The sequence below is a fragment of the Lissotriton helveticus genome, chromosome 2_2, assembly GCF_964261635.1.
Source record: "Lissotriton helveticus chromosome 2_2, aLisHel1.1, whole genome shotgun sequence".
Lineage (NCBI taxonomy): Eukaryota > Metazoa > Chordata > Amphibia > Caudata > Salamandridae > Lissotriton > Lissotriton helveticus.
In genome coordinates, this window is record NC_136060.1 from 308,198,722 (window position 1) to 309,352,154 (window position 1,153,433).

Here is a 1,153,433-nt window from a genome sequence, read left to right on the forward strand (position 1 = left end):
GGTGCCAACATAATTGCCCTCCTTCTTTTGCAGAAAAATATTCAGAAGAGATGAGATGTGTGTGCAGCCTAGAATGGTGAAACCTTTTTAAAAAAGTCGGCGGTTTATCATAGTGGTCGAAGTTTTCATGCAGTTGTATATTCCCATTTTGTTAATAACACTGAATTCAGTGGAAGGTAAGTGATTGCTGGCCCTATTTACAATTTCTGACCACATGGAACTGTTCTGTCTCATGTAGAGAAGCTTATACCTATCTCCCCTAAACTCAGATTTTTCTAAATGCCAAACTTTGCCCCTCGCTGCAGTGATATATATCATAAACAGCTACAAATAAACAGCCACTACAATTTGGCAAAGTAAAGACAAGCTTTAAAACGTTAGGAGGCAGATTGGGCCAACCAATGGGGCTGCAAAGCAGTCGACTGGGATTGCAAGCAACAAGAGTGGTAGCAATTGCTGTCACAGCCATCTTTTCTTGTACTACCAACAGGTATCTCCTCTTCAAGTCTTGAAAGAAATTTAAATAAGATTCCAGGAAGTGGGCATTGAGAAACATTCTTTTTTTTCTAATTCCTTGCTAGGTGTTCTCCTTTAAGGTATTATTAAAAAATAGAATACATAGTTTTGTTTTTGGGTGTGGACAGGGTATATTATGTGTTTATCCCTTTCTACTTAAGTTTAAAATAAGCTTAGCCTACTGTAGAGTGTGGATGTAGATAAAGACATTACATAGACTGGCTTTTCAGCCCCAACATGCAAAGCAATGTGACTGTTGTCGAAAAATCCAGGACTGTATTACCCTACTTCTGATAACATGAGACCTGTTGGTAATTCAGGCTCAGCAAGTACTGAAGCCCGACTGGGACACGTAGCCCCTCTCAAAACAGTCCGCAGAATATGATCTGCTGGCCAGTTAATCAGCACCCTTCTCTTTAAAACAGCCTCTCCCCTTTCACAGTTTCATGTTGACATTTCTTGTGGGCAAGAAGTTAAAAGTGACTAAGAGTTCGATAGACTGGAGGATAGGGGTAGAAGCGAGGGTTAAACACCTTAGCTGTTAAGAGTTATCACCCCGGTAAGATAACTTGGATTCCCTCCTTGGGTTTCTAGTATCTTCAAAGGTGCCCCACAGGCAGTTGAGCACCATTTAATTAATGAAGAGCCTCTGAGGCCCGGGCGTGCGTTCGCACCATATAATTTATTAAGAGGCTGGGCGTGCGCACCATTTAATTCATGATGAAGAGGCTTACTGAGTGAAGGGGCCCCTGGAGCGCTGGGGCCCCCCCCGCAATGTGGGTGCTGCGGGTGCCTGTGTTACGCCCCTGAGACATGTGGCATGCGGCCTTTACACCATGGCCTGTTTATATTTTGCAACTTACTTGGCTACACGATACACGTGCCATAATATTTCTGCATATTTGTTATGTTATGTTTATTTGTAAAGCGCATTATCACCTTTGAGAGTATACTGATGCTGAACTGGTGTGCCTGCCTATCCCAGCTATGGTAGGTGGGCTAATTGAAAAGTCAGGTCTTCAGCAATTTAAGAACAGAAGAGGAGGAGGAGGCGGCGGCTCTGATGTGGTGGGAGAGGCTCGTTCTGGGTATGATTGGGATGTATGCAAGTAGGGGTCCTGCAGAGCGGGGTGCCTAGGTGGTTGGTGGAAGGAGACTGTCCATGTAGGTGTGGCCCAAGTTGTGTACTGCCTTGAATCATGTGTGTGAGGAGTTTGAAATTAGTGCATTTGTGTATCAGGAGCCAGTGGAGCTCCATGAGGTGTGGGGTAATGTGAGTTCTGTGTGGGTGTTTGAGGATGAAGCTGGCCGCGGAGTTCTGGATGGTTGGTAGACTCGCTCCCAGCACTTTGCCCGCATTCCCCTGGTGGAACTCACTGTCCCAGGGACCAATGCGCTCCTAGGTGCCACAGCTGCTACAAGGGCAGAGGTCACTTTAAGTAATTATAGAGTTGTTCAGTGGCGCTTCTCCGCTAAGGAGGAGGAGCTGGCCTCACTGCTCTCCAAGCACTGAAAAAAGGGAAATAAAATTATAATAACGTAACATGATTATCATTTTCTTTTTCCTTCTACAGTGGCTCCGTTGTTTGTTGGGGTTGGGGCTGGGCCCCGTGACCCAAGGCACTGTAGAGGGAGGAGCAGTGGCACTCCCAAGTGTGCATGACATTTTCTTTTCAAATCTGTTTATTGGGTTTTTAATACACAAAGCAAGGGAATTCACTAGCAAAGTAAGCTCAGACGTGAGTCCCTTGCTCACTTTGCCACTGGAGTCAAGCAAGCCCGGCTGTAATGCCAGAAACCGGTCCTGGGAAGCTTGATTCCGGTCCAGGGAAGACATGGCTTGGCAGTTCGGGCTGGACTGTTCCCATGAGGCACAGGGTCAGACTGATTTGCATATGGCCATGTCTGAACTGGGGTGGCGGAGAGAGCTAAAGAAAGGTGATGGATTAAACCCAGATCAGTTGACTGGGGTGAGTGTTTGTATTGTCAACGCTCCGTCCATCACCACCTTTGGTTTTTCCAAGTTGTGTACTACCTTGAATCATATGTGTGAGGAGCTTGAAATTAGTGCATTTGTGTATCAGGAGCCAGTGGAGCTCCATGAGGATGAAGCTGGCCGCGGAGTTCTGGATGGTTTGTAGACTCGCTGCCAGCACTTTGTCCGCATTCCCCTGGTGGAACTCACTGTCCCAGGGACCAATGCGCTCCTAGGTGCCACAGCTGCTACAAGGGCAGAGGTCACTTTAAGTAATTATAGAGTTGTTCAGTGGCGCTTCTCCGCTAAGGAGGAGGAGCTGGCCTCACTGCTCTCCAAGCAGTGAAAAAAGGGAAATAAAATTATAATAAAGTAACATGATTATCATTTTCTTTTTCCTTCTACAGTGGCTCCATTGTTTGTTGGGGTGGGGCTGGGCCCCGTGACCCAAGGCACTGCAGAGGTGACATTTTCTTTTCAAATCTGTTTATTGGGTTTTTAATACACAAAGCAAGGGAATTCACTAGCAAAGTAAGCTACACAGAGTGAGTATCAGTGCTTAGCGAGAGTTGTACAATGGAGGTTGGGCAGGCCAGGAGGATATATAATCAAACGTTATCATTAAGTCAAGAACCTGGTAACTTACAGTAGCAATAGCACATGCACGGTTGAAATATCAACAAACATGGGGCATATTGAGTTCAACCTTCTAGGCCTGTAAGTAGTTCAGGCGCTCGTAGCTAGTAGAAGAAATTCACTGACGATGCCCAGGTAGAGAGAGTCTTTTGAATTAATTAAACAGTTGTGGGAGGCTTAAAAACAGGGGGATATATGGGGGGAAAGTGTGGGGTGGGAGAGAGTGAGTCTCTGACACTGTCTGAAGAATCGAGCGAGAAGATTAGGAAGGGGGAGGGTTTCCATCAAGGCCCTTTGCTGGGGAGTCAGGTTGCTGATCTTCCCTATTGGGTGGCAGGAGAGGGTCATCAAACAATTGCAGGGCTCGTAGTCTAGGGGGTGCATAGCGAGAGTTCTCCAGTCAGGTACAGTATGGAGAAGTGGCTGCCACGTGTGGGAAAATTTAGCATCCGTATGATTGAGATGGACAGTTAGTAACTCCAGAGCCATGACATGCCACAGGCATCATGTCGAGATGGGAGGGGAAGAGGATTTTTTCCAGTAGACCGCTATAGATCGTCTTGCTGCCCCCAGCATTTGTACTATGAGTTGCCAATCCGAGTGCATCATGGCGGCCAGTCGAGTTGGTCTAATACCAAGCAGAGTTACCATGGGGTAGCTAGGTATGGGATATCCCAGTATGTCTTTTACGTGGCTAAGGACCTCCTTCCAGAATATTGTCAGACTAGGGCAGTTCCACCAAATATGGATAAATCTGCCTATTGCGGATTGGTATCTCCAACAGGTAGGAGGGACATTTGGGCATATCTTATGTAGTCGAGCAGGGGTATAGTACTATTGAGTCATCAGTTTATAAGTTGATTCGCATTGGGGTGTACTTTTGTAAATTTTGTGAATGTTGTGCCAAAGCTGTTCTCAGTTTTCCTGTGTCACCTCCTCCCCAGCATCAGGCCTATATTGCCTATGGTAGGTGTGAGTCCGTACCTGTTTTCAATGTTGTAGGATTCTGTATGTGTGAGAGATTAAGCCCCAGGAGCCCTCAACAGCAAGAACCAGAGATTTAAATGGTGGGAGCGGTCTGGTAGCCCCTTGCATATGGGAAGGGTTGAGCAGCCAGTGCCAAATTGATAGTGTTGTAATCTTGAGGATTCTGGGAGGCAGAAGGATTGTTTATACTGTTCAAGAGTTTTAAGAGAAGTGACCACAAAGAGGTCTTGTATGACACGACATTCGCCTTCTGTTCATGAGGAAAAGGCATGCGGTTGGGAAGCCGGTTGGAATAGAGAATTGCGTGCTATAGGGGTGTTGGGGGATGGGTAAGATGTAAGACCTCTGTGGACCACAAGTTTGTCCCAAATATCAAGAACCGTTTTAGTAGGTTTAGTTACGAGATATGCACTGCATGTGTACGCTGTCCGAGGGAGCTAAGCAAGATCCCAAAGAGGCCTACATGAGACCACGTGAAACCAATATTTCCCGCTGTCGCGGACGACCCATTGTGATGCATACCGAAGATGACATGACCAGTAATATTTGCGGAGGTTAGGACAGGCCAAACCCCCACGGTCCCGGGGAAGCATAAGTATTTTGTTTGAGAAACGTGGACGGACTTTGCTCCAGATGCAAGCATTGATATCCCGCTGAAGAGCCTGAATATATACCTGTGGAATCAGGGTGGGGAGCGATTGGAACAGGTAAAGTACCCTTGGAAGAAGGGACATTTTAACCACATTGAGGCAGCCCAACCAGGAGAGTGGGAGTTTCCTCCTCCGGTGTAAATCTTCGCGTATGTCGCACCTGCATTCCGGCCAATTGGCTTTGACTCCAGGAGGACAGAGAGGGGATCAGGTTAAGCCCCAGATATCATATTGATTGCTCGTCCCAGTGCAGAGGGGCAAAAGTTTGTAGTTGAAGTACCACAGAGGCCGGAAGAGTGAGAATGAGGGCATGGGATTTTGCTATATTAACTTTAAAATCCAAAGCTCTCTCAAAAGTGCCAAGGAGTGAGGTCAGCGCTGGCAGAGAAGAGCCAAGGCCTGTTAACGAGAGAAGGAGGTCATCAGCAAATAGGGATATCTTGTACACAGAGCTGCCAAAGGGGATTCCCAAGATATCAGGAGATTGGCATATTGCGATAGGCAGAGGTTCAACCGCCAAGGCAAAGAGAAGGGGAGAGAATAGGCATCCCTGCCTGGTTCCCCTATGCACGGAAAATGGTGCGTGTGGGGGTGGAATGGGGGGTGTGTGAGTTTGCAGTTGAAGCAAATCCGCATTGTCAGGCGGACATAGGGCGCCATTAGTTTGGAAATCATGACCGGGCACAGCCCTACTTTACATAGTACTGCATGGAGGAAGCACCAGTCTACCCGAACAAACGCTTTCTCAGCGTCCAGGAACACCAGGCAGGCTGGATGTTTCTGATTTGGACCTTCTCAACCATATCCGCAATGTGACGTATATTATCCGCTCCTTTGCGGTGGCGTATAAATCCAACTTGATCAGGGTCTATCAAACCAGGGAGGCAAGATTCAAGGCGATTTGCCAGAATCTTGGTGTATAAGTTTGCGACTGTATTTAACAAAGCAATGGGCTGATATGATGTGAAAAGTGTTGGGTCCTTCCTGGGCTTTGGTATAAGTACCATTTCGGCCTCCGACATGGTAGGAGTAAGGCCCGAAGATTCAGAGAAGCTATTAAAAAGCTGCAGAAGATGGTCTTGGAACTGGGGAATAAATATCTGGTAAAACAGAACCGGAAGGCCCTCCGGGCCAGGGGTCTTGCCTGTCAGGAGTTGTCGCAATGCCCTTGTCAGTTCGTCCACAGTGATGGGTTCCTTTAAGAGTCGCGGGTGGTGAGGGCTGATAGGCTTCCATGGACACGTGCTGAGGAAAGAAGCAGTCTCCCCCGGGTGAAGGGGGTAATCGGCATGAAGGTCCTCATAGAATGCCAGACCTTTATCGTTCTTGGTGGTGGCCCAGGCGCCATCTTCCCATTTGATTTTGGAGATGTGGGCTTTTAGCATCTGTACCCGGAGAAGGCGCGCCAAACATGTGCCGATTTTATCCCCCCAACGAAGAATTTCAGCTTGAGATATAACAGAGAGCGCTCCGCCTTGTTAGTACTGTGTAGATGCAACTGACCCCGGAGCACAGCGAAACGCTTTTTGTTCTGGGTGGAGGGTAGTCTATGATCCCTGCGTTCTAAGTCTTTCATTTCCTTGGAGAGTTTTGATTCAACCAGATGTGCTTCATGAGACCGGGTGATAGCAATAGTGGAGATAACCCCCCAGTCGCCTTGAAAGCGTCGCATCTAATGAGTTCAGGCAGGCCCAAAGAATCATTTGCATTAAAGAATACCTCAATCTCCCTGCGTATGTCTGCTAGATTCATTGGGTCGCATAGGACGTGAGGTGGAAGCATCCAGTGAATAGAAGCATTGCGTTGTCTGCCTGGAACCTGAAAGGTTACAGCAACATGTGCGTGGTCTGATATGGAGATGTCGGAGATCTCCGCTGATTCCAGGGAGCAGATCAAGGAAAGGGAGAGAAAGCAAGAGTTGATTCGGGAGTATGAGCGGTGGACATGGGAGAGAAGGAGTAGTCTCTGGTATCCGGGTATAGATATCTCCATGCATCGGTGACATCCAGGTCAGAAATGGCCCCTCTGAGGGCAGCCAACATAGCCCCTGAGCCTTGATGTGAATACGTGCTGCGGTCTAGGAAAGGGTTCCAGACCAGGGTAAAGTCGCCGCTGAGGATAATCCCTCCCTTTCAGGTGGACAGTAGCTTCCCTAAGAAGCTGTCCTGTGTTTGGTTGGGTGCATCGATATTATGGAGAATCACGGGCTGTGTGCCAAGATAGGTTTGTAGCTTATATAGTGGCCATTAGCATCATGGACCATTCGAGAGGTCACCGTCCCCAGCAGGGGTTTCGTTAGTATCGCAACCCCTGCCTTTTTAGTGGTAGCACAAGCCTAGTACTGGTTGGGGTGTTTGGGGTGTTCCATAAGGTGTGTGTCTGCTGAGGTCAGGTGACTTTCTTGTAGAAAGATAATATCAGGGTCGTGCGATAGTAAATAGCACCAGAGTTGACACTGTTTGTTAGGGGAGTTCAGTCCTTTTACATTAAGGGAGAGAAATGTAACCGTTGGAGACATAATCATCATGATACGAGCTATGGTTGGAAGCATCAATGTGTTTAGTCTGACGGGGGCTGCTCCATGCACAGGGTCCCAATGTGAGGGATACGTTTATGCAAACATGTCTTGCATTTCTGGCCATTGGTGAGAAGTCTCCAGGGTTTATAAAGGTGAAAGAAAGCCATGAGGAGTCTCCCCAGAAAGACTCACTCTCGGGTGCATGCAGGAGGGGGGAGGGAAAGAGACAACAGTAAGATCAACAAAACGTGGTCATCCTGGAATGGCTCAGACGTTGATACAAGAGCCATTTAGAAAAAGTCACTCTTCCACAAGATACCTTAGGAAAGAGGGGCATAGCAATCCACGATGGGCAATAAAAGGTCTTTGTCACCGGTGACCAGATTCGGAAGGTCCTGCACCAGCTGTCGAGCCGCCTATTTTGGCACCCTCTACCCAGCTGGGTAGAGGGTGCCAAAGGAAAACTACAACGATTGAATGGACTTCTAGGGACATAGAAGCGTGCAGGGCAAAGAGAGTGTTGCGAATCAGAGTGACTTTGGACATGGTGTCTGTGCGGGCCTTCAAGGACCTTGTGAAGCAGATCCCATGAGCGGGGGTGTGAGGAAGAGGCCCTGTCAGGCCCGCGAGGATAAATCTAAGCCCGCAGAGGAAAGGGTCGGCAAGTGAGTATCCTCCATGTTGCAAAAGTGCTTGATGATTTCCAGCTATGCCTGGGAAGAGTCTAGATCCTTGGGTCGAGATCTGTGCCTGAGGTGAGGGACAGTGGACCAAACCGGTCGAACAGTCTCCCAGTGCTGAGACCACAGAGAAGGGTGGTCAGGCTCCTCTGTGTCCCATGAGATCTGTAGGAGCTGCTTTGCGCCCCTCAACAAGCGAAGAAACTACTGTTTGCCCTCCCACGTGAAGATCAGTGCAGAGGCGTGACCCCATCGGTATTTCATTTATAGCGAGCGCAATTTATCAGTGACCGGCTTGAACTCTTTGTGCCTTCAGAGGGTAACCGGGGCGATGTCTTGGAATACTTGAATCTGATAGCCTTTGTATGTTAAATTTGTGATTCTGCAAACCTTCTGGAGAATGGCCTTCTTTTCAACAAAGAAGTGGACTCGTGTGAGAATGTCCAGAACAAAATCCGGGTGTCCCCGAAGTCCAGGGACTAGGTGGGCCCTATCCACAGCCGGTGAGGAGGCATCATCGTCCGCCCTAATCGCCTGTAGGAGATCTGCTGTGAAGATCATGATGTCTTGCCCCTCTGCTCCGCAAGGAACCTCCTGATACGAATATTATTGCACTGACTTCTGTTTTCGACATCCTCCTGCTTCAATAGGTTGATGTGTTGGTCTTGGAGTTCAATCATCCGGCGCCACAGATTCTCCTGGTCCTCTGCTCGTGAGTTCATTGTGCGCTCCAGATTGTCTACACAGTCCCCGTTCTCCGCAATGTAACGGCTGATTTCCCGCAGGCAGGACTTGAATTCGTCCTTGAGAGCCCCAATTTTGGACTTGATTTCCTGCAAGAATAAGGTCATGAAAGCTTGTGTGATCGGTATCGACTTAGGGTCCTCTGCTGCCGTGGCTCCCCTGGGGTCAAATGTAGATGATGAAGGGTTGGATTTAAACCATAGAGGAGTACTGGGTTATTCTTAGCTGCTGTTGGGACAGGATCTGTACTGATCTTAGAGTGCGGCATACCCCCGGACACAGTCACAGCTGCCCAGGGGCTGTTTACGCAAGTAGAGAGGGGAATTGGTTGGCACCTGCAAGGCTAGCATCCCATAGTGGTGAGTAGATGGTAGGTCTTCAGGGGAGACGCACGACCCCGGCTCGTCCCTAGCAGGGGAGAAGTGTGATCACCAGCGCCTGACAGGCAGTGGCGAGTGATGATAATGAGAGCTAAAGCGGTCAAGGAACAGGGTGTGGGAGAGCCCCCGCAAGAACCCCCTCGGCTAGTGCGTTGACCAGACTAGGAACTCATTCCATTCCATCCCATCAGTGACTTAATAGTCCAGCCGCCAGTGAGAGTGATCAGGCCAGGGCTTCTCCAAAAAGCGTCTCCCAATCAACCGACCTTACCAGTTTTCAGTGTCTCAGCAGGACCAGATTTCAGGGGATTGCTTCATACCCACGACCCCTGGGCTCCGTTTCGCCACAGGGTTCCAATATCGAAACAGACCCAGAGATTCTCCAAGCCCAAAGCACCCTCCAGAAGACTTGCGAAGGTCAGTTCAACGCGATGTAGAGTCTCTCATACTAACCCTTATCTGTGTGAAAGCCAAGCGACTGACACTAAGGGGATCACAGCCAGGAGGCATCCAGGCCCTCCAAGTGGGGGGGGGGGATGATCCCACTGTGCGGACCTCACAGCCGGTCCCCCCCCGACTACACCGTCAAGCAGTAGGGGAAAGTCCACCAGGGAGGTGGAAGATGGGGGCAGGGGACCCAGCTACGTGCCCCCTGCAGCCAAATCCTCTCATCCCTCGCAGCAGACTGCTATTCTGAAGCGGAGCGGCAGTAGAGTCAGGTGAGATGGCAGCACTCCAGGCTACGCAGCCAGCAGGGGCCGAAGGTGGGAGCGCATCAGTGGGATCAGGACAGGCTCATTCTCCAGTAGGAGGGATGACCCCCAGGCCCTTTGTAGCCTGCACTGTAGAGGGGTTGAATTAGGCAATAAACACCAGGGTGGGTGCTGGACAGGACCACCAGAGAGGAGGGGGAGAGGGGTCAAGATCGCCCCCCGCAGCCGAACCTCCTCGCCTCTATCTCAGTAGGCCGTCAACCACATCGCAGGCATCGGCATATTCAGGAACGCTGGGCAGACTCCAAACCACACAACCGGCGGGGCCACAGGTCAGTCCCAGGAGCAGTCTCTGACAGTGCCGCGTGTAGTCGTTTACAGATGAGCAGGCCTGCACTCAGGGCCGCAGCCCGCACCAGGTCTCTGCGTGAGGCGGCACAGCCGGGCCCCCCAGCGAGGTTACGGTGCTCCCTTGGCCCCCAGATGGGTCACAGGATCGGCTCAGAAGTGTGCCAGTGGGGGGCCCCAAAGACTCCTCAATCACTCCCCGGGTCAGGGGAGCCCCGGTATACTTAAGCAGAGGCTGGAGGAGGCCCGCCCCTCCAGACTACCTCACCCACAAGGCCTAAAATGGCAGCCAGGGGAGACACCGCAGTCTCTTCATCAGGCACTGTACGGAGCTCGAGGGGCTCCGTAATTCGGCTTCAGGATGCTTGAGAGTTGCTGGCGGGCTCCATGATTACAATCCCTGAGTATTGATGACACATTCAAAGACTCATAACCCTACTACACGCACACTCTTTGGACACTGCAACCTTTCAGGAATGGTATAACACCACCAATTCTCCAAACTGTACCATTGGAACCTCAGAAACACTTAATGGGTTGGAGCAGATTCTGACTGGTTCTAGGGCAAATTCTAATTCTCTACACCTCAGTGAAAACCATCATCAGCTACCATCTTAACAAAGGGTTGATAAGAATGGTTTTTGAGCTGGTTAGGAACTGGGTGGATTAAGGGGTGCTAGGGTTCACACCAAAGAGTCAGGACCCAAATTACGTTATTGGCAAACTTCTCCCAGATGGCTACCACTCACGAGCTACCAAAATTGAAATACGAAAATAGGCTTGGGAGGAGGATTATAATAAATTTTCAGTAGTATTCTGAAGAATAATTTCCAAAGCCCAAACTTCTTTTTAGGGCATGGTGTGCTGTTTTAATTCAGAAGTGCAATTAAAAAAGGAGAGTGTTTAGCCAAGGGAGACCAACATAGGAGTGGAGGACCTGGGTCAGCTGTGCTAGGAAGGATGGCTGGTCTACATTCGGGGCATACAATGAGCCTAGTAGTACCTCCTGACCATTTAACTTCCCCCATACTAGGGTATACCTGCCCTCTTGGTCCACCCTTGCTTCTTCATATATAAAGGGGGATACTTGCCCTCACCCAGATCAGGGTTCCCCGCGCATGTGCAGAGAAGACCGTACCATAAATTTGCCCCTCCAATGCTTTCGGAGTTTGTCAAGTTCTTTCTGGGTCATGTGAGTTTCCTGCAGGAGGGCAACCCCTACAGAGTGTCACTGCAGGTAGGAAAAAATGGAGTAACGCTTCGACGGTGTGTGCATACCACATATGTTCCAAGTCACAATGTTAGTGTGCGTCATGCGTCCGGTGAGTCCTCGCTGCGCCAGGCAAAAGGGCCACTTCGGGGGGTCAGGGCCGTGATCCGGGGGGAGCATATCGGTGTGCTGCAACTTAAACAAAATAGCAACTGCTAACAATGCAAATAATGGGTCGAATCCCCGATAGGGCATGCGTCCAAACCTCAAGGTAAAACATATATATCAGTGAGCTAGACCAGTGCAATGACTAGCGGGGTGTGTGTGATGTCAGCAACTAATCTACGCTGTTCCCCTGCCCCAAGCCTCCTGTGTTCGCAAGTGGTGTTAATGAGTCGTAAGCTAGTCAATCTCACGGGTCCGGTGCGGTCCGCAGCGGTAGGAGCTTGCTATTATAGCATCTGCGCTGCGTATCCCAGCCCTCGGGAAGCAATCTGTCTTGCGGCCGCGCTCATGCATCGTGCTAAGTGTCAAAAGCGCCTCCAACATGAAATGCATTCCAACAGTATGCACGCGGGCATATGAGAGATAAAACAGTGCGCAGCATACATATGCTTGCAAGTCATGGGGAGATGCAACAGAGCATCGCGTTATCACATGATCTGGTCAGCCTTCTGAGGCGTCACCAAAGGCAGGTTCAAGTCTACGGAGAGCACGGTGGATGGAGATGACGAGCCGCTGGTACCTAAGTCACTGCGTGCGTGAGTCTTCATGCGGCTCTTGATGCTCGCTGTCCCAAGGGTCGCCACCGCCTCCAGAGCTTTCTGGCATTCCATCCTGATCTTCTCTGGGCTGGGCACAACAAGGCCCGGCCTCGTGCCCCGGTGGGCTCCCCGCCATCTGCGTCGTCTCAACCTCCTCTCCGGCCGGCTGCCATCCTCCAGGCCTGGGGGCCTTGTTCCTCTCCACTGCCCCGTCTCCTCTAACCAGTCCCAGAGGTCCGACGGGTCATCAAAGAAACGGGTACCTTCCTTCGAGACCACCCTGAGGCGGGACGGAAACAGAAGGGAGTAAGGCAGTTCCAGCTCTCTTAGTTGACGCTTCACTGCCATATAGGTGCTTCTCCGCCTCTGGACCGCTGCTGTGTAGTCCAGAAAGAACATTACCCGACCGTTTCCCACAATCAGGTCACCCAATTTCCTGGTTTTGCGGAGCACCGCACCACATCTCTGTCCCGATAATTAAGGAGCTAGAAGAGAAACAGGCGAGGTCGATCTCCCGGCCTGGGTTTCTGTGCTGGCACTCTATGCGCCCTTTCCACCACAAACTGCTGCGATAGCGCCCCCGGGGGCAGGAGGTCACGCAGCTAGGTCTCGACGTACTGCTCCTGGTTTCTGCCTTCCTCACCCTCCAGAAGCCCCACCACACGGACGTTGTTGCGCCGAGAGTGCCCTTCCGCGTCCTCTATGCGGTCTTCAAGCGCGTGGACTTAGTCGATCATGTCTTGGAGTGCTGTAGTGTGGTTCTGGACCACAGGTTGGATCTCCTGAAGAATTTGACTTTGCAAGGCAACCGACTTCGCCAGTTTGCGATGATTGGCATGGAGAAGGGTGAAGTCTGACGTGACTTTATCGATCCGTGTCTCTAGGGACTCCTTGGTTTGCTCCAGAATGGTGCCAATCTGTTCCACCGCTGCAAGCACAGTGTCCATTTTGGCTGCGAGAGCCACCGTCTGGGGTTCAATGCTTCCACTCTGATGTCCCAGCGAAGGGTCAAGACTGCCAGCCCTCGGCTGTCCATGCTGCGATTTGTCCCGCAGCCGGCCCACCACTAGCTGCTGAGCCGTTGGCATCCGCAGACGGGCTGTAATTCAGACGGGCGCAATCAGCTGCAGGCCACCAGAACTTAGGTCCCTTTCTATTGCCAAAGGGGGGGGGGGAGTCAGCCGTGCCGGTCCGTCGTCACGCCAGCAGCAGAGGGGACCCCCCCACCCAGGGGGTAGGTGTCATCGTTGTTGTCGGGGGACCAGCCGCGCTGCACTTGTCACAAGCTCTGTGAGGTTGCAGCCTGCAGCACACCCTCACTTTGCAGCACAGAGGTGTGTCCCCTGCCTTCTTCACCGATCCAGGGCGCCACACTGCTGTTCTCGCCTCCCTGTCTGACACAGCCCGGCCTCGCTTAGCGCATCTGACTGACAGCCGCTGTGGGTTCGCGGAGGATACTGGCACAGCTCACCTATGGCCTCCCTGACCGCCTGGGGCTTCCATTATGGTTGGTGCAATTCACGCGTCAGGGGCCCACCACTCTAGCCGCAGTCCCGCTCAAAATGGCGCTGCACTCAGAATGGCGCCCAGGACAGAGTGTTCCAGCTTGCTACTGCTCAGTCCCCTGTTCTGGACGGCTGTGCCTCAATTATCCCTCCAGGTGCAGCGCATTGGCCAGGAGGGCGGGGGGTGGGGGCAACCGCCCGCTCTACTCTTCGTGGCTTGCCACAGTCTGCTCCGCCTTGTCTGACAGTTGTGTCTGCCCCCACCATAAGCTCCGAGCGGGCTCTCCTTTAGTAAACGTACAATGTGGCCACAGGTCGCAGGGCTAGCCGGTATCTCCTGGGGCACGCTTCCCCCACCTGGGCCCCGCTTCACATCCAGGACTCGGCACCCCGCCCGCAGCCAATCGCCGGCTGGCTCCCCGGGCCCCGAATGTCTGCCTCTCTCAGCCGTTGGGTTAGAGCGTCTCCCCCGGCGCCTCTTTGCTGTCTCGGGCTCCCCTCCTGTCCCAGGTTTTGCACCTCACCTCTGAGTCCAAGAATGGTGGCGAGCAGGGTGGGCCCGCAAAACTTATCGGGCCTCAGCGCTCGGGCAGTACAGGGCCCGGCCCACTGCGCCCCCGCTTCAGGCCTTGGGAGCAGCCGTCTCCTCCAAAGGCACCCGGTGCACTTTCCTTCGTGAGCCTCACAGCACTTCTTTCCGGCGTTTAGCAGCCCACCGGCTCCCATGCCGCATAGCAGTTCACTCAGGCCACAGATCAGGCCAACTCCGCTTGTGTCCCGCCGCCTCCGTGCAGCTGCCTCCCGTCCCGGGCCCGCCCCACCCCGTAGAGCCCGACGGCGGCCATAGGTAGGAGGGGATGTCTGCCACACCTCCGCAACACACCGCTTGGGCAGCTCCGTCAAGTCGCCATACACCGTGGGGCAACACAGGGAAAGGCTTTCAGCACCCCCAATAGCGTCACAGTGCCGTCTCAGGCTCCGTCGGCAGCCGTTGTTTCTCGGAGCACTTTTCGCGACCTTTCCTCCGAAGCCGCGTCGCTCGGACGGACCGCAGCCCTCTCTTCAGCGCCTCAAAGTCGGGGAATACCGGGCTTCACAGACTCCTCGCTGCATCCCCTCACCGTACCTGCGTACTGCAGATGTGAGAGACACCTCCAAAGGAGAAATTACAGGAGAATTAGGGGTTGTCGGTCAGAGCGCTAACAGCTCGCATCCACCATGTTGGCTAGCTAGCCACGTCCCCCTCTGTTTTAACAGACTTTAATGTTGCCTCATTTATTTTATTTATTTTTTTTAATCGTTTTTATTGAATTTCAAGAAATGAACAAATAACTAATAAAATACAATACAATAATGGAAACATAAGAGCAAAAATGAGAAGTACTGACAAATCATAATGATGATGATGATGATAACAATAAGTACAAATCATGAGAAGTACAGAATAAATAAATGTAAAACTAAAAGTTACTCAAGTGCCTAGCCATGGTGGTCGCAGTGAGCCCGCAGTGACGTAAAGGGGGGCAAACAAGCACAGTTCACCTATGAGAATTCAAAAACAGATTCAATACAATATATAGAACAGGTGTGTCATTCAGGTCAATTTTTCACAGTTGCGGAGGCAGGAAATAAAATGCAGTACAGGAGTGTAAGAACTGGTACCGCCAGTTCTCCGGGGGGTAGCATGGCTTGAGCAGGAAGGCAGCCAGGGGCTTACGTGTAAAGCAGCCACTTAACACACACATCCAATGAAACACACAGTGGCGCAATAATGGAGACCACACCAGTAGTTGTATTTGAAAAATCAAGATCTTTTATATAGGCTTTCAATTAGAGCAATGCATTGGTAATTTCATTAGCATTCCAGGTGAGCATTTCCTTAAACAGTTGCAGTAGACTTTTCATTAAAATAAAAACCAGCTTATCTAAGCAGTGAAACATTAAATAACCCCGCCTGTCGCATCAAACTCCTCGGCAGGCAAAGGGGGTACTTTCATAACCTGGAGGATCCTACAAGAAGCGACTATAGCATTGCATTAAAGTAACACATTAAACCTCTCATAGACGCTTTCTAACTTGCGCTTCATAGAAAGTAATAAAACATTTCAGCAAGTACTTTTCAGTATAACAGAGAACTTCAAAGAACACAGCCTGTAGTAACCTTCCACAAGCTTCTCTTCTTGTAAATACAGATCGGTTTGCGACCCAGTTCAGATCATCAGAATACTATGGAAGTCCACCTCTGCACGAAAATTCAAGAAAAACAGTGAAGTGACTCTCCCTCTCATTAACAGGCTTGTAAATATGGTGCGCTATGAATAATTCAGGCTTGTAAATATGGTGCACCATGAACATTTCAGGCTTGTAAATATGGTGCGCTATAAATAATTCAGGCTTGTATATATGTAAATGCCCAAGGGCCTTCGTAGCGCTTTACAAGTGTTTAAATAAATAAATAAAATAAAATAAATAAATAAATATGCAGGCAAAACGATATAATGAGGAAAGTGTCTGACCCTCCAGCCATCAAATATTCGAGGCACATTCAGAAGGGGGCCAACAGGGCCCAGTCACAGTTAACCCCAGGGGAGGGGCGACCTCGGGCCTCACTCGGCCTACCGCCCTCCTCCCCAGGGGGTTACCTCTCTTCTTCGGCCCTCCGGGGCACTTGCGAAGATGCTGCTGCAGGCGAGAGGGGCTTCGTCCCTTCCAGAGCCTCACTTGCCCCAGCGCGGTGCAGGTACTGCGTTAAGGCACCAGCGCCGGGGGCGAGGCAGGTCGGGCACTCGGGGCTCGAGGCTCACTGTGGTGTTCAGGCGCGGCTCGTGGGGCACAGCGGAGGGGGCTCCTCAGGTCCTCCGCCCTCTCTACGGCGAGCTGGTGCTTCTCCGGGTGCCGGGCCTCTGGAGAAGGGGCTGGTTCCGGGCAGCCAATGGCTGTGCGGCTTGGGCGGGGGCGCGGCCGATGACGCGGCGGCGCTCCCGCTCATGTGCGGCCTGAGGAACTGGATGCGGCGCCCCTCTCCTGGCACCGGGGGCCGCCGTGGGGGACAATGACGGCGCTGAACACAGCGCGGGGGCAGGCGGCCAGGTACAGGCCGAAAACGCCTCAGATGCGTCGCGTGGGCGGCGTTTATGCCGCAAGGACAAGGGGGGAGTCTCCTCAGGCGGCTTCTCAGCGCTAGGCGCCGGCAGGGCAAGGAAGCAATTTCGACGATCCCTGACAGGGCAGGCAGGCTCAAGTACAGCGCTGACCAGGGGGAGCAGGATAGGCGCCACCCACACAGTTTAGCAGGGACTGCAGGCAGGATGGGGGCAAAAATAGTTCAGTCAAGAGGAGACAAGGGGGCAAGGTGGGCCCACGGCAGGCAGGGGGGCGCAGGGCAGCCCAGTCCAGTACCTGGTCGATCACCCAGCAGTCTCTTCTCACAGGAAAGAGGTCTTATTGGCGCTTGGATTGTTCTGCGCCCTTAGTTGTTTGTTTCTTGAAGTGGAAGAGGGGGGGGGGGTGATGAGTTGAAGGCTTGAAGAGTTTCTCCTCAGTCACTGCAGATGGGCCCTGGGGTTCCCTACCACTGGGCCAGATCAGGGGGCTAGCTTTGGACACCTCACCCAGCTTAAGAGGCAGCACCTAAATCCTGTCACTCCCAGTAGCATAGGTTCCTCACTAGGCCCTCCCGCCTAAAACTCCTGCGTGGGTTCCCCAGGTCAGCGATGCCCCAACTCACTAGAAAAAAGTTCCCTCCCTTGCTTATATATGCCCAGGTCAGGTGACCACTCTCTAAGGCGGGAAAAGTCAGGTACGCCTTCCTTCTGGAAGGTTCCAGGAGCTTCCACACTCTAACTATGGACAGGGGCTGGGTGGCTGGCAATGCAACATTGTACGGGGCTCCAGCCTGCTCCTGGCAACTAGGGTGCTACACTAAAAAGACCACGCTGCAGTAGAAGGGGCAAGTGGCAGCCATGTTGTAAGTAGAGAGCACCTGCACCCTAACATGGATTAGCCATGAAAAAGGTGCCCGAAGACCTAAGGGCCAACAAAAAGTAGGTGGAAAAAATGAGGCAAGGGCAAAAAATCACAGGGAAAGACCACCCTAGGGCTGACAGGTCTAACATGCGTCCCCCCCAGCTGAAAGTGGGGAGAGCCACCCAACCTCTAGGGAGTTCTCGTCACTAAGGCGGAAAAACCGGGAGAGACCGTCAGCATTGGCGTGGTCAGCTCCGGCCGATGTTCCACCCTAAAGTCCATCCCCTGTAGGGAAATGGACCACCTTAGCAACTTTGGGTTTCCGCCTCTCGTTTGCAAGAGCCAGCGAAGGGGTCGGTGGTCGGTTTGAACCAGGAAGTGAGAGCCAAAGAGGTATGGCCTCTTCTTCTTCAAAGCCCAGACCACAGCAAAGGCTTCTCGCTCGATGGTACTCCATCGCCGTTCCCGCGGGAGAAGTCTTCTGGAGATGAAGGCCACAGGTTGGTCTTGGCCATCATCGTTGAGTTGCGACAGCACGGCGCCTACGCCATGCTCTGAGGCATCTGTCTGCACGATGAATTCTTTTTGGAAATCCGGAGTGGCCAGCACCGGAGCGGTGCACGTCGCGCGCTTCAGTGTTTCAAATGCCTCTTGGCAAGCAGCCGTCCAGATGACCTGACGTGGCTGCTTTTTGGACGTCCACTCGGTCAAGGGGGCCACGATGGTACCATACCCCTTGACGAATCTGCGGTAATAGCCAGTGAGGCCGAGGAAAGCTCGGACCTCAGTCTGAGTTTTGGGGGGCTCCCAGGCCATGTTGGTCTCAATCTTGGCATGGAGGGGTTTCACCTTACCTCCGCCCACCAAGTGTCCCAGGTACACGACAGATCCCTGTCCAATCTGGCACTTGCTAGCCTTGATGGTCAAGCCAGCACGTTGTAACGCCCGCAGCACCTCCTGGAGATGCTGCAGATGGTCCTCCCAGGTGCTACTGAAGACAGCTATGTCATCCAGGTAAGCTGCTGAGAAGGACTCCAGGCCAGATAATACCTGGTTCACCAACCGCTGGAAGGTGGCCAAGCATTCTTGAGCCCGAAGGGCATCACTCGAAATTGGAAGTGGCCCTCGGGGGTGGAGAACGCTGTCTTCTCCTTTGCTCCATCGGCCATGGCAATCTGCCAGTACCCTGATGTCAAGTCGATGGTGCTGAGGTACTTGGCTGCTCCCAGCCGGTCAATCAGCTCGTCTGCCCGGGGTATCGGGTGAGCATCTGTCTTGGTGACAGAATTCAACCCCCCGATAGTCCACACAGAACCGAAGTTCTGGTGTGGCGCCCGGTGGAGCCGCTTTCGGCACCAACACAACCGGACTAGCCCACGGGCTGCTGGAGGGTTCGATCACACCCAACTCCAGCATCTTGGTCACCTCACCCTGGATGCTGTTCTTTACTTTATCGGACAGCCGGTAAGACTTGGTTTTCACTGGCGGACTGTCCCCTGTGTCCACATCATGGGTACACAGATGTGTAATTCCAGGCGTGAGGGAGAACAACGAGGCGTGCTGCGCCAAAACCTGGCGGCAGTCCCTCTGTTGTTCTGGGGTCAAGGATGGGGAGAGGACAACTCCCTCAACTGAACCATCCTTCTCCTGAGCCGCTAGAAGGTCAGGAAGAGGCTCACTTTCCTCCTCCTCGCTCCCATCCGTCACCATGAGGAGAGCAAGCTCCGATCGCTCATGATGAGGCTTCAGGCGGTTGACGTGGAGCACCCGGTGGGGTTGTCGGGGGGTCTTCAAGTCCACGACGTAGGTAGTCTGGCCTCTACGCTCCACAATCTCGTACGGACTAGTCCACCGGTCCTGGAGGGCACTAAGCTCCCCAGGCTCCATGACCCACACCTTCTGTCCAGCGTCCAACTCCACCGTCCGAGCGTTGTGGTCATACCACTCCTTCATGACGGCTTGGCTAGCCTCCAGATTGTCTGAGGCTTCCTTCCACAGCTTGGCCATCTGACTGCGGAATGCCAGCATGTAGCTGACAACATCACGGGGAAGTTTCTTTGAAGTCTTCTCCCAACCCTCCTTGACCAGACTGAGGGGTCCCCTAACGGGATGGCCATAGAGCAATTCGAAGGGGCTGAACCCGACTCCCTTCTGGGGTACCTCGCGGTACGAGAACAGCAAGCAAGGGAGGAGGATGTCCCATTTCCGCCTCAGGTCTTCTGGCAGACTCCGGATCATCCCCTTCAAGGTCTTGTTGAAGCGCTCTACGAGCCCGTTAGTCTGGGGGTGGTAAGGAGTGGAGAACCGATAGGTCACTCCGCACTCCTTCCACATGGCCTGCATGTAGGCCGACATGAAATTCGTGCCCCTGTCCGACACCACGACCTTGGGGAATCCCACTCGGGTAAATATCCCCATCAGGGCTCGCGCCACCACAGGTGCAGTAACGGTCCTCAGAGGGATGGCCTCCGGGTACCGAGTGGCGTGGTCCACCAACACCAGAATAAACCGATGTCTCGCAGAGGTCGGAGGGTCCAACGGCCCAACGATGTCTATACCGACCCGCTCGAAAGGGGTCCCGACCACCGGGAGTGGTTCCAATGGGGCCTTCAATTTGGTCCCCGTCTTGCCACTGGCCTGGCAAGTCTTGCAGGTCTTGCAGGTGTCAGAGGCAACTCTCATCCTAGGCCAATAAAAATGTGGGACTAGCCTAGCAAAGGTCTTGTCCTGGCCCAGGTGTCCGGCTAGAGGTATCTCATGCGCCAGTTCCATCAAAAAGGCCCGGTAGCACTGGGGGACCACTAAGGCCCTTGAAGACCCATGCACCGGAACCCTTGGCTCACTGTACAGGAGGCCATCCTCCCAATACACGTGATAGCTGCCGGTCTCCTTGTTCACCGCTTGGGCTTCGGCCTGTCGCCGCATGCCTTCAAGCATGGGGCACTCCTTCTGCGCCCGACAGAAATCCTCCTGGGTAGGACCTCCTTCCACATGCCACCCGGCAAGGGTCGGCAAATCCCCCACGGGAACGACCTCCACCTCCACGGACTCCGGGGTTACCTCCGCGGGCTCCCCATCCGTCACACAGGGTGTGTCCTCCTCAACACTCTCCTCTGGACCGACAGTGGGTTGGGCCATTGTTTCAGGCTCCAACCCGGGTTGAGCTTCTTGCCGGGCAGCTGTGGACCGCGTGACTACGCAAGTCCACCCTGGTAATCCCAGCATCTCAGTGTGGGCCTTAAACTCCACCTCCTTCCAGGCGGTATGTTCGAGGTCATTATCGAGCAGACAGTCCACAGGCAAGGCAGGGCTGATCGCAACTCTCAACGGGCCTGACACTCCTCCCCAATCAAAGGGAACTTGAGCCACGGGATAGTAGCTCATTCTGCCGTCAGCCAACACGGCCAGATGGTACACATCAGGAACAACCTGCTCAGGGGACACCAGCCGCCTCACTACAGTGGTCATGCTGGCTCCTGTGTCCCTCAGAGCGTCCACCTCCTCCCCATTGACCTTCACCCTCTGCTGGTACTTAGCAGTATTCGATGGTAAGGGCGTCACTGGGACCATCTCTTTATCCCCGAGTGAAACCAGGGTCAGGCCTGTCCACTCCCCTTTGCTATCTAGGGGCAGCTCCAACCCAAGCGCTACACTAGCCACCCCGGGACTCTTGCCACCAGTGGGGGCTGGGGGTCGTTTGCGACACTGGGGGTCTCCCTTGTAGTGTCCGACCTCGCTGCACTCATAGCACCAGACCACTTTTGGCTGCTGACTCTTGTCAGGGTAAGTGGGTTTTGGGGAACGGTTCTGAGGTGGGGTACCTACTCCTTTCCCAAACTGTCTAGTTTGTGGGCCTCGTGAGAACTCCGGTCTTTTATCACCACCCTCTTTCTTCTGAGGGGCGCCCTGTCCGCCTTTCGGGCCATCTCCCCCGGGGGCCCTTGTGTGACACCCGGGTGCTGACCCAAATATCCGCCTCCTCCGCAAGCTCACGGGGATCAGTAAGCTTGCGGTCCACTAAACGTTGGCGCAACTCCGGAAAACACTTATCCAGGAGGTGCTCTCTCAAAAAAAGGTAATACAGACCCTCAAAATCACGCACCTCGCTGCCACGCACCCAACCATCCAGAGCCTTTCGGGCATATTCAAAAAAATCCACCCAATTCTGCGTGGGCAGCTTATGGCTGCCACGAAACCTCTGGCGATACCTTTCAGGGTTGAGGCCAAAATGTTTGATAAGCGCCTCCTTCATGGGGGGATACCTAAACTGGTCTGCCTTTTCCAAATACAGGAGTGAGTCCCTGACATCAGGAGGTATATACCGGTACAAACCACCACCCCAGTGTTTCTCAGGCACCCCATGGGCAGTCAAGGCCACTTCATACGCCTCCAACCACCTGGCAATGTCATCCCCCTTGGTGTAGCTCGCTATCACCTCCTTAGGTAACCAAAATCTGGGCTCCTGATGAGCTCCTGGTACGCTGCCACCATCAGGACTCCCTGGCGCACTCAACTGCAATGCTTGCAGCTCCATTTCCTTGAGCTGCAGCTCGTGCGCCCACTTCCTTTCTTCCAATGCTAATTTTTCTCTCTCCAAAGCAAACTGCTTATCTTCCCTTTCTCTCTCTAAAGCCAGATTCTTATCTTCCCTTTCTCTCTCCCTCTCGTGCTCTAACTTGGTAAGCTCCCACTTCAATCGCCTCTCCTCCCTCCTGTCCTCGTACTCCTGCGGTGACACACCCTCCCTAGATACACTGCTCCCTGCCCCGGAACGTCTTCCTGGCAATACATTGTCTGATATGTCAATGTTGAGTAGGCCTGGATCTTCCTGAGTGTCCACCTCCCCGTGTGTGACCTGTTCCCCATCCTCTTCTTCCTCTGGGTGGGCCCTTACCCATGCCCTTAAGGCGGTACGGAGCTCTTCTTTTACAGCTCTCGTCCCCACAGACACCCCCATCCCCTGACAAAACTCCCTTAACTGCACTGCTGTGTACCTATCAAGGTAAACCAGCTGGAACTCCATTCTGTCAGGTGAGGACCTAGATAACCTGGAAGAAAAATTCTAGGACGAAGGCAACAATACTGGTTCAACACACTTTGTTGCAGGCTAGACAGTGGTGAGCAATTGGGTTTGCTTGTAGCACGATAGGTGTCCAATTAATTGCAGCGCACTCTGTCCCACTGGAGGGTGTTAGGTAGCTACAGGTCCTGTTTCCCAACGATCGCCACAAATGTAAGAACTGCTACCGCCAGTTCTCCGGGGGGTAGCATGGCTCGAGCAGGAAGGCTGCCAGGGGCTTACGTGTAAAGCAGCCACTTAACACACACATCCAATGAAACACACAGTGGCGCAATAATGGAGACCACACCAGTAGTTGTATTTGAAAAATCAAGATCTTTTATATAGGCTTTCAATTAGAGCAATGCATTGGTAATTTCATTAGCTTTCCAGGTGAGCATTTCATTTAACAGTTGCAGTAGACTTTTCATTAAAATAATAACCAGCTCATCTAAGTAGTGAAACATTAAATAACCACGCCTGTCGCATCAAACTCCTCGGCAGGCAAAGGGGGTGCTTTCATAACCTGGAGGATCCTACAAGAAGCGACTATAGCATTGCATTAAAGTAACACATTAAACCTCTCATAGACGCTTTCTAACTTGCGCTTCATAGAAAGTAATAAAACATTTCAGCAAGTACTTTTCAGTATAACAGAGAACTTCAAAGAACACAGCCTGTAGTAACCTTCCACAAGCTTCTCTTCTTGTAAATGCAGATCGGTTTGCGACCCAGTTCAGATCATCAGAATACTATGAAAGTCCACCTCTGCAAGAAAATTCAGTACAGTGAAGTGACTCTCCCTCTCATTAACAGGCTTGTAAATATGGTGCGCTATAAATAATTCAGGCTTGTAAATATGGTGCACCATGAACATTTCAGGCTTGTAAATATGGTGCGCTATGAATAATTCAGGCTTGTAAATATGCAGGCAAAACGATATAATGAGGAAAGTGTCTGACCCTCCAGCCTCCAAATATTCGAGGCACATTCAGAAGGGGGCCAACAGGGCCCAGTCACAGTTAACCCCGGGGGAGGGGCGACCTCGGGCCTCACTCGGCCTACCGCCCTCCTCCCCAGGGGGTTACCTCTCTTCTTCGGCCCTCCGGGGCCCTTTCGAAGATGCTGCTGCAGGCGAGAGGGGCTTCGTCCCTCCCAGAGCCTCACTTGCCCCAGCGCGGTGCAGGTACTGCGTTAAGGCACCAGCGCCGGGGGCGAGGCAGGTCGAGCACTCGGGGCTCGAGGCTCACTGTGGTGTTCAGGCGTGGCTCGCGGGGCACAGCGGAGGGGGCTCCTCAGGTCCTCCGCCCTCTCTACGGCGAGCTGGTGCTTCTCCGGGTGCCGGGCCTCGGGAGAAGGGGCTGGTTCAGGGCAGCCAATGGCTGTGCGGCTTGGGCGGGGGCGCCGCCGATGACGCGGCGGCGCTCCTGCTCACGTGACAGGGGACAGGCAGGCTTCGGGCCCAATGCGGCCTGAGGAACTGGATGCGGCGGCCCTCTCCTGGCACCGGGGGCCGCCGTGGGGGACAATGACGGCGCTGAACACAGCACGGGGGCAGGCAGCCAGGTACAGGCCGAAAATGCCTCAGATGCGTCGCGTGGGCGGCGTTTATGCCGCAAGGACAAGGGGGGAGTCTCCTCAGGTGGCCCGGTACAGCGCTTGGCGGAGCTTCTCAGCGCTAGGTGCCGGCAGGGCAGGGAGGCAATTTCGACGATCCCTGACAGGGCAGGCAGCCTCAAGTACAGCTCTGACCAGGGGGAGCAGGATAGGCGCATCCCACACAGTTTAGCAGGGACTGCAGGCAGGATGGGGGCAAAAGTAGTTCAGTCAAGAGGAGACAAGGGGGCAAGGTGGGCCCATGGCAGGCAGGGGGTGTGCAGGGCAGCCCAGTCCAGTACATGGTCGATCACCCAGCAGTCTCTTCTCACAAGAAAGCGGTCTTCTTGGCGCTTGGATTGTTCTGCGCCCTTAGTTGTTTGTTTCTTGAAGTGGAAGAGGGGGGGGGATGAGTTGAAGGCTTGAAGAGTTTCTCCTCAGTCACTGCAGATGGGCCCTGGGGTTCCCTACCACTGGGCCAGATCAGGGGGCTAGCTTTGGACACCTCACCCAGCTTAAGAGGCAGCACCTAAATCCTGTCACTCCCAGTAGCATAGATTCCTCACAAGGCCCTCCCGCCTAAAACTCCTGCGTGGGTTCCCCAGGTCAGTGATGCCCCAACTCACTAGAAAAAGTTCCCTCCCTTGCTTATATATGCCCAGGTCAGGTGACCAATCTCTAAGGCGGGAAAAGTCAGGTCCGCCTTCCTTCTGGAAGGTTCCAGGAGCTTCCCCACTCTAACTATGGACAGGGGCTGGGTGGCTGGCAATGCAACATTGTATGGGGCTCCAGCCTGCTCCTGGCAACTAGGGTGCTACACTAAAAAGACCACGCTGCAGTAGCAGGGGCCAGTGGCAGCCATGTTGTAAGTAGAGAGCACCTGCACCCTAACATGGATTAGCCATGAAAAAGGTGCCCGAAGACCTAAGGGCAAACAAAAAGTAGGTGGAAAAAATGAGGCAAGGGCAAAAAAATCACAGGGAAAGACCACCCTAGGGCTGACAGGTCTAAGAAGGAGTATCCCCACAAATGTAGCATACAATACTCATTAGTCTGTGGACTTAGGTCGATTTTCACAGGGTATCATATGTGAAGAATACGGCATCAAGGGACTTCCACAATTTCCTGTGTGATTTACGCCATGGAGAGGTATGAAGTGCGCCATTATCTGCTCCTCTAAGGAAAGAAAGCCATTCTTGCCACATTCTAAAAGAATCTTATTTGAAGTTTTTCCACGTACACAGTATAACTTTACAGGCTAAAGTGAGCATGAGATCTAGCAAGTATCGGTCATTCACATCTTTGATTTTGGGGACCAGAGCACCTAATATAATATAGGAAAATTCCTTTAGAGGGGCTATGTTGAAAGTATTGTTTATACATTCGTAAACCTTATTCCAGTATGTTTGTAAGGTAGGGCAATAGAAGAGCATGTGGGCGAGGTTGCCGACATGAGATTTACAGTTCCAGCATGTCGGGTTCTCACTGAGATTAAGTTTAAAGATTTTCTCGGGAGTCTAGTATGTCCTATTTACTAGCATAAGTTTGGTTTGCGACAATATTGGATATATCTTATTCGACAATGGGTGATATGTATTTCTCCCAATCAAATGGGATATTGCTGGAGTTGGGTTCAGATTCCCATTTCACTTCAAATTTCATGTGAGATTTGCGAGGCTTAGGGGAAAGAAGCTTATATATTTTAGAGACGGTGTGTCCTGACTTTAGAAGCTGTGACATTTGATACTATCGACGGATCAAAGGGTTTAATGGAGCGCATCGAGAGGAGAGATTTTAGTTTTAGGAATTTATAAAAATCCATCCGTTTTAGTCAGTGGCGAGCCTGGAGGACTGAAAAAGGTTATGGTACGGTCCCTATAAAAAGGTTTTTGACTAGATTTATGCAATTTTTTGACCAGTGATCCCAATGAAGCGTCCCTCCATCAATCTTCAGGGTTGGGTTGCGCAGAGAGAGGACAAATTGGACTTATTGATTTTTAGTGTAGAGAAGTGTTCCAGCCGTAGTAGGGCTCTCTTAGTATTAAGCAAAATGTATTTAGAGTGGGGAAGATAGGAGATATCCATGGTGAGGAGAGGAGGTAAAGGCATATCGCTGATGATTGACCTTTCTATATCTATCCAGACTGGGGTGTAATCAGTCTGAGGGATTAGCCAGTTAGAACCTTGTTTGCAAAGACACTATTTGATAGATCCTGAAGTTCGGAAGGCACAGACCACCTTTCTCTTTCGGTATTCGGGAAGTCATTTGAAAATGTCACTGTTAGCATGCTAGCTAGATAATTAACAAGAGGAGCAATTATCATTTTTAAAGCCTCAGCTCTTCCCCCACCAGGATAAAAACTTAGGTGACCAACTATCTAGCAATGAAGAGATTTTCTTGTGAAGGGCATTCTCATTAGGTTGGAGGATGGTGATCAGATCTCCCGTGAAGTCCAGGCCCAGGTATTTGAAGCACTTAGATTGCCACAGGAGACCCGGGTCACCAATAATCTCTTTCCCACCAAGGTTATTCAGTCGGTCTTGTCTTTATTTAGTTTATACCCGGACATTGCAGCAAAGTTCTATTGAGGACATGGGAGCAGGGATAGCAGCTTCTGCATTCTCAGAGACAACTAAAACATCATCGGCATAGGCAGTTATTTTGACCGTACAGTTACTGAAACACATCCCTGAGAACTGGTTATTATTCCTAAGGTGATATAGGAAGGGTTCAATTGCAAGTAGAAATAGGGAGGGAGAAAGAGGGAATCCTTGTCTTGTTCCTTGTTCTAATTTGAAGGAAGATGAGAGATAGCCTCCCGCATGTACCCTGGCCATGGGGTTAAAATATAGTGCCATTACCATAGACGTAATATTCTCGCCTAGATTAAATTTATCCAGCATTGCTTCCAGGTAGGCCCAGTCGACTTTGTCGAAAGCCTTTTCGGCATCGAAAGTGATAGCAACTGTTAGCGAGTCAGTAAGGTTGGCTTTCTCTAGGACATGAACTAGGATACGGGTATTGTCACTCGATAGTCTGTTTTTTTTATTAAAAAAACACTTGTATGGGATGGATAAGTGTGGGTAAAAAGTTTTGAAGGCGTTTGGCGAGGATCGTTCCATAAATTTTGCAGTCTAAGTTAATTAGAGATATCGGTCTATAGTTTTTGGGGAGTGTTGGATCCTTTCCCTCTTTGGGGATTACTGCTATAATGGCTTCTGCTGTTCCTCCAGTCACAAGGATCTGGGTTAAATCCAGAATTCTTTTGCTCACTACACCACCCCAGTTTTGCCCAAGCCAAATGTAAATCAGTCTTGACCCTGTTTCTTTTGGGAACAGTCCAGCCTGAACTGCCAAGCCAGGTCCTCCTTGGACCGGAAACAAGCATCCTTGGACCAGTTTCAGGGCATTAACCTTCATCAGCCAGGCTAGCTTAAATCCAGTGGTGTGGTGAGCACGGGACCCACGTCGGGTCATACCCTTCCCACTTAGGGCGACATATGGAAAAGAAACAATTGATGGACGGAATGCTGGACAATGCAAACATTCACCCCCAGTCACAAGGATCTGGGTTAAATCCATCATTCTTTTGCTCACCACCCCACCCCAGTTTGGACCCAGCCATATGCAAATCAGTCTTTGAACCTGTTCCTTGTGGGAACAGTCCAGCCCGAACTGCCAAGACAGGTTCTGCCATCTGTCAATTAATTGTTATTTTTGCATTTGTCAACCCAAGTGGGACGGGTATGCCCAGATGTGGGTCCTGTGCTCTCCATGCCAGTCAAGCTATCCTGGCTGATGAGGGCTGAAAACCCGAAACCGGTCCTAGAATGCTTGCTTCCAGTCCAGGGAAGACCTGGCCTGACAGTTCAGGCTGGACTGTTCCCATTGGACGCAGGGTCAAGACTGATTTGCATATGGCTGGGTCCAAACTGTAATGGCACTGTGAGCAAACAAAACGATGGATTTAGGCCCAGATGTCTGTACCGGGGTGAATGTATGACATTTTTCTGCATTCTGTCCATCAATTGTTCTTTTTCTCCCATTAATTTGGCTAGAGTTATTCAATTTGTGGAACAAGTTTAAGAGTGGGAGAGCTAGTGTTAAGGAGAAGCATTTGTAAAACTTGGCATTAAACCCATCGGGGCCCGGAGCCTTCCCAATTTTGAGGGACCTAATTGAGCTTTCGATTTCGGAAGCGGTGATTGGGTTATTTATTTTGATTTTTTCTTGATCTGAGAGGGCAGGAGTGTGCATTTGTTTAGATAATTTTGTGTTTTTGTGCTGTCCAAATCCTGGTTCTTGCTATACAGAGTGCTATAAAAATCCTTAAAAATGTCTGCAATTTTGTCAGGGTCAGAGTGAGCTAAACCACATATAGGGTGCACTTGAGAACTGACTTGCCTCATTGTTCATGTTTAGAAAGTATAATTTCTAATTAATGCTACTCAATGCAGTAATATAGTGTAATACTCTAAACTGTCATAAGCCTGTATGCTAAAAATATTTTTTTGAACTTTGAATAGTTTTAATCTTATTTACCGGGTCATTTGTTGAATGATTTACATGCCAAATATGTTGTTGGCTCAGGTTCAGCCTCTTAGAGGCAAGTCGGACCCTCTGGTCAGCTCTGCCTCAGCGCTCCCTATTAATCTGCTGGCTTTCCCACCTTTACAAAAGGTACACAATGAATGGGAGATTGATGGGGAAAACAAAACTTGTGTCAGGATGGTATGACGACAATAGGACCATGAAGGGGTGAGGAGAGAGGTGGGTGGGGAGAAGACGAACTGCAGGTGCAAGATGTGGATGAAATGAGGTTCCGTGAATTCTGAACCCGTGTTTGATGTCCTGGTTCCGTTACGATTTTGGTAGCAGTGAACCGTAACTAATGAGTTCAGCAAGTACGAGTGTTTCCGCCATGTTACACACAAGGATTCACTGTGTATTTGAAGATTCCATTGTGAACCATAGTTCTCATTCCGTGTAAGGCAGCCATTTTGTGGTTGCCCTCACTTAGGCCGGTGACTGCGGCTGAATGAGTTTTTTTTAAGACCCATGCCCTTTAGCTGAGGTTCGCGCTGAATTTTGGATGAACCAAGTGAACTGACCTCGTTTCCTGAAGCTGACCTTGATGAACTAGTTTCCTCGCCCGGTAGCTGATCAAGATTAAGGATCAGAGCACAGGACATCGTAAAGTTTTATTGCACACAAATATGCCTTATCCTACTTCTACCTGTTTTCTGTTTCTCTCTTTATGGTCTATTTATGATATGGGTCGTGGCCTCCTTGTTATGGGTTCGTTTGGCCCGTCTAAAGAAGAATGTTGGGTTTGACCGATGATTGATCATGGGCTGGGCAACTGAAAAGTGGGTTTTACTGTCATGCAATACCTTTGGTGTGGATACATGTGATTGGACAGTTTGTAAATATTAGGTATTTGTCTGGAATGTGATTTTTGGCATAAAAAGGGATGACTTGCTTTGTAAAATTGAGCAGTCTCCTGAGAACTCATACCGTGATGATTTCTAGGACTTCTGTTACTGGCTGCAGTCAATAAATTCGATCTTTGACGTCACGCTGAAGAGTCCCGTGTCTCTGTATTCTAAGACATGTGAACCCGAAGACTTTGGGCGTGCCCCTGGCGCCGCCGGGTCTAAAATACCCGGTTCTTCAGTTGGCGCCCAAAGCGGGGCGACATCAAGCGGTACCGCTCCAAGCCTGAAGATCGTGAAGAGCTTCGTGAGGAAATTCCGGAAGAAGGGCCCCCACTCCATCGACCCCGGTATGTCGAACGTGGACTGCAGGTCTTTGCTGCGAGGTTTCCCGCTTTCTAGACGGCTACGAAGGACCGCTGCCCTGACTGCCGCCCTGTCTTGGACCCCCCTTTGTGCAGCTTTGTAAGGCGAAACGATAGACGGGTCTTCTGGTGACGTGACTGATACCTTAGTTAAGTATACGTGGGTCGCCCCCAGTTCTTTGTTGTTCTTTGTTTTTGGTTCTTTGAATACTTAGTTTTTAGGTCTTTTGGGTAGTTTTGCAATTTCCAAAGCCGAGGGATTCGTATATTTGCAAGACTATCGTTGCAGATAATCCCTTGAAGTTTGAAGCTAGATTAGTGAGCGAAGATGCCTAGTTTTAGCAAAATTAGGAGAATATTTTGTTGTGGTTGTAACAAGGATTCCCGATTGGAGGATTCATGTCCGATACCTCCAGTTGGAACACCGACTTATGAACTCTATTCTAAACACGGCGTGGGCCCCATCACATTCAATGAAGTGTGGGTCCGCTATACTAGGAAAGATGGGGTTTTACGATGGCCCCAATAAGGTAGTTTTGATACTGAGATTTTAGATAATCTAGAAACAAAATTGTTTAGAAAGAAAGCCCGGCCGGCGATGTTTGACTCCTTTTGCCTTTGGTGTAAAGAAGCCAGACAACGAGAAATCAAACAAGCTAAAAGAGATAAGAGAGAAAAGGGGTTGTCGATAATGCAAGCTGCCAAGCAGTTTAAAGAGGATGAAGAAGATAAAGCAATTGAGATGTCAGATAGGCAACATAATATGGCTATTGATAAATGTTATCCAGCGTTGCCACCTCTCCTTGAGAAGGCGACAAAGGATCCTGAAAAGGACCCTTTAATGTCGCATCCATTGAGATTACCACCCCCTTATGCACAGAGTGCTACGGCACCTCCTCCACCTCTAGTTGTTCCACCTCCTGGTCCTGCTCCACAGCCAGCTCCTCCCCAGTTAGTTCCTCCTCCTACGGCGCAGCCTCCTCTGGGGCCGCCAACTTTGCTATCAGTTCTGCCTCAAACTTCTTCATCTAACTCTCCTGTACCTTCGATTTCTCTCCCTACCACTGCTATGTTTCTATCACCTCAAAATACTTTGTCTCCTGTCCTTATGACAGCTTCTCCTTCTGCTCGACAAAGAATGAGTGATACTGTTACTCGTCTTTTGTCTCCTTTCTTTGGGTCTTTGAGTATGACCCCTGTTTCTGCACGTAAACAATTATGTAGCCAGCTTCTTGGTCCCGAAGGACTGGCCGTGTTAGACCTTTTGGCTCCCCGGCTGGATTTCGAATGTTTCAAGGTATAATTTAGAGTCAGTTATGGATGTCTTCCTGCAGTGGGAAGCACCCAAGCAGAGATATGTGTTTGATGTAATGGGTACTTTCCTCCGTGAGGAATGGGCAGATAGTGATTTGGGTTCAGTCCCGGCAGAATTACTAAATGTCCAGTCTGAGTTTGCGAAAGGGACGATAGTGGGTACCGGAATTGAGGATGCGGTTGCGATGGTGCTTGCGTTTAGGAGCGATTTCCCTTCTCAGCGACTGTTTGAGTCTGATCCTTCTGTTAGGAGAAAAGTACGACAATATCCAATGAGAGAGGTTCCCCCAGATTGGAGAGAAGGGAACGCAAACGCTAATCCGCCTGTTCTGCCTCATTTTCAGAGAGTATGGGTACATGTGCCATGGAAGAGAGTAGAAGTTTTGGCCCTTAAACAGTCTTTACCTGATCCCCGTAAGAATCCAGCTGGCTACCACAAAGAATTGTCCCACACAGTTGACGCATGCATCATGAACTTAGCCGACATAGATATGCTGTTGGGCAATGTAGTACCTCAACCTCTATGGGCAAAAATTTGTCATGAGGATCATGCGATTGAGTTAGGTGATACATGGGTGAATATCGCTGCTGCGGATGGTAGACAGGTTGGTGGAGCTAAGCCTGAGCCTCTAGTGGCAGATCTACCTGGTAGAATTATAGATCTTATGAAAACGATAATGCCAGCGTTACGAGTAAATTGGGACAAGTTAGCAGCATGTAAGCAGAAGAAGGACGAAAGTGTATCTGATTTCTTCACTAGGTTTGAAGAGACATTTATAGATCACAGTGGTCAGGATATGAGTACGGAAGGTGGCCAAAGATTGTTCGTAGATAAGTTTGTCTTTAACTTACTTCCTGAACTGTGTAATAAGTTGAAAGATTCTGAGAGTTCTTGGGCTGTTTCCTCGTCGGCCCAGATATTGGCGACTGCACAGTACTACGAGAATAGGGATAAGGACGAGAAAGAAAGAGTAGAGAAAAAGACAAAAGACTTAAAGACAAAGGTTCTTTTGCAGCAGGCGTATCCACCTTGCTCAAATCAAGAAGAGTTACAGCAACGCCCACAGTTTCAGCAACCTCCATCGTTTCAGAGACCGCAACAGAAAGCTGGGTATTTCCCTCCAAGGCCACCTTTGGGCTTGAATCAGTGTGCGTATTGTAGGGAGGAAGGTCATTATAAAAATGAGTGTCCTGTTCTACTTCAGCTCGCGAGTGGTATACCGGCCCGAGGGGTTGTGGTGGTTTCCAGTAAGTGTCAAGGGATAGAGGACGTGGTGCGTTTCCTCAGAACCAACGTTCCTTTCCCCCACAAAATTCTATGAATTATTTTGATCAACAGAAAATTGCATCTGGCCAGTCGACTCAGTACTATGCTGATGACTACTATGTTGAGAGTGAGAATGCTGACTATAGTGATTGCTAGGACAGCCATGGACAAAGAGAGGGAGTAGTGTCGGTTCCAGTAGATCAGAGTGGGCCTTATGTTGCAGTAGCCACATCGGGTGTGGTCGAGCCTTTTCTTTTGGATACTGGTGCAGCAAAGAGTTCTATCATGCACTCTAAAAACTCCCTGGCGCACCTTTGTCTGGCTTAACGAATGTTTCGGTAGGATTCTCTGGCGCCCCAGTTCGTAATCCAGTTTCTAGTCCCTTGTCTCTTTCTATAGGGCCTTGTGAGTTGGAAGCACCTCTCATTTTAACGACAGGTTGTGGTGAGAATTTGTTGGGTTTGGATTTGTTGAAAAGGTCGAATGCAACATTGCATTGTTCTCCTTCGGGAGTACAGCTTACATTGGGTAAGAAAGTGATCTCTCCGATGTATTTGTCTAAAGATCGGCTTCCACCGGAATTGCGTTCTCTCCCTGATACTCTTTGGGCTACTGGTCCTAATGATGTGGGTCTTTTGGAGATTCCACCTTACGTTGTAACGCTTAAAGCGAATGTTAAATTGCCACGCATTCCCCAATATAGGATTTCTAGCGATGGTGAAAGAGCGCTTTTAGCAATCATTTATGATTTGATTGAGAAAGGTATGATTGAAGAAACGAGAGGTAATGTGTGTAACAGTCCCGTTTTGCCTGTCCTGAGGCGCACTGACTCTTCTCAGCCACCTGTCTACAGGTTTGTGATCGACCTTCGAGAGGTTAATAAAATTGTCGTGCCACAGTTTCCTGTTGTTCCGGACATTACTGCTTTACTGACTGATTCCTGCTTCAGCTGCCTGGTTTTCGGTTATAGATCTGAAGAATGCTTTCTTCAGTATTCCAATTGCCGAAGAGAGTAGAGATATTTTCGGCTTCTCTTTAGGAGGCTGAAGCTTCCGGTTTAAACGCGTTCCTCAAGGCTATTGCGAAAGTCCTTCCATTTACAGCCAGGCTTTGAAAACTCAGCTTGATACTCTTGTGTTGCCTGCTGGTACTGCTCTTATTCAGTATGTTGACGATCTATTAGTGGCTGCTGATGATGAGGAAACTTGTAAATCAGCTGCTATTTCTTTGTTGCGACATTTGTCTGAGCTGCACCATAAAGTGTCACCTTCAAAGTTGCAGTATTGTCGCCAAGAAGTGACCTACTTAGGTCATCTCTTGTCAAAGGAGGGAAGAACGTTGACCCCAGAACGAATTTAAGCGATTGCTCGAATGACTGTGCCAAATACGCAGAGAGGGGTACGTGCTTTTCTGGGTATCACGTCATATTGTAGACAGTGGATTCCGAACTTGTCTTTGTTGGCAAAACCTCTGTTGGCATTGACTTGTAAGGATATACCGAACCCTCTTCCTTGGTCTGACGATTGTCAGATAAGTTTTTCTGAGTTGGGTGATGCGTTGTGTTCTGCGCCAGTGTTGGGTACTCCTGACTACAGTAAGCCTTTTACACTCTATGTCCACGAGAGAGAGGGTTGTGCATTGTCAGTTTTGACTCAACAATTCGGTGATAAACAGCGTCCATGTGCGTATTACTCGTCGACTTTAGATCCGGTAGCCAGGGCATTGCCAAGTTGCTTAAAAGCTACAGCAGCAGCGGCTGTTTGTATCCGACAGTCTGCTGGATTGGTGATGGATAACACGTTGATTGTGATGTTTCCACATGCAGTGGATACTTTGTTAAATAGAACCAAGACTCAGCACCTTACTAGTGCGAGATTGTCGGGCTATGAGTTGACCCTTTTGGCTAGTCATGTGCACATCAAGCGGTGTAATATATTGAATCCAGCGACATTGTTGCCGATTTCTGTGGATCCAGATGGTCAGGAGCAGCATGATTGTTTTCATAGGACGGAAGAGGAAACGAAGGGTAGAGTCGATCTGAAAGACACTCCTCTTTCGGATCCTGATGGTACGCTATGGGTTGATGGTTCATGCTACAAGCTCCCGAATGGGGATACGACTGCAGCATATGCCGTGAAGACATTATGCACAATTGTTGAAACTGCACGAGTGAGCCATAATTCGGCACAAGCAGCGGTATTGATTGCATTAACGAGAGCGTGTATTTTGTCTGAGGGAAAGAGAGTGAATGTGTATACCGATAGCCAGTACGCTTTTGGTGTTGCACACAGTTTTGGACGTTTGTGGAAAGAAAGGGGATTTCTCACATCCCATGGGACTAAGATCCAACATGGGCAGTTGGTGAATGAGCTTCTTGAGCCACTTACTTTGCCAAAGCGAGTTGCGATTGTGAAGTGTAGTGCTCACCGGAAGGTTACGGATGATGTTGGCCGTGGTAATGCGTTTGCGGATGAAGTTGCGAAAGAAACAGCGAAAAATGTGATGAGTCGAATGTATGTTGCAGGCCCTGCGAGATGGATTGGTGCAGCTGGAATGTGTGAAGATACGATTGAGTGTGAAGTCAATCCAGGCTGAAGCGACTCAAAATGAAAAGAGTGTGTGGAGAGAAACTACAGGTAGATTGGATTCGAATGGTTGTTGGGTTGAGTTATCAGAACACCAAAGATGGATGTTGTCAGATGCGTATTTGCTTGCTGTGGTTACCATGGCACATGGGTTGTCTCACATTAGCGCGAAAGGAATTTGTAAGTTGTTGGCTCCGGTGTGGGAGAATGGTGGGATTCCAAATGTGCTGAGAATGTGGTCAGGAATTGCATGGTGTGTCTGATGTATAATCCTGGTAAGGGAACTCCAACTCCAGCCGGTCACTTTGCGCCGCCGACGTATCCGTTCGAGGTTCTTCAATTGGATTTTATCCACATGGAAAGATGCAACAACTTGAAATACGTCCTTGTAGTTGTTTGTGCCTTTTCTAGATGGGTAGAGGCATACCCCCTAAAAGATAATACTGCCTCGTCCACAGCTAAAGTCTTGCTCAAAGAATATTTCCCTAGGTTTGGATTGCCAAGGATGGTGTGGAGTGATAATGGAAGTGAGTTTGTGGGGAGGATTATGAGGAGAGTGTGTGAGGGTATGGGCATAAAACAAAAATGTCATGCTGCAAATCATCCCTAATCAGCTGGATTAGTGGAATGTTACAATGGCACTTTGAAGCTAAAGTTAGCCAAAATTCAGGCGAGTTCTGGTCTCCAATGGCCCGATGCTTTGCCGTTGGCACTTTTGTCAACTAGAACTATAGTGCATTCCCGAATCGGACTTAGTCCGTATGAAATAGTCTTTGGTCGACCGGCAAATGTGTGGGGAGTGCCGAGACCAACGAAATTTAGTGATATTAACTATCCTGTGTTGGTGGACTATCTGTATGACCTAACGGCTAAATTGCGTGTCTTGCATCAACAGGTTCACGATAACCTACCACCAGCCTCTGTGGACCCAGGTCACACCATCAATCCCGGTGACTGGGTCCTCGTGAAAAATTTTCAACGAACCAAGAACGACCAGCCCCGCGGGACAGGCCCTCACCAAGTACTGTTGGCTACGAGAACATCTGTGAAAGTCTTTGGGAAGAAAAATTGGATCACGGCGTACATTGTAAGAAGGCACCTTTGCCTTTGCCCTACGACCAGTGGATCCGTGACGGTATTGCAGATTCTGAGACTGAAAGCTTGCCGAAGTTCACACCGTTTAGCGACGCTGAGTTGGTATGGAGAGGGTCTGAGAAGGAAGACGATGATGTCTTACAAGCAGCTGTGCCTTCATCTTTGAGATTGGACACCACCGAGCCTGAACTGTTATTTAAAATCCAGACAGAGCCTGGGAAAAAACGTTATAATCTACGACCTAGAAATAATGAATAAATAATTCCTTTTTGATTTCGAAACCGCACTCTCTCAGCCGAAAAACTGTTTTGATCTTTCTTTTTCCTTTTTTGCAACCGCCATCCGGGTTCAGCTGTAGGGTCGCGGTGTAAAGACTTGGGAGTGCAGCCGTGTAGACACAAGGTCGACGGTTCTGGTTGGTCCAAGGGCGTTCCCTGGACTGACAGACTCACTCCTTAGCAGAAGAAAACCAACCGCCGCGAACAGCCCAGTTAGAGGATGGAGTTTTTTTAGTTCGAGAGAGCTGCTGAGAAAATGAACTTTAAGATGAGACTATGTAGAATAATGCATAGCAAATATTTTCTGATTACATGTATTCTGATGTTTTTTAGCGTGACGTTAACTTTGGTGGGTTGGATTGTCTTTTTTACTCAATTGACTTCTGCACCCATTTCCCAACCTACAACCTTTCCTACTACTACTTCTTTGCATTCTTTTCATATCTTACCCGAACACGAGCAGATTAGAAGGTCAGAATTTGTACATAACACATTCGTACAGCTACTGCATCAACATCAGTTGGCAGTGAACATTACTAATTGTTGGGTGTGTGGTCTTATGCCACATTCTACAGATAGAGTTGTTCCCTATCTGATCTTACCGTTCAGTCAGAATGGGTCGTTATGGGCTTTTCAGACGATGTTCATTTATGCCCTGGAAGTCTATCCTCTGCAATCCATGAGCGATAGCTTGAGTAATCAAGCCTTGGTGAAGGGAGTTATGAATATGAGCAGAGATATCGATACGTACAGGACTATTCCCAAGGAAGAGTTATCGGCTTCTGTTGGATGGAACACGACCGGATACAGTGTTAGTCTGAGTGAAAAGCAGAAACGAAAGAGGTCACCCCCGATTTGGATCGTACCCCACCGAGGTCAATTTTGTCTGCAAGGTAATGTCAAAAATCCGAAAGCTCAGCTGGGGAAGAGTGTTTGTACCCAGACGTATGTTTTTACGTCTCAATCTTCCCTGCCGTTTTTGGCAGCCAAGGGCACGTATTTTGTTTGTTACAACAGAGCATATACATGGTTGCCCCCTGATTTTTCAGGAACGTGTTATGTTGGATACTTGTTGCCTCCTACGTATACTGCTGCTGCAGATTACCACAAGACAAGAGTCGTTAGAGGTGTCTTCGATCGGGAAGATACCGCTGGACAGGAAGTGGGAGACTTCTTTAAGGGTTTCTTACCGTTTTGGGGACCTATGGCTAACAGTAGAGGCTTGTGGCAATTGACGAGAGTGGTTGAATCCACCATAAACGAAACTGCCGGTGCCCTTAGTAATCTGACAGCTGAGCTTCAAGCAGATCGCCTTCTGAAGTTACAGAGTCGTATGGTTTTAGACGTCATACTCGCAGATCGAGGTGGCGTATGTAAAGTGATCCAATCCAGTTGCTGGGTTTTTATCCCAGATAATGCTCAGACGGTATACAAGGCCATTTCCAAGTTACACAAGATCTCCAAATCTATACATGTGGACAAAGGAGATTGGTCGTTAACTGGATGGTTTTGGGGACTGTTATCCGTTTGGGAATGGAAGCTTCTGATGATCATTGGTGCGGCTCTAGCGGTTCTTTTCTCATGTTGTCTCTGTGTACAGTGCGGTCCTGCCATATGTGGCCTTTGTGCTACAAAGTGCTTCAGGGGACCGCCTGTCTCGAGAGATGCACAGAGAAACAAGATAATGCTTCAACAGCACCTTGGTGATCTGATGAGAATTGACATCGACTCCGATCTAGACTGAGTAATTGCCTATGTAAGGGTAAAAGGAGGGTCTGAGGTTCTGTGAATTCTGAACCCGTGTTTGATGTCCTGGTTCCGTTACGATTTTGGTAGCAGTGAACCGTAACTAATGAGTTCAGCAAGTACGAGTGTTTCCGCCATGTTACACACAAGGATTCACTGTGTATTTGAAGATTCCATTGTGAACCATAGTTCTCATTCCGTGTAAGGCAGCCATTTTGTGGTTGCCCTCACATAGGCCGATGACTGCGGCTGAATGAGTTTTTTTTAAGACCTATGCCCTTTTGCTGAGGTTCGCGCTGACTTTTGGATGAACCAAGTGAACTGACCTCGTTGCCTGAAGCTGACCTTGATGAACTAGTTTCCTCGCCCGGTTGCTGATCAAGATTAAGGATCAGAGCACAGGACATCGTAAAGTTTTATTGCACACAAATATGCCTTATCCTACTTCTACCTGTTTTCTGTTTCTCTCTTTATGGTCTATTTATGATATGGGTCGTGGCCTCCTTGTTATGGGTTCGTTTGGCCCGTCTAAAGAAGAATGTTGGGTTTGACCGATGATTGATCATGGGCTGGGCAACTGAAAAGTGGGTTTTAGGTACAGAGTAGTAGGGGGGTGTCTTCAGGAAGCATGGCCAAAGAAGTGCAACTATGAATACTCACCAAAAGATGTGGCCTCTGTAATTATGGTGTGGTTTAAAACGTGCTTCACACAAAGTGCCACCTGACTAATGAGAGTGCTTCTTTGGAGGTGTCTGTTTTTTATGCCTAGACACATTAAACTTTAAAACACTGTGTCTAAAACAAAACACACCTACTGGCTTGCCAATGCTCGTTAACAGTATCAGATGAAGGAGTAACAATTATACTGTTGCCACAAATGATAATTGAAAATATATCAATGCTAAAAAATGAGGCTGTGTATCACACATTACTGAGGACTGTGGAACAGGTAGTGGTAAGAGTCTTGCAATCACTCCGGTTGTCCAACACCACTATCGTCTACAACCATTGTAAGATACTTTCATGCTTTTCTCCCTACATCTTTCTGAAATCCACCATCTGCATACTTCACACATCATCTCTTACCTCTTCCACACCCTCTCTTCTACTCATACTTCCTAGCATCTCCTTCACTTCACCCATCCCAAACGTTCACCATCAAAAACGTAATTTACCTTTATGCTGTCAATATTTCAATAGCAATGTATCACCATCACACATTTACTCACATTTACAAGTGGCACATTGCCACTGCTCTATGCAATATGTAAAGAAGTCAAAAACTGGATGTACATGTATTCGGAACATGTTTATGACCGACTGACAAACACAATCAGAACCTCAATCTATGTGACATCTATTGGCTTTTGCAAAGTTTTTTTAACCATGTTATACAGCACTGAGGCAATAGACAAACCCAAGAAGAGGAAGTTAAGCTGGCACATACGGGCCAAAGAGAAGCAAGCAAATAGGAGTGACATTTAATAGAGTACTCTGGGCCCACTTGCTTACCATTGGTCCTCAGACAGACGTTTTTCTCCGACTGAGAAGTGATGGGAGTTAATATTAACAATGCAACCCATTTGGCTACACATTGAGGACCACGAATTGGTATCTTGGGTTAAGAAGGTTTATTAAAAATTCAAAATCAAGTTAAGATACACGATTCTTAAAACCAGGTTATAAAAATACAAAATAGCCACAGGCAGTCACTCCTAGCTTGTGGAAGATATTAAGGCAAACCAATATAAGGCAAAGAAGCAATTCAGTTACAGCAATACTAAAGATCAAAAGTAATATTTTGTGCTCAGAGAAAAGTCGCAAGTTTGGTTGTTTATGCATAGATGGATCTAAGGGCCATATGTATCAAAGGGTTTTACCCATTCTGTGTCTATGGGAAAATGTGTTCATACATATGGGCCTAAATCACCTATGGTAGAGTTCTGGCTAAAGTGATGGTTCTAAAAATCTACAGAGTCTCAAAATCAGAAATTTCCATGAAGGAAATTAAAACCAGGCAAGGAAAAAATAAGTAGGGAAGGTGTCAGCATTTCAGAAGCTCGGTCAGGAGTCTTCTATGGGTCAGAAAATGAGTTTTAGCCTAAGAAAGAATCAAAGTAAACTTTGGGGTACAAACCTCTGAGTAAAAAGGAATCTGCAGTAAGGGAATCTGAAGGAATCAGGAAAGCATCTGAAAGAAGTCTAAAGGGCATCTGTCAAGAGCAAAAGGGGCATCATCTGAAACTCCAACAGTGAGAACACTAAATAATAACACACAAGAATCTTCTAAGTAACACCCCCTTGTACACATCACGGGGGTCCATTGTTCTTGTCCATTTATCATGACTGGAACAATTTCCAAATATCACACACTGAACATGGAAATGGCGACATCCTTCTAACGCACAGGTTAGATCGCAGCATTGCTGAATATGCCTTTCAGTTGATGCTATGGTTCCTCATGTTCTTTGGTAAAGGTCTTCTCAGGGTCTCTTCTCTATTTCTAGTACAGTAATGTATCTATTCTACAACTAACAATGCATGTGAATGCCTGTAAGAAATGCCACATTAGCAGAAAAAGAGAAACAGTATTTATGCAGCATGGTGAAATACAGGCCTACCGAAGACAACATATTTTTTTTTTCAAAGAGGCTATACAATTTACAATCTAATTGCAGCGATATATGACATTAATATACCATTTGTACTAATTTCGAATCACTTATTGCGACAGAGACATAGGGCATCATTAGGATGGCTGGTGGACTTTGCCCGCCCGCTATCCTCACGGTAAAAGGGACCGCCCGCCATAAGGGTTGGGTCCCGTGGGGCCAATTAGGATGCGCCCGTCACAGTGGCAGGTGCATCCCGTATTTTTAACATTGCGGCTGAAAGCACCGCCCGCCGCCATGCTAAAAATACATGTTATGCTTTTCAAAGCACAACGTGACAGGCACCACGCGGTGATTTGCCCATGTGCACCCCCCACCTCCCGGAGTCCGAGGGGGCCCGCAACGGGCCCCCCAAGCAGACTTCACATGCCTTTCCGCCACGGAAAGGCATTCACAAAGGCACATTGTAATATGGCTGGCGGTGTCTGAAAGACACCGCCACCATATTGCACCCTTTCCCCTCCAGTCGACATGTCGACCGGGTGGAAAAGCGGCGGACGGTCTTTCCGTCTGCCCCGGACCCCCCAGCCATAATAATATGGCGGGGGGTCTTTTCTACAGGGATGGCGGGCGGATTGCCCCTGCCGGGCATGCGGTGAATACCGCCGGCACGGCGTGGTCAATCCGTCCGCCATCCTAATGGGGCCCATAGTGAGGAAACTATTCATAAGAGCGAAAGTGAGTCATAACTTTCATGAACAAAAAGAGAAATAAAAAAAAAAACAACAAAGCTGAAAGCTGAAAGATGCAGTGTGGAACCAATGAGGTGCAGCATTATACATCAAGTACAAGGTTATCATCAGAAATGTAAAATCACAATCAGGATACACTTTATACACTCCAGTATCATTCAGACGAAAACTAGGACTCTATGGCACATTTGGATTTGCCAGCAGATAGCATGTAAGCGGGGCCCAAAAATCTTTCAGCCTAGAGGCCTCAGGTAGTACTTCGGCATAGGTGGCTAATTGCTCTTCACAGTAAACAAGGTCTTTCAACCATTGTTTCGTTTTTGGCGCCATTTTCCTACCCCAGTGTTTAGCAACTAGACATTTTGCCAAGAGCATAGTGACGGCGACCATCCGCCTATTGCAGGGCTTCAATTTTTTCACTAATCCCAACAGACAAATCTCAGGGGGGCATACCACAGTTTCACCCACCATCTCCGTAAGGGTACAAGTAACATTAGTCCAAAAATTGCTGATGGGGCCACAGGTCCAGGCAAGGTGAACAAAGTCTGCCTCATCCACCCCACATCTTGCACACTTAGCATCCTCATGCAACCCAAATCTCTTCAATCTCATCGGCGTGTAATACATTTGGTGCAAAAACCTGAAGAATTATACGAAGATTGCAGTTTGCCGTGAGGCGACCAGTCAGCGCACTCCACTCCACCCAGTCATCCCAGGTTAATGGCCTGTCCAGCCGCTCATTCCCTACTGAAGACAACTTAAAGCATTAACTCTATAGTGCATATTTAAAATGCGTGGGCACATTTAAACTTAAATGAATGTAAGTTTCTAGTGCATCAGATTCACATTACACATAACATTCAGTAAATTTCAAAATAATCAACTATGTTTAAGTCAAACATGAAATATTGATACACACATTACATAAACTTTCTATCGATTTGAGTGAAATCAAATTCTGCATACATGAGGATAGTTTCTATTTAGTTTGCTAATCAGTAAATGTTATTCAAAGTAAAGGTATTAAAGCACACATTATGAAAGTCGAATGTCATCTTCATAGTAAATACATTAGCTACTAAATGAGGTTTGTTTAATTTATTAAGACTTCAATTACTAAATCAGTTATGGTAAACCTGAAGGGATAGGGAAGCTCAAAACTTGGTTATTTTAGGTCTTGTTCTTAGGCTACTGTCATCAGTGGTCGAAGTGGGCGGAATCGGCAAGGCACGGCATGCCCCTACTTCTTCAATTCCAATGATTTCGTTCCCCTACTTTTTTATTTTCAAAATCCATCCCAGGACGCAAGAAATCACCATCGCCTATAAATAAAGCTCGGCGTTCCAGTCGTTCTGGGACGGGCAGCAGAGAAGTAACAGGACTCTGTCTTTTCCTTCTTGCTCAGAGAAGAAAAAACAGTGTCCACTTCTGCTCTACCGCAACAGCTGCCCCACCGCCCACTCTTTCCTGCTTTCCTTCTTCCCTCTCTTTCTGTTTAGCAGTTCTTCTCTTACTGAAAACCGTCACTCTCTTTCCTCCTTTCATTTGCTTTCCTGTGAAATGGATCCAAAAAAGACAAACATTTTTGCTGGAAATGTCGTATTTTTCTGACATTTTAATTCCAAAGTGCAGCATCTGGAATAAAAGATAAAAAATATGAAAACTAACTAAATAAAGTAAGACAGAGTGGTAGCAAACTGGCCAGATTGATTTTATTCACACCCAAACACATTGGCGCCACTTTTATAGAGTTTGCCAGTGAAGCTCTATTCTTGTTTTCTTGTCTTTGTTTACCCTGGGCTTGCAACGAGTGCACCAATCCTGGAGCTACAGCAATGTGTGGATTGGAAAACAAAATGTGTACTGCGGCTCTGCGTCCCGGGATGTGTTTTTTTACCATACTCCTTACATTTTGTAAGGATATAAGCAATGGACATTGAAATGGATCCATTCAGGGCCCTGTAGTCATGTCCTTAACTTTTCAGGCAAAAGCACCGACTGATTTCTGAATAGTGAGTGTAAAAGTGTTAAGGTAACCATGTTGTTCTTGCTTACATTTCACATGGTTTGCTAAATTTTGCATTCCCTATGAGTGTTTGCTTTTTCAAGGATGTTGTTACTTTTTTTTGTAGGCCGCATATTGCTCTTGTCAGGTGCGTCATTTTATTTGAGCCGCATCCAGGTGTTTATAGCCGGCAGCAATTGGGTTGTAGTTGAAGGCAGTGTGAGTTTTTCTCAGTGGGACAGTATGGTGTTTGGTGGGGGAAAGAATGTGGCACTATGGCCAGAGCTGCTGAATTTGGAACTGGGGAACTAGGTCCAGCCTTAATAACCAGTCCACCAGACCACTCTCCTGAGAGCACAATCTCATGCTAGACCTTAGAAGGCTTCGCAGGACCTTAGAAGCCCTAGTTTGTTTATTTATTTTATAGTTTTATAGAGCGCGAACCAGACCTGTGAGGGTATCAGAGCACTTTACAGTATTAAGGGTGGAGTACAAAGCGTTGGGAAGGGAGTGATCACTTGGGTAAAATAGGGGATACATAACACAAGAAAAAACACGCAGTCTAAAGTCCTGGCTACATGTGGGAAAGAAATTAAAAAAGATAGATACATTGTACAAGAAGGCACATAGTCTCAACTCTTGGGGGAATGCCCAGGGGTGCAGGAATAGGTATCGTCCATAGAAAGATAATGTAACGTGTTCATTAGGCAAGGTATTTACTAACGGTGGGCGTAGTGGGGCTTCGCAAAGCTACGCGAAGTGGGCGAGAAACTACGCCCACCTACGCACTTCGCGTAGCCCCACTACGCGCCACCCGCCTCCCCAAATACTTAAATTAAATTTTAGAAATTATTAAAAACCACTTACCTTGTCCGCCGCGTCCCCGGGGCTCCCTCTCGTCATCGCACAATTCGCGCCGCCGTCTTGGATAGTAATGCGCATGCGCGGCCGCGCATGCGCATTAGTATCCAAGACGGCGGCGCGAATCGCGCGATGACGAGAGGAAGCCCCGGTGACGCGGCGGACAAGGTAAGTGGTTTTTAATCATTTCTAAAATTTTATTTAAGTATTTAGGGAGGGCGGGAGGGAGGCGGGTGGCAGGCAACTTAGCTACGCCCGCGGGTTGGGCGTAGTGTTGCCTGCTACACCTACTTCGCAAATGGCGAAGTAGGCACGTAGCGAAGTACTACGCCCAGGGTTAGTATTTACCCATTTACCTATTAAGAAGGTTTTGGCCTCCTTCTTAAAGTGTTGTGATGGTGGGTGGGAGAGAGTTCCAAATCCTTGGCGCAGCTCCAGTGAAGGCCGGATTGTAGGTTTTTTCTTCCGGAAGCGTGCAAGTTTCAGCTGTAGGTCTTTGGAAGATCGGGGGTTTCTGGGTCCTCCGGATATCACGAGTTTGTGTGCGAGAAATGTAGCGGAGTTGTTATAAAGAGCTTTGTGAGTAATGCAGGCCAGTTTAAATTGAATTCTGGCCTCTAGGGGAAGCCAGTTCAGCGCTTTGAGGTGGGGAGAGATGTGGTCGAATTTGTTTGAGCCGGTAAGTAGTCTGGCGGCGGTGTTGGGGCAGGCTTTCAATGGGGCCAGAGATTTCTTGGGTAGCCCTGCAAGAGTAGAGCATCCATATTCTAATCTGGAAATGACTAGTGCCTGTAGTGCCGTTTTAAGGTCAGACACATCGAGGAAGGGTTTTAGGTTTCTTAGGTAACTCAGGTGGAATCTAGCCGTTTTGGCAATCGAGTTAATATGTCCACGCATGTTCAGGCTGTCGTCCAGGGTTATTCCAAGGGATTTCACCGAGTCAACAATGGTAGGAGGGCAGTTTAGTGCTAAGATGGTCTTGATCCATTCCTGGATGTCTGGATTGGGTTTGGGTGGAGAGATCAGAAGTAATTCAGTTTTATTTGCGTTGAGTTTAAGCTGGTTGGCAGTGAGCAAGTCTCATTCAAGGAGAAAATGTCCTCAGGGGAAGAGATTTTTATATAGATTTATGTGTCGTCGGCGTACATAAGGTAGGAGATATTGGCGGCACGTAGAACCTCAGTGAGAGGTTCAAGGTAAAGGTTGAAGAGGGTAGGGGAGAGGGTTGAGACTTGGGGGACTCCAACCGTAACTGGAGAGGGGCAGATAGATTACCGTTGATGAGGCCTCTCTGTGAGCGGTTTTGGAGGAAGGATCTAAACCATTCAAGGACGGTGCCATCCAACACCATCCTGAGTAGGAGGCGTTCAAGGAGAAATTGATGGTTAACCGTGTCGAAGGCTGAGGAAAGGTCTAGGAGGATTAGGAGACAGGTTTTACCTTGGTCGAGGGCTTGGAGAGCGTCATCTACAATGTGGAGGAAGGTGGTTTCCGTGCTGTGTCCCGATCTGAACCCGGATTGGAAGTCATCTAACAGGTGAAATTTGTTGATGTGTACGCTTAGTTGCTGTTGCACACATTTTTCCAGAACTTTGGCTAGGAGTGGGATGGTAGATATGGGTCTATAATTCTCAGCGGAAGCAGGGTCCAGCCTGGGTTTTTTTAGGATGGGGACAACTTGGCCAGCCTTGATCGAATCAGGAATTGAGCCCTGGAGGAGGGAGGCGTTGATTATTGAGGTCCAGGAAGGGAGGATAGCCTGAAAGGCTGCAGCTAGGCAGTTAGATGGGAGAGGATCATTGAAGTAATTGTTCAGGTTTAAGGAGGCAAGAATTTTCGAGATAGAGTGTTCGTCATAAATTTTAAAATTGGACCAGTGCGCTAGGTTTTTGGGTGAGGTTTAGGAGGGCAACGCGGAGAGAAGAGGTAGAGCTGGCAGATTTTGGTGGTGAGTTGCGGATTTGAGTTTGTTACCTAGGGCAGAGATTTTGTCGCAGAAGAAGGAAGAGAATTCCTCACTTGTTATTAGGGGTTTGGGTGTTTCTTTGGGAGGTTTTCGCTAGTTTGTTGGATTGGTGTTTGACCAAGTCGAACAGCTTGCGAGGTGGATTTTTGGCGTTCTCCAGCTCAGTTCTGAAGAATTCTTTTTTTGAGTAGAGGATTTTCTTATTGTAGGCATTTCTGGCCTGGCGGAGAAGTTTTAGATGTGCTGCTGAAGGGTTTTGCTTCCAGTTACGTTAGGTCTGTCGAAGGGATCTCCTCTCCTTGTTGAGGGATCCGCTGAACCAGGGATTTCTGTTTTTGATCTGGGTTCTTTTTAATTTTAATGGTGCCAGGTCGTCGAGAATGTCGGATATGGCTGAGGAGTAATGATCCGCTAGGTTGTCGACCGAAGTGCACTGAGGGGGGAGGTCGGTCTCACAACGCGCTGCCAGTTTCTCGTGGTCAAGGTTCTTGGTGTCTCTAACCCATCGTTTGGGAATCACGGGCTGAGGTGTCCATGTCTTGTGGGTGCTGGGCAGGAGGAAGGTGATGGCGTTGTGGTCAGACCAATCACAAGGGTCAATAGAGATAAGTTTGACCGCTGATTCTTTAGCAATGATCCAGTCTAGGATGGCGCCTTTCAAATGAGTAGGGAGGGAGCAGGCTTGGGTAAGGGCTTGATCGGCCAAAATGTCTCTAATGGCATTGACCTGAGGATCCTTAGGGTTGTTCCAATGCAAGTTAAAGTCGCCAAGAAAAATGTCATTAGAGTTTGGAGAAACCTTGGCTGTGATGATTTCCATGAGGAGGTCCGTAAAGGTGTCATTCTTGCCTGGGGGGTGGTAAAAGATGTGTAGTTTGCACAGTTGAGAAGTGTTTTTGGAGATGGAGAGTGCAAGGTATTCGCAGGAGTCTGTAGGGCCCACCGATGGTTGGAGCGGTAGATGCAGGCAATGCCATCCCCTTTTTAGGTCTCGCCTATGCAGCGCGCATTCGCTGCTTAGGGAAGGGACCTTTTGAAATCGGTTTGGTTTTTCGCTTAAAAACGTGCACGGGTTGCATTGCCTTCAATGGCATCGCGTGCACGTTTGGCGATTGCCTTGCGAGAGCGAGCGGCGCCATGTGTTACCAATTAGTGCACTCACTCTTGTGAGGTAAACGCTGCGTGTCCATGCTCTCGGCCGCACTCCCCCCCACCCCTACAACTTGTTTACCCAGCGTCAGCGGGCTGAAGCATAAGAATTGTGCTGCTCCACTCATAATAGTTCTTATTTGCTTTATAATGTTTGTTTTGGGTGGTGTTGTTTTTGGTGTATTGTTGTTATAATTCCAATGCCATTTAAACTACTCTTGGGCGAATAATCATTAGCGTTATCTGCAGTCTTTGGTTTTTATCCGTAAAAGTGTGGCGATACAAGTACGGGTTCAGAATGCCAGGAATGTATGAATCCAGCTCTTGGCGAAAACGTCAGAACATGTGTGTCTATTACATGATGAACCCCGAACATGCTTTAACATACGAGTCAAACCCCTATTTTCTGGTAGTTTCACAGGCAGGCACTTGTATGAGGCAGTTGTGTATTGCGCCGTGTGCACCAGAACAACTGCCCCTCTGGACACCTTCCTTCCGTGTGTACGGCACTGGTGCTGGTTATCTTGGGCTGGTGGTATGTGCCACCGCACCCAATGGCGACAAATCTGTAGGCACAACTCTTACGTGCTCTATATGTGTGCGTGCCTTTTCGCCTCTGCTGTGTGACCCCTGTGCTCTTATGTGTGCACCCCTCTCTCTCCTTCCCTCTGTGTGCGCCAATCTGCACCCCCTTGCCACGTGTGGAACCTCTCAGCCTCCCTTGCGTGCGTTTCTCTGTGCCTCCGCTGTGTCACCTATGTGTCTCCATCTACCCTCCTCCTGTGTGCACCTGTACATCCCCCCCTTGTCTTCGTCCTTCTGTGCGAGCCAATCTGCCACATCCCTCATGTTGATCCTCTCGGCCTCTCTTGTGTGCGTTCCTCTCTGCCTCCGCTGTGTGACCTGTGCCTCCCTATGCCCTTCAGTATGCCCCCGTACCCTTACTTTTATGTCCAAGAATCTGCCCCTCCTTTTGCACCTCCCAGCCTCTCTTATGTGCGTTCCTCTCTACCTCTGCGCCTCCCTATGTCCTCCTGTATCCTCATGTGTGCTCCTGTACAACCCCTGTCTCCGTCCCTCTGTGTGCATGAATCTGCGCTATCCCTCGTGTTGACCCTCTTGTGTGCACGTCTCTCTGCCTCCCTCTGTGCTTACCTATGTCTTCCAGTGTGCACCCCTAAATGTGCCCCAATCTACCCATCCTGTTGCACCTCTCAGCCTTGCTTGACTCTCTGCCTCCCGCTGTGTGCACCTATGTGCCTCCGGTGACCTCCTGTGTTCACTCGTAAACCTCTCTCTGTCCTTTCTTCTCTGTGCTCCAATATGTCCCCACCTCCGGTTTGCACCTCACAGCCTCTCTTGCATGCATACCTCTATGCCTCCGTCTGTGTGTCCTCTTTGCCTCCCGGTGGTCTCCTGTGTGCACCTTTGCGCCCCTCCCCCATTGCACCTCTTGGCCTCTCTTTTGTGCACTCCTCTATACCGCTTTCTCTGTGCACCTATGTCCCTTCCTGTGTCTACCCGAACACCCCTTTGTCCTTTCCTCTATTTGCAAGAATCTGCCCCTCCTGTTGCACCTATCAGCCTCGCTTATGCGCACTTGTCAAAACCTCTAACTCTGTGCCTTCCTGCGCATTCCTCTGTGCACCTGTACACCCGGTCTCCTTTGTGCTATGCACAACTATGTGCCTCGCCACCTCCACTTGCACCTTTCAGCTTCTCTTGTGTGCATCCCTCTGCCTCCCCGTGCCCTGCGTGTATGCGTACCTCTGCGCTTACATTGTTTCATGTGTGCACTTCTCTGCTTCCTTGTGTGTGCACACATATGCCCCCTTCCCTCTTTGTGCATGATTTTGCCTCCTGTCCTCTCTGAGCACACGTCTGCCACACCCAAAAGGTGCACAGTGTTTGCCACCCGAGTATATATGTATATATCTAGACAACTGGCCCTCTCCCAGGCATTGCGCGGGCATCGTGGAAATGACAGCAACAACCTAATAAACAAGCATTGGCATAGCCAATAGGTCTCGCCTTTGGGACCTTATAAGTGTTTAGCCATGCAACAGTTGATGTTGTTGCACCAAGGATATAGTACTGTATAACTAAATACTTATAAGGTCTCAAAGGCGAGACCATTTGGCTATGCCAATGCTTGTTTCTTTGAGTGCCTGTCCATCCGTACAATGCTATAATTGGGTGGGAATAAGAGGTCTAGGTAGGGCGATGAAGATTCCTTGAGTCAAGATCGCTAGGTCTGATTTATGTCTCAGGATGAGGTCGGTGACATCAAATGCATGTTTTACAGCTGACCGGCAGTTTATTAGGATGCCGACTAGGGAGGGGCCAGAGTGAGCGTCAAGTGTAGAAGTAGAGATGGGAACTCTAGCAAGGTTGCTATTTACCACCCCTCTGATCCAGAGGGTAGCAGATCTGTTAGGGTTAGAGGCAACCGTGTCAATAGGGAGTACTACCCTCAGGTCTGAGTGGCATGTGTGATCAAGGCAGAGTTGTAACCACTGAGGAGGTCAGCCACTTCTTCCTCCGAGAGTTCTGAGGGATTAAGCGTGCCAGGAGTGGGCTTGTAGGTATGGAGGAGAGCAAGAATGTCCTCCTCCAAGAGGTGGCAGGGTTGCTTGCGGGGCTGCAGGTGTCTCAGGGAAAGTGGTAGGGAGGGAATGAAGGGTCTTCGTGACGGGGATGTGGGTCACGTTCTGCAAGAGCCAGAGATTGGAGGAGAGTTGATGTGTAGAAGGTGCTTTAGGTCCAGAATGGACTTGTGGATGCCCGTGTTCATTCTGTGGTTCTGGCACCAGCAGGTGGACCCTAGCAGTGGCAAGCCTAGAACAACAGGGAATCTGTCACTGTGGTCACAGGATCCTTGAGAAGGGCCAGCTCTAGGGCAGTGCAACCGGTGTAACCGCACCGGGTGCTGTCTTTGGGTGGAGGCATTATGTTTGCAAGTATATTAAGGTTTTAAAAGCGCTTGCTGCTTCCTTCCTGGCCTCCGGCAATTTTCAGCAACAATAAAAATGTCATGATAACTCTGGTGTTTAATGGTCTTCCTAGAGAGAGAGATAATTTTGTCCAGTGGAAGTTTTGATTCATGGAAAGGTAGCTCATAGGGTTAATGTGCTGCCTGCAAAGAACATGTACCACGCAGATCACAAAATGTACATAATGTAAATAGGTCACTGGGCTACTGCTTTTGTCAGAGAGATCCTTTTGTTACTTGCAGTTTATAAGTTAAAATCCTAACATAGAACAGTGAGCTATTAACTTTCATCTAAGTGCAGCAAACAAACGGCAAGTTATAAATTAGAGCTTTATGTTTTTTCCCTCCATCTTTGATTTTACTAATGTTGCAAAAAGTGTTCTTTTGCACAGAAATCAATTCTGATTATTAAAGAGAACCCCTAACCATGGTATTAAGTTTTAAATTCTGAGTTTGTGTTTCTCCAGACCAATCACTTTTTAACTATACGGCCTACTAGTATGGTTGTCATGTGACTCCTACACCTTGTAGTCCTTAGTCTTATGTACATTATCTATACAGGGATTTACACACATATTTAGTGTCTCTGAGTAGTGTGTGATGTAAAGTGTTCTGACACCCTACAGTGGCGCTGTAAATCAAATTAAATGCATCTGAGAGAGAGCGTGGTTATGGAGACTTAAGGGGCACTGTTAAAGGGTGGTAGTGAGGGAATCCATGGCAAAAGGTGGTCATTGGGGGGGCAATAACAAACATTCATGCACAGGGCACCACCAGTGCTAAGGCCAGTCTGCCTCACCCATAGGTACCTCCATTGACCTTGTTTCCGAAGTAGTAGCTGCAACTCACCAGGGATTGGCAATGCAGGATTTGCACGCACACCAAACTAATTTTGCAAACTTCAGAGTCTCTCAGCTTCATTCACAAGCACTTTTAACATGTGATGCTGGCTATGGGGCCACTGGAATTAATTATGCAGCAAAGGAGGACAAAATTATGCCGCATGGTTGACTACATTATGCAAAAAAAAAAAAAAGCTGCAGCGTAATGCAGTATATATTCTGATATTTTATTATTTTGACATGTGTACAACATGCTAACAGGCTCTGGAAAGATTTTCCCTTCGTAGTACCAGTGTAACATACAAATGCAACAGTGAGAAAGGTAATCGGTCAACCTTTGCAATCAGCCATCCACTCTGCAGAAAAACAAGTCACATGTTTTATCAACTTTTGATACGTTTGAACTATAAACAATTTATTAGTTTAAATGGTCAGATCATGCAGCAGGTCTCGCATTATAAGTAGGGCTCCCAGTTTTCCGTTTTTACTGATTTTTACAGATAAATACAGACATAAAATTATTTTTTTCCGCTCTATTTATTTTTAAATACAGCAAAATACGGAAAATATGTCTGCTTTGGATGTTTTTTTCTACTGTCAATCATGAGTGCTAGGTCAGTAGGTGTACAGATTGAGAGGTAGGGGAGATGAAAAAAGACAATACATTTCCTAATTAAAGCTTAATTAAGTGCAGATATACAGTTATTTATGCTATTCTGCAATGCAAGTGTTTTCAGATAACAATATTGCACTGTATACTGCTGAAAACGTTTGGATATTCAAATGCAAATGTACATTTATCAGTCAAATAAATGTGGAAAAATACCCATGGCAGCTTCATTTATACAAAAAACACAAAATAGAAATGGATAAATACAGACAAAATTAGCAAAAAATAAATATGGATAAATACAGACGGAAATGCAGAAAAAATAAATTCCATAAAACCGGGAGCCCTAATTATAAGGCAAATATGGCAAAGCCATAATTATATAGAAAACATTTGCAAACTAGGATATTTTGCCATTCATGTTTGAACTGCTGTTGTGGAAAAAGAGAGAAGTGCTGATGACAAACTCGATGGCTCGGCGGCTTCCACATTTTATCGTATTTGGGACATTCTGTGATTAGAAGCATATCCCACTTTGTGAATGTGTTTTAGTGTCAATAACTCATTATGACCTTAAATAATCATGTGTATTCATTGGTTGATTAAACTGGGCAGTGAAATGCCAAACAAATACTAAAAATTGAGATGTTGTGCATTCTGGCTACACCTCTGGCTCCACCCACTGAACCAATTATTGGGTTATTCCCGCCCTCTGATTCTCTGCCCACAGTCCCCCTACTCCAAATAAATTCCATAAAACCGGGAGCCCTAATTATAAGGCAAATATGGCAAAGCCATAATTATATAGAAAACATTTGCAAACTAGGATATTTTGCCATTCATGTTTGAACTGCTGTTGTGGAAAAAGAGAGAAGTGCTGATGACAAACTCGATGGCTCGGCGGCTTCCACATTTTATCGTATTTGGGACATTCTGTGATTAGAAGCATATCCCACTTTGTGAATGTGTTTTAGTGTCAATAACTCATTATGACCTTAAATAATCATGTGTATTCATTGGTTGATTAAACTGGGCAGTGAAATGCCAAACAAATACTAAAAATTGAGATGTTGTGCATTCTGGCTACACCTCTGGCTCCACCCACTGAACCAATTATTGGGTTATTCCCGCCCTCTGATTCTCTGCCCACAGTCCCCCTACTCCCCCCCCCCCCCCTTCGACCACTGACTGTCACCGGTCCTCAAGCACTGGGAAATCTTACAGGTAGCTACGGGCTATATATAAGAACTTTAATAATAATAATAATAAACCTGCAATGTGAGTAAATTCTCTAACCCTACAGTGAATGCATACTTTAATAATTCTGTCAATTACAACACTTACAATAATTTCCTAAACCATACAAGAAACATGTGGTAAGTGCACATTCCTGTCATATATCTGTTAAGTATCTGTGACGTGAAAAGGTGGGCGATGTTGCACTGCACCACGATTAAGCCAAACAATGCTAAGCAACTAGCGAGACCTAAGCCCTCCAAGAAAACAACGCCTCATAAGCAAAAGCGCATGCACTGTTTCAGGCGAGAACAACCAACCACCCACAACCTGAGCTCACACAGACACCGACCAATACGACCCAGTTGGCAGTTAAGATTAACACGATGCAAGAAAAAAACTACAGAAAAAGCTAATACTTTGAAGGAAGTAACACTAGCTGATCGGACTTACGAAATTCACTATTATGCGTTCTACAAATGCTGGTTACAACCGTGGGAGTCCTGTCGCCAACTTAAATCTAGCTTTCTCTCTACCACGCTTTAACCACCTTGCTTCCTATCCTTGTCTCTTACCCTCCCCCACTCAACCTCACCTCCCTCTCATAGCCGTCTTGGGTATCCCCAACACCTGCATTGTCTACACCCGCTCCAGTCCCCGGGCAACTCTGGCGTTTTTCCCCTACTTATTGCCTTCCCGAGCAATTACTGCGCCACTCCTATCTAGAACCGAACTGCTTCCCGCTCTCGCCACTTCTACTTCAGACGACCTCTCACCTCATTCGTACTTACCAAAGGGCGTCACGATTAGACCGAACCATTACAAAGAAGGGGGTTGCTTGAAGTTATTTGGCAAGTTCTGGGCACCTTTTATAGCACGAGGCAAAATTACAGCGTAGAGTAAATAAATGTTTGTTTTTCTATATTTTTAATGCAGAGATCGGTTTGTAGCTCTGTAATGTGACGGTAGGAAACTTCCGTACTAGCTCCTCCTCCCTGCTATAACGAGCAATGGTATCGCCCTGTCTGAGTGACAGTAGCTGGAAGATGGCGTCCGGTTGCTTAGCGCTGGCCCTGTAGATCCTATCCGTGTGTCCCGAAGCCGTCACCGCTACCCCTTGTGACAGCGACAGCTACCAGGTGCCTGAGTCATGTCCGATTCGGAGGAGGAGAGCCATGACCACCAGCTGAAGATCGTCCTTCTAGGGGACGGGGCTTCTGGAAAGGTGAGAACCCCATCTTTTTAAGCAGCACCCTGGCTGGGCTTGGGGATGGTGGTAGTGTATCTTGGATGCTCGCTGAAGATACAGGGGCAAAGTATTCACGTTCAGACATGGGCACTTCTGATGAAATCACAAAAAACATATTACCGCTGCTTGTTGTGAATCAGGTTATAGGAAATTGGTATCATGTACGTGATTTGGGGACTGAAGGGAGTAAGCTTTGCCGCCTGTGGGCAAGCGGCTGGAGACAATTATGCAGGAGGAAATTTTCTGCACCTTTATTTGGTAGTGGTACGATAACTGTTTATTGTTTTTACATTAATATGTTGAAATAAGGGGTGAGTATAGAGTAAGTGAAAAGCTGTTTGGGAGGGAAAACACCTGAAACTGTGTGGTGCTAGTTGAAAAATGTAGCTGTCACAGAAAGAAAAAGAGTGAACACATTCTGAACTCCCAATAAGAAGCTGGTGGCTTTCAAAAGATCAGTTGGAATAGGAAAACAACTAAACTTCTGCAGAGAAGACGCTCCTCTATCATGCTTGTCTTCTGATCGTGAAACCTCTCTGATATGGCGCTCAATTTAAATGTTGGTGGTATGTATACTCAGTGCCTGAAATGTAAAAATAGAAGTGCAGTTATTCTGTAACAGAGATTACCTGCTTGTTTCTGAGAAGTGCCTGTACTCTCCAATTAAAAGTATCACCCCTGTCTTCGAAGTGCCGGTGTTCTCCTTCTCAAAATAAAAAAGTGCGGGTACTCAGTAACGGACAGTACCGGCCCATTTAAAGCACTGTCCCAACAGCGACTGAGTTTCAATAAGCCAACATGAAAGTCCGCCTGACAGATTTAAATGCGGGCGGAGCGTATGTTTGGCTGAGGCCAGGGCTTAAAGTGGAATGAAAAAACTGGGGTGGTGTCTCTCAAAGGGGCGTGGCTGATGTAATTAAGGGCGTGGCTTAAAACCACCTAAGCTAAAGGTCTGTGCTTAGCATTGTGTGCCACCAGACTGGTATTTTGCTGTTTCTGTCATTGCATCCAGATATATAATACAACAATTAATATCACAGCTACAACAAACCAGGACTATTGGCTTTTTCAATAGTTGTCAGTTGCATAAGATAAATAAGCAATAATTGCTTTGTTGAATATAATATTGAAAATTCTTCAGTTCTGATATGATGAGACTGAAAGAACTAAAATGAGTCTCTTTGAAGTTACATGAAAGGCTTCGAGCAGTGGTACTGTCGCAGAGTTAAGATGTTTTTTTTCACCCTGAGGGTGAGGGCAAAAATGGAGATCCCGATAGAAACCTGCCTCAGCACGTGCTTTTTAGAACTGCGGGTGCTCAGCACTGGCAGGATCTGGGCCACTTAAAGCCTTGGGTACGGCGGTGACTTCTCTGTCACCGCCATAGCCACACCTCTCCGACAGAGTAAGGAACGTCTGAGAAATGGCTACATGTCTGACCAGCCAATCAGGATGGGCGGGTGTGTAGCCATTTGTTACTGTCAGTCACTGCCAGTGTTGGGACAGTAAAAAACACATAATGCGTGAAACAGGATTTTCTTTTAAAAATACAAATAAAAATCTGTTTTTTACAAGGTTACTTCATGCTGATACAGTCCTGCACCAAACAGTGAGATGCATTGACAGGAACTGCCTTGACAACAGTTCCTTCCTAAACTTTATAAATGACTGCCTGCTTGGCGTTCATTTATAAATTTGATGGGCGTTCCCTCCGTCATGGGTCGGAATAATTTACTCTGTCCCCATGGCGGAACAGTGGAACAATTTCTATGTATAAATCAGGCCAAAAGTTTGGTCCTTAATTCATTGTAGCACCCCTGTGGTACAGTCACTTGACCAGAACTGGCATTTTCGCACCCCTCTTGTTATGCTGCTCCTTTGTTCCTGGTTCCTCTGCTGCTCTTGCAAATCAAAACTCATCTGTTGCTGTTACCTTTATATCCAGGGCCCTCTTTTGCTATTCTTCTGGTAATGCCGTCCTATGTGTTTTAACTCTCCAAATGTGTGGGAAGGAGACATTGTAGTCAAATTTGAAAGGCCGCAGGTACGTCCTCCCTATCACAATGTAACAGACAGCGTACAAGGACATCAATCCAAAGACTATGCTAGGTTCCTATAACACTGAGAGAAGGTACCCATGGAATCATCAAATCCTTGTTGTGTGTTCCTTAAAATGAACGTAGGTTCTTGCCCACGAAAGTGGCATGCTTCGTCACCAAGACCCTCCTCACTGTGGCTTCCAAAGGTCTGCACGATGCATTCACCCTGGAACGCTTTTGAGAAGATGTGTAAATCTCCCTGTCAGTGAAGTGCTTTGGCATTAACAAGTGAAAAGTGCATGAGGGTTGAAGAATGGTTCAATGACTTTATTGATACCATCCTGTTGCGGGATTAAAAATAGTCTGGTCCAGAATCTGTGTAATGCAAAGGTTGTCAGCATGTTTCTACCACTGACTCTAGAGGCACTAACTGATCTCAGCATTCATAAGGACTAGATCCCCCATTCCTAATCTAATATCCCTATACTAAGGCATTGATTCTGTAATCACGTGAGAGCTTATTCGTCTGGCAAGAATCCACTTCTGCTCCTGAACTGATCCAATCAGTCCAGGAAGCTCCTCCTTTCAGATCTCTACACGACATCCCCTGTTCATGCTGTAAGTGGGCATGTAGTGCACAGGGACTAATTTTTCATCCTACAGGCTCCAGGATTTATCTTTGAGCACTAGAGGTGTCTCCATATCAGTGGTGGTTTAGAACATATCTGTACTCCAGGGCTAATATCTTGATAGCTAGTTCCACTCTGAGATTGGAAACTGAAGCAGTAGTCATGCATCTTATTAGACTTTCTACCTAGCATGCCTTGAGATACACATTTGCTTTCTGTGGAAAGGAGTACTGGAGTGGCCCCTACAGATGAAGCTGTTTAGAAGAGGAGCTCAACTGCTCAGTTCTGTGAGTGAAGGAGCTTGTAAGAAGGACTGGATACCATCACCATCTACATTTAATGTAGCCCAAGGGAAGGATCATTACCTACAATAGACCTGTGCACCCCCTTTGGTACTGCCCCCCCTCCCCATGTGCTTAGGGTTGCCCACAACTGGACCTTGATATTGTCTAGGACCTGTTGGGCATGAAGGCCAGGTATCTTATGGAGACAAAGCGGAGCTGAACCCAGCAATCTGAATCAATTGATAGCAATATTGAGATTTATAACTTTTTTCTGAGTTCCGAATTGGTCCTTCCATCCACCCACTAAATACGCTGTAACCTTCTATCTTCAATGTCAAGCGCTAGAGCTTGCATCCCCTTAATTGACCTAGTCGGGACCCTAAAGTTGTGCCATCTCTTTTCCAATACAAAAGAAACAATTAATGGATGGAATGCTGGACAATGCAAACATTCACTCCCAGTCACAAGGATCTGGGTTTAATCCATCATTTTTTTGCCCACTACACCACCCCAGTTTGGACCCAACCATATGCAGATCAGACTTGACCCTGTTCCTTATGGGAACAGTCCAGCCCGAATTGCCAAGCCAGGTCCTCCCTGGACCGGAAACAAGCAAAACTTGGACCCCGGATACCTGTCATTCCCTACTACATAGTCCCCAAACTGGATGTCGGTTTGTGGGGCGCCCCTCTTTTTGCTGGCCCGGTCATTGTTGTTCTTGCGGCGGGCCTGGGACTCTTCCACATCTATCACAGTCTATAGTCCATGCCTCACTGTTGGGTATTCCATCTCTCACTGTTCTTTTTAGTAGAAGGTCATGGGGTGCGCACTTGGTCGTGCAGTGTGGTGTTTGTCTGTATGCACTCAGGAATTGGTGTAGCCACGTTTCCAAGTGGACGCCTTGGGCCACTCCAATCCGGAGGGCCTTATTCAATGTGCGCATGAACCTTTCCACATCTCCATCGGTTAGTGGCCACTGTGGTGTTGTTCCTGAAACTCCTGCCCTTGGAATGGCGGCCCATTGTCAGTGCGCACTTCCTCCAGCAGCCCTAGCAGTTCAAATGTCTTTTCGAGCGCCGGTTGAAAACATTCAAAAGCTGTTGATGCCACCAATTCGACAACAGGGTACTTCGAATGACTATCGACCCTCACAGCTATTTGACGGCCATCGGGGAAACTCCCAAAATCCAGACTCATCCGTTCCCACGGCGACAAGCTGGGCCTTTCGGTGATAATGGGATTGTCTGGCGGAACAGCCCCGTTATGATGCAAGCATGACACCTCCTGACCTTGTCCTCCACCACTCGATCGAGGCCCGGGATCCACACCTTGGTGCGCAGTCATGCCTTGGTTTTCTCGATTCCTTGGTGGGCCAGCTCAATCGTGCGTTCTCTGAGAGCCGCGGGACTCTTTCTCCTCAGTCGTTCTCCGCTCATTCCCACTCAGGAACCACTTGATTAGTCCCTCAACCTTACGACTTCTTCAATGCCTCAATCCGTTTTTCCTTGATCGGATTAGGGAACCCCGCCTGACTCCCAGTGGGTTTCTTTGCAAGCGCCATTTCCATTTCACCTGTGCGCGCATCCGCCATCTCTTGTGACCTTACCAGGATAAGCATTTCCTCCAGCGTAATCCACGGTTGACGGAGAATGAGCTTGCGCAGTTCCGACGACTTGCACCCGGCTATTAGCTGGGCTCGGGTCTCGAACACCCGATCAGCCACAGTGCAAGTGCTGGCCAACTTTCTCAATCTCGCTTAATACATGTCAATCGACTCCTCCCCCTCGCTGTTTAGCCTGGCGCAATTTGAAGTGTTCATAATCGGGATTCACTTGGGGGTCAAAGTAACGGTTGAGGGCCTGCGCCGCCTTGTCATAGTCCCCACTACCTCCAGTATCTGGCAGGTCCGGAAATAGCTCGTACAATTCGTCACCACCCATAAGCAGCATCAGCGACCTCTTCACTGTCGCATCCGTTTCTTGAGTGGCCACAGATGCTTGGTCGCCCTCCGGCTGCTCCCGCCGCCACTGTGCTCTCCGGTGAATCCGGCATAGCCGCCCCACTTCACACCTCTCAGCACTCCACGCTCCCGCCATGTGGTAGCACACAGGGTTATATCCCGCCTCGTCGCCAATGTGGTACCACCAATTCTTTAGAGGGATAGGTGTGGGGTCTCTGGGCACGCTTGCAACGCGCCGCGGCAATGCAAGGATATAGCGGCCTTTAGATTCAGTCGGAGCACTCCAGAGTACAACTGCACAGATACTCTGTCCGTGCCGTCAGCCACTTGTGCTGATATCATAATTTATTAAATACTCCCTGGTCCGGCCCAGAGTGGTGCATGCAAACAATGTATTGTAACGGCCGGGTGGCTCATCACAGCATAGTATTTTGATTTTACATACTCCTCCCCCCCCACTCAGGGCATGGTCTAGTGCTGTGGTTCTTAGCCTGTGGTCTGTGGATCCCTGAGGGTCCACAGTGCCTACTCATGGTGTACGTGACTATTTATAAAATGAAATAATATTAGCAGTTGAATAAAAAATATATAGATAAAAAAGCTAAATATATTTTTTTTAAATGCTTTATAAATGTGTAGGAATTTGATACTGGGGCTTAAAAGTAAGTTGGTATCATTATCTTGATTTGTGGGAGGAGCGCAAGTTCAGCAAATGGAAGGGGCAACTGGTTGCCTCAATTAAAGCACTGTTATGCCACGACAAAAAGACAGCATGCATTAAAGCAAATCGGAGAATGTTAATTTGCTAGAGTCTAGCATATCACTTCATCTATTAGAAACAAAAGTACATTTTAAAAAGGTCCAAGCCATTAAAATTTCAATTTTGGCATTTTTTTGTTTGTGAACTAAATACAATATGTCCTAATTTGTTTGCTGTGTCAAAATGCTGTGACTCAGCCCAGCTGTTAATAATTGTATATTTATTGATTTGTTCATTTATTTAGCTGAGCTCATTGCATAGGAACATCTTCAATATGCAAATAGCAGTTTGCAAAAAGACAGTTTCTCATGAAGTTACTCATAATGACACTAGAGTAGCTTACAAAAGAACAGTTGCATTTTGCTCAAGGCAAATTACATACAATCAAATTGACACAACGATTCACATAAGAACAGTTTCATATCTGCAATTAGAGCAGTTTATATAAGAACTTTTAAAAGAATTCCAAGAAGTAGAGGTCTAGTGTTGCATAAAAGCAGAAAGCATAGTAATGGGACGCATTTGTTACTAGGGGAACAACCTGAAAACTCTTGTGAGCAACACTTCCCCTGGGTGGAGGATTTTTGTTGTTCAACAAGGATATCATTCGTCAGCAAAAATGGCCTGTCTTTTGAGGCTGTGTGCAGTGCGGTCACCTCTGCCTCCAGTCAAGCCTTTGGATGGTAGGATAAAAAACATGGCTACACAAAGAGAGTCTGTGTGATTTACAAGCCCCCCCGAAACTGTGTGGTGTCCACTGATTCCAGAGGGTGCGTGACCTATTCAACCAGAGTAGCAATACCCCACTGCTTGTTGAGCAACAATATCTTGAGCAGCAATTCTTGTGGTCGGTTCTTCGGTTCTGGTTGACCTTGAGCAGGTTTCTGTGCTGGTTGCAAGTAAACGCACTCCGTGGGCACCCAGGCAGGATGGAGGGACCGAGGTGGCAAGTGGAAAGCTTTTTCTTCAGATTGATGCACAGCCTCGACTGAGTAATACTGATTTATAATTTAATTGGTGGTAGGTATAAATTAATAATTGATAATTTTTCTAAAGAATAGACTGGGCAAAAGTTACATTTACTTACAAATTATTAGTTTACTCATCATCCCACTTTTGTAGAACTTTAATCATTTATTTCCAAATTAACTCTTGCATTAGTAAGCTTGTTTTACTACTACAACCTGGGTGATTATTTGTTTGATAAGGTCCAATGAAAATGAATGGTACGGTTGCTCATGTTTGATAATAATTTTACCATATTTGTATTAACACTTATGTTACAGACTATTTTAGACAAATAATACATTTCTATCCATTGTTTAAGATTGTCAGTCCAAACATTGTGCTAGAGAACCTACCCTGAACATCACTGTTCATGGTCGTTAAGTGAGTGGGTGTGTCAGAAGCCCTTTCAGTGGGCTACAGGAAACGCAGGAGTTACAGAGCCTTCCAATGGTGGCTGAGGCCTGTTACTCCCTATGCCCTGGGGCTCGACGTACTATGGATCCTGCTCAGCTGGGCCAAGCCCCTTCTTTACCTGACTCTCAGTTAGGTAGCATCGGACAAGCAGTCAATGCTCCTTCGGGGGGAAGTGCAGATACAGATCGGTTAACACGACTTATAACTCAATGTGCAATCAAGCAGCATTAACAATAAATACATTTCCAGTCAAATACTTGTTTTTTTTATTTAAATAAAACTAGTATTTTATTTCTAATTTAACACATGCAAAGGTTAGCAAAATTCAGAAGCAATAACACAATCTTCCTTGAGGTCAGGGCTCTAGTAGTTGTTAGGCCACTCCCTGTCCACTAACTTTAGTGCATCGGGTTTAGTGTTCTCCGCGGCCTTCAACACTGTCTCTCTCCGCAACCTAGCCCACAGACTCCATGACGCAGGAATCTGAAACAAGGCCCTCAACTGGATCCTCTCTTTCCTCTCCGGCAGAACGCAACGAGTCAGACTCCCTCCATTTCTGTCGGTACCGACTCCAACCACCTGTGGAGTCCCACAAGGATCCTCCATCAGCCCGACCCTGTTCAACATCTACATGGCCCGCTTGCATCCATTGTCAGAGCACACTAACTCAACATCAAATCATATGCAGATGACACCCAACTCATCCTCTTCCTATCCAGCGACCCCCAACATCACCAAACGCAACTTTCAAGCTGGAATGGAAGCCTTCGCCAGATGGATGAAGAACAGCTGCCTTCAACTCAACACGGACAAAACCTAGGTACTCATCATGGGCCCACACCCCGATGCCTGAAAACACACCTGGTGGCCTCCCGCCGTCCTCCATGGACTGCACACGCAATCTTTTGAACTCAAAATGGACCGCCAGACCAAACACCATCACCTCTTCCTGCTACCACACCCTCCGCCTGCTCTGTAAGTTGTTCAAGCGGATCCCCCCCAGAACACAGGAAAACTGTCACACACGCCTTCATCAGTAGCAGACTGGACTACGGCAACGCACTCTACGCCGAGATCAACAAAAACCTCACCCACAAACTCCAGAACGCCGCAGCCAGACTACTCCTCAACCTACCGCGCCACAGCCACATCAGTCAACACCTACAGACTCTACACTTGCTCCCCATTGAGATGAGAATCACCTTCAAGCTTCTCACCCATGCACACAAGACCCTTTACAACACCGGACCCTCCTACCTGAACCACTGCCTCGTATTCCACACTCCCCAGCACTCTCTCCGCTCGACCCAGCAACGCAACGGTTCCTCGGATCAAGAAAAGCAGAACAGGAGGTTGCTCCTTCTCCCTCCTCGCCGCCAAGGCATGGAACCCCCTGACTTTCCACCTCCAACAGACTGCATCCCTACCTACGTTCCTAAAGGACCTCAAGACCTGGCTCTTCGATGGAACTCAGTGAACCTCCAGTATCAGCGGAACTCCCCCGCCTGCCTTCTTTCCCTCAGCGCCTTGAGATCTGTTCCCGGTGAGTAGCTTGTCCTTTATAAACCCCTGATTGATTGATTGATTGTTATTCCCCATTCACTGTTGGTCACATCCAGGGATTGTGAACTATAAGGCCGTAGTCAAGAGTTCTTCACTCTGACTCCTTTCAGACATTCAGTCACAAGAATCTACAGGGTCGCTGTATCGATCAAAGTATGTCCCCTGGGGCCCCGCAGGCCCAGTTGATGACTTACATGTTCTGGCGGTATTGAACTCCTCAGCAGCAAAGCAAAATTCTGCTCTGGATCAGCCAAAGTCTGACTGTGCGTGGTCACAAGCGTAGCATCTAGCAGACTCTTTCCTCTGAGCAATGCTATCCGCTGGAGATCTGGGTTGTTCCCGCTCTGATGATCTCGCAGGAAGTCACACTTTCGTTTGCGGGGAGGTTGATTTCCTTGCTTCGATGCGGCTCCAGCAATGTCCTTTGATCCTCGGGCTCCCTTTGGTGCAGTTCATAGTGTGCGGGCTGGATCTGCTTTGGTCACAGCAGTAGTTTCTCAGTCTCGGGCGAATGCCTGAACCCTTGGCGTCAGTGTCTCTGGTGGCCCCTCCTGGGTAGCCACCATGCCATTCACAAGTCTGGTCAGGCTGACCGTGCGTTAATGTTCACAGCGGCCCCTCTCTGGTACAGGGGCCACCCAGAAACCAGGTCGTGCAGGCCTGGTGCCCTCCATACAATCCTCGCTCCTCAGCTCGGCCCACGGCGGCCCTCCTAGCACACTGCATTCACTGAATCAATTCTGTGGGTCCTGCCTCATAATTTGGTGCTTCAGTGAGGCATAATCTTTGTGGTCCTCCTGGTCTTAAGTGAATACTCTTAATTCATTGTTGTTACTTTAATCCATGCAATCTAAAACAGTATGCCTAATTTCTATAACATATAGCAAAGCACTTCTGAAGACTGTGCCCAGCCAAGTTTGAGTTTAATGGGGTCATTAATCTGTATTTTACTTGTAATTTAACTTCCAGTCTGATAGTAATGGACATTTTGAATCTCTCTCACTCCTCCCACTTTGACTGAGTTCATCAAGCCAGCAACTATTGAAGTCCAGTCAGTCACTTTATTACCTTAAGAGACCACTCATACCCTGGCTTTGTTTGGTTTTCCAAATGTGCTTTTTGTCTACTTAATCATCTTTAATATGAGCCATGCTTGGGTGGATTTGTCAGCATATGTGGGAAAACTATCCGAGAGTATGGATAACTTAGACCAAAAGCCTAACATAACTGACATGGTTCCTCTCTCTGTATTTATAAGGAATGACATTAATGCAAATTGGTGCCTTGGTGTTAATCTTGTTTTATTCCTCTATAAAGTCAAGATTAATAATGCCCACGCTGATGATGTCTTTCAGGACTTCATCGTATAATCTCTGTAGAGTCTCTTTTATGTGTTCATACTTTGTTTTGCTTTATTGCTCAACATTTATCTTTTGCTTTTGACCCTCACAGCTGAATTCTTATGGTCATATCATATTAAGCATGTAACTCTGTGTATTGTTTATGATATTTACATGTGTTCTTATTGTTAATATATATAAAGTGGTACAGTATTTTACATAGGCATTGTGTTATATTATATGTATACTCATATACAAGAGTGGGAGAATTCCCATGATAGTCTTCACATGGTGCATCAGACATCACAAGACACCTTCTCATGGTCCTTCTGCAAAGATAGTACACATACAAAACTTAGAGGACTCTGACATAGAGACGCTAACATTTCTGCCATTGACGACAGTCTGCTCTTAGCAAACAAGAATATACATTGCTTCATAGCAGACGCTTTAGATGCTAACTTTTATCAGCAAAAACTCGAAATACCATGTTACCTCCTTTCACAATATTTTATTTCCTCAGCGCCTAAATACCAATTTGATACCAAATACCCATCGCTCACCTCGTGTGAATTTCATGGTAAGCCCTTTATGCACCTCACCTGCACCGGAACATGCACTTTGTGGCACAGAGAGGTGAGGCTGGAGATAGCAGCTGTGCACTGTGCACAGAGAGGCTCCATTTTAGATGGCAGTGCTTTAGTAGTGCAGGCCCCCAAGAAGACTTACTATTTGAGGATGGCCACAGCGTGGATGCGTGCATCGTGCATGTCAAAGGCCCACCTAAGGCAAGTCAGTCTGCGCCCATCCGAGTACTGACCGCGGCCAGAACCAGCCACTATGCTGGGACTCAGAGATGATCACGGTTATTTACTACACCTCAACTGACTTATTTAAGCGGCACCCTCTAGCTAAGCAGTGCAATGTCCCTGGGCTCCTAGATGCAAAAGGCCATGTCTGCTGCCGCTTTTGCAAATCGCCTCTCCACCCCCTAAATCTTAGAGTCAGCAATAAAAAGGAGCATGGAGTCACCCTTAAGAAACTAAAAGCTGTACTTATAAATGTCCGCTCCCTACTTAAGCTCGCCTTTGAGGAGAATCAATTAGACGCCCTCCTCATGACAGAAACCTGGCTAAATGAGGATTCATGCCTTGACCTACAACTAGCGCTGCTCCCCGACTACTCCTGTATAAACGTAGCTTGCATTGGCCGGAGAGGCGGTGGAGTGGTGATTGATTTCAGAAAACCACTTAAATGTCCTACTTTCCAAGTGGAGGACCTGATCAGCGTGGAAGTCTTAGGCTTCATTATTTCTCCTTCCGCTCAATACTCTTTTACGGATGTCCTATTATACTGTCCTCTGGGTTATGCTGGAGACCTTATTAACGTGATCTCCCAAGCTTTGGGCCATAGAAATCTCCCACTATGCTAATTTTACCATCTTGGGTGATTTTAATATCCAACTAGATAACCCTATGGACAACATGGGAGTAAAACTGATTGAGGTACTGGCTGATGCAGATCTCTCTATGACTCTAACTAGATCTACACATAAAACAGGCCATATTATTGATGCCATCTTCTCTAATACATCTTTGGACCTAGATAGTCCAAAAGAAGTTACATGATTTGTTTACTTTGTCTTACCTTTTCCTGGTCCCCGACAAACACTCAGGGAGAATAGGACTTGCTACCTTTTAATCACGCTTGGAACAAAGTAAATGTTCCCCTCTTGACGGAGACTCTTGCAGGCACTAGACCGACATTAACAGGAAATGCTACCTCTGACGAAAGCAAGGTCACCAGCTGGCTTTCAGAAGCTGCCTCTATAGCTGCCCATATAACCACCAGTAGGACACCAAGAGCCAGCCTTTCGGCCCTGTGGTTCATGAGGGAGCTAATGGATGAGAGGAAACTATGTACATCACTAGAATGCCTATGGTGTAAAGAATATAATGCTTCTAGGAAAAGTCAATACAAAAAGGCCCTTAGGGTACATACCCCATAAACCTTAAGCTGGCACGCCACTCATTCTACACTTACAAAATTAATAAAGCCAATGATGCTAAAGATTTTTTTTTAAATGTAACAGACTTCACCGACTCCAAATGTACCACACCCCCTATTAAATCCACTACCGCTCTAAGCTCTCAATTAAGCACCTTTTTTAACTAGAAGCTCTAAAAATTCAGGACAAACTCGTGGAAACACAAGTAGGCAAACCAGTTACTAAGGTTTGCTACCCTATGCCACAGACTCTGGTTAAACTTAACTATGGATTGCCTAGGACCCACACTCCATGAACTCTTCACCTCCTCTCTACAATCAGGTATAATGCCCTCAGCATGGAAAAAAGCAAATGTGACACCCCCCCTGCTAAAAAAGTAACTCTGATCCTAACAACCTAGCAAATTTTCGAACTATCTCTTTGCTCCCTGGGGCCTCCAAAATCATTAAAAAAGTATCAATGTCCAACTGACACAATTCCTGGACAGTTACAGTCTTCTACACCCCCCTCAGATTTTAGGGCCCACTACAGCATGGAGTCTGCTCTGATTGGAATCACTGACTCCATCAAATTCTCTCTGGGTGCTGTTCAAAATGCCACACTGATTCTATTGGACCTCTCAGCGGCATTTGACACAAACTCACATGAGGTCTTGCTGCATCGTCTCACCCAAATCAGAGTAGAGGGGCAGGCTTGTGCCTCAGGGCTCCGCCTTGTGCCCCACACATTTTAATATTTATATGCCGCCATTAGTACATCTTAAAGATTCCTTTGGCATCAGTGCCGTCTCTTACGCTGACGACACGCAACTGTTACTGACCTATTACAATAATGAACAAGAAATAAATAATAATGTGGCCTGTGTGTCAGCAGTGATGGGATGTCTGAAGGCTAACTCCCTGCAATCCAATCTCAATAAAATAGAGGTCCTGCTAACTGTACTGCACCGCCCTCCCCAACCAAAGTTGCAAGGAACCTAGGAATACTTATCTCTCAAGCCCCATTTCTGCTGTATTCAGAACGTCATGCTGGATGCTCAAGATGTTAAGGAAATTTCTCTAACTCCTGCTCTGGAAAGTCCAGAAAACAGTGGTACAGGCTTTGATCCTGTCGAGACTCGACTACGCTAATATCTTATATTTAGACATACCAGACTACCGTATTTAGAAACTACAAAAGATGCTAAACAGGATGTCTGCCTTTGTTTAACCTGTCTAAATACACCTAGACATCTCACTACCAAAGCCAGCTACACTGACTTCCAGTGAAGAAGAGAGTCATTTTTGAAGAACTGACTGTGGCACACGCAGCATTCTACAAGATTGCCCCCGAATATTTACAGGACAGATTGACTCTCTACTGTCCTTAAAGATCCTTGAGGTCTCAGTCAGACCATCTGCTATGTATTCCTTTTACCAGAAGTAAGAAATGGAGCAGTTTGGCCTGCTCAGTACTAGCCGCCAAATATTGGAATGAACTTCCTGTGGCTCTTAGAGGCATCTCTGACTCTAAGGTCTTTTGTAGACAACTGAAAACACACCTATTCAAAAACTGAGCTGGTTTCCCCTCCCTTCTGCTGTAGGTCTAGTGCCAAGACACTCTTGTAGTAGCTTATTATTCATTTATCTCTGTTGCCACAATAATTGTGATATTTGCCGCTGCTAATTTGCTGTACTCCTTTGACCTCTAATAGTACTAATTCAGATGTTTTATGCGCGTAAAGCCTTTAGGGAAGCGTGCAGGCAACCCAGAAAGAATAACCGTTGTTTCTGACAAGGTTGTCTGTTCTAATGCGTATCTTGTACAGGTTAGTTAAGGAGAGGGTCACAGAATATTTTTCTGTTTTTTCAACTGCAAATGGTATACTAGCTTTGTCTGGGGGCCAAAGAAAATCTATCGGTTTTGTAGAACGTTTAAAAGCTGAGAGTATTCATAATCCCTAGATTTTGTGGTCAATTTCAACCAGTTCTGTAGTCTCCCCGTTAGCTACCCTTGTGACTTCAAGGAGAGGAATATTGTGGACCAATGCTAGGAGTGTTAGTTGTGCCAATATAGACCCAATAGACCTGATGCCCAGTGATTAATTCTGTCAAATATCACTTCATAATAAATCAAGATGTGGAAGCTTGTGATGAGGAGGTGAGTCGAAGGTTTGAAACTATAAACAAATGTGTCTTTGATTCCTTGTACTTTCGGGTTCCACAGCTCTCAGTTTCCAGGCAGCCAGGATGGGTTAATAAAGAATGTAGCAAAGGCAAAGTGACCTTTGTGCTTTGAAACGTTGTTTCCACTGAACGAGCCTTTGGTCTCAGAAAGGAAACCACTATCAAGCCATTATGAGAAAGGCAGAGCAATGCCTTAATTTATAACAAGTAACATATGTTCCCTTTAAGAAGGCTTCCCTCCATCTACCCTTCAAGCCAGCCCGATTTGATATGTGGACAAGTGCAATTTGTGAGTCACCCTGGCCCGCCTGCGGGTGGACAGGGATTTCTTCAGCTGTTTGCTTGTCTGCATAATGATCTTAGTGACTTTGTTTTCTTTGGCTACAGGGGATAGGGACCTCGGGCAGCTTTTAGTTGAGAGAGGGGCATGAGGCAAAATTGTGCCCTCAAATTCTTACTCTTCACCCTTTTAATAATTTGTTGAGCCATGAATTGTGGAATAAGTGTGCTGCCCACCTAAGATGGGGGACCGGCAGAGGCCCCTGCTTCTACAGTGATGTTGAACATCTTATATCTCAGAGCCCAAATGAACTACACTCCCTGATTCCCATATATTTGAGCTTTATGGAGTCTTCAGGTCTTGTTTCTAAGCTGAAAAAGTGAAATGTGATGTTGATTTGGCATACTGTTGACAAAGATAAGCCAATTTGTATTATTAATAATCGCTGTCTAGAGAGAGTGGGTCTAAAGGTCTGACTAGTTTTTTATGAAATGTTATGACAAAGGCAGTAGGACTGTTTTTTGTTACAAAAGAACATTATAGCCAATATGCATTTAATGGTGTATTGGTATTAAAATGTGTATACACTATGCACAGTATCATTCCAAGATGGGTGTGCACTTCTGTTTTTATTTTTTTCTTATTTTGTATTCCAAGCGTATGCCCGCCACGTTTAGACAACAGACATTTTCTTTCATCTACTTTTATTATTTGTATTTACCCTTCAAATTGTTGAGTTTTGTGCATGTTTTGTTGTGAATGGGTGATTGGATGAATGCAATAACGAGTAACTACGGTGATTATTGGATGCAAAATATAAACTAGACCTATTGGAATTTCCAATGCTTGTTTATAAAACATATCGAAATAATTCACTTTGCAAGACTCTCCAGGGGACTGGTAAACGTATAGTCCACAACAGGCTACAGAAAATAGTCCGATGATTACATTCTGCATTTTCATTTATAGTTAATAAAACAAGCCAATTTGCGTGATAAAAAACGTGTAAATAATTACAGCTTTTTGATCTCAAATTCTTTTGTTTTAAATGTTTAGATTGCTAGCTCGGAATATCTTGTCTGCCCTACATCCATATACAGCTTCAGTGTCTTAAACTATGCTTCTGTTTATGTCTCATCTCTCACACCAGCATGCAACTCTGGACAGAGCTTCAAATAATCTTATCCAAGAAACAAATTAGCTTAATCCGCTTTAACAGTGGATCATTTATGTTCCTCTGCGCCTTTGTCAAACGAGCATCTTGTTCTGATAGTATGCAGACTGCTCACAAAAGAATTATAATGCTTACTGTTGTTGCGTGTAATTGATTTAAAGCTAACCTAAATGATTTTAATTCTGGGCTATACTGCTACTTAAAATGATTAACAGATATATTTTTACTTGGAATTACAAAATAGAAAAATAAAATATGGGATACTTTTCAACAATTTTTAGTTCATATCGAACAACCAAAATGATTGTCTGTCTATCTATCTATCTATCTATCTATCTATCTATCTATCTATCTATCTATCTATCTATCTATCTATCTATCTATCTATCTATCTATCTATCTATCTATCTCTATCTATCTCCCAGTGTCGGTCGCCACTAGGTAGTTATACTTATGCCTTCTTTTAAATAGAAAGAGCGTTTTTAGGTCGCGCCTGCGATTGCAGGGGCGAAAGCCCCTGCTGTCGCAAAGCGATCTATTGCAATCATTTCAGTCATTTTGCCTGTCAAGGACTAGGCAGAGACAACAGACTGTCACGAGCACGCAGCCGGCCGGAATCGGATCAGGTCACGCGCTCCGATCCCGGCCGGCTGTTCACAACACATGCACACGCAGGCACAGGCAGGCACACACGCAGGCACAGGCAGGCACACACGCAGGCACAGGCAGGCACACACGCAGGCACAGGCAGGCACACATGCAGGCACAGGCAGGCAACCACGCAGGCACAGGCAGGCAGGCACACACACACTCACCGTATCTGCCTCAGAGTGCGCCCCCGCACGTTGGATCTGGTTGGGGTGTGGCTGTAAGAAGCTACCGTGGCTCAGTGGAACTACCCGTGGGATGTACTCTACTGCGAGGTGCTCTCGCAAAGGGTCAGTGGGTCTGGGATCTCACCTGTTCTGCCGCCGCTCCCAGCGCCTCTCTCCAACGTCGCTGGTTTGCCCGAATGGCCGCAGACACCTGCAGGGCTGTGTCATAGCCGGGCGCTGCACTGGGGGCCTGCGGTAAAGCCGCCACACGGGTCCGAGGCCCCAGCAGTCGCCGCCCCATGCCGGGCCGTGCAGGAAACCGCCACCGAGAGCTGTGAGCCATCTGCGGCCGCTTCCGAGGGACTGAGCAGCAACAACACACGGCGGAGCGGGAAGGTGCGCCCCGGAACGTGCATGAGTATATCCCCTACGTCATTACATTTGCCTTCCCATCTGAGGTTAGAGAGGCTTGGAACGCACGCTTCACTTATAGTTCCTCCTTGTGACAGCGTGCGCCGGAAGCGCAACATTGGCGGTTGAAGTGTGTGCTGCTTGCAGCTTACAGCTTACACTCTCGGGAGAATGCCTGGGGCTGTGATGGCTGAGAGTCCGGTGAGCTTCAGGAAGATGCTGGAGCAGAGCGAGGAGCAAGAGCTAGAGGTAATGCAGGATTGTGACACGAGCTATTGGATTTGTTGTTGTAAGGGCAACTCTCGACGCGGGCTAAAATGTAATCGTGTGCGACACGAATAGACAATTGAGGCGAACTCAATCCAGGTTATTCACACGCATGTGTGCCTTTTTAAAATCAACGTCCTACTACATGGCGGAATGTTATAGTTACTAAATAAATAGGCATACTTGCTTTCAAACACCTGGGACTTATTGTACAGCTCGCTGACATGCCGAAGGTGTTTACCCAGTATGCAGCGCTTTTACTGAGATGGAAAAGGTGGAGTTCTCAAAAGGGACAATGCCATGAAACAGTATTCCTGTAAAGGAGCTTGGCATCTGTAAAGAAGGGCATGGCCTTATAGAGGGGACCAGAATCCTCACAAATTCATAAACTGTTCTTTCACCAAATTCTAAGCAACAGTATAATTCAATGTATGCAGAAACATTTGTCTGTGCCATTAGGAATTGTAAGTATGAAAGGATTTTGGGGGGGGGGGGGGGAGAATACAGTTATTTTTTTAAAACTTACACATTTAATGAGCTAGTTCTACAAACTGCCTATTTTCATACTCTGCATTCAAAAGTTTAGCGTTTGGAGGAGACATTTTCACTTTCGACTTTCGGTTTGAAAACATTATGCATAGATATGATGCCTAATAGCTATCCTAAATGTTTTGTTTAATTCTGAAAGTCAGGGCAGCCATGGGAAAGTGAGTAACTAGTAGTACTGTTTGGAGGGCTAAAAAACTACTCAAAGAAAAAGCAGCAATGATAGTGAGTGAGCCCTTTGGGTGCAAGGCAGCCAGAGAGACGCATGCAGCTTTGTGATAGCAGTGTGGGAGATAGGAATGTTTATGCATTTGTTAGAGCCACGAGTTTATCACAGTGACAGAGTAACAACTAGAAATAAAATATAAATAAAAAACAACACTCAACAAAGCTTTGCATCCGTTGCAGTGAATGCTCTGTCTCAGTAACTGCGGATAAAGAAGAATTTTCACTGAACACTTTATTCTCTGTATTACATCTCTTTTTTAGTCTGATCAGCCGAAAATTTGCCCTAAGACCTCATCAGTTAATCATTGCCTCAGTGTTACATTTATAGCCTCACTCTGCCCACCTCGTGAAAATTCCATACATGCGGTTTCAGATCACTGTCCATGATCATAGCTTGTGATCGCATACTTAACGAAGTCCCCCCCTCGAAGTTCCATCCAAGGCTGGGGAAGGGTGATACCTCACCGAGGACATATGTTTCATCCTGAGGGCAAGAGACACAAGCATTGGCATAGCCAATAGGTCTCGCCTTTGGGACCCTATAAGTATTTAATTAAGCAGCACAATATCCTTGGTGCAACACCAACTGTTGTATGGCTAAACACTTATAATGTCCCAAAGGCGAGACCTATTGGCTATGCCAATGCTTGTTTGGTTTGCTAATAAATTTAGCCCCATTTGACGAATCTTCACAAAATGTTCCTCAAAAAAAGTTAATCCACCTCAAAGTTCTGGGGTGCTCTGTTAACCGGGGTCTGAGAAAAAAGCAGGGTACCAAAGCACAAAATCTCCATGCATCTTCAATGAACTTCTTTAAGATGGCTATAGCAAAAACTGCTGAAAGGAATTGCACCAATTTGGCAGGAAGCTAGATCTTGGTCCGTAGATTGTGCTTTTTGTGATTTGGTGTAAATCTGTTCTGTAGTTTTTGAGAAATTAAGGGTCACAAATAATTGTATATCTGGACTGTCGGCTCTGCAATAGGTTGATGGACTCTTTGCGGGACCATCAGGGAGGCTTATTTCCTTTGGGGCATCTCACTCCTGTGGGAGTCGGACTCCCGGGGGAGTGAGCGCTCTGATTGGGTACCAGCAACATGAGAAAAAACTCTGAAGTGATCAGTGCATCTGCACCGTTTATTCGGTCACACACCGCTCGTTTTTCTTACTTAGCCCTTACTGGTGTTGGGGAGGGAGTACACTTCTTTCAAGGGTGCTGATTTGATGAGCCACTCACACTTTATCAGTGTTTGAATGTAACAAACAGTAGCCATTTGGCTCCTCCATTTTGAAGGCAGCAAGCACTCTAGTTGTTGGCAGGGGATGTCTCTAGCCTACTTAACCCCTTCGACGCTCATGACGAGCTCAGCTCGTCATGAGTTACGCCTCTCGTACGCTCATGACGAGCTGAGCTCGTCATGAACCGCGGGTTTTTTAAAAGTGCCGCGCACAGCGGGAAAACGCTTAGCGCGCATGCGGTTAAGACAAGCCGGTGAGCGGATGCGCTGCTGGCGTGCCAAAGGCAAGCCCGTCTGCACCCGTCTCCGCACCGACTGCGCTCAGCGCCAGCCACGCTGCCCGTTTTCAGTTATATCTGGGCCAGCGTTTGTTTTATTCTGCAATGGAGCTTCATTTTCTACCCACAGGCACTCATTGTGAAGGTATAGGCTTTAGTCAGCCCATCTCCCATGTGTGCTAGTTGCACTAGTTCCTTGGCAGTATGTAACTGGACTAAGAATACTATTCACTGGCCTAACACCTACGCAAATATTTCTAGGACAGAATTAGAGATATGGGCTGCCCTAATTATTGTGCGGTCTCGACACACAATTCCACTTCACATCCCAGAGCTACTCCGTGATGAACAATCAGATTTTTTGTTACTTACTGAAACCTGGCTATCAGAGAGCTTGGCCCTGTATATCGCAATGGCGATTCCTGAAGGGACAGAGTGGTCAGGAGAGGTGGAGTTGTCGCAAGTGTTTTTAAACAGTCCCTCAGATGCTTCTCGTTTGATGTTATAGTGCTTCAGGGGGTGGAAGCACTCAGATTTTGGCTCGCACTGTCTGCAAAAACACCTTAACCAGGATTTTAATTTATCAGCCACGTGGATATGTTGGAGAATTTTTGACATCTGTGGATGAGGTCTTATCGGCGTACCTTTTGAAATTCTCCAACTTTACCCGGTTGGGAGATTTGAACCTTCATCTGGATAATATCTCAGAAACATGCAGCCGAATACTCCTTGGAAATATGTCCTCCTGGAGAATGAAACAGCTAGTAAATCAACCCACCCATTCTGCAGGTCATATTCTTGACCCTAGTTTTACTAACTGCCAGATAAATGCCTCAGACTATGTAATGAATGACTGGCCAGACCATGCCACAATTTATTTTGCATGGAAGGTGGAATAGGGACTGATAGGCGCAAGAATTATTCCTTCTCTTCCCCATAGAAATTGGTCTAAAACACAGGCTGAAACGATAACAGCCCCTCTTGGTACCAGTATTCCCAACGGTGTATGGGGATATGAAGGTGGGTTCTCGGGCAGTAAATGATCGGCTATTGCAGATGGCAAATTCTGTGGCGCCGGTTAAGGAGAGTTCTGGTACAGCTAAGAAAAGACGTTCATCTGCTCCATGGTTCAATGATGAACTCCGGAGTCCGCGTAAGCTGTGTAAATCGAAAGAAGCTGGAGGAAGGTCTACCTGCTGGCAGATAAGGAGTGCTATAAAAGTGCACTGAAAGATTATCACCAAGCAATTAAGATGGCTTCAAGTTGACCTCTTTACCGGGAACTTGGCAGGCTCTTGTTGCAGATCTAGCGACATTTTTTAAATTGTAAAAAGATTCACTCATCCAGATGCACTTCAACCACCATTAAAAACTTCTCCAAAGTTGTGTTCACAGTTCTCAGACTTTGATAACAAAATCAGGGGTATTGTGGAGACACTTATAGGAACCAATGGCCCCCTGGAGACGGGTTGGCCAAAAGAGCAGCTTTCAACCTCCATGCGGTCTTCAGCATGCTCCCTCTATGAGTTTAAGCCCATTTAACTGCAAAAGTTGTAGCAAGCATTAAGAGCCTGTAAATCCAGATTGCCTGATGATCCATGTTGTCAGGAGGACGGGGAAATACCCCGATTAGAGGCAAGCCGGAGGCGGAGTTGGAATCCATGAAATCACCCTTCTTGAGCCTATCAGGTCGGGGAAGGACGGAAGAGTCGAAGACGACGGGGAAGGTAGACGTGGAAAAGCTGTTCGTGGCAAGCGGGACGGGAAAAGTCTCGGCGTCGGGCTGCGACATAGACCACGGAATAGGAGCAGGACCCGAGAAGGCTGTTGGGACCCAGCTGTCCAGAGAGAGCGTCCGCGGAGTCCAACACTACCCCATCGCCTGCCACCCCCCCAGGAGGAGGGTGGCTGGAACAGGTACAGGGACGTATCCTAGGGTTTGTGAAGGCACCGTGAGGGAACAAGTAGGCAGTCGGGAGGTCACTGCTTCTTTTCTCCTGGGCTTCACTCTTAGGCAGACCCGGTACTCCCCTCACAGTCTATCTTCCTCCCTTGCAATCTTTTTAAGAAAAAGCAAGTCGACTGACCCTTGTTTTTCTTTCTTTCTTTTTTTTTTTGAGATCTTGTCAAGTGTTGTGAACCCAACCAAAGATCCTACCAGGAACTCTTGACACCAAGAGCTCGCCTCCGAAGGTGGTTTGCGGACTGGTGAAAATAAGAGGATCCCTCTTCAACCGATGATTGAATATTGCACACTTACCTGACGAATCCATTTAAAAATAAAGCAATTCCTTTGGGAAAGAACGGAGTGTTTGCTCATCATTGTAGGCCCTAAGCCTCCCCTAATTCCCTTTTTGCGACACATGTCCACCGCGCATTCTTGTGGCTAACTGTATAGCCATTAATCCTACCCTCAATCTTCTCCTAAACAGCTCCTTAAGCATAGCCACAAGCACTAGCTAGTGGGAACAGGCTAATCTAATACGCTTGTTATAGAAACCATCAGCAGACCAGCCGGTTTTGGCTAATTTCCAACCAATTTTGTTGTTGCCAGCTTTCTCTAAGATTCCGGAAAAGTGGATTAATCGACAATTGTCTGAATACCTTGAACAACACCATTAATTACACCCTTCCCAATCTGGTTTTGGACCAGGTTTCAGTACAGATTCCACACGTGTTGAAGTCTTGGACACCATTAAGCTGGCTGTAAACCAGGGGAAGCAGGTGGCATTGCTGCTCCCGAATTGGCGGCTTTCAATGCCATGTCCCATTCTACTATACTGCAACATTAGGGAAATATTGGTATTAGGGGGCCCGCATTGGCCTGGCTTCATTCATTTATTTTGGACCGCCTTCAAGCGATCTGGATGGTGCCCTACTCCTCTGAGCCCAGGTTTATAGAGGTTGACGTTCCCCAAGGCTCTGCTTTGAGCCCAACACTGTTTAATGTGTATATGACACCACTTGCTGCGCTGATCGAAGCCTTTGGCGTGCAGGTAGTGTCTCATGCTGACGGCACGCCGATTGTCCTCACTTTACACAGACATGTTCCCATTTCCTTATACAACTTCAAAGCATGCCTCTCAGCTATGTTCCAGTGGATTCATCTTAGCAATCTGCAGTGCAACAGTAGTAAAATGGAGATTCTGCTATTTGGTACACCTCCCTCTTCATGGAATGGCCACTGTTGGCCCAGTTATGTGCTGGCTCCACCAGTCCCTATTCTGTAATGCGGAACCTTGGGGTACAATTTGATAACAGAACTTCTTTTGATGCACAAGTCGGTGCTGTTGTGGGCATGTGTTACGGCCTCTTAAAATCTCGGAAGAAATTTCCATATCTGCTACCAGGGCAGTACCAGGAAATGATTTTGCACTCCCTTGTCGACTGGACTATGCAAATGCCCTCTATATGGGCATAACAGCATACGAACTGATATGATTGCAGCTAGTTCAGAAAGAGTCAGCTCGATTTCTATTAAAAGTACATAAAATAAGTTATATTCAACATCGTCTCAAATGGCTGCATTGGCTTCCTGTCAAGGAGAGAGTTCGGTTAAAAGGGCTCATGCAGACTCACAGAGCCTTTCTCCAATCACTGCCACTGCCTGGCGAAAAGGATTATGCCATATCATCTGGCCTGACCTTCGCTCTCCTCTGATGCTTTGCTGGTGGTGGTTCGAGAACGAAGAGAAAAATATGGGGTGGTTCATCCTTTTCTTTCTTTACTGCCACTGTTTGGAACTTGATCCCTTTTTAGCTTCGGACGATATTGGATGAATGCATCTTCAAACGCCGTCTTAAGACCTGGCTATTTGAAAGTGCATTTAGTGTCTCGTTTCACCACTAATAGTCTGCGAGCCTAGTAGCAGAGGGACACCGTTTGAATAGCTATACGTTCTATAAGACCGCTGATTGATTGATAGTCAAATGATTATCATTATTAAAGGACTCCAGTCTATCTATGAGGCACTGCAGCTCAATAGGTGCCTGATCAATAAAGAATAAGTAATTCAGGTACATTATTATGGAAAGGTCCTCACCACCTAGCTTTGCTGTAAATGACTGTAAATTTAAAGTAAGTCAGACAATTATGAATTGAAAATCGTGGGTGCAGTAATTGCAGCTTTGGTTTAGACACTGTGTGTCCTACTCTAATAAAGCTAACACTGTGTTTTGGACTGAAAATTATGTATTGGTATAAAATGCCTGGATTAGGTTTAGCACACATGCCTCGATTCCTAGGGTGACCAGTTTACTCTACAGGAGCTTCTATTTTAGATCTTAGCTTCCCCAACAAGTTCTTGAGATAGGAGAATTTAACACTGTTTACTTAGGGTCGCATTTTCTTGGCTTTCCAGGAATCGGACTGAATGGTATGCCTTGATCTCCCGGATACCTGTTTCCACATTCTAATAATCGACTGAGACAGTAGGAATATCTGATCTAATGTGACAGACCCCCAAATTACGATGTTGCCTTTTTGGTTTCTTCTCAGCACCAAACGTGATTACATGGGCAACAGTCAAGGCTACCATTTAATGAGAGCATCAGTGGCTTCCAAAGTTTTTGCAACAGCTGTATATTGGAAGAAGTCATTCTAGACTCCAACACAATTGATACGCTTCATTGGGCAATTCTGGACATTTATATGATGCAGGCATTCTGATTGGAAAAGGTGTCAAGCATTCTGCATATGGATCGTGTTTTTAGTTGAACCAATTCTAAGGAGCTTGAAAAAAACCTTTGTTTTAGCCCTCAGGAGACAATGTTCAATGATCAAAACTAAAGGGGATGATGAACGGAGTGTCCCCTTTGGTTTTGCAAATGTTCAATGATCTTCACAGTATGAGGAAACTTTTTATCAGCGCTTTGAGACTGAGAGGTATCAGGCTACCTGTTGGGAAACGTTCCCTACACAGTGATGGGCATGCGCCCATGCTCTGAGTGCCCCAGCTCTAACAATATCCATATCCTTGGTAACGATTTTTGATCATGGATGAACACTGATCATGCGTGTGCGCCATGACCTAACCCTGTCTCACAGATTGGGGTCTTTTTAGAGCAAGAAAGGTGCATAAAGCATTACCCTTGTAGGGGTAGAAGGCTACTGCCCTTATAAAGAGTTAAGTAGCATGAGCACGGTGGTGGCACCATACAAGTTTTGTAATAGTGATCAATATAGTAAACAGGCCTATTTACCTTTGTCACTGGAGTGAGCCCTACTGGTCCTATCATGTAATGTTCCGCTGCTGTGAACCTACTTCATCTTTAGCCTACATTATGTTAGTATGTAGCGCTGTGCAAGTGTGTTTGCATGTGCTTTCTCTATTTTATGTGTTCTTGAGTAGGTACAGTACAGGGAGACCTGTGTGTTCTAAGTTAGAAACCCAGTGCCTTGGAAGGACATGTGGAGGATCCATTTGTTGGGGGATCCCTGGGGAGTGGGATCTGCGGACCTGTTCGATAATGACACTTTGCCGCTCCGTGTGCAGGACTGGGAAGGCCCCTTTAATTCTTCCTGGATACAGCGGGAGGAGGAACCGGGAGGAGCGACGTCAGCCTCTGCCCTCCTATCAGAGGATCACGCCGAGCAGAAAGGAGGAGAAGCTGAACATGGAAGTGCGCAAGCCAGAGGAGCTGGGAGTGAAGCTTCCGTGACAAGGAGGAGACCAGAGGAGCTGCAGGGTGGTCCCCGACAAACCGGACGTCCTGGAGCCCAACCGGAGGGGCTGGGAAGCGGACTTGCGCCAGGAGGCCAACGACCCCATGCGTTGCCCTGCCACGCTCCAGGAGGAGCGTGCCTGGAGCACGTCTGTGTCTGCAGGGGCTCTCCAAATCACTGGGAGGGAACAGGTAGAGCTTTGGCACTTAGGTCTGTTAAGAGCAATTGCAAAAGACTGGAACGACAGTGGAGAGCAGGCTATGGGGAGACGGCTGTGGTCACCTATAGAACAGCTTTAAAAGAATTCCACAGCTTGATAAGGGTATCTAGGAGGGAGTACCTGACCGACCGCATCTATAAGTCAGATAATGCTACTAAGGAGGTGTTCATAGTGGTCTACTCCTTCCTTAAACCCAGTGTCATAGAGACCACTGTGGATCCTTCTCTTGCTCTGTGCGAAAATATCTCCACCTTCTTTGACACTAAAATTCGGGATGTATATAAATCATTCTCTGTCTCGGTGGAGAAGGAGAAATTTGATAAGAGGGAAGCACAAGACACAGAATCGTCTCTTACAGAGTTCACTACTATTTCACAACGGGATGCCTTAGCTGAAATTCTGAAATTACATTGTATAATTTCAGATAAGGCATCAGGGGCGCCTGATGATCCTTGTCCTCCTAAATTGTGGAAGGTGATGGCCTATTCACTGTCGCACATTATGATGTGCATCTGGAACGCCTCCCTGACATCCAGCATCTTTTCAGACGTCTGGAAACATGCCACTCTTCTCCCGCTGAGAAAAAAACCAAGCAGGGATCCAGGGGATCTGACCAATTATAGGCCCATCTCTTTGCTGCAAGCTCCGGCAAAGATGTTGGAAAAACTGGTGAAGCGGCAGCTTACCAGTTTTATTGAAAGGGAGGCCCTCTTAGATGACACCCAATCTGGTTTTAGGGCAGGTTTTAGTACAGAGACAGCTCTTTTGGAGGTGGATGAGTTGGTTAGACAGGTGGCCGATTCAGGGGCATCCACGATGTTGGTGCTTCTGGATCTGTCGCGGCATTCAACACCGTCGACCATTCCCTACTGGCCGGGAGACTACAGGAACTGGGCATTGGTGGCACTGTTATGGCCTGGCTAAAATCTTATTTGGACAATCGTACACAGAAGGTTGCTCTCCAACCATTTCTGTCCAAAGCAAAACAGCTCTGGTGCGGAGTCCCTCAGGGGTTAGCCTTGAGCCCCCTCCTGTTCAATCTGTACTTGGCCCCTTTGTTCTCCCTGATAGCCAACTGGGGGATCAAAGGGATCTCCTATGCGGATGACACCCAGTTGGTGGTCACATTGTATGAACAGCAATAAAGTCAAGCTCAATGCGCTAAAGACAGAGGTGCTGATTTTTGGGAAAGAGCCACCCCCTGCTCCGGCCCTCTGGTGGCCTACAGAAATGGGCCCTCCCCTGCAGATTGTATAAAAAACTTTGGAGTGAAGTGGGAGGCTGACCTCTCATTTTCGGCACAGATACGTCAGGTGACAGCTACCTGCTTTTGCAAACTAAGGAATTTGAAGAAAGTCCTGCATCTGCTGCCAGAGGAGTGCCGGAAAAGCATAGTTCATGCCTTTAGTGACATCTAGGCTGGACTATGCAAAAGGCCTCTATCTGGGCTAACCAAAGTATTTGGCCAAACGCCTGCAGCTGTTGCAAAATGCTGCTGCGAGGCTGATTAGGCGAGTGCCTTTTTGTGAACATATCTCTCCCCATCTAAAAGCACTTCACTGGCTCCCAGTAGCCAAGAGAATTGAATTCAAGGCCTTGACATTGGCATTCCGAGCCATGCATGGAAATTGCCCTAACTATCTAAAACAAAGATTACGTGTATATAAGCAATCTAGACCCTTGAGGTCCAATTCACAACTTTTACTGTTTCAAGAAGTTGCGCTTGGGGGGGCAGAACTTTTACGCTTGGGGCAGCAAAAGTGTGGAATTCCCTGCCCAGTAACTTCCGCACCATTGAAACTGACACCCTTTTCAGTAAAATGGTTAAAACCTGGCTTTTCACGGCAGACTAGGGCTCGGAGACCTGGTTTGTGTCCTTTTTCTGACGCACTACTGGCATCTTTAGCACCGGGACACCTCTGTTGGAGGTAGCTGTTGCGCTTTACAAATGTCTGTATTATTTGAGGGTGGGCACCGCGTTCTAGCACAGGTTACACGTGGTGGCGGCGCCCGGTGGTCCCTCACACTCTCCTCCCTATCAAAGTAAAAGCACACAGAGCCTTCCACTGACCAGTGGTTTCTTTGTTTTCTTCTTTTTTTGGGGGGTGGGGGGAACGGTCCCTGTCGGTATTGAGGAGAACAAAACCCTCAGAGCACCAGCAAGCAAGCCTTCCCGGACGCGCCTGAGGACAGAGACACTGTCCCCAAGGCAGAAAGCCTATCCTAGTTTCCTTTTGGCCTTAGTCAATAAAGACGTGTGCAAACAACCGTCCAGGTGTATACTGCTCTTCTTTAAAGGCCCAGTACCCTCAGAGTATAAACCTTCCCTCAGGGGTACACAACACAATCCCAGGCACATTTGTTTTTGGATGGGATATTGGAGTTGGATGGGATATTGGAAGCGTCAGGTGCTTCTAAAGGGCTCTTTGATTCTGGAAAGGTCACTGGTCATTGGGGCTTGTTCTCATTGTCAAAAGATAATGAGTCTGATTAGGAAAAGTTTGCAGAAACAGGAAATTATAAAGAGCAAGAATGGGTACTTTGTAACCTTTTGGCAGGCATATATCGGTGAGATTGACATCCAGATGTGAAAATCTCGAACCACTCCGATGGCCTGGTTTGCGATGCTATCAAGCTTGGAGTTACTCCTGCTGTGAAATACTGTTTCGTGGACAAAGGACAGGACAGAGGCATGGATACTTCAAAGCGGACAACACCCACAGCACAAACTTCAAAGACTGACACTCTAAAATCACATCTGTGTCTGTAAACGGATTATAAAAAGGTGAGCTTGAGCCTCCCAAAACTGGCAAACATTGAGCAGTCAACTGATGCATTATGTCGTTGTGGAGAAGCTCAGTACGACTTTTGCCTGTTGTGACCAGGACTGGGGATCAAGTTATGCTAGTCTCCCTGCTGGGTGAGGTGATATCACCCAGGAGAACTAAGACCATTTGTTCTGAAGCCTAGAGCACCAGCTTCTGCCTGCTGCTGAGACCAGAGGTTCCTGTGGAGGAGGAGGAGGAGAGTGCCTAGAGGGAGCAAAATCCTGTGGGGATTCTATGTATCCCTGAAGTGCAGCGTAAAATTCCAGTTCAGTTGGGACTGCAGCACTGATTGGGCTGTATGCTCGTGTGCTGCTGCTTGTGACCCCTGTATGCCAGGCCTGTACCACCGTGAAGATTAAGGGTCCTCGCCTTGGTGCATCGCTGAGATTGAAGACAGTCATTACCCTGTGCAGAGCTGTGACATGGAGGGACCATCAACCTGCTGTTTGCGGCCCTCAGATGTCAGGTAGGGGCAGCTGTGAAGATTAAGAACTGTCGCTGTGGTGCATCACTGTGACCAAAGAGGGCTGTTGCCCTTTGCTGTGCTGTGTCCGGGAAGAGCTGTCATCTGGGGTACATGTGTTCGTGGTGCCCGTATGCCATGTAGGCATTGCGGTGAAGAGCTCTTGAGCAATGTGTGGAAGTGAAGCGTAGCAGGTTGCGATCCATGTAAGCAGAACATCGACTCAATTGCCAGAACCCAGAGGCCACCTGAGACCTGCCGCTGGAATCAGGGAAACTTACCGCAAGACCGAAGGAGTGCTGTGGATGTCTGCCTCCTCACCCTCAGCATCCATGCTAATCCTCCTCGCCGGGCCACTGACCTGCGCCCATGGCTTCCGTATTGTAACGCCAGCGAGAGCGAATAAGACAGCCTCTGTTGAACTTCTTAGACTCGTACCCACTAGCGGGCCTAGCCTAAATTTGACCTCACATAAATTGGGAATATTCACAGTCCTTAGACAGGGAAGTGTGACTTAGTATGAAAGCTGGCCTTGCGATATTATTTGTGGTGCCCCTTATTTCACTTTGTGCTTGTTCATAAATGGTACTTTTTTCATAAAAACAAGTATCTGGCTGGACATTCATTTATTGGCGTTGCTGAGTTTGACAAGCGTATTTTGAGTCTTGTGCCCATGTAAACCTTGCACCTCCCCGCCCCCCAGAAAAGAAGCCTTGTACTGTTCGATCCGCCCTACCACTGAGAGTCAAGTGTTGATGGGGTAGTACTTGGCCCAGTTACTCATAGCCCATAGTAGGTAGGGACCCTGGACACCAGGAGTAAAAGACCTTCAGCCCCACGGTAGGGTCCAGTAGCTCCTGCTTGTATGTGGCCCTCAAAAGGGGTTCTGACAATTGACACCCAACAGTGAGAAAACCTAATGGATAGGTGTCCAGAGTGTAAGTGCTTCATATGTCATTTCCAATCTATGCCAGTAACACAATTAGTCCACTTTGTATGCACAAACTCTGCACACGTAAATAATGGGGAACACAGGGTTAGGAGTAGGCCTTTAGGGTACACATGTGCGTGGGCGCGTTGAGCTGGGTTGTTGACAAGTCAACAGTCCGCCTTGCACTTTGTGATCATTTGAGGGGAGATGCAGCTAGCCTGTGAGTTGGAACTACAGTGGTGTGTCCTCTGTACACTTCTGCCACGTCGGTGTGAGCTGCTCAGCATTGGATTTACTTTTTAAAGAGCAGGTAGGCGCGGGGTTGAAGCTTTAGGGGCCAACTCACAGTTACATTCAAAATAGACTGTAACTGAAGCTGAGTTCATATGTAAAGCAGCATTCATACTTTCTAGCTACTCTCCTAAACAAAGAAGTGCAAACTGACACAGTTCTATCCATTTTTCATCTTTTTAAAATTTTTACGAAAAGTCTAGATTCTCCTACTCCGATTCCATCCCTCAACAATCTTACATTTGATATAATCAAAAATGTCATTTTGATTTAAGTGCATCTCCTGCTTCAAAATATGTAAAGCCTTGAGATGTATATACTTTTCCATTCAAAAGGCTGCTGTCCTTCCTCTTTTTGGTGTCTTCTGGTTATCTTAGTCAGGCCTTTCTATCATTCTATGATGTTAGGCTGACATTACATGTATTAACAATAGAGAGCTCTTACAGCAAAACAGTAACATATAACACAGTTTTACGGAAAAAAATGCAGCTAATTGCTTGATTCTGAAATACTACTCTATGAATGACAATGTACTTCTCTTGGAGACAAGTGCCCGGTGTCCAAAGCACAATATTTAAAACTCCGAAAGCTACTAAAATCACAATTTCCACATTTCGACATTAGCATATTCAGTGAAGGCATGTGTAAGTAACGGCGCATGAATTGTGTGCATATATTTGAAGCTTTGCCAATGGTGGTCTGTACATAATGTAAAGGAAGACTTCTGGTGTAATTCTCACCCAGCTTTTTAACCTTAAGATGGCACCTGTGAAGAAACTGACCTGCTTTTTGAATGCCTCGCAGCAGATCCCTGGGAACTTTTACCGAACTACCTACCCCCTGCCCCGCCCTGCTCTACTCCTCTCCTCTTTCCTGTTACTAACCTTTGCCCTCACCTGTCCTTGTCCTAGTCCCCACCCTGTTTACCTGTGAATTTCCCGCGTCATTTGAGAGCTAGCTTGTCTGATGCCCGATGGAGCTACCTGGTTTAGCTATAGGGGAGACAGTCTCTCCCCTTGGAGATCCGAGCTTGCTCGAATCTCATGAAATTCAGGAAAGCCCTTAAAACCTGGCTTTATGAGCAAGCCTACAACTGATGTTCCTTTGGGTAACTTACTCTGCCTCCCTCCTATAGCGCCATGAAACCAATCGGTGTAAGTCCGCTCTATAGATCATTCTTAACATTAACAGGTCGGGGATTCCCTCCTTGGACGTCACCTACCCAGTCGGTCTTTAGCCAGACTTCCTTTCGTGTCTCTTGTCGTCTCTTCCAGCTTCCTCCCTCTATTTATATCTCTCCTTCTCTCCTATCTCAATGTACTGAGACTGAACTATTTTGTCTGATGCCCGATGGAGCTACCTTGTTTAGCTATAGGGGAGATGGGCCGTGGATTCCCTCCTTGGTCGTCACCTACCCAGTCGGCCTTTAGACAGATTTCATTTCGTCTCTCCTTGTTCTCTCTTCCCCTATCCTCCCTTTCTCACCTTCCCTGTTCCCTCCCCTCTACGCTCCATTTATTTTGCCCTCCATGTTATGTAAATGTTTCTCATTGAGGCCTAGCTATTTGGCCGAAGCCCGGTGTAGCTACCTGATAACTATAGAGGAGATGGGTTTTGGATGCCCGATGGAGCTACCTGGTTTAGCTATAGGGGAGATGGACCGTGGATTCCCTCCTTGGTCGTCACCTAGTCGGTCTTTAGACAGACTTCCTCTCGTCTCTACGGTTGTCTCTTCCTTTATCCTCACTTTCTCACTTCCCCTACCCCCCACTTCCTTTCTCTCTCCTTTCTCTCCTCTCCTAATGTATTGCTGATTGTTTGATGTAATGTGTAATTGTTGATCTTTTTCTGTTATACTGTTAAACCACATTGTTGCACTTCTTATGGTCCCTCCTGTCATCTCCTCCCGCATCCTCCCTCTATTTATGTCTCTCCTTCTCCCCTCTCTCAATGTATTGAGACTGAACTTTTTTGTCTGATGCCCGATGGATCTACCTGGTTTAGCTATAGGGGAGATGGGCCGTGGATTCCCTCCTTGGTCATCACCTACCCAGTCGGTCTTTAGACAGACTTCTTTTCGTCTCTCCGTATTGTCTCTTCCCTTATCCTCCCTTTCTCACCTCCCCTGCCCCCTCCACTACTTTTCTCTCTCCTTTCTCTCCTCTCCTAATTGTATTGCCTATTTTTTGGGGATTTATTGTGTAATTGTTGAACTTTTTCTGTTACATTGTTGATTTTCTGTTATATTGTTGATTCTCATGTAAAGGCCTCTGACACCTCCGGGTCTAGCCAGCACTATATAAAACTTTTTAAATAAATAAAATAAATAAATAAGTCTAGTTAGTGGCATTTCAGTTATTGCCTCAGGTAATTTGCTGAAAAGTACTGTCCGTAACAGGCAGCATTACCTCCACTCAAATATATAAGTCTGTAATATACAAGATGCACAATAAACTCTGCACCAGGGAATTAACCTGCTGAGCCATCCCAAGAAGGTACACTCAAAGCACTGTAGGTAGCAGCTCTTATCACAACTCATTGTTGATACCTTGTCCAGAACAGAATGATAGGCTTACCCTCCTGGGATTCAAACGTGTAATTTTTATAATGTCAAGTGTACTAAGTGAAATGCGCATTGGAAAGGCCGTGCCCCTGGAAGAGTTCGTTTTCTTGGAACTGAGCCTCCTGGAAAGGAGCTTGACCCTCCCCTCTAGCACACAACCACCTCTGCATTTATTAGATTGAGACAGCCTGCGCACAGTAGGCAGGAGAGCACAGATGTGAGACCATGAAAGATGTGCGTCATCTCGCTGAGAGGAAGAAGCATCTGCAGAGCATGGTTTGCACCACCTGCAGCGCCACTTGTAATATCCCCCTGCATTTTGAATGTAAGCATTACCATTAATGACTCTTACGCCTTTTAATGTGGGAAAGAATTAAAGACACAAACTTTGATGTAAAACTGTATAAAGAAAGTGGCACCCATCTAGTGGCTAAATTGCACAATGTGAAACTAGGAAAACGGGGATCAATGCTAGATTCTCACCTGATCAAGGTGTGCGATCTTAGCCAATAACCTTTTACACGGTGCCTCGTTTTCCCTTATCATTACGTTGAAAGAACCTTCAAATAGAAAGTTTCAGCATGCACTGTGCACACACCATTCTTGTAGTGGACGTTAGGATTGCTCCATCTATAGCAATAACTTAGACTGCATGTTATGCCACATGTTCGGGCACAAATGACCGAAAGCTCGCTACTGGCATCCTCATCATGGCAGTGGGGAAAGGGACGTTAATTCTTTTAAAGTGCACCTGTGCTGAGTGTTCTTTGCCCACTGCCCTTTCCATTATACAGCACATAATACCTCAGAAGATTTGTGGTGAGCATTCTATGCCAACTGACCTTCCCATTATACAATACATTTATTTGATAATGGATGATTAAGTCAATTTTTGTTCTTGTTTGGTACTGAAACTGTATCTGGGATAATTTCAATAGGATTTGAAAAATGTTTGTTTGTGTACAGTGTATTATTTCATTTGTAACTTCTAGAGATTTTCCAACCAGTTTGTGTGGTGTAACTAGCCAAAGTTCAGATACGTCACTTCTAGTATGGCACCAGGGAAAATGTCATGTGATGTCGCTTCCTGTGATGATATGAGGTTAAAGGTTTTCTGATGCCACTTCCTGTGACGTCTTCTGTGGTTCAAAGGGCATGTGAAATTATTTCCGCCACCCCTCACATTATAGTGCATTGATGTCCATGGATTTACTGCCCGTGTCTGAGCCATAAAGCAGAATGTCATTAAATGGCTGTAGAGCAGGTGGTTACCTTCATGAAATCAAAGATCTGAGACCATTCTTTCAGTCACTTGCCCCATGAATGAATCATTGAAGATCAGTCTGCATGCTATTTGAAATGTCAGACTGACATGGAGAAACTGATTGCTCTCCTCCTCCTTCAGATATGAGATTATGAAGCTATTACTTATACTATAATTCCAACCTTTCTAAGTTTAGTTGTGTAAATTAGGAGTGACAATACATTGGAAATGTTTGCGAATACCTAAAAATTTACATTTTGTCGGTGTGCACACCTTCCAGCTGATCCTCCCCTCTCTGAATACCCATGTTACCACCCTCTACATACGACTGACAATTCATCAATAATTGCATATTTTCTCTATTCGCAAGTTCTATATTCTTGTAATTATTGTAATTAGGGCCACATAATTAGGTATGCATAGGTTACTTTTAGTGTCTGCGTGTTGAATCTACATGTGTTAAAAGTGGCAGGCTGCCAAACATCTTTAGCAATACATAGGACTTCACAAATTACTGGATACTCACTAGACAGGCTTCAGGCCCAGAGGAAAGAGCAGAACAAAACTTGAGAACATCAATGATGATCTCCTCATCATCTAAGATGACTATCGTACACCAGCATTTACATTCCACATATTTACTATGGCGAAGCACAGAGGAAATGGCAAGATACTATTAACTTTATGTGAGTGTCGATGGAAATCTGAGGATGGGCCTTGAGCTGAGACATTCCATTCTCCAACACCATAGTCAACAGATCAGAACGTGTGCATTTTACTAGTCCGCAGAAGGGCCTCACATTACAGAGGATCATCATTGCCTCCACTGCTTTTGAATATACATGGCGCCAAGCCCGATTAACTGGAGCTCAAATATAGCTATTAAAGGTGTAGCAATATCTGATTGGGTCTGTTCAATTACTTTTCCTAATATTTTTCCTTCTGCTCTTTACACACTTTGTACTCTGAAGAGTCACAGTTGGGAGTAAAAAAGTTGGGCTGGAACGCAACTCAGAGTTGATCTCCAGTGGCTGGATTCCGTTGTTTTGTTGTTTGTTACACATGATTTGTAAGAACTTACTTAGAAAGAACAAGTTTTCTCAGGTGACACCCACCTTTGACTAAAGAGCCTGGATCTGTTGGATGAAGTTATGTTGCATCTGCTGCCATATAGTTAAAATGGGATCTAATGCTGCAAAGAGAGATACAATAAATAGACTCCACTTCTAGCATAGTTTCTTGGTAAATCACTGAATCTAGCTTTTAAAAGATTTAAGTCTGGCTCCTTCATTAGGATTGCCCAGCCAAGGTATAAATAGTCCAAACAATAAGGCAGCTCCACAGTGTGCCCGCAATGCGCTCTCAGCAGCAATTGATTTTTAAGCATGTTGATAACTGTTGGGTAAGTGATCCCATTCTGCTAATCTTCTGTTTACACAGCCTAAAACATAAGGTAAAGATCTCCATCTGTGCATTACGATTTAGTAACATAGTAGCAATCCCTGAACAATTTCCCATGCTATCTTTTAGCATGCGAGTGCAAGTCCAAATATTTAAAATCTAATTTTGAATTAAGTTAGTGGATTTTTAATACAACCTTTATTTTATATCATTTCAGACATCTTTGGCAATGCGCTTTGCTCAGGAGGCTTTTGGAAAGCAGTACAAGCAAACGGTGGGACTGGATTTCTTTTTGAAAAGAATCACATTACCAGGTAAGAAATAACCATTTAAAACCCTCACTTATGTGATGTCAAAATTAATTCAGCGCTGTACAAATGCTTTTGCGAGAGACCCATGGTGTCATTTTTACTCTTCTGAAATACAGAAGCATATTAAAGCATAATGTAGGTGGTGAATTTAAATAATATTTCCCAACAACTCATTTTGAGGGAGGTGATATTCTGTACTCCTTACATTTTTGCCAACATGTTTTGTCTTGTTTCTCTTTTTCATTTCAGCTGTGCCCTCCACCTTATATTGGTATGGGTGGCCTATTAATTGGGCGATACTGGGCCTGTTTCTGTCCAGGTAACACTACATAGAATGGCTACTAATGTCTTATTATGAAACTCGAGAGGCCTGTAGACCCCCCTGATAGGCAGCAGACTGAATCAAAATAATAGATTATATAATATCGGTCTGTCTGCCTCTATTCTTGTTTACACAATGGAAGACAGCTAATGGACCCAAAAAGCACGTAACATATCAATCGGACAACTTAGGATGGTGTGCAAGAAAAAGACAGGCAACGTTTAAGATCAGGCACAATATGAAGGGAAGATATAAAGAGACAAGATTATTTTCATTATGGGGATTGGTGGCTACATTATCTAAATGGGTACTACTTATGAATGACTAACTTCTCAAAGCCTGAACCTTGTTAGTCATGTTGCAATTACTATGAAGTGGGATATAGTTACCGATTTTGGATGCATTGATTGTTTCTGTCAAACATTTCACGATTTATGACTGGCTCCCTGTTTGGGGTTGACCGCCTGAAGTGTTGATTTTAGGTCGAGCCTGGCACCGCCCTTCCGCTGTCTGCAAGACTTGTTGTATTCCCTGCTACTTGACTCAGGCGTCACTCTTCTTTGCTGGCTCCTTATTGATTCCGATACATCACTTCAGTTTTTTCCTCAAGAGCACCGGCCAAGTACAGTTTTCTTATGCTGTAGGTCTTGTGTTCCTTTGAGGACTGCTTCTTTTATTTCCCGCTTGTTTTACACTTTGAGTGCCTATTCCTAGCACTGTGCGCCGTTTATTTGATCTTCACGGGCTGCCGCGCGCATAGCTTTTATCTAAACGGGCGCTGCGTTTCATGTTTCAGCACTGCACCCACCCGTTTTCTTGTTACTGCCTCCATGTATGATGGCGCTGGTCTTGGGAACATCTATCTCCCTTACTTCTTCTGCCTAAGCCACCCTGTCTGTGTTCATCTCCCTACACCCTCCCTAGTTAAATTACTGTTGACTGCTTTGCCAGGGCATTTTGCCTAATGACTCTTGTAATTAAATCGATTTCACGTTGTTTTTCACCATTTAAAAACTATGGACTGAAAGACACTTACGTGGGTGGCTCAGCAGCAAACCACACCTTCTGGTGTTTGCACGCAGGGTGTCATCATACCCGAGTCCATGCACTCCAGTACGTGAGTCATACTGGTAACCATTGCATCGTTCTTGACAGCCCCCAAAAGGGCTTCTCAAACTGGCCCAGCTATCGCTAGCATGTCGAGTGAACTGACACTGCTGATATCCCACATTACAAAGCGCCAGATGTTTCCAAAGAAATGATTCCCACTGCTGTACAGACACGCTGCCTTCCCAATACCCACGGGTCAGCTGGAGCCCAGCTGTGACAGCAATTCCCTTGGGAAGAATCTTGCACAGCCAAATACCTCTGCGGTCATGGGCTCACTGCACAGAGGCGCTTTAACCTACAGTCTGTTAAAGTAGTTGTATCCTTAATGCAAAGGTGGGAAGCCCTTGCTGGGCAGGATGACTCTAACCCTTAGGGGGTTTGTCATTCACCCTAGGGACTTAGAATTTTAGTGATATATGGGAACACAGAAACCCATCAATAAATTATGTATCATCTTAATGTATGCCCCCTGGTGACAAGATGTGCATGGGATATTTCGAAGGGGTCATAGACTTATTTGAAAAATAACTTTTGCTGCTGATTACATTCCATGTTTTAACTTCTGCCAGATTTATCAGCAGCTATTTCATCCTTTGATTTCTCCTTCTTATTTTAGTTTATTTGATAGCTTTATGGAGCACATATATGATCGGAAGGTATTAGAGTGGTGTACAGTGGCCCATCCACACATTGGTGGTTACATAGACTGTGAGGTTACAGTGTTCTATACATCTTACGTAGTTCAATATGCACATGACACTACCAATAAGGTAGTGATAGAATAGGGCTTGGTGGTTACAAGATGTTTATTAGTACATTGCAGAGAGCTGCATTTTCATGGGGTCAGAGGGTGCTGTTAGGTGGTGTGTTGTGTCTCTCTCAGGTTTTCTTGGAGTTGGGCTAGGTAAGTTTGCGAGAACTCTCGCCGGAGAAAATGAAGGGCGAGAGACTTATTTCCCCATTGAGCCTTGGTGTCTTTTATGCAGTAATATGAAGGTAGCACCTACGCCCCAAATAAAAATGACGTTGGTGCATGAAAAAAGTAACTAAACAGTGAATATAGCAAACTGTGTAATGATCTTCAAACCCTGAAGCCGCATGGAATGAATGAAAGGACTGAATTTGCATGTTATTTGTGAATACATTTTCTGTTCTACCTTATTAAGCTATCGCAATGTTGACGTTGGTCAGGTATTCAGACTTGCTGAATATATTTATGTCCTTATCTATATATGCACTTACATAGTGTCTCAAAAAGTATATAGCTTTTTATGTTCCTTAATTTTAGGTTCTTGTATCACCCAGTTTTAAGGTTTATACATTTTTTTATATTTTTTTACGTCTCTGTCTTTATTGAGACGTTTCGAAATACACGCAATATGTCTACACCTTTAATTTCTAGCAGCGGGCCCACGTTAGTTTCGTATTTAACCACGACCCCGGTACATACGTCACACGCTATCTGAGCATTTCACAGAAGTAAATGCACCGAATAGTTCACGGCGTTTGAGAGCCTCGTGTTGCGACTTCACTTCGGTAAGCTCTACCAACTTCTCTTGGTTTTAATATCTCTTTTATCTCTCTAAAAGTTTAGCATGTCGGACATATCGCTAAATTCGCCTGACACTCGTTTTTTTTTGTCCTAAGCACGGCATCTGCTCGGTTTAGCGCTTACGATGTCGAGAACCACTGGTGCACTCCGATCCACATAATAGTCACTACTTTTTTCACTAGCGCGCCTTTTTCATCTGGTATTGCACTTATCCGAGTATTACATTGCTTAACACGTTGCACGCCCGATCTGCTCCGTACCTCTATTCACTCACTATAATTCGCGTATCATTACACAGTTTGCTATATTCACTGCTTGGTTACTTTTTTCATGCACCAACGTCATTTTTTTCTTTGTCACAGCTCAGCCACTTAACTTGTCTTCACTTTTTGTTAAAACTGCGGTGGTGGTCATAGTACAGTGGTTAGTCTGTTTAAGTCATGAAATTCCTATTTGATTTCATTTATAGATATTCCCCTGATGAAGGCAGGATTGCCGAAATGCATTGGGAATGAATTAAGGCATTAATGTTATTGATTATGGATGATGAATATCTACATCATATATGAATCAGAGAGTCAAGAAGCATTGATATTCTCTTGGATTTATGAAATGGAAATTAAAGCTTATCCACATTTCCTGAATTAGCGTTGAAGAATTTGTTGTTGGAATATAGCTGTTTTTACAGCACCACGAAATCTGTGCCCGGAAAGACACCTACACATTGGCGTAGGTGCTACCTTCATATTATCTCAATACACTCCCGAGCGGGGAATGATTTTCTGGAGCACGATATACTTACAACTGTGAGACTTAACTTTAAAGCTGTGCACGGTCACAACTCCATAGTTATACTGTTATGCAGTAATGCCTGGATGCTTCTCTTGAACTTTGCTTTAGAAGCACCTTTCTCCCATCAACTTTTGAAACCTGAAATTACATCAGAAAACAGGAAGTGCAGGCTGCAGACCCTTTACAAACTGGGAAGGTGCTAAGTTAAAGACTGCTTTTTCGTTTACTTTCAGTAACAAGTTCATGCAAACCTCTACCTGCATCTTAACTGCTATGATGTATGTACAGACTGCCCTTCCACTCTCCCTCCGATGCCAAATTCTGTTTCAGGGTAAGTATGACCAAGCATTTAAACAAGCTCTAAAAATTGCCCATTGTTGTTTATTTAGCTAAATAAACAACAAAGTTATATATTTAAAACCCAAGCTAACAAAAATCTTACTTCCAATAAAAACTAAAGGAAACATTTGCTCATCTGCAGTCTTTCTCATTATAATTGCATTTAGGGTGCAGTATCCTCTTGTGGCTAATAGAGGTCCCTTTACAACTCCTCAGGCACACCTAGTAGCAGCCTATGGTACTGCACACTTTCCTTGCTTCGTGGATTTACTTGTATTACTTATGCTACTGTTGGGATATTTTTCGACAAATAAAAAAATCTAACAAACATCATTTGCAATGCTAAAAGCTCCATTTTCACTAATGCGAGATCTACTGCATTGCAAATGCTTATTTTGTCAAGGGGTCTCATGCGTGGGTCTTTACTGCTATATGGATGATGCATCACTTCCGGAAGATGTTATTGTCTCAGAGGGTGCTTCAACGCAAAGTGGGAGTGATGTATTTCGTCTAGGCTAATTTCGGTCAAGGATTAGTGAACGCTTTAGGTGACAGTGGGAACAGCCTGCAGACAGGGAGCCAGAGGTTAAGAATCAGCTGCTATTTTGATCTGAAAGGAATAGATTTAGACAGTGGTTCTTGAACACAAGTTTGTTTCATAGAAATAAGAGCTGGCACCAAGCTGAGTTATCTTGACAGTGTGTTTTTTTTATTTAAACATTGGATATTGTTCTTGATGAGCTTGAGTAATGAGATCCCTTTGGAGAGTTGGGGTGTGCACCTATAGTATTGAGAGCCACTCCTGCATCTTTACGTGTTTCACTTTGTGATAAGTGAGAATTCATTTGATTTTAGCCAGCTTGAACTTGAATAAAGTGTTTATTTTTCTGTCCGCATGAACTGGCCAGGTTCATCTTCTATTTCTGGGTTTCATTTCTGCAGCTTGCACAGAACAACCATCATAGTGTCATCTTGAAGCTGGCTGCAAACATCGCGAAATTCCCAGCCTGCCCATCATCTCGTACACACTTCACGATGCGATGAACATGTACAGGCAACACTATTCCGAATGGCTGCTGGGCCACCAAATTGAAGTGTCTAATCAGAGAGAATCGTTCTGATTGATTAATGTTTACCAGTCAGTCAGAAATGCTGAAATATCTGCTCTTCAAACAAATATGATCTACTACAATCGACCAATAAGAGTGGGTTTCTTTGATTGAACCATTCTAATTGACTGCAGGGTAGTCATTCAGAATAACAATGGCACCTATCCAAACCATTTTGTAATTTGGTGAGGCAAAGGCAGCCCGAATATGTGTTTTTTTCCTGTTTTCTAGTATGAAATCTGGCCTTATTGGTAGTCGCTGCATATAGACGATTATGTCTTTAAAAAAGTAAAATAAATTCAGATTCCTCCATATTAATTTTTTGGTAGCAGCATGGAACTTCTGTTCCCGATCCCTTCTTCTCTACAATAGTGCTGCCTGTGGTTCTCAAGGCTCCTTCACGACACAGTGCCTGGTTGTGATCAGTTAAGGAGTGCCATCATTTTATGGGAATTAAAAGCTTATCGCCTGATCACTTTTCACCTATACAGAGGGCACCTTATCTAGTGCCTCAACCTTGTGCGCTAGCATTGGATTTTATGATTAAGTTTGGAAACGAACCAACACCTCTTTTTTTTTTTTAGGCCGTTATGGGTTTTAAACTCCATTGGATCTCTGGTCTCAATATCTCCTCCATCTCTGAGGTCACTCCTCTGCACAGATAGATCTTCAACCACTGCAGGGCCCTGTAATAAAGGGTGGCTGCATAGATGGTCTGGGTTGAGGGTGCAAGTAGTTCCAAAATGATTACCAGTTGACTGCTGACAAATACAGTTTCCGCCTTCAAGGTTCTCTGCAACTTTTCATGATGGCATTAAACCTTTTCTGCAGTAACTGAAGCAGCTCTCAAACAGAGTCTGTGGTGAATCCCTTATGAGCATCATGTCTGATCTAGGTTGCTGATGAAGACTAGGCTTTATAACAGGCTTATGGACATATTCAAATTGCCCTGAAGACGATTTGGATCTTGGGTCATACAAATCAGTGAGCTTAACAACCTGATCCTGTCCCTCAAGGCATCTGCAGTGAGGCTAAATATTTTAATAATGTTCAAGAAGAAATAATTGACGGAGGCAAAAGACAACTTGGGGACACTAAGTCTTACCAAAGGGTTACTGAAAATCCCATGACAATGTTTCAAGAGAAATATGAAATCAAGCTGATGCACTGGAAAGACTTAGGAATTCTCAGTAAACAATAGGTCAGCTTTCGGATTGTGGAAAATCCCAAAATTCCCCCTATTTAATTTTCACCTAAAGTGCATAAAAACTCGGAATCCTCCTGAATGTCTTATAGTGTCTTCCATTAGCTCCTTATGTGAGGAAACTCGCCAATTCATCAATGTGTTCTTAGCGCCTAAGGTAAGACATAAGCCCCGCCGCCTCGTAATGCCTGACTAGAGAGGCCACAGATTATTCCTCTGGGCTATGGACCCCTGCAGCCCACAAGTTACCAGTTTTCTCCGTGTCCAAGGAGGGTAGTCGTGCTGCACAGCTGGCGGCCAGCTCACCCCTGCCAGTGCTCCTTGTCCGGGCTGATGCCTGAGGTGGCCCCAGATGCAAATCGTCCGCATCACGGTCCAGATCTCCTCACTGCATCTTCTGGCAATTTCATGGGTTTGGGGCATCAGGCGTGAGTGCAGCGATTTTGTGTAATCCATAAATCAGTACCACACAAGACACAGTTTAAACATAAAAACCTGCACAAGGCACAGTTTAAACTTCAATTCCTGTTCTTAATAGTAAATTGAATGTTTGTGTTTAGGAATTTTCGATGAACTTTCAGAGAGACTTACTTGGGGGGTGAAGTTAGTCTCAAGACTGGCGCCGGTTGAATGGCTTTTCATTCAACAAAATGAAGGTTATAATGGCAAACACGATAAACATTCAGAATAAATATATTTTCACGTACGTATCTATGTAGTTATGTACACATGCACGTAATTATATATCTAGTGATCTGTACATATAATATGCCTATGGTTCCACTGTACTCTAATATGTGAATGTTGTTTTATACAGGACAGCGTGAAATTGCTGGCATTTAATAGTGCACTAAAAGTTAGCGTCCCTAGGCACTCATAAAAACACAGTTTGAGCATTCACATCTTTCAGTTTGCCACGCAAAGAAACTATTTAAATTCCAGTTTCAGGAAGAAGCTAAGACCTATACTAAATCGGGATTGCTGCTGAAGATTAGATTTTCAACAATTAAGGCGAAGTAGTCCATATATGTTTGGCCCTTCTTTTAGTATTTTTTTTTATTTCTATCAGTACAAACGGGGCTCTACTTAATCAATGACGAACGTTGAGTCAAAATTAAGTTTTAAAAAATTGCTGGTGTAAAGTATCTCTTTTTTGGCACGCCTTAACGTAATCTAGTGTACACATAAAGCAATGCTCTTTTTCAAACTGTACAATAGGAGCATTTTTGAACATTTGGGAATCTGGATAAACATCCCCTATGAGCGATGTAAACTACAACACCTGTATATTGTTCAAGCACCTACCTGCATTCCAATATATTGCAATTATCATACTGTAGAAACAATTTCATGTGAATGTTTTAAGATTTTGAAGTGTGATTTTAATGTTGTGAATGTAACATATTCACTTCATATGTACCGTAGAGGCTAGACATATTGGTATAGTAGCCCGCAAACTTGATGTTGGAAAATGACTCCAGTGGAACCATTGTACCTTTATAATGTCACTTTAACCACATGGGCCCAGATTAAACAACTTTTTTAGTAGCGGTACATTGCACTGACAACACATTAGAGTCTCTCAGCATCAGCTGACATGTTCTGCATAGTCTGCTCCTTGCCTGAGAACCCCCATAAATTTCACCATCTTGAAAAGTGATCACACAATAGAAGTATGTGACCACATTCCCTCGTTCCTCATTGGCTGATAGACAATAAACCTCAAAGACCAGTTGCTCGCTCCTACGTTTTATTGATTATTTGGAGTATATTAGGTGTAGCCTGCGACAGGGCATACGTTCTCGCTTGCAAGGCTTATTGTTAACAAGAAAGGGTTTGAATCCCATCCATTGTTTACCATTTGTTGGCTTCAATGTCACTCTTCTTTGCTGTGTTCAAATTGGACAGCCCAGGCCAAGCATCACTACAGTTCTTTTTGTGGAGCATGGACCAAGCACAGATTGATTCAATGTAATTAGTTTCCATCTGCTGCTAGCGCTGTGATTGAGGTACTATTTCTTCTTTCCCCTCCCACTTAGTCCTTCTCCACGTTGCTGCCCCGTCTGAAACGTCCTCCCACGCACCTCCCTTGTGTTGCTTTTCCCCTCTCCCATTTTTGCTGCAAACACCCTCCTCTCCCACGCCTTTCATGTGTTGTCCCGCCCACCACCAACTCTATTTTTATTTAACATATTGCACAGCAGCGCTGCCCTTCATATCCTTTTTTCCCATGACTTTAGACCATGTTGCCCAGAAGATAATGCTGCTGGGCAACATGTCTAAAAAAACATTGATAAAGCAATGGATTTCGTATAGGCAAGACCGATTGGCCTAGCCAATGCTTGTTGTATTTTGAATCATTGCGCTCATTAATATGGGTGTTAGGGCGCTCGTCGTCTCTCATGTTTTGTTGTAATTATTAACAACTTTTTGCTTTCCTCTCACATAATTGTCTTCTGGAAACGCAGTACTTCTCTTACCAGTTTATTTCTAAAAACATTCTTCTGTTCGTCTTCATACATGGCCACGTAGCTGTGTGTGGTAGCGACAGAGATGATGCAGTCTTCTTACAGCGTCACCATCTAAAATTCACAGAGCTTCTTTGTAACTTTTAAGATCTGGTTTGACGAATTCAGTAGTATCCAAAACTTAAATATGATTAGGGCACAAACTCTTTACATGTTCTGTCTTGTCGTTTGAAATTGATTTGCAAAATCAAGCTGTACTTTTCCTTGTAGTGCAGTTTTTATTATCACCGGTTCCTATTGCTCTGTTTATCCTGGCTATTGTAAGGCATCAAGCAAACACAAGGAGATGATGGACGGAACGCTGAAACCTTTTAGACACTCACCCTGATTCATAGATCTGGGTTGAATCCATCATCATTTTTTAGCTCACTTCGCCACCTCAGTTCAGACCTAGCTATATGCAAATCAGTCTTGACCCTGTGCCTCATGGGAACAGTCCAGCCCAAACTGCCTAGCCAGGTCTTCCCTGAATCGGAAACAAGCATCCTGGGACCGGTTTCTGGGTAATACCCTTCATCAGTCTCATTGGATCTACTGAACTGAGGACGGAAGCACGGAGGAGCAGGGAGGCCGCATTTTAAACTGAAGATCTCTTCATCATATTAAGAAGGTGAAAATCTGGATAAAGAGGTTGTTTCCCATTAAACCACATCTACAAGATCTACCTAAAAACATAAACAGGTCCAATGAAAAAGAGGACCCTACCCTGCTATTGACGGTGGCCCCTCCGTGCACACAGAGGCTTTATTCAATTGACAGTTAAGCCTGCGAAAGATCAATAACACGTGAAATACAAATCTGTATGGAAGGAAAATTAAATCCTTTTTTCACATTATAATCAGATATTAAGTCAAATTATTGCGAAAGTCCTGAAGAAGGTGTGAAGATTTAGAAAACACCGAAACGCCGCGTCGACTGTTTTTGTTCACTTTTTGACTGAATACATATTCACTGCCTCACCACCGCTGGTGGTTTTTAAATCTTAATGTTTTTATTATGTTTTAGAATGTAACCCATGTTGGGAGGGAATACATTTAACAACTATTTTTGCAATTGACCAACATTGGCTTATTGAGTATACTTTTATATGACTTTGTGTGATTGTCCATTTTTTGCCTTGCTTGAATAGGTTTTTATTAGTTAAAGATAATAGGGAGATCTACCCACATATCTCCTACCCCCCTTTTTTTATTGTTCTTTGTTTGGCCACTCCAGCCTATTACGTTTTTAACAGGGATTCTTGTTTTGCTGATGCCAACCCCCTTCCCTGTCATATACCTCAGGGGTACCTCCTTCTTTTGAATTCCATCTACTGAACTGAGACCACAAACCCAAGGACCAAAAAGGTTTGCAGAATCTGAGCCAGTGTTTGTGGACCAAAGATCGGGTCAAAAACGGGTCCATGAACCCTTGCTAGTGTTTGTAAGGCCCTGATGCACAGATCGCAAACCCAGGGGCCCTGCTTGAATCCGTGATCCCTCCTTTAGGGTCAATCAATCAATCAGATTATTGTAGAATGTGAATACTCACCTGTTAGGGTCTCAAGGCACAGTGGGGGGGTCTGCTGTTCAGTCGAAGAGTCAGGTCTTGATGTGCATCCCTAATTGAGGCAGTGACCGTGATTGCCGGAGATGTAGAGGCAGGGAGTTCCAGGGGTTTCACAGCGAGGTAGGAGAAGGATCTTCCTCCTTTGGCCGAGGTATTGCGGATCCGTGGGATAGTGACCAGGTCCAGTTGGACGGAGCGGAGATGTCTGGTGGGTGTGTAGAAGGGGAGGCAGTGTTTGAGGTATGCAGGTCTGGCGTTGTGGAGGGCTTTGTAAGCGTGCGTGAGGAGCTTGAAGGTGATTCTATTGTTGATCGGGAGTCAGTGGAGGTCTCTCATGTAACCTGTGATCTTGCTGTGGCGGGGGATGTTCAAGGTGAGTCTTGCAGAGGTGTTCTGGATGTTCTGCAGCTTCTTTAGGAGTTTTTGAGTGGTGCATGCATAGAGTGTGTTGTCGAGCCTACTGCTGACAAGTACACAGACCCCACAACCAAATGTTCTTTTTGTATTTTTACTTAAGAAGGGGGTCTCTTTGGGGCTCCCTACTTGAGTCAGGGGATGCTCATCGTGGCTTCTTATGACAAAAAGACAGTGCCAACATAACAAACCCTGCAACGGTAGTGCACCATTAAAACCATGATGCAGGTTTGTCTGTTCGAGGTCAGTGCTTCCCAAACTATTTAGAACGACAAACTTTCGCGACCCACATAGATTTTTTGTTGTTGCAGTATTTGTTTATTTATCTTAGGGCTGCATAAATATTAACAGTATGCAAAAAGGGAGGCAGATACAGAATAATATACAAACAAGCATCTCCAGTGAGCATAGAATACTCATCTTCAACGTACATAATTCTTTGTATCTCACAGGGGAACATTCCTAATCTGTCTCCCATCTCAACATGTTCAAAGTATGCTTAGTGCCTGTAAACAAAATGTCCTCTATCATAATACAAACTGCAAAGGGTAAAGTGAGAAGTAGGGAGGAGCAGGCGGACAGCAATGTGGGGGATAGGGTTTGGAAGTGCAGTGATCAGAAAGGGAAATGGGGGAGGTAACAAAGTCTGACAACTAGTCGGCATCGGTGTAAGTGGGTGGATGTGTGTCCTGCATGTGATTCTTGGTAGCTCTCCATGGTGATCAATTTCTGTGCATCTTGTGGATGGCAATTATGGTAAGTCCTTTATTGTTCCAAAGCAGCATGGGGGGGAGGTAACAGTCTGAAAACTAGTCCGCATCGGTGTAAGTGGGGGGATGTGTGCCCCGCATGTGCTTCTTGGTCGCTCTCCATGGTGATCATGTTCTGTGTAGAGATTCATTGTACATCTTGTGGATGGCAATTATGGTAAGCGTTCCAAAGCAGCATGGCTCTGTCCCTTACACTTGCTCTGAGGGGGTCCCATAAGTGGGGTGTGGGAAGGTTCTAGTGAATCATTCAGAGTGAAGTACCGAACAGGGCCTCAAGGAGCGATGGTGGAGGATTGGTTCTCTACATATGACAGTCAGCATGAATGCTGCCGGTATAATGCGCATGGCTCCGACAAAGGAACAGCGGGAGGGATGGAGCGGATCAATGTTGGTAGTAGCTATTTTCAGGTAGGATGGTTGTCTGGAACTCACCTCGATAGGCAAGGGTGTCCTGTGGGTATGTAAGGAGCACTGACTGTACAGGGTGACGCCCTGCCTCACATAACAGAGGGAGGTTGATGTGGAGAGAGATCTCCTAAATAGCCCCCATGCTACTAATTAGAAAAGTGCCTGAGATTCTCTAGTATATCTCCATCTTATCATTTAGTTTGTATGTGGTTTTTTTGTGAAGTGCCCCTCTGTGGAGTTTAGTGAGCCTTTCGTTGGGTTTGCGGGTTGTCACCTGTGGCGTAAAATGCCACCTTTAGCCACTTATTTATTAATTATTTATTTATACGATTTATATAGTGCTAGCTAGACCCGTGGGTATGAGAGCTCTTTATATACACAAAGGAAAAATAGCATGAACTAGCATTGACATAGGGATGCATGAAGAGATAAGCATAACATTATAGGACGGCATACAGTAAAGGGGAGGGTGAAAGCTTAGATAGTTGAACCAGTCAAATAACCACTTATCCTTGATGGTCTAGTTAAGAGGAGAATCAGCTAGGCTATTGAAGTCTAGGTCAGTTGACTTGGTTGGTTAAGTATTTGTTGAGGAGAAGGAGTTTCAGGTCCCTTTTGAAGCAAGAGAAGGAGAGTTTACATCTGAGGTCTATAGTGAGTGCGTTCAACGTCCTGGGTACGTCTCCAGAAATAAAACGGGACTGACTGGTTTTCCTTTTCAATTTCCGAGGTATGAAAAAAAGTGAGATGGAGCTTCTCAGAGTTCTGGATCTTACTGCTTTTACCAGTTTGCTGTTTAGCTAGTTGGGGGAATGTGTGTGAAGGGTTTTGTGTGTGTCATACAGGCCAATTTGAAAAATACATCTACCTTCAATGGGAAGCCAGTTTGGAATTTGAGGGTTGGTGTGTTGTGTTCAAACCGTTTCACACCAATTATGAGTCGAGCTGCCATGTTAAGGACTGACCTTAGTAGAGCTTTTGGCGTCGCTGCTAGGATGGTTTTCCCATAGTCCAATTTAGAGAGGACTTGGGATTGTACTGTTGTCTTGAGATCATCCTGAGGAATGAAAGTATTAATTTTATTTGAGGTGTTTTAGTGAGTAAAGTGCACCTTTTGCAGAGTTTTTGATGTGGTCCTTCATTGACAAGTTCTGTCCAGGGTGATACCTAGTGACTTTACCGAGTCGGTTAGGACGAGAGAGCAGTTTAGGGCATCTAGGTCCTTGAGCCAGTCTTGGATTGTTAGGTGGTTACTTTTAGGAATGAACAGTATTAATTCCATTTTGTTCGGGTTCAGCTTTAAGTGGTTTGAGTTAAACCAAGTTTGTATCTTGTTTAGTGTTGCATTGAGGTGTCAGATGTCACTGGGTGATTTGATTTTGTAGTAGATTTGCGTGTCATCTGCTTATAGGTGATATTTAACTCCTGCTTGCTTCAGAATGATTGTAAGAGGTTCCATGAAGAGACTGAAGAGGGATGTGGAGAGGATCGAGCCTTGTGGGACTCCAAGCATGACTTCTGTGGGCTTAGAGAGACAGGAGTTGATTGTAATTTGTTGCGAACGGTATTGAAGGTAGGAAACAAACCATTTTAGTACTCGGCCATTAATGCAGGATGCCTCTTCAAAGTCTCAAGTAAAGCTGCATGATTTATTGTGTTGAAATCCGCTGATTGGTCAAAAAGGATGAGAAGACATGCTTTACCTTGTTCACTTGGCCACTGGATTCAAGATAGCCTGTCTGATGAGGATTATGAATCCGAAACCGGTCCCAGGATGCTTGTTTCCGGTCCAGGGAAGACATGTCTTGGCAGTTCGGGCTGGACTGTTCCCATGAGGCACAGGGTCAGACTGATTTGCATATAGCCATGTCTGAACTGGGGTGGCTGAGTGAACTAAAGAATGGTGATGGATTAAACCCAGATCAGTTGACTGGGGGTGAGTGTTTGATTTGTTCAAATGCTCCGTCCATCATCCCCTTTTGTATCGCTTTGTTCGCCCTAAGTGTGGCAGGGTATGCTCAGACGTGAGTCCCTTGTTCCCTTGGCCACTGGATTCAAGATAGCCTGGCTGATGAGGATTATGAATCCGAAACCGGTCCCAGGATGCTTGTTTCCGGTCCAGGGAAGACATGGCTTGGCAGTTCGGGCTGGACTGTTCCCATGAGGCACAGGGTCAGCCTGATTTGCATATAGCCATGTCTGAACTGGGGTGGCTGAGTGAACTAAAGAATGGTGATGGATTAAACCCAGATCAGTTGACTGGGGGTGAGTGTTTGATTTGCTCAAACGCTCCGTCCATCATCCCCTTTTGTATCGCTTTGTTCGCCCTAAGTGTGGCAGGGTATGCTCAGACGTGAGTCCCTTGTTCACTTGGCCACTGGATTCAAGATAGCCTGGCTGATGAGGATTATGAATCCGAAACCGGTCCCAGGATGCTTGTTTCCGGTCCAGGGAAGACATGGCTTGGCAGTTCGTGCTGGACTGTTCCCATGAGGCACAGGGTCAGACTGATTTGCATATAGCCATGTCTGAACTGGGGTGGCTGAGTGAACTAAAGAATGGTGATGGATTAAACCCAGATCAGTTGACTGGGGGTGAGTGTTTGATTTGTTCAAACGCTCCGTCCATCATCCCCTTTTGTATCGCTTACCTTGATCTAAGGCTCTGTGGATATCGTCAGAAATAATGAGCATGGCTGTTTCGGTTCTACAGCTTTTCCTGAATCCCGACTGAAAGGTGTTGAGGAGCTTGAAATCATCAGTACGTTTGTTAAATTGTTGGAGAACGCACTTCTCCAAGGTTTTAGCTAGGAATGGGAGGGTTGAGATAGGTCTGAGGTTGTTGAGATCGTTAGGGTCGGCCCCTGGTTTCTTAAGTATGGGTGTGATTTGTCCTAATTGGATGGAGTCTGGGACACAGCCTGATGTGAGAGAGGAGTTAATGATTTTTGTCCACAAAGGGGCAATGATGTAGTTGATATTTTGTATCTATACATCCACAAGGGACAAGTTTCTAAGGGACAGTTTACCGACCAATAACCAGATTCAATCCCCAATTCAACTACATTCAATACATAAACATCTGGAGGTCAAACAAAAAGAAATATAGAAAAAGAGAAACCACAACCATCAGCCATGTAGCCCACTGATATTGAATAGTATTCAAAATGGGATATTACATTCCATAATCAGAACTAGCATCAGAAACAAAGACCATTACATAACAGTCAGATTTCTATCAACTGCCAGACGTGGCCTGTGTCATCATTTGGATATCCTTTTGACACAAAAGGAGATCATGTGGTATAGTTTCGTATCGGTCTCTGTGACCTCCACATGGAGTGATAGAAAAAGACCAATGACCAGTTGTACATCTGATGTATCCGGAGGATATCCACTAAATATGTGATGGAAAGAGATTAAGTGCAGTGCAAGTGAAGAGGTAATCTAAAAAGGATATGGAAAAGAAAAACTTTTTATTCTAATATCTCTTCCAAACCGAATAAAAATAATTGCAGATGGGGCATGAACCAAATATGCCGCTGCTTGTAAAAAGTGGTAGACTAGTTTCAGCCAAAGGAGCATATAGCCCAGGCTTTCTTCAGGACCTATAATGACAATTAGCTACTGCATACGTGAAAACATATAATTGTGTATTTGTCACATTATCTCCATACAGACAGAGTGATTGTTACACCTGGAAGACAAAATTACACAAATACATAATAATTGTGAGGATACATAACAATAATGAGTGCTTTCTCTTTTTCCACGCTAATTTCAACAGCTTAATCAATATATAGAAAGAACAGGTCCACTCACCTGTCCTATATGAGGTATTGGCCTCACCTCACCCGGTAACCACTCCGGTGCATGAGACCCCGCCCTGTAAACGAGATAAAGTGTGCTATTTCAGGGGGGCATCAAAAGAAAAAAAACTGTGTGGAATAGAATCCTCAAACCAGTACTGTATACAGAACACTCGATCTCAATACGGAAGAACACATCCATGAATTTACCTCATCCCATGGCTAATCCAGTCAGTGAAGCAGATCATGACATGTAGTCTATGTGTCTAAGAATACACACGATAAAATGCTAACTAAGATGTTTACGTAGGCATTGTAAAAATTCTGCATTGCTCGTTATCAAGCAGTATCTTAATGCTAGATGAACAACACGGTTTCTGTCATGTAATGTCCTTGCTCATGTAGAGGGCATGCGCTGTCTTTTATTATATTATATGCCTTGTAGCATATTTTAGGCTATCTGTGAGTGTTAACCCGTTTGTAAGAGATGACCTCTCACTCGAGTCAATCTGATATATAAGAGCTGACGGCTCCTTGCATGTTTTCTCAAAACGGACAATAAAGAGCTAGAGCCACCGCCATTAACGGAGAAATTCATGAGGCATATCACTAAGTGAGCACCTGTTGTCTTTAGCCCTACAATACCGTCTTTATCGGCAACGGGGCTCATCTACAGTTTATCCGTGTGCCTGGTTTACAAACATGTATGGTAAGCCCCTATATTGCAAAACACATACTGTGATGTTCTTGCACTGCACTTAATCTCTTTTCATCACATATTTAGTGGATATCCTCCAAATATCCTCCAGATACGTCGGATGTACAACTGGTCATTAGTCTTTTTCTATCACTCCATGTGGAGGTCACAGAGACCGATACGAAATCTATACCACATGATCTCTTTTTGTGTCAAAAAGGTTGAGTGGTAAGAAGGATATCCAAATGATGACACTGGCCACGTCTGGCAGTTGATGGAAATCTGACTGTTTCGTAATGGTCGTTGATATTTTTTACTATTGTTGATGGGAGGGGGTCCATAGTGTGGGAAGTAGGCTTTAAGCTCGCAATTATATTGAAGACATCATTTTCACACATGAGTTTGAAGTCCGACCAATTAGAATCATTTTATAGTTGGAAGCGGATCTACTTGTCCTTGGTATGATTTAGTTCTGTTTGGTCAAGGGTGAGTGTAGGGAGGCAGGTTAAAAGGGAAGGTGGATTTGAGATTTGGATGAAGGATTGCTCAATTGTTGTCACTTTTGACTGTGAAGAAGCTGGCAATTTCTTCACAGCGATCCTTGGTGGCTTTTATTTTGTGTGGGGATGTGCCGTTAGTTTGACTTTTAACAATGATAAAGAGTTCCCTGGGTCTGTTCTAAGCCTGGTCTAGTTGGCTGCGAAAAAAAGACGCCTTTTCTATAAAAATGTGTTTGTATATGCCAACCATGTGGATTTAAGTAGCGCTAGGTGCATTGTTGATGGGTTTTGTCTCCATATCCTTTCCGCATGTCTGAGTTGTCGTCTTTCGTTATAAAGATCCACGTTGAAACAAGATTTAGATTTGATAGATCTCAATTGTTTAGGTTTGAGTGGTGCTACTAGATCGAACACCTCCGTCATTGTTGTATTAAAGTGTACTGTGAGGTCATTGGCCGTCCGAGTGATAGGATGGAGCTGTAGATGTGCATGAATCCTGGATTCAAGATCGGTAATAGGGACTTCTTTGATGTTCCTGATGTAGTGCTTAGGTTTGTCGGATTGTTTTGGTTGGCATCTGACGTGTGAGATGCTAAAGATGTGGCTAACCTGCGGTGTGTGTCCAAGTTGAGTATGTCAGACACGTTATGAAGAAATGCTAAATGCGCTGAGGGGCATACATAATGAGAGTGACAGCTTTGGAGGTGGGCCCTTTCTGCCTTGCAGCACGCTTGTAAAGCTGGACAGGACCAGAGTATGTGGTATAGGGTGCAGTTATCAGCAGTGCATCTCCAGCAGTGGTCATGAGGTAGCGCTTTTGCGCAATAGAGTCCCTATGGGGTTCAGTACCATGCACATAGAATCTTAAAATATAAAATCTTCAGTAGGGATTCCCTGAGAACCCTGCGATGATATACAAGTAGTGTCTATGAGTCTTCAGGGGAGTATTCCCTGCCATGGGTTTTCTGCCTTTTGAGCCTAGTGAGGGTCAGGGTGACGCCTCGATGCTGAGCTTTTATGAGGACTCCATAGAGTCCCAATACCATGCCTTTGTATTGGCTCCAGAGCCCTAGGTACTATTGGATGGGGGACACTGGGAGCCACTGTTGGATGTCCCAGAGCCGCTCCAAGGCAATGCTTGGCTGTTGATATTTCCAGTGGTTGGTTGGAGAGAGACCAAATTCAATCTGGAGCTCTGGGTATGATTTAAGAGTGCTCTCACTGAACTTCTTGTCCTGGTAGCAAACCCCTTTGGCACTTTGTGATGTAGGAGTGGGTTGATGCCTGTTCGTTTAAATGCTAGGCGCCATATTGTGGCATTACCAGAGAGGATAAGGTTGTCGATCAGTGAGTGTTACATTGGTGAAAGATAGCCTGGGCGACGTGTGGTTGTTTCATGAGGTGGCTCTCGATGCGGACCCACGTCAATGTCTCATTGGGTTCCCACAGGTAGAACAGGTGTTGGCGTTTGAAAGTCAGACTGTAATATGTCATGTGTGACAGATGAAGTCCTCCAGCTGAGGTGTCTGCCCATAGTCTGAAGGCTCTCAACCTGGTCTTACATCTGCTCCAGATTCCCCTGAGGAGAGCTTGTGGAATCTTAAGATGCTACATGCTGAGTATATAGTTATATCTAGGTGCCACTGTCCTCTCAATCGTTACTTCTTTGCCACAAAGCGATACGTTTAGATGTTGCAATTTGAGGAAGGGGTTATGCGGGCTAGAGGTTATCTTCTACCATTTGTGTGAGGCCCCTTTTGACACGAACGCCACGGTATTAAAGTCCTTAAGGCACCTTTTTCATTTCATGGTTCCGTACACAGCTCTGAGTGGGTTTGGACAGTGTGGCATCTCACACTTATTCTGCCTTTGCAACTAAAAAATTACCAGGACTAAGTCACTGATAATGGACATTACTGCTATGATTGAGTGGACAGAAGGAGTAAGATGTCATCCCGGTAGAGTAATGCTTTTATTTCCTCCCCTCCAGGCCATGGACCCGCTATCTCTATTGAGAGACATATAGCAGTGGATAATTGCTCAAGGGCCAGGAGAAAGAGAAGTGTGGAGAGGGGGTTGTTGGATGCCTCAGTCGATCTGAAGCCTCATGGATAAAATTAAACGTAATTGACATCTTCCGTAGGGTAGTCATATAAGAAGCGGAATTTGCCTATAAAGTCGTCACCTAAGCATATTGTCTTCATTACTGTAAAAAGGTATGGGCATTTGATGCAGTCGAACACCTTCTCTGCATCTAGATATAGGGCAAGTTTGTTATTTGAATTATCTCGTACTTGCCAAAGTACATAAGCTAATGTTCAGAGATGAATACGTGTTATTGGGGCTGGTACAAACCCCACCTGTGATCTGTATATTAATTGGAAGTTGACCATACTCAGTCGGATTGCCAACATTTTGTTAATGATTTTAAGATCTACATTATTAAGTGAGAACAGCAATAGCTCGCACACTCAAGTGGGTCCTTATTTACTTTGAATAGAATGGCTTATGGTAATTTTATTGGATATGGCTCCTAACAAGCCTACCTTCACAGCTTCCTGATAGGCTTGTGTTAGTAAGGGGATCAGGAGAGCCTTGCCCACTTTATATAGCTCCTCAGAGTAGCCATCTTTTCTGAGTGATTTGTACAGGAGTAGTGCAGAAATGGCTTCCACCATTTTCTCTTCTGTAAACTTTCCTTCTAGATATGCCCATCCCTCGACCATGAGAGAAGGAAGAAAGAGCGGGGCCGAGAAATCATCGATTTTGTCGGAGGTAGTTTCAAGCTCTGATCTATATATAGAGGAGTAGAACTCAGTGAAACTGATTGTGATGTCACGTGGTTTGTTAACAGGTTACCGGTTGCATCCCGGATGGCTGGTATAGTCATATGAGATTCCCTCTGACGTAGATGCGCAGCCAGCAAGCGGCCACCTTTTCAACTTGATCATATCTAGGCCTTTTTGGTTTTACCAGTGCTTTTTCGTCTGCCTCAGTAAAAAAGGCATTGAGATTTGATTTGGGTAGTTCAAGGTCTTTCCGGTGGGAGGCCGTAGTGGAAGAAGAATAGCGCTAAGTAAGCTCCCACACTTCTGCCTCTGTGCGCCATAAGTCGGAGCAAGTCTTATGTTTTGAAGTAGCGGAGTCCCGCATCATGTCTCCCCTCAGTGTGCCCTTTCCCGCTGCCCTTAGAGTCCTGTGTGAGCTCTCTGAGTCCACCTTAACCACAGATGTGATGTTACAACTGTACTATTGCTCAGGCTGCATATATATGAATGCTTTCATTCTCCACTGAGCCAGTGGGGGTCTAGACAGATCTAGGTCTACTTGACTATGATCAGCGAACCTGGCTTCCAGACTTTCATAGTGTGTTACATTTTAGAGCAGCTTTCCTTGAAGAAGGATATAATCAATGCAGCATTGTACTGTGCGGGCAGGAGAAGAAAGTGTATTCCCTATCTTTTGGATTTCGAAGTCACTACATGTCTAGTAGGGCACTCACAGTCAGAAGTTATTGTAGAATCGATCTATCTGTATGCTTGTGGGTTTGAGGGTGTAATGACCTATGGTCCAGGTTCTGGTCATCGCTCAAAAGCAGGGGAGTGCGCCCATGTGTCTTGAGGTTCCTAGACAGTTGGGCCAGGAAGTGGGTCTTGTTTGTTAGCATTGGGGGTGTATACAAAGCTCACCACCATGGAGATGCACATTTTGACAAAAACCCCGCGTTCTTCTGTATCTCTCCAGGATTTGAGGACTTTACAGGGGAGAGTGCTTCTGATGAGAATGGTCACTTCTTACATGAGCTACTGGGATGTTAGGACATGCTGTCTATCGTCGTCTGCCTGCTGCTATTTATAATAGTGCCCACTCACTTCCCGTTTAAGCTTCTGGGATTCCCCTGGAGACAGGTGGATTTGCTGGAGGAGTGTGATATCATTATGTTTTGTTTGTAGGTAATGTAGCACCTTCTTTCATTTTACATAATATGGCAAACAATTAAGTTTAAATGTGACTATAGACAATGGCTTAGACACACCTTTATTGCGCCTGTCAATTGAATTTGTCACTGATAGCAAAGCCTTCCTCTGTTACTGGGGTGGCAGTAGAGTGAAGTGGGAGTGAATGGGTAACCGTGGGTGGGGCAGGGTGGAATGAGGAGCGGACAAAGTGATTGTGAGGGTGGAACCCGGTGTGGCTGGATGGGGGTAGCATAACTAAAACCTTTGAGTATCGAGCTAACTCCTGCACCTCATCGCTCCAACTTTTGACCTGTGCCCTGTTTTTGTGTGGATGGTGCCAGACCCATATTTAGCTATTGACAGTGAATGAGGGATGAGAAGAAGGTGCTCTTACGTGTAATGGTGGTAGGGCCCGAGGCTAGGAAGTGGGCTGTGTTTGCTTTATTTTATGTGGCCCTGTAGTTAGAAGGCCGAGTAGGATGGGTGGAGTGTGCACTCTAAGCCATCGGGCAGTTGCTAAAGGTTTGAATACTCCAGTGAGGGTGGTCCCAGTCTGCTAGTTTCTCACCCCTTCCCAGTGGGTCTGTGATTGCCAGTGGTGGGGAGAATATAGCCCAATATTGCCCAGCACGGGGGATGGGTCACGATGGGGTTGATTCAGCACCAGCATGAGCGCGTAGGGAATCAGACAGGAAAGAGAAAGGAATACAATACAAGTCCAGTGGGGTCTCTGCTGTTATTTATCTTTCTTCTCATGCAATTCCTCCTCTTTGGTTGTTTGAGAGACAACAGCAATTTGTGTCTCTCTCTGTTTTTCTAGAGGGCTTCGACGGCCTGGGTGAGATCTATTCGATCTGATTCTCAACATAGTAAGGTCGACACATTGGTATTTCGGTGGGTGACGGGATGGTCTCCAGGCTGTGACTGTGGTGGTTGCTGAGGTCAATTGGTGCATTTCTGATTTGGCTGGTGCAGGAGTCATCCAGTGTGTACAAACATGTTTCTAGGTCACCCAGGTTTTTGGTTTTGCCTTCTATGGTGACAAGTACATGTGCAGTGTCCAGAAGGCTGTACTTAAGGCCCCAGCGGAGGTGTCGGAGATGGAGTGCTTGACATTTCTTGTGCTTGACATCGGTAGGTGATGAGTAGTCTGCCAGAAAAGGAACTGCGTGGCCTTTAAAAAGCAGGGTGTCTACACGCGAGTTTCACCTCTTGGAGGATGGCCTCGGTGTGTTTTTTTAAAATGTGTTTTTATTGACCCTTTCAAGGCATAATAACATGTCACTTTCAGTTAGTGTTGTACTGACAGGCCAATGATCAGATAAACATAGGTGAGGAAGGCATGCATGAGGAGGATGGGCGGACGGGCCTTCTCCCACCTGGCGGCGACCAGCTGGAATGAGCTGCCCGTGAATCTTAGATTGATGGACTGCTACCTGTCCTTCATGAAGCAATTGAAAACATTTCTCTTCCCCAAGCCTGATTAAAACAAGGATCCTATTATCTGCCTACCATTGACACTCACTACTGCCATTATAGCGCCGTGATATCCTACTCAGGATAATTGTTAGCGCTTTACAAGCACCATTAACATTAACATTAACATTAACATGAGGAAGCTCCGAACCGACAGCTCCGGTCCTGCTCGGCTGGACCTCGAGCAGCAAGCAATGGTATAGAATTGTATGCCTGGGTTAAAATCGACTTTTTGTTTTCATGCAAGGCAGATTATGGTTAACTTTTGCAACCAGTGAAACAAGAAAGCTGAAAGTAATAAAGAAAACTAAGGAAACTACACTCTCGACCTAACTCCCAGACTTGGCCTTGATGTGTTGATGGCATAGAGCGCAGGCTGTGATCAAGCATGGAGGGTGCTTTTGTTCCATAGAGCAGGCTCGAAACCAATGCTCCCTCTCAAATTCCAACGTGTCATTGAGGTGGAGATCAAAGAGCTTGGGGATCATGTCCTGCAGGAAGGATATCTTATTGTCCTGATCTGCATCCTCCGATAGACCATTAAATACGGAAGTTATCCCGTTGTTGCTCTATTTTCCAGATCTGTAACTTTATGCTATGAAAAGTCCATTTCATTGCCTCAGTCTGGTATTGCCTCACGTGTGCATTCTACTTGATCGAGCCTCTGTTCTCAAGTGTTGAGGCGGCTCTGGAAGGTGGTCATGTCTTGCCTCGGATTTAACCTCTGTCATGCGGTCCGTCATTTTGCTGTCAATGGCAGATACTGTGGCCCCTACGGCTGCAATCCCTTTCAGAAACACCAGCGAGTTAGTCGGTCCGATTTTCAGTAAGGTTTAGGGCATGCCATAGCTACCGAAAAACAACAGTTGTCAAGCCACAGGTTTATGAGACGACATGGTGGAAAGCCGTAGATGGTGCGTATTCCTCTGGCAGTGGTGCTAATCGAATAGCAGACCAGGGTTTGAGAATGAGATTATTGGTCAGTCTTCTGTATTGTTGCCTGACTTCTCTGTTGGTGGGTTTTTGGGTGTATCACCAGTCTCTGGCTCGCCTCGAGTATTAAAGATATATATATATATATATAATCTTAGCAGGTGCAAATGGATCCAAATCTACGGACACCTTGCATACGATGAACCGTGTGCGTGGAATAGCTGCTCGCTCCACTTTTATTTAATGGGTGGTCTTTAACCTGTGTATGGTGTGTCTTTTGTAAGTACAGAATATGAGCCCCCTGTCTTTTGATTAATAAAAAGGTATTATATCTTTCAGTGGCATTACACATTTTCTTGATGTTCCATGTTGGAGATTTATAACTTTGAACTTCAAGGGGAGAGGGCTCTTAAATCTAAAGGGATGGAGCACCCAGAAACTATCAGTTAGAAAAAGAAGGTTCCCTTTGGATGAAATCTAAATTCAACAACTCGCACTCCAATCTCACTTCTGTTCCACACACACTCTTGTAACTAATGATTAAGGCACTTAGAAATCAACTACTTGTTTTAATAAAAATGTTAATCTATTTTATTTAAAAAAAAGTCTTTTACAAATAGATGTGATACGCGAACTTCAAAAGACATAAAAATTCATTACATTAAAAACACACAATCCTCTAAAGGTATGATTAAAAAGGTACAATTGAAAAGGAGAATCCACAAAGACAATACACTATGTCTTTCATGTGTTAATTAGGCTATACATGTAGACAGCTTAAAGCATGGATCTAAGTTTCCCGTCTGTGGCTTGATGCTGACTCTTGCCCAATTGAACACCACTTTTATGGTGAGTGTCGACGCGTTTCAGAGGCACATTCGCAATAGGACCACCTTCTTCAGGACATTAACATTTTTTTCTCCTTTTATGTTAAAAATCATAATCAGATATCTGTTTTATATCAGACCTATAATGTAAATAAAAACACAATGAACAAATGTATCATCTCATGAGCATTAAAAAGCTCTAGAGTACAGACATAAATAAAAATCACATCAATTACAAACCAAGATAAGTGTTACTCAAAGGGCATTGACCAATTTTTTAGATGTACTACAATTTTGAAATGAGCCACATCCATATAATCAAAATTAATCCTTTGTTATACAATTGCATAACATTGAAACTAATCCGTGTTAGACCTGGCATCATTGGCATGAGTCTCTCCTCCATTTTTTCTGTTTGCCTCTTCTGTTTACGATGTTTTTGCTGGTATATGCTTTGGGCACTGCGCCACTGCTGATCAGTGCCACAGTGCAAGTGCTCCCTATGTGAAATTGCTGTATTGATTGACTTCCATGTTTGGCTTATTTGGTTTACTATCAGTCCCTAGTAGAGTGCACCAGGGGTGCCAGGGCTTGTAAATACAAATGCTGCTAGTGGGCCTGCAGCACATGTTGTGCCACCCGCAAGAGCGGCCTAGTAAAAGTATGTCTGAAGGTCTGCCATTGCCAGACCACGTGCAGTCTGACTGTCACGAGGACTGCGCAAGTACACCTACTTGCCAGTCCCTAAACCTTCCCTTAACTTCATGTTAGTCACCCCTATGGTAGGCCCACGGGCAGGGTGCATTGTAAGCATAAGGTAGGACAAGCCTGACAAGGTTGGCATGTCCTAATAGTGAATTACATCCATAGTCGTTTTTCACTATTGTAAGGTAGCCTGCTCTCCATCAGTTAGAATGGGCTGCCAGGATTATTAATGTTATAATCCTAGCGGGCTCGGGGAGCATGGTGCAATGTCGAGTTTGGTATCCCTGAACTCAGGGTTTAATAACGCATCCGTTTGTGTGGATGGTTTTTGGACTCTGTGTTTGAAAATAGCACTTTTAGAAAGTAGCTATTTTCTTGTCTAACTGTCTACCGGTCTCTGCTGGTTCTGGTGTGTGTGTGACAGGAGCTGGGTGGCTCCAGAGAGTCTGAATGAGTCAGTGTGGGATGAGTGGGGCATTTGCATTGAGAGTAGGGGAGAGTAGCTCTTGATAGCCTGCCCTGCCTGATACAATGTTGGCTCCGCCCCCCTGCCAGGCGACTGATGACTCTGTGCTTGCCTGGGACTTCCCTGGCCCGCCTCCTGTCGGGCAGCTGATGGCCCTGCCCCTGCCAGTAACAATGCTGGCTCCGCTCCTGCTGAGCGGCTGAGGACTCTGCCCTGCCCAGTGAATAGGCCAGGTGCTCTGGCCTGGCAACACCCACAACAAACCCAGGATGGGGGGAAATTCCCCTGCATGGACAAAGGGATCAAAGCCAAAAAGGGGTATAAGAGAAAGACCCCTGAACCAAGAAATCAGATCACTTCTGACAAGGAAACCTGAACCAAGGACAAGAAGCCTGCTGATCTAAGGACTGCCTACCCCTTCTGCCAGAGTGCTGTTGTTGGGGGAATCCTGCATTGCTTCTTTATTTTTGCCAAGGAACCAGGAGAGAGGAACTTTGTGTGTACTCTCACTCTTTGCTGAGAAAATCTCCAAGGGCTGGAAGAGTGCCAGTCTCCTGTTGAAGTCACAGGGCTAAAGGACTTCATCTGCTTAAAGTGCTATTTGCTGGGATTTGTGAATCCAGCACCTCTGAAAGAATCCAGCAATCTCGACGCCGACGGACGCCGCCGAATCCAGCTCGACATCGTGAGTAACGGCTCCAGTGTCCCGCTTCCTCGACGCCGGCCGCCGGGCCCGATCGACGCCAGCAGCAACGCCAGTGAGTAGTGAGTTCGGCTCCAGCTCCAAGTGACCCCGTGTCTGCACCGCCGCTGATCGCATCGACTTCGAGCCCTCTCGACGCCGTGAGCGCTGCTCACTCTTGCAACATCGACATCGACAACGCCGTATCCTGCTTCATCCCGTGAGCGCTGCTCCCGCCTGACTTCGGTCGACGCCGCTGCAGATCGCCCCGACTCCGAGGCCCGATCGACGCCGAAGACGCGACGCCGGACATCTCGACGCCGCTGATCATCGAGTGCTTCACTTTTCCAAGGTACTGTGTTGTTGGGGTCTGTGCGACTCCGGGCTCGACGTAGCGCTCCTCGCGGTCGACGCCGAACCTTTGGATTAACTTTGCCTCGACGTCGTGTGACTCCCGTGTGGGTTACATTGTTGCCAAGAACTGTGTTTTAGAGAAGAAGAGTTGCTTTTGATACTAAAGACTTTTGTGCTAAGAAGAAACCGTGCTTGAACTATTATTTTTCCTTCCAAGAGTATTTATTAAGACTGTGGTATATTTTTGTCGCTATTTGGTCTTGTGCTAAACCTTATATAAAAATCCATATTTTTATAATACTACTGTGTCGTGTCCATTTGTAGTGTATTCACTTTATTACTGTATGTGGTCATAAATGCTTAACGCACTGCCTCTGAGATAAGCCTGTCTGCTTTGCCAAGCTACCAAGGGGGTGAGCAGGGGTTATCTAAGTGTGTGATCTCCTTGCCCTGACTAGAAAAGGTGTGTCCCTATTTGTCAGAAGTGTATACCTCTGCCAACTAGAGACAGCCGCTTCTAACATTGGTGGGTCAGCGGTGGGATTTTGAACTTTGCATTTATGACCCATGTGCAGTGATTAGTGTGCGCTACATAGTGAAAGCAGACCATAGCGCAGCCACAATCTGTTTTGGTTGGATATTCTATTTTTGTTCTCCGCTTTTCCTGAAGCTTGATTTTTGAAACTGCCAGTTTTGACCATGAGTGACGCCGGAGTCACTCCCCTTGTTGTTGTTGTGGAGGAATTTGATAGAGCCAAGATAGGGACATACGAAAAGAAGCAACTGCAATACTTTTGCAAGCAGTTTCAAGTTCCTACCAAAGGCATCTCCCGGAAAGGAGACTATTCCAAAGCATTGGAGGCCTGGTTAGAGGCCAGAGACCCCTCTGCCCCGGTGGTGGTACCGACAGAGGAAGGGGAGGAGGAAGTGCCCGTGACTGGGCCTGTATCCCCTCCTGGCAGCAGTGTTTCCTCCAAAGGTCTTTCCCCTGAAGAAAGAGAAGAAAGGGCGAAGGAGCGAGCCTACAACGTGGAAATGGCAAAACTTAAGATAAATGGGCAGTTAGAGATAGAGAATGCAAGGGGCAGGAGAGAAGCTGATTTGGAGATCAAAAGATTAGAGTTTGAAAGAGAGAAGTTAGCTTTTGAGCGTGAGAAAATGGTGAGGGACATGGAGCTCAAAGCTAAGGAGTTAGAATTGAATCCCTCTGGTGGCAGCGTCCCATCTGTGCCTGCAGAAAGTAGGTTTTATTTTCCCAAAGATGTGATCAAAGATTTTCAGAAGAATGAGGATATTGGTCAGTGGTTTAAAGCATATGAGTTGGCATTGTTGGCCCACCGGGTCCCTGAGAAGGATTGGGGAGCGGGGTTGTGGGGTCGCTTTGTGAATGAGGGAAGAGATACCCTGTTAGACATGCCTGTTGAGAATAGGACGTCTTATGCTCATATGAAAGATGCTTTAATGTTAAGGTATGGCCTAACCCCAGAAAAGTACAGACAGGCCTTTAGAGAATGTAAGAAGTTGCCTGGTACCACGTGGGTGGAGTATGTGTCATATTTTTGCAGAGCCATGGATGGTTGGGTAAAGGGCAGCAAAGTGGAAAGTTATGATGCTCTTTATGATTTGTTTGCTTGGGAGCACTTGTCTAATAACTGTTTTCCAGAGCTGCGCCAGCACCTTATTGATAGCAAGATATCTAACCCTAGAAAACTTGCTGAAGAGGCGGACCGCTGGGTCAGTACCAGGGTCCACAAGGGTCCGGTGGGAGACTCAGCCAAAGGTGGGCAGGGTCCCCAGCAGAAGAGTGGGGGGGACAAGGGTAAACAGAAGGAGTCCCAGAAAGGGCCCCAAAGTAATCCCCAAGGGAACCAAGGGAAAGGTTCCCAGCCTCCCCCTGGGAAGAAATCAGAGGCCCCGCCAGGTAAACCTGGTCATAGGGGCCCACTGACCTGCTTCGTTTGTAAGCAGGTAGGACACCGTTTTTATGACCCTCAGTGTCCCTTGAAGAAGTCTGGTGCACTACCCAGTGCACCACCCCGTCAGTTGGCTAGTGTAGCTCTGGGAGGGGAGGAGATGGTTGCCCATGGTGGGGAGGGTCCCGCAGAGATGTCCCTGGTCTCTCTAGGAGACATGGAATTGGTCCCGCCCCCCCCTCTGCCTAGTAACACTAAAAAATATAGGCAGTGGGTGACCATTAATGGCCATAGAGTGGAAGCTCTCAGAGACACCGGAGCGAGTGTGACAGCTGTCAAGTGTCACTTGGTGTCCAGAGAGCAGGTTGTTCCCCACGCATTCTACCCTGTGATAGCTGCTGACAACTCCCAGAAAGAGTGTGAGGTAGCTCAAGTTTCCTTTGAATGGGGGGGAGTTTCGGGTACTCTTCAGGTTGCTGTGAGGCCCGCCATGCCTGTTGATTGTCTCCTGGGCAACGATTTAGAAGACTCCCCTTGGGCTAAGGTGGAGAGGGAGACACATTTGAAAATGTTGGGTGTGCCAGAGTGGGTGTGTGCAACCACTCGATCCATGACAGCAAGTAAGGGTGTTGATGGGGTTCTGGAGCCTGAAAGTATGGCCCAGGACCCAGCTGTGAAGAGAAGAGGCAGGGGGCGCGGGAAACCGTCCCCCGTAGTTCCCGTGGTCCAGGAGGAGGCAGACCTCGAGGGGGATGCCCTGGAACCCACAGGTGAACAAGTTGCCGAACTGGGAGACCTGCCCGAGCTGACCCATTGGCAGCAGGATGGTGGTCCCTCCAGGGAGGAATTCTGTGCAGAACAGAAAGTGTGCCCTTCTCTTGTGGGTATGAGGCAGCAGGCCTCAGCCCAAACCTCAGGTGATCAGTCAGGGTCACATTTTGTGTACTGGGAGAACGACCTCCTGTATAGCGAGCCTAAGGCTGCTGAGCCTGGGTCAGCCCGTGTGCTGGTGGTACCCCAGCGCTTCAGAGCCTTCCTACTGGGTTTGGCTCATGACGTTCCTTTAGCTGGACATCTGGGGCAGGACAAGACCTATGACAGGCTTGTCACCCATTTCTATTGGCCTCAGATGCGAAGGGATGTAGACATCCAGTGCAAGACCTGTCAGACTTGCCAGGCAAGTGGGAAAAGCGGGCGGAAGCAGAAGGCTCCCCTCCAACCTTTTCCCGTGGTCAGTACCCCCTTTGACCGGGTGGGGATTGACATTGTTGGGCCACTGGACCCCAAGACAGCCCTGGGCAACAGGTTCATCCTGGTCTTGGTGGACCATGCCACACGGTACCCGGAAGCCATCCCTCTCAGAACAGTGACTGCCCCCGTGGTGGGACGGGCACTAATGGGTGTTTTCTCCCGAATGGGGTTCCCCAGAGAGGTGGTGTCAGACCGGGGCACCAACTTCATTTCCAACTATATGAAGTCTCTGTGGAAGGAGTGTGGGGTAACTTATAAGTTCACCACTCCTTACCACCCTCAAGGTAATGGGTTGGTTGAAAGATTCAACCGTACCCTTAAAGGCATGATTATGGGTCTTGAAGAACCAATGAGGCGTAAATGGGACGTCCTCTTGCCATGCCTGTTGTTTGCTTACCGTGAGGTGCCACAGAAGTCTCTAGGGTTCAGCCCCTTTGAGCTTTTGTATGGTCACCCCGTAAGAGGACCTTTGAGTCTGGTCAAAGAAGGCTGGGAGCAATCTCCCAGGAAACCTCCCCAGGATGTATACAGTTACATGCTGGCCTTTAGGAACCAGACTAGGCGCTTCAGGGATCTTGCTCAGGCAAATCTGGAGGCCAGCCAGGAGGAGATGAAGCGGTGGTACGACCAGAAGGCCACTCTGGTAGAGCTTCAGCCTGGACAGAAAGTTTGGGTCATGTCCCCTGTGGAACCTTGTGCGCTCAAGGACAGGTGGACTGGACCATTCGAGGTTGTGGAGAAGAAGAGCGATGTCACCTACCTGGTGGATTTAAAGTCTCCCCGGAACCCCTTGCGGGTCCTGCATGTCAACCGTTTGAAGCCCCACTTAGAAAGGTCCGAAGTGGGCATGCTCCTAGCTACAGATGCTGGAATGGAGGAGGAGAGTGAGCCTCTTCCTGACCTCCTGTATGCAAAAGAGCAGGATGGGTCAGTGGATGGTGTTGTCCTCTCTGACACACTGACCCCTGAACAGCAGCAGGATTGTCGCCATTTGTTGGGGCAATTCCCTGATCTGTTCTCCTTGATTCCTGGTGTTACTCAGTGGTGTGTCCATGATGTAGACACCGGGGACAGCACTCCTGTCAAGCACAAGGCTTACAGAGTGACTGACAAGGTCAGAGCATACATCAAGGAGGAGGTCTCCAAGATGTTTGCCCTAGGGGTGGTTGAGTCCTCTAGCAGTCCTTGGGCCAGCCCCGTGGTCTTGGTTCCAAAGGCGGCAGCGCCTGGTGCTTCACCGGAACTTCGGTTCTGTGTGGATTACCGAGGACTCAATTCAGTCACCAAGACTGACGCGCACCCCATCCCCAGAGCTGATGAGCTCATCGATCGGTTAGGGGCTGCCCAGTACCTTAGTACGTTTGATCTAACGTCTGGGTACTGGCAGATCGCCTTGACCGATGGGGCAAAAGAGAGGTCAGCATTCTCCACACCAGATGGGCACTACCAGTTCCGGGTTATGCCCTTCGGGATGAAGAATGCCCCTGCCACCTTCCAGAGGTTGGTCAACCAGGTCTTGGCTGGGCTGGAGGATTTCAGTGCTGCCTACCTGGACGACATCGCAGTGTTCAGCGCCAGCTGGGAAGAACACTTGTGCCACCTCCAGGAAGTGTTGTTGGCCCTGCGCAGAGCAGGCCTCACAATCAAGGCCAGTAAGTGCCAGATTGGGCAGGGTTCAGTGGTGTACTTGGGGCACCAAGTAGGGAGCGGCAAGGTGGCCCCCCTGCAACCCAAGATTGATACCATCCTGGCATGGGCACCGCCCAAAACCCAGACTCAGGTAAGAGCCTTCCTGGGTCTCACGGGTTACTACAGGAGGTTTGTCAAGGATTATGGTAACATTGTGCACCCCTTGACTTCGCTGACTTCCAGGAAGCAGCCACGACTTGTGAACTGGACTGACGCCTGTCAGACGGCCTTTGACACCCTGAAAACTGCAATGTGCACAGCACCCATACTCCAGGCACCCGACTTTTCTAAAGAATTTGTTGTCCAGACGGACGCTTCAGAGCATGGCGTGGGGGCTGTTCTAGCTCAGGTGAATGAAGAGGGCCGAGACTTACCTGTAGCCTTCATCAGCAGGAGGTTACTTCCCAGGGAACAGAGGTGGAGTGCGATAGAAAGAGAAGCATTTGCTGTGGTCTGGGCACTGAAAAAGCTGAGACCCTACCTGTTTGGGACTCACTTCCGGGTGCAGACAGACCACAGGCCCCTCAGATGGTTGATGCAGATGAGGGGTGAGAATCCAAAGCTGTTGAGGTGGTCCATTTCCCTACAGGGGATGGACTTTACGGTGGAACACCGCCCTGGAACAGATCACGCCAATGCTGATGGTCTGTCCAGATTCTTCCGCCTTAAGTGATGAGGACTCCCTAGGGTAAGGGTAGTTCTCCCCACATTTCAGCTGGAGGGGACACGTGTTAGACCTGGCATCATTGGCATGAGTCTCTCCTCCATTTTTTCTGTTTGCCTCTTCTGTTTACGATGTTTTTGCTGGTATATGCTTTGGGCACTGCGCCACTGCTGATCAGTGCCACAGTGCAAGTGCTCCCTATGTGAAATTGCTGTATTGATTGACTTCCATGTTTGGCTTATTTGGTTTACTATTAGTCCCTAGTAGAGTGCACCAGGGGTGCCAGGGCTTGTAAATACAAATGCTGCTAGTGGGCCTGCACTAAACCACTGGGTCTGGGCTCCCACGGGCATTGCTTGCCACAATTAGATAAAGAACAAAAACAGTTGCAAATGCCACTAGTTTTTCAAATAAGCATCAGTTGAATAAACATACAATTGAAACAATATGTTTGAGAGAAATAAATTCTGTTTGTTTTAATCTTTATGCGTTTTCATTTGAACACTTCTATTTCAAAATAATATTACAATGAATTCATACAAATATTAAAAACCTGGAGTGCACAACCAATATCGTATACAGTGATAACAAACTTGTACAATATTTACAGTGAAATACAATTTACTCAACATTCGTTCTTCACTCATACACCATTCAATCCACTACAAACAAGACAAACTTACGACAAAACATGAATGATTCGAAAAAATTGACTGGATTAACTCTCCAGTGACAAAAAGCCAAATATTTTTAGAAATCTATACACTCTTTCCTAGTTGATGATTAAATTATAAATTTTTAGGCTATTAACAGGGTCTACGCGTTTCGAACTACCATTCTTGCGTAGTTCTCTTCAGGACCAATCTGGCGCTCGACGCTACAAGCTGGAAGGTTAGTGATCCCAATTTGGGGTATATGGGTGCGCTTGCAGGCTGGCCTGACTCGCCTGTCTTGTTAGGACGAGGCAGGCGTCTTGTATGGAGAAACGGTTCTTTTTTTCTATCTTTTTTCTCTTTTTCCTTTCGTTGCTATTTTCGATTCGGCGCTTCGTGGCTCAGTCGCGTTGAGAATCAGCCGGCGTGTGGACGCTGCAGGGGAGAAGTGCCTGCAAACCCCTGCAGCGTCCACACGCCGGCTGATTCTCAACGCGTAGACCCTGTTAATAGCCTAAAAATTTATAATTTAATCATCAACTAGGAAAGAGTGTATAGATTTCTAAAAATATTTGGCTTTTTGTCACTGGAGAGTTAATCCAGTCAATTTTTTCGAATCATTCATGTTTTGTCGTAAGTTTGTCTTGTTTGTAGTGGATTGAATGGTGTATGAGTGAAGAACGAATGTTGAGTAAATTGTATTTCACTGTAAATATTGTACAAGTTTGTTATCACTGTATACGATATTGGTTGTGCACTCCAGGTTTTTAATATTTGTATGAATTCATTGTAATATTATTTTGAAATAGAAGTGTTCAAATGAAAACGCATAAAGATTAAAACAAACAGAATTTATTTCTCTCAAACATATTGTTTCAATTGTATGTTTATTCAACTGATGCTTATTTGAAAAACTAGTGGCATTTGCAACTGTTTTTGTTCTTTAGCTAGTGGGCCTGCAGCACATGTTGTGCCACCCGCAAGAGCGGCCTAGTAAAAGTATGTCTGAAGGTCTGCCATTGCCAGACCACGTGCAGTCTGACTGTCACGAGGACTGCGCAAGTACACCTACTTGCCAGTCCCTAAACCTTCCCTTAACTTCATGTTAGTCACCCCTATGGTAGGCCCACGGGCAGGGTGCATTGTAAGCATAAGGTAGGACAAGCCTGACAAGGTTGGCATGTCCTAATAGTGAATTACATCCATAGTCGTTTTTCACTATTGTAAGGTAGCCTGCTCTCCATCAGTTAGAATGGGCTGCCAGGATTATTAATGTTATAATCCTAGCGGGCTCGGGGAGCATGGTGCAATGTCGAGTTTGGTATCCCTGAACTCAGGGTTTAATAACGCATCCGTTTGTGTGGATGGTTTTTGGACTCTGTGTTTGAAAATAGCACTTTTAGAAAGTAGCTATTTTCTTGTCTAACTGTCTACCGGTCTCTGCTGGTTCTGGTGTGTGTGTGACAGGAGCTGGGTGGCTCCAGAGAGTCTGAATGAGTCAGTGTGGGATGAGTGGGGCATTTGCATTGAGAGTAGGGGAGAGTAGCTCTTGATAGCCTGCCCTGCCTGATACAATGTTGGCTCCGCCCCCCTGCCAGGCGACTGATGACTCTGTGCTTGCCTGGGACTTCCCTGGCCCGCCTCCTGCCGGGCAGCTGATGGCCCTGCCCCTGCCAGTAACAATGCTGGCTCCGCTCCTGCTGAGCGGCTGAGGACTCTGCCCTGCCCAGTGAATAGGCCAGGTGCTCTGGCCTGGCAACACCCACAACAAACCCAGGATGGGGGGAAATTCCCCTGCATGGACAAAGGGATCAAAGCCAAAAAGGGGTATAAGAGAAAGACCCCTGAACCAAGAAATCAGATCACTTCTGACAAGGAAACCTGAACCAAGGACAAGAAGCCTGCTGATCTAAGGACTGCCTACCCCTTCTGCCAGAGTGCTGTTGTTGGGGGAATCCTGCATTGCTTCTTTATTTTTGCCAAGGAACCAGGAGAGAGGAACTTTGTGTGTACTCTCACTCTTTGCTGAGAAAATCTCCAAGGGCTGGAAGAGTGCCAGTCTCCTGTTGAAGTCACAGGGCTAAAGGACTTCATCTGCTTAAAGTGCTATTTGCTGGGATTTGTGAATCCAGCACCTCTGAAAGAATCCAGCAATCTCGACGCCGACGGACGCCGCCGAATCCAGCTCGACATCGTGAGTAACGGCTCCAGTGTCCCGCTTCCTCGACGCCGGCCGCCGGGCCCGATCGACGCCAGCAGCAACGCCAGTGAGTAGTGAGTTCGGCTCCAGCTCCAAGTGACCCCGTGTCTGCACCGCCGCTGATCGCATCGACTTCGAGCCCTCTCGACGCCGTGAGCGCTGCTCACTCTTGCAACATCGACATCGACGACGCCGTATCCTGCTTCATCCCGTGAGCGCTGCTCCCGCCTGACTTCGGTCGACGCCGCTGCAGATCGCCCCGACTCCGAGGCCCGATCGACGCCGAAGACGCGACGCCGGACATCTCGACGCCGCTGATCATCGAGTGCTTCACTTTTCCAAGGTACTGTGTTGTTGGGGTCTGTGCGACTCCGGGCTCGACGTAGCGCTCCTCGCGGTCGACGCCGAACCTTTGGATTAACTTTGCCTCGACGTCGTGTGACTCCCGTGTGGGTTACATTGTTGCCAAGAACTGTGTTTTAGAGAAGAAGAGTTGCTTTTGATACTAAAGACTTTTGTGCTAAGAAGAAACCGTGCTTGAACTATTATTTTTCCTTCCAAGAGTATTTATTAAGACTGTGGTATATTTTTGTCGCTATTTGGTCTTGTGCTAAACCTTATATAAAAATCCATATTTTTATAATACTACTGTGTCGTGTCCATTTGTAGTGTATTCACTTTATTACTGTATGTGGTCATAAATGCTTAACGCACTGCCTCTGAGATAAGCCTGTCTGCTTTGCCAAGCTACCAAGGGGGTGAGCAGGGGTTATCTAAGTGTGTGATCTCCTTGCCCTGACTAGAAAAGGTGTGTCCCTATTTGTCAGAAGTGTATACCTCTGCCAACTAGAGACAGCCGCTTCTAACAATCCGCTTTAGCATATATTATTCCATTTATAAGAGCGTCAACCATCCAAGGCAAATCAATTGCGGAACACAATCCTCTCTTAGTGCACATACACTCACATTCTACCATAATTATCTAAGATTCCTCTTCAAATCTATAAGACACTCACCGGTGCCAACTGCACTCATTTTTAGGGTTTCAAGCTGCATTAGCAAATGGTTGAGGTTCAATGGCGATTTTCGTGACGTCTATAGTAGTAAAGGACATGCATTACTCTTTTAAGTCCACTCCCTATTTAAACGCCTGACCACATAAGGAATATATAAATAATCTAATACCTTATGTGTCTTTAAATTTCAGATATTCATTTAACACAGATGTACTGGTTTGGGAGCTTCAATACACTTCCTCGATGGTTGCCCCTGAAAAATATTTACGATTCTGTTTACTCTGGGTCTTATTCTCAATGTGATTTTTCATCAATACTCTTGTATTACGTTTTAGGGTTTTGAAAAGAACCCCCTCACCTCAGAAAAAACCACACCGGATCTTAATCCAAGTCATTTGGTCTGTACATATAACACCGCCTTTGGTCACAAGTTTTATTCCAATCGCGGGTATCCGGATTTTCCCGTGATTTCTAAACCGTCGGGTACCTTGTTTGTGGCTGCATACAGTGACAAAATAGCTCCATGTTACCCCATATCTTAAGCAGTCAATGTACATATATCTTTGGTACGTTTCTGTTTACCCCATACCTCTATTCTGAGACTCTATAAGGGTATTAATCCTCTTTTAATTACTTCCCCATACAGCCATCTATTCACTTAGGCGAGCCATTCAACCGTAATGCTTTCAGCTCTGGTACTATCTGAAATACAGACCCAGCTACGCATAGCTACTCACACATACCCCCCCATTTCTCACCTTTTTATTCCAACGAATGGCGCGTCCCCATAGGTATCGTCTCGACCGCAGTTCATGATTCAACCCAATGCGGTGTTCCGTCTCCTTTTAAGCTCAAGTCGTTTACGTACGATAAACTGACGTTACGTTATATGCTTCGATTCCGGCTCCTCCGATTTCTTTTTTTTTTAAAAAGAAGAAAGAATAGAGCCTCAATAAAAACTTCATCAACATTGCTTCGCTGTTCAACGGTTGCCATCTTAGAGTGTCCATGTACTACGATTACTGAGTGCCAATGTTATTCCTATACAGTATAGTTTCCTTATTTTGCTCTATTGTGGCAGACTCCTTCATTAAGGTTCTCCAACTTTTTGTTTTGATTCACAGTTTATGCTGTGGTTTTGTCCGTGACCAACATATTATCAAGGCCACTGCCCCTACTCTAGGGCTTTAATCAAATATCAAATTTCAGGCTAGGTGATGACCATGGATATAGTACCCCGTATGCTACATATGTTTTAATTCTCTGTGTTTAATAGTATATTTATTTGTTAAGGCCACTGGAATTTACATAAAATTTGGCAGGCAGGCAGTTCTTTGTCCGCAGATCATACTTTTTATGATTTTGTGTAAGTCCGTTCAGTACTTTTTGGGATATTAAAGGTAAATAATGATGATATATTTTGGCAGGTGGGCTTGCGAGAGTCTTGCAGGTGTCCCCTGAGAGCACAAAATCAAAAATGGAGGCCTGTAATTGGTGGAGATTCCAATTTTTCCCTTGATCCTTCACACTGTTACGAGAGGCTCCTGCGAGTCTGAAAGGAGAGGTCAGTCCCTCCCCACACTGTACTATGCACACCCGTCTTCTGAGAGAGAGGTCTGAAAGGAGAGACCAGTTGTTCTACGCATCCTACTATGCACACCCGCCATCTGGGAGAGAGAGAGAGATCTGAAATCAGAGCACAGTCCCTCCCCTCACCCTACTATGCACACTTCTCAGTACAGAGAGAGGCCTCAGCGGAGAGACCAGTCCCTCCACACATCCTACTACACACACTCGTCATCTGAGAGAGAGCGATCTAAAAGGAGAGGGCATTTCCTTCCCACACCTTACTACGCACAACTATCACAACAGAGAGAGGTCTCAACAGAGAGGCCAGCCCCTCCACACACCCTGCTCCATATACCTGTCCTTTGAGAGAGAGGTCTGAAAGGAGAGGCCAGTCTCTTCCCACACCCATCATCTGAGAGAGAGGTTTGAAAGGAGAGACAGTTCCCTCTAGACACCCAACTATGCACATCCATCATTACAGAGATTGATCTCAGCTGAGAAGCCAGTCCCTCTACACACCCGACATTGCGAGAGTAATGACAACTCAAATAAAGATTTCTGGTGACCTGTTTGGATATCAGAGTTACAATAACTGAGTAAATAACCACTTTGTATTGAATATTTATCTGTTTAATACTCACACCCATTTTACAAAGAGTTTGCAAACTGTGAACCATATCCTGTTTTGTTACAATAAAAAAAACGTTTACTACAATAATGTAAGAACATTATATTAATTCTACCATACATACTCTCACAAAAATAATTAATTTACTTTAAAAAACACAACCTAGAAGTCACTGAAAAAACAAAGGTTAAAGTAACGTTATAGTTAGGTGAATGTATCAGAGTGTACATTACCGTTGTGCACATAGAAATTTACTTGTGCTCCCCCCCTCCATGCACTGCTTATGACCTCACAGATGACATCACTCATGACATTTTCTGTGACATCATGTATGACAAAACTCATGACATCTCAAATGACATCACTGATGACATTATTCAGTGAGTGTGCTCGTTTGTTTTATAGTTTATATTCTGGCAAGTAACTACCATATTACTTTTCCACTTAATTTTGTACAGTTTAGGTCCAACCAATGGGTGTAGGTTTTTAGAAAATGCATGTCCTCCTAATGCATCATAGCTGTTTAAGGATACTGAACACGTAATAAAACTTTGTATTCAAAGAAATATTTTTTACAGGTGACTGTAGACTTTTGTTCATTATGTTCCCATAATTATTTTTGTACTGTAGAAAATGTTTCCAGCAGGGTAAAGATTCTATATACTAGATACTAAGTATTGTAAGCAGCCTTGAGTTATTGAAGAGAATCGTCTCAGTATGACCATTTCTACTTAATATAGAAGACAGTGTGCACCAGGTACTAGCCAATTTACGTTTGCTTCAGAAGATGGACTATCTGTAAACTTTTACCATTGTATGAACAGTGCAGGTAATGTTTAGCACCTTTAGATCTTGGTTATTTTTAGCGAATAGTGTTTTTTATGACAGCTTTTGCAAAGAGTGTGCACTGTTGTCAGTCAATACTTTTTAATAGTCTGTGGTGTATTTCTTATTAAAGTTTCAGTGTTTACTAATATTGTGGTATGAAGGCAACTCTCTGTAAAGTAAGCCCTGTTTACAGTACTAGGTTCTCTACTAATATCAACTTAATTTCCTAATGTAGGTTCGGTGTGTGTCAGGGGTTTAATACAGATAAAAGCTGTCCTTAGTAGGGCATTTGTTTTGGAATTGGCATTGACTAGTTTGGCTTTCTCTGAACAGTTTTTATTCAAATTTAACACCATACTCAACAAGGGTCTCCCATATATATGTGGTTGATTTTGAATGTGAGCTATGCTACTTGTAAAGCCATTGCAATGTTTAAAGCAATATAGATATGTTTCTCACATTTATAGAACCATAATCATTCTCTCCTGCAGAGAAGTTAAACACTGCCTTTGCATCAAAATTGTGCAATCTAAAACCTAAAGAAAGACGTGTGGCTTTAATTCACTTAATTTCTGATCATTTTCGATTTGCAAGCAACAGATCTGTTCATTTGTAATACATTGACCCAGCTGAGGGCTGTGCTGTACAACATGTTACTAGTGCACAAAAAACAGTACTTTCATACCATAGAATGACATTAAAAATACAGCAGTTAATGAGAGATCACCTGATTCAAGTGCTATAATAGAGTGGGATGCAGAAATCATGCTGCCTAGAATTTGAAGTGAATAATTATCCCCAAAATAATAATAATGTCCAAAGTAACAAAAATTATTACGTGAGACAGGACTTGCTGTAGCCAGACTGAAAATCACTAGACTGTGGGCCTGAAGGACTGTCCCGACATTTAGAGACTGGTGAAGAGATATGGACTGTTGTAGCAGAACTGAAAAACAATATGTATTGCAAGTAAATTCAGGCATTTAGGGGCACAGAGTAAAATACTTTGTCGTTGCGATGGAGTAACCGTCCTCTGGATTTAGATATGTCTGCTGCCCCAGCAGACATCTCTCACATTGTCATAGCGGTTTCTGTCAATTTATTCAAAGTGTGCTCTGTGGCTTTGTCAGCGTCACAGTGCTGTACGTCACACATTCAATATCTCTTATTATTTTTATAAACAAAATCTCAATGCAGGATTTTCCTTTTGGAAAAAGAAAACCAATGACCCCATCACTGTGAAAGTTTACTCGCATGGCTTATGGGGTCATTAAAATGTTTTTGGTTTCACTTACTATCATGTTTTGGATAGTGGTGTCTGAAAGTAAAAACTGGCTATTTGTCTCCCCACGCACAATTGGGCAGACAGACAAAAAGTCAAACCTCCAAAGGCCCTTAATCCATCAGGTTGTCTGAAGATTAAGTCAGCGGTGGAGATGCAGTAGTCACCGTCATTGACATACTTAAGTTCTACATGACTCTAAATGAGGCGGGTGAACTGCAGTATGGTGGAAAGGTTGCTCCATCGACATTGCAATAGAGTACCCTCTTCGCCAAACTGTAAATCAAGTCCTTAATGACTTATAAAAACAAAGGAGGAAGAAATGTTCTAGTCATTCTTCACTGTGTTTAGAAAACTGCATAACTTGAGCAAGTCCTGTCAAGCTCAATAAAAATTATACATATGGGGAATTTCTAGAACCTGAACATTATGGAGACATGGCCAAATGGGCTTCATCCTGACTCTTTTTTATCTTAAACCCAGATAACTGAATCCAGAATGCACTTTTTTTAAATATGGTAAATTTAGCTGTTAGTGCATGTGAGAAGCTGGCCTTAGCACTCTAAAAACATTTCCCCTTCTCACAACCCTCGACACAGAATCCCTGCTAAACTCAGCCAAATCGGGCTCCCCATAAGACCTGCTACCAGCCAAAACAGCCAAAAAACTGGCAGCTGATCTGGCCGCGCCTCTATGCACAGTTTTAAACAGCTCAATCAAGGTAGGTAAGCTCCCCGAGGAATGGAAAGCCGCCCAGATAATGCCCATTAGGAAAAACAATAAACTGTCTCCCGATAAAATAGCAACTATCGTCCTATCTCACTCCTCCCCCTGTACAGCAAGTTGCTGGAAAAGCACATCAATACTCACTTATCATCTTTTATTGAATCCTCCAACTGTCTTGATCCCGCACAGTCAGGATTCCGCCCCAGATACAGTACCGAATCGGCCCTGGTCAATGTGATTGACGACATTCGTATGCAGGCGGACGCTGGCCGAGCAGTTATTCTTATACTGCTCGACTTGTCCGCCGCATTCGACACTATCTCTCATCAGATTCTGTTGGAAGGATTAGAAACGATAGGCATCCAGGACACTGCTTTAGACTGGTTGAGGGACTTTCTTAAAGGAAGAACCCAAACAGTGCACCTCGGACCCTTCAGATCAAAAACCACCACAGTGACTAAAGGAGTACCGCAGGGCTCTTGCCTTAGCCCCTCGCTATTCAATATTTATGTAACCCCACTAGCACCTCTCCTCAGGGAAATCGGGTTTACTCCCATCTCCTACGCAGATGACACACAGCTCCTCCTCACCTTTGATAAAGACACCCCCAACATCAGAAGCATTTTCTCAGAAGGCATGAGAACCATAACATCATGGATGAGCAGCAACTTCCAGCAGCTCAACGCAGGGAAAACCGAAATAATGCTTTTCAAGGATGCAGTCTCCAGCTGGTCCCCCAGCTGGTGGCCGGAAGAATTGGGCCTGGCACCATCCCCTAAGCCAGTTGTCAAAAACCTTGGAGTCCTATTAGACAGCAAACTCAATCTCGATGAGCACATAGCCACAACCAAACGAGTCTGCTTCCACGCACTTAGCCTGCTTCGCAGAGTCTTTCATTTCCTCCCCACCTCCACCCGCAAAACCTTGTTCCATGCCCTTGTGCTCAGTCGCTTAGACTTCAGCAATGCCCTACTGATCTCTGCCAAAGAATCAGCTCTCAACAGCCTACAGGTGGTGCACAACACAGCAGCCCGCCTTGTGACCAGTGCACCTCGTCGCACCCCGTCACTGCCCTTGCTTCTCAAGCTGCACTGGTTACCCATCCGTAAAAGAATCCAGTTCAAAATCTGCTGCCTAGTGTTCAAGGGCCTCAACCAGCTGGGTCCCACCTATTTAGCCAACAAATTGTCCAGACACTCACCAGCGCACACTCTCCGCTCCAATGGAAAAGGTCTCCTTCTTACCCCTCTCATCAAGCGAACCAGATTGGGAGGCAAATCATTCTCCATTCTGGCACCTCAATTCTGGAACCAGCTTCCACTGGACATACACCTCTGCACCAATTACCTAAGCTTTCGGATAAAGCTAAAAAGCTCACTCTTCTAAATAACCCCCATTGCCTCTCCTGTATGCGCTCTCAGCACGGAGATACCCCATGTGGGGTGATTCAGGCGCTTTTCAAATGACATAAATAAATAAATGTCTACTAATGTAAATAGGCACCTTTTACCAGTCCAGACAGCCCTTATGGTGATGTAAGAGGTCTCCAACAACCTTTGAACGCTATCCAAGTGGTAGCTGTGGAAAACAGCCTTAGGAGTGTAAAGCAGCTTGTTTTACCAGAGGGCAATCTTATAGTATAGATTAAATGAAAGAGAACCACACATAAGTAAATAAATAAAGTATTTATAAAAATATGTATTTATTATATAACTCTATCTAGTACGTTACAGTATCTCCTACACGGAGATAGACACAAAGAACACAATATTTAAGCAAAGAAATCACAGTAAATAGCACTAATACACAGTGAGCCGGGGGGGGCAAATCATATACTAAGAAAGTGGTATAAGAACCACAACTCGAGTCAAGACAGTGTCAAGAGGACGTAGATTTGCTGGGGACCCACAGAACCACCCAAGGTAAGTAGATAGGGACCCCACAGAGAGAGTGTGCAGTGTGTGCAATTTTAAAGATTAGGGACCCTTCCCAGTGGACCCTGAAGAAACCCTGTGGAAGGGGAGCCTGGTGCATAGGTGTGAAGTGGTGTCGGAAACAGCAGTCAAACATAATTGGAGGACTTTAGGAAATCCCTAGAAATCTAAACATGGATTCTTGAAGAGGAGTTCCTGAAAGCAGGGGCAACAGTGTCTATGTCACTCAGGGGTGACCAGGGGACTGGGAAGACAGATGCCCTCTGATGTTGGGTGCTTCAGGAAAGTTGACTGTGACCTTACTCTGTGCAGCTGCAAGGACCAGGCGATGCTGAGGATGACCAGGACCCGGATACGAGCTGTCCCTCAAAGGATGTCAAGTACTGAGGTGTCAGTGTCCAGCAGGAGCACCAACAAGCCTTGGCAAATGTTGCCCACGCAGGAAGTCAAGAAGGTCCACCGTTGGGACCAGCAAGGTACAGGAGACTCACCACAAGCAGAAGAGTCAGGGCAAGCCCCGAGCAATCAGGGGAGCGCATGGGAAACAAAGGTGACCCTCAAATGGACCCACAGTCCGAAGGCGAGAGGACCTCAAGCAGCTCACCAAAAAGATGCAGGTCATGATGCACACTATGTGGTGTGGCCGAAGATTTTTGGTCACAGGAGGTGCTTGAGGTTGGGGCTACTTGGAGCCTGGAGAGCTTCTTGCAAAGATGTCAACAAGCCTTTATAACTGCAAAGGGGACGCAGTACCCTGGGGTTCGGTTATGGCAACCCCCACAAGGGCTACTGGCCTAAAACTTGGTAAGAGTATAAAGCAGGCCTCGGGAGATGGGGAAAACCACCACCTGTGTTGCAGGACCCACGGAGTCCGGATTAGCTCAGGATCTGCAAACAGGTTGTCCTAGTTGCGGTGCCTGCAAATGCAGGGGAGTGACTCCTTCACTCCAAGGGAGATTACTTTGGTTGTCCTTAATGCTTCACAGGCCTTGGAAGGTTCCTGTATGATGCACAGTCACAGACAATGCAGCAGACTGGAATAGAGACGAAGTTAGGCCCAAACGAAGTCCGTAGAAGTCAGAGTACCAAGACAGTAGAAGTGCAGTGGTTTCAGTTCTGAATCAATCCCACGACGAATCTAGGGACCTAAGACCAAGTAAGCCCTGAAGTACCCTAGGGAAAGGGTTGGGAATTTTCAGGGACTCTCCCAGGGGAGGGTCTGGACAGGGGGAGGTTACTCCCATGTCCTTTTTCCAGTTTCGCGCCAGAGCGGGAGCCATTGGCTCCCAGGACTGGTTTGCACTGGACAATGCACAGGGACACCAAATGTGCCTCTCTTGTAGACTTTCAGGTGCTGGCAAGCGCACCCACCCAGCCCTAATACACTAAATCCTGCCTGGGAGGTGGTCACACCTCCCTGTGAGAGGATGCCTAGTGTTCTGCCTTCCCTGCTCGAGCTTGGAGGGCAGAAATGTGTCTCTGGTCGGAAGCAACCATTTTGTGCTGTCTGGGACTAGAAGGCTGGTACTGGGAACACTGAGAGCCTAACAGAGGGCTTTTCCAGGGCTTGGAATCATACCTCTGGGGGTATGATTCCAACATGTTTGATACCAAACATGATAGGCTCCGTTGCAGACGTTTTTGAGATGGTCATCCCGTGATTACGCGATGCCCTTCTATATAGTATATGGCTGCTTCACTGACAGCCCCGGAGAATGGACTCTGTATGCTGCAGGGGTGTCCTGCTCATGCAGGGGCACCCTCTCACTTAGAACCAATCACTCTGCTCTCAGGAATGTAAAGGTCTGCTATGGGGTGACTTATAGGTTTTAAGTGCAGTGAACCTTACATATAGTAAACCTATATCTCCAGTAAGTGGTGCATGCACCAACTTACACAGGCGGCAATGGCAGGCCTGTAGTTCCATTTTGAATGGTCTCTCATGGGTGGCAAGGTACATGCTGCAGCCCATGGGACACCTCTGGGGTAACTATGTCCTGCGTACATGGGTACCACATACTAGGAACTGACAAGGGTACCCCAGTATCTAATCTGGGGTTTACTGAAGTACATAACACAACAGTTTAATGAGAAAACAGATAGACTGGGGTCCTGATTCGCTGGATCCCAGTCAGAAGAGTTAAAAACCAGCATAGCACCAGGCAAAAAAGTGGGGGTAAACTTGCAGAAGGATCCAACCTTCCTACAGTGCTATAATGTGCAGGAAGGGCTACTTTACATATGTAAAACCAACAGTTGATGGACAGAATGCAGAACAATGTCATACATTCACCCCAGTACAGAGATCTGGGTTTAAATCCATCTTTTTTTGCACTCCACACCACCCCAGTTCAGACATGGCCATATGCAAATCAGCCTTGACCCTGTGCCCCATGGGAACAGTCCAGCCCGAACTGCCAAGCCATGTCTTTCCTGGACCAGAATCAAGCATCCTAGGACCAGTTTCTGGCTATCAGCCGTCTTGAGCCAGGATAGCTTGGCTCCAGTGGTGTGGAGAGCATGGGACTCACGTCTGAGCATACCCATCCTACTCTGGGTGACAAATGCAAAACCAACAGTTGATGGACAGAATGCAGAACAATGTCATACATTCACCCCAGTACAGAGATCTGGGCCTAAATCCATTGTTTTTTTGCACTCCACACCACCCCAGTTCAGACATGGCTATATGCAAATCAGCCTTGACCCTGTGCCCCATGGGAACAGCCCAGCCCGAACTGCCAAGCCATGTCTTTCCTGGACCGGAATCAAGCATCCTAGGACCGGTTTCTGGCTATCAGCCGTCTTCAGCCAAGATAGCTTGACTCCAGTGGTGTGGAGAGCATGGGACTCACGTCTGAGCATAACCATCCCACTCGGGGTGACAAATGCAAAACCAACAGTTGATGGACAGAATGCAGAACAATGTCATACATTCACCCCAGTACAGAGATCTGGGCCTAAAACCATCGTTTTTTTGCACTCCACACCACCCCAGTTCAGACATGGCCATATGCAAATCAGCCTTGACCTTGTGCCCCATGGGAACAGTCCAGCCCGAACTGCCAAGCCATGTCTTTCCTAGACCGGAATCAAGCATCCTAGGACCGGTTTCTGGCTATCAGCCGTCTTCAGCCAGGATAGCTTGACTCCAGTGGTGTGGAGAGCATGGGACTCACGTCTGAGCATACCCATCCCACTCGAGGTGACAAATGCAAAACCAACAGTTGATGGACAGAATGCAGAACAATGTCATACATTCACCCAAGTACAGAGATCTGGACCTAAATCCATCGTTTTTTTGCACTCCACACCACCCCAGTTCAGACCACTGGATTCAAGATAGCCTTTTGATTTGCTCAAACGCTCCGTCCATCATCCCCTTTTGTATCGCTTTGTTCGCCCTAAGTGTGGAGGGTATGCTCAGACATGAGTCCCTTGCTCACTTGGCCACTGGTTTCAAGATAGCCTGGCTGATGAGGATTATGAATCCGAAACCGGTCCCAGGATGCTTGTTTCTGGTCCAGGGAAGAAATGGCTTGGCAGTTCGGGCTGGACTGTTCCCATGAGGCACAGGGTCAGACTGATATGCATATGGCCATGTCTGAATTGGGGTGGCTGAGTGAGCTAAAGAATGGTGATGGATTAAACCCAGATCAGTTGACTGGGGGTGAGTGTTTGATTTGCTCAAACGCTCCGTCCATCATCTCCTTTTGTATCACTTAACATATGTGTCATGCATAAATCTTTTTCTACATGCGTGCATGCAACTTAATGTTTCCATACTGCAAATACATCGTTTTGTATGGCTTCCATGACTCCATGTTGAATAGTGATCACCAGGCCTATTATCAAAAACATTATTCATATTTTCCTGGACCTTCGCTGGGCACTTGCTAAACTAATTGAAAATCAAAAATGTTAACTCAATAACTGACATAATGCAAATTAAAGTCAAATCCTAAACCATAAAATATATATGTACTCCATAGGCCCATTCCCCCAGAGCCAAAGCTGTAGAGGATTGAATATACAAAAACTCGGGTGCGTACGGCACAGGAAAGAGCGGTGAGGTGGTGTGGGGTGGGAGATGGAGTAAGTCAGCAGATGACGGGATAGGTAAAATGAAATAAAAAAATTAATAAAACCAACGCGGCGAGTGCAAGGTAAGTGGTTTTATTTTACCTATCCCGTCGTCTGTCGACTCTCCCACCCCACCTGTGCCCCGCCGCTCTTACCTCTGCCTGCCACGCCGCAAAAATTATATTCCACTCTGGGCACTCCCAATTAGTATACTTATTGAATATTATCTAATTTATTAGACCATATTTAATTCAGACTTATTTTAAATAATCTGCAGTTTCACTCACTGGCATGATGTGATTGAAAAATAAAGAATCTATTGAAGTGAAACATCACTGCACTGGCAGAAGTAGCTGCTGAATAAAAAGTCCTTCTGAAAGGTGCTCTTCGGTTCTCCACTGATGCCAGAGATGCCTCCAGCTGTTGACTCTTCACTGGGTCTGTTTCATCAGAGGTGACTTGGTCAGCAGTAGCAATAGCATGGCTATACTTAGATGCGCCCTGGGAGCAGGAGAGGAGCATGGAATGTTCTGGCGGCTCACAAACCTGCAGAGGCCTGTGACTGATCTTCAGGCGTTGCGAGGTATCAAAATGCATCCACAGCAAATGTCAGTAATTTATTGTAATCGTACATGCTTCCTCTAAAACAGCATCCATTTGGACTAAGCCTGAGCAGTAAACTCTGTTCAATTCTTGAAGTTTGCAGAGTTTTTAGCACAATCCACGCTCCGCGGAGTTCCAAAAAGGTCTGCATAGCAGAGTTTTTTTTCCTCGCTTGCACTCGCCAATGGTAAATTGGCAAGCACGAGCAAGGAAAATCCAATGCTAGACAACTTCCCAGCTAAATTTCTCAATGCGGGTGGTCGCGGATGGTTGCTACTGCTCGCGTTGAGAACCCTTCCTTTCGTGTGGAGGATGCTGCCGCTGGAGCAGAACTTCTACAGCTGGTTATTTCAGAACCTGGACCACTGTAAGTGACAAATACTTGTCCAGAAGGGCAGAATGTTTGTACTCAGCCCAAATAAATTGCCTGGCTATCTTGTGCAACAGCTTCTCTGCAGAGAAGGCATGGACGTGCAGCCAGAAGGTGAGAAGGAATATTTCTTTGGTGTGGTTGTAATCGCCCACCCCTTTTGGGGTAGAGTTTAGGTATATCCTTGGTACCAAACAATCACAGGTGCCCTGAAGCTTGCCTTTGGGCGCAAAGGAACAACCAAGAAACGCATCTGGATCACAGGATGCCTTTGACTGAAAAGATTTGCATACGAGGTATGGCAAGAACAGATTTAGGTCCCACATAGACAATCACATTTTCTATGGGGGAAAACGTACAGGGAGGCTGGGACATCTTGGAAGATTGAGCATTACTGTTTTTCTGGACTCTCTCTGCCAGTGGTGTCTGATGAAAGGCTCAGAGAGACTCCTCTCCTCCTCTTGCTGTCCCCTAGCAGGTTCAGGCCACTGTTGATCCTCAGGTTAAATTTTTTGTAAGTGTTAGGAGAACGCCAATAGGTACAACTCGCGATGAGACTGTATAAAAAAATAGATTTGAGGACCTTCTGATCCAAATCCTACTTGTGGGGAAATGAAAACATCTGCCTTGGCAGTCCACAAGTAGACAGTCCCTTCTTGTGCAATGAGACATCAGGAGAAGATCTCCACGTTCTGTGATATACCAAAAGCTGCCATGATTTATTCTTATTTGGTATTACCTTAATCTACAGAAAGTGGAGATTATGTACATTGAAAATGCCTCATGAAATTTTTTGCTGGATGCAAGACACTGGGGAGCAGTCAATAGTATCTTTAACCACCATATAAGGGCACATTGTGTTGCAAGAAAAACAGAATGAGTGTATTCTTTTAGTTGTCCAAGGACAATCAATTATTATAAATCATGAATTATTTCTTGTATAAACCAGAATGAAACTAGAAACACTAATATAATTTTGGACCGTGTGATGTAATTGAGAAAACTGACAGATGTGGTATGTATGAATGGAAAAAAAATTATTACAATAACGAGTGCAGAAAGTGTGATCACATGGCACATCCTCGTGCAGCACTGACTCCCTTGGGAAACCATATAAATATAAATATGTGTCAACACTAACTCTGATTATCTGATAAGTTATAAGGTAAAGCGCCATCGCAGGATTAGCCTCAAGAATGTATGAGATAATGTCCATCTAACAAAGTCAAAATTATCAATAAAACGGGCAGCATAATAAATTAAATGAACCTAATTGAGACAAAATATAAGTTAGATTCCATGAAGGTGCATTAAGGAAAAATAGAGTGCATTTCAGAAGACAAAATATGGTTAGTTTCACATTTAGTCAAAAAGGATTAAGAAATTAGGATAAGAATGCGGCAGGAGATCTAGCATAATGTGAAGCCTCACAAAGAATATTAAAATGATTCTAAGTCCTATGCATGAGACTGATCGGCAGGGATCTGCTCTTTAGGGGCCAGATGTAGGTAACTCATTTTTACCGATTCTAAAATACCGAATTTTACCGATTCGGTATTTTAGAAAAGGGAAATGAGATGTAGGTAAAAAAATCGGTAAAAAATACCGAATCGGTAAAATTCGGAAACCCCGACCCGGTAATTACCGATTCGGTATTTACCGAATCGGCAAATACCGATTTGGCAATTCACATTCAATCCTATGGGCCTGGATGCCCATAGGAATGAATAGGATTTACCGAATCGGTATTTACCGATTCGGTAAATACAGAGTCGGGGATACAAAATAGCAGGCAGTTAATGTATCAACCAATCACGTGCCTCCACCCCGCCCCTCAGCCAACCAACAGAGCAATCTACCAATCATGTGCATCCACCCCACCCCACAACCAGGAAGTGGCCACACCTATGCAGGCGCAGAGTACCTGATCACACAGGAGAGCAGTTACACAGTGAGAGGCTGTTGTGAAGCTGAGCTGTGCAGGACTAACAAATGGATTCCCAAGACACCCAGAGGGAAGGTGCAGAGAGGAAGAGGAAGATGAAGTTCAGCACAGGTGAACTTTAGGTGCTGGTGGAGGAGGTGGTAAAGCACTACTCCAAGATATTTGGAAAGCAGTCTCTGCAGGTAGCAGAGGCTGTGAAGAGGAACACCTGGCTGGGGATCCAAACAAAAGTGAACGCAATAGGAGTGACAACCAGGGAAGTGGACGATCTCTAGAAGAGATGGTATGAGCTAAGGATTATTATCAAAAAGAAATTGGCAGCAAGAAGTAAAGAGGCCAATGCTCCAGGTGGAGGAAAGAACAGGGCACCTGCTCTCACGGATCTGGAAGAGCTTGTGGAGTCCACACTGGAGCCAGAGTGCGTTGTGGGGATTGGTGATGCAGACAGCTCAGCCCGAGCTGCATCAAAGAAAGGTAAGGGACATGTCCATCATTCCTCACCCCTTGCCTGTCTCCCTCCCCCAATGTGGCTGTGTGTTGAGGAACACCAGTACAGGCCTCAGTATCCACCTGCAATGCATTATGGGAGTGGTAGTCATAAAAATACACATCAGAGCAGTCAACATGAAATAATGTCAGGCATGCCACACAATACAATTAGAGACAGGAGAGGAGCAGGAAATAGTGCAAATATAATGTGATTTAATAGTCAATTACATGGTGAAAGCACCACTAAGACACTGTCCATATCTGTCCACAGGAGAGACTTTGCGCAAGTCAATGCAGGAGAGGGAGAAGACACATCCCCAAAGGGAGAGGAGTGAGGAAGAAGGCAGGGATGCAGGGCCCAGCACTGCAACACCTACAGCACCCTGCACACAAGCAGCTGCCACACCAGAGGCAGCCACCATGCAACTTGAAGCATCTCCTCTGCTCCTTGACTCACCACAACATGAGTCACAACAACTTGCCACACCAGCAGACACAGAGGTGTCAGACATCTGCAGGCCCAGGAGGCATGACGTTCCCCCGCTAAGGATCTTACAAACATCCTCCGATGAGGAAAGGGAGGGTGAGGACCCAATTGAGTCAATAGCAGGAAATGCAGCAGGTCTTCCATCCACTCCTGTCACTCTATCCAGAGGAACAAGACGTCGTAGGGTCCGGGAGGCAAGCGTGAGTGGCCATGATGAGGGTGTCTTCCGTGGCCTTGAGACCACAATGGTCAAGGTGCAGCGCCTGCAGGCAAAAGCTATTAGTGCAGTGCACAGACAAATGCGCCATATGAACAAAAACTTCGATAACATGAACAAGGGGATAACATCAATGGCGGACAGCATGAGGGACATGGCCGATGGAGTCGGGGACATGTCACAGTGTGTGATGTCACTTTGTGAGGAACTACATGAGGACCGCGCCCAAAGGCGCAGGGAGAGGCATTGCATGCAACAGCAGACAAGGGGCATGCACCGTCTTGCAACTACGACTTCACTGCTGTGTCGCCGTTCAGTTGCGATGCAGGAGGGGCTGGTGCACTGCTGTACTGATCTCACGAGGGGGATGGGGAGAGTCACTACAGCAATGGAAGTGCTGCTGACAAACCAGTCAGCCACCACAGGAGCTGAAGTTTTAGGGGACACAGACAACACCAGTAGCAGGAGCAGCACCCCTATCCCTGAAATACGGAGGAGCAGCAGACACCAGAGTACCGGCGCTGGCACAGCAGACATAGAACTAAGCCAACCTCCGGCATCACGCAGTGCAGTGCATGGGCGCAAGCAGTGAGGCTGCCAAATTCGGTCGGACATGTGAGGGTGAGGTAACCCCAGTCCACCCAGTTGTGCTAGGCACACTTAGGATGTTACAATTGTGTCTTCAGACATTTGACGTAGTGCCAAATAAACTACGTGCATTGCATTACAACACGTGCTTTGTCTCTATACTTACTCAAAAGTAGTTGTGTGTGATCTCTGCCCGTCTCTGTCTTCCGTCTGTGGGTGTTGGTACTCCTACTGTGTTGGCTGCTGGTAGTGCCTGCTCATCGTCATGGTCTTCATAGTCCTCTAATTCCACCTCTGTGCCCTTCTTAGCTGCGAGGTTGTGCAACATTGCACAGGTTGCAATGATCTTACAGCATATTATTGGTGAGTACTGCCGTGCCCCCCCCACTTTTGTGGAGGCAGCGGAACCGGCTCTTCAGGAGGCCAAAGGTGCGCTCCACGATGTTCCGGGTGGATTTATGTGCCACATTGTATCGTCTCTGGCGGGGGGTCGTGGGGTTGAGGTAGGGTGTCAGGACGAAGGAACGGAGTGCATATGCACTATCCCCTAATGTGAAAGGAGAAAAACATTATTCACAGGCACACATTAACATACGTCTGCATCATCTATCAAGGGAGTGTCACACAGTAATTTACCTAGCAGGTATCCTTCCCCGAATTCCCCCACTGTCAGGCGGGTGTAGATCCCACTGTTTTGGAAGATGTAGGAGTCGTGGGTGCTTCCTGGGTACCTGGCCACTATATCTGTGATCATGTACTTGGCATCACAGATTACTTGTACATTTATTGTGTGTGATGACTTCCTGTTCCTGTATATGTGCTCAGTGGCAGCAGGTGGGCATATTGGGCATATTGGGATGTGGGTGCCATCAATGCAGCCAATCACGTGTGGGGAATTTGCCATGAGGAAAAAGTCAGTCTTGGTCCTGAGCAAGTCCGCATCAGTGTCTGGGAAGTGGATGTAATGCTCCATTCTTTGCATCATGGCATCCAGGAACTTCCTGAAGAAACGGGACAGGCAGCTCTGAGACACCCCACCTACCGCAGCAACAACACTCTGGCGTGGGCCCTTGGTTTTGGGTGTTCCAGGAGTGGGTGCAGGTCCCTGATCAGGTCCATGATGGTTTGGGGGTGCAGTCTGTATCTATGCAGTATCTCTGGCTCTGTCAGTTGGAAGAGTGTAATCCTCTGCCTGTAGACCTGCTCCTCCCTTCTCCATTCCCTCTCTCCTGCTGCCTGTAGTCGTAGCCGCCTTGCTATGACGTAGAATGCCGCCATTCTGGTTACAGTTTTGAATTTTGGGGCCATATTTTATAGGCTTGTCCTGGTTACTACCTGCTTTCAATCCATGTTAAATACCGACTCTTAAATACCGATTTTGCAACAAAATCGGTATTTTATGGGTCACGTACATCTCAAGGGTGTTACTTTTTCCATTTCTTATTTTCCGATTCGGTAATTTTACCGATTCGGAACATTTACAGACTCGGAATATTTTCCGATTCGGTAATTTTACCGATTCGGAACATTTGCCGACTCGGAATATTTTCCGATTCGGTAATTTTACCGATTCGGAACATTTACCGACTCGGTATATTTTCCGATTCGGTAAATTTTCCGATTCGGTACTTTTACCAATTTGGAATATTTTCCGATACGGTAAATCTACCGAATCGAAATTTTTACCGAAAAGGGAATTTTTGGACGCCCTACATCTCAATGTCCAAATACCGGTCGGTAACGGATGAAATTACCGATTTTTGGCCGTTACCGACCGGTATTTGGCTACCTACATCTGGCCCTAGGTGTTTGAAAGCAATTCAGCGCTCACCTCCAAAATTCTTCCTTTTTATAAGATAATACACTGTAAAAATGCACTGGGAGAGTCAGCATAAGATTATGAAAATGTTACAAGGTCCAACGAATGACAGTTATAGAATATAATACATCACTGCATAACAACATTCTAAAAATAATCTCCTAATAAATAAGGTACAAATCTGGTTACTCACAAAACAATGGCAAACTCACAAATAGGCCCACTGAAATACAGACAGGAAAGGCCTTGAACAGTTACAATCCGTTTTTACACGTGGAGACAGTAAAAGATGAAGACATGAAACATTTGTATATCACACTTTGTAGATATTGCTGCTTCTACTTACACATGGGTATGTTCTTAGAGGGACTTATGCCTGATACTATAACTTTACTATGTGTATATATGTGCATGCATTTCGCCACATATTTTGAAGTTTGGGTCTATTGTATCTTTTTTTGCAATATTTCTTTAAAAATGTAATATCGGTACCATAGAGGAAATGCAGCAGTCATTCTGAGATATTAGGGTGTTAATCACACAAAACATTTATCTACCTAGATCTGTGGTATGGTTAACTGTGCGACAATGGCTCCCTAACACAATACTGTTGCAAATTTGAAGTAAAACCGTCATTGTGGTATACAATCCAAGAAGCATATGAAACACAATTCAGTAGTGATGTTATGGAAGAAAACAAGGGCACAGGATAAAATGGAATGGGAGGTTTATGTCCAAACTTTCAGACCTTATATCTCCCACTTGGAAGGGACCCACCGAGTTGAGCCGTCATCCTCAAATTCCTTCATAGTTACTCTCTTGTATGTTGATTAAATCTGTGGAGGGTTGATGTATATGGTTTTCCAAGCGTCGCTAAAGAGAGTCACAGTTCCTAAGATAGAAGTAAGAAAGAGGGAGGAAAGTCGGTGAGACCTTTACGTGATGCCCTCGCACACCCCGAAGGGTGTCATGCTTCATCATGGGGTGGTGCTCCATCGTTGGGCCGGTGCTGCAATGCCCTACGGGTCTCCCGAAAGGTTACTTTGTCTGAGATCTTTTTAGTGATGTAGCCTGAGTGCAAGGTGTATGAATTGTGAATGTTAAAAGGTGACTAGAGGGAAGCTAAGGTAGATCAATGTAATGAAAAATATCCCTCTGTCATCATTAAAAGTGAACTAAGTCGCCAGCTTGGAGGTACGGTAGTTTTAAGAACCTGTCTTCTTTTTTTTTTTTATTGGGAAAGTGGTACAGAGGAAGGACAAAATTCATCAAGTAGTTACAAAAACATTGTCAAGTCTAAAATACAAATTGATATATTTACACAGAATCTATAATAAATAGTTTAGCGAGAGGAAAAATAAATTACAGATAAAGACTTTTGACAGACATTCGATTCAACTTAACAGATTCTAGAAGCCCTCCAGTTTGTTACAGGGGCCCAAAGACGCTCACCCTTCTCACGTTTTTTAATACCTTTAAATTTGTATAAACTTGATTCAATATTATGAATACCCAACAATCTGGATATCCACATCTGAAAAGACGGGGGAGTAGCATCTTTCCAAGCTGCAGAAATTAGGATTCGGAGTACTGCAGCAGATATAAATATTAATGCCCTCTCGTCATCTCCTAAGCCCAGATTAGAGTCATTACAGAGGATCATTAGTGTAGGGGATAGGTCGATGGCATGACCTAGCAGCCCCTCCAGAAATTTCGTAATCTCCCTTTTAACATCATCCAACCGGTTGCAGAAAAAAAACATATGTATTATGTCAGCAGGGCTTTCATTACATCTAGGACAGTTGTCATTTTCCCTTATTCCCCATGCATATAATTTAGCAGGTGTGTGGTATAGGTTAAAAATAGTTTTGTAATGTTGTGCTCGGAGATTGGAAGCCCGAAATATCTTTTTATTTAGTAGGAGGGAAAGATCCACGTCCACATCTGGATCATCAAGTTTTAAGGCCCAATTTGACTCTACCTTCTCTAAATCATCTTGAATTCGTAGATGATCTTAATCTTCTTACATCCACTACGTAAAGCCTCCAACACTGGAAAATCGGCCTTCGATGAGACCTTAGGTCTGACCGCACCGATCATATGAACAACTTGACCATACAACAGCCAGTGACTACTTGGGATGCCAAATCTTTCCTGCAATAACTTAAATCCAAGGATCTTATCCCCTTCCAATATATCTCCCAGAGACATAACCCCCATTCTCTTCCACTCTTGTAAGTTTCTATCAGTTTTCAGTTGAGGCATAAGGGACGAATTAGACAATTGTACAAATGCATTATACTTTGGAACCTTGAAAAATTTCATAATTGCTTTCCACGCCTGCCAGGCTCCATATAATGTCTTTAGCCGAGTCTTTTTATAATATCCACGCTCCAACTCACGGTGCAGCAGCCCTGATGCCTTATCCCTCAGAAGCATCTTAAAAATCTGAGGTAGCTCTCGTTCTTCGACCGGCCCTGGGCCTATGTCGTCGGGTTCAGACTGTACTAAGATTGACATTTGAATCAGGAGGCATGTCCAGTGATACAGTCTTAGATTCGGGAGGGCCAACCCACCCCTTTCTCTAGGTAGAGACATTAAATTAATGGAGCGCCTTACCCTTCCGTATTGCCATACAAATCTAATAAAGGTGGCTTCCAGATGTTTCATAATTTTGTCCTCTATTAGTAATGGAATAGCACGGAACAGGTACAGCACTCTAGGAAACATAGACATCTTCAATGCATTCACCCTTCCTACCAGAGACAAATGGAGCACGTCTGTTCTCTTTAATTCAGATTCTATATTTTTAATTAATGGTAAATAGTTTTCAGCGACAATCTTTTCCACATTGGCGTTAATTTTAACCCCTAAATAGGTTGCGGAATCCACAAATCTATGATCTGTTTTACTAATATTCTTGGAGCAAATAATCTGAGTCTTTGATTCGTTTAACAGATACCCAGACTCACTACCAAACACTTTAGCCATTTCCCCCAAGATGGGGAGCGATTGTTGTGGATCAGTTGTTAACACTGCAAGATCATCAGCATATGCCAAGATTTTATTTGGAAAGCCATTACAGATCACTGGAATTATTCCAGGACAGGTTAAGATGTTCTGAATAAGAGGGTCAATGTACAGGGCGAAAAGGATGGGGGAACAGGGGCACCCCTGGCGGTTTCCCCTCTTGATGTTAATCACCCCAGATCTCTGACCCATAGCCGTCACCCTAGCTGTTGGTTCTGCATACATTGCCTTAAGAGCTCCAATCATATTAGGCCCGAATCCTCTTACCTCCAGAACGCCCCAGAGAAAGCTCCAATCGACCCGATCGAATGCTTTCTCTGCGTCGAGCAGGATCATGGCCATCTACCCCCCCCGTCGCAGCCTGGGCATAGCCCTGCCCATGTGATCGGTTGTATCCCGGCCGGGGATGAATCCATGCTGCCACGGGGAAACGAGTTCGCCAATGACCCTGCTCTACCTTTTCGCCTGAATCTTTGAGTAAAGTTTGGTGTCTGAGTTTATCAAAGATATAGGGCGATATGATCCTGCCTTTTCCGCTGGCTTCCCCATTTTATGAAAAATTACAATATTCGTCTCCTTCCAAGAGTCGGGTATCAAACCAGAGCATATAACACCATTGAAGAGGTCCAATAAGAGTGGTGCGATTTCTACTTCAATAGCTTTATATACCTCGATGGGAATCCCATCAGGTCCTGAGGCTTTCCCTAGGGCTAATTCATGGAGAGCGGTGCTAATTTCCCCTGAAGTAATATCCTCATCAAGTTGTTTTTTTATTAATTCAGCAAGTTTTGGGCCAGAATCTTGGATTCCCTCACCAGGTTTCTTGCTAGGCATTTCGTACTCATAAAGCCGTTGATAATAGTTCTCAAATACTCTAAGGATATCTTTAGTTTCTGTATACTCTACCCCATCCTCCTCGATATGAGCAATGGTGTTCCTTACCCTTTCTTGCCCTAACTGAAGGGCGAGCACTCTCCCTGCTTGCTCCCCCGTCTCATATCTTTTTACCCTATTGGTCTGATATTCCCCTGTAGCTTTCAAATTTCATCTTTCTGGAGAGCAGCTTTAACAACTAAAAGTATATTCTGGCTTTCAGAACTATCTGACCCAGCTACTATATCCATGATATGTTGTTCTTCAGCTTTCAATAATTTCAGCATTAAAGCCTCAACCTTTTCCCTATCTTCCCTTCTGAACCTAGCAGAGCAACTAATAGTTTCGCCCCTCAGGGCCGCCTTAAAAGTTTCCCAGACCATATTCCTGGAAGTACTGTACCTATTTGCATCAAAAAACTGTATTACCCATTTTTTCAGGTGATCCACAAATCTCGTATCAGCAAGCAGTTTCTTTTCAAAGGACCAGGGGTTTCTTTTCCTTTCTATATGTCCCAAATCGTATGATAAAATTAAGGGGTTATGAGCTGAGACCAGTCTGGGGAGTTTATTAATATCAACTTTAGATAATTCCGATGAGGTAATAAAAAAATAATCTAGCTTTGTATATCTCTGAGCGGGGTGAGAGAAATACGTAAAGCCAAAATCCTGGGGATATTTGGCCCCCCAAACATCCTGTAGCCCGTGCGACCCCATCAGGGATTGTATAGATTGGTAGACCTTAGGCTTACGGCCTGCATATGGTGTATGGCCGGTCCAATCGGCCGATGTATTGAGATCCCCAGTTACTATCAAAGGGGTGTGCCACCCAGCTAATTCTATTTCCAAAAAATCAAAAATATCAGACTCATCAAAATTTGAACCGTAAATTGCACATAACGTGAAGTCTAGTTCTAGTTCAGCTACTGCCCATCACCCGTTGCTATCTGCTTTTACTTTCTTTATTTTTCCCAAAGATTTTCGAACTAAAATAGCGACACCCCTGATTATAGATGTCTGAGTTGTACACACAGCTAATTCAAAGCCGTTCAAAAAGAGTTGCCTGCGTTTAGCCCATGGAAGATGGGTCTCCTGGACGCAGAGTATATCTATTTTTTCATGTTTAACCATCTATGCCAATCTCTGTCTTTTTCTCCAGTCATTCAAACCTCCTGCATTTATAGTACAGATCCTAATGTTTATCATTGTATATTATTTTAAACTTAACAATCAGATCCTTCCACATAGTATAAATCATCACTTCATGGTCTTGCCCCACACTATACCACCTCCCTTTTTTCCCCTTCCCCCCCACCCCCCCACCCCTCCCCTATCCCACCCCCCTCCCCTTCTCCCCCCTACTACCACCACCACCCCACCCATCCACCCCCCCCTACTCTCCCCTCGCTGTGGGGCGCACAGACCTTGTCTGTGCAATGATGGAGCGCAATGAGGGCAGTGAAGACGAATATAAACTAATACAGTAACCTACTAACAAAGTGGAAACGACAACCTAAATTCCCTGTATACAAAAATAAATCCCAGAGAAAACAAAAAAAAAGCTATTATCAGTGTACAGTTATACTCTATCATATCTGCATCTGTCCGGGCCTATAGATCTGCCGCTTGCTTCAACGGAACCTAATTATATGGCTTACATAGCGACCTTTTACTTAAATAAGGAATCAAGGTATTCTTTCACTTTGATCTCAGAGGAGAAAAAAAGGGTCTTTCCATTATTGATGATGTTTCAAATTGCCGGGTTTACAAGAAAAGCCTGTAAATTCTTGTCCTGACAAGGTTTAATCATTTCCCACAGCCGCCAGCGCCTTTCCACCGTGGAGTGGCAGAAATCAGGCCTTACGAAGAATGAAGAAACTCCGTTTCGCTTTTGGCCTTGCTAGATATGAAATGGCTTGCCTCAGAATGAAGTTCCCGAAGAATATTAAAACTGCCCTTGGATAATCCCCCTCCTTAGTATTCTTTCTCAATTTGAAAGGGGTACGATGTACTCTTTGAATTTCTGATGACCAGTCCCAGTCATTCAACTCGGGGAATGCCTGGGTGAATAGTTTAATTATATATGTCTTAATGTCAGACCCGTCAATCCCCTCCGGAATTCCCAGTACTCGCAAATTGTTCCTGCGTAGCCTGTTTTCCATTGCCTCAAGCTTCCAATGGACGTCAATCATTAGAGCATCATAAGAGTTGACTTTAGAGACAGCCTCTGCGACTTCAGCTTCTGTAGAGACAATCCTGTCTTCCAAGTTTGCTACTCTGTCACCAGTAGTGGTACAGACCTTTGAGAGTTTCCTAACAACTCCCTGCATTTTTTTCATGGCAGAGTGAGCTTTTTGATTCTCCTTGCGAGTTTCTTCCCTGTGAGCGAGGATCTCTTGATGTATTGTCTCTAAGAGTGTCATCTGAGCGAGCTCCAAGCCAGGGCTGCCCTGTGTCGGCTTGTCTGTAAGGTGATCCCAGCTTAGCTCGTGTTGGGCAATAGAGATCGCCCCCTTACTTATAGCCCCTGAAGCTTTTAGAGCTGTGACAGGCTGATCTAGTTCAGGGTCGCTCTCGGAGTTTAGGTCAGAGGAGCCTGCTCTCCATCTTCAGACCATTCCTGACCATCTGATGCTGAATAAAAGGCTTCACTTGAAGCTTTCCCACCACCGCTCAAGGCTTCGCTGTTAGGAGCAACCCCATCCCGGATTTCATCTTCGACATGGGTCGATTGAATTACTGCTTGCTGTGTCTGATCCTCCTTTAAATTAATCTCCTTGGGCATAATTTCATTTAATCCTACTGCACCTGAGAGAGTTTCGTTCTCCTTATTTTTCGGATCTATGGGAGGCATATTGAGGGTATTGAGCACTTCAGTCGATAAACAATTCTTTGGGGGCCCAACATCAGCTCCAACCATAGCGTCCATCATTTTAACTGGATGCCCGCCATCCTTCCCAGTCTCTTCAGCCCCTTCTGCCCCCTTCTCTTTACCAGCTTTAGCGAAAAGTTCAGCTATTGAGGCAGTAGCAAGCCGGGTTCGTGCGCCAGCCTGTTGCTGTTGTTGCTGCTTCTTCCTGAACGCTCATCAGGTGGAGGTGTATGCACTGTTGCGGATTCAGCTGTATCTTCCTCTCTGGGTATGTGGTGCTTTTTCTTATTGCCCAGCGGTTTACCAGCAAGGTTAGGTTTAGGAGCCATTACTTCTAGGCAGTCAAGCTTTTCCTCCGATATACAACACTCGCCGTACTTCTTGGGCGGGAGCTGCTTTTTCGTCTCTCCGATTCCGCGCCTGCACACCGATCTCCGTGTGGCTGCTGCTGCGGCGTCCCTCAGCTGTAGAAGCTTACGGCGTTCGCTCCGCCTCCACCACCTAGCCGCGTTGAGCTGTCCCCCCTTCTGCAACAAAGCGGTAAGGACAGTCGCCAGTACGTGTAATAGCTGTTTAGTTGACCCGCAGCATGAGGGGGCAGACTGCATCACTTATTTCTCGGGCGGACAAAAACCTGTTCAGCATTAACGAGTGCGCTGGGTCCCGGGTGACTTTTAGATCATCGGAGCTCCGGTCCGCTGCGTCCTCACTGCACTCCTGCTACAGCTGCTAATGAGCAGCCGCCATCTTTCCCCCAGGGCCTGTCTTCACCGTAGCAACTATTGCAACAACCAATACCTCTGCCATGACTTATGGACACTATGCCCAAACTAAATAAATAGGACAACTACACTGGTCCATTTACTGGCACTACTATGCTCAACTATACCACCGCACAACCCCACGACTTAGTTCACTTCCCCTTGGTCCTGAAGAAGCGTGAAGGATCTCCTCCTGAGACCAAACCACAGTGCAAAACATGTCGCCCTTTTCCCCGTTTTAAACAAACTCTGCACTAGTCTAGCTACTGAGGGTCATAATTAACCTCGAGCAGCACACAACCTTTTGGTCTTTTAACGATGTGAGAGGGATCTTTTTCATTAAATTAATCTACCTTTGCTTCCCTCTACTCACCTTTTAACATTCACACTTCATTCACCTTGCCCTCAGACCCGCACACACCTAACGGCTAGATCACTAAAAAAATCTCCAACAAAGTGACCCTTCAGGGGACCCTAAGGGCATTGCAGCGCTGGCCTGACGAGGAGCACCACCCCATGATGAAGCATGACATCCTTTGGGGGTGTATGAGGGCATCAAGTAAAGGTCTCAATGATTCCTTTATAAGAACAAAATGACCTGGGGCACTTGTGTGCGTCCCACCTGTCGCACTGCTAATGTGCTAAAGCTTCACTCTTTATGTCCAGAGTTTAGTGTTAGAGGGCACGTGGAGTTTGAAAGGGGAGGGAGGGGACTGCATGTTGTATTACTTGGTGGGTTCATTTTTAAGGAAATCATGGCATGTTGGATTGCGGGTGGGGTAGCAGGTTTAGGCACTAGGTGAGTGTTGCTCGATTGTTTGATCATGACTGCGATTTAAAAGCGAAGGTTAGCAGGGCACACTGGGTTGAATTGGTCTTTTATTCTTGCAGAAACCCCTGATGAAGAGCCCCTGAGGCTCGAAATGCATTGGGAATATAACATGATGAGCCACCTCAAAGTGTTTCACCGTTGATTGATTATGTTGCTGTGAAAATGCCTCGACTGACACTCAGAAAAAACACCGGAAAACGCTAAAATAAAGATGGAAGGTGAAAGGATGCTGTCTCTGCAGTGTTTTTCAATGAAATTCGAAAAATGTCTAGAAACATCAATTACCTTGGTTGTTACATGATTACATTGGATAATGCTGGAAGAAATGGACATAAAGAGGAAAGCTTTCCCACATTAGCAGTGCGACAGGTGGGGCGCACACAAGTGCCCCAGGTCAATTTGATTACATAGGCTGTGTTTTGGGACAGTACACAGCCCCTGTTTCGCACGCACTAACGGACAACATAAAATTTGAAGACAAATCTTTATAAGGGAAGGAGTGCATTCTCAAATAATAATTTTTCTCCTTTATAAGAACGACACTTCCTCCCTCTTTCTTCTACCATTTTAAGAACTGTGACTCTCTTTAGCGACAATTCTACTTTTTCAGGAGCACGAGCCACTGGACCTATATCCAGCTCCTAGTATTTTCAGTTTCGCAGGAAAAAGAAGCACTTAACTTAGACCTAATTCTCTCATCAAGTGCTTTACCACACGCAGAGATGACCTCTGGTTGTGAGACAGTATTCGTGTAATCCGGAAACACAAGAAACTTGCAGTTATCGACATTGAATGTACAGCTTCACAAACCTTCTTCAGCCTTTAGTCTTGGTCCGTATCGTTTACAGGAATGGACTGGGAGCCAAAACCGGCCCTGGCAAAGTGCTCGGCCGGCCCCCTGGGGGGGTCCAGCTGAGCTGTTTGCCAGGGCTGGTTTCGGCCAATTTTGTTACAGGGCCGATATTGCAGCTATGATGCAAAAATGGCCCTGTAACAAAAACAGCCCCCCAGGGGCCCAAAACCGGCCTCCACCCTGCCGGCCCACTGGCCAATCCGGCCTTGATAGTTTAGTATTCTGGCCACCACCGTCTTCAGCGGTGCTCCAGGAAGAGGATATCTTCTGGGCACTCTGTGCAAGTTCTACAGCTTAGAGGTTTGAGAGGCCACCTTAACCCATCTTCTGAGTGATCCATTGTTCCAGATATCAGTCATATCGCATCCCTCACTTTTTTCAGGTAGCCCCACAACTCTGATAATGTTCCTTTTAGACCAGCTTTCCGAGTTCTTCACCCTGTAATCCAAATACCATATTCTTTATTATATGTTTCTTTAATGATCTAGTATGCTTCTGGAGCTCATTTATAGAGGACTTGGTCTGTCCTACTACTAAGTGAGATTGTTTTGGTATTCAAAAAGAATGTCCTGGAGTTGAAGGGCCTCTTGTATAGTTACAAAGGTATTCAGAATTGTGTCTGTTAGTTTCGGAAACACGTGCATTTGAAGATGATGCACCTTGGGCTCCCTGAGTCATGCACACCTCTGGTACTCTGTTTCTCCGTTTCTCAAAACGTTCACCAGTAGAATATTTTACAGTGCTCAGAGACTGTATGCCTGATACCAGTCAGCACTTACAACCAAATCGAGGGTGCAATATTAGAGCAGGCCTCACTTTGTGCCTACTACTGACTCTTTACAAGAGTTCGGACAAGTATTATAGAGTGTACTTTTACTTGTACTTTAGCATAATCCCTGAACATTCCTTTGGGGAATGGTACAATGCCAACGTAGGCCGCAACAGCCCGCTTTTGACTCGCACCTCAATGTTCCATCTGAAGTGAAAATTCCCTTCAATTTACTATGGGGTCATGAGCTCCCAGCCCCATTAAAGTGGGGAATCGGGGTTTTACTCAAACTTGCTGCTGTGCAGAGGTTGTGGTTTACAATGAACATGGGAAAAGCTTCTATTCCCAAATGTACCTAAATCTGATTATTACGCACTTTGTTTTGAAACCGGACACCTACGTGCTCCAGCTGTGCTACTTTCCTTCAGCACTTACACCATAAAGCAATCGGGTGTAACGCAGGCCTCTGCAGTGGGGGGAGGGGGTTGGGGCTACCCTTCACCCCGACGCCCCCAAACCCCTCAAGGGGGGGGGGCATTCGATTCAAGGCCTAAGAATAACTAAGATAGTGGAGACTCAGGGACCCCTCTTCGTAATATTCTGCGGAGGGTCCATCATTTTGCGTAATGCCACTGAAACAATATAAACCGATAATCAGTAGATTAAGTCACTAATTGACATATATTTTCAATGACGATAATTCTCCAGTAATCAATTCATAAAGAAGTGCAGCAGAGAAGCATAACTTGTGAAATAGTGTAAAAATTTGCAAAAACCTATTCAAAATTACTTTAGCTATTATTTTGTTAAACAAAACAATATGCATCTCTAAAATTCTTTCTTGACAGTGTTTGTGGAATAAAATCTATTTCAAACTGTGCCCTTAGCATGGTGTTCATGCAATCAGACGGCTTGGCCCTACTATTTAAATACAGCGTATTATTTTAATGTTCCGCACTTACATCTCGTTGATGCTTAGAAAATGCTTGTGTATGCTAATTTTAAGAAACGTTGTTCCCGTTTGTCAAAGAAATGTTGTTTTGTTATTATATAAAGAGGTTGATCATTCCATTTATGCATGTATAATGTTTAGTTAGTTATTGAAAGCGACCGCCATGGTTCTAGTATATGCTCAACGAACCCAGTAAAATGTATGTTTGTGACTTACGACGAGTGTGGCTGTCTATATATGGAGGGTGTTTTCAGATGTTACTAGGCCCCTCCAATCTTGCTGTACTCAAAGGTGTTATCGCTGGTGCCGGACTGCGGTCGTAAATGCAAGCGGTTTATTTTTTTTCCAGGGGAATTAATTTCCAAACAGTGATCTGTTTCATAGCGGTATGTTTTATCCCCCAGCGCCCTGTGTAGTCTGGATGCGATCACTGTGCAGTTTACTGCTTAGGATCGTGTACCTGCCAGTCAAGAGGAACGTGTTAACATCCGCAGTCTCCCAGTTTCAGTAGCTGTGCGCCTACAATCCTGTAAATAGGGTGCGTTGTGGGAAGTGCGAAAAGGGCAGGCAGGCTTTTTCAAGTCCATATTGTAAAACCCTTAAAGTAAGCGTAATCACACATGCAAATATACTGTTCTGAGTTCACTACTCGGCCTCCCAGCTGTTTTATAGGCTGAAGCGGTTGGACACCTACCTTGCAAGTGGTTCTCTTCCTGCCCAACATCATTCACAATGAAGACCTCCTCTTGTTTGCATGGATGGAAGTGTTACGATGACTGTGTTCTGTGCGAGATTTGCGATGGTAACTATACATCGTATATTGATAACTGTCCTAGACGTATCAAATACAAATATTTCAAAATACTTTAAAAGTTGAAATACATTCATGTATCTTTTGTATTTGTGCAGTGTGGCTCGGTGACGCGCTGTGGCTAATCCCTATGTACTCTAACCTAAGAGAAGGTTTAGTCCCATATGATCATTCCTCGTATACATTCAGTGAAATCGAACGCACTGCCCTACCTCTGATGATGATGATGGGTACATATTTACTGCACAGTATGACAATCCGTGAAAAGGCAGGGAGCCACCCAGTATGTTAATTAAGAACCAAACCCACTGAAAATGATAGGTTCTTTCATACACTGTATACTCTTCTTGCATCAGCCGTCAAACCGTAAATCACAGGCCCAGCCATGATTAATGACATCGAGGTAGAGTTTTCCAGCTGCTGTCTGAGAATTGACTTTCCCTTATAGAGGAGCATTGATAGGATCCAATCAAGCATTCCATGTACACGCCATTTAAAAGTTAACAGCATATTGAAATATTTGTAACATTTTAGTCTATAAGTCCAGTGGTTCCTAACCTTTCGACTAACGTGGACCCCCACGTAATCAATGTTTATGCTCCAATTTCAAATGCCTTCACATTTACAGGACGTTTTAAAGTGTTCAGTTTTACATTGCTTTTATTTATTTATATATTCTTTATTAATATTTTATTTTCTAAGCACCTGAGTAGGTGTTGTGGACCCCCAGACGTCCCTTGAGGTTAAGAACCGCTGCTGTAGTCAATAGAAAACAGTTATCAAGCACACACAGTAGATGATAGTGGCATTCTAACAAATAATTTTTATTAAAAGTTTGTGCCATGCACTTTGAAGAACCCAGTAAAAACAGCAGTTGAGGATCAGCCGTCTCGAAAGATCGGATTGGCATGCGTTTTTAGGTATGGTGTGCCAGTGTAGTAATCTCTTAAATCTGAGCTACTCTTTTAAAGAAGAGTTGGTAAGGCAAATAAGTTAAAGTTTAGTTTTTTAGAGCGCACAAATGCCCAGAGGTATCTTGGCGCTAGCGAACTGTCAGAAGCAACAACACTTAGACTGGTTAATTAGCAAAAAGACAGGTTTTAAGCTCTTTCCTGAAGAATAACCGGTTAGACTGTGTCTTTAAATGCACGGGTAGCTTATTTCACACTTTTCCAGTAGACATTAGGAAGCCCTCCCTTCTTTTGATCCTCTGGACCCTTATGTTTTTGGAGAAGGCAGAGCAGTGTTCTGTTGGAAACATACCAGCAGAACCTTGAGTTTAAATTCTCTAGTCCAGCGTCCTTTAATGCTTTTTGGGGCCCACAGAGAGCCTTAAATGTAACACGCTTCTACCCCAGTAGCCAATGTAAGTCTGCAATTGCCAGCGAGGCTGACTGAAATTTCAGAATACCTAATCGCAGCCGGCCAGTGGCATTTTGAAAAATTGCTGTTTGTACAGCAGTTGCTGTTATAGGCCCGTATATAGAGCATTACAGTAATCGATTCTAGATAGTAAGAGGGCAACAATTAACATTTTTCTGAGTTCAAAATGGATGAAGAGGAACATTTTCTTCAGATTTTCAAACAAATAGAAGCATGTTGAGGGGACATGACTGATGTGTAATACGAAGGTCAGCCTGTCATCGAAATAGACTCTGTGATTTTCAGCTTTCCTGACCAGACAAGGCATGTTTCTTAGATCCAGCGGCAACTACATGGGGGACCAAAATTAAGTGTCACAGCCAAATTAAAGGACCTCTGTCTTCCCCGAGTTCAGCTTAAGACAGGTATTGTTCATCCATTTTCCACCCCCTGCATACAGTTGCAGAAACGAGTGCCCGGAGGCGCCTAAAGGAGAGCTGCTCCTGCTGGGGAGCGGGGGCTCTCACACGCTGCTTGGGGCTAACCACCATCATTTGCCTGAACTGCTTGCAGGTCCGCTTACCAGGGGCTGCTGACATCGCGCTTCTCCTCCACCGCCGCTGCTGATTTCTCGCGGCCGCCGAGTGTGGAGACAGGGGAGACTACAACTCCCAGCGTGCCCTGCTTGTCGGGGGATGGCTGACGATGCCCACTTCCGCGCCCGGAGGCACCTAAAGGAGAGCTGCTCCTGCTGGGGAGCGGGGGCTCTCACACGCTGCTTGGGGCTAACCACCATCATCTGCCTGAACTGCTTGCAGGTCCGCTTACCAGGGGCTGCTGACATCGCGCTTCCCCTCCACCGCCGCCGCTGATTTCTCGCGGCCGCCGAGCGTGGAGACAGGGGAGACTACAACTCCCAGCGTGCCCTGCTTGTCGGGGGACGGCTGACGACGCCCACTTCCGCGCCCGGAGGCGCCTAAAGGAGAGCTGCTCCTGCTGGGGAGCGGGGGCTCTCACACGCTGCTTGGAGCTAACCACCATCATTTGCCTGAACTGCTTGCAGGTCCGCTTACCAGGGGCTGCTGACATCGCGCTTCTCCTCCACCGCCGCCGCTGATTTCTCGCGGCCGCCGAGCATGGAGACAGGGAAGACTACAACTCCCAGCGTGCCCTGCTTGTCGGGGGAGGGCTGACGACGCCCACTTCCGCGCCCGGAGGCGGCTAAAGGAGAGCTGCTCCTGCTGGGGAGCGGGGGCTCTCACACGCTGCTTGGGGCTAACCACCATCATTTACCTGAACTGCTTGCAGGTCCGCTTACCAGGGGCTGCTGACATCCCGCTTCTCCTCCACCGCCGCCGCTGATTTCTCGCGGCCGCCGAGCGTGGAGACAGGGGAGACTACAACTCCCAGCGTGCCCCGCTTGTCGGGGGACGGCTGACGACGCCCACTTCCGCGCCCGGAGGCGCCTAAAGGAGAGCTGGTCCTCCCGCGTCGCGGGACGTGCGCGGGCGACGCCGGGAGAAGCCCGGGACAAGGGCGGGACCATCTGTGGCCATCAGTGGCCAGAAGTGGCTGGGCTGGGCCACCCCCCTTGGCCCAACCAACAGGTACTTTGTATTCGGCAGACTCTATTTAACACAATACCCCAACAGTCATAGGATATCAGCCTTGGACAAGGGGCTACGGACTAGCGGATTACAAATCTGTGTGAGAAGGTGGGAAGGGGGGTAACTCTGTGTAACACTTTGGCAGAGGTGGGAGGATCCATCTACTAAACCCGGAGATAGCCTAGCAAGAGGTAGGAGATATTAAGAACCCCTGCACGTCTCACGTCTCATTACTTTGGCCAGTAAAGCGAAAACGAGCTCTGCTAGGGGAAAAGCACAGACACCCCTCATATCTAGCACATTAGGGTCTGAGCCTATCCCCATATTATCACACAAAGCGCCACCTACTGTGATTGATTTAATGCTGAGGAAAGTTATTGGGGCGGTCTCTGGGGAGATTGGTGCTTATCCATCACACCAATAACTACTCCATCGACACCTACACAAGCTACGGAAACCATTACATCGGAGGTTTCCCAAACTGACACCCTAGAAATCTCGAATGAAAGCGTCCCTTGCGCCCAGCCGGTTGGAGATGCTGTGGTAATTACAACTAGGGCTGAAAATGGGGCGTCAGGCAACAATACTAAAAGAGGGGGGACTAGGAAGGCTCAACCCAGGAAAGTGAAACCAAGCACCGTTGTGCACAGGTCAAAAGAGATAGAGGATGAGGTCATGGTAGTAGAACCGCCACGCCATTCAGGTCCACCAGGATGGATGGATGATGTAACTCAGGAAAGTGAAACCAAGCACCGTTGTGCACAGGTCAAAAGAGATAGAGGATGAGGTCATGGTAGTAGAACCGCCACGCCATTCAGGTCCACCAGGATGGATGGATGATGTAATAGCAGACCTCCAAAAACACCTAGAAGTCTTTATCGTAAGCCAAATAAAACCACGAGTCAGTAGATTAGATAAAATCGTAAATGAATTGAACAAGCAGGGCAAGACAAAGGGCTCTACAAATATCAACCTAACTGCAAACCACACTCCATCAGCGAATCTTTCAGCCCAGCAAACTCCTATTAATAACAACTGTGTTAGCAATGAGCAATGTACCATCGCACAAGTCCATGTACCCCCCAAACTTCCAGCTCAGGTGGGGGTGACAAACATACAAAAGGGTGGGAATAAGAATATAGATAAGGTTCAACAGCAGACAACTATGCCGCCAACACAAGTAGGAAACCCCTCAATTTATAGAGTGGCAGAAACACATCAGACAGGCCAGGAACCAATTGATAGAATAAACTACCCCCTACCAAATATAAATTTACGCCCCTGAAGTATGCCCTTACGTTGTTGTTTTTGCCGGGGTACCAGAACTCAGGGCGGGGCAGAAAGAGTCACACACGGAATTAAAAAAACAAGATAATTAACTGGCTGAATATACACAGGCCCCTGCAATGTGAGGAAGGCGGGGAGATCCTCCATGTGAGGAGGGCAAATTGGATAGGTAGTAGGAGGAAAGATATTGCAGGGAACTGCATCATTGCGAACTTTAGGGACACCAATTTAGTGGAATACATACTGGGTAACCGTAATAGGAATGAGACTAGCACTATAACATCATTACCACTAGGGTATTTTTACCCAAGAAAACGTGTCACACACACCCCAAGTCATATGTATGGTAGAAAGGGTAGGGCACCAGACACAAACTGGGCAAGGAACTATGAGCAGGTAGGCCCGCCCACACTAAGCCGGGGTTTCCCACAGTGGACAAATAGATTCAGTCCCCTATTGTCCCTGGACGAAAATGATTGACTATCAAAATTAGGGAATTCTCAAGAGATGATGGTTAAAAAGGTGGGCCATGAACCTATTGCCCAGGTAGATCTGGGAAACTACCAGGCGAAGGGGCTCGTAGAATTCCTAGTAAAGCAAGATGGGGGAGAACAAGGGGTCATGTTAATGAGGAGGGATGAACCCGTGTCATATATACAGGGCACAAATGTTGGAAAAGGACATGGGGGAGGGATGAACATAATGTCCTGGAATATAGCAGGCCTTGCTGGGAAATTAGAAAATGCAGATTGGAGAAATCACCTACGTGGGTTCCACATATTAGCTTTTCAGGAGACCTGGGCGGTCGATTGTTCCCCTTACCAAATAGAGGGCTACAAATGTTTTTCCGTGCCAGCTCAAGAAAGTATATCGGGAAGGGCAAAGGGAGGGTTAGCATTGTATGCTGACCTTAATCTAGAAGGAACTTGGACACTACCCTCCTGGACATCACACACTCTCCAGGCGGTGACATTTCAAGGGCAAGGGTTGAGGTTATTGTTATTTAACATCTATAACTCAGAGCCTGTAAATGGATACAACGCGATACTTCAGGAATTAGACTGCAGACTTAACCAAGAGGCTGAACAAAGGAAAGGAGGGGCAGAACCAATTGTCTTGGTAATGGGCGATCTAAATTGCCATCTATGCTCAAATCTGCTCCCAGTAACTGCAGATTGGTCGACCTGTCCTACTAAGAGCGGGCCACATTTTGAACACAACAAGGAGGGAATAACACTATCTAAACTACTAGACACTCATGCCCTAACGCATACAATTGACCTGGCTGTCCCGGGTATAGAAGGTAATCTTACTCCAACATTTAAAGGAAGAGGATGTTCCTCAATTATAGATTATATGGTGATATCCACTTTTGCAAAACACTGGATTTTAGAGGTTAGAACGGAATGGAGCACTTTTAGTGACCATAACCCCTTAGTTCTGGAACTAATATATAGCGGCCGCCCTAAAAGGAGCAAACAATCTGATACTGAGCTGAGGCCAACTGATCAGGGGAGGCGACTTAGGTGGTCGAAAATTAATGCCCCGGAATTCTATAAATCTCTAATAGTAAAAGGCAAAAAGCTGATTGAAGATTGCCTAGAACCTACTATAGAGGGATGTGAGTTGGTTACGGTGTTTGGGCTGTTAACTAAATTGGTGGACGAATTACTGAAGACAAAAGGCACCAGAAGGAACGTCACACAACCAAGATGGTTCGACACCAATTGCTCTCGAGCACTAAGAGACCTAAAATCGAGCCTCAAAGCTAATACCAGGGACAAACTAAAAGTGGCCCTCTGCAGACAGAAATATAAAACCATGGTAAAACGAAGAAAGGCTACGCTGCAAGCGGAAGTCTGGGCTGACCTAAGGGAGGCAGGGGAGAACAGGGATTCTACGGAATTCTGGAAAATTATAAATAGGCCTTGTTTTCAGGATAGTAGTGCCCCAGTGATTAGCACCAATATACTCCCTGTACAATGGGTGACTCACTTTGAGGGTCTCTACAATCATACCCATGACACAATGCCGGAAGAGGGTTGGGATGGGACACGGAGTATGGAAATCGATTTCTCACTTACAGATACAATCAAGGCTATTCAAGGATTGTCTCGAAATAAAGCTCCAGGGCCCGATGGTACCCCGCCAGATCTTTACTTAAGTAATGTGGATTTATGGGCACCAATCATGACGAGAGTTCTAAATGCGGCTATTAAATCAGGGCTCCCTCGATCTTGGTCTACTGCACTAATTGTCCCTATTTTCAAGAAGGGGAGAAGGGACAACCCTCAATGCTATAGACCAATATCGTTGATTGATGTCTCAGCTAAAATCCTTGGCCGGGTGGTACCAAATCGTCTTATGGCCTGGACGGAAGAGCACTATACCATAGCAGATACTCAGTATGGCGTCAGATCGGGTAAATCAACTAGCGATCAGTGTCTAAATTTATATTTATTAGTTGCTAAGTACACGAAAGCAAGTAATGGAACTATTTACATGGGATATATGGATTTGGCTGCGGCCTTTGACAATGTAAATAGGAACAAACTGTGAGTTATGATGAACAACCTGGGAATTGACCCAGGACTTATAAATATCCTCAGAGAATTACATTGGAACACCACTGCCAGGGTCCGCTTTAGCACGGAGGGGGGACTACCGATCCCTTTTCGTGCACCAGCGGAGTGAGGCAAGGGTGTATCCTCGCTCCCTTTTTGTTCTCTCTGTACATTAATGATCTGGAGAAAACCCTGATTGCCCTGAATGTAGACTGCCCCAAAGCAGGAACGCATCAGATTCCGGTACTGTTGTACGCAGATGGCGCGGTTCTGCTTGCATGAACAGCACGTAGTTTACAACATCTTGTTGATGGATTTTTAAAGTTCATGGACAATTTAGATCTGTCCATGAACCTGAGCAAGTCCTTTGTGATGGTAGCAGGTAAAAGGCCCTCCAGGAAATTTGTGTTTAAAATAGGGACCCATACATTGGAAACTGTAAGCACTTTCCCTTACCTGGGCCTCCTATTTGATGGGGAAACAAAGTTTAGTTCCCTGATTGAGGAACGCTGTACAAAGCTGGTTTCCTCAAACGGTGCGATATTAAACTTTGCTCGCAGGCTGGGCCGTTGGTCACCAGAACAAGTGATGAGCCTGTTTGGCTCCATAAGTATTGCAAAGGCCCTGTATGGAGCAGAGGTCTGGGGTTTTAGGGATGCAAAATACGTACAGCTGGAGGAAGATAAATTCCTCCGCAGGATCTTAAAGATCCCACAGAACACCCCAGCAGAAATCGCACACACCGAACTTGGGACAACCATACATTATAGACCAGGTGAAGATGAGGCCCATTATGGCATTGCTCAGAATCTGGGTAAACCCTGAGGCAGAATTAAGCAGGGTAATTGTTGGGGATTGCCTACAAAGGGATAAGGGGGTGCAAATCCCTTGGCTAAACTATGTCAAGGGTATGTTAGAGAACATAGATCAGCATAACCTCTTCAGCAACCCGACTGCAATTTCCATCTCTTGCACATCCCGAATAAAAAAACTGCTGCTAGAAAAATTCATATCTGATAGATCAGGCTCTGATTTATTAAAGAGATCAGTAGCGGCTCATTGTCTAGTAACTAATGGGGAGGGCATGGAACCCTATCTATTCTTGATGTACAATCAGCAGGATAGGTTTTTAATGTGTCGTTTTAGGCTCAATTTGTTACCCAATATTTTATCTTACCCATCTGGTTTTACTGTAACAATTGAGCAGAAGGGTGCCTGCGGCTGCGACAATAGGTCTCCGCAGGACAGCCTTCATTTTGTACTTTTGTGTTCATTTTATCGGACTCCCCGACGTAGATTTTTGGTGGATATTTTAAAAGAGGAAACATGTTGTCACGCTAAAACTGCACTATTCCTACAAAGAGCAAATGATATGCGCACTTTATGCTCTGTTATGAATTTTTTTAAAGTAGCAGTAAGATTAAGAACTACAAGAGGCTAAGCAATGATGTATATAATACCATGTTTTTATAATTGTATACATTTTGTTTCTTATGAAGTTCAGAAATATAAATGGATTTTTGTAAAATGTATTTTTATGATGGTTTTTAATCATCGAAATAAAGATTTACTGAACTGAACTGAGTGGCTACCTCAAGCATGTCAGTGGAAATAAAGACCACTATCTGGGTGTCTTCAGCGTATGACACGATAGAAAACCCAAAGGAGCGTATAAGCTTAGCTAGAGGGGTAACATATACATTAAACAAAGTGGTGCTTCTGCCGAGCCCTGAGGTATCTCACATGAAAGAGAAAATGGCTTGGAGACAAAATTGCCAAGAGTAACTTCTTGCTCTCGTCCTGCTAGGAAGGATCCTAGGGTAATCAGGGCGGAGGACTGATTCCAGGACTCTCCAGGCAGGACAGCAGTACTTTATGATTGAGGGTATTGAAAACTGTCGACAATTCTAAATGAATGAGGACAGTTTGCCACCATTGTCCATTATCCCTGAAACTTTTCCACAGTAGCTATAATCAGTGCTGAATCCAAGCTGGGACAGCCTCTGAAACCTTGCTGAGATGAATCAAGCAAATGGTTTGCAGCAAAGAAAGAAGACAATTCTGCATTGATGGTTTTCTCAGCTATTTTGTCAGGGAACGGAAGTCGTGAGAGTAGGCGATAACTACTAACTACAAGAGGGTTTACTGAGTGTTTCTTTATTCAAGGTTTGATCTAGGCCTTTTTCCAGTTTGCATGAAAGTAAGATGTATATCAATTGTCTTGGGGACCAAGTGCAGCATTTTAGACGGCCACGGGTCATTGGGCACCCCAGATTTAGTGACTTCAATTAGCTTGGTTACCTGCTCAATTGACAGAGAGGAAATTTCAGTAAGATGTTCTTGGGAAGAGCTAGAGTCATGTGGCAGGGGTTCAGCTGCAATCCCTTCTTAATTTAAAGTAAATTGGTTATACACCTCATCTATCTTCTGCTGGAAGTAGTCAGCCAGCTTATCACAGATTATGACCGGAGGTATTTTTATTACTGATGCTGGTTAAGAAGTTAACTGTATTAAAAAGCTCTCTGGTTGAGTTTTTAGCATTATTGATTTTGCCAGAAAAATAATGCAATTTTTCAGACATGATCAAGACTTTGTACTCTTTGATGCATTGCTTGTATTGGTCTCTCACTTGTGAGCTGTAGGTTTACCTACATATTTGTTCTTTTTTTGTTTTTGTAATTGTAGTTTAGCAGAGTAACAAGGGCAGAATGGTTTATCTCTGATTTTTTTGTACCTTTTTAAACGACAGTAGTTGCTTGTTGGAAATGGGGGTCTCTAGTTGGCAGAGATAGTTACCTTTTTCCAAGTAGGGACCCTTCATCTTAGTCCGGGTAAGGGGGATACATTTCTAAAATAACCCCTGCTCACACCTTGGTAGCTAGGCACGAGCTGACAGGCTTATCTCAGAGGCACTGTGTAAAGCATTTGTGATCACATACACTAATACAGTGAAAACACTACAAATGGACACCACACCAGTTTAGAAAAAGAAGTAATCTTTATTTAAACTAAAACAAGACCAAAAACAAAAATCCACAATACAGTAATGAAAATATGACTTTCAGATGGTAGAAATAGTTCAGTTGAAAGCAAATTGCAGATGCAAACTTTTCACACAAACAAGCAAATCGGGCCGCAGGGAAGGTGATGCGTCTGTTCCTTACACTCAAGGAAGGTGATGCATTGGTTCCTTGCTCTGGGGGAGGTGATGCGTCAGTTCCTTACCGGAGAGGAGGTGATGCGTTGGTTTCTACTACGTGGGGAGGTGATGCGTCGGTTTCTTACTGCGTCCCCCAACAATGCGACAGACTGGGTGCCTTGATGCGATGCGATGATCCGGGACGATGCGTGGATTCTTGTAGCCGCACAGCAGGGTTTGCGTTAGAATCTGTGCAGTGATCTCGGACTTCGGAGATCGTTGCACTCAATGCGGCAGGCGGCGATTTCTCGAACCACAGCAGGCGCTGCGACGGTTTCTTCGGCGATGCGTCGGAAACAGGTATGGATTAGTCATGCTTCTCGGTGTTGCGTTGATTTTCCAGCTCCCAGTAGAAAGCAGTCTCTAGAGGTCCAAAACAACAGCAGGCACCTCTTTGCTGGTCAGAACTCCCAGCAAGGAAGTTCATGGGAGCTGGTGGTCCCTCAGACTTCAGAACAGGCGGCAAGCTTAGTTTCAAGCCCTTGGAGATTTTCCTCAAGCTGGGGACACAGCAGACAGCAAAACCTTTTCTCCTTTCCTTGGCAGCAAGAAGCCACTGCAGGCCCAGACAGCAAACAGCACAGGGGCAGTATTCCTCCTCAGCTTCTCCAGCTCTTCTCCTTGGCAAAGTTTCCTCTTGATTCCCAGAAAGGATCTAAAGTTCTGGGGCCTGGGCCCCAATATTTATACTAATACATCCTTTGTTCTCTGTGGCAGAGAGCCTGTATGTGGCCAAAACCGGTTCTGTCCTCTCTGGTGCAGCTTCCTGGCAGGAGGTTGAGACAGCATTGTCTTTGGCAGACCAGGCCCATTCAGGTGAAAGGAAATCGCCACCCCCTATTGTAAATGCAGCCCAGGTCTATTCAGCCCAGCCCTGACTCATCAGGCTCTCTGGAGCCAAAGCTCCTTCCCAGCCCCTGCCATCCAAACACCAGACATGCAATACACAAACCTAGTAGAGGTACACTGGATGGCTAAGCAAGAAAATACCTACTTTCTAAGATGGGTATTTTCAAACACAGAATGTAAAATTCGTCCTCACTAAAAGATGCATTTTAACATTCTGAGCTTAGGCATACTAAACTTTATTTTCCGACCTTGTTCCCAGGGGTAGTTATGTTTATAAGATGTTATAAACAAACTCCCCATTCTATCCTATAGGAACAAGTAGCCTTGCAATAGTGAAATACTGCCAATTTTGTTTTTCACTATCAGGACAATCCACACGCACCAGGGCATGTCCTACCTTCCACATACACTGCACCCTGCCCACAGGGATAGCGTGGGCCTTCCTTAGGAGTGACTAACATGTAAGAAAAGGGATGGTTACTTGCCAAGTCGACATGGCAGTACTAGACTGCTCACAGGCTTTGCGATGGCAGAACAGAGTTACGTTTACAGGCTGCTTATGTGGGTGGCACAATCAGTGCTACACCCCACTAGCAGCATTTGATTTACAGGCCACGGGCACACACAGTGCACTGTACTAGGGACTGACTAGTAAATCAAATCAGCAAATCATGCCAACACCAATCCATAACGATAATTTACAGGGAGAGCATATGCACTTCAGCATTGATCATCAGTGGTAAAGTGCCCACAGTCATAAAACCAACAAAAACCGGTCAGAAACAGGAGGCCAAAAAGCAAAAAGTCTAGGAATAAACCCGCTGAAAAAGCCAGGTCTAACATTGCTCAATTGCTTTGTCAATCCAGGCAGAGTAATTAGCAGCTGCCACGTCTATATGATCATCCAGATTGGGAGAGGGGGTTTAATAGGCCTAATGTCAGTTTATTACACTTGATTTTGTGCCAGGGTCGGGTTTTAGATGTGCTTGCAGTTTTGTTTTTTAGTGTAGTCTCATCTGGCACTTTCATAGTGAAAAGAACTACCTTGTGGTATGACCGTGTCAGAGGTAGGATAGAGGTGAATGAAAGTGTGGGGTTATTAGTGAAAATGCCATCAAGGATATGACTAGCCGGGTGGGATACGATAGGAACCATTTGTGCAACAGTTAAAGGTTTGGTGTCTCTATCTGTGAGGGTTTCCAAATGGAAATTAAAGTCCCCTAGAATCACAAGACTTGATAAATTGGAGCAGGTTTGTAGAAGAGCACTTAAAGACTGCAAAAATTTGGCTCTGGGTCGCGGGCCGGTAAAGTAGAATGCAATTACAAGTACTATTTTCAGATATTAAGTGTTTAAACATAAGTGTTTCACATTTTAGTGTTGTGATTGGTTCAGATCTCATCTCCAGCAGGGTGTGGTAGATGACCCCCAGGCCTCCTCCGCTTTTGTGTCGACTGTCTAGTCTAAATAAGGAATATCCTGCTGAAACAGCTACTACTAAATCTGGCCCTGAAGCCTGGTCGGTCCAGTTCTCAGTAATTAAATACTATCTTAGTCTGATGATTATCAATAACCTCAGCCAATTCAAATTTATTTTAGCCATGGAATGGGCATTGACAAGCATACATAGATGCCTGCCCATTACAGCTTTCCTGTCAGGATAAAGAGCATCCTCATATAGTGTGTTGGGTAAGCAATTAGGGGCAGTGAGCTCATTATTAAGAGTAAAACAGCCATGATTGCAGCTAGACCTATCACGCCTCAAGACAAAGCTGAGGTAAATTGCGGCATCATGTAAGCTCTTACCTATGGTATTAAGGGTCAGCAGTTCTTCCTTATAGTACCTAAAGTACGTACTATGGCGTGCAGCAAATTGACCAGGGGATCTGGCCCGGGGTGCTGTTCGGGCACAGACAGGTGCAGACAGGCTTGCCTTTGGTGTGCTTTCAGTGCGCTAGCAGTGCACCCACACACTCTTATGCTGCTTAAATGTAAACAGGAGCGAGAGTACGTGTTTTGCCCTTCCAACTCCAAACACTGGAGCGGGAAGTAAAAGTGTCAGGCAGTAGAATTAGACCACCACCATTAGAAAAAATAAAATGCAAAGTGCAGTATGAATGAGATTGAATAACACAGCCATCTTCAAAGTCCCCCCAACAGAAGCCTGTGCGCTTAACAAGTGTTTTTAAATTCATCGATATCAAATTCAATTCCGACCACAATTTTCAAACATTTAGAAACAGATTTAAAATGTTTTCAAAAGCGATGCAGGCAGATTTGCTCCTCACTGTTTGCTGCATTTCCATGTTTCTTGCTTTGCCCTCCCAAAATACCACTCCCACACGGTGGCACAAAAACGACGAAGCAAGATGCATATAACACAACAACACCTAGAAAGGTTACAAATGGGGGTGGGGTCGCACACTACTCACACACCGGCGGTGTCGCCCCTAAGGACTCTGGTCAATGTAGTAAAGTGTTCGCGATGCATCATCTTTCGATCTTCTGCTATCTTCGCTGTCTTCGCCATCCCTGGACACGTGTTTCGGGGTATTACCCCTCATCAGCAGGGATAGGCAGTGTACTGGGGTTGCCGATGGCTGCCAATATCTGCCAGGTATAGTACCACTCAGGCGCGTAGGTGCGGGATCCCAGGCTCGTGAGCCCACTGCTCACGGGAGCTTTAAAGTTACAAATGGGGGTGGGGTCGCACACTACTCACACACCGGCGGTGTCGCCCATAAGGACTCTGGTCAATGTAGTAAAGTGTTCGCGATGCATCATCTTTCGATCTTCTGCTATCTTCGCTGTCTTCGCCATCCCTGGACACGTGTTTTGGGGTATTACCCCTCATCAGCAGGGATAGGCCGTGTACTGGGGTTGCCGATGGCTGCCAATATCTGCCAGTACCACTCAGGCGCGTAGGTGCGGGATCCCAGGCTCGTCAGCCCACTGCTCACGGGAGCTTTAAAGTTACAAATGGGGGTGGGGTCGCACACTACTCACACACCGGCGGTGTCGCCCCTAAGGACTCTGGTCAATGTAGTAAAGTGTTCGCGATGCATCATCTTTCGATCTTCTGCTATCTTCGCTGTCTTCGCCATCCCTGGACACGTGTTTCGGGGTATTACCCCTCATTAGCAGGGATAGGCCGTGTACTGGGGTTGCCGATGGCTGCCAATATCTGCCAGGTATAGTACCACTCAGGGGCGTAGGTGCGGGATCCCAGGCTCGTCAGCCCACTGCTCACGGGAGCTTTAAAGTTACAAATGGGGGTGGGGTCGCACACTACTCACACACCGGCGGTGTCGCCCCTAAGGACTCTGGTCAATGTAGTAAAGTGTTCGCGATGCATCATCTTTCGATCTTCTGCTATCTTCGCTGTCTTCGCCATCCCTGGACACGTGTTTCGGAGTATTACCCCTCATCAGCAGGGATAGGCCGTGTACTGGGGTTGCTGATGGCTACCAATATCTGCCAGGTATAGTACCACTCAGGCGCGTAGGTGCGGGATCCCAGGCTCCTCAGCCCACCTAGAAAGGGGTTTTACACATCAAAGACTCTCTTTTGGGGTTTTATTTATGCAATGCTCTCTAACAGAAAGGCTTTCCCAGATGTCAAATGAACAACAGGAAAATATATATAGAGATATATATATATATACAAGCAATAATAACACAATTGGTAAATGCAACAGTTAAATGCATGAATATGAATAAAATGCACATGCATATAATAATGGATGTCCTGCAAGAAATCAGAAATAAATATATATATATATATATATATATATATATATATATATATACACACATTAAATACATCAAATTATTACTTAGGATGTGCACTCTGACTTACTCACACATCACAAAGAAAACACCTCAACTGACTATAGCCACTGGCCACACATCACAGTGGCACTAATCAAAAATCAAATACTTAACCTGGTGCAATCTTCATCCTGACCCTCTCCAGACTGGGGGACTTGCAGCCGAAACCAGGAGAATCAGCAACCAGATGCCTGCACTGAAGATGCGTCCATCCTTCAGGCTCAAATGATCCCGGTTTCTAAGTCAACAACCCTCAGCTTTATAGTCTCAACCACACTAGAAGGTTCGAGAGTATTTCCTTCTGCTCCAAGGAAACTTCCTGGAATTGGCTACCTTCCATGCAAGTATTCCAGGGTCAAAGGAGTTCTCACGTTCCCTCTACATTCTCACATGTTCCAGCCTTTATCTTAACAAAGCTTCTCCGACGGTACATTCAACAACCTCTTCTCCAAAAACAAATCAACCTGGAACGTGAATAACCCAAACAACTTGAGCACTTTGTGCATGCAAAAAGCTCAAGCAAGACACAGTCAGAATTCAGGATGACATGAGGCCATGTCAAAGCCAATAGTAAAACTTTGTATTACTTCCCAATGTACAACACAATGCACATTTGTACACCACTGCTCAAAACACTGCACTTCGAGACCAAAAAGTAAATTTTACACCTCTCTCTCTCTCATGCTTTTAAATGCACATCTCACACATTCTGTTCCTGGCAAGGTTGTTCTACTCTGTGACAGCTCCCACTTCAAGACTGCAAGATTACATGAAAGAAACCTTCAAGGGAAAAAGTCATATGCAGGACATCGTACATTCAGGGTAGGTTAAAATAACCCACCAAAAGCCAATTTAAATGATGGTAGTTAAAGGTCATCACGTGGTGTCAAACCATAAGAGTGCCTCTAACACTAGACCACGCTCTCATGCTGCTTAAATGTGAGCAGGACTGAGAGACCGCGTGCTGTCCCGCCCACTTCAAATTCCGAAGCGGTAAGTAAAAGTGTTGAGCGGTAGAACTAGAAATCAGCCATTAGAAAAAGTATGGTCTCACTTAAAGGAATGTGTTATGGTCTCACTTTAAAGGAATGTTTTATGGTACTGTGAAGCATTCAAAGTAAATAGCATGGGGATAGGTGTGTATTTGTGTGGAAGCAAAGAACTGTAGAATATTATTGGTGTAGGTTAAAAGGTCAGGTGATAGTTGCACTGCCAAGCTAGAACTAAAAATCTATATAGGTTAATTACTGTCTTCTTCCCATCTATGCTGTTTTCAGAGGAAAAAAACATAGAGTATGTAATTATCTAAGACACTTTAATGGCATTCCAATGTCATATGCCTGCTCATGACAAGTTCAGGCATAGGCTGCTGGATAACCAAAATGATCACAGCTATGTGGAGGACAAACACTTTTTTTTAAAGCATTCAGCTTCTGCCCATCAAAACATGTACTCCTGTCTCCCAACGTGAGCGTATCCAAAGCCCCTATCTAGTTATCCTTACATAATTGTCAGGTGACCGATGTGCTAACAAGCAAGACCATAAAAATGTGCACGCACTAGGCTTCAGAGAAGGATTATTCTCAAGCTACATGCTATTGATTGTTTGGTGCATTATTCTTCCATTGCTGCGCCGGAGGGATTATTTTACATCTTTAAAGTTCAAACCATCAACACACGTCACATTTAACTTTTCCGATCTCATTTTCGTTCGACCAAAGAAATGTTATTGTTGACGGCAGCAGACACTTTGTAATGCTTTTATCAGAAATCGAGTGCGAGCCTAATCTTAAACTGATTCACCAACCGGGTTTTCTCTGTACTAACCTAGGCTGCCTGACCTCATTGAGCGCCTCTCAGAGACGGCTGCCTCACGTTCCTCTGATCATTGTGATGCCTCTTTATTCCATTGGTTATATTTTGGAGCTGCCTGTCTCCTAGAAGCGTTCTGATTGAAGCTATTGTGACATGACTATGTTATGAATGCAGTTTTCAAAATAATGTTATAGTTTTATTTTACTTATTGTTTTAAATTTTTTAAGTAGATTTTATTTCTAAGTACCTGTATCAGAAGGGGAGCTTTCCAGCACAAGAGGAGTTGCTGAGCCTCAGTTCCTTCTTATCCTATGCCCACCTTTCTTTTTTTTGCTCAGATCGCGCTCTAGTGTTCCTCTGTCTTGCTTAGCTTGCCGCGTCCTTTTATCTTAGTCTTCTTAAACAAATAGCTCATCCACATGCAATAGCTTTGCTGTGCCATGCCAAAGGCAAGTCTGTTTCTCACCTGTCTGTGCCTGGTTCTTCCCTGTTGCCAGGGACTCGCTCTGTTTCATGATGTGCTCCAAAGGGTAGGTAAGACACAGTCTTTAGATAATCTGAGCATGGACCTCAACAAAAATTTCTGCTGTCCAAGTTGTCAGTTCAGCTTACATTTATCTTTCTTTCATATAAACCCCCATTCAAAGACTCTGGAATTAGGAATTTACTAAATCAACCAAACATCCCAGCTAAGTGTTTTCTGCTTTTTTTTTCTTTTCAGATTGCTACCCTAAAATCGATTATCAATCTTTCACTTCATAGATACATGGGACTCTCATTTTCAGAAAGCTGCACTGGACTGCTGCTAGCCACCTTAACGGAAGCCCTCCTGCCTCTGGGATTGACTTTTGGATCGAACTTCTTACCTCGCCGGACCCGCTACGCGGGTCCCGCAGCGTGGTTCGGACAAGGGGCTGCTGACTCAGGGCATTACCACCGGACCGGCAGGGCTGCGAGCACGGAGCAGGGACTCCGTGGACCAGGAGCCCCTGCGTGCCCCATTGCCAACAGCTGGGCTGCTCTCCCTGCCGGCCACGCCCCCGCCCACGGAGCTTAACAAGCAGGATCTCCCGCGCTCAAACGGGACTCTCATTTTCAGAAAGCTGCACTGGACTGCTGCTAGCCACCTTAACGGAAGCCCTCCTGCCTCTGGGATTGACTTTGGGATCGAACTTCTTACCTCGCCGGACCCGCTACGCGGGTCCCGCAGCGTGGTTCGGACAAGGGGCTGCTGACTCAGGGCATTACCACCGGACCGGCAGGGCTGCGAGCACGGACCAGGGACTCCGTGGACCAGGAGCCCCTGCGTGCCCCATTGCCAACAGCTGGGCTGCTCTCTCTGCCGGCCACGCCCCCCGCCCACGGAGCTTAACAAGCAGGATCTCCCGCGCTCAAACGGGACTCTCATTTTCAGAAAGCTGCACTGGACTGCTGCTAGCCACCTTAACGGAAGCCCTCCTGCCTCTGGGATTGACTTTGGGATCGAACTTCTTACCTCGCCAGCGTGGTTCGGACAAGGGGCTGCTGACTCAGGGCATTACCACCGAACCGGCAGGGCTGCGAGCACGGAGCAGGGACTCCGTGGACCAGGAGCCCCTGCGTGCCCCATTGCCAACAGCTGGGCTGCTCTCCCTGCCGGCCACGCCCCCACGCCCATAACACTGATAGGTATTTAAAGGCCTTAGCAAACCCGCTGCGCGGGAGCGGTCCGGGAGAAGCCCGGGACAAGGGCGGGACCGTCTGTGGCCGTCCGGGGCCGGTAGAGGCCGGGCCGGGCCATCCCCCAAATATTTTCTTCCCATACTCTCTGCTGTACTTGGTATTTACCAGTGGATGGTTTTTCATTGTATTGCCAGGCTAATGTTATTTTAGTGGCTTTATCGTTGGTAGAATCTATCTGGATTGATTGATTGAAGATTGTCGTTTGCATCTTGCGCTTAGTGTAAGTTCAGTTTGTGTACGGCTAAAAAATGACCTTACGGTCAGGTAAAGAAAGACAAGTCCAGGTTTCCACCACCAATGGCTCATTTACCGGTACGATTGACCAATTTTTTAAACGCACCACCACTATTTTGGAGAAGGAGATAGCTCTTGCCGAAAAACGCCTTTCGCTTGACCTAATTACAGGCAAGCGATCTTCACTCGGTAAAATTAATGAGGCTGTCTCTCCTGTCCCTCTTTCACTACTGACCAAAGATAGCCCTGATGTTAATGTAGATTCAGTGACAGTATCTGCTTCTGCGATTCAAACATTGGATTTAGAGGGGGTTAGTAAAGAAAGTGTATATGACACGGTCCATGATAACGTAGTGAATGGTGGGACTATTTATCATGACCTGTCTGGTGAGGTAACAGGTCTCTCAGACTCCCCAAATCTTATACTAAGTATTGAGCGAGCGAACTCTTCTAACCATTCGCATCACTCACCCATTTACAATCCTGGGAAACGTAAAAGGGTTGATTCGCATGATTCAGGGACACCCATTGAGGGTTCGGGATCTACTATTATTTCTCCTACACAGTCACTCAATTCTATGGCTGTGGTTCAACCTGAGGAACATAACACCACAGTTAACATTGTTGAAGGAATATTTTTGGCTAAAATAGAGTTGTTAATCAAATCATTACTTTTACCGCTATTTGAAAGGACCAGATTATTAAATAAAAAAATGGACTCCTTAGATACGCTGGTAAAAGACAATATAGTGACAACTAACAAAATCTATGCTACCTTAGCCTCTAAAGGTATGGCCCCATCCGCCCCGACTCTTCTGAAGACCACCAATGCGAACAATAAAGTTGGGGGTAACAATTTGAAAACAGCACCATCCATCATAAAAGTACCACAACAAAAACCCGTTCCTGTCATAAAGAAAACACCTATCATTGAGAGTACACCCCTGCAAAAGGTTACAACGCTTCCTCCGGCCAAGAAACATTCAATCCCAATCCCCACCAGTCATCATGACCAAAGCACACAGCCCAGGATTAAATCTGTCCCAAATAAACGATGTGTAAACCTCCCCCCTGAGTCACTGCCTTACACCATCATTCTAACTGGTGTGGCTCCCCTTGGAGATGGTAAGAGAGAAACACACAAGGATCTTTACAACAAGGTAACATTCTGGCTGAATAAAAATCGCCCACTCCCCCCAAACTCGAATATTGAAATTCTTAGTGTTAGGAGGGTGGACTGGGTAGGTTACAGCAAAAAAGATCTCGAGGGGGATTGTGTAGTAATCAGTTTTAGGGAGCCATGGGTTGTTGAATACATCAGTAGGGAAGCAAGATTTGGTAGAGTTGGGGATGTACAGACTCTATCTCTGCATTATTTTTACCCCGCACTATATTCCAATAGCGCCCAAACACCGTTCCATCACATCAGAAGGGAAAGATCCAGAGGAAGATTTCACTTCGAAACATCTATGTATCCACTGTTTCAGCCCCACCTTTCGAACCGGTTTGCAGCCTTATCTGGTCTGGTAGGTGTGGACTGACTTGAAAATGAGCCTCTGGTATTTGGGTTGGCCGGAGTTGCTGCGAGTTGTTCTCCCAACAATCCTATATCTATCACGGAAGGGACTGTACCAGAGTACAGAGAAAGTATCCAGGGGGGGATAGGCAGGGGTAATTCCTCAAATTACACTCCGATACCCTTGATCCTTGGGGAAAATGTGGATTTAGTTGTTAACTCGCCAAAGATACCATCACATACCCTCACGGTCTTATCATGGAATATTGCGGGACTAAAAGGGAAAATGTCTGAGGCTGATTGGGGGTCTTTTGTGGAACTACACGATGTAATCATGTTACAGGAAAGTTGGTCAACTGATGCTATTTACCGGGTTGGCTACCTTAATTATTATAAACCAGCCTGTAAAGGTTTAAAAGGTCGCCCCTCTGGAGGCCTTGTTATTTGGATTAGACAATCCTTAGGTTTTAATATCATAGACCTTTCCACACCAAGTAATGACATATTAGTCTTGAAATTAACTAGTAAAAATAATCCAAGACACCATTCTAATTAACATTTATGCAAGGGGGCGACCTGGTGGGAAGCCAATGAGAGCGGTTGATGATTTAGATTCCATACTGAATAACATTGACAGAGATAAATGTGTAATGGTGGCAGGGGATTTCAATTGTTCATTTGAACCGATTCCCAACTTGGATAACGGGGGATATGGGGAAGTTGATCGGTACTGGAATATTCCCCATTTATCCATTCCACCTGTCAAGAAAGTAACAGAGGCTGCTATGCAGTGGTTAGGTCTCTGCCTCGAATGGGATCTACGAGCAGCGAATGGGAGGACAAAATCAGATCTGTTGAGAAAAGCTACTTTTGACAACTCCCTTCATTCTAGCCGTATTGATTATTTCTTAATTAGGATGGAGTATTGGAACTTACTGGAGGATATGGAAATAATTACAAGGCCAGAAAGTGATCACAATCCTTTAGTGGCAAATCTATTAATAAATGGGGATTCACAATTAGGTACTGCAACTAATTTTGCTACCGCTGAGGCTGTTCTCACGAACGACACTAGAAGGGTACGTTGGGCTAGGTTTCTGGATAATCCCACCACTATTGATAAGGTTACCAACGAGGTCTTAGTAGCTACAAATTTGATGGTGCCCATATTAGATGAAGGTACATCATTGGAACAAATTGGGACGATTCATGAGTCTCTTTTTAACAAAATTAAAACATTTTTTATTGAGCCTGTAAAAAGAAGTAAAAACGGCCCAGCTCAAACAGGAGCGAAATGGTACAATAAGACCTGTCACCTTGCCCACAGCTCCTTGATAGCTGCTATTAAATCTAAGTCAGCCATTGATATAAAACTAGGAAGGGTTAACTATAAGAAGGTGCTTAAAGAGGCAAAATCAAATTGGGATGAGCAACGTTGGTTAGATTTATATAATGCAAGTACTTCTACTAACCAACAAAAATTCTGGGAGGTCGTTAAATGGGGAGGGACTGGGGACCAACAAGTCCCTGTTAATTATGTCCCTGTAGAGAAATGGGTCAAGCATTACTCGGCACAGTTTAGTAACACGGAACGGATCTCCCTTAATTTGAGGGAAGATACCAGTGTACTGACTGTGGTGCCCTCACTTGATCAGATTGTTTTCACAGAAATAGAGGCTATTACAGCCTTAAAACAAGTGCAGAATGGAAAAGCTCCTGGAATGGACTGTGTCCCTGCGGACCTTTTTAAGTTTGACCAAGCACATTGGGTCCCTTATATAACCATCTTAGCGAACGCCATAGCTAGAGGGGTTAGGATACCAGATTCGTGGAAAGGGGCGGAGATTTTACCCGTGTACAAAAAAGGGGATAGAACTGATGCGGGAAACTATCGACCTATTAGCCTCATCGACGCCCTACAAAAGGTAACCGCCAGAATGCTGTTAGGAAAAATTCAGCACTGGATGACGGAAGTTGACATCCTGTCTCCTTTGCAGGCCGGTTTTAGGGCTAATATTAGCACAGTTGACCAAATACTCAGATTTGTAATGATCTACTGGAAAACTGTGTTTTTGAGAGGAGGCACTATATTCGCAGCATTTGTGGATCTCAAATCTGCGTTTGATTTGGTCCCCAGGGGAAAGTTGTGGGCAGCCTTAAGGAGGATGGGTGTCCCTACTGCCCTCCTAGAACTCACAATCCGGCTGCACGAGGAAAATTTCGCAAGAGTTAGATGGGGTCGTCAGGGCCAGGTAACGGACTCCTTTCCTGTGACCTGTGGAGTGAGACAGGGCTGTGTCCTGGCCCCTACCCTATTTATACTCTTTATCAACCAGGTGGTAAAGTTCCTCTCAGCTACCCCGACTGATGCACCAACGCTGGGTGGGACCAAATTTCCCCTTTTAATCTTCGCTGATGACACCCTAATTCTGGCTAAAACTCAGATGGATTTACAGGTGGCTATTAATAAATTTGTGGACTTTTGTAACGAAAATGATCTTGAAATTAATATTCCCAAAACAAAGTTCATGGTCCTGACAAAAAATAAATCATTGAGGGGCCATGTAACGATGAATGGGTCTAGCCTAGAACAGGTTGAGGTTATGACATACTTAGGTGTCACTATAGATATAGGTTACGCTGGAAAGAACAAATTGCGGCGCTTAGCTTGAAATTTGCTCGTTTATCTGGCTGCTTAGTGAAGGAGCAACGATGTTCTTTGACCAAAAGAGTTTTACCTGCGCTTAAAATCTATAGCGCCAAAATTAGTTCAGCCATACTATACGGGGCTGACATATGGGGAAGTGTGGATCTGGCTGTCCTTGATAGGATTCAGAATAAATTCTTCCGCAATTTAGTCAGTCTCCCCCCCTCAACACCAGCACTACCACTCATGATGGATATGGGCTTCTATTCTATTAAACACCAAGCCCAATATAGGATGGTGGCGTTATGGAGACGCATATGGTCCACCCCGGAACTTGCCATGTTTGCCCAGGAGATACAGGATGTAAGAGCGCAACAAGGGGCAGGAGAAATACCCTGGTTTAAGCTTATTAAGAACACTCTTACTAGAATGGGCCTTCCATTGCTTTGGTCCGAGCCGGGTTCCCACACTTTCCCATCAAAGAAAGATTTTAAACTTCTCTTCTGGTCCATGGTCAAAGAAGAGCACGTTGCGCTTTCGGCGAAACCCAATCTGACAGGCTTGTTTTTGATTCACAAAGTAGTTCCACACACAGAGACCTATTGGGATATTATCCCAAAAAGTTTAGACAGGAAACTTTACCATCAGTTTCGTATAGGTACTTTGCCACTAAGGGAATTTACTAGTGGTTGGCAGAAGTCGGAGTCCAGATTTTGTCCCTGCTGTTCTGTAAGCAATGAATCTGTAGGTCATTTCTTATTCGCATGTACTGCTTACCACGAACCACGATATAAGTGGCTGAAACCAATTTGTAATAGATTAAACACCCGGGCGAGCAGAGAAGCACTGATTATCCTGAGATTTAACACAGCCGAATGGTTATCCATAGGGCTGGCAAAATTCCTAGGGTGGGCCTGGTTAATTAGAACTAGGTATGTTCGTAGTACTTCAAGTTGAAAAACCCAAAATAGTCTGCTATAGCCTATCTATCATATTTGGGCAGTATTAATGTATTGTTTCTCATAAATTCAAGTTTTAGCATTCTTATAGACGTCTTTATATGTACATTTAATTGAGTTTTTAAACAAATTGTTTTTTTGTCTGTAAAAATATTTCTGTTATATGTTTTGTATTATTATGCTTGTCTTTTATGAAGAAAATTCGAAATAAAGACGTTAAAAAACTGAAAACTGATACATGTAAACCAGATATCCTTTTCATAATGGAAATCTGGGTATGAGACTATTTGGAACCAGTCCTAACTTTTAACATTCCTGGAGGCTACAATATTGTTTGGCGTGACTGTCACAATAAATGAGGAGGTGGGTTAGCCATTGTTTTTCGCACCTCTAATCTCCCTTGTTGTCCTATATACCTTCAATTTACTAATGCGGAGACCCCACTAATTTCGCTCAAATTTCGCCTGACCACCTCCTTTTCAGTTTTCCTCATTTGTCTCTCCCTCTTGATTCATTTTTATCAAGAAACTCTCTCTCTCTCTCTCTCTCTCTCTCTCTCTCTCTCTGTCTCTCTCTCTCTCTCTCTCCCTCTCTCTCTCTCTCTCTCTCTCTCTCTCTCTCTCTCTCACTCTCTCTCTCTCTCTCTCTTTTTTTTCCTATCATTTGGAAATGAACAACATCCTGGATTTTTCTCTATTTTGTTTCTGACCTGGGCATCTCATCTCTCTATGTCAGACTTATTTATGATCAGGGTGGATCTGCCATTCTTGTCCTACTGGATCTCTCTGTGGCATTTGACACATGTTTCCCACCATGTCCTTTTTTGAGACATTAGAACCTTGGCATTGGTAAGCAGACTTTCAAATGGGTACACTCGTTTCTTATAGACCACTCTTATGCTGTCTGTCTTGCTCCCTTGGCCTCGTCTACTACCCTTTTGAAATATGGAGTCCCCTCACAGATCATTTCAGCCCCATCTTGTTTAACATTTATCGTCGTTCTCTGGCTTCGCTCATGAGGAGTTTTAGTTGTGAGTTCAACTCGTACACAGAGGACATTCAAATTATTTTTTTTCCTCGAACATTCTTTACACTCAAAACACATTAGAAACCTTCATGAATTGGATGAGTGCCAGTTGCGTACAGATAAATAGCAAAAAGGCAGAGATTCTCTTCTGTGGCCAAGATCCAGTAGCCTGGTCACTAGCCCGTGGCCTACAGGCCTTGGCCTCTACCCTACTCCAGTTCTTTGAGCTATGGACCTAGGCGTTCTCATGGATGGTAGCCGTTTATTCTCTAAACATACCAATCATTGGGCAGCTACAGGTTTTCATTTCCTGCGCATGTTGCACAAGGTTCATCCTCTGCTCCTCATTGAATCCTAAATGTCCGTGGTATAGGCTGCCATTATTTCACTCCTTCACTATGCCTGTGTTTGGAGGCTCCCAGATACATTTTCCTCCAAATATTCCTAAAGGCTGCAGCCAGATTCTTTCATTTCGTTCGTTCTTGTGCCTGTCATGACATATTTAAAAGGCTTTCACTGGCTCCACACAGAAAATTGTACATTATTCAAATACCTGTGTTTCACCTACAAAGCAGTGAACAATCTTGGGCCCCTCTGCCTAAGAAAGACGTTCTCAGTGTATTGTCCATCTCGCACACTCAGGTCATCTACTAATGAAAAACCTGTACTCCCCAAGATTAGGAGAAGCAAATCGGCAGGACGTGCACTCTCTTTTCTTGCCGATAATCACTGGAACTCTTTTGTCATAGAGTTGGCATTGTCCCCCCCACTCGAACTCTTTCGGAATACAGGGCTATTTTAAACTCTGCTTCTGATCAGGCTGTATTGTTAGTGACAGAATAACATTGATATCAGTGCGCTTTACAAATATGAGCCATCCATCAATCAACATTGTTTCTTGAAATCTTGTAACATCAACAACAAAAGCTTCAATCGAGGGAAACATCAGGACCTCCATTTTAGCATCATGCAGCTAAGGTATGGCCATGTGGCCTCTCAAGACCTAAAGAGCTTCGATAACTCTGGACTTACATTAGCAGCACTAGAAACAAAGGCAGCCATCTTAAGGCAGCCATCTTACCCCAGCCTGCCCAGCCCCCTACAAACATGTCTGCTTCCTGAGATGCGCCATCCCATGATTCATGCGCCACTGTGTCTTCATCCCTATGAACCCTAGAACTACAGTGGTGTACTTTGCTGGAATTCAAATTACAGCTTAAACAAGCATTTGCTGTGCACTAGGTCTCGCATTTACGAGAGTTTGAGCTATTGGCATTGTAAATGACAATGTCTTTATTTATGTGTTGCTTTTAAAACAGATAAATAAAAGGTATTGTCATTTGCAATGCCAATAGCTTAAACTCTTGTAAATGCAAGACCTATTGCATTGCAAATACTTTCTGCGCCTGTGCTGTAAAAATAAAGCATTAGGAGAGAGTGCGTCCTGCCGGCAACAGCAGCAGTACATAGCTATTTGAGAAAATAGTGCTCAGAGGCTGTAATAATTACATCCTACAGAGTAACAACACAGGTAATGGGGGGTGTCGTCAAGGGAGGTTGCAAAATGAGACAAGGCGCTACTAAGGAGGGACTACTAGGCCTATTGACCTATGAACAGCCAGTTTACAGCGGACAGTGACACAGGCCAATGAAAAATATGGGTGGAATGGGCGGAGCTTCAAGTCCCTACCTGAATACAGCCATGCGCTGCCTAGGCTCGACCTCAAAAGGAAACAAATAAAATCCCTAGAGGGGTATTCAAATAACCCTTTCTGATTTGGTAAAAAGTTCAGACACACATAGACCATATTGTACGTGACTTCCCGGTTAACAGTCCTTGAGTGAAGAAAGAAATAACGCATAAAAATAAACCAAACATCAATACTGAGAAGGAGCCAAACGGGTGCAGATCACTAGTAGGGGAATTGTAAGGGAAGGTAAAAACACCTCCAAAGCCTTTGATAATCTCTATTTCTGTTAAAAGTAGTTAAAATGATAATAGAAGGTACCTTTGAAGCACACTCGTGACTATAATAATAAGCACTGCCAAAGCCAATACGTCTGGTTGTAGACGTTCCCTAATTTTGCGGATACCAATGTGTCGGACGGGCATTATATGTAATTATTGTTCAGGCATAGAGTAATCTACCACTTGAGATTCGATCTGAATCTAATCTCCCAAGATTCCATAAGCCCTTAAAAACTTTTATTTTTTAATAAATTCAACTATGTAGAGTGGCTTACATTTATAGTGCCAGGACTCCTCTGGGCAATCGTGCACTCTATAAATTAGAGTGGGATAGAATTCGTACTCTGCCTCTGCGCAAACTGTCTTTTTATTTGCCTCCTAAGCCTGTGCCCTGGCTTTTACACCCCAGGATTGTGGTCCTGCATAACCTGCACCACAAACCTGGGCACTAAAAACGACAGCAGCATCCCAAACTTGGAGAATTAAAAACGACACGCAAACTTGGGAGGCAACCAGGTAGGCATGTTGCACAGAGAGGGGCACAACCATGCATACAAAATCACCCCTTGAATGTATTTTTTTTCTTTAAAGCCAGACCTTTTAGTCAGTGGCTTCAAATCATGCTCATTCTTCCTGAACAAATGGCCCCTTAAGAGGTGAAGCTGATTGGCCATTATAGCACCCAAGACCCCTTCTTTGGTATCATGTGACTGTGCTTTACAAGTCCTCAATAATCGAGCTGCTTAATGCTGCTTGATGGAGCACACACTTTCTAATTGCTGATGTCTACTGGCAGATGAAGGTGAACGGCTTATGTTTGGTTGAAGTCATTCGTAGAGTTTTTTGGGGCTTTTCCATCCATTGCCTACCTCTATGTTATATGTAAAGTATTCCTTATCAAAATTCAGATGCCTGTTGACTGGAAATGAAATGTGGCATTATAGTACTGTAGTCTGCAATAGAATACCTACCCAGTGCTGAGGCTACCTTATGCTGACACCCAGAGGCGTGATTACTGTTCATCGCTGATGCAGGGCGTAACAGACAGGTAACGGGGGTGAGGGCCAGGGGGGCTGAGGTTTCCTTATGCTACTGCGCCAATGGAGGAATGACTTTGATGTGGCTACGATGCGGAAACTTCACGCTTACTGGTATAGAAATTGTGAAGTGTCCACAATTTCTCCGGAGTGAGGTGTTATTAATAAACCCCTATTATATTCTAACGTTTTCAAACATTTGTGAATATGCTTCAAAAACCCAGGATATCTAAAAATGTAAAGGTGAGCTGTCTTTAATATATCCTGTATACATTTTCCAAAAGGTAAAAAAATGCTGGTGTATATTCTAGTAATTGGAATAGTTTAATCCCTATTTTTTTTAGTCAAATGTCTATGCACATCTACCTCCTTTGAAGTCTGGTCACCTGCACATCTTTCCACACTCAGTTAGTCCTGGTCCTGGATGAAGATTCAGAAAAAGCCGAACTGGTCCTGAAAGAGTGTCTGACGGCGACTTTTAACTGGATGTAGAACAATCATCTTAAATGCAACTCTGCGAAAACAGAAATTCTACCATTTGCGAAAAATAATCTTTTTACCCCACATACCTGCTGGCCAACTGATGCGGAAGCCCCACCAAACACCATTATAGCAGCTAGGAATTTGGGAATAAAATTTGATGAGATGCTCTCTTTTAGACAACAGACCAGAGAAGTTGCTGGCCTATGTTTTAATATTATAAAAGGCCTTAGGAAATTCTTTGATTTGCTACCTTTATCAGCCCGCCGGACTGTAGCAATCGCACTCATTACATCAAGGATAGATTACTGCAACAGTCTGTATGCAGGGGTGGCGAAATCTACCCTGCATAAACTACAGATGGTACAGAACTCGGCAGCGAGGCTGGTGCTAAGATGGCCTAGAAAATCATCAGCCACGGCCGCATTGGACATGCTACACTGGCTTCCCATCCAAAAACGTATCCTGTTCAAGGTCCTTGCGATCACCTTTAGGGCTTTTCATAAGCGTGGCCCACGATATCTGTATAACAAATTCAATAGATACCATCCAACAAGAGAACTTAGGTCAGCCACCGCCAATCTGATGATTGTTCCTAAATTCAGACTGGCCACCAAAGGAGGAAAATCTCTGGCAGTCATAGGTGCCAAGGCATGGAACAAACTGCCCTTCCATCTTCGTACAATTACCTCTGAACAGATATTTAAAAAATCCCTCAAAACCTGGATCTATGGGCTAGCCGACTCAGCCTGTAAAACACTTATTTAACTCCTCCTTATGTAAAACATCGACGAACAGTAAAAGTCTACCATCATATCAGTAATGGAGCTAAAGCGCCATGATGCTCCTTGGAGCGACCGTGCGCTATATAAATACCCCTCAATATCAATATCAATTTTGCCAGAAGGATTTAATTGGTTACATATTTATCTTCAATGTACCAGTTTGAGCGAGCAGGTACAAATATACTACATAATCTGCGTATTTAACCTTCTAGTCACTTTATCCTGGTGGGGTAGACTTGATACATAATCTGCGTATTTAACCTTCTAGTCACTTTATCCTGGTGGGGTAGACTTGATACAATTAAAATAATGATTGTCCCTCAGGTAGTATTTATTTTGTCAATGTGACCTTTTAAAATTCCTAATTATTATTTTTCACAGATTAATTCTATTTGTACTAAGTTCCTTTGGAACAATATACGTGCTCGTATTGTACTACCCAAATTGTCCCGTCCCAAATCTGAAGGGGGCGTCCGATTTCCTGATTTTAGATTGTATCACAATGCATTTTTGATTCACCAATTTTATGCTTTGTCTAAAGATTATCAAGATGTATCTAAACATTCATGGGTTTCTGTTGAAAGTTCACTGTTAAATGATTTTTCTTTTCAGGATGTGATATTTATGACCAATTGTACTTTTATTTCTCAATGTCCAATTTTGAAATATTCTCATCACCTATTACATACACTTTTCTTTAAACCTTTTGACGAATATCAATCTTTCCTTGCTTCCTCATTATGGTTTAATAGACACATTACATTTCGCCAAAAATCATTTTACTACAAACATTGGAAAGAAAAGGGTATTTTTTATGTTTATCAACTGTTTGCCAATGATTTGATTTTGCCTTTCCATAAACTGCAAGAGAATTTTAATCTACCTGATTCATGTATTCAACAATATAATGTTCTAGTTACAACTCTTCAAAATTCTCTACAGAAGTTTAATTCTCAACCTTTCCCACTCTCATTTTCACCTGACACTCCTCTATATGATATACCCTGTGCCTCATTTATATATAAAATCTTATCTAATGTATCATGTCCTCGCAATAAGGGAACACAATTTATCCCAAACTGTCTATTCCTCAATGGGACAAAGTATGGCAAAAACTCTTTAAAACCTCCAAGGGTGCCAACATAACACAATCTCTATATTTTATCTATAATAGAGTTGTTAGTACTCCTTCTCTTCTTCATAAATTCAATCTCTCAGTTTCATCCTCTTGTTACTGCTGAAGGTTCATTAATACATTTACTTTACCACTGTCCTAATGTTAATTCTTTTTGGAAAAATATTTGGTCAAAATGTTTATTGGTTTTTTCATATAATATTCCTTTTAATATCCATAATATATTTTTAGGCACTATGTCTCCAGATTTTGACCAGGTTCTCTCCAAATCTATTTTATTTGACTTGTTTATTGCTGTAGCTTTTAAGGTTATATTAACTTGCTGGAAAGACAGTTCTAAATTGACATTCTTGCATTGGTGGAATCTCAATTGTTATGAACACAGAATTGCTTGAGTTTCTTATGTCTCAACACACTTACAGATCAAATCTGATATGTTATGTTACCGTTTACTTCTTATTTATCTTCGAACTTGCCTCTTCCATAACTTCCTCTTTCCTGTTCATTTCTCTTTTCTTCTCCTCCTTTTCTTCTCTTTTTCTATCTCTTCTCCTACTTTTCTTACTCTTCCCATCTCTCTCTTCCCCTCTCCCCTTTATTCTAATAAAAATTTCTTAATATAGTTTTCTTATCCACAGTTGTTACACAGATACGTTCTATTTAATTTTCTTACTGTTCATTTTTCCTTAACATTAGTTATTTTATTATGACCATTTTGCACAAGTTCAAGTAATTTTGTGTTATCTTATTCTGATTTTCACTGTTTTCATATGTATTTACTGCATGTTATTTATTTACTTCACTGCTTGAACATACTAGTCATTTGTATTTTCTGTGGTTGCTTCCTTAATAAAAATCATTTAACAAAAATAAAAAACTTTTAGTCACTTGGCAATGAGAATTGGGAGTTGTTTTATCCCTTTTCTGATATTGCAGGTTCACGTATTTCTGCAGTTGAGAGACTGAAAAGGTGCGTGCATGCTTCTACATGGCATGCTACCTACCCCGAGTGTTTGAGGGGTAAGGGTGCCCAGAGTGCCTGTCCATGAGTGTTCTTAATAAGACATTTGAAAATATTTGCCCCTGTGAAAACGTCAGATAGGGTTTTGATATCCTTCTGTTCTTAAGTTATGCAAGGTCATGCCCGGCTCCAGGAATTTTTATTTGGATGAGCCAAGGGTGCATTTGGGTGGGCCCCTGCGGGCCCAATTTGTTGTTTCTTGTTTTAGCCTACAAGCCCTAGATTACATCATATCTACTTGCAAACAGCCACCATGATACAACGGATTGATTCTGTGTATATACAGAGCATGTGGAGAGTTATTTGAAAGTAAGAGCAATGTCTGGACCCGAGTGCAAACTCTTAAATTCCAGCAGGCCAGGTTTCAAAACAAGTACTTCAAGGTCCGATTATCCACTTTTCTAGCATCCCTCTCCTTGTTGTAATTTAGCAATGATTAGGTTAAGCATTAGCAGAAGACATCTTGTATTTAGAGACTGTCTTGTCCGTTTTACGGAATCCATTTTGTATTTCTATCGGCCATTTTGTTTGCCATGTGCTCGCCATGTGCTCTGTCCTACCTTCATGTTAACTGCTCTTGAAATCTGCCTGGAGACGAGATATATTTAGCCTCTTCTGCTTTGCACATGCTCAGTTGAGCTTACAGCTGTCCCCAACTTGTAACTGTCAGGATGTGTCCACCAGAATTAGCTAACTGTTAGCCCCTCCCACTTGTTGCTAGCACACTCTCTGTATGACCTTATATGTATTTGAAACCTGCATTCTGTACCTTGTACCTCCCTCATTTGAGCCCCTGTGTGGGTATAAAAGGACCAAGCTCCTTCCAGTCAGTGTGCTACTTCATACATTGCCGAAGGGTGTTGTGTGAATGTAGTTCCACCTCTTGAGGTTTAATAAACTTTGTCTTTTCTATTTCAGTTTCTGTGCCAACTTCTTTCTATTGATCTGAGGACTCTGTGCAGAGAAGGGAAAACCCCTAGCACTGGTAGGCCTTGCTGAGGCTCACTACTACATCCTGTGCACCCTTTCTCACAGCTGAATTGGGCCCCTACCCCATATCAGTAACTGTCCAGCTCCACTTTCAGTATTCCGTAAAAAACACTAGTAAAATCACTTTCAAACTTAAAACATTGAATATAGCAGTAAATATAATTAGCACACACTTTAAAATGTTCCACAATTGCCCTAATGACTTGACTGCTAATTAAATAAAAATTGAAAGGGCATGATAGTGCTGGCTTTAGCATTAGTGCAACAGTCTTTTTTGGTGCCTCACCGATGACCTCTTGCTCTGCAGATACCATTACTACCACCCTCCAATCATGACCTTCATCTCTCTGTAGCCACTCTCTGATATGCATTTCATTTGCTGTATAGCGCTACTCATATCAGTGTAGGGTGTCACAGTACCTGACACCACGCATACATTATACAGAGACAATGAATCATGCAAGTATGTAAATCAGTCTATAGGGAATGCCACATATGCCAATAGGGATTCCAAGGTGTAGAAAACAAATGCCATCCATACTGGTGGGCAGTATATTTTAAGAGGGTTTGGGATAGGGAAGCACAAACTCAAGATTTAAAGCATACCCCAGTGGTTGGGGGTTGGCTTTACTAATAAAATGTATATCGGCCCAAACTCTTTTTAGCAACATTAAAATAATGAGACTTGGGAAGTTCTAACTTTATAGTAACACAAACAAGTGAAGTTCTAACTATACCATTCATGTTTGTATGCAGTGCTGACAGTTCATAGGTCACTGTCCTATGTTAGGGTTGTAACTTCTGAACTGCAGGTAACACAAGAATCTCTGTGACAAAGGCAGTAACCCACTGAGCTATCCACATAAAATACAACTTATCTGCATTTCAAAACTACAAACAGGCCAAGGATTGCTTTCCAGCAGGAACATTAACCACCAGGTATCTGGACATTTTCTTGTTGTCTTGCATCCATGGCCATGATAATGATAGAAACAATTTAAATGAAGCATACACAAAGTATGTGCCTTGCGGGTTATGTGCAGATATAAAAAATAAACACAAACAGTAATACATTCTCTTACTTACTCCCTTAGTCAAACTTTGTGTCACAGTTATTTTCTCCAGCGCAGAAAAGAAAAGGAAATATCCACGCAGCAGGACGGTGGGCAAAATGGTTGCCAAATAAAGAATTTGTCCCCTTCGCCATGCCTCTATTTTTTTTTGTCCTCATTTGCCTTAACCCTCTATAGAAAACACCAACCATCTTGCGTATCTTTTCTGAACGAGTTCAAAGTTCTTTATAAAAACTCGAACCAAGACACGATAATTAACTGGCAGATGGAGCATCCACAAATGGAGGGTTGACCACTTTACTCCACCTAGGTATTTTCCAACCTGTTGGACCATATTATTATTTGGCTGGGGGCCCGAAACGCTGATCCATGGAGCAGAGAAGGCATAATCATAGGTCCCGGGAAAAAAAAAAAAACCCGGGCATCCTATTTCCACTGTACCAATAGATCCCAAAATGCGAGTTTTTCTTACTTCAGGACCTAGCCTTGTCCACTCTAGATAATTCATAAAGGGAAGTCAGTTATCCTGAATGTGTTGGAGCGATGGTATCCACCCAAAACTTACAAATGTGTCTTCTTGCCAAAAGGATTGCATAAAAGAGGAGGCATCTAGCGTGACCAGAGATGTTATCATCGAGGCCAAAAATAATAAGAGGGAGACCGATAGTCAATGAGACCTTAAGGATGGAGTCCAGAGACCTTTTCACTTCCTCCCAAAAAAGCCAGATAGGGGGGCAATCTTTAAACATGTGTACATCCGATGCTTCCAGCAGGCCACATTTATTACATGCTTTCCCGGGCTGAAATTTCGATAGTTTTAAGGTAGAAAGATATGCTCGATGGGACGTGAAGAGATGGTTGCGCTCAGACGGAGGAGGGAAAAAGGAGGGTTGGCGTTACCAGACCTTCAGTATTACGCATGGGCTTTTCAGCTCTCGCACTTGAGAATGCTTTTAAAACCACCCTCTACTACACCGGGAGGAGAAATGTTTCTGGCCATGTTAGAAGGCGCTGATTTACCAGTTGAGGGCTATATGTTTAAGTTTGGGGAGTGAGCTAAAGAACGGTGATGGATCAAACCCAGATCTTTTGACTGGGTGTGAGTGTTTGATTGGTTCTGATGCTCCATCCATCACCACCCCCTTTTGTACCGCTTTGGCCGCCATAAGTGTGGCAGGGTATGCTCAGACGTGAGTCCCTTGCTCACTTTGCCACTGGATTCAAGCAAGCCGGGCTGAAGACGGCTGGAATGCCAGAAACCGGTCCTCGGAAGCTTGTTTTCGGTCCAGGGAAGGCATGGCTTGGCAGTTCGGGCTGGACTGTTCCCATGAGGCACAGGGTCGGACTGATTTGCATATAGCCATGTCTGAACTGGGGTGGCAGAGTGGGCTAAAGAACGGTGATGGATCAAACCCAGATCTTTTGACTGGGTGTGAGTGTTTGATTGGTTCTGATGCTCCGTCCATCACCACCCCCTTTTGTAAGTTTGGGGACCAACCTTTTTTTTTTTTTTAAAGTTAAATTAAAAACCCTCCAATCGTTTGCCAGAAGTTGGGCAACAATTAGAAGGAAAGTCGGCCTTAGTTATTTTTCAAATTTTGCACCATTGTGGGAATCACCAGGTACCCCACCTACCTCCAGGATAATTTGACCATTCCTGTGAAGGGATTTCAAAGTGGGGAGACCTGTTGATAGGGGGTTCCTTGTTGTCTTGGGAAGAGCTACGGGGGAGAGTAGGCCCTGGCTTGTCCAGGTTCAAATACATGCAGCTGAATAGTTGGGCCCAGGCACAGCTTAGACAGGGCATCCCTCTGGGGAAAGACAACAAACTTGAAGAATTGTTAGTGGTGCGGCCAGGGGTTAGTAAAGAGGTCGCACTTTGGTACTGGCCAATCTTGGAGGAGGTAGATGGGGGTTTTAATCTTGCCGATGAGTTGTGGGGAGATGAGCTCTGTCTGTCACCCTTCCTTTAGCGCTGGGATACCTCCGGGTGACTATGCGCTTTATAAAAATAAATAATAATAATAATAATAATAATGAGCTGAACATCCAGTGTGAACAGGTGTGGACAGATTCATTTATTTTGTTGCCAAGCCTCTATTGTTCCTGCACAACATAGCCCACCTTTCTAAAAGGAGTTGGGTGATTGGGGATGGCTGTGAGAAAGAGCCCAGGCCAAAACACTCAACTCCCAGAACAGGAAGGAAAACAATGTTAGAAGTAACGTTTTAAATTAAAGATGCCATTTTGTATTGGTCTTTGCGCCGTCACTGCGAGGTCCAAGGCTAACCGGTCCCAGGATGCTTGCTTTTGGTTCAGGGAAGACATGGCTTGGCCGTTTGGGCTGGACTGTTCCCATGAGGCACAGGGTCAGACTGATTTGCATATGGCCATGTCTGAACTGGGGTGATAGAGTGAGCTAAAGAATGATGATGGATTAAACCCAGATCAGTTGACTGGGGGTGAGTGTTTGATTTGTTCTAACGCTCCATCCATCATCCCCTTTGGTATCAATAATTTCCTTAGGGCATGACTAGAACATACATAAGAAATTGTGTCAAATATCTAACTATAGTCGTGTTCTGGAATTGCGACTGCTCACTGAGTGAATCTCCCTTCTGCCTACTTCCATTTTGGTCCAGTGGCCGTGAAGTCCTTGCGATACATACCTGTGATTTACAGATCACAAATCATCACTATAATCATCTTAAATTATCATTAAAATATTCTCTGACGCTCACTGTCCGAAGCCTGCAAGCTATTGGGTGTGGAGCTACATGAGACGGAAGGGGGAGACGAGATTTCCAAGGATGAAGTTGATGATTCTAGACCCCGGTGGCGCCAGCAGGGCCGCAGGCGCCGCCTCAGGAAGCCCCGGCCCGCGGAAGTCATGAAGGGCCGGAGGTCAGCTCTGGAGGCCGTCTCCACAGACCTCCCTAGCACTCAGCCTGGTTGACTCTGAACAAGACCCATAATTGATTGGCTACGTTTTCTGAAGCTCAGGTCGTTGGCGGGAGTGGGGCGCCTTTAATGTTGGTCATTTAACCCCAATACTCTTTTCTCTGATCAGCAATGGTTGATGGACTACATGTTTTCTCTTTTTTCCAGACTGTTTTATAGTTTGGGAGTTGTTGGGGGCATTAAGGGGGGTGTCCAGTGCTCTGCGTCCACCTTTCTTACAGAATTAGTGTAGATCCGCATGTCTGTGAGACCCTCCATTGCCCAGCAGCCAGACACACTAGTGACGCCACACATAGCTCCCTGCATACAACTCTGACCCCGATGGATGTTGGGAAAGCCTGCTTACCACTCTTAAGATTTTAACCCTCAATGTGAGGGGTCTTAACAATCCGGTTAAGCGCTGAGCGGTGCTGTCATGCTTGGAAAGCACTCAATCAGACCTCTGCTTACTCCAAGAGACCCACTTGCTGGCGAGAGACTTCCACCGGCTACGGTCCCGCAGATTCCTCACTCAGTTATTCTCCTCATGCTTTACTAAAACGGCGGGGGTGGCGATCTTGGTGGCACAGCGATTCAAAGGGGAGGTCCTGCATAAGGGGGGTGAGATTAAGGGTAGACTTTTGACCTACCGTTTTGCCTCAGGTGGTCTGACTTTTACTATAGGCTCCCTGTATGCCCCTAATGAAGGCCAGGAACGGTTTCTACACTCCGCACTCACCGAGGCCACAGCCACATCAGACCGCAATATTATTCTGGGGGCGACCTCAACCTAGTGTTCGATAACATTAAGGATAGAGGATAGATCCTGCCAGCGTTCTCACCAGGTGGATGCGCTCTCGACAGAGGGACTTGAACGTCTGAAGGACTTAGGACTACACGACCTTTGGCGCAGTTTTCACCCCCTTGAGAGGGAATACTTTTATTACTCCAATGCACACAAGACATACGCACGACTGGACCATCTTCTGGTAACTTACTCAGTGCGAGCACTCACGACTACAGTTGAAATAGGAGTGACATCATTGTCAGACCATGCCCCGGTACTCGCCACTCTCACCCTACCTACCTCACCCTACCACCCGCATTATGGCCCGCCAGGGTATGGCGTCTCAGGGATACTCTCTTGCACAGGGCAGACGTAGTTAAGCACATACAAACCTCCATTACCGATTACCTCTCTCATAATGCGAACCCGGACACGACACTCGCAACTCAAAGGGCAGCTCTGAAGGCGGTAGGTAGGGGAGAGTTTATCGCTATATCGGCTGCCGACAATAGGGAGCGCCAGCGCAAAAGAGACGAGCTCACGCAACAAGTTCGGGAACTGGAGCAGATGCACCAGAGGGCGGGAGCCCCGAGGCTGTGGCGACAGCTCAAAACGGTGCGCCATCAATTGGCAGCGCTAGACCAGGACAGAGCGGAGTTTGCGGCTCTGCGGCTGCGACATGCCTACTATACTGGGGGTGATAGATGCGGGTGCCTTCTAGCCAATAGACTGAGGGAGGCCCATTAGCAGCAAGGGGTCAAGGAGATCACCCGACCAGACGGGACCAGTGTGTCGGAGGATGTTGCTATAGCGGAGACATTCTGTGATTTTTATGCCACTCTTTACGCCGGGGCCTCACTAGACTGCACTGAGGGAGTTGCCCTCCTAGACTCTATTTCCCTACCGTCTCTGACTATGGCGCAGGCCGACCATCTAGACAGGAACATGCAAACGGAGGAGGTTATAACTGCTATATCTCGTCTCAAGCTAGCGAAAGCCCCCGGACCAGACGGCTTTCCCACTATTTTTTACAAGAAGTTTTGTACTGTACTTGCCCCGCTCCTCACCCAACTGTTTAACTCCTTCGCTGACCAGGGAGTGATACCGAGTGACCTCTTAGAGGCCTCCATAGCGGTAATCCCCAAACCCGGAAAGGATAGGTCTAACTGTGATGTATATCGCCCGATATCCCTCCTAAATGTAGACCTCAAACTGTATACAGGGATTCTTGCTGCTCGTCTTGGCCCCCATATGCCCGGTCTTATTGATCCAGATCAGGCGGGCTTTATCCCTGAAAGCCAAACGTCCGACAACACCAAACGGATTCTCCATCTCATTGAGAAAGCTACTAGGGTGCCCGGAGAATACATTATGTTCGCCATAGACGCTGAAAAAGCGTTCAACCGCGTCCACTGGCCCTACTTGGAGCAGGTGCTGGAGAGGTTGGGGATAGGGGAGAGGTTTCGTACTTTTGTCTTTAATTGTTACAGATTTCCCACTGCCACGGTCAGAGTGAATGGGCACACCTCCTCTCGATTTCCCATCGAGAGGGGTATGAGACAGGGGTGTCCATTGTCGCCCCTTTTATTTGCCCTCTATATGGAGCCTTTAGCTCAGAAAATACGACAAAACTCGGAGGTCACAGGGATTACGTTTGTGGACACGTTTATAAAATTAGCCTATACGCGGACGATGTGTTAATCTCACTAGCTAACCCGAGAAGCGCTCTCCCGGCATGCCTAGCAGACTTGGATGCTTTTGCTCGAGCGGCTGGATTAAAAATGAATGCAGACAAGTCAATGGCCCTAGACTCTCGTTGACACAGTCCACTCGGGAATACCTGCAAGCCTTGCTTTCCATTCAGTGGTCGGCGGACACAATCCCATATCTGGGGATACAGCTCCCTCCCTGCAGTAGTTACCACTAACTATGATAGCCTACGCAGGAAAATCCGCAGAGAAATTGGTAGATGGAAACACTATCCCCTCTCTTGGTTAGGCAAAATTGCAGCTGTTAAAATGACTATGTTACCTCAGACCCTCTATCGCACCCTTCCTCTCTGGACCCCTGCCCGATTGATTCGGCAGACACAATCCGACCTAGCTCAGTTTATTTGGAGCGGCCGTAACCCGTAATTGAGAAAGACGCTGGTGACACTTCCCCCAGAGGAGGGAGGGCTGGGAGTCCCTGATCTCCGGCTATACTGCGTCACCTGGTCGAATGGAGCAGATGGGAATCGGAGAAGCACTGGTTGTTTCAGGACCTGGCAGTGGCAGCTAGACCCTTGCAAGAAATTCCTTTCCTGCGTAGGCCTCATAGGCCCTCAAATTTGTATGCCTTGCACATAACGCGGGTTCCCCTCGAGGTATGGGATACTACCAACATCAAGCACGAACTTACCACCTTCCCATCTCCCCTCACCCCGTTGGTCGACAGCCCCGATTTTACCCCTAGCACAGGTACGGCAGCATTTGCACGTTGGAGGCCTGCTGGATGTCGAGCTTTGTGTCATATCTATGGGGATGAGGGGGTCATCTCATTCCCCCAATTTAGGCAGGAGTATGGTCTCCCAGAGGCTGAAAGACTAAGATACCTACAGGTACGGCACTGGGCACTCCAGCCACAGGTGCGCTCGAGCGCGGAAAGGCGCCTTTCCCCTTACGAACAATGGCTCATCACTCGCACATCCGAGAGCAAACTCATCTCTGATCTTTATAAGATGTTGCAGGTCACACAGGCACACACACATAACCCTAGTAGTGAGCGATGGGAGAGAGAGTTGGGCAGAACACTCAGCCACAAGGAGTGGGATGGGATATACTACAGGGCTCGGCACTCTGTTTTCCACATGGGGCTCACGGAGACAGTCACAAAAATTGTGACGTATTGGTATTATACCCCAGAGCGCTTACACGCGATAGATCGCACTCGGGAGGCAACTTGCTGGCGTGACTGTGGCCAGGTGGGCAATCTAGTACACTTGTTGTGGGACTGTGTACATATTCAACCTTACTGGAACCAGGTGCTAGATGAGGTGGACAAACGCTTTGAGACGGAGATCCTGCGGTTCCCGGCCTATGTGTTATTGGGACTCCCCAATCCCCTGACCTACCCACTAAGATCCCGCAGAGGCAGGCAGATGGCTATTGCATTAGGCTCAGCGGTGCAAAATATTCGTACACATTGGCGCACTACTAACACTCCTACCTTTACAGGAAGGCTGCACCGCTTGTGGTATGTGCTAGGCATGGAGAAGTTGGCACTTACAATGGCTGGGGAGGGATCTAAATACGATGAACTATGGCGCCCATTCTTGTCATTATTAGCTACCGAATTCCGAAAAGCCACATGTCCCCGATATCTTAGGTTGCTACGCCTTACGGAACCACTCCTGCTAAAGGGATCACTGAGGGCTTGGCACTGCTTAGGAGGGGCTGTGGAGCTAGGGGGAAGGAGGGGGGAGGGAGATTCCTAGGGGGTGTTTGTTCCCTTTTTCCTGTTCTCTATCGTTTTCATTTCATGTCAGTGATATCAGCCGAACATGTCTCTAAGAGCGGGCTAGTACCCTCAACTTGCACTGTCCGGTTATACTGTTCTAACATTGCTTGATGACAGCTAAACGTACATGGCTACGTCTGTGTGTTGTAAACCTTAAATCAATAAAAACATTTAAACCATAAAATATTCTATGACTGGAATGAAAGAAAGATTACATGTATACATTTTACTTGAAAATGTCAGAAAAGCAGCCAAAACCTTCCCTTTTTCAGTTCTGGCAAATCTGTATGTATCCTGTTTGGATATCTGCTAGAGGTATTTGGAGGCTCTTAGGAACTATAATGAATGAAAAGCATCCTCAACCATTTGCTATTCACCTTCGAGCCCAAATATATTGAGTATCGGCGTTTGGAATTCTGTAACCACAGTAATTAGATGGGGTAATCTCAATCAAGAAAATGTCTGACAATGATTGGAGACTACAGCAACCCTGCTGGAAAATGTCAAATTTCATAGTTAACATGAATATAAGTTACAGTTCTCTTAAGAGCATGGAGGACAGGATTTTGCTTTTACTCTTTCACCGCCTTTACAGTGCACAGACATAACAGCACAAGAAACATCAACAAAAACACATTTTCCCGAAACCCCTGGGAAAGACATACAAAAAATGATGTAGTTGTACCAGAACATTTTCCTGATCCAGATCACTTAGATGGACAAATACCTTCATTCATGAATGTAAATTCATGTTTGTGATTTGAAAAGCATCATTTTGTTTACTCGAAAATGGGTTTATACACACTTAAAATTCCGCTAGTAAAGCAGAATTTTCCAGGGTGTGTGTACCTTCTAAAGTATTTGAACACCAACAAACTAACAGATAGGTAGGTATTCACATAGTTGGGGCAGGAACATTGCCTCCCTGAATATGATTAGAGATTTCTCCTGTGAATGCCAGGAGTAATTCTGTGTCTAGAGTTCCAGTGGAAAGGCATGGAAACAATGTTTTCCTCAAAGATAAATGAAACCGGCATTTACAATGCAATAGGTCTGACATTATTTTGAGCTCTTGACATTGCATTATAAATGACATTGTTTTTTTTTGTTTTTTGTTTGTTAAACATACATACGTAATTTAAAAAGGCAATAGCTAAGGGGGGGGGAAGCTGTGGATGAAACATTAAAAGGAAATAATAAAGAGGAAAAGAAGAAGGGAATGAGAACAAAAGGAACAGAATAAGGGAGAAAAGAAAAAGATAATGAAGGAAAGAGGGAGGAGGAAATGGAAAGAAAATGAGACGAGAGAAGGAGGAAAAAGAGAAGTAAAAGACTTAAATTGAAGAAGTCAAGAAATAGGTAAGTGGCAAGGTAAATAATGAGAACTGTATGAATTAAAAGTTAAAAAGAAGCATTATGGCTAAAAGAAGGGAATACAAGAATGAAGGGAGTGAAAAGGAAATGATAGAAACAGAGAACGGACATAGGAATACACAGTTCATCGTGGTTGCATTTTTTTTCAAGGCGTTGTCATCTATCCACTCACAGAGGTAACTCGCAGGTGTTGCTCTTTCACTGAGAAGTTCTCCTCTCAGCCTCATTCGTCTAATTCTCCATATTATGGTTTGAGCTTTTAATCATGAATGTGCATGTGATACGCATGTGTATGTATGTGAACGTGTTGTGCATGTGTTATGTGTGTCTGTGGCATTCCACTTTTGATACTGGTCGCTTTCTCTTGTTCAATAAATGGGCGACAACGTGTACTGTTAATAAACACCCAGGTCACTCGTTCTGTATTGAAATTTGACAAATCACTCATTAATTTCTTAGGATTCCTATGCCAGGGTACTAGTGATTGTTGTCTTGTCTAGCTAGCTGTGCTTACAGTAGCCCAATAAAGTGTGGCTGAGGATGGACAGATAAATAGTCTTTGAGGTCATAGATACAAGTTTTGTGAGTATTTTATGGTGTCAGGCTCTGATAGCGCGTTTTCCAGTTCCTATGATCACTTAACTCTTTGTTGTCTGGGCACCAACTATAGTGCATAGATAGATTGTCGCTGACTGAGTAAAGATGAAGCGGGTCTATGAATGAGTTCAATAGACAGATAGATAGACAGACAGATAGATAGATTGAAAGGTAAGTGGATGGATGATGGGTTGTGTGTGCTTGCTTTCAGGGACTCTCGTGAGTTCAGAGGGAGCGGGCGCAGACACAAGCACACTGCCGAAGAGCCAAGCTCCATGCCTCCCTGTTGATGCGCGACCCCCTCCAGTTGTTAAACGCTGCTCAAAGACACCAACACCGAATGAAGCGGTCACGTGGCTCCCCGCCCAGCACCCCTCCAGAGTTGGCCGACGGAGACAGACAGACAGGGGAGTATGGAGGGAGCCTGACCTTTCCTCCGCAGCCTCTTCTTGCGGACCCCGAAGATGCGCACCTTGGAGAAGATGTCCTCCAGGTTGCCATTGCACAGGCCGCGGTTCTTGCTGGAGCTGCTCCGCCTCTTGCTCGCCGAGGGCCTGTTGAGGTGTTTTTCCCGTGCCTGCCGCTTCTGCCGGATCAGCCCGCTAGTAATGGCAGCCCCCATGGTCGCTGCCCACCCTCTGGGGGAGGGACAGAGGACGTGTTAGCCCTGCTAACCCTGCTGCCACTGGTCACCGGCGACCGGCAACCCAGTCCCCTTGCATACCGCCGGATACCGCGTAGTAACTGTTGATTACCGCGCGTGGTAGGCAATCGACGCCAGAATACCTCTTCCTGACCACATCACCACCAGAAGATTTCTGAAGACCCCTCCTAGAACCACAAAACTCTCCCTAAACACCTCCCAACCACCAACCCTTTTCAAAACCACTTCGCCTACCAGAACCTCTATCCGAAACCCCCTCACAACTCACAAGTACAAGAACACACCTCCAACTCACCTCACTATCAACCCATGCCTTACCGCCGCCAGTCAGTACTGCACCTCTGCCTAGCCACCTCACCTCGAGGAGCTACACTAGACCTGCCCTCACAACTCCCCTGACACTGTGTGCTCACCACCCACCCTCGCCTGCCACTCGTGGAAAACCATTCCAGGGTAACCCTACTAACACACACGTACCACACTCTCCACAATCACTATTCCAACAGTTTCCACATTCTAACAAACTGTTTATGTTTATGACCGTGTGCCAACCGGTATTTCCGTAAAAGCTACCTACCCTTAGTACCGCTGTAAAAAGGACATTACAGCACTCTGAGTACCATGGGCCACCACCTACCTAGAGGTAAGTGCACCTCGTCACTCAATAACTAACCATGCACGTTCAGCCCTGTCAGCTAACAACCACACCACCACAAACGACCAGATCCCTTGACCCACTGCATAATCACTACACACAACCCCCAGTTACTTTGAGGTCTACGGTGAATCACATGTGCCTCACTTCCACTTCATCCACAGCAATCCACACTACAGTGAGCGGGGTAATGTAGGCCAACCGCGAGCTTATGCCGGCTTCTCATGTCAGGAAGGAGTAATGAGACACAAGCAGAAAGCGGGCACCTTCGGCGAGTACTCCGCCTTGCAGCAGGTGTCCTCCCTCATGGAGGTGTGAAGAGGAAAAGCGCCTGGCACACAGGCCCTAGCTGCACGTTAGCCAAGAGGCAGACCAGCCCTCAGCCTCTGGGATCTTGCTGCGTTTCCCCCTGAGGGGGATCACCGTGTAGTGGGCTGCGCGATCTTCATTCAGCTGCTCTCATGAGTGTCCAGACCCCCCCATTATGCATTAATGGCACACGGAAATGGCCGGCTCCACCATCAGCAGCGACCTGCACTCACTATGTTGGAAGGAACCGAGGTCACACCCACAGAGCCTAGCAGCAGCCAGGGAGCACACCAGCCGGAACGGGAGGGGGAAAGCCCAGGAGAAAGTAGAGGAGGAGAGAGGTGAGAAGAGAGGTGTGGGGAGAGGAGGCGACGAGGATGTAAACTCAGTACATGCCACCTAAAGAAAAGAAATAGCTTCACGACAGCCGTGAAGCTAACGACCCAGTCGGGATGGGCCGTCCAAAAGGGAGACGGGGTGGTAACTATGAAGCATCCTTTTCAATGGAAAGCCAGCGTTTAGCATAAACGCTGACGCAACCCAATACAAATGATGGGCGGGTCTTCAAGTCCCCTTCTGAAATCTCCTCGATCACAATAGTCCTCGCAGAGTGAGCAGCGCTTGCACGCTGCAATGCTAGGCGAGACCTTAAAAGGGCAAATGCGCTTGGTGCTTCTTTTGCTCATGGGGAAAAAGACTTGCTTAATTTCCATATGTCTAAATGTTTATACATGCCTACGACAGTAAATTTACAACTCTGCAGTAGGTAGTCCTGTCAACAGACCCTTGAACATTTTAGTTAACACTAGATTGGGAAAAAAGATGAACATCTATTAATATTGCTAAATGGTTTACTACTGTGCACAGAGTACCTGGGCCATAGTTATAAGACCTAACGTATTATAGAAATGGCACTTTCGGGATTTTTTTTAAAACTGGATTTAAATATCCCATGATTTTTATTGTTTACAAAGGGTTCTATCATTATCATTCACTTTACTCTCCTTGGTTACATAAAATGGGTTTCTTGCACGTCTGTAGCCGGTTAGCACACACATAGTAGTATCATGAAAATAATTTCTAAGCTCATTTGATATTTTCTTACACAAGGCAACACGAAAAACAAAATGTTTCACACTATCATAAGTTTGCTATTTGTATCAACCTTAGTAAGCATTGACATAGCCAATCCGTTTTGCTTGGTAAATCCTTGTTGTTTTTCACTATTGGCTTTGACAATGTTTGTTAAAATGGACTGTCAATGGCAAAGCCAGTAACCGAAGCCAGCGAATCTGACATACTGCTTTCAAACTGGTTTATCTCCGAGATAAGCACAAATACATTATTTTCTCTCACGGTAGCACCAGTTGCTTCAGATGTCTCTCCCATTATTCAGCACTACTGATCTGGATGTTCTGGTGAGTAGGGCAGGGCTTGGACTATTTTTCTGGCTGTCCTTTTGAAGAGGGCACACTTTGCCCCACTACTGGCAAACAGCAGGCCCAACTATTACACCTTAGCTATTAACTAGATACCCCACAGATCATTTTCTGGCGTACTATTAGGAAACCCACCAAGGCTTTCCTGGGACCCACCTTTGCAAGCAACGCATTTGATCGTACGCCTGCTGTCTGCGTCGCCATTAAAACTTGCATTTGGTTGCAAAACAACTTCAGATTTATATCGCTAGTGCCACTGTTCGCCCTAGCATTATTAAGCTAGATTGAAGAAGGTATCACCGACTTTACCAGTCTCTGCCTGAAAAACACTTCACATGATCTAATAGAGCAAACAGAAACGTTTTTAAAAGTAATAGATTTGTAATTTCTCTTCTTGTCATGAAATCAGATTATCCTAATATTTAGAAAATAAAACAGCCCGGTGTTCACATACAGCAAATGAAATACTGTATCAAAACTAAAACTCGTAAATCTGATTATATTCGAAGCTAGGCCTGCAAAGAAACTTTAATCTTAATATAACGCATTACCCAAGACACATTACGAACATGGCTCTCATGGTCTGTGGAAATGGGAAAGGCAGGTCACTAAAACGCATACACTGGAAAGCAGAGCTATACAGAGAGTACTCAACTGCCCAAGACACCTTCTACCAAACTTAAATGAACTTTTTTTCGAGGGCAATAAATTGGATGGTAATAATAAGAGTGATCAACAGCATTTAGTAAAGACTAAAGGTGCGGTATGAATCAATGGATAAAACCTGTTAATATGATTGTCACAAGCCTTTCCTTTCCCACCTCTTGCCAGACCTTCCAAACACCCTCTGTGTGTTGTATTTTTGAAGGACATGTCTAGATTTTCGTTTTAGCTGTACAACAATGTGTAGCCATTATTCTTTGAGACTTCTGTGTTCCATACATCAAATCAAATAGTGTACCGAAAATGCAGCACAATAGCAACCCTCGTCAGCACCAGGATTCATACCCGTGCTTCTCAAGCCTTAATCCAAGGGTTTAGACTGCTTGGTCACTGTAGCATGAGGACCTCCAGTGCAGGGATATATGCTGGGATCCCCGCCACAGCTGTAGTTTTGCCAAAGCATTGGTTTTTGCATGGCTTATTGCGTGGCTCAGCAAATGGTAATGGAAGAAACTGATGTCAGCGCATCGGGTGGTGCCTATATGGGAACCATAACATCACTACCAATGTGAATAACGTTGATAAGTGGCAATAGACGCCACCTACGGGCACATTCAAGATTTTCCATATCCAATCTGAAGCCTGGGGAATATTCTAAAGTGGGGAATCTTCGATTAAATAGAGTCTCTACCAGAAAAGGCATTACCGAAGTTGTTAAGTTAAGTAACTTGTTCTGTTAAGCCATGGAGGAGATAATTTGCTTTCCGGTTGTCTTCCTTTGAGAGATACAAAGGGAGAAATCTGAGTAACTGAATTGGGTGTAATGTAATATGATACAGCCACATCATGTTTTGGAGGGTAAATCTTCAAGGTTGACCATTAATACAAGCAAGTCTTTAGCATACTTAAATCATGCGATATATTCTCCGTTCTAGCCCATTAGCTCTAGGACTATAGAAAGCGTTTTTTTTCATGACTTATAGGTAACTCGCCTGAAAACTAATTTTTTTCTGATGTGAACTGTACCCCATTATCAGTGAATAGAGTTTCAGGAACACCTTCCGCCGTCAATATATCCCAATGGAATTCATTCAACACCTTTCTGGTAATATGGTTGCCAGCCCTAGTTGTAACCCATTTGGAATGAAAGTTTACCAGAACTAACAGGAATCTACCTTCCAGTCTAAACCCTTTCAGAGGGCCAATAATGTCAAGGGCAAGTTTACGCAAAGGATGATCAGGAACATATACCAGACTCAATTGGACATGGGAGGTTGTTGGTTGTTTTAACCTTGTCACTGGCCGAGCTACTGATTCAGTCTCTAACCTTGCGATCGATCAACCATTTCTGACTGCCAATACCTATTCCTTATCCTTGCTTTGGTGAGACTTCTACCAAGATGTCCATCATGTGCTAAGTCAATTAGCATATCCCTTAGAGATATGGGAGGAATCAATCTGGAACAACATGCTTACCTGTCCTTGAGTAAGAAAAATATTTTCCAATTCTTTATTGGTTTTACAACATACAACACAAGAAGAAACCTAATGCAGTCCCGGTAGCACAACAGCCCCGTGCCCAGGAGCGCAAATGCAACATCACAATCAAGAGGCACATCATTTTACCCTCACAAGATATCTCCGCTCCCAAAGCCAACAAGCGCCATTTATAGGTGGTATGCGCTTCCAGAGTATACAACCCCCGCCTAAGCCGGTAACTAACCACACTCAGAACTAATCCATGTCAACACACCATACCATGATATCCCGGCCTGAGCACAGATCAACTCGCATTATTCCAATAATGTCAGCCCCTATGTCTAGTTGGAAAAGGGAAGGCATAGGGAGGTTTATAACAGGGCACCTAAGGGGGACTCATGCCGTTCTTCGCCCAAAGGTTCCAGATGTATAGATCCCATTTTGTCACTCCCTGCTCGGTGTCAACTCCGCTAGAGCATCTGACATGGCCCTCTCCCAGTTTAACGAAACATGGAGCCAGCACTGCATATCCGGGGCAGCCGGAGACTTCCAAACAATTGCTGTTTGCTGCTTGTAGAGGATAAATACCTAGTCAATGAACATGTGAAGGTATGTATCCCCCTTGGACCTGTGTCTGTTGCCCAATACACATAATTTTGAGGTGGCCAAAACTGTGCTGTCAACCAGGGTAGAGTTAGTCCTCGCTATTTGCTCCCACGTCTGCCCGATCACTGGACACTCCCCTACCATGTGGAGAAAGCCTGCATTGAGAACCCCCTTATCAGGGACACCCTGAAGAGGCAGTGGGATATATTTGTGCAATGCGGTGCATCATAAGATACGATTGGTGAGGTAGTTAAATTGGGTAAAGCGAAAGCTGCAGGGCCTGAGCCCACTAAGTATCAAAGAAATGTGTCTGAAGGGCCAGTGTCCAGCAGTCGCAGGCCTTAATGTAAGACGTATGCCTATGGTTCTGGAAGGCTGTATGAATGGCCATTATGACTTTACGCATGCCGCCATTAGACAGCATTCTGTGGATGGTAATGCAATGAATTTTTGTGCCCTTGCCCCCAGTGCAGGAATTACTGCATTATACTTCAGAAATTGTCCCAACGGCAAGCCATATGTGTCAATGAGTTCCTAGAAGGACTGAAGAGTACCCTCCGCATAGAGATCTCCTGTGTGTTGCGTACCCTCCTCCCTCCAGCACATTAAGTCGTCATGACTGCCATGCCCCTGTAGAGCTGTGATATGCCACACATAAATCAAAGGTGAGTATGAGGTGTGGACTATCTTACCATCCATATATTTCTGATAACAGCACCAGGCGACCCACATCTGGCGCATCTCACCCGGGAGGCCCGGGGGTTGAGAGCCTGGTATAAATGTGTACCCCATCCAGGAGGCTTTGAACATCCAACCTCTATATGGACAAGCCATCTCAACGGCCACTGTATCTGAGCCCTGTGTAGTACAATTCGTAATTGGATGCATCAAAGTCACCGTTTTATAGCAGTCTATACAGTCTGTCAAGAGCTACTCGCCGCCTACCTGTACCCCATATCAGCTATATGAAAAGCCTGTTCAGAGCCATGAAGAAATGCGCGGGAGGAGTGAGCCGAAGGGCTTCAAAATAATATAATAGCCGCAGCAGTACAAGCATCTTGAATATTGCCACCCGGCCCAGCAGAGATAACAGGAGCGACGTCCAGATCGGTATAGCTCTTGGCACCGATTGTACTTCCGTATACACATTCCCCTCTATGAGATCACTGTCAGCATGATAACCCTGTATGGCCCAGTGCTGTGTCATACTGCCACAGGAGCCGGGATTGGGGCAGCCCCCCTCAATCTTGCTCAGGAATCAGGCAAGGGGGAACAGACAGGACTTAACAAAGTTCACTTTGAGGCTTGATAGAGCCCTAAAATCATCCAAGAGTGCCATGAGCGCCATGAGCAAACCACCAACGTTACGCAGGTAGACCAGAGGACCATCCGCATATAAGGAGACCATATGATGAGTCCTCCGTGCCTGAATGCCCCATTGCTGCGCCTGGATGCTTAGTTTGCTGGTAAGTCGCTCCATGACCAAAACGAAGATATGGCGACAGGGTGCACCCTTGTCTGGTGCCCTGCAGAATATCAAACCTGTCAGATGTCGGCTACCCCATCTTAACTCTTGCTACTGGCCACCCATAGAGGGTCCGGATCCATCCAAGGTTTCCCAGCCCCACATGCATCTCTTCCAATGGTGCGTACCAGTAGTCCCATCACAGGGTATCAATGGCTTTTTCAATAGAGTTTCACTGCCACTGGCAGACTCGTACCCTCCAGGTCATCCTCCATCAAACGAAGAAGCAGATGGATATTAAGGAAGGTGTTGTGGCCAGTAATAAACCTGTTCTAATCCGCGTGGACTAGAATACCGAAAATGATGAGTAGTCTATTTGTGAGGACCTTTGCCAAGATCTTGTAGTCTAGGTTAACAATGGTGGCGGTCAGTAAGAGCAAACATCCAGCGTGTCCTGGCCCGGGTTCAGAAGCACCCCTATTAGGGGTTCACAAAGTGTGTCCGGAAGTTGGCCATATTCTTGCTCGTCATAGACCTCCAGCAGCTTTGGGGACAGGGTCGTGCTATACATATCGTAATATTCTACGGGGAGGCTGTCCATGCCCAGAGTATTGTTGCGAGCAATTTGAGAGATGGCCATACAGATCTCCTCTAGTTGGAAAGGAGTGTCCATTTCCATCTGTTGTAGCAGATTCAGGCAGGGGAATGGCAGTCCCTGCAAATAGCCAAGCAGTTTATCCATGGATGGGGACACCACTGTCACATATAGGGATCGATAAAAGTCCACAAAGGATTCATTAATGTCCCTGTGGGTGTTGAGGACCTCGCTCCCATCCAAAGGAATTGCCCCAATGGGCAGATGAGATTGGTCAGTAGAAACCAGCCATGTGAGTATTCTACCAGCTCGGTATGACACACCATGGAGTCGGGCAATGTATTGCATATAATCAAGCTCCCCAATCGCTCCACGACCCCACTGTGTTCTGTTCGCAGTTGGTACAGGTGCTCATCCATTTTAGCGTGCAGTGGCTGCTCAGTCTCTGGTTAATGTATGACCTCTTCTTTAGCCAGGAGCTCCCTAGGTTTTGTCTGAGAAACTGCCCATGTGGCGGCAATGCAGTGGCACCTTACCTCCGCATTGTGTGCCTCCCACTCTGGCATCCTAAAGGGCGTGAAGCCCTAATTGAGCTCAAAGTACTGGGTTAGTTTCACAGCCAGATCCACGTGGAAGGGGCATCTAGAAGCGATTCAGTCTGGTGCTTACATGTCGGTATACGGAGGCGAGCTTGACCCCCCCACCCCCATCTCAACAACATCTGCAATGGGCAGTGGTCAGATAGCGTGCGCACCAAGTACTCCCTACTGATGATTATGCCTACTGGTTCGCTCACAAGTGAAGGTCCAGCTGGGTGTGGATGTTGTGCACTAGGGAATACAAAGAGAATGCACTATTCTCCGGATCCTGGAGGCGTCAAATACTGCACACTCTGTGGCTAGTCAGCCAGTCCCAGGTATGTTCCTTAATTTTGAAACAGCCCACACCCTCTGGCAGCGGGATAGAATGGTCCCTATCTATATTTGGCGCGCAATTGGAGAGGCTCCTTTCCAACTAGAGGATATCCGTATGGCCATCTCTCAAATGCACCCTGGATCCACCCTATATGACCCTTTCACAAACAGAAATCCTAGTATATCCAGGCCTGAACCCCTTTGGCATAATCCGAGTTCATGGCGCCATATACCTGGCCTCTTTATTTTGTGTGTAGCTAGTGCAGCTTTGTTTGCCTCAGGCCTGTCTCCTGCAGGAATGCTATGTGGGCGTGTCATCATTTAAGGTAAGTATGAACGCAGTATATCCTAATCAAAGTGGCCATGCCCCTTACATTCCATGTTAAGAAGTTGTACTGTGGAGTCGAGGCCCTACCAGGTATGCCGTTATAGCATCTATAGCATCATGCGGAGAGATCATGTCCCACCTGGGCGGAAGCTCCCCACAGGCGGCCCCCCTAATGTGTAAGTGAATAACTACAGTGCGAACGACGGTCAGGCACGCATGCACATGCAACTCCAATACCCAATCAACTGCAAAAACAAAAATTTCCCCTCTCTTCCCCATCACCGGGCAAACCTCTAGTGCCCCACCACATAAATGCAGCCAATGCATGCCAACAATAACAAATTGAAATATAAAACTCTAGTCCATTACTGTGAACTGGGGTGTGGTAGGCTCCTGTCAATGATACCCAGCCCTCTTGCCACAGTGAATTAGGTGCCTTCCTTCCCCAGCCAATGCCCCAAAAGTTCTCCCAGCACAGAGAAGTAGGCACTCAGGAGAGCAAAGTCCTCCCGTAGCAGGTCAACCCTCAACCGTGGTGTCAGACCCAGGCCGCATCACTAACGGAAACTGCAGTGTCACCGGTGTCCGAGCCAGTGGCTCGCAAAGGGATTGCAAGCCTGCTGCAGCACCTCCTCCACCACTTATGCATGCTCCTTAGCTGCCTATTCGTCGTGGGCCTGTTACGCTATCTTCTAGAGGGCCGGTGGTTCGAACGCAGAGTCAGCCAATCCTCGGAACCCCAGTCCTATGCTAGTCACTTCGCTAGTCCCTATATGTAAAGCCAGGTCCAGGTATCCTCAAGAGTCGGAAAGAAGGGAGTGGAGTCCCCGTCCATCACCTTAAGTGTAGACTGAAATAGGAGAGCATATCTCACCCCATAGCTCTGCAATTCTTGCTTAATGGCTGTGATAGAATTATGGTGCTGCCACCCCTCCGCAGTGAAATCCGGATATGGAGTTATGGTGCTGTCCTCGAAGTGCTAAGGCCTTTCATCTGGAAGAGCTGGAGTATCAAATCCCTGTCTCGTAGTTGAGTATCTTCACAATCACGGCAGCGACATCCCCCTCAGCAGGAGTGGATGTCTCCACAGGCGTGTTCAAACAAAAAGAATGTTGTCTCTCTACCAGACAGTACTGTGGACACAAACCACTTTTCAAGGAAAAGTAGGAAAAGTTCAGTGTTTGGGCCTTTGCAGCGCTCCGGAAAACCCTAGTAGCGGACATTATTGCACCTCAAGCGCCCTTCTGCATCCTCCGCTTTCCATTGCAAGGAGGTGATGTCAGCCTTCATCCCCTGTAGCTGAGTTTGTAGATCCTGCATCGTGGGAGGCTTCGTAGTCAGGGCGGACTCAGTGTCATTCACCATCTTTGCCAACCATTGATGATCCACATGGAGCAAGCCAACATCTAGGGAAAGCAAGTCAATTGTAGATTCTATGGTGGTTTTAGTGTCCAGGGTGGCTTTCAAGATTTGCTCAAACTGGCCCGAATATCTGTCTAGGGTAGCTTCAAGGTTGCGCAGTGTGCCATTCCCCCGGTTTGCTCCACATTCAGGTGTGAGGATTCATGGCCCTGGCTTCACCATTGATCCAGATCACTTCGGGGCCCAGCTGACCCCAGCTCCAGGCCACCGAGGGTTGATCCAGCTGAAATTTCACAATAATTTCTCAATGCAAAACCACATTTACCTCTAGTTTACCGCTTTAAAGGTGATGGACCTTTGCCACCATGTATCACTTTCAGGAGACTTTACATAATCATGAAAAATCAACATACAATTAATATTTAAGCCAATAAAGAGAGTTGTGAGTATTTTTAAAGGATTTTATTTTCTAGTTAAAAGTTAAGTTTCTCTGACCCTTTATTCATTAGTAAAATATCAATCAGGTTACAGAATTGAAAATAGGAAAAATATAATTAATACAGAACATATAGGTTGCATACAAAGCATTCCATGAAGCAAGGGAATGAGGCATCAACCGTCAGTCAAAATTATTTATGGAGTTCAGGAAAATATAATTCAAGAGTGAGTTCTGCAAGGCTAATCAATTCAATAATTAATAATTGGCAAAAATCTTCCATAAAGAGAAATAAATGTATAAGACAAATGCATCCTTTCAAAACAAGTTAGTCAAAGCATAATGTTAGATTTTTAGCATCTAAATCTAAACCTGTTCCATCAGCTGCTCTCTCTCTGCCCTGGTCTGTTCAATCTGTCTCTCTCCCTTGTCTGACAGAGAAGCTGCTCCTTGAAAATGCCCCTCCTTCACAAGACCACAGAGTAGTGTGACCTGCCTTGCCAAAAATATGACGTGCAAGGACTCTCTGAAAAAATATGAGCAAGGCCCCCCCTCCTCCCTCTGTCTCTCCTCGGACGCAATCTCCTCCCTGGCTCTACCAGCGACGTTCACGTACCTAACCCATGTGATGTCTGGTCCGATCTGCTCCTCTCCACTCTCTCTTCTAAGCCAAAGGCTGATACGCCCCCTAAGGGATCGTTATTTATATTCTAATTCTTTGCTGACTACACTAATAATGTTGCAGTTTCAGTAGGAACTCGCACTGTGAGTGGTTAGCCTAGGTGGCACGAGGGTCTTACCATCCTGTTCTCATTGCAAATCCAACTCATACCAGTTTTAACAAAGGAAGCGTTAAGGCTTAAAACAGTCCTATGTTTCACCATCAATATTTATACAAATATTGCAACATTTGATAGGAAAAAATATATCAGTCTATTTCCTTCTCGCTTTAACAACGCATGCAGTAATGACACTGGTAAATTGGCACGATGACAGGAGTGTACAGTTCATTGTGGCCTTGACCCATGTGTCTTCACTTGATGCACTTGGCAGTTCATGCAGCTGGCATAATCTTCTGCGCATGCGTCTCTCATTCAGCACACTGTTAACAATTCTCAGCCATGCTGGATCCTTAGGCATCCATTTTATTTTGGGCCCAAAAACAAAACAAACACAAAAGAATATTAATTTATGAAATAAAACCCATTATGTTTACCTCCCCCATAGTAGCACACTGTATTAATTATTACCGAGCAAAAGCTATTAGTTTAAAGCAGCTTTTCTATCATTTATGCACACCACATGCAAAATTTGCAATGTACAACATTGCATAAACATACGCTAGTGTAAATTTTCAATGCGCAAACAATTATTATTAAATTAGTTTTGTAACACGTGCAGCTACCCAAAAAGGGTTTCCCGGTGCCTAGCACACAAATTGCTAGAATAGAGCAGTCAAGAACCATTTGCTACTAAAAAGCCAGGTTTTAAGATTTCTTCGAAAACTGAGATAGGACGGGTCATTCTTCAGGGACACCGGAAGAGAATTCCAGATTTTAGGGCCAAGACAAGAAAAGGAATGGCCTCCCATTCTTGCAAGTTTTAATCTGGGAATCACAAAGTCTCCATGGGTTGTAGAGCACAGGGGACGAGAAGGAATCTAAGGATGGATCAGCTCTTGCAGATACGCTGGTGCCACACCTTGTTTGATTTTAAAGATGTAACACAGGGTTTTAAATATAATTCTTTGATCAATTCGAAGCCAGTGAAGGTCACGTAAATATGGCGAGATGGAAGCACGTCTAGGAACTCGACAAATAAGGCGTACTGCAGAGAACATTGCCGTAATAGAGGCGAGAGGTGATGAGTGCCTGGACTACCGTGCATTGGGTTGAGGCAGGAAGCATCCAAATGATCTTACAAAGCCACCTCAAGATCGTGAAACAGATGGCAGCAACACTCATAGAGAGACTATCATCAATAATGATGCGCAGATTACGGACATGGGTGACAGGTAGGGGAAAGGAACCTATTTCCTGAGGCCAGTGCTGAGGGCCCCATAGGTCTTTGTGCATGCCCAGGATAAGGACCTCAGTCTTATCCCCATTTAACTTCAAAAAGTTAAGGCGCATCCACTCTGTCAATTGCCGTAGGCCGTACTGAAGGGCAGATGTCGTAGCGTCTTTAGTGGTGGACAGCGAAAAGACAATCTGCTTGTCATCCGCATACGAATATAGGGAAAGACCCGCCTCTTCCATAATCTCTGCCAGAGGTCTGACATAGATGTTGAAGAGCAGGGGGCTTAAAATGGATCCCTGTGGGACTCCATAAGCTGATACGCAGATCTTAGATGATGCCTTAGCAGAAAAGACTTGAAAAGTGCGACCATCAAGGAATGAAGCAAACCAGGATAGGGCAGTACCGTCCAGCCCAAGAGACCTAAGGGCGTTAAGCATGATGTTATGCGACACGGTGTCGAATGCGGCACTCAAATCTAATAGAATGAGTTCCGCAGTTTCCCCTTGATCTAAATGCTGGCGCAGTTTCTCAGTGACCCCAAGCAGAGTGGTTTCAGTTGAAAAGTTGGCTCTGAACCCAGATTGTGAATAATGAAGAAAGCCAACTTTGTCTATGTGTTGTGTCAGTTGAGTATTGATATGTTTCTCCAACATTTTGGAGAAAGCCGGAAGCAGAGATATAGGTCTAAAGTTATATAGTACAGAAGGATCTGCTACGGCCTTTTTCAACAAAGGGATGACCATGGCTCGCTTCCATTCGGGGGGTACTAAGGCCTCCCGCATAGAGGCGTTAAGAAGATCGATAAGGGGGCCTTTAGATGAGGATGTTAATAGGCAAAGGATCAAGAGGAGACCCAGATTTAATACTGTTTAAACAATTTTGGAAAGACGTCTCTTCAAATGGGTGCCAGGAAAAAATCTTGGCTATCTGGTCACAATTACTGTGATATGTAGGGTCCAATGCAGAAGCCATACTACACGAGGAACAGGAAGGAGCAGAGAGTGACTTGTAAATTAGTTCGACCTTCTGGATAAAGAAGTCAGCAATGTTGTTACATTGATTTTCATCAAGGACAGGAGGGGGAGGGATGGTATCAGAGCCAGCTAACTTCTTCACTACCGAAAATAGAGCCCAAGGACGATTGGATGCCTTAGTTATTGTGTTAGCAACATAAAGAATGCGTGCCTCTTTACACGCAGAATGATAACTTTTAAGAGCAGCTTTGTAAGCATCTTTACAAATTAAAGAATACGATCTCCATCTTCTTTCTAGTGCTTTACATTTAGACTTAATAACTTTTAGATCGTTTGTAAACCATGGGGCAGGGGGATGATAAGTAAAGCTGCGTTTGGGTACAGGGGGCGACAGATGTCAATGGCATTGGTTAGCCAGTCCGAGACAGCAGTATTTAATGAAAGCAAAGGTAAAGTTATGTTATGTTATGTTATTATCATTTATATATTGCGCACAGATGCTCCAGCTAAGGAGCGTCCTGGCGCAAGGAAAAGGCAAACACAACACAACGCAAAAGAAGTCATCATCATCATCATTTAACTTTATTTCGGTTTGTTAATGAACCATAAAAGTACATTGAAAATACAAAAAACATTGTCAGTTCAACCAATGCACAGTTACATTTCAATTTGGGTATTTACAGTAAATCAGTTATCGTGCGGTTTATAATATGACGATAAAAGCACTAAGACAATAAAATCCATGAAATAACAGAGTTTAAAACACGTTAAAAAAACTAATTATTGCTGAGACAGAGCAGTCTACTTACAATAGTAGAATACTACAAACGAATCAGTCTTCGTCTAATTAGCCACATCGAAAACAAAAATTTGGAAATAGCAGTAACTATCAGTGCATTGGTATCAGTTTTTAAAATTCTAAAATAATCTATATAATTCCTGACTCCTAGGTTCACACATAACTGTATGATCCATTTTTTTCTGATAACAGAATAAACAGGACAAAACAAGATCACATGGATTAAGGATTCATTTGGATCATTGCAACCTGGGCAAGGACGAGCTAAACCCAATTTCCATTTGTCAGTATAAGAATGGAGGGGTAATGTACCATATCTGAACTGTAAAAACAGTTTTTTTGCTAAGACAGGTTCTATAATGTCTAATTCTTTCTCAAAACTATAGACATTCTTACAATCCAAAAAGCTGTTAGTGAGACTAGAAGGTCTGGCTGTTCGAAGAACCTCTTCTAAATTAAAATGTTTTATAGACTCAGCCAGGGTTCTCTTCGAGATGGATTTACATGTGTCCTCCGGGTTAGACCAGAGATTCTCCATGCCGATCCTAGACGCCTGCCCCCTTATAAAAGATAGCCACTTTATCCTCCCTACACCCGGGCGTGCCATCACGATCTTTAGTTCTTCTCTATAGCACTCAAGCTCCGGGACACTCCACAATCTACGCCAGTAGAGAAGCGGACGTGAGGCAATTACTTCTGCAATAGGCCTCAAGTTTGTATCCAACCTTAGTGGAACTAGGGGAGTATTGGTTGGTAAGGAGAGCAGCTGTCTAATAAATTTATTCTCGGTTATACTAATCTCGTTCGCTGAACAGTGGCCCCAGAGTTCCGCCCCGTAAAGGGTGGATGATCTGGTTTGAACCTTATATATTTCTAGGGGTACACTGACTAGCTTATGGACGCAGGATTTCTGGACTTTAAGAATACCCCCCATAGACTGGGAAAGGTTTAAATTAGCCTTGGTCATTTGGGTTTCCCAACTCATTTTATCGTTTAAGGTCAGGCCTAGATAGGTGAAATTATTTACCCTTTCCAGGGCTCGTCCGTCCATAGTTGGGCGGGGGCAATTAGTTGCAGTGCCATTAAACACCATGTACTTTGTTTTGTCTGTTAATTACCAAATTCCTGTCCCTACAGAACTTGGTAAACTGATCTAACACCCGCTGCATCCCATAGGTGTTTTTGAGAGCAGCAGGGTGTCATCTGCAAACATGAGTGCAGGAAATTTACCACCCGCTAAATTAGGGGCGTCACTGTTTGGTACGCCAGTTAGGTCATCAACAAGGCCGTTTAGAAAAAGGGAAAATAACGTAGGGGCCAGTACGCATCCCTGCCTAACTCCCTTCTCAATAGGAAAATCTCTGGTTAGCTGGCCATTTTTGCCATAACGAACCTTTGCATAGGTTCCTTCGTGGAGTCTTTTAAATTGGAGACATAAATAGGGTGGAATCCCCATTGATGTTAATATGCTCCAAAGTTGGTTTCTATCCACCATGTCAAATGCGGATTTGAGGTCCACAAATGTCAGGTAAAGACTCCCCCCTTCCATCACCACATGCTTCCAGTAAAGGACCTGGAGCCGTAGTAATTGATCGATGGTCGATGTTTTAGCACGGAACCCTGCTTGCAGGTGGGAGAGGATGTTATTCTCGCTAATCCAATCTTGCAAGCGTTGCAAAAGCAGTTTGGCATAGATCTTTTGAGTAACGTCAATAAGACTGATTGGTCTATAGTTTGACGGGGCCAACGGAGATCCCTTTTTATAAATCGGAATAATTTCAGACCCCAGCCAAGTACTTGGCAGCTCTTGGCCGTCAAGAATAGCGTTAAATATGACGGTCAAGTAGGGGACCCAAATCTTTGGCTCATCTCTAAAAAGATCACCAGGAATCTTATCCAGCCCAGGGGCCTTGTTACATTTTAACCCTTGAACTGCGAGTGTAACTTCCGAGATAGTAAAGGGGGAGGGCGAGCATTCTAGGCCCGATCTCAAAGGCTTTATCGATAGTACATTATTGGAGGGAGTAGTGCTGGAGTAGAGATCACCAAAGTAGGCACACCAGGCTTCCTCGGCAATGTTAGGATCGATCATTACCTTCCCTTCTGGCTTCACAGTGTGAACCAAATTCCAAAAGGTTCGGGCATCTTTCGCTATTAATGCCTTTTTAATGGCCTTCCATTTCTCTGTTTCCCATTCTGATTTTGCGTGAGAAAGGAGATTCTTGTAAGCGTTCCTTGCAGCCATAATGGTTGCTCTGTGGCCTAATTTGATGGCGGAAATAAGAGTGGTCTTCGCCTTCCTACAAGACTGGTTGTACCAGGGATTTGTGCCACATACTTGTCGGTTAGTCTGCAAAAGAAGTACAGCTCCGGGTAAAAAAATTAAAACAGGTAAGTTTTCACGGCCCTACGAAATGCCAATAGATCCTCTAGCAAGCGAATTTCCAAAGGGAGGGAGTTCCAGAGAGCCGCAGCTCTCACACGAAACGAACGGCCGCCCATCCGGCTAAGCCTGAAACGCGGGATAACCGCCAGAGATTGCCCAAGAGATCTCAGAGAGCGAGTCGGGACATAGGCGGATAAAAGATTATTGAGGATCTCAGGTGCCGATCCTTTTAAGATTTTAAAGGCAAGGCTAAGGGCCTTAAAGTGGATTCGACTTTTAATCGGTAACCAGTGTAGGGACCGCAGGGTATTGGAAGTGGGGCAGGACCTCGGCAAACCACCACTGCTCTCGCAGCAGCATTCTGTACTCGCTGCAGGCGGACGATCTCAGATTGGTTAACTCCCAGCAGGAGCGAGCTGGCATAGTCCAGCCGGGAGATAATCGTCGCTTGAATAATCAGCTGTCTCGTCAGGGCATCAAAAAATTTGAGCACCGGCCTTAACCCACGCAAGACACCAAAACAGCATGCCGCCACTCTCTTGGTATGGGTAGTGAAGCAAAGGGTGTGATCTAGCCACACTCCCAGGTACCTAAGTTCCATCACTGGAGTAGGAGCCGGCCCTAACTCCGGAGGCCACCAAACGCCTCCCCAGCGGTCCGCTCCCTTCCCAACCATTATCACCTCCGTTTTTTTCGCGTTCAGCTGGAGACAGTTGTTATTCATCCAGCTGGCCACCTCTCTCAGCCCATCTCGAAACCTGGGGGCGTCCTGTTCGGCATCCCCGCTGATCGTGACCGCTAGCTGCGTGTCGGCGGCATACGAGACCATGATTAGGCCCCATTGCCTGGCGACATCAGCCAGCGGCCGCATGTACAAGTTGAAAAGCGTGGGACTCAGCGAGGAGCCCTGAGGGACCCCCAGGTCCAGCTGATGGAATTTGGACTGAAAAGGAGGGGTGGCAACGCAGAAGGAGCGATCGCTAAGGAAGGAACGGAACCACTGCAGAGCAGAGCCACAGATGCCAATGTCCTCCAGGCAGTGCAGAAGGATGCGATGGGACACCGTGTCAAAGGCAGCGCTAAGGTCTAATAAAATAAGCGCTGCCGTTTGACCTGCATCCAACACACTCCGCAGATGCTCTACCATTGCCAGAAGGGCCGTCTCCGTGCTGTGACCAGCACGGAACCCATTCTGCGTAGGATCGAGGACATTGGCCTGGGCCATATGCTCAGTCAGAGCCAGGTTGACGTGGGCCTCCATAACTTTGGCCGGCCAGGGGAGCAATGAGATCGGGCGGTAGTTTTCTGGTTTTAAAGGATCCAATGATGGTTTTTTCAGGATCGGGGAGACCACCGCCTGCTTCCACTTGGCAGGAACCGTGCCTGAAGTCAAGGAAAGGTTAATCAGCGAGCACACCGCCGTACGCCCCTGAAAAGAGGAATCTCTAAAGAGGGCAGGTCTAAGCGGGTCCGCAGGAGAGCCGGACTTAACTCGTTGTGCCAACTTGACAAACCCATCCCAAGACAGAGTAGGGAGAGAGTGAAATGCCAGGCAGCTGCAAGGGCCATTCAGAGGGATGAGAGGCAGCGTCGTGCTGGGAAACGACTGGTAAATGGTCTTAACTTTCTCCAAGAAGAAAGCGGCCAAAGTTTCGCAATGGGAGGTAGAACCATCCACTTGCGGAGCCGCTCTCTTAGCCATCAGATTTTTTAGGGCTTTGAAGATGGTCTTCGATGGATTGTGGCTGTTGCGGAATTCCGTCGCATAGAACGCCGCACGGGCTCTACAAATAGCTCGATGGTAGAGCTTGACTGAAGCCAGATACATGTTTTTTTTGGCCATATCATACGTCTTCCGCCACTCCCTTTCTGCCCTTCTACATGTACCCTTCAGGGCACGGAGGGCACTGTCGTACCAAGGACTCGACTGCCTGGAGCTAGATTTACTTGAGACAATAGGCACCAGCTTGTCAAGCGCCTTGGTAGTCCAGCTGCAGAATTGGTCGTAGCCCGAGGTGACATTAAGCAGGGGGCCTAATGGCTCTTCAGCCATGATGTGATGTAGGTCCTCTAGCCTGAGCTTATTCCAGTGCCGCCGAGGGATCCACTTAGGAGATGGAGTGATAGGGGTTTCGGGGAGAGGTAGCCAGACGGACACCAAAAAATGATCAGTCCAGCCCAATGGAGAAATAGCCAAAACCTGGACATCCGATAAGTTAGTAAAAAACGGGTCCAGGATGTGACCAGCCACATGTGTGGGTTGAGTGACAAATTGGGTCAACTGAAGAGCCTCCAGATCCGCCAGAAGACCACTGATGGCCGAGGTCTGTTGATTATCAAAATGCAGGTTGAGGTCACCTATGATGCAAAAATTGGCGCAGTCACTGGCTAGCGTACTAACCGCCTCAGGGAATGCTCCCCTGAATGCTACATCACTGCCTGGGGGCGGTACACGACCATCCCAGACAGCGTGAACTGAGGACTGATGGTGATCTTAAACAGGGCGCTTTCGCACCCCGCAATATGCAAACCCGTCCAAGTGCACACAAAGGTGGATTTTATAACTAAGGCAATGCCTCCGCCTCTTGACAGGCGATTCTGCGTAAAGAGTGAATATCCTGGAGGGCAAGCCAGATTAATTATGGCTGTGTCTGTGTCCTGGAGCCAGGTCTCAGTGATGATAAACAGATCTGGCTCCTCGTCGGCGATAAGGTCCATAATAGACAGATGATGTTTGACCAGAGATCTGGTATTAAGATTTAAGATACGCAGACCATGAACACGACACTTGCTCAGCTGAGGCACACTTCTGCCTTCCAATAGAGCTGCTGTGTTGTTATAGTCCCGAATACCCGTTGGCTGGTCGAGAGACCATCCCTTGCAGGCACATTGATAGGGGCCAGACAGGGGATGGGTCGGAGCAAAAACGCATCGTGGAATGGACTGCCCAATCGCCCGAAGCAATGCACTGGTGTAGACAATCATCTTACCTCCCAAAAGGTGCTAAATGGGAGGGGCCTGCCGCGCCCAACACGCGTCCTCAGCGCGGACGGGCGCAGACGGGCAGGACTCTGGCAAGACTCCGGCAAGCGACGGCGTCCAACTGCGCGTTCCCGCTGCGCGGGAGAGAACGACTTTAAATAGGCATAGAAATGGAGGGAGGAGCGCAGGGACGCTCCAAGATGGCGCCCGCCGAAAGACCAGCGTCCCAAGCCAAAATGGCACCGATCGTCTATCCCCAGACCACCCACAGAACCCGGGTCCACCAAAACGGTGGTGCAGTTACAACAATTATATGCAGGTATGAGGGGGGGGGAGAGAGCCCAACCAGTTGCCAATTAAAACGGAGCAAAACTAAATAAAACGGCCAGTGATTCAAAAGCAAAGTAAAATTAAAACTGAGCGCGTACAAACCGCGGCGCGGTAATGCGGCACCTTTCCACATCAGGTATGCTAGTAGACAGAATAGTGTTAAAAGACTCCATACTCAACTTGTCCCAAGGTCTGAGACTACCTGAGCTAGTAGGAGGGGCCACTACCCTCGATGTAGAAGGCTGCAGGTTGAATGGAATTATAAAATGGTCGGACCAATCTAACTGGAGCTCAGGAGTACTACAGTCATAGCACAAATTAGACAAAATTGGATCCAGAAGGTGTCCCGCCTTATGAATAGGGCCTGATTGCATAACAGTAAGCTTAGAGCCTTCAGATCAGATAAAAAAGTGCGGCAGATGTTATTCTGATTATCTTCAAGGTGAAGGTTCAGGTCACCTAGAATTGTAAAATTCGCTGCCTTTAAAATAAAGGGAGCCATAAGGTCAGGGAAAGTGGAGGCCCAGGGCCCGGGTTTCCCCGGAGGGCGATAAATTAAAATACCAGACAAGGTCAGCTGAGGGGACACCAAGAGTTTAAACAAAGCCGCTTCAGACTTCAAATTTACAAAAATGAGTAGATTTATAAATTATAGCAATCCCCCTGCATTTGCCTGTGTCACGGTCTTTCCTGGCGATGACATAGCCAGGAGGAAGAGCAGAGGCAATGTCGGGGCCCGAACTGGCATGAAGCCATGTTTCGGTCAAGAGTGCATCTGGATGTTCAGTACTAAGAAGGTCAAAAATATGCTGCTTATTTTTGGCCAGAGAACGACAGTTAAGGCTTAAAAAATACAAATTCTGGCGTCATGCCATTTTGGCAGAGGTGGTGCTGTGACAGACCGGAAGGCCAGTTCTGGAAATGGTGTTTATAAGATGCATAGGACCCAATGTAAAATTGCATTTAATGCAAGTAAAGCCGCGACAAGGAGGAGTACATATAGCGCATTTAGGAGAAATATATTTACAAAGTCTGTGAAGTTGCGCAGCTGAGTATGTAATTCTCTTACTTACTTAATTGATACATACTCATAGCAACATGCTCTAATGTTTTAAATAGTTTTTCATGCAACATGCTGAAACACAGTCTTTTACAATTTGTAACTCTGTGCTGCCTTTGTGTTGCTTTATTATACGTGGAACTTCAGGCAGGTATCTACAATCCAATGACTCTGCCCTTCAGGAAAGTAATCACTACTAAGTTTTTCTCCATAACAACAGAAAATAATGGTGCATTCATGTAAAACCTTTTCATTGTCTCCTCACCTGGCCTTTGCACAGCAACTTTAGATTCAAACCACAATTTAGTTTGCAAGGCAATGTCAAAGAACATTTCCAAATGAATGCACAACTCTTTTACATTTTTAACAAATCCATCAACTTGTGGGTACCACTGCATAGGTTTGCCTCTCAATTGTGGGAATGTGTTCAGAAATGCTGCACGTTCACCTTTGTTCTGTGGCACATGAACATGCACTTCTCCCACCTTTTCTCTCAATGAGTAAGCAAAAGCTTCTCCCTCATCCTGTTTATTATTTTCCTCAACAAGGTCTGGTGGTTTCTTTTTCTTATCCTGTTTCCTTGCTAGGTCTAGTGGTTTCTTTTTCTTCTCATGTTTCCTTGCCCACTTGCTCCTAAATTCTCAAACCCATTGCATTTGAAATTATATTTTATTATTTATGTAATGTGTAACTGCATTCCTGAAGAACACGTTTTCTCATTTGCTTCATTCATATGTACCCTGAAACTTTTCTGAAATGGAAAACTTCCTGAATCACCAATTTCATATTTTTGAGCCAAATTTGTCAGTCTATCATGTGTAGTTACTGCACATGTAGCTGTTTCCTTTCACAGGGAAATTAATTATTTCCCCTCACACTGGTTCACATTTTCATGATTTAAATAGCAAGAACTGTTAATTTCTCCGTGATCAAATGTTCTATTTAAAACACTAAGCTGTTTCTCTTTTTCAATGTCTGAGTTAATTTGTTCCCCCATGCTCTCTATCTTTTTAATCACTGCTACTTCCTCAAAGCAGGTTTGAAAAATCCCATCTTCAAATATATTCATTTTATCCTGGGCTGCAGATGTTGTAAAGACCATTTCCCCCACCTTTCAGTGCTTGGACTGTCTGGGGGTAATTTCTGTTCAATAAACTGAATTCTGAGTTCTGAAATAAACCCTGACATAATTATTCTTTCTGCAGCTCTTTGAACCTTTTCAGTAGGAACCATATTAGTTGGGGCAGTCACACTTGTTCTAGGCATTGCCTGTGTATCTGCAGTTAGTAATGTGCAAACTGAATCAGTCACAGTTGAAGCAGTAACACCTGGAGATATCACTGCCAGTGCTGAATCAACAGGTAGTGGGTCAATCTGAAATGTCGTCACAGTTCTCTCAATCTGTGTTTATCTCTGTTTAACAGAGCAGTAGACACTGTAGTACTTACTGGTACAATATTATCAGTATTTTTAATGGGAACCACATAAGTTGGTGGACACTTAGTTAACAATGCATCCATTATTTCATCCCTTGAATCACTATTTATTCGAAGCTTTTTATCATCATTAATTCCTTTCTCCTGTATCTGGTGCTTTACCTTTTTATCATCACCTGCTTTGTCTCTTGCTCTTTTCCCTCATGTTTAAAGCCTCAAATTGTGCAGCTCTAGTTGGTGTCTTTATTTCACATAGCACTTCCCTTAATTTATCAATAATTTGCAATTCAAAAGTACCATCTTTTGGAAACCTTAAAGGACCCTCTTTTTCAGTAATCTTGCACCATTTGTGAACTCACATACATGTATTTTTGTCCCAAATTGGTAGACATTGGCGACTGATCAGGGTGGTGGCAGCACCTTGCTATATTGTTTGGGAAAGGCGAGCAGACTGCAAGAGATTCTCTTCTGCTCACTCGCTCTGCGCAGCATTATTGCATTCGCTTATTTTAAAAACAGTATTTTACACCCAATTGATTTAATAATTGTGCTGTGTGCTGTATAATTAATTGTACCGTTTTTAATACTCTGTACGCTGCTTCCCGGTCCCCCTGTGCCCCGTTCCACCACGGCTTGCTTGTGCCGATTGCTGTGGAGGGCCAGGTCGGGCGCCATCTTTGGTGAGTCCCGGACCCCGGCTGGTCTGGAGTTAGCGGTCCAGCTCGGGGAGGGGCTTGTGCCTTAAATAGCGATGCCCCATAGAACGCGCAGCGGTCTCGCGCAGTGGGCGCGCCGTCTGCGCGCCGAAGTAGCACCAAAGGAAGGCCCGTCTGTGCCCGTCCGTGCCTCGGACGGGCCCAGGGTCAGCTATCATGCCCGTCATCCCCTTGGTCGGATTGCGCATGGTAGGATCAGGTACTCTCGCAACGACCTTTTGAAGCTAAATCCCCCAGCTGGAGGGGGTATCTGTATGCGGGCGGGGCGGGACTGCGCGATTGCGAAGTGTTCCAACTGTGGTTTTCTGCCCCAGCCCTCCTTACCTTCAGGATCAGGTAGCGGAACTGGCCCCACGTCGATTAGGGCTGGGCTAATTAATGCTAGATCCATGGTGAAACACGCAGCTGACATTTTTGAAATACTTGTGGATGGCCAGCTTGAGCTCCTTTTCATCACGGAGACGTGGCTTACCAACATGTGCGCTCCGATTATGGAACTCGCTGTCCCTAGAGGATTTAAGATTGCCAGAGCTGATAGGATCACAGGTAGAGGGGGCGGTCTAGCTGTAATTTGTAAGGAGGGGTGGCACTTCTCTATTGAGCAGTCCGATGTAGTGGCTGATGGAGAAGTTCTCTACTTCTCCCTTATTATTAATCCTCACTTCACCTTGGGAGGATCATTGATCTACAGGCCTCCAGGCCTTGTTCGCCACTTCATTGATACTCTTGAGGAGTGCATAGTGCCACGGGCTCTGAGCTTCCCGAAATTCCTTCTGGTTGGCGACCTCAACATCCATGTAGATGTCTCTGACTCTACGGAGGCCCGCCGATTGGAGGAAGTTTTCGATTTAGCTCAGCTAAAACAGTGGGTGGTTTCTCCGACCCATGTTGGAGGTCACCTCCTGGACTTAGTCTGCTCTAATTTCCCCATCAAGGCGTTAAGCTTAGAGAAAGTGACGTGGTCTGATCACGATCTCATAAGGTTTTCATGGGAGGTGGAGGGTGCAGGTAGATTAGCTGCTGCATTGCCCAGTAGCCATCCCCAGAAGGTCAACCTGGGTGCGTTCGGCCAGGCCCTATCTAGAGCTCGCCCAACGCTTCTCCCTGAGTTAGGTGAAGCGGTCAATGGCTTTAATGGGTGGGTGCTGCAGGCGACCAATGTCTCTACGAAACATACTACCTTGTCCAGGCTCCGTCGCACCCCTTCTCAACCCTGGTTCTCTCCCGAGTTAAGGGAGCTGAAATTGGGATGTAAAAAGCTGGAGCGGGAATGGAGACTTGAGTACAGTTTGGAGACAAAGTCCGCCCTACGCACAGCCCAAAAGAACTACTATTCCGCTATTAAGACAGCCAAAGGTAACTACTACGCCGGGAGAATCGCTAAAGCGGATAATAACAGTAGAGAGATTTTCTCTATTGTTAAAAGCTTCCTATCCCCTGCTGCCGACTCAACCATACTCCCATCTTCCATGCAATGGTGCGAGGAATTGTCTGATTTTTTTATTAAGAAAATAGCCAAGATTCAGAAGGACCTGTTCTCTGCGCTGCCAACGGCCAGCTCAGCGGCTGGCCCCCCCCTTTTTGCCATGCCACTGCGACATTCAGCAGTTCACGGACTTTTCGCTAGCTGTGGAATGCGACATACTGCCTCTTCTCCAGTCCCTTAAATCGGGCTCACCTTCAGACCCTTGCCCTGCCCGGGTACTTGCAGAAGTGGCTAGTATTGTCTGCAGCGAGGTCACCCAGATAGTGAATCTCTCCCTATCCTCAGCAGAGCTTTTGCCGCTCTTAAAAAAACCAGGGCTGGATGCTGCCGTTCCCGGGAACTATCGTCCCATATCCCTTCTGCCAGCATTGGCCAAAATCTGTGAGAAAGTGTTTTTTCGTCAACTCGAGAGCTTTGTTGAGACCTCTAATGCTCTACATCCAGCTCAATCAGGTTTCAGGGCGGCCTACAGCACGGAGACAGCTCTGGTTGAAATGGCGGAGTCAATCCGGGAGTGCTTGGACGGTGGCGGCAGAGCGGTCCTGATTTTGTTGGACCTCTCTGCCGCATTTGACACCGTTCCGTACGAACTCCTCCTCGCCAGGCTGTCTGCAATTGATATCGGTGGGTGCGCCCTGGCCTGGTTGTCCTCATTTCTATCAGAAAGGTCACAACAGGTCTGGATGCCGCCTTATGCCTCAGAGCCCAAACCACTCCTCACCGGGGTCCCTCAGGGATCCACTCTTAGTCTCCTACTGTTCAATATCTACATCACTCCCCTGGTATATCTGGCGGAACAGTACGGGGCAAAGATTATCGGATATGCTGACGACACACAGTTGTTGTTCACCTGGCCAGATGACCATCTGGATACCACAACAGTCCAGCTCTGTTTGTCCTCAGTCTTTCGCTGGCTGACTATGGCTCAGCTGAAATGCAATGAGGACAAGTCTGAGGTCCTCTTCTATGGTTCTTTCCCCTCCAGCTTTAAAAACTCGCTGTGGCCACCTAACATTCCCAGTCCCAAGGTGATGGGAGGTCCAGCAAAAAATCTCGGCATATGGTTTGGGGAGGACTTACGATTCGAGGACCATATAAAGAAACTATCTGGGACATGTTTTGCTACTCTGAGAATGCTACGAAGATTTTTTCCGTTGCTTCCCAGAGAAGCAAAAGAGACTGTTGCCCGAGCTCTCATCCTAGCAAGGCTGGACTATGCGAACGCTCTGTTTAGCGGTATCCCTGCTTATTTGGTTAATCGCCTGCAGGTTATCCAGAACGCCGCTGTCCGCCTCCTGTTTAACGTTCCGAGATGGAAGAGCGTTCGCTCTCACATGTGCTGCCTTCATTGGCTGCCAGTGTCACTACGCATCCTGTTCAAATCCCTTGTGCTCCTGTTTAGAGCAACTCATGACCAAGGGCCTGCCTATCTGAAGAAACGGTTCATCCTCTATGCCCCCACACGAGTTCTTAGATCGTCCTCCCTGTTCAAGATGACTGACTCTCCCTCGCTTTAGGCGATCAAGACTAGGGGGACAGTCAATATCCGTGGTTGCTGCCCGGGCTTGGAATGCCCTTCCCCTCCATCTGCGCTCCATTCAGTGTGTAGCCCAGTTTAAGAAAAATCTAAAAACTCACTTATTCACTAGTCTGACTTAAGCTGGTCTCTGCCCTGTCTTCTTCTGCTTTTCCCCATCGCGCCAGGACACTCCCAAGTAACAGAGCGCGTTATAAAATGGTTTATACATACATACATACATAAAATGCACGAGCGTTCCTTCAGGAGCATCATCAATTAAAAACAAATTTTTCACTTTACTTCCCATCAGTTTCTTTAAACCTCAAACAATTTCATTTCTGCAATAGTTAAATGCAATTTCTTTTCTCCAATCCGGTCAGTTTCAATTTCAGTCAGTTTAACTCCTACTACTGACCCTCTTAACTGCAACATTTTCTGAGTTTTCCTTAATCAATAATTCTGTTAGTAACAACATATAAACATTTGCTTCTTTGTCTGTTCCACTAAACAAAGGATAGATTTCTTTTCACTGCGAGTAACACATTCCGTTTACTCTTCACAAAGTATGAACTTCCGTTTACTCTTCAAACACTGCAAGTAAATCCCTTCCGCTTACCCTTCACTCAAGCTCAGAAGAACCTGCTACTCCTTTGGTGTTACCCTTTCTAGTTTATGTAAGACTAAAGTTGCACCAGCAAACTCTTTGCTATCAATCACTCTCACTTTTACACAGAAAATAGTCCCTAATTTAACACTGCCAGCCCTGCGCATCTTCTCAGTGCTATTCCAACAGACGAGTAAGCTCACTGCAGTGTGGCTTCCATTTACCACCCGCTATTTCTTCCCGGGATTTCCAGGTATCATTGTACCCGTGTTTCCAGACAACATAAAATGCAACACTAACTTTTCATGTGACGAACATATAATCAATAATAAAAAGTTCTGTCCTATGAAATTTCAAATATAATCAATAAAACCATCAATTCAAAAAGAGCAAAATTTCCCCAACAGTCAAAACCCTTACTATGTTTTTCAACACTTCAAAAATACATCCTAGCACATTAACAACATTTCACAACCCTATTGATACTAACACCACTCCAGCAATCGCCTTCTTGCATCACCTTCCAGCACTGCGTCGGCAGTCTTCAGGTTCTGGGCATTGGAATCAGGAAATCAGGTCTTTCTTTTGAGAATCTGGACATTTATCTAACTTGGGAAATTATTTTCTAGCGCTATTTAGGCTTTAAACTAAACTATGCTCCTTTTGGTGATGATGTTAACCTTATCCCTGCTACCAGAAAGTGATCCAGCGGTAATTTCACAGTAATTTCTCAATGCAAAACCTCATTTACCTCTAGTTTACCGCTTTAAAAGGTGATGGACCTTTGCCACTGTTTATCACTTTCATGAGACTTTGTATAATAACGAAAAATCAAAATACAATTAATATTTAAGCCAATAAAGAGAAGAGTTGTGATTATTTTAAAAGGGTTTTATTTTCTAGTTAAAAGTTAAGGTTGTCTGACCCAATATTCATTAGTCAAATATCAATCAGGTTACAGAATTGAAAATAGGATAAATAGAATGAATACAGAACATTTTATAGGTGGCATACCAAGAATTTCCATAAAGGAAGGGAATGAGGCATCAAATGACAGTCAAAATTCTTTAAAGAGTTCATGAAAATATAATTCAAGAGTGAGTTTTGCAAGGCTAATCAATAATTATTAATTGGCACAAATCTCCCATAAAGAGAAATAAATGCTTAAGACAAATACATATTTTCTAAACAAGTTAGTCAAAGAATAAACTTAGAGTTTTAGCATCTAAATCTAAAGCTGTTCCATCAGCTGCTCTCTCTCTGCCCTGGCCTGTTCAATCTGTCTCTCTCCCTCTCCATTGTCTGACAGAGAGCGCCTCCTTCCACAGCTGGCCCCACTGAAAACATTTGCATTAAAGATGCGCTTGACCGTTGACTGGGCCTTGTCCAGTGAATTGAATGTTGAAGCATACTTCCCTAGCTCTTTGACAAACGGGTTCGCCGAAGAGACCCCCTTGTGCCAACTGACCTGCCTCCGACATGGCCAACTCCCCCAGTTTGGGGTCTATTTTGATCAACAGTGATCTGCCCCTTTCCGTGGATTCTGGTGCAGTTCGCGTTGCACCAAAAAATCACGGCCCGGCTGGGTAGGACCTCGGGAGAGACCAAAGCTCCAGATGCCTTGATGTCTTCTGCCATATCAAACTTTTTTACTGGGGGCCCGTGATGTCCAGGAGTCTGCCTGGCATAACTGCCAGGAACGGTTGATCCCCTTCTTGGGATCTTTGATGTATTTGGCCAGGAAAGTGGCCATCCTAGAGTAAATCTTCGGAGTGACAGCCACTTGCCCCTCCAAAAGGCTGACTGGGGGGAGCACTTCACTCAGAGGCGGTTCCTGGCATCTTGGACAAGGGGCTAGCGAAGCCTACTGGCAAAATACTTGGCCACCGTAATGCAGGGAAACCACTTGGAAGAGCGGGGATGCATGAGGTCCTCCGGGTCTAAGAGGTGAGACTGGGAGTCATTGGTTCCTCCGCTAGAGGCGTGAGGCAGGAGGTTCCGCTGATGGGAGAGATGATGGCCACCAAGATCTGTCATGATCGGAATACCCCTCGTAACCAGAATGAGAGGGGGTCCCATCTAGCTGCGGGGGTGCCAGCAGGGGGTGCTCATGTGGCGCAGGTGGATTAGCTCCCAAGAAAGACTGCTTAAGCCTATCAAAGGCATCCATATCCACCCTGGGTTCATGTGGGCGTTTGCGTGGGTTCTCAGAGGTGGAGCAGTGGCCTGCCCCAGAGGTTGTGGGCGGAGGGCCCAGGTAGGTCTTCCCTTGGTGCGAAGGGTTGTAGGCACCTTTGCGCCATCTCCATAAGTTTCTTCTCTAGGGGAGCCACTGCATCTGAGACCGCTCTAACAATGGAGGCATCTACCGCGTCACAGAAGTCATCTGTGACATGAAAAGACTGGACATCCTCCTCCTCCTCTTCCTTCTCCTCCTCCTTATAGTATTCGCCGTATTCCTCCATGGCGTGAGGTAAGTATTAGTGAGGTACGGCGTTCACTGGGTGGCCACCCACCAGGTCAGAGGGGTAATGAACAGAGGGAAAACCCAGTATTCACAACTGCATTATAGAAGGCCCTGAGGACTATAAGGCTGTTCACTGGCATCGGCACCAGGGACAGCCAAACCGGCCTTCAAGAACCACAATTAGAAAAATGCCCCAAATCTGTGAGGCCTGCAAGCACAGAAGACCCTCAGAGAGGACAGGCAGTCAACACACCCTTATTAACTCCATGGGCTAATATATTTAATTTTACTTGGTGGCCTGGGCAGAGTCTGCCTTGCAAGAGACTTTACTCCCAACCAATCTTTCCCCGCAGGGTGTCTGAGCTCCAGGCTGACAGGGGCATAGGAGATCTCGGCACGGCCGGCCGAGGATGGCGGTACTCAGTTTGACAAGAAACTGACGCACTCAGTCTCTGTGGCCCGCCGAGAGCTAGGGCGTCCCAACAGAGACGCGTTGGAGGCACGCACCCTCCAGCCTCCTCCCCAGAATCCTCCAGATGAGGGAAAATAGAAAATTTTGTAGTGGCTGCAAATGGAGCGAGTGAGTGCTCCAGCGGCCTCCAAGACCAAACTGAACAAGGTAGTTAACGAAAATACCATGAAGACAAGCATAGAAACACAATTAGAGCAAAGGGGACCGGAGTCCCAACACTCATCTATTCTCGGCTGCCATGTGGAAATATACCTTTTTAGGGGTACACTGGTGCAGGGTCACCCTTTTGTCCATGTATTCAAAGACCAACAATATAGAGATCTGCACTGGAGTTGGAATAAATAACAAGTTTATTAATCACTCATGAGTTGGACCAGGTCCACACAGCACCCTCAAGTGCTGCAAGGAGGAAGTACACTCGCTTCATAAATACAGTGTCCCTTTTATATAATTTTGTTGCAGTGTAAGCACGTGAACAGAAATAGAAAGAACAAGTTTTATAAATAGTTATCAGCAAACAAGGGCAGATGAATAACTACATGGCCAGCAAAGTGGGAGGGGGAGTAGAAATGCTTATGGCAGTAGTAAATGATTGACAGTTAATAGGTGTACTGGCAGCTACAAAGTCTCAGCACGTACATTGCTTTTAGCTGAATCAGGAAGTTAACTAAAAAAGATAACACAAGCACAGTAAAAAGACGAGCAGCAGAGGACAGGAGAATTACGAAGGAAATGAAATGGACACCATATCCAAAATGGCTGTAGCTTATGCTAAGTAAAATATTACACATTTCCACATACTGCCCTTTTAGCATCAGCTAAGACATTTTCGTATGCTCCAAAAGGGGTATGATAAACATCATGGATTTCAATTAGCATCATATTGCTGACTTCTCGGTTTATTGCTAAACGGACATTTACATTTTGGACATTCGTTTTAGATGGTAGACAAGTAGTACAAGTGGAAATACAGAGGGAACAAAGAATTGGCCTGCATTGGATACATAAACAACAATAGAAGAGAATTGCAATAATTATGAACAAGGCCAATAATATTTTTAAACCCCATATAGAAAATACGCTCTAGAACCATCCAGCTCAAGTCCATGTTGCTGAGTCTTGATGTATCTCAGTAGCTATTTTGTGTAGTTTGGAGATGACTGCATATACAGAAAGTGAATTGTCCGGTGAGAAGACACAACACCTGGATCTGATGATACAGCATGCTCCATCTCGATCAGCCAGAATAACATCTAGAACAAGTCTATTCTGCAAAGCAACCATGTGGATTAATACTTGTTCTTCTGTCAAGTTCCCTAAGGCAGCAGTTGTCTGATTGATCAGTGCTTCCATTGTACAGGTGAGGCGAGGAACCAGTTCACTGTTCTGTACTGGTCCAACAAAGAAGAAATATCCTCTGATAAAATTTATATTGTTCCCATGTGGTCTCTGTCTGGTCGACTACAGAGACATCGATTGCACGCTTTTCCCTACTACCAGCATGGTGATCAAACAATTGTATATCTTGATAGTAGGTTGGGGGAGTTAAAAACACAAGTGGTAGAAGAAAGACTATGTAACACAGGGGTTCTCCAACCTTTTGTGTAGTGAGAGCTACTTCTGGTCCGTGAAAATTGTCGTGAGCTATTAAACCCCAAGCAACTCGCACATTTGTCAGAGAGACCCCCCAAGCCAGATCTACTAAAAGATCTAATAGCTAAAAAGCGGGCAACATTTGCAAATTAGGTTTTAACCTGTAATGTAAAGACATTTTGAATAGTAGGAGGTGTTTTTCAAGGTATGAAGACTAATCTATTTGTGCTTCCTGCACGCAATATTTGGCAATATCAGAAAAATTAACAATAAAAACCAGCCCACTAGCCAATGAAATCAGCCCACAAATAGCCAAAAAATCACAGTCAAGCATTGGCACAACCCACCAGCCAAAAAGATCGGCCCACAAACAGCTAGTAGTGAGAAAGTAAAATACTATAAAACACAACACAAAATTAATTTTACTTTAGAAATAAATTACCTATTCGTAGACCGTTTTTGAGGCAGACCTTGCTTTGATGGCATGTGTGTATTTTAATCCCGTCGCACTTGATGCTTGACTAATTTACTTTATATCCCATTTTCAAGATTTATTCCATGGGGCACACTGCCTGTTGACAAATGTAAACAATCACTCATTAAACCATTTGAAAAGACTGCACAGTGAAAGAATTGGAAACATTTTAGGCATGGTTTTTTATCTACTTTGCTACAAAAATCACTTTTAAGCAGCTATAATAAAAAAGTTAACTGTCAACATCACAAACCTAAAACAAATATTAATGCAGAAATGTATGCATAGGCACGGTTGGCAAGAGGCCATATTCTGTGTGATATTTCCGTTCCGTATTTCAGCCAATGGAACCTGAGGTTTACCTTTTACCATTTTAAGTACTAGCATTAAAACCACAGCATGCAAAACAAGGAGACTGACCAATTGACAGCTCCGTTTGTGTATTCATATGCGAGTTGTGTGTAACTGTACAAATTGATCCCTTGCCTGCCCTCTGCTCTTGTCCGCTGATTTGCTGTTGCTAGTGTTCCTGCCTTCACTTGGCTGGATGCCAGCACTGGGCTGGAGTTTTATTGTGATGGTGTCCTTTACCTGCGGGGGTATTTCTTTCCTCTATGTTCTGGCCACTCATGGCAGCACCTTGCAAGATGAATGGTGGTGGGCCATAGTGGCTGTGTGCGCGGGTTACTATCAGAAGCAACATCTATTGGTGTTACGTTTTTCTCCCTTTTCAAAATGGACTAGACTAGTTTAACTTTAGAATGTTACTGTGTTGTCTCTGAGCAGGAATGTGTTCATCATTTCAGATTGTGCTCTTTGATTTTGCCCCTACACCTAGTGCACGTACAGCAGGCCTCTTTCAGCTGCAAGAGCAACTGTTCCGTCTGTCCCCGGGGCCTCTGCCTCCCTTCACAGATCACCGACTGTAGACCTACCTGTATGTAAAGTTTACTCTTACCGGCATAAGTGTTGTGGGTCCAAGCTCCAGGGTTTGCTCTCACGGCTTGCCTGCTGCTCTGATGAAAGATAAGGTGTCAGGCTGTACTGCTGTAATCAGCAGATGGCGCGGGTCCCGGCAGTTTTATACTGCTTGCATGACCTGAAAACCAGCTGGTCTGCCCTGCCATGCCTGCTTCTGCTCCACACTAGCACCTTTCGCGCTCGTGATTCAAACAATGAACAGCACGGTGCTAGTGAGGAAAAGGCAGAGACGCTGATCTCCACGTAGAAGAGGAACATCATCCTCTTCGGCCCAACCGGCCCCAGGTAACTCAAAGCCAATCAGAGCTGCTGGTTTGGGTGAGGGCGGACAACGCAGCCTGAAAAAAAGCCTAAAAATCCCAAACAACACCAAAGGGCTACTAAATTGAGCAGCAAGTGTCACTAGTTACTCACAGGGTCTCGTTGAGATACCGGTAGCTCGCGATCGACCGGTCGTAGACCCCTGGTTTATTCTATACCGGAAGCGGGAAGCGAAGTACTCGCGCCTACCGGTGTGAAGACTTGAGGATGAAACCGAGGTGATTGCTGTAAAGGGATGGGCTCTGGGCGCTGTAGTATATGTGTGCAAGTAGTGTTAGAAGGCGTTTATACCATACAGGGAGTGGGCTGCAACCTACTGACCGCTATTGTGCGTTTATACTTTACCGGAAGTGGGAAGCAAAGTACTCGCGCCTACCGGTGTGAAGACTTGGGGATGAAACCGAGGTGATTGCTGTAAAAGGATGGGCTCTGGGCGCTGTAGTATATGTGTTCAAATAGTGTTAGTTGGCGTTTATACCATACAGGGAGTGGGAAGCAAACTACTGACCGCAACCGTGCATTTATAGTATACCGGAAGCGGGAAGTGAAGTACACACGCTTACCGGTGTGAAGAGCCGGGGATGAAACCGGGCTGTTTGTTGTAAAGTGATGGGCTCTGGGCGCTGTAGGATACTAGCCGCTGTAGTATAACTGTGTAAGTAGTGTTAGCATACATTTATATTATATAGGGAGTGGGAAGCGAAGTAGTCACCCCTACTGGTCTGGAGACTCGGGGATTAAACTTTGAGCCTAAATCATGAACTCATGGCTGTAAAGTGATGTGCTCTGGGAGCTGTATCATACCTGTGGAAGTAGTGTTAGTTTGCGTTTATACAATAGAGGGAGTGGGAAGGGAATTACTCACCAGTACCGTTCTCAAGACTCGTGGATGAAACCATGAGCTCATTGCTGTAAAGTCATGTGCTCCGTGTAGTATTCCAATGTAAGTCATAGTAGAATGTTAGTATGTAATTGTACTAGAATGTAAGTATGTAATGTTAGAATGTAGGGCTGTCATGAGGGGAACTTTGGGGAGTTTGTTCACGGTGCTGGAGAAGACGGTTGCCTTGCTATGTGCTCCTGTTTGTGGCTGTTTAAGGTGTCTTGTTTTCCTGCAATAAATCATGTAATGAGTGATGTAATATGTGACATCATCAGCAGTGCATTGCAGGCGCATGAGTTATAGTTAGCTCAACTAACTATAACAGGCTAATTTCTCTGGCTTTATATGAGTCAAATGTTCAACTAACCATAACGTCCCTGAAACCTGTGTTTTTTTTCAGTGAATTTCAAAGGTTTTTTAAATGCTAATTCCTAACTATAACGTCTGTAAAACCTAAGTTTTTTCAGTGAATATATATATATATATGTGTGTGTATGTATATATGTATATATATGTTTATATATATATTCACAACACAGTTCCTCATTCATTGGTAGCCCATCAACCATAGCAGAGTGGCTTCAGCGGATTTGAACCAGCACCCGCTAATTATGGATTACACTTTTTCGAAAAGAAAAGGGTTGTACTCAGATTCTGGGAGTTTCCAGTGCGGGCACCTTATTGAATTCATCAGTGTATAGCAGGTCACAACAATCCATTGATCACCAGCCTTGTTCACGGAGAGGCAAAGTCACCCACGCCCTTCCATTTAAAGTCACTACCTGCGAAAAAATAAATAAAAGACTTTACTCATCACATTGTCTTTTCTCTCTTTACTGGTCACTCCATACTCTTGGATGCACTTTCAAAAATAATCCATATACTTTTTTTTGCGTATTTGATCTTTCACTTGTCCTTTCTTCAGTGGCCATACTGCCAGTAGTGTTCACTTGTTTGATGTCTTTTTAGCCCTTCAGTGCCAGAATCCACAGAAGAGTATTTAAATACCTCCGCCAGTATGCCTTGTCCACTGTCACTGCCATTTTGCCATTTCAGATTAGAGTTTCCACCTCAATACCATTTTTCTCTGGTGACAGTGGACTAGTTTTGGACGGGTCAGGCTCTCAGTAATATAAATTCACGACACACACCAGTAGGTAGTTATAGTTAGGACCTAGTTTCCATAGGAGAAACGTTTTTTCTTTTGCCAATATCTATGGAGCCGTTTGATGAATCTTCGCGAAATTTTCAAAACTAATGCCCAGCTGAGGTCAGCTCCTGTCTCGAGGGGTAATTCGTCAAGCGTGGGCCGAGAAAAAGGGGGTCCCAAAACGCATTTTCTCCATGTTAATTTCCATAGGAAACTTTAGACAAAGCTACAGCCTGAACTGCTGAACGGAATTACACATAATTTGCCAAAAAGGTAGCTCTTGGTTCAGAAAACGTTCTTTTTTTAAATGGGGTAAATCCATTTATTAGTTCCTGAAATATTCATATTTAATAAAATTATATATCTGGTGACGGCGGTGGATCCGCGAGCCCTCCTGAGCACAAGCTTGACTCTGATTGGCTGCCAACACTTCAAACCAGAAAGTGTTGGCAGCCATCTTGTGACTCGCCACCTCACCAGGGTTTATTATTTATGGGCGGAGGAACTCGCAGACCTCCCCCAGGGACTGCCACCTGCCCTGGGCTTTCTTAAATTATTGGCAGGGAGCCTCACGGGCCCCCCAAGCCCTGGGGAACGCTACCTCCCTGGGGCTCCAATACATTAAAATTAGGTTGGGGGCTCCTGCCCTGGGGACCAATACCACCCGGGGCATAATTATGTTAATGCTGGGGTCCGTTGTGGACCCCTGGCCCTGGGGACCAACACCTTCCCGGGGCTATCTTAACATTGGGAGGGCGACTGCGCGGCCCCCCCTCCTGGAGCCCTCTATGGCCCTGGGGACCGCCACCCCCCAGGGCCTGCTCCGGCAATGTCCCGGGGTGCCCAACCCCGGAACATTGCAGTTTGCAATGACAGGGCGGGAGCAGCTCCCCTTGTCCAAAAGCAATACCGGCTCCCGCAGGAGGCGGAGAGCCGGCTGGGTCTGTGGGGTATTGGGCCTCCCCCCGGTCCGTAACGTTGAGGCCAGGCCCTGGGGGATGGGGTCCCAAGGGTCAATAGTGGCCCAGGGAAGGGGGGCCATGCGGCACCCCTCCCGTAAAGATTTGTTTAAATGTACATTAAAAAAACTAAAAAAACAAGTGGCCATGCCCCTGGGGATGGGGTGCCCAGGGCCGAAATCGACCTCGGGAGGGAGGCCGCGCGACCCCCTTCCCGTTTTTAAAATAATTTAGATAAAAAATAGGTCGGGCCCAGGGGGATGGGGTCCCCAGGGTCCAAAAAATATTAAGAGAAGGGGACGACAAAAAAAAACTTTTAAAAAAGGAGAAACCGGCATCTTGCTGGAGGCCCCACCCCCTCTGTGCACCCCTCTGCAAATGCACCTCCTTGTGCATTCTGGATTGGGGGATTAAGTCCCCTTCAATACTAAGGGTCCTTAGGGGCCAGCTAGCCCACGTGGTACCTTCAGTAAGCCCCACACAGTGGGAGTTCTGAGAGGTGATCCGAGGCCATGCCCCTTTTTACACCACTCTGCAAACGCGCCTCTTGGCGCACTGCTGGTGGGGCGATGAGGTCCTCTTGTGCCCTGAGGACCTCAGGACTGAAGTGGACTTCATCCACTGAGCAGCAGTGCGCCAGGAGATGTGTTTGCAGAGTGGTGTAAAAAGGGGGCGTGGCCTCGTACCACTCTCACCAATCCAGATGTGTAGGGCTTACTGGAGATAACAGGACGGCTAGTTGGCCCCCAGGGACCCTCAGGAGGTAAGAGGACTTCATCCCCCAACCAAGAGCGCTCCAGGAGGTGTGTTTGCAGAGTGGTGGAGAAGGGAGACATGGCCTATGTCCACCTCTCAGCAATCCCACTCTCTGGGGCTTACTGGAGGTATCAGGTAGGCTAGTTGACCCCTAAGGGCCCCCCGCAGCGAAGGGGACTTTAAACCCTATCCAAGAGCGCTCCAGGGAGTGCGTTTTAGAGTGGCGGACAAAGGGGGAGTGGCCTGCTAAGAGAATTTACCAATCCTGCTGTGTGGGACTTATTGGAAGTAATAGGAGGGGTAGTTGGCTCCCAAGGTTGTCCTTGGGGTCCAACTACCCTATCTCTTACCTCCAGCAAGTCCCACACCATGGAGTTGCTAAGAGGTCTTCAGAGGCCGCGCTCTTCTTTCTCCACCACTCTGCATATGCACCTCCTGGCAAAGTACTGTTTGGGGGATGAAGTGCACTTAACTCCTGAAGGACTTTGGAGGCCAAGAAGCCCTCGTGGTACCTCCTGTAAGTCCTACGCAGCAGAATTCCTGAGCGCTGGTCGGAGGCCCAGCCCCCGTCTTCCACCACTCTGCAAACATGACTACCAGTTGAAGAAGCATTTGCAATGTAATAGGTTCTGCATTTGTGAGAGCTAGAGCTATTGGCGTTGTAAATGTAAACGTTTTTTACTAATGTTTTTTGGAGTGGAGTGGATGTATGTTGTGTGTAGTGAAATTATTTGGATAGAAAGTATGTGGTATTTAGTGTATAAGAATTATGTAGAGTGGGATTATGTGTTATGGAGGATAATTGTGTTATGGTGGTCTGTGTTGTGGAGTGGTAACCTCAGGTTTAATCTTCCTCATTTCCATTAAAGCTAACCTATAAACTTAGTGAGAAAAAAAGAAGGAACCACTGACAAGCACTCCGGGTTCTAGTCAGAGGTATGAGCAGGGCCACTGGAATTATGCGACTGTTTGGCTGCACCGACTTTCACGCTATTATACATTTTCGGCATTTGCCACACTGCAGATTTGAACAAAAAACCTGTTTCTAGCTCAAATGGCTCAAACGTTACCAAAAATGCAGGGAAAAGTGGTATAGCATGGTGAAAGACCCTTTGCAAACCTAGAATGGTCACCTTTTACTTATTGCTAAATGTGGGTGTTAGATTGGTACTAATGGTGTGCAAACCACGCTTCCTTGTTTCTGTGCCTCTCTTGCCTCTTTCTTCATTTCTCTAGCTTCTTTCAGTACCTTTCTTCCTTTTTCTGTACTTCTCTTGCCTCTTTCTGCACTTCTCTTGCTTTTATTCTACACCTCTTGTTTCTTTGTGCAAGTCTCCTGGCTTTTTCTGCACTTCTCTTGCCTGTTTCTGTACCCCTCTTGCCTCTTTCTGCTCCTCTGTTGCTTCCTTCTGCGCCCCTCTTGCCTCTTTCTGCACCCTTTTTGCCTCTTTCTGCACCCCTCTTCCTGCACCACTCTTGCCTCTTTCTGCACTCCTCTCCCCTCTTTCTGCACCTCTCTTTCCTGTTTCTACACCTCTCTTCCCTCTTTATGCACCTCTCTTGCCGCTTTCTGACCTCTGTTCCCTCTTTCTGCACATCTCTTGCCTGTTTCTGCAACTCAATTGCCCCTTTCTACAGCTCTCTTGCCTCTTTCTGCACCTCTGTTGCTTTTTCCGGCAGTTCTCTTGCTTCTTTCTGCACCCCCTTGCCTTTTTCTGCACCCCAAAGCAAAAAGCATAGACAACTGAAGTGGGATCACTCAGACTTACATGGGTCTTTGCTGGAAGGGAGCACCAACCCCCAACAAAGCGCAAGCCCACAGTTAACCAACGAAAATCTGCCTGAACCCTCTTTAGCATCAATCCTTGCATCCATCAAGCAGTTCCAGGAGGAAGAATGAGGAAATTCCACGGAGGAATGAGGAAATTAAACAAAATTTGCACCGATATTGGCGATAGGGTCGCAATGGTTGAATGCCGAACAGAGACCCTCAAAACTGAAGTCTCTTAAGTCAAAGAACAAGGTGCATTTCACGAGGCCTGTCTCACTGACATGATGACCAAGCTAGAGAAGCAGGAAAATAAGCTTCGGAGGAACAATTTGAGACTTCTAGGGATACCAGAAGGCGTGGAGGGAGACGACCCCAGAGGGTATATCATAAAACTACTTCGGACTGCCTTCCCATCGCAGACGACCTGGAATTGGGATCAGGAGATCCAAAGGGTGCACCGCTTTCCCTTCAACCTGAAGCAAAAACGAGACAGTAGCAACTTTGGAAATGAGAAACCTAGAGCTTTTTTGTTTTTTGGGGGGAATTTTCTTTTAAGACAATTAATATATGATCAGGCCAGGCCTAACTCCCAGAAAGAGACAGATGGAATCAAATTCTTTGCCAAACCAGACTTCAGCCATGCAACAGTCGAGCAACGATGGCGATTGCGCCAAATGATTACTCCCTTACAACAACAAGGTGCCCAAGTTTTCCTGATCTACCCAGCAAGGCTGAAAGTGATTTTTGAAGGATCAACCTGGGTTTTTTTTATCCGAGATTAAAGCAGGAGAGTACCTAAAACAAATCGTGGGGAGAAAGAGAAAATGAAGCAGGAAGCCCATGACTGCGGGTTGAACTTCCCAAAAATGTAAGCTTTAACACGTTAGGGGGTCTTGATTGGCGTTCTTTCCTAATTTAAAGGGGAAAAATCCAATTTACATGTTTACCTTTTTCTTTGCCACATACAAAATTATTTGTATCTTTGTCTTTTCTCACTGGAGGTAACTAGGCTAGCCAAAACTCTGTGATTAAGGGACTAACTACAGAGCGGGATGGCGGCTGGGAGTCTTACACTAGTTGTCCATCATTCAGGGTTTCCCTGACTGTCTATTGTTTTTTGGGGGGAGGGTGATTGGGTCCATGCTGAATACTGTGGAGCTAAAGGTTAAGAGGCTTGTGCTTTCCTTTCTAAGTATATCTAATGCTATACCTTAGGAACCATTTATACTTGCAATATAGGAGAGCAGGATGTGAGGCTCTGTGGCGGGATGGGGGAGGGGGGCTAGTGAGGGGAGGCGTTTGTGGCATGTGGAGGGGGGGGACCTGGCTATTGAGGTTCATATACAGGTTACTATGTAGGGTAGCACAAAAAATAAAAAACAATGAACTCACAAAACAAGCTTAGAATTGTCTCGCTAAATATTTGTGGACTGAATGATTAATTCAAGAGACAGAAGACCACGCAGACACTACGATTGATGGGGGCGGATATAGTATGTCTCCAAGAGACTCACATCGAAGGGGGCCAGAGATCTTTTCTGAATTTGTTAGGTTTTAAACTTATTGGGGCAACTTCACAGGGCGTTCTGGTAAAGGGGGTCGGATTCTGGTGCGTAAAACATTACCATTAGTAGTGAACCAGGTTAAATCTGATACGTTAGGGAGATGGGTTATGGCGATGTGCTCTTTATCTTCTAATCTAGTATTTACGATCTGTTGGGTCTATGCTAGTAACTTAGACGATCCAGGGGTGATAAATCATGTGAATGAAGAGTTAGCACGTTGGCCTCTCCCAGTAATCCTATGTGGTGACCTAAACCTAAACCTGCCTAGTAACTGGGACTTAGGTAATTCTTGGAGCTATAAAGGAAGAAAGCCTAAAGTTTTTCGGGTCCTCCTTAATCTAATAAACACTCATGGCTTAAAAGATGTTTGGGCTTATTCCAAACCTGATCAGAACGGCTTTACTTTCTTCTCAGCTCCTCACTTGTCGCTAGCTAGACTGGACTATTTTTTTGTTTCATCTGCTTTAATGCACGACTGCTCTATTGATGTCGCCCCACGACCCTCTTATTTTAAACTTAGAGGGCTGGGCCAACCTGGGACAAAGTTCGAATTGGACATTTGAAAAGGCTTTGTTATATGATAGTAACTATCGAGAGTACATGGCTGGCTGGATACAGGAATTGTGTAATATAAATATTGGGACTGCATCTGTAATGGTGGTTTGGGACACTCTTAAAGCAGGCATAAGGGGGGAGAGATTACGTTTCTCAATCAGAAAGAACAAGAATGACAAAGCACAAACTGATATATTACAAAGACAGTTGATAGAAGCGTAGAAACAATTAGTACAAGCGGTTCAGACAGGTACAGGAATAGAAGAGGCACAGACAATGGTGGCTGTTTCCAAATCAAAGATGGGGACTGTTCTTGCAGAGAAAATAGCTACTAAATGGGCAGCATCAAAAGAGAAATGTTATGAGTGGAGCGAACTTATTGGCCATCAGCTTGCCATTTCCACCAGACAACAGATAACTGCAAATACCATCACCTCAATTAATACAGACACGGAAACGATAACCACTGATCCCCAAAAAATAGAGGAAGCTTTTAGGAAATTTTAGGAGAAGCTTTATCTAGAAGAGATCAGTGGCTCACCTGGAGATATAGGCATTAAGATTAGAGAATACCTAGAGGGGATACAGACAGCCAAACTGAACAGTGATACACATAATGTATTGGGAGGAGATTGCAGCTGCATTGGCTAGCCTTCCGGATGGTAAAGCCTCTGGGCTGGACAGTATACCAGTCGAATTTTATAAAATCTTCTCAGAGCAAATAAAAGATATTTTTACGAATGTAGTAAGAGCCATCTTTGAAGGGACCTCTCCACCGAACTCCTGGTCATCAGCTAAAATCGTGATATTTCCCAAGGACAAATCACCCCTAGAGATGTCATCATATAGACCCATAACATTAATTAATACTGACTCTAAAACATTTTCTAAAGTTATTGCCATGAGAATATCTTCAAACATTGAGCCATTAGTATCCAGGTGGCAGCATGGATTTATTCCAAAAAAAGGCACCACCGAACATGTCCGTCGGACCATCACTCTATTTGATGCCGCAGAGGTGACAGGAGACCCGATCTCATTAATTCTTTTAGATGCTGAAAAAGCATTTGATCGGGTCTCCTGGCAATTTCTCTGGATTGTCCTGCAGCAGTCCGGCTTTGGACCAAGAAAGATTCAGGCCCTACAAGCACTGTATCAGAACCCAACGGCTAAAGTAGGTTTTAACGTTCAGCTCTCAGAACACATAAAGATAACAAGAGGTACGAGGCAGGGGTGTCCCTGCTCTCCTCTACTCTTCGCCCTCTATATCGACCCCCTGATAAGAAGAATTGAAGCTAACCCCTCAATCCTGCCAGTGAGTAGGTTTGGCATAGATACAAAGATCATGGCTTTTGCCGATGACATAGCCATAATAACCCGGAACCCGAGTCAGCTATCAGTACCCTGGAGCAAAAAGCTCTAGATTTTGAACTGATCTCTAGCTACGCTCTGAATAGAACGAAAACGCAGATTGTTGTCAACAAAGAAGTAACCTGGGTAGATAACAGAATAACTAAGAAAGCAAAATACTTAGGAGTCGATATTGTTTCAGACTTAGATACTTAGGTTGCTGAAAATGTGTCCCCTTTAGCCTATGATATGAAGAAATCACTCAGGAAAATTGACAACTTGCATTTTAACTATTGTAGGAAGGTGCAATGTTTTAAAAATGACGTACTTCCCCAAACGACTTTAGTTTTTCCGTACAATTCCGCTCGTTGTTAACAGTCGCATACTCTTAGTGTTTGAACATATTTTTTCTCAGTTCATTTGGGCATATGCACAGCCGAGAAGGGGCTTCAATTTTCTTTCTTTACCTAGGGAAAGGGGAGGATGGGCTCTTCCCAACCTAAAATTATATTATTGGGCGGTACCCTACAGCATTGCTGCGAACTAATGTATGAGGATCACACTCTAAGCCCGTCAGGCTTGCCCCCTCCCTATCTCTTACTTTTAGGAGAAAACGTCAGGGGGTGTCTGGCGCCATTTGGAATCCAGTTATTACAAGCGAGTTAGATTTAGGATGATGATGCCTATAAGGTCTTTTGTAATATTGGCAAAGTATTTGGAATTGCCAAGCTGAATCATTATACCCCTATTAGAAATAATGATAACCTGCCATTAATATTCAAAAACACATACCTTCGACAATGGCATCTGGCGGGCATTAGTAGGCTAGGAGACTTGTACAGATCGGGCCGTATTCGGTCATTTGAAGAGCTGAAAACTTGTCATAATCTGTATATCAACCAGACATTTCAGTACAATGCAATTACGAGTTCCTTAGTAAATAAAACTAGAGGGGGTTCCACTGGGTTTGCAGTGGTAAGTCTTATAGATAAATTGCTTGGCTCTAACCTACCTAGGATAGGAGACATCTACTGCACACTGAATGAACAACGGCCAGATGACCTAAGCAAAATAGACGCTAAATGGCAGTTGAAATTAAATACTCCACCTAATGCCTTTTGTTCTGCCCTGGGCCTAGCACAAATATATCTTTTATCCCCTAAACTGCAAGCGCAATTCTATAAGACGAGGTATTTTATGTACATAACCCTTAGTAGGATCGCCAAATGGGCAACCGGTTCTGGAACTACCTGGAGGAGTGTGGCTCACTGATTAGAGCGGCAGACCCTGATGCAGAGGTCTGGCCCGGGACCAGGGTTCAAATCCCGACGCGGCAGGGTCCTGAGCTCAAAATGTCCACGGACTCGATAATTCTCGCCTCGGTGCCTATTCTAATCATGGGGTTCCACGCTGCAACTCTGGGCAATAGTTGCTTAATCTCCACTACGGTGGCCCACCCGCTGCGGGATGCCTGGCTTTTACCCTGGGAATACCCAGTAGGGGTTATCTCACAGGGAAAAGCCAGGACGGGTTCCCAAGGCAAGCGCCTTGATGCCTTCGGGTGATACGTGCGCTATATAAGTCGCAATACATTTACATTTACCTGTCCAGAATTTAGTGCGGATTCCGTGCATATGTTCGCTACTTGCCCTAAACTCAAGCCACTATTGAAAGAGGTACAATTGTTTTTAAGCAGAATCCTCTCTTCAGATATACAACTCATGTCATCTGCTATCATGCTAGGGCTATATGACCGGCTGGATCCAAAGATAACTACTTTCTTATTTCATTGATTATTGTATAGATAATGCTGAAATTTGCATCCACATTGAAGGATTGTGCCTTAACGCTTGTAAATATAATATGCTCTTTCTACTTTTTGGACCTGGGGAGGGGGGATGCTGTCAAAAGATGAATGAATTGATTTTCTAATGTGATGGGAAAAAAAAGAAGCAGCAGTCGCCACCTTGGGCTGGGTAGTAACACTTCTGGACAGGCTATACGCGGGGGCAGGAAATGAACGTTTTGTGGTCCCTAAACATCTTTCATGTGCCTTTAATTTAATTATTATTGGTGATGTAACCCATTTATTTTTCATTATGAGGCTAATTCCTACAGTTATTGATGGACATGTTGTCCTACTTTGATCATGGATTAATGGAAATTAAAACACACATTGCTATTCACAATTTGTTCTATCTTTTATACAGCTGAGTGTCTAGCTGGTATGTACGTACCTTTCAGAAAAGGTTGTTGGCAATCTGGTCCCTGCGCCTTCTCGCCTGTGCTGCAGCGCTACCATACCTTTAGTTGTATAGCATGTGGTCCCGGGCCATCATCCTCAGATTCTGTGTCTGACACATGCATGGGCAGTCAACCGGGCAGGCCATGTTGTGCAGCATGGCACATGTTGCCACGATTGTACAGACTGTCTCTGGCACATACTGCAGAGCTCCACCACTCTTATGTAGGCATCCAAAGGATGATTTCAGTATTCCAAAAGTACGCTCAATCACTGTCCTTGTGCAGTGTTGTACCGCCTTTCATGTGTGTTGTTGGGAGACAGATACGGTGTGAGGATCCACGGACGCAGAGCATATGCACTGTCACCTGTTGTGAGACATATGATTTTTTTTTTTTTTTTATTGAAAATACTTGAGTACAAAGGAAAATATGTACAACACACGGCGCGGTGGATATAACAATATAAGACAAAATAAAATCATAAATTAACAGTACCAGCGATAATGAAAATGATCAGAATACAAATCATAACACAGGCACATGGATACATATGAAGTCAGAGGAATTTACACTTCCACATCCAAATGGGACATAACTGAACCCTAGATCTGCTCCCCTAATCTTCTTTTCCGACTGCCTTTCAAGGCATATAGACTATGCTCAATATTAAACATGAAAAAGAAGCTCGCCCGCCAGGCATTGAATGATGGAGCATCCTTTTGCAGCCAACAGGAGGCTATGCAGAGCCTTAGCACAGCTGTAGCTAGAAAAACCAGATACACAGTATTACTGGGCACCGAACCCGCACGTGCACCCATCTCTACCCCCAATAATATCTGCATAGGTGACAGCTGGACGGGTACTCGCAAAAGAACTTGCTCAAATAAACTCATCAGCTCCGTACATGTACAAAAAATATGTACCACATCAGCGGCTGGAGCACCACACGAAAACATTTTCCAACCTGATCCCCACCCCATTTTGAAATTTTGTCAGGCGTATGATACAAATAAAAAATAGTTTTATAATACTGTGCGGCTAAGTTCGCAGACATGAATAGTCGTCCAGCTAATTCAATTGAGGTCTCAAGTGAGATGCCTTGACTTCCTAATCTGTTCTCCCATTTGTTAATGTGAATTTCTAAATCATTAGGCATTGCATCAAGCATAAGATTATAAAGAATACCTATTTGTGCCGCTTTCTTATTTGCTTCGATAAGAGGGTTAAGTTGTATATTCAAGCGGGCTTTCAGCAAATGATACCGAATTTGCAGATATTTTAAAAAAATCCGATCGTGGAAGCTGATATTGTTCTCTAAGCTGATCGAACAATTTTAGCCCATCTTTCGTGTATAAATCACCAACACATATAATGCCTTTAGCCCGACAATTATGCACAACCCGATCCCAAAAGACACTGGGAAAGAAGATAGGAGCTATCAGTGGGGTATACCAAGATACTTTTTCTACTGTGTATATTTTTTTGATGGCTTTCCATACTTTATATGCAGCTATTAAAACCTTGAATCTTGTATGCTTATAATAGCTCCAATCCAAATTCAAGAACAGTCGGTTTTTTACTTCAGTACCTAACAGCATGCTGTATATAGAGGGTAATTCAGCTGGGTCTAGCGGGCCTACTCCAGTGAGCAATATATTCATGTGTTGAAGCATGCAGGCGTAATAATACTAAATAAAATCAGGAACAGCCCACCCACCTACGGCCCTGGGTAGGACCATGTACCGCTTTGCCCTCCGGGCTTTCCCACGTGCACATATGAATCTCATACAAAGAGACTGAAGTTGTGTGAGATTAGCCTGAGGTATCTCCAAGGGTACGCATCTGAAGAAATATAGAATTTTGGAAGGATCATCATTTTTAAAATATTGCATCTGCCTACCAGCGATACATGCAGACATTCACATTTCTCTAGTTGATTTTGAATCCCCGTCATCAACTTCCCCCAGTTGGATTCTACCAAAGCAGAAGCTGAAGCCCTTATCCATACCCCCAGATACGTCACCTCTTGTAATACCCTAGAGTCTATGTAAGAACCACTATTAACACATAAAATTTGGGTTTTAGCGGTGTTTAGTTTATAGCCTGAAACTGCCCCGTATTCAGCCGCCAGGTGTTCAATCTCCAGCATTGCTGCTGTGGGTTATGGGGAGACTACAGCTACGTCGTCAGCATATGCGAAGAATCGATATTCTTGTTGCTGTATTATTACTGGCAGTATCCGGGAATTATTCTCCATCTTTAAAAACTGGTCAATGTATAATGAAAATAAAAGTGGGGAGCAGTGACAACCTTGTCTAGTTCCCCGCCGTATAGACACTTCCGCTGATTGAAGCCCCATAGTAAAAATTCTGGCTATTGGTTGATGATATAACGTCTGTAAGGCGGTAATAAACTGTGGCCCAAACCCACGACTTTTCATCACGGCCCATAAAAAACCCCAAGAAACTTGATCAAAAGCCTTCTCAGCATCTAATAATATAAGACTGAGGGCCTCACCAGTGCCATTAGCATGATCTATTAAAGTTATCACCCGATTTACATGGTCTGTTGTTCCACGGTTGGGAATAAAACCATGCTGCCGTATTGACACCAATGGGGAGATCACTGCTGCTAACCTTGTCGCCAGAATTTTTGAGTAAATGTTATCATCCGTATTTAACAAGGATATAGGGCGGTATGATGCTGCCCGGTCCGCCGATTTTTCCTTTATTCTTAAGACCACAATACTGGCCTCACCCCATGACTTAGGATAAACACCAGTCTGAGCCCTCCTGAAGATAACTAACATGTCGTCCTTTAAGACATGAAAGAAGCTTTTATAAATCTCCAGCCGGAGTTTATCAGGCCCCGCAGCCTTACCTGCGGGCAACCTATTGATAGCCTGTTCTAGTTCAGAGAGCGTGATAGGTACCGCTAATTTCGCTGCTGCCTCCTCCCCCAGATCTTGCTTACAATACTGCTGTAATAATATTGCAGCTTTTTGACTGTCATAGTATTCACTTGCGTATAGTGATTCATAAAACTGTTTGAATACATCCAATATTTCAGTCTCACTCTCTGCCGATCGCCCACTGGAGTCAACAAGGGAATTAATTCTTTGGGCAGCTTCCTTAGATCTCCTTTTTTGGGCCAGGTACCTGCCTCCCCATACTCGTAGTGCAGCTGTCGCTTGATAGTGTATGTTTTAGCTGCCTCTTGGCTCCATTGGAGATTTATTTTTGCCTTACAGCGGGCCGCTGTTGAGTCTTACTACCTGCATGTATATCCTGCACGAGCATCTCCTCAGCCAATCTAAGTCCTTGATACAGTTCCTGTAATTTTAACTGCAATTGTTTTTGTGTATACAAACCAAAACCAAGAACCTCCCCACTAAAACCGGCTTTAAACGCATCCCAGACATAGCCCATTTCAGTACTTTCCCTATTATTCATGAAAAATTCTATGATCCAGCCCATCATATAGTCATGGAATTTTGAGTCCAACAGCAATTTACGATCAAAATAGAACCCCCTGGGCTTGCTAGCTACACTAATGCCAGCTATAGTCAGGACCACAGGGCCATGATCGGGTGTGACCCTTGGATAGACCTGAATACATGCATCAGTCAAGAAATGTTGCGAGACAAAAAAATTGTCTAACTTCACAAACTTCTGGTGAGGCGCGGAGAAAAAAGTGTATCCCGGATCACAGCCCCTAAGAAAAGACCATGAGTCTACCAACCCATGTGCTGCTATAAGTGATTGTAGTGATTTAAACACTTTTGGTTTCCTGCCCGTGTACTTGTAATTTACATTACCCAATGAGTTTGGTTGCAAATTTATATTTAGGTCGCCACATATGATTACAGGAGTGGGCCAAGCCGCTAACTCTACATTAAGAAAATCTAAGATTGCGGCCTAATCCAGATTAGAACCGTATATGGAACATAACGTAAATTTAACGATCCGGTAATACATTCGGCTATCGCCCATCTGCCTAGCCCGTCCACCAATATCTGGCCTGTGACCCCGATATGCTTTTTAACCAGAATTGCAACTCCGCGAGCCGTGCAAGCTTGTTTAGTGCATGATACAACATTATAACCCAGCTCAGCTAAGAATTTCCGCTTGGCCCATACGACATGCGTCTCCTGGAGACAGATGATGTCACAGCAGAGCATCTGAAGCTCCCTTGCAACCCGCTGTCTTTTATTAACAAAATTCAAACCCCTAACATTCAGTGTATCCAATCTGATACCTTTAACCGCCATAAGTCTATCTTGGCGACATCAACACAGAGCCTACGCCTGTCAAACCTAGGTTTCAAATAAGAAAAAATTTACTCAAGTATTAATTTTATGTTTAACCCCTCGCCCCCACCCCCACCACCTCCTAAGGACCATGTCCTCAGTGATGAGAGTGAATGTGCGCTGCCCTCCTCCTGGGCCCCCAACCAGACCGTCACCCAACATCCGTCATCTCTTCAGCTTGACATTGAAAACTTCTTCCGGAGATGAATAGAAAAACATAGCATAGATAATCAGTTATGCACACTGGATATTACAATTTTGATCAAAAACCAGCAAGGCTAATTCAATCATTAGCTGCATACTCCGGAAGAGAAGCGAATTGAAATAGTAGGAACAAATAGAAAAAAAACAAAAAGAACAAACCAAGCCAACAGACATCGAATTAGCTGCTGCAGAAAGAAAAACAAATACAATATATCATTAGCTGCCAAGTGTCTTCAGAAAGTCTTGTGCCAGAATCTCAGATGTGAAATATCGGGTTTGTTCTTTATAAATAACTTTTAATTTGGCCGTATTTAAAAGAAATGCCTGTCCCCCTTTCGCTTGAAACAGCGAGATTAGCTGCCTCAGCTGCCACCTTTGCTGGACAGTGGAGTGACAGAAGTCATGACGGACAAAAAATTTGCATCCATTGCCAGAACGGCATCTATCAGGGCGCGCCAAATCATAAATTGTCTCGCGGAGTAGATAATTATTGAGACATATTAAGATTGCTCTGGGATGTACATTTTCCCCTCCCCTGGAATCTCCATTGCGCCTGCGTTGCACAAAGGGAAATCTATGAGCCCTAATGATCTGTTTCCCACTGCCAATCTTTAAATTCAGGAAAGGCCTCCTTGAAGACTTCAACAATACATTTTCGCATATCCTGTCCTTCCTTAGCCTCAGGTATACCCAGGACGCGTAGATTATTGCGTCTTGCGCGGTTTTCCAGGTCTGAGCTTCTACTCAACGTCTGCATTTGTCTTCTGTAATGTCTCTACAGGCGATTGTTGCTTAATTAGAGAGTCCTCTGCACCGGCAATACGCTCTTCAGCTTCAACTACCCTCGTGGTTATATCAGCATACGATTTCGGCATCCGGCGTACCGTATTTTGCAGCTTCCGCACTGCTCCTTGTGTTCGCATATTCTCCGCCTTAGTCTCCGCTCGGTGGGCCATTATGCTCTTATAGATAATGTTCAGGGTAACCACATCATCTTCCTCGGTATTGCCCAGACAGGGTACCGACTCCTGAACACACGTGTCCGGAGACGTACCATCCCATCTTGTTTGTACTAGGGGTGACATAAGAGGGGAGCTTTTATCAAGTTCTTGCACTCTTCTAACAGTGTCTTGATCTAAAAACTGCCCTAAGACATCATCCTCCAACATCTCACCTTCATCCCCCCAGTCACCAACTGTACTAGCATTATCATCTCCTGAGGCAGTTGATAAGTCCGACATTGAATAGAACTTGCCCTCTGAGGTGGCAGACTCTGCATCATTTCCTTCCTCATTTGTCTTATCCAGGGCAGAGCAGACCCCCTCACTGTGTATACTCGCCGATATAACCACAGCCGTGGTAGCTGAGGACCTGCTGACTGCCATCAGGTTATCAGCAAGGATATCTGCACCAAAATGTATCATTTTACCTTTATCCACTGCAGCAGCTGCTGTTGTGTTACCCACAATGTTTGAGAGAGAGAGGGATTTTGTGTACCCTTTCCCATTCCCGCCTCCATAGCAGTTTTAGCTTTAGGAATAGGTTTTTTAAAGAAGATAGCAGGCACCGTTAGATTTTTGGCGGAGACATCAGGCAATACATACACTTGCTCACCTGGAGCTAAAGCCGGAGAGTTAATGTCCGTTCAATTAGGTGGCCTTTGGTACCACCATTCACATTCGCATTCCCTCTGTCTTGCAGAGCTAATGGGATATTATCCGGTTCTGGCTCAACCGCGCCGAATGCCGCTCCGTCATTGCCGACCTCCGTCGTGTCTGCCGGGGCTGCTCCCGCGGCTACACCACCGTTTGAACTTGCAATGGAGGCGGCGCCTCAAGTTCTAGCTCCTCTTTCCTTCGGCGCCATACCGTGTAGCAGATCCACTTGCTTGCTTGCTTGTCGCAGCTGTTGTGTGCCTCGCGGCGTGAATGCCGACTGAGCTGCAACTCAGCTCCCGGCGGTGGCAGGCGAGGAACCAGCAACAGCAGTCGAGGGCGCCGTGAACACCAACCCCAGACTCTGCACTGACTCCGCACTGCCCCTGGACCAGACCAGACCTCTGCCTCCTCTTGTTCACTGCTCCAGCAGCCTGACTTAAGTGCCTCCGGCCCTTGGGCCACTTTTCTGTTCATTCTATTGTGATGCAAGTCATTATTCAGTTTTTCTAACAATATTTATTCCACAGCTCGGCCGTGAGAAGGCTTAGACACTCCTTCGTAGACACTTACACAATTCTTTTGACTTCCTGAGGGTGTAAGGGGCTCGGGTGGGGTGCGCTCCTACAACCACTAGAGGGCACCTTATGCCAGAAACTCGTGCTTTGGTGCATTTCTCTCCCCGCCACCGGCACATTTTCTCCAATCTCACTATGGGTAGGCTGGCCAGCCAACTAGTCACCAGGGAGTATTTTCTCTCATTATAAAGACCCACCTGCCTGGAGTCAGAACGCCCCAGCAGTGGTCTGTATAGTTGCTGCATTTACGTAAGTCAGCGATCTGTGTTCATTATGCGACACCGACCCAGGCTGGTATTATTCCGAATGTTCAACAGTTCACTTGGCCCATAAGATTTGGTGGATGAGTGGTGTCCCTGTGCATTTGACCCCTGATTGGAAGGATGGCACATGCCTGGAGGATGACCGCATTACCAATCTCCATTTCTGTGAGGTCATTAATGCCTCTGTTCACAAAGTGGTCTCACAGGTGGTGGCGCACCCAAAGCAGAAATTGCTACAAATGGCAGAGCAATATTTCAGACCACTCCCTGAGAGGGAAGACCCCGCGCCCCCCTCGACCTTTGGTCCCTTTACCTCTGGGGCCGCCCGATCCTCTTACCCGGCCGCCCATGCGTAAGCGGGACCATGATCCCAACATCGACGTGGACCCTTTCGCTATACGAAAGAGAGCCTTTATAGATCATACCCAACCCTTAGGGACCTGTGCCTGGCCCCTCAGGCTAACAGACTCTTGTTTCCATTGCTCTTTCTGACACCCCCTGAGGGGGAGGAGTCCCCTTCTGGCTTGGATGGGTAGAATGATCCGGTTAGGCATTGGCACCCTTCTGCTACCCCGAAAATACCTGACTGTGATACCACAATTGGGGAACAATACCCAGAGCCAAGCAAGCCTCTTACATGTTAGACCCAGAAGATCTAATGCATTCCTGCTTGGAGGGAATGTTCTCCGGCGGAAAAGGTCACCAATTACGTGGCCGGAAGTCTGCGAAAACCGCTCGACAAGGACATCCATATCCACCTGCGGAGTGCTCTTGTCTATCCCTCGACAGCAAAGTGACTTTAACTCCAGAAATCGACACCCGTATCGCCACCTTCCTGGAAAAACATATGAGGGACCCCAAAAAGGGTATAAATCTGTCCTGGCAGTCCTGTTAGGACAAGTGCCTCAATATCTTTAGACCACTTACCAAAATACTTGAGGACTTTTTGATGAACCATTCATATGGCAATTGGGCACGTTTGTGGCCACCTTCAACTCACTAGACAAGGCCTCCATTAGGAGAATCCTACCCCCTCTGGTTTTCACTGGGGCTGGTCATGGCAGGGGTGCTGGCTGGCCGACCCCAGTCTCAAGCCCCCACCAAATGTTAATGTGCAAGAAGGGAACACTGGCAGAACCCCGCCAGGTTTGGAAGCTTTTACCCCACCAGAGACTATCCCGCCATCGAGGCTCCAGGAGCATCCACAGAGGAGGCGGCAACCAAGGCTCCACACAAGGTGAGTGTACACCCTTTTTCCCAAGAAAGACCTGGGGGCAGACTGGCAAGTTTTACTCACAACTGGGGAGCATTCACCTCAGATTCTTGGGCCCTTCAAACGATTAGAGAGTTCTGGATTGAGTTTTATGGCTCACCCTCCCAACTGTTTCCACCCCTCCCGCCTTCCTTCTCAGAATCATTGGCCGCGCTGATAGATGCAGAGGAGGCAGACCTGCTCTCCAAAGGGGCCACTGTGGTGATGTCGTCTCACCCCACTGGTTTTCTCAGCAATCTCGGTGGAGAAGAGAGATGGGGGGCAACACCCCGTCATCGGTCTCAAGGAATTTAGCGAGTGGCTGGTTTTCCGCAACTTCAGAATGGAGGGTATCTACCTCTTGAGGCACCTTCTACGACACAACGACTGGATGGTGCGCCTGAACCTCAAATATGTGTACCGTACCCTCCCCATTTACCCACCTCACCATCGCTTTCTGCAGTTCCAGTGGCATCCTCAGACCTTCTAGATCACGACCCTTCCTTTTCGCCTGTCTAAAGCTCCTTGGTGCTTCACCAAGGTCCTGAGACCTGTGGTGGAATACCTCAGGGACAGGGGCATGCGCCTCATTGTGTTTCTCGACAACATTCTCATGATAGATCAATGCCCAAGAACCCTGTCAGAGCACTTGCAGGCCACCGTGCATCTCATTGAATCGCTAGGTTTCTTCAGCAACCAAACGAAGTCCATGGTGGTCCCCTCTCAATCCCTCATATTTCTAGGGTTCATGGTGGACTCGGTTCGAACAATGTCAAGCCTTCTTCGCGGAAGGTAGCCGAGATCAGACACAAGCTGCTGAGAATTGAAGCCAAACCACCCACCTCTCGCCGACAAATCGCTTGGGTAGTGGAGCTTCTATCCTCTTCAGTATATACCATCTTCCCGGGCTCTACTGCACCTCAAAGCCTTATCTGGGTTTCACCTAAGCACAGAGAGTTCCGTTGTCAGACGAGGCCTGAGAGGAGGTACAAAGGTGTCTTGCTCACATAGAAGCATGGAACAGGTGGGTGATATTTGGATCACACTGGATCTAATTATTGAGTCCGATGCCAGCGGCTCGGGTTAGAGTGGAAGGTGTGGGGAATTCTCCACTGGTGGAAAATGGTCATCTCTAGAAAATCTCTACGCAGCAACTGTCTCGAACTTATGGAGGGCTCGTTCGCAGTCAAGTGCTGGACCAAGGAAAAGGGAGAATGCAATGTCATTCTGAAAATGGACGTTACTGCAGTCTGCTATGTCCACACAAGAGCCAAAGTTCTCCTGGATCTGACCAGAAGTTTTTGGGCCTACTGCCTCGAGAATCACTTCTTGATGATGGTGAAGTACCTCCTGGGGAAAGCCAACCAAGTAGCGAAACACTGACAGAATATCGACCTAGAAAATATCGACCTACAGAAATCTCGATGCTGGAATATTGAAGGCAAGAATATCGACATCCTATCTACAACATGGTAAGTACAAAAATATTGAGAAAAAAATTATCGATGTTAAAAATATCGTAATTAAAAAGATCGTTTTTTTCTGTTTAAAAAATGTGTACAATAAAGTAAATAATACTTATAAATAAAATAAACAGTTAAAAATATATAATAATGTTTACAATTAAGAAATAATACATATACAATAAAACATTAATTAAACATATACATAAAATATATAATATATACTTCCTTAATAATACATTTGAATATTTATTTTAATAACTTATAATTATTAAAAAATATTATAAATTACAAATACATCTGCACACATAAAACAATAACATAAACAAAAAGTAAATACTTATGTTTAATAAATAAAAAAAAAAGAATGAATTGTATACTACATTATCTAAAATAATACAAAAAATATTAAATAGCTAGTCTCCCAACTTCTGGCCTGCAGCTTTGGGTTCCCCTCCTTGTCCAGTGAATACTGTGAAGAGCCTGGGGGTCACCATTTCTAGTGACCTCTCAATGCGGCCACATATCAACACCGTCACTTCGGCTTGTTTCTTTCATCTCCGCCGAATCGGGAAGATTCGCAGGTTTCTATCCCAAGAGGCCCTTATTCTTGTTATCCTTGCCCTCATCACCTCACGTCTAGATTATGCCAACTGTCTATACGTGGGGGTCCCTGCCTGCCATCTTTCCCGTCTCCAACTGGTCCAGAACCAGGCAGCCAGACTAATTTTTCAGCAACCTAAACATCAGCATGTCACCCCTTTGCTGAAAACTTTACACTGGCTCCCAGTTGCACAGCGGTGTGTTTTTAAAATGGCCTGCACCATTTTCAAATCCTTGTTCTCATGCGCCCCTGCCTTTATTTCTTCCTGTTTGCACGCCTATATCCCTTCCCGTCACCTCAGATCTTCGGCTCATAACCTTCTGATCACCCCTAGGTTCAACCGTAAGAAACATGGAGGAGCCTGCTTCTCCTTCCTTGCTCCTGTTACCTGGAACTCCTTTCCTCTTGCTATTCGTTTGTCCACCGATTATCGTTGCTTTCGCAATTCCTTGAAAACTTACTTGTTCCGTCTGGCGCACGGCTAGCGGCCCTGTCCCTGAATGTTCTCCTCCCACCTGGTCTCGAGCGTCAAGAAACCAATTGGTGTATGTGCGCGGTACCAAATCTTTTTTAATAATAATAATAATAATAATAATAATAATAGCTAAAGAAATAAAACTACTATTCAAAGTCCAAAAAAACTACACTAATGAAAATGTTGGATAGCGTAGGGCTTAAAATTACTATTCCCACTCCAGAAAATGCAACAGTAGGGAAAACGTTGGATAGCGTCGGGTACAAATTACTATTCCCACTCCAGAGAGTGCAACAGTAGGGAAAGCTTTGGATAGCGTAGAGGTAAAAATTGCTATTCCCACTCCAGAGAGTGCAACAGTAGGGAAAGTGTTGGATAGCGTAGAGGTAAAAATTACTATTCCCACTCCAGAGAGTGCAACAGTAGAGAAAGTGTTGGATAGCGTAAAAGTTAATTATAACTTACTTGATGATAATAATTTTTGTATTTAAAATTATTAATAATTTAATTTTTAAATAACTGAACATCATTTTGAAATACCCATAAATAATTGTTAAAAACATAAGTACAATTGAATAGTTAATTAACAATCAATTAACAATAAATACCAATAAATATTAATACATATTAAGTACCAAACAATAAATATTGAACAATAAAATATGTTTAATAACAAAAGCATTAATTAATAAAAATTGATTAACAATTTAAAAATATTAAACAATAAAATGATTTTCTAAACCCAAAAATACTTTTTAATAAACTTTAACCACCAATTAATTAAACATAGTGTCTAATTAATAAAATTTAATTCCCAATTAAAAATATTAATTGCCAATTATTTTTTTTACCAATTAAAAAAATTACCAATTAAAAAAGTTCATTGCCAATTAAAAACATTAATCACCAAACCAAAAAATTAATTACAAATTACAAAAATGTATTACCAATAAATAATTATTTTAAATAAATTATCAATACGAATAAATAAAAATAATGTATTACTTAATTACAATTAAATTACTTCCCACCCAATTCCCCTATAAACCCACAACCTGCTACAGAACTTAAACACAAAAATTTATTAAAATACATTTATAATTCCTAAAAATTAATAATTAATTTAGTATAATTCAAATAATTCCCACCCTATTCCCCTATAAACCCACAACCCGCTCCGGTACTAAAACACAAAATTGACTTAAAAATAACATTATTAACATATAAAAATAGTATACATATAATTTAAAACCAGTAAAATATTTAACAAAAAACATTTAACACATACATATTAAATACATAATAAAATACGTAACAATAATATAAATATCGATATTAGTAACATCGAGATTAGTAACATCTATATATTTGATATCGATATTACTAACTTCGATATTACTTACAGCGATATAATAAAATTCGCTGTTACTTACCTTAGGGTCGATATTCTGTCTAACGATATTCTTGACCTCGATATTCTTTACCTTCGATATTTCCAACTCAATATTACTGTGGGTCGATATTTGGGGACCGATATTTAGACTGTGCACCCCAATTAGCAGATAAACAATCCTGGTGCCTGCAGGATGTGAGCCTTTGGAAACTAGACCCCTCAATCTTCCAAGCGCTTCGGACCAAATAGGGCCCGTTGTCGGTAGATCTTTTTGCATCTTGCCTGGGCCATCAACTAGTTAGTTTTCAGTCGAAGTACAGATCCCTATGCCATGGCGATGGACGCTTTCTTGCAGAATTAGCAGACAGAAGCAGGGTATGCTTCTCCCCAATCCGCAATGATCATTCGTCTGTCTGCCCAAGTTCGGTAACAACACGGGGACTTGGTGGTCATGACCCCAACCTGGAGATCTCAAGCGTGGTAGCCAGCTGTGATGGAACTTTCTTGGGATTCTTCATTCTGTCTACCCCCAATTCCTGGTCTCCTTTGGGATCCCAAGTTGAATCCTTACTGGCTGGTACTTGACGGCTGTCTGCAACTTATGGTGTGTAGGATTACTGGAAACATTGGAATGTCCCAGGACTTAAGCAGCAAGCTGCATCTCTGCTCTCCAAGGCCTGGGCAACAGCATGATTAAACATTAGAGATTAGCTTATTCTAGATGAATGGGTGGTGTCGCCAAAGATAGTTGGACCCCATGGTGACAGACGTTGTCCATATAGTGAATTTCCTCGCTTCCTTGACTTTGGACGGTATGGCTTACAGGTCCATCAACACTTTCAGCTCGGCGATTTCAGCTCGCCATTCCCACATTGGGGACCATCTGATAGGGGAGCATCCTCTAGTCCATAAAGATCTCGATTATCTCTGCCTCCAGAACCCAGGTATTCCACACTTTAGGACATTAACAGAGTCTTAAACCTCTTTCTTTATTGGTCAGTCAAACTGACTACATTATTGTGCGTGTTCTTCTGTAGACGCGTATCGGCTGTCAGAGCCCTGGATATGACTGGTAGATTATTCACTTTGTAGGGGTTTCTTTCCATATTTAGAGACAAACAAAATGTAATGCTCATATTGTTTCAGACTCTTCCTTTGCAGATTTCCCCCAAGTTATGTGTGATTCGTAGTCTTATGGCTTATGAGACAATTATGGAAGATATCCGTCCTCATGGATAACCCTAACTCCTGATTGCCATCAGGAAGCTGATCTATTTAAAAAGCCACCTGCTGTATTCTAATGCCTTTTTAGGCAGCACTGCAGGATTTAATGAGGGGCAAATCAGCGTCACAACACCCCCCAAGCCAAATTCATCAGTCAAATTCATTAGCAGCCTGCTCCTGGGTCTCATCACACATATGTAAATGTAACCTTAAATATTTTAAGTATAGTCCTTTTGTGACCGTGATCCAGGCCCGACCAAAACATAGTCCTATTTCTATGTCTACTGCCATCCCGTTTTTTTCATTTTCAAAATCTGGTCACCCTAGATATGGCACATATCTTGTTGGCCGCTCTCGTACTGCTTGTATGTATGAGGTTCTTTTCTTCTACTGATTTCTTGCACTCTCATCAATTTTGGTTGAGTTCAGACTTTGTAGAGGTAATTTTGTATCGTTTTCTTCAGGAACAGACTCATCTAAACAGGAATGAGGGACTGGTTTACTCTGCTTATGTCGCAGGAAGAAAGAGGAGTCAGAGGACTTTTGTCGTTGAGGGACTAAGAGGAGAGACCCTGTCTCCTGATTGGTTGGACTTTTTCCCAATGGTTCATAGGAAATGTAGGGCCACATGTATCAAGGTACCCATTTGCGATTCTGAAATAGCGATTTTTAAGAAATCGCTATTTCAGAATCGCAAATTGGTATGTATGTACAAATTCGCATTTTTATGCGAATTCTTAGTATTCCTTAATTGCGATTAGCAAATTGCGAATCGCAATTAAGGAATACTTTCCCATTCATTTCTATGGGCCAGGAGGCCCATAGGAATGAATGGGAAGGTATTCTCAATTTTGCGATTCGCATTTTAAAAATCGCAAATTGAGAATAATTTCAGTGTGCAGGGGTGTCCAAAGGACACCCTGTTGCACCCCTGAAATAAGCATGGGTTCACATGTGGGGCACATACATGTGCGTCACATGGCACTTTGAAAAATGCAACAATGGGCATTTTTCAAGGAATTCGCAAATTACCACCAACTTGAAGTTGGTGGTAATTTGCGATTCCTTAGGGACAATTTGCGAATTTTTTTTGCTTCATACATTGCATTTAAGGTATCGCAAATTTTGCGATTCCTTATTTTGCACCAGATTTTCCTTTATACATAACATTTTGCAAATTCGCATTCACAAACGCAGCATTTGCGAATGTGAATTTGCTTCATACCTATGGCCCGTAGTTCTGTTGTTACTGTGTTTAACAAGGCTGCTGTTCATAAAAGTGAAGAAAGTACAGCGTAATCCTTGCCTCTGTGTCCTTAATTGAATTGTGGAGCCTTTGGAACAAGGCTCTCACAGTACCGGCAGAGGGAGAATTATTTAATTCATTCCTTTACACCTCGCCATCCGCAGGGGTTTGCCTAAGAACTGCAATGGCTTAAGTCCTTTGTTGATATTTTGTATTGGAGTGAATGATGGCAGCCACTTTCTTTAAGAAGGTTCTTATGAACCAACATCTTTCATCTTTCCTTGCTAAGGCGGAGTGTTTTGATCGATTTTCTGATCCGTATTTTCACTAATTTATTAGAAATTTGGTCTATTTGTACTTTTACAATTATTATTGAGGCAAATGTACAGTTGTGAAAAACAGTAACTTTGTAATTTTCAGATCATATTCACTAATTAGAAAAAATAAATGGGGCTAATTAATTTTTAAATCAGCTCCCAAGAATAGTGTCTGATGCATTAACATGCATGCTCTTTTTATGTAAGTACATTTAGCGTCCGTGCATGTCAACCTCTGCAACCATGCGCTTTGTGTTTTTACGCACATAAATCATTGCAGGTACATACACATTCTGCCTTTACACACTTATGTTTTAGGCGCTGGTTATTTAAAATGAAAAAAAAACAGGCTTTACACTGTAGCATTAAATTCTTCTTTCACAAGGAGCTAATTAAAGTCCCTCTAGTCTGCATCTGGATTCTCTCTAACGAGCTTCTTTGCCGGCACACTGACCTTTTCGGCAGGTTAAGGGTGATTACACCCACAGTAGCCCAAGTTTATCAGTGGTCAGCTGGCACACAGGTGGGCAGATTGAAACTACAAGTGCTCAAAGGTCTGACATCATCTGAGATGTGGAGATTATAAAAAAAAAAAGACACCGACTGTTCCCCTTGTACTGTCAACTGAGCGCATAGGCTTCTGATTATACTTATGTACTTATATTTACATAGATACTTATGCTAACATACCGATGGAGCCATGAGCCAGCCCTCTTCATCTATTCGTCTGTTCTGTCGTTCACAGTTCTCTCACGCCCACTTCAGGACACAGCCTGGGGTCAGACCACTTCAGCCGTATACTGACTCCACTGCGAGTGACGTCATTCTGCCTTTTCACAAGGAGCACATCCGAACACAGGGGTCCATTAGGATGGCGGATGGACAAAGTCCGTCCACCATCCTGTCGGGGGCAGGTACCGTCCGCCACAAGGGCGGAGGCACCGTGCCCCCAATTAGGATGCACCCGCACAGTGGCGGGTGCATCCCGCATTTGTAACATTGCGGCGGAGGGTGCTTAAAGCACCGGCCGCCGCAATGTGAAAAAAGCATGTTGTGCGTTTCACAGCACAACATGACAGGCACCGCGCAGTGCCTGCCATGTTGTGCAGTGAAACGCAGGGGATACCATAGGTACCCCCCATGTGCACACCCCACCCTCTTCCCCCTGGGGGCCCGCAACGGCCCCCTAAAGCGGCCCCCCAAAGCAGGAACCGTATGCCTTTTCGTGGAGGCATTTCTGCCACGGAAAGGCATTCCCCTCAGGCCATCCTAATATTGCTGGCAGTGTCTGATAGACACCGCCACCATATCAGGCCTTTTCCGCCACGGTCGCAAGGCGACCGCAGCGGACGGTCTTCCCGCCCGCCACGGTCCCCCCGCCATTGTAATATGGCGGGGGGACAAAAGGTGGCGGACGGGCAAGGATGGCGGACGGATCGCCACCGCCTGCATGGCGGTGGCGATCCGTACGCCATCCTAATGGACCCCACAGAGCGGTCACTGCTTGTTCTTGTTCATAAGTGCCATACCTGCCCAGCTTGGTATTTTTAGAGTACACCACCCCACTTAGGTTGTATAAAATAACTATAAAAACTGCCTGTTTTCCTAATCAGATTATGAATATTCAATGACTGTTCTTGTAGTTCACAGATTACGCTTCAGTCTAGCCTGTATAATAATTAAGATCATTAAAAGTACAACAAATATTTGTCTTTGTTTATTGCAATCATACATTATCATCGTTGATTTTACTTTACCTTGCTTCTTCTTTATATTTTTCAGGAAACGTGAACGTTACCCTTCAAGTCTGGGATATTGGGGGACAAACAATAGGAGGCAAAATGTTGGATAAATATATCTATGGAGCACAGGTAATCTTTGCAGACTTGTAGCCTAGGTGTTCCATTTATAGAGGTAGTGAAATATTTACACAAATTGTATTGCATGCTATTTGACAATGTCCAGAGGGCAGTTAGGTGACTGGAACTTGATATGCTTCAATGCATAACTTAACATAAAAGGTGGCACTAAGGATCAGGAATTTATATGTAAAGTTTGCACTGCTCTGTGTCCAACACAAATAATTGTAAAGTGCACTGGTTCATTTCCCAAGGTTCTGGTCTTCTCTAAAGGATTGAATCCCAAGAACATATCCAGTAAGGGCTTACTCGGCCACTGTTCTTCACTTGAATTATTTTCAACTTTCCAGTGTTTTGCACCTAAGTGAGAACAAATCACCCTCTGTGGCATGGTGCAAGCTCACATAGCTTTTGTAAGGGTTCCCTAGGGTCAACCTGTCAAAGTAGTGTCAACTACTCATGTGACATTTGCACACAGTAATAGCATAAACTAGTGATCCAGCTGCAGAAAGCCCGACTTGGAAACAGTGACTGGTGATCGTCAGTACTCCAGGGGTGTAGCTTACTCAGTGAGGTTCGGGGGTGTGGATCTCCGATTTTCCAACTAGAAAGCAGTGGGCTGCAGGTTGAAGGTGTGTGATGACCAAGATTCAGGATAGACTGTTTCCATGAGGAACAGGGTCAGTACTGATTTACATTAGGTGGGGCTCTATCTAGTGTAGCACAGTTGACTCAAAACGATGGGTTGGAATGCTACTCTGAGGGATTACTAGTGGTAAAACTATTTGTAAGAATTTATCCCATCACCTTTTTTGGAAATTGATTGCCAGTAGTATGCGGAGAATCTTGAGACTGGCGTAGCTTTCCATATACCTAAAATTGTATAATTATTTTTATGTACTTATATTTATACTGATTCTAATAGTCACTTAATTATAGGGGCTATGAGCCAGTCTTCTTCATTCATTTGTCTGTTCCAGCCTTCACATTTGTCTTCCGCCCACTACAGCACACACCATGGGGCAATGGGTCAGACTACTTCAGCCGTAGACTAACTCCACGGTGAGTGGAGGCATTCTGCTCTTGTACAAGGAGCGCATCCGCACACAGAGCGGTTCCCTTTAGTGATAAACCGGCTGGCTGATGCTTGTTTTAAAAACAAATAACTAATTCTTCATTGATTGGTGAATTTGTATTTGTGTGGAATGTTGAATAGATTAAGTGTATGGATGGTGAACAGAAGGGTGCATGAATGAATCAATTGGTAAGACAAAATGGGGCGGGGTTAGGTGGGTAATCATAGTGATCTTGGGGATAGGCTTTTGCCTGGCCCTGCTGCTTACTAATCTATCCCAATGCTGAATTACTCAACCACTTTCACCAAATCACATACCTTCATAGACATACGTCCATCCATACAAATCCACACAGAGAAACATAAAGCCATGCTCAGCTTTCCAAACTTACTGCTGCCAATGTTTGTGAATTTCAAAAACGTAGAACATTTGCACCCATTTAAGGACTACATCTATGGGTGCAGATTTACTACCTTTTTGGTAAACTAAACTCAATATATATTTAAGATCCTGATCCAAAAAATGAACAAATGTAAACATTTTAGTGAAATGAAAACAACTATTGAAACCTACACCGACATTCCAGACCACACTCTAGGCCTTCAGGCTTTACTACCAAAATAAGAATGAAGTTGAGGGGTGTCACACACCACATCTCCCCACTGAAGCTACACCCCTGCCCATCCCAACAGGGCCTGATATTTCTCCCTGGAAACTCGTAACTACTTTCACATCCAGACTGGAAGTTAAGCAAGGAGTCGGAAGGTCGATCTTTGAGTTGGATAGATTGGTCTTATTACTGCGGGGGATCTTACAACCCACAGTTTACCTACGGATGGCTGTCCGTATACTCTTGGCTGTACCGGTTCCCTTATATTTAAAGCTCAGCTGAGCCCACTCCTTGTGACTACAGAGCCTGATTCTAAGTGCTGTTGGCTTGACAAGGTGCTCCTATCACACAGTCTTGATGAAGACCCCACCCTAAGGTTTGAATTGCCTTGAACATCTTAGGGGTCGAAACGTTGACTAGTTCTACTATTAGACAAGCCCCAATGACTGAAATTCAGAATCAGTGTCTCCATGGGCTGTGTGTATCCATTGGAACAGTTGACCTGTGATAGGCCGGAAAGGTCTCACTATGTGAATTTGATGTATATATGTCACATCACCTCTCCCGTGTCCATTACCCTCACTTACTCACTTTGATCCAAGACACCCCCACCCTTTCTTCCCTAACACAAGAGCATCTTGTTATTAAGATGCATAACTAAAGTGATTAATGCTGCAGATCATGTGAATGCCGTTATTTCTTTTGTATTGTTTAAATTGTTGCTACTGTGACCATTTGTCTATTGTACCGTACTTTCACATACAACACAATGGCATGGAGTCCCTGGTCTGGGATCACTTATTTTAAACTATTTTATTTGCACACATGCTTCTTCATCTCTGCTACAAGAAGGCTTAATGGTAGAGTTATCAAATTAGTGCATGTTGGCAGGGCTCGATGCTCGATGCTTCTAGTCCTCACCTTTTACAGGCCATTTTACCAAGTGACTGACGGCCCCATGTGCATACCCCGAGTCATAAATAGAGGACAGTGCAGAGACAACTTTAACATGGCGAACCGAGCCATGGGAGTCCCTGCATGAACGGAACCAAGAAAACGCTTGGCATGTATGTCGTGCTAAAAACGTAATAGAGAATTATAATACAATCTCTTCAATATTCATAAAAGTGTTTTTCTTTAACATGCAGAAGGGTTTCACATTAGTGCATCAGAATATATCACTGCAGAGACACACATTTATGAAAAGTGAAAACATTCATGCCTTGCCTCTCAGTAACAATGCCATTAGTTAACTAAGAGCTTTATCAGTAGTCCTGGAAAACCTAAACTTGGCTTAAGTTCCTATAGATGGAACAACATAATAGGCTATTAAATCAAGCACAAGAGATGGTTGTACTCTCCACATCCTGAACTCAAGTATTAAAAACTGTGCTCATGAAATAATAAAGAAAACAGAGGCTATTTGCCTAGGGTCACTACATTTAAACAAGCAGAGAAAGCGGCATCAGTTTTAGGTTATCTGGTTTCACATTTTGAAAATCAGCCATCAGATCTCTTTCTCTCTCTTGTTTACATCAAAGGTCTCTGTTTTGTCTTTCATTCTTTGCGTACGAGAAAAATTCAAACAGAGATAGCAGACTATAGTCGGCTGCCAGCTACCGCTCATGCATTTTTTTGGGGTGCGAGGTGTCACACCTCAAGCAATGCCCGCCACCCCACCCGGAGCTACGTCCGTGCATCTCGTTATCTGCCTGCAGCTCTTGCACTAGCTCACAGAGTTGCAAAGTTAGCACATGCATTATGAACGGCACAATTTCCCTTTGAAAAGCTCACTTGTCTCCATCCTGCAGCAGTGTGGAGGTGCAGCACGAGGTAGTAATGTGGCTGTATTACAGAAACTGGGCACTGTTGGAGAATACATTCTCCCCATTTGTGCTGGATGTGTAATTCAGATGAAACAGTATGTGCACCAAGGCAAAATGTGCACAAAATGCATGCTAATTTTTCTAGGTTTATCCAGTCAGGATTCTTAAGCTGTACAGGAGTTGCATTTTACTTCACAATCATGTGCATTTTCTTTCTGTAATATGAACTAACCCCTAACACGAAGCCAATGAAAAAAAGTTGCATGCGGATGTGCTATTTTTATTGAACCGTTGTAATTCTTGTTTCACAAATAATCTCATTACTTTTTTAAAAATATGGTATGTACATTTGAATGTACATTTGTATATGACTGTGTCACAATTCTTTAACTTACTACTCCACTGATATTATATTATTAGACATTGTGTAATACCATAAACCAATGAGTGTGTTTATTACGTTATTGCCTTTGTGCTACCCATCAAAAGGAGACTAGTCCAGGTTCTCACGGACAACATCACTACTATGTGGTACTGCAACAAGCAGGGCCGAGTGGGGTCTTGAATCCTGTGCCAGGAGACTTTACACCTCTCGAGTTAGTTGGATCATCAGGGCGTTTCCCTGATCGCAAATCACCTGGTTGGATCCTTGAATGCCATCGCAGATGAGCTAAACAAGCAGCATCTTTCAGATCACAAATGCTGCCTACATCCTGAGGTGGTGTAGGACGTCTCCCTGCAGTGGGGAGAACCCTAGATAGATCCTTTCTCCTCAGCTGAAAATGCAAAGTGCCAAACGTTTTGTGCGTTCTACTGTCTGCAAAACATTTTCTAGTAGATGCAGTATGGCTGGAATGGGACACAGGATTCCTGTACACCTTCTTATCTCTGCCCCTCCTTCCCCACGTTCCAACAAATATCAGGAACAACCAGGCCCAAGTCATCCTAATGGATCTCAATTGGGCCGTGGGGGTGTGTTTCCCAAAATATTTGGGCATGAGCATCTGCTCAGGCTACCACTTACAGAGGGTTTCTGCCACAGGAGTAAGGCAGAGCCCTTCACCTGAACCTGCGCTCTCTACACCTCCGTGCATGGCGTGTAAGCGGCAACAATTGACTGATTTTGATCTGTTGCCTGAGGTGCTTGATGTCATCCATGCCATCAGGCTTCCTTCCACAAAGTCCATTTATGCTGGACGATGGGAAACATGTTTGGCCTGTTGTGGTATCCGCAAGACTGGCCCTTTACAAGCCAGCTGTCAAATGTTTTTTGTTTGTTTCGTCTTTGGCCCAGCCAGGCCCTGCAATGAACACTTATAATTTGTCGGTCCATTTACCTTTTCTACATTTGTCAGCGGCCCTGTCTTTGCTAAATCACCTGTTGTGATGAAGTTTCTAAAAGTTTGACATGCATTTTTGACTCCCAGACTGTTGTGATGCCACAGTTGGACCTTAATTTGGTCTTCACATTTCTCATCTATACAACATTTGAGCCAATGCTTAACTACCCGCTTCATCTCTTCATTTTAAGAATTCATCTTAATGACTCACAATGCCTATCATGGCTTAGGCCCAGAGGGAATCAAGGCGATGTTCCAGGGGTATGTTCCTAGTAGACCACTTCGCTCCTCAAATAAAATCTGTTAATACTTCCTAGGTTTAAAGAGTCCAGGTGGGGAGGTAGAGCCTTCTCCTTGGCTGCGGCCAGGCGGTGGAACTCCCTCCCCGAAGACCTTTCTGGTCAGACATCTCATTCTCTCTCCCATAAAACCTTAAAAACCTGTCTCTTTTCACATATTCCCGTATGAGCATGTTGTCTAGTTCGCATCCCTTCTTCAGTTTGCATTAGCGCCTTGACGCACTTGGGCTTAGTTCGTGCTCTATAAGTTCAATACTTACTTACTTCCTCATCATGATTACTTCAGCTTGATGCATAAGTGAGTTTAAGGCACTGTCGATGCTACTGCCCTACACCACCTGTTTCCCTGACAAACTGATTTTGAGGACTGGGGCATCTTTTTTACCCAAAGTTTTGAGTCTCCACTTTAGGCAATCCATGATACTGCCAGTGGTTTTTGCTCCACCTCTCCCCTCGAAAGAAGAGGAGAAGCTTAATCAGTTGGAACTTGAAAAGCCTTTAATCTTTTATATTGATCGTACTAAAGACTACAGAATGTACGACCAGATTTATTTGGGGTTTTCCGAAGTAAAAAAAAAGGGGAGGCTGTGCAGAGGAGGAGCCTATCAAGGTTGATAGTCTTCAGCATTAAGATCTGCGCACTGGCCCAAAAACTGTTATTGGAAGGTTTGAGAACCCATTACTCCAGGCTAAGGCTGCTATCACTGCGTTTGGCACGTGGAATGTGTTGGGTGGAAAAGGTCCTTTGCTTGGTTGAAGACATGTACCCTTGCCATCTGAAAGAGACACGTTAGTATTAGATTCCTTACCTTAGAATATCCCCCGGCGTCAGACTGGATCCGCAAATTTTTGCGTAGCAGTACCCTTGCGCGTCGGTAGGCGTCGTCTGCGGCAACGCGTCCATCGTCGGCGTCGTGGGCGCCGTGATGACGTCGTCGGAGTACTTAGACGCCGCCTCCGCGTGCTGACGTCAGTTCTTCTTTTTTCCGCGCCAGCAAGCGCAGATCTGGAAAAAGCAGTAACCCTAGTCATTTTTTGACTGACTTTTTTGATCGATTTTGATCATTTCTCAAAGTCTTTCGACTCCGATCGATGCCGTAGGGATGCCCGGCTTTAAGCACTGCGAGGATTGCGACCGCCTGATGTCGGTCACGGGTCCTCACCACCTGTGTTTAACTTGTCTAGGTGTCGATCACGACGACAAGGCCTGCTCCGACTGCCGGGCCCTCTCTTCGAAAGCCAGGCGGGAGCGGTCCCGCAGGCGACTCGAACTCCGGCAGTCGGTCCCGCGCCGCGAGAGGTCTCAATCCCATGGGCGGTCGAGGGACAGGTCGCGGGCTCGAAGCCACCACAGCTCCGACAGTAGGCCACACTCCTCCGGGTCGAAGTCGTCGTCAGGTAAGAAGCACAAGAAGTCCAAGCGGCGTCATCGCTCTTCGGACTCCCCCCGACGCTCGCGCGATGCGGCCGGGGGTGCGGGTGACACCACCCACGCGGCTCCGTCGAAGTGGCGGGCGCCGCGTCCAGCCCCACACCCTCCGGTCCCTGGGCTAAACGCGACGCAGGAGGAGATCGAGCGCTTCCTCATGGCCATGAGGAAACTCTCTCCTCCGACAGGCTCTGTGGCGCCTTCGGGCCCAGCGGACCCGTCTGGGGCCCCTAGCGGGTCGGGGGTTCGCCCCCGACGCCATCAGGTGCTGCGGCCCCGACGCCGCCGGCGCCTTCGGGCCCGGCGCCGCAGGTTCCCGTTATCCCGACGCCGCCGGCGCCGAGGGGTTCAGTTGTCCCGGCGCCGCAGGACGCCGCTGGACCACCTTCGGGATCTGGTTCGTCGCCGGTGGACCTTACGACCTCCCCGGCGTCGGACCCGTCCCCGGTTCCACCTTCGTTCCTGTTCAGGCGCCGGGACGGCCCCGATGGGCGCCGCTCCAGACGTCGTTTGGAGAGTTTCACTTCTATGAACAGGCCCCATTAGTTGAGAACCCTGAGTTTCAGGAGATGGGTGATGAAGAGGACTGGGAGGGGTCTGAGGACCCTCTGACCAGAGAGTGTCAGTCTCATGAGGACTGGGCAGGAGACCTTGGGGAGGCCAGTGGCCTGGACACCTCTCCAGACACTGGTTTTGTCTCCCCTCCTACCGTGGCTTCGGAGGAGGGGGCAACCTATAGTGTGGTGCTGATGAGGGCGGTCAAGGCCTTGGGCCTTGAGCTCCCCGTCGCGGCCGTGAGGACTAATCTCCTCACTGAGGTCCTTAAACCGCAGTCAAGCTCGGCCGAGCCTCTGCTGCCCTTTAATGAGGCCTTGACCGACGTTCTTCTGGGCACTTGGTCCAAGCCCGCTACGGGTTCGCCCGTAGATGGGAACGTGGCCAGACGCCACCGCCCAGCCCCGGGCGACCCATGTTTCCTGTCCACCCACCCCACCCCCGAGAGCCTGGTCATCCAGGCCTCCAATTCCCAGACCGCTTTCCCGTCGGCCCCGCCGGACAGGGAATCCAAGAGGTATGAGCAGTATGGTAAAAAGATCTTCTCATCCCTTAGTCTGGGTCTGCGGTCTTCCAACACCGCATGCCTCTTGGGCCGTTACACCCACTCTCTGTGGGATACGGTCGCGGAAGTGCTGCCAAAGTGTCCGTTGGAGGTATGGGCCAAACTCGGCCAAGCCCTTGTGCAGGGCCGGGATGCAGCCAAATATTCCATCCGGTGTGGGCTGGATACCACCGACTCGCTAGGTAGAGCGATGGCAACGACGGTGGCGGTCAGACGCCACGCCTGGCTGAGGTCCGCCAACTTCTCGGCAGATGTCCAGAACACGCTCATGGACATGCCGTTCGATGGCCGTCGCCTCTTTGGCGACAAAGCAGACCATGCGCTTGAGCGCTTTAAGGACTCCAGGGCTACGGCCAAGTCCTTGGGCCTCTCGTCCCCGCGCCAGCAATCGGCTGCTTTTGAATCCTTTCGTGGCCACGGAAGGGGTGCGCCCACACGTGCCGCCAGCCACGCTCCGCAGGGCAATACCCAACGCGGTGGCGGCCGTGGGAACCGCCGTCCGGGCGGTCAGGGGCAACGGCGAGGTCAGTCCACACCTTCCCCCACAGCATCCGCCTCAAAACCCTCCTAGTCCGAGCTTTCAGGCCCATGTGACGCCAGTGGGGGGCAGGGTTCGCCATCACCACCTCCACTGGCGCACTGTCACTTCGGACAGGTGGGTGCTGCAGATCGTCCGAAGGGGCTACTCCCTCCCCTTCGAGGCGACTCCTCCAGCCATGCCACCGCAGAACCACCGTGTATCGGGGGATCATTTGCGACTTCTGCAGGAGGAAGTTACGTCCCTCTTGGCCAAGGGGGCCATCGAGCGCGTTCCTGGGCCAGAAGTAGTGTGTGGTTGCTATTCCCACTACTTTCTGGTACCCAAGAAGGGCAAAGGGGGCCTACGCCCTATCTTGGACCTGCGGAACGTCAACGGCTTCCTCCGGAAGAAGTTCAAAATGCTGACACTGGCTCAGGTCCTAACTGCCCTGGACCCAGGAGACTGGATGGTAGCGTTGGACTTGCAGGACGCTTATTTCCACATCCCCGTCCTGCCGGCCCACCGGCGCTACCTGCGGTTCACGGTTGGCCACGAGCACTTTCAGTTTACCGTGCTCCCCTTTGGCCTTACAAGCGCCCCACGGGTGTTCACGAAGGTGATGGCGGTGGTCGCAGCTCATCTGCGCAGGTTAGGGGTTTCAGTCTTCCCCTACCTCGACGACTGGTTGTTTAAGGCGGGCTCGCCCCAGTCAGTCGTCAGCCACCTCCAGACTACGGCAGAACTCCTGCACCAGCTGGGGTTCTCCATCAATGTGCCAAAGTCACACCTGTGCCCCTCTCAGAAGCTCCTCTTCATCGGAGCGATTCTAGACTCGGCGCGGTTTCGCGTTTATCCACCCGAACAGCGGGTCCGGGATATTCAGGCTCTGATTCCCATCTTTCAGCCGTTGTCCCGGGTCTCGGTCAGGTTGACGCTGCCGCTTCTGGGGCTCATGGCCTCCTGCATCCTTCTGGTGCATCACGCCAGGTGGCGGATGCGGGCTCTGCAGTGGGACCTGAAGTTTCAGTGGGCCCAGCATCAGGGCAACCTGTCCGACCACGTCCTGATCTCGGAGGGCACTGCGAGACAGCTGCGGTGGTGGCTCGAGAACCGCGATTGGGTCAGGGGCAGATCCCTCTCCCTTCCCCAACTGGAGCACGTAGTTGTGACGGACGCGTCCCTCCAGGGCTGGGGAGGCCACATGGGAGAGGCGGAGATCAGAGGCCTCTGGTCTCCGGCGGAGGCCCAGCTCCACATCAACCTGTTGGAGTTACGGGCGATTCGTCTAGCACTGAAAGCATTCCTCCCCTCTGTCCGGGGGAGTGTAGTGCAGGTGTTCACGGACAACACCACCGCCATGTGGTACTGCAATAAACAGGGCGGGGTGGGGTCGTGGTGTAGTGTAGCTCCTATTTTCCCAATAGGCTCTGCGCATTGGAATAGTACCTACAGCAGTAAAGGCCTAGGCCAGACATTAACTAGGTCTACTACTGTCGATACTAGACTTAATTTTTGGGTTTGCCAGCTAAGCTCAGAGTTCGCTAGAAACTTTCTCGAATGTTCAAGGAAGGATTAACTCCCCTGATTAGACAAGAAGGGATTTAGTTTCTGACAACCATAGAACATGACAACTTTGCTCTCTCCTAATCAAGAGTCAATCTCAAGAGTCGTGTGAGCACAAGGCAATTATTTTACTCAGTCAGTACGTGCATTCTTAGTCTCATCAGAATGTAGAGAAAAGGAGGAGACGGGCGTGTTCAATAAAAGATGTTATTTATTGATCAGTCTCTTTTCTCGTACAAGAGAAATGGATCGATATTATTGCAATACTTATAGTTAAGTAAAGTGCATACATTAAAAGCAATAGTATAAAATAATACTGTAAAAACATTGATATGGTTTCTGAGCCATATGATGTTTAAAATGATTAAAATATATTTACATACACATATACATTTGACTAAACGTACTCAACTGGTGTTTCTAAATACGCCTACCCCGTGTACCTGACCTAAGTCTAATACGTGGGCGGGAATAGAAAGTTACAGTTTAAGTTAAGTTTGTTTTTGCCAAGTGAATAACTAAAGAATTCTCTAGGAGGGGTTATTCAGTTCTGTACCTGGAATTTAGGATGAATGAGGAATGGTATCTCTTTCTCTGCTCTCGATATACCAGGCTGCCTGCGAGGGCTGCCCAGAAGCGCCGGTGCTGGGTCTCTCGGCTTGAGATAGCAGCGCGTCTCTCAGCGCGTCAGGAAGGCGGGGCTGTTGCCTGCGGGGTCTGCTTCTGCTCTCGGCTTCGGCAAGTATGGCTGCTCCGTCTTGTCACCACGCGTGTGTTTGCATAGGGCAAGGTCGGCAATATTTATACCTTAAAGGTGCCGGGATTGACGTAAGGATGGACATAGGTACGTCAATAAAGATGTCATACGACTTGCTCGTTAGCACATTCTTTACTCAAGTTCTCTGTGAAATCAAAACAATGGCCGCACGGATTATCCAGGTTGTCATAGGTTTGATTTGTTATGAGAACGTCGTATGCCTTATCAGGGGCTGGAGGAATGTCGCTTGTCTAATTAGATCTCAAGCGTTATGACCTAATCAGATAACACGTTCCTGTGCCGTAGTGTGACTGCGTCAGATAACGGTATCTGCATCATGGGGGATTTCTTGCCTCATGGGCTGACTGTTAGTTAACTAGCTAGGTAGGTTAACCAGAATATGGTCAGAAATAGGGGGATCGATTCAGAACCTATAGAAATACACGACACCCACTCCACGCTAACTATGGTCATATCTACTAATCTATGCATAGTATAACATAGTACAACATACTATAGAGTATAGTGTATACCTTACCACCCCAAAATACATAAATGCATTTTGAAATTTTCAAATATACTGAAAAATTGCAGTCATATATATTGTATGCACTTAAGCTATGAATTAAATGCAAAAGTAAACACGCATTGTTATGCATTATTGCTTGTTGGTATATGAGAAATACACATGAAATGGCTCTTAATATGGCTATACAGAAAAAAAGTCGAAACCATTTCATCACATAAAATATATTGTGAACATACCAGCGGGCAGCTAAAGTCTATATAAAGTCTATAAAGTATCTAAAAAAATAGAAATCTTAGTTCTCTAGGAATAGTTTCTTACTTTAAGCAGAAGGTCAGTGTCCCGGGGAAAAATATATAGAAAAATATTTTAAGGGCTTGCTGAAAAAAGTTGCTGTCCGTGAACTGGATTGTAATTGTTCATGTGACTTTATTTTTTAAGTTGAAGGCCGGATTCAGGGAACGCCGTGTGCGAGTTTACTCAAAAGTCTCTATTTCTGTTCCGGAGAGAACATCATATCATTCAGGCTTTCGAAAAAACTGTCAACAGCTTCATGGGAAAGTTCCACTAAGTCGGAAATAGGGGTAACCATGCATTCATGCGCATGATTGTCTGCATTGACATTCTGATTTGCATTGCTGACAGAAGGTCGTACCTGTTCGATGCTGCTTTCATCTCGTACTTCACTACTCTTCAATCGCAGTGGTGAAGATTCCAGGAATGCCGTCATCAGAATTGGCAGCCTTTGAGGGCAGCACAGTGCGTGAACCTTGGTAGGAACCAACAGTGTATCTGCATCCACCGGCGCATCCGATTGTAGCGTCAGACAGGTGTCTAACACGCATTCTTCTCCGCATAGCAGACACCTTAGTACAGGTAAAACACACCTTTGCCACATTGGTCGAAATGATAGAAACCAAGTCATGTTCAGGTCTCTAAGCCGGGAGAGTCCCAGGATTTTTGATATCCGGTCCCGGTATCCAATGGCTAGGATCGTATCTTCCATTGTCGCGAGAGTTTGATCTGTGACATGGGTTGCCATATCGAAAAATAAGGACTAGGAATAGGATTCCTGCAATTAGTCCTAGGATCAGGGGAAGTCCGCCAAAAATCGAATGGACGAAATCTGGAAAAATACCCAGTATGGCTTTGAATGGTGTTAATGCCATCGAAAATACTGTCTTAAATACCTTTGAGACCCCTGTGGTATCAGAAATATTTAAGATTTCGCTCAGGATTTCCGCGAAATGTACGGGGGAATTGGTTGATAATAATGTATGTATCTCTGCAGTCGTCCTTGCGACTTGTAGATCATACGTTTCTTTTGATGACGTGAGCCTTGTAGGCGTCTGAAGAAGCACTGTTTTCATTCTGCTTAAAGTGTCTATTCGAATAGAAGTAATTTTCAAACTGGGCCATGCCCTCGCCTCCCTGTCTGGAAAGGAGCTGGGGAACAAAGAACGTCCACAGCACTTGACCTTCGCCGTCGTAGTGACGAGATAAGGAGTCCCGGGCATAAGACTACAACATCTGCGGTCTACAATAAGAATGTAACTCCCATTATAGAGTCTTTGAAAGAATGGTTCTATTTCAGTTGCAGGTGCGCCTTGCTGGTGACATGAAAGGTTGTATGAATTCCCTTCACAGGCTCCGTGCAAACTAATACCGTTACACAGAAGCGTGCCGCTTAGTGACATAGCACAATTGTTGCCACTAAGAAACACTTTCTGTCCTTTGTTACTGACACATGCATGTGAATAGGGCAGGTTCCAAGTTGTTTTAAGGTACCCCTTTCCCAATTTCTCGTACATGCCAGCCTGTATATATTTTTGGCAGTATTGAAACCTGAAGGTTGAGATTGGAATATTTATGATTCCGTGGATTATCCATTTACTGACAGGTCGTTCTGACATTGTCAACGGTAATCTTTCTAGTTTTTCAATGCTCAAGATTGTATAATCAGCACCCTTCTGCGCCATACCGATTTGTCTATCAGTAAGGTTAAAGATTTGGAATAGTGACGTAGTGTTGATTAAACGCCAAGGCACATAGCCTGAACGCAGATTTTGTAACGTCCAGCCAAGCTGTACGATAGAACGCAATTGTGACTGACCATGTTGTAATAACAGTAAGTCTTGCGATAATATATCGATTGCTGAAGACACAATGCTGTCCAATGAAAAAATTCTGGAGGACAGAGTCATTAACCCATTGTCCACTACAGAAAGTGATTTTTCCAAATTAATACGGTCAATTTCCCGTATTCTTTCTGCTGTCTCAATTTGAGTAACCTTCCAGGCCTCATTGTATGCTGCATATACAGAGGCTGCTATGAAACGCTTTTGACGCTGTTTGCGTGGTCCCATTATGAAATCACGCAAGTCAGCACCATCAGTAAGTAAAGTTAGGTGTTGCTTAATTTCAGGCAGTGTGGAAGTTTGTAGCCATTGAAGGCATAATTTGCCCACACTGTAGGTTGTTATTATCCCTGGGTGATGTCTTTGGGGATATCTAGGGTCTGGCCTGGTCATTTTGAAACCCTGTGTTTTATTCAGGAATCTATCTTGACAGTTATTTGTATCTGTGGGCCAGATCAACCATTGTTTCCAATCAGGATGTGTTCTGTTTTGGTTAAGTATATGGTTTATGTCTATTTCTTCATCTGTATCAGAGTTATTGCTAAACATTGTTGGCTTTGGAATAGACGGGTTATTTAAATCTTTGATTTTGGCTAAGCCAAGACAGGTGGTTTGTTGAACAGTGTCATTTAAAAATATCATTTGTTCTGGGATCATGCAGGCTCTAAACAAAGCTTCTAAACCCTGTACTTGCCATTCTTTTGTGCCCCAAACACTTTTCAAATCAACATTTTTGTCCCAATAATCGAATCCAAAAGTATTCATTTTTTCAAAGAATGAATCAGAATAAATCAATTTTGTGTTGGTTATCATGGTTTTGGTCCCTGTCTTGTTTGACAATTTATAATAAAATGTTTCAGCATTACTAGTGTTAAAACCTTGAAAGTATGAATATTTGTCATAAACGGTTCTAGAGCTCCCTTTTGGAGGTGTAGCACAATGTTCCCATTGATTAAAATTTAAAACATTTCTAGGTTGTGCAGATTTATGCAAGAAATGGTTACGATAGTGGTTATAGCAATACATACTATCATAATTTGTAGAACCTTGCAAATAATCATGTTTTGTAAATTTAGCAGACATTACTAAGTCAGACATCATATTGTTTATACTTTCAAAGTCCCAATCATCAGCAAATGAGTTTGGTTTTGCAAAGTCACTCAAAGAGATCTTAATTTGGTGTGGATATTTCAGGATCTCGACCGGACCATAAATTTCATAGTCAGTGTTGTCCCAGGCTACCCCACCAGGTATTGGAATTGCTGTGAAGTTGGCTGAAGAAAGTTCTGAAGAAAGTTCTCGTTTCTCGACGTGTGAAGATGTGTGTGGTTTGAGGACCAAGTTGATGTTCTGACTTGCTGTGTCCATTTTAGCATATTTTCCCTCAATGAAGCGTCCCAAAGTAAATACCATGATGAGCCAAAGTATGAGGATAAATGCACCAAAACCCACCCAAAATTCAATCCATGGAGAAATCAGATATGTTTCTTTTAGTTGTTTCAAAAGTTCCTTCGCTTTGTCTTTAAAGGATTTTGATGATGGCTGTGTCTTTTGTTCGCTGAAGCCTTCAGAGGAATCATCGAAGTTGATGAAGTAACCGGATGCAGTTCTGTCAATTGTTCCAATTGGTTCAGGATTTTTGTTTTTTGCATTTTCACTTGGTACTTCAGTATAGATTGGTGTGTCTCTGCTAAATGTCTTTATTTGGGTTTTCAGAGGTCTAAGTTCTATTGCATTGTTGCATAGTCCTTGTTGTTCTTCTGTAGGCGTTTCGAATGTGATGAGCCTCTTTGTTAGGACCTCTGTACTGGTAGCAAACCTTGGTGTTCTGCTACTTATTGGGAGTCCACTTGGCCTACTGTTTGTTATTGGCCACATGTTGTGGTTTTACCAGGTCGATGGATACAACTCGGTTCTCCTTTTTTCCAGCAAGTGGCGGTAGTACAACTGATCTTGTCCCGTTGACAGACAAGACAGGAACTGCTTTTCTGTAAGAAGGCCCAAATTCCTTCTTTACCGCGATCTTCTCCCTGACTAGATCCCCGACTTTTGGAATCCAGACAGGTCTTGCTGGGACAGGTGGTGATTCTTCAGTGGTTGTTGGCTGTTGTTTCAACTGTATGTTGCTCAGGTCTTTTCTTGTTTTGTTTAAGTCCTGCAAAATAGCCAAACGGTCTTTGACATCAAAGCTTTTTTCTGTTACCACTGAAGTCTGACTATCAAGGTCAGAGATCAACATCCTAGTTCCGAATAATAATTCGTACGGACTGAATCCCTTCAGAGAATTTCTTGGCAAGTTATTTAGACTACGTTGGACACTTATTAGATGTTTGACCCACCCAGCTCCCGAACCTAATATCCTTTCTATTATAGATTGCTTTCTGTCTTGGTTTTTTCTTTACACCATCCCATACCCTCAGGAAGGAAGTGAGAAGATTCCCGCTGGGCTGTGCTCATTTGGCCATTCCTTCCCCCCCCAGGCTGGATTGCCTGAGAAAAAGAAAAAAAAAATGGTCGAACGTAGCATGCTCTTAGCGTATATGCCATTTAGACTCGCAAATCTTGTATAATAGTCCGGACGTCAGCCGAGTGCTGTGGATCTACATTATAAGTGGGAACTAGCCTGTATATGTTAATCGCAAGCCATTCTTTTTGCTGGTAATATTATCTGCCTTGATACGACGAGGTATTAAACTGCTTCTCTCCCCACTGCGATCTCTGTTGCAGTTTGGGCAGTTTTTTACAAAGATGGTAAGATGGAGGCTCATGCCTGGCCACCAGTACCGTGATTGTAAATCTTCCAGAGAATCTTTTAATTTAAGGTGTCTGTGACCCTCGCCCATGTGTGCGTCTGCGATTAACAAGTTTCTCCTGTCCATGTTTGGAATCACTCTATCCCCCACTCCAGGGATTCGAGCAAAAGGGACGGAGTTTGCATCGATTATGTATGTATAATTGAGTGGATAGTTGATCGGTAACGCTGAGCAGTCGCCTTTTGATGACGTTTTCACCGCCAGCAATGTTTCACCGTCAATGTATTTTAATGTATGCTTTTTTCGATCTACGGGAGCCGATTTAGTGGCTGCCGCTGCGGCTGTCTCAGCCAATGAATTCCCCACAACGTGAACGCCATCACGTTGATGACTCAGTGAGTGAGTCACGTGAGTCTTTGGTAGTTCTTTCTTCAAAAGAGCTACTTGTTCCCAGAGAAGTCTCTGCTTTATTGGTGCACCTGTGTCATCTTTGTAACCGTTCTGAATCCATGTCTGCAAATCCTTGTTATATGCTTTGACGCAGAAATATGAATCTGACACTATAAGTGTCGGGAATTCGCGATCCGCATTATCTAGCGCCATTTTCAAAGCTATTATTTCAGTTTGCATTTCTGAATTTGTTTCTACTGAGTGTGATTTTGTTAATAGAGGTCTTAGTTTACCTCCGCGCCACACTTCTTTTGTGATCTCACATGTGGGATTGTATGCATGTTCTCCCCAAACGGAGGGTTGAGCATGTCCGTCTGTATAGATTACACAGGCGTAATGTCGTAGAAGCAGAATGTCGAGTGGCAGAGGATACGTTTTTTCATATTTTAGATTTTTTAATTCTTCTAGTTCTTAAAAGACTGTCAACCAGGCAATACTTGATAATTCATATCCTCCGTACTGGATTTTCAGATGGGCAATTCTGGATTTTTTGAAGTTGAATTTGTAACCCTCTGCAGCGAAACCAAGTATTATGGTGTTCACTCTTTTCAAGTGAGTTTCCAAGTCATCATCTGTTAAGTAAATGTCATCGACATAAGATAATGCTTCATCATCATATTGTTGTAGTAATTCTGTTACTCTCGCTGAGAATACCCCCGGGCTATTCTTGTACCCCTGGGCTAACCGACAGAATTGTTTTTGAGTGCCATTTACTGAGAAAGCTGTTAAATATCTGCTCTCTGGTGCTATGTTTTGACAAAAGAATCCGTTGGAGATGTCCAAGGTAGTTTTGTATTTTTTGCGCACTATGTTATTCATTAGTGCAGCACTGTGTGAGTTTTGCACTGCAAAAGTTTTGCAACATGTGTTAAGGTGTCGGTAATCCAAAACTAGACGGTATGAATTGTCTGGTTCGGAGACCGGAAACAAAGGATTGTTCATTTGTGAGGTGCAAGTTTCAATCACCCCCTGGTATTCTAGCTGATCTAGTATTTCATTTACTTGTTTTTTAGCTTCTTGCTTAATTGGGTACTGCCTTTGTGCAGTTGGTTGTGATTTTAACTGGATTTTGTGAGGAGGAGAATCCTCATCCCATCCTACATGATTTTTATATAAAGCAGGTGCTAAGGCCACTGCCCACTTTCTAGCAAGTGTGTATTTTTTATGAATCGGGATTTGATTCGAGAAGGCAGGCATAATTACTTCTTCGCCATGAGGGCACTCCCTGACAAACTCTGGTGGCCAGTCTTTTTCAGCTAGAAGTATGTCATAACCCTTTGAGAGGTTATCCCAAAATAGTCCCCTTATTTTCCTAGTCTTATCTCCCTCTATACGTAATGTTATCTCGTATATTTTGTGGGGCTTGCTAACTCTGGTATCTGCAGTTTCCACTTGAAGGTATTCATTCGTGTCCACTGTCTCCAGAAGATCCATAAGGACTTTGCGAGCTATGCTCACCTCTGCTGCGCTGTCTAGCATTGTCTGAGCCCACTCTCCGTTTTTCAGTTGTGTCCTCAGTATTCTCGGCATTGTTAACTACCTTGATACTGGCTACCTTCTTTTTTGGAAATTGTGATTTCTTTTTCAGTTGAGCAGGTTCCTTGTCTTTGGACTTGGCGTGCTCTTCTGATCGTCCTCTTCTTTCCGATTTCTGCGAGGAATTCTGAAAAGATTGAGAGGGACGTGTATCAATGTCTTGATATCTATCAGGTTTTTTAATATTATCCCTATTTCTAAGGTTATATCTATTCCCAGAGGGTTCACTCTGAGGTGACCTTTGTCTCGGGTTTGGAGATTTCTCTCTTAGCCTAGGAGACCTTCCTCTGGACTGGAATTTCTTTTCTTTTGGATTGGATTGTTTGTTCCCATCCCAGTTCTTTTTTGGTGAATTATTATTATTATTAAAAAACATTTTTTCTGGACTTGTAGTTAGTTGCGGTTTTACTGGTATTCCACCTAGACTATCTCTGCCTAGTTCTTCATAGGATTTTTCTATGATTCTGGCAATTTCAGCTGGTTGGTCTGCTATATCTGTCTCTTTTAACCTCTGGCGGATCGCCACGTTTGCTGCTTCACCCTTTATGTTGGCTAGTAATATAGCCGAGACCTGCTTGAAGTCTTTTAGTAATTTCATACCAAGAGTTAAAGCAGGTTCTGGACCGTATTCATCTTGAATTTGTTTTAGCACATCTGGTATTACCGAAATGGATGGAACACCGTGCGTTTTTGTGTAGATGGAAGCAAAGACTGTACCCCAAGTGTCACAGTCCTCAATGTGTGGTGCGATTCCCATTGGGAGACATATAGTCAGAATCCTGTGTTTTTCTAATGGGGTGGTGTCAGGAAACACCGCCTCTATTTGGGTAATTTTCTGTGCTAACCAGAATGGTATTTGTTCCCGTTTAGCTTGAACTTTATCTAGGCAGGATTGGATGTTCTGTGGTGTAATTTTATTTGTGTTCCCCTGGTGAGGGGTCAGCTGTGGAAGTTTAATCGCTGGCTGAATTGTTGAAGTCTGCATTACATACTGAACTAATTGTCTGTGAATTTTTAGTAGTTGTTTTAGCTGTATTAACAGCTCTGCTGCAGGCATTCTTTCGATGTCTGGATATGGTGTGTATCCGGCTAAGACCGGCCACGTTGCTCCTGGACCGAGCCTTGTAATGTGATTATTATGTTTTAGGGCGCCATCAAATAAGAGCAAATGCTCTTGGAATTTGAGTGGTACTTCCACCTCCTCGAAAGGAGTGTACTCATTAGGAGGTTCCTCTACTTTGTAATAGTGGAAGTACTTTGTTATAGTATTAGCTGCTGGAAAATGTATCCATGTATAGTATACCTCTGTCTGCCGATATTCGTGTGCCTCGATTACGAATATGACTGTGCCACCTCTAGGTGTCAGTCCATTTTCTATAAGTTTTAAGGTTATAGATCTCCTTTTGGCGACCGGAATGAGTATTATATCCGCGTCTGCTGCTTGCATGGTAGCATCAGCATCTGCTATTTCAGTAGCTAATCTAGTAACCTCTCGTTCTTCATCGCTGTCCATTTTGCTGACAGGATGGTATTATGTTTATTTGCAGATCAGGTTTCTTTATGGAAACAGAGATTAGATGCACAATATTTTGGAACACTGTTTATCCTTCAACGTTGACTTAGACCAAGAACCATACATAGGAGTTCCCTCCTGCGAGGTTTTGGAGGATATTATAACCTTTCACCCACTCCAGACGTCTTTGGAGTATTTTGGAAAAGGGGTCTGAGTGAGAAAGCACGACTGAGTTACTCTAAATGTCTTACGTTAGTTTTATCGCCCTTTCCAAACGCGTTGGGCGCCATGTAGTGTAGCTCCTATTTTCCCAATAGGCTCTGCGCATTGGAATAGTACCTACAGCAGTAAAGGCCTAGGCCAGACGTTAACTAGGTCTACTACTGTCGATACTAGACTTAATTTTTGGGTTTGCCAGCTAAGCTCAGAGTTCGCTAGAAACTTTCTCGAATGTTCAAGGAAGGATTAACTCCCCTGATTAGACAAGAAGGGATTTAGTTTCTGACAACCATAGAACATGACAACTTTGCTCTCCCCTAATCAAGAGTCAATCTCAAGAGTCGTGTGAGCACAAGGCAATTATTTTACTCAGTCAGTACGTGCATTCTTAGTCTCATCAGAATGTAGAGAAAAGGAGGAGACGGGCGTGTTCAATAAAAGATGTTATTTATTGATCAGTCTCTTTTCTCGTACAAGAGAAATGGATCGATATTATTGCAATACTTATAGTTAAGTAAAGTGCATACATTAAAAGCAATAGTATAAAATAATACTGTAAAAACATTGATATGGTTTCTGAGCCATATGATGTTTAAAATGATTAAAATATATTTACATACACATATACATTTGACTAAACGTACTCAACTGGTGTTTCTAAATACGCCTACCCCGTGTACCTGACCTAAGTCTAATACGTGGGCGGGAATAGAAAGTTACAGTTTAAGTTAAGTTTGTTTTTGCCAAGTGAATAACTAAAGAATTCTCTAGGAGGGGTTATTCAGTTCTGTACCTGGAATTTAGGATGAATGAGGAATGGTATCTCTTTCTCTGCTCTCGATATTCCAGGCTGCCTGCGAGGGCTGCCCAGAAGCGCCGGTGCTGGGTCTCTCGGCTTGAGATAGCAGCGCGTCTCTCAGCGCGTCAGGAAGGCGGGGCTGTTGCCTGCGGGGTCTGCTTCTGCTCTCGGCTTCGGCAAGTATGGCTGCTCCGTCTTGTCACCACGCGTGTGTTTGCATAGGGCAAGGTCGGCAATATTTATACCTTAAAGGTGCCGGGATTGACGTAAGGATGGACATAGGTACGTCAATAAAGATGTCATACGACTTGCTCGTTAGCACATTCTTTACTCAAGTTCTCTGTGAAATCAAAACAATGGCCGCACGGATTATCCAGGTTGTCATAGGTTTGATTTGTTATGAGAACGTCGTATGCCTTATCAGGGGCTGGAGGAATGTCGCTTGTCTAATTAGATCTCAAGCGTTATGACCTAATCAGATAACACGTTCCTGTGCCGTAGTGTGACTGCGTCAGATAACGGTATCTGCATCATGGGGGATTTCTTGCCTCATGGGCTGACTGTTAGTTAACTAGCTAGGTAGGTTAACCAGAATATGGTCAGGAATAGGGGGATCGATTCAGAACCTATAGAAATACACGACAGTGGACCCTTTGCCAGGAGGCTCTGCGCCTCTGGCAATGGCTGGAACGCCAGGGCGTGACCCTGGTGGCTCAACACCAGGCAGGTTCTCTGAACGCCAGGGCGGACGAGCTCAGCCGACGGTGTATGATGGATCACGAATGGCGTCTGAACTCGGACGTGGCGCAAGGCCTCTTTCAGCGATGGGGAGAGCCTTGGTTAGATCTATTCGCCACCGAAGAGAACGCGCAATGTCATCAGTTCTGCGCGTTGGAATTTCCAAGGCGGCACTCGCTCGGAGACGCTTTTCGTCGCAAGTGGAGTTGCGGTCTGTTGTACGCCTTTCCGCCTATACCACTTCAGCACTCTGGGCAGAAGAAGATCAAGCGCGACCGGGCCCAAGTCATCCTTGTGGCTCCGGACTGGGCGAGAAGGTACTGGTATCCAGAGCTACTCAGTATGTCAGTCGATCCCCCGGTTAGTCTGCCTCTTCAGGAGGACCTTCTGTTGCAGCAGCAGGGGACTGTCCTCCACCCGAACCTGTCCAGTCTCCACCTCCATGCTTGGAGATTGAGCGGCGACAGTTGAGGCTATTTGACTTGCCTCCTGAAGTCTGTAACGTCATTCTGACAGCCAGGCGTCCCTCCACAAAGTCGGTATACGCCTGCAGGTGGAACAGATTTTTGGCATGGTGCACAGCAAAGGCTGTGGATCCTCTTGCTGCCCCTATTTCTGAGGTTCTTCTCTTCCTTCTTTCTCTTGCCCAGCAGGGCTCTGCTCTGGGCACTATCAAGGGCTACCTTTCTGCCCTTTCTGCCTTCCTAAGGCTGCCTGATCAACCTTCTTTGTTCAAGTCCCCTATTGTAAATAGATTTCTTAAGGGCATCACACACACGTTTCCTCCTGTTCCGTTTGTGATGCCTCAGTGGGACTTGAACCTGGTTCTTACGTTTCTGATGTGCGCTCCCTTTGAGCCACTTCACAACTGTCCTCTTCGCCTGCTGACCTTGAAGACTGCTTTCCTGGTTACCATCACCTCTGCCAGGAGAGTGAGTGAGCTCTAGGCCCTTTCTTGTACCCCATCTTTCCTTTCTGTCCATCCGGACAAAGTGGTGCTGCGTACCAAGCCATCTTTCCTGCCCAAGGTTGTCACGGCCTTCGACATCGGGCAGTCTATCACCTTGCCAACCTTCTTCCCGCCACCGCATCCCTCTAAAGAGGAAGAGCGGCTCCACCGTCTGGACCCAAAACGTGCGCTCTCATTTTACTTGGATCGCACACGCCAGTTCTGGGTGGATGACCAACTCTTTGTTGGTTACGTGGGTGCTAAGAAGGGGAAAGCGGTGCACAAAAGGACCATCTCCCGGTGGATCGTTTTGTGTATCCAGGCATGCTACTCCTCGGCTAGAAAGGAGCCCCCTGTTGGATTACGGGCTCATTCCACTCGACCCACGGCGACTACAACTGCCCTGGGCCGGGGTGTGCCCTTACAGGATATCTGTCAGGCAGCTACGTGGGCATCGCTGCACACGTTTGCAAGACACTACTGCCTGGACAGTCAAGTCCGGAGGGATGGCTTCTTTGACCGTTCCGTCCTCCAGGACTTTCTGGTGTGATTATTGGTTCGAAGACCCACCACCGGGGTTGGTGTTGCTGGGGTATCTATTCTAAGGTAAGGAATCTAATACTAACGTGTCTCTTTCAGATGCACAAGATACTACTTGTGTAACGATATATCTGTAAGAGACATTAGTTAGTATTAGATTCCTTACCGACCCACCCATCCTCCCCGTTCTGCGAACCAATATCTAGGGTTAGGGTTGTCCCCTTTCAGGGCCCTAGTTTCAATGGCACCAGTGTTTGTTTTTAACATGGCTCTGCGTTTCTGGCGCGGAAAAGCTGTGTCTAAGAACTGACGTCAGCACGCGGAGGCGGCGTCTAAGTACTCCGACGACGTCATCACGGCGCCCACGACGCCGACGACGGACGCGGAGCCGCAGACGACGCCTACCGACGAGCAAGGGTACTGCTACGCAAACATTTCCGGATCCAGTCTGACGCCTGGGGATATTCTAAGGTAAGGAATCTAATACTAACTAATGTCTCTTACAGATATATCGTTACACAAGTAGTAACTTGTGCATTAGTGCCAGACTATACTGTTTTCTGGATCGCTATTGCTGATTTATTTGTCATTGGCGCAAACAGATCATGCCTATGCACCATAACTTAGGCCTGTCTCATGTATTGCTGTCTGGTTGGACCGGTAGGGGTGCCCAAAGCGCTACCCTCATCGTGGTGGAAGGCTACCGCCTTTTCTAGGAGTTAAGCAGCATGAGCGCGGTGGTGCAGCATACCGTGTTGTGATCAGTAGTAATAAACAGGACCTTTTCCCCTGTGTCACTGGAGTGAGGCCTAGAGGCTCATTCCCCTTTTTAAAAGTTCTGCTGCTGTGTGCTTAATTCACCCTTGGCCTACATCAGGTAGAAATGGAGTTCTGCAAGGCGCCGGAGAAGTGACTGTGCTGGAAGTGTGTGTGCCTGGGAAGGGTACAGTACAGGACAGGGATAGAGCAGTACTGCGCAGTGCATGTGATGTTCGTGCATGTACTGAGTCTATGTATGCTTGCGTGGAATACATTTCATAAGAGATGTAGTGCTGTGAAGTGCATGCTCAATGACTGCATGGTCTGGGTCGGTGTGCTTGCGTTACAATACATGAATGGTGAAGTGTTGTGCAGCGCCTACATGGGAAATGTTTGTGTGCTGTCAGAGTGTGTGTTTGTAAATAGCAGACCCTGGTTAAATATAGAAAAGCTTCAGTGCTGAACAGTGCATGCAGACTGAGTGTGTGTGGTGAATGCATTTGTACTTGTAAAGGTACAATGCATGGAGGTATCAGTGATGAACAGTAATGTTACTTTTCATGCAAACTGAGTAAGTGTGTCTGCAAAGGACCCTGGACATGGAGGACCCTAGGTTCCATGTTTTGGAATCTTGAGCCTGCCTGGTGAAGTCATGAAGAGGGGAGGAATCTCCAGACAGATTTGTTGATTGCTTCATTCTAGTGAGGTGTCTGGGATACATACACTTCCAGACACGTCTCAGGAAGGAAGATGGGGCTGATAAGTGAACCATAAAAAGTAGGTCTGGGGATCTGGGCTTAACCTTTTTGACATCCAGGTGTGAAAATCTGACCCAATTGTGAAATCAGATTTTTGATAACTTAAGCAGAAAAGTGTATTAGAGAATACCTACATGAATATTAGGCTACCTGAGAAAGAACTGACTTAAAACCATTTCTGCCATGTCTCACACGTTTAGAGCTTGAATATTTATCTTTGGCTGGGGAGTCGACAATACTGACTCAGAGGACAATGTCTTGCCTCTGGACCCATGAAAGTCCGAATGGTATTAACTGCTGATCCCTTAGTAGGGATTACTTATCTGAGAGTGGACAGGAAGGTTTTCCAAAACAATGAAATTGTGGAAACTGTAGAATAGTAAATATAAGTGAGAAAAATTAAACATAGGTGACAGGGTTTTCATCTGTAACTTTTTGCACTGAAAGACTATATTTGAAAATAATATACTGTTCAATCCACCATACTAGGCCATGGAAATGCATTCAGAAGGAAGGTCTACCCAAAATCCTGTCAAGCAATCCCCCCTCATTTAGCGACAGCAATGACGGGGCGAATAAACTCAACCACTGGATACATGAGGCAGTAAGAGAACTAGCCCCTGAAGAGAGAAGGAAACCTAGGAGACAATCAGCTACCTCACCTTGGTACACACCGTAAGTTAAGCAATTGAAAATCAATTGCAGGCATCAAGAACGGATCTGGAGATATGATTATAGCTCATCCCACAGAAAGGAGTATACGAAAGCCCTAAATGAGTACAAATTAATGATAATACAAGCCAAATCGACCTACTTCACGCTTACAATTCACGAGGCCGAAAACTCCTCCAAGGAGCTATTCAAAACTGAGTCAAGCTTACTCAAATGTCCGAGGGACACAGTATTTGTCCCAGACCAACACTTTGTAGATAAGATGGCCTTGTTCTTCCAACAAAAGGTCCATGATGTCTATAATGAGCTTCATGAGATATCCGACTCAGGTAGTAAGGTCATTAGGGAACACTCAGAAGTCCCCCAAAACTGCCTATCCCAATTTCCACACTTTGAGGAAGATCAGATCTCTAAGATGATTGCACAAGCCAAGTCGGGATCACCTCTAGACCCCTGCCCCCCCCCTACATATTTCAGCTGGCCCCAGAAATAATTAGTAAAACCTTAACCCCGCTACTTAACGTGACAATTAAATCCGGTGTCTTTCCACAACAATGGAAAAAGGCCAGCATCAGACCTATCCTGAATAAGGATTCCTTAGATCCAGGGGAGACAAAAATTATCGTCCTATATCTTGTCTCCCTCTACCAACTAAAATACTAGAAAAAGTCTTAAACTAGGAACTAATGGAGTTTGTTAACCTCAACAATATCCTTGACAATACCCAACACGGTTTTAGGTCTTGTCACTCTACTGAGACAGCCCTAATAATTGCCACAGAGGAAGCCCGTAGAACCATGGACAAGGGAGGAAGAGCAGTGCTGATACTGCTGGATTTAACAGCAGCATTCGATACTGTTAACCACGGGGTCCTGATCAATAGGCTAGAATCAGTAGGAGTCAGAGACACTGCCCTGACCCTACTAAAGTCTTTTCTTGAAAATAGAATTCAACAAATCTATTGGTAAGGCCTGAAGTCGGAAGAATTCTCCCTTCCTTGTGGGGTCCCACAGGGCTCGGCACTCTCCCCCACCCTTTTTAATCTTTATTTGACCCCGCTAGCCTCACTAATAAAAGCACATGGCCTGAAATTGATGTCGAATGCTGACGGCACACAATTGATGGTGTCACTTACACAAACAGTAGAAGTAACTGCGGAACAGTTTAGGAACTGCCTCTTAAGCATAAAGAGTTGGATGAATAAGAACTTCCTAAAACTAAACACCGAAAAAACGGAGGTGATTGGGTTCGGACACAATACCTCCATCTGGAGTCAACTTTGGTGGCCTCCAGAGGCAGGTACCTGTCCTGTGCCTGCACAAAAAGTCAGAAACTTAGGTTTCTGGTTAGATAAAGACCTTATTCTCACCGCACAAGTGAATCAAGTGACATCTGCAACCTTCTTCACCATCAAAACCCTCAGAAAAATACTGTCCCTGATCCCTCCCACACTAAGGAAAACAGTGGTCGGTGCTCTAGTTCTCTCCCGCATCGACTACTGCAACGCTTTATACTTGGGAATGGGTGAAAGGCAACTTACTAAATTACAGTCATTGCAAAATGCCGCGGCAAGAGTACTGCTGGACCTCCCTAAGCGCCATCCAACTTCTAAAGCCATACACCAACTCCATTTGCTTCCAGTCCGGCAGAGAGTACAGTTCAAAGCCCTCTGCCTAGTTCACAAAACAGTAGTTGGAGGAGGAGCCGAGGACCTGAAAGCTCTCTCTCCGTGCTACATTCCTAGCCGAACTCTAAGATCTGCTGGCTTGGGCCTAATTACCATCGTGTGAATAAGGAGAGCATGCTGGGGAGGCAAGTCTTTCTCCCATCAGGCAGCTAAGCTATGGAACACCCTACCCACTAAGCTCCGCCTACAATCTAATAAGAGCATTTTCAGAAAGGCATTGAAGGCCTGGCTGTTTACTACATCCTAAGCGGTACAAAAGGGGGTGGTGATGGACAGAGCATCTGAACCAATCAAACACTCACACCCAGTCAACAGATCTGGGTTTAATCCATCACCGTTCTTTAGCCCACTCTGCCACCCCAGTTCAGACATAGCCATATGCAAATCAGTCTGACCCTGTGTCTCATGGGAACAGTCCAGCCCGAACTGCCAAGCCATGCCTTCCCTGGACCGGAAACAAGCTTCCGAGGACCGGTTTCTGGCATTCCAGCCGTCTTCAGCCCGGCTTGCTTGAATCCAGTGGCAAAGTGAGCAAGGGACTCACGTCTGAGCATACCATGCCAACTTATGGCGAACAAAGCGGTACAAAAGGGGGTGGTGATGGACAGAGCATCTGAACCAATCAAACATTCACACCCAGTCAACAGATCTGGGTTTAATCCATCACCGTTCTTTAGCCCACTCTGCCACCCCAGTTCAGACATAGCCATATGCAAATCAGCCTGACCCTGTGCCTCATGGGAACAGTCCAGCCCGAACTGCCAAGCCATGCCTTCCCTGGACCCGAAACAAGCTTCCAAGGACCGGTTTCTGGCATTCCAGCCGTCTTCAGCCCGGCTTGCTTGAATCCAGTGGCAAAGTGAGCAAGGGACTCACGTCTGAGCATACCCTGCCAACTTATGGCGAACAAAGCGGTACAAAAGGGGGTGGTGATGGACAGAGCATCTGAACCAATCAAACACTCACACCCAGTCAACAGATCTGTCATCCAGCAGCAGACTTACCCTCTCTTGCAGCCCCAAGAAGCCACAGCATAAGTGCGCTTAACAAATACTTCAGTCAGTCAGTCAGTCATTTCTGGTTTCAGAGATGTATTGTGTATAGTTTGTCTGGTACAGAGCTGCTACTTAATATGATTTTTCATTACGACTGAAAATATATTACTTCAGGATAAAACCTAATAAAAAAAATTTGATTATGATGGGAAGCTGTGCATTTGTAAATGTGCCCAATACTCCAGGGTTATGGCTAGAGATTATTCTAACCACTGTGAATTCTTGATCACCCATAATATCAGGTCATTCTGAGGGAGTTTTGTTCACAAATTGGTATTTATGGACTTTCACTTGGAATAAGTACTTTACTTACTTATGCCTTCTACCCCTCCTGAGGTATAGGCCATGAACCAGGATTCTCCAGCCATCTCTTTCCATGGATTTTCTTTCAATCTGACTGCAGATGTAACCCATCTCCCTTCATTCAATTGGTTCTTAATATAAATCGATGTTACCCCAAAATCCTGTAACTTTAAATATAACCTCTCAAGTATCAGCATTTAATTCAGTAGATGCTTGACTTTGACTTCCAAATACCACAAAGAACTTCACCACCACAAGTTGAGAGGACATCACATCCCTGTCATTCGCTCTTCGGGAGGCTGTGTGGAGCACATGTAGGTCCCTTCCTTAAGTGCCAGGAGTCTTTGGTCAGTTGAGACAAAACACACTCTAACTCACCACCTACTCTTTTCCAAAAGAAAGGGTCAAATCATATGTGATCTTACTCCAAGGCTCTGACATGATCTACCCTCTGTTAAACACCAAATAGATGCCATCATAAACACCAAATATAATGGCAAAAGAATAGCGGTCAGTTGTTTGAAGGCTCTATTTTAAAGTGTGTAATATATGTATCCTGTACAGTTTATGTAGATTTCTAATTGTAAGGTATTCACAAAAATCTCGAACCGAACATTATGAAATCTAGGCAAATCGTAGATTTTCATCTATGCCCTTCTACTATCTTTACTTTGACTCGAGGGTGGACTAGAAATGCATGTGAAGTTGAAAGATAATATAGATCTGACGTTGTCCGAAAGAAGAGGAAAAACTGGACCAAAAACATGATAGGATCTAGTTTCTTCGAAGACGAAAGGGATTACAAAAAGAACTATATAGGAAACCCACAGTTAGATACTGCTTTCATCCAGTTAGAATAATTTAATTCACACAAAATCAATTTTGAAAACACAGAGATCCTTGAGAAATTTAGGCACAGACCATACCCTGAAGTGCCTGTAGAGTACAGATGAACACATGAAAAAAATTAGCCCAGAGAAATATGACAGGAACTTCTGATAGTAGACAAATTACATAGGTGTTACGATATTCAATGTTAATATGTAAAACATCCAGTTTTACATCATGACATTATGCTGTCAAGGGTAATGAAGGAGAAACCTAAATTTGCCATATGAGTCTTACTGTCCTTTAAGCATCATGCTCATTGCTACAATCGCTCAAAAAATAGGTAATACGAACTAGAAAGTAGCTAGATGGGTAACGTATCCCTATGTACATTGGGGCTGCTTCACAAAATCATTTGAGTAGAGAAAGTAGTAAGAGAAGAGTACTCTTATAGGTCTTCATTAATCAGCTATAATGTGTTCACTGTCACAGTGTCATAAAATCAGGCAAAGTATTATACCCACATTCCAGTTAGGAAATAACACAATTCATTTCATTCATTTATCCCATGGGATTTTACGAATGATAAAATGCCTATCTAGTCAGTTATACATTAGCAACATCCGGCGACCAGTGGAACAACGTTGAAAGGAGCACAAAAGCCACAATAGCAAAAAAGAAAAAAAATAATAATAATAAACATCCCTCACCAGCAAAACATTTTATGACACATCAGGGGCGGCTCCTCCGCTAATGCGGAGGAGCGTTGCCCCACAGCTCTTTGAGCAGAAAAAATAAAATGATAATAATCTAGTTATTATCATTTTATTTTTCTCAGATTTGGGACTGGGTTAGGGCGGGGCTTGAGGCAGGGGGAGGAGTAGTTTGCACACTGCAAGTGCCCATGACTGCTTGGCTGGCTGTCTTGGCCTGGCTAAACAGTCATGCGCCCTTTGCATTATCCCTACTAGGCTGCATTACGCAGGCTGTTGGGGATCATGCCCAGAGCCCCAGTCCCCATCTGAGCGCCGATCCGTGGTGCATTGTGATTGGCTATGTGGAGCCTGGGTGCTTCCTGGTTCCGGGACTCTAGAAGCGGAGGAGAGACACGGCCGGCAGAACAGGAAAGTGGTATTTTAATTTTATTATTTTATCCCCTGCCAACCCTCATTACCTGCCTGTCACTACTAAACAATTTGTCAATTTAAACTAAAGCAAGTTTCCAGTATTAGAGACAATGGAGTAAAACGAAGGAACACAGATCGAAATGTATGTTGTACGAAGATAAACATGTTGGATCGATTAGACAAGACTCCATTTTTTTCAAAGCAACTATATTTATTTAAAATTTCAGACTAGTAATCCATTTATGTCTCATGTTTTGATAAAACGTTTATACTTCTAGTATCCCCTCTTTTTATCTTCATTCTTCTTTTTCTTTTTCTCTTGTTTTATCTCACATTGCCATCCTTTTTCAAACTTATGTATTTTATATTGTGAAACATGTATGATATTAATTTACCACTTAAACTGTTAAAGTTCGCAATTCACGTACTTGCATTTGCAATGTGTTTCTAATGTATTTTGCTATATGCTCAATAAAATATTTTTTAAAAAGTTTACTAAAAGCTAATAAAACTGAGTGACCTATTTAAAAATGTTTTTTTACAATATAAAATCAAAATGAAATATTTATAAACGTTTTAAATAACTAGAGCCTACTTTGCTGATGCTTTGTTTACTGCATGAAAAACCATTGAATATATCTTATTTTTTCTAGATGAAATGCAGTACAAAGCAGTAATGTATGTTTGAATGTCTAGTCAATATTCTCTTTTTCAACACTATGGGGGTCATTAGTTTGGAGGGCGGACTTAGTCCGCCCGCCATCCTATCGGTGTTTGGGCCCGCCCGCCATAAGGGCGGGGGTCCCGTGGGGCGGATTAGGATGCGCCTGCCACTGTGGCGGGCGCACACTGCATTTTTAGCATTGCGGCGGGCGGTGCTCTCAGCACTGCCCGCCACAATGCTAAAAATGCACATATGCATTTGCATGAACAAAGCGGCAGGCACCGCGCGGTGCCTGCCGCTTTGTTCATGCAAATGCAGGGGGGTACCACAGGTACCCCTGTGTGCATCCCCCACCTGTCCTTCACTCCGCAGGGGGCCCCCGAAATGAAGACCGCATGCCTGCCGCCACACAAAGGCATCTGTTTTGGGCCATTCTAATATGGCTGGCGGTGTCTAATAGACACCGCTACCATATTCAACCTTTTCCGCCCCGGCCGCAAGGCGACCGGGGCGGAAAAGTGTTGGATGGTCTTTCCGTCCGCCGCGGTCCCCCCCCCGCCATCCTAATATGGCAGGGGGGGGATTTAGGTGCGGATGGCGGGCGGATTGCCCCCGCCAGACTGGCGGTGGCTACCGCCAGCCTGGCGGGGGCAATCCGCCCGCCATCCTAATGGGCCCCTTTGTTTTTTCTTTTGGCTCAAGGTTTCTGCTAAGGGTAAACCCCCACTAGGTAAGTTTAGGAAAATGTGACTGACCATGGTTGGCAAATCACTTTCAGTATATATTTGTAGGTGTCATTCAGTTATATATTCACGAAGAAAAATCATTACCAGTACCTACCTCCAACCAAACCGACACTCATTCAGCATAGATGCGGTCTCTGAAAGCATTAATTGTGTCCCAATACATCAAATTGACATTTTAATTTTAAGAAAATATACACATTCTGTTACGAAATACTTGCATTAAATTTGTTCTTAATATAAATCCCTTTTCACCCAAAATCCTGTAAATTTAGATAAAACCTCTCAAATATCAGCATTCCATGCTTTACTTTGACTTCCAAATAACATAAAGGACTTCTCCACCACAGGTTGAGAGGAAATCACCTTCCTGTATTGCAGAAAACATATACCTGTGCATCTAGGTCGCTGTTTTGTAAGAAATATTATTGCCATTTAAGATTGTACAGAACAGAGAAAAAGAAAAATCATCAGCAGATAAGCTTACAGCAGAGGAATAAAGATAATGAATACCAGTTCCAGACAGCCTGCACAAGTAGAATCAATCAATACATAACTGCCGACTCGTGACAAGGCAACTGTCCAGCTCCAAAACACCCCCCTACTTGTATTAGTCCAAGAAGACAAGTTCCTTCCACGGTCCCCAAAGCTTGCTGTACCTCTGAGGATCAGCCTGTGCTTCAAACATGGGTTTTTCATGGTCCAGTTTTGGGGGATGCCACATCGTACCAGGACCAAGCTAGGAAGCATAAGTGCTTTAGCATGTCCATTTATGTCAATGTTTTCTAAGAACATTTTTGTGAATGGATGCCACAGGTGTAGCTCTCTTCGAAAAGTGTTCTGACTGTGCAGTTCACCAGCTGCCACTTATATGGGAAGATCAATATCTTCACCATCCGATATCGAAGAATGTGGCCAGTGTTGTAACTTTTACAAACAATTGCTGTTATTATATTATATGACTCGCCCCTGTCTTATGCCCATTAAAGCTAGGTGGGTCACAAAAGCTTGTTGTTCTAAAAACTGGGCTGTGGTTTTAAATCGTTTGAGAAGCACTGTCCTAAGATATGAAGCAGAGTGAGCCTTAATGTATGTAGAATCGGCCAGCCCAAAACCTATGCAAGAACACTTAGAACTTCCTTCCAGAAAACCTGGATGATTGGGCACTGCCATGTGATATGGCGAAATGTACCAACATCAGTGTGACGTCTCAAATATGTTGTGAAAGAGCCCCTCTCCATTTTTGAAAGCAAGGTTTGAGTGTAGCAAACCCTGCACAGGTCGTTTACGTGATTGTGGTAGTGAGTAGAGATGGCTACCTTGTGAGGGAATATAGGGGCATTCTGTCAGTGTTCGTCAAATAGAGTGCTACCTCAAAGCCTCTTGCAGAGCAGAAAATAAATCAGGAAAATTATTACGCAAAGGTCTATAGAGCCAGGAATCTTTCTTGACCCCTATATCATAGTTTCAAGCAGGCTGCATTTTGCAGTTCCCTCAGCATCTTTCACATATGGAGTAATGGTGTATCAGAAGAATTGGGATTTATGGAGTACAAAGTTACTCCATAACTCTGCACAAGAGACAAAGCGGAATTGAAGGAGCACATATTTGAACTGAGAGTTGCCAATAAGGCCCATTCAGAGAAACCCCAGAGAGAAACAATATGACACAGGCGAGACCCCACCCAGTGATTAATCTCACCAATCAACCTAACCTTTTTCTTTCTTTTTTTTTATTATCATTTTTCATCATAATATACATAAAACACGATCAACATATGTCGTATACCAACAGTACCCAACACATTATCATTTACTAATTTCAGATATGTCTTTGTTCACTCCTGGTATTGCTTATATTGAGGTCACACAAATGTCATCACATACATGTGTAGTGGGAACAATGATTCTAAATATGACCTTAATGTTTTCGGTTCAATGCCCTACCCACCATTCCCGGTATTTGATTGCAAATAAGCCATCAGTGGTCCCCAATAGTCTTTTGGTCTTGATGTTATTGGTTGCTCCTCAGCATACAGTTCCAGTTGAGTCTTACCATGTCAGCCAGACATTCTGTCTTTGTAGGGCTAGATTTACTCCCCCAGTGTAGTGCCTCTCTACTTTTTGCTAACAGTAAACTTACTGACAATAGTTTCTTATTCAGTAACCTCAAGTCTCTCAGTAGTCCCAGCAGACAGATCACCTGAATGCACGCCACTTGCGCTCCGACCATTTCAGTTAATGCGTCTGTGATCTGCGCCCAGTTCTGCCTCCCTCGTGGGCAGGACTATGCCAGATGTATGAAATCTGCGTCCTCAGCACCAAAACAGACCCAGTGTGAGCCGCCTTTAATACATTTGGTGTAGGAATTTAAACTGAATTATCCGTAAATTACAATTTGATGTCAGTGTGCTTAATTGCTCACAGCGAAAATTCCAGTCTTCTTCCCCTAAGACCTGTGGTAATATTGCATTCCATTTCACCATTGGTTTCCCACCTCCTTGTGTCCCATGCTTCTGTGCTGCAGCTTATATTTTGGTAATAAGATGTTGACATGTCACACTGGAAAGCAGCACTTGCATTGTCATGAGGGTAGAGGGTCCACTGGGAAAGTGTGGATTGTGCGCATGCACTGCTTCTTAGAGTCGGTAGTATAGAAGGGTGAACTGTGTGGTGTTATCTTGCATTGCCGCCACATCTGACAATGTCAGAAAGGTACCATTTGTATATAAAACGCCCATAGTGTGCAGTCCCGCCTCCTGTAACATCTGAAGCGATCTATCCTTCTATGTGACCATTATGTCCGGGTGGTGTAATAGAGACATCGCCGGGGCATACAGCATAGCCCTCCTAGCTAGTGCGTGGCAAACCACCAATGTGGTGTGTAATGTATTTATCTCAGTTCGGGAAGTCTTATTACGCTTGTGTGATAGGATGGCCCTGAACGGAATCCGGGCAGTGTCATTGTGCGTGATCGCCACATGGGGTATGAAATCTTGCGTTCTGTAACAGAAGTGTGCAAAGTGTGCCTGCGCACACAGATATTATATTATAATGTACCATCTGGGGTGCAGAATCCTCTGTCCATGTATGGGAGCTGATCCTCGACTTCTTACCAGCCCATAACAGCGTGATTAAGAGGGAACACAGTTGCTTAAAGAAGGATTCGGACAGCACTGTTGGGATGTTGATAAACAGATTTAGGAATTTTGGTGGTATTGCCATTTTGGTGAAAGCTAGCCTATCTGCCAGGAAAAATGGGAGTGTTGTCCAGTGTTCCACCCGATCCTTCAATCAGGACATTGCCTTACCATAGTTTTCACATATCACAACATTAGGGTCTCTATGCACCCACACCCCCTAAGTATTTGGCAGGACCTGTTGCCCACTCCAGCGGGAATTTAGTCTCACAGCACTGCGTAGCAGGTATTAGTGGGAGAATTATAGATTTCGTCCAGTTAATACACAAAGCAGATAAGTACGCAAATTTGATATACTCTTAAATTACCCGGGCCAGATAAGAGGATGGTTCTCTAATGTATAACACCATGTCGTACGCATATAATGAAATGCTCAGTGGTCGCAGGTGGATTCTGAGGGCGGCAGCAGCATGTTTCTGTCGAATTATGCAGGCAAGCAGCTCCATCCTGAGCATGAATAGGAGTGGTGACAGGGTGCAGCCCTGCCGTGTCCCTCTACAGACTCTAAAGGTATCTGATGTTTGGCCATTAACACTCACCCATGCTGTAAGGCATTCGTGTAAGAGTCAAATCCATCTTAAGAACGACTCCGGCATCCCCATGCGGCCTTGCACTGCGAACATATGTGTCCACACGATAGAGTCGAAGGCTTTGGCAGCATCTAATACCGCCACTTGCAATGTGGACTCTACTTGATGTAGCAGCACGAAAATAGTACGTACGTTTTGTGTTGTTGATCAAGCAGTTATAAAGCCTGATTTGCCTGGCAGCACTAAGTGGGATGCCAGGGGCTGTAGATGCATTGTAAGTACCTTAGCAAAAATGTTAGCATCTATATTACTGAGAGATAGTGTCAAATAAGATTTGCGCCGGCCTGGGGCCTTATCTGGTTTCAGCAGTGTTACTATGAGCGCTTCTCTCAGTGATGGCGGTAGTGTGCCACTAAAGTAGGCCTCCTCATACACCGGTTGTAGCTGTGGGGCTAGCAATTCAGCGTACTCCTTATAGAACTACCCCGAAATCTCATCTACGCTGGGGCTTTACCATTCAGTAGGGCACGAATAGTTTCCCTAATGTCCTCGGGTGTCACTGGCTGTGTTAAATATTCTATCTGCCCTGGTGAGAGCCACTCCAGAGCTCCGTGGCTCATATAAACTCGCAAAAAAATTTGTGAAAGCATCCAGGATATCTGAGTTGGAGTAAAAACTATTGAGAAACAGCATGACCGCGAAAGGCCTGACCACATAAAGGAACGCCTTGACAGAATATCACCAACGCATAAGATCCAAAGATGACCTTCATCCAGAACAAAATCCTCTCCAACTCCAGCAACTCGAAGGAACTCTTCAACATCATCTAGCAAGCCACCAAACCCCGCAGCGAAGCCTCGGACGTCACTCCCTCCCAGGACCTCTTCAACAAGCCAGGCTCCTACTTCCACCTGAAAATCAAGGCCCTCTACGACAATTTCAGCGAGCGGACCCCAGAAACCACCCGCCCCTCCAGCGGAGACAGCCTGCCCGCCATCACCTCCTGGACCCCAGTCACCACCGAAGATACCACCATGAAGAGCACTCACTCAGGAGCCCCTACGGACCCCTGCCCCGCACATCTTCCACAGAGCTGCCACCGCCATGGCGCCCGAGCTACTACGCACCATCAACGCCTCCTTAGAATCCAGCACCTTCCCCGACGACTGGAAGCGCGCAGAAGTCAAGCCCCTCCTCAAGAAACCTGCTGCAGACACTACAGACCTGAAGAACTACCAACCCATCTCTCTCCTTCCCGAAGATCGTCAATGCCCAGCTGACAAACCTCATCAAAGAGAACTCCATCCTCGACCCCTCCCTATCTGGATTCCGCAGCATCCACCACACCGAGACCACCCTCCTCGCAGCCACAGACAACATCTGCACGCTACTAGATCAAGGCCACACTGCAGCCCTCATCCTACTCGACCTCTCCGCAGCCTTCAACTCCGTCTCCCACCTCACTCTTGTTGCCAGAATCCACGACGCAGGAATACAGGGAACCGCCCTTGACTAGCTTCACTCCTTCCTCGCCCGGGGAAACCAACGGATCAGACTCCCGTCTTTCCTCTCCGAACCTACAGAGATCACCTGCGGAGTACCACAAGGATCATCCCTCAGCCCCACGCTCTTCAACATCTACGTGACCCCCCTCGCCACCATCATCATACAGCACGGACTCAGCATTGTATCCTACGCCGACGACACCCAGCTCATCCTGTCCCTCACGAAAGACCCCAAAACTACCAGACTCCGCTTCGTAGAAGGTATGCAAGTCGTTGATGACCAGCAGCTGTCTGAAACTCAACTCTCAGAAGACAGAAGTCCTCGTCCTTGGACCCACCACTTCAGCTTGGGACAACTCCTGGTGGCTCTCTGCCCTTGGCACCCTCCCCACCATTAGGACCACGCCCGAAACCTCTGCATTATACTCAACTTCTCCCTCACTATGACCCGACAGATCATCACCGTCGTCTCCACCTGCTTCTATACCCTCTGCATCCTCTGCAAGACCTTCAGGTGGATCCCCCCCGAATCCAGAAAGACCGTCACCCACGCATCATAACAAGCAGACTGGACTACGGAAACACCCTCTGCACAGGAATCAACAAATCGCTGCTATAAAAACTCCAGACTATCCAGAACACCGTGGCCAGACTCATCCTTAGCACCCCACGACATGAGCACATCACCCAGCACCTGTGAGACCTCCACTGGCTCCCCGTCAAAAAGAGAGTCACCGTCAAGCTACTTACCCACGCCTACAAATCCCTCCACAATATCGGACCCAAATACCTCAACGAAAGAGTCTCTGTCCACGTACCCAAAGGAACCATCTGCTCCGCCAACCTCACCTAGCAGAAACCCCGCGCATCCGCAGATCCAGAGCTGGTAGAAGAGCCTTTTCCTAGGAAGAGCCTCAAGACCTGGCTTTTCATCTGATCCAGAGCTGAACCCCCCCAAACCCTCCCCCCCAGCATCTTGAGACCCTCACGGATGAGTAGTGTGCTCTAAACACCCTGATTGATTGATTGATGAACATAGATATTTGAAATGTGTCAAAGGTTGCCAAGCTGTGGACTGCAATGGAGCATGCAAGCGACCATTTGCATACATTGAGTAAAGATTGTTTGGGACTAAAGTACAGGAATACATTTAGTAGACCTGTGATAGGAGTAGGCACCTTGTCTGTCACTTGGCTGTGGCCTCCAGTTCCTGCTTGTTCCAGTGAAACTGCAGCTGTTCGGGTTTTCCCGCTCACGGTTCCCACCGGCCCAGCCCACTGCAGGACCTACTTAATGCAGGCCACAGTGCAACCATGCAGCGCTGGTGTGCCAAAGGCAAGCCCGTCTGCACCGGTCTGTGCCTGGATCGTAACCAGCGCCACGACTCGTGGCCCTCTCGCAGATACACCATCGCTGAGCTTTACACGCTCATCCCTGAACGGTGCAACAAACACTGCCACAGCGCCGACCCAAGCTTCAAGGTAGGACCTCTCACCTGCACCCACTGCCACTTTACCTACCAGGCACACACACCAGCCCACTGACCAGCCCCACCCTGAACCCACCGCTTACACCACCTGAACTAAAACACCAACTCTCATGCGCCCTTCTCAACACATGTTCACCATGCAAACAGACCACAGAGATTTTGGACCTCATCTCCTCCCTCACATCTGACGTCCCCTTCCTCACTGAAATCTGCCTCAACCCCACTTCCTTGCCCGACATCACGACCACAATACCCAATGGATACAGAATCACCCACCGTGACCGCAACAACATGCCTGGCGGAGAGATTGCCATCATACACAAGAGACATCCAACGCACAAGCACAAGGGAGACTTGCACGTATAGGCATTGATGTACCCTTTTGAATGTGGTGTATGGATGTGTGAAAGAATCCTTGATTGAGAGATAGTGGAAATGATATGGTTGGGAATTGAGTTTTGATATGTACGGTATGTGTGGGACCCTAATCTTCATTTGAAATTGTATATATTTTAACATATGTAATGTCTTTTCAATCCAAACAAATAATTTTGAAATTTAAAAAAACTTTTGATGAATAAATGAATAAAGAAATCCCCCAAAAAATTCCTATGTGTTTCTGGCTCTGATACTACCCATTGTCACCCGCTTTTGAATTCAAGGATCCTCTTGTAGGACCTTAGCATATAATACTGGCAGGGTTCTGTTTGTTGATTCTTTTGTGCTGCACACCATGGAACTCACCTGGACCGGCCGCTCCATCGTCCACTTCAACAGCACCAGCTCACGGACCTCCACCCCCAATTTGCCCAATGCCCCCACCACAGCTGCAGCAAAGTCTCAAAGGACACAGGGATCAGTGCCAACAACACTACCCACTGTATCTTCTCCAACAGCCTAGACCAGAACATCAGAAACTTCAGCAATTGGATCTCCAACTGCTCCAACAGCATTGCTCCCATAGGCAACAATACCCACAGAAAGTCCACCAAGCAGGTTAACTGGTACAATAAAGACCTCAGAACCTCTAAACGACACTGTCAACAACTGGAAAGGAGATGGTGCACCAGCAAGGACAAGACTGCCTTCAAGACAGCCCTCAACCTCTACCACAGACAGTTGTGTGTTACCCACTTGTGGGACACCCCCGCGCCGCACGGCCACCAGCTGCTGCGTGTGTTTCCCTCTGCCTGCCTTCTGCCTCGCCGCCGGCCTCGCTGACGCCGTGGTCGCTCCCCCCTGGTTTTCCAGTTGTTTTGCCCATAATTTGTGCTTGTTTGTTTCTGCCGTCTGTTCGTGTATTTAGCTGTTTTTCCTTGTTTTGCCCGTAATTTGTGCTTGTTTGTTTTTGCCGTCTGTTCGTGTATTTAGCTGTTTTTCTTTGTTTTGCCCGTAATTTGTGCCTGTTTATCTCATTGTAGCCTCTGTGCCGTGCCCAGTCTCCTTCCTGATTGATCGCCGCCCTCCGCTCCCGCTTCCCGCCACCGCCTTGGCCCCGCCCCTTTTCTCTTCTGTTCCCTCCCCGCTCCCGCCTCCCAGCTGCTCCGCCCACCCGCGCACTTCGCCTTAAATGGCGACCGTGCGAACGCGCAGCGGTCACGCGCAGCGGGCGCGCCGATTGTGCGCCGAAGGCGCGCCAAAGGTAAGCCCGTCTGCGCCCGTCCGCGACCGGATCGCGACCAGCGCCAGGACCCCTGGCCGCCGAAGACCCCGGCCGACCCGCCTGACGTACTCCGCCGCCACCCTCATCGCACTCAACACCGGCCGACTCCCAGAATGCCATCAAGCCACCCCACGGCGCACCCACGGACCCTTCAGCTGCCACGCCTGCAAGTTCACCTGCATCCGGACCTGCCTAGCACCAGCACCCACCAAGTCGAACGCCAGCAGCACCCACCTCAAGTGCATCCTGCTCAACACCCGCTCCGTCCACAGACACGCCATCGAACTCTGGAACCTCCTAGACGCCACAGCCCCTGACGTCGCCTTCCTCACGGAGACCTGGATGAACGCCTCTTCAGCCCCCGACATCGCCATCGCTATCCCAGAGGGCTACAAGATCGTCCGGAGGGACCGCAACGCCAACCAGATGGGAGGAGGCATCGCCATCATCCACAGGAACACCATCCGTCTCACGACCAGCACCGACAACACCCTGACCACCGCCGAACACCTGCATTTCCAGATCCACACCAGCCCGAACACCACCCTCAGAGGCACCCTGATCTACCGACCCCCGGGACCTCGCACACAATTCAGCGAGGACATCGCCGACTTCGTCAGCCCGCATGCCCTCCCCTCCGCTGACTACATCCTCCTAGGTGACCTCAACTTCCATCTGGAGAACAACAACGACCGCAACACCAGCACTCTGCTCGACAACCTCGCCAATCTTGGACTCAAGCAACTGGTGTCCACCCCCACCCACCTCGCCGGACACACACTGGACGCAGTCTTCTCCTCCAGCCCAGACATCGACTTCAGCCACGCCACAGAGCTTCAATGGACGGACCACAGCTGCGTCCACTTCACCTTCACGAGAACGACGACCCACCGCCACCAGCAACAGGCCGCCCGCAGAAGCTGGAACAAGATCACAGCAGACCAGCTCGCCACCTCCCTGAGCCAGCACCCTCCTGCCAGCTCAGCGAACCCCAGCCAGGCCGCCGACAACCTCACGAAGTGGATCAGCAACTGCGCGGACGAGCTCGCCCCGCTGAGGACCCCGCCCAGCAGACCCGGCAGCAAGAAAGCCCCGTGGTTCACCGACGAACTCAAGAGCTCCAAGAAGAACTGCCGAGCCCTCGAGAAAGTCTGGAGAAGGGAACCTACACCGGACAACAGGACCTCCCTCAAGCTTGCCACCCGGAAGCACCACCAGCTGATCCGCGCCGCCAAGAAAACAGCATTCAAGGACCGGTTGGACAACAACGCACACAACTGCAAGGAGCTCTTCAACATCGTGAAAGAGCTCTCCAACCCCAGCGCAGGAAACAACGACATCACCCCATCGCAAGACCTCTGCAACTCCCTCGCTTCATACTTCCACAACAAGATCTCGGACATACACAACAGCTTCAACAACCAACCAACGCACACCATGACCGAACAACCACCCCCCACCACCACCCTCCACGCCTGGACCCCGATCAGCACCGAAGACACCATACGCACAATGAACTCCATCCACTCCGGATCACCGACCGACCCCTGCCCTCACCACGTCTTCAACAAGGCCGACGCTGTCATCGCACCCCACCTGCGGGACATCATCAACACCTCCTTCGACACCGCCACCTTCCCTGAGAGCTGGAAACACGCCGAACTCAGCGCTCTCCTCAAGAAACCAACAGCGGACCCCACTGAACTCAAGAACTACCGCCCCATCTCGCTCCTCCCGTTTCCAGCCAAAGTCATCGAGAAGACCGTCAACAAGCAGATGGCCGCCTTCCTCGAGACGAACGGATCCCTCGACCCCTCACAGTCAGGCTTCCGAGCCAATCACAGCACCGAGACCGCCCTCATCGCCGCCACCGATGACATCCGAGCCCTGATGGACAATGGAGAAACAGCGGCCCTCATCCTCCTAGACCTCTCCGCGGCATTCGACACTGTCTGCCACCGCACCCTAGTACAGCGCCTCAGCAACGTCGGAATCCAGGACAAGGCGCTGGAATGGATCATCTCCTTCCTCGACGGAAGAACACAGAGAGTCCGCCTACCACCGTACAAGTCAGAAGCCTCCGAAGTCATCTGCGGCGTCCCCCAAGGGTCATCTCTGAGCCCCACCCTCTTCAACGTCTACATGAGCCCCCTCGCAGCCATCGTACGCAAACACAACCTCAGCATAATCTCCTACGCCGACGACACCCAGCTGATCCTCTCCCTGACCAACGACCCCGCCTCCGCCAGAGCCAACCTGCACGAAGGGATGAAAGAGGTAGCCGAGTGGATGACGACCAGCCGCCTGAAACTGAACTCTGACAAGACGGAGGTCCTCATCCTGGGCTCTTCACCCTCCGCCTGGGACGACTCCTGGTGGCCTCCCGCCCTGGGCACCGCACCCAAACCGACAGACCACGCACGCAACCTGGGCTTCATCCTGGACTCCTCCCTCTCCATGACCAGACAAGTCAACGCCGTCTCCTCGTCGTGCTTCAACATCCTACGCATGCTACGGAAGATCTTCTGGTGGATCCCCACCGAGACCAGGAAGACCGTCACCCAGGCCCTCGTCACCAGCCGACTGGACTACGGCAACGCCCTCTACGCCGGGACCACCGCCAAGCTCCAGAAGAGACTCCAGCGGATCCAGAACGCCTCAGCCAGACTCATCCTCGACATCCCACGAACCAGCCACATCACCGGACATCTGAGAGACCTCCACTGGCTCCCCGTCAACAAAAGAATCACCTTCCGCCTCCTCACCCACGCACACAAAGCCCTACACGACCAGGGTCCGAGCTACCTCAACAGCCGAATCAACTTCTACGCGCCCAACCGCCACCTCCGATCAGCCAACCACGCCCTCGCCGCCGTCCCCCGCATCCGAAGAGCGACTACGGGAGGAAGGTCCTTCTCCTACCTGGCCGCCAAGACCTGGAACTCCCTCCCGACCGACCTGCGCCTGACCCAAGACCACCTCGCCTTCAGGAAGAAGCTGAAGACCTGGCTGTTCGAGCAGTAGCGGCCCCCCCCCCCCCCAGCGCCTTGAGACCCTACGGGTAGGTAGCGCGCTATATAAGTGTCACTGATTGATTGATTGATTGATTGAGAGAATCAAAGAAAAAGGCCTTAGCCTCACGTATCCTATCAAGCTCCAGTAGCAGCAAAGAACTTTTCAATATCGTCAAAAAATTCTCCAACCCCTCAGCTTCAACAAGCATTACCCCCTCACAGGAACTTTGCGACAACAATTCAAACTTTTTCCATGGCAAGATCGCCAAGATCTACAGAAACTTCAAACCCCAGCCCAAGCCCACCGACTTCAAGCAACACAACAACCCCACTACCACTACAGACATCTGACTAACCAAATGGAGCAGCCCGCCCCATAGGACACTGTTTTCATCATGAACTTGGTCCACTCAGTGGCCCCAACTGACCCATGCTCTGACCACATCTTCAACCGAGGCGAAGCCAGAATCAGCCATGTACTCACCACCTTGTTCAACACCACAATTGCCACGGCCACCTTTCCCAAGGACTGGAAACATGCAGTCATCGCCCTACCGAAAAACCCATCTATATACTGTAGCGAACTACACAACAACCGATTGATCTTCTAGCTTTAGAAAAAGCCATCCACCAAGAACTCTCCTCATATCTGGAATGGCACCTCCTACTTGACACCTCCATATCTGAATTCTGCAGCAACTACAGCACTGAGACATTCCTCATCACAGCTGCAGAAGACAACAGAGCCCTCTGCGACCGATGAGACACTGTGACTTTAATTTATTTATTTATTTATTTTGAAAGTTTTGTATAGCGCGAACAAGATCTTCGCAGATATCAGAGCGCTTTACAGAGGAGGGGAGCATGTATACGCAGATACATCAATCATGTTAACAGTACATTGAAGTGATATCATAAAACAATCAAGTAAGTCAATTTCAAAGTCAAGAATAACAAATATAAGGGTTCGAACAATTAGTACAGATGAGTATCGAGTCTTTGTAGTTATTCCTCAGTAGTCGTTCAAGTGTATTTAGCCATGAGGATCGCTTTTACTTCTCTCTTGAAAAGTATGGTAGAGGTGATAAGCCTTGTTTCAGGGGGGAGCGAGTTCCAAATCCTGGGAGCCATTCCTGAGAAAGAGCGTTTAAAGGTTTTTTCCTTGCGGAATCTTTTAGGCTTTAGCAAAAGGTTGTTTGTGCCTCTAGTGTTTCTAGAGCCTCCAGAAATCGTCAGCTTCTGAGCGAGGTATCTAGGTGAGCTCAGGTGGACAGCCTTGTGGGTCAAACAAGCTATTTTCAGGTGTATTCTGGCTTCAAACGGCAGCCAGTTCAATGATTTGAAGTCAGGGGAAATGTGTGAGTGTTTTTTTGATCCAGTGATAAGTCTCGCTGCGGCGTTTAGAGAGGCTCTTATGGGTGCCGTAGTCGCTAGGGGGAGGCCGCAGAGGGCGGTGCTGCCATATTCTATCCGAGGTATGACTAGTGATTGTACCGCAGTCTGGAAGTCTTTGGCTGGAAGGAAAGGTTTAAGTTTCCTAAGGGTGTTGATTTGGTAGTTTGCTCCCTTAGTTGCTTTGTTGATGTGTTCCTGCATGCTGAGATTGGTGTCAAGTGTTATGCCCAAAGATTTCTCTGAGTCCACGATGGTGGGTTGGACATTGAGCGCCGTTAGGTCTTTAAGCCACATTTGTGCGGTAGTGATCTTCGCTGGAGGTGAGATCAGAAGGAACTCTGTTTTTAGGGCATTGAGTTTGAGATGATTAGTGGCCAACCAAGATTGGGTGCTTCTGATCGTTGAGTTCAGGAGTGTGATGTCTTTGGGTGATTGTAGTTTGAGATAAAGTTGGGTGTCATCAGCATACATGTGGAAGTGTACATTAGATTCTTGCAGCAAGGTTGTGAGAGGTTCCATAACTAGGTTGAACAAAGTTGGGGATAGGGAGGATCCTTGTGGTACGCCTAGCGATACGGGTCTTGGTGCGGACATCAAGTTGTTGCTCTTGAATTTCTGCGATCTGTTTTGCAAAAAGGAAGTGAACCATTTGAGCACAGTTCCAGATAGGCCCATTCTTGTGTTTAATAGTTCGAGTAAGCTCTCATGTTTGACGGTGTCAAATGCGGAGGAGAGATCAAGGAGGATGAGGAGGCAGGTATCGTTATGGTCTAGGATTTGGAGGGCGTCGTCGATTATGTGAATCATGGCAGTTTCCGTACTGTGATTAGCTCGGAAGCCTGATTGATGAGAGTTGAGAAGATCAAATTGAGTAATGTGTTTAGTCAATTGTATTTGTGCGCATTTTTCCAGCAGTTTGGCCAGAGTCGGAATGTTGGTAATGGGACGGTAGTTGTTTAGGTCAGAGGGGTCGGCTGTAGGTTTCTTTAGCAAAGGTGTTACTTGTCCGACTTTGAGGGAGTCGGGAATGATCCCTTGTTGAAGTGAGCTGTTGATAATTTTGGTCCAGAGTGGAAGGAGCGCCGGGGTAAGGACCTTGACGGCGTTAGCAGGAAGGGGGTCCGTGAGGTGATTGGATGGTTTCAGAGTGCTGAGCAGTTTGCCAATTTCTTCTTCCGTGTAGGTGACAAAGGTTGACCAGGTTGCATTGTTTTTTGGTTTAGTGGGTGTTATGCGGTGGGGGTTGGGATAGAGGCTTGCGTCCATGAGGAGATCATTCTTTATGTTGTCAGTTTTTTGGTTAAAGAAAGAGGCGAAGTCTTCGCAGGAGGGAGCTTTGCATATAGTGTTGAGAGGTTGGGGTTGTTCTTTGGTTTGTGTTCGGATAAGCTCAAACAGCTTTCTCGGACGATTTTTGGCTTGGTCGAGCTGACGGCTGAAGAAGTCTGATTTTGATCGTTTTATTTTCCTGAAGTAGGCATTTCTCTTTTTCTTCAGGTTTTTTAAGTTCAGTGCAGAGGGAGCCGATCTCCAGGAGCGCTCTGCCATTCGCATGGCGCGTCTATCGTCATTGAGACTCCCGTCGTACCAGGGATTGGAGATTTTTATGGTGGCTTTTTTTAGCTGCAAGGGTGCGACTTCATCAATTATTGCGGTCATATTGTTAAGATAGTGATCAGTCAGGGATTGGACGTCCTTAACGCCAGCCGGAGGAAGTAGTAAGTTGCAGCTGTTTGGGGGCAGAGAGTTTGAGTTTAGTTTTTTCATGTCTCTTTTCCAGACTTTGGGCCCGGCGGATTGAATAGGGTTAAATTTAACTTTTTCATTGATGAAGAACGTGATAATATGATGGTCCGACCAGTCACAGGGTTGGATAGATTCGAGTTGGATAGAGGCCTCTTTGGAGATGATAAGGTCGAGGGTAGAGCCTTTCTTGTGTGTTGGACTGTTGCAAATTTGTGTAAGGTCTAGGGCGTTAAGGAAATTCTTCAGGCCTTTTACCACCGCATCATTATGATCGTTCCAGTGGAGGTTGAAGTCCCCAAGGTATATTTGTGTGAGTTGCCGCCCTGAGTTGGTTGAGATCATGTCCATGATTTGTTGGGAGAAGGTGAGGTTGTCACCGGGTGGGTGGTAAACGCCGTGAAGAGTGCAGATCGGTTTGCCCTCACTGATAATATCTAGGCTGATGTATTCACAGGACGTTGGGGAGGGTAGGGGAGGGGAAGGTACTTTCAGGACAGAGAGGTTGCTCCTGTATATAACTGCGATTCCGCCACCTTTTTTATTGCCAGACCTGTCAAGTCTAGTGATGTGGTAGTTGGGGGGAACCAGAATGTCCATTATAGGTGTAGAAGATTCTGTTAGCCAAGTTTCAGTCAGGATGATTAAGTCAAGATCCAATTTTAGGATGAGATCGGCGATAGCGGCGGAGTGTCTAGCGGCTGATCTGCAGTTTAGGAGAGTGCATTTGAGACGGGGTGTGTCAAGGGTGGAAGGGTGTTCTGGAGCGAGGGGGACTTTACTCAGGTTACTGTGGATAGCGACTCTGTTGTTCAGTGTGGGGGGTCTAAGGGGATTGGAGTGAATCGTAGGTATGGCAGTGAGAGTGTCGGGTGTGTTGCTAAGGGGAGCTGAGTCATAGGAGCGGAGGAGGATGATTGTGTCTAGGTCCGAGAGAGGGTTGCAGGAGCGATGGGGGCGGTTTTCACGATTGAGAGCAGGGATTGAGGTCCAGTGCGGTGGGGGTCGAGTGCGAGAGTTCGCCGCCCGGGTGGGGGACCAGTTGGGAGGGGAAGTGATGGTGGAGACGCGTGAGTGATGTCTGGGGTGTGTTCTGAGCAGTTGTTTGATGATGTGAATGTCTTGTTTGATCTGGTGGAGGGTGTTGGGTGGGGGGTGACTGGAGTGTGATAGACAGAGTAGTTGTTGTTTGATGATGTGCATGTCTTCTTTGAGTTGAAGGAGTGAGGCCGTAATGTGGTCCGCAGTGGGACATGTGTTGGAGGTGGGGATGGGAGGGTTAGGCGTGGATGACATAGGGGAGAGGTTGGTGGTGCGGATGAGAGTATTGGTGGTGGGCGTAGAGTGCAGGGTGGAGGATGGGCGTTTATTAGTGGTGGCGGGGGTGGGGGTTGGGTAGTGGGGGGTGAGCCTGGGAGGGGAGTGGGATTGTAGATGGGGTCGGGTTGAGTTGATGGAGGTGGCGTGTTCTGTGTGATTGGTTAGTGGGAGGAAGTGGGGGCTGAGAATGGGTGGGGGTAAAGGGTGGGGTTTGCCTTTGTGTGTGTCGGTCTGATGTTGATCTAGAATAGGCCTGTTGCGGGAGGGAGCTGTGGCATCAGGGGTGAGAGGGACGGGGATGAGGGCTGGTGTGTAGGTGGAAGGGGTGGGGTGGTTGTTGTAAGAGGGAGAGAGATCTATGTCTGTGCTTGAGGGATGTGGGGTATCTACGGTAGGTGGGAGAATGACTAAGGTGCCGGGAGTAAAGGGGTGGTGCATGTCTTTTTGGGTGGGGGCTGTGGTATCAGGGGTGGTGAAGGGGATGAGGGCTGGTGTGTGGGGGGAAGGGGTGAGGCGGTTGGTGTAAGAGGGTAAGTAATCTATGTCTGTGCTCGACGGGAGGAAGGTAGATACGGTAGATGTGTGAGACACTGGGGTGTCGGGAGTAGAGAAGAGGTGCATGTTGTTTTGGGGTTGGGCTGGGTTAGAATGAATGTGGTTTGAGGCTGTGGTGTCAGGGGTGACGGGAATGGGTGTGGTATGGGAGGGTGACAAGGTGAGGTTGTAGGGGGGGGAGAGGGTAGATGGGTGAGTGACTGGGGTGTCGGGAGTAAAGGAGAGGTGCATGTTGTTTTGGGGTTGGGCTGGGTTAGAATGAATGTGGTTTGAGGCTGTGGTGTCAGGGGTGACGGGAGTGGGTGTGGTATGGGAGGGTGACAAGGTGAGGTTGTAGGAGGGGGAGAGGGTGCCGCTGGAATGTGTGTGTGAGGGATCTATGTCTGTAGATGTGGAGAGCGAGGTAGCTACATTGGGTGGGTGAATGTCTAAGGTGCAGGGGGTGGAGAGAAGGTGCGTGTCCATTTGTGGTTGAGCTAGGTTAGAAGTGTTGTGGTTGGGGGCTGTGAATTCAGGGGTGATAGGCCTGCGGGTGCTATGAGTGGGGGTCCGATGACTGGCGAGGTGCTGTTTGAACGTGGGGAACAGGTTGTCTAGTAGTTCCAGGTTCTTGTCAGTGGATTGAATTAGGATAATTCCGTTATTGTATATAGTTATGGTTGTTTTGCCCGGGAAGAGTTGTGATGGAGTGATGGAGAGTTTTAGGCCATGCGCGAAATTCCTGGAGGTGGCGACGGTGAGTAAGGTGCGGAACGTGTTTCTCCATTGGGCTCTGCGTGTGGTGTGGAAGATAATATCAATGTTCAGTGAACCATTGACTGGTGAGAAGTAGGTGTCTGCACAAGGAGTTTCCGGGTGGGACCTCAGGAGGTTGTGTTTAAAACGTTTAGCGGCTTTTTTAGTGAGTGAAGGTGGGTAGTTGATTTTGTATGTGTGGTTGCCGATAGGTTCCATAATGGGAGGACAACCTAGGTAGGTGTAGGAGGGAGGGTGTAGGGGGGAGGGTGCACTGTCCTAAACAGTTGCAAGGGCCTAAAGTGATACTAGTGCGTGCACAGTAATGTTATGCGCAGAGTACCGCTGCAGACAATAATAGTGAGATAATTGGGAGCGACACTAGTGCGCGTATTTGAGGTAGTAATTGGTACATACAGGATTGACTGACACTAGTGCGTTGGCAAGGTATTTGAGGTAGTACTCGGTGCATACAAGGTTAACACTTGAGATGGGTGCGAGTTGCACAAGTATAGGGTGCGCAATAAGGATATAAGGGTGCAGAAAAATGCAAGCAGATAACACATATGCGGTAGTAGTCAGTGTATACGGGAAGGGACAATGTATGTGCAGGTTACATCAGTGACAGGTCTATGTAAGAACAACGATAATACATTTTAGGTATAGGAGTGAGGGGTGACAATATTGAGTAGTCAAAAACTGCGTACGGTACAGGAGTCTGTGGCAGAATATCATTGCACACACAACTTATATGAACCAACAAGTGACATTAGTAATCCTACTAAACTTCTCTGCTGCCTTCAATATGGTTTCCTACAACACACTCATCACAATGCTGCTCAATGTAGACATCCTAGGAGCTGTTCTCAGATGGAACGTCTCTTTTCTCACCGAAAGAACTTACAAAGTCCACTTTCCCCCTTCACCTCTGAACCCAAGGAAATCATCTGTGGAGTACCCTAGGGGTCCTCGCTCAGCCCCCCTCTTCAACGCTTATATGACACCTCTGGTCAGCATCGCCAAAACCCACGTACTCAACATCAAGAACTACTTCTAAAACTGCATGCCAGATCTCGCCAACTGGATGAGGACAACTGCCTGAAGCTCAACACGTGGTGAGTTTTCACAGGGTTATGCCCAAGTAAAAACTGCCCAACCAGGGGCAATAATCCAGTAGGTTTCAAAAGGTTGGTCGGGATAGTCAAAGTATTTAAATACACATAGGTAGGGATGTGTGTAGAGCAAAGAATATAGATCACCACATATTCAAAATTAAGTTCAACAATATTTTTGGAATATAATTTCCAAATATTACCAGAATATAATGCAATTAGTATTCAAAGCATTCATTGGTAGTTATGCATTACATATTTGTAGTGCTCATAGGTGTAAGAAGCGAAGGGATTTTGGGGTAGTGGTAGTGAGTTGACAAGTGAGGGACAGGATAAAGGTGTTTTGACATGGAATAAGATACACAATATATACAAATAGACCTTCACAGCCTAAGTACGGTTAGTTAGTTCCTATATATACATTGCTCAAGGGTACATTTGCATTCAATACGTTTTAATTCAATGAGCATGTAGAAGTTTGAGTAGGACGGGCTACGTTTCGACCCCAGTGGAGATGAGGGTTAGTGGTTGCCTCACAGCGGGGTCTTCATCAGGACAGTAGAGCACCTAAAAGTGACAGGTAAAGTTCAGTCTCTGATAATACTATGCTTGGATGTGGCAAAATGTTAAGGTAGGTAGATATTAATGGTACCTACTTGTGTGTAAGGAAGGACAGACAATGTTCAATCCTAGGTGGGCTGTCACGGCGCTCCCAAGATTACTAAAAATGAAAAGACATACTGAGTGATGGTGCATGTCAAAAGTGGATTAGCCAAGGTTTGGGAAAATCCAAGGAGTGGTTTACTCACATAGATAACTGACATGGGGAATCGATCTCCCAATGTAGACAATGGTTAATCCAGAAAATAGAGTCTGTAAGAAGAAGGGATAACAACTTAAGTGAAAACAGTCCAGTTTGTAAAACGTTGCGCTAGAGCTAGTAACTGGTTGCGACATGATGAGAACCTGGAGGGCCCTGCTTATCCTAAAGATCTATCACATGGCGTATGTCATATGCAGGAGAAATGGTTGTAAAATTAAAGACCAACACAGCCTGAAGCATTATACAAAAGGTAAAAAGGCCGTCATTGGATCGCGATGTGTGCAGGAGAAAATCAAAATGAAATGCGGGCAGCGGGTGGACTACGGCATTCATACATGAGAGCACTGTGCTTGCAGACAGATTAAGCCCACAAACGTGTAAAAATGTAAGTAGTAATATACAGTGTTGTGGAAGGGATCTTAAAAAAGTATCTTAAAAATGTAAGAACGTGGGCGGAGGTTAATGCTGATAACGTCCGTGGATGCGTTTGGTGCGGGCGAGGAGTAAAGCCTGCATCCGTTTACATAAAGCAAAAATGCCTGACATGGATGGCGTCAGAGGATGTAATTTGACTAAGTTAGAGCCTCTACCGGGTCTTCATTTAATTTGCCGATCAGAAAGAATATGATTAACGGCCATGGTTAAACCACCGTGATGGGAGAATAAACAGCAAGATTTTATGCAAAGTTATTGTGCCCACTGGGCGCTTACCTGTTCACGCTGGCTGGGTAGCTCAAGGAATGAGCTGTCACCAGTGAACTCACGCTAGTTGTAGGATAAAGGCTGGCGTGTGTGCACCGCGCGGTGCAGCCGCTGAATGGTTTCTGGGGGCTCTCCCTGTCGATCCCCAATTGCTGGTCGGGGGCGTGGTTATGAAGATCTTTTGGCTCGGTTGTGCCTGAAAGCAGTATGTTGTTCTGCGGAATTTACGTGCTAGTTCTAGGAAATAAACTAGAAAATGTCCGAATGGGTATATGAAGTCGATTCCTTCACAAAGTTTGTGATGGTCGGTGTGAAGAAACAGTGTGGGTGTTTACAAAATGGCTATCTACCTTTGAACTTCCACAGAGATTCATGAAGTCCGGTATGATAAAGCAATACAGATAAATATACAAATGTCTTTGTTAGGTTAAATTGTGTACATGCTGCAATCATGTGCTTAATAAGTAGACCTGAAAATAATTACATCGAGTGCTATAATCGTCTAGATATTAAAGGTGTCATTTCTTGTGGCAAGATATGATATGGCATGTCATACTTATACACACAAACATGATTATACCATAGTACCCATAACCTGCCATTGACACTTCATTTATAAAAAAAATAACACAATAATGATGCAGATAATAGTGTTCATACAGTACATGGCATAATGTCTGTTACCGCAATGCAACATGAGATCTCCTATCCATTGTCTGAGTGTCAGTATAAAATGGTTACATAATCACATAGACTGAGGATATAAGCGATGTCATCGGGCATGTCCTTTACAGTGTGTAAATACAAGGTATCATACTTGGATAGGTGGACTTGGCTTGTTAAACATGTGAATGCCCTACAAATGGCTACCCTGTATTGGATGGGATTCAGGGGAGGCAGCTCTATTCTGCATGGAGGACAGCCATTTGGGTGTATGTGGCATCTTGTTCATTGAGACCATTGACCACAGTATCAAGTCTATGTATCCATTTGCATTCTCCGATATTAAGGATTTGGCTTAGGTCTCCTCCGCGTTGTCCAAGAGACACTTTCTCTAGTACTATCCATTTTATTGATTCAGGGGTGTGTGAGGCAGTACTGAAAAGGTCCACGAGTGGAGCTCCTGTTGTCTTGCAGTGGACTCTGCTGCAATGTTGTAGGATTCTGGTCTTAACTTTTTGCCGTGTTTGACCCACATAAAGCTGGTCGCATGGGGATTGGATGGCGTAAATTACGTTTTGCAATATTGCAGTTTATGTGTTCCTTCATGGTGATGTATGGTCTTTGTATTCAAAAGTCTTGGTCTCTATGCACATAGAACAGGCCTTACATTTAGTGCATTTGTAGTGTCCTACTACGTCTGGTAGATTCCATATGGTTTGGATGGTCTGGTTAGGTGGTGCATCTAATAGTGAGCGGACAACTTGATCCTTAATGTTCTTAGCTTTTTTGAAAGCTCGCGCCACTGGAAGGTTATTGGGGTGGAGGCAGCACTGGAACAAGTTGACAAACTCATTAAAGAAATAAGTGATCCCAGGCAAAAGATAAGCGGTGATTCCGCCATTGCCAACGCAAAGAAGACATTAGAACGACTTGAGAAGACATTGAAGGAATTTGACGTTGATACACAAGCAAAGAAACTAGATAAGTTGGCGAAGGACGTACGCTACTACGACAAGAAGAAAACATACCCCTACATATAAGAAGACTATTACAAACCGGATCAACAGGGCCGGTTCTTCAGTAGATGAAGAGGGGGATACAGAGGTAACAGGATAGCTACCAATTTCTCAGACTCTTCATTCAGCACAGGAAGTGATAGTGAACAAGCTGGCTCGAGCAGCGGCTACCAGTACCAGGGCCCATGGTACCAACCACCACAAGATCGCCAAACTGGACCACCGCCTTTTTTAGAGGAAATCAATTGGCGACCACCAAGAGGCAGAGGTGGATCCTGGAACAGACAACTACGATGCAGCCAGAACCAGCAGAATTGGGACATCGTACGCCAACAGGGACAGAATTCCAAACAGGTACGATTTCAACCAGAGAACCACGGTGAGATCAACACCAGGAGGAGAACATACCGCTGGTAACTGAGAAGAATCCGATCATCAACTTTTCTTCCCACACACTGTCACCTGAAGAAACCAACATCTTGTAGAAGGGCCTGTCGTTTGTGCCCACATCAAACGTGAACCTCTTCCACATAAAGGCTGAACTACACAGGTTCTTCAGAAAGATCCGCTTAAGACATTTCTTCAAACATTCACTACCTATATCATCAACATCATATACTGGGATGCGATCACCATCAACGTTCATGCCTCCAGCTCACTCTGTGGAAAATTAGTACGGTTTGGTGAACATTATCTGCGCCATCTTGCCTTTTCCCTGATGCCACACTTTTGTCGTGCGCGCCCGCCATTTTAGGTGCCTCGATCAGGACCATCCCTTTTTGCATGCCACTGGCCCCCGACATAGCCCTTCGCCCACACCAAGCCTGCACGCTGACCAACCCCCCCTGCTCGCACCTGCCTTGAATCATAAACCCCTCTTCAGCGCGGCTCTGCCTCAGAACCTCATCCTGTTCCCAGCGCGACACCTCCCTTCTTCCCTTTCCTGGTCCCCGGCCCTTTGATGCAAACCCCTTTTTCCCCGTGTGCCCGTTTGTCTTCCTCGTTCCCAGGCCGACACCCAGCTCTGCCGATACTATTCCTTGCCCCTCCCCGTGCAATAGAAAGCTTCCCTCATCAAAGGACCCCCGAGTTGATCAAAGCCCCCACCCCATGAGATCCGATCAAACCCCGCATTCCATGAATTGGCGGAATATCCAGCTGCGCGATAGTCATCACCTGTTGTGACCAGGGTGGGGACTTCTACTGTAAATATGTGTGGGAACGGGCCCAAAGGGGGGATTCCGGGAATGTCTTTCCGTACATCAAAGCATTGCCATGAGTATGTAAACTGTAATAAAACCGCAAAAGGCTGAATATAAGGGGCCAGGCCTCAGAAATAAGTTAGAGCACCTCAGAACGATACCTGCTGTCTGTTTTGCTGTGTTCTCCTCCGGAGAGAATAAAACCTTGTTTCCTGCTTTCCAGTCTCCAGCGCCTGCCTCTTCATTGATTAATAATTCGTGGGTCACAGAGGCAATACCGCCGGGCAAGTATCGATTGTCCCCGACCGCAGGTTTTACAATTGGCGTCCCAAGCGTGGGGCCCATCAGCGACTCGTGGATCCAGTGGGAGAGGTCCCGACGACAGAGTGAACGACTGCAACGATCGGGAGAGCTCTTGCCCAATAGACCCTCGTCTGGCAGCCGATCATCCGAACTTCACTAGTTCCGAACAGACCTCTCTCTCGAGTGATCTACGGTCCTGACTGGGAACCATTAGGAGTGCCGTGAGAAATACGAGAAAAAGAGGACGAACGGGCGCTGGATTCGGAAGACAAGAAACTGTCCATACGGTCCGGGTAAGGTCGTGTAAACACGACGAATTGCGAAATAATTGCTTGATTGTTTAAAAAAATACTAGTATTACTCTTTGTTAACTTATTTGGAGATTCACTGTCTGCACGCGGAGAAACAGTAGGCTCTTTCCCTTTTGCAAACAGTGAAGGATAGGTAACGCAGCCGTCGTGCCTATTTTTCTCCCCCACTGACTCTATTATTTATTAACGGTTTTTGGGAGATTCCCTCTCCCTCACTGATTAACTGGGTTCTTTGACCCCGAACTACTGTTCGCAGATTGTCTTCTGGAGATTCTCTGTCTGCAAACCGAAAATAACAGATTCCTCTTTGCGGATAGTGAAAGGGTAGAGGACGCAGACTTTTGCGCCCTACTTACTCTCCCCAATGATTCTACTCTATCTTATTTATTATTGATTGTTCCTCGTTATTGGTTACTCTTTGTTATTTTGTTCATGAGGTATTCACTGCCTGCAAACAACGTAGAATAGAAATATTCTGTCTAGTCTTTGCGCACAGTGATAAGATAGGCAGTGCTGACTTTTTGTCCCTCGTTGCGAGCCGTCATGTCTGTCTTCTCCCCACTGATTGATAATTGGTTCAGCCCGGACCGTGTATTAGAGGTGGACCATATAGCTCCACTGGAAGGCACCCCTAATAAGGACATGTTCATAAACTATGGATTAGTTACCATAGCCTATAATACATTGTGGCACAGGTATACCAAAGAAAGTCAAGACAAACAGTGGCCACTGGTAGGATCCTTTGACCTTGATAAAATAGAAACGTTGGAAATAGCCCTTCGCAATAATAAGACAACGCCTATTATGCTCGACAGTCTCGGTATGTGGCGCAGAGAGGCTATGCAACGACAGAGAAAAGACGAGGACAAATCAGGTAGAGAAATATATCGACAGGACAACCCCGGGGCACCACGACCCAAAAGTTATCCCCCGACACTACGCAAAAGACGGCCAGACTTAGGGCAAGACCAATGCGCTTTTTGTAGATATGTCGGACACTGGAAAGCCCAATGCCCGACTCTACTGAGCGTGAGTAGGGGCAGAGGGCCGACAGGAACGACAGGCCGGCAGAATGAGAAAAAGCGCGAGACAAAGAAGAATCCGACTCACATGGACAGACCAGATAGAACCACCACGTTTGATTATGCCCGATGGCACAGATTTCGCCAGAACGATTTCAGCGACATGTTCGAATTTTCCTAGGTCGGACAACGTTGAGACGGGAACCCAGCCTAGCTCTAAATTAACGGACGAAAAAGATAATTATGGCCAATAACTGTTTTTATGTTTGTCTCTGGATCTTGTGTGTCATGCTTTTACTGTCCCCCCGTCTGAGCTTGTGTGTACGTAATATATGAATCTGCGTCATCCCCCTGCACGTGCTTCCATGTTACATAAACTGTGTTAATAGAAATTTTAGCATGAAACAACCTGGAGAGAAAGAAATGGGAAACGAAATCAGTAAGCCACTGATAAACACAAACTTTTATTTTAACATAACAAACAAAGAAAAACACAATAACGCTAGAAAAACAAGAACGGTAAACTGTAGAACAGGAAAGTCAACAGAACATTCGCCCCCCCTCATTCTGGAACCTTCCAAAGCAGGGCAGGGTTACGGCTACGCCCAACCGGCGGCAACCCATATAAGGCGGGCCCTGCTGCCAACACTTGGTCAGGAAATCTTAACGTATGGGGGAGCCGGAGGAGAGGCAGGGGCCAGCGGAGTCCAGCCGCAGCGGCCCTAGGTAGTTGCCGGTAGTCCCGCCACATACCTCCTCGGCCCAGCCGCATCGGGCCTGGATAGTTTCAGGTAGTCCCGCCACATGTCCACCCGGTCCGGCCACCAATGGCCAGGGACCGGGGCCAACTGAGTCCGGCTGCAGCCGATAACCTAAGGAAGCCCGGTCCAGAGAAGAACGAGGCACCTCTTTCTTTTCCCCTCCGTAACAGCCGCAGCAGCTCTGGGCGGCGGGATGTCCTGCACGTACCTCCACAACAATTCGTCCAAGTTGGGCTGGGAGGGAGAGGCGACGCGGACGAGCCTCTCCCACCTCCACGGATAGGAGGTCTCCCAGCCCCCGGCCCAACACCGAGCACCCCCAGCCAGGTGATGGTGCCCCAATACTTGCGCAGCACCGAACGTGCAATGGTGCCCATATTTTCGGAGCACCGAATATGCAATGACTGCACCGATACTTGCGCAGCACCGAATGTGCGCCACAGGTGGCCATACTTCCACAGCATCGAGCATGGGCCTTGTGGAGCACAGGGTGTGGAGAGACCATCGTGCATGCCCATGGAAGAGAGCGGCCTGGAGTGCACCGGGAGAAGGAGACGGCGCGAACGAGTCTCCCTCGCCCCCCCCAGGTGGGGGCATCACAGCCGCACCCCAGCCGAATATCCCACTTCCACAACACGGAGTTCCACTCTCTATTTTTGTCCCCAGAAAGGTCTCTTCCACTCTTACAGACTCGATGAGAGGGGACTGCTGCAGGGCCTCAAAATGGCGTCTGGGTCCGCTGGAAGGCGGGCCTCGGCCACTGGAGTAACTTTGAACAGCAATGTAACTCGGTCGCTCGCCCACCGGAGCACGAGCCCCCACCTCCGACAACATCTCCACAGCCTTGAAGATTCTACAAAGGTCCCCGGAGGAACCCTCGGCCACTGCAGGCCTCCGGTAAGGGACAACTGCCTTGATCGCCAACGAAATAAACATGACATTGCCACTCCTTCTGTTAGCATGAATTCTAGAACTGCCGAAAAGGACTCTGGTCCAACTGCCGGTTGTAGGAAACATTTTCCTTGATGCTACTTCCGGACTAACCCGGCCCCGCCCAAAATGGCGCCGGTATCAATAGGAACTTACGAACACCTCGTGGTGTCCCTTTTTACTATACAAACTTAATGTTCTGCGACATATATGACCCTTTGTACACTTGACAAGAAGAAAGGGGAGCTCACTCAACGAACAATGTAAAAGAATCCCGTTGAAAATGATGATTACAAATGTACAATGTATTATATTTTTTTATATATATAGCTGATGTATAACCTCGCTTATGACGCACGCACACGGTATGCATATAAGAAATCTGATTGCAGCTAGTCTGACTATGCTTCTAAATTATGAAATAAACGCCCCCGGCCAACTGATAGACGTTTTAGTTTGCTACAAGTGAATTGATAACCCTTTTCTAACGTTTTTATTGCTGCAGAACGACACCCCCCACTGTACGCACTTTAGCCATTGCCGTGTCCGGCCAAATACGACTGCACCCTCTTAAATCCACGTGCTATGATTTTGCAAAAATAAAGGTCTTCGAAATAATGAACGGGTATTGCATGCTTTATTTGAAATATGGGATGGGCGGGAGAGTTCTTTTCTGTGCACCCTACTCTGCTCTCTCTTTAAGGTTATTAGAAGATGGCTGCCCAGCCCTGGAGGACGGATCGGATCTACGACACGATACTCTGCCTTCAAGGTACGCGGCTGACTCATGAACTCTCGCAGGGAGGAGGACCTCGGCTTCCAAGGATGGGTAAAACGAACGGTATAAATGAGGGAATGTAAAAGAAGGGTAAAATAAAACGATGTAAATGTTATAAAGTACGACGTTCAAAGGTATAAGGGAACAGAGCTGACCCGAGGACCGAAGAACCCTAGAATGTCACAGCGTTGAAGGAGATTTAAGGACCCCGATAGTGAGATACATCTATTAACTAGATACCTCGCACTAGGCACCTCTGGTTCCCTTTTTACGCTTCCCCGCACACGACCTATAAGGACACACTGCCCCCCCGACTCCAGAAACCATATCCCCGAGGACTCTACCCCAAGGAGGAAAAACGAGTATGAGGTAAGTAAAAGAACTCTCGAATCCATGTATTTGATATGCGCGAATGTTGTCCCCCTCCCTTCCCCTCTTTTCCCTCCCTCTGCAGGTTACATCAGAGATTACAGCCTAGGTATGGCGAAGATCTGAAGCCTTGCCATGTCTGATACACGAAGCAGACTAGCGCTGCAAGGTGGCGCCTAAGCACGCCTACAAACTACTCACGTAGCAAACAAGCCCGTAAAATTAGTATGATCTGATGAAAAATGATCACCCTTAAACCAGGCTGCACGAATGAACCCATGTCACGTATGATTCGAAACTATGAGAGAATGTGTGTGTGTGACTGAAGCGTTGACTCAACTGGTCGAAGGACCAAGAGTGCAAGAAAGTGCGACACAATGGTACCTCCTTTTTCCTTTTCCTCAAAGCATGCCCCCTCTACCCTGTCTAATGCTCGTCCGCCTCAAACTGCATGCTTTCAAGATTCTAACGCAGACCCATAACTGTCCTTTGCTGTGTAATGCACTAAATAGCCTTTCTCGAATACACTGCCCCCCTCCTGTCGCACGTGTACTATTTAGCCTGCCGTTGCACTCTCTCTCTCTCTCTCTCTCTCTCTCTCTCTCTCTCTCTCTCTCTCTCTCTCTCTCTCTCTCTCTCTCTCTCTCTCTCTCTCTCTCCGCTCTCCTTCACACTCCCACTCTTCCGAGCGATTAGCTCCGAAATTGGCAGACTACCACCCCTAGCACACCACCCAATTGGCTTCAAATACCGCCAGTATTTGCTCAAAACTTGTCTTTAATGCAATCGCCCTAACGCCGTGCCACTACCTCTCCTTTCCGAAAACTATTTTGAATTGGCCATAAGGGAAAGGACGGGTAAGACGACTGAGGTTCCCTAATCTGACCCGTAATAAGGGAACTACGTCAGCGGCTCCCCTGATGGAATAGAGTGCCCCAGATAGCGCGACCTTCCCCGTTCCGAATTGTCGCGATACCCAAACCATAAAAGTAATCGAAACCCCCCGTCTTCCCAGGACGCACCCAGTATTGCGTTCAGTTGCCCCCCCCGATAAGAGTTTTTAACTATCCCCCACCCCCGATTCTAAAAAATAAGCCGACTTACAACTAACGCAGGCCAGCTGTGGTTCCTAGAAGCGATTTTTGATAAGCAAATTTCAGAGTTTGGGAAGTGTCACTGAACGCTCACCAACTGAACTGTGGCCTTTTGCCGATAATGCCGTTATAACCCAAAATAAGACAATGCCCTCCCCCACCACCGTTTTCTATGTCCCTAGTTGTTTTCCCACGAGACCCCTGTCTTTTCTAATTTTGTAATTAGGCCGTGAGAGGCTGCATAGGAACCAGAATGATGTTTTACAAAGTCAAAAGATTAGACCGAAGCAAAGAGAACCATTACAATGAACATTGTCGAAAAGCGAAAATGTTTAGGTAAAAGGCAGGAGGCATTGATAATATGAAAAATGTTTAGCCTATGTTCGTCCCACAGCGAGATGCCTGTTAGTACCATGCTGATAGCTCACAACACCCTTTTTGTAAATATAGACCCCTAGAGAACGGTATAGCATTGTCAGGCTTGTATTACAAAGGTGGGTCCCCATCAGATGAACTGTCGTGATTATATTAAACAATCGTGAAGGAAAGTCATAGTAAATCCAGCAGGCTCACCATCGATCATTTATATGTCAGTTGTGAACCCTAACATAACGGACGTTTCTATTCTCATTTACCTGGGGCTGGGAGAGAAATAGACTTATGTGGTTACTTTCCTCTACCAATTCTCTAAAGACTGTCTTTTTCAAACTCCTTCAAGGGTACTGCTGCCGGAGGAAAGAAGGACCGGATGTGGGAGCACGTGGCCTGACTACGGACTATGGAACGTCTGCGACATGGGCCAAGGCGTGACCGCGACAGAACAGAGCTACAGGACGAGGCACTATCTCCAACAAAAGGAGAGGAAAGGGCTAACTTGATGCCCCTGCTCCATGTTCGAATGTGTGCCGAAAGGTCCCCGCTCTCTTGACTCGGTCATGAGCCCGCCTATCTGAAATCTCTCGTTCCCCTAGTTTGTTCCCGATCTGGCCTTGCTCCATCCCCTTTTTCTCCGACCTACCCTATGGACTATTTGCACACTCTTCTTCCACCCGAACTTATTGACTATTGATCCCAAAGGACGCAGGGCGGAAAAAAGACCTTTTTTTTACCAGAAACGCGAGGAAAAGGTCGTGCCCTGCAACACGGAACTTAGAATAGAGCTGGACTCGTAGCTCCACCGCCGGTGCTCCACAGTGCCAACAGAAGATGAGAAAATTGCTGAAAACTTACTAAACTTCGAACATTCCTTCACTATCATTTCGGCTACGTCTCGTTTCTCTCCCAGCCAACATTGTATTAATTATGTAACAATCCATCAGTTCACCTTATGAAATGTACTCACTGCTCGCACTTCGAATCATTTTTGTATTGCATTACTATGACTTTCCTGCTAAACAAGTTTATCAAAGTTTATCAATAGGTCCGCCTCCTAAAACTAGAGATCTTAAATGAAATGTTTACGACTCCTTCGCCTAGGGTTCCTACTGCTTCTTCTTATGCCCACCATAATAGAACTGAGTAGAAAATGAACCAGCAAGATGTCTTGAATATGTTAAAGGGAGGACTGTGGAAAATTAGTACGGTTTGGTGAACATTATCTGCGCCATCTTGCCTTTTCCCTGATGCCACACTTTTGTCGTGCGCGCCCGCCATTTTAGGTGCCTCGATCAGGACCATCCCTTTTTGCATGCCACTGGCCCCCGACATAGTCCTTCGCCCACACCAAGCCTGCACGCTGACCAACCCCCCCTGCTCGCATCTGCCTTGAATCATAAACCCCTCTTCAGCGCGGCTCTGCCTCAGAACCTCATCCTGTTCCCAGCGCGACACCTCCCTTCTTCCCTTTCCTGGTCCCCGGCCCTTTGATGCAAACCCCTTTTTCCCCGTGTGCCCGTTTGTCTTCCTCGTTCCCAGGCCGACACCCAGCTCTGCCGATACTATTCCTTGCCCCTCCCCGTGCAATAGAAAGCTTCCCTCATCAAAGGACCCCCGAGTTGATCAAAGCCCCCACCCCATGAGATCCGATCAAACCCCGCATTTCATGAATTGGCGGAATATCCAGCTGCGCGATAGTCATCACCTGTTGTGACCAGGGTGGGGACTTCTACTGTAAATATGTGTGGGAACGGGCCCAAAGGGGGGATTCCGGGAATGTCTTTCCGTACATCAAAGCATTGCCATGAGTATGTAAACTGTAATAAAACCGCAAAAGGCTGAATATAAGGGGCCAGGCCTCAGAAATAAGTTAGAGCACCTCAGAACGATACCTGCTGTCTGTTTTGCTGTGTTCTCCTCCGGAGAGAATAAAACCTTGTTTCCTGCTTTCCAGTCTCCAGCGCCTGCCTCTTCATTGATTAATAATTCGTGGGTCACAGAGGCAATACCGCCGGGCAAGTATCGATTGTCCCAGACCGCAGGTTTTACAATTCTGTATCCCACAGGCTATTGATGTATGAGAGCGTGGTATTGCGGGGCGTAATGAAAATGTGTTGAGGTTCCGTGAATTCTGAACCCGTTTCATAAAGGTCATGGTTTCGTTACGAATTTGATATTAGCGAACCGTAACTAGTTAGTGCGGCAAGTATGAGTGCTTTCATCACGTTAGACCGATGGATTCACTACGTATTTAGGGATTTCGTTTTGAACCCTTGGGTTCCATTTTGATTATGGCAGCCATTTTGTGGTTGCCCTCACATAGGCCGATGACTGTGGCTGAACGTATCTTTTTAAGGACATGTACACCTTAGCTCCAGTTCGTGCTGACTTCTGTTTGACCTGAGTGAACTGACCCTGTTGCCTGAAGCTGACCTTGTTAAACCAGTTCCTGCCCTTTAGCTGATCAAGATTAAGGATCAGAGCACAGGACATCATAAAGTTTTACTGCACACAAATATGCCTTATCCTACTCTCACCTGTTTCTGCTCCTTTCTTTATGGTCTATTTATGATTGGGTTGTGGCCTTTTTTATTATGGGTTTGTTCGACCTGTCTATAGAAGAATGTTGGGTTTGACCGATGATTGATCATGGGCTGGGCAACTGAAAAATGGGTTTGTCGTCATGCAATACTTTTGTTGTAGAAACATGTGATTGGTTAAACTGTAAACAAGGAATGTTTGCCTGAAGCATAATGTTTGGCATAAAAAGGGATGACTTGCTTTGAAAAATTGAGCAGTCTCCTGAGAACTCATACCGTGATGATTTCTAGGACTTCTGTTACTGGCTGCAGCCAATAAATTTGATCTTTGACGCCACTCAGAAATATCCCGTGTCTCTGTATTCTACGACAGGTGAACCCGAAGACTTTGGGTGTGCCCCTGGCGCCGCTGGGTTCTAAAACCCGGTTCTTCAGTGTGGCAAAAAACCCTACGTTAAATACAACATCACACCGGGTGAACAACGGGCCCTTAACAATTTGAAGAATAACAGAACAATTGTTATCAAACCGGCAAATAAAGGGGGAGCAATTGTAATGCAGAATGTTCATGATTATAAAGCAGAGATCTACTCACAACTGAGAGATGGTATCAGTTACACCAATATCAACATGGACCCCACCAAAGAAATCCGGAGAACCAATAAAAACATCATTGATAGAGGAAATTAACTTGGTTTCCTATCACAAAAAGAATATGAGTTTCTTAATGTTAATCAACCCCGCACACCCACCATCTACACTGTATCCAAGGTGCACAAGGACCCACTCAAACCACCAGGACGACCAATTATATCTGGCTGTGGTTCACTGTTGGAACCAGTTTGTAAATACGTTGACTTCTTTTTAAAACCTCTGGCAGAGTCAACCAGAACCTACCTACGTGACACCATGCAAGTAGCCAACTTAGTGGACAACATGAACTTTGAAGAGGGCAGACAACTGTTGGTAACCATGGACATTTCACACTCTATACAAGTATCCCACAAGCACCAGCATTGGAATACATGGCAAGAGCCCTTGAGAGAAGACCTAAACCCAACAATGTCCCCATCAAATTCATACTCAACTTATTGGAGGTGGCAATGACAAAAAACTTTTTTGTCTTTCAAAAATAATTCTTCCTACAGGGCAAAGGTGTAGCACTGGGAGCTGCCTTTGTTCCAGACTTGGTGATACTCTTTAAGGACTATTTTGAAACAACAATATCCTATCATACGATAACCCATTCAGGAACAACATCACTGAGTGGAGAACATATATAGATGATGTCCTCCTAATCTGGACAGGAGAAGAAAATGAGCTCACCCAGTTTTTTGCTTAGCTGAACACTTGGTCCGACGATATTAAGTTCACGATGCAGTATGATAAACACACCATTGATTTCCTTGACATCAGTATCAAGGCCAAGGATAACCACCTCTAATCAACCCTCTATAGAAAGCCAGCTGAACGGAATACCCTGCTGGGCTATACCAGCCACCACACAAGAGGACTCCGTGATAACCTTCCTTTTGGGCAGTTTCTCCGGATCAGGAGAAACTGCTCACTGAAAGAAGATTTTTTCAGAGAATCAGATGACCTCATCAACCGTCTCATTGAAAGGGGATATCCAAACAGGTTGGTCAAGAGAGCGAGGAAGAGAGCATGGTACAATGGCAGAGAAACCCTACTCACCCCTAAACTACGTACCACCACTTTGGATAAAATGATATGTGTCACAACCTATTGCACCAAGCAACGAGATCAAACAGATTATAAATGGACATTGGGGACTAGTATCTGATATCATAGATATACAAGAACCTCCCATGCATGCTTTCAAAAAAGCTAAGAACATTAAGGATCAAGTTGTCCGCTCACTATTAGATGCACCACCTAACCAGACCATCCAAACCATGTGGAATCTACCAGACGTAGTAGGACACTACAAGTGTACTAAATGTAAGGTCTGTTCTATGTGCATTGAGACCAAGACTTTTGAATACAAGGACCAGACCATCACCCTGAAGGAACACACCAACTGCAATACTGCAAACGTAATTTACCCCATCCAATCCCCATGCAACCAGCTTTATGTGGGTCAAACACTGCAAAAAGTTAAGACCAGAATCCTACAACATTGCAGCAGAGTCCGCTGCAAGACAACAGGAGCCCCACTCGTGGACCATTTCAGTACTGCCTCACACACCCATGAATCAATAAAATGGATAGTACTAGAGAAAGTGCCTCTTGGACAACGCAGAGGAGACCTAAGCCAAATCCTTAATATCAGAGAATGCTAATGGATTCATAGACTTGATACTGTGGTTAATGATCTCAATGAACAAAATGCCACATACGCCCAAATGGCTGTCCTCCATGTAGAATAGAGCTGCCTCCCCTGAATCCCGTCCAATACAGGGTAGCCATTTGTAGGGCATTCACATGTTTAACAAGCCATGTCCGCCTATCCAAGTATGCTACCTTGTATTTACACACTGTAAAGGACATGCCCGATGACATCAGTCTATGTGATTATGTAACCATTTTATACTGACACTCAGACAATGGATAGGAGATCTCATGTTGCATTGCGCTAACAGACATTATGCATGTACTGTATGAATACTTTTATCAGCATCATTATTGTATTATTTCTTTTTATAAATGAAGTGACAATGCCAGGTTTTGGGTACTATTGTATAATCATGTTTGCGTGTATAAGTATGACATGCCATATCATATCTCGCCACTAGAAATGACACCATGAATATCTATACGATTATATCACACGATGTAATTATTTTCATGCCTAATTATTTACCACATGATTGCAGCATGTACACAATTAAACCTAACAAAGACATTTGTATATTTATCTGTATTGCTTTATCATGCCGGACTTCATGAATCTCTGGAAGTACAAACGTAGATAGCCATTTTGTAAACACCCACACTGTTTCTTCACACCGACTATCACGAACTTTGTGAAGGAATCGACTTCATATACCCATTCGGACATTTTCTAGTTTATTTCCTAGAACTAGCACGTAAATTCCGCAGTACAACATACTGCTTTCAGGCACAACCGAGCCGAAGATCTCCATAACAACGCCCCCCGACCAGCAATTGGTGGTCGACAGGCCAAGCCCACAGAAACCATTCAGCGGCTGCACCGCGCGGTGCACGCACACCAGCCTTTTTCCTACAACTAGCGTGAGTTCACTGGTGACAGCTTATTCCTTGAGCTACCCAGCCAGAGTGAACAGGTAAGCGCCCAGTGGGCACAATAACTTTGCATAAAATCTTGCTGTTTATTCTCCCATCATGACGGTTTAGCCATGGCCGTTAATCATATTCTTTCTGATCGGCAAACTAAATGAAGACCCGGTAGAGGCACTAACTTAATCAAATTACATCCTCTGACGCCATCCATGTCAGGCATTTTTGCTTTTTGTAAACGGATGCAGGCTTTACTCCTCGACCGCACCAAACGCATCCACGGACGTTATCAGCATTAACCTCCGCCCGCGTTCCTACTTTTGTAAGATACTTTTTTAAGATCCCTTCCACAATGCTGTATATTACTACGTACATTTTTACAGGTTTGTGGGCTTAATCTGTCTGCCGGCACAGTACTCTCACGTATGAATGCCGTCTTCCACCGGCTGCCCGCATTTCATTTTCATTTTCTCCTGCACACATCGCGATCCAATGACGGCCTTTTTACCTTTTGTATAATGCTTCAGGCTGTGTTGGTCTTAAATTTTACAACCATTTCTCCTGCATATGACATACGCCATGTGATAGATCTTTAGGATAAGCAGGGCCCTCCAGGTTCTCATCATGCCACACCCAGTTACCAGCGCTAGCGCAAATTTTTACAAACTGGACTGTTTTCACTTAAGTTGATATCCCTTCTTCTTACAGACTCTATTTTCTGGATTAACCATTGTCTACATTGGGAGATCGATTCCCCATGTCAGTTATCTATGTGAGTAAACCACCCCTTGGTTTTTCCCAAACCTTGGCTAATCCACTTTTGACATGCACCATCACTCAGTATGTCTTTTCATTTTTAGTAATCGTGGAGCGCCGCGACAGCCCACCTAGGAATGAACATTGTCTGTCTTTCCTAACACACAAGTAGGTACCATTAACATCTACCTACCTTAACATTTTGCCACATCCAAGCATAGTATAATCAGAGACTGAACTTTACCTGTCACTTATAGGTGCTCTACTGTCCCGATGAAGCCCCCGCTGTGAGGCAACCACTAACCCTCATCTCCACTGGGGTCGAAACGTAGACCGTCCTACTCAAACTTCTACATGCTCATTGAATTAAAATGTATTGAATGCAAATGTACCCTTGAGCAATGTATATATAGGAACTAACTGACTGAGCATAGGCTGTGAAGGTCTATTTGTATATATTGTGTATCTTACTCCATGTCACAAACACCTTTACCCTGTCCCTCACTTGTCAACTCACTACCACTACCCCAAAATCCCTTCGCTTCTTACACCTATGAGCACTAAAAATATGTAATGCATAACTACCAATGAATGCTTTGAATACTAATTGCATTTTATGCTGGTAATATTTGGAAATTAAATTCCCAAAATGTTGTTGAACTTAATTTTGAATATGTGGTGATCTGTATTCTTTGCTCTACACACTTCCCTACCTATGTGTATTTAAATACTTTGACTATCCCGACCAACCTTTTGAAACATACTGAAGCTCAACACGGACAAGACAGAGGTTTTTGATTTTCTGAAACATATGCTCCCCATGGGACGCATCCTGGTGGCCCTCAGCACTCGGACCTCCTCCTACCCACTCTTACCACGCTGTTAACCTAGGCATCATTCTGGACAGGAAGCTCACCATGATGATATAGGCCAACTCCGTCTCCTCCTCCTGCATCTTCATTCTCCTAATTCAAATGGCTACCACAAAGTTCCAGACGCACCATCACTCAGGCTCTCATTTCCAGATAACTGAACTACTGCAACGCTCTTTACGCAGGGATCGCAGCTCACCTCCTCTGACTACTACAGAACATCCCAGCCAGACTCGTCTTGGATCTCCCTAGACAAACCCGCATCCTCCCCTACCGCAGGGAGCTCCACTGGCTCCCTGTACAGAAAAGATGCTAGTTCAAAGTCCTGACCCATGCATACAAGGTTCTACCCAACTACGGATGGACCTGCTTGTTGAACCACTGCTTGAACTTCCAATAGCCCACCAGACAACTCCGCTCCATTTTTTTTAACATAATTTTTATTGTTTTGCTGCAATCTCGCAAATTCAGCACAATTAAGAGCCAAGACAAACTTGTACAACAACATACCCCAGTGATCTTAATAAGCATTCAGGATTGCCTATGCAATTAGGTCTGTCGCGAGTCTGCGGCCGTCTAAAACTTCCAGTCCTGGCGCAGTTTGTGTGTGGGTGCCGCTCTACTGTCCGTACCCAACTGACCCTAATCCCAACCCCAACTCGATTACCCCCAATCACCCCCCCTCCCTCCCCACCCTGCCAGGCATGTCACTCTGGAGCATTCACTACTGCCTTGGAGGCTAATTCCATGAGTGTTCTATGCAACGGGAACAACGAAAAAGCTATGGTGTCAAGCATCCCACATATGGGCCGAGTACAGCTCTGTGCCGATAAGGTAGAGTGTGATCCACCCGACTGCTTTGTTAAGCTGTGGTGGCCTCGGGACCAACTGCTAGGACATCATCATCTGCATCCTCAGGGGCTCTAAGTTCCAGAACTAGCCTCTCCCAGGGTTTCGCCCTCTCCAACGCCTTCTTATTGCCCGTTCTGCGTGCTATTTGTAATCGGATAGTTCCCTCACACTCAGCCCACTTTTGGAATTCTGCCTTCCACTTCTCTATACTAGCTAATAAGTCATCTACAACCGCAAAAATGTTAAACAAACTGATAAGAGCACAGTTCCTGGAACTCTCAATACCAAGACAGGCAGAAATAAACAAATTGAAGAATCAACTCAAGAGGGAGAAACAACGAATAAAAAGTGCTGCAGAAGATAAAAACTGGGTCGATCTGCGGATAGCAGTAAAGCAGTATAACCAACGCACCTACTGGTCCTTAATTGCAAAAGAGACAGGCACAAAAAAGGCCCTGCAAGCTATCCCAGTTCCCCCTAAAGAATGGGAATTATATATAACCAACCTGTATAAATTAAATACAACCTATGAAATGTCTAGTAAAACCACAAGTAATTGCGAAGGAAACCCCTCGCCCATTGGAACTGCTTCCCCCTTCTCTACGGAAATGCACATAAGGAAGGCAAGATCAACAGGAGCCACCGGCCCAGATCAAATTCCAATCATGGTTCTTTAGGCTGACCCTAAGGGATGGAGTAGGGTGCTTTCTCCCCTTTTTAATTTCATTCTCAAGACAGGGGAAATGCCAAAATCATGGAAGGGGAGCATCGTAGTACCAATACATAAAAAGGGACCGAGACACCAACCTGGCAATTATAGACAAATAGTGCTATTGGACGCCACGGGAAAGATCTTTGCTGCAGAGGTCCTGGACCAACTTAAAAAGTGGGCATTCTCACTGGGACTGATTCCGCTCTACCAAGCAGGCTTCAGGCCAAAGCACTCAGTCATAGACAACATCGCGATGCTGCAAACTATCCTTGACAAATATGTGGTAGTTAAATCCCAGCCTGTGTATGCAGCATATATTGACTTTACAACAGCGTTCGACCAAGTGGACAGAGCGTTGCTATGGAATAAACTGAGGAAATTAGGAATCCCAGAACAGCTACTACGAATTATAATTGCCCTGCACACAGACACCTGGTGTCAAGTTCAAATGGGAAGGGAAAAGGGCCTGACCAACCCGATCCCTACGCCAAATGGACTTAAGCAAGGATGTCTCCTTGCCCCCTTGCTGTTTTCATTATATCTCAGTGATCTACCGCAGCGTCTACAACAAGTGCGAAGCTTCCCACCAAAGGTAGCAGCTCAAAATATACATGCCCTACTATATGCAGACAATATTATAGTACTGGACTTAACCCCCTTTGGTCTGCAAAGCGATCTGGATGCCCTGCATAAGTATACCCAGGAAAAAAATTTAATTCCTAATTTAACCAAAACAAAAATAGTCTCTTTTTCAGGGAGGAAAAAAAGCAGCAAATACTGTTGGAGACTGGGCGACGAAAAAGTTGAAGAGGTTGAGGACTACACCTACCTGGGCAGGATTTTTACTAAGTCTCTAAAAAAATAATCAACAGCTTCTAAACCTGTCCAGGAAATCCGTGGTACATGCAGGAGCTCTGCAAAAACTATACGCGGCCTCTGGAAATAGACACTTCTCCTCCCTGCTAAAAGTCTACAGTGTGAAGATACCTTCAGTTCTATCATACGCCTTGGAATACATTCCAATCAAACAGTGGTCATTCCTGGACCTAAAAGAAGGAAAAATACTAAGGAGAATGTTAAAGGTATCGCAATCTATCCCAGTACAAGCTCTCCGCCTTGAACTTTCACTCACGAGCTCTTACTCTAAAGGTTTCGCCAACGTGATTAGGTGGGCATACAACCTGCTACATGCGAAGGATGGGACTCTTCGCTCCCTGCTCAAAGCAGAGACCTTTGACTCCGACTCATCGAAACATGTATTATTCAAAAACATGTCTATTGCCTTTAAATCGGCGGATATTAATGACAATCTGCTGCTAACTTGGACACCATCTCAATTGAAACTTTTTCTGAAATGCTATACCCCAAGACTTAGCTTTGAACTTGACTCCTCGCATTGCGCCAAATGAACTTTATATAAAAACATTACAGAAACAGTGGTACTCAAGAAAACGCAGAATTATATGGATTTTAATCTCACGCACGGCGCTAGGAGATCAATTATCTTGCTTCGGCTGGGCATTTTACCCGTCCAAACTATAACAGCGAAATGGCATCCAAACGAAACCACATTATGCAGCCTATGTAATGGCGGGGAGCAAGACTTAGAGCGTTTACTGTTCACCTGTCCCAATCCAAAAGTAGTAGCGGCAAGGGCAAAACATCTGTACCCCATATATGTCAGATGCCGTATTACCACCGTAAAGGAATTGATTATCACATGCAAATCTCCCCCGAATGAACTAGTATGTTATAAATTTTATACATTTTTAAAACCCTTTTTATCTTTGTACTAACATGAGAGTTTTAAACGTTGTAGTAATTAAATCTTATCTGTATAATATTTGTGTTCCTCAGTGGAGTACCAAAGCAAATTAAAATAAAACTTGAAACTTGAAACTCTCTATACTAGGACCCTTTTTCACTTTCCAATGGGTGGTTATAGTTATTTTGGCCAAAAGGAACCCCAAATCAATAAATGTGCTAGTGATTTTGTTCTTTGAGGTGTGGGGGAACCAATGTAGTATACAATGTGCCATGGAGGGTTGTAGGTCTCTATCAGTTATATCTATCAGCAAGGCCGTCACCTCCTTCCAAAAGAGGTCCAGAGATGGGCAGTCCCACAGCATATGTTTAAAATCCGCTTCAGCTATTGCGCACAGTGGGCAGGACGCTGACTGGGTCGGGAAATATTTGTGCAAACGGCCTGGTGTCAGATATGCTCCTTGGAGGATGTGGAAATGCACTAATTGAAATAGCGCATTTTTTGTGCTTTTCCAGGCCCTCTCTACAATCTCGCTCCACGCTGCATCATGGATGTCCCTCCCTATGTCTGTTTCCCATTTAAGCTTCAGGGCTATCATAGGGGAAAGGGATTCTTGTGTTGTGCGCCTATAGAGACATGTAACCGCTTTTATGGTGTCCGCTGCCATCCCTACATATTGGCACCCCATGGAAGTGGGTGGCTCTGTAAGGCCCGTTTTCCAGTGTTTTCTAATGGCTGTCGTAAGAGCAGTGTATTGTAGAAAGTCACCACCTGGTAGATGATATCGGGCTCATAGGTCATCAAAAGGAATCAGGGCTCCCTCCTCATAAAGGTCCCCCATTATCATTAACCCCTTTTGTTCCCAGGTCTCTAATCTATGCCAGTTGCCCCCATGTGGTAGGGCCCTGCACATCCTCAGTGGTATTTCAGGTGCGTAGGGGGTCCCTATAGCCAGTCTTCGCAGGTACCTGTTCCAGCATTTCCGGGCTGTGGCAAACTCCAGGGTAAGGTGTGAGGCCTGAGCAGGAGCCATAGCACTATGCGGGATAGGGCCATCAGAGGACCCCACATCTCTCCGGGTCCTCCCTCGTCTCTAGTGGCCCTCGCCACCCACTGTGTGAGCCACTGAAGCTGGGCTGCTAGGTAATACATTTCATAATCCGGGACCGCCAGCCCTCCCTCCGCTCGGGGTCTCATGAGTGTGTCTAGGGCTACTCTGTGTCTGCCCTTCCCCCACAAAAAAGAGGTGATCATCGCTTTGAGCTGTTTAAAATAGGCTGCCGGAACCCAGTTCAGCAGGGCCCTGAAGTAATATAGTAGACGCGGTAGGGTCACCATTTTAAGAAGCGCCACCAGTCCCGCCACTGATAACGGCAAGGTTCCCCAGAAGTCGAAGTTAGCCCTGGCCCCCAACGTTCCCCTCAAGAATATCTTCCTGCTCGTGATAAATAAGCGAACCTAAGTAGGGCAAACATCTCTCCTCCCTTTTCACCCCTTCTGTAGTCTGGGGACCTGGTCTGCCCTTGCGCACCTGGAAGAGACATGATTTCGCCCAATTTACTTTTAAGCCAGCCACTATGCTTAGGGCCCGCAGCAGGGACTTTGCTCCCAATAAGGCTTCGCCTGAGTCCGCTAGGAACAGTAAGAGATCATCTGCATAGAGTGCGATATGGTGGACCTGCCCATAAATTTCGAGGCCCTGGTACGCCCGTGCCGATCTAGTGTGTGCCGACAGGGGCTCTATTGCCATAGCAAATAATAATGGGGAGAGGGGACATCCCTGTCACGTGCCCCTCCCCACCCTGCATGCCTCCGAGATCACCCCACCCGTCCTGACCCTGGCGGTCGAGTATGCATATAAAAGGGCCGTCCACCTCACGAAGTCAGGGCCGAGGCTCATTTGTCGCATCACATGGAATAGGTACTCCCACTCCAAGCTGTCGAAGGCTTTCTATATGTCAATTGCAAAAAATCGCGGCGGAGCCCACATTGTAGGAATCCGCCTCCAATATATGTAAGAGCCTTCGTATATTAAGCGCTGTGTTGCGAGCTGGGATGAACCCAGATTGGTTGGCATGTATGAGGGTAGGCATGTGGGGGAGCAGTCGGGTGGCCAGTATCCTGCTCAGAATTTTGTAATCATGGATAGAGGCTGAGGGCGTGGCTACGGAGCCGAAGGGAATGGCGGCGTGAGCTTGGAGCTCCGCGCCTGATCCCCGCAATCATCCTGCTAAAAGGAGCGGAGACACCCGCAGGAGCCTCCGCACGCAGTCCGGAGGCAATACGAACAGTAACTGCAGCCTCGGACGAACGGAGAAGCGGGGTGTCAGCCTGCCTGCGAGGCACAGGACCACCGCGGGTCAGAACACGGAGGGGCACAAAATGGCGGCTGGTGCGGAGATCGGAGGCGATGGCGCGGCGCCGCTGCGACGGAGGTACCTCGTTGTCGGCTGAGCAGCTGGGGAAGCGTCCTGCCCGCAGCGCGAGAGGCTGAGCGGAGTGGTGGCGAGTCCAGTGCTGACTGTAGGGATTGCCGTGCCTCGGCTTGTATCGAGCAGGGACTCTGGCGCCGCAACGCCGATAAAGGGTGTCGCGAGGTGCCTGGAGGCGGAGACGGCTGCTACCCTATCCGTTCCCTGGCCGGCTGGAGCTTCATCGAGGCGGTGACGGCCCCCCACGCGGACGAAGAACGATCGAGAGCTCCCTGGGGGTCGGTGGGGCGCCCGGTTCCCAAAGAGTGCGGAGCGGTGTACGGACACGCCGGCCCTGGCCGGAAGTGGCGCCTGGTGACCTTCTTTGCAAGGCGTGGAAGCAAGCAAGGGGCCGGTATGCTGTAACAGGGGGCACCGCGTTTGGTGCGGAGTCCGCCGCCCACATTGAGGAAGAAGGAGCCCAGTGGGACACGGAAGAGGCTCTGCCCTGAAACACCGGCCCTGGGGGCTTTCGGAGAACCAGAGGCGGCCCAGTGATCCCTGGTAGTTGGTGGAGGACCAAGTGGAGAGGCTGGGTGAACTGGCCTCGCGAGAGCTGCGCCCGAGCCATGCAGGTCTACGCGGAGACTTGCTCCTGTGACCCGGATATCTCAGGTGAAGCCCTGCAGCAGTGGGAGGAACTCGCGGCCTTGGCCCCGGAGGTGGCTTGTGGTCCCTGGCCCGCGCTGGAGAGAAGTGGGAGCTCGGCGGGCTTGGTCGGCGCTATCCGGGGCTTGGCTGCTCTCCTGGGGGCGCAGTGTGGTTCCGACGACGGGAGCTTAGCTGCCCGACCTGAATTGGAATCGGCTGCGGCGCCGCCTCTGCCCTGGTGCGCGGCCCTGGAGGAGAGCTGGTGGCGGATGCACGACGAGCCGCCCTACTGCGGAGACGCCATTGGAGTGCAGACCCCAGACGCGACAGGACTGTGACTTGGGCCCTGTGATCCTGTCGCAGCATTGGACGGGGGTGCGAGCGGAACCGTACATGTGCAGAGAAGGGACATTGCAACCCCGTGGGAAGACTCGCTGAGGGGAGTGATTGAAACGTACGTACAGGACCTGCCACCGCTCCAGAGACGGCCATAAAGAACAGCATGAAGCCCTGTATGAGCCTGCGGAAGTGGACGACCCCCCCCTGGTGACGCGCCGGCTGCGGTGCTGGCGAGCTGAGGGGGGAGAGGAGTGCGTAGTGGCAGACGGAAGGTAACTACCGCGGCTGGCGGACACCAGAGCGCCTACAGCCATCACGCCATGGGGAAACCCAAAGGCAAGCCTGAGGGGGCCGCGTCCACTGACTCCTCAGAGGGGGGCACTGCGGGACCAGCGGACCCACAGCAACTTCAGGACCGCATCCTTGAGGCTATCGCAGCAACCAAAGAGGCCTTGCAGCAGGACATTGCGCAGGTGGTAACGGGATTGGGGCTCCTGCGGGCTGATCATGACAAACTTAAGGATCGAGTTAAAGAAACGGAAGACACTTTAGAGACCCTAGCCCCGGCCCACAAAACCATGGAAGCACGGCTATCGGACGCTTTGGAGAGGATACAAACGCTGGAGAGGAGGGCCGAGGATGCCGAAAATAGAAGCCGCCGCAGTAACGTCCGAATAGTGGGTCTGCTGGAAAAAACAGGGGGAGGATATGGTAGGTTACCTGGACGATTGGTTTAAGACTCGGGTAGCTCCGGAGGGACTATCGCCATTCTTCACCCTAGAACGTGCTCATCGAGTCCCGGCTAGGCCCCCCAAACCAGGTTTGCCTCCGAGACAAGTAGTGGCCAAGCTGCTACATTACAGAGACAGGGACCTCTTGCTCCAGCGAGCCCGAGAAACGGGGCCGTTCCAGGTAGCAAACAGCAAGGTGACTTTGTTTCCGGACTATACATTTGAGACGCAGAGGTTGCGGGCTCTTTTCTGTCCATAAAACGAGAACTGCGGAATGAGGGAATTCGATACTCCCTGCTCTTCCCGGACAAATTGAGAGTTGTTCTGGACGATACGATGCACTTTTTCCCTACGTCGGCGGATGCCTGGGACTGGTGGGAAACGTATAAAGCTGGCACGGACGGCGCCAGAGTCCGGGAGGAGCGGGAGCGGGCAAGGACACAGACGCGGAAATCACAGAGGCTGCGATGGCGACAACAAGGCTCGAAAAATCCGTCGGTGTCTCAAACAGAGGCGGAGAAACAGGCTGCATTGCTGGCAGTTGAATCGATATCGAGTGCAGGCGCCTCCCAATCGCAGCGGGGTTCGCACTCGGAGACAAAGGACACAGGATCGGAGTCGGAGTCGGAGGCCTCAGAGACATGCAGCACCAAGGGCCCGCTGGTGACTCCACAGACCTCGGGGGAGATCCTGAACATTTGATATGCAGCGGACACTAGAAGGTCACTCCTACAGAGGAAAGATGGCGTGAAGTATGAGGTATTGCTGTGGGGGGGCTCAAAATGGCTGTTCGGACCGCTGCTACTAAGTGGGGGTGGGGAGGGTGGTTGTTTCTACCTTCGGACCTAGCCACAACCCGATTGCTCTTAAGGCGCTTGCGGTTACGACCGTGACTTAGTCTGGCAGTTGAGGGGATTGGACTAGTTTGGATGGGTACTGATTGTTTGACATTAGGGCCTATTCTGGGGGGGGGTGGTAGAGGGTATTGTTGGGGTTGTTTTGACTTTGTGGCACAGGCTAGCGCAGAAGCGGGGGGGAAATGCTATGTCTGACGTTTGGAAGATTAGTCGGGGAGACTCCACCACTCACGAAGACACTGGTCAACGACAGAAATTGAACTACGGACTATGGGATAATGACTAGCACCAATGAAGTGAGATGTATAACCTGGAATGTGCGGGGGCTGCACTCAATGGCACGGAGACATAAAGTACACGCCTATCTGGTCTGTCGAGGGGTACACATTGCTATGCTGCAGGAGACGCATATCACAAAACAGGAAGGGTTAGCGCTACAAAAGAGGTGGAGGGGCCAGATATTTCACACTGCTTACTCAGCTTTTGCTAGGGGGGCATTGATATGGATCAGGGCGGGGGTCCCGTTCCAGGCGTCCAGGCACATTATAGACCCTGAGGGACGCTATGTGGCAGTGGAGGGCAAGTTGAGGGGCAGGGACATTATACTGTGTAGCGTTTACGCGCCAAACACTGATCAGGTGACCTTTTTCACTAGGCTATCGGGGTCACTGGCACACTTCCTGAAAGGCTCGATCTTAATTGGGCGGGACTTCAACTCAGTAGCGGACACGACACTGGATAGGTCCCACCCACCTCTGGCAGATTCCCCAGTTCACCGCCTCACGAAAGGTAGACTCGATTGGCAGGAACGAAGGGGTTTGGTGGATGCATGGCGCATGCAACACCCTGCGGAGCGAGATTACTCGTTCTTTTCGAGCCTCCATGACCTACATGTTCGAATTGACACGATGTTGTGATCCAGGGAGGTCGGGCAGGCGGTGGCCAGAACCGAATACCTGACCAGGACAATTTCGGACCACAATCCGTTGCTGCTGGGACTGGGCTGGGTCTTGGAGATATCGTGGATCCCGACCTGGAGACTGCGCCCCGAGACATTAGAAGACCCGCCTTTTCGAGCGGACCTAGAGGAGGGAATTACCCACTACTTCCGGGAAAACGAGGGGTCCACGACTTCCAGGGCGATGTAGTGGAACGCCTTTAAGGTGGTGGTTAGGGGCCAGTGCATAGGGAAACACGCGGGCGCGAGACGGGCACTGCTAGAGGATCTACGAAAGGCGGACTCTACATTGAGGGACGCTGAGCGGGCTGGACCGGGGCGCCCTGACTTACAGGAAGCGGTCCATTCGGCTAAGGAGGCAGTGGCAGTGGAGGTGGAACGCCTCCGTAGCTTCGATTATAAGGCATATTTGCTTTGGGCCCATGTTGAGGGAGACAAGGCTGGAGCGTTGCTTGCGTGGCTAGCTAATCCTGCCAGGCGTAACTCTCCGATACTAGCGATTGAAGGGGCAGAGGGTCAATTACAATACTCCCAGATGGGGATACTGGACTGTTTTCAGAGCTATTACACGGCCCTTTATAGCAGTGCGCTAGTTGGGCGGGAGGACGACATACACGCCTTTCTTGGGGATCTTCAGTTACCACACTTAGAGGAGGAACAGGCGACCGCACTAGGAAGAACTAGGTGAGATCAGAGGGGCAATTAAACGGATGGCTCGTAACAAAACGCCGGGCCTGGATGGACTACCCATTGAATTTTATAGTACATATATGGACCTATTGGCGCCTAGGCTACAGACGGTATACAACGAGGCTAGAAAGTCCGGACAATTGCCCCTATCCATGCGAGAGGCCTTGGTGATTCCACTACTAAAACCGGGGAGAGGGAGCGAACACCCGGCCTCTTATAGGCCGCTATCCATGTTGACCACGGACTATAAAATATTAAGTTCAATATTGGCAGAGAGGCTCCTACGGCACATGCCAGAATTAGTCCACGAGGACCAGTCGGGGTTTATACCTGCTCGGAGCACAACGACAAACATAAGGAGACTCTCACGCTTGGTTGAAAGTCCACACATGGAAACCCGGACGCCCCTGGTATTGTCGGTAGATATTGAGAAGGCGTTTGATAGCCTGGAGTGGATTTATTTATATAAGGTCATGGGGCATTTTGGACTGGGGGAAGGATATATCAAATGGACGCAAGTTTTGTACACGGCAGCTGTAGCTAGAGTGCGGATTGGGCCTCTCGTTTCGCACCAGTACCCGGTGGAAAGGGGTACCCGACAGGGCTGCTCTCTGTCCCCCCTTTTGTTCGCCCTAGCGATCGAACCCCTTGCGGCTGAAGCCCGCACGGGGAAACATTTTCGGGGAATAGATAGCAGAGGAGGGCAACAGTACATCTCCTTATATGCGGATGACCTGTTGTTATTCCTGGAAAATGGGACGGAAGCGTTGGAGGGTGCGGAACGCTTACTGGAGCGATTCGGGGAACTGTCAGGACTGAAGGTCAACTGGCCGAAAACCTGCTTGTTCCCCCTGAGGCGGAACACAGCACGGCCCGATCACCGACTAGAGCTTAGATGGGCGCCTGTCTGCTTGAAATATTTAGGGGTGTATATATACCACGAGGCGAAGGACATGCTGGAGGGCAACATAGGCAGATGCATACGAGCGCTGAAGGGCTGTATGGCCTTTTGGACCACGCTACCGCTGACAGTCACGGGGCGCATTTCATTATTGAAAATGGTCGCCCTGCCGCGCCTCCTTTATTTCTTTCGTACCCTCCCTGTTTGGATTCCTCGCTCCATCTTCTCTCAGTTGAAATCCCAGATGACCTCCTTCATATGGGGGACAGGTAGGCGTAGGATTGCCCTGGCGACACTCACCCGACCGAAAGATGAGGGTGGCCTAGTGGCGCCCGATTTTGAACTCTACTACTTGGCTGCACAACTGCAGATCTTTACACAGGAGGTGGCGAGAGTATACCGAGGCCCGGAAAGCGGAAGGGATAAGGGCACTCCGCGCCACGTTTTAGCTTACATAGCTTTGCAGCAGAGAATAGCACGGGGAGATCTGACACCCGAGGAACGAACGTTCAAACTCTGTTGGGATCGATCTCGGCGTCGGGCGGGAGAGCAACACCCATACGCCCCGCAGATACCCTTAGGTATGCTAACAGCACTCCCCCACGGGGGAGACTGGTCCCAACTGCAGAGCTGGGAAGAAGAAGGGGTACAAGTGGTGGGTGACCTCTACGAGGAGAGGGCGCTGATCCCGTATCAGGAGTTACAAGAAAAATATGAGCTGCCTAGGGGAGGGTACTTGGTGCACGCCGCAGTGACTAGAGCCATTCAGGCGCATTGGAGGGAAGGTCTTATGGAGCCGAAGACAACTATGGCCTGCCAATATACCATGATGGCAGCCGGAACCTATAAAGCAGTGACTTGTCTGTACTCGAGAATGTTGCGGGGAAATTTGCCACCGCTGTCGGCGCTGAAAGCCAAATGGGAGGTTGACCTAGAGAGGGAGATCCCAGAAACAACTTGGGCCGGTTTAGTGAGACGAGCCAGAAACAGTACGAGAAACGCGCGCTTTCAGCAGATCCATTTTTATGTACTGCACAGGGCGTATCTGACACCGGGGAAAATGAAGAAATACTTCGGGCGGATACTGCTAGCTGCCCGAGATGTGCTTCCGAGGGAGCGGAGCTGGTGCACATGTTGTGGTCTGCCCTGGTCTCCGAGCATACTAGCAAGAGGTGGGCGACACTTTACAGGAGGTGACGGAGAGGACAGTCCAATATGATATGGCGGTCTGCTTGTTGCACTGGTTTCCCCACACGCCTAAAAAAAAACTACGAGCAAATTTATAGACATGGGCTTGCTGGTAGCCAAAAGGGAAATCACACGCCACTGGCAGGCGAGAGTAAGTCCCACACATAGGAGATGGGCCAATGAGTTCTTGAAATGGGCCACTTGTGATAGTACACACAGATACCAGATGGCGCGTCGTACACCGACTGATAGGGCATTAGACACTGCGGCGGCATGGGAGACACTGGTCCAAGCCCTGAGGGACAATGCACTCCAAGAAGAAGAGGCAGAATTAGAGGACATTGAGGAAGGTCCTAGCACAGCACCGAGGACATCACAAAATTAGGTAGAAACTAGATAGTGATTCCTGATAGAACCCATGGACGAGAAAGAGTTGAATACTCCTGAGTGGGTGGTGGACATTTGGGGAGGGAGGGGGGGTGAGTTGGGGACATTCTGCAGGGGTTAGGGGAGTTTATAAGGGGGAACCACAGAAAAGCAGACAAGCACATAATTGAGGGGGAGGGTTACACCGACTACATATTACCGGGAATTGGAAAGTTTTTATGTTAATCGCCGCCCGACCTCCGGGTTGTGGGCCTCAAGGCTGTGTAAGAATGAGGATGCACACGGACGAAAGTGAGAATTAAGAGAAGTGACCCTATGTAACTAATGTGATACGTTGAATCTGCAATAAAAATTATGTTTTAAAAAAAAAAATAATCATGGATAGAGGCCGATAAGCGTTCTATTCCAAGGTGTTTGCCCGGTTTAAATTAGGGAATAATGATCGCCTCCCTAGTGGAGTCAGGCAACCTGGCTATTCTCCTAGCCTCATTATATAGGTGCGCGAGGTGGGGGGCAAGCAGATCAGTGTAAGTGAGATAAAATTCTACTGGTAAGCCATCCGTGCCTGGGGTTTTGTTACGGGCCATACTTTTGCCTCCCTTACTTCAATGTCCCGCCCCAACAATTTCGCCTCCTCCTCGCCCAGCACTGGCAGGCCAGCGTCCTGCGTGAACTCTTGTAGCTCTTCCTCAGAGGGGATTACTCGGCTGCGATAAAGCTCCGTGTAATAATCAAAGAATAGTTAGTTGATCCCCCTTTGCTGATCAAAGCGGGTGACCCCCATCTGATCTCGCAGCTTCAGTATAACTGAACCACGACGAGCCAGATTTAGCCAACCAAGCTAGGAGGGCTCCCGACTTATCCCGTTCAGAATGTGCCAGTGTGACATATTTTTTATAATCACAACAACGCAGGCTTTCCACATTGGTGGCCACTGCTTCCCTAGCTTCTAACAGTTCACCATGTTTGGCCGGATTTTCAGGCCATTCCCTCTCCAGGTTACACAAGTGCTCGTCATCTCTTTGTATGTCCTGAAGGAGGACCTTTCTAACTCCAGCCACAGCAGAAATGCACCTTTGCCTAATTACTGTTTTACAGGCGTCCCGTTCCACATTCACTGACGTGGCCGTTCCCTCATTAATCTTGAAGTATTCCGTAATATCCGTTGCAATAGTGGTGCGAAAAACCTGATCATACAGGTGGGAATCTTGGGGCGTACTCGCGACCATACCAACTGTGCTAAGACTGGATTATGGTCCGAAATCGTCCGAAATCGTCCTAGTGAGGTATTCACTGCTGCTGATCTCCCCATGAATGTCCGGTGAGCATAAGAAGGTGTTGAGGCGGACATGTAACTCATGGAGGGCAGAGAAAAAGGAGTAATCTCTGGTCAGTGGCCCGCCAGGTGTCAATTAATCCCCATTTCTGTTGCCAGTTATGACGCACTTCTGCTAGCTTGTGCGCCGGCGCAGTAGGGGGAGTGGGAACGATCTAAGGTGACATCCGCAACTCAATTAAGATCGCCTCCTAGTAATAGTGGCCCCGTGAGGGCGGTGCTAGTTTCCGTGATAATAGGGAGAAGAAGGTTGGCTGGTCTGCATTAGGAGCATATACACACCCCAGTGTAAGGTCCCTACCATCTAACTTCCCCTGTACCACCACGTATCTGCCCTCAGGGTCAATGACTTGTGTTGCGCATTGGAATGGGACATCAGCTTTTATCCAAATCAGTACCCCCCTCTTGTATGCAGTGTAGTAAACCTGACCTCTCCAGCGGCGCTGTAGTGCTTTCCCCTCTTTTGCCAGAAGGTGGGTTTCCTGAAGGAGTGCAATTTGAATGCCCCTACGGATCAGATAGGAATGTATCTTGTGGCGCCTAACCATAGTGTGCATGCCCCGTACATTCCACGTGAGACATATGTAACCTAATGGGGGTCCCATTGCATGCAGTGACATTGAAGATGTTCAGAAGCTCCCTCCCCCGCGACACGCCTTGGTCCCCCTTAAATAGAAACAACAAGTAAACCGATCCCAACTCCCCCTCCCCAGGACAGGCACCCAACGAGGCAACCCCATCCAAACTATGGAAGTGTTCATACAAAGACCTATAAAGAGAAAGCGGCTTGTGACCCTCACACAATGTCCCCAGAATCCCTCTCGACCCCCCCATTAGAACTAGTACATTTATCCGGGCCCCCATGGTTCTTGTGGAGACTCCTCTCAGCCCGCAATCACGTGTCAAAGGAGTATATAGGCCCAACGGTCACAGCAGTCGCCTTACCATCTTCTCCACACAGCCTCTGCAGCCCCATCACCCAAACATCCAATCCGCCGTCAGTGGAGTAAAGGCCGGAAGTTCATTGTCTGAGAGCCCCTGGGCCCTACTCGAACTTGGGCTCTCTGCAACACTTTTCCCGTGCTCCGAGTTGCTGCTAGCTGGGCTAAAAGCGCCCTGGCTGATGGCTGCCACTGCTAGAACTGCCCTGTCTCGCTCCTGGCACCGTTCCATGAGAGATACGGGCCTCTGTACTGACGATGTGGTGGACAGACGTGCTCGGGGCGAGGTCGCCTACGGCGTGCGTGCACCGGGGCCACTCCGGGTTTCCAACCAGTCCCAAGCGGCCTGCGGTGTGAGAAAGAAGTGTGTGTCTACTTCAGCAGTCACCTGTAGTCAGGCCGGGAACAGAATAGCGTAGGAGAGATGGAGCTGGCACAGCTTTTGTTTAACTGCCAGGAAGGAGGCTCTTTGGCGCTTTACATCCCTAGTATAGTCCGGAAATATCATCACCTTGCTGTTCCCAATCTGTAAATTCTGTTGCTCCCGGGCTCTCTGCAGTATGAAATTGCGATCTCGGTAGTGTAGCAGTCTCACCACCATTGGGCGGGGTGGAGCCCCAGGTTTAGGCGGGCGAGCTGGGACCCTGTGCACATGTTCCAGCGCATAAAATGGTGATACGCCCTCCGGTGCCACCTCCGTTTTCAGCCATGCCTCCAAGAACTGTACCACATCTGCTCGCTCCGGAACTCCTACTATGCGGAGGTTGTTGCACCCTTCACTGTCTTCCGTCCTCACCTCCAGCACTTTAACTCTATGCACCACCTCAGTCAGCGACTTTCGCAAGGCGGTAAACGTGTCCGGAATGTCTTTCATGGTGGTTTTGTTGGTCGCCACCCTCTCCTTGAGTTTTCGGTGGTCGTCCTTCAGTAGGGTGAGATAGGAGCCAATGGTCTCCATCCTCTTCTCTAGAGCCTCCCTCGAGGCTATGATGGCCTGCATGATTTCTCCCAGTGAAGGGTCCCCAGACTGCCTGAATTCTCGACCCTCAGTGGCAGCATCATCTTCATCCGCAAGCTGCTCCGTCTCCTCTATCCGCAAAACCTCAAACCCCTTTCTTCTGGAGACCCTGCCCATCTTGGTATCCGCTGGCAACAATGTTTAGCAATAACAGAGGAGTCTATGAGTCTTCCCCCTCACTGGTTAGGGGGCTCGGAGCCGTTCCCCCTGTCGGGACAGCGCCCCACAGTTCACACCAACTAACCGCTGGCCCAGTGGCCTCTCCCAGATGGCGGAGTGCACTTCACTCAGGTCCCCTGCACAATCAATACCGCAGCCGAACTTAACCAGCCGAGAGTGTGTCCCAAGTACCTCTCAGCTAGTAAGCACACGGTGCAGTTATCCAGAGTGTGCACCAGTCTCGTAATCAGCCACCCCGTACTCCAAGGCTGTCCGCAGAGGTGGTTCACACTGTGCTCTCGTTGCGTTGCCCTGCAGTGAGCTTCTGGTCCGGAAGGGATTGTAGAGTGTCCACCAATGCCCCCTGAGGCCTTGTCACTTCTGTAGCCCTCGCAGTGCCAGGCAGCCAATCACCCCCGGGGCAAACTCGGTTATCTGCCGCCTCTGCCTCCATGTAGGTGCACCACTTGTATGTGCTGACCCTTGATGTCACCTCTCACCTGGGATCCAGGAAATTCGTGTCTGCCTCCACGTTGCTTCGATTTCTGTTTGAGTTGCCCCCATGGCTGTCCCCTTCACCAGGTGTCTGCCCATCCGTGCAGGGCCGCCATTTTGAGGACTCGGTCAGGCGGGCTGCTGCGAGCGAGAAAATGCACTTTCAAAGCGCGGGAGGTCTCGTCACAATGCAAGCGGTGTCCCATATAACGCCATGTTGGGGTCAGGCGGTCGCAGCTGGTCCGTCAGGGAATATTCGACCCCTCTTGCAGTCTCTTGGTGTCGCCTCTCACCTGGGATCCAGGGAATTCGTGTGTGCCTCCAATCTGCTTCTATTCCCTTTTGCGACGCCCCCGGAGCCGTCCCCTTCACCAGGCGTCCGCTCGTCCGTGCAGGGCTGGCATTATGAAGTCTCGGTCAGGCGGGCTGCTGCGAGCGAGAAAATGCACTTTTCTTCCGTGCCGATCTCGCTACTGCCCCGATCTCTCTCTCAAGTGTGCTCCGGCTGTTCCGCAACCGAATGCGGTGTCGGGGGTCCAGGGAAAACAACAGGATCACTGGAAACGGAGGGCGGCCACGGAGGAGCTCCGGGGACCGCTTCTGTCTACATCGGCATTCAAGCCACGCCCCCCAGACAACTCCGCTCCATGTCTCTATCTCTAACATTCACCCCCTGCATCTCACATAGCAGAGGTTGCTCCTTCTACCTAGCAGCGAAGACATGGTATGAGCTACCCTTTCATCTACGGTCCTCCCCATCTCTTCCAGGGTTCCGAAAGTCCCTGAAGACCCAGCTATTCTTTTAATCAACTGAACCCTGCCAGCAGCTGGGTACCTTCACAGGTGAGAAGTGTCCTACAAATCTACTGATTCATTCATTTTCTAGCCAGTGTGCAATCCCTTTCCTTTCAGAATCAAAGTCAGTCAGAGTCAGGGAGACTCCCTGGCTTTTTTTTTGTGTAAATATATTTTTATTGCAGATAAAGGTCATAGATGTTCATCGGTCAACAATAATGCAAACGGTGACGGTAGCACCGCGGTGAAGGTAGTGCTGTTACACGGCCATTCAGCCCACAACCCGGGGGTCGGGCGGCGTTGTTTAACTGAACGATGAGCATGGGACCCGAGGGCAATCAGACATGACCAGTCATTAAATAAAATTCCACATCTGCTTTTCTAAAGGAAAGAACCCCCCCCCCCTCAAACTCTACTAAACCCGCCCAGAGGTCCAGGGACTGAACAACAGGGGCAAATCTGCAAACGCATATTAGGAAGCTTGAAAGTGCTCCCTCCTCCCTCTTTCAACCACCCTCTACCCCCCCACGCCATCGGTGCATAGTTAGATCATCAGAATGCCTACGGTAAGAAACTATGTCGCAGTCTGGCGGAAATGCAATGTACCTGTCGCATCACGGGGACGAAGGCTGCTCGCCAGCATCACTGTCTGTGTCGCTAGGCGTGCTATGATCGCGCAATGCCTGCACCAATGCTTCCCATGCTTGCGCTGATTCCAACGCCCTCTCATTCTGCTGACGCCTCGCCAGTTGATATCTCAAGGTGCTCTCACCCTCAGCCCATTTAAGGAACTCGCTGCGCCATTTAGTGCCCGTTGGACCAACTCGTGCCTTCCAGTGCCGCGTTATCTCCCGTTTCGCCAAGAGCAGTCCCATGTCGATGAATTTGCTGGTAATTTTCGTTTTGGGGGTATGCGGGAACCAATGTAAAATTCCCACTGCGATGTCAAATTGCAGGGTTCGCTCTGTAACACTGGTAAGGGTGTCCCCTATCATTGTCTAGTAGGAGGACAAGGCGGGGCATGACCACAACATGTGGCGTAGGTCTGCTCCAATCGTCCGGCATCTGGGACAGGCCGCAGTGTCAGAGGCGAAGTACTTTTGTATCTTCTCCGGGGTCAGGTATGCTCGATGTAATATATAAAAGTGGACTAATTGGAACCGAGCGTTGCGCGTGCTCTTCCAAGCGCGGCGTATTAATTGGGCCCACGTGGTCTCCGGGATGTCTCTCCCTATATCAGCCTCCCATTTGGCCTTGAGTGTCCCCAATGGGGGCAGCCTCTCGTTAACCATCCTGGAGTACAAACACGTGACAGCCTTCACCGTTCCCGCTGCCATCATGACATACTGACACGTCATAGACGTCCGTGGTTCTTCAAGACCACTCTGCCAATGTGTCTGGAGCGCCCTCGTGACCGCCGCGTGTAGCAGGAAATCGCCCCTGGGGACGTCAAAGCGGTCCAAGATGGCTTGGAAGGGCAACAACACTCCGTCTTCGTATAGGTCACCGATAACCTGTATGCCCGCGCCCTCCCAAGCTTGTAAGTGCGACCAATCCCCACCATGTGGTAACGCTGTGAGCATTCCCAATGGGATTTCGGGGGCATAGGGGCGGGTCATTCCTGTCTTGCGCTGCATGCGGTTCCAGCACGATCTGATAGTACGTTCCTCCTGTGTGAGGTCCCTCATCGCTAGCCTCTGCTGCAGTGCAATATAAGAAAGAACGTGTCTGGGTATTCCCAGCCCCCGCTTCTCCTCCGGACCCCGAAACTCCCGCGCTACCTCCTGAGTGTATGTCTGCAGCTGGGCAGCTAAGTAGTATGTTTCAAAATCAGGAACAGCCAGCCCACCCTCCGCTTTGGGTCGCATCAAGGTCTTAAGCGCAACTCTACGGCGGCCCGGTCCCCAAAGAATGGCTACAATTAGCGATTTCAGGTCCCGGAAGGCGGGATCCAGATCGGAAGCGTCCTGAAGTAATAGAGTAGTCGGGGAAGCGCCACATTCTTTAGCAGCGCTATACGTCCTGCCACTGACAACGGCAGGGTAGCCCAAAAGGACATACTACCCTTTAGTGCCCTAACGCAACGGGATATATTGCCCTCCAGACCATCAGCAGGGCAGTGGTAAATGTAAACCCTCAAATATTTCAGGCAGCTGGGTGCCCATCTGATCGCTCTAGGCGTGTCGGGCTGGGGTTCTCCTTTGCGAACTGGAAATAAGCAAGTTTTCGACCAATTCACCCTGAGGCCCGATTTTTCACCAAAAGAAGTGAGTACAGCGTCAGCACTAGCCAAGGCCCCCTCAGCATCCTCCAGGAAAAGCAACAGGTCGTCGGCATACAGGGAAATAAACTGTTGTCCCGATAGGGTCCTCAAACCTCCGTAGTGGGCCCCGGTGCGAATCGACAACGCCAGGGGTTCAACCGCCAGCGCAAAGAGCAGCGGGGACAACGAGCAACCCTGCCTCGTACCACGCTCCACCGGATATTGCTGGGAGATCAGCGGTCCCGATCTTACCCTTGCCATCGCAGAGGCGTACGGAGACTCCCTGGCTTTAAAGACACTCATAGAAAACAGTGAAGGATTCAGCTGCAGCAAGATTTTTGATATGGAGCACACTGCCATTGGTGCGTATTTCTTTAACATGTTAGAAGGGTTCATCATAATGACAGAGACAGCAGTAAAGTAGTTTAACGGCCTGGCCATCACAGTCATAGATACAACGCTGAACAGCAAATCTGCAGTTTTTGGCCTTCTCTGTCATGGGCTGCCTGAGAGAGATTTGAGCACCCTTTTGAACCAGTAATGTATCATAGCTGTTAAAGCACCTATACTTAAGTTCTAACTCAAGAGATGAATGACTTCCCTTCTACCCCTCTTCAATGAGGTTATTCGGCCCATAGCTTGCACAAGGATCTCCAGTTTGTACTCTTCCCATAAAGTCACTGAGGAGGTACCTTGTCCTACATTAGCTTGGAAGTAGGATTCCGTTTTATCTGAGAGGTAGGTAGAAATGGCTTCTTCTGTGAGCCACCACTCATTCAGCTTCCACTGACTGCCACTTTGAATGGATGCCAGGTCACTCTTGAAGGCACAGATCTTCATGGCCGATTTTAATAATTGATTTATTATTAACTTAGTGCTTAAAGAAGTCAGATGATAGTCTGTAAAATGTAGTGCTTCAAGAGAAAAATCCAGTATTGTTTTGTTTAAATTTGCTATCTAAAAAAAGAACAGTGTATCATTTATATGCTACTCCAGCCGCAGTGTCTACCTTTTCTTTACTAAGTGCCAACTGCCTTCTTGCCTGCCTGCTTGCATAATGTGCTAAAGTATTTTCAAAAATCATTTGGTTAAAAATCATTGCCTGAGTAAAGTTGCCATTTTTATTGTGTGTTTTCTTGTACTTTTTAAAACTTACCTGGCAACTTTTGCACTGTTCGCTCCTGACCCCGTTCCGCCGTGGCAAAGTGCCGATTGAGCGGAGGGTCCCACAGTGAGCATCACAACTTCCTGCCTGCTCCCTCACTTCCGCTGGTTAGCGGGCTCGATCTCTTCCTCACTGAGACTATATAAAATGGAGATTAGAAGGAGGCACAGCAGACGAGCGCAGCGGGCGCGCCGGCGGCGCGCCAAAGGCAAGCCCGTCCGCGCCCAGCCGGGACCAGGGGCCAGTCATAATGCCCTATTGACCACCTATACCTCCTTTGACCTTTATAATCTACAGCATAATGGGCAGATTAACTCTAGCGCTAGGAGGGCCGCCATAAAGTCTGGTATCCTGGCTCCTTGTATCGTCCTCTTCGTCTCACACGCTCCCAGTGCCTCTTTTTTGCCTCATGAACTCTCCCAGCCGCCCGCTGATCCTAAACCCCCGGCCACAGACCCCCTTGTTATTACCTATCTGAACACTCATTCGATGGTGAAACATCAACTTGAGATCTTTCAATTGCTAGATGCTAACAACATCGATATTCTCCTTCTGTCGGAAACCTGGCTGACGGACGACTCCACTCCCGACATCCTAGCAGCAATACCCGTTGCGTATTACATACTCCAAACTAATAGGCAGCAGGGCAAATCGGGTGGCGGAGTTGCAGCCATTATTCGCCAACAATATAAATTCACCATTTTAGAAAGGGTCAATCTTCCTCGGGTCGACAGTCTTATTTTGAAATTTTCTTCTCTGAAGTTCTCCTTTTTTGTGCTCTCTTCTACCGTCCCCCGGATTATATGCCCCTGTTTCCCCAGCTTGCCCCCACGACGCTCAACGCTGGTTCTCTGAACAATTAAAAAAGAAAAACTGGCACTCCGGCAGGCTGAGCGCCGCTAGCGGCGCGCATATGCCCCTGAGGATAAAACAGCATACGTAGCCTTGCTAAAACAATATAAAAACTCCATTCTCCAGACTAAGACAGCATACTTCTCACAAAAAATCATTAACTCATCCTCAAAGGCGAAAGACATCTTCTCTATTGTTAATGAACTCACACAATCCGATCGGGTAATCGTCAAATCTGTCCCCTCACAAACACTTTGTGACTCACTAAATTCTTTCTTTATTAATAAAATTATCTCTATCAAGAATAACATTCCTACCCCTACCTCTCCCGTCCCTCCTGCTGCACCCTGTAAGAACTCATTTTCACTGGATCACTTTCCTCAGATTACTAAATCAGACTTCCTGATTCTACTGAATAAAGTGGGCTCTGGCTCGCCTAATGATTGCTGTCCCCCCCATATTCTGAAGGAGGCTTTCCTCTCTTGTCCCGATCCCCCGCTCTCACTCCTGAATAAATCCCTGGCCACAAGTATTGTTCCAGACACTTTCATGCATTTTCAAACTGGGATGTACTGTTTTCAAGTCACTCATTGGTTTTGTTCCAGCCTTCACCTCACTCAGCCTTAAGCGCCACATTCCCTCCAGGAATCTTCGATCCTCTGCTCACAACCTTTTAAACGGAAAAAACATGGCGGCTCTTGTTTTTCTTTTCTCGTCCCCTCCATCTGGAATTCCCTTCCCTCCACTATCCGACTGTGTCCAGACTATATTTGTTTTCGTAAACTTCTCAAAACCCATCTTTTCCAGCTAGCTCATGATTAAACCCCTCTGCTTTTCTTTTCTGCTTTGTCTCTGAGCGCCATGAAACCAATTGGTGACCGTGCGCGGTAGAAAACCTTTTAACATAACATAACATAACAAACGCGCCGCACTTATTGCTATCTTGAAAAAGCCTAATGCAGACCCCTCGGTATTAAGTAATGTTTGACCCATCTCCTTGCTCCCTTAGATACTGGAGGCCCATGTTACAAAGTGCCTAAGCTCATTCATTGAGAACTCCCTGTTCCTTGATTCTCAACAGGCGGGTTTTAGGCCGGCGCACTCTACTGAATCCGTCATTGTGGCTGTGATGGACGAGCTTAGGAATGGAGCTGACAATAACATCTCCCAAGCACTTGTGCTTTTGGACTTATCAGCGGCCTTTGACACGGTCGATCATGAACTCCTGATAGACCGTGTCAATAATGCGGGCATTCAGGGCCTGGCTCTGAAGTGGATTAGATCTTTCTTATACCAACGCTCCCAGGCGGTCCATCTTTCCACCTTTTCAGCAACACAAACTAGATTCACTTGCGGGGTCCCCCAGGGCTCCGCTCTATCGCCCCTCCTGTTCAATCTGTATTTGCAACCTCTGATTGTCTCCCTTTGCAATAGCCCGGTTACCATCTTCAATTACGCCGATGATCTTCAGCTGGTATTCAACTTTGATTCCACCACTGAATCCAGCACTAATTTCCAATCCATCATGCTTTTTATTAGGGAATGGATGTATCACAGCCAACTAAAACTCAATCCTGACAAAACCGAGCTTGTCTTAACCGGAGGGCCCTTTAACCCTTGGAACTCTAGTTTTTGGCCATCTTCCCTGGGCACTCCTCCCCATCCTGCAGACTCCGTGAAGAGTCTTGGTGTCATTATATGCAAAGACCTGTCAATGAATCCCCACGCAGTAACATCTTAATGCTTCTTCCACCTTCGCAGAATTTGGAAAATCTGCAGGTTCCTGACTACGAAGGCCCTCACACTTGTCATCATGGCCCTGGTCATTTCTCGCATCGACTACGCCAATGTTCTTTATGTTGGCATTCCAGCCTATCAGCTTCACCGCTTACAACTGGTACAGAATCAAGCAGCCAGGCTTATTTTTCGCCAACCCAAACACCAACATGTTTCCCCTCTGTTGAAGAACCTTCACTGGCTCCCGGTGGCCAAACGCTGCAATTTCAAACTTGGCTGTACCATCTTCAAGGCACTATCTGGTCAGGGCCCTGTTTTTATCGCCTCAAGGATTCATCGGTATGCCCCTTCCCGCGATCTCCGCTCCTCCCACCATAACCTGCTTTCCATCCCCGCCTTCAAACGGAAAAAACACGGTGGCCTCAGATTTTCATCTTTTTCCCCCAGGTTATGGAATTCTCTTCGTAATGAAATCAGATTAACATCCAGTTACATTTTATTCAGGAAATTTCTGAAAACCCATCTGTTCCGGCAAGCCTATGAGTAATAACGCCTCTCATTATTGTCCTTCCGCTCCTAGCGCCATGAAACCGCCTGGTGTCCGTGCGCTGTACAAATAATTTTAACATAACATAACAATTTCATACCGAAGTCAATCCTCCGTACAACCGACCTGCATATATTCAGACTTTCTGGATAATTCGCTATTTTGCATTTAATGTTATATGTGCCATCTGTTCCATCGGGAAAGGCTTCTTCCTACCCATGAAAATACAGGACGTCTGCTAAAGTATACCTATCCCAAAAACAGCAAGTACATTTGGGATGATTAAAACCATCTTTTGACTGTGCCTCATTATATGTGTTGTTATCATTAATGCCATTTTTATTATTGTAGAGCAGACTTCTTTGAGCTTCCTCTGTATCATGAATCAAAGTTGCTATCACAACCCATTATCTTGACATTTTCCTCTTTTACTTTCCTTGTGTAAGGTACTTTACTTTCCTTCACCCAAGTAATCCTTTATCTGTTTAGTGATCATTTTCCCTGATGCTATCTAGTTTCTGGTTTATTTTTTAAAATGTTTATTTAGCTTTGCCAGTGATTTAGATTCAGGTAAGCAAGCCATTCGATGTGCTTCCATTCTTCAGTATAGGGGTTGATGTGCTGCTTCAACGTTTTGCAGTGCTTGCTTTTCCAACATCCCTAGGGAACATAACATTTGTTAGATCATCTTCCCCACACACCATGAGGATTTCCCAAAGTGGCAAAAGGCCCTGTTGTAATTCAAGAACACCCAACTCATATTGTATGGTTGAACAACCCCTGCTCCTTCCAATACCTGAAACATACTGATGCACATTTGGCTCCTCAAACAAGGCCATTTTGAACAATTTGGACTATGTAGGATCTTAAGGTATGCTAATGTAAAATTAGATTCCATGGCCACAGCTTGGGTAAGCGTATCCTTTCATTCCAGGGCCTACATTGGTCACAGGTCAGCCAATCATTTGTCCCTCATGTACTCGTCATTTTTGTATGTTGAATATGATAGAATTATAGATTTTTGATCTAGCCTGTCCTTAGTTCTTCCATGAGGATCGAGCCACCACTGATGTATTATTCTAATCCATGACTACTCAAGGCATGTTGAGCACAAAGATACCTATAATGTTTTGAATCTGCTAGCTCTTACTCACACTGTAATTGTACAAAGGTTTTGAAGAACCGGGTTATTTAGAACCCGGCGGCGCCAGGGCCACGCCCAAAGTCTTCGGGTTCACCTGTCTTAGAATACAGAGACACGGGACTCTTCGTGGTGACGTCAAAGATCGAATTTATTGACTGCAGCCAGTAACAGAAATCCTAGAAATCATCACGATATGAGTTCTCAGAAGACTGCTCAATTTTACAAAGCAAGTCATTCCTTTTATGCCAAAAATCACATTCCAGACAAATACCTAACATTTACGAACTGTCCAATCACATGTATCCACACCAAAAGTATAGCATGACGGTAAAACCCACTTTTCAATTGTTCGGCCCATGAGCGATCATCGGACAAACCCAACATTCTTCTTTAGACAGGCCGAACAAACCCATAATAAAAAGGCCACGACCCATATCATAAATAGACTATAAAGAAAGAAACAGAAACAGGTAAGAGTAGGATAAGGCATATTTGTGTGTAGTAAAAACTTTACGATGTCCTGCGCTCTGATCTTAGTCTTGATCAGCTAGAGGGCAAGAACTGGCTCAGCAAGGTCGGCTTCAGGCAACGAGGTCAGTTCACTTCGGGTCATGTAAAAGTCAGCACAAACCCCAGCAAAAGGGCACGAGTCTTAAAGACTCATTCAGCCGCCTATGTGAGGGCAACCACAAAATGGCTGCCTTACACAAAATGAAAACTATGGTTCGGAACGGAATCTTCAAATACACTGTGAATCCTTGTGTGTAACATGGCGAAAACACTCGTACTTGCCGAACTCATTAGTTACGGTTCATTGTTACCAAAATCGTAACGGAACCATGACATTTAAAACACGGGTTCAGAATTCACGGAACCTCAGATTTCAATATAATCTGCTATTGTATTACCCAGTTCCGAAAATCCTAGGTTTCAGAGTCTATCCACCCTTTCAAATGGGAGTCCTTCTATCTCACAAATCTTGCTGAGGATTCCAATCCTCCAGCACAGAGGCTGTTGCATCAATAGACAATTCAGATTTTCCACCATTTATGTAAAGCTCATATGTCCCCTTTCAACGAGTGCCCAGCTAATCTAGATAAATCGAGGATTCCCCAATAGGGGAGTGAGCCAACGCATTCACAGTTTCTGTAGTGCTGTTCCACTCTTCTGTCCCTGGTAATACCAAGTTTTGTTATTTTTTTAACGGAGTTTTATATAGAGCGAACTTGACCCGGTGTCGGGAATCAGAGACTTTATATAGCACCAGTTGCGTTACATGAGGACACACATTCATTTTTGTTAGGCCACGGGGAGATTACGTGATATTTGCCCACATTCACAAGATGTTCAGCGTCATTGCCGAGACTCGTACCTGGTTCCACAGATTGGAGGTCGACCGCCCTAGCCGTTAGGCCAACTCCTCTCCCCAATGCCTCCAACCTTGACTGAACACACTGAAAATTGCACCATGCGATTAAAAAGTCCCCATTAGTAAGTTGAAAAATCTGCAGATCCTGATTCTGTGAACCATAATGACCTATTCCCGAAAGCAGAATCAAGTGTTTTGTACATCTAAAAGTTTGTAAATCGGGATGTATATCTTTTGTTTAAATATGAAGTAACCTGTGGAAATGCATGTGCTGGCATTTTCTTTTTTTGTGCTATGGTTTGATCATGCACCGTTAAAAAGTGCATGATGTTTGAGTGCTGTAAAAATGGGCCCAATTACTTTTACACTTCAGTTGGTGTGAGAGCAGCAACCTAAACTCATGGCTTCTGCCTTAGATTCCGTACAAGAAAGTATTTACTGTGACTCTCTTAGATACACCATCAGCTTCCCTACTGCATGCTTTACAGTCGTCTAGGTACAAGGGACGATTAGTTTGATGTATTGTCTTTATAGTAGAGTTGTGCAAAATCCACGTAATTGTTTTTGTGTAATTATGTGACATTTCGTAAAATGATGCCATTTAGTGTCATAGTTCAGCGCAAAATGCATCCTTGCGTCAGTTTATAATGCCAGGATTTAGTTTGCACCAAAAAAAGAGAGCGACAAACACAAGTAAGTGCATGAACAAGAACCGTTTGTGTTCTGGTTGTTTGCGTTGTTCCTGTGCCCCTGTGGTATAATATTGCCACAAACGGTAGCGTAATCATGTAACGTGGCATAATGGCGTCATTGTAGGATTTTCACATAAGAAGCATAATGTGAATTTTTGTGAAATACTCCGGCATAATTTTAATTTCGCCTGGACCTACTTTATACGCTATTTCCTTGTAAGTCAAAGTGGCGACCAGTCGTTAACATACGTTTTACAATTTATTTTAGGGTGTTCTTTTGGTTTATGACATCACAAATTCTCAGAGCTTCGAGAACTTGGAAGATTGGTTTTCGATGGTAAAAAAAGTAAATGAAGAATCTGACCCTCAGCCATCTGTGGCATTGGTAGCCAATAAAAGTAAGTAAACAATATTGCCATTCATTAAATATTGTATTAATGTATGCCTTCATGTGGTATGAAATAGCACAATGGGGTGCTTACCTTACAGCTAAGGTCTGTGCTATAACACCACTGACAATGTTTAGGCTTTTTAAAGTTTTGGCCTGAAAAGCAAAACAGAAAATATGAGTGTTTTACTCTTATTTAAGGAAGCAATATGTTATATTGTTCTACAACTGTTAAATTCTGAAAGTTGACATTTTGCCAGTTGTACACAATAACCAGACACGAAGAGCCTGAGGTCCAAGCAGTAATTGTCTCAAACTAAAGGCACCATGATGAAATGCATTTATATTTTAGTATTTTATCAAGGCCGAGTTAAGGCATTTAATAAAACAAAATATATGACCGGTTATTTGTAGGAATATGTCCTGTGCACCTTTTTCAGTTCACAATTCCTTAAGAAATTTTCCATACCTGCGTTGCGTCTTGAACAGGCTTTGTGAATCTAATTGTGTCACTTGTAAGTTAACTACAAGGTTTGCTTTGGAAGAGTGGAACTTGTTTTGTACATTACACAACAATATGCTAAATCTGATTATGAGTATACAACACAGTCTAGACTGTACATATCAGCCAGTTGAAGAATATGGTTCTGTGTTACCACCTTGGAACAGTTTGTTAGGCACAACTGTCTTGCAGCTCATTATTTCTGATAGAGAATTCTAGCCACAGATCCTTACCTTTTGAATATTCCCCAGGCATCATACTGGATCCGGAAACTTTTAAACAGTACTTCTGCCAGAAGGTGGCAACTTGCAGCTCTACACTAATGCTGCTCTGATAATCACATGCAGGCTAAAATCGGTGCCACTCCTGTAGGCTAAGGTCAATTCCTTTCTTCCCGCCCTCTAAACATGCATCCAGGGTTCGCTCTGGTCTTTTGGAGACATTTTCCTTGAGTTTTCCTCTAAATTCTACACTGTGCAAGGGATGTTACTATGTTTTATGCCCTGTATGGACTGTCGCAAACAGAGGTCTGTGACGGATCCCCATAAAGTGTGCCTGTGGCGCCTAGGGTCCAGTCACAACTCCAAAGCCTGAACACGTAGGCTATTAGGGAGCGCATGGCAAAACTCTAGGTTTCCTAAGAGTCCATGACAGGACCACTCGAAATCCCACTCTGTGTTCAAAGTTCACTCTCAGTCTCGTTCCTTGAGTTGTCGGAACCGCTCCAGAAGTCGATCGTCATCGTGTTCCAAGTCCTGAGGTAAGCGTAAAAAACCCAAGAAGTTGAAGTGGGGCTCCACTCCCTCACACCACTCGCATTTGCCAAAACAGGTGCCCGGGCCTCCCATCCTTCTTCAGTTTCTCCCGAAGTCATCAGACTTTGGAGCCTATTCTACAGCTCGTTCCAGCACAACCTGAGTATTCCCAAGATTTCCGTGCAGCAATGCTCCAGCTCTTTGGATTCCTGTTGACTCCCTCTGTCACGTCTTTGGACCCAAAGAAGCCAAGAGGCCTTTTACCTGGGATACTGCCAGCGGGTGTTGGTGGTTTCCCCCACAGTGCCACCTGGACCCTCCATACTTACTTTGCCTCCTACTCTTGTTCCAACACCGCTGCCACAATCCATGCTAACTCTGGGCATGTCGCCGCCGATGTGACTTCACCGCCCTAATTTTCCTCTTTTGACCAGATGCCAGTCCTACCTCGACCTACGTTGCGCCCAAATCTGCCTGAGGCGTAACTTCCCCACTTGACTTGCAACAGTTCAGAGAAGCTTCTCTCCATTCTCTTTTTGGGACTGACTCTAAATATGATTATGACCCTGGTAATGAGTTCACTCAGACCTACCAAGGTGACAATTGTTTTGAGGACTTAAAGGAGTCTAGTGGCCTCAATACTTCCCTGGAGATGGCTCTTTTTTTCTCCTCTGACCAGCCAGATAAGAGTCCGATGCCTACGCTATGGTGGTGGAGAGGGAAGCATACGGACTTGACCTCAAGCTCCCTGCCTTGGAAGTTGAAACTAATGTCTTAACTAGCATACTCCAACCGGGCCTAACCTCTTCTTAGCCCCTCCTTTCTTTTAACAAAATTAATAGACAGATTGCCAGCCTAGTGATACAGGCTTGCACCAGCTGCTCTAATCCAAACACATTTACTACCACTCCCCCGATAGGGAATCTAAGTGAGTGGAAACATTCAGTAAGCATGTATTTTCTTCTACAAGCTTAGCCCTCCGATCTGTTAACACCAGCTGTTTGTTGGGACAATGCTCACACCCCCTTTGAGATTTGGTTGGAGAAGTTCTCCATGGTGTGCCCGAAGACCTTCGCCCTGCAATTTCTCAGTCAATCCAAGATGGTCAGTATGCTTACAAGTTCACGATTCATTGTGGTTGGGACACTACCAATTACATCGGGTGGGCCCATAAGCACCAGCGTTGCCGTTTATCACCATGCGAGGCTGCGATTGACTGGGTTCTTGGGGGATGTACAGCCCTCCTTGATGGACATGCCCTGTAATGAGATTCGCCTAGTGGAGGACAAAGCTAATTCCCGCTCAAACACTTTACGTAGAGCAGGGCTACCCATGCCTGTCTGGGCTTTTACGCCCAGCCTCTCCAACCGCAAGTTAATCACCATTTCTTTAGATTTCTGCTTTAGAGCTCCCACCTTCCACCTCCCCTCAGCGACTGACATAGGACCATTTCTCTGTTTTGTGGCAGGAAGTGCAAGCCCTTTTGTCTAAAGGGGCGGTCGAGTGGTTGCTCGTGCCAGAAGTTGGGTGTGGTTGCTATTCCTGCTTCTTTCTGGTGCCCAAGAAGGATGGAGGTCTATGGTGTATTCTAGACCAGCGTCCTCAGCGCCTTCTTCCAGAAGAAGAAATTCAAAATGTTTACCCTGGCCCCAGATTTTGTCTGCCATCAACCCTGGAGACTAGATGGTGATGTTGTCCCTGCAAGATCTCTATTTCCATATTCCCATTCTGCCGGTCCATTGGCGCTACCTGTGGTTTGTGGTGGGAGAGGAGCATTTTCATTTCGATGTGCTCCCCTTCGATCTCTGAAGTGCCCCTTTGGGTGTTCATGAAAGTGATGGTGCTTGTGGCAGTACATCATCAGAGGTCAGGAATGCCAGTCTTCTGCTACCTTGACCACCTCCAGACTATGGTAAACCTGTCATCTTTGAGGTTCACTATTAATGTGCCAAAGTCACACCTGGCTTCTCCCTAGACTCTTTGCTTCATCAGAGCCATTCTGGACACGGTTCAGTTTCATCCTTTCCCCTGGGCAAGAGAGTCTATGACATTTAGACTGTGATTCCAGTTTTTTAGCCGCGGTTCTGGATTTTAGTGTGGTTTACTCTGAGACTGCTGGGACTGATGGTCTCCTGCATCTTGCTGCTTGAGCACAACAGGTGGCATATGTGGGCCCTGCATTGGTATCTAAAGAATCAGTGGGTCCAACATCAAGGGGACCTCTCCCACCATTTTCAGATTTCGGATAAGACTGTGAAAGATCTGCAGTTTTGGTTAATGGATTGTTATTGGGTCAGTGGCGGACCCCTCTCCCTTTCTTACCAAGAGCGGACAGTGGGGACCTATGTATCACTTCTGGGTTGGAGTGGCCACCTGGGAGAGGCCTCTGGCCTCTGGCCTCCAGCAAAGTCCTGGCTCCACATGAATCATTTGGAGCTGAGAGCCAACAGCCTAGCGTTGAAAGCCTTTCTGCCTTCCCTCAAGCCGAGACTGGTCCAGATGCTCGTGGACAATACCACCGCCATGTGATACTGCAACAAATAGGGTGGGTACCTCTGGAAATGGCTAGACCATCGTGGAATCGTCTTGGTGGTGAACCACCTAGCAGGATCATTGAAGGCCAGGGCAGATGAGCTCAGCTGGCAATGCCGAGCAGATCCAGAATGACTGCTATACTCGGTGGTGGTGCAAGGTCTTTCTGCTAATTGACAAAACCTTGGCTCGATCTGTTTACCACTGCTGAGAACGTGCATTGTCAGCACTTCTTCACTTTGGAGTTTCTAATCTGACCCAGCACATACACTCTCCCACCCACGAAAAAGGTCACAGTCTGGACCAAATATGGTCCCACAACCTCTCACTCTCACTTCCCTCCATTACGCCCTGCATTTGGTCCGACCATTATTTAATCCAGTTTATAATTACTATTAATGGTCACATCAAACCAAAACCCCTGGCAGGTGGTGTAACAAGAAAATGGAAATCTGTAAACACACTGGCCTTCTTTGACACGCTGACATCTACGCTACCTACAATTTGCAAGTATGTAGATCTCTTGGAAGAAAAGATTTCAGATTGGCTATCAGCGGCCACTGATACCCACGCGCCCCCGTGAAATTCTCCCACACACGTAGCATGGACGCCCATAAATGGTTCACCTCCGACCTAAAGAATCTAAAACTTGAGGTACGCCAGAAAGAAAGAAAGTGGAGAGCAAAATACACCTTGCAAGACAAGGAGGAGTTTATCTCAGCTCGTAGAAACTACCAAAAGATCATTTTAAAAAGCAAAGCGGACTACTTCTCAGCAAAAATACTAAACTCTCAGAATAAATCAAAGGATATTTTTAAAATAGTAAATGACCTATGCAACAGCGAGAGAACAGCCCCTCTAAGTCCCCCACCCAGGAGCTCTGTAACTCACTCAATGATTTTTTCATAGACAAAGTTGCTGCGATAAAGAGGAGCATCCACAACCCGCTCAGCCTGGATCCCATGGATGACATCTATTATAATTCTCACACACTCGATGCCCCCCCCCCATTGACTCTAAAAAACTCTCAGAACTCCTCTCCTGTGTCAAATCTGGGTCACCCAATGATAGCTGCCCACCACACATCTTGAAGGAGGTCTGCTCGTCTCAACCGCTGAGCATTCTCCCACTCCTGAACGAATCCATCTCACAAGGCAAAGTTCCCTGCAATTTCAAAAATGCCACGGTTGTCCCACTCGTGAAAAAACCCGGAGCAGACCCCTTGGACCCGGCCAATTACAGGCCCTTCTCTCTTCTCCCTTTCCTGTCTAAATTACTCAAGGCTCACGTGTCTAGATGCTTGCCTAACTTCATCGAAAACTCTGACTATCTTGAGCCGAATCAAGCAGGCTTTCGTCGGTCTCACTCCACAGAAACTGTGTTTCTGACAGTTCAGGATCCCTTAAGATCAAATGCAGACAAGGGCATCCATCATGCCTTGGTGCTCCTTGATTTGTCGGCCGTGTTTGACACGGTTGATTATAACATACTGATGAATCTTGTCGAGCAGGCCGGCCTCAGGGGCCCCGCCCTAAGTTGGATAGCTTCCTTCATCACTAACCGGACACAGTCAGTGAGACTGGGAACTTTTACAGCCCCGAATATATCTTCTTCCTGTGGAGTACCCCAGGGCTCCTCACTTCACCTCTATTATTCAACCTGTACCTCCCTCCGTTGCTATACTGCTTAAAAAATCGTAAAATCACTATCTTTAATTACGCTGATGACCTTCAGTTAATAATCCCCTTAAACTCCCCGGACTCTGTTGATGGATTCCAGGCAACAATGTCACACATACAGAGATGGATGGATCTTAACCATCTCCAACTTAACCCGGGCAAGACAGAACTAGTCCTGCCCGGGAAGAGTGAGCTGAGCTGGGGTCGACACTTCTGGCCACTCGACCTGGTATCTCCACCCACTGCGTCCCACTCGGTCAAAAGCTTAGGGGTCATTCTCAGCGCTGATTTATCACTTAAAGGACAGGTGGGAGCTGTTGTATCCTCTAGCTTTTTTCAACTTAGAAAAATCAGGAAAATAGCACACCTACTGACCCACTCAGCACTTGTACAAGTAGTAATAGCCCTGGTACTCTCCCGCTTGGACTTCTCGAACGGTCTTTATCTTGACCTCCTAGCACGACTGCTAAAACAAATCCAGATGGTCCAGAACCAAGCGGCCAGACTTATCTGGAAACAACCCAAGTGGCAATCGTTTAGATCTGGCATGGAAAAACTCCACTGGTTACCGATGGCCCAGAGCATTGCCTTCAAGACGGGTTGCACCGCTTTTAAAGCATTGCACGGTAACGGCCCTAAATTTATCAGAAACCTGATCACCAACTATAAACCCCAGCGCAACCTACGCTCTGCCCATCTCAGTTTAGTTACCATTCCCTCATTTAAAAAGAAAAGACAAGGAGGAAGCTGCTTCTGCTATTTGGTGGCCACTTTTTGGAACTCCCTCCCTCTATCACTTAGGAACTGTGACAACCTCCTGGTATTTAGGAAGTCCCTGAAAACGTGGTTATTCAAGCAGTCCTACGCCTAGGGTTTGTATTCTGTCTCTCACAAACAGCGCCATGAAACCCACGGGTGTACGAGCGCTCTATAAATAGTTATTAACATAACATAACATAAGGTGTTTCTCATTCCGAGACATGTTTCGCCTATATTGGAAACTCAGGACTCCTGTATGCCTTTCCGCCTAGACTACTCCTGCCACAAGTCTCAAAGAAAATCAGGACAGACTGGGCCCAAGTCATCCTAATGGCTCCCGACTGGGCACAGACAGAATGATTTCCCAAACCACTAGGGTTGAGCATGTGTCCTCCCATCAGGCTTTCCCCCTGGGAGGACCTGCTCTTGCAACAACAGACCAGGGTTCTGCATTGGGGCATTCACATTCTCCACCTTCATTCATGGAGTTTGAGCGGCGACAGACGATCACCTTCGACCTTCCTCTGAAGGTGGTTAATGTCATCTTGGCAATCAGACAACCCTCAATGAAAACCCTATATGCCTGTAGTTGGACAGGTTTGTGGCTTGGTGAGGATCAGGTCAGATTGAACCCCTCCAGGCCAAATTATCTGACGTTCTATTATTTCTTCGGTCTCTTGGCCGGCACAAACTTTGCTGTGATGGGAGTTAAGGGTGGTCTTTCAGACTTCTTAAGGTTGCCAGATCAGCCCTTGTTGTTGGTCACCTGTCATGGGGCGATAATTGAAATGGCTGCAACACCTTTCCCCCTTTTTCTTTTGTCATGCCCCAAAGGGACCTTAATCTGGTCTTGGCTTATCTGATGTGCACAGATGTGTAAATAGTTGATTTAGTATGTATATGAGGTTAAGACTGTATGTGGAAACAGTTGTTTGAGAGAGTGAATCTCTTTATGGGTGTGGTCATGAGTAAATATATTTCTCAATGATACATGTCGAACAAACTAGAAATACAAAAGGCAGTGTATGTGACAGTTGTTGTATATAAATAAGTATACATAAGACTCGGTGATTGTATGAGTTACTATCTACATGAATAAATAAAGTGGTGTTTTTGTAAGTGTGTAGCTTAGTAAATATAAGTATGATCAATTGTTTGCATAAGTGAGTAGGATGACTGCATAAGTGAATAAGATGTGTGCTGGTGTGTAATATTCTTTTAGGTGTATAAGTATATTTAATAGTGTTCTATTGATGTTTGTTAGCATGTATGAGTGAATCTATAGGTAAGTGTTTAGATGTGTGTGTAGATGTAGGAATCACTGAGTGAGTTTTTAGAAACTTGTATTGGTGTGTCAATGGTTTCAAATATGGTACTTCATATTTTATAATGAGTGTTGAAAAGTTATACTAGTGTATGATAAGATGTATCAGATTGTCATGTGGATGATGTCATCAGTGATGTCATTTGAGATGTCATCAGTGATGTTATCAGTGATGTCATTGACCATGTCATGAATGATGTAATATGTGACATCATCAGCAGTGGATTGCGGGCGCTCGAGTTATAGTTAGTACGACTAACTATAACAGGGGAATTTCAATGGTTTTGTACGAGTGAAATGTCCAACTAACTATAACACCCCTAAAATCTATGGTTCTTTCAGTGAATTTCTAAGGTTTTTTAAATGCTAATTCCTAACTATAACATCTCTGAAACCTATGGTTTTTTCAGTGAATTTCTAAGGTTTTTTAAATGCCAATTCCTAACTATAACATGCCTGAAACCTATGGTTTTTTCAGTGAATTTCAAAGGTTTTGTGAATGGCAATTTTTAAATGTTTTAATTCTTATATTTATTTATTTTTTATACTGATTTACTAAATTTGTTTAAACTATTTATTTTTAGATATTTTATTTTTTAAATTAAATTACATTATAATTACATTATACATTACATTCCAAAATATACTTTCTCAGAATGAATTACTTTAGTTTAAATACTTTGCAAATAGGCAATAGAGTTTTAAGTACAGTAGTTACAGTTGTTGCAATGGGCCACACAGTTTCAAACCCAATGCAACATTGAGCTGAATGGGAATTTCTAGTTAAATTCAATTAGTTACTTTATAGATTACTTTTCTAACCACAGGACTGGATCCTAGATTCAGTCCTGGGACATCTCATGCAAACAGTTGAATAAAAGCGTTTTGGTTATAATAGTGACTTTTAAGGAATATTATTGTATTTTAAAAGTTGACACTTAGAAACTTTCACATAGAATCACCAATGTTATCCAATGGGTGGAATTCACTTAGCAAGTAAGTAGTGTTATCATTACTTTTTTTTACTCAGTGGTGGATCCTGGATCCAGCACTGGTGCATCTCCTGTAAACAGTTGAAACAATGCATTTAAGTCATACAGGTGATTTTTTAGGAATATTTGTAGTTTGTGAAAATAGACAGAAACTTTTCTGGTGAAAACCAGACCATGGATTCCTATGGAGGGAAATACAAGTTACTTGTAAGTATGGTTAGAATTACTTTTCAGGGTCAATACTGGGCTAAAAAATGCAGCATTGAGTTACCTCCTGATAACAGGTGAGTACATTGGAATTTGTTGTTCGGATGATTTTAGGTGAATATTTAAAAGTTGCAAATCTCCACACTTAGAACAGTTTCCGTGTGAAACCAGTCAATGTTAGCATATGGAAGGAAATTCAAGTTACTGGTAAGTATGGTTAGAATTACTTTTCAGGATCCGTACTGGGCTCAAAGATGCAGCACTGGTGTCTCTCCTGGTAACAGGTGAGTAAATCGGAATTCGTTGTACGGCTGATTTTAGGTGAATATTTTAAAGTTCCAAAACTCCACACTTAGAAGAATTACCAAGTGAAACCAGTCAATGTTACCCTATGGAAGGAAATTCACTTAGCATGTCAGTAGTGTTATCGTTACTTCTTACTCAGTGGTGGATCCTGGATCCAGCACTGGTGCATCTCCTGTAAACAGTTGAAAGAATGCGTTGAAGTCATACAGGCGATTTTTTAGGAATATTTGTAGTTTGTGAAAATAGACACTTAGAAACTTTTCTGGTGAAAACCAGACAATGGATTCCTATGGAAGGAAATGCAAGTTACTGGTAAGTATGGTTAGAATGACTTTTCAGGGTCAGTGCTGGGCTAAAAGATGCAATGAACAAACAGAATGCCAGTACTGTCACCTCTACTTATTTCAAGTTTGTCAAACCATAAGAATTATGCAATATGGTCGCATAACACGTCAAAGTTTTGAATGAATCATCTATTTTATTTTTGAATTTTTTCAAAAGCAAGGATATTGGTTATTATTTTCTTTCTATTACTCCTTTGTTTTAGATGGCGAAAAAGATTGTCATGACAATCTTTTTCGCCATCTAAAACAAAGGAGTAATAGAAAGAAAATCCTTCAAAAAATTGTCAATATCGAAAATTAACTGTATATGGCGCACTGTGATTATTTAGGATTCCAGGTTTTGTGATAACACTTTTTTGTTATGTATGGATGTGAATGCATGAGGGTATGATTGTTTTTACAATAATGGCATTGTGAATATTGTAAATAGTTTTCTTGTGAATATTTTGTGTATATATATGTATAGTGAAAAGAGGTTGTATAATGCTTAATGAATTGGTAAAATAATAACCAATATCCTTGCTTTTGAAAAAATTCAAAAATAAAATAGATGATTCATTCAAAACTTTGACGTGTTATGCGACCATATTGCATAATTCTTATGGTTTGACAAACTTGAAATAAGTAGAGGTGACAGTACTGGCATTCTGTTTGTTCATTGATTCTTTGTGGCTTAGCCTTGCTGTTGGGGGCCCAGACCCAGTGGTGGTTTTTGGGCTAAAAGATGCAGCAATGGGTTCTCTCCTGATAACAGGTGAGTAAATCGGAATTCATTGTTCGGATTATTTTAGGTGAATATTTAAAAGTTGCAAATCTCCACACTTAGAACAGTTTCCAAGTGAAACCAGTCAATGTTAGCCTATGGAAGGAAATTCAAGTTGCTGGTAAGTATGGTTAGAATTACTTTTCAGGATCAGTACTGGGCTCAAAGATGCTGCACTGAGTTCTCTCCTGATAACAGGTGAGTAAATTGGAATTCATAGTACATCCAGTAAGCGCCACAAAGCTGCATAGCAGAAAGATGTAAAAAGGCGAACGGCCTGCACCACCTCTCTGCAACACAGCGCAGTGGCGCTTCCTGGAAGCACCTGGTGGGTACTTGGCCCCCATGGTCCCTCAAGTTTGAAATGGAATTTTTCCCCCAACTTAAAACGCGCCACAGGGCGTGTTTGCACACATCACGTCAGGCCCCCCCTCCCCTCACCACTGTGTAAACGCGCCCTGTCACCCCCCTGTCACCGTTCTAAGTTGAGAGATTAAGTCCGCTTCAATCCTAAGGGTTCCTAGGTTCAAACTAGCCCATTAGGTACCTCCAGTAAGCGCCACAGCGCTGCATTTCAGCGAGGTGTAAAAAGGAGCGTGGCCTCTGAACACCTGTCTGCAATGCAGCTCCCTGGCGCATACTGGACCTACCTATTGGGCTGTTTGGCACTCAGTGACCCTCAGTATTGAAAGAGAATTAATTCTCCTACTTAAAATGTGCCACAGGGCGTGTTTGCACAGTGGTGAAGAAAGGAGGCGTGGCCTAAGGTGATATGTCTGCAAGCACACCCTGCAGCGCGTTTTAAGTTAGAGAATTAATTCCTCCTCAATCCTGTGTGCCCCTGGGGGCCAACTAGCCCACCAGGTCTCTCCAGTATGAACCAGGAGGCTGTGTTGCAGAGAGGTGTTCAGAGGCCATGCCCCTTTTTACAACACTCGGCAACGCAGCTCCGTGGTGCTTACTAGAGTTACCTGGTGGGCTAGTTGCCCCCCAGGGACCCTCAGTATTGACAAGGAGTTCACGCGCCACAGGGCATGTTTGCATACATGTTTATGTTTATGTTTGTGCGATTTGTATAACGCTCAACTACCCGGGGGTGTCTCGGCGCTGAGGATTGGGCAGTAGACGAACAGAGAGCAGTTAGCGTGTGAATAACCAGGTTTTCAGTTGTTTTCTAAAACTGAAGAGGGAGGGACTAGTTTTGATGCTGAGGGGGAGAGCATTCCACAGTCTGGCAGTGGAGATGGTGAAACACTGTCACCCCAGTTGGCCCTTCTTGTTCGTGGGACGTTGAGAAGATATGCAGAATTTGAGCGAAGAGTTCTAGGTGTTACGTGTGGTCTGAAGGCATGTTTGAGAAACTGTGGGCCAGAGTTGTTAATGGCCTTGTAGGCGATGCACAGCGCCTTAAACTCAGTACGGCTCTTAATCGGTAGCCAATGAAGTTGGCGGATATATGGGGAGATGGAGCTGAATTTAGGAATGCCCAGTAGGACTCTAGCTGAGGCGTTTTTCACCAATTGGAGCCTACTAAGGACCTTCTCTTGCGCGTTGAGGAGGAGGGCATTGCAATAATCGGTGCGTGAAAAGATGAGGGAGGAAATTAAGGTTTTTCGTGCAGAGGGGGGCAGATAAGGGAGAAGCTTTTTAATTTTTCTCAACGTGTAAAATGAGGTAGATATCACTGATTTGACGTGGTGGTTGAAGAGTAGTCTGTCATCGAAGATGACGCCTAGGTTTCTGACCATGGTCACTGGTTGGGGTGGTGGGCCCATCTCATTGGGCCACCACTGAGTGGACCAGCTGGGTTGAAGTTTTCCAAATGTCATAATCTCAGTTTTTGCCGAGTTTAATTTTAGGCAGTTGGAGGACATCCAGGCACTAATGGCCCGCATTCCCTCTTGAAAGTTGGCTGCCACTTTAATACCATCATGGTGAACTGACAGGACCAACTGGGTATCATCGGCGTATGTTGTAAGGTTGATGCCGTGTGCTTTGATCACCCTCGCTAAGTCCGTAACATATATGTTAAATAAGGTTGGACGTAGCGAGGAGACCTGTGGCACTCCACATTATCTCCAGATAAATGAACCCAGTTTCACTGCCTGAGTACGATTCACCAGGAAAGAGGTGAGGAGATCTTTGGCCTTATGTCTGATACCAATAGCTGAGACACGGTCGATCAGGGTAGTATGATCGACCGTGTCAAATGCTGTAGACAGATCAAGCAGTATCAAGACTGCAGCTCCTCAATGGTCCAAGGTCATTCTGATTTCATCGGCCGCCTTTATGAGGGCCGTCTCAGTTCCGTGCCCCTGCCTGAAACCGAACTGGGAATCGTCCAGCAGGTGGTTGGTATAAATAAATTCAGACAGCTGTCTATTCATTATGCTCTCAAAGATCTTGGCCGGGAAAGGGAGGCACGAAATGGGTCTATAGCTGGATGGTGATGAAGGGTCTAGGGTGAGTTTTTTTTAAGAGAGGCCTAATAATGGCATTTTTCCATACTGAAGGGTAAATACCAGTGTGAAACATGGTATTGCAAATATTGGCTATGGCCGGTGTGATAACCTCTGGAATGAGGTTAAGGATGGCCGGTGGACATGGGTCCATGGGTGAGCCAGATTTAATGGTGGAGATTAGATGAGCGATTAGTTCAGGGGGGCCTGCTGAAATTCTGGAAAGCTGGGGGAATCGAATGTAGTGTGATCAAGGGAGGGGTTTATGGCAGGGCCATATTGTGGGGTAAAACCAGAGAAGATGGATGTAACTTTATCCGAAAAAAATGCTGCCAAGGAATTGCAGAGTGATTGAGAGGTTTCAGGAGGGGGATTAGGTGGGTTGGACAGGTGGTCAACTACCTGAAAAAGTTTCTTGGCGGAGCTTTTTGCCATATTAATTTGGCTGACATAATAGCTGCTCTTTTCGGAGGATATAAGTTGTTTATATCTAGTCTGAGCGTTCTTGTAGGCTTGCTTATCTTGGAGATTGTAATGTTTCCGCCAGTGTCTTTCCAGGTTTCTGCAATATTGTCTTTGCAGCCGGAGAGATTCGGTGAACCAAGGGGCAGAAGGCGTCCTTCTGTTGCGTAGTGTCGATTTAGGGTGTACCAAAGTGTTGAAAGTCGTGGCAAGGAGGTCGAGATAGTTGTTAGATGCTATTTCAGGGTTCGATTCAGTGATTTTGAGGGAATTAATCAGTGTGTCAGTAAGGAGAGAGATGTCGATGTTTTTCCAGTCTCTGGTGACTGATTGAGTAGTGGAAGTAGTGTGCTTAGGGTGGGCTATCCTGGGTTTGATGTTAAAGAAAACCGCAGAGTGGTCTGTCCAGGTGAAAGGAATGGTGCTGGCTATTGTAATATCTGGATTGTTTGTGAAGATCCCGTCCAGAGTGTGGCCTGCTGTGTGCGTAGGGGAGGTGACAAGTTGGCGTAGTCCAACTGCTAAAAGGTCACTTATGAGCAGAGTTGTGTCACTGTCCGTCGTTGATTCTAAGTGAAAGTTAAAGTCCCCAAGTATGGTGTAATGGGGGATTCCCGCAGCGGACTCTATTAGATGATTGATGTTGGCAAGAAAATTAGTACGAGGGCCTGGCGGGCGATGAAGCAAGATTCCCGTAAGGGATTGGTTATTGGTGAATATGACGGAGAAGGAGACTGATTCACAGCCTGTGTGGTGAAGGGCTACTGTTTTTACACGAAAATGGGTTCTAAATGATGGCTATACCACCTCCTTTCTTGTCGGCATACGCAGAAGCCTTCAGGTAGGGCTGCCCTAAAGTCAGGTCCTGAAGCTTCGTCACCCCACGTCTCTGTGATAAAAAGTAGGTCAAGGGTATGGGTGGTGATTAGTTCTAGTATATCGATTTTGTGTTTGGGAAGAGAACGTACGTTAATGAGCGCAGCTTTAAATGGTCTAGGCTGGGCAAGTGAAGGGGTCTTTTTAGTGCAATTAACGCATGTGAAAGGACCTCCGACCGGATCATGAAAGATGGCATGAGGAGGGAAATGTGTTGAGTGGAGGGGACAATTCAGTGCCATCAGCTCAGCTGAAGAGTAAATTATCCTCGGACGGTAGTTGGGCTGACTCGGCTGGCCAGGGGGCATAGCCCTAGGCCCGGACCCGGCGCGGACGGGCGCAGACGGGCTTGCCTTTGGCGCGCGCTGGCGCGCCCGCTTCGCGGGACAGAAAACATCGGCTAATATGGAGGAACAACTAGAGTGCTGACCTTCGTGTTTAGCAGGAAGTGGTAGGGGGACACTACCGGTTGCGGCACCAAGTTCCCTCCACTCAAACTGAACATTCAGCGGTGGAACGGGGAACACGCCAGGGCAGAGGCAGTGGTGAGTAAAACACAAAATTACAGTGACAGTTCAGTGAAAATAAAAGTAATTTTAAAATCAATTACAATTAAAATCAATTACATCCGTTACATCAATGCGCTACCCTCGGCTAGGAGGCACGATTTGCGCTAGCGTCTGTCAATAGGCGGTCCCTGACTGCTAGTAATTAGATAGCGTGCCTGACTTGATCTCAGGATGAAAGTGCTGCGAGCGGCATGCGCTCGTTTGTCTAAGACAATACATGTGAACTCACGCCCCCCTCCCTTCACCACTGTGCAAATGAGCCCGTGGCAAGTTTTAAGTTGAATCCTGGGGGTCCCTGGGGTCCAACTAGCCCACCAGCTACCTCCAGTAAGCGACACAGAGCTACGTTGCAGAGAGGTGTAAAAAGGGGCATGGCCTCTCTGCAACGGAGCTCTCTGGGGCATACTGGAGGTACCTGATGGGCTAGTTGACCCCCAGGAACCCCCAGTATTCAATGTGAATTTGTTCCCCCTCCGCAAACGCGCCAGGGGGCGCGTTTGCAGAGTGGTGCAATGAGGGGGCGTGGCCTCTGGCCATGCTCCCATTTTTTTTATTTTAAGTAGGGGGGGCTGTGTAGCCCCCCTTCTTTTTCTATTTTTTTTAGCCTTAGGGGCCCCATTCCCCCGGGCCTTCCCCCAATTTTTGTTATTTAAATTTAAAAAAAATCGGGAAGGGGGCCGCATGACCCCCCTCCCAAGGCCATTTTTTTCAATTAATATTTTGGAGGGGGTTACCTTGCCACCCTCTTGTGGCCAGTTGTGGCCATGGGGACACCATCCCCTGGGGCCGTTCATTTTTTTAAATATATTTTTTTGGGGAGGGGGGCCGCGTGGCCCCGATTCCGGGCCACTACTAGCCCCGGGGACCCCATCCCCCAGGCTGGTCCACTCCGTTGGGGACCGTGGGGGGGTCACCAATCCTCCCACGGTCCCAGACAGCTCCCCGCATCCTGCGGGAGCCGGCATGGCTTTTCCACATGGGGAGCAGCTAACATGCTGCTCCCCCTGTGGAAAAGCAATCTGCTTTCCTATTCCAAATTGCTAGGATGCGCGGATCCTATGCGCATCCCGTGATTTTAAAAAAAAGACAAAACATTTTTGGGACCCCCTGAGCAGGCCTAGGGGGTCAAGGTGTGTCTATCCTGCCCCCTTTTCGTGTTTTGCTGCGTTTGTTTTTGGTTTCTTGTGGCTCGGTTCTACCGAGGCACAAGATGGCTGCCAACACTCCTGATTTTGACAGTTGTCAGCCAATTAGCATTCAGCTCGTGCACGGCAGGATGCTTGTAGGCTGCGCATTGGGTACGCGGATAGATATGCGGATCCACCACGCCCGTAGATATATATGTGACGATAACTGTCATTTTCTCAGGAACTACTGAACGGATTTACACCAAATAAGCAAAAGGCACAAGTCTGAACCAAGGACCACCTCTTTGCTAAATTTGGTGTAATTCCGTTCAGCAGTTCGGGCTGTAGCTGCTAAAGGTCCTCTGGGAAATTGCATGGGGAAAACGCATTTTGGGACCCCCATTTTTTCTCGGCCCCCGCTTGACCAATCACCCCCAAACTTTCAGGGAAGGAATAGAACTGAGCTGGCCGAACGTTTGGAAAATTTCATGCAAATACATCAACCGGCGCCAACGTTATTCCAAATAGAATTATGCGGGCAGTAGGTAATATGTACACACACAAACCTATATATATATATATTCACTGAAAAAACCATAGGTTATAGACCATATATAGTTAGGAATTAGCATTTACAAAACCTTGAAAATTCACTGAAAAAACCATAGGTTATAGACCATATATAGTTAGGAATTAGCATTTACAAAACCTTATTTTACTCACACAAAACCATTGAAATTCCATATATAGTTAGTTGCACTAACTATATATCGCGCACCCGCAATCCACTGCTGATGATGTCACATATTACATCATTCATGACATGGTCAGTGACATCACTGATGACATCACTGATGACATCTCAAATGACATCACTGATGACATCACTGATGACAACATCCAGTGACTGTATGTTTCTGTAAAGTTAAAATATGTCTTACATATTGAAGAATGAGTGGATGTATAAGTGTCTGGATGAAGGATTTAGTAGGTGCAGGACTGACTGTATAAGTGAGTGATTAAATGTGTCTCACTGAGTGCATGGGTTAGTGACTAAACTGTTTTAAATTGTGCATCATTGTGTCTGTTGTTCTGTAATCTGATGCATGTGTTGATCATTAGCTATATGACTAACTATATGGGTTATTGATTGGTTGCCCAAGTATTTGTATGGGAGACTGAGTGTGTGTGTGGCTGTCTGGGAGGTGTATGACTCTGTGCATAGATGTGTGAGCAGTTGATTCACTAGATGTATGGGTTCAAAAGTGCATGTGGAAACAGCTGTATGGGCGGTTGACTGTGTGCATGAGTGTATTGGTGAGTGAATGGATATCTCAGTGCTACATGTCAAAGTAAGTACATATGTAAAACACAGTACATGTGAGAGTTGACATATATAAATAACTGTGCATAAGAGCCAGTGAATGTGTGAGTGGCTGTATGGATCATTGTGAACTTGTATCAGGGATTGTATAACAGAGTAAATATGTGTTATTATATGTTTCAATAAGTAAGGTGTGTATAACTATATAGTTGATGAAATGGAGATGTGATTGATTCTTTGCATGACTGACTAGGTGTGTGAGTAACTCCATGGATGAGTGACAGTCTGTGAGTGTCTGTTTACACTGAGTGTATCTAAGGTTATATTAGAGTCTGAAGAGGTTCATCGTATCATCACATGAATGATGTTATCAGTGATGTGATCAGTAATGTCAAATGAGATGTCATCAGTGATGTCATTTGAGATGTCATCAGTGATGTCATCAGTGATGTCACTGACCATGTCATGAATGATGTAATATGTGACATCATCAGCAGTGGATTGCGGGTGCGCGATATATAGTTAGTGCAACTAACTATATATGGAATTTCAATGGTTTTGTGTGAGTAAAATAAGGTTTTGTAAATGCTAATTCCTAACTATATATGGTCTATAACCTATGGTTTTTTCAGTGAATTTTCAAGGTTTTGTAAATGCTAATTCCTAACTATATATGGTCTATAACCTATGTTTTTTTCAGTGAATTTCATAGGTTTTTTAATAGCAAATTTTTATAGTTTTTAAAAATAATAAATTTTAAATCGAATTTTATATTGTATAATTATGTCATTTTTTTTTTTTTATTCTTTTTGGTGCGCTCCCGGGGCGCGGACCAGTGAACGCACGGGTAAGCGCAATCTTGCGGCGCGCCCCGGGGCGCGTACTGATGAGCGTCCCGATAGCGCTATTGCCGCGAACGAAAACAACATCGTGACGTATTGCGTAGCCGCCACGCCTTGCGTCATAAGCGCGTATCGCGTAGCCGCGAGATGCGTCTTATGACGCACCGCGTAAGCGCACCCGGAAGCGCATACGATCGCGCAACGTAAACGCCCTGATGCGCTTACGAAACACGCCCCGGGACGCGCCCCGGGGCGCGTAGCGTAAGCGCGTCAAACCATGTGACTTTAAAATAACACTTTTCATTGGTTCATAACTTTTTTTTTTCCAAATTGTGTGAAACCCACCCATTTCTCTCACTATTGCTTTGTACTTGGAGAGAGCAAGAGCTGTTCTGTGTACTGTGTTCATCTCCTACTTTTCTGATCTACAGCAATGGCTGCAAGAGAGTCATCCAGCAGTGATTCAGACGGATTTTTAGATGAGGACCCTCCTCAGCAGAAGAAAAAAAACCATTTCATCTGGAAATTCTATGACATCCCTGAAGGACAAAAAAAAGTCAACGCTCCAAAAGTAACCTGCAAAATATGTGGTAGTACTTTATCCAGAGGCAATCCTCTGAAAAAATATAGTTTTGGAAATGCTAATTTAATCAGGCATGTGAAAAGAAGACACCCTAACAACTTTGCCAGGGAGAGTGTCAGAGAGCTGGCACGGAATTTACCCACAGATGGCGGCAGCACCTCCACTGGTGGAGCAACACCTTCGGGACCACCCCGTGGAAGAATGGTCCCTAACATTCAGCCGGTGTTTGCAGGCATCAAATTTCTGTGCACGGAGTGTGACGAACTGCTCTGCTATGGGGAGCAGAGTGTTGAACTCATTGCCATAAAGAAACAGCAACACCGCTGCCCTGCCAGTCCCTAAATTTTCACATTTTTTTGCTCCTGTTGAGCAGTTTTGGAATCCCTGTTTTTGTTTTTCCCCTGATAAAAATCCCAAAAATATATAAAATCGTTTAAAAAAGTCTAAAACAATATAAAACAACAAAAACAAAAAAAAGTTCTTTTCAGAACTACCTCCAATTTATAAAAAAATGCTATTTTTTTTTTTTTAAAGTGTCATTTTTTATCTCCATGGTACGCTCCCCCGTACGCTCCCCGGTGCGCGTACCTGGCGCTCCCCCTGCGTAAATCGAATGTTTTTTTTATTTTATTTTTTACCCGCGGGACCCTTTTATGGCCCCCACATCAAAACTAGGGGGTCAGGGGGGTGTACCCTGCCCCCTTTTGCTCATTTTCCCCTTTGATTTTTGCCACCTCTTGTGTCTCAATCCTACCGAGACACAAGATGGCGGCCGCTACGGACTGTTTCGAATGTTTACAGACACCCGAGAACCAATCAGCTTGCCGTGCGCAAGTCGCGTGGCGCGCCCAGAGCGCTCCCAGGTACGCGCACCGGGGCGCGGCTCTAGATATATATCTTTTTTTAAACCTAATTTACTCAAAATTCACAGGAGCACATATCTTGAGACCTAGCAAAGGCACATCGGGCAAACAATATCTACAATTTTGCCAAGTTTCGTGGAAATCCATTCAGCTGTTCGGGCTAAAAGTGAGGCCAACCGCCCTATGGAAATTAACATGGGAAAAACACGTTTTGGGACCCCCCTTTTTTCTCAGCCCCCCCTTGACAAACCCCCCCCAAATTTTCAGTTGCTGCTCAGAAACAAAATGTTCCATTTTCCTGAAAATTTCAGCCAATTCCGTCCACAAACGCCAAAGTTATTAGACATAGAATTTTCAAAAATCCCATAGAGAAAAAATCCTAACTATATATACCTACTGGCGACCGCCAGTAGGTAATATATATATATATATATATATATAAATATATATATACACACACACACACACACACACACACACACACACACACACACATATATATATATATATATATATATATATATATATATATATTGTACTTTCAGCTCTTCTCGCAGACGTGGCGCTGCTTTCAGCTGTGCGTAGGCTCGCGGTTGAGCTACACCGCTGATTATTTCACCAAGCTTCTTCCTCTCGAAAGAAAACATATTGCACTCCGGTGATTGTATTCAATAATTAAACTTGTTTATTGCATATCCTCCAAACGTGAAAAACACACCAACGCGTTTCGATCTCCCCTGAGGTCTTGTTCACGGTAACGCCCCTTGTGTCTTTGCTCGGTAAAACCGAGTCACAAGAAGCCAGTTAAAAAAAAGATAAAAAATCATGAAAAGGGGGCAGGGTAGAAAAACCCTGACCTCTTAGGCCTGATCAGGGGGTCCCACAAGCACCCGTAGGGCCCAGAAAAGCATAAAAAAACATCTGCAGAATTCACGTTGGGTCACACCCCCGGGGCTTAGTTTATCATATGCGGGGGGCACGCGGTCCCCCGCAGACCCGGTACCGCCACCTCCCCAGGGCTTTTTTAAAAATGTGTGGAGGGGGGCTCCTGCCACCCCACTATGCTGCCCGGGGACTGCCACCTCCCCAGGGCTATAATGTATTTAGGTCGGTGGCCTCGCGGGCCCTCCCAACCCCCAGCGACCACCACCTCCCTGTGGCCGTATGATTTAAATGCGGGGGCAACAGGCCCCCCGCAGCCTCAGGGACTGCCGCCACGCCGTGGCTACTTTAAAAAACAAAGTGTAGGGATTGCTCGCGCCCCCCCCACACTGCCCCAGAGACCACCACCTCCCCGGGGCTTTAAACAGTTGGGAGGGGTTCTGCGTGCCCCCGCCCCCTCCTGGAGCCCTAGATTTGTCCTGGGGACCGCCAGCCCCCAGGGCCGGCTCCTGCAATGTCCCGAGTTGATTGAACTGCCTCTTGTTATACTTCTGTCCTCACCCCTCCATGTAAACCTAATACTTATCTTAGGTCCAAAAGACCTCTGCTGTTTCTAGTTGTACACAGGAAGCATCCTCCTGACCTTCTAGAATTTCCTCCGGACAACTTCGACTTTCACTCTTAGTAGTGAATGACGTTTCAGGGTAACAAAAAGAGACAAGTAGGGAAAGGAAACTTTAGCGGTTTTCATTGTTTCAGTTAAGACAGCAGAATAGCACATATTTATAAGTTATAGCTGTGTTCAAGTCTTAGCCTTTGACTTTTTAACCTTGTGATATACACCTTTTATATACAAGTCTACACAAGTTAACTTTCCTTCCACTCTCTTTGTCTGGTCCCTTCCTAATCTCTGCTATGCTCCCCAGTAAATCTCTCTCATTTCCAGTAACAGTTCTATGTTCTGGAACAATAGTAGCTAATAGGTCTCACATGCTGTTCTTGAGAGAAGAAAGGATAAAAGTTGTAAAAAAAAGAAAAAGTAGGATGAGAGATAGAAAAAGAAAGGAAAAGAAAGATGGAAAACACAAGAAGTAGTAGAGGAAGATGAAAGATAGATAAGTGATGGAAAGGAGGAAAATGGGAAGAAATGAGGTCTGAGTACTACAGATTTCCTGGGGAGTAATGCAGCAAACACCCCAGTACCTTCAAGATTGTAGGTTGTGGTCAGGCAGGCAGCTTGTGGGCCAGAAGGGGCACCAGTTCTCCAATTCCTCTTCCCCTAATACTGTGGTCACCAAACCACTTTAGTTTGCCCTTAGTAGAACATGCACAACTAATGGAAGGCCGGATTAAACATTTCCTCCTAGATTGGCGATCCATCATGTGCAACAGTTGGGTTTTACATATTATTCAAAATGACTATTGCCTGCCTTTCGTCTCCTCTCCACCCATTATCCCCCCCACACCAGAGTGAGTTTGAGATGAGCACCTGCCCATTCAGTTACAGGAGGTATGGCTGTTCCTATCCATGGGTGCCAGTGTGAAGGGGCCACACCCGGAAAGATGATTAGGGTTGTTACTCTCGCTATTTCCATTTTTCAATGAAGGACGGGGCACTCGGGCCTATCCTGGACCTTCGACCTCTGAATGCCTTCCTACTGAATGATGAATTCAAAATGCTCATTCTGGTCCAGGTTTTGTCTGCTCTGTATCCAGGCAACTAGATGGCGCTGCCCATCTACAGAGATTAGGGATAGCAGTATTTGTGTACCTCGATGACTGGCTTTTGAACTCGGGCTTGCCACATTCATCTGCGGACCACCTCTGACCCCGGTGGACCACTTAACATTATTGGAGTTCACTATAAAACCACTAACCCTACTGCTTTGCAGAGGCTTCAATTCATTGGCCCAATCAGTGATGTTTAGGGCTTTCCCTCTACCACAATGAGCCCATGACATTCGGGCTATGACCCTGTTGTTTCAGACTTGATACTGGGTCATTGTGTGAATGCCTCTGAGACATCTTGTACCTTGTACATCTTGGCCTCTTTCCCTCATGCAGCCTCCTCTTCAGCCATGCCGGGTGGCACATGTGTGCTCTGCAATGGAATACGATGTTCCAGAGGGCTCAACATCAAGACAAACTGACCAATGCCATTCAGTTGACAGGGAAGATGGCTTGGGATTTGTAATGGTGGCTGCTCGAACACAATTGGCCCAGCGGCAGGCCCTTCTCCCTTTCCCACCCGGAGCTGATGGTGGTGTCCTCCTTACTGCCAGAGGCCCTTCCGTGAAATCCATTTACTCCAATTTGTGGTTTGGCGTTTGCAAGACTGACCCCATTACAAGCAAAGCTGTCAGACTCGAAGCTGGTTCCCCATCCTCTCCCCTAACTGCGTTAGCTTGTTGCTGGAGTGAACCTCAGTTACTGACAGCACAACCACCCCATACCATATTTTTCCTGGACAACTTGGTGCTGAAGACTCAGGAGGCCTTTTTTATCAAAAGCTGTGGCTCCCTTCCATGTACAGCAGTCTATCACTCTGCTAAAGCTCTTAGCCCTCCCTATGAAAGAGAAGAGGCTCCATCGCTTGGAACCCAAAAGTACTATAACTTTCTAACCTGATTTTAACAACTACCATCAAGTGGATTATCTGCTTTTTTGGGGGTTTTCTGGAGTGAAAAAAGGTAAGAATGTGCAGAAGAAGACACTGTTCCGGTGAATAGTGCTTTACACTCTACTCTCGCTAAGAAGCAGCCCTCAGAAGGTCTGAGAGTCCATTCCACCAGTACTAAGGCTACTAACAGAGCATTGGAAAGTGAAGTGCTTATCATTGACATTTGCCAGGCTCATCATGGGCAGCAGCGCAGATATTTTTAAAGCCCTACTGCCTTGACAATCGGGCTAGTCACTCTAGCGGAAAGGAAATTTTGCCTATTCGGTCTCACAAGACTTTCTGGCTTGAGTCCATCCCACAGACCCTCCACCTGTGGATGTTCCGCTTTGGTATCTGTGTAAAGTGAGGGATCTGTGGATAGAAGTATCCATCAGAAGAACAATTCCTTTACCTTCATGAATGCTCTTTCTGGTGGATTATCTATCTTCACCTATCAATCTATTCTCTCTCTCCACTTGCTAGCCTAGTTCACTCGCATACACATTTTGCCCCATGCTAAATGATTTTTACCCTCTCAGAAACCGACCCTAATTTAAAAGTGAACTTTGAACACTGCCTTTTCTCAGTAGCCTCATGTATGGCTTCCATGTGCCTCAAAATTAACGCAAATAAAACACATATCATTCTTTTCAGACGAGCATCTTTGATCTAGTAACCTGCCTGGTAGCCGGAAGAACTAGGCCATCCTCCTGACCTATCCTGTGTACCCAGAAATATGGGCATCAGGAATAATGCCAATCTCTCTCTTTCCCTGCAGATTACCTCTAGACATACCAAGTACCTCTCTCTTAAGATATTGTTAGAAACATTTATTTCCTCAGCCACTTTCAAAATTATAGTCCATGCTTTAATTAGAATTAGAACATTGGAATGTTGGGAGCTTCATTGAAAATAATGGAGTGCTCCAGGCCTGTAATGGTCGGTAGAAGCCTGGAGCTCCAACGTTCAGTTGTTTGTTCACAGCTGTTGCTCTGAATAATGGCCTCACGGAGCCTGAGCAGATTTCAATCAATCAAAATGTTGTGTTACAAATTAGAACATTCTGCGCTCTAGGGGGCAGAATGTTTTAATATCCTTCGAGCCCTCTGAGTGGGCTCTACCTGCCATTAAAACCCAGTCCTTTGTTAAAGGATCGAGCCAAAGGCGAGGGCCTGTAATTCGGGAGCGGGCCTTTAATGGCCGGTAGAGCCTGCTACAGCAGGCCTAAGGCTATACTAGACTTGACTATGGAGATTCTCTCCTGCTGTGCACTGCTAAATATATGCAGAGCTTTAGGTAGTTCAGAATTCTGATGCTAGATTGATTCACAGCATTCCCAAATGGCAGCCTTTGTCACAGTGACTGAATATCCCATCATCAGGAGAATCCAATTAAAGGTTTTTAACCTGAATTTCAGGAAGGTTCAGGACAAAGGCTCCAAATATCTTCAGAATGTGCTTTCATTTTATGTATCTGACGGAGCCTTAAGATCCTCTGGACTTCTTGCCACTCCCAGATTCCACAGATCGCGTGGTGTTGGTCAATCCTTCTCTTGTGGTGCTGTCAAACTCTGGAATGCATTACTACTGCATCTTATTTCTGGTACATTTAACCTTTTATTCCAGAAACAAAGCAAAACGTTTTCTTTATGCTCTTAACAACTCTTATTCTTCTTACTGCACTTAGCTACTCACTGATCTTCAGTACCAGGCCGTTCAGTTTTGAGCAGCTATGCACTTTAAGAACCATTCATACATTCAAGAGTGTAATTTTCATGTATGATAACACCTAATTAAATGATATCAGAAACCAACTATGTATTTGATGGCATGTGATGGACTAATAACACTAAAGAATTAAGATTGTGGAGTAAGATATGTTTTAAAGATTTTTATGAAATGGAGCACACAAATATTCATTGTTGATATGAAATGTTCTTTTGTATAAAATATATTGAAAAAAATGTATAAATATAATTTGGTTTTCCAGATTGCCGATTACATTTCCCCAAGAGATAGTAATAAAATATTTGGCTAGTGTATGAGCCCGTTGAATTTCTGCCTTTATTGGGTATGAGAGGAAACAGACACTCTTTGATCGGAAAAATCCATTTTATTTTAGAACTTTTTGAACAAAAACGGTGACCAAGTGAAGATCTCATTGACTTCACTTTTCATAGTTTTGGGCTATTGCTGATTAGATGTATAGGCCTATCAGTTTCAGTTTCAGTTTCAGTTTATTTTTTATTGTTGTTAGTCAATAAAAACCGTCACAATACAAATTAGATACATATAAAAAAATAAATATTGGTGCAACACTAAATAATATCATGGATTTGTTAAAATAGAACGTTATAAAAATGCATTCAATTCATAATTGTTGGGACACTTCACCAGAATATTAGTGTAGGGTATGCATCTTTAAGAAGAGACAGAAATTCGGCAGTTCTAGATATCGTCATCCTGCTATTGTTTTATCATCATATCGATGTCTTATAATCTTGCATCTGGACAGGAGCCTTGTGTTGTTGAGTACTACTTACAATCCTGTTTTACTGCTTCATCATGAGATTGTAAAAAGTTCAAAAGTTTACAATTTAGCTGGGGATCTGTGGAGTCCAGACTTCTCATAATGGCTGTTCTACACGTACGAATCCCTCGCTTGCTAAATAAGCGCTTTAAAAGTACTCGACGTGCATTGTTCAGTTTGGGACATATATAGACCAAATGCACACAGTCCTCGTCTGGGGCATCACATAGTCTGCACATTTTTGATCCTTTATATTGCCAAAGTGGTTTGTCTGACAGAGATGGTAGATCACCTGGGCGCATGGCCAATAGTATTTTCTTAAGATGCACCGGATAGGTTAGCTGAAGGTAAGTTGCTGGTTGCAATGTGACATACGTTTGGATTGTCATCCATGCATGGGCTCGCCGCGAAAATATACTTATATCATCAACTAACAAATGAATTTTCCTGCTTTATTCATGGCCTGACAAAACGTAGGATGTGACAAAATCAAGTCCCACAAATCACCCGCATTGGTTAGTTGTAAAGATGAGAACAGATATTTATTGTAACTTGAATTGTCATTGTTGGCACAGCTTCCCATAACACGCTGACTAGAGGGCTAGATTGATTATTTTGTATTTTGTGCATGGTTTTAATGAACTGGTACCTTCTTGCTATGTTTTGCTGTGTCAGTCCAAATTCCAAACGAATTTGGGCTGCGGAGGCATTACAGGGCAAATAAAATACCTGTTTGTATGTTTTGAGTTGTAATCTGTCTAACATTTTGGAATCCCTACCATACATCACCATACTTGAATAGGTTATAGAAGGAAGCAATTTTGCTTTAATTACAGAGAGAAGTGGTTGGTAGTAGGGACTGTCTAGTTTTTATACGAGCAAGCTAAATGCGTGTATTAAAGAATTGTTCTTCCTGAAAGTAAAAATGTTTATCAAAATTTAAACCCAAATACTTATAGTTACTGACTTCTTCTATGGTTACATCATCCAGCTTGATCTTTAAAGAGGCACAGAGATTGTTCACAATAAGCATAGATTTTGTTTTAGCAATATTTATTTCTAATTTGTTAAGTTTTGTATACGCCGCTGTTTCTTTGATCAATCTTTGAAGTCCGATTTCTGTATGACTCAGCAGCCCAATGTCATCAGCGTGTGCTAGATGGGATATCGTCAGTGGACCTAACCTTGAAGCATGTGAGTTAACTAGATCCATGTGGGTAGTCAAATATGCCATAAATAGGTTAAACAGATGTGGAGCTAGCACACACCCTTGCTTAAGACCCCTTGCGGTTGGTATTTTCCTTGATAGTTTGGTCCCGTCCCCTACCTTGATTTGAATCCATGTTTCTGTATATAATTCAATTGCTCTTAACATTTTTTTTTGTATAGCCCAACGTCTTAATTTAACCCATAGGAGTGGTCGATCCACTCGATCAAAAGCAGCTTTCTGATCTATAAAGCAAAGTTGTAATATTTTCTTTAGGCGTTTGCTTTTTTCCGCAATTAATGCTACTGTTATCATATTAATTGAGGTACCATACCCTTTCCGGAAGCCTGTTTGATGGGATGGAATCAGATTCTTAGCATTTGACCACTCTATTAGATCTTCCAATATTATTGATGCATAATATTTTGCTTCCGAGTCAATAAGGGCTAATAATCTGTAATTAGGTGGTTTTTTTTTGTCTCCACCCTTAAAGCTGGAGTTTTATAATACATCCCCTCCAACCATCTGGAATCATACCTGTATTTTCCACCTCTTTAAATAGTAGCATTATTGGATTGGCCCAATATTTTGGGTCCAATTTAAATATGGAATGTGGGATGCCATTTGGTCCTGGGGCATTGTCACTTCTTCCTGATTTAATAACATTTTCGACTCTAGTAAGCGTACACGATGCATCATCTAAAGTGGGTACGAGCTCATGATATGGCAATATTTTAATCCCGGTTGCTAACCCAGGTTCAGTAGTTTTCTTAATTTTGTTGTTTTTATTTACTTGTAGCTGTTATTCGTCAATAACAAGTTTTTTTAGATACACAACCCAATCTTCTTCCGTAACATTCGATGATACTATTGCTTTATCAGTCTTCTTTAAACCATTTATTGTTTTCCAAAATGCTTTGGCATTTGATTGTTTGCAATTGTAAACCAACTTTGCCCTGAACTCATCTGTTGTTTTTCTTTTTTCTTGCCAATCGTGTTTCTTAAATTCCTTCTTAAGTTGTTTTAACTAGCCCCATGCATCTGGTTGATTACCTTGTTTTTTTACCTTCCTTATTTCTCTTCTCAGTTCTTTTTTTAGCCCCTTGATTTTTTTTAATGATGGGTGAATATGGATTTTGGTCCGTCTCGATGTTGAATTTGATTTCTGTTTTGTTACTTTAATCACAAATTTGATCCAGGCATTTAATACGGTGGAAGATAATGCTATACTATTCTCCAGTATTATTTTGGCTTTGCCTGCGAGTTCCGGAAGTCGATTAGATGACCAATTCACTTGTTTGTGGGTAGTTACTGTACTTCCCTCATCATTTGTTGGAACGGACTGGAATCTGTCAAGATGTATATTTTTTGCTATTTGCTGAATTGAATGATCGTTATCCGTTGTGCACTTAATTTTAAATGTGCTTAGTTGTTGGATTAGTGACAAGGAAAGAATAGTCTAGTCAATGACAGACCCCCAAGTTGGTCCATAATGTGTTAAACTTGGTGGATTATCATCCAGCGTTCTCCCCTTGATTACTCTCAAACCTAAATGTTCTAGAGTGGTGACCAATTCCTTACCTACTTTATTAGGTTTCCTCCATGGATGGGCCGTTTGATGATTAATCGACCAAATTTCATTTTCTACTGTTATCTGGTCGTCTTCGTCTGGTGTAAAAATAAGATGGGTATTGAAATCTCCTGTTATGACTATTTCCCAACTCGGGTATTATATCTTACTGATGTTTCTTTTATTACCTTTTTGAATATTATTTATTTATCTTGGACGTTAGGATGAGCATATATGTTGAAGAAAATTAAATAGGTTATCCAGTGATTGCTGCCAAAATTGAGTCTTATTATTTGTATTTTATTTGAAGTTGTCGACATTTGTTCTGATTCTACCTTAATATTGTTTGATATGTAGACCGATAGACTGTCCTTTGGTCTTCCCAAGCGGTTCGTTTTTACGGCATCCTCCTGGTGTAATGTAAATCCCGGCAATTGAATTCAACCTGTAGGCCAGGTTTCTTGCAGTGCTATGATGTCATCATAGAGCCCAGATTTCCATTAGAGTCCTATCGGTAAGCTTGGTTATTGCAGCTGGCCTATCACTACATGTGACCTTGGCCAGAATGACCATTCTAACCTCTGACATTTTCCATATAGGCTACAAGCTCTTGGGCTGCTTTCTGAGCATGATGGGCTGCTATGCAATAGCCAACCTTTTACTTGCGCCCTTCTACTGTGTCGGGCTAATTTGAATCATTTTGACAAGGCTGATTATGGTTTCGAGTCTGGCCCTGTATGTGGGATACCATTTTCATGGTGAGATGGGTGAAAGTACAGGACATCAACTTTTGCATGGTATCTGGATCGATGAAAGCGATGGCAATTATCGCAGCCAGTTGTCTAGTTTTCAGAAGTGCGCATATTTTGAAGTGTTCTCTGATTTGCCATCGGTTCCAATCCTAAACACTAGAGTCATAAACCATGGAAACTGAGGAGATGTTGGGTCTGTGTTAGGTATACTGCTAATGTTAGCAGGGCATTCTGGGAAAGAAAATATGCAGGATTCGAGGCGGTCACACCTTATTGTATTCCCCTGTATCCCTAGTTATCAGATGGCAACGGTTGGTAATATTCCCTTGATGTCGGCCAGCCCTGGGTTCGAAATAGTGACTGTTTTAACAGTCCACCAAAGGGACCACAAATCAACATGGGTAATGCTCAACAAAACAAATCCATAACTGCGCTGTTTCTTGACAACTTTTTAACTGTGAACAAAGTGTAATGCACTTTTTTGTCTAGATCTCGATAAACTAGCCATAGAGAATACATTTATGCTTTTTGGTACCCTAATAGTGTGCTTCAGTTTTTGGAGGATGTGTGTTTGTGAAAAATGTCCCATGGAACCTGCCGATACGGTTTAGGCTCATAATGAGTTGCATCTGCAGGTATAGCAAAAGATTTCTTATTATGAAGGAAATCCTGCTTTTTCCTAATTGATCTTGAAATGTGAGTGGTCTGCATGTATTATGTTCATACCAATGACCACGAAATAAAAACACTCCCATAAATGACGTGTTACATTGATAGACATCAGCGACACGAAATGAGTACTCCACCGTGTACTAGAATAGCACTCATTTAATTGTAAGATGTGCTGCCTTATTCTTCGAAATTGTTTTTTTGAAAAGGGACTTAACTTTTGCAGGGATACACTCTCCCGAATATATTATTAATTCCAAAGCCACCTCCACCCTGCACTAGAATAGCACTCATTTAACTCTAAGATGCGCTGCCCTTTTCTTCAAAATAGATTGTTTGAAAAGGGACTTAACTTGTTCAAGGTCGCACTCTCCCAAATCTATTATTAATTCCAAAGCCGACCTGGAATCTAATCTGAATGTCAAGGTACCTATTTGCAAGGTTTTAGATCTGACCTTCGAAACAGTTTAAGTTGTTTCGGCAGCCTCATGTTTCCCCCCCAAAAATAATTATAAAAAGCGTATTTAATTTAGACGTATAGGGGCTTTCGGTCAGCCCTCTTCATTGATTGGTATGTTCAAGTTTTACTTCCACTCACCATAACCTACAGCGTAGGGCATTGAGACTGCCCATTTCAGCCATTGGCTCCCTTCCCTGTGGGTGATGACATTTTGCTTTTGCATGTGGGCAGCTCCATCTATAAAGTAGTTCAATTCATTGCCGGAACTGGTAAGCCTATTTCTGCTTCCATTTCGTGTTTTTAAATTTATTTAAAGATGTGTTATTTGTTTGCTATTTTATTTTTGTGCAAACACATGCACACGACACAGCAGCATTTGTAATTTTTATGTGACACTTTTAATGTTTTAAAATTTAAAAAACATTCACGGCTTACCAAGGCCAGAATTTCTAGCTTCGCCAATGTTTGTTTCCAAATAAGGTAAAGGTAGAGCAGGTGAGAGTCCCTGTGAACCATGCGGTGTTAATAACAAAGTTGGCGTGCTGCAGGTAATTGCACAGCAGTCAGATTGAATATGACTTTGGTGTGATAAATAAATGGTTGAGGGAGCATTGGCGGTTGAACATAAACACGTTTGTTTAGGCCATAGAACAATCAAAATTTGCCTTGCATCACAATAAAATGGGCCTCTCCTACTGACTCTTCTATAATTTTTAAGGCATTTCCTGTACGACCACATACGATAAATGTTACAGATGACCTACTGCGAGCAATAGAAAACATGGTGTGTGCTTTTGGTCGGCCCCTTACTCATGATTACTCTTGATTGGATCACTTTCTCGTTGGTTTCAATTATCTACTTTTGCTTTCCTCCCTATTCTTGTATTTATCCCACCCAGGAGTATTTTGGACTCACCATTTTTTTCTGGATGACCTATTTCCTCACGGCTGCTGTCAGACCTTGCATTGAAGTGTATCAGAAGGACTCTTTCACACCTTTGAAATCTCTCTGCTCCTTTCTTCTCCCTCTTTACCTCCCATCCTCTCCATTTTTAAATATTCCTCTGCCCTTCACTTGCTTCCTGAGATGAACACCGCCTGCTGCTGTACCAGTGGGAGGTCCTCTTAATTTTTTTTTCTAACCACTGCCAGAGCATGTGGCTGCATACGGGGCAGGGATCCTGTAATAAATGTTCTGATATTTTCAGAAAATACGTTAAGATGGCCAACAAAATTCTAAACACATCAGTACCTGCCATCTAGAGTAAAAAAAGCATTGAGTTTGCCAGTCGCTGGTTTTGCTTCCAGGTATGCAGTCTGTATTTTTTTTAACTGGCTCATGGCTTGGAGCCTTACTAAGCGGTATTCACCTCCTACTGTGCAACAGCCCTGCAATCTCCAACAGCAACCTCTTACCAAAGCTGACGGTGTGTGTTGTACAGACCTCTGGTGTGCTGGCAAGGGAAAACAGATGCCAGATTCTTCTGATGCAGTGATGGTGAAGCAGATTGAAGGTGTGCTGTGGGTGCAGGGTTCTTGTTCGGGTTGGTCTCTCTTTTACTTTTCTGGATTCTCTATTGCTGAACTGCAGGTCGTTCTATGTCCTCCCAGCACGCCAGTCCACCATCCTGAGCCCAAGACGGCTCTGTCACTTTCCATTATTGAGCCCGCCAGCTGACAAAAAGTTGTCTCCAAACTACAATGCCTGAGAATAATAACTTTTCCAAACCCTTAAGCAGATTAAGTTTCTTTCTTGGACTTTCAGCCAATCATAGTTAATTGAACATTTCCATTCACTGATGGGACTTATTTCCCTGCTCTTCATAGGCGTTGATTACAAAGGTGCCACAGTACTGTAACAAGTTAGTTACATAGATATTACACTGGAAACTGAAATAAATCATAGTGTGGTGATGGTAGACGCAGGATGGCTAAGACAATAATGTTTACTTTTGTGGAAGACAAAATGCACATTGAAACTTCTTGTTGCTGAGGGTAATCCAAATCTCCTGGGTTACGGTGAAACATATTACTAAATTGTGAGTGTAGAAATGCTGGGTGGTAGGGCATTTGTGATTCACTGCAGATTGCAGAACTTTCACTCACAGAAATGTGAGGAAATTCTGTGTTTTACCCCAAAGATTGACATTCGCAGGGCATGTTGGGTGGTTGGAATATGCACAAGCCACATGACCTTGCACTCTCTTGGGTGCTTATTTTTCAAAATGTCTCAGGATGGGGTTGGTAGTTTTCCCCTTCCCCTTGATAAGGCGGATGCCTGCTGCAATCCATATTCTAAAGATTTCAACGTGTTAAATGTTTGCCAATCTGGCTTCCGTCCAAACCATAGTACAGAAACTGCAATTCTGCACATTGTAGATGACGCATTGCTGGCTCTTGACCACAATGAAACCTGCCTCTTATTCTTGCTGGACCTGTCGTCAGCTTTCGACACGGTGAACCATGCCAAAATACTAGATCGTTTGAAAAACAGAATGGGACTAGAGGGTACAGTCCTTAATTGGTTCAGTTCCTTTCTTGAGAACAGATCACAAAACTTCATTGTCAACCAAACCCTTTCAAGCCCAACCAGTAATACAATCGGAGTTCCACACGGATCAACGCTTTCGCCGGTGCTATTCAATTTATACGTCGAACCACTCACCTAAATATTACAAAAAGCAAACATTGCTTTCCACATGTATGCGGATGACACTCAGTTGTACATCAAGGTCGCATCAACAGAAGAGATAAAGACCATGAACCATGCACTATCAAGAACCCTCCAATGGCTAACCAAGAATCACCTGAAGCTAAACCCTCAGAAAACCGAATTCCTACTGATCAAACCGCAGAAAAGGAAACTAATGACAGCAGAATGGTCCAACCTTATCACTGCTCTAAATTGTACTCCAAAGATTGTCGACTCCACCAAATCACTGGGAATTACTCTAGATAAAAACCGGAACATGTTAGCACATATCAATACAATGGCAAAAAACGCCTGGTTCCACCTTAGCTACTTGCGAAAACTAAAACCATTCCTGAATAAAACAGATCTTAAAACAGCAGTTCAGGCGCTGGTCATCTCAAAGATCGAATATAGGTGCACTACCTTGGCTGGGCTCCCAAAGATCTCAACACCCCCATTGAAAGCATGTCTTAATGCAGCCACAAGGCTGATAGCGGGATCCAAAAAATCCGACCATATCTCCCATCACCTGAAAATACTAAACTGGCTGCCTTTCGAAGCAAGAATTCAATTCAAGTTGGCATGCATAACTCATGAAGCAATACACCACAAAACTCCAGGTTACCTTGCACAGAAACTCACGCTTTCAGGAGGTAACCGATCCTCCAGGAGCAAAACAGACTTACTTCTGAAACCGGCTCGCTTCTGCAAGAAAAGGACTTATGACCGTGCATTCTCAGGGGCAGCACCGAGAATTTGGAGCGCACTCCCCCCCCAAACATTAGAAGAATTACATCCATTGCAACATTTAAAAAGGAGCAAAATCGCATTATATGAGTACATTTCTCCCATAAGGCCTTATTGCAGAACTTCTGTCTATAAACTGCTGACTTGTGATCATGGCTCTGCTAACCTTGGGATTGTACATAAGTTTATCTTTGTTCTTTAGCTGCGTTATGATAATTTAACTTCTGACTGTATATATGTTTACATGCTATACTGAAGTGTAAAACAGTAATGACCGTTTGTTAGACCCGGCTTCCTGGGCACCAGGGCACTGAGGGGTAACTGCGCTCCAATCGCATCAACTGGAGTGTCCCCTCACTGGTGTACTGGGGCCTCAGTACTAAGGGACCCAAAACTGGATAACCAAGTACTCCTCTCCAGCACTTGACTCAGGAAACTAGGATAAACAGTGAAAACCAGAAGTCTCTACAACCCTCTACAACCCTCTGGGACAGAGTTCTGACCCCAAACAGTATTATAGCACCTAGATGCCAAGCACTATAAAAGCACTATAAAAACACAGTTAACATGAAAACACACAGTAAGCATTCCATATTACAGATCATGTTACACAGGGCTGCTCTCATTTACTAGAGACTTCATACCAAACTTTGTATTGAAAGGATATAGTTTCAGCATATGATGTGAAGTCACATGTTCGTGATCAGCCCCATAACCCCCCACCCAAAGCAACAGAAGTGCCCTCCCTTTGTGAGTGAGGACACCGCTCTAGTGGTGTCAGGGATCTGATCACAGGTGCCGGATGTCTTGGCACAGTATACTGGAGTCCCACTAGTCCAGTAGCCACTGGCTAGCTGTAGGAGGGTAGTGGCTGGACAGAGTGCCAGTTCACCCCGATACCCTCAGAGATCACAAAAAGAAAGGTGCAGGCCTGCTTCACTGGCCTCTCTTCCCAGTTACTGCTTGTACAGGCTCCCACAGCGCAAGGGAGGAGCCTAGAGGGGATTTGATCTCACCTTCAAAGACTAGAATCAAGCATCCTCCTCTCTGGCTCTCGTCATGTGCTGCAAGCTTCTTTCCACCAGCCTCTGTGATGTGCTGTAAGCTTCCTTTCCACACCTTGGGTGATGTGCCGCAAGCTTCCTTTCCACACCTTGGGCAGCTGTCTGTAATTTCCTTGGTCCAAAGCGAACATTCCTCCAAGCCTCACAGAAACAGCTGGTCCTTAATGTTGCTGATGCCTTCCTTCCAGACCGCAGTGAACAGAGTCTTATCTCCTACCTTCACACCGCGGGGTCACGGCTGACTAACTTCAGAGGGCTCTGGTGTGGCCGCTCGTCAGTCATAGACCAGTCTTGAACAACAGCTGACCACTCAGGCCAGACTATTATCACCTCTGATTGATAGGCTCATCCAATCAGAGGGTCTGCTACGTTTGCATACTGAATACACCTCCAATCACAAACCATTCACCGCGTGTTCAATGCATGGGTAAAGCATGTACCAGGTCCTGTTCTGGCATCAGGCTGTGCAACTCCCTAGACAGGAATTTTAATTAACTCCAGCCCAGGAGGCCCTGACCAGTGGGGAGGGTCCTCTCCACACAGTTAGTGCAGCTAAACCCAGATAAGAGCTGAGTGTCTCCCCCAGCCCACCAGGCCTTTCCAAGGAAATAGGGAGGGGGACGGGGGAGGTGGGATGTCCAGCAGAACAGCTCGCATTCCTTTCCTGGCCTGGTAATAGCCCCACCTACACAAATGTGGTATTGTTTTATCAGGAGAAGTTTGGGAATATTGAGTGGTGGTATGTTCTCTGGTGCCTGTTAGTTCCATACTTTCTGTCACAGAATTGTGAGGAAGTTATGTTTTCTGAAGCAGAGTTTGACATATGCAGTGGATTCTGGGCTAAACAAAAAATATGGGATTCATACAAGTGACACTACCCTTAATTCTGCCTGGTTTCTAGTTATACGTTCTTGTAGATTTCTATGGGTGCTGGCCTACTTCAGAGGCAAAAAGCAACAGGCAACTACCACCACAAAAGTATCTTATTAAAACATGATTTCCTCCCTTTTACATTGTCACTTTTGTTGGTCCTATCCAGCTAAGTGGTACAGACCCACCCAAACGTGACGGTAACATTTTTATTGGGAAAAGTTGGAAACAGAAGATGGTGAGACATTTGGTATTATCTAATAACTTCTTATATAATTGAATTTTGGTTCTCCATTGTAAGTCAGTGTCCACATTTAAAAAAAATACTGTCGGAGTTATCTGGCTCTCTGGGTAATCAAAATTCACAGTAGCCAAATATTTTCTATCCCTAATCCCAGAATAGGGGGACAATTTAAAAAAAAAAAAAGGCATAGCTTTCTTTCATACCCAGTTCTTATGTTTCATGTTTCCTAATGAAGTATTGCACGGTCAGTGTATAATGAAAAATTAATGAAAGGTGGGTGTGGCTCTGTTGATGGTTCTGTGGATTGCAGGTTTTACACAATCTACAAACTATATATCCTTGTGGCTGGAAGAATCAATCTGTGGATGTTATGCTACATTACTTCAATAGATTGGCCTATATTGCTACAACTAAGGTTTGAAAAAATATGCTCCAAATGATCATTCGAACGATCCTGCATCTCTCTGGTTTCGAACTGCTGCCTTTTGACGACACCAGTATACGAGGTTATGGCACAAGCAGTGGCTATTAGCAGATGGCATATTAGAAGACTCTGAATAAAAACAGAGCCAAAGATAACATTAATATGGAGGTGTGTCCCCTGCCAGCTTTATGTATGCCCAAATTTCAGGGGGTTCCTACTTCAGTAACTCTTAACCACCAAATGCCTACATGGAGGCATGAGTGGTTTACTTACAAAAAATGTCTGCCAGGGTCCATAGAAGACAGTGGCAGATTATTGTTCTAGAACTGTGGCTGATCCACTACTAAATGTGTTTGTAACCTCTGAGAATGGGTGTCTCAGTTCTGGTAAGAAAGTAACACAATCATTTGCAATGCAATAGGTCTCGCAATTGCGAGATTTTGAGCTATTGGCATTGTAAGTGACAATGCCTTTTATTTGTGTTTACGAAAACCTGCAATAATAAAATATATTGTCATTTACAATGTTAATAGCTCAAAATCTTGCAAATGCTAGACTTATTGCATTGCAAATGCTTGTTTTTTAATCTGCGTGGTTCTAGTATTAGAGATTTAGCACGTCTCTAATCCCTTCCGCCTCCTGAGAGCTTGATCCTATTTGCCATATATTGAGGACCAAAGTTATGGAGGGCGTTGTGTGTTCTGCAAGCCACCTTCAGTTGAATCCAAGCTTCAACTGAGAGCCGGTTAAGGGTTCTGAGTGACGGTGTGAAGTGGCCATACAGATGGGTACATCCTCATCAGGCTTAGTCTGCAGACGCACAAACCCACCACGTTAGTCTGTTTAGGGACCACTAATAGAACAAATGCGTCTGTCTTAATGCAATAAGACAGGCAATGAATTTTAATTTGAGACAGCGTAATATGCAACAACCAACAAACATTTAAAGCACGGTCTACTGCATGGGAGACTAGAGCCTAAAAGCTAATGGACTGAACGCATTATACAAATTTCCTCAGGGAAATCAGATACTGTCAAACCTTTGCTTCTCTATACGGTCAATAATTCTTCTACGAATTTTCTGAAAGAACTGAAAGGAAATTACAGAGTAACAGGTTACTTTAAAAGAGTGAAGCTACACAGGTCCACTATTCAGCCAATTTGCATGCCCACAAAAAACCATGAAAGCCACGCCACAGCTGACTTTTAACCCTGCACGTCTGACTAATGACTGCCCTTTGTTTTAGAAATCTTCAAGTAGCTGTACTGTGGTGCTGTTTTTCCCTAAACTCACTCCAAACCTATTTAATGCAATATCCACCCATCCTTAAAGTTGCTCCCCTCTGCCATAATACGGTTTGGGCTAACACAACATCATGAACCAGTCATCTCCTCCACTCAGTACCAAAGCACACACACTTGCACGTACTTGTATTCATCCTTATTAAGAGTTTTTAATTCCAGAGTCAAGGGAGAAGCTGTGAATTTACACGCAGGCACTGCAATAGTCCCTTTTATTTGAAACAGTGTCATCTTAGGCACTGGTGACCCTCACAGAACAGAATCTACATTACCTGCTGAACCTGTTCAAAGCAGGGCCCAACATTGTAGTGTTGTAGGCGCTCTACTTAAACCGACCATTAGGCAAAGGACGGGCACTGGGGTGTCAGCTCATTGTTTTTCCTTTCTCAGTTTCTTTTTTGGCACAGCTACGGCTTTCATTGTTGTCCTAGTTAATGGCCTTTTGCATGCAATTTGGTTTCCCAAGGAATGCTAATTTTGCCCATTATCAATGGCATGTCCACATCTGCATTAAAAATGCAATCTGCCCTCTCTCCCATGTACTGTTTAACCCTTGATTTCCAACAAGAAAAGGGCATAAGATTGGGAACAAAAATATACTTAGCATTTCACAAATCTTGGAAGGGGCACTGTGACATGATGCCATCAGTTATTCTTGGCTTTCCAGTTCAGCAAACTGCGTGTTGCATTGCTGAGCTTACGGTTTTGTTTTAACATGGTGTTTACGGACTCAAAACCCTAGCTGCTAAGTATTGTTGGCAAAAAGGCCAGAAATAGCCAAAGGCATTGTACGTGACATGGAGCCATTTGTCAACTATGTTTTAAGATTTTACAGATTCGTCTACTCCATGTGAAAAACGACTTGCTTTATATGTAGATTCAAAAGTAAACAAACTCAGCTCATGTTTTTTTGAGCGTTAAGTCTTTCATTCACACTGTGCATTAAAAAAAGCATTTGCAACGGGAATTGTTTTGTATTCTGTATTGGAATGTTCTAAAGCAAGCTACACAACACATCAAAGGTACAGCAGCAGTGCAGACTTCCCAACCACAAACAATTAGTAAAGAGCAGGCCGCAGGTTACCGCGCATCTTTTTATTTTCCACTTTCCCTGAGCTCCCCAGCAGATCAGCATGTATGGCTCCTTGGAGAGCCAGGGGTGCTGCAGAATAATGAGAGCTCTGACATCTCACCGCCCTGGCCTGCACCAGCTTAATGGAAAACGTCCTGCGCGCAGGAAGCTGAAATATTTATAGAGATGCAGAAAAGATCCAGTGAGCGGCATTCCGAAGTCCGGGGCATCAGCCGGGCTGGCAGGGACGGGCATGCAACCCTGTCCTCCTCTTCACCACAGCTTTAGAGACCAGGCGGCGTGCGCTCATAGCTAATATGGTCACATCCCGCGCCTGACGGCCGAAATACACACATACTTTCAACATACCGTCAGAGCCTCCGAGCGCGAAATACACAGCTATTTAAACCGCTCGCCCTCACAGCGCCAAAATGTTCACAACTGCCTCAGAGGGGCCTGAAATGTGAACACGTATTTGCGAGACCGCCTCAGCCCCAGCGACTCTAAACCTCCAAAGTCGCAGTTGTGAAAGCTGAACAGACACACAAACACCCACACAGTCCCAGAGCTGCCCATGTCAAATTTACAAACACGCTGAGCAGCTAGGTCTGTGCAGATGTTGAAATAAACATGGTACTCTCACTTACACCGACCACTTTCAAATCACCACTGATGGTTAGAAATATGTTTAGAAATATTCACTGATACCTCTATATATAGACAGTCGGTGTCTATAGAGGCAGGCAACATACTCACTATTGACAACAAACAGTGCTGCATGACTCCTAAATGTGCTCCTTTGTGTACACTTTGCACTCACATTTAGAGCAGGCAGATAAGGCTCATATTTACTGCAAATAACGTCACTTACTCAAGGAAAGACAAAGAAAACACTGGAACGGACCCAGAAAACAGCTGGGCGCGTCCAGCCAAACCCCAAAAGAGCCCCAGGGAGTGGCCATGTTGTCAAGCGAAGTGCACAGCAGGGACGTGGGAGAAGCACCCGGGTTAAAGAAAAAGCAGAAGGGGCCTGATAGAGACAGGGAGGGAGCAAGCACATCTCCTGTCCCCCTTCCGAAAAGAAATCGACAACAATAGATTTCGCCGAGCGATCAGCGCATGGGCCGTGTTGCTAGGCGATACCTAAAAAGGACTTCAAAGTATTCCATAAAAACAAGAAGGCAGATCACCTTTTGTGGCACAGGTAGATCAATACCTTAGGTGATTAACAGTCAGAGGTACCTGATGTCAGGCATCGTCAAGAAAAATCCAAGAAGTTGACACACAGCTTTAGTAGGTGCTGGAACAGAAGCCAGGAGTGCGAGTTACACCTCTACCAACGTAGGGTGCTTTTCCGGGCATGCCCCAATTGCATTTGTTCGCAAGCAAGCAGAACAAGAAATACCTGTTCTTTTCCAGCAAGTACTGGCTATGGGGAAGACACAGAAAGGCTGTTCAATAAACTGGTGTGCCTACTGATGATGCTCATTGTCCATCCATCTTTGCTGATCCTGGCAGATCGCCATGTGCTGTATCAGATCCTCAAAGGCCACTAATTATGACATTGGAGCACATATAATTTGGATATTTAAGTATTCGTCCTGATCGAATGAAATTTCTTGCAACCATTAGAACTAAATCAACTAATAATTCTTGCATGATTTAAAGGAAATGTTTCTACAACTCGTGACACGTGGGAGTGCATCTGTTGTTGGTGTAGTTGCTAGTGTTCAGAAGGATGGATTGTTCCCATTAGAGGAGGACCAAGGCTGATTTGCTTAAGGATGGCTCCTGTCTGAGGTGGCATGTTGAGTTAAAAAACTATGGACTAGGATGCAACCCCCCATGATTACCAGTACCTGAGATTAATTCAAGCATTTCACCCATCACTTTTTAGTCGTTCTTGCGACCTCATCAAATATTGCCCTACCTGCCTGGTGTTACTTACTAGTTCAGGTCACATGTACCATTGAGTGATGGGTCACCTGTTAACCATATCTGGCCTGCAATCCTCCTTTACTTTCTTTCCAGTGGTCTATCAAATAGTTCATTAAAGGGTCTCTCCAGAGTATTCCCTCCTTCCCAGAAACTGTCAATTCCATGGAAACTCAGTACAGTCTTATCAAAACTGGGTCGTCCTTTTGTGTATATCCACAAGTACTTTCTTTTTTTGTGGTGTATTTTTTTATTGCTATATAATGGTGTATAAACAGCACAATACGACAGCATGGTACGGTTACAGTAACGGGAGAGGGTTGATTGGTCCTGCTCTGTCGCACAAATTACATAGGAAGCAACAATGACAGAAAAAGCAATAACAGACAAAATAATTTACCTTAAGCTGAGCATGAGTAGCAAAAGGACTCGAACTTAAGACATTAATCAGTACTTGGTCCATGCTGCATTTAAGAGAAAAAGGTGAGGTCAGCATGTGCTGACCAATTAAGAGCAAAACAAGCATTGGCATAGCCAATAGGTCTCGCCTTTGGGACCTTATAGGTTTAGTCATGCAGCAGAGTATCCCCTATTAGCATGCCCACACACTCAACATAGCCAATACCCCACATGAGCGCTGTAATTTCGAAAGCTCCTAAAAACATTTTTGTTCCCTCAGGGCCTTTAACTCCTCCTCTTGTTCTCAGTAGTCTGGGTGTTTGCAGCGCTGGGACGCTCCAGGGTAACCATGTGCTTTATAAATGTGCATCCAATCCAATACACGTGATTACCATAGCTTGAACCTGCACGTATTTACGTGGTATATAATGTGGTGAAAAGGTTACCGAGTATTGCCGTGTACGAACAAAGTGATTAATCAAACGCCACATAAATGCTGCAGCTTCAATACGTGATTGCAGTAACAAGAATCCTCCTGTCTCTATGTTTTATACAATATGGTGACAAGCTTACTAAATGTTACTGCGAACGTGTGATTAAAAACTCCAGAAAGCTCAACTTACCGGAGTAGTTTCTTTAACCGTGCTGGCAGCTCGCAAGGTGAACTGCCTTAGCATTACTGGCGATGGTTCGATTTGGGATGGCTAAACCAGCATCACAGACATTTATAGGTTGTGGTCGCCCAGGCAAGCGTATAGCACTCTTCATTCACAAACTACGGTTAAAGCCATGCAACAGAACTAGGAGCACGTCTTTGCCCGAGTGCTGTTGTGGTATATATTTTTTTAATTGCTATCCCCAGGCACAAGCTATCACCCATGCCCACCATTCTTTCATAAGTAGGGGACCGGGAGGTAACTGCTGAAGGGAGTCACAAATAACGGTATGGTAACTAAAGTCAGTTTAGTTCTAAAGGGCCAACGCAGCATCACCATAAAATCTGATGCATATAGTTCAGCGCAGGAGCCAAACGCTTCCCAAGAGGCTTACGGTTGTCCAGATTCAACATCAGCACCCAAGGTAAACTCCAGCACCCAGCAATTTACTTGATGCCCACCATAATATTTTCAAGTAATTGGAGTGCAGAATTTCCATTAGCAGTTCAGGATATTCGGCAGCCTATGAGTCAAGGATACGAACCACACCAAGGTGTTATAGAAACTGGAGGACCGATGGTTTGGAGAAAAGATGTCCTTTCTAAAAGGGATTTAAGGGCAGCACACACCTTAATCATTCCCATGTCTAATGGGACTCAATACTGATGAAGAAAAAAAACGGAAAAAAAAACAAGAGCATCGCCCAGCACAACACTCAATCCACACATACATCCGTAGATCTGCTCAGCACTTGCCTCTAAACGTACCAACTACGGATTTAAAAACAAACAGGGCACCATTTTGCTTATTCTGCCTTGTTTTTGTCTAAAAGCTGCTCTGTATTGCCTGACACCATCCATTCCGAGTCCCTTTTGATGTAGACCCCCTTAGTATTTAAGGCGTCTGGTTGCTATGGGAATTTGTAGCTTGTGACAGCATCCCTTGTCGTTACCTGGGACAGCAGTAGTAGTTTGCTCTTGTCCCAGTTGACTCTGAAACCATAGACGTTGGAAAAGGCTGCTATTATGGGCATCAGGATGAGCAGAGAGGTAGGCAGGTCTGTCAGAGTGAGCAAGATGTCGTCCGGGTAAATAAGAATTTTTGATGGTCGTGTAGTCATAAGGACCTCTGCTATCTGTGCATTCTGTCGTATTGGTTGCCGCCAGTGGTTCTAATGCCAGTAGGAACAAGAGGGGTGACAGGGGGCGCATTCAACGTAATACTTGGAAAGGTTCTGATAGGAAACAACTGCAATTACCTGGGCCATGAGGGCACTGTAAAGCCATCTGACCTTTTCGATGAAATTCTTGATTAACCTGAACCTATAGACCTTTGATTCTGCATGAACACTTGTACATGGTATCATACTAGTCTATCTAATCAACCTAGTTTCGTTACCTTGTCGTTATGTGCGCTCCTAACAGGAACCTAATTGCTCTGCTTTTATCGTTTTCAATGATGTTATTTTTATTTGACCTACTTACCTGTCACTGTTTTACCTTCACACATCAGGTCATCTCCTATTGTCTTGTGCTATGTTTTCACTATGTTCTTATGTACACCTCTCTGATCTTTCCTTGAGGTATGTTACTTTTTATCCCTATGTACTGTAAAGCGCTCTGATACCCGTAAGGGTCTTGTCCGCGCTCTATAAAACTCTAAAAATATTAAAATAAATAAATGAAAATAGAGAGTGCGGAACGTGTACTCACACTCTATTCTAACTAATGCCTTCTCAGCATTGATAGATAATGCCAGACTTTACTCCAGTGCGTCCTTTGAAAACCACAATGCATGCACTAGAGGGTGCAGGGGAGTGTGAGACGTTCTGCCCTCCACAAACCCTACTTGAGAGTTGTGAAGAAGGGTGGGGATCCAGACCAATATACCATGCTAGAATCTTTACCTCCATTTTAAGACGGGAGATTGGAAAATAGCTACTGCAAAGCATGGGGTCTTCCCTTATTTGGGGGAAGAGTGTGATTTGTGCCCTGTTGGAGAGGGATCATAGTCTTCTTGCAACTTCTGCTTCTTTATAGGTCTTATAAATGGAGATTTACTGCTTCATCCCTCACCCATTTATAAAATTTACACAGGAAGCTAACTTCTTCTGGAACTTTATTTTAAGGAAGATTGGCAATGGCCTGTGAGATTTCGTCTTTAGTTATTTCTCCTTCTACTAGTGCTCAACATCATTGTTAAGGCAGAGAAACCGAAGGCTGTCAAAGAACTGGCTCTCATTGTTCTCACTATGGTGCAGCTCCTAGTTATGTAGCTCTGTGTAATAGCCCGCAGATGTCATGGATATGTCCTGGGGCTCTGTGGGGATTTTGCCATAGTGGTCTCTAATGGCAGGGGTAGCAATTGCTGCGTCTCTTTTCAGTAGTTGTGCGGCTAGTAACCGGCACATCTTTTACCACTGTTCATAGCTGCGGGCCTTAAGCCTGTAAAGCATATACTGCAAAGATGGTGTTGAGTTCCGGTTTGGAGTTTTCAAGCTCACGTCTAATGGTCTGGAAGGGCATTCCTGTGTCATACTTTGTCGGTTTCATTCTACGGATGCTTGCATATCGGCTTTGTATAGTGCCACATCTCTCATTATTTGTCCCCTCCTTGTGGCTTTTATGGCCGTTCAAAGTGTCTGGGCTGACTGGACTGAGTATCTGTTGTGCATGAGGTAAGTAGTGAGGTGGGATTTCAGTTGCTTTTTCGTGGGGTAGTTTGTAGTGAGAGTTATTAGAGCACCTGGCTTTTTATGGGGTTTCCTAAGGTTCCAAATTAGTTGGATGCAGATCCGGCATGGGCAGAGAGTGACATTTTCAATATGTTGCTGTCCACAACTGTCTGTATAACTGTATGAGAAATCCAGAAATAACTTATCCTTGACTATGTACCATGTACCTTTGAATGGTGAGTTAATTATTTCCCCGCTGGGTGTAGAAGACACCAGATGTCAGTTAGGCCATGGCTGTCTCTGATGCCCGCCATTATCCCTCTGTATTTATTGTAAGGCATGTCTGTGGGGCCTGTCCTGTCACAGATAGTGTCTGGCGAGATTCCAGTTTCCTCCCAATGAGGTTCCTGCTTCTACTACGACTCAGTTGATCCAGGGGAGAAATAGCGTTTGCTCACATTTGGTGCGGGAGAAATAGCTCTTTGCTCCCATTTGGTGGGTCAATGAATCCTATGCTCAGTATTCTGCCAGCCACCTTATTTTTCACTACCAAAGACCATCCTTAATTATCTGTACATGATTGCAGTACTGTGCATGGAAAGCATTTCTTTACTAATAGGGCAACTCCATACTTCCTAGAGCTCCTGCTGTCGGACGGCTAACAAGTTGGCTGTGTGTGTGGGGGTGGTGACAAGCTGTAATACTAGAGAGGACATGATTGTGCCAGAATTCAATATGTACCTGAGGAGCCTCGGTTGGTTACTAGGGATATTGCCTGACCATTTAGCAGTAGATCACGATACACCAGTGCGGGCAGTACTGTGAGCAGTTGGAGGAAGAGAGGGAGGGGAAAAGTGGGAGGAAAGAGGGAGGGGTGATCATCTGTATTAATCCCAGGTGATGCGCACACATATGTGCTAGCGGGAATCATTGCAAATGCGCTGTGGAATGTATGATGCCTGGTGAGGCATTAAATACAGGCAATCCTATGGACCACCAATCGGTCAACTCTTTTGTTGGTGGGTTGTCACTACTAATGCATCATCAGGCCATGCGTTGTGGGGATGAATTTGACTGTATAATGTGTAATGGCACCTCCGTCCCTTGAAGAGAGGGGAGTGGGGATGGAGGCACTATGGATTTTGAATTGCCTGTCATAATAAGGAAACAAGTAGCTGCGTGCTCCTCAGAGGTTAGGTGAGGGCTGAGTTCTAGCTAAAAGAATTACGTCCCCTGTCCACTGTGCGGTGTGAGGGAGGTGGTGTTTCTAACAGCAGGTACCAGTTCCATGGAGGACATTGGGAGAGTTAGAAGGGTGGGGGAGGCTCCGAAGGCAACCAGTTGAAGGGTAGGACCGAGCCAGAATAGTGGGCTCATTGGGTTGAAGTCTTGGGGTAAAAAGGCACATAATAAGGCACCAACAATTTTGCCACTGTGGTCTCTAATGGCAGGGGTAGCAATTACTCCCTCTCGTTGCAGTAGTTGTGCGGCTAGTAACCGAAAAAAATACAGCAGCATCACAGTCATTAATTCTCGTAAATACTCATCTGCCTCCATCAGACTCTCACCAGGTGTTGGGCTTTGGCTTTCTTATGCCCCCCCTGGGTTGGTTTATAGGGTTGGTTTAAAGGGTGATGTAGATTTGTCCATAGAGTCAAAAGGGTTGCGGCCCAGTGCCCCATGTCTAGATCACGATGGGGGTTGCCACGGCCCATGCAGTTCATTCCAAACAACTCACTGCTAGCCGCTGGCGCGTATGCGTCTTGGCCACCATTCTCAGTGAGCACCTTTGATTCATTTTGCTATTTAAGGGTTCAAACTCAGCAGTAGTTGAGTTTAGGAAAAGGTGTCGGAATCTTTATCAAAGAACCAGTTGAGTAATTGCCTGCCAACGAAAAGAAAAAAAAAAGACTCCTCCTCCCACACTCTCAATGGGAATGCAAGGAGAAGAAGGAGAATGTGAAAGTGTTCCACAACATATATGTTATAGATATGTGCAATCCAGACTCTGCAGTCCTATCCATTTTTTTTCCTTCAACAGGTCTTTCATGAATTCACCCCGCCCTCCAACTAAGGGAGAACATGCCACCCTATCTCCTATTCAGTGACCATCGGGAAATGAGAAAGAAAATAAGACCAAAATGTAAAAGGAAAAGTCTTACAGAGCTCCTAATTCGCAATCTAATTAATAATCCCCTTCATAAATTGCTCTGTGTGAGTTGACCTTCCTGTCCTTTAGGAGTGTTGGGTCTGTTTCTATTTGCAAGAACTGGAAGGGTTTCCCATGTTGAATCAAAAATGTAGTCTGTATATTTGATTGAGGAAGTCCCTCTATATATGCAGCCGTATTTTCTTAATTTGGGATTCAGAGTCCAAGTCTGGCAAATACACCGTATGTAGTCTTCGTAGGAAACTTTGCTGCTGTGGTCATCAGTTTTGCTATCATTTCTGGATCTCTTAGAGTGGCTAGAAAAATACTTCCTCCTTTGGGGGGCTCCATCTATGGCTTTCGTTGGAAGACAGAAGCCCTTCTATGCTTCACTTTTCCTGCATCGCCACCCAGTTCTACCTTAGTGTTCACAATATTTTATTTTAAATCAAACATTTAACTTCTTTTGGTCAGATAACTAGATGTACTCCCAATATATATGTATGTTTGCTACACGGGCCCTATAATGTAGGTTCCCAAGATATTTCCCTTTTTGTTGCATATGGCTGAAAGTTAGTGAAAGATTATATATTTTTTGCAGCTTACTCCAGGACCCCAATTCTACTCTCTAATGCTGACACACTTTACTCACAGCCTTCCATCTTCCTTCAGTAGGCAATTTTAATACATCAGATTTTTAGGTCTCGCTGGCGTTGCAGCGCAAAGCGCTGCCGCCAACGAGACTTATAGCCGCCTTCATCCCTGCCAAGGGAGTCAGAGCTGTGAACGAGCCCGATACAGACCTGGGCACGAGCCGACCCAGGTCTGTGAACGCGCTTCACAGTGAACAGCTTGTGCGGTTAATTAGGTCTCGCTAGAGACCGTGGACGCGCACCTACAGGCACACACATGCACACACGCACACAGGCACCCCCCCACGCACACACACACACACACACACACACACACATCCCCTCCCTCTCACACCCCCCCACACTCACCGGGCTCTTTGCGTGTCCTCACAGCAGGCAGAGGTCGGCGTGTCTTCTCCGGCAATCTTCAGCGTGCGCCGATGTGCACGCTCACGGCACTGCATCTCGTGCACTCTCACCACGCCCGGCGTTCCTCACTCAGCTTGTTTTTCTCCTCAGCTTCTAGCTGGTTGGCTACGTAGTAGGCGCATGCGCATTGCGACGCCGCTTTTCATACTCGCGCTCTTCAAAATGGCGGCCGCTGTCTCCGAGGGTAAGAAGATCACCGAGCTGCGCGTCATCGACCTTAAGTCCGAGCTAAAGCGTCGTGGGCTGGACATCACTGGAGTCTAGACCGTATTCATTTCTCGCCTTAAACAGGTGAGGCACTGTTACAGTCCTTATGCCATTCTACAAAGGGTGAGGCCGCGCGTTCACCTCGAATAGCGGTACCATATGGGTTTTTGTAAGAGTTGCATGCTACGTTAGCAAGAGAACTGAAATTGCAATTTATACGACTATTTCTGAACGATACCCTTGAAAGCCTATTGGTACACCAGATTATGCAGCTCATCTCCATAATCATTATGCAAAGATATGTATTTGTACGAAACTGCAGGCACTAAAGACATTTTAGCTGTGCCTGGCTTTTAAAACTTTTAAAATCATAACCTGTGGAGATGCTGTCGAGTTTTGAATCAACCCGATTACCGGCTCAGTTATTTAAGTTTATGAATGCGGCGGTCAAGGAGCTGAACGACGTGCAAACAGCTGCAATAGCCTAAGAGAAAATCAAAATCCACAATATCATTTTTACATGATCTTCCTTGAAGACAAGCGTATTAAGTGATGATAGTAATGTTTTATATTTGTTTGAATTTTAATTATTTATCTTGCAGTTTGGAGTGGACGAGATGTGTAATGATTTTAAATGGTAAAATAAAATGTATATCTTTTCATGGTAATGGAAGCATGATTAAACGTGAACACCGCTAGTAATTCAGTTATTTACGAGCCACATACATGTTTGTTCTGTTGGGCCCGGAACATAAGTTACAGATGTGACTCGCTTGTTGTCTTGTTTGCAAGCTGCGCCATCTTCCTTTCGTTCAGAGTACACTGGGGATATCACCTGCTACAAAGAGCAAACAGATTTATCCTGTGGTTTGAGATGCACTCCCCAACGTTATGGGGCTCATCAGAGTGCTGACTATTCCTAGGCATTGAGGTGATGAGGAGGAATTTTCTTTTTTGGCGACTTTTAAAAGTGACGGTAATGTGCTGAACAGTGCACATGTAATATTAGTTGCTGGTTGTATTATATATAGAGCAACTTAAAAGCAAAAAGTAGCAGTTGGAATGTGCACTTTGCCCAAAGGCATGGATTCACTAACTGTAAGAGCGCAGTGTGCTAGTGTACCGAGTTGCTGAATAGTCGGACTTTTAATATCGTGATTCATGAGTTCCTATTGCTTTCTCTGCTTCTAGTTGCCTCATTTGTTGACCAAGTTGGTTGTGGCGTCATATGCTACCCCCCCCCTCCCAGATGTCTCATATTGGGTGCTGCCTGGTGCACATGGTTTGTGTTAATGGATAAGCCAAATGATTGTCCATTGATTCACGTGTGTCCTGAACCCCCATTGGATGCCAGTTTACACTGCTAGCGCATGTTTGTTTGCAAGAGTATAATCTGCTGACAATCTATAGTATTGGGGTGTAGCTGAAAAGATCAGACACCAGAACAGCAAAGTAGACTTGTTTAGAATGTATTAACTTTAAGTCCAGATGCTAGAACCCATGGCTAGGGACGAGCTACTCAGACGAAGGGACAGTACAGCTGACCCTCAACTGGCAACCAGAGTTCCAAAAGACTCGGAAACTCCAATGATGCATATAGATTTTATTGCTTGCTTTAAGGAAATGGAGGGACATGCAACATACCCACATACACCATCACCCCCACCAATAAAGAACAAGCATTTGCAATGCAATAGGTCTCGCATTTACGTGAGTTTGAGCTATTTTTTATTGTAAATGACATTGCCTTTTATTTATGTTTTGGTTTTTGAAACACAAATAAAAGCCATTGTCATTTACAATGCCAATAGGTCAAACTCGTGAAAATGCGAGACCTATTGCATTGCATATGGTTGTTTTTTGTAGTTTCTACAAAGTGTGCAGTTTTGTGGATTGCCCAGTGGATACATTTCTTGCTTCAATTTTTTTTGGCTGACCCTTAAATTAACAGTCCTGCCGAAACCGTTAGACCCTGTTCTTTTCAATGGTAACATATTGTCTTCATCACATCGAGAGCATAGAATACATTTGTAGACACAAGCATTGTTAATATGCCTTCATGCACATGTTCATTAGTATTACTACTTCACTTTAACTGCCGAGTCATTGTTTTAAATGAAGGTTTGGTACATGAGCAACTCTTCTATATATGAGCTGGTCTTCCATTTGGTACTTTTTGTTGCCATCAAACAGCTGCAACTTTGGCTTTTGCGCAGTTGTGAAGTTCACTGCAGGGAATTGCTTGGCATATCCTCTCCCTTGCCCAGATTGTGCTTAGAGGGACTGAAGTGTCACTCCTCTTCTACCCTGGAGCTGCTACTATCCAATTGCCCATCCACTACCACCTTTAAGGTGTGTGCTTCTCCCTAGATAGGGAGAGTATCATTAAGAGGCCTTGTTGCTCGACTTCTTGAAGATATATATTGTAGAACAGCTCTTAAATCAGAGAGATCCAGGATGGGTCGATCAGGAGGCCATTTTGTACATCTCCGGTTACACTATCCCCCATAAGAAATATGTATACTTTCAAATGAATAGATTGGGCAACATTCTTGTTATTCTTTTCGAAATGCTTTGTGCTATAAGTATATAAGACCTGCCCATCAGGACAATGAAATAACCCTTCGAGACAGATTTCTATCAAAAAGACAGTGTACATTTAGTAAGTAAATTCAGTCTTCTATGTGGGCAGGACTTTCCACCATAGAACCAGCGTGAACCCGTGTGCAAGTCAAGAATTTGCAGTATGTGCCAAATTATGAGTTACGTCACATCAGTAAACATATTATTAATTTGTAATTTATTTATGTGTTTAAAATGGTTCTCTTAATTACCACAATGGATCGAAATCTTCATTAGAATTGGTTCAGAAATTGGTTTGTAATGTATTTAGGTATACATGAACAACAGGAACGTTTTCAACAAAGGGGTTCTGAGAATTATACCAACAAGATACACGCTTAAGATATCTGTCGCACACAATCTTGTGGCAGAAAACTGCCCTTTATGGACACCGCTGTGTTGTGGATGACACAATGTCCTCCAGCTGAGCTGTGCCTATGATGAATGGTATGCATTAAGTTGAGGAGTGTTGAGGGGCGTGGCCTGGCATGCAGCAAGATGGCCGCACAGTAGTGTAGCTCTGCCGGCCGCCACTATCATACTGCTCTAACTGTGACCATCGGCGGAAATCTCGGAGTGGAGGTGCATGCTGCAGCTTAGTGCACCCATCTGGCCAGGTTTGAGGGCGTGAGAGGTAGTTGCGGAGCCCGAGCAGCAACTGCTGGAGCGTGTGCCCGAATCCATGGTGGCAGCCTTGCGGCTGCCGGCCTCGTTGCCTGCTGCTCTGTAGGCATCCTCTGCGGATCCCACGGCTCTGCCATCAACTGTGCTGCATCTCATGGCTGGAGCCACCAACAAGGGTGAGCTGTAATTTGCCCTATCTTATTGGAGTGCACGGTCGCCGGGGGTCCCGGAGGTGTGTGGGAGCCGGGCCTGCCCGTGTCGCGCCTGCACGTGATACGTGACCGGCTGGTTCTAGTTATAGTTTAGGCCTCTGAGGGGGACAGGGCAACAGGCCATACAGTGCACACCTTTGTGCAGGCCAGACCGACAGCAGGCCTCCTGTAGCGTTGTGAGACATGCTGTACTGGGGCCGCAGTCAATGAAAGTGCGGCAGGGGCCGTAAAGTCCCGTAGACTGGGACCAGGCTGCGCCCAGACTGGTGGGTGATCATCCCCATTATTTAAAGCGGCTGCATGCGTGTGAACCCAAGAAAGCCCTGGCCACATGCTGAAGCTACATATCGGTCCCCACTGACGAGGTAAAAAAAGCGCATTTGTGGACCCGGGGCCCGATGATCGCCTGGACCTATTTGTTTAATATTGACTTGGTGAACGGCGTTGCGTGACCGGGGCGCCACTTTACCCTGCTGTGGGTCCCTTGAGTGGCTGTGTTCCTCACCTGGACACGATGTGGTACAGTGTGTCGCAGTTGGTGACTGTGGCACAGGGGATCCCCGATCTGCTCTCCTGCGACACCACGTAGAGAAAGATACACATTGGTATTTGACCTGCTTATCAACAGGTTTATGTGGTGCATTGTTGTGTCCGGACACCTACCATCAATGTGCTATCCTAGTTTGTATATCAAAGTTGCGGAGTTCTGCAGCACATAACTTGCTACATAGGCGTGTCCCTCGTCACACATTACAAGCTGCCCATCTGGACACTGTTGTATAATGCAGCTCCCCGTGAACCTTGGTTAGAACAGTTTAAAGTGTTCCTCTCTCTCTCTCAGGCATCATGGGCAAACCAGAGAAAAAACAGCCGCGCCTCAACTTCAAACTGCATAAGGGAGGCAAATCAACACAAACCGCTGCCTCGGACTCTGAGCTGGACTCTGCCGCTCTGGCCCCTACCGGCCTGGAAAAAACTTTAGCAGCAATCCAAGCCAGCCAAGTCCATCGACGGCAAAATAGAAGCGCTTAATGGCCTCATGGACTACATGTCATCCAAGCTGGATAAGCAGGCAGACTTGGAGAAGCTTAACAGCGTATCTCTGACACCGAAGATGGCCTGCAACAAGTTGCCGCCAAAACCACCAATATTGAAAAAATCCTGACGCTGATTCGAGCCAAAAATGAGGACATCAAAGCGCGCTCTAGGCATGTTAGTTGTGAAGCGAGCCCCCAGCATGTCCACCACACGGCGCCCCCCGCCCTTCCCCAGGCCCATCATCGGACGTCTACTGAATTTCAGAGACCGTGATGCTATACTGCGCATTACTTGTCAGAAGGACACCATAAACTACCAGGGAAATGTTCTGTCTTTTTATCCCGGTTTTACGGCCACAGTCCATGCAGCGCGTAAAGAGTTTCAAGGTGTCAAAAAACGACTAATGAAAGAACAAATTCCCTATGCCATGCTCTACCCCGCTCGCCTTTGTATAGGCACTAATAAAAATGCAAAGATAGTCGCAAACCCGAAACTAGCTATGGATTTCGCCAAATCTCTGAGACGCAAAAAGCAATCTTCTATCACTACCTCAGATGTTGATGATTAATATACATATTAGTTCTATGTACCTCGTCCACTCGGCTACAGGTGTGGCCACATTCGCCTGAAAACATGTTACTCATTTGTATTATTGTGCTGGGTAGCGAGGTCGGCAGACACGGCTGGTGCTTGCATGCAATGTAATACCTCTTACAACGCTCTGAGCATCTCTGACTTTCTGTCTACGTGGATGAATTACATATTAGAGCCCTATACCTTAATGTGGCGGCCCCGTCCCTATCACATCTGGGAGTGGTATGTGCCGCTACGTCCCCTAATGGGTGTACTCCACTATAAAAAAAAAGAGAGGAAAAAAAGTTGAGGAGGGTTGTCATGAGTGAGATATATTTGCACTAATAGGCCCTTTCTAAAGAAGTAATTTTTCTCCATTCGTCCTGTTCAACCTTTCCTCCAGGTACCACTACTCCCATAAAAAACAGCACCTGCCTCCCTCAAGCCACTCTTCCATTCACAAATATAGTTTTCAACGCCTACTGTCATGGCACACTTACTTACCATTCTCAATTTTCTCAACCACTTCTCTTCACACGTTTACAAAAAATATCTTAATGAGTTCTTTACCACAATTGACACCTGTTTTCCCAGACCATGGCTGACTGAGCATCTAGAAGGGAGTACCTAAAGAAGGAATGTACACTTTAAGTGCGAGGGTTCTAGCTTCTGTAGAACTAGGAAGGATTCCATAGCTTGAGGATATAAAGGAAACAAATAGGAATCAGCAAAACGTATTGAAAAACACTCAAGAGGCAAGTTGTCCCAATTTGAGGGAATACAGGCTTCTGACAGCTCGGGGTTTAGGCAGATTGTCTTTCAAATAGGAGGTGACACAGACTCAATTATTTGTGTGCCAGACAAAGGGATTGTAAAGTAATCTGTTTTTTCATCATCAGCCAATGAAGTTAATTCTATGGGTGATGCTGTTCTTTAGCCAACCCTTCTGCGGCTAGTTAACTGTTATACCCAAGCAATGTGAACCACCTACAATGTGACCTTCAGCACCTTTGAATAACCCAGGTTGTCTGTTCGCATACTCCGTATGAGAGATCACTCCTGTGTCTACCAGCCCACGCCTCAGGAATAAGGTGGATAATATGTCAGAACCTACTGAGATGAAAGTTGATGGCTTGATGATAGAATTAAATTGGATTTACATATAGGGACTTATTTATTCATGATGGCACCCATGTTCTTCACTTCAGCAAACGAATGATCACTTAGCCAAGAAGACAACTTGTTGACCTAATATACCTACTCCACTAGTTAATATTATCATAAAGCCAAGCATTCTTTTTCTTGCTGTGTTGATTTTGAGCTAACTATACTTCCGAAAACATTCTGTGTCCTAGAGGTATGTGTCCAATGTGACATACTGACTTGAGGTCATGAGTTTCATTTGCAGAAGCCTGGCAATGTAACCCTCAGTCAGCAAACAATAGCAAAAAAGGAAGGGGGAGGTGCGAGTCCTGGGAAAACACACATCCAAGGTGAGATCGATTGCTTACTATGGGCCTATCCGAACCCTGCCACCATGTCCACACAGAAAAGCCTTGAAGCTTGGGTGAGCAACTGGCAGATCAGCATGCTTCCCTTCCATGAGCATTGGAGATACTTTAATCATTTCGAAAATGCTCCAGGATAGGAGTTAACCTGCACAAGTAAGTGGCGTGGCTGCCCAAGGGGTATCAGTGGCCTCACCCACTTGGATGGACTCTGGATGGGTTTAGTTACCTAGGGGTCTATATCACTGTTGACCCTGATGCCTTCCATAGATACAACCTCAGACAAATCCTTGAAATCTATAAGCGAGACTTGGTGGACTGGAGGAAACTTCCACTATTCCTGATGGGCAGGGTGGCCCTCTATAGCATAACACTTCCCAAATTCATATATATGCTCTAGAACTCAATAAAGAGAGTCCTGATAGGGTTCTTTGAGGCTCATGATGCAGTTACCTGGACACTGTTGTGGAACGGAGAGGCATTGCCCTGCAAAACTCTGACAAGAAACCCATATGAGGCTGGTATTGCTCACCCAGACCTTCAACTCTACTACTGGGCGGCGCAGCTCCAGGTGGTGAATGACTTGGTTTTTTCAGTTCTGCAGGAACCCTCTCTAATGGCACAAAGGTGCTAGATGGAGTCAGGAGGTTATTTCTGTAGGCTATACAGCAGGACCAGGGCTCCCCGCAGCCATTTGCCGACTGAGTCAATGATTTACCATTGGCACCAGGCTACACAATGACTGGGGTTGGATCTGCGACCAATACTCGAAAGTCCCCTGTGGGAATCAGACAATCTGTCAAATGTAAAGGCTCTGGAAGGCAGAAGGCATAGGAATCTAATAGGGATCACCAAATTAATGGGTGTGTGGGGCACAGAGGTATTCCGCTCCTTTGAAGACGTGCAAACAGAATATGACTTGGCAGACAGTCAATATGTCCGGTACACGCAGATGAAACATGTTCTGGACCGCTATAGGGAAGTATTGCGAGACGTGGCAGAAGAAACCCTGCTTGAGTATTGGGTACTAGTGGCCCCCTACATAAACATGTAATCTCCTTGATCTACAAAACATTGCAATCCAACAGCTAGTTACCACCTGGTAGCCTCACTCCAAATGAGAGTGCGACTTGTGAAGAATTGAGTATGATGACTTGGGGTAGACCTGCCGATATCAAAGCTATTAAAGCTATTAAAGCAAGCTTCAGACAAGTACAACTCAAAATACTACATCTGGTGTACTCCATGAGGACTAGCCTGTACAAAATAGGGAGGAGTGACACTGAAACATGTAAAGGGGCTGCAGGCAAAGAGGGACATTACTACACACTCTTTGGGAATGCCCTAAAATACAGAACTACTGGCCCCGTGTGGGTTGATGCATTTCTGAACTGTTGAATGACAAAATTGAGATTGGTGCAAGAATGGCTTAATTGGGAATTTGGGCGAGCCAACAGGGTGAAGGTATGCAAGAGTGTTTTGCAATGTGCCACTAGCAGTGGCTACAAGAAATATCACCTACTTATGGGGCAGCGGAGGACCCCCAACAATAGTGGTTTGTGGGACTGGCCTGGAATGGTGTATCCGGCTGCCAAAGTATACAAAGCAAGGGGGTGCCCACGGAAGTTTGTCAAGGTATAAAGCCTTTGGAAAGAATTCAGAGATTTAGTGTAAACCCAGTAAGCAAATAGTTTGGGGGGAGGGGGCTTTGGACCCATGACGAGCTCTGTGGAACCTACCCTCCCAGACTGTGGGACGTTTGGGCTGATCATATACTGTTATACTGTAATTGAGATAGTGCTGACAATTAAATAATCAAATGTTTTTAATAAAAGGTTTGGGTGAGCAGTATTAACATCCTTAATACAGATGACAAAATGTTCCATCACCACAGGATGGCTCATCCTGTCACAGATTCACAGAGAGGTTCGGGAGAGCAAGCAGTGACAAGAAATGTCCACCCAGTTTTATCAGGACGGTGTAAGTGATGCCCATGTGTCCCATTTCAATGCCTTAGCAAGCAAGAAAATGTTGTCAAGGTGAGTCTGCAGGTGACATGTTACTTCTCTGTGTAGTCGTTCTCTAACACAGACAGACATGTTGTAGGACAGTACATAATAGAGTAAGTGGAATTAATAGTGACTTTTTCATCAGTAATGTGGTAACTGCATGCATGTGTGGTTGGAGAATCCCCATTTGGCTGAGCAAGGGATTAATAATAGATGGATGGTAATAAAACTATTGAAGCCCAATGGTTAATGCATTGAAATAACTTTTTTAACTTCAAAAAAGCGTGCTACTGATGCTACAAAGGTGTAATTCAAGTGATGCAACAAGGGTGTGAATGCATTTAGAGGTACAGACGGCGGATTTAGTTGAGGCTGTCTAAATAATTCGAAATGCCTTTAAAATAAAGGGAATTAATACATGTTTTGATGCAAATAAGTGGAGGACCAATGGTTGAAAACAGTTTTAGTTTATCGATAAGCTGATTATTACTTAAAGCAAGACTTTAAAATGAGTTACATTGAAGTCGAAAAGCACTTGCACCACTTTGTGAAACTATATCCTTTAAGAAAGAAGTCAAAGTACTCCTTATGAACAAATTTCTTCACCAGATCCTAAGATTCCCATCCTGATTCCTTAATTTTCCTCATGACTACAGCATACTGATTACTTTGTGTTTTCGACTGCTCGGTCCTGACACTACCCTCACTTTTCTCGACACTGCATGTTCCTGCAGTTTTCTTACTATTAAACTTGTGTTTTTATTGGTTTGTTACCTCTGCTCTCCGAACATTGTAGAGCTTACCCTTCCTTTACGGATACTACCTTATCCTGTATTTTTCTTGAATATAATATTATTGTTATTATTGATCTGCTCTCTGAATACTTGCGAAGTACTCTGATACCCGCAAGGGTCATGTTCACGCTATATAAAACTACTAGCAGCCCGTCCCGACGTTGTCCGGGTATGAAATAGAATGTGTGTATTTGGCAAGGGCAATTTATTTTAAAAGTTCGCGGTAGACAACATTTTTTGTTTCATTAGAATAGGGACGGAGAAGGCCCAGCTGCAGCCCTGGTTGATGTTAGCAGGCGCGTGTAATGTCGTTGAATGAGAGAGTTATCAGCCTCGGGTAAATCCGTTTAATGAGAGAGTTGAGTGACAGCGAGCAGTGTAAGAATTGGCTTTTGTAGTTTGGTTTGCCCTGTTCCCATCATGCACTGGGACAGGAACAGACTAATTTGCATACAACCAGGTTCTGAAACTGGGATGGTGCATTGAGCTAAACAACGGTGTTGGATCTAGCCCTGATCTCTTGACTGGGTGAGAGTATTCTGCTTAATTCAGAGACTCTGTCCCTCACCACCCCTTGTTGTAAATATTTTTGTCCACCCTAAGCGTGGAAGGGTATACTCAGACATGAGTCCCTTGCTCATTGCACCATCAGGATTCAAGCAAGCCGGGCCGAAGACGGCTGTAATGCCAGAAACCGGTCCCCGGAAGCTTGTTTCCTTCCCAGTGTAAGAATTGGCTTTTGTAGTTTGGTTTGCCCTGTTCCCATCATGCACTGGGACAGGAACAGACTAATTTGCATACAACCAGGTTCTGAAACTGGGATGGTGCATTGAGCTAAACAACGGTGTTGGATCTAGCCCTGATCTCTTGACTGGGTGAGAGTATTCTGCTTAATTCAGAGACTCTGTCCCTCACCACCCCTTGTTGTAAATATAGCGAGTAGGAGAGGCTGCAGTAATTGTCCCCGCAGACACGCTCATTTGCTTATTCCCCCGCTTGAGGCCCAGGTGCAGACCTGTTTGATGTTAGCAGGCGCGTGTTCCCCCGCTTGAGGCCCAGCTGCAGCCCTGGTTGTTATTAGGCGCGTGTAATTAGTGTACTGATCCGCCTCCCAGGCCGGCTAGAGCCCTGGTTGATGGTAGCAGGCACGTGTAATTTCGTTGAATGAGAGAATTCAGTAACAGCGCGCAGGAGAGGCTGCAGTAAAGTTACTTACCAGGCCTCCAGGTGAACGCGTTTGTCACGCCTCCAGCACATGGCCACAGCAGACGATCTTCTGATTAATGTACGACCCACATGGCATGAAGGGCGGAACGTAGCACATGCCCCCAGCGTTTCTCACGCCCCCAGCGTGCCCCTTGTTGCGGCGCAATTGCGTTCACATGGCATGAAGGCTGGACACACGCCCCGCAGCGTTTCTCACGCCCCCAGCGTGTCACGTCCCCAGCGTGCCCCTTGATGCTGCGCAGCAACGTAATTGTCGCTTGTATGTACGACTCACATGGCATGAAGGGCGGACACACGCCCCAAGCGTTTGTCACGCCCCCAGCACACGCCCACAGCCCACGATGTGATGGCCGTACCACACGCCCAAAGCGTTAGTCACGCCCCCACCACAACGCAGACACGCCCACAAGGGACTACTTTGCTGGCACGGTTCTTTTACTTTTTAAATGTATAGAGGAGTTGGCCTAACGGCTAAGGCGCTCGACCTCGGACCTGGGGATCTGGGTTCGAGTCTTGGTAATGACGCCAAACATCCTGTGATTCTGGGCAAATCACTTAATCTCCCCGTGCCTAACAACAATGAATGTGTGTCCTCATGTAAAGGAACTGGTGCTTTGTAAAGCGCTCTGATACCTGATTCAGTTCGGGTCAAGTTCGCGCTATATAAAACTCTGCAAAAACATATATATATATGGTGGCCGTCTGCATAGCCTATGTCCTTCTGCTGCAACTGCCCTTTCCAACGCTGTATTGGGTGTTGTGATTGGTGCGGTGGTTACTGAGATTACCCGCCTCAAAGGTTTGGGCTGTCTCTTTATAATATTAGTATGGATTGAAATAAAATAAATAGATCAACCTCGTAGTCTAAAAGTTTAGATGGCCTCTTATCACAAGGGTGAAGTGAGTAGGCTGAGTAGACCAGGAATAGAATTGAGCATTCAGTTAACCAAATTAAAAACTAAAACAAATAAAGGAGGAGTGATAAACAAGTTCTATTTAATTCATCACAATGCCATGGAGAAGAACGTGTGCATAATAAGACACAGCCCTTATACCCAACAATACTGTTCCCTCGTATTGTCGGCCTAGGCATGTTGCTTCGCAGGGACCTGGGTCATCTTAGGGGAAAGCGTGAGGAGGCAGTGTGCGTCTTTTCAGGTCTTTGGTAAGCTTCGATGGAGCATGTGAAGTCTGAAGAAAGTGGATTTTAGGTTATCCTATATTTTAGTAGGAGATATGACGGTGAGAGTGGTGGTGTTCTGCTACATGACATCACAGCAGCACACAACTATTGTTGAACCATTGGAGGCATAGTACAACAATTCCATTATATAGGTATTGCTTTCTGTCTCTTTTAGACTGTTGACATGACAAACCATTAAGCAGCGCCACATGTACTCTTAATATAGAAGCAAGGATAATATGGAGGGGCTACTAAAAAATTGAGAAAGCCTCAGTGTACTCTAAAATTGGTCCTTTGAATAAATACTATACATCTTTAACACACCCATAATGCCCTATGTATGTTCGAAGGAATGTCAGAAACTAGCCTAGATATAGCTGGCGTGCACTTGAATCCCTTCAAGGAAAGAATTAATTACAGTATGCTCTCTTTATTTCCATTACACCGCTCTCTATAAATAGTGTCAGAAACTCCAATATGAAAATCAGTCTTTCAGACCCTTTTTGTTTTATTTTTCTGCTCCCTGATTTATGGTTTTAGCTCTGGTTTTTCCCACCCATTTAATCCTGGGTCAGCCCCCTCCGCGTCAAGCCCGCGTTCTCACTGGATGTATTGTAAACAAAATTAACCCAGCTTGCGTGGGAGCTGCTCTCTGCTAGATTTATGGCTCTGTGGCTGTGCGCGGGGCAGTGGTTATCAGCCGCGCATACAGGGCTAGGAATGATCTGGATCCGGGCACCGTGGCCGGTTGATGACTTCAGCCCCTAGAGATATTAACCAGACCCGCTCCCAAATAAAGCCTAATAACTCAGATTTTTAAACAGTCTTCGTGACAGATGGGGGCAAGGAGGAGAGTGCATCAGCGCTAATTAAGAATGTTGACTGCATGTTCGCTTTAGCTGTGACGGATGGCTCTTGGAGTGCTATGTTAGCAGGACGAGGGCTGCTGTTATACAGAGAAGTTGAAAGGTTGTGTGGTAATGTACCTTTTAATGTGTGCTCCTGGCTTTCGGAAGTGATGCATCGGTGCTCGTCAGCCTGGGAGTAAAATGTATATTTGTATTGGGGATTACAATTGAAAGTATTTAGTATAAACTTTTTTTGGAACACCGAAAATATAAAGTATGTGTCCATGCTTACTCATACATTTTTAAACATGACTCAGACATTCTATTGTGTGGGAAAATCAGCGGGCAGATTCAGTGTTTGTTAGTTCCTTATTTATCATCATTTCGCATAACAACGTAAGAAATAGCAGACAGACAAGCATGTTATAGAATTATTGTTACATCACTAGTGATGTGCAACCATAAAATAATGTGTATAGTGTACGTTGGGAAAATAGTATGCTCAAATACCCAAAACAATGAATCATTGACTCCAGAGGAGCCCCATGTTGGTTAAAATATGTTGGGTGCATGTGAACCTGGAGAGCTTCGCGCACTCAAAGGCTCTGGCAGTCTCCTTAAGTCAGGAGAACAAAGTATCAGGCAAGAAACAGTAACCTTTGTGTAAGGGAATCTACAGATAAGAGGAGGATGAATCAATGCATTTCCACAAACAAGGTCTGATGAGCAAGCTGGGGAAAGCGAGTATTGATTAGAGAATAAATGCTGATCCAAAGCCACTTTTTGCCAGGACCATGTGCAGAGCACCTTCCTATAACCTGCACATGGGTACCCGTGAAGAGGAAGAGAAGTAAGGGCTGTACAGGTCAGATAAAGTGGCTGTGGATTGCCAGAGGAGTTTGAGTGACCACATTCTCCTACATTAGGAATTATGCCTACATTTTGTGACAGACATGCGCTGAAAGCTCATGAGTAGTGAGATCGGTCTAACCATTGTTCCTGTGTAAGACAAAAGCATTGCATATATGTAAACAGAAAATAACTGAACAGTGATCATCTGCTGTTGTGAAGAGAGAGATTTGAAACAGCTATGTGGGCTGCCAAATAGCTGCGGGCGTGAAACTCTATTTGGCAAAGTGGAAACCCTTTGCTTCATTCTCAGATTGGCCTATGCTGCTTTTCCTCCCCCTCCCCCTCCTTTTACTTTTCTCTGTCTGTGGCATCTGACCGTAGGTTTGGAATAAGAGAGACCAAGACATAAGTGTGGGGTTAATTTACTTTTACAGTGAACTTTACTTATAGTGTATAATGTATTTTTCAGAACTGTTTTGGGAGTCACAGGGTGCTTAGCGGTTAAAAGGCCAGTCTAGGTGATTGAATACATCTACTTGTAGTGTCATGGGGCTAACCAACTGGTCTACTGAAAACTGGGTACCAAGTACTACATACATCCTGGTCAGTTTAGTGAAATAAATCGTATCCCCTACTCACGCACATATCAAATCAACAGTTTAACATAAAGCGAAATTCCTCTGGTATTTTCTTTGTCTTTTAATTCCAAATGCCCAGCCATCACGTGTTTATTCAAAGGAGAAGACCCCACGACTTCTTCAGGGCTGTAAGGCTCTCTAAGCCTTTATGGTCAAACCGTCTTGCTCATTGACATCTCCCCAACCCGAGCTGCATTGCCGGATGTAAAGAACAGTAGGCGTAGTTTCCCGGTTCACTTTGGAGCAGAAAACAATCCCACTCAGGCCAAGCCCAGCGCTTCTGTGATGCTTTCAGCATTAGAGAAGCGCTGGGATTGGCCATAGAGAGTATAGGAGCCTCAGCATATACATAGCAGGAATGAGAAGAGGGTCAGAGCGGCGATCAGCGACAAGCAGGTAAGTTATTTTCATATTTTTTGTCTGTCCGTCCTCCCCATCCCAAACCCCTCCCCCACCCGCCACTCCGCTGCGACACCAGATGCTACTGGTAGGTGGAGCCATGTCTAGTTATAGATCATGGTTATGTGGTCTCAAACGCGAACATGGAATTACTAATATGGTGGGGCAAGGTGGGGCTACATCAGGGTTTCTTAGAGGATGGTCTGGTGCGGTCCAGTAGAGATGGCTAATGTGACTATCACAACAAAGCAATATTGTGAAAGTAAGAGGGTACTTCCTGTATGTGTTTTATAGTTAATATATAATTTTTACTATGTTTAGTCAACTGGTGTAATTATTTTACACAATGTGACAGTTTACTACAAAAATGTGGACTTTAAATCTGATACGTGGAAATTTTGGCATGTGTTAATGGTTATGGCCTAAAATCCAGTGAAAATATAAATCATAAAGAAATTGTTTGCTTAGTGTGTTTTGAATTGATTCAAGTGACATAAAACGCATAATGCTTTTGGATTTGGAGGTAAATTCGATATACAATGCTATTTGTGAATACTGACGTGTTTCTAGTGCAGTGCACTTAAGAGTCACTGCTTGTTGCTTTTATTCTTAAGAAAAAGTTTGTTTCTCTGATACCTCCCTCTTTTTGAGTCGAAACACTTGGCATGTGTATTTACCTAACGATCAGAGGCTGTGAAAGGGAGATATTAAGGATGATACCTCATTTATTGAAATTGTAAGACCTCCTAGCCCTTGACTTTTAACCTCCTGCCAGCGCTTACCTCCTCCATCTGTGGAGGGTGGGGAGAACCTTTATCATGAAGATTGACAAGAAAAGATATGAAACATGTTACCACGTTTCCCTGTCGGCTTCTCAATTCCTTTCTCTTTTAAATCACGCTGCTGTAAGCGAAAGGACGTTATAGGGGCAGGACCTTGTTCTTGGAAAACATCAAGTGAAATATTGCTTGATCTCTCCATGTAGGACGGATTGGTTCCAGACTTTCCGTTTTTTGGGTTCTATTTGCCTCATCTCACTTTTAAGAGACGATTACATGGAGTAGTGTGTAAAAAGCAATTAGCTCACATTTTAACATTTCTTATGAGACTCGACAACATTCACACCACAATTGGTAGACTGGGACAGGGCCAAACCACACTCTAACCCCGCGCCACTGCCAATGTAGGAAAAGGAAAATGAAACTGGAGAAAGGAGTCATTATGCTTGTACTGGAAACGAAGGCGCACAACACTGTCCTTCTTGGCACAGTTATCAGAGAGCTCACTACTGGTGCCAGACTTTCTTGGAGAGTAGCCCACCAAACGTAATGCCTCCATGGTTGATCGACACACCGTCGACAACTTTAGTACAAAAATGGGAGGGTCTCAAATTTCAAGAAGAAGAAAGAGTTCCTTTAACAAAACATAAAGTGTCTGATTCTGAGTTCATCCTCCAGAAGTGCTGTAACACATCCAAAAAAAGGTAATTGTACTTTGCAAGCTAGGCAGTGTAAATTTACTATATGGAATCCTTTGAAGAGAACAGCATAGTAGCATAAAATCCGATGGGGGAATGTTAGCCCTTATGAGAAAATACTTTGAAACACCTGTTTTCAAGAGGTATATAGAATTCGCTCTCCTGTCATATCATCTATGACCTTTTCCATTTGCCTTAGAGAAAACACCTATCACACCTTTGCTTCTTGAACAGAAGCTGACATTGTGCAAGCTTGGCAGCATTGGCACTTCCCTAGTAAACCGTGACTTGTTAGATACATAGATCTCCTGTGGCTCTTAATTAAATTTTGCACTGTGTAAGTGCCTAAAAGTGCCCATAGTTTCCACTTTCATTCACATACCGACCTCACCCATCACATCCTGGATCCTGTTCTCTATTCTGATCCGGATCCCTTTCAACATGCCTATCATTCTGTGTGCATATACACATGCATGCGTTACAGTGCAAATACTCTCTGTGTATCCCGCTGCTGCTTACTCAGTTTTTCTTTACCTTGTATATAGCAACATAAAATACTATTGTGCCTCACCCTTCACAACAGAAGATTATTTTGGTGAATTCAAAACATATCTATAATGAAATACTTGTTTTTGCATGAACACCCCTACTTAGGTCTCGCCTATGCAGCGCGCATGCGCTGCAAAGGCAAAAAGACCTTTTGCGATCGCTTTGGCTTCTCAGCCAAAACCGTGCACGTGTTCCATTGCCTTCAATGGCAACGCGTGCACATGTGGCGATTCACTTGCGGGAGCGCGCAGCGCCATATGAGCAATTATCGCTGCTGACGCTGCACGCTCCGGCAAGTGAAACGCTTTCACTCACCCCCTCCTCTCGCCCCTCCCCCTGCTGCCTTCTTTTAGCGCGAGGAACAAGCTTGTTCAGGTTGCTCCTCTTTGTTTTGCTCGTCCCAAGTTCTAAACCCCCATGGTGTTGGCATTAAAACTGTATTTTGTCACATCCCTTTCTTAACATGAACGTCGGGCAACTTGCTCACACTTACTGTTAATATAGCATAATACAGCCTTATCTGACCTCTGAAAGTTTTAGATCCATCAGCATTACAGACCTTTCCTAGAAGTACAGTGTCAGAAAGACCAGTCCTATCTCGTGCTAAGGACAAATTGTAGAACGTACACTAGTGACATTGATACAACATTTAAAGTTGGGTCATCAATCGTTTATGTGATTATATCTTACAAAATGCAACAAATATTGTGAAAATCCTCTTCCCTCTCGCTCAAGCGTCTGCTTGTACAAGTGACCAGTAAACTAACTTTAATCCCCCCCCCCCTCGACATTGCTTGGAGCCAGGGTGGCCATCTTTGCCCCTAGCTGACTTTCTGCACCACCACCGTCTCCACCAAAGTCCCATCGCGGTTCAGACCCACATTCTGTACAATTACTTACGTGACATCAGGATCCTGGTCGTGGTTTCCACATACCGAGCCTTACTGGCATTGCTTGCGTCTTCCTCTTGCCACATATTGCATTGTTTCCCGAGGGGCTGCTGGTATACAACCATTTGGACTTTGAAATAGTGAAAAGTACCATCAATTAAATCATAAAATGATATGCTTAGTTGTGATTACTTAGTTTATAAAGTGTCACGGAAGTTAAATCCAGTCTTGCGAGTGCATCATTTGTTTATCTGAAGACCATGTGCATCTTCATAACCACTGTAGGATATTTTATATTGCACAGTCGTATTGAACATACGAAAGGGTCTGTGTACATAATATGTATGGATCTTCTATAGAATAGTCATGGCGGACACTACTTAATTTGTAAGAAGTGATAATAAGTGGATCATAATGGTGCAAAGTGTTCTACGCCAAGTATTGTGTATCAGTGGGAGTCTGCAGCGGAAATGCATGCTCTTAGCATGTTTTACAGTGGATTTTAGGTAATCTGCTCTTATTTCTACACGATGAAGCTAGCCGTCTTGGATTTCATGGATTTCCATGTCAGTTGGTCTCAGAACAACCTATACCACATAACGGAAGTGAGCACTTCCGGAAACCTCACGTTACCCTTTGTAGCTGCGCGTGCATCCCAACTTCTCTGGAACTGAATGCCTTTTTTTTGTTTCTCGCCCCCGCTTAGTGTATATTTTTAACTGCGTTGAGACAAACACACCAGACACATATTAGGCATTGTATGCTTCTGCCAGTGGAAGGTCTCACAATAGTTAAAGGTTTTGTACAGTGCACAATTTAAACGCGGTGCCACGAGGGCAGGCACGTTAAGTGATTAAAAGGCCTTTGGAACCGCTCTGTGTTCTCAGCAGGAATGTTCCACGCAGCGTCAGGCATGCGAGTGTCTCTACACACCGGTGAACCTTTTACATTTCTCCATTCTTTTTTGGCCGCAGACACACTCCAAAATGATTACTGATTTGATCTTTTATTGTAAGAAGTGAAGTTTAAACTTGCCAGCAGAGCCTCATATGAAATAACTTTCAGCTCTGCAATGCAGTATTTTTTAATTGAACAGTATGTTCTTTTTCATTAAAATTTGGCCGCGATTCATTATTCCTGTCCCAGCATTCTGTCATCAGACACGTGCTTCGGCATCCCATGTTTTGATATAGATAAGTTACCCATGGAACTGCAGTATATACATCATTAACACCAGTATTTTCACCCAGCTGTTCGCAGTCCTCCATATTGCACAAGTATCTACATCTGTTATGAATTCAAAGTGGCGGAGCTAATGCTGCATTGGTGCATCAGCACTGACTGTCAATGCGAATGGTTAGGCTCTTCTAGTCTACCACCTTCCCTTTCAGTTGCACATACAAGCTAATGTCTTACAAAAATGTTTAATATTTCCCGGCCCCAGTTTTGGGTGTGGAAGGGTGGTTTCCTGCCTTGTGCATGTGCCACATCGTTCTGGTGCTCTCAATAACCCCATCCACCTTTTATTCCACTGCTTCATTCTAGAGCCATATTTGCCCTTTGCTGTCTTGATTTCCCTCCGAAGCATTTTTTGTAATAATGCCTTCAAACAAATGCATTAATATTTTTGGGCTCCTTTTTCAGGTCGAGCCTGGAGCAGCGCATGCGCTGCTTGCTCGACTTTTAGTAAGGGGTAAAAAAAGTGCTACCATGACCGTCCTGGAGCTTGAGTGCATGTGCGTGGGCATGCGCTTGAACACTTCTCGCCCTTTCCTGGCTGTTTTCTGTGCATCGCTCATTCTTTCAATTACTCTTTCCTTCTTATTCCTTCTTTGCTCCTTTTCTGTGCGTTTCTCATTCTCTATCTGCCACTTTCATGTGCTTTTTTCATTATTCCGCAATCTTTCTTTGCTGCTTTTTGAACTTTTACACTGCTACTCTTTCTCATTCATTCTTTGCTGATCTTCTTTGCTTTTGCCTTTCATTCTTTAACATTTTTCTCTGACCTTTTCACTCAATCCTTGCTGCTTTTGGCTTCTTTTAGTCTCAGCTCTTCTCTTCGAATTTCAAACTCAATTGCTCTCTTAACTCCTCTTCTTCCTTTTACTCACTCTTTTGCTCTTATTCCTGCTCTTTTCCTGAATTTTCACCCTTCCCTGCTTCCTCTCCCACGCCGCACTCCTTTCTCGGTTTCCGCCAGTTACTTAGCCCATCCCATTACCCCAGAGACCTCCTCTCCTAATTCATGTCCGCCGCAGCTTGGATGCACCGCCCGTATGCGCCCCTCCCATGCCCAGCGCTAGACCCCTTGCTTTCACTCCCATCACTGCTACATCTCTGCTTCTCTCTCCTCACCCTGAACCTTGAATGCACCTTCCAGTGCTGCTGCTACACCTCGGTAGTCAACTGCGAAGGTGCCTTCTCCTGTTCCACCTGACACTTTTTATGCACCTTCACACCACCCTCACATGCACCGCACATAGCACTCAACTCTCCCTCGGCCACGCACACCTACACACCTTTGCCCACCCCTCCCTGTTTTTCCTTCTCCTCAACAGCACTTGCCTCAATAAACACGCTACTGAAATATGGGACCTGATGCATGACCCCACTTTGAAACTGCTCTTCCTCACAGAAACCTGGCTGATTCTATCGACATTACCACACCTATTCCCCAGGCACAAGGTTATAAGACAGGACAGAATTAACAGACCCAGCGGAGGACATGTCATCGTTTTCAAAGAGCTCATCAAGTGTTCCACTGCCTCAGCTAGCACCAACAGCACCATGAATCGGTGCAAACGTTTTTATTCACACAACTGTTGCAGCACATCAAGAGAAGGTTTTGTGTGCTGTATTCTCACTGAAGAAGGAAACTTGAATACATGGCACTCCGATTGAAAAACTTGTGTTTCAATTCTTCATTGAACCTTCTTAGCCTAAAAGGCAGAGCTTCGGTCTAATAATCTGAAGGTTGTAAGTTCCAACCTCTTAGTGGGCATGTGTTTTGCAATATAAGTGTTTGCATTTTGATAATTCTCCAGGCACCTACTTTAGGGGATTCTGTCTTCTCCCAGATTCGTTTTGTGTCAGGACGTCGTTTTTAAATGAAACATAAGCACTTGATACTTTGGCAGCGGCGTTTATTGGCTGTAGTTTAGATCCTTCTACATTTTCTGTTTGACAATGCATTGTAAATTATTAAGAAGGTACAGTATGATGCTGGTTTTAGTTGGCAAGTTGTGCACACTATACATTAATTATTGAGCACATATGTTTGCTGCACAGCTGGTTGCTCTAAATAGGTGGGCATCCTGGTTTAGTGGCGGGATGCGATAATTGAGTGAGGTTAATCGGGCATTGGATCATCTACTAAAGAGTAAGTGGAGCATGGAACCAGTCGTATCAGCCACAGGAAAGCCTGTCCTCACTCCTGAAACTCTCTCAAGTACCCAGAGCCCAGCCCGCACCCTGATTTAGCCGCACACTCTAATGCCCACTTGCTAAGAGCAGCTGGTAAAAGTGAGTGTAATGTACGGTGACCACCTCCCTCCAGAGACACTATTTCCACTCCTGGACTTTTTTGTGCTAGACTAATGTATTATGGGTATTGTAGTCTTGTTAATCTTCCACTGACCTAATTACACTAACGCACATAAAATTCAGTTGTTTGTAGGGGAATAGTTCAGGACCCTTAACATTTGTATGTCTAATTGGCTCACCCACAATTGGCCTAAGCTAAACTACTTAACCGTCCCTAGTATTTGGTACCAGGGATACACAGGACCTTTAATTTAAAGTGTCCCTCGTGGACCTCAGCACCTGTTGTGCCATCACGAGTGTGACAAAGTAAGCATGACTCCCAGTCTGCCGTTGCCGGCTGGCACAGCAGTCTTTGCACTGCTAACTTGACTTCTCTATTCAAAGTAATGGCAATGCCTAAACCTTCCTTTTTAATATTTATAAGGCACCTTAAAGACAGGCCTAATGAGTCTCAAACCGGATGTATTATAATAAAAAGTTGAGAATGTGTTCTCTAACTTTACATGTCCTGACAGTAAAAACCAGCATTTCCGACTTTTACTGTGGAAAGGCTAATAGCCACAATGGCAATTACAGGGTTACATATTGACAACTCAAAAGGGCTAATTTGTAAATGGGACTACTAAATATGATATTGTGAATTATTAAACAAATCATTGCATTAACCCTTTTTGTTAGATCTGGCATCCTCGGTGTGGTTTTCCTGCTAACATTTTGTCTTTACCCCGGGAAGGGGGTAAGTTTTGCAGCGGTGGGGGCCAATTATCTTACTGGGATCCGGTTTTGCAGCAGGGCTGTAATATTGTCTCCCAGTAACAAAAGCAGCAAGCAAGCATTTCCAGCCTCAAAGGGCCGGGCAATGCTTTCCCAGGGTTTGGACAGAGAAAATTACCAAGGCTGCTTTGGGTTCCCAGCCCGGCCCAGTTCAGAACTCTTTTGTACCTGTGGATTCTTTGCCAGGAATAAGGACTGCTGTGCTGCTGAAAGGACTGAGACTCTGCTGGACTGCTGCTCTGAAGGACTGCTGCCCTGCTGTGCTGACCTGCTGCCCTCTTGCCTGATTGAAAAAGACTGACTCTGCATCTGTTGAACCCAAGACCCTAAAGTGATGCCAAGAGCTAGTTGGTTGGACTCCTGACTTGAGCCTCAGGGACAGAAAGTTCAAACAACCTTAAAACCCAGCACCTTGACTGCTCCATCTCTAAGTTTTAACCTTCTAAGTGGTGCCACCCCAGTCCTGGACCCTTAAAAGTGGGCATGAAGATGCCCTGCCAGCCCTCAATTGTGGATACAGCAGAGCTGATGCATCTCCTCTTCTGTCTGGAGTAATCCTGAGCAGAACTCAGGCATCGCCTCTGCTGTGAGGGTTCTCCTAGTGCAAGGAATTTGCATTGACCTCACAGCCCTCATCGGAACCCGCCACTGTGCGAAGCTTCTCTGATGCAGGCTCTTGCATCACAAATCTTTTGTTGACTGCAGCTCGACTACGACTCAGGTTCTCGCAAACCAGCCTCGCAGCTCTTTGGAACCAACGTATCGCCTCGATTGCGCGACTCATCCTCGACCCCAGACTTCACATTGCAAGCCCTCATCAACGGGATTCCCGACAACAACACAAGATCTCACATCACAGCTCCGCACCTCCTTGGAGCTGACACATCACCTCAGCTGTATGACCCATCCTTTGCAAGGATCTCACACTGCTCCTCAACCAGGATTTAAGTTACTCTTGTTCAGCTGGCCTAACTGAGTACCTGTAGCTGGCCCACACTCTATCATGGTCAGCCTGAACTTGTGGTTTTGTCCTGGACTGGCATGACCAGATCTCAACAGTTGGCACATTGTGCTTTGTGACGCTATATTTTCTGAAATCTTTAAACCTGAATATCTCTGGTTCTACTGATTTGGATTTTTTTTTTTATCTTGTTTTTTTTTTCTCATTTTTCTAAAGTGGATTGGGATTTTTCTTATGATTTGGTTTCACTTTATTACTGTTTGAAGTGCTGCATAAATACACATTGCCTCTAAGTTAATGTTGAGTTTACTCCACTCAACTAGTAACCCAATTTCTTACACTGACTTGATGCTCAAATCAAATTGGATGTAACTTGTACACATATGGCAACTTTAAACAGTTGCCACTTTATTGCCCAAAGTTTTCTAGTGACCATTTATGATTGCAGACCTCAAGAAGACAGCCTTCTGCCCTCCTGGGGGAGGTGTGATTGACTCTCAGAAAGGAACATAAGGGGGCTGCCATTAGACAATGTGGGGCTTGCTTCTGTTTGAGCCCAAAAGACGAGCTTCAAAGAAGAAGCCGCATATGAAGGGTAGATAGTAGTCACTCACAATAGGGGCTGCTCTTTTGTTTTTCCAGACAGTCTGAATTCGAGGACAGAGAGGGGCAACCCAAGGCCAAACTCGTATTTCTGTGGCTGTGTAGTCCCCAGGTGGCCACACCTCGGGAATGGGCTGGGCAGCACCACAAGCCAAGAGAAGGGTTCTGACATGTTAGGAGTGGGCAGGATGGTGCATTCTGGCTTAGCTAGATGCCATGCTTCACAGGAAGTCGTCACTAGGTGAGAGGGGACCTAGTAGCCCATTAGCTAATAGTCGCCACATCCCCTGCAGGCAGTAACTGGCCATTAAGGTGGCACAACTGGTACCCAGACTTAAGATCACATGATCTGAACTGGAGAGAGAACCAACGAAGGACTGCCCTGCTTTAACCTGAACTCTTAAAAAGAAGCTGCACCAAAGACTGGGCTGCACCTCTTGCTCCTTGGGCTAGCAAACAGATGCCTGTTGTGCCTGGCTCGAGAAAAAATCATCCGTGAGCCCCAGATGAAAGACGTGACTCCAAGAGTCAGTTGTCTGACTTCCTGTTACAGCTACAGGGTCACACAAGCTGAAGAAGTCTTCCTTGGTGAGTTGCTATATCCTTGGTGAGTTGGTACGCAATAACTTATGACCCCTGAAGTGCAGCCTGTGACACCAGGTCCTGACTCTCAAAAGTTGACCCGAGTCTCCTGAACTCCCTAGAGCCATTTGAATGCCGTTTGTACTCTCAGCAAGAACGGTACGCCAGTGAAAGTGAACCACTGGTTTTGCTGTTACCAGTAGACCAGTTATAACTGCTTTTTGGCTGGACTTCACCCGGACTTCAAGGAACATTGACCCATGTGGCCAGAGATGTCCCGCCATTCTCATGGACTGAGGAATGGCCCCAAGAAGATCTCAGTCACTGGCTCAGCATCCTCAGCATCTGTATCACTTGCATCAGGGCAACTCCATTAAAAGGTATGGTGGTTCACCCATAGAGCTTGGAACTGGACTGAAGACTGCTTTCACTGTGAGGTAATTGTTTTACTTGAACTTATTGTTACCATTGACTGACTCCCTGCCAGATTTTGTCACCACAAGAGTGCCCTTATTGCCATTTTGGAGCTGCATGTTTTGGCTAACCCTAATCCGCGAATCGTGGTAGATTACAATGATTTATTGCACTAAGTCAAAATCTTTGATTTATTATTTTTTTAACCTGCATATCTCCGAACCCTAAGGAGTATTTTTGCTAGTGAGGTGTCTGTTTAAAGATAAAAATGAAACCTATTTTTCTAAATTGGTGTTGCATTTTTATTGTGTTGTTTTTTCTTCTTATTAAACTGTTTTGGGACTTCCTAATGCTTAACATTTGTTCCTTTGTTGAATCCTGACTGGTCAGAGCCACAGCTACCCATGGGTAAACTTAGGTTTTTCAAACGAACCTGACTACACCAATACGGACTCATTCATTTATTACTCTGTGAAGTCGGTTCTGCAACCACACTATAAAATAAACCACTTTCCTTAAAATATCCATATAGAGAACATATGTAGTACGAAATAATTCTTACTCTTATGTGCATGGCAAACATGGGGGATAACTGTGTTAGTGGTTTTAGGAAGTCAAGAAGGCATGGGAAAATGTAGCAACTGTACACATTGCAACAATGTCATGCAACAAAACTTCAAAACACATCCCAGAACCGGAGTAAAACCACACTAAGTTCCACAGCTGACTGCAATTCCAATTTTGTTATTTATAGTATCAAATTCCCATGCGGACTCTTATATATAGGAAAAACAGAAAGAAAAATAAAAGTCAGGATAGGTGAACACAAAAGCATGATCCAGAACACAAATACAAATTCGAATCTTGTTGTCCATTGGCTAAAACATCAGCATAAAATTGCCCAAGTTAGATTCATGGTAATTGAGAAAATAATGAACATAGAAAGTAAAAATGCCAGCCAGCACTTACTAATTAATAAATTCCAAACTATGGAACCCTAAGAGTTAAATGACAAAATAGATCTGAGTTGTTTTCTGTAAAGAATAAGCCCTACACATATCCATGAAGCATATACACGCATTTTGAAGTGTTAAGATATATCACTCTTGTTAATCAGAATTTAGGGTATCATTTTATTGTGCAAGCTTTATTGTTTTATCGATGTATTTTTCTAACATTCATCTATTGACCATTTATCAATATATTGTAACAAGCATCTCCTATTTATTCACTACATATGTGAGCTTTATAACACGTCTACGTTTGTTCACTGTCACCTTGTATGTTTGGCACTTTTTCACATACCCTCTTATTTGTTAGCATAGCTTAATGTAAATCAGAATCTTGGGTACCATTTTTATCATGCAAGGCCCAGAGTCTATCAATCGCATTGAGCATGATCCATTCATTTTTTATGGTTATCAGCTCGACCACATGTATTTATTCATTCACCGCCACTTCGTCCGTTTCGCACCTTCTTGCTAACCTTTTAGTTACTAGTTTGCACCTCTGAAGCGTGAACTTAGCCCCGTCCAACATGGCCGCCGGCTTCGGGACTCTTAGCACCTCGCAGTCATTTCTATGTCTATGGCGAATCACGACTATGGCAAACCACGTGACCACCACTCTCCCACCTATTCAAAAAGCAATTCGCTTCTTGCAACTTTATTGTACGCGTCGGCTAACAGTGGAAAAGAAGATGACGGCAGATTCTCTTTGAGATTAGGTAAGCCAGAATCGTGGCTTGACCCCGATTAGAAGCACTTTTTATGTTTTGTAACGTGGAAACACTAGTAGTTCAGATTTAACAGAGAGTACATTATGTTTTCATTGCAGACTTTGGTTTCAGCATACAGGATAGCCCGTTTCAGGTCAGTTTGTTATAATGTGGCACTCTTTACCATTCGGTTATCACGCAGGCTTCTAATTACGTATACCGCTTATCCTTCACGTTACAGAACACGGTAGCTGTATATCTCACACAGCGCCATCCAACTTTAGTCCTCCAGGGATCGAGACAAAGGTTACCCATTGCATTTTCTCACACTGAGCATTAACCACAGAGCCGCTCGTTTCGTGCATTCGGACTCGCTCATTACCACGGTCAGCACCGAGCACAAACACCTCGTTGTTTTGTAATCTCACCCACGAGCACCATCAGCACCCTGTCTCCACCGCAATGTAATATGTCCACCCTTTTATTAGCACAATCAGCACCCTACAGTTCTTTAATAGCATGAAAAGACAGTATCTTCACCCGTTTGTTGATACAAATGATATATTGCACTTCAAGCACTATTTTGTGTACCCCAAAAACCGAATGCATGTGTAAAATTGATTTCAGCATGACACCCTTACAGCCTACAGAGTCCATTCTCCCGGGTTGTCAGTGAAGCAGCCTTATACCATATGGAGGGACACCAAGTAATTATGCGATGACCATCTCAAAACTGGCTGCAACGAATCATATCATGTTTGGTTTCAAACATGTTGGAATCATACCCCTACATTGTAAATGGTGTGGGAGGTATGATTCCAAACACTGGCAGAACACTCCGTAAGGCTATCAGTGTTTCCGATGCCAGCCTTCTAGACCCAAGCGGTACAAAAGGGGGTGGTGATGGACGGAGCATCTGAACCAATCAAACATTCACACCCAGTCAACAGATCTGGGTTTAATCCATCACCGTTCTTTAGCCCACTCTGCCACCCCACTTCAGACATGGCCATATGCAAATCAGTCTGACCCTGTGCCTCATGGGAACAGTCCAGCCCGAACTGCCAAGCCATGCCTTCCCTGGACCAGAAACAAGCTTCCTAGGACCGGTTTCTGGCATTTCAGCCGTCTTCAGCCAGGTTTGCTTGAATCCAGTGGCAAAGTGAGCAAGGGACTCACGTCTGAGCATACCCTGCCAACTTATGGCGAACAAAGCGGTACAAAAGACCCAGACAGCACAAAATGGTCGCTGCCAACCAGAGACACATTTCTGCCCTCCTGCTGCTGAGTCAAGCTCGAGTAGGGGAAGGCAGAACAATAGGCATCCTGTCACAGGGATGTGTGACCACCTCCCAGTGTATTTTAACTTCGAGGGATGGGAGGTTGGGTGGGTGGCGGGAGGTGGGGCAGAGGGGTGTTGATTATGTGTTTTATACTGTAAAGATTTTAAGTAATTGTACGGTTAATAAATTACTTACCTCCCAGACAGGAGTTAGTGTATTGGGACAGGGTGGTGCTTTTGCCAGTGCCACAAAATCGTGCATAGTCCAGTTCAAACCAGTCCTGGGAGCTGTTGGCTCCCGCTCTGGCGCGAACCTGGACAAAGGACAACAACTAAACGAGTGGGCATCCTGGCAAAATGAGGTATTGGATTTTGCAAACGTAGTCGGGGGCGCTGGGTCATCTTAGAAATTATAGTGAATGATGTCCCTTTATCAATCTGCTCTATTTATGGCTCTAACCTATATGATCTGGATATTATGAACAATCTGAGTGTAGAATTGGCGCTATGGCCACATCCTTTAGTTTTCTGCGGAGATTTTAACATCCATTTAGATAGTGATATTGATTTATCTGGGAATCTCCCATATCAGGGAAGGAAAGTAAGAGTCTTAAAAGCTCTTCAAGGCTTAGTTAGGGAACATGGGTTGGTTGGTGTCTGGCATAGGCATAAACAAGATGATTCTGGGTTATTTTGTATTCAACTCCACACAAAAAATTTGTTTGTTTGGATAATTTTTTTTGTTTCTGACCAAATCGCTGAGATGGCTAAAATTGAGATCTCTCTTAGGGTTATCTCAGATCATTATCCCATATTAATAGAATTGCCACTAAGTAACAATTTGAAAAAACAGAGATCTTGGACTTTCGAAAGAAAATTGCTGGTGGATCAGTCATATTGTGAACGCATGACCAGGTGGATTGGGGAATTTTTTAAGATTAATAGAAATACAGCCTCCGACTCCATGGTTTGGGATGCCTTCAAAGCTAGGGTATGTGGGGAGACTCTTAGCTTTTCTCTATCTCACCAGAAGAGAATACTGAGGGAAATTAGGGGATGGAGCAAACAGCTGAGGCTAGCTAAAATCGAACTTATGAGGAAAATAGCGAGGGGCTTAAATATAGAGGAATCTCAAAAGACTATCGCTACTATCAAAGTGAAAATTCATCAGCACTAAGGGGGGGAGCTAGCTGCTTAAAGCATGCACTATAGGGCCGAAATATATAAATCTGGAGAAAATACAGGAAGGGCTTTAGCAAAGTGGTTGCAACAGAGGGAAGTTGCTAATCGAATTCATAGGATTAAAGATCATTTAGACCAGATACAGGACTCTCCAATAGAAATCCTGAATGTATGTAATAGGTATTATAATGAACTATATACTGAGCGAGGGGTTACAGGAAGGGAAGATTCTATAGATGATTTTTTTGCAGCTCTTGAGACAACTAAGGTCACACATGGTCAAAATGAGTTTCTTGCAGCACAAATAACATGGGAAGAAGTGAAGGGGGGCTATAATGTCTTTAGCTACTGGCAAGGCAGTCGGCCAGGATGGCATCCCTCTGGAATTTTTCAGGACATTCCGGCAGCTACTCTGACATGATATCATAACCTTATTTCATTCTACTCAAAGGCGCTCTATCTCTGACTCCTGGCGAAAGACCACCATAGTTGTACTTAAAAAAAAAAGATAAGCCTGAGCAGAGTCCTTCTTCCTATAGACCTATTTCACTTATCAATTGTAATAGCAAGAACTATTCTAAAATATTGGCTTCTCAGTTAGGAAAAGTTATGACTTCTCTGGTATCAATCCATCAGCATGGATTAATCCCGGGAAGGGATATAACTGACCATGTGAGGCGTGTTATTGCTCTTCTGGACTGGGCTCAGGAAACAAAGTCTCCGCTAGGTGTGATCCTGTTGGACGCTGAGAAAGTGTTCGACTGGGTCTCCTGGCGGTTTTTGTGGTATGTCCTGCAATAGAATGGGTTTTGTACTGAATTCACTTAAGGAGTTAAGGCTCTTTATTCATCACCAGAAGCTGTCAGTTCTGGACAGGAGTCGAGATCATTTCGTATTTGCAGAGGTACACCGCAGGGGTGCCCATGCTCCCCCTTGCTTTTCGCATAATATATCGACCCTTTTCTCAATAAATTAGATTTGAGTATGAATATTAATCCAATCAGAGTTCACAATATGGAGTATAGAACATTGGCATATGCTGATGATATTGTGATACTCACTAGTGATGTTTCCTTGGTGTTCCCAGCAGTGAAAACTTTGGCAGAATAATTTTGTATCTTCTCAGGCTACAAATTAAATGTGGCTAAAACCCAGATCCTCCACTCACATAGCAGGCACCCCGTAGACCTCCCAATTGTCCCCAAAGCAACTTATCTGGAAAGTAAGATCACAGCAGTAGTAGACCAAATTCCTGAACTGAATATCATACCAGTGATGGATACTGTCACTAAAAAATTGGAGAGGGTAGACCACTTACATCTCTCTCTGCATGGCCGAAGTAATGTCATAAAAATGTTGATTCTTCACAAATTTTTATATTTGTTTAGGACTGTTCCTCTTGAGTTCTCTACATCTTGCCTAGCAAGGGTAGAGAGCATTTGTTACAGATTTCTTTGGGGGTATCGCAAACCAAGAAGGGCGGTAAAATGGATGACTCTTCCGAGATATCAGGGAGGATGGGCTATGCCTAATTTTCTTTTATATTATTGGGCATCCATGTTACAACATATGGGGATCCTTTTAGTTAGGGCAAAGGCTGAAATCCCGATGGCTAACATACCAACCATATATGAAATTGGGCTGGGGAACAAAGCAAATAGTTGTCTGCTGAGGATATTAGAACCTAGTTATTATAAAAAGACTAAATTTAAAGTACTTAAAGCTGCTTATTCGGTATGTTATGTTATGTTAAAAAGGATCTTTTATAGCGCACGGCTACTCCTAGGAGTGTCCCGGCGCTTTGACAAAAACCCGAGAAAGAAAAAAGTCCGGGGCAGATGTAGGGCAAACAAGAAAGATTACTGGGTAAAAAGCCATGTCTTCAGCTCCTTCCTAAAAACCAGTAGATTGCTGATTTTCCTTAGAGAGACGGGCAGAGAATTCCAACATCGAGGTGCCAAGCATCGAAAAGAGTGACCTCCAATGCTAGCCAGCCTGATGGAAGGAACAGAAGCCATAGCCAAAGAAGCAGACCTCAAAGTTCTAGAAGGTACATAGAAGGCCAAGCGCCTCCTAATATATCTGGCCCCTACATGATGGAGCGCCTTAAAGGCAAGAGTCAATGCCTTAAAAGTAATCCGTCTTGAGACAGGAAGCCAGGGAAGTTTTTTAAGCAACTCCGATGCACTCGCCCTACGCTGAAGGCCATAAATGGCCCTTGCGGCAGAGTTCTGCACCAGCTGAAGGCGCGCAAGAAGACATTTTGGCAGTCCCAGGTAGAGCACATTCGCATAATCCAAGCGTGAGCCTATCAAGTCCATGGATACAAATTCGGCGTAAGATGAAGATCCCAAATGTAAATATATATATACTCCATTTTCGGCCTCCGGTATCCTTCCATCAATCTTTCAGGATCATACTACATTTAGATGGGGCAGTAAGGGAGTTTTTTCTCTGGGTGATTTGTTTGATGGAGGCCAACTTGTCTTATTCACGAATTTACAGGAAAAATTTGGCTTAGGTAAACAAGTTTTTTTAAAATACTTACAGGTTCATAGTTTTCTAGGGAGAGGCATGCATGGATTAGATCTAGGTTTTGACAAGATATGCTTGATCGAAATAATACGGAAGAAATCTCTGATAGGAAAAATTTATCAACAATTACTGCAAGCTCTCCCAGATGATATTTGTACTTGGAATGTAAAATAGGAAAGCAAACTGGGAAAGATAGGAATAAATAAAGAGGAATCATTGGATTTATCAAATCAGATTTGAATAACTGGAAGTCTCAGAAGCCAACATTATATGTCTGTTTTTGATCTTTATTATACTCCAGGAAAGATTGCTAAGTGGGGGTTTTGAGGGGGGAAAATTTAATAGGTATGGGCTGCAGGCGGCAGATGCTATTCATAAGTTTTTTCCTGCTCTAGGTTGGGTACTTTTTTGCAGGAAGTCGAATCCTTTCTGGCTATTATCTCAGGGATTTTGATAACCATTATGGCCGATCTTGTAATTCGGTGTGTAGGATATAATTTAGAAGGAAATACAAGGCCGAGATCTACGACTGGATTTTTGTTTATTGCAATGGATATTGTTTGCTTATGTATCGCTTCTCAGTGGATAAGTCCCAAATCCCCCTATGTTTATCAATTGGCGATCAAGGAAGTTGGCTATCTATAACTTAGAATCCTCTATATATAAATTGAGAGGACGAAGAAAGAGGGTATTGAGATGCAAAATTTAGGCTCCTATTACACTTAGTCTATGAGTATTTCTGCTGTTGTGTGACTACTTTTTCTCTTTTATGAGGGACAGTGGATCTTGATCAAATTTCTGGTTCTAATTGAGAATTTTTCAGTGTATCTTTTATGTTTTGTTTTTTGATGACTATGCCATGACTTGTAACTCTGAAAATGTCTTCGTATAAAATGGGGATAAAATCAGTAAAAAATAAATTTTTAAAAGGGCTTTCCTAGCTGTAGGTCCCTAGACTCGTTGTGGGACATGATTCAGATCAGAGTCCACTTCTTCTTCTACCGTCTGCGCACTCTGGACTTCGTTTGGGCTCGACTTCGTCTCCCTTCCATTCTGTTGCATCTCCCTTGAAGTGGAGTCACTTGCCTGCATTCGCAGGCACCGCAACTAAGTTGACCGGTCTGCTGATCCTGAGCAACTCAGGACTACATAAGGTTCTGCAACACAGGTGGTGTTTTTCCACAGCTCACGAGTCCTGCCCTGCCACCAAGTTTGAGGCCAGAATCCCTCGTGGGGGCTGCAGTACACGGTACCCCTGTGTACCACGTCAACTTGCAGTTGCAAAGTCTTGTTGGCTTCCTGCCAAGAAGATCTTCGGGCTCCAAGTAGCCCCAACCTCAAGCACCTCCAGTAACCAAAGTCTTTGTGCACCATGGCCTGCATCCTTTGGTGAGCTGCTCGAGGTCATCTCGCGACTCCAATGCCCCCGGCCTTGAACCTTGCTTTGCTGATGCTCAGGATGCAGCTAGACTTCCGGAAACAGGCTCAGCTCCCCTTAATATTCTAGGATGGGTGATGATATTTAAGATGGTAACACTGCCATGATTCTTGCATACGCTGCAAAACTACCCATATGACATTCCCCATAGATGGTTTGATGAAATTCAAGCCAATATAAGGTCCTTCCTCTGGGCAAACTGAGTCCCACACATTGTATTTAGAAAATGCATTCAATCCATGTACAATGGAGTCATGGCAGCAGCTGATGTACAGGTTTATTACTGGGCCACTCGATTTATTGTGTTGAACGACAGGCTCTACGTTGCGAGGGCGGACCCCGCCTGCCCGTCAGAACTGGCACTCATGGGAGCCACTAATATTAAGAACTTGCTGCATGGAAACCCTCTCCCGACTTCGCTGCCGGAGCTGTCAAGAGTGGTAATCCGAAAACATAGAGCAACACGTCTCTAGATGGGCTAGGACAGAAAGCTCACACTGATGAGTCCTTTTTGGAACGGGAGGTGGTTTCATCAAGTGGCACAGCTTGTAGGTTTTAATAAATGGGACCTGATCTGCATCGAACAATTTGGAGATGTTTGGCATGGTTCCCATATGAAATGATTCCAAGACTTACGGTAAAATTCGACCTCAACCAGACCCAATTCTATGGGTACCTTTAACTACGGCACGCATTACTCTCCTATGGGGGCTCCATCTGAAAACCCTTAAAATGTTGCCCTGTGGAGGCGCAGTTATTGACTGGCCCATTGGGAAAGGGAGGCATATCCAGAGTACCCAGATGTTTTGTAGTAAATTCACCAGACCTGTTAATAGAGCTGCAGGCCAAGTGGGAATCTTGGGTGGATGATCTGGAAAACTGAGACTGGGAGATGCCCTCATGGCGCCACGAGAACTAGTTATCCCCTCCAGATTGCGACTAATCTAGCTGAATTATTTGCATACCATTTACTTGACCTCTCTGAAGATTTAGAAGGCTTACAAGCACCCGACCACCATCTGTGCACGATGCAGGTAGGGCAGAGCTGACTTTTTTCATATGGTAAGGTCCAGCCAAGCAGGTGTTGGATCACCCAATTGAGACCTTGCCCTGAGTTTCTCTCTTGGGAATCCTGGCGGATGTTGGGGGGAAACAGAGGTGAGAATTTAGTGAAGAGAGACATTGCACAGAACTGGATCTCCATCGCCTCTTCAGCAATCGAGGTCTGGCGTAGAGCGATGGAATGATGTCCCAGAATGGAGGAGCCCATTTGCAAGGTGAGGGACTGCCCTGCAAAGATGGCAAAATTTAGGGAAAATAGTGGGTTTCTCTGGGCTAGTTTGAATTCACAAATATGACTGTATACAAAACCATGTGCTGTTAAAAAGTTGTAAAAGTTTTGAAAAGAACAATAAAATCTTGTTTATCAAATAAAAAAGTCAAATTCATTGGTAAAGTTACATTTTTAATAAATATTTATAAAAAATAACTGGTAGAAAGTTACCTTTTCCCTGCTTGAATCTCCTAGAGGCTAATGTGAAGTAGCCTTCCAGGAGGTGTCCAGCAAGACCTTCACTTGAATGATGTGTAAAAATTGCTTCCAGAGCAAAACAATGCATTAGGCCTGGTGACAGGATGGGCTTCGTTGGAAATGTGATCCCTATCAGCTCAGGAAGGAAAGATGAGTTGGGCCCTCGGACTTCATTAACTTGAAAGGGACCTAGCAGGATACTTGAATGCGAGAGCGGATGAGTTGAGCTGGCAGCATCTGGCACATGACAAATGAAGTCTACATCCCTAGGTGGTGCAGGGCATCTTCCAGCAGGGCAGATACCCTAGCTAAATCCTTTTTCTACCGTCAAGACAGCACAGTGTCAAATGTTTTGTGAGTTGGAGTTTTCGCAAGACACTTTCTAGGAGACGCATTCTTGTTGGACCAGAAAATTGGACTCCTATATACATTCCTAACCACGTCTGCCTCTCTTTCCCACGAGCTCTAAAAAAAGGTCAGGAAAAACCAGGCCCAAGTCATCCAAGTGGCTCCAGACTGGTCCAAGAGGCTGTCTGACCCAGAACATTTGGGCATGTGCTCTGCCCTCTGGTCAAGCTACCATTTTGGAAGGATCTTCAGTCACAGCAGCAGGGCAGGTTCCTTCACCCGAACCTGCACAATTTATACCTCTGTGCATGGAGATTGACCAGCGGTATTGGACTGCTCTTGATTTGCTACATGTAGTTGTTGATCTTACCTTTGCTGTCAGGCATCCTTTCACAAAGTCCTGCAATTTGGAGGCAGTAGAGTTGCTTTAGAACCAGGGAAGTTCTCTAGGAGGTCTTATAATGCTGAGCCTAACAGCTTTATTAAGGATAAACAATGTTTGGTTGTGCTGGTTTTGGTGAAACACATACAAAATGCTTTAGCCTGATCATACATTGAGAGAATGTTGGTTGGGAGGAGAGGTGTGTGAGAGCTAGTGAGCTGTATTGAGTCTTGGCACCACGTAGGGCAAGTTTTCTGTAACATCTTCAAATTGGGATCGTTTTAAGGCAGGTTATAAATAAGAGATACTGCCATCATGGAAGTTGAGGTCTTTTACTACTAATATCCCGGGGCCCGACTTACTATGTATCCTTAGCAACTGGGCCAATCACCTCTTCAAAACTTGACTCTCAGTGGTAGCCCATGTTGCGCAGTCCAAGTTGTATCGAGGAGGAGGTAGACAATACACGCAGCAGCAGCAATAAATAATTGTCCTGTCAAATACTTGCTTTATGAAAAAAAAGTATTTATATAGGACCACAAGGTAAAATACGACATTCACAAACAATGCACTGAGTCAGGGATCCAGTGTTTCATAGGCAGACCTCTGAGTCCCACTCCCCTCAAGCTATTGGTGTGGTTTATGCACTATAGGAGATATTCAGGTTAAGCCTCACTAGTAGTCCCAAGTCTCAGGAATCTCCCTCCAACTCAAAGCTCCATTTTAAAGTAAACAAATGTTTTACACCACAGAACTATCTGGCAAGAAATTACTGCAGGTGCCATCTGGCCCGAAATCAGCCTTATCTGCACCAGCAGAATCCGCGCGTGCCCTCTGGGCACAAGAGGTGCAACAGTGGTCTTGGCTGTCGGAGAGTTTATCCACATGCAATCCTGGGAGGGAGGCAGGGAGTTCTTGCAGCTTCTCCAAGCTGGGTAAGTTCTTTGGTTCTTCCCACTGGGGCCTTAGGGGTGGACGACTATCCTGATACTGGTCCTCAGTCATAGGCCAGGGCCTCTTGGGTTAACATGGCGGCTTCTCTCTGCCCTACCCTTTATTATGTCCCCTCACACAGCTGGGAGACTGCGAGGCTTTAGCCCCAAGTACTGTCACAAGCAGAAGTCTTGCAGACCTCCTCCACAGACAGTTTAGCTTTGTATCAATTGACCATTTTGCAGGTCTCAAGCTCCCCTTCTTATACTGCATTTCCAGATACCAAATGTTGGGGGTCTGTTTTCTTTTTGAAGTGTCCATTCCTCCACCCTCTCGTCCTTCAGAAGCATTGTATCAGCAGGAGCGTCTCCAAAGCTGATAGCCACAGAAGTGACTAGAGTTCCTACCTGGATGGCAGCAACCCAGCCTTATCCTTTATGATTCTTTTATCGGCCTCATCTCCTTTCTGAGATGTGTCTAGGCTCCTTCCTTGTGACCTCCCGTCAAAGAGTACACGCTGTAGTGTACTGGAGAGCCTAGCGTTTCCTTCCTCCAGTGTGTCCCACACAGCTTGCAGAAAATCAATAATACATGAATGTGTCAGGTGTAATTTATCTACCTCCTCTCCTCATGTCTCTCCATCCAGCCTAAATGGAACCCAGAGATTTCCATGTATTGAACCGTTCACATGCATACATACACCCAGCACATGCATATAGCATACACGCACTGCAGAGCCTACATCCTTCATGTATTGTACCATTTGCAAGCACACATACGCCCAGCACATTCATATAATATTCACTGAAAAAACCATAGGTTATAGACCATATATAGTTAGGAATTAGCATTTACAAAACCTTGAAAATTCACTGAAAAAACCATAGGTTATAGACCATATATAGTTAGGAATTAGCATTTAAAAAACCTTATTTTACTCACACAAAACCATTGAAATTCCATATATAGTTAGTTGCACTAACTATATATCGCGCACCCGCAATCCACTGCTGATCATGTCACATATTACATCATTCATGACATGGTCAGTGACATCACTGATGACATCACTGATGACATCTCAAATGACATCACTGATGACATCACTGATGACAACATCCAGTGACTGTATTTTTCTGTAAAGTTAAAATATGTCTTGAGTGGATGTATAAGTGTCTGGATGAAGGATTTAGTAGGTGCATGACTGACTGTATGAGTGAGTGATTAAATGTGTCTCACTGAATGCATGGGTTAGTGACTAAACTGTCTTAATTTGTGCATCATTATGTCTGTTGTTCTGTAAACTGCTGCATGTGTTGATCATTAGCTATACGAGAGGCTATATGTGTTATTAATTGGTTGCCCAAGTATTTCTATGGGAGATTGAGTTTGTGTGGGGGTGGCTGGAAGGTGTGAGACTCTATGCATAGATGTGTGAGCAGTTTATTCACTAGGTGTATGAGTTCAAGAGTGCATGTGGAAACAGCTACATGGGCAGTTGACTGTGTGCATGAGTGTATTGATGAGTGAATGGATATCTCAATGCTACATGTCATAGTAAGTACATATGTAAAACACAGTACATGTGAGAGTTGGCATATATAAATAACTGTGCATGAGAGCCACTGAATGAGTGAGTGGTTGTATCGATCATTGTGAACTTGTATCAGGGATTGTATAAGAGAGTAAATATGTGTTAGTATATGTTTCAATAAGTAAGGTGTGTTTAACTGTATAGTTGAAGAAATGGAGGTGAGATTGTTTCTTTGCATGACTGACTGGGTGTGTGAGTAACTCCATGGATGAGTGGCAGTGTGTGAGTGTCTGTATACACTGAGTGTATCTAAGGTTATATTAGAGTCTGAAGAGGTTTATCGTATTAGCACAAGAATGATGTCAAATGAGATGTCATCAGTGATGTCATCAGTGATGTCATTTGAGATGTCATCAGTGATGTCATCAGTGATGTCACTGACCATGTCATGAATGATGTAATATGTGACATGATCAGCAGTGGATTGCGGGTGCGCGATATATAGTTAGTGCAACTAACTATATATGGAATTTCAATGGTTTTGTGTGAGTAAAATAAGGTTTTTTAAATGCTAATTCCTAACTATATATGGTCTATAACCTATGGTTTTTTCAGTGAATTTTCAAGGTTTTGTAAATGCTAATTCCTAACTATATATGGTCTATAACCTATGGTTTTTTCAGTGAATTTCAATGGTTTTTTAATAGCAAATATCATAAGCTGTCGAATGTCAAGTACGTGGTAAGTAAAAACATTTTCGTGTTTATGCACACTGATCTGCTTTGAATGCTGCCCCCCACCCCTCATTTCTATTAGGAGTACTCTCTCTTTGCAGATAGTGAAGGGTAGTTAACGCAGCCCTTTGCCCCCTTTGTAATCCGTCGTGCCTGCTTCTCTCTCCATTTGATTGATTGTTCTCTTTGGTTCATTCTCTATTTACAAACAAGCACAGAGTCGCAATACTCTGTTTAGTCTTTGCAGATAGCGAAAAATCGTGTAAAAAAACAAAAGGAATCAAGCAAAATCAGTAGGCCACTAATGGGATCTCTTTTTGACCTCGCTAAAATAGAAACATTAGGAACAACCTGTTGAAAATAGCAATGCGTATGTACATAAGCGGCGTTCATTTGTGTTCACAGTACCCCTTGTTGATTGTTTCAATCGAGCATTGAATTGTTCGAAGTTAATTCTCTTAAGGATCTTCTCTACCTGCAAACGAGGAAGAATAGGAATATTCTCTCTCCCTTTGCAGATAGTGAAGGGTAGGTAACGCAAGCCTTTAACACGTCGTACCTATTTCATTCCTCATTGATTGATTGATTGTCCGAACATTGACTGCTTGGGAATTAGTTCTTTTTGGAGGTATTCCCTGTTTGCAAATAAACGTAGGAAAATCTTTGCAAGTAGTGAAAGGGTACGTAATGCGGACCTTTCTCCCCCGTTGTAATCTGTCATGCCTATCTACTCCCCACTGATTGATGCACCTTTTTCACCCGGACCATTTACTAGAGATACGTCATCTGGCCCGACCAGAGAGCACCCCTAGTGAAAAGGACATATGCAATAATAACGAAGTGATCACTGTATCCTGTTAACAGAAACTTTACCATGAAACAACCTGGAAAGAAAAAAATAGGAAAACGAAAATCAGTAGGCCACTGATGAACATGAACTTTTATTAAACAACGAACAAAGAAACGATAACATAACGTAATGATAAAACCTATTAATGTCCTAGAAACAAGAAAACGTTAAAATATGCCAGTGGTGAGAGACCAGAAAAACAGTAAGAGAAACCAAATCACCCCTCGCTGTCCCACCGCCTGCCACGCCAAAAAAATCGATAGACTAGGGAAAATGCAAGTCAGTAGAACATCCGCCCCCACTCTGGAAACTTCCAAGGTGGGGCAGGGTTCCGGCTACGCCCAGCCGGGAGCAGCCCATATAAGGCAGGTCCTGCTGTCACGCCTCGGCCAGGAGATCCTAACGTAGGGTGTAGCCGGAGGAGAGGCCGAGGCCAGCGGGACCCGGCCAGGGGATTGCCTTTACAACGCTGAACAGTTGCAGGGGGGGGGAATGTCTCCTCGACCCTCCCCTCTCTCTCCCAGTCCGGCCGCGGTGGCCCTTGAGAGTTGCAGGTAGTCCCGCCACATGCTCTTCCGGTCCGGCCACCAACGGTCGGGGGGCCGAGGCCGACGGGATCCGGCTGCAGCCGATAAACCAAGAAACCCGTTCATGGGGCCAGAGCTAGGGGCGTCCGGCCGACATCCACCGGAAGCCCGGCCCGAAGACGGACGGGACACTTCTTTCTTTTATAATGGCTGCGACAACACTGGGGGGGGATGTCTTGCACATGCCTCCGACCCCCCCCCCCCCCCTCGTCCTCATCGCCTGGTCCGGCCATAACAAATCTCAAGCGAGACGCCGTGGGGTGCACTGGGAGGGAGAGACGGTGCGAACAGGCCTCTCCTGCCTCCCCAGGTGGAGGCTTCCCAGCTGCACCCTCAGCGCTCCAGGCGCCCGGAAAAGGGTTCTTCCACTGTGGCCATGCTGCAACGTCTCGCCCGGCAGGGTGGAGCCCGTCCGCTCATGTGACCCCGCGATCGCCGGTAGCTGCCGAACTCTCAAAATGGCGGTCGACCTGGCAAGAGCGGGCCCAGCATAAAGAAATGGCCCGGTCACTGGTTGACTCCACCACCGTAGTCCTCCACGACCTTGAAAATTCTAGAGGAGCCGCGGGAGTCTCCGACCCCCGATGGGGAATGACTGCCATGATCGCCCGTGGAGTGACGAAACTGTATCCGCGGGACGTCGGCGCTCCCATGCTGGCGCCAGCCTCACTTTGAATTACTAGAATCCTGCAGACCTCACTTCCGGTGAAAGCACAGTGTGACCCGGTAGGAAAAATTATTGCACCCCCTCCCCTTTTTGACTGATAGTTCAAACCACCGATCCTTTCCTTTGCCCTTTTAACGGAACTTTGGACTGCCTCCCCCTCTTTTACATTTTCTAGAGAAAACAAAACATTAACCACTACATTAGCATAGCAGTTGACACCAGAACTGTTTTCAAATTGAAAACCAACAACATCTTCAACAGAATCCTTTTTGTTTCTGCTGTGACCCTGCTACAGCACAGGCATTGTCCCCAGCAGTAATTCTGCAATGCCGGTAAGAATAGCTGTGGTGCCTACTGGACTCACTCACCCCCGCGGCGCCCCACGCCGTTTTTTGCTGGGCGGCAACTTACTAGACATCACTTTCGTGCCATCTAGATTTCAGCGCGTTCTGCTGCCTTGGAACTATTCGCACAACAGACCGCTACTGACAAGAATATTTCATTATTGGTGCTGTCAATTTCAATAAATCTATTGGATAATTCAAAAGAAATTGCCACGGTCTCTTCGTTGTTTAAATGTTTTTACTGTTTTTGTTTTCTTGTATATATTTATATGTTATTAAAGTTTTATATTCCTACTACTTTGTTGGAGTGCTATATATTTTTAATGTGACACATAATTGTAAAAACTTTGATGTACAAAGAGTCATTCCTGGAATCTTCCGCTTCAGGCTCGGTCCCCTCCCCAATCACAATACAGGATGGTTTTCAGATAGTAGGAACACGTGTGGTGTGACGGATCTCATCGGGTGTGGGCCTTGATCTACTATAACTCCTTTGAAGAGGGGTGATTCTTTACAGCTGGGGCCATAAACTACATCTGCAGGGCTAGCTGATAGCCTGGACAATCGGACACAGAGAAAGAGGAGTGTCAGAGGGTGCGGTAGTGAATAGGGCGAAAGGGAGGTGTCGGGCGGGCACAGAGTGTGATTCTCAGGGAAGAGCAGCGCAGATGGGGGGAGGTTTATTGCCCATGCATAAGACAGAGAGCGGTGGTGACCAGTGCCTAGGGAAGATGCTTGCGTGGGTGAGGAGCCATGCTACGAATCGACAGCGTGCAGAGAGTGGGTCTGGTCAAGACATCTAAAATGGCTGCCGTGCACGACAAAAGTGTGGCATTTCAAAAAAGGCAAGATGGCGCAGACAATGTTTTTCAACACTTCCTCATTTCCTTCGAATCGAACGTTAACAGACGTTGGGGCATATTACCAAAGTTAAGCGATATTTATCGCTAACGATGCTTACCAACCAATTTTTTACCACTAAGCATCGTCAGAAATTATCGAAGATAAACCTTGCTATTATCAAGGTTTATCGCAAATGCGATAATAAACGGCCGCAATGCATGAATATCGCTAAAAACTCAGCGATATTCATGCATTACCGAGCTAATGCTCTTAGCCATGTTATCCACCTCCCATTGGATAACATGGCTAAGAACTGCTCAGGGCAGGTGTTACTTTTTGGAGATATTCGCGCTTAGCGCGAATATCTCCAAAAGTTGGTAATAGGAGATAGATATCTTGCATGTTGTAATGCAAGTTATTGTGGTATATGGAACTCATACCATAATCTCTCAGGAAAGCAGAAACTGATCCTTTTGGGACCGCCTAAAAAGGCCTAGGGGGTGAGGAGTACTCTACTTTGCCCCCTTTTCACGTTCCGAACTATTTTATTTTACTCTCTTCTGTAATTACACAAAATAACAGCGATAAGATGCATCGGAGACACACAGTGAGAGAAAGGAGGCCGGAGATGAAGAAGAGATGTCAAATACACATTGGAGATAATATAGTGGCAGAAGGCAAGTAAATATGAGTAAACTTACCATGTAACATAAAAATGTTGCACTCTATACTATAAGTCTCATTTTATACTACAATCACTTCGCTACAACCTCATAAATTAAAAATAAAAATGAATAATGTCTCAAACAATTTTTGATTTCTAAATATAAATTTATTCTTCAGAATTTTCTAAATTTGAAAGAACTAGTAACATGTCCTCATCAGCAATGTCCTCATTAAAAGTCTCCAATGATGATTCTTGTAACTCTATGGTCTCCAAACACTCGATAAATTCGCCATCAAGAGATTGATCAAAAAAATCATTCAAGTCATCTCCTTCTTGTGACAATATTTCATTATTGGTGCTGTCAATTTCAATCAATGTAGTGGAATCATTCAAGTCATCTTCTCGTGACAATATTTCATTATTGGTGCTCTCAATTTCAATCAATGTAGTGGAATCATTCAAGTCATCTCCTCCTTGTGACAATATTTCATTATTGGTGCTGTCCATTTCAATCAATCTAATGGAATCATACAAGTCATCTCCTCCTTGTGACAATATTTCATTATTGGTGCTCTCAATTTCAATCAATGTAGTGGAATCATTCAAGTCATCTCCTTGTGACAATATTTCATTCTTGGTGCTGTCCATTTCAATCAATCTAATGGAATCATACAAGTCATGTCCTCCTTGTGACAATATTTCATTATTGGTGCTCTCAATTTCAATCAATGTAGTGGATAATTCAAAAGAAATTGCCACGGTCTCTTCATTGTGAGCCATTTTATTTTGAAATTGCTTGCTGTAAATTGCAGAAAAAAATAATCACTTTCATTTATCGTTTTTAGTAATACATAATATAAAACTAACTTCATCAAGTATTTAGTATAACAGAAGGACTGCAAATAAATAACAGAAAACATTTTTCAAATTATCTTCAAGTGTACAACATAGTTCCCCTTACAAATTAACAACTCACCTTTTTAAAAGTAGCAGAAGTGTTAGTACTGTGTAAATCAAACACCAGAAATTCACCACCAAAAATTCCTCACAAATGTACCTCAGACAGTAGTATCACAAAATGGCTGTGGTTTCCTCTCATTTGACATATATACATAACCAATTAACTTTCATCACACACAAATACAAAACCAAAGTAACATTTTAATTGGTTCTAAATTTCAACACTTTCAAATGTGTTTTCCCCATGCAATTTTCCATAGGACATTTACATACGTCTACAGCCTGAATGGCTGAACGGAATTACACCAAACTTGACAAAATGGTACATCAAACCTAAGAGGTCAGGAAGGATCTACTATGCCCCCTTATGGTCATTTCCCCCTTCGCTTTGGCCTCCTCTTGTCTCTCAATCCTACCGAGAGACAAGATGGCGGCCGCTACGGACTGTTTGGAATGTTGACAGACGCCGGAGAACCAATCAGCTTCGCAAAGCTCCGTAACGCGAAAAGTACGCGAAGCGGAGCGCTGTTACAGATATATATCTTTTTTTGAACGTTAATTTCTCAAAATCCACTGGAGCACATATATTGAGACCTAGCAAAGGCACATCGGGCTACCAGTCCCTAATATTTTGCCAAGTTTCGTGCAAATCCATTCAGCCGTTCGATTATTATTATTATTTTTTTTTTTTGCCCCGCGGAGCCCTTTTAAAACCTCCACATCAAACGTAGGGGGTCAGCGAGGATCTACTATTCCCCCTTATGGTCATTTGCCCCTTCGCTTTGGCCTCCTCTTGTCTCTCGATCCTACCGAGAGACAAGATGGCGGCCGCTACGGACTGTTTGGAATGTTGACAGACGCCGGAGAACCAATCAGCTTCGCTTCACAAAGCTCCGTTGCACGAAAAGTCCGCGAACCAGAGCGCTGCCCGGTCCGCTGTTACAGATATATATCTTTTTTTAAACGTTAATTTCTCAAAATCCACTGTAGCACATATATTGAGACCTACAAAAGGCACATCGGGCTACCAGTCCCTACAATTTTGCCAAGTTTCATGCAAATCCATTCAGCCGTTCGGGCTAAAAGTGAGGCCAACCGCCCTATGGAAAACTCAATGTTAAAAACACGTTTTGGGACCCCCCTTTTTTCTCAGCCCCCCCTTGACGAACACCCCCCAAATTTTCAAGGGCTGCTCAGAAACAAAATGTTCCATTTTCCTGAAAATTTCAGCCAATTCCGTCCACAAACGCCAAAGTTATTAGACATAGAATTTTCAAAAATCCCATAGAGAAAAAATCCTAACTATATATACCTACTGGCGACCGCCAGTAGGTAATACATGCACTGTAGAGCACTACATCCTTTAAGCATGGTACCTCTCACAGGTACGCATACACCCAGCACAGGCTTACTACACTTGGATTGAATAGCACTACACATCAAATCGATGTAGGTCAAGGGTGAGCAGTGAAACTTGAAATGAGTGAGCCTTTAGGCCTTACTCCAGTGACCTGTAAAACGGATATGTTCACTCCTACTGATCACTACACAGTATTCTACCACCACTGCACTTGTGCTACTTAACCCTTGGTAAAGTCAGTAGCCTTTCATCACTATCATAGTAGCACTTTGGACACTCCTCCCGGTCCAACAAGACAATAATCCTGAGTCAGGGTTTATATCGTGGTGCACACGCATGATCCATGTTTACCTACAACAAGCAAAAGCAGCATTGAGGACACAAACATCATTACAGTTGGGGCACTCAGAGCAGGGGTACACATTAATCACCATGTGAGGGACGTTTTGGATCCCAATAGAGACAATGCTGTGTTTATGCTGGAAGTTTGAGGTAATGTAACTGGCAACTAGCTGAGTGATATTGACGTGCATTAGGAACACAAGATTTAACTTGCTCAGTGATTCAGTCGCCAGCTTCGTTATTGGGAGCGATTGGAGAAGAAAAATACTAGCTCAAAGTGGTGATCCTGACATGTCGCACCAAACTGTGCAGCTACGTGAAGATCTTGTGGTCCACTTTCTAAACACAGTTTACACTTTGCGTTGAATGAAAACAAAATCCGTTGACTGGCCCTAAGTTTTGCATCAGACATTTCCTTAAATCTAGTGGAGCACATTCGGATTCAGGTATTAGGTGGGGGGAGATGCAGTGGTGAGGCCAACAGATGTCTGATGTGGTGAGCAGCTCCACCGATAGAGAAATAGGATAGGCACTGTTTGTGTGTGTGGGTGTATGTGTAGGGGGATCAATAGACCACTTAAGAGATCCTGGTTCACTCTAGTCCACAGTTGCAATGCGAGCCTCCAGCCATTAGGAACATCTTCCTGTTTCCTATTGGCTGTGAGGGTAGTGGCTGTCAATGGTCAGACTATCTAATTTAAAACTGCTTTGTTGTCAAATGTTGTAGGAAATTACGTTTTTTTTCAACATCAAATGCTAAAAGGCTGTTAAAGTGACTGGTTTGAAGTGTTTAGTGAATCTATTTCTATCTAATGGTGGGGTAAGGAAATGATACCCCACTTAAGAGTTGCATACAGTATTAACCCCTTCGGTGCTGATGACAGCTCCCGGTCATCATCAGTTACGGTGGGCGTGTGCTGATGACGGCTGGGAGCCGTCATGACCACGCCCGCGATCGGAATGTGCCGCACAGGCGCAGAATTCCGGCCGCAGCCAGGGGGTTAAACTTTGACAGAACTTTCCTAGAGAGCCAATGGGGGAATTTCAGAGTTGTCTTCATATAGCCATGTAGCCTTCAGCCAAAGAAAATACTGGAAAATACTAGCTACTAGATGAAAAACCGGACTACCAGTTTCCGTACTTTTTGAAGCTTGGAGAGATCCTTTTGAAGGAGGCTATTGTAAACGTTATTGCAGCAATCAATTACAGGAATAACAGTTGCTAATTTCAGTCCAGTTGTGTGTCGAATGTGTAGGAGGGCAGACCTTCCCCCTCTGCCTCCCTCCCCCGTAACTGGTGCAGTAGACAAAAGCTGTTGTGTAGTATTATTTATTTGTGTAGAAAGTGAGAATTAATTGTCAAGGATTATTTCAGAGTTGTGCACTTTATTCACTGGCTCCACCCAGTCCACTACTGTCCGTGAGGACCCCAGGAATTAGGGATCAGTGCCTATTTGGGATTTTTTAACAGGACGTGTATAGAATATACTTTCTCTTTATTGAGATGATGCCAAAATTCAGGATTGTCTGTAGTTGATACTGTATATTAAGGAAAGCCATTTTACCATAACGTAACAGGATTTTGGTAAAACTAATTAATTCCTTTTGATTGTCATATGTACTACAGATCTTTTCTGTTTAAGTGCATACCAGAGAAATTATTTACATAATTGTTCTGCACAGCTTCAAAGAGTAACTGAAAGCAACATAACCTATCAGCTTTTGTCCTTAAACTGCTGAAGTATAGGGGGCAATTTGAATTCTAGTTTGCAGTGTAAAAACCTGATTCTAGGTTCGGTGGGCGAATTGCACTTTCCACCAGCCACCAGACTCAGTGTAGCATATAATGGGAATGCAAGGGTGCAATTGCATCATGTAAAGACAGGTGCCATAAACTGACGGAAGACAATGTAGTATTGAGGGTAGCTTGAAGGAATAAGGGAGGTCAGAAAGTTTGCCTCTGAGATGAAGCAATAGTGAGATTTGTAATCACGTGGGCGGATTGGTTATGTTGCACCAGCAGGTCCTGGGAACACAGTTTATTAACTGTTGCCGGAAGTGACGTCGTTGATATTTATCTCATTAATAAATCAACCTAACAGACATAAGTCTGGTGTCGAGGTGCTGACATTCATCAGATGCGATCAATATTACTACAGAAATATGATAGACCCAAAATAGGAGCAGAAACAGAAGATTAAGCAGGAAAAATAAAGCTAACACCGAAACGAAATACAGATTTCAGAACACGGTCCACCATGACACGCTTTATTGTGCCAAGATAATTTCCTGCTCGGTTTTAAATTTAGCAGCATTTGCAAGATCTGGACGCCTTTTGGTAACTCATCGCCATTTTTGGAGCCAGTAGATTCCTACTTTCATTCGATCTTGAAACTGGGACTTCGAAACTTTATGGCAGAACAGGAGCTCATTGAAGTCCAATTGATTTCGGTAGCTACTTGGTAAAGCTTTACATTGTCCCGGTTTCTACATGATACTCACAGCTTTGGTTGTAGTTTCTGATTGATTGTGAGCTGTGTCCGCTCTTTGTAGCTTGAGTATGGCCATAATATTTCCTCACCAAACACGCATTTATGGCTTTGTTTTCGATAGCTCCAGTTATGCTATCACTTTATTTGAATAATCTGGCGCAATTTCACGCATTATTGATATTTGGTCATGACAGTAATCGCTGTCAAAGCCACACAATTCTATTTTTTTAACATAGAGAGCATTATTAAAGCATTAGGTCAGTGGTAATGGGCCGTTTTCACCTCTGAATTACTGTAAATTCAGTAGAAATCCACAAGTTTATTTTTATGCTTGAGTTTCTCACCCATTCCTTGATGAAGAGCCAAGCTGAGTCTTTCTTTGCTTTCAGTTGTAAGATGGTCCCCATTTTCATTGACTTATTGAGCTGGGGGTCAATATAGTTCTCTCAGTCGATAGATATACCTAGATTAGTTCTACGATTTCTCTTCTTTTCAACTTGCTAGAAGGGGGTGCTTTACTGATCTTGTCTCACTCCAAGTTCGGTTAATATGTGCATGGTTCAGGGGAGAGGATTTCAGTTTTCGCTTGTCATCTGCTTGGTTGGATAATTTGCAGACCCTGTGATAGGAGCAGTTTGTTTATGAGCAGTTTTGAGCCTGTCTCTAAAGGATTGTTGCTCTGTTCAATATGAAAATGTTGGGCGTGTTTAGTATATCCACACACTCTTAATTTCTGACTGAGGATTTTCCTGGTAGTGTTATATAACTGAGAAGCACAAGGGCGCCTTTACTCTAAATACATAGTTATATTTTTACATGTTGGCTGAACACAGCTTGTCCTGCCATGCCCCAGACTTTCTTATGTTGATAATCATGATGTCCCCATATTTCCCCTGCAAAGAGGATTTCAGATAATTTATGTAAAACCTATACTACCTGCTTTAGGATACACATTTTGTGACGTTTAGTGTTGTTCTGGTCAAAGTTAATAAGTGTCTATCTTTATTTGTGGGGGAGTTCCCTTATGAGAATCCTGGCTCTAACGTCCGTGTGAGAACATCTCCCACATTGTACGTAAAATATTAGGGGATGTTTCTTCCAAGGTTGACGGATGACATATAAGCTCCTGGGCACCTGGGCACGTGAACACTGACACAGAAGCTGCTTATGTCAGTCATGGGTAAATTTAGCCTGTCCTAGAAGTGTCTCTCCAATAAGTGGCACCCTGCTTTACCCCTTTGTTAGTGTAATTGTGGCATTCCCTTGTTCTCCCCCACCCCGCCCCCTTTAGTGTTTTTCTTTCTCGTGCTCTGGGTGAAATTCTGATGAGGAAAAATAAGTGCTGGTCGCCAAAAATGAGTGCCAGTGGGTACACCTACAAGCACAGACTCAAGTTAAGTACTGTTGTGTTCAGAATAAGAGATACTGACATCTTCTAATCTAAGCATACCAGAACATCTCATGTTGTTTCTATATATAGGGAATTACATTAAATAATAACCTATGCTATCAGGGTTAGTGTTATCTTTTTAATACATTAAAATAAATAAATATGAATTTCTGAATATTACCATCCCTGTGCTTTCTGCTTAATGAGTTCAAGGATCCTTTATATCTTCTGCTCTTCTAGTTCATGCCAAACCTGCTCTGCTGAACTACAGTGAAATGTCTATTTGGGGTAATAATATCTGCTTAGTAATTTTCCGGTAATATTGGTCAACAGCATGTCAGCGACCAAAGCTCTCTCTAAAAGTCAGGTTGTTTTATTTTAGACAGTTTCCCTCTTGCATTTGGGCTCTTACTTTGAAAAGTTGTGTTCTTATCTCAAATATATATATTTATCTGCCCTTTCCTAGCCAGGCATAGCAAGTGTTTTTCGGTGAAAAGAATCTCTGCAGTGAGATAAGATTTTTCTCTTATTCTCAAACCACCTGATAAAAGGAAAATGGAACACAAGCTGAGCTTCCAAATTAGAAACGTGAATTGATTCCAAGTGATGATTTGATTTTGGTTTTATATTGCGCTCGAACTCCCGGAGGCTTCTTGGCGCTGCTGCTGACAAGTGCGGTGCAGCAGGGCGAATATTTTCTATTAATTAATGGCGTGTAAAGAGCCACGTTTTTATTTTCTCCCGAAAAATCAGGAAGTTGGAACATTTCCTTATCGCCAGGGGTAGGCCATTCCAGAGTGTAGCTGCCTTCAGTAGAAAGCTCCTACCACCGCTGGCAGTAAGCTGTGCTCGGGGGAGAGATAGTAGCATTGCGTCTGAGGATCTGAGCTTTCTTCCTGGGGAGTACCAGTTCAACTTTTCACGAAAATAGCTTGGTCCTGAGTTATGCAGTGCTTTAAAGGTTATGCATAATGTCTTAAATTCTAGACGTTTTGCTATAGGTAGCCAGTGCAGATTGACCAATGTTTGTTTTGCTGATTTATGTTTGGGAAGGCCACCATGAAGTCAGGCTGCCGCGTTTTGTAGAGTTTGGAGTTTTTGTAAAGACTTTTTTCAGATACCTATAAAGAGAGCTGTTGTATTCTTATATATAGACATTTCCCTTTTAATATAATATTCTTGTTCTGTATATATTTCCTTTTTAATAGAATGTATGTCCTTTGCTGCACATGCACACTGTATAATAGATTCCATTTAGAATTGTTATGATCTGAAGTAAAAAGGGTTAAGTAAGCTTCATGTAACCTGGAGTATGGAAGTACTGTGCTGCATCTGAATAAACCTTGGACTATTTATTTGGATTTATCTCTTCTTTTCTACAAATTTTGGCGACGAGGGTGTCTGGTACCTACTACTGTAGCAGCACAGGTGTTGTACACCTGATTTGGACCTAATTTGGATTATTTATGGAATTTTAACCTATTTTTGTCATTTTAAAATCGTGGAAGATTGAAAATTAATCACTTCTGCAAGGAAAATGTTCTATCAACGACCTATACTGAATGATTGATGACTTTTATTTTTGGCATAATACATACAACTGGATTTTGTTGTTTCTCAACACAACGTTTGATTGGCAACGTTTGGATCTGAAGACTGCACTGGTGTGGGCACTGCGTGAATTTGAAACTACGAGGGTCCTGAGTTGTTTCTCAAGGAAATTATAATTTTTCAAGCTTTTTGGCAAATGTTTACCTTCGATTCCTGTTTCAACTAACAAGTTTTCACACGCGACGAACCAAAGCTGCCCGTGCGACAGAATCTCCGTGCGCTTAGTTAAAAAGCGTAGTTGCCATAGTTACTGTTGATTCTGTGCAATGGATTCTCCGTACGCTTGGTTGTAAGCGTGGTTACCATGGTTTCAGTTGTATGATGCTGCACGCAGAGAACGTCACGTCAAACTACGTGAAAGCGGCCATGTTTGTTTACATCGGTACCGGTGAATTTTCTCTTCAGCAGCTACCGCAATTATAATGCGCTTTAGAAATAAAGGTACAGTTTTCAACACATATCCAAAGTAAAACTAAACTGTTTGACTCCACAATCTTTGCAACAACCTAATTGAACTCTTTTAGAAGATCGTATTCTTTGGAAGTAAAACGTTTGTATTGGTGATCACCAATTTTGGACTTCATTTCTTTAATCCAACATTTACAACTACCTTAAGGAACTTAACTTCGCTGATGTACACAGCTGGTGTACTAAGGGATTGTTTTCATGATAAATTCTAGGTGGATGTTCATTTAATTATATTTTGGGTTTTTTTCAACTGTTATTGTTACCATTTACACTATTTTGTACTGTATTTATTTAGTGCAATTATTTTACATTTTCACACCATGCAGTTTGACCCTCCTTCGAAATTTTTGCAGTGTAAAGGTGATCCCCCCATTCCCTGGAATAGATGGAAAGAGGAGTTTCTGACTTATTTAAACGCTATTGATGGGGAAACAATGGGAAATGAAAGGAAGAAAAACATTTTTCTACACTGTTTAGGATCCGAGGGGCAAGCTATATTTAGAAATTTACCACCTGTGCCTGGTGACTCTGGTGTGTTTGATGAAGCCATGCTTCGTGTAGAAACACGTTTCAAACCCACAACCAGCATTGCTCTAAATCGTTATAAATTTTATACAAGAGCACAGAAAGAAAATGAATCTTTTGATGATTTTTTAACAGGTTTGAGAGCTTTAGTGGTTTCATGCAATTTTGGAGCAATGACAGATGAATTGATTAGGGATCAGATTATTGTTAATGTTAAAAGCAAGAAAACGCAAGAACAGTTGTGGATTTTAGGTAATCCTACTTTATTAGAAAAGCTTTTGAGCAATCTAATAAATGGATGAAAACCATCGAGGAAACGAACACTAGAAGTAGCAAGAGTGATAAACTAACTGAAGAAGTATGCGCGATGAACAATGTTACTAAAAGTTTTCATAATTATAGAAATGTACCGCGAAATCGTATCGTATGTTTTAGATGTGGGAGTTACAATCACGTAGCTTCCTTCAAGTTTTGTCCTGCCTTAAGAAAAGAGTGTAACAAGTGTGGCAGAATTGGTCATTTTTCCAAATCTTGCAGAGAAGACAAGAAGAAAGTTGGAGACAAAAGTAGTTACTATAAAAAGGGGGAAGTTTCTTGTGTGAGAGATGACACTGATTTTGGGTCTAGTTTATCAAGGTGTGAGCACGTTGGGTCTGATGAATCTCTTAAGGAAAGAGGCATGATTGTGTCATTAATGAGTTTAGGGTCATTTGAGGAAGATGTTTTAAACTCTCCCAAATGTTTAGTTAGATTTAAGGATGTTGAGCTTGAACTTATGGCTGATTCCGGGTCTCCTTGGACCATTATAACAGAAGAGTATTTTGATGAAAAATATGAATCTAAAATTTCTAAAAGTGATTTATGCCCTCCTGATGTAATGGCACAAAGTTTCAATGGTTCTAACATTGATTTCATTGGTTACATTGCTTCCACCATATATTTTAAAGTTCAATCTGCTTACATCAAATTATATGTTGTGGTGAAGGGTGTGAATGTTCTGGGCTGGCGTGATCAATTCAAACTTAACATCATGTTGAATCCACGCAGCAAAGAGCCGGTGATGGTGTTGCGGGATGAGTGTGTTTCAGATGAAAGAGTTATGTTTGTGGAGGAGAGTAAAGCTTGGGAGATACTATCCAGTGAGTTTTCTGGAGTTTTTTCTGATAAATTAGGTAGATTAAATAGTTTCACTCATGTCATCAAGCTCAAACAACGAGCTGAACCGGTTGTGCAAAAACTTAGACCTGTACCACTCAATGTTAGAGAGGAGTTAAGTAATGCACTAAATGATATGTTAAAAAATGATGTCATAGAAGAAATAGAATCGTCAGAATGGGTTTCGCCAGTAGTTTTGGCACGCAAACCTGATAAGTCTTTGAGACTCTGCATAGATTTGAGGGCTTTGAATGCGAACATAGTGGTAGATTGTCATCCGCTGCCGAATATCAATGAAGTAGTGAGCATGCTTGGTGAAGCTGTTGTTTTTTCCACTTTAGATCTGAGGTCTGCGTACCACCAGGTGGTTTTGGCAGAGGAATCACGCCATCTCACAGCATTTATCACGCCTCAGGGGTTATATCAATTCAAACGGATGCCTTTTGGGCTAGCATCGGCAGCCTCAGTTTTTCAGAGGTCGATGTATCATATTTTTAAGGACATGAGTAACTACGTAAAGTGTTTCCAGGACGACATCCTAGTGTTTTCTAAAAGTGATGAAGTACACATGGAACATCTTAGGAATGTATGCAAAATGTTGAGTAATTTTGGTCTTACCATTAAGAGTAAAAAGTGTAAGTTGTTCCAAAAAAACTGTAGAATATTTAGGACATACTGTGTCTGGAAAAGGTGTTTCTCCTAAGAAGTCGTTAGTTGATGCGATCCTGAAAGCTCCAGCACCTGATTGCAAAGACAAATTGTTATCATTTTTAGGGCTCTGTGAATATTATAGTAAGTTTATAGTTAGTTTTGCAACTAAAATGGAGCCTTTAAAATAATTAACCAGGAAGGATGTAGAATTTGTGTGGAGTACTAAGCAACAAAATGCTTTTGACAGTATTAAACTTGACATGGTGTCAGCACCTACGCTTAAGCCTTTTTATTTGAACAAACTTTGTGTTTTAACGGTAGATGCTAGTCTTTATGGTCTGGGTTGTGTGCTTTCACAACGTTCGGGTAAAGAAGATTGGAATGTTGCTTTTGCGTCTAGGACGTTAAATCTCACTGAAAGACGGTATGCTGTGATCGAAAAGAAGTTATTAGGATGTGTATGGGCTGTTGAGCATTTCCGGAATTATATTTGGGGTGCAAGATTTTTAATACGTACAGATCATAAACCATTAGTAGGTATTCTTTCACCTGGTGGAGGTTTAAGTGCTACTGCTCGAATTGCTAGATTGATGTCGCGGTTGCAAGAATACAGTTTTGATATAGAATATGTACCTGGTAAACTCAACGTGACTGCAGATTGTTTGTCAAGATTACCGTGTCCCTGTGTAAATGATGATGAAGATGTAGAAGTAGTGGTGATTTATTCTCAATCAGCGGTCTTGGAGCGCTTCAAGTCCTACTATATGGGACTGTACGCAAGCCACCTCGAGGCGGAGGCTTCGGAGATAGGTGACTACCTGGATCTGATTCCCTTGCCGTCAATAGATGAAGAGGAGGCGAAAGACCTGGGAGGCCCCATCACTTTGGCAGAGATAAGAGGGGCAATTAAACACATGGCACGGAACAAAACGGCAGGGGTGGATGGGTTGCCGATTGAGTTCTACGCCAAATTCGTGGATATCTTAGCGCCCAGACTACTGATAGTGTACACGGAGGCGAAACGGGTGGGGCGGTTGCCTGCCTCTATGAGGGAGGCGCTGGTGGTGCCGCTGTTGAAGCCGGGCAGCGACGTGTTAGACGTGACCTCTTATCGCCCATTGTCTATGTTGACGGTGGATTATAAGATCCTGAGTCGCATCCTAGCTACCAGGCTCCTACCGCAGATGACCGCCTTAATACATAGGGATCAAGCGGGATTCATCCCGAACAGGAGCACCTCGATGAATATCCGTTGGCTGGTCCGGGTCATTGATGATGCGGCTACAGTGGAGCAGGATCCTGTGGTGTTAGCAGTTGATATCGAAAAGGCGTTCGATAGCTTAGAATGGGATTACCTGGACAGAGTGCTGCTGAAGTTTGGAGTTTGGGAGGGGTTTCGGAGTTGGACGAGAGTGCTTTACTCCTCAGCAACGGCGCGAGTATGACTGGGGCCCACAGTATCTTCAGCTTACCCGGTTTGTAGGGGCACGCGGCAGGGCTGCTCGCTGTCTCCTCTGCTGTTTGCCTTGGCGATGGAGCCACTGGCGGCACAGGCAAGGTCAGGCACCGTATATGACGGGTTAGCGCAGGGACCTGAGTTGCACTACATATCGCTATACGCTGATGATCTGTTATTGTACCTGGCGGATCCTGGGCGAGCTCTGGAAGGCGCGGTTGACATGCTGGGCAGGTTCGGGAGGCTGTCAGGCCTCAGGGTGAATTGGACCAAGACCTGTATCTTCCCCTTGAGGAAGACTACGCTCTGCCCACAGCTTACGAGAACGGTGGTGTGGGAACCCTCTTGCTTCGTTTACCTGGGGGTGCGTATCTACCACGACGCAGCGGACCTCTTAGAGGGGAATGTGGAGCGCTGTATTCGAGCGCTGAAGGGCTGCATGGACTTCTGGGCCTCTCTCCCACTATCCGTGTTGGGTAGGGTAGCACTGTTGAAGATGGTGGCACTCCCGCGGCTACTCTATTATTTCCGAACGCTGCCGATATGGATCCCGCAGAGAATCTTTAGAGAGTTGAAGACGTTGGTGACCGGCTTCCTCTGGGGCCATGGACAGCGAAGGGTGGCACTGACTACTCTGACGCGGCCCAAGAGCGAGGGAGGGATGGCCGTCCCCGACTTTGAGTTATATTATCTAGCAGCGCAACTCCAGGTTTTGACGCAGAACGTAGCCAGAGAATTCAGGGGGCCAGATCGCGAACGAGGGATTGGCATTCAGAGACATGTCTTGTCGTCTATAGTAATGCAACAGAAACTGGATATGAGGGATCTTACGATAGAGGAAAAGACGCTTAAATTGTGTTGGAATAGGAGCCTGAAAAGAGCAAGGAAACACCGGCCGTATGCACCGGAGATACCGCTGGGAATGTTGACCGCACTACCACACGGGGGCGATTGGTCCCGATTATTGACGTGGGAAGAACTGGGCTTGCAGATGGTAGGAGACCTCTATATGGACGGGACATTAGTTCCGTACCAGACTTTACAGGAGCAATTTGGCTTGCCAGATGGAACCTTTTTACTGCATGCAGCGGTGGTGGCAGCGATGCAGCGATATTGGGGGGGAGGGCTGGCGGAGCCGGACGTGACCTTGGCATGCCAATATGTGGTAATGGCCGCGGGCACCGTCAAGGCTGTGACTTGCCTCCATACCAGAATGCTGAATGAGGGACTGGCGCCCTTGTTGGCACTGAAATCGCGATGGGAGGTCAGCATAGGTAAACAAATACCAGACACCGTCTGGAGCCAAGTGTTGCACAGGACATGGAAGGGTACGCGGAATGCGCGGTTTCAACAGGTGCATTTTTTCATTGTCCATAGGGCATATTTGACTCCGGAGAGGCTACGACGGCATTTCCGGGTGCTTGACGCTATGTGCCCGAGATGTTTGGAGCCAGAGGTAGATCTAGATCACATGCTGTGGGGATGCCCGAAGTTGGGGGAGTACTGGCTGGAAGTGGGAGAACTCCTAAACGCTGTCACGGACAGGGAGATAGACTTTGATATGGCTGCATGCCTGCTCCTCTGGTTCCCGCACACCAGGAAGACCAAAATAACGAGCAAATTCGTTGATTTGGGGATAATGCTGGCACAGCGTGAAATAACTTGGCATTGGAAGTCTAAGGAAGGCCCATCAGTGAGGAGATGGAGGAATGAGCTGTTGAAGTGGTCGGGCTGCGAGAGTGTGCTTAAGATGCGTCAGGCAACTAGAACTGGCAACGAGAAATGTCTGGAACTGGCGAGGTCCTGGGAATTAGTAGTGCAGGCATTACGGGACTACGTAACAGACGACGCGGAGGAAGATTAGAGATAGGAAGGGATTCCATGTGGTTTGTATGTTTGTCTGAACATCCTGGTGGATGACATACCTCAGAGTTGGGAAAGATTCTGGGAGCCCGCATTTGCAGCAGTTGTGGGGGGAGGGGCGAGGGGGGGGGTGTTCATAGACTAGGTGGTTTAGCTCCGTCAGGTAGTTTATTAGACCTAGAAGGCCCAGTGAGGATATAGAGTGGGTTTGTAGGAAGCGACCGTGGGTGCAGCCTGGGGCTTGACGGAGCAGGGGCGGGGATGGGTGTTGTGGGGTAAAAGCAGATACTACACGACACAACTAAAGCCCGGACGGGGCACGCACCGAGGCATTTCCCGAAGAATGTTACTCTGAAGCGCCGCCCAGCCTCCGGGATGTGGGCTAAATGGCTGTGTACTGTAATTCTGCTAAACTAACTGTTGGGAGGCCATAAGTGTGTGGGTTGGCCTATTGAATGGGTTTATTTCTGAATCTGCAATAAAAATATATTTTAAAAAAAAAGAAGATGTAGAAGTAGTGGTCAGCATTTCTGATTTGTTGTCCGAAAAATTCAATGTGATTTCAGAAGATTTGTGGATGAAAAGTATGAGTGAGGATGACATCTTATGTAAGGTGAGAGAATATGTCAATTTGGGTTGGCCTTCTAAAGAGTTGATTCCAGCTGAAGTTATGCCTTTCTACAATGTTGCTGATGAGTTGGCCATCGAGGGAAATTTATTATTCAGAGCTGGAAAATGTATTCCACCTTGTGCAGTGAAGAATGTGATTTTGCAAATGAGTCATGAATGCCACATGGGAATGTCATCCATGAAAAGATTAATTAGATCGAATTTCTGGTGGCCAGGAGTTGATAAGTTTGTAGATAGGTTTGTTAGAGAATGTCCTGAGTGCATTGAAAGTGATAAGACATGTAAATGTGATCCAGCACCTTTGACTCCTGTGAAGTGGCCAGATCATCCGTGGCAAAAATTAGGGATTGATATTGCTGGTCCATTTAATTTTTTGCCGCAAGAGTGTAGGTATGCCATTGTTACTGTTGATTATCATTCCAAGTGGCCTGAGGTCAAACTGGTACCTCATCCTAACACTGAAAGTGTTATTTTGTTTTTGAGAGAGATATTTTCTAGAGAAGGATTCCCAGAAAGTATAGTATCAGATCAGTTCAAATCCTTAGAGATGTTGGAGTTTTTGAGCACTTATGGTATAAAACATTGTACCACTGCTTTGTATGAACCACAAGGAAATGGATTAGTTGAGAGATATAACAGGGTTCTCAAACAAGATATCTTATGGGCACGGAAGTTTGGGGGAATGTGGAAAGAGAAATTGAGAGAAAAGTTATGGTTGTACCGAATAACACCTCATGCTACAACAGAAGTGTCACCTTTACGCCTTCTAAAAGGTAGAGATCCTGTATCTAATTTGTGCCCTTGGTGGTTTAAGAAGAGTGTTGGTTATCGCATGGTTGATGTAAATGTCAAGGATGTGGCTGAGAAAGTGGAACTTAAGCAAAGTAAATACAAAAGTGATTATGATGCTAGAATGAGAGTCAAACAACCTACTTTCATGGTAGGTGATGTTGTTAGAATCCGTAAACCTGGTTATGTTACCAAAGGTGAGACAAAGTTTGGTAAGCCTATGATAGTTGTGAAAATTTTTCACAATAGCATTGTTACACAAGATGGCAAGAGATGGAATGTTAGAAGGGTATCTAAGTGTATACCTTAAAATCTTGATATTCCTATTGTGTTCTGCAGTGTACTTTTTATATAAGTTAGATTTTTGAAATGTTTACTTGCCTTTATTTTCTTTAGGGGTAAAATGTGTTGTATTCTTATATATAGACATTTCCCTTTTAATATAATATTCTTGTTCTGTATATATTTCCCTTTTTATAGAATGTATGTCCTTTGCTGCACATGCACACTGTATAATAGATTCCATTTAGAATTGTTATGATCTGAAGTAAAAAGGGTTAAGTAAGCTTCATGTAACCTGGAGTATGGAAGTACTGTGCTGCATCTGAATAAACCTTGGACTATTTATCTGGATTTATCTCTTCTTTTCTACAAGAGCATTTCCATAGTCCAGCTTGGTCAGGCTCAGGAAGGTAACAGCTGTTTTTTGAAGTTCGTCCGGAACAAATGGACACATTTTCTTGATTAGTTTTAGTGTATAAAATATAGAGGTAGAGAGTGCTTTTACTTGGTGGGCAAAGTATAATCCAGATATCCCATCACGTACTTTTGAACACAGTTGGCAGAAAACACTCATCCTTCTGTCCATATCCAAGGCATAGATGTATGCTTCCACATTTCTCAGAACCCACTACCAATCATTAATTGAATATATTGGTTCGAAATAGACCTAGGGATTGCGGGAGGGGATACAAGAGAGAACAGAGGCACTGGATGTAGCCATCCTGTCTAGTCACACAGCTTGGCCTAGCCTTCAGCTGGAGGAGTGGTGATATACAAAGACAAAAATAAGTATTTAGTGATTTTTATCAACCTTGTCACACTGCCTGATTCCTAATATTGTACAAGATAATATACCTTTGAGCAATCTCTGTGTGCAAATTGCTAAAGTGCCTTCCTAAAGCTGAAACACAATTTCCATCATAAAATAAATGCAAAGAGTATTTGAGTCTATTACGCCTTTCTTACTCCAGACAGCTATCTTCATTGTTATATGAACCCATTCTATGATTGGAATTATGGTCCAAGTAACAGACTCATACACTGCAACGTAATAAACGTGCATTAATATTATATATTTCACCTGCAAACAAGCAGTCACTTCACCACATTATGCCAATGCATTAAAACCATATGAGTACCAAAATAAATAAATGTTACCATAGTGTGTGAAAAGTTGAAGATCGTTTTTGCTCCTTAGATTGAAATTGCTTGATGTGCAATATACGTTACTAATCCTCATAGGATGATTCATAGAAAGCACTTGAAAATAGAATCTGAATATGTAATCACGAGTAGTTTTGTAGAATCCTTTTCTGTGCCCAGTACAGTCATTGGTTGACTTCCAAATCAAACAACGGCCAGCAAAGTTCGAAACTGGCAGCAAGGTTCCGGCTGCAGCAACTTTGTATCTTGATTGACTTATTCTCTGTGACTTAAAAACTGCTGCTATTATTTGCAAATCATGTCAGAGTCCTGTGGCTTCAAAAGCCTTGTCGTTTTCTTGACTGATTTCCTTTAACTTGCGTAGCGTGTCCGCGTCCAGCAAAGATATGTAGCTTCTGTCCAATCCCTCCACATACTGCCAGCCTTGCCTGCATGCATCATCAGGAAGTTTCCGATTACGTTCCGGAGCGAAGTGGTAAGTGCAGTCTAAGCAAATATTATTACCCCTACTAGAAATGTCATTAGCAGAGAAAATCTGTCATTGACTAGACGCTGCGTAGAAAATATGAAAGATTAATTGAACTAGAAAGCCAAGGGATAGCAAGCTTCAGAAATGCATCATATTTTTTGTAAAGCATTATAAAGATAACCCTAAAAAGAAGTATGCCAGGTTATTATTGAATGTACTTCCCTATATATAGAAACAAAATGAGATGTTATAGTATGCTTATATTAGAAGATGTCTGTATCTCTTCTGATCACAACAGAATCAGTACATAATTACAGTAACAAAGAGACTGCAGGGTGGCACTAATTTGCTTACCTCTTATTTGACGGGCTCAATTCACCAATGACCTACATAAGCAGCCTCTTTGTTAGGGCTTGAGGCCCAAGGGCAGATGTGTCATCCTTAAACCTGGGAGAACTCATCTCCCAAAAAATAACAACAGGTACTTCTCCCTATTTATTACTTTTTAGCATGATAATACATCCAGGAATATACAAGTCTCATAGACCAATTTTTGTTCAAAGTTTCACCAGAAAAATATATACATAATTTTATAACTTCATTTTCGGATATCACAAATATATATGAACATATATCATAAATATTTTAACATAAAGAGAGCCCAAAAGGTAGATGAGGAACAGTGAAGTACAATGTACACATCAACAAGTGAAAGAAAGGGATAAGACATAAATAAAGGACAGAACAGATACAAAAACCGGACACAACATCATGTGAACACAATATTACATACATATGAATAATATGCAATACAAAATTCTCAATGCAAATTTTAATAGAGACAGAGTTGCACATTTCTCTCTTTATGTCAAAGTATTTATGATATATTTTTATATATATTTGTGATATCCGAAAATGAAGTTATAAAATGATGTATATATTTTTCTGGTAATAAACTTTGAACAAAAATTTGTCTATGGGACTTGTATATTCCTGGATGTATTACCATGCTTAAAAAGTAATAACTAGGGAGAAGTACTTGTTATTTAGTGTGTTTTCCCTGCTTTCTTCTCCCTTCTATTTGAACCTCCAGGGACCTTCTTGTATTTTTGTAGGACTCATCTCCCAAACCTTTACGTACTATGTGGGCGGTGTTCTCACGCTGATGTTGGTGCAAGAGTGCTCATAAGGGAACACCCCAACAAATAAGAGATACAATTATTAATTTTGCCCAGAACAAAACTAAAAGTCACAAATTAAAAGTGCATCCTAAAGCATGTAGTGTAAGTTTTCCATAAAATAAAAAATACAATCTGAAAGGCTCTTTTCAGTGGCAATATGAGGTCAACAATATTATTGCTGTAGATTTGCAATCTATGTGTTTGTTGTAGATATTTTACAGCAACGGTGTGACACAGGCGAAATGCACAGCCACAGTGTTATAGGCTTCATCTCTCGGGGCCCAATGCCCCTGCACTGCTCCTCTGCATAAGGGAAACATATTCTAGAGTGAGGACATTTTACAATCTTCGTTCTTGTTTCTTGCTTGTATTTTGTGATAGAGACTTCTAACTGCAGATACCTCACCTTGTGAATATTCCCAGGCGTCACATTCGGTCTGGAAACGTTTCCCTCGGTGTACCTCCAGGTGGCACAACACGGCTCCACACTGCTGCTTTCCCACTCTAGAAATCACGTGCAGAGCTTATATAGGCGCCATCCTGCGCGCTGACTTCAGTTCCTTTGCTTCCCACCAGACATGGATCCAGAGCACCCTTAATGTCTCTCAGAGACAGACATTATCATGACATTTTCTTCAATGTGCAATGAATGTCACCACCAGAAACAGCAGGGGTTAAACCCTGTAGGGACTGTCGCAAACAATATCTGTGAAAAATCCTCACCAGGTATGCCTGTGGTGTTTGGGCTCGAGCCATGTTCAAGGCCTGCAGCGAATGCACATTCATTAACCAAAGGCCATGAGGCACTGTGAGGTGAAGCTTTACATTGCCAAGTGTTGGATCTGGCCCCTTATGCAACGTCCTCTCCACACGTTTTGCCTTCAGACCTTCTAATTTTGCTGAATTCGTTTTTGTTGACCATAAGTCTCTGTCCACTTTACCACTGCTAACCAGTGCCAAAGTGCTTGTGCTCTCTCCCTAAAACATGCTATATTGGTTTATACACAAATGCCATATTTAATTTACTTTTAAGTCCCAAGTAAAGTGGCACTACACGTGCCCAAGGCCTGTAAATGAAATGTCACTAGTGGGCCCGCAGCACTGATTGTGCCACCCACTTGAATAGCCCTTTAAACATGTCTCAGGCCAGACATTTCAGAGCCTATGTGTGCACTTTAAACTGCTATTTCGACCTAGCAAAATTAACCTTTTGCCCAGGCCCAACCCTTCCTTTTTAATCCACATAAGCCACCCCTACGATAGGCCCTGGCATCCCCCAAAGGCAGGGTGCAGTGTATTTAAAAGGTGGACATGTACTTTTAAGTTTTACATGTCCTGGTAGTGAAAGACTCTTACATTTGTTTTTCAGTACTGCAAGGCCTATCCCTCCCTTAGGTTAACACTGGAGTTGCCTTTACATTTTATACGTGTAATTTCCAAATAGGAAGAGATAACCAGTTTGGTATTTCTGGAGTCCTAATTACAATCCTATTTTAGGGTAAAGTTGGATTTTAAATAGCAGTTCTAGAAATGCCACTTTTATAAAGTTAAAGACACAATTTATGGACGTAATGCAGAACAAATCAAAACATTCAGCCCCAGTCAAGAGATCTGGGTTAAATCCATCTTTCTTTTGCTCAGCATGCCACCCCAGTTTTGACCTGGCCATATGCAAATCAGTCTTGACCCTGTGCCTCATGGGAACAGTCCGCCCAAACTGCCAAGCCAGTGAACCCGGGACCCACGTCTGGGCATACCCGGCGCACTAAGGGTGAGAAAGCAAAAGTCACACATGCCAATGCAGTCAAACTGTCCTGGCTGATGAGGGGTGACACCGGTCCTAGGATGCTTGTTTTCAGTCCAGGGTGGACCTGGACTGGCAGTTCGGGCTGGACTGTTCCCATTAGGTGCAGGGTCAAGACTGATTAGCATATGGCTGGGTTCAAACTGGAAGGGCATTGGGAGCAAATAAACAATGGATTTAGGCACAGATCTCTGCACTGGGGTGCATGTAACACATTGTTCTGCATTCTGTCCACCAACTGTTCTTTTTGCACTTTTAGAAAGTTGGCATTTTCTTGGCTAAGCCATTTGGTGCCTGCAGCCTGTCTCTGGTCACATACCTCGGTTTAGAAGACAGTTGGGCTTTGTGTTTTCATCCTAGACAGCCACAGACAATGCCAGCTTACGTGTGACTGGATGGGCCTTCACTGGCAGGGTGGTAGGTCGGAACTGGGCACAGCCCCACTTACACTTGAATAGGCTGTGTCCTGTCTCCTCAGAAAGGGCTGCATAACTACTGTGGCTATCCAGGAGCCAGTGAAGGCTGGGCATTGGTGCATTTCAAGGCATGCCTCTATAAGCTTCTTCCCACTTCAAAATTATAACTGTGGATACAAGAAGAACCTCAACCACCACCATTCTAGTACACTTCTGTATCTGTAGCTACTCTGCCCGGAGGAAGGACTGATGTGCTGCTTCAAGAACTGCTACTCTGCTGGACTGCTATTCTGAAGGCGCTTTTGACCTGCTGCCCTCTTGGCTAGGGAAGAATAACTGGACCTGCAAGTATATCTTGAACCCAGGACCCCAAAGTGATTCAAAGGGCTAGTCTTCTGTGTTCCTGGTCTGAACCTCAGTAACAGAAAAAGCTCCCCAACAGCTACTGAACCCATCTTCAGCAAGTTCTTGATCCTCAAGTGGTTCCTCACAGGTCCTGGACCCTTGCTGTGGCTCTTGAATTCAATCTTTCTAGTTCTTCACGACCGCGAATGGGCCTATTCTCACCGAAAATGCACTGCTCCCTCCGAAAATCAGCACAAGCCGCCGCATGCCCATCTCTTTGCACAGTAGTATCGATTGCCCGCTGGGGACAGCCAGTGCGAAGTTCCAGCCTGCCCATCCACAACGCCTGGCCTGCTCTTCGCACCATGCCGACCACCAATCATGACGCTCTTCTTGCTCCCTACAAACCTCTCCAACACGAACAAGACTCTTGACACAAACTTGATAAGGAAAAACTTCAGTGGGACTGTACCTGGCTTGCGCTCCATTGTGGTCGGTCAGAACTGTTGACTTTACCTGGCCCAGCATGATCAGACAACCACGGTTAGCTCTTTATGCTTTTCGGTGCTATATTGTAGTTTACCCTTTAAAAATTCATAACTCCGGTTCTACTGATTAGATTTCTGTCATTCTGTTTTTTATTTATTTATTAAATTAAGCTCTATTTTTGTAACCTGGTGTGGAATCTCTCTGTGGTGTTTTCACTGTTTGAAGTGTTGCACAAATACTTTACACATTGCCTTTAAGTTAAGCCTGACTGCTCTGTGCCAAGCTAACAGGGGTGAGCACAGGTTAATTTGAGGTTTGCTTGTGCCTTACCCTCAACAGGATTGTCATTGCTGCTTGACCACAACTCACACCCTAGTCAACCAGTAAACCAATTTCTAATGCCAAGCATAAAAAAGACTCCTAATTGGGACAGTGTCCAAAGTTCAATCCTGTTGTGTTACAGCACATTTGTAGAGCGTACGTACACCAATAAGGTTTCATGTCGCTGAAGGGCTCGGTTCAGAAAAGGGGGTGGTGATGAACAGAGTGCCTGAATTAAGCAGACCACTCTTACCCAGTCCAAAGATCAGGGCTTGATCCATCACCGTTTTTTAGCTCACTGCACCATCCCAGCTCAGAACTTGGCTATATGCAAATTAGTCTGTTCCTGTCCCAGTGCATGATGGGAACAGGGCAAACCAAACTACCAAGCCAATTCTTGTACTGGGAAGGAAACAAGCTTCCGGGGACCGGTTTCTGCCATTTCAGGCGTCTTCGGCACGGCTTGCTTGAATCCTGATGGTGCAATGAGCAAGGGACTCACATCTGAGTATACCCTTCCACGCTTATGGTGGACAAAATGATTCAGAAAAGGGGGTGGTGATGAACAGAGTGCCTGAATTAAGCAGACCACTCTTACCCAGTCCAAAGATCAGGGCTTGATCCATCACCGTTTTTTAGCTCACTGCACCATCCCAGCTCAGAACTTGGCTATATGCAAATTAGTCTGTTCCTGTCCCAGTGCATGATGGGAACAGGGCAAACCAAACTACCAAGCCAATTCTTGTACTGGGAAGGAAGCAAGCTTCCGGGGACCGGTTTCTGCCATTTCAGGTGTTTTCGGCCCGGCTTGCTTGAATCCTGATGGTGCAATGAGCAAGGGACTCACATCTGAGTATTCCCTTCCACGCTTATGGTGGACAAAATGATTCAGAAAAGGGGGTGGTGATGAACAGAGTGCCTGATTTAAGCAGACCACTCTTACCCAGTCCAAAGATCAGGGCTTGATCCATCACCGTTTTTTAGCTCACTGCACCATCCCAGCTCAGAACTTGGCTATATGCAAATTAGTCTGTTCCTGTCCCAGTGCATGATGGGAACAGGGCAAACCAAACTACCAAGCCAATTCTTGTACTGGGAAGGAAACAAGCTTCCGGGGACCGGTTTCTGCCATTTCAGGCGTCTTCGGCCCGGCTTGCTTGAATCCTGATGGTGCAATGAGCAAGGGACTCACATCTGAGTATACCCTTCCACGCTTATGGTGGACAAAATAATTCAGAAAAGGGGGTGGTGATGAACAGAGTGCCTGAATTAAGCAGACCACTCTTACCCAGTCCAAAGATCAGGGCTTGATCCATCACCGTTTTTTAGCTCACTGCACCATCCCAGCTCAGAACTTGGCTATATGCAAATTAGTCTGTTCCTGTCCCAGTGCATGATGGGAACAGGGCAAACCAAACTACCAAGCCAATTCTTGTACTGGGAAGGAAACAAGCTTCCGGGGACCGGTTTCTGCCATTTCAGGCGTCTTCGGCCCGGCTTGCTTGAATCCTGATGGTGCAATGAGCAAGGGACTCACATCTGAGTATACCCTTCCACGCTTATGGTGGAAAAAATGATTCAGAAAAGGGGGTGGTGATGAACAGAGTGCCTGAATTAAGCAGACCACTCTTACCCAGTCCAAAGATCAGGGCTTGATCCATCACCGTTTTTTAGCTCACTGCACCATCCCAGCTCAGAACTTGGCTATATGCAAATTAGTCTGTTCCTGTCCCAGTGCATGATGGGAACAGGGCAAACCAAACTACCAAGGGCTCGGAGGCACAGAGACTCAGGCTACAAAACTAGTTGTACGGTTGTCTGAAGAGCCAAGTTTTTAATAAAGACCAAAAGCTAGTGTAGGAAGTTGAAGCTCTAATATTTGGAGGTAAGGTATTCCAAATGCCAGGGATAAGCACGGAAAACCTAGGTCTACCCAGTCTTTTCCTATTAAACTTAGGGACCCCTAATAGTTTTAAAGCGCATACCTCAAATTGCACTTAGGGACATATTTATGAATTCTGGAGGTCACAAAAGTTGGACTTTTGCCAGATGGAGACTTAAAATGAGTAAACCCAAACTTGAAAAGAACTCTGTGGGTGACTGGGAGCCAGTGTAACTTTACCTGCAAAGGTCTGATATGAGAAAGCCTGGGCTGACACCAAATTAATCTAGCTGCTTAGTTTTGGATTAACTGGAGCATCTGGCACAACCCCTTGGGGAGGCCCAGGTACAGAGAGTTAGCATGATCAATATGTAACTTGACTAGAGCACATATAATCGGAATGATAGTCTCAATGAAAAAGTATTTCCTAATAATCGTTTTCTTCAAAGCTGGTAAAAACAAGATGAAGTCAGGGCACCTATCTGAGGCTAATCCTGGTCCCATTCCCATTCTTGGAGTCGAAGAAGCCACTTTAGAGACTGGTCTTAACAGTCAAATTCCTCTTGTAAGTCAAAAAAGTTGCATAAGGAATTGACCAGGGGTTACCCTCCCTTGCGGAACTCACCTGAACAGGCGTGGGGCTGCGGCACAACTCAATCTCGCTCCCAAAAGTGTCCGACTTCGAAGCTGATCTGCTGCTGGTTCGGTCACAGCCTGAGTTTCTGAGGCAAACTGCCACTCCATAGCAGATTGAAGAGTTCTGCGCATTTATGCTATGGCTCTTTGGACCCCTACGACTCCCACTGGCCTTCCATCTGGAGGATCTCTGAAGGGTTCGCCTCGGGTGCCGGTTGGACCCTCTGAGGTGGTCTTGCCTCCAGCTCCAGTCCCGACCCCACTTCTGGCACCATGACCTACGCTGGCCCGGCACTTCGACCCCAGTGCTGACTCCATCAACACAGGAGGTGGAGGTCCCGATAGTTTTGTCCGACACCTAGTCAATGCTGGTTGCCGATTCGACCTTGACTGAAGTTGTGACACTTCACCCACTAACCGCCTCCACAAGGGAGAACTTACACTCTGCAATCCCTTTTTGCTACATACTCAAACGATGACTGTGACCTCTCAACCCTACCAGGATGATAATTTGAACAATGACTTACAGGAAGCTAGTGGTCTTGATACCTCCCCGGAAACGTGTCTGTTCTCACCCGCAGGACCCGGCACAGAGGAATCTGCTTCCTTACACACTTAAATGCCCTGGTTTACCCCGACCTTGCGCGAAGAAAAAAGTAGATGTAAGAGACTGAAGCAGTGTTGGCATCTCAACTATGATCCAGCCGCGAAAGTCAATTACAGAACTGCTCTAAACAACTTTGGCAAACTTTGCTAACTGGCAATGAAAGAATATTTTGCCATCAAAGTTAAGACCGCAGACAATTCGGCCAAAACTCTTTATCAAATTGTGAAGGACTTCACTAATCCAGTGGCTCTGGCATGTTCTACTGAACCCAGTCAAGAGCTCTGTGATGGCCTGTCTGATTTCTTCCACAATAAAATCTCCGATATTCTTTCCTCTTTCAACCCTTCGGAGGGGTCAGGAGAGGACACTACTCCACTTTGCCCTCTCCCCAGTGAGGCAACGCTCTGTACCTTTAAGCTTATCACCCTAGACACGCCCCTGTTGAAAATGTAAAAATGCAAATCAGGCTCACCGCTTGATCCGGTGCCTGCTAAGATGTTCACTTCCCTGGCCCCGGTCATGATTCAACCACTTCTCTCCATTTGGAACTTCTCCCTTATTTCTGGCCACTTCCCTTCCGTGTGGAAACAGGCCACAGTAATCCCCATCCTGAAAAACCCGGATGCTGACCCTGCAGTATTTGGTAATTATAGACCAGTATCGCTCCTCCCCAAACCGGATAAAATACTGGAAAAGGCCGTACAAGAATAACTGGCAGAATTCCTGGAGAAAAAAAATCTCCTCCACGACTCAGTCCGGCTTCAGAGCCGGCTATAGTACGGAGACAGCCCTTTTGGAAATTACAGACGATCAGGGAGTGCGTGGACAGAGGCGAGGTAGCTATGTTGGTGCTCCTCGATCTGTCCGAGGCTTTCGACCCTGTCTCCCACTCCATACTATTAGACCGACTTCATGAGATAGGGATTCGTGACACCTCTTTGGCCTGGATTAAATCCTTCCTGTCGGATAGAACTCAACAGGTGTGGTGCCGACCCTATTTTTCCAAAGAAAAAAAAACACTGAGCTGTGGAGTCCCCCAGGGATCGACGCTTAGCCCACTGTTCTTCAACGTCTATCTGTCTCCCTTAGCTAAGGTAATAGAAGTTCACGGAGTCAGAGTGGTATCATATGCTGATGATACGCAGCTTGTTTTCACCTTCAGAGACCACTCGGACAATACACTGGAGAACTTTAAAACCTGCCTCTCTGATATCGTTTCTTGGATGACACTGAACACCTTGAAACTGAACACTGACAAAACGGAGGTTCTATTTTTTAATCAAGAATCCCCTCTACCATCGACGATGTGGTGGCCTCATGAGTTGAACCCCCCGTCCAGCCCCAATGAAAGTGGCACGTAACCTTGGCGTCCAAATTGATAATGAGCTTGCATATAAAATACAAATCCACAAAGTGACCTCTGCCTGCTTTGGCAAGTTACGTATGATTAGAAAAATCGCGCCATACCTGCCTATGGACTCGCTTAAAACAGTCGTACATGCCCTCATTACCTCCCATCTAGATTATTGGAACGTCCTTTATGCTGGGGCCCCAGCCTATCTTCTACACCGGTTGCAAATGGTGCAGAATGCGGCAGCCAGGCTGGTTGTGAATGTGCCATACCGCCACTCCATCTCCCCCCACTTAAAGAAACTGCACTGGCTCCCGATATCCGCCTGCATTCAGTTTAAGGCTATGGTCCTTACTTTCAGGGTCTTGAATGGGAAGGGCCCTGGATACTTAAGAAGTAGGCTGAAGCTAGTTCACTCATCTCGTGCACTTAGGTCCAATCACCTCCGCCTCCTTCGACCCCCCCTATACCTCCGTTCTAGGAAAGGAGGCAGAGCCTTCGCGGTGGCGCCCTCCCGCTGAGTATTCGACTGATTGTGCGGGAATCCCAGTTCAGATGTAAACTCAAGACATGGCTGTTCTCCAGGTACGAACATTTCCTTGGTTCTGCCACTGACGTCCACAGCACCGGGGCACCCCCGTTGGGGGGTAGCCGCGCGCTATACAAAACACATAAATAAAATTAATAAAATAAAAATAAAATAAAATGCGCAGGGCGGCTGAAGTACGTGACCTCCAGCTCCTCACCTTGGTGGTTAAAATCAATGTATTAACAAAAGTCCTCCAGCCGAGACAAACATTTTCGGAGCCCTTTCTTCCATTTAATGAGGCACTGACGTATACCCTATGGGGTGCTTAGCCAAACTTTGTTTTGGCTTCCCAGTTAGTTTTCAAATTGGCAGACATGATTGTTGCATGGATTCTGTTCAGGAACGAAACTATGTTTGGGATCATAGAACATCGGCATGCAGAGATTGAGTCACCATACTACCTCAGAATGTACGAGCCTGGGTTCAACTTGCTATAGTGCCTTACTTGCCCTCCTAACCATTCCAGGGCAAGACGTGAGTTGGTACCCTAGAATACAACACTCTCGATCCTCTTGGGGATCGCTGTAACAGGACAAACCCTTTCGATCTCACACTCGCACTTATCCACAATAATATAAGCAAGAGACACAAAGGAAGTTTAGAATATTTATTTAAACTATTGTGCTCTAAGATGCCGTATTTGCGCCTCAATTAGAAAACAAATGGATAGCAAAAATATCGCTAGCATGGTTAAGAAACCATATACATAAATAAGCCCTGTCATTTTACAAGATTAGCCTAACCCTCCCCCTCCGCTTTCTACTAAAGCTAATGGTTATATATCAAAGATCTCTGAGATGAGTGATGGACCCCGCGCCTTAGCATACAGAGATGGACGTTCTACATCTCAGCTGACATAGTACTCTTGCCTCATGATCTTTGCTCAGTGTGTGTTTTTTAGAACTCTCGTTCCTTGTTATATGACAAGACATGTGCTCACAAACCGCAGCTGCATTCTCATATTATGTCTAGGTGCTAGTGTCGGACCAGAGAGAATCACAAGGGGCATTGTTGTTTGACCTTGTCTATTGTGTTCAGACGAAATCCCAGTAAAATAACAGAACACGAAAACCTATGCAAGTTCTGTGTGAAAATTTAACACCGCTCAAAAGCAAGCGTGTTTATGTAGGGAAGTGTGCAAAAACATATGCGGCCTACAACGTATACAATCAGGCCAACACAGGGAAAATGACAATGGGCCATGCAAGAAACACACAAAACCCTCCCTTTGGTCAGGATAATAGCATGAAAAAAATTGTGAATGTAATTTATATAATTAGAAGGTAAACAAACTCAAAGCACTGTTTGAAAATAAGATACACTGAAAACGATAATGGCAATGACAATTTAGAAAATAGTCAAATAATGGTGTTTCAGAGGAGTTAGTACAGCCTCTTTCCTGTGACTCATATGCCGTATCACATGGTTCCTCAGAGGTGAGTTGCTCAAATCTCGCATTGTGTAGAAGTCGCAAACCTAAAGGACAGTACCTGAAAATAGGTTGCTAAGGGACACATCAGCAGTGTAGTGTCCAAGGCAACGGGCATCTGCGAAGCCAGGCAAATATCCAGTGTTCAATCAAATGGGAACCAGAGACAGTGGAACACAGGCTGCATGCAGGTAAACTGGGCAGGCCGTAATGTAAAGGACCAATCAAGATCCAGTTATTGCAGTAGAAATATTATTTTTTCATTTCAAAATATTTTATTGGTAGTTTCAAAATAAACAAATGCAAAAGTGCCGAGCAATACATACATTCAATTTACAGAAGTCATAAGTAAGCAGTAGCGGTACGTGGGAGTAAAGTAGTGTCTATCATATTCGGTAATTGGAAGGAAGGTAAAAGCATAAACAATCAATCAGAAGCAATCAGAAGATAACATAAGAAAATGAAGAAAAACATAAAATTTGAATATACATTTTGCATGAAGGGGAGCAGTAGTATCAGTGAGCTGGTCCACAGGTTATTGAAGCGCCTGACAGGAAGGAATTATTAACCGGCTAGATCGATGGGGAGCCTTGGCGGGTCTAAAGTGAGGTGATGTGCAAGCGGCCGGGGTCTAGGGTGTATGTAGGTGGTTCAAGGTGGTTTATAGGAGTTAAAATGGTTGACAAGAGCGTCCCACATTCGTCTCCGAGGGGGTCGCCATGGTGAGTGTTGAAGTGATATGTTGTCTGCACCTCTAAGATTGATTACCCAATTTAGCCAGCAGGCAAAGGATGATTTGCGAGTATCTTTCCAATTACTGAGAACCACTTTCACTGCAGCCATGAGGAGTAAGTCTAATAGGGTTCTATCATTGTCGTTAAGGGACGTGGCTTTGAGGAAACCAAAGACTAGGTAGGACAATTCTGTGGGGGGGTGGGGGGTGGGGAGGGGAAGAGAGGAACTTTTTGAGGAAATCGAAGACCTCATCCCAAAAGGGGGCCACGCATTCGCAATGGAGTATAAGATGTTCAAGGTCACCGTCCATAAGTTTACAGTTCCAACAGATCGCATCAGTTCTGATGTGGGCGAATAGACGAGCTGGTGTCCAAAAGGCTTTATGCAGAAGCCAGAATTTTGTCTGGGAAAGTGTAGGGCTGATTTTGTGTCGCATGGTTGATTCCCAGGTATTGGCCCAAATCTACACCAGATATATGGAAGGAGGAGTGTGATTCCCAGAACTTTAAGATTTGTTTATTAAGATTGGAGTGTTGCGGGCGTATGATTTATAGATACAGGACACCTGGTGGCCTAGTCTGCTTAGTCTAGAGATGTAGGACGGGAGAGAGGGAAGGTCTGCAGAGAATTGTGCTTTAGTGATTGCTGCCTTAACCTTCAAGAAGGTATAAAATTCAAGTAGGGCAAGATTATATTCGGATTGGAGTTCCTTGAAGGAGAGGGGGTATGAACCCTTATATAGTTGGTGTGGGAAAAAAATACCATTTTTAATCCAGATATCATTTTGTAATGGCTTACCCTTGTACAGCACAGAAAGGTTATGCCAGATCGATTCCCACCGAGAGCGCCGAATACTGGAATCCAAAAGTTTATCTATTTTTAAAAGGGTGATTTTTGTGTTCTGGAAGATGGATTTCGAGCAGCTCATTGCATTCAGATTTGCTGATAAAACCGCAGCTGGAGCAATATTTCCAAAGAGGGCTTTTTCTATCTCTAGCCAAAAGGGGCTGTAGTAGGCAGGAGGTGACAGCTCAGCCAGTAGGAGCCCTGCTTGGCGAGAAAGGCCGTTTGGTATAGTTTGAAGTCCTCTAAGTTGACCTCTCCAAGAGACTTGTCCACGCAGAGTTTTTTTATGCCTATTCTTGCTCTTTTCCCTTTCCAGAGAAATTTTGTGAGTAAGGTATCTAATTTGTGATGAAAGTCATGGGATAAAGTAAGGGGCAAATCGTGATAAGGTAGTTCACTAGAGGGGAGATCATCATCTTGATGGTCTCAACTCTCCCCCACCAAGTTATGAAACGAAGAGACAATCCATCAAGTTGCGATTTGATTTTCTCCAAGGTGGTTTTTTCGTTCCGCTGGAGGGTTTCAAGGAGGGTACTACCAAATTCGATTCAGAAATATTTAATGAATCCGGTCTGCCAGGACAGGCCAGAGCTTCGCAGCATGTCTCTGGTACCGTATATGTTCAGGGGTTTAACCTCAGACTTATCCCGGTTCAATTTGTAATCCGAGTGGAGAGAGTAGTTTTCTATGGTGGACATGAGAGCCTCAATGGAGGATTCAGGGTGTTCTGTAACCACCAGGATGTCATCCGCATCTGCAGCCAGCTTTATGCGTGCCTCCCCAAAGTCTACGCCTGTAATATCGTCATTATATTTTATATCCGCGATGAGGGGTTCGAGGGCCAGGAGAAATAGAGCTGGTGAGAGAGGACAGCCCTGTCTGGTTCCTTGTTCTAAGCAAAAAGGGTCAGACAGGGAGCCATTAATGGCGATCTGGGCAGTCGGGCGGAATACAAGGCCATTACCATATCAATATAGGGCATCCCCAGATTAAAAGATTGCATATATTGTTTTAAAAAGGGCCACAATACCCTGTCGAACGCTTTTTCCGTGTCCTGGGTGATGGCGACGGCGATGGCGGCTGTTATTTTTGCTTTGTCCAGGACATGACAGAGTAGTCTCGTGTTATCGTTGTACATGCGATATTTAAGAAACCCCACTTGCGAGTTGCTAATTAGTTTAGGAAGAAATGCATTGACTCTGTTGGCCAGGGTTTTTGCGTATATTTTGCAGTCCAGATTTATGAGCAAGATTGGGCGGTAATTTTTTTGTTAAAAGAGGATCTTTGCCCTCTTTCGGGATGACAATTATGGTGGCCTCACTCATTGACTTGGAGACACCACCCTTCACGTTAAAGGACTGGAACAGTTTCAGAAGGACAGGGCTGAGGATATTTTGAAATTCTTTGTAGAAGCTGGCCGAGAAGCCATCTGGGCCCGGAGTTTTATTGCACTTAAGGGATTTAATGGAGGAGGAAAGTTTCTTGTCCGTGAAGGGGGAACCTAATTTAGAGCTGTCTTCATCAGAAAGTTTAGGGAGGTTTAACGAGCTTAGGTAATTGGTGCATGCCTCTGGGTCAAAGGTCTTCGTAAAAAGCCTGGAAAGTATCTAATATTTTGTTTTGTTTGGTATGGATGTTATTGGCGGGGTCCTTTATTGAAGCTATGTTAAACTGATTTTGTTTGTGTTTGAGGTAAGACGCAAATAATTTCTCTGCTTTTTTCTCTCACACAGATTCAGTGCTTTAAATTTATTTGTTCAAACACCAGCGCGATTGCTTATGATTGCATTGTAATCATACTTTTTTTTTAGTAAGCAGGTCTAAAGTGGAGGTATTGTATAAGTCGGCCAAATGGGAGATTTCCAGAGCTTTAATGTCTCTCTCAAGTGTTTCTAATTGTGCATTCAGTACTTTGTCTGTGCCCGGATGCCGATGATGACACCCCTAATTGTGGCTTTGAGTGCATCCCACACAATAGAAATGTCCGACCCTGGTATGTCGTTCAATGTAATGTAGTCTCTGATGGCGTTCTCTATTCGTTTTTTGTTTTCTGGGTCTGAGAGGATGTCATCATTAAAACGCCAGCGTTTCAGGGGTAAGACAGATCGTGAACCTACGAGCTTAGTATTGATACAGGAATGGTCCGAGACCAGTTTTGGTGCTATGTCCGTTTCTTCTATAAGGTGTGTGAAGGGGCTGGAAATTTGTATGTGGTCAATTCTTGAGTAAGAATTATGAGGGGCCGAATAGAATGTGTAATCTCTTCCGTCTGGGTGTTGTAGACGCCAGGAGTCGCGTAAGTTAATCTTGGAACAGAGGCAGTTGAGAATATCATGGGATCGCAAAGGGTGAAAGACGCATTTGGACTAGCGATCCAGAAGGGGGTCTAGAGGGAGGTTGAAGTCCCCACCAACTATCAAGAGCTCATCTTGGGGGATGCCCTCAATGGCTGAAGGAACAGATTCCCAGAACTCAGGGTCGTCAGAGTTCGGTCCGTATATGTTTACTACGTGGATGGGATCTTCATTTCTCATTAGGTGTGTAATCAGTAATCTGCCATCGTCATCTTGAGTGTGTGAGATCATGGAGATGTTAGACTTTTTTGAAACTAGGGTGATAACCCCCCTCTTTTTGTGTACAGATGGGGAGCAGAGGGTGTATGAGATCCAATGATGTTTAATGAATTCAGTGTCTTCTTTTGACAGTTTTGTCTCCTGAAATAGGATCATATCCCCTTTGGTTTTTGCCAAATAATCAAAGACTTTTCTACGCTTTACTGGATGATTAAGCCCCTTGACGTTCAAGGACACTATATTAAGGCTTTCTGCCAGGGATTTGGCCTGAGTCATCTAAACGGTAGGTGTCGCAAAGGAAGTGGCCAACTTATAGTGAATGCTGTAGTGGAGGTGTTGGGACCTGTGTAAAATGTAGCCGAGGCATGTGCATCCAGATTGTGGACCAATAGCTGGAGGGTACGACTCATGATGAATAACCTGTGGTGACCGTCATTGTGCCAGTAAGACGAGTAAGACACGCATGATACCACTTTTGAGAGCTGGGTTGTGACAAACAAAAGAACAAGAAAAGATAGAAACAATAAGTAAACAACCAAAATTATATTTTCCCCAAAACCCCTCGATCCCCCCTCCCCTCCTCCAATACCCTTGCACCCCACAACCCTCCCGTCCCTCCCCCCAACCCTCACAGAACTCGAACTTAGGAGCTGCGACGACAGTACCGTCTAAAGACAACACAGAAGTATATAGTAAGGTGTTAAATCAACAGGAGAAACAGACGGAGTGAAAACCCCAGTATATTTGTGCCATAAACTGCATAGTGCCAAACGTGGAACTTAGAGTATAGAGCATAGATGAAACTCTGGTAAATCTCAAGTATGATTTAGTACATGAAAGCATTCTTTAACCGCTTTGAGCATCTCAGTGGGAGTCCATGTACTTGATCTAGGGGCGCACATGACGAGTGGAGCCATATACTGGTCCATGTAAGGTAACTAGAGCTACTTATCCAACTCAGTAACAATTGTGGAACTTGGAACAAATCTTAAAGTATCCAGAACGTGACTGCCCAAAGAGGGTGAACCGCTGCAATGGTCTATGTAATTAACCAGGACTACATAGGTCTGACTATATCATTATGATGAGCTCACTAACACGGAGAAAGGATACGGAACCAAAGGTATCAGTGGAACCCAACAGTTCAGCGGCCAGAGGCGTCGTGAGTGTCTGTTTTCTGCTTATTCGATGAGCCGCTAGCGAGGTCCATGGACTGTGGAGGCGAGTCCTCTGGATGGTGTGCAAGGACTTGGGGGCACGAGAAAAAACGTGGTCTGCCATGCTCGATTGATCTTAAATTTTGATGGGCCCGCAAAGGAGAATTGAATGTCTTTCGCCTTCAGCTTATCTCTGAGACAGGAAACCTTTTCTTAATTCAACAGTCTCTTTGGAGTAGTCTTGGGTAACTATTATGCAATGGCCCTCCCAGGTGATGTAGTGGGTTTTCCTGGCTAATTGTAGGATGGCCTCAGAGTGTTGATAGCAGTGTGGCTTGCATATCAAAGGACGAGGGCCTTTCTGATTCTGGGAGACGAATGTAGGAATTCTGTTCACCCTGTCCAACTCTAAACCGTGGTGGAAGTTAATCCCCATGACCGTTGGTATCCATGCTTCGAGGAAGGCCACACAGGAATCGGGGTCTTTTTCTGCATCTTCGGGAGATGCGTACATTACCCCTCCTGTTACGATCTGAATGATGTGAATGATACGTATGTATATGACCTTCATCTCATCCCTACTCTGTTTTATTCATTTTGATCTGGGATAGGTGTTTTTAGGTTCTGTTGAGTCACTTAGTAATTGATTTATTTGTTTACCTTCAGCCCTAACTATTTCTGTATCATTCACATCTGTATATATGAAATCACTTACCCTCTAAAAATTTCTTTTGATACATTCTATTTTTCCAATACACCTTTGTGTTTGTTGTTTATATGTCATTTTTATGTTTTGATTAGATTTAGGTTATGTATTGAATTGAATATTTATTTCATTGTTGCATTGATTGCCTGGAAGGATCAATAATATATCCTTTGAATTTAGCTTGAATCACTAATTGTTCTCCGATCAAATCCCCTTGGAGGCATCTATACCTCTCTATTCAATCACCCAAGCCCTCAAGGGTATTTTGGGTTGCTCACCTTCTGTTGATCATCATTATTTGGGGCATGACGGACGCAGGTGTGCAAGCCGGAGGGAATAGACAGGACTTCCTCATATGTGGCTGCCAGGGAGTCTTTGAAAAGAGAATCATAGCCATTGGCGCTATGGACAAGGGGGTCTGAAGCGCTGCCTTAATCGCTCCGTCTCTGTTATCAAGGGGGGTTTTGTCCAAAAAGTGTGGCCGGGTAGGACAATTATAATTATAAGAAAGAAGAAGACCCGGTCACTCGTTTGTTGGTTCTGCTCAATTTTTATTTAGGGCAGAATCTTGCACTCAGGTATTTAATCCTTCTGTGCAACCTATATATTTTTTAGGAAATTCAAGAAAAGTGAATGTACTGATTTTTACAAATACTATGACTGTCTGAAGAATTACTTACTGTCCTGCACAAGGACACATGTATTTACATATATTTACAAACACAATTTACACATCACTTAGAAATACACAAAAAAAAAATTTAACATTTAGATAATATATACAAGACAAACATTTGGGAGAAAATGACTCATTTAAGATTGAGAGTACCCTGTCCACATACTTTCTGTCAGGCCACTAAAGCTGAATATTTTTTCTTTTTCTTTTGGCCTGATAGCGCAAGAGGCTACTGGTGCAATCAATGTTCAATGTATTTACCAAAGCACAAAAGCCTTATGCGCAAAAAAACATTCGCCGTCGCCATTATGGGGTCAGGCACTTTATTCACGATGCGCGCCGGGTGAGTTTTTAACTCCGTAATTCATATGCTTGGTTCACTCACCTTAACAGTGAGAGGTTTGTCTGTCTGGGTGATTGATCGTCGTGACTTGAGGTTTCAAGGTCTAGAGACCAACATGTAGATTTCACCAGCTAGCCAGTGCCAGTGCAGAGGATCGCCATTTTGGGGCTCGTTAGCAGAGTCGGTAGCGGTCCGATTCCAAGAGCTGCAATCCGTCATCCAGAAACGCTTAAGATTCAAGATTCCAGCATTAGGGTGTGCTCGAAGACATGCAGTCTTGCAATCCGTGTTCCTGGGTTGAAAGGTGTAGCTTAACCTCCTGTAACACGGACCATTCGCTCTTCTGTGTGACGAGCAACGGCTTCAGGCAGCCATTCCCACTGAACGGTAGTATTGGAGTTGTTCTAGTTTCAGAAGGCCTGCAAAGCGAACATCCATTGCAGAAAAGCAGGAGCAGGATGAGAATGCCACAAATGAGAGATAACAGGATGGGAATCCTCCGAATACACTGGAAAAAATGAAGTGGATAAAAGCCAGGATTACTCCAAAGATAGTTTGGAATCAACTAACAAGGCTGGAGCCTACAACCTTAAAAAAGTGGGTGAGGCCGGCTGTACTAGAGCCATTAAAAATTTGATGTACTAATTCTCTGTACTGGGGTGAATGTATGACATTGTTCTGCATTCTGTCCATCAATAGTTCTTTTTGCATTTGCAACCCCGAGTGAGACGGGTATGCTCAGACGTGAGTCCCGTGCTCTCCATGCCACTGGAATCAAGCTATCCTGGCTGAAGAGGGGTGAAACCCCGAGGCCGGTCCTAGGATGCTTGTTTCCGATCTAGGGAAGATATGGCTTGACTGTTCCAATGAGGCACAGGGTCAGACTGATTTACAAATTTGGTAGGATATCAATTTTCGGGGTGAATTGGGCGAAGTCCTGCTTGTTTCCGGTGACTCCCTCGGGGGCTAATCCCACCCTGGCCAAGGGTATTGTCTGCCCTATCTCGGGACTAACATCTACCATGTGCATGATTTATTAGAAGGGAACATAGGCAGGGCTGTGAGAGGACTTACGGGCAACCTAGCGTTTTGGAGCACCCTGCCGCTCTCGCTGGCTGGTCGGGTCGCCCTCTTAAAGATGGTGGCGCTCTCCCGCTTATTGTACAATTTTAGGACACTGCCGATTTGGATACCAGGATCCACTTTTCAACTGCTTCGTTCAATGATTGGGGGATTCCTGTGGGGGACTGGTAGGCGGCGGGTGGTTCTGGACACGATGATGCGCCCAAGGACCGAGGGGGGATTGGCGGTGCCCGACCGGGAGTTGTAATATTTAGCCGCACAACTGCAATGGCTTACGTTGGAGTTTAGGGGCCCTTAAGGCCCAGAGGGATGATGGATCCCGTGCCATGTGTTGTCCTTCATTGTGCTCCAGCAGCAGCTGCACCTGGGGATGCTTTCCAATGAGGAGCGGACATTGAGATTATGTTGGAACCGGAGTCAGCGTCGCGTCCGGATTGCACGTCCTTATGCACCGGAGATACCGCTGGGCATGTGCACGACTCTCCTGCATGGGGGGACAAGACTGCGCTGGTTGAGTGGGAAGCACTGGGAGTTCAGGTAACTGGGGACTTATATGAAGATGGAGCAGATATGGGCTCCCCCGCGAAGATTACTTACTGCATTCAGTCCTGATTTCTGCTGTACAGCGACATTGGAGGGAGGGACTCTTGGAGCCACGGACGGCCATGGCATGCCAACATGTGGTGTTGGCGGCAGGGACCTTCAAGGTAGTCACATGTTTATATAGGCACATGGTGGGAGAGGGACTGGAGCCTCTGAGGGCGTTGCAGCAAAAGTGGAGGAGGATTTAGGCAAGAAGATCCCCGAGAAGGCGTGGGCACAAATAGATATATATAGACATATTTCAATTGGTTCACTTTTTTCTTTTGCATAGAGCCTACCTTACGCCTGCAAAGATTAATAAGTATTTTAATGTAGGTACTGCCAAATATCCACGGTGTAATACATAGGGGGCAGAGTTTCTTCATATGCTGTGGGGTTGTCCACAACTGGGTACACAGTGGGAGGAGGTAGTGGGCCTGCTCAGTGTTGTCACGGAGCGACGGATTGAGCCTGATAAGGGTACCTGTTTGTTGCACTGGTTTCCACATGCCTCCAAAACGAAAGTGACAAGCAAATTTCTGGACCTAGGTCTGCTCTTAGCAAAACGGGAAATCACAGCGTATTGGAAGTCAAAGGTACAACGGATGGACATTCTCATATTGTACATTTTTTTGTGTTTGCAAAGAAGGGTCCAAGACAAAGTCAGCTTAGCTCTATTATACAGTATAGTTGCAAGCTTCAAATATTGAAAAATGGGTGTGTTCCATGGCATTACTTGAATTGCAGCAATTTATTTCGGCTTTTTAATTTAACATAGAAACAACAATTGATGGCCATGAAAGACGCTACCTACAGGTTCAAAACTCTGAATCCATTTTGTCACCAAAAATCATTAAAGGACTGTACACAGTAATCCGAATCACACATTATAAGTGTGGGAAATTCAGGATCAGCATTTTTAAATGCAGGAAGCAACACCTTCAGTCCAGCTAACAGTCCAGTGCAGTTTCATAAAGACTGTGTGCAAGTTGTTTGGGGGTGAAAAACGCCATCTAAGATATCACCAATAACGATGGTGCTGCTGCTTAGAACCTATAGCAGGTTGAGCTGATCCACCAGTGTAAATACAATGCTTATACTGATGGAGAGGCAGAACAGTAGAGGACAACGGATAGACATTCGCATATTGTAAATTTTGTTGTGTTTGCAGAGAAGGGTCCAAGACAAAGTCTACATCTATGGCTATTAAGGATGTAGCCCCTTGTATCCATCGAGGATGGAGGGCTTTAGTGTTAGGAACACTGGCTTTTGTGACATCCTCTAAGGCCAGCAGAGGAGTAATGACAATAATGTGTTGCCCTTGTGCAAGGGACTGTTCTTTAAGGATGTCCATCTACACAGCAGTAAGTATTTATTCAGTAGAAGCAAAAGGCTTTTCGGCAGTTTAATATAAATGCAATTTATATGCTCAAGGAACTGTTTCCCCCTCATTAAAGGTGACATATGTAAATCCAATTGCACCTCGTAAAACTCTGATTACGAGGTTAATGGTATTAAGACGTGTATGCAAGTGTCGTGTTTCAAGCAAGTCAGATTGTAAAGATATGAGTGTATCTGTATGTTTTGATGTCCAAGATGAAATGGAAAAATTCAGGATGTATTAATGCATGAAGGGGCTTTATGTGTTGTGCATAATCAGGTATGTAGTTTCTGCCATCATTCAAAAATCCCAGCAGGGACTGCAATTATTTAAGCGTGTTTAGAAGTTGCAATTGTGCACATTTCTCAAAAAAAGGGGGCAAGACTCTTTCCCTCATTGGTAAGTTCATATCCTAAGAAAAGGTCCCTGAGAAAAGCTATGTTAGATGTTTTAAATTGAACTTGTAGCCAAGTTCAGCGAATCCCAATATTATGTGATCCACTCTTGCCAAGTTTGGGTTTCTTTCATCACCCGTCAGGAAGATATGCTCTACATAGGGCATCAAGGTCCATTTCATGAAGAATCAACACTGCTGCAAAACTCCTGGGCTATTCTTATAGCCCATAGGAAGTTGAGCATAGTGCATTTGAAAGCCTAAGGCACTAAAGGCAGACCAGTCACAGCCCTCAGGAGCCAAATTGTGACTGAAAAAACCATTGGAAAGATCTTGTATTTTCTGCGGACTACGTTATTAATAAGTCCTGTACTGTGTGTATTTTGCACTGCAAATGTGTCTGTATGACTATTCAAATGTCTATAGTCTAAGATTATGCGATAGGAATGATCAGGTTTCAGAACAGGAAAAATAGGATTATTCATTTGAGAAACACAGGGTTCAATTACTTCCTTGTACTCCAGTTGGGAAGGAATTTCCTTAACTGGTGCTTTAGCATCCTGTTTATAAGATACTATGGTCTCACTTAATGTGTGGACCATATGGGAATGACATTGTCAGGGGAATCTTTATCTCTACGAGTATGATTACGATAAAGTGCAGGGGCCAATGCAAGGGCATATTCAGTTGCATTAGCTTGTTTGACTTCGTCCGGGACAAGGGGTGAAAAAGAAGGTAGAAACACATCCTCATATTGGGGATGCAAGTACAAAAGGTGGGGGCTAATCAACCTTTGCCAAAATTATGTCATAAGACGTAGTTAAGTTGTCCCAAAATATTGCTTTAATGCTGCGTTTAACATCACCTTTGATTTGAATATCTAAATGATATAGCCTCCTGGAGGGGCCACATGGGTATCCGCAGTTTCAACCATAATAAATGTTTCAGTTGCTTTCGCTACCAGAAATTAGTGGCGAGCCTGGCGTACTATGGTGACTTCTGTCGCTCTGTCGATCAGAGTCACCGCCCAACTCCTGCTCTTGAGGAGGGTTCTCACTGTCTGTGGCATATTTAGCAGTTAAAGCAGCAAACTACTTCTTCTGAAACAGAGGTTTATATGGAGGAGGCCTATCCTCCTTTTTTATATTCACGTTAGACAAGCATTGTGGTCCCTTTTTGGTTTCGGGTACTCTTCCTGTCTACAGTCAGATTGCCTTCCTTTGTCATATTGTTGAACAGACTATTCCTGAAAGGAACCAGGAGAACGTGTATCCAATGCCTGATACCTCCCTGGAGTCTTTATTTTAGTGTGATCACGAAAAACATATCGTCTTTCAGAAGACTCCAGAGGTGGAGAACCTCCACGTTATCTACCTTTCTGTTGTTTAGATTTATCCCATGGTTTTTTGCAAACTCAAGGGTTGGTCTGGCATCCTTGTCAGAGCTAGGCTTGCCAATCGGTGGTACTGACGGTCTGATTCCCAAACTGTTGCTTCCTAAAGACGTGTATACATTAGCAATAATAAATGGCAACTCCTGCTCCGTTACTACCACTGTGGCAAGTTGCTGGCGTAAATCCTAAGACGCTGTTTAACCTTTAACCTTAGAGAGAATCATTTTGGAGACAACAGGAATATTACCCATGAGTTTAATCCCCAAATAAAAAGCGGGACGTCATGTTGTGTGGTTCCTACTAATCCGTAGGAGCTGCACATTTGTTTGGACAACATAAACTAGGGGCTTGGTGCAAAGACTGATTCCGGACACCCCCGCAGGATTTACTGGCCTATAGAACAGCTAGCTCACACTGTAAGCCCCCCTAACCTACCAGGGAGAGCATGGTTTCTGGCAACCACTGAACATGACAACCCTGACCCCTCAGGGATCTTGGAAACAGTACAGAACATTTCGCTCAGTCAATCGTGCTCACTTATTCTCAGAGTAGAATACAGAGAATACACAGTGGGACATTTTCAATAAGGTTATCGAACCAATGTTATTCTTGTCTAAAATACGTGTGCTGCATTGATTAATAGAAAGAAGCAGATAAACGTGATTACAAGCACCAAAAGCATACCATGGAGCTAAAACAGTGTATATATGCAGTCATAAAAAACAAGGAAGTAATCAAGTGTACTCTTGTAATGTGAACCCTACTCTAAGTGTACCTAGAGTGTGTGTAGGTATTAGCCAGGAATCCCTCCAAAGGATGTTCCAACCCCATTACCTGATGGGAGAGAATGAAGGACCCCATCTTGATCATGAAAAGTACACCCCTCACAAGGTGTCAGACTGATGCGTGGTCAGTTCTCAGCATGCAAGGACCCTCAGTGTCAGCGGAAGTGCCTCCTCTGCTAATCTATTGGGATACTTGTCTTTTATAATATAAAGCAGCCTTGTGATGTACGTATAGATTAGTGATGTTATGGATATGTAGGTAGCAATGTCGCTCCGTGGATGAAGATATAGATGACAATTGTTATGGTGCGAAAAGAGACCTTGTACATGATGTTCAGGGCCTTGGGATAATGATGTGCGAAGCTAGATGTGTAAACGAGTTTAGTTTCAGGGAAACTAATCCAACATTGTCGTGCACGCAAATATGTGCAAAAGGTCACTGTGGAAATGGTATTGTGAGGACAGTGCAAGAAATAAGCAGCTTCGCTTCATTGGCCTAACCTGGGAATATAACACTGCCATATGCTCATTTGTATTTGTTTGAGGACGTTCTGTAGAACGGCCATCGACGGAGTGCCATGAAAAGAGTTTAGACTGTGACATAAATAGTCCCCCAGGATTTGCAGTCAGCTAGAGTGGTAATCAGTCCAGTGGCTAAGCACATAGTTAAAATGTTGTGCTTGGCTTGTGGTCCCGTGATGGGAAACACAGCTTCAAGTTGATCGATTTTGTTTGGGCAATCCAAAATGATATTTCTTCACGATAAGTGGGACTTTTACCCATAACTGAATGAACAATTACAGGAATTCTTACAGTTTCTTCGGGCGATTGGGCTTGTGCTTGCAGGCCAAGTCTAGCTGGACCAGCTAGTAATGTACATAAAATAAGTTGAGTTAGTCGTCTTATATCGATGACAAGAACATAATACAAACCACAGGTTTGTACTAGATTCAAATTGCCTAGATCTGGATATGGTGTATATCCAGCCAATGCTGGCCTTGTGGCTCCATCATTACTGAGAGGATCTATTCGAACTGGCCCAGATACTTGGGGAAGGGTGCCATTAAACCAAGACTGGTGTTTCCAGACTGTAAGAGGAATTTTAACTAGAGCATAAGGTGCCTGGAGTGTGGTGTATTTGTGAAAGGTGTTGGTATTAGCGTCAACAGCCAGAAATGTGACCCAGGAATAAAAATGTTCAAAGCAAAATGAGGCATCTGCTTCTACTACAAAAATTATCGGAGGTCCCCCATTAGGGACTCCATATTGTTGCAAATAGGCATATACAGCCGGTCAGCAGTTGGCCGCAGTAGGTTGCACCATAAGTAACTTTATAACGGATTCAAAGAATAGCACAAACAGGGTATAAAACCTTTTAATATTCAAGCTTGAAAAACCAACAGAATTAGGTGTTACCTAAAAACTGTGGCGGATCCTGAACACCAAGGACGTCTCCTATATAAAGGTGCGAGGGTATTGTGGACAATCACATGCACTACTCAAGGTTCCCATCAGTAGGTACCAGGCCAAAGCATTGGCGGTGCCATTTGCAGGGATTCTGCTGAGGAACAGAACTAAGCTTAGGATCATAGAATGGGCTGAGTCCCCATACTACCTCAGTATCTCTAGTCTGAGTCTGACTAGCTATAGGGCCTCACTTGCTCTCTTAACCTTTCGAGAGAAACAAGTGAGTTGGCACCCTAGAACACAATACTCTCAATCTTTTCAGGGGTTGCCGCAACAGGACACACCCTTTCGCTCTTTCACTCGCACTTGTCCACAATAAGATAAACAAGAGACAGGAAGAAAGTTTAGAATATTTAAAATATGTGCAAAAATATCACTAGCATGGTTATCAAACCATATACCATAAAAAGCCCTGTCATGTTATAAGACATATTAGCCTAAAAAAACCTTTCCCCTTTCTACTAAAGCTAATGGTTATATATCAAAGATCTCTGGGACGATTGGCGGACTCCATTCCTTAGCATACATAGATGGACGTTCTACATCTCAGCTGATGTGGTAATATTGCCTCCGGACCTTTGCTCAGTGCGAATTGTTTAGAACTCTCATCCTTAGTTATATTACAAGACATATGTGCTCACAAACAGCAGCTGCATTCTCATGATATGTCTAGGGGCTAGTGTCCGAACAGAGAGAATAACAAGGGGCATTGATGTTTGACCATGTCGATGTTCAGACGAAATCCCAGGAAAAGAGCAGAACACGAAAACATATGCAGGTTCTGTGTGAAAATACGTGGCACAAAAGCAAGCATGTTTATAAATGAACACATGCAAAAGAAATGCGACCTACAGTGTGTACAACCAGGCCAACACAGGGAAAATAACAATAGGTCACACAAGAAACACACAACACCATCTCCCTGCTTCAGGTGACCCTGCATTTCTTTGGCAACACCATTCTCCTGAAAGCTTAGTAGTGCAAGCCTTCACAAGCAGGTCTAACCCCCAATACATTCCCTACCAGTTCCCCAGACAGGGAATCCAAGTGGGTCGAAACGATTGGGAAATTAGTGTTTTCCTTTACCAGTTTGGAAGTCAGATCAGTTAACCCCAGCTGCTTGTTGGGATGCTATTCCAACTCCCTTTGGGACTCAGTGGCACAAGCCCTCTGTTGTGTGCCAGAATATTTTTGACCTGTGCTCACTCAGGCGATTGAAGACAGTTGAGATGTGGACAAGTTCACAATTTATTGTGGCTTGGACACCACCAGTTCCATCGGTCGAGCCATCAGCACCAGTATTGTCATTCTCCACCATGCGTGGCTGCAGTCACCTTTGTTGTCAGGCGATGTTCAGTCTTCCGTGATAGACATGACCTTCGACAGGACTTGCCTGTTTGGAGACAAGGCTGATTCCGCTCTTGAGCATTTTAAGGAGAGCAGAGCTAGTTTACACTCTCTTGGCCTGTCTGCCTGACTCTCCAACTGCACAGGTCCACTGCTACTTTCACAGATTTGGCTAAGTTGTCCAATATGGCCAGCCTGTGCAGCCTCCTCAAGAAACCCAGCAGTTTTGCAGTACAGGCTGTGGTGCTCATTGCCAATGCCAACAGGCTGCTCAGTCTACCACACCCTCTTCAGCATCACCTGCTAATCCTCAATAGTGTGCTCTTATAGGAGCACAGCGAACCTTTGGGAGGCAGAATCCAGTAATTATTCCTGGGTTGTCCGGCATTAATATCAGGCAGGTGGGTTCTACAGATCATTCGCCGAGGCAACACCGTATACTTCCTTTCCTCCCCACCGCACCTTCCACCTCCCAGTGACTGACAGACGGGCCATCTTGGTTGCCCCTTTGGCCAAAAGGGTCTCTCGAGAGGGTGTCAGCACCAAAAGTAAGATGTAGTCATTATTCCCACTACGTTCTGGTGCCTAAAAAGGATGGAGACCTGTGTCCCATATTAGGCTGTGTCGTCTCAATGCCTTCCTCTGGAAGGAGACCTTCAAATTTCTCACCATAACCCTGGTCTTCCGATAAGAAACAAGATGGCAGTGGTAATAACAGGCTGTCACTACCTCTGTTAAGTTGGTAACTACAATGTAGAAATACGTATAGTGTGCTCAAATGAATAAACATTACGCCATCAAAGTAGAGAAATTTCCACATATATACAAAAAAAATTACAATTCAGAGCACAATACAAAAGGGAAATTTTTATCCGTCACTATTGCAGATCCAATATTAATTCAAATAACACTCCAAAACAGCACCATTTTTTTTTTTACAGTACATTCGCTATTCCTCTACAGGATACAAGTAAATCTTAGTTACAGGGTTTTGGTTACATTTCAGGTAATACACTTGTTCTTCTGTGTGCCATGTATTATCTTGCTCAGAGGTGAAGAAAAAGAGAGGTGAAAGAGGTGGAGAGGAGAGAGAGAAGAAAGAGGAGGAGCACCGAGGAAAAGTTGCTTTCGCGGGTGTGTGGACCTTTCCGGGGTTTGTGGTGTTTTACTTAAAGGTTGGAAGTGTCCGGTCTCATGGGGGCTCGTAGGGGTCTAGGTATTCGTCTAGCCGTTTCCACATCACCCGGATAGGAATTCGCCATGGTGAGTTCTGTAATGCAATCCTGTCTGCCCCTCTAAGATGTATCACCCAATTGAGCCAGCCTTTGAAGGATGTCTTTGCCGTGTCCTTCCAGTTGGAAAGGACCATTTTCACTGCCACGGTTGTAAACAGTATTGATAGCACAAAAGTCTGTTGACACGTGTTTCGTCGTGTTGACAACTTTTTCAAGGCTTAGAATCGTTATTAACCCCGTTTGACCTTTTCAAATCAAGGGTTTCGACCTAAAGAGCCGCCTTTATGTTTGGGAGGGGTATGCGATAAATACAACCCCAAAGAAGTCGAGGCTTGGGTGGACCGAGTATCGGATCTTCTTGCGACCTTCCGCAAAGAAACTCATGCTCGTAAATGTCTAAATTTCACCTCTTGGTTTAAGGTGAAGAGACAATTTCACGAAAACAACGTGGGCGTGCGTTAGCCCATTATCCAGTAAGGGGAGGCCCGTAGTGGCTTTGCAGATAGCCTTGGTCTTATTTGCCCTTGAGACTAGATGGTGACGTTGGACCTGCAGAATGCTTATTTCCATATACCAGTCTTGCCAACGCTGCCTGTGGTTTTTAGTGGGATAGAGCATTTTCAGTTTGTGGTGCTCCCCTTTGGTCTCACCAGTGCCCCTCTGGAGTTCACAACAGTAAAGGCGGCTGTGGCAGCACTCCTTCAGCGATTAGGAGTACCAGTCTTCCCCTACCACTGGCTGTTGAAGGTGGTCTCTCGTCAGGCAGTTGTCAACCATCTCAAGACTACAGTGGGCCTCCTGACCGATTGTCACATGCTGTAACCTCTAATGGGTGGAAACAGAATGTGAAGGACATTTGGACAGACAAATGGCGCGTGTGTGTGTGTTTTTGTTTGTTTGTTTGTTTGTTTTGATGATTACAAGAGCCTGGCAGATAGCTGAAGCTGTTAGGCATCATCTAAAAAGTCATTTAATATGCACTCACATAAATACTACACCTAAAATTACGAAAGTTGGCAAAAAATATACAACTACTCTTAAAATGATTTTTAACCAGGTTTCTCATAGTGACAATTTTCTTCCCACCATCTTTATCACAGGGTTAAAGAAGCACCAAAACCTTGCCTACCAAAGTATCCCTTGAAATTCCATGTAACAAAATTCCTGACTGCAGTCTGTACCACAGTGTAATAACAATCCACCCTCGAAGCCTTATTGGCTTTAATATATGCTTTTCGCAATAAATTGTCAGGCATACTGCCTGTGCCATAACTTTTCCAATAGTTCAGAGGTACGGCATCTGACATAATGGTACAAATGAACCAATTAGGCCTATATCCATCATTATCATGTTACCATAACCAGCTATGGCCTACTGTTTTGAGCATAAGCTTTCCCACAAAGTAGCTATTTGGTAGAAAATCATAGAATTACAATGTACAAAGCAAACATAATCTTCTTTGGCCCTAGTTTGTTAGTGTGGACAACCAACAACCTTACTTACTATAGTCATCTGTGAGGTTCCTTATAACAAAGTACCTGTCTCTAATCTTTAACAGAGTGGAATAATAATCCCCTTTAACAGATCTGCTATCTATAAAAAACTTTTGGCAATATGTAAGTTAGTCCTATTCCTTTCGTTGTAACGTTTCATAATAAACATATGAGACCTGTGGAGTCTGACACAATGGTTCTCAGTGTACCATTCTGTCATAAAATTGCAAAGAATTATAGTTTACAAAACAATTATCAAATTTAATTGGTCCCAACAATGTTTATAACAGTGCAAATGTTCTACCCCCAGAGATTATCAGAGGCTTTAACCCAGCTTAATTATTAACTCCCCTTAATGGCCTGTTGGCTTGCTCATGTGACTTTCACAGTAAATAAGTCGGCACTGCTGCATTTTTCACACATTTTCATAATAAACAGGTTATGCATTTGGCATCTGACATGCGGCAGCATTGGCTTGTCACCATTACAAATTTGTGACAACTGCAATGAGCATACACATCCGAACAATGCACGAAGTGGAATACAGGGACTTTTTCCCCATTGAAGGTATATAAAATCTGCCAGAGCAAATGCTGTAGTCAGGAGAATCAAGATGTAGGCGTAACCAAAGTCCCTGTCAGTCAGTACTGACTCTTAAAGCCCTTTTTCTGTTGCTCACATAAGGTCCTGCAACGGCTGTGCTGTCGACCCAGACCTAAAAACTGTAAGTACTCGATTAAACGAATATCTTGGAGGTTCTGGAGTTCTTTTGGACACATGTAAAAAAGACAGCATATGCTCGAGTTTTAGGCTGAATGTGCTTCTGTTTTTGGTTTGGGTAGAAATGTTGTTTCTGGCTACATCGTTCATACTTAGGTCTTCTTACAATAAATGAAAAGTTCTTAATTGTACCATCGGGAATAGTTAATCTGCAGTGGACACATGGTGGACAAAAGTTGAGTCTAGTAAGTGTAATGAAATTATAAACAGAAATGTGTGAACGTCAGCACAGTCTGGCGGTTAAGGGGCAGGTTGTGTCTTTTGGCTGTAGTTTCTTGCAGATTAATTTACAAAACAACTTTAATTATTATTATTTTTTTTTATCTATTTAGTGTTTTCTATAGCGCGAACATGACCCTGCATAGGGTATCAGAGCGCTTTACAGAAGTATTTCAACATTAGAACCGTATAGATTGCAAATCACTAAATCTTTACAACAATAAACTTCAGGGAAGCGTATAAACATATATAACAGTCAACAATTGAGTTAAGATCAAAGCGCAGAAAAACACACAACTACATGTACTGCATATATGCAAGCTCATGTGTGGGTAGTGAAAGGCTAGTGGATGCATGGAAGTAGACATAGAAAGTTTGTAGCCATAGGTTATGCTGTATGGTCTTATGGTAGAAATGTTCTCTTATAAAACGATTTTGCTTCTTGATTGCATTATACAGCCTTTGATTTGCATAAGGTTTTGCTAGAATGCGTTTTTGTACGATACTAAAGAACAGCAAATGGTTAAACGATTTCCCAAAATAATATTTCGGATACCCGACTTGTGTCATGTATCCCGTTTGGCAATTTACATTAAAAAAAAAAGTTTTGATTAGGGTGGAATGGTCTTTAACCCCAAACAACTTTTGAGTTTTCTGTTTTCCGACATCCCATGCGGTTGCACTGGTACAGCTCAAGGTTAAGTATTAATGGAAAATGTTCTGAGTCCTTTTACTAAAAGAAAACATGTTACTTGTAAGTTTTCTTTTGATTTAACTTTTACAGTTACATTGAATGTCCTCATTCATTTAGCCATCCGTAAAGCAAATATTTTTACACATGCAGTGGATAATACGTCTTTTTAGGACTACTTGTGTGGTATGTCACAGACCATTAACTGCAAGTAACCACCTGACTGGAGGGAAGTCTGAAAGCATCATTACAGTGAAATAAGCTTTTATTTCCCGATCACTGCAGCGCATTGATTTGTAGGAATGTGTACATTAGCTACTGTGGAAATATATTCTATGATATTATCATTGAAAGAAGCCGATGATAGAGGAGAACCAATGGAAAACATGATGGTGTGCCCAAAGAGGAACATCTGCCAAACAACCAAAGTTTGAGGCATATATTTTGCATTTGTGCTGTGGTGAACTTTATTCTGCCTTTTTTTTATATGAATCTATATTAAGATAGCTGATCAGCAGATTAGCGTTTCAGCTTTTAATCATACGCTCTATTTTTATAATTATTTCTTTTCATGATGGGTGCTTATAGGTTATCCAGACTTGCTAAATAGCTCCCTTATTTTCAGGATATTCACGGTTTGTTCGAATTTACAAGAGACTAAAATCTATCTGTTTTCAAAAACATTGAAGAAATATCGTCATATGAATTACATTTTTTAGATAATAGTAAACAAACTACTCATCGATCCTTAATTAATATTTTGTAGACCTCCTGTTTGGTTGTGTATAACTAATGTAATATTGCTAATATATAGCCTTGTGGATGGTCACAAAATGAACACACTCGTACTGGTTACTAAATGAAATAGAATCTTATTATTCGGAGGTCCTGCTCTCCTTTCTTCTCAGCCCACCACACAAGCATATCTTGCTGGAAACTGTCTATCTTCCATGTCAGAAGACTTTGAGTTTCTTTACTTCTTTCACAGTATACACCTGTTACGTGAATAGTCGTCTGCAGCGGACTGAGATTGCGTTTGAGAAACCTTCATCCATTTGCTTTCTACAAACCTCGTGATTCATATTCCAGACAAAGCTCAGCGTGTGTGAATTCCCACAAGCAGCCAACTGTCTTATTACTCCATCCTGAAGTTAATCTATTGGAGAAAGTGGGTACCAGAAAAATATACATCTTTTCATTTGAAGTTACCTCCTGCACTTGAATGGTGTCAGCAGATCCATCATTGTGCAAGCACTAGTATCAGCCCGATGAAAGACGTTCACATTTGTGTTTAAAATACCTTTTTACAATTAGGCCCATTTCATTTGTCCAACAAAGTTAGTCTTGCGCTGAAATTGGGTTTTCTGTTATTGATTGAAATACCCAAAATGTGCTCGGTTTTATAAAGCTTCAGCTGATGTGATTGTGCTACAGCTAAACGTCCTGTTTAGGAGCCATAAACTATCTTCCTCTGCAGTCCTGTTACCCATCATTCTTAGTGGTGGTATGCAAGATGGTAGATCCCTCAAGTATGCCATTTATAACATGGTAATAGTTAAAACTGCAAAGCCCATGCTGTAGAGTTAAGTATCTACATATTCCTTACTTAACACTCAAGGCATTAAAAACTACAAAAAAACCAGGTAATCTAAAGAGAGTTATATCATTTAATGCCACAAGAGAGATCCTGGTGTCCATTTCCCATGTTTTCCTCTGTAATACTGCTACCAGTGTGACAGAGTTGCAAAGATCAGAGCTGAGCCATGGTCCTCAAGTATAGACGAGTGTGTGTTTTGTATCTTATTCTGAAGAGAGATACAAGACAAAGGGATATTGTGGACACATTGTTTTCCTTGTTGGTCCTTCTAACTCGAGAGGCTTTGTATTCCCTCTTATCAGTGTTCGGTGCCACTTTAAAAGTAAACTTCATCTGCATCTTTCTACATTCATTGGGTGCCCTTTCTAAGGCCAGAGATGACAGTAGTATTTAAAGTTTGCAGCCTGTGGTTCTGGCTGTAGGAAACGAGCCAACTTTTATCTTAACTTTTAGTGATAATTTTCCTTTCATTGATCAGGCATTACACATCAATAGCTGCATATTGTTTTTTCAGTTGTGACCCTACATTATGGCAAATTCTTGTAAGGAGCAAAAGTCCTGTGAACTTGAGTGAAGGAAGCCTAGCAGGTCTTATGCCGAAGTAGGGATCCGACTGAGGAGCACTGTCATAAAGATGATATCCAAATGTTATGTTATGTTATGTTATTGTGATTTTTATAGCGCACAGCTGCCCCAGCAAAGGGGCCTCCCGGCGCTTTTGACTGGCAGAAGGAAAATACTAATACATAGCTAAACAGAAAGCAGAAAGGAATAGCCCAAGGGCGCTCTTATGGGCCAGGAGGGAGGAGGAATGTTTTGATGGCCCTTCTGAAAGCAGACAAGTCCTCTAGGGCACGGATATGAGCTGGTAGTGAGTTGCAGAGCTTGGCCGCCAGGTAACGGAAAGACCGACCTCAGGCCCGAGAACGTTTGAACCGTGGAACTGTGGCCAGATTTTGACCCAATGACCTCAAAGAGCAGGAGGGAACATATGTGGTGAGAAGATGCGCCAAAATCTGGGGGGAAAACAGCTTGAGAATTTTAAAAGAAAGACAAAGAGTCTTAAACTCGATCCTTTGAGCCATGGGGAGCCAATGGAGCTTATAAATGGTTGCTTTCGCCGAGCAGAACCTAGGTAAGCCCAGCAGGGCTCTGGCCGCAGCGTTCTGAACACGTTGCATCCGGATGACTTCCGCCTGATTGGCCCCCAACAAGAGTGAACTCGCATAATCTAATCGCGAGAGTATAGTGGCCTGAATTATCAACTGTCTGGTCGGGGCATCAAAAAATTTCAGGACTGGCCTAAGCTCACGCAATATACCGAAACAGGTAGCAGCTACTTTTTTGGTGTGTCCGCAAAAGCCAAGGGCGGGATCTAACCAGACACAAATGCCTAGGTAAGAAGTGGGCCGCTTAATCTGCACGCATGGAAACATCAACCACTGCATTTCTTGTACCTGAATAGTAACATTTTAAGTAGTCACCAGATGGCAGATGTAAGCCTTCCAGTTGAGCGGTTAGGCACTAACCATTTTGCAAGGTATTTGGGATTGTGGCCGTGTAGTGCTTTATATATGAGTCATTGTTTTGAAGGCCACCCTTTCTTTTATAGGGAGTCAGGAGATGAGTTTCAGTGCTCGGATGATGTTATTGTGTCATTTCAAATGAAACCGGTGATAAGTGTGGTTTTGAAGTTTCTGGTGTTTTGCAAGAGATGTGTAGGGCGGTTCAAATTTTGATCTGAGACAGAAAGGATTAGGCAAACTTTCTATATAAGACCAGTGTATCATTGTTAAAAGCGTTTCCTATGAAGTACATCATTGCCATCTGCTAATTGGTTGCTTATTGGGTTTTTACAGCCCTCTTCTGGAATAGCAAAATCCTCATATACAGAGGTAAGATCTTTTCTTGTCCATTACCCTAATGTGGGATTGATAAGTAATAGTGGAAGTAGTAAGACAGAGGCTTCATCTGCAGATCCTATTACACAGAATTCACATCAAATACATATTTTCTAATTATCACTGTTACGCGAGAAATGGAATCTATCTTCTCTTTACTGAATACAAAATATTCTGTTTTAGGGGTTTAATCAGGATGGCTCTTAAGGATTAATTTTGACCTGGAATCCTTAGTAGTCAAATGTTTTATGATTACATTAGCCAGTATGTTGAATGTAAAATATGTCTATTAGGTTGTTGACCTGACTCTTCAGCACCCCAAAACTTAGGTGGCTGACGTACATTTACAATTAGCACATGTGGAATGACTTGGACATCTGTACATGGGGATTCCGCTTCATGTAATGCTTAAAGACTGCACTTTAAGGACAGACCGACTCTTGTGTATTCTGTGCTTTAAGATGTTCCTATGTGTCCAAAAACCCAGTTTGAATCCTCTTCAGTTCATACAAAGGTTCAATATAATGTTTATGCTCTTCATAGCTGGTGTTCTGAAGCAGTTTAAACTAGTGGTAACAACTGCTAAGGCGCCGAATCCCACGTCTGCTGCTCCCACAACCATGCAATTTTGTCAGACTTTTATACTTAAACAGTGTTATACATCTTTCTTTCTGACAATTAAATGAAGAGTTAGAATGAAAAATAAGATTTCCTATGACTTAACTTTAAACTTCCCAGGTAAGTGGGCCTCACGTGTTGATGGGCGGGGTCTTCAATAGGCCTAGTGCGGGCCCCAATTATTTCTTAATGCCACACTATTCATCAAGATTCCTGAGTCCTAGACATCAAAGAGACATATACTTTTTTCTGCATTTCTGCCTCACTCCTGAGAGGAGCTTCAGTTCTCACCGAGACATTAGGACAGGCAGTTCTAGGAGATCAGATGGAAAAGCATTGTTCTTCCGTAAAAGCTCCCAAGCTGACTTCAAATGAGATAGTTTGCGGCAGAAAGAATGCAAAGCGACGGAAAGTTTGTACTTTTATTTCGTGCCAGACTATATTTTAGATCACTGGGAAAGTCTGTAACTGGATGAGCAATTGACAGAACAGTTTTTTTGTAGCATTTGCGCTCTCATGATGATAAACTCAGGCTGTAAGAAAATAACTGTGTAGGAGAAGAAGAATGTAAAATAAATATTACTACCTCGGGGTTTTTTGTCATGTGAGTGGAAAAATCGTATGTGTCATTGCCCATCCCAGTTTTTAAATACATTGAGGGCACTTTGGCCAGGTATGCTGAAGGAAGGGTAAGCATTCAGTTACAGAGGCACATGAAGGGGAGAAATAATTGCATTATAGTTGTTCAGGAAGTGGCATTATTATTAGATGGTCTTTGTATTGGAAAGGTCAACAGAACTCCACACTCCATCTGATTTCAGTGGTTCTTCTGCCAATTCTGTATTGTGCAATATACACGCATTAGTAATGTTGGTGTCACTGGATGACACATTTCGAGATATAAGCTTTCTGATTTGTATTTTACTTTTATGTTTGTTTGTGTTTTAGTTGGTCTATGCCACTGTTATGAACTTTAGGACACGGTGTACTTTTTCCATTCACAAATTTGAGATGTGCAATCTACATACCAACTGGTTGGGGGCTTGGCCTGACGCCGATGGAGTGGGAAGCTGTAGCCCACGCCCCCATCCACGATTCCCCATCCAGTTAATGTTAATGTTATTGTGTGTTTTGTATAGCACTCACCTACTCCTAGGAGTGTCCCGGCGCTTCCTGCCCGAAGCAGAGCATGGTATGCGGGGGACAACCGGATCTACTGAGTGAAAAGCCAGGACTTCAGATCCTTCCTAAAAGCTAGCAAGGTGACAGTCTTTCTCAAAGAGACCGGCAAGGAATTCCACAATTGTGGCGCCAGGCGTCTAAAGGAATGGCCTCCGATACGGGCTCGCCGAACACTAGGAACGGCAGCCAAGGCCAGAGAAACTGACCTGAGTGATCTAGATGGCTGGTAGAAATCCAGCCGCTTACTGATATATTTCGCGCCAATTCCATAGAGAGCTTTAAAAGCCAGTGTGAGCGTCTTGAAAACAATACGCTTCCGAATAGGAAGCCAGTGGAGAATTTCCAGAAGATCTTTAGCGCTTGTTCTCCGATGAAGGCCATAGATGGCGCGCGCAGCGGAGTTTTGGACTATTTGAAGGCGCGATAGGAGATACTCCGGAAGTCCGAGGTATAACGCGTTCGCGTAGTCCAAACGTGAACCTATTAGCGCCTGCACAGTGATTTTTCTATGGCCGAGGGATAGCAACGGAAGAAATTTCCTAATCATCTTAAGAATGCCAAAGCATCTACCAACTAGGCCAAGAATCTGGGACTTCAGAGTCAGACCGTTGTCAATTATCACTCCCAGATTCTTGGCCGTGGTAGAAGCGGCGGAGGGAGGAAACATGGCCACAGGCCACCAGGCCTTCCACCTAGGGTCTGAAAGGCAGCCAAAAAAGGGCACCTCGGATTTGTCCGAGTTGCACTTAAGGCTGTTAAACTGGAACCATTTGAACACGGCCTCTAGGCAACCTTTGATGCTCTCTCCATCAAAGTCAGCACCCTTCTTGCAGGAGAAGAGGAGCTGGGTGTCATCCGCATAGGAAACGATCCAGTGCCATCCTGACACAATCGAGGGGCCTTGAGGCGAGCAAAAAGAGTGACCAGACCCCCTCTAAGGTGCGAACACATAAACTGGCTGCCGGGCTGTCAGAGGCTGCTGACTGCCGTTGCTGTTGGCACTCTAGTCTCTCAGCGCTTTTTTTTTACCTTCTAAAAACTGCTGCTAATATCTATTGTGTTTTAATTCACCGCCACTTAATGTGTTGTAATTGAATTTGATGTTGGGCATCTTCCGGGATTTTCTTCTCTTCCCGATCGGCAGCTGGTTCTCCCTTCCGACCCTCCCACCCCAGAAATCATTGTGTGGGCAGAAGCAGGGGCATTGTGGGGCATCGCTCTAGCTGTTTCCCGCCCATGGTCACATACTTAAACAGGGCCGCAGCCTGTCTGCGCCCGTCCGCGCCCAGACTACGGCCAGCGCCAGCCATGCTGCCCGTGACTCTTCCGGTGGCGCATTTACTGGTTCAGGGAACAATTACTTAATATGAAGACCACGAGCTGTGAACATATATTTGAGCTTGATCACTGGGAGGACGTTCCTGTTACCAGACTGCTGCATTTGTAAATACTCTCCAGTGACTGGCTCTCTGATACACGACTCTGCGCCTTCTTTAATCCCCGCTTCCATTGATCAGATTCAGACCCTCTCCCCCCTCTACTAGGGCCTGCGTGATCAACTGCAGATCCCTCCCTAGACACGTGGATGAAATATGGCTCTTGCTTGAGACACATTCTTGGGATTTAATGTTCCATACTGAAACCTGGATTAAAGATAGCTCTAACCCTGACCTCAACGTAGCCATTCCGGCTGGCTACCGGCTACTAGGAGTGAACAGGGCTGGCCTTAAAACCGGGGGTGGTGTGACGGTGATCCTCCGCGCGGACTGGGAGATTTCACACAGGAAGATCGATAATTGTGGGCCCCTTGAAGCCATGTTCTTCTGTGTCAAGTTTGCCCCAGGCCTGGCATGGCTGGGATTCTTGCCTACAGACCCCCTAATTCTCCAGTCGGGCACCTCTCAGAACTTTATGATGCAGTAGCTGACCTTTTGCTCAAGTATGCAAATGTTACGATTCTAGGGGATATTAACATCCACATAGATGATGATAGCTGCACCAAAGCTAGACATCTGGCCGGTTCTTTCAACAGCCTCCACCTGTCACAACTGGTCGATGGCCCCACACATTCTGCCGGCCATACCCTGGACCTCCTTTTTACCAACAATCCTAATCTGAGAGTAGAACACTGCTTACCACTCACCTTGTCAGATCACTTCTTAGTACCTTTCAGCCTGTCACTAAACTCCTGTATTTCCAGAACTCATCAACTCTTAGAAAAGGGAAGGCTATGGCGTAACGTCACATTAAATAGCATGTCACCTGTACTTGCTACTACTCCCCTCCAACTGTCAGGAAACCCAGACTCCGATTCATTACGCTTCAACAGATGCAATCTTCGGCACCCGCTAAAATTCTTGAAAGTATAGTGCAGAAACAACTCTCAAATCATCTGGAATCTAGAACTCTTTTTCATGACTCTCAATCCAGCTTTAGAGGTGGCTACAGCACGGAGACAGCCCTCCTTGAAGTATCTGAGAGTATTCGCTATGCTAGTGCGATGCGATCTGTCTGCGGCGTTCGACACGGTTGCCCACCCCATACTCATTGAGCGGTTAAGAGACTTAGGTTTTCAGGGCACGGTACTGTCCTGGGTCTGGTCCTTTCTGGGAAACCAGTCTCAACAAGTCTTTCTCCGCCCTTTCATCTCTGACGAGAAACCCTTGCTTTGCCGAGTTCCACAGGGTTCTGCCTTGAGTCCTCTCCTCTTCAACGCTTACCTTTCACCCCTCGCGGCGTTGGTGAAATCCTGCAGGGTGAGGGTTGTCTCCTACGCTGATGACACCCAACTGGTGTTTTCCTTCGAGGAGCACACAGAAGCTGCTTTCTCCAATGGGTGTTCCGGAGCCCCTGGCAGACTGAGCGGGGCGAGCTTCAAAGCCCGGCTTCTCCCCTCTGGAGTAAAACTACCTTAGGAAAATGGCGGCTGGGGACTGAACCCAAGCCACGGGTGAAATCGGCACCCAACTGCTGTGTACAAAGAGGGAGAGGTCTGACGCTGGAGCTGGCGGACCCAAGAGAGGCGGTCGGGCAAATCGGACCCCCAGAATGAAGAGCGGAGGGGGGTGCCTTGACGTCCGGATCCCTCCCCCAGAAGTGAAGGTGGCTGCAAGTCTCCAGAGGACGGGCCTGCAAATAAGCCGCAAGGGTGGCTGACACCCGACTGTGCCACAGAGCGAGGAAAGAGACTGCTGTTGGGGACTGTGGATCCAAGCGGGACCGGCGAGCGGCTCGAACCCAGAAGCACTACATAGAAGATGAGCCTTCCTATCTGAGCAAGCCCCCCCAGGGGTACAGGAGGACACATGACTGTGGCGACTGATGCCAGGTAATGAGCTATGATTACCCAACTGCACCCCACAGGGTGACAGGAGACCCACACGGGGCCTGGAGGACTAACAAGAGGCTGATGCTGCACCCCACAAAGAGAACCCAGACACGGACAGGGTGCGATGGGGAAAGGAGAGGAACATCATGGATAGTGGCTTTGCTCAGAGTGGAGAATCCTGCACCACGCGGATAGCTGACACCTAGCCGCATACTAGAGAAGAGGATGAAGGCAAGTGCTGGATAGTGTGGTGCAGCGAGGTACAAAGGTGACTCACAGCCAGAGAATAGAGGTACAGCAGGGGAGAGGCGCATGTAAGACAAAACCGTCCGCACCTCAAATGTGGAACCGATACCACGCAGGACAGCACGGCGAAGAGGGACACACCTAGATGGTACGAGAGGAGGAGTGGGGAACTAAATAATTAAGGCCCAGACCTCTATTGCTGAGACCCTTAGGAGCTGAGACCCCACAGGACTGGAGGAGCACCACATCAAAAGGAGAGATGAGAGGAGCCAAGACGCTCCGGCCCTCTGTGGACACAAAGGAGCCCGCTGGGGCGCACCACACCAATAGCGAGTCTCCCAGAGCGGCGACGAACATTGCAGGTATAGAGCCACCTGGTAACCAGACCCTAGACCCCACACCAGCCCGGGCTGCGGGATGGGACAGCAGAACGATAAGAGGTAGAAGACTTAATTTGAGAGAACTGCACGTACAAAGTGAAGCCACCATGGGGTAGGTGTCCAGGAGAAAATATCTAGAACAACAGGAGCAGACAATCAATGACCTGGGAGGCCCTAAACCAAGGGTGGAAAGTCACGGTGTCGTGAGAGTTAGCCCTGACGGCCCTACCCTCCAAAACATACTCCAAGCCATTGAGACTTCAAGGGTGGTGGTGGAAACGAAAATTGACACCCCCAGCAGAGGTCTGTGACTGCTAAGGGTGTACCATAGGCAGTTGGCAGAACGAGTCACAACAAACAAAAGCGATATCCACAACATGAAACCTGTGCTGGCCACAACAGCAAATAGACTCTCAGACATGGAGAAACGAGTGCACACGTGGGAGCTCAGAGCGGACGATGCCGAAAACAAAGCAAGGTACAACATTTGCCATCGACGTAGAGAAGGCATTTGACAGTTTGGAATGGGGGTTTCTCTATGGGTTCCTAGAAAAGATGGGAGTAGGACAGAGCTTCATAAGCAGGGTGCGCCTGCTGTACTCGGAGCCACTGGCCAGGGTGTGCACGATAACGTAGCGGTACCGAGTGGAGAGGGGAACACGCATGGGGTGCCCCCTCTACCCCCTACTATTTGCTCTGGCCATGGAGACCTTGGTATGCCTAGCCCGAATGGGCGATAGAAACAGAGGCCTGCGCTTGGGAGAACGGGCACACCATATCGCGTTGAATGCCGTTGATCTTGGCTTATTTCTGCAAGACCCGGAGGGGGAATTGTAAAGGGCCAGGCACATGATGGTAAACTTTATCAGGGCTCAGTGTTAACTGGCAGAAGTCTCACCGTAGGGACCTTCCGTGGGAGCCTCACTGCTCTAGGTACCCGGGGGTTAAAATATATCATTCACAGCTAGTCCTACAGAAAGGGAACATAGGGAGGGCACTATGCTCCTTAAACAACAGCATGGCTTTTTTTGGGGGGGGGGGTCTCCATATCCGTGGCGGGTAGGATCACCGTGTTAAAGATGGTGGCTCTCCACAGACTTCTATATTTCTTTTCCGCACTACCTGTATTGGTTCCAGGTACGTGGTTCCAAGAGCTTGACTCATGCTTATCCTCTTTTATATGGGGCACTTACCAACGAAGGGTGGGCTTTGCGACACTGAAACGCCCCGCGGCGGAGGTGGGTCTAGGTGTCCTTGACTTCAAATCATACTACCTGGCAGGTCAACTACGGAGGCTTACACAGTGGATAGCCTGGAGACCGACATGACATCAGATAGGTAGGTAGGCTCTTTCACCCCTGAGCGAGACATACTACTGTGCACCCTCCTGAGAACCATGGGGACGAATGAATACAAAGTTATACATCGATGCTGGCACCAGGTGCCTCCAGAAGACACAGACCCGACGACCCTACTCCCCGGACTTTCCAACGACCATGATCCGAGCACTACCACATGGTGGTCAGTGGAGGGGTCCAGAGCACTGGACGCAGGCAGGGGACTACAAAAGTGGTAGACTTAAACAAGGACGGGGAACTGATCCTGTTCAACACATTTAGAATGGAGTGGGGTATTCCCCAAGGCCAGTTTTTGCTACATAGTGCGATCACTGGGGCCATACGAAGGCACTGGGGTTGGGCAACTTAGAGCCAGACCATCACTCCATGTGTGGATACATAGGAACGACAGGGGGTACCATAAAGGCCATCACTTTCCTTTATAGAGCAGTAGGCAGTGACTCTATCAGGACTTTGGTAGCGCTGAGTCACTGCTGGACAGAAGATCTAGGCTGGCCCTAAGAGGACAAGGATTGGGAGAACATATTAGATAGGACGCTCATGATCTCATTCTAAGGTATGGAGCAGACTAGAACCTAGAGGGACTCTTGGCAAAACTAAACTATAGCTAGCTATACTTTAGACAACAGCACCTACTTCTTACCTCGTACTACACTAAGGTTAGGTACACTGGGGTAGAACTATTTAGAAGCACCAGATGAGTATTTACATTTTAGCCTCTGTTATTTATGTATTTATTTGTATGAATATATGTCATAGCTACAAACCATGCTATTGCAGTATTATTTTATCTTACTGCTAAAGCTGTACGTATTATACTTTGCATTCTGTCTTTTGTAGCAGTTCATATCTCTTGCACGAGAAATAAGACTGTTTGTTCAATAAAACCTTTTTATTGAAACGCCCGTCTATCTATTTCCGTGTAACTGTAGAAATGAAGAATGAACGATTGACTGAGTGAAACTGTTATCTTAGGTTCCACGATTCTGAGAAGAACTGATCTGATTCTAAGGGAAACAAAGTTGTCATGTTTATGCGGTTGTCAGAGACTAATACCTTCTTGTTCTATCGAGAAGTTTCTAGTGACCTCTGAGCTAGCTGGCGCACACAAGTAATTAAGTTTAATGTACTCGATAGAGACATACTGACCTCAGTCCTATGTCAAAACTATAGTGTATATTTTTCTAATAAGCAGAGCCTATTAGGGATATAGGAACTACACGACATGGCGCCCAACGGTTTGGTAAGGCACTAATTTAACGCTAGATACTGAAGTAACTCAGTCGTGCTTTTCTCAGAGACCCTCTACTCATAATACTCCATAAGACGTCTGGAGTGGGTAGGGATAAAATCGCCATAGCTGAGAAGGAAGAAAATCCTATATATTAGCTGTTTGGTTTGTTCAACGTTGAAGGATACAGTGTTCCAAAATATTTGCACCTTATCTTTGTTCCCTTGAAACCTGCTCTGCATTTTTCATTAAACAATGTCTAATAACGAGAATAACACCGAAACCGATGGAGCTGTACCCGACGATGACTCAGCAGCTTTAGAATGCTATAATCATTCCTCCAAATTTAAGGAGAGCCATCACTTTAAAACCTATAAGACATGGCCTGACACCAAGAGGTGGTAGAGCAGTTTTTGTGATAGAGGCACATAAATCTCACCAGACAGAGGTATTCTACTCATGGATAGTATTCCCTGAATCACATCCAATAACTAAAATGTTTAACTTCTACAAAGAAGATGATCCACCTGAGGAATATATTCCTTTTGAGGACATTGAAATTCCACTCACATACCAGGAGCATGAGCTCTGGTTTAAAGGCGAACTAAAACATTTAAATCACATTACCAGGCTTGGTCCACTAGGTAGAACAGGAGCAATATGGCCAATTTTAGCAGGTTACACACCTCATCCTGAAATCGAAGACATGACAGATGTAGAATTACTAACTAAACTCAAAGAGTTAATCAAAATCTACCGACAATTGGTCCAATATGTCATACAGACTTTCCAGTCCAACCACCAATAGCTATTCCAAAACAAACCTCTCACCACGGGAATACACTAATAATCACTCCACAGACTTTACACGCAGTCATGGGTAAAATGCCCACAAAACGTGAACAAATTCCATTCTGGATAGCTTAACAAATTACTCAAATCGAAGCAGTATTTCCTGATACTAGCCCTTATGAGAAACACAGAATCTTAACGATCTGCTTACCAATGGGGATCCCAATACATCTGGAAGATTGCACCTCTTGGGGTACAGTCTTTGCTGCTATCTATACTAAAACACATGTTTTTCCGTCTATGGCGGTAATACCTGATGATCTGAAACAAATTCAAAACGTATACGGGCAGAGCCTGCACTGAATTTAGGTATGAAGTTACTGAAAAATTTCGACCAGGTCTCAACAATAATATTATCTAATATTAAAGGAGAAGCAGCATCAGTGGTGATCCGCCAGAAATTAAGGGAATTTGATGTAACAGAACAACAACAAGCTCTAGCTGGAAAAATTGAAAAATCCTACGAAGAACTAGGCAGAGACAGTTTGGATGGGAAACCAGTTAAACCGCAACTGCCTGAGAGTTCTGAAAAAGACTCTATTAAACACAATCCTATCTCTTCTTAAAAGAAGTGATATAATAGTAAACAACATTCAAAAGAGAAACGTTCTCAATCCTGAAGTGGTCTCCTCAAAAGGAGCCCTCTGAAAGGAGGTACAACCTCAGGAATAGGTATAATGTGAGGAAAAACTGACAGGTATCAAGATACTGATACGCGTTCCTCTCGTACCTTTTAGATATCTTCACAGACATCCGAAAGAAGAGGACGGTCAGACCACAAGGAAGAACGTGTGAAGTCGAAAGACGATTAATACGTTCTACAAAGAAGAAAGTAGCATGTCTGAAGATCAGACATGCCGAGTATTCTGAAAACACAACTTAAGAACGGAGAATGAGCTCAGACAATGCTGGACAGTGCAGCAGAAGTAACAATAGCTTGCCAGAACCTGAAGGGACTTCTGGAGACAGTGGACTTGAATGAGGACATTCAAATTGAAACTGCAGACACCAGGGTTAGCTCTCCACATAGGTTATATGAAATAACACTCCGGATGGAGGGAGACATACCAAAAAAAGTGAAATCTCTCTTTTGGGAGCGACTTTCAAATGGTTATGATATACTTCTAGCAGAACAGGACTGGCCACCAGAATTTATCAGGGAGTGCCCACATAGCGAAGACATCATTATGCCAGCCTTCTCCAACCATGTTCCAATACTTTTAAAATATACTTATGCCAGGAAATGGGCAGTTGCCCAAGCCCCACCATTATACAAAAATCATGTAGGATTGGATAAGGACTCCCCTCACCACAAGATCCAATTAAAAAACAACCAACTGCACAAAGGCAGTACACAATTAAGCAAGAAGCTAAAAAAACGGTCAGGGAGATTTTAGATCAACTTGAATACCAAGGGGTGATTGAAACATGCACCTCATCAATAAACAATCCTTTGTTTCCTGTTTCCAAACCAAACAATACATATCGTCTAGTTTTGGATTACAGACACCTAAACTCTTGTTGTAAAACATTTGCAGTGCAAAATTCACACAGTACAGCATTAATGAATAACATTGTGCATAAAAAATATAAAACCACATTAGATATTTTCAACGGTTTCTTTTGTCAAAACATTGCCCCTGAAAGTAGGTATTTGACAGCTTTCTCAATAATGGGGACCCAGCGTCACTTCTGTCGACTCCCTCAAGGGTTCAAGAACAGCCCGGGGTTATTCTCAGCAAGAGTAACAGAGTTACTACAAACTTATGAGGACAAGGCATTGTCATATGTCGATGATATATATCTGACTGACGATGACCTAGATAGGCACTTGAACAGGGTGAACACCATTATACTTGGCTTCAAGAAATCAAGAATTGCCCACCTCAATGTCCTTTTCTTAGGATATGAGCTATCAAGTAAAGGCAAAAGCCTGGCAGCCAACTTTTTAGAAAAGTGTGCGCTGCTCCAACCTCCAAAAACGCTGAAAATCTTACAGTCGATTCTAGGTTTCCTGAATTTTGGAAGAACTTACATTCTAAATTACGCAGAAAGGGTTGAACTTCTCTACGAATTAATCAAACCTGATTTCAAAATCACAAATTGGACACAAGAACACACAGTAATTTTGCGTTCACTTCAAGCTGATATGTTAGCAACAAATCACTTACAAACATGCGTAAACGTACGCAACTTAGTGATCCGAATCATTCCGGATCAATGCGGATTCACCTATTTAACTTTTAACAAAAGTGAAAAAGTAACAATTGCGTACAAATCACATTTGTACATACAAGCAGAAATTAAATTTACATCAACAGAAAAAATTCTGACAGCAATTCAAACCGCTATGGCAAAAGAAAGAGCTCCAGCACAGGGAAAACGAATTATGGTTGTGACACCTGTACCAGTCTTAGAGGCAGTTACAAAAGCAAGCATTTCGAATGCAAAAGCTTTACATCCAAGATGGATACAATGGGTTAATTCTCTTGCTGCAACTGATGTTGAATATGTTTTTGATCCTTATTTGAAAATACAAGCATTCCTGCAATACAAACACGAATGTCCTCTGCCTACTGAGATTCTCCCTCTTGACCAGTATGAATTTATAATTTATACTGACGGATCTGCACAACCAGCTACGGGGGGTAAACAAGCTTATAGTGCAGCAGGCGAGATCGTTTAAGGTTGTATGCGCGATGGCAAATTCAGACCTATGATCACAAATACGCAATCTCTAGGGGATTGTACAGCTCAGCCCGCGCTGAACTACAAGCATTCATATTGGCACTTGAAAATATGGATTGCGAATTCCCCACACTCATAGTGTGCAATACTTTTTACTGTGTTCAATCTTATGATGAATATTTACAGAATTGGCTTCAAAAGATGCAAAAGGTTGCACAATCAAGCACAAAACGCTTTGGGAACAAGTAGTTCAGTTGCGAAACGGACTACAAAACACTGACGTGATACACACGCTGAGTCATCAACCTGATGGCGTTCACGTTGAAGGGAATTCATTGGCTGATGAAGCCGCGAAAGGGGCTGAGCAAACAGCTTTAGCTGCAATTACTCGTCCAAAAACGAAAATAGACAGTGAAATAATACTGGCTGTCAATGCTTCAAGAAAAGGCAGCGGTGCTGCGTTACCTAAAAAGTTTCCACTCAAATACTCATATATAATTGTTAGAAACAATTTTTCATTTGCTCGAATCCCTGGAGTGGGGGATAGGGTGATTCCAAACATGGAACATAGATTAGGACTAATCCTAGCAGCACATGAAGGGCTCGCATCTGCTCATGCAGGTGTTTCCGCCACAGTATCGTTATTAAAACAGAGATACTGGTGGCCAGGCATTAGGAAACAGACCAGAAACTATATTTTGGACTGTGAAATATGGCAAAAGATGAAAGTATCTACAGTGAAACGTCCTGCGCAGACGCCCCTGTTAATTTCAGATAAACCATTAGCGTGTGTTTAACTGGACCACTGCGGTCCCTTACAGAGGGATGGTAACTATAAATATATCATGGTCACAGTGGATTCGTGTTCAAGGTTCATATGAATGTAGCCTCAGCGCTTGGCTGATGCTTGAACTGTTATAGAAGATTTGCGAGTCTTTATCCGCATGTACTCAATAGGAACATTGCACTGTGACCAGGGCCCTGTGTTTAGCTCTCAAGCTTACAAAGAAGCCATGGCCAGTTTGGGCGTAGCATTGCGGTATTTTTCTCCATTCTATCCAAAGGGAAATTCTGTTGTGGAAAGAAAAAAACGGGACATAAAGCAATCTATAACGGCTAGGGTATTAGGTTCGGGTGATGGGTGGGTCAAACATCTTTATGGGGTCCAACGCTCATTAAATAATTTGCCAAGAAGTTCTTTAAGGGTGTCGCGCCATATGAGGTCCTATTTGGGACTAGAATGTTGGTACCGGACCTTGACATGCAAGGCACAGTGGTGGAAAATATATTTTTTTACATCAAAGATCACTTGGCTGTTTTACAGGACTTAAATGAACTAAGATAGAAACAAAGCAACGTGTTCCTGAAGCCAACCACCACTGGGGGAAATCAGGCCGTCCCAGCAAGGCCTGTCTAGATCCCAAGCTTGGGGATCTAGTCAGAGAAAAGATCGCAGACAAGAAGGAATTTGGACCTTCTTACAGACAACCAATACCTGTCCTAGCAATCCACGGATCAAAAACAGTACTTTTGCCGCCCCTTGCTGGTAAAAAGAAGAAAAGATTTGTGTCCATCAAACCACACTATTTGGCCGATACTAAGCAGTAGGCCAAGTGGACTCCGACAATGTAGCAGACGCACTCCTCTAGCTACAATCCAAGAGGTTCAAACTGAGAGACTCATCACCCATGAAGATTCTACAGTAAGAAATGGAGGACTAAGCAACACTGCTTTGGAACTTATCCCTCTTGAGACTCAAATAACAGTTCGTCCTGATACACCTGTCTACAACGAAGACAGTAAAAAAAGCCAGACCCAGGGAACAACCCTGCCGCCTGGGAAATCAGCAACTAGGACCACGCATAAAAACTGCAATGTAATAAACTGTATCTTGCTAAACACCAGGTCCATGCCCAAGCATAAATATGATCTGGAAACCCTAATATCTGGTAACTCTCCAGATCTGGTATTTCTTACAGAAACATTTGCTTCTCCCACTTCTGGACCAGACTGGAACACTGCTGTTCTTACAGGATACTCAGTAGCACAGGTAGAAAGGACAGGAGCAGTTGTGGGAGGAATTGCCCTAATATATCGTTCACATTTCAAAGTGAATTTTTGATCAGAATCCTGTCTGGAGGCTGAAGCTATGGCCTTCAGCATAAAATCCAATAATTAAGAACTCTTTCAGGGTCTATTGATCTATAGGCCACCAGGAGCTAGAGTCCCTTTTATTAGAGCACTCCAAACCTTCCTGGAATCCTGTCTTAACACAGCCACCTTTACAGTTTTAGGTGACTTTAACTTCCACTTAGAAGATAACAATGACTCAGACGCTTCCTTTCTAACTGATAACTTGCAGAGCTTTGGGATGAAACAGATTGTATCCAAACCTACTCACCAAGCCGGCCCTACGCTGGATGACATTTTTACCAAAAATGATCACATTGAAGTAGTATCGGTCCAGTCTGTCCCATGGTCGGATCATGCGGCCATCCATTTTAAAGTAAAAACGAACTCACCAATCACTGGTCGAAGAGAACGTCCCCTGCTAGCTAAAACTCGGCCCTGGAAACACATTCAGGGAGACAAGCTAACTAAAATCCTGACGAATAATGCCGCCTCGATAAAGGATTGTAACGATGGGGCAAACAAATTTGACCTATGGATTAATCAGGCCGTAAATGAGCTAGCCCACTGAAGAATTAAAGAAACCAAGGAGACATTAGCCACCTCACCTTGGAATACAGCTGAGGTCAAACTTTTCAAAATTAAATGCCGGCGCCAGGAACGGATCTGGAGCTCCGACTATAGCGTACAGCTTTAGAAGGAATACACTAGAGCCTTGAAAGACTATAAAACAAAGATAAAACAAGATAAGTCAGCCTACTTTACCAAAAAAATTCAAGAGGCCACTAATTCCTTTAAGGAATTATTCAAAACTGTATTGAGTCTATCGAACTGTATCGAGACATAATATTTGTCCCAGACCAAAATTTTGTAGACAAACTGGCCCTGTTCTTTCAACAAAAAGTCCAAGTTGTCTATAACGAACTCCATAACCTATCGGTTATAGTGGGAAATGACAATTGGGAACAAACAGAATCCAATAATTAAGAACTCTTTCAGGGTCTATTGATCTATAGGCCACCAGGAGCTAGAGTCCCTTTTATTAGAGCACTCCAAACCTTCCTGGAATCCTGTCTTAACACAGCCACCTTTACAGTTTTAGGTGACTTTAACTTCCACTTAGAAGATAACAATGACTCAGACGCTTCCTTTCTAACTGATAACTTGCAGAGCTTTGGGATGAAACAGATTGTATCCAAACCTACTCACCAAGCCGGCCCTACGCTGGATGACATTTTTACCAAAAATGATCACATTGAAGTAGTATCGGTCCAGTCTGTCCCATGGTCGGATCATGCGGCCATCCATTTTAAAGTAAAAACGAACTCACCAATCACTGGTCGAAGAGAACGTCCCCTGCTAGCTAAAACTCGGCCCTGGAAACACATTCAGGGAGACAAGCTAACTAAAATCCTGACGAATAATGCCCCCTCGATAAAGGATTGTAACGATGGGGCAAACAAATTTGACCTATGGATTAATCAGGCCGTAAATGAGCTAGCCCACTGAAGAATTAAAGAAACCAAGGAGACATTAGCCACCTCACCTTGGAATACAGCTGAGGTCAAACTTTTCAAAATTAAATGCCGGCGCCAGGAACGGATCTGGAGCTCCGACTATAGCGTACAGCTTTAGAAGGAATACACTAGAGCCTTGAAAGACTATAAAACAAAGATAAAACAAGATAAGTCAGCCTACTTTACCAAAAAAATTCAAGAGGCCACTAATTCCTTTAAGGAATTATTCAAAACTGTATTGAGTCTATCGAACTGTATCGAGAAATAATATTTGTCCCAGACCAAAATTTTGTAGACAAACTGGCCCTGTTCTTTCAACAAAAAGTCCAAGTTGTCTATAACGAACTCCATAACCTATCGGTTATAGTGGGAAATGACAATTGGGAACAAACAGAATCCCCCTCGAATTGTCTATCTCATTTTTCCTCTCTTAATGAAAATCTGGTCACCAATCTGATAACTCAAACTAAATCAGGATCACCCCTGGACCCATGTCCCCCTTATATACTTCACCTGGCCCCCGAAGTAATTAGTTCTTCCCTGACTCCTCTTCTCAACGAGGTAATAGGATCCGGAGTCTTCCCTCACAGATGGTAAAAGGCCTGCATAAGACCCATCTTGAAGAAGGACTCCCTGGACCCACAGGAAACTAAACATTATCGTCCCATATCCTGTCTCCCTCTACCATCCAAAATATTAGAAAAAGCCATAAATCAGGAGCTAATGGAGTTTGTAGATCTCAACAATATTCTGGACGCCTCCCAGCATGGCTTCAGATCATGTCACTCTACAGAAACTGTACTAATAATAGCTACAGAGGAAGTTTGTAGGACCATGGACAAGGGTGGCAGAGCTGTCCTAATACTGCTGGATTTGACGGCAGCTTTTGATACCATTAACCATGGGGTCCTATTAGAAAGGCTAAAAGCCTTAGGTATAAGAGACACTGCCCTAACCTAACTCTGGTCCACTGGGAAGGAATTCAGTCTAGAGAGCTTCTTCTCCTGTGCGGAGTTCCCCAGGGATCGGCACCCTCCCCCACCCTATTTAACCTGTATGTGACCCCACTGGCCAAACTTATAAAAGCTCATGGCCTGCAACTGGTGTCTTACGCAGACAACACTCAGCTAGTGGTGTCACTTACTCAGACAGTAGAAGTCACAGCGGAGCGTTTCCGTAATTGCCTCCTAAGTGTAAAGAGCTGGATGAATAAGTACTTTCTAAAGCTATACACTGAAAAAACAAAGGTGATTGAATTTGGACAAAAACCCTCTATCTGGAATCAACTATGGTGGCCTCCAGAAGCTGGCATTTGTCCCGGCCCGGCCCAAAAAGTTAAGAACCTAGGGTTTGTGATCGATAAAGATCTTATACTCACTTCACAAGTCAATCAAGTCACATCGGCCTGTTTTTTCACAATCAAGGTCCTTAGGAAAATACTGCCATTTATACCTTTACATTAATGAAAACGGTAGTTGTAGCCCTGGTTTTATCACGCATTGACTACTGCAACGCAATGTACCTAGGAACTGGTGAAAGAGAGCTCTCCAAACTCCAGTCATTGCAAAATGCTGCAGCAAGAGTACTGTTGGATCTTCCGAAACGTCACCAGACATCCATTGGCTTCCTGTTCGACGTAGAGTACAGTTCAAGGCCCTCTGTCTAGTCCACAAAACTATAAATGGAGGAGGGGCTGAGGACATGAAAACTCTTTTTCCTCGCTATGTGACACCTCGCACACTTAGATGTGGTAGTCTGGGCTTGATCTGCTTACCAAAAATAAAAAGAGCCAGGTGGGGCGGCAAGTTTTTCTCACACCAGGCAGCAAAGCTATGGAACACCATGCCCACCGAGCTACGCCTAGAAACAAACAAGATCGGTTTCAGAAAGGCATTAAAAACCTGGCTCTTCACCATGGCCTAACTGATAGTTTCATCCTAAATCCTTCATGCAGCGCCAAGACACCCCGGCATAAGTGCGCTTAATAAATAATACAGTCAGTCAGTCAACAAGTGATCAACTGGTTCCAGCGATTTCAACGAATCCTGACCAGTCATCTCAACATCTGAACCTTGCAGTGAACACACTGTACAAGACCTTTATGACCGAGCTCTCTTATCATCACTGACAAGATTATCCCTGTGCCCTATTGCTTTGCTCTCAGATTAAAAAAATCAATACAGCACTTAGTATTGAGAGTAGGCTTAAACAGAAATAAAAACTCTCACCACCATTATCAAGTGGTTATTATTTAGGTTTAAAGTATTTTATTGCATTTTTATGAAAAACAATACAAACAAATGAATACAGTCGTCGCAAAGAGGTAGTGCAGAGTTTCAGCTCTAGGGCGCCATCAGTATTTCAGACATTACAATCGGAACATCCTTCAGAGCATCGAGCTAGGTGTGTATGCGGCAACGACAATATCAAGAACCAACATCCCCTACCCCAACTCCCCTCCTCCCAACCCACCCCCCAACTCCCCTTCCCCCCTCCCCCGTGCTGAGCGAATGTCCTGCACCACTATCACTACCGCGATGTACCGTCCCTCCCATCAGGCTCTCCTCCCGAGCAAACTAGTTAGGTGGGTTAGTCGGGGATGTCAGTCGCAGGAGCCTGAGATATCGGGGACAGGTAATTTCTTTAAATTCTGACTGTAGTAGGGTATGGAAAGGTTGCCACAGTTCCTCAAACTTATCCACCTCGCCCGCCACCATGAGGGACAGCTTCTCCATTCCCAGAACGTGCCATAACCTATGTAACCATCCTGTGGTGGTGGGAAGTGTGGTGGTGCGCCAATAAATGAGTATGTTTTGAATCGCTGAACCCAAGGCAATCGCTATCTGTCTACCCTTTCTGGACCTCAGAGGATATATCAAGCCATTAGGTAACCCAAGCAGGACATAGGCTGGGAAGCGAGGCAATTCAATGTCAAAGCACTGGTCTATCTCATCTAAGATCTCCGTCCAATAAGGACTCAGTACCGGACAGTCCCACAAGATGTGTGTAAGTGTGCCAATCTGTCCACATTCTCGCCAACAGGTGCTCGTAATGTTGCGGTTCATTTCATGCAGCCTCTGAGGCGTATAATACCAATAGGTGGATATCTTAGTGAAGGTTTCAGTGAGCCCAGTGTGGTATGCAGAATGACGCGCCCGGTAGGAGATGTGGTCCCAATCTTCGTGACTCAGCGCCCTTCCCAGCTCCCTCTCCCAGCGCTCCCGCCCGGGGTTGTGAATGTGAAAAGGGGGGGGGTTGTAAGAGTCGGTATAGATCTGAGATGAGTTTGGAGTCCGAGGAGCGTGTCGCCAGCCACATCTCATAGGGTGTGAGTTTCTGGTCAGCTAGGCCCCGCACTTGCGGCTGAAGCGCCCAGTGGCGTACCTGCAAGTACCGCATACGTTCAGTCTCGGGCAGGTGGTATTCCTGCCTGAGGTCCTGAAATGAAACGGCTCCCTCTGGGCCGTATATGTGAAACAAAGCACTGCATCGAGCTGTCCGCCAGAGTGAGAATGCTCCAGGTTCCATCCCGGGTTGGAAGTGGGGGTTCTCAACGAGTGGGGTAAATGGTGACGGGAAGGTGGTGAGCTCATGCTTGGCATTCACGGCGTCCCAGACTCTGAGCGGGACTTGCTTGATAAAGGACGCGTAGAGGTTGGAGGGACGATGAGCTCTGCGCATGCAGGGTATCTCCTGTAGGGTCCTGCCCGCCACTGCCTGGTCCTGAAACAGCCAATGTTTATCAGATTCCCACTTGCTCCATTCTACGAAATACCGTAACTGCGCTGCCTGATAGTACTTGAGTAGGTCCGGTATGCCGAGTCCTCCGGACTCAGGAGCCAGTGTGGACAAGGCTCTCTTGTGTCTGGGTTTGCGGCCCTGCCAGACAAAGCGTGCAATGTCGGCCTGAGCCTGTCCGATCCAACCCTTCGGGGGCTGAAGCGGTAGGGCCCTAAACAAATACAGTACCTGCGGTAAGAGAGTCATCTTCACCGCGGCAATCCTTCCCAGCAGCGACAACGTTCCTTTGCTCCAGCTGGACAATTCCTCCTTGATTTTCTTGCCTAAGGCTGCGTAATTGGCTGTCACCATGGCAGGCAAAGAGGGTGCCAGTAACACGCCCAAGTAGGGAACCAGGTCCTTAGACCAACGCATGGGGAAGCGACCTTGTAACTCGAGTCTCGTGGCAGTGGTCAGCGAGATGTCCAGGGCCGCCGACTTCCCCATATTCATCTTAAAACCCGCCACGACAGCAAAGGCGTCCAGCTCGGCAATGCAAGCGGGGAGCGCCTCTTTCGGGTTATCAAGCATTAAGATCACGTCATCCGCATATAAACTAATGGTGTGAGTATATCCCCCCATCCGGACGCCAGTCACCTCCGGATTCTGATGAATCCTCTGGGCAAATGGCTCCATGTAGAGAGCGAAGAGTAGCGGCGACAACGGGCACCCCTGTCTGGTGCCCCTCTCTATCGCGAATTGTTTGGAGCTGCAACCATTCACTCTCACCACCGCGGACGGAAATCTGTAACAATTAATATTAAGGTGCGAAATTTCTCACCTATACCCAGTTTGCAAAGTACTTTCTCAAGGTATGGCCAATGTACACGGTCAAATGCTTTCTCCGCGTCAACCGAAAGCAGCATTCGTTCCCCAGAAATATGGGAGGCCTTCTCCAGGATATGGACCACCCTTTTAGTGTTGTCCACCGTTTGTCTACCGGGCACAAACCCCGCCTGGTCCGGGTCCGCCAGCCCCGGCAAATGGGGTGCCAGACGCGCCGCTAGGATCCCTGTGTAGAGCTTGAGGTCCACATTCAGTAGTGAGATCGGCCGGTAGGAGCCGCATTCAGTCCGGTCCTTCCCTGGCTTGGGGTTAACCGATACCGTTGCTTGGAGCAGGTCGGGAGGGATAGCCCCCGGTTCAGAAAAGGAGTTAAAGAGCCGCGTCAGCAGTGGCGCCAGTTCCGAGCAAAACGTTTTATAAAAAGTGGGGTGTAACCGTCGGGACCCGGGGCCTTCCCATGCTTGAGTCGGGAGATAGCCGCAATCACCTCCTCGGGTCGAATGTCCCTCTCTAAGTGTTCTGCCTGTTCCGGGGCGAGGGTGGGGAGTTCGACCGAAGCGAGGTAGGCAGCCTCGGCTGGTGCCGAGGAGGGTTCGCCCATATATAAGTTGGCGTAATAATGACGGCACCCGTCCCCAATCTGGTTATCCTCCGTGGCCTCCGCACCGCCGGGAATCGACAGCTCTTTAACCCGTTGGTTCTGGTGTTTTACCCGAAGTTTGTTCGCGAGAAGTCGGCCGCACCTGTCGCCACCAGTGTAATACGCGTGCTTCAGGCATAGCGCTACGTACTCCGCTCTATCCATGTCTAGGGCAGACAGGAGTTTCCGGGCTGCTTTGAGTTGCCTCCAGACTCTAGGGGCCCCCGTCCTCTGATGTACCTGTTCTAGCTCCCGTACCGCGCTCGTAAGTTCGTCTCTCTTTTGTTGGCGTTCCCTATTCTCCGCAGAGGAAATGGCGATAAACTCACCACGGAGCACCGCCTTCACGGCGGCCCACTGCGTCGCTCGGGTGGTGTCGCTATTATCATTATGCTTCTGATACTCACTAATCGAGTCTCGCACATGTTTTACAACCGTTTGCTTATGCAGCAGGGTATCCCGAAGGCGCCAGACCCCTCGTGAGGGAGACACCGGCGGTAGCTGGAAAGTGCCCGACACTGGGGCATGATCAGACAACGTAAGAACTCCTATATCGGAAGCCGTCGCCAATTCGTAAATCGGTCCCGTAACCAGGAGATGATCAAGTCTTGCGTATGTCTTGTGCGCGTGTGAGTAGTAGGAGTAGACCTGGGCAGTAGGGTGTAGGCGCCTCCACAAATCATGCAAATCGAGATTTCCCAAGCGGGATTTACTCAGCTGCGAGATCTCGCCCGTTTGTGGGTGTCGCTGCGCAGATCTATCTAAGGAAGAGTTGAAGACCATATTCAAGTCCCCTCCAATGATTATGTGTCTATCTGGGGTAGTCGCTATATCTTCTAGGGCCGAGTGCAGAAACCGGTCTTGGTGGTCATTAGGGCTATAGATGGAGCCCACAGTAAACAGCAGCCCTCCCATCCTAACCCTGTAAACCAGGAGCCTCCCCCTCTGCTCTGCCACTTTGTGCAAGACCTCTCCTTTAAACTTTCTAGACACCTAGATTGCAACCCCCGCTGTCTTGGTAGCCCCTGAGGAAAAGAGCTGTACCGGGAATTTCGGTGACCTCATCCTGTGGCAATCTCGGGCTAGGAGGTGAGTTTCCTGTAAGAGACAGATGTCCGCCTGGGTGTTTTCGAGTAGGGACAACACTGCTCTACGCTTGACCGGGTTGTTCAGCCCCTTCACATTCAGGGTAACTATCTCAAGGGCCATTGGTAACCATCGTGAGGGCAGCGCTTAATGAGCCCGTCTCTTCCCCTGGGACGTCAGCAGTGACCGTAGTGTGAAGTGGTGGTGCGAGGTGTAACAAATGCAATAACCATCCAGCACAATACCCGAAATTCTGTAAATGTGGTGTGAGGTCTAAGCAGGAGCAACAGCAAAACATTACAGCACAGTACAAACCCCAAATCCCCCCCCTTGCCCCCCAAACTTCCCACAACCAGCCCAACTCCCCACCTCCCCGCACCCTGACTAGTGGCCTACCCTACCCCTCTCCCACCCCCCTCAAGCACAACCGTTCAAAAAACACCATTGTCCCAGTCCTGTCCAAAATGGACAAGCCCGTGGAAAGTTATTCGAGTGGACGTCCAGCCACCACCTATGCCCTCCCGGGCCCCCCCCCCCCACCCCCCCGGAACCCTCGCACCTGCAATAATGATGAGGCCAAAACGATCTCCCCCCGGAGTATGCTCAGGCCGTCAAGGCCATATCACCAGACGACGTGTCTCTGGACGCCTCCTGTATTGCACTGTCCATTTCTGCTCGGATCGTGGGCGAGTCAGGTCGCAAAGGCTTGGGCGCAGACCGCCGCCTCCGGGATGTCTGCCACCCATCCCTGGTGGTGCGGCGGCGTTGAGGCGTGGGGGCGTCTTCATCTGTTGCAGTGATTCCCAGCACTCCGCAAGTGTCCTGAAGGGACCGGAGCTGATGTAGAGTCCCGTTCCAACGGGAAATGAGTCGAAAGGGGTGGCCCCAAGAATATTGTGTGTCGTGTTCTCGCAAAAAGTCTGTGGCGATTTTGAATGATTTGAATTTCTGCAATGTGATCGCTGATAAGTCCTGAAACAGGGCCACCTGATGTCCTCGGAAACTTAGGGGTTGCTGTCGCCGTGCCTCGCGGAGAATCCTCTCTTTCAAAGGGAAGTCCGGTAAGAAGGCCAGAATGTCCGGGGGCGGCGGCGAGGCTCGTCATGGCAGGCCCACTCTGTGTGCCCTGTCTATTCTTACAGGGAAGTCTCCGGGTTCACCCAGTATGTCGCGAAACAGGTCCCTCAGGTAAGCGGCTGCGTCTTCCCCCTCTTCTTTCGACGGAACGCCTCGGACCCTGATGTTGTTGCGCCTGGATCTGTTCTCGAGATCCTCACCGTGGGCCTGGAGATCGATCTGTTGTTCTCTGAGCCGTAAGACCTCCTGCTGCAGGTGCGTGATCTCCTCATCTCGGGAGTGGCCAGCTTCTTCTATGGCGGATACTCGTTCACCAAGGGAGTCAACCTCCCTCCTCACCTCCCGCACCTCTCCAGCCACCTCCTGTTTCAGCGTTTGGAAGTCCTCCCTTAGGGTGCTGAAGAGCGACTCCAGAAAAGATCTGGTTACCGGAGGCTCCCCCCTTCCGCACCTCGAGAGCTGGTCGGGGGGCTCGGTGCAGGCTGACCCCTGTCCTGTCTCGGGGTTCCTCTGCTGAGCATTTCCGGTAAAGTGCGGTCTCCTTTCTTTCCTCCTCTATTGCCTGACATGATGGAGGGGGGGACGTATCACAGGAGGGCAGGCACCCACAAAGGTCTGTGTGCTACAGCGATGCGGAGGTCAAGACGTACGCAGCAGCACCGATCGGGGTGTCACCACCCAGTACAATCTTAACCAGTGGGTTCCCAGGGCCCCAAGGGTGCCGAACCAGGTAAGGCTGCCGCAGACCGCCTGCAGTGGCTGGTCGCCCCTACTGCGCCGTGGAGTAGTAGTAGATGTCTTGTGGCGGTGATAGTAGAGCAATCCGCCTCCTCTCCAGAGGCGAATCCCCGCTTTGTCAGGGCACTACCCACTTCTTCGGGTCGTCGCCCTCGCTACACCTGCCCTGCTGGAATCAGGGCCACACCCCTCCGTGCAACAGCGAAAGGTGCCCCAGGCCGGTCCTCCTCCTGGTCACTGCTCGTCCCTGCAAACAACGCTCTACTCCGTGCGGGGTGTTCCACGTGCTCGAGGGGCCACCAGGGGAGCTCCCGTCTCAGCAGCGGGCTTCGTCTCCGCATAGGGGAGGGCGAGGAGGCAGGGGCCAATCCCTAGCCAAGGCCGCGGGCCCACGCGCTTACTCTGCGCCACAGTCTCGGCCGAGAAGATCACTCCGGAGTTGGGCCAGGGCGAGGGTCAAACTGCATGCTCGAGGTCATCGGGGCTTTTCTAGACTCCCCCTGGCGTCCTTTCGTCCCCACCGACCTGTTGGGGGTCTGGGAAGAGGTCCGGGGGTCGGCGTGTAGATGCAGGCCTTCCGGCCTACTTGATCATCAGCCTGGCGTAGCAGCTCTCCGCCGGCTCCTGGCCCGTGTCACTCAGGCCGGGGCGCCTCCGTCTCGTCGGGCATCTCCGCTTCCCGACCTCACCGGCGGCCTGCAACGGGAGCGACCCCGAGCCGCTGGTCTCCTCCGCGTCGTTGATGCGCCGCCGAAGCCCCTCGCGGGATCCTCGGCGAGTTGCGGCTACCGGCTCTTCGGGTCTCCGCCGGTTCTCGGCCGGCTCGCGTTCTGGGGACTTCTCCGGCAGAGCGCCGCTGGGCCTGCAAGGTCTCAGGAGACTTCAGGCAGCGCCGCTACCCACTCGACAGCCCTGGGCGTCTTTTCCGCTCGATCCGGGGGAGATCAGCGGCACAGGGCGGTGTAAGGGCTCCGGGGTCTCGGGAGCACACGGTGAGAGCGTCCTCTCAGCCCGCCATCTTGGCCACGCCCAGCAAGTGGTTATTATTTAAATGTATTCCTTAAGGCGGTAAAATTGGAGATTGACAAATGTAGAAAAGAAAAATGTGTAAGAGGAAATATCATCAAATTTGAAATATTACCAGGGAGGAGATAATGGCATTAAATGGCCTACAGTTTGATACTAACATAATAATCAGGGAAGCAGATAAAGGGGGCAATGTAGATGTGATGAACAGATCTAATTATGATTTTGAAATCCTTTCTCAACTGACTGGTATGAATTAGTATTGTAGTTTGGACAGTTAGCAACATATAATATTAGTAGTACCAGACTCAAAGAATGGTGTTATCAAGATCTTAGTTTTGAGGAAAACCTATATTTGGAATAGAACAAACTGAGACACCCATTCTTTTATACATTATACACAATTAACAAACAACTGTCTTTCCCACTTGGTAGACCTATTACATCAGCAATTGGATCAATATCTGAGAATCTCTTGGAATATGTTGATATATTTTTAAGACAATTTGTTGCTAATCTGCCATTGTATATACAAAATTCTAAACATATTTTGAATATGTTAAACAATGTAAGTTGGGGTGATGATATGATGCGAATAACCCTTGATGTGACTGCTTTATACACTAACATTACTCAAGAGTGTGGATTAAAAGCTTTGACTACCTTTTTGGTTAGGAGACCAGCTGATTACATTAAACAGATGGAAATACTTACTGACACGGTAAAATTGATATTGGAAAATAACTGTTTTTACTTTATTGGTCTTGGTACGACATACAAGGGGACTGCAATGGGCTCCAGATTTGCTCCCTCATTTGCAAACGTCTTTGTGAGTTGGTTCAAGGAGAGTCAAGTAAGGAGCATAGGTGGGACACGATGAAATGATAAGATCCACTATTGGGGCATAGTTATAGATTATGTTACTATGATGTGGACTGATGAAGAGTAGTAATTACAGGATTTTTTTTACTTATCTTACAAAAAAATCATTTATAATTACATAAAGTAAAGAGGAAATCACATTTTTAGAGGTCGAATTATATATTGGAAAAGTTACACTCAGAGAAAGATATAGCATAAGAATACCTTGTGTTATTAAATTTTACATGCAAGTAGTTTACACCCGTGATCATGGATTAAGGCAATCCCATTCTGAGAAATGATTAGAGCTAGAAGAAACTTTAGCTCAGATAATGAATTTTCAGCCAGTTTACAGGACATTAAACAGATATTTAAGAAAACAGTCTATGGACATCAGACCTTAAAAGAAGTTAGTCGAAGCGTTTCACTACTGAATCATCAAGATACACTTATAGACAACAAGGCTAAGCAGACTTCAAAGAGTAATCAGATCATATTAATTACTTCCTATGGTAGAGATTTGAACTGCTATAACTGGATATTGAAAAAGCATTGGTCCATTCTTAAGAATGATGAGATGGTTAAAAAATACATTTTGGAACATGCTATTGTTGCATGTAGGAGAGGGAAAACAATTAAGATCATCATCAGCCCAAGTTATGCTAGATCTGGACTGCAATCTAATTGGTGTAAGATTGCCACTAAAGGCTATTATATGTGGATGATGTAGCATGCGCAGGCTGGCATTGATCAAATTATGAACTTTTCATACAATGGAAGCTCTATCTATAACATTGAAACAAATATTAACTGTCAGTTAACATATTGGTCTATGTCTTTTGGTTAGATTTACGTTAGCAGTACTAGCAGAGCAGAAAATGAAAGCATTTGAGAGCTATTAAACAGAGTGATATGAGATGTACTGCAATATCACATATTCTGACTTGTGACAAAAAAAATCACATGATGACTTTCACTTCCATGGCATAGATATACTTGAGGTTGATCCGATAATTGGGGACAGATAACTTAAATAACGTCACACTGAGTCCATGTGAATTAAAAGATTGGGAGCAGTAGAAAGTGGTTTAAATAGTGACCATGAGAATATATTGAACAACTTGATATGTTGCATATGCTGTATGGCCACATGCATGCTTAATCAGACCACTGCCACGACATTGGAGCGTTGGTGCTAAGCCATCCATTGAATTCAATGTGATAGGGCCCCACCAGCAGAAGCACCACTTTGGGACGGCTCCTGGTTGAATCATACCAATATGCTCCATGGGTTTAAATCTTGTGACCTAATCTGTATATCCAGGCTGAAAATTCTTCTCGGACGGGCATCACATTCACCCCTTCTCCTTTCTGGTATGCACCTCAAACTATTCTACTACCTGCAGTTGCAGCACACACTAGAAGCAGACAAAGGTGCTCTACTTAAACTGACAGTTCACACTCCCTTAGAAGCATGGGTTACATTATCAGTTATCAGGAATAAAGGCATTTCAAGACTTTTCCGATCATTGGTAGCCAGTACTCCCAATCACATGGCGGCCATGCAGAATAGGTGAGTGCAGGATGTCCAATAGACAAGGCTGACCGACAGAAGACAGGACGGCACCAAGATCACTGACTGTCTCTACTAGACTTCAGTTCATTCAACTGAAGTACTTACATAGGGTAACGTATTGAGACTCAGTGAAATGAAGCAGGGTCTAGACAACTGCCTTAGATGCAAACTGAACTGGAGACCTTCTACCACACAGTGTGGGCATGTTCCGTAATTACAGAGCTATTGGACCTGAATACAGACGACCCTCTCCAAAGTGATAGGTAGAACTATGAACACTGGCCCCATTATGGCACTAGTAGGGCTACTAGACAAATGGGCGGAAGTCCACATGCAACCAGAACCCTGGTGCCAATCAGACTGTTACTGGTTAAATGAGACATAGATCAACACTGGCGCTCTGCCAGGGCACTCCCCATGAGACAATAGGTACAAAGGATGAACTGGTGTGCAAAAGCAGAGTAATATGTTTACAAATCCAGGGGTTGCCCCTAAAAACATAGAAAAATATGGGGTATCTGGTTACAATATGTTACCATGGATGATGTGTAGTTTCCTGTTGACATGTATTGTGTTAGTGGCTTTGTACTACTCTAAGCGATGTTGTGGTGCCAGTTATCTAGTTTTTTGGTTTGACTTATGGCTCTCAAGTGACAACACTATGGGGAAAAATATATTGACTATGAACTTCAGTACTTTGTTGAGATAAAAATAGCCTTTGGATTTGAGAGACACAATAAATGGGCTCTTTATCTCCTCTTACAAACATAAACTTAGCTTCATATTTTTTAATGTTTTATTTACAACTTCCATTTGTATTTCCCTGTGTATAGGAATCATGCGAGGTTATCTGCAGTCATGTAAGGGAGTTTTATGATTGTCTACAAATTTCATACATATATGTCACAACACTGGAATCACAGCACTATCTGTTATATATTACAATTTGCTAGATTTCTGTGTTCAAACATTATGATGAACTGAGTTACAGGGTGGGTCGTTTTCTGGATTGGTTCTCTCTGATAATACCAAATAGGGCTATAGTTGGAATATCAAGGTGTTAACTGGTGTTTGAACAACTTAATGAACTGAGGTATCTGGGATTCTCCTGAGTACTTAGGACTATTTTTAGAATGTGAAGACGCTCATTGTTATAAATAAGTATAATCTTTGTGTTAGCTGATTGATTGTAATTATGAAGGCGCTACTCCAAGAAGAAGAAAATACTTCATTTGTTGATTAATAAATATCATTACAAATAAGAATATTATTGTACCAATTATCACCTGATTAAATTAACTAGTATCACACCGTTTGCCGACAGAGCACATATAATACATTTTGTTGAGAAATATTGTGGTACATTTGTACTTCTAAAATTGCAAGTATAAAAAAATAAAAACACATGTAATACCATCTAATACGAGTGATATCGAGGTACATTTTAAAACTGTTTCATATTTCGCACCAGTTGCAAAAAGCACTTCTCCAAATTGAAGTTAAAAACCTTCCCATGGGGACTGCCTGTCCTATCCCCAATTTTGCAATACATAGGTTGGTGTTTCAAAAATGAAGATGTACTAAATAAGGTGTGCCTGTGCAATATCTTACGGTTAGCAGCAATGGGTAGAAGCACTTGTTCAGAGTCTTACATTTAGCAATTAGAATTAAAGTGCAATTGTGCAAAGTCTAACAGTTAAAAAACATTCTGAGCTGTTAATTGAAATGGATAATTTCTCGTGGTCAGAATGGGTCTACACTATCTAGATAATTGATTTAGTATTTGAATTTTACCGGTTACTACGCGAAATTTAAATCTTTTAGAAACCTCAGTGTTTCTTTTTTTTTATTTTTTATTTCAGTTACTGTAAACATATAAAATCTTTTAGAACTTTAGATTGGGGGCCATACACTGAACCTTAGGAACAATTTTTGGGATTACAAATGTTCCTTTAACACTAATGAGATTAACAATATCCTGCAAAACCATTCATTAATAATAATAATCTAGGCATGCGACTGATGTTGGGTTTCACAATCAGAGAATAGCTTTTTTTCTGCACTCAGGATGAAATTTACAAATTTTGGGGTCAGGCTGGGCGTCACTCCAATTTGGCCTCCTTTCACATATGTCTGCCTGTAAGGTAGTTCTTGCTTTCAAATGAGGACTTTTTTAAAGGTGGCTCCAATAAAGTGCTGCACAGACTTTTTATGATAGTATTTCTAAAAATTCCAAGCAGGCACGTTAAGGACAATATTTAGAATATTTAGATGATTATAGTAAATAAGCAAACTTTGATGAAGGTGCTGATCGTGGTAAATGAGTACAGGATATGCCGTGCTTGATTGAAATTATGACTGCACCACTCCCATTTGGAGCATTTTTGTGTACAGAATGGTCAGTCTACGATTTAGTCCTTCTTTGAATCGGGATGCTTTCAACATGGAGAATACACACAACACAACATACACATTCTCTTGTGAAGAAAGTATGCCATTTTGGGCAGTTAGTAAATTTCTGAGTATCTAATAGAATAACCAATTATATCATGGATAGTTGGCACAGTCATGGCTGTGTTTGAGTTTTTTTGTTGTTTTTTTTGTCCTCATGTTCGCCCTTGGTGACCAAGTAACAGTGCATGGAGAGGGACGTACTGTCGCAGATAAACTGGTAGGGGCACTGAACGATATGGAATAAGTCACCCCTCAGTACAGTCTCCATACACCCAAAGCACCACACTAAGACAGCCAGGAGGGTAATTTGCTGCAGTCAGATGCCCATTCTTATACCGATGACGCGCTGTTGGGTATACCAAGCATGAAAAGAGAATACCAAGCAGCTTAATCATTGTTTTTTTGGGGGGAAAAAAAACCCGTGGTCAAGTACTCAATTATAACCAATTTAATAAAAACCTGAAGTTTCTCTTGACCGGGTTACCAGATCTTAATAAATCCACTATAGAGGTTTGTAGCACCGAGGTGCGCCAGTCCAACAAGGTAGGGGGTAACAGGTCTTTCCATTTTTTACAAATTTCTCGTCTGGCCAGCAAGATACTATAAAAAAGTAGATTTTTAGCCGGACCATGAAACTCTGGTGCAACCCCAAAAATTATAAGAGCAGGACATATCGAGACTTGAGAGCCCAAAGCGGTCGGGAGTGTTAAACATACCGCATTCCAAAAAGACACTAACAGTGGGCACTCGAGGAACATATGCAGGTCTGAGGCATCCATCAAACCACATTTAGGTCATGCCACTGATGAATTTTTTGAGAATTTTGAAAGTCTCTGTGGCGAATAGTAGGCCCTATGTAAGGTGAAAAGATGGTTCCTGCGCAACCAAGAGGGTTTTACTATGTTCCACAGGATCTGAAAAGACTCAAACCACAAGTTCTCCACATTGTGATTGGCAATATGCGATGCCCATAGTAGCTCTGGGAGATGAAACTCACCCTCGACCTCTTCCAATAGTAGATTATACCAGAGTGAAACCTCCTTCCTGGTTAATGGTTTATCCAGTAAGAGGGACACTATATTACTATCACCCCCCTATCGGAAATTGACCCTTAGCAGAAATCTGTGAGTGCGCCCAGCTTTTAATTTGGAGGTATTTAAACCTAGAAAGTCCTGCCCCTATTTTAGAGAGTAAAACCTCCCACGGAAGCAGGCAGCCCTCCACAAAAAGGTCTCCCCAAACCTCTATTCCTGCCTCTCTCAGTGGTATTGCGAGACTATCTAGAAGCCAACTCTGGGTCCCAGGTGAATTCCACAATGGTGACCTGCTTGTGAAATAATCGATTTTTATAGAACGCCTAAGTTTCACCCATGTTTTAGCTATATCCCGCAACACCTTCAATTTTACTTTTTTTTTTTAATTTGGGGTCACCAAATTTAAACAAAAACGCATGCTCAGCTATTTTTTCCCCTCTAAGCAATGCTGCAAACATACACCCGCATCCAGAGTTTGTGGGCGATTTTAGCAACATCCTGGCATGGGAGAATTGAAAAGCCCACGCGTATAGCTGTAGATCAGGAGCCGCCAAACCGCCCTTTTCTCTGCGACGCCTACGTTTTTCCAGGCTATTCTAGGAGTGTGGTCATTCCAAATAAAGGAACTTATATCACTTTGAAGATTGGCTATCATAGAGGGTTAAAAAAAAAAGAGGGATGGTGTTAAACAAAAAGAAACTTTTGGGAGTATGGACATTTTTATCAAATGTGTACTACCCAATAAAGATAAAGTAAGCGGAGACCAAGATCTCATCAGTCTATGACATTCCTTGGCAACAAGCGAAAAATTCGATGGAACTATTTCGTTTATGTCCTTATATATTTTAAGGCCCAGATACCATAGGATAGAACTCAACTGAGCCCCTGCCACCGGCTCAGGATCATTCCAGACCATAATATCCGTCTTAGCGGCATTCATTTCATAACCAGACACGTTGCCAAAATCATGAGCAAGAGCAATTACTGCTGGGAAAGCCGACTGAAGTTCAGAGGAAAAGACGAGGACATCATCCGCGTACAGGGCTACCTTCTTCTCCCACCCTTCAAAAATAAAGGGCTTGATGTTACAATCATCCCGTAACCGTTGAGCAAAGGGCTCAATATATAGGTCGAAAAGGAAGGGAGAAAGAGGGCAACCCTGACGAGTACCACGCGGGATGTTAAATGGGTTTGATAATTCCCCGTTTACAAGTAAAGAGGCAGATGGATTCTGATACAGAAGCCTCACGGCACGCCTAAATTTCTCACCGATGTTGAATTTCTCCATGACCCCCGATAGGTATGTCCAGTTGACCCTATCGAAGGACTTGGTGGCGTCCAATGTGAGAACAGCCAGGGGAAGTGACTCACAGATGCCATATCGATGGCACCTATAAGGTCATAAGTCAACTCATAAAGCTGGCGACCCCTTACGAACCCCTTCTGGTCTACGTGCAAGATACTTGTAGCAACTGCCCCCAACCTGTTTGCTAAAACTGACGTAAAGATCTTATAGTCAGAATTTAAGATGGAAATTGGTCTATAAGACCCACAACAGGTTGCCGGGTTTCCTTGTTTCAGTATCAACTTTATCGAGGAACTATTCCAAGAGATAGGAGGGGGCGTTCCCTCTTGGAGAATCTGATTGAAAAGCTGGGTCAAAAAAAGGGAGATTTGTTGAGTCCAAGATCTTATAAATTTCGGACGGCAAACCATCTGGACCGGTTGCCCTACCCTTTTTACTGCTAGAAATCGCCAGTCTGACTTCTTCCTGGGTGATTGGTTGTTCCAAGGCAACACATTGTTCCAATGACAGTGCAGGATGAGAAACTCCAGCCAACCAGTCTTCAACTTGTTTAATTTCAATATTTTTGTCCTCGCTGTATATTTCAGGAAAAAATTCCAGAAAGGCACCCCTAATGCGCCGAGACATCCCAGGGTATTTGCGCGCAATACAAATCACCTAAACATAAACATATCTTCATCGGACGAGTATGTTATACCGCCGGAAATGATGGAATCGATATTATTTCTAACCTGATCGGCCTTTGTCTTCCAGGCTAACAGCTTTCCAGCCCCCTCACCATACTCAAAATGAGCTAATTTGCTTGCTTCCCACCTCTCTAGAACCCGAGCATTCAAAACTGAACCCAGTTCCCCTTTTAGAGTAACTAGTTTATTTTGCCACTCCTGTACTAAGGTAACAGGGACATCCGGGTGCATAGCTATTTCTACTTGCACTCTGGCCATCTCCAATTCCAAGGAAGCCACTGCTTCCCTATAGATCTTGTTCTTGTATGTGGCCTTATTTGTTATAAGGCCCCTTAAGAAGGCCTTAAATGAGTCGCATACACACCCAGGGGAAGCTGTACCAATATTGCTGTCCATAAAATGCTGGACCTCCACATTAAGAGCATTAGTAACATCCAATGAAGAGAGCAATGAGCGATCAAATGACCAGTTTCTCAAACGGGTCTTAGGAAACCCCTCCAGTTCTAAATGAATGGCCGCATGATCAGATAAATGAAACGGAAGGTGGGAAACAGATTTCACCAGATTAACTAATTTTTGACTGATCAAAATAAAATCAATTTTAGACTGATGATGGTACCTGTAGTTACGAAATGTAACACCTCTTTGTTGCCCATATTTTTCTCTCCAAATATCAATATATCCCAGCTGTTTCATACTCTTGAGCAGAAAAGACCTAGTTTTAGATAAGATCTTAGATCTGTTAGAAGGGGACTTATCCAAAAGCGGATCCAAAACTATATTGAAGTCTCCTGCGAGAATAACCGGTACGGGAAATAAGTACAGGTGGGAGAAAAAAGGGTCTTCAAGGCTAACGGGTCATCCTGGTTTGGACCATAGTATCCTATTATAGTGATTGGAGACCCAGCTATGATCACTGATGCAATTGCCCACCTGCTGCCAGGATCATCCAACTTAGACACCAATCTCGCCTTTATTGATTTTTTGAAAATTATTGCCACACCTCTAATGTGTGTAGATTGCGATGTCATTATGCATAGATCAATCCACTTGTTCTTTTTAACCACCGAAAGGTGGGTCTCCTGGAGTACTATAATCTGCGCATCTGGGTCTCGAAGATATTGCATTATATTATTCTTTCTAGGACTAGTGTGCAAGCCATTAATATTCCAGGAGAGGATCATTAACTTACTCATTGCGATAGAGACCACCCACCATGACCCTTACCATCCCCCTCCGCCCAATAACACCTGTAACCAAACTGCAAAGATTGTAGAGGCAAAACCACCAGTATGCAAACAGACAATAAGGAAAAATAACCACATGTCCCTCGAGCAACAGTAACAAACTCAAAGCCAAACTGAGACGAAAATGAGGACATTTTTAGATTTTTCCCTTGCAACCCCAAACCCCCCTAGTCTACCCTTCCACCCCCCCGGGAAACCCTTGCTCTATCTATCTGGTGAAGATGTTTTCCCATCCATAACCGGTAAGAGAAAACAGATAAAAAAGAAACCAACTCAAAAACCTACACACCATTGCCCCTATACTACCTATACTACAGTACTACAAAGCAGTACTTATATCTAATAGACCCTTTTCTTTTTTTTCCATTCATATTAAACTACATTATTTTCCATTTTTTTTTTTCTTTCAAATTCACTAAAGGTTTCTTCACTATACTTAGAGTACCTTCCTAGGTGGCTTCCTAAATAGCAGATATGTTGGTCTACAAAAACCTTACCAAACCTTACCTAACCTGACGCTCTTTTATCTTTCCCCATAGTCAACAATAGCTCATCCGCTGCTTGCACCGACCTGATATTATGCATACTGTTTTTATACATTACTCGCAATGCAGCAGGAAAAACTAATTGAGCTACCGCACCATAGCTTCTAAAAGCCTCAAACTTCCTCCCAAACTCCCACTGCTTGTCAAGGGTGGCCCTAGACAGATCGGATCTGATCTGAAAGTTAAATCCCTTACCACTCACAGATTTATGCTTGAAGGGCCAGATTAAGAATAGCTTCCTTAAGAGAATACGTGTGGAAGTTGACCAAGATTTTTCTGGGCTTAGTCCTTTGGGGGTTCTTTCTGAAGGGCTCTCTATGAATACGTTGAATATCTAGAGCTAGTTCTTCCACAGATTGATCCAATAGTAATGCTTCCTTCAACAGCAAGATGACATATTGCTTAATATCTGAGCCCTCTTTATCCTCCGGAACATTCAAGATGCGGAGATTATTCCGTCAGGCATTATTTTCTAGCGTTTCCATCCTCTCTGCCAATGCTTGATCTTCTTTACTAAGCTTAATGATATCCGTCTTCGCTTCATCCAGGTATAGAGACAAGCCCGTTACTGTATCCTCTAATGTTTCTGTTCTTAGAGTAAGACCACTGATCTTATTGTCAAGAGACTCACAAAAGCACCTAATGGCGGCCTGATTAGCTGCAGAGGTTTCAAACCCGTTTTGTTTATATTTGCAGACAAAAATGTAAACATTAACTGTAGGGAAGCTTGGAAAGAGGTGGCCAGGGTTGTATTATCACAATTGTCAGGCAAGGCACTAGAGAGGTGGGCAGACGCACCACCTTGTATACTATCCCCCTGCAACAAACCCCCATCAAGGGGACCTGATGTCAGGAATGGAGGAGCCAATACAAGTGGCGGAGCCAAAACCAGGGCGAGAGGCGGAGGACGACCAAAGAACCTAGAGGTTTCTAGTAAAGGAACCGGGCTCTTGCTTAATTCAAGAAGGGCGCCAGCAATCTCATCCTCTCTGTCCCTGTCTTCAGTTGATACAGTTGATGCAGCTATAACATCCATATTAGTCGTCGCCCTCACAGCGCTCATATCCAAAGCCATATCTAACCCCACCACTCTATCCATTGCCATACCGATCGAAATACTGCTTGGCGAGACCCCAATATTCACCGCCTCCTCGGGGCCCAGAACCTCAGTTAATGACTTTCCTGGAGAGCCCTTGGGGGAAAGTTCAGGCGAAAGCTTATCTGACAGTAGTAACACTTGTGGAACCACTTTAAAGTAAGATTTAAGCGATGGAGTTATCTTAGACCCATAACTGGTAGAGCTATTAGGTTTGGACTTAGAATCTTTAGAGCCCCTAGCTATTTTACATGTGTAGGCTCGCTTAGCCTTAACCTGCCCTGTCAGGAAGGAAGAAACTTTCTTTTTCGCGTTACCAGCGATAATATGCACAACTGGCTCGGCCACCTCTAAATATAACCTGGGGCCTGAGTTGAAGTCAGTAGATGTAGAGGATACGGGGCTTGTACGAGGACTTGTGCACTTTTATCACTTTTTTAGCCCTTTTTTGTCCCTTTACGTTTGCCCTTTCTTGTGTGTGCCGCCCCCCCCTATTTCGGCCTCCAGTGAGCCACAGCCCGATACTAAAGGACAGGACTCACCTGGGTTGCTGGTCCCTCCAGCTAGCGTCGAGCCCCGACTACCTTCATCAGTACGATGACCACAACAGACAGCAATTAGCTCTCCTTCCTTCGGTATTTCGTCCATGTTGATGCTGGGTGTCACAACGGCTGCACCACGGCGACCCGGGAGGAGACTACGGGTCCTACTCCCTCTCCGGAGCTCCAGGGCGGCAAGGCTCCAAACCTGCAAGCTCAATGCCTGCAGTGGCACTAACTCAGGTGAACTCGGGCTCAGGCTCGGGCTCGCAGGGAAAAGCACTGATCCGGCCGCAGCAGTTTCTGCCGAAGAATACACCCCTTCCAAACACATGGGGTGTAATGAAGACGGCGGCGGCTTGTAAACGCTGATATGCCGCGAAAGAAGAAAGTAACACAAATCGCTCGAGGAAGGCTCAACCAGCTCTCGGCTCAGCCAGACAACAGCCGGCAGCTTATCAGAGGTCGCATCGCTAAATTAAAATCCGGCACCGTCAAGAAAGATAGCACAGACTGGAACCCAGGTGTAGGGGAGCAAGACGTGGCCCAAGACACTTAGGGGCCACGGGCTAAAGGTACCTCGGTAACAGTAATTGGAGACCACACACTCGGTTAACTGGTACGGACCGGAAGCCACGAGCGACCACCGTCCCTTTACTTAAAGCCTTCTGGCCACGCCTGGCCAGAAGGTGCTACATTGTTTGTGGGTGTTTCCGGGTCTCAGCCGAGACCCGTGAAACACTAGAGCGCTACATCCCATTCCAACTTGGTATTTTATTTTCTTCTGAATTGATAAAAATGAGTCAACATGCAAAATCAGCTAGCCTCGAACTTGGTCGAGGGTTAGGTCGTAGATGGTGTCCTCCACTTCCTCTGTTTGGTCGTGGTTCAGGTTCTGATCTTCTCGGAGACTCGGGTGTGTCCACAGTGTCTTCCGTGTGGAGATTGATCTCTGCTTGCTCTGCTATGTCGATGTCCTGTCTTTCACCACTTTGTTGGTTTTCGGGCCTTGCTGGAATACGCTTAAACCAAGACACATTCCTAGTTACCACCTCTTCGTCTCTCTGTGCCGTCACCGCTGTGCCTTTGGTTGTTTTGATGACCCATGGCTCGGTCTCATATGGTGTCTGGAATTTTACTCCTGGTCTTCTGGTTCGCAGCAGTGCTATGTCCCCCGGGCTTAGTTCTTTGTCTTGAGCCCTCCTCTTATGGCTTGCCCGTTCATTGTTCTTCCTCCTTCTCTCTTGAGTGTCAGCAGGTACATATGGTGCTGGTTTCCAGTTTTCGGCCATGGGCAATCGATCTCTCCTTGGTCCAGCAAACATCAGTGACCATGGGGATCTCTGGGTGGTGCTGTGGGGGGTACTTCTATATTCTCTCAGGAACAGTTGTAGTGCCATCTCCGGGTCTTTACCTTCCACCATTGCAATTCGTATGGTTTTGTTAACTGTTCTCATAAAACGTTCTGCCTCACCATTGGCTTGGGGCCATTGGGGAGTGACTCGATGATGTCTTACGCCCAGCTCCTTTAGAAATTCCTTAAATTCGCTGCCCTGGAATGGCGGTCCATTGTCTGCTTTAATGCGCTGGGGAATGCCAAACAATGCAAAAGTCTTGCTAAGCAGCGGTTGCACATTTGCGAAGCTGGTAGACGCTGCTAACTCTACCACTGGATATTTGGTGTAGCTGTCCACCATTACCACTGTCACTCTCCCGTCAGGGAAGCTGCCAAAGTCCAAACTGATCCAGCTGCATGGTGAGGGTGAGGGTTCCTCTGTGATGACCGGAGCTGGAGTGTCTGGGGCACTGGTTAGCTGGCACGCCCGGCAGTTCTTTACCACGCCGCCTACTTTCTCATCCATGTATGGAAACCATACCTTTTCCCGCATTCTCGCCTTCATTCTTCTTGTCCCTTGGTGTCCCTCATGGGCTAACATAGTCGCCTGGTCCTGAAGAGACACTGGGATGACTATCCGTGACCCCCTCAGTATTAGCCCATTGCTTGCCTTACTTAGCTCGTTGTGCACTCTCCAGATTTGAGACAGCCGATTGCGATCTGTTTCACTCCAGTCGCTTACGTTGCGTAGAAAGTTCTCCCAGGACCCTGTGTCGAGGGCTGTCTTAACCTTGACTATTGCAGCATCATGTTCATACTGACTTACGATGTCCTCTGCCGACAATGCATGTGGGCATGCCAACTGTGACACCATGTCCACAAACTCTTCCGTCTGCACCTCTTGATCACCTCCAGTTTCTTCCTTTCCCGTGGGATGACGCGACAGAAAGTCAGCAGGGTTCTTTGCTCCCGGCCGGTATACTAGCTCCATCTGGTAGTGTTGAGTTTGAATAGCCCATCTTTCGATCCGGGGTGGAGGGTGTGGAGCTGTTCCTCTGAACAACGGTAGGAGTGGCTGGTGATCGGTGACCATCCTAAAGGGCTGTCCTGCAATATATAGGTAAAAATGATTGCAGGCCCACTTCACTGATAACGCCTCTCTCTCTATCTGAGAGTATCTTGCTTCCGTTGCAGTGAGGGCTTTGCTTGCAAATGCCAGTGGGACCCACACCCCGGGTTCTGATTCTTGAGTGAGAAGTGCGCCCAGCCCTACGGGGCTAGCGTCTACAAGGATTTCTGTTGCCCTTGCCGTGTCGAAGTATGCCATTGTCGTGCTGTCCAGCAGTGCTGCCTTGATTTTTTCAAACGCCTCCGCTTCTACGTGTGACCATCGCCACGCGTTTTCTTTCTTCGTCAGGTTCCTTCGTGGCTCAGCAATCGTGGCTAGCTGTGGAATGAATCGGGCACAGTACTGTGCCATACCCATGAAACTCCTCACCTCGGAGGCTGTCGTCGGAGCTGGGGCACATTTAATCGCTGATGACTTCCGGGGGTCCACTTTGACTCCCTCCGAGTCAAAGACGTATCCAAAGAATTCAATTGACTGTTTGAAGAACTGACATTTCTCCTTGTGCAGAGTAATCCCGAATTCAGCTAGTCTCCGAAGTGTTGCTTTCAATCTTCTGTGGTGCTCCTCACTCGTTTTCGCATGGATGAGAATATCATCACTGACATTCAGTACTCCGTTCAGTCCAGACAGGATCTCTTTGATTGTGTTCTGGAAGATCTCTGCCGCCGAGGTGATGCCGAAATTAAGTCTCTTGTATCGTCTCAGCCCCAAGTGAGTGGAAAACGTTGTGATGTAACGACTCTCTTCTGCTAGTTTGAGCTGATGATACCCTGCATTGAGGTCTAATTTGGAGAACCACTGTGCTCCATTCAAGTCAGTCAAGATGTCATCAACTGTAGGTGTGAGGTGCCTCTCCCTCTTGATCGCCCTGTTTGGCATCCTCATGTCTATACAAATCCGGATTTTTCCGGGTTGTCGGGGTTTCTCTGCAATTACCATTGGTGACACCCACGGGGTCGGTCCGGTCACTTTTTCGATCACCCCTTGTTTTTCAAGGTTCCTCAGCTCTTGTTCCACCGCTGACCGCAGATGAAACGGGATTCTCCTGTGTCGTAGGGCTATTGGTTGTATTGCCTTGTCGATGTGCAATTTGTCTGGCGGTCTTTTAATGGTACCCAGACCCTGGAATAGCGATGGGAACATTTGGAGGAGTTCCTCTGTGTGTAGCGCCTTCACCACATTTGCAAACGCTATCAATTTGAGGTCTTCAGCTGTGTGACTTCCTATCAGCAGATCTGCCTCTCGATCAATTACATGAAATGTTGTCGTTAGTTCTTGCCCTTCCGCCTTTATTTGCACAGTCATTTTCCCTTTTAGGGGTAGGGGTTTTGTGCTTCCATACGTGAGGATGCGTGCTTTTGATGGTACTAGTTTCGGTCTTGGTCTTAATGCATTATAGTGTTGACACCCCATCACATTGATGGTGGCCCCAGTATCTATCACACCAGTTACTGTCGAGCCGTCGATCTGTATTTCGCATTTCGGTTGTGGCCTCCGTCTTCTCTTCAGTTCACTCACAAATGATACGTAATAGCACTCGTCCTCCTCATCTGTTGATGAGTCATCTAGGCGCTGTGGATACCGGGGCTGTGATCTGTCTCCTATGGCGGCCGATTTTTCTCGGGTGTCTTCCAAAGTAAGCTGCCTGACTGCTCTGCTCGGAGCTTTCTTTCCTGCCGTCTCCCGACTTCTGAAGTTTCCTCTTGCACCTCCTTTACAGACGCTTGCGAAGTGGTTTAATCCGCCGCACTTGGCGCACGCTTTCCCACGTGCAGGGCAGCCATTTTGGCTGTGTTCTTCATATCCGCAGGCACCACAAGGCGTGCGTCGCTGCGTCCGGTTCGGCCATCTTCCTCTGCCACCGCTGTTGCTACTCCGTATGGCGTCCACTCTTTCCGTTTTCACGGTTACTTCAGTGCTGGCAGATGGATTTATTGCTTCTTCCATCGCGGTGGCACGTGCATCTGACAGTTCATGTGACCTAGCTAGCATCAATATCTCGTCCAGAGTGATGCGGGATTGTCGTAGAATTAGTGTTCTCAGGTGCTTGCTTCGGCAACCCTGGATCAGTTGAGCTGTTACTTCCTTTGTCTGATCGTCGTCCGGGCATGTGCTTATCATTTCTCTGAGCCTTGCGTGGAACGCATCCATGGTTTCCCCTTCTCTCTGTTTGGATTGTCTGAATTTGAATCTTTCATAATGAGGGTTAAGTTGAGGGTCAAAGTGTTCATTTAGTGCTTGCACTGCTGCATTATAATCTGTCGCCGCCCCGGTGTTTGGTAAGTGTGTGAACAGTTTATGGAGCTCATCCCCTCCAAAATGCAATAGAAGGGACCTTTTTACATCATCATCCTTCTCACGAGTTGCCGTGAAATAATTGTTTAGTCGTCGCAGCCACATTGCCCATCTCGGCGCCGCTGTGTTCGGTTCAATAAGTGCGCTGAACGGTGGAAGTGGATTGATTTGCGAATGCGGCGACTGTTGGACCACCGCTCTCACGGCCTGCTGTCCCGCTGGCCCTGCCACTGGCGCCGGGGGCGCAACCTGTTGTGCCCCTCCTGTGGCTGCCCCATCTTGTACCGACATTCCTAGGGAGAATCTTGGCGAGACCAAACGCCTGTGCCTCTGCCTGTCTACTCAGCCACACCTCTCTTCCTTTGTCTTTCTTACTTCAGATATGTCATTCTTTTTTTTTTTCTAATTGAATTTGCCAGTGCTTGTTCAGGAGATTAGCACCCTCCGCACAGGGATCCGCACACCGGATCGGCCGCACCTCTCGCGGGGACACACGCTGCACACGCGGCAAGCGGGGACTACTTCGCGCCACTCCGGCGCTGAGGAGAGTGCTGGCGTCGCTCCTGCGCATGCGCGCACACCACGAGGCCTTCACCGGGTCTCCGCCGGCCCTGCACTCGCTCCTCGCTGAACACGCCGGTCCCTGACGCAGCTCCACTCACGCTGCTTACCGGCACTATCTTCCTGCTGCGCACCTTCTCCCCAGGCGTCGCGGAGCCTCCGACGGCACTATTCAACACACGCGGAGACCTCCGGATGCCAGGTACACAGCTTTGTTCACGAAACGCTTGCTCCGCCGCTGGGCCCAAAGACGTGTCCCCACCCTCGTCGCCAGTGTAGGGGAGCAAGACGTGGCCCAAGACACTTAGGGGCCACGGGCTAAAGGTACCTCGGTAACAGTAATTGGAGACCACACACTCGGTTAACTGGTACGGACCGGAAGCCACGAGCGACCACCGTCCCTTTATTTAAAGCCTTCTGGCCACGCCTGGCCAGAAGGTGCTACATTGTTTGTGGGTGTTTCCGGGTCTCAGCCGAGACCCGTGAAACACTAGAGCGCTACACCAGGTACGGAGCACTACGGCAGCTCAGCAGGCTGCCGCCATGTTTCCCCCTGCTGTGTTTGAGTTTGACGTAGTTCTTGATTTTAGATTACTGAATTGGGAGCTGTATGCACCCGAACATATTAACTTGCATTGACCATTACAGAGTTTGATGGAAATTTATGCGTTTTGGTGAATTCTTGGCACTGTTATTTAGTTGTATTGTATTGTATTGTAATTGCATTTGTATTGTGCTTACTACCCCTGATGAGGCGTCAAAGCGCTTTTTCTGCAAGTAGCACGCTACTCTGGGACCCATAAGGGATTAGTGTTGAATTAGTATAGTGAAATATGAAAGTAATTAAAGTGTTGGATAGGTTAGTCAGTTATTTGGATTCTGAAGGATAGAAGAGTAAAAAAGTATGTATTTATATAGCGCTTGTAACCCCTGATGGGGGGTTGAAGCGCATCCATTTTTTTGAGGGGGCAGTAGCACCCTACTCCCAAAACCCATAAAGGATTAGTGGTGAATTAGTATAGTGAAATATGAAAGTAATTTGAGTGGTGGATATTAGTCAGTTATTTGGAGTGAGAAGGATAGCGGGGGATCGAAGTGGGAGAAAGGTTTGCAATCATATAGAATTCATATAGCGCTTGTTACCCCTGAAAGAGTGTTGAAGCGCTTTTCATGCGAGTAGCACGCTACTCCGGAACCCATAAAGGATTAGTCCTGAAAATTAGTATAGTGAAATATGAAGTAATTTGAGTGGTGGACATATTATTCAGTTATTTGGATAGAGAAGGATAGCCGCAGGATAGAAGACGGAAAGAGGTTTTAGACTCACTTAATAACAATATAAGAGGGCAGAAGATATGTGGGGTAATGTGCAAATTTGCCACACGTAAATCTCCAGAACTGGATGGTCTCCCAATTCAGTTTTACAATACCTACTTAGACCACCTAGCTCCATGACTGGCAGAGGTTTATATCATGCCCCTTCAAGAAGGACTCCTTATGCCTTATATGTGAGAGTCCCTATTAATGCACAATTCTAAACTGGTAATAAGGAGAACAAGGGTACCCCAATACGTGAACCTGGGGTGGTAAGCTGTTTGGGGAAGCAGTCGTTCCTGTGCGGCCCAAAGGTCCAACCAGAAGCAACCCTGCAGGGGGCACCACGACTGAGAGCAGGAAATCAACTCTCAAGGGAAGCGGCAAGCAACACCAAGAGGGACATATAGGTCAGCACACGACAGACCACTCCTAAACAACAGCACTCAGGCGCTCACACAACAAGCGACAACCAGCGCGACGTGAAAAGATAGGGCGATACCAACACAAAGACATTGCATTGACAACAACAACACAAACTCCCCTAGAAGACACCCACAGAGCAAAAGGAGCCCATGCTCCAGGGGGGCGACGGCGCCTGAACTCAACCACCCAAGTTCATCTCAAGGACGCACACAGGCTAGCAAGCCGAACCGGGCCCGAACTCTGCCAATGCAGCATCCGGGGTGGCAAGCGCCTGCGAAACACTGCGCTCCTCTACATCCATCCGCTCACTCAGCGCAGGCTACAACAGCAGCAGGACACGTCCGCCTTTCATCTCTAGGTTCCCATTAAATGCCTTGGATTCTCCTAAAATAAATAATTGGCACTGAATGATGCCTTACAGAGGCCAGCTGCGCCTCTTGAATTGATTCTGCACAACTGTCTCCCACGCTCAAACATAGAGGAGCGCAGCGGCCCACAGGCGCCCGCCACCCCGTATGCCACACCAACAGCATCCAAGCCCAACCTAGCCCGCCCACCCATGCATGTCCCGAAGATTAACCCAAACAACCGAGCTCGAAATGCCGTCGACCCCACAACATGAACTCCCCCCACTCTGCAAACATCGTCCAAAGAAGCCCACACCACTGCCGTCAATGCGATGTCTCCACCTCAACATCACCCTCACTCTTCACGCCACGCCCACCGTCACTCACTGTGTGAGCACCTGAACACCACCGCCCTGGAACAAACATCCGCCACACACTGACCCACATGTCCCCCTCCTCACTACCGACCGCTCCCCAAAGAACCAATCTCCCACTCTTAACCACAGTGCCCCCAAAGGCCCACCCCCGAACGAATCCCCAGGCCACACCAGATCCATTGCCTCCCAAAACAATCCTAAACTGGGGCATGATATATTGGATGTTGGCTCTCATAGGTCCTTAGCCATCCTAAACAATGATGACAAGATATTAGAAAAGTTTTAGCCATGAGATAACTACCACTTATTCCACATCTAGTCGATTCAGGTCAGTATGGCTTAATTCCTAGCAGATCCACACCAACTACACAGGCTCCTAAAAAACAGGCAGGCCTTATGCTGTGTGCCTTGTTTTTGACCTAGAGAAAGTAATTGATACACTGTATTATGATTATCTGTTTGTTGTGCTCTGGCGTTTTTGGTTTGCAAACTGATTATAACAATGAATTGCATTGATTTACTCAAAGCCAACTGCCAGAGTAAAGACTGGTCAACTCATTTCGAATCCTTTTACCTTTACAAGAGGCACAAGATAGGGTCTACAACGACTTGCATGAATAACGACTTAGCCTGAACCACGCATAAGCATGGTTCAGGCTAAGAGGGTCTAGTGTTCCGCATGGGGAGTCCAGAGGAGCGTTGGAGGAACAGGAGAGGTAAGAGGGCTTCAGGGGTTAGGGAGGGAGGGTTAGGAGTTTTTAGGCGGTGGGAGGGGTTCGGGGTAGATTTTAAGGGGTGTGAGTTTGTGTTCATTTTTAGAGGGTGTGGGGTTCGTATTAGTTTATAGGGGTTGGGGGAGGTCGTAATCGTTTTTAGAGGTGGGAGGGGTTTGAGTTAGTTTTAAGGGGATGAGGGGGTTTGGGGTAGATTTTAAGGGTGTGGGTTTGTGTTCGTTTTTAGGGGGTGTGGGGTTCGTATTAGTTTATAGGGATTGGGGGAGGTTGTAATCGTTTTTAGGGGTCGGAGGGGTTTGAGTTAGTTTTAAGGGGATGAGGGGGTTCGGTTTTGTTTTTTAGGGGTTGGGGTTTGGGATCGTTTTTAGGGGGCGGGAGGGGTTTGTGTACGTTTTTAGGGGTGGGAGGGATTGGAGTTAGTTTTAAGGGAGTGGGGGGTCTTATTCGTTGATGGGGGTTCCTGATAGTTGTTAGTGGGTGGGAGGGGTTTGAGTTAGATTTTAGGGTGTAAGAGGGGTTAGTTTTCAGGGGTTGGGAGGGTTAGTGTTAGTTATTAGGAGGTTGGATGGGTTCATCTAAGTTTTAGGGGGTGGGTGGTGGGGGTAAGGGGTAGATTTTAGGGAGTGGGAGGGGTTTGGAATAGATTTTAGGGGGTGGTTTACCATGCATTCTTTTATAACAAACATTTGTGGTAAAAGAATGTGTGGCAAAGAAAAATTGTTGTAGAGACACAGTTGTAGTACAGACCATGCGGTTTAGGGACTCGTTGTTGAGGAACTCATTGTTCCAACATACAACCATAAAAAACATATCCATAAAAGATCACGGTCAGATAATGATATAGTAAAACACACAAATTCATAACGTTCATGATGAGAGAATGCTTAATAAGATTTTCAGTGCATTGCAAGACAATAAAGGCGGTTAAACAGTAGACATTGAATTTCAAACTCCTAACAGCAGTTTTTTCAAAAGCTGTCAATCAGAACACTAATTCATTATCTCCTACGTCAAGGAGGGTCCTGAATGCATCTAAATAATTAACATATGAGTATCTTCTGAAGAAAGGGAGTAAAAACTATTTAGTGTGTTGTACATAGTATTTACAGTAAAATAGAAAGTGTAATAAGGTTTGCCCTCAGCGCCCATCACAGGAACAAGAGATAAAATCAAAATTTTTGGGGAAGCCAAGAAGAAAACATAACAGGTACTGCATGGTACCTGCCCTTAAATGGAAAAGAAGGCAACGCTCCCAGCAGCCCATAGGTTTGGTCAAATAGCTAGACCGTTTGCGATCATACACAATGTTCAAGAACCTGGCTACACTAGGTTTACTGGACTCCTTATCAAGTCTGTCCTCCCTGTAGCACCTGTATAGGGCCACCCGAAGGTCTCTTTTCCTTACGCTTGTACACTCAGACAGGCTATCAAAGACATGACTATAATTAATCCTGCAAAGACTAGCTCTCACTGCTGGTAGACACGGGATATCCATGTCCCTCTCACATTGGAGGCAATCTAATATGATATCGCTAGTAAGGGATGCAGCTTTGTTCTTTCATATGGCTATCCAAAATAGAGCAGAGCGTGCTCTAAGAAGGTCCTCATTATGATGTAACTTTAGTTCGCTATGACACACATAGTGGGAAGAGGAGATAGGGACTCCCAGGAGCTTATGACAAAACCTATTCTATTCGTACTGGATGTGGTGACAATTAGAAATGTCCCATACCTCAGCACCATAAGTTGCAACGGGGGTACACTGAGTTGAATTTTCTTTTTAATAGGTAACATGCCACCACCCCCCTCCTGGGTTTGGGAAGGCTAAGTACTGTGTTAATTGATTTGGAAAACGTATTCCTGCTAGAAATGGTGTGGTCTGTCCACAACCATTTAACCCGTTTCTTGCGTCGAACATTCAGCGCCAGTGCTGAATGTTCTAAGAAACAGGTGGGGCCGCGTCGGCCGTTGGACGTGCGCAGCACTACGGAGGTAGTGCTTGCAACGGCCAACGGCAGCACTAAAGGGGTTAATGCCAAAACCAGCCCCAAATATGGAAAAGTGCTTGTTAATTGTAAACGTTCCTTACCATCAGAAATAACATTTAGTGAGTACCTCCTTGGGTTTCATGCCATTATAAAAAAAAATTTTAATTGGTGCATAGATCTTCAAGAGGTTATAAAATCTACAAAGCTCAGTATTAAAAGACGCAGGGCATTAGGAGCACAACCCAATAAAACCGCGTCATCAGTATATAATACGGATGAGAGCATGCAGCCATTCACTTTTGGGACATCTTTAGTGAGAGTCGTTAAAAATATGTGTACGTTGTTAATATACAGGATAAAAAGTAATGGGTTTAAAACACACCCCTCCATTAGAGACTTTCCCATGTGAATTAATTCTGATTCTGGCTTTTTGGTCTCTCTGTAGGTACTCTAACGAATGTACTAGTGTCTCATCCATACCATATTCTATGAGGGTAATCCATGGGGTATCTGGATTTCTGATGAGACTCATACAGCGTCATTTTATGCAGTTGATATTCTTGTCTACATTAGGGACCTTCGCTCGGCGATATTTCCCATTGCACAACTCTTGACAGCCTTCAGAAGATCTTTGGGCTTTGGCAATAATTGGACGAAGACCTGCTTATTTCTGTTAAGTCCTGATTGCCCAAGACAGTCGGTGGAAGTAGATGAGTGCCAGATCTAGTGGGAAAGTCTGACCTAAATACCTCATCATTTACATTTATCATCCACACGTGGACATGCTTGATGGGAACCTATGTCATACAATCTCTGCTCTTAAGGCCCAGATCAGCTTCTGGAAAACTCTCCCCTGTCCGTCTCAGGGTTGCTCTCACTAAAATATTTATTTTGCTGAGATTATTATATATTTTTGCTAATTTACACATCCGTGTTTCGAGGAGTGCCTTTTGTACGCTGGACAGCATGATGAAGTATTTGATATGGAACACAGGCTGGCAGAGACTTGCCTTGTCCAAGTTAAAACTTCCATGGATTGTGGGGGACTTGGTGCCAGGGATTTTTAACACTATTATCTAGCGACGCAATTCCAATAGCCCTCCTACTGGTTGGCTGGGAAATTCCTTCATGAAACAAACCTGTCACTGCATCATAGTGCCTTGGATTTCATCAGAGATCTATTTCTGCCACACACTAAACTCCCTCACACATTCAGCAAATTGCTCTTTATAGTTCAAGGTGTCTAATCACATGGCTCTGCCTTTCTTATGCCTAGTACACACTATGCTCCACGGATCCCCCTGTGATGTTTTTGATGTTTTCGAGACAGTGTTACACCCACCTCATCAGAAGCTTGAGAAAACTCTGGAATACAATGTGTGAGAGACCTATTTTAGGAAAGATCTCTTCTACCCATTGACCTTCTGATCTAACAATTTGGCCTCTCTGCAGGACAGCTCTTGACACACAGGTTCCTCACAGTAGCTCTTCAAGATCTCGGGACATTCCTAAGTGGTACTACCCGCCTACCCTACACTACAAACTCTTTACACAACAGTTACTGGTAGATAATTAATTTCCTGGCTGGCCTGAACCATTCCTGACTGTACTAGCCTTACTCTACTGGATCTGCATTAGAAGTGGGAATTAGACTTGGGCACAAGGAATGGGCTGCATTTCTAGCTCACCCCAAGTTCTCACATAGCAGCAGTTTCCAATATATCCAATGAAACATCAAGCACTGCGCCTATTTAACACCCACAATACTAAGCAGGATGCACCCTACTGCAAGCTCTGACTGACCTCGTTTTTATGCACCTGGTGCAGATATCAAACATATGTTCGGGGATTGTCCCGTAGTTGCTGGGTATAGGCCCGGACTTCACAAGCCAGAAAATTACATACTTGTTGTTTAGACCCGCCAACACACCGGCAAAGTCGGCTCTAGATTTTTTGACGGTTCCTTTCTGTTGACGCGGCACCTGCTCACTATTCTTTGGAAGGCCACCTCACTACCTTGAGCTTGTATAACATTTAGGCACCTCAGTATCCATGTTATAATCTTTTAAGGTGCACTTGACAGCGGGCATCTGGTCACTACTGACCGTAGGTAGGATATGCAAGAGTGTTGGACAGTGCTTAGGCTTTGGATGCACAATTTGTGGTAATTGCTGCTTTGTATTATTTATATACGTATATAATATATAACATTTAGCTATAGTTTGACAGTTAGACCAATAGCTAAAAGGCACCATGTACGCTATGGTTTGCTTGGAAGTAGTAGAGCACTTTCTGTATACCTTCAAGCCACCAGTACTAGGTATGCTGTTCCCATTGGTGATATAATAGACATTTCCACAAATGTTGTCTTGATAAAGGAATGTTTCTGTCATCTTATAAACTCCTTTCTCCTTTTCTTCCCCCTCTTTGAGGTTTACACTCGGATTTTGCTGGATCTACGATTAATAGAACAAACTCATGAATCAATTAGGTGAGAGAAAGTTAGATTCGGCCAATCTTGGTACTCCTCTCATTTCTTTCTAACCTAAACATTGAGTTCTCTTGGAGAGAGCCCTGATACCAACTCTCCCGAATGTGATGGCTCAATCTGATTCTTCTTCTGGCATGCCAATATTGAGATTCAAGTTTGTTCCCATAAATTTGTTTGCCAATGATGCAAACTTAATGGTTCCACAAAGTATTCCCTCCATTCTCTACTAGAAGTTTTTTTGCAGCTAATCGAACTACTAGCTATTGAACCTTCAGGTTGCAAAAAATATGGAATGTAGTTTTTAAAAAAATATATATTTATGCCTTTTGCAGTATCTACATTAATAAATGCCCTGATGGTCTTTCAAGATAAATCTATTTCTTCTGCTAGCTGTTGGGCCGAATTGTGGGGACGTGTGAAATGTGATACCTTAGCCATGGTAGAGACTACCTTCCTGAGGACTGTCCTTCATTAGGTCCACAGTGTACCAATAATAGTCCTGAGTCTGGAGCTGGCAAAAAACAGTATTTACCGGATTATCCTTTGTCACCTATCCATCATGTGTTCTTTTTGCACCTGCTTTTCTGGATCAGGCTATGTCAGACGTCTGTGCTTCTATAATTGAAACACATTTAATATCTGGCCTTTTCCTCTTGCAGACATCTGTGTTGCCCTGAATTTCTATATTTATTATAATCTTCATAATCTTCATTTTAATCTTCCCTTGAGTTTAATGTGGACAAATTTGAAGATATGGCTAAGTGGAATATCTAGGTCGTCAAGTTTGCATTCTAGGGGAGGTAACGGTTTATGTAGTGTGAGAAAATATCCTTCACCACTAGAAGTAATTATCTGAGGGGCAAGAATGTCTGGGGACAGAAGGTGTATTTGGATACAATTTCTTCCCATCAGTGAGAAGAATCTTCCTGAAGTTTTGGCTGGGGCCTCTCCCAAGCTTAAGTACCAGGTGGGAATACTCCAGTAAACTGCTCTCCTCTCCCAGTTACTGGTGTAATAACCTCTTCCTTTAAATGACCCTACAAATGTACCTTCTATCTCCCTTTTACGGTCTCCTAAGAAGGCAGTGTATAAGAGCAGGTTTTCAGAGGTCCAATTAGGAAACTTAATAAGTTCTCTTTTGTTTACAGAAAATAGGGCTTTCCTGTTTCTTGGGGGAAAATGTTTATGGAAAGCGTGGAATATGAAAGTTAAATCACTCATTCCACATCATCTGTTTTTTATGGTGGTTGTTCCTTGCTTTGAAACTCGTCTGTCACTTAGATTATGTAGATAAACGTTTTATTTACTTTTAATTTTGTTTGGAATATATATGTTGTTCAGAAAGTTGGCCAAACAAATAATGCTACCAAAAGCCCTTACAATCATAAATAGACAATTGATAAAATCATTTCACAAAATATAAAATCATAATCCAGCTAAGGAATTAAAAAGTAAACACATTCACAACGGTCATTAACATTCATATTGATTGATTGTTTTAGAATTTCTTCTTCCATATATTTTAATTCAAATACAGGATTATATTTAAATAAATAAGTTGATACAGTCAAAATAAAAACCCTACATGCTTGTGTGCATATGTTATAGTTAAGGAGCAATGCATTCTACCTCTGCAGTAGACTATAGGCTCCTCATTGGAATGATCCAACCTATTTGCTGAGTGCAAAATGCTATTAGCCCTTTGGCTCGGAGTTCAGATGGCTTCTAAACCCCGATCACTAGACGAATCCTTGTTTGCGTGGGGGCAGGGGGTGGAGGGAGAAGGATTTCTGAGGACGTTGGTAATCGCTGTACCCTCTCCAGTTTTAACGTAGTGCATTTCATCAGAAAACCCCTGCTGTTATTCAATGCAGGTAATATGTCCCTAATTTACAATACAGGCGTTGGTTTGGAAAACACCAATTGTGTTTGTGTTTACTGGGGGCGTATATACCCCCCCCCCCCACCGTGTAATAATAGACTGTCCCATTCTGCACCGCTCTCCTGCTCTGTAACGTATTTGATTTGTTTCAGTGTTATCCGCAGGAGGCGTCAGAACTGGAGAGTACATAACTGCTGAATGTAAACACATGCTTGCATTCAACGACATGCATTTAATCTGTCTTCAACTAATAACAATCTGTCATGCTATCATTCTGAGCAGGGACATAAACAGTTTATTTTGTGTTTGGAATAACTTCCTGGAGGTAGTTAATGTGACATCTAGTTTGTCTGAAATGAGTAAAACCAGATCAACACTCTAGATGTTCTCCCGATAACCAAAAAATGACTAGGAGTATCTGCACTGGAACAGTATATATATTTCACTCCCTGCTTCCTTCAATCTGACTGGTGGCGTATACAATGTGGGACCAAAATACAAGTGAGGACGTTCCTCGTTTGGCATCCTGGCTTGTTTGAGTGCGAGGAAAGGATTACAGCTATTAGCAGGAATTCTCCAAGTGTAAAAGGTTGCAGTTAACAACCTGACATTTGTGTTCCTTTGTTTTTCTTTAAAAAGAGGCTGCCATATATTTTATTAATATCCATGTGTCAAGTCCAGGGCCTGGCTTTTCAACTTGTTTCTCGCAGTGCGTGACTATATACAATTAAAGGCAGTGGGCTCGTGTAGTAAATGTGAAGCAGTTGCCACGGCCCGAAATAATGCAGTGCTATTGCATTTTTTAATGTCTCACAATATAACAGCACCCTATACCAGAGTTATGCTACAAGCGCTTTAAATAACAAGTGTTACCATTATACAATCTGATTTACCGACCTTGGGAGGAGGACAAACTGTTAGGTCAGCATAGATTCAAACCCATGACCTGCCGTTGAAGGTCAAGCCTTTAGTTCTTTGAACTATGTTGCCAAGTTATCCATCTGATATCTTATGTTTGATCCCAATTTTTCGTTCGTTGTTCTGGGATTTTTTTGGAGTAATGTATCAGTAGGATTTAGAGTAATTGTTCCTTGTTTGAGTGGAATTTTTTTTCAAATATTGTTTTTATAAGGTAGAGATAGAATACTGAAAAGTACGAAACCAATACAATCGATGGTAAGAAGAGCAAGACTTTAAAAAAAAAGAAAGTATCTATTATTTGTTTAAATTTGGATCCAAAGGACTTCTAAAAGTATTGTTTTCATTTTTATAAAATAGGTCACCAGAGCTGTTGATTTATAAATTGTCCGTGACAGTGTTTAGTGAACAATTTAAAGGCCTATTGTAACTACCCGTTCTTGTTATTCTTGGCCTTGATTTGTCAGTGCAGTGGTGTAGTTTTTGATAAAAAAAGTGTACGTAATTGTACGCAGATTTAAATGAAATACAAAAGTATTAGAATATTATACTTGTGGTGTGCGTGTGGGCTAATCATGATAGGTCATTATTTAAGCGTTTTGTTGATTCATCAAATGTATGAACAGCTGGAAGTATTTTGCAGGAAAGGAGAAAAATAGATTCAACCCCCTACCCCCCCAAAATGCAGAAATACAATTTTATTGCACCATGCTGATATTCATGTAAATACTATGTGCACGTGATGGGGTACTCATTTTCTAAAAACACTGAAAACAACGCATTGATCATAAGGTCTGCGATTGGTTGGAATGGCAATATTTATATTGCTCAATATGAATGGAGTAATTTGCTATACTTGGGAAGAATGATTTTTTGGGTTTGAATAGAAGATTGTATAAGAAGCTTCTCACTTCTGACCATGCGGACAATATGATATCTGTGTTGGTGACAGATGCACCATTAACATGGAAACATGGGTAATTCATGATACAGTTTTTAAACCTCTATTAAAATAAGACATAGGTGATTGCACTAGCACAGGTACCATGCATAATATTTTGTATCATCGGTTGTGCTAAAATCCTCTTTGTTCCATTAACAAAATATTCAGTCTTAAAAATATGTGAAGTAGGGCAGACATAAACAAATTAGAGGAGACATGAAATACAACCAGTGGCAAAGCCAATCGGTCTTTTTTCTTTGGCCACCAGCTTTTCTATCAATTCTTGTTTTGTCATGTTTTTTGCAAAACTTTATTGTTTGGGAGTTGCTAAAGGCAAAACAGTTTTCTTTGCTCTAAGAAAAACCCACACAGTACCATTGTTCTCCCTAGCACTGAAGGGAACTACTTTGTGTGTGGATATATTACTTGTGAAAGGGTAGCATGCTGTCACTCGAAGTGAAGTGAGCCAAACGGCTGAAGTAGGCTGATTCATTTTCCCTTAATGCTGGAGTGGGTGGAAGTAAAATGTGAATGACACCAAACACAGACTAATGGTTGAAGTTTGGCTGGACTCCCTTTAAATAACTATGTTATACTCATAATTTTAGTAAAATCAAAAGGTTTTAGCTAACACAAACATAAAAAAATCACTCAGTTTGGCATTGGCTGCAAGCCTCTTGCCTTTAAGAAAGGGAGAAGGCAACCAGGCTAGAAAAAAGGCAAGAAAATAGACAAAAAGTAAAGAACTAAAGAAGAAAGGAAAGAAAGAAAGAAAAGTAAAAGAAAGAAGGAAAGGCTGGAGAAAGAAAATCACGAAGGAAGGAAAGAAGGAAGGAAAGAAAAAAGGAAGGAAGGAAAGGAAGGAAGAAGGAGGATAGAAGGAAAAAAGGAAAGAACGAATGTAATGAATGAAGGAAGGAAGGAACCACAGAAAAAAGAAAGGAAAGAAAGTAAAACGAGGATAACTTAATAAAGAACAATTTCTAATGGACACAATCTGATATGCTGTGTAATGGCAGCAGTCAGAAAAGCAAAACATTGCAATTGGAATTTGAAACAGTATTGGCAGGAGATGGGAGCTGAAAAATATGTGATGTGCCCTGTGTTCACACCTGAAACGTCCTGCTATCACATCAGACTCTAAACTCAAATGTAACACTAAAGTAATTATAATATAAAAAAAGAAACACTGGCATTGAAGGGAACTACCTTGTGTGTGGATGTGTTCCTTGTGAAAGAGCAAAATGCAGTCACTCAAAGTGAAGTTTACCAGTGAACAGAAAAATAACAAAGGGTAGTCTAGGGTCAAGCACATCGAATCCTTATGTACATTCTATTTGTGAGTGGTGCAATCACTTCCTGCACCCGCCTTCCGGAGGTGCCGATAATAGCCAAATGTTCAAGAAAAATGGTGCACTTGTTGCAGAGTAAATCAAGCAAGCCAAGTTCGTTCCAAAGTTACTTCTTTTATTTAATCAATCTTTAAAACTGGCTCACAGCCAACACGTTTCATTCCCAATTTGCCAGAGGGAACTTTGTCAGGGCTGTAAACAATTACACATCAAATATACATATATATAAGTATCACTAACACAGATAACAATTTTTAACAATTTTATTTGTACAGAGGGAGAGAACATACATATCATATTTAGTATATAGATTTTCTAACCAGGAACGACATTTTTATATTTGCAAGCGGAAAACAACATTCATATCAAATAAGTGTAAAATAGCAATATCAAAAAAGTCTAATATCGCCAAGCCTAAAAAGTGCGGAGATCCTCCTGATTAATAGAAGTGATAGAACAGGGATATCAAAAAAGGGTTTAACACAACCTATGGAAAGTGGTAATCCTAGTAAAGAAAGGGTGGATGAGCTAGAAACGTCCATCAAACATTTTGAACAATAATAAGACCCCAATGCTAATGGACCTTGCTAATTTCCTATTTCAGAGAAAGGGCAACTGCGAGGGAAATTACGTAATAATGTAGGCTTTTTCTCACCTCTTCAATATCCAGCTGATTAGTAAATATGGTTAAAATGATAAGTAGATGTGGACCTTAGTGGGCACAGTCAGCCTCAAAAAGGAAAACAAATGTATGATGAAAATCTAAAACGAAAGGGAGGCAACCAGTTTACCACTGGCCTAAGTAGGCTGCCCCACTGCCCCATACTATATACTGTAGTGGGCAAACGCAAAATCTGGATGACACAATAATAGACCATTGAACGAAGCGACATGGGTGAAAGCCTGTCTATGTAAGTATATTATACATATTTTAGTAAAATAAAAAGGTTTTGGCTGACGCCAGTCCTGTTAAAAAGGGGAAAGGATTTCTCATCCAAAATCATCCTTCGCTACTGGTTGGCCGTAAAAGAAGGACGGCTGATTTGAATCAGTTCAACAACATTAAAAACAGTGAGCTTCACAATAATTCTGATCATTTAAATTGGGAAATCATTTTGAAAAGCCTGACGTGATCATCTTTTTTACTGTAAGAGAACCAAATGCACAAAACTTGGATGATTCAGGGCAAATAAGGAGCCCTGCTGCTTGCTATTTGACATCAACTGGTATTACTTGCACAGGCTAGCATATTGAGTACCACCACTGGCCGGATAATAACAGAATGAGAAGTTGTCTGGCATTTTTCAGTACTCTGACAAATTAATGAATATTCACAACACATAAGGATGCATCCTGATTGCGACGCTGTTTAATCAAGATGCACCCTGATGGCACAGCACCTTCGCATACTAGGTTGTACTCTAGCTAAGTGGGCCACACACTGATGCTACTGCCTGCATCATGGCACCCTTATTCTCGTGGTAGTGCTCCGGCGCATGGTACAGCACCTCATGTCATGGCAGCACTCAAATATTTATTGACAGCATCCCTTCATATGATGATGGCAGATATTGTGACTGCTTGATCATCTCTGATACACAGAGCATAAATTAACTTTGTAATGTGACTCAAACAAGGGTGTGCCTTTTAACAGAATATTTAGAATGTATTTTATGATATTCTCTGCTACAGCCAAAGAGCAGAAAGATCTAGGTTCTTCCTACCTGAATTGCCTCATCAATTATTAACAGTATTTTTTATAGATTCTGGATTCTAACATTGTCATTGTTTTCATTACTTGCAAACGCTCTTGTACAGTCCTTAAATGTGTTAGCACTGCTTTTCAGAACAAGGGCCCAGTGATGCTTGAGGGCAAGAAACGATGCAAAAAAGTCTCCACCTCAATTGATATAAATGAGTCTGTGGACTCCCCTGTGAGACCAAGAATGTCTCAGCCTGAATCTCGAGAGTCGACTAATTAAAGGACGCCTGTGTCATTCTAAAATAAAGCATTTAATGAAGCGTGGGTGTTTATTTAAATTTGATGGTCAATTGACACTATTATGCAGGCTAACGAGATTTTCAAATTTGCAAACGTTTACAAGTCAGTTGGGTCCCCTTCTCAGGAAATCATTTTACGTTTTTTTTCGTGTTGACTCAAAGAGCTTAGTTGTCCTCAAATGCTTGTGAATATATGTGCCTCATAATTTTATTGCCTGGAGTCAACACCGTTTTAGTACGGTAGGGCAATAAAAAGGCAAATGCTGAATGCTGCCTTCAGTTACTTCATCATCAAATTCGAATGTGCACAATCAAACTGGTCAGTTCTTCAGTTCCATCCATGTTTCTTTTTTTGTTTACACGCTGTTACTTATTAATAACCCTTGTTAGCATTTACCTTAAGTGAAAAGCAAAACATGGTTTTAAATGAACATTTCTTTTGCATTTTTTAAAAGCGTTCATTTTTTAGCCAACCCAACACTTTAATGATCAGAGACCAACAATTAAACGCAGAAGACGCGCAAGGTCTGGTTCTAGAACACCAATCACTTTTTGACACCTTGGCTCATAAAATCTTGGTAGGGAATATTCCGAAGGCCTCGGGTGCAACCAATTACGTATTGTTTAGATTACCGGTTTAATATGACTCAGAGTATAGAAAGATGTCCTTTCCTTTTGGAGCTAATATTTTCTCTTTCTTAGTAGTCATGAAATGTTGATATAGGGGTTCTCCTGATTGGTACTTGTGACTATCCAACTGCCTGTTTTTGTTGCTTCTTATATGAAAATCAACAAAACAAAGTTTATAACAAAAATTATATATATTTTCTCATTCTTGAGTTCTGCAAGGCTGGAGGATTCATTCCGAGGCTGGCGGGTCAAAAGTTATGCCATAAATCCCGAAAAAGACCATTTGCCCTGATACTCCGTACAAAAATCCTAGTGTGTCAGGCCGATTAGAACTTTGTTTTACAGAATCAACCTCTTTATTTCTGGTTGTTTATGAAAATAAAAAATGCTCACCAGCTCCATGACATTATCTCAAACCATCAGGGTCCACAGAAGGTATCAATTAAAGTATTATGAGTTTAAGCATTGAATTGTTATATGACATATATAAAACTCACCAATGACAAACGAGATTAAACCAAAAACATTAAATAACAGACGTGAAACCAAATCTAAGTTGAAAATAAGTTTAAGTATTGTTTTGTAAGATATTATAAACTGAGCAATACTGAAAAAATTATATTGTGAACGCTCTTCGTGAAAAAGTGAACATTCTTTGCTGGTGGTGACAAGTATAGCCAAAAGTATGATTACAAATTATTTGAAAATGGCAATAGATACATGTTTATACTTGAGTAAAGAAGCAACAGAGCAATGTGTAAACTGAGTCCAAGAAATATCAAAATCATGCGATTTGCTTGAAGCAGATGAGAAATGTGTTTATAGCTGTGTATGTCGACGGCATTTCGTCCTATCGACGGGATGTGTCAACATATCCAGGTAGAACCCTTGGCAGCACCTCTCATTAAACTGTGAACTCACCACTGCTATGCATTCTTCACAACTGTATGTCAGCAGTGAATTACAGGATGGAAATTGCAGATGCTTTTGTTGGCCAAAACCTTGATTTACTTGTATTCACTGAGATCTGGTTCAGTCACACATCTCACAATATAATGGAGCTTTTGGTCCCTCTGGATTAGTCAACACTGCAATTTGAAAGTGAGGGTACGAACGGTGGTGGCTGGTGAAGTTTGAGAGCGGTGCGGCTGGGCTTGGCTGAAGAGTTGGGGTGTCACGTTAACGGACCATGATATTTTTTAGTAAGCGGTAGCCATTTCCTAGGCAACCACAATGTACATGCACAGTTTGACACACAGAAACTATACAACCTATAAAATATACAGACAAGGAATAAAAAAAACATTAATATTAAGCATGCATTATACTGTATTCATTCAGAGCTCACACATGAATATACCATACACAGTGTGTGTGTGGAATAAACTAAGTTTGTGTGCATATTATTGTGAACACAAATAGCATTGTCATAGTATATGCTCTGGGAAAATCATCTACAAGCTAATACTGCACGATATGCTGAAAAAGTGGGGTATGTAAACATACAGCATGCTTACACAACCGGTCGGATACACACTGAGAACACTTAGACAATAGTGTACAGGGAAAGCAAGCCTGTTGCTTAGAGTCATCAAAAATGCAGCAAGCAGAGATAAATAAAAACATGTCCTTTTTATTTGAATGTGCACACATAACTTGTATCCACAAATTGGTGTGCCCACGCAGAAAGTGCAGAAGGTATCCAAGGAGACTATGTGTCTCGATGCACAGCGGCTTGAGGTATCTACACGGTCAACCTAGAGAGGTAGAAATGTACAGGAACTGTACATTCCAAAGAGAGACAAGCTCTACTGATGCTAAGAACTTCAAACCCTTACGGCTCCTAAATTCTGCATTTTTTAGCAAGACCATAGCCTCTGGTCCTCTGGACCTCTGTGAAGTCACGTAGGGACCATGGTGTGTAAGTTCAAAGGCCACAACACACAGTAAAATAACATCACAGCAGTCCCTATCTATTTTGCAAATGTTTCCAGTACATATATGTCGTCCACGTCCCTATCTATGTGGCAAATGTTTCCAGTACATATATGTCGTCCCCAGCCTCCCCTAACTCCTCACTGGTTTATTAGAGAGTTGACGTCACTCAGAAACTGCTAAATTGAGGGCAGCTTTATGCAAGTCTACCTATTAGGACACTCCCAGACTAGGGCACTCTCCTCGCTCTGGTGCCAGTGACATCTCCAGGACGCTCTTGTTGACGGCCAAGGTTCATCCTACCTCCCCACACACACTGCCAGTACTTATACTCATTTAAATGTTGTTTGAATAACCTTTTTTACACAATAGTTGTTTAGCTGCTTTCCACGAGTCACACTGCGTACCGTTTATTTTATCTTGAGCTTCCCGATATCCAATTTATGTCCTGGGGCTCCCTAACGTTAAGTAGTTTTGTCAAGTTTGACACACGCCGAACATCTTTGCAAAGTCCACACAGACAGTCCAATGAAAATAGGTGATGTCTTGAAAAAACCCTTCAGGCAGTATGATGGAGCTAAATAACAGTCAAGGAACGAAACGAGAGTTAATATTAACTTCAAAAACCTGATGACATACTGCTCAGAATCGGTTGCCTGGCTTTCTGTCTTCCATTAGTCTCTATTCCACCCTTTGCTAACTCGTCCCATGACGAGTTGGGAAAAGGTGGGGTTACCATCCTCACCACTCCCTGACTAACATGAAGCCCCTGGAGCTACAGGACTTCAGCCTGAAGCGCCCAGGTTTAACTATACCCCGACGTCACTAGGGGGTGGAGACTGGTCCTCCAGGCTATGCCTTTGCCGTGCTGATGACCTCACAGGCCTCAGGGATGTATGATCATCAGCCCGGAAAACACTCTTGAATTTAGGCCCGCCCAGGGGCACGAAGTTTATGGAAAGTGTCTCTGCCATCATTGCAACAAGCTCTAGCAAGAGAGTTTAAGCGTGTTAGCTGTATTTTTTTTTTGTTTTTTTTTAAAGAAACCGTTTTAATATTGCTTTTATTTTGACCCTGTAAGTTAAAGGGGTGGAGCCCCAATGCCCTCGAACAGAATCCACCCATGGGTATGATTGAGGAAAGCATACCAGCATTTTATATTAATGCGCAAACCCTTCAATTCCAGGAAGTATCCAGGGACATGTAATCCTCCTTTCATTGCATGATTCTAAAAATGATTTTGCTGCAGAATTCCTCCATTAGGCTTAATGCTGTCTATTTTCCTCCTGGTGACAATAAGACCTTTACTCAGGAATGGAGAGAGAACATTATTAACCAACTAATGTGTTCTGCCTCATTCATCATCCTAGGGGATTTCAACCTCGACTGAAGTAGCCTAACAATGGTGCTGTTAATTAGTTTTCTTCATTCCGCTCTGGAAATGATCTTTTGCTAAAGTGTATGAAACCCTCCTGAAGTAAAGGTTCCAAGCTAGCCCTTGTTATCTAAAAGGGTGGCCTGCTTACTACGGTAGACCTAATACTTGTCAATTGCTCCGATATTCTTTTAATCCGATTTTGTCTCCTATATTAAAATCTTTGGCCAATTTAAAAAGGACTTCAGTTGATTAATGACACCAACAATTCTCGTACTTAATATCTCTGGTGCAATGTCATTGAACAAACCCTCTCCCTTCAGCTCCGAAGTTGATGTCATTGCTTCCACCTCCAGTTTTTTATGTGTAAAATGTTATTGTTTTCAAACAGAGAACAGGGTTTTAGGGCCCGCAGTCAACTTCAGCAGCATAGCACTTTTCACATTGTTATTATTCAGCCTTACAGTGCTGTCTTCCTGCAACTTCCTCCAACCCCACAGGGTAGATCACACAGGGCTGCCGCTTTAAAACTCCCCACCTCCCTTAGGGTGATTATCTCCCCCCTCCATGGCTTCCAGCAGTTACGGCCTCTCGTTCCCTCTCATTCGCTGAGGGACATGAATGTCAGTTTAAGTTTCCCTCCAACTAAGGAGCTGCAGTGCTCTCAGCCATGGTGGGAATTCTCCTATTTGGGTCAGTGATGATCGGTGTTCTTTCAATGGGCTTTACAGCCTATTATAGGTTCTACTTATGTGTTGAATATCATGCATCGTTTTTCAAGGGCCATAGGCTGCTAAAGGTGGTGTATCCACTCTGATACAGTCGTAGTTTCTTTCCTTGTTCCATTTAGCGGTTATGAGCTTCTCACTTTCCCCAACATGTGGAGCGTTGGCAGTCATTAGCATTTTCATCCCATTGGAGCAGTTGTGCTCCCTTAGTGTAATAGAACCTCCACGTGATTGCAATCCACTGGCTTGCCTGTGACCCTATCAGTGTGATTAAGTGCTTCCTTCCAGGGTGCTTGTATCAGGTCACATTCCCTCTAAATATGTATAAACCCATCCTCTGTCCAGACTTCAAGTGCAGATCTGTAGTGTTCAGGTAGACCCTTTTCAGTCTTTTGGGCATCCATTCCCCATATTGCAAGGCTCAGAAGCATTTATTTGTGACTCTCTGGCAACGTTTCCAGTTTATATCACGCATTGCTCTCTCCATTGTGGTTAATAGCCCCATCTGTCCTTTTCTTGTGCAGCTCAGAATTGAAAACAGAGTTGCTATAAAGCCTTTCATTGTTTCTTCATATACGTTTCTGGTAGGCTTAGTTGTTGTGTAGCTCTCTCCCCTCTTGGTAGCATCACGACCCACTGAATAATTTGGGCATATTGGATCATATTGTGTTCAGTAACTTAAAAGATTTTTTACATTCTATAAGGTAGCTGACTTGACCTTTAAAGAACATGTCCCTTATTGTGAGGCACTCTCTAAATCTCTTTCTACAGCCAAGTGGTTTACCATACAGATCGTCCTGCTAAAACCTTCTCCTTAAGGAGCTAGATTTTCACTGAGTTGTGTACAGACTATTTAACAATAACTGATAGATATGCTACAAATAATATCACCTTATATTCTGACGTACTAAAGCTCCTTGTACTTGCGGTGCCTTCACCATTTTCTTATTGGCCGTCCACCTGGATAAAGTTAATCATTAGCCTCTGCTTGGTTTCAAGTTCTTTCACCAGTGTGAGAGTCGGAAGTGCTTGGAAGTGCACAATAGCGCAAGCAAGTTCTTCATTTTAATTGTTAATTGGCCCAAACCATGAACTATAGAATTTGCACCCTATAGTCGGGTCCGCCTTTCTAAGATTCAGGGCCAGCCAGTTAGCTTTCATCCATTGGCCCACTGAATTCGTTATGTTAAGCCCTAAGTATTTAATTGACACCCACTTCATCTAGCATTGCTCTCCAAGAGCTAGTGTTTTCTCTTGCAGAAATGAGGCTTTCAAGATCTAACATTTGTCCTTATTTATTTTAAAGTTCTAGAGTTTCTCAGATTTGTTTCATAGGTCCATAATTGTTGTTTGCAAGTTTTGGGTGTTTGCAATGGAAGGGCGCATATTGCCAACAAAAAGTCTTATTCCAGGTTCTATGTCACCAAATGATAATCCCCATATATCAGCCAAAATGCACATATGAGCTACTAGAGGTTTAGTTGTTAGGGCAGACAGACTAGGTGACAACGGGCACCTCTGCTTCTTACCTGTCTGGTGGCAGATCTTGTCTGAAAAGATACTCTTCGCTCTCATCCCTGCCTCATTCTCTGGCCTATGCCTATCTCGCAGTGGACCATTTCCAGAAACTCCCAGCTTCTGCTATCAAACACTTTTTTAGCGCCGAAAGACAAAAGGATGGCTTGAATCCCCTTCAGCTTTGCTCTCTTCATCAAGTGAACCACTTTAAGGATGTCCTCCGAGCCCTAGCTGCCCTGCACAAAGCTCACATAGTCCACCTTGACAAGTGATGCTATAACATTGTCTTGTCTGGTTGTGATTATTTTAGTGAAGATGTTAGCGTCAGTGTTCAATATGGCTGTAGGCCTTAGATTTTTCATTCCTCTCAGGCTTGTTCCCCAGCTTAGATATGAGCGCAGTCTCCACTTCCCATATTGGGGATGTGACCTCTCTGTCCCAGCAGAAGGAGTTAAGAGGGTCAGTCAGAGTGCCAACAAGGAAGCATGCACATTTTTTTTGTGTTGAAATTGTTTATTAGTATTTACTAAATATAATACAATAGAGAAAATATACAGAAATATGTAATACAATAACGTGAATTACATTGGAATTAATGTATAAATAATTAAATGCACATTCTTAATAAAAGGTGGATGTAATTCCTTCAAGGCCCGTGGCTATAATTAGATTCATGGATTTAATGGTTGTCAGACCTTCCTGTTTCTTTTTTTTGTAAAATTTTTATTTTGATTTAAACAGTGGAAACACATGACACGGGCCCCCGAGGTGGCACGCATTCCCTCGCACAGGAGGACAGTTTATCTTAGCATCATAGGCGTAAGGTCCGTGCAGTAACACAAGTACTTAATCAAGGTCAAAGTTCTTAGATCAGTAGACACCGCAGCTCTGCAATGATGACAAAAATGTTAAGACCACTGAGTGGCTTGTAGGTAGAGTACCCTGTGCAGAAATGCATGGAGTAGTGTGCCCTGCATTATGCATCCCAGGGGCCCAAGAACAAAGTAACAGAAACCGCCCCCCCCGTCCCCATCCACCCCCTCCCTCCCCATGGTGGTGATTCATGTGCTCCAACTGCCATTCCATCATTCACTCTAGAGTTGAAAGAGGTGTAGTGATCGTAAGGAGGCGGGACACACAGCTGATGGTAACCCTTTAGAAAGAAAGGTAACCAGCGGGCCCCACTGAAATTGAAAGTTCTTGAAGTTACCCAGGAAGATGTCCGCCAGTCTTTCCATACTCAAAAGCCTCCAGAGCCGTGCGTGCCACAAGGAGATTGCTGGTGCCCCCTTTTGTTTCCAAGCTGCAGCTAACGTGAGCTTGGCAGCTCCTAGGCAGAGCCACAAGATCTTCTTGTCCGCTCGAGTCTGGTATTCCAGGCCAGGGTCCCGCAGGCCCAGCCAGACAGAGGCGATGGAATTCTCGATGGGATAGCGAAGAATGTCCTTGATATGGGAGAGAATTTCCTCCCAATAAGGCCGAATCACTGGGCAGTCCCACCATATGTGGCGGAAGTCTCCAAGGAGCCCACAACCCCTCCAGCATTTGTCGGATGTGGCCGGGTATATGCGATGGAGCCGAGCCGGGCAGAGATACCAAAGCATAAGTGTCTTAAGATGCGCTTCCCTTAGATGTAGGGAATGATTAAACGCAGTCAGATCCCGCCACAGTGCAGACCATTCGGTATCGGAGATATCCCTCCCCACCATTCCCTCCCACTGTTCCATGTAACGAGGCCGGGGCGCCACAGCAGATCGAAGCAAGAGCTGGTACAGGAAGGAGATAGCGCCCTTCATGGCAGATGTCCGCAGCAAGAAGGCCTCAAATGATGATAGTGGTCTGGTAGCCGCCTCCCGTATTCCAGGCGACGTAGCCCAGTGGAGCAATTGTACGTGGTGATATCGTTCAGTCTGGGGGATCCCATAGTCCCGCGTACAATTAGCAAAGGAGAGAGGATCCTGCCCATGAAACAGATGGGTCAGTGCTCTACAGCCCCCTCCCTCCAAGCATCAAAGGGGCCCTCTCGGAGCGCTGGTGGGAAAGCCGGATTGAAATGTATGGGTGTGAAAGGTGAGGGAAATGTAGTCCACCTCTCGTCCGAAGCTAGCGAGTCCCAGACCTTCAACGTCGTCCCCGTCGGGGTGCTAATATAAGCGTTAAGAGGGCGGTCTTTTTTTGGTTTCCACGCCAAGTCCCAGACTGACCTACCCGACACGCTCCGGTCCATGTGAAGCCAGTGCTTCTCTGACGTTTGCTGCGACCACTCCACTAGCACCCTCAGTTGTGCCGCTTTATAATAAAGCTGCAGGTCCGGAAGTCCAACTCCTCCCTCAGATTTTGGTCTACGCAGGACCGTAAAGGGGAGACGAGCCCGCCCCCCTTGCCATATAAAGCGCAATATCTGAGTCCTGAGGCGTCGAAAGAAAGCGCTATCCAGTGGGATGGGTAGCGCCTGGAATAAATATAGATATTTGGGAAGGAGAACCATCTTTACAGAATGAACCCTGCCCAACCAGGACAGAAATTTAGGTTTCCACTTGTCCATTTCAGCTCGTGTTGTCGCTAATAGAGGGGGGAAGTTGGCCGAGAACAGCCCGCCCACCGTCGAAGTCAAGTGGACCCCCAAGTAAACAATCGAACTGGCGGCCCATGCTATGGGCGTCAAAGGATGCACCCGCTCCACCTCCGTCTGCGACAGGGTGAGATTCAGGACATATGACTTACTATAGTTGACCTTGAAACCGGCCACCGCCTCAAATTGCAATAAGGCCTCCCTGATGCAGGGTAACGAGTGTTCCGGGTCCGCCACCGATAGTAGAACGTCGTCTGCGAAGAGCGTGATTTTATGTTGTTCTCCCGTGAAAGGGATGCCCCGGATCCCCTCGTTCTCACGTACCGCCAATGCTAAAGGTTCAATGCTCAGCGCGAACAGGAGGGGTGAAAGAGGGCAACCCTGCCAGGTACCCCTGGAGTGTGGAAAGAACGCCGAGAAGTGTCCATTCACTGTCACCCGTGACCTGGGATTGCAAAAATTGGCCCTCACCATAGTAATAAATGTATCCGAAAAGCCATATGCCGACATTGTGTTAAATAGGAAGCCCCAGTCCACACGGTCGAAGGCCTTCTCGGCATCCAATCCAACCAGGACCGCTGGGATGCGAAACCTATCTGCCTTTTCAATGAGGTGTACCACCCTCCGCGTATTATCGTGAGTCTGGCGCCCCTTGATAAACCCGGACTGGTCAGGATGAATGATTGCCGGCATCAAGTCTTGCAACCTGCGTGCCAGGACTGAGGAGTACAGCTTAGCGTCTATATTAAGGAGCACTATTGGGCGAAAGGAGGCGCACTGGGTAGGATCCTTCCCCGGCTTCGGCAGGATCGTAATGACCGCCTCCGCCAATGTTCCGGCCGCGGAACCAGAGGTGGCCATATCATTAAAGAGGGACACGAGGAAGTCGCAAAGTTCAGTAGCGTATGTCTTGTAGAAGACGGCTGTATAGCCATCTGGCCCAGGTGCTTTGTGCAATTTCAGATTGTGGATGACCTCAAGCACCTCTTCCCTGGTGATCGGGGCCTCCAACAGATCATTCCATTCCTTTGATATCTGGGGGAGTGGTAGGCGCCGCAAATACTCCCTTTGTGCTTCTGCATCTAGTTCATCCCCTGCGTAGAGACCCGCGTAAAAGCGGCCAAAAGTGCTCGCCTTCAATTCGTCCCTATGCTGTAACACGCCCGCGTCATCCTCAATCCCGCCGACATATTAGCGCTCCCTCCTGTCACGCAGTTGACGCGCTAGGTGTCTACCCACCTTATTCCCAGAGGAGTAAGATTGTCGCCCCAGCCTCAACATCGTAAGGTCAGCCCTGTTATTGTAATGAGCTCTCAGTTTCCCTCGGACCGCCGTAAGCGGACGTAGGGTCGCCCTCGACGGACGGGTTTTGTGCTCTTGTTCGAGGATGGCCAACTCGGCCTCCAGGGCTTCCCGGTCTTTCCGCCTCAACCTGTTAAGAGCGGCGTTAAGGCCTATACACGTTCCCCTGACTGACACCTTAAAAGCATCCCAAGTAGTAGCTACCGATGTATCCGTTGTGGGGTTGAGAGTAAAGAACTCCCTAATAGCCTCACGCAGTGCCCTATTCGACGCGTCATCCCTGACCACCGAGGCCGGGAAGTACCATTTCCGCTGTCCGTTACCGGACAATGTCCAGCGAAGGGTGAGCACCAGCAAACTGTGGTCGGAGACTGACATCGGGAGGATGGTGGAGTCCAGGACATCTCCCCTAAGGGCCTGACTGAGAAAAATATAATCCAAACGGGAGTAGGAGTGGTGCACATGGGAAAAGAATGTGTAATCTCGGGAAGTAGGGTGATAAAATCGCCATCCATCAGTCAGCCCCAGTTCACCCACCATCTGCTGTGTTGCATCCGAAAACACTCCTGTATCAGCCCTGTGTGACCTAGAGCTATCCACAACCTCATCCCACACCAAATTAAAATCCCCCATGAGGAACAGGTGCCCATCAGTGAAATCCCCCACCTTCTGCAGCAATTCCTGCAGGAACTTATTTTGGCCAGCATTAGGAAGATAAACCACCACAAAGGTACACATTCGCCCCTGAACAACCCCTTTCACCATCAACCAACGGCCATCCTTGTCATTGCGCACCTCTACAGGTTGGAAATGCAGCGCGGCGCGGAAGAGGATGGCCACCCCTCTGTGTTTCGTAGTAGCAGAAGACCTGTAAATACGAGGGTAAGCCTTATGTCTGAGGCGCATCACAGAACCTCACCCCGACCCCCGCCAATGCCAGCCCATGAGTCTCCCCTCCCAGGGGAGCCAGACATCTGGAACCGGGGGTAAGCCCTCTCTGCCCCAATCCTCCGCATTCCAAACTTGCACCTCTGCCATACACACCCCCAACAATCCCACAACAAAAGGAACAAAAGGAAGAAGAAAAAACTCAAGTCACTGAGACCCCCTTGAGGGCGTGAATGGGGATCCAACATCGGAACTCCCAAGGCCAAAGAGTGGGGTGTCTTCTCGAAAAGTACATACATAACCCCGGTACCTGAATGTGCGTGCCCCTCCGGCACCAAGGTGAGCAGCCCGAAGATCAGGCCGCCCCAGAGCTCTGCTGCGTCGACGTCAGCGTGGCAGAAGCCACTGATGCCACTGCACTTCCACGCTCCTGCAGGCTAGTCGCGTGGTCAGGCCTCCTGCGGCTCGCCTCCGGTCCCACCCTGTGCCAAGACGAAGAGCGGTGTCGTCTCCGTGGTGAAGGACTGCGACGGGCCTGCGCCGGCGTCTCCTCCTCAATCCCCAGGAGTGCCTTTGCTTCCCGGAGAGATCGACTCTGCGCCAGTCTGTTCTGCCAACGGAAGACTATGCGGAAGGGATGGCCCCACGAGTAGGAGATGTGCTCTCTCAAATAAGCAGTAACCGGTCGAAACTCGCGCCTCTTCTGGAGCGTGGAGGCAGCCAGATCTTGATACAGCTGAGGTCGATGGTCCCGGAATTGCAGGGTGGGAGTGTCCCGCGCCTTCCTGAGGATTCGCTCCTTGAGTTGGAAATCATGCACACACACCAGTATGTCAGGGAGAGGTCCCCCATTCCGCCTGGGCAGCCCCACTCTATGGACTCTGTCCATTCTGATGTCCTGCACATCCTCCTCATCCAAAATCTGAAGAAAGAGCGCCTGCACATATTCCCTGAGATCTCCTGCTTCGCCTTCCCAAGGGACAGCTCGAATGCGGATGTTATTTCGGCGGGAACGATTCTCCAGATCCTCAGCGTGGGCCTGCAAATCTATGTTCTGTTCCATGAGCCGGAGCACGTCCTGTTGTAGCAGGTGGACATCTTTGGCCACGCTGAGGTCATGGTCTTCCAGAGTGGCCACTCTCTCCCCAAGGCCGTCGACATCCCTCCGCACTTCGCGGAGATCCGAAGTAAGCTGGGTTCTGAGTTCGGCAATATCGTCTTTGATGGAGGCGAAGAGGTCCTTCATGAAGGCCTTAGTAGCCGGGGCCTCATCATCAGACCGCCCCGGAGATGCGCTAGGACCTGGGGAGGCCGGGGCCTGGGAGCCCCTAGCCGAACCGTCCTTACCAGGCTTCCCCTTGCGTAGGGAGGTGGCCATCGCTGTTGCAGTCCACCAGGCAGGTCACAAGAGCAGCTACAGGGGGGCAGAGACCACCAAAGCCTGCCGTAATAACCAGGCGGAGGCACCGCCCTACACTCTCCAGCTGTCCCCTGTGCCCCAGTGTTAAAGGTAGACCGGTGTCTCTAGCCTGTAGATCTCAGGGCCCCAGCGCTCAGAGAGCACACCCCGGGCAGGCAGGCGCGTGACGACATGCTAGCAGCAGGCCAGCCAAGGGTCTCAGGTCCGGGCAGGCCTCCCGGGAGTTCGAGGCAATCGAAGCGCTCCCCCCACAGGACGCAGGGCCGCCGCTAGGTCCGGGCGAGGGAAGGCCGCCGCCTGGGTACAATCACCTCCCGGAGTCCTTCAGAGGCCCCCCAACCTTCATCAGCCGGGCACAGCGGTGCTACACCGGATTCCGAGTCAATTGGCGTACCTGTAGACTATTTCGTCGCTCTCCGGTAGCAGGGGTCTTCCGCCGCGGGGACGAGCGCTCACACGGCCCGTGTCCCCTTACAGCCGCCGGCAGCCGTGCCAAGCCGATCATGCACCCTCAATGCCAAGCTGGAGCCTCCAAATGTGCCACCTCGTGACTGCCTCCACACTTCACTGAAGGGTCCAGTCGCCCCAATTGCCGTGTGCCGCCCAGGCTGTAGCGCGAAGTAGCGACCCCCAGGCGGGGCGCAGGCCGATGCGCGGACCAGGCCTCAGTCCCCGGCCTCAATTAGTCTGCCTGGCTCACCGCAGGGCCCGCCGTCCGCGGATAATAGGCTCCGCCCCCTCCGGTGTTCGAGGCCTCAGCTCCAAACAGGTCCGTGTCGTTGCCGCCCGGCCCCCGGGGGCGCTCCGCTGTCAGTATGAGGCAGCGCCGACCACCACCGGCTGCCGAGTGCCCCTAGACGGTCCCGCAGCTCCGCCCGGCACTCCAGCCCTCTGTGTCGCACAGGGCGCGAAGATCGCCGGCAGCTCCCAACTCACGCCCGCGGGCACTAAGAGCGTCGGGACTCGCTCCACTGCCAGCCACCGCTCACAGTGGGCTTCGGAGCGATTGTAAGCCCAGAGGAGCTCCCGGGGTCAAGCTGGACAAGGCTATTGTAGGCCCGGCGCCGGAGGGGACAAAAAGCACATCCTACTCCGTCGCCATCTTGGCCACGCCCCCTCCTTCCTGTTTCTTAATAGGCTTCACAGGAGATAGTGGCCAACGAGTCATATGAAAATAGCATGATATCTCTTCCTAGTTGATTGTCTGTGCTCTTTATAGTTGCCCACAAACAGGACAGAAATGTGTCTTTCATCTTTCACCGGCTCGCCTCTGTGGTATCTTGTTACATTAAAAATGCCCTGGATTGTTGTGCTCTCAACCTCAACACTAGCAGCTTGTCCACTTTGTTGCGTTTTCATAGAAGGTTTGCTTTAGGGGGAGCGGTCCATATTCTGGTTTATTTGCTCTTAACATTTGCAGGTGTCCCCTACTCATCTTGCAATTTTTAAGGGTGCCAGTTTGTTCCAGCGTTCTAACTCACGTAGTTCCTTGAGAAGCAGGGCTTCAGTGATTCTTTCATGCTTGCGGGTTCTACCTTTCAAGACTGTAGCTGTGCATGGTCCCTAGCTCATGCCTCCATAGAAAGGCCACTCGTGCTGTTTTTGATTTAGCAGCTGGCTAGAACGGGAGAGGATAACGTCTATGTGTCTGCAAGAACAGGTCAGCCCTAACCAGGTATCTCTCCTGAAGGAAGGCAGCGACTTAATCATGATATCTGAGATATTGCTATACCTTCTTCAGTTTATTGGGAGAGTCAAGATTCAGAACCCCGTTTCAGAGGGCCCCTGGGCAAGCCTGGGGGTGGAGGTCTTTTACTCCTGATATCCTGGACCAGACCTACTGTAGATCTTGAGAAACTGGTCCAAGTACCCTTCAGCACTTGACTCTCTAAGTTAACATGGTCTGAGCAGTTCAAGACTCCCACAAGGGCAGAGGTAGATACAGGGAGTGGACACAGGCTCACAACTCAAAATATGTGCGCCAATAAATTATTGTCCAGCCAAATACTCCCTTTTATGAAAAAAGTGAAGTAGTTTTATTCTACCACTACCAACTCAAAGAGAAGTCTGACATTCACATACAACTACACAGTCCCCCTGAGGCCAGAGCTCTAATATTTATTTGGCAGTTCCCTGAGTCCCACTTGTATCTTGCTCCAGCGATCGCATTTATTACCCAATAGATGTACCAGTCTGAAGTGTCCACTCCGACTCTGTATCAAAAGTATTCCAGCGCTGCAGTGCTATCTAGCAAGCAAATTCCCCCGGACTGACTTGGCGCAAAATTCAAGCTTACCCATGCCTAAAAGACCAGAGAGTTGAGTGTTCCTGAGTGCACCCCCTCTGTGGACACTGAATCATCAATGGGTAGCTTTGGTAAGTTCTTGATGATCTCTGAGGTCCTCACACATGGACGAGCACCTGCATAAATTGGAGGATCCTCGCAGCTCCTCCTGTTCTTGATGCGGATCCCTTGTCTCGATGTAGGTGTGCAGATGTTCCCAAGGCAGCCTCATTTCTGTCAATACCCCAGGTTAGGTCGCACTTCTTACTAGTCCAAGGGACCCCTTCTGGGATGCAGGGTCACCATATCTCTACTGTACATGGGCACCAATCTGATCAGCACAGAAGATGCCTGTATCCCTCCTGGCATACAGGGATTCCGGCTGTTCGCCATGCAAGGGTTAAGGCCCATTCACATGGCAATTTGTCCATGGTGGCTTCTAATGGCCGCCGATCCTTCCCTGTACATGGGCCTGGCTGGATCGACACAGAATTGGTTACTGCTCACTTTATGGTAGTCCCTGGATTACCAATGCCTCACTGCACATAGGCTTTACCCCAGTAGACACAGCAATACCAAAGGCTCACTTCACGGCGGGCCTCTCCTGGCATACAGGGGTCACCAACTTTGTCCTGCACACGGGCTGCAACCCAATTAGTGCAGCAGCTGTTTCCTCACACCTCACTCAATAGGATTCCATACTGGACCTCGCTCCCTGCAATGGTCTCCTCTTCCTCTCAGAGCACACTGGTCTTAGCAATTAGGCAAGCGCTGTTGCTCCAGTGTGGTGGTCTTGGATTCCGTGGATGATGTCCCGTCACCTAGAAGGCCTGTGCCCCTAGTTCTGGTCGCAAGGCAGACGTTTTGCAGAGCTTCTTCACCTCACACAGGGCAACTGGCGGCTTGACAGATGACAATTTTGGGGGTCTCAAGCTCTCCTTCCTATAGTCCATATCAGGACACCAATGTGATTTAAGGTTTGAGTCTTTGAAGTTTATGTAGCGGGTCTGTTTCTTTTGAAGGGCCCACTCCTCTTCCCTCTCTTCCTCTTATAGGCAGTCAGTCACAGCAGGATTGTCTCCTAATCTGTTATTCCCACAACACAGGCCATGGGAGTGAGTAGAATTCACACCTGGATGCAGCAGCGGCTCCTCCGCTAAGGCAGAGTAGCGTCGCCCCACAGGAAAAATAAAATGATAGTCCAACTCCACATTATTATCATTTTATTTTTAAGAAGGCTCTGAAGGTGAGGGCGGAGCTGGCAGAGCAGGGGGAGGAGTGGTGAGCCCTTTCTAAGTGTGCATGACGGTGTGGCTGGCCAAACAGTTGTCCGCACTTCGCATGTTCTCCACCAGGCTGTAATGCAGAGCCGGGGTGGAGAACCTGCACAGGCTCCAAGTCTGAGCACCGAACCACAGCACTCATACCAATCACATCACTGTTGTCATGGTGGAAGCAGCATTGTGATTGTCTAGGGAAGTCTGCTTCCTGCCGGATAGAAGAGGACGGATGAGAAGGGGCGGTCGGCAGCACAGGTTTATGTACATTTTATTTTTCTTAATCTCTGCTCCTCCCACCCTCCTCACCACTACTGCCCTGTAGCAGCCGCTACAGCCTGGACGTCAGCTACAGTGATATGTGTATCAAATGGTTAACCCAGGGCCTTAGCTCTACTCTTTATGGTTTCCTTATCAGCCTCATCTCCTTCCTTAGATGTGCCCAGGACACTTCCTTGTGACCTCTATCTGAATCAAAAAGCACTCATTGAAGAATACAGGGAAAGCCTGGCTCTTCCTTCTCCAGTTTGTCCCACCAAGCTTACAGGAATGCATCAGTACGCAAATCTGTCTTGGGGAATTCCTCTACCTCTTTAAGTTTCACCATGCAGCCCTGGGTCTCCCAAAATGGAACCCATATTATGCAATGTATTGTGTTTTTCACAGACACACATACACCCAGTAAATGCATTTAACCTACACACACTGCATAGCACTGTACCCCTCCTGTACTATACCACTTACACCCAGCAGATTCCTTTAACATGTGCACACTGCACAGCACTATATCCTTCATGTACTGTACCACTCACTAGCACACATACACCCAGCACATGCATTCAGCATGCATGCACTGCTCAGTTCTGCATTACCCTTGTATTGTACCCTTCCTACGCACACATACACCCAGTGCATGTACATCACTCATGCATTGCGCAGCACTTCACAATAACCCAATGTAGGCCAAGGGGTGAGTTAAGCACACAGCGTGAGGTTCCGTGGTTTTTGGAACTGGACTCCATTTTGTTTTACGTTGTTTGCAACGCCATTTTGTGTTGCCCTCACGTAGGCCATAGGGATAAACGAATGAACGTAGTTGCATGGGCCTCGTTGTCCATGTAAAGTTTAACGTGGGCCTTTTCGACTTACGAGTGAACCGTAAGATACTGACCCCTTCACCTGAAACTGACCCTTCTACGAAACTGGTTTCTTTAGCTGAGCTTGTCTATAATTGCAATCATTGTTCAGGATATAGTTAGCCTTTTACTTTCTTGCACATATCTTATCCTACACTATATCTGAATTGCTCTTTTCTTTATGTGCTTTCAATTATGGGTTTGTCCGGCCTTTGGTAATCGAATTTGGGACAATCCTAATAATTAACTTGTGTCGTTGGTGCAATGTAAAGTGAGCTTTTTAGAATGTGATAACGTATAGAAATGTGTTTCTATTGGTCAGAATTTGCCGCAATGGGTGTGCATTAGTAATGAATTGAAACTGTGCATAAAAGTAGTGTCTTGCTCTACGAAATTTGAGCAGTCTCCTGAGTTGTACACCGTGTTGTATTGCTTGGTTTACTGTTACTAGTTGCAGCTAATAAATTTGATCTCCGACGCCACCTAGAAGTATTCCGTGTCTCTGTTTGCCAGGACAGGTGGAACCCGAAGACATCGGGCGTGTATCAGTTGGCGCCCAACTGGGGCGACTTCAGCGGTACCAGTCCAAGCCCGAGGATCGTGAGGAGCCACGTGAGGAAATTCTGGAGGAAGGCCGCCACTTCATCAACCCCTGCATGTCGACGTGGACCGAAGGTGTTTTCTGCGAGGCTTCACGCTTTCCGACGGCTATGAAGGACTGCTGCCCTGACTGTCGCCCTGTCTTGGACCCTCGATAGATGATTTGTAGAGCGAGACGATAGACGGTCTTCTGGTGGCGTGACAGATATTTTGGTTAAGTATAAGTGGGTCGCTCCCACGAATTTGTTTGGTTCTTGGTTTGGTTCTTGGCTTGGTTTGATTCGGCTGCTGCAGCAATCGAAGCCGAGGGGCTCTTATATTTGCGAGTGTATCAATAGTTGATAACCCCTTGAAGTTTGAAGCTAGATTAGTGAGCTATAAGATGCCTGGTCTTAGCAAGATTAGGAAATGGTTTAGTTGTGGTTGCAACAAGGATTCCCGATTGGAGGACTCGTGTCCGATACCTCCGGTTGGAACTCCGACTTATGATCTTTATTCTAAACACGGAGTGGGTCCTATTACTTATAACGAAGTATGGATCTGCTATACTAAAAAAGATGGTGTACTAAGATGGCCCCAATATGGTAGTTTCGAAGCAAATATTTTAGATAATCTGGAAGTAGCGCTGTTCAAAAAGAAAGCCCGGCCGGCAATGTTTGACTCTTTCCGCCTTTGGCGAAAGGAAGCCAAACAGCGAGAAATTAAACAAGCTAAAAGAGATAAGAAAGATAAGAATATGTCAGTACTACAAGCTGCTAGGCAGTATAGGGATGATGGAGAGGAGCGAGCGAATGAAGTTTTAGATAGGCAGCGTTGCATGGCCATAGATAAATGTTATCCGGCCTTGCCGTCTTCTCCTCCGAAAGCGATTGAAGACCTTGAAAACGATCCTTTGATCTCTCACTTGTTGAGATTGCCACCTCCTTATGTGCAGGGTGCTACTGCGCCTCCATTACCACCGGTTGTTCCACCCTTTGTTGTTCAACCTCCTGCTGTTGTTCAGCCACCCGGTGCTCCACAGATGGTTTTGCCTCCTTCTGCGCAACCCGCTCTAGGGTCGCCATCTTTGCTACCAGCTTTGCCTCAAACTCCTTTGCCTTCTACTTCTGCATCTTCGACTCCGACTGTTTTTATGCCTACACCTTCTTTGCCTCAAAATACTTATTCTCCTGTTCTTATGTCTTTTTCTTCTCCTTCTGTTCGAAAACGAATGACAAAAACTGTTTCTAGTTTGTTGACTCTATTATTTGGGTCATTAAATATGACCCCTGTTTCGGAACGTAAGCAGAGTCGTAGTCAGCTTCCCAGTCCCGAGGAACGGGCTGTGTTGGATTTATTGGCTCGTAGGTGGATTTCAAATGCTTCTAGGTATAATTTGCAATCGACTATGGATGTTTTCTTTCAATGGGAACCGCCTAAGCAAAGGTATGTTTTTGATGTAATGTGTATGTTTCTGCGTCAGGAATGGTAAAATAATGACTTGGGTTTGATTCCGCAGGACCTACTTGATGTTCAGTCCGAATTCTCTAAAGGGACAATAGTGGAATCTGAGGGGGTGACCTGCCCTCAGGACACCCCCGCGCCGCACGGCCCTCCAGTCGTGTGTGTGCCCCCTCGCTGCTGCTCGCTACGCCAATCTGCCGTTTTCTCTGTTCTTTTTTCCTGCTCATTGCCTGCTGCTGTTTATTGTCAACCTGTTGTATTTTGTCCCAATTGTACTTCTGTGCCTAAGTTCGCTGACCCTCCCTGGTGTATCCCCCGCTCCCCGCTTCCCGCCGCCGTGAGATCGCGACCCCGCCCCCTTTTCTTCTGTACCCTCCCCGCTCCCGCCTCCCAGCTGCTCCTCCCTCCCACCTGGCCTTAAATGGAGACCGCATGGACGCGCAGCGGGCGCACCGATTGTGCGCTGAAGGCGCGCCAAAGGCAAGCCCGTCTGTGCCCGTCCGCGCCTGGACCGCGCCCAGCACCAGGACCCCTGGCCCCCGAAGATGCCAGCCCACATGACGGACTTACGACGCCGCCACCCTCAACGCACTCAACTCCGGCCGGAACCCCGCCTGCTACCGAGCCACCCCGAGACGCACCCACGTTCCCTTCACCTTTAAGGCCTGCAAGTTCACCTGCCTCCGAACCTGCACTGCACCCGCCAAGCCAAGCACCAGCAAGACCCACCTCAAGTGCATCCTGCTCAACACCCGCTCCATCCACAGACACGCCATCAAACTCTGGAACCTCCTCGACACAACTTCACCGGACGTCGCCTTCCTCACGGAAACCTGGATGAACGTCTCCTCTGCACCCGACATCGCCATCGCCATCCCAGACGGATGCAAGATCACCCGGAGGGACCGCATCAACCAGACGGGAGGAGGCATCGCCATTGTACACAAGAACACCATCCGCATCACGACCGACTCCAACGACACCTTCTCCGCCGCAGAGCACCTCCACTTCCAGATACACGCCGACCCAAAGACGACGCTCAGAGGCACCCTCATCTACAGACCCCCGGGACCACGCACACAATTCAGCGACGACATCACAGACTTCATCAGCCCGCACGCCCTCTCCTCTGCTGACTACATCCTCCTAGGGGACCTCAACTTCCACCTGGAGTACAACAAGGACCGCAACACCGCCGCCCTGCTGGACAACCTCGCCAACCTCGGACTCAAGCAACTGGTCAACACCCCCACCCACTACGCCGGCCACACGCTTGATCCCGTCTTTTCTTCCAGCAAGCACATCACCTTCAGCCACTCCACCGGACTTCACTGGACCGACCACAGCTGCGTCCACTTCAGCTTCAGAAGAACCACGACCCACCACCACCCGCAACAGGTTCATCACAGGAGTTGGAGCAAGATCACCGCCGAGCAGCTCACCACCTCCCTCAGCCAGAACCCACCCGCTAGCACAGCGGACCCCAACGAAGCAGCCTGCAACTTCACGCAGTGGCTGACCGCCTGCGCCGACGACCTCGCGCCACTGAAGAACCCTCCCAGCAGACCCAGAAGCAAGAAGACCTCCTGGTTCACCGACGAACTCAAGGACTCCAAGAAGAACTGCCGCACCCTCGAGAAAGCCTGGCTCCGCGACCAGACCACAGACAACATGACCGCCCTCAAACACGCCACCCGCAAGCACCACGAGCTTATCCGCACCACCAAGAAGAAATCACGGAAGGAACGACTGGACAACAACGCCCACGACAACAAGGAACTCTTCAACATCGTCAAGGAGTTCTCCAACCCCAGCACCGGCAACAACGACATCACTCCTTCACAAGATCTCTGCGACTCTCTCGCCTCGTTCTTCCACCGCAAAATCGCCGACATCCACAACAGCTTCAACGCAACATCCACGCACCCTACCGTCGAACCAACGCCCCCCACCGCCACCCTCCGCACCTGGACCACGGTGACCACCGAAGACACAGCCCGCACGATGAGCACCATCCACTTCGGATCCCCAACTGCCCCTGCCCCCACCACGTCTTCAACAAGGCCGACTCCACCATCGCACCCCAACTCCGGAACATCATCAACACCTCCTTCAACCACGCCACCTTCCCGGAGAGCTGGAAGCATGCCGAGCTCAGCGCCCTACTGAAGAAACCAACAGCGGACCCCACCGACCTCAATAACTTCCGCCCCATCTCGCTCCTCCCTTTTCCTGCCAAAGTCATCGAGAAGACCGCCAACAGACAGCTTGCCGCCTTCCTCGAGACGAACGGATCCCTCGACCCCTCGCAGTCCGGTTTCAGAGCCAACCACAGCACCGAGACCGCCCTCATCGCAGCCACCGACGACATCTGAGCCCTGCTCGACAACGGGGAAACAGCGGCACTCATCCTCCTGGACCTCTCTGCAGCGTTCGACACTGTCTGCTACCGCACCCTAGTTCAACGCCTAAGCAACATCGGTATCCAAGAGAAGGCACTGGAGTGGATCATCTCGTTCCTCGCCGGAAGAACACAGAGAGTCCGCCTCCCCCCGTTTCGATCCGAGGCCACCCAAGTCATCTGCGGCGTCCCGCAAGGATCATCACTCAGCCCCATCCTCTTCAACGCCTACATGAGACCTCTTGCAGCCATCGCACGCCAGCACAACCTCAACATCATCTCCTACGCCGACGACACACAGCTGATCCTCTCTCTCACCCAAGACCCCGACACCACCAGAACTACCCTACACGAAGGGATGAAAGACGTCGCCGAATGGATGAAGAACAGCCGCCTAAAACTGAACTCAGACAAGACGGAAGTCCTCATCCTGGGACCATCGCCCTCCGCATGGGACGACTCCTGGTGGCCCCCCGCCCTGGGCACCACTCCCAAGCCAACAGACCACGCACGCAACCTGGGCTTAATCCTGGACTCCTCCCTCTCGATGACCAGACAAGTCAGCGCCGTCTCCTCATCATGCTTCAACACCCTACGCATGCTCCGCAAGATCTTCCGCTGGATCCTGACCGAAACCAGGAAGACGGTCACCCAGGCACTCGTCACCAGCCGACTGGACTACGGAAACACCCTCTACGCCGGAACCACAGCCAAGCTACAGAAAAGACTCCAACGCATCCAGAACGCCTCCGCCCGACTCATCCTGGACATCCCCCGACGCAGCCACATCTCCGGCCACCTGAGGGACCTGCACTGGCTCCCCGTCAGCAAGAGGATCACGTTCAGGCTCCTCACCCATGCACACAAGTCTCTCCACAACCTGGGCCCCAAGTACCTCAACGACCGCCTGACCTTCTACACGCCCACCCGTCAGCTACGTTCTACTAGCCTCGCCCGCGCCGCCGTACCACGCATCCGAAGAGCCAACGCTGGAGGCAGATCCTTCTCCTACCTGGCGGCCAAGACATGGAACTCCCTCCCCATCCACCTTCGGCTGACCCAGGACCATCTCACCTTCAGGAGACAACTCAAGACCTGGCTGTTCGAGCAATAGCGGACCCCTTCCCCCAAGCGCCTTGAGACCCTTCCGGGTGAGTAGTGCGCTATACAAATGTTATGATTGATTGATTGATATTATAGATGCAGTAGAGACGATACTTGTTTTTAGGTCTAGACTTTCTCCTCAGACATTGTACGAACCTGATTCCTTCGTTAGGAGGAAAGTTAAACAGTTTCCTATGAGGGAAGTTCCTCCGGTATGAAAGGAAGCAGTTCAGGCTGATGCCGGTCTTAATATTGTTGCTGCACCGGCTCATTTTCAGCGAGTATGGGTACATGTCCCTTGGAAGAGAGCAGAGGTCGTGGCTCTTAAGCAGACCTTACCTGACCCTCGTAAGAATCCTGCTGGATATTACAAGGAATTGTCCCAGACAGTTGAAGCGTGTATTATGAATTTGGCTGACATCGATATGTTGATGGGTAATGTAGTTCCGCAACCTTTGTTGGCGACGATTCGTCACGAGAATCATGTGCAAGAATTAGGAGATACTTGGGCGAATATTGTTGCTGCAGATGGTAGACAGGAGGGAGGTGCTAAACCTGATCCTTTAGTTGCGGACTTACCAGGTAGAATTATTATTCTGATGAAAACGATGATGCCTGCTTTACGAGTGAATTGGGATAAGTTAGCAGCATGCAAGCAGAAGAAAGACGAGAGTGTGTCTGATTTCTTCACTAGGTTTGAAGAGACGTTCATCGATCATAGTGGTCAGGACATGAGTACGGAAGGTGGTCAAAGGTTGTTCGTGGATAAATTTGTCTCTAATTTGCTTCCCGAACTTTCTAATAAGTTGAAGGACTCTGATAGTTCATGGGCCGTTTCTTCGTCAGCCCAGATATTGGCTACTGCCCGATATTACGAGAACAGGGATAAAGATGAGAAGGATAAAGCGGAGAAGAAAACGAAAGATTTAAAGACGAAAGTTCTTTTGTAGCAAGCTTATCCGTCTCGTCAGAATCAGCCTCAGTTTCAGCAACCTGCGCAATTTCAGAGATTGTTAAAGAAGCCTGAGCCTTATGTTCAGCGATTCTTTCCTGGCCCTAATCAGTGTGCTTATTGTAGAGAGGAAGGTCATTTCAAGAATAGTTGCCCGGCTTTGTTACAGCGTGCGAATGGTGTGTCTGGTCAGAGAGGTCGTGGTGGTTTTCAGCAAGCTCCTAGAGGTAGGGGACGTGGTGTGATCCCCCAGAATGAGCGTTCCTCTTCCCTACAGAATTCTGCTAATTATTTTGACAGACAGAATGTTCCGAGTGGTCAGTCTGCCCAGTACTATGTTGACGATTACTATGTCGAAGGTGAGAGTTCTGGTTATAATGATAACTAGGACAGCCAAGGACAAAGTAAGGGAGAAGTGTCAGTTCCAGTAGATCAGAGTGGACCTTATGTTGAAGTGATTACATCAGGTGTGGTAGAACCTTTTCTTTTGGATACTGTGCGACAAAGAGTTCTATTATGCACTCTAAACTTCCTGGCGCACCTTTGTCTGGCTTAACCAATGTTTCCGTAGGATTTTCAGGCGCCCCAGTTCGTAATCCGGTTTCTAGTCCTTTGTCTCTTTTTATTGGCCCTTGTGAATTGGAAGCTCCACTTATTATAACGACTGGTTGTGGTGAGAATCTGTTGGGTTTGGACTTGTTGAAAAGATTGTATGCGACATTGCATTGTTCTCCTTCGGGAGTACAACTTACCCTTGGTAAGAGAGTGATTTCTCCAATGTATTTGTCTAAAGATTGTTTGCCACTGGAATTGAGTTCGCTTCCTGAAACGCTTTGGGCTACAGGTCCAAATGATGTTGGTCTTTTGCAGATTCCACCGTATGTTGTTACGCTCAAGTCGGATGCTAAGTTGCCTCGTATACCACAATACAAGATCTCGAGCGATGGTGAGAGAGCTCTTTTAGCGATTGTCTATGATCTGGTTGAGAAGGGTGTGGTTGAGGAAACGAGAGGTAACGTGTGTAACAGTCCGGTTTTGCCTGTCCTTAAACGTACAGATGCTTCTCAGCCGCCTGTGTATCGGTTTGTGATCAACCTTCGAGAGGTCAATAAGATTGTCGTGCCACAGTTTCCCGTGGTCCCTGATATCACTGCTTTGTTGACTTTGATTCCTGCTTCGGCAGCTTGGTTTTCTGTTATCGACTTGAAGAATGCTTTCTTCAGTATTCCTATTGCTGAGGAGAGTAGGGATATTTTTGGCTTCTCATTAGGAGGCCGAAGTTTCCGGTTTAAGAGCGCTCCCCAAGGTTATTGTGAAAGTCCCTCAATCTATAGTCAAGCGTTGAAAACTCAACTTGATGGTTTTGTGTTACCTGTTGGTTCTACTCTTATTCAGTACGTCGATGATTTGCTGATTACTGCTGATGACGAGAAGATTTGTAAAGAGGCTACTCTTTCGTTGTTGCGGTATTTGTCTGACCTTCATCATAAAGTGTCACCTTCGAAGTTACAATATTGCCGCCAAGAGGTAACCTACTTAGGTCATCTCTTGTCGAAGGAGGGAAGGAAATTGACCCCAGAAAGAATTCAAGCGATTGCGCAAATGAGTGTACCATCCACAAAGAGAGAAGTACGTGCTTTTTTGGGTATTACATCGTATTGTAGACAGTGGATCCCTAATTTTTCACTGTTGGCGATACCTCTGTTAGCATTGACTCTGAAAGATACTCCGTATCCTCTTCCTTGGTCTGATGAATGTCAGAAAAGTTTTTCTGAATTACGCGATGCATTGTGTTGGGTACTCCAGACTATAGTAAGCCTTTCACGTTGTACGTGCACGAGAGAGAAGGATGTGCGTTGTCAGTGTTGACACAACCTTTTGGGGACAAGCAGCGTCCATGTGCGTATTTTTCAGCAACGTTAGACCCAGTTGCTAAAGCATTGCTGAGTTGTTTGAGAGCTACAGCGGCAGCTGCGGTTTCTATCCGACAGTCTGCTGGTTTGGTATTGGATAATACGTTGATTGTGATGGTCCCACATGCAGTGGATACCTTATTAAACAGGACAGCACCTTACTAGTGCACGTCTTTCAGGTTATGAGTTGACACTGTTGGCTAGCCATGTTCACATTAAAAGATGTAATCTGTTGAATCCAGCTACGTTGTTACCGATCTCTACAGAGACGGATGCTCAAGAACAGCATGATTGTTTTCTTCGTACAGAGGAAGGAACGAAAGCGAGAGTGGATCTAAGGGATACTCCCCTTACGGATGCTGATGGTACGTTGTGGGTTGATGGTTCGTGTTTTAAGCTTCCGAATGGTGAGACGACTGCAGCGTATGCTATCACAACTTTACATACAGTTGTTGAGACAGCACGCATACCACAGAATTCTGCGCAAGCAGCAGAGTTGATAGCACTGACTAGAGCGTGTGTATTGTCGGAAGGAAAGCGAGTGAATGTTTACACCGATAGTCAGTATGCGTTTGGTGTTGCTCACAGTTTTGAGCGTTTGTGGAGAGAGCGTGGGTTCCTTACTTCGCATGGAACAAAAATTCAGCATGGACAGTTGGTGAATGAACTTTTGGAATCTCTCACTCTCCCAAAGCAGATTGCAATTGTGAAGTGTAGTGCGCATAAGAAAGTTGTGGACGATGTTGGTTGAGGGAATGCGTTTGCGGATGAAGTTGCGAAGGAAACAGCGAAAGACATGATGAGCCGTATGTATGTTGCAGGCCCAGCAAGATGGGTTATGGCTGGTGGAATTTGTGAAGACACAATAGAAAGTGTGAAGATGATTCAGGCTGAAGCTACAGAGAAGGAAGTGAATGTTTGGAGAGAGAGTACGGGTATGTTGGATTCTACAGGTTGTTGGATTGAGTTGTCGGAACACCAGCGATGGTTGTTGCCAGATGCGTATGTGCTCCCATGGTTACGATGGCTCATGGATTGGCTCATATTAGTTCGAAGGAAATATGCAAGTTGTTGGCCCCAGTTTGGCAGAATGCTGAAATTCCGAAATGTGCAGAGAACGTGGTGAAACATTGTATGATTTGTCTGCAATATAATCCTGGTAAGGGAACTCCAATTTCAGCTGGTCATTTTGCTCCTCCGACGTATCCGTTTGAGGTGATACAGCTAGATTACATTCACATGGAAAGATGCAATAATTTGAAGTATGTTCTTGTTGTTGTTTGTGCCTTTTCGAGATGGATAGAGGCTTACCCCCTAGAAGATAACACTGCCTTGTCTACAGCCAAGGTTTTGCTGAAAGAGTATTTCCCTAGGTATGGTTTGCCGAGAATTGTGTGGTCGGACAATGGGAGTGAATTTGTGGGTCAAATCATGAAGAAAGTGTGTGCTGGTTTGGGAATAAATCAGAAGTTCCACGCAGCGAATCACCCCCAGTCTGCTGGACTTGTTGAATGCTACAATGGTACCCTCAAGCTGAAATTAGCTATGGTACAAGCGAGCACTGGTCTTACATGGCCGGATTTCTTGCCGTTGGCTCTTTTGTCAACTAGGACGACAGTGCATTCTCGAGTGGGACTTAGTCCGTATGAAATAGATTTTGGTCGTCCAGCGAATGTTTGGGGTTGTACCTCGTCGGAGAGAATACAGCAGTATTGAATACCCTATGTTGGTGGATTACTTACATGACTTGACTGCTAAATTACGTGTCCTTCACCAACAGGTCTATGACAGTTTGCCGATAGCTACTACAGATCCAGGACACGTACTTGAACCTGGACAGTATATTCTCATCAAGAACTTCCAGCGTACTAAGAACTTGGAACCGAGATGGACTGGTCCTTATCTGGTTTTGCTGGTTACTAGAACCGCTGTTAGAGTAGCAGGCAAAAAGAACTGGGTGCATGCCACCCACTGTAAAAAAGTTCCTTTGCCTTTACCGTATGATCAGTGGGTAAGGTATGGTATAGCCGATTTTGACAGTGAAAAAGTCCCTAGATTTGTTTCCTTTAGTGATGCTCATTTGACATGTGCACGGTCAGAACGCGAGGATGATGATGTTCTGCAAGCTGCTGCGCCTCCTCATCTGAAGATCGACACCACCAATCCGGATCTTCTGTTCAAGGATCAGACTGTGCCTGATAAAGAACGCTATAATTTGAGACCAAGAAAGACTGTACATATGGACTAATAAAGAGTCATTTTTTGTATAGTGAATTTACACTTTGTCAGATCAGGAAACTTTTTTTTTGCTTTTTCCTTTTTCGAGTCACCATCCGGACTCCGCTGCAGGGTCACGGTATAAGTTATTAAGGGATGAGCCACGTAGTGACACAAGGTCTGTGGTTCAGGGTCGTTAGTGCGATCTTGACGCACACTTAAATGAAGAGGGAAAATTGCCGTGAGCAGTACGTTAGAGGATGGAGTTTTCTGATCCTGATAAGAATGTTAGGAAAGTTGATTCGAAAATAAGAATGTGTATATTGGTTCGTAGCAAATGTTTTTTAATAATGTGTTTTTCTTATGCTTTTGAATATTACGTTAGCTTGTGTGGGTTTGATTTTCTATGCCACACAATTGCCGCTTACATCTACCTCCCAACCTACTCTTTCTTTTTCTACTGTTTCTCCACATGAGTTTCATACTTTGCCTGAACATGAACAGACACGAAGATCAGAATTTGTGAACAACTCGTTTATACAGATGTTGCATCAGCATCAGCTAGTCATAAATACCACAAATTGTTGGGTGTGTGGTCTTATGCCACATACGACAGATAAGGGAATGCCATATTTGGTTTTGCCTTTTTCGCCTAATGGGTCAGTTTGGGCACTCCAATCAATGTTCATCTATACGAATGAAGCCTCTCCAGTACGTTCTGTCAAAGACAATGCGAGTAATAATACCTTGATGCGGGGAATGGTTGATATGATTAGAGATATCGACGCGTATAACGCTATCCCCAAATATGAGGTGCGAGCATATGTCGGTTGGAATAAGACGACTTATAGTGTTAGTCTGATGGAGAAAGAGAGACAGCGAAGGTCTCCTCCTATTTGGATTGTACCCCACCAAGGTCATCTTTGTCTACAAGGTAATGGTCAGAATCCGAGAGCTCAGCTTGGTAAGAGTGTGTGTGTTCACACATAAGTTTATACGTCCCATAAATCTCCGTTCGTGCCAGCCAAAGGCACGTATTTTGTTTGTTATGACAGAGCATATACATGGTTGCCGTCTGATTTTTCGGGCACATGTTATGTGGCGTTTTTGCTTCCCCCTACATACACAGCTGCTTTCAACTACCATAAGACAAGATTTGGTAGAGGTATTATTGATGCGAAAGATACTGTCGCACAAGAAGTTGGAGACTTCTTTAAGGGTTTCCTGCCCTTTTGGGGTCCTGTGGCTAATAGTAGGAATATTCGTCAGCTTACGAGAGTGGTTGAGGCCACTATAAATGAGACTGCAGGTGCCCTTAGCAATATTACGGCTGAGCTTCAAGCGGATCGCCTTATGACATTACAGAACCGCTTTGTTTTGGATATTATACTGGCAGATAGAGGTGGGGTATGTAAATTGATCGGATCTAGTTGCTGTGTTTTCATACCAGATAATGCCCCGACGGTGTACCAAGCTATCCAAAAGTTGCATAAGTCTGCTGAATCAATACACGTAGACGAAGGTAACTGGTCGTTATTGGGACGTTTTTGGGAATTGCTGTCCAAATGGGGATGGAAGGTTCTGATGTTCCTTGGTATTGCTTTAGTGATCCTTTTCTCGTGTTGCTTATGCATCCAGTGTGGTCCCGCCATTTGTGGCCTTTGTGCTACGTTCTGTGTGAGACGACCCGTCTCGAGAGAAGCGAAGGATAATAAGATGATGTTACAGCAACACCTTGATGATCTGATGAGAATAGATATAGACCTGGATTCAGATTAACGTGAGTTTAGGTCATTGCCTGCGTAATGGCAAAAGGAGGGCCTGAGGTTCCGTGGTTTTTGGAACTGGACTCCATTTTGTTTTACGTTGTTTGCGACGCCATTGTGTGTTGCCCTCACATAGGCCATAGGGATAAACGAACGAACGAAGTTGCATGGGCCTCGTTGTCCATGTAAAGTTTAACGTGGGCCTTTTCGACTTATGAGTGAACCGTAAGATACTGACCCCTTCACCTGAAACTGACCCTTCTACGAAACTGGTTTCTTTAGCTGAGCTTGTCTATAATTGCAATCATTGTTCAGGATATAGTTAGCCTTTTACTTTCTTGCACATATCTTATCCTACACTATATCTGAATTGCTCTTTTCTTTATGTCTTTTCATTACATGGGTAGTGCTTTCAATTATGGGTTTGTCTGGCTTTTGGTAATCGAATTTGGGACAATCCTAATAATTAACTTGTGGGGTTGGTGCAATGTAAAGTGAGCTTTTTGGAATGTGATAACGTATAGAAATGTGTTTCTATTGGTCAGAATTTGCCGCAATGGGTGTGCATTCGTAATGAATTGAAACTGTGCATAAAAGTAGTGTCTTGCTCTACGAAAGTTGAGCAGTCTCCTGAGTTGTACACCGTGTTGTATTGCTTGGTTTACTGTTACTAGCTGCAGCTAATAAATTATATCTCTGACGCCACCTAGAAGTATTCCGTGTCTCTGTTTGCCAGGACAGGTGGAACCCGAAGACATCGGGCGTGTCCCTGACGCCGCCGTATCTGATTGACCCGGTTCTTCAAGCGGAGGAACTTTACATGAGTGAAACTGTAGATTAAAAAGGACCTGGTCACTCCTACTGATCACTACACAGTATGCTGACACCACCATACTCATGCTGCTTAACTCCAGGTAAATATATAAAACAGTGATGGATGGAATGCTTGAATTAATTTCAGCAACTGGTAATCACTTGGGCCGCATCCCAATCCATCGTTATTTCACACACTGTGTCACCTTAATTTGGGCCCAGCTATATGTCTTGACCCTGCTCCATTTGAAATAATACAGTATGAAATTCCAAGCCAGATCCTCCTGGAATCGGAATACAACCAATAAGTTTCTCCCTATTTATGGGCTCATCAGGCGGGTACAGCTTGGTTCCATTGATACAGTATACACACAACACACGTCTGGGCATAGCCGTTTCACTTGAGTGACACAATAAGTATACAAAACAGTGATGGATGGAATGCTTGAATGATGGCTTGGGATGCTGTGCTGATTAATTACCAATGGTTGAGATTAATTCAGGCATTCCATCCATCATTTTTTTCTATACTTAAATAACTCCTGGTAAAGGCAGTAGACTTTCCTCACTATAAAGGTTGCCCTTTGAGCGTCCTTCCCAGTCCAACAAGACTGCAGTCCTTGAGACAAGACTAAGCGATTATGCATATGCCTGCTCTGTGTTTGCCTATGACAACAACAAATCAGCATCAGCATTAAGGATTGACTCATCAGTACAGTGGGGGCATTTAGGGCAAAGGTGCAACTCTGTTACCATGAAGTGGACTTTTCCTTCCCGACACAAGGCCTCCCAAATTCAAAGGCAGAAGTTTGAAAATTCATGGTTTGGATGTATCTATACACTTGCTCTCCTTCCAACTGGTTCCCTCTAAGCAGTGTAATATGAATGAGTGAAGAGCCATATGTAAAGCACAACAGCTGCTTCACTGGGAAGCGTCCTGGCGCTCAAACCAGTAAACAAACGGAGGCTAAACGTTATAGGCAATCCTAAAGAGAAGAGTTTTGGCACCCGATTTGAATGCCAGACCAGAATCCAGTAATCTCAAAGCTTTCTGCAACATGTTCCACATTTTGGATGCCAGAACAAAGAAAGATCTCCCACCTGCTTTTTTTTTTTTAAATTAAGGTGAAGAAAACTATCTGTACACTGACCTCCATTTATCCGTGTAACTATAAGGAGCTCAAAGTGCCAAGGTGTTTAGAGATGAGCAACACTTAACAGGAAAGCATCATCCACAGATCAATATGTGGCCAACGTCAGCATGACATCAATCAGCACTACGAACCTCTACACATATTACTGAGGCAAAGCTTGCAAAAGGGTGGGAGCCAGTAGAGTCTGGGAACATGCTAATTTTCCTCAGCTTTCTTCGCCTATTTAGCTTGCCGTCTCGCTGTGACCATCCCTACTGCAGGCTTTTTCTCCCTAGTATGATAGACACTTAAACGCGTTTTAACAGTCCTATAGGTTACATGGCAGTCCAATACAGAAAGGATAGTCTATCCACAAGATTCTGGTACACCTAATGGGGGTTTTCAATGGTGGAGCTATTGGTGGCTCGACATTTGGAAATCTCTTTTCCCCTACACTCTAAAGCTAGATAGCTGTCTTTTTTTGGATGATGTGCGATTACTATCCTCTTTTAAATGAGGCCCTTATATTTTTACATTAGTTACACTGTGAGCCTGCTTCGCAAAGGTAACTTACACTTTTGAGTAAGTGTACTCCTATTGGTCAAGTATAATTTACTTTAAAAAAACAAAAAACAATTGTGACTCCAGGACCACACATGGCAAACTCCTGGCACAGCAACACCCTCCCATAGAAAATAGTAGAGTAATGGAGGTATGAAATTAAAATCAAACTGCATAGAAAATAGTTTTACATGAATGCAACCATATTTCTATTAATTATTAATGACATTCTTTTAATTGTTTCTATGCATCCTTTTGAATAATTATTGCATAATCCAAAAAGATGTTTTTCTTTAGGTGGTAATTTTTTTTTCTACTTCAGAAAAATAGTTTTCATTGAATATATTTCCATTAAATATTTATTTTCAAATAATGTTAGTATAGCTGTAGCATTTTTTATTGTGTTCTACTTTAAAAATACATATACAAATGAATGTACATTAATATTTTTATAGAAATGTTTTTGGTTTTTGTTTTCACGTTAAATAAACTCTGTTTTTCCCAATACTTTACCATGCTGAGGCCTCTGCCCCATTTCAAAGTCCCCTGTATCTAATATATTAAAGAGCAGTGATGTTCTGTTTTTTTCATTTTTTAGAGATACATGATTTTACATGATTTATGCCAGAGTAACATAGATTGGAAATGATTGTGGCACAGAAATTTAAATTTATGTTGGATTTATCCACAACACATGCACTTGGGCTAAATATTGAACTAATATTACGTGTCTCTTTGTATATACAGTTCTATTCTTTCATGTAGAGTAACATTTGTGCAGAGATTACATTTTAGCTACTCCTGCTAAAATGTTATGGGAAGAGTTGGTTCGAAGAACTGGTAGGAAAACAAGTTAAAGAAGGCTGGAAAAATAGGAGCAAAAGTTATTGTGTGGCAACATAGTCGGTGTCACAGATTATGACCCCTCGTAGTAGAATTGTACCAGTGACGGCTGGTACCTTGCAGAAGCTGTGGGGTGGGCACACTAGCACACCCTCCCTTCCACCCATCCACAATCACACACTCACACCGATCCATTTCAAGCACATTCGCACACCCATCGATTCGCAAGCACACACACTTGCACCTATCCATTCACAAACACACACACTCACACCCACCCATTTATAAGCACACACACTCTCACCCACACATTCACATGCTCACACTCACACCCACACATTCAAATGCTCACACACTCACACCCACCTATTCACAAGCTCATACTCGTACACACTTGCACTCACCTATTCATATTACACGCACACAAAACACATATATTCATACATACCCACACATGCGCCCAAACATTCACTAAGTCACTTATTGGACTGCGGCAGTGATTACACGAACAGTGGGTGGCTGGAATAAGAAACATTGTCAAATAAGAATTCCCTTTTGGGTGCAACCTTATATATTAGACACTTTTTGACCATACAACTCCAATTAGCATGAGATAAGTACACTAGTAACACACATCATATTCTACTCTATCCGATTTAATATTTGCACCAGAGTTGTTGTCACAAAAACTTAGAGTACTTCAACTCAAACAAAAAGGGGCATCGAAGCGTTTCGGTGGGCACAATATTTGGAAGCCAACGCCTTCAAGTTAGGGAAGTATGATGTGAGATGCCACTGATAAACTGTCAGCCCAGGGCACTTCAGGGCTAGTACCTGAAGGGCCCAGAGCTGACTCTTATCAGTGAGGCTACCACTCGTCATGAGGGGGAAGATCTCCATGGGGCTTTGATGGGCTGATGACATTGCCCTCAGGGCTAAGAGATCTACAGCCTAGGAAACCTTAGCTCACGATGCCAGACACCTGCGCTCTAGTTCATGTAAAGTGCTTAGCTGTCCGATCCTGACATGGCAAGTGTCTGTCTGGCTGACCATCTCCTCAAACTCACAGACATTCATCATGCTTTGAAAAAGGTAGTGTGGTGGGTAGCAGAGCTTTGACACACACAGTGACGGGCACCGGATAGTTGTTTTTTTTTTTGCTAGGTTGCACAGTGTAAAATATTTAGGAATATGAGGGGGTTTGAGAACTTACAAATTGACTGTAATAGAAAAGGTAGAAGAAGGAATTTAGTCTTTTTTTTCTTCCTGGGTATAAGATTTACTGCATCCATTCTTATGTTCCATACTGCAGTATTAAGTTCGGAGGTAAGGTTGTGCCGGTACAGGCTTACTGTTGTGTGAGCTACACATTAATTGGAAGGAAGTTGTTTCCATTGTTCAGAGATAGCATACTTAAACCAGTGCTTAAGTTGTACAAGAATGAGTGCTGGTTTCCAAAACTCTGCTCAGAAGCCCACAACCTGTTTCCATGCCGAATACAAAGACTACACTGAATAAAATCCACTTCAGGCCTTTAAAATTCACTACCAGGCACTCCCTGCCCCCTATCGTACTCTTGCCGGATCCTGTTTTCTCTCTTTGTGGTGTTTTTTTACATCTTTTCTTCCTCCATCTTTCCACTGTGTGTGTTTTTTATCTCTCGTCTCTGTAAATGCTTGACGCAGAACAATAAGTGCTGATTCCCAAATACTGGTGACCGACCCCCCAGCGGCAACCACTGGCTCACATTTAGCACTGAATTAAGCTCCCTGGTATAAAACTAAAACCATTCGAGAACATTCCTTCAATGTCATCTGTTATTTTTAAATAACCTTGCAATCCAAGGCAAATAAATTGGGGTAAAAATATAATAATAAGAGGCAAATTGTGCCGGCCGCAAAAGAAACTCTTAAAACTTAAGGTGTATCCCAGACACCTGGACCACGTCTTGGTAGTGAAGGAAGGGGAAATGGCCATAAAGGCAGGCAAAGTGGAGGACAAATATATTCAAGTACTTTTAAAGTTGATTTTGAGAAAACCCACCAGTTTTTAGCATAAGGTAATTTCAATCGAACAAGATTATCTAAGACACCTAACTAATGCAACCTTCCATTGTGTATGTTAAGAAAGGAGAATATCCTGAAAAAGATTGCAGTGTCAGTCTGGCTTGAGCCAGTAGCTTTAGACAACTCCTCGGTGGATGTGTACGTTTTTAGATTTACAGGAAAAGTTTGAATTTTAGCATATGGTGGACAAGTACCTCCTCACCCTTAAAAATAAAAGTCCCAAAATAAATGTAGAAAAGTTTAGAAAGAATTTAGAGTAAAATGTAATAAAATGACAAAAATCTCATAAGGGAAGACATGATTTTTTCAAGTTTAAGATAGAAATAGCACCAACTAGCACAACCTGCCAGTGAAGGTCAGTGGTGACAGCAGAGCAGGACCTAAGGGCAATATGACTAAACCTGGGCGTAGTTCGCGGAGTTTTGCTATACGGAACTCCACAAAGTTACAAAAAAACTCTGCGGAGTTCCGCGAGGGGCGGAATGCAGTACGAACTGCAGTTAGTGCTGGTATTCCTGCCACTCGCTCGTGAACGATCGCAGACTTAACGTCCGCGGACGAGAGCAGAGAAAAAACTCCGCTGCACATCACGAAGCGGACTTTTCTGCACTCTGCGGAGTGCAGAAAACTCTGTAAACCCGGCGAATGGAGAGAAGTTCACCGCCCAGGCCTAAATATGACGCTGCCAACAATGTAGCAGGTCAGATATACTAACCAGGTTCATCCTGGTCAGAAAATGTACTTTCTGACTTCAGTCTCAATCCACCACAGGAGTGCACTACAAATGCCCTCCATTACATCAGGGGAAACACCTAAAGACTCGCAAAGTGGCAAACAGGAGAGTCTAGTCTTAGTCCAGTTGCCACTGGTCAACTCAGTATTTACAGGAAAAGGCCTCTTGTAGCTTGTTTGTTCCTATACCTTTAACAGGAAGTCAGCCTTATGACTCTTGGACCCCACTTCTTTGTCTTGGGAATAAGAGAGAGAAGGTTCAGTTCTCTAGGACTCTTTTCAGATTCCAGACAGCAGGTTTATTCTTATTCTGATTTTTCTCAGGTCCAAGAATGTTCTAAAGTAGGTGCCTAAAAATGCCACATAATATGCCTGGTACAAGCCTGCGCTGGGAATGACCCTGGGGATGCCTTCAGCAATGGGTAAGGGTTCATGTGGCTAACCCTACCCACTTTGGGCAGTTTTAAGATGGCAAAACTCTTTGGCCAAGCTGGACTGGGTTCTGTAAGTAGTGTACCGTGGTAATTTTGGTGTCCTCCGACATCTAACAATAAAATCCAGTTGTAGGCAGTTTGTGTATCCTTACCAGGCTCAGAGACAGATGTCTGATAAACGCAAAGCTGAGCTTTCAGCGACCAGACAGTGGATACACAGAAAGGGGCCGATTACGATTGCGGATTTCCCGCATCCACCGGGCCGGCGGAAGCCACCGCCGGCCCGGAGGATGCGGGAAATCCGCCGGGGAGCCTTGCAAGACCCACCGCCATATTAGGATGGCTGGTGGGTCTTACTATCTGTCCGCCGCTAATCCGCCGCGGGCGGATTCCGCCCGCGGCGGAAAAGCATTAACATGGCTGGCGGTGTCTATCAGACACCGCCAGCCATATTAGGATGACAGCGGAAAGATGCCTTTACACGGCGGCATTTCCGCCGTGTAAAGGCATACGGAATTGTGTTTGGGGGCCCGTTGCGGGCCCCCAGGGGTGAAGGGGGGGGGGGGTGCACATGGGGGGTACCTATGGTACCCCCCTGCATTTGCCTGCACAAAGCGGCAGGCACCGCGAGGTGCCTGGCGCTTTGTGCATGCAAATGCACAACTTACTTTTTTATCATTGCGGCGGGTGCTGCTTCAAGCAGCACCCGCCGCAATGATAAAAATACAGGATGTGACCGCCAGGGTGGCGGTCACATCCTAATTTGCACGGAGGGACCGCCGCTGCCCCTGCGGACGGTCCCTCCTTCTCTATGGTGGCGGACGGACTCAGGTCCGTCCGCCATCATAATCGGCCCCAAAGTGTTTTTCCACTTTGTTTACCTTCTTTGAATTACACCCCAAATGTTATATGTAACCCTAGCAAACCTTTCAAAGTGGCCTGTGATATCTAATGCCTAAGAGTCCCAATGTGATTTGGGCCTGACTGGATGGCAGAACAAAAGGAGGGCTCTACCCAATGTCAGCTAACATTTGCTTGTGCCAGGGGAGGCCTCTTTGAAGTGCACCCCAAGTGTGATATGAAAAACCTCAGCAGATCTGTCGGGCAGAATGCAACATACAATCAGAACTTGACAATTTAATGTCTCCTCTGTATATTGTGTCAGGTTTCGATGGGTCTTCTCTGCCTATTCAGGTCAGCCTATTCTTTGCTCCTGTGAGCAATTCAGGCCTCACCACAGGGGAACCACCAGACAGTTGGATGACTCTGACATTAAATGCCTTAGAAGCTTTAAGTAGACAAAAGGTAACTTTACTAAAGTATCTTTGTTTGCAACGCTCGATTTTACCATAACACTGGATTTTGTTTAACTTTTAAAGATTCCTTGCAATATTTCTCTAGCTGTTTCCTAGGTGGAGATATTACATTTAATATTGCATCCCAGTGCTGTCCAGTGATGTTTAACACTGCTACAGTGAAAGAAGCCTTTTCGGCCTTTTCACTCTAAGAACATTTTTATCATTAAACCTTTACATGTCCTACTCTTAAATACCAATCATCTTGCCTTAATGGACTACTTAATGGTGACCTATTAATACTAAAAAAGAGGGGTTAGACCTGCCAAAAGGGGTTATTTTAACAGGCCACATTTGTAGTTAAAACCTGCACCACAGTGCTTTACAAGGCAGGCCTGCAGTTATGTTTGACGTATTCATCGGTAATGCTATGCAGTGTGGCTATAAAACATGGGCAAAGCTAATAGGTCCCAAATGTGCGATCTGTTGACTTTACCAATGCTTGTTACACAATGTGGGCTGCTCACTGCGTCGTGCACCATCAGAAACGGTTGGCATATGTAACCTACAAATGTGATCTTTGACCTCCCTAGCTGACTCTTGTATGTGCAGTTCTGGCTCCTCAGTCTTGGGGGGAAGGGAGGGAGGGAATGACATGCTGGAGAATATAATCTACAAACCTCTCCCTCAGCAAACGTATTTAAGTGTCTGGTGACAGAGGCACTGGGAAGAGTGAATGAATAAGACTCTAAATAAAAAGGAAAAAAATATTATTAAGTCAAAATTTTATTACCAATCCAGAAAATATTTTTCATGACAGTGTAAACAGGAGATGGGGATTTGCATGCCAGAACACCATTAAAATATAGCAACCTGGACAACATCATACAACTCTGGCACTCATAAGGTTAAAGCATATAAGATCATATATTTTAATTAAGAAATCAAAACCATAATCCTCACTTACAGTTTAGGAGTATACTCCCCAACCAGGGGCACTGTACATTGTAGTCTTATTCCACATCTTAGTTATGTAATTATGATCATTGGGTTTTTGATGCCTCCGTTTTTTAGGGCTCGGGCCTAAGCCTCCACTTCGTGGAGGCGGAGCTTGCGAGCCCTAATGTGTTCAATGCAGAAAGGGGTCCAGGCTGGCACATTCCTTAGTTTTTTATGGAATCTGCCTAGTGATTCGTCTTCGCTGTGCTGTGTATTTAGTAGTGTTGACCTGATAGGCTGTAAGTAATTTACTCGTGCCCGATGTGGCATATTCTGTGCGAGAACGAGCACGGCAGAGTGATTAATCTTAATTAGGAGCTGTCAGAGTGGCCGTGTAATGCAATCCAGATGGTGCGAGCGCTGCATAAAGTGTTCAGCAGAAGAATACATAAATCCTCAATTACCAGCTGTCCGAGGTGCCGGTAATTGAAGGCAGATGGTGGTGGGAGCGTGTGCACTGCTGTGTTTTTTGTAGAGAATCACATGCATCAGATCTGGTGCGTAGTGCAGAGGCGTAGTGCAGAGGCGTAGTGCATAGTGCAGAGGTGTAGTGCGTAGTGCATAGTGCAGAGGCGTAGTGCGTAGTGCAGAGGCGTAGTGCGTAGAGCAGAGGCGTAGTGCATAGGCGTAGTGCGTAGTGCAGAGTGCGTAGTGCAGAGACGTAGTGCGTAGTGCAGAGGCGTAGTGCAGAGGCGTAGTGCGTAGTGCAGAGGCGTAGTGCGTAGTGCAGAGGCGTAGTGCGTAGTGCAGAGGCGTAGTGCAGAGGCGTAGTGCGTAGTGCAGAGGCGTAGTGCAGAGGCGTAGTGCGTAGTGCAGAGGCGTAGTGCGTAGTGCATAGGCGTAGTGCGTAGTGCAGAGTGCGTAGTGCAGAGTGCGTAGTGCAGAGGCGTAGTGCGTAGTGCAGAGGCGTAGTGCGTAGTGCAGAGGCGTAGTGCGTAGTGCAGAGGCGTAGTGCAGAGGCGTAGTGCGTAGTGCAGAGGCGTAGTGCATAGTGCAGAGGCGTAGTGCGTAGTGCAGAGGCGTAGTGCGTAGTGCAGAGGCATAGTGCAGAGGCGTAGTGCGTAGTGTGGAGGCGTAGTGCGTAGTGCATAGGCGTAGTGCGTAGTGCAGAGTGCGTAGTGCAGAGGCGTAGTGCGTAGTGCAGAGGCGTAGTGCAGAGGCGTAGTGCGTAGTGCAGAGGCGTAGTGCGTAGTGCAGAGGCGTAGTGCATAGTGCAGAGGCGTAGTGCAGAGGCGTAGTGCGTAGTGCAGAGGCGTAGTGCGTAGTGCAGAGGCGTAGTGCGTAGTGCAGAGGCGTAGTGCGTAGTGCAGAGGCGTAGTGCGTAGTGCAGAGGCATAGTGCGTAGTGCAGAGGCGTAGTGGGTAGTGCAGAGGCGTAGTGCGTAGTGCAGAGGCAGAGTGCAGAGTGCAGAGGCGTAGTGCAGAGTGCAGAGGCGTAGTGCAGAGTGCAGAGGCGTAGTGCAGAGGCGTAGTGCAGAGTGCAGAGGCGTAGTGCGTAGTGCAGAGGGGTAGTGCGTAGTGCAGAGGCGTAGTGCAGAGGCGTAGTGCGTAGTGCAGAGGCGTAGTGCGTAGTGCAAAGGCGTAGTGCGTAGTGCAGAGGCGTAGTGCAGAGGCGTAGTGCGTAGTGCAGAGGCGTAGTGCATAGTGCAGAGGCGTAGTGCGTAGTGCAGAGGCGTAGTGCAGAGGCGTAGTGCAGAGGCGTAGTGCAGAGTGCAGAGGCGTAGTGCGTATTGCAGAGGCGTAGTGCAGAGTGCAGAGGTGTAGTGCAGAGGGGTAGTGCGTAGTGCAGAGGCGTAGTGCGTAGTGCAGAGGCGTAGTGCGTAGTGCAGAGGCGTAGTGCGTAGTGCAGAGGCGTAGTGCGTAGTGCAGAGGCGAAGTGCGTAGTGCAGAGGCGTAGTGCGTAGTGCAGAGGCGTAGTGCGTAGTGCAGAGGCGTAGTGCAGAGTGCAGAGGCGTAGTGCTTAGTGCAGAGGCGTAGTGCGTAGTGCAGAGGCATAGTGCAGAGTGCAGAGGCGTAGTGCAGAGGCGTAGTGCAGAGGCGTAGTGCAGAGGCGTAGTGCAGAGGCGTAGTGCAGAGTGCGTAGTGCAGAGGCGTAGTGCGTAGTGCAGAGGAGTTGTGCAGAGGCGTAGTGCAGAGGCGTAGTGCGTAGTGCAGAGGCGTAGTGCGTAGTGCAGAGGCGTAGTGCGTAGTGCAGAGGCGTAGTGCGTAGTGCAGAGTGCGTAGTGCAGAGGCGTAGTGCGTAGTGCAGAGGCGTAGTGCGTAGTGCAGAGGCGTACTGCGTAGTGCAGAGTGCAGAGGCGTAGTGCGTAGTGCGTAGTGAAGAGGCGTAGTGCAGAGGCATAGTGCGTAGTGCAGAGGCGTAGTGCAGAGGCATAGTGCGTAGTGCAGAGGCATAGTGCATAGTGCAGAGGCGTAGTGCAGAGGCGTAGTGCAGAGACGTAGTGCGTAGTGCAGAGGCGTAGTGCGTAGTGCAGAGGCGTAGTGCGTAGTGCAGAGGCGTAGTGCGTAGTGCAGAGGCGTAGTGCGTAGTGCAGAGGCGTGGTGCGCAGTGCAGAGTGAAGCCAATGCATATCTACAGGCTAGCGATGACAGTGCATATCTACAGGCTAGTGAAGCTAATGCATATCTACAGGCTAGCAATGACAGAGCATATCTACAGGCTAGTGAAGCCAATGCATATCTACAGGCTAGCAATGACAGTGCATATCTACAGGCTTTTGAAGCCAATGCATATCTACAGGCTAGCGATGACAGTGCATATCTACAGGCTCGCGATGACAGTGCATATCTACAGGCTAGCGATGACAGAGCATATCTACAGGCTAGCGATGACTGCATAACTACAGGCTAGTGAAGCCAATGCATATCTACAGGCTAGCGATGACAGAGCATATCTACAGGCTAGCGATGACAGTGCATATCTACAGGCTAGCGAAGCCAATGCATATCTACAGGCTAGCGATAACAGTGCATTTCTACAGGCTAGCGATGACAGTGCATATCTACAGGCTAGCGATGACAGTGCATATCTACAGGCTAGTGAAGCCAATGCATATCTACAGGCTAGCGATGACAGTGCATATCTACAGGCTAGCAATGACAGAGCATATCTACAGGCTAGCGATGACAGTGCATATCTACAGACTAGCGAAGTCAGTGCATATCTACAGGCTAGCGATGACAGTGCATATCTACAGGCTAGCGATGACAGAGCATATCTACAGGCTAGCGATGACAGTGCATAGCTACAGGCTAGCGATGACAGTGCATAGCTACAGGCTAGCGATGACAGTGCATAGCTACAGGCTAACGATGACAGTGCATATCTACAGGCTAGCGATGACAGTGCATATCTACAGGCTAGCGATGACAATGCATATGTACAGGCTAGCAATGACAGAGCATATCTACAGGCTAGCGATGACAGTGCATATCTACAGGCTTTTGAAGCCAATGCATATCTACAGGCTAGCGATGACAGTGCATATCTACAGGCTAGCGATGACAGTGCATATCTACAGGCTAGCGATTACAGTGCATATCTACAGGCTAGCGATGACAGTGCATATCTACAGGCTAGCGATGACAGAGCATATCTACAGGCTAGCGATGACAGTGCATATCTACAGGCTAGCGATGACAGTGCATATCTACAGGCTAGCGATGACAGTGCATATCTACAGGCTAGCGATGACAATGCATATGTACAGGCTAGCAATGACAGAGCATATCTACAGGCTAGCGATGACAGTGCATATCTACAGGCTTTTGAAGCCAATGCATATCTACAGGCTAGCGATGACAGTGCATATCTACAGGCTAGCGATGACAGTGCATATCTACAGGCTAGCGATGACAGTGCATATCTACAGGCTAGCGATGACAGAGCATATCTACAGGCTAGCGATGACAGTGCATAACTACAGGCTAGTGAAGCCAATGCATATCTACAGGCTAGCGATGACAGAGCATATCTACAGGCTAGCGATGACAATGCATATCTACAGGCTAGCGAAGCCAATGCATATCTACAGGCTAGCGAAGCCAATGCATATCTACAGGCTAGCGATAACAGTGCATATCTACAGGCTAGCGATGACAGAGCATATCTACAGGCTAGCGATGACAGTGCATATCTACAGGCTAGCGATGACAGTGCATATCTACATGCTAGTGAAGCCAATGCATATCTACAGGCTAGCGATGACAGAGCATATCTACAGGCTAGCGATGACAGAGCATATCTACAGGCTAGCGATGACAGCGCATATCTACAGGCTAGCGATGACAGTGCATAACTGCAGGCTAGTGAAGCCAATGCATATCTACAGGTTAGCGATGACATGGCATATCTACTGACTAGCGATGACGGTGCATATCTACAGGCTAGTGAAGCCAATGCATATCTACAGGCTAGCGATGACAGTGCATATCTACATGCTAGCGATGACCGAGCATATCAACAGGCTAGCGATGACAGTGCATATCTACAGGCTAGCGATGATAATGCATATCTACAGGCTAGCGACGACAGCGCATATCTACAGGATAGCAATGACAGCGCATATCTACAGGCTACCGATGACAGTGCATATCTACAGGCTAGCGATGACGGTGCATACCTACAGGCTAGTGAAGCCAATGCATATCTAGCTAGGCTAGCGATGACAGTGCATATCTACAGGCTAGCGATGACAGAGCATATCTACAGGCTAGCGATGACAGCGCATATCTACAGGCTAGCGATGACAGTGCATAACTACAGGCTAGTGAAGCAAATGCATATTTACAGGTTAGCAATGACAGTGCATATCTACAGGCTAGCGATGACGGTGCATATCTACAGGCTAGTGAAGCCAATGCATATCTACAGGCTAGCAATGACAGTGCATATCTACAGGCTAGCGATGACAGTGCATATCTACAGGCTAGCTATGATAATGCATATCTACAGGCTAGCGACGACAGCGCATATCTACAGGATAGCAATGACAGCGCATATCTACAGGCTAGCGATGACAGTGCATATCTACAGGCTAGCGATGACGGTGCATACCCACAGGCTAGTGACGCCAATGCATATGTACAGGTTAGCGATGACAGTGCATATCTACAGGCTAGCGATGACAGTGCATAGACTCACAAGGAGACCACAGGCAGCTGAGGTGCAATCTTCTCCCACTCACAAGAACGACATCACAGGCAGCAGCAGTGCAAGCTTCTTACACTCACAAGGAGACCACAGGCAGCAGAGGTGCAAGCTTCTCACACTCACAAGAAGGACATCACAGGCAAGTGGTGCAATATTCGCACACTCACAAGGAGATTACTGGCAGTACACACCACATGAACACACTCCATAACACATAGCAACAATACATTGGCATTTACAATGCCATTAGCTCAAACTCAAATAAATCCGAGCCCGATTGCATTTCTAATGCTTGTTTATTCTTGTCCCTTTCTTTCATCATACCTGCTTAGGTTGCCATGTCTCCTGATGCTTTTAAAGCTGAAATGCTTAGCCACACTTTTTGATATTTAATTATGTTATTTGGTCACCTCGCAACAAGAGGTGATAATTCCGCAATTAATGTAACTTTCCATATACAATAACCTTACGACAGCTTGACACAGCAATTAATGTAACACTTATTTAAAAAATTATGGTAACAGGCAATCTCTGCCTTGCATTCTTGGTGGAGTCACAAAAGAAGAAAAATACCTCTACCACAACCTGCATATTTATCGCAAAAGGAATTCTCCTGGGGTACTGCCAGCAAGTCAGACTTAGCACAACTATTTTGAGTTTATCCAACGCGCAACAGGTACCTTAAAGATAAAAAGAGTTTTGCGTCTTTGAAAGCCATCATTTTGCACTTCATAAAATATGAGATGCCACCTGGTATGTGCTAACTTTATTTTGTAACACAATTATGAGCATGTGATGGAAAAAGTACCCTGGCATTAGGACCCCAATTATAGTTAACAAATAGCCTAAAAAAAATAGTGAAGCCGGGCTCTGTAGCTTCTTCTAAAGGGGCCTCTTCGCTGTTTCAGTGCACTGACCTGGAAGCCAAGATGACCCCACATGCTTACTTCTTTGGATTACTTTAGCATGACAAATGTGTTCCACTTGCCAATATGATGTGAGGAGGGCTTTGTTCAGGAGTTCAGATGCACAGAAGAACGTGAAAGCAGAACTTCAGCTTGCTGGATGTGATCTCTTCATTTTTCGTAGCATACTGCGCTTTCAAGTGCATAAATGTGCAAACAACCCCGCCTGAAAAGTCTGCCCTATTGAGTGGCAGTTGGTCTGAGTGCAAACGCCTCCACCTTTCACACACAGAGACCCAGCTTTAAAGTGTAGAGAAATGAGAGCACAGTGGGTCTTAAAACTATCTTCATTAGGTATTTATAGCTTGGTTTTTTTTCTTGAAACCTTGCAAATATTTGTAGTAGTAGTAGTAAAAGTTTATTTGTTGATTAATTAAAATAATCACACACAAAAGAACAGTACATATCGATGACAAAATCGGATTAAAAATAAATGAATACACAAACAATATCGTTTTAAAACCTCGGAAAGATCCACCTATCATAAAATGATTAATGACAATTTTAGCAGTTTGGTAATAACCTTTAGCAGAAAAAAGTGCATTGTGCTTGCAGCATCAGAACTAAAGTGCCTTATGCTAGCATCAAATATTAACTGTTTCAACATTTTGCCAATAACAATTTAGCAGCCAAAGAGAAAGTGCTTTGTACATTCAGTACCAAAGATAAAGTGCTGACAGCAAAAATTACAAATGGAATACTATGCAACCACAGTAATTACAGTGCCATGGGCTTATTGCTAGGAGTAAACTACAGGAAAAATAATTAAAGTGGCTTGTGCTCTACATTAAGTACAATGCCTTATGCTAGCAGCAAATATTAACGATTTCAACATTTTGCCAGTAACAATTAGCAGCCAAAGACAAAGTGCATAGTGCATTCAGTACAAAAAGTAAAGTGCTAACAGCAAAAATTACAAACCAGCTCCTCAAGTTAGTAATACTACATGGAATACTATGCAACAACAGTAATTAAAGTGCCATGGGCTTATTGCTAGGAGTAAACTCCAGGAGAATTAAAGTGACTTATGCTATACATAAAATACAACCCACAATTATAGGGTAATATTCAATATTAAACGAATATAAAAGTACTTAAAATAGCCCCCATACTCCCTAAAAACATTTAAGATCCTTATATCCTTACCATTTTTTCTAAGTGCTTTTCACAACGGGTATTCATTTGCTTAAAATGTCTACTTTACAGAGTTTCTTTTCAGCAATAAAGATAAACTTAACAAATTGATGGATAATGTGGATGTTAACCCCTCTTAGACAAACAATAATTGCATTCCTACATGTTCTAACTCCCAATTCGTTAAAAGACAGTCTTCCTCTCCTCTGACAAAATTGGGCATAGGGTTATAATATGCTGTAAGGTTTCATCACACTGCCCACAAAGCCTACAAATACTCGATGGCCATTTGTTCTCCCATTTTGGAATTCCGTCTTTAGTTGGATATCTCCCAAACCGTAGTAATATAAATGTATTCTTAATCAGAGTTTTCAAATGATATATCAAATAAGGTTGGGGAGACAATTTGCCAAAAGAGTTAGCAATTGATCATAAGTGAGTTTTGTTTTTTTCCTTAGTTCCTCTTTATCTGTAACAGTAGAGCAGCCGTTTGGTTAATTATTTTCTTATAAACCATTTTACTCATCATTTCATCCCCTAATTTTGCGCATTCAAAATTACAAAAGCACTCGTTTAAATAAGTCTGCCAACTCCTCGAGTATTCACCTATCGAGATCTCAAGCCAGCACAACTTTGCTAATGAGCCCTCCTCTGCTCGAGATAATGACCGTAAGGACTTTAAAAATGTCAATTGTCGGGCCAATAACTGATTCTTTAAACCAAATTCAAGTCTTATATTGGCACGACTAATATATCTGGGGATCATAACAACAGATTTATAAGTCCTTAATTCTATGTCATCGAGCAGTTTCGCATCTTTGCCCCGAAAAATAATAGATCTCTAGTCCTAAAATGGGATTAACTTTGCTCTCATGACCTTCATCAGATGTTTATAAATAGGGCATGATAGCTTATCCCTCAATTTTCTAAAGGCAAATGCGAGCGAGGTGCCCCTAGCTTCAAGGTTATTAAAATGCTGCCTAAATGTCATACCCTCATCAAATGTAATTCCCAAATATTTATATGATTTAACATTTTCGATAACCAAACCATTAATATTCCATTCTTTTACTCCCAGTTTGCCTTTTCCTACTGTCATTATTTTCTTTTTTTTTATGTTTATTGTTGAACCGTTTTGTATAACGTAAGTATTAAATGAATCTATTAGCTTTTTTAATCCTATAACCGTTTGGCTCAATAAAATGGTATCACCTGCATATTGCAAATATTTGATTCTTTACCAAACACAGAGGGGGAGTGCGCGTTAACATTATTAAAATGGGCTGGGAGATCAGACATGAAAAGATTAAAAAGGCAAGGAGCCAAAACACTACCTTGTTTCAAGCCGACATTAATTACTAGGCGACGGGTCGTATGTCTACCATTGCCAATTTTGATCTTCACCCAGGTGTCGGAGTATAGTAATTTGATCATTTTTAGAAGTGTTTCAGATATACCCCAATTAATTAACTTCGACCAAAGAACATTTCGGGGCACAGAATGAAAAGCGGTTTTTAGGTCAATAAAGCAAATATACAATTTTTGTTTCCTATTTTTGGCTCTTTCGCCTAATAATGTTAATAAAATCAAATTGGTATAAGTTGATTCTCCCTTTCTAAATCCAGTTTGTAAATTAGGTATCAACTCCTCTCTTATAGCCCATGATTCAAATTCATCCAGCAGACAACTAGCAAACATTTTCGCATCTACATCTGTGAGTGTTATTAAGCGATAATTTGCGGGATTGTCCTGGAGGCCACTTTTATATATTGGTTGAATAATACTTCCCTGCCATGATACCGGAATAAGGCCTGATTTAAGCACATCATTAAATAGGAGCGTTAATAGCTCTGGCCAATTCCTTATATTTGCTTTAAATATGGCATTTGGAATTCCATTAGGGCCAGGCGCTCCATTAGATCTAATCTTGTTTATAACTTTTTTTACTTTGTCGACCGACCATGGCTCAATGTCAATGGAACTTTGTAGGTCATAGGCACTAACATGTGTCTCTCCATTTATTGTCTCATGTAGGCAGTGATGGCGATTACTTTTACCATTCTCGCACTTTGGGCTTTGAGGAGCAATTTTCAAATTAAAAAAGTTTACCCAACTTAATTCATCAACATTGGCACTATTACTTCTATTAGTGCCATTTTCAAGGTTGTTAATAATACTCCGAAATAGCCGCAAATCTTTGGATTTACAAGCATAATGTAGTTTAGACCAGGTTTCCTCATAATACGCTTGCTTGGCTTTCCAAATTTCATTCATATATCCCTTTTTTTTTAAACTTTATTTTTCATTTTCACAAGCATTGTACAAAAACAATCATCAGTGTAAAGAGCACATAACCACTGTGTACTGAAATATACCAAGTCTGTCACTCCATAGCACAGCAATAAAAATAGTCTCATGCATCAAAAAAAAAAGATAACCCTTTTGCTTTCCTATACAATGATCATATTGTTGTATTAAGACTTCTTTTGAGGTATAGTAAGCGGTGAGAATACCACCCTGGATTCTTAGGATTTAGGGTTATACCCTTAGAGGGTTTCTGATTAGAGAAATTAACCAAAAGCGCAGTACATAAACATGGCCAGAGAGCAACCATGGATTTCCCTTCAGCATTTGCAACCTGAACATCTTGAATTAAGCGAGAAAGAACTTCTAAAATATATTTCTCCGTTTTATGATTCCATATTAACCTTTTAAGGTTAAAAGGAATAGAAGCAGTTTTAATTATTCTAGTTTCAGGCAGATAATCAAGAGGAAAATCAAAAGAGATAACTTGAGGATTGTGATCACTCTCAATCCTCGGGACTATCTGATAACTTTGAACTAAATTAAAAAGTTTCTCTGACATTCTATAATCTATTATGGATGAACTACCTATTTTATTAAATGTCGGTATGTTATCACCATCATGCATAATATTTGAGTTATATTTTATAAACTCACAATTTGTCCATTGTGCTAAGCATTTTGAATGAATTGACCGCTTTTTATATGAAACAAGATGCATATTAAAATCGCCAGAAATAATAATCAGTGAATCTAGATGATCAAAATATAACACTTTCACCATTGAGTAATTTGCGTGTATCTGACCTTTTTTTTAGAACTCAAATAAACATTAAAAAAAATTATTGATTGACCAGCAATTAATTTAATACACTGTATCCATTTTACCTGGAGGTCAATCTCGAAGTGTTCAACTTTAATACTCAAGGAAACATATATAGAGAGACCACCACTTGGACGGCCCATAGAGGCCTCACGAGTTGCCACATTCAAATATTCAAAATAACCAATAAGTGGTTCACTACACCTATTCCAAGTTTCTTGTAAAATTAACATATCAAAAGTTTTTTAAAAGCCTATAACATTTGGGTCCTCAATAAGCGATTTTAGTCCATTTGGGTTCCAGGAACAAAGTTTAAAAGGATTTAATGCTTTTTCAAAAGATAGTCGTCATCAATCGTTCTGCCCAGAATTTGCATTTGTTATTATTGCCGGAAGCGAACTCCAATCCTCAACTGGATCAGGGACTTTCTTTAACTCATCACACGATCGTAAACCAGTCTGACAACTCCTGATCTTAATGCCGCATGACACATTTAACTCTGAAGATGGACCTGAAGCACCTTTCAACACTCTAACCTGTGATGCCCTGACTATTTTTTGGTCCCCCTTCTTTAGAACCGGGCTACACAGTGACTTAATTGGGATTAACAACATTGGATATCGCGGGCCTTGAAGTCTCCAAACCTTGATACCCCATTTCTCAAATATAATAGCGTTAACCATTATTTTATTAACAATTTCAATATTTAACCAGGTTGTAATCGTTATCTCTCTGTAGGTGTTGTCACAATCAATTTCCAAATCATCAGATACTACATCTTTCAGATCTGAAATTGCATGTAATAATTTCAAAATGTTTCCACGGTTCAAAATATCATAAGTGCCTCTCGTAGTATATTGAGGGTAGAAGACTAATTTCCTCTTTTCAGACAACAAGTCAGAAGACTCTGTATCCTCCTTATCTCCAGGATCAATTGAATCCCTCTTCCCACTAGAAGGAGCCAAAACAGGAACTGTCGAGTGATTTGATTCCTTACTTTTTATTGTTTTTTGGTCCTGAGTACACGAACAGACCACCTGATAGTTCCTACTACTACATTGGAGGTTAATAGGATTTACAGTTTTCTGATTGAAAGTGTTTTGGTCTCCTTGTTGGGAAGTTGATTCATTTCTGGACTGAGCACATAATTCGTACCCCTGATCATTCCTACTACTACATTTGGGATTAATAGGATCTACAGTTTTCTGATAAAAAATTATTTGCTCTCCTTGTTCGGCAGCCCTTTCATTTCTAGATTGATCAGGTACATCTTTCCTTAACTTTATTGGAGGCTGAACTTTGGACCTTAAACTTGGTTTAACCTCCTCCTGTATAAAATTATTAGCACCCTCATTAATTTGTTTGTCCTTTAAATTAAGACCAGAATCTTTCTTTGATCCAAAAATCGGAAAATAAGCTTTTGTTTCAAGTTCCTTAGACCTTTTAGGAATATTATTAACTTCTTTGCTAGGAGGTTTTTTTTCCCTGAGTTATTTTATTATGGGTTTTCCTTAACCTTTTTCTGACCCGTTTGGACAGAATCTCTGGTTTGGTAGTAACACTTATTCTCTGGCTATGATTAGGGCAGATCATTTTCGTATCAGAATTTTCCATAATGCTTAACCTTTGAATTGGCACAGGGGAATCACTAATTGTTTCTTCAACTACCATACAGTCTTTGTTTTTAATACATTTAAGACTAAGCAGAGATACCTTCGAAGCTTGCAATTTGTTGTTATCATTTACAGGTTGATCATTCCTATCGATATCTATACTATTTCTGCTGTATGCATCTTCTTTAGTCAATGACCCAGGTCTAACCATACTTCTTAAATCGTTTTTTTATACGGTAGCTTACTAGTTTCTTCATAGCCTTGAAATTTTCTATCTGACAACAATTTTACTTCATGCACCATTGAACTAACAATTGACGGTAAATCCGAGATTTTATCTATCAATTGTGCGCATGTACAGGTTATTAACTGACTCTCTTTATCAGCTTGCACCTTAGTAATCAGGTTAGTTAATTGCAGAAGCTTTGAATCAATACCTACACTACATGTGATGCCAATGTATTTAGAATATCTACCTGAATATCTAATTTGGCTGAATGGAAGTTGAGAGCATTAGTGATTGAAACCATAGTGTGTAAGAGGCAATACCATATACCACGCTCAGGTCTAGAAACACTATTTTCTAACTCACCCGATCTAGCCTGAAAATTCCCATCAAATTTAGTTAATAAAGATAAATGAGCTGGGTTAAACTGATTTTTTAAAACTAAACCACATTGCTCATTTGAATTAGGAACATTCTTAATACTACCCACACCTGGAACCAATAGTGATTTGTTGATGGTGAAGCTATTCTCCAAGATTATGCTCGACTGGTCCAAATTAAAAGGACTTGCATTACCAGTTTTGTCAAGTTGGCCACTTGGGCTGGATACCAATTCTTCTGAAGCTAATAAGGGCGCGAAAAACCCCTCCTTGGAATTTAACTCTCCAACTCTAAAATCTGACACAATAACCTCTTCGCTTACATTTTGAACCACACAGGAAGTAATATCAATTACTGGTCCAGACTCTTTACTGTTCTCAACTGTCATTTTACAATGCTCCACCTGGCTGGTATTCTGAGAATCATCAACCAAAATTAACTCTGTGGGATGGACAACAGAGACATATGAGTAAATTTGAGCTTGAGTCTATAACTGACTAGAAGCTGCTAATAGTGAATTGGACGGTAACAACACATCAGCCTTTTCATCAATTACAATCCTATCCTGCACACCTGCTACATCATTCAATTTTTCTATTTCAGAGAACAACTTAGATCATGTTAAAACACAAGGGTAACCACTTTTTCCTCCTTTTCCACATAATGGTAATGCTGATAATGAAGTTGTTATACAGTCAGTAGCAGTCTCAGCAGTCTCTTTGTTTTCATTAATATGTCTTTTTTGAGACTGTTTTTGATGGTACTGAAAAAAGAAACTCTTTATAGATGGCTGTGTAGCATGTGGCGACTTCATACAATCCTGACCAACAGTTGTAGGTGAAACTGCCTTAGCTGGCTGGCTCATATGCTCCTCTAAGGCGACACTGCCACAGCTGCTCTCCTCATTTTCTTCATTTGTTTGGCACAGCTCCAATTGGGGTGCAACAACTATAGCTTCATTGGTCTTCACTCTTTGTTTTAACTTTGGTAATGCCACATGCTGACGGCCTGACCTCATCCTCTACCGTCTGACAGCAGGAGTGTATTTTAGATTTAATATTAACCTAGGGAGGTTTAATATTAATTTAGTTATTTATGAGAATGAACAAAAGGGGCTAAAAAGAGGCTGGTGGGGCCGGCAGGGCAGGGCTGGACTGAGCTGTCAGGGCCTCGTCTCAGGGAAAAACCTGTACCAGCACTACTCAATGCCTCAATGCAAAAGTCAAATCGATTTTGTAACTCACGGCTCACAGCTCTGCTCTGCTCCCAGCTGTTCCTTGCAGTGCAACTACACCTCTCAATCACACCTCCGCACTGCTGCCGCGTTCCTCAACTTAATACACTGTACCTGCATTACATGCTGCTTCAATTATAATTACAATCCGGCCGCCTCACCAGCTACAGAAAACCGTGACATTCAGGACCTGGTTAAAACGGGGCTAGTTGGTTGTCCTTATCGTGATCTGATTGTCCTTTTCGTATCCTTTTCGTTATTTCTGGCTCGCGGCTTGCAGCTCTGGATGGTCCGCTGCACTGCCGCTGTACCGCACCTCTCCTTCGGCCTGTGTCTCGCAAAAACAGCAGTTCAGCTGCTCCGCTCAGCGGCTCGGCGCTCAGCGCGTTTTCAGCGCGGTCCACTCCGCCGTTTCCACCGCGAGTCTCCTTCCCCTTTGTTTCTCGGCCCGACCCTGGCCTGACCACGGCTTGTGGCTTGCGGTTTATAGTTTTGCGGGTGACAGCTCTCCCAGCCCGCTCAGCCAGCTCCGCCGTGCAGTGTCGCCTCGTGTGCTTCTCCTCGCCCCTCTGCTTATTCGTGTTGCAGGGCGAGGTCGTGGCCTCGCACGTGGTCTCTCGCAGCAGCGCAGGAGCCAAACATACACGGAGACACTATTACTAGGTATGCCGTAAAGACCCAGAGCGGTCTTCCGCTTGTTTATTTTATACCCCGAAGGCGAGCCCGCCCCGAGAGTGTGGGGATGCATGTGTGTTTGGATACATTGTATGTGAGAGGCCGGGTGGCTCTCTACATCCCTCCTTCAATTCAGTCTATTGGCAGATATTCTTCTGTTATGGCGAGGACCAGGCGAAATCTCTTAGCCTCTGGCTCGGACCTGGATTGGGCCTCAGATGATAGCGGCGATTCCGGCATGCGGGGGAGTCGGCGACCCCAGCCGGGATCACCTCACCTCTCCGCACAGGAGACTGACAGAGTGCCGGGAGATGTGTCCGGGTGGCCGACTTCTTCGTCTGGCCCTTGCTGGTTCGGTCTCGGGACCGGAGTTTCGGCCCACAGTCCGTCTCCATCTTGGCTGTCTGATTCGGCACTCCCTGCTTCTGCGATGTTGGTTGGAACGCCTGCCGGCCCTTCTACTTTCTTGAAACAGGATATGTTTCGGGTGACGGTCTGGCGGCCTCGGCGCGCTGTTACCATGGTTCCTTGGACCTTTTCAACGGTCCAAATCTCCGGCTCGAAAGGGGTCCGGAATTTCCATCCCGGATGTCGGTCCAGGACTACCACGGCGTCTCCTTCTCGTATTTCAGGTCGTTTCGCATGCCGAGCAGCGCTCGCCTTCTGGTTGGTTATGAGTCTCCGTGATTGGATCTCTTCGCTATTCCATATCTCCGGTGTCCAGTTAGGTGCTGTCGGTATATGGCCTCGTGGTGCTTTCTTGAACAGGGCATGTGCTGGGGCGCATTTTGTAGTGCTGTTTGGGGTCTGTCTGTCTATACGCACTTAGAAATTGGTCCAGTGCAGCCTCTGGGTCGTCCCCGCCATCCACTGCGATACGTAGGGCTCTATTAAGGGTTCGCATTAGTCGTTCGACTTCCCCGTTGGCTTGGGGCCATAGCGGTGTAATCTTTCTGTGTCGTATCCGGAGGTTGTCAAGATAAGCCTGAAAGTCTCTTCCTTGAAACGGCGGTCCATTGTCAGACTTTATTTCTTCGGGGAGCCCCATCGTGGCGAAGATGTGATCCAGTGCCTTTCTGACTTGGGGAAAAGCTATTGATGGGATAACTTCTACCACAGGAAACTTTGAAAACGAGTCTACCACCACAAGCGTGTGTCTGCCATCTGGGAAACTCCCGAAGTCGACGCTCAGATGGGTCCACGAGGTCTGAGGTGCCTCTTCTGTGATAATTGGGGCAGGTGCCGGTTCTAGTCCTGTGATGGTGCAAGCGTGGCAGGAGCGTACCATATCATCTACCATGCTGTCCATGGCGGGGAACCATACCTTATTTCTTAACCTGGCCTTTGTCTTGGCCATTCCTTGGTGGCCTGCGTCTGCAATGTTCAGCATGTGTCGTTGGAGGCTCTCGGGCACAACGATGAGGTGTCCTCGAAGCACGACCCCTTCGTCCCCCACACTCAACTCATTCCGGATCTGCCATATCTGTGGTCGGGCATGGCTCACCTCCGGTCTCAGACCTTGGACACACGTCAAGGAATCGAGTCCAGCTGTTGTCTTCGAGGGCTCTTTTGACTCGAATCAGCGTCTCATCAGAGGTGGTGGCTTCTCCTATCTCCTGCAAGGTCAGCGTGTCCAGGCATGCTGCTAGGGATATCATGTGGACAAATTCCTCTGCCCCTTGCCCATCCGCGAGTGGGAGTGCCTTCTTCGTCACATCTGGGTGTCGGGACAGGTAGTCCGCCGGGTTGTGTGCCCCTGGCCTGAACACCAAGTTGAAGTTGTAGCCCTGTAGTTGAACGGCCCACCGCTCGATCCGCGGGGGGGCCAGCCGAGAGGAGCCGGTGAAGAGTGGCAGTAGTGGTTTGTGATCGGTCACGATGGTGAACTCCTGTCCGCATAGGTATAAGTGGAAATGCTGGCAAGCCCACTTTATGGCCAGGGCCTCTCGCTCAATCTGGGCATATCGAGTCTCTGTGTCGGTGAGGGCTTTGCTTGCATAGGCCACAGGTTTCCATTCGTCTCGGCCGTATTCTTGTAGTAGCACAGCTCCCAGGCCCACCGGGCTTGCATCCACAATTAGTTCTGTCTTCCGGCGTGGTTGAAAGTATGCCATTACTGCCTTGTCCAGAAGGCTCGCTTTGATGTCTTGGAATGCTTGATTCGCTGAGCACGTCCATTCCCATTCCTGATCATGGCGTGTGAGTATTCTCAAAGGTTCTGCCAGGGCCGCCAAGTTGGGTATGAATCGGCCACAGTATGTGGCCATTCCAAGGAAACTCCGTACTTCTGATGGATTCCGTGGCGTGCTCGCGGTCCGGATCGCCTCTGCTTTCTTCGGATCGACCTTTAGGCCTTCTCGCGTGAATGTGTATCCGAAGAAATCGACAGCTTCTTGATAAAAAGAGCACTTCGCTCTATGCAGAGTCAGTCCATGCTCTTCCAGCCTTTGCAGTGTGGCTCTCAGGTGGGCGTGATGTTCCTCCAGCGTGTTTGAGTATATGAGGATGTCATCGCTCAGGTTAATCACCCCACTCAGCCCAGATAGGACCTCTCTTATTGTGTTCTGGAACACTTCGGCGGCAGATGACACGCCGAAGCTCAGTCTCTTGTATCGTCGGAGTCCGACGTGAGTCGAAAAGGTTGTTATATACCGACTTTCGGGCTCAAGCTCTAGCTGGTGGTATCCTGCGTTGAGGTCCAGCTTTGAAAACCACTTTACGCCGTTCAGGTCAGCGACGATGTCATCCATCGTCGGGGTGATGTGGCGCTCTCTCTTCACTGCGACATTAGGGAGCCTCATGTCGACGCTGAGTCTGATAGCGCCCGGCTGCTTGGGTTTGGGCGCTACGACTAGTGGAGACACCCAGGGAGTTGGTCCAGATACTTTCCCAATGACGTCTAGATCTTCTAGTCTTTTGAGCTCAGCTTCCACCTGCGGGCGGAGATTAAAGGGTACCCTCCGGTGTCTTAGGGCGACTGGGCGTATGGATGTGTCGATGTGTAGTCGAACTTTCTTTCCTTTGAGCTTTCCTAGGCCCCTGAACAGCGCTGGGAAGTCTTACAGCATGCTATCCGCATGTGATTGGTGGACTTGATTTGCGAAAAATACTAGTCCCAAGTCCTCTGCCGTGTGGCAGCTGAGGAGCGTGCCTTTCTTCCCTTCGGTGATGTGGAACCGGGCTTCTGTTGAATATTCGCCATTGACGATGGTGGTGCTAATGACTCCTCTCAGTGGCAGCGGGTCAGTGCCGCCGTAAGTGTAGATGCGCGCGCTCGAGGGAGCAAGCGTGGGCTTGGGTGACATTTGCTCGTATTGTTCGGAGTCCTTCACATTCACTGACGCCCCGGTGTCGATGAGCGCCCTCATATCTGTACCCTCAACCGAGATCGTGCACATGGGTGGTGGTCTCCTCTTTGTGGATATTCAGCTCACGTACGATATCACGTATACTTCGTCATCATCATCATCTTCGTAGCGCGGCCTTCTTTCTTGCGCTTGACTGTCGGGGTGGCTGTTCCGGCTCCAGCGATAGCTGCCTCACCCTTTGTGTTAGTGACCGGGATCCATCGCCTCCCCGCAGCCTGGGGGCATTTGGTCTGTATCTCCCTCCTTGGCATACCGCTGCAAAGTGGTTCAGTCTGCCACACTTTGAGCATGTCTTTCCTTTTGCGCTACACGTCGCTGTCATCGGATGATCACCACCGCAGTATGCGCACTGGGCATCTCGGGGTTGCCACTGGCGCGGGCGAGAGCTCTGCAGTCTTCTCTGCAGCGCGTCCACTCTTTCCTCTTTGATTGGCGCCATTTTGGGAGTTGCTGGTGGGGCCATGGGTGAGCGAAGCGCCAATTCCATCTCATCGGCCCTTGAATCCGACAGTTCATGGGACCGAGCGAGGACGAGTATTTCGTCTAGCGTGATCCCGGGTTGTCTGAGGATGAGTTTTCTGAGCAACTTTGATCTGCACCCCACAATGATTTGGTCCCTAATTTCTTCCCTTGGGTTGGCGAATGGGCAGCTCCTTGCTAGCCGGCGTAATCTCGCATAGTACATGTCTACCGATTCAGCTTCTGTTTGCCAAGCCCTCTTGAATTTAAATTTCTCGTAGTCATTGTTCAGCTGGGGGTCGAAATGAGCATTGAGGGCGTTGACCGCCGCGTCGTAGTCATCTTCCTCTCCGGTCTCCGGGAGAGTCTCGAAGAGGTCATATATTTCGGGGCCTCCATAGAGGATTAGGAGCAACCTCTTGACCGTGTTGTCTGTCTCACGGGTGCCCTTAAAGTAGAGGTTGAGGCGGCCTAGCCACGCCTTCCACCGCGGCGCCGCAGTTGCCGGGTCGGCCGATTCACTGAATGGGGGAAGGGGGGCAGCCCCCGTGTGGGCATGGCCGATCAGCTGTGGGCCAGCGGCGTGGTTCTGGGGCTGGCCAGCGGGGCCTGGCTGTGCAGTGCCTGTGGCAGGCGCTGCCGTCGCGCCTCCCGTCGCAGGGTTTGACATCGCTGTGGTCGTGTGCCGTGTTATTCCCCCTCCAAGATGGGGCCGTTGGCAACTGTGCGTGTGTGTCCCACTGGTGGCTGGTTGTGAATGCGCAGAGATCAAGTGGAACAGCAGGGCAGAGGAAAGAAATACTTGGGTTGGCCAATGCTTGTTTGATGTTTCGCCTCTACCGTGACAGGGTTTTGAGGGGGCCTTGGATAGTCCACTGTTTGATGCCTTCAGCGCAGCGGTGTGGGTGGCGGAGCAGGCAGAGGGGCCAGGACAGGCCCGGAGCTGACGTGCACCGTCGCTCCTCTTCACCCCTCCCCTTCCGGGGCAGCACGCGATGCAGCCCGCTCGGGCCACGCGCTTGGGGCGGGGACTGAGGCAGGCCCAGGGTGCGCGCAGCGCAGGGGGGGCCTCGATCAGGCCGCAGGCACGCCGCGCGGGCGGGGCCGTGGTGGGAGCACTCACCCGATCTTCATGTGAGGCGAGTCCCGCCAGCTGAACGCGCTCCAGAGGCGGAGGCGCGTGGGCAGGACTCGAGCCACCACACAGGCCAGGAACAGACGAGCGGCCTCAGCGGGTGGGCTCCGCAGTCGAATCTGGATGGGCCAATTGATGAAGGCTAGCGTCCGCAGCAGGTGGCGGGGCACGCGCGGGGACGGTACCGGCCTCGTCGCCAATGTTGCAGGGCGAGGTCGGGGCCTCGCACGTGGTCTCTCGCAGCAGCGCAGGAGCCAAACATACACGGAGACACTATTACTAGGTATGCCGGAAAGACCCCGAGCAGTCTTCCGCTTGTTTATTTTATACCCCGAAGGCGAGCCCGCCCCGAGGGTGTGGGGATGCATGTGTGTTTGGATACATTGTGTGTGAGAGGGCGGGTGGCTCTCTACAATTCGCAACCTGGAACCGGAAACCAAGCATCAGGGAAGAGTCTTAGCAAATATTTGTAATGCCATAACTCTAGACCTAATTTAGCAATCACTGACATATAATAATTTTTACAATTTTATTTTCAGATTAACAGACTTTACGCTCAGATTCCAGTGCTCAGTGGCTTAATGCCCTTATCGTGTATGGATAATAGGTTGAGTGCATTACGCTTAGGTAGATAGTTCAAACTACTAGCAGGGGTGGCTGCTAACCTTCGAAAGTGGTGAGGCGAGGGAAAAGCCCCACTGCTCCCTAAAAAAATAAATAAAACATCCCCTCCCTCCTAAAGCCAAAAATAAAACACCTCTTCCCTCCAAAAACCCATAATGAGAGAATCAGCAGAATTGGATGGAGCAGGTTGGCCAAACACTCCTTCAGGCCGTGGAGACTTGTGCTTGCTCTCCACTCAGCTGTCTAAGACAGCTCGGGATTCAGTGCTTAAAGGTGCATGTCTGGCTGTCGGCGCAAGATAGACGGCCAAACTGACATGCATATTTTGGAGCAACCAGCCATCCACTGCTTCAGTTCTCCAAACTGTCAATCGGCAGCAGAGGACACACCCTACATATCCTTGACTCCGGGACACTGGAGCACACACATCGGTAAACAAATAAATGGAAATTAAATCCTTTCATTGCCATTTTATGTTTTCACCTAGCGACTTGCAGCAGGCGGGGTGGGGGCAACGCTTCCCCGCCCTCCTGGTGAAACTGCAGCTGCTTACTAGACTTGCAGGTCTCTCAACATTTTTACGTTTTCTCAGGGACTAAATTATATCGACAATGGATTAGTAAAAGTTTGGAATAATGTTTTGACCAAGGGTTACCAGATCCTTAAAGATTTCAAATAAAAGAAACAAGTTGTGAACACCTTTACATGCGTTAGAATAGATTTTAATACACAAGTTGCATACTTGAGATCCAGCAGCAATACCAGAGAATTTGGCCAGTTGAACCTGTTCCTGTGTATTTTGAACTTGTGTTTTATTGGCATTTAACTTCAAAAAGTTGGTTGTTATCCACCAATGAGTTACAAACATGCACCCTGACAGGAGAGACTCTGAATAAGGATTTGATTTAGACCTAGATGAGAGGCTAGAAATAGTCAAATACATCAGCTTACATATAAAAGTTCACTTTAATCTGTTGGAATACACTTCATCAATGATCCCACATAAATATTAAAAGGCACTGGTGATAAATTCGAACCCTGGTGTACACCACACTCAATCAAATTGATTTCAGGTGTTAGTCAAGAAATCTTTCAGCCCGGTTAATACAGAGCCTTTTATGCTACTTTCTATCAACTACTTTTCATCTGGCTTTTAAGATAGTCTGCTTGATGGTTTCAATGACTGCTGAGAGGTCGATGAGCTCTAAGGCCCCTGGATCCCCTCATGCATAAGTCTGTATAGCTCATCTAAAGCAAACACAACCATCAATTTGGTACTCATTTTGTGTCTACATTCTGCCTGGAAAAGAGCCAGGACATTTCTGTGTTTCACAAAATTGAGCAATTGACGGACGACCAGTTCTTCATTAAGAGCAGAAGGAAATATGTCAAAAGATGTCAGTATCTGCCAGGAGTAGCAAGGTTTTTTTAAAGAGTTTTGTGACTGCCTTTTTTCTGACTTGGGGGAGACCAGTCTTCAAAGAACAATTAAAAATTGGAGCAAGATTTTGGCTTATCATGTTTTAATAAGCCATTAAGGGTGACACTGTCTTGCCTGTGAAAGTGTCGAATTTCAAAACACAGCGTAAGAGGGCTAGGATCTGTATTACATTGAGGAGAACGGGTCAGTGGAGTCATGAAGGACAATATCGCTCAGGGTCGGGTCCGATACATGCTGCCCCAGCCCTCTGAGAAACAGAAATTGACTTCCAGGTCAGTGAAGGTGAAGCACTAGAAGTAGTTAGTGGATGCCGAAGACTAGGTCTGCTAATATCAGTAGTTCTGGCTCTTTCACTTTACACTCTAGTTCACACCTGTATCTTTGTTCTCTCAACTTTGTTGTTTTTCCCTCGTCTCAGTTACCGCCATTTTCCACCTACATCCTCCCGGTATCAGCCTTTGTTTTTGTCATTGATTGACTACTGGTATTCAACTTAGCTATGATTATTCTTGGACCACTGATTTCCGCTGTGATTAGGTTTGATATAGAACTCCCCTTTTTGGCTTTGGTACCTGGGACTCTACCTTTCAATAGAGAGATGTGCATTTCATCTTCAGTCCTTTGGCACAGGATTTGCCTGGAGGCTAATTACAGTGACGTTGAGTCACACATTTCTGACAAATTACTTAGTGTAAGAAATTGCATTGTCGGTTGACTGGGGTGTAAGCCCTGGTCAATCAGCAACCACCATCTCTGTCAGGGTAAGGCACAAACAAACCCCAGATTAACCGGTGCTCACCCCCTTGGTAGCTTGGCACAGAACAGTGAGGCTTAACTTGGAGGCAATGTGTAAAGTATTTGTGCAATACTTCAAACAGTAAAACAGTGACAACACACCACAAAAGGAGATCACAGGAGATTTAGAAAATGGACTAAGGTTTAATAAATAAAACAAGACCAAAGCTACACAGATCCAATAATAGAACTGGAGATATTGAATTTTAAAGGTTGTGGTGAAAATAGCGCCAACAAGCACAAAGCGCCTACTGAGGATATCTCGTCGCACCGAACCGGGGCAAGGTCACAAGTTCAGGCCTACCGTGATGGAGCGCAGGCCGGCTACAAGGACCGAGTTAGGCCTGCTGACTCTGTCCAATCTGGTTCGGAGCGTTGCGTGGATCTGTATTGAAGATGCGCCATGCAGCCGCAATTATGCATGAGGTCCGAGATGCAGTAAGGCTGCGGAGCGAGGACCTGTTACATCTTTGTCGAGGTTCCCATCAACGGGGCTTGTGATGCAAAATCTTGTGTCGGGGATGCAGCATGCATCTGGTGATGTATCGGTTTTGAGGAGCTGCAATCCTTTGATGCAGAGTCTGTCGTCAGGGCTGCCATCGAAGAGAGATGCAAGGACCTGGACTCTGGATGCGCCAAGCAATGTGTCTGTTCCGATGACTGCGGTGGGTGACGTGGGTCTTTGCGACCGGTCTAATCCACACAGCAGCGGCGGTGCGTTGGTTTTGCTTGGGGATGTGCCATTCAGCCGAAGAGGTGCATTGATTCTGCTTGGAGATGCTTTGCTCAACAGGATGCGTCTACGCAGGAATATTGTAGTAGCCCTATGATGAAGCATGCAATTACAAGTGGGTGAGGGCACTTTTAAAAATCTTGTGTTTTACCTATGTGATATTTCGGTTCATACAGAATGATAATATATCCTCCCTTTTCTCTGGTCAAAATTGCAGTTTAAGCTGCACACACAAGCTCTGCAATGGAAGTCCTGAGACACGTATAAAGAGCTGCGTAAGTGGTTGGCACAATCAGTGCTGCAGCCTACTACTAGCATTTAATTTGCAGGCTCTGGGCAGTGATAGTACGACTTTGATAGGGACCTATTAATAAATTAACTAGGCCAATTATGTATGAGTCAATATTACCAGGTTTTTAAGAGAGAGCACATGCACTTTAGCACTGGTTAGCAGTAATGAAATGCTCAGAGTACAGCCAAATAAATCCAGCAAAAGTAGGAGGAAGGAAAAAAGTTTGGGGAATTTCCGACACTTACCTAATATAGAGTTCTATACAGTTCCTCAAATATTCACTGCATCTTATTTTTCTTCTTGACAGTAAGTTATAGTATGAATTTGCAATGCTCTTACATTCTGTGCCTCAGAGCTTCCAGTCCAGGTCTTAACCATCCTGCTGAAAGGTCTGTCTCTCTTCCCTTAAGTACTCTTCCCCTAAATTACAGTAAGTGCTCCCGACTCTCTTGGGTACTGATAAAAGGAATGGACTAACCTCAAAGAGGAGAAGGTGGGATAAGCCTTGCCATTCGCGAGCTACATTACTAGGGTTGTGTCAAGGATCAGTCCCGCTGCTGCATCAAATCTAGAGTAGGTAAAGACTGTTTGTAACTTATTAGAATCTATTTACTAGTACTATGACCATAAAGCATGTAGTTGCTGCCTAGAGTCAAATTCCATGAGGAGGGCAGCGCCCAATCTGCTGACAACTGGGCAGTGTGGCAGGCTGTGGTTGGCCTGGGGTGTGAACAGTTTGCAGACAGGCTTACATTTGGCATGTCTGCGCAGCTCATGCTTTTTTAGGTCAAGCCTAGGCAGCATGCATGCGCTGCCTTCAAGACCTGTAGTAATTAGTAGATGCAGTGTAATCCCGCCTGCTGCTTGGCATTGGTTCACTCTGGCTTTGCTCTGCTTTCCTGGCTCATTATTGGGTGGCGCTCCCAAAACGTCTCTTCCGAGTTACACTGTAGGTCTGTATATATTTCGTATAGGAACTACTTTGTTCATTTTTTTTCTTTTCCCCATGGCGGACGTTTCACTGGCCGCCATGCGCATACACTTTAAAATGCACTGGCACCGCGTTTTATGTTGTACCGCTTTTATCATTACGTTTTTATATTACCATGGCTGCTGCTTCATGGGCTGCCATGCACCTAATGTTTATGTGCCCAGGTGCCGTTCTTTCTTACAGCACAGCGCACACTTTCATATTTTTCTGGAAGTCAACTATTCAAGGTGAAAGGTAAGAGTGGGTAATGACCTGGAGGGAAGTGGCCATCTTGTGTGCACAAGATTGCTCTTTGACCATGTATACGTGAGTTGGAGAGTGTAAATGCACGGCTGCCAATTCCTGAGTGTAAGCTTGAGTGTTTGCGCATAACTTTGTTTGAGACTTTGTCTTCATGAGTGACTATATTTCTGAGCATGAGGGAGTGTCTGTATGTACACACGGAAGTGTTGGAAATGTGTTCATTGTCTTATTTATATGTTTACTCTGCCATAACAACAAGTTTGAATTTTTAACTGATCGTTCTTTACATTTCCCAGCCAAGATCATAAGGTTGCTATCGCGGTTTAGCACAGCTGAGAGCTGCTTGTCAATACTTTCTGGAACGCATTACGTATTCCATGCAGCGATACGTATTTATTCAGTATTATTTTGTGGAGTATTCTTCTAAAATGTTCTTTTGCCAGATGGGGCTGAAGTTGTCCTTTAAAAATTATGTCTTTTGTTAGCAAGGCAGTTGCAAGAACTACGGGGGTAGCTTGTAATCAGTGGCGGCTCCTTCGCTAAGGCGGAGGAGCGTCGCCCCACTGAGGACGTCAAAGCAGAAAAAATAATAAATCATTGTTATCATTTTATTTTCCCTTTGCTCGGCTGTGTAGGGGCGGGGCTTCTCTGTTCACAGAGCAGGGCAGGGGAGGAGTGATTTGACCACTCCAAGCGCGCAGGACGCTTTGGCCGGCCATCTCGGGCTGATCAAACGGGCTGATCAAACTGCCATGCGCACTTTGCATGCTGCATTGCAGCCTGCTCCGAGAACATGCCCAGACTCCGGTTCTCTGGCTGAGCGGCGATCCACAGCACTCAGACCAATTACAATGCTGCATTGCAGCATTGTGATTGGCTGTCATGTCGGGAGGCTGGGAGCCAGGTGCTTCCTGCCCTGGAAGCGGGAGAAGAGGGAGAGGAAGCAGCGGCAGCAGACAGGTAAATGTTTTTTTTCCCCTTCATTCCCTGCCCCACCCACCCCCTTGCCACCCTTAAATAACAGCCGCCACTGCTTGTAATACGCTTTAACATCTTGGAACACATTATAAGTTGACAGGATGTTTGGGGTTAGTTTGAGTGGTATTTTGTCTTCATTTTTCTTAACGGCAAGCGGTAAACACATTATTATTTCGGCAATCACGTCATGGCTTCGAGGTCTTTTTTGCACCTGAATGCCTTTCACTTTACTGTTATGTTACCATGGCATGTCGTGGCAAAATCAACTTATGCTCTAACGGTGCAGTACTTAACAAGCGCGCTGAGTACTTGCGTTCTTCTAATCCTACACCAGAAAATTGGTACCCGAGGAATATCCAGTACAGAGGCCTCAGACTACCAGGGCCATGATAGTAATAACAACTGGCTTTTATTTAGCCTTTATGTAGTTTCTAAGCACTGTAAATAGCAGTTGTACTATAACCCTTTAAGGTTTTCAATTTATGTACGTTTGTGAGGACGGCAGAATGTGTCAGTGTGACAGGAACTCATGACCTGCAGACCACTGCTTCATGACCTGCAGACCACTGCTTCATGACCTGCAGACCACTGCTTCATGACCTACAATCCACTGATTCATGACCTGCTAACCTCTGCTTCATGACCTGCAGACCACTGCTTCATGGCCTGCTGACCACTGCTTCATGACCTGCAGACCACTGCTTCATGGTGGCCTGCTGACCACTGCTTCATGACCTGCAGACCCCTGCTTCATGGTGGCCTGCTGACCACTGCTTCATGACCTGCAGACCACTGCTTCATGACCTGCAGACCACTGATTCATGACCTGCTGATCACTGCTTCTAGCAGCCAATGTTCAAGTCACTGTGCTACACCTTTGTTCTTATCTACGATTACGTCCAGGCTAACCTTTTCTATTGTGCTTCATGGGAGGATATTTTATCCACATTTGGAGAGATAAGTATTTATCACACTCGAGTTGTTTGACTACATATTTTTACAAACTTCAGCATCTTAGTGGAGTGCACAGAACAACTGTCAACTTTATTGCCCAGTATCAAGGGTCAAAAGCAACAGTCTAACAAACTTCGTCAAGTACCATAAAACCTCCTGTGTACCTCAGCCGAATTTGGCAGGATAAAATGTATTACTACTGACGTTTCCTACACGCAACTATTTTTACTTCAGTTATGTTCTGCTCAAAGGATACAGGCAAAATGTGTACTTGACACGGTCTGTGTGCCCGCAAGTAACCACAATGTCTTTTTAGGTCGAAGCCTACCAGACTGCTCAGCTTTATAGTTGCTACAGACTTTTTGGGGACATTCGGAAAGATTTCCTGGGTATGCATTCCACCCCTTCCTTACCATTGGGTTTGTGTTTTATAACTCACATCCTCATAACCACTAACATGGCGGACTATTAAGTAGACTTTTGTTTGTTTGTTTTGATGTCAACATTTTCTTAATCTGTAAAACCAGTCCGGTAAAGTGCTTATCTGTGCAAAAAGGTCATCGGAGCGTATATGTGCCTTGTATAAACCTACTTTCCTTAATCAGGTTACAGAAAAGCAGTGTGAAATTCTTCAAACCAAAAAAATATAAGTAAAAACGTTCTCATTACACCGCCAATAGCTCTAACTTTAACCAATGCGTGACTGATTGCATTGCAACACTTGTTATGGAGTGGGACTGGTCGGCACATATTGCAGTGTCTGGATCGCCAAACATCACTACCCCCAATGTAGCTCTTATGTAGAGAGCCCAAAGTAAGGAAAAAACGATGGCAAAGTGCAACTTTACCTTGAATCGATCAACCATCCAATAATGTTCAGGTTTTACTAAAATATAGCAACCACCTGGACCAACAGGAACCACTCCAAGAAGACTTAAATAAAATCTATTAAAAGTGGTTAACGTAAATACAATTTTTTTATCTTTTGAATAATTGTATTGGTTGCTGTTGAAGATTGAGGGGCGAAGTGTAAAATTTGTTTCCTTTAGAGTCCATGCTGTGCATTTTCAGCACTTTACTGGCTTCATCTGGTGTGTCTTTGAGCCGGATCCGTAGGGGTCTTCAGTTGGACTTCTGACTGATCTGCCCTTGGTACCATCTGTGCCCCTTGAAGCCACCGACTCAGTGCTGACTGTTCCCTGCGCCATCCTCTGCACCGGTTCGCTTCACATGGATACTGATGACGATGCCAAAGGACGACGTGCAGCCCATATCTGGCTATTGAAGGCAGGCTTGCCCCAGACAGTCGTCAATCGCCTCCAGACAACAGATAATCCCCTAGCATCATTGTGGTTCACTATCAACATGCCAAAGTCAGACCTGACTCCTTTGCAGATGCTCCCATTCATCGGAACTGTTCTGGATACGGTACAGTTTTGTGCCTTTTCTCTGGAGCAGAGAGTCCAGGAGATTCAGTCTATGATCTCAGTGTTTCAGCCTCGGTTCTGGATCTTAGTTCACATGGCAATGAGGTTCCTGGAGTTGTTGGCCTCCTGCTGGTCAGTCATACCAGATGGCACATGCAGGCTCTGCAGTGGTATCTCACATCGCACCTTGGTTCGGGAACCTGTTGGATTGTATCCACATTTTGAAGATTGCAAAAGATCTGCAGTAGTGGCTACTTGACCTCTATTTGATCAATGGCGGTCCCTTTTCCTTAGCCCACCCAGAGCTGATGGTGGTCACAAATGCATCACTACTGGGTTGGGGAGGGCTATGGGAGGGGCAGATCCGAAGCCTCTGCTTTTCAATTGAAGTGTCACTTGGGGAATACCCATCGCATCGCATGCGTCGCATCGCATACGTATACGTCGGGTGCTGTCACAACGCACGCGATGTTACGACGCGTGCATTCACTACGCACAACGTTACCTCGTGGGTGCCATCACATCGCGGAGGCTTTTACAACGCAGGGACGGCGGAACACGGCGAGAAACAGGTACGGTGAACTTTAGTGGAGGGGAGGGTTTCAAGGCTTTAGGGTTGGGCCTTAGGGTTAAAAGTCGAATATAGGGGGTGTTTTAGGCTTTCGGATTAGGGCTTCGGGTTAGGAGTTGTATATTGTGCTGTTTTAGGCTTTCGGGTTAGGGCTTAGGGTTAGGAGTTGTATATTGTGCTGTTTTAGCCTTTAGGATTAAGGCTTAGGGTTAGGCGTCGTATGTGGTGCTGTTTTAGGCTTTATGGTTAGGGCTTAGGGTTAATGTTAGTATATGTTACTGTTTTGCCTTTACCGTTTACACTTTAGGGTTGTTAGTGTATAGTACTGTTTAGCATTTACTGTTTACACCTTGGGGTTGAGGGGAAGTGTCAGGGCATTGTACTGTGTTTGGCAGGGCCGAAAGGGAGAATTTTGTGGTGTGATTGAATGCGTGGTCGTAGTGTGCGATCAAAAAGTCTTTTGCATGCGTGTGAATGCGATGGAATGTTTGCGTGGTGAATGCGTGCGATGTAATGGTGTGTGCGATGTTTGGAATGTTATGTTATGTAATGTTATAGCACATTTATAACGCGCCCTGATACTCTCCAATGTCCTGGCAATGCAATGGTGTGCGTTGTGCTTCTTTGCGTTGAATCGTCATACATCCGTGTCACTTTCACATAAAACTGTTGGTGTTGTAAGCTGTTCGCTTGTCATTGAAGGCCTTCCTGTCTGCCATCAGAGGCAGGTGCTCATGAACAACAACAGCACCATGTGGTACTACAACTAGTAGGACAGGTGGGGTCATTGTTCTGTGTCAGGAGGCTCTGTGCCACTGGAAGTGGCTTGATAGCCAAGGAATTTCTCTGGCAGAATATTTAAAAGTTATGACGGACAAACTCAGTTGCCAAGGCTTAGTGGACTAAATGGCTGTTGCACTTGGTGATGGCACAGGGTGTCTTCCAGCAATGAAGCAAACTTGTCTGTAGTTTTGCTGTGTGTTCACTCCTATGCTCGCAAGTCTTGCTTTGAGTACTGTTAATGGCTACTTATCAGCTCTTTCAACTTTTTTGAGGTTGCCAGATGAGTCATATTTACTTAAGATACCTGTTGTGATGAGATATTCCAAAGGTTTTTTATTTCCTCACAAACCCTTAATTAGGCCATAGTGGGACTTAAACCTTTTTCTGACATTAAAGACGGTCTTTCCCATTGTCATTACATCGGCTAGGCGTGTGAGAGGGCTGCATGCTCTTTCTGTTAATCCACCGTATACAAAGTAATTTCCACAAAAGTTGGAGTTGAGGACTCCAGTTTCCTTTCTACTGAAAAAAGTCACTCCATTACATGTTGGACAGGCTATTACCCTTTCAGCATTCTTTGCTCCAACGTATCCTTCTATGAAGGAAGAAAGGCTTCATCCTAAGAGGGCACTAAGCTTTTTTATAATTTGCACCAAAGAACATCGGGTGGATGATCAGCTCTTTGTTTCATTTTCAGGAGCGAAGAAGGAGAAGATAGTGCAAGACTGAGCCATCCCTTGATTAATTGTTCTCTGCATAGAAACCGGTTGCGCATTGGCAAAGAAGCAGCCCCCAGAAGACTTATATGATAATTCCATCAGGTCCAAAACTGTATATATATATAAAAGGGGAAGGGGGAAAAGGGAAAAAGCCTTATATAGACATAATTTCACCGTTACCCATGTACATAAGTGATTATATAAATACATTTAATGAAAAAAAAAGGGCACTCAAACAATTACACTCATGCTATATACTAAAAAAAATTGACGTGTGAAATCAAAAAACAGTGGCAGAGGAAAATATACATACAACAATTAACACAATACACGATCAAATAATAGTGTCATCTCTGATTTAGGCCATGTTAGAGGCGTCAACGGCGTTTCAACCCAAAATTGCTCTAAGGGTCATTATCAGGACAATAGACTTCAAGAGTGAGAAGCGACCACTTATTTAGGTTCTAAAAAAATGAAAACATATACATGGGTTTTAAAGACAATTTAAAAAACAAATTTTTGGGTATTTTTTCAGGCTTTATCGCCACTGAATATCTGCCCAAGAATCCTAGAGCTAGTGAGGTAGTTTTGTAAGTTGTTATAGAAAAAACAGATTAGAACCAATTACCAAAAAGGTTCAACAATGTGCAAAGAGTTAGAAAAGTAAGGCAAAAAATATATTAAAAAAGGAGAGAGAAAAACCTTAAAATGTTCCTGCACGAAATGCTCCTCCCTTATCCGACCAAATTTTGTTAAAAAAGATTTGAAAGGGAGTCCTATAACAAACAGAGAAGGGCAGCCAAATTAAAGTATGCTGCCACATTATCGGTATAGAAAGACAATTCCAGAGTTAATAAGACCAGTCTTCATACCTGTTAGTGTAAGAAAAACAAACTAAATGTAAAATCTTCATTGAAAAGGTCAATCAAATATTCCGGTTGGACAATATAGAGCCAGAGTATATAATTCTTTGTAAAGTCCCCGAGAGGTTAGGTAATTTATTTACTTTAAAAAAGAAAAATAGCAAAACTCAATCCCAAAAATTACTTTGAAGTCTTTCAAGCAGTTCGTGAAGACTACGCAGTCAGAAATTTTAGCTCTTTAAATCAGTAAGATGAAGTATTATTATTTCAACACACCGTGTTAATGTTACCTTCGGATATAAAACACGGAATATCACAACAAAAATCAGGTAGGAAGGAAAACAATCCTCTCGCTATCTCTAATATGCTTTAAATCTCCAACTTGGTCATATAAATGATTAATCTATCCGAATGGATACATAGAAAAAACCTCGCTACAAAGTAGTCCCCCTGTGGTGATTAACACCTCTAAAAGATTGTTTGGCGCGTTGGTAAAAAACGAATCATTTACATCGATAGTCAAAACGCAGCTAAATTGCTGCGAAGCTATACAAAAGTCCCCTGCAAATACTCCCAGCGGAATCAGGAGTCTGTGAGAAAAGTTGCCGAATCTCAGGACTTCAGATATTACACAAAAAATAACCATAAAGACATCGAGGGCACGAGTGAAAACAGAAACGGGAAACCTAACTCTAACCATTCACTTACTTGGTAACCCTCGTGTGCAGTATCCCGTCCAGAATGACGTGAATCATATGCAAGGCTTTTAAGACATGCCATCAAGAACATAGAAAGCCGCCTGATCAAAAAGTCGGACCTTTGACATCAGGCCGATTACCGATCTAAAGGTATGAACTCAAGTTTAAAAATGCAAGTGGCGTTATACGAGGTTTCAAGAACACTCCCCAAAGATAAATCAATATAGCGCTCCTGTAAAGTAATTATTAATAAAACTGTCTCAAAAAGATCATATCGGCCGGATAATGGCGGCCATTTTGGAACAGTTCCAGTAAAAGAAACAGAGAACAGACCCCATCACCAAGATCTATTGTTATCTGCAAGGAGAGACAACAAAAGAAAGGGAAGGGAGAAAGAATTTCAACATACCCAATGACATAATTGTGTGTAGTTCGAAAACAGGTATAATAAATACACTTACTCCATACTAATACAATTTCTTAGTCATGTATACATTATTGGTAATGCAAGCTCCTAACTACGTTAGAGCCAAGCAAAGCCTTTCTTCATGGAGCTATCAACCCAATGAGTAATAAAAAAATATATTTAACATATTTAACAATTTCCTATAATAATTTTACATCACCTAAGCTCCAAAATTACATGTCAAAACAAATTAAACGGGGACCTATATACAGTCACAGTTAAGATCCCGTATAATGAGAACAAATCCTACTCGGCGACAAAGTTATATACAGAGCAGTAGGTGTTTCAACATTCCCAAATTACTGAATCGGTATCTCATAGTTCAATATATTCATTGCTCTAATTGAAGAGTACAACCGTACATTCTTCAAGGCTATTCAGCGACATTGATATATACAAGACAGTAGATGTTTACACATTCCCAAGTTACTGAATCAGTATCTTACAGTTCATAGCTCTAATTGAAGAGTACCGCCGTACATTCTTCAGGGCTATCCAGCGACAATGATATATAAACAACAGTAGATGTTTCAACTTTCCCAAGTTACTGAATCAGTATCATACATTTCAACATATCCATTTCTCTAATTGAAGAGTACAGCTGTACATTCTTCAAGACTATTTAGTCCCTTATTGATGCTATCACAGCGGAACATCCACCAGCATTCCGCTTGCTCAAGCATTCTGGCAATATCACCACCCCTATTTGGACTTTTAATCTGTTCGATTACCTGCCAGCTCAAGTCTGACGGGGTGTGACCATGCCCCAAAAAATGTGACACCAAGGGTGCATGCTCATTTCTACATCAGATGCGACTTTTGTGCTGAGCAGTCAACTTTTCACACGTTGTGTGGTCTGAACGACATAAATGAGACCACACGGACACCAAATCACCTACACCACATTTTGTGAATTGCAGTTAGTGTGGTCACGCAAATCATATTTAATATTACCATGTACAAACTGCTTTGTGTTAGTCGTGGAGTCACACATCAAACAGTTCCCACATTGGTATTGGCCAACAATTTTGTTGACATACAGAGTGCCTGTCCTAAACATTTATCAGGTGCCTTTTTGGGCATTGGTATATGCATACATTTACAAATTACTACTGCCCTAACAGTCAAGTCTGTTGAGAGAGGCATTTTTGATGGCTCGGTCCGGCAGGACATTTTGGTCTGAGGCAGACAAACTCGCTACCTTGGGAGGTTCTGCTATGGTATCCATTCACAAGGTAAGGAATCTGCAATTAGAAGTATCCATCAAAAGAACAAGTTACCTACCTTCAGTACGGCTCTTTCTGGTGGATACTTTATTGACCCTAGATGCCTAACTGACCCTCCCAACTCCCTGTTAAATGTACTGGACTCTTTTTTCCCATCTAAAAAGGTCAAACTGTAGAGATCTGCACACTGGTCATGCCAATCTGCCAATGGGCTCTACCTCTGAGCCTAGAGCTGATATCAACGCATATGGGTGGCATTTTTATTCTGCTCTGCCCGTTAATTCAGGAGCAGAACAATGTTGGAGCAGGGCAGCGCAACTCCATTTATTGTTTGTCCCGGAGTACTGCGTTGAAGTTTCTGGATGCTTCTGATGCCTGGGAATATACACAAGGTGAGAAATCTGCTGCTCAATAAGAATGTGCATTAGAAGTATCAAAAGGTAAGTAGCTTGTTCTTCTCTTACAGTCGAATTCAGCCTGTTATTATTCAGTAAGATGTTGATTGTCAGTGTTATTGCAGAATTATATATAGCTTTTTCTTTATGATTTTTTTTTCTTTTAATTACTTTTTAGTTGATTTGGAGCATATGCGCACAGTGAAATTCGAGAAACACCAGCGGTTTTGCCAAGAACACAACCTTAATGGCCATATTGTGTCTGCAAAGAGCGGAGATTCTGTGAGTAACTGGAAAGTTCATATTAACATGGAAATTCGTTTTCTATTAAAACCAGTTCTCAAAAAGCATCTTCTGCTTCGCTATATTCGACCTAAAAATGCAGTATTAAAAAGTCTTCCCATATGATTATCTCTGAGAAGTCAAGAGTAAGTAATGTTTACAAAGTGAATAACTCAAAAAGTGTGAGTTTTTCCATTTTTCCCCTAGCAAACAAACATAAATATTTGACGAGAAGCTTCTGTACAGTCGTTACATATATACTTTTTTCCTCAGACAGCAGCATAGCATCTTTGTATTAGTATTTCACTTGCGGACTGAATGCTGTAATAGGATGTGCTTTGTATTGTTTTTCGTTTGATTCTTACTAAATAATTCTTTTATTGTGGAGATTTTTACAAGCTTGTATACGGTATTTGCCCTGCGGGTTCAAATTGTTCACGTTACTTCTACCTCCATTTCACAGTGTTTTGCCAGCATCTTTCCGTATAGATGCTTATTGATGAAAATGTCTTTAATGAAATGAGTCCTAGAAAAGATGGCCAGCAGTCGCTGCCCTTCTTTATCCTAAAGGAAAACGAATAGTTATCTTTCTATTTATTCTTACACTTTTAGCCAGCCCTGTTCTCTAATCCCGGTTGTGGTTGGAATTACTGAAGACTGGTTGAAGGATCAGACATTGCTTCTCAGAGATCTTTTACACGTGATGCGCAGTATGGGCCAAAAACACGTGTAACATTTCATTTAGTGGTTCTGTGCAGTACTTCATTGCTCAAGATCCTGATGCTTTGAGGGTTTGGTGGGAATTGTGATTAAGAATTCCGCCGTGGTCGGAAAGGCACCTTTCTCTTTGATCAGATGGGGCCACAGTCTCAATCTGGGATGAAATAGATTACATGGATTGCGTTAAAAGCGAATACAACGTAGGTTAAAAGCAAATGAAACGTAGTGAATCTTAGGGATTGCTCCATAATAAAAGGGACTAATTAGGTGTATTGTGCAAAAACATGTTCTGAACTAGGGCTAAAGCCTCGCTTATTTTTATGGAAGGAACATTGCTACTTTTATCCTGTTGCCTTTGTTCACTTAGGTTTATCATTCATAAAATACTCGCCATACAGTCACTTATAAATTGATGCCATGAGTAAGAATCGTGTTGTTTTCAACACGTTTTATTTACATTGGTTGCATTGTTTTTTAAAAGCATAACTGGTCTCTTTAATACACACAGGCTACTTTACAAAACAAAACAGGGTTCCCATGTGGGTATGCAAATGCAAGGGCTGAGGTCTGCTGTCCCTTGCTGCTATCCCTTCTTGCTTTTGCAACCAATCGTGGGGTTGAAAACTGTGACCTATCTAATTAGTATCCAATAGTCAGACCGTTTTACGATCCTGTGAATGTAGTTTGCCATTCCACCTTTTAATACTTAGTTTGCGTCACAAATTACGTCGTTCTCAATTGCAAACCACACTATGGGTGGAGAGTGCTGAGCTGTCTAACATTATAGAACCTTTTATGGTGAATAGTGAGTGATATGACTGTTTTGGGTGACTTCAATTTCACCTTGAAGACAGCATCAACAGAGACCCAGTTGCACTGATTAAGACCCATGCTCGTCTGTAGCTGACTCAGTTAGTCACGGTACCCACTCACGCTGCAGGAAACACCCTGGACGGTATCTTTTCTATTGACTCTCGGATGTCTTTTCAGACTGTGCTTACCCTCAGTTGCTCTGACCATGGAGGGTTTCTTTTTTCTTGCGCTCCCTTCACCATCTGGAAGATGTCTGCACCCCAACAAAAAAATTTGACTGAATCCCTGGCCACCACATTAAGTGACGTACCCTTTGACACGCAGGACGACATGGACAAGAGTGAAGCAGACTTTGCAGCTTGACTGGGTGTGGCCACTGACATAGTAGCTCCCGCACGAGATATCAGGCTGAGCAGGTGTCCGCCATCAGTCCCCTAGTTTGATGATTGGCTGAAGGCTCTTAGGCAGGCTTGTTGCCTTCATGAGCGAACGTGGAGGAAGAATTATGATCGAGAAAAAGATGCCCACAAGCTTATGGTTAGGCCATATAAACGTGCTTTAACAGAATAAAAAACCTTATTATTGAGTGCTGCTCGTAGGAGGGACTGGTGTTGTTTTGGCCGCATTTTCACTACTGTGGGACTACAAGGACCAGGAGCAGCGGGCTCTAGCACATCTGTGCCGCCACGCCCACAGCCCACAGCGCTATTAAACTCCTTGCGGCCCCCGCTTCGTGGGTGCCGCTCGTAGGAGGGGCTGGTGTTGTTATGGCCGCATTTTCACTACTGTGGGACTACAAAGACCAGGAGCAGCGGGCTCTAGCACACCTGTGCCGCCACGCCCCCTGCCCACAGCGCTACTAATCTCCTCGTGGTCCCCGCTTCGCAAGAGCTGCTCATAGGAGGGACTGGTGTTGTTTTGGCCGCATTTTCACTACTGTGGGACTACAAGAACCAGGAGCAGTGGGCTCTAGCACACCTGTGCCGCCACACCCCTAGCCCACAGCGCTACTAAACTCCTCGCGGCCCCCACTTCGCGGGTGCCACTCGTAGGAGGGACTGATGTTGTTTTGGCTGCATTTTCACTACTGTGGGACTACAAGGACCAGGAGCAGCGGGCTCTAGCACATCTGTGCCGCCACACCCCCAGCCCACAGCGCTACTAATCTCCGCGCGGTACCCACTGCGCGGGACGCGCGGGGGCGCATGCCGGGCCAAGCCCAGGCCAAGGGCGGGCCCGTTTCAGCCTGTTCGAGACCGAGAGAGGCTGGGCTGGGCCCTCCCTGTATGACCCTTAACATCAATGGTCATCTCATCCCCCTAGTAAGTGAACATTTGATTAGTATTTGGTTATACTCTGCTTTTTATTAAATTGATCTAAGGAATGGCAAGTCGCGAGGGACGAGGGAGGAAAGCAGCCGGAGCTGGCTACGTCGCGGGAACTCTCGACCAGTTTATTACGAGGGCTACATCTGTGTTAGCCCATGAAATAGCCATCACTGAGCGCAGACTCTCTATGGACCCTGCATTCTCTAAACGGTCATCACTGGGGGGGGATAATGAATACTTGTTCACCAGAGACAAACCCCCAGCCCCTCCCTCCTCTTGGTTTCCAGATGCTGAGTCCAAGTTTGCAGCAAGCTGAAACTCCAGCCATTATTGATCGAGACCCGTTGCACCCTATGCTATTACCAAGCGACGCATTGCTTAACTCACCTAAAAACATAATCACGTGTGTCGCAGAGGTTCATAAAGACCCCATAAAATCTAAGGAACATGTACAGGGGGCTATTTTAAAGAGGAAACGAGGAGAAACACAACAGAAGGGGAAGAACCCCAAGGTCTCCAAGCTAAGTAAACCGGGAGAGAGCCCAAAGGCAGACCCCCCCCAAACACTGAGGTCCCCCACCAAACGTTGCCTGTAGTAAATGGAGTGAGCACGGCTGAAACTGCTACTGGACTGCCACAGACTGATGATGAATACTGGTCATAAATAGGGGCTCTTATTACACTGTCTCTCGAGCCCTTATTAACAAGCCTTTTGTTAATCGAGAATAGACTCGAGAAAATTGAATCCTTATTAATTTCTACTGTGGGAGGTACGAAGAATAAAATAATGGGTTGTGGCCATGGTAAAGATTCGGTGAAGGAGGGAGGAGGGGAGCTTGCGGCATGTCCAGGTACTAATGTAACAACAACTGTGAGGCCAGTAGCCTGACTAAAGGATTCCAATAAGCTAAGGCCTGAACATCCAGTGGAGGAACTATAATGTCTGTAGAGACACAGGGTGATAGTCGCAAGACCCATGGAGAATTACAGGGCCGATCCCAGATAGCTGGCCTAGTTCCAAGGAGGAATCTATTGGAAACTAGGTGAAAAATGCTCACCACCATCTGGACCTCCCCCCTGAGTGCTCGCCCAAAGTTGCTGTTCTGATTGGTGTCCCAGAACTGCAACATGGGCAAATGGAAACTTATGAGAAATTAAAAAATAAGACAATACACTGGTTAAATAGCAGTAGACCACCCCCGTGAGGTACAGTCCAAAATGTTATTTGTGAGAAGGGTGAGGTTGGGTAGGGGGCGTGGTCTGGCTATGCAGGAGATGGCCGCCTGAGAGAAGAGCTCTGCCATGGGACGGACCCTTGAAGGGATATTCCCACTTACCTATGCAGTCGAAGTCTTCTTTTCGAATGCCGCTGTACAGTACCATAAAGCCAAACGAATACCTCGTGGTGTCAGTCTATCTATTAAACCATTATTATTCAGGTTTCACTTAAACTCTGTGTTCATGGATAAGTGGTATTATATACTTAATAAATGTTCCCTCGATCTCATTTTATTAATTATAGAGGAATTATCCAAAACCATAAGAGAACTGGAAGAGGAGATTTACGTTTTGAAAAGTGAGTTGGAAATGAGATTAGAATTTAATGCATGAAAGCTTCAACTTGAGGTTCTCAACCAAAAACTTGAGAAATATGAAAAGGTACTTCAAGAAGGGAAACTGAGGAAGTATAAACGCGATACCATTGACTATAAACTGAACGAGGTTTATACATGGGCAGAGATTTATTCAAAAAGACGATTTGATAACCGTAAGCCTAAATCAGCACCAAGTTCATCTGATGAGAGTGTAGTATCAGATAAAGATACAACCATGAATCGTACCCCAGCTCAGGTTATTATGGAGAAACAACTTGCTGGTCCTTTAACTAGGACCATTGAGACAGATCACTCCACAGCATCTGTGTCTTTTTTGGCCCAGGTCCCAGGTCTGGACAATCCTCCAACAGGACAGCAACCAAGTGTGGTAGTAATTACAGAAAAAGAAGGCGAGGACAAGGACAAGTCAGGCAGAAGTCTACGCAGCGGCAGAACTGTAACCTAGTAATGAATAGCTCATCTAAAAATCTTGATGCTCAACAAATAGCTGTTTTATCTAGAGACATGTCGTTTGTCCCGACAAGCACCACCACTTTTTTGCAAGTGCAGGATGAGTTTTACCGGTTTATGAGACTGTTAAAATTACGACACTTTTTCACCAACGTGGCCCCCGAAATGCCTCTTCAATCCCCACGATCTGAGCAAACCTTCAAACCCAAGAGTACATTCGTACCCCCAGTATCTCACAAAATGTTGGATACATTTGAAGCTTTGGTGCACAAGGATATTGAACAGTTACCTTTCCTGACCAAGAAACATGATAATTTGACTAAGTTTGAGCGAAGAACAATCAAAGCATTAGCAAATGACCCCTCATTGATGATGCAACCGGCAGACAAGGGCGGTGCCCATGTTGTTATGGACACGACATATTATGATCTGAAGGTCAATGAACACATCAATGACACTAGCACATACATGTTGTTGACTTATGACCCCACCACACAATTGCAAGACATGTTACATCAACTACTGTTAGAAGCTCTAAATAATGATTGGATCACAGACCAAACTATGGCTTTTCTAACAACACAGAATCCCCAGCGGCCCAGACTATATATGATACCCAAGATGCATAAGGATGCCAACAACCCACCATTCAGGCCGATAGTCTCGGGCTGTGGTTCTATTTTTGACCCAATAGGAAAGTTTTTGGATTTTTATCTGCAGAAGTTTGTATAACACTGGCGTACGTATCTTTATACGCATCTTTATGCAGAAATTATCATCTCTCACAGCTGAAGCAGATACATCTGTAATTTTATGTACAATAGACGTAACAGCACTTTACACGTCAATTCCCCATGCTGCAGGCCTGGAAGCAGTAGAGTGGGCATTATTACAATCATCGGATATCTCCATGGAAAAAGTATTTTTGTTACAGTTGCTAAAATTCTGCTTGCACAAGAGCTATTTCGAATGGGACCAACATTTTTATACGCAACTTACTGGAACCTCCATGGGTTTTTCGGGGGCTCCAGCGTATGCTAATATTTACATGGTGCAGTATGAATCAGACCACATTATTTCGAATACAGAATGGTGGAACAACATATTGATGTACTGTCGATTCATCGATGACATTTTTCTGATATGGAAGGCATCTGAACAATAGTGACTTTGATTAATCAATTGAACAATTTAAATCCTCCTATCCGATTGACATTCAACATTCACAAGGATACCATACATTACCTGGATGTACAGATAGAGAAGTTTCCAAATAACCAATTTCGAACTTCAGTCTACACAAAACCGACTGATCGGAACAGTACGTTGCTGTACTCTAGTTTTCACCCTAAAGGTCTTATACGCAACTTACCTTACTTGCAGTTCATCAGAGTACGGAGAATTTGTTCTGACCCATTTGAGAGTAACATTAAACTAGAGCAGCAAGCTCAGAGATTCCATGAAAGGGGTTATCCAACCCAGATTATTGAGCAATGCCGGAGGAAGGCATTAGATAAAACAAGAGATCAGTTGCTCCAGAAAAAAGCTGTGGATACCAAAACACGTCTAGTTTTTGTGTCTAGGTATTCAACGGTTTCACAAGCAGTAAAATACATTATTTCTAAACGGTGGGATTTACTACAGCATGAGTTAGACTTTAGAGGTATATACTCTTGAGAGACCCCTTTTTGCTTACACTAAGGGTAGAAATTTGCAGACACTTCTATCTAGGCAGATACAGAGCGACAGACAGCAGGAGTACCTAGGTACAACACGATGCAATAGTTGTACGCACTGCAACAATGTGACAGTCGGAAACTCTTTGACACACCCATTGTCAGGCCAAAAGATAAAACTTAGACACACTAGTGATTGTAACTCAGTAAATATCATTTATTGTATAAAATGCCCCTGCGGTAAAGCGTATGTTGGCAAAACAACAAGGAAACTGAGAGTTAGAATCACTGAACATAAGAGCAGGATTCGCACTAGGAATTCTACATCCAGTTTAGCGGTTCACTGGGAAGAAGCAAAACATTCCATTTCCCAATTACGGGTCCAAGTAGTAGAGCAAATTCATTGCAAACCAGGAATAAATGTGGATAGGATTTTGTTACAACGAGAACTACACTGGATTCAAACTTTGGGTACTATGCAGCCAACCGGTCTTAAGGACCGTTTTGACATGAGTTGCTTTTTATAAAGGTTGTCAGATGTATCATTATGATCATGTTGAGCATGTATATCAAATATCGAAATCTTTTGTTGGTTTCAGCTCACCATTTATTTTATAGTTTAGTAACTTTGACACTATTCTGTTGTGACTGTACCGTTTTCAGCATGAATGTTATCTAGAGACTACCTTGTACATGAACAAGGACATGTGAACCTGTGGGCTTTTTTGATACTGCACACAAGAACCGTTGTACTAAACATTGAAACAGTGTGTACCGTATAGTGTTTTTTGATCACTTGGGATATTCTATTCAACCGTTTTTTTCCTTCTTTTTTTTACATTTACTCTTTTCTTATCTTTTAAGTCTTATTATACTCCATTAACATCCTACTTAATAGTTACTCATTCTTTTCCTTCACACGTGTATTGTTTCGTGATCTTGAACTTCACATACTCTTTTTTACATCAGGTTTTATCACGACCATTTTCTCATCGTATTTTGCGAAGTGGGATCCTGCCCCGCATTCTCTGCAGACATCAGGGGTTGACCTTTTTGATCGTTTTCTGGCGTTTATTGCTATATGTAACCCTTTATGGGTTTTGTGCATATTGTCATTACTTTTTTGAGAGACATCAGCTCTAGTAACATTAATTAGTGATATTATTATTATTATCGTTTTTTTCTTAGGATGATTGTCTATCTAGTCTAGTATAGGGTTGATGTTCATCACCCTTTTGAAGCAATGCTGATCATAGCGATGTGTGCTTGTATATTTTGTATTTTGACAGGGTGGTTTGCATTGCCACATTCTTTTCGAGGACATTTTCTTTGAGGTAATCCTTTAGCGTAATTACTTGACGGCTCTATAGGTATTGATCCGTAAACCCACTTTATACATCGGGCTCTACAAAATTTAGGTTAGATTTAAATACCCCGTTCCAAGATGGCGGCTCCCCCAGAGCTTGACATAGCACTAAGTTGTCCCTTTTCCATTTTGATTACAGCAGCATAACTAACGGTTAGGCGCGTTACTCGGGTGCACATGATGTATCGTACATAGTTATTAGCAGAAAACGGTGGTAGATTCTTTTCTCCCATTACTCAGACTGGTGAGTACCCGACAGCAGTGTATTAAGATTGTTCATTTATTTTGAGTATGAGAGATACAGTACATATGATCTATCTTTTTACAGATCGTCACATCCAGCGAGCAAGCATAGCGTGGGAGTACACATTGGGAAATCGTGTTGATACTTGCCCGGCGTTTTCCGCGCCGGTAAGTGAACACAGCAAGATCATACGTTTTGTGTACTGGGTAGCATTGGAACATTGTCATTCAGTTTATGTCTCACTTTATTGTCATTTAGCACTCTACGAGGTACATTGGTCCCTATCGCGTATAGACATCGCGCTGCACAGAGTGAGCATTTAACAACACTTCAGCTATTCTCCTTTACCAGGTAGGCCACAGTGTTGGCGTTTGAGTCACTATTTATACATTAGAACGTTACACAACCTCCTTGGTATTTACAAGTTACTTGTTTGTTTTAGTTGGCGAGCAGAAGGATTCAGCCAGGTCCCCCTACCTTCAGCTTGCATATTTACTCTTTCTTTTTCATTAGCTTTTCTTCTCATTTTTTCTTCTAAACTTTCCCACTCTGGTGAGGGCCACTTTGTGTGAATTCATTCTTTTTAGTATATCTTTTTAGTATTTTGAATTACTCTTTTGAATTCTTTGAATGTTTTTTCATCATTAACTTACCATAATATTTATCACACTGTGGATCATGTAGCACATGTACTAATAGATCTGGTGACTTGTGAATCTATAGCACATTATGACCCGCCTAAGTATTGGTTATCTTTCACAGTATTAGGCATTTGTAGTAAGTAGCCAGTATCTATATTGTTAATCCTGAATCGTCGTTTTTTGCTTTTACAGATTTCCCCTGAGGAAGGGACATCAATGTCCCGAAATGCATCGGGCATATCATAAAATGTTTTGTTATCAATTTAATTAATGAAAGATTATATCTCTTTGTTTAGTAGTATGTAATGCGTTACATGATTTCAATGGACCAGTGATATATATATATTTTGTCTTTGAATCATGAAATATTGAAATGCATTTAGCGATTGTTATAATCATTGAAAAGATATCAAATACTTAAAAGTATAACTGAATAACAAGTTGTTTGCAACATTGTTTTACATGTAATGTTTTTTATATTATCCTGATGATCTGAATAGAGAGTCCCCACGGACTACATATGCACAGTGCGCGGCGTGTTCTGCCATCCTTGGTGGTTTTTTCATTTCATGTATTTTGCACTTGACAGACAGCAAGTGTTACGCGGCAGCACCATTGTTATAAATTTGTTTATATCTGTTAGACCTGTTCATTATCAAGTAGAATAGGGAGTGCGCTTCCAACCCTCCTCATTCATAGTTTGCTGCCGCTGGAAGACATACAGAGGGTCCCGGTGGCTTTCATTTGAGACGAGACGGCGCATTTCCGCGTTCCCGACTGCCGGTGAGGTGCTTGCCCCACTTTGTCCTGTTGCCACACTCCGGGGGCTACGTGTCGCCTTGGGCCGCGCCTCTTCACTACACAAGGCCGTGCCTCCTCAAATATTGCGCATGCCCCGGAGTAACAACGCCTCCTCCTACTGCTGTGGAGAAAGGTGTCTCCTGACATTGCCGGCAATGTTTTTTTCCTCTCTGAAGTGAAAACGAAACAGTACACTTCAGACTATTCTAACACACAGCGCTTTCTATTTGTGACGCAACTCTACAGCCTTACTTCACTCCCTGTTTCAAGGGCTGTGTCTTCTGTTCCCAGTAACTTTGAATTATTCCAGCACAAATTAATTTTTGGGGAGCACAATTGTATTATAATTATTGTTTTTTCCTTGGCAAAGACACTTTCCTCATTGTACTGACGTCGAGTAGGCACTTACATTGCTTCCACAGGGCCAACTGTTTTACCACGTTCTTAGATGCTATGTCTTTCTCCTCCAAGGAATTTGTCTTGTTGCTACACAGCATGGCCATGAGAATTTCCTCATGATGGTGACACATGAAATTACATCGCGGGAATGTCTTTATTACTTACTTCGGCCAGTTTTTTTTTCCTGCAGTGTATTTAATTATTATGTCCTTCACTCCAATTGCACTATATTTGTCTACTCATAATGGGGTCATGAGAGATAAGTACCGTTCATACAGGTGCTGTTCTCTCCTCATTTTTTTTGTTTGAATATTTTTATTGCCTTTTTAGTTGTTTAGCATCATTACACCTAAGGATAAATAACCAAGCCGTAGTACAGGATATTCGTTACATGTCGCATCAGTTGTACATATACATGAATGAACATGACTGAGAGGAGCGAAAATAAAAGCAAATTATTTAGAACAGCATGTCAGGATAATTGGCTACAGTTATGCTGGTAAGAGAATATAGAGCAACAGTGGCAGTTCACAGAATAATCTGTTTCCTCATATCACACCAGTGAGTTGTTCAGTTTGGGGCACGTGCTATGCTATGTCAACAGATCAAGGCAAATCAAGTGCGTCAGCAATGCAATATATATTCAGATCTTTTATTCAAAACGAGAAACTGTGAATAACAACCTGAGAGTGCAGGAACGAGAGACTGGGTGGTGTCAGACGATGACTGTGTGTGTACGTGTGCTGCCCACGGGACAGGTAGGGGGCAGGCATGTGTGGTACTGTGTCAGTAGTGGGGGCCGCTCAGCACGACTAGCAAATATATGCAACCGGAGAGGGTGGGGTGAGGGGGGGGGGGAGAATCCGGCCGTTACAACACCCAATATGTTATGAGGATCTAAATAATGCCCCTCTGCAGGCATACCTGGTGGTAAGCAGCCAAGGCATTATCCCAGTCCTGCGCTATGGGATACATGCGGAGTCCCGCCGTCTCCTCTCTGTGTAGTGCTACACTTTCCGCCCTTGCCCAATTGTCGAACGAGTTACGCCAGTGTATCGCCTGGGGGGATGCACTATTCTTCCAGCGCTTGGTGATGAGGCGTTTCGCAGTTATCAGCCCCAGGTCCCAAAACCTCGCCTGGATCTTCGTCTGTTTCGTCCGCTTAAATAAGCCCAATAGGCAAACTTCCCATGTGTGTGGCAAGCTACCTCCTGTCGCTGCTGCCAAAGTGGCTGACACTGTGGTCCAGTAATTATGTAGAGAAGGGCATGTCCAGAGTGTGTGCAGGAGTTGTGCGTCTACAAGTCCGCATCTGGGGCACGCCGATGAGTCAAGACCAAAGTAGCGGTTGAGTTTATCTGGAGATAAATACGCACGGTGCACAATATAGTAATGTATGATCTTAAAACGAGAATTGCGCGGAACATTCTTCGCCCCAGCTAGCACCTGCGCCTATTCTCTATCAGTCCAGCCCTGGCCTCTATCTACTGTCCATTTGTCTCGCAGTCGCTGTGATGAAAATTGCGCGTGCAAGTGTAATGCCTGGGCGAGCCAGTGTACTATGTGGGAGCCGTTTCCCATCACGTGTAGGTACTGAATCAGCAGGTGTGTTGGTAGCTCCTCTGTTAGATCACCCCAGGCTCGTGTCAGTGCACGGAGGAGTGTCGCGTGTGCCTGGAATTGCCCAGCAGGCAGTCCTGTGTTGGCCACCAGGATCGTAAAAGAAAGTAGAGTGCCCTCTGCAAACAGGTCTCCCAGGCTATCTAAATCAATGGCCGTCCAACTGCCTAGTGCAATCTCCGTAAGTGTGCCTCCCTCCCAGGGCGTCCCCAACAGCGGCAGATTGGGGGCATATGGTTTGGTAGAGTTTGTAAGCTTTAGGCTTCTCACATAGCACTTCCTCGCCACCGCAAGGTGCAATTGATAAGGGCAGCGGACCTTAGCTAAAGGGTAAAACAGCGCATGTATCTGCGCGCGCGACATGACTGTGTCGTCCGAGGCAGTATCGCCCAAGTTCTTCCCACTCAACCAGTAAGTAACCCACTGCAACTGCGCAGCCAGATAGTAGAGCTCCTGATTAGGAACAGACATCCCCCCATTTTCCGTTGCAGCATATAGCGTCTTCAACGCGACTCTGGGCCGCCCCGCATTCCAGATCAATCGTCTGGTCAGAGTTTCCAGCTCCCGGAAAATTCGGGCCGGGACATACACCGGAAGATTTGCATAAAAGTACAGCAATTTAGGCAGTGCGACCATTTTTGTAAGCGTAATACGACTTGGGACATTCAACGGAAGGGAGTTCCAAAAGGACACCTGAGCCGTAAGTGACGAAATTGCTCTTGTGAGGTTACCCTCCAGCAGGTCAGCGGACTCGCGATAAATATGGATCCCCAAATAGCGAAAAACGCTTGGATACCAGAGGAGTCGCTCGCCCATTACTACAATATCGCACTCCGGCGTGTCTGCAGCGAAAGAATATACACCTGACTTTGCCCAATTAACGCAGAGTCCCGACACTTCACCGAAGCCGCCAAATATGGCAGTGAGCCCGCATGGGAAGCAAGTCAGGTCTCTGATGTAGATCAGTAAATCATCCGCATACAGTGACACTGAGTGTATTCCGTCAGCCAAAGGGATACCCCAATCTGCGTCGGAAGCACGGAGTTGTGTGGCCAAGGGTTCCATCATGAGAGCAAAGATTAAGGGGGATAGGGGGCACCCTTGTCTAGTGCCTCTGCGAACACGGACCGAGTCTGAGAGAAGCCTGCCCGTGCGTACACCCACCGCGGGATCTTGGTATAGAAGTTCCACCATCTGAAGGTAGGTGTCACTCAAGCCAAACTTCTCCAGCACCTGCACTAGGTAGGGCCACTCCACAGAATCGAACGCTTTCTCAAGATCGAGAACCACGCACCCCGAGCGAGGCCATCGGGACGTAGCCATGTTTTGCACTCAAAATAGGCGTCTGATGTTATAAGACGTACTGCGGGTTGGCACAAAACCATTCTGGTCAGCATGTACCAGTGCAGGAACCAGAGGCGCCAATCTCTGGGCTAGTGAATCTCCAGTATGCGCCAGGGGCCTGCATTGCAGAGAGATGTAATGAGGCCACCCTCCTTTTTACACCTCTCTGCAACACAGCCCCCTGGCGCGTTTGCAGAGGGAAAACCAATTCCCCTTGTATACTGTGGGTCCATGGGGGCCAACTAGCCCACCTGGAACCTACAGTATGCGCCAGGGGGCTGTGTTGCTTTGCCCCGGGGGTTGGTGGTCCCCAGGGCAGTGTGGGGGGGATTGGGCCCCCCCACACTTCTTTTTCACTATGCCCCCGGGATTTGGTCCCCCTGGGGGGTAATTTGAAAAAAGGCAGACCGGGTTTAAAAAAAAAAAAATGGGACCTTGTGGGACTACCTGAGCATGCCTAGGGGGTCAAGCTGTTTCTACCCTGCCCCCTTTTTGCGTTCTACACGTTTGTTTTTCTGCTTTCTTGTGCCTCGGTCTACAGAGCACAAGACGGCTGCCAACACTTCCTGGTTTGGAGTGTTCACAGCCAATGAGCATGCAGCTCGTACTCGGAAAGGTACTCGTACGGTACTCGTACGGTACTCGTACCCCTCGATTTTTGTTCCCCAAAATTTTTGGGGGGGCTGCCTTGGGGTCCCCCCTGAGAAGGCCTAGGGGGTTAGGGGGTTTCTACCCTGCCCCCTTTTTGCATTCTACACGTTTGTTTTTCTGCTTTCTTGTGCCTCAGTCTACCAAGGCACAAGATGGCTGCCAACATTTTCTGGTTTGGAGTGTTGACAGACAGTTGACAGCCAATTAGCATTCAGCTCGTGCTCGCGAAGGTACGGAGTACAGTAAGCTTACAGTAAGCTTACCGTACTCGTACGGTACTCGTACCCCACGATTTTTGTCAAAAAAATTATTGGGGGGGGCCTTGGGGGTCCCGCAGAGCAGGCCTAGGGGGTCAGGGTGTTTCTACCCTGCCCCCTTTCTGTGTTCTACACGTTTGTTTTTCTGCTTTCTTGTGCCTCAGTCTACCGAGGCACAAGATGGCTGCCAACACTTTCTGGTTTGGAGTGTTGACAGACAGTTGACAGCCAATTATCATTCAGCTCGTGCTCGGGAAGGTACAGAGTACAGTAAGCTTACGGTACTCGTACGGTACTCGTACCCCGCGATTTTTGGTCCCCCTGAGCAGGCCTAGGGGGATCAGGTGTTTCTACCCTGCCCCCTTTTTGTGTTCTACACATTTGTTTTTCTGCTTTCTTGTGCCTCAGTCTACCGATAAACAAAAAGAGATGCCCTGTGCCGCTACTACGTTAACCTGAACTATTTTCTCAAAACATCCGAATGAAACGCAATGTTTTGTATTTTTATTTTCAATTATTTTATTAGCTTTAATGTTTTTCAAACATACATCTCTCATACCATTACAAACAGCAAAAATATGAAATTTAAATGAGTGCTGGAATAGAAAATATTCACAACAAAGCCATTAAACAATTGATATTTTAAAGAAAAGCCTATTTTGTTCCAGTTTATGTAACTTTCTCTATTTGGGCTTCTAAATAGTCTACGCGTTTCGAACTCGCGGTTTTTGGGAGTTCTCATCAGGACCATAGTCTGTAATACAAGAAAGAAACCTTTCTTTAGAATATTAGTAACTACTGCATCACTGCTGCCTTAACCAGACCCAGTGGTGGTTTTTACAGTCTACCGAGGCACAAGATGGCTGCCAACACTTTCTGGTTTGGAGTGTTGACAGACAGATGACAGCCGATTAGCATTCAGCTCGTGCTCGGGAAGGTACAGAGTACAGTAAGCTTACAGTAAGCTTACCGTATGCACCTCTAGATATACTTATGAATTTACTTTTGATTTTCTCAGGAACTACTGAACGGATTTACACCATTTAACAAAAAGGACCATCTGCGAACCGAACTCTACCTTTTTGCCAAGTTTGGTGTAATTCCTTTCAGCCGTTCGGGCGGTCGCCAGTAGGTAGTTATAGTTAGGACCTAGTTTCCATAGGAAATCCACAACATTCTATTTGGAATAACTTTGGCGCTGGTGGACGAATCTTTGTGAATTTCTCGAAGAAAATGGCCTGCTCGGTTCCGCTCCTTCCCTGAAAGTTTGGGGGTGATTCGTCAAGTGGGGGCCGAGAAAAAAGGGGGGTCCCAAAACGTGTTTTCCATGTGCAATTTTCCATAGGGACCTTGAGCCAGGGCTACAGCCCGAACGGCTGAACGGAATTACACGAAATTTGTCAAAGAGGTAGAGTTCTGTTCGCAGATTGTGCTTTTTGTTAAATGGTTTAAATCCATTCAGTAGTTTCTGAGAAAATTGCAAGTAAAATCATAGCGAAATCTAGAGACGGAGTTCAGCACGCGTACGGAAATCTGTTCAATTACGAGCGCGAGCTGCATGCTGATTGGCTGTGAACTGTCTGTCAACACTCGAAACCAGGAAGTGTTGGCGGCCATCTTGTGCCTCGCTAGAACTGAGTCACAAGAAAACAGTAAAACAAAGTTGAGAAATAAGGGAAGGGGGTAGGGTAGAGACATTCTGACCCTCTAGGCTTGCTCAGGGAGTCTTACATGGATGTTTAGGCTCTATTTTTTTTATTTATTTTTTAAAGAAAAATCGCGGCGTACGCCTATGGAAATACGTACAATTACGAGCAGAAGCTGCATGCTGATTGGCTGTTAATACTCCAAACCAGGAAGTGTTGGCAGCCATGTTGTTTGTCGGGAGAGCAGAGTCACAAGAAAACAGTAAACAAAAGTTGAGAAATAAAGAAACGGGGCAGGGTAGAAACATTCTGAGCATATAATCTTGGTCAGGGGGTGGTACATGGATCTTTAGGCTCAATTTTTTTTTTTTTTAAATAAAAAATGGCGGGGTACTTGTACAGTACTTGTACGCGGTGGAAAAGGTGAAAAAAAAGTAGAAGTCCGTTTTATTCATTAGGTCCCGGGGGGGCAAATTACGGGGGCAATTTATCTGCATAATGGGGGCTTTAAGGTGCCCCGAGCACTGGGGAACTGGGGAAATGAACTCCTCCGGTTTTATTTTGAAGTATGGGGGGGTTAAGGTCCTACTGCCCGTAGTCTCGGTGAGCGACACCCCTCGGGTCTTTTAAAAAAATACAATAATGTTTTAGGTCTCTCTCTCTCCCCGTACACGTCGCGGCGAACGCCACATTTCTGGGGCAGTGATATGTAAAATGACCTTCCAGCTCCGGGTACCTGCATTGTCTGGAGTTTTTTATTAATGTTGGGAGGGTGGGCTTGATAATACGTCCTTGTTAATTGCCATAGAAGCCTATGTTCAGGTGTTAGCATGGGCTTCTATGGGAAATAACAAGGCTGTATTATCATGGTTATTATCGCCCTTTTATCGGCAGTTTCTTGCCAATAAAACGGCGATAATTGTAACACCGGTCCTTGATAATATGCACCTAAGTTTACTGGTCAAAAAAAGAGCAATGAGCGATATTATCAACAAAAGGCAATATATTATCGTCGCTTTTATCGGCAGGAAACTGCCGATAAAGGGGCGATACTGGGCGTGATAATATGCCCTTGTGAATAACCATAGGAGCCCAGGTTAACACCAGAACCTGGGCTGCTATGGGAAGTTACAAGGGCCTATTATCAAGCACATTATCTCCGCTTTATCAGCAGTTTCCTGTCGATAAAAGCGGCGATAATGTATCGCCTTTTGTTGATAATATGCTCCTTCATTTCCTTTCTAGTTTGTACTGCTTTTCATACTCGGCATGTACCCGCGCATACGGTACGAATATGCTTTGACGTAACGCGTCGCATTAAAGCTTCGGTGTGACGTCATGTACGGCGTTCTGTACGCGAAAGGGGGCAATGTTTCTACTTGGTTTAAAACATGTATGTATTTAATGTACATACTAAGAGTAGACATTTGGGCTACCTATGAATTTTTTTAATACTTGTAACAATCATATATTACTTTTAAAAAGAATTACACAAATCGCGGTAGAACATCATGCATACTCGTATTGAAAGAGCTGCGCAAGCACATCATAAGCGTACGCAAAGCCATGTGACTTAAAAAGTAGAGATTTGATTGGTTCATAACTTTTCCTATTGCGACTGTTGAAAGTTCCGTCCCATTATAAATATTCGACTTTGACTCTCTAAGAAGATCACAATAATAAGAGCAATGGAGTCATCTTGCAGCAGTTCTTCAGGGGGCGATATCATTCCTGAAGAACGTCCAAAGAAGAGGAAAGAAGCTCTAATTTGGAAGTTTTTCACTTTTCCAGAAGGTCAAAAAAAGGTTAATGCTCCAAAAGTAACCTGTAAAATTTGCGAAACAACTCTTTCAGGGTGATCTATGTAAAAAATACTCCTTTTGCACAGCAAATATGGTGCGACACGTGAAGAATTTGCACCCCAAGAACTTTGCTCGAGCTGCAAGACGGAGGTTGCACGAGAACCCACCTGCTGCTACACCAAGCACATCAACTGCGGCAGCAGGATTCTCAGCAAGCAGTCCACACCCACATATTGATTCTGACTTTGCTAAAGTTAAAATTCTATGCATTTATTGCGATAAACTTTTGTGTTATGGGGAACAGTCTATAGACTTGATGAAACGCAGGATGCAGGATCACTGCTGTCCTCGACATTAGTGTTCTTTTTTTCATTCTTTTGTTCCGCTTGGAATTTGTTGAGAAAACACATAAAAAATTAAAAACAAAAAAAAACAGTTCTTTTTGGAACTACCTTCACTGGTCAAAGAAAGAACTATATTTCTATGTTAGTGTATAAAAGTTTGTCAGAATGAATGTGTAGTTCATAAATGAATGAATGAATATGTTACTAGTGTATGGAGAATGTGAAAGTGCAGAACTATAAGGAACTGCTACAGCATAAATCTATAAGGTGTTTATCTATAGTATACTGTAGTATGTCCGAAGCACTTGAATGTAACATATGTACATAAATATGTTACAAATATATGCTTCAATTTGCGCAGCTGGTGAAACTGCCTGGGTGAATTTGTATGTGTTAGGGGCGGATTTACAATCCCCTTGTTCCTCTTTTACACAGCCATAGCGTCACTTTTGTGACACAGCGGTGGCGCAAAAGATGTGCCATGGTGTGTGCTACTAACAATGTGACGCATCTGGAGGGTGTATTACATTGTAAAGCGTTGCGCCAGAAGAGGCTTTCTTGTGCAGAAGGGGGTGCAGCAACGCCTCCGAAAAGTGACTGAGTGAAATGTATAACATTTCATTCAGTCACTTTTGAGCTTATGCTGCGTCAAAACCTTGCACATGCTTGAAGCAGGTGTAAGGATTGATACGGCATTGTGAGCATAGGGTCCCAAGAGAATTGCTGGAGCTGTGTTATACTTGCAACCGACTATATATAATTGTTGGTGAATGAGTGAATGTGCATGTAGATTTTCAAATTACTGAATAGGTTATTATAACTGGAATTGGTATCTCCATTTTTTTGAAAATTTTAGTTTCTATTTTTGATCGTGTGTATCAAAGGTTATATTACAGTGAGAGGAGGTCTGCCACAAGGATGATGCCATCAGTGATGTCATCAGGGATGTCATGAGTGATGTAATATGTGACGTCATCAGCAGTGCATTGCGGGCGCGCAAGTTATAGTTAGCTGAGCTAACTATAACGGAGGAATTCCAAAGGTTTTGTATGAGAGAAATGTTCAGCTAACTATAACGTGTGAAACCTATGGTTTTTTTCAATGAATTTCTAAGTTTTTTTTAATGCTAATTCCTAACTATAACGTGTGTGAAACCTATGGTTTTCCAGTGAATATATATATATATATATATATATGTGTGATAAGGGACCAAAATTATAAGTCCGGTATTATCCTAGTGTGAGGTCCTCCACATAAAATATGACATATAACGTAGAACATAAACACTGCCGCGTTTTGTGTTAGGGGTGTCCGCAGGGTCGGGCTGGATTCAATGGACCTTGGGCTTAACGGGCACCTGTCCCATGGGCTCCTCTATGGGGAGTAGAGATGGGGGAGAGAGAGAAAGAGAGCGAGGAAAGAGGGTTCAAGGGGAAAAGGGGGGTGGGGGTGTCCTGCTCTGACTAACGGGGCCGTGCTAGGATATACCACTGGTGTTGGCCTGCACCTTCACAGTGGGTCATATGGTTCTAGGAATCTGTCCAGGGTGGTACAAAATCGCCTATTAGGATTTGTCCATGGTGCGTTGCGAAAGGCTGTGATATCGGCTCCCCTCATGAACGTTACCCTATTCAGCCACCCCTTGAAGGTGGCCTTGGATGTGTCCTTCAAGTTGGTGAGGATTATTTTAACTGCTGTTGTTAAAAGGAGGTCGAGCAGGCTTCTGTTGTGTTGCGTATCTAGATCAGATGTTATTAATGTGGTGAGTTAGGAGAACTCTTCTTTAAGAGTACATCCTAAGGCTTTGTTTATGAAGGAAAACACTTTTTCCAATTTTTTTTTACTTTTGTGCAGTGGAGGATGAGGTATGCCAGGTCCCCTTGTTCTATGTCACAGTTCCAGCAACGGTCGTGTTCTCTCAGGCCCATGGCCGCTAGGCGGGCCGGGGTCCAATATAGTTTGTGTAGCAGCCAGAATTTTGTCTGGGCAAGGAGCGGGGAGACCATATTCTTCGAGGGGGCTGACCAGTGGATGTGTCTTTCTTGTTCGGTGAGGGCAGAGTCTAGGTCTGCCTCCCAGTAGTTGGTTGTTTTGCTATTGAGTGTGGAAGTGTTGGGTCGGAGAGGTTTGTAGATGTGTGAGATCTGATGGCCAACTTTGTTCAGATATTGATGGAACATGTCTGGCTATACTTGATTTGGTCACGGCGGTTCTGATTTTAAGAAAGTTGTAGAGTTCTATGTCAGGTAATTTATGTCGGTTTTGTAATATGTTGAAGGTAAGGGGTGATCCCCCTTCTTCCAACTTGGCAGGGAACGAAAGCCACAAACAACAAACAGTTTTTTAGGGTTCAAGGGAAATATTTAAAGACCAGAGCACAGTTATACTCCCCACACAAGCATTAAAGAACAACAAATAACTGTGGGTCTAAAAAGTGAGCTCGAGACATGCTAAATAGTGCTGGCTATGTGTCTGCTACTACAAGAAAAATAGAAGACAGACTGGACAGTTAACCACTGTGAAAAATGTCCATCAGTTACGCGATTTTAGGCACCCAGTACATCATTTGGTCTACTCCACAGTAGTATCACCACCACTCTATCTCCATAGATGTATATTGGGGATACAGAGTGATGGGTGGATGTCTGGAAAATGAGATTTAATCGTAACTCTGAGCAGTGCACAAAAAATGAGTGTGAAAAGAATATATAAGTGTAAAATTGGATGGTGCATGCAATTATTACTTTATTCTGGAGTCAAGCACCTCCAAGTTTAAAAACAATAGTGCAAAAAAGTCAGGTGGTTCAAGCAAATACCTTCTGACTGGGCTATCTGGTCGACATGTTTCTGCGGTGCCTGGTCAGTCATTAGACCATCCGCTTCCTCAGGACCCATAAACTTAATTGCTACTGCTAAACGAAGTGAGTGTGAAAAAACAGGACATTAGTGAATGAAAAAAGTGTCACCTGTACACTTCCATTATCCTCCTGTGAGTGTCCGTTTTATGCCAAAGCCAGCGAATCCACATGTAATGAAAACACAAACATTCACAGCATTTATGTTAGTTCATGCTATGCACACATTATTAAACAAAATATTCAAATACTACATCTGGGTCAAATAACTATAGTGTGTATAACTAAGTCAGTGTGATCAAAGTCTCACCTTAATTTGTAAGGGGGATGGCCTCACCTCACCTGGCAAACAGCTCAGGAAGATGAAGCACCGCTCTGTAGTGCGGAAAAAATATATATACAAAAGTCAGTGTAAAATGACAGTGTCAGGCAGGTACAGAGTCAACCCTAAAAGATGCCAGACAGCACCAAATAGGGGTCAATTTGCTTATCATTGTTCATAAAGATGGCCTATTGTTTGACATAATTTAGAGTGTATATTCAAGCATATTTCATGCCTCAAGCGTCACTCACTGTCAAATGCCGAGTAACAGCCTCATCAGGATGCAAGTCACAGCCTTTAGCGTTTATACGGGTGCCATGTGGTGCCGATCAATACTGCCCAATATTGTTAATCTATCAATCGGTAGCGATCTTGCCGAGAGCACCAAGGGTCTAAAAGCATAGATGGTCAGTGATCAGGGGCACAGTGAATTTTGATGTTATCTATTAAATGCGCTGTGTCAACACGCGCGATCTAACCATTACCAAATCTTGCGTCAAACGCGCATTTCATAGCGAGAAAAGAGTAAAGCCCTCATGATGCTTAGATGGACTCATAATGATAATCGCGGAGGAGCTCAAAAGCCTATTAACCCCAGAACGGTCGCGCTGTGTTTACAAGCGCCGTCTGCCTATAACAGCAAACGGGGTCTAATAGGCATTCAGTAGTGAGCAAAGAGTTAATGCGTGAGGCAAAGCCCCTCCTGCCGCCTCACCTCTCCGTCGGTTCTTCAATCAGCCGTCCGGGCTGTTTGGGGAGGTGCTGCGGGGGGCGCCGTGCACTTCCTTATCGTTTCTGAGCCTGCGCGGTAAGACACGCGCGCGGCTCATGGAACTACAGAAAGATGCTAAGAATGACGGGAAATGTGTTCCCGCTTCCGCTAGGCAGGTCCAAACTACATAAACCATGGGAAATGTAGTCTAACACGCTTGAGCGTGGTCGCGTATAATTTTATTCTTATTGACTGACGCTAATCTCGAGCCTGTGCCTTCTAGCGCGGTGACACCAAAAGTGAAAGATGACCCGCGGTGAATAGATTGCTAGTCTCATAGTGTCTGATTTTAAACAGCCTCATGCAGACAGGGCTCCTGCTCGGGGCTTGAGTGAACCGGTATGGTGAATAAAGAATTTATTAATAGTGCAGAGTTCACCAGATTCTCAGCATATTTACAAAGCATATTTACAAGCCAGACAGCTATCCGGTTGTGTGGCCTGAATAGATGTAAGGGAAATGAAGGGTCCAAACCTCATTAGTTTGGACTGACCTCAGGATGGTGGCCGGTGGCCAATCGCAATAGCCACTCAAATGTACAAGCAGACATTGAATACTGGAACTACAGTGTCATCCACGGGATATCTTCGTTTAACCCGTCCTTATCGCTGTTGAGCTTGTACACCCATTTCTGCTCGATTTTGAAAAGGTATCTTGAGGTGTCCGTGATGTGAGTTGGAATGTTAGGTTGTTCTAGCACAGTCCACTCAAATTCCGTTGGTCCATGTCCAACTTGGATGAAATGATTCGTCATTCTTGTAGCTTGTTTCTTGCACCTTATTGTGCTTTTATGTTCCGAGATTCTGACTCTGATCTTTCTGGTGGTCATCCCGACGTACCTGAGTGCGCATGGGCAGGTGATGAGATAGATCAGGTTCTTGCTGTTACAATTGGTGAACCTCTTTTGTTCCCAAGGGCGAGTTGTCCCTATGTCAACTGAGGTGGTCTTTTTAGTCTGTGGACATGCTGCGCAGTTCCCGCACGGATGGTGCCCCGTCAAGGGTGGCATGTTCCATATCGTCCCCGCGTGGAGGACCTCCTTAGGTGGAGGTCTGGTATGAACCAGCTTATCTCTCAGACTGGCAGCTCTTTTAAACGCAAAGAGTGGTTGTGGTAGGGAGTCTTCACCGGTATTCAAAATACTCCAGTGTTTCCGGACTATCCGCTGAATGGCGTTGGATCTCGTGCTGAACGTGTTCACGAATGTGAGCCTATCGTTCTTTGTCTTTGGAACAGATGGTTCCAATAGTGCATCCCGGTTGTTGTTCGCTGCTCTCTTCATTGAGCGCCTAATCAGTTTCTTAGGATAGCTTCGTTGGGCAAGTTTGGATGCCAGGTCATCGGAGTGCCTGATTGAGTCTTCTTTGGTGGTACAGTTGCGTTGCACTCGCAAAAACTGTCCATACGGGAGGTTGTCGCGTAGCGATTTGGGATGGCAGCTGGTGTATTGTAGCAAAGAATTGCGAGCCATGGGCTTCCTGTATAGCTCAGATTTCAATCCCTCTGGTGTGGCTGTAATCAACAGGTCTAGGAAGGCCAATGAGTGTTGGCTGTTCTCCAAGGTGAACCGTAGGTATGTATTCTGTTCGTTGAGCCAGCTGTGGAACTCGTTGAGAGAGCGTTCATCACCACGCCAAATCACCAGTATATCATCGATATACCTCTTCCATGTGCATATCGATGCCAAAAAGGGGTTCCGATTGGTTAACACACAGTCCTGTTCAAACTTGTGCATGTACAAATTCGCCAGGGACGGAGCAAAAACGCTGCCCATGCTTGTCCCAGACGTCTGTAGATAGAACTGGCCCTCAAACTCAAAAAAGTTTTCCTTCATGGCTATCGTAGCCAGATCCATCACTAATGGGATGGGTGTTATTGACTCCCACGATAATTCGCCCAGCAGAGATTCAATAGCCTCCAATGTTTCATTCTGGGGAATGGAGGTATAAAGAGACTCCACGTCGAAAGATACCAGGTGATCTGTCAGGATATTAAAATCCAGCTCTGGTAGCAATCTAAGTAGGTCCTTGGTGTCCTGTAGGTAAGTAGGCATCAATTTCACCATAGGCCTAAGAAAGAAATCAACAAATGTGGACAGAGGTTCTAATAATGACCCAATCCCAGAAATGATGGGTCTGCCCGGTGGTGGTCTCCTGGCCTTATGGATCTTCGGTAGGACATAGAAATAAGGAGTGACAGGATGTTGAGTGGTCAGAAAGGCTGCTTCTTTGGTCGTAATCCATCCTTCTGCCAGTGCCTCTTCCACAATATGGCCAATAGTTGTTTTAAGTCTAGGCGTGGGGTCAGTCGTTAGAAGCTGGTAGGAGCGTGTGTCTCCCAACTGGAGTAGACACTCCTCTCTGTAGGTGGATGTATCCAAAAGGACTGTCGCACCTCCCTTGTCGGCTGACTTGATAGTGATGGAGCGATCATTAGCCAACTCTTTAAGGGCTTCTTGTTCCGATTTTGAAATATTAATGAAGGGATTATGAGATTGTCTGAACAGTTCTTGTATGTCATGTTGTACAGCTTCTTCGAAGGTGAGTACCTTTGCGGGAACCATGGCTGTGTGGGGACTGAAACTGGACGGTTTCTTAAGTCCTGTGTTCTCCAGGAGGGTATCCACTGGTTCAGCTTTAGAGAAAAAGAAATGTAATCTTACTTTGCGAAAGAATTTCGACATCTCAATCTGTGTCGAAAAGGGGTCGCCTGTGTTGGTGCTTACAAAGCCTAGGCCTCGGTCCAGTACCTTTTCTTCCATAGCTGTTAAGTTGCGTGAACTAAGATTCACTACAAGGCTGGACCCGTGCTCTGGCCCGCTTGATCCTGTGGGATCTGTTTGCCGCTCCGGAGTCCCATTGCCTGTGGGTGGACGTTCCATTGTACTTGTCCTTGCCCTTGTGCTGTCCGGCGTCGTCCACGCGACCTCCCTTGGCCAAACCCTAAAAAAGGCATGTTGGGGCCTGGATAGTATGGTCCGGGTCCGAAGGGTCCCATTTGTTGGGGTATCTGGGGCGGCCCTTGCATCCAGGGATTGGGAGGCCACCAAGGGTTGAATTGGCCTTGATTGTAGTTCTGTCCTCCTCTCTGCTTCCACTGACCTCTTCCTCTGGGCTTCGTCATTTGGTTACCTTGATTAGAGGAGTCAGAATCACTAGAGTTCTCGGAAGCGGATGTCCCATATGTCGAGCCACCAGTTCTTCCATTGCGATTGTATGGCGTCGGCACATAATTTGCGCTAGTATAGGGATAGATCTTCTCCTTAGAGAACTTATCCAAGTCCTTCTTGCATTTCTCTAGTTTGGAGAAAAGGATGTTATCTTTGAAATCCTTGTTAGTCTTGTTATTTTCATCCTGTTGTTTAGTAAACAGTTTGCCAGTTATGGTGGTTTTAATTTGGCTTTCTAACAATTGGATCTCAATCATAATTTTGTCCGCAGCTTTTTTTGCAGTCTTTATTATCAGGACTAGCCAGTCTCTGGTGCATTTCCATGCAATAAGGTACCACTCTCTGAGGAAGTCAGGATCATCTAGAAAGAGTCTCGGTGAATTAACAACGATCAGCCCTGTTGGTGCGCCGTTCCCTCTAAGATACTCCGCCATTGTAATTCCATGAATGCATGTACGTGAGTGGCTTTTTTTCAGAGATAGGATCTTAGGCCAACCATCCTGGCCACTATCCTGAGGTTTGGCTAGATTATCCAGCATGCTGGGGTTGTCATCTAATATAGATTGAATTTCGGCTTCGTCGAATGCTAGACCTAAAATGGAGGCCATCGTCGACACGACAAAGTACTGCCAACTTGGGTAATAAGGACAAATGAAACTCTGCCTGTGCGTAGACACTGAAAAGTCAACAGCGACTTTTTGGCCACAACCCCTCTTCGGAGGTGGGCAGTGATGCTTTGATCACTTAGAAGGAAAAAGAACCCGCAGCCTCAGCTGCTCCGGAACTACAAACAACAAACAGTTTTTTAGGGTTCAAGGGAAATATTTAAAGACCAGAGCACAGTTATACTCCCCACACAAGCATTAAAGAACAACAAATAACTGTGGGTCTAAAAAGTGAGCTCGAGACATGCTAAATAGTGCTGGCTATGTGTCTGCTACTACAAGAAAAATAGAAGACAGACTGGACAGTTAACCACTGTGAAAAATGTCCATCAGTTACGCGATTTTAGGCACCCAGTACATCATTTGGTCTACTCCACAGTAGTATCACCACCACTCTATCTCCATAGATGTATATTGGGGATACAGAGTGATGGGTGGATGTCTGGAAAATGAGATTTAATCGTAACTCTGAGCAGTGCACAAAAAATGAGTGTGAAAAGAATATATAAGTGTAAAATTGGATGGTGCATGCAATTATTACTTTATTCTGGAGTCAAGCACCTCCAAGTTTAAAAACAATAGTGCAAAAAAGTCAGGTGGTTCAAGCAAATACCTTCTGACTGGGCTATCTGGTCGACATGTTTCTGCGGTGCCTGGTCAGTCATTAGACCATCCGCTTCCTCAGGACCCATAAACTTAATTGCTACTGCTAAACGAAGTGAGTGTGAAAAAACAGGACATTAGTGAATGAAAAAAGTGTCACCTGTACACTTCCATTATCCTCCTGTGAGTGTCCGTTTTATGCCAAAGCCAGCGAATCCACATGTAATGAAAACACAAACATTCACAGCATTTATGTTAGTTCATGCTATGCACACATTATTAAACAAAATATTCAAATACTACATCTGGGTCAAATAACTATAGTGTGTATAACTAAGTCAGTGTGATCAAAGTCTCACCTTAATTTGTAAGGGGGATGGCCTCACCTCACCTGGCAAACAGCTCAGGAAGATGAAGCACCGCTCTGTAGTGCGGAAAAAATATATATACAAAAGTCAGTGTAAAATGACAGTGTCAGGCAGGTACAGAGTCAACCCTAAAAGATGCCAGACAGCACCAAATAGGGGTCAATTTGCTTATCATTGTTCATAAAGATGGCCTATTGTTTGACATAATTTAGAGTGTATATTCAAGCATATTTCATGCCTCAAGCGTCACTCACTGTCAAATGCCGAGTAACAGCCTCATCAGGATGCAAGTCACAGCCTTTAGCGTTTATACGGGTGCCATGTGGTGCCGATCAATACTGCCCAATATTGTTAATCTATCAATCGGTAGCGATCTTGCCGAAAGCACCAAGGGTCTAAAAGCATAGATGGTCAGTGATCAGGGGCACAGTGAATTTTGATGTTATCTATTAAATGCGCTGTGTCAACACGCGCGATCTAACCATTACCAAATCTTGCGTCAAACGCGCATTTCATAGCGAGAAAAGAGTAAAGCCCCTCATGATGCTTAGATGGACTCATAATGATAATCGCGGAGGAGCTCAAAAGCCTATTAACCCCAGAACGGTCGCGCTGTGTTTACAAGCGCCGTCTGCCTATAACAGCAAACGGGGTCTAATAGGCATTCAGTAGTGAGCAAAGAGTTAATGCGTGAGGCAAAGCCCCTCCTGCCGCCTCACCTCTCCGTCGGTTCTTCAATCAGCCGTCCGGGCTGTTTGGGGAGGTGCTGCGGGGGGCGCCGTGCACTTCCTTATCGTTTCTGAGCCTGCGCGGTAAGACACGCGCGCGGCTCATGGAACTACAGAAAGATGCTAAGAATGACGGGAAATGTGGTCCCGCTTCCGCTAGGCAGGTCCAAACTACATAAACCATGGGAAATGTAGTCTAACACGCTTGAGCGTGGTCGCGTATAATTTTATTCTTATTGACTGACGCTAATCTCGAGCCTGTGCCTTCTAGCGCGGTGACACCAAAAGTGAAAGATGACCCGCGGTGAATAGATTGCTAGTCTCATAGTGTCTGATTTTAAACAGCCTCATGCAGACAGGGCTCCTGCTCGGGGCTTGAGTGAACCGGTATGGTGAATAAAGAATTTATTAATAGTGCAGAGTTCACCAGATTCTCAGCATATTTACAAAGCATATTTACAAGCCAGACAGCTATCCGGTTGTGTGGCCTGAATAGATGTAAGGGAAATGAAGGGTCCAAACCTCATTAGTTTGGACTGACCTCAGGATGGTGGCCGGTGGCCAATCGCAATAGCCACTCAAATGTACAAGCAGACATTGAATACTGGAACTACAGTGTCATCCACGGGATATCTTCGTTTAACCCGTCCTTATCGCTGTTGAGCTTGTACACCCATTTCTGCTCGATTTTGAAAAGGTATCTTGAGGTGTCCGTGATGTGAGTTGGAATGTTAGGTTGTTCTAGCACAGTCCACTCAAATTCCGTTGGTCCATGTCCAACTTGGATGAAATGATTCGTCATTCTTGTAGCTTGTTTCTTGCACCTTATTGTGCTTTTATGTTCCGAGATTCTGACTCTGATCTTTCTGGTGGTCATCCCGACGTACCTGAGTGCGCATGGGCAGGTGATGAGATAGATCAGGTTCTTGCTGTTACAATTGGTGAACCTCTTTTGTTCCCAAGGGCGAGTTGTCCCTATGTCAACTGAGGTGGTCTTTTTAGTCTGTGGACATGCTGCGCAGTTCCCGCACGGATGGTGCCCCGTCAAGGGTGGCATGTTCCATATCGTCCCCGCGTGGAGGACCTCCTTAGGTGGAGGTCTGGTATGAACCAGCTTATCTCTCAGACTGGCAGCTCTTTTAAACGCAAAGAGTGGTTGTGGTAGGGAGTCTTCACCGGTATTCAAAATACTCCAGTGTTTCCGGACTATCCGCTGAATGGCGTTGGATCTCGTGCTGAACGTGTTCACGAATGTGAGCCTATCGTTCTTTGTCTTTGGAACAGATGGTTCCAATAGTGCATCCCGGTTGTTGTTCGCTGCTCTCTTCATTGAGCGCCTAATCAGTTTCTTAGGATAGCTTCGTTGGGCAAGTTTGGATGCCAGGTCATCGGAGTGCCTGATTGAGTCTTCTTTGGTGGTACAGTTGCGTTGCACTCGCAAAAACTGTCCATACGGGAGGTTGTCGCGTAGCGATTTGGGATGGCAGCTGGTGTATTGTAGCAAAGAATTGCGAGCCATGGGCTTCCTGTATAGCTCAGATTTCAATCCCTCTGGTGTGGCTGTAATCAACAGGTCTAGGAAGGCCAATGAGTGTTGGCTGTTCTCCAAGGTGAACCGTAGGTATGTATTCTGTTCGTTGAGCCAGCTGTGGAACTCGTTGAGAGAGCGTTCATCACCACGCCAAATCACCAGTATATCATCGATATACCTCTTCCATGTGCATATCGATGCCAAAAAGGGGTTCCGATTGGTTAACACACAGTCCTGTTCAAACTTGTGCATGTACAAATTCGCCAGGGACGGAGCAAAAACGCTGCCCATGCTTGTCCCAGACGTCTGTAGATAGAACTGGCCCTCAAACTCAAAAAAGTTTTCCTTCATGGCTATCGTAGCCAGATCCAACACTAATGGGATGGGTGTTATTGACTCCCACGATAATTCGCCCAGCAGAGATTCAATAGCCTCCAATGTTTCATTCTGGGGACTGGAGGTATAAAGAGACTCCACGTCGAAAGATACCAGGTGATCTGTCAGGATATTAAAATCCAGCTCTGGTAGCAATCTAAGTAGGTCCTTGGTGTCCTGTAGGTAAGTAGGCATCAATTTCACCATAGGCCTAAGAAAGAAATCAACAAATGTGGACAGAGGTTCTAATAATGACCCAATCCCAGAAATGATGGGTCTGCCCGGTGGTGGTCTCCTGGCCTTATGGATCTTCGGTAGGACATAGAAATAAGGAGTGACAGGATGTTGAGTGGTCAGAAAGGCTGCTTCTTTGGTCGTAATCCATCCTTCTGCCAGTGCCTCTTCCACAATATGGCCAATAGTTGTTTTAAGTCTAGGCGTGGGGTCAGTCGTTAGAAGCTGGTAGGAGCGTGTGTCTCCCAACTGGAGTAGACACTCCTCTCTGTAGGTGGATGTATCCAAAAGGACTGTCGCACCTCCCTTGTCGGCTGACTTGATAGTGATGGAGCGATCATTAGCCAACTCTTTAAGGGCTTCTTGTTCCGATTTTGAAATATTAATGAAGGGATTATGAGATTGTCTGAACAGTTCTTGTATGTCATGTTGTACAGCTTCTTCGAAGGTGAGTACCTTTGCGGGAACCATGGCTGTGTGGGGACTGAAACTGGACGGTTTCTTAAGTCCTGTGTTCTCCAGGAGGGTATCCACTGGTTCAGCTTTAGAGAAAAAGAAATGTAATCTTACTTTGCGAAAGAATTTCGACATCTCAATCTGTGTCGAAAAGGGGTCGCCTGTGTTGGTGCTTACAAAGCCTAGGCCTCGGTCCAGTACCTTTTCTTCCATAGCTGTTAAGTTGCGTGAACTAAGATTCACTACAAGGCTGGACCCGTGCTCTGGCCCGCTTGATCCTGTGGGATCTGTTTGCCGCTCCGGAGTCCCATTGCCTGTGGGGGGACGTTCCATTGTACTTGTCCTTGCCCTTGTGCTGTCCGGCGTCGTCCACGCGACCTCCCTCGGCCAAACCCTAAAAAAGGCATGTTGGGGCCTGGATAGTATGGTCCGGGTCCGAAGGGTCCCATTTGTTGGGGTATCTGGGGCGGCCCTTGCATCCAGGGATTGGGAGGCCACCAAGGGTTGAATTGGCCTTGATTGTAGTTCTGTCCTCCTCTCTGCTTCCACTGACCTCTTCCTCTGGGCTTCGTCATTTGGTTACCTTGATTAGAGGAGTCAGAATCACTAGAGTTCTCGGAAGCGGATGTCCCATATGTCGAGCCACCAGTTCTTCCATTGCGATTGTATGGCGTCGGCACATAATTTGCGCTAGTATAGGGATAGATCTTCTCCTTAGAGAACTTATCCAAGTCCTTCTTGCATTTCTCTAGTTTGGAGAAAAGGATGTTATCTTTGAAATCCTTGTTAGTCTTGTTATTTTCATCCTGTTGTTTAGTAAACAGTTTGCCAGTTATGGTGGTTTTAATTTGGCTTTCTAACAATTGGATCTCAATCATAATTTTGTCCGCAGCTTTTTTTGCAGTCTTTATTATCAGGACTAGCCAGTCTCTGGTGCATTTCCATGCAATAAGGTACCAGTCTCTGAGGAAGTCAGGATCATCTAGAAAGAGTCTCGGTGAATTAACAACGATCAGCCCTGTTGGTGCGCCGTTCCCTCTAAGATACTCCGCCATTGTAATTCCATGAATGCATGTACGTGAGTGGCTTTTTTTCAGAGATAGGATCTTAGGCCAACCATCCTGGCCACTATCCTGAGGTTTGGCTAGATTATCCAGCATGCTGGGGTTGTCATCTAATATAGATTGAATTTCGGCTTCGTCGAATGCTAGACCTAAAATGGAGGCCATCGTCGACACGACAAAGTACTGCCAACTTGGGTAATAAGGACAAATGAAACTCTGCCTGTGCGTAGACACTGAAAAGTCAACAGCGACTTTTTGGCCACAACCCCTCTTCGGAGGTGGGCAGTGATGCTTTGATCACTTAGAAGGAAAAAGAACCCGCAGCCTCAGCTGCTCCGGAACTACAAACAACAAACAGTTTTTTAGGGTTCAAGGGAAATATTTAAAGACCAGAGCACAGTTATACTCCCCACACAAGCATTAAAGAACAACAAATAACTGTGGGTCTAAAAAGTGAGCTCGAGACATGCTAAATAGTGCTGGCTATGTGTCTGCTACTACAAGAAAAATAGAAGACAGACTGGACAGTTAACCACTGTGAAAAATGTCCATCAGTTACGCGATTTTAGGCACCCAGTACATCATTTGGTCTACTCCACAGTAGTATCACCACCACTCTATCTCCATAGATGTATATTGGGGATACAGAGTGATGGGTGGATGTCTGGAAAATGAGATTTAATCGTAACTCTGAGCAGTGCACAAAAAATTAGTGTGAAAAGAATATATAAGTGTAAAATTGGATGGTGCATGTAATTATTACTTTATTCTGGAGTCAAGCACCTCCAAGTTTAAAAACAATAGTGCAAAAAAGTCAGGTGGTTCAAGCAAATACCTTCTGACTGGGCTATCTGGTCGACATGTTTCTGCGGTGCCTGGTCAGTCATTAGACCATCCGCTTCCTCAGGACCCATAAACTTAATTGCTACTGCTAAACGAAGTGAGTGTGAAAAAACAGGACATTAGTGAATGAAAAAAGTGTCACCTGTACACTTCCATTATCCTCCTGTGAGTGTCCGTTTTATGCCAAAGCCAGCGAATCCACATGTAATGAAAACACAAACATTCACAGCATTTATGTTAGTTCATGCTATGCACACATTATTAAACAAAATATTCAAATACTACATCTGGGTCAAATAACTATAGTGTGTATAACTAAGTCAGTGTGATCAAAGTCTCACCTTAATTTGTAAGGGGGATGGCCTCACCTCACCTGGCAAACAGCTCAGGAAGATGAAGCACCATCCCCCTTACAAATTAAGGTGAGACTTTGATCACACTGACTTAGTTATACACACTATAGTTATTTGACCCAGATGTAGTATTTGAATATTTTGTTTAATAATGTGTGCATAGCATGAACTAACATAAATGCTGTGAATGTTTGTGTTTTCATTACATGTGGATTCGCTGGCTTTGGCATAAAACGGACACTCACAGGAGGATAATGGAAGTGTACAGGTGACACTTTTTTCATTCACTAATGTCCTGTTTTTTCACACTCACTTCGTTTAGCAGTAGCAATTAAGTTTATGGGTCCTGAGGAAGCGGATGGTCTAATGACTGACCAGGCACCGCAGAAACATGTCGACCAGATAGCCCAGTCAGAAGGTATTTGCTTGAACCACCTGACTTTTTTGCACTATTGTTTTTAAACTTGGAGGTGCTTGACTCCAGAATAAAGTAATAATTGCATGCACCATCCAATTTTACACTTATATATTCTTTTCACACTCATTTTTTGTGCACTGCTCAGAGTTACGATTAAATCTCATTTTCCAGACATCCACCCATCACTCTGTATCCCCAATATACATCTATGGAGATAGAGTGGTGGTGATACTACTGTGGAGTAGACCAAATGATGTACTGGGTGCCTAAAATCGCGTAACTGATGGACATTTTTCACAGTGGTTAACTGTCCAGTCTGTCTTCTATTTTTCTTGTAGTAGCAGACACATAGCCAGCACTATTTAGCATGTCTCGAGCTCACTTTTTAGACCCACAGTTATTTGTTGTTCTTTAAGGGAACGAAAGCCCTCATTTTTTTCATGTGTCTATGGTTAGGGGTTTCCCTCTATATTTTATTTTTGAGTTTCCCCACAGCGATTCCCATTTCGAGTTTTTGATGCTGTGTTTTAGTTTTTTATCCACCTTGAGCATTGCGAGTCTGGTGTTTTTGAGTATAAGGCTCAATGTTTTGTGATTGTTTGTTTGTGGTGAGTAGTGATAGTAGGTCAAGGTTGTTGAGTATGGCTTTCTCTATCTTGAGCCAAACTGGTGGGTAGCTCTGGTTGGGCGTGGCCCAGTAGATCCCCTGTCTCGCTATAAATGCAGTCTGAAACGTTCTGAAGTCTTAGTTTCTTTAGGCTTATTCTCGTTTTTTCTTCTTGCCAAATGAACTTGTTTAGCATTTTGTCAGTCTTGCGGTGGAAGTCGTCCGTTAGTGTAAGTGGGACCATTCCTGCGAGGTAGTTGATCACCGGCGTGATCATCATCTTAACTGTGTCTACTCTCCCCACCAGGATACAAACCTAGGGGACCAACCCTCCAAGAGCTTTTTTATTTTTCCTAAGGTTAGCGTTTCATTTTGGTCGAGTGTGGATTTGAGGTTTTTGACGAATTGGATTCCTAGATATTTGATGAACCCTGGTTGCCAGACGAGATCTGAATTGTCAAGCACCTCTCTGGTGGTGTTGATATTGAGTGGCATGCAATCCGATTTGTCTTGGTTGAGTCTGTAACCTGAGTGGGCCGAGTATTTACCCATGGTATCCATGAGGGCAGGGATGGATGTCTTGGGGTCCTCTGTAATTATGATGATGTTGTCCGTGTAAGCGGCTATTTTGGCAGTAGTCTCATTTATATTGACCCCGCCACATCCCTATTGTGTTGTATAGCTCCTATATATCCTTATATCGTGTTAAGTTAGCATAGGTACATTTGAGATTTAAACGCCATTTTTCCTTTCTTGCAACTTCTGCACACGACCCTTAATTGTTGACTTAGCTTTCAACCTAGTGGTTTGCCGTGGTGTATGTGAGAATAATATGTTATTGCTCTGATATCAGTCTTGTTTAATAAACCATGTCTGCACGGAGAGTGCTGAAGTTTCAGGAGCAACACGATATGGAATTGTTATGAGGTCTGATCTCCACGCTTTCATAGTCATAACACAAGTGCAGCCTTTGCCAACTTGGGCTTGAGGCGGGATTGATATTGCTTTGCACGAGAATTGTTAACACACTTGATGCGGTGCACATGCAGAGAGAGCTGGTGTATGCTGATGTGATTCCTTCATGCTAGGACACTAAGGTATGGGCCCGCCCTAAAACAACCCAAAGAGACCTTCTTAGATAATAATATAATATATGTGTTAGGGAGGGTGAGATATAAGTGTTGTTAACTCTTATTCATTACAGCATGTTAACATGCTGTCACCATTCGCTTTTTATGTCTTAGTAACTATGCTGATAATTTTGCTACTGATAATAAGTATACTTGTATTATCAAAGATACTGCGCCTGAGAAGACGGCATTAGTAAATAAACATTTCAAATGCACATGTGTCTTCTTTACTCCATGATCTGGTTTGTAATGATAATATAACAAAGAGTGTTCATGAGTCCCACGTACCCTGAGGTACTGTAAGTTCATGTTCTGGTTTGTCTAAACATTGGGTGTTTGATATGTCCAATGAGACACTGTAGCTAGCTCGGTAAGGGGTGAGTTGGTTGCTAAGGTAAGTTTTGGGACATCCTAATTTGCCGAGGTTCCACTCCTCTGTGCACAGTTCTGTGTGAGTACAGAAACCCTGCAACATGGCGCCCAACGGTTTCGGTGGTCTTATATCATGACACTCGAGTAGTTTATCGTTCATGCCTTAACCCCTTCACATCCGTTTCCGGAAAACGGGGTGTTGGTGAAACCTACCTATTTTTTGAAATAGGTCTTTATTCAAGCTTGATTCTTACTTAAACGGTTTCTTTGAATTACTACCCAGTTGTGCTACAAAGTATTCTTTGTGTTTTCTTGTTTCCAATTCTGTGATGGCGGCAGCGGTGGCTATTGCGCAGCATAGTCGCGTGGCGGTACGCAACCATCTTCAGACGTACCAGGTCCCAGTAGATGGGATGGCTGTGATTTTCGTGGTAAGTGCAGATCCGGCGTTTCCTTACGAGTTGTTTTACTCTTGGGTTACGTTTCCGGCTGTGGACGCTAATTCTGGTTTGTACCACTCCTACACCGCCTCGGATGTCCCGGCTGAATATACGCCATACAGGGCATTGGAAATACCTATTGATCATTGGCAGCATCGAGTTTGGTTTGATGGCGCCCTCCCCCACTCTTTGTCACGTGCGAGGTTAGGTCCACTCTCAATTCCAGGTACTAATTGGCCTGCGTTGGGTGGCTTTACCCCGCACCCGAATCACGGGGCTTGTACCCTGGCAGAAATTCGCAGGCTACATGTAGTTTCCATTTCCGTGATTCGTGCTTTAGTGCAATACATCGGTCGACATCTTCCTGGTGGTCCCCAGGGGGGTGCGGCCGCTCCCATGGAACGAGGCGGAATGCGTCTCAATCCAGTGATGGTAAATTCGGTTTTTGGTGCGCGTCCTGTTGACAACGATGACTTCCCATTCTGGCTAGCAGAGAAGTTTGACCAACTGGAAGCGGTTTTTCCGAATTCTACTCCTGCTGATAAACATAGAATGTTGACGATTACTCTCCCGAAGGATATTACTCCTGAACTTGCTGACTGTGACAGCTGGGGAAAAACATTTGCGGCAGTTTATACAAGGTGCTTCGGCACCCCGTCTATGACTGCCCTGCCTGAAATCGTTAGACGTGTTCAGAATGATCACGGTCCAGAGGCAGCGGTTGAATTGGGTATGCGCCTGTGTGGTTCTTTTGAGATTGTAAGTGATCTCATTCTCTCCAATGTTAAAGGAGATGCAGTTAACTTTCAGGTGTCGAATGCTTTGGCTGCTCTGCCCGATGCCGACAAACCCCGCCAGTTAGCAAAGATTGTGGTGGCCGCTTATAAAACGATTGGCCGCACAAGTAGAGGTCTGAAATATTTTCCAGTGAAGGAGAAAAAACAACCACAGGGGCAATCTGCAGTGACAGATGCCCAGCCAAAGTCCAAGAAACAAAATTGGCCTAAAAAACAGACACAGGGGAAGCAGACAATGCAGACTCAGGGTACTTTTCCTGCAATACAAGCTCCTGCGCCATCCGAAAAAGTTTATGATTTGCGCGACCGCGCGATGATTAAATCACCTGATCGTTTTCAGGGTTCTGATCAACGCTCTCCTCGTTCCTTTCAGGACACATCGGCCCCGAAGACCGGTGGAGGAGGAGGGGGTGGACGTGGACGTGGTGGCCAACAAGGACGTGGTCAGTCCCGCCAGACGGACGGCGCAGTGAAGCAGGAGGATTCTACGCCTAGGCGTCCGCAGTTTGCGAAAAAGAAAGTCGCAGCCTTAACAGCGCATCGATATGCCACAGATAGTGAGAACGCGGCTTCGGAATCTGACGTGGGCTCTGACCTTGCTGGACAGCGCGGCGGAGATAACCATAGTCAGAGAGGCGCTGCGTCCACTACTGAGGGTGACAGCGACTGATGTCTACGTTGTGATAGAAACAGCGGATACGAGACTTGCTCCCCCTGAAAGACTATATGAAATTGTCCTGTTGATTGAAGGTGACATACAGCGTACCGTTAAAGGTGTATTTTGGGAGAATCTGTCTTCTACATATGATATTTTACTTTCGGAGGCTGACTGGCCCCCACCTTTTGTGCTCGCGGCGCCGCGAGGGGAGGAGGTAATCCTACCCAGTTTCGCGAACACTGTCTCGAAAGAGCATGCGCAGCATTTTGCAGAAGAGTGGGCTCGGGCTCTCGCGCCGGCTCTGTACCGTAACCAATGTGGTTGGGATAAATTGTCGCCTTGCCACGAAATTCAGTTGCGGTCTCAGCCGCAGCCTCAACCTCAATATCACATTCGGCGTGAAGCAAAATCTTCCGTCGCGGAAATCCTTGAACAATTGGAATATCAGGGAGTTATTGAAACGTGTGTGTCACCGATGAATAAGCCCCTTTTTACTGTGAATAAACCTGACGGATCATATCGTTTGGTTTTGGATTACCGGCATTTAAACTCGCATTGCCGTAACTGTGCTGTACAGAATACCCACGGCTCTGCCCTAGTGGATAGTCTCGTGCGTAAGCGTTTCAAGACAACGCTTGACATATCCAATGGTTTTTATGCCCACAGATTGGACAGCTTTAGCTCCCAATGGACCAGTTTTACAAGCGCTGGAGTCCAAAAGCAATTCCGGCGTCTTCCAATGGGCTACAAGAATAGTCCTGGTGTATTTACCGCTCGAATTGTCTCTATTCTGGAGGCACTCGACCCTGATGCTTTTTCGTATGTGGATGACATATATCTCACAGACGACGATATTTGGGAGCATCTGTGTCGTGTAAATTCTCTTGTTTGCAACTTCGCAGACATGGGTTACAAATTCAACTTTGCAAAATCGCACATTGCTGAACACACAGTGTTGTTTTTGGGCTATGAGCTCAACAATGAAGGTAGAGGTTTGGCTCCTCACTTCTTGGAGAAGTGCGCACAATTGCGCGCACCAACAACACTGAAAAAATTACAATCCTTACTGGGCTTTTTGAATTTCGGCAGAACTTACATTCCGGAATATGCCCAGCGTATCAAGCCTTTGTATGCTTTGATACAACCGACTTTCTCTAAATCATGCTGGCTGCCTGAGCATTCAGCCATTTTGCAATCCTTGCAGGCTGATCTGCTCGCTTCTAAATATTTACTGACTCGTGATAACCACACCAACCTGGTCATAAGAATAATTCCTGGGACGGTGGGTTTCACGTACCTCACTTTTAATGAAGGTGACACGGTACCTATTGCTTACAAGTCACACTTGTACACTTCGGCTGAGATGCGGTTTCCCACCATAGAAAAGGTTTTAACTGCTGTACAGATGGCTATTCTAAAGGAACGAGCTCTGTCACAGGGGAAACGCATGCTAGTGGTAACACCCTGTCCTCATTTGGAGGCAGTCACGAAAGCAAGTGTTCCAAATTCAAAGGCTTTGCACCCTCGGTGGATTCAGTGGGCTGCGTCATTGTCATCCACGGATGTCATGTTTATTTTTGACGCTTCCTTACGGTCGCAGGAGTACTTGCAGTATGAATTCGTTCACCCTGCTCCTCTGGCGATGCGACCTTTGGAGGACTTCCATTGCATCATTTACACTGATGGGTCGGCGCAGGTTGCGCATGGCTCTAAACATGCCTACGTTTCCGCATGCGCCATTGTGGTCGGTGCTATGTTGAATGATGAGTTCATTTCCAGGGAGGTACACACGTTGCCCCTGGGCGATTGCACCGCACAATTGGCAGAGCTTCGTGCTCTCTTACTAGCTTTGGAGTACGCAGATCCAAGTGTTACTACTCTAATTGTAAGTGATTCTTACTACTGTGTCCAGTCTTACAATGAAAACTTGTTCTTTTGGATTCAAAATGATTTTCATGATTCCAAGGGTAGCACAATAAAACATAAAATGATCTGGGTTCGAGTGGCAGAGCTTAAGGCTATGTTGCCACTCGTTTATGTGATTCATACTCTCGGTCATCAGCGCGTGGGAGTACACGCTGTTGGCAACTCGCTTGCTGATGAAGCGGCGAAATCAGCAGTATCTACATACTTAGTTGCAGCAGTTACTAGGTCTAAAACCAAGATTGATAGCGACATCTTGGCAGCGATTGCTGCCTCTGAGAAGGGAAGTAAACATCCTTCGGGATTCCCTTCGAAGTATAAATACCACTTAAGTCCCGAAAAGGTTCCTTTTGTGACAATTCCTGATGTTGGGGAACGGCTGATTCCCAACTCGGATCGCAGAACAGACTTGATTACAGCGGCTCATGAAGGTGTGGCGTCTGCGCATGCGGGCGTCTCAGCCACTGTAACGCAACTACAACAACGTTTCTGGTGGCGGGGACTGTACAAACAGACGCGTGATTATGTCCTTCTTTGTGACATATGCCAGCAGATTAAACCTTCAACTGCTACGCGTCCGCCTCAGACTCAGTTGTACATTTCTAATAAACCACTAGGCTGTGTTTATTTAGATCACTGCGGTCCATTTTCATCTGATACTGCGTATAAATACATCTTAGTAGCAGTTGACTCATGCACACGCTTTGTGTGGGTATGGCCACATCGCAGCGCTGATTCCCGGACTGTCATCAGAGATTTGCGTATCTTTATAGGGATTTTTGCCTGTGGTACCTTCCATTCGGATCAGGGTCCGGCTTTCGCCTCTAAGGCGTATAAGGATGCCATGACTTCGATGGGGGTCCAAGTCAAGTTTTCGTCACCCTACAGACCTGAGGGTAATAGTGTAGTTGAACGAATGAACCGTGATTTAAAGCAATCTTTGACAGCCCGAGTTATAGGCACTGGCAGAAACTGGCTGGCTCACCTCTATGGCGTGCAGCGTGCTCTTAATAATCTCCCTAGAAGGTCTCTGGGTGGGCGGACCCCATACGAAATGCTCTTTGGCATCAAGATGTTCGTCCCTGACCTTGACGGTCTAGACTCAGTGGTTCGCGCCACTTCCTTTGACGCAGATGAACATTGCAATGTTTTACAGAATCTACAAAAGACCAGAGACACTCTTGCAAAGGAACATTTGCCCTCCGCTTCGGATGATGCGTTGCAGATCCCGGTAGTTGGCTGGCTACCCCAAGTTGGAGAACTGGTTCGAGAGAAGATCGACAACAAGAAAGAGTTTGGTCCCTCCTATCGAGCTCCAGTCCCAGTGCTTGGAGTGAAGGGCACAAGAACAGTCATTTTACCACCACTTCGAGGTCGTAAGGAAAACAGGTTTATTTCTATTGACAATGTCAAGATACACAGAGTGGCCGATTCTTCTTAGCATGACACCGGCTGTTTCCTGTCCTTCCATTGTGAGAAATTCAATTATGCCCACTGCTTCTAATAATGAACCTGAGGTGGCCATCGAATTACCTGCTGTTTCCAGTCCATTATTGAATAATTTACCAGGAACTAACCTTGATGAGACAGACTATACATACCCCACTGATTTGTCCATGCCTGACCTGCAGGCTCGTTTAGCCACGGAATCCAGATTTTCATTTGACTCTGCTTCCCTTGCCTCGAAAAAACCCTCTAAAATTGCAGTATATGCTAGCCTGTTTAAAAAACATTTTTTGATACCTCCTTGGATATACATTTGGCTGGTCCTTTTTTCAGTTTACCTTTTTATGTCAATTGGTTTTGTGTTTTATTTTTTTCGAATTATGAATGGACACTATGTCGAGGAGAGAACTTGCGTTACTCATTTAAATGGAACTTTGGCCCCACTTTCCTCTTCACATTCTACACACAGATTAAAAAGAGACTTGACTTTGGTTAACATCACAGCGTGGCCTGTTCTGGATGGAATCGCGTGGGATGCAGTTCGTTTTCAGATTCATGGCCCAACGGAAGTCGTTAATGTCCCTAATGTACTGAGAGTTAATATGGGGGATGTGGTGAAACAAAACATTCGTTCTGATGATTGGGATGTTAATGCTGTGGAAAGTTTGTTTTCTGATTTGAAATACTATGCTGCCTTTGATGCTGAGGATTTATATTTAGAATCTGCTAATTATGGTGAATTGTTCTGTTACCAACATTATGGCAATCACTTCTTACACAAGACATCTTCCCGAAGGGATGCGGTTAATTTTACTCAGTGGGAACATTGCCCAGCACCTACACAAGGGAGTTCAGAAACGTTTCTTAAAAAGTATACTTATTTCACTGACTTTAATCAGTCCAATCCCGAGTCCTTTTATTTTAAATTTCACAAACAGCCACTGTCCAAGGTTCGACTTACAAATACAAAATTGTTGTATTCGAAGGCCTTCCTGGATCAATTAGTTACTGGGGGGTATGAGCTATGGAAGGATACCATAGACCTTAAATCAGTTTGGGGCTCAAGAGCCTGGCAGGTACGAGGCACTGAGGCTTTGCACCGTGCATGTCTCATCCCAAATCATATGTGGTTTTTAAATGAAACCATTTCCCAGACAACATGCTTTGGATTGGCTACATCTAAAAGGTTAAACACCCCGTCTTTCCCGGAGTTGGAGGAATATGAGAATTGGAGTAATTTTACTAAATTGTCCATTAGAGATATACAGGCTCTGCTTCTGAATTCCTCCTTTAACATTTCCAGTATGAATCCCAAGGGTTGGCTGCTTTGGCACCGTGGTGCTGATTCTTGCCAAAAGAGATTTTTAAATATAACTGACGGTTTTAAGGCTGTTAGATCTGATCCCCGTTTTGATTTGAGTCATACTGTCACCTCTTACTCTGTGGGCAAGTTGTGTCAAGCTTGGCTGAAACATTCAACTTTACCTACGGTTAAGTATCACCTTTCCAAACTGAATGCAGACGTGGATTTGAATGATTTCATTAAGGGCCCAGCTAGTGGCAGGTCGAAACGTTGGTTATATGGTGTTTACAATGAAATTTGGAAACTCTCACAGATTGAGGCTGCTTCACGCCTTAGGGCTATTGATCAGGCAAATCTTGAGAAAGTTCTTGCAGTTGTTGACAATAGCATTAACGTGCTTTCCTCTAGAATTTACACATTAGATAATATTGTGTCGTCTGTTGTTGATATTGTGCATGATGAAGTATCTGTATTATACCATGGTCAAAATCAATTACGTTCGATCATGCAGTTTGCATGGACACTTCAGACTCTGAAAATGGGTAAAGTTCCCTGGGGATACATGAACGTTTCCTCTTTATTTGCACCGTTTAATTTGACAGACAAACAACGCTTGCTTTCAATGCGTGATGCTTCCTTTTCTATGCTCCATATTGAAAGGTTGGAATCTTTACCTTTTTCTGTGGCAGAGGCCACTGCTGCTACGTGGCTTATCCACGGTTTAATAACGCTGCCTTTTGCTTTATATAAGTTTTCAAATTGTATGAAATATGTGCCAATAGGTCGTTTTGAACCCTTAGGTAGCGGTTTTCTTCATGAGGTCTGGTCACTCCCATACACATACAGATGTTTCAAGGATGAACAAGAGGTTTATCTAACAGGGGATGAGTGTACTGAGACGCCAGATCATTCTTTAATGTGTAGACACATACAGTTACACGGTTCATGTAACAAGGACAGACCGAATATGGCTTGCGTTTTACAGGGCACGCCGGTTCCTGCTATCATCCCCACGTTTAAATTGTTAGAGAATGGTAGTTATTTAATGCTCAATAATGAAAACTGTTGTGGTTTGATTAAAGGTATAGCTTTCATAGTAACGGTTAGTGAGCGAGTTATTTGCTGCAGAAATGTTCTTTATCCTCCCACACGTGAACATAGGGAGTCTTCCATTTGGCCACAGATACCGACCTTGGGAGCAGAATTCAGCGGCATGGCTAGAATAAGAGCTCTATTGTCCCAGAAAGAGGTGGCCTTGAGCTCGGCCCGTGAAACTTTCGTGCTTCACATTGCTAACACCCGTACGGAGGTTCAGGCTCTATTAAACACTGATTTGCCTTTGCATTTCGGAGCCATGGTCCGTTCTATCTTTAACGCATCCTCCACAACGGGCCTAGCACATTTTTTTAAAGTTGTTAGCGGTGGTCTCGTGACTTCCTTTGAGAAGATATTTGGAGTCATCCCTGCCTTCTTCCATTCTATTTTTTCATCCTTATTTGGAGGGTTCCCGTTTTTGCTTGCATTAGCGGCTGGCGCATTGGTGGTTTTCTGCCTTTTTAAATATGGATGCCCTTACTGTGCAAGACCACGCACAGCTACTACTGACGCGGTTTCGCAACCGCATGCTTGATTACTATGGCACACTGCCGTTAGCGACTCTAAGCACGGCGTTTGGATTATCTTTTCGGTTCTCCTATTTCACCTGTGTCCAGCCTGTATTTCGCTGTCTGACCTGTGATTTCCTTTGGGCCATTGATTTGTGTCTCTGCGGACCAGCATCTTCTGACGTCGATTTTGATCAACTGATGAGTCCTATCATTGCTCACGAGTTGGTTTGTTCTGACGAAAGGATTATGGCCTTGGCGGTGGCACATGGACTAATGGGTCCCTGGGATGTGTTGTCGGCAGCGCAAAATTTCTTGGAACTAAGTTTTCTTGAGAACCCACCGAGCTGTCCTCTGATGGTTATAGAGGATCCGGTGCTGGAAGATCACGTATGTTCCTTTCATCTTTTAAATTGGATGGCTGAACTGTTTTCTGATGAGGACAGTGACTTCCTCCTGGAGGCTGTTGCAGCTTACTTTTCATATACGGTCTTATCTTAGACACTGCCTCAAATTGACATGCTGATTGATAGCATTTCCTTGACTTTATTGACTTTTGGTCAAGACATTTTATTTTTCCTTGCCTATTGGCTTGAGCCACATTATATTTGTGGGCTATTTTTTTAGCATTAATTTTTATAATTGAATCTTTATTCATGCTCGTTTATAAATGGATTCTGCTCTCATGTGATGGCACTTCTGTTACCTTATTTAGTCCGTTCTCGGATCATGGGGGGGGTGTTGTATAGCTCCTATATATCCTTATATCGTGTTAAGTTAGCATAGGTACATTTGAGATTTAAACGCCATTTTTCCTTTCTTGCAACTTCTGCACACGACCCTTAATTGTTGACTTAGCTTTCAACCTAGTGGTTTGCCGTGGTGTATGTGAGAATAATATGTTATTGCTCTGATATCAGTCTTGTTTAATAAACCATGTCTGCACGGAGAGTGCTGAAGTTTCAGGAGCAACACGATATGGAATTGTTATGAGGTCTGATCTCCACGCTTTCATAGTCATAACACAAGTGCAGCCTTTGCCAACTTGGGCTTGAGGCGGGATTGATATTGCTTTGCACGAGAATTGTTAACACACTTGATGCGGTGCACATGCAGAGAGAGCTGGTGTATGCTGATGTGATTCCTTCATGCTAGGACACTAAGGTATGGGCCCGCCCTAAAACAACCCAAAGAGACCTTCTTAGATAATAATATAATATATGTGTTAGGGAGGGTGAGATATAAGTGTTGTTAACTCTTATTCATTACAGCATGTTAACATGCTGTCACCATTCGCTTTTTATGTCTTAGTAACTATGCTGATAATTTTGCTACTGATAATAAGTATACTTGTATTATCAAAGATACTGCGCCTGAGAAGACGGCATTAGTAAATAAACATTTCAAATGCACATGTGTCTTCTTTACTCCATGATCTGGTTTGTAATGATAATATAACAAAGAGTGTTCATGAGTCCCACGTACCCTGAGGTACTGTAAGTTCATGTTCTGGTTTGTCTAAACATTGGGTGTTTGATATGTCCAATGAGACACTGTAGCTAGCTCGGTAAGGGGTGAGTTGGTTGCTAAGGTAAGTTTTGGGACATCCTAATTTGCCGAGGTTCCACTCCTCTGTGCACAGTTCTGTGTGAGTACAGAAACCCTGCAACAATTGGCTAGGATGTCTCTGATCAACTGTTCGAGGGCCAGCAGGATTAGCGCTGGGGACAGGGGGCAGCCCTGCCTCGTCCCTCGTTGTAGGGTGAATTGTTCTGAGACCCCCGTTAATAGTTATCTGCGCCATAGGGTTTGCGTAAAGTGGCAAAACTTTCCGCGTATAGTTATCTCCCAGGTTGTATGACCTCATGCACTGTTCTAGGAAGTGCCAGGACACTCTGTCGAAGGCTTTCTCTGCGTCTAGGGTGATTGCCACCACAGGTTTGTTAGAACTGGCTTACTGTTCGAGAACGTGGCAGAGGAGTCTTGTGTTGTCATGTGACATACGTGTCTTAAGGAAGCCTACTTGTGAGTTACCTATTAGTTTTGGGAGTATCACGTTGAGTCTTGTGGCTAGTATTTTGGCGTAGATTTTGCAATCTAAATTGATGAGAGATATGGGTCTGTAGTTCTGGGGGCATTGCATGTCCTTGCCTTCCTCAGGGATAACTATAATGTTTGCTTCCTTCATAGAGTTTGACACCATGCCCTCCCTCTCGCAGTGGTTGAAGACCTTTTTCATGGTTGGGAGTAGTTGAGGCCGGAAGGTTTTGTAGAAGGAGGCTGTATAGCCGTGCGGACCCGGGGCTTTGTTATCTTTAAGTGAGTTGATTGCCATCTCAATTTCAGTAGCACTTATCTCCCTACCTAGTGTGAGTGCTTCTTCGTTAGTTATCTTAGGCAGGTTTAGTCGGTTTAGGTACTCGGTGGCTCCGTTCTGGTCTAGTGAGTCGTCACTTCTATAGAGATCTTGGTAAAACTCACAGAACGTGCGAAGGATGTTTTTGTGCTGAGTGTGCATGTTGTTGTTTGAGTCCGTGATGGAAAATAAGGTATGTTGTCTCTGTTTGTATTTCAGGTATGCCGCTAGTGCTTTCCCTATCTTGTTGGCCTTGCATAGGTTGATCTGTTTGTATTTGTTAATCCACAGACCCGCCCTTCCACTCAGAATTCTGTTATATTCGTATTTCTTTTTTGTCAGCTCATTTAATGCGTTTGCGTTCCTTGTATCATTGCTATGAGTTCCCTCTTTAGTTTTGATGTCTAATTCTAGTTGGTCTAGGTAAAAATCTCGCTGTCTTGTTTTGTTTTGCCATGATGTCGATTAGTGTACCTCTGACTGTAGCTTTTAGTGCGTCCCACATTACTGTGGGCTCCATGTCTAGCGTGTCATTATGTTTTATGTATTCGTTAATGGCTAGCTCTATTCTCGTCCTGTCCGCTTGGTTGTTGAGGACAGCGTTGTTAAACCTCCACCTGTGTGTGATGTGTTTGTTGTGTTGGCCCGACAATTGCAGGCTAATACAGGAGTAGTCCGAGATAGTCCTAGCCGCTATATCCGTGTGATCTATTAGGTGGGTGTCAGTGCCTGATATTAATATATAGTCTATCCTACTGTAGGACTTGTGTGGGTTGGAGTAAAACGTATAATCTCTGGTGTCTGGGTGTTGTAGTCTCCAAGGGTCCCTGAAGTTAAATCTGTTGCATATGTTCTTTAAAATGTTGTGTGAGGCTGTGGGGAGATTGTGCGACTGTGATTGTATGTCTGGGATGTGGTTGAGTGCCAGATTGAAGACACCAGCCAGCACTGTCATGTCATTTTGTGGACTCGCTTCCAGTCTCTTGGCGACATCCTCCCAATATGCGGTGTCATCTGTGTTTGGGGCGTATAGGTTCACAACTTGGATTGTTTTGCTGCCTCTTTTTAACTGTTACTAGTATCCTACCTTCAGCATTGTGTTGTTGGTCTACTATGCTTATCCTAGATTTCTTGCTTATGAGTGTAATCACACCTCTTTAGGTCTCGGCTAGCGTAGGCTGCGCACATGCGCAGTCTCGCTGGCGAGATTTAATGACTCTGAGTAGCGAGGGTAAACCACGCCCCTCTTCTCCATTGGCTGGCCTCCTAAATAGCGGCCAGCCATTGGAGAAGCGGTCTCAGTTACGTCATTGTCTCGCTCTAAGCCTCTTCTTTTTCGGATTGGGGGTGTGCTTTTTAGGTTTGTTCTACCCTCTTCTCCATTGGCTGGAATGGTAAACAACAAGTCAAAAACACTCTGGTTGTTTACATTCCAGCCAATGGAGAAGAGGGGAGAAAGAAAAACACGCCCCCCAGTCTGAAAAGGACGGGGCTTAGTTCCTTCGTGTTTATCTATTTCAAGCCTCTTCCTAATCCTCTTTACCTCCTCTCCCCCCACCCCTCTTCTCACCTCTCTCCTCTCCTGGGCTCTCCCGGGCTCTCTCTTCCTGGCCGATACGCTCCCTGGCTGCCGCTGCTGCTGGGCTCTGTGAGTGCTCGCCTTCCGCCGGCTCCTCCTCCCCCCTTCCCCGGCCGAGACAGAGAAGGCTTCCCCCACTGCCCTCGGTTGCATCCCCTGCTCCTTGCACCGGTGCCTCACTCCGATGCTCAGCGCAGCGTCCCGAATACTCCAGCTGTTTTCGTTCACAGTGACTCTCCAGACCGGTGGTGAAGCGACTGCGCAGGCAATACAGTGTCACCCTCCGTGATTGCCCGCCCGCCCCGCTCTCACCGGTCGAAGACGCCTCTAGGAGCGTGCCTGGTAGCTGGGCGATACCCTGCTTCCAGCCGTCGGCAACAGCCGCTCTTTACCCTCACACTCTGTGCACCGGTTCCAGTACGAGCGTTAGGCCGCCATTTTGTGAGCACTGGCCCTCGCCGTAAACTGGAGCATCCTCTTCAATCGGGAGAACTGGTGTCTGTATTCACTCGCTTCGCAGAGCTGGAAGATCAGCGTTATTGTGTCCCGCAGATTTGGCAAAGAATGTGAGCAGGGAGAGCTGGATTATTAACGGATTAAGTCTCCGTCTGGCGGAGCTGCACTAAAGCGTAGCCATCTCGTCGTGGGTCCTCTAGCTCCCCCCGGGTAAAAAAAGTTAATGATAAGTTAAATAAAAAGGGGAGCTGTGTAGTGTCGACAGCAAGGTGGTTAAACATGAGTGGTAGAGAAAGGAAAAGCAAAAACAAGTCTGCATACTATCACTGTGATTGTAGCTTCAATCCTGCATCGTTCCGGGGGTGTCTGGTGCTTTGCTAAAGTGTTCAAATATAACAGGACTAGCACCCAGTTTAGATTTGCTTAGATAAGTGGTTAGCAAATTAGCGGAGAATTGTGAGAAAACAAAGAGAAAGAAACATGGTACTTTAGTTCAGAAGTACTGATGAGAATGCCCCTGGACCTTCAATGTTTATCATGCTAGCCTTGGGCTAGAGTTCGTAACTGATTCTAGCTCTCTGTACAGAATCATTATGAAAGAGCTATTTGAATCAGTTTCAACCCAGGTTGGTAGGTGAGTTGCAGGAATGCAATATATAAGGGCTGCTTGGATCAAAATGTATGTTTATATTTTGCATGCAAAATCTGTGTGTTAGGGTGGCATGATCAGCGCATACTTCAACCTATTTTCAACCAATGTGCTCCAGAACAATTTCAACTAGTGATAGGTATTTACAAAAGTTTGTCCCTATAATCATATATGGAAACCATGTGCTGTTTTAAGGCTCTGAAATGTCCTTTAAAGATACTGAAGGGAAAATTCTTAAGCTATCGCAGTACCTTTTTTAGCTCAAGTAGAAGCACTGTGTTTAGAATAGGGGCCTCGTTATCTTAATAGTATTGCTGACAATATAGGTATCCACTTTATTATGAGAATATTAAATGCAAAAGCTACTACTATAACTCCATGTTGTGTTGGCGATCTGTTTAAATCTGAGTACATTGCTGCGCTGAGCACCCGCGCGCGGCCAACCATCATTTCACACATTGACCCCCCCACCTTGATGGAACCGCCTCTCCATGCTCAACTGGGTCGTACGAGGAGCATACCGCCCCCCCCTCCCCACCACCTGCGTGAAAACCACTCGGAGCCTGCCTCACACCATCTCGGCCTCTCCAGGATGCACGTCAGCACAGAGCCTCTGCACACAGCAGCAGAAGAAGCACCCTGGCAATGTACACAGCAAGAGCCTGCCCCTACACAAGCACATAGCAAGAGCCTACACAAGCACACAGCAAGAGCCTGCCCCTACACAAGCACCCAGCAAGAGCCTACAAAAGCACACACCAAGAGCCTGCCCTTACACAAGCACACAGCAAGAGAATGGCAACCCACACAGCAAGAGCCTGACCCTACACAAGCATACAGCAAGAGCCTGCCCCTACACAAGCACACAGCAAGAGCCTGTGTGTGTGTGTGTGTGGGGGGCTCTGTGTGTGTGGGGGGGGGCTGTGTGTGTGTGGCTCTGTGTGTGTGTGTATGTGTGTGTGTGTGTGTGTGTGTGTGTGTGCGTGTGTGTGGCTCTGTGTGTGTGTGTGGCTCTGTGTGTGTGTGTGGCTCTGTGTGTGTGTATGGGGCTCTGTGTGTGTGTGGCTCTGTGTGTGTGGGGGGCTTTGTGTGTGTGGGGCGGCTCTGTGTGGGTGTGGGTCTGTGTGTTTGTGTGTGGCATTTGCGAGAGATTGAGCTATTGGCATTGTAAATGACAATGCCATTTATTTATCTGTTTTCAAAACCAACACATAAATGAACATTTTGTCATTTACAATGCCAATAGCTCTAACTTTTGCAAAGGCGAGACTGTTGCATTGTAAATGCTTGTTTTTCCCTGTCGCTGGTGAGCATGCAACCTGTCCTAACCATCTTGCCTTGACTCTAGTCGCATCTTCTAGAGATACTTCGGTTTCCTGTAGCAGTATGACGTCCCCTTTGGTCTTGGCTAAATAGTCTAGGATCTTCTTCCTCTTAACGGGGTGGTTGAGGCCCTTAACTTTGAGGGAGACTATCTTCAGGTTAGTTGCCAATGAGGGATAATTGTTGTGTGTCATAACTTAGGCTGAGTAAGTGTCGCGGTTCCTCCGCGCTCCCCAATGTGGGTTGTGAGCCTTGCTCTTTAGTTCTGCTAGTGAGCCGTGTGTCCAATTAGGCCTCCCTCTAGGAACCCACTCTATGGATGGACATGACGCCCCGTAAGTCTTTGCTCCCGTATCCTAGGCTTTGTGCGGATAGTTGGAGAGCAGGATGTAAAAGGAGATGAATGTAGTACGGTGTGTCAGAGTAGTCGAGAGACATAGAGAGTTTGTGTGTGACAGACTGGATGAACTAGACAAACTAGACGGACAAGACAGACTGACAATAACCTTCTCCTCCCCCTCCTCCCAACTTCCCTCCCCCCGCTCCCACCATCTCCCCACCCCCATTCCTTGCACGCTGAACGTGAGACGGCAAGATCCCTGTTCCGCCTCCCTGAGAGTATCACGTTCGGAGACCCTCTACCCCCCCTAGGGTGGCCATAGATAGATTATAAGGGTATCCCCTATTGGTGATCATTACTTATGCATTTCTAGATAGCGGTGTCTACCCCCACTTTATTCCCTCTGTCCTTAGTCCTCCCTTGCTGACCCTCTGGTGGTCGCTTCTAAGGCAAAAGGATATACAGCAGCAGGCTTGAGGTAGCTATGTTGCATTAGTATAGTTCTGCGGCGTGTGGTTGTTTTGAGGTAGATGCGCTTGAAAGTCCCGGTTGAGGTCTTTAACTTCTTTGATCTCTATGACCAGCAGGCTCATTCTGTTCCTGGCTCTGGCGATGCTCTTCTCTTACTTGATCCCGGGTTGTGCTGTTTCCATGTCTTGTTGTGTTGGTATCTGTAGGTATCTGCTAAGTTCATTAGGTTCTTCAAATACTATTGATCTTCCCTTGTTGGTTATTTTGAACCTGGTGGCTCCCACAAAAGAGAACAGGATATTTTCCTTTCTTAATTTGTCGCGCTGGGCCAGGAATCCCTTTCTTATGTCGACTGTACTCTTGGAGTAGTCTTGGGTTAGGATGATTTTGCGGCCGTTCCATTGCATGTTCTGGTTTTTCCGTGCTATCCCGAAGATGACTTCCGTGTGTTGCGATCGTAGGGGTTTGCATATGATCGGGCGTGGGCCCGGCCTGTTTGGTGATTTGAATGCTGGGACCCTATACGCCTTGTCCAGTTAAAATGGTTGGTCAAGTTTGACGTTTGTGATTTTGGGAATCAGTTGTTCGATGGTGGCCATGCATGATACAGCTTTGTCTTCTTCCCCCTCCGGAACACCAAGGATTTTTATTTGGCCTTTCCTGTTGCGATCATCGAGCTCTGCTGTCTGCTTCAGCAGTGTTGCCGTGGCTTTGGACAAGGTGGCTATGGTTTTGTTGGTGTGGTGATCAGCGTCTTCAATGTCGCTGACCCTCTGTTCCACCGCTGTGATCCTGTTATTTACAGCATGGATGTCGGCCCTGGTCGCTGCTAGTTCAAGCTGGATTGTGTCATATTTTGTCTGAATACCTGCTCGAACATCCCAAGTTCACAAAAAAGAAGACCTACACTTGAACTTTCTCACGGTTCTGCTCAGAGAATTCGGAACTCTCTCCTGTCGGAAAGTTGAACAAATCTGTCAACCAGAATCCTCAAGAAAGAGGTGAAAAGGATATAGTGAAACAGATTTGTTCCTTAGCTATGGTCCGATGCAATGCCAGAAGTATCTGACACACTGCCGATGAGTCACAGCTACCATTAGCCTACCTTGCACCTCGATAGTGCAGTCATGGACAACAAACCTTTTGTTGTAGACTTTGCTTCCGTGCTGAGCTATAATATACGTTATGAAATGGGTTATGGAATGGGTTATGGTTTTCTCTGACCAGGCCATTTAGTTTTGTTTTTGCTGTTACTTGATAATGTATGTTTATAGAATGTGTTATTGTTTAGTCTTGGGTCATGTTTTCGCTTTATGAAACTCTCCAAATAAATAAATGAACTTCTAAAACAAGACATTATAATGACTGAAACTGAAGGAAACAATTATCTTGATGAAGGAACAACAGATAAAGAGGATGGGGCATAAGAGGAAGGGCATTCATTCCAATGCGATGATTCCTATTGATTGCTATGGGCTACATGTTTTCCCCTGTGCATCATGGGAAACTTGCTACTTTGTTAGTCTGATGAGGAACTGCTGTTTTTTTTTTAATTAATACAAGTGAAAACATATTGCTTGCCTCTTGACACCGACTCGCTCTCTCCCTTAATCCAGTGTTGCTTCTTCTGGGCTATCCGGGAGAAGATAGGCTTCCACTGCATTCTCTCCTATGTGGCAACTCATTACACAGTTAATTTTAGTAGGTAGACCAACCCGAGCCAGTTAGTGGAAATGGCTAGCCTCCCATCTGCTGAGCCTATAGCAGCCGAGGGTCTGATATATACCCACAATGGAGAATGTGACTGCATTATTGAGCAATTTCATACACAATTTTATTTTTTTAATGGAAGCCGAAAAAGACTCAGATAAAAACTTAGATTGGGGGTTGCAGAATGTAACAGCAAGTTCATGATGTGATGAGAAAGAGCCGGTACTACCAAATGCTTCGTTCCTCTGAACATGATTCCAGTGGCCCTGGCCCCGGAAAAATGTTGGACGCTCCGCCTCCCCATTAGTACTCGCCCACCCCCACTTGGCTCTTCTCTCCTTTAACCCCTGCCTCCCATTTCTTCTTGTCCCATTTTATTGTAATACACCAAGTCAGCGATGTTTTGCACTGTTATGTGATTGAAACTTATAAATATATTGTGTAAAAAGCAGTTATCGTAGACCCCAAAAATACCTAAATTGTGGTTTTGAATGAATTGAGCAAATCCATAGCATGCAGCCTCGCTACAGTTTTGTCTATTCTTTAGGTGAGTGGTAACGAGAAGTAACGAGAAGTAAAAAGAAAGATGAAACACAAAAGACCATGATAAATATACTGCTGTATGATAAAAGACCAGTATATGCCTTGCTTAATTTGTGACCTTAAATCTGTTTTCATCTATTTATGTTGGAGGTCAAGTGTAACCTCAAACTTAATAGTGCAGTGTTGGCATACTTGTGTTGCCTTACATGTTCATCAGTGTTGTAATAGATTAACCATGAACCTAGATTTTAGTTTTTATGTTAGTCTTGAATACTTTATAAACATTGAAAAAATACCGATGTGCGAGGTTGTGAAGCTTTTTTGCAACCTTTTTCAAAGTTCTGCGGACAACTTTGCAAGTTGATGAAGTTGAATAGTTTTATCTCCAACCTTCGCTTGCAAATCTTGACTTCATGATAAATTTCGTCACAAAAGGTAAAACTGTAGAGATAAATGCTGCATACCTTAGCCATTGTGCATAGAAAAATTCTGCAAAGGTAAACATGCAGAGAAGAAGGCGGCATTGCTTTCGGTCTTAACGGGGTTGACTTTGAGTTACAATTGTGTAGCAGTAGTCAGGAAAAACAGCAAACTGTGCAACTGTGAATCTCTCGATCTGCAAAAATATGGAAAACATAAAATCTTTGCACACTACTGCAAAGTATCTACACAGTTCTACATGATACTGTCTCATTTAAATGAATATTTTAAAACTCAGCTATTGAAAGCTTTATAGGGCAGGCTTCCTTCTAGACATCACTAGTTAATGTGTCAGTTTTTTAAAATAATTTTGACAATTACTGAAAAATATTGAATTGTAATTGTGTGGACTTTATTTTTGCAGGTCTTTTTATGTTTTCAGAGAGTGGCAGCTGATATTCTTGGAATCAAACTAAACAAAGCAGAAATCGAACAATCACAGGTGATAATCTTCGCTTGTGCAAAATTTTCTAAAATGTGTTACTTGTTTTTGTAATGTAAAGTAACTGAAACGTTGACCCCTCCATCCCCAATGCAAATTGTACTTTTGCCTTCCCTCGCCGTATTTGCATATATATTTTTCTTTGATTTAGATGCATATTTCGGATATTTAATAATGAATTTATCAAAGTAATTTATAAAAGCATGCCATGTAAACAAAAATATTATCAGACACAAATAAACCCTAAAGGTTTTAAAAAAGATTATCAGCTATAGTAATATCCAATAACCAATGAACATGTATTTTTTGAGTCTAGATCCAGATTCTACTGAAATAACTATAAACAGCATATTTGAATTGTGGAGAAATCCATCATGTCAGGGCACATGACACAATCATGGTGGCCTTTGTCACTTACATAATATCTTTTAAATCTATAACTTGTTCATTGAAATATAGCTAAAACTGCCTGGCACATAATGAGCAATTTATATTATGGTACATACAGATTGCCACTAAAAATACTAACCCAACAACAGTGGACGCAATCTGCCTGAAAACGGTCAGATGAGACCCAAAAGCCGTAGATGGTATACTTAGCTTAGAGGGTTGTAGGGTGTTATGCGAAAGGTTTGGTTACAGTAAATAACGGTGATGGCCCATGAGATGCTGGCATAATGTACTAGTTTGTGCTGCAGGGTAAGGTAAGTCCAATGTGACCCCTGGGAGGCTGTTGGATATCTTTGAATTATGAGTGTCTGCTCTGTGTGGTCTGTCTTTTTCCTGTCGTGCTCACTATACTGTGTAAATCATGGACAAAACTGATGTACAAGATGACCCTCTATGTGCGATCTCCAGTGATATATTGTGACTGTGAGTTGTTTATTAAGTGCATACGTCCTGGTCCTATTTGGGACAATTAAATAACTGAAAATAAAGTTTAAAAAAAGAGCACTGACTAAATAGCACCACGGATTCCCATGGTCCCAGGTTACTAACTGATCCTGACCGTACCAATCTGGTAAACATCTGCCCACAGTATCTATGAGGGTCGGGGTGCCTCCAGTTCATATTGGGCTGCAGGTTATGATGGAGGGACCACCACTCCAATACAACCATAGCAGTGGACTTCGACACAGATGCTAGCACATACGATTCTACCTGTCCTCCCTTTTTTCAGGCAGGGAAATAGGAATTTTTCAAGCTGCAACTACATCTCATAACTGAGAGCTTAATTATCTCAATGATTAAACCCTCAACATTATACAGTAGAAATAGATATGCAACATAGAATGATATGCTATGTTGTGCTTCGTCAGCACACCTTAGAGAGAACATCGCACACACATCCAACAAAGCCGAGCTAAATCACTGTAGGGGATATGAGCATATTCTCAAACGCACACATACACAATCAGATACCTATTAACACTCTACGGTACTCAATACACAGAATGCTGAATGCATGACTGGCACAGCATCAATATATCAATAAGTTCAGTTTTACTCATTTCAGAATGACAATATTTGTGTCACGCACCATTCCTGAAACTGAACCCAGAATGATGGAACATTGGTCGTGCATTCATCATTGTCCAAATATGCAAATATGCACTTACCTGGTTATCACATTACTCAACAGCACATGCTTCTGCAAGCTGCCTAATGCACACATGCACATCCACCGGGCAACAGAGATATGTAACTAACAAGAAAATATGTAAAGGACAATGGTACAGCTCTCTGTCATCATACTTCATACCCACAACTCACTAAGGCCCTGGTTTAAAGTTTGGTGGACGGGTTACTCCATCACAAATGTGATAGCTATCGAATTCATCTTTATACAAGTGCATTATATACTATGAAACTTGCAGTAAGGCGGATGAGAGAGATTTCATGTTTGTGATGAACTAACCCATCCTCCGAGTCCAAACTCTAAACCACACACCCATCCGCCAAAGACACATTGCTTCACCCTACTTACAATGTATCTTAGCACATATATTCATGCTCCAGACGTCTTATGGAAACCTGGAAAAGTAGTAGTTGGTCTACTAAAAGTGTTGCAATACTAATGGAGGATTTACAATATATAAATGCTAAACCATGGCATTCATTTCAAATTGTAGTGAAACATATCATGTTACACAACTCCATGACTGACCCAAATGCAACGGGTTAGGGTGGCCTGCATTTAGACAGTTGCCTTACAAATGGCCTTGGAAGGCAGCCCTAAACTGGGAGAGGAAAGGCACAGCATTTTAGAAAAGCATATATAGCCAAAGCTTGATAAGCAGTTCTTCGTCCACAACAGAGGTAAAAAAGTCCAGATGTTAAAAGTGAAAAAGGCAGGAAATGTGCTTTGTAAATTATATTTCTGACATGGGCCCTGCTAGCTTAGCCTGGTTAAAAAATTAACCAGTTCCATCAAAGCTCTTCTCAATTGGGTGGAATAACTTTGGCGGTCTACTACAATGATTTAGTGTAATCTAGCCAGTGTAAGGAAATCAACCACCTCAACAGTTTTGATTGGATTTACATGAAACACCTCGCGTTTGTGGTTCCGACCTGCATCCCCTCATCTTCTTTAATCTCCAAACTACTACAAGAACCTTCCTTTCATTTTTGGACCAATATCATTCTATCTGTAGCAAAGGTATGACTATGAATGTACCAATCAGGCTTACCTGTTCTCATTAAACAGAAATAAAAGTAATTATATAGTACGGTGTAACACATTCGTCAGCACAATAAAGTCAGTACTGGGGCTGTTAACACAAGGCTTCCTTTAGAATGTTAAACGCCTTCTGACTGTGTAAAGGTATCATTTGATGTGGCTGGTTTTTGGGAGTCCGTTTGTCTTGTTTGCCACAACACATCATATCCTTTTACAATTGCCCTGTAATTCCCTTTCAGGCTCCCAATTTATTCAGGGTGTGTTAAACCTCAAATCCACAGTAGCTTCAATTTTAAATTGGAGAAGCTGTATATTATGGCTGCCTACTTATTGGGCATATGACCCTTACAGGCGCTGATTGGCAAGCTTACTGCACATGACTTGACAACTGGATGCATCATCTGGTTCTCCCAAGTAGATCCAAAGCTAGCAAAGTCATCCAGGGAGACAACAGAGGCATCTTCCAACCAATTCATGACCTGATTAAAAGATAGCTGGAACATAGTTCTCCAAAAGGGTATCACTTTGAACTGCAATCAGTTATCAGGTATTGAGGTTACTAAATTCCACGTAGCACTCTCCTTTAGGGATATCTGTCAGTATATTAAGATTAAATCAAAGACACAAACGGTACCTGTACTCTTCACGGCCGGGCTCAGCTCCGCCGCAGCGCCGCAGCACCACCAGCAAAGGGCCGGGCCTTGCTCCACCTGTTTCCCGGCCGGGCTTGGCTCCGCCGGGGCCCCTCCCACCACCAATGACGCCCTCAGCAGCGCCAGGAGGCGCATAAAGGCAGCGCCAGGGCCAAGACCTGTTGGGGGACACAAACGGTACCTGTACTCTTCACGGCCGGGCTCAGCTCCGCCGCAGCACCACCAGCAAAGGGCCGGGCCTTGCTCCGCCTGTTTCCCGGCCGGGCTTGGCTCCGCCGGGGCCCCTCCCACCACCAGTGACGCCCTCAGCAGCGCCAGGAGGCGCATAAAGGCAGCGCCAGGGCCAAGACCTGTTGGGGGACACAAACGGTACCTGTACTCTTCACGGCCGGGCTCAGCTCCGCCGCAGCACCACCAGCAAAGGGCCGGGCCTTGCTCTGCCTGTTTCCCGGCTGGGCTTGGCTCCGCCGGGGCCCCTCCCACCACCAGTGACGCCCTCAGCAGCGCCAGGAGGCGCATAAAGGCAACGCCAGTCCCTCGTCCCGCGGGACGCGCGCAGGCACGCGCCGGGAGAAGCCCGGGACAAGGGCGGGGCCGTCTGTGGCCGTCCGGGGACGACCAGGGACGGGCCCCCCCCTTGGTTTGGACTTTCCGTGACAGGTATTGTCTATCTTGACTTGGGCAGGCCGCCTGATTGCAATACTTTAATTGATTTTGTGTTATCCTGTTGTTGCCCTAGCAAGAGGGGGGACAGGGGTTCAAGTTAAACAGATATAAAGAGTACCGTGTCATTTAGTCATCCAATAAAAGGATCATCTGGTCAGCCCCCTGGGGTGGAGAAGAGGAGAAGAGTTAGCCCTCAATCTTACACATTATGGCCAATCACCCTAAAACACGTTCGGCTATGAGCAAAGTTCGCCAAGTTGTAACCCCTAAACAAACCCTGGCTGAAATAAACGATCTACCCCCGAATAAAGTGAAAAAACCCACCGCTATCGATTTGATGTTGAAGTAGGTTTCCGGGGAAATAGAACGCATGGAAAGAAGCTTATCCGCTTCACCCAACCCTATAGTAGCTACCTCAATACTGTCCCCAGATCTCACTTTAGCAGACAGCCCAAATATGATTGGGAGCGCAGCTTCTCCAAATAACCTAACAGAGGCTGTTCCCTGTGCCCAACCCCCTCTTTCCTCGGGGGTAGAAACCTCAGGGCATAGCGAACCAACCCCCCAGAGAACACCAAAACGACGGGGGAGGACTAAGGGACAACCGAGACAAAATAAGCCACTAACAGGAGTTGTTCGAGCTAAAAATAAAAATAGCCAAGAGGTCATCCTGATAGAGGAGAGGGCACACACATTTACAAATCCACCGGGTTGGATTGAGGAAATTTTAGGAGATCTTAAAAAACACTTGGAAAGTTTCATAATTGCTCAGTTGAAACCCATCATAAGTAGGGTGGACAAAATAGCGAGTGAACTGACCAAACAAAGTAAGACACTAGAAGTTATATCTAAGAAACCCCCTTCTGGCCCTAACCAACCCACCATTGCGGCCACTAACAATAATACATTGACAAATAACAACTGTGTAAGCAATATCCAACATGCGATTGCCCAGATACATGACGCCCCGAAAGCTTCTCAAGAGCAGAGAGGGGGATCCAATCTAGAGCAGAGAGGGGGATCAAATCATAAGACGAGCTCTATAAATATTGAGAAAGCTCCCCTACAACCGTTAATGCATAGGGGCCAGGAAGACCACCATCTAAGAAATGGTCCCCTTAGCTCTCCCACATGGACTTTGACCCTTTCTATCTCCCAGATAGTTCCCCCCGCCTATAAATCTACCCCCAGAAGCAAGTCCCTTTGTAATAGTATTCGTGGGGGTTCCGGAACTCCGGACCTCTGACAAAGAATCGCATTTCCAATGAAAATCTCTAAGTGGCTGAACATACATAGACCATTAAATAATGGGGAAAAGGGGGAGATACTCCATGTAAGAAGAGTTAACTGGCTTGGAGGTAGGCAAAAGGATATAAGGGGGGATTGCATTGTAGCAAATTTCAGAGACACCAGACTGGTGGATTACATCCTGAAGAATTCTAACCGATATCATACCAGTACAATCTGTGCGCTCCCACTTGGGTACTTTTACCCAAGGAGACGGAGCAATAATAATCCTGACAATGAAATGTGGAATCTAGGAAGGCCTCAATACACCCAAAGATCCAGACCTACAAACTACCCTGATCAGTCTCTTCCCCCGCGAGATTATTCTCAGTGGAGAAACAGATTTGCCCCTTTGCAGTCGCTCGACGAAAATGACTGACTACCCCCTACAAATAAAGAGCCTGCAACACCCACTGTTTCAGGGGAATTTCTCCGTCCTGTATCAGAGGCGGGATCTGTTAGTTCTAGGACTGGGCAAACAGTGAGGATAGAAGAACCCCTTAATCAGAGGGAAGAGAATGATAATACCCCAGATTGCCAAGAAAATAGAGACTGTAGACTAAAGGTGCTCAGCACAAAGGGAAGAAAAGCTAATAGTGCAGGATTAGCCCTACTGTCTTGGAATGTAGCAGGCCTGGGGGGTAAACTTAACAATAAGGAGTGGAAAGAATACATAAGGGGCTTCCATATTATAGCCTTACAAGAAACTTGGGCGCGAGATTCTGACCTCTGCCAATTAGATGGCTATAAATGTTTTTTCAGGCCGGCCCAAGAAGTCAGATCTGGGAGGGCGAAAGGAGGGCTAGTGATATATGTGGACTTAGACCTAAGGGGCACTTGGTCACAACCAGACTGGGTGTCAGATAATATACAAGCAGTTACATTCCAGGGTCAAGGGCAGAGATTTTTATTTTTAAATTTCTATAACCCAGGCCCAACTGGTGGAAACTTCCCTATATTAATAGAGCTTGAGAGTAGGCTAAATGAGGAAACAGACCTAAGCAGGGGGGGGTCTGAGCCAATTGTCTTACTGATGGGGGATTTTAACTGTCATCTGTGCTCAAAGTTATCCCCTATCTCTCCTGATTGGTCTTCTTGCCCGATAGAAAAGGGACCCCATTTTGATCATAATAGAGAGGGCACACTGCTGATGAAGCTTTTAGATAGCTTTGCCCTCACCCACACAATGGACCTATCACCAACGAAAGTAGGGGAGACTCTCATACCCACATTTAAGGAAAGAGGCTGTGCGTCTATAATAGATTTTATAGTAATCTCTGCCTTTGCTAAAGAACAGATTTTAAATGTAAGAATGGAGTGGAGCATCTTTAGCGACCACAACCCCCTTTGTCTTGAAATTAAATACAACGACTTGCCAGTAAAAAATCAGAGGGGGGATATCATAATCCAACCAACGGACCAAGGGAGGCCCATAAGATGGGCAATGATCGATCCACAAGATTTCTATAGTTCCTTAGTGGGCAGTGGGAAAGTACATATAGAGACTTGTTTAGATCTGGCAACAGAGGGCAGAGAAGTGGTTCTTGCATTTGAAGCCCTAACCAAAATAGTGGAAGGATTATTAAAAATTAAGAGGCCTACTAAAGAAATATCTTCCCCAAGATGGTTCGATTCGAATTGCTCACGGGCTCTGAGAGAATTAAAACAGTGCCTAAAGAAGTCCCCAAGAGACAAGAATGAAATTGCCCATTGTAGAAAGAACTATAAAATGCAGGTTAATAGAAGGAAGAATGCACTCCAAAAGTAAGTCTGGGCAGACCTTAGAGAAGCAGGAGAAAACCGGGATTATGCCCAATTTTGGAGAATTGTAAACAGACCCTGCTTCCAAGACTCAAGTTCCCCAGTAATCAGCACTGATATACTCCCAGATCAATGGACTAATCATTTTAAAAGTCTATACAATCAACTTGAGGTAGTTAGTGGTGTTGGAATTTGGCAGGGCCCCAGAGCAACTGAGTTAGAATTCTCTTTACCGGAAGTCCTAAAGGCAGTGCTAGGGCTGTCGCGTAACAAGGCACCAGGCCCGGATGGCAGCCCCCCCCCAGACCTATTTTTGAGTAATATTGACTTATGGGCACCGATTATGACGAGAGTACTCAATGCTGCAATCAAATCCGGTCTTCCACGTTCTTGGTCAACCGCAGTGATTGTTCCCATATATAAGAAAGGCTGTAGGGATAATCCACAGTGCTACAGGCCAATCTCGCTGATTGATGTTTCAGCTAAACTATTAGGTAGGGTAATTCTTAACCGTTTGATAGATTGGACTGAAGCACATAATACCTTGGTGGATACCCAGTATGGGTTTCGAACAGGCAAGTCAACTAGTGACCAATGTCTCAATTTATACCTTCTAGTGGCTAAATATACTAAAGCAGATAAAGGGACGATGTACCTGGGATTCATGGACCTTGCAGCAGCATTCGATAATGTAAATAGAATTAAACTCTGGGCACTTATGTTTAGATTGGGAATCGATCCAGACCTGATTAATATACTTAAGGAACTTCACTGGAACACCACTGCCAAGGTCCGCTATAGCTCGGGTGGGGGGGGTGAGTACTGCTCCCTTCCCGTGCACTAGCGGGGTGAGGCAGGGGTGTATCCTGGCTCCATTCCTTTTTTCTCTTTACATAAATGACCTGGAGAGTGCGCTGCTGACACTGGGGACTGACTGCCCGAGGGTGGGATCGCGTCACATACCGGTACTTTTGTACGCGGATGACGCGGTCCTTCTCGCTCGAACAGCTGTGGGTCTCCAGCAGCTAATCAGTGGCTTTGCGAGGTTCATGAAGGATCTAGATCTCTCTGTTAACCTGACTAAATCTTTTATCATGGTGGCAGGGAAAAAACCTCGCAAGAGATTTGTGTTCAAGATAGGAACTCATGTCTTGGACACTGTAAATACTTTCCCATATTTGGGTCTCTTGTTTGATGGGAAGATTAGGTTTGCCCCGCTGATTGAGGAAAGGTCCAGGAACTTGTCTCAGCAAATGGTGCCTTATTTAACTTTGCGAGAAGGATGGGTCGTTGGTCCCCTGAGCAAGTTATGACATTGTATAGAGCGGTCAGCACATCTAAAGCTATTTATGGGTCGGAGGTGTGGGGTTTTAGGGATGCACATCAGATACAAGTAGAGGAGGATACATTTTTAAAGAAACTCCTAAAGTTACCCCAGAGCATCCCGGCTGCAATTACACATAAGGAGCTTGGTATCCCATATATTTCGGACCTCATTAAAGTAAGACCAATTCTGACCTGTTTTCGAATTTGGCTAAATCCTAACGCTGAATTATCCAGATAGATTATTGATGATTGTCTTCGGAGAGATAGATGGCAGCAAATCCCTTGGCTAAAATACTTCAAAGACACCCTAGAGTCTATTGATCAGCATGTGTTATTTACTGTCCCCTTAAATATTGATAGATCTTGTAAAAATCGTGTCCAGAAGCAGCTATTGGAAAAATATGAGGTCAGGAGGAATCAACTTGACTCTAATAAATCATCTGTAGCAGCACACTCGCTTGTGAGTAATGAAATGGGTATGGAACCGTACCTCTTTTTAATGTATAGTCAACACGAGAGGTTTTTAATGACTCGTTTTAGGCTCAATCTGTTACATAACTTACTTGCTTACCCTTCTGGTTTCACGTTAACAATTGAGCAGAAGGGTGCCTGCGGCTGCGACAATAGGTCTCCGCAGGACACCCTTCATTTTGTATTATTTTGTTCTTTTTATAAAACCACGCGTCGAAGATTTTTGGTGGACATTTTAAAGGAGTCAAAAATTTACCATGCTAAAACTGCCTTATTATTCCTCCAAAGAACAACCGAGATGCGCACTCTGTGTTCTATTTTGAGTTTTTTAAAAATTGTGGTCAAACTAAGAAATACCAGGGGTTAATGTAGGATGAAATGAACTAATTGCTCCCTCCTTTCATTTAATGTCTGTAAATAAGAATTTTTAACATTGTTTTTAATAGTGTAATGTTCAGAGTAACAATGTAAAATGATTATATGTTGATTTGTAATGCATTGTGTAGTTTTTATGATGGTTTTTAACCACCAAAATAAATAAAGAACTGAACTGAAATCAAAGTTCTGTAGGATCTTTGTATTCTCTAGCTAGGTAATTCATTGATCAGCTTAGAAAATGGAGTGTCAGGTTTTTTAGTGGCAGAGTTGAGGTCTTAAAAGTCGTAAAGGAACTTAAATTTAAAGATACACCCCTCAGAGTTGCTCTTTGTTGCCACAATCGGCATAATGGACTAAAACGTCTGATCCGACAGTCTTTACCGCTTGCTTTTGGCATGCATACTATCTCATGTATCAGCATGATGGAAACAGCAGATATTGAGTTCTGATGGATACTTCTGCCTGTGGATTCCTCACCTTTTGAATTCCTCCTGCGCCAGCATTCCTCCGGAAATTCTTTCCTAGCTCTCCCCGCGCCGATGAGAACGTCACAATGGACCGGCTCCGCACGTGGCATCGCGTGACGTTACCGGATCCATAAAAGGACTTCGTCGGCGTGATGACGTCAGTTCCCTTTTTTCCGCGCCGTCGGCACCAACGGATTTTTTAGAGCTCTTCATTTTCAGAGAGAGAAAAAACTTTGTATCTTTGTACCTGTTACTCTTTTCAGAATGGCTACTTCGAGGAAAACAGGTTTCAAACCTTGTAGGGAATGTGGTGGACACATGTCCATTACAGACCCGCATGACGATTGCCTTTGGTGCCTTTCCTCAGACTATGTCGCCGAGGAATGTAGAGGTTGTAGGAAAATGAACCCGAAGGCGATCAAGGAACGGGAGGCCAAGCTGTTTATGGCCAAAGCTAAGAAGGAGAAAAGAGGTAAGAAGAGGGAGAAGTCTTCATCTTTGCATACCTCGAGGTCGAAGAAACATAAGGAGAGACACGCCTCGCGCCATCGTTCTTCGAAGTCTAGAGTCTCGACGTCGAAGAAGAGGTCGCGTTCGAGGTCAAGATCGATGACTCCAGCTGAGCGATCGCGAAGAAAAGATTATATTTCTACTTCTCCCTCTCCATCTCCTAAGGCGACGCCAGTGTCATCTCCAAAGCTGGTGTCTCCAATTTCAGATGTACCTTCACATCATGAAGATTCTCTGGCTCCAGCGACGTCGCCTGTTCATCCTGAGGAGACATCTCCAATCCGTGAGACTTCACCTGGGCGGACGTCGTCACCGACTCCGCAGGCTCCGTCTCGACCTCAAGTGATCCCACATCAGGAAGGTACGGATCCTTATCCTCCTTTTCCTGCTCCAGGGGCGGATTCGACGCATTTTTTAAATGCATTGTTTGGCATGTTTGCCAGAGCCACGACTCCATCTGGCGCGCCTTCTGGCCCCGTGGGTCCATTGGCGTACAACCTGGGTGTGCTTCTATTATATCCCCGGGCACCTTTTATGCTGTCTGCTCCGGCTTGGCATTTCCCGACGCCGAGGACCTCTACTCCGGCTCCGCTGACGCCATCTGTAGTTGGTCCGGCTCCGCAGCGAGATCGATCGACGTCGATGAACGAAGTCGAGGTTACTCCAGCGACGCCGCTCTCCGATGTGTCGTACGGCTCCACCGACGCCGTTGCCTAAGCATCGCTCCAGGAGAGAGGCGCAAAGATTGCTTGAAGAGCAGAAGTATCTACAAGAGCAGAAAGAAGGTGAGATTACAGAGTCTGTGGATGAGTTTAAAGGCCTTCAGGAGGCAAGTGGACTTGATACTTCTCCTGAGTATAACCTGCCCTCTGCATCTAGTGATGTAATTCAAGATGTAGCACCTTACCATGTGGTGATAAAGAAGGCAGCGGATTTGTTGGGTCTTAAGGTTCCAACTGCAGAAGTGAAGTATAACATTTTAACAGAAGTTTTAAACAATCCTTTTTCATCTTCTGAACCTCTGCTTCCTTTTACAGAAGCTTTTAACAGAGCCAATTTTAGAAGTTTGGCAAAAACCTTTGTCTGCTCCGGCTGAATCAAGATCTATATCAAGAAGATACAGGCCTGCACCTAGTGATCCAGCGTTTTTGTCTTCTCACCCAACGCCTGAGAGTCTAGTTATACAAGCTTCTCGTTCAAAGCAATCTTCTGGGGCATTTCCAACTATGTTAGGTGATAGTGATTCAAAGAAAATGGAGCAAGCAGCAAAGAAGGTATTCTCCTCTGCCAGTATGGCATTAAAATCTAAAAATGCGACTTGCCTTTTGGGTAGATACATACACGCATCAATGGACTCTGTTGTCCAATTGGCTCCTAAGTTACCTGAAGAAGATCGTGCTAACTTTTTAGAGGTCCTATCAGACTCACAAGCGGTATCACGTCAGGTAATTCAATCAGGCATGGATACTGCTGATGTGGTACGTGTTATGGTTTCATCTGTAGCAACAAGGAGGCAAGCTTGGCTTCGATCTTCAGGCTTTTCTGCTGATGTTCAGGATACATTGTTGGATCTTCCATTTGACGGTTCAAGACTCTTTGGTTCTAAGGCTGACTCTGCTTTAGAACGTTTCAAAGACAGCAGGACTACGGCAAGATCTTTAGGCCTCCAGGTGCAATCAAATGGCTATGGATGTAAAAGATATAGAGGATTTGGGAGATCTGCCTCAATTCGTGGACGACAACAGTCTCAGCAGAGTCAACAACAAAATCCCTTGTACAAATCATATAGGGGAAGGAATAAAAGAGGTATCCGAGGAGCAAATCGTCAACCATCCTCTTCCTCCTCCTCTACTTCTCCTTCCACCACTGTTGGTACATCAGGAAAGCAGCTCTAGATTCCCCATCCTAGAGCATGTTGGTCCGGTTGGGGGTCAGGTATCCCACTTTCTACAGGATTGGAGATTGATCACTTCCGATCGTTGGGTCTTGAATCTTGTAGAGAATGGATACGCCCTTCCCTTTTTAGAGTTTCCTCCTCCTTACCCTCCTCGCCAGAGTGGGTGCTCAGAGGACCATTTGCTGCTTTTACAGCAGGAGGTTCTTGCTTTGCTTCAAAAAGGTGCAATAGAAGTGGTGCCGAATCAGGAAAGGTGTCAGGGTTGCTACTCCCGGTATTTCCTAATCCCCAAAAAGGATGGTCGTTTGAGGCCTATCTTGGACCTCAGGATTTTGAACCTTTACCTCAGGCAGGAGAAGTTCAAAATGTTGACCCTAGCACAAGTTCTTCTTGCGCTGCAGCAGGAAGACTGGATGGTGTCCATCGATCTACAGGATGCGTACTTTTATCTTCCCATCCTGAAGTCGCATCGAAAGTATCTTCGGTTCACGGTAGGGTCGCACACTACCAGTTTGCGGTCCTCCCTTTCGGTCTTACTTCAGCACCTCGAGTCTTTACAAAGGTGAAAGCAGTGGTAGCAGCTCATCTAAGATGGTTGGGGGTGTCAAGTCAAGTCAAGTCAAGTTAAAATTTGTATAGCGCACTACTCACCCAGAGGGTCTCCAGGTGCTTGAGGGAGGGGGGGGGGGATGCGTTACTTATCGAATATCCAAGTTTTTAGTTGTTTTTCGGAAGGAAAGGTGGTTCTGTGTAAGGCGGAGGTGGGTGGGGAGGGAATTCCAGGTTTTGGCCGCTAAGTAGGAGAAGGATCTTCCCCCCATGGTGGATCTTTGGATACGAGGAATTACGGCGAGGGCTTGATTGGACGATCGTAGTTGGCGGGTGGGGGTGTAAAAGGTCAGGCGCGTGTTGAGGTATTTGGGTCCTAGGTCGAAGAGGGCTTTGTGTGCGTGGGTGAGGAGACTGAACGTTTTTCTCTTGTTGACGGGGAGCCATTGGAGGTCTCTTAGGTGACCGGAGATGTGAGCTTGGCGGGGGATGTCTAGGATGAGTCTGGCGGAGGCGTTCTGGATACGTTGGAGTTTTTTCTGTAATTTGGCTGTGGTTCCGGCGTAAAGGGTGTTTCCGTAGTCCAGTCGGCTTGTGACCAATGCATGGGTGACCGTCTTTCTTGATTCGGTGGGGATCCAACGGAAGGGTTTTTTGAGCATACGTAAGATGTTGAAGCATGATGATGAAATGGTGTTGACTTCTCTGGTCATCGAGAGTGAGGAGTCCAGGATGAAGCCCAGGTTACGTGCGTGGTCCGTTGGTTTGGGTGCGTTTCCCAGGGCCGGTGGCCACCATGAGTCGTCCCAAGCGGAGGTGGATGATCCTAAGATGAGGACTTCCGTTTTGTCCGAGTTCAGTTTTAAACGGCTCTTCTTGATCCACTCGGCTACTTCTTTCATTCCTTCATGTAGGTTGGTTTTGGCGGTGTTTGGGTCTTTGGTGAGGGAGAGGATCAGCTGTGTATCGTCTGCGTAGGAGATGATGTTGAGGTTGTGTTGGCGCGCGATGGATGCGAGGGGACTCATGTATACGTTGAAAAGGGTGGGACTGAGTGATGATCCTTGTGGTACGCCACAGATGACTTCGGTGGTTTCCGATTTGAAAGGGGGGAGGCGGACTCTCTGGGTTCTTCCGGCGAGGAAGGAGATGATCCAGTTCAATGCTTTTCCTTGTATTCCGACGTTGCTGAGGCATTGTATAAGGGTGTTATGACAGACTGTGTCGAAGGCTGCGGAGAGGTCCAGTAGGATGAGGGCAGCTGTTTCTCCGTTGTCCAGTAGAGTTCGAATGTCGTCGGTTGCTGCGATGAGGGCGGTCTCGGTGCTGTGTTTGGCTCGGAAGCCGGACTGTGAGGGGTCGAGGGAGCTGTTGGATTCGAGGAAGGCGGCGAGCTGACTGTTGACGGTTTTCTCAATGACTTTGGTAGGGAATGGGAGGAGCGAAATGGGGCAGTAGTTCTTAAGTTCAGTGGGGTCTGCTGTGGGTTTCTTCAGGAGGGCGCTGAGTTCGGCATGTTTCCAGCTTTCCGGGAAGGTAGCGGAGTTGAGGGAGCAGTTGATGACATCTCGGAGATGGGGTGCGATGATGGAGTCTGCTTTGTTAAAAATGTGGTGGGGACATGGGCCTGTTGGCGATCCGGAGTGGATGGAGTTCATCAAGCGGATGGTGTCTTCAGTGGTGATTGGGTTCCAGGCGCAAAGGTTGTTGGAGGGGGGTTTTTGTTCGGAGGTGGGTGGGGTGGATTGGTCGCCAAAGCTGTTATGTATGTCAGCGATTTTGTCGTGGAAGAACGAGGCTAGAGAGTCGCAGAGGTCTTGAGAGGGAGTGATGTCGTTGGTGCCGGCGGTGGGGTTGGTAAACTCTTTGACGATGTTGTATAGTTCCTTGCTGTTGTGGGCGTTGTTGTCGAGTCGATCCTTGAATGCTGATTTCTTGGTGGATCGGATCAGCTGGTGGTGTTTGCGGGTGGCGTTCTTGAATGTGGCCAGGTTGTCAGTGGTTGGGTTCTTTCGCCAGGCTTTCTCGAGGGTGCGGCAGATCCTCTTGGATTTCTTAAGGTCGTCATTGAACCAGGGGGCTTTTTTGCAACTTTGTTTGAATTGATGGTTTTTCAAGGGTGCTAATTCGTCAGCGCTATGGGTGATCCATTGTGTGAGGTTGGTGGCAGCTTGATTAGGGTCTAATGATTTGGCAGGAGGGTTTTGGTAAAGCGATGTGAAGAGCTGGTCGGTGGTAATTTTGTTCCAGTTTCTGCGGGGGATTGGTTGTGGGTGGATGTGGGTCGTGGTCTTTTGTAGTTGAAGTGAATGCAGCTGTGGTCCGTCCAATGGAGTCCTGTGGCATGAATGAAGGTGATGTGTTTGCTGGAGGAGAAGATTGGGTCGAGCGTGTGTCCGGCGTTGTGGGTGGGGGTGTCAACAAGTTGTTTGAGTCCGAGATTGGCGAGGTTGCACAGAAGGGTGGTGGTGTTGCTGTCGTTGTTCTTTTCCAGGTGGAAGTTGAGGTCTCTCAGTAGAATGTAGTCCTCGGAGGGGAGGGCGTGTGGGCTGATGAAGTCAGTGATGTCTTCGCTGAATTGTGTGTGGGGTCCTGGGGGTCTGTAAATGAGGGTACCTCTGAGTGTGGTCTTAGGGTTGGTGTGGATCTGGAAGTGAAGATGTTCGGCGGTTGCGAGGTTGTCGTCGGAACTGGTCGTGATGCGGATGAAGTTCTTGTGGACGATGGCAATGCCTCCTCCTGTTTGGTTGATGCGGTCCTTTCGGATGATTTTGTAGCCGTCCGGGATGGCTATGGCGATGTCGGGCGCTGAAGAGGCGTTCATTCAGGTTTCTGTGAGAAAGGCGACGTCCGGCGTTGTGGTGTCTAGTAGGTTCCATAGTTCAGTTGTGTGTTTGTGGACCGAGCAGGTATTGAGCAGGATACACTTAAGGTAGTTAATGTCAGAGCTCTGTTTGGAGTTTGTGGATTTGGTGTGGGTCCTGATGCAGTTGAACTTGCAGGAATGGCAGGTGAAGGGCCCATGGGTGTGTCCTGGGGCGGCTTGGTAGCAGTCTGGGAGACGGCCGGAATTGAGTGCTGAGAGGGTAGCGGTATCGTACGTTATGCGTGTGAAGGGGATTTTGCGGGGGCCAGGGGGTCTGGCGCTGGGCGCGGTCCAGGCGCGGACGGGCGTAGACGGGCTTACCTTTGGCGCACCTTCGGCGCGCATGGGGCGCGTCCGCTGCGCGTGATCGCTGCGCGTAAGCTGTTCTGACATAAGTGGATAGTGGGGGGGGGCGGAGCGAGGGAGGGGCAGCTGGGAGGCGGGAGCGGGGTGGAGAGACGGGCTGGGAGGCACAACAACAATATGGCAGCAAAACAAAAGTGAAACAGGACGAGATTGGGGCACAAGCAGGACTGTCGCTATTATGTGGGCAGAGGCACCGGCACAATCAGGCACAAATTAAAATAGCTAGCAATGCGGACTTTGCAATATAGCGCTACGAGGTCAGATAGGCACAATTGTAAATACACGCAATGTGGGCTATGCAAAATAGCGTTACGCTATTAATCTGGCACTACTACAATTACAATTGTTGAAAGCAGAGCACAATTAGGAATTTGCAGCAAAGTGTGGTGAAGCGGTAAAGCGCTACGATACCAGGTGGTGGCCAGGGAGCGTGGGGAGCGACCGATTCTGCACGAGTCAGGGCGGTCACTCTAGGGGAAAACAGGCGGGGTGCCTGTTTTCCCCTACTTGGACGACTGGCTTCTCAAAGCGGAGTCTCCTGAGTTGGTTTCGCGCCACTTGCAAGTGACAACTCCGCTGTTGTTCAGATTGTGTTTCTCAATAAATGTACCCAAATCTCACCTGGTGCCTTCTCAGCGCATCCTGTTTACAGGGGCAATACTGGACACGTCTGTATGTCGAGCATACCCGCCTTCTCAGTGAATTCTCAACTTTCAGGAAATTATTCCTTTGTTTCACGATGGAGCGGTTGTTCCAGTCCTAAAGGTTCTTTACCTGCTCGGTCTGTTTGCTTCCTGCATTCTGTTGGTCAGCCTTGCACCCTGGCATATGAGGGCACTCCAGTGGTGCCGCCGCAGGCAGTGGTATCAGAGCAACGGAGATCTCGGGGAGAAGATAAAAATCTCCAGAGAAACTGCAGCGGATCTATCTTGGTGGAGTGTCCAGGGCAACCTGTCACAAGGAAAACCCTTTCAGTCTCCTCCGCTGGTGGCCACAGTGATCACGGATGCCTCCACTCTAGGTTGGGGTGCTCATCTGGGGGATCTGGAGGTCAAAGGTCTTTGGTCTCCAGAGGAAAGTTTGCTTCACATCAACCTGTTGGAACTGCGGGCGATACGTTTGGTGCTCAAGGCCTTTCTCCCTTCCCTTCGTGGTCGGTCGGTTCAGGTCCTGACGGACAACACCACCGCGATGTGGTACATCAGCAAACAGGGAGGAGGAGTTGGGTCGTTCCGTCTCTGCCGAGAGGCTTTCCGACTCTGGTCCTGGGCTCAGGGTCTTCAGATTTGTGTGTTTGCAAATCATCTGGCCGGAGTGTTAAATGTTCGTGCGGACAGTCTCAGTCGGTGTTACTCAGCCGATCACGAGTGGCGGCTTCATCCGGAGGTTGTCCATCACATCTTTCAAATGTGGGGGTCTCCTCGGTTGGACCTGTTTGCCACTCACGAGAACGCGCACTGCCCGATGTGCTGCAGTCTCCAGCGTCCGATGCGGGGAGCATTGGGGGACGCGTTTCATGTAGATTGGAGCTCTCAACTCCTTTACGTGTTTCCTCCCATACCCTTGATCCCTTGGGTTCTGAGGAAGATTCGCCAAGACCGGGCCCAAGTTATATTGATCGCCCCGGATTGGCCAAGAAGGGTGTGGTACACAGACCTGCTTCACCTCTCATTGCACCCTCCGCTCCGTCTCCCTCTCAGGGCAGACCTCCTCTCGCAGTCGAAGGGGCAGATTCTACACCCCCACCTCCAGAGTCTCCACCTTCCTGTCTGGATATTGAACGGGGCAACCTGAGTTCTTTCTCTCTCCCACCAGAGATAGTGGGCGTTATTTTATCATCCAGGCGACACTCCACTAAATCTGTTTACTCTTCCCGATGGTCCAGGTTTGTAAAGTGGTGTGGAGAGAGAGACATTGACCCTCTTAAGGCCCGTCTGTCTAATATTTTGGAGTTTTCTCTTTCTTTGGCACAGCAAGGTTGTGCCTTAGCAACAGTCAAAGGTTATTTATCGGCCTGTATATGTTTGCCAGATCAGCCATCCTTTTTTAAGACCCCCATTGTCATGAGGTTCTTACAAATATGTTTTCTCCCACTCCATATATTATGCCACAGTGGGATTTGAATTTAGTTCTCACGTTTTTAATGGGTTCCCCTTTTGAGCCTCTTCACTCTTGCCCATTGAGGCTTCTTAAATTTAAAACGGTTTTCTTGATTGCCATTACCTCGGCTAGGAGGGTAAGTGAGCTTCAGGCACTTAGTTCCAGACCTCCTTTTCTGACTGTTCATGCAGATAGGTTGGATTTAAGAACCCAGGCTGCTTTCCTCCCTATAGTGGTGACCCCTTTTCACATGGGATAATCTTTTACTTTCCCCACTTTTTATCCTCCCCCTCACCCTTCCAAGGAGGAGGAGAGACTGCATCGTTTGGACCCTAAAAGAGCTATCAGATTCTATTTGGATCGGACTAGTGATCTAAGACTGGACGATCAGCTCTTTGTGGGCTATGTTGAAAGAATGAAAGGCAAAGCAGTGCACAAGAGGCCGATTTCCAGGTGGATTATCTTGTGTATCAAGATTTGCTATGCCCTGGCCAAGAAAGATCCACCTGAAGGTATAAGATCTCATTCTACAAGAGCTAAGTCTACTTCTTCTGCTTTGGCTAGAGGTGTACCTGTGCTTGATATATGTAAAGCAGCAACTTGGGCCTCCCTCCACACCTTTACAAAGCATTACTGCTTAGATTCTGAGGTCAGGAGGGATGGCCATTTTGCTCGTTCTGTTTTGCAAGATTTTTTGATTTAGTCAGGTGGACACCCTCCTCCGGGAGAGGTACAGCTTTGGGAATCTATTCAAAAGGTGAGGAATCCACAGGCAGAAGTATCCATCAGAAGAACAAGTTACTTACCTTCGGTAACGCTTTTTCTGGTGGATACAATAGCTGCCTGTGGATTCCTCACGCTCCCACCCGCCTCCCCGTTGTCCACCTGTCTCTACCAAAGAATATTTCTGCCAAGAATGTTTCATTTGAATTATGGATATCTCTTAGTGATGAGAAATATTTTCCTCTAGTATTTTTCTTTGCATTTATTGATTATGATGTTTTTTTTTATATATATATCTGTATATATATATATACATATGTATATATGTATTTTGATGTATTATATATAAATTTGAAAATGTGTCAGTCCGCCCGTCTGCCTCGGTGGCACAGAAAAATGGGTGGAACTGACATCATCACGCCGAGGAGGTCCTTTAATGGCTCCGGTGACGTCATGCGATGCCGCGTGCGGAGCCGGTCCGTTGTGACTTCCTCATCTGCGTGGGGAGAGCTAGGAAAGAATTTCCAGAGGAATGCTGGCGCAGGGGGTAATCAAAAGGTGAGGAATCCACAGTCAGATATTGTATCCACCAGAAAAAGCGTTACCAAAGGTAAGTAACTTGTTCTTCAGGTTGTAAGCATACAATTCGGAAAATTAATCTAGAACATTTTTATAGCCCTTCTACAAGATTTTTCCTTTAAGTGCATTGCATCAGGGAGGGGCTCACTCTCCTCATTTATCACTATCAATCCTATCTTGTTTTAATGTGGTTCAAATGGATAATATTGTGGGGTAGTTTTGGTGAAGGAAAGCATATTCGGGCCCATGAAAACCCCCAGTATTTTTGCATTTTGTCCTCTTTGTTTTTAGATCTCTGCTTTGATTAAATCTACCCAGTGGACTCTCACCCATTTGTAAGTGTGCTCAAATGTAGAGGCTGGGCTAAGAATTGCTTTTCTGACCAACCCAGACATCTGCACACAAGCAGTTCTGTGGCAGTTTGGGCCCAGAGGGTGAACAAGGTGTGGTTACATATAATATTCACCAGAAAGAACATTACATAAGTTAATTAATAATAATTAGCCTCAATGAAATGCATGCCTTGAGGTACCATATTGGGATAGTTAATTATTCTGTTGACTCTTACTTGGATTGGACAGTAGGCCTGTTCCAGGAAATGATCCTTCTCTTGGCAGAGGAAAAGGCCTGGATGATATCTCCAAAATCTCCTGTCACCACACAGGGTTTCTTGTCAATTAGGAGGGAAGAAATTAGACCTGAGTTGGAAGAGATTGGCTCTGAGAGATGGATTGTTGCAGTTTTCTGTCATTACGCCATTTTAGTTTATCAAGAATGCTGTGGAAAAAATGTTTATACCCGAAAGTGAAAGTTAGTGATGGAGGGTGATGTGACATTTTTTGATTCAGTAGGGAGCCCCGCTGCGAGGCAGATTCAAAATTTTTATCCTAAAACAATTGAAATAGAAAACGATTTTGGCCCATGCAGATCACCCCAAACGTGTTTTGGATGGTTCTAGTGCAGGCCTATGCTGTAGGAAAAATGGTGTTTCATTGAAATCTTCAGTATTATGAAATATTGGTTACCAATGTGTGGCAAACAATGAAGTACTGGATTTTCAATAGGGAAAAGCAAATGATCTTCTTGCTTGTGTAAAAGCTTTGCGATGTTCATTGACCTTTCAATGTCCTAATGTAACTGCACATCTCATTATTTGGACCAGACTTATTAAGGGGTATTATGGTTTTTGAGGTTAGGGTCTGCTAGCAACAAACTGTGTCTCAGATCTGTGGGTTCTATTCTGTAGTTAGGGAGTTAGCTGACCACTGTCACCTTCCTTTAGTGCCCAGCACATGTAGTTTGCAAGGCCCTTTGGAGTGTGTTCCCACTGTTTTATCCACTTCACATTTTGTACACATTTGTGATTCTGTGCACAGTACTAGCTTTTGTGTATGTTAAATTACTTTTCTTTATTAAAAGAAAGGGTACTGCCTGGACATTGGTTTATTAACTGTTGGTTGCATTGCTAAGTTCTGAATTTCTAGCACACCGCACCCCCAACAGTCAACCTTGAACAGCCCTGTCTCTCTAGCTTGAGCGTCACGTGTTAAAAGGGATAACCAGTTTGATGTTTCTGAGTACAGTGACCCCAGGACACCAGAAGCAAAATACACCACTTGTCACATTTGGGACCCAATACCTTCTGATTGCCCTGGGACCCTCTGACCTAGAGTTCTAGCACTTTAAATCTCAAGGTCAAGAGGTTTGTTTGCCTCTGCGACTATGTGAAGCACTTGGAAGGGCAATCTGTTTGTATTGGAACGTTGTGATCTTCACAGGCCCTTCTCCCAGACCTTCAGTCCAATCTGTTATGCAGTCCCTGTTGTTCTACTGCGGTTTAGTACGTTTTTGACTGGCTGCTGTTTTTCCATTGTTCATGTACGAAATCATGGCGGTCCTTATTCAAGCACATTGATCATTATATCATGCATGAACTGACTGGGATCGTTCTCCTGTCCCTCTCACATAAGGCTAATTTGAGCTCCAGAAGTGTGCCGAACAATAGCTTCAAGGGTCTAAAGCATCCTTTTGTTTGTTGTGCCTCTCTGGATGCCTGTAAGCCATGAATGGGTATGTTATCAGGATAGCTCCTTCCTCTTGCGGAACACTTTCAGGTCGCACCTCTTGTCTTTCCGGGTCCTGTTGCATCTGACAAATCACTTATACTTTCTGAGTGTTATGAAGTGTTTCATTTTTAGCATTAACCACATTTGTCCCATGTAGAGCTAACATAGATTAACAAGGGGTAGGTTTCTCTGTCGGAGATTTCGTTATTTAGGAACCCTAACTAGGTTAAAAAAAAAGAAACAAGATGCTCACCACCAACCTTGCAGTGACACTTATGAGGGGCACATCTTAGGAGAATGAGGCGGCATGAGCAATCATTATCACAACTAACCTTAAACATGAGATAGTGTAAAGATTTATCGGTATGATAATGTCCACCTTGACCAACGGCAATGAAATTGGTAGAGTCTTTGGCTGGTTTCCTGATCTCCCACTGGGTTGGGTAGACAGGAAAGATCTCCCATAATTTATTGATTTTTACTCCTGATTGGCGCCAATAGCATGGCTTGCCAGCCAGTCACGAGTTTTGGTAACATGTAGGTGCTAATCCACTAGGAATTCATGAGCTAAATAAAATAAGATGTCTCTAATACACACTATTGATATATGTATGAATATACATATGTATGTATGTATGTTTTTTGTAGTGCATACTTAGCAGTCTAGCAATGGAGCACTATAAATGCAACAAGCCCCAGTGGGCATACATGGGGTGGGGAACGAGGGTTAAGGTAGAGCTCGTGGAGGAGTGAGAAGCAAGCATGTCTGTGGTGGTGGTAGTCTTTTTTTAAAAACTTTATTTTGTTTTTTTTTATTTAGATATAATGCAGTCATAATACAATATTTCACTGGTAAAAGCCGCAACATTTTTATTCAGTATATGTTTGGTGCTGTAGACCTCTTCCAACATCCCCCCTGGGAAGGAGGCAGCCCATCCCCCCTGTAACTATGGAGGCTGGAGGTGCTGTTTGCGTCGGGGAAGGCACTTCAAACATACCACCATGTTTAAAGCCTTGTTCTCTTTGTATACAATGCCCATCGCTGCCATGTCGGTAATCCAGTTTCATATTTCTTTTCTTTCAATTTATGTTTTTAGCATGTGTCTAAGATATGGTATGCTCTCTGTTGTGTGATACGTCATGTGGTCAGTCACCAACCAATGACATCTGTTGTTGCATGAGGAAATCTCAGAGTCGGTCCCAGATATCCTTTGATCTGGATGTCGGGAGCTGCAGAGTGGCATACACATCAGACAATTAATTGCACATAACTAGATCCTGTAACCCGTTCTCCTTTCAAGGTGTCTTTGTCCCACTCTAGTTCTTGGCGACTCCAAGCTTAGCCAACAGGATGGCTATTGATACAAATCTCCTGTTTTTGTTTGGAACCAGTTTGACATAGCTCATCAGAGCCATCAACGGTTTTAATTGTAATCTGCACCCAGTCATTTGCGTTATGCAGTCAAATATATTCTCCAATAGTGAAGTATCGGGTGACTAAAAAGTATGACCACATTGCCCACCGGCATCCATGCGCATTGGCTGTGAAGCAAGCCCTGCATACTCTTGAAGTCAGTAACTAACGTTTCACCACCGTTCCTCGCAGTTAAACATTCCATATCATTAAGCTGATACAGAACAAAAAAATACATTTCAAACTTGAAATTAAGTGCAAAAAGGAAAAGATTAGTAGAAAACCTTTCTCTCCTTATATATATATATATATATATATATATATATATATATATATATATATATATATATACATATTCACTGAAAAAACCATAGGTTTCAGGAGTTATATAGTTAGGAATTAGCTTTTAAAAGACCTTTGAAATTCACTCAAAAAACTATAAGTTTTAGTGGTGTTATAGTTAGCTGGACATTTTACTCATACAAAACCATTGAAATTGCTCCTATATAGTTAGTTGTACTAACTATATTTCGCGCACCCGCAATCCACTGCTGATGATGTCACATATTAGATCATTCATGACATGGTCAGTGACATCACTGATGACATCTCAAATGACATCACTGATGACATCACTGATGACATCATCCAGTGAATGTGGTTTGCTTCGTTATTTAAATATGCATTATATATATAGCAATTTGCATTGAAGAATAAGTGGATATATATAAATAAATATTTGGATGTAGGATTTAGTAGCAGTGTAATTGACTGTTTACTTGACCAATTTATAATGTCTCACTAAATATAGTGGATAGTGACTAAACTGTGTGAATATCTGTATCACTTTGTCAGTTGTTGTGTAAACTGATTCTACAGTTGGTTACTAGCTATGTGACAGTCTATATTAGTTATTGATTAGTTAACTGAGTATTTGTATGGGAGTGTGAAAGTGTGTGTGGTTCGGTGGGGGGTGTGTGACTGTCCAAAGATGTGTGAATAGTTGATTCAGTAGATATATGAAGTTAAAACTACATGTTCTAACAGTTGTTTGGGTGAGTAAATATCTTTATGGGTGTGGTGATGAGCAAATATATTTTTCAATGGTACAGGTCCAACAAACTAGAAAAATAAAAGGCAGTGTATGTGTCAGTTGTATATAAATAAGTATACATAAGACACAATGATTGTGTGAGTGACAGTATGGATAACTGTATACTTATAATAATGATTTTATAATTCACTAAGTATGACTTACTATCTAAATGAATAGAAGAAGTGGTGTTTGTATAAGTATTTTGCTAAGTAAATATGTAAGTATGATCCATTGTTTGCATAAGTGAGTAGGATGACTTCATATGTGAATAGGATGCGTGCTGTTGTTTAATGTCGATATAGATGTATAAGTATTTTTGATAGTGTTCTATTGTTCATTGACAGCATGTATGAGTGAATCCATAGGTAAGTGATTAGATGTGTGAATCACTGAGTGGATTTTTAGATACTTGTATTGCTGTGACAGTGGATTTAAATATGATACTCTGTATTTTATAAAGAGTGATGAAAAATTGTAATAGTGTATGAAAAGGTGTATGTGATTGTCACGTGGATGATGTCATCAGTGATGTCATCAGTGATGTCATTTGAGATGTCATCAGTGATGTCACTGACCATGTCATGAATGATCTAATATGTGACATCATCAGCAGTGGATTGCGGGTGCGCGAAATATAGTTAGTACAAATAACTATATAGGAGCAATTTCAATGGTTTTGTATGAGTAAAATATCCAGCTAACTATAACACCACTAAAACTTACAGTTTTTTGAGTGAATTTCAAAGGTTTTTTAAAAGCTAATTCCTAACTATATAACTCCTGAAACCTATGGTTTTTTCAGTGAATTTCAAAGGTTTTTAAAATGCTAATTCCTAACTATATAAGGCCTGAAACCTATGGTTTTTTCAGTGAATTTCAAAGGTTTTTTAAATGCTAATTCCTAACTATATAAGGCCTGAAACCTATGTTTTTTTCAGTGAATTTCAAAGGTTTTTTAAATGCTAAATCCTAACTATATAAGGCCTGAAACCTATGGTTTTTTCAGTGAATTTGCAAGGTTTTTTTAAATGCTAATTCCTAACTATATAAGGCCTGAAACCTATGGTTTTTTCAGTGGATTTCAAAGGTTTTTTAAAGGCTAATTCCTAACTATGTAAGGCCTGAAACCTATGGTTTTTTCAGTGAATTCGCAAGGTTTTTGAAATGCTAATTTTATTAGCGGATAACGTTTTTATATATTAAAACGTTTTTTAAATCTCAAATGCCTGCTTTGCTAACAGAGTTTTTAAGCACAGGCTCTTTTGTCTCTGGTGGCCATCTTGGGAGACTGCATATCAGAATTTTTTTAATGAAATATAAGAGGATTTGAGAAGTCACTCAAAATGTGCCCTAATTTTTCTTTCTTCAGCACTAATCATAATTTCTATGGCAAAATGAACCCCCTCATTTTGTCCCTTTGCAAATTAAATGTTTTAAGTGTTAACACTTTATTCCAATCAAGATGACTTCAGGTGTGCCATACTTTTGTCATAAGTAAGACTGTTAGGGCTCTAGTTGTTCTTTCGAACACTCTGGGACATTCTGTCATTGGGCTATAGTTGGGCTACATCTGGCTGATATTTGGGCTACATTTGTTTTTTTTGTCTCAGGTGGCCATCTTTGGGCTACATTGGGCTACATTTGGGCTCTAACATATATATATATAGCCCAATGTAGCCCAATATATATTTTTTCAAAGTTAATTTTCGTAAAAACCACTGGAGCACATATCTTGAGACATAGCAAAGGCACATCGGGCTACCAGTCCCTACAATTTTGCCAAGTTTGGTGGAAAACCATTCAGCCGTTCGGGCTAAAAGTGAGTCCAACCGCCCTATGGAAATTAACATGGGGAAAACACGTTTTGGGACCCCCCTTTTATCTCGGCCCCCGCTTAACGAATCCCCCCCAAACTGTCAGGGAAGGACCGGAGCGCCACGAGGCAAAGTTAAGGAAAATTTCAGGAATATTCCTCAACCGGCGCCAAAGTTATTCCCAATAGAATGTTGCGATTTCCCTATGGAAAACAATCCTAACTATATATACCTACTGGCTATCGCCAGTAGGTAATATATATATATATATATACCAGTGATCTGGAGCAATATCCGTCCACACATTAGGCCTATTTCTTCACTGCTGTAGTACAGCGTTTCTTCATCTCTAGTTAGGCTGTGCATTTGCTACCAATTCCATGAAATCAGTGTTCAGTGAATACGTGTCCATTTGAATATTGTGCTATGGGTATTGTTCTCTTCGAAATGCTGTATCAGAGATTAAATACAACAGGGTCCGAGAATGTCTGCAGATGACAATACTGACACTGTGAGCATGCTCTCCTCAAAGTATATTTGGTCATATAGAATATTAAAGTTACAGGTCACACATGACATGATGGTGGGCGGCTGAGATTTGGGCTACCCAATAGGGAATTCTGCAGTTGCTCAGTCGTGTGACTTAGGACCTGTGATTGTGAGTCTGCCGCCATTAGGTGGAGAATACACATCTCTAATGTTGCTCAAATATGAATTTACCTTGAAAAAACACATGCAAGAGGCGTTTGGCAAAACAGAAACAGTTGGTTTAATTAAACACTGCGGCCGGGACTACATTATACAGAAACGGTTCTACAGACTGACTCAAAGTACAATCGTTTTGAGCGTCTTTTTATACGGTTCTTAAAAGCATCATAAAACAATTCATATATCATATTTAGGGAGAGGAATGCAGGCCTAGTTATGGAGCCATAAATTGCTCCCACCTGATGACAAATGCAAGAGTGTGTTGACCCTGTGTGGCATAATGAGGGCCAGTGGGTAACCTGTCCCAGTGTCCAGCAAGGGGAGTGCATGATCGCTGTCTGTGCGTGTCCTGATTGGCTGAGTGTTCCTAACTTCATGTGGTATTTAACTTTATGGTGTTGTGGGAATGTACGCTCCTCCAGCCATGTGCATTTTAATGGGGCCAATCTCCCTGGACCATGGTGATGTTGCTGCCTATCTGTGGGACTAATCTGGGTCTTTTCTATTTGCGCGGTTGTCCTGCTGGTTATGTGCCACCCCAGCTATGATCTGTCAATCAGTATGAGTTGATGGATTTTGTTTTTATACATACATGTATCATTGCGTACATCAACATCAATATTAACATTATCCTGATTTCCATTCAGAAGTCCATTTAAATAAGTGCCATCAGCGTGCGCTTTCAGAAAGCAAATACCATTGCATGGACTTGACTACTCTAAGTCACTTTGGTCAGTAAATGGGATATTGAGTCCACAGGAACTTACCAGCAGCATCAGTTGTGCATACCGTCTGACTGTGGTCACAGATTAAATCACTGCTCATCAGAAACTTAAACAAATAAGAATCGGAAGGCATACATGAGCACATACAAACAATGCTGTTGGAGACTAAGGGCCTGATTTAGAACTCGGCGGACGGATATCCCTTCCACCGAAATATAAATCCCATAGGATGTAATTGGATTTATATTTCTGCGGACCAGATATCCATCACTGTTGTGACGGAGTAACCGGTCTGCCGAGTTCTAAATCAAGCCCTAAGTTGGTCAGTTCACAAATAAAGATGCTACTTTTATTTCAGGGCCGACAAAAATCCAAGGTTGATGAACCTACATCTACAACAATGGTAGATTTCTGTGCATTCTTCTAATTCTTAGCATGCATATTTTCTACTAGTGGCTTTCAGTCACAAATGCCCTGAAATTCCCCCACCCCCCTGTTATTTTTTCACTTGGACTAATGTCCTTCCATACGCCTCCTGTAAATATGGAGGCATTTAGCAAGTCCAATATGCATTTTAGCTCAGTGTTTTGCCACTAAGCTTGACTAAGGATATTATGTGTGAAGGCCAACTGGCATATTTGTGGGTGTTCACTCTATTCCAGATGGCTCCAATAGTTCCTTTCCCACCAATAGCTCTACACTTGTAGAAAATTGCATATTTACTTCAATCGTCAGTTCCATATATTGCCACTCAGAAACGAATGCGTTGAGACACAGAATGCCATTTGCGCCAACAAAGCAAACTTTTTTTCTGCTTCTAAGCATAAAAGGTGCTGAGAGCATTGTAAATCTGGCAGAAAATACTGCCAACCCTGTTCATGCGCATGTTGAAGCAAGGGGAGACTGCGAGATGGGAAAAGAAGCCGGTCCTCCTTATCATGTAGTTGAAATCCCGCTTGAAAATCTAAATCCTGACATGTTAATCAGTATCATGACAGTGGATTTAAAGGAAAGGTCACTAACCACGCTGTGTTTACACGAGGGGATTTAAACAAACATTGTGTTAACAGTTAATGGTGTGCCTGTTGCACGGCCCTTTTCAGCGTCTCTTTCGTCGACCTTGTGAAAGCAGAATTGTATTCGCGGAGGTCAGATAACCCTGGTCAGCTTTGACCCCACTGCTTAGCTCTTACAAATGAGCCAGCAGCCTCCGAGGTGATAACGAGGGACCGGGAGCCCAGCTAATGATGATGCCAGTCCGCCAGATAGGGCAGTATGAAGGGGATCAATTGAACCTTCAACAGCTACAAGACATAAGGCAGAGCTTATTTTGTAGGCGTTATTCCCGCAGTGATGTGTACAGTAGTTAAAAGATAAAACACTACAATTATTTTACTCGTGAAATAATGTATTATTTTTGCATCATGCCAAATATACGATCACAAAAGGAGAGCTCATCAGTGGATGTAATAATGACACTACCGAAGAAAGAGGCGTACTATCTCACCCTTCTGCCTTTTTGTGAAAAAGGTTGAATACTCACTTTAGCGATTTGGCAAGGGGTCTATTGGTGTTAGATGGGAATAACCCCAGGGCCAGTGTGCAAAGGCATTCATTGCGTTTTTTTGTTACTCATTTGATTTGTGTGATTTTAATTGTTTGGTAACTCTTTTACTCTGACATGTATTTACATTTGTACAGTATTAAAGTGTTTTCTTAATCACAACCATGGACGGACATTCCCATCGTTATTGCACCTGATGGGTCCAGGTTCCATGTTGTTCTAGATTTACTCAAGAACCTCTGGTCAATGATCTTTTTGCCTGCTTGCAAGTGTAGAGGGGAAAATCACTTCCAATTGCACATTATCTCCGAATATGACCTTAAAGAACACCAATTACTATGTTATATTTAAAGAATTTATTATACATATGAGAAAAGAAGGACATATAGACATCTCATTACAAGAGTATAAAAATACATAGGCATTAATACAAAACTAAATCTTCGGACAACGTTCAGACATTGTAAGATACATAGAATAACTAATTCTAAAATCAAGACACAACTTATTATGGATATCGCAACGAGAGCCTTCTCCATTGGCAATCTGTAATCAGGAGTACACCCTAATCTGTCCCTACACTATTGCTAAGGTGACATCCCTACTTTACATCTTCCCAGGCAAGTACCTAAAAGGTGTCAGCGTGTGAAGACTTCCTAAGATGTACACTTACGTTGTTTGGGTCAAGTCGTATAAAGCTACAGAGCTCATTCTAAGATACTGTTCTCTTCCCAGGTAAGCAGCAATCTTTGGCTCTTTACCTAATTCTTGATAATAAAGTCAGAAAACACCCCCCCAATTACATCACGTGATCGCCTCATCCTTGAAGGTAACTTTTCATGAAGTAATAGAACGTCCAAACTCCTGCTCGATGACCTTGGTTCCCAAGCCTTTCCAAACACGAGAAACATCCTCCCATTTTATCATCTCCGCTTAGTCAAAGACCTCCTCTCCTACCTACTGTTGCCTAACTTCTAAAACAATGGAGTTATTCTAGCTAACAAGGGTGGATCTTTGCACCTGCAGCAGATACATGAAAGTAAAGAAAAGAAAATATTCCACAGGCATATGACTTCCAATTAATGATTTCAACTTGAGAGCGAACAGGGAGAAACAAAAGTTAGGCCTACCTAGTTTGGCTAAAATAGGAACGTTATACACATTTAACATATGAACGTATATGGGCCACAAATTCAACACTTTAATCAAACAGATATATTCTTCACACATATATAGTTCCTTTAACATGCGCTTTTACTACATTCATTCTCGGGTTACATAAAATTACATTTAATATTCTTCTTACATGATTCTATAATCTTCATCGTAATATCCTAAGATTAATATAGCAACAGGATACATGTGGATCAATCAATCCATTTGTAAAGCGCGCTACATTCCCTTGAGGGTCTCAAGGCGCTGTGGGTGGGGTGGAGGGGAGGAGGGGGGCTGCTACTGATCGAAAAGCCAGGTCTTGAGAAGTCTTCTGAAGGTCAGCAGGTCCTGGGTCTGTCGTAGGTCGGTAGGGAGAGTGTTCCAGGTCCTTGCGGCGAGGTAGGAGAAGGATCTGCCGTCGGCGGTAGTTTTCCGGAAGCGTGGAACTGTGGCGAGGGCCAGGTTGGCTGAGCGGAGGCTGCGGGTGGGGATGTAGAAGCTGAGTCGGTCGTTGAGGTATGCTGGTCCGGCGTTGTGTAGGGCCTTGTGTGCGTGAATGAGGAGTTTGAAGGTGATCCTGTTGTTGATGATTATAATGCATCCCTAAAAGATTAGAACAGCATCACACTCTGTCACACTTGTGCCTAATCTTAACTTTATCACAACATCCTTTGAGTTTAACCTTAGTTGCATGAACAAGTTAGCTGTACAATTAAGAACGCTAATTTTTCATAGCTGACCATGAACTGTGCCCTGGGTAATGGGAGCATCTGCAGTCTCATCTTTGATGCTGCTAGGTGATTCATTTCACTGGATGAACTTCACCAAAAACTTGATTGTGTTGAAACATTGTGGTGTGGGGATGTACATGGGTGAAAGGCGAAAGGACACGTGTACACAACGAATGTGGGAGAGGAAGTAAGAGCAACATTTAATACAGTGCACATAGGAGTTAACTGTCGTAAGCCAGAGTTGTTTGTCTTTCTTGCCTCTCCTCCTATAAATCATATTACCTAAAACGTACTCGGTCTGATGCAGGGTGCTTCTTAGTTTCTGAGGGCTTGAAAAGTAAAGATATTTTTTTTAATTGTATTAGTATTTGCCAAGTGCTGCATTTTGTGTACCTTTATTTTCCACCGCAGTGTTTTTTTCTCCTCCTAGTTTTTGTCTTTCCTCACTTTTTTGCATCACTAAAATGCCCTTTCTCTGCTACCCCATTGTCCCTTTCCTCCAAAGCCTGAGACTCCAAGCAGGGGGGGTGGGGGACTGATTAAACCCCTCCTCCTAGGGTGTCTAGGTGAAAGGATGAAGGTTTATGATGCCTTCCTGTGGCATCTTCCCTATTTCAACAGGGCTTAGGGCCAGAAGCCATGGACCATCACTCTTGTTAACACGGTGGCCACGTTTTGTGCAACACAGCTAAAGGGCACATGATTAAAAAATGTTTGTGGTTCTCACTAATAAGCGGCTAGCTTGTGGCTTGTAATAATCTACTAAGGTGGGTTTCTTACTACACTTACCATGGGAAACACCTCTGTCCTGGGTGGGCACCACAGATCTACAGTAGGTTCAGAAGTTATCTAAGTGCAGCATCACTTCCTCTCCTAAGTGGGGCCTATAGAGCTACTAGTGTAGGTTCAGTTATTCACCTAGATTAGCATCAAATCTACTAGTGGGTGGAGGTCCAGTAACTTATTACTGTAGTTCTAGTAACAACCAGTAGGGTTGAATCACCACATCTTCTCAGTAGCACACACAACCCTACCACTTTATTTGCAGTGCCTAAACTGGGGCAATATCACTCTTGTCATGGGTGGGACTCCTGCCTACCTCATATACCTTGTACTGTAGGTACAGCAGCACTCGTGGGGCAGCATCACCTCTGCTTCTGGGTTGGAAGTTACAGACCCTCTACTGTAGACCCAGTCCTCAATCTGCTCCTTTCCTGAGTGGGGCTGGGTTTACCTATAATATAAACTTTTCGAAATTGTCTCGCTTTTCCAGTCAACACCAAATAAAGATCCCTGATAGGAGATGGGTGAGCTTCAAAGTCAACACTTTCAGAACTTCTAGATGCATGTTAACCAGTCTTATCACAGGCTTTCTGACACCTTTGACAATGTAATTCCCCTCAAAGCCTCTCAATATTGCCAACCACATCTCAACACATGGCTGGTTCCATTGAGGTAAACAAGAAAAACTACATGCCTTAAAAGAAAATAAAGAAAGATGAACAACCAGAAATATAAAACAGGTACAACTATAATCCCACATCTTTCAGTCAGCCGTCAAAAATCAAACTACTTTCAGTGTATCACAGACACCATTCATCTGACCAAAGAACTCTTCAAAACTGTATAAGAATTTCAAAACAAGGAAAGCATCTTCGATAGCACTAATCATTGTGCAGAATACTGCAACTCCAATGCAGCACACTTTAACAAAAAGACACGAATATCAAGACCCAATTCGTAACAAAGGTAGCTCATTACCACAACACACCCAAGTGAGTCCACGGTAATGAACAACTAAAGCTCTGCTCATTCAACCTTCTTTCACTTAAAGAAAACTACCAATCATGTAAAACTATAATTATCACTGGACTGCCTACTTACCCATGCCCCCCCAAAATATTCAAGCGCATACTCCAAGCTTCCATAAGGCCTATCCAACCAAAGCTAATATTATTCAACCATGTTCGTCTTGAATGTTCCAGAGTGAATAAAAAAGAAGCCAACCCTCAAGTAAAGGTGACTCGAACCGGGGGAACTGACAAAATACAAACTGATATCCTAAAGACCTCTTCTGGGCAAACTGATTACAAAAGCCTCATTCATCCAGGTCTTCGAGTTCCCTCAGCAAAATAAAATCCTCTCTTATAAACAAACATTTTTGAGCTGGAAAAGTTTCTAAATCAGCAATAATTGTTATCGGGAACGACCTCTGGAACACATTAGACTGAACTCCCCCTGATGGAGCAATGTTTCATAAGGAGACTTGCTCGATGCAATCCTCTCAAATAACATGTAATATTGTAATCAACATGTTCGTAAATACTAATAATTCCATTATACATTGTTACATTAAAGCTAGGGGAAGCTTGCCTATGTGTTTTACTAATAAGTAACCCGAATGTTTAAAAATGGCTGCCGAAAACGTGGGAACTTTCTGCGTATGCGTCTACTGCATCTACGTAGTACGACGTCTTTTGCTTTGGTGGGAAACTTTGCAGCGGCGCAATAGCTATTAAAATGGCTGCTTAAAACTCACATGTTAATGCACATGCTATGCTTAAACTAAATCACGTTTTACTAAACTGCTAATGCAAAAGTTAAATACATTAAAGGGATTAGAGTAGGAATAAGTGGTATACAGTGCATTCATTTGTATTCGTATTCTAACATGCCTTTCTTTAACTTTATTATTAGTACGTATTTGGGCCTGGAGGGTGACTAAAATCCCTATCCCACCTGATCTGTGCGAAAGCGCACCAAACCCGTCCTGATCCATGATGTGTCATTTGAAACTCAGCCACGGTTGCTCTAGCTAAGAAGCTCTTGGAAAACTCACCTCTCAACCTGAAGAAGGGAAGGAGAAGAAGTCAAAATTCATATACATTGTGAACACACCTAATATGAAAATGCGTGTGGGAATAAAGCTTGGGAAAGTAAATTAAGGGGCGGAAATATTGAACAATCAGCTAAAGATAAGTATTACATTAGTATGGTGTGATGACCTCGCCCCATCACCTTGTCCAATCAGAAGTAGGGGTTTTCACGAATATGCAAACATTGGGGGTGGTACATACACTTAGAATAATAAAACTAAGGTAAGCTTAGTCAGTTTGATGACACCCATCACCGATGAAGATGACGGCGGATGTCACGTAGGTCAGAGACGCTGATTGAGCACTATGATGATAGAAGAATCGAGAGAGAAGAGACGGAGAGAGAGAAGAGTTGAAGAGATTGCTGAAGAAGAATCTGTCCACCCAAAAGGGGAAGAATCAAAGAGAATAGTGCCAGAGAGGGGTGCGACACTGGCGTTGCTCTTAGAAGAGGTCACATATCCTGTCCTGAACCTGTCCTGATCTGTTGGCTCATGACTACTTGGGAGTCTCATTTCCAGCTCCTTGGCCAGTGGTTGGTCCTCACACCATTCTAGGTAAATATAATTCTGTGTAGTGTGTCCTTGTACTGCTCTCTGTTTCCCCCCTTTCTAGGTACCATCGTCATGAGATTTTAACAAAGTCATTTTGTTTTACTCTTGATCATTTCCTTAAAGTAATTGGTGTATGACATGTATTGGTATCTGACTCACAAAATTATTGACTAGATAAACATTTAAAACTCTCTCGAGTCTGTGGTCATTTAAGAAACAAAAGTAAATGTCATTTCTACCTATTCTGCTAACAACCTGATCTATTGACCAGAGGAAATTAAGATCCAAGGTGATAGGGTTGGTAATAATTGGTGTAAAGGTAAATTCAACACGCAGGAATATTACATTTTGATCACAGCAGTGATTATCGGCTTATGTGTGAATGTTTATGGGCCCAAGTGAGTATGGTAGTTTATGAGTAAACCACGCTGGTAATCTCGCTGGATCACCCCTAGTTGAAATTTCAGCAGCTTTTGACATAGCTTACTAGCAACTGCTACTCCAAATGCTAAAGGAGAGAGGAAATCAAGGCACTATTGTAAAATTGATGTTACCTCACAGACAAAATGCAAATTGTGACATTGGCCCCTTTTGATCAGCACCTTTCTCACAAACGTAGGTAGGCGTTTTCTCACAGCTCAAATATTTGTATGCTTCATTATATACTGTGCCTCACTTTCAGAACTATCAACACATTTAAGCATCTTGCAGCTGTTATGTTGACGATACCCAAATTATTCTGAAACTCGGAAACTCTCTGATTTTCTCTCTCTCCAAACCTCTACAGGCAGTAGACACCTAAATGATTATAAAATGACAATAAAAAACTGAGCTCCTTTCTCTCTTTCTGAATTTGTAAAACCTAGGACACTACCACAGACAGCCCCTTAAAAATTGAAACGTCTCCTACTACAGAAGTAAAAAATATGGATGTCAATATGGATTGTAAACTCTTTGCAAAGTAAAGTCAACAATGTAATAAAAAGTTATTTCAATACTAGGATAACATTGGAGTGTTTCCTCCCTGACATAAGTTGCCATCAAAGAGTGCAGGCCTCAACTGCACCAGATCCTTTACTATACCAATGCTCTCTACTTCAGACTTACAAAGTGTTTAACCAACAAACTCAAGAATCCAGGATTCTGTTAACCTCTTGAATGCTCAAGAGCGACGGCGCTCCGGTGCTCATGACGAGCTGAGCCCGTCATGCCCGCGCCCGTACGGTGGAACGCTCGCACGCTGGCCTGATTCCCCTGCTGTGCTGAACGTTCCATTGGAATGGGCGCGGTCATGACGAGCACCGGAGCGCCGTGGCTCATGACGAGCTGACCTCGTCATGAGCATGGGGGCGCTGTAAGCGCCCCCCGCCCCCCAGCACAGCGGGGGAATCCCTCCAGCTGCGAAGGGGTTAATCAACAGGTCCTTCGATTACCAGATGCATTGACCTCGTCTGGGTGACCCACGTTTTTTTTGTCACCCCTCCATCACTGGAGAGTCTCAAATGCATTCCCAATTACTCCTCCAGTTAGGGACTACAAGAAGCTGGATGCCTTGGGTTGTGAAGTTTTTTTGTCTAGCAGTTTAACTTTCTGTGGGACTCTTGGCCACTGTTCTCTCAGGGCAACTTATCCATGAATAATGAGAACAGGCAAACCCCATGGTTATCAGCCTGTTACTACATATGGAGAAAACATTCTGAAGGATAGTAATAACCAGTTTCCTCACCTTTAGAACAATCCCAGGCACCAGACTGGACCTGGTTTTTTAAAGCAGTAATTGGTACCATGCACCTGCAGGTGGTGCCGTCTATCTCCATGACAGCCGTGCACCACCCCATAATAAATAGGCTCTATTCTTGTGCACTTATGTCACTAATGTTTTTTCCGCTCCATTTGATGCTGATTGGGCTCTACTCCCAACTTTACCAATGCCAAAATTCAGGAACAGCATAGTATCAAAGAAAATGTCTCCTGTCTAAGATGATAGGGTTCAAGCTGTGCAGCGATAGCAGAAAGCAGATATCGTTCAAGGACCTGCATGATGTTTTGCCTGTGGTACCTTGGTTCTAGTTACGATGAAAAGACATGCAACATGTGCCCCCTGATACGGTCGAAGGTGATCAGGGTGCAGAAAATGAAGCGGTGACGCTTCGCATTTGGAGTTGTGGGGTGTTTACTGCTTGCAGCGAACGGGGACTCTGAGATCCAGGAGTCCATGGGGCCATCACCAGCTGACTGCTAGCAGCCCCTCCCACCACCGGCTGTTACTTAACTCCTCGCTCCACCCGCTGTGCGGGTGACGCTTCGCATTTGGAGTGGTGGGGTGTTTGCTGCTTGCCGCGAGCGGGGACTCGGAGATCCAGGAGTACACGGGGCCATCATCAACTGACTGCTAGCAGCCCCTCCCACCACCGGCTGTTACTTAACTCCTCGCGCCACCCGCTTCGCGGGTGACGCTTTGCATTTGGAGTTGTGGGGTGTTTGCTGCTTGCCGCGAGCGGGAACTCGGAGATCCAGGAGTCCATGGGGCCATCACCAGCTGACTGCTAGCAGCCCCTCCCACCACCGGCTGTTACTTAACTCAGTGCGCCACCTGCTTCGCGGGACGCACGGGGGCAGCGCCGGGAGAAGCCCGGGACAAGGACTGGGCCGTCTGAGGCCGGAGGAGGCCGGGCTGGGCCACCCCCCTGTCCAGTACAAAGTGGGACCTGGTATTTATCTCTGAATTATCTCAAAGGACATCTGTAACCCGGTTTTTAGTGCTTTAAATATTAGATCTCTAGTGTGTACTTAATTATATCAAAATCGGTGCTTACAGGATGGCTAATAGGAAAACTAACAAAAGGGAGATTGAAAAATCATGCGCCACTATAGATACCTACCTTGTAAGAGTGGTAAACGTACTCTCAGAGGAAATTGATCGCACCGAGAGACGTTTATCTTTAGGCCCTAGCCCACAGGGAGGTGATAAGGGGAAGAAGCATAGGGGTGCTTTCATTGTGGATGGGCCAAGAGCCTCCATGGAAAGTTCTATAATAATAGATGAAACAGGTACTGTAATACCAAGAGATGCTGACCTGGTTGCAGAACCACATGTTGATCATAAACTGATATCTTTGACACCTACTTTATCGATTCCCGTTACCCCACTATCCCCCAAAAATACTTGAGGGTGTAAAAAGAAATTAACTAGCCAGGGCAGTTCCAAGATCAGAAAAGACGGAAGAACAAACAGTAAGGGATCACATGCAAGACAGGTACAGTCAGACCCTTTATATCCCGATCTTACATTAAAAATTATTACCGAGAAAATAACAGAACTCCTCAGACCGCTCTATTAGAAACTGGAATTTTTGATAAGAGAAGTACATAAGTTAGAGGGAAATATGGACAAAGTTAGTGAGAGGCAACTAGAACAAACTAGAAGAATGGACAGGTTTCTAGACGAAGATAGGGTATCAACAACTGTCCCTGTTGTTTTGGTCACAAAGTAGTTGTGTGCTAATAATAGAGAAGGGCATCCCCACACAATGGTAAATGTAAGACCCGAAAGTTTTACTGCCCCTGTTGATCCAGCCCGGATACAGAAGTCAACAGCAGGGATAGGGTCTGATGAGTTATCCATACCTGGCCCCTGGAATAAACAGGCTACTAAGCTGGACCCGGAGGATATTTTACTACCTAAACGAATAGATTTACCTCCGGAATGCGAACCTTACGTTGCTGTCCTATCCAATGTACCTAAACTACGGGCTGGCCAGGTGGAAAACTATGATATGTTAAAAAATAAAACCATCCACTGGCTATCTAGAAATTGTGGGCAGCCCATGGCGGGTGCCAATCAGATATTGACTACCCGGAGAGTTGGTTGGATAGGCTCGCTTAATAAATGTCTAGAAGGGGATTGCATAAATATTAACTTTTGTTCCCCCAGGTGGACATGTAATACTTTAGAGAATTCACCATTGTCCAGGATATGTAACCAGAATATCCTCCCATTGGGATTTTATTATAGACACTTGAGGCCTAGTATAACTAGAGATAATCAGTTTGATCCCAATCAATGCCCGGGTATCCCTCCACTCAGTAAACAACTCCATTGCAATATCCCTGTAGTTAATAGATTCCAGGTGCTGAGCTCCCTGGATAGTAATGACTGACGTAAGGCGGCCCAGCCCAAGTACTTAGTACAGAAAACCATATGGGCGGGAAAGGATCATAATGTTCAGCTGGACCAGAGCCCTCCGACTAAGGAGAAAGAAAGGTACTGAGTTATGTAGTAGTTATGGGTCTGAAATGTTAATGTGTGAGGATAAACAAGCAGGGATGCTACCCCGAGAAACACCGGAGACTATCATACCAACAAGAAATTCCTGTGATATTATAGAAAGTCCTATATTACTAAACACTGTTGTGGAGCAGGAAGTTAGTTTACCTACATCAGGGGAGGAGTCCTCTTACAATCACTACTTGGAACTTATCAGGCATAACAAACAAATTAGAGACCCCGTCTTGGTCTGACTTCATTTCTTCAGAATTACATGATATTATTTGTCTCCAAGAAACATGGAGTCTAGACCCAATTAATGTAGAAGGATTTACCTCGTATTGGTTACCTGCCGTAGCCTCTACATTCGGTAGAGCCAAAGGGGTTCTGTTGATTTTAATTTCTATTAAGATGAGGATATGTAAAGTAAAATATTGTATCTCGTCGGCCCACATAGTCAGATAATGTGGCTCCAATCCATCGAGGGCAGTGATGCAATTGTAGTTAATTTTTATAACAATGTGATTGGTCCTACTCGCCGGACGGTGGGCTGTGTCTTGGAAAAAGAACTCAACAATATGATTGGCACTATTAGAAATTCAGTTATCATCATTTGGGTGGGCGATTTTAATGTTCAGATGTGCCCCCTCTCTTTGGCTAATGTCTGTGTTTTAGGAGGGGGATACTGACAAAGAACACTTGGATTTGTTAATTTGTGCGACTGACGGGAATAATGTGAAATGCCCAACTTTTACGGGAAGGAATGCAGTAACCAATATCGATCATATGTTAATTTCCTGTAATGCAAGAGGTCTGCATTCTATACCCAGGATTCAAGTACAGGCTACAAGAGACCATAATAGTATCTCTATGTCTTTATTATGCTGGGGAACAAAAAACACACCGAATGTCACACATGGCTTACATGTAACCCCATGTAGATCTAATGGGATACAGATTAAATGGGCCAGAATAATCCCTATTGATTTTCAACGTAAGGTAATAAATGATTGTAGGGAAGAAATTAAAATGTGTCTTGAAGATGATATTAATGCTAAAATGATACTGTCTAATTTCTCCAAGATAAATAAGGTTGTGGAAGGTTCTTTAAGTCGACTGTATAGAGTCAACAAAAATTATAATGTGGGCTGGTTTGACCAGAACTGTTCTAGAGCGTTACAGGATCTGAAAAAGGCCTTGAATAGTAAACCTAGACAATTGGATATTATCGAACATTTATGTCTCACTTATAAGTTAGCAATTAATGGCAGAAAGGTAGAGCTCCAAACTGAAGCCTGGGATAAACTGAGTTTAGCAGCTGACACGAACGATAGCAAACTTTTTTTGGGAAACAGTCAATAGCCCCTTTTTGATGAACAACCACATTTCGGAATTGAATTCCTTAGTCAATTGCAATGCCTGGGTGGAACACTTTTCTAGTATTTTTAACTATCCTGATAGGAGTGCATCCAATTTTAACTTATCTACTCAAAATGTTACTAATTGGCCTGTATTACCCCTGTTGATTGATATTGAGGAAGTCTTTGATGGACTAATAAATAGCAAGGGGGGCAAGGCCCCGGGCCCAGATGGGGTGCCAATTGACCTATATAAGAATGAAATGGAGCTGTAGTCCCCAATTTTAACTAGAGTTTTTAATGCTGCTGTTGAGGATTCAATTTCGTTGTCATGGGGTCATTCGATAATCATACCTATCCATAAGAAAGGGTCACAGTCTGAACCGAGTAACTATCGTCCTATTTCCCTTTTGGACTCTTGTATTAAGATAATTAGTAGGATCTTACTTAAAAGACCTGAAAGTTGGGCGAATGATAATATGATCCTCTCAGTAGTCCAATATGGATGTAGGAAAGGCCTAGGCACATTGGAACAATGTGTAAACCTAGACATATTGATTAGTAAACATACCCTAGCAAAAGAAGGTAATTTATACCTATGTATCGCGGACCTCAGCAGCGCTTTTGATTTGGTTGACCATTCCATCCTGTGGCCACTTTTATTAGAAATGGTCGCCCCTAAAGAGATTGTTTTCTTTTTAGCAAGATTATATGAGAAACTCTCTAGTAAAGTGCGGAATGGACTAACAGGAGAATGTACCCTTTTTTTTTTATGTCAAACGAGGCATCCGCCAGGGATGTGTGCTGGCTCCATTATTATTTTCATTATTTATTAATAATGTAGATTCAGCACTGAGGCTAATTCCGGCTGATTCCCCCATGATTTTTGAGAAAACCGTACCAATTCTCTCTTATACTCTGATGACGCGGTTTTACTGTCCCATACTCCTATTGGACTACAGCGTCTTATTAACAATATTAAATTATTTATTGACAAAAGGAAGCTCCTTATAAATAAAATGAAAACATTTATTATGGCATGTGGTAAGCACCCCAAATTGTCCAGGCATTTTTATATTGATGATTCTAGGGTACAGGTGATTAATTTGTTCTGTTATTTGGGAGTGACTTTTTCAGGGAATGGAACTTGAACATGCCAATGTTAGGTCTAAAATGTCGAGGAATGCCAATGGTATATTTAGATTTGTAGCTAAATTAGGAAATCGTAGACCAAAGGCTATGGTGGATATTTATAAGGCTAGGTGTGTGAACTCATCTATATATGGGGCAGGACTTTGGGGTTATTGTACAAAAAATTCCCTACTAACTGAAGAGAACCTGTTCCTTAAACGTTTGCTATGTGTCCCGCCCTCCGCCTCTACTGAATTAATCCATAATGAGGTAGGTCTAGACTATATCTCAGACCTAGCGGCTATGCGCCCCCTCCTCCTCTGGAAATCCATATGGTGTAATGAAGAGACGGCGTTCACACAAACCTTAATTCGAGATTGTTTAAGGTTAGATAATAGCAACAAAATACCGTGGATTAAGTACGTTTGTTATTGGTTTGCTTGCTTATTCAAATGTGATATACGTTTGGACCCATGCCTTACAGATTCTATATCAAAATCTGAGATCAAAACAGTTTTTCTGGAGGCGAAAAGGGTATCCTGTTCCTGTATAACAATCGACAGTGATATACTACCGGCAACTGGAACTTGTAAAGGGTTTCCAACCGTATTTAACTTTTGTAACAAATACTTCCCATAGATACGTATTGACACGCCTAAGATTAGGCATAGCCCATCATTTGGTAGCTTTTCCTAAAATGAAACAGCACCACCATTCCGTGTCCATGTGATGGAGCTTCCCAGCAAAGTTGCTTCCATATTTTACTTTTTTCTAAATTCTATTCAAATTTTAGAATTTTTTATTTAAAACCTATCTTTTTAAAGTATAATATTAGATCCCCGCAGGATGCCATGAACCTGCTTATCGGTATGGAGTATCCAGGACTGTGTTTCCACCTAGCATCATTTTTACTAAAGACCATTAATATCAGGAAATCAATTGTTATTAACCAGTGATTGTATTTTAAAGTATACTGGACTGTGTACCATTTTGTATTTTGCACATTGCACTTTGATGTTCCCTGTTGGACTTTGCCGCTGGAATCCCAGTTAAACTTATGAAAGGCTATTCTTTGCACTAACTGTATAATGAATTTGTGTCCGTCGCTTTTTATGGATGTTTTATATGGATGTAGTTACCCAAATTGATGATATCTTCTCTTTGTATGTTTTAACTATTGCTATGCTGTATGGCTGATTAATTCAACCGAATAAAGCTTTTAAACTGAATTGAACTGAACTGAAGCGCTATGTCGCTGAACACAGGAGTTCACACTTGAATCAACTTTACTGATGCTGCTCCAGTTCGCTGGGCCACTGCTTTGTAAAGTCTCAATCCTCATGCAGATCCATGGGTGAGGTTCAAGCAGGCCCAGTGGGATTCACCAACTCCCTTTCTGTTCTAATTCAGGTGAGAAGCTGTGCAGTCTGAATTCCAAAGACCCAACTCCACCTGCATCTTCCAAATCTAAGCCCATCCCAAGGCTGACATTGACAACCCAAGTTTCCTGGTCCTTTGTCGACTCCTCAGCAGATGGCGGCCTTTAAGGAGACCATGCTCGAAATCTTCATGGCGATATCGGTTCCTCTGGAGAGCCATCGGGCCATATTGAGCTGCAGGGGCTACCAGTTGCGCTTTCGATGGAAGGTCCTGCCCAGCTCCGCCTACCATGCTGGAACTCCTCTGGTTCCTTGTTGGTGCTGACACATAGCTCCACTCCAGCTCCTGGGGCCATGCTGGTCATGCCGGATCTGATCACAATGCCAATCTATAAAGCGAGAGCAGACGTCGTCCTATGACTGATCTATGTCTCCCTACCTAAATGCAGTTTCCAACTTTGTAAAGCGACCCCAAGCCTCTCCTTTAATGCCAGTTCTATAAGAGGCCTGGGGCCCCTGCAGCTCATGTTCAGGCGCAGGTCCAGGGTTTCTGAACATACTAGATCACAACGAAAACTAGACGGTCAACTTGCTCCCGCTTCACTTTACCAATGCTGGATTGTATTAGAATCTAAAAAAGCTAGTGGGCTGGACACTTCATCCAGCCACAGAAAAAATTGCCTCTTTAACAGTGATTGTCAAAAGAGCAGCCGCATTCCTTGATTTACTGCTGCCTACACTAGAAACAAAGACTTATTTTGTGGGATAAACAACACTCTACCAATGTGTGATTCAGGCCGGCCCTGACACAAAGAAACTGTGTGGACTGTGCACTGTAGGATTTTCTGCTGATATCCAACATCTCTAATTCTACCAGTAGTACAGAACCTTTAGTGGCTACTCATTTGGGCTGTCTTATTTACAGCAGCTGCCCTTGCAGCCATTCCTCAGGCAGCCAATACTTTTTTAATGGCTTTTTTAATTTCTCCACAAGACACTGAGATGGCCACAGGCACCACTGAGGGGAGAAATGTCCCACCTCCTCATTCACTGCACCGGTTTCAAAACCCCTTTGATTTCCTCTTGCAGGACCATGCACAGCCAACAGGGTTCAATATCTCCTATCCGTCTGGAAATCCATCTCTTCAGATTGGTGGTTGTTACAAAATTTTCATAAAGGGTATACTCCGCTATTCATTTCAGTCCCCTCCTTATTTCTTACCAGTTCCTGCTCAAGTGACAGTAGATGATACAGAGATCCGTCTGTAGGAAGTCAAGTCGATTTTGACCAAATGGTCCATCATGAGCGTGCCTGACTTGGAAATAGGTGACGGGGTATTATACCCGCTACTTCCTGCTACCCAAGAAAGGTTAAGGGCTGAGGTTGATTTTGAATCTTTGCCCCCTGAATGCCTTCCTACAGAAGGAGAAATTGAAAAGGCTCATTCTAGCCCAGGTTCTCGCTACCGTGGATTCAGGGAATTGGATGCTATGTTTGGGCTTGCACGTTGAAGTTCTTTTATGTGCTGTTCCTGCACTACCACAGACACTAACTGCGGTTTTTGGAGGGGTCGGATCCTTTTCAGTTTGCCTTTCTATTCGTCTGCCCCACCTTGGCCTACTAGGTGTTTACGAAGGAAGGCAGTGGTTGCAGTGCAAGTATGTAACTCGGGGATACTTGTATTCCCATACCTTGATGACTGGCAGTTTTGGGCAGGTGTGCCACATTCAGTCGCAGACCACCTCCAAAGGACCATCGCCCTTCTTTCTGTTTTCCATCAATAAATCAAAAACACATCTGATGCTGACACACAGAATTCTCATCATAGGGGCCATCTTGAACACAGTAGCATGCAAAGTTTTCCCACTTTGCAAGAAGATCAGAACATTCAGGCTTTTTTCCTGTTATTTCATGTTCAAGCCTGGGTTTCAATAATGTCAGGTCAGAGGATTCTTAGATCCTGGTCTCATCCCTCTTCCTGGTCTCTTGCAGTCGTTGGCATATGCAGGTTTTGCAGTGGAACCCCAATTTCCAGTGGGTGCCACACTGTGGCTGTCTGTTGGACAACGTCTGCATCTCGTTGGAGAGAGTTTAAGATCTCCAGTGGTGGTAGGTGAACACCAACTTGCCATGCAAATGGCCATTATCTGTTGCCCCTCCAAAGTGTCCTATCACAGTGGTAACAGATGCAACGTCTCAAAGTTTGGGTGGCAATGTAGGAGAGGTATCGGAGGTCTGTGGTTTCCAGCTGAACTGAACCTCCACATCAATCTAAGAGCCTTGTGCCACACAGCTGACCCGGAAAGCTTGTATCCCATCCATCAGAGAGAGGCCAATACAGTTTCTCACAGACAACTTGACTGCCATGTGGTATTGCAACAAGCAGGGTGGTAGAGAGTCTTGGATCTTGTGATAGGTACCACTGTTCCGTTGGAGGTGACTGGACCGACAAGAAATTTCCCTAAGAGACAATCATCTGGCAGGGTCTCTGAACGCTAGTGAGCATGAGATGAGCAGATGCCACTTGACAGGCCAAGAATCCATTTTCCTCCTTTATGGCACAAGACATTTTTGAACACTTCACACTGGAGTTCCCAGCAAGAAGGTCACTTGGGGACTCTTTCTGCCTGTAGTGAAACATTAGGTTTCTGAATGTACTTCCACCGCTGCTTCTCCTGCCTCTTATTCTGAGGAAGGTCAAGACAGACCGGGCCCCAGTTATCTTGATTTCCCTGGATAGGGCCAAGAGGATGTGGTACCCTGACCCATTAAGGCTAAGCATTTGCCCTCTGATCCTTATGCCTCTCCGTAAGGGCCTCCTGTATCAGGAACGGGCAGGTTCCTGCACCCAAATCTTTTCAGCATACACCTCCATAGATGGAGATTGAGCGGTAACAACTGAGTAAATTTAAGTCGCTTGCTGAAGAAGTGTACGTGATTCTTGCGGCTAGGCAATCTTCAACGTAATCAATTTGTTCAGGGCATTCGGAGAAATTAGTGGCTGTGGACTCCATCAGCCTGATCCCTTCAAAGGACAAGTTGTTGAATGTTTGTGTGTTTGTTTTCTCATTGGCCCAGCAATATTTTAACAATGCACGCAGGTAAGTGCTACACGTCAGCCCATTTTTGCATTTCCTGACCAGCCTTCTTTATGTAATTCTCCTATTGCGATTATTTTCCTAAAAGGTTTAACACAGCTGTGCTCCAGAGATCTTCTTTATAGCTCAGTGGGATCTTAACTTGAACCTCACATTTGTGATGAAAATTGTACCTCACTTTTGAACACAACATAGACATCATATATTTCCACTGAAAACTGACCCTATTTTTGTAATGTGGGTAGCTGTGAATTTTGGGTCCTAGTTCTGGCGGCAGATATGAAAACTTAGCAAACATGTACATTTTTTAAAACTAGAGACCTGGGGGAATCTAGGGTAGGGTGACTTACATGGCTCTCACCAGGTTTCCTGACCCAGAACCCTTTGCAAACCTCACACTTTGACTAAAAACACACATTTTCCTCAGATTTCTGTTAAAGTAACTTCTAGAATCAGCAGTGAGCCACGAAGTATTCCCCCAAGTCTCCCGTTAAAATGGTACCTCACTTGTGTGGGTAGGCCTAGTGCCTACAACACAATGGGGCAAAGATGGAATACAGGCATCACATTTTTCCAATGAAACCTGACCCTTTTTTTGCAATGTGGGTAGGTGTGGGTGTTGGGCCCTATCTCAAGTGGCACATATGGAAACTAACCAAGAGCCACTGACTGCAATTGGAAAACTATAATGATAATAAGGATACGTTACTATAATTTTATTTTTCCTTTTGTTCAGTGGGGTGACGCTCCTCTGCCTTAGTGGAGGAGCCACCACTGATTCTCACCAATCTCAACTCCGATTGAGCATTGAGTTGCAGTATGCAAATAATGTGAATTGGTTGATTGGTAATAAATTAAACAATACTGTATTGAATATGCACATTTATACTATATGAATTCATTTGATTGGAACCATAATGTTTTTGCTATTGCTAATTATCTTTTTTCTTTTATTACAGAGAGTAGTGAAGGCCGACATTGTGAATTACAGTCAAGAGCCTGTTACAAGGACTGTCAATCCCCCTAGAAGCTCGATGTGCGCAATACAATGAACTTTATTTTATTTGAATTAAAGTACTTGCACAGCACCTTGGACTGACAGGAACTTTGCTTTTTACAGTGGCAATCTCTGTAGTACAGTAGAGGGTTTCAGAAACCTTCTACCCTGTTATGTCTCTGGGATCGGTCACAATTCCATTTTCTAAGCAGACACTTGGAAATTAAACATATGTATTAGACTGCTCTATGGAATTGCACATGGATATGTATTTTAATATTGCAGAGCCTGTGCCACCATTATGTGAGTCGCTTTAGATATTACAAAATTGGGACTTACTGCTTTTATGCAACTGTGTAGCCAAAATATTACCCACATACTAGTGCTGCATTCAGCCAGTTGCGGTCAGTGAAAAGGTAAGAGACCGGAATCATGATCCTGAGACATTCCGAATGATAGATATATTTTAAAGGAAAATCATGCACTATTATCAAAATGGAAGATCTTCTGTTTACGTTTTTATATTGATGTGGTCTTTAAGTCTCAAAAACGTGGGTATGCTTTGCCACTTATGTTACAATTCCATATTAAGCTTTAGAAGGGTGAGATTTTGATCTATAAAGCTACATGTTAGCATCTTATCAAATTATATTTTGTACTTCTCAGATGATGTTATTTTAATAGCAAGCATTTGTATGAACCATGTATTGTTGTCTCCACAGCCAGTCAGACAACAGAAATATGGACATTAACTAGCCGTCCAACATTGGTCTGTGTGTTTTGCTGTCCCAGAAAAAGGGTTGAACTTTTTGTGATGCTCAAATGTTATTATTGAAACCAAAACTCTAGCTCGGGAAGCTCCTCTGTTTATTTCCGAGCACCACTAGATTCTTTTGCTTCTTTCTATTTGGTAGCTTTCAGCATTCCCCCTGTCGATTGTTCCAATCCTGTAGCTTTGTTCCAGTTCGATGTTAATTTCTAATTCAATCTTTGACACTGCATCAGTCTATGGGTCCAGTATTTTAATTCATTATTTCATTAATTACTTCAACGTCGCTGCTGGTTTTCCATATGACGCCTTAAAAACACTTAAATCAAGAGTCTCATTTTTTTTAATTTAGTTTGCAAAATCTCCCCTGCCACTAACAAAGGGAGAGCACCTCAAATGTTGTCCTTCTAGTGTATCACGGTTCTGAATGAAAAACGTAGCTCATTTAACACAACAATAACAGCTGGAACCATGCAATGATGCTGATTGGGTCCCAGTTGTCACCTGCTGTTTATTAGCTTCGTCACTTTGTTTTGGGACAGCTACAGCATAACACGTGGCAGGATTGTGTATCTCTGTTTAATTTATTGTAGCATCATTGTTGTTAGTATTGTTAATATAAGTACCAGTGGCAGCTGGCAGGTACCGGGGCAGGGCCAGGCGGGAGCAGGGCAGGGGGGTGTGGGTGACAAAATATTTAAAAACAAAACACTTACCTATTTACGCCTGCCGCCTCTGTCTCTTCTCCCTCATTTCTGAAGAGTGCTGAAGCACACAGGCTCCCCTGAGCTAATCACAACCTTGCAATGCAGCGTTGGGATTGGTCTGAGTGCCGTGGTTCGGCGCTCAGACTGGGACAGGAAGCATGTGCATGTTCTCTACCGAGGCTGCAATGCAGCCATGGTGCGGAACATGCAAAATGTGCAGGACTCTTTGGCAGGCCCGAGACGGCCGGCCAAGCAGTTCTGCACACTTAGGGCCCCATTAGGATGGCGGGCGGATCGCCCCCCCGGCGGTAGTTCCCGTCGGCCCGGCGGTAGGGCCCGGCGGGGGCGATCCGCCCGCCATCCTTACAGCAAAGACCCCCCGCCATATTACAATGGCTGGGGGGTCCGCGGCGGACGTAAAGACGACCGGGCGGAAATGGGTTCAATATAGTGGCGGTGTCTGTTTGATACCGCCAGCCATATTAGAATGTGTGCTGAGATATGCCTTTCTGTGGCAGCATTGCCGCCACAGAAAGGCATGCTGAGTCTGCCTGCGGGGGCCCGTTGCGGGCCCCCAGGGACTCCGTGGGGGGGGGGGGTGCACATGGGCCCCTGCAGTTCCATGCACAACATGGCAGGCACTGCGTGGTGCCTGCCATGTTGTGCAAGGGAGTGCAAGACATGCCTTCTTAGTATGGTGGCGGGCGGTGCTGAGTGTACTGCCCGCCGCAATGTCAGGAATGCAGGATGCACCCGCCAGTGTGGCGGCCGCATCCTAATCTCTGCACCTCTTAGTCCTGGGTACAATCTCTGCAACGGGACCCCCGCACCTAAGGCGGGCGGTCCCATTCTACAGAAGGATGGCGGGCAGAAATTTCCGCCCGCCATCCTAATGACCCCCTTAGTGTGCACAGCCCACTCCTCCTTCCTGAGCCCCAGCCCCACAGAACGAAAAATAAAATGATAATAACTTATTTTATTATGTTATTTTTCGTTTTTCCACCGCCCCGAGAGCAGTGGGACGACGCTCCTCTGCCTTAGCAGAGGAGCCGCTCCTGATAAATACAGCTATCTGTCCTGCAATTCAGTCATAAAGTAGGGGCAGGCATTTTTATTTTGTCAAACTGTTTCCCCCAGTTTTCGGTTTTTAAAGGCTCAACTAATTGGTGCCATGGGGATAAAATCAAAGCTACGTCCTTTCATCCTAGTTTTCTAAACCCAAGGTCACTGTGATGCAACCAGGAATGTGTGTCCCTGAGCCGAAATCATTGTTTCCCAAAGAGATGGGAGGAAAGTGAAAAGAAACTCTACATTAAATAAAACATTGCTTGTGCTATTCTGCTGCTAAATATGTGTTTTACTGCTTTAAATGTACTTCGGTTATATGATGTGACAATTCTGATTTTAATACCTGCTTTAAAGAGTTAGTTTTATGTTATCATTTTTAGTATTCTCAAGAATCTAGCAATAGTATTAAATAGTCTGTCTAATAAATTGATTTCTGAACAATTTGACATTTTACCGTTTCTTATCAGCAGATCCGCTGAAAAGGTATTGGACTGATTTGTTCATTGACGGCACATTAGAAGCTATTTCAGACCTGCATCAGTAACGTGTAAACGTGTCTATGTCGTGTGAATTGTTTTCTTTTTAAATATTGCGTGTTGGTGTTTGTGAAGATCTTGAATGAATGTTTTGTAGATATCCTAGAATGTGCATTCCTTTACGACTTTCAGTAACTTAAAAAAAAAAACTCCAGGTGTTTGCAGTCTACTCAAACCATGGATTCCCACAGACTTTCCGCCCCCTCTGTACTCACTCCTAAGGATTCTCAATAAATTAGTAAATAAAACTTTGTATTCTCCACTATGAAACTTTTTTTATCCATTGAGAAACCCCCCAATACATGACGAAGCGTTGTACACTCTTTACGTCCCATGAAGCTGCTCCACTTGCACCATCTTGCACCATTTTGCACCAGTAAATTACATGCATGGTGTTGCTGAGTGACAATAACCTGAACATAAAGATTACGTTCCTCTGGGTTGAACTAGAGGTGTTTGATCTGGGATTACCCGGATGTGGTTGTTGTGCAACTGTAAGAAGTTCCTAGATTCACAACTTTATTTCGACAGACAGCACTAATACCCACATCAATGTCCTGGGATGAAAGACATTTGGTTTTTCCCTGTAGGCCTTTATCCTTGCATTTTGGAGCAGTGGAGGGAGGGGGTGGGTGGGAGGTAGGGAGTAGGGAGGAGTTATCTTATGACCAGTACTGTGTTCTCAATGGAAAAGCGATTGAGGACCCTTTCTCTTCTGGTGGTGAAGCCCAGCTCTGAAAATTAGCTTTTGCTGCATAGTTGAACAAATCTAGAAAACTGTAGTGGGACAAGGCTAATAGGCATTGTTATTCCTTTTTTCTCGTCTGTACAGGCATGTTCTCATGTTCGCTACCTTCTATTCATTTTATGTGTCTCCACTGCAACCCTTGATGAATGGTTTTGATTGCCCTAACATGCCCCAACAGTTTCTTTATTTTGCATCACCTTAGATTGTAAGGTTAGGGTCCTGCATCCCAGCCTGCTCAGGTATTCCCTTTCTGCAGTGTTGTGTGTCCATTATTGATTATCTTTGCCACTTTAATTTCTAAGCTACCACCTGGGCCTGTAAGATCAACATCTTTTTCATTCAGTATATTGTTCACAATATAAGAGCAGAGGATGGCAATGATGTCACTTGATCTTGGACAAGAATGTCAAGCTTCTTGCACCATGCTGTTTAACTTGCCTTTCATAGGAAGCTTTTGACACCAGGTGAGAACCCGTGTTAGCTAATAAGGCCCTTGAGGCAGTTGCCTCCTCTGAGATGGAAGGCATTATTTTTGGTAGGCATCTACTGAATGAGTTTGTGAACTGGAGTGGTCATGTGCAGAGTAACTCCGTATGATACTTCACATATAAAAAATGGTATTTGACTGGTGTGTTTTTCGTCAGATTCCTATATGAATATTTCTCCTACTGATACCTAGAAGCACAGCGGACTCTCCATATTCTGGATTTTTTTTGTCTTATATGTTTTTTTTTATAGAGTGGACTAAGTCTGTGTGCTCTTGTAACTTATTTCTTATAGCAGTCCCAACTAAGGTGAAGAAGAAATTAGCACTTCCTTTACCTTAGACAGGAGTGTTATCTCACAAACAAAAGCCGCATTGTCTCTTTTACATGGACGCGGGTGATCCGTAAGGCAGGCGGTTGTGTTATTCTCTTTGCCTCGTGTATGCACTCTACCTTGAACATCACCGCTATATTGGAGCTCAGTTTTGACTTGATGTAGAACATATCTCACTGAATCATTGAAGTTTTGGTTATTGCTGTCTCCCAGATATATTTCTCTACCTAAAACCCTCCAACAGTTTGAATGAAGTGCGTTGACAGTGGAAATAAAAGTGCATATCACTGATAGTAATATTTCCGCTGTGGGTTCTCCAGAAAGCTCAACTCTCTGATCGCTATGGCACAGAACAGACAGGCTTAACTTAGATGTAATGTGTAAAGTATGTATGCAGTACTAAAACAGTTATGAAGTCTAAATGCAAAACAGTAAAAGAAATTCCAAAATGAGTAAAATTTAATAAACAAAAGAACACCAAAGTGACAAAAATCAAATAAGGGGAACTGGAAATATGATTTTTTATAGTTTTAAGTAGAAATAGGGCCAAGAAGCCCAGAGTGCCAATCATAGGCAATGGTCATGGTAGAACTGGATATAAACACAATTTGGCACTGACCACGTTGCAGTGCGGGTCAGATACACCAACCAGGTTTATCCTGGTCAAAGATTTTACCTTCTGGCTCAGTCCTTTAGGTCCCAATCGGATACACAGAAGTACACTTCTAAAGCCCCCAGGACCTCAGACGAAGCACTCAGAGAAGGTGGCAGGCAGAGTCCAGTCCAGGTCCAGTTGCAACTAATCAGCTTGGCAGTTGCAGGAAAGTTCTTTTGGAGCTTGTTGTATTCATTTAGCTTGAACTGGAGGTCAGCCTTATGACTTTGGTAGTCCACCTTTTAGTCCTGGGTACAAGAGAGAGGTCCAGACCTCAAACGCACTTCTCAGGTTGCAAACAGCAGGGTCAGTCCTCTTTGATAGTCTTCAGGTCCAGTAGTGTTTTGAAGGGGGTGCCTGGAGATGCCACATTTAAGCCTGACACAAGCTAGTGAGTGGGTGTAACCTCTGGGGATACCCTAACCAATAAGGTAAAGGTTCATGGGGCTAACCCTAGTCATTTTGGGCATTTTCAAGATTGCCAAAGTCTACGGCTACACTAAATGTGGGTCCTGAGGGATGGATTTGTGTGTGGGGAGTATACTATGATAATCCTAGTGTCCTCCCACATCTAAAACTAAAATCTAGTTTTATGAAGACCCTGTACCCCCAATAAACTCAGAGACAGAATTCTGGTTGGACACAGGTGAGCATTCAGCAACTAGACATTAGATACACACCAACTGTTTTGAAGGTATTCTATTACTCTTCTTTAAATATGCCTTAAATGTATATGAAAAACCTCTGCAGGCCTGTCAAGCAGTTCATGACACTGCAGCATGATGTGACACTATGAAGTCAACAAGAGGCCCTGTGGTGTGCTGTATTTATTCACATTGTGCATGTTATCTGTATTATGTTTATTACTGTATCTTATATTAGGGTGGTTGGAACCTGGTGTCATGGTTCCCGACCTTTGTGTTCCAAGACTGTTGTTGTTCGTGCTGATGGGCAATTGCTGGCTGTTTCCTGGGCCCTCAGGACTGAACTCTTATTCTCAAATAAACCTAATGAAAAGATGCTTCCTTGTCGCATTCCAGTCTCTACAAGTGGCGACGAGGTTGGATATTGAACCCCATCATCTTCATGAAGGAACTGTTGGAGGAACTGCCATCGCTGTCATTGCTGACGCTGTTGGAACTGTCATCACTGCGGCTTTTGTCATCGCTGCTTTGTTGGTTTCTCCGCTGCAAGTTCTTTCTTTTTTTTCTTCTCCTTTTCCTGTGGAGATTGGATTTCAGGTACTGATTAGTTTATTTGAGGGACCAGGGTATTCCTGTCCGGGCACCGCGATCACACACTCCACTGCTGGTGTTGCCATTGCGTCTTCTCCAGATTCCTGTGCTTCCACGCTTGTCACGCCGTTCTGTATCCCGCAGTCTGCCTCAGTTGCTCCTCTGTGCGACGTTGCCTTGTTGCCTCTCACTTGGCATCTTTACTACATTTCTGCCGGCATTCCCGCTTGTCCTGACAGCTTCTTCTCTCTGGGTCCAGAACCATAATGCTTCTTTTAATCCTCCGGACAACTGTCTACCAGCGAGTTGAGTCGAACTCTCTTCCCTTGTTTTCCGGCTCAGTGGCACTCCATGTGGACATCAACGATTACTGTACTAGGATGTAGAATAAGAAAACTTTATTATTCTGTACTGGTGTACATCACAGCCTTACATGCACTCTTCTGCTGTTATTACTATGCACTTGTTTTTATTACAGTTCTGCATTATTCCTTCTACTCTTTCCCTCAATCCTCATGTATCCTTCCTTCTCTTGCTTCTCTTCTTCTCGTTTTTCTTCCTCTTTGCTTCTGTTCTTGCGCTTACTATTACTATCCCATGTTTTATTTGCAGGTCTTCCGTTCTTTTTGGACATTCTTTACCTGTACTGTGTGGGCACATTTGCTGGTACATTATGCAAACTGTCACTCCTCCTAGTCCATTCCTACAAGATCCTGGTGAACCACCTTTAAAGTGGCGGTTATGGTATAGATCATTCAATGCATACTTAGGTGCTATTGATGGTTTTAAATTTAAGGCTGACATAAAATGAATGTTGTTATACTATTATCTAGGGGTGGAAGGTCAGATTGTGTTTGAACATTTACCAGAGTACATTGGTCAAGATGGTGAAGACCTGGATGAATTCCATTTGGCTGTGAAATAATGAAGTAATTACTTTGAAGGTAAAGTCAATTTGGTGGTACACAGACACAAGTTATTTACACTCGTTCAGGCCCCTAATGAATATATTGATTCCTATGTGACTGCTTTTAAGGTTTTACATCTCAGCTCATCAGTGATCAAATTGTATGCAGATGCTATTCTAAAAAAATCCAGCAAAGATTCTTATCTTGCAAGAATCCATCTTTAGATGACGCTATTGATATAGCAAAAAGTATCGAAACTTCACAAATTGATGCTAACCAAGTTGAGACTGATGTACCTGTCACTGGAGTTGCTCTTGTCAATTCGGCCACTACACCTTCAAGTGTAAATGGTTCCAGTTCCAAAGGTGCAAGTTCAGGGGATAACGTTGTCAGAGGTGGTAAAACTAACACACGCAGTTTCTCTAGATTACAATGTTTTGGATTTGGTTCATTCAGTCATGTCTCTAATTTTAAAAACTGTCCAGCTGTGTCTCAAGAATGTTTCAAATGTAAGAAAGTAGGACACTTTGGCAAAGTTTGCAGAGGTGGCAAATGCTTTCCTGTAAGATATGTTCAAGATTCCACAACGTACAATGATCAAGATATAGTTCAAAAAAAGGTTGTGGAACTGATGCTGTGTGTAGAATGTGTTGAAATCAATAATGTTCAAGCCACTGGTGTTATTGCTGATCCTTTGGTGCATATTGAAATTGTTGGTTGTGGCATTCCACTACTTATTGATTATGGGGCAAAGAATACCACCATTTTCATTAACAAATACAATGACTCTTGGTCTCACAAAGGTCTTGTTACCCCCTGATGTTATCACCACTGTGTTTGAACGGGGCAGAATTAAATTGAGTGGATTTTTCAGGGCTGATATCAAGTTTGAGAGCAAAACCATTCATGGTAAAGTGTATATAGCCTTTAAAGGTATCAACGTGTTAGGATGGTGGCATCAAGCGGAGTTTGATATGATTATCCAACCTGGTCATAAAAACCCTGTTTTTTTGGTTAACACTGTAGATGTTCAAGTACCATGGAAGAACAAGTTTGAAGATGTATTCCAGGAGAAAATTGGGTGCATCAAAACTTTTTCTCATATTATCAAAGTCAAAGAGGCGGTTACCCCTGTTAAGCACAAACTATGCAATGTGCCTCACACTATCAGAAATGAGTTGTCGACTATGCTAACCAAAATGCAGGGATCATTGAAAAGGTGGATGCCACCTTATGGTTGTCTCCCATTGTCCTTGCGAAAAAGAAGTCTGGCGAATTACGCCTTTGTGTGGATTTGAGGTCTCTCAACAATGCAATCTGGGTTGAAAGCTTTCCTCTACCACGTATTGACGATCTTGTCATCTTGTCACTGCAGTTGGTCAATCCAAGTGGTTTTCTAAGTTTGATTTAAGGGTAGCTTATCATCAGGTGGTGCTAGATGAACAGTCCCGGCATTTGACAGCTTTTGTTACACCTGATGGTACTTTTCAATTTTGCCGCATGCCATTTGGATTGGGCTCTGCAGCTTTGGTGTTTCAAAAGGTAATGACCAACATGTTAGGATGTCCCCAACATTGTTATTTTTCAAGACGACATTCTGGTGCATACCTCATCTCCTAAAGAACATAATGTCGTTATTGAACAGGTTCTCACCACTTTACGTAATAATGGCGTGACATTAAGGGATGACAATTGTATCCGTGCAGTTAATGTATGTATGTATGTATGTATGTATTTTAATGCTTGTTAAGCGCAGCTGTCACCCAGCGGGTATCCTGGCGCTGAGATCAGTTCCACCATCAATTCTACAAATTATTCTGCTCTAGGGAAAAGAAAAGTTTTAAGGTCCTTTTTAAATAAAATCAAATTTGGACTGCTCCTCAGTTTTAGAGGTAGAGTGTTCCACATTGTGGCGGCCGTAAAACTAAAGGCGCGGCCACCCATTCTCACTCTGTTTATTCTAGGGACATTCACTAGGAAAGCTGAGGCGGATCTCAGAGGTCTGGCAGCCTGATACCACGAAAAAAGATTTTGCAATGGTATTGGTCCTTGACTATGCAGTGCCCCAAAAACCAGGCACATAGCTTTGTAGGAGATCCTCTGCTGGACCGGCAGCCAGTGCAAAAATGCCAGAGCTCCCGTAGAAGACGCCGAGCGAGGTAGGGATAGGGCTAGTTTAGCCGCCATATTTTGAACCCTCTGTAATTTGTGGATCAAAACTTTTGGGGCTCCTAGAAGTAGTGCGTTACAGTAGTCTAACCTACTGAGGATGGTACTACGCACTACTTCTACTCTGGCATCCCGCGGGAGAAGCGGCAGTATCCTCCGTAAAGCACGGAGCAGGCCCATACATGTCCCAACAGTCCTGTTCACCGAGGCATCCAATTGTAGGTTCGACTCGAACATGACTCCCAGATTGCGGGCCGAGTCTGCTACCTCCACCGAGCCTGGAATTGAGCTAGGCCAAAAATCTTCCGGCAATGGGCGAGGTAGTCGGTCAGAAGAGCAGTGCAATATCTCCGTTTTTGTGCCATTGAATTGAAGTGAATTGGCTTGCAACCACTTTGCTGTGGCCGACATACACTGATGGAAGGTGTCCCTCGACACTGCCTCTGAACCCTCGAAAGAAAAAATCAATTGGGTATCATCGGCGTAGTTGATGACTTGAATGCCGGAAGATCTTATAAGTTGTATCAGGGGGCGGAGGTACAGATTAAAAAGAATTGGACTTATCGCCGAACCCTGGGGGACACCCTGGTTCACCTGACGTGTAGCAGAGCGGAACGGTGGTAGTGTTACTGCCTGTTGTCTGTTATCCAGATATGATGATAACCAAGCTAGTGCTGAGCCCGTTATTCCCGCATTACCGAGACGGTCCAGAAGGACCTCATGGTTTACCGTGTCGAACGCGGCCGACATGTCAAGCAGTACTAAAAATGCTGACTTGTCCCTGTCGACACGCGTTCGCAGATCATTCAACACGGTAACCAGAGCAGTCTCAGTACCATGGCCCGGTCTGAAGCCAAACTGAGCTACATCCAGACTGGAGTTGGATTCCAGGAAATTGGCCAAGGCTCTCGTAACCCACTTCTCTAAGATCTTTATCGCGAATGGTAACAGCGAAATAGGCCTATAATTGGCTGGGCAGAGGGGGTCCAAGGTAGCCTTTTTTAGCAAAGGTGTTACAATAGCCAATTTCCAGCAGTCTGGCACAGATGCAGTAGCTAACGATTGGCAACAGATGGAGTGGAGCGGGGGGAACAGCTCGTCCTGGAAGGCCTTCCAGATCTTGTGTGGCATGGGATCAAGAGGAGAGCCAGATGATACACAGTTAGCCAGAGCACAAAACTCCTCCAACGAGGGTATTGGAAAGCTCGGCAGCTGACAGGCAAGCTCCTTGTTCATATTTGACTCCGAAGCCAGGTGACCTGGGAATACAGAGGGACAAGAACCAGGTGGCATCGGTTGCGTAGAGCCCTCAAGGCCCTTCAGAATGTTCCTAATTTTGTCATCAAAAGCTGTGGCTAAAGAGTCACAAAGCTCCTGTGACACCGGAGGAGATGGTGTGGCACATGTAGGATTGGCTAAGCTCTTTACCAATTTGAACAGGGTCTGAGATTTGTTCGATGCCTTTGCCAATGTCTCTTCCAAGAATTTGGCTTTGGCATTTCTTAACTGGAGCTTATATTCTAGTAAGATACCTTTGTAGGCGGCCCTGTCTTGCTCTAAATACCCTTTCCTCCATGTGCGTTCTGCTTGTTTGCAGCGCAGCTTTGCCTGGCCGAGTTCCTCGGTGAACCAACCATTGGTCCCTCTGGATCTATCCTTCAGTTTCCGTAGGGGTGCTACCTCGTCCAAGGTTGTTAAGATTTGCTGGCAGAGGGCATCATAGCTTTCCCCTACACTGTTCTTTAACTCAAATGTTCGGGCCAGGAACAAAGGTTGCTTAATCTCCTTTAGCAGGCGAGTCCATGATCGATTGAATGTAGTACTCCCCGAACTAACTGGTTTAGATAGGGCCGGCTGAGCTATAGTAAAAAGGATCAGTGAGTGGTCGGTCCAACATTGAGTTAGAATGTCCTTCACTGAGATTAGTTCATTATCCGCAAACACCAAGTCCAGTGTATGCCCCTTCGTGTGAGTGGGGGAGAGGACAAGTTGTTCAAGTTGAATGTTCCCACATGCTTGACAAAGTTCTCGAAAGGCAAGATCATGGGGTCCAGAGGGCCACAAATTAAAGTCGCCCAAGACAAGGAACTTGGAGTGGGAATTTGAAAGATCATATATCAAATCGACCAGTGATTGGAGGGCCGCTGTCGTTGACGAGGGTGGTCTATAACACAATAGTCCAGCCATCCACGTACCACCTAGGGTCCCGATAGAAAAACCCATGAGCTCAAAGCCCAGAATTTCCTTTAGCACAAGCGGTTGGAGGGAGATTGAGTCTCTAAAAATACAACCGATTCCTCCTCCTCTACCAGAGGCACGAGGAACGTGCCTCACGAGATATCCAGGTGGGCACGCCCACCCGAGCTCTACCTCGCAGTCGGATGTGATCCAAGTCTCGGTCACAAACAGAATATCCAGATGGGAGGATTCAATTACCAGGGCAATTTCCGCATAATGCTTAACTAGGGAGCGTACATTCAGAAGTCCACAGGAAAAAACCTGAGGTTGTGCTCCTCCCCTGCTCTCGGAAGAAACTACCGGCGGGTCCATCGGAAAGCTCGAAGTGCCAGAGGCAGCCCTATGCTCTGCACCGGACGCGTCCGAGACGCGAACGGGCGCAAACGGGCTTACCTCTGGCGCACCTCCGGCGCGTCTACGGCGCGCCCGCTGCGCGCATCCGCTGCGCGTCTGATTACACATACCTATTTATGGTATTAATGAAATTGGGTATGTGGGCCACGTCCTTTCACATGAAGGTGTCAAACCGAAACCCAGCATTGTTGATGGCATTATCAAAGATCCTCATCCTACCAATAAGGAGCAACTTAAATCGTTTATGGGCTTGTGTGAATTCTATGCAAAGTTCATAAAAAATCTTGCTAGGTTGACAGAATGTTTCAGAGGTCTTCTTAGAAAAAGTGCTGACTTTATTTGGACCTCCACTTGCCCAGAGAATTTTCGAGCCATTAAGGATAGCATTTTGTCTGCTCTGGCTCTTCAAGCTTATGTTGAAGGTTGTGACACTTTTTGTTAGGGTGGAGGCCAGTTCTTATGGCATGGGGGCAGTTTTGTTGCAGATGGTGGGTCACAAAGAAGTCACAGTGGGCTTTGCCTCAAGAATGAGAGATGTTGGGCTCAGATATTCTGTGATTGAAAAAGAAATGCTTGCATTTGTGTGGGGAGTTGAGAAGTTCAAGCCCATTGTATGGGGAAGGAAGTTTTTTCTGAGAACCGATTATAAGCCTTTGGTATATATCTTTTTAGGTAACAAAATCAGAAATTCCACGGCCAGATTGTCTCGCCTATCCACCAAACTACTTGAGTTATATTTTTCTGTCCTGCATATTGCAGGTGGCAAAAATGACTCTTATACACAAAAATTCCATTTAAGGGATCATAAATTGCGATACATTAGTCACAATTTACGATTCCTTAAATGGAATGTACAAAATGGATTTACTAGATGTGGTTGCAATTTGCGCACCGACTTCTAACCAATCCATTGGTATTTTGAAAAAGGGCCTATGTTTTAATAGGTTGGTTTTCAAATTATTGATTCGTAGTGTGTCATATTTCGACCTATTTTTAATATGCATGAAGTAGTTCGAACATTGTGACCTACTACTATTGGCTGCATTCACAGGCATGATGGCCTGCTCAGGTCAGCAGACCACCATGTCTGTGATTGCTTTTAAATAAAGCAATTTCTTTTTTTTTTCTTTTTCTTTTTTTCTTTCTTTATTGTCTTTATTTGAGCAAGGACAAAATACATATACCGGTAATAAACCATCAAGGAAACTGAATCATTTAAATATACATCACAGATTAAAAAGATGAAAAATAGAAAAATCATAATCACGAATTATGTAAATATAACAGCATAAAGTGAAAAGATAAATAAGTTTTTACAAAAAAAAGGAAAAAATTCAATTCAAATGTTTGTATACATAAGAAGAAATAAATAAATAAAAATATAATTCGAACCATTGAAATTTCTAAGAGTTCATTTTGTTATCATACCATCTAGTAATAGGAGCCCAAATCTGAGCCCCAAGTGTTGTTGATTTCATTCCTCTGGTTTTATAGATGGCTATCTCATGCTTATAAATTCCCAGGAACCGGCATAACCACATTTGAAAAGTAGGGGCTTCTGAGTCTTTCCATCGGGCAGCCAGTATAATTCGGAGCACTGCCATACCCAAAAATACTGACGATAGTTCTTCCCTACTATAACCCAAAGATTCATCATGACCCAAAACATATATCGTCGTTGAAGTTCTTAATTCATGTCCAAAAAATTCAATCCAGTATTCTGAAATCATCATTTTAATTAAATCTAACTTGGGGCATTCGGCAAACATATGGATAAGATTCGCCGGAGATAGACCACACCTTGGACAGTTGGCATTTGTCCGGAGACCCCATGAGAATAATTTGGAAGGTGAAAAATAAAGATCATAAACAGTTCTGTAGTGCTGGGCTTTTAAGTTGGAGGCTAGAAATAATTTAGATGACAGGATCAATGAAGTGTCGATGTCTATATTTGGGTTAGCTAGTTTAATAGCCCAGCCTGTCTCAACTCGCTCCATATCGTCGCTAAGATTTTTCATCAGTATTTCATAGATAGTCCCTATCCTGGTGATTCGCCTGCCTATAGTTTCGAAGAAGGGAATATTATCTAATTCAATCTGTGGTATGTTCAGTCGAATACACGAATGGATTTGAATGAATTTTAAAAAGTCAGTTGGGGATATCTGAAAATTTTGTTGTAGGTTCTCAAATGTTGGTGTAGGTCCCTGTCCAATAAAGTTACCTAAAGTGATAATACCTGATTGTTCCCATCTTCTAGAAATATTGTCATTGAGATACGATGGTAAAATCGAGCTGTGCCATAGAGGGGTATATTTAGTGTACTTTGGTATGGCTAGATTTTTTGATACATGTTTCCACACCTTCCAAGCATCAACAATTACCTTGAATTTGATTTGTTTGAAATATGAAGGTTCTACCTGTCTTAGTAATAGCCCTCTAGCGGTGTCCCCCAATATTAGTTCATAAATTGAAGGTATGTGATGGTCTGTTGTGCTAGTGGCTATAGGTTTAGTGTTAAATAAGGGAGCCATTTGCTGAATAAGAGTTGCCCAAAGATACAATGTTAGATTTGGAATGGCTAACCCTCCCCTCTGTTGAGGTAGCGATAAGAGTGGTAACGCTCTCCTGATTTTACCAAAGTTCCAAATAAACTTTGACATACTAGCATCAAGAGCCTTGATAATATTATCCTCAACAATCAGGGGAATTGCTCGAAATAAATATAGAATTTTTGGGAAAATATTCATTGTAAGATAATTCCCCTTACCTATTATTGACAACCGGAGATTATTAACTCTGGTAAGATCTGTTTTTATTTTCTTAATCAGGGGGTCGTAATTAATCTGGGTAATTTCTTTAATTGTAGGAGATAAGACCACACCTAGATACATAGCCTGGCTAGTTCTATAGGGACTCTCAAAAACAGTATTTTCAGTGCACCGGACCATAGTTTTATCCCTATTCAGGGAGTACCCTGAGTAGGAGCCGAAAGTCTGGGTAATTTGCTCTATTTCTTGGATAGCCTCGGTGGGGTTAGAAGTTAATACCGCCACGTCGTCGGCATAGGCTAAAATTTTAGTGCTAGATGTTATTGTAATTATGGGTTATTTTTTTATTTTTTATTTTTTTTTATTGAGAAAGTGGTACATGGAAGGACATAGAGACATTTGTCAAATAGTTACAAAAAACATTCAGTTCTAACATTTCAATTGATATATTTACACAGATTTACAGTATATATTTTCGCGAGAGGGATAATAAATAGCAAGTAAAAGACAGCTCAATACTATGCAGATCAAATTCCAATCATCAAATTCTTGTAGCCCTCCAATTTGTTATGGGTGCCCAGAGCCGCTCCCCCTTCTCACGTTTTTTAATACCTTTAAGTTTGTACAAATTAGACTCGATGTTATGAATACCCAACAATCTGGACAGCCACATCTGGAAGGACGGGGCTATCGCATCCTTCCAGGCTGCAGAAATTAAAATTCGGAGTACTGCGACAGATATAAATATTAGGGCCCTCTCATCATCTCCCAGGCCCAACTTAGAGTCATTACCAAGAATCATTAAAGTAGGGGATAGATCAATAGTATGACCTAGCAGCCCCTGCCAAAATTTCATAATCTCACTTTTAACATCATCCAGCCGATTACAAAAAAAGAACATATGTGTTAAGTCAGCGGGGCTTTCATTACATCTAGGACAGTTGTCATTTTCCCTTATTCTCCAAGCATATAATTTAGCCGGTGTGTGATACAAGATTAGATGCCCGAAATATCTTTCTATTTAGTAGAAGGGAAAGATCCACATCTACATCTGGGTCATCGAGTTTTAAAGCCCAATTTGACTCTACCTTTTCTAAGTCATCTTGAATTTGTTCAATTAGTGAGTCATAAATAATCTTAATCTTTTTACATCCTCTGCATATTATCTCCAACACAGGAAAGTCGGCATTCGGTGAGATCTTAGGCCTTGCCGCAGCGACCGTACGCGCAACTTGACCATACAGTATCCAGTGGCTGCTAGGGATGCCAAATTTTTCCTGCAATGCTTCAAATCCAAAGATTTTATCCCCATCCAATATGTCTCCCAGATATCTAACCCCCAATCTCTTCCATTCCTGTAAATTTCTATCATTTTTCAATTGAGGGATGAAAGACGAGTTAGACAATTGTACATATATATTAAATTTAGGGACTTTACAAAATTTCATAATTGCTTTCCACGCCTGCCAAGCACTATATAATGTCTTTAGCCGAGTCTTTTTATAATAACCACGTTCCAACTCACGATGCAGTAGCCCAGCTGCCTTATCCTTCAGAAGCATTTCAAAAATCTGAGGTGGCTCGTGTTCTACAACCTGTTCTGGATCAATAGCACCAGGTTCGGGCTGGACTAATATTGTCATTTGAAGCAGGAGACATGCCCAGTGATAAAATCTTAAATTAGGAAGGGCCAACCCGCCCCTCTCTCTAGGTAGAGACAATAGATTGGTAGAGCGCCTCACCCTTCCATATTGCCATACAAATCTAATAAAGGTGGCTTCCAGATGTTTCATAATTTTATCCTCTACTAGTAATGGAATAGCACGGAACAGGTAGAGGACTCTAGGAAACATAGACATCTTCAAAGCGTTCACCCTTCCTATCAGAGACAGATGGAGCACGTCTATTCTCTTTAATTCGGATTCTAGATTTTTAATTAATGGTAAATAGTTTTCAGCAACAATTTTTTCCACACTGGCATTAATTTTAACACCCAGATAAGTTGCAGAATCAACATATCTATGATCAGTTTTGCTTATATTCTTAGAGCAAATAATCTGTGTCTTTGCTTCATTTAGCAAATACCCCCGACTCACTGCCGAACACTTTAGCCATTTCCCCCAAGATTGGGAGAGATTGTTGCGGATCAGTTGTTAGCACAGCTAGATCATCGGCATATGCCAAAATTTTATTAGGAAAGCCATTACAGTACACTGGAGGTATTCCGGGACAGGCGAGGATGTTCTGAATAAGAGGATCGATATATAAAGCGAACAGGATGGGGGAACAGGGGCACCCCTGACGGGTCCCTCTCTTGATGTTAATCACCCCGGATATTTGGCCCATAGCCGTCACCCTTGCTGTAGGTCTGAAAGCCAGAATGCACTTTTAGTAGTTAAAGCTGCTCTCCAGAATGAAATAAATGTGAAGGCTACCGGCGAATACCAAACTAATAGGACTAAAAGATATGAAACGGGGGAACAAGCAGGGAGAGTGCTTGCTCTTCAGTTAAGACAGGAAAAGGTAAGGAATAATATTGATCGTATTGAAGAGGATGGTGCAGAGTATACAGAAACCAAAGATATCCTTAAAGTATTTGAGAACTACTATCAGCGGCTTTATGAGTACGAAATGCCTAGTAAGAAACCTGGAGAGGGAATTCAAGATTCTGGCCCACAACTTGAGGAGTCAATTAAAAAAAAACTTGATGAGGATATTACTTCAGGGGAAATTAGTACTGCTCTTCATGAATTAGCCTCAGGGAAAGCCTCAGGACCTGATGGGATTCCTCTTGAAGTATATAAAGCCATTGAAGTAGAAATTGCACCACTTTTATTAGATTTATTTAATGGGGTTATATATTCTGGCTTGATACCGGAGTGTTGGAAAGAGACAAATATTGTAATTTTCCATAAAAAGGGCAAGCCAGCGGAAAAGGCAGGATCATACCGCCCTATATCTTTGATTAATTCAGACACCAAACTATACTCAAAGATACTGGCAAAAAGGCTGAGCAGGGTCATAGGCGGTCTCGTTTCCCCGTGGCAACATGGGTTTGTCCCCGGCCGGGGTACAACTGATCATATAGGCAGGGCAATTACACTATTTGACGCCCAGGCTGCCACGGGGGAGGAGATGGCCATGATCCTGCTCGATGCAGATAAGGCGTTTGACCGGGTCGACTGGAGCTTTCTTTGGGGTGTTTTGGAGGTGAGAGGATTCGGGCCTAACATTATTGGAGCCCTTAAGGCAATGTACTCGTAATTATGGGTTCTATTGCTGGAGATATGAGTAATTTTAATATTAACGGGTTGATATACAGGGCAAATAGAATTGGGGAGCACGGACACCCCTGCCTCGTGCCCCTTTGAATGTTAATAAACTCTGATTCGATACCACCTATGGAAAGTTTGGCTCTAGGTTCTACATAAAGAGCCTTGATAGCTTTAATATAGGCCTTTCCAAAGTTGTTTAATTCTAATACTTCCCACAGGAACTGCCAAGAGACACGATCAAAGGCCTTCTCGGCGTCTAGCAGAATCATTGACATCCGGCCCCCCCGTGGCTCCCATGATGTCAAAAAGGGAAATAGCTCTCCGGGTTTGATCTGTTGTGCCCTTACCGGGAATAAAGCCATGCTGCCACGGGGAAACCAGACGCTCAACAACCCTGCTCAGCCGGTTAGCGAGTATCTTGGCATAAAGTTTCGAATCAGAGTTTATTAGTGAGATGGGACAATACGAAGATGGTAAGTTGGCAGGCTTCCCTTTTTTAGGAAACATAACAATATTTGTGTTTTTCCAGGATTCAGGTGGTGTACCACTATATTGAACTCCAAGGAACAAATCCAATAAGTAGGGGATGATCTGCTTCCCAAGAATTTTATAGAGGTCCAAAGGGATTTTATCGGGACCTGCTGCTTTACCATTAGCAAGTTCTAAAAAAGCTAATTCGAGTTCTATTTTCGTAATTTCTTTATCAAGATCTTCTCTGACTAAGGCATCAATTGATCTGATTTCGGTATGTAAAAGCCAGTGATGTAAAAAACTTTTAGTATCTATTGTATGCGGTTGATCTTCATTTTGATAAAGTTTTTGGTAATAGCGTTGGAAAGCGCCCGCGATATCAACAGGGGATGTGCATTCCTGCCCCTCAAAATCAATTAATTGGATAGCTCTGCGGGATTGTTTCTGCCGTGTTCGTAGGGCAAGTTGTTTACCAATTTTTTCTCCGTTCTCGTAGATATTTCTTTGATTTGCCTGAAAGGTCTCGGCCGCTTTTTGTGTAAGGCCAGCATTAATTTCAGTCTTAAGAACTAGTATTTTCTGCAGGGTGTTCTGACTTTCTTCTCCAAGCTGTATCTGGGTAGCGTGGAGAGTCTCTAGATTTGCTAGTTCTAAGTTAAGTTGTTGATTTAGGTTGTTCTGATTCTTTTTTTGCTTGGCCACAAACGCGAGAGTCTCACCTCGGAGAGCCGCCTTAAAGCAGTTCCAGACCGTGAATCTAGGGGCGCTATATTGATTGTAATCAAAGAATTCCTGAGCCCAGGTCGTTATGTATGTTATATAATCCCTGTTAAAAAGGAGCCTACGGTCAAATGTCCATTGAGAAGGTGGTTTCCTATAGCTGGCAACATCAAAAGTATAGATTAGGGAGGAGGAGCTTAGCGCGCACCCAAGATGGTCGCGTGAGCTTAGGCCTCCACCGACTATCCTGAACTCTATCCTGACTTGGACGACGGGTTATTACTGCCACGGCCCTGCTGATCGTTTATCCGTTTTCGGACTTTGATTTGGACATCGGGAGCTGAAGATATGGCCTTTTGAACTTTCTCGGCCTGCTCCATGGTGCTGCCCCCGGGCTTGTCTCTCTGCCAGCCGGGCAGTAATTGAACAACAACGGATCACGCAAGCCTCCTTTGCCCGGCTGTCTCCTTTCAGTTTCGTTTCAGGCGCCTTGTCCTACTTGACTTTGTTACCATCACCCTGGCCTGCTGCTTTTCACCTCACCGCTGTTCACCGACCTGGTGCCTCGGCCCACTGTCACTTATCACTTGGTGACTGGTTTGCTTCTTCATTTCTATATTGGTGCGGGCGTATCGATTTTAGTCATTTTTACGAGGTCTAGGACTACCATTCGGGGCGCAAGAACTAAGATGGCCGCCAAGCCTGAGGGAGAGAAACGCAAGACCAGACCGGCAACGAGAGGGGGCTCCGGGCAATCGAATGTCATGGACAGATACACCCTCGTCAAGGGCTCTCCGGGTGGACCAGCTAAATCCCCGGCCACGGTGGGGGAAGACTCCCCGCTGGATGAAGAGCTGTCGTTGAGGGACGTCATGGGCGCCATTGCCGGGATGAAGGCCACACTGGGTCAACAGTATGAGGCCCTGGCCCACAAGTTGGATACGGTTGCGGTCGATGTTACCTTGATCAGGGCCGACCTTGCGAAAACTAATGAGAAGGTCAAATCCCTTGATCTAAAGACATCAAGTCTTGTTACTGACGTCTCCGATTTACAGGCAGAGGTCGGTAACTTGCGAGCCGCCCGTGACTATCTCACTCACCGCCTGGACGACTTTGAGGGCCGTGCACGACGAAACAACGTCCGTCTGGTTGGTGTCCCGGAAACTTCGGAGGCTTCCCCGGTAGACCTGCTGGTGGAGGATCTGGTCCTGAATCATCTTGCACCCAAGGGCCTCAGCAAGTTTTTTGCTGTTGAACGTGCCCACAGGATCCCGGGTGGTCCGCCTAAGCTGGGCGCCGCTCCGCGACCCATCATTGCTCAGATTTTTAATTTTCGGGACAGGGACGCGATCCTGCAAGCGTCGCACCTATCAGGTCCTACGGCTTATGAGAACACTGCGGTCAGCTTCTACCCGGACTTTACCCAGCAGGTTCAGAAACAGCGACTAGGATTCCAGGGGGTGAAAAAGAGACTGAGGACTAGAGACATGAAATACGCCATGCTTTTCCCGGCCCGGTTACGTGTGGTATACAACGAGCGAACTTTTTTCTTTGATCATCCAGGGGCGGCAGGTGACTGGCTGGACTCATTGCCCCCTGGCCCGGAGCGTTCTGAACACTCTGGACACTCCGGTGGTGCAGAGGGAGGCCCGGTGGAGCAGGAATAAGGGGCTGAAATCGGCTCCCGGTCCATCGTCTTGACTTTTGGCTGTGGTTTGGTGCTATGCCACTATTGCTTGCTATCATGCTGTCTTTTTGGGGTGTGGGCGGGGGGATGGGCGAGTCTCCCTCCTCTGGGGTTCTTTTTGTAGACTAGTTGTATGTTAGGGCGACAGGCACACTGCAAGTTGGGGTGGCTTTTGAGTCTTACGCAGAGGTGCGGGGTGGGGGGTATGATGTATGGGGTTGATTGGGGGTTGGGGGGGTTGCAGTTTTTGTTTCATTCTTTTCTTCAAGGCATATTGTTGATGATCTCCTGTCGTATAGTGTCGTACATGGTGTGGGGTGGGGACGGGGTTGACCTTTGGGATGGGGGTTAGGGGACTTGCGGTACTGTGTTGGAACGTGAACGGGTTGGGAGATAGGATTAAACGGGGCGTGGTGTTGCAGCTCTTGAGACGGTTGTCCCCTGATGTGGTCCTGCTTCAGGAGACGCATTTGCTTGGCAATACGTGCCACGCAATGAATAGGCGTGGCTATCGTCTCGTTGCGCACTCGGGTTTCACTTCTGACTCCAGGGGGGTGGGCATTCTGGTTCGGAACTCCCTCCCTCTTGCTGTTGATGACGTCATCCTTGATGACAGGGGACGCTACGCTGCCATTGTGGGGCGCTGGGAGGGACGGGTTGTCACTTTGCTCTCTGTCTATGTATGTATGTATAGGCGTTCTTATAAAGCGCTGAACTGTCACCCACCGGGCATCCTGGCGCTTAGACTGTTCTGACACAGAGCGAGATTTTTACCACCTTCTGATCTTTCTACATTATGCTGGGGAACAGGAAGGTCTTTAACTCTTTTTTGAAGATGGAAAATGCTTCCAGGCTCCTAAGACCCAGTGGTAGGGAGTTCCACAGTCGTGCCGCGGCAGTTCTAAAGGAGCGTGCGCCCATCCGGGTCCTCCGAAACTTAGGTACCACCACCAAGTAAGCCGATGCTGACCTGAGTGTTCTTAGGGGAATGTACCAAGAAAAAAGATCCTGTAAAGGAGCCGGGCCTTGATTGTGTAGGGCTTTAAAGACAATACACAAAGCCTTGAAATTCACCCGCTGAGAAATTGGGAGCCAGTGAAGATCCCTGAGCGCCTTAGTGGAAGAGTCCGAGCGACGTCGCGAAAGTGCCAGTTTAGCGGCACAATTCTGAATCCGCTGGAGTTTTCCAAGCACGGTAGTTGGAGCCCCCAGTAGCAGTGCGTTGCAATAGTCGAGACGACTAAGAATTATGCTCCGCACTACTTCTGGTCTTACCTGTGCCGGAAGCAGGGGTAGAATCTTTCTCAGGGATCCAAGTAAAGCCATACACGTAGCCACTGTCTTATGCCACTACGTGCCCCCGGGTCTCCAGACTGCCACTTATGCTGATCTGGGACGAGTGATTTTGGGATTCCCTGAGGGTCTGCTTGTAGTGGGTGGGGATTTTAACTCTGTAGTGTCGGGTATGTGTGATCGCTACCCCCCGAGACATTGCGAAGTCACACTCCTGGTTGGGGGATTTCCTGGAGGCTTTGGGGCTCACCGACTGCTGGCGCCTGCTTCATCCTGGGCAATTGCAGTATACCTTTCACTCTGGTGCCCATGGCAGCCTTTCGAGATTAGATTATGTACTTATGCCCTCCTCCCAGGCCTCCTCCATACGGGAGGTGAAACATCTTGCTAGGGGTATCTCGGATCATTCCCCGCTGTGGTTGGTCGTGGACGCTCATTTGGGGTCGGAGGGTAGGGTGGCCCCGATCCACTCCTGGTATCTCCGAGACCCCAAGGTTCGGGCGGAACTAATTAAAGCGATTGACCACTACTTTGCCGAAAATGTGGGTTCTGTGTCCTCCTCTGTCACGTTGTGGGAAGCATACAAAACTGTTATTCGGGGCCAGGCTCTCTCCATGATTGGCAATGTCAAGAGAAGTAGGCGGGAGGAGGTTGTTCCTGTTGAAAATGACATCACCGTTCTTGAGGGGGAGTTGGAAACCGAGGTCACCCCGGAGAGGCTGCACCTTTTGGGTCTGAAACAACTTGAGTATAGAGCGCTGGTGACTGATGCTGCAAGGGAGATGAGCAGGGAGCAACAGGGACGACTGTATGATGTGGGGGATAAGGCGGGGAAATTGCTTGATGGCTGGATAAGAGGGAACGTGCGAGTCGGGTTGTCCCTGTGATTGTTGATGTGAATGACGTGAGTATCACCGACCCTGCTGATATTGTTGCATGTTTCGCTGACCACTTTCGGGAAGTGTATTCCCCCGTTTCTGATAGGCCGGAACAGGACTCCCACTTGCTCCTGCGGGATATTTCGCTGCCGCGTTTGTCTGACCCTGACAGGGACGACCTAGAGGCTCCGCCTACAGTTGATGAGGTTGCTACGGCTATTCACTCGGTTCGCTCGGGGAAGGCTTCGGGTCCTAATGGGCTCCCGGTGGAGCTCTACAAGCTCCGTCCGGATGTGATAGCACCATATTTGCGATCGATGTTCTTGGAATCATTGGAGGCAGGCTCCCTCCCTCCCGACCAAAGACTGGCTTCCATAGTGGTGATCCACAAGGACGGCAAGCCGCGTGACCGCTGCGCCTCCTTTAGGCCCATATCATTGATTAATGCCTAACCGAAGATTCTGGCCAAAGTACTTGCCACTCGCTTGGTCACGGTTATAGGCGATCTGGTTCATCCAGATCAGTCCGGATTCATACCCCATCGTAACACAGCACTTAATCTTCGGCGCCTGCATGTAGTCCTTGCGCGAGCGGCGACTCTGCGTGAACCTGCCATCTTGACGTCATTGGACGCCACCATGGCGTTCGATACATTGGAATGGCCTTATTTATGGGCGGTTCTCTCTAAATTTGGCTTCGGCCCCTCCTTTATTGCCTGGGTGCAACTGCTTTACACCGACCCCTTAGCCCAGGTGGTGGTCAATGGTCGTGTCTCGGCCTCCTTTGCTCTTGGTAGGGGAACGCGCCAGGGCTGTCCTTTGTCCCCTCTCTTGTTTGCCCTTGCTTTGGAGCCGTTGGCGGCATGGCTGAGATGGGAACCGTCCTTGAGGGGCATTAGCTGGACTCCGGAGTTTGAGGACCGAATCTCCTTATATGCAGACGATATACTCCTATATCTTATGTCGCCTCCGAAATCGTTGATCGTCCTCTTTGACGTTTTAACTTCTTTCCGTAAAAACTCTGGTTAGGTCATCAACTGGTCGAAGTCTTGCATCTATGTTTTATGCGACGAGGCCCCCCTCCTGCCTCGGGGATGTCCTATTTCGGTGGTGCGGGAGGGATTCAGGTACTTGGGGATTTTTATCACCTTGGACCCAGTGCTCCGTTATGAACGCAATTTGTTACCCCCTCTTCAGCGCCTCCGTTCCGATGTGACAGCGTGGGGCAGGCTCCCTCTCTCTCCTTTGGGACGGGCGGTGTTATTTAAGATGATGTCGCTCCCTCGGTTCCTTTATGCGTTGCAGAATACACTTGATGTAGTGCCCGCCCGGTACTTCCGGGAGATTGAAAGTCTACAGAGGCAATTGGTGTGGGGGGGCCGTTCTCGTATTGCTCTTGCGAAGCTGACGCTCCCGTGGTATGACGGGGTATCGCGCTCCCGGACGTCCGCCGCTACTATTGGGCCTCCCAGCTGGGGGCCATCAACCATTGCACTTACGTTCCTTTACCGAGCCCGGCGTTTGAGATGGATGGATGGCTGTTGCCTGGTGGCAACTACAACAGGGCTCTGTATGCGAAATCTGTTGGCGGATCTCTCACGGGCCCCACTAGGACAGCGGTGCAGGTGTGGCATCGCGCTACAGCGGCCCTGGGCTGGGCTGATAAGCCGACCCGTGCTACCCCGCTTTATGCATCGGAAAAACTTGGCTCCCTCTGGAGGTCGAAGGGTTTCGATAAGTGGGATGTGATCGGTATCAGCAGGGTGGATGATGTGTGGATCAAGGGTAGAGTCAAGACGTTTGAGGAGCTGAAAGTTGAGTATGACTTGAATGATAGAGAATCCTTTCGATACGTGCAAATCCGGCACGCGGTGTTGTCTGTGTTTCCCCTGGGCTCGGATATTCCAGAGGCGTCCCCGCTTGAAGATCGGGTGCTCGACGGGCATGTCCCTGACGGCACGATCTCACTCATATACAAGAAGTTGATCAATGCCAGATCCGACTTATTGAGTAACCTTCGGGAGGTGTGGACAAGTGACGGTCTGGAACTCGACGATGAGGATTGGCAGGCGGCGATTTCCTCCCCGAAGGAGGTGGCTATCCCGGCGCGCCTCCGGTTTGTCCAGCTCAAAATTCTTCATAGGGTCTACGTGACTGGTCCTCGTCTGGTGCGAATGGGGTTCTCTGTGGATGGGCTGTGCAGGCGTGGTTGTGGTCTGGTGGGTACGTTTTTCCATATTATTTGGGAATGCCCTGCGGTTATGAGCTATTGGACTCGTGTGCATGAAATGAGGAGTGAGGTCACGGGTGTGCAATCAATGCCAGAGGCGAGGCGGTGTTTGTTGAATGTCTGGGAGCCGAATGATTATGGCCTGGCGCAACTTCGATGGGTGACCTTGGGTAATATGATTGCTAAGAGAGACATTGCTCAGTTGTGGGGTGCCCAGAGGCCACCGACAGCTCTGGTGTGGCAGCAGAACATGGACTGGTGCATGTTTAGGGAAAAGACTGTGTATGTTTCCCGTGGCACGCCCCGCAAATGGGGGAAAATTTGGAATCAATGGAACGAATACCGTGGTGGTATCTGTACTCCCCCCCCCCCCCCCCCCCTCGGGAATGGACACTGACCTGTCATCCCCCCAACCTGCTGTTTCCTCCATGGGAATTTAGCTACCTTGCTTGCTCCTGTATTCTTCCCCCTTCCCCAGTCTCATCACCTACTTCTGGCATTTGATTTGAATATGTATCCCCCCTCCCCAGCACCGACATGACGTACTTGTACCATATTGCCTTGTTTTCTGTTTTTTCCTTTATGTGTATTTGTTGTTTGCATTTAATAAAAAGATTAAAAAAAAAAAAAAAGAATTATGCAAGATGCTCTGGCCTAATAGGAAGCAAGAAGCACTGGCAAAACCAGTGGGTCTGACCCTAGTTTACAACACTGTGCCTTTGCCAATGCTTGTTTTGGCATGTTTTTTGTTAAACTTTATTTTTGTGCAAGCTGCTAAGCCCTGTCCAAAATAAAAACAAATTGGCTAAAAGCAAAAAAAAAAAAAAAAAAGTATAGATTAGGGCATTGTGATCTGATATAGTTTTGGGCAATTTAGCTATCCTAGAATCTAATATGATTTCATTGGATACCAATACGTAGTCTATCCTGACATATTTATTATGAGGAACGGAGAAATAGGTGTAACCAGGATCATTTATATTTTTCAGACCCCAGATATCAGTTAGATTATAGCTGGTCATGAGCTGTCTTATAGCACTATAAACCTTAGGTTTACGCCCGCTATAAGTCTGTTGTGTTTGAGTATTCAATGCAGCACCTAGTACTACATTGAAATCCCCACATAGAATCAGTGGACCAACCCAGGATGCTAGTTCTAACTCTAGATCTTGAAATATCTGGGGATCATCTAGATTTGACCTGTAGACCGAACAGATGGTGAGGCCTAGATCAAGGTGTACTATGGCCCATCTACCATGTGGGTCTACTAACTTCCGTGTTGGTTGTCCCAAAAATGTCTTTGCCAAAATGGCAACACCTCGCGTTTTAGAGGTTTGGGATGTCATAGCCAGGATGTTATATCCAGGTATCCTTAGCAGCTCTTTGTCCCCCACTGCAATGTGGGTCTCTTGTAGACCCACATTGCAGTGGGGCCCTACAGTAGCTCTCCCTAGCGAGGGTACTGGAGCTGCGAGCTGCTGAGGAAACAAGAGGAAGCACGAACCTTTGCGCACTGCTTACAGGCTTTTTAAAAAATAATTTGGAGCGTTTTTAGCGTTTTAAAGAATTTTATCGCATTTATATTCTGGGGGCTGTTTTAGACAGGGGAATTGAATTGGCAGGCACACTGACACCCTATACACCCTTACCTCTTATATTTTGAGCCTCAACCCGCTTTGTTTGAGATTTCACTCGGCGGTGGGCGCCATCTTGGGTGAGGAAGGCGAGGTCAGCGCTCAAGTCGGGCCGGCCTCCCGCCCTCCACAGTATTTAGGCGCGCCCTACCCAGCGCTCCCTGCCCTACAGTAGCTCTCCCTAGCGAGGGTACTGGGGCTGCGAGCTGCTGAGGAAACAAGAGGAAGCACGAACCTTTGCGCACTGCTTACAGGCTTTTTAAAAAATAATTTGGAGCGTTTTTAGCGTTTTAAAGAATTTTATCGCATTTATATTCTGGGGGCTGTTTTAGACAGGGGAATTGAATTGGCAGGCACACTGACACCCTATACACCCTTACCTCTTATATTTTGAGCCTCAACCCGCTTTGTTTGAGATTTCACTCGGCGGTGGGCGCCATCTTGGGTGAGGAAGGCGAGGTCAGCGCTCAAGTCGGGCCGGCCTCCCGCCCTCCCACAGTATTTAGGCGCGCCCTACCCAGCGCTCCCTGCCCTACAGTAGCTCTCCCTAGCGAGGGTACTGGGGCTGCGAGCTGCTGAGGAAACAAGAGGAAGCACGAACCTTTGCGCACTGCTTACAGGCTTTTTAAAAAATAATTTGGAGCGTTTTTAGCGTTTTAAAGAATTTTATCGCATTTATATTCTGGGGGCTGTTTTAGACAGGGGAATTGAATTGGCAGGCACACTGACACCCTATACACCCTTACCTCTTATATTTTGAGCCTCAACCCGCTTTGTTTGAGATTTCACTCGGCGGTGGGCGCCATCTTGGGTGAGGAAGGCGAGGTCAGCGCTCAAGTCGGGCCGGCCTCCCGCCCTCCCACAGTATTTAGGCGCGCCCTACCCAGCGCTCCCTGCCCTACAGTAGCTCTCCCTAGCGAGGGTACTGGGGCTGCGAGCTGCTGAGGAAACAAGAGGAAGCACGAACCTTTGCGCACTGCTTACAGGCTTTTAAAAAAATAATTTGGAGCGGTTTTAGCGTTTTAAAGAATTTTATCGCATTTATATTCTGGGGGCTGTTTTAGACAGGGGAATTGAATTGGCAGGCACACTGACACCCTATACACCCTTACCTCTTATATTTTGAGCCTCAACCCGCTTTGTTTGAGATTTCACTCGGCGGTGGGCGCCATCTTGGGTGAGGAAGGCGAGGTCAGCGCTCAAGTCGGGCCGGCCTCCCGCCCTCCCACAGTATTTAGGCGCGCCCTACCCAGCGCTCCCTGCCCTACAGTAGCTCTCCCTAGCGAGGGTACTGGGGCTGCGAGCTGCTGAGGAAACAAGAGGAAGCACGAACCTTTGCGCACTGCTTACAGGCTTTTTAAAAAATAATTTGGAGCGTTTTTAGCGTTTTAAAGAATTTTATCGCATTTATATTCTGGGGGCTGTTTTAGACAGGGGAATTGAATTGGCAGGCACACTGACACCCTATACACCCTTACCTCTTATATTTTGAGCCTCAACCCGCTTTGTTTGAGATTTCACTCGGCGGTGGGCGCCATCTTGGGTGAGGAAGGCGAGGTCAGCGCTCAAGTCGGGCCGGCCTCCCACCCTCCTCCTCCCTATATTATGTGTCACCCAACCAGACGGCGCAGCGGGCTGGCGCAGCGGGCGCGCCGGAAGCGCGCCGAAGTCGAGCCAAAGTCAAGCCCGTCTGCGCCCGTCCGCGGCAGTCTGGGGCTCGGGGCCACAACCCCTGGTCAAATACAGAAATACTCCTCACCTGAGTTGTTGTCACTTAGACCCTCCACTAGCATGGGACCCGTCCTCCCTGCCTATGTTCTAAAACGTGCTGCCACCTATGGTATCTTGAGGCCAGAGTTTACCATCGGTAAAACCCCACTGCTTAGCCTCCCCGATTGTTTTCCACCCCCCCTAACCCTAAAACTATCCTCAAATGCTCATACCTCAACACCAGGTCCATGGTTAAGCACCATTTGGACATTTTTCTCTTTCTTCAAACTGAGCAGCCTGACTTTTTATTCCTTACTGAGACTTGGCTGAATGCTGACTCCCTACCCGATATTTTGGCAGCGGTCCCTTCAGATTATTACATTCTGCATGTGGATAGACCCGCGGACAAAAGGGGCGGGGGGGTCGCCGTGATCTTACGCAAGTCTCATAAAGTCACCCTTCTACCATCTTTGAACCTTACATGCTCAGATAACCTGATTATCAAACTGGATAACAATTGCGGCACTCTACTTATGATCCTCATTTACCGCCCCCCTCAAAATATGCCCAGTTTTGCTGCTGCTTTAGCAGAACAGCTCGCCCCCTTAATAATTTCACATAAAAAAATAGTGCTGCTAGGTGATCTTAATCTTTGGTTGGACTCGGCGGAGTTAGGTACCCAGGCAGCTGCACTGAAAGATGTCCTTCTAGATATGAACCTCACTCAGCAGATCCACCTCCCTACTCATATAAAAGGTCACAGCCTTGACCAAATTTGGTCTCAGAACATCCCTCTGGCCATCAACTCCATCTTGCCTTGCATTTGGTCGGATCACTTCATGATCAAATTCACCTTGACCGTTGAAAATCACAGGAAACCTCCTATCCAGTCAGGAGGCAAAACTAGAATCTGGAAGAATGTGGATACTTCGGCTTTTATTGGCACTTTAAGATCTTCTTGTCCTCTTTTAGATCAGGACACTGAAGAAATGGAAGCAGCATTCTCCAGGTGGCTACTTCAGGCTGCCGATGTCTATGCTCCTTGCACCAACTTTCCCCGCTCTCGTCCCTACGACGCTCATAGGTGGTTTCCACCTCTTTTGAAAAGTCTTAAACTTGGAGTTCGTCAGATGGAGCGCAAGTGGCGAACTGACTATTTAGAAGCAGACAGAGTTAACTATTGCAAGACACGAAAGGATTACCAAAAACTGCTTCAGGAACATAAAACTGACTACTTCTCTAAAAAGATCCTTAATGCTCACAACAAATCCAAAGAGCTGTTTAACATCGTAGAGAACTTGAGTGCTAGCGACAGAACGTCTCTCCCGATAGCCCCTACTCAGGAGCTGTGTAACTCACTAAATTCTTTTTTTTCGGATAAAATCAGTGCTATCAAACAAAGCATCCCTACTACTCAGTCCCAGCTTTTATTGACTGACAATTTTCATAACACTGCGACCTTGAGCTCACTTCCCCCTGTTGACAGCATTATGCTGCTCAATCTCCTCGCCAAAGTTACATCAGGTTCTCCTGACGACATCTGCCCCCCTTTTATCCTGAGAGAAGTGGGAGCCAGTATTCCGGAGGGTATACTCTCTTTACTGAATGGCACGCTCTCTCAGGGTAAAGTCCCTGAAAATTTTAAAAAAGCCCTTCTTATTCCCTTGTTAAAAAAAGTAGGTGCTAATCCGCAGGACCTGCAAAACTATAGGCCCATATCCCTGTTGCCTTACTGCGCCAAACTTTTGGAGGCTCATGTCTGTAACAGCATCTCCAAATTCTTGGAAGAATCAGAGTATTTTGCACCGAATCAGGCCGGTTTCCGCCCATGTCATTCCACCGAGGCGGTCATCCTCTCGGTGCAGAATACCCTGAGACGGAATGCGGATGAGGGAATACATCAGGCTCTGGTGCTGCTGGACCTCTCAGCCGCTTTCGACACGGTCGACTATAACATCTTGGTCGACCGTGTCGAGCAGGCAGGTCTCAGGGGCCTGGCATTGAGCTGGATCCGCTCATTTATTACGGGGCGCACTCAGGCTGTCAGACTAGGACCTTTCACTGCCCCCACCATATCCTCTACTTGCGGAGTCCCGCAGGGCTCTTCATTATCACCCCTGCTTTTTAATATATATTTACGCCCCCTTCTGCACTCCCTTAGGAGGGCCAAAGTAACGATATTCAACTATGCAGACGATCTGCAGTTGATTTTCCCTTTAAACACCAAGGATGCTGTGGTTGAATTTCAAAACACTATGTCCCACATTTTAAAATGGATGAACTGCAGTCATCTGAAGCTCAACCCTGGCAAGACCGAACTGGTCTTGCCGGGACTGAGCGCCCTCAGCTGGAACCCCAGCTTCTGGCCTTCCTGTATGGGAACTCCCCCATCTAAGTCATGTTCGGTCAAGAGTCTGGGAATACACATTAGCGAAGACCTCTCCCTTAAAAAACAAGTCGGAGCAGTTGTCTCAGCTAGTTTCTTCCAGCTGAAGAAAATCAAGAAAATTGCTAGCTTCTTTTCCCCGGCCGCTCTCACTCAGATAGTCATCTCCCTGGTTCTGTCCAGACTTGACTTCTCCAACAGCCTTTACCTTGGCATTCAAGCTGGAGAGCTCAAACGCCTTCAGCTGGTTCAGAACCAGGCCGCCAGACTCCTCCTGAACCTCTCTAAGAGGCAGTCTGTAAGATCCGGCCTGAAACAGCTACACTGGCTGCCTGTGGAGCAGCGTGTGGCGTTTAAAACAGGGTGCATTGTATTTAAATCTCTGCATGACTCTGGCCCCCTTTTCATCAGAGACATGTTTAAGAGATATACTCCCTCACGTAATCTCCGCTCCACTCATAAATCTCTTCTGACTGTTCCATCTTACAAGAGGAAGCGTCTTGGAGGCAGCTGCTTTGACCTTCTTGCAGCTGGTTTTTGGAACTCCCTTCCCCTCCATCTGAAACTGAATGACAACATCCTCAGTTTTAGACATTCCTTGAAAACCTGGCTTTTCACTCAGGCGCACTGTTGAGCTGCTCCCTCTCCTGTGACCCTGCGCTAGCTCCTTCCTACAGCGCCATGAAGCCCCCGGGCGTACGAGCGCTTACAAATACCTATTAACATTAACATTAACATTAACAAAATCATATGAGTCTTGATAGATTGCCTAATAGAATTGAGCCCTTTTACCCCTGTCATTGAGGCCAGCAATATTCCAACAACAAAGCTTTAACTTCCCCATTGTAACAATTCAATATATATACCAGTCATACTTATATAAATCAATATTTGTGTAAGTAAATATAACCATTGTTCCAAATCTTTGGTCATTGCATGTATATTATGAATTGTAATATTCAATACATTTTTTAAGTATTTGAGCTTGCTCTATTAATTTTGTAAAGCAGTTTCTTTTAAATGCAGCCATTTTTCCATAAAGGAAAATGAGATGCTTTTATAAATGAAAAATGACACAAACCTTTTTTATGAGGAGTGCTCATATTTTTTTTTTTTTTAAATCTGTGAACATTCATAAAGTTAAAGGGGTCCCCTAGGGCCCCCTTTCAATTTCGAATGGATTACCACTTACTTTGAGGAGGATCTCAAATCTTGAAGTTTTGCAACAGGATTTCATTTGCGAAACATTAATACATCCCTAAAAAAAATCAATATTAGGGGTGGGCGGAACTCTGCAGAATTCCACAGAGTTCCATAAACATTTTGTGAGATTCTGCGGACTTTGGTGAGTGGGCGGAATTTAGCACGTCGCACTGATTTTTAGCGCCGGGAGCTTGTTCCACACTGTGAAATCAGTGAAGACTGCACCACACGGCATGCCAGTGGGTACAGCTATTTTCTGCTGCTCAAGTAGATTTTGTACTCAAGCAGCCACTTTCTCAACGTGAATGGTTGCAAACCTCTGCAAGTGTCTACGTTGAGAAATCTTCCTGGGAGACATTGTCAAGCCTGAAAATCGTGCTGGGGACGAGTCTTCATGCTCTCCAACTTAACGTTGGTGAGCTGTGTGTGAGAAAAAACTCCTGAAGGCAAGCAGGGAAACCTGCTTGTAGAGTGCACTGTTCCTGTGGGGAAAAGAAACCCTTTCCCAATGCTACAACAACATATTACTAGTAATCAGTACTGTACACAAATGTTCACATACACATTTAGTGTTTTATTCTAGCATATCTGTATGACATATCTTATATTCTTTCAAAATATCTTTTTGTACAAACAATAAATGAAAATTGGTCTTTTCACAGTTCATAAGTTGAAGACCATATGTTTTGTGGAGTAGTGTGGCTCACTGGTTAGAGGCGGCAGGCCTGAGAGCAGAAGTCAGCCTGGGACCAGGGTTCAATTCCCGACGCGGCAGGGTCGTGGACCTTGGTCAGCGGACTCGATAATTCTCGCTTCGGTGCTTACTCTAATCAGGGGTTCCACTCGGCAACTCTGGGCATTAGCTTGCCTAATCTCCACAACGGCCCCACCAATTCCGGGGATGCCTGGCTCCACCTTGGGGACTCCCAGCAAGGGACCATCCCACAGGGAAAGCCAGGACGGGTTCCCCAGAGTTATACAGCGCCGGGACGCCCCGTTGCTGGGGCAGCTGTGCGCTTTAAAAGTATACTACATTTACATTTACATTTACATTTACATTTTGCTGACTCGTCTCTTGGTCGGATGTGGAAACAGGATTATTAATCACTCATAAAACTGTTGATTCACTTTTCACACGACATGGTGCCCAATGCATTTCGGGACCAGGAGGTACCCTTCATCAGGGGCAAATCCTAAAATATATACAAACAATCGATCAATGTAAGATTAAGGTGGAGAATAATATAACAGAAGTTAACAATCAAATGGTAGTTCATAGACACTTCAGGGGGAACAGGGGGTAACCCGGTATTCATAAGTTCATGCAATTGTGCATCTATCTGTAGTAGTACATAGAATGGAACACGAGGTAAATGCGGAAAACATATCATTCATCAGTACATGTGATGGTACAATGTTATTTAAACATACCAACGATGTGAATAGATGTGTCTCCCAAGTTTCTATCAATGTGCGCCTACTTTTAATACATTGCTATAAAAACATAAACATCTGAAACGTACGAAAAAGTACCATACAATCAGAAGTAATTTTGAAAATAAATGAATAAATGACCCTGTACATAATGCACAACTGAGCACTATTAATCTACCTCTAATATCAACCCATTACGATCATCATGATGTCACATACCTATGTGGTGCTATGTCGCTGAGAGACAATGTCCTATACTCTCAAGTGAAAACCCTAGGTTAATCTAGGAGCCTGTGGGCTGTAAATCTAGGGAAAAATAGACATAAAAGGTGCTGTTGTCGTAGGAATATTACTGAAAATTGTACACAATGACGTGTTAATAATATTTAAATCACCTGAATCGTTATGATCCTCCTAATACTGGTAAGTTACTTGAAGGTACCCACAATAATCCAATAAAAGAAGGGAGGAGAATCTTTCAGGAACCAACTACGTAAGCGAAAACAGTAACGGGATTTAGATGAAAAATCACGATTATAAGGTGGACCCTGTTCCCTACCATGTACTTAAAGTTAACGAGAAATTGCCTCTCAGCGACATAGCACCACATAGGTATGTGACATCATGATGATCGTAATGGGTTGATATTAGAGGTAGATTAATAGTGCTCAGTTGTGCATTATGTACAGGGTCATTTATTCATTTATTTTCAAAGTTACTTCTAATTGTATGGTACTTTTTCGTACGTTTCAGATGTTTATGTTTTTATAGCAATGTATTAAAAGTAGGCGCACATTGATAAAAACTTGGGAGACACATCTATTCACATCGTTGGTATGTTTAAATAACATTGTACCATCACATGTACTGATGAATGATATGTTTTTCGCATTTACCTCGTGTTCCATTCTATGTACTACTACAGATAGATGCACAATTGCATGAACTTATGAATACCGGGTTACCCCCCTGTTCCCCTGAAGTGTCTATGAACTACCATTTGATTGTTAACTTCTGTTATATTATTCTCCACCTTAATCTTACATTGATCGATGGTTTGTATATATTTTAGGATTTTCCCCTGATGAAGGGTACCTCCTGGTCCCGAAATGCATTGGGCACCATGTCGTGTGAAAAGTGAATCAACAGTTTTATGAGTGATTAATAATCCTTTTCCACATCCGACCAAGAGATGAGTCAGCAAAACATATGGTCTTCAACTTATGAACTGTGAAAAGACCAATTTTCATTTATTGTTTGTACAAAAAGATATTTTGAAAGAATATAAGATATGTCATACAGATATGCTAGAATAAAACACTAAATGTGTATGTGAACATTTGTGTACAGTACTGATTACTAGTAATATGTTGTTGTAGCATTGGGAAAGGGTTTCTTTTCCCCACAGGAAGAGTGCACTCTACAAGCAGGTTTCCCTGCTTGCCTTCATGAGTATAGCCCCAGTTTGTGTCAGCCAAACACAAATCTGTAGAGTAGCACCTTTGGATTAAATTCAGATTACATTGTGGTTATACTTATGAGTGCTCCTCAATTCTCACTCTTGAGAAAAAACTCCACCATACGTCTTTTAACAGAGTTCTGTGGGAACAGCACACTCCAAGCGAAACATCGAGCGGGCAAAGCTTTGTGAACTCTGCCGCAGGAGTGTAATTCTTAACCACCCACCAGTATTTGGAGGGTACGCCCATAACACGCCTCTTCTAGCTACCAATTCAGTATTTTTTACAAAATCAATTAGAGGTTTGGTGACTTATTACTGAATCGCTAATTGGGTTTAGTAAATTTAAAAATGCAATTTGGCAGTCAGAAGGCTCTGATTTTACGAATTTTAATCTCACCGATTGTTAGAAGCATGATACATTAAGGCTTAACTTTTTTATGCCAATACCACTAGAAACACAGTCAACCTTCAATTTTAGTTTGTTTGACGGAATTTCTTTTGTGAGTAATTTTTACATTAACAACATAGGAAGAATGACTTTTTTCCGCTATGTACGGCATGTTTAGTAAAGAGAAAATAATCTTTTTTAAAGTTGTGTGATTTTTTTTTCTCTATAATGTTGGCAAATAGCCAATGTACTGTATTAGCATTACTTAAATTGATGAATGTTTTTGTATTCCTTTTTACGGGCTGTGAAAGTTGATAACACAATCCCTTTAAACATATAATATGAAGTGCTAATGTTCACCTTTATTGTTGTCTTTCCTTTGTAATGAGTGAGGTATTTTTCGAATTCATTGATGTTGCTCATTATTAACAGTAGCCAATCAAATTGTGTGCATTTTTTTTAAATAAGTGACAACGTATGACAATTATTGTCTAGAAATATTTCAGTGAGATCACTAAAAACATGATTATCCGATAAAAATGTGTATGCATTTTAGTGGGTGTGTATAAATTGTTTTCTTGTGATGCATGAACTCAGAATAGTTTACTACAGTCCTCCTGAAGCCTAAAGCATTCCTAGATGTACTGTGCCTAAGGACCTAGTCCTCCATCCTGTAGATGGTGTGATCACTCTTGTTCAGTAACTCACAAAAAGTTCACTGAAGGATCGACTGGACAACAACGCCCACGACAGCAAGGAACTCTTCAGCATCGTCAAGGAGTTCTCCAACCCCAGCACCGGCAACAACGACATCACCCTTTCACAAGATCTCTGCGACTCCCTCGCCTCGTTCTTCCACCAGAAGATTGCCGACATCCACAACAGCTTCGGCACACCATCCTCGCACCCAACCGTCGAACCAACGAACCCCACCGCCACCCTCCGCACCTGGACCGCAGTGACCACCGAAGACACAACCCGCACGATGAACACCATCCACTCCGGATTTCCGACCGACCCCTGCCCCACCACGTCTTCAACAAGGCCGACTCCACCATCGCACCCCAACTCCGGGACATCATCAACACCACCTTCAACACCGCCACCTTCCCAGAGAGCTGGAAGCATGCCGAGCTCAGCGCCCTACTGAAGAAACCAACAGCGGACCCCACCGAACTTCCGCCCCATCTCGCTCCTCCCTTTTCCTGCCAAAGTCATCGAGAAGAACGCCAACAGATAGCTTGCCGCCTTCCTCGAGACGAATGGATCCCTCGACCCCTCGCAGTCCGGTTTCAGAGCCAACCACAGCACCGAAACTGCCCTCATTGCAGCCACCGACGACATCCAAGCCCTTCTCGACAATGGGGAAACAGCGGCACTCATCCTCCTGGACCTCTCCGCCGCGTTCAACACTGTCTGCCACCGCACCCTAGTCCAACGCCTCAGCAACACCGGCATCCAAGAGAAGGCATTGATGTGGATCATCTCGTTCCTCGCTGGAAGAACACAGAGAGTCCGCCTCCCCCCGTTTTGTTCCGAGGCCACCAAAGTCATCTGCGGCGTCCCCCAAGGATCATCACTCAGCCCCACCCTCTTCAACGTCTACATGAGACCTCTCGCAGCCATCGCACGCCAACACAACCTCAACATCATCTCCTAAGCCGACGACACCCAACTGATCCTCTCCCTCACCAGAGACCCCGACACCGCCAGAACCAGCCTCCACGAAGGAATGAAAGACGTCGCCGAGTGGATGAAGAACAGCCGCTTGAAACTGAACTCAGACAAGACGGAAGTCCTCATCCTTGGGCCATCACCCACCGCCTGGGACAACTCCTGGTGGCCCCCAGCCTTGGGCACCGCCCCCAAGCCGACAGACCATGCACGCAACCTGGGCTTCATCCTGGACTCCTCCCTCTCGATGACCAGACAAGTCAACGCCGTCCCCTCCTCATGCTTTCACACCCTCCGCATGCTCCGCAAGATTTTCCGATGGATCCCGATCGAAACCAGGAAGACGGTCACCCAGGCCCTCGTCACCAGCCGGCTGGAATACGGAAACACCCTATACGCCGGAACCACAGCCAAGCTACAGAAAAGACTACAACGCATCCAGAACGCCTCCGCCCGACTCATTCTAGACATCCCTCGACGCAGTCACATCTCCGGCCACCTGAAGTACCTGCATGGGCTCCCCGTCAACAAGAGGATCACATTCAGGCTCCTCACCCACGCACACAAATCTCTCCACAACCTGGGCCCCAAGTACCTCAACGACCGCCTGACCTTCCACACGCCCACCCGCCAGCTACGATCCGCTAGCCTCGCCCTCGCCGCCGTACCACGCATCCGAAGAGCCACCGCCGGAGGCAGATCCTTCTCCTACCTGGCGGCCAAGACATGGAACTCCCTCCCCATCCACCTTCGGCTGACCCAGGACCACCTCGCCTTCAGGAGACAACTCAAGACCTGGCTGTTCGAGCAGTAGCGCCCCCCCTTCCCCCAAGCGCCTTGAGACCCTTCCGCGTGAGTAGCGCGCTATACAAGTGTTATGATTGATTGATTGATGGAAGCCCTGACATAAACTTAAAGTCGAATATTGTCGTCATGACCATTAAGAGCAGGAAGTTGGTGTTAAGAATGGAAATCTGAGAAGACCTGATGAACTCAGGTAACTCCAAAAATTGTTCGAAATTGTGGAAAATTATCAATCTCCCTCCTTTAGTCCATTCTTCCAGGAGTGTTATTTCTCAGGTTATTTCTCCAAACTCCTGGCTTAATGATTTTGCTGCCATTTATGATGTTCCTGCCTCTGGATGTGATAAGGATGTGCAGGTGGATAAGTCCACGTCCCTTTCCTTGCCCCTCTTGTTAGTGTTTAGTCGGAAAGAAGTTAGGTATGCCATTATTGATCACCCAAAGAAAAAAAACAGGCGCTGAAGCTGTACCACTTGACGTATTCAAATCCAACATTGACCTTTGGGCACCTCTTTTAACTCTTTATATCAATTTAGCTGTTAGGCGACAACTTCCACCCTCATGGTCAAATTCTGTTCTCTTCCCAGTCTTTAAAAGCATAACAAAAATGACACCTGCTATTATAGCCCCATTTCTTTGAACGATTCCACGTTGAAGGTGATGAGGAGAATTTCATTTAGTAGGTTAACCTAGGCATAAATCTCTATTTATGTATAATCAAGTACCCCAAGGCTAAGGTAGGTTCGCTTCATCCTGGGTCATGGATTTAACCTTAGATTTTAATCAGGTCAATAGGGCCAAGCTGCTAGAATATCCTGCTTATTGAAGAGCCACTATCGTATTTCTTAGCGATCTTCATTCCGTTCTTACTGCTACTGTCCGTTATTTTCCATCAGGGGAGTGTACATAAAAATTTGCCCTAAATAGGGACAATTGGCAAGGTTGCATATTAACACCATTTTGATTTGTCTTGGACAGCAATAATTTGAATAAGGTTTTTTGCACAGTTGGTCACAACCTTGCTAAGGTGGGTGGCTGGTAATTACAAGTTTACTTTATGCCAACAACGCTGTCTTGATTTCTAGGACTGCAACACCTTTTGAACAGTTATGTTGATTTTATGTATTGTCTTAATCTTAGCACAAATTATACCAAGTCCAATGTTATGATTTTTGCACCAAGGAATACTAAGAATAGAGCTTATCACATCAGTGGTGACACGCTCAGAAAGGCTAATACTTTTCCTTATCTTGGTATTCTATTCTGATTCCCTTTTTGGCCCCATTTGATTAGTCCCAGATGACATGCTTTTGATAGGAGCCTTGCTTTAATTTTTGGTTTTGCTTGTAAACTAGGGCGCAGCTGTGTTTCTGCCATGGTAAAAATCTACCAAGCAAAATGTATTTGTATAGCTTCTTATGGTGCTGACATCTAGAGATATTATTATTTGTTGCAATTAAAAATCGCTGAGAATAGATTCCTCAAGCATTACTTTTGCTGCCTTCTAGTGCATCCACTTTAAATGTTCACAAAGATTTAATCCATCTCCGTCCCTTGATTTTGTGGTTAAATGTAGGGTTTAAGAAAGATCTTGAGCTCGATAGAGCAATCACCAAATATGGCTTGCACCTTGACAATGCCAATAAGATCAAGTGAATTAAATAGGTCATGAATTGGATACTCAGATTTAGGGGATCTGACCTATTTTACCAACCTAACATTATAAGTAAGGCTGATATTGTTTGAGTTAAGGAAGCATCTATGTCAAAGAAATCTGAAGAATGAGAGTCTAACACTCTAAGGCTATCTCGGAGACAAAGAGATTCACATTCTCAGGAAAAAGTTGTCAGCGGGCAAAGGCGCGCAAGTGGGACAAACCCTGAACCTGCCTTGAGATGGGATTACTCAGCTACATGCAATACTTATCCTGAGCAGATCTTACAGGGGGGGGGGGTGCAGTTGAAGCCTCCTCGCTACAGATGATATTGGACTCAATAAAGCAAGTACAAGATGAGATAAAGACTGAGGGGAAAAAAAACAGGCTGGTAAATAAGAACTTGCAAGGAGCAATCAGGAAAGTAGGCAAAATATGCACCGACACAAACACAAGGGTGACACAACTAGAGGATCGTATAAGTACTTTCGAAGACAACCAAGATAAAGACTCAACAAGGATGAATTGATATAAGAAACAACTTACAGATGTCCAGTGGAAGCTGGAAGACTTAGAAAATTGTCAAAGGCGCAACAATCTTAGGGTCCTGGGTATCGAGGAAGGAGCTGAAGGAGACGATATAAAGGCCTATGCACTAAAATTGATGAAAGGTACATTTCCAGAGCTAATCCATTGGGAGTGGAAAAGGGAAATTCAGAGGGTACATCACTTTCCAATGGTGATGAAGAAGAATCAGCCCAGAGCACAAGGCGGAACCCCAAGGCCGAGAGCAATATTGATATATGTTGATAACTTCTTGTTAAGGGAGGAGGTATACTCCAGAGCCTGGCCTAACTCCAAACGTTCATTTGAGGCCCAGTCCTTCTTCACAACCCCAGACTACTGCCATTCGACTGTAGAAAGGCGTTTTTCCACCGCCCCGAGAGCAGTGGGACGACGCTCCTCTGTCTTAGCAGAGGAGCCGCTCCTGATAAATACAGCTATCTGTCCTGCAATTCAGTCATAAAGTAGGGGCATGTTTCTCAGTGTAGGGAAGCACACCTTCTTAAACCTCATTTAAGTACTCTCCATTGTTATCTGTCCTTTGTTCCAATTGCGTGCAGAACGGTTATTAGGTATGCCCAACTGCCATAAGTCAAAAATCATATGTAAGGTGGGACTACATAGCCCCAAATCCAAACACACAGCATTATGCCGCTTTTTAGCGTGCATTTTGATTCGATTCTTCAGTCCATTATTTACCATATTCTAACTTTTATCCATACTTTTGACTTATTTTTCCAACTTTTTACACTCATTTTTAATCCAAAGTCCACCACCGGGATATGATGCCAATTTTCAAGTTTCTGGTATTCAACCTGTGCCAGTCCTGGCCTCTTGAAAGAATACGAATGATGCAGGAGTCCATCGCAAGCAGTCTTTATTACATGTTAAAAACCCAATGCATTTCGGGCAGCTTCGTGCCCTTCTTCGGGGGTCACTACAATTAATCATAACACACATAATTAATTATTAGCACTTTACATCGTCAGTAAATGTCTGATGCAGCAATCATTTCATTACTTAATCTCTTTGATATTGAAAACATTATCTCGTGGTATATAGTGTCATCATCATTTCTCCCCAAGTATTCTTAATCCTACATGCGCCAACCCTTCTAGCTCAGGGAGTAAACCACTGTCTTCCCGTCTTCCCCTCTTCCCTGTTCCGTTCTAAACCAACCTAATACATCCCGCTGTCTCACCTTCCCATCTACATATTCACGCTGACATTCTCGAAGTTACCTCCAGTTAATTCAAAGCTGATAGACGTTTAAAACAGGTTTCGTAGCTTCAGTACCCATACAATATTACATGACTTTAACATTACCGTGATTATACCTTACGCTCAAAGTGCCGATATGCTTCCCCCGCGCTAACTTTTCTTTATACAACCCCATCCTCCCAGTCCTGCGCATACCTGCTTTGCTGGTCTATCAATAATCAGCCGTTCACGCCATATTTCTCGAACGATGAAAACCTACCAATTGCCGCACTCTCTTTTAAATACTCTATGCTCCTGTCTTCTCCCTTCCGATAGGCTAAAGAACCCAAGGTTTCCTGCACCAAGGACCCATTTGCGTACCACATTTCCCAAGATGCATGTCAACGATTCAATATGCCTTTTTTACGTTCCTTTATTCTTTAGGAAAAAACCTGCCACACCCTTAAATAATGTCCATTATTAAAACAGTCCATCTACTCATTAGTGCGAATTTTCTTACAACTTGCGGTGAACTCCGGTCTTTACGCCGACTCTGTGGATTCTCAAACGTTTTTCTCTTCCTTTTTCCTTATGCAAAATTATTCCACGGGTGCATTCCCTGGGTAGGGCCCTACTTATGAACATGTTTCTCAGTGTAGGGAAGCACACATTCTTAAACCTCATTTAAGTACTCTCCATTGTTATCTGTCCTTTGTTCCAATTGCGTGCAGAACGGTTATTAGGCATGCCCAACTGCCATAAGTCAAAAATCATATGTAAGGTAGGACTACATAGCCCCAAAGCCAATCGCACAGCATTATGCCGCTTTTTAGCGTGCATTTTGATTCGATTCTTCAGTCCATTATTTACCATATTCCAACTTTTATCCATACTTTTGACTTATTTTTCCAACTTTTTACACTCATTTTAATCCAAAATCCACCACCGGGATATGATGCCAATTTTCAAGTTTCTGGTATTCAACCTGTGCCAGCAACTGTAAGAAGTTCCTAGATTCACAACTTTATTTCGACAGGCAGCACTAATATCCACTTCAATGTCCTGGGATGAAAGACATTTGGTTTTTCCCTGTAGGCCTTTATCCTTGCATTTCGGAGCAGTGTTAGGGGTTTGGGTGGAGTTATCTAATGCAACAGTACCAGTGCTGTGTTCTCAATGGGCAAGCGATTGAGGACCCTTTCTCTTCTGGTGGTGAAGCCCAGCTCTAAAAATTAGCTTTTGCTGCATGGTTGAACAAATCTAGAAAACTCTAGTGGGACAAGGCTAATAGGCATTGTTATTCCTTTTTTCTCGCCTGTACAGGCATGTTCTCATGTTCGCTACCTTCTATTCATTTTATGTGTCTCCACTGCAACCCTTGATGAATGGTTTTGATTGCCCTAACATGCCCCAACAGTTTCTTTATTTTGCATCACCTTAGATTGTAAGGTTAGGGTCCTGCATCCCAGCCTGCTCAGGTATTCTCTTTCTGCAGTGTTGTGTGTCCATTATTGATTATCTTTGCCACTTTAATTTCTAAGCTACCACCTGGGCCTGTAAGATCAACATCTTTTTCATTCAGTATATTGTTCACAATATAAGAGCAGAGGATGGCGATTATGTCACTTGATCTTGGACAAGAATGTCAAGCTTCTTGCACCATGCTGTTTAACTTGCCTTTCATAGGAAGCTTTTGACACCAGGTGAGAACCCGTGTTAGCTAATAAGGCCCTTGAGGCTGTTGCCGCCTCTGAGATGGAAGGCATTCTTTTTGGTAGGCATCTACTGAATGAGTTTGTGAACTGGAGTGGTCATGTGCAGAGTAACTCCGTATGATACTTCACATATAAAAAATGGTATTTGAATGGTGTGTTTTTCGTCAGATTCCTATATGAATATTTCTCCTACTGATACCTAGAAGCACAGCGGATTCTCCATATTCTGGATTTTTTTTAGTCTTATATGGTTTTTTTTATAGAGTGGACTAAGTATGCGTGCTCTTGTAACCTATTTCTTATAGCAGTCCCAACTAAGGTGAAGAAGAAATTAGCACTTCCTTTACCTTAGACAGGAGTGTTATCTCACACACAAAAGCCGCATTGTCTCTTTTACATGGATGCGGGTGATCCGTAAGGTAGGCGGTTGTGTTATTCTCTTCGCTTCGTGTATGCACTCTACCTTGAACATCACCGCTATATTGGAGCTCTGTTTTGACTTGATGTAGAACATGTTTCACTGAATCATTGAACTTTTGGTTATTGCTATATCCCAGATATATTTCTCTGCCTAAAACCCTCCAACAGTTTGAATGAAGTGCGTTGACAGTGGAAATAAAAGTGCATATCACTGATAGTAATATTTCCGCTGTGGGTTCTCCAGAAAACTCAACTCTCTGATCGCTATGGCACAGAACAGACAGGCTTAACTTAGATGTAATGTGTAAAGTATGTATGCAGTACTAAAACAGTTATGAAGTCTAAATGCAAAACAGTAAAAGAAATTCCAAAATGAGTAAAATTTAATAAACAAAAGAACACCAAAGTGACAAAAATCAAATAAGGGGAACTGGAAATATGATTTTTTATAGTTTTAAGTAGAAATGGGGCCAATAAGCACAGAGTGCCAATCATAGGCAATGGTCAAGGTAGAACTGGATTTAAGCACAATTTGGCACTGACCACGTTGGAGTGCGGGTCAGATACACCAACCAGGTTTATCCTGGTCAAAGATTTTACCTTCTGGCTCAGTCCTTTAGGTCCCAATCCGTCACAGAAGTACACTTCTAAAGCCCCCAGGACCTCAGACAAAGCACTCAGAGAAGGTGGCAGGCAGAGTCCAGGTCCAGTTGCAACTAATCAGCTTGGCAGTTGCAGAAAAGTTCTTTTGGAGCTTGTTGTATTCATTTAGCTTGACCTGGAGGTCAGCATTATGACTTTGGTAGTCCCCCTCTTAGTCCTGGGTACAAGAGAGAGGTCCAGACCTCAAACGCACTTCTCAGGTTGCAAACAGCAGGGTCAGTCCTCTTTGACCGTCTTCAGGTCCAGGAGTGTTTTGAAGGGGGTGCCTGGAGATGCCACATTTATGCCTGACACAAGCTAGTGAGTGGGTGTAACCTCTGGGGATACCCTAACCAATAAGGTAAAGGTTCATGGGGCTAACCCTAGTCATTTTGGGCATTTTCAAGATTGCCAAAGTCTACGGCTACACTAAATTTGGGTCCTGAGGGATGGATTTGTGTGTGGGGAGTATACTATGATAATCCTAGTGTCCTCCCACATCTAAAACTAAAATCTAGTTATATGAAGACCCTGTACCCCCAATAAACTCAGAGACAGAATTCTGGTTGGACACAGCTGAGCATTCAGCAACTAGACATTAGATACACACAAACTGTTTTGAAGGTATTCTATTACTCTTCTTTAAATATGCCTTAAATGTATATAAAAAACCTCTGCAGGCCTGTCAATCAGTTCATGACACTGCAGCATGATGTGACACTATGAAGTCAACAAGAGGACCTGTGGTGTGCTGTATTTATTCACATTGTGCATGTTATCTGTATTATGTTTATTACTGTATCTTATATTAGGGTGGTTGGAACCTGGTGTTGTCATGGTTCCCGACCTTTGTGTTCCAAGACTGTTGTTGTTCGTGCTGATGGGCAGTTGCTGGCTATTTCCTGGGCCCTCAGGACTGAAATCTTATTCTCAAATAAACCTAATGAAAAGATACTTCCTTGTCGCATTCCAGTCTTTACAAGTGGCGACAAGGTTGGATATTGAACCCCGTCATCTTCATGGAGGAACTGTTGGAGGAACTGCCATCGCTGTCATTGCTGACGCTGTTGGAACTGTCATCACTGCGGCTTTTGTCATCGCTGCTTTGTTGGTTTCTCCGCTGCAAGTTCTTTCTTTTTTTTCTTCTCCTTTTCCTGTGGAGATTGGATTTCAGGTACTGATTAGTTTATTTGAGGGACCAGGGCATTCCTGTCCGGGCACCGCGATCACACACTCCACTGCTGGTGTTGCCATTGCGTCTTCTCCAGATTCCTCTGCCTCCACGCTTGTCACGCCATTCTGTATCCCTCAGTCTGCCTCAGTTGCTCCTCTGTGCGACGTTGCCTTGTTGCCTCGCACTTGGCATCTTTACTACGTTTCTGCCGGCATTCCCGCTTGTCCTGACAGCTTCTTCTCTCTGGGTCCAGAACCATAATGCTTCTTTTAATCCTCCGGACAACTGTCTACCAGCGAGTTGAGTCGAACTGTCTTCCCTTGTTTTCCGGCTCAGTGGCACTCCATGTGGACATCAACGATTACTGTACTAGGATGTAGAATAAGAAAACTTTATTATTCTGTACTGGTGTACATCACAGCCTTACATACACTCTTCTGCTGTTATTACTATGCACTTGTTTTTATTACAGTTCTGCATTATTCCTTCTACTCTTTCCCTCAATCCTCATGTATCCTTCCTTCTCTTGCTTCTCTTCTTCTCGTTTTTCTTCCTCTTTACTTCTGTTCTTGCGCTTACTATTACTATCCCATGTTTTATTTGCAGGTCTTCCGTTCTTTTTGGACATTCTTTACCTGTACTGTGTGGGCACATTTGCTGGTACATTATGCAAACTGTCACTCCTCCTAGTCCATTCCTACAAGATCCTGGTGAACCACCTTTAAACTGGCGGTTATGGTATAGATCATTCAATGCATACTTAGGTGCTATTGATCGTTTTAAATTTAAGGCTGACATAAAATGAATGTTGTTATACTATTATCTAGGGGTGGAAGGTCAGATTGTGTTTGAACATTTACCAGAGTACATAGGTCAAGATGGTGAAGACCTGGATGAATTCCATTTGGCTGTGAAATGATGAAGTAATTACTTTGAAGGTAAAGTCAATTTGGTGGTACACAGACACAAGATTTTTACACTCGTTCAGGCCCTAATGAATATATTGATTCCTATGTGACTGCTTTTAAGGTTTTACATCTCAGCTCATCAGTGATCAAATTGTATCCAGATGCTATTCTAAAAAAATCCAGCAAAGATTCTTATCTTGCAAGAATCTATCTTTAGATGACGCTATTGATATAGCAAAAAGGATCGAAACTTCACAAATTGATGCTAACCAAGTTGAGACTGATGTACCTGTTACTGGAGTTGCTCTTGTCAATGCGGCCACCACACCTTCAAGTGTAAATGGTTCCAATTCCAAAGGTGCAAGTTCAGGGGATAACGTTGTCAGAGGTGGTAAAACTAACACACGCAGTTTCTCTAGATTACAATGTTTTGGATTTGGTTCATTCAGTCATGTCTCTAATTTTAAAAACTGTCCAGCTGTGTCTCAAGAATGTTTCAAATGTTAGAAAGTAGGACACTTTGGCAAAGTTTGCAGAGGTGGCAAATGCTTTCCTGTAAGATATGTCCAAGATTCCACAACGTACAATGATCAAGATATAGTTCAAAAAAAGGTTGTGGAACTGATGCTGTGTGTAGAATGTGTTGAAATCAATAATGTTCAAGCCACTGGTGTTATTGCTGATCCTTTGGTGCATATTGAAATTGATGGTTGTGGCATTCCACTACTTATTGATTATGGCGCAAAGAATACCACCATTTTCATTAACAAATACAAGGACTCTTGGTCTCACAAGGTCTTGTTACCCCCTGATGTTATCACCACTGTGTTTGAACAGGGCAGAATTAAATTGAGTGGATTTTTCAGGGCTGATATCAAGTTTGAGAGCAAAACCATTCATGGTAAAGTGTATATAGCCTTTAAAGGTATCAACGTGTTAGGATGTTGGCATCAAGCGGAGTTTGATATGATTATCCAACCTGGTCATAAAAACCCTGTTTTTTTGGTTAACACTGTAGATGTTCAAGTACCGTGGAAGAACAAGTTTGAAGATTTATTCCAGGAGAAAATTGGGTGCATCAAAACTTTTTCTCATATTATCAAAGTCAAAGAGGCGGTTGCCCCTGTTAAGCACAAACTACGCAATGTGCCTCACAGTATCAGAAATGAGTTGTTGACTATGCTAACCAAAATGCAGGGATCATTGAAAAGGTGGATGCCACCTTATGGTTGTCTTCCATTGTCCTTGCGAAAAAGAAGTCTGGCGAATTACGCCTTTGTGTGGATTTGAGGTCTCTCAACAATGCAATCTGGGTTGAAAGCTTTCCTCTACCACGTATTGACGATCTTCTCATCTTGTCACTGCAGTTGGTCAATCCAAGTGGTTTTCTAAGTTTGATTTAAGGGTAGCTTATCATCAGGTGGTGCTTGATGAACAGTCCCGTCATTTGACAGCTTTTGTTACACCTGATGGTACTTTTCAATTTTGCCGCATGCCATTTGGATTGGGCTCTGCAGCTTTGGTGTTTCAAAAGGTAATGACCAACATGTTTAAGGATGTCCCCAACATTCATCTCCTAAAGAACATAATGTCGTTATTGAACAGGTTCTCACCACTTTACGTAATAATGGCGTGACATTAAGGGATGACAATTGTATCTGTGCAGTTAATGAAATTGGGTATTTGGGCCACGTCCTTTCACATGAAGGTGTCAAACCGAAACCCAGCATTGTTGATGGCATCATCAAAGATCCTCATCCTACCAATAAGGAGCAACTTAACTCGTTAATGGGCTTGTGTGAATTCTATGCAAAGTTCATAAAAAATCTTGCTAGGTTGACAGAATGTTTCAGAGGTCTTCTTAGAAAAAGTGCTGACTGTATTTGGACCTCCACTTGCCCATAACATTTTTGAGCCATTAAGGATAGCATTTTGTCTGCTCCGGCTCTTCAAGCTTATGTTGAAGGTTGTGACACTTTTTTTTAGGGTGGAGGCCAGTTCTTATGGCATGGGGGCAGTTGTGTTGCAGATGGTGGGTCACAAAGAAGTCACAGTGGGCTTAGCCTCAAGAATGAGAGATGTTGGGCTCAGATATTCTGTGATTGAAAAAGAAATGCTTGCCTGTGTGTGGGGAGTTGAGAAGTTCAAGCCCATTGTAAGGGGAAGGAAGTTTTTTCCGAGAACCGATTATAAGCCTTTGGTATATATCTTTTTAGGTAACAAAATCAGAAATTCCACGGCCAGATTGTCTCGCCTATCCACCAAACTACTTGAGTTATATTTTTCTGTCCTGCATATTGCAGGTGGCAAAAATGACTCTTATACACAAAAATTCCATTTAAGGGATCATAAATTGCGACACATTAGTCACAATTTACGATTCCTTAAATGGAATGTACAAAATGGATTTACTAGATGTGGTTGCAATTTGCGCACCGACTTCTAACCAATCAATTGGTATTTTGAAAAAGGGCCTATGTTTTAATAGGTTGGTTTTCAAATTACTGATTCGTAGTGTGTCATATTTCGACCTAACTTTAATATGCATGAAATAGTTCGAACATTGTGACCTACTACTATTGGCTGCATTCACAGGCATGATGGCCTGCTCAGGTCAGCAGACCACCATGTCTGTGATTGCTTTTAAATAAAGCAATTTCTTTTAAATGCAGCCATTTTTCCATAAAGGAAAATGGGATGCTTCTATAAATGAAAAATTACACAAACCTTTTTTAAGGAGTGCTCATAAAAAAAAAATCTGTGAACATTCATAAAGGGAAAGGGGTCCCCTAGGGCCCCCTTCCAATTTCGAATGGCTTACCACTTATTTTGAGGAGGATCTCAAATCTTGAAGTTTTGCAACAGGATTTCATTTGCAAAACATTAATACATCCCTAAAAAAATCAATATTAGGGGTGGGCGGAACTCCGCAGAATTCCACAGAGTTACATAAACATTTGGTCAGATTCTGCGGACTTTGGTGAGTGGGCGGAATTTAGCACGTCGCACTGATTTTTAGCGCCAGGAGCTTATTCCACACTGTCAAATCAGTGAAGACTGCACCACACGGCATGCCAGTGGGCACAGCTATTTTCTGCTGCTCAAGTAGATTTTGTACTCAAGCAGCCACTTTCTCAACGTGAATGGTTGCAAACCTCTGCAAGTGTCTGCGTTGAGAAATCTTCCTGGGAGACATTGTCGAGCCTGAAAATCGTGCTGGGGACGCGTCTTCATGCTCTCCAACTTAACGTTGGTGAGCTGTGTGTGAGAAAAAACTCTGCCACACGTCTTTTAACAGAGTTCTGTGGGAACAGCACACTCCAAGCGAAACATCGAGCGGGCAAAGCTTTGTGAACTCTGCCGCAGGAGTGTAATTCTTAACCACCCACCAGTATTTGGAGGGTACGCCCATAACACGCCTCTTCTAGCTACCAATTCAGTATTTTTTCCCAAAATCAATTAGAGGTTTGGTGACTTATTACTGAATCGCTAATTGGGTTTAGTGAATTTAAAAATTCAATTTGGCAGTCAGAAGGCTCTGATTTTACGAATTTTAATCTCACCGATTGTTAAATGCATGATACATGAAGGCTTAACTTTTTTATGTCAATACCACTAGAAACACAGTCAACCTTCAATTTTAGTTATTTTGACGGAATTTCTTTTGTTTATTTGTGAGTAATTTTTACATTAACAACATAGGAAGAATGACTTTTTTCCGCTATGTACGGCATGAAGTAAAGAGAAAAGTATCTTTTTTAAAGTTGTGTGCGATTTTTTTTTCTATAATGTTGACAAATAACCAATTTACTGCATTAGCATTACTTAAATTGCTGAATGTTTTTGTATTCCTTTTTACGGGCTGTAAAAGTTCATAACACAATCCCTTTACACATATAATATGAAGTGCTAATTCTCACCTTTATTGTTGTCTTTCCTTTGTAATGAGTGAGGTATTTTTCGAATTCATTTATGTTGCTCATTATTAACAGTAGCCAATCAAATTGTGTGCATTTTTTTTAAATAAGTGACAACGTATGACAATTATTGTCTACGAATATTTCAGTGAGATCACTAAAAACATGATTATCCGATAAAAATGTGTATGCATTTTAGTGGGTGTTTATAAATAGTTTTCTTGTGATGCATGAACTCAGAATAGTTTACTACAGTCCTCCTGAAGCCTAAAGCATTCCTAGATGTACTGTGCCTAAGGACCTAGTCCTCCATCCTGTAGATGGTTTGATCACTCTTGTTCAGTAACTCAGAAAAAGTTCATGGAAGCCCTGAAATGAACTTAAAGTCAAATATTGTCGTCATGACCATTAAGAGCAGGAAGTTGGTGTTAAGAATGGAAATCTGGGAAGACCTGATGAACTCAGGTAACTCCAAAAATTGTTCAAAATTGTGGGAAATTATCATTCGCCCTCCTTTAATCCATTCTTCCTGGAGTGTTATTTCTCAGGTTATTTCTCCAAACTCCTGGCTTAATGATTTTGCTGCATTTTATGATGTTCCTGCCTCTGGATGTGATAAGGATGTGCAGGTGGATAAGTCCATGTCCCTTTCCTTGCCCCTCTTGTTAGTGTTTAGTCGGAAAGAAGTTAGGTATGCCATTATTGATCACCCAAAGAAAAAAAACAGGCGCTGAAGCTGTACCACTTGACGTATTCAAATCCAACATTGACCTTTGGGCACCTCTTTTAACTCTTTATATCAATTTAGCTGTTAGGCGTCAACTTCCACCCTCATGATCAAATTCTGTTCTCTTCCCAGTCTTTAAAAGCATAACAAAAATGGCACCTGCTATTATAGCCCCATTTCTTTGAACGATTCCATGATGAAGGAGATGAGGAGAATTTCATTTAGTAGGTTAACCTAGGCATAAATCTCTATTTTTGTATAATCAAGTACCCCAAGGCTAAGGTAGGTTCGCTTCATCCTGGGTCGGTCATGGATTTAACCTTAGATTTTAATCAGGTCAATAGGGCCAAGCTGCTAGAATATCCTGCTTATTGAAGAGCCACTATCGTATTTCTTAGCGATCTTCATTCCGTTCTTACTGCTACTGTCCGTTATTTTCCATCAGGGGAGTGTACATAAAAATTTGCCCTAAATAGGGACATCTGGCAAGGTTGCATATTAACACCATTTTGATTTGTCTTTGACAGCAATAATTTGAATAAGGTTTTTTGCACAGTTGGTCACAACCTTCCTAAGGTGGGTGGCTGGTAAATACAAGTTTACTTCATGCCAACAACGCTGTCTTGATTTCTAGGACTGCAACACCTTTTGAACAGTTATGTTGATTTTATGTATAGTCTTAATCTTAGCACAAATTATACCAAGTCCAATGTTATGATTTTTGTACCAAGGAATACTTAGAATAGAGCTTATCACATCAGTGGTGACACACTCAGAAAGGCTAATACTTTTCCTTATCTTGGTATTCTCTTCTTATTCTCTTTTTGGCCCCATTTGACTAGTGCCAGATGACATGCTTTTGATAGAAGCCTTGCTTTAATTTTTTGTTTTGCTTCCAAACTAGGGCGCAGCTGTGTTTCTGCCATGTTAAAAGTCTACCAAGCAAAATGTATTTGTATAGCTTCTTATGGCGCTGACATTAGAGATATTATTATTTGTTGCAATTAAAAATCGCTGAGAATAGATTCCTCAAGCATTACATTTGCTGCCTTCTAGTGCATCCATTTTAAATGTTCACAAAGATTTAATCCATCTCCGTCCCTTGATTTTGTGGTTGAATGTAGGGTTTAAGAAAGATCTTGAGCTCGATAGTGCAATCACCAAATATGGCTTGCACCTTGACAGTGCCAATAAGATCCAATGAATTAAATAGGTCATGAATTGGTTTTTCAGATTTAGGGGATCCGACCTATTTTACCAACCTAACATTATAAGTAAGGCTGATATTGTTTGGGTTAAGGAAGCATCTGTGTCAAAGAAATCTGAAGAATGAGAATCTAACACTCTAAGGCTATCTCGGAGACAAAGAGATTCACATTCTCAGGAAAAAGCTGTCAGCGGGCAAAGGCGCGCAAGTGGGACAAACCCTGAACCTGCCTTGAGATGGGATTACTCAGCTACATGCAATACTTATCCTGAGCAGATCTTACAGGGGGGGGGGTGCAGTTGAAGCCTCCTCGCTACAGATGATATTGGACTCAATAAAGCAAGTACAAGATGAGATAAAGACTGAGGGGAAAAAAACAGGCTGGTAAATAAGAACTTGCAAGGAGCAATCAGGAAAGTAGGCAAAATATGCACCGACACAAACACAAGGGTGACACAACTAGAGGATCGTATAAGTACTTTCGAAGACAACCAAGATAAAGACTCAACAAGGATGAATTGATAAGAGAAACAACTTACAGATGTCCAGTGGAAGCTGGAAGACTTAGAAAATTGTCAAAGGCGCAACAATCTTAGGGTCCTGGGTATCGAGGAAGGAGCTGAAGGAGACGATATAAAGGCCTATGCACTAAAATTGATGAAAGGTGCATTTCCAGAGCTAAGCCAATGGGAGTGGAAAAGGGAAATTCAGAGGGTACATCATCGCTTTCCAATGGTGATGAAGAAGAATCAGCCCAGAGCACAAGGCTAAACCCCAAGGCCGAGAGCAATATTGATATATTTTGGTAACTTCTTGTTAAGGGAGGAGGTATACTCCAGAGCCCGGCCTAACTCCAAACGTTCATTTGAGGCCCAGTCCTTCTTCACAACCCCAGACTACTGCCATTCGACTGTAGAAAGGCGTTGGCAACTGCGTGAGCTGGTGGAACCATGTCATCAGATGGGATTACAGGCTTATTTAATGAATCCAGCAAGGCTTACGATTATATACAAAAACAACACCAGAGTTTTCACTTCCACAATACAAGCAAAAGTTTATATGGATTCACTAAAGCCAGGAAATACGGACCCAGCCACCCCGTGACTCTCTTGACTGTAGAATTTTCTTCCTTTTTTTTCACGGTGTAAAGTGTTGGGCTGGAGCGGGCTGGAGACATGGAGGTGGGCAGGGACAGTGGGCTGGGGTTGGTGCTCTAGAGCAAAAATTGCGCACGGGCAAATATGGAGGGCAGTAATATGTTAGTGGGTAAAATGTACAAGTTAAATAAAGAACAACGGAGGGAGGCTGACGGCCAGACTCCATCACAGAGGCCTTAAGTCTGCTTGCTTCATCAGGAGGGGAGGAGGGAGGAGAGAGGGGGGCTTGCAGAGGGGTGGGGTGGGAAAGAGGGGGTGCAAGGGAAAATATGGGGTTAGAAAATCATCATCAGTGAGGAAAGGACATCAGAGATGTACACATAGGAGACGGAATTGGGAAGTTAAAGAAAATTTATGCGGATAGTTACAATTAATATTTGCGGATTAAATGATGTAAAGAAAAGGAGGGATCTGAAAGAATATTTTACCGTAATACAAGCGGACTTCATATGTATCCAGGAAACGCACGTAGAGATATCTCAAAAAGTTTTGTTGGAACAACTTGGATACCAGTTGCTGACCTGCACGACACAGGGGAGAAGAACTTGGCGATATTGGCGCGAGCAAAGACGGTTATATTGAAAAAACAGAGGTCAGATAAGTATGGCCGATGGGTCTTAGCTGAATGTCAAATGCAGGGCTTTAATTGTACACTATGCTCCATATATACACCAACAGTGGACGACCCAGAGACTCTAAATCATATTAACACACAATTGTCTAACTGGCCTTTGCCAATAATAATGTGCGGAGATTTGAATATAAACGGCCTAAACGGCCTATGGAAAAACGACCCCGCCAGGTTCATTGGTAAGAAGAAGAGAAGACACAGAGCCCTGATACAGTTAGTGCAGGATAATGGGTTGATCGATATATGGGAGCAGCAAAATGTCGGGGGAGGAGGAGTAGCACATACTATTCGGCACCTCACAAGATCATAGCACGCCTGGATTACTTTCTGATATCACCTTCGCTAATACCTAGGGTTAAGATTAAAAGGCTACCGAGGGTGATGTCAGATCATAACCCGTTAGCTCTGGAATTCTTAATTCCAAACTCTCAAAAAGTAATAAGTAGTTGGACATTTGAGAGAGCTCTATTGCAAGATGTTAAATATGTGGCTCATATGGAAGGCTGGCTCAGGGAATTTTTGGAGATTAATAGGGGGACGGCTTCACCATCAGTAGTATGGGATGCCTTGAAGGCGGGTATCAGGGGCGAAACCACCAGCTTCTCTTTCAGGCGGAACAAGTTGGAGAAGGAGGTTATTGAGGAGAAGATATTGTCAGTCGCCATATTAGAAGAAGAGTTGGTCAAAGTTATAAGTGCCAAAGGGGACCTGACAAGAGTTGAACAGAACCTGGCTATAGCCAAGGCAGCAGTAGGGGAATTTTTTGCTTCAAAGGCAGCCGGAAAATACCTAGCTTGGAAACAAGACCAGTATGAGTATAGTGAGCAAGTTGGACGTCGCTAGCTATCAAAACTCGTCAGACTGCTACCAAGGGAGGAATAACAGAGCTTGTATCGGAGGCAGGTATAACAGCTACTACACCACAGGAGATTTGCTCGATATTTCAGGATTTCTATCAGAAATTATATAATCAGGATAAGGGGGCGAGCAGAAATGAAATAGAAATAGAACATTATCTAGAGGCTGCATTAGTAGAGAGGCTTACACCAGAAGATAAAAATGTTTTGGAAGACAGCTTCACCTTAGAAGAAATACAAAGAGCAATTAAAGATCTCCCTTCGGGGAAAGCTGTGGGGCCTGACTCAATACCGCTGGAGTTTTATAAGAAATTTCTCCCAATTTTAGAAGTAGACATTAACAAACTCATGGTTTCAACACAAAGGGGAGTAGCACCGCCTGGGTCCTGGGGTGAAGCTTTATTGGTGGTTTTTCTTAAACAAAATAAAGCCCCTACTGATCCAGGGTCATACAGACCAATAAGTCTTATGAATAGCGACACCAAGATATACTCTAAAATCCTGGTCATCTCTCCCTGGCAGCATGGGTTCATCCCCGGGAGGGGTACTGCAGATCATATAAGAAGGGTATGTACATTATTTGATGGGACGGCAGCCTCACGAGACCCTATGGCGTTAATTCTGTTGGACGCCGAGAAAGCGTTTGATAGGGTCTTGTGGGGTTTCCTATGGGCAGCATTGAGTAAAATAAATATTGGGAAAGTCTGCATAAGGGCCCTGAATGCTCTATATAAGAATCCTAGGATTAGGCTCAGAGTAATGGGAGAGCAGAGCGAGGCAATTAATATCGAGCATGGAACTAGGCAAGGGTGCCCCTGCTCCCTGCTACTCTTTGCCTTTTATATAGATCAGTTTATAAGAAGAATTGAGCTAAATAGGAACATCTTGCCAATTTCTCTGAATGGGTACGAGACTAAAATATTTGGATATGCAGATGACTTAGCTGTCACATCGCCTGATCCTGCCTCTGCGCTAGTTGAAATAGAGAAGGAAGTGAAAGTCTATGGGGCCTTATCCGGATATAAATTGAATCAAGGAAAAACACAAATTGTCGCAAACCAACAAGCTATAATAGCAGATCAGAGAGTTACAGAGGCGGCGGTTTATCTTGGAATTACCATAACAGCTGATTTAAAGAAGGTTGTGGAAAAGAATCTGGCCCCAGTGATTAAAAAGGCTGAAATAGATCTAGACAGGATGGATAACCTGCATCTAACAACAATAGGACGATGCAATGTAATAAAAATGTTGTTTCTTCCTAAGGTCTTATACCTCTTCCGAACTATCCCATTAAAATTTAGCAACAGATGGTTTAAGGAAATTGAGGGACTTACTAATCGCTTTATATGGGAAAAAAGTAAAACACAAAGGGCTATAAAATTGCTGGCACTATCTAGAGATCGGGGTGGTCTGGCAGTACCAGATTTCAAGGCCTATTATCTCGCGGCAGCCCTGCAATACATCACAGGATTATTAGGTGGGAACACGAATGACAGGTGGAGGGGCAATGATGGCATTCCGGATATATTCGAATTATTAATAGTGGATTCTAAGAAGGGACTTCTCACATTTAATGAACGGAATTACTATAAAAAAACAAAGTTTAAGATACTAGTGGCCGCTTCCTCAGTATGGTCTATGGTTCGGAAAAAAATTAAACTTGGGAGAATGAACTTTTATACCCCTTTGTATAAGAATTACTCAGTACCAGAGGTGTTCCACAATCAGGTGATGAAACGGTGGGACATCCTCGGGGTTGGCACCATAGGAGACCTTATGGATCATACAGGCCTAATCACTTTTGACAAAGCGCAGCAATTATATGGTCTTGAGCGCAGATTTTCTTTTTTTTTAAATAACTGCAGATAAGATCAGCTTTATTAAAAAAACAGGCGGGTAATGTGAATTTTAAAAGGGAGGATCTTATGGAGCATTTGAGAGATGAGGTGGGTTGTTCGATTTCACAACTATATAATGAAATATGCCAGTATAAAGAGGATGATCGGCTGAAAGTATTTGAAAAATGGAGAACAAAGTTAAATTTAACCGGGAATGAGGGTGGAAAATCGCTTATTCTTGCAAATACAATATTACAAGTAGCGAATTTGCAAGCACAGTATTACAAGACTATGTTCGAACTTTATTACACGCCACATAGAATTGCTTGGTGGGGGGGAACAAGCGGGATATCATGCCCGAGCTGTCAAAGCTTGCCTCATGTCCCAACTTAGATCCATTTAAACGTTCATTAGAACAATTTTTGGACAGGGCATTAGGGATATCCATTAGCTTAACTAATGAGGTTATGGTCCTAGGGGTAGTGAGAGATGGAATTGAAATACCTCATCAAGAATTTATATTTTTGGCAATCACCATAAGTCGTTTGTGTATCGCAACTTTATGGAAAGACCCAAACCCACCATTATTTCAACAGTGGCTGTCACGGTTGCTTGCTATATATGCCTTAGAGAAAGCTTTGTATGACAAAAGAGGGTGGAAGGCAAGGCAATTGGGGAAACGGGTCAGGGCACCGGTTGAAAAATGGAAATTAAGGATGGACGAATAGTAGAATGGGCAAATTAGGGTTCGTTCTTATATAGACTGGATATCATGACTCCTACCGCTTTTTTTTTTGTTTGTTTTTCTCCTCTCTTTTCTTTCTATTCAGCATCTCCGTATTTGTGTCTATAAATGTAAATTTAAATGTGTTGTACTTGTAAAGCGCACGGCTGCCTCAGCAACGGGGCGTCCCGGCGCTGCACTCATACCGCTGTGGAACCCTTCCTGGCTTTTCCCTGTTAAATGTCCACTCCTGGGCACCCCCAAGGTGAAGCCAGGCATCCCAGCGCTGTTGGGGCCGCTTTGGAGATTAAGCAAGCTATTGCCCAGAGTTGCAGTGTGGGACCCATGATTAGAATGGGCACCGAAGCGAGAATTGTCAGGTCCGAGGAAATTGAGCCCAAGTCCTACCGAGGCTGGAATTGAATCCTGGTCCCGTGCCAGACCTCTGCATCAAGGTCTGCCGCTCTAACCATTGAGCCACACTTCTCCACATATACTTTGTGGTATATTCATGTAATCTTGATTCCAAAAGGAATATATTTGTTTCATTGTATATATTCTCTGAAATATGTAACTGCTAAAAGTTTAATACCGGATGATGAATAATAAAATAAAATGTAAAAAGAGAATCTAACACTTTGTCAATGCCAACTGTGAGATCATATGTCTTGTTTTAAACTTCCCTTTCATTGGAACCCTATTTAAACTTTGGGCTGGCTCAATATTTCTGCTTCATGCCATCACGGTTCAGGTTCAGCTGCATACACCATTTGCTTTGTGTACCCAAGGTGTGGGCGGATAATGATATGGGCATCACCTGTCAATGTGACGGCTATTCAGCAAAACACACTGCACTTTTTTCTTGTATGCATTTTTTACCTGCCTATGTGTAAAAGATTTATTTAGGCCAATCTTGAATGAACGCAATTTTAGGCACATTAGGCCTTCTTTGCTACACTTACAGATGCTGTCTGATATTAGAGGTTGTTACTATGTAGCTTGCCTTTTAGGTTTAGGTAAAATCTCTTGTGTTTAATATATCTTAAAAGGGGGCTCTTATCAGTTCCCAATGCTGAATTACTGTGTTCATCAGCTTTTGTGTGGAACTTTTTTTTTGTTAACTTCCCCTTGCTGAATGCATTTACAATACTTATACTAAAGCTGTTCACACTGTTTTTTCCCTATTCAGGGTCAAGATGCGATTACTTCCCATGTAAAAGGCAGACAGCTTTTAACAGCATGCTGGAATGCTTTCTTTTTAGGTTCCACCTGCACAGCGCTTGTGAAATCTAATGCATTAAATGTATCTTAAATGGGGCTTATATCCTGGTTCTTTGCTTTCCTTGCTTCTCATTGGGTCCGGTGCTTGCCACTTACTTTTCCTCCATGTCTATTGGCTGTTTGTTTCCTGCATTTACCAATGCTTGTTCCCAGTGTGCTTCTCTCCTCTGTTTCCCATTGCAGAAGCACTGTTTCCATCCGTTTTTGGGGCACTTTTTAAAAATAATGTTTTGCTTCTCTACATAATCATTCTCCCCCTTGCTATACGCATTTCTAGCGTGCTTACTGGCGCTGTTTTTTTTGTCCAACGTCTGGGGAGGCAAACAAGGAGCAGTGACATCTGACACACCTCTCGCCCTCATTTCCATACACCGATTTGAAGTGAAACCCCGACATAAACAGATAAAGTAAACTTTTAGTGTCCGTTTCTTTCTGAGGTTGTCTGCTACCTTAAAGACTCTGCGTGGTTTATTATTACATGAGGCTTGGAACAGATCGTATCCAATCCTCGCTTTCAGCCCTGAGCCCCGCCCTCCGCAAAGCCTCCAAGTTTAATTCCTATTTCTGCTTGTGTCACCCTTTATGAAAAGCATACCCATCGCCCAAAAGTAAACTTGGTCATCGCTCCAAGGATATCTTGTGTCATCAATTCTGTGTCTTTGTTTGTGGCTTAATTCTCTGTGAACTCCCATTACTTAAGAAATGCTATTTACTCCTTGGTGACCTTGCTCAAGGATTGTCTGATTCTATTGCCGCCATCTTGCTTCTTCTGTGGTGCTGCTGTTTGAAGATCATAACACAATTTCTCATCTGTTGACCTGCCTATTTTAACACACTAGCGGCATGGTTATGCACCGCATGAGTCTTTACATGTCAGTCGAACAGTTATGGTGCCTGAAGTTCATTATTTGATCTAGCTGAGCATTGCCTAGATAAGCCTGCACTCACATATACAGCTGAAGATTTATTATTTTATACTCAAAGGATACTATCACCAAACGTTCCTACTGCTGAAATATTAGTTAAAGAAGGCTTTTTAAACTGCACTGCGAATCATAAAGTGCCTATTATTTGTAACATGCAGGGCATGTGATCAAGAATCTATGCAGTGCTATGTCATGGTCACTCTGTGGTTGGCCATTGGCATGAGATATTTGAACAATACCATCTTAATATGTTATATTTAACAGAACCATGGCTCACACCTCGCTCTGAATCTTTCCTAAATTAATTTGATCCTACCAATTTTAAGATCAAACGGGTAGACCACAGAGATAAAGTTGGAGGTGGAGTAGCTGCTATGACTTGGTACTCCCTAACTATGAGAGATGAACAATTTTCATCTGCCCTTACAGCCTACTGCTTCGCTTTTTCTTGTCAAACTATACACATAGCTTTTCATTTTCTATTTTAGCCCCTTCATGTTTATGGCACCTTCTTAATCATGCATGGTAATGACACCTGTGCACATCTTTAGCACTGGTTTCACACATAGACAAAACCGATGCATTACCAATGCTTGTTAATTAGTGCTGTCAAAAAAAGGAATTCAATGATCTTAGAATGACACATTGGTCTCAAATGTTGTTTGAGTACTTTTATTGCTTTTAGCTGCATTTTGAATGGTTTTAAAAATGTTTTGATATCTATTTTGATTATTTTAATTCTTTACAGTGATTTTATTGATTATTCTCCGTGTTTTAATATCTTTAATGGTTTACCTGTTTTAAAGTAAAGATTCAATTGATAGATGGAAGGAGGCATTTTCAAAATCTCTCTTTTTGTAACAGCTTCTTCTTGATTCCCTAGCATCTCAGGGCTCTTCAGGATCACCAACTTCATTTAAAAATAGATTCATTTATTTATAAAATGTGTATGTTGTGAACATTTCCTTGATTTGTGTGAAATAACCTCAAGATATGTAAAGTTTGTCACTTGTGGGTTTTGTTTTTCGATTTTTCATGAACAAACTAAAACGGTGTGCACTGTTTGTTTCACGTTGAAACTGCATATGTCCTAATTATATTTTGTCTGTCATAAGGAGTACATATTTATATATTATCAAAATGTGTGCTTTGCCGACACCAACAATGGGGGCGTGTGTGTGTGTGTTTGTTTGGGTTTCGTTTGTGTTTCCTTTTTGTATTCCTTGTGTGTATTCTGTTTGCTGTTCATGAATGTTAATAATACTGTTCCAGACGTGAGTGAATTTGTAATAATGGTCTGTTATGCTCCTTATCTGTGCTAAGTAGGTGTTGTGCCTCCCATGTATGTCATGTTCTAAAAGAGTTTGTTAACCACCAAAAATGCTGCACACTGTTTAGTGCAAACTGATAATTCATGACTCACTGAGGAATTATGTTTTAGGGGATGTCTTACTAGGTCCTGCCAAGGTGTAGGGTTCGTATAATCATGGGGATGGGGGAGGTAGAGTGAAGATCCTTTCAGTCTCCGTGGTTAACTTTTATAATCAGAAGGGGGAAAGGATCACTTGTCCTGCTTAAACCTTGGGTTCACAAGTCGAGGAACTGGTATCTCCCAACAAATATGACTCTCATACACGTGTATTCAGATGATCTCTCTTCAGCGGTATATACTGGGTACCCGCTTTTCTACACGTGCGTGCGTAATCATTGAGTCATTTTTTGTATTGTGCACCCTCCACCAGGAGGTTTTGCCTTAGGTTTAAGGCAGTAGTGATCGTGGAAAGTGGGGGGTATAGTGGTGGTGTCGTTATTAAAAGTCCGGACAGCCAGACAGAGACAATTTTAATAAGTCTGGATTCGGACTATAAGTAAAAAGTTAGGTGCACTTTCTGAATTGGTTAGGGATTCGAGTGCATATTGTATATAGGGTTTAAAAAGAGGTCAACATGTTTCAGCCTTTGGTAGTCAGAGGATCTTAGGCTTTCGTCAGGACCAATGGGGGTGAATAAATAGTGAGAAAATCGTTGTGAGAAGAAAAAAGGTATATTGACCTGATTCTTCGTGATTCAAGGTTTCATTGTACCTGAAAAAGAAAACACACACACAGACAGCAACAAACAGGGAGACGGGGTGCGGGAAAACACATATTATGCACAATAGTACCTTTTTGTTATTAAGGAACTAGAAAATGGCAATACTTTTCTTCATACTCATTTCAGGCGTCAACTCTTCCTTTGTCATACTTCGGTGGGCAGAAAAGACTAATACTGTATTGTGGTGCCCATAGTTTTAACATTGTACTCTCTCAGTGCGTGTTCTATAGTGAGAACCGTTGTAATTTGTGGCCGCTTTGTGGTTGCATTCACACTCCAGTCATACCATGCTTACTTTCACATATCATTCAGGGGTGTGATTTTTACGTGCTAAAATGAATTATTCACATGCTCTTTTGACCAGAAATTGTCCGTGGGTCATTATTTCGGGAGTGCGTGATGCGTGACTCGAGTGGTGCCCAGTGCGCTGTGTGCGCTTTTGTTCCTTGTGCATACCTTGTTATGTTAGAAGAATTGCTTCCTCTGGGATTTTAGGCTGATCGAGAGAGGCCTTACTAGAGGGGTATTAAAGGAAAGATATTACAGGGCGCGGTCTTGTACTTGCGGTTAGTTCTGGTGCTCGGTGCGCTCGGGTGTCAGCGTTACCTTAGTGCCTTCTTACTCGGTCTTTGCCGCATGTGCTGGCTCTGCCTGTCATCGCCCGGAACTACAGGGCGGTGTAGTTCCGGGTGGATTTAAACATAGTGATGGTAGAAATGGAAGAAATACTTTCCGCTCGTTCTTTTGACCATTACTACTTGCCCATTAACTTCACAGGTAGACATTATTAAAAATAATAAATTGAAATAAATGATATTCGGTAGCAACTTGGATTATAAGATTGATTATGCAAAGAATTGGTAGATGCACCAAGTTCGGAAGAGATACTCCACGATCGGTCTATGACGGTGGTTAATACTCTCGTTAGGTATCCTCAATATTTGACTCATGGGTGGGTAACAAGGTGATTAATTCAATCTATAGTAATTATGTTGCGAAGGTATATGCACTGCTGAGTGCAGCCGTTTTATGCCGAGTTGGTGGCCTAAGGTGCACGTATGGGAAAATGCAAATTTTAATTTAGTATGTTGAGGTTGGCATGGGAATTGCCAAGCCTTATATGAAGGCACACAGGTTCTATTGTTGCTCTCATAAAGCACTATCAGAAAATCACTGGTATGTGGTGTGAGCAGGATTATCAGGCCACTTGTGTTCTACACTTGAGGTATAGTGTTACAGACGGGCTTGGAGTATTGATTATCTATTGAGGGACAGCCAAGGAACAGAATCGTTAAGGCCCTGGGTGTCTGTTTTGAGCCTGTGGACCCAACGTTGTTCCTTTTCGAACAGTATCTTGGCTGTGTTTCTGTCTACTGTGTCTAGGCTTTCTAGGATTACCCAGTGCAGGTCATTGGCTGTATGTTGTTTCTCTTTGTAATGAGATGACATCTTTGTCGTGCTTTTCTTACAGTTGACATTGCTCCTGTGTTCACAGAGTCTCTGTTTTGCTTTTCGGCACGTCATCCCAATATATCGCATGTCACAAGGGCATGTGATCATATATACAACGTGGCTAGTGTTGCAGTTGGTGTGTTTTTTCAGTTTCCATGAAAAGTCTGGAAGTAACTGCAGTTCTTTTGTTGGTTCTGTGGTTGCACAAACTACGCAGGTCCCACAGGGGTAGTGTCCAGTGATTGGTCAACTGATCTCTGTGAAAACCTAACGGCTAGAGACTACCCTAAAAGAATTATCAATTCCTGTGCTAAACGAGCCAGAAACCAACCCAGAGAATCTCTACTTGAAAGTCACCCAAAACAGACCGATGACAGGACTACCTGTGTCACAACCTATAGTCCAATAACAAACCACGTGAAAAAAATAATCAACCGTAACTGGAGGATTATAACATCCAACACCCTGACCTGGTCAAAACCAAGATTTGCAAACAAAAGGAGCAGCAATATAAGAGACCTTCTGGTCCACACAAGACCACCTCCTAAAAAGAAAAAACAACAACCAGGCCTATGGAATAACCCTCCAATCACTAGACACTACCCCTGTGGGACCTGCGTAGTTTGTGCAACCACAGAACCAACAAAAGAACTGCAGTTACTTCCAGACTTTTCATGGAAACTGAAAAAACACACCAACTGCAACACTAGCCACGTTGTATATATGATCACATGCCCTTGTGACATGCGATATATTGGGATGACGTGCCGAAAAGCAAAACAGAGACTCTGTGAACACAGGAGCAATGTCAACTGTAAGAAAAGCACGACAAAGATGTCATCGCATTACAAAGAGAAACAACATACAGCCAATGACCTGCACTGGGTAATCCTAGAAAGCCTAGACACAGTAGACAGAAACGCAGCCAAGATACTGTTCGAAAAGGAACAACGTTGGGTCCACAGGCTCAAAACAGACACCCAGGGCCTTAACGATTCTGTTCCTTGGCTGTCCCTCAATAGATAATCAATACTCCAAGCCCGTCTGTAACACTATACCTCAAGTGTAGAACACAAGTGGCCTGATAATCCTGCTCACACCACATACCAGTGATTTTCTGATAGTGCTTTATGAGAGCAACAATAGAACCTGTGTGCCTTCATATAAGGCTTGGCAATTCCCATGCCAACCTCAACATACTAAATTAAAATTTGCATTTTCCCATACGTGCACCTTAGGCCACCAACTCGGCATAAAACGGCTGCACTCAGCAGTGCATATACCTTCGCAACATAATTACTATAGATTGAATTAATCACCTTGTTACCCACCCATGAGTCAAATATTGAGGATACCTAACGAGAGTATTAACCACCGTCATAGACCGATCGTGGAGTATCTCTTCCGAACTTGGTGCATCTACCAATTCTTTGCATAATCAATCTTATAATCCAAGTTGCTACCGAATATCATTTATTTCAATTTATTATTTTTAATAATGTCTACCTGTGAAGTTAATGGGCAAGTAGTAATGGTCAAAAGAACGAGCGGAAAGTATTTCTTCCATTTCTACCATCACTATGTTTAAATCCCCCCGGAACTACACCGCCCTGTAGTTCCGGGCGATGACAGGCAGAGCCAGCACATGCGGCAAAGACCGAGTAAGAAGGCACTAAGGTAACGCTGACACCCGAGCGCACCGAGCACCAGAACTAACCGCAAGTACAAGACCGCGCCCTGTAATATCTTTCCTTTAATACCCCTCTAGTAAGGCCTCTCTCGATCAGCCTAAAATCCCCGAGGAAGCAATTCTTCTAACATAACAAGGTATGCACAAGGAACAAAAGCGCTCACAGCGCACTGGGCACCACTCGAGTCACGCATCACGCACTCCCGAAATAATGACCCACGGACAATTTCTGGTCAAAAGAGCATGTGAATAATTCATTTTAGCACGTAAAAATCACACCCCTGAATGATATGTGAAAGTAAGCATGGTATGACTGGAGTGTGAATGCAACCACAAAGCGGCCACAAATTACAACGGTTCTCACTATAGAACACGCACTGAGAGAGTACAATGTTAAAACTATGGGCACCTCAATACAGTATTAGTCTTTTCTGCCCACCGAAGTATGACAAAGGAAGAGTTGACGCCTGAAATGAGTATGAAGAAAAGTATTGCCATTTTCTAGTTCCTTAATAACAAAAAGGTACTATTGTACATAATATGTGTTTTCCCGCACCCCGTCTCCCTGTTTGTTGCTGTCTGTGTGTGTGTTTTCTTTTTCAGGTACAATGAAACCTTGAATCACGAAGAATCAGGTCAATATACCTTTTTTCTTCTCACAACGATTTTCTCACTATTTATTCACCCCCATTGGTCCTGACGAAAGCCTAAGATCCTCTGACTACCAAAGGCTGAAACATGTTGACCTCTTTTTAAACCCTATATACAATATGCACTCGAATCCCTAACCAATTCAGAAAGTGCACCTAACTTTTTACTTATAGTCCGAATCCAGACTTATTAAAATTGTCTCTGTCTGGCTGTCCGGACTTTTAATAACGACACCACCACTATACCCCCCACTTTCCACGATCACTACTGCCTTAAACCTAAGGCAAAACCTCCTGGTGGAGGGTGCACAATACAAAAAATGACTCAATGATTACGCACGCACGTGTAGAAAAGCGGGTACCCAGTATATACCGCTGAAGAGAGATCATCTGAATACACGTGTATGAGAGTCATATTTGTTGGGAGATACCAGTTCCTCGACTTGTGAACCCAAGGTTTAAGCAGGACAAGTGATCCTTTCCCCCTTCTGATTATAAAAGGTGTAGGGTTCACCCAGGATCACCTAGGGTGTGTGTTCTGTAGCTTCTGTTCGTTATTTGGTCTTTAATCGTAGTTTACCAAGGCTGAGGCCTTTAGCCATGACGAATATGAGTTGCCTGTCCTATCTGCATATTTTAACTATTTTGCAAGCAACCTCAATGGTGCAAATTGCTTACTTACAAACTTACGGTCCTTGCATCCCATTCAGGCGTTACGTTTGTAAGGGGACATGCTACAATCTTCTGATTTGTGTTATATTACAGGGGGAGCGCTTCCAGGTATTGTTATCAAAAGTAGAATCTGAACCCATTCGTGAAATTTAAATTATGAAACATTTAACGGAGGAAAATGTTTTTTTGAGATTGTATATAGGTAGGGAGTCTTGTGTAGTTCATTGTTGGTGTAAATTTGCATGTAAACATTTGTGTTATGTGTTTTAAGTTACAGCCCTGAGGAAGTCCTAAAGGGAAGAAACGCGTTGGCTGGGCTGAATGGACAACCCCTTTGTATTGAAGTATTGAATAACGTTGGATTTTAAATGGATATACAAGACTTCTGAATGATCACATTGTATTGAATCATCAATGTTGGATTTGTTTGGAACAGTATAAACTTGTTGATTAACCGAGTGCAACTTTTGTTATGTAAATCCACGCTTCTTTTCAGATTCTGAGGTTCTGGAAAGGCATGTGTTTTGCGCACACTAACCTTGTAGCTCAGAAACCCATTTTCCTGGTGCCCCTTTTTATTTAAGGTAGTAAACGTATGCAGTTATCTCCTATGTTGCATAAAACCACTGTGATAGGAAGAGATGTAAGTATAATGGATCAAAAAATGAAATTAAATTACCTGGAAAGTTTACAAAAAGAAAGAAATAAACAAATGGTGGGGCATAAAGTCACAACTTTCTATATTGAAGTGAGATGAGTACCATGAGTGCTGTAGATCTTGCTTATGCCTAATCATCGAGATGCTGGAGGAATGGAGAGAAGACAATATGGCCTGTTACAAAAGTAAAATTGAACTATAATATAAAACATGCAAGCTAGACGTAAGGGTCCTAGAAGAAGAAATTCCAGGATAAGATGTGGAACTATAATTCCCAGAAAAACAAGGTTATCAAATAATTTATGAAAACAACAAAACACATACTAGATAAGCACAAATAGTCTATAATCTGACAGAGACAAAATATATCATCATAATGCCAATGGTCACAATCTGGATGAAGAATTTTCTGTGCATTTGTAATACATTTTTCGATAGATTTGGTTAAGAAATGTTGGATGATACCAATGAATAAAACATTTCCCGGCACGGTGAAGGGGTCATAACTGTCAGTTCTATTAAGGAGATGGAGTTGAGGAGAAAGCCTTCCATCTTAACCTTATTTCTCCAACAGCAGACATAATAAGTAAAACATAAACTACATTTTCTATAGCTCTCAGGGAAAACACATAGTTAACAACAACCAATGACAAAATGCAAAGTTGTGTAATCCTTGACAATAATTTCTTCCCCTCTTTCATCCTGCAAGATCATCCTGTCCTGTGGTCTATCTGGAACGGTTTCCCGTTTTTGCTCTGATCCTGAAATACATACAAAAAATAGATGCCTAAGCAGTCTTCCTACAATCATTCCCAAAATTTCAACTACCTAGGAAAGAATACAGTATTGATAGGAAAATCAAAGTGTTACTTCACAACAATTCATAAAAAAGCATATTTGAATGCTACTCAATTCAAAACCCTTAGCGAGTATTATCTTCTTGGAATTCATATGTCATTCCAGTGGGTGGGATAGATCTTAATAGAATTGAAATGTTCCTTCACAGTAGCTGGATTCTAGTTCAGGACTGAAGGCGAGGATTATGCTAGTTTAAAGCTTACCTACTACAGTTAAGCCACAACACCCACTTGGTTAAAGTAGACGTGTTTGAATATGGAGTCAGACAACCTGTCCACTGCCTTCATTGTTTTTGTTTGAATCTTTTTATTGATTTGATGTATTTGGGTTACAGAGCATCCAATGAAGGAAGCAGCAGATTCAATCACAGTTATAGCCGACCCGCAGCATATTAATGACATCTTGAATCTTATGAATACAGCATCTAGCGATTGCAGAGAGTATTGCAGTGAACTAACCAAGCAAGTGTCAGGTTACATGTACTTGACAAACTTAAACATTCCAGTTTTAAAGAATAAGTATACGTTGATCCACAGGGATCCAATGAGGGACAAGTTATATACACCTCTGGAATTGAGGAGAAAATACTCTGTTATATAAAAATAGAACAACAGTAAAAATAGGAAACCACAACCCTAGGCCCCCTCACTATCTCCTGCACCCAACATACACAGGCAAAGAACATTTGAAAACACTGGTGAATATGTAAGATGAAATAAACCTAAAGAAACTATAGCAGGGAGATTGTCGGATCAGTGCGGTGAGCAGCCGGTTAATGTGGAGGTTAATCAACTGTCACGTCACCTCTACCATCCAGTGGACCCGGGTCACTCCGTCCCCCTCCTGTGTGAGAGTCTGCCGATCTGATAGTATGGCATCCTAGTTGGAGTCTATAGGATATTTGTGCAACCCCAGGGCATCTTCTCTGCCACGAAAGGAAGGACAGCATCCATGCCTCAAGTGAAGGGGGATCAGGCAATTTCCACCTACGGGTGATGAAGTGTTTAGCCGTCAGCAAGCCCAAATAAAGAAATTGGGAGGCGACCCTTTACTTTTTGCTTCTGTGATAAAGACCCAGGGTAGATATTTCCCATTTGTGTAGTTTGGGGCGTTCTGTGCAAGCATATAGCCTGACTGTGACACCCTGCCAGTAAAGAATTTAAAGAGATAGAAAAGGCCATAACATATGTAGGAGATCTGCATCTACCAGAGTGCATTGTGGGCACGGAGCGGCCACACAGTTGAAATAGCGATAGATTTTAGCAGGGTTGATGTATACTCTGAGTACAATATACAATTGTATAAGGCGGAACCTAACATTGCATGGCACACATGTGGGACTCTCCAGAATAGCAGTGCATTCCTTGCCTGTGCAGGGACAAGTACAGTCCGCAAACGAGTGGGTGCACAGAGCCTCATGTGAAGGTGCACTGTGGGTTTGTAGTGATTCAGCCAGCCAATGTATTAGGTGTCTGCCCAGCCCCATCACTTTGAATGTACTGTACAACTAAAGGGCCTAATTTTGACTACGGCAGTCTGATTGACCGCCATAGCGACAGTGGTGGTGCACGCACCACAGCACCGTTAGTCCAACCACCCTATTAACAAGTTGGGCAGTCATACCGCCATGGGACCGCTGCAGCTGCTCAGGATCGGAGATCCCTGGCGGTGTTGTGGCGGTCCTAAGCCTGCAATATGTTTGGCGGTGCAGCGGCGGCACCGCCAAGCATATTACAAGTTTCCTCACCGACACGGTTTTCATAGTAGTGAGCCTCCCATGAAAACTGTGGCATAGAGGAAACAAAGGGGGCCTTACAGGGCCACTTGTTGCCTCAGAGCCATGGAGTGCACTTGCATGGTTAGAGTGTATCAGACCATGCTATGCAGGAACTGCCTTTGACGCTCCCACTGCTGTGCCTTTTTCAAAGGCACCGTCATGAAACTGCCAAAGAACCGCCCACCAGAAACTAAAAAAGCCATAATCTGGTGGATGGTGTCTGTACAGCTTTGGCGGTCTTGGAGCGGACAGCAGCTTGGTGCCAAATTCCAAATTAGGCCCTATGTCAGTTGAAGATTCTTGAGTCAGGTTGTCTCCCAAGTCAATGCCACCAGCAGTGTGTTGTATAAAAGGAACTATCTGGGTGGCAGACCTGAATCTTTCATTAATGCCTCATGGGGACTAGGGTGCCAACTCAATAAAGATAACCCAAGGTGTGTAAGCCAGCTATATGCCAGGTAACGAGTGCCTCCGTAGAAGTGAAGGCGATGTTTGTGGGCATGTCAAAGAGAGCTAGTGCTGGCACATAAGGGGTCACCGAACGTGTAGGGTAGAGGCTCCTTTGATAGCAGTGGTGCGCCACTCCAAATAACAGAGAATTGGATGTCTTTACTTGAGTGCATAGGTGAAACAAGTGTAGGATTCGGGGCAGTGTCCAGGCTGGTAGTGTTGTGGCTATATCAGACAGCTTTATGCCAGGCACCCATTTAACCACCCATTGGAGCTGGGAAGCAAGATAATACTGCTCCAATCTGGCACAGACAAGCCGCCCTGATCTAGAGGCAAGTAGAGTTTCGCCACTGCCACCATGCAGCACCCGGTATTCTATTTATTTATTTATTTATAACGTTTTATTTAGCGCGAACAAGATCCCAGAGGATATCAGAGCGCTTTACATTAGGAAGGAAAGGAAGGAACAATAATGCAAAAACAATATGAGGTAGAGATATAAACAAGAATGATCACAGGTTACACGCATAAAAAGAAAACACAAGGTGGTTATATTAAACAGTAGTAAAGGTTCATAATATGTCGTAGAGAAGCGTGGTCGTAAATGACGGTACCATGAATGTAGGCACAATGTCATCGGGCAGGAGAGCCTAGCCCACTTACGGAAGGAATTTATTCATGAGGAATCTTTTGACTTCCAGTTTGAACACCACTGTTGAGGAGATTCTGCGTACATCCGGTGGTAGCGAGTTCCATAACTTTGGGGCAGCGCCAGAGAAGGCTCTGTGACAAGTGCTCTTTTTGCTGAGGAAAATTGGTTTCAAGAGGAAAGTAGTGGCGCTTCTTGAGGCTCTTGAACCACAAGATAGTTCAAGATTTTGTGCCAGGTACCTAGGAGTATTGAAACGGATAGCTTTGTGCGTCATAACAGCAATCTTTAACTGAATTCGTGCTTCATAGGGTAGCCAGTTTAGAGATTTTAAGACTGTCGATATGTGCTCATTGCGTTTGGTGCCTGTAACCAGTCTAGCAGCAGCATTCAGTGATGCCCTTAGTGTAGCCAGGGTGTATTTGGGAAGGCCACAGAGGGTAGTGCTGCGGTAGTCTACCTTGGTAGGACAAGTGCTTAGACCACCTGCTTGAAATCATTAAGTGGAAGGAAAGGTTTGATATTTCTGAGAGTCCTCATCAAGTGGTTTGCACCCTTGTATATATTGCTGATATGATTTTTCATATTCAGGTGCTTGTCCATGGTGACTTCTAGAGATGTGGCTGAGTCTACGATGAGAGGAGAGCAGTTGAAGGCAGTGTGGTGACTCAGCCAGAGGTCTTTCTTGGGGATGTGGTTCGGGGGGGAGATGAGTAGGAATTCCGTTTTTGAGGTGTTGAGCAGGAGATGGTTCTCAGTTAACCAGTTTTGAGTAAACGTTAGGGTAGTGTTGAGTGAGATGATGTCTTACGGGGATGAGATGTTCAAATAGAGTTGCATGTCATCGGCATACATGTGGAAAAGAATACCCGTGGAGTTTAGAGCGTTTGCTAATGGTTCCAGGAAAAGGTTGAAGAGGATAGGAGATAATGCAGATCCTTGGGGGACTCCCATGATAACTGGGGAGGGCTGGGAGATAGAGTGATTTGCCTTGACTCTTTGAGATCTGTGGTGGAGGAAGGACGAGAACCATTGTAGCACCTGATCACAGAAACCCATCCTGTTTTGCAGAATGGATAGGAGGTTGTCATGATTAACCGTGTCGAAGGCGGAGGAAAAGTCAAGGAGGATCAAGAGGCAGGATTTGTTTAGAATTTTTTAGAATGTCATCCATAACATGAGTGAGGGCCGATTCGGTGCTGTGCCCTTTCCGAAAACCGAATGATGCTGATCTAGGAGTTGGTAGTTCTCAATGTGTGCACAGAGTTGGGATTGAACGCATTTTTCAAGGAGTTTTGCAAGGGTGTTGGAGATAGGCTCTGATACCCACGGGTCTTGTCCGCGCTATATAAAACACTATAAATAAATAAATAAATAAATAAATAGGTCGGAAATTATTGAGGTTAATCTTGTCAGCGTTAGGTTGTTTTAGTATAGGAGATACCTGTGCTGCTTTTAGGTAGTCGGGGATTGTGCCTTGTGATAGAGAAGCGTGTACAATCCTTGTCCAGGTGGGGATGAGTGCATTCTTGATTTCCTTGAAGATGGACGGGGGTAATGGGTCACTGAAGTGGTTAGATGGGTTTATATTCAGGAGGATCTTTTTGATGTCTTGTTCACTAAATGGTGTAAATGTACCCCAAGACGCATTGTTCTTGGCGTTCTGGTGGGTAGAGTTGAGCTTATCTAAGAGGACGATGGGTGATGCTGCCCTGGAGGCGAGCAGTAAAGACTTCTTAGAGGGGAGGTCATTGGAGATGAGTTTTGGTTTCTCAATGAAGAAAGCAGCGAGTTCGTCACAAGAGGGTGGGCTGACTCCAGGTTCCGAGAGGTTTGGACCAGCAACTGATTGTTGTTTGACCACTTCGAAAAGTTGCTTGGGGCGGTTTGCTGCTTGATCCAATTTATGTCTGAAGTAGTTAGCCTTGGCGCTCTTGATTTGTTTGTAACAGAGGCTCCTAACATCTCTTAAGAGTTTAAGTTGGTCCGAGGAGGGATTTGATCTCCAGGAACGTTCAACTGCCCTAAGGTTGCGACGTTCCGTGTTTAAGTTTTCATTATACCAGGGTTTGGATATTTTTGTTGAAGCATTTTTAAGTTGGATTGGCGCAATTCATCCATGATGTTGGAGATGGTCGAATTGTAAGAGTCAGTGAGTAACTGCACCTCAGTCAAGTCAGCTTGGGAAGAGAGGGCAGATGTACACTGAGCAGCTAGCTCAACAGGTTTATTGATCAGAGGTCCCTTTTCCATATCTTAGTTTTCGTTGGTTGAACCTTCCTCAGCAGTACCTCCTTGTTGATATAAAAAAGGATGCAGTGGTGGTCTGACCAGTCACATGGATTAATGGAGTCCAGGGTGACGATCTGCCCTTTTGAGATAATGAGGTCTAGAGTTTCTCCTTTATTATGAGTTCGTTGGTCACAGTGCTGAGTCAGATCATGATCCTTTAGATAAACTTTAAGGCTTGATACCGCAAGGTCTTTGGGGTTTGCCCAGTGAAGATTAAAGTCACCAAGGAAGATTTGGGACACAGTTGAGACAACATTGCTAGAAATTATTTCCATTAATTGCTTAATGAAGGGGAGATTGCCTCCCGGGGAGTGGTAGAAGGTGTGAAGTTTGCAGACCAGCAGGTTCTTACTAGAGGTGCTGAGACAAAGATATTCACATGAGGAGGGCGCAGAGGACTCAACCAGAGAAATTGAAAGTGTGTTCCTATGAATACATGCTAAGCCCCCACCCAATTTCAGAGCTCTGTCTAGCCTAATAATATCATGAGTAGGTGGTACTAGGAGGTCTAAAATAGGTGTGGAAGCGTGATTTAACCAGGTTTCAGTGAGGATGATAATGTCTAATTCCTTGAGTTGGATGAGGTCGAAGATATCCGTGGCGTGTTTGCTGGCTGACCTACAGTTTAGAAGTACACATTTAAGTCGTAGGGGATTTGGGGTGGAGGGATTCTGTGTGACGTTCACATGCGTGAGATTGACCTTATTGCTGCCTCTAAGATTGCGAGGAGGTTCTCTATTTGGATTAGAAAAGATGGATTGTATTTGTCTTGGCGGGCTCAAGTTGGGGTTGAACCAAATAGGGTAAGAATTGAGCAGGTCCTGTAGCTCTATGGACTCAAGGTATGTCTCATATCTTCTAGGGCGAGAGTGGTCGTTAGGCAGGGGAATGGATTTCAAGAAGGAGGAGGCTAGAGGCTTGTCCATGGGATTTCTATCGCTAGTGGGAGCTTTGTACACATTTGCTGCAGAGATGAGGAAAGAGCTGATCTGGGGGAAAAGTTAATTAGATAGGGCTTTCAGGTCATATAGCTCAGAAGTTAGAAGCTGCAACTGCAGCAAGATATCATCTAGGCGCGCAGCCAAGTCTGAGTGTTGCGCGAGAGGTGGAGGGTGTGAAAGGGAATCGATCGGAGAAGGGCGGTCACAGTGTAAACCTATGGAGTCCGCGGTGGTGATGGGGGGGATCATGGGGAGGAAGTTGGTCATTTGAGGCTAGCTGAACTCCATGTGCTTTTACTGGTGCAGTTGGAACCTTAATCAGGGGGGCGTGATCATTAGGCTGAGGGTATGGACCAGGCAGCACCGGAAAGATTGGGATTAGTTGATCATGATCGGTGGTAGGCAGTTGCTTGGACGCCAACCCCATATGAGACAAGGGGAGAGTTCTGGGGGAAAATGGGTCAGTCGTTGGAGTCAGTGCCAGTCGGTCAGCAGGGGATCCATCTAATCGGGGAACAGATAAGGTCAAACTGGCTGGATGTGACCCAGGTGAACCCGAGCGATCTGTCAGTATTGGATTCATGGGTCTAGATAGTTGGGGCCCAACAGCCTGTGCTAGAACCACTCCGTGATGACCTGGTAGTGAGGAGGGATTTAGATGGGGAGAAGGCCTTCCTAGAATCGCAGGGAGGGGACACGACGAGTCCTGAGAGAAGGAAGGGTGAGTATGGGTCATTAAGTTTCGAGGAGACCGCGTTTTTGAGTAACGGGAAGATGTCGGTTATCTTAACCCCTTCGATGCTGATGATGGCCCCCAGCCGTCATGCATCACGGGGCTCGTGTGCTGATGACGGCTGGGGGCCGTCATAAACCCGCCCACTCGCGATTCTGCCGCACAGGCGCAGAATCGTGGCCGCACCCAAGGGGTTAAATAAGTTGACATTGGACGCTTGAATTAGGATGATACCATTGTTATAGAGGGTGAGGGTGCCATTGGCGTTGAGTGTTGCCGAGGGTGCTGTTGTAAGCTTGATACCGTGTGGTGTTTTCCTAGTACTTGTTATTCAGAGCATAGAGTAGAATACTTTTCACCAGCATGCTCTTTTCCTGGTGTAGAAAATAAGGTAATTAACTCTAGTACCTTTGTTAGTGGAGAAGTAGAGATCAGAGATTAAAGTTTCGGGCCTGGCCCTGAGTATGTGGTGCTTGTATTTCTTAGCTGCATTTTTCGATAGGTTAGGAGGGTAGTTAATATTCAAAGCGTTGGATCCTGAGGGATCCGGACTTAAATCCATATTGAGCAGTTAATCTATTGCCCGATGGAGAGTGTAATACCGGTGGGAAAGGAAGATGTTAAAGTGAAAAAATGCAGGACCACTAGTGCGGGATGACACCACCCAAAACCAGTGTGTGTGGGAAAAAGACAGCAAGACTACTCCAGGAAGGAACCCAAAAAGCTGGAGCACTAGTGCGGGATTACACCACCCAAAATCAGTGTGTGTGGGAAAAAGACAGCAAGAGTACTCCAAGAAGGAACCCAAGAGCAGGGGATGTAGTCAAATTATTTTCTCTTATTAAGCCCTGCCCAGAAGTAAGAAAAATTATATCCACTTGCCTGTTCCAAGATGGCCACCATATTAGGAAGGAGAGGGTTGATCCAACTCATTTCTATTTCCATGCACAGCTGAGCATAGGGACTGGGGCGGAGGTGCATCCAGCTTCATGCCCAGGTAACGAAATGGGAGCCAGAGCATTACTGGAGTAAACAAAAAGGGTGTCCTCAATTTAAAAAGCAATAAAAATAGTCCAAGCCAAGCTACTTCGATTTAGGACTCACAACGAGGGAGAGCGCTGTTCAGCAGCTCAACCTCTGGGGAACTCAGAAAAGATCAACGGTTCTAAAGCAGTTTCGCCCACTGCATACATGCTAGAAATGAACATCCTCCGGTTACGGCAGAAAAACACAAAATCCATCGCTCTGAAAATAAGGGTGGAAGACTTTTTTTTTTAACATATATATATATATAAAGATATATATATATATATATATATTTATATATATATATAACTCCTTACACGAGGGGGGTGGGAAACCACTTGGGCATCCGATCGGTGGGCCCATGAGCTGCTCCCATGACAATCCTGCACAACGATCCAAAAAGATGTGGAATCCACACGGGCAGCGCCCAGCTAGCAGTGCGCAGACACTCCAACACTCCAACCTCTCCCCGCAAATGCAGATCGAACGTCGGCAATCTGACCTCGCACTCGCAGCGTGGAGGTGGTTGTAGCAAAAGCTGCACGGCTGTCGGGAGAAAGAGGAAAACCTCCCGGCTGTGAGGGGAAACGCCACAAAACGGCCAGAGAGGGATCCCATATAGTGAAGGCAGAGGTGGAAAAGCGGCAGAGTCAAGCAGAGAGATGGGGAGAACATCACATCTCCAGCCCTTACTTGTTGAGTGGAGCGCCGCCACCGGCAACACGGAGGTGTAATCACTGCTCGAATCTCAGCGTCTGCAACCGTCCCAGAAACCAAATCCAGGCAGCAACACCTTCGCGCGGCTCCCAATTTAGCAACAGCACGACTGGGACTCCCTCGGAGGCTCGAGGCATCAGGCCAAGGCATACCCCACAAATCCGACCCGGAGATGCTGGAAGTTACGCTCTTGGTGGCTGAGATGCGACAACCACAGAGCGCATATCAGCGGCGCGATGGAGTCACCCTCAGCGGCTGTGAGTATGGGTGAAAAACGGAGCATTGAGGTGGCGACTGGAAAGGAAATTGCTGTGAGTCCAGCAGAAGAATGGATGGCAGGGATATACAGGGATATTCAACAAAAAGGTGATCCCCAGCCCTGGAGCTCCTTAGGCGAGCTCACCCACGTCGGCCATCTTGTTGAATTCTCTGAATCACGTCTGGAAATCCCGAAAGCATTTCATTGTCATATATAGAGGCAGTTTGTAAACATTGTATAAAAATAAGGAAGGAGCACCATTTTAATTTGGGCCACCCGGCATGCCACCGATAATGGCAATGTCTGCAAAAAAGCCATCTGGGATCCAATAGCTGTGGCAGCGCACGTTAAGTTACCATCAAGCAGGTCTACCAGAGAGTGGTATATGTGAACGCCCAAATACCTGACCATCCTGGGCTGCCAGGGTGTTGGTGTTCCGGTAAAAAGGAGGTGTGGGTCCGATAAGTCCGGTGTCCCCAGTTTACTCTGAGGCAAGACAGGGTAGCAAAGTGATGCAGCGTTGCAGCAATTGTATAAGAGATGTTATGAGTGGCTCTGAGGTATAGTAACAGATCATCTGCATTAAGGGACAGGGTGTGTAGGCAATCTCCCAGAGGCATGCCCAAGGTCTCGCCTTGACTTCAGACCACAGCAGCTAGCATCTCTATCGCTAGAGAAAAATGTAAGGGAGAAAGGGGATGACCTTGACAGGTGCCCTTACATATAGAAGTTGGTTCTGAGACAAAGGAGCCAGTCTTGACCCTAATTAATTGAACCAAGCGTAGAAAACCAGTCCTGATGCCATAATGTCGTAGTGCATCAAATAAAAAGGGCCACTCTAAAGAATCAAAGGCCTTTTCAAGGTCCAACACAAGGCAGCCTGCCTGAGGCCATCTGAGATTTAAAGAGGTATTATGTGCTGGTACAAACCCGTTCTGGTCTAATTGGACCAGAGTTGAGACCAAGGGTGCCAAACAATCCGCAAGGACTTTGGCAAGGACCTTGTAATCTGTATTGAGCAAGGCCGAAGGTTGGTATGATCCTAACTCCATGTATTCCCAATCTGGCGTGGGGACAGAGACCAGCAATGCCTCTCACTGGGAGGCAGATAAGGTAGACACTGAAAGGGCCTCCTTATGTATGACTTGCAGCCGGGGAGCGACTAGCAGGGCGTAGGCTTTATAAAATTCAGCAGGTAGGCCATCAGGGCCCGGGGTCATGCAGATGGTGTAGCACGGATGGCTTCTTGAAACTCAAACTTAGTGATTGGCTCATCCAGCTCAGTCTGCCGATCAAGTACAATGCGTGGCAGCGAAATTGCGGAAAAGAAATGACCAAGTTCGTCGCTAGAGTCGGTAGCAGTGACCGACTGAAATAATGATGTGTAAAGCTGTGTGAACTCATCATGTATTTCTCTTTTCTTGACAGCTCATATCCCAGAAAAAGGACATTGAGGTGGGCAATTTATGATTTTTGTAAATTGAATTTGTAGACCAATCGAGCAAATCCTAGAATTATGCAATCTACTCTTGCCAAGTGTTCCATAAGGTCATCATCCATCAGATATATGTCATTGACATAGGATAATGCCTGGTCATCAAATTTTGTAGTAGCTCTGTTACTCTGGCGAAAAACAGCCCAGGGCTATTCTTATACCACAGGGGCCCTTGACAGAATTGCCTCTGAGAGCCTAGCACTGAAAATGATGTCCATTCCAGTCGCTATATTCTGGGAGAAAACCCCATTTGAAATATCCAGTGTTGTTTTGTATTTCTTCCACGCAATGTTTTTTTTTTGTCAAATCTGTTTATTAGCATTTTGTTTTAGATTTCACATTTGCAAGATACAATATAAAGATCAAGCAGCATGTCACTAAGTTCTGGACTCACCGGCTCAACATACATTTGTCTCAGATCTATACATCCGGAAAACATGCAGCCGCGTTGACAAGTTCACATACTTGAGGGCCATGCACTTAGATATTACTGGTGCGAGTAGGGCCTGTTCAGACTCCTGCCGCTTACAGTTTGGGCTATCCTGTGTCGCAGTCCTATACAGTAACATGCACGTAGGGTGGATCTCTCTATTACATAATTGCGCCCAGAAGTGACTTTTATGCAACCACAGAATAACAAGAATAAAAACATAAACAGTATTCAAACAGAAGCGGCTAAACGCTGACAGTCACGTGTGCTTACACTCCTCCCTCTCCCCCCCCCGCTCCCCCCACGGCGTCCCCCGCATGTATAACCACATCTACAAATAAATACATAAATGCGCATCACATGCCCACAGATCTAAAGGCTAGGAAACCACGTGACAGGTTATCTGAGTAATAAGACATCGCACGGCGCGGTCAAGTCCCCCCATCCATCCGCTCAGGTCATCACAGCAGCTGAATCGCTAGTCCCCCCCGGCAGCCGCAGGGTATCAAGCATGTTTCCAACGTTCTGCCATAGGTTCCTTTCTGAGCCCTATCGTTTCCTACCTCCGTATTGAGATCCATTCTGCCCGGGCCCACGCCTGAAGTTAGAGGACCCATGCCTGCACAGCTGGCGGATCGCGCGCCTTCCACCTCTTCGTGAGGAGGCGCTTCACCACCACCAAGCCGAGGTCTAAAAAACGGGAGGCCACCTTATCCTTGGGTGACCTTTTGAATTGGTGCAGGATGTACTCGGGCCAAGCAAAGGGGACGTTGCGACCCGTGCACACCCCCAACATTTCACCTATCGCTTCCCAATAAGCACACAACCTGGGACAGTTCCATAGGAGATGAATGATGCCTACGTCAAGGTCGCCGCACCTAGGGCAGGACGCATCGGTACGGTGGAAATACTTATTGATTAGTTCAGGCGTTAGGTAAGCTCTATGCACGATGAAGAGCTGTATTTGGCAGAAGCGCGCGTTCCGGGGAATACGCTTCGGGCTTCTGAGAACTCTGTCCCAGTCCTTATCCGTCAGCGCTCGCTCCATATCTCTCTCCCATTTACCTCTGAGCGGGGTCAAGTCGATCTCTGTGTGGGCTCTTTGCGATGCGGCAAACCAACGGACCAGATGCTTGTCCCTCCCCATAACATGCAGGTACTAAACGGTTAGGTGCTGCTCAGGCTCCGCCATCAGGTCTCCCCATTTGGCCACCATATGTGCGACGAGCGAGCGATGCAGCAGACACTCCCCAGGGGGCAGCCCATCCTCAGATACTAGTGTCTCATAGGCCACCAGAGCTCCGTCTCTGGAGAGATCACCGAGCGTTTGGACGTCCACGTCCTTCCACTGCTCCAGCATGGGGTGAGTAGTAGCCCCACCGCTCCCTGGGGAGCCGTTCAAAGGCACAGCAGGTGCGTATGGCAGCACTTTTCTGGTGAGAAATAGGGCTCTACGGAAGCACTTGTATGCCACCACCAGCAGCGGCGGGTCTAGTTTCCCGGGTGCCGACAGCGGGTGGAAAAGCATGGTGACACGGCGCAACGAATATGGCGGCTCGGTCGTAGCAGGGTCTTCCCTTCCTTTATCCGCCAGCCAGCGGCCAATCCACTGTAGCTGCGCAGCCAGATGGTAGTGTTCAAAGCAGGGGGTGGCTAGCCCTCCCCTGTCGACTGGCAGAAAGAGTTTCGCCAGTGCCAGCCGGTGTCGGGATGCGCCCCAGATGAAGTCCCGCAGGACCACATTGAGTTTGGAGAAGAAGGAGGCCGGGATAAACACAGGGAGGTTGGCAAAATAGTAGAGGAGCCTGGGGAGCATTACCATTTTGGCTAGAGCTACTCTACCCGTGATCGTCAACGGGAGCGTGGACCAAAAGGTTATCTGAGACTTGAGCGCGGTCACCGCCCGCCCCAGGTTACCACCAAGCAGGTCAGCCTGTTGTAGATAAATCTTGATCCCCAGATACTTTTCTTCCGCGCAATGTTGTTAATTAGTGCAGTACTGTGTGGATTCTGTACTACAAATGTGCGAGTAGTTGTGTTTACATTTCAGTAGTCTAATCCTAAAGATATGAATGGTCTGGTTTTATTACTGGAAACAAAGGATTATTCATAGATGAGGTGCAACTTTCTATTACACATTGTTATTCAAGTTGTTCTAGGATTTCTCTAACTTGTTTTTTAGCTTCATGTTTAATTGGATATTGTTGTTGAGGTTGTCGGGTCTTCCTTAATGAGATCTCGAGGTAAGGGGAACCGTCATCCTGCCCCACATGGTGGCGGTATATCGCAGGAGCCTGTGCTAATGCCCACTCCTTGGCGTATGAATGTTTAACTGATTATGGAACGAGGTTGGAGAAAGCAGGTAAAATTAATGTTTCCCCTTTTGGGCAATCGATTACGAAATCAGGCGGCCAATCCTTTTCACCCAAACAATGTCGTAATTGTGAGTCAAGTCCTTCCAAAAGAGAACATTAATGAAACTTGGTATGTGCCCTTCCAATCAGAGTTGTATTTCGTATAAACGATGTGGGACACTCGCCCTAGTATATAGTGTTTCCACTGTCATATACTTATTCAGCGCTGCTCCCACCAGACAATCCATCAGGTTCTGGCAACAATTGTGACTTCTGTCGTGCTTTCTAGCATTGTCACTGCTCATTTCCTGCTCAGATGCAGAGTCCTCAATATCCGGGGCATGCCTGACCGTAAGCTCGGTACCTTCTTTTTTTTTAATTGAGGCTCAGTAGATTTTGGTTTATCTTTTTTGTTTAATTATGTAGTCAGATGAACATTGTGACTCCTTCTTTGGTTTCATGATCTCCTCCGATCTGCGTCCTGATTGCCACCTCCGAATGTTTATCGTATGACTCCTGAAAGAAACGCGATGAACATGTATCAGTATCCTGATACCTGTCAGGCAGTCTAATATTATCATGGCCTCGAAGATTATATCTTTTTCCAGTGGCTTCATGTTGAGGAGACCCACCCACGATTTTGTCTTGTCTTAATTTTTTTGTTTATTGTCCTACTTCTTCTTTGTTGAAGAGTTGAGTGCTTGCTTAGAGCTATCCTTCTCAGAATTACCCTTTAATTGTGGTTTACCAGGTCTGGCTCCCAAATTATGTCTACCTAGCGTAGTATAGGTTTCTTCAATCATTTTAGGCAATTTGCACGCCTGCTGTGCAGGAGTCAAATCGTGTATGCGTGGCCGTGTAGCCAATGCTGCTGCTTTCCCCTTTATGTTGCTTAATATAATGGCCGATACTTCAGCAAAATTGCCCATCAGTTTCATCCCCTAGTCCAGGGTATGTACTGCCCCATACTCATTCTGAAGCTGTTTCAGCACATCAGGTACAACAGCCGGGGCAAGGGTGCCATTGTAGTGTAGTTCCTATATACCTGATAGGCTCTGCTCATTGGAATAGCATACACTATAGATTTGACATAGAACTGAGGTCAGTATGTCTCTATCGAGTATATTAAACTTAATTGTGTGTGTGCGCCAGCTAGCTCAGATGTCACTAGAAACTTCTCTAATGAACAAGAAGTTCATTGCATTGTTTCATTATGTACTTCATCTCCCTTTTCTCTCCCTCCCTCCCCCTCTTCTTCTCCCTCTTTTTTTCTTCTTCTCCCTCCCCCCAAAATTACAAAAGTTATAAAAGCATTTTCTCTCAGTATAATCTTAGCCTCTTATGGGGTTTTTCTGTCTTTTGATTGCTAGGTTTATTTATCTTAATTCTTATTTTGTACTTCAATTTTTGCTCTTGTAATGATGTTTTACTTTGTCTTTATTATTCAATAAAGCTTTTCAAACTCAAAAAAAAAAAGAAGGGATTAGTCTCTGACAACCGCATAAACATGACAACTTTGTTTCCCTTAGCGTCGGAACAATACCTTTAGAGTCATGGAAACAATAGATAACTATTTTACTCAGTCAATCATGCATGCTTTTTTTCTACAGAGTTGCAGAGAAATAGATAGACGGGGTTTTTCAATAAAAAGGGGTTTATTGAACAGTCTTATTTTCCATGCAAGAGATATGAACTGCTATTGTAATGCGTACAGCATAAACAGTCATATAAAATAATATTATAATAGCATGGTATGTTGCTATGACATATATAAAATACATAGATAAGTAACACAGGCTAAAATACTTAACTGGTGTTTCTAAAATAATCCTACCCCAGTGTACCTAACCTAACCTAAGTCTAGTACTAGGAAAGAAGTAGGTGCTGTTTTAGCTACAGTTTAGTGTTGCCAAGAATTGCCAAAGGTTTCTCTAGGTTCTAATCAGCTCCATACCTTAGAATGAGAGAGGTTTGTATCTCTTTCCCAGGACTCGATTTCCCAACACCCCGCAAGGGAAGTCAGAAACACTGGAGCTGGATTCTCGGCAGGAGGATGACAGCGGCTAGTCAGTGCATCAGCTGGGGAGTTTTCTTCCTTCGGTACTTGCTGTGGCGAGCTGCGTTGTGCAAGTAGGTAGTCAAACTGCACCAAACCACACCGTGCTTTGCCATAGCAAGTGAAGGTGTTTAGGAATGCCAGCGTCAACGTAAAAGTCGGGCAAATGAACGTCATGGTTGAACCCCTAAGGAATAGATGTTCATGCATAATAAATAAGTTATTGGAGAAATTAATATCCAGGCAAGGGAATATTAAAGCTAAAGAGTCTGGTTTTCCAAGAACTCGTTGTGACGTAGATGAACGGATGAAAGTAGCCATGCCTGTATTTGGGTAGCATGGACTATGCCTAATAAGGACTGGATTTCTTTTCCTATATGAGGGCAATGGGAAATGTACCTATATAAGGGCATGAATCGGGAAATTCATACAGAATCTAAATCGATACACAACCATGTGTTCTGGTATATACTGTAGCAAAGACTACTCCAAGTTATGCAGTCTTCCACAGGGGGAGCCATCTCCATTGGCAAGAAAATAATTAATATTCTGTGTTTTTCCTGAAGGCCCGTTTGGGGAAACACCGCTTCAGGCTGGCTTGTTTTTTGTGCAATCCAGAACAGTAAATGCATGTCTGCAGTTCTCCAAAATGTTTAATGCCAAATCTTCTTTGTCTCCATACATTATTAAAAATGAATTACAGAGCGGGTAACACAGTGGGATTTAGATCCTTTAAGAGTTCAAGCTTGAACAGCCTACAACCAATACATAGGAGTTACATACCGCTCAACTGAGGAGGATTTTACCTTCGCTACAGATTTCTCCGGTTAGGAGATATGTAGGGGTCTCTGAGAAGGCAAAATTGAACTACTCCGGTGATCCATAAAAATAAGAACCCAACCAGAGTTGGTGGCGTCATGTTGTGTAGTTTCCACTCTACGAATGGAACTGCACGTTTGTGGACAGCATAACCGTTGGGATGGTGCCAGACTGATTCCATGCACCCCTTCAGGATATGCCGTCCTATAGGCCAGCTTGCTCATTGATGCCGAGGTGTAGAGCGCACTCACTCCGACACACACAAGGAAACAGACACAAAGGAACATCCATTCATACACAAGACGGTTCCCTTTGGATTAAAATGGAATACATTTTAATAGTATAGATGATGGGCTTCTGATTGAATACGGAAATATTGAAGAGAGATATTGGAGACAGCTTTTCAAGAGGATTGTTTATTTTTATCCGGGATGGAATTACAACGGGGCTGAGGACTAAACTTACTACATAGATCTCATAGAATATACAGCCCTGAGGAAGTAGTGGGGCACACCTCATCACAACAAACACATGTTGACTCTTAAGGCTAAAAACGAAGAAGTAAAAAAGGACTATAAGAAAAGAACAAATGTTTCATTGAATATATGTTTATGTGGTGGGATATGTAATGTAGTGTGTACTTTAGGCTCTAATCGTTTTGCATTTCTTATGATCTTTGATCATGAGATATTTAGGGAGAAGGGTGAACCTCCCAACCTTTAATAGCCAGTGGGACCAGTGGGAATATTGTGAGATCGTGAAAAGCTCTAGAGACCCCAACGAATCACCTCCATCTTATTTTTTCAGCTTGCTCACTGTGCCACCATAAGCTGCCCTAAACCTAGAGGGGTAGCAAATGGTTCTTGCAACCACTGAACATGACAACCTGTGGTAACATATCTAGAACCCTATGGCTCAGTCACTTGTGCTCTTTCTCTCAGAGAAATATACAAGGAATACATAGTGGAACGTTTTCAATATTTATTGATCCAACGTGATTCTTGTATAAAATATATGTGCTGAAATGATCAATAGACATAAGCAAATTAAAGTTATTAGAAGTATTAGCACAGTGAACAGAATGAAAGATTCCGCCATCGTGCAAAAACAATGTATATATTCAAGCATATAAAACAATATAGAATGATCATGTACTCCTACTATGTGTCCCCTAACCTAAGTGTCTAGGACATATGTGTGTGTTCTGCCAAGAATCCCCGTGCTGGGGGATCAAACCCCCTTTACCTGAAAGGAAAGAATGTAGGTCCCGAGCTGGACACCCCTCTTAGAGATATCAGCAGGCTGCTTGGCTGAAGGATCAGCATATAGGGACCTCGCAAATGACATCAAGGCGCTCCTCTGCCAACACACGGAAACAGATGTCTATTTATAACAAAAGGCATCCTTACCTTGGGCGAGATCGTGGTCAGGCCTTCATTGTTTAGGTGATATAGATAGCTCTGTAGCCATATGTACGAAACAAATATTCACATTTGCACAGTGTATGTATTAACCTTGTATGTGATGTGTCAAGGTAGCATGATAGTGTTCCTTCGAAGTTGGTTTGTAAGCAAGCATAGTTTCCTAGAAACTAATTATCACTGTCACAGTTACAAATGTGTGACAAAAGTCATTGTGTTAGAGTGAAGGCAACTTTAGGAATAAACCCGTGTGTATGTAAAAATGGCAATGTTCCCTTTAGGCCCAACTGGGACACATGACACCATGAGTGCTAACCAGGGCTATTACTTTTGTTGTTATCTCACCTTTTCTGTGCATTCAAAGACATAGGTCAAATGTCAGGCGTAGTCTTTTGAGGGAGATTGGTGTTTTATTTTTTTTCCTCTGACTTCAGATTGAGAGGATTTATGTGATAATCGTGTTGGGTACTGGAACAGAAAGGCTTGTTTCTAGTTCACAACAAAATGTAAATGCCCGTGAAGGAACTCTGCAAATATTTCAGAATATATCATAATTAGGAAAGCACAAATCAAACACATTTTTTGGAACCCTGAGGTGTGGCGGAAAATATATTTTAAAACAATAAAAACAAATCAGTACACTTGGTGATGCCATTTTCACACAAGATTGTTTGTGTGATGTGTAGTTTTATCAGTAAAATGGTATGTGCAAATATAATTGTCATTTCAATTGAAAATGTGTTGTCTGTAATGGCAGTGCGCTACCACACCATGCATACTCCACACTACACCACTCTACTCCACTATATTCTACTTAACTCTTTGAAACTTCACTCTATGACACTCTACACCACTTTACACTGTGACATGCCACTCTTCGACACTCCACTCTGCGACACTCCCATCTGTGACACTCCCATCTGTGACACTCCCATCTGTGACACTCCCATCTGTGACACTCCACACACAACACCACACGCTAAGCCACTCCACTCTTATACTTTACTCCACTGTGCTGATCCACTGTACGCCACTTAATGACACTTTACTCCATTCTGTACTATGCCACTCTACACCCCTCCACTCTATGCCCCTCCGCTCTCTGCCACTCCACTCTACACTACTTTACTTTACAACACTGACTCCAGTCTTCGATGCTCTGCTCCACTGTATTGCTTCAAAGGGCACATGACTCACACACCCACTGTTGCACTGCAGTATGGGAAATGATCCCTCACCTTGAGTAACTCGCTTCTAAAATTATCTATTTCACAGCTGAATCCACTTCTGGCACAAATCCTTATATATTCCATCTTTCAAACTTGTTTAATCACTGCGGAGACAGCAAGATTTTCCTTAGTTTTTTTACTCAACTTTTCTTATGCCTACTGCATACCCATCCAAGTCTTTTACGGTGACACATCAAGGTCAATCATACATCAGCGTAGGCTCTTAATCTTATACCTAATCAATTTCAAGCCCAGTGGCTCTTCGTCAGGTGTCTCTGTAACAGATAAAAGAAACAACTAAGCTGACTGCTAAATGTAGCCCATCAAATTAGAAAAACGATACTGTGCCACCCATATCAATCCACTATTCCCCAAATACCCAAACTTAATCAAAAAGTGTTCAACCTATTACACAAAGTCCTTTAGTGCCAACAATCCACCCACTGTTGATTCTCCCTGTTGCCCGAATTAATACCTCCCTGCTACCCCTTCAAACATCACCTGCCCCGTATCCCCTCCAGTTTAAACAACACCAATTACCTTGCAGAGCTGTAACCATCAACTTAACATCCTCGTCCGTTTCTCACCATTTTCTCTCAAACTATTCTGGCGCAGGTCGGTCTGTAATTTAAACTGTGCTCGCCCATGTGTTCCCAACCAATCCAAAGTACTCACTAATTAACTCTGTCCCCGTGACCTATTACAACCCTGAAAAAGTGATATTGAAAACTCGAAATCCCACAATGCACTCCCCGGTACCAAAATTGAAAGTAAAATGTAAAACAAACTCGTGCTCTTCTATTCCTCCCTCCAATATACCCATCCAATACATACCTGAGCCCCTCATAAATCATACCAACACAATGACTGTATGTGCTAAGTCCATATTAAATACATCAAGTTATCCAATGTAACTCAAGAGTGTGCAGTAAAAGAAACCTTTTAAAGCAATCAAAGTTCAACTGTCCCTTAAATCAATTGCTGTTGTTCACATTGCATCTGTTCGGTCGTGAGTGACTCCATAAACTCCACTCCAATTGTTCACTGTCTTCAAAGTGATAAACTATTCTTATGCTTTTAAATCTATAATCTTCAAATTCATCCATGGGGTGCAAACTTGTTTGAGACGATGAATTGCGAAGCAAAAAATATATATGTAAAAATGCACTCCTTCTCTTGAATTATTTCATAGTGTTAAAAATATCCTTGTTCTGTAATTGATTGCAATCAGTTGCTGTGAACCGTCCCAATCACAGCTGTTCCAAAGATTGCTTCAAAGGGCACATGACTCACACACCCCCTGTCGCACTACTCCACTGTATGCCACTCTCTGACACACCACTCTACACCACTCCTCTCTATGTCACTCTACAACACTTTATGCCACGCCACTTTACTCTGACACTTTATTCTACGACTCTCCACTCTTCGACACTTTATTCCACTCTACGGAACTCAACTCTACGCCACTCCACTCCACTCCACTCTATGCCACTTCACTCCACTCTATGGCACTCTACTCTATGCCACTCTACTCCACTCTATGCCACTCTACTCCACTCTGAGCCATTCCACTCTATGACACTACTCCACTCTACACAAGTCCCTCTCCCCACTGAAATCCACTCTACACCACTTCACTCTTCTCTTCATTGTGGCACACTGCTCCACTCTATGCCACTCGTCTGTATGCCACGCCAATCTTCAACACTCCGCCCCACTCTACTTCACGCTATTCCACTCCACTGTATGTCACTCTACTCCACGCCACTCTCCTTTATTCCACTCTCTTTTAGCCATGCTAAACAACAGCTACACTTGTGTACAACATGGCTAAAACATGTTGGCAAAGCCAATAGCTTTTGCATAGTAGAGACCTATTGACTTTGCCAATGCTTGTTGTCTTTTTTCCGTGCAGTAGCCTGGGTTTTGATGCCAGCTTGAGTGGTCGATATCATCAGATATTAGCAAAAGGCCTGCGCCTGGGATCACTAGGAGCATTTACTTGGGTATGAATGTTTTCTACTTTGAGTTTTCAAGTGCATTCTTGCTATCTTGGCATTTCATCTCCATTTCAAGGTGTTATGTTTTACAGTGGCGGCTCCTCTATAGGGGCGTTTGGGTCCCGCCCCCCTGATTTCTCGCCGTGCGAGAAGGCAGAAACATAGAGAAAGCAGAAGTTCCTGGTTGGGGGTGGGCGGTCCAGTCGAGGGCAGGGGGGAGTGGCTTGCCCACTGTTGTTCATACTGACTGTTTGGGCGGCCTCAGGCTGCCCAAACAGTCAGTATGAACAACAGTGGACATGCCACTCCCCCCCTAGCCTCGAGCTGGACTGCCCACTCTTCCTGTTCTCTATGTATGCTGCAGCATACATAGAGAAAATGACCCGGGTGGGGAAGCGGCCTCACCAATCACAACGCTTGCATTGCAGCGTTGTGATTGGTGGAGGGGAGGGAAGCTGCCTTCCTGATAACGAGCGCTGCAGCCAGGAATTCAAAAGCAGGACGGCGAGAGTCGGGAGTCTCGGGAAGGTAAGTTTTACTTTATTTTATATCTTTTTTTTCCATTAAACCCCTCCCGCCTCCCCCCCCCAATCCCCCTCCGCGGCGCGATGACTCCACACCCGCCCGTAATGCTGGCCGCGACCGCTGCCTTTAAAGGTACATGGCTTGGGGCAGTGGGGGCTTTCGTTCTCCTTGTTTCCTCAAAAAAAGTAAAGCCTTTTCAAACTTCAGCCCCATCTGATAAAACAGCTTTGTATTCCTGGCATAGCCCTTATCTTCCTAGCACTGATATAAGTGTTTACATTGGAAAGGGGGAATAATTACTTTTTATTTATTTATTTTATTTATTTTGCAATTTGTTCAGCGCGCAAATACCCGGAGGTGTCTCGGCGCTTTAAAGATCAGAAACTGCACAAACCAGACATCTATTGTGCAAACAGCCACGTCTTAAGTTGTTTCCTAAAACTGAGTAGAGTGGGGCAGATCTTAATACACAGGGGGAGTGAGTTCCACAGTCTAGCTGTGGCCACTATAAAGCGTCTGTCACCCCAATTGACCTTTTTTGTGGGAGGGACGTTCAAGAGATGGGCTAAAGATGAACGGAGAGTTCTTGGTGCCTCTAAATGTCTAAATGCTGATTTGAGGAACTGAGGTCCAGTATTGTTAATGGCTTTATATGCTATGCAGAGAGCCTTAAACTTTGTACGACTTCTCACTGGAAGCCAGTGCAGTTTACGAATGAAAGGGGAGATGGAATTATGTTTTGGAATGTTAAGCAGAACCCTGGCCGCAGCGTTCTGCACCAACTGGAGCTTATTGAGCACCTTTGCCTGAGCATTAAGAAGAAGGGCATTACAATAATCTGTTCGTGAAAATACAAGGGAAGTGATAAGGGTCTTTGCCGCCGAGGTGGGTATATAAGGTAAAAAAAAATTGATTTTCCTCAAGGTGAAAAAAGATGAGGAAACAACATTATTTACATGATGGTTGAAGAGAAGCCGATCATCGAAGATGACTCACAGGTTTCTTACCTTTTTGACGGGTATGGGCAGGGGGCCTAGTTCACTTGGCCACCACTGAGGGGACCAACAGGGCTCTAGTTTGCCAAAAAGCATAATCTCGGTCTTGTTGGAATTCAATTTGAGACAGTTGGCCGCCATCCAGGAGCTGATGGCCAACATTCCCTCCCGGAAATTGTCGGCCACCCTGTCTCCATCCCGGTGTATTGAGAGGACTAACTGAGTATCATCAGCATAGGTGGTAAGGCTGATGTCATATTCCTTTATCACCCTCGCTAAGTCCGATACATAGATATTAAAAAGAGTCGGACTTAGCGAGGAGCCCTGTGGAACACCGCAGGGAAGGGAAAGGGGAGATGAGTAAAAGGAACCCAGTTTAACAGTTTGAGACCGGTTATGTAAGAAGGATGCAATCAGGGCCTTGGCTTTGTGTTTCACCCCCATGGCTGCGACACGGTCGATCAAGGTGTTGTGATCGACCGTGTCGAAAGCTGCTGACAGGTCCAGCAATATCAGGACTGCCGCTCCTCCCTTGTCTAATGTGTATCTGATTTCATCCGCTGCTTTGATAAGCGCTGTTTCAGTTCCGTGTGCATTCCTGAAGCCAAATTGTGTGTCGTCCAATAGGTTGTGAGTATCGATAAAATCTGATAGTTGTTGGTTCATAAGGCTTTCGAAAATTTTGGATGGGAAGGGTAGACATGCAATCGGTCTAAAACTAGCAGGATCTGTGGGGTCAAGGGAGGGCTTTTTTTAAAGGGGCCTGATGATCGCCTTTTTCCACACCGACGGGTAAGTACCTGCCTGTAACATATTATTGCAAATGGTGGCTATTGCAGGTGAAATAGCCTCAGGAATAAGGTTGAGAATAGAAGGGGGGCAGGAGTCCAGTGGTGAGCCTGATTTGATAGTAGTAACAAGATGTAAGATTTGTTCAAGTGTAGCTGGGTGAAAAGAAGAAAAAGACGGAGAGTTGAGAAAATGATTAGAGGCCGGCGTTTTAACTGTAGGCATAGCTTGTGGAGAGAAAACAGAACATATGGAGGTTACTTTGTCAGTGAAAAAATCCGCCAGCGAATTGCACAGCTCTTGAGAGGTTTTTTCTGGTGGAATAGGAGGATTAGTCAAATGGTTGACTACATGAAAAAGCTTTTTGGTGGAATTTTCTGCTGATTCGATCTGGGTGACATAATAACTACTTTTTTCTATGACTAGCTGCTGCTTATATTTATTGAGGGCACTTTTATATATGAGTTTATCGGTGAGGCTGTAATGTCTACGCCAGTGTCTTTCTAAATTCCTGCAGAATTGTCTCTGTAAGCGCAGGTTTTCAGAAAACCAAGGGGCTGAGGGCAAAGTACGATTTCGGAACATAACTTTTGGTGGTGCGAAGATGTCTAACGCACTGTTAAGTTGTAAAAGATAGTTATTAGAAGCTATGTCTGGATCTGTTTCAGTTGTATATAATGATGAGGCCAGAGTAACGGATAGTTGTGGGATATTGATGTTTTTCCAGTTCCTGGACGTAACTGGGAGTGCAGGTTTTATCGGAGGGACTGTGGGATTATTGAGCCTAAAGGCAAAAAATACCGCTGAATGATCTGTCCAAGTAAGAGTCAGTTGTGAGGAATAGGAAATATCTGCATTGTTTGTGAATATCCCATCCAGGGTGTGCCCTGCGATATGAGTGGGTGCCGAGACAAGTTGGTTAAGTCCTACAGCTATCATATCTTCAAGCAGTGATACCGTGTCGTTATCAGTATCAATGAAAATTAAAATCCCCAAGAATGGTAAAATGAGGAGTTCCTGCTACACTTTCTAGAAGGTTATTAATGTTAGCAAGGAATTTAGTGCGCGGGCCTGGCTGGGGGACGGTATACTAGATTCCCTGAAAATGACTGATTACAGTGAGAGTAATCGTAAATGAAAGTGCCTCACAACTCATATTAAGAAGAGGGGTGGTTTTAATGCGGAGATGATCTCTATAAATAATGGCCAGGCCACCTCCTCTTTTTATCGGTCTGTCTAGTCGATTTACACAGAACCCAGGTGGCAAGGCAGCTGTAAAATCCGGGTCTGCTGCCGCATCTCCCCATGTTTCTGTTATAAAGAGTAAATCAAGGGAGTGTGCAGTAATGAGTTCAAGAATATCTAGTTTGTGCTTTGGAAGGGAGCAAGCGTTTATAAGCGCCGCCTGCAGTGATCTATGCCCTTGTTTGTTAGGAGGGGGACGTGTACAAAATTTACAAGTGAAAGGGCCACAGGTCTGCTCTGAAAGAATAAAATGGGGTGAGTTGTGCGAAAAGTGCAGGGAGGGTCTAAGGGCCAATAGTTGAGTAAAGCTATATGTCAGGAATTGGTCGGGTTGGTCAAGGGGACTAGCCCGCGGCTCGGTCCAGGCGCGGACTGGCGCAGACGGGCATGACTCTGGCGCGACTCCATTACTGGTCCTGGGACACTGGCATCATAAAAGTATTACAGGGGTCGGCACAACCTGAGTTCAACCTTGAAAATCTTTTCGAGAGTTATTTGTTTAAAATATGTGATGTTGGGCCTGCTCCAAAAACATTCAACTGACAGTATTGTGTGATGCGTGTTGTGACAAGTATTTTCCCTACAATCAACCATTGTTCTGTTTGATGTCCTGTGTGTTGTTGTTGAGTTCTGTGAAATTTCCTGTGTATTACGGTTGTGCTCTGTGTAAGGCCCTGTGTGCTATTGTGTTCTGTATGATGTCCTGTGTGTTACTGTTTCGGACTTTTACGCCTCACTACTTTCAGATCCCACCTGCCGCCACTGAAGTTTTATTAAGTTCCGTTTAGCAGCAGAACCATGATTATTGGTACGTTTCTTAAAACACCTCTGTTTTGCTAAAATCGAGTGCAGAGATTTTTACGCACATGCCTCTGAGAATTGGCATTGAAACCAAAACGTAGCAGTGAGGGATTACTTCCGTCTTGGTGCCTAGAAAGTTCTTCAGTGGCTAGAAAGTTCTTCAGTGCCAAATATGCACTTCCAACAAATCTATACAATTCTACTCCATTTTGTTATCAAAGTTTTGTATAAAATGTAATCTGTTAAAATTCATAAAATAAATCCCATAATTTAGCTCTTAGTGTACAACTTTATTTTCATACTTTTGAGGGTGTGTATATGCAGCATTTAGATTCGCAGACAGATTCCCTGAATTTCCCTAAAGCTGCTGTGCAGATTCCATCATTCCCCTTCACTCCCCTTCTCTGTCTCGCTGTTTTCTTTTCATGGTTTGCTTGTCCGCACAGTATTTGTTCATACTGGGACCTTTCCTCTCTGAGAGAAAGAGATGACTACATGGAGCCGATGGTGGCGGCAGAATCCTTGAGCTGAGTGACACATGGTTCTGTTTTACCGTGAGCACAGCAGCCCACTTACACGAGACATGGATCAGTCGCCAACAGGCTAGTGCAGAGAACTAGACACTTACTTGTCAGGACGGTTAAAGCAGATGACCTCAGCTACACCATTGAATCATTAAATCATCAGAACATCATAAACCTCCTATATAGGTATCTTTTCGTAGGATTTCACTAATCGTAATAAAGTTTTTTATGAATATAGCCCACACCTCAAACTGAATTGTGTTTCACTGCCTAATATTACGTGGTGTTATTGCCTAACTGAAAGGTATTCAAAGATGAAAGACCAAGTCAGTTCTATTTTCCATTGGTGAACCTCAAAAACGTTCTGTACAATGGGTTAAAAGGAGATATGGTGACTGGCTTAAGTAGATCGCTCGATGACGGGGCCGTACTGGCCATTTCTTAGCAGGGTGCAGGCTACATGACTACTTTCAGACCAGCGTGGACTGCAATGCTGGACTACTTCCTTTCCCCATGTCCCCTTTACCCGATTCTAGCTGAGGCCTCCTGCAGTGTGGGACTGATTTGAACATTTTTGCCAGGGCTGAATTTGCTTTACATTGCTGCCCAGCTCAGTGAGACCATAGGTAGCAGACTTATCCCTCACTTTAGACTGCATCAATAAAGCTTTTAACAGCACAGCTATTATGCAGCTTTCAGCAAACCCAGAGTCAATTACAACTAAAATAATTATGCATCTGAAAGTCAAAGGTTATATGGCTCACTAGTACAATCCCAAATGGGCTAGTCAGATATTCCCTGTACTTGGTTTATAGATTAGTACCGAAAAGGTAAGGTTGAACCCTGGGTGATGGGTCTTTGGCAGTTGTACAGGTCTCCTGGCTCTACAGCCATTGTTACATCTCTATTGCCATTGAAGTCAGACACGTTTTGCTTTGATATGAGGCAACTAGATGCACACATAGCTCTATTCAATTAATTACATTGTACTACAGGAGGACAGGTGGCTCAAGACATCACAGAAAAAAGTATTAGAAATGTTTCTATCTTATTGATCTCCTCTGTTTGACATGTTAAGGCCTTGCGTTCATATCTTAAGACCGGGGTGTCACAGCAGAGGTAGCATGGTTACTAAAGACGTTGCTTTTTTTCCATGGACTTTACCCTGTTTTACTTGACTGAGATGGGAAGGATGACTTTAATTGGGATATAGGAAAGATTCAGGGATACCTCCTTCTCCTGCTCTAGTCCCTTTACTAAAGTCACTTTAATAAAAGTGTCTTCTAAACCAGACCAATATGTTGAGGAATTTAGATAGTTCCAGAAAGGGGTTCCATCTCTGTTCCAGAGCTGCTGAATTATGACTTACACCCAGCTCCTGAACAGCGGATGGTGTTCTGCCATTAAGAATGCTTCTAGTGGTGGAGGCCCACGAGCATGTGGTGGAGGCCCGCATGCATGAATTTTACGGCTGTGAAATGTCTTTGGCATTCTTTCTACAACTTTAGTGCACATGGGAGATCACTTCCCTGCAGCATTGAGGTGCAGTCAAAGAGGGTCCTTTCCAAGTAATGCTTAAATACACGAGGCTCTTGGAAATAGAGCTATCTAAATGGCCCAGAACGTGTAGCATAAATCAATGGGGTAAGCTAGCACCATTGACCTGAATGCAAACAAACTGTATGGAGATGTAACCCCTCAGTCTCCTTGATGCATACCTACCGACTTGCCCTCGCCACCAAGTGTTACACCATATCAACCCCTTTTACACAGTCACCTGGTGAGGAATTAATATGACACAGTGGCAGTGTGGTTGAAAACCCTACAGAAAGCGGATTTCCAACTAGTTGTTTGGAGGCTGAAGCACAGCGGATGTTCACTGGGGTCTAATAAGCTCCCCAGGATATCAACAGCAGCCTTTCAATCAATCATTGTTTGTTAAGCGCAACTAATTCCCTGTGAGGGTGTTAAGGTGATGGGGGTGGGGGAAGGGGGGCGGTAGGTCCTGATGGGTGCTGTTTTTCAGTCGAAGAGCCAAGTCTTGTGGTCCTTCCTGAATTGAGTCAGCGACAGGGAAAGCCTGAGGTGGAGAGGCAGGGTGTTTCAGGTTTTACCAGCGACGTAGGAGAAGGATCTTCCTCCGGTTTTGGTCTTGCGGATCCGAGGGACTGTGGCAAGGGCCAATTCAACACAGAGGAGGTGTCTGGTAGGTATGTGGAATGAGAGGTGGTGGTTCTGGTATGTTGGTCCGGCGTTGTGAAGGGCTTTGTAGAAGTGTGTGAGGAGCTTGAACGTGACTCTTTTGTTAACTGGGAGCCAGTGGAGTTTTTGCAGGTGTTCCGAGGTGTGGCTACAGTGGAGGAAGTTGAGGACCAGCCTGGCTATGGAAAATTCTGTTTCTTTAAGGGGCATTAGAGATGCTTTTTGGCAGTGATCTGCACAAAGCCCTACCATCCTCCATGGCCTAACTCCCCATAGAAGCACTCTCAGGGCTGGAGAGATAATGGGTTAACACCCTGCCCCCTCTAAGGTTTCTCTTCCCACATGGTGAGTGTATTTAGGAAGTTGGCTGGTCTGCTGATGGTTGTATAAGATCAGTCTATCTGGTAATATTTACCATTATGGTACACTTTGCCATAGGGGTCTCAAACCTTTTCTATAGGGAGAGCTACTCCTGATCAGTGAAAATCATCATGAGCTACTGAAGGCTAAACAACTCGTGCATTCTTACCAGACACCCCCACACGCAACTTCATTAACTTTAAGCCTAAGAGTCAATAGAACCAGATACTATGGTTTGAATAAAATACTTTGACTAAGGGCACTATGACAGAGCTGCCATGTGTGTCAGTGAGAGCGCGGTGTTTGGGGATGTATGAACATGGCCCTGCTCAAGGGACAGGTCGCTCCCCAGCCGCCTACAGCACCACCTGTGCGCGCTCCCCCCGCTGCTGCCATTCCTGACTGGGTTTCGAGCCTCCTGGCCCAGCTCAACTCATGGTTTGTTTTGCGTTTAACTCACATTTTGACTGCTGTTTCCCTTCTGCCTCTGTTGCACCCCTCCAACCCCCCCAACCCCCTCTCTTGCCTTCTGTGTCCACTGTTTCCCGCCGCTTCCCCCGCGGCCATGCCTCTTCGCCGCCCCGCCCCCGCCTCCCAGCTCCCGCCTCCCAGCTGCTCCTCCCTCCCTCCTCGCCTCATATGGCAGCCACCGCCCGGACGCGCAGCGGACGCGCGCAGCTGGCGCGCCGATTGTGCGCCAAAGGCAAGACTGTCTGCGTCCGTCGCGCCTGGACCGCACCCAGCGCCAGGACCCCTATACCTTGTGCACTCCACAACGCCAGACTCCGATATGACGCCAACACCCTCCACGCTCTCAACACCGGCCGAGACCACCGCTGTTTCCAGGCCGCCCCGAAACGCACCAGCGGACCCTTCTCCTGCCACACCTGCAACTTCACCTGCGACAGAACCACCAAGCCACCAAGGACCGGACCCAACCACCTCCGATGCATACTCCTCAACACCCGCTCCGCACGCAAACAAGCCGTCGAGCTCTGGGACCTTCTTGACACTTCCGCCCCAGATGCTGCCTTCCTGACCGAGACCTGGTGGAACGACTCCTCAGCACCTGACATCACCATAGCCATTCAAGACGGCTACAAGATCTCCTGCAGAGACCGCACAAATGGAATCGGAGGAGGAATAGCCATCGTTCACAAGTCCACGCTCCAGGTCCACACCCTCGCAGACGACTCCCTCAACTCCGCCGAATACCTCCACTTCCGGATCCACACCGACCCCAACACCACCCTCAGAGAAACACACGTCTGCAGACCCCCCGGATCACGGGCCCCGTTCAGCGACTCCCTCGACGACCTCGCCAGCACCCATGCACTCGCCTCCATGGACTACATCCTCCTCGGGGACCTGAACTTCCACCTCGAGAACACCAACGATGCCAACTCCGCCACCCTGATCGAAAACCTCGCCAACCTCTGCCTCAAACAGCTAGTTACCGAACCCACCCACACCGCCGGCCACACACTCGACCCCGTCTTCGCCAAAAGTACCCACGTCGCCTTCAACACCACCACCGAACTCCACTGGACTGACCACCGCTGCATCCACTTCACCTTCAAGAAACCAACCACGCACCACCGCACCCAACTTCTGCCCCGCCGCTGCTGGAGCAAAGTCACCGAGAACCAACTAACCTCCACCCTCCCCCAGAACCCACCCACCGACCACACCGACCCAGACGACGCCGCCCATAACCTCAAACAGTGGATCGACAACTGCGCCAACACTCTCGCCCCGCTCAAGAAACCCCCCATCAACCACCCCAGCAAGAAAGCCGCCTGGATCACCAAAGAACTCCAGACCTCTAAACGGACATGCCGGAATCTGGAGAAGAAATGGCTCCACGACCGCACACCAAACAGCCACGCAGCCCACAAGGACGCCATCTGCAGACACCACCACCTCATCAGAACAGCCAAGAGATCTTCCTTCGAAACCCGCCTAGATAACAATGCACACAACAGCAAAGAGCTCTTCAACATAGTGAAGGAACTCTCCAACCCCAGCACCAACACCAACAAAATCCCACCCTCACAAGATCTGTGCGACTCACTGGCCACCTTCTTCCATCGCAAGATCGCCGAGATCCACGACAGTTTCAACACCCCGTCCGCACCGACCACGACAGACCCCACCCTGAACGCCACCTGCACCAACCAGCTAACCTCCTGGGCCCACATCAATGACGACGAGACACGCAAGGTCATGTACTCCATCCATTCAGGATCTCCGTCTGACCCCTGCCCGCACCATGTCTTCAACAAAGCAGACGCAACCATCGCACCCCAACTATGGAAAGTCATCAACATCTCCTTCAACACAGCAACATTCCCGGAAGACTGGATGCAAGCTAAAATCAACGCCCTACTCAAAAAGCCCAAGGCGGAACCCAAGGACCACAAGAAATTCCGGCCCATCTCCCTGCTCCCTTTCCCGGTGAAGGTCATAGAGAAAATCGCCAACATACAGCTGACCCGCCACCTCGAGGACAACAACATCTTAGACCCATCCCAGTCCGGATTCAGACGAAACTACAGCACCGAGACAGCCCTCATCGCCGCCACTGACGACATCAGGGGACAACTTGATAACGGCGAAAATTCAGCCCTCATCCTCCTGGACCTGTCAGCCGCCATCGACACGATCTGCCATCACACTCTAAAGACACGCCTCCAAGAAGCCGGAATCCAGAAGAAGGCCCTGGATTGGACCACGTCCTTCCTCTCCGGCAGAACCCAGAGAGTGTGCCTCCCACCCTTCCGATCCGAAGCTTCTGACATCATCTGCGGCATACCCCAGGGCTCATCCCTCAGCCCGACCCTGTTCAATGTCTACATGGCCCCCCTCGCACAACTGGCCCGCCAGCACGACCTGAACATCATCTCCTAGGCCGACGACACCCAGCTCATCCTCTCCCTCACCAAGGACCCGCACACCGCCAAAACCAACCTCCACGAGGGAATGAAGGCCATCGCCGAGTGGATGAGGAGCAGCCGCCTGAAACTGAACTCGGACAAGATGGAAGTCCTCATCCTCTGCCCCACCCCCTCTGCCTGGGACGACTCCTGGTGGCGGACCACACTGGGAACAGCACCAACACCCACCGACCATACACGCAACCTAGGATTCATCCTCGACTCCTCCCTCTCCATGTCGAAGCAGGTCAACGCCCACTCCTCCTCCTGCTACAACACCCTCCGCATGCTTCGCAGGATCTACAAGTGGATCCCGACCGAAACCAGAAAAACGGTGACCCAAGCCCTCGTCAGCAGCAGGCTGGACTACGGCAACGCAGTCTATGCAAGAATCCCGAACAAACACCTACAACGACTGCATCCAGAACGCCTCCGCCCGCCTGATCCTCAAAATCCCTCGATGCAGCCGAATCACCTCCCACCTAAGAGACCTGCACTGGCTCCCCGTCAACAAGAGGATCATCTTCAAGCTCCTCACCTACACACACAAAGCACTTCACAACACCAGACCAGCCTACCTGAACAACAGACTTAACTTCTACACCCCCGCCCACCAGCTCCGCTCCGCCAGCCTCACCATCGCTACCGTCCCGCGCATCCAACGAATGACCTCCGGCGGCAGATCCTTCTCCTTCCTCGCCGTCAAGACCTGAAACACCCTCCCCACCCACTTGCGGCAGACCCTGGACCTGCTCACCTTCAGGAAGCTCCTCAAGACCTGACTCTTCAAGCAGTAGCAGCACCCCTCCCCTCAGCGCCTTGAGACCCTCAGGGGTAAGTAGTGCGCTTTACAAATTCACTGATTGATTGATTGATTGATTGAATGGGATATATTTGTATGGGTGACCAAGAGCCTGTGTCGTATGTACTTGCAACACATTACATACTTTTCGACATATGTGGCGCTGTTACATGTATAACACAAACATACAATTTTTTGTTTACATTGGAGGAATTTAAAGTACAGAAACATATTCTGCAAAAATGTTTTTCAGTTATACTTATGGCACAGTGTCTACTGGCCACTGGGAGTAAGGGACCTGCTGTTTGTAAATGGGACACTGAAATGAGAGAACATTAAAATAAAGAATTATCTTAATCATTAAGGTAACTTTTCAATTTTATTTTCTTCCATGAAAAAGCATTCAGAAAACATAATATTGTTCACAACTCCAATATTGAGTTGACAAAGACTTTTATTTAAAAGTTAAATACCGCAGTGCTTCAATTGTTAACCTCTGGGACCCTGCCTGGGTCATAAATCTGACAAAGCACTGCTCATGATCAGGCCCAGCTCTAAGGAGCCCAATGACAATAATGTAAAATAAAAACAGCCTTCCCTTAACAGTAAAAGGAAAATATGACCTTGAACTTATTTAAAAATGAATCAAGGCTGTGAGCTACTCTGAAGGTGTATTTGAGCTACTGGTAGCTCTGATCTACTGGTTGGAGACACCTGCTTTAACATATCTGACTTTCCTTTTATATGCTATTTGATGTATTCTTACTTTTTCTTTACAGGCTTTTATATGTCTACTACTGACAACTTTAGCTGTCTGGCATTTTTTTCAGACAGCATACACATGTACACACATACAGACAGAGAAAAAGGCTTTTGGGCAGCAACCTTTTTGACATTAGTTACTGTGGTGCTGCTGGTTTTCGGCCATGGCTAACTGGGTTCTCCCTAAGGGTTGGTTTCAGGCAGCCCCATTTAGCGGGTGTGAAACTTGAAAAGGATGTCCATACACATTGACATTAATGTCTGTTCGAAATTACCATCCTTTGCGTGGTGTACTCCCCAGATGTTTGCGTTGACTTTTTGCTGACTGTAGAACGTTGTGCTCCATCCTTCATCATCATGAAATGGGAATAGCCCTAACAGGTACATTTAACTTAACTATAATTCCCTAATTTATGGTACAATGTGTGAATAAATATTTCCAGTGGGCAGCAGCACCCATTGTGCCACCCTCTATAGTGACTGTTTGTTAGACCTGGCATCCTTGATGTGGTTTCCCCTGACTTTTTCCCTCTACCTCCTGTATTTTTGACTATGTACTGGATTTCGTTTTTGTTGGTTTAGATGCTTTGGGCACTTTGCCACTGCTGATAAGTACTTAAGTGCTAGTGCTCCCTGTGTAAATTGTGATTATGATTGGTTATCCATGATTGGCATAATTGAGTTACTGGTAAGTCCCCAGTAAAGTGCACTCAATGTGCCTAGGGCATTTAAATAAAATGCTACTAGTGGGCCTGCAACACTGATTGTGCCACCACACAAGTAGCCTTTCAAATGTGTCTCAGAGATGTAAAGTGCATTGCAAGAGAACTGTGCATATCTCTATTGTTGTAGTACTGCCGCGCGGACCTGGCTTGTTAGCGCTCTGTTTTTAAAATTGTTATGCTTTAGAAATACTTGTTGCACTTACCCGAATTGCGTTGCTTTTTAAAATTGAAGCCCTACTCACTCTGCCACACCCCTCTCACTCGTCTAGCTCCCCACCTTAGGCCTCATCCAATCGTCCGGCAGGAGGCAGAGCTTAGAGGCGTGGCCAGGCACCTAAAAGCAGCCACAGCAGAGGAAGCGGGCAATTGTTGTAATACTGCCGCGCGGACCTTGCTTGTTAGCGCTCTGTTTTTAAAATTGTTATGCTTTAGAAATACTTGTTGCACTTACCCGAATCGTGTTGCTTTTTAAAATTGAAACCCTACTCACTCTGCCGCACCCCTCTCACTCGTCCAGCTCCCCACCATAGGCCTCATCCTATCGGCCGGCCGGAGGCGGAGCTTGGAGGCAGGGCCAGGCATAAATGTCCATCACAGTGCGGAAGCGTAGCTGACGCGCACAGCAGGCGTGCCGGCAGCGCACCAAAGGCCCTCCAAAGGCAAGCCCGTCTGCGCCCGTCCGCGCCAGACCGGGCCCAAGGGCCACTAACGCTGGCCAATTTATTTCCTATTCCCCTAGAGCATTACGAACGCTAGCACTACAGCCAGTCCCCCGGAAACCTATTACCTTTAACTGCATTTTGACTAATGGAATCTTGCAAGAACAGGTGGGCTGCTCTACCCCGCCTCCTCCAGCCACCTCCCCCCTTCCTGCCTCAAACAATGTGACCACCCTTCGTGTTCTTTACCTGAACACTTGTTCCTTGGTGAAACATCAGCTGGACATCTTCTTGTTGCTAGCTTCAGGGAAACTGGATGTCCTGCTGATCACCGAAACTTGGCTTACCCAGGACTCTACGGCAGATATCCTGGTGGCTCTCCCCTCGGACTATTACATCTTAACTGTCAATCGACCCCCAGGGAAGATGGGTGGGGGGGGGGTCGCGGCTATTATACACAAAAATCATAAGTTTGACACTATGACCTCCTTCGAACTGCCAGAGGCTGACAATCTGGTCATTACACTAGGCACCGACATCGGATCTCTCGCGCTGGTGCTTATATACCGCCCTCCCCAACCCATGCCCTCATTTCCACTCTCGCTAAGTGAACAAATGGCCAACCTCGTCATGAACCATGCGAGGATCTTACTTATTGGCGATCTAAACTATTGGTTTAATGACATCCTTGGCGGACCACATGCAACCGAAGTCTCCGAATTGCTTTCCAATCTAAACCTGTCCCAGCACTTGTCTTCCCCTACTCATATAAAAGGACATACTCTGGACCAAATCTGGACCTACAATCTCACTCTGTCAGTGCCGTCTATCTCTCCCTGTATATGGTCTGACCACTATTTGATTGAATTCACGGCTACCTTTAACGGCAGGGCCAAGACCCCTATTGTGGCGGGGGCACGACAAGAAAGTGGCGAACCCTTGACAAAAATGATTTTATTAAAACCTTAGCCAGCACCACACCTACTTTTAATCCCAATGTCAACACTATGGAACAGGACGTTGCGGACTGGTTGCTGTCGGCCAGTGACATACACGTCCCTCTTACCAAATTTTCCCTTGCTAGATACTCTGATGCCCATAAGTGGTTCACCAGTGAACTAAAGGATCAAAAACGTAAGCTCCGCCAATCTGAGAGGAAATGGAGGCGTCACTATTCGAGCGCAGATAGACAGCAGTACCTGCTAGCTCGCAATGACTATAAAAAAACTGTATTGACAGCTAAAGCTGCCTACTTTTCTACTAGAATTCTGAATGCTCAGAATAAATAAAAGGACATTTTACCTGAGCAGTGATGAGAGAATTTTACCCACCCAGGCTCCGACCCAGGAATTGTGTTATTCCCTAAACAACTTTTTTCTGGACAAAATTGCTGTCATCAAGGCGAGCATCCCACCTAATGCCAACAGGGAATCACTGGATGACATCTCCAGAAACCCATTTTGCCTGAGTCATTTGTCAGCAATATGTCCTAACACGCTACTAGATCTCTTGACCCGTGTTAAATCTGGCTCCCCCAGTGACCGCTGTCCTCCTCCGGTCCTCAGGGACATCTTCTCTGCATTGCCCCATAGTATTCTTCCTTTCCTGAATGAGTCCCTCAGTAAAGGGGAGGTACCTAGTGCCTTAAAAAATGCCACGGTAGTCCCACTGCTAAAAAATCCTGGGGCTGACCCCGCAAATCCCTCCAATTATCGCCCTATTTCCCTTCTACCTTTTCTAGCCAAGATTATGGAGACCCATGTGGCCAGATGCCTCTCTAACTTGATAGTACAATCAGAATACTTGGAGCCAAATCAAGCTGGCTTCCGGCCTGCGCACTCAACGGAATCAGTAATCCTTGCGGTTATGGATAGGTTGAGAGCTAATGCTGACATGGGGGCTTTCCAGGCTATGGTGCTCCTGGATCTGTCGGCCGCGTTCGACACGGTGGATCACAACATCTTATTGAACCGTGTCGAACAAGCAGGCATACAAGGCCCTGCTTACAACTGGATCAAGTCCTTTCTTACAGGTAGAACTCAGTACGCCTTGGCACATTTAAGGCCCCCATAGTATCCACCCCTTGTGGGGTACCACAGGGTTCTTCCCTTTCCCCTTTGTTGTTTATTCTCTACCTTAGGCCACTGATCCACTCATTAAAGGATAGGAAGGTAACAGTCTTTAATTACGCTGATGACCTCCAGCTGGTTTTTTCTCTAGACTCACCTAACTCTGTTGCGGAATTTAAAACCACTATGCTCCATATCCAACGTTGGATGGACCGTAACCATCTGAAGCTTAACCCGGGCAAGACGGAACTTGTATTGCCCGGGAAAAGTGATATTAGCTGGGGCCCGCACTTCTGGCCAAGTGAATATGGTCCCCACTCTACCCCTTCCCCCTCTATGAAAAGTTTAGGGGTCATCATAAACGCAGATCTCTCTCTTAGAGGCCAAGTGGGTTCAGTGGTATCCTCCAGCCTCTTCTAATTGCGTAAAATCAGAAAGATCGCTCACCTGCTGACCCACCCAGCCCTTGTTCAAGCGGTGTTAGCACTGGTTCTTTCACGCCTTGATTTTTCAAACGCTCTTTACATGGGCCTGCCTCTACGCCTGCTCAATCGTCTTCAAATAGTCCAGAACCAGGCGGCAGGACTAATCTACAAACAGCCAAGATGGCAATCGGCCAGGCCTTGTCTGCAAAAACTCCATTGGTTGCCAGTGGAGCAACAGGCTGCATTTAAATCGGGCTGCCTTGCCTTCAAGGCGCTGCATTGCAAGAGCCCTAAGTTCATCAATGACATGGTCACGAAGCATGTCCTCATGCGCAACTTACGTTCTTCCCACCTACACCTACTGTCCACCCCAGCCTTCAAACTAAAGCGACAGGGTGGCTGCAGGTTCTCCTACCTAGCCCCCAAATTTTGGAATTCTCTTCCATTGTCAATCAGGAGCTGTGACAATCTACTGGGCTTCAGAAGGGCCTTGAAAACCTGGTTGTTTAAACAAGCTTACTAACAACCTGTACTCAACGCAAGTACACAGCAACACGCCATGAAACCTTTGGCGACCGTGCGCTTTATAAGCTTCTGATATCATTAAAGCATTTCACATGCTGATTAATGGAAGATCTAGCAGTAGTAAATTAACTAGGTCTGGTTTATGAATCAAGGAATAATATTTTATTATAGCTTAAACTCGAATTCTTTAATCACAAAAATTTGATGATTAAAATGGACATTGTCCTGTCACTCTTTTACACATTTGAGTATATTCCAAAAACATTCAGTCTGCTTCATGAAAATTGCTACATTTTCTATAACTATTTTCCAGTAGGACCAGTGGGGTAGCTAGCCACTTTGCCGCACGTTGTGGACCCTGCATTGCACCCTGCGGCAGGTGTGAGATCGAGGGTGGGTGCTGATGATATTCCCGCGATCGCTACTTGTGCCGCCCCCTCCCCGCCCCCCTTCTTCCTCCTCTTGCTACACCACTGTGTGGGACAATACATGGTTTAAATTTCGAAACAACATTGGGATGCCCTATATTTATAAATATTGGAGTGCCAGAGGTGGTTCAAAGGGATTTTTTTCTCAGGCCATATTCATTCAACTTGTATAGTTGCATTTCTTCTTCTGAAATTGAAAGTTGGTAAATTCTAAGTAGCCTATTTTATGTTGGTAGTACTAACATTCTTAAATACATAATAGGGTCTGGTGTGGAGGACATACATGTTTCTGGACATAGTAAAGGGAAAGGGGTTAGTAACACCCCCCTAATATACACCAGAGTAGCATCCTCCGATCCTCGGATCTGAGCTTTGCAGGCTTCTGCGGGTCCTTTGTGTGTCCCATGAGGTCAGCTAACTTGTGAGAACAGCTAATTTTTCAAGTTCCGCCTGGCGAATGTAGCCTCCGACCGTCGGTAGCTGCAGAGTGTGTACCCTAGGCGGCCGGCAGAGGAGGCCCTAGTAGCTCCGGATGCGGCCTGCTGTCCTCCTGATAGGCTCCACTCGCCCTCCAGAGATTTGAGGGAGTAAGAGCTGAGAAGCTCCTTGGAATCCGCTTCTGGGATCCGTCAGTAATTTGTGTCCTGTGGCTTGTGCAAGATTGAGGTAGTTGGCTCCATTCTTGGGCTTGGCAGGGTTACTTCCAGGCTGTTGTCGACCGGTGGGTGGTCGGGCGCTGCAGGTACTCGCTGAGTGCTTGCTGAGTAGCGCCTGGTAGCCGGACGGGCGGCCTCTTGTGGACCTGTTTCCCTGTTGAGCACTGTCACCGTGGCCCTGCTCCTGGCGTGGAGACCTCTTAAGGCGGCTCTGTTTCTGAGTGCACTTGAGTGCCAAGAAGTGCCAAGGAGTGCCAAGGACAAAAGAAAAACAAAAAATGGAAAAAGGTGCATGCTAGTAATTCCCAATATAGTGCATTTTATTACTATTATTACTTACATAAGGTGACAGATACGATTTAACCCAAGTGCTTAGCCATGTGTTCTGGTAAAGCGAGAACTGACACGACGCAGCGAAGGACTAAGCCAGCAAAGACAACCAGACAAACAACTATAGAACAAGACTCAGTATTATGTCTGGACGACATATTAGAGATGGATATATCAACAGCTACTACAACTATTCCTTCAAAAAAAGGAAAATTTGCTCTATGCATAGGAAAAAGGGGGATAAAATAACAGATTATTTAATTTTGCAATCAAAGGATGTTACAGTCCACAGAAGCCCTGCGCAAATCAATGCATGTTAAACAAAACAGTGCATGAGTGGCCTAACATTAGTAATGTCAGCAGTGGGTGTCAAGGTTCACAGCAAGATAGGCATCCAGAAAATGTAGGAATAATACAAGTAGATGTTCATAATAACAATTTAAAAGATTATTTTTCAACCCTGAATATCAGTAATTGGGAAAACCTAAACGATATACGGGTGCTCCAACAGGATCAACAGGAGTGCTTAGTAGGACCAGTGACTTGTGACCAACAGGAACAACAGGAGCACTTAGTAGGACCAATGACTTGTGACCAACCATTAATTTAACTTTCAGAGTTGATATATTCAATAAATAAGGCAAATACAGTACAGACAGCAAGTAATGAGTGTGGCAGAAGGGGTCAGGGGGCTGTAACTTCAACCAGCTTGAGCCCCAGCTTGAGCCCTTTTATTGCACAAAGTAGCAGCTCCCCGGTACAAATCAACCGTAATGAGTAAAAATCCAACAAGGAACCACTAGGCAAAGAAAATATTGGGTGTTCCTGGGGTAACCTCTTGTCAACTATGGATGCCATGACAATGGTAATACATCTATGTTAATCAGAGAGGACTAGCCTATTTGTGAAAAGTACAGGACTCAGGACTGTATGACAAAGGGGAAACCATTAGGTTTCTTCATGAAGCCCTCACCCACCAACCTAGTTGGTGGCATTCTTCATCTTCGGGTCAATTATTACTTGGCCATTAAGAAAGCAAAGAGGGACTGGGACGATAAGTTTTGGCATGACCTCAAGAAGGCCAGTGCGGGGAAGAACGCACAAGGTTTTTGGGATCTAGTAAGATCAAGGAATAGACCGGATAGTTCCCTGATTACCTGTAACATCACTGCTGACAGTTGGTTTGCCCACTTTTCTTCCCTGTACACAGTTGACTTCCTCGGCGATCAAGCTCAGCCCTTGGATAGCCCTGAGCTGTCCGAAGAGGAGGCCATCGGATTTACGGCAAAAGAGGTTGAAGCGATTATTTGCTCCCTGGTTCCGCGTAAAGCAGCAGGCCCTGATGGGGTCCCAGGAGACCTGTTGCGCCTAAACTATTCAGAGTGGGGGAGGATCTTGGCAGGTCTCCTTAATGCCATCATGAAGGGTGCGCCAATCCCGGAGTCATGGAGAGGGGCGGAGGTGGTCCCTATTTTCAAGAAGGGCTCGAGGGATGACCCCGCAAACTACCGCCCTATTAGCCTAATAGATTCCACGCAAAAGGTTATAGGGAAGGCAGTATTAGGCAGAATCCTCCAGTGGGTCAAAGACAACAAAATCCTGTCCGACCTACAGGCAGGCTTCCGTCCTGGAACGGGAACAATTGAGCAAGCTTTCCGATTACATTTGTTATACTGGAAGACAGTTCTGGGCGGAGGCAGTCTTTATTTGGCCTTTATAGACCTGAAGACTGCCTTCGATCTAGTGCCGAGGCAGAGTCTATGGGGGGTTCTGCAGGACCGCCAGGGTTGTGTGTTGGCCCCCACTCTATTTTCACTTTATGTTAATAGAGTGGTGGAGCATCTGCTAAGAACACCTGCAGATGCTCCCTCCCTGGCGGATAAACGTATCCCGACCCTGCTATTCGCGGACGACACCCTCCTCATCTCAAAGTCCCCAGTGGGCTTGCAGAGGCTACTTGATAGTTTCTATGTGTTCTGTACACTCAGGGGACTGGTAATTAATACCAGTAAAACCAAATATCTAGTATTAAATCCGGCAAAAAAATGGGAATTCCGCCAAACCTGAACGGCGGATAGGGTGGCAGAATTCGATTATTTGGGCATTAGACTCTCCGATCGAATGCATTGGGGCCCTCATATTAACAAAATGGTCCTCTCTCTTAAAAGGGTAACAGGCACTCTTCTTAAAGAACAGCGTAGTTCTTCAACAAAACCTATTTCCCGCATTGTAGAGATCTACAACGCAAGAGCAGTTAGTGGGTCCCTGTATGGGGCAGAACTATGGGGTGCCTGTAACAGTGTCCAGCTTACCCAGGCAGAGAATACATTTTTTAGGTCGTTGTTGTCCATTCCCCAAAGTACACCTATGATTCCGGTATTGTATGATTTGGGGAATTGTCCAATAAAGGACCAGGCCCAGCTTCGCCCACTGTTACTTTGGTCACGCCTATGGCGAGTCCCGGAACTTGCTCATTATGTGGAAGGGCTGGCAGAAATTCTGTCTATGTCTGGCTGGACAAAAATTAGTTGGCTGCGTAATGTAAAATCCTGACTTGTTGAGCTTGGGTTGGGGGAGGCTTGGACAACTCGGTCTGCTGTGCCAAAATCCCAATTGAAGCAGATTTACTGGAGCTGGGTGTATAACAAAAAATATTCAAATCCAAAAAATGGCAGGATTGTCTCTAACTATCTTCTTTTAAAGGATGTACCCTCATTAGAGCCCTATTTTGATTTTATTACCAAACCGCGGGATCGCATGCTGTATTTTAAATTCAGGATTGGCACCCTTCCTCTTGGCGAGTTTACAGCATGCTGGAGCGTGTCCCCAAGTACCCCTAGCTCATGCCCTTTCTGTCCGCTGATCTTGGAAACAGTGCCCCATATCTTATTTGAATGCACTGCATACAAACTTCCGAGATCCAGGTGGCTGAAACCAGTGTGCAGGAATATGGGTACTAGGTCTCACTCTATGGCTTTACGAATCCTCATGTCAGATACTCGGCTAATATACGTTTGTGCCATCTCCAAATTTCTTAGCTGGGTATGGATTATTAGAGCAAGAATGCTTAAAGTCAAATGATAATAATGTTTAATCAGTTCTTAATTCCAATGTGTTATCAAATTTTTTTATTATTGGATGGTATACTGTGTATGATCATTCCTTATTTGTTTTATTCTGTGGAATTTGTATCGTGAGATTGTTTTTATTGTGATGCTTTTTAAGATAAAATTTTAACGAAATAAAGCCTTCTACAAACAAACATCTTCGGGTCCACCCAGTGACACCAAGTGTGTCCCGGGTGTGCTGCTATGCCTGGATATAGCAGAGCTGGTATGATGCTGACTGTGCAGTGTGGGTGACGAGATAGTGAAATTTAAAAAGGCTATACAGTGGTCCCAGTACCCGAGGGGTTTAATTAATCTTTAATATCTGGGCCTCTGTTAGCATTAAAATGGCAAGTGGATTTGAGTGGAGTATATATTAGGACCTCCTACATCCAGGTGTGGTCTACATGTTTCATCTGGCTGGCTTTCCTCAGGACCAATAAATAAGTGATGGTGCAATCGATACTTAAGTGAGTATTGGATTGTAAATATGTGAAGCACTCACTAAGGTGCTATATATGTGGGAGGGGGATTGCCCCTCCAAGCATTCGCTAGCGTTTTGCTGCGAATGCCCCAGAGAGAAATCCGGCAGAGGTGTTGACCGGCTCTGGTGGTCAAGACCTACTGGAAACCTGTAGTTCCGTCACGGACCTCCGAGCCTGGACCCTCGGAGGTCCATGACGGAATTACAGGTTTACAGTTAACATATAATACCCGGGGATACAGACTAGCTACCTAGTCTTCACTCTCTCCTTGATAAACTGCGAATGTTGATACATCGTCAGGCAGATAAGCAAGAGCTACAGTTGGACCTCTTAAATATCTTGGCAGTTCATGTCGGGGGCATAGATAAGAAATTGCAAACCCTAAATTACCTCTTCTAGAGAGCACAAAATCACAATTACACACAGCAAGTTACATATCAATGTGCAATCCTAAGAGATAAACCTTGAGTACTGTCCTCAATTCTTACTGAAATACTGACAGAGATGAGATCGCAGTCACGAAAGGTATCTGCAACAAAATTCAAGTTATTAAAGTTATCGCAATGCCAACAAATCATCCTTGAAAGGTTCTGTTGCTTTTAAATGTTTATTTACACCCGAACAAAGTGAAGAAAGAGGCTCATATGGCAATATTTATTAAAACATTAAAAGCATTCCAGAAGCAATGTAGTTCGGCAACAATATTGGTAACAGGATTTCAATACAGATCTTACCAAAACTGGCCCAAAGGGGAAGAAACTGATCAGGGCTATGTTCAGGAACAAATTGGAGAAACTAGAATTCGGAATTCTAAACGGAAATTCAATGGGTGATTCCCCGGCATCGATCCCTATCACAAATAATGTAATATCTCCACCGATAACAATTGATTTGAAGCGCCTAAAATGGCGAGGTGAGAGGATTAAGGAAATAATGGCGGAAGTATATCACACTGCTGGATCAATGAAGTGTATGGAAGGCAACTCAATGCAAGAGGCAGTCGAACAAGAATTCATCAATAGAGTAATGTTGTGGCTATATTTGAGAGATTCGCTATTAGCTAAATTTCCACTAAAACCCCAACAGTTAAAATAAATTGATGGAGGGGGTAGCATAAAGAATCCCTGGAACAACAAAGAATTATGTAGGCAAAAAGCTCAAACAACCAGAGAAGCCAGAATAGTGGCACAGGCCCAAAGACAAGGAATGAGACCTACTACCACCTCGCTTCAGAATTTACAAAAACTAAAAATCAAATACAAGAAAAGTTGCTGGAAGGAGAAAACAAGATACTCCGAGGATCTATGGAATAAACTTCTTGAGTCCAGTAAACAACAAAATAGCAAAAAATTCTGGCAAATAGTAAATGGTCTAGTATTAAGAAAGGAGAGACAAGTCAATGCAGGAATAGATACAGTAACTTGGGAGGCCCACGTCTTTACAATGTACTCAGTGGCAGAAATAAAGACCATTAACGGTATATTACTGTCTCAGGAGATCTGTAAATCAGTGCCGGGAACAGTGGACGATAATGATGTATTGTTGTCTCAGGCGACTTGTAATTTCATTCAGGGGACACAACAAAGTAAAGTGGAATTAAGCTCACATACAAAGGAAAATCGAATGACCCTATTGGGCAATATAGATGAACTTAAATGAATAATAAAAAGATTAAAATTTGAGGGAGCACCAGGTCCAAATGGTATCTCAAATGTTTTTTTTTTAAAACAGATGCAGATTATTGGGCTCAATATTTAACTTCAATGTTCAACAATCTTTTCTACACAAATCAGTTACCGGAGTCTTGGAAAGGTAACATTATTCAGCCCATATTCAAAAATGGCAATCCAGAAATACCCTTTAATTTCAGGCTTATAGCCTTAAGTGATGTTGAGTCTAAACTCTATGCATCCTGTTTAATGGAGCACCTAAAAATATGGATGGAAGATAAACAACTAATACCAAAATTCCAGACCAGATTGAGAGCAGGAATGGGGACATTGACCAACCTTACAGCCTTAACCCTGCTAATAGAGAAGGCGAAACAGAAAAAAACAGTTTGTTTGCATGTTTTATTGATCTCAAATCTGCCTTCAACCGTGTGCCCAGAGATCGATTATGGAAAAAATTAGAGGAATGGGGAATACTGCAAGACTTAAGGGCAATTGTGGAACTATATACAGAAACATGGGCCCAAGTTAAAATAGGGGACAGAAGCTGTGTAACATCCAAAATCAGGTCTCAAACAAGGATGTGTTCTGGCTCCAAGCCTGTTTAATTTATACCTATCAGATCTTGCAGGTGCTTTGGATTTAGAAAATAATCATCCGCCATTGCTTGCGGGAAAGAAGTTGGGCTGTCTACAATATGCGGACGATATAGTCCTATTAACTAAAACACCAATAGGTTTACAACAGAGTATGAATGCCCTAAATAAATATATGGTAAAACAAGGCCTTGATCTGAATTTAAATAAAACAAAAGTGATTCGATTGGTTGATTTTAAGTTCAAAAATCATGAGTGGTGGTTGGAAGGAAGTACATTGGAGGAAGTGAGCTCCTATAAATATTTAGGGTTTATTATGGATAAGCAAATTACCGGTAAACCCCACTGGTTATCAATTCAAACCAAGGTACAATCATTTACATATGGCTTCAAAAAATTAAAACAAACATTGAATTATCAGTCGTTAACACACTTTCTTAAGTTTATGGAGGCTCGGTTATTACCTTCACTATCATATGGTACAGAAATTATGCGGGGCTTGGAAATAGATATGTTGAATAGAAGCCAAATAAAAGTCTTCAGAGCCGTATTTAATATTCCAAAATCAGTCTCACTGGCACAAATAGGGTTAGAGTTTAGATTAAAAAATCAGAAACATCAGTGTGAAAGTGTTTTTATAAGATTGTGTTGGACACTGTAAGCAGCAGAAAAAGGATCCATTAGCTATTTATGCTGGAAGGAAATAAAGAATCAGCTGACTAGTACTACCAAGGGACCCTGGGAAAGTCATTAAATCTTATCTATCAAGGATTGAGGCATACAAGAAGCCTGGGGAGTGACAATGGGAAAGGCATCTTTTAAAAAAGCGCCAAGATCTGCAGCACGAATGTCATTAAATCTAACAGATAAAAATGTTTTTGCACTAAGGAGACATGCCTAGACAAAAATAAATTTGTATTTCAGCATAGGTCCTCAACGGTATCTGGCAGAACATTTCTCATTAAGATTGAAACATAAGTTTATGCTATTCCAGTTTGGTATTATGGAAATAAAAGACCTTGTTTCATCCTGGAAAAAAACAGCCAGAGATCCTTTCTTGCAGACTATGTGGATATCAGAGTGAATCGTTAATTCATCTATTCTGTGTTTGACCTCTCCCTTGCTGCAAAGGAAAACTCTTCTGAAATCACTATTCAGAAATAAAGGAATATGTTTATACCGGCAAGCCGTTATCACATGGCTGAGTGGACATTCAGTTGTTCTTGCCTGTAGGAGAGTAAAATGTATAACCCCTTTATTTAAGGAATTGTCAAATATACAGGACTATGAATACTGGCTATCCCTTGTTTTATAAGAATATGTCTCAGGAGAAATGAATTATTGTTGGTATTTAACATGTGTTGTTTTTAGTGTTTTTTTATTATGTCTTTCTGAAAATTGGCACTTGAAAATGTTTTTAGCTTTTTTGTCTTATATATTCTGTGATAATCAATATGTATTATTGTAATGGTTTTAAATAACTAAACACAATAAAATTCTTAATTACACCCGAGTAGCAAGTTTTTAACTATTCAAGACCAATTCAAGACACCTTCAGAAGGAATATTCAAAGTGCTCCGTGGAATATGGTTGAGTCCACCCTGGTTTAAAGGGGCCAGGGTGAAACCCGATGATGAAGCATGACACCAATAAGGTGTGTGAAGATCGCATAAAACCATTTTGGATCTCTCCATCTAGAACAGGTGCACTCACAAATATTTACTAAGGGGCCATAAGTAAAGTTTTATGGTTGGACCGGGGTCACATTGGTGGAGGAAGGTGGTTTGGGGGAGCAATCATAGATGCAATGTAAGATTGAAAACAACAAATGTATGTTTTCTTCTGATATCTTGTTAAAGCATACATTTCTGTATATGTTGTTATTTCCTCTTTGTGTATTTTACAAACCAGAAAGAATATGTTGAAAATAGTTCACCTAGAAAAGCAATCCTGAAATAAGTAAATGGTTTAAATTTTAAAATACTAATATGATATGCTAAAGTGCCTTAGAAATGTGTTAATTTCCTCTTCTGTGCTTTTCTGCAGTGTCCCTTGTGTGTATTGAATTGGATGTTTGCATTTTGATAATAAAACAGGGAAGCACTCTGACATGAAAGTGGCTACTTTAACTGGTTAAGGCTATAAATAGCAATGGACTGCTCACAAGGAGGGCCTCAAGAAAGGGCCTGGTGGGCCGCATATAGACCCCGGGCCGTACAATCAGTATCAGTGATTTAGCAGGACTTGGGACAACTTAAGCTACGACTCGGTCAAGAGGGAGGTAGGATACCTTTGAAATTTGGAGTTATAGACAAGGAGGCATTATCCTCCTTTTCCTCCTAAAGAAAATACTTTCCCCTCTCTCCAGACATAGGTCTGTGTAAGAAAAAATCGGATTTTAATAGGTTCGCTTTGAACAATGTATCTGGTATCCAGAACGATCCATGAATAGTCCACAATTTTTATTGTATTATGAAAATAGAGGTTTAATATAGAAACCAAATTGTCCTGTCTTTTTCAATGGCTGTGATGTTCCTGTTGTTATTTATATCCAGAAATTAATAATTCTTGGCTGCTATACGTCCTGGTAAGAGTAAGTTCTTTTGAAAGGTGATGAGTATGTGGTTTCTTTAGTTTGTTGAATGTGACTTTAAGATTGAGGAAAATATAGAAATCAATATTGAGATAGTTATATGTCTACTGTATCATTGCAAAGGAGTAGGGCTTTCAAAAATAGCCATGGGCCGTATTACGTCACAGGTGTTTGCCTCTGCTTAGTGCGCCTCGGGGCACTTTGGTATTACAGAAGGGGCTTCAACACATGTATAAGCCCCTTCCATAATACCAATAGCGCTAGCACACATAAATCGCCAGCGCTATCTTCAAGGAGGATCTCCCTCATTTGCATTGGGTGTGCGCCATGCAAATGAGGGAATCCCTTCGCCTTTGCACCCCGCCGTATTACCGACGTGTGGCGCACTGAGAGTGCACCATCCAAAAGGTGACGTACTGTCAGCGTGCCTCCTGGGAGCAACCCTGGGCAGGGGTAAAGGGGTCCTATGGACCTCCCAGACATCCCCTTGCAGGCGGGTGCAGTCACTGCATGTGTCAAGCGGCCCTAGGTCTTTTATTTGTAAAATCCATTGCTTCTCTAACATGTCCCAAAGATTGTACTCCCATCTATTTTAATGTGTAGATTCCCCCAATGTGAAATCAGCTCTGATCTGCTTAATGTGTTATGGAGTTGTTTTTCTAGCAATTTCAGTGCTAATATTGAGTCTTTGATGACATTAAATGAGAGAAGAGTTTTTAAGTTCTTCATCGTTAAGATGTAGATTGATGTGAAGGGTTTTATAAAGTCAACATGAGTCTGTATCCATGGAGGTGGGTCCACTCTGACCACTGGAATTCACCATGCAACTTGTCTGATTGAAAAGGCAAATTTGATATTGAAAGAATTAGATAAGTGAACACCGCCGCCTCTTCTGTTCTAAGCTTAGGTTTTAGACAACTGTAAGTGAAAAATAATGGTGATGAATTTGATCTAGGAACAATCATTATTTTCGTGCATTCTACATGCATTATGAATTTGGAAGATCATGCATCCATTAGAGTCTTGATTTTAGAGTATTAAGTGTTCTCAATGTATTCTCTCAAGTTTTCTTACACCATATGCTGAGGCATTTAATCTGATGGATTGCCATTTCCTTCCAGTGTTCTGTACAATAACTAGGAGGTATTGACTATTCAGAGGGAAAACTTCTGTTTTCTCACAATTCAGAGAATAACCTGATACCCTCAGATATAAGTTAATTGTTGTTAGGGTATGTGGGATGGCTTTGTTGTATGGTCAGTGTGGTAAAACTGTGTGTTTATTGGACAACATAAATGTTGCGATGGTGCAAGTCTGATTCCCCGCACTCCCTCAGGAGAAGTTAGCCTATAGTCCTGCTAACTCACAGTGCATCATCTGAACCCCTAACTTTACAGGGTAACAAATGTGTGTGAAACCTCCAAACATGACAACCTTGATCCCCAAGGAAATTGTGGTACAGATCTAGAACCTTTTCATTTGGATTCTCGTGCATACAAGAAATACACATTAAATACTCAGCAAGGCTTTACAATATTTATTGTAGCGTTGTGATTCTTGCATAAAATACGTGTGCTGCGATTATGAGTTTAATTAAATAGATTAGCGTAATTAGCATTACAAGAACAGTGAAAACAATAAACATTTTCACCATTGTGCTGAGACAGTGTATATATGCAGGCATTTAAGTGCTGTGTATATGTGTACTCCTTACAAGCGCTCTCTAACCTAGTCTTGCCTATGGTGGGTCATCTGCCAAATCCCTGCTGGGTAGACTAACTCCTGTTACCTGTGGGTAAGTTTAATCAGGCTGTCTATCTTGGGGTAGAGCTTGGGCATCCCTCTTGTTGGTAAGCTGGAATAAACTGAACTGAAATTCCGACATGTGGTGCCCCCACGGTATTAGCAGAGAGCTCCTCTGCCTAAACTAGGAAGTGGTTGTGTATTTATAACAATAGAACCCATGTGGCCATGTTGCATCCCCTGTTTAGGCCGCAGTTGTTTATTCTAGTTGGAGAGTGGTGTCACCAACCGGACAAATAACAAATATTATATTTGCGCAGTGAACTTTATCCCTTGTACTAAATTTTCAAGGTGTCTTGATAATTTACCCACTAAGTAGAATTGTAAGCAATGCAGATTCAGAGAATGTTATCCTGCATTGACACACACACAAATGTATGTCAAACGTCATCATGTGTAAAAGAGATGGCATTCTAAGATATGTGAGCATGTAAATGGCAGTGTTTCTACCCGAGCTGTCCTGACCAAGTGACAGCTAATTCTGATTTTCTCTGAAGATGTAGAACATCATCTGCATTGCGCGGCCACTTTATGGATACCAGAGGGAAATAGGATCCTTTTGATGTTTACATGTGATAGACGTCTATCTAACAGGAGTTCTATAGATAATAAAAACAGTAAGAGCTTATGCCTTGTGAGAGACTAAACTTCCCAGATAGAAGTCTCTTCACTCGGATACGAGTTGAGGGTTGGAAATAGCGGAATTCATAAGCTTGAATAGGGGTCTTTATCGAAAGCCTTCTTCTCATTCAGCCCCATGGCTACTAAAGGAGAGTGCAGTGATTTGGCTGCTCTTAATAAATGACCAAATAGGCTTATACTACTGGAGGCAGGTCTGCCCTTCACAAAACCAGTCTATGTCGTGTGTATTCATGTTAGAAGGAACTTGATTGAAACTCGCAGAAAATCCGTGGGTATGTATTTTTATTGCTATAGTCTTGTTTCCACATTAAGGGGGCATCCAGTGAAAATAATAGTTGTCTCACACAGTCCTAAATCAATTGCAATCACCAATAATAAGCATTACAGAATGTTGCCTTGTTTGATGATGCTAGACCTATTGCGACGTCATTAGGCGCTTTAAGGGGCCCATTATGGGTGGGATAAAAATGGCCGTGTCTCTCCCTTTTCCCCTTTCCCCAAAAGAACATTGAAAGCCGTGGGGATTGGTAACTCGGAAGGGTACAGAATTACACCTCTTTACAGGTTTTTGGGGAATAAAATGCTAGAAGCGTGTTCTCTAACTGAGTTGGAAAAACACTCAATTGTGTATGTTCGCACGAGCCATGTAACCGATTGGACCACGTAAGTGCCTAAATCTTCATCCCGCAGGTCCCTTAAAAAAATGAGGTTCATAGAAAGTGTTAGCATGATAATCATATATATATTTTAAAAGGCATGCTAGCTTTTTAGGTTGTTCATTTTGCCAGATCTTGCATAAATTAAAAAAGGTGTGATGCCAAGGAGGAGGTCAGCTTATTGTGTTATGAAGATACTGTACATCACGTGTCAGTATCCTTCCAGTTCATAAATCTCCATAAAAAGATTCTTCCGAATTACATTGCTCTTTCTCTCAAGCACTGAGGGCGTCGGTTTAAACTTCTCGGGAGCTTCACTTTTCACGTGATAGGCCTGATTTTAAGTGAACCAAGTGTACCCTATACGGGTTCCTCCATGAGTAGTTCTGTCATACTTGACACACATATATAAATACAATCTGACACCAGAGAACAGGGCTTTCCATGAGTTACTTAAACTGTGAGTTGGCCGAGGCCTGGTGCTACTTCGACTATATTAGGTGTCAGTCTTCAAGAAAGTTTACCCTGAGAGAGTACACAATGCAGGCTCCATCTGCGAGCAGATCCGCTGCGGATAACACTAGCATCCCAGGGCTTTGGGAAAAGATAATAACCCTTTCCCGAGCTACTGGCTGAAAGAAAACATAGCAGCGCTGATTTATTGTCTGGTGCAGAGCTTCATCAGAGGGTGTTCGTGGGTAGCAAGAGTGCAGCAGGTGCAGTGGCACCGGGTTCCACGCGTGAGATGGGCCCACTGCACCTCAGCTACGGCTGTCTTTTACAACCCAAAGTGGGGGAAAGAGGGGTATTTTTTCTTGTTTGCAATACATTACCCGTGGCACCCTTGCTACTTCATCGATCGTGTTATCGTGCCCTATTCCGCCATTTCTGCCTTTTCCTGAAATATTCCGTTGATGGTTGCAGAGGTGAGCGTAGTCTTGGGCGTGTGTTTTATGTGGCTGTGCTATCATCCCGGCACCCACAAATAGCGAGGGACGTGCTAATACATGCTGAGAATCAAAAAGAATCGTAATGTAACATACACGCTCTGTTTCTTATGTTCTAGTTAAAGTGATATAACTTCATTTGTCTGCAATGGAGTACATTTTTTAGAGCGTAATCGAAGCCATGACAGGTGGTAAACAGAGAACGTTGTAAATATATATTGAACAGTTTTAGCTATTTTGATCAAAGGCATGTCAGGTCGAGATAGGGTGCCGATAAGGACCTCTTGCCAGAGATCCTACAAATATGAGAAATGTTTAACAAGCAATTTACTGTTATGAATTGTATTATAATTGTATTTATATCGCGCTTACTGCCCCTGATAAGAGGACGGAGGGGATATTGGCTAGTAGCACACTACTTCGGGACCCAATATTAATAGTTTGGTAAGGTAATTAGTAAGAGTTATGTCATCTATGCAGTTTTAGACTTCAGTTACGGACCAGGCATTTTTTACCATATATTTGAAGTAGATTTTAACATTTGCGTAATTGACACTTTCATTCCAATGTTAATAATTTGCATGGTATTTGTTATGTTGTAAAGACGGGTGCCCAAGTAGCTGTCTTGTTTTGCTAAACTCAGATTTTATGTTTGGTGTTGGTTTTACTTTTGTTACAAAACACTGTGTTTGTGACTTCTGCTGTCAATGCCCTTAACTGACCGAACACTAATATAATTCACAAAAAAAGGAAGAAAATGACACAATACAATTATTTATTGAGTCCAAAAAGACCAGAGAAGCGATCACACACTTTTAGGTTCTTAAAGCACCAGTTCCAAGAGGCAAACGTAACAAACATCAACACAAAAAGGTGCTCAAGTGCCAATTTCTAAAGCAGGTAGCTCAACTGGCTGCTTAAAACAGTATAGTGCTAGAGTAAAATACATATTGGGTGGTTTAAATTAACATGTCCCTTTTAAATGGCTCCAATAATAATTTGCAGAACCTCTATGGTCCCTAGCAGCTAATTCAAAGGGGTATAGAACCTCAACATTCTGCTTGCATAATCCCTCCTTTGCACCTCAGTAGTTTATAAATAGCAATTTAGAACTACCTCAGTGCGAAAGTGGTGAAAACGCAAACTCTATCCCTCCTATGGGTCCACCTACTTTTCATGTTTTCCTCAGATCCATCTTCCTCATTCGTATTGTCAGTTTGAGAAGTCTTCCCTCTGGATGTAGTCTGACTCAGGAAATACTTATTCCAAACTTGACTATATTTTACCAAATCTCAGAACAAATTAATTGTGGGTCAGTGTGAAAAACTGGGATGTTGGTTGAGTGGGGGTTTGTTAAACCTGCTCAGCAACAGCCACAATCCTTCTCAGGGTGAATGACAAAAGTCACTAAATTAACCTGTGCTTTACCCTCTGGTTGCTTGGCACAAAATCAGTCAGGTTTAATTTCGAGGCAATGTGTTAAGTGTTTATGTAGAACACAAACAGTGATAAAGTGAAAATGCAGCACAAGAAAAAATCCACACTAATTTAGAAAAAGAGAGTAGATTTCAATAAAGTATTTGACACCAAAACGATAAAAATCCAACCAGTAGAACCAGAGCTATGAATTTTTAAAGTTTCAAGTAAAATCTACTGCCTAAAAGATCAAAGTGTCAACCACGGTCAACTGGTCATTCAAGTCCGGTCTAGGTTGAAAATTATGGCTGACTGCAATAATATAAAAAAAGAGCTTGTAAAGCGCTCAGTAACGCCATCGCGGCGTGTCCCCGCGCTGAAGCTATCAATGAAACAGCATGACATGCGATCCTATGCTCTACGCCGTGTAAAGATGTGTTTTAAGCAAGGCCCTAAACCGCGCTTCACTGTTCTCCAGTCTCAAAACAAGGGGAAGTTTATTCCATTGTTGAGCTGCTTGGAGCGCAAAGGAGCGTGAGTCGGATACAAAATGTGGATTTGGCCTGTTTGGCGCTTACCTTTGGACTTAGAAGAAATTTTGAAAACGGTGACGGATATCCAGTTTTACAAAATATAAATACCATAGGATGTAATGGGATTTATATTTCGCTCGTTGGGCTATCCGTCACCGTTGTAATGGAGTCACCATCCACCATGATCTAAATTAGGCCCTTAATCTTTTTTTGGAAGTTGAAAATCTCTTTCGGGATGAGGCTGGAGGCTTGTTGGACTTGGCCCTTTTTGCAGGGTCATCCTTGAACTTTTTGCCTTCCTCCTGTATTTTGTCTGACCTGTTTTTGTTGGCTTTATGACTCTGGGCACTTTACCACTGCTGATCAGTGCTAAAGTGCATATGCTCTCCCCATTGTAAATTGATATATGGATTAGTGACTCCATGATTGGCTGGTTTGGTTTACTTGTCAGACCCTAGTACAGTGCACTGAGTGTGCCCGGGGCTTGTAAATCAAATGCTGCTAGTGGGCTTGCAGTACTGGTTGTGCCACCCACAGAAGCAGCCTGTAAAGGGTGTCTCAGGTCTGCCATTGCAGAGCCTGTGTGCAGTTTGGTACTGCCATGTTGACTGGGCAAGTGCACCCACTTGCCAGTCCCTAAACATTCCCCTTTCTGCATATTAGTCACCTCTATGGTAGGCCCAAGGGCAGGGTGCATTGTAGGTAAAAGGTAGGGTATGCCCTGATGTGTGTGACATGTCCTATAGTGAAGTACAGGCATTTTCGTTTTTCACTATTGCAAGTCTACCTGTTACGCCTAGGCCAGAATGGGCAGTTTGATTTTAACATCTTATAATCCTACTGACTCAGGGAACCAGGTAGAAATTCGAGTTTAGTATGCCTGAACTCAGAATGATAAAATATATCTTTTAGTGAAGGTGGTTTTCACATTCTGTGTTTGAAAATACAACTTTTAGAACGTTGGTATTTTCTTGCCTAACTGTCCAAGCCTGCCTCTGCTATGCTGTGTATTCCTTGTCTGGAGTTTGAGTGACAGGGGCTGAGGGATTCCAGGAGACAGGGTGAGTCAGCACAGGGCTGAATAGAGCGATCTGCATGAAGATGGGTAGGAGTAGTTGCACTTGAGGCCTGAATAGGTCTGGGCCTGCCTTCCACAATGCTGACTCCAGCTCTTGTGGTGCGTCTGATGTCCCTGGCCCACACTGTCAAAGGAAAGAAGAAGTCTTGTCAACAAAGTGCTCCAGGACCGCATAGAACTTGTTTGGACTGGGTACAGGACCCTCTGCCTTCCGAATACACAGGATTTGCATGTATAAATGTGGAGACCCAGACCCCAGAATTTTAAATCACTTTTGGGAAACAAGAAAACCTCTGCTGAGGAGAGGAACCAGAGAGACTGAGGAGAGACTATCCCTATGCATGAGGGATTGGCCTGCAGTGGTTGCCTGAGTGTCAAAGAGAGGTGAAAGGACTTATGTGCTACTTTCATTCAACTTGTGAAGGATCTCCAAGGGCTTGAGATAGAGCTTGCCTCCTGTTGAAGTCTCAGGGACAAAAGACTCCAACCACCAGCTCCCCCAGAGTTCTTTGGAAGTGCCTGCAGTTCTGTTGGGCTTTCTGAGGGACTGGGTGTCGCATGGAGCTGCAAGCGCGACTCACGAAGAAGAAGCATGTCACCAAACTGCCGCTGTCGCTTCACAACGCCGAAGCGGATCGACGCCGCACCAGACGCCGCCGCATCATCGGAGAAACGTGTCGCCACTGCAGTCTCTGCCGTCCCAAGATATGTATTTTGGCTGTCAGGGCATCTCTAACACTACAACCAACGGTCGAGGACTGGAAGGGCACCACTTGGGGGTTTAGAACTCACTTGAGCTGGTGTTCAAATGCGGGATGAAGATGGTTGGAGTCTTTTTGGTCCCTGAAGCTTTTCCAGCATATCTGGGCCACAAAATTGTACTTTTCTTTATTCTTGTTTACTTGCTATCTTGTTCCTCGATTAATCTTTTCTTTGTCGCAATGAGGGGAAAGAGAGCTAGCATTCCGTGTCCAATCTACTCAAATATTAACAGTGCAACCCATTTGATTACACATTGAGGACCAGGAATCGGTAGCCAAGTTCAAGAGTATTTCTTACAAATTAGTGATCAAGTTGAAATAGGTCAATCTTAAGACCATACTGTAAAGATACAAAATTACAACAGGTAAGCCTAGAGTCCAGAAGAAATTAAGGTGGACAAGAATTAAACAGACAAGCAACTCTATGGTTTCAATACAAAACAATAGCATGAGAATTTGATGCTCAGAAAAAATTCTCAATAGTTTTTTTCAATACATTTGTAATCTAAGTCTTCCAAGCACAGTCCAAAGCAAAGGAATAGTTTGAGTATCTACAGAGTTCTGAAATCAATGTGTTAACTTAAGCCACACTCAGAGTAGAAGTCAAAGAGAATATAGAAGTTTATACTTCTTAAAATCAATTCATTGGGCAGATATGAAACATGAAAGGGGTCAGGTAGGAGTCCAAGGATGTTTCTGCATAGAATCTACAGAAAAGGGTTCAGCCAAGAAGTCCGCACAAAAGTACAAAGTGATCTGCAAGGGATCAGGGCCAGTTTTGAAAAACCTCTGACCTAGTTCAACGGTGTGGTCAGTAAGCTATAATCCAAAATGTCTGTATATGACCCGCCCGGCCACATCATCAATAGGTGTCCATTGTCTATGTTTCATTATCCACGTTGCATACTGCAACATCCAGTCAAAATTCCACTGTAGACATGGGAACGGCATCTCCTACTCACTCTCAGGTGAAGAAATAATGGTTTGTTCATTAAAGTCCTGGTTTCTCGCGTGCTTGTCATCAACGTCTGTTTCTTAAACCATGTATCTATTGCTAGTACAAAATGTATCTACTTTAAACTAACAATGCATGTAAATATCTGCAAGAATGGTCCAGTTAGCAGAACTGGAACACAGTATTTTATGAACTGCAGCATGTAGAAATACAGGCCTTTAGACTCAAGCTAAGTTAAACATTTAAATCAATGCTCTATTTTTAATATGCATGTGCAAAAAGAACATAAACAGATATAAGTTCATTATTACATTTTAGTTCATATTGCATAAATCATACAATAAATATTTCAAATTAGTCAAAGATAAGTAGGATTGAGACCTACATATGAAAGTACATACATGTACCATTAATGCACAAATTACATTTTCATTATCATTTAGATCTCAATACGTTTCTACACATGAAAGGATGGCTATAGGCAAATAAAAAATTCACTATTAGTTACTCAAACAAAATAGCACACATTTAGGAAAGTATGGTTTCTTCACGAGTGAAAGTACATTAGTTTTACACAAGAATGGTCAAGCTTTATCAAAAAAATCTTAATCTGCATGGTTAAACATATCCCTAAAGATAGACTCTCTAATTCTACAATAAATATACTCTTTTATAAATGTTGTATATAACTTTACTCATAGATCTGTCTGCAGGTGCAGATTGTGAACTGAAATGTGGGTCTGAGGGTCCTATTTTTATATATAGTGTCTTCTTTGAAGTAGAAGTTTCTAGAGAATTCTCTTTGAAGTGTTTGAGTTTCCTGCTTTCCCTGCCCTAGCTCCTGGCTGTCTACATGAACAACGCAGTTGTAACAAATTCCTTGTGTGAAGGCAGGGCACGCCAGCTCCATCCCCTATCATGGCCCATCCAGGTACACCTAAACCCTCTATTGTGTGGCTGTTGGGGAGGAATAAACAAATTACAACTGCCAACTGCACCCAGTCATGTCACCCTGGAACAGGCCGCAGGCACCAAATAGGGAAATAAAATGCCAACTTTATAAAAGTTGCATTTTCAAAATTGTGACAAAATGCAACTTTAGCGTTGAAAGGGATTTTAAATTGCAATATTCAGACACCAAACACAAAATGCGTGCCTATTTCCAATCAAAACTTAGCACTTATTAAATGTAATAAGGCAACCCAATGTTATCCTACATGAGAGGTAGGCTTCAGAGTAGTGAAAAATGCTTTCATGCATTTTTCACTAGCAGTACATGTAAAATGTAAAAGTACATGTCCAGCCTTTGAATTACAATGCACCCAGCCCTATGGGCCACTTTGAGCCTACCTTAGGGGTGACTTGCATGTAATAAAAGGGGATTTGACAAAGGGCGTTAGTGCTAGGCAGCCCATTGTGCGCCAGCGCTGGGGAAATGACAGATAAGAAGCATATTTTAATAAATATGGCACATTCTTGCCCTTTCCCTGTAACGCAGCGCAGCAAGGTGACATGCTGCACTGCATTACAATGACATACATATGCCCCTCAAATTATTAAAATCTCACTTTATTGCAGTAAGATGTGTCTTAATGCAAAAAGAAAATCAGGAGCACTGAGGTTATCATGCACCAAATTTTCTCTTTAGAAACACACCATAAATGTAAACATACTCTAAAGTGTATCCAGGAAATTGTCTCGCCAACTCTGACATGATAACGGTGATGCTGCTCCTGTTCTTGATAACACCCAGATTGCACTTCTGCCATTGTCATAAACTTTGTTAGAAAAGGTCTGTCTCTAGTTGGCAGTGTTGTGCTCCCTGCCCAAGTAGGGACTCTTCCTTCTAGTCAAGGAAAGGGAGTTACGCACCCAAGATAACCCCTGCTCACTGCCTTGGTAGCTTGGCATGAGCAGTCAGACCTATCCCAGAAGCAATGTGTAAAGTATTTGTAAATATCACACACAGTAACACAGTGAAAATACTACAAATGGACACCACACAAGTTTAGAAAAATAACCAATATTTATCTAAACCAAATGACCACAACGACAATAATCCAACATAACTCAAAATATCACTTTTTAAAAGTTGAAGCAATTCTGGCCATAGAACTCTATGGATGCAATGATTTTAGCACAAAGTACCTTTGATGTTTGAAAATCCGAGACGAAAAACATCCGCAAAGGAAGAAAGCATCGGAAAACACAGCGATGAGTCGGTTTTGGAGTCCGTGGGGAATGGATGTGTCAGTATTGCGTTGGTTCTTGACTGCGGGGAGAAGGAATGCGTACATTTTCGGAGGCGGCACCTTTCTGAGGGTGATGCAATGGCAACTTGGGTGCACAAGTGTGATGCGTGGAAATCAGGACATGCTGAAGGTCGATACGGTGGTGACAAACAGGCGCTGCATCGATTCTTTCGGCCTCAGACCAGTGATGCATCGATTCTTTCAGCCGCACGGCAGGGCCTGTGTTGGAGTCAGTGCGGTTGTCTCGGGCGTTGGAGTCACGGTACGCTAGACTCAGTCTGATGCAGTTCTTTGGCCCGTGAACAGACACTGCACTGATTTGTTCTGGCACTGTGCGATGAAACATCTCCCGCACGGCAATGCTGTGTCGGAAAAACAGTTGCTGGAAAGGCAATGCATCAATTTTGCAGTATTTTTCTGTAGGAACAAACTCCAAGGGCCCAGAACTGAAATTAGCACCACCAGCAGGTCTGAGCTCCCAGCAGTGGAGTCCAGGGATGCTACAGGTGAAGTCTTTGATGGCCCTGAGACTTCCAACTGGAAGCAAGCACACACAAACCCTTGGATAACCCTTGAAAAGCAGGATTCAAAAGCAAAGTCAATTTTTTCACTGACCACAGGACCACAGACAGAAGAAGCAAATGCTTTAGGTTTTAGGTACAATTCATATACCCTGTTTGGACTTTGAAGAAAGTATACTTCAAAGGAAAGTTTTGTAGTGCACAAGTTCTGCCTTTCCCTTCTTGGCTCCAGAAGAAAAGCCCATCCGTCCGCTGATGGGCCATCAGGATATTCAGGGCACACCTCATTTCCCTTTGAGTGACTGTCTAGAGTGAATGCACAAACAACCTAGCTGCCAGTCTAAACCAGAAGTTGATTCCACAGGCAGGCAGAGACACAGAATGGTAAAGCAAGAAAATGTCCACTTTCTAAAAGTGACATTTTCAAACACACAATTCAAAAACCATCTTCATTAAAAGATATATTTTTAAGTTCTGAGCTCAGGGAGCCCAACCCCCAAATCTCTATTGCTTCCCAATTGAAAATGACACTTGTAAGATGTTACAAAGTAACTCCAATGATAACCTATGGAACAGATTGCCCGTGCAATAGTGAAAAACGAAATTGGCAGTATTTCACTTTCAGGACATGTAAAACACACCAGGATATGTCCTACCTTTCACATACACCGCACCCTGCCCATGGAGCTACCTTTGGGCCTACCTTAGGGGTACCTTACATTTAGAGGAAAGGAAGGTTTGGGCCCGGCAAGCAGGCGCACCAGCCAGGTCGACATGGCAGTTTAAAACTGCACTGTCAGACACTGCATTGGCAGGCCTGAGACAAGTTCACAGGGCTACTCATGTGGGTGGCTCAACCAGTGCTGCAGGTCACTAGTAGCATTTGATTTATGGGCCCTTGGAACACACAGTGCACTTTACTAGGGCTTTACCAGTAAATCAAATATGCATTTTTTTTTGCCAAGCCTGGCAGGACTATATGTTAGTAACTTTGAGAAGAAGAATGTCCTGACAAAAATCAAGATAATGACCGAAGGGGTTCTAGGATTCACACCTGTTTTATCCAAGGTATTTTCATCTTTTCATCACGAGAATGCGTGCGTAGCTGGAGTAAGTGCCTTGCCCAATCAACACTGCAACTTTAAACGCAAGTTTCAAAATGTGGGGCGCCTGTCCCACTGCTGACATGCGCTACTATTTTACGCGCTTATGTGTTCCAACTTTCTTCTTTTAATCCATGTATTCAAATTTCATAAAGTTTCACTTTTTAATCACTTTTAGTTCAATCCGCACGTAGGAATTTTATGTCGTTTTCCAAGCTTCTTATGTTACTTTAGTGCCCAACAGACCTCATACTGAAACACGACTAGTGCATGATTCGTTCCAGGCAGTATTTATTAAAAACCCAATGCATTTCAGGCGAAACGCCCTTCTTCAGGGGTAACTATGAATGATGAAAAAAATGTTTACTATTAGCATATAATGCATATTACATGAACATTACATGAATTTTATATGTTACTCATTGATTATTAACTGTGCGTTGTCGAGTTAATTCCGTTATATAAATATCCTGTGGCAGAATCTATTACACCACGCATCACCACTAAACAACCTTTCAGAATGATACCTCCGAAAATGCTCCACCCCTTTTAAATGACAAAAACCTGGTTTCCATCTCTTTTCCTTACATTTCGATCGTTGTTCTCATTTACATCCATCATTTTTAAATTTACTACCACACTCTGTCCTTCCATAATTCTACTCTGTTTACCACCCCTTTCTTCTCTCAAACAAACTCGTTCGTTTTTATTTCACTTTTAACTTCTGTGAATTTAACCTGCAGGTTCATCCAACATTATATTTCAATTTTGAATCCCCGATGGGAGATAACTAATACCTGCCAAGATGTTTAAAACCAGTTCCTCTTTCTCACATCCTCGAAAATTAATTCGCCCCACCCGTGCTTCCATTCCTTTTAACCCCGATCATATCCTGTCCCTCCCCTCAATTAACCAGTCCTCTGTTTTTGTCCATTTCCACCTCCATTCGAGTTGGAACACTACATGTCCCATGGTGCAATGAGTTTATCCTTATCTTTGCGTATATTTAATGTGACATGAATTTAGCAACATTGAAAAACAGCAAAGATAATGTTTGGCATGGTATGCACTGATTTTAATCTACAAGTAGTCTCATCGTCCGCGTCCGGTTCCCTTATTTTCAAACAACACTGACTGGCCTAGGGGAAAACATGGCGGCTGCCGGTTAGGGCAGGTCGCGTCTCGTCTGTGCAGTTCCAGTTAGCCCTGCGAATCGCGGCGGAAAATCGGCATGTTATCGGCGCGAAGGGTATTTCCACCTGAAAAAAGACTGTTTTGGATCTTACTTCACTAATGCTTTTTCTTCGACATTTAACATTCTGCCCCCGTTGTTGGTGTTTGGCGTCCGACGCCCTGACCGCTCCTCTGAGATAGGAGCCGAGGCTGGAGCCACTCACTGCGGAGCTGCGGAGCAGAGGCAGAGGCGGTCTCTGACTCTGCCCGCCTACATTTGATCTGTTACCGGCTGCCGGAATTACCTGCCGGTTTGTAAACGTGTTGTTTCATCATAGTTGTTCCATTGCTCCTTCTCGGGGCTTGCACAATACACGTTGCCGGTCTCCGAAGCCCGAGGCCCGAGGCACTTCTGGGACAGGAGCCCAGCAGGATCCAAAGCAGGAACCGCTCTTAGTGAAGCGGAGAAAACGGAGCTAGCTGCACCATAGCATTACGAGACAGGCACAGGCACAGGCACAGAAGGTTGCTACTTTCAATCGTTTGTCTTTTTGTCTTTTCTCAACGGAGGGAAACACGGAGGAAAACACAGAACAGAGAAGAAAACGGCAGTACTGGCATTAGCTTTACCCCATCAAAAAAAACATCTGGTTTGCTGGAGTGTGGATGTGTGGTGTCAAGATCCCGCCTTCTGCTACACTTTCCCGGTGGGCAGAGGCAGCCGTGGAGCTGCGAAGGGGCCGCAGAGCGGCCGCTAGAGGTGATCTCAGCAGCCTTTTTTCATCATTAAAGTGCCAAAATACAATTAAAGGAGCTCAACCAGACACCCTCAACGTGGGCAAAACCCAGAGGATTTGTCGTCTTAAACCTAAACCAAAAACAAAGACAAAGACAAGGGCAGGGACAGAACCAGAGGAGGAGGGAGCAGAAAAAATACTCGTCCAAGCATCACCATCAAGTAAGGAGTCCGGGAAGGGATGTGTTGACACTAGAGGGGGTAAGGTTGGTGAAGGGGATCAGTCTTTCGATAGAGGGGTTGTCAAAGATAACACACTCATTGATACATTCTCTAAATTGGGTCCCAGTCCCAGTAACGCTAAGAAGGGAGTTAAGGAGGGAACTAAAGACGTTGCGGAAGAATCAGAATCCGGCTCTAAAGAGAGTATTTTGGGCCCTTCTATATTTGTGTTTTCCGGTGTTCATACCGCAAAATCCGCCACTACAGAACCTGCAGTCTTAGCCTCCCGGTTGGCTGGGCAAAAAGGTCCCAAAGACTCAAAAATTGGCACTAAACGAAGATCTAAAAATACTAAAGGTAGTGCAGCGAGGCTTACCCCCTCACTTAGATCTTATTTTAAGGTGTTGCCTCAAGTTCTAGAAATCCCTAGCGGACCTCTAGAGGAGAACAATAAGATGGGCGACACAGATAATACCCAAAGTTCCATCCCAGCGGAGGCAGTGGAAGTGGAGGGAGAAGTAGACTCAGATGTTGCCCAGAATACCCTGGAAGAAGTTGGGCTTCTAGCCGCTCAGGATAAGGATAAGGCAGGTGAGACCTTTGAGATGAAGGAGAAGATTTCACTGGAGGATTTACTTCATGAAATTAAAGCCGGGTTCGCTGAATCAAAACGTAACCAGCAGGAGATAAAAGCAGTGTTTGATGCCTTGGACAAGAGAGTAGATCTTCTCTCTGAGAGGACAGATACTCTTGAAAGCACAGTAATTGAACTAAAAGCTAAATTAGACTCTGCCAATGAAAAGATTTATTCCTTAAAGCGAGATGGGAACGCAACAAAAGAGCGAGTGGAATCTTTGGAGAACTACTCAAGGAGAAACAACATTAGAATTCTAAAAGTTCCAGAGGGAAAAGAGGGGAGTGAAATGAAAAAATTTGTAGCTTCCCTGCTTAAAGAGTCTTTAAATTTGGAGGAATCCGTTGAAGAGCTTGAAAAAGATATTCAGCGAGCTCACAGAGATCCTTTCCGTTTAAAATCAGGGAGGTCTAAACCTAGAAAAATTCGAGTTAATTTTCTGACCTATTCGGTAAAAGAAAAGATTTTGAATTTAGCTCTAAAGTCCTCTGCGTTAAAAGCTCCAGACTTCTCCTACGTTGTTAGATCTGACTTATCTAAATCTACTCTTGATAGACAATGGGAGTTAGGCCAGAAAATGGAGAAGTTTAGGGCTTTGGGAGCAACTGTCCAAATGAGGTTCCCCGCTTTTTTGAGGGTTATGTATAATAACAAAATGCATAACATCCACTCTCCATTGGAGGCAGACGAACTTTTGACATCTATCAATGATCATCAACAGGATAACATCTAACGATAGTTCTTAAGGTTAAAACAGACAAGGCACACTGAGTCACTGGGTTAAATTATAATGACAAGATAAGAGGTGAAGGATACAGGGGGAAAAAAGAAAAAAGAAAAAAAAAAAAAAAAGAGGGAAACTTATAAAAAAAAAAAAAAATATATATATATATAATTAAAAAAAAAATATATATATATATATAAAATATATAAAAAGAAAAAAAAAGGGGGAAAAAAGAAGGAAAATGGAAGAAAAAATAATATGCATATAAAAAAGGATTTTTTCATCGAGGGTGTCTATAAAGGTAAAAGATATATGTATATTTGAAGTTAAAATATATATATATAATTAGGGAAAACGTATCAGAACAATAATCCCGTTATGTGGAAGGTGTGTGACAAACACCTAAACTTAAATATTTCTAGTTTTCTAGTATTTCTAGTATTTTTTTACTATATATTATTGGAATTTCCCTAGAAAGAATTAAGGCATGCCGGGCTATATTCATTCATGTGACTGACCTGGGCATATGGAACTCCACAGAGAGGCAAATCTGGCAGTAATAGCCAGATTAATTAAGGGGGGGTTTTCCAGGGGGGGGTGGGAGGGGGGAAGGGGTAAAACCACAAAATATCCTCACTGTTCAGGCACAGTTTCAAACACACTACTTCCATCAATTACACTTTTATTCATATTCCACTCAACTCTCACTGGGAAACGCAATTCTTTACTGAGCAGGAGTAGGGGGAGGGGTCCGGACACTGGCTGATGGGACTAAAATTTCTGTCCTGGAATGTCAGTGGCCTGCGTGTTAAGAGTAGGAGATATAGAATATTGCAATATCTGAGGGACTCTCCAGCGCAGGTCATAGTCATCCAGGAAACACATCTTCTCCAACATGAAGTGAAGGAAATGTTGAACAAAATCAGATGGGTAGACTGTTATATTTGCACTAACCATAATGCGAATATTCGAGGTATATTAATCATCTTCAAAAAGCAAATTAAAGCCCAGATTCTTGCATATGAGGAGGACTTAAGTGGGAGATGGCTATACGCTAAAGTCAGTCTAGAAAATAGTACATACAATTTGGTTGGTTATTACGGTCCCAATCAGGATGACCCCTCATATTTGATCAAAATCCAGAACCAGTTATTATCAACACAAGGTCCGATAATTTGGATGGGAGATTTTAACTTGGTACTTAACCCAAAACTGGATAAATCCCCTAATTCAAGGGCTTTAACTTTCAAAAAATCCAGGCAGGTATTGGGGGATGTTATGTCGACACTCGGATTGGCAGATCCATGGAGGGAGAGAGCGGGTAGGGTACTTGGTGTATCATACCACAACTATAAATATAATCATAAATCAAGGATTGATTACGCCCTTTTTAGTTATTCATTAAGAGACTACCTTAAGGACATAACGTATTTGCCTTTACACTTATCGGACCATTCCGCTATATTCTTTGGTTTGCAATCGGTCCAGCAATCCTCTCAGGCCTTGTGGTCATTTGACCGTACCATTCTGTTAGAAGAAGAAGAAATAGACCTTCTCATCCATGAAACAAAACTTTTCATGGACACAAATATTAATTCCACTCAGCTAAACACAGTATGGGAGGCCTATAAAGCTTATTTAAGAGGCTATATAACTAATAGGGCCTCTTATCGAGGGAAAATCTACAGAGCTAAGATCAACAGTATTGAAAGGGATATTGCATTATTGGATCAACACATTGGCTCCGGAATCGGAACTAATATGGATCAAGAACAGCGTAAGGGATTAAAAGAGAAGCTAGAAAACATTCTTCAGGAAAGGGTCACCCAAAAATGGGAAGTAAGTAAACTCTCCAATTTTGAATATGGTGAGTCCGCAGGTAAGGTCCTCGCTTGGAAAATTAAATCGGACCAGGCAAAAAAACATATAAAACATATTATGGTAGATGGCGAGGCTAGTGAAAGATCATCTGTTAAAGATATTGGGGAAGCATTTTTGGAGTTTTTCCAAAAAATATATAAGGAAGAAATCTTGGAGGACCCCATCTCAAATTTTAGATGGTTGGAGAAGATTACCCTTCCCACTTTGAGCTCTGAACAAAGAGATCGTCTTGATAGGCCCATTTCAGAGGAAGAAGTGAGGGAAAGCATCAAAAAGGTGAAGAGGGGCAAGGCAACTGGCCCGGATGGCCTGCCCGGCGAATTATTACGGGTTGTTGCTCCGGAAATAGTTTCGGTGCTGACAAGACTTTTTAACGACATCCTAATAAATGGTGTGGTTCCTCCCAAATCTTGGGGAGAGGCGATTATTGTCTTGATTCCGAAACCCGGGAAAGACCCTGCTAAATGTGGCTCATATAGGCCAATTTCACTTTTAAACAGCGACTATAAGATCTTTGCAGCAGTGCTGGCAAACAGACTTGGACGTGAGGTTGGGTCAATTATCCACACTGACCAAAAGGGTTTTATAAAGGGTAGACAACTTTCGGATCTTACATATGACTTGATCGGGGCAGTGGATATTGCTTCTACGTTTTCCCTTCCTTTGGCCATTATGACCCTCGACTCTACCAAAGCGTTCGACAGAGTAAATTGGGCGTATTTAGCCGAAACGATGAAGAAATTTGCATTTGGTCCAAATTTTCGAAGATCAATTGGACTCCTATATCAAAACCCCAGTGCAAGTATCATGGTGAATGGTGTATGCACTCAGCCCTTCCTGATCACTAGGGGGACAAGACAAGGGTGTCCCCTGTCCCCCTTACTATTTAATATATACATTGAGCCACTTGCACAATCTTTTAGAGACGATTCAAGAATTTCTTCATTTAAATTCGGTGGGTGGGAAAGGAAAGTCGGGCTATATGCCGATGATATTGTAATATACACCAGCGATCCAGCAAATGCTTTCCCCATAGTGGTTGAAAAAGCCAAAGAATTTGGAGGTATTTCTGGCTACGACATTAACGCTGATAAGACCGAGTTGATGACATGGAATATTGCCAATCCGGGTGTAGGGGTGACGCCTCCAACTCACTCAATACGTTATCTTGGAGTTAAAATTACACAAGATATTGACGTATTGGCAAAATCAAACCTAGACCTGGTCGCCAAAGAGTGTAGGGCACTTTTAAGATCCTGGGTAGGTCTTAGACTATCAATTTATGGGAGGGTCAACATTGTAAAGATGTCCATCCTTCCGAAATTGACCTTTATTTTTAATACAGTTCCCATCGCATTTGACTCCAAACAACTTCTTATGTGCCAACAAGAAATAAACTCTTTCATATGGGGTTACAAAGCCACGAGGTTGGCTTGGAAAAAATTGAGGAGGAGGAGGGAAAAAGGTGGACTGGCCCTCCCAGATCTACAGTATTATTCCTGGGCGTTTCAGCTTTCCCATTCAAGAATGCTTCTGAAGACACCAGACCTCACCTCAAATGGGAAGCTATTCAAAGCTATGTTGGTAGGGGCAAACCTCCCATTGGATGGGTTCCTTTTCAAGTTCGGAGAACAAAAGTTTTTCAAGAAGGTGAGGTTGAAGACTCTATTAACGCAATTGAAGACATGGGTACAAATTAAGCGTAGAGTGGGGTTGGCGTATTATTCTAATCATGCACCAATTTGGGATTCTCCCGGGCTCCCACCATGCATGCAGGATTCTCTGGCTACCCCCCTAATAACAGCTGGGCTTTCTAGATGGGGTGATCTACTTGGTGGAGGTATCCTGATACCGTGGGAAGCCCTTAGGGAAAAAGTAGGGCTGACATTGTCAAGATTTAAATACATACAAATTGGTAGTTGGGCCAGAGAATTAATCAGGAAAGTCCCTAATATCGGGAGAATTAGCCCTCTAGAACAACAGCTAATCGAAAAACAGATGGGAGGCAAAGAGGTGGCTTGTTGGTACTGGTCTATACATGAGGAGATAGATGGGGATTTTCATCTGCCAAAACAGCTATGGGGGAGAGAAATTGCGGCAATAGAAGAGGACAGTTGGACAGAATCTTTTACCCTTTTATATAAATTGGTAAAACCCGCTTGGCTTAGACGAAACCATCTGTTCACCCTGCATCGGGCATATCTTACTCCCTTACGTCTATCCAAATTTCAAGAGGGGAAATGTTGTAACAAATGCCAACTGCCCTCAGCATCTGACATTCACATGTTCTGGGATTGCCCCCATCTAGTTACTTTTTGGACAGAGATTAAAGCTACTTTGGACTCAATTATCAAAACCGACATCTCCTTATCTTTACCACTTGTCATTCTTGGTGTAGACCAGAACATAACTGGGACAGCACGATCTTTTCTGTTTTACGCTATTCTGCTGGCAAGACGGCAGATATGTATGCACTGGGTGGACACCACCCCTCCCACCCATTCAGCATGGTTAAACTCATTATACGAAACCTCAAAGGTAGATTTGAGAAGATCATGTAGAGCCCAGAATCTCATATTTTGGAAACTTTTGACAGAGTGGAAGTGAGGTCCATTTGGGTTTTGTTTTTGGTTTTTTCCCCCAATATCCGATGATTAAGCCCACCCACTCAATATTTCAGTATTGTGGTCTGCCCAGATTTCGACATATATATATACTGAATATTTTGGCAAGAAGTTGCTTTGAGATATCGTCATAAGATGTATGGTTGTTCCTATCAACTCATAAAATTCTCTGCCAAGTTGTGAAGCGGCTCAATCTTCAGGGCCTTGCTCCCAGAGGCAGTGAGAGGGTTGGTCGGTTCCTTCCGCATCTAAGGGACGTGTGTCGGGCAGATGAGGATAAAGACAAAAAAAAAAAAAAAAAACACTGACTGGCCTAACGAACCCAGTTTTTCGCCTTGCGTGTGGATGGTTCCGTTCCTGTAAATGTTTATCATTTTCATTGATTTTCTTTGTTTGGGTGCAATCCATGTTAGGGCAACATTCATGATAATGACCGAAGGGGTTCTAGGATGCACACCTGTTTTATCCGAGGTATTTTCATCTTTTCATCACAAGAATGCGTGCGTAGCTGGAGTAAGTGCCTTGCCCAATCAACACTGCAACTTTAAACGCAAGTTTCAAGATGTGGGGCGCCTGTCGTCCCAGCCGCACTGCTGACATGCGCTACTATTTGACGCGCTTATGTGTTCCAACTTTCTTCTTTTAATCCATGTATTCAAATTTCATTAAGTTTCACTTTTTAATCACTTTTAGTTCAATCCGCACATAGGAATTGTTTTGCGTTTCCCAGGCTTCTTATGTTACTGTAGTGCCCAACCGGACCTCATACTGAAACACGACTAGTGCATGATTCGTTCCAGGCATAAGAAGCTTGGAAACTGCATAAAATACCTACGTGCGGATTGAACTAAAAGTGATTAAAAGGTGAAACTTTATGAAATTTGAATACATGGATTAAAAGAAGAAAGTTGGAACACATAAGCGCGTAAAATAGTGACCTACGATATCAGTACCGCATTCCCTGCAGCAATTAAATTAGCCCTGGAATTCGGGGAGGTGTCAGGTTATGAGGTAAATGCCTCAAAGACTTAGGTTATGACTTGGAACGACGATGCGAGTGGCTTTAATCAACATCTTAGCGAAAGTCTGCGTCATCTAGGGCTGAATATCGTCAAAGACATCAATCAGATTGCCCCCTTGAATTTTGCAGCAACTGCAAAGGAGTGTCGTAAGCTAATGAGATCTTGGCTACACCTCCCCCTGTCCTCGTTGGGAAGAGCGAATCTTGTAAAGATGTCAATCCTACCAAAGGTTTCTTTTTTATTTAACACAATTCCACTTTTTTTTTTACCCTTCTCTACTGGCTAAGTTACAGGGAGAAATTTCTTCCTTTCTCTGGAAAAATAAAAATCCTAGGGTAGCCTGGAAAAAGATTAGGCGCCGCAGGGAGAAGGGTGGACTGGCGGGCCCCGACATACAGATATATGCGTGGGCGTTTCAGTTCTCACACTCACGCATGCTTCTTAAAACACCAACAGAAGCGGGAATAGGCAACATGTTCTCGGCTCTACTACGTTGTGAAGGAGTCGGTCTGTCAGGTTACCTTTTCAAGTTTGGAGATCCCACATTTTAAAAAAAAAGTAAAATTGAAGGTGCTCTATGGCCTGGCAAGAACTTGGGCAAAGATTAGATCTACAATTAATTTGGGGTATTATTTGAGTAGATCTCCAATTTGGGATCTACCCTTGGCTCCAAGCTGGGCGTGTGATGCATTAGCACTCCCATTAAGAGAGGCTGGAATATCTACCTGGGGAGATTTGTTTGGGGAATGGACCTTGCTTCCTTGGGAATATCTAGTTAACAAGGTAGGGCCCAACATGTTTAGATTTAAATATCTACAAATATCGAGTTGGGCTCAAGCAGTTACCAACCAATCTGCACGTCGAACAAACTTTCCACTAGGAGGAGGCTGCGAACTTGAAACTCTTCTGGTAGATAAACCACCAGCAAAGAAAGAGATCTTTTTGTGGTATAATTTAATATTAGTGGAGATCGATGGCAACTTCCATCTCCCAGAGCTACTGTGGGGAGAATCAATGCCAGGCGTTAATGTGAAAGATCTCTGGCCAACTTCTTGTAGGGTTCTCTGGGATTTAGTTAAACCAGCTTTGCTGCGTAGAAATCATCTTTTTACCCTACATAGGGCATATTACTCCCCACAGAGGTTGTCAAAGTTTTCTCTGGGAGGCCCTGTGGCTTGTGCAAGGTGTGGTTTAAAAGAGGCCCCGGATACTCATATGTTCTTTGACTGCCCCCAGCTGGCGATCTTTTGTGACTCAATTAGCAGTACACTTTCATCTTCTTTGGGCTCAAATGTAGTGATAAATCTCTGTATGGTCATTTTTGGAGTTGTGGATCAGACTCGCATTCCAGCAAAGAACTTATTATTTTACTCCATTCTGGCGGCTCGAAGAGAAATCTGTAATCATTGGAAGGATGCTTCCCCCCCCTACGTTCCACGAGTGGTGTAACTCAATTTTAGAGATCTCGAAACTAGACCTCGCCAGGGCCGGTAAGAAAGATAGAAGAGCCTTTTGGCATCTGTTGGACTGGGCACATTGAACCTGTTTTTTTGTTTTTTTGTTTTTTTCCCCAGGTCCGATGATTACACAGCCATGGTCTAATCACTTTGCTATGCCCAACTATCAGCCGGCATCAGCTATGATAGCAACTGGCTTAATGGTATCATCTGCCATTTGTGCAACATAGTTGGTTTGTCGGGTATGAGCCAGTTGTCGCTGATGGGAACTGTTACCACAATCCGCTTGTCTTCCCTGCCAGTTTCGACTGAGTCAGCACGACTGTACTCTATGTGCCCCACTGCCTTCTTTTGGTGTTTGGCAGCTAGAGACCATGAACGTGGATGAGAATAAAAAAGAAAAAAAAAGAAGATATTTATATAACGGAATTAACTCGACAACGCACAGTTAATAGCCAATAAGTAACATATAAAATTAATGTACTGCTCACATAATATGCATTATATGGTAATAGTAAACAATTTTTTTGTCATTCATAGTTACTCCTGAAGAAGGGCGTTTCGCCTGAAATGCATTGGGTTTTTAATAAATACTGCCTGGAACGAATCATGCACTAGTCGTGTTTCAGTATGCGGTCCGGTTGGGCACTACACTAACATAAGAAGCTTGGGAAACGGCATAAAATTCCTACGTGTGGATTGAATTAAAAGTGATTAAAAAGTGAAACTTTATGAAATTTGAATACATGGATTAAAAGAAGAGAGTTGGAACACATAAGCGCGTAAAATAGTAGCGCATGTCAGCAGTGCGGCTGGGGATGGGACGACAGGCGCCCCACATCTTGAAACTTGCGTTTAAAGTTGCAGTGTCGATTGGGCAAGGCACTTACTCTAGCTACGCACACATTCTTGTGATAAAAAGATGAAAATGCCTCGGATAAAACAGGTGTGCTTCCTAGAACCCCTTCGGTCATTATCATGAATGTTGCCCTAACATGGATTGCACCCAAACAAAGAAAATCAATGAAAAGGATAAACATTTACAGGAACGGAACCATCCACACGCAAGGCGAATGAACTGGGTTTGTTAAGCCAGTCGGTGTTGTTTGAAAATAAGGGAACCAGACGCGGACCATGAGACTACTATTAGATTAAAATCAGTGCATACCATGCCAAACATTATCTTTACTGTTTTTCAATATTACTAAATTCATGTCACATTAACTATACGCAAAGATAAGGATAAACTCATTGCACCATGGGACATGTAGTGTTCCAACTCGAATGGAGGTGGAAATGGACAAAAACAGAGGACTGGTTAATTGAGGGGAGGGACAGGATATGATCGGGGTTAAAAGGAATGGAAGCACGGGTGGGGCAAATGAATTTTCGAGGATGTGAGAAAGAGGAACTGGTTTTGAACATCTTGGCAGGTATGAGTTATATCCCATCGGGGATTCAAAATTGATATGTAATGTTGGATGAACCTGCAGGTTGAATTCACAGAAGTTAAAAGTGAAATAATAACGAACAAGTTTGTTTGAGAGAAGAAAGGTGTGGTAAACAGAGTAGAATTATGGAAGGACAGAATGTGGTTGCAAATTTAAAAATGATGGATGTAAATGAGAACAACGATCGAAATGTAAGGAAAAGAGATGGAAACCAGGTTTTTGTCATTTAAAAGGGGTGGAGTATTTTCAGAGGTATCATTCTGAAAGGTTGTTTAGTGGTGATGAGTGGTGTAATAGATTGTGCCACACAATATTTATATAACGGAATTAACTTGACAACGCACAGTTAATAGCCAATAAGTAACATATAAAATTCATGTACTGCTCATGTAATATGCATTATATGCTAATAGTAGCTGAAGAAGGGCGTTCCGCCTGAAATGCATTGGGTTTTTAATAAATACTGCCTGGAACTAATCATGCACTAGTCGTGTTTCAGTATGAGGTCCGGTTCGGCACTACAGTAACATAAGAAGCTTGGGAAACTGCATAAAATTCCTACATGCGGATTGAACTAAAAGTGATTAAAAAGTGAAACTTTATGAAATTTGAATACATGGATTAAAAGAAGAAAGTTGGAACACATAAGCGCGTAAAATAGTAGCGCATGTCAGTAGTGCGGCTGGGGGTGGGACAACAGGCGCCCCACATTTTGAAACTAACAAAAATCAACCCATACCAACTGAGGATTAAACTATGGAAACATTATATAGACAACGTTTTGATAATATGGGAAGTAGCCATAACATCCGCACATGATTTTGTAACCTGGCTGAACACTTGTGATAGGTTTCTAAAATTCCCCAGCCTGATAGACAGCACTACTCTCTCCTTCTTAGACACCACCCTCTTTGCAGAAGAACAACAAATAACTACTAAGCCATATTACAAACCTACAGATAAGAACACCTTGTATTATACAACATCTTTCATCCACGCTCTTTAAACAATAATGTACAGTACGGGCAATATCTCTGCATAAAACTCAACTGTACCAATAAGGTAGACTTGCAAAATCAAGCAAAAGCCCTAACAAATAAATTAGAATCCAGAAACTAATCAAAAACAATCTTATAAAAAAGTTACAAAAGAGCACAGAATCAATACAGGGATGTACTCCTGCTAAACAAAGGAAAATCTCAGGACCAAGAAACACTGATGTGTAACAACTTTCCACTCAGTATCCAATCTTCTAAAGAAAATGATACAAAAAAACTGGAGAGTAGTGAATTCAGGCAGCTTGTGCTGGCCAATATGATGCTTCTCCCACAGGAGACAAAAGAACCTCAGAGCTCACCTGGTTCACACTCAACCAATGAAACAAATTACAAAGCAGGAAACTATCTCAACCATGCTAAGACTCCAACTTATTACAGGACACTACCCATGCAGTACTTGCTCAGATTGCCTTCTAACAACAACCTCAAAATCGCTACAGCTCACATCAACTTTTACATGGACTTTAAAAAGACACACTAATTGTTAACACTTCACATGCCACTTACAAGATCACCTGCCCTGTGGCTTAAAATATATAGGCATGACATGCTGAAAAGTCAAAATATGTATCTGTGAGCATAGAAGCAATATAAGGTGCAATAGAGCATCAACAAAAATGAGCAACCATATGATTACCGCAAAACTTTCAACTAAAGATCTGAAAAGGTTTATTCTGGAACTCTAGACTATGTAGACACTAATGCAGAAAGGATCTTACTACAAAAAGAACAACTCCTGGAAACAGCCCAAAATAAACTCAACAATAATATTCTGTGGTCACTAGTAATGAGATAAGATAGACCCTTTGAATCCCCCAGAAAAGTAAGCAAAGAACTCTCAAATATATTCCCATTCTTTAGGTAGAATACAGTCTCATCACATTCCCTTGTTAAGTAAAACATACATCTAACCATGTTCAACCTCAAATTTATAAAGACCTTGGCTGGATATTGGATTGGATGAACATTCCCCACTAGAACTCCCCTGAGAATAAATGAGAAAATTAACCAGAAACAAAAATGATTCCTTGTTTATATGAAAAAATTTGTTTTAAACACCTGATGACATCATATCTTGATGTTAAGTCATATCTTGAAGTTAAATGATAACTATATTTAACTTAAATAATGCACTCACTGGTAACACAGTAACAAATCCACCACTGTTTTCCATTGAAACCACATGAGGTTACAACTGATAACCCGCCCCTGGGGGCACCCATGCGTAACATTCCTCGCCTGACTACAAATCTTGAGTCCTCTGGGGGCATGAGATAACCATTAAAAGTCCTGCATGACTAACAAACTACCTCTGACTTCCGGAGTTTTCAACTACCTGTAGACAAGCACCTGTATATAATCGACCAGTGTCCCCGCTATCATAAATAGGCAGGTTAGAGAGGCTGCATCGCGGGGTTCAGATGGAAATACCAAGGTAAGAATGAGAGACCAGGAACGGAGGGAATCCGTTGTAAAAGTTTCCACGCTATGTGGAGCACCTTCTTCGAACCCCTTGTATTGTTGCCGACCCCTTGTTTTAAATTTCCCATCTCTTTCCTTTGTTTAGTTTATTTATTTTTCCGAAATAAAGAAACATTAACACCCCGCCCTTATGAAAACTGAAAGAATTCCCGATCTGGAAACCAAGCAACGCTACAAGAACTTTCAAGAAAGCATTGCTACAGTTACTTAAATCACTTTCTTACGGGTGCACGGTACACAACATTGCGGCTACAGCCGACTTTGTGTGTATTTTTATATGTAAAGCGTCTTCACGTATATCCAAGCACAATTACAATTACCTGAAAATGAATGCTTATAATCTTTCAACCACAACAAGATTTTTGCAGTATGAATGGCCAAAATAAATTATAAAGATGTAGCTCTATTATGTAAGCCTTGATAATAATAAATCCATTGCAGGATGGAACATATGAGCAGTATTTTTGCTCCTAAAAATGCACAACCCAAAGAGGTCCCAATATTTTCGAATCTAAAAGCTGGAGTAAGTACTAATGTAGTTAATATTATTGGGTGCATCCACTCTCCTTTAAAGAATAAGAAATTGCAGTAGATCATTTGAAAACATATTACATTTTCTTCATGTTCTTTTCCCTTTTTCTTAGGACAAAAAGAGTCCCACATGAATAACAGTAGAAGATAATCACAGTACTCTAAGGGAAAATGTCCCTACTCAGTTAATTTATGTGATTCTAACAGATTTTACAAAGGGATCCTACACACAAATACCTTTAAGGTCCTGACTAAAGCCTCTGACACACAGGGCACTAGAAAGGCTAAAACATGTTGACCTGACTCTTCAATAGATAGATGTGAGAGTTATCTAATATTTATCTCTTCACATCTCCCAATTCATGTAATCATAGCACTATCCTTGATCTCCTAAATAAAGCATTTTTTCAAGGTAGGGGGTATTTTTAATTCTTTTTTCCTCACATGGTGGATCCCAGATGTTCTCAGATTCAAGTGACGACCCCTCCTGGTGGAGAAAAAAACCATATGAATTGACGATCGGTGTCTTAGTCTGCCAACGGAAGATATACTTTTAGTGGAACAACACTGTTGAGGGTCTCACAGCAATTGTGGTGTTTATCTCCCTTGCTTCTAAACATCTCTTCCACTCCTGTTGATCACAAACATAATCAAATATGCCAGTCATGGATAACTAATCATAATCACAGTTTATACAGGGGGTACTGACTTTAGGGAAGAGGTGTGGCGCCGCGACCAGGGCGACTGACTCCGGAATCTGGGGATCACGGTTCGAACCCCGGCACCGGCGGCAGATTAGCCCAGCACCATGTGACTCTGGGCAATAGCTTGCTTAATCTTCCCGACGGCCCCCAGTGCCTAGAGACCCTAACGGGTGATTGTGCGCTTTACAAATGTGGATATTATTATTATTATTTCTTGCAATTTAGCACTGATCAGCAGTAGTAAAGTGCCCAGAGTACACAAACCAGCAAAAACAAATTCCAGCATACCCTCTAAAATACAGGAGGTAGAGGTAAAAAGTTAGGGGAACCACGTCCAGGATGCCAGATCTAACAAAGTTAGTGAGCAAGAAGGGTAAAACAATCTATGGAACCTACTGACGTTAACTAATACATTTATACAGATGTAATTTAAATACAGAAAATCAACAGTAACTGATATCAGCAGTCCCACAAGTCCATAGAGGGGTGGAGGATCTAACTATGAAAAACAAAGACTCAGAGAGGCGCATGAGAAACAAACCTGCCATACTGAAGGAATTGCAAACCGGCAGTAGTCTTTCCAAAACGACTTTTCAAAATGAAGAGGAAATGAAGTGCAACGCTCCTATAATCTCTGAGTTTTTATTGTTGTTAAACATTGCAACTTCTCCGCTGAGTACGGTTTTTCGACAGAGGTTTTTCACAACCTTTCAGAGTCTGTTTTGAAGGAAGTTGTATAACATTGCCAGGGACTCATGATCCTGTTTTGTAAACTTTTTTCTGAGTTTGCATTTGATAGGCTTTCATTTTTCTGATTCTTGTGCGTCTGGTAGTTCTTAGGGAATATTCACTCTTTGGAATCATATGGCAATATTTTGGGCGCAGCAGCATTGGAATGTTAATGTGGTGCATTGCCTTGCATAGATCATTTAATTGGTGCCCCCAATATATTCCAGAAAGATGTGTACAAATATTACTGTTCATATCTGATTATCAGTTTAACAGATATTCAGTTCAAAAGACGCATGAAAAATATCAAAGGATAGAGGTGTGTTAGGTTTTCACAGACTGTTCTAGTATGAGAGGGAGTTATGTTTTTAATCCTTTATCGTCCATATATTTTTCATAGTGAGGCCTTGATATTCAGTCTTCAGCGATCCAGCGTCCCCAATCAAGGCATTCCTAATATCTTATTTTTTCTCTTTCTTGTTAGAACTACTTTCTTGTTTCTGACCTAGACAATGAATTATGGTGGATGACTGTAGGTTTTCTTTGAAGGTTCATTACATCCATGTGGAAAAATACAAGTGAGTGGCACACCTTGAAGTTGTCAGTGCTCCTCTACTTAACAGTCTTCAAGTTGGGAAAAACTCTGCACCTTAGTTTAACACACATGCTGTATATACTTCGGGCCCATCTTTGTCCAATCTGTAAAGTTTTCAATTGGATACCAGTGAAAGAGACCTCTCACTTCAAAATGCTAATAGTTGCCCACAACATTTTACTGATTCACAAATCACATGCTGTGAATACCATCTCTGACCTGCAATTCTAAAATAAAATACACTTACTAAATCCAAAATCCTTCGTAGCTCTGTCTGTCAGTGGTGGAGATAATCAGGCTCTTATCCATATAATCTAAAAGGAACAGCCAACCTCCTTCCACTTCATCAACTCCTAGTGACCCGGGCCTGATTTTGAGTTGGGCAAGGGGATATTCAGGCTCAAATGTCCCGGATATCTCGTCCACCTTATCACAAGTTCATCATATTCCATAGAAATTGTAGTAAGCCAGACAGGATATCCATCACGTTTGTAGATAAATACCCTGTCCATCAAACTCTAAATCAGGTCCTCAGTTTTCCCCTAAATCTTTGATTAAATAACCTTATGCCCTCCTATTGTTTCCCCCATCTCTCTCTCCTCTTATTCTTATTAATTTCCCAGCCCCTTCTTTGTACGCCACTTTGATCCTTTAGCGATAAGTAGTGCTTATGAAATTCCCAACTATATGACAAATGCTAGATTTACTATTCCCGCTTAGGTAAGTGGACCAGAGTTGTGCTTTTTAACAGCACGTTTAACAAATTCTGTTCAAGAAAATCACCAACACGAAGCTTAGGTTTTGAAGTTAAGACACTGAGGAAAAAGAATAAACTGCAGTAACTGCATATGTTACTGCAATACATACCCCATAGGATCCAGGTACATGCACCATGGGACTGTTCTGAACCATTATTTGATTACTTAACGACAACAAAGAAAGGATGGGAAGAAGTAATCCATAATGTCCTAAATGTCACATGGGGCATAAAATCAAAATAGTTTAAAAATCTTATGACTTCAAAAAAGAGAAAACAAAGTGGGTCCTATTTACAAATCGGCTGGGAAATCAAAGTGAGAGCGCTAAGATATGTCTCACTCATACAACCAGCACATGCTTTTCTTTAGCCACTTACCTCCTCTACACCAACCATTTCTTCTATTGCCCCACCCCCACACTCCTACACCAGGACCATGATTCACATGCCCCCTCTATCCTGTGCCCATGAGCATGACCACTGTCACCCAGCATGGCGACTTCCCAAGTAGCTGATCCTTGCCCCAGTCAAATGCTACCACTCCACCCCAAGATTCATCAAGGCATATCTTCCCACCTCCCACTGGACAGTAAGAGCTTCCACCATCGCAAAAAAAAAAGAAACCCAGCTACATTGACTTTTTCACCTTCCTGCACAGGCCAACTCAATAGCTCCACCAAAAGCCATGCTGAGGCTCACTACCCAAAACCCTTGCTAAAGGTGGTTTCCCTCAAGACACCATGCTGTTAACACTCCCTCTCCCTCCCTGCTAACTGGTGTGCTAGATAGCATCATGTGGTTGGTGAGCAGCTACATTAAGGTATTCTTCATCTCCTTCATGCTATTTATCTGACTGCTAACCAGATAGTTCAGAATCCCTGCTCTTTAGATAAAGCCAGATAAATAATCTCGATGTTTGATATTTAATTGGCAAATATATGTAAAAGACCATTATTCAAGTTTTAACCGTTTAAATCAATAGTGCTTTTATTTAATCTATATGTCTTTGTGAGTGACAAGGTAAGCAGTTTACATTGTTTTTATTTTTTTTAAAATCATTAAAAAAGTCCCAAAGATTTTTTTCAACCTGCACAGAGTGTATCAGACTATTTATAGTTTTAAAGATCTGTAGCACGTGCTCAGTCTGAGTGTAAACAGACACCCATGGATTCCCATAGGAAGACTTCCCTGTTTACCAAGGGGAGCTACAACCTATCCAGGTGCTGTTCTTCCACAGAGGCATCCTGTTCTTAATCGTACCTGTGTTACATAACTTCATGAAAAAAATAATGCAGTAAATGCCGAAGTAGCAGGAGTTGTTACTTTATTAAGTGGTGTTGTGTTAAAAATAAGTGCTGCAGACAGAGGTCGAAGGGTTGCAATATCGTCCCCAAGTAACAAAAGTAGCAGTACGTGCAACCCCCTTCCTGGGGGACATAGGGGTCGTGAAGGGAGGGGAGCAAAATAAAAAAATAATAATAAAAAACCCTTCCTTCCTCTGCTCCACTGCTTCGGGCACAGGCTCCAGGAATGGCCTGCGGCCAATCCTGAACTGCTCTCACATGAGAGCAGCTTCGGATTGGCCTGAGCGCCCTCACTTGGCATTCCAGGACAGATTCATAGTCTTTGCCTGCTCTCTCCAACCCCAGCAATGCAGCTGGTGTTGGAGAGAGGTTCACTGCGCATGATGGTTTGGCTGGCCTGAGACAGCCGGCCAAACCCTCACGTGCAGTGAATTTAGTGCGCCACTACTCCCCTTAATGCTGTCACCCTCCGGGCCCCTCCCCCAAGACTCGGCAGGAAAGGGTAATAAAACGAGAGTCATATTTTTTTCCTTTCGGAGCCGCCACTGGGGTTCGGTCCAACAAAATTGCCAGGGCCGCTAATTGGGTTCCCAGTCCGGCCCTGAAGGCAACCATCCAGGGAGGTTTAATTGTGACAGTGATATATGCCTCAGGTGAAGTGGAAGAGTCTCCAGTGTTGTGAAGCCAAGAGAGAGACAGAAGGCACACCAAGAATCACACCTTCTAGCCAGAGTTCCTGTTGCCCAAAGGAAAGGTAAATGCGTGCAATTGGTTTATCTGCGACTATGAAGGCTGCTTGGGAAACTGGTATTGACTTTAATTGATGGAGTCACTTAAAGATTGTTATTGCTAAGATTGGTTCTTTTTGAGAAGTAGTGTAAGGGTGCTACCCAGCTGAGCTCTGGAGTGTCTGCTTTTAATTGACAGATAAAAAATGTCTGCTGTTTGCATACTACTAAAATCTATATTTTCGAAACACTTTTTTTTATCTTTAACCTAGATATAATTGCACATTTTGTGGCATCCTATCTTATACTATGTGTAATAGTGCATGTCCCACTAATTAGTTTAACTTCCATTTATTTTCCGTTTAGGATGTGGATTATTTTATATACAGTTCCCTGAAGGGTTGAAAGATCAACAAAATAGTTACAGAATATTTTGATCTTTTAGCCATGCCTTTGAGTCCACTTGAACGTTCACCGATATCGCCCCCATTGCACAGTTCCTGTACATTTTTTTTAAAGCACTTTCTCGCGCTAGTTGCAGGTCAAAGTAAGATTAAAAATATTAGCTGAAGGAGTAACATTTAGTAATTATTTGACTAGCTCAATAGCCCTTAGATCCACCGAACGATTATATCAGAAAGGCACAGGTTACCAACGTGCTGGCAGCTCTCCAACTAATGATGAGCGAACAGGTTCATTATTTGAGTGGCTCTCACTTCAGTCCTGAACTTTGATGAATTATTTGTGTCCCTCTTGTCTGACAGCAGGCTACTATCTTCCAGTGTAACCGAGAAGGCAGACTCTAATACTGTGGCCTAACCCCTTTGCTTTCATCTGACCGCTTGAGACAAGTGGCCATCACATTTTACTACTACTGAAGAACTAAGGCTTCAGTGGCAAAAGCACCCCGACACCCATTCCTGGATTTTTCAACCTTCCTTGTTGCATGTTCTGTATAATGCATTTAGAGGGCATGCTCATTTAATGCAGATGATGTCATCCTTTGTTTCCTAATCAGAGTTCTGCATTTTGTTTTCAGTAAGAAACTATACTGAAATACAAATTGCTTCTCAACCTCCTTGTGAGTCTCTGTGATAAAGCAACATGGATATTAATAATATAGATCGCTCTGGCATCCTGAATGTGGCCTGGCGTTAGACAGGCCTGCTGCTACTTACATGAGACATATAGCCCAGTGGTTCCTAAATGTTTTAGAACTATCATCCAGTTTTTAGAACGACACACTTTTGCGACTCCCATGCCTTTAATGGATATAAAGAGAGGTGATTTGTTTTAAATATAACTAAAACATAATATGGTAACACATTGCCATTTACATGCAACTCATTTCCATTGATTTGGCAACTCACTTTGCTCAGTCATATAGTTTTACTGATAACATTATATAGCATGTTTTGGACTTGGCACTTCCAGCAGGTCATCCCCAAACACATTTTTCCCTTCCTGCTTCATTTTCACTGACCTGGTTTTTGCGGGCCTTAGGACTCTGTGCACTTTTTCACTCATAACCAGTGCTAAAGTGCGTGGGCTCTCCCCTTAAAACATGGTAGAATTGACTTCTTCCCAATTGACATATTTAATTAATGTCTAAGTCCTTAGTAAAGTGGCACTACCTGTGCCAAGGGATTCTAAAGTGCATGCTGCTACTGGGTCTGCAGCACTGGTTGTGCCACTCACTTAAGTAGCACTTTGTTCATGCTTTTTTTAAACTGCCATTTTGATCTGGCAAAATCAACCTTTTACTTAAAGTCTAAGGTCGTGCACCGCCTCTGTTAATTCTGCTTGTATAGTTATCTGTGCCGTGCTGCCAGGGTATCACTCCCCGCCTGGAGTGTGGTCATGTAATCGATTAGTAGCAGTTATATAACCATATACAACTGTCCCCCTAGGCACTGGGTATGTTGCTGATAAAAATCCAGCTCTTTTCATAAATGATATGCTTACTCGTGGCCAATTGCTTATGTTCAATTTTATTTCATTGAATTTCAAAAGTCTTTATATGTTCAATTCATCTGAATTTAAGTTTCATCCAACAAATGATTTAAATCCAATGCATTTCGGTGGTAAGACCACCTTCATCAGGGATCCATCTGTAAACAACAAACAATAATCTCTAAGCATGCGAACCTTTGCACTTATTAAACTAATGTTTCACATGTAGCCGTTGGTTTATTTATTTCCGGGTGAGGTATAGTAGGTGTTTAATGTGTTGCTCCTTGTTCTTCGTAAAAGTATGCTCAGTAGTTTCTGTTTGTATTAATGATTATTGAATTGGGTGAGATTAGATCATTGTGGGGTGCCCAAAAAATTCCTTGGTTGCGGGAGGTCAAACAAATTTTGCACTCTATGGGCCTCCCCGAATTATGGCTACATCCCGAATGTTCTAGGTTCCCTTCTAAAGCGGAATTTAAAGAGTTATTTTGGGCTGCAAAGAAATCTGCACTGGTCTCCCTTTCATCAGAAAATAGCTTAACGGGACAGTTTTTAATACACAAGATAATACCATCCCTTGAGCCCTATTGGGATTTGATATGCAAAACCCTCGACCGCAAGCTGTATCATCAGTTTCGGGTGGGCACTTTGCCGATCAATTCCTATACTGCAAAGTGGGCTAAGAACTCAAGCACCAAATGCCCTTATTGTCCTGACCAGGTTGAAAGTATTGGCCATCTGTTTTTTGCTTGCCCAGCATATCGATTGCCCCGACTAAAATGGCTTAAACCAATTTGTAAAACCTTAAATTGTGAGGGGAATCGTACAGCCCTGTTGAAATTACGTGATATGCGTACTGAAAAATCTGTGATCTGTGTTGCTAAATTTTTGGGGTGGATGTGGCTGATTCGCGCAAAGAACTTGTAACCCTGTTTTGATCAACTTGCTTTTTAATGTTTGTATGTTGCCTGATGGCAAATTCTTTTTATACCTGGGGTTCCACTTTAAAATGTAAAAATGTTGATACTTTGAAAATGTTTTTATTTCTGTGGTCTTTTATGAATTTTATTCGAAATAAAGACTAAATGAACTGAACTGAAAAATTAATGAGTATATTCTTTCACTTGCTTCCGCTGTGTAGGCAAATGTTTCTGCTCTACTTTCCGTGGAGTGTGTAATCTCCTCGTATTGCATTTTCAGATGTGTTTCAATAGGGCGTGCTACATACTCGTGGAGGGTATGAAGCTAAATACTTAAAGTCTAAGGTTGTGCACCGCCTCTGTTAATTCTGCTTGTATAGTTATCTGTGCCGTGCTGCCAGGGTATCACTCCCCGCCTGGAGTGTGGTCATGTAATCAATTAGTAGCAGTTATATAACCATATACAACTGTCCCCCTAGGCACGCAGCATTTGAATTACACGTCGGAAAGTAATTCATAGCGATAGGACATGTAAAAGTAAAAAGATAGTAAAAGTGGATGGCAGTAATACACTCTGCAACCATGAAGTTAAAGCCCAAATGTTTGATTCACCATGCTGCAAGTGGGGTATTTATGCACTCATAAACAACCGTAGAGGGAAAAGACGCTATATAGGGGTTTGAGCCAGTATAGTCACCAGTATTAAACGTAGGGACATTACGTGCATGAGGGATTAGCGGTTGAAGTAGATCATAATACTTGTCATCAGAACTAACTAATAACCTGTGAAAACATTAGTTTAATAAGTGCAAAGGTTCGTATGCTTAGAGATTATTGTTTGTTGTTTACAGATTGATCACTGATCAGCAACATACCCAGTGCCTAGGGGGACAGTTGTATATGGTTATATAACTGCCACTAATCAAAATCAACCTTTTGCCAGGCCCAAACCTTTATTTTCAATACATATTGTCACCTCTAAGGCAGGCCCTGGAAAGCCGAGTAGGCAGGGTGCAATGTATTTAAAAAGCAGGACATCTACTTTGAAGTTTTATATGCCGTGGTAGGAAAAAAACTCTTAGATTCATTTTTCACAACTGCTAGGCCTATCTCTTCCATGGGATAATGTTGGAGTTGCCTTTGTAAATTTGATAAGTGTAATTTTCAAACGCAAAGGGATAACTGGTTTGTGTTTGATGTCTCTGGAATCACAGTTTAAAATCCTAACTTAAGGTAAAGTAGGATTTTAACCCCTTGCATGCTTGTGACGGCCAGGAGCCATGGGCAATGGGAATGTGTGGAGGACACTGTAGCTTGGCGCGAGGCAGGCACCCGAAGGCAATGTGTTAAGCAATGGTGCAGCACACACTCACTGACCCAGTAATACGCACGCAATGAAGTGACACCACACCAGGCTGCTTTATAAAACAAGACTCTTTATCTTCTTTTGGTTCAGGTAGGTAACGCTAGGTTCTCACTTTGAACAGGGTAACCAGTTCCTATAACATCAGGTCACTACACGTAACCCTCATTAGGCACATGTTCAATAAAGATAACATTTCCTATGCAGTGCTGGTAATATGCTTATTCAAAATATGCAGCACCAGGAACAACTTTTCGTCAATTATGCGAAAAACTTGAGCAACGATGCCTAAGTGCACATTCAATAAGGGTTACATTCCTTAAACATGTATACAAAATCAGGGACATTTCTTAGGCACTGGGATAACATTAATGAAGGTAACATCCCTCTTTCACATCTCCAATAAGGCACCACTTACTGTACACAGATTCAGGGCCAGTGACCATTCATATGCATGTGCACCCTAAAAGTGACAGTCCTTATGCAAGGGTTAATACAGGGCACAGTCAACTTATCTCCTCCAGTCTATAGGCACTACCAGTATCCTGCCCCCTTCCACATAATCATTACAGCTGGCTAGATTCACACTGACTGTAACCAATTGATAATGGCAAGACGGGTCTCTTGGATTGGTCACTCGAGGAAGGACGGTGGGGGGGATTGTGTAATTGTGAATTTTAATAACAAATGGGTTGTCAGATTTCTGCTGGAGCACTTAGGAAGTAGAAGGCAAGGGTGCTATCGTGGGGGAATCTCCCTTTTACCATTAGGGTTTTTTTATAGACCGGATCAGTCATCCCAGTTAGGGGGGAGAAGTCTGGGTGTACATATGTACCCTTAGGGAGATCCTGTGATCTTGAACTAGTAAATAGATTTGCCCCTTTGTCAGTCCTAGATGCCTGTGATTGACTTCTACCAGTACATGTCCCAGAGTCAAAGGGAGTTACTAGTCAATCTGTTGTTTCCCCACTGCCCAAGATGAGTCGTCAGATGGTGACAAGTACAGGGTTGGTATGCATTAGCATATCTGGAGATATTACTACGAGCAGTGTTCCTTGTTCTCATGGTCTAAGTTCTGTCAACCAGTGTAGAGCTGATCAAGTGGGTGATCACACTAACAAATGTAGAGTCTTGAGCTGGAATATTGCGGGTTTGTGATCTAAGAGAGACGATACCAATTGGCTATCCTTCATACAATCATGACATAATTGCCCTCCAGGAGACCTGGGATAGGGGGGATAATTTTTGGCTGGATGGCTTTAGCTCATTCTCTCTAGCGGCACACCCAGCTTTAGCGGGCAGGGCTAAAGGTGATCTTCTGTTTCTCCTCTCCTTGGATCTAAGATGCTCTGTAAAAAGGCTAGAGCTAGATTCTCCCCATTGTTTGATATTGGAGCTTAGTGAACTAAACTGCTCAAAGCTCTTGTTAGTGAATATTTATAGTTCGGGGGAGTGTGACTATGCAAATCAGCATATAAACACCCTGAGTTATTTTGTTAACGATTATAAGTTAAAGCAATCCACTTTTTTTCATGTATTATTAATGGGTGATTTTAACACGCATTTGTGTAATTTACATTGTTTAATACATGATCCGCATGGTCTTAATTTTGCCAAGATTCCACATTTTGAGCACACCTTACGGGGTGAGGGTCCTGAGTCGCTTTTAACGGATGCTGATCTTTTTGAAGCTAGTTTTGCTAACCCTGGAGACCGGTGCCCTACGTTAAAGCCAATGCTTGTAACACCGTTGTTGGCCCTTTTGGCAGGTTCACCCGAAACTTTTTGCATTTTCCAAGCCTGTTTCTGTAACCTGGTGTTGGTGATTTTAGGCCACTGCGCACTTTTTAACTGTGGTCCAGTGTAAAGTGCATGCGCTCTCTATGTATGTGTGGTGAGAGTGGCCTGCTCTCCTATAGGAATGCATGGGTATATGTGTGTCCATGGTAGTTCTTGATGTGTGGGGAGTGCAGGGTCGAGTTTGGTATGTGCGGACTCGTGAGATTAAATACTGCACGATGATGTGCGCGGAGTTATTGTGTCTAGTGTAGAAGTGCCACTTTTAGAAGTTGGCACTTCTGTGTGCAGTGAATGTGAATTGGACTGTCTGACTTGTGATTGACAGGAGCTGGCTGGTGTGCTTGGCTCCAGGAGTCAGGGTGGGTCTGCCCAGTGGTGAATGGAGAGATCTGCATGTTGATGGAAGGGAGGAATGCACCTGAGACCTGATTAGGGCTGGGCCTTCCCTCCACAATGCTGGTTCCACCCCAATGTGGAGTGTCTAATGTCCCTGACCCATCCTGTGAATAGGCAGAGGGGTTGAGCAAAACAAAGTGCTCCAGAACCAGTTGTATCTGGTTCGCCCCTTGCCTGCACCTTTGGAAACAAAGGATTTGGTGTGTAAAAAGGGGCTGTGACCCCATGAACATTTTTCTTGTCCTGCTACTTGAAACAACCAGGGGCATGCTGCTGCTGGGGCCCAGGGGAAGGCTTGCCTCCCTGGGCCCTGCCCTGCCCCTGGATGCCTGGCGGACTTTCCTTTACCTGGAGCTGGCTGCTCCATTTCCTTGCCCTGGAACTTGGGGCTTGATTTCTTTGGCCCTGGGAGGGCTTGCTTTGTTTTAAGAGCACCTGGCTCTTTGTCAGCTGCATTCCCCTGGGGCACTGGAGCTTCACTGCCCCGGGGCTGCACGGTGCTGCTGGAGGGGGAATCCCCAGGATAGGGACTCCCCCGTGATGGCAGTCTCGCGGGAGCCTACCCCGCCTGTTTTCATACTATAGTGCTCGGGTGCCCACCCCGCGACTTTGCACACATACATTATTTAAATCGCAGCGGGTGCCCACCCTGCAGCAAAGAGAGATCACCGCTGCGGCCCCGGGCAAAAAGGAGAATATAGGCATGTCCGCCTGACTTGAGGCGGAGCTAACCCTGGAAGCGGAAGTGCGGCCGGACGCGCGGAGGAGGTTGGGAGCCCACCCCGCCTCCTTGAATGCCGAGATGTCCAACGCAGGAGGACGGGAGCCCACCCCGCCTCCCAGAGCATGGCTGCAGAGTCCTGGGTCCCGAGGGGGGGTCCGGGTGAAGAGGAAGGTGGGGCTCTCCTATGGAGAGAGAGCACCGCACGCACCGCCGCACAGAGGAGCCCGCGTGTCCAGGAAAGCCCCGGGTCCCAGGCAGACAGCAGGAAGCGCGGGGCTCCCAGGAGTCCAGGGAATGCCCCTGAGAGAGATGCTGCCATCGCCGTGAGGAGGAGTCCTGTGAGTGAGGAAGGGCTGGTGGGAAGCTCTGTGCAGTTGAATGTTTATGCCTGATCGAGGCACTGTGATTTGGGTTTCTTGGGCGGCCCTGTCTGGCAGCGGGCTGCCCCAACGTGAGCATAGTTGGTGAAGAGCCTGCGGGCTCCAACGATTGGGCATTTCTTTTTCTGAGTGGGCATGGGGCAGTGTCAGGCCCCCAGTTATTTCCCGAGCCCGAGGGCTCTAACGATGGCCACATTTATTTAAAGGGCCCCAGCAGGGGTCCCGAGGGCCAGAGGGGCCCGTGTTCTTGCCCTTGAGGGCCCCAGTTCTAGGGCGCATGTGTATTTTAAGAGCCCTGTGTGGCTCTGACGCTCAGTAGTATTTGTCCTAGAGCCTGGAGGGCTCCACCGCATTGCTGATGATGGTCAGAGCCTAGAGGGCTCCAGCCTGTGGCGCGGTTTGTTTCAAGGGCTACTGAGAGCCCATGCCGCAGTTCCTATCATTTACAGCTGCCCAGCAAGTAGTGGGCAGCTGCACCATTTAGGCGCAGTTCCAGTGAGAGTCCCTGAGAGGGGCAGAAGTGGCACTGAGATGCCAGGCCTTCCACAGCTGCACAGCACTTAGTGCCAGCTGCAGCGTTTAGGTCCTGTTATTGTTCTCAGCTGCCCAGCAAGTAGTGGGCAGCTGCAACATTTAGGTTTGCGCAGATGGCGCACCCCTGACTGGCGCTGCATTGGCAGCGCGCCCTGACATTCTGGACACAGGGCATTTGAGACCCTTTGGAGATGGCCAGTTGGCCAGGGTGACTGGTATATGGATAGGGCGCAAGGCCCTAATGTGATTGAGGTGCTTTAAATGTGGTGCTAGGAAATGTATTGTGTATAGTATGTTTTGCGCACCCTGTGTCTGATACATCTAAAACTGTGGTTTATGATTCTGAGGTTGTTTTATGGATGTAGGTTTGTGTTAGGGAGATTGTACTTCACTGTGATTTACGCCCCTAAATGTGAGTTATACTTAGGAGGTAGTGTCTAACATGTTTAGACTCGTGAGAAGATTGCATAATGTGTTTATGCTGGTGAGGTTGGCGCAGGATGTAATTTGCGCCTGATGTGACTGTACATAATGTAGTTATGTTACAGGTTGAAGTGGAGTACAGTGACCACCAGTGGCTACTGGTTGTAGGTTTATGATCTATTTTTACTTGTACCAATTTCAGCTCAGTGTTGATCCTGACAGTGGCCCACGTGGCCCTGTCCTGTGTAAATAATCCCTTGTGAATATTGCCCGTGCCAGTTGGCACAATGTATATGGTGTGATTACTATCTGATGTGTTATGAGAATACAAAAGCTATTTTTATATAACCTTGTGTGGAGTTCCTTTTGTGGTGTGCCTGGGATGTTGTTGCTGTGTGCATGCGCAAATGCTTTACACATTGCCTCCGGGATAAGCCTGACGGCTCGTGCCATGCTACTAAGGGGGTGAGCAGGGGTTATCTTTGGCGTGTAACTCCCTTGTCCTTACTAGAGTGGTGGTTTCTGCCTGGCTTTGGCGCAACCTTAGCCAACCAGAAATCCCAGTTCTAACAACCGTTATAGAGTACATTTTTATGTCCCCCGCATTATTGAATAAGGTGATTTTCTATAACTCCCAGGAATCCCCTTTGAGTGATCATAATCCGGTCATTTTAATTCTGGATATCGCTTGTGGTATCCTGAGCAAAGATGGCAGGAACAGGGTTATGACCAAGGTGCTACCCAAGAATGCCGTACTCTGAGCTTTTGAGGGAATTTGTACTCAAGTAAGCTGTGATCTGTGTCTAAAAACTAAAGTGAGACCTAAGTGTGGCCCTAAGTGGTTCCATGAGAAATGTTCACAAGCCCATCGGTCTTTAATTTTAGCCCTGAAAAAACAACCACGGGATGGGGAGTTGATAGCCGGGAGACGGAAGGGTTATAATTTAGTGCTTATTAGCCGGGAAAAAAGAGATTAAGGATGAGGCGTGAAATTCTTTGTTGTCTGTGGAGGTGCTAAGAGACAGTTCAAGGTTCTGGACCATCATAAACACCCCTTTTTTTCAGGGGAGGATAATGAGGTTCAGGACTGTAATATCTCTGTGGCTCAATGGCTTTCCCATTTCGAAGCGATTTATGAGTCGGTGGGGGTTGCGGACTGTACACCCTGGTCCTTCCTCTATCGAGCCAGCACCCCGCTTGAGTTTAACGAGGGGGAAATTGAGAAAGTCATAAGAGACACCGCTAGTCATAAAGCACCAGGATCGGATGGCGTTCCTGCAGACCTCTATAAAAGTAATCCTCAATTTTGGGCCAAAATACTTGCAAATGTTTTAGTACTGTGGGCTCAGCTAGTTTTCTGGCCTCCTGGTTAAAATCAATCATTATACCAATTTTCAAAAAGGGGCAGCGAGGGGAACCTCGGTGTTATAGGCTGATATCCCTTATTGATCCCGCTGTAAAAATCCTGGGAAAGTTAATCTGAACTAAAATTACTGATTGGGTACATGAGAGGGGGGTTTTATCTAATATGCAATATGGTTTTAGAGGCATGGATCAGTGTTTAAATTTGCACTTATTAATAAGCAAATACACTATGGCCAAGGAGGGGTGCTTGACGATGGCTTTTATGGACTTGTCCAGCGCTTTTGACCTGGTTAACAGGTCATAGCTCTGGAATATTCTGCTGGAAAAGGGTCTCGACCCTTGTCTAGTCTATTTTTTAGCAAACCTTCACCAAGATCTTACAGCCTCGGTTAGGATAACACAGGCTGGTGACTGCACTAGATCATTCAATTCTGGGAGGGGTGTCCGGCAGGGATGCATTCTTGCACCCCTGCTGTTTACCCTTTGCATTAATGATCTGGATAAAGTGCTTTGGATATTCCGCGTGTAGGAGACTGCTTAATCCCTGTTCTCCTATACGCAGATGACGCAGTACTTATAGCCCGTACAGCAGTGGGCCTCCAGCAGCTTTTAGATGCCTTCGGGACTTTTATGCACTCTATGGATTTAATTGTGAATAACGGAAAGTCACATACTATGATAGTAGGTTCCAAAGTTAGTAAAACATTTTATTGTAATGGATTGGAAGTCTCTTCCGTGTCCTCCTTTACTTATCTGGGAGTCCTTTTTGATGACAGGTCTTCCTGGGTCATGCAACAAAAAGTTAAAAAGAATGCAGTCATACGTGCTTCCTCATCTCTTTTAGGGTTTGCACAGCGATTGGGGGCTAGACCGATAGAGGCTATTCTAAAGGTTTATAAAGCCAAGTGTTTGCCTATTGCGGCCTATGGATCCTCTATATGGGGCTATAAAGAACAGGTTGGGATACAGATAGCTGAAAACAAATTCCTACGAAGCCTCCTGTCTGTTCCACAATCTACCCCATCATATGCTATACACCTGGAGTTAGGGCTAGGCTATGTTACTGATACTTTGAACACAGCTCCGTTCCTCTGCTGGCTCAAAACTTGGTTGAACCCTGATTTAACCCTGAATCATTTGATTTTACGGAACTGTTTGAAGTTAGATAAGTCCCTAAAAATCAAATGTCTCTCGTATGTCAAAAGCATGTTTATTAAAATAGGACGGCCAGAACTTTATGAGGAACCGGAGAAGATTAGGAAGGAGGATGTGTTGTGGGTAAAATTGAATTGCAATAAGGTTCTGATGTTGGAACGAGAAGAACAGGAGCTATGTAAACCATTAGTTAGGGCGCATTATCTGTTAAAAACATCAACTAAATTGGAACTTATTTAACAATAGTTAATAAACCTTACCATCGTTGGCTCCAAACTAGGCTCCGCTTCAATCTGATCCATTTCACATTGGGGGATTATCGGGAATGGTGTAATCCTGTTCATGCTGAACCCTGCCAATGTGATAATTTTTCATCCCAGGACAAATTGATGTTTTGTGAATATTATTCCAATATTCGCTTGAGAATTCTGGTTCCTATCCTGAGAGGCAGGGGTTTCACTCAGGTAAGACTGGCATTGGTCTTCCTACAGTCTTTGTGTAACCCTGGGGATATTTTTAACATTGCATCTTTTTTGATAGCTGCTGTGATGCTAAAGAAACAAAGAAACCTAAAGATGTGTTCTCCCTAAGTAAGATTGTAATTCTTACTGTAATTGTATGGGACAAGGGGTATGATCTTGTGTTAGTATTTTTATTTAAGTGTATAGAAATCTTGTCTGTGTATTTTAATTATTAAGTCAAAATTATTTGTTATATTGTCTATGTCTGTGGTTTGTATTTTGCACTTTTATGATTTTAATTAATCGAATAAAGTAGATTGACTGACTGAATGACACACTGACGTGAATGGAGGCTAGGCTAATAGGCCCCTCAGTGTTCCATTCCAGTTCAGGGTCACTCTGGCAAGCTGTACAAGTCCCCAGACGGAGGTTCGAGACAGCTATTCCACCCCCCCTCCTTCCCCGAGGCCTCAGCAGTCATGCGATGGTTAGAGCCTCGCACTCACCAACTCGATTCAGGGGGAGGTGGCACTGCGTAAGTCCGGCGGAGCTGAGCCGTTTCTCTGGGGGACGCCCCCCCTCCAGTCAGCCCACTGCTCTCTCTTCAAGGGGCTCGCTCTCTCCTGGAGGGGGAACAGCAAGTTTCTCCAAGCCCGTGGGGCTCTCCTCTGCGGTATGCTTGTCTAGGGAGGCTCCTTCATGCAACGGAGCCCCCTCAGTGAAGTTTAGGATCTGCTCCGGGTCTCCCTCGGCTTCAAGGCCCAGGAGCCAATCCTAGCGCAGCTTCAAGGGGGCGTGGCAGATGACGTGGCCGGTGCCCCGGTTGCTGGGCAACGCGTGCTCGCGCGACCCAGGCCCAGCACGGCCTACTCTACTACCACGACGGCCCTACCTAGGCTCCGGAAGGCCACTGCGAAGATCTGTTGGTGCTTCCTCTTTCTTCGCCCCACGGGCGGCGGTGATTGGCAGACAGCGTGTCGGGTCACATCGCTAGGATGCAGATCCCCGGCTAGCGGCGGTGAGTTCCCCCATGCCAGTGCTTCTTTTCCTCACAGCGCGGGGGCCGCGGCGGCGATCTTGGGACACAGGACGTGCTCTGGGTGAGCGCTCTGGGTTAAGGGCACAGCGCCTTCCTTCCAGCAGCGCTCAACAGCAATTTCAGGGACTAGGCTCGTGGCAAAGTGCTACCACAGCGCTTAGAGTCACGGGAAGGGTTTAGGTTATCCAGCGCTATGCGATCACAAGGCTTAGCATGGGCTGGGAGTTCTGTGCAGGCACCGCTTCGCTAATTCAGTGCTGGAGGTCACTAGCAGGTTCTTGGGCGCACAGCGCTTGGGGACATGGGCAGAATTCTTGGGGCAAAGCGCTTAGCAGTCACAGCGCTTACCTTGGGTGTTCCCAGCGCTTCCTGGTCTCAGCGCTGGTAGTGGATGGCAGGTCTTTTAATTTCAGTTTCTTGGGGGGAAGGGTAGGGGGTTGAGTTGGCAGGCACACTGGAGCTGGTCTCCTGGGTTTCCCCTTCGCTGGGCAAGGTCAGCAGGCTGGCAGAGCCCCTCAGCTATCTTGGGTACAGCAGGGCCTAAGCTCAGTCAGTCTCAGTAGTGTAGGTTCCCCCCTAGGCCCACCAGCCTATACTCCGGCAGAGGTTCCCCCAGGTCCAGTGGTGCCCCAACTAACTAGTTAGGTTTCCCTCCTTTCCTCTTATACCCCTAGGTCAGGTGACCCCCTGAAAGGCGGCAAAGTATAACTCCTCCCTGGGCTGGAAGGTTCCAGGGGCTTCTACCATGTCTGTCTATGTGACAAAAATGCGGGACGGCAAGGATACAGTAACAGTATGTCCCAGCCTGATCCTAACTACTGGTGCGTGTATGTACAATGGCCACTCCGCAGTAGCAGGGGCCTGTGGCAGCCATATTATTAGGAGAGAGCACCTGCACCTCAGCACTGTTTAGCAGTGGTAAGGCTCCCAGAGGCCTAGGTCCAATAAAAAGATGGTGGCAAAAATTAGGCGACAAGGGAAAAAAACGGGGTAAGACCACCCTAGGGCTGACAAGTCTAACAGCTATGGAGAGCGTTATCACGTTCCTCACCCCACTATAACTATTTTAAAATAAGGGATTGTTAGTGATCCGTTATAAAAATCTGGGCGGTGATATCACATACCTTCAACTGTAAACTCATGGCTCCAACCTTTCTAGAGAGAATGAGCCGCGGCTCTAGCCTTCTGCATTTAACCGGCGCGAGCGGTTACGTGCACGTCGAGCGCAGTCTCTCGTTGCCTGCATGTATCTGAGAGTAAAAACCGGAGAGCTGTCACTGCGAGGCACCGGGTTGTCAAATGACATATCAGGGATCACTAGAAAGAGATCCTGTAGGCCACACACATACAAAGTTGTATACATAGACCAAGAGAAATGTATGATCCTGTGTATATTACACTTACAGGCCTATTGCTGTGGATTTACAAAAAAACATAATGGGGAAAAAAAAAGGAAGGAGACATTTGGTTCTGAGTATTACATTAAGTAAGACAATGTGGTGTACCATAATGTCAAAATACTAGGATGCATGTAAATGTTGTATGTGCTCTTTAAGTACCTTTAACTGTGGTGTGGTCAAACTAAGCAGTAGCGTTATTTATACCAGTTAACATGATGCACGAAAATGTTGTGTGTGCTTATTATGTACCATTTGCTGTGGTGTGGTTAGATTACACAGTAGCGTTATGTATACATAGTAACCTTAAGCAGGTGGAATGGCTTTACTAAACCACACATTACAACTGAGCAAATGTACACAGTAAAGTAATCCCATAGGGTATAGTCGTACCACCCTCTCCTTTAGGCCACAGTATCTTTACAAGTGAGAGGTCACATGTATCATGGTTAGTGCACATTATTCAGCGTTGAGAATGGAAAGTTGTGCATTCGTGTCATCAAGTTCGTTAAGACCATTATTCACTGTGTCCATAGTATGCTTTCATTTTCGCACATTCAGAATGGAACTGATATCACCACCCCTACTACCCGGGGACACCTTTTCCAGAACTAACCATCTTATTGATTCTGGTTTGTGTGCTTTCGCGATGAAATGTTCAACAAGAGGTGCTCCAACTGTGCCACACCTAATCCTACTGCAGTGTGCACTATCCTCGTTTTCATTTTTGTCTTGTTTTACCTATATATAACTCATTACAGTGACATAAGATAGCACAGATCACATCTGTTGAGTTGCGATTAGAGTGTACTACAAGGTCTATGGTGTGTTGCTTATAGCAGAATTTCTTGGTTTCAATGGTCAGTTTGCATGCTTTGCATTTGAAATGCCCCACTATCTCTGGAAGTTTCCGAAGTATTTGAATAGTGGGCTGGGTGGGTAGGGGCGTGTCGAGTAGAGATTGAACCACATGATCTCTGATGCTTCTTGCTTTTTTGAAAGAGTGCATTGGCGGATCTAGAATCTCAAGATTGTCAGATATAAGTTTCCAGTGTCCATCAATGATCCTCCTTATTTCGTTGCTCCTGGTACAGAATGTGGTCTCACATATCATTCTTTGAGTATCTAATGGGCGTTGTTTGGGAGTAAGGAGCACATCTCTATCGTAGTACCAGGCTCTCTTCAACGCCCTCTGTTTTTTTGTTTAAATCTTTTTATTAGGGTTTTACGTTTTAGATTCCCATGTGGGACATTGGACAGATCACAGGTCAATCATCACATATGTAGTTGTTACACATCGATTACAATTATAATTCAACATCAACATTTAGGTTCCATTCCTCCGAGCATGGTTGTACATCATCTTTCATGGATTTATCACTAGGCTGTCTCGCTGCATGATGCTGTATCTTGTTGTGTCTGGTCCCTTGGGCTGGATGATGATGAAGACCGGTGTAGGTGCCTCCCCTCTGTCTGTGTATGTTACCCTTTGCTATGTGTTCAATCATTAGCATTCTGTAAATAAGTCGGATTCCGAACCGCCGACTGGAACTTAACTAGAAACCGTGGGAAAAAACGTCTCCTAAAAAGAAGAGGGGGAGGGGGTGTACGATGGGCGGGTGGGGGCAAGTGACTGTAGTGGGTGACGTGTGGACCGGTTATTGGCCTACGGGGTGGGGTTGTGTGCATCCCGGGGGGGAAAAGGGGCAACCTGTAGTGCAGGCAGATGATAGTCGCAGTATCGCTGGCTACTTGTCCTATTCTATCCTCTCACCAGGGGCATCACTCACCCGATATTGGGGTCTGTGGACTGGGGTGCTGAGAGGGGTTGCAAGGCGGGGGTTGTGTTGGCTCAGGTGCCTCCTCTGCGGTTGTCACTTGTTTAAATTGTATTAATAGTTGCGCCCATTCCATGGAGATTGGGTGTTTGCGTGTGCCTTCTACCTCTTCCTCCCTCAAGGTCTCTTCCTCCGCTACCCCCCACTTGTTCACCGCTCCTATCCAAGCTGCTTCCGGGGGTCCTGTAGGGGCTCTCCAGTGCATGGCTATGTTTCTTTTGGCTAGGAGGATACCTAGGGATACGAATCACCACTGTAGTTTTTCAGATTTTTTTTTCCTGTAGATTCCTAAGGCACACGTCTCCCATGTGGTAATGTGTAGCAGGTGTACTATTGCTCGGAGTGTGTGGTATATTTTGTTCCAGTATTGTTGCAAGGAGCGGCAGTCCCAGAACATGTGCCTGAAGTTCGCTTCTAGTGTCTGACATCGGGGGCATTTGATTTGTGTGTCCGGATAGTACCGGTGTAGTTTATCTGGTGTGAGATACGCACGGTGCAGGACATTAAACTGTATGTTTTTGAAGCGCGCGTTTCTGGAAACCTTTTAGGGTATTCCAATGCCTGGGTCCACTCTTTGTCATGAAAGGCTCGGCCCACGTCGTCCTCCCATGACTGTCGCAGTCTGTCCAGGGAGACATTAGTTAATTCCTGGATTGCTTTGTAGTGCCATGTCACTAGGTGTCTGCCTGCCCCTATCCGTAGTATTGTGTGCAGCACTGGGTGTGTTGGGGGTTCCCCATCTCGTAAGTCCCAATATGTGCTATCGCTGTCTAAGAGTTGCCTATGTGTTAAGAATCGCCCCTGTGGGAGGTTGTACCATTCGACTAGCTGCTCATATGTTTTCAGCTGCCCCTCGTGGAACAGAGCTTCTACTTCTGTCAAATCTTGGTTGGTTCACACTCGCAGGGCTCCCGCGGTGTAATATTCTTCCTTTCAGGGGAAGCCCACCAAAGGAAGCAGTGGGGAGTATAGCGGTCGTCCCTTTGACATTCTGTGTATTTGCATCATGCATTTGCGGGCTATGGTAACCTGTATCGGGTGTGTGCAGACCGGCTTGGTGCCTGGTAAGAGCATTCTTCTGATGGCGGGAAGAGGCAGCCTACCGGTCTCGGTGATCATTTCACCTATGTGTTTCTCGGCCGTCCAGTGAGACAACCACTGAAGTTGCACGGCGAGAGAGTATGATTCAAAGGACGGGGCTCCTAAACCTCCGCATGTGGTCGGCAGATATAATGTGCGCAGTGCTATTCTGTGCCGGCCATCCCCCCACATCAATGTTGTGAGGAGCGTGTCCAGGTCTCGGAAAAAGGACCGAGGTGGGATCACTGGAAGATTCGTGAAGTAATATAGCATTCTGGGAACCATTAGCATTTTAGCTATGGCCACCCGTCTCTTCAACGCCCGCTTGACCAACCTTTTCAGATACCCTCTTCCCATGAGGCGGTTGATGAGGTCTTCCTATTCCCTGAAGAAATCCTCTTTTCAGGAGCTATTTCTCCGAATGGCAAGTTATCAAGGAGGCCTTGTTTGTGGTGGCTGGAATATTTCAGCAGTGTGTTGTGTTCTGCTGGTTTTCTGTACAGCATGGTGTATAAATGATCCTTCTCCGTTCTTATAGAGATGTGGAAAAGTCAGCCCATAACGCACCTGATGCCCAGGCTGCTGGCGCAGGACGCCTCTTAGTTCCCATCTTGAACAATTACCAAATAAAGAGACGGGCGCTGGAAGCAGGAAAACAAGAACAGAGTTTTATTTCTCATGAGGAGAGCCTGTCATTTCGGACACTCGCGTAGTGTCTTCAGGAGGTGCTCTCTTTACCCCTTCTTCTAGTTTCTCTGAGGCTTCGTCTTTTATAAACGTGTTTATGATGCACAAACATTCCTATTTGCAATAAAGACGCTTTGAAGTAGGAAAAAGTATGCTTGGAATCACAGCTTCAGGCCTATTCCCCTACCAGTCGCTCAGATGTCATCCTCCCCCCCTGAATGTAACAAGAGATTGTGATCTCTCAGCCGGACATTCCTACAGGACACGAGGGCAGGAGGGGATGATCAGATCAAAGGTTGGGCAGGCTATAAGATCGGGCACTTCGGTTGGTGTATCACGGTTTTGTTATGCTGGGCAGGAAAAGGGGCGGGGGGTGTACATCCACGAGGCTTGGTCTTAGGACTTGGGACCGGGTCGAAAAGCCAAGTGCAGCTGGGGGGGCTCGTCAGCTGAGGGGAAGGGTGTTCTTGAGAGGAAATGGGGGTGTGTGGGTCAAGCAGGAGTGTTACTTCTAGAGCAGGGTCACGCAGAGGGAGAGGGTTTTTATGGCCGATGCATGAGCAGTGCGCGCGGGGAGGGGTGCCGGGGGTTTAACAAACGGGCAGAGAGGCCATGGTGCCTAAAATGGCTGTCGTGTACGTGTGTGCATGGGTCCATGCTGGCGGGATAACACAGTCAGTGTTTCGCGATATCCGTTCTACTTACAACAGGGGGTACAGTGAACACAAATGAACGCCGCTTATGTACATATACATTGTCATTTTCAACAGTCGCCGCTTTTTTACATAAGTAAGTTCATTTCGGTGTTTACCTCAACTGACGGAGTGTACATATAGCCATGTGTGGCCAATGAAATAGCGTTAGTCAATACTAGCAGATTGCGTGTAACCATATACAGTCGATACGATTGGCGGAATGCGGTACATATGAATTTACATTTGTTGGGTATTCATACAAGTCTAGGGATCGGCATAATACTTAGTCGGGGTCAATCAAGAAAAAGGTTCCGACACATTATAGAATCACGTTCTGACTTTTTCTCCGGTGACATCAACATACAGTAAAAAGTGCTCTGATACCTTCGGGTCTTGTCAGTGCTATAAGAGACTTTTGGAAAACTAAATACATGAGTGACCGATGAAACATTTTTGAAAGCAATACAAAAATGGTTGAGGGAGGAATTCAGTTCGATACAAGCAATTAGTCAAGGGGTGGGTAGAAAGTTCAGGAAGGGGGGGGGTCTTCGTCACAGTGTCTTTTTAACAGCGAGCCATCACTGGTAGGCTCTGGTAGTCCGTCTTCTTTCGTTGGCGCTGTTGAGCACCGGCGGTGGAGCTATAGGTCCAGCTCGGATTCATCCTTACGCGTTGCAGGGTGCGATCAGTCCTCTGCTGTTAGATCACAGTCCTGTTTCCTAACTGATCTTCTTAGGGGTGCCTCATGCTGGGCACCTGCGTGTCTTTCTTCTTCCGTGGCAAAACCTTATTCTATCTAAATGCTGCTCTTCTTTTCTGAGTCAAAAGTTATGCGAAAAGGGTGATGTTGTTGAATAATCGAGGGAAGAGAGGGCGGAGTGGGATCAGATCTTTGAACACACCAAGGGACCAAAGGAGCAAAGGATGACGAGCAGGCAGGCCCATCAGTCGGGCTCAAAAGGGACGGGGACTTCAGGCACGAGTGGGTCAGCAAATCAAGGGCTTCAAGGCAGCCCTTCATTCCTTCATCTGCCGAGCTTGAGAGTGGTGCCTCGTCCCGCGTCTCGTTGCTCTGCGACTCCACCTTTGGTTGAGGTCACACGTGCTTCATGATCTGTGGCCAGGCTGTGCGTCACGTCCAGCTCCTCTCCTCCGGTGATTGTATCTTTGAATGGGTGCAAAACAAGTTTTAGAAAAACTGGCAGGAGAAGACATTTATACATCTCAATTCCGTCCCCAATCCTAAGTAGGTGGGGGATAGGTTCATCGGTCATAGTCAGAAGTCATCACTTATGGAGTATGTAGGAGGGCATTTCCACTGTATTCGTAAGCCTATTTGGCGTTCATTCGTGGCGTACGTGGAGAGAAATCGGACTCCCATCGACAGTGTATTCTATCAAACTCGAAATCGAGTCCTTAGGTAGAGACTCGCCCTTTTTTCTAACCCAAGTACTGACAATCTTACATTTCCCTTCGGGGTCGGCTAACTCTTGCAAGCAGGGGGGTTATCATCATGAGAGGGGGGCAGAGGTTAAACATGCTTTTCTTGGGGAGCGACGGCTAATCAAAGTCATCAATTACGCTTCGGGGATAGCTGATATGGAGCCGGGGTCATTCGGGAGAAGCGAGGACGCTTTGGACAGGGAGCTGAGGTCAATCGGGAGAAGTGAGGACGCTTTGGACAGGGAGTTGGGGTCAATCGGGAGAAGCGAGGACGCTTTGGACATCCGCACTTAAGTGCAGAGGGGTGAGGCAATCTGGCCATTGGGGATTGCATTTCTAACAAACTGAAAAACAGAAGACCATTGACGTTATAGTCCCCCTATAAAAAGGCCAGATTAGGGGACATCAGTCGTCTTACCTGTCCTTTCTTTCATTACCAACTCGGGTTCTATCGTTTTGCAGAAAGGAGACGTAGTAATATGGCAAGTTACAATCGTTTTAGTTCCTGTCAATTTTGCCGAACACCTTTGTGTTCGAAGAGACCCAATTAGGTTTGTGCCGGTGGGGCACAACGTTACCTCACAAGGGAGGAGGGAACAGGGGGACCCTCAGAGGGAGAGAGAGTCCGCACTCTAAACGAACCACTCGGTACACGTATGACATGGAGAGAGAGAAAGAGAGAGAGAGAGAGAGAGAGAGAGAGAGAGAGAGAGAGAAACGTGTACAATAATGGGCCATTCAGTGCGCACACAACACAGAACAACAGGGGTCAAGTAATACGGAAACACAGGCAGAGGGACGACGTAGATCCATACATTACGTACACACAAACTCAGGCGGGGGAGACAGTACATGTATTATTTACAAAAATCCAAGACAAAACATAGAACAGTTATTGGTATTATATACAAAAATTCAAAACAAAACATAGAACAGTTATTGGCCAAAATGATCTCTTCCTGTATGCTGCGCATCCTTAGCATCCTAAGCTCTTTTTACCTTTTTCTTCTCTTTTATCGTCGGCTGCCTTCACTGGTGGCTTTGGTTGTACACACTTACGCCTTTGGCAATTGGTCAAGAACTAACCTGGTCGGGCTAATGTGTTTCCAGGCTGAGGTAACAGTGGGTGTCAGTTGTGAGAACAATGGGGCAGCTTTGAGTTTCATGTCTATGAGGGTGCAAAAGGAGGTAGTAGATTTTAAACACTGGCAGCATTCCTAGTCCTCCAAACGGAGGGTACTTGGGTAAACCTCATCTCGGAATATTCCCTAAACTTTCCCTATTTAGTTAAACGTAGGAATTTATTCATTAGTGCACGTCATTCCTGGTTGTATTATTCGGGGTGCCAAGCGAAGTCATATTTTGTAGTTTCCGCTTCAGGCTGTCCTCCCAAGCGCTAAGTTCAGGGAGAGAAATAGTCATTGTTCGCTCGTCGTGTGTAGGCACCATAATCGAATCCCTTTTTCCCATCTCTTCGTCCGCTAGATCGCCATTTTCTTTTTTTCCGTACTTTAATCGACGTTCCGATGTGACCTGCAGAAAGAGGGAAAAAGAAGGGGGGCGGGGGCAGCATTTAAAAACACATTAGCGCGCATAAACCCAAAAAGGCTTTTACTTACTACATACCCGGTCTATCTCCACGGGACGCAGTCCCTGCCAACTTGGCGTTTAAGCCCAGGTGGACCATTTAGTGTGGGAGAGATGATTATCGGAAGCCTGTGGATAGCATAGGTCGCCCAAGTGTGGTATTACGGATCGTGTGCAGGGGGGTCAGGTGGCACTCCTTCGGGGCGACTTAGGGGCATTTTAAAACAACTTTCCTGATACAGGTAGCATATAAAATATAGGCTAAATACCAGGATCCTTAGCAGTTGCTTTAGGCTGTACAAAAATGAAAAACACATACAACAAAAACCTGGACCATTCATATTTGCAATATTTCTGCGTACTATGCTTTTTAACTCTTAACTAATCGAGCTGAGCCATTTCACCTGTATTTTAGTTATATCGGAAATAGTGGTCATTTATTCGAAACTTACCAATCTACGCGTGACAACTACGTTTGCTTTTTCCAAAAATCTTTAATAAGAATGTCGGTGCACAAATACGGGCCTACAACCCCGTGGGCCGGCCACGGAGCAGGCTGGAACTGTACATGTGGGGATACTTATTAGTGGAAAACCTAATGGAGTCGGTGATCGTTTATTTCATAAAAAGTGCAACAAGTGCAATAAAATCATATCGAAACTTCAGTGTGAGCGAGTATCATAAGTGTTGAAATTCAAACTTTCAATAATCATGATGCGCCAAAACTTAACAACAATTCATTGTCCGAATGTTCAATCAGTACCCATCCCATATCAATTCATTGTGTTTAAAAACTGCATACATATTTCATGACACCAAGGCTGAGCAATCGGGGTACAACAAGGAGTTGAAAGTTTCATTTGTACCAGCGCCATTTTGGGGGCAGCCAGGCAGATCCAGGCATAGTCAAAATCTCCACCAACTCGTGGTTGGCCCAGAGCCTCCTTCGCAGTCCAAAAGTTCCGTTAAAGGGCAACAGAAAGGATCGGCAGTATGAACCATCAGTCAAAGGGGGAGGGAGGCAACAATTTTTTCTACCGGGTCATACTGGGTTTTCACCGGAACTGATCCGAACTGTAGTCTGTAGGATTTTAGTCATTCAAACTGAGGCTTGCGCCAGCATGGGAGCGCCGACGTCTCGCGGCTACATTTTCATCGTTCCGCGGGCAATCATGGCAGTCATTCCCCATCGGGGGTGTCTGCGGGGGTCGGGGGCCCCCGTGGCTCTTATAGAATCTTCAAAGTCGAGGAGAACACTTCTGATTGTGGGACTCATTTCTTAATCAACAAGCAACCGGGCCATCCCTTCACACCGGGCCCGCTACTGCAGGGTCGACCGCCATTTTACGAGTGGACGAACCCTTGTCGGGTGAGTGGAGCGTTGGGGGTGCCACTGGGGGCCTCCACCTGGGGAGGTGGGAGAGGCTCGTTTGCGCCGCCTCTCCCTCCCAGCGCACCCCACGCCGTTTTTCTCGGTGTTAACATTCATGATGGCCGGACCAGGCGATGAGAGGGGGGGGGGTCGGAGGCATAGGCAAGACATCCCCCCCCGGTGGCCTGCAAGGCGCCGCTTCAGGGTCGAACGGGGAGCTTCTACCAAGCCGTGGCTGGACCAGGAGATGCGAGGGGGGGGGTCGGTGGCATGAGCAAGACATCCCCCCCCCCATGTTGTCGCAGCCATTATTGAAGAAAGAAGAGGGGATGCCCGGATCCCGTCGGCCTCGGCTCCTCTTCTGGCCCACCTTACGCGACGACCTCTCCGACCGACGGCTGGCAGCAGGACCCGCCCTACACGTGCCGAAGATCTCGTCTTCCGGATGGGCGTAGCAGCGGACCTGTTGCACTTCGGGAGTTTCCAGAATGGGGGTAGGTATCTGCTGACTTGTATCTATCTCATGTTACCGTTATTGGGGCGTGGCAGGCGGGACAGACATGTTGGGAGCAGTGAGAGGTGGCGAAGCCTAGTTGCCTCGTGGCCGTCGCGATGTCAAGCTTGGCTTCTCTCACCATTTTCATGTTTCTTATTACAGGCTTATTTCTAACGTTTCTTATTTCTAGCGAAATCATGTGTTTTATCGTGAGCTTATTTCTAACGTTTTCCTATTTGTGGCGAAATCAAAAAACTCATCAGTGGCCTACTGATTTTGCTTTCTTATTTCTTTCTCTCTTTTTTTTTTTTTTCTTTTTTTTTTTTCTTCTCTTTCTAGCGTGTTTCATGCTAAAGTTTCTGTTAACAGGATACGGTGATTACTTCGTTATTGTTGCATATGTCCTTTTTATTAGGGGTGCCCTCCGGTCAAGCCAGATGACCTACCTCTAATAAATGGTCCGAATGGAACTAATTTACCAATCAGTGGGGAGTAGATAGGCACGAGAGATTTACAACGGAGGACAAAGGTCCACATTACCTACCCTTCACTACTTGCAAAGATTAGACAGAATATTTCTTTTCTACGTTATTTGAAAACAGGGAATGCCTCAAAAGAACTATTCCTTGAACAATAAATGTCCAGACAATCAATCAATCAGTGGGGAGAAAAACAGGTATGACGGATTACAATAGGGGACAAAAATCTGCATTACCTATCCTTCACTATCTGCAAAGGGGGGCAGAATATTTCTATTCTTCCCTGTTTGTAGACAGGGAATATCTCAAAGAGCAATAATCGATAAAAATCGATAACAAACAATCAGTGGGGAGAAAAAATAGGCATGACGGATTACAATGGGGGACAAACGTCTGCATTACCTATCCTTAACTATTTGCAAAGAGAGAGGAACGTTCCTATTCATCGCTGTTTGCAAATAGAAAATGTCTCAAAGAGAACCAATACTTCAAGTACAATCAATCAATCAATCAGATGGATAAAGCCATCCTACCAATCGGACGTAAAGACGCCCTACTTAACCTTACCCGGACCGGACCGTGTGGGCAATTCTTCGCCTTCCCTTTTCCAGCGCCCAATCGTTCTCTTTCTCCATGTTTTTACCGCAGCATTCCTGTGGGATTCCAGTCAGGACAGTAGGTCACTTGAGAGAGGTCCGTTCAGAATCGGTGAAGTTCATTCAATCGGCAGCCGGACGAGGGCCCTCTCAAGGCAGGTATACTCCAATCATTTAGATGTTCACCCCATCGTCTGGACCTCTCTTACCGGACCTTATGTCGCTGATGGACCCCGCATTGGGACGCCAATTGTGGAAAAGTCAGCCCATAACGCACCTGATGCCCAGGCTGCTGGCGCAGGACGCCTCTTAGTTCCCATCTTGAACAATTACCAAATAAAGAGACGGGCGCTGGAAGCAGGAAAACAAGAACAGAGTTTTATTTCTCATGAGGAGAGCCTGTCATTTCGGACACTCGCGTAGTGTCTTCAGGAGGTGCTCTCTTTACCCCTTCTTCTAGTTTCTCTGAGGCTTCGTCTTTTATACACGTGTTTATGATGCACAAACATTCCTATTTGCAATAAAGACGCTTTGAAGTAGGAAAAAGTATGCTTGGAATCACTGCTTCAGGCCTATTCCCCTACCAGTCGCTCAGATGTCATCCTCCCCCCCTGAATGTAACAAGAGATTGTGATCTCTCAGCCGGACATTCCTACAGGACACGAGGGCAGGAGGGGATGATCAGATCAAAGGTTGGGCAGGCTATAAGATCGGGCACTTCGGTTGGTGTATCACGGTTTTGTTATGCTGGGCAGGAAAAGGGGGGGGTGTACATCCACGAGGCTTGGTCTTAGGACTTGGGACCGGGTCGAAAAGCCAAGTGCAGCTGGGGGGGCTCGTCAGCTGAGGGGAAGGGTGTTCTTGGGAGGAAATGGGGGGGTGTGGGTCAAGCAGGAGTGTTACTTCTAGAGCAGGGTCACGCAGAGGGAGAGGGTTTTTATGGCCGATGCATGAGCAGTGCGCGCGGGGAGGGGTGCCGGGGGTTTAACAAACGGGCAGAGAGGCCATGGTGCCTAAAATGGCTGTCGTGTACGTGTGTGCATGGGTCCATGCTGGCGGGATAACACAGTCAGTGTTTCGCAATATCCGTTCTACTTACAACAGGGGGTACAGTGAACACAAATGAACGCCGCTTATGTACATATACATTGTCATTTTCAACAGAGATATCCAAAAAGTCAATAGTGTTCTTATCCCAATGGATGGTGAATTTAATATCCTGTGATCTGGCATTGAGCCACTCGTCGAAGCCTTGGAGTTCTGTCTCATCGCCTGTCTAGATCAGGAGAATATCATCTATGTAGCGTCGCCAGTGTGTCACGTTATCTTTGTAAGGGTTGGTATGGCTGAAGATTAACTGTTCCTTGAAGTAATCCATGAAAAGGATAGCCAGATCAGGGACGAAGGCTGCCCCATCACCACTCCTTTGGTTTGGAGAAAGAACTCATTTTGGAACAGGAAATAATTCTTCATCAGGGCTACTTCTAGTAGCTCCACAATTAATTCTATGGGGACATAGACTGGGTGATGTCTTCTTCCAAGTGCCTTTGTCATTGCTTCAAGTGCTGGTCGTTGTGGGATGTCAGTATATAGAGACACTATATCCAGTGTCACCAGTAGTTGAGTCTCCGGGTCAAATGCCACATCATCAATCAGTCTGATCACTTGCATGGTGTCGCACACGTATACTTTAGTTAATTCAGCGAGTGGCTTGAGAAAGAAGTCAATATACATGCATACTGGTTCAAGGAGAGAGCCACACCCAGAGATGATGGGCCAGCCAAAGGGCTGTGCTGCAAGTTTTTATGCACCTTCCATACAGTATAAATCGTTGGAAGCGTGGTTGTTAGGTGTTAAGGTATTCAAACTCATGGTCCAAAAGAAATCCTGCTTGTTTGCCTTTCTCGGTGATGGTTAGGATTAATTTCCTTATGTCCTTTGTAGGGTTCGCAGTGAGAGTGGCGTAGCGTTTGCCATCTCGAAGTTGGGAATAGATTTCAGCCTTGTAGTCTTGTGAATTTTTAACAATAATTGCCCCGCCTTTATCTGCTGGCTTGATCACTATCATCCTGTTGTTCTTCAGAGTGTCGAGGGCCTCACGTTCTCCCTTGGTAACATTGTGCTTGGTGTATTGCTTGGTTGAACACACTTGCAAGACATCACGGAGTACCATACTTTCAAAGGCAAGTATTTTGTGTGACATCATATGCGCAGGAGGCATAAACGTGGACTGTACTCTTAGTCCGGTGTGCGATATAGACTATATCGGTAGGGAGTGCTTAAAGTAATGTCTTAGCCTAACCTTCCGGAAGAATCAATGCAGTTCAGTTTTGATGTTAAAAGTTCTACCCTGAGCAATCCCCAGTGGTTAGACGTATTGCAAGCAGCCCCCATCATCTTTTGTGTATTTCATGTACTGCCCTAAGTGGCATGAGTATGCCCAGACCTGGGTCCTGTGGTCGCTGTGTGACTAGAACCAAGCTGTAGCCGGATGATGATCCTATGACTAGGGCAACACCTGTCCTGGGTTGATTGTGTTCCAGTTCAGGGAGGACCGGGTTTGGGAATTTGGGCTGCACTGTTCCAATGAAGAGCAGGGTCAAGACTGGCTTGGATGTGACTGGGTCCAAACTGAGGTGGCATGGTGAGCAAAAGAAAGATGGGTTAGAGTGCTACCCCGAGTGTTTACCAGTGGTTAGACTTATTGCAACCAGCCTCCCATCACCTTTTTTTGTGTTTCATGTATCGCTCTAAGTGGCATGGGTATGCCCAGATGTGGGTCCCATACTCCCTGTGTCACTGGAACCAAGCTGTACTCCAGCTGATGAGCCCATAACTAGGGTAAAACTGGTCCTACGTTGCTTGTGTTCCAGTTCAGGGAGAACCTGGCTTGGCAGTTTGGCCTGTAGGGTCAAGTCTGATTTGCATATGGCTGGATCCAAAGGTGAGGTGCTATGGTGAGCAAAAGAACAATGGGTTGGAATGCTACCCCAAACGGTTGCAAGGGGTTTAACTTATTGCAAGCAGCCTCCCATCACCTTTCGTGTGTTACCTTTAGAAAGTTGCCACTTTCTTGCCTTTAACTATTTAGTCTATCTCTGGTCACCTGGCTGGGTGCAGCTGACATTTGAGCTTTATGTATTCCTCCTAGACAGCCACACACAATAGCTACTTGGGTGTGGGAAGGAGGAGCTGGTTACAGCTCCACTTACGCTTGAATGCCTCACTTCAATGGGAAACCTCTAACAGATTCTCCCCCTCTTCAAAGGCACAACTGGGTATAAATACTGAACCTCAGACACCAACTCTTCAGCACCCTTCTGGACCTGTTGATACTCAGCCAGAAAGAAAGACTGCTGTGCTACTGAAAGGACTGGGTCAGAAGGAATGGACCAGCATCTCTTGAACCCAGAGTGATTGTAAGGGCTAGTTGGTTGGCCTCCTGATCTGAAGCGTCAGGGACATAACAGGCTTCCAAAAACCTTGCATCTTCGCCTGGACTCTGCCATGTGTGAGTCTAATGTGCCAAGTGGTGCCACCCCAGTCCTGGAGCCTTGGAAGTGGGCTTACGGTGCTTTGCCAGCCTCTGTGGAGCCAGCAGAACTGACGCATCTCCTCTTGTGTGCGGGGCAACCCCGAATAGAACTGATGCATTTCCAGTACTGCATGGATTGGACCCTTTGCAAAGACTTGCATTGCCGTTGCAGCCCACATCCCCTTCAGAACCGCCACTGTGTAACACATCCTCAGCACAGGCCCTTGCATTGCTCAACGATGATGCCAGACTCCACATGGAAGCCTTGTAGCTCCTCGAAACTGATGCATCGCCCTGACTGCATGACGTATCCCTGACTCTGGACTTCACTTGTTCCTTACCCTGACAAGGATTTTGGTTGCTGCTTGACCAGGGCACACACCCCAGTCAACCAACAATCCAATTTCGTACAGGACACATGATAATGTGTGGAAATCAGGTTTTGTGAATATTTATCAATTGTGTATCACACAGTAAAACGTTTTGATTTGTTTTGATCATATTAAAATCTCTGTTTTCAGCACACTTCAGAATTACAAAAACTATGTGCTTCAATTTTGCTTTCCTAACTGCAGAGTGTCTACAGTTAATCATGAGGTATGTATATTTTATTGTGTGTTGCAAAAAACCCAACAGTCTTTCCTTTCATATTCCTTGTACTCCAGCACGATTGACACAAATTTCACTCCTCTTAAAGTGCAGACAGAGAACAAAAACACCAATCTGGCAGCAAATTGTCAGAAGACATAGGATGACATTTTTACCTCTGTCTTTCAAACATCGACAAATGTGAAAACTTAAACACAGAATTTAAAGGAATCTTTACCTGACCAACCAAAAATCTTTTGCGACCCAGTTTGGGAAATGCTGATATAGACTGTTTTAAAACACTGATTGAAAAATCTTGTGAGAGGCGATTTGACTGAATGAACACGCAAGGATGTAGTGTGGCTCTTATTTGTAAATTGACCATGTTTTTAGGTGATTACATTAAGAACAAGAGAAGTATTACCCCAAAAGTAGCACTGTGTACTGTTTATGGCTAGCCACCTTGATCGGATCACCCTGAATTTGTGAAACCTAACATGGTCCACTAAGGTGGAGCATAGCATTTGTTTAAGAGCATTATAGAGTATGTCATACCTCTGGTGAGGTGCCAAAGAGCTTTGGTAGCATGCTACACAATGGCTTAGCAGGGTGTGGGTTTGTGTTGTGGTCTGTGTGGGTGTGCTTCAGAATGGTGGAACTTTTCTCCATGGTGGGATATAGTAGATTGAACGCAGTGAGATAGGATGATCTGCATGCTAATAAATAGTGTGTTTTTTATTTTTGAGAGCGTGGAGATGCAATGTGTTCTCCGCGGGGTGGGGATACTTTGTTGTTGTGCATGAGTGACAGTCTACTTATTTGGTGTCAAATGTGTAGCTGCACTTAAGCCAGGAGCTCAGCGAATGAGAGCGAAAGAGAGAGAGATGCTTTGGTCTTAAGGCCTTTCATCCTGAAGAAAGATTTAGTTCTACCTCATGTCTTCCTTCTATTGGGTCAGATTTTGTCTGTCTGTTGGTCAGGTATGGAGGAAGATCTGATGAGTTTCTTAAAAAGGCTAAATGACCAGGATCCAAATCTAAAGTTCACTTGCACTTACAATAGGCACAAGGCAGTGTACCTTGACCTGGACATAGAATTTAAAGATGACGTCATCAACACCTGTGTACATCAGAAGCCTACTGATAGGAACTCTCTGCTCCTGTATGACTCATTCCACCCTCGGGCGTTGAAAGATAATCTCCCTGTAGGACAGTTTTTGAGGTACAGGCGCAATTGTTCTTCTACGAATGTTTTTCTGCACCAGTCGCAGGAGCTTACTAACAAATTGGTGAATTGCAACTACCCAAACAAAGTGGTCAGACAAGCTAAAAAAAGAGCCCTCAACACACCACGCAGTGCACTACTTGAGAAAAATGTGAGGAATAGAGAGGATTGCGTTCCAGTCGTTGTGACTTATGACCCAATGGCAACAAAAATTAGACAGTCTATAAGAAAGCATTGGTCTCTTTTATCCAATAATGAGTTTCAAATGCCACTCCCAAGATTTGCGTTTAAGAGAGCATGCAATCTTAAGGATAAACTTGTGCATACCCGTGAGTTGGTGGACACAACATCGAATGTTACCACCATTCCCAATGGACACTATCCATGTGGTTCATGTTCGGTCTGCCCCCTCACCAAGAAGAGTACTAGCGTCACGTTAGCATCTGGTAGAGAATGGTCTTTAAATCAATTTAGCAACTGCAACACAACTCATGTGGTGTATAGACTACTTTGTCAATGTGGCCTGCAATATATTGGACTAACTTCACGTAAAATTAAGGTCAGGGTGCAAGAACATCTAAGCACCAAAAAGGCAGGCAAACTTACGACAAAATTGGTGCAGCATTGCTTCAATGAAAAACATTCCTTCACTTGGACGGTCCTAGAAAAGGTGAAGGGGACCCCACAAAATATTGAGAATGTCTTGCTATCCAAAGAAGCACGTTGCATTTATAGAGAAAAGTCTGACCACCTGGGGCTCAATGAAATTATAGAGTGGAACAGGATAAGACTCTAATGTGGTGTGTCTCTGTTTTGTTGCTCTTTGGTATCACCAAGGCTCTCTTGAACTATATATTTGACTCCCGCAGTTCCTTGAATTATTGGAAGGCACGATTTTACACCTAGTCCTTATATACCCAGTTATACATACCCAGTTCTGCACTAAACACACTGGGTATTTTACTCCATTCGATACAGATATGCAACAGCTTTTTAAATTAACATATATGGCGTGGTAGTGGTCAATTTGAATGTAGAGGTGCTCTGCCCATAGGTGTAATTTCATACACTGAATTTTGTGCGTAGATTATATACCCTTGATGACCTTTCTTTTAAGACTGTGAAAGTGTTGAGTATACCCATATGGAGACATAGTGGCATCATCGTGACCCACAGGTTTTACTCTTCCAAATTGTGATTTTGATGATGAAATCAATTTGAGACCTAGTATTACAATTAAGTTTCCCAAGTTCTTTCCTTGTATTGTGGCTTTCTATGGTAATTGTTATCATATGGCTCCAATAGGGATTCACGAGTGCCCCTTGTGACTAGTTTAAGATGGCCACCATGCTTGTGGGCGTTGTACCACGTGTCTTTCACGCAGCAGCGTCTGAGTGTTCAATAAACTTTCTTTAGCAAGGCAGAATGGCGCTGATACACGAGAACGAGACAAGGCGTCTGTCTTGAAACAACACGGTGAGATGTAGCATATCCGGGCATTGGCGGCCACATGCCCGATTTGTGAGGTAGTTGAAGTTTGTCTGTTGCATGTGGCGGTTTGATAAATACGGAAGCAGGATTTTATCACGCTTCGGGGCCGTGTGCCCTGCCATGATTCTTTTAGAATGCACAGGCATTAGGATAGTATTTTGTAAGGCATTTACACACAAAGTACCTACTTAGAGTTGAATATTTCTTTAAAGCCATTTGAGAGCTGCTGTTCATATCGTATTTTTAAGAACGTTGTTCTGCATTCTGTACATCATGATTATGCAAGACTATTGCAAGTTCGAGCAAAAAGCTAAGTTGTCACACGTGAGTGGAACTTAGATAGGCAGACCCTGTTCTCTTTATTTAGAGAGTAGATAGTGACTTTCCAATTGATTTACAACTTAGCATTAACACTTGAACAATGGAGCGATAATTGCGCGGAGCGATAGTTGCGCGGTACAAATGAGCTATCACATCACATCACAACAATGCTGACATTATTGTGTGTTTGTCTTTGGGCTCCTAGATTGATGTTTACAGTTGTGGTGATTACAGAAACTCACCTTTGGAGTACCGATTTTAATTTCTGGAACCCTCGGCAGCTGGTAGGAGAAAAGCGGGCTGCGTGAGGGTAAATACTGTCGATACAACACCAGACATGCAGGTTCTAAGGGTGGCTTACGGGTTTTTAACTTCTCTATTGTGCTTCTTTTTTTGACAGTTGACATAGAACAAGTGTCCGAAAGTGGTGTGGCAGCAAAGTGTGCAGCCCTGATGAATCTGCCAAAAACACTACGGCAGAGAAACATGTCGGCGTTAGCTAATGGTTTGCTAGAATAGCTACCAGCCTTTTTAATTCAACAGTGCACACCCATTTTCTACGAATAAATTTGCGGAGAGGTGCGCCTGTTGATTTTAAACACTTATGATTGTCACAAGCAGATCTTTTCTGCTACCACGTTTTCTTGCACTTCTTGGTTTGTTGTTTTGGACACATTTTCTTTTGAACCGAATGACGACCAATGATGAGATAGGGGCCCAGTCTGGAGATTACATACCAGTTGCCCCGATGGTGGTGTTCCCGTGAGGTGTCATTCGGTTCTTCACATATTTTTCGAGCAGGACTCTGCCTGTCTTCCAATTCTATGTGGTGTACACTTGGTATTGATTTAGGTTACAGACAGTTGTCTGTTTTTGTTCTATGGGACGGTCAAAGAACTGTTGGCCATTAGGTTTCCCTTTTTATTCTTTAAAACTTTGGACGTAGTGCTGTAAAATATCCCCGAAACAAAATAAAATATATAGGGGAGTATAACAGTGATCAGGACTATTTGACTGATCTGTTACAAAATCTACTGACATAACTTACGTCCGCAAGACAGGGTTTTTGTTGTTGATAAGTTTTTGAGTGGAGGGCAACCCTGTCCGTCTTTTCCCTCTGGGCTCCTTTTTTGTGATAGACTGTCTGTTGGTCAGGCCTTCCATCATGCATGAAAGAACCTGGTCATTACTGACTTCCTGAATTTTCCACTGGTCTTGGATTTTCTTGTCTTTCCGATGAAATAATTCCAAAGTTTAGCAGCCAGTATGGAGAAAATGTTTCCATTCTACTTCTAGGAAGGCATGGGGCTTGTCTGGAAATAAGTGTTATCTTCTGTGAGTGTCCTTGGAGCTTTACTAGTGCCTTCAATAAACATCCTTGTCTTTCTGTAGCCAGTAAAGTGCATGCAGGGCAGATGATTTGTGGTATAGAAGCTGAAGGTGCATTTGTCTGCTGCTTGGATTATTTTTCAGCCTTCAAAATAGTTAGAGTCCCCAAGCAGAGAGCATTTGTGTAGTCTAGACAAGATATGACAAATGCAGTGGTGGATTGGAGCTTCAAGAGGAACTTACATGATGAAAGATGGGACGATGAAGTTACATAGTGTAGAGGTTGCTCACTGTCACTTAGATCACTTGCAGGGCCAGGAATAGTCTTGAGTTAAGGTACAATCTCTGATTTCTGACTTCAGCAGATGTTGCTGGTGGTGAGTTAAGTTCCTGTAGTCAGAAGCTGATAGCTCCTCCATTCTCTACAGGTAAGAATCTCTGATTCCACAGAATCTGGAGGTCAGTGGCTGGGAGGCAGTATTCTAGTCCTGATGTGTCTAAGTCTTTTGGATTTTCTAGCTTTTTTGCAAGCTGGTTGTTGCAAGTGCAGCTATAGAAAGTTATTTTAAAGGATAAGATCCTTTAACGTGCTGAAGCAGAATGGTAAAGTGATTGAGTTTCGAGATAAATTAGAATCAGTGCTGAAAGGAGACAGTGTAAATGGGTGCAGCGAGACAATAGTACATCAGCTGGAAAGGTAGGAATAGAGCCAGTTAGCGATTGTGTCTTTGATTTCAAGTTCTTTTATTTCTATTGGAGGGGGTAATGGTGGACTGCATCAAAGAATGATGGACGGGCCCACTGCAGTACTCTTGTCAATCCAAAAGGAAATAAAACCAGATTTGGTGCCACTCATGGGTCGTTACCAGTTTGATGGCATGAAAGTAGGACGCTTTCTTCCAGGAAGTCAGTGATCTGGGCGAAGGTCTCTCTTTTGATCACATTCCCTGAGAGTGTGCCATTACAGATTGGTCTGTATTTGGCATAGACTGTTGGATCTAGATTCGTCTTCAAGAGTGGCCTGATTTGGAATGTTTTGAAGTCAGATGCGTGGTCAGATGTTTAGTTTGTTGACAAGGATTCCTGCATGGCTGGGAACAGTTACTGAGATTAGGATATTCTTCAAAGTGTGAACAGGACTGGGACTTGACTGTGAAGCAACAGCGATGCTTGCTCAATTGGAAGAGACCAATATCTGATGTCTTCCCTAGGATAGTCTTTTCCATCTGTGTGTGCTGGATCGTGGGGATCTGGTTCTTGACATGTTGCTCCAGCAACTTTGTTTTGTAAATGAGGTGTATTATTAAGTACAGAAGGCATGAGATTGGGAGGCGCAGGAGAAGGGGGTGCTCTGATATGCACTTCACATTGAAGGCTTTCTTGAAGATCCTTCATTGATCATAGGAGGTCCAATAGGAATAGGGGAATCTTTTTGCCTTCTTGAGGGACTAGCTATTTGCAGATGCCCAATTTCATCGTTACATATGGGTTAAACAGATCTCTGCTTAGCCAGGACCCCAAAGACTCTATAGAAGCGAACACATAAGACAGAAATACATATGCACAAATGGCGACTCTTTGGTAATGATTGGCTAGAATAGATGTTCAAGGCACCAGTCCTAGTATACAACATACAAGCAAGCAGGAGACTTTTTAGATGTAATTACTAGCCTGCTCGCTTGCCTATACTGGAATTTGACAATTACTAGGGTCAAAAAATCAGGTTGAATTTATCTAAAAATAGAACTCCTGATATGCCCTTCCTGAAACTTCTTCCAGTATCACGCCTTTTTGAATGTGATCCTCACTAAAGGACAGTGTATCCTTCTCAGCCATAACCAATATCAAGGGATCCCCTCCCTTGAATGCAATTGACAATTTGCACTCTACTGGATTTTGATTGGACACCAGAGAAAAGAAGCCTTGCGAGCAGTTGTTGTATACTAGGACTGGTGCCTTGAACATTTAATGAGAATAGGCATTTCTTGTTTTTTACTGTTCTTGTTTGTATTAATTGTATATTTGTAAATATGTCTCATTCACGGTGATTGTACATTTTATGTTTGAAAAGTGTAAAGTTTATGTGAATTCTTTTGCTACTGAATTGTACCTTTCTTCAGCCATATATAAATGAAATGCTAAAAATGAAAAAATAAGTAAAAACACTAAACCACAAGTGTGTCCACTTAGAATGATTTAGTAAGTGGTACTAAACTTTGTCGTGAAAAACAACCTACCTGGCCAATTGCTTTTTGTTGTCTCAGTTTGAGTGGTCTAGGCCAGATAGTGTATAGACCCAAGCCTTCCGTGTTTCCCCTGGCTAGAATAGATGACACACCCTTACAAATGGTGCCTCTGACACACATCTCTGCCCAACAATTGATTAGGATTCTGTGAATAGCAACAATTTCATGATTACCAACAAAACCAAATAACAAGGATAGGTCAAGTCAAGTCAAATGATCTTTATTCGGAATAAAAACATCCATAAAAGTGCATACAAATGCAATTTATAAAAACATTACAGTACAATGATAATATGACAGCTGGAAAGAAAAAGGCATAAGCCAATTAATCTTATTTTACATAAACACACAAAAATGTCCCTCCTATTTTAAAAACAACAACATTTTACACAATTAAAAGCTGTTTTCTAACAGACAGAGATAAAAAGATAAAAAGATGGATGGAGGAAATAGCAGCAATGTTTAATTGATCCTCGTCAGTCATGTGCAAAAGAGCGAATAAAACCCAATGTACAAAGAGCGCATTTATAAAGTGCATGGGAATATAGTGTGCAGATATTATACGTCAATACATAATGTGGCTCGTGAACAAACGGCCGCTTTAAGAAAACAGCTCACTCTGAATATTACTTCATCAGATTCCAATGATAAAAAAGTTCTCAGCGCTTTTCTAAAGCAAGTCAACTTATGTTTTCTACAGTAAGACATCAAATAATGAGCAGAATTTTTTTTATAAAAACCGCAGAAAAACAAAAAGTGCAAAAGGCTCTGTTTCATATTTTGGTTACATGGACAATACAGTGTTTCTAGATGTTTATTGTAACCCAAAGGAAAATTTAACAGATTTACTATGCTCCCGTCACGGAAGCGAAACAGCAAGCTTCTGTTCCATCTGCCAAGGTGTAAACGTAGATATCTGGCAGGAGGGCCTGGGTGTTTGATTTGTAAATCAGAATAGCCCATGTATTTTATTACAGTACACTTTGACAGATTTTTCCTTTCCCGCTCTTCTCTATACATATGATACAATGCCCTTTGAATGGTAGTCTTGTGGGAATGATTTATCAAAGTAGGTGAGGTAAACAATTGACCATATCCTATGCTATCAAGGCAGTCTTTAACAGCTTTTCAAGGATAGGGCATACATTATTGTCATTGGAAATCTTAGAGAAGCTAGAAAGCTTCCAGAAAGTCTTAGAGCTACTTCGGGAAAAAAAAGGAAACCTTTCTTAAAAGCTGTCATAATGGGGTGAATTGCAGTTGAGACATTTCACTTTTCCTGATGAAGCAAAACCTCTGCCTTTTTAAAAATGTGACTGAATCTTGTCTGGAGGCAGGAGGAAGATTGTGAAGCCGCTGTACTTTGCATCCAACCCCCAAGGAATTTATCTGGGTGAATACCATTAGGTGCACTTACTGCCTTTGATTGCAAAAAAAACCACATTAGCCAGCACCACAGAGTTAAATTCGACTAAAGAATGAGCCACATAGAGGTAAAACGATATTTGATGAAAACTATAGGCGATTGTCCTGTAAGATGGCCCAAAAGTGGTGAATGTTCTGGTTGCGTGAAACTTTGCCTGTTCTAAAATTGCCATTTGTGTTTTTTGCTTTTCTGGGCACTTTGGTTTGGATCTGTACTGTGATTTTAAATCTGCCAAGCAGGCTCAGCCGCTGAAAGCTCTGAGTTAATATGACATGCACGTTTTCAAAGGCAGTTTTCCTTCACCAGAACTGTTCTCCTAGGATCTGAGACAACATGCTAGCACTTAGAAATATTCAAATAATCAGACGTAACAAGTAACATATGGCAAGTTAACTCTGAAAACGGGATACAGCCTGTCCAGTAACAGAACTAGAAGGTGGAATGTGTTTTCCACCTGTTCATAATTGTGTTTCTGTTTTTATAGACCACTGTGTTTTCCTAATGGTAGGTACCGGTCGCTATGAGGAAGAGGGAGTTTCCCTGATCCTGCTGTCTATCTTCGTGGCCAGCTGAAGTCTCCTGAGAAGCATGGATCTGTGAGATGGACTCTTAAGAGGAAAAGTGAGGAGAAACAAAATGCTGATTATACCGAGATATTATATTTCCTTGACAAAAGTTGGATAGTTTCCTGTGACAACCGTGTTTACCAATGTGTTCTTTAGAGTCCTTTATAAAATTAAAATAAAAAACATAAACACAAATTGATACTTGAAATCTAGGGATAAGTAGCTGTTCCTAGGTTATGCTCTTCCATTTTAAGCTGAGGCTGTTCCCACTGACATCTGAGTGCCCTGATTCTATATCAAAAGATAATTAAAATCCTGAACTAATTTTTAATGGTGGTAGCTTATGACTTCATATTTAATTGATGTGTTGATTTTCTTGAAACATTCACAGATTTTAATTTCTTCGTTTGGTTTTTTGTGAGGTGACCAGTTTCATCTTTTCTATTTTTTCGAGGCAGGACTGAGCTCAATAGAATACAATAGAATAAAATAGAACAGTTACTTCCATGGCTGAAAGTAAGGCCCATTCGCATATACTAATGTGTGTGGGGGGGAATGCTTGTGGCAGTGTTGTACAAAGCTTTCCTTGGCATCAACTAGTCCAAACCTGGCACAACAACCAGGGCCTAGACTGATTTACACCTCTACTTTCACCCAATGTTCATTGCCACAGTTCTCGAATTCACCCTCACAATCAAGGAACAAACAAATACAGCCTGTCACCAGCTTTCTATTCCACTAAAGAAAGTGAAACGGTTCCATCCAGAAACAGACTTCAAAATTTGAGGTCAAACCCTCGTACTCAAATAGGTTAATGATGGAAACACCCCACTCCGCAGCTTGACAGGTTGCACACTGCCCCCTCAAAGGCATACCACATGAATCAGCATGTCTTGTTAAGGGACTCAAGAAATAAACCAAGTCACCCCGACCCTCATGGAAATCTACTGGCCCCCTTAGCAAGGACACACCATCTTAAAAAACCAAACTGCATTATCTACAAAGCCGCATTCCCACAGACAAACTCTCCACCTCAAGTGACTTTTAGCACACCCATAACCAGGACACCATGAATCTGAGGGGCGTATGCTCAAGCCCCCATCGCCACCACAACGTCACGTATTTGTGGCGATAGGGGCTGAGCCCTATTCACAAGGCAGCGTTAAGGCGCGTTAAGTAGCTTGACGCGGCATAACGCTGCATAGTGAATAGGGCCCCCTACATGCTGTTTTTAGTGTGAAAGGGGCGTGCAGTGGGTGTTGCGGTGGGCGTTCCACCGCAACACCCATTGAGTTTGACGCTACCTTCTATTCACAAGGGCAGTGTAAATAGGAGGTAGCGCCAAACTTAAGACCAGGAAAAATCTGGTCTTAAGGTGGCAAAACGAGGAGAAATGCTTTATTTTTGCTTTTTCCATGTGTGCTGTCTTGTGCAGCACACATGGAAAAAGCAAAATGCCATGGTTTGTTTATGTACAGGAAGGTGTCCTTCCTGTACATAAACAAACCTTTTTTTAAAATGCTGTTTTGTAATTTACATGTGTGCTGTATGAAGCAGCACACACGTAAATTACAATTCGGCATTTTTGGTTTGTTTATGAGCAGGAAGGGACACCTTCCTGTACATAAACAAACCTCCATGCTTGCAGACACCCTTGCACTCTGTTGCAAGGGTGCCAACGTTGGCAGCTAAGTTGCAGAAACTTATCGCCATCGCAGGGGGAAATGCGAGGCTGCACCATATCCTTGAGAAAGGGGTGCAGCCTAGCGTATCCGAAGTGGCGGAGAGAGGTGTTAAGCCAAGAAGGCGAACGCCTCTCTCCGCCACTTCCTTGAGAATATGGCCCTCAGTGTGAAAAACAGAGCAGAGTCATGCAACAGTCCTTTCCGGTCTCTGTATGATCTGGAACGACTCAGTTCAATGCAGGAAACACTGAAACACACCTCTTTCAAGAACACTAAATAATGACGAAGTAACAGTCCACCTCAACTCTCAGAACCCAGCTACATTGCCAGTGGTTGTTTGACTGCATCTTTTTGTGCTGCCTTTCTGCTAGGTGTGCACTGTTCAAACAACTCACACACAGGTCCAGAACAAACGCAGGAGCCTCTGGAGGAGCTGTTTACTCATTAGCTCCTCTGGGAGAAAGGTGTTAACAATCTCTTTATGAAAGAGGGATTCATTCTGGGATTTCTTTTCTCGGGGAAGCATCAGGTGAGCCGACCAGGTCCTTTCACACAGACTTGAGGAATGTGTGTGTTTCCTTGCAAGAGAAACATGTAGTTTCCCCCGTTACTTTTTTCATTAGCGGAAGCTCCCTTCCATGTTACTTTCATCCATCATCTGTGTCACCTGGTTAGCCTGAAACCGAACATCATTTGATGACAACTATATCATTTTCCTGGAAAAAGGGAACAACAAGAGTTGGAATCATTTTAGCATTTTCCATTTATCTTGTTTCCAGTACCAATCTTGATAAGCTAAGATGATCTGACATTAGGGTACTGATTGTCCAACCCGATGTATATGTATACGTTATTTTTTTAACTCTCTTCTTTTAATCTCATTGCACTTTAAATTTTTTGTTTTTGTTTGTTTTTACCATGGTCGTAATATGCTTCGCTTTTGTAAATGATTTTAGGTAATCATACAATAAAGTATTTCATTTAATTTCAATGCCATACCTGGGTTTTCGATTAAAAACCATGCAGAAACCCTTTTATGTGTGAAGGCTTTGCAAAAGTGAAAGATGCAGAGTATTATATCCTCTCCACCTATGAATGAAATACTTGGAATTTGCCAACCAATTACTGTAGAAAGACATATTCAGGACTTTAAAAAGTTCAAATCTCCGGCATAATTCGGGTTTAGATCTGCTGGAAACGTTTGTCTGCCTACTGTGCCGCCTTATGTCCCACTGGAACTAGTAGCTTGCAGAAAGTCCTGAATATCCAGAGAAGGTACCTGGACTGTGTTTGCGGTCCGGTTAAATGGGAGTGCTGGTTCGATGGGGATGGGGACACGCTCACAACATTTTCTGTAATTTTATTCGACGTATATCCTGCGGATTCCTGAAAAAAAATAGAACTTGTAATGCACCATCACAGAGCTGCAGTGTACAGAAAGGTAACTGACTCCGTCCCAACACTTCCAGCTTACGAGCACCTTTGCCTGACGCTCCTTTTTGAACATTCATGTAGCACTTTGTGTTCCTGGTTCTGAATTTTTTATATCCGTTCGCTTATCTTCAAAGTAAAAGGTTAGGAGATTCTTACAAAAAAAATCCTCATGTTTACGAACATTATTTTTGTATTAAGAAACATTTTCTTTTCCTTTACTTCTCGATATATTTTGCTTCTTTTCTGTTTTATCCTTCCTGTTTTCGTATAGTTGTTTATTTGATGCTCGTTTGTTTTCCATTCTAATCGTGCATGTATTTATTGTATTTATAAATCCGCCCCTTTGGAGTACAGCATAATCCCACAAGGGTTGTGGGTTTATGCTGTACTCCTTCTGAGACAAGCAGGCTGCAGAGTATTGCCACCTGACCTGAACGCTTTCTCTTCTGAGCTACTGGTTCTGAGTGTACTGGTTCAGATTCGCGCTGTACTCCATGAGAGATTAGAGCACTGGGAACTGCGGAGCATCACAAACACACCGATACACTTACCAGCTTGCTGCATATAAATTAAAGGCATAACGCCTCCCCCCTATCAAGTTGCACAACAGTGGGCTGTGTATACACTGCCATGTAGACATTTTCCCTGCATCCTGATTCAAGGCATACTCTTACTCGGGGACAGCCTCCACATGCTACATTTTCACAAAAGTGTTGCCCTTTGCTCCTTTCTTGTTCTTTTTTTCTTGGGCTCATTCATTCTGAGAGCCCTGATTATGACCCCGTAGGAGATTGTAAAAATCAACTATTACTACGGACTCTTTTTAAGATTGTAAATAGAAATGGGTTGTGTTCTTGTTTTTATGATATCCATCTTTTGATCACTGATTTTCACTTGTGTGTATCACTTCTGAGAGCCCCAAGCAGCTATCACACACCCACTGCTCCGTTGTTGATGCTTTTTCTTATGATTTTATAGATGACTTAATTAACATAACCATTTAGTACTTCTGGGTTTATTATTTACCGAGTGGTTTGTAGCTAGCACCATGGTTTGAAGGTTATTGGTGAAGTGAAATGCTAATTGATTTCAAAAGTTTGTAGCATTTGATTCACGGTACATTTTGTACTGCGTTTTTGCACCTAGAACAGTTAAAGTTGCCAATAAGGCAGTGGCCTCTAAGGAACCCCCAAACATGCTAGTAACAAATACTCTCTTTGTATCAGAGAGGTGCAACAACTCACCATCTTGGGCTGGCGTCTGAGGTGTGCCAGAGCATGGGGTCAAGTCTCTGAGAAGCCCTCAAGAAGTCCTTCAGTTCAATCAGTAAGAGCCCAAGGGGGACAAAACCCCCAAAAGGTGCTGTTGAAACTGACAACTACAATTTATTTTCTCTTGTGATTGCATGTTATTGCTGTGCACTGTATAATAGTTCTGGGTGCTTCTTTGGACTGTATGCCTTGCTGTTTTCTTGTTTTGCACTCCTTCGGGCCTGCGAGTCACATCCACCCCAGGCCTAACTCCTGTCTGGATGCTAATATTGTCATAACCCCATTAGGGTATTGAGTCATATGCCCATGCTCGCCCCTCTCGCCCACTGAATCTCTGAGTTCCACTGCAGGGCTGGACCCCACTGTATAAGGTTGGGCACTGTATAATCTGTTTCCTGTTGATGGTGCACTGTTAACCAACCCTAGCAGCACTGGAATCACTGCAGTGCTCTTAGAGTTGTATTGTGCGAGGTGGACTCGCAACCCTTCGTCTAACAATTGGATCCCTAAAAGGCCTTTAGGGTTTGATCAGATGAGAAGACCTCTTGACTCCTCCCCTAGCAGTGGGATCACCGCAAGACCCTTAGGGCCCGATCACGTGTTAAGGGTTGGACTCCTTCTGCTTCAACCAATTTCCCAGGCATGCAGCCCGGTCATCCAACTCAAAAGTGCCATCTTAAGTACAATACTCCTGTTTGGGACTATTAGTGTTTTGAAAAGGTCTCGGGTTAGGCAGCCTGCCTCACCCCAACCAGTCACTGGTAAGCCCTCAGCCCTGTAGTAACTACAACTTTTTAAAATCCCATCTAGGGTAAGTATAGGCATCACAGGCCAATGATAATCGATCCTGAGTACAACCCACGAAGCTGGTGACAGTGCTGTGTAACCACTCATGGGTTGAAGGGGATAGTTTATTTTAGGTATAACCATCCCCAAATTTTCCAGGGCTGGTATAGCAAATCCTGGGTCTTCCAATTATGCAATTATGATATTTTCCATATGAGTGGGATGTTACCAACCAGTTATGTTATGTCGATTTGTATAGCGCACCCATGAGGGTATCCAGGTGCTTGATCAGGTGTGCAGCTATGTAGTCCCTCTAGAGTAATTCAGAGTTATTTGGGGTCTTGAGCTTCTTGCAGAGCTGCAGAAGTGAGAAGGATGCTCCGATGTGTTGTGGGAGGTCGTTCCATGTTTTGGGTGCAATGCAGGAGAATAAGCTACCTCCAGCTCTGTAAATGCAGGGTGTGTGCAAGTGAGAGTGTAGCTGAGCAAAGCTGTCTGTTTAGGTATGCTCACCTAGTGTTGTGCAAGGCTTTGTATGTGTGCACTAGGAGTGTGAATTGGTTGTGTCTGTAAATAGGGAGCCAGTGGAGCTCCTTGAGGGGGGTGAGATGTGTTTGCAGCATGAGAGGGTGAATACGAATCTTGCAGCAGCATTCTGAATGGTCAATCAATCAATCAATCAATCAATCATGCCATTTGTATAGCGCACTACTCACCGGGAGGGTCTCAAGGCGCTTGGGGGGAGGGGTATGCTACTGCTCGAACAGCCAGGTCTTGAGTTGTTTCCTGAAGGCGAGATGGTCCTGGGTCAGCCGAAGGTGGATGGGGAGGGAGTTCCAAGTCTTGGCAGCCAGGTAAGAGAAGGATCTTCCTCCGGCGGTGGCTCTTCGGATGCGTGGTACGGCTGCGAGGGCGAGGCTGGTGGACCGTAGCTGGCGGGTGGGCGTGTAGAAGGTCAGGCGGTCGTTGAGGTACTTGGGGCCCAGGTCGTGGAGAGACTTGTGTGCGTGGGCGAGGAGCCGGAACGTGATCCTCTTGTCGATGGGGAGCCAGTGCAGGTTCCTCAGGTGGCTGGAGATGTGGCTGCGTCGGGGGACATCCAGGATGAGTCGGGCGGAGGCGTTCTGGATGCGCTGGAGTCTTTTCTGTAGCTTGGCTGTGGTTCCGGCGTAGAGGGCGTTTCCGTAGTTCAGTCGGCTGGTGACGAGTGCCTGGGTGACAGTCTTCCTGGTCTCGGTCGGGATCCAGCGGAAGATCTTGCGAAGCATATGCAGGGTGTTGAAGCACGATGAGGAGACGTCTGGTCATCGAGAGGGAGGGGTCCAGGATGAAGCCCAGGTTGCGTGCGTGGTCGGTTGGCTTGGGTGCGGTGCCCAGGGCTGGGGGCCACCAGGAGTCGTCCCAGGCGGAGGGCGAAGATCCCAGGATAAGGACTTCCGTCTTGTCCGAGTTCAGTTTCAGGCGGCTGTCCTTCATCCACTCGGCGACGTCTTTCATCCCTTCGTGTAGGCAGGTTCTGGCAGTGTCGGGGTCTCTGGTGAGGGAGAGGATCAGCTGGGTGTCGTCGGCGTAAGAGATGATGTTGAGATTGTGCTGGCGTGCGATGGCTGCGAGAGGTTTCATGTAGATGTTGAAGAGGGTGGGGCTGAGTGAAGATCCTTGCGGGACGCCGCAGATGACTTCGGTGGCCTCGGAGCGAAACGGGGGGAGGCGGACTCTTTGTGTTCTTCCGGCGAGGAACGAGATGATCCACTCCAGTGCCGTCTCTTGGATACCGATGTTGCTGAGGCGCTGGACTAGGGTGCGGTGGCAGACCGTGTCGAACGCAGTGGAGAGGTCCAGGAGGATGAGGGCCACTGTTTCCCCCTTGTCGAGCAGGGTCCGGATGTCGTCGGTGGTTGCGATGCGGGCGCTCTCGGTGCTGTGGTTGGCTCTGAAGCCGGACTGCGAGGGGTCGAGGGATCCGTTCGTCTCGAGGAAGGCGGTCAGCTGTCTGTTGACAATCTTCTCGATGACTTTAGCAGGAAAAGGGAGGAGCGAGATGGGGCGGAAGTTTTTGAGATCGGTGGGGTCCGCTGTAGGTTTCTTCAGGAGGGCGCTGATCTCGGCGTGCTTCCAGCTCTACGGGAAGGTGGCGGTGTTGAAGGAGGCGTTGATGATGTTCCGGAGTTGGGGTGCGATTGTGGAGTCGGCCTTGTTGAAGACGTGGTGTGGGCAGGGGTCGGTCGGTGATCCGGAGTGGATGGTGTTCATCGTGCGGGCTGTGTCTTCGGTGGTCACCGTGGTCCAGGTGCGAATGGTGGCGGTGGGGGGTGTTGGTTCGACGGTTGGGTGCGTGGGTGGGGCACCGAAGCTGTTGTGGATGTCGGCGATCTTGCGGTGGAAGAACGAGGCGAGGGAGTCGCAGAGGTCTTGTGACGGAGTGATGTCGTTGGTGCCGGTGCTGGGGTTGGAGAACTCCTTGACGATAATGAAGAGCTCTTTGCTGTCGTGGGCGTTGTTGTCCAATCGTTCCTTCAAGGATTTCTTCTTGGTGGTGCGGATGAGCTGGTGGTGCTTGCGGGTAGCGTGTTTGAGGGCGGTCATGTTGTCGGTGGTCCGGTCGAGGAGCCAGGCTTTCTCGAGGGTGCGGCAGGTCTTCTTGGAGTCCTTGAGGTCGTCGGTGAACCAGGATGCCTTCTTGCTTCTGGGTCTGCTGGGAGGGTTCTTTAGTGGCGCGAGGTCCTCGGCGCAGGCGGTCAGCCACTGTGTGAAGTTGCGGGCTGCTTCGTTGGGGTCCATTGTGTTGGCGGGTGGGCTCTGGCTGAGGGAGGTGGTGAGCTGGTCTGCGGTGATCTTGCTCCAATTCCTGTGAGGTACCTGTTGCGGGTGGTGGTGGGTCGTGGATCTTTTGAAGCTGAAGTGGACGCAGCTGTGGTCGGTCCAGTGGAGTCCGGTGGCGTGGCTGAAGGTGATGTACTTGCTGGAAGAGAAGACGGGATCAAGCGTGTGGCCGGCGTAGTGTGTGGGGGTGTTGACCAGTTGCTTGAGTCCGAGGTTGGCGAGGTTTTCCAGCAGGGCGGTGGTGTTGCGGTCCTTGTTGTTCTCCAGGTGGAAGTTGAGGTCCCCGAGGAGGATGTAGTCGGTGGAGGGGAGGGCGTGCGGGCTGATGAAGTCTGTGATGTCTTCGCTGAATTGTGTGCGTGGTCCCGGGGGTCTGTAGACGAGGGTGCCTCTTAGGGTAGGTGTGAATCTGGAAGTGGAGATGTTCGGCTGCGGCGAAGGAGTCGTTGGCGTCGGTCGTGATGCGGATGGTGTTCCTGTGGACGATGGCAATGCCACCTCCGGTCTGGTTGATGCGGTCCCTCCTGATGATCTTGTGCCCGTCCGGGATGGCGATGGCGATGTCGGGTGCAGAGGAGGCGTTCATCCAGGTTTCCGTGAGGAAGGCGACGTCCGGTGATGTAGCGTCGAGGAGGTTCCAGAGTTCCACGGCGTGTCTGTGGACGGAGCGGGTGTTGATCAGGATGCACTTGAGGTGGTTGCTGCTGGTGTTTGTCTTGGCGGGTGCGGGGCAGGTTCGGAGGCAGGTGAACTTGCAGGTGCAGCAGGTGAAGGGTCCGTGGGTGCGTCTCGGGGTGGCTCGGCAGCAGGCGTGGGTTCGGCCGGCATTGAGTGAGTTGAGAGTGGCGGCGTCGTAGGTCAGTCGGGTCGTCTTGCCTCGGCGGGGAGGGCCAGGGGTCCTGGCGCTGGGCGCGGGCCAGGCGCGGACGGGCGCAGACGGGCTTACCTTTGGCGCACCTTCGGCGCTCAATCGGCGCTCCCGCTGCGCAGTCGCTCTGGGGGCGTCATAAGTAAGGAGCCGGGAGGGAGAAGCAGCTGGGTGGCGGGAGCGGGGCGGCGAATGGAATCACAGGGGGGCGGGGCCGCAGGGAGGCAGCGGCGGGAAATTTCAAGAAGCAGCGGGCAGCGGGAAATTCCCAGGAGCAGCGGGAAATTCCCAGGAGCAGCGGGCAGCGGGCGAAGGAATCTGCAGGCAGCCGGCGGCAAAGGCAGGCAGGGTCTGTAGTCTGTAGCTTCTACTTGGAGTTTCTGGCATGGGCTCGTTGCTGTAGTCGAGTCTGCTTGTGATGAGTACTTGCATGATGGTGTGTCAGGTATTCTGTGGCAGTCACTTGGAGATCTTTCATAACATACATAGGATGTATGGTGTGGTCCTATCTCTGTCGTCCACCAGGCGGTGTCCCACAGAGAGGTCCCATTCCAGAGACTAGTACTTCCGTCTTATTGGAGTTTTTATGTATTTATTTTATTTTTGCAATTTTACATAGCGTGGACATGGCCCAAAGGCATCATAGCACTTTACAACAGTAACATGATACAAGGGTACAGCAAATAACAGTTACAATAATTACATTCAGACATACTACATCGGTAGCTGAGAGCAGGAGAAAAGCCATTGGACAGAGACGTACATGGTTCAAACATTGATTAAGATGGAGGGGGCATACAATTAAGGTAGTTGGTCTCCTGGACAGAGTACTTAGATATGGTCGAGGGTGATATGTCTGTCAAATAGGAGGAGGTTGAGGTCCATTCTGAAGGTGACTGTGAAGATTGTTTGGCGAAGGGAGGGAGGTAAGGAGTTCCAGATTTTGGTGGCACTACCAGAGAATGACTGGGTCATGTACCATTCTCAACTGAAGGTGGGGGGTTCCAGGAGCAGGGATTGGGCATTTCTGGAACTCCTTTTTGCTCCAGAGATTTTCAGTGTATCCCTTAGATAGGAGGGTGAAGAGGAGTGCAGCGATCTGTGGCTAAGGCAGGCTGTTCTGAATTGGGCCCGCGCTTCAATGGGAAGCCATTGGAGGGTCAGCAAGGCCAACGAAATGTTGAGCTTCCAGTTGTTGGTTCACATCCATTCTGCTACCATGGTCATGCAATTAGTGACATTGGCTCTGGTGGGGGTTGTCTTGTCTGTCAGGGATAGGGTGAGTTAGGTGATGTCGGCATAGGAGATGAGGGTAATGCCTTGAGATTGGATGATGTTAGTGAGTGGATTCATGTAGGTGTTAAACAGTATATGGGAGAGAGACGATCCATGGGGGGCTCTGCAGATCAGGCTCTCGGCCTCCGATGTAAAACTTGGCAGTCTGATTTTTTGGATTCTACAAATGACAAAGTGGCAGATTGAGTTTAGTGCATGTCCTTGGGTGTTGAGCTTGTGAAGTCTTTTGATTAGTGTGTTGTGGGAGACAGTGTCGGATGCAGAGGTTGAGGGCCGCTGTTTCTCCTCTGTCCAGGATGGTCTGGGTTTTGTCAGTGGACGTGATGAGTTTTGTTTTGGTACTGTGTTTTGTCTGAATCCTGATTGAGTGTAGTTGGTGGTGTTTGAGGTGGGTTGTGAGTTGCTTGTTGATGTTCTTCTCTATCACTTTGGCTGGATAGTAGAGCAGGGAGATAGGATGGAAGTGGCTCAGTTGGCTCTGGTAGGCATCTTGAGGAGGGTGTTGACTGCTGCATGTCTTCTGGGAATGTGGTGAATGTGATGGAAGTGTTGATATTGTAGGTGGGGGTGGTGCTGATGGGTGATGCTCCAAGGTTGTGAACGTGGTTGGGGCATGGGTATGTTGGGGCTCCTGAGTGGATGGTCTTCATGACTATCTCTGTATCTTTTCTGGTGGAAGTTTTCCATTTGGTAAGGTGATCATCTTGGTTGGTGATCGTCAGGTTTGCGGTGAGATCGCTGGGGCCTGGTTGGTGAACAAAGGTACTATAAATGTTTGCAATTTTGTTGTGGAAGACGTTTGATAGATTGTCACAGAGTTCTTGGGAGGGGGTGATGCTGTTGAAGAAGGCCTAGGGTGTGGTGAAATCCCTGTTGATCAAGAACATCTCATTGGAGCGTTTGGAGCACCTTTCAACGCGTTCAGCTAGCACTCTTTTCTTAGTGTCTCTTAGTTGCTGGTGGTAGCATCTGAGTGCAGGGTTGTAGGTGGTTCAGTTGGTTGTTTCATGGCCTGCACTCCATTTTCTTTCTACTGTTTGTAGTGCCATTTGAAGTATTGAAGGCCCTTTGACTACCATCTGGCCTGCTTGTTGGTTCATCTTTGCTTGGTGGGTGTGAGGAGTGTGAGGGTGTCTGCACAGTTCTTGAAGTTGCTGAGGTCCCCACTGAAGTTGTCTGAAGGATTAGGTTGATCCCTGCTGAGGGTGTTGAGCTAGTCTGCTTCAGAGATTTTGCCCCAGCTGCGACTGGATAGGCTGACGCTGGTCGGTGAATTGACTTGTAGTGTTTTGATTTGGAAGTGGATGATGGAGTGGTTAATCCATGTGAGCGAAGAGGTGGAGTTGTACTTGATGCTGTCGTTGGTGGCGAAGGTTGGGTCAAATGTGTGTTCTGTGATGTGTGTTTCTTCTGTGATGAGTTTGGTTAGTTAAATATTGTTCAGGCTTTCGAGAAGTGCTTTGTGGAAGGGTCTTGTCTTTTAAATGGAAGTTGAGGTTGTTGAAGAGTATGGGGGCTTTGGCGTCAGTGGTGAAAAATGTGATAAAGTCCATGATGAGACTGGTGAAGGTAGCTTGCAGTCTGGGTGGTCGGTACGTCAAGGATTCCATTCAGGGTAAAACTTTTGGAGATTTGCAGCTTGAAGTGCAGATGTTCCCTGAATCGGATGACTTTCTCTGTGGACGTACAGCACTCGATGGAGTCTTTGTATATAACTACAAATCCTCCAGCTGGCTTGTTAAGGCAGTTCTGTCATGCCATCTTGTAGCCCGCTGGGTTTGCCACTGCAATGTTAGGTACCAATGTGGAGCTGAGACAGTTTTCTGTCAGGAAGAGGAGGTCCGATGTGTAACTGCTCAGTAGATCCCAGATTTTGGTGTTGTGTTCGCTGAGAGATCATGTATTGTGAAACATGCAAGCAAGTGAGTGTTGGGGTGTGGGTCTTCAGTCCTCTGTAACTAAATACATGATACCTATTGGACAGGCATGTAATGTCTAAAGAGACCAGCTACAAATGTCTGGTCTCTTGAAGGCTCTAAAGGTCTACACCTGAAGGTCCTATAACACAAAGATGGTCCCTAAGGTTCCCATATCTCACAGACATTAATGGGCCATGGCCAGAATGGGGGTACGCCAGATGAGATGGAGGCCCCTGTATGCTTTGGGGCTTCCCTGCACCTCAGGCTGCAGGGGCCTGTGTTACACTACTACTCACAACATGTGCATCTATCTCTCCCTCTCCCTCACACTGCTGAGCGGAGCATCCCAAGACAAGATAAAAGCTCCACTCTGCTCACTCGTGCACTATAGAAAAATGCTCCCCACATAGACTCAAAACAAAGATACCACACTCCCAACCATACACTCAGTATGGTGTGGAGTGTACCTGTGTGGGTTAATACATTAGCTCACCACACAGAGCCAGTAGTGCTATATAAAACATACAATACAATTTGCACTGACTGGGGAAATATGTATAATAGTTATGTTGTTTTGAGACAGTGGTACCATTTGTTGTGATCTGGTAATTGGCAATACTGGTGGCTATGGGCCATCTGTACTAAAAGTATGAATTGCAATTTCCTACTTGCTATTCTTACAAATCGCGATTAGGAAATCGCTAATCCTAATGTACTATAACCAACACCTCTCAAATAGTGATTCGTAGTGGGGTGCAAATTTACCTTTCTCATGAATATTAATGAGGTCGGTTGCAGTTTGCGATCTATTAGAAGTACTAGCCATCAAAGGGTTGATGGCCTGCTGAGGTCGTCAGACCACCGTCTATGTATTGCTTTTTAATAAGCAATGTGTTTTTTTAAATGAAGACCGTTTTCATTAAAGGAGAACAGGATGCGTTTCAAAAAATAAAATGAAACATTACATTTTTAGGAGTAGGCAGTTGTCCATGGGACCAATGCCTTTTCCTAAGTAATATTTGTTTCAACATTCACTTAAAGGAAGTGGGTCCCTGGGGGACCCCTTCCCATTTGCAAATGATTACCATCTCTTTTGAGATGTCAGTGCAATATGAAGGGTTTTCGACCGAAACTCGGTCAGAAAACATTCTTGAATACGAGTGTGATTCTATATTTGGAATGGATGCCCTAAGCACGCCCATTCCGAATACTGAATTTCTAAACACAAATTTCAATTCATTAACATGCTACTAAATTGAAATTTGTGGTTAGAACATATGAAAAAGCTTTTCTGTGGTCGGAAATGGACCAATCCTGCGAATCGTGCCATTACTGACCGCAAAAATGCTTTGCACATATCGCCGTATGACTGGTAATGAGCTGAAAGGACTCTAAAGCTGCCAATGACTCAGTAAAACATTCACCCATGTTTATTCAGTTGTTAAAGTCACCCTATATGGTCAGTTGGGAGGATTCAGGGCAAAAAAGACTTGGAAAGTCTGCCAGGTCACCTGGAAACTGAGCATCTATTGCAGAGTCATTCTTCACAACTGGAATGGTTGATGCATTTGGGAAGCAAATGTTGTAAGCAGTCATGGTCTTAAAGGTATTAGGATGAACAATAATACATGCATACAAGCTAAGAGTGGTCTTCTCATCAAAATGATCACACTCCCATGTACTCCTGATGGATGATGATGGAGGTGATATAATCAATATTATGACTAAAGGGAGAACAGGCCCCCTGTTTAACCATGTCAGTAAGATGGAGAAAGCCAATGTTGTTGGTTTTCAATCTATAGAAATGATGTTCTACTAAACATTTATTAATCAAGCCAATAATTATGTACCAAAATATAGGCTACTGACAGGGTAAAGCATGTTGCTTTCTCTGTGGGGTGATTTGAAAGCCCTTCAAAACTGTCAATGTATGTAAAATAGTTAGTCTTAAAGAACTTTAGGGCAAGTTGGTCTTCAAGGGAGTATGACAATGTTCTCCCAGAGATTTAGGCTCTTTGCTGGGATCTGGAGGTCTGGAAGCACCAGTGGCCCACATGCTGCCACATCCATTGTGTGGGTGCACTACCAATCCTTTCCTTACACCATATGAGGCAATGTTTCAGCCCGTGTGTCTGTGACGGAAAAAAAATCCTAATTAACAATGGTTGATAAAAGCAAGCGTTTTGCATACATAATTAGATTGGGTACTGAGAGCAAGTAATAAATGCAATACTATACATTTCATAATTCAAGCTACTTACTGACCTAGCCACACTCAGAGAATGCGCATATGTGCCTACAATGTTCATTGAGCAACCACATATGTGCCAAAAGCAATTAAAAATATGTAAGTCATAGCAACACCAATGCCAACATGAGTGTGCAGATGCACTCTTAGACTGAACTCAGTCTCTCTTAAGAAGACATCACAGCCCATGTGACTGTATCAGGAACCTCTGGGCCCCTTTGTTTGATGGCACTGTGGATGGCAGGAATTGTCCCTGAGGATCAAGGTGGGGCCATAAACATTTTGGGGCTTAGGTAGGCAGGTGGGTTAGATGAGGTCCAGGGCTACAATGGCAATAGAGGTCATCCAGAATCTTCTAGAAGCCATCTTGAATCTTGCGCACTCCCATAAGTATAAAAGGAAGACACACCCATGAAAAACCACTTGTCAGTGTGGTTAACTTCAGGAAGTGTTTGGGGGCAAGTCTTTAATTTGTTATTTGTGACCTTGAGGATTCTGAAGGAGGGCCTGTGTATATTGTACAATCATTCACTATGAAAGGAGTATGGGTGCACCCCGACTTGTGTAGAGCTTGACATTTTCGCAATACAGAGACTTAAAAAAAAAAGGTTTACCATGGCCAGCAGCTAGATACTCTCACGGGTGATAAGCAGCGCTTTATAAATCTCCAAACTATTATTATTAATTTTATCATGACTGTTGAAAATGGCCCTTTCTGCAGGGTCATACACAATTTATTTTCTTAATTCGTTTTTGTTGGCTTTAGGATTCTAGCACTTTACCCATGCTAACCAGTGCTAAAGTGCATGCGCTCTCTACTCTAAACATGGTAATATTGGTTCATACCCAATTGAATATTTAATGTACTTATTAAACACTAGTAATGTACACTACATATGCCCAGGGCCTGTACATTCAATGATACTAGTCGCCCTGCAGCACTGACTGTACCACCCACTTAAGTAACCTTTTAACCATGTCTCGGGTCTGTCATTGCAGATCCTGTGTGTGCAGTTTACACTGCCATTTCGACCTGGCAAAATAAACCTTTTGCCGGGCCCAAACCTTCCATTTTATATATATGTAAGTCACTCTTAAGGTAGGGGTGCAATGTATTTAAAAAGGCAGGACATGTACTTTCAAATTCAGTTTTCATTACTGCAAGGCCCATCTCTCTCATACATTGGGATTACATTTTAGAAGTGTAATTTCCAATAGGGAAGATATAAACATTTCATGTTTAGTGTTTCTGGAATCATAAGTTAAAATTGAAGCTTATGGTGCAGCCCGATTTTATATTACAGTTCTGAAATGTGGCACTTTTAGAAAGTTGGCATTTTCTTCCTTTAGCTCTTTAGTGCCAATAGCCTAGCGCAGATCACGTGGCTGGGTGAAATTGGCAGTTGGGCTTTGTGTAATCCTCCTAGACACCCACACACAATGGGAGCTTTCAATGCTTTTCAATGCTTTTCAATGGGACATCTCTGGCAGGATGGGAGGGATGAACTGGACACAGTCTCACTTACACCTGAATAGGCTATATCCTGTCCACACACCTCAGGCTGTATACCCTCATAGTGAATCTGGAGCCATGGCAGGAAAAGAAGATATCTGAGCACTTCAAATGCATGTCTTTGAAGTCTTCCCTACTGCAAAACCACCACTGGTTTAGGTACCTGACCTCAGACACCACCACTTTCCTGACCTGAGGATAATCGGTCAGGAAGAAGGACTGCTGTGCTGCTCATGAACTGCCACTCTGCTGGAATGCACCCTGCTGGACTCCTGATATGCTGTGGTGAACTGCTGTCTACTGACCTTCTGCATGGGGAGAAGAACTGTTTGAAGTGTTGCACAAATACTTTACACACAGCCTCTAAAGTTAAGCCTGACCGCTCTGTGCCAAGCTAGCAGAGGTTAATTTAGGATTTTTCACACGAAATAAAGAAGCAACACAACATTTATGGATAAGGTGAAACGCGCTGTTTTGAAACATACGATAAAGAAAAGTACTACACCAACAACCAAGATCTTCAAGCGTTTGTCTAATATTGATTGTGGTCATCGATAAATGTTCTGTTGCCTTTCTGTTGCCTCTCTATTTTGTGTTAAAAATGTGTCTAATATGTGGTCAATGTGCAGCTGGCCATTGAGGTGGGCAACACATTTTTGTTTGATATTGTGACTACTTCAGGCGGTGCGGCATTGAGCTCCATGGCTGCCTTCCTTTCTTCTTAATTTAGGATTTGCCTGCCTCTTACCATGATTAGGATTGTAGTTGCTGCTTGACCAGGGCTCATACCCCATTCAACCAACAACCCAATTTCTAACACTGGCATTTTGGAAGAGTATAGTCTGGAAGGAAGTGTTGGTTACTGAGAGATAATCATACAAACTATTTTCCCTGTAGGCAGTGTGAAGTTAGCAGTTCAGAAAGGACATCATCGCTACTGGGTGGCTGAAAAGTAGGTTTAACGCTAAGTTGTTTGAGACTGTAAAACTGTCTTGGAAATGTGTGTGTGTGTGTGTGAGTAATTCTGAAAGGATGATATGGTAACAACTAGGCTCTTTGTTCTACCCTAGTTTCTATTTACTTCTCTGAAACCCGAGCAGGAATATCCCAGAAGGCAAGTACTTAACCGCAAGAAAACACATCACGGTGTGGAAGGTGGAAGCTATACATGTCTAATACCTAAGAGCTTAATAAAAAGGTCTTGCTGTCAGAAGAATCCATTCTGTCCCCGACGCCTGTCTTCACAGAATCTTTTCCCTGATGCTCCCCTACCCCATAACTTACAAACTTGACTGTGTTTGGACAAGCCTTTAATACTACAGTTTGGTTGTTGTATATTTCCTGCTCAAAGGTTTGGCCGTTGTGTGGTTCCAATCTGCTCCTGTGTAAGTATTGGGTCTAGACGACTGACGCACGAGCAACGGCCCAATCCAAGAAGGCCGACACCAAATTATGTCTTGCATATTCTAAGTACAATCAACAAGAAGCAAGAGGCGAAATGGAATAGCTCAATTATAACATTAGTTAGAAAATTTCTAAATTGTATCCATATGGCGCAACTCATTCAACAATACGATATGTTCAGAGAAAAACAGTTAAGAAATAGAGGAAATGGCAGTTGCAATGGGGTCTCACTTTTGTCAGGTGTGGATATAGTAGTTGTCTGCGGTGCATGTGGGCCACAACCCGCCTAATATTGTATTATATTACTTTTTAAAATTAGCTGAAGAGATGTATAAATCTGTTCATGTGATTTGTTTTGCCATTGTCCTGGACACTACAAGCAGACACAATATTCCTTCTGGCTACTGTGTCAGCTATTCGTTCATTGTGAATTAAGTATGAATTAATATTTCCTTGTGGTAGCATCTACAAACATAAATATTGCAAGTTTTATAAAATACACGTGGATTTGCTGACTCTGTAACTAGTTTGGTGAAATCTTGGTTCAATCTACATTTTTATAACAGGTTATATAATGCTTATTTTTACTCAAACCAGGACAGGGCAATCAAAAGCTGACCTGGTACTAGGTCGAGAAGGTGGTACAAATGTTAATAAGTCTGACTGAAAAACGCCTCACACCTCGCTAAGCACACTAAAAAGGCATCACCTTGCTGATGTGTCCAAGGGCTACTGTTCTCGTATGGAGAAAAGCATCATTCTGGCTCCGAGGATAGCAGATAGAGATAGAGCCTCAAATGTCACGTCCCCTTTTAAGGGAAGGAGGATAGGCCTCTCATCAATAGACCTTTCTGACGTCTTGGATTTGGGAGGAAAGATGTGTGACTTTGGGCTGCCTCCATCCCTAAAGCACAAGATTTAGCAATGCCACACGTTACTAATAGTTGAGGTAGGTCAGCTCATTCAACTTAAGGCTTAAAGTTGCAATATTAGAAGTAGCGATTGCTCGGATGCACTCACTTTGTAAACATTTTGAATCTAGAAACATCCCTGAGTAACCAGAGGAAGAATGGCATCCGTCCTTATGGTGACACAGAAACTAATCTCATTGACATTTGGAAGGAGATGGTAATGGTCAAAGAGCAGAGTCATTTGTTTGACCATAACCATGCTTAACCTACTTCTAATCTTTGATACAGCTATCAAAACATTTTAATGAATCACTTGCACATCTGTGGGGATGGTATTGGTACACTTATTCCTTATCTTTCACATGAAATCTACCACCAGGTTAAAATGCTTCCTTACATATCCCCTACCACCAAGATCACTTGTGATGTGATTCAGGGCATGGCCTTTTCGCTGTTCCTCTTCGCCCTCCATTTGATGTCAGATGTTCTCAACAGTTACAATATTTATATTTATAAGCTATTGAAAAGCATGCACAGGTGGTAAATGGTCGGGCTGGACAATTGCCAACTGTCAATGTAGACATATATCTGGGAGAAGGTCTGCTCTTGAGTGCTGGTGAGTATGATTACCTCCAATGCTTTGGGACCTTCCTACATTGGCCACAGATATATGAATGTTCTATGACTGATCCAAAGGATTCCATTGGCCAGGAAGATGTGGGTCAGTACATGCTGGCTGTCCTGACTTCGGTTCACCGTGGGAGGGGTAGGTGCTGAGATGCCTGCCATCAGCGACCTTTGAGGAACTCCTCACTCGCTGCTGGCCCCACCTGGACAGCTCGTGAGGCCTTCAGGAGAAATTACAACGGTTCCCAGGAGGTCCTTCGCATGGAACCATTTCTGGACGACACTACACAGGTCGTATACCGGGGTACTCTTAGTTAAGAGGATTCCAGCAATCATATGAGCACTAAGGTCCTGACGAATTGCCCTTATGGCAAGAAACATGTCGACCGCATTCACATCAAGGGTTGAATAAGGATTGGTCCCATTGCCCATCACTCCTTAATACCCCTTATTTTTAATAAAGCAGCGAGCCTGACCATTAAAATAATGCCCAATGGACTCGACTGACTTTTTTTTAGAAACACACACCCCCATGCTCACTATTGCACTTTATAGGCCCCTCACACACACACACCCGTTGGCTCGGAATAAAAGATCTCCACTAAAGTGCAGCTCCCCTTGCTGCCCGACGGGCATTGCACCGCCAGCCTGCCGTAGGAGCAGGATACCGATGATGACGCTGGACGGCCATCGGCTGGGACAACAGTTGTTGTCCTGTCGGTAACCTGTGTGAGGTATCCTTATATTCTGAAAAGGGTCTACACCATGCACTTATCCCTTCATAACTACTGAGAGAAAAGACTAACTGAGCTAAACCACTAGCTCCCACTGGGGAACTCTGTACAATACTCTTTGTTTGCTGTCAGTACATAGCATAGCATGGAGATATGCATCCACTAATTTGACCAACCACTACATTGTAAGGTAAGTATAAGTGGAAATAAGAATAGTAAATATACATTTACCTTACAACATAGTGGTAGGTTGAGATGTAGGGGATTCAATGTTATTGTAGGTAGATATTTTCGACCTCAATGTTGTGATTTATAACCCGCCAGGAACCTCCCTACCAGCCAATCATATTACTAAGGTTGACTCCCCAACATATGCTTTCCGTCCATCAAAGTCCCAATGTTTTGGTCTAGATCCTTCCACTATCTTGGTACCTCCCTTTGGAACTCTCAACTACAGCTTCTTTCTTGGAGCCCTGACTGCCAGAAGTTTAGAGAGCTCTGAAAACCCTCTTGTTGGGCTCTGCGTACACTTCACAAACTACGGAATGTGTTGATGCATGCCTCTGGATACTTTTCACCCCATTTCCTTCAACTAATGCCCTTAGCGCTATGATGTGGCCTTCTTGCGGCACGATTGCTATACAATAAATGCTAAAAAAATACATAGGGGCATATTTACAAGTCCCTATTGCCACCACAAGATCACTTTTCTCGACATTGTGGTGGCGATAGGGGCTTCGCCTTATTCACGAGGCGGAGTTAAGCCACTTAATGTGGTTTAATGCTGCTGTGTAAATAAGGCCCCGTTTCACGCTATACTTAGCCTGAAAGGGGCAGGCAATGGGTGTTGTGGTGGACGTTCCACTGCAACACCTATTGATTTTGACTCTGTCACATATTTACAAGGGTGGGGTAAATATGGGGCACTGTCAAAATTAAGACCAGGGAAAACCTGGTTTTACCCTGGCACAATGAGGAGAAATATTTAATATCTCCTCGTTTTTGCTGTTTCCTCACGTGGTGTGCAGAACATCACATTTAGAAGCAAAACGCCATTGATTGTTTATGTGCAGGAAGGTTTGCCTTTTTACACATAAAAATCATTTAAAAAAGTGATGTTTTGCTACTTCCATGTGTGCTCCATTAGGCAGCACACATAGGGGTTGCAACACGTCATTCAGATTGTTTATGTGCAGGAAGGAACACTTTCCTGCACATAAACAGACCTTCCCCTCAATGGAGGCACCTGCGGTGGCGCTAGGCAACTAAATTAGCACCAGCACAGGAGAATTGCAAGGCTGTACAGTATTCTTGTAAATACGGTGCAGCCCTGCGTTTCAGAAGTTGCCGAGCTTGGCTATAAGCCAAGGACGCTAACACCACGCCCCTTTACTTCCTTTGTGAATATGCCCCATATTTTCAAAGCATTGTAGATTGTATTGTATTGTATTGCAGCATTTATATAGCGCTTACTATCCCTAAGTGGGGTGATGATGTGCTTGTAGATTCTGTGTTAATTTCTGATTAAGTCGGCGCCAAGAATGATGTTTTAATGATCATTAACACAAACTGCGTTCATCTGTGTTTTTTTTACTGCAGGAGACATTGTAACTATACTCTTCTGCACTTCCGACACAATGGAGGATTACTGGCACAGCCCACCGACACAAATCACCTGTCATGTTCAACACCTCACAGGCGACGCTGCATATCAGGGCTGCATGCAGTCCTTTGAAATGTAAAGAAGAGAGGCATTACAAAGCAAGGGTATTATTGAGCTAAATCCCCTTATGACGTGGACAAATAGGGGATTATCTGCAACATTAGAGTCGAGGCGGACTGGCAAATGAATGTAATACTTTCCAGAATGTTCACCCAGCCTTGGGCTAGACATGAAACCTGCAGACAGAACAGCACGGCCTATTTGTATCTCAGCAGCCTGGAGGAAGCACTGAGAGGGACATAAATATCCCAAAATAAAAGTTTACCACCTTGGAGAGTCTTTTTATTTTTTGAGTAAAATGCATTTAACAAAACCATTTGCACAGATCCCTTAGTTATGTGGTTTGTATTTGCTGCTTTTAAATAAGCAGCATCTATGCTTTTAGCCGACTGCTGTGTGTTCATTGGGTAAAAGCGGTACCTGCTGCAGTTCGAAATAAGTCTTTTTTTGTGTTTAGGCGACATGTATTCTCTCTTTATTCCTTTGTTGGTAAGAATATTCTTTCTCAAGGCTTTTTTGACTCACGCCTAAATTACAAGGGCTCTGGGGGGTTATGCGATACTTATTAGCCATAGTAAAATGCAATACCTAATAGTTCTGAATTTTCTAGGTAAATATCGCTAATTAAAAGTTTACTCATTTGAGTGGGGAATAACCTGAAGCGAATGATACAGTAATGATCATGTGAATGTAGTATCAGTTCAAACATCAGAACATCTTCATGAAATCATAAGGTTGGTGACAGACACAATATTATAATAAATATTCCGAGAAGTTGGATCTGTGTATTGTTGCTCTCCTCACCATCTCCGAGCAATAGGATTCTGGTCTCTTCCATGTAGTTTTCCAGTGACAACATTTGAAAAGGGGTTACTTTTTGTGTTTATTTTGCAAGTTGGTCGTGGACCAGTGCAGACAATTTCTCCACTGTGTTCATGTGCCACATTTCAGTCCATCATAATGGTATCAATGATATCTGGGGTCTTCCACATCAGTTCTATGGTAAATGTTGCTGCCAGTAACAAGAATGAAAGCAGCCAACTCCATGGCAGCAACAAAGTGTATTGACCTTCATCTCCACAGTCACAAAACACCGCTGTTATAGGATCGAACGGAATAGTCAATCCTTTTACATCGTGAATGAGCTCAGGACATCATTCCAAACAGATTTAATTAGAAAACACGACAAGCATGTGTGCCTTTTTGACTGCACCCCTTCCAACACCTATCAGAATTTCCATGCATTGCTTTCAGACATTTGTGTGGCATGTACCAGTGCATAAAATCTTTTAACTGTTCTCTGCTTCCATCCAAATAATCTAGGGGATGGACACACCAAACTAATTTTCCCATTTTTGGGTATCACCGAGGCAGAGCTTGTCCTGTCTCTTTGAGACATGCTGTTTCTTCGAGACATGCTGTATCTAGGATATGGGCTTGAAAAAACAGCCATCTTTTTCATTGGTTCCTGTTCCGGTCCTTTAAAAATGCTATCGTGGCTCTTATTCTCTCCCGGCTGGATTATTGTAATGGCCTCCTAGCAGGCATAAAGAAATCTTCCCTTAAGAAATTGCAAAGTGTTCAACACGCAGCGGCCAGGCTTGTTCTGAAACTCCCCCGCAGGTCCTCGGCCTCTGCAGCCCTTAACACTCTTCATTGGCTGCCCCTCCATAAGAGAATTCTTTTTAAGCTCCTTGTCACGGTGTTCAAATCTACCAGGAATACCGGCCCATCTTACCTGACCAAGCGCTTTCTGCGCTACATTCCAACTCGTTGCCTGAGGTCCTCAGGAGCTAATTTAATTACTGTACCCAGAATTAAACTCAAAACTAAAGGTGGAAAAACTTTTGCTTTTTTGGCTGCCAAGGCATGGAATTGTCTCCCCCCCAACCTTAGGCATGCCCCCTCAGAAAGCCTTTTTAGGAAACTCCTGAAGACCTGGATCTTCTCTCAGTCTGACTCATCGGTCCTCGCAGCTATCTGATCCTTGTTCTCCATTGCTGGTTCTCTGTGGGCTCAGCGCCAAGATGCTCCTTCCGGAGCGATAGTCGCGCTATACAAATTTTAATAAATAATAAATAAATAATAAAATTAATCTTTTCAATGGTGAATACACTTAGTAGTCCCTCTTTTTTGAATTTTGCATCCTCCAATGAGGGCTGCCCCTCTTACATGTGCTCTTACTGCTCAGGCTATTTATACTTACAGGGAACTCTTTTTTTTGTTGGCCTGCCTCTTTGCTCATTAAATGTTCTGTTTACCTGTGCAACGAAACTTCAGTTGATTGCCATCCCTTTATCTCCCCTGCCTCCCACTCACCCCTCCCACAACACTGCTTTGGTTGCTTCATATCCTTAAATCTCCCTGTGCCTACCTCTATCCCCTTCAACAACACGGCTCGCAGGCCCACCACCCCTCTGAGCCCACTGCTGTTTTGATCATTTTTTTTTTGCTGGTTTATGCATCATTTGCAGTGGAGTGCCCTTGTTTCCCTTTCCATCTTCCCCCACTCCCCTGCACAACACTGCTTCCCTGTCCCTGAGATCGCTGCATTGAATTCTTATGTTATTTTATATTAACACTTTTATTTATATAGCTGCACCTAGCCATAGGCTCGGTGGAAATTATCACAGGATGATGAGCCCATACCAGACTCGAACACTGAACCTCAGCTCACCAGTCAGCAGCTCTCACCACCGTGCCATATCCTTTGCCTTGCCATGTTGCAGGTTTCAGTACCATATGTGGCCAAAAGAGGTCCCACGGGACACCTAGTGACAGCCTGTGGTACTGCACCCTCACAACACTGCTTGATTTAACGTTGAGTCGGGACTGCCATTTTCACTCCCCGTGCCTCGGCACCATTGCAGGTGTGCTACAGAAAAAGATGCACAATGAAGTTCTTTATTTTATTATGGTGGGAGGGCATATCAATTGCATAGTTTAAAAGATTGGCATTTATAATGCCAATAGCTCCAACTCCAACAAATGTGAGACATATTGCATTTCCTTTTTTTAAATTTTTATATTTTTTATTGAATTTTTTATAGATTTTGTTTTGTTCTGTACTTAAAGTTCACGAAAAATAAGCACTAAAACAATAAGACTATACAACCATATTGCTGCTACAGAGTAAGCAAATATCTGAAAAGTACAAGACCATGTATATATAAAAGAACAAAAATGAAGATTTTGTGCTAAATTAATATACAGATAATACTCCCAACAGTAGTATACAGTTTATCAAAATTAACAAATGTGTTCCTTTTTTTAAATAACAACCTTATTAAATGACAAAAAAGGAAGAAAATCAAGTTAACACAAACAGTGAGTTAATATACCAGATGCCTAACCAACCAATTCTTCAATTGGGGCCAACAACTGTTGTCCCAGTAGTTTCTTCATACGGCCTCTTAGTTTATATATTGCAGATTCAATATTATACACAGCAAATAACCTTGCACGCCAGTTAGAAAAGGTTGGGGGTCCACGCTAATCCAATTAGAGGTAATACATAAATGGGCAATGGCCATAGCTATAAACAAAAGCCCTGTTTCTGACCTTGTAGCAACTTCAATATTGTACTCAACCCCTAAAATAAGGAGAGTTGGTGTAACAGATACCAAGATACCCAAAATAGAAGTTAACATTTTTTCTATATCCTGTAGAAAAACCACCAATTTTGGACAGGAATAAAACATATAAATTGTATCCGCTGCTGGGAGATCACATCTGTTACATTTGCCTCCCCCCCTCCATTTAGCGATCTTCGCAGGCGTATAATATAATTCAAAAACTGACATAAAATGTTTTACTCCTCAGGCTACCCGTAACTAAAATCTGGTTTGCTAAAGATAAAGAGTCCTCAGAATCAATTATTTCTATCCCACACTTGTTTGTCCATTTATCTGACTATGCAATCATATTGTCAGGAAAGGAGTCAATTAAAATATTATAAATCAGCCCCAACCGGGATCTCTTTTTAATGACTTCAACCAGTGGTATTTTTTCAAAGTTTGCTGCTGTCTTACACATAATTTCCCCCCAAAAACACTGAATTTGTAAGTATTTAAAAAAATAACGCCTACCGAGGCCAAATTTTTCTTGCAATGTTACAAATGCTCCTAATTGCCCATCTCTAAAAAGATCTCCTAACACATAAATACCCTTAGTAACCCAATCAAAAGTAACCCGATCACAGAAGAGTGATGGGAGCACTCGTGTAGCTAAAATTGGAGTATATACATTCAGTTTTGAGATTTTATTCTTTCTTTGAACCTGTCTCCAAACCTTGCATGTGGCCTTAACAATTTTAAATCTTGTTTTTTTTATAGTAACTGGGCTCGAGAAACGATACCAAACACCCATTAGCTTGGTGACTCAAACTTAGGTCATAAATAGAGGAGGTACTTTCCATTGATATATTAGCCTTATTACCGACAAGCAATGTCTATATGTTTCAACATAGCAGCCCAGTAATAAAGCAAAAAACTAGGTATATCCAAACCCCCTTGTCGTCTTGGAAGGATCAATCGTTTGAATGCTCTTCTAGGTTTACGTTAACCCTAGAGAAACCTAGAGTATATCCTATCTAACTTTACAAAGCAAAAAGAAGAGGAAAACTCAAGCCGGATGGTCCTAAAAAGATAAAGACATTTGGGTAAAATAGTCATTTTAATAACATTACTGCGTCCAAAAATGGACAAATGCAGATGATCCAATCTCTCCAATTTTTTGTTGGAAGTTTCTATTATTGATTTAATATTTAGATCAGGTATTTTTTCCACTTCCGCTGTGAATGTTATGCCCAGATACATAGCTTCTGCAACTACTGGATACCCCGAGGGGCAAGTCATGCCAGAGCAAATAATTTGTGTTTTGTCAACATTTAATTTATAACCTGCCATAGCGCCAAACTGGATTGCTAAATCCTTCACTACTGGAAAAGCAGATACAACATCGCTCGTAAGAACTGCGATATCATTCGCGTATGCTGATGCCTTATATTCGACCCCCCCCACAACTGACCGCTTTGATTTGCTGATTCGACTCAAGTTTTCTTAAAAAGGGATCGATATACAGAGCAAAAATCAGGGGTGGACAGGGACACCCCTGCCTCGTGCCTCTGCTTTTGGTAAATGTTTTTGAATCTTGCCCCGAAATCCGAATCTCAGCTTCTGGGACTTGATACATTGCTTTAACTGCTTGTGCACAACTCCCACCTAACTCTCTCGACCTAAGGACAGACCAGAGGAACTACCAGGAGACCTTATTGAATGCTTTCTCCACATCCAAAAGGAGAACCCCCAGCGGTAACACCATGACCTGTGTGCGGTCGAGAAGGGTTATGACCCGGCGAATATGGTCAGCCGTATCCCTTCTGGGATAAACCTATGCTGACGTAAAGATACTAGAGGGTTGATAACTTTACCGAGTCTTATTGCCAAAAGCTTTGAGTATATTTTATTTTCATAGTTTATCAAAGTTATGGGCCTGTAAGAAGCGGGATTAAGTTCTGGTTTGCCTTTTCTAAATACAATAATAGTTGTCTGCCTCCAAGAGTCTGGAATATAACTTTTCCAAGCCTGTTCAAAAATAAGCATTAGATCAAACGTAAGTGTTTGTCGAAAAGTCCGATAGAATTCTAAAGGTATTGCATCTGGCTCCACAACCTTACCAATGGCTAATGATGTTATTGCAGAATCAATCTCTTCCCAAGTAAGGGGGGCTTCAAGAATCTCATTTTGTTGCTCATTCAACATCGTTATTTCCATATCACTGCAAAATTCCTCTACAGATAGATTCTCCATCAAAGGAGCTTCTTCAGTATATAATTGACAATATAATTTCTGGAAGATATCTAAAATCCCTGCCGGGGTATACTGAACTTGCCTCGTGTGGTCAATAATCTTGCAGATACAGTTAAATACTTGTCGTTGTTGCAAGCGTTTGGCTAATACTCTACCATTTTTTTCACCAAACTCATATGACTCAGCCCTACAATGCATATATTTAGCTGCCAATTCTGCACTACAATGTCTGTGGATTTTTGATTTTCTAATGGCAAGGCGTTGATGACAATCTTCAATACCAGGACCCCCAGAAATTCTACTCATTAAATCACATTTCTCTACTTTCAATTGTTCAATCCAATCATTAATTTCCTTCCGTATTGTTTTTTGACGATTTATAGAGAAACTAAGAGTTTCTACTCAAATGGCGGCTTTAAAAGCATCCCAAACCGTCAATACTGAGGCTGTATGCTGATTAAAAGAAAAAAATTCTGCAATCCATTTGTTCATATACGAGCAATATGCCTCATCAAACAAAAGTTTCCTTTCAAAGGTCAAAGGTTTCTGGACCTTTGAAATACCCCTCTGTGGAATCTCAATTGCTAAAGGGTTATGGTCTGAAATGATTCTCAGGTAAATCTCAATCTGAGTTGACTCGAGTAGTTGGCTAGAAAGAAAAAAATAATCCAGCCGTACTAGCATGTTATGAGGAGCAGAAAAATATGTGAATCCAGGAATGGATGGTTTAAATTTATTCCAACAATCAGATAATCCATGTTCCTTCATAACTCCTTGTAGAGCTTTAAAAACTCTGGCCTTCCTCCCTTGATATGGATACATTTGAAATATGTCAAACTTACTATCTAAAAGTATATTAAGATCATCACAAAATATCAAAGGTTGAGGCCATAAAGCAAATTCGACACTTAAAAAAGTAAGAACCTCTGGATCATCTAAGTTAGATCCATACACTGAGCAGACTGAAGCAGAAGTGTTGTTTATATTTAATTCCACAATTGCCAATCGACCTAGATTATCTACTTTAATACGTTTAGGAAAAGCCATGCAGGCTCTGGCCAAAATAGCTACCCCTTTAATTGTTGCATTCTGTCGGGTACAAGCCCAGAGCTCAAGTCCCAGATCTTTCAGCCAACCCCGATTACTCCACTGTATATGGGTCTCTTGGAAACAAACGACATCTATCTCCATATGGGAAAGCATTTTAGCTAACATGCCCCGCTTCCTCCTATCATTTAGACCGCAGATATTAAGTGAACACACACAAAGACTACGCATCATTCTTGTACATGAAATTCTCTAGGTACAATTGAGAAGCATTTAAGCAGATAGCAAATTTCAAACAATTTTATACATGTAGCAGCAAAAAAACAAAGACATAGCAAACACAAAACAAAACCTCCAGAACACCCCCCTCCTCCCTGAACCCCCACACCCTTGACCCCCTAAACCGCCCCTGCACCCCCTCCCACCCTGCTCTGAAGGCACAAGGACCATATGTCCTCAGTGATGGAGAGCTGACTAACTCACGCGCTCTCCTGATTCGACACCCCTGCCCAAATACAGAAGGAGAAGGTAAGTATAGAAGAAAAAAAAGACAGGCAAAAGCAAAATGCTAGCCGGATGCAGAAAAAACAAAAAACAACATAACAGAAAAAAGCAAGAAAAAAGCCAAAAAGGGAAGAAGAAAGAAAAATGTATGACTTCATCATCAGCTAAACATAGATAATGAACTGAAGTCTCCTGAAAGCCCTATAATGTATGCAGATATTCCTTTGCTGCAACTTCTGAAAGTAAATATTTAGTCTCTCCCTTACATACTATTTTCAATTTGGCAGGGTTAAGTAAAAACACCTGCGCTCCTTTTTCCTGAAAACGTGGCATTAGTTGGCGGAGTTGCCACCTTTTTTCGACCGTCACCTGACAGTAATCAGGTCTCAAAAAAGAATCACAATTCTTCCCTGCCCTTTTCCTGTCAGGTCTGGCTAGGTCATAAAGTGCCTCTCTGGCCAAAAAGTTGTTTAAGCAAATCAAAATAGCCCGAGGTTTTTCTACAGCCGTGCCAGGCTGTTTACGTGGGTTGAAGGAAAAACGGTGGGCTCTCTGGATTTCCGTTTTCCAATTCCAGTGTTGCAGTTCGGGAAAAGCTTTGGAGAAAAGTTCCATCACAAATTGACAAACATCTGTTCCTTCCTTGCCTTCTGAAATGCCTAGAATCCGTAAATTATTTCTTCTGGCTAGGTTCTCAAGATCATTTTACTTCCATAATGTGTCCGACTTCTGAGTTTCTAAGGAGTGGGTAAGAATCTTTTGAGCGGCAAGCTAATCTTCTAATGTAGTGATTCTATTTTCCGCTTCTCCAATTCTAACAGCGAAGTCTGAGCATGTCTTAGCCACTCTCTGTATTGAATTTTGTAATTTCCGATAGGCCCCTTGGGTTCGTGAACTCTCAGTACGAGTTTCGTCCCTATGATCCACTATACTTTGATATATTGTGGCGAGGGTTATTTCACTAGATTCAACTGGATTTCCATTAGGGAGCCCTAGATGCGTATCTCCAACAGTTACACCGTTTCCTTCCAGTTTGGAAGAGAAAGAATAGTCCCATACCAAAGAACCTGCTGAGCCAGAAGCTTTGTTGGTGGCGTGGGTGCCATGCCCCCTTTTTCTGACCGTTCCGGATATATGTGGCAAATTTTCTCCATACTCTCCCTCCTCTATATGTAGACTTATTATGTCACTCTCAGCCTCTGCCTAGTTCCTCCCAAAGCTCTTGTCGCCAGATGATAGTGAATGATCTGACACGGAGAAAAATGATTCCCCTGAGTCCACATCCTTCCCAAGTGTTATAACATCTTTACCTACAGCCGGGAGATCCGATAAAGATTTTGGTGCCTGTGGTTCTAGGCTGAGACCTTCCAGTGTAATCCCCGGATCTTTACATAACGGGACTACATTCCCCATAATGCTCTGTTTTGGCAACATGCTGGTTTTTTCACCAACCAGTTTCCCACTCTCAGTCAATTTAAACGGGTTAGCCACATCTTCATTTACAAAAAAAAGATTACTATTTGGGGTGGATTGGCCCCCCGTACCATCAGCACCCTTCCCAGAAATCTCAGCTAGGGCATTGAGATCAGTATGCATGCTGCCAAGGAGCAAACTCACAGTACCTTGTGACTCCAGTTCCGGCAATAAGATGGGGGAGCCAGCACTCTTCAAAGGAAGTTTTACACCCAAATTCAAATCTTCTAATGTCTTTTTATTCTTTAGCTTTTGGGCTTTAAACAATGAGACAGTCTGTCACCCGCGAGCAGAAGTGCCTGCTCCACCCATACGGCAGGCAGCTCGATCCGTGATTCCCTCCATACTTGGGTGGTTAACAAACACCGCTCCAGTCGACCGGCGTGTCTCGTTCTCACCTTCAGCTGCGGGGGTTATTCCCTTCACAGGGCTTCCAGGACCATTAGATCCAGCAGGAGTGCCGCCCGTCTTGGCACCTCTTCCCGTTTTTGGGGCCTTCGGACCAACGGGGCTGATGCGTGAAATAGCAAGCGCAACACGAAAATGCAGGTGAGTTCAAACGCCACAGCCAGAGACACCAGATCATGACCAGAAAGTCTCCTGCTTCCCTTTCCTATTCTCCTCCCTTCTATAACATGTCCACAGTGCCGCCTCACATCTTAGGACAGCTGGGGGGGTTTCTCAGGAGAGCTCCCGAAGTCAGCTCACACGGCCATTATCGCGACCGCCATCTTGCCCCATCGACATATTGCATTTCCAATCCTTGTTTCCTATAACTATGGGACTAAGTTGAAACAGTTGACAAAAGTCTCTTATATAACACATGAATCCTCTCTTAGTTATCCCTTTTTCTACACAATATTCTGTAAAAGAAAGGTCCCTTGAACCTCCCTCTATAACCAAGGGGGTCAGCACCAATGTCAGTGTCTTCTGGGAATAGGTCGTAGTCATCTTGGGGTGTAAGATGGAAAAGGTTGATACATGAGTCTCAGTCATTTCACATAGGTTTCCTAACAGTAATAGCCTCCAAAGTTTCCAAAAAATGAAGATTTCATCTAGTGTGCCTGGATGAAATTGGGGTTATCTGCTCCAGGACTTAGTGGGTACGAAAGGTCCATAAAATATATGTTTTTCAGTCATGCCCTCAAGTGCTAGTGGTCCAGGAGGGCCGTCATTGTTCTCAAAGTATTGTTTTCCACACTTAAAGAAGTCATATTGTCTGTCACAGGGGGATGTTGGAGTTTTCTGTTCAATTGTAACCCATGGTTTCAGTAGAAGTGGAACCACCCACTTTTAGGCCGGGTGGATCGGTGCTATTTGTACATTTTATTCTGTGTGAGGAAAGCTCAATTTTCCATCTCCTATTATCTGGTAAATTGTCAGTTTTTTAACTCTTGACCTCTTTTTGCCCCATAAAAACTATTTTTACTTTGATGTATAAGTTTTAGAGTGTTTTGTGACACCCATAGGGAGACCGTGTCTTCTGCATAGAGTGTTCTAGGAAAGATGTTCCTTTTTAGGGAAGTATTTTTGCTGACCCAGTTTATAAAAGTCGTTAAAATGTGTGTCTAACATGGGAAATTAGAGCTCTAAATATCTTTAGTACTCTTTGGTATGTTGAAGCTGAGGTAAGTACGTGGATCATCGGTCCAAAGCAAAACCTCACACTGAACAATTGTGAAAAAGCCTACTATTTGGCATTGCTCCCCATCCCGATGACATTGTGCAATTGGTCTTACAACCCAAAACAACTGCCACAGAAACATCAACAAGCAATGATTCACCAGGATTGTTTACAAAGCATAAGATGTTGCATGCAAATAGGACAGGATGGCAATTTCCAGATTTAATTAGTATGCACAGATATATGGCATGTGATTGATCTAGGGGTTCTAAAGGTACGGCTAAAAGTAATGTAGAGGCCGGGCAAGCTAGTCTTGTACCAAGTGTTTGCCATTTTAGAATGGTCCATAGCTTGTTCTTAAAAGGACTAAGACCTATTAAGAATTGGTTATGAGCCATCCTAAAATGGAGACTAGTTTGACCAAACCTTCACCTTCAAACTGACTGAAAACGACGTATGTGGGAACCTTAATATAACAACCACTTTCTTACAGATTGATCGCAGTCCCGTACAAGACTACAGAGACTACAGACAACAACGACTGGCATCTGAAACTCTGGAAGAAATAGGAGACACTGCCACTGTGCTTCAGATTATTGCCTCTCCCTCCACAATTCTGTTGTTTCCCTCTATTGATGATCTTTGTATCTAAATTAACTTTCCCCTCGGTGGCCTGAATATCAACAACAATGTTCCGCTTCATGAAATGAACCACCTCATTAACAGAGCAGAAATCCAAATTATCTATTCCCTAACAGCGCTGTGAATTCTGTCCCCTTCGACCACAGTGCGAAATAGTGGTTCCCATAAAGAGCATGATTTTCCTAATACAAGTTTCTTTCTCAACCTCACTGGTATGTTTACCACCACCTGCATAATACTGACTCCAATCATAACCAATTATTATTATTTACATATATTTGCTGTGCTCATAGATATAGGTTCCCTTGTGAATCTTAGCACTTTTCTTTTTTTACTAATTTGGGCTCTGCAAAATGACTTCTTTTGCCGATATTGACTTCCATTCTGCCGCATTGGACCAATTAGGTACATAGCACATGTATAGCCCATCAACATTCAATCTCAATAATTGTCTACATATACAGCAAGTGGTTACACATACATTAATATGTATCTTCTGTTAGAAATTGTGGGCCTCATCTACTAGGAATTGGTGTAGGGCAGCACCGCAAGTCATTTTGCTGCGCTGCCATACACCAATTTGAAAGGGCAGGAATGCACCGAATTTACAAGATACAGTGCATTCCTGAACTTTCAGCCAGCACCGAAGCACAATCTGCAGCCGAGTGCCAACGCTGCACCCTTGCACCATCATGCAAGGGTGCCTGCATTGAAATCAGGTTGTTTTTGTGGAGAAAGGGACACTTTCCTTCAAAAAAACAACCCTTATGCCACCCCTGGGGAGGCGCAAGGTTTGATGCATTTGCAGATTTATATGCTTTGTTGTAAATCTGGGAATGTGTGAAAAACCATGGGCATTGAGTGGGAACACCCTCCACAATGCCCATGGCATACCTCACCGGGGGGCAGTGTAAGGCAACGCAGTGACTTGCGCTGCGTTGCCTTACACAATATGAATGAGGCTATGAAAAGCCACGCAGGGTGACATTCCATATCTTGGTAGATATAGGTATGCACTGTGCGCCACCGGAACATGACAAAACGTGACGTTCCAGCGGCGCACTAGGCTTGTAAATAAGCCCCTTGGTCTCTAGTTGGCAGAAGTTTGCACTCTGTCCATGTAGGGACTACAATCCTAGTCAGGGTAAGTCAGGTACACAACCTAAATTAACCTGTGCCCACCCTCTGGTAGCTTGGCAAAGAGCAGTCAGGCTTAATTTAAGATACAATGTGTAAATTATTTGCACACACTTAAATTACAGGAATACAATGAAAACAGCACAAAAGACTCCACACCGGTTTAAAAACATAAAGTATATCTATCTGAGTTGTTGTTCATATGTGAAAAACCATAAATAAAGTAAAAAGAAATAAGTATATCTATCTGAGTAAAACAAGACCAAAACGACAAAAAAACAATAAGTAGAACTCGAGATATACACTTTTAAATGACACACTGCAATATAGTGCTTTAAAGTCAATAGTGTTACTTGACGTCATGCTAGACTGGGGTAAATCCAAAGTTCAAGCTGACCACTATGGAGGGCATGCCGGCTATGGGTCTGAGACAGGTCACGCTGACAAAGTACCTTGGACGGAGCAAGCATTGACATCACACCTTGCAGTTGGGACCCACGTCATCGTCGAGCCATGAAGATGTCCTCGGCTTGGCACTGCGTTGGAAGCGAAGGGCACTGCATCATTTACAATCGGTGCAGAGTCATCACTGCTTCAATTTTGAAACAAAAGCAGCTGCAGAACCCACTTCTGAGACCCAAGACTAGATTGGTGCATCAGGCAATGAAGACTCACAGATGGAAGAGTCTAGCAGCTGAAGCAGAGTTGAAGGAAGTCTTTGATGGACTTGATACTTCAAGAACATGGGGCAAGCCCTTGGTGAAACTTGGGTTCAAGGATGTAGAGAGCATGTCCAGTCCTTCTAATACCCAGGCAGAGGCAGCAGACAGCAAGCCATTACAGCAAAGCAGGTAGCAAAGTGGCAGTGTGTCCTACAGCACAGCAACCAGCAAGCAGCAGTCCAGCACAGGAAAGCATTTAGCAGTTCTTCTTCCATGCAGAATGTACTTGGTTACAGCAAGCAAAGTTCTGATATCAGGGGTCCAGTACGTATACATAGCTGGGACTTTGAAGTGGGGGAGACTTCAAAGAGGCCTTTGAAGATCACAAGGTCCCTGCCTCTTTTGCCCTGGCTCCAGACTCACTAAAGAGGGGTATGCAGCTCTTTGTGTGGGGACAGGCACAGCCCTATTTAGGTGCAAGTGTCAGCTCCTCCCTCCCAATCTGCTCCAAGAAGGCCCATCAGCCTGGTGATGGGCTATCATGATGCAAATGCCATACCCTAGCTCCCTTTGTGTGTGACTGACTAGAGGGAATGCACAAAACCCAGCTGTCACCCAATGCACACGTGCATTCAGAGACAGGCAGAGGCACGGAATGTTTAAAGTAAGAAAATGCCAACTTTCTAAAAGTGCCATTTGTATACTTACAGTATAAAATCAAACTTCCCTATCCAAATCTCTATCTTTTCCCATTTGGAAGATACACTTTAAAAAAATGTGTTTATTGAACATTTTGTGAAAACATAACAGAATCCACCTTTCATATAAGATCGATCAATACATACAACTAATCTGCTTCATTAGCAATTTGTGGACACATGTGAACAAAAGAGGGGGATAAAAGAGGGCAAAGGAGAGAAAAAAAGGAAGAGGAGAAGTAAGGGAGGAGAGGGAGGTAAAGAAAAGACGAGGAAAAATAAAATAACAGAAAAAAGGGAACAACAACCCCAATCATGGGGAGAACTAAGCACAGCAGTTAACATACATGACCATGTTGACACAGCATTGCGACGGTTACAGCTCTTAACAGATAAAAAGTGACATTAGGTGTAGCAGCCTACACATGCATCAGATGAATTATTACACAGAAGGGAGCATAATAATACTGATAGGTTACAACATGGCAGTATGATCCATAGGCCTAGCAAAAGCAATTTACTAGTGAAGACCTAGTGCTCGGTTGTATGAGTATCTATTACATTTTGAGATCTAACCCAGTCTTAAAAAGGCACCGAAATATCTTGGGGCCTAGAGGCAGCCGGCATCAGTTCCTAGAATATATTGAGCTTTTCTTGTCAGGAGATCAAATTTTTACCCAAGATTTAGTCTTCGAGACCACAGCTCTGCCCCAATTCATGGCCACCCGCCTCTTTGCAAAAACAGTAGCATAGCAAGCAGTTGTTTAGATTCGTCAGTAGTGTCTTTCGTGTACTCAAAGATACTCAGGAGTGGTGATGGCTCCAACCTCAGTTCTAGTAGTTCATTGATTGAGGTAAAAATTTCCACCCAGTATTGTGCTATCCTAGGACAGTGCCAAGCCATATGCAGGAAAGAGGCCCGAGGTGAGCCACACCACCAGCACGTATCGTCTTCGCGCAACCCCAGTTTAAAAAACGGAGTTGGTGTTCTGTAGTATCTATGCAAGATCTTGAAATGAATTAGTCGAAGTTTGTAGTTCGAGGATAGCCTTTCTAGCTGACCGCAGCAGAACTTCCATTGTTCCTCTGTAAGGGGCATGGGTAGTTCTTCTTTCCAACCCTCAAGAGACTTGGGATGAGCTATTGGATGAGTGCGTTGCATGGAGTTGTAAAGTCTTGTAATTAGCTTATGGTGAGATGTATTTGTAAACATGTGTTCTAGGGCTGTAAAGGGAAGGAGCTACGTAATTAACAACAGATGGCCCAAACCCGGTAATATAGAAAGAGGTCAGAGAAATGTGCTGCATTTTCCCCTGCCGCTGACGGAGGTGAGAGAAAGGTATCACCCGGGTGAAGATTCCCAAAGGTCTTCCAGCCCAAACTATCCGCTCGTACAATTTCTCCATGTTTAGCCATTGATGGTATCTGGGGATTGCAAGCGAGATGAGATGATGGGGCATATAACTGCTCCTGCTTTGCTATAAATCGCAGACCATCCCAGGCCCATCTCAGTGTCTCAGTAGTGTCTATTTAGTTTCTTGGACTTTTAAATTTAGAAAACACTGCGACGTTTAGTGGGACGGGCGCTGTTCTGACCAGTTCGATAGCTATTTGTGGTTGAAATGGGGTGGGGAATAGGCAATGATTGAGGAATTGAGCCTGTGTGCAGTTAGCGTAAAAGGGAATGTCTTGGGCACCCAGACCACCCTGGCCATGAGGGATGGTAAGGAGTTCCCAGGAGATACTTGCCTGTTTCCCTGCCCACACCAGTTGTAGCATATAGGATCTCATTGTCCTAAAAAAAGCTAGTGTAAGGGGTACTTGGAGATTGACAAAACTGTATAAACATTTTGACAGAACGAACATCTTTGTAATAGCTATTCTTCCCGCCAGGGAAAGAGGCAGGCGTGAGCATGTTTTAATTTTCCGTTCAAATCAGCTAACTGCGTGCCCAAGTTTAATCTACCAAAGTTCCTGCGTGTTGCGATTTAACCAGATCCACAGGTATTTAACTGGGCCGTCTGCCTACTTGAGTGGATAGTCCAAGGCAAATGGGGTAGTACATTCTGTCAGAGGAAACATCGTGGATTTGGAACAATTAATCTGAATCCCAGACAGCCCGCCAAACCTGGTTATTTCGCTGGGTATGGGGGATAAGTTCACCTCCGAATTGCTAATATAGAGCGTGATGTCATCTGCATGTAGAAAATTAATAAGCCTCTTGTGGTGAATCCGACCCCTCTGTTCGCATGGTGTTTTTTGATCCGGGCAGCCAAAGGTTCCATGGCTATAGCAAAGAGGATTGGAGATAGAGGACACCCTTGTCTCGTGCCTCTGGTGATAGGAAAACGTTTTGATAGCAGCCCGTTTACACGTAGCCTGGCAGTAGGGCTAGCATACAAGAGTCTGATCTGTGCTATAAATGCAGGGCTGAGGCCTATTCTGCTCAAGAAAGTGAATAAATAAGGCCATTTGAGTGAATCAAAGGCTTTAGTTGCGTCTAGCAATAATGCTGCTGCAGGAGTCTCGGGAATTAAGTAATGATGTAGGAGCAAAGAAGGTTCTCAAATCGTGGGCCTTCGACCTGCCCAGGATGAAACCAGACTGTTCCGGTCTCGCTATCTTGGAAAGTAGTGGCTGTAGTCTTTGGGTTACTAGTTTGGCGTAAATCGAATTGTCTACGTTAATGAGAGAGAGTGGGCGGTAGGAGTCACAGCTAGTGGGATCCTTTTCAGGCTTTAACAACATTAAAATTACTGCCTCACGCATCGAGGATGGAAGGCAGCCCATTTCAAGTGACTCTTGATATACATACTTCCAATAATTGTGGGGCTAATAATGTACTATAGGTTTTAGAATGAAGTGGTTATGCCATATTTGCCATTGGGGAGGCTATTAATGCCCCGAATTATATCTTCTACCGTGTAAGGCTTATCTAGATATACTCTGTGCGCTCTACTTAACCACAATAGTTCAAGAGATTTGAGATATGTATGCAGCTTCTCCTTCATGTCTGGGATAGTAGAGGATTATAAAGTAGAATAGAAATCCGTAAAGTGATCGAGTATCTTTTGCGGACCACTAATAATGTTGCCTTGTTTATCCCTTAGCTCTGTAATGATGGCAGAATTTCTCGGGGCCTAAGCATGGCCACCAGTATTTTCCCAGGGCAATCACCTTCCCCGTAACGTCTGGACGTGCTATATTTCCCCAGAAACTTTACCTCCCGATTCACCTCCTCAATGTATTCTAAAAGAAGTGCTCTGAGGGATGCTAAGTGGTCACCCTCTCCAGTATTAGAGAACTTTGTCTCTATGTTTTTAATTTATGTCTCAAGTGTCTTGAGTCTCTGTCTGATTGACTTCAGCACACCTGCTTTTTTGGCGATGCAACATCCCCTTATGACTACGTTAAAGGCCTCCCACGGCGTACTCTCTGATCCCACCGATCCCGTGTTTTTGGAAAAGTAGTTACTGATGTCTTTCCTGATTTCTTCACGGAAGGTGATGTCAAGCAGGGCCGGGGGGGGGGGAGCCTCCAAGCGAACAGGGTCCTAGCAGAAGCTGGGATTTCTATCTGCAGAAAACAGGGGGCATGATCAGAGAGTGTGCGCGGCAGAAGGCAGACCTCCGATGTCAACATGGCAATATCACGGGAAAATACCCAGTGGTCCAATCTGGACTATGCATTATGTTGTTGCGAGGTGATACATGATACCACTGTACTATCTGGGTTACGACTTCTCCAGATGTCTACCAGGTCATTAGCTTAAATAAGAGAATTAAGGGCTTCACTTGACGGGGATGTAGTTTCCGTGACGCTCCCTTTCTGTCTAGTGAATCATTTAGTATGGCGTTGAAGCCCCCCCCCCCCTCCAGACAACAGTTTCACAGTCTAAGCTAGCGATTTCTAAACACATTATGGAAAAATTCTGGTTAGTCAGAATTGGGGTCATGTATGGCTGCAAATACCATCTCCATCCCACATAGTGTACCTTTAACCCCTTGCGAGCTGCGTTAATTCTCCCGCTTTGTGGGACTCCCCCCAGCCGTCCTTAGCCCACGTCCACCATGACGTTGAATGGCCGGGGGCTGTCCTGAGCAGCGAAGGAGTTAAGGATCGAGGTGCGTGTACATGGTTTTCCATTCTAAGCCTCTGCGTGTCAATATAGCTACACCACTGGCAAAGTTTGAATATCCTGTGGTGTACATCTCGCCCCAGTTTCTATGCTGTAGCTTAGTGCGAGATGCATCAGATAGGTGTTTCTCCTGCAGGGAACAACAATCGATTTTGTGTCGAATCAGATAGGCCTGAGTGAGCTGAACCTTTCTGTGGTCATTTCGACCTCTGATGTTCCACGATCAAAACCTTAGGGTGGACATTTTTGTGTGTAGTTGTAAATCCAATACACTTCGCGTATGCATCTGAAAATACCATGGGTATTTAATGTAAGAGGAGCAGCCTCCCTCAGTGTATGAGTATAAATAGCCCATTTTTCGCTGCAACTGGCATGCTGTCTATCTCTGTCTAAGAGCCAACACATACTGCGAAACTCATGTACCATAAACTGCTGTACTAAAACCCTAACCCGAACCCCCATCCACACCAACCCCCGAATTAGGTTGAGCAATATCGTCCCCCCACCTAAAACTGCAAACTGCCTCCCAACATAGGCTAAGAAAACAGGTGCAGGAGATCTCCCTGGGGGCGAGGTGTCTCCGGCGAACTCCCTGGTCTAAGACCAGGTGGCTGAGAAGTTGATGAGAGAACAATGAATGATACCCATTGTCCAGCTTATGTGACTGTGTGAGATTAACAGCGGAGTGAGCATACAAGTGACATTTTCTAGAACAGAATATCCAGAAAGTTCCCTGCCCACCCTTCCGTCACGCTTATTGGTTCAATCCTAGTAGACCCGCAAAAAGGTCAGTCATTATTGCTTTGATTTGCTTCTGAACTCCTGGGAGTCCTCGGCAGGTGTTTATTACCAGTAACATGTTTAACATACTTCAGCATTGATTTATCATCTGTGAACAGGTGATTGCTGCCCTCGTGTGTGATTTTGAACTTAGCAGGGTATAGAAGGGTGCATAGTCTTCCCGCTTGCCTGAGAATCTTCTTGGCCGGAATAAATTCTCTCCTCGGGGATTGGACTGCCGGGGTAAAATCAGGGAAAAAGGATATATTATTGGCCTGGTGTGTTATCTGGACCATTTCCTTGGCAGCCCGGAGGATACCATCTCTGTCCCGGTAGTTGAGCAGGCGAGCTAAGATGGGTCTCGGGTAAAGGGATCTGTGAGCTCTCTCCACAATGTGCATGGTAGAGAGAGCTGACCCAAAGACATCGTGCAATAAGCTTTCCAAAAGGGCCTCCACCTTGCCATTGCTGTAGTTTCTGGTATACCCGTTATACAGATATTGTTCCGGCAGGACCAGGCTTCTAAGTCTTTGTTTTTGGCTTTAATGACCTCCAAGACCCCTTCCATATTCAGCAATTGTTCTCTAGATTTGGTTTGGCAGTCAAGGGCATCAGAAACTCGGTTTTCCAGTTGGTCAATGTGCCTTTCATGTTTATCCACTTGGTTTTTGACTTGGTCTAGCCTTTCAGTTAGCTTGTCTATCTTGCTATCAATCTGTTTTGAGGCTCGACTTTATTTCCAGGAGGAGAGACTCCATATCATCGCCTCCCTCAGCAGCGCCATCTCTGTGTTCGGTTTCGGGGGTCTTGTTCAGATTCGGTGTGTCTAGTCGCACGTTTATTTTTGAATGGCAGCTTGGTCTGCTCAGTATCCGTTTTCCCCATATTCCAATATTGTGTGTAGACGAGTATTTCCTGGCACTTGGGCGTGTCGTTTGGAAATATGGCCCTGCACTTTCACTCTTTAGTCTTCAACAATTGTGCGGAGGCAGACCCTGGATTACTTCTATTATCCTGCGCCAGGTCAGAAGTCAACGGGGGGTTCACTGATAACACATTACCCCACTTGCCTCCGGGCATTCAGGTGTTCTCTGGCACGCAGCAGGTTGCTAGTGGTCTCACTGTGTAATCTCAGGCGCAGTTGGTTTCCCACATTTTACTATCCGGAGGTCAATGAGATGTCTCTCTCCGTTCAAAGTCTGCAGGAGACCATAGGTAACGTTGTTGATTGGTGCTGGTTGTGGCTCTGGGCAGCTATTTGCATAACAGCTGTATCGATTCGAGGTTTGCTCAACATGCGGCAATACTCGCAGTCTGCATTAGAATGCCCAGGAGACCTGTGAAATGTTGTACGGCAGCAACAGCTCTGACCCGATGGGGGGCCCGACCCAAACTGTTCAGCTATCACAGTAGTGCAAATTCACAGATGGGAGGAAGGCCCAGATTACTGATAACAAGCTTGCATGGGGGTCAGCCTGTAATGCCCGCGGCAGCCACGTCCAAGCCCGACTGGCTTCTCCACGTACCGTTTCCTTGGGGCCTGGGCTCTCGAAAGCCCCAGAAGCAGGAACTTAGCTATGCGTCTCCCCTCCGAGCCGGAGCTTCGTACTTACCTGTGTGGCCCCAGTCAAGATGACGGAGGGCTATCCACTGGTTGGCCCAGCCACCAGGTGTCAATCCACACATCGAGCGATCCCAGCAAGTAGCCTGCAGTTCTCGAGTCCGGGGGCCTGAGGCCTGGGCCTGATCCGCTACCTGTGAGTCATCTGTCCCACAGATGAGAGGACGCAGATAGTGCCTAATGTGCTGGGTAGTCTCATCTGAGCAGTACAATAAATGTTTCCCCCTGAGCTTGCCGAATATTGGCAGACAAAGGCCACTTAGTTCCAGTGTCCAGCAACTGCAGTGTATGCGATGCGCACAGGCCCGCAACATATTTCAGGGTAGTGCGATCATTGCCCGGACCTAGCAGGGCCCACCAGTGCAATATTGCATGGTCTCTTCATCCGGGCGGCCCCCCACAGCACCGTCCGCAGGAGCAGTGACCACCCTGTCGTGGTGATCCTTTGTCAGCCGGAGCCGGCACCTGCAGCTCGCCCGCCCGCTAGCTCCTTCCAACCGCTCCTCCTACCATTCAGGTCACGGTTTCTAGCAGTGGCTTCAGTCCGATCGGGCCATAGCAAATAGTCAACGCTGTGTTGAGGTGAGTCGAGGTATCAGGCCGCCATCAGCTCGTGTTACCTCAGTTTCCCGCCAACAACCGCTTCAGCCGGATCCGCCCGGCCTGCACCTCTGGCGTGCCCCAAAGGCCCACGCCTCCGAGGCCCTGCCCGTCACTGCAGGTGTTTTTTAGGCACGAGCCCTTTCTTCAGTCTCCGGGTAGTTGCTAGAATTCGAAGGGCTCACTCCCATCAGATTTAGCTCTCTTGTGTCTTACTACACGCTGATCGTTGCTGTTCAACGGGCCACGCTGCACGTTCTCGGCTCGGCCAGACCCATGAGCAAATGTCGACTTTCCGGCTCAAATGCCTCGGAGTTGGGCTCGATTTGTGCACAGAGCATAGGGCAATGTAATCTAATGCTTCCATGTATAAAATCTGAAAGATTATTGAGGATTATGGACGGATGTTGGCTCAGCCGGTGGAGCCCTCTCAATGAGCGTCCATCTCGCAGCTCGACTAGACCACGCCCCCCTTTGGAAGTTACACTTAAACAATGTTTTTAAGGCAATCCCAATGTTAGCCTATGGGAGAGATATGCCTTGCTGTAGTGAAAAGGAATTTGATAGTTGTTCAGTACCAGGACATTTACAACTCAAAATTAAACATCCTACCTTTTTAATACACTGCGCTCTGCTCATAGGGCTGCCTAAGGCTCACCTTAAGGTTGAGTTATATGTAATAAAAGAGATGGTTTGGGCCTGGCAAGTAGGTTAAGTTGTCAGGTCAAAATGGAAGTTTGAAACTGCTCACACAGGCCCTGCAGTGGCATGCATGAGCCAAGTTTAAAGGGCTACTGAGGTGGGTGACACAATCAATGATGCAGGACCACCAGGCACATAAAATTACAGCCTTGGGCACATATAGTGCACTTTACTAGGGGTTCATAAGTAAATCAAATATGCCATTTGTGGATAAGCCATTGTTACCATATTGTGAGTACGGATGTATGACATTACAACGCATGCTTTTACCACGCATGCTGTTACAACGCAGTTTTAACAACGCATACCATTACAACGCATAGCGCTTTGGGGTGCTGGATAGTGAATAGTTTAATTTACTATTCCAACTCCAGTCCCCGTGGACACTAGGGAAGGTTTTGGATAGTAAATTAAATCTATTCCCTATCCTAGAGCGCCCCCCAGTGCAATGCGTTGTAATGGTTTTTGTTGTAAAACCTGTGTTGTAATAGCACTGCATGGTAAAATTTGCTTTGTAAAGGATGTTTCCCGTGAGTACAGAGCATATGCAAGTTAGCACTGGTTAGCACGGGTAAATTGCTCAGAATCCTGAAGCAGGGTCACAACTGATTTGCATATGGCTGGGTCCAAACTGGGGTGGCGGGGTGAACAAAGGAATGATTGATTAAACCCATATCTTTGTGACCGGGGTTGAATGTTTGCATTGTTTAGCATTCCATCCATCATTTGTTCTTTTTGATTTTGTCACTCTAAGTGGGAAGGGTATGCCCAGACGTGGGTACCGTACTCGTGCACCACTGGATTCAAGATAGCTTGGATGATGAAGGGGAATTCCCCAAAACTGGTCCCAGGATACCTGCTTCCATTCCCGGGAGGACCTGGCTTGGCAGTTTGGGCTGGACTCTTCCCATGAAGGGCAGGATCAAGACTGATTTGCATATGGCTGCGTCCAAACTGGGGTAGCCTGGTGATCAAAAGAATGATGGATTAAACCCTGATCTTTGTGACTGGGGGTGAATGTTTGCATTGTTCTGCATTCCGTCCATCGTTTTTTCTTTCTGCTTTTGTTGTCCTAAGTGGGAAGGGTATGCCCAGACGTGGGTCCCGTGCTTACTGCACCACTGGATTCAAGCTAGCCTGGCTGATGAGAGGTGATGCTCCGAAACTGGTCCTGGTGCTTGTTTCCGGTAGAAATAATTTGCTATTTGGCTGTAATTGTAACCAACTTGTTGACCTCTTTTTTCTGATGGAAATTCAACAGTAAAATATGTTCCTGACTTGGAAACAGTTCTCAAAAGCGATTATTCAACCTTCGCTTAGTGACGCATGGGGAACTGTTAATCCCCATAAAGAGAATATACTTTTTAATTTTCCAGTACACGGCTGACAATCTTGAATGCACTACATTTTCTGGAGAAATACATTGTAAAACAAAAATCTTAATGCCGATATTGGAGCAATTTTAATATCTGACCCTACTCTGGTTATTATTGATATAGAATATGTTCCTCTATTGCCCTTTTATCTGACCAATCCTTTGCGCAATGAGGGGTGATTCCCCGTACACGATCCTAGGATCCTTGTTGCCAGTCCAGGAAGGACCTGGCTTAGCAGTTCGGGCTAGTCTGCTCCCTTGAGAAGCAGGGGCAAGACTGATTTGCATATGGCTGGGTCCAAACTGGGATGGTGTGGTGAGCAAAATAATGATGTATAAACCCAGATCTTTGTGACTAGGGGTAATTATTTGCATTGTTCAGCATTTCGTCCATCATTTGTTATTTTTGCTTTGATCATCTTAAGTGAGAGGTGAATGCCCAGACATGGGTCCCGTGCTCACTGTGCCACTGGATTCAAACTAGCCTGACTGATGAGAAGTGATGCCCCGACACCGGTCACAGGATGCTTGTTTCTAGTCCAGGAAGGACCTGGCTTAGAAGTTCGGGCTGGACTGTTCCCATGAGGAGCAATGTCAAGACTGATTTAGATATGGCTGGATCCAAACTGGGATGTCGTGGTGAGCAAAATAACTATGGATTAAACCCAGATCTTTGTGACTTGGGTGAATGGTTGCATTGTTCAGCATTCCCTCTATCATTTGTATTTTTTGTTGCTAGAATCCTAAAGCGAGCAAAAATGAAGTCAGCAAAACAGGAGTCAGAAGACAAAAAGTCTTGGGAAACCATGTAAAGGATGCCAGGTCTACCATCTTCCACCCTTCTCCACTGTGACTTACAGCTCCAACGAGGAATAGTCTAGGAAAGTCTAGGATCTACTCATGCATGCTAATTCATAGCAACACATGTATCCGGAGATATTAGGGTCTGAGACTCAATATCACGCTCTGTCCCACTAGAATCGGACTAGTTTGAAGGAGACATACAATAGGATTATTATTTATACCATATGTGACCCGAAAAGGAATTATTTCCAACAAAACCACTTTAAATATACACTTTCCAATTTTTCAACAAAGTCTTTCGGTTATTGAATCTCTGACTGACTCAATCACTGTCTTCATGCAGATTATACTGTCCCTAAAATCATATTTCCTTGCATCTTAAAACCCATCTCGGAAACGCATTTGATTAAAGATGCTACCTCTGATCAGGCAACCAAACTTTGATCTTGACGTGGGGCATAATGCCTCTGCCCATTAGCCCATCAGACATTGGCATAAACTCTTTGATAAATGTGTAAAACATATAACACATTTGAAACATTTAATTCATGAGCCAACTCGTCTCTTTCTTACGCATTTGTGATCACAAATAAGTTCACTAATCCGTCCCTGGACTATGTTTCTAACACATGTGCAGTGTATACACACAGTGTGACTCGCCCTGCCAAAGCAAAACCTGTATATGATGATATGTCCAAACATGCACTGTGTTGTTCAACCTTGAGAAAGCGCCAGGACTGTCAGCCAGAGGGAGTGAAACATGTGTTGGCTGTATAATCATAAGCATGATAACTATCTCCGAAGGCTGTAATCTTACAATAAAGTGTACAGGAATCAATTAACTCAAATAATGTAGTTCACCCATAAGCAAGCAAATTTTAGAAGAGTAGATGGCTTCGTCCTCTCATATGAGTAGCTTCTTTCATCAACTCTATTTTACCTATAAGCTAGAGCACAGCTTCTTACCATATTGACTTCTGTACACCCTCACTTAGTCATTATGGAACACTGGAACCCAGGGCCCCCCACTGAATCATTATTGGAATCCGACCCACCAACTGATTAATAACTGGAATCTGGGAATCCTGGCTAAGTATTTTCAATAATTTGAACACAAAACAATACAGAAAAATACAGAAACAAGCATTTAACAAATAAATATACATATTGTGGAATCTTTTATTTAATTCACAAACAAGTTTTTAAAAAAATCTACATTTTAATTTTAATGTAAAAGTTGGAGCTTTTCTAAATTCAATTGAGGCCACTTTTCGTTCACACTATATCCTGTTTGATGCACTTGCAATACTCCCATGAATCAATCTGAGGACACTAACTTACTATTTAGCCACCAATTTCAGATTCCTTTACATTTACAGAATATTTTAGAATGTTCAGTTGTACATTTTGCTTCTTTATATACATTTTATTAATCTGTTAACAATATGTAATTTTCTAAGCATTTCTGAACCGCAGAGTAGGATATGCAGATTCTCAAGGTGTCAGGGAGCCGATTGCTTGGCACATGTCTTAAAGAAAGAATACCCAGATCTTTATTGGCAATCATTGGTGGGATTTGGGGGGTTAAGCTTCTGCTCCAGTGGAAATCTCGACTACCTGTAAGGTCCTGACACAAGGGTCCCTGGACCACAGGTTACGAATCATTGAGCTAGGGCATTAGGGGTGGAATCGAGATTTCAGCGCCTCCTTCCTAGTATCACTGTAGACTAGGACCAAGTCTCTGAAGTCATTCTACTAGATCTTTCAGCATCTTTGAAAATGACAGACAGCAAAATACTCCAGCACTGTCTTCTCACACATTGCAACAAGGGGTGTTATTACTGATTCACAAGTTTCACAGCTTTTACAGGTGGACAACTTGAGCAAATCACCAGCTAACACGTAAATGCACCTTGGAAATCCTACCTCCGCTTTATCATCCTTGGTTGATCCCTCTTTATTATAGCAGTGGTCATCTGTAGGACTGACTATTTTGAAAGAATCACTGAAGGCGTTTCTAATACTATGATGTTGGTTACTCCAAAGAGTACAACACTATTAAACATGCACTATTAACTATTAAACATGCACCATCTGAATTGTACATCTGATCGTAACTCAGTTGGCTGCTAATGAAACAATGGTTTGAATTCAAGACTCATACACAAGGCCCTCAGTGGCTGAGTGCCATCTCATCTCCAGCTTCTTGGCACAAATTTGGCCAACTAGGCTTTCTTGAAAGGATTCTTGTGTCATCACATGAGATATTGTTTTGCTAGTAAAAACCAATGCCTACAGGGCTCCTACCTATGAAACTTGCACTGCCTTCCCCTCCAATGCAAAACTAACGTTTTGTAGTTTGAAAGCTCGAAAAGGTCACTTTTGTGCTAGGCATTTGAATCAATCCAATATTGACTGCACTGATGTAGCAACCATTCTGAGAATGCTTGATTTTTAAAATGCCCTGATAGCAACCCTGTCTGTTTTCCTTGCTCTTCTACCCCCAAAGTACTTTGAAATACTTGTCTGCAGCAGCAGCGATATGTAAAAACAATAATCTCAATTAATATAAAATGTACTCAACATTCCAAGTGATGCAATTCCATCCTCAGTGAGCATGCATCCTGTTTCAAATATCAGCCCTATCAATATACATTACTCAGTATTAGGACGGTTTTGCAGATAGTGCATTTTTCATGTGTGAATGAACTGTTGGCAGAATACAAAGGAGGGATTGAGATATGCAAGGCATGAAATGCTTCCAAATGACACCTCTTTTGGTGGATTGGTTCAGTCCAGGCCTGTCGGTGCAGAAATAGTAATTATGGGCTTTTCTTAGTTGCAAATAAGTACCCGTATCTTTAAATTAATGGAATTGAAGGCTGGAAGCAGCAGCTTTTTCTTCCGACGTATTGATATTTTCTCATTTTAAAATCTTGGATGATGCAAGCTGTGAGTACACAGCTGTGAAATGTAAAAGTCTATCTGTGATTTATAGAAGGTTAATTACATATGTTGCTGCTGGTGGCTAATATCTTTAATTCTGTAAGTAAGGGAAGGTTCTTCTTAAGAATTAAATAACAGTGAGGGGGTGGCTAGGTATTTTACCTTTCTAAGGGGTCTATTTGGATGGCGGGCGGATGGCCCCCACCGGGCCGACATCCAACCGCGATCGAAATCCTGAAAACCGCCACCCTGATTAGCATTGCCACAGTCATGACTGCAGTGGTGTGATTTTCCGTCCCCACTTTTCCGGCAGTTGCAGTCCGCCCGCTTGCCTGGCGTGCAGAGCTGGACCGCTACAATTGTGGTGGATCAGGGCCAAGTACCGCCGGCACGATTTTGATGCCTGCGGTAGCCAGCCTTCCGAGGCGGTGGGACCACCATTGAAAGGCATGCAGAGAATGTCTCCGGGGGTCTATTGCGGACCCCAAATGTGTTGGGGGATGTGTGGGTACACTGGGGAGTACCCATGGTACCTCCCTAAATGTCCTTATACCAGGTGGCAGGCACTGTGCAGTGCCTGCCACACAGTGCGGGGACATGCAGGACATGCTTTTTTGAACATCGTGGCTGTGCTGCTGGCAGCAGCAACTGCAGCAATGTTAACTGCCAGAATCTGACCGCCGCGGTCGGATTTCGACTGCCGAGCAAAATGTAATTGGACCAGCAGTTTTTCTGAGGTCCTAGCGGGCGGTGTTTTCCCACTACCATGGCGGGCGGAGTGATTTTCTAACCACCCCTAAGTGTTGAGCGGATATCCCCGCTATAACCTGCACCAAGATCCCTTTATTGTTATTTGCAGACAACAATCTACTAATCTCGAAAACCCCAGGTGGTCTGCAAAATCCTCTTAATAAATTTGGAGTCTATTGCCAGGATCATGGCCAAGAGATCACCATAGCCAAAACTAAATGTATGGGATTTAATTACCATAAAAATGTTAAAGGCAGCCTGGAGCTAGGGAACAATACACTAGAGAGGGTCTTGTCTCTCCATTTCAGGATTATGCATTTCAGATAGATGTACCTAAACTGATTGACTCAGATCCAAATTACCCTTTGCCCTCTACACTGAAGAGGTAAGGCCACCTCCAAGTAGAGTTCCACATGAGGTCTTCATAAATACAATATACTATTGTACTAAGGACCTATATGTCCTTTGTTGTAGGTGTCTAATTTGCTTGTCCTGCTGAAGACTCTGTTTTTAATTTGAAATCTTAGGGTCGAAACATCGGTGTGTTGATTGTTGACTCTGTTGAATGATTGCCATAGATGAAACCTGAAATTGAAGTCTTCTATGACCTTGAATTTGTTCAAATCTGAAATCAACATGTGTTTATAATAATTATGTTTCTCAGCGCACCTCTTGTTCACCAAATTTCATATCAGTCACCTACACTGTGCCATTCACAAAGAGCACCTTACAGTACATTATTTGTAATAATTGAGGTTATTTTTACCATATGCTAATGTGTGTACCATGTGGGGCCGATTACAATGTTCGTCAGAAAGGCTCTGAATTGGATTTGGGTCTGCCGAAGCCGATTCGGAACCCAACTTTTTGACTGATTCAGAAAGCTTTCTGACCTACCGATTACGCTAGTCGGAAAGCATTCGGACTTTCCAAGTCAGTTCTGACTCGGTTCCGAATGGCATTCGGAGGAAAGGAGTTGGTTGGAGTCGACTCGTACTGGTCTACGAGCTGCATTTCGATGTCGGATTCGGACAGTGTTTCCGAATCTGTTGTTCCGACACGTATTGGCTTTCGGAATCTGACTTTGGGGGCCCGTAGCAGGCCCCCTTCACCCAGAGCCTTCCGAATGGGTCCCGTTGGGGTACCCAAGTGAGTCCCCTTTCCAACCGCCAAAGGGTGCACAATTTTCCCCAGCCACTCCTTTCTTCAATGGGAGCCTGTGTATTCGGTTGGAACACAGGCTCCCATTGAAGTCGATGGGAGTCCGACCGAATTGTATTCGGAAGCATCGTAATTGGTCAGTTGGACTCCCCGATCCAATTAGGTTGGAAACCATTCAAGACCGATTTGGTCGGAATGCTTTCCGACTGATATCATAATCGGTTCATAAGTCTCCACAGGATTGTGCACATGTGATTTTATGGGTATCCATTAAATAGATGGTCTATTGCCAACTCTTGTTTGATTTTGCGTTTTTTGTTCCAGCCTAGGAAGCTATGGAGTAAGTTCACCCAGAAGTATTCTATTCCTTTTGTTAACATACATCCATCCAGGTTCCTAGAGATACTGGGTCACCCTGAATTTTAGTTTATAGATACTGTTAAAAAATGTTGCAATGTGAACTTTTGCCCCTGCTTTTCATTAAATGAAATGATGAAATGAAATGATTACGCTCTTGTATAGCGCACGACTACCCGTAGGCATCTCGGCGCTTGCTTAGGGAACCCGTCCTGGTATTCCCCTGTGAGATACCCCGGCAGGGTGTCCACAAGGTAAAAGCCAGGCATCCCGCCGCGAGGGGCCGTAGTGGAGATTAAGCAAGCTATTGCCCAGAGTCGCAGAGTGTGACCCTGTGAGTTGAGTAGGCACCGGAACGAGAATTATCGAGTCCGTGGAATTTTTGAGCCCGAGACCCGCCGAGGCGGGGAAGCGAACCCTGGTCCACAGCTGATCTCAGCTTCCAGGTCTGCCGCCTCTAACCACTGAGCCACGCTTCTCCACGTTCATTGATGGATTTTACAAACAACATGAGTGTTTTCTCATAGCACACGCCATCTTAAAAATTCTTTCAGTTTCTGCTGTTGCTTTAATTGGTTTATAATGAATTGCTAATCTGGAATTACATTGTTGCCATGATGTTGACGTTGGGACACATTTACATCATAAAGTCTTCTCATCGTTAAACAGACTTTACAATTGATGCACACTTTCTTTCCTGATCTGCTGCCATTTTTAATGTGCTTGAAAATACAACTATTGCTGCCTCATGGGGTATAAAGTTACATTTTGCCTCTTGGTCTTGCTGCTTTTGCCTAGAAATATGTTCTTTCACATGTGTCCTGCAATCACTTATTTGTTACCAATCTCATTTTCCCACATATCACATTCATATATGAGTATAGCTCTAATTTTTTGGGACCGACTATTTATGTATTTTCCAACCCTTTTCTGCCTGCTCCAATCTAAAAAATGCTACGCTGAATCGCCTATTCTTCATAGTTTCATAATTGCAGATTTGTTTATTACTATAGGTGAAATAATTTTGTCTGGCTTCTCTAGTATTCCTCTTTTTTATGGGCAAAACTAGAAGGTTAAAACTGACTGTTTCTTCTCACTCTTATCCAAAGGATACTCAGACTGTGCAATCTACATTTGAAAGTGTTGTTATGGATAACTCTGCCATCTCCAAATATGGTTTCTAAATCTCAGGGTTTTTCCAACTGTCTACAGTTAGTAAATCTGTTATGGGCTCCATTACTCCTACTACCAAAAGACCAAAGAAAGATTCTCCTTCTTCCACAAAATCTACTCCCTTGGTAATACTTGAAGAAATTATAACTTTAAAACCATATATGAAAAAAACGAAGTTGAGGCAAATTTTGGTTGCTAAATGGTCTAATATAGAGAAAGGAGTCTCTAAAGAAAAGAGCAATGAGCAAGTGATACTCAGCATTCCACAAAAAGAATTGAGTCTACGCAACAAGAAAAAATTCTTCCTAAATAACAGAGAGAAGACTGGGAGATAAAAACAGAAGCAACAATCTAAGGATGTACGGTCTGTCGGAAGGGTTTGAAGGGAGAGACCCCATTACATTTATTCAGTCATTCATTCAGGAAATTTTGAACACGCCTAAATCAACCTCCTTAAATGTACAAAGCGCTCATAGACTAGTACAGCATTCTTGATCCTCTTCAATGCCTGCGAAACCTAAATAAATCCATCTCTTATTATGTGTATAAACTGATCTTCTCAAAGTTATTCTGTCAGCTAAGAAGTAAAAAGAATATCTCACGAAACCTAATAAGTTTTCACATAATATTGCTAAGTGTACTGCGGATCTACATAAGAAATTCTTGAATATAAGACCTGCCCTCAGTTCTCTCAATACAAGATTCATATTACTTCATCCTTTCCTGTTCAAAGCTACATACAGCAACAAGACCACAAATTTTAAGGACCCTCTTAAACTCAAGCAGGTTTTGGATAATTGTAGGTGAGATGATATGGAAATATCACGTTACTTCACTACCTAACCCATTTTTTCTCATATGATGTACTAATTATTATTTATTTTTCTTCTTCAGAATCTGATAATTTGTTATTTATGTCTTAACTTTGCCATTTTAACTGTATTTTCTTCACCTTTTTGGGTATATTTGCTGTCTTGATGTTGGTGTTTCAATTTTATGTACTAGGTCACCATTTTCTGGACCCCTGAAGGGTAAATGTGCCATTTCGATATTGTGGTTCTTACTCCCTCTAATCACTTGCGTACTCATAGGTATGTGGTTTGGTTTTTGTTTTCTTATTCTTTAGTCTATCTCCTCTTCCTTCTTCTTTTCCACTCCATTCTCTCTTTATTTTCCCATTATTTCAATACTTTTTCTTTTATCCTAACATTCTAACAATTCATTTATATTTTACTTTTTCAACTGGTCCTTACTTAACTCTTAATAATTTACTCAGATTTCTTTACATATGTCTTACATACTCTTGTTTTTTAAGTCTTGATGTTCGATTTTTATGCTGCTGAAAATAGTTACTTGGAATTTCAAGGGCTTGCCTCTCCTAAAAAAAGACAAAGGGTCTTATATAACCGTTCTGATCTTAGAGTTGATATTGTACTGTTACAAGAAACTCATTTAAATGATGATGAAGCAATGAAACTGGAACAGATCTGGGTTGGCAATGTTTTCTCGTCATCGTTAATAATAAGAAAAATTATGTGATTATTTTATGTTCAAAGAAAATTAAATGTTGTTTTTATATCTCAAGAAAATTATTCTAAATGAATATGATGAATTTTTTTACTTAAAAATTGATAGCATTTCTACTGCAACAGTTAATTTTTATGGACCAAATTCTTTTTGGGAAATCCATTTTTTTTAAATTAATGACATATGCAGAAAATAGTTTGATCTTTGGCTGTGGTTGTAACCAACTTTTTCACCTCTTTTTCATATGTAAATTTAACAGTGAAATATGTTCCAGACTCGGAAACAGTTCTCAAAAGCAATTTTTCAATCTTCCTTTAGTGATGCATGGGGAACTGTCAATCCCAGTAAAGAGAATATACTTTTTAATTCTCCAGTATATGGCTGACAATCTAGAATACACAATATTTTCTGGAGAGATGCATTGTCAAAACAATTAATTAATGCAGATATTGGAGTAATTTTAATATCTGCCCATGCTCCAGTTATTATTGACATGCAATATGTTCCTCTAATGCCCTTTTATTTGACCAATCCTTTGTGAATTCACTTCAGCCTTTTGCTGAAAAATTCTTTGATTTTGATAACTCTTGTACAGGTTCTTCCATATTTCTCCTGATGCTACCTGGTGTGGTATGTTCTATTGGAATGTGGAATTGTTTATGTTTGATTGGTGAGTGGTGAAAGCAGTGCCTTTTTGGAACTGCTAGAGCTCTCATACTGTTGCTGGAGTTTCTCTTCTTTATCAATAAAGAAAATGATTTATTTTGCTTCTCGAGTTCTATTGCTTTCACATTGGTGACAACTGTTTGAACCTGCCTCTTTTCACTTCGAGAAACTTTGAAATGCCTATTTGGATTCTCTACTAGAATTTATTTTCTTCTCACCATCACAAGTTACTGTTATTAAATTGGAATACTAAGATCTTTCTAAACTTTTCTGCATCGGTCTATGTTTCATATATTTTTATTGGCTACTTCATGGGACCTCTACTATGCAGCTTTGTTATTACACAGGATCCTTTTTTATTCATCTGTTTTGCATTTACTTAAAGTATCCACCCATTTTTCTGCACAATTCAAGTATCTGGTACATTTGGAAGTGTAATTTTGTTTTGAACATCTTAAGTGTGCCTTAACCCCTAAGCGCATGACTGTTTTTGCCAGCACATGCCACTTCTTAGTCTCTCGAGGCATCTAATATGTCTTTGGCGTAAGTGACTGCCTCCAGCGCATACCTCTCCCTGTTCACAAGTCCCTCGCTTCTTATCTCATCGAGCTCGAGTTGCTTCCATTCACATATGCCAAAGACTGCATGCCACTCCTGGTTCCTAAGTCTCCTTTGCCATCTGTCCGTGGTTCTTACCACAGTACTTTCTGAAATGATTCTCGGGCAGAAACCGCTCCTCTCTTCACCTGCAATTCCGCATCTTCTCCTGCGTTGGGCACTGTCCAGTCTCCAGGGGTAACTTCGTCAGCATTCTGGGGGCAGACACCTTTCTCGAGAACTTTCTGTTCTTTACTGATTTCCTACCAAGCACACTTTCCATTGATAAAGAAGAAGGGCTGTTGTTTGTGAAAAAAGACTTGTCTGGATCACGGATATAGTGCTTAATTGCACAACTTCAACATTGTTTTTTTTGGTGGATTTCGGGTACAATATTGTGTACTGGGATGATATATTAAAATGCCTTACTGTTACTTTTTGCTGTATTTGTTATTTAATTGCTTATTTTTTCTCCTTTGTCTGTCTTTTATACCTCCTCTCTTCTTTTCTTACAATTTTTTTTGACCTTTTCTTTCTGTTCTTCATTTGAATATGCAAAATATTTCTCCTCCTCCATTTTTTTTGTTTCTCCAGGTAAAGTTGTTCTTCCTTGGTCCAAATGGAAGAAAGTATTCAGAAATTATTTGAAAGTATGCAATTCAACTTTGTCACCAGAATAGAAAACCTCTATATTTATTCACTGTTTAGGGGCAAAGGGTCAAGAAATATTTCAAAATCTACCTGATCTTGACAGAGAAAGTGAATATGAGGAGGCTACACAATCTGTAAATGAATTTGAGGTAGCAGTAAATAAATTAGATATTTATTTCCTTCCCAAGGTGTCAATTATATTACAGCGCTACTATTTTGGCAAAAAGGAAACATGGAGAAGAAGCAACTATTGAAACCTATGTCACTGCTGTACGTAAATTATATTCTTCTTATAATTTTGGGGATTGCACTGAAGAAAGGATAAAGGATCAATTCATGTTTGAGTGTAAGTGTCATTAATTAAATCTTTGAGACAAAGAATGATATTTGCTAAACGTGTTGAGCACTGTTGTGCAGTTATGTTAAGACAAAGAACCTTTTTCCTCCATACAGTTTGTTTCTTCTGAACACATTAAAAGTGCACAGCTTCTTGAAAAAAAAATACGTATTTGTTTTAGATGTGGGAATCCCAATCATTTTGCAAATTTCAAGAATTGTCCCACCGTTAAGGTATTATGAAAAATTTGTGGGGAAAAAAGGGCATTTTACTAAATGTTGCACCTCCCAATTGAATAAGGAAAAAATATTTGAGGTGAGTTCTGAAGAAACAGAAGTTGTACTTCAGTTTGTGAATGATGTTAATTGCTTATCGAAGACCAAGTGTGAGCATCCCTCTGATATTGTTGCTCTCAATAGTATCACTGTCTTAATGATGATGTATTCTGGAGAGAGGCTTTCTCTGGTTTCAGATAAACACTTTGTTCAGTACTTCCAAGGTAAAATTATCTACTTGAGGTAGATCTTACTCTGTACAGTTATGGTGAGATGCCAGTGGATCTGGTGGGGTATTTTGACGTGGAAATAAATGTTCGTGGTAATGTGACTAATAGCAAAGTATATGTTCCAGTAAAAGGGGACACTGTGTTAAATTGTCCCCATCAGAAACTTTCGGGTATCTACCCTGATCCCAAATTTGGATCCTCAGGAGCAGATCAGAAAATAGATACAATGCCAGAAATGTTCCAGCATACATTTCCTAATGTATTGTCAGAGGAGGTTGGGGGTGGTAACGATTATTCTCATCAAATTGAAGGAGGATGCAGAACCCAGTATTTATTTCTAAGGTTAGAAACATAGGGGGCCATTAGGATGGCGGGCGCCACCCTATCGGGAAACGGGACCCCCGCCTCGAGGGCGGGGGTCCTGAAATGTGCATTAGGATGCGCCCGCCACAGTGGCGGGCGCAATCCTCATTTTAACATTGTGGCGGGCGGTGCTCACTGCACCGCCCGCCCCAATCTTACAATCAAATGCAAGCATTTGCATACACGAGGCGGCAGGCCCCCCGCGGTGCCTGCTGCTTGTTGTATACAAATGCGGGGGGGTACCACAGGTACCCCCCCCATTGCACCAATCACCTTGGCCATCACCAGGGGGGCCCGCAGGGGGCCCCCAAACCAAAGACCGCCTGCCTGAAAGGCCTGACAATATGCTCATTGTAATATGGCTGGCGATGTCTAACAGACACCGCCACCATATGAAACACATTCCGCCCCGGTCGCAAGGCGACCGGGGCGGAAAACAAGCGGGCGGTGTTTTTCACCGTAGCGGTCCCCCCCGCCATCCTAATGTGGTGGGGGGAAATGGGCAATGGATGTCTGGCGGATTGCGTCCGCCAGGCCGGCGGTAGCTACCGCCAGCCTGGCGGAGGCAATCCGCAAGACATCATAATGGACCCCATAGTGTTTAGTCAACAGGACACTGTCAAAAATAGAGTTGGATTGGCTATGTAAGGAGAGTATAATTGAAACAGTGGGGGCTTCCCAGTGGGTGGCACCTGCTATTTGCCACCAAACATTTTGGTGAGATCATACTTTGTGTAGATTTTAGAAATCTTAAAAAGGAAGCTGTTGAGGACAAGTTTCCCTTATCTAATATATCTGAAATGGTCTATTAGGGGATGGAAATTTCTTCACCACAATGGATTTAACTTCAACTTATCATCAGGTCCAATTGTGTGAAGACTTCAATGATCTAACTAATTTAACAGAATGCTATTTCATCTCTGTCCAGTGGCATCAGTTTTCCAAAGACTCATGATAGATATTTTCGATCCAGTTTCCAAGATGAGATTTTTTCAGGATGATGTGTTGTTTTTCTCTAACTCTTTTGAGTCGCACCTTGAGAAAATGAGAGAGGTATTCTGGATTTTTGATCTTGAAGGGATTACATTGAAATGAAAGAAATGCAGGTTTTCCAAACTGGAAATTACTTATTTGGGTTACGTCATCACAAAAGACGCTCTCAAACCCAAAACAGATCTTGCCAGAGCCATTACGAATTTACCTCATCCCACCAAAAAAGAGAAAGTACAAGTTTTTTGGTGCATGGCTGAATTTTATAGCAAGTTAATTCCAAACTTTGGTAGCCAAACATGCGCCATCAGTTGTATACTCGAGAAAGGTGTCCAATTTAATTGTGACAAGGAGTGTTAAGAAGAGTTTCTAATATTAAATCTAGTTTAACTTCAGCACAGTCTTTGAATTTGAATTTGAATTAATTTGAATTTAAAAATATTTATACAGCGCACGTACACCAGCGGTTTCATGGCGCTAAACAGTGCTACAAACCCAGAGGACAGAAAGAGGCGGGGGAAGAGGAAGGGTTAAGATAGGAAAGCCTGAGTGAATAGGAGGGTTTTAAGGGTTTTGCGAAAAAGGGAATACTGGGGGCAGGATCGCAAGTGGATGGGAAGAGAGTTCCAAAAGGCAGGACCCAAGGTCGAGAACTTGGAACCACCCCATTTTTTACGTTTAAAACGGGGGATCACAAGCAGTTGGTGGGTGGAGGAGCGCAGTTCTCTGGATGGGGTGTAATCTTGGATAGCTGAGCTGATGAAGGCCGGGGCCAGCCCAGAACGAACCTTAAACATGATACAGCCCAACTTAAACAATACGCGTTGTTGTACAGGGAGCCAGTGTAAAGATTTAAGAAGGGGAGTGACGTGGTGGAATTTGGGTAGATTAAAGACGAGTCGGGCCGCCTGGTTCTGAACCATCTGTAGGCGCCTCACGAGGTACTGCGGCATGCCACAATAAATGGCATTCCCGTAGTCCAAGCGGGACGTCACCATCGCCAGAAGGATAAGTTTAAGGGCGGAAGGGGAAAAGAACCGGGAAACTTTCCGAATGGTGCGGAGGGAGAGAAAAGCTGAAGAAACCACCGCGCTGACTTGAGAATGAAGGGAAAGTTGGTCGTTAATTTTGAAACCAAGGGTTTTGACGGAGGAAGAAGGAGTAGGCGGGGAACCTAGAGAGGGAGGCCAAAAGAGAGAAGACCATGGACTGGAGGAACCACCTGTCAACACCAGTTCCGTTTTATCAGGATTTAATTTCAGGTGGTTGTGGTTCATCCAGTCCTGAATGAAGGTCATCACTGATTGAAAGTTAGATATAGAAGCAGGGGAAGAGGATAATGAAAAAATGAGCTGGAGGTCGTCCGCATAATTGAACACAGAGACCTCCCGCTGCTGTAAGGCAAGGATAAGAGGGGCAATGTATAAATTAAATAACAATGGGGAAAGGGAGGATCCTTGAGGGACCCCGTACTGTACTGGCCGGAAATCGGTAGAATAGTCACCCATGCGACGTTTTGTGCTAGGAATGCCATGTTTGCTTGTGACACATCCTAGTGAGAAAGGTTTAGGAGCTGTCCTGTAGCAGAAACGTAATGATAGGGAAGTTACCATCGCTTTTGCATCAAGGTCTTTACAAGGGCTTAAAATAGTTAGAAGTAGGCTTTGCTAGCATATTTGCCCATAACAAAAATTCAAACAATTTTTGTGGGGTATAAAGTTTGTGGTTAAGACCAATCACAAGCCTGCTTCAGAATAATTAGGCAAGAAGGGGTTGGATAATATGTCATCTCTCATTTGTAGATGGTTGGTTGCTTTACAGGATTATCATTTTGCAGTATTTTGTATTTCTGGTGTGAACAATAAGACAGCGTGCTGCATATCCAGATTAGTTACAGACTCTTTGAGGGTTGGAGAAATGAGGATAAGTGGCAGAAGGAGGATGAGGTTAGGGTGTGTGAGATCTCTGATGGATGTGTATCGGAGGTTGAGTGGTTAAGTGAAATCGACAAGGATGATGTTGTGAAGAAATTCAGAGAGGCAGTTGAAAGTGGATGGAAGGTTCCTGATGAGGATATAAAGTTCATGAGTTTAAAGATGTACGTAATGAACTCTCTGTTAGTAACAAGTTGCTGTTCAGAGGTGGTAGACTAAGTCCACCATGTGGTGTGAGGAATCAATTGTTAGAGTTAGCTCATAAGAGCATCAAGGAATCTGCAAAACCCAACAATGCTTGAGAGCTATGAATTAGTGGCCTGCTATGAATATCCAAGTTGAAAGGATTGTGTTTGATAGCTGTGAGTTCAGGTTGAGTGACAAGATACATAACATTAGGACTTCTCATTTGATTTGTAATGAGATTCATGTTGATGTGTGGGAAGAAGTAGTATTGGGTATTTTTGGGCCTTTAAATTTTGATGGAACACGAAGTATTTCATAGTACTTGCTTTCGAGGTGGCCTGAAGTCAGTGTGATGCATTATGTTTCTACATCAGCGATTATCAAATGGTTAACTGTGGTGTTTTCAAGAGGAGGAAGCCCTAGGTATATTCTGACCAACAGTTCAATTAGAGGGCAATGTAGAGTTATTTGAGGGAGACAGGTATTGTACATAAAAAGTATTATTTGTTCTATCCAGAGACTAGTGATGTGGTTGAAAGGATTGACAGAATGTTGAAGGAGACAATCCAAATTGCTAAATTTTAAGGATATGATTGGATTTAGATGGTGAAGAATAGGGTAGTGGAATACAGGTTTACTCCACACACAAGCACGGAGATCACTACATTTGAATTGTTTAAAAAATGCTAACCATGCACTCAGGTGTGTCCTCCTTGGTTAATTACTTACAATATGAGTAATTCAGATGTAGATGAATATGTTAGAGAAGGAAAAATAAACAAGATTTCTATGCAGGAAGAAAGGAAAAAATTGTCTGATCTCCTCAAAGCTGTCAAGTCTTGTGATGTCAAAGTTGGAGGCATAGTGACAGTTAAACTACCTAAGAAGACAAGCGGATCTTCTTGTTTTAGTAAACTTCATCATGTTACCAAAGTTTTTAAGGAAGAAGTGAAGTTGGAGGATGGCAGGATGTGGAATCTCAACTGGATTGCAATTAATAATACCAACTGAGTTGTTATAGTGGTGTATGTTGTTTTTTATTCTTTTTGTTGTTAGGCTTTGCTTTGTGGGAGGGGGACATGTGGTATTTCATAACTCTTGTATGGCTTCTTCCATATTTTCTCCATGCTATAGTGTGTGGTATGTTCCATTGGAATATGGAATTGTTTATGTTGGATTGGTGAGCGGTGAAGGCAGTCACTGTTTGGAATTGCCAGAGCCATCATATTGTAAATATCTTCTTCTCCTCCTTACCAATAAAGAATGGATTTATTTTACTACTGTGTGCTTTATTACTTTCACATTTTCATACAATATGGGATGCCTTTAAATCATCAGCCAAAGATTTTATCATTAGATTTGTCTATAGTAAAAAGAAGAAAGCTCAAACAAAGTTGAAGGATATTTTGTTTAACATTAAGGGCATGATTATGATGACGGTCGGAGTTGCCTCCGACTAACATCTCTGCGGTTTTGGAACTGACCAATCTCGGGTCAGAGGTCCAAAACCACTATTACAATGTGACCACACATGGTGCGGTTGCAAACTTCCATTTCCCTATGGGAGCTTGTATGGCGATCAGAAACCCGCTGCAGCACAAGCTCCCATAGAGAGATGGTAGTTACAGTAGATCCCTGCACCTTGTGGCAGGCACCTTATGGTGCCTGCCACACTGTGCACAACTGGAGGCCGCGGAAGGAGGACGGGCCTCCTAGGGACCCCCAAAGTTACTTTCTGTTAGACTTTCCCTGTCAGAAACTAACATCATAATCCCAGCGGTGAAAACACCGCCTGTAAAGGATTATGTGGAGTTTCTGACTGGCCGACGAGCTCCTTGAGCCCGTTGGAAGCTATTCGGATTGACCGGCCGGTATGGACTCCGACCGCTGTCATTGTAATACTGCTGTCGGACTTAAAACTAAACATGTCAGTCGTTAAGCTTCAGACGAGCCGTTGGAGGCTTACCAACCAACGTCGTAATCCGGCCCAAAATCTATAGATCACTCTGGTTATATCTCGAAATCTTCTAAGTGTTTGGATGTTTCAATAAAAGCTCAATTTTAATTTAACAAGTACTTAACTTAAATTATTTTTCTTATCTTCTCAAATCTAGTGCTCGATATAATGGGGATCAAAGAAAATGTGTAAATTATTAGCTAATTACCTAAAACTGAAAAATTAAGTTTGAAAATGTATAGCATCGACACTACAAATAGTACACTAATGTGTAATGATTCAGCAATCTCACAATCAATTGTTGATTATTACAAATCATTTTATACCCCTGAAAATATTAATTACGATGAAAAAAATCTGAATAAATTTTTTCAATTACTAAAATGTTCAGAATTGCCATTGGTTTTTATCCTATAAAAAGAGATATTGCTTTATATAAACAAACAAAACAATCAATTTGTTTAAAAAAATGTAAGGACCCTCGACCAGACAGTTTTATAATTGATTTTATATCCCTTTTTACAAAATATTTATTACCTACATTGTTTGATATTTTTAGTTAGGTTTATAATGCAAACTTTACACAAGGTCATTTTTAAGAAGCTCTTGTTTGCTGAATCCCCAAGGATCGTCGAGATCTTAGACATTGCAATAATTATAGACCTATCTTTTTAGTGAATAGAGATTATAACATATTTTCTGAAATCATTATCTTTTGCTTATAACGATTTATACTGAAAATAATTGGAAAGGAACAGTCTGGTTTTGTTTAAGGTCATTTATCGTTACATAATACTAGAGTATTCTTTAAATGTTCTGAGAAAATCTTCCTTTTCTAGATTTCCTTTAGTTGCTATCACCACTGATGCTGAAAAAGCATTTACTAAAATGGGTTTGGATTTCATGTTTCACTCCCTTAATTGGTTTGGCTTTGGACAGAAAACCATACATTTAATGAATTTTTATATTTGGTACCCAAAGCAGCTACTTGTATTAATCAGATTTTAACCATTCCTTTACTCTTACTTATTCTAGCTCTCGAACCACCTTTAACAAAAAACGTTCAAAATAATGATATACAAGGGTTTATGCATGGGGACAAACAATTACAATTGACAGTCTGTGCAGATGGTATCCTTTTATTTATGTTGATCCCCTTTTTTGAAGGAAGTTGAAATATTTGCTACTGTTTACAGTTGTAAACTAGATTAAATTCTGAAAAATCCAGTGTTTTACCTTCAAATAACTTTTGTTTTAAGTATATGTTCAATAATGCAGGTTTCTTGTGGAATCCTAATTAAATTAAATATCTAGGATCAATGTTTATCAATTCTATTAAAGATTCTATTAAGCTATACTTTGAAACTACTTTCAAGAAAATTGATGCTTTAATTTGCATATGGACCCCTCTATTTCTTCCTTGGTGGAGTAAGCTTTACTCCATTTTCTATGGAAAAAAAAAACTTTCAATTTTCAGACTGAAACTTTCCAAAGATGGAAGAGGAGTTATTTCCCTGATTTCAAATTTCATCATCAAACTTTTGTCTACAAGCAATCCTCTTTTTGGCTCTCTGATCTACATAATTCCTTCTCTCCCCTATGAGATGACATAGAAAAACCACTTATAACTTAATTATCCTTTAAGGAATTCCTGCAATTTACGAAGCAACAATCTTCTCTTTTATTGCCTATATTAAAGCATGTATTGAGTTTGCTTTGAAAATTACTGTAATTTCATTATAATAATAAAGTTATATTTTCCAATTCTACTACATGGTATAACAAACTCAATATAAAATAAAAACCTATATATCTACTCTATTGGAGACTTAAAGACCATATTTGGGTTCATCAACATATTTCCGATTCACAAATAACTCCTTTTTCAGATGTTCAGAAGATATTTCATTTTAAAAAGAATAAATATACCTTATTATCACATGGATTCCTAGATGCTTTTGGTAAATGTAATGATATTGATGTTCCTTCTCTACAAACCAATCACCTATCACAAACTAGACTTACATTTCCAAAGGTGTTCCATATTTATAAAATCTTGAAAAACCCTTCTTTTACAGAGAGATCCTAATCTAATATAGTTCTACTCTGGGGACAAGATTTGAATGTCTCAATATGGGATAACATTTGGTGAAAGTTGCATTAATCATACAGAGCTGCCAATGCTACACAAAACCATTTTTCATATATTGCAGGTTATTATTAACACCTGATCATCTACACAAAATTAACCCTATTTTACCTGATAATTTTGGTTACTGATGAACCTCATGCCGGCCTCACACATATGACTTTTTATTGTAAGAATATTTCTAGTTTTCAGCTGTATTTTTTTTAACTAATACACGGTTTAAAGGTATTGACGTATTTCTAGGAAGTTTACCTGATAAATGGAACTCTAATTTTTTTAATGTTCATATATTTCACCTTTCCATAGTTTGTGCTTGTTAACAGATTACAAAACTTTGGAAAGATAATGCTAAATTTTTCCTTTCAAGGGGGGATCTAGAGGACGCACGGCAAGTTGGCCGCTCTGTAGAGCAGCTCCGCCAGCCGAGCCAACAATCCGCTCACGATCCTTGCCTTCCTGCCTATGGTGGAAGGCCTGACAACAAGAAAACAATAGTGGAGTGCTGCAGGCTGCTTTTATCAAGCAGAGCTAATTGCTGTATGGTCAATCGGCCAAACAGGAGGCTGTTGATTCTTCGGGCCCGCGCTGACAACATGACGGCCCGGGACATGTTCTGAGCGCGAATCTGCGGCAAGCTCCGAGCGTTGCTGGCTACGGCTTGAGGACGGCAGAGGAGGATGGCACTACCCAGCTGGTGACTGGTGTGCTGTGCGGGTTGGACCGCCACTGACAGGCACCCCGGTGCTGGATATATCAGCACCTGGGGGGCGGGCTGGCTCTTGACCCCGGCCTGGGCGTCGCACTGGTTACGGGCTACTGGATGCGGGGTAGACCAACCTGCCGTTCTGGGCTGCCGGCTTGGCCTGGATTGGGGCTGCTGTGGACCACCGCTGGGACCAGATAGCCAGATGAGTGCTGCAGTGTTTCTGAGCTTTGATTGTGGCCTACCCTACTGCTGCCCTCCTTTGGTCCTCCCTCTGCTGCAACTAGGAGGCCTTCTCTGGTATTTGATCCGTGGCCTGGTGGGGTACGGCCTTGCAGAAGAATCGCCGTGCGCCGTGTACACTGAGGACCGGCTGCCCCTGTGATTCAGAGCGACTGATCTGCCGGTGTGGCCTACCTGGCGGCTGTCCATTGTTGGGCTGGCTCCTACTGCAACCAAGAGGCCCTTTTATCATCTTTGCTGCGTGACTGGTGGGGCGGCGCTCTCGGAGAGGCATCAACGTGTCCCGGAGGTGTATGTGACTGCTACGGGACGGTGGCCCCCCCGGTGAACACCCTCTGCTACTTATCTGATCTCCTACTGACCGCGACCACCTACGCCACAGTCCTTGCTCACTGTGCCCTGTACAGCTGCGTGACAGAGTGCGGCCCTGTTTGAACCAAGGTCTCTTTTGACTTCCCCTTCTCTCTGTGGCGGCGCTGCTGTGCTGGGGCGCTGAACACGCACGACCCCACGGCGCTCGGCAGAGTCTACTATCGGCCATCTCATTATTGGGTGTGGACCTTCCTGCGACCCGAGTGCTGGATCTGGGGTGGAGAACCTGTCCCCATGCGGGCCCCGCACTTTCAGAGGCGCTGGCGTCAGTTGCTGGATGTCACGGGCTCACGCTATGGCGGTGTTCTGAAATGATGTTGTCAGTATACTGTCTAATATGGTTAATGTTGAATTGCAGTGTTCTCCACACGTATGCTTGCTGGGTCTGGTGCCGTCCCTTAAGGGAGCAATGGGTAAACTTGTGAGAGTGTCTTTACTCATGGCCAAGAGATGCTTGGCCATAACATGGGAGGGCGCAGCTGGGCCTTCGACTACACAATGGCTCATGGATCTGGTGTATTGCCGGGACAAACTAGTGTTGTATGCGGAGGAACTCCCTACCTCCGCCAGGCCTAATGACATTTGGGAGCCCCTGCTACAGTACCTGCGATCTGCTAAACATGTTGAATCCCCCGACAATGCAGTATGCTGAGTGTATTATTCTTTCGCTTACATGTATGCTACTTCACCATGCTACACAGATCACATCTCTGTTGTGGATGTTGGATATATGCACAACTGCCACGGGTTGATACGTTTGTTTCTTATTTACATGTACTTTTTGATGCTGTCTCTGTACACTGCATATGGTTCAATAAAACTCAATTAAAAAAAAGGATTTAAATGAAACATTCCTTTCAATCTTGATGGTATGAAGTTTATTACATTATAGACTAAATAGAGTCTATGTAAAGCCCAGAATTCTGTAAATTACACAAGAGGTCACTAACTTCTTCTCCACTGTTTCGTCTGGCTTTAATTTCCATTCTCCATACAATGATTCAGTACCAAAGCCACCTTATATATACTATATTAATAATTTCACATTGTTATTTTAATGTTGTTTGTTAATTTAAATGACAAGTTATTTACTATTCAGCATCATCTTCCAAATTACAGTACTACAAAACGATTGAGATTTAATATAAATTTCAAATTTTATAACTCTTGCCTTTTTCCTCCCCTTCCTCCCATTTTCTCCTCCACGATTAATTATGTTTTCTTTAAAACAATAATATTTATACCTGCCTTTATGAGAATATGTTTTCAAATCAAATCAAATATCTTTATTTCGTCAAAAAATGCCATAAAAGAGTCATGCACAACACATTACATTAATAAAACATTTTTGGGGGAAAACGGCAAAAAAAAAGCCATACAAACCTCAAGCACAAAACATTACATTTATAAAAGATTTTGTACAATTGTACATATTCATATATTTAGATAAAAATAAATACATTTGGGCACATCCTTTAGAATATACCCAATATCCCCCATTTTGGGGTAGTCGTCTGCTGATTCAATTATGGGAATAAACATCAATCGTTTATAACTGTTGTCCCTTTTTTTTCCTTAAAAAAAATATTGAATGTAAAAATCTGCTGACGCTAAATATTATTACTTGGTTAGTGTTCGTTTTGATTATTCTTAGAGCCTGGTTACATGAGTTCAAACCTAACAGTAAGCATAGTGGTTTAATCCATCTTTTTCTGGGTATTGTGTAGGCAGGACAGATGAAAAACATGTGAGCCTCTGTTTCAGGATGTTTGCATTCACACATGGTACATAAATCATCAGCATCCAAGGAAGAGTCGATTGTCCTCTTAGACCATATTGCTAATGTACTTTGAATTAGCAAATTACCATACCTAAATTTTAGGAAAAGGGTCTTGGCTAGGGGTGGTTCTATTTCATCGAGAAAAGTCTCGAAAAGGGGCTCATCTTTGAAGCTCAAGAATCTTGTTACCAGAGTTCCAGTAACAGAAGCATTTTTTTTTTTTTTTTTTTTTTTGTCCTCATCTTGCGATTACTGTATGCTTACGGAGTATCAGGTGTCTGCCTCTTTGATCTTTTCCGACACTGCCCCTTGATCTCTCTTGGCTGGGGAGTTTTGACCTCTTGTTAGTTTGAGGAGTTTCCTTTACTCATTACATAGCAATGCTTCTGGCTTAGATCGGATAGAGGGGAGCTAGCCAACTTGACTACTCGGCAAGTACCATACTTGTCCACCAGAAGATGTATCGCTTTAATCATAGGACTTAAGTGTGGTACTTATTTGGGGTTTAAGAAGGTTTCAAAACTATCCCAGAACTTAAATCTTTTGCTTACATTGCTTAACTTATCCAGTTTATTGATTCTTATTGCCGAGTTCATCCATTCTGCATGAGTCGGACAGGCGAATCCTATCCACTTGATACAAATCTCTCTCCTAGCAAGAACTATTAACACAAAGAGGAGATTCTCCTGCTCCTTGGTAAGCCCCCCTTCATTACCTGAATCTAATATCCCAAAAAGAACAAGAGTAGTACTCACAGTTAGTTGTTTGGACAGGATAGTGCACAGGGTCTTACCGACTTGATCCCAAAACTCTTTCAATTGCGGGCAGTTTTTAAACATGTGGATGTCGTCTGATTTTTCCTCTCCACATTTAGGGCATTTCTTTATTCCAGCATTCTTAAATTTGGAGAGTTTTTTTGGTGTCCAATACGCCCTATGAATTGTATATAAATGATTTCTCTTCAGGGCCGCGGATTTCAAGTTGGACCAGCATTTGTCCACTGATTTTTCCCAGATTAAATCCAAATCCGTTATTGCAAAGTCTTTCCCCCATATTTGGGTTTCCATGTTAACGTTAATGTTGTTGGCCATAATCATAGCCCAGTACCACTTTGCCACTTCTTTTGGTTGTCGCGTTGATTTGATCATGTCATCTTCCAATTTTTCATTGCCGCTTATACTGGGCAAAGTTCTGGACCAGCTTAACATTTGGTAGTATTTAAATCTGGATATAGTATTATTTGTCATTTCTTGCAGTTCTAACCACGTTTTTAGGTTTGAACCATTTAGTATTTGTCCCCAATTTTTGATGTTGACTTTTTTCAGTGTCAATGCAAGAGCATCTTTTAAGCATTCTGGGGTTCCAGGAGATTCCCAGATTGGAGCCCACTTGCTGTAGTACGGTATTTTTAGAATGCCTCTGATTTGTGTCCACATCTTTGCGGAATCCCTTAATATCTTAAGCTTTATTTTTTTAAAGTATTTGGGGTGTCCAAACTTAAACAACACATGATCCTCTGATTTTGTGATTGCTTTAAAATAGTCAGGGTAGTGTTTGTGGTCTTTTAGTAACACTCTGATATTTTTGAATTGGAAAGCTCTACAATATTCCACCAGGTCTGGGCTGGCCAATCCACCATCTTTCTTGCTCCTCCTGATCTTTTTCCATGCAATTCTTGATCCTTTTGCTGCCCATATGAAGCTTGTTATGTTTCTTTGTGCTCGAACTAATTCTGTCTTTCCAAATTCCATTGGTATTGCGTTGAATAGGAAAGTAAACTTTGGCAGGATAGTCATCTTGATTATATTTGATCTCCCAATCAAGCTCAACGGTAGTGAGGTCCATGTCTCAAGCAGTTTCCTTACCTCTCCGGCGACTTTATTTAGGTTTCTATTTGCAATCTTCGCTATATCATGGTTTATTAAAATTCCTAAATACCTTATTTCGCTTTTTATAAAATTGCTTTGAAAGATCGTGTTCCATGTCATGACTTCTGTCTTGGTTTGATTTACCAGGTATCCTGATATTTTCCCGAATGCCTTTAATGTTTTCTCGATACTTGCCTTGGCTTTTGGATAATCCTCAGTAAAAATCATTAGGTCATCCGCGTAAAGAGCGATTTTTTTCTCCCATGAACCGTATTTGAATGGAATGATATTATTGTTGTTTCTTAACTTATTTGCCAGCGGTTCGATATATAAATTAAATAGTAAAGGGGAGAGTGAACATCCCTGTCTCGTTCCTCTGGTTATCTTTATATTTTCTGTTAAGCAACCATTAATTAGGACCTTTGATCTTGGATTTTTATAGATCTGGTTTACCATATTAATAAAGTAGGGTCCGAAATTGTTCTTAACCAAGACATTCTCGAGAAAAGCCCAATTGACCCTATCAAAAGCCTTTGCGGCATCAACGGCGAGTATGGTAAGTGGGGATTTCTCATTTGTTGCGATATCTATTGAAATCAAAAGTTCTTGAGTTACTTCATGTAGATATCTTCCTTTTATGAATCCTTTTTGATCTTGATGTAATAATTTTGATAGTACTCTCCCTAGTCGTGCTGCCATTATTTTAGTGAATATTTTATAGTCTGTGTTTAATAACGAGATTGGACGATATGACTCGCATTTAAGAGGGTTCTTGCCGGGTTTCAAAATGATTGTAATTATAGCATCATTCCAGGAGTCTGGTATGGTTTTCCGTTGTGTTAGAATTAGGTTAATTAGTTTGGTTATATGGGGGAGTATAGAATTTTTCAGCTTCATGTATAGTTCGTTTGGTAAGGCGTCTGGCCCTGCGGCTTTTCCCCTTTTCAAACTTTTAATGGCTTCTGCCACTTCTTCTTCTTGAACTTCCTTATCCAGGGCTTCTCTTTCGTTCTCTTCCAGTTTTAGTAGTGCTGCATCTTTCAAGTAAGAGTCTATCATTTGAGCTGAGGGGTTTATGTCTTCCGTGTAAAGGTCTTTAAAAAATTTCCAAAATTCATGCTTGATAATGTCTTCATCAGAGGAAGGAGTTGTTTGATCATCCGGGATAATACTTTCCACTTTGTTTTTAGCTAGATCCGATTTAAGCTTCCACGCTAGCCATTTTCCGCAACCTTCACCAAACTCATGTTTCGCCAGTTTGCTAGAATCCCATTTTTTCTGAAGCCTCTCTTCCAAAATTTGATCTATTTTGTCCTTTTGAGTCTGTCTTTTGTTAAAAAGAGCTTGTTTCTTTTCCTCCTCTTGTTCTGTGGATATATCGATGTCTAAGAATCTGATTTCTGATTCCAAATCTAATATCTCTTGTTTTGCTTGTTTGTTCTTATGTGCCCCTAAGCTCAGGAGTTTACCCCTTATAACAGCTTTGTAGGTATCCCAGGTTATTTGTTCTGTGGTACCTAGCGCGTTTAACTCAAAGAAGATATTTGTTTCTGTTTCCAGCTCCTTTATGATCTCTTCATCTTCCAGCAAAACTCTTTCGACCGTGAATCTTCTTTCAGATATGTTGTCTATAATTTGTAGTTCTAGCTGTACTGCTGAGTGATCTGAAAGGTGAGCTGGTAAATGAGATACTCTTTTCACTTTCTTTGACAGTTCGTTGCTAACCAAAAAGAAGTCGATCCTGGATTTGTGTCCCAGTTTTTTGTTATATAAAGTGAACGGTTGTGACTTTTCTCCTTTGTTTTTCCAGATGTCTACCAAATTTAGATCTTTTTTATAAGTCCCAATCCATTGCCTCATTTTCTTTAAGTTGGTATGTCTACCTGGTGGTGATCTATCTAGTTTTAGGTCCATCACTAGGTTAAAATCACCTCCCAGTATTATGGGAGAGGTAACTAGTAATAGCTGTGAATACAATTTTCGCAGAGGATCAGCATCATCCAAATTCGGACCATAGTATCCTGTGATAGTAATGGGAGAATTTCCTATTCTAACATTAGCTATGGCCCATCGTCCTTTACTGTCTACTTCTGAGCTGGTTATAGTGGCTTTTAATGACTTTTTAAAAATTATCGCTATTCCCTTTATATTACATTGTTGCGTTGTGCATATTAGAATGTCTACCCACCAAAGGTTCTTCATTATTTGATCCCATTCTTCTTTTAACAGGTGGGTTTCTTGTAATATTATTATCTCGCTTTTCCCAGTTCTGATATACTCTAAGATTTTATTCCTTCTGCTTTTTGTTCTCAAACCATTTACATTCCAGGATAGAATATTTACATCCCTACATGCACTCCCCATTTATTCTGTTCTCTTTTTGTAAATTATGTTTCACTCCCAATTGTTCTAATTTTTCGAGTATTCGCAGATGAGGAATTTTTTGGTTTTTTTTCCCTATTTTGCTCCCCACCCTTTTTCGTGTAGTTTTATACTTGCTAAGTCGTGCTTTAAAGTTACCCTCCCCGGGGAAGCCTCCATCTTCTTCTCCTTCGGTTATCTTCGTAACCCTTTTGGCTTCCTGATCCCCTCCCCGTGATTTTTATCTATATACAGTTAAAATAGTGAAATTAGTTGGTTAGGTTGTAACTCTTTCATACTTAATTTTATGTTTTATCCTTAAGTGTAGTTTAGATTTATTTCTCTTATACTCCTGTTATATATATACATATGCATTATTTATTTATTTTTTTCTTTTTGTATTTCGAAGTTTATACAGGATTATATATGTAACAGGCTACATTTAACTCAGAGGTTCTTCTGCGTGTATTTGATCTTTGATTTGCTCTATCAAGTTTTTCACCTCATCAGGTTCTCTTAAATTACGCATTTTATTTCTCCACATAATCCGTAATGAGGGTGGAAATTTCATTTGCACCGTGGCACCTAGTTGATGCAATTCGGACATCAGATTACCCAATTCCCATTGTCTTGTCTGGGAGGCTTTTGACATATCTGATCTTATTTTAAAGTTCCAACTATCTTTGTTGTACGTCCCTTTTTTCAATGCCTCTCCCAGGATCCTATCCTTCAGTATATAAGTTTTGAAGTTTACTAGGATCCTTCTAGGGGTTTTCCTTTCTTTGCTCTTTCCATAAGGATCTCTGTGTACCCTCTGTATATCGTCATCTAAAGTCTCTTTGTCCGCCCATGGGAAGTGTTCCATCAGTAGTGCCACTACAAATGCTTTTACATCTTTGCCTTCTTGATTCTCCGGCACATTTAGGATCCTTATGTTATTTTTCCTTGCTTGGTTTTCTAAGGATTCCAGTTTTTCATTTATGGTTTTATTTTCCAATCTCAGAGAGTTTATCTCCTTTCTGTTTTTCTCCACCCTTTTATCTAAACTGGAAACTTCATTTTCTACAACTGTAACTCTATCACCTAGTGCGTTCAGCTTACTGTCCAATTTATCACACGCCTCCTGTATTTTGTTTTGTTTTGATTCGGAAATAGAGAATTTCTCTTTCATTTCTACCCATATTCTTTCAAGAAGTTCATCTGTATGAGTTTTTGGTATATCCTTATTGAACTCTACAGACCTTGAATCCTCATCTTCCTTGTCCTCAACCTCTTCCGTTATGTTGGCATTTATACTTGCTGCTGCAACAGCGGAGAGGTCTGCACCCCCCTCCGCCATATGTGTTTCCGCTTTCTCTTCCGAGCTACTCTCTTTGATTTTCCAAATTTCTTCCAGACTTATGTTCTCTACCAAAATCTTTTTCTTAGTTCGTGGCTTTCTCCCTTTCTTTGCGCTCCCTGTACTCAGTTTTCCGGCTAGAATGGGAGCTGCTCGCTGTTTCTCTTTTCTTAGCGGGTGAGTATCTGGTAGTTTGATTGTAAGTTTGGCTGTTGTTTCCTCTTTCTCACTTTCCAAAACTTCCAATGTTCTTTGTGCTTCTAAAGAGCTAGAAGATCTTAAACTCTGGTCTTGTTGCTGGATTTTAAAGTATGACCGAAGAGAGGGAGTAACTTTTATTTTAACTTTAGATTTCTGAGTAGACTCCAAGTTTTTTTCTCCCTTCTCTAAATTATTCTTTAAGCAACCTTTGAGTGAAGTTTTTTGTTTTTTTCTACTCACTCTTGGGGTAATGCCTTTCGGAAACTGCTCCTGACTTAGGAACTTTCTATTCCGCAAACTGTAAAAAGATTTCGCTGTATTGAGCTGTGTTTCTAATTGCTGAGGTTCCACTTCGAGATTAGGTTTGACACGATTTTTTGGAAGATTATTCGAATCTTGAGGTGGTTTCTCCTCTGTTCCCTCCTCTTTTGACTCTGCTATTTCACTCATAAGCTGCTTGTTTGTTGAGGTTTTCTCTTTTATGTTTGTATATGTACTTTGACAGGGTTGACAATGTTTATATGTCTGACAAAGCAGGAGAAATTGATATAACTGGTTATTAATACTACTAATACTGTTAATATTGTTAAAGTTAAAGCCTGTGTTGTAACATAAGTTTTTTTGGTAAGCTTTGTAGTGCAGGCTTTCCAAAATCCAACTGCTCTCTAATCCAAAAATGTTGTTTATCTCTTCTCCTTTATACTCGCGCTTTAAATTTTCCAACCTTCTCTTTCTGCAAACTTGTGTTAGTCTTAATATATTTCTGCATCCATTTCTACCCTCTGTTACGTTTGCCGCTGTATCTTCCAGTTCATCCGCTATTGGGAGTGAGTCAGAGCCTCTCCTGAAGCGTCCCTCGACCTGCCGCCTCTCCCCTCTAACTCTGTCGCTCGTGCCCCGGAACTGAAACCTCAGTCTTCCGGAGACACGGCGGCAGTGCAGCCTCGCCCTCCTCGCAGCGCTCCACTTCCCTGTACCTGGTTCCGCTGTGGAGTGAGCTCCGGGACTTTTCGCCACTTTGCACGCTCCACTATTCCCGTCCTCTTCCACAACAATCACGGCAGCAGGGTCCGGCTCTGGGTCCAGGTCGAAGAGCGAGCCTTCCGCCTCCAATGCGCCGCAATGACTTTTCGCTGCCTTTCTTGCTCCGCTGGACACTCCACTGTTCCCGTCCTCTTCCACGACAATCCTCACGGCAGCAGGGTCTGGCTCCAAATCGAAAAGCGAGCCTTCCGCCTCCACTCCACCGCAGCCTTTCTCTTCAGTGCTCAACGGGAGAGGAGAGAGTCCAAAGAATTGCACCATGCCGCGGACCACACCACTCCACGAACAGCTCGGTTTCAGCTCACCTCGCTCGCAGGTAGAAAACACCGTTTTTTTTTTAAGTTTTACTTCACTTATTCATCTAGAGTGTATCTGGAGTATCATTGCAGAATTATATTACTGCATGCTTAAGCTCCTCTCCAACTTCCTTTGAGGTTATCACGGGAGTGCCGGGAGCTCTCCGACCGAGCCTCTTACTCGGCCGCCATCTTCCCCCTGAATCGCCGTCAAGCACCCAACAGAAGCATTTGTTGCCCTGCTCACCATGCAGCTCCAAAATGCCCTTTTTAAAATTAATATGTTTTATATATTGCTCTATTATATTTATTGGTATTTTATTGTCTCACGTTGTATCATGAGTAAAATCTCTTAAACTAAAAAGAGCTTAATAGTCATGTTCCTCCGTTCCATTTATATTAGGCCACACCCTTCGTTACATGGACCATGTCTTTTATATGTATTCCTTACTGACACTTCTCTCCTCATATCACTTTCACCCACTCACCCCCACCTCCTCCTTTTTCAACACTAAGGTGCTTATTGCAAGTGAAACAGTCATCATGATGGGGCTGGTAATGGGAGCTATTCAGCAACATTGGAATTATGTATTCTGTGATAAAATCTACAGATCTTGTCTGTTTCATCCGAAGAGTTCAGATTTTAGACGTTTTGGCTGTTGAAAAAAGTCATAATTTCTGGGTAAGATACCAGGATGAAGAATAAAGGCAAATAACGACTGCATTTGCCACAATAATTCGGTATTACTAATGGGCCCTTGGGGCCCTACTTGTAATCTCCAAGTACTCCACCCATGCATAGTTGCTGATTCGCCGGATTTCAGCTGCTCAAGAGGGTGCAGACTTAATGATGTCAGTACAAGTACATGTGTTAAAAAACATAAAGTGTGGGCCCCCAACATATTTCTTAGGCAGCTGAGTGAGAAGACAGGGGCATATTATCAAGGGGGTTTATCTCTGCTTTTTTGGCTTTAACAGCCAAGAAAGCGGAGATAAAATTATCTCCCTATTACCTAGCTGTCGCTATCACCAGTTAGCGACAGCTAGTAGGAGATAGCGACCATCTTGGGCCCCGCTTTGCATGTCAGTGATGTTTATCACTAATGACATGCAAAGTGGGCGTGCCAAGATGTTAGCGACTGGAAACAGTCGCTAACATCGCTATATCCTATTACCTACTTTTGGAAATAATCGCGCTAAGCGCGATTATCTCCAAAAGCTAACGCCTGCCCAGAGCAGTTCTTAGCCATGTTATCCAATGGTAGGTGGATAACATGGCTAAGAGCATTAGCTCGGTAATGCATGAATATCGCTGACTTTTCAGCGATATTCATGCATTTCGGCTGATTTTTATCGCTTAGGAGATATACCTTGATAATAGCAAGGTTCCTAAGCAATAAAAATCGCCGCAGCTCGGCGATAAAAATATCGCCGCTAAACCAACATAGCGATAATTATCGCTAGTTGTTGGTAATATGCCCCACAGTTCTTTGTGAGGAGAAAGTCTTTATCACACTCGCTTGATTTAAGTCCGGTCCCAGATGCAGGGTCAGTATGAGCCAGTGCATAGATAAGTTTCTAAGTGCTGCACTCGATATTCTGCACTCAACCTGCTAGAAAGGATGCACGCCGTCCATTGTGGGTCGTGGAAAATGAAGAAGGGATCCAACACAGCAAATGGTAAATGGCAGCTGTATGTGCTGTCTTTCTATTTGTGTGGACCATTGTGGAAATACAAAATGGACTCCTATGCTTTCTTCCACTGCGTTCTGAACTAAGGTGGCTGCAGTACAAAGACTGGGACAGTAGAGGAGGGGGCAACGAGTCCCAGTCCTGTGAAATTAATGCTGATGGTGCTCAGTACCAGCAAAACTAATGAGTTTGTCAACCTTTTTGCCACAAAATGGAAGTGACCACTGAAAAAAGGAACAGATTAAATCAGCACACCCTTGCAGCATGAGATAAGGTATTAAATAGAACCTCTGTCTGGAATGAAAGGGATCACTTTCAAATAGTAGATACATTCCGTGCCTAGGCTTTAACACGTTTGAAAGGAAATAAATTACGAGCATGGTGCAGCACGCGCCAGAAGGGGTATCTTCTTGTTACATTTTGCTAAGGAACAACTGGCAGGATCGCGGCTGAAAACCACTAAAAACTTTCCAGGTTTGTGATGAAGATGATTAATCATGCAGTTTCTTTTTCCTGAAGTTGAGTCTCGCATAGCCTGGAGTGACTGGTGAACTTTTGAAGAACACTATCAAATATCTATCGTCTCTTTAGCTCATTATAGTTCTGGCATGTTATAAGACCCATCCATACAGCAGCAGGTACACCTGATAATTGTTCTGCATTCCTTCTGCAGACAGCCCCTCACAGAATTGGAAGTCACGCTGGTACGACGTGAACTCTGGGGCTAAACTTGTGTGAGTCCACCAATGGTATTGTATCAAGTCAGCTTTGTTTGCAATGATTGTGCTGCTGTCACACATTTGATGCTACACTCAAGCATGTTTGCGTTTCCTTCCTTTGTTTCATCACGCATTTCATGTATTGTTTCCCCATGTGTCTAACGTACAATACAGGGACAGCTCTGTCTGTAATAGTCTGGTATGACTGACCAGGCTTCTCTGAGTTAATAGAAAGTGGATCATTTCTAAAGGAAATACTCAAGATTGAAAATACAGTGGTGTCAGTGTCATGGCAGGTTGAATAACAAATCAATTTAAAGTTACAATATCACCATCATACTGGGACTGATTCACAAAAGCATTTACGAGTACGGGAGTCCAGAAAGAAATGGTACAAGACTACTGTTGACCTACTAGCCATTGTGAACTGGCCCTAAAAATTATGATTAGTAAAATGGCAAAGAGGACATAGGGCCACATGTACATAGGATTTATTTAGCGAGTTCCCTTATAACACGTTTTTGCGGTTTGCTATTAGGAAATCACAAACTCCTATGTAAAAATGTGTCCTTTACACATTAAGCGATTCCTAATGAGGTCACCATTGACTTACTTAATTAATATTCATGAGGTAGGCGTAATTTGCGACCCATTTGGAATTGCTAAAAACACAGGGATGTTGGCCTGCTGGGGACAGCAGACTGCAATCTATGTTTTTGCTTTAAAATAAAGCAACTTTTTTTTTTAATGCAGCCCGTTGTCCTAAAAGGAAAATGGGATGTGTTTCAAAAACAAAAAGGAAACATTTCAGTATGTTTTTAAGAGTAACTCTTCAAAACATTTTCACACGCATTCACAAAGAAGAAGGGGTCCTCTGGGGACCCCTTCTCGTTTACGACTGAGTTTTCTCCTACTTGACGTAGGCAGTAAAATGCAAATGTTTTGCGTCCACAATTCGGTCGCAAAACATTTGTACATGGCACTGTGAGTCGCTATTAGGAAGGGACGCCATTAACATGCCCCTTCTTAATACTGTATCGCAAACCCATTTTGTGATTCGATAATGAGTTACGGAATCGCAAAATAGGGTTCTGTACATACAAAAAGCCTTTTTTTTTGCGGTTGCAAACGTGCCGATTTTGAGAATCGTGTCATTTGCGATGACAAAAAAGCTATGCTCTTGTGGCCCATAGTCCATTCTTTTTGTAATAGTTGTATACAAATATTTTTTGAATAGTCCAATTTTAGATGTTTAGGGTCTAATTCTCAAAGGTTTGTCAGAATACTTAAAATGTTACAATGGCAATACTCTTAACATACTCTTACATGCGTTTGAGAGTCAGCCCCACTGTATAGTATCTGGACTGCATGCCCTGAATGTAATGGGGCTAAAGTGAATTGAAAACATAAATAGGAAAATATATATTGGATAAAGCACCTACTGCCATACCGTATAAAAATATTGGAAGTCACAGAAGAATTCCAGGACTATATAGAAGAAAAAAGTCATAGGCTGAGTTCCTTTATATGGTCAAGGATTTTTTTTAAAAGTTTTATAAACGTTTTTATTGAGAAAAAAAAGAAAGGACACATGGCAGCAAAATGGCAGTATAGCAGTCCACAGCGTGTGTGCATCATTTTTCAATATGTTTGACACCATGGAGACACAGTAGAAATCCCTCAATTCCATCAGATCAATGCATGCCGGCATATACAGTATGTAGATCGTACAGTACATAATGCTCTATTTGGGTTAAATCAGTAGCTTCCCAGATATTTAGGAGGCACAGTTGGGGGAGGTCTTAAGGGATTTACCACCCGCCCTCTCCATTTGCTGTGTGACCCTGTTCCAGTATTTTTGCACCATCAAGCAGTCCCAGATAACATGAAAGAAGGTTCCCGGTTGTTGATATTGCCGGAGGGTCAGGGCGTCAGTCCTCCTTCCTATCTTTACCAAAATCCCAGCATCTAGATATACACCATGCAGAATCTTTAATTGAACAAGGTGCAATCTCTTAGGGATAGCCACTTCCTTGGGAGAGGCTAGAGCATCACACCAGTCCTCATCTTCTAGGTCTCCCAAATCTGGCTCCCAGAGTTGTCGTAGACGCTTTAAGGGGTCTGGGCGATTGTTAATTAGTTTTATGTATGTGGGAGATATGGCCTTTTTGTGCATGGGATCAAGTATCAGGCGGTCCTCCAGTGGAGAGGCCTCAGGGAGAGGGGCATCTTTGGGCAAAGCTGCTTTGACTGCATGAATGATTTGTAGGCAGCGATAGGCCTCAGATTTTGATAGTTGGTATTTGTTCTGTAGATCTGCAAATGTTATGTTATGTTATGTTAACTTTATTTTGTATAGCGCAACAGCTACTCCAACGGAGTGTCCCGGCGCTTTATAGTGGCAGCTCATAAAAAACATAACAAACACAGATATTCAAAAAACAACTGGACAGCACAACTAAAGAGTAAAAAGCCAAGTTTTTAGGCCTCTTCTAAAAGACAACAGATTGGAGGTGCAGCGTAGGGTCAGTGGCAGAGTGTTCCAGAGCTGGGGCGCCCTCAAACCAAAGGAGTGCCCCCCAATCCGAGCCTTCCTGACTCGAGGCACCACAGCAAGAGACAAAGAATTGGAGCGCAATGCTCTGGCAGGACGATAAAAAGCAAGCCTACATTGGAGATATTTAGCTCCCAGACCAAAAAGTGCTTTATGAGCCAGGGTCAGTGCCTTGAAAATTATCCGCTTACGGATGGGCAGCCAATGGAGTGACTGTAAAAGACCGGACGCTCTGGCTCGCCTGTGAAGGCCAAAAATGGCACGCGCCGCGGAATTCTGCACGACCTGTAATCCCTGCACAAATAATCCGGGAGACCCAGATAAAGCACGTTGGCATAATCCAATCTGGAGCCAATCAGAGCTTGCACCGTTATCTTCCTGTGCTCTTCAGAGAGCAGAGGAAGAAACTTCCGGAGCATCCTAAGGATGCCGAAACATGAGCCTGTGAGGCCGAGAATCTGAGATCTCATAGTCAGATTGTTGTCGATCTTAACTCCCAGGTTTTTAGCCACCTGGGATGCCTGAGCTGGGGGAAACATATCTGTCGGCCACCATGCCTGCCAATCAGGATCCGCGGCACAACCAAAAAACAGCACCTCTGACTTGTCAGAGTTACATTTAAGGCCGTTCCGCTGGAACCAATTGAACACCACCCCGAGACAATCCCGAATGCTCCCTTCATCAAAATCCTCCCCTTTCCTACATGTAAAGAGAAGCTGGGTGTCATCGGCGTAAGAAACGATCTGGGCCCCGTAAGCCTCCGCCAGTGCCGCCAAAGGGGTCATAAAGATGTTAAAAAGAGTCGGGCTCAACACAGAACCCTGCGGAACTCCGACTCCCAATGGCGGCATCTCAGCAGAACCCGGGGGGACCCAGACCGTTTGTCGACGGCCAGCTAGGAAAGATGTAAACCAGCTGAACACCGTCCCCCTCAGACCGATGTTATATAGTCTGGCGAGGAGCCCCTCATGGGGGACGGTGTCAAAAGCCGCCGACAGATCAAGCATGACAAGCATGGCTTTGCCTCCAGAATCAAGAACCTCCCTAATAGCCTCAGACACTTCTAAAAACGCAGTCTCGGTACTCAAATTAGGCCGGAAGCCAGATTGAGACGGGTGCAGCAAATTATTAGACTCCAGAAAGACGGAGAGCACACTATGAACGTGCTTTTCCGTAATTTTTGCCAACGCTGGAAGCAGCGATATAGGCCTATAATTGGCCGGCGCCTCAGGGTCTAGCCCCAGCTTGTAGCTAATCTACCCGGATCCACATGTTCCCCACTGTTGAGATACCTATCATATCCCATTTGTCAAAACCCGGGCATTTACTAAGCTGTCCCAACAGGTCTGGTTCCCAAAGTGATGTAGCCTTCGTGAGCTTGCCATGCCACCCCCATTTCTTATTCACACCGCGAGGATGTGTATTGAGTGCTCTAACATAGCCCCCCGAAACCAAGAAGCCAACGATCCGTTCAAAAATTTGGGTTGTCATATTCCCCATGCCCCCAATTATTGATTGTGACTAGCTGAGAAGCCTGATAATAGAGCCTCATGTCGGGTAAAGCAATGCCCCCGTTGTACCACCCCATTGTCAATCTGGAATCACTAAACATGCAAATATCTTGAACGTGGGTGAGTATGTGGTCTATGCGTGATTGACTGTTATGGGTGCCGGAATGAAATGTAACCTGCACGGCGGTCGGGTTCAGTCACTGCCAGACATCGACCAGACCCATGGCGGCCAAGAACTCCGCAAGTAGAGACCCTCATGGGGGTACCTGCAGGCCGGAAGGTGATCAATGGTACCATCCACAGCCATCCACAGCCAGGTTAAAGTCCCACCCCAACACCAGCAGTCCCAGGGGTAAGTTGAGTGAGCAGAAGTGTCCTTAGGTCTTGCAAAAAAGGACGTTGCATCCCAGGTGGGGCATACACAGAAATACCATTGACGGCCTGTCCTTACCATGTGCCGGAGAGCACCACATAGCGACCCTGATCATCCAACCAGACCCTGTTGATTAAGTAAGGACATCCCCTGCGTAGAAGTATCCCCATCTCTGGAGAGCCAGATGTAAATCCTGAGTGGGCAACGAGATGGTATCCCCATTTACTCAGGGCACTGCAGGAGTTACCAATTAGGTGTGTCTCTTGAAGAAGAACAATGTCCGGCACCTGCGTTTCAAGTATTGAAGGACCACACCCCGCTTAGTTTTGTTTCCTAACCTGTTAACATTCCATGTGAGGAATTTAAGTACTAGGTGTGATCCCATGTATAGATAGAGGGATGAGTAGTGTAAAGCCTAGAGACAGAGGACATGTCAGTATGCATACATTGTGGGTAGGACGCACAAGTCGGCCCTATGAGCGTCCAGACGTAAAGCCGTAGGTTTCAAAACGGTACAAACACCCTTATGTTTGTAGCCCTATGGGCACCCCATGTTCCCCATGGCGCCACGTTAAGAACCTGAGTGTGGACATACAGTACTGTAGTTGCCGAAGTGTGCTGAAATAGATAATAAACCCCCCAAACGTGTGCCTGTGCCTGATCTATAGCCAGGAATTTTGGGGTTTCCGCTCGATACCACAGAACGTGAGAGTACAATGGGGCGATAACAAATACACCCGACAGCACTTAGCAGTAAACAACAGGCATTGAGTCCTCTAGCGCGCATGCTAAGGGACTCCCGAACTATATGCCGATTAAAAAAGCACATTATGAGCACATATAGGCGGATTTGACAACCATGATGAATATAACACTTCAACTTGTACTAGCAGCTAACTTACCGTATAATCCAACAGGCTGTTTAATAGTGGAGCAGGTTTCTCTGCTGCCGCTGAACACACACGAAATGAGAGCGTACGGGCCCCACTGAAGGCACACAACATGAGTAGGACACCTTTTTGGTAATGAGACCTTGACGTATAAGTGTTCCTGCGCCCATGTTTATAAACTATGAATAATACGTTCAGCTAACCACACACAAGCCCATCCTCATACAGTGAGTTCCATCTGCTTTCTTGAGGATAGCTTAGTTTTTACTTTATCAAAGTGCACATGCAGTATATAATTGAGTAGTTGTGATGGGACTCTTGTATTCCATACCTTCTTTTTTAATTTCAATAGAGCGGTGTTTCACTGACCTGAGCCACAGCCAGGTGAGGCGAGGCCGTACCCTCCTGCTTAATAGGTAAGCATAGAACAATACATACCATGAGTGTATGGTATGTACTGAGAGATGTATGAATGGTACAATTGGTCAAAGGTAGTACCATGTTTGGATGTTAAGCTTTATTGACACCGATTTTGTTTCTGTTTTGTTTTGTTCTTCCTTTTTATGACATGCAATCAACATAAATCTCCTTCCAGTACAAAACTATCAGGAGGTGAAACCAGAAAAACCTAGGATTCCAGGTGACATGGTTTATCAGTAGTTGTTCACTTTACTTTTATTTTTCCACACCCAATGCAGTAGCAGTTATTTAGATAAAGGTCCTGATGAAGGCAGAGGACACTGGTGTCCACGGTTCTGCTGAAACAGGTTGACCAGATAATTCACAATAGCTGATATTTGCTCAAACTGCTATTTCTTTGCACTGTTTTTTAATCTTGGAGAACTGAGGGAGATCATTAAACTTTTTTTGCTCTCATTTCCTCCAATTTTAGTCACACACAGCTTTTCCACTTGTTTCCTTTTTGCACTACAAATCAGTGGCTCCACATCACCTGACACCCTTCTTTGACCATCAGACATTCTCCATCTTGTCAGGATGGTTGGTCGTGGAAGTTACACGATATAAGACAGCCCAAATGATGACCAGGGCGGTACAGCACAGCCACTGATGGGTATTCTTATTCAATAAGGGATACCCTTCCCCGGTAACTGCACTCCTTACATCCTAGCTTTAGGTTCATGTAGGTTTTGTAGGTTGTTTCAACTTGTACCTAAGACCCATAGGCACTCGTGGTTTTCAGAGTATCTGTGCTGGGGGCTGTGTCTATGCTTGGTCTATAAATATGCCCTAGGACCCTCTACTAACGGTTTGTTTTGATGTTTTTGTGCAGCTAAAGCTGTGGGTCCTTTTACTATGAGGCTTTTATCTCTGAAAGTTTTGCCTCTTGTTTGCTCGTTGTTCCTATATCTGTATTGTGCATTTTGATAAACACATACCTCGCTTGCTGAACTGACTAGAGATAGACTTTCTTAAACTATACGGCCATTTGATTACTTATCTTGGAACGTTATCGTACACCCTGTTAAACTTGCAACATTCCAGACAGACAATCTTTTCTGTGACACAATTGCAGGGAATTGGGGATTAGCGTTTGATGGCACAGAGTTGCAGTCGATATTAAAAGTTAACCGCAGTATATTAAACACTATACCCATACCTATCTCTAACAATTAAGACGAGTGGGCCAAAGTGTTAGTTCTCAAGAAATCTCACACCCATACAACAATCCAAGGGGTGATCATGGCAGAGTACTTACGGGGCAATTGTGCCTCTACTGGCTTAATAGTAACAAGCGCTCCGAGACTCTTCTTAAATGACACAGAATTTCTCAAAGATTGGTCAATGGTGGCCTGGAGATGCACCAGAGACTGGCTAATCCTCATAATAAAAACTGCGAAAAGAGTGGCCGACAAAATCCTCGTAGAAATTCAAGTGCTTGAATCTCAAATAAAAACGACGATAACAAGTACGCTCTTCAAGAAAAACTGTGAAGAGACTAATAAAAATAACAAAGAATATAAAGACTCAATTCTCTTCACGAAATTGGAAAAGTTTCAAAAGGATTTAGGTAGATTCTCTACTGAAAGGATTTATCCTTACACGAGCGACTCTTACGTCCCACAAGATTTTAACAGAAATGGACGAAGGGGTGGATCAACATATGGTACTTCAAGTTCTGAAGATAATTCAAGTGACTCAGAATCTTCCAGTAGAAACAATGCATCAACTAGAAGTCTTTGAAGAGGTAGAGGAAACCAGCAGAGATGGAGAGGCTACAACCAAAACTAATTTCAACAGTGGTGGCAACCCAATCCCTGGACGTATGGTGGACCAATGTTGCCACATCAAATGGGATCCTTTGGCCCTCAACAGTTTCCAGATGACTTTAATTCACAGCCTTTTTTATGCTTTGGCCGGGGCAGGTTTGAGGGGCAGGCGGAGAGCACAGCAAGTTCATTGGAGTCCTCTGCCCCAGACAATGGACCTGAGAAGCGGCAAAAGAGTACAGCTGGAACAACCAGGATCCAGTGCCAGGACAGCCCTGCGATGAACCTTAGCACTAGGACCCTCACTGAGAATGAAGAGGCAGTATTTAATAGAAGACTGGGTTTTGTAGCTACTCATGAAGACGATCCCTTTCAAACATGAATTGGAGTGGCCCAATTTTTTAGAAAAATTTGGCTGCATTTTTTCTTTTAAAAAAATGACAGAGAAGAAGCTGATGTGTTAGATCACAAATCTGGCTTGAGGAAACCCTCTACCTTTAATCCACTGACGTCCAATCTACCCGCCAAAGTTCTCGCATTTGAGAAGGCAGTAGAGAGTGATATTTCCAGATTACATCGAGAAGACCAACATCCTTTTGTGAACCTTCCTAAATTGGAGCAAATTGCACTCAGGAGCCTCATGAATGATGAACAATTAACCATAAAACCGACGGATAAGGGTGGTGCAATTGTCCTGCTGGACACCACCACTTATCACAATGAGTGCCTCCGATAATTGCAGGATAGAAAGTCTTATAGCCTCTTACTGAAGACCCAACAGAAAGACTTGGCAACATCATTGACCAAATGGTAGAAGAAGCGGTCTCTGAAGGATGGATCACAACACAGGAAGCAAGTTTTCTCCTGACCGCACATCCAACCATGCCATACTTCTATATTCTGCCAAAGGTTCACAAAGAACAGAGACCCCTGCCAGGGCACCCGATAATATCAGGGATAGGTTCTATCTTAGAACTATTGTCTACCTTCGTAGATTTTTTTCTACGTCTGATGGTGAATGAAATGCCCACATTTCTACAAGACACCAAAGATATCTTGCGCTTGTTACCCGACATTGAATTTGACACCACAATGAACCACCTGGTGTCATTCGATGTAGAATCGTTATACACCTTGATTCCTCAAGATGAGACCTTAGAGGTGATAACTACTTTACTAACCAATAGGAATATGGACTCCATCACTCCTGTCCACTTAATCATGGATTGCGCTTGTATTGCAATGAAAGAAAATTTCTTCCGGTTTGAAGATACAATATACCTGCAAACATCAGGCACCAGCATGGGAAGCGTTTTCGCTCCAAGCCTAGCAAACCTCTATGTTCACCATTTCGAACAAGAACACATCCTAACGCCCACTAACCCACATCGCGCATCTATATGAGTGTGGAAGCGCTAAATCGATGACATTTTTGTCAACTGGCGGGGTAGCATTGAAGATCTCCTCCAGTTTTTAGAATGGATGAACAAAAGAAACAACTTCTTGCGCAACACAGTAGAGCATAACAAAACCCAGCTGGCCTTCTTAGATCTACTCATATCAGCAACACCTATGGGATTGGAATCCGAATTATACAAGAAACCAATGGCACGCAACTCTCTACTTCGTTACTACAGCTGTCGTCCTAAGGCTTTGAGAAACAACCTGCCGTTTGGACAGTTTTTAAGGATCCAAATGAACTGCTCTACTAAGGAAGCCTTCTCAGAACATGCCAAAGCATTGGAAGAACAACTTAAATCTAAAGAGTACCCCAAAAAATTGGGGCGACAATCACGTAAACTCACCACCAACAACAATCGCGAAGCTCTACTCGAACCAGCAACACCCAAGAAGAGCAACCAACGACTTACCTTTGTGAATACCTATAGTACTATGTCTAACCAAGTACAAAAAATAGTGAAAAAACATTGGTCAATCTTGAATACAGGAACATAAACCCTGCCACCGCCCCTATTCGCATTTAAACGTGGTCCCAATTTAAAGGACCACTTGTTCACACTCGACCAAAGACAAAAATACCACGGTCAGTCGGTACCCTTTGGGACCTACCAGCGGTTGAAGGACATCATCCTTGTGGCACGTGCGCTGCTTGTCCCCAAACTTGTAAATCACTGTCCATCGACATCGGTACTAGTCATCCATGGCAGCAAAGAAAATTCACTAACTGCAATAGTGATAAACTGATCTATATGATTACCTGCCCATGCCAACTCAAGTATATAGGAAAGATGACTAGGAAGATCAAAATGCGTATTTCTGAACACAAAAGCACTATACGCTGCAAAAAACAAGCCACAAGCTTTATGAGCCACTTCCTGCAAGCGAAACATGGGCCAATCGAGTTTACACGGACTGTGTTAGAACAGCTGTTTATTCCGGATCACGTAGCAGACATTGGCAAACACCTGCTGAAAAAAGAACAGAAATTGGTGTATAAACTAGGCACTGATAAAGAAGGTCTTAACGAGGATATTCCTTAGATATCACTGTAATCTGACATCCCCTTCGCCAACATGTATTTTCCAAATTCCAGAGGCTACAATTCAAGGTACACCGGAACACAGAGGTGATAATACCTCTAAATTTGCATCACTAGATGCGACTCACATTTTGGCATAATTGTCTTGTCCATTCCATAGATTGCCATTACATGATAAGCTTAATTTGCAGTGCCATATGCTTATTTGATAAACTGGAGCGACATGATGCTCGTATGGTTATCATGACAGAATGGTAACCTATGATTACTTTGTGTCTGATGAAACAAATGAGTGGTCACAAGAGACGAATATCTCTCTTTGTGCTGATTAACACTCAATAAGGTTTTCTGTGGCAACCCTTTTTTTTTTCATCCGCTAACATACTGACGTCAAAACGGGCATTTGTTAATATGCTTTACATTAACAAGGATCATGTTCTAGCAATTTTTAGATACATCATATGATCCTTTGGTATCCGACAAACTATGAGCGGTCATCTCTCTCTGTGATAAATAACATTCAATAAAGTTTTTTGTAAGATCACTTCTGTTTCACTCGCTTACACACATACGTCCGAATCGGGCATTTGCTAATATGCTTTGAAATGTAACCTGCACGGCGGTCGGGTTCAGTCACTGCCAGACATCGACCAGACCCATGGCGGCCAAGAACTCCGCAAGTAGAGACCCTCATGGGGGTACCTGCAGGCCGGAAGGTGATCAATGGTACCATCCACAGCCATCCACAGCCAGGTTAAAGTCCCACCCCAACACCAGCAGTCCCAGGGGTAAGTTGAGTGAGCAGAAGTGTCCTTAGGTCTTGCAAAAAAGGACGTTGCATCCCAGGTGGGGCATACACAGAAATACCATTGACGGCCTGTCCTTACCATGTGCCGGAGAGCACCACATAGCGACCCTGATCATCCAACCAGACCCTGTTGATTAAGTAAGGACATCCCCTGCGTAGAAGTATCCCCATCTCTGGAGAGCCAGATGTAAATCCTGAGTGGGCAACGAGATGGTATCCCCATTTACTCAGGGCACTGCAGGAGTTACCAATTAGGTGTGTCTCTTGAAGAAGAACAATGTCCGGCACCTGCGTTTCAAGTATTGAAGGACCACACCCCGCTTAGTTTTGTTTCCTAACCTGTTAACATTCCATGTGAGGAATTTAAGTACTAGGTGTGATCCCATGTATAGATAGAGGGATGAGTAGTGTAAAGCCTAGAGACAGAGGACATGTCAGTATGCATACATTGTGGGTAGGACGCACAAGTCGGCCCTATGAGCGTCCAGACGTAAAGCCGTAGGTTTCAAAACGGTACAAACACCCTTATGTTTGTAGCCCTATGTGCACCCCATGTTCCCCATGGCGCCACGTTAAGAACCTGAGTGTGGACATACAGTACTGTAGTTGCCGAAGTGTGCTGAAATAGATAATAAACCCCCCAAACGTGTGCCTGTGCCTGATCTATAGCCAGGAATTTTGGGGTTTCCGCTCGATACCACAGAACGTGAGAGTACAATGGGGCGATAACAAATACACCCGACAGCACTTAGCAGTAAACAACAGGCATTGAGTCCTCTAGCGCGCATGCTAAGGGACTCCCGAACTATATGCCGATTAAAAAAGCACATTATGAGCACATATAGGCAGATTTGACAACCATGATGAATATAACACTTCAACTTGTACTAGCAGCTAACTTACCGTATAATCCATCAGGCTGTTTAATAGTGGAGCAGGTTTCTCTGCTGCCGCTGAACACACACGAAATGAGAGCGTACGGGCCCCACTGAAGGCACACAACATGAGTAGGACACCTTTTTGGTAATGAGACCTTGACGTATAAGTGTTCCTGCGCCCATGTTTATAAACTATGAATAATACGTTCAGCTAACCACACACAAGCCCATCCTCATACAGTGAGTTCCATCTGCTTTCTTGAGGATAGCTTAGTTTTTACTTTATCAAAGTGCACATGCAGTATATAATTGAGTAGTTGTGATGGGACTCTTGTATTCCATACCTTCTTTTTTAATTTCAATAGAGCGGTGTTTCACTGACCTGAGCCACAGCCAGGTGAGGCGAGGCCGTACCCTCCTGCTTAATAGGTAAGCATAGAACAATACATACCATGAGTGTATGGTATGTACTGAGAGATGTATGAATGGTACAATTGGTCAAAGGTAGTACCATGTTTGGATGTTAAGCTTTATTGACACCGATTTTGTTTCTGTTTTGTTTTGTTCTTCCTTTTTATGACATGCAATCAACATAAATCTCCTTCCAGTACAAAACTATCAGGAGGTGAAACCAGAAAAACCTAGGATTCCAGGTGACATGGTTTATCAGTAGTTGTTCACTTTACTTTTATTTTTCCACACCCAATGCAGTAGCAGTTATTTAGATAAAGGTCCTGATGAAGGCAGAGGACACTGGTGTCCACGGTTCTGCTGAAACAGGTTGACCAGATAATTCACAATAGCTGATATTTGCTCAAACTGCTATTTCTTTGCACTGTTTTTTAATCTTGGAGAACTGAGGGAGATCATTAAACTTTTTTTGCTCTCATTTCCTCCAATTTTAGTCACACACAGCTTTTCCACTTGTTTCCTTTTTGCACTACAAATCAGTGGCTCCACATCACCTGACACCCTTCTTTGACCATCAGACATTCTCCATCTTGTCAGGATGGTTGGTCGTGGAAGTTACACGATATAAGACAGCCCAAATGATGACCAGGGCGGTACAGCACAGCCACTGATGGGTATTCTTATTCAATAAGGGATACCCTTCCCCGGTAACTGCACTCCTTACATCCTAGCTTTAGGTTCATGTAGGTTTTGTAGGTTGTTTCAACTTGTACCTAAGACCCATAGGCACTCGTGGTTTTCAGAGTATCTGTGCTGGGGGCTGTGTCTATGCTTGGTCTATAAATATGCCCTAGGACCCTCTACTAACGGTTTGTTTTGATGTTTTTGTGCAGCTAAGGCTGCGGGTCCTTTTACTATGAGGCTTTTCTCTCTGAAAGTTTTGCCTCTTGTTTGCTCGTTGTTCCTATATCTGTATTGTGCATTTTGATAAACACATACCTCGCTTGCTGAACTGACTAGAGATAGACTTTCTTAAACTATACGGCCATTTGATTACTTATCTTGGAACGTTATCGTACACCCTGTTAAACTTGCAACATTCCAGACAGACAATCTTTTCTGTGACACAATTGCAGGGAATTGGGGATTAGCGTTTGATGGCACAGAGTTGCAGTCGATATTAAAAGTTAACCGCAGTATATTAAACACTATACCCATACCTATCTCTAACAATTAAGACGAGTGGGCCAAAGTGTTAGTTCTCAAGAAATCTCACACCCATACAACAATCCAAGGGGTGATCATGGCAGAGTACTTACGGGGCAATTGTGCCTCTACTGGCTTAATAGTAACAAGCGCTCCGAGACTCTTCTTAAATGACACAGAATTTCTCAAAGATTGGTCAATGGTGGCCTGGAGATGCACCAGAGACTGGCTAATCCTCATAATAAAAACTGCGAAAAGAGTGGCCGACAAAACCCTCGTAGAAATTCAAGTGCTTGAATCTCAAATAAAAACGACGATAACAAGTACGCTCTTCAAGAAAAACTGTGAAGAGACTAATAAAAATAACAAAGAATATAAAGACTCAATTCTCTTCACGAAATTGGAAAAGTTTCAAAAGGATTTAGGTAGATTCTCTACTGAAAGGATTTATCCTTACACGAGCGACTCTTACGTCCCACAAGATTTTAACAGAAATGGACGAAGGGGTGGATCAACATATGGTACTTCAAGTTCTGAAGATAATTCAAGTGACTCAGAATCTTCCAGTAGAAACAATGCATCAACTAGAAGTCTTTGAAGAGGTAGAGGAAACCAGCAGAGATGGAGAGGCTACAACCAAAACTAATTTCAACAGTGGTGGCAACCCAATCCCTGGACGTATGGTGGACCAATGTTGCCACATCAAATGGGATCCTTTGGCCCTCAACAGTTTCCAGATGACTTTAATTCACAGCCTTTTTTATGCTTTGGCCGGGGCAGGTTTGAGGGGCAGGCGCAGAGCACAGCAAGTTCATTGGAGCCCTCTGCCCCAGACAATGGACCTGAGAAGCGGCAAAAGAGTACAGCTGGAACAACCAGGATCCAGTGCCAGGACAGCCCTGCGATGAACCTTAGCACTAGGACCCTCACTGAGAATGAAGAGGCAGTATTTAATAGAAGACTGGGTTTTGTAGCTACTCATGAAGACGATCCCTTTCAAACATGAATTGGAGTGGCCCAATTTTTTAGAAAAATTTGGCTGCATTTTTTCTTTTAAAAAAATGACAGAGAAGAAGCTGATGTGTTAGATCACAAATCTGGCTTGAGGAAACCCTCTACCTTTAATCCACTGACGTCCAATCTACCCGCCAAAGTTCTCGCATTTGAGAAGGCAGTAGAGAGTGATATTTCCAGATTACATCGAGAAGACCAACATCCTTTTGTGAACCTTCCTAAATTGGAGCAAATTGCACTCAGGAGCCTCATGAATGATGAACAATTAACCATAAAACCGACGGATAAGGGTGGTGCAATTGTCCTGCTGGACACCACCACTTATCACAATGAGTGCCTCCGATAATTGCAGGATAGAAAGTCTTATAGCCTCTTACTGAAGACCCAACAGAAAGACTTGGCAACATCATTGACCAAATGGTAGAAGAAGCGGTCTCTGAAGGATGGATCACAACACAGGAAGCAAGTTTTCTCCTGACCGCACATCCAACCATGCCATACTTCTATATTCTGCCAAAGGTTCACAAAGAACAGAGACCCCTGCCAGGGCACCCGATAATATCAGGGATAGGTTCTATCTTAGAACTATTGTCTACCTTCGTAGATTTTTTTCTACGTCTGATGGTGAATGAAATGCCCACATTTCTACAAGACACCAAAGATATCTTGCGCTTGTTACCCGACATTGAATTTGACACCACAATGAACCACCTGGTGTCATTCGATGTAGAATCGTTATACACCTTGATTCCTCAAGATGAGACCTTAGAGGTGATAACTACTTTACTAACCAATAGGAATATGGACTCCATCACTCCTGTCCACTTAATCATGGATTGCGCTTGTATTGCAATGAAAGAAAATTTCTTCCGGTTTGAAGATACAATATACCTGCAAACATCAGGCACCAGCATGGGAAGCGTTTTCGCTCCAAGCCTAGCAAACCTCTATGTTCACCATTTCGAACAAGAACACATCCTAACGCCCACTAACCCACATCGCGCATCTATATGAGTGTGGAAGCGCTAAATCGATGACATTTTTGTCAACTGGCGGGGTAGCATTGAAGATCTCCTCCAGTTTTTAGAATGGATGAACAAAAGAAACAACTTCTTGCGCAACACAGTAGAGCATAACAAAACCCAGCTGGCCTTCTTAGATCTACTCATATCAGCAACACCTATGAGATTGGAATCCGAATTATACAAGAAACCAATGGCACGCAACTCTCTACTTCGTTACTACAGCTGTCGTCCTAAGGCTTTGAGAAACAACCTGCCGTTTGGACAGTTTTTAAGGATCCAAATGAACTGCTCTACTAAGGAAGCCTTCTCAGAACATGCCAAAGCATTGGAAGAACAACTTAAATCTAAAGAGTACCCCAAAAAATTGGGGCGACAATCACGTAAACTCACCACCAACAACAATCGCGAAGCTCTACTCGAACCAGCAACACCCAAGAAGAGCAACCAACGACTTACCTTTGTGAATACCTATAGTACTATGTCTAACCAAGTACAAAAAATAGTGAAAAAACATTGGTCAATCTTGAATACAGGAACATAAACCCTGCCACCGCCCCTATTCGCATTGAAACGTGCTCCCAATTTAAAGGACCACTTGTTCACACTCGACCAAAGACAAAAATACCACGGTCAGTCGGTACCCTTTGGGACCTACCAGCGGTTGAAGGACATCATCCTTGTGGCACGTGCGCTGCTTGTCCCCAAACTTGTAAATCACTGACCATCGACATCGGTACTAGTCATCCATGGCAGCAAAGAAAATTCACTAACTGCAATAGTGATAAACTGATCTATATGATTACCTGCCCATGCCAACTCAAGTATATAGGAAAGATGACTAGGAAGATCAAAATGCGTATTTCTGAACACAAAAGCACTATACGCTGCAAAAAACAAGCCACAAGCTTTATGAGCCACTTCCTGCAAGCGAAACATGGGCCAATCGAGTTTACACGGACTGTGTTAGAACAGCTGTTTATTCCGGATCACGTAGCAGACATTGGCAAACACCTGCTGAAAAAAGAACAGAAATTGGTGTATAAACTAGGCACTGATAAAGAAGGTCTTAACGAGGATATTCCTTAGATATCACTGTAATCTGACATCCCCTTCGCCAACATGTATTTTCCAAATTCCAGAGGCTACAATTCAAGGTACACCGGAACACAGAGGTGATAATACCTCTAAATTTGCATCACTAGATGCGACTCACATTTTGCCATAATTGTCTTGTCCATTCCATAGATTGCCATTACATGATAAGCTTAATTTGCAGTGCCATATGCTTATTTGATAAACTGGAGCGACATGATGCTCGTATGGTTATCATGACAGAATGGTAACCTATGATTACTTTGTGTCTGATGAAACAAATGAGTGGTCACAAGAGACGAATATCTCTCTTTGTGCTGATTAACACTCAATAAGGTTTTCTGTGGCAACCCTTTTTTTTTTCATCCGCTAACATACTGACGTCAAAACGGGCATTTGTTAATATGCTTTACATTAACAAGGATCATGTTCTAGCAATTTTTAGATACATCATATGATCCTTTGGTATCCGACAAACTATGAGCGGTCATCTCTCTCTGTGATAAATAACATTCAATAAAGTTTTTTGTAAGATCACTTCTGTTTCACTCGCTTACACACATACGTCCGAATCGGGCATTTGCTAATATGCTTTACACTAAGAAGGATCACATCCTAGTATTAGTGGATACACCCTGAATTTAGCAAGTCTATAATTGCACTTGAAACCTAGATATCTGATTAGACTTGAAGCGTACTCTTCTATAAAACAACGGTTCCCAGCTGTAAGAAACTACAGCTCTAGTCTATTCGTTGACATGATCACGTGGTCTGGTGTCATGTGAGCGGTCATAAGAGAGGAATATATCATCTCTCTCTGCGATAAATAACATTCAATAAAGTTTTTTGTAAGAACACTTCTGTTTGACTCGCTTACACACTTACATCCAAATCAGGTATTTGCTCATATGCTTTACATTAAAAAGGATCATGTCCTAACATTAGTAGACACACCGTGAATTTAGCGAGTCTATAATTGCACGTAAAACTTAGATATTCGATTAGACTTGAAGCGTACTCTTTAAGAAACTACAGTTCACAGCTATACGAAACTACAGCTCTAGTCTATTCGTTGACGTGGTCTGGTGTCATGTGATCGGCAGTGCGTCAACATTAAATAAAGATGGCGCCGCCTCGCCGTTCATTTCCTCCCCGAGATGGCTCAATCACTTTCCGGGAGTACCGACGGAGAGGTAAGCCTGCAATGACCCCGATGGGCCACATCGTTTAGCGCTTCTTAATCTATTGTTTAATTTTTAATTATAATTACAGTCTGTTAAAACTATCCCTTGCGTGTAAGCCAATAGCAAAGAAAGTCGAGGCTTCTGCGCAGCATGCACCTAGTGGGGTTTGCCGAGTATAATAGTAACGACAGCAAGGCACTTCATCCGTTGTGATACCAGCAGCCAGTGTGCCTGTGCCTGATCTATAGACGGGAATTTTGGTGTTTCTGCTCGATACACACAGAACGTGAGAGTACGATGGGGCGATAACAAATACACCTGACAGCATTTAGCGGGAAACAACGGGCATTGAGTCCTCTAGTGCGCATGCTAAGGGACTCCCGAACTATATGCCAATTAAAAAAAGCACATTATGAGCACATATGGGCGGATTTGACAACCATGATGAATATAACACTTCAACTTGTACTAGCAGCTAACTTACTGTATAATCCATCAGGCTGATTAATAGCGGAGGTTTCTCTGCTGCCGCTGAACACACACGAAATGAGAGCGTACGATAGGGCCCCACTGAAGGCACACAACATGAGTAGGACACCTTTTTGGCAATGGGACCTTGACGTATAAGTGTTCCTGCGCGTATGTTTATAAACTATGAATAATACGTTCAGCTAACCACACACAAGCCCATCCTCATACATTGAGTTCCATCTGCTTTCTTGAGGATAGCTTAGTTTTTACTTTATCAAAGTGCACATGCAGTTTATAATTGAGTAGGTGTGATGAGACTCTTGTATTCCATACCTTCTTTTTTAATTTCAATAGAGCGGTGGTTCACTGACCTGAGCCGCTGCCAGGTGAGGCAAGGCCATACCCTCCTGCTTAATAAGTAAGCAGAGAACAATACATACCATGGTATGTACTGAGAGATGTATGAATGGTACAATTGGTCAAAGGTAATACCATGTTTGGATGTTAATCTTTATTGACACCGATTTTGTTTCTGTTTTGTTTTGTTCTTCCTTTTTATGACATGCAAATAACTCATATCCTACCGGTACAACACTATCAGGAGGTGAAACCAGAAAAACCTAGGATTCCAGGTGACATGGTTTATCAGTAGTTGTTCACTTTACTGATTATTTTTCCACACCCAATGCAGTAGCAGTTATTTAGATCAAGGTCCTAATGAAGGCAGAGGACACTGGTGTCCACGGTTCTGCTGAAACATGTTGACCAGATAATTCACAATAGCAGATATTTGCTCAAACTGCTATTTCTTCTCACTGTTTTTTAATCTTGGAGAACTGAGGGATCATTAAACTTTATTGCTCTCATTTCCTCCAATTTTAGTCACACACAGCTTTCCCACTTGTTTCCTTTTTGCACTGCAAATCAGTGGCTCCACATCACCTGACACCCTTCTTTGACCATCAGACATTCTCCATCTTGTCAGGATGGTTAGTGTGGAAGTTATACAATATATTACAGCCCAAATGATGACCAGGGCGGTACAGGACAGCCACTGATGGGTATTCTTATTCAATAAGGGAAACCCTTCCCCAGTAACTGCACTCCTTACATCCTAGCTTTAGGTTCATGTCATTTTTTAGGTTGTTTCAACTTGTACCTAAAACTAATAGGCACTCCTGGTTTTCAAAGTATCTGTGCTGGGGCTGTGTCTATGCTAGGTCTATAAATATGCCCTAGGACCCTGTTCTAACGGTTTGTTTTGATATCTTTTGAACAACCCTTACCGATTCTAAAAATGAAACCCGTCCCTCAGATACATGGGAAAACTTTACATATGAACAGGAGAAATAGGATGACGGTTGCACTCCTTTCTTAACAATGGTAAACTGTTAGGTCCACGTTTCACAGTGTATGGGTGCTACAGAGTATCACCTCCTGATCTTGAGGTGTGACGATTAGATGAGAGACAAAGTCCTTCACCACTGGAAGGGCAACCTCATGTAAGCACTCGTGTACAAAAAGAATCGCTTTAGAAAGTTAACTCTCTGTTATTTGTATTTCACTAGGGTTTATTCACATCATATTCCAATAGTGAAATGTCGCTTCATTTGTACAGATTGTACATTTTCATTCTTTATTACAATGAGATGTTGAGTGTTTATTTGGTTCACAGGAATATCAACAAAATCCCAGATGCATTTCGGGACCAGCCCTTCTTCAGGGGATTCTCTTTGTAATCAAAATAGGATACACTTAATGGTCCTAGAACTGAATGCACCAAACAAAGTAGTAGACTGTTACGACTGTGTGACAATAGGTAGTCGGTGTGTCATGCACACCGTGAAACCAGAGAAGTCATCATGAGGAACGGGCAAAAACGTGCATTCGTGGAAAAGAAACCATGTAACCAAACGTACTAGGGACGTTGTACTCGATGCTTGAAGACAGAATAGGAATTGAGTGTGTGGTGTCATGCCAAAAAGAATACAGATGTGCAATAACGACCCGTGTGGTCAGGCGTGCTCGGAATAGTGTATAAAATATGCTAGAAGCAACTCATTACATGTTAACATACGATACCGGGTAATCAGGAAACGCTATGTGCGTGTTAAAAAAACGAACGAACATTTGATGGAGATCGAAAATGTGCACAAGTTCAGTGATGGTTAAACAAATTTAAAAAAAATGCGCGTGGAACAAAGTGAAAGCGTACAGTGCAAAATAACACAATCACCGCAATTCCATAAAGTGGCACATTAGATCATTACCTGTAAAATGCTCAAGATCGAGCGAGCTCCGTGTTGGTGCTCGCTGCGTGAATGATATTCGAAAATGGTGCCCCGGAAGTAAATAATAATAGAAACCGGAAGTAAACTACGCAAGTGCGATGGACACTATAAACAAACTGTAAAAGGGAAGACTCCGGTATGTATCAGTGCATTGTAAGCAAAAATGCTGAACTTGGTGCAATAAAGTTTTCAATCTGTGGCATAAAGAAGTTATCGGATGCCAGAGCCAGGGGGACAAAAAACTAGTGCCAAAAAAAAAAGCAAATAGTGAAATTACCATACAGCATGGTAAAACCAACAATAAGAAGGTAGGGAATCGACTGCGCTCTCAACTATGTCTGAGAAAATATATACATGAAACAATAAACGGGTCACATATTCTATGGAGCATATGCGAGTGCAATGGTGTATGGAAAAAGATACTACGTTATAACAAGAGAATTATTCAACAATATGCGATCACAGTACACATTAACAGATTATAAATGACAACTGAATTCTAAACGGTCATTTAGCATCTTGGGGCTTAGTGAGTTCAATTTATGGATCCAGTACAATTCACGTTGTAGAAAAAAAAAATTATTGGCTCTGCCTTCTTTTATTTCAACTTGTTCCAAAATCAGGTAATGTAATTGGCTGATATTATGATTTTTTTTTTAGAAATGATTGGCGATTGTTGATTTAGGATTTTTTAAACGTATGTTAGTTTTGTGTTCAACCAGGCAAGTTTTAATTGTGCGTTCTCTTTTCCCTACATAGGGTAGGCCGCATGGGCGTTTCAACAGGTACACAATAATACTTGTGTCGCAGGTTGCTGTCACTTGCAGCTTGATAGGAGTCCCTTGGGTGGGATGCCTCAAGTTGGTGCCCTTTATTATGTTGTTACAACTCCCACAGTTGTGGTACGGGATTGTTCCAGTATAGGCCTGATTAAGAGGGTTCTTCTTCTTTAGTAAAAGTTGTTGTAGGTTTTTCGTACGTTGATAGGCAAAGATAGGGAACTGTTCGGAAATGCCTTTAAAATCTGTTTCTGCCTGTAATAGACGCCAATATTTTATGACTTTTTTTAACTCTTAGTTGAGTATTTAGACACAAATACCATTCTTTCATCAGTTTTCACTGTGCGGTCTTTGGGTTTAAACAATTCAACCCTGTCTTTTTGATTAGCTCTTTCGTTAGCTTGTTATAAAATCTCTTCAGGATATGCTCTGTTTTTTTAATTTTAGCATTATTTTGTCTTTGTTCTCATGGTATAATTCTTCAGATGATGAAATTTGTCCTACCCGAAGTAATTGCGAATATGGGAGGTGTTTTTTCAAACGTATTTGATGAAAGCTGGAAAAGATTAAAAAATGAATTCGGTCTGTTGACTTGGTGAACACTGACGTAACTAATTTGTGGTCTTGTATCAGGACGTCGACATCTAGGAAGGGAATGGTTTTCCTATCTAAGGTGTGTGTAAACTGGATGCGTTCATCTATGATGTTAATCTCGCTGATAGCCTGGAGTAAGTCTGTTTCTGTACCTTTCCAGATTAAAAATATGTAGTGTATATCCCTGAAGAAGGTGATCAGGTTCTCCTTCCAGATGGGTCTTAGGCAGGATATGATCAAGTTCAAACCGGTGCATAAAGAGATTAGTGTACGCAGGAGATGCGCAATTGCCCATTGATGTACCAGACAGTTGGATGTAAAATTGGTTCTACCAGGTAAAATAGCTGTGATATAAAGTAAAATGCATGAGTTCTAGTAAAAATACTTTCAGGTCTTCACTTTTCTCACTTTCGAGGAGAAAGGATTCCATCGCCTGTAAACCCAAATCATGTGGGATGGAGGTGTACAAGGATTTCACATCTGTGGTATATAAGATGGGTTCGATATCCTCACTCAACACAATCTCTCCAAGTTTAACTAAGAAATCAGTAGTGTCTTGCAAATATGTTAACATCTTTTGGACACTAGACTGTAGGTGTTGGTCGATGTATTTTCCAATGGGTTCGTGTATTGAATTCCGAGTACTCACGATAGGTCTAAATGGTGTTTTTTCAAATTCTTGTGAATTTTCGGGTTCATATATAGATATGGTGTACTTGGGTTTTCTTGGATTAGGAACTTCTTGTCCTGTTTGTTTATTGTCCCCATGTTAATTGCTTTATCAATGATGATTAACAACACTCTGGTGAATTCTTGAGTAGGATTTGAGTTCAATTCCATGTAAATGTTTATGTCAGCAACGTGTGTTTGAACACTTTCCAGGTAAAAATCTGTGTAAAGAATAATGAGTGCTCCACCTCTGTCCGCTTTGCAGCACGTAATCTTCTCATTATCAGCCAGATTTGATATTGCCTTCCGCTCTTTGAGTGTTAAGTTGTATCTTCTCGTCATCTTTGTTTTAAATGAGTCTTGTAATTTTGTCCTTACAACCGTCTCAAAGGAATCTAGGTCTTTATGGCTCGCTGGTGCCTGGAACGTGCTTTACGGTTTCAAATCCAATAATATCCCCTTCTCCTCTGGTGGTTTTGATACAACTACATTCCTGAAGAAGTGTTTAAGACATAAAGTTCTCATAAATTTAAACAAACAAAATCTGTTTAGGTTAAACTTTGCCCTCCTGGTTCGATGGGTGTGCCACGGCCTGTCCCTAAAAAGGGACTGTGGTTGTGTTTCCTGTGTTCGAGGTTGAAGGTCTATTATCTCTCTCAAAATTGGTGTTTCTGGGCGGTGGTCCTCTTGGCTGTGTTCTTGGTTGAGATTCATCCGACGAGGATGTTTCTTCAGTAGATCAGTTGCCAAACGGTCGTTGTTGTCTCCGAGAGGCTTACACCTCGGCCCAGCTGTAAACCTCCCCTAATTTATAATCTACAGTGTCCTGCTTAAGTTTGCAGAGTTTTCTTTCGTTTATTTCTGTAGTGTATTTGTCGAGCTGCAAATTGATGTCTTCAAGGGTTTTATTCCACTCTTCTGCTGATTGTTTATCACTTACTTCTTGTTTCAGTTGGGTGACTTCTTTTTCAAGTTCCTCTAGTGCTCTAGACAGCTCTTCCACAATTAACAGGATTAAATTGAGTGAGCATTTATTTAAAAGGCCGTACCATCGTTCAGTAAAGCGTGCATTATTTTTACATAAGGTGGATTTAAGAGGTATCTTCAGGCCTCTAGATATCCTTTGGACTTTAGGATAACGTATCAGTGTACTGGCATGAAGTCGCTGAATAATTTCTCTTTTGGCTGCAAATAATAATTGTTTAATGTTTGGTTGTATAGATCCTGTACTTGAAGAGATGCATTCTGGTTCCTGGGTCAGTGTGTAAATACAATATGTGTCTTCTGATGTGAAGCCTAATGTGTCAGCTTTGTTTCCAGTAATGTTTGCAATATCTTCATAAGACATTCTTCTGCTGGGTCCACAAATTGAAGTCACTAAGCCCCAAGGGGCTAAATGACCGTTTAGAATTCAGTTGTCAATTATAATCTGTTAATGTGTACTGTGATCGCATATTGTTGAATAATTCTCTTGTTATAACGAAGTATCTTTTTCAATACACCATTACACTGGCATATGCTTCATAGAATATGGGACCCTTTTATTGTTTCATGTTTATATTCTGTCTGACATGGTTGAGAGCGCAGTCGCTTCTCTACCTTCTTCATGTTAGTTTTACCATGCTTTTTGGTAATTTAACTATTTGCTTTTTTCTTTTGCACTTGTTTTTTATCCCCCTGGCTCTGGCATCCGATGACTTGTTTACACCACAGGTTCAAAACTTTATTGTGCCAAGTTCAGCATATTTGATACACTGTTCCGAGTACGCCTGACCACACAGGTCATTATTGCACATCTGTATTGTTTTTGGCATGACACCACGCACTCAGTTCCTATTCTGTATTCAAGCATCGAGTACAACGTCCCTAGCACGTTTGGTTACATGGTTTCTTTTCCACGAATGCACGTTTTTGCCTGTTCCTCATGATGATTTGTCTGGATTCAGGATTCAGAGTGTGCATGACACACCGACTACTTTTTGTCACAAAGTCTTAACAGCCTACAACTCTGTTTTGGCACATTCAGTTCTAGGACCATTACGTGTATCCTATTTTGTTTACAGGGAGAATCCCCTGAAGAAGGGCTGGTCCCGAAATGCATCAGGGATTTTGTTGATATTCCTGTGAACCAAATAAGTGCTCAACATCTCATTGTAATGAAGAATGAAAATATACAATCTGTACAAATAAATGGACATTTCACTATTGGAATATGATGTCAATAAACCCTTGTGAAATACAACTAACGGAGAGTTAACTTTCTAAAGTGATTCTTTTCGCACAGGAGTGCTTACATGAGGTTGCCCTTCCAGTGGTGAAGGACTTTGTCTCACAAAACTCTACATATCCCAGAAGACACTGGGGAAAGTTTATCAATGAAGAAAGCAGAAAATGGATTCCTTGTAGAGTGCTGGTTAATTGTGACATCTGGATTTATTTTTATTATTAAGTCTCTTAGGAGTTTCAAGCTCTGAAAGTCAAGAGTATTGTGCTCCCCCAAAAATAAAATCAAATAAAAGGAGTTTCTTTTGGAATAGTGACCGTTAAGCTTAATTTCATGTAGTGATCTCCTTTTATTACATTTGTGATGCTGGTGCTTACCGCTACTTTCTCTTTGACTGAGATTCCGGGGAACTCGTCCACACCTGTTGACCTAGAAAAAGAAGACAGAAAAATGATAAATATTATTGTTTCAACCCAGGGACTCTCAGAAATACCTGTACATAATGCAATAAAGACACCATTGCAAACTATATAAAGCCTCTTCGTCTATACATTCGTCCAAGTCTCCACACAGTCCTTCCAGAAAAGAAGTTTGGTTGAGTCCTTTAAGCAGCACAGCAGTCCTTCTGACAGAGGTTCAATTCAAGATTCAGAAAGGTCTGATGTGATGGAGTAGGATACCCAGTACTTTCACCCAAACAAATGTTCCTTTGACTTCGTGGGGAGTGACTTCAAATGGCCTTTCTGAAGTGCACAAGTATCTCTTTCAAACCAGTCCTATCTGCCAGGCTATCTGTGGGAGGTAATTGGACCTTTGTGTGGGGGTAGGACAGGCCAGGCAACACCATCAGAATGCAGATGTATGTAGTTGGGTATTCAGACACACCTATCCTTCCTATGTTGTGACTGTCTAGAGAGAATGCACAAAGTGAAGCAGTCAACCAACCCAGCACACAGAGTTATAATCACAAAGAAATGTCCACTTTCTAAAACTGGCATTTCTAAAAGAGTAATGTCAAATCACAACTTTTACCACAGAAGAGGATTCATCATTACCATTCCAACTATATGAAACATGATTTAGGCACTCCTTTCTAATCAAGAATTACAGCTTAAAAGGGTTTTAAGGAATCCTCAATGCTAGCCTATGAATGGAGTAGGCCTCACAGTACTAGTGAACAATGAATTTAGCTGTTTGTCACTACCAGGACATATAAAACTTAAAATGTCCTACCTTTTACTTACACAGTACCCTGACATTAGTGCTACCTTTGGGGTGCGCCTATGTGTAATAAAAGGTGAGTTTAAGACTTAGCAAGTAATTTAAATGGCAAGTCAAAGTAGCAGTAGACTGCACAGACACGCCCCGCAGTGGTAGGCCTGATATAGATTTGAAAGGCTACTTGTGTGGGTGGGGCAATCAGTGCTGCAGGCCGACTAGTAGAATTTAATTTACAGGCCCTGGGTATTTAGTATGCCACTTTATAAGGGACTTACAAGTAACGTAAATATGCCAAACAGGTGTAAACCAATTGTGCCATGTTTAGAGAAGAGAGCTCATGCTCTTTACTACTGGTTAGCAGTAGTAAAGTAATTAAAGTCCTAAACCAACAAAAAGAGGGTCAGAAAAATAAGACGACGAAGGCAAAAGGTTTGTGGTTATCCTGCAAACAGGGCCATTTCTAACAAAGGAACATTTATTGCACGTAATGTGGAAAGCTAATTGTAATCAAACCCAACTATTTACCTCAAAAAAATAATATAACAGTGTGGACAACCATGGTTTAAAGCTGGTAGGGAAAGGACCGAAGGCTCACCTCGCCCTTGAGCATGCGCTAAACCCGCATCAAAGATCATTTTAAATAGTTTCAAGCTAAATATGGCATCATATGTATGTCTGACCTGCTTGATTTCAGTCTTGCCACCGAGAATTAATAACACTAAATATATAATCTGAAAAGCATTAGTCATCATAAATCGAAAACTAGTGGGGGTGAGGGGGTAGACAGACTAACCTGACATTAGAAGGCGTCGGGGTGGAAAGTATATAGAGCCAGGACAGCTGTATTCCAACATATATACTTTTAGCCCCCCATCCTCGAAACCTGGTCAGGAACTCTCTCCCTCAAAAGCCTGCGAACTGACTCACTTTGGGGCGAATGAAAACAAAGATGGAACAGGAGCTGGCAATGCGTGAGGTACCCTTCAGCAGTGCGTCAGGGCTTCTCCTCGCATTTGTCAAGCAACAAGGTCATACTGAAGGTTTAATGCAGACTAAAAGACTTCCAGTGCACGCGAAGCCCTAAACATTCAAGGCGATTCATTTTACAGAAAGTGAACCCTCTTCACCAGTCCAGTGAAAGACATTTGTGTACAGTCATAATACATGTATACTCACCAGCTAAGTAAGTGTTCACATTTTTGCGCGCGTATTGCCCATGAATGAATGTATATCTTTATGATTATGTCTATGCATGTCATATCTGTGCTGACCACCCTGCTTGTGGAAAGTACTTAAAGCGCACGCTTTCGTCCTCTGTCTCCTTCCCTCCCCCATAAATATAAATAAATGTGAAAGTTTACTTTTAAGCCCAGCCATTTTCTTGCTTTTTTCCTGCAACACGATTATATACGCACATAGGTTTGAGGAATGTGCTATCTCGCAGTAGGTTTATTTATTTATTTATTTATTAGCATTTATAAAGCGCAGCATATACCCTGAGGTGTCTTGGCGCTGATAAATTTGCAAGCTTGATGTAAAATAAGGTTGAAAATCTAAGCATTTCCGCCTGCACGGATTTCCGACTTCTTTAAAAATCATGTCCACTACAATTATTTTCCATACATGCAGGATCTATACAGGATGTTAAAGTGCCCGGTAACACCCATCTTGTGACCCACAACATCAGACAGCGTCTGGAGTGCGTGGGTGGGGCCTCTGTATCTCTCTGCAGGTGACTGCGCTGCGATTGTTTTTCTGACACCTAAGAGTAATGTGAAACCACAAACGGTACCTGACCCTTGTTCTGACATATTCATTGATGAACTTGTCATCATGTCCTTAAGTGACTTCTTACTTTTGTGGTAACATGAGCTATGTTGGTATACGATGTCTTCCTCATTTTCTGTTCGCTATCCAGACTATTATAATTTCAGGTGGTGTATTATTCTTTTTTATTTTGTCGGTATTATGTATTACTCTCACATTCGTCTCTCATTCATCTAGTTATTACAAATGTTTTAATTTTAAATATAGTTAAGGTTTATTTCTGTTTAGCATTAAAATCGCCAACACGTGCTTTAATGTGCTGTTCTTCGTGTCATACCCACTATTTGCATAATAGTTTAATAGTGTTTCATTTTGTGACACAGAGGCGCTATCACAGTGGCCCAGTAGCAGTATTGGAGCAACCGAATGGAAGTCCCCTTTTCCCACAGTGGTACGGTGGAGGTGAGTGTATTTAAGGGTTGATGTGAAAGTTGCACAGTTCTAGTCAAACTGGTCGCACTCCCTTGGAAGATTTATTTGTCGACGTAACATGCTTAATGCAGTGCTCGGTGGTAAATGTTTTGATGAGACATTTGTAAATGTACAAACATTCCATCCAACCACATAATCCAGGGTCACACTTTTATTTTCAAAGTAGTATATAATGAAAAGCTGTGTAAAAATAAGCAATGCTTAGTGTGATGCATCCACCCGCCTGTCGCATACTTATATAATAGTGGGGCTATATTATGCCTCGATTAAGAGTGCCTAGAGGAGGTGATATTTAACACACTTGCTGGAAACATTTATGCCTGGGTACAGAATTTAAAGTCAATGAATCAGGTTGTTTAAAACGCGCTACTTACCGGTGAGGGTCTCAAGGTGTGGGGGGTGGCGGGGTGCAGCTCAGGTTCAGCTGAAGAGCCACGTCTTGAGGCTCTTCCTGAAAGTGTCCAGAGTAGGGGAGCGTCTGATGTTGACTGGGAGCCCGTCCAGGCTTTGACTGCGATGTAGGAGAAGGCTTGGCTGCGATGTAGGAGAAGGCTGTTCCACCCGCTCTGGTTCTGCAGATGCACGGAGTTTCTGCTAGGGCGAGGTTGGCTGTGAGGAGGTTCCTTTTGGAAGGAGACTCTTTCGTTGAGGTATTTGGGTCCTGTGTTGTGAAGGGATTTGTATGCGTGGGTGAGTAGCTTGAAGGCCACTCTCTTCTCGAAAGGGACCCAGTGGAGGTCTCGCAGGTGTTGAGTGATGTGCTTATGTCGTCGGATGCCGAGGACGAGTCAGGCCGCAGTGTTCTCGATGGTCTGGAGCTTGTGTAGCAGGGATTTGTTGATTCCAGCGTATAGGGTATTTCCATAGTCCAGTCTGCTTCTTATGAGTGTATTTGTGACGGTCTTTCTGGCTTCGGGGGGGTCCCGTTGAAGGTCTTGCAGAGGATTCGGAAGGTGTAGAAGCAGGTGGAGGCGACGGTGTTGATCTGTCATATCATGGTGAGGGAGAAGTTGAGTATGAACCGTGTCCCAAGTAAAAGGTGTCCTCCACTTGTGTGGTGTTGGGCATGGCAGCCCAGCCGTCCTGCTGTGGGGAGAGAAGAGGACTGTTGATAGGTGGTACGGTCCACCAAGAGTCAGTTGGCTTATGTCCCTCTCGGTCTGGGAGGGAATCGTGACACATCTCCCCCCTTGGATTCTCCCAATTGGGTAGAGGGAACACTCTGGAGAGAAAGTCAGCACTCCTGTTATCTGAGCCTTTTCGGTGTTTCACAATTTAAGAGAATGGCTGAAAAGACAGGAACCAACGTAGGACCCGTGGGTTTTGGCCCATGTTTCTGCTCATCCACTGAAGCGGGGCATGATCAGTAAACAGGGTAAAGGAATGGCCTTCAAAGTAATACCTTAGTTTATCTATGGACCACTTAACTGCAAGGCACTTCTTTTCAATCGTGGGGTGTCTAGTTTTACGGGGGGAATAGCTTCCTACTGATGAAGAGTATAGGATGTTCGATCTCCTCTTAGGATATTTGGGACAAGACCGCTCCTATGCCATAGCTGGAGGCATCGGTGTGTAATATAAAAGGCCAAGAGAAGTCGGGAGGAGCTAACACTGGACTGGTGGTAATGGCCTTTTTTAATCTGTTAAGGGCGTCTACCAAGAATTCAGCAGGATGTAACAAGGCCTCGGTTTTATCGTCTTTCAGCAGAGTGCCAGTTAGGGGCCCACTATTTCCGAATATTGTGGGATGACGCGTCTGTAGTACCCCAATAGCCCAAGGAAAGCCCTCATCTCTCTCTTGGTTGTAGGAAATGGGGTGTATGCTATGGTCCTCACCTTTTCTTCTTGCGGTGCTATCACTACGTGGCCCAATACAAACCCCAAATACTTAACTTTCTGAAATCTCACCCTGGATTTTTTTGAGTTTATGTGCAGGGCAGCATGTTGTAGGGCGTGTAGGACTTCCTGTAGATTTTGCAGGTGCTTACCCCGTGTAGGGCTGAACACCACAATATCGTCCAAATAAGCCGATGCAAAGGACTGGTGTTTGCAGGGCACCATATTCATGAGTCACTGGAAGGTAGCTGGTGCCTCGTGGGGGCCGAATGGGAGAACCGTGAACTCAAATAGCCCATCTGGTGTCACAAAAGCTGTTTTGTTTCTATCTGCCTCTCCTAACTTTTCTATTAGCACATCTACTCTGGGTATCGGGTAGGCATCAAAGGTGGATATCGAGTTAAGGGTGCGGAAGTCCATACCGAACCTGGTGGAGCAGTCTGGCTTGGCGACCATTATGATGGGTGATGACCATTCACTCTTGGATGGATGAATGACCTCCATCTGCAGCATGTTCTGTACCTCCCTTCGGACGCCCTGTCTTTTGGCTGCTAATATACGATATGGCCTTTGTTTCATGACCTACCTCGTAACGGTCTCAACGGTATGTTCGGTTAGGGTTGTCCTTTTGGGGTTGTTAGAAAACATTGCTGTGCAGGGGTGTAAGACGGAACCAAGGGAGTGTCGCTGTTTTTCAGACAGGTCGTCATTAATTACCAATTGGTCTATTGTCTGGGACGAATTCTGATGGGACGGTAGAGTGAGATGAGCAGCAGTAGGTGTAGGACCCAGCCATTTTTTTAACAGGTTGATGTGATATGTTTGAATGCGCAAAGGCTTAATCTGTACTTTGTAACTGGTGTTGCCTACCGTACCTACGATTTTATATGGGCCCAACCATTCTGACTTGAAGTTACTTAGGAAGGCAATAACACCAAAACCCAGTCGTTAACAGCCAGGCGCCTCCACTTCCTCCCTTTATCATAAAACTGCTTCTGCTTCTCCTGTCTTTTTTCCAAATGGGAATAGGCAATATCTCTTAACTTTCCTATTCTGCTCTTCTGATTCTGTGTATACCCCAGAAAACCCCGGGTCTCTTCTGCATCTTCCTTTTCCTAGGCCTCTTTGGTCATTTCTAGGAGCGATCTCAGTTGCCGGCCATACAGCATCTCGAACGACGCGCACCCTAGGGAACTCTGGACTTGACTTCTGACTACGTACAGGGCGAGAGGGAGAAGTTGGTCCCACTCTTTCCCTTAATTCTGTAACATTTTCTTCAGGACCATCTTCAGGGATCCGTTGTACCTCTCCTCCAACCCATCAGTTTGAGGGTGGTACACCTAGGTTTTAATGTGGTGAAGGTTCAGGGTCTTACATACCTCTTTCATGAGGAGTGATACAATTGGAGTGCCTTGATCAGTCAAGATCTCCTTAGGGAATGCCACCCTAGAAAAGAGTTCAATGAGTTTCTCAGCTATGTTAGTCGTGGTAGGGGCCCTTAGGGGAAAAGCCTTGGGGTATCTGGTTGAGTAATCTACTATCACCAAGGCATATAGGTGACCTTTCCTGGTTCTTGGTAAGGGTCCAATGAGGTCCATACCCGCCCTCTCACCCTCTCGAAAGGGGTGCCAATTATCAGGAGAGGCTGTAGGGGCACCGGGGGAGGACAATAGGTATTCTTCCTCTGACATGTGTCACACTCTTGCAATGCTTTTTGATATCCCCATATAAACCTGGCCAATAGAAGTGTTGTAACACATTTTGTGTTGTTTTTTCAGCCCCTATGTGTCCTGCCATGAGGTGAGAATGGGGAAAACAAGTATCTGGTCCCTAAAAGCCGTAGGAACGAGTAGCTGCGGCCCACTGCCCTTCGCTCTAATTCAATATAACAGGCCCTTCTCAACGGTAAAATTGGGGTATGAGGTGGGTGTGTCTTGGTGTTGTGCACTCTGCCAGACAATTGTAAGGTTGGGTCGTTAATCTGTGAAAACTTAAAGCTTCTGTCTAGGATCCAGGGTTCTGAGGATATAAGAGCTGATGCTGTGTCTTGCTTTTCTCCTCTACATTCTTCCCTGTCTTGGGGCCCCTGCACAGTCTTAAGGAACATGTCTAAAAACCCTGGGTTGTCCGTTCCGATTATCAAGTCTTCGGTTAATTCCGACAACACCCCCACCCTCACAGCGTACGGCTTCCCCTTGGCAGGAGTGAGGACGATCACAGCCACTGGATATAGTTTTACGTCTCCATGTGCGCATCAGATGTGTACTAGGGCATCCGGTATTATCCTGGTAGGTTTTACCAAGTCTCCCTGGATAGCAGACTGCCTACACCCTGAATCAAAAAGGGCCTTCACTGTTCTCCCATTCACCTCCACACTTACATAAAAGGCGCTCCCCAACTCGGCCGGATACAGGATGGATCTTGGGATATACCCCACTTCCATGGGTTCTTCTGTCAATCTCTTTCGGGGACACACACGGGCTATGTGGCCCCATTCGCCACAGTCGAAGCACTATGGCCCTTAATAGGGTGGTCCTTCTGGTTTCAGAGGTCTAGAGCGAGAGGTGTCCAGGGGAGGTCGATAAGTCGTTTTCCCGTTTTTTGGTGTGACTGCTCTATTTGGTTTCTCTGGTTCCCGTAGAACAGCTCAGGGTTGCGCATGGGAAAAAGTGGTGGCCATTTCGACCACTTGTTATATGCGTGTGCTGCCAAAGCCAACTCTGGGTATTGTATGGCAAGGCTTCAAAGTATTGTTCGAGATATATCTTATCCATTATCTCCTCCTTGGTACTCTTGTTGGGTCGTAACCATTTATTTGCTGAGGAATTTAGAAGGAAAAACAGAGTTTTTGGGTTCTCCCTAGAAGCACCCCTTTCCCTCCTAAATCATACCCTCAGGCCTCAGCGTCCAGTCCCAAGTGGTCTAGGATAACTTTCTTGATTATCACATATGGGGAGTTGCCATTTGCGTTTGCCACCTGGTAAGCGGCCTGTGTCTCGCCAGTCAATAAGGGAGCCAAAAACAACAGCCATTTCTCAACTGGCCATCCACAGGCTCGGACAGTCCTTTCAAAATTAAGGAGAAAGGCATCAAGGTCCTCTCATGTTACAAACTTCTGTAATGCCACACCAGAGGGCCGATGTGGATGGCTCATGGGCTTTGGGGTGGAAAGATGTTTTGCCATTAGTTTCTGGAGGATCTCCATTTGTGAGGCAATGGAATCCTTGAAGACGTCTCTGTCGTCTTGGGCCGAGGATGACTGGTGCTCTACAGCCCACCCTAAATTCTTCTGTCCTTGCACTAGTTTTTGGATGAGGGTGTCCATTATTCTATTGCTAATGGACAGCTTGCCCGCATTCTCCACCAGATGTAAGGGAGGGGAAGGATCAAGGTCCAGACTGCGTCGTGTTAGACAAGGTTTTATTCTGCAATATCGTCTTCGTTTTACAGAGGCCAGTGTCAATAGTCAAGGATAATATGTCTTATCCGGTCTTTGGTCTGTGCGTCACTCCTTCCATCTTCAGGATGCAATTTTCCCTCTCTTGGCCACGTCACTCTGGTGCATAAAGAGAAGGGAGAACAGTGTCACTGCCTCATATATCAATAATAATAGGTGAGGGAGTAGGGGAACACCCGTCAAATGTGCTTAACAACCAAAAAGTGTGCTCGTGTGCGGGAAGTGGTTAACCGGGGATCAGTAATAGGGAGAACCGTCCTAACGGTTGGACTTCTTACTCCCTCCAACCCACCCCGCAACTTTCTTCTGTACCTCCGTAAGCCACGCTCCTCCAGAAGCGTGGCCGGGCGAAGCGAGGAAATGTTGGCCTCCTGGTATATCCAGTATCTTTAGCTCCTCTGCAGTTCTTCGCAAAAGCGGCTGTTCCTCAGCTGGCGTACCTGGTGTTCTTCCTTCGGCGTCTTCCTCGTCTCCGCTTTCGCTGTTTCTGGGGTGGTCACCCACCGGTGCAAGAGCTCTGCAGGGCCTTATTGGACCATGGGCGATGACGTCTGTGTTGTGGGCGGTGCCCGTGGAGCCCGTCTCCCAGTTAAAGAAACCGTCTCCCAAGTAAAAGGTGTCCGCCACATGCATGGAGTCGGGCGTGGCAGCCCAGTGGTCCTGCTGTGGGGAGAGAAGATGACTGTTGAGAGGCGGTACGGTCCACGAAGAGTCAGTTGGCTTATGTCCCTCTCGGTCTGGGAGGGAATCGTGACAGCCTCATAATTGAAATTGGTTCTGAGCTTATAGGAGACTGTTGAATGAATTGTGACTGTAAATATGTTGCTTTAAAAGAAGACAACCTAGGTCAGAGTGGAAGAAGAATACATTTAGGGAACTTTCTATAGAAGAAGAAAGAGGGCTAAGGAAGTCTTTTTGAACTGTGTAAATAAAAAGAAAAAGAACGAACTGTGAATTCATTTCCAGAACTTAAAGAATTGCATTGGACTGGTTAGCAGCAATAAGGAGAAAGAGACTTTGTGCAAATCCTCTTGCTGTGACAAACCGACAATTGAAAATGGAGTCTCTAAATTCGAATCGTATGTCTAAATGGGTGATAGGTACACTGAAAGTAAGAGTGATAATAGTAATAGAAGGGGAGGAAGTGAAGGGAACAACCACACCTGTTACTTCTAGCACAAAAGAGGGTATCATAGAATGTGAAAAGGCTATGCTAGATCAGACCAGTCGTATGTTACATGTAGATTTGTCTAAAGGTGATTATACACTTAATGCTTACGCGAAGCTGCTTTATGAGCATGTGAATACAATGGATGTGAGAAATTGCTATGTGTGCATGCAGTTGCCTGCGTCTTTGTAGGAAGGTATTCGTTATCACCATCTTCCATTGACATATGGGATTACATGTAGTCTGCTGCTAAGTATGTTTTACGTTAAGGGCCATTATGAGTATTACTTTTCTAATTACAATGTAGTGCTTTCAGAGAGGTTCCAGCTTATAAGTACTTGAATAAGTATGATTATTACAAGCAAGAAAATAGAGTGGAAAAGTATTTCATACCTACCGTCACCTTAGATACAGCTTATGCACATTATCATAACTTGACGTGTATGTTAACTGACATAGAAAAGAAATTTGTAGATCAAGTAGAAGATAGACATAGACAGTCGTCAGTGAGGACTAACACTAGAAGAGGGGAAAACTGCATGGACCAAGGAGGAATTGGCTCACAAGGCGAGAAGGAGTTCTGGTCCAATAGCTTTAGATTTTGAACAGAGAGGAAAGTTGTGCATTCGACAGACATACTACGACAACATCTATGTAGGACATAGTATATGTGATCATATTTTTACAATTGAAGCAACTGAAAATAAGTTCTTGCAGGAGGTACCGAATGTGTATTTTGTGTGTGGGAAGAATGCTTATGTGTGATTGCCTTTGAATTGGTATGGTACATGTTATGTAGCTGTGGTATTCCCAAAGATCTATCATGTTGAGGATCTAAGACCCTTAGGAAGTGGAGTGCATCATAAGCAGAAACGAGCTACTAGTGTAGGAAAGATAGTTGGAGATGTGCTCGGAGCAATGATACCTAACTTAGGATTGGTTCTCAATGATGTTAAGTTTAGAAGGTCGTCAACGATTGTGGATAAGTTGTCAGCGAATACAGCTCAGTCATTGTTACTTGTAGATGGAAATATGGTGTCGATAAGAGCTATGGTGATGCAGAATTGTCTTGCTTTAGATGCTTTAGTAGCAAAAGAAGGTGGAGTCTGTAAAATGTTGAGGGTTCAACAGTGCTGTACTTATATACCAGATAACAGCAAAGATCTAAAAAAGTATATAAGTAACATCACTGAAATTCCTAGTGGGATACATGATTTGCCTACTGAAGGTGTTTCGGATAAAGTTGGAAAAGGTTTTCAGAAAGTTGGAAATTGGTTTGCTAACCTTGGAAAGGGAATACTTGGTTATATCTTGGAGCCCATTATCATAGTTTTGGTTTGTGTGATCTTGTTGTTGGGAGCTGTGAAGACCTACAAATGGCATGAGGCAGGTCAGGCTGAGATATCTCTTAGAGAATGAGAGAGGGGAATGGAGAGACTGCAGGACAGTCACTATGAGAATTTCAAAAGCTTAGAGAAGTTCCGACAGGGAAGACAGGCGACAACTTCTGTTTAGGTTGGTTCCTTCTCCAGGGAATTGTGATTGTTGTGATGATACTTGTCATCAGAGGGGGGAACTGATGGATGGAATTGTAGGGGTGCATCATAATCACGGATAGTCCACACCCGCATATATTGCTATGTTGTGCTAACATTTGATCAGTAGAAAATGTTCAGTAATAACACGTGAAAGTGTAAACGTGAGGAAAGCATCGTGTTATGTAGAGAGACAACGTATTCTTCATGTTATAACATTGTAAAGCATGGTATTGATCTTGTTGCCTAACAAGATTGCTATACGCAATGCAATGTGTATGATTAAATGTGCACCATATTAAAGTTGCACATAAATGTGACGAATTGCATAATGTGTAAATTTTCGTATATATTCGCTTCCAATAAAATGCATTGATGTGCTTTGTAATGTAATGGTGTAGAAAGGCCTAAATTAAATATTCACATCTGTGTATTTGAGGCCTATGTGTTTCACTCTTACATTGGTCGATTTCCGAAAGGCCTGAAATTTATTTTCCCTGGGGGCTCAGTAGAGAGGGCTTTAGAAAAACTTCATGTGCATGTTGAATTTGTTTTGTTCTCACGTTTCTGTTGCAGGTGGAGAAAGTCGTCTTTGTTAGTTAGAATTACGTCTTTTGTTTTGGAGAGTTGGGCTCAGGAGGATGTGATACATTCTGCTGAGGAGAGCTGATAATTGGGAGCCAGTGTTCCTTCTACTTGAGGGAGGCTTGGGAATCAAGGTAATTGAGCCAGGAGCTGGGAGCATCAACACCGCGTGGAAAATCACCTATGGGAAGTGTCCAGTGAGATGAGGTGATCTGTGAGCGTGTTTTGTATTTTCATGTTTTGTATTAGGGAAAGTGTCCCGGGTGGAGACAGGAGAAAAGGGGTGAAGAGATAGAAGGAGACAGAAGGATCATCTTAGAACGAGCTCTGTAGCTTTGGCTACCTGATCAATACAACATGAGTGTTCTTCTTAGGAAGTCTTCACACGCTGATAATTTTTTCCTTATCTTGCCTACAAAATGCTAAGTAGGGTTGTCACGATAGTGATAGTGTAGGGACAGACTAATGTTTTATTAATTCCCACCAGATGAAGATCGAACCGGACGTGAGGGCAATCATTGCGTGTGTTCTGCTTCTGGAGATTGTCTTTCTGTTTATGATCCTTCGCAGACAGTTAGCCCATAGGTTTGGATTTGTCTTAGTTCCCATGTATTTCTACAACCTTGTAATGAGGCGTTTGTACATTCAGTTGTTTTTGGCTTTGCAATAAACCCACTAAATTGGGATCCGGCATCTGTGGTTCTTCAGAGTCACAGTGCTTGTAAATTGCAATCTTGATTAATGATTTGGTACTCCCCTCTACACTTCTCAGCAGGCAACAAAGGTCCATTGACCGTGTGTTCCATAGTAATTTGGTAGAGGAACTCAACCTTTTTTCACAAACATAATTCATATCGACGGTTTCTAATTTTTCCAAATTTTAAACACTTTAAATGTGAACCGTGTATGCTTTGCATGTGTCATTTCACGTGAATAGACTCTTGGCATCTTATTAATCTACTTGGACATTGAGGGTACTGTGTCTGACGTCCAATTGACCAACATTAATGATGTTGCTACCAGAATGGAAATAAATACTAGCTGGCGCTGTCTAATTGACAGTTCGTTCAGTTGAACCAATATCCCAAACAGTGCTCCTGAGCATCCAGAAATACTGTGCACTAGAGACCAGCTAATTTTGCTATTTTCCGCAAAGACGTCTTACCAGAACTCCATTAAATGAGTGCAGGTAAACATAATATGGAGCCAAATCCCGTTTGTATTGTTACATCTAAAACATGTACGGCCACATGCATCAAGCATTTTTGCCCTCGCAAACGGGCTGAATCACAGAATTGGCCCGTTTGCGAGGGTGAAAATGCCTTTTCTAATGCATCATAGGCTTACCATTTGCAACTTGGGTGATCACAGTGATCACAATTTTTTACGATTACCTAAATTGCGAATGTATTTAGGGGATCCCAATTTGCGATTCCCTAAACGCGATGCATCAAGCCTTTCCTAAATTCAAACTGTGCATTTAGGAAATGCTATTTACCATCAACTTCAATTTGATGGTAATTTGCGCATGCTTCGAAAAATGCACAAAAGTGAATTTTTCAAAGTGGTGTGCAGCACACACATGCATACTTAACTTTTTTGGGAGGTGCATCAGGGGGGCCTTAGGCCCCCCGGCACCCTTGGAATTATATTCGTAATTTGCAATTACCAATTTGGTAATTGCAATTTGCGAGTGCATTCCTATTCATTCCTATGGGCCTGTCGGCCCATAGGAATGAATGGTGTGGCATTACCTAATAGCGATTCGCAGTTTGCAAATTGCTATTAGGTAATGCATATGAATTGCAAAATGTAATGAGATTCCTACATGCATAAGGAATTGTGATTCCTAAATAGCAATTCCTAAAAAATCTCTATACAGGAATCGCAATTCCTTATGATGATGCATGTGGCAGTTAGGCTCCACTCCTGGTTATAATTAACAAATCTTAGCTGGAGTATGATACAACATCCATTTACTAAAAAATTAAATTCTTCATAAATTAGCAGCTCCATTGCCTTTGAACTGATTCGATTAAAAGATTTCCATTGTGAGATATCCAGTTTATACACTGTTGAAGATTCAATTTGCTGCAGTAAATCTAAAATCAATGCCTCACTTCTGCAGTAGTCTATACAGTTCCCCGTACCTTGGGCCATATGTACCAAGCCTTTTGTGAATCGCAAAGGCCGAAATTCGCAGAATTTCGGCCTTTGCGAATCGCAAACGGCCTTTTTGCATGTTTTGGGATGTATGATATATTCCCAAAATAAGGAATTACAAAGTTGTGCGATTCCTTATTTTGCCTTAGCATTTAGGGAATCGCAATTCTGCGATTCCTTAAATGCTATGTATGTAGCATTTTTGGCTAGCGAATTTTGGTTAAGAATTCGCAAATTACCACTAACTTGTAGTTGATGGTAACTTGCGAATTCTTCAAAAAATGCACAATTTGGCATTTTTGAAAGTGGCATGTGATGCACACACATGCCCATAGGGCATGTATGTGCACCATATGCACACACATGTACATTTCAGGAGTGAAGCAGGGTGTCTTTGAGACACCCCTGCACCCTTGAAATAATTCTCAAATTGCGATTAGCAAATTGCGAATTCGTAATTTGAGAATTATTTCGCAATCATTCCTATGGGCCAGAATGCATTGGAAATCATTCCTTATTTGCGAATTAGCACAATGCGAATTCGCAAATAAGGAAGACTAAGGAATCGCAAAAAAATAGCGATTTTCTTCATACATACCATTTTGCGATTCCTAAATAGCGATTCCTTAAAAATCGCTATTTAGGAATCGCAAAAGAGTTTTGTGATACATATGGCCCCTTGTGTTTTGGACACAGAGTAAGCTTTACTAGGGAAGGCTGGTAACATTCCTTCTAATTACAAAACATCACCAAAATGCTTAATTTTGATTTATATTAACCAATCGCTGTCACTGAGAAAACACATTATTGTGGAAAAAATCTTGCAACCACTGAAACCCCAGCTGACGCTTCCTACTGCCGAATGAATAGACATACGCAAGCCCAGCAACCTACAGTATGATAGTTTCAGTTGTAGTTGGAGCCTAGGATTTTCCCATTCTTCCCATAACCTAGTAATCCGTTCTACAATGATGCGGTGTGTCTTATATCTAGACTTCTTTGGTAGCCTTGGCATTTTCAGGAAAGGAAAAAGGCCAATTTTCGATGATTTCACCATCTGTTCTAAATAGAAATTTGCATCACTAGAACTGATCCTATCAGCCAATCGAGAAATGAGGCCTGATATTAACATTTCAAATTGGGCAGCGCCAACCCTCCTACCTCGGGGTTTATCTAGATAGCATCCATTTTATAGTCTGGGTTTCTTACCCTGCCAGATAAAGTATTGAATTGCTGTCTCCACTAACTCAAACAAGCATTAGAAATGCAATCGGGCTCGGATTTATTTGAGTTTGAGCTAATGGCATTGTAAATGCCATTGTATTGTTGCTATGTGTTATGGAGTGTGTTCATGTGGTGTGTGCTGCCAGTGATCTCCTTGTGAGTGTGAGAATATTGCACCGTTACTGCCTGTGATGTCCTTCTTGTGAGTGTGAGAAGCTTGCACCTCTGCTGCCTGTGGTCTCCTTGTGAGTGTAAGAAGCTTTCGCTGCTGCTGCCTGTGATGTCGTTCTTGTGAGTGAAAGAAGATTGCACCTCAGCTGCCTGTGGTCTCCTTGTGAGTGTAAGAAGCTTGCACAGCTGCTGCCTGTGATGTCCTACTCACTACTCTACTCTACTCACTACTCTACTCACTACTCCGCACTCACTACTCACTACTCTACTCACTACTCTACTCACTACTCTACTCACTACTCTACTCACTACTCTGCACTCACTACTCTGCACTCACTACTCACTACTCTACTCACTACTCACTACTCTACTCACTACTCTACTCACTACTCTACTCACTACTCTACTCACTACTCTACTCACTACTCTAATACTCTACTCACTACTCTACTCACTACTCTGCACTCACTACTCACTACTCTGCACTCACTACTCACTACTCTACTTTCTACTCACTACTCTACTCACTACTCACTACTCTACTTTCTACTCACTACTCTACTCACTACTCACTACTCTACTCACTACTCTACTCACTACTCTACTCACTACTCACTACTCTGCACTCACTACTCACTACTCACTACTCTACTCACTACTCTACTCACTACTCTACTCACTACTCACTACTCTACTCACTACTCTACTCACTACTCTACTCACTACTCACTACTCTACTCACTACTCTACTCACTACTCTACTCACTACTCTACTCACTACTCTACTCACTACTCACTACTCTACTCACTACTCACTACTCTGTACTCACTACTCACTACTCTGCTCACTATTCACTATTCTACTCACTACTCACTACTCTCCACTCTACTTTCTACTCACTACTCTACTCACTACTCTACTCACTACTCACTACTCACTACTCTACTCACTACTCTGCACTCACTACTTTACTCACTACTCTACTCTACTCAACTCACTACTCTACTCACTACTCTACTCACTACTGACTACTCTACTCACTACTCTGCACTCACTACTCACCTCACTACTCTACTCTACTAACTACTCACTACTCTGCACTCACTACTCACTACTCTACTCACTACTCTACTCACTACTCTACTCACTACTCTACTCACTACTCACTACTCACTACTCACTACTCTACTCACTACTCACTACTCTACTCACTACTCACTACTCTACTCACTACTCTGCACTCAATACTCACTACTCTACTCACTACTCTGCACTCACTACTCACTACTCTACTCACTACTCACTACTCACTACTCTACTCACTACTCACTACTCTACTCACTACTCTACTCACTACTCTACTCACTACTCACTACTCTGCACTCACTACTCACTACTCTGCTCACTACTCACTACTCTACTCACTTCTCTCCACTCACTACTCTACTCACTACTCACTACTCTACTCACTACTCTCCACTCACTACTCTACTCACTACTCACTACTCTACTCACTACTTTCTACTCACTACTCTACTCACTACTCTGCACTCACTACTTTACTCACTACTCTACTCACCTCACTACTCTACTCACTACTCTACTCACTACTCACTACTCTACTCACTACTCTGCACTCACTACTTTACTCACTACTCTACTCTACTCACCTCACTACTCTACTCACTACTCTACTCACTACTGACTACTCTACTCACTACTCTGCACTCACTACTCACCTCACTACTCTACTCTACTCTACTCACTACTCACTACTCTGCACTCACTACTCACTACTCTACTCACTACTCTACTCACCACTCTACTCACTACTCTACTCACTACCCTACTCACTTCTCACTACTCTACTCACTACTCACTACTCTACTCACTACTCACTACTCTACTCACTACTCTGCACTCAATACTCACTACTCTACTCACTACTCACTACTCTGCACTCACTACTCACTACTCTACTCACTACTCTACTCACTACTCACTACTCTACTCACTACTCACTACTCTACTCACAACTCACTACTCTACTCACTACTCTACTCACTACTCACTACTCTGCACTCACTACTCACTACTCTGCTCACTACTCACTACTCTACTCACTACTCTCCACTCACTACTCTGCTCACTACTCACTACTCTACTCACTACTCTCCACTCACTACTCTACTCACTACTCACTACTTTCTACTCACTACTCTACTCACTACTCACTACTCTGCACTCACTACTTTACTCAGTACTCTACTCACCTCACTACTCTACTCACTACTCTACTCACTACTCACTACTCTACTCACTACTCTGCCCTCACTACTCTACTCACTACTCTACTCACTACTCTACTCACTACTCTACTCACTACTCTAAACACTACTCTACTCACTACTCACTACTCTACTCACTACTCACTACTCACTACTCTACTCACTACTCTACTCACTACTCTACTCACTACTCTACTCACTACTCACTACTCACTACTCACTACTCTACGCACTACTCTACTCACTACTCTACTCACTACTCTACTCACTACTCTACTCACTACTCACTACTCTACTCACTACTCACTACTCTACTCACTACTCAACTCACTACTCTACTCACTACTCTACTCACTACTCTAAACACTACTCTACTCACTACTCACTACTCTACTCACTACTCACTACTCTACTCACTACTCTACTCACTACTCTACTCACTACTCTACTCACTACTCACTACTCACTACTCACTACTCTACTCACTACTCTACTCACTACTCTACTCACTACTCTACTCACTACTCTACTAACTACTCACTACTCTGCACTCACTACTCAACTCACTACTCTACTCACTACTCACTTCTCTACTCACTACTCTACTCACTACTTTCTACTCACTACTCTACTCACTACTCACTACTCTACTCACTACTTTCTACTCACTACTCTACTCACTACTCACTACTCTACTCACTACTCACTACTCTACTCACTACTCTACTCACTACTCTACTCACTACTCACTACTCTACTCACTACTCACTACTCTGCCCTCACTACTCTGCACTCCCTACTCTGCACTCCCTACTCTGCACTCCCTACTCTGCACTCCCTACTCTGCACTCCCTACTCTGCCCTCCCTACTCTGCCCTCACTTCTCTGCCCTCACTACTCTGCCCTCACTACTCTGCACTCTGCCCTCACTACTCTGCCCTCACTACTCTGCCCTGCCTACTCTGCCCTCACTACTCTGCCCTCACTACTCTGCACTCTGCCCTCACTACTCTGCCCTCACTACTCTGCCCTCCCTACTCTGCCCTCCCTACTCTGCCCTCCTTACTCTGCCCTCACTACTCTGCCCTCACTACTGTGTGTGTGTGAAATACGTACGTAAAAATCAACTCAAGGTGATGGCAAATAAAACACGCCGCAATCTACATAAATGTTTTAGTTTATTGCGAAAATCTCTGTTAAACTCTAACATATTGAAGGGAGGAGAAACCAGCTACGGAAATGACTCCTCGCAGACAAGAGGCAAATGTTCGTGCAACAACAGAAATATCTTTTCAGAAATATTGAAAGACTGCGCAGTTTTATTTTAGAAGACACGCGGATTGGCAAGGCAAGGGTGCTTGTATGCGAGGTATCTTAAAAAATACTGTGACTGCCCTTGAAGCTACAGGAAACTTCTTTCCATTATCTCCGCGTGAACGTAGCACTCTGACAGCTCCTAATTAAAATGAATGGACTGCCGTGCGCGAAAGGTAAATGTTAAACGCGCGCATGATAAATGCAATGCAATGGTGAACGCGCTCGCACCATCTGGATTGCATTACACGGGCACTCTGACAGCTCCTAATTAAGATTAATAAGTCTGCCATGCGCGAAACCGCACACAATATGCCAAATCGGGCGCGCGTAAATTACATATAGCCTATCACGTCAAGGCTACTAAATAGACAGCACAGCGAAGACGAATCACTAGGCAGATGCCAGAAAAAATGCGGCGCGCACTAAAGAATGTGCCAGCAGGACCCCTTTCTGAATTCTTTTTTTTTTTAACACATAAGAGCTCGGAAGCTCCGCCCCCCACTACGTGGAGGCGTAGGCCCGAGCCCTAAAAAGGAGAGTGGGATGTTAATCAGAATGTTTTCAAACACAAACGTTAACAATGGGAGAATATACATTTTCACCAGAGCGACCCGCTCTGTAATTGTCATAGAAAGGTTCTGCCATTGACTTAATTTCCTGTCAATTATATCTAAAGTAGATTTAAAATTTTGTGAATACAAATCTCCAAGATTAAAGGTTACAAAAATCATCTGTAGATACCTTATAGGCCAGGTAGGGTATTAGTGAGATTGCATAGTAAAGGTAGCACATCTGGAGAGCAATTAAAAAGAAGGGCTTTCTACATAGTATGGTTTATCTTATACCCTCCATTTTACAAAATTTACCTATTTTCTCAAAAACATTTAACACGTTAGTTTTATCTGCCACTAGTAGAGAACCATGTCATCAGCTAACAGTTTTAATTTAGCTGCCTCTGCTACCTGAGCTTTAATATTGGGGCAAGCAAGTGCCTCAATGAGCATTGAAAACAAAATAGGGGAGAGGGGGCAGACATGACGCGTCCCACAGCTTATAGTAATATTCCCTGCCATACTGCCATTTATGTTTAAGCACGCTTTTGCTCTTAAATATAATTTTTTGGGGACTTGAACAAACTCCAATGGGAAGGCAAATTTAGCTGAAATTGGGACCAAACATTCCACTGGTGGCGATCAAATGCTTTCTCTGCATCCAGCATTATAACAGCAGCCTTGGTGTTCTGTACTGTAAAAAGAAATCTATCATCTGAATAAGGTAATGTGTACTATTTTCCATCTGCTGACCCAAAAGAAACCCATTTGATCCCAATGGATATTCGGTGGAACTTCTAGGTCAAGATGTTGTATTAAAGTTTAGTGAAAAGTTTATAATCGCACTTAAGAAGACTGATTTGGCAATAGAAATTCTCGTCCTTCGCTGGCTAGCCCTTCTCAGGAAGCTGATGACGAATTTACAACTCTTGTTAGAATATTATTAGCTAGAAATATATATAACAGTAGTGAAAACCTTATATATTTCTGCAGGAATCCCATTAGTGCTATAGGTTTCGCATTCTGGGCGGAGTTAACCACCTGCCCTACTTCTGAAAAAGTGATTGGGTTAAGCAAAGTTTCTCCCTGCTCTTGAGCTAAAGCCAGTAAAGTAAGCTCTTTTAGCTAATTTCACACCACTTCAATTGATATTACATATGAATCAGAGTAGAGTCTTGTAGTGACAAAAAAACATGTTCGCTATAACTTGTGAATGAGTTTTAACCGTATCTGAATTAAGATCTTGTATCTGTTTAATGCAATTAGTACTTGATCTACACTTGACTGACCAGGCAAAATATTTTCCAATATGTTCATTTTCTTTTTACCAAAAAGGCTTGCATTTCAGCTCTAAAAAATGCTCTGAGAGCCCCCCAGACTAAATAATCAGTGGCCGTATCGATGTTCCACTCTAAAAAAGTCTTCAAAACCTGCCGCATTTGATTACCTACTGATCATTACATAAAAGGGATTTGTCAAAATCCCTTCTTGTTTTCTCTTGCCACTGATCTAGTACCGTGAAGTTTATTGTAATAACCAAGGGATCTGAAAATGGGTTGGATATTATCTCTGATTGGGTTCTAAAAAGCATGTGTGAAACTAAAAAGAAGATTCTCAAAGCATGATGGATTCCTCTATTGCAAAAGATACATGAAAATATCCTAACTAGAGATTATGCTGGAAGATATTGACAAAGGAGACAGCTGTTCAAACCTAGGAACTGTGGGGGTCCCTCCAATATGGTCAAAAGGCGATTAAGTTAATTTCTGATCTACTCAAACAATATGTGATTCCTGAGCATCAAGATAAGGTGGATGACCTTTCCATCAAGCAACCGCATCACATGTCTTCTTTCCAGGCCCCAAACGCTAGGTATCCCCGTACCTATGAGGTCATTTTGGGACCCCTTGGAGTGCTGTTCACACCAGAGTCGAACAGGAAAACTAGAGAAGAAATGGCACAGTGAACAAACTCCGGACAGCCACACAGCACACAAGGACGCCATCCGCAACCACCACCCCCTCATTAGGGCAGCCAATAGGACCTCCTTCAAAGACCGCCTCAACAACAACGCACACAAAAGCAAGGAGCTCTTCAACATCGTGAAGGAACTCTCCAACCACAGCTCCAACACCAACGACATCCCACCGTCGCAAGCCCTGTGTGACTCTCTCGCCACCTTCTTCCACCGCAAGATAGCAAACATCCATGACAGCTTCAACATCCAAGGAAATCAAAAAGGGGGAGTGAAGAGGTGATGCCGATGGGCACCGAGGTGGGCACGTCCTCCTCTTGTCAGGGATTAAGGTTAATCAAAAAGGGCCACCTCACAATGGGTGGGTGTATATCCGGATGTCATTGGAATACACCTTCTTTGTTAAAATACCCCTCACACACCAAAAGGGCCCTTGGTGTCATGCTTCATCATCGGGGTCTTCCCGTCCCGCTGCGGGGCGGGGCAGTGCTGCGACAAGCGGATACGCTGGAGCACCTTTAGGTGGAGGTGCTATGTGTTGGGAGTGAGTGTCAGTGGGGTCAGGAGTGATATAAGTGTGAGACGTTAAAAAATACCTGGCCTAGTGGAAAAAAGAAATTTTATTAAACACTGGCTGGTATTATTAAAAGAAAAGTGAAGCGGAGAGATGGAGCAGATTAATGGGCTCTCTCTCCTGTGTGGGTCAACATGTTTCGAGGCACGGGGCCTCTTCGTCAGGACCTAGGGGAAGATCCCCCTGTCACTCACTAGTGTTTCTCCACAGAGGTAGAAAAAAGTGTATATACGAAAAACGATTAACTATGTGTGTAACTACAATTAATAATTACAACACATTTATGCTTCCACACTAATAATGTAGTATGCCTGCAAGATAAGAAAAACTTATTATAATTGCGCCGATCCCAAAGTGCGCTTAACTCTAAGTCACCTGTAAGGGAGAAAGAGACACACAAACACATATACCAGTTTGGAATGTAGGGATCATGCGTAAGCAGTGAAGGATATAGAAGCACATCCTGAGAAAAACACACAGTCACACACAGAAATGTTACACATAGGGGATGTTAATAGCCAGGGGTGGAGGTATTCAAATGCATACTTATCATTGGAGGAAATAACAGAGCCCAAAAGGTTAGTAATGCGGGCGGCCATATTAGCGTGGTAGGTAGACCCACCCCCCGCTCCTTTTGATGAAGTTTCGGTCGTGGGTCATTAGATCGGGTGCCCGGATTGTAACAGGCTTAGACTTATCTCTTAAGTCCGTTGTAGCTCCTTGCTCAGTTCTACGCACATGCGCGCAGAGCGAGCGATCCGGCGCATGCGCCGTGCCTTTGTAGAATGCACTGTGCCTCACAGCGCGGTTGCGGGCTGATTTAATCCGAACCTTTGTCTGCCGAGCAAGGAGCTACAACGGACTTAAGAGATAAGTCTAAGCCTGTTACGATCCGGGCACCCGATCTAATGACCCACGACCGAAACTGCATCAAAAGGAGCGGGGGGTGGGTCTACCTACCACGCTAATATGGCCGCCCGCATTACTAACCTTTTGGGCTCTGTTATTTCGGCGGGCTTTCCTCACTTAATTGAACAATTAACCAATTACTCTACTCTATAAAAACTCGCCGCCCTCAGCCTCCCTCACATCCACGGAAGCCGCAGACGAAGGAGGAAGCACGAGCGTGCGAGGGGCTCAGTAAGTACGGCATAGCCGTTTCAATAGGATGAACCCTGTATCCCAGCCAGACCCTTACCTGGTGATACTTGGGAAACATCCGATGGGACAGAATTACAATGCACTCCCTCTTCTTCCCCCCTGCAGTTGGGACCCCACCTTACCCTTCTGTCTTGAGCTGGCTCATGAGGCATTGCTTCCTCCAATGATAAGTATGCATTTGAATACCTCCACCCCTGGCTATTAACATCCCCTATGTGTAACATTTCTGTGTGTGACTGTGTGTTTTTCTCAGGATGTGCTTCTATATCCTTCACTGCTTACGCATGATCCCTACATTCCAAACTGGTATATGTGTTTGTGTGTCTCTTTCTCCCTTACAGGTGACTTAGAGTTAAGCGCACTTTGGGATCGGCGCAATTATAATAAGTTTTTCTTATCTTGCAGGCATACTACATTATTAGTGTGGAAGCATAAATGTGTTGTAATTATTAATTGTAGTTACACACATAGTTAATCGTTTTTCACTTTTTTTGTATATACACTTTTTTCTACCTCTGTGGAGAAACACTAGTGAGTGACAGGGGGATCTTCCCCTAGGTCCTGACGAAGAGGCCCCGTGCCTCGAAACATGTTGACCCACACAGGAGAGAGAGCCCATTAATCTGCTCCATCTCTCCGCTTCACTTTTCTTTTAATAATACCAGCCAGTGTTTAATAAAATTTCTTTTTTCCACTAGGCCAGGTATTTTTTAACGTCTCACACTTATATCACTCCTGACCCCACTGACACTCACTCCCAACACATAGCACCTCCACCTAAAGGTGCTCCAGCGTATCCGCTTGTCGCAGCACTGCCCCGCCCCGCAGCGGGACGGGAAGACCCCGATGATGAAGCATGACACCAAGGGCCCTTTTGGTGTGTGAGGGGTATTTTAACAAAGAAGGAGCTTCAACATCCAGACAGCCCCAACAGACAGCAACACAACAGACCCTCCGTACACCATCGACCACGACCCCCTGCTAGGCTGGGCCAGTGTGAGCATCGATGACACCATCAAGACCATGTGCACAATCCACGCCGGCTCTTCGTCAGATGCATTCTCGCACCACGTCTTCAACAGAACAAGCAGCTCCATCGCTCCCCACCTGCGCAATGTCATCAATCTCTCCCTCGAGACCGTGACCTTCCCAGAGATCTGGAAACACGCTGAGATCAACACCCTACTCAAAAAACCTAAGGCAGACCCAAGAGACCTCAAGAACTTCCAGCCTATCTCTGTGCTCCCCTTCCCGGCCAAGGTCATCGAGAAAACCGTGAACAGACAGCTAACCCGATACCTCGAAGAAAACAGAATCCTGGACCCTTCCCAGTCAGGGTTCCGCAGCAACCACAGCACTGAGACTGCCCTCATCGCTGCCACCGATGACATCAGGACCCTGTTGGACAACGGCGAGACTGCAGCACTCCTCCTCCTAGACCACTCTGCCGCCTTCGACACCGTCTACCACTGCACACTACGCGCACGCCTCCATGCCGCTGGGATCCGAGACAAGGCTCTGGATTGGACCACCTCCTTCCTCTCTGGCAGAACCCTGAGCGTCCGTCTCCCCCATTCCGTTCCAAAGCCTCCGAGATCATCTGCGGCGTACCCCAGGGATCCTCCCTCAGCCCAACTCTGTTCAACATTTACATAGCCCACTTGCACACGTAGCCCGACAGCACGACCTCAACATAATCTCCTATGCCAACGACACTCAGCTGATCCTCTCCCTCACAAAGGACCCCATCACCGCCAAAGCCATCCTCCATGAAGGAATGAAGGCCGTCGCCGACTGGATGAAGACCAGATGTCTGAAGCTGAACTCGGAGGTCTTCATCCTCGGCTCCAACCCTTCAGCCAGGGACGACTCCTGGTGGCCGACGGCACTAGGGGCAGCCCCGACACCCATCGACCATGCACGCAACCTGGGAATCATCCTCGACTCAACGCTCTCAATGACCAAGCAAGTCAATGGCGTCTCCTCCTCCTGATTCAACACCCTCCGCATGCTCCACAAGATATACAGATGGGTCCCAACAGATACAAGAAAGACAGTCACCCAGGCCCTCGTCAGCAGCAGACTTGGCTACAGAAACGCCCTCTACGCGGGAGCCCCGACCAAGCTCATCAAACGACTACAAGACATCCAAAGCGCCTTGGCATGACTGATCCTCGAAGTACCACGCCACGACCACATCACCCCCCACCTTAGAAACCTGCACTGGCTCCCCGTCAACAAGAGGATATCCTTCAAGCTCCTCACCCACACACACAAGGCACTCCACAAGACTGGCCCAGTCTACCTCAACAGACGGCTCTCCTTCTACATCCCCAACCGCCAGCTACGCTCTGCCGACCTCTCACTCACCACCGCGCGCATCCGAAGAACAATCACCGGTGGGAGATCCTTATCCCACCTCGCCGCCAAGACATGGAACACCCTCCCACTGAGCCTACGACAGACCCAAGACCTGCTGACCTTCAGGAGGATACCCTAGACCTGGCTGTTCGATCAGTAGCACCCCCCCAGCGCCTTGAGACCCTCACGGTTATGTAGTGCACTTTACAAATGATTGATTGATTGATTGAGGAAAACACTTTCTCTGTGACTAGTAGAATGGTCACATATGCCCTCCAAGGAGTGCTCAGTCTCACAGATCTGCAGCTAACGACAGCTACTAGAATACTAGGGCTCACTTAGATTTGACATGTTGGTGTCATGTGTATTAGTGGCAGCCACATGTCTTCTTTCCAGGCCCCAAACGCTAGGTATCCCCGTACCTATGTGATCAGTAATGGAGACTATTGGTTAAAAGAGAAGATTCTCTTAAAAGCTATCCAAAGTAAAGGCTTCCAGACAGTGGATATCTGATATATCAGCTGCCACAGCACGTCATTGCCGTGTAATGAAAGCTTTGATCATTTCCTTCAAACAACAGGGAGTATACAGGCTGCCCCTGCCAAGCAATCCAAACTTAAAGTACTGTTTGAGGGACATTTTCATATTCTTACCTCAGTGGAACAGGCCAATGAAAGTCTCCAATCCATTATTCAGAAGGAGAGAGATAAAGGGAATTCTTAATAACTCCTAAGATTAAATTCCCAAAATAATGGCATTGTAACAAAGCATTAGAGGAAATGAAATGAAATGTTTTCTTTCTTGAATTTTACCTTTTTTTGAGGGGGTGGCAGGGGTTTTTTTCAGTATAAAGTTGTGCATTTGTTTAAATATGCTATTACAAGCAATGGTGGCAGTCTCCCCTTATAGAGCAGTAAAAGATGCAAATCCAGGGCACCCAGTTAGGGGTAGGGGGAAGGGGAGGTTGGAGCAGACTCTCATTTAGAGCCCAGCGTGGGTGAGACTCTCAGGAGCTCGGGTTCCTGGGGGGTGAAGGGATGTAGAGGAAAGGGTTGGGTGGGAGGGGAAGAGGCGAGAAGGGCATGTGTGTAGTTGTTGGAAGTATCAAAAAAGATGTAGCAGAGACTCTAGGATTTGAGTTTTGGAGGTTATAATGAAGACTTGTGTTGCTTTTAACAATTGTAGATTATGGCATATGAACAAATGAGATTTGTTTTATGCAACACCAATGGATTCAATAAAAAATTTAAGGGAAGAGCAATGCTGGCTTGGTTTCGATCACTTGAGGCAAATATTTTCTTTTTTAAAGAGACACATTTAAAAAAACCAAATCACTCTACTCAATACTTTAGGGTATATTCAACATGTGTTTTATGCCCCTTCAAATGCAGCCATCAAGGAGCTTGAGATACTGATTATTATAGACTTCTGATATGATTTAGTAAAGGTTCATAGAGATTCGGGAGCCTAATGGGATTGGGTGCAGATTAAGGTGGCAAGTCAATTGAGCAATCAGGTAAGTTACTTTGGCCCTATTGAAAATTCTCCTCAGACTGTCGATACCCTGTACAATTTCACAAAAGAGGAACCGGGTCTGCTATTTATAGGGGCGATTTTAATATACATCCTGATATCGCCTTAGATTAATCTCGCCATAATAGATCACATAATAAGCCAAAATCAGTTAAGCTCTTGCAGCGCTTGGTGCAAGATTTTCCCTTGATAGATTCATGGCATAACAATCACCCCAACAATAGGTTATATACTTGCCATTCTAATAGGCTTAATTCTTTGTCTCGTATAGATTTCTTATTAGTTTGAATGTGTATGTTGGTTTGCAATGCAGTGTGTCAAAAAAGGGCATTACATGGATTCAAGCTAGCCTGGCTGATATGGGGTGATGCTCCGAAACTAGTCCCAGGATGCTTGTTTCCAGTCCAGGGAGGACCTGACATGGCAGTTCGGGCTATACTGATTCCATAAGGAACAGGGTCAAGATTGATTTGCATATCGCTGGGTCCAAACTGGGGTCGCGTGGTGAGCAAAAGAACAATGGATTAAACCCAGATCTTTGTGACTGGGTGTTAATGTTTGCATTGTTCAGCATTCCGTCCATCATTTGTTCCTATTGCATCACTGTGAGCGACAGCATTCTGCTCTTTCACATGGAGCATGTCAGCACACAGAGTAGTTTTGTTCAGTGCCAGTAACTACTGTGGCAGTGTGTGCTTTTTGAGACCAAAAACAAATTTTGCTTTTGTCAATGTTGGTTATAATGGTGAGGGCCCAGCTACTTCCACACCAATAAGGTTTTACAAAAACCATGCCAAAACAATTGACAAACTAAAAAGCTGACCACAAATGTCAGACCTACTGGCTTTGCCAATGCTTGTTTATTTTTGTTTCCAAAGATCCTATTGAAACTGGTTACACTGATTTTTCATTAGGAATATTTTTGGGAAATACTAGCATGCATCAACACATGTTACTAATTGATGCTGCAAAGAAATGGTACCTGAAATTTTACAGTAGTTTAGAGAAATGTTTTTTTGCCAGCTTTCATTTTTTTATGAACATTTTATTTTGAAAGCAAGGAATCATCACTCTTGCTTTCAATTTTCTGCAAATATTTGCATCCAATCAGAAAGCATTCTGGGAGCATTATACATAGCGTCATATTGCTAATCTCTGACCACATTTTTATACTGGAACCACTGTCAGTAGTGCAGTAAGAGCTTAAACATTTACTTAGAGCGCTCACCCTAATAATAAAGGCTTTCAATTAAGGAACCATGAGTACAAGTTTGAACAGCATTAACATATGGACAAAAATATTACCATAACTGCATACAGTGCCCTTCCCTGATCCATAATGTGGTACTGCAAACTGGCAGCCAAAGTGTTTGTGCTGCAGGGGGTTGGGCCTGTTTGTCCCAAGGACAAAATACACGTTCCCCTTGACCTCAAACAATATGTCGTGGGCGTTGGGCTACAGGACTTCCACATCCCTGCAGTGGCTGCCTCGGCTTCTCTCCAGGTGTCAAGGACCACTCTAGTAGCCAGGTGGAGTCTCTGGGAGATCAACCTCCCTTACAACAGGTGAAGGACTCGGGGACTCCCACAATCCTGACACTGTTCGTCCTGGAGCAGCCCTCTGAATACTTTACTCTTACCACCAGTTGTGCCACAGTGTTCCGCAAGGTCTTTCCTTTTACCTGGCAGGTCTTCAAAGAGTCCTCCACTTCTGAGAGTCTAGTTTCATTACTGGTGACCTGCAGCACTGTTATGGAGTTCCTGACTGATAAGGGACAAGTCAGTATGGAGTTCCGCAATTCTCCCCTCTACATAATAGAAGAGGTCCTAAATAGCTTGGAGGATGAGGAACGCCCACAGTGGGGGTTGTCTGCTGACGCCTCTGCTCCCCGTGACTGGAGTTCTGCCAGGCCCACCACTCCAGTAGGCCAGATGCCCATTATGCACAGCATCCTGTGCCAGAAGCCTGTTAATTGCGACCAGCACCCACCACAATTGGGTCATTAGAAGTGGATCCAGTGGGCATAGTTTACGAGTCTTAGGGGTTTCTTCTTCTCCCAAATATGACTCGGCGTAGAGAGGCACCAGGGGCCCATTGAAGCAATCAGCCCCTGAACAAGTGCAACTAGGAGAACCAGGCGAGATGAGTCTTTTTGGCGTATGGTGAAGCGCCACCGTACCGGTCCTGCCATGGGGCCTGGAGGTCATAGTTGGTAGAGCAGTCCCAGGTCAGTGGATCTCTGCTCTCCAGCCCTATCGATTGAGGCACTAAGGGTTTTGCAGCTTCGAGCCTAGGTCAAAGCAAGCTGCCACCTGTGCCTTCATCCCTTCTCCCCACGTAGTTCAGACTCGCTCGCTGATTATGCTGGCCATGGGAGGGTTTTTTCCCTTGGAATTGTGGATCGGCACTCACTGGAGGCGCTGGTTATATGAGACGGCAGGTGGATGCTGCATCCAAAATCACAAGACCTTGCCTCTGGTCACAGTTGTCCCTGCAGAGTTCTGGGTTACCAAAGCCTGCTCGAGCAGGAGGGCCCATTCAGGGACAGAACAAGACAGCCTACTGCGTTGCACAGGAGTCAGAAGCCCCTGCCGTGGCCCAATACAGCCACTGAGCAACTTACATGGGTTGGCGTACACCCCTAGCCGCATCGGCCCCTTTCATCCCTAGGGCCTGATGGCGGGTGCAGCCTTGGTGATGCAGCTTCTTCAGAGCTCTCTGCTGTGATCAACCGTCACCATACGTTATCAGGTCCATCTGACTCCCAAACTGCTGCATCAGGGCGCTGCCACATCTCACCAAGACCCTGCATCTCGAGTAGGCTGCATGGGGTGCAATTCCTGCCGAATAAGAACAGATTACTTATTGAGGGACTGCTGAAGCTCAGACTAGAACAACTGCCATCTTCTATGGCTAAGCTACACCTCCGTTCTAAGGTTCTTGAGGTCTAAGTGTCAACAGAAGTCTTAAGCATGAAACTAGTATTGAACTCTGCCAGGTCCAAACAAACAGACCACCATAATCAAACTGTTTTCTTTGGCAAAAATGAAAGGATTCCATGCAAAATATACATATATAAGTGAAAGTATAATTGCCACAATAATGAAGAGGATAATATGTAGGTAGGAAAGTTCTTAATTATAAATAATAAGAAATAAATATTCCAGTGATAGTCCATGGAGGTATGGAAGACTACAACGTAAGCAGTCTTAGTGGATGACTCATGATGGGTAACAGTTGGTAGTTCCTCTGAGTCAATACCTTTACTTTCAGACTTACAAACATTTCTGATAATCACAAATCTTTAGTATGTAAAAGCTGTAAGTTGTACCTCAGAAAGTTACCATGAGGGTGACTTAGTCTTCAGAGCAGTACTAGTCTAGCTGTTAACTTCCCACTTTTACAAAAATTCAAATGAATCTAATTTCTGGTTATAAAAGATATCCATATCTTCAGAACTTGTTCATTAGAACCTACTCTACGCATTTCAGTTGCAGGAGGGCTTCCCACATCCCAAGCACAAGACCACATGAACATTTCCAGTTTCAAAAAACCTTTGGAAACTATTTGTCCATGGAGCCTTCTGTACTCTCCATTCACAGGAAAGATGTTCTGCAGGCTAAGGCAAGCTTGCCATAGAGCCCTGTATCCTTGATGTTAGCCAGAGGCTAATAGAGCACGTCAAGGAACTCCTCTATAGTCCTAGTGAAACAGGGAAGGCCCGGAGACACCTCTCTCCTCAGTCCTGTGTCAGACATGCAAGAATTCCTCTGTAGAAGCCATAGAAGTTCTCTTTTGTTTATTTGTTCCAGACAACTTTTTGCAGATACTTAATGGTAGTGATAACTTACTTGTAAAGCAAGCATTCACCCAAATTGTTCTGACCCAAGTTGGTACAAACAGAGCATTTTAAATTGTGAAATCAGTCAGATATTGGTAATAACCCCTAAGCAAAGAGGGCTTGCAATTTCCGCCCTTCCATATTTTGCAACAATGTGGCTGTGTCCCTCCTCTAGGGACCAGCGTTTAGGGAAAAACTGTGCCACAGATCTTCCATCACAGAAGCCAAAAATTAGGAATCCTCTGTTCAATCCTGCTGCGTTTTCTCATCTCTAAATTCTACCCTCAAAATTATCAAATGTCTTTATATAGTGCCAAAGTCAGTCTCCACTGAGAGGGTATCGTCAACCAGCCCTCCTATAGAGTTTCGCTCCAGAAATCTCTTTATGTTCCTGTAACTCAAAGCAGGAAAGGGTTGAAGGGCTTTCCTATGGTAAACATGACTTGGGAAGACTGTGGCTAATCATTCCTTACCATTTTGCCTCAGGTGTAGGGGTGTTTTTTTCTGCAAGCTGACCTCTGGCTGTCTTACATTTACAACATTGATTTTCTAAAAGCATGGTGCATTTCACGGTACAAGTGGAACATTTTTGCATTCACTCCTACACCAATATCTACATTTTGTTCAAGTGTGAGCACCCTTTGTGTGCAGATGCTCACAACCTTTGTTCACGGACATTTCATTTACAACAGTCACAGGTATGGCAATTACTGAATACAAAATTGTTTATTTTTTAAACAAAGCCATCGAGTCAGATATCTACTCTGCAGGCCTCAGCTCCTGTAAAGGTCAAAAACATAAAATAATATTTGTGAAAAACTGGAAGGAACTTGACAAAAAGATAGGTTTCCTCATATTAGTAAGCTTTGTGGACATTGCATAAAACCATCAATTTGTTCTGGCATTGACATCAAGCCAATGGAGTTCTTAAGTGTGGGATTTATGTGTCCTACTTACCAATGGTAAGGCAAAGCCTGTCTGTCGTACGACTTGTACCTCTCTGGTAAAACTGTGCTTTTGTTGGACAGCATAAATGTCAGGATTGTGCCAGACTGATTCCGTGCACAACCTCAGGGTGACAAATATGTGTGCCACCTCAGAACATGACAACTTGGACTCCCCAATGAAATCGTGGTAATAGATCTAGAACCCTTTAGTTTGGACTCTCATGCGTACCCAAAGAAATACACATATTTGTGAGTCTTGTAAAAAATGTGTGTGCTGCGATAATTAGTAGAATGAAACAGATTAGCCTAATTAGCAATATAAGAACAGTGAAAAGGATGAACAATTCCACCATTGTGCTTCGGACAGTGAATATATGCCAGCATATACATGCTGTGTATAGTGTACTCCTACCTAGCACTCCTTAGCATAGTCTTGAGTAGGGTGGGTGAGCAGCCAAATTCCTGCCGGGTGGACTAACTCCCTATTTCCTGCGGGTAAGTGTCACCAGCCTGTCCGTCTTGGTGAAGAGCTGGACATCCTTTGTGTCAATAAACAGGAATCAGCAGAGCTAGTATTCCCTGAATGCAGTGACCTTGCAGCGTCAGCTGAGTGCTTGCATCCCCTACCCCAGAAAGTGGTCCTGTTTATATAATAAACAGCACTGATGTGGTCATGTCTCAACCCTTGTCAGGCTGCAGTTGTTTATTCTAGTTGGATAGCGTTGTAGCCTACCAGTCAATAGCAATAACTACATTTGTGCAATGAACTTTATACCTTGAACTTAATGTTCATGGCAACGTGATAGTCGGCTTACAAAGTAGAAATGTAAGCAACGCTGATTCTGAGAATGTTATCATTGTCACACTCACAAATGCAAGTCAGAAGTCATTGTGTGTGAAAAAGAGGCAACTTAAGAAACATAAGCTTGTAAATGGTGGTGTTCCTTACCAGGCCTATTCTGACCACGTAACATGTCTGCTTGTTTGAGCTTTTTTGGCACTGAGATTTTTTGGGAGTCTGAAATATATGATGTTATAGTAATCGATTTTCTAAGAGGGCTCTTGCCAACTCCCACTCCAGTGCAAAGTTAGATTGATCTAAGGCAGCATCCATTTGAAAGAGTTTGCAAAACAAATCAGCAAATTCAACACCAGTTTTGCTCTGTTTGAGGACTTGAACAATGCTTTTTTAGTCACTTATAATAAAAGTGATTCAATTCACTCAAATATACATTAAAAAAGTACGTTAGATATGCTGACCCCATTACATTTTGGCATAAACGTTGTCTGCTAAAGGTTAGATGAGGTAAGTCAAGGGCATAAACACTCTTGATGTTGCTGTAAAGGTTTATTGAAAGTCAATAAAGAAAAACACCAGTTTGGTACGGCTGAAAAAAACTGTCGCTAAACCCAAAAACACCTTTTAAGGCTTCATTGATTCCCATCTTGGAAGATTGCAGGTAAATAATAAACACCTGTCTCAAGAAAGTTTCGGAAAATTGCAAATTTACGTATTGTGTTTAGTCATATTATGCCCTCTATAAAGCTCTTCAGCAACTCCCAGATAAAGCGACTGATTTAGGACTCGAAGGTCATGGAAAATTTGCTCATTTTTTAAGGAAATGAAAAACTTAGAGGAGACAGCACAGCTAGGATTTAATTTAGCATAGTTTCTCTCTAGTGGAAGAAGTACGACTGGAGGATTTTTGTCTGGAATTATCACCTATTTCAGATAGGAGAATGAAAATATTACTTACCCGTAATCTTCATTACCCTGAATCATAGTCGTCCTCGTCCCGGTCATGACAACTATAAGGTGGAGCGATCATGCAGGCTTACAGGTGAGCTGAATGTGACCCTCCACAGAATCAAAGTCTTTGGTAGGTCAATAATGGTGACATCAGCCTCCTGGGCCGAAACGGGTAATCCTTTTTTATTTAAGACTTGCAGGGTAGTAACCTGCTCCACACCTCAGGCATTTATTTCTTATTATCAATTGCATTTGTATCTAATTCCACTGAAAGGAAGTTTAATTCTCTTGTTTTTGATACAACGATGGAGAATCATTGTACATTCTAATAACGTTTTTTGCTGAACACATTTCAGAAGACTGTCCAATTATTTGCATGGTATATCCTGATACTTGTTATGTCTGGGGCAGGGAGTACGGATGACGGGTAAGTAAAACGTTACTTACCATAATCTTTATTACTAAGCAGCATTTACCTAGACCCTTCTTTTGATAAATAGTATCAAGAAAAATTAATTGTCTGGACAAAGCCTTCTGCATAAGTTGTTTCTCATGCTGTTTCACGGATTCATGAACAGTGTAGCAGATATGTCTTTAGACCACTGCAAGTACAAGAAGAGTTCAGCATTACCTAATTTTATGGGGTTTTTTACGTTTCTTTGAAGTTCAAGCTTTGAGCAGAACAAAGGTGATATGACATTTCATTCATCCAGAACAAATATTTTGGGTCTCATTTATGAGGCCTTGCGTCAGTTTTGCGCTTTCGATGCGTCACTTTCTGTGATGCATCGGCGGCGTAAAACATGCCTCCTGTTGCGCACTATTTACAAAGTGACGTATCTAAGCAGATGCATCACTTTGTAAACTCCTGCGCTACATTATACCTCCGTCTGGTATAATGTATGCAGGGGGGTCGTTCCCCCGCAAAAATCCTCATATAAGTGATTCAGTGAAATTCATGAGATTTCACTGAGTCACTTATAGGATGCCGTTTCGTCAAAATCTTGCGCCTACCCCACAGCAGGCGTAAGACTGACGCAGGCCCTTTCACATGGGGCTTGCCCCTTGTGAAAGGACGCATTGCTGGAGTTGCGTCACTTTTGTGACACACTCCAGCAATGCGTCACTTTTGCGCCATACAGATACGTCAGAAATACTGACGTATCTGTAACTCCTTGCAACATGATGCTTCATACATTAAATATGACGGATCAGGTATGTCGCAAGGAGTACGCACTGAGAAGCGATGCGTTACTTCTCATAAATGAGGCCCATTGAACATTGTTGGCCTGAAAATAATTTTCAGGTTTTAAATGTTCCTTGGTTTACAAATTACAGATTAAAAGACGTAAAGGAGTGCGGTCAGACTAATACCTATATGGGTGACCTTCTCAAACTTTTTAAAACATTTTTTTATTTATTGGTTCTGGTCAGCACTGAGCAAGTCTTCACATACCTTAATAGTACACATTGACACAGAAAGCAATAGATAATGTAATGAAATAAAGAATGTACATCACAGTTCGTATATACATAATGCCAGATACCCTTTGCTTGACGTGGCTAGAAGCGCTAATTACATCGCATGTGTCTTTCTCCATCTTTGGTCTGCCTTGTTCGAAGCATGACGTATTGTGTCCCAATTGTGTTACAACGTTTTCCAAATCAAAGGAATAAGGGCAGTGCTAATATATATTCTTATTCTATCAATTCACACAGTTCTAAACCCTAAATCAGCATATAAATATAGATGTCCCATACTTAATCTGTCTCATCAGGACCCACATCACTCCCCTCCTCCTGCGCTCGTTGTAAGTATTGTACCAGAGGTTCCCAGTATTCCCTCGGTCTGGATGACCGCGGCAGTTTCTCCGCGTAGACTTCCAAGGTGTCTCTACAGTATGACATGTCCTTTAGCCAATCCTGAAATCTGGGTGGGCCTCTACTACCCCATCTCATAGCGACCCAGCGCTTAGCCAGTAAGAGCGCTACCGCCAGAAACGTCCTCCTCTTTGCAGGTGTTATTCTTTGAATCCCTAATAGGCATACTAATGGGGCATTAGGAATAATTTCCGATAGCATTATTGTGAGTGCTCCTGTAATGTCTTCCCAGTACACATGAAGCTGCGGCCAAGCCCATGCTACATGTAAGAAGTCTGCATGCGAAGCCTCGCATCTATAGCAGTTGTCATCTTGTCGCAATCCGTATCTGTGTAACTGAGTCGGTGTGTAGTAAAATTGGTGCAAGAATTTGAAGTGTATTATACGCAGATTGCAATTTGGCGTCATCAATTGTAGTTGTGTACAACTATACTCCCAGTCCTGCTCACTCACTGTATCCCCCAGTAGTTTCTCCCATTTATTAAGCGATCTATTCGTAGCCCCACTGTGTTCAGCTTGCGCCTCAGTGTATAAGCGTGTAACCAGTTTACGGCGACTGGGTGCAGTCAACATTGTCTGTAGTGTCTGTAAGTTAGGCGGTTCCTCCAGATATGAGTCATAGAGTTCCTTTATCACCGTTTGCAACCGCATATGAGCAAACACTTTCATGGGGGTGTTGTGTATACTTAGTGTTGGGTCGTCCCTCCCAATAAATCTCCCCTGCGGGAATACATCTGCCATGGTGGTCAATTGCATTTCGCCAAACAGTCGTAACATACCCTTTTCTTGCGTAACTGATAGTCGCGGGTGATGTGTGATAGGTAGTGCTGGTGCATAAACGGGGAGTTTGTTCACGCGCTGAGCCAGCTTATACCAGGCTCTAGAGGTGCATAGTACCGTCTGATTCTTTTCATGACGGGTAAAGGATACCGGGCCTGCCACATAGGCCATCAACGGGGTCGGTTCCACACTGTCTGTTTCCGCCACCACATGAGAAGTGAACGCGTGAGGTTGTAGCCGGTAATGATCATATTGTGCCTGTGCGGTATAGTAATATAGTTGAAGGTCCAGTGCACCAAAACCTCCCTTGTGATATGGCTCCGTCAGTATATGCCACTGCACCCTGGCCTGTTTCCCCGCCCATGTCAGCCTCTGCATTGCAGTACGTAGTGTTGAGAACATTGCCTGCGTTAGCCATATAGGTATATTGCTAAATAAATATAAAAATGTAGGTAGAACAATCATCTTTTGCAGAGCTATCCGAGGACTTGTGTTGCCAGATTTGAAATTTTGATGGTTCTGGGTTCGAGGTATATTTAAAATCAGTTCCATGCGTAGGGGGATTTGTTTAGGGATCACCCGCACTTCAAATTGTCCGTAAAAAGGTCGACATGTTTCAGCCCCAAAATAGCCCCTGCGGGTCAAGTAGGCTTTCTTCATGACCTAGAGTGAAAAGAAGGGGAAAAAAATGAAGGAGACTTGGTGCGTCTCTGTGATTCTAGACCTGATATGTATTTGTAGGTCTATGGTGGATCAAGGTATATTGACCTGACACAGTGTTTCGCTCTAATCAGAGCTCTTTAGAGAGGTATAGCTACACCTCAATTTGAAGTGCGGGTGATCCCTAAACAAATCCCCCTATGCATGGAACTGATTTTAAATATACCTCGAACCCAGAACCATTAAAATTTCAAATCTGGCAACACAAGTCTTTTAAAAAAAATGTTTCCTTTTTCACCTAGCACAATAATAACCCCCCCCCCATTACTGATCACTACTGTTCTAACCAGGAGTACTCCTCCGGGTGGAGGAAGCATAAGCACTAACCCAATGATGATGCGGTCACGTTTTTAAAGAGTAAGGCAGAGAACCAAGATATATGCCGCCACTTCCGGTCTCTGTACATGAATGAGGGTTTTTTATTGGTACACAGTACGAAAACTTTACAGAACCCTGGTCATGCAGGACAAGTGATCCATTCCCCTATTGATTATTTTGTTATAAGACTAAGGAAGCTGAATGGATCACAGTTTCTTCTTTCTCCCTCCATTGATTTAGCACTATATCTATATTGTGACTATCTAAGTATGCCAGCACTTTACGTATCTTCTGTGGATTTTAAAATCCTAGGACAATCCATGACAGAAACACCAGTTTACGGGTATTTAAGTTTATGTCAGTCATTTCTGTTTCTGCCCCTACCACTAACTTTTCTCACTGTGATGTACATGTGTGAGGAAGAAAAAAAGTGTGTCTTAGCTCAACGACAACCGGAATTTTCCATACATTCCCGATCGCCACCCACTCCGCCCCCTCACATGCAGCGGAGACATTCCTAAAAATCATCGTTCAACCCATCCCTCATATACTCCCCCCTCTCCCTCAAACAACAAAAAAGTAAAAAAAAAGAGAAAAAAACAATGAAGAACAGTTGTGGTTCACACTGAAGGGTAAGAGCTGCCAACCCTTTTCCTGTGGGAAAAAACACATGGCTATATGCCTCGACAGTTAGAATATTAGACATTTGACACTTATAACATTTCTGAATCTATCGAGCAATGACGTAGAGAACAAAAACAAACATTAATTCCTCAATCCGGAATCCCCCCAGAGAACAACAAAAATAAGCTTAAGCATTTGAGACAATTTTCAAGCGTTTTCAAAGTGTTCAACATATCTGGTTATTCATGTCTACATGACCCAGCTATCGAGCCTCCTGCGATCAAGTTAGTTCACGGCGATATGGAGCAGTCCCAACCTCCCAACATGTAGGGCCGTCTGTTGGCATAGCGTCGGCTGGCCCACAAGCCTGATGAACCGGCAAAATGGTATTATCCATTGCTGTCTGCACAGTTCTTTAACAGTTCACCTTTGTGTGTCCGTGCCTGCAGGTCTGCATTGGCAAAGATGTCCAGGACCGCTCATTCCACGTCCGATGTGGGAGATTGGTCTTCCGGGTCTCCTCGTGGCGATTTTCTCCTTGTGGTCTTCTGACTTTTCTGTTGTAGAAACTTTAACACATCCTGAGGGTCGTTGTAGATCCTAGACTTCCCCTCATCCGTAACTCTGAGTCTGGCGGGATACAACATGGCATATGGTATGTTCAAGTCTCTTAGTTTCTGTTTCGCAGTGTTGAACTTTTTCCTCGCTTCTTGTACTGAGTCTGTGAAGTCGGGGTAGAGGGATATATCCATACCCTCGTGGTTCAGTTTGCCCATTTCTCTCACCTTCCTAAGCGCTGCTTCCCTGTCTCTATAATTCAAAAGTCGCGCAATAATCGGTCTTGGTCTCGAGCCTGCTGGTGGTTTCGATGCTAACGATCTGTGCGCTCTCTCCACGATGAATATATCAGAGAATGTTTCGTGGCCTAGCAGGGATATGAGTAATTGTTCAACAAATTTCTCCATGGGACCTGTATTCGTCGTCTCCGATACACCTGTGAGGTGAATGTTGTTTCTCCAAGACCGCATTTCTATTCTTCCGCCTTCGCAGCCATGGCCGCAAGTTGCCTGTCCATCTTGTTCTGTTTCGTGTCCATCTAAACTTGATTGTCTTCAGCCTCAGCGATTCTGCGCTCCGCCATGTCTATCCTTTCAGAGTGTTTATCTATGCGCTCAGACATCCTATCTCTTCTATATGTCAGTGAATCTATCTTTCCGTCAATATTGGATAGCGCAGTCTGAATCGTGGCAAACATGACTTGGACATTGTCGTATGTTACGCCACCCGTTGCTTTGCGTTAACAGCTGGCTCTCTGACCCCTGATCGGTCTGCTTCTTTGTTTGATCAAAAGTCAGTTTGGGCTGGGTGCAGTTGGTCTTTCCCATAGTGCCGGTGCCTTCGGTCTGCCGCTGTGAGTTGGTCCGCAGTGATATTTAGCTTGCAAGCCGATGGCTACTTCTGTGTTTTATTTCACAATTGCTCCATGTTTAGTAGCAGTCTGCTTGCGATGCGGACCCCTGACGTGGCTCTCAACTGCTATCCACGTGGGTTCCACCCAGTGGGTCACCCTATTTTCTGCACCAATTTTTTGCACACTCTCCCAGTAGAAACCACGTCTCGCTCCAAAGACGGGCCCTCTCCTGCCCTTTGCACGCTTATCTTCTCTCTGTCAGCCCGTGTTCTAAAAAAAAAGGCGGCGCTCCTCTGCAGACTCGGGCTGCAACCCCACAAGAGTACCAGGAGTTTTCCTGCGGGCACCACCACACTTCACATAGTAGTAGGGGCAGTGCTGTGACGAAGCCTCGGGCCGAAAAACCGCACAAGATGGGCCCTAGCGCATTATTTTTGGCACCGTCAGGCAGCCATTAATCTCCACAGCAGGCGACGTCAGGCTGTTCTTTGTTGTCCAGCGCTACCCCGCGTGTCTCACCGCGGGTTCAATCTTTGCATGTAGGGGGAGAGGGAGAGGGGGCGCAGCACGTGCAGACCTGGTGAGAGGCTCAGGGATAATCCTCTCCGCACCCACCGCCTGCCTCCACCAGTCCCGCTGCCTCACCTTCCGCGCTGCTGTGTCCTCAAATGCCCTCCGCAGCCAGATCCTGCCAGTGCAGATTTACTCGAATTTAAATAATGGCCGGGGTCCTTGCGCGCTGTACTCGATTGTCGCGTCACAGCCCATTCTTTGCGCTCGCCATTCACCTTGGGACTGGGCACCGCCCCCGACGTCAAAGTTCACAGTGGGGTTCCCTTGCGCCACTCACCGCTCATGATCAACGGGCCGCATACCTCAATCACTGCAGTCGGAACACCGCCCCTACGCCGCGGTGCGTGCCGTATATCTCAGACTGCTTGTCACTGCAGTCCGAGGCTTCAGTTTCGGTTTTCCTCGCCCAGGCCTTCTCACGCCATGCTTCTTTTTACAATAGTGTTGAGTCCGCGGCGGCCGTAGTCGTAGTTCTCTGGGGTGCTGATACTCGCCCTACACTCCCCTCATCTTAGGTCACAGCCAGATGTCATTTATGTAGGATTTTTGCAGGATATTATCGGCGTCTGGAGAGGAGCTCGCTCAGAATGCGGCCATTGCTCTCCATGGCTAGCTCCACCCCTGACCTTCTCAAACTTAAAATAATATTTGCTTAATATTATTTATATCTTAACTTTTAAAAGAAACAGTTGATTTAATACATTTGATGGATAAACATCACCTGTCCACCCAGGTAAAGCATGATTGAGGCATTAATGTTCTTGATCTGTTATGAAAGAAACATTATAACTGTGATGCTTTCATATTTTGGCAGGGTTTATGAAGGAAAGTAGGATCTGCTTTCAAGGTTTCCCTAGTATGTTTTTTGACTAGCCTGACTGGGATCCTGATAATCAGGACCCGTCACTGTGCATCCTCCCTAAATTAAACCATGGTTAGTACTTTTGCGTTCCCTTATAAATCCCTAGTATATATGATACTTTGGTACCTAGTGTATAGGTACACTAGAGGTCTCCCATGGGCTGCAGCATTTATTGTTCCACCTCTGAGAGACCACTCAAACTGTGACTACAGGCCTGTCATTGCCACCTGTGTAAGCTGGTGCTAGCACCACTTACGACAGATATAGGTTTCCTTATATCTGAGATCATTACACTCAAAACCTATAAGTCACCCCTAATGCAGGCCTTTCAATCTGGAAGGCACTGTGCTGTGTTATAAGTGTGTGGGTGCGCCTGCATGAGCAGGACACCCCTACAAACCTTGGAGTTGAATCTCTAGGCCTTGTAAGTGCGGTCAGCCATTTTTATACATATAGTGGCCATCAGTCATTACATGATGGCTAACTATATAGTGGCTTTGCCGAACCTGGGCATGTTTTATATCAAACTTGTTGAAATCATACCCCAACACTGTTACCTGTGTTAAAGGTATGATTCCATTCACTGGGGGCTCCTCTGGGAAGCTCCCAGTACTACCGGTAACAGCCTTTCAGGGTCTGTTAGAAAGCTAGTGCTGCTGCTGCCCACAGACATGATTCTGCCCTTCTGCTGCTGAGCTGAGCTCTATCAGGAGAAGGTAGAACAATAGGTTTCCTGTCACAGGGAGATGTAACCACTTCCCAGACAGGACTTAGTGTATTGGTCTGGGGTGGGGGTGTTTGCCAGCACCACCAGACTGCTTTAAAGGGCACATTTGGTGCCCTCCTTGCATAATCCAATTTGAGCCAGTTCAGGGAGCCCTTGGTCCCTGCTCTGGTGCGAAATATGACAAACGACATGGGAGTATCCTATGTCCAGCCCCTGCTCTGGGAGAGACCCCTGAGGTGTCCTAACCCATTTCTTAGGGTATAAAAGGGTTTACCTGTGGGTGGATCCTCAGATTCACCGTGGGACAAGACTCAAGCCTGAAACCATGTCACTCTTTGACTGTCTGGACACTTGGATTTCGCTGGACTTTGCCTGGAACCGAGACTGGATTAAGGAAGAATCCTGCTGATCCTGGTCTCGTTGTTCTGCAAGTTTTCTTAATTGTCTGTGTCTGTGCTTCTTCCAGAATCATCAACAGAGGTGTGGGCATGAAGGACACCCGAAGAAATCTACCTTGGAGTGAAGGAGTCACTCCCTTGCATCTGCAGGCATCACAACAAAGATAACCGGTCTGCTGCTCCTGATGTCCCATGGACTTTGAAAGACTCAGCAACACAGGTCATTGTTCTACAACTCCCTCGAGGCCTGACCAATTTTGAGGCCAGTATCCCTTGTCAGAACCGCTGGCACTGAACACCTGTGCAGCATGGCAATTTGCTTTTTGCCTAGGCTTGTTGGCTCTGCCCTCCATAGATCAGCATGCTACAAGAAGCTCCAGCCTTTAGCATCTCTCCCTTCCTAGAACATTGTCCTCACTGCATCCTCTGCACCGTATGCCTTCACCTTTGGTGGGTTGTTTGAGGTCCTCTTATGACTCCTGTACCTTTGGCCACTGGGTCCTCTCAAGGGTTTTCTCTTGCTTCAAAGTGATCCTCTGCTTGCTCAGGCCCAGCCTTGGTGCTCCTGCACTTGGTGAGTCCCTTGGACCTTGCTGGTCCCAACGTTGCTCCATTATTGTTTACCACATCTGTTGCAGCTGCCAAAGCTTGTTGGTGCTCCCACCAGTAACTGACCCCCTGGTTCTTGACTTCTGATGTCGGACAGCTCGTGCATGGCTACTGGTCTTCCTCAGCATTGCCTGGTCCTCACAGTTGCAGCAACAAGATCACTGTCATCACTCCTGCATCTTCCGTCATCGGTGGGCATTGCTCTTCCATGCCTCCTGGTCACCTCAGAGTGGCATAGACTATGTCCCCTCTGCTAGCAGGTTTTTGTCTTTAAGAATCCACACTTTTGGGGGATGGGGGGCAAGGTTTCACTGGCTGCAAAATAGCCGCACGTTGAGGGGCTCTGCTGGCTGAGTGATAAATCCGGCATCATCCGGGAGACTGAGAGGCTCCAGGCAGGCCTCAAGATAGCTATATAGTCACTTCTTCCCTGAGGTGCACACAGGACCCAAAAAACCCACCCACTGGCTGTATGTACAGGGTGACATCAAGGGCCTGTCAGCAGTGGCAGCCTGCGCACTACTGGTGCGGCAGGAAGAGAGGGCCGCGGCCAGAGCCAGAAACCAGGAGTACATATAGTGGCTGTCCCCATGTGGGCTATACTTTGGAGGTGCCGCCCGCTACAGCAGAGAATATTTGCGGACCCTGCTGGCAATGATCTGGATGCCATACACCATCATAAATGCATATACATATGACGACGATCGACTTGAGGCCAGACCGGGGCCTGGGCGGCGGGGTTTCCGGCTGCTCAGAAGAGTGGTGTATGGGCGGATGAACTACCAAGGCCGATGGGAAGATGACCATACTGGGCTGCCAAACTGGCCTGAGCAGTGAGAGATGAGCCAGTGAGCTGTTTGCACTGGAGCAACTGCGGGGCGGGGGTTGCTGCCGCTGGGGGGGGCGGTCAGCGTTGGGGGGAAGGTGTCCTGGGGGAGCAGAGCACTGAGAGTATCCCTTGGCCGAGTGTCCAATGTGTGGGGTCCCTCTATTCCGTCCTCCCACCAGCCCCGCGTGCCCCTTTTGTGGTGGGCCCCCTGCCCTACATCAGAGAGCAGACTGGACTGCTACGGCTTTGAAATAAATTGTGAGGACACACGCGTCGGGCCCAGAGATGGTGACTGGGGTGAGCCGGTGTGCCCTGTCGCCTTGTGCAATGGCGCTGCTTAAGCAATGGACGCTTCTGGAGCCCAGTAGTTTAATAGCTGACTTTGAGTGGATATCCTATCGGTGTGACGCATGCGGTGCAGTAGTGGTGCTGCGGCGGATCCACTCCCTCCTCTACAGACCCTTGGAGGAGCAGGTGGTGCTGATCCATGCACTGGGACCCCCTGCACGGGCCCGGGGATGGTGTCATAAAACCCAGACACCAACAGCACCCCCGCTGCAAACATAGCGCCGACCCTGTGCTGGAGAGAGAATAGTGGGGATCGCAAAGTGCCACCTGGACATCTGGTGACACGCGCTGAGCTGGTGCCTTGTTCCCCACCCCCTTACCGGTGTCCATCTGGACTCCCCAGGGCATATCTCACCATCATGGGCAAATCTGATGCCAAATAATTTAAACATTAATTTGAGTGCAGGCGCTATGCCTGACAAGGGAAGCTTCAACGCAGGGACACTGTAAAAGTGCCCCAAACCATGGCACAATCGCTGCTGCATCTGCAGATATTAATCCATTGTCATCCATTAAGTCATTTTTAGTCACTTATAATCCATCTTTTAATTTTCTTCACTTATGTTTTCGTTCTCAATCCACATGCAAGAAAATGCAAATTTTCATATATTTCTCATATTCGTGATGGGCCATCCGAACCTCTTCAATCAAGAATACGTACTAAGGCATATTTCATCAAGAGCAGTTTATTAAAAAACCCAAAGCATTTCGGGCCTCAGCGGGCCCTTCGTCAGGGGTAACTGCAAAATCAATTAAACATACATTAATATACAATGCGCCATAATTTTCACACTCACGTAATTGTAAAATCTAGTTTGTAAAAAGCCATGATAATACATTTCTGTGATTCACTGTGCACTCATTAGAGACCTGTTAGTTTTTACCATAATTGATACATTTGCATACTTCGGTTAAATCCTAAAAAATATATTGATTTGTGTTCCTGTATAGTCACAACATCGTTTGTGCATTCATATGACTCCCCTCATATAAACTCACCCCTCCTTTCAGGCACATAACTGTCTTCTTATTTACCCTACTTTACTCCCTTCGACTGTTCCCTTCGTCTGCTAACAGAAACGTGTTACCCACCCATACACTTCAAGGATCAGCTGCTACTAGAAACGTGCTCATTCGGCCATCAGTCTTAATTTTAAAATGCAAACTGCCTGCACAAGTGCTCAGAGTCTCTGTGAGAATACATCACTGCTGCTTTAACCAGACGCCTTAAACCAACTCCTTTCTATTTATTCACCCCTCTTGTCACGTACCTGCTAAAAAAACATCTGTCCTCCTCACTAGTCTGCAAGAACTGAATCCTTCGACGTACTTAACGCCTGACATTTAAAAACACTTTCCACCCCTCCTCCCAAATGAGACCTCCCATTAACACAACGTGATCTGCACTTCACCAGCTGCGGTCCAACCAGAGAGGCTCCAGTACTTCAACCCCCATAATGCATCCTAACAATTAACATCTCCAGTGTACTTGTGAAAATATTATCAGTCCACATTTAAATGATTCGTGACCTCGGGCGCTGTTGTGAACTCCTTAAACATCCCATGTTTAATGATTGAATGCCAGGTAACTTCTGACGCTTCTATAAATAAACTTCCTGAGGGAAGCCGACACAAGAAGATGAGAAACAGGCCACACAGACTGAGGAAACAGGAACACTAACCAATGATATCCATTCATTCCTGCTCTAGGTCAAAGTCAGTCTGAAGACTATTGACTCTTAGCTGGATCATCTCACGGCTCACCTGGACCAAGTAAAGCAGCGGGTAGACACACACGACGCCCGAATAACACATCTGGAGTCCAGGGTGTCAGACGCAGATGACATGCTGACTGAGGACATATAGAGTCTATTGAAAATGGACATCCAACCTTGAATGCCGCTCCAGAAGAAACAATCTTCGCATCATTGGGGCCCCAGAATCCACTGCAATCTCCAGGATGGAAGACACTCTGGAGTCCCTGCTGAATGAGATGTTTGGAATTGAACTATCTGTGTTATTCATAGTGGAGCGGGCGCATCGCTCGCTGCAGCCAAAGCTGCACCGGGTGCCCCAGTAGGTCCCATAATAGCTCACCTGCTAAATTACAGAGACGTGATGTGATTCTGAGGAGAGCAAGAGAGCTGGGAGAGGTTAGGAACATCCTCTTCCTTTTCACGGACTTCACCCTCGCGATGCAGGCCGCAAGACGGGAATTCCTGAAGGCGAAATGTATCCTCAAGCAACTTGCGTTGCCTTATGCCCTCTTCTACCTGGGCAAATTGCGTATCACATGAGATGGAAAGATGCAGTCCTTCACTGACCCCAAGGCTGTGCTGTCTATTTTTAAACAACTCGGCAAAACCAGAAGATCTCCGTCTAAATCTCCCAGGCAGTCGGAGGAGGGCCGCATTAGTGACAATGATTAACAGCACATATGACCATACAGCCCTGAAGTGACCCTACCAGTTTTCACCCGAGGGTGGCCGACAGGTGAACCATGCCTTTTTTGCTTACTACAATGGGATTATACATTCCCCCAGTCACCCTATGAAAATACTGCTTGGCCACCCTTATCCTAGTGGCAGGGTTGTCAGCCTGGTGTGGCCATGGGGATAATTCCCTAAAGTTCTCATCATGTTTACGGACAGGGGTAATTTGGGTTGGAAGGTAAATTGACTCAACCTGTTTGGGGGTTGAGTGGGTGGATGGGAACATGTTGGGGTTGTTTTGAAAGTCTTTTTTGGGGCTGAGTTGGGGGTTTGGGTGGAGGAGGGGGATGGCCTGCTGTTTATGCGGGTTTTTTCTGATTTGCATAACAAGTTGTTAAAACTGCACCTTGCGGTCTATTCAGGGCACACACAACACCTTCACACTAGTGCAACTTCACACATCACACACAACAACACACCACATGCACTACAGCACAATGGTGCGACTGCATTAACCATCTGACGCCATGGCCAGTGTCACATCTTTCATATGGAATGTACGAGGTCTCAAATTTCGAATCTACATGTATACCTTGCCCAACATTGAGTCGATGTGTGCTTCCTACAAGAAACACACCTGACCACTCGCACCACATTTCGTCTCCATGCTCTGTGGTGCGGCAGGTCTTACTCATCGGTCTACTTCAAATACGGCAGAAGCATCACAATCTTACTCAAGAAGGGTTTGCCATGGAACACTACCCTCTTCCTTATTGACAAAGACAGAGGATCTGTCATCCTGGTGGGTACCCTGTACAAACAACAAACAACACATGATTATGGTGACCATATATGGGCCAAACTATGACAACCCAGTTTGTGTTGTAAGAATATGGAGACAGGTGGCAGATTACGGCCTAAGGACTGTGATATGGGATAGAGACTTTAACATGGCGCTTCAAGGGCACTTGGACTACTCTGGTGCTAGACAGCATCACCCACAGGCTGCAGACGCTCTAAATACCCTCATCACTGACAACTCACTGTTACATGTCTGGCAGCACACTCATCAAACTATATGTGAAGGCACTTGCTTTTCTTCTTATCACAGCTCCTGGTCCAGCATAGACTTCTGGCTTGTGTCCAGAGATGTTCTCACTTGGACCATGTCAGTTAGGCACCTACCGCGCACTCTCTCTGACCATGCGCCAGTGCGATTGGCCATCCAGATCCTACAAACCCTCCCTCGAGCATTCTAGTGGCGACTGCCCTACACATGCAATATGGGATGCAGCATTCAAGGAGGGGATCCGTCTGGCTATTATAGATTACTTCGCTCTCAGGGTTAGATCGGTTCGATCGCCATCTAGATTGTGGTAGGCGTTCATGGTGCTTATCCAAGGAATTTGCATTGCAAAACAATCTGGAGTGCTGAAGGCGATTAGGGTGTTACCGGGGAGTCTGGAATCAGCGATTCAGACACTAGAGCAGGCATACACCTGTGATCCCAACCCAGCTGTACGGGCTGATATCAGAAACAAGCTATCCGCATATCGCATGGAGGTGGACAGCGAGGTAAAATACCTGGGCCATGAAGCACAGTTGCGACTATACGTGAAGGGGGTCGCCCTGGCAGAATGCTGGCGGGGCTGCTGCGCAGACCCCAAGCTTCTGCATATGTGACCGAACTGATGGGCAATTGTTCCTGGCTGGTAACCTGCCCATCTGTGTTGCCTGTGGTAATGCCTTTCTTATCCGCCCAGCTCTGTTTTGCAGGGATGATATGTGACCCAGAGTCACTGCAAAGTTACTTCGATTCTATCGAGTTACTCTGGCTGGACCCTGGGCACAGGGAATACCTCAACACCCCAATCACGCCAGAAGAGATCGCCCAGATTATTGTGAGCCTTCCGGATGATAGGGCCCCAGGCTCACGCCCACCTTTTATAAGGAGTACGCCTCTATACACATCCCGTATCTCATTAATATGTATCACGACACACTGACTTTGGGGCAACTTCCCCCAACCCTTAGATAGGCAATCATTGTAACTATACTTAAACTGGACAAACCTGCCGAGCTCTGCAACTCTTACCGTCCCTTGTCCCTAATAAATATAGATGACAAGATATACACAAAAGTCTTGGTGAACCGCATATTGCCTCTCCTGCCCTTAATTGTGTGGCCTGATCAGTCGGGGTTTATTCCAGGGTGGGCCACACTGGACAATCTTCATACTATGTTGTCTGCAATGCACCACAATCACCCCTCCCTACCGGCAGCAGCAGATATACTGGACGCCACTAAGGCGTTGACTTCCTCGAATGGGCATTTCTTTTTCCCATTGCTCAGGCTCCTGGGATTCAGCCCTAAATTCGTTAAAAAAATACACATTTTATATACACTCCCCACAGCTCACGTTAGACTGAATGGGCATGTCTCAGACCCAATAGAAATTACAAGGGGTACAAGGCAGGGATGTATTCTAGCCCCGCTCCTGTTCACGGTGGCCGTGGAGCCACTAGCCGCTAGGCTGCGGCAATACCATGCCAAGCAAGGCAAAGGCTTCACCAACTTGGGGCTAGTTGTGTCAATGTTTGCCAATTATATTATCCTCTATATCTGAGAGCCATGAACAGACCTAGAGCCTATGACGCATGGAGTGATCCATTTTGGGGGATATTGGGGAATCCAGGTCATTTGGGAAAAATCTTGGCCGTGACGCCATACCAGATGGAGTACCCACTGAAATGGGCAACTGAACTAACTAGATTTCTGGGTACATGGCTAAGCAGGGACACAGAGGAACTCTGGATGGAACTCTGGATGGCAAACTATGGGCGCACAATGAACTGTCTAGAATCGCAGATATGGAACAAACTACCATTATCCCTAGCCGGGCGCATAGCAATTGCGAAAATGGCTGTGCTACCTATTTGTCAACATTCTGCTCCCCCTCACAGCTTCTTTAAGTGTCTGCAATCCAACATGATCACACCAGTTTGGGTGTGCCGACAGACCAGGGTATCAAATGAACTCCTTACATTGCCACTCGCCGTGGAGGACTGGGTGTGCTGGACATGGAGCTATATGCTCTCTGTGCTCAGGTGAGCTTTTTACTCTTCTGGCTCCATTCCATCTCATTTCAACCACATTTAGCAGTGGAACATGACGAGGCGTCCCCCCTGGCTGCTAGCTACAGCACTACAGCCGTACAAAGCACTCAAGACCAAAATAAACACAGTGGAATGTGTGCGATGGGCATGGGACGGCATCCGCCCATGTACTGGGCTTATAACACGATAGGCACCATCTATTACGCTGGTGGACAACCCCTTGATCTCTAGACTACAGGATAAGAGCACTGTCGGCTGTGCTATTGCAATTGGCGTCACAATATTTGCAGACTTATGCCCGGATGTCCAGTTTCTGCCCCATTCACCGGCACTGCAGAGTGCAAGATTACTCCCATAGACACATTACTATACTACCAATTCAGAGCAACCTGCTGTACACACCCCTCATTCCCTGCTCCCCCCGCCTCCACAGGGCTAGAATACATCCACACAACTGCATTGCCATGCAAATCTATTACCCAACTCTATTCACTCACGCTGACTGCTTCCCTGTTGGATACCTCGAAAGGCCAAGTTGCCTGAGACTAGGAGCTTAGCCTGGAAATTCCAGTAGAGCAATGGGACTATTGCTGTAGTCAGACTGAATGCCTTTCCCCAACTATAGACTGAGACTAATACATTTTAAGACCTTACACAGAACATACTGCACACCAGCTACTTAAAGAGGCCCTGACTCTGGATAACATGCTTAAAATCCCTTGGCTAAAATATTTAAAATCCTGCTTTAACTACCTTGGACAACTGGATCTCTTTTTAAGCCCTGAAACGATTACCATCGAGGATGTGGCCTATGTTAATAAAACCTTTTCCCTATGGCAAAAATTTAACAGAGAAGGGGCAGAACTGGTTAAACCTAGGGCCTCATTAGGATGGCGGGCGGGCTTTGCCCGCCCGCCACCCTATCGGAAAACGGGACCGCCCGACTTAAGGGCGGGGGTCCCGGGGGTGCCATTAGGATGTGCCCACCACAGTGGCGGGCACATCCTGTATTCTCAGCATTGTGGCGGGCGGTGCTCTCTGCACCGCCCGCCACAATGCTGACAATACATCACAGCATTTTCATTTCCAAATGGAAATGAACATGAAGGGTGGTACCACAGGTACCCCCCGTGTGCACCCCCCACTCACCTTCAATCTGGGGGCCTGCAGGGGGCCCCCAGAGTGAAGACCGCCTGCCTTTTTGTGGCGGCAAGGCATTGCACTCTTGCCATTGTAATATGGCTGGCGGTGTCTCATAGACACCGCCACCATATTCAACATTTCCGCCCCGGCCGCAAGGCGACCGGGGCGCAAAAGTGGCGGGCGGTGTTTTCTTCCGCCGTGGTCACCCCGCCATACTAATATGGCAGGGGGAATTCAGGGAAGGATGTCGGGCGGATTGCCCCCGCCAGGCTGGCGGTGGCTACCGCCAGCCTGGCGGGGGCAATCCGCCCGACATTCTAATGGGCCCCCTAGTGTTCGTAACTTCATGTTACTTAAAACCGTCCCCTCGCTGGATCCTTATCTAACGTGGCCTATTTCATCCCATAAGCGGTTTCTGTTATCCAGATTCAGGTTTAACTTTTAGGACCTTCTACTTGCTGTTCCAAAGGGAAGTCATAAAGGGCTGGTCTTGCCGCCCTGTGGCTGCGATGTTTCATCTCCACAGGACCTAATGCACTTTATGTTCTTTTGCCATTATTATGATGTTCCCCGTAGATTCTTTTTAAAACCTTTTTAAAAAAAAATCAATTTCACCCAGGTTCATCCGGCTCTTTGCTTCCTGCAAATGCTGAGCCCAGAAAGCACTTTATTTGTGGTTGGTTTTTAAAAAAATGCATTGAGACTGAGAAAAAGCCTCGCAAACTAATGGAACCTTGTACTGTAGTCATTTTAGTTTTAAGTTTGCACATCTGGGATGAAAGCTTTTTAATTTGTTTTGTATTAGCATATGAATGAATTATTTTATTACTTGTACAAATTTAACGTATATATTTTTAATTATATAATTGTCCCTTTTATTGTTGAAATATTGCTTTTATGGTTTGGTATTTGTAAAACCGAATAAAGTATTTGACTATGACTATGATACTGCACACTTTGGCAACTACACAAGATGGGATTGTCTGGCGACTCCAATTGCCTACGCAGTTTGCCGCCAGAGACCACATTTTTGCATCTGGCCTGGACTTGCCCGAGGGTAGCAGACTACTGGGTGACTGTTTGTGGCATTGTCGGTGCCATCATAGATCCTTCCCGCAAGACCCCTTGGTGTGCCTCCTTGGATATGTAAAGAAAGCTCCAGATGCACCTCGCTGCCTTATCGCGATGCTACTACTGCTAGATAAGTGCAGAGTGGTGATACATTGGGGCCGAAAGCCAACGCCCACTGGCAGAGCGTGGCTGACTGATGTTTTATACTGCCAGGAGCAACTAACCACACTTTGGGATCTTATGCCTCCAAAAACAGACATCTGGGACTCCTTCACCGGTAAACAGTCAGAATATGGAGTTTTTATTGTCGACTTGCACTAATATCTAGTGCAAAATATAGTGATACAAAAATATCGACTGTCAGATTATCGTGGACAAGAATATCCAGTCTAAGGTAAGTAATATTGTTTTTAACAATATTGAAGTCATTAATATTGTTGTAAAAAATATTGAAGAAATTAATATCATTAGCAAAAATATAGTTGTTAAAAATATTATTTCATTTAGTGTTATGTATTTTAGTATGTATTTTAAATGTGTGTGTTCTATTTTTTGTCTAAGTATTGCATTTATTTTTAAATATATGTGTTAAATTTTTTGAAGTAATTAATTTTAATTAAAGCAAATTTTGCATTTAGGTCCGTAGCAAGTTGAGGGTTTATAGGGAAATAGGGTGGGAAGTAATTTAATTATAATACATGTATTAATAATTTTTAGAAGTTGTTAATTTTAGTTTAATTACATTTTGAGTTTTAGTTCCGTAGCGAGCTGTGGGTTTATAGGGGAATAGGGTGGGAAGTAATTTAATTATAATTAATTAATTATTATTTTGTATTATTTAATATTTATTTATTCAATATTTTCCAACTGTTAATTGTGGTCATTAATTTATTATTAATTAATAATTATTAATTGGTTGTTAATTATGATTAAATAATTGGTAATTATGTTAATTGTGTAATTTTTTTAGGAGCAGGTTGTGTGTTGATAGGGGGTAGGGTGGGAAGTAATTTAATTTTAATGCATTTTTTAACTTATTTAATATATTTATTTTATGTTATTTTATAGTGTTAATTGTGTGAATTAATTTATTATTATTTCTTTGCTTGTTAATTGTTATTAATTAATTGTTAATTAATTATGTTAATGGTGTCATGTTTTTATTGTAGGGGAATATGGTGGAAGGTAAATTATTTAGAATTAATGATTTATTTGTTAATTAATGCTAATTAATTATTAAATATTAAACATGCTAATTGCAGAATAATGTTGATGTGTGAGTCGTGGGGTTTATAATTGCAAATGTTGGGAAAAAATAAAAAAAATTGATTTGTTGTTAATTGTTATTAATTTATTAATGTAAAATTAATTATGGAAATTGTGTAAATATTTTTAGGTATGTGTTTTGGTGTTCATTGAGGTAGAGGGTGGAAAGTAATTTAGCTTAAACAAATGAATCATTAGTTGATCATTAATATTCACTTAAAAATTGATAAATATTTTAGGTATTTCTTTTTTTTAATTTTGTTTGGGGATTTAGGTTGAATAGCTGTATTCTTTGGTTTATCCCCTCTGCTATCCAACACTTTTCCTACTGTTGCACTCATTGGAGTGGGAATAGTAATTTATTCCCCTCCACTATTCAACACTTTCCCTACTGTTGCACTCGCTGGAGTGGGAATAGTAATTTTTATCTCCTACGCTATCCAACACTTTCCCTACTGTTGCACTCCCTTGAGTGGGAATAGTAATTTTACCCTACGCTATCTAACACTTTCCCTACTGTTGCACTTGCTGGAGTGGGAATAGTAATTTTTACCCCTCTGTTATCCAACATTTTCCCTACTGTTGCACTCCTTGGAGTGGGAATAGTAATTTTATCTCCTTTGTATACAACACTTTCCCAAATGTTGCACTCGATGGAGTGGGAATAGTAAATTATTCCCCTCTGCTATCCAACACTTTCCCTACTGTTGCACTCGCTGGAATGTTAATATTAATTTTAATACCTCTGCTATCCAACATTTTCTCTACTGTTGCAATTGCTGGAGTGGGAATAGTAAATTATTCCCCTCCGCTATCCAACACTTTCCCTACTGTTGCACTCCCTGGAGTAGGAATTGTAATTTTTACCCCACGCTATTCGACACTTTCCCTACTTTTGCACTCGCTGGAGTGGGAATAGTAATTTTTATGTCTCCGCTATCCAACACTTTCCCTACTGTTCTACTTGCTGGAGTGGGAATAGTCATTTTTTGCCATTCGCTATCCAACACTTTCTCTACTGTTGCACTCATTATAGTGGGAATAGTAAATTATTCCCCTCCGCTATCCAACACTTTCCCTACTGTTGCATTCATTGGAGTCGGAATAGTAAATTTTTCTCCTCTGCTATCCAACACTTTTCCTACTGTTGCACCTAATGTAGTGTAAAATGTAGTTTTAAAAAGTAATTAATATTTTAGTATTTTAATTTATAATATATATATATATCTTTTATGTTACAGGTGTATGTATATATAATATATGTATTTATAATTTTTAATATATTTCTAACATTTTATAATGATTTAAAATAAATCTTATTATATAATATTACATTTTATATATGCATGTTTAATTTATTTTTACATTACATTTATTACTTATATTTATTTAAATCTTCTAATAATTCTAAATGTTCATTTTAAGTTATGTGAATTATTTAATTTATTTTATATAATTTTTCATACATTTAAAAAAAATACGATATTTTGAACTTCGATATTTTTAACAACGATATTCGGTCCCCAATATTTTGGTACTTACCATTATGGAGATAGGATGTCGATATTATTGACTTCGATATTTATGTCCCGATATTATGGGCACACAATATTTTGTCACTCGATATTTTGTCAGTGATCCTCCTTCATCATGTATCTCTGTTGAAGAACCTCTGTACAGACAGACACACCTGAACCTGCAATCTCCAGTGATTAGGCTGCCCCCCTGAGATGACTCCCTGCCGGGTTGCGATATCCTGTTGTTATCCCTGTTGTGCACTGCAAGGTTTAATTAAGTAATCTGGCTAATATTTGGTGTAATAACTTTACTGTCCATTGTGATGTGGCGTAATGCACATAGTCTACATAGGTGCCTGCAATAACAATGTATTGACACACTGTGTTGCTGCCGAACATGACTAGTTGGGAGTATCTCCCCTGAAAAGTATGCCTTTTTCAAAGTACAAATAAAATAAAGGACAAACAGGAGCTTATCGACTCGGACTGCTACGGTGGAGTTCCACGCCTCGACGTAGCGCCTGGACTTCCTGTTCCCCTGCTCCTCCCCCTCTTCTTTCACCGCGAGGATGATGGTGCCGATGGCATTCTGGCGTCCACGGAGCTTCTTGCGCTCGCGGTGTAACGCGGGCTGCTGATGCGATTTCGGGACGAAATTTGCCAGCTCAGTTACGGCTCGGCTCGGAGTTCATCTGTTCGAGGCTGTGGTGAGTCGAGGGCTGACTACAGCTGATAGCGGGCTTGGCTGTGGAACAATGCTGCTGGCGCTGGTGCTGTGAAGAGTGCAGTACTTCGTTCGGCATTCTGTGGAATTGGTGGAATTAAGAGGACTTTGTGTGACTGGGGTCCTGCCCTGCCAGTGATCGGAACTATCTTGCCCCGCCGCCTCCGCAACATGGTTTTTTGCTGAGGCCGCTGTGTGGGTAAAGACTACAAGTCCCAGTATTCTCGAGGACCTGGCGTTATCTGGCATTTATTGAGAGCATTTTTGTGCTTTGGGGGTTGAAGCTTGAAGGGTCGTCTATAACTGTTTGGAGCAAATTGAAGCAGCTCTGATAATGGGCAAACAGCTGACGGCCAGAGCCAGGGCGATAGCACGACGCCAACAACTAAAGGACAACTTAGAAAAGGCGAAGCGGGACAAATCCGCTACTGAGAGAAAAACCTCTTCTGTGGAAAATTTGGAGAACTCTGGTGAGGGGGAAGGTGAGGACGATCTCTTGGATGACAGCATGACACAGGCTCGTCAACGGAATCTTGGTAACTCTGTCACTAGTGAGGCGCAGGAAGTATTGGTGTTGCCCGTGTAGTTGCCCGTGGGGGAAGTGGATATGACCTTGCCGGGGCCAGCAGTCAAATCAACGGAAATAGCCCAAAATGTAAATCCAATGGCCGCACCGAGGCTACAGATGTCTAAAGAACCCATAACAATCTGCGCTTCCAAGACTTCTAAGATTTCTAAGCAATTCCCATTATTCGAGCGAAAGGGCGCAATTCATGCCTCAGCTAATACAGATGGGAATCAGGCAGTGCTATCAGGGGCTTCAACCTCTTCGACTCCTCTAAAAACCACCCCTTCAGTGAAAGTTTCTGAGAATTTAGATTCAACGAAGTCGATTGATGATTTGGTTAATTTATTAGATTTTCCACCCTTAAATATAAGAGCTCCTTCTCTTGGCGACGAAGACATTTCTACCTTTTCTACCAACACCTCTATGGCCGCCTTTAATGTTTTGCCACAATCTAACCTGGAATCTATTGGCGCTACTCTGGCACAGAGTCCGATTATGGCGATGGACACTGTCACTACTGGGGAGTTTCAGATTACAGTGAAAGACATGTTAAATCTGATCTTGGAGGAAATAAGAGAGATAAAGCAATTTCAAAAAACAGAATTGGCAGTGATAGGTCAGCGCTTGGATAAAATTGAAGATTCGATGGCTTCTTTCCCCATTCGACTTCAAGAAACTGAGACTAGAATTTCGGGGTTGGAGGACAATATGACAATTGTGCAGAAGGAAATGTTTTCCGTATCAAAAAATTCGAAGGCATTTGAGTTCAAATTGGATGAATTAGAAAATTATAATAGAAGGTCGACCCTTCGAATAGTAGGCGTACCAGAGAATATTGAGGGCTCTGACATGATGCAATGGATTACTTCCTTTTTTTCTCGAGAGGTTGTCCCTGAGTTTAAGGGAGACCTAACAATTACACTGGTGCATCGAGTCCCAGCTCGACCATTTCTCAATTCCCCGTTTCCCCGGACTATCATTGTTAACTTTGCTGATGTTCGTGTTAAAGAAACAATCCTATCACAGGCCTTTAATCAAAGACAATTTCATGCCAATCCAACTACTAAATGTCAAATTTTTTCCGACATGTCGGCTGCAGCTGCCAGAAGGAGAAAAGACTTTGTAAAGATTTTGCAATTATTTAAAGATAAGGGTGTGCAAGCTTCAATTGCACAGCAAGCAAAACTAAAAGTTTTGATAAAAGGCAAATTTCATTTGTTTACCGATGTTGATGAGGCACGTGAGATGCTCAGTCAGTTGGCGTAGACTTAGATTAAAATTGGATATGATTATGGGGGGGCAGGTGAGGAGCAGGGGTGTCAGGGGATCAGGGGCGCAATAACAAGGCGCCTCTATGAGAGGGGTTAGTGCCTTGTGGCCAGCGTGGGGGAGCGGTGTAGGTGTAGTACGGGGCCACAGGGGTAGGTGCAGGAGGGAAGCACCTGGGTTGGAGAGTGGGGTGGGTGGGGGAAAAAATGAAAAATTGAAGTTCTTGTTGGGTTGTGATAAAAAAATATGTCGGCAAGAAATTTTTTTCAATGATTTATATATATGTCTATTGGGGGGCTTAAGGTGATCTCCTTTAATGTTAATGGGTTGAACAATCGGAACAAAATGCAAGCTATTGAGCTATGGATTAAATCAGAGTGCCCAGCAGTGGTAATGTTGCAAGAAACTCATATTTCTATGGTTAAAGTTAACTCCTTTTCTATGTTTAAAACCTGGTCTTTGTATCGCGGGTTTTCATGTGCTCAAGAATCTGAAAGTGGGGTCGCTCTTTTTTTTTTTTTTTTTTTTTGGAAGACTTTATTGATGTCCGTGCAGTTTACACAGGATTCGCCTACAACCCGGAGGCCGGCTGCTATTGTTTAAACATTTGGGTATATCATGGCACATCAGTCCGTCAGATAAGTTATATGTCAGCATCAACATAGTACCAGTCATCAAACAACATATCAGCCTGCACCAAAAGTTTCAGTGTACGTCTTACTTTTATGATTTTGTAAACTTAACTCAACTTGTGACTCGATAGCTTAATTATGCAGTTCATACCGTTAAATTCTACATTACTAGGTTCATACGAGTAAGTTCTGACTGTGATTCCCCTCCATCTTCCCGCCCGGAGTTCTCTCTGCCAACCAACCTCCCCCCGTTCTCCCTGTTCCTACCCTCCCCGACTGGTGTCCCCTGCCCCGTGTTCAAGCTATATCTTCCTCATCCTCTGAATCGTCCGTCTCTTCCTCCGATAATGGTTCACATATATCCCCACGATATCTGTTCCACGGAAGCCATATTTTGTTCCATTTCTTAGGATTAGCCCTTTTCTTGTACACTGATCGTTCAATCACCATGAGCATATCTACATTCCTACACCACTGTGCTCGGGTCGGGACCTCTATCGCCCCCCATTTCTGCGCTATATCACGCTTGGCCACCATCAGTTCTATAATAGCCCATTGTTGTCCCTGGCGTGTCAGATCATTAGGCCCCCATACATTAAGCAGGCACATGCGTGGATCTGGCGTGAGTGAGACCTCAAGAGTTTGTGAAATCGTACGCAATACTTGTCTCCAGTAGTCCGCAATCAATGGACATTCCCAGAGTGTGTGGAATAGTGTCCCGTCCTCACCACAGCCCCTGAGACAGTATGGATGAGCAGCCCTGTTGATTTTGTGAAGTGTAGTCCTCGTATAATACACCCTATGCAGTATTTTAAATTGCACTAGCCTAAATCGTGCTGAGATACCGGCTTCCCTTGGGGAGGCCACAGCCTCGTTCCATTCCGTTTCGTCCATCTCTGCTATTTCACTCTCCCACTTCTCCTTCAGTTTTTGTAGTGGATCTAGCATGTTATTCAATAATTTCCGATACGTAAGGGAGGTGGCGCTTGTCTGCATATAGTCTGTCAAGAGGCGATCCTCCAATGGGGAGGATTCCGGTACATCCGTACCTGCCTCAATTGCCGATAGCAGTGCGTGTCGTACTTGTATGTAGCGGTATGTCTCGGTAACTCCCAGGTCGTACTGCTGCTGCAGCTGGACAAAGGGGATTACCCCGTCTCTAGTCCATAAGTCACCTACCGTGGATATTCCGATATTATCCCACTGCGTGAACCCTTTACTCTGCCTTAAGTTCCCCAGGGCCTTAGTGTCCCACAGGGGCGTGAGTTTAGTGATGACACCTCCCCATTTCAGTTTCGCCTGGGCTTTGTGCCATATCGCTACCGTGTGTTTGGTGGGTCCCATGAGCTGTGGCAACAGGCTCTTGTTGTATAACGGGGCTAAAAGACTGTGTGTATCCAGTTGCGCTCTGTCTGCCAGATAGGCCGGGTCATTTTGCGGCACATGTAGCCACTGGTTAATAATCTTGAGGTGAGCCGCCCAGTAATACAGTTGCACGTTTGGTAGGGCTATCCCACCACTATACCAATCTCTGACCAATTTCCCGTGTGCCACTCGGGCTGGGCGATCTCCCCACAGCAGCCCAGTCAGTGCCGATGTCACTTTACGAAAGTATGAAGGCGGCACTAATACCGGTGTATTTTCTAACACATAAAGAACGTCAGCGGGAGCGTTTTCCAATGTCTCGCGTCTGCCTGAAGCCGCGTGAGCGGCGGTAGTAGGTTTAGGTCATAGAAGACCTTACTGTCTCGGGTGATGGCTATCCCCAGGTATTTAAATGTGTCGGTCGCCACTGTCAAGGGACAGTCGGCTGGTAGGACCGGGGTGGGGCCGCTAAGTATATATATTACCGATTTGGTCCAGTTGATTTTGTAGCCAGAGGTGTGACCATGCCGTTCACACAGTGCCAGCAGTATCGGGATCCCCCGCTCGGGTTCCGACATATAGATCAACATATCGTCCGCATATAATGAGACCCTGTCTTCCCAATCCCCCCATCTTATTCCTCTTAGCAACTGGGATGTTCTAAGTACCACTGCCAGTGGTTCTAGGGCTAGAGCGAACAGTAAGGGTGAGAGCGGGCATCCCTGTCTCGTCCCCCAAGCCAAGGCTATGTCGCGGGAGATATGACCATTTGCCGCCACATGCGCCACCGGTTCAGTATATAGCAGTCGAATCCACGAGATAAATCTTGGGCCGAAGCCCATATGGTCCAAGACCGCAAAAAGATAGTGCCATTCCACCATGTCTAACGCCATCCTGGCATCCAGCGACAGAATAGCCGTTGGTTCCGTCAGTGACGGTGCCCTTGCCAGCGCTCCATGCAATCTTCGGAGATTATGCGCCGTATTCCTGTGAGGCATGAACCCCGACTGATCCGGATGGATCAGGTGTGTCACGTGTGGCATCAGTCTGGTAGCCAGCAGTTTCGCCAATATTTTGGCTTCTGCGTTGAGGAGGGAGATAGGACGATAGGACGAGGTCTCATCTGGCGGCTTACCCGGTTTCGGGATTGCCACAATGGTGGCGACTCGCTGGTCAAGGGGCAGAATTCCCTTTGCTAGGCTTTCGTTGTACATATCCAACAAGGGTGTGCTTATCTCTTCAGATATAGTTTTATACCACTCCACCGGGATCCCGTTGGGGCCCACAGCTTTACTCACGTGCAGTGCATGAATGGCTAGTTGGATTTCATTTGCCGACAGATCTGCGTCAAGCTCTTCCCGTGCCCCCTGCGTCAGTGTCTGTGTTGGTAGTCCGTGAAGCGCTACCGTCGCCTCCTCCTGTGTGATGGCCACCTCAGGGGTGTATACGTCTTGGAAATGCGCTGCCAGGGTTTCAACTATCACGGAAGGCCGCGTTTCCGCCTCCCCGTTAGAGCCTTTCAACTGTAGTATATGTTTGGCACCTCCCTTTTTCGTATCCAGCCAGGCTAGGAGCTTGCTGGCCTTATCCCCGATATCATAGATTCTGTGTGTCGTCGCTGTGATGGCCTCTACCGTCTTCCTGCGAAGATGGTCGCCATGGAGTCGCTGGCAGAGCTGCAGTGTGTGTAGTGTGTCGGCAGTCGGGTCAGTCATGTGTGTCAGGTGCGCCTGCTCAAGTTCGAGTTCCAGTTTCATCAATTCCTCTCTCTGAGCGCGTTTGTATCCTGTTACAGACGTTATTGCCCGTCCTCTCAGGACCGTCTTGTAGGCCTCCCAAAGGACCGACGGCAATGTCACCCAGGGCACATTTTCCGCAAAATAATATCGTGTAGCCTTCTTCAAGTCTTTACGTATGGTCGGCACCCAGAGGTATCCGGGGAAGATTGGGTATATTCGTCTTCTAGCTATTTCGGGACTAGATAATGTCAGTGTCAGTGGTGAGTGATCCGAGATGCCCCTGGGTTTAATTTGCACGTCGCTCACGGTGAGGAGGCCCCCTCCCAAAGCGAGAAAATAATCAATGCGTGATAGACTGTCATGGACTGCGGAATAGTATGTGTACTGTCTGTCGTCGGGATGGAATTGTCTCCAGAGGTCCGTCAAACCCTGAGCCACTAGGAAGTCACTGAATCTAGACGGGGCCGGGTGTGGCGTGCGGTTTGGAAATCTATCCTGTACGTTGTGTACCACTGCATTAAAATCTCCTTCTATTATAAGGTCGCCTTCTGGGAGCTCCAGTAGGAATTTCCCCAAGGCTGGAAGGGCGACCATGTGGAGCGCCGGCGGAATATAAATTGATACTAGAGTCAATGACTTCCCTTCCCACTGGCCATGCGCTGCTGCGAAGCGACCCTGGTCGTCTACTTTAGTGGATTGCAATATGAACCGGGACGATTTCTTCAGCAGTATACCCGTACCCCTAGACCCTGAGGAAAACTCCGAGTGTGCAATCATCCGATACCCACGCCTATCTAGTGCCCGGCTAGCTGCACCCACCAGGTGTGTTTCCTGCAGGAGAACCACTGTGGGACCTATCCTCCGGATGGCCTGCAGAACCAACCCACGCTTAATCTTATCACCCAATCCCCTCACATTCCAGGTCATCAATTGTAAAGGTGGTATTGGCCCTTGCTCAGATCCCCCGTCCATCAGACCATCCCGATTGTCACTTGCCATTACTATCCTGTGGTGGTGAAGCGAAGCAGCCCCATAACCTACTCTGACCTACCCTTTGTACAGCTGTCCACGTGTCCTCGTGTATGTACCACAGTAAACCTTTTCGAGTCGAACAGTTCAAACAGTTTGCTAACATAGATAACATTCCCCCCCCCAACTCCCCCACTCCCTGCCCTCCAGCTACACGGACATCTAACCGCCCGCCTCCCCAACTAAGCGGAGTGCTCAACCCTTTCCCCATACAGTTTATACTTGCTCGATGGGGCGAAGGACTCTCCGGAGACGGCAGCCCCTCATATTCCCTCCGGGGGCCCCTTGGCCCGGCATCCAATGGCAGTCCATCAACCACACCGCTGGGATCGTAAAATGTTCATAATCACCGGCGGTCATTGTTCCTCGTTGGCTTCTTCGTCTACACTGTCTCTCAACTGCGAAAGTTCTTCCGCGTCGTGCCTAGAGTCCTGGGAATTCCGATGCCCACCCGTTCTGTGAGTCCTGTTAGGTCTATTGGAGCGGCGTGGTTGGGTAGCTGGCCTCCAACCATCCAGCCAGTCTCGGGCTATCTCAGGATTATCAAAAAACCAGGTCTTGTTATCCGCCACTACACGCAGCTTGGCCGGGAATAGCATCGAGTAGGGAATCTCACGTTTTCGGAGTTCTTTTTTCACATCCAGGAATGTCTTTCTACGGCGGGCCACCTCCGCCGTATAGTCTGGGGAAAAGGCTAGTGTGGAGTCTTGAATCTTTTCCGGTGGTGACACACGCGCCGCCTGCAGGATGGCATCCGTGTCCGAAAATTGAACAGTCTGGCTAGGATCGGGCGCGGGGCTGCACCCGGCTTCGGTTGTCCCCCTGGGACCCGGTGCGCTCTCTCAACAGAGAAGAAGGCGGAGAGGCCCTTAGGTTGGAGCTCCTTCTGTATTAGTTCTTCCACATATAGGTCCATCACTCTAGTGCCTTCAGACTCCGGAACTCCTAGGATTCGTATGTTGTTTCTCCGAGAGCGCCCTTCCTGATCATCCAACCTTTCACGCAACACCTTATTTTCCGCCGACATCTTCTCCATTGCTATTTGAAGCTCAGATACATCCTCGACCAGCGATTTCGTAACCACCTCATGGAGCTCACCTTCTCCGACATTTTATGGAAGTCCGCTCTTATGAGAGTGATTTCAGTGGATATCGTGCCTACCGTCGCTTGGACTTGCGTCAGGGCTCTCATGACATCATCCAGCGTTGCCTTTTTCCCGGTCATGCCCTCTGCCACTTTGCCCGCCGGCGTCTTACCATCCGCTGGGGAAGATACGCTCTTATCGCAGGCGAACCGGTCAATTCTGGTCTGCGTAGTACCACCTTTCGCGCCTTTTCCTGCCATAGTGGCCAGTTCTACGTCTGCTTACACTCCAGGCTCCAGGCACTGTAGCGATGTGTCAGTGCAATAGGTGCGACCGGTTGTCTTAGTGCTGGTCTGAATGGTAGTCCACTGCACCCACACCTTAATGCTGTCGTCCACCACCGTGTGGACACCCGGCCAGGATATTTGTCACTCACTCGTTGGTTTCTAAAGTTTCTCCATTCAAACCGAGGTGTCATCCATTGGTGGTCCCATGACTCCGCGATCTGGGCTGCCGGCCATGCCTTGTCCAGTGAGCAATGGCACTCCGGAGGTATAATGCGAGCCAGCCGCCCACACGTTCTGGGGCACAAAACAGGTTTCTCAGTGCTGCTCAAAAGGTGGCAACTGTTCGCGCCGCGGCGCTACACCCAGGTCTCAGTGGCTCTGCGCACTAAGAAACTGCGTCATTCGCACGTGAAGGAGATCGGCCTCGCGCCCGGATCCACCCCGCAGTACTCACGCCGTCTGTATCAGGCCGTCCGGCGTCAGAGGGTGCTAGGCTTCCAATCACTCATGTGCACACTCCAGTAGCATGACCACCACCCAGCTCAGCCCGGCACCTCGTACCTCTGCAGCTTGCCCGTGTGCAGTATCGGTCACCGCCTCCACAATAGTGCGTTTCCACGGGTCCGTTTACAGCCCCGCTCTCTTCTGGCACTGAGCGGCGTCGCTGCCGCCGTCGGATATCACTGCTGGTAGTTGCCGGTGAGATATGTCTGTGTGACTTGGGACGGGTCGTCCTGCACCAAGGTGGCGGCGCACCCTTCTCCGTCGTCGTCACCTTCGCCGGAGTGAGCCCGCGGCCCGACCCGGCCTGTTGTCCGTGTCCTCAGTGGTCTTTGCCGAGTTCGTGTCGGGTGTACTGCAGCGCTTCCATGTGCAATGCCACCGAAGTTCGCTCCCCGCCTCTATGTATAACGGGGTCGGGCGCTTTCGGTGTGTTGCGCCCCGCTCCACTGTACTTCCGGTCGGCTTGAACCACAGGCAAGTCCCCGGTCTGAAGCCTCTTGTTAGGCCAATCTTGTCGCCGGTGATAACTTCACTTTGCCGCTTCCGTTGCCGCCCAGCGGTATTGTTTCAGGCACCGCCCGGTCCCGGGTGTCGGGTTCCCCAAGTAGAGACCTATTCTTGGCCGGATAAGTGGTCGGATGGTCGGAGAGGCAGCTCTATCTCCGGAGCTCGCCTTTTAGGCAGCCGCCATGTTCAGCCGCTAGCCACGCCCCCTGGGACGCTCTTTTTTTAAACCGAAACTTAGATGCGGAAATCATTCAGGTTGAAGACGGAGGAGCAGGGCGGTGGTGTTGGGCCACGTGTTTAATAAAAGACAGGAATAGACCAATTACTTTTGTTAGCTTTTACGCCCCAGTGGAAGATCGTGCCCCAATCTATGAGGAGTTATTTCAATCATTGTTGATGGTCAGGGGAGATATAGTTATAGGTGGCGATTTTAACATTCTTATGGATACAAAATTAGATTCCAATGGTGCCTCGAAGAAACAATCTAAACCAAAGTCAAGAAGGTCTATTATGCAGAACATATCTTTATTGGATCTCTGTGACCCATGGCGATCAAAATTTCCACAGAAAAAAGAATTTACTTGTTGGTCGGGAAGACATAGATCCTCTTCTCGCCTAGATTTTTTCTTGGCTTCTAGGTTACTAAAATTTTCTTATTTAAAATTTCTGCATAACGGATTTTCCGACCACGCAATGTTGGTAATCGAATTTGAAGTCAGCAAAGAAATTAGGCCCCCTAAGAGATGGACATTTAATAAAATTTATTTACAAGATGATAACAGGGTCTCTTTTTTAAAACTCGAGATCACTGAGTTCATTGCTCGCAATTCAGATACGGCTCCGCTGTATATTATTTGGGACTCATTTACAGCCTTTATCCGTGGCATTATAATCAGTAAAGACGCAGAAAAATGGCGCGCTGTTAAACAAGCTAGGACTTCACTTTATCAAAAAATCCATTCGCTCACTCAGCTTCGACAATCTAACTTTTCTAGTGATGTGCAAAATAAACGAAATGAGGCTAAACGTGAACTTAGTACGTTTTTTTTTACACAGAGCGAACAGCAATTTCTGATTAAATCTCGGCGGATTTACGAGGAGAGTAATTTCTCTGGTAAACTCCTCGCTTGGCAGGCAAAAGAGCAAGCTGCCGCAAATTTAATTCGTTCTTTAAAGTGTTCTGCAACTCAGATAGAAGTATCACAGTCGGATGTTATTGGCGCTATTATGTTGTCCCATTATAAACAGATATACAGTCAACAGCAAAAAATAGACCATTCTAGGCTTATAAATTTTTTAGCCAGATATGATATGCCCTCTCTATCTCAGGTAGATAGCGATACAATGATGCGTTTATTTTCTAAATCAGAATTATAATTAGTGGTTAACAACTTACCAATTGACAAGGCCTGTGGTCCTGACGACCTCCCAGCTGAATTTTTTAAGGTTTTCTTTAATGTTTTGTCCGATTTATTATTACAACTATTTAATTATATGTTAATGGGTGGGCTAGTTCCAGATTCCTTTGGGGAGGGGACAGTTGTTCGTTTTCCAAAGAAAGGTAAAGATCCTAAAGACCCTAATTCATATAGGCCTATCACATTACTGAACACCGATTATAAGATCTTAACTAAATTGCTATCAATACGTTTAAATTCTGTTGCAATAGATCTTATTCATCAAGATCAGAACGGTTTTGTGGCAGGCCGGCAGTTAGTTACTAACACACATTTTCTCACTGAGGCTTTAGATTATTTTCAGACAAAAAAAATTCCGGCTTTAATTTTATTATTAGATGCTGAAAAAGCCTTTGATTTGGTGGTATGGAGAACATTCCCCCACATGCATCAATGTTTCCTTTTGCGAATCGTTATTTGCGAATTTTAGGGAATCGCAAATAACGATTCGCAAAAAGCTATGCATCATTTTTTATTTTTAAAATTCGCAATTTATACCGAATCGCATTAAAAATGCGAATTCTTAATAGCGAATTCGCAGATTGCGAATTCGCAAATTGCGAATTACCACACATGATGCATCTCATACCAATCACACCCTGAAAGCTCTGCTTGCAATTAGACCCACCTGAGGCCCACTTCCAACTGCTGGAGAGGCTTTCTTCAGTTGGAAAGCAGTCTGCTGGAGGAGTAAGAGGCTCTCTGTGGTTTTTGGACATTTTGAAATGGCAGAAAATGTTTCTGAGGAGCCAATTGTCAGAAAAAGGAAAGTTAAATTTAGTGAGCAGGAGTTAGAGATTCTTATTGAAGAGGTGACTGCGCACAATGATCAGCTTTTTGGAAAGCTGTCCTTGAAGGTTCCAGAAGGGGTCAAAAGGAAAATTTGGCTTGGAATTCAATCAAAAGTTAATGCAGTTGGTGTTGCACACAGAGACATCAACAACCTTCAAAAGAGATGGTATGACCTGCGTAGTCGTGCCAAAGAGAAGATTGCGACACGCACCAAGTCAGCCAAGAAAACTGGTGGTGGGACTCCCAGGGACAGACCAAACACTCCTCTGGAGGACCTGATAGAAGGAACCCTTACCACTGAAGCGGTCATTGGAGTCATAGACATTGATACTTCAGATCAAGCAGGACCCTCACAAGGTAAGATTTTTTTGTTTTTCATTCCATTGTCAATGTCACTTTGGCACACATGCTCTTGACTTGGAAACTGTGCAGCAGTTGTGTTTTCTGAATGAATGTTTGTAACAATAATGACTTTAGTGGTGAAAGCAGTGCAACCTGGGAGTTGTAGTTTCCTGTAAATACCCTGACAGATATGCTTTATTCACAAACTTTTAAAACAACAAACATGCATGCATTAGTTTTGGATAATAAATAGGCTTCACACAAGAGAATGTCAATGTAATATTTTTTAATTATACCAGACAACACATGTTTTACACTTCACAAACTCATATTAAAATACACTCTGTTTAATCTTAGATGCAGAAGTGGACACTGACTTCATTGAGTTTGCAGAGTCTTTCACTCAAAATCTACTGGAATCTGCAGAAATGAATTCTGGATCCACTTCTCCCACAGTGCAGCCAACACATTCACAATGCAGAGTGCGTCACATTCTAGAGTCAGAGAGTGAAGAGGCTCCTAGTGTCACTGTTGAAAATCAAAACTTGTCTGAAAGTCAAGCACCGGTTCAAAGTCAACAATGCAGGCGACAGAGGATTCAGCCTTTTGTGAGGCGGAGGGCACGTTCTTCATTCCACCAATCAGCCACAGATGCAGATACAAGTGCCAGTGAAGTTGAGCTGAAGCTGCTCAAAGTGCAACGTCTACAGGGAAAAGACATAAGGGTGATAAAGGGTAAATTTAATCAGGTCACTAAGGACATAAGTGTTATTAGCAGAGCTCTCACTCAAATGACCAAGATATTTGAAAAAGCACACTCTGAATCATCTAACAAACTGGACCGGATGGCAGTTGCCATGGAAGCAATGTGCAACACAATGCAGTCTCAACAAATTGCAAATGCCAAAAGATGTATTAGGTCAATGTTAAGTAATCAGGCATGTTGCAGGTCAATGAATATGATGTGCCGCACCAATGCTCAGCTCATTAAACCAGTTCTGGACATGCAGAAATATGTCTCCCAGTGTTGTAGGGACATAACCAGAGGAATGAATGCACTTGAAAGCATTGCAAATGACAAGCAAAATTGTACTTCTAACAGTTTTTGTAAGGAAGGCTCTCTATGTAAGGAACAAGAAAGTAATAATGCAGAAGGAAGTACTAGTAAAGTAGGGGAACGTCGTAGCCATAGGAAATGTGACTCAGGAAATGGTAAAAACATTGGGATAGCTACTGCATCAGCTAAGGCATTAGGGGTGCGTGGTAGAAAAAAATGAAAAGATTGTCATCTACAGTTAATTAATTTTTTTTTACAGTTTTAAAAATTTTGAGTCTATGTGCAGAGTAATACTTTCTGTTTGCATTTGTAGAGAAAGAAAGTACATGTCATCTTTTGAATCTATAAAGCATGTGTTTATGAACTTAATAAACCAAACATGTTAGCAGACTCAAAACCCTTGAAGCGTCATACCTCTGCTAAAAATAATGTTGAGTGATCTCCGCCCTCCTCCTCCTACCCTCTGCTGCGTCAGGTCCATGTGCTCTTGGTACAGGTTGCTGAGGTTGATTGTCAATGTTCTGAAATTCATCCTCTACTTCAAGTTCCAGGCCTCTCTTGGTGGCTACATTGTGAAGCATGGCACAGGTTGCAACAATCTTACAACATATATCTGGTCTATATTGCAAGGCTCCTCCTGTTTTATGCAAAATTCTAAATCTGGATTTCATGACACCAAAAGCCCTCTCTATGACATTGCGAGTGGCAATATGTGCTTGGTTATACTGCTGCTCCTTGCGGGTAGATGGATTTAGAAAGGGTGTAAGTATGAATGATCTCACTCCATATGCCCTGTCACCTTTGGGTTTAAACAAAAGGAAAACACATTTTACAAATATGTCCCTAAAGACCATGCTCTCAATTCTCCAACAAGTACATTACTCACCAAGTAAATAACCATCATGAAACTCTCCAGCAATCAGTCGCCTATGGATGGCACTATGTCTGAAAATAAAAGAGTCATGGGCACTACCAGGGTAGCTTGCCACCATGTCTGTGAATATTGTTTTGGCATTACACACTGCTTGTATGTTCATAGAATGGTAGCATTTCCTGTTGCGAAATATGTACTCATTCTCAGAGGGTGGGCATATGGGGATATGTGTCCCATCTATACAGCCAATTACATGAGGGAAGTTAGCAATGTTATAGAAGTCTAACTTAGTTTGGAGTAAATCTTGCTGTGTGTTTGGAAAAGAGATGTAATGCCTGATCCTATGGAGCATGGCATCTAAGAAATTTCTGAAAAATCTAGATAGGGCACTCTGCGACACACCATCAGCAACAGCAATAACACCCTGAAAAGACCCTGAGGCAAGAAGGTGAAGGCAACACAATACTTGGACATGAGTGGGAATGGCTTGGGTTCTAAGGGTTTGTCTTTGAAGAAAAGGGTCCAAATCTGCTATAAGCTCTATAATGGAATCCACATTAAGCCTGTATTTATCATAAATTTCTGCCTCAGTCTGGCCAAACAAAGTTATGCTCACTCTAAAAATCCTGTCATTGAGCATCCTTCTCCCCCTTGCAGCAGCTCTCAACCTCCTCCGACGTGCAAATGCAATGACGGCAGCCATGGTAGAAAAGTGTATGCAGCATTTTGAAAGACCTTTTATGCACAATCAATGAGTTTCACCTGATTTCAAGTTAGGAAAAAAAATACCACCTGGTCAAAGGGCTTCTAAAAATAAGAAATGCTATTTGCAATTCCTTTAAAATTTCGCATTTTGCAAATTTTTATGCATCCGCTTTTGCACCTTTCAAATGCGATTCCTTAAAAAATGCGAATATTTAAGGAATTCGCTATCCAAATATACAAATTCTTAAAATGCGAAAAGAGTAAATAAATGATGCATCCCAAAAAAAGACTTTGCATTCGCAAACGGCCGATTTTTCCGAATCGCACCGTTTGCGAATGCAAAAAACGTTGATGCATGTGGGCAATTATTTGTAATTTTAAAGCACTTTGGAATCCCTTCACAAATTATTAGTTTAATTCAAAATTTGTACACGGGTGCCAGAGCCAATATAATTAATAATTCTGTTATGGTGGGTACAGTATCGGTCCAATGGGGTACTAGGCCGGGTTGCCCCTTATCCCCTATTCTTTTTACTTTTTTTATTGAACCGTTAGCTACAGCAATTCGTGAATCTTTGAATATTCCTCCCCGATCGTTTCTATGGCAAAAATTTAACTTTATGCCGATGATATTATGCTACTAATCAAGACGGATATTCAATCTCAGACTGCTGTTTTACAACTTTTTGCAGAATTCGAAGCCTTGGGAGGCTATCGAATTAATACAAAAATACGGAAATATTAGTTTGTGGTGGGGGTGAGGTGGATTTACATAATGATTTAGCTGGTTGTATTAATTCAAGACCTAAGAGGTATCTTGGAGTTATGTTTTCTACTTTGGTTTCCGATTTAGTTAAATTGAATTTTGATCCTCTTTTACGGAAGGTACAATCCTTGTTTACTAGATGGGATTCGTTACCATTTACTATCTTGGGGTGGGTGGCACTTATAAAAATGTCCATTCTTCCACTATTCAATTTTTTATTTTCTGCCATTCCGTGTTTTTTGACTAGCGGCTTTTTTTCAAAAGCGGAATCCTTATTCTCAGGGTTTATATGGGCAAAAAAAAGCCCTAGGAAAGCAATGAAGACACTTTATGTGGAAACTGAATTGGGAGGCCTATCCGTACCTAATCTCAGAGATTACTATAGCGCATATTTTGCTCAATATTTAGAGCGATTTAAATCCGGAATGCAGAGCCCAATTGTATTTATCAATTTCTTTTTTGACCAAATTTGTCAAGAGGTTCAGACGCCATTTCCATTGCAGATCCCTAAATCACCGAAACGTAGTCAGTATGAGATGATGCACTGGTTTTTTAAACGTCGTGAAGTATTTCTTAAAAGGTATTCTCTCCCACAGTTTAATTCCAGAACTCCCTTGAAAAATGCTCTCAGTTTTTTGGGAATGAAAATTGGAGTGGATACTGTTTCACAATGGGAACGTGCTGGGTTTTATACCCTATCAGATTTTTCAAGGGAAGGGGTTTGGTTGTCATTGGGAGAGATGCAGTTATTAATTTCAGGGAATTTTATGTTATTAGGTTCCTATGTTTCGATCTTTAAAGTGCTGGAGCAAGTGGATCCAAGAATTATTGGCTCCTTTAGTCAGCTATGGGATGATTTGTTTTTGATTCCCCAGACGAGGAAGCCAGGGGCATGGAAACGTTGCCTAGCTCAACATATTGAGGTAGATTTAACCGCATGCGCGCTAGCAGAATTCTGCTCCTGTGCTGAGTTTTTTAAAACCGCACTTTACATGACGAGCTGGGCTCGTCATGAGCGTGCGAGGAGGCTACCTCATGACGAGCCCAGCTCGTCATGAGCGTCGAAGGGGTTAAGTACGAAAGCCATTAAAAAATGGCAAGAACAGGAGAATCATGTTCTTACTGTTAATACCTGGAAAAGTATAAATAAACTGAATTTCTTCGTGGATCTAATTGGAGAAGAATGCTATTCTTCAGTAAATGGCTCCTGTATCGTACTCCTGCTGCCATTGCAAAAATTTATGCTAATACCAGTGCCATCTGTTTTAGATGTCAGCAATATACTCCTGCTAACTGGTCTCACATTATAGCCCACTGTTTTAAAATTGTGCCTTTTTGGAATGAGATTTTCGAATATTTGCAAAAGTATTGTGGGATCAAGATTACTTATAATGTCAAATTAATACTGTATGGATATGATTCTGATCTCGGTTTGTTAGAACAGATGGTTAAACTATTATTTATTGCAATGGCAGTGGCAAGGTCTCTGGTGCTCCAGAATTGGAAGCTAACACAAGCTCCTTCGTTTAACACCTGGCATCAAAAAATGAGAAATGTTAGAAAAAGTGAATTGCGATATGCACAGGAAATCGGTGGGACGAGGAAATTTCATAAAATTTGGAGATTGTATTTTGAGTAATATTGGACTGATGTATTCCGTAAATTATGTTTTTTTTTCTTTTTTTTTCTTTTTATATTTACTTTGTGATTGTCAATGTCCGCTATTTTCATATTGTAATTACGATACAAGAACTTCAATAAAAATTAAAAAAATAAATAAATAAATAAAATAAATACATTTTAAAAAAAGAATCCACCCTTGGATTACACCGGATTGTTGCACAATCTTTGCCAGCGGCATCTTTACTGAAGTCCTCCAATGTGGTCTACGGCGGTTTCCAACGTCACTTCGCACCTATGCACCCAGCTTCCCTGGTATAGGTATCCTAGTTCCTGGGGTATACACGGTTGGGGTGACTCTCCAACCTTATATTTTTGACAAGGTTTCTTCAGGGTCATCTAGGAAGAGTCCGTCTTCAAAACTGCAACTGTAAATTTCTTGTTGACTTGCATTGAGTATGCAGCTGTGTTTCCACTCTGCACACAGCCTCTGTGGGATTCCTGGGTCCTTACCTTGGGTGGTTCCTTCTCTCCCAAGCTCTTCTGAGTCTCATGGTCCAAGTCCTGACTTTGGTCGCAGTTTGCATTCCACTTTCTTAGTATATGGCTTGGTCTCCCCCTGGAGACCACTGTGTATTGTGCTTACTTACCTCTTGCAATTGAGTATTATTGTGTATTTGTTTTGTTTAGTTTGTATTTGTTTTGAAATATCCAGGTAAGACATATATCAATGTATTAGTGAGGGATGTGAAATAAATATCCATATTTGTATGATTACACTGTGTGGTTCAATTTCATTTAACCCACATTACACTAGATCTGGTAAAACAAGCTGCTAAACACTCCTTCAAGATAAGACTGCAAGCTGCTCTCCACAGCTACCACTTAGATAGCTTTCTAGGGGTTGTCTAAGACAATTAAAATCACTATAAGTATTGTCTGGATTAGTGCAAGGTGCTTCACTTAAATAAGTGTGCACCATATACTAAGCAAGCCTCCTACAGTTTACTTCAGCTAGATGCTTTAATGTCTTTATATTGCATGTCTTCTGTCTTTGGAGGTAATCAAAAATAGGGAATGGACACTAGTATCTACTGAACCATTAGTTCAAAATTGACAACCCTCATAGGCAGCCTGATTAGTGCGATGCGGTATATCTTTTTTCCGCCCCGTCAGGTGTCATGGCATATTCATAGGGAAGTCAAAATAGTAAAGTATGCCTGCCTCACCCGAGGCTACCTCTGGTCCAGGTAGAAGTGTCCAGAAATAATAGGGAGGGTGAAATGTTTATAAAAGCAGTGTATCTCCAAAAATTATTTAATGAAAAAGGGGATAACACTGTCGATTAAAAAGATTCGATATATATGTAATCGAGTAACTAGATTACCATATACCAATGTATATATGGGTGCGTCAACATGTTTCAGCTCTCTGGGCCCAGCCGGGTCTATAGAGCTTTCGTCAGGACAAAGAACAAACAAAAAACATACATGAGGTACTCACACTATTAGTGTAGGTTCCTTTCGCTATTTTTAGCGTTTCTTATTTTGTCACCTGAAATATAGGAGCAAAAAAACACATACAATACAAAGCAATGTGGTATTGTGGTTATGGTGATTAGGCATAATGTTTTTTTTAATTTTTCTAAAAAACACACATACTAGTATTGCTAGTAAATTCTTATGCAGCTAATTCTTAGTTACATAAACCTTTTGAGCACGGGAAAGGTAATGGAGAACAGGTATTTACATAATGTACAAGGAGCATGCGATTGTTGCGTGTTATTGGTACTGCGCATCTAGTTGGGATGATGTGCAGAAACATTAGCGCGTTCTGTTGTGTGGTCTAACAGACGCGCGATCACTGGTGAGAAAACGATAACACGATAACTTCCTTTAAGGACTTAAGTAAGGGTGTGGTAGTCGTTCCTAAGGGAAAATATTTACATTGTATACAGAAAAGGAACATGCTATGAGTGCGTGTTAGCGATACTACACATCTAATTAGTGTCGCGTGCAGAGACATTAACGCGTTCATTTGTGTAAAATGAGAGACGCGCAATCACTGGTACCTTAATAGGTTCTTTTCAGGACTTCAGCAAGGGTATGAGAGTCGCTAAACGTGGTCTCTTCTAAAAGAATATAGTTAAAGTTTAGAGGAATCTCAGTATCAGATCTTACCCTTATATCTGCGACTTGGACAGTGATTCTTACCCACGTGGACCGCGTTCTGGGCCCTGTGCTGACTCTGCCCCTGGTTACGGGCGGGGCTTCATTCCAGGCCTTTTATCAGTAGTGTCACAAAAACAAAGAGCGGACTACGGTGTGTTCTCTCAAGATGGACACCCCCTCTGGGTGTAAAAACTCAGGATGTTGATTATTGAATATATTTCAGAATTATTGTGAATTTTAAGACGAAAAAATCCATTTTTGAACATAACAACACAATGTATCTGTATGTAAAATTAGGTTATTATCCAAATGTGGATTACTGGTTTTGTTATGTAATATATTATACCTGATAGTGATGTTAATTAAACTGGCTCCAAGGAATATTATCGTTCATTCCGGAGAGATGGGTGCCCAGACGGTCTACCCACCTTTGCTCCTTCTCAAAGAGAACTCTTTCCGCATTGTTGTTTTTGTCTTGCAAAGTCTCAAGGACTGTCCAACTCAGGTCGTCACAGGTATGTCCGGCCTCCACAAAGTGTGTACAAAGTTTTGTGTTATTTTTCTTCAATCTCACATTGCTCCTAAGTTCCCCAATTCGTAGCTTCACCTTCCTACATGTCATGCCTATGTATTGGCGCTTGCAAGGACATGTAACCATATAGATGAGATGCGATGAATTACAGTTCGTATGGTGTTTTTGGGTCCATTTGAGGGTGTCTGTGAGTTGTAGAGTTTTGGTTGGTTTGGTAAACTTGCATACACCGCAGGTGCCACAAGGGTAATGTCCAACGACAGGTTGCATCCTGGCATCTCTTATGACTGCGGGTGTTTGTTTTATTCTGGGTCTCGTATGGACCAGGACGTCCTTTATATTCTTTGTTCTCTTATTTGCAAAACGTGGTTTTGGCCAGTCAAGTTGTCCAGAATTGATTATCTGCCAGTTTTTCCTGATCAGTTTCTGTACCTCATAGGTAGCGGGACAGAAAGTGGTAACACAGGTCACTAAGTCCTTTACTGGTTCCTTCACATTCGTTTGCAGTAGGCATTCACGTGGCTGATGTTTTGCCCTTTTCATGCATTTTTTGATCACCGCTGGTGTGTAGTCCCTTTGTTTCAATTTTCGACTCAGTTCCATTGCTTGTATTTGGTAGTCACTGTCCTTACTACAGTTCCTTTTATGGCGTAGATATTGACTAAAGGGGAGATTATCCCGCAGTGGCCGTGGGTGGTAGCTGTAGTATGACAGCAGGCTATTTTTTGCTGTGGGCTTCGTAAAAGTTTTTGTTTCAAGTTTCCCATTCTCATGAAAGATTGTTAAATCCAAAAAAGCTATGCTTTGGTTACTCGCAGTAAAAGTAAAATTGAGCCACCGGTCTCTCGCATTTAGCCATTCGATGAATTTGATCAGGTCTTCTTTGATGTCCCAAATTAACAGGACATCATCGATGTATCGTTTCCAGTATAGAATACTGGAAACGAAAGGATTGGTTGTGTTGAGTACCCAATTTTCTTCCAGTTGACTTACATAGAGTCCTGCCACCGAGGGAGCACAGGCACTCCCCATGGAGGTCCCATGGCTTTGTAACAAGAAGACCTGATCAAATTCATCGAATGGCTAAATGCGAGAGACCGGTGGCTCAATTTTACTTTTACTGCGAGTAACCAAAGCATAGCTTTTTTGGATTTAACAATCTTTCATGAGAATGGGAAACTTGAAACAAAAACTTTTACGAAGCCCACAGCAAAAAATAGCCTGCTGTCATACTACAGCTACCACCCACGGCCACTGCGGGATAATCTCCCCTTTAGTCAATATCTACGCCATAAAAGGAACTGTAGTAAGGACAGTGACTACCAAATACAAGCAATGGAACTGAGTCGAAAATTGAAACAAAGGGACTACACACCAGCGGTGATCAAAAAATGCATGAAAAGGGCAAAACATCAGCCACGTGAATGCCTACTGCAAACGAATGTGAAGGAAGCAGTAAAGGACTTAGTGACCTGTGTTACCACTTTCTGTCCCGCTACCTATGAGGTACAGAAACTGATCAGGAAAAACTGGCAGATAATCAATTCTGGACAACTTGACTGGCCAAAACCACGTTTTGCAAATAAGAGAACAAAGAATATAAAGGACGTCCTGGTCCATACGAGACCCAGAATAAAACAAACACCCGCAGTCATAAGAGATGCCAGGATGCAACCTGTCGTTGGACATTACCCTTGTGGCACCTGCGGTGTATGCAAGTTTACCAAACCAACCAAAACTCTACAACTCACAGACACCCTCAAATGGACCCAAAAACACCATACGAACTGTAATTCATCGCATCTCATCTATATGGTTACATGTCCTTGCAAGCGCCAATACATAGGCATGACATGTAGGAAGGTGAAGCTACGAATTGGGGAACATAGGAGCAATGTGAGATTGAAGAAAAATAACACAAAACTTTGTACACACTTTGTGGAGGCCGGACATACCTGTGACGACCTGAGTTGGACAGTCCTTGAGACTTTGCAAGACAAAAACAACAATGCGGAAAGAGTTCTCTTTGAGAAGGAGCAAAGGTGGGTAGACCGTCTGGGCACCCATCTCTCCGGAATGAACGATAATATTCCTTGGAGCCAGTTTAATTAACATCACTATCAGGTATAATATATTACATAACAAAACCAGTAATCCACATTTGGATAATAACCTAATTTTACATACAGATACATTGTGTTGGTATGTTCAAAAATGGATTTTTTCGTCTTAAAATTCACAATAATTCTGAAATATATTCAATAATCAACATCCTGAGTTTTTACACCCAGAGGGGGTGTCCATCTTGAGAGAACACACCGTAGTCCGCTCTTTGTTTTTGTGACACTACTGATAAAAGGCCTGGAATGAAGCCCCGCCCGTAACCAGGGGCAGAGTCAGCACAGGGCCCAGAACGCGGTCCACGTGGGTAAGAATCACTGTCCAAGTCGCAGATATACGGGTAAGATCTGATACTGAGATTCCTCTAACCTTTAACTATATTCTTTTAGAAGAGACCACGTTTAGCGACTCTCATACCCTTGCTGAAGTCCTGAAAAGAACCTATTAAGGTACCAGTGATTGCGCGTCTCTCATTTTACACAACTGAACGCGTTAATGTCTCTGCACGCGACACTAATTAGATGTGTAGTATCGCTAACACGCACTCATAGCATGTTCCTTTTCTGTATACAATGTAAATATTTTCCCTTAGGAACGACTACCACACCCTTAATTAAGTCCTTAAAGGAAGTTATCGTGTTATCGTTTTCTCACCAGTGATCGCGCGTCTGTTAGACCACACAACAGAACGCGCTAATGTTTCTGCACATCATCCCAACTAGATGCGCAGTACCAATAACACGCAACAATCGCATGCTCCTTGTACATTATGTAAATACCTGTTCTCCATTACCTTTCCCGTGCTCAAAAGGTTTATGTAACTAAGAATTAGCTGCATAAGAATTTACTAGCAATACTAGTATGTGTGTTTTTTAGAAAAATTTAAAAAAACATTATGCCTAATCACCATAACCACAATACCACATTGCTTTGTATTGTATGTGTTTTTTTGCTCCTATATTTCAGGTGACAAAATAAGAAACGCTAAAAATAGCGAAAGGAACCTACACTAATAGTGTGAGTACCTCATGTATGTTTTTTGTTTGTTCTTTGTCCTGACGAAAGCTCTATAGACCCGGCTGGGCCCAGAGAGCTGAAACATGTTGACGCACCCATATATACATTGGTATATGGTAATCTAGTTACTCGATTACATATATATCGAATCTTTTTAATCGACAGTGTTATCCCCTTTTTCATTAAATAATTTTTGGAGATACACTGCTTTTATAAACATTTCACCCTCCCTATTATTTCTGGACACTTCTACCTGGACCAGAGGTAGCCTCGGGTGAGGCAGGCATACTATACTATTTTGACTTCCCTATGAATATGCCATGACACCTGACGGGGCGGAAAAAAGATATACCGCATCGCACTAATCAGGCTGCCTATGAGGGTTGTCAATTTTGAACTAATGGTTCAGTAGATACTAGTGTCCATTCCCTATTTTTGATTACCTCCGGATCTAATCAGGGGAACCGAATGGACCGAAAATCCTCTTCCCTCACTTTTGATAGAAATGTCTTCTGTCTTTGTCTAATAAAAGAATGCACAAACATATGCACTAATTTAGGGTTACAGTTACAGTGTCTCATTAGGTAAGTCTAATTAATTTCCTTTGGAGAGGAAACAGTTGTGAAGTTTGCACATTTTCTTTATATATCAGTATAATGATCTTACATATAACCAGGTATAGAGTACTTGAGAGCTTCTTTAAATGAAATAGGAGTCACGTCGGGTAAAACAAAAGTAGCATTGTTGGGAATGATGTTCTATTGGCCAAGTTGGATTTAATGTGTGAAATGTCCAATACTTTTTGCATCCACATTCACCCTTGATCAAACCGTTAGACATAATCATTGACAGCCGTATGTCAAAATAAATGCAGTTATACAACCAGGTAAGTAAAAAAAAAAATACTTTTTTTATTGTCATTTTCCAAAACAAACATAACAAAAATAACGTTGGTCAGAGTCATCCACCCTTCACTGCGATTAGTCATTATATAAAACAATAGATTTACATATGTCTTACACCTTCTTTTGGAGTGCAGGCTTGTAGTATTTATAGGTCGGAAACAAGCCCTTGGACCAATTTCCTCTCCTAGGTCCCCAGGGTTTCGCGGGCTATTAAGGCATCTGGGGGGGCCTGCCCAGTAGGATCTGGTTGGGCATCGTCCCCTATTACATCGTGACCATAATACCTTCTCATTTTGCCCCATACCTTCCGAAGTTTTCTGGGGCAGCCCCTCGCCTTGTTGGTGACCCTTTCAGCTGCCATATACATGTCCATCCCTACCCTCACAGCTGTGGCATACCTACAGCCCCCCAGTTCCTCGCCATGTCTATTTTAGCTCCTACCACTGCTAGTGCAAGGAAAATTTATTGAGGTCGACCTAGGTCAGCATCATATGAAATACCCGACAGTATAAGTTTGGAATCTAGGAGTATCGTGGTGTCTAGTATTTTCCTAATTCCCTCGTTATCTTTTCCCAAGCGGCTTGTATCTGTGCGAGTTCCCAAATTATATGGTAGAAGTTGCCCTTACTATGCCCACATCTCTGGCATCTAGGGTCCTCTGCTCACCTCATCCTATGCAATCGAACTCGGTCATAGTACTTTCTATGCAATATTTTATATTGTATGAGGCGAAGTCGTGATTTGATCACCACCTCCCTGGGGAACATTAGGGCTGCCTCCCAGTCCACATTTTCTAACGCACCCAGGTTACCCTCCCAGGTCGACCGTAGCTTGCCCAGTCTGTCTGGACCGTTGTTATTCAGGGTTTTAATGTTAATGAGATGGCTTTAGTCGTGATACATTCTTGGAGTAGTCTCCCCTCTAATGGTGCATATTCCGGCAGTGAGGAATCGTCTCTTTTCTCGGCCAGCCAAGCCTGTCTAAGCTATGCATACATCAGGAACTGAGATGGGTGTAACAAGTACTACTTGAGAGCATCAAAGCTTTTCATTGTCCCCTTACAAAAGATGTCCCCTAACTTGGAGATACCTATAGCATCCCAGCCTCCAAATCCCTTCAATGTATGCAGTTCCTTAAGCCAGGTACAGTGCCGCAGAGGTGTCTCTTTGGATGGTTTATGGTCCCACTCAATTGCTTTCGTGGCCCTCCCCCAGGAGTCAACTGTGACCTGAGTGGCCGGGAGGAGCTTTTCCTTGCCTCTGCCCCCCATATAGATAGTGCAAGAATGTGAGGCTACTCAAGGGTGCCCTTTCTAGTCTGTACGTAGGATGTGTCCCTGGTGTATGTATGTATTTGTTGATTGGGGTTAGGTGCTCCGCCAAGTTATAGGCTTGTATATCAGGCAAAGAGATTCCCCCATTGTACTGATTTCGCTGTACAGTATGAAGCGCAATCCTGGGCTGTTTCCCCAACCATACAAAGGAACGTATTTCTGCCGCTATCTCCCAGAAGAATGCTTGTGGTAGGGGAAAGTATATGTTCTGTAGGGCATGTAAAAATGGTGCCAGCGTGATCATCTTAAACATGGATGCTCTGCCCAGTATTGTGAGTGGGAGAAGTGTTCATCTCTGTACATCCTCCTTAAAGTTCGTAAGTATGCGTTTGATGTTTCTCTGATAGCAGAGGTTTGGTCTGTTGTGAGATAGATTCCCAGATAGGTAAATCCGGTGACTGCAATCTGGAGATTCCCAGGGAGAGTGGACCATGTGTGCATCGAGCCTGGGCTGTAGATCATGGATTTATGCCAGTTAATCGTGTATCCCGAGTGTTGTCCAAAATAATCTATAGTGTGGAACAAGTTGGGTATCGTTGTGTCTGGGTGTGTAATATATAGAAGTATGTCATCTGCATACAGGGAAATCTTCTCAGCCATATCGTCTCCTGGGGTAATTAGAAATCCCTGTATCCCTGGGTGTTGACGCACCAGACAGGCTAAAATCTCTATCGTGAGGGCAAATAGTAATAGTGAGAACAGGCAGCCCTGTCTCATACCACGTCGTATGGGAAAATCCTCAGATGTTTTCCCGTTTACCCGGACTCTGGCTCTGGGGTCTGTGTACATTAATCTCACCCAGTTCCTGAAATTAGGGCAGAAGCCACATTTAATCAGGGTGGCCTCTAAAAAGGGCCAGTGGACTGCATCAAACGCTTTTTCTGCATCCAAGGATAGCAGCAAATGCAGAGTTTCACGCTCCTTAACCTCCATCATCCAATTGTGCATCCTTCACAAGTTCAGCCTGGTCGCTCGGCCAGGTAAGAAGCCTGACTGATCCTGGTGTACTAGGGTCGTGATCACTTGGCGCAGTCTGGTGGCCAAAATAGTTGACAGAATCTTTACCTCTGTATTAAGCAAGGATATCGGGCAATAGAAATCGCATTTATCCTTAGGTTTCCCAGGCTTATGAATAGGTATAATCGCAGCCATTCGCAAGTCTAACGGAAGGACCCCATCTTCAGCCTCTTCTTTAAAGAGAGTTAGGAGGTGTGAGCCGAGAAGGTCTACAAATTTTTTATAGAGTTCTGCCGGTATACCGTTTGGGCCTGGTGCCCTCCTGGGGCGTAACTGGACTATAGCTGCCTCGATTTCTTCAATTGTGATTTACGAGTTAAGGCCCTTTCTGTCTGTGTTGTTCAGTTCTGGGGTATCTACTTCCTGTAAATAGGCCGTTATGTCTCAGTGGGTCCGTAGGTGGCAGGCCTTATAGATGTCCACTTAGTAAGACGCGAAACTGCGCAGGATCTGCTCATCCCTGTCTTGTGGTACTCACAGTGGGTCCACCAGACAGTCTATCTGGCTTCCATTTCCCTGCGGCTAAGCCACGCCATAAGCTTTCTGGATTTATCACACACGCCGTCCCTTGGGCCTGTGATTTAGCCGCCTGGGTTGCTAAATCTTTATACTGACGTTGGGTGTTGCTCAATTGCCTCGTAAGCTGGAGATCTGGGTGCACTATATTTTGGTCTTCAAGGGTTAAAATCTGGGCTTCTAGGCATGTCAACTCCTCTTTGCCTTTTTCCCTCTCCCATACTATGCGATTCTGGGCTCGATCGCGTAATACAGTCTTGTAGGCCTCCCAACATACAGCCCCGGATTGCACTGACCCTAAATTTTCTGCAAAGATAACAGTAGTGATTCAGAAAAGGGGGTGGTGATGAACAGAGTGCCTGAATTAAGCAGACCACTCTTACCCAGTCCAAAGATCAGGGCTTGATCCATCACCGTTTTTTAGCTCACTGCACCATCCCATAATTCTTATACTGGGAAGGAAACAAGCTTCCGGGGACCTGTTTCTGCCATTTCAGGCGTCGTCGGCCCGGCTTGCTTGAATCCTGATGGTGCAATGAGCAAGGGACTCACATCTGAGTATACCCTTCCACGCTTATGGTGGACAAAATGATTCAGAAAACAGTAGTGTCAGTTCTGTGGCCTTTCAGTATAGAGTCATTGTGGAGCTCCCACGGATTATATTGCCAACATATGTTTTGGTCCCACTGTCTGTCACCTATCTGTACGCACAGCGTGGAGTGATCCGATAGTGATCCGATAGGCCCCTAGGTATTGTGCATTGTATATGTCCTGTATTTCACCTTTCGGTAGAAACACATAGTCTAGTTGGGAGTAATACTTATGAGCCCCGGAGTAGTAAGAATGCTGTCTCACCTCTGGATGCAAGGTGCCTCCAGATGTCCACCAGCCCTAAAGTCTCTGCGAGGCATGTAATCAGTGAGGCATGGGGTGCCTGGGCATGGTCTCCCGTCCGGTCCATGGCGGCATGCAATACTTCGTTGAAGTCTCCCCCTATAACATGTAGGGAGCCTGGCGTCTCCAGAAAGATCTCTGTCAATTTGTTTAGTGTGCATTCTTGGAGTTTTGGTGGTGCTTTTATTGAAACAAAAGTTACTGTTCTTCTGCCCCATCGCCCGGTCACTCAGGCATATTTACCCTGGGGGTCCAACCATGTTCGGTGTCTACAGAAGGTGGGAATGAGGATCGCCACTCCCCTGGAGCTGGAAGTGTACCCTACGTGTGCCAGAACCGTATAGGCCCCCGCGCCAGAAACCCACTTTTGGTGCCCCTGAGGTGAGTTTTCTGCAGCATCACCACATCCGGGTATTTGTGTTTAATGAATTATGACACTAGCCCTCTGTTGATTTTGTCCCAGAGGCCATTCACATTCCAGGTTAGTACGGTAAAGGGAACAGTTTCAGAATCTAACATTTGTGTCTAGTACTGATGAGCAGTGCAAGTCTGTCGCCGGAGGAAGTTGTAACCTGACTGGATATCCATATCTGGATATGTTTTGCATATCAAACCACTGGTTAAGCCAAGACTGATACCTGAACAACAACAACTTTGTAACCAATTGAAACCCGCCCTTTACCCCCCTCACTCCTTACCCACAACACACGCTCTTCCAGAGTCTCTTCCTCTGTGTTGTGGACGGGCGTGGGAAAAGGTCTGTCGCCAACCCTACCCAAAAGATACTAAAGAGGTCCCAGTACCTGCAACACAGTAAAGGACCTTAGAAACAACAGATTAAAGGAATATTGGGGATGGAGGAGGGGAAGGAAGGGACCGGGGACGAACGGAGGGAAGGAAAGAGACCAGGGAAGGAAGGAAAGACAGGAATATTGCAATCAGTTTCTCATGCCTGTCACCTGTTTTTGGTTTCGGGATGTCTGTCTCTATGCAGAGCCAAGAGGGCGTTGTCGTTGGGGGCGTGAATGTGGTCATGCCCGGAGCCCCAGGCCAGATAGTTGCGGTAGGTCCTTGAACTTCTTGGTCATGAATTGGATACGTTGCAGAACTGCGAATGCTCCCCTCGTACAGCATTTCACTGAACAGGCCCACACAGAAATGGATTTCAAATGGACCATCATTTGCCTGGTCAAACTCCCCAGCCGTGGGGCAACCTGCAACAACTTCTGAATAAGGAGGAACTGCGATGGATTCTGAAGACCAAAAGTCTTCACACTGGGCTCAATCGGACTGAGGATTGGACCTCTCTGATCTAACAATCTGACTCTATAATTGCAAACTGATTCTTTTTACTGATTTTAACTGGCGCCTTCAAATACAACTGTATTTTTCCTCTTCAGGGTGTACATGTAAAAAATGTGTTATAAATGTATTAATTATGCTGGCATGGTATTACTGTATGTCTAGAGTGAGCTGCACTTATCGGCATGCAATTCCCCGTCCTTCACTCGGAGAATAATTAGTGCACTTTTAGTTCGCCTTATTGTTTTTAGTATCACGGTTTTCTCTATGTGTCCTGTTCCCATTCCAAAATGGCCGACAGCCCTTGTCGTACACCGATTGGTTCACATCCCCCACGTGACTTCCCTGCCCACTACATCGCGTCTTGCCTTGCAAATTTTCGTCGCGCAGATTCCCCGTGCCAGCAAGAACCCCCATTGTGGACTTGCACGCTGTATTACCAGGTGAGATCCGTCCCGGTCTCTTTGTGTAGTTTTAATTTATTCGGCTAAAGAGATAACCGGCACTCACGCCGCCCGCTTGGTTGTTTATTTTCCCCAGACCCGGATACGGAGAGCAACTCATTTCGGGTAAGCCAGCCCCTTGTAACTTGCATTATTCACGCTATCATTTTACTTTAATTACAATTTCGTCCCCTCCTTTCACAGATCTCTTTTTTTGAGGGCATTCTCAAAGGTAGGAATTGTTCTTGTAGACCTGCATTTTTGGGAAGTAGTTTGGGTCACCTCACCGAATCCTTTTCTCCCCATCAGATCTATTACGTTTTTTTGCTCTCAAGCAAAATAAAAGTAACAAGTACAAGAAGTTTTTTCTAATTGAGTGCTACACAATTGGTAAGCCACTCCACTTCCTCATAACGTCACATTTCAGTGGTTGCATTTGCTGGAACGCCTGTTCGTTGCCGTTTCACTCCCCACGCGTTTATTTATCTCCATTGCACCCCGGCTTGCACTAGCCAGAGTCACCTCTATGCACTGTTGATACGCGGCGCCACTAGCCTTGCTCCTCTCGTTGTTTCCACTGCCTGCACTTAGCATGTACTACACCCCGTTGCCGGCTGCACTATGGCATGGTATGAGTCATGCAATCTATGCACGCAGTCTTAACAATGTTCTAATGACATGTCTTTATTCTTTTATGTCTCCCTTCTTTTCCTATGGTATGGCATATGTACATTTCTACTAGTGATATATTTACAAATGTGTAATTTCAAGGCAATTACCCTCTGTCCTGAGGATGAACCTTTATTAATTGTGGTTCGAAACGTCGTCGACACATTACACTAAATGCATAAATTGTTTTATACTTTTTCCTTGCATATGTGTATGCTACAGATTGTCTGGTTTATGATTTATCCTAATCAGATGTCCTGCTATTGCCTGCTATTTTTTATGTTGTATGTCCTCTTAGTGTGTTAGTCGGACACCGGCCGGTGTCCCGCTTTTATCACACTCAGTGTTCTATTGTTTTAGAATCATCTTTGTATCAGGGAAATAAATTGTCCGGCTGGACATTCCCCCTAATAATATATTTCCATTTGGTCTATATTTATTTCTTTTTATAGTTTCTTGCTCTAAGGACCCTTGTTCTTTATAATATAATGAATTGAATTCAGGCACTTCATCCTGAGTGACTGGTTTCCCTATCTCAGAGTGTTGTTTCATATCCACCCTCTAATTCAGCAAAGGGTTTTGCATCGTTTCGGCATCTTCCGCACCAGAGGTACTTTATCTTGTGTTGGTTTCAGAGGGTCGTTCCGCCAGAAGAGGCGGGGTGAGTGTGTCTACAGTACTCTGGGAGTCCTGCCTCCATGGAATTTGTCATCGTGGGCATCCTGTGCCCCTCAGCGCGTAGGGTGTTGCCCCCTGTACTCGTAGCCGTCGGTGACTTTGGGGCTTGACAGTTTTCTGGGGGCTCTTGGTTGTTTCGTTCCGATTTTGGGTTGTCCGCTAGGGGTCCTCTGATTGTTTTGTGTTCTTCTAGCCAGTGCCAGGCCTCTTCAGGAGTCTGGAAGAAATGAGTTTTCCTGATAAAGATGATCTTTAACTTAGCCGGGAATAACTGCATATATGATAGCTTAAGAGTTCTGAGTTTGGCTTTGACGGAGTCGAAGGTGCGTCGCTGTTTCTGGAACTCCTTGCTAAAGTCTGGAAAGATCATTATGCGCACATGACGAATGTCTACCAATTTCCTGGCTTCTCTGAGCATCAAGTCTCTATCTAGAAAGTTCAGGAATTTTGCTATTATGGGCCTGGGTGGCACGCCCGGTGGGGGTCTTGCCCATAGAGCTCTATATGCACGCTCAATAACAAAGCACGTTGAAAATTTGTCAGCGGGGAAGGTCTGCTTGAGCCAGGTATACAGGAAGTCCGCTGAGTCTTCTCCTTCGATGCCCTCTCTAAAACCCACTAAGCAGAGGTTGTTACATCGCGCTCGGTTTTCTGCATCATTTACACACCATTGAAGGTCTTTATTCGAGGCCTATAATTCCGCCAATCCCTTTCAGAGATCTTGCATCTGGTCCTCTGGTTCCCCTATTCTTGTCTCTGACTCTGTGACCCTAGCAGACAGGTTACGGAGATCTTGTCGCATGAGTGTTACTTCCGAGCCAACACCCTCTATTTTCTCCTCCAGCGCCAACCTGGATGCCTGGATGGCCTGTAGTAGGGTGTCCATATCTGTACGGGGTGGTGGGGGTCCTCCGGGGGTGGGGTGACCACTTTGGTATTACGGTCCATTTTCCCCTGCCTGAAAGGTTTAAGTTCTTTATCTTTGCTTATTGTGTTGCTGCTGCAGCAGAGAGTGGTAGCCTCAGTCTTCTCCATCCTGGGAGAGGGCGACAGGATGAGAATATTCCCACAGCCTGGATGGTGCCTCTCAACGGGTCCCCCCTCACCCCTGGGACGCTCCGGGCGGTGTAATACAGTCCTGGCTGTAGGCGTCCCGCGGCAGCAGCGCGCAGGGGAACCCTTCCTGGAGGGACCGCAGATTCCAGGTGCTCCCTGGGGGCCCCAGGGGGCAGTCTCCCCACTGCGACATTGGGCCTTTTACCCTGCTCAGGGCTGCCCCCCTCTCTCAGCCGAGCTCAGGCCCATCTACTCCTCTAGTGGGGGTTCCACAGAATCGACCTCACCCCACGGGCTGCTCAGGTCGCCTCACCGCTGCATGGGGTGTGTTGTGGTTCTCCATGTCTCCCCTGTGGGGCCCGCAGATCCCCTCAGGCGTGTGGGTCCACGTATGAGTTATCTCTAGGTGTGCACTTCAGAAGCCAGCAAGCGGTGCTGCATCAATGGTCTTCTAACGTGGTGGGGTAAATCAGGGGAAAGGGTCCGGATCCTGGGTACCTGGGATCCAGGCCTCATCATGCCATGATCGTGACCTGTTACTTGTACTCAGAGCGCAGGCTGCCTGCAGCGTCCTCAGTCCCCGGGCCCGCCTCTCTCTCTGTCCTTCAGTCAGGATTTACCTCCGCGATCGTGCTCCAATCCGTTGATGGAGGGCACCGGTCGTCTGCAGCGCCTGCAGCCTCGGGGACTGCTCCTCACGTCCCTACGTCGGGAAGGGCTGGTCTCTGCCTTGCTATTGTGCTCCGGGGGTTGCGGCATCAGTTCTCCCCATTGCATGGGTCCGTGGATGGGAACCGCCATAGTAAGGGCGCTGCCACGGAGCAGCGACAAAGCCGATGAGGCCGCTTACCCACTCTGTGCCATTTTGATGAGCGTGCCGCAGCTCCAGGTTGCTTTAAAGTCGTTGCCTTCCGGGCAGTGCCTGCAGGATTCCACCCTCTACGGTACAGTTCTGGGTGCCGGTGTTACTGCAGCACAGGATTGTATGTTACAGGCCTTTAAACCGCCGGATTCATGGACGGATTCTGGATATCGGCCTGAGCTCCGTGCAAATGCATCCTAGTCGGCCATGCCGCTAACTACGCCCCCTCATAACCAGGTAATTTTTTACTTGCATAGGCACACAATTTATTTATTTTCTTAGCAGCCCTTCCTTTAAACTTCAGAAAGTAATTATAAATACAGTTGGAAATCCTATTAATTGAAGAACAGAGGAGAGAAGGGGCAGAATAGTAAAAGAAGACTAGCGACAATTAAAATAGGAAGCCCCCAGTGTGTGAAGTTTAAAGTAGGTGAATTCTTGAATTGTCCGGAAACAGAAAAAACTGAAAACATATAGAGTTATTTGTATTTGTATTTTTTTTTGTAAAGCGCAACATTCATCCAGAATGATATCACAGCACTGTGCTAAGATACCGGTAGATGGCTGAGCGGTTGATTAGTTTGGCAAGTATTAGGTTTTAGCGAATAGGTGGGTGTCAAGTTTTTATCTGAAGACAAGGTATTCCTCAGTGAGGCGGAGGTCTTGTGATAGTTCATTCCAATGCTTTGCTGCCAAGTATGAGAAACTACGACCCCCTGCCCTTACTTTTTTAATGCGTTTTGTTCTGGCTTGAGCTAGAGAACGTGATCTCAGGCACCTGGTAGGTACATAAAATTCAACTTTATTCTGTAGGATTAGAGGCCCTCATTGGTGCAGAGCCTTGTGTGCATAGCTGAGCAGCTTACATTTTGCTCTTTGGCGCATTGGCAGCCAATGAAGTAGTTTCCGGCACTCAGACGATGAGCTGAGTCTGTCTTTGTTACATACCAGTTAAGAGGCAGTATTTTTCACCACTTGTAGGCGTGTGAAGAGGAAGTCTGCCATGCCCACGAAAAATGCATTACCATAGTCTAACCTACTAGTAAGTAATGCTTGCGAGACGGTTCTCCTACATTTTTGCGGGATCTAAGGAAATAGCCATTTTAGGAGCTTCAGCATCGCAAAGCTTCTTCCACATAGAACCTGCACATGGTCCTGCATGGATAGGGTGTTGTCCATAAGGATCCCCAGATTCTTTGTGCATTGCTTTGGAGCTGAGGCATCACCCAGTGTCTGGGGCCACCAAGTGGTGTTCCAGACAAGTTTAGCTCCTCCGAAAAGTAAAATTTCAGATTTCCATGCATTTAATTTGAGGTAGAGTTCTGCTATCCCGGTTGCCATCTCCGAGAGGCAGTTATTCAATTTTAATCTTGTGTTCTTGTGCTGTTCTTCAATGGTTATCAGCAGTTGGGTTTCATCTGCATAGGAGCAAATACCAAAGCCCCACTTCTCACTGATTTTTGCCAGAGATGACACATAGACAATAAAAGAGTGTGGGGCTCAGGGATGCCCCCTGTGGAAAACCATAGCAGATGGGTTTTGGTTTAGATGAAAATTCCCCCATTTGTACACTCTGTGTTCTGTTATTTAAGAAAGAGCTCAGCCATTGAAGGGCTTTAGCATGAATTCCTTTTCCATGAAGAATCTCCAGTAGACAATTGTGTGAGACAGTGTCAAACACCGCCGATAGGTCTAATAAAATCAAAGCAGCGGCTTCCCTTGGTCACCCAAGGATCTTATGTTGTCTGACAGGGCTAGGAGGGTTGCTTCCATAGTGTTAGTGGCTCTAAAGCCGGTTTGGGAGGGGTGCAGTAGGTCATTTGACTCAAGGTAATTTGACAGCTGTCTATTAACCAGTTTTTCCATAACTTTGTAAAGGTACAGGAGTTGGGAAATAGGTCGGTAGTTTGCAGGACTGTGAACATCTGTTCCTACTTTCTTCAGAAGGGGGGTCACTACGGCCTGGTTCCATGTAGCTGGGAATACTGCGGTATCTAGCAGGTTATTAGATAGCTGGGTGACGTATGGACAGGTTATGGGTATGAGCTGGGAAAAAACAAGATGAGGGCAGGGATCAAGGAGAGACCCTGACTTGACTTCCCTCATTGTTTTAGCAACTTCTTCCTCTGTGAATGGGGAGAAGCTGCCTATGCAGGCAGAAGCGTCGGGGGAGGGGTTGAAGTTTCACAGTTAAATGCTAGCACAGGGGTGTTGGTGTTAAATGTGGAGTATATTTTACTATTTTTTTCTGAGAAAAACTCACTGATTTCTTTGCAGCATTCCTCTGACCGTGGCAAAGTTTGGCATACGCTCACTGGCTTCCATAGCTCCCTTACTATTTTATACAACCCCTTAGTTGAGCTACAATTCTCATTAATTCTTCTGGCAAAATAGGTCTTCTTAGCTTTTTTAATGGCATTATTGTAATTTCTCAACTCTGTCTTGTATGTCTGTCTGTTTGTTTGTGATTTAGATAGTCTCCAGTGATGCTCTGTTGTTTTGCACTTTCTTTGAAGTGCTTTGAGTTCATGTGTATACCACTTTCCTGGTTGATATTTGTTTGACTCCTTTAATGGCAGTTTAGGTGCATACGAATCTAAAGTGTTGGTGATTTCTTTTTCAAGATTCGTTGTTTTCCTATTGGCCTGAAGGATACTTAAGGCCTCTGGATTCCTGGGGCGGAAGTGGGACCAAACGCTATCTTCGGTGACCATGTGAGCGCCTCATGAGCTTAATTGAATTTACTGGGAGCTTAAGTATAAAAGATATAAGTGAGTGATCTGTCCAGGGAAGGGGTATAATCTCCTGTATAAAAATTGAATCGAAGTTTGAAAATAGTAAGTCCAGAGTATGCCCTGCAATGTGCTTGGGCCCTGTGACCCACTGCTTTAATTGAAGAATCTGCATGTCATTCTCCAAGTGCAAGGCTTAAGAGTTGTTTGCTTTCTCAAAGTGGATTGAAATCCCCTATGACTAAGTAATGTTTATTTTTTAGACAGGAGGGAAATAGTTGAGTAAGTAAATAGGCGCTGAGTTCAGATTGGTGCCTAGGGGGTTAGAAATTACGGCTCCGCTGAGTAATACTTGGTCCTCTCTGGCCACCTGAAATGATAGTACCCCGTGCTTCCCTACTCGTGCCACTGCAACATGAAGGCAGATGAGGTGGTCTTTGAAAAGAATAGCCAGTCCCCCCCTTTCCCTCCCTGCCTATCTTGTTTTAAAATGTTGTAGTCTGTGGGTAGGGCGGTAGCAATATCGGGAGAGTTGCTTTCATCCAGCCATGTTTCCGTTATAAAAACCAAATCAGGGCGCATTTTGTTTATGGTGTCTCAGATATCAAGGGAGTGTTTGGGTACAGAGCGGGCGTTAAAATAGATGCAGCTAAGTTTGTACAGATCGTCCTCCTCTCTGGCTGGCCACTCTGACTGCATTAGACTGCACTGTTAGAAAATCATGCGCTAAAACTGACTGTATTAGACTGCACTGTTAGAAAATCATAAACTAAAACAAAGAAGGGGTCTTACTTTTAAGAGGTTTGCAGTCAATGCCAGACTGATTGACTTTTTAGGTCTCTATTAGCCAAAGCATTGGAATTTTACTAAAATTATGTATGTAACATAGTTACTTTTAGAGGTTTCTGACAGATTTCGTCCATTAGTCTCCTGTTGGTGTCATTTGAACTTTTCTTCCACCTACTTCATCTTGCATTAAGGGACAATGTATCAGCCCACTTCACTTCAATCGTTGACTTACTTCGCTACGAGTTATGGGATACCGCTTCTCTTCAGTGCCAGGGAGTACCATGGTGATATGCGGTTTTGTTGAGACCCCAAAAACCTTTATTGACTATAGCATATATTTATGTTTTAGATTGATGAGGGCCCAGCGTCTATCCAAGCAATAACGTTTTGCAAAAACCATGACAAAACAAGTGTTACCAGAAGGCTGGGTCAGAGGATGTCTTAAGGGTTTGAAATATGAACACACTCATGTTAAAGGTTCTAACATTTTTTCCAGTGCTATTGCTCCAACATAGATAGCGCTAAATTAGGGATAGCTGTATTCGGTGCCATTTAAAAATATCATGTTTACAAACTGAGCTTTCAATCAGAAAAGCAAAAATCCAGTATTTATAGTTAAATCATACTAAGTGTGTTTTGCATTCATTGCTGTTTTTGCTTTTGTGAGGTATACCTTTAAAGAATCATACTGTAAGAGACATCACTAGACAGTCAGTGACGTGTTGTGATATGACACGCAACGCAAGCATTATGGGATGTTGTCTATGCCGCGATGGGTGTATCTGTGATCCACACGCCTCTCCTATTAATCACTCGAAGCCTATGGTTAGCCTCGTGCAGATTTCGCCTTCATAATGTGATATATGCTTTGAGGACACCCTGCCACTTATGATTCACCAAAAGGTTGTAATGTTGCTGCAGCTGTACGAGGTATCATGTTTCTGTGTGTGTTTTTTTGCGTATACTTGTTTTTCTGCAACCTAGAAACTCGAGTTACATTTCATCTGGTGCCCCAGGTGATGAATTACCCAATGGTATCTTTGCAACCAGGACAAAAGAAAAACAGAAATACAGGTTAAGTGTCAGTCAGCCCTTTGTTCACCCACTTAAACGAATACCTGTTTCGGTAATTGATCTTGGGAAATAATATGTCTGCTCTACAGAAAACTGGAAATGCCGGGTCACTTTGTTATGTAGTCCGTACATATTAAATTAAATCAGCCTTAAACCGCTTTATTTGCAAAACTTGAAGATCTTACAATGGAGCCATTCTTACAACTGTGCTAAGGCCGGTATCCTTCGGCAGATTTTGCATTTTGTGCAAATTAGTGGCCATTGTTTTGTAGATATTATTAATCAGGGCATCTTCTTTAATAAGTGCCATGCTGCTCCTACTGGGCTCAGCACTCATCACAATTTTAAACTAATCCCATTTACTGAAAGAGGCAGAATACGGCAAATTACTGTTATCCACCATTTGATAGTTAATGCTGCCTGGATTTGTATCATGCAAAGAATTTAAGATGCAAGAATTTCGCTTTTTTATTATGACTCATGATCATATACTTATAATAGTGATCTCTTTGGTCAAACAGTTTGAGGGAAACCACTATGGCGGCTGCAAAATGCCCAAATTAAGATGTTTTAGTTTAGTATAATTTTAATACGCGCAAATAGAACATGATTAGGCGCACATTCCCACCTCCCCTTTCGACCTAACTAACCTGCCTCCCCTTCTGATACCCATCCATAGCCTCTGCCTTCCAAGCCTATACCTAATTTACAATTCAGGTCCTACTTCTCCACCTGTGGGGGTGTCACCCAGATTATTGTGTTCTAAGCTGCCCATTGGTGCGGGGGCAAAGTTACCCACTCTTTACACGTCACAAATTTCGACAGAAAACATTAACTGATACATGACATGAACGTGCACTCACCACGTTTGTTTTACTTGATTCAATGATTAATGAAAATGTTGCACTTTTCCTTACTATTAAAGAGTGCAATTATTGTAGATTTCGAGAATCTACTGACGAGTCCATTTAACCATGTAAATTAAGATACTTCAGGGAAGTCCTGATGAAATAAAACCATCCTCGTTTACAGCCGCGGCCCGTCTAGGGAGTTCCGGTGGGGCAGAAAGGCGGAGCGGGGGAGGGACTGGGTGGGGTTGCTAAAAACTGCAATATGGATAATTGGAGGTAAGTAAACAATTTAATTAATAAAACGAATTTCGTAGCGTGTGCTGCATCGCATTTGCATTCTAGCTAGTTCTAGCACCAGCTTCCTCATGGACCCTCCAGGGTCCACCAACATCACAAACACATCATCATAAAGGTTGTGATTTTGGAGGTATTCATGTTCAGTATAATACATTTGGTTGAGGAGTTGTCACTCATTCTTTGCAGGACGAGCTCTAGGGTTAGTGTAAAGAGAAGTAGGCAGGAACAGGCCACCATGTATTTTCCTTCAAATGTCTATATCATCTTTGCAATGGCCATTCGCTCTAACCCCTACCCACAGCATCTGATGATTGGCCAACACTCACTCTAAATAGTAGTGGCTAAAGCCAATGGACCTGAGTATATCTGTCATAAAGTTTAAGCTCAGTGATCGAATGCTTTGTCTTCAGACACAGAAAGCAGGGAAATGTCCATCTTCTTCAGTTTGGCAGTGTGCATGAGATGCAGTGACTTTTTGGTGTTGTTGCGAGTTGCATGCTTCTTAAAAAACTCAGTCTACTCTTTTTCTTTCTTTTTTACCTGAGTTTATATAGCGCACAGCTGCCTCAGCAAAGAGGCGTCCAGGCGCTGCCAGCGTCAGAGAGGACCATGGGGCTTAGGAACAGAACAAGTAGGTGCAAGGAACATGCAGAAGGACGGGAAGCGGCTAGGCAGAGGGGAAGAGAAAAGCTTTAATAGCTTTCCTAAAGTCCAGCAGGCGGTCCAAGCTATGGATCTGGGAAGGCAGGGGGGTCCATAGCTTGGCTGATAAGCAGCGGAAGGATCGACCCCCGGCCCGAAGACACTACACTTGGGAGACTCTAACCAGGTGCTGTCCCAGGGAGCGCAGCTGGCGAGTCGGAACAAACGGAGCTAGCAGGTTAGCTAGGAGGTCAGGCAACGCAAGCTTCAAGATCTTAAAAGACAAGCAAAGAACCTTAAATTGGATCTGCTTGGGCATGGGTAGCCAAGGTAGCCTCCAGATGGCACCAGTAGCAGGGCAATTACGCGGAAGCCCCCCAGGGCTCTGGCACCAGCATTTTAGACACGCTGCAATTGCATGGCCTCAGCCTGATTAGCCCCCAGAAGGAGCGAACTTGCATAGTCTAGTCTAGATAGGATGGCTGATTGAACAATCAGCTGGTGCAAAGGAGTGTCAAAGAACCTCAACAAAGGCCAACAGAGGCCAAAACAGGTGCCGGCAACTTTCTCAGTATGATCTTGAAAACTGAGGGTAGAGTCCATCCATACCCCCAGGTTCTTGACCAACGCCATAGGGGTGGGAGCATTACCAAGACCAGTTGGCCACCATTGCTCACTCCAGAGACTCCTATCCTTCCCCACTAGCAGTACCTCCATTTTATTGTCGGTCAGCTGGAGGCAGTTTGTGGCCATCCACTCCGCAACGGTGGCCACGCCGCTCCTAAACCTAGAAGCATCCTGCAAGGAACCGTCAGAGAGAGCCACCACCAACTGCGTATCGTCTGCATACGAGACCATGGTGAGGCCCATATACCTGGCCACAATTGCAAGAGGTTGGACATATAAATTAAACAATACGGGGCTCAGCGCAGAGCCCTGAGGCACACCCTGACCGATGGAATGAGCCTGGGAAAAAATGGGGGGGACCGACACTCGGAATGATCTCTCTGTTAAAAATGATCTGAGCCATTCCAGTGCAAAGCCCACAACACCCGCTTCCTCCAGATGCTGTAGCAGAATCCCATGAGAAACCGTGTCAAATGCGGCACTCAGATCAAGCAGGATCAGTGCTGCCATATGACCGGAATCGAGAATGGTCCGCAGATGTTCTGTTACAGCCAGGAGAGCAGTCTCCGTACTGTGACCAGAGCATGAACCATACTGAGAGGGATCCAAGATATTATTAGTATTCAGGAACCTCGTTAAAATGTTATCGACATGAGCCTCTACAATCTTAGCTACCCAAGGAAGGAGGGATATTGGCCAAAAATTTTCCAGTTTGGCCGGGTCAAGTGAGGGTTTTTTAAGTATAGGAGCAGCCGCGGGCCGTGGAGGGAGTTACGGCGGGGCATGGAGGCGGGGAGGGGGAGGGGGAGGGGCAGGGTGGAGGATGCTAAAAACAGGCATATGGATCATTGCAGGTAAGTACACAATTTAATTAATAAAATGAAATTCGTAGTGCGCACAGCATTGCTTTTTGCCATGCAGTGCGCGCTACAAATTTCGTTTTATTAATTAAATTGTGTACTTACCTGCAATGATCCATATGCCTGTTTTTAGCACCCTCCACCCCGCCCCTCCCCCTCCCTGCCTCCCTGCCCCACCGTAACTCCCTCCACGTCCCGCGGCTGTATAGGAGATACCCTTGCCTGTTTCCACGGCTCAGGGACCACAGCTGTAGAAAAAGAAGTGTTAACAACCTGACAGAAAGTGGCCAGGAAGAGAGAGAGTGATTCCCTGAACTGAGCGGGTTTTAAAGGATCGGCTGGGGAGGCGGATTTAACTTTTCCACTCAGTAGTGTGAACTCTTCCCGTGTGATAATGGGAATGGCTGCCAGAGAGTGCAGTGGAGTAGATCCGCAAAGAGCAACAGGAGGGGGACACCCCTGTGGGAAGGACCGATAGATGGTATCCACTTTATCAACAAAGCAAGTTGACAGGTCCTCACACTGTTGCTCAGATGTAATAATGGAAGCAGAGGAATTTTTTCTTACTCTGAGGTCCTTGTGAATCTGAAAAATATATTTGGCCGTATTAGGGCATAGCTTGATTTCATTAGCATAATAGGCAGCTCGGACAGCGCAAATGGTTCTATGATAGTTTTTAATAGCGGCCAGATAACACTTTTTAGCCGCAGGGTCATATTCCTTTCTCCAAGCGCGCTCCAGTTTCTTACATGCTTTACGGAATGCGGTCAGAGAGTCACTATACCATGGACTAGAGTCTGATATGCGACCTTTAAACCATTTAGCTGGAATAAGGGAGTCTAACACTTGGACAATCCAGTTGCAGAAAGATCTATAGCCTAGGTCAGCATCATTGTGTGGGTCCAGGGGGTTAGCAGCAAGAAGCACGTGGAAGTCCTCCAGCCTCAGTTTGCGCCAATGACGTCTACAGACGGGCAGTTGAACAACCTTGTCAGGATGCTCGAAGGCAGGAAAGGACATGGATACCAGGGAGTGGTCAGACCAGCATATGGGCTTAGGTGCCTCCACCGTCGCGAAAGGAATATTAGAAAAGACGGGGTCCGGCAGATGGCCAAGCTAAATGGTTAGGGTCGGGGACCAATTGATTTAATTAGCAGGCTGCCAGATCAGCAAGCAGACTGCAAATTTCAATATCTTGCACAAGATCAAAATGCAAATTAAGGTCACCCAGGATGCTGAATTTGGCTGCACCCATTGCGAGCGTGCAGGTAGCCTCCATAAGGTCGGGCTTAAATTTCTTAGCAGGCCCTGGAGGGCGATATATTACCAACCATGAAATAGTCAAGTGGGCGCTTAACCACTTGGATGCTAAGGTGTTTTATGGCTCCGCATGCAATTTCCATTGAAATCAATGGAAACTCCATGACGAGTTACCCTTGTCATTAGCACTGAAGGGGTTAAAGTGATACTAAAACGTGCGCATTCACAGCCCTCCATCGCTTTCTTAACAAACAGGCACGAATAGGAGGATTTAAAAATGACCGCAAAACCACCCCCCCCTGGACTCTCTGTTAACGGTAAGACTGGTATAGCCTGGAGGCAGCGCTAAGCTAGGTTCAGCCACCATGTCTTCATTAAGCCAGGTCTTAGTTAAGAAAAACACATCAGGAGCTTCCTTCATAACCAGATCATAGATTTCTAGGTAGTGCTTAGCCAGTGAGCAAACATTTAAATGGAGAATTCTCATAAAAGACCTGGGCTGGGAAGGGGGAGATAAAGGAAGTAGAGGCATAGGAGAATCAAACCTGCAATAGAAACAACCAAAGGGCCCTTTCAGAGGACCTAATGTAGGCGCACTGCAAGCCTTGACCATAGAGTTAACAGCCAATAGTTCTGCCCTAGAGTAAGTGCCCAGTCCTGAGAAGCCACCACCAGCATTCCTGTCGAGAGGCGACGTACAGGCACGGACGAGCGAAGACGGGCTTGCCTTTGGCCGGTGCGCCTGCTGTGCGCGTCCGCTGTGCTCCCACGCCATGTCCCGGTTAAATACCGGTAGGGGAAGGAGGCCACAAAAGACTAGATCGCCACCCACCAGTATGGCGGCTGAGAGTGGCCAATCGGAAGTGAGAGACTCCGGTGGCGATATTGCAAGGTCCCTCCACAACAATCAGCCAAAAAAAGGCTGCGGTGGACCGGGGAGCTGAAATTAGCTACGAGCATTCCGGCAGGAATCAAGGAGGTTAATACCTCTTCCTGCCTGTTGGCGAAGGTCTTTGTTAAGATTTTCACTCTGAAGTTCAGCAGAGAGAATGGTTGATATGAGGCACGTCACATGGGGTCTTTATTTGTTTTATTAATCACAGAATGTTTTGATTCCTACATCGATGGAGTCGCCCCTTGAGGGCCTTTAAATGATTTGAAGATCAGAAAGGTTAATAATGGGGCATAAATGTCTTATAAGAGCCAGTAATTAAGCTATCAGACCTGTGACCTTGGCAGATCAGTTGATGTCTCCAGATCACTTGCTGCTGTATAATTCTTCTTGGGCAAATTGATGGGCTCCAAATATTTGTATCAATCACGTAAACGCGCGTTCTTTGCTGCATAGTGGTTTTGGTAAAAGAATTGGAAAATTCTATCTCCAGCCCTCGGTGGCCTATAAACACTGTCTCGTCTTTTACATCAGAGATCTAGCTGTGGGGTTGATGTACTGGCAGTTTTCTGATCATTATTCTGCTTGTTTTTTGTATATCGCATACCCAGTCTGGGTAGCAAGAAATTAGGTATGTAATTTTCTAGGGAATTGATTTGCCCTGTCAGGGATGACAACTTAAACCACGTTTGTGAGAGAGTGGGGCGAATGCTTCTCTACCAACTGATGTAATTCTTGCTACTGATAAAGAAACATAGTGCCCCTCATCTGCTTTAGGCAAGTATCTTCTTTGCTAAAAGAACGCTCATTACTTCCTTTGGGCATCCGAGACCATCCTCTTGGTGATCTCACCTCTATCGTTAAGGGAAATGTAATTTGTACTCATTTGTTTCATTTCTGTGCATACTACCACTCCGTCCATGAGTAGTAACTCATTTAGTTTCCAGGATCCACCTGTCACATTCATTTCGCCTATCAGCTAGCCACTAAAACTTCCTCAACACAAGGCCATGGTCAGAAAACATTCGTGGACCCTGTTCCTAGCATGCCAAGTGACTGCTGATACTCAAGCCTTGTGTATTTGTGGTGCATGCAGGAGAAATTGGAAACTCTAGACCTAAAAGATATCAGTGACACCAACATCCGTCAGATCGGGTCTTCAAGCCATTGTTTCAGCTCTATAGACAATGCCACAGTGCCTCCATTTTTGTGCCTAGCCTGTCTTGCTGCTGGCACATGACTAAATTTAGATAACCTGCAATAATCTACAGACTATTGCTATGATCGCTTTAATGATACATTTTAAGTTGGGTTCTTGCCCAATCCCTGGTTAGGAGCATCTACAGATGCAGTTGATTGTGGCTGGTCATCCATTCTTTTGGTAACTCCTGAAATCTGATCCTCCTTATCTTTTTAAGCCATGCACTTATCAAGATTCCCACCCCTGCTACCTTCTTTGAGGAGGCTGGAAGAAAATATCCCTAACATTATATGTGGTGACCATCAAAGACATTGTTAGATATAAAAAATGAGATTACAGTGAGACCCCGATCCATAAACTCCTTCTGCAATCTTAGCCATTGGGTGTATCTACTTATGTGTATCAGTGGTTACTAAGACCATTGACCTGCTTGCGCCCTTCAAAGCACTCCAGAATACAGCTAGGCGCCCTCAATCAGCCTGGTATTCCCCCGAGCTTTGCGCTGAAAAAAGACAGTGCAAAAATTTGGAGACGTTGGCGCAGGTCCCAGAAATGAAGGGACAAAGATAATTTTAAGAATGCCCTCTCCTCCTACCACAAAAACATGAAAGGAGCGCAAAAAACGTTTAGCGCCCAACAGTTAGTCAAGGCAGAGAACGTTCCCCAAAAACTATTTCAAATATTGAAATCCTTTACTAGCCCTAAGACCTGCAACAATCCGGAGACCTCCTCCCAAAGCCCTCTATGATGACATCCCCCAGTACTTCTCACATAAAAGAGACCTTATCTATGATAATGAACCACCTCGACTACTGTACTGCTCTCCTTGTCTCTGCGAATGAGTTATCCCCCAGTAGATTGCAGGTAGTACAGGACACTGCAGCGCGACTCGTCACAAATGCTCATTTTAAAACTCCTTCCCTTCCCCATCTCCACCAGCTCCACTGGCTCCCAATCCGCAAGCGTGTGAAATTCAAAATCTGTTGTATTGTCCATAAAGCCGTGTATAACAAAGGTCCTCTCTACATCTCTAAGAAACTCAGGCCTTCGTTCCCTCCAGGACCCTTATATCAGGAAGCAAATCTCTTCTTATAGTTCCCAGGGTTAGGAAAAGTAGACTAGGTAGTAAATATTTCTCCTACCTTGCTCCCCTGCACTGGAACCAGCTACCTACTTACCGGAGTCAATGCCCCGACTATTCACGCTTCAGGAAACTACTTAAGACCACCTTGTTCTGAAACCATCCGTCAGCCCATACAGTAGCTCCGTCCAAAGCGCAGAAATACCCCTCCGGGGGTGATTCAGGCGCTATATAAAACTCATAAATATAATATATCAGGTGTCCAGGGTTCAGTCCACACCGCCCTATTCTCCCATCATTCCACAACAAGAAAAATGTATTGACCCGGGAATGTGGCATCTAGTATCCAAGAAACACTATATTCGCTTCCTGACGGAAATTCCAATACCAAAATTAAGTCGACAGGGGAGTTTAGGTCTAATAATCCAACCTAATGCAGCTCCTGTGCACAGTTCTCCCACCCCAAGTGTCATCAGCACATTCAGTTCTTTTGTCCACCTTATGTCTCCAAGGAAGAACCACGTTGCCCATGTAATTTATTGGCATCGTTGCTGGCCATTTCACAGAGTGTCTTGCTTTATTTCTGACTCTCCAGGGACCCTTTGTAGGTGCTATAAAAACCTGACCATTGTTCACAGAAATCTGTGTAGAGTTTGGACGTTACTTGTCTAATCTGAAGAAGCCCTCAGCCATCTCTCATGGTGAGTCAATGCTGAGTTCTTTCTGCTTGATTTGGGTTTCTTATTTTCCTCCCTGTGTAAGCCGAGCACATACTGTGCCTCCAACAATGAAGACTAGAAGTGTTGCTTTCCCTCCCATTCAGTCGAACAATTTTTAAACTGTGATGCAGCCACCTGTGTTAGGTAAATGAAGTCATAGGAATTGTGCAAAATTCAAGCATCACACAAAGAGCAAATATACAGTGGAGGCTGGAGATATTCTAATGTGGTGAGCGTAAAAGTTCGGTATGACTTTTATGTAGGGAGCGAAGTGAGCAAGCTCAATTGACAAACATTGAGTTTGAAGGGGGGTCTTCCCCCTTATAAAAAATTTAAAAACGTTTGTCAAATGGTGCATTTTATAGCAAATTTTTATAATTAATTTAGTAAGAAAGCATGATGGTTTATAAAGCAATTGTGAATATCTAGTCTTGAAATATTTAAACACATTAAAAACTGCTCCATATGCTACTGCTTTAATAATACAGTTACCATAGTGTGCAAATTGTACATTGCAAGAAATACAGGACTTTTAAAGTGTGTGCTATCCCGATGTCTTGCACTGCATGCCCCTCTATTTTGGAAGAAAATGCTCTAACCCGGCTTGGGGAAGCAACCACAGCTGCTGGCTGCTATTAGACGTATAGGAATATGTACAGACATGGCTTTAAGCGGCATGAAAAAAGTGTGGGGGGTGTCTCTAAAAGCTTAAACTTTTAAAATGCATTTCTGTAATTACCATAGTGTGCTACTCGACCGGTAGCTTGGTTTCTCTCTGAGCTTTTTGTAGATCCAGATATAAACAACACAGCAACTGTCATACACCTAAAACCTGGAAGGACTAATAGTTTTGTCAATGGTTGTTAGTTGTTTAAGATAAATGAGTAACAACAATGATTTTGTTGCAAATATTTAATATTGAAAATGTTCAAATTCTGAGATTGTGAGATTGTAAATTAAATATTATTGAGGCCTGTGGAAGGAGTATTCTTCTTCAGTTATGTGCACTTTATGTTAGACTTGTATGCAATTTTTCTCTCCACATCCTTTCCATCAACATATCTTAAACATCATCTCTTGCCTCTATAGCACCCTCTTTTCACTCTCTCCTGAATGAATGCACTTCCTCGTATCTCCTTCACTTCATAGCCTCCAGACATACATTGCACTCACTCACATGTAAGCACTTTCTTTTCTTTTACTTTCACCTTTCAGTATTTTGACAACTGTGTACTACCTTCACACACATATACACACAATTTCTATTGCAACCGGAATATGTGACCATTGCTCTGGCCAAACCACTGTCTGGCACTGTGAGAAACTCACACTGCCTTCAGCTTCAGTGCCAGAGCCCACGATGCCGGACCGTCAAAAACACCTGGTGCTACTCTGTTTAAAGTATGCATTATATGAAAGTAATAAGATGCAAAAAAAAACTCACAGAAACACGACATGACGGAAATAGCTTGCACTCTTAGGGAATGGAAAATTAAGTAAAACATGTGAAATAGAAAGAGAAACTTAATCGCTGACGTGCATTACCTTAAAGTTTGTAACATTCATCTTTGGAAATTAATTACTGTTTTTGGCATTAATGTTAAGGTCATGAACATAAGTCCCAACGGGGACCTGTTTCAATATCTCTTTAATGCCATATGAGAGAGATGAATCCCCAGAATTACACAACCAAATTCATCTAGAATGCCGACAACCAAATTCATCTAGCATGTTACTGCGTCTAACGGTCTTTAAAACCAAAACACGTCCAGAGTTGGGATGAAACATTTTAGAACCACTGTGCCAATCAATCTTAAATAAAGCAGATCCTTATTAAGCACCAAATAGGTGTGCAATTGTTGCAAGGATCCTGCTCATACACAGAACTGTGCACAGAGACCTAGGACATCAGTGAATTGTGGTGTACCAGAAACTCACCTCAGTACCTAGAAAAACCCCAACCAGCTAACATCAGTGTCACATTAGCTCTTCGTCCTATAGCAAAGTAACCAATGATTAGACATCCTAGAACATGTGACTTAGTACAAACTCAGGAATGATGGGAAGTAAGAACACTCTTTTGTTATACTCTCATACCAGTCCACAACAGGAGTAAAGAAGAGACACGGTAAGGTTAAAATATTTCTTTTAACAACGTGATCTCAGATGCAGCATCTTAGCCAACATAAGCAGACATATGATTAAAAATAATATGGTCAGCATTGTTACAATTCCATGAAATACAAAAGGAGAAATCATATTACAATGATGGTGAAAACAGGTCCTATAGTGCCTAGTTTTAACACCCTCCCTATATAGGAACTATGTATTATAAACTAAAGAAGGTCTCTTAGGCTTGTTTGGGTGACCCCATTACCTTTCCGATCAGTAAGAGTAAATCACATTCGGATCAGCCAAAGCTCTCTGCATCCCTGGAAATGGAAAATCTTCCAAGTGTGTGAAATCATGGCTAGTGTGTAATAATAAGGGCGCGTAAATGTTGTGTCTAGAAAGCGTTCCTCGATCATGCCGAAAAACAGCTACCATGTTTTGATAACCTTGACGGCTTCAGCACTCACTGTGCAGACTAGGGGCACGATGTAAGTCTAGAGATGTCGAAAACAAAACCCTTTCTCAAGTGTACACCTTCACGAAGGCTAACTTACAAAAACAGCTATGCAGTGTCGTGTGCAAAAGCGGCAAAAGGTAAAATGGCGTTTAAACTTCTAATAAATTATTATAACATAACATGCGCGCAAAGCAGGCTTTAGGCCATACTACACCCTCCATTGATCGGAGAACGCACAATAAAGGGGGCAAGATTCACAGAATTCAGAGTTCAAGTTTGAATGAGAAAGAACCAAGTTCAGGAATTTTGCCAAACTTGATAATTGGGAGTAAAAATCCGAATTAAAAAGTAACCAAGTCAGTGGGGGGCATGGTGTGAATAAGACCTCAAAAAATAAGAAAAACATTAAGGCATTAGTGAGAGAAAAAAAAAATATTCACAAGTTCTTTACTTGTTTATGAAGCAGAAAAAAACTACACATCAATCCAACAGCGTGTAGGCACTGTATGTTGCAACTGCTTCCAACAGGAAGTCGTTGTCATCATCCATGAACATTTCAGCCATCCAATTAAGTAATGTAAATGAACATACATGTTCTTCAATAGCCGGGGCCTCTAGCACCATCAGAGGACAACTTGGGCTTTCTTCGAGATAACTGCGTGCCAGAAAGTTATTGGCTGTAGTCCATATGTTCCAATTGCCTAGAACCCCATGAGCCGCTGCGCAGGCCATAATCCCGAAACCAGAACAATCTATTTCATGAGCAACTAAGGAACTCATTAGTAGATTAAAATCTGGGTCAGGAGACACTGTGTTGCAGAGACACAAATCCAGGGCCCATTGAAATCCACAATGCTGGCAATGGAAAACAGGCTGCACGCAAGTAAAATATGAGAACCGGAAAGATAGACCATACGCCACACTCAGAGTCATCAGAGGTAGTGATCCATAGTATTCTAGCATCCGGTTACGAAGGGGATCAGCCGGGGCAGATCGTCGTGGGGCACAGATTGTGCATCCATTCTGAAGGAAACAAACTAACAGCAGCACACCCGCTCCCAAAGCAAGAATTAACGGGAAATCACCGAAGACACTTGAAAAAATTGAATTAAAAAACTGCTGGTATCCCACCAAATATAACTTGGAATGAGGTCACAAGGCCAGAACTTACTACTTTAAAAAAGTGTGCCAGGCCCGTGGTTGATGAGGCATTAAAGATTGTGTGAATCAAAGCACCAAAATGCAGGGGCATATCAGTATTTAATAAGGCATGTACCTCAGTACGAGTGTTTGCAACCTGAAGGACATATGTTTCATGCGCAGATGTAAGGGCGACTTCTTTCTGGGTACAAAAGAGCTCTTATTTTACTCATCTTGTTAAACTCTGCTTTCAAGGTCGGAATAGAAGGCCTGATGGAAACATTGAGCCTCCTATGTGGAGGAAGAAACAGGACATTCTTACAGCAAACTACATGTTGGGAAACTGTAACAATATACGGGATACCAGCAAGCATACCACAGCAATCTTCATTATTTAATAACAAATAACTACAGTTTGCAAGCAACGTGAAAGTTGGTGTAATAGCCGGGGTGGGGGTGCCTTTCAAAACACATGCAAGATTCGGTGCTGTAATATTACAAGAACCGTGCAATTGCAGATTTCTACAGACTAAAGAGTGATCTGGTGTGGAAGTGCAGTCTTCACTTTTTAAATAAACGTATTTTCCTTCTCTCAAGCACCTGTATGTAAATGGGAGATTCCACACTTCATGTAGAAAAGCACTACCTAAAGGTTCAAATCTGCCTATGGCATAGTGTTTCATGCATGACTCAAATTTAAACAGTGGGAAAGGTAGAGCTATTAACCCATGGATGAGCCAAACCGCAGAATTCGACTCAGCCACTGAAAATGGTAACGGTTCCAGTTTTTCAATATGCAGCAGTGAAAACGTGGCATCTTTCATTGACATAAATTGTTGTTTACCAGTCAAATTAAAAGGCAAAAATAAAGATGTTGTGTTCATGTAATCCCAAGGCACCTTCGTAGATTTTAACGTTTGAAGAGTCCACATTTCTAAATGTATTTGTCTGATTTCTGAAATGCTGGTAACAGAACAAATCGCCATAGTTAGCAGAATCTAGATACAAATCTTCAGCATCAAAGGCAGCATAATATTTCAAATCTGAAAGTAAAGCCTCTACGGCCTGGACGTCCCAATCAACAGGGCGAATATTTTGTTTAACTACCTCCCCATACAAACACAGAGGACATTGGGAATATTAATAACCTCTGTGGGCGCAAGAATCTGGAACTTTACAGCAATCCCATCTAAAACAGGCCAAGCAGTTATACTCACAAAAGTCTGGTCCCTCTCCATGATGTGCGAAGAGGAGTAGGGGACCAAAGTTCCATCAATTAGTCTAATTGAAGTTCTTTCTTGAATGTAATGTCCATTCACAAATCGAAAAAGTACACCACAAATCCGATGGACATAATTAAAAAAAATTGAAAAAAGCACCAGCCAAATGGAAGTCCAGGGGGGAATCAAAACATGTTTTTTAAACCAGGTAACAAAATTTGAAACTTTTGAAGGGGCCTTAGATGTTGTAGAGCCAGTGTCGAATGAAAAACATGATTGATTGGCCACACGGGTCTCCAAGTCAGGCATAGACAAGTCAGTGGGGTAAGTTGAATTCAATAAAGGATTCGCAACTGTATTCATCTCAATGGCAATATCAGGCCCGATGGCAGGATCCGGGACCAAAACAGAGTGTCGCACCATTGCTGGACACGAAACAGCAGGAGTCATACTATGAAGAATCGGCCAACCTGTGTAGTTTGACATTGTCAATGGAGATGTACCTGTTGCCCTTTCACCCAGGAAGGGGAGGTAAAATGACTGTTCTTGTACACTGCACTCCAAGCACAGGAACTGGAGCTAGGTAGGAGGGACCGAATTTCTTCTTGTTCTCGATCTTCTCTCGGACCAGTTCTCCAACTTGGGGTAGCCAGCCGACCACCGGAATCTGCACGCAGCATCAGATGTGGAAGGCAAATGTTCCTCTGCAAGACTGTCTCTGGTCTTTTGTAGGTTCTGTAAAACATTAGAATGTTCATCTATGTCAAAGGATGCGGCTGCCGCCGCCATGTCTAGACCCTCAAGGTCCGGAACAAACATTTTGATACCAAAGAGCATTTTGTATGGGGTCTGCCCACCCAGAGACCTTCTAGGGAGATTATTTAGTGCACACTGTACGCTATTGAGGTGGGTAAGCCAGTCTCAGCCAGTACCTAATACCTTAGTTGTCAAGGATTGCTTTAAGTCACGGTTCATCCGCTCCACAACACTATTACCCTCAGGCTGGTATGGAGACAAAAATTTGACCTGGGCCCCCAAAGAACTCATGGCATCCTTGTATGCCTTAGAGGCAAACGCTGGACCTTGGTCCGAATGGAAGGTACCACCCGCAAAAATTCCCACAAAGACACACAAATCCCTTTCGACGGTTCGGGAATCAGCACTACGTTGCGGCCACAACCACACAAAGCGCTTGCAAGTATCAACTGCTACTAAGATGTACTTATACGCAGTATCAGATGAGAAAGGGCCGCAGTGATCTAAATAAACCCACGCAAGTGGTTTATTAGATATGTACAACTGAGTTTGGGGCGGGCGTGCAGCAGTAGAAGGTTTAATTTGCTGAGAAATGCCACATTGAAGGACATAATCACTCATTTGTTTGTACAAATCCCGCCACCAATATCGTTGCTGGAGAAGAGATACGGTGACTGACACACCGGCATGCAATGAGGCCATCCCAGCGTGGGCTGCTGTAATCAAAGTCTACCTGCGGTCCGCCTTGGTCATTAACCTGTCACCAATGTCGTTAATTCTCACATAAGGAACTTTGTCAGGACTTAAATGATAAGAGTATTTAGAAGGGAAACCTCTAGGGTAATTACCTCCGTTCTCTGTTGCGGCAATAGCTGCCAAGATGTCATCATCAATCTAACATTTGGAACGTATAACTGCTGCTACGGCTTATGTTGCAACTGCTGTCTTAGCAGCTTCATCCGCGAGACAGTTGCCAACAGCGTGAACTCCAACACGCTGGTGACCCAGAATATGAATTACAAAGACAAGTGGCAGTCGCTCTTTAAGCTCAGCCACTCGAACCCAGATAATTTTATGTTTTATTGTACGACCTTTGTAGTCACGATAATCATTTTGAGTCCAAAAGTGTAGATTGTGATTGTAGGATTCAACACAGTAGTAAGAGTCACTTACGACAAGTGTAGTCACACTGGGATCAGTGTACTCCAATGCAAGCATCAGAGCACGAAGCTCTGCCAATTGGGCGGTACAGTCCCCTAATGTCTGTGTATGCATAACATCAGACTTGAATTCACCATCTGCCATAGTACCAACCACAATTGCGCAGGGAGAAGAATCTGTGTGCTTTGAATCCGTAGCCGCTTGCGCGCTTCCATCAGTGTAAATGATACAACGGAAATCCTCTAGTGGGCGCATCATCAAAGTAGCAGGATGAACAAATTCATACTGCAAGAACTGAGTCTGCAGAGAGGAATCAAAAATGAATGTGACATCCGGAGATATCAAGGACGTGGCCCATTGTATCCACCGCGGGTGCAAAGCCTTTGAATTTGGTATACTGTTTTTTGTCACTGCCTCCAAGGCAGGATACGGAGTAACAACCAGAATGCGCTTTCCCTGAGACAGTGCTCGTTCCTTAAGAATTGCCATTAGCACTGCTGTCAAAACTTTTTCCACAGTGGAAAACTGCAACTCAGCCGAAGCGTACAAGTGTGACTTGTAAGCGATAAGGACTGTCCCACCCTCGTTAAAAGTGAGGTATGTGAAACCCACCGCCCCTGGTACGATTCTTATCACCAGGTTGGTGTGGTTTTCACGGGTCAACAAGAATTTAGATTCTAGAAGATCAGCAGGCAAGGATTGCAAGATGGCTGAATGTTCAGGCAGCCAGCACGATTTGGAAAAAGAAGGTTGTATCAAGGCATAAAGAGGCTTGATACGCTGGGCATATTCGGGAGTGTAGGTACGGCCAAAATTCAAAAAGCCCAGTAAAGATTGTAGTTTTTTCAGTGTTGTGGGGGTGCGCAAAAGTGCGCATTTCTCCAGGAAGTGAGGAGCCAAACATCGACCTTCATTGTTGAGCTTGTAGCCCAGGAACAAGTCTATGTACTCTGCAATCTGAGATTTTGAAAAGTTAAGTTTGTAGCCAAAATCCGCAAAATTGCAAATGATGCAGTCTACACGACACAGATGCGGCCATAATTCGTCGTCTGTGAGATAGATGTCATCCACATACGAACATGCATCTGTGTCGAACCCTTCCAAGAGAGAGACAACGCGGGCATCAAAGATGCCTGGACGGTTCTTATAGCCTATAGCCAAACGGCGAAATTAGCGCTGTTTGCCACCACTTGTAAAAGCTGTTCATTGACTACTAAGAGGGGACAGATTGTGGGCAAAAAAAAACATTGGATATGTCAAGTGTGGTTTTGAACCTTTTACGTACAAGACAATCCACAAGAGCAGAACTGGGAGTATTCTGCACCGCGCACGTACGACAATGTGAGTTTAAGTGGGGGTAATCCAACACCAAACGGTACGAGCCATCTGGCTTGGTCACAGTAAAAAGAGGGTTATTCATTGGAGACACAGACGTTTCAATTACACCTTGATATTCCAATTGTTCAAGGATTTCCGCAGCGGAAGCTTTTGCTTCTCGCCGCATGGGGTATTGGGGTTGAGGCTGTGGCATTGACCGCAAAGGAATCTCATGTCAAGGGGAAAATTTGTCCCATCCACAGTGAGTACAGTACAAAGCCGGCGCAAGCGCCTTAGCCCAAACGGGTACGCTGCGTCAGCAGATAAGACAAAAATCACTGCCTGTCCTTCCAAAGAGACTAGGAAATCCTGCAAATGATTGCACACAGCCAACTGGCTGTGTACTGGGATATCCACCGCAGCCATAATGACACAGTGATAGATAAGTACAATGCAATATGAAAAGCACAACTGGGTAGTAATTCAAAAGAAAATCGTTTTATTTTATCAAGCTTGAAAAGACCTATGTAACTATAGGTAGATTTGTCCGTCACCACTGTCAACTGGAAACAATATTGAGGGGGTCGTGGACTGATACAAGCACTACACAAGAGTCTCACAATAAGACCACATCGTTGGTGGTGCCATGTTGCAAGGATCCTGCTCATACACAGAACTGTGCACAGAGACCTAGGACATCAGTGAATTGTGGTGTACCAGAAACTCATCTCAGTACCTAGAAAAACCCCAACCAGCTAGCATCAGTGTCACATTAGCTCTTCATCCTATAGCAAAGTAACCAATGATTAGACAACCTAGAACATGAGGGCCGACAGTGGGAGCAGAAACCCTGGTGCTTCTTGTGACTATGTGATGGCGCGAGCACAGGCCCACGCAGTCCCAGGTTCAGAAAGTCTTTATGAACTCGTGAATTGGTTCCCTCACAGAAATTCTGGAGAGGACCAAGAGTATGAGAAATTATCTACAGACAAAAAATATGAAGGTAATAAACACCCAATTAGGGTAAGGATTGGAAAGTGGGGACCAAGACCCTGATTAACCTCATCGCTGCTTGAGAGTTTCCCCTGCTATGCTGGACAGCAATGAAAACGGGTGTGGTCATGACGAGCTCAGCTCGTCATGAGCACACGAGCAGTGTACTGCATGACGAGCTGAGCTCGTCATGAGCATGGAAGGGGTTAAAGCCAGCGTCACCCTTGTGGGGGCTTAGTATTGGTTGGTAACTGCAGTGGGGCTATAGGGATCATCACCTTCACTTTATACCCTGATATATACATTTTTAACCCTTCCAGGGGTCTACAGACAAAATTAAAATATTTATGTTGATCCCTAGGTTGTTTTAAATTAAGTACTGCACATTTTGGTTCCGGTATAGAAGGGAAGAGACCTCCCTTCTTTCTTTTCTTTTTCTGTTGTGTCACGTTTACGTGTTGTATGTGCACTATCACATCTTTTCCTGTCTTTCTCCACCCTCACCACTAATCTTCGTAAAAAAAAAGATTGCGCCACATCTAGTGTGTTGGTCTGCACCTAGATTTATGATGGGCCCAATGATGAAGCATGACACTGCAAAGTGTGTGAGGGCAGTATTAAGACATGTGTTGTCTTCCCTTGTCTTGTCTTAGGTAGCAGTATATATTGTATTTACTGCTCTCCTTCTTTTGATCACTATAGGATCAATAATCTCAGTCTGTTGTTTGACATTGTACAGATGAGAGTGTTTTATACAGGGCTTCTCTGATGTGAGCGTTTATCTCAGCACAGTATACCTAATACAAGTTTAGCATTAACACTTACCATTACAAAGGACAAGGTGCCAAATCTCACTTACTGAGCACTTATCCAGTCCTACCCTGCGATGATTGGGAAAGGGCGAGATCTATGCCTGTGAACGATGTATTGTCTCATGCAGGGGTGCAGGCTAGAAGGTCCGAAACTGTGACTCCATCAGCATCACTGGAACACAGCATCACCAAAGAGTCCCAAGGTACTGAAGGGCTTAGAAAGGTAAGCCCTGTGTCATGTGACAAATTGAAGAAAGTTGATTTACTGCCTGGCGTCTGGCTCCTTGTTCAGAGCGAGGTGGGGCAGGCTGCCCAGACTTAAATACATCAATTTATTTCGAGATACGATCAGGGATCGTCTCTCTAAATAAATCAATGGATTTGATATTTTTTGCAGACAAAATATATGAATTTTATATGAATTTCAGAGGGGTCCAGCCCCAGCGCCATACAGCAGAATCCGCCTCTGCAAGTACAGCAAATGAGTTACGCACATTCAGCAAGAGAGTGTGATTTGTCGCCAATAGTACATTTTGGAGCAAACTGTGACAAATATATTCACAAATCCTTTGTGGTAGTTCACTCTCATTTACATACAGCACATTTTCCATTGAAATGGAACTCAATTGCACAGACATGCGCCTACACTGATAAAACTATACTGCACATAAATGATAATGTGTGGACATTGGGGTTCAGTGAATAGTTACCATTTGCACATCACCAAGTAAAGTGTCTTGCTTTATTTTGATTCTATTAAAATATTTATTCCCATCCCATTCTAGAATTACAAAAGTGCTTCACTTTTGCTTTCTTAATTGCTGACATATCATGAAATATTTGTATAGTTCAAGTTCTGTTGTGCGTTAGATAAAACATTACAACAACAAACAAATCTGGTGGTCTACACAGGGGAGACGGATCTGAATTCTCAAATCACACAGACGGTGTCAACACCCGAAGATACAAAAAAGCATAATTCATAGACCTTTGTGAACTAATCAGATTTCCATCAACTACCAAGAGAGGTCAGTGTCATCATTTGGATATCCTTCCTTCCCACCAGTACCTCTCTAGATCATAGAAGAGGATCATGTGGATCGGATTTCGACCAGGACACAGAATTCACGATAGGAGGAAGTGAAAGTAAGAAAGAAGAAGATAGACCATTAATTCACCTTGTAGCAGGCCTCAACAATGGATTTTGAATGCTTTGGCTGATGGAATTATAAGTGCAGTGTAAAGTGAGTGAAGTTAAAAAGGATTTGGAAGAGAAAGGGCTTTGAACTTTTTTAGGCTATTTTGAAACTCTCAAGTTGCATGTGCATTCAATGAGCTTGTCTACCCAATGACCAAACAAGGAGCCATCTCAAAAGGGGGGAGGACACACTGCCTGTTCCTTGTAGTGTTATTAGTGAATACTGAAGTCTTTCAACTAAACATAGTGTTATCATACACTGCATTTATCACAATGTATCTGGGTGAACTGTGTGCTGGTATGCCTGGCAGTGTCCTCCCTCCCCCTTTTGTGATTGGCTCCTTGTTGGCTCTTTGGGATGCACCTGTGCTATGGTAGTGGTATAGAAACCTGGAGAAAACTGTGAGCAAGATTACTAGCACTCCAAAATCTAAAGGGTTTCTCACTACTGAAGAAAGACAAATGTCCTGAAACATGTCTAGGTACATAGCATGTGCTGCACTTTCAACTAAATTGAGTGCTATCAGGCTCTGTATTTACTACAATTCATCTGTGTGAAGTATGTGCTGGTATGCCACAACATGTGTTACCCCCCACCCCTTTTGTAAATCTTTATGCAGTGGTTTGTGTTGGAAATTAGGTCTCTAGTTGGCAGAGGTATGCACCCTGTCCAAGAAGGAACCACAATCCTGGTCAGGTTAAGTCAGTAACACATTCTAAATGAACCTGTGCTCACTCACTGGTAGCTTGAAACAGAGCAGTCCGGCTTAACTAAGAGGCAATGTGTAAAGTACTTGTGCACAAAACACATAGTAAATCAGTGAAAACACCCCAAATGACTCCACACCAGTTTAGAAAATAGATCATTGTATTCTGAACACAACAAGACCAAAACACCAAAAATCCAATTGGTAGAATTCAAGATATGCGTTTTTTAAAGATTTAGGGCCAGATGTAGGTAATCCCAGTTTACCGATTCTTAAATACCGAATCATACCGAATCGGTATTTAAGAACTGGCAATCGGGATGTAGGTAATTTTACTGAATTAATTACCGAATCGGTATGATTCGGAAATTAATGAATCGGTATTTACCGATTCTGTAATTGCCATTGACTCCTATGGGCCTTGAGGTCCATAGGAATCAATGTCAATTACCGAATCGGTAAATACAGATTCGGTAAATTTACCGAATTTACAAGGGGGACAGGGTGCCCCCGTCGGTGATCCACAGGCAGTTGCTAAGTTGCGCTGGATTTCTCCACGCAGTAATGGCGATGTGTCAGTTCCGTGGACAAAGTGCTGATTGTGATGGTTCTGAGTGTGATGCTCCCCGTTAATTCACGCTGGAGGAACAATGCGTCGATCGCATCGGCGGTGATGCATTGGTTCTAAAGCGGTGATTGTGGAAGCAATGCACCTATTCCAGTCCCTACAGCAGCGGTGATAAGTTGGGCCCGATCTCGCAGAAGGTGATGCATTGGTTCAGACCGGGCAGCGCCATCAATGCACAGGTTCTTGCAGATACAACACTTTAAACACACTTCCCAGGGCCTTGGACTGGGTTGTTACCACTTGGCAGAGAAGGACTTACAGCAAATAAAGTCCAGGTGCCGCGTTGGAGATAAAAATGAAGTCTTTGATATCCCTGAGACTCCAGCAACAGGAGGAGGCAAACAAGCCCTTGGAGAAACATAGGGGCTTATTTACTAGAAAATGACTCAGCGTGGCACTGCAAGCCATCTTGCTGCGCCAAACTGTGTGATTAGGAAAGTGCTTATTTACAGCAATACCATGCATCCATGTGCTTTCCTTTGCACTGGCGCACAACTGGCTGCTTTGCAGGGCTGATTGTTTTTATGCGGACTGGAACTAAAACAATAATTGATGGCGTTTTCCTCCTTCTATGTGTGCTGCAGAATGAAGCACACATAGAGTGAAAAACGAGGAGAAATAAAGGTATTTACCCTTTTTGCGCCACTATCACGCCTCCCCCTGGACCACCCACAGCAACACCCATAGAACGCCCCATTCACACAGAGCATTGTGTGAAAGGTAGCCATATTCACATATTCATAAAAAGTCACGCAGCGTGGCTTTTAGTGGCCTTGTAAATATGTGCAGCATACGGCGCTGCTGGAGCATCACAAAGTGATGCTCCAGCAGCGTAAAGTGCCATTGGGGCATTGTAAATATGCCCGTTGGGTTATAGGGTGTAGAGAGCAGGTTTTGTCCTTCTCACTCCCAGGCAAAAAGCAGCAGGCAGCAGGCCAACACAGCAAAGCAGTTCAGCAAAGTGGCAGTCAGTCCTGGCAGAACAGCAGTCCTTCTTCCTGGTAGAATGTCCTCAGTTCCAGAAGTGTTCAGAGTTCATGGTGTCAGAGGCTGCTCATGGGCTGCCCAGGGCATACCTTAGGGGTGACCTATATGTAATAAAAAGGAAGGTTTGGGCTTGGCAAATAGGTTAACTTAGCAGGTTGACATTGCAAATTAAAACTGCAAATAATCAAAAAGATGGACTGGGAGCTTATAAAGGTCCAGGGCTCGGGCTTCCGTCTTCTAACAGTTATACACGAAGAAGGTGACTGTTCCTAAAGAAAGATAAGGAGAAATGAAAAAGGTTGGAACAATATAAGAGGGAGAGGATCTTCACAATCCTAAAATAGAGCCCTCACACACCCAGATTGGTATCATGCTTCATCATAGGGCTTTGCTCCTTGTGGGACCAGTGCTGCAATGCCTCATAAGCCCCCAGAGGGGCTCTTTATCAGAGATTTTTTATTTTGCCACAATTATGAGTGAGGGAATGATGAGGGCAGGGTGATGTGCAAGGTAAAGTGCAATGTGTGTTTAAATTGCCTAAGGAGTACCTATCTAATTTAATATAATGGTCCCTTTGACAGGACTAGAAGAAGAGTAAGGAGTGCTGTCTAATGGAAATTATAGACCATGACAGCCTCACAGTGCATTTTTTTTAGGGTCGACATGTTTCACGCCTTATTGATCCAGAAAGGATCCATGGTGTTTCTTCAGGACTGAAAAAATCCCTACCCTACACCTAAATGGGATATGTGACTGGAGTGAAATATCTTCAAATAGAATAATCACTGCTATGCCTGTGTGTATGCAGACAAATTAAATCAAAGGGACCAACCTGGAAAAGAAATAGACAAAAGAACATGAAAATGTAAATACATAAATATATATATGTATAGGTGGAATCTCCTTCAGGCATAAAGGTAGATATTTATAGTGGGCTTCATAATATGCCATCTATATAAAATGTCTCAACGAGTAGACACAACATGCCAGGAGCCCAATAGTTGCCCGTTGAGAAATGTGCATAAGTCACACAGCAAACCAGGCAAGTGACTAAAAACATGACAAATACTGCATACAAGACAGACAATGAGTAAATACAAGGCACAGTACCGCGTGTAGTTGTAGATGAAACTGGGGGCCGAGGAGTAGCCATGAAACACATAAGTAAAACAGCCAGGCACTGGCAGGTACAAACCCAAAAAACATAACAGTACTCATGCGGTCCCACACGGAATCGTGCTTGTGACCTCCCCCTCTGTGTCTGCATAGAGGTAGAGACAAGGTCCGGGCATTTTATGGGGTGAATAATTGAATGCAGATGTGCTTAGTGCACACTACAGAGCATTTCAGGGAAACTAGACCACAGGGCAACGTGGCCATATTTAGTGTTGTAAATATGTTAGTCATGCTCCTGATATCAGGCCTATTTGAACAAGTGATGCCTGAAAGCTATGTATGTTCAGATAAGAGGTATGAACAGTAAAGTCACAAAAAAGATTGAAGTTCCGAGCAGAATAGGACCCACTCAAGAAAAGTGGCAGTAATGAGCATGACCGCTGTGGTGAAGGTGAGGGACATTCATTTGGCCGCTGACCTCCAAATTGCTACAAAGGGATGGGCAGCAAAAATGGAAAAGTTCATACCAGACCCCAAATGGCGATCCAACAATGGCAACATCCCCTTTGAGATCTTCCCCCAATGATGAGACACTTCCCATGTGGGTCCGGCAGTGTATGTTTCCATACAAAAGCAACAAAAGAGATGCATCTGGATCAGACACACTTGGATACAGAAGGGTCACACCAACTGCAATACTAAGTATTGTTTCTACCTCATTACATGTCTGTGTGATGTTAGATATGTAGGCATGACAACGCAACCAGTGAGAAGAATAATAGAACACTGGAGCAATGTGCGGTGGAAAAGTAGAACCACTAAGATGTCAGCACAGTTTCTGACCATTAACCATACTCCTGACAACATTAAGCGGACTGTCCTTGAAGCAAATGGTCACTGGACTCAGCAGTCATTGTTCAGTAGGGAACAAAACTGGGTTTCCCGCCTTTACACTCACATTGGAGGACTCAATGAGGATATCCCATGGAGTGAATTTAAGGTACTTTAGCGGACATATCAATGGGGCTGCATCTGTTCTCCCATTTATAGGAACATCCAGTTTACTATGTCCTTCCTTTATATCCTTTGGGATAGGCGAGATCAGGAGGCCCCAGACAAACTACATTCAGCACACTCACTGAGGATACTTATTCTGTTGTTCATTTTAGCCGCACTAAATAATGATACGTACAACACTCAGCAAACATTTTTACACAGAGGGATGATCACAATAACCATGTGATGTTGTGACACCCCTGTGACCCTCGTTCATTCCTATGGGGTTTTACCAATTTTTATCCCTCTTCGATCCGTTCTACTGATTTAGATATGAGTCTCTCCTTATCTCCAACATGGCATCCGCATTTCACAGTCCGACTAAGATATGAGCCCCATTCCACCTATCACTGTCTGCTTGGGAAATGGTTTTCCTTCACTTTTTATGACGTGCATGGCTTTGTTCCTATTTATTTTCGCCTCTTACTGTTATGTTTGCCATTAGTATATACTTATTTTAAGTTACAACCCATTTATACACTATGCGTATGTCAAGAGCCCCAACTTTCAACATGGTGAGGTTCCGTGACAATTTTAAGTGATGTTTTTGATTCACACGAATATGGTCGAGTCTGGTATCTAAGAACCGCAAATGACGAGTTTAGTAAGTGTGCGCAGTTTCGCTGTGCTAACTTAAACCGTTCATTTGATATGTGGGTTTTTCATCTGTACCCACGGGTTCCATCTTAGATACGGCATCCATTTTGTCTCTTGCCCTCAAGTAGCCAGCGAACGGACACTGTCCGCTTCGTTACCCTGGGATTCTCAAGATATTAGTGGAAGACACATGTTCTTTGTAAATATCTTTTACGATGAGGGGGATGATACTGTAAGGCAGATGGCCCCGCTCGAGGCTCATCTTGCCGTCCGGTTTATTGTCTCAACTGGCATCTCATTAGGCACGTCCCTTTGATGCCTGTATCTCGTGTTTCCCGATACCTCCCCTTTTACACCCTTTTCGATTTCCCCACTGTCTCCATCTCCCTCTGCACCTGTCTTTGTCCCTATTTCGATCTGTTTTACTGCCGATTGGAATTCACTAATGTTGGGAAGATGGGTTTTTACAGTTGGGAACCGCCAAATGTTTCCGCACTTATGTTCCGGACCTTATGTGTACCAAAGTGACCAAAGCGACCCCTCTGAGGGATAATTATGGGAACCAGGTTGTAAACTGTTGTGTACCATGTTGTCCTATGAGTTAATTTTGTATAAAAGGAGCGACCCACAGAACCAATTTGAAGCAGTCTCCCCAAGTTACACGTGTTGTACTTGTCGTGACTTCTGTGTTCCCTGCAGTAATAAACCTTGAATCTTTGACGCCGAAGGAAGTGTCCCGTGTCTCTGTAGTTTGTGCGCCGAAACAGGTATCCCATGAAGGTTATAGGTGTTGTTCCCTGGCACCGCTGGTACTGTTAAAAAGTCCAGTCCTTCAGTTGGCGCCCAACATGGGGCGACTTCAGCGGTACCGGTCCGGTCCAAAGCCTGATGATCGTGAGGAACTTCGTGTGAAATCTCCGAGGGAAGGTGCACCCCGCTTCATCGATCCTGTTGTCGAAATAAGTGGCCCGAAGTTTTTCCCTGCGAAGATTCCCGCCTCCTGACGGCTGCGACGGACCGATGCCCTGACTGTCGACCTGTCTTCGACGCCCGGCGTAGACCTTATGTACAAGCGAGACGATAGACGGGCCTTCCTGGTGACGCCATTGAAGTTCTGAGTTAAGTATTTGTGGGTCGCTCCCAGTCCTTAGTGATTGTTCTAGCTTTTTGAAAGCTTTGTGGTTAGCCTTTAAGGCTTTGTGGTAATAGCTCTCCGAGCTTTGTAATAGCCTTAAGGCTTTGTTGTATTGCATGGTTCCATTGCATTTGTGGTTCTTAGTATTGGTTCTTAGTATTATTTGACAGTTGCAATTGCCAAAAACCGAGGGTTTTGACTTACACGAGGTTTTATTGCTTCGGTAATCCTTGAAGTTTGATACTAGGTTAGTGTGCACGATGCCTAGCCATAGTGATTTGTTTCGTATTTTCAAATGTTGCGCAATGGATTCCCGGTTGGAGGACTCGTGTCCGATACCTCCAGTTGGAACTCAGATACATGATCTATATAGTCGACATGGGGTAGGTCCTATAATCTATAATGATTACTGGATCCGCTATACAAAGAAAGACGGTGACCTTAGATGGCCACCACACGGAACTTTTGAACTTTCGATTTTAGATAATCTTGAGGCTAAATTATTTTTAAAGAAAGCTAGGCCAGCTATGTTTGATTCCTTTCGGATATGGCGTAAAGAGGCCAAACAGAAAGAAATCAAACAACTTAAAAAGGATAAAAAGCAAGAGTTTGTTCCGATAATGCAAGCTATAAAAGAATGTAGACAAGACAAAGAAGAAAAAGATATGGAAATCGCTACTAGATTGCATCACATGAAAATAGATAAATGTTACCCAGTTTTACCGAATAATCTAGAAAAGAAAGAAGAAGATTTGAAGGAGGATTCCTTGTTATCATACTTGATGAAATCACCACCTCCTTATGTACAGGGTGCTACTGCTCCTGTAGTTCCTCCTATAGCTCCTCCTGTTGTTCCTCTTGTTGCTCCAGCGGCTGCGGGCCAGCCCGCTGTTAACCCTACGTTTGTTCCACCACCTGTCCTCGTTCCTACTGCTCCTGTACCTGTACCTTTGCAGACTGTTGTTTCTGCTACTCCGACTATCTTGTCCGTTCCTACTATGCCTTCCTTCACCTCTAGTGTTGTTGCTCCTGTTTTTCTTTCTCCTTCTGTTCGTAAGCGTGTTCCTAACTCTGTTGCTACCCTTTATTCACCTCTTTCTGGTCCGTTATTTTCGTCTGATTCATCTGAAACTCCTCAGAGACGGAGTCAGATCCCTAGTGGTAGGGAGAAAGAGACGTTAGTAACAATGGCACATAGGTGGATAAGACATCCTGCTAATTACACTCCGCGTGTAGTATTTGATACGTTTTCTCAGTTTAATGAGCCTACGCAGAGATTCGTATTTGAGGAAATGTGTAACTTTTTGAGAGAAGAATGGTACAATAATGATGTAGATGATGTACCGTCCGACATAATTGAACTCCAGAGTCACTTTTCGAACGGTATGATTATAGGAGACGATGTACGACGTGCCGTGGAACGCTTATTAGCATTCAGACCCACAGCACATTCTCGGGTGACATTAGATGATACCACTGAGAACTGGAAAGCGGTTCCTGGTCAGTATCCCATGAGAGAAGTTCCGCCACTGTGGGTGCCTGGTGATCCTAATGCGAACCCTGTGGTGCTACCGCATTTTCGAAGGGTGTGGATACATCTTCCATGGAAACGATCGGAAGTTTTGCAAGTGAAGCAATCCTTACCCGATCCGCGTAAAAATCCGGCTGGTTATTATAAGGAGTTATCACAACTGATAGAAGCTACTATTATGAATATTGCCAACATCGACATGTTGTTTGGCAATGTTGTACCGCAACCAGTTTGGGCTAAAATTCGTCAAGCCAATCACGCAGCTGAATTAGGGGGTGATTGGGCTGCACTGCTAGCAGCTGATGCATTACAAGTTGGTGGGGCTAAACCTGAACAGTTGATCTTGGATTTGCCTCAGAAAATCATTACGCTCATGAAAACTCTCATGCCAGCGATGAAGGTGAACTGGGATAAGTTATCAGCTTGTAAGCAAAAGAAAGACGAGAGTGTCTCAGATTTCTTTACTAGGTTTGAGGAAGCGTTTGTCGACCACAGCGGTCAGGACATGGGCGCTGAGGGAGGCCAGCGGTTATTCGTTGACAAATTCGTGTCAAATTTGTTGCCTGAACTAAGCAACAAATTGAAGAATTCAGAGAGTGCGTGGGCAGTTTCAACCCCTGCGCAAATATTAGCAACGGCTCAGTATTATGAGAATAGGGAAAAGGAAGAAAGTGATCGTGTAGAAAAGAAAACGAAAGAACTCAAAACGAAAGTTTTGTTGCAGCAAGCATACCCTCCACGATCAAACCAAAATGATGCACAACAGCAGTATCGACCACGAGCACAGCCCGATAGGACACAGCCGCGCTCTGACAACTTTGATTCCAGATCTTCACTTGGGTATAATCAGTGCGCATATTGTAGAAAAGAGGGACACCTAAAATATGATTGTCTTGCTTTACGGGACCGTCTGAATGGTGTGTCGACACGAGGAAATCGTGGCGGTGGTCCTCAGCAGGCACCACGTGGTAGAGGTCGTGGTTCATCCCACAATCAGATTGATCGTCATCAAAATCAATCGGATGCAAATAATTATTTTGACCAGCGAAATGCGGGGTCAGTTCGATCTGCACAGTATAATGTTGATGATTATGATATAGATCTCGAGAATTTTGTAAATGACCACTACTAGGACAGCCAACGACAAAGAGAGGGAGTAGTGTCAGTTCCGGTCGATCAGAGTGGGCCTTACGTTGCAGTGACTACATCGGGTGTAGTTGAGCCTTTTCTGTTAGACACTGGTGCGACGAAAAGTTCCATCATGCATTCAAAACTCCCTGGCGCACCTTTGTCTGGCTTAACGAATGTTTCCGTTGGATTCTCTGGCGCCCCTGTTAGTAACCCAGTCTCTAACCCTTTGCCTCTTATGATTGGACCACGTGAGCTAACGGCTCCACTGATTCTATCTACAGGTTGTGGTGAAAATCTTTTGGGCCTGGATTTATTGAAACGATTATATGCAACATTGTATTGTTCCCCCGAAGGAGTGGAGCTTACATTGGGAAGGAGAGTGGTCTCTCCCATGTATTTATCGGTTGATAAATTCCCACCGGAATTGAATTCCCTTCCTGCGTCCTTATGGGCCACAGGTCCCAATGACGTGGGCCTGTTAGACATTCCACCCTATGTGATTCAATTAAAACCAAATGCGCGATTACCGCGTTTACCTCAATATCGTATTTCTCTTGAGGGCGAACGAGCGCTGTTAGAAATCGTTCATGATCTCATTGGAAAAGGTGTTGTTGAAGAAACTCGTGGAAACGTGTGCAATAGCCCTGTATTACCAATTCTGAAACGAACTGACCCAACTAAACCTCCTGTGTATCGTTTTGTTATAGATTTGAGAGAGGTAAACAAAATAATGGTTCCGCAATTTCCTGTGGTCCCCGACATTACGGCTTTACTAACAATGATTCCAGCATCTGCCTCCTGGTTCACAGTGATCGATTTAAAGAATGCTTTCTTTAGCATCCCGATTGCAGAGGAAAGCAGAGACCTGTTCGGATTCTCATTAGGAGGTCGCAGTTTTAGGCTAAAACGCGCTCCACAGGGCTACTGTGAGAGTCCGTCAATCTACAGCCAAGCACTTAAAGGTCAGCTTGATGCCTTTGTATTGCCTAAAGGTGCAGCTTTGATTCAATACGTTGACGATCTTTTAGTGGCAGCTGATACAGATGTTATTTGCAAAACGGCTACAGTATCATTGTTACACTATCTATATGAATTGCACCACAAGGTATCACCTTCAAAGCTACAGTATTGTTGTCAAGAAGTTACCTATCTAGGTCACTTATTGTCAAAAGAAGGGAGAAGGTTGACCCCAGAGAGAATTGCAGCGATTTCCCGAATGACTGTGCCAAAAACCCAAAGAGATGTTCGTGCCTTTTTAGGTATTACGTCCTACTGCAGACAATGGATTCCAAATTTTTCATTGTTGGCGAAACCATTGATAGCCCTTACGTGCAAGGATGTTTCATCCCCAGTACCTTGGTCTGAAGAATGTCAGAAAAGTTTTTCTGAATTGCGTGATGCGCTGTGTTCGGCTCCTGTGTTGGGTACCCCTGACTACAGTAAGCCGTTTACACTATACGTTCACGAGAGGGATGGTTGCGCGTTGAGTGTTTTGACACAACCTTTTGGTGGTAAGCAACGCCCATGTGCCTACTTTTCTTCGACTTTAGACCCAGTAGCAAGAGCCTTGCCAAGTTGCTTAAGGGCAACAGCGGCAGCTGCGGCGTCCATTCGACAGTCCGCAGGTCTAGTCATGGATAACATGCTCACGGTAATGGTTCCGCATGCAGTCGACACTCTATTGAACCGAACGAAAACTCAACATCTGACAAGTGCAAGATTGTCCGGATATGAGTTGACGTTGCTGGCCAGTCATATACGGATAAAACGATGTAATGTGTTGAATCCAGCAACATTGCTGCCGATCAACACAGAATCAAGTGATGAAGCAGTACATGACTGCTATCTCAAAACTGAAGAGGAAACCAAGGGTCGCATTGACCTAAAAGATACTCCATTGACAAATCCCGATGGTACTTTGTATGTGGATGGTTCTTGTTTCAAGTTGCCGAACGGGGATGTGACGACTGCGTATGCTGTAGTTACATTGAGAACGATTGTGGAAAGTGCAAGATTAAGTCAGAATTCGGCTCAGGCTGCTGAGTTAATTGCTTTGACGAGAGCGTGTGTGTTGTCTAAAGATAAACGGGTGAATGTGTTTACAGATAGCCAGTATGCGTTTGGTGTGGCACATAGTTTTGGACGATTGTGGAGAGAGAGAGGATTCCTTACGTCACATGGTACGAAGATTCAACATGGACAGCTTGTAAATGATCTTTTAGATGCACTCACATTGCCTAAACAGGTGGCCATAATCAAATGTAGCGCACATCAGAAAGTAACGGATGATGTTGGTCGTGGAAATGCGTTTGCGGATGAGACTGCTAAGGAGACTGCCCGGAACATTAGCACTCGAATGTATGTGACGAGTTCGGTTAGGTGGCCTGCAGAATCAAGTATGTGTGAAAACACTATCGAGAGTGTGAAAGCAATTCAGAATGAAGCCACCGAGACTGAAAAGGCGAAGTGGAAAGAAAGTACGGGAAAGTTGGATGCGAATGGTTGTTGGATTGACTTATCGGAACAGAAAAGATGGATGTTGCCTGATGCGTATGTGCTGGCTATTGTGACTATGGCACATGGGTTAGCACATATTAGCGCGAAAGGTATCTGTAAATTGCTGTTTCCTGTGTGGAAGAATGATGGTATTACGAAATGTGCTGAACGCTTGGTTAAGAATTGTATGGTGTGTTTGATGCACAATCCTGGTAAGGGCACTCCCACTCCACCTGGCCATTTTGCCCCTCCTGCGTACCCTTTCGAAGTTATCCAGTTAGACTTTATCCACATGGAGAGATGTAATAATTTGAAGTATGTGCTGGTTGTGGTGTGTGCATTTTCTAGGTGGATTGAGGCCTACCCCCTTAAGGATAATACGGCTTTATCCACGGCAAAAATTTTACTCAAAGAGTATTTTTCCCGCTACGGAATGCCTCGGGTTGTGTGGTCAGACAACGGAAGTGAGTTTGTTGGGAGCGTGATGAAGAGTGTGTGTCGCGGGTTAGGGATTGTACAGAAATTTCATAGTGCCAATCATCCTCAGTCAGCCGGTTTGGTTGAAGGGTACAATGGCACCCTTAAACTAAAACTAGCAAAGATCCAGGCTACGACAGGTCTTTCGTGGCCTGACGCTTTACCCTTAGCATTGCTGTCAACAAGGGCAACTGTACACTCCCGAGTAGGGCTCAGTCCCTATGAAATAGTGTTCGGTCGTCCTGCCAATGTTTGGGGGGTCCCCAGACCGGGTGCCTTTTGTGAACTTGAGTATCCAATGTTAATCGATTATCTTTATGACTTGACTGCTAAACTGAGGTTAATTCACCAACAGGTTCACGAAGCATTGCCGACACAGACGGAGGGTCCAGGCCACCAGCTCCAGCCCGGAGATTGAGTGGTAACGCGCAATTTTTCGCGCAAGAACAATTTGGATCCCAGGTTCACTGGACCCTATCAGGTCCTCCTTGCCACGAGAACTGCAGTTCGTCTGGAGGGGCGGAAAAATTGGGTGCATGCCACCCATACCAAGAAAGTCCCCATTCCGTTGCCAGCAGACTCGTGGGTAAGGAAAGGCATTGCATCAACTGAAACCGAAGGATTGCCGGCGTTTGTACCTTTCAGCGACGCACAACCTGTCGGAGAATCCTCAGTGCAGCAAAAAGGCATTATTGAACACTTGTCATCAGAAGACTCAAGACCAGAACATTCGGCTGATCAACAGGGCGTTGTCCCTTCAACGGATCTTTTGTTTAACGAACAGACACGTCCTGGGAAAACCCGATATTTTTTAAGATCCAGCACTAAAGACTAATAAAAAACCCCGTTCTGTCCCTTGACAAGTGCATTATCCCGTTTTCCATGATCAGTTTGAACACTCATACTATTGTAATTATTTTGTATATATTCATTGAGCTTCGTTCCTTACACTCTTTGTTTCCACAGCTGAGAGACATTTGTTTTTGATATATATATATATATTTGTGAAATAAAGGCCGTAGGGCCGCGCGTGTACTTCCTCCTGGTTAGTAGGTCTTGACGCTAGGTTAAAGACCGTCGATTCCTGGGAACTCCTAGGAATTGACTATTGCTACACAGAACGAAGTGCGTCAAGAAACGTTGCGGACGGTCATAGGGAATGGCCTTTTTGAAGCTGATGGACTTGGAAAAAGCTCAAGCACAAAGATTCAAGCTGCAGCAACTCAGTCGTACCAAATGTTTTGTGTTCCAAATATTCGTACTGTTTGTGACTGTTTCTGCGTTATTGGCGGGAGGAGTGTATTACACAATGTCTTACTTCTTGCCTTCTACTATACCTACTCTTACCCCTGACCTTAAACTCACCTCCACTGTTTCTCCTCATTCTTTTCACATCTTACCTGAACACGAGCAGGCTAGACGTGCAGAATTCCGCAACAATTCCTTTATTCAGCTCCTTCATCAGCATCAGTTAGTGGTTAATACTACTAATTGTTGGGTGTGTGGATTGATGTCACATACTACGGATAAGGGAATTCCATATCTGGTGTTACCGTATAGCTCCCAAGGGTCAGCTCGAGCATTTCAAACAATGTTTCGAAGCGCACTGGGTTTCCACCCCATTCGAGAACCACGTTCCCCTTACTCTGGTCCTACCTCGTACCAAAAATCTTTGTCTATAGCTATAGAGGATTTAGATAGCGATATCTATGATCCCTCGCTTATCCCTGAAGAAGAGGTACAAGCCTATAGGGTCCTAAGTAGAGGCGAATATAGTGTGTTCACTGGTGAAAAACAGCTTAAAAGCTCGCCTCCGATATGGGTCGTACCCCACATTGGTAATTTTTGTTTAATAGGTCGCGGCCGTAGATCGAAAGCCCGACTTGGAGAGAGTGCTTGCACTGAAAATTATATATTGCCAATGGTCTCGTCCCCTGTGTTTTTGGCTGCCAAGGGTACATACTTTATTTGTCATGATCGTGCATATGCATGGTTGCCCTCTGACTTCATGGGCTCATGTTTTATCGCAAACTTGTTGCCTCCGACATTTACTGTAGATGCAGATTATCACAAAACTAGAGTTGTGAGAGGCGTAATTAGCGAAGAGGATACTGCCGGTCAAGAGGCAGGAGACTTTTTCAAGGGTTTCCTCCCATTTTGGGGACCTATGGTTAATAGTAGGAACCTAAGACAGTTGACTCGAGTGGTAGAATCGACAGCTAATATTACTGCCAGTGCCCTTGGTAATATCACCACAGAACTTCAGGCGGATAGACTTATGACGTTACAAAACCGTATGGTTTTAGATGTGATCTTAGCAGATCGAGGTGGGGTATGTAAGGTGATCCATTCGAGCTGCTGTATTTTCATTCCTGATAACGCTCCGACTGTCTATCAAGCCATTTCGAAGTTGCATAAGATCTCCGAATCCATACACGTGGATGTAGGGGATTGGACGCTACTTGGATGGTTTTGGGGCCTAATGTCGACTTGGGGTTGGAAAATTCTGACGATCATTGGAGTCGTTGTAGTGTTCCTGTTCACTTGTTGCCTTTGCGTGCAGTGCGGTCCTGCCTTATGTGGCCTCTGTGCTACAACGTGTATGAGACAACCACCTGTTACCAAAAGGTCTCGGTTGGACAGAGCTATGCTACAGCAACATCTCGAGGGTCTGATGAATATCGAATATGATTCCGACTAGTGCTTGCCTACATGAGGGCAAAAGGAGCGTCTGAGGTTCCGTGACAATTTTAAGTGATGTTTTTGATTCACACGAATATGGTCGAGTCTGGTATCTAAGAACCGCAAATGACGAGTTTAGTAAGTGTGCGCAGTTTCGCTGTGCTAACTTAAAGCGTTCATTTGATATGTGGGTTTTTCATCTGTACCCACGGGTTCCATCTTAGATACGGCATCCATTTTGTCTCTTGCCCTCAAGTAGCCAGCGAACGGACACTGTCCGCTTCGTTACCCTGGGATTCTCAAGATATTAGTGGAAGACACATGTTCTTTGTAAATATCTTTTACGATGAGGGGGATGATACTGTAAGGCAGATGGCCCCGCTCGAGGCTCATCTTGCCGTCCGGTTTATTGTCTCAGCCGTGCATCTCATTAGGCACGTCCCTTTGATGCCTGTATCTCGTGTTTCCCGATACCTCCCCTTTTACACCCTTTTCGATTTCCCCACTGTCTCCATCTCCCTCTGCACCTGTCTTTGTCCCTATTTCGATCTGTTTTACTGCCGATTGGAATTCACTAATGTTGGGAAGATGGGTTTTTACAGTTGGGAACCGCCAAATGTTTCCGCACTTATGTTCCGGACCTTATGTGTACCAAAGTGACCAAAGCGACCCCTCTGAGGGATAATTATGGGAACCAGGTTGTAAACTGTTGTGTACCATGTTGTCCTATGAGTTAATTTTGTATAAAAGGAGCGACCCACAGAACCAATTTGAAGCAGTCTCCCCAAGTTACACGTGTTGTACTTGTCGTGACTTCTGTGTTCCCTGCAGTAATAAACCTTGAATCTTTGACGCCGAAGGAAGTGTCCCGTGTCTCTGTAGTTTGTGCGCCGAAACAGGTATCCCATGAAGGTTATAGGTGTTGTTCCCTGGCACCGCTGGTACTGTTAAAAAGTCCAGTCCTTCAATGGTGGCCGCTTTTCCATTCTTGCTGCACCTCCCTTTGAAGCAATTTGGAGGTTAGCGACCAAGTCTATGCCCTCTACTCATCATGTACAATACTGAGAAAGGTCGCTGTACAGCAGAGCTTAGAGAGGTGCCTCCTCCTGTTTCTGACAGACTTGGGTGGGCCCGCTCTTGGCCTGTGCGTGTCCCACGTCGCGGGATCATTAAGGTGCCGTATAGCACTGTCGATGAAACGGGTTCCTTCTCCTCTGCCTCCTTCCTGCTCCAAGAGATTCTGGGACTGAAAGTCCACTTCCCCTAGATTGCTGCTGCGAGACTTCTGTGCCTTGAAGATGACAAAGGTGCTCCATAGCACTGTGGGGAGGAAATAGGACCCTCCTCCTCTGCCTACTTCCTGCTCCAATGGATTCTGGGACTAGAAGTCCTCTTCCTGCTGATTGCTGCTGCGAGGCTCCTGTGCTGCCGGAACGACAGAGGCGCTATATGGCGCTGCAGGAGGGAATTGGTTCCTTCTCCTCTGCCTCCTTCCTGCTCCAATGAATTCTGGGGCAGAAAGTCCACTTCCCCTAGATTGCTGCTCCGAGGCTTCTGTGCCTTGAGGATGACAAAGGTGCTCCATAGCACTGTGGGGAGGAAATAGGACCCTCCTCTTCTGCCTACTTCCTGCTCCAATGGACTCTGGGGCTAGAAGTCCTCTTCCCGCTGATTGCTGCTGCGAGGCTCCTGTGCTGTCGGAATGACAGAGGCACTATATGGCGCTGCAGGAGGGAATTGGTTCCTTCTCATCTGCCTCCTTCCTGCTCCAAGGGATTCTGCGGCGGGAAGTCTTCTTCCAACACATTGCTGCTGTAAGTTTCCCACATACACTCGCACATACAGCATTTAACACAGAAGCGTCCTTAAATGTACAAGATTTTTATTTGCATTAACCAGATTTTTTAAAAACATTATGGTTAAATGTCCTGAAGCCTTATCATATTAATATTTGACCCATCACATTCGTCCTTATTAAAATTCACACCAAAGCTGTCTTGTGGTATTGGCTTGTTTCAGCCCCTACTATTCCTTTCTTTGGACCTCACCAGGACTTGTACAAGAACATTAAATGCTGTTAGGCTCTTTACTTGGAGGGGTTGAAAGCGTAAAGTAATGGCTGTACACATATATAGGGAAACATCAAGAGCATTCATCTGTGCTCAAAAGGAGCGTTAACCTAAAAATTATAGCAATATGAAAAAAGCATGTGGGTGAATAATTCAAATATTGGAAAGAAGATTCTGACAATGCTAGAACAGAGGTCTTCAGATGTTCATCTTCAAGTTTGGGTCCCAGAATTAATTACAAAGCAGAGTGGCATCCAGTTTGACTGCCATTAGTTTGACATTTCACAAGAAGGAAAATGGGGCCAGCTTCCCCAGGCATTGGAAGTCTGTTGCCTGTATTTGTGTGGCTGGAGGATTGAGATGTAGACACTGATGTGAGGAGGATGGTGACCCGGCTCACTTTAGAAATCCCATGGCTTTTGTTTTACAATGCGCTGCTTATTAGCCTTCCTCAAGCACTGCCCTTCAGTAGATGGGAAAGATGAGGGGTGGAACTGCAGAGTCCGTTGTGCAAGATGAAGTGGACCTTTAAGTGAGACCCAGCCTTGTTTCTTCTTGATCAAATTTTCAACTGGGTTGGTGACAGCAAAGTGCAGGAACCTCACACTACTTTGTGCCTCTGTTTATGGTGCTCCAGGCTGGAGACTAACCTTGCTGTTAGGGGCATCACTACACACAAATGATGTCGAAGATCAGCCTAGAGAGTTTATTAAACTGTGCAGTTACCTCTCAATCCTCTGCCCTAGACAGTTTTTATGTATGTATTCTCCTAATTCATGTTCCTCGTCTTGGTTCATGTATTATTTAGGGTGAATGTCAGTAAATACAGTTTTTACACAGCCATTAGGTCATACTGTTAGCAGATGCGGGCTATGCGGTTGTGTCTGATTTCATGGAACAAAATGTGTTCATGGTATACCATTACTAAGAAACCATGGGCCCGATGTAGGTAAATCCCATTTACCGATTTTGAAATACCGAATCTTACCGATTCGGTATTTTATAATCGGTAAATGGGATGTAGGTCCCAACATCTGGATTCGTTACCGAATCCTTAACAATTCATTAATTACCGATTGGGTAAATACCGAATCGGTAATGCCCATTCTTTCCTATGGGCTTTGAAGCCCATAGGAATGATTAGGCATTACCGATTCGGTATTTACCCAATCGGTATTTAAGGAATTCACAAGGGTGCAGGGGGTGTCACTTTGACACCCTCTAGCACCCCCAAAACGGCCATGTGTGCAATGTGGCACACAGACATGCCCTAAGGGCACGTCTGTCTGTCACATGGCACATGTGTACATGCACAGATGTGCATGTACACAGGAATCGTTTTTTTACCATGGATTTGTATTCCATGGTAAAATACCGATTCTGTAAGCCATGTGCTGCCGGAACATAGGCTACCTACATCACATTTTCGGTAATTTTACCGAATCGTTATCATTACCGAATCGGTAAATATTACCGACTCGGTAAATTTACCTATTCGGTAATGATAACGAATCGGTAAAATTACCGAAAATGTGCCCCTACATCTCCATGGCCCTTTACCGATCGGAAACGGCCGAAAATCGGTATTTTCGGCCGATTCCGATCGGTAAAGGGCTACCTACATCGGGCCCCATATCACCAAACAGTTTAATGGCAATTTTCAGAATGAATGTTATTTACCATTCCATTGTAACCAATTCATAGAATGTATTTCTGGTCAAAACAGACTTTGGCATGCTTTTTAAGGTGCAAATGTATTGGTTGCAGGTCTAATTTTCAGAAATTGTTTTGTCTGAGGTATTTATTTCAGTGCTTTATTTATTCAGGGGGAAATTATTTCAGATGTATATCTTTCACGTTGTCAAATAATTACTTTGGATGTTTTTAATCCACTGACCCCTCACTACCCCTAAATACCATCAACCCCTGACTCCTCACAACCCCTAAACACCATCTATCCCTGTCCCTTGAAAACCCCCTCACCATGCCTAAACTACACCAATCTCTAAACCCTAAAAGTACTTTCTACGACTTAACTCCATCCATCACATCAACCTAAAAATCCCTCATTACACCCATCCCTGACCACTAAACTACACCCATTCCTGGACCCTAATAGTCCTTTTTACCCCACCACCGAATCCTAAAAACCCTCACTAGCCCTAAACGCCATCCTTTCCTGACCCCTAAAATTTCTCATTCATCATTCAGCCAAACCTGCCTTGAAATCACTCCACTGGCTGCCAGTCCAGGAGAGAGTTAAGTTCAAGTCCTTGTGTATTGTCCATAAATCTGTATTCAAAACTGGCCCCCCTATTCTTCATAGTATCATCCAGTCTTATTAGCCCATTAGAAGCCTTCGCTCCAAAACCATGAACCTGGCCATTATCCCTAGGATTAGGAATGAAAGAAGTGGAGGCCGGCAATTCTCTTTTAATGCGGCCAGACTCTGAAATTCCCTTCCCTCCACCTGCAAGCAGAACCCAACCACCTTTCTTTTCGCAGATCCCTAAAAACATTACTTTTTCCCTAAATGGCTGAACACCTCATTGCTGCTTCTGCTAGCGCTGGGATGCCTCCGGGTAGCCATGCGCTATACAAATGCTATTTCAATTCAATTCAATTCATTCCTGTTATACAGATTCACCATCCTGCAACTTTATCTTAATAAAGATATAATTAAAATACAACTCGGCTACATCTGGTAAGATACAACATATTTTGGCGACGAGGATGGGATACTTACCCTGATTAGGATTGTGGTTCCTGCTTGGACAGAGTGCGTACCTCTGCCAACCAGAAATCTTATATTTAACACATGCTCATAAAAATATATCCTGATTCAGAATCTCACAAGAGGCGCATACTTAGAAGCCTTGATGGCAGTTAGAATAGCAACAGAGATATCATAGGAACCAAAAGAAGAAGGTGTTGTCACCAGATCAACACTGTAGCAACAGATCTGTCTCACTACTGAGTCTTGCAACGTCAAGTGGATCCTTCATTCAGTGACATAGGGTGCCATGGGAGGTTGCAGAAGAGTGTGAGCTCTTTGTGCCCAACAGGTTAGGCCATTGCCTGTAATGGCCCAGACCTAAACATCCTAGCACAGAACAGTGGCACATCTGCGAGAATCAGAAACAGCTCGGAAGTGAATAAGCAGGCTTATATCTTTAGTGTCAACTTCATTTCAACTTGTGTTGCCACCATAAAATAAACTGAGAAAATCACTGAAAAAAACAACAGTTAAAGGAATGTTATAGTTTATATATAAGAATGAGACAAAAACTAACATTTAACAACCCAAAACCAACTGAAATTCACCAGTTATTATAATAAACAGAAAGAACCGGGGGTCTGAAGGCCACACTATAGCCGGCTGGCTTAAACTTCTCACAAAGTGAGTCAGAACACAAGTCACATAGAAGCCCACAAAGACCGAACAAGCAAGAAAAGACAAGAAAAAAGAGAGCGAAACATCAAGTGATTAATAGTGAGATCCAAAAACAACTGAATGGATTCCCATCAATGTATTGCAGTGATCAATCTTCTCATTTGGTCATCCATCTATTGGGATGGTATGTCTCTTGATCATAGAGACTTGTTGCCATTCCAACGATAATAGGCTGGATTGGATCAGACCCAGAATCACTTTAGGCAGAGAATGTGTTGCTAGATAGCAGATCACAAGGGAATACAGTGCAGTGCAAAACACAAAAAAGTGGTGATTTAAAATAGGGTGATGAGGCCGAAAGAGGAAAACATTTTATTAGGATACAGACTCACCACCTGGTTAAAAGCAGAACAGTGCAAGGGGCAGTTTAAACAAATAACTGCAAACAAAAGGCCAACATGTTTCAGCCAGTCGGGAATCAAATCCCTCGGCTTTCTTCAGGGCCTCTGCTCTCAAACTTTGCTACTGCAAGACAGAGTGTATACTAACACAAAGTGAAAACATAGATAAATGGGACTGTTTGTAGTGAAAATACAGACACAAATAATATTCATCATCATCATAAAATCCTTATTTCGGTGAATTTTCACCCTAAAAGACATTAATACATTTCATAAAACTTCAAAAGTGAAAATTTAGGCTGTACAATGTCGTTAAAATCATTAGGAAATTTCTTATTGCCAATTTCACATTTTAGTACAGTAAAATCAGTGACCAGCTTTAAGGCATTGTCTCCTCAAGGACCACATTGCACCTAGGTATTTAGCCACTGCGAAGACAATTTGGTCCGACAATATTAGAGGTTGGAATGAATACAACCTACTTGTACTGATCCTCCGCATCAAGGAATGCAGATGGCATCCATCTTGACCGGGGACTGGACCTCACCTCACCTGAACCAAGCTCAGGAAATAGAGGCCCCGCTCTGTCCCTTCGTTGTCTCAGACAGATCCTGAGTCTAGGGGGAGGCTAGTTATTGTCAACTAAGTATAACCTGCCCCCGCATGATGCACTGTTTATGACCTCACATATTTCATCGCTCATGGCATTTTAAATTACATCATTGAGTGCATCACTCATTAGATCTCAAATTAAATCACTGATGAGATCATCATTGATCATCATTGATACTGTTTTGCATATTACGCCATAAACTATTTTATGATTCTAATAAAGAAAGTTGGTAGTAAAGTATCTACAGTAATGTACAGCATAGAATTACTGAGTGCCCATATAACATTGCATTGAATGGAAACAGCATAGGCCCTACAGCCCAGTTTGACTGCACATAGCGAAAGCTCTATGTTGAACAGTTTACCTACCTGTAAAGTTTCAGAGGCAATCAACAGTCCAGGTTAAACAAGATAAAGGATGACAGCAACTGGTGTGGGTTTTAGAGGCATGTTTCTAAGTAGGTTGTGACTTAGAAGCAAAGCCTCTTGTCATAACTGTCAGAAAAGCCGCAGGCAGGAAAACATGTGTTTGCTCCCGCCTGGCAGTGGCATTTTTAAATATCCTGCCAGATGGGAGGAAGCAAACATGCAACTCTACTCCTACCAGGCGGGAGAATAAAACATGCTTCTGTCGGCTGGGAGCAGACTTCTGTTCTGTTTCTCTGCCCGCACTGATGCGGGCATGGAAATAAAACACATATTGCTCCCGTCCAGAGAGAGCCAGCAAAAAACAGCTGCTTTCTCTGGGCGGGAGCAATAACGTCTAGGCACCATGCAGGATGCTGGCTGCGGTCATGAGGGCCCTCTTTAATGTCAGATTTTAGGTCACAATTTTGAAAATGATAATTTTAGAATGTTTAAATTTTCCTGTTTTATTTGGTGCTTGCAGCCTGTTCTTGGGTCACATGACTGGGTGTAGTTGGCAGTTGACTCTTTGTAGATTCCTTCCAGACAGCCACAAAATAGAGGGAGTAGGTGTGTCTGAATGGGCCATCATAGGCAAGATGGGAGGCGGAGCTGGGCATGGCCCCATTTGCAGTCAAAGGGGTGTGGGCTGCCTTCACACAAAGAACTTTACACTAGCCTTTTGTTCCTACAGACAAACTGGGAACAGGACAGGGAGACAGGAAATTCCAAGCACTTTTGAAAGGGGACATTCTAGAAACTTCTACGACTTCAAAGAAGGCACCAAGTATACCAATAGGGCCCCAAGATCCACTCTTGAGATCACTTCTTTCTGAACCTGGGGAAGAATCAGAAGAAGGACTGCTGTGCTGGAAAAAGGGATTCTCTGCTTCCCTGCTGTTCTCCTGCCTGAGTAAGAAGGACTGGGCCTGCCCCTTGAACACAGGACCACCAGAGTGACTCCAAAGGCTAGTTGACCGGCCTCCTGATCAGACCCTCAGGAACAGAAAATGCTCCAGCCATCTTGATCGCTGCACCTGGACTCTGCCTGCTGTGAGTCCTACCCCCCCCCCCCCCCCCCCCCAAGTGATGTCTCCCCAGTCCTTTACCCTTGGAAGTGGGACTAAAGGTGCTCTTCCAGAACAGCTGTTGTACCCATCAGAACCGATGCAGTGACATTAAAACCCAGTGCTGCCCTTGCAGCTCCTTATTAGAATCAACGCTGTGGGACACCTCTAGATGCAGGAACTTGCATCGCTCCTCGGAACCGCCGTGCTACATGACCCGCATCAAGGCTATAAGGTGCAATTCTCAGCAGGCCTAACCGGGTCCCTGTATCCGGCCTGCGCTACATCGCAGATGGCCTGAACTTGTAATTTGTGTTCCAGTCCAGCGAAACCATATAACACCAGTTGGCGCTTTGCGCTTTTAGCCACTATTTTTACTGAAGCGTTCAAAATTGCACATCTTTGGTTCTACAGATTATATTTTTGTTGTTTTGGTATCAAATAGTTTATTGAAATGTTCTCTATTTTTACAAACTGGTGAGGGATTGTTCTTGTGTTCCTTTTTCACTTTATTTCTGTTCGTGTGCTGCAGAAATACTTTAAGCATTGCCTCTAAGTTAAGCCTGGTTGCTTTTGTGCCAACCTCCTAGAGGATTAAGCACAGGTTAATTTAGTGATTATTGTGGCTGTTGCATGAGCAGGGTTTCACCCCACTCCACCAACAACCCAATTTCTCACAAGAGACATGTACATAATTCAGCAATATAACTAGAGTTGGGGGATGGGGTGAGCCTTTTCAGCATGGAGAGGCTATTGGACAAAGCATTGTGAAATAAATAAGCAACAAAAGGAGCGTGATTAAAATTGATTTGCGTTCTTGCTCCCGATTTGGAATATAGTGGGCAAAAAAGTTAGATGGCCTGGAATGCAGAATCAGTCATTTGCCATTGGCTGAGACTGTTGCAATCATTTCATTCATCACCTTTGCTGTTGTAGCATTAAATAACTATCAAAAAAGGCCAAGTAGTAAGATAATTAGTTTTTTTTAAATCACATAAAGGGCAGTAAGTGCATTGAATAACTTCCAATAGAAATGGTAGACACGAAATCAAAAATATAATTAAAAAACTCCCATGACTTAGAGAAGAAGCAGTAGATGAAGAATAAAGACAGAGGTCAAAACAAGGTAGATATAGAGTGAGTAAGAATGGTGTTGGTGGGAATACGCTATAGAAATACAAATAACATAACATTGTCAGCCGTCATTTGCCGTCGAAATCTTTTCATGTATGAACCCATCTGCCTCTGTGTGATTCCCAGTGTTGTATTTTAGCAAAGACTCGCTGCCCAGTAGGGCATGCTCCTATTAATTGCCCTTTTCACCTCGTCTGAATTTTGTTAGTGAATGAAAATAATATTACTACCTTCTAATAGGCTTGTGGCTTTATGTCTATTAACAATTCACTTTCCTTAGCTATTTATAGACAAAAACATTAAAACGACGCCCTTCTTTCATATTATATTTCATTTTAATGACAGAAGCAGACAGTGCGCGTTTAAAAAGAATGAGACATGTCTTTACATCAGACTTACTGGCCTCCTTAGTGAAAGAATGGCATGCAAAGTACCTTCCCAGGTGATTCAAGAACACAGGCAGGCCCTTTAGCTGCTGTTCGCCAGATTGAATTCTGACCCGCAGGGCCAGTTATACGATATGGAGCAACTTTGATTCAACCTAATAATCTTTGTTTTCTTTGAAAAAAATTTTGAAGAGCCCTGCCTGACACATATCACAATGCAGAACGCCTGATGATTAATGTGAAAAGATCTTTCTTGTATTGTTCCATCAGGACCACTTCATGCCTAAAGAAAGTTTCTGTTATGCATTTGGTTTCAGTCATAATGAAACAGCTTACGTGTTGTCTATATATGTCTGCAAAAATCAGACATATATAGACAGAATAAGGCAAAAAGAATCATGTGTACTGAGACAGCAACAAGGAAAGAACAGAATGGCAAATATCTAGTTAGCCGAAAGCATCCGTGCCTATTTAGGAGACCAGAGTATGAGCACTATGGGGCAGATTTCCAAGGTCTGGTGTATCTCTGAAAATCAGCAGGGATGCGCCAGACAACTTGCAACATGCCAAACTACCCATGCGCCACCACGGATGCGCTGCATTTACAATGAGGCGCGCCGTGGCGCAAGGATAGGCAGATGCGTGCCGTATCTGCCGGCGCAGTGTTAGAGTCGTGTCGCTGGCGTGACGCTAATCCATCACTGTTCCAACACGGCCTATCTCCAACATGCTGCGTCTTGCCTTACGCCTGCTTCAAGCAGGCGCAAGGTTTTGACGCAGCAGTGTCGGAAAAGTGACTAAGTGAAATATTGTTGATTTCACTCAGGCACTTTTCCGAGGCTTTCCTGTGACGGACAGCCAACACTGCGACAGTACCACATCATACCTGACGCAGGTATAATGTGGCATAGTGGTTTACGGCATGACGCATCTCCCTAGATGCGTCACGTTGTAAATCCATCGCAGCATGGCGCTTGCTTTACGCCACCGCAGCGTCACAGAAGTGACTCAGCGGCAGCGTAAATGCATCGCAAGTGCCTCGTAAATCTGCCCCTATGTTGTAAACACAGGTAATCTGCAGCGAATGGTACTATAGGATTCACGCGGACTTTGCCTATAATTCATCACTTAGGGGGTCTACTCTTAGGTCATGGGTCCCAGATTTTTCAAATAAAAATTTCGTCTTCCTGCAAAGCTGCCACATTCACTGGGGCTTAACATATTAAGGTGGGTCCATTTTCTTTTTGGCTTTAAACTCCTTTCGTTTTCTAAACAAGTACACTGATTAACTTCCTCATTAATCCTGTCCTTAACTTTATCTTCGAATCGCTCTCAAGCCTTGAGAAGACCCTAATTAAATTAGTCAGAAACCTATAATCCCTCTTACATGGTGTATAAAGCAGAGTTCACAAGGGCTCCATCATATCCAATCTAGGTACAGGATTAAGGAGTGGAGGTGATTGGTGTGTTCAATCCGCCTTTAATGAACTAGGGTATGACAGTACATCATTTGTGATGCGTTGCTTGAACTACGGCATCTATAACTACTTCGTAGTATTGCTTAATTAAACTTGAAGTGGAGAACCGTATAAGTATTTAAGCAATAATCTAACATTTTGTTGCATGTCATAGAATTTATGGAACGTGTTCAAGAGAATAATCCGGTAAATAGTAGCCTAGCACCAGCACAGCGCAACTGGATTGTCATTGCATTGCATTTCATATCTCAGGATGTTTCACTAGGTCAGTTTTACCGATGGCTTAAGCCTGTTGTCTAGGTTATGCCTACAGTGTTCTGAGTAATAGCAGGGTTCCCTTTGTACTGCTTTCTCACCAGTGTCTGTGCCATAGCTGGGGACATTACTAGCATGGCTGGAACGTTGCATCTACAACTCTGCAGCAGGCCCTACCCATTGGTAAAGGCCTCCACCACCCCATGGTCTTGGAATTAACTAGTAGTGGGAATGCACCACATTAAAACCATCTCAGATGACATCTACAGGTATTTCGCCACCTCGTGCCTTTCTATGAATAGGATAGAGTAGTCACTGCCTACTGAGATCTCTGCAATCATTACCATGTGTGAGTCTCTTCTTTATACCTGTGTCTTGTTTTCTGGCAACACACTTTTTATTGACTGGGTTTCAAATGCCCCTGTGCCTGAGTGAGAAGCATGCACCTACACTGTAACAATCTCACCTTTCCGTAGACATGTCATTGTAGATGCATGCAGTTTCCCACCGGAGGGTGAAGGGCTGGATTACTCTTTAGTTTTGGCTCCATCTTCCTACCTTAGTGTTCTAGCTCCACCCTTTTCCTGCCTGAAGCTTGTTGATACATTATGTGGCCTGGCAGTCTAGACCCAATAACTAAAACCTGGACTGACTTGCACCAGCTTAAATGGATCCTCCAATTGCGCAGGCCCTGGCATGACGTGAGAGTGCAGTGGCACTGTTATTGTACAGTCTCCCATAATTCAAAGGTTGCATCAGAGCTGAATGGTCAACTCTGGGGATAAATACTGCACAGTCTTCCCTGATTAAAGTGCCAAAATACCTAATTTACCAAAGAGATAACACACACTACTGTGGTAAAGAAGATTGAAAGTTGTTCTGTTCCAGGACCAAGGTGTCTGGTTGCTAGCTCTTGTGCCTGGTTGGGAACTGAACCTCCAGTGTGCCCCTGGTTAGTCACAAAGAGCCTTAAGGTCTTCCCTCGTTCCTGGGGGAGTAGATAAGAGGTAGCTAGGCTTGGCTGTGCTGAGCTGAATGGCATAAACTACATTGAAATCCATGCAGTGGTGGTGTAGTTGGTAACTCTGACACGTGTGAACATTTTTCCTCTTACCCATTGTCCCCAGGGCTATGACACCTATGGGAACAGGAAAAAGTTGACAGCGATAAGCGGCTTGTGAGCTAAGTGCCGTATTTCACTTCTGGTGCAAAACTGTCTTAACTGCATTTCATTGTTACCAAGTACCATAACGAAATCTCCCTTCACTGGAATCCTTTTGGCAGCTGGGACCACCTTTAGTCCTTTAAATTGTATGCAAACTCCCTTGTATTCCCCGCATCTGCAAACCCCCAAGAAAAACAACCCTCTTCTGTTGAAGGAGTCTGTTTTTAGAGCGATGCACGGCCCATTGCAGCACAACTCACAGGCACGTATTGGGTGAGAAATCATAACTACCAACTCATGTTACCTTAATAGCAATGCTTCCCTGAATAAGTATATATCAACGTGCACTAATATATTACCTAACGGAATTTGAATTTTTTTCTGTATTAATCTGAAGTATTAATTAGCCTTACCTTGCATGGTAAGTTTTAGGATTTTTTTGTGCCCAGAGGCCATTTTACTTGAGTCAGTACATTTACACGTTTCTGCATCGTGCTGTACAGTTTAGCCTCAATTTCAATGTTGGCAATGAGAATGTGGTTTTCAGGAAAGTAGTGAACTCAGCAGTATGTATATGCATCATTATCAATGTCTAAATGTCTTCTCACACTCTGTCCGCGAAAATAGTTGCCGCCTTAGACAGTTTCTCTGAAGTGACCTTTCTAGCAAGTGTTCATGTTCCATTGACTTGTATTGAAAGCAAAATGTACAAGATTCCTCCCAAATTCCATACATGCAGCATTAAATGCTCCAACTGGCTGAGTGAATGCTCTGGTCAGTTGAAATGACAATTGTCAGTTGTTATTTTGCTGCCTTATTTTCTATGTTTGCATTAAATGAATGTTAGACTTTCCGGCTCCACACATGTCATGTTTTATTTTAACAGGAGTATGCGTAGCTACATGTGGCACATTGGCACATGAGGGTAACCCTGTTTCTGGGTGGCAAACATCATTCTGCTTGCAGGCTCCAAAGAAATACACTAAGCTGAAATGTAAAATAAGATCCATCTCCTAGGAAAGGTGAGAGATGCCTAAGGAGTGATTTTTAAGAGGGACATGCACACTGATCTCTGGCCAGGAAAGCTCTGGAGAAGGAGCTTGTTTTTTTCCCGTTCATTGTTCCGAAGCCAATAGTGCAACATTATCACATTCTAGTCAAATGTTAAAATGGACTGAACATTGTTCTCCATAATAACCAAGACATTACTCAGCTATAGAGTTAGAATAAGATTTTCTTGATGAGCATTGGTCCTTCTGAAACAGAAACCAAACTATAGGTTCAACCATCTCTGACCCATTTACAGAGTACGATTCATCCTTGCTAGCTGATGTCACTACACTTCTCGATAGCGCAAAGACATTAAGACATTGACTCTGCGAACTTGCCGCCGACCGTTGAGACCTAGCAGATTGGCCTATGCCCGGTGGAGCTACCTTGATAGCTACAGAGGAGATGGGCTGTGGGCTTCCCCCTCGGCCGTCACCTACCCAGCCGGACTTTGGACAGACGTTCCTTCATCTCTCCACCGTATCTCCCTCCTACCCATCTACCTTACTCCCCTACCCTTCTACACTATTTTTATCTCGTCTTCTATTCTCTTTAAATGTTTTCTTGCATCAAATGTAACTTGTACCTGATGTAACCTTGTAACATTGTGGAACCTCATGTAAAGTGCTCAGATACCTCCGGGTCTAGCCAGCGCTATATAAAACTCTTAAAATAAAATAAAAATAAAATAAATTACCATGTGGTCTGGTTCTTTACTTGATCCGTGTCCAGCGGAAGTATCTTCATCTAGCAAAGAACTTATCGTAGCTATAGCTGCACCTTTTTAACTGTTGTCCTCATAATTATTCTATAACATTGGCAGCTCTGGACATATTCAAGAATTCAAACATTGCAGTTATGTTCAGCTATCACTTTTGAAACTGCAGTCAAGTTTATGATTGCCAACAATGCGAAAGTATCTCTAATGTGCTCCTTTATCAGACACTGGGGGGAGGGGGTTAATTGTTAATCAGAGGCATACCCTTCCCCACACCCATATTGACACCTTACTCCAGCCAGCACATTAGTGAAAAAAAGCATTTCTGATGGTGCATTACAAAGTGGCTCACAGTCCCTCTGTTGTCTTTCACTAGAAAGAGAGTACTGATTTATGCATGATGTTTTTCTCTATTCCCTATGGGCATATTAAATGCTCCTCTTGCCCAGAACCTGGAGCCCTCTTGAGATCACTTGAAGACCTCTGGATGAATTTGTTATTTGATAATGCCAAGTCCCAGATGCTTGGAAGCAAACTAGAATAATGCCACTGTTAAAGAATCATTCAGCTGATCCATCTGCAATAATAATGTTAAGAGTAATAATTGCCCTAAGGTCCTCCTCCCATGTGCAGCGAAGGTGACTAAAAGGTTCAATAGCCAAGTGTCTACTCTTATTAGGAAAATTCTCTCTCTGAAGCAGTCCAAGCAAGCCTCTGTCCAGTTCGTAGTACTGTAGAAGCCTTAGTTTGTCGTGAGTTCCTTATAGTGCCCACTATAAATTTCCCCTATTTTAGCCTAACTACATACATAATAGGCCGCTTTTGCTTTGCACACGTTATGGAGTAACACACTTGTTTTTGTGCCACACTGTTATTTTTTAAGTAAAGGGAACATATTTTGTTATTTAGCTTTTCTGCTGGATGCAGTCTGCAAATTTTGCGCAAGACCAAACAACACTGTACCCTGTTTTTTTCTGTGGTCGGACATTAACATCTTGACATAATAGAGCGATCAAGCACCTTTTTTTTCAAACAGGACAATCCTTATCATATAAGCTGAGACTTGGCATTCCAAAAATAGAGACGAGCTAGCCTTGCAGAGAAAAAGGTCCTGAGACGAAAGAGATGCACAACTGTGATGAAGACCAAATGATTATGACCGTCAGGTATATAGGCGGGCAGTAATCCAAGAGAACTTTAGTATAACAATATACTTTCATAGTAAGGGTGGAATTAGGCTGTTTTGTCATTCGCTATGACAAGGCTTTTCATTGTGTACAGTTTATTATTTGTGCTAATTACATTATTGACTTGCATATGCCTCCTTATTGCAGCACAGTTGCTTCATGATAGAGCTCGTTAGTTTCAATAAATATTGTAAGGTTTCTTCGTGCCGCTTTACTTTTATTGTGGACATGGGTGAGTGACAGAACGATAGATGTTCCCGCAACTTCTGAGGGAGTTCAGAGTGTTGTGTTCTGGGGTGCATATTCATCTGTCCAGTGCTTCATTTGTAGACAAATAAGTACCAGGGCCCTCAATAGGAGGCCACTGCAACTTACACCACCCATTGCCCTGCCATTGCCGCCAGTGACACAAACAACACAAAAACTTACTAGAACACCATACAGAGTTGACAATTAAGACTACTTCAGGTCCACAAAGCTATAAGCATGGGTTGGGCAGCAGATAGTAGTTGTTTTTAATGTATATCGAATTAATAAAAAGTTGTTGTTGATTCATCTCTAATTTCAACAAACAGTGCCACCATGTGGCAGACTATCATTTGTACCGGTGTTGGCAATTAAGTGCCGATGCTGAGCACCAGAAACCCCCAGCTCAAATTAAGCACTGCATCTGTCCCTCTAGAAGGTTGGGGGGCAGGTAAAGCACAATGAGTTAGTCTGGATATGGACCCATAGGTACGTCTGTGGTATGGAGACTAAGGGGCATATGTACAAGCCCCTACCACCACCACAATGTCACTTTTACTGATGTTGTGGTGCCTATAGGGGCGTAGCCTTATTTACAAGGCAGCGTTAAGCCACTTAAAGCTGCCTTCTAAATAAGGCCCCCTTTCACGCTATGGTTAGTGTGAAAGGGGTGGGCAGTGGGTGTTGAGCTGGGCGTTCCACCGCAACACCCATTGTTTTTGACACTCCCCCTATATTCAAGGGTGGCGTACATAGGAGGCAGCGCCAAAATGAAGACCAGGGAAAATCTGGTCTTAAGTTGGCAAAACAAGGAGAAATGCATTATTTCTCCTTGTTTTTGCTTTTTCGATGTGTGCTGCCTTGCGCAGCACACATGGAAAAAGCAAAATGTCAAGGATTGTTTATGTACAGTGTTAGAATTGGGAGTCTCTGGTTGGCACAGGTAGGTACTTGTGACAAGCAGGGACCCTCTCCTCTAGTCAGGTCAAGGTAATTACTCTCTCAAAATAACCCCTGCTCACCCTATAGGCGGCGTGGCGCGAGCAGTCATGGCTTATTTCAGAGGCGATGTAAGTTAAGCAGTTGTGACCCCATACAGTAACCCAGTGACAACACTACAAATGGACACCACACAGGTTTTATATAAAAAATAAGTATACTTTATCTAGAGTTATCACAAGACCAATAAACGACAAAAAGAATCCACAGTACTATTAAGTTTCAAGAGTTCAGGTAAAAAAGGCTTAATTCAAGGTTCTGTGTGAGTCGGTACGTTGGTCCAGCTACAGCGTTGCTGAAAAGAAAACAGAGTCTAAGAAATCCAGTGGACCGCGGCGGTCCGGGCCCACTCAAATGTCGACAGACTCAGTCACAGTACCTTTCCCTTGAGGCGGCTGGCACGGATGTGCGAGCCGGTTCTGATGTTCGTCGAGGTGTAGAAAAAGAAATCGTTGCAGGTCATGGTGTCCTTCCAGTTGCAGTGCAGGCTACGGCTCGTTGACGGTGTCGAGACGGAGTCGGTGAGTGCAGAGCTTGCATTGTTTGAGGCGGACGTTGCTCGTTGCATTGCTTCCAGCTTTACGGTGCGGCGGCAGAGCCGGAGTTCGGGAACTGGCGTCGGTCAGTCCGGACAGCGGTGCGAGTCGGGTGGTGCGTCGCAAAGCGTGCGAGGCGGTGCCCAACTCCAGTGCAGTCACAGGACTCAAAGTCAGCAGCAGTAACCGCGTCGGTCAGACCAGTTCGATTCGGTGTAGCGAGGCGTTGCACGTCACTGTGTCCTTCCAGTCGCGCTGCAGGCTACGGCTCATTGACGGAGTCGGTGAGCGCAGAGCTTGCGTTTTTCGAGGCGGACGTTGCTTGGTCCGTTGCCTACAGGACACCGGGCCGGTCGTGAGAGTCGGTCACAGCTCCCTGCCTCTGTAGCCACTTGTTTCCAGCAGCAATTCACAAAGGCTGGTGAAGTCCACTGGTCCTGGAATTTTGGTCAGGGGCAATCTCTCTTCCAAACCCTTGGAGATCTTTGCACAAGTTGAAAGAAAAGTCCAAAGTTCTTTCTCCTCTCTTTGGCAGTCAGGCAACCACTGCAAGCCAATCCCCCAAGCAGCACTTCAGCTTGGTAATAGTCTCTCCTGAGTTTCTTCAGGTTCCTTCTCCTCAGCAGGGGTTTCGTCTTGTAAGTCCAGGAGTGATCTAATTTCATGGGATCAGGGTCCCAATACTTATACCCCAAAATCCTTTGTTCTCTGAGGGGAGAGGGGCCTGTGCCCAGTTCAAGCCAGTTCTGAAGCACTCTGTTTACCAGACTTCTCCCTTCCTTTCACAGTTTAGGGCAGGCACATCAGATGCCCCACAGGAGGTGGGGCCAGCATTGTGGAAGGCAAGTACAGTCCTGGAGCACTTTGTTGACAGTCTTCCTCCTCTTCTTTCAGTGTGCAGGGCAGAGACATCAGACTCACCACAGGGGGTGTAGCCAGCACTGTGGGTGGTGGGCATAGTCCTATTCAGGTCCCAGGTGCAACTCCTCCCTCCCATCTAGATGCAGAGCTCCCTATTCACCACTGGGCTGACTCATTCTGTCTCCTGGAATCCCCCAGCCCTGTCACTCAAACTCCAGACAAGGAATACACAACCTCGCAGAGGCAGGCTCAAATGGTTAGGCAAGCAAATACCAACTTTCTAAAAGTGGTATTTGCAAACACAGAATATTAAAATAAACTTCACTAAAAGATGTATTTTATTATTCTGAGTCCAGGCATACTAAACCCGAATTTCTACCATGTTCTCTGAGTCTGCTAGGATTATAAGGTGTAATAATTCTAACAGCCCATTCTGGTCTATAGAGAATAGGTAGCCTTGCAATAGTGAAAAGCTAAAATGGCTGTAATTCACTATTAGGACAGGCCACACACATCAGGGCTTGGCCTCACTTATGCACCTGCCCTTGGGCCTACCATAGGGGTGACTAATATGAAGAAAAGAGAAGGTTTAGGGACTGGCAAGTGGGTGCACTTGCCCAGTCAGCATGACAGTACCAGACTGCACGCAGGCTCTACAATGGCAGACCTTAGACACGTTTTACATGGCCGCTTCTGTGGGTGGCACAACCAGTGCTGCAAGCCCACTAGCAGCTTTTGGAATTACACGCCCTGGGCACACTCAATGCACTGTGCTAGGGTCTGACAAGTAAACCAAATATTCAATCATGGAACCACTAATCAATACATGCATTCATTTACAGTAGGGAGAGCATATGCACTTTAGCACTGATCAGCAGTGGTAAAGTGCCCAGAGTCATAAAATAGCCAACAACAGGTCAGATAAATATAGGAGAGAGGCAAAAAATTCAGGGATGAGCCTGCAAAAAGGGCCAAGTCCAACATAAAGGAAGGCCCCCCTTCCTGTACATAAAGAATCTTTAAAAAAAAATGCCATTCTTTTGATTTTCATGTATGCTGCATTAAGCAGCACACATGAAGTGACGAATTGGCATTTCAGGATTGTTTATGTGCAGGAAGGGACAACTTCCTAACATAGACAATTCTCCCCTGCACGCAGACACCCTTGCACTATGGTGCAAGGGTGCCTGCATTGGTGCTACACTGCTAAGTGTAGTGACATCACAGGGGGAAATGCAAGGCTGAACCATATCGTTGTAAATATTTGTATTTAAAAAAAAAAAGTTTTTTATTTAAAAAGTTTTATATAGCGCTGGCTCCACCCAGGGGTATCAGAGCGCTTTACATTAGTATAATGATAGTAAAGGAATACAGAACAATTTTTTCAAGTACAGCATTCAGACTTGGTGAACTAAAAGAACACATTGAGTAATATAGATTGAATAAAGTGAAAAAAGAAAGAAGGAGCAATTTACAAACAACATGAGAAAGATGTAGTTACAGATTATAATACAGTACACAGGGTAGGCTCAGTAGTTGGAATAAAGCAGGATGGGTTGGGCGAGTGAGGAAATGTTAGGATGGGGAAGGGAGGGACGAAAAGGGTGGGGAAGGAAGGGGATGTGTAGGTGAGGGTGACAAAAAAGGGGGTGAGGTGGAAAAGGCAGGGGTTTTAGGAGGAGGGAGAGTATAGCAAGTATGGTAAGAGAGTGACAAGCCCTCCCCTTGGAGATATCAGTTTAAAGCTTGATGAAGCCTAGTCAGTGGGGATGTGAGAAGACTAAATTGCTTTCCAATTATGTGTGTGTAGTTAAGTGAAACTCTTAAAATGTCAGCAAAGGGGGTAAATCGGAGCACCAGTCAACAATATTTACAAAAGATTGATCTAACACGTTTTATAGAACCCCAAGTCCCGGCTTTCTGACTCCTATGGGTTATTAGGGAACTCGTTTAGAGCTGCGAGTACTAAGGAGAGGCTGTATAGGAGAAGGGGTGCGTGGCA

General features: G+C 44.8%; 1 protein-coding gene across 1 annotated transcript; it reads left to right on the forward strand.

Moving 5' to 3' along the window:
• Positions 1–54,376: 54,376 nt before the first annotated feature.
• On the forward strand, positions 54,377–725,825 carry RAB28 (RAB28, member RAS oncogene family). The gene is made up of 7 exons (XM_078678464.1): positions 54,377–54,583; positions 89,856–89,952; positions 258,995–259,083; positions 353,591–353,720; positions 623,421–623,524; positions 676,550–676,627; positions 722,803–725,825. The coding sequence occupies exons 1-7, from the start codon at positions 54,509–54,511 to the stop codon at positions 722,893–722,895; spliced, it is 666 nt and encodes a 221-aa protein (XP_078534590.1). The 5' UTR covers positions 54,377–54,508; the 3' UTR covers positions 722,896–725,825.
• The last annotated feature ends 427,608 nt before the right edge of the window (positions 725,826–1,153,433 follow it).

What these genes read in the sequence shown, in the direction of transcription:
- RAB28 (XM_078678464.1), top strand. Translation starts at nt 54,509, where the DNA reads ATGTCCGATTCGGAGGAGGAGAGCCATGACCACCAGCTGAAGATCGTC. An exon ending in GGGACGGGGCTTCTGGAAAG is followed by an intron (nt 54,584 to 89,855) that starts GTGAGAACCCCA and finishes ATATCATTTCAG; the next exon opens with ACATCTTTGGCAATGCGCTT. An exon ending in GGCATTGGTAGCCAATAAAA is followed by an intron (nt 353,721 to 623,420) that starts GTAAGTAAACAA and finishes ATTACTTTTTAG; the next exon opens with TTGATTTGGAGCATATGCGC.